General features: G+C 42.2%; 8 protein-coding genes, 1 long non-coding RNA gene, 2 other non-coding genes and 1 pseudogene across 28 annotated transcripts; 6 read left to right on the forward strand and 6 right to left on the reverse strand.

Annotated features, from left to right (window-relative positions):
• Nucleotides 1-457: 457 nt before the first annotated feature.
• Nucleotides 458-518,089, reverse strand: KIF26B (kinesin family member 26B). 2 transcript variants are annotated; one of them, XM_061382452.1, is made up of 15 exons: nucleotides 517,398-518,089; nucleotides 516,168-516,569; nucleotides 322,817-323,353; nucleotides 270,210-270,379; nucleotides 155,948-156,131; nucleotides 96,792-96,998; nucleotides 91,534-91,627; nucleotides 90,063-90,325; nucleotides 86,338-86,521; nucleotides 74,094-74,253; nucleotides 29,415-29,577; nucleotides 24,997-28,405; nucleotides 11,736-11,938; nucleotides 11,126-11,276; nucleotides 458-7,521 (listed from the first exon to the last, which is right to left on the reverse strand). In XM_061382452.1, the coding sequence occupies exons 1-15, from the start codon at nucleotides 517,458-517,460 to the stop codon at nucleotides 7,373-7,375; spliced, it is 6,339 nt and encodes a 2,112-aa protein (XP_061238436.1). In that variant the 5' UTR covers nucleotides 517,461-518,089; the 3' UTR covers nucleotides 458-7,372. The 2 variants fall into 2 exon arrangements, with proteins under 2 accessions (XP_061238436.1, XP_061238437.1); XM_061382453.1 differs by lacking the exons at nucleotides 270,210-270,379; nucleotides 322,817-323,353; nucleotides 516,168-516,569; nucleotides 517,398-518,089 and adding an exon at nucleotides 182,570-183,027.
• LOC133227673 (uncharacterized) lies at nucleotides 407,050-407,897 on the forward strand. The gene is made up of 2 exons (XR_009729908.1): nucleotides 407,050-407,323; nucleotides 407,841-407,897. It is a non-coding gene; the product is annotated as an uncharacterized LOC133227673 (long non-coding RNA).
• Nucleotides 518,090-569,191: 51,102 nt separating the features above from the next.
• EFCAB2 (EF-hand calcium binding domain 2) lies at nucleotides 569,192-688,171 on the reverse strand. 6 transcript variants are annotated; one of them, XR_009729909.1, is made up of 9 exons: nucleotides 686,644-687,603; nucleotides 686,094-686,212; nucleotides 643,868-643,952; nucleotides 605,632-605,704; nucleotides 582,274-582,353; nucleotides 581,644-581,686; nucleotides 581,473-581,539; nucleotides 580,060-580,206; nucleotides 575,942-576,093 (listed from the first exon to the last, which is right to left on the reverse strand). XR_009729909.1 is itself a non-coding variant. In XM_061382457.1 (8 exons), exons 1-8 carry the CDS (start codon nucleotides 688,140-688,142, stop codon nucleotides 575,978-575,980), a joined length of 678 nt encoding a protein of 225 aa, XP_061238441.1. In that variant the 5' UTR covers nucleotides 688,143-688,163; the 3' UTR covers nucleotides 569,192-575,977. The 6 variants fall into 6 exon arrangements, 5 of the variants coding, with proteins under 5 accessions (XP_061238441.1, XP_061238444.1, XP_061238443.1 ...); XM_061382457.1 differs by lacking the exons at nucleotides 580,060-580,206; nucleotides 686,094-686,212; nucleotides 686,644-687,603 and adding exons at nucleotides 687,723-687,869; nucleotides 688,076-688,163 and having other exon boundaries at nucleotides 569,192-576,093; XM_061382460.1 differs by lacking the exons at nucleotides 580,060-580,206; nucleotides 686,644-687,603 and adding an exon at nucleotides 688,076-688,157 and having other exon boundaries at nucleotides 569,192-576,093.
• On the forward strand, nucleotides 654,601-655,378 carry LOC133228255 (B-cell CLL/lymphoma 7 protein family member C-like; annotated as a pseudogene).
• On the forward strand, nucleotides 674,220-674,326 carry LOC133228310 (U6 spliceosomal RNA). Its single transcript, XR_009730168.1, has one exon. It is a non-coding gene; the product is annotated as a U6 spliceosomal RNA (small nuclear RNA).
• LOC133227675 (uncharacterized) lies at nucleotides 683,863-747,642 on the forward strand. 2 transcript variants are annotated; one of them, XM_061382455.1, is made up of 2 exons: nucleotides 683,863-686,006; nucleotides 747,157-747,642. In XM_061382455.1, the coding sequence occupies exons 1-2, from the start codon at nucleotides 685,317-685,319 to the stop codon at nucleotides 747,253-747,255; spliced, it is 789 nt and encodes a 262-aa protein (XP_061238439.1). In that variant the 5' UTR covers nucleotides 683,863-685,316; the 3' UTR covers nucleotides 747,256-747,642. The 2 variants fall into 2 exon arrangements, with proteins under 2 accessions (XP_061238439.1, XP_061238438.1); XM_061382454.1 differs by lacking the exon at nucleotides 747,157-747,642 and adding an exon at nucleotides 719,260-719,900.
• A 28,886-nt stretch (nucleotides 747,643-776,528) lies between these two features.
• HNRNPU (heterogeneous nuclear ribonucleoprotein U) lies at nucleotides 776,529-786,237 on the forward strand. 2 transcript variants are annotated; one of them, XM_061382461.1, is made up of 14 exons: nucleotides 776,529-777,463; nucleotides 778,292-778,403; nucleotides 778,489-778,562; nucleotides 780,452-780,591; nucleotides 781,149-781,248; nucleotides 781,596-781,708; nucleotides 782,016-782,279; nucleotides 782,438-782,557; nucleotides 782,869-782,997; nucleotides 783,089-783,257; nucleotides 783,513-783,767; nucleotides 784,028-784,212; nucleotides 784,578-784,649; nucleotides 785,122-786,237. In XM_061382461.1, exons 1-14 carry the CDS (start codon nucleotides 776,773-776,775, stop codon nucleotides 785,173-785,175), a joined length of 2,478 nt encoding a protein of 825 aa, XP_061238445.1. In that variant the 5' UTR covers nucleotides 776,529-776,772; the 3' UTR covers nucleotides 785,176-786,237. The 2 variants fall into 2 exon arrangements, with proteins under 2 accessions (XP_061238445.1, XP_061238446.1); XM_061382462.1 differs by having other exon boundaries at nucleotides 776,530-777,406.
• An 8,598-nt stretch (nucleotides 786,238-794,835) lies between these two features.
• LOC133227679 (cytochrome c oxidase assembly protein COX20, mitochondrial) lies at nucleotides 794,836-801,441 on the reverse strand. 2 transcript variants are annotated; one of them, XM_061382465.1, is made up of 4 exons: nucleotides 801,263-801,441; nucleotides 795,674-795,788; nucleotides 795,498-795,561; nucleotides 794,836-795,098 (listed from the first exon to the last, which is right to left on the reverse strand). In XM_061382465.1, the coding sequence occupies exons 1-4, from the start codon at nucleotides 801,278-801,280 to the stop codon at nucleotides 794,957-794,959; spliced, it is 339 nt and encodes a 112-aa protein (XP_061238449.1). In that variant the 5' UTR covers nucleotides 801,281-801,441; the 3' UTR covers nucleotides 794,836-794,956. The 2 variants fall into 2 exon arrangements, with proteins under 2 accessions (XP_061238449.1, XP_061238448.1); XM_061382464.1 differs by lacking the exon at nucleotides 801,263-801,441 and adding an exon at nucleotides 801,053-801,161.
• Nucleotides 801,442-880,943: 79,502 nt separating this feature from the next.
• C16H1orf202 (chromosome 16 C1orf202 homolog) lies at nucleotides 880,944-881,617 on the forward strand. The gene has a single exon (XM_061382466.1). It carries the CDS (start codon nucleotides 881,050-881,052, stop codon nucleotides 881,509-881,511), a length of 462 nt encoding a protein of 153 aa, XP_061238450.1. The 5' UTR covers nucleotides 880,944-881,049; the 3' UTR covers nucleotides 881,512-881,617.
• Nucleotides 881,618-908,359: 26,742 nt separating this feature from the next.
• Nucleotides 908,360-951,781, reverse strand: DESI2 (desumoylating isopeptidase 2). Of its 3 annotated transcripts, none has more exons than XM_061382468.1 (5): nucleotides 951,484-951,781; nucleotides 923,222-923,294; nucleotides 920,450-920,543; nucleotides 918,800-918,941; nucleotides 908,360-910,104 (listed from the first exon to the last, which is right to left on the reverse strand). In XM_061382468.1, the coding sequence occupies exons 1-5, from the start codon at nucleotides 951,523-951,525 to the stop codon at nucleotides 909,871-909,873; spliced, it is 585 nt and encodes a 194-aa protein (XP_061238452.1). In that variant the 5' UTR covers nucleotides 951,526-951,781; the 3' UTR covers nucleotides 908,360-909,870. The 3 variants fall into 3 exon arrangements, with proteins under 3 accessions (XP_061238452.1, XP_061238453.1, XP_061238451.1); XM_061382469.1 differs by lacking the exon at nucleotides 951,484-951,781 and adding an exon at nucleotides 950,727-951,455; XM_061382467.1 differs by lacking the exon at nucleotides 951,484-951,781 and adding an exon at nucleotides 927,354-927,817.
• A 6,939-nt stretch (nucleotides 951,782-958,720) lies between these two features.
• CATSPERE (catsper channel auxiliary subunit epsilon) lies at nucleotides 958,721-1,118,467 on the reverse strand. Of its 7 annotated transcripts, XM_061382470.1 has the most exons (22): nucleotides 1,118,334-1,118,467; nucleotides 1,110,181-1,110,229; nucleotides 1,095,152-1,095,225; nucleotides 1,094,801-1,094,870; nucleotides 1,091,821-1,091,891; nucleotides 1,075,204-1,075,228; nucleotides 1,058,259-1,058,336; nucleotides 1,050,834-1,050,940; nucleotides 1,033,071-1,033,563; nucleotides 1,024,132-1,024,609; nucleotides 1,017,557-1,017,999; nucleotides 1,007,297-1,007,355; nucleotides 1,004,283-1,004,358; nucleotides 1,000,032-1,000,084; nucleotides 997,646-997,696; nucleotides 996,730-996,763; nucleotides 996,581-996,660; nucleotides 987,339-987,438; nucleotides 982,858-982,944; nucleotides 976,578-976,735; nucleotides 968,207-968,260; nucleotides 958,723-959,601 (listed from the first exon to the last, which is right to left on the reverse strand). In XM_061382470.1, exons 1-22 carry the CDS (start codon nucleotides 1,118,396-1,118,398, stop codon nucleotides 959,448-959,450), a joined length of 2,859 nt encoding a protein of 952 aa, XP_061238454.1. In that variant the 5' UTR covers nucleotides 1,118,399-1,118,467; the 3' UTR covers nucleotides 958,723-959,447. The 7 variants fall into 7 exon arrangements, 5 of the variants coding, with proteins under 5 accessions (XP_061238458.1, XP_061238457.1, XP_061238455.1 ...); XM_061382474.1 differs by lacking the exons at nucleotides 1,110,181-1,110,229; nucleotides 1,118,334-1,118,467 and adding an exon at nucleotides 1,117,309-1,118,321 and having other exon boundaries at nucleotides 958,721-959,601; XM_061382473.1 differs by lacking the exons at nucleotides 1,110,181-1,110,229; nucleotides 1,118,334-1,118,467 and adding an exon at nucleotides 1,100,086-1,100,450 and having other exon boundaries at nucleotides 958,721-959,601.
• TRNAS-GGA (transfer RNA serine (anticodon GGA)) lies at nucleotides 1,090,349-1,090,420 on the reverse strand. Its single transcript has one exon. It is a non-coding gene; the product is annotated as a tRNA-Ser (tRNA).
• Nucleotides 1,118,468-1,140,284: the final 21,817 nt, after the last annotated feature.

Genomic DNA, 1,140,284 nt, shown 5'->3' on the forward strand with positions numbered 1-1,140,284 from the left:
TGCTTTCTTACCTGAGTATACCCAGTTACAGGTGAGACCAGCCCAGTTGTGACAAAGGGCTGTGTGTCCAGGCCCAAGCAGTCTTCATGACTGTCAAGGCCTCTATTCTGTATCAGCCCCAGAGGCCCTGGACTGAGAGGGAGTCCCTAGGCCAACAAAGCCATCACCACATCAACACCTAACTTCTTGACACGTTTCATGTGTGATCACCAACCTGAGGACTTTCAGGGATGCAGGACTCAGCCCCACATCCACCACCCCTGCCTGAGCTTCTGAGCTTGTTGGGGGCCAGCCCCACAGTGGGAGGAGACAGGCCTCATCCTAGGAAGGCCCTGGGGCCTGGGAGGAAGTCCTCAGCCAAGGTGTTGCTCTAGTGAGATGCCCTTGCCCTTGACCTTGAATTGTTCCCTCCTCTGTTCAGAAGGATAAACTGGAGAGAGGAATTCATGACTCTGAGTAGGAGAAAAGTGAACATTTAATGCCACCATAGGTTGATTCTTTTTAAACACCAGATTCTTTTCCGACAACATTTTACACCTCATATGCCACAAAAAGTCAGAGATCGTAGCCAGCAAACAATGTCTTCACACTGGAAATGGCACACAGCTTAATGAAATCATGTCACCAGTTTTTGAGAACTATAACTTTCATTTCCAGACTGTTCTCCAGGTAGCCTGCTCACATTTTATCAAGATCAAGCCAACAGTTAACTCTCTTATCGCTATGTGAAGGCCCATACACAAAACCAGCCTGTTTGCAAATAGGCTGCTGGGACCTACCCAAGTACAGAATAGTTGAATTTCTGACTTTTAACAAATTTTATTAAAAGTTTTTAACAGCAAACACTTGTAAGCTAAGAACTTCATTTTTAAAATGGCACCAACCTTTATCCAAATAGTGAATTTAACACAATGACATCAAATACCACCATTGAATTTTAAAAAAAGATTTTATGAATTTGTTTATGAATTTGCTGCTTCTGACACAATAAATGCACTTGGGCAGGTCTTGTCTCCAATTTTCAAATTGGCCCATTTCTACAGATTAGCATATTTATATACACATACATACATGACTAGAGCTGAAGGAACCACAAAGATCATTTAGCACACTGTCTTCATTTTACAGATTAGAAAACTGTGTTCCAGAAAAGTTGGGTAATATATCCAAGGCCATAGGACTATGGTCAAAGCTGGAGTTCGAACTCAGGTTTTCTGTCTTATGTTCTTCCACCATGTCACATACCTTCTGTACACATGCATCCGTATACGCCCCCGTGCACACACACACGTCAGTCCCTCGGTGTGGTGGGTGTCCACATATCACACACCTGGTACAACAGCACCTTGTGGGCAGAGTCCAAGACGCCGGACTCAGATCCCGGTTCTGCTATAAAACTACTCTGTGAACTTGGGCCAGTCGTTGGCTATTGACTTCAGTTTCTTCATCTAAAATGATTATCCCCAGCTCCAATACAGAGCTTTCATCTCTTCAAAGCACTTCCCATACCTTTCTCTTTACACTATCCCAGAAGGGCAGCTAATATAACCCCCGATCTTCCATCGGCGAGCCACAGGCCCAGCCAAGTGAAGCGATTTGCCCAAGGTTGCATAGCGAGTGAGGAAACCAGACCTGGAGCCCGGCTTCCTTACCCCAAGCTCAAGGCTTTTTCTCCTAGGTTTAGCTGCCTCTCAAATGAGACTACTGACCCCCCAGCCCCTCCCAGCCTCTCAGGGATCCAGGGAGGGGACAAGATGCCTTAAGTATTATGGGTTTTAAGACTCACACTAAAGTGCTTTGGTTTCTCCAGAAAAGAACATGTACTATATATATATATCTCTCTCTCTCTCTCCAAGGTAAGGAATTTCAGGTTCCTTTTCCAAACCCCCTTCAGGAACACCGGGGGTGCTGGGGTTTCTCAGGGAAATGTGGGAACCTAAAATTGTCTGCACTTTTCAGAAATTTAGTGTGGGACCAGCAGGAAGAGGCTGGATCCTCTCTCACTAAGGCCTGTGGAGGCTGCTTTCCAAGTCCATTATCATCAAGTTCAAAAGGAAAGGATCTTTTCCCTTTCAGCTACTTACTTATTATAGAAACAAACTACATTTTGAACTAAGTCCTGTACTTTGAGGATGGACCCTCGTCCCTGTTCTCCTGATTGACCTCTCTTTCCCTTCTGGTACTTGTGTCTCTGTTAATGGAACTTTCTAGAGTGAGGTAAACAAACAGCCATAGGCAGATCCACCAAACTTACACTTTGATGCACAGCACTTGGATAGCATTTCCAACCATGATGTATAAATAATATAAAACATGAGCAATGCTACAAAACAACGGCCTGAGTTTACAAATAAATTATAACTTCTTCATAAAGTGAATATGACAATGTGGGGTGTTGGTGAGCAGTATGGGGAACAAAACCTTTCGTTTTGAAGGTAATTTCTCTATATAAAATAGATGTGCCTAGGCCCGCACTTCAGGACTCACTCCAATACACATACAGACACTGGGAAATGCATTTAGAGAATATTAATTATATGCACTGAAGCCTTGATACCACCTCAAGCACCACTATGTCTCTGATATTATGACATCATCTCTGGTTCTGAGGGGGGCCACCCAAAAGCAGAATGTGTTTGTTTAGGGATGGGATAAGTAGCTTCTAAAATTTTGCAAAAAAGTTTTGTGTTTGTTTGTTTGTTTGTTTTTTGAGAAGATGAGCCTCTCCTGGATTGAAATGATGCTTTTATCTGGATATGACAAACACTTTGGAACAGGTATGTATTTTTTCAGGAAGACTGTTAAGCGACACAAGTTGCGAGATTTTACCCAGAAATGTTGACAGATCTTTGCTGGAGGAAGAGAAAGAGAGGTTAGAATCCAAAGGAACGCTATATTCTGTCACCTGTCCTACCACTAGCCCCCCACCCCCACCCCCCAAAAAAAACTTAGACCATTTGCTAGCAGTTGTCAGTGAGACTGAGTGTCGGTTTTGCCTCACTGGGTGCAGAGGAAAGTGGGCTGCACAGGCCCCCCTTAGGCAGTCCTGCTTCAGTGTGGCAGTGCTGAAGAGCGTCCTCTATGAGGGAAGATGGGCATACTGCCTGGGTGGGGGCAGCAGGCAGGCCCCAGGACCAGTGCCCATGGATGGTTTATCCAGCATCAACTCGTCAAGAATGGGGCTTTCAACATGTTTCTCACAGGCATGGTTTCAGGGTTTAAAATACATTGCCTTTAAAAGTGAGGAAACCTTTTAATATGTGCTCTAAAAGTGGGGCTAATATTCCAGCAGGAAAAGCACAATGAGTAAATTCACGAATTCTTCTGGTTTCCATTTTGAAATTAACTCATCTTTAGTAATGTCTGTTACGGCCCAAACCCTTTATGGAATAGGGAATTTAGAAACATTCATCACATCGTTATTCGTGGTGGGAGCCTTGGTTACACATCAGCAGTGGCCAATGACACAGACAACTGTGTGGAGAGAGAGCTTAACAAAAGCCCAGGCTCTTGCAAGCTCTACCTCCATCCCAAGAAACCCAGGTCAGACAGCTGCTTTTGAATAGGAACACCTGTGATGAAGGCTGATGGAGTAACCAAAATTCATGATCAGCACCTGAAGCCCATAAACGGTCTCTTGCTCAAAATGAACAGAAATCCGAGCACCAGTATAAGGTACATATGTTTGTGCCAGACTATTTGAACCACAGTCCTGGATGGTTTCTGTGGCTACAATGAAGCCACTGCCACCTTCCAGGAACACAGACTTCAAGTTTCAGACTAATTTTATGACAAATGGCCAGATTCCTGCCTGCTGAATTCCCCACTCTGGGCTACATAGCGTTTTATCGCAGCTTTCTTCTCTTTCCAGTTTGGGATCTCTTGTATGAACCCCACCTAAGTCAACACAGGACCGACCTCTGCTTCTGCATCTCAAGCTCCCCACCTTCAGAACAGCAACTGCAGAGAAAACAACAGGCGGGGTGTTTTCAATTTCAAGTCTGGAAGAGATGAAAGTTAGCGACAGCTTCCCCATGATGTAGAGGGGAATTCAAGGATGAGAAGATCAAAGGTTCCAGCTCTCAGGTGGGGCTTGAAAGCCCAGGATAAAGCAAACTCTCACTCTGTGGCAACATGAAACACCATCGTGAGATGCACTACGGATTTACTCCTGGGGAACAACCTCACTATTCCCCTTTTGGGCTCTGAGTTTTGTGATAGTGCTTCCACCTCACACTGAGCTGAACTTTGGAGAGGGAAGATGATTTCAGACAAAAAGTCAAGGCTTCTAAATGTTAATTTCAAGTAAATATTTTTCTGGGCCTTTCATTTGTGGATAATAGAATGGAATAATGGGCTCTTTAACATTCTCTTTGCCTTCCTAGGTTATCTGTCATCAAAACCACAAGGGGACCTGGACCACTTCACATTTGGTTGTTGAATGAAGCTGTTCTTCGGTTACTAGAACTGCTGCACGACAGCTGATCAGCTGTACAATCAACTGATAGAACCAGGAACAATCACACGATAGCATAAAATTCATGATTTCTTCACAGAGTTCATCAATACTTGGTATGTTGTTTGTAGCTCACTTAGGCCAGAAAAGAAAAAAAAAAAGGAAAAAGTCAGAATGAAGAACCTCCATGCCAAGTTGTTCTCCTACACCATGGCAGCCTGCGAGAAGTTCAATGGTGTGGCATTTTAAGAGGCCAATCTGACTTGGCAAGAGAGCTCTTGGTTTTATTCAACCCTTTGCTATCTCACAAAGTTGTTACATATAAAGCAGGTTTAGGCAGGATGCAAACTGAAGGCCATTACCCCTAGGAAAGATTTCACTGATCAAGATTTGAAATTCCTGTAGATGTTTCTACTTAGTCTCATTCCAGGAAAGGCACGAGGGCCCTTGCTGGCCTGTTAAGGAACTCAGCTCAGTGAAGTAACCTGTGGGGAAGATACGGCCAGGGCAAAAGCTAAGGACACTGATTACTAATCAAGTGTGTATGTTTCCAACAAAGAGAAAGATACCTTTGACAGTTCTTCAATCAAAGGCTTTCCATGAAATGGTATATTTCAAGCCAGCAACCAAAGGGATGCCAAGTGGAAAACCCAAACAAATTCAACAGATTGACATCTCTCCAGCCATTTCCATTAGGCTGCTTTTTAACAAGTTCATTTACACAAGAGCAGAGACCAGAGCACACCCAGCCCCAGAACCATGGAGCTGCCCTGCAGAACGGGGTTAGGGTGGGGGAGGCCTGCCTCTCCCAAGGTGAGTTGTTAAACTAGAGGGGGAAACCACCCGTTCTGGATTAACATTTCATCATATTTTAGCCCGTGTTAGCTATCAGATGGAGCACAGCTTCTGTGTGCACAATGCCATAGGAGCAAGTTTGAATCGAACATAAAGCCAGACAGAAGCTGGCTCCTAGCCTAGGGGGTTGTCTGTGCCCTGTTCTGACCAGTAAAGGGCTGCACTATGAAGCTCACAAGACTTCGGTTCCCACTTACTGGGTTCAACTGAGCTTTGCCAGTTGTTTAGCCAGCTCTGCTGGGCTGCATGTGTACAAAGAAGCATTGACAAATTCAATTGTTCTTTTTCCTTGGGGAGCAGTTGGGGCTGAGGAGTCAGTTAGCCAGGACTGCCTCGCCTGGAAATAAATTCATGAAGTTATGCTGCATTTGAGGTCAAAAAGAATAATACTCTGGAAAATCCTGGGCACCTCTATCAATGGCCTGGCTAGAGAGGCCTGGGAGAAGGTCCTGACTGGAGGGTAGGTAAACACTCTGCTGTTGCACAGCTGTTATTAGATAATCCCTGGACCACTCTATGCTTTGGGTTTCTATCACTAAAATGGGTATACTAATCCCTAAGGGAATTGTGGCAGAGATGGACATCTCAATTTGAGAATAAAGTCCAAAGTTCCTGGAGTCAAGCCTTGTACACCCACATGGATGAAACCCTGGGCCCCACAGGTGTGTGATGTATGACAGGAAACCTTTCTCTGCCTTCAGGTGTCAAGGTTGAGCAGACAGGCCTGGTCCTTTCTTGGTATGGAGGCTTTCGTTCAAAAGGACTGGAACTTCTTGCATTAAACAGCACTCCGGACAGCAGAAAAGTTGTGTAACCCCGCCCCTCCCCACCATCCTTCCTTGTTCTGGACCAAAACTACTTCCGTCTCTGAGCATCTACAAGTCCAAGAAGGTCTCCAGACTGGGGAAAATCCTCTGCTCTAATAAATTTGCAAAACTGGGGAACAAAAAATATGGCTCCATTGAACTGGTTCAAGTGTTCTTTAGATCCAGAATCTTTGGAATAAAAATGAATATGAAAAATGTTTTTGAAGACCCCAGCTTCGTGGGTAAAAAGGAACCAGTCTTACGTGCCTCAGGACATGTAAAGAGTCGGATATGACTGAGTAACTGAGCTGAACTGACGTGCCTCAGGACTTGGAGGGGCAACTATTCAGCACAAACATCCCACTCAAAGGGTAAGGAGGGCCAGGGTCATAGAGGCGCCTTTCCCCCTGAAGACACACCCGTTTCTCTCAAGCTCACGTGCGCGTGCTCCATAATCGACCTCCAAGTCTGCCCTCTGACCCTGCCACTGGTGGGAGGTGGCAATGAGCATCACCTGTGGTTCCAACCGTCCCTGGAAACACACTGGCTTGGGCCCAGAAGTCTCTAGCTTCTGTTCGAGTGGCCTTCCCAGCAGAACCATAGCAGACAGTTAACATTTATTCATATGCAATACTGATTAGGAAAGAGCTCTACAAACACAACTTACTTAGAAATAGCAAGTCAGAAATAGGCTAAAACACCAAGAGAAAACGAGCTGTAAATACATTGCAAAAATGTGTTTGATTTTTTTGTTGTTGTTCATGTTGTTGTTTTCATCTTGACTAGCACCATCTGTACACAAGAAAGTATGAACATAAACGTTTGGATAATAACAAAGATTTGCAAGGCACTTAATCAGTCATTCCGGGAAACCTGTTGTTTTGTTTTAGCTTTCCACAACAATCCCACGTCCACTCTCGCCCTTTCTCACAAACCAGGAGAAGAGGGAGGTCTCTTTTGCCAGCAGTTCTTATGTACAAACAAGTTCTTGAAAGTTCCTCAAAGTGCTTTTTCAGTCTCACGGGGGCTTCCACGTCCCTTGGGCTTCCCATCATTCGCTCCTCTCCTGCGGGTCTGGTTCTGCACCGTTCCTACAGAAAACAAAAGAAAAACTCGCCTTCCGCTCCACGCTCACTCCAGACTTGCCATCAACCTTCGTCCTCCTTCCGTGATCTCTGAGCGGCGCCGGCACTAAGAGCCGGCGCAGCGCGGCTGCCTGCGGCTCGGGAGCGAGGGCCGGGCCGGGCGGATCCCGTCAGCGGCGCCGGCAGGTGATGTCGAAGCAGGTGATCATCATGAGGTGCGCCTTACAGAAGTTGACACGGCTCTCCAGGCGCTCCGTCACGCACTCCAGCGCTTCCAGGTACTCCAGGGAATCCAGCTCCAGAACCTGCTCCAAGTCAACTGCAAAGAAGGAGAAGTCCGATGGAGACGCGCCGCCTACGGGGAAGGGTGACCCGACGGGTCGGCCCCGGCCCCAAGGCTGCTGCGCCTGTGCCCGGAGGTCTTAGCACCACCGTGCTCTCGACCTTCTGCAGCTCTCAAGTCAGGAGCAGAACCCTTTGTTACTTGCAACTGTACTGGGGCCCTCCATTCTAATGATAACACTAAATCCCCGACATTTAATTGAGGCTCTGTGTGTGCTAAGTTGCTTCAGTCATATCCGACTCTTTGCTACCCCATGGACTATAGCCCACCAGGCTTCTCTGTCCATGGAATTTTCCAGGCAAGAATACTGAAGTGGGTTGCCAGTTCCTTCTCCAGGGGATCTTCCCCATCCAGCAATCTGAACTCTGCGGTTCCTCAGTGGTAAAGAGCCCACCTGCAATGCAGGAGACATTAGAGATGAGGGTTCAATCCCTGGGTGGGGAAGATCTCCTGGAGGAGGGCATGGCAACCCACTCCAGCATTCTTGCCTGGAGAATCCCCATGGACAGAGGCGCCTAACAGGCTACTGTCCATAGGGGCACAAAGAGTTGAACAACTTAGCATGCACGCACAGGTTAATAACTAGATTCTTAGACTCACAGACACAGAGAACAGACTTGTATTTGCTAAGGGGCAGGGCAGTGAGGGAGGAAACTGGGAGTTTGGGATTAGCAGATCCAAAGTATTATATATAGGATGAATAAACAGCAAGATCGTACTGTATAGCACAGGGAATTTTATTCAATATCTTGTGATAAGCCATATGGAAAAATGTATATATATGTTATATAAATGTATATATAAATATATATGTGCATGCAACTGAATTATCTTGCTATACTGCAGAAATTAGCACCACTTTGTAAATCAACTATACTTTGATGAAAAATAATTACAATTCTTTGCTCAGAAGACAAGCAAGATTTAGGACCCAGATTCTGTCCCTAAAGTTCAGACCTGCACAGAGTTAAAAGTCTGTTTCCTTCAGTTCCTCAAGGGCAATCATCTGTGGCCACCTCTCCTGCGCCACTGGCCACTAGTTGGTCCAGTCGTGACTGGGTAGGATGGTGGGCTGCTGCAGAGTGTCCAGCGTGGGGAGGACAGGTGTGGACAGCAGCCAGGGCAGTGGGGATTCCAGCCCTGGAATCCAAGGCAGGAGGCCTGCACTTGACTCCCAAGAAGGCCACACCTAACCTGTGCTGGCACACGGTCCTTAAAAGTAACACTGAAGAGTCATCCCTAGTCTGCCTACTTTCCTAACTAGAGTTGCTATGGAAAGTAAAACCAAAAAGAAACAACGAATGTGAATGTGGTTTAGAACTGCTACGAGCTATCTGAAAATCTGGGGTGGAAATCAGGGCTGACTTCTTTTGTAGGGGAGTTAACAGAGCTCAGAGAAGGGATGTGTCCTGTTCAGGGTTACATAGTTAATAAGGACAGGGGCTTGGAATAGGGTGGAGGCTCCTGAATACCAGTCTAAAACAAACAAACAAAAAACCCTCCCCATACCATATCCATATCAGGCTATGTTATTGGATCACCTTGAAAGTGGCATCAGAATTAGGAAATTTGAAAAAAAAAAAAAAAAAAAAGGATCCCAGCACATATATTTCTATGCCAACACCCTGCCTGTTATCCAGGGACTAGTCAGCATACAGCCTCATTGATTTTTTTTTTGTCATTCTTGATTTTAATTCATCTTGAAGGGCCAATCTCTGTGCTTCTCCTTTCATGTGGCCTTCTGTTCATTACCTTCCTTAGCATAAAAAAAAAAAAAATCACTGATTTCTGACAAAGGCAAGAAGGAAGCAATTGTTTCCTGGAAGCATCTACATTTGTACCAATGTTTAAGCAGCTCACTTCCTGGGAAAAGTGTGACTTTGTAAGATGAAGACAATTGTCAAGGCCGCCTCAGGCATAAACAGCTCTCAAAAATGTTGTTAAAAGGATAAAAAAGGAAGAAGAGGAGCTGCTGAATGGGTGCCCCTGGGATTCTGAAGTGCCAGAGGATTCATGGAAGAAGGAAAAGGGTGTGTACAGGTGGGAGAGACCAGCATTAGGCTCCATGTTTATGCCATGGCCAGACTTCAGCTAATGCCCTTGTTCGTGTCTTGTCTGCCCCATCACAGCTTAGAGGGAAATACCCTGGAGAGCAGGAATTTGTGTCTCTGTCAGGATTTCTAACAAGGGGCCCCCGTTGGTGCATCAGGCAACCAGGCACTGAGGAAATAAAATTCCTCAGCCCTTTGAGAACGGCTATTTTCATTAACTCTGATAATACAAACACTAATTACTACTAAATACTGAGCTTTCATCACTGGCAGGCAGTGTAAAGAGCACTCGACCAACAGTAGCTCATTCACTCTCCCAAAGCTCTATGAGATGGGCAAACTTTCCCATCTGATGGTTAGGGAAATCAAGGCCCAGAGAGGTGAAGCGTCTTACCCGAGGTCTCACAGCCACACCCAGAGCGGCTCTGCATGACTGCAGCTGACACCACACACGGTATAACTCAACATGGTAAGATGCACCGTGATAACTGGCCCCAGTGTCCTGTCCTCCTACTGGTCTGTTTGATCCTCACATGAACCAATGAGGTACTCAAGGGTGATGTTATTACTGCATCTTTGTGGAAAGGAAGCCACCTGAAGACATGCTGTGAAAAGGGCAGGGCACAGCTCGGAGGCTGGAAAATTCCGTCCTTTCCTCTTTGCTCAGGATCATTTCACCCAGTATTTTTCTTAAACCTCAGCTCCAGACTCTGCCTGTCATGCTCCCTGCACTGACCTGGGAATGCCGGGAAGAGGTGCTGTGACCTTCAGGGGTCAGTTGTGAAGAGAGGGAGGCACAAGGAAAAGCTGGTGAGTGCAGGACAGGAAAGGAGGGAAAGGAATTCTAGTGGAAGTAACGCATTTTATTCCAGAGGCTAAGTTGTCCAGCATTGGGCCCCATATCATTGAAACAGTTGGGACCAGATCTGAGCTTTATTTTGTGGTAAATGGAATGGTTAGGAACAAATAAATAAGAGACAATTGAATCCATCTTTCAAAGAGAGCAAAATTGTTCTGAATTGTTACTAGATGGTCGCTGTCATCCTGGGCTTTCTATTAAATGGAAATAACACTGCGAATGTTATTCTTTTCACTCAAAAATGTGGTTTTTTTTTTTTTTTTTGCTTTCTGGGTTCTTTGTGAGGCTTTTCTAGGATTGCACATTCTACCCTATTAAGAGCTCTATAAATTCTTGTCTATTTCAGGCTAGATATGCAATGTGATTTTGTGGCCTGGGAGCAGATTTGTAATATAGCCTTCATGTCTGGGTGATTGTCCACCACATGCAGGGGGAGAAAAAAATATCTCATTTTCAGATGCTCTGGACTGAGACACACAAGAAATAATCCGGCAAGAGCCATGGTCACCACCTGCTGCCCCCTCCTCCCCATCTGCTCCCAGGAGAGTGGGATCGAGCTCAGGGAAGCTGCCTCTAGCCGATGGGCACAGGTGGGGTTCAGACAGCATCTGAGTCCCTCGGCCTGGTCTGTTTAGTGGGTGAACCTGGGAGTCGCAGTGATGGGCCTTACATTCACTGAGCCACTTGTTAGGGTCCAGCATCAGATACTGTTTGGTCGTCTCCAGCTCCTTCATCAGCCATTCGTACTTGGCTCTGACCTCCGCAATTCTCTGCTGGCGATGCTCCAGAATTTTCAGTTTTGCGTTAAAACACATGACCTCCTAGGATGCAGATGAGAAAGAGACAGGAGGTGAAGAGGGGAGGAAACGGGGACCTTCAGCTCCAATCCAGCCCACGCAACCTCTTCTGGAAAGGAATACTTCTGCTTATACATCTGTGCAAGCAGGGCGCAGGGGGCTCAGCTCTGATGCCCACGCACAGGACAGGACTATCACAGGCTTATCCCAAATTTAGAAGGCGGTTGGTGTCCCAAGCTGGAGCCAGAAAAGCCCGGGGAGCCCACCAGCTCTCCCAGTCTTTGAACCTTCCACGTCTCCAGGTGGAGAAATAAGCGGCTCTCCCAAGGAGCTGGGTGCACAGGCCTGGGTGCCGGCCGGAGCCCTCGCCTCCCACCCGCGCGGAAGCCACTGGGGATCTCCGGGGCCTGCGCCCCTTCTCAAGCACTGCCCCCGGGGGGCCGACAAGGGGACCTGCAGGGGCGCGGGGTGGAGGAGGCTCACCTTGCTGCTGCCCCCTCGTCGCCGCTGCAGCCGCTCCACGTCGTCGATTTCATAGACTTTAATCTCAAAAGGTTCCCCGAGGCCCCTCTGGGTGCTGCGCAAGGGGCCATCCACCCAGCGAACGCCCGCGCTATTGGTAGGTTTTCTCACGGGGGAGGGGGTGTCAAGGGACAGCGCCGGGATGAGCCTCCGTCTCTGGGAACCTAGGTAGGGAATTAAGTCCACAGTTAATAGTTTTGAATTTCTTTTGAACATATTTTTAAATGCAAGGGGTGGGGGCATGACAGCGCCCTGCCCCCCATCCCTACCCAGACCTGCGGCAGAGCTGTGTTTGAAAGGCTCCAACCTCCCACCACCTCAGCATCCACTCCCTTTCACTGGCACTTGCCTTCATTTCCACAAGTTCAACTCCCACCCCCTACCAGTGGTCTCCCCCTTAAAACACACAGGCTGGAGGACACTAGAACTGAGAGCCACTCTGGCTATACCCTCAGCATGGACCCATGTTAGCATGAAATTAGAGATGTTCAGTGTTAGGGGAAAATAGATGCTAGGATTTGATACTGTAGTAGGAGGAGTTTATTTGCTTCTAACAATAACACTGGAATCAGCACTGCTTATGCCAGGCCCTGCTGGACATGCTCTACATACTGTGATGGAGACTGCTAGCTGTCCCCCAATACCTACCGTCTTCTTCAACCTCAGCAAGAGATCCAAGTGGGTGCTGGATGCACAGGGTACCAGGTGTACCCTATGTAGTACATGTGACTTAAGCTCCACCAGTGCAGTAGAAGTGCCCTTTGCAACAGCTGTAATAGGAAGTGTCCTGAAAAGGTGAGGTCTGCCCTCCTTGTCCTCTCTCCTTTGTCTCAGATGGAATACGGGCTGCTGCCCAGTCCATGATGTGAAGATTGTAAATAACAGATAAACGAGACAAGCAGCCAGGATTCCTGGTACCCAGGAGACCTTCACATGATCGCCTATGCAGTTTTTTTCTTTTTAAAAAAGATTTACTTTTTCTAGAGAAGGTTTAGGTTGGCTGCTAAATTAAGAGGAAGGTACAGCGAGTTCCCATATACCATCGGGCCCCACAGACCCACAGCCTCCCCCACCATCAACATCCCCATCACAGAGGTGCATGTGTTACCACCTATGAACCTGCGCTGACACGTCATTATGCATATGGACACCCAGAGTCCATAGTTCACATCAGGGTTCACTCCTGGTGTTTACGGCCTATGGTTTGGATAAACGTGTAACGATATGTATCTGCCATGATAGTATCACATAGAGTATTTTCATTGCCCTGAAAACCCCCTACACAGACTTTTACATGAGAAATTAATCTTATATTGTTATTGGGTTTTCTGTCACAGACAAGCCTAGTATGTAATTCTCACAGAAGCAGAAAGGTACAAAAGACTTCCATAATTTGCCCAAAGTCTTAGTATTACCTTGTTTAAAAAAAAAATCCATTGCCCACATTCTCCACCAAAATAAGAAATATCAGATCATAAATGATCTTCCCAAAGGATGGGTTATGATTAAACACTACAGAACATGGCACATAGTAGGCTGCGGCGACTGAGGATGGACAGGCGGGTGGTACTGCAGACCACGATGAAGACAGGCGGGAGTGGTGATCTCTCAGGAGGCTGTCACTGCCTGTATTCTGCTTCACGGTCAGGATCTTACCTGCACCGTGTTTGTTAAACATCTTATATTTTACCCCTAGTCTGAGTGGAGGGAATCTGTTTGCAAACTGGGAAGCCAACGGTAGCCTCCCTGGGAAATGAGTCTGATTGCTGGGTCTGCAGCGAGATGCCTCTGTCGTCCTTGGGACTTCCTTGAAAAATTGACCCTGTAAGCATCTGCCTCCAAAGTTTGCCCACCTCTTGGATTCTTGATACTCTTTGCTGCTGGTGTCTGTATTGCGTTTGTGGTATTTGGTTGCAGTGCCCCTCGATATCTGGGACCCCAGAGATATCTGGGAAGAGGGGTGGGCCAACACGGTAAGGGTCGAGCAGAATATGTAGGGGTGAAGTGTACTGTTATGCCATTTAAGATGGCTGTTCTCTTGCTTTCTATGCATTCCCCTGCTTAACCAGTCCCGGCTGCATTCACATGTCTATCCAATCCTCTTAATTCTAGGGCTTAATCAATCCCTGGTAACCAATGAGACTACCTGACATCAATTGGGCCTGTAAATGGTAGCCTCCTTCTCCCTCAAGTAGCGAAAACTGCTGCCGTGTCCTGCCTGCTGCACAAGGTGGGGTGTCACTCCAGGACCCCTTGTGTGATATCCCCTGTCCCTAAACCATTGATGTCTCTGTTGCTGTCTCCCAGCTCTTTCTTCAGTCTGGCCCAACTACAAGGTTTGCAGGCCTGTGGGGTGCAGCCCAACACATACCATGCAGATTTGAGCCCTAAGAGGCAGGTCTCTAGAGGATTATAAGAAGCACTCACCAAAGGGCTGTCAGGATGGGGGGCCCCAATGCACCAAGCACCACTTTTTTTGGTGACTGGTGACATGAGTGAGTGAAACCATGGCCTGGCTTCTGAGGATGGGGTCTAATCTTTTCACCCACATCTGAAGTGGATCTAGCCTCCTGCTTTGGGTGACTACCAGGTTTGTCCCCCTGGCTCTGGCCCCTCTCCTGGTAGGAGGCTGCAGGCCTGGCCTCCTGGTAGGGAAGCCTGGTGCTGCCTCAAACAGCTGCATCTCCTGAGGCACACACACCCACCTGGCACCTTCTTTCGCCAGGACCAGACATTAGGAAGCTTGCTTTCTCCTGGAAGGAGGATGGTTGGGAAACATGACACCATCCCAACAGGTTTACCTTGAAGCTGAAGGGAGCCTGATCTAATTTAACTCAGAATAGATATGTGGTCCCTCCTGCATCTGAGGGAAGACAATGGCATCTGTGGGAAGCCTTGGCTAGCTGCAAATAGAGTCTGAACTGATTGTGCTTTGAGATAGAATGTGTGTCTGTGCCCAGTCATTTGTAGTGACCGACTCTTTGCAACCCCCATGAACTGTGTAGCCCACCGGCTCCTCTGTTCATGGAATTCTTCAGGCAAGAATATTGGATTGGGTTGCCAGTTCCTTCTCCAGCAGATCTTCCCAACCCAGGGATTGAACCCAGGTCTCCTGCATTATAGGCAGATTCTTTACCGCCTGAGCTACCAGAATGGACCTCATTAAAGTCAGATTTGAGTGAGAGTGAAGGAGGGCAAGAGAACGTACACACCATTATATGGCAGCCCTGAGAATACGAAGGATACAAAGCACTGAGACTCTTCTGGAGGCTCCGGGAGATGGGCTATATTGGTCAGTGGGCTGCTGTTGGGGGAAGTGCTGGTCCTTACAGCACCACCCCTGCGGTGTTTGGGGAACTCTGGAGGAGTCAGTGCCCTCTCTCCCCCACTCTCCCTCCATCTTCCTCCCCGATTCCAGTTAGTTCTGCTTGTTGCATGCTGGGCCAGTGTGGCCTGTGTGACGTGATGACCCTTCCAAAGAGAAAGACACTGTACTTTTGTCCAACTTCAAGAGATGCAGTGACTGCTAAGAAAAGCTTAAAATACCATAAGCTCAGAGAGAAAAAGAGCCAGAACTCTTTGAAACAGGACCAGGGGGCCAAGGCACAGGACAACCTTCTCCCCAACCTAGGGAGCTAGGAGTGTGAAAAGCCACTACCTGCAGCTCCAGGTGGTGGCAGCAGTGCTGGCACAGCATTCAGGGCAGTGTGTGCCTGTTCAGAGTGCGGGTGAGTGGTCTTTCCTTCAGGAGACAACAAGGGACTCGAAACACAAAGTCAACTTTCCCTACAGAGCGTACTCTGTCTCTAGGCTCCCTTGGTTTCATGTCAAATCTCATTTTGGGGGGCCAGATCTTTATCTTGTGTATGTATGCGCGTGCAAACACACATGCATACACACACACACTAACTTACGAAACTAGGAAGTGTCAACCACTGAAGATGTCAACCACTGAAGTAAATATCTGTCTCCCTTACAATGGAAACGAACCATCCGGTAGTTTGGGTTTTTTATTTAATTGGTCTGATCATGCCAGCTGACTCTGAGCACGCAGTACTGCCTTTGGAGCTCAGCTCCAGTGAGACTTGGCTGCTGCAGAACATGCGTGGAGGCCAAAGAATACCGAGCATCAGTGGGAAGATGTTCAGCTCTCAGAGACAAGGAGAGTCTGAGCATCCTTCAGGTGGAGACTTGGCCCTCGTTCCTCAGGCTGCAAACACTTGTGATGGGACTCCTGGTAAGCCCTATTTTCTCAGTTGGATAATATATACTCAGCCCCTAGGGAGGTATATGTATGGGCATTGTGCATGCTGCAAGTGCTAAGTCGCTTCAGTCATGCCCAACTCTTTGCGACCCTATGGACTGTAGTCTGCCAAGCTCCTCTGTCCATAGGGATTCTCCAGATAAGAACACTGGAGTAGCTTGCCATGCTCTCCTCCAGGGGGATCTTCCTGACCCAGGGTTTGAACCCATGTCTCCTGTGGCTCCTGTACTGCAGGTGGATTTTTTACCACTAGCACCATCTGGGAAGCTATATGGGCATCTCAGTGCACCCATCTCACTGGGTGCATGGGTCCAGACATTTCTGGGATGACTCTAAGCATCTGTTTATGTGAGAAAAAGGGGAAGAACTGAGGAGGCTCATGGGATGGGTGGTGTATCACTTATCTATCACTGTGTGACCAATTACCCTAAACCCAGCAGCTAAAAATAACAAATGTTGGTTCTCCCACACATTCCTATGAGGCAGGGATCTGGGAGAGGCTGATGGAGCAGGTAGTTTTGGCTGAGGGTCTCTTGTGATCTGCAGTCAAGTTTTCAGCTCACGAGATGGGGCTGCCATCCTCTGAAGGCTTGACTGTGGCTGGAGCATCCACTTCTAAGCTCACTGTTGTGGCTGTTGGCAGGAGTTTCAGTGCACTGCCTGGTGGGCCTCTGCACAGGGCTATTTATGGCATGGCAGCTAATCTACCCAGAGCAAGAAAGAGCAGCTCCAGTGTCTTTCACAACCTAATCTTGAAAGTGACATAACCATCACTTTCATCTACCTTATTCAACTGGACACAAAGACCAACCATAGTAGAGTATGGGAGGGGATGAATCAAGGGCGATGCCAGGAGGCAGGGCCCATTGGGGAACACTGAGGAGTCTCGTTACCACAGATGGGAAAATATCAGGAATTAGGGTCACTCTCTATTAGCCTCCTCATCTCTCCAGGGCACCCTATGAGATGAGAGCAGAGATCACCCTGATTGGTGAGAGAAAAGTAAAGAAGCCTGAAAGGAGAATGACATTTTACAGGGCTACAATATCCTGATAGAGATATTCTGAAGGCTAATTTCTGTTATCTTTTTTCTATGCTTTTTTGCAATCTTCTCAACTTCCTCACCATGTCAATCAAGCCCTGCCAGGGTGAGAAGTGAGTGTCCAATGTCAAGTGAATTGCAATCTAAGGGCTTCTCCTGTGTGTAGTGACTGGCTATCTTGGATTTTCTCAGAGTTCTGAATTTCAGTTCAGTTTAGTTGCTCAGTTGTGTCTGACTCTTTGCGACCCCATGGACGGCAGCATGCCAGGCTTCCCTGTCCATCACCAACTCCTGGAGTTTACTCAAACTCATGCCCACCAAGTCGGTGATGCCATCCAACCATCTCATCCTCTGTTATCCCCTTCTCCTCTTGCCTTCAATCTTTCCCAGCATCAGGTGGCCAAAGTATTGGAGTTTCAGCTACAGCATCAGTCAATGAATATTCAGAACTGATTTCCTTTACAATTGACTCCTTGGATCTCCTTGCTGTCCAAGGGACTCTCAAAAGTCTTCTGCAACACCACAGTTCAAAAGCATCAATTCTTCGGTGCTCAACTTTCTTTATAGTCCAACTCTCACATCCATACATGACTACCGGAAAAACCATAGCTTTGACTAGATGGACCTTTATTGACAAAGTAATGTCTCTGTTCTTTAATATGTTGTCTAGGTTGGTCATAACTTTTCTTTCAAGGAGCAAGCGTCTTTTAATTTCATGGCTGCAGTCACCATCTGCAGTGATTTTGGAGCCCCCCAAAATAAAGTCTGTCACTGTTTCCACTATTTTCCCATCTATTTTCCATAAAGTGATGGGACCAGATGCCATGATCTTAGTTTTCTGAGTCAAACCCAGAAAACTAAATCAAGGCAAATTGGCCTTGGAGTACAGAATGAAGCAGGGCAAAGGCTAATAGAGTTTTGCCAAGAGAACGCACTGGTCATAGCAAACACCCTCTTCCAGCAACACGAGAGAAAACTCTACACATGGACATCACCAGATGGTCAACACTGAAATCAGATTGATTATATTCTTTGCAGCTGAAGATGAAGAAGCTGTATACAGTCAGCAAAAACAAGACCAGGAGCTGACTGTGGCTCAGGTCATGAACTCCTTATTGCCAAATTCAGACTTAAATTGAAGAAAGTAGGGAAAACCACTAGACCATTCAGGTATGACCTAAATCAAATCCCTTATGATTATACAGTGGAAGTGAGAAATAGATTCAAGGGGTTACATCTGATAGACAGACCGCCTGAAGAACTATGGATGGAGGTTCGTTCTGAACTTGGTCACTGGTAAATCAGGTCCATGAATGAACTGATATCATCCAGAACTTGCACCCACTATTGAGGGGCCTCCCTGCCCCTCACGTCTCCTCCAGAAGTACACTGGGAGTCTTACTTGGGGTGTGATGGGGAAAATTGAGGGCAGGGGCCAGGGGAATGTGGTCAGACCAGAGGAAATGGAGTTTAATGCTATGAAGGGAATTTCAGAGGGAGAGACGGTGCCCTCGCTCTGCTGGAAACGGCACAGGAAACAACGGTGCCAAAATGCCATATCATCACTCGGAGAGAACTGACCACAGGACTTTGGTCTGGCTCCCATAGAAATATGAGTTCTCGGATTTCCACATGCTCTCAAGAAGATGCTTCCTGCTCTCCTCTGAGCCCAGGCCCTGCCAGTGGCCGCTCTATTCCAGGCTCCTGGAAGGGTGGGGAAGCGCCTTGGTCGGGCAGTGGTGGTGTGGGACCTGCCAGATGCAGCTGTCTGGTTGGAGACCACTCGTCCTGAACCAGCCTCCTCCCTGATGCCAGTGGGTCATCAGAAGGATTCTTTCTTCTCTATCACTCCCTACTCATCAGCCCAGCACTCTGTATGGACATGGAGATGTCAAGTGTTAAACAAAAAACCTAAAGTTGATAAGTGCCAACAGTTTTGCTGCATGAAATGGCCCCAATTTGACCTGAATCCCCTGCTCTCCCAGCCACTCCAGGCTTGGCTGCCAGTTGCATATGTTTGGAGGGGCCCCCAATCTGTCATGGCCCATCCCACCCTACTCTCCACAGTGCTGATGACTCCAGCAAGGAGTCTGATGTCAGGCCTTCCATCTTTACCATCACTGAGTGCAGATAACAGTGTCCACACTGAATCTGAAGATGCTGCTTCTTAGGTCAAGTGTCAGAAAACACAGGCATTCCGAGCAAAGAGGCCCACAATACACCTTGAGGGACATACAGATGCCCACCCCGGCCGCCCGCGGGGAGCCCGCCATATCAGCTCTCCAGCCATCACCCTCCATCTTCATTCTGACCCAGGGAAGCATCACTAGGAAGACAGTGAGTCAGAAAGCAGAAAGCACCGATGCTCAAAGGCCACCCAGGCATGAGCGATGAGGAGGGGGAGGGGAAAGATCAATGAGTGGATTTACTGACCAACGAGAGCCAGCCAGCCCCAGGCCTCCCAGATGGATGCAGATGTGGCCGCATGGGCAGCTGTCGGGCTCGAACTGATGAGTGAGCTTGTCCCAGGCTGCAGAGGAGATGGGGAGATGGCCGGCCATGGACCTGTCCTCTGGGCAGAGCCCAGGCCCCTCGCATGTTCACTCGGTGCCTCTCAGCCCCACACCCACCTCCACCCACACTGCACTCTAAGGAGCTTCCTCAGTGTCTCAGGGAGCCAGACTTTTCTATTTTTTCCCAACTTATTGTCAAAAAGCCTGTCTTATTTGGAACACTTTCTCATCTGTTTCTAGATGAAGTCTCTTAGAAACACTCTAGTAATTTAAAATCAGCCAGCAAGCCACTCGCCTTAGCCCTGTTTCCATTAAGCCAGAGACCACTGTGTTTCCTGAAATTCATTAAAACAAAATAAGATTGCACCTGAGAACCGAATGGACCACGGGGAGGGGACAGAGTGAAGCATGGTGCTCTAGGCCCTTGGAGGAGTGACCAGTCACAGATTCCAGGGCAGAAGATCTGTAAACTGAACCTATCAGTCAGTAATGTTTACTCAGCTCCCAGAGAAGGGAAGGCACAGTGTCTGGTGCTTAGAGTGGGAAAGAAAATAAAAAGTTAGGTTCAGTGTGTAAAACACGGGTCACCAGCAGGGCAAGCGATCAGAAGTACATAGAAAAGAACTCAGCTAACTTGTAAGACCACACTACCAGCCAGCCAACCAACCAATGAATCAATCAACAGTGTCCACCTGATTCGTGGTAACCTGCACCAGCCCAGCACCGGGGACTCAACAGGCTGAGTCAAGTGCTGAACAGGCCTCAGAGAAGCTCCTGCCAGGCAGGTTGAGCCCTGGGTGCATTTCGGAACCGACATGCTCCCCGGCTGGCTTCTCTCCTGGGCTTTCTGGATGCAGGGTCACACCCCACCGGGGCTTGCTGCAATGGAAATGAACTTCACTCAAACCTAATCTAATTTTCATATTTCCCTAGCCAGCCTGAGAGACAAGTGGGGAGAAAGAAAGAAGCCAAGGGGGTAACACACCAGGTGTGGGGTCAAGTGTCAGGAACATGAGGAAGAAGAGAGAGAGAGAGAGTCAGGGAGGGCCCACACGATGGGTGATATAAATGAGCTATCAGTGGAAAGCTGGGGCCTCAGGTGGGGCCCAGCTGATGCAGCCACACAACACACTGCCCATCACTGATTCATATACTTTTAGCAACTGATTTTCAGTTGCTAACCTATGGACAGGTTGAACATCTGCTCCCTACCTGGACTGGCTGTCATAACTTTACTTCATGCCTAACAGTTACACCTACATGTCCGTGCACCTATCATAGCGGGGCTGGCAAGGAACGGTGGAGGGACAGATGAAAATCCATCAACAGAAAGCAACCCACAGCTTCTGTCATCTTATGACACTCTCAACCAAGAACCTATAAATGACTCCCCATTGCCAACTGCAATAATTCTTATCATAGTTGCCAGATGCTCAAGGAATAACTTGATCTGGGCTTACGTTTTCTGTTTATCATCACATCCATTAAGAATATTACCGTTATTGAGTTAATCCCACTCTGTTGTCCATAAACCACGCTCTTAATGCCCCAAGCTGCCTCAGCCGACAATGCCCTTTGTCCCAGCATCCTTCAAGGCCTGGCTCAATTCCAGTGTTTCCCTATAGCCTTCTTCAACTGCTCTGGGCCATCTTTGTCTAAATATTTCCTCCGCTTAGCCCTCACTTCCTCACTCAGCACTTGGCAATGCATCTTGGTTCCTGGTTCACTGTTCTCTGTTTCATGTTCTTTGTCCTTGCTCTCCGATGAGATTACATACTTTTCACAGTGGCTTGGTTTTCTATGCTGCCTGGCCCTTCCCAGACACACTTGCGACTTTCATATCACCAAGCTCTAACAGCACAGAAGATGTCTGATCGATGTTTAACAACTTAAAAATAAATCCCATTGACTATGCATCATCTTATGGAAAGGAAGGCATATTAACACCAATATTCTTTATGTTATTCGCATCATCTTATACAGTGTAGGAACCACCTCTACCAACCCCTTCTTTTTACTTCTATGTGAGAAAACTGAAGCCCAGAGAGTATAGCTACTCCCTAAATGTCACACAACCCAAGACCCCAAGTCTCCTGCCTTTCTAGCTCAGTCTTCCCACTGCACCACGCCCATAGGAAAAGCCCAATCTGCTCACTCTCCACCAGCATGGATCTCCAGGAATGGGACTGGAAAGGTGAACCATCAGGATGTTTGGTTTCTCTACGTGTACTATAAAGCACTCACAGAGCTCAAGGTTCTCTTCCTAGTAATATATTTCTAGTTCGTTTTCACTAAGGAGATAACAAAAGAATTTAAGTTTTCCAAATTCGAAAGCAACCTCCACTAACAGATGACTGCTTGCCTCCCCTGCAGTTCCCAACATCTCCAGTAACTGTAAAATCCAGCCATCGAGCTAGGAGTTTCCTTTGAGGAGCTTTATGGCTTCTCTTAAAGAAGTTGCCTTTGATTTATGCTGATCATGTCTGACAGTCAGCATTTCTCTTAATAATAATCATAAATAAGTGAGACAAGGTCACCTCGCATGCAAGGAGCGTATCTCCACTGCCATATCCATTAGGGAGCCCAGGATCTACAGCAGCTGCTCACAGAGGTTCGATGCCCTCAGTACTCCCTATGAAATCCCATCTCTGGCACCAAGCCCAGTGCTTTGATTGTACACCAACAGCCAAACCTAACGAGGGACCTTCAGAGAACACATTTCCAAACAGAGGCAGCACCAAGCAAGGACATGTGCAGGGTCTGTGGTCCACTTTCCAAGTAGTTGCCTTAGTTTTTCTTCCCCTCTACTCCAGTGCAACAGCCAAACCAAACAATTCAAATAAAAAAAAAAAGGAGTCAAGCTATTGAAAGAATAAACTGGATAGGTAGATTCAAGATGCTAAATTAGAGTATGTGAAAGCACTCTGTAACACTCAAATGTACGTGAGCACATAACAAATGTCTCACAATAATCTGGATTTTGAAGACAAAGATTGGGTAGATTGTAATGAATAAGGTTTATCAAACAAGTATTGGGAAGGCCAGACCTTTATTTATTTATTTTTTTTGCCAAAGGCTCTGGCTTAAACTTTCTTGTTATTTTTAGTAACCACTATCAGTACATTTTAATGCCCTTGACTCTGAAAATAGGACTCAGCAGTTGTCATGTCATGCTGAATAGATTTCTGTTCTCCACTTGTATTATATGGGATTCTGCTCCCAGGTCTGGTGGTGAGATTCAGGGCCCAGGGCCTGATGTGGGGCACCATCAAAGTGAATCAAGGCCTGATGCACACAACACCTGGGAAATAAAAACGTCGAGATTCTGACAGCCACGATGACTCCCAAACATGCAGGGAGGCTAACATCCTCATGGTATTTCATAATCTGTGATGGGATGGGTGGATGGGGCAATCTATTAATACCTCATAACATCTAGAATTACAGCATGACTGTGTTGTCCCCTGAAGTTTTTTTTTTTTTTTTTGAGGCAGACAAATGGTTTATCGTGTGCACTGACCACAGTCCTTACATCTGAATTAGAATATTCCAGAGTTTGTGCCTGTCTGTAGTGTGAGAATAGGAAAAAGCAACCCTGGGGTTGAGAGAAAAAAACTTGAGAAGCAGTTGCTGGCTGGAGCAGCTGCAGGAAAAAGGAGACCTTTCTTTTGGGTCTCATCTCATCTTTTAATTCCAAATGTGCTGGTGGCATCAATATTCCATTGGGCAATGGTTTCTGAGAGCTCCAGGTTCTACAGAAGGAGCACAGTGTAGCTAAGGACAGGCTAGGAGGGCTGGACAACAGGCCACTCACACATCAACCAAGGTGCAGAACTGCATGTGAGGCTCTGCAGGAGACAGCTTTCTTACAAATGAGTCCTGTGCTAAAGATGAGTGGCGGCAAGTTCTCTGAAGGCCGTTTAAGAGCAAAGATGAGTCAGCAAAATTCTCAAGTAGCTAAAGATGTCCTTGGTTTCTTCTGTCTTCTCTCTTTGTCCCTTTCTCTTTTTACTGACCTTTCACCTCGCCTACCCTATGGCCACCTGAGCCATCAGCTCTGACCTAGGTCCTCTTCTCCTTGCCCATCACAACTTACTATCACATGTTTCCCCAAACTCCAAAGAGACAAATCAGTGGGCTTTATACACAGCAGTTCCTCCAGAGGACTTATTTGTCTTTTGATAGGAGATTCCTGGACATAGCAAAGACTTCCTCCAAAAGCATGCATTTTGGTTCCATAGTGAGGGGGTGGTGTGCTCTCTGTGTGTGTGTGTGTGTGTGTGTGTGTGTGTGTGTGTGAATGTTGGATATTTCAGGCCTGACTATTCCACCAGTGTGTGTGGAGGGGGCAGTGGGGTGGAGGTGGGGTTGCCCCCACTGCACCTTCCATAAGACAGTGGGCTTCATTCCACCCCAGAGAACGGCTGCTAGGCTCTGGGGACCACTGGGTCATAAGGGTAGCTGCTGCTGCTGCTGCTAAGTCACTTCAGTCGTGTCTGACTCTGTGCGACCCCATAGACAGCAGCCCACCAGCCTCCCCCGTCCCTGGGATTTTCCAGGCAAGAACACTGGAGTGGGTTGCCATTTCCTTCTCCAATGCATGCATGCTGCTGCTGCTGCTAAGTCACTTCAGTCGTGTCCGACTCTGTGCGACCCCATAGACAGCAGCCCATCAGGCTCCCCCGTCCCTGGGATTCTCCAGACAACAACACTGGAGTGGGTTGCCATTTCCTTCTCCAATGCACGAAAGTGAAAAGTTAAAGTGAAATCGCTCAGTCGTGTTCGATTCTTAGCGACCCCATGGACTGCAGCCTACCAGGCTCCTCCGTCCATGGGATTTTCCAGGCAAGAGTACTGGAGTGGGATGCCATTGCCTTCTCCGAATGCATGCATACATGCATGCTAAGTCGCTTCAGTTGTGTCTGACTCTGTGCGACCCTATGGACAGCAGTCCACCAAGCTCCTCTGTCCACAGGATTCTCTAGGCAAGAATACTAGAGTGGGTTGCCATTTCCTTCTCCACATAAGTGTAGCTACAATGACCTGATCCCTTGAGTGGTTCTAAACTGCAGTATTCTTGGTCCTTGAGCAGAGAAACCAGGTGTCTGGGGTCAGAATGGGGAGATCTCATGCAGGAAGAGGCCTCTTCCCGCCCCCCACACCCCCACCCTCCACAACCCATGGCTGGTGAGTGAGGAGCGGTGCCCTGGGGGCCTGCCTTCTCTCTGGGCTGAGACTGACCAGCATCACTGCCTGAAGCCTGAGTGATGCCCTGACGGAAGGTTGGTTTTGACAGTGATGGCTCTGTCCCCAGCAGGTGACAGGTGGCCGGGACAGGGGTGCCTGGGCTCCCATCCCTGCATCCCAGGGCCCACCCCACGCCCACCAGGTGCCCACGTCTACCTGAGTTGGCGCGCTTCTTTGGGGCTTTGAGGCTGCGGCAGCGCCCGCCCACGGAGCTGCTGTTCTCACTCATGGAGTCCTGGGTGGACGATGCACTGCCAGTGGCCTCGCTGTCGCGCATCATGCTCTCATAGCCACTGCTGCCGCCGCTGTGGTAGAAGAGCGCTGTCTTGCCCATGGCGGGCGGCAGCTCCCCGCTTAGCACGCTGCTGTTGTCGCTGCCGTGGCCGCTGCTGCAGCGGTGGGGCCGGCGCGGCGGTGTGATCTTGCTGTAGGGCGAGGGCAGCGGGGCGGTGGGCGGCGGGCGCTCGTCGGTGGGTATGGCGCGGTCCTCCGCCTCGGGGCCCGCGCGCCCAGGCGGCCCTCGCCCGCCCGCGCCGCCCTGCAGCAGCTCCGAGATGCGCCCGTTCACCGCCCGCAGGGGCAGCTTGGATGCCAGGCCAGAACCCCGGCTCCGGCTCAGCGACTGGGTGGACCAGGACATGTGCTTCCCGCCGGGGGGCGGCCCGGAGCTCTGGCCCACGGCCTGCGGCAGGGACTTGGTGGAGAAGCTCAGGGTCTTGGTGGTGGAGGTGGACAGGCTGCGGGCCTTGGGGCTGGCCAGGAGCAGCTTGCTCACGGCGGAGATCTTGGACTGGCTGGCCTTGGGCGAGGCCCCGGCGGACTGCGTGGGGCCCGGGTTGGTGGGCGAGGCCCCGGCGCTGCGGCCCGGGCTCCTCCCTGTGCGGGGCATTGTGCTGTCCTTGCCCGTGTGCAGCCGGGAGCTCATGGAGGACAGGCTCTCGGCCCTCTCCAGTGAGAGGCATTCGTAGTGGCTGACTGTGGTCCTACCCAGAGAGTTGGTCCGGCTTGCCAGCTGCTCCAGCTTGGCGCTGAAGAGCTTGCTGCTGCTGCTGGCATCCTTCATCTTGCTGCTGGGCTCGTCGGGGAAGCTGGCCAAGAAGGGTGCAGGTTGGTTCAAGGGGCTGCTGGAGCTGCTGCTGCAGGCACTGTGCTGTGGGCTAGCCCGGTTCTTCTGGTCCAGGCTGGACTTCCGGACAGGGGGCAGCGGGGGAGTCCCTTTGGGCCGAGCCAGGACACAGTGCTTGGGGGACGCTACCTTCTTCTCCAGGGTGGCCTTGGAGGGCTGGGTGCTGGAAGCCGAGCCAATGCCGTTGGTCTCTGAGGCGCAATGGTAGAAGAGGCTGTCTAGCTCCTCCTGCCTGCTGGCTTTCTGAAAAGCCCTGGGAAGGCTGCTGGACTTCAGGCTTTTGTTGAGATGCACGGGGCTCTGGGCAGCCACACTGGGCAGGGCCATCTCACAGCCATCCACCACTCTCCTGAAGTTGTCGGCCCCTGGGGAGGCAGACACCTCACCACTACTGTTGCTCAGCCTGTCACTGGGGCTGGCCTTCTTGTCCTGTTCTGCTCTGGCCTCAGGCTTTGGGGGGCCCGTGGCTGTCTCAAACCTACTCCCTTCTTCATTGGGATAAGCATTCTCTTTTTTTACCTCCTCTTCTCGTTTCAGCCAGGGGTCCTCAAATTTCATCTCTTTCTTTGCACCACTTTCCTTGCTCTCCTGGGACTGGGCTGCTTTGGGGACTGAGCTGACGGTGGCCAGGGACACCTCAGGCTCTTGGACGTTTCGGGGGCTCATGGAGATGCAGGGGTATACTGTAATGTTGGTCTTCATGGGGATGTACCCTTCGCAGTTGCTCAGACTGGCCGTATTAGAGATGGTGACCATGGCCTTGCCCAGAGTGGATATCTTGCAGCCTTTGATGGGGGCTGCCTTGTTGAAGGAGTCTTCCCCCATTTCAGACAAGATGAGCAGGTTGTCGGGGCCTGCCTTGGGCTTCTCCCGGCACACCACCGCAGTGTTCTGGATGCTGCCGACAAACTCTGAGGCAGGAGGATCTGCCATTGCTTCCCCGTGCCCAAAACACGCCTGTGCTATGAAACTGTGGCATGGCTGCTCACCGTCACTGCCTGTGCTCATCTCACTCAGCCAGGAGCTGATGGAGGAACGTCTGCTCCCCGCCTCCCGGGCCTTCTCGTCCAGGTTCAGCTTTGGGAGGGGCAGGAACTGCGTGATGCTGACCTCGGACACAGGAGCCACGTTCGAGTAGCACTCCAGGTCCTCGCTGATGCTGCCGATGATGCTGACGGGCCGGGAGCCTGAGGCCAAGGCCTGCACCGAGCAGTCGCTGTTGAAGCTGATGATGCTGGTGGGGCGGCCACTGTCTAGCACCCCGCTGATGGTCAGTTCCTCCACCAGCGTGAACACCAGCTCGTCCTCACCATTCAGCTCCAGAGGCTGCTGTACCGTCACCATCGTGGTGCTCAGAATCTCCTTCTTGGAATCTGGGGAAGTTGCTGCCTGATGATCGTCATCCACAGGGGTTTCTGGGAACCCTTCGCTCCCAGTAGACATGGATTTCTTCAAAACCTGGGGACTCATTCCAACCGGGGGGGTGCGTACCTCGGGCTGCAGCAGGGACTCACTAGACACCATGCCCGAATCCTTGCTCAAGGTGGGCAGTGGGGCCGGAGAAGGCAGGACCCCCTTCTGGGTGTAGACTTTGCATCTCTGGGAAGGAGAGCTGGCCGGCTTGTACTCTGAGGTCTTGGACAGACTGGCAATGCCCAGCCTGGGGGAGCCCATGGGCCTGGGCTTGCCTTCCACAAAGCCGCAGGAGTTCAGGCTTTCCCGGCTACTCCGGAGGCTGGGGCTCTGCGCGAGCTGGGAAGAACTGTGCTGGCTGCTGCTGCCGGGGATGCTCCGGGGTGAGGCACGGGTGGGGCTGTTGGTGAGCAATGCGGCAGGGACCGGGGAGTGATTCCTCTGCACCTTGGAGGCCGGGGGATCCGCACCTTCTCTGTCTGTCAGCTGGCCGTCTGAACCATCGTCTTCCTTATCAGACTCACAGAGCGGGCTTGCTCCGGCTGCCTGGCTCAATGGGACACTCTTGCCTGCCTGCTCCGCCCCAAACTGGGCTGGCAGCTCTTCGAAGGGGAACTTGCTGGGCTCCTCGCTGCCATCGATGCAATCCAACCTCTCCTGCAGCTCGGCGAACGTGTTGCACTTCAAGCAGTCCCTTTCCGATTTGCTGGCACCGGCCTCTCCAGCCTCCGTGGACCGGCTGTCACCCCTGGCCTTTTGCAGGGCTGGCACAATAGGGACAAAATCTGGGGGCCCCTCGTTGTCAGTGAGCTCCTTGTCAGAGAGGGCTGTGCCGTTTGGCCCGATATAGATGACCGTGTCGCAGGACTGCTCGCTGCTGGAGGAGTAGTCAGGGTCGCTGGACAGGTGAGGGATGGGGAAGTCTGACTCGACGGCGGCCCTGGCGTGGAAGGGTCTTAGCTGGGTGGGCCTGCGCATTCTGCCTTCCTCACAGGAGCTCTCTCCCCCAGAGGAGCTCGATGTGTACTGTGAGTGAGAGGGAAACAGTTAGTGTGGTGTCGTGGGGCAACTGGCCAGGTGACTGGCGGAGGCCATTGGCTCCACGCAGGCCATCCAGACCCCGGGCCATTACCCGAGTGTGCCAGGCCAGGTGCCCCAGCTCTGCATGTCATGCCCTCATACTACTGTGAGGCTCACTGGGGAAGCAGAGGCTGCTCATGAAAGGGGGTGACCAGCCCAGGTCCCATGTGACCTCCTAAGGACTTGAGGGGGTCACTAGTTTGCACACCCAACCATGTATGACAGTTTGTGCCATGGGACACTGGTTGGAAAGATGTGCTTTTGACCAAATATATGTGTGTTTATATATTTCTTTTATATATATATATATATATATATATATATATATAAAGGAGGGGAAAAAGCCCCCACAAATCACCAGCTGGCCACAGACCAGACTGACCACAATCATAATGATTTTCTCAGACATTCTTGTCATACCGCCACTGTCCTGGCTTTGCCTCTGCCTGAGAAAATGAGCCCAGTGGTTTCATCAGCCAGAATCAACCACTGAATTAACAGGACAACACCCCTTGGCCTGAAAAAGTGCCTCCTGGAAATGCACAGGAAGTAGGGACCCCTGAGCAAGGAGTAAACTAACAGTCTCCTTTGGGATCAATCAGTTGAAGGACCAAGGTAGGCAAGATACAAACTATGGATATTTCCCATCGCTCTTAAAAATTTTCACCTCAAAGTCGCAATCGTTTAAACTCTCTAACGTGAACCAAGCACTCCCCATTAGGAGTCCAGGCTGGATGACTGAGGAAATCACCAGCAGTGGGGAGGGGACGGGACTTCTGTATCCGCCAGGAGGTAGTCCTACCCCGAGGTGGATGCTGAGCCAGGCCTTCGGCAGCCAAGCTCACCAGGCCCCTGGTGCTGGGGGGTTAGAAACAGTGATTCCACTCTTTCTGACTCAGTTCCAGGGCAGGGCTCCGAAAGCTGCTTCATCCTCCGCACCCAGCAAACCCCTTACCTTCGTTTTCTTTTTCTTCATCCTCAAGACTCGCGAAGCGATCTGGATGGTGGACAGGGTTTCGGCGTAGTTTCCAGCGGCGGCAGAGATGTGAGCGATCATGGTGGTGCGGCAGTTCACGTTCCCCAGGGACTCCCGCAGCAGCATGGTGAGCTTGCTTTCTCTGCCAACAAAGTGAATTAAGGCTGTATTAGTGGGCCATGCTTCACTCTGGCTGTCAGGGTAGGACTTCAGAACCCTACATGGCTTGCTGTGGGCAGTGGGGTTCCCCCTCCTTTTTTTTTTTTAATGCGTACTAATTAACATCATCTTCTACATGAAGCTATTTGTAGTTGGCAGCTGAGCAAGTGCTTCTAACCCCAAGGATGGATAGCACCTCCCTTGGCACCACTGTCCTGGCTGTGATGGGGCATTCCTGTGTGTCTATGCATATGACACTGCCCAAAATGAGGCCTGGGAATAGAAATGAGAGGCAGGGATGGGGAGAGAGCAACTCTGTGACCCGTGATTGGACATGCTATCTGCATATTGGGCCTTTCTCTGCAAATTTCCATACCAGGCAATCCCTGCAATAAAAAAAGCACTTTTCCAGCCATGAACTTGTATTGAAGAGCTATGTGTTTATAATACATGCAAGGTTTCTTTGGCCAAGGAGTTGCACCCACTTTAGTGCCATTGTCTCTTAACATATATTTGCACATGGTAGTGACAAAGGAAAAGGTATTCATATTCCTGATTAAAACCGGGGACACACAGACATAGACCCAAGCACTCAATCAGCAACAGAAGGCAGAACTTTCTAGAAGGACTCCTCTGGGGATTTTGCAGGTGCTGTGTGGGGCCAGTGTCCTGGGTAATGAGGCCCAGGAGTTTAGAGATGGTGTTTCTAGGCTCTTTAAAAAGTGATCTGAAGGAACGACTCATGTTTTCTCTTTCATTCCTGAACTTGTCTTGACATTCTTCCTGCCTTGCTTTTAAGAGGCTTCTGCTTACGTCATCATCAACTCTTGCTTCTTAACTGCTGCCAAATGTCATTTTGTCTCTGGAGCCGTCCCTGATCCTGAAGTCTGAGGGAGCCTCTTTGCTTCCCATGCCCTGTGTTGAGTTTGTTTTGCCAGAGGAGAGGGGATTTGTCCTCAGGCTTGTAATCCGGTTGTCAGGGCCTCCCTTGTGGCTCAGATGGTAAAGAATCTGCCTGCAATGCAGGAGACTCAAGTTTGATCCCTGGGTCAGGAAGATTCCCTGGAGAAGAGATTGGCTACCCACTCCAGTATTCTTGGAGAATTCCATGGACAGAGGAGCCTGGCAGGCTACAGTCCATGGAGTCACAAAGAGTCAGACACGACTGAGTAACTAACACTTTCACTACTTTCAGCAGTCAGCCATTGCCCCCCTCTCTGCCCCCCACCCTCCCCCACCCCAGTCAGCTCTCTGGAGAGAGACTATCCAGCTCAGGAGACCCCGTGTGACATGCAGGCCACTGTCAGCAGAGATTAGACCTCAGAGACAGAAAACCACTTCACATGTGACCTGCATCAGACCTTCAGGGAGAACAGACTTGTGTAAGAGCAATAGCTTCCCCTTTCCATCTGGGACCAATTAAGGTGTCAGTTCGGAGATACTGGGCTCACTATGGCTCAGTGCCAGTACAATTTAAAAATATATCATAGTTTCCCTTCAAGGAAAACACTCAGTGATAAAAGCGGTGGAACGAGAATGCTATGGACTGAATGTTTACATCTCCCCCAAATTCATGTGTTGCAGCCTAACGTCCCATGTGATAGTATCTGGAGGTTGAACCTTTGGGAGGTGATTAGGTCATGAGCGTGGAGCCCACATGAGTGAAATTTTTACCCCTATACAAAAGAGCCTAGAGAGCTTCCTTGTCCTTTCTGCCATGTGCGGGAACAGTGAGAAGATAGCTACCTATGAGCCAGGAGGCAGGGCCCCACCAGGCACAAATCTTCCAACACCTGGATCTCAGATTTCCAGCCTCTAGAACTGTGAGGAATTCACTTAAGTCCCTCAGTCTATGGGATTCTGTTATAGCAGCTTGAACTGACTTGGACAGAAAAGTAAGTGGGTATGGAGGAGGAGCCCTCCAGCCCTAGCTCCTGGCTCTAAACATTTATCTTCCTTCAAAATGTCTATCAGGAACATCATGGAAACCCCCAGAGCTGACAACCAGATGGGGAAGTCAAGTTTCCTTCCTGGCACACATTCTCAGTATAGACACTGTACATGGATAACTCTAAGCCTTTGTCTTCCATATGGGAAGTGGGAGATACATCCCATCAGAGTTAAGTTGTGATCATGTATGGTTAATTCTTATTTGTTATGACAGTTATTTTTATTAAGTCTCCGGGAACACTGAGCTAGTGAATGCTGAGCTGTGCCCCTAGGGGAAATATGTGCGTTTATGTTCCTGAGACCCCTGGGTCACAATATTTCATCAATTGATCAACACATAACCTTGTTTTATGTGCATATCTATTTAAAGACATCCTAATTTCTATTTCTTATAAATAATGAATTATATGTACCTTCTATATAATAAAACACTAGCTGAGAAGGATTTAACATTTCCTTGACTCTGGGTAACATGACCATAAATTTCTTTGGCTTTCAGCCTTACAATATTTTCCACTATGCTTTAAAAGAAAAAAAAAATGAGCATATTATGAATCCACCAGTACAGCCTGTTTCCACAGTATCATCATGCACTTCGATGTTACTTGAGTACTTTCCAGAACTTTGATGCATATACATCAGTGAATTTCCTCTTCCTGGATGTACCATATTGTTGATTCATTAACACTGAACTCACACCAACAGCACTATATCGTGCCTGAATGAAGCTTCTCTCACACATGTATTTTTTCTGTAAACCACAGCCTTCTTGCACTACACAACTGCAGCACTATACCTGGGGGCTACTTTACACAGTGAAATCACCAACAAAAAGCAGAGAAATACAAAAAAGTGTCACTAAATAGACTGCAAAAAACACCCTTGTTTACATGATGAGAGATGAAACAAGAAGACAAAGCTGTTGGCTTGTCCAGTCTCAGCTGGGAACATGTGCATTGGGTGGCTCAAACTTTTTATTACTAAGCATGTCTGCAAATTACAATAAAACTATGGATTTTGAACATAATTCACAACATTGAATCTGAAAATGATTCTGAGAATCAACTGTACTATGAAGTTCCTACTGATGAGTCTTGTTCATCAGTTGCTCTGCTGAAGGCACACCCCAGTTATTTATCCACATGGCCCTGTAAAGGCCCCAGGAAAAGATACCAAAGACAAAACAAACAGATACAGCATTGTTGTATCAAACTGTTTGCCCTGTGTGTTTCCACATGATTCCCCCATTCATAAGTCAATCATGGGACAATTTTTTATTTTTAAGTCCACATTGTTGGAGGAAGCCAGGGCCTATGCGTTGCTTGGCAACAAGCATTTTAGCTCTCCTTTGGAAAGCCAGTAAAACTGCCAGGAAGATTGTTTCACATGGGCCTCTCTAGACTCTAAAATATACCTGATGAGAGTGAAAGATGGTGGCTATAAAGTTTTTGTTTTTTTCTACCTCATCATGACCCTTTAACTTGGAACAAAGACAATTAAGTTGGGAAGAGAAGGTGAAAGAAGGGACAAACTGTAGGTTTGACTCACTGTCTTTGGCAGGAAAATAAAAAGAGTGAAAAGTTTCTAGGGCAGTGATCAGTTCAAACTCAGTCTGCACCTCTGCATAGACACCGAGGCAAGAGGAACAGGAGAGCACAGGTGCAGAACTGCTGGCCACCGAGCCCCAGGGCCAGGGTGGGTGAGAACTTAGACCTGGGGACCCGTGCGAGAAGGATGGGTTGGGCGGGACGGGAAAGGATGGGCGACAGAGTAGGGTTGACTGGGGTCTGGGAAGGACCGTGCTGCTCTTCTTTCAGACAGTCACGTTCTATGCACACACATTCCACTTCCCTCCCACCCCACTGCACACATTTTTTAAAACAGTTTTTTAGAAAAATGTCTTGCTTTTCAAAATAAGTCAACCTTTTATTAGCCATAGCAAGAGAACACCAAAAAAATAGCATAACGAGTAAATTTTCATTAATTTTATAAGAACATGACAGAGCACATAGTACTCTAGGACACGAGCTGACCAACTGAGGCCCGCCAGCCCAATCCAGCCCCCTGCCTGTTTTTGTAAATAAAGTTTTATTGAGACATGGCCACACTAATTTGTTAACATATTGTCTCTGGCTGCTTTCACACGACAACAGCAGAGTCCATATATTTGCTATCTGGTCTTTTACAGAAAAAGTCCATTGACCCGTGCTCTAAAGTATTGACAAAAAGTGGTTTCATTTTAGACAGAGTGCCAAAAATTTATCAACAAGAACACAGAGGTATGTCTTAATTTCCTTGTATATGTGCTTGGTCGCTTCAGTCATGTCCAACTCTTTGTGACCCTATGGACTATAGCCCATCAGGCTCTTCTGTAGATGCAATTCTTCAGGCAAGAATACAGGAGTGGGCTGCCATTTCCTTCCTATTCAACAGTCTCTTTCTGACTTGACAGTTGTTCCTGTTGTCTTTCTTTCAGTTCATCTGTCTTTCTTTCAGATGTTTCCTGAAGGGAGAGCTTTAAAAATCAGCAGCATGGAAATAGGCAGAGGAACAAGCGCTGGTTTTAGAAAGCACTCAAGCACCAGGACACAGTCATCAGCGACTGCCCTTTCATTTCCTGTGTGATACAGAAGCAGAGGCTGTCCTTAAGGGGCGATGAGGCTGCTCACCCTCCAACTCGTTAACTTGTGAATGTCTACAGCGGCTCACTCAAATAGCATTGGGTGAATGTGGGCCCTCAGGAGGCCATCCTGCAGACTCTGAGGATGTGCAGAGCAGAGGCCCTAGAGCCTACTACCCAGTGAGGGAGACACACAGGTAAACACATGTTATCTGACTTTGCTGGTGGTCCAGTGGTTAAGGATCCACCTGCCAGTGCAGGGGACACAGGTTCGATCCCTGGTCTGGGAAGATTCCACATGCCACAGAGCAACTAAACCTGTGCTCCACAACTACTGAGCCTGCATGCTGCAACTACTGAAGCCCAGGAGCCTAGAGTTTATGCTCCACAATAAGAGAAGTCACTGAAATGAGAAGCCTGTGCACTGCAACTCTCTAGAGTAATCCCCACAACTAGAGAAAGCCTGAGAGCAGCAATGAAGACCCAGCCCAGCCCAAAATAAATAAAATGTTAAAAACCCAACACATTATCATACCATCCATTAAAGCCAATGACAGAAGAGCAAATCTAAAACAGCACATGATAAAGAAAGACCCTCAAAACTGGGAGCGCCCCCACCATCACCGTAACTCCCTGATGGCTGGGAGCACCCGGACTTCAGTGGGTATAGCACAGTTCTCTCCTTGGCTGAGATTCTCCTATGTGGCCTGGCGTCCAGGGATGTATCTGCTTGAGGCTCCCCCTGAACCCAACAGAACTCTAAATTCCTTTCTGAAAGGACAATCTGGAATCTCAAGATCATTGTTCACTGACCCTGAGAGTTGGGAAACTGTCCCAACTGGTAAGTTGGTACAGGGCCGCCAGGGTCACACATTTACAATGTTGGCCAGGTAATCTCATAAGAAAATAGATGTTCCTTTCATGACAGCTGTTAAATATATTTCTTCCCCAGAAAGGAGATGAAGAACTCTGGATGTAGGAAGAAAGGCATCTATTGACCATGTTCTTTTGAAGAGTAGTGAGCTCTGAATCACCAAGTTGAGCAACTCAAATACAGCACCATGGATGGGCCAGCCCTTCTTCAAGGCCTGATTCTTGTGGGAGAGAGCCATAAATGTCCACTTATAGACATGGATCTGTTTTAAAAAATATGCCTCCTTCAATGCAAACACAATGAGGGCACAAAAAAAAGCAAAGTGACTTATATTAATTCCTAATGAAACAAAAGGAAAGGAACTTAGTTAACCTCGAAAATTAATCTCCAGAACAATGTGCAAGAGAAAGATTCCTGTGGGCAGCAGACATAAAAATCACAAAGACATACACACATGTGACTTCCCAGACATATATACAGGCATGCTCTTTTTTAGAAAAAGGAGACAGTGCTTGTTTATTTTTAAGCAATACCACATTGGTGTTGAAGAATGGAAACCATACACACAGAATTCTTACAGATGTCAGATCAAGATAACAACCAGGGTTTATATGCCAGGAAAATTCTGGTATCCCTCATGTTGTTAAGGATATGACTCTGGAACTACATTGCATTCTAGAAACTCTCCCATTTTCTACCCATTTTACCTGTAAACTGCCAGAATGTATTGTAGAGCCCCAAACAGAGCTTGAGATGTGGGCAAGAGATGCCAAGGATGGATGCAGCTCCAAGATTCTAATCTCCCAGCCTTAGACCCCAAACACCAGGCCCCTTCATCTACCCACTGACCACCAGGAAGAGGAAAAAAAATAGGAAGAAAGAACAGAAAGGAAAAGAAGGACCAGAGATAGGCTAAAGTCATGAACTTGCACAAGTTTCTGGCTCTGCTACAGCCTCTCTCCCGCTGACCCTGCCTCCTTCCCATTCACATCCTACTGGTCTGTGAACATCCTTTTCTACTATTGTCTGAAGAGTCACCGGTGTCCTCCTGAGCCCAGCTCAAGTATTGAGGACAAGGGTCCCAAGACACCAGGACCTATAACCCAGTGCTCCCGGCCCAGGTGGTCCACATCTGAGTGGTTCTTTATCTCTCACTAGAAAGAGTGTTCATTGTGCAGAGGGTAGATTGAGTCACCAGGCCCCCAGGTGAGGGCAGCTCTCATGCCTCTGCTTGTCTTTATTTGTGAGACTACTGAGCTGTGACGCTGAAACACATATGTCCACAAGGGAAAAATCACTTCACTTGAGTTTATTTCCCTGTAAGGGATGGGTAGTCCCCTGTTCAGGGTTGCTTCACAGACATTTACACGTTTGGGAGAAGACTTCACATGCCTTTTTGCACGGGAAGCTGTCTGCTCCACAGGAATGGCCATTTCTCAGCAATGTTCCCTTCAAGGATGCCAACATTTCAGGGCATGAATTTTCCGGTTTCTGGTACTACAGAACAGCCCAAAGCTTGGTACAGGCCAAGCTATCCTACTGGCATACCCAAAAGGAGTTCATGAAGTTAAAGGGGTTTTGACTCAGTTTCAGATACTACTCCATTTGTACTGCAAACGGTGTGAGCAGGTCTGTGCTGTGGGATGCTAAGAACAAGAGTGCGTAATCCTGGCAACCTTGATAGAGAAGCATGGTTCTCAGGTCTTCCAATGAGGGTGACTTTAGCTTTCAGAATAAACCATTGGCTAGAATAGCTGCCTGCATCTGGCATGGGTGTTTGAGGTACCTCTGCCATCATTGGCATGCAGCAGTGTGGGAGATGGTGAGACTGTTCATCAGAGGAGAGCTTAGAAGAGGACCATATGAAGAATCACCCACTGCCAACTGATGGACCAGCCTTTATGATCCAACCAATATGGTGCCTGATATGAGTTCATGCCTTACCTAACCTGAGACCATCTGTTGGTGGAGGTGCTGAGAGGAGTCACAGTTAGCCTAACTGTTCTCCATAGAGCTCTTTATTAAATACTATAGAACTCTATTTTAAATACTATAGAATAGTGCCAGATTTTATTTTCTTGGGCTCCAAAATCATTGTGTATGGTGACTGCATATTATGCATGTATGTATGGTGACAGCCATGAAATTAAAAGCTACTTGCTCCTTGGAAGAAAAGCTATGACAAACCTAGACAGCATATTAAAAAGCAGAGACATCACTTTGCTGACAAAGGTCCATCTAGTCAAAGCTATAGTTTTTCCAGTAGTCAAGTACCAGTGTGAGAGTTAGACCATAAAGAAGGCTGAGAACTGAAGAATCGATACTTTCTTTTTTAAAAAAGTTATTTTAATTGGAGGGCAATTACTCTACAATATTGTGATGGTTTTTTCCATATATTCACATGAATCAGCCATGGGTGTACATGTGTTCCCCATCCTGACCCTCCCTCCCACCTCCCTCCCCATCCTATCCCTCAAGGTCATCCCAGTGCACCAGCCCTGAGCACTCTGTCTCATGCATTGAACCTGGACTGGCAATCTATTTCACATATGGTAATATACATTTTTCAATGCTATTCTCTCAAATCATCCCACCTTCGCCTTCTCCCACAGAGTCCAAAAGTCTGTTTTTACATCTGTGTCTCTTTTGCTATCTCACATGAAGGGTCATCAATACCATCTTTCTAAATTCCATATATATGCATTAATATACTGTATTGGTGTTTTTATTTCTGACTTACTTCACTCTGTATAATAGGCTCCAGTTTCATCCACCTCATTAGAACTGATTCAAATGCATTCTTTTTAATAGCCAAGTAATATTCCACTGTTTATATGTACCACAGCTTTCTTATCCATTTGTCTGCCGATGGACATCTAGGTTGCTTCCATGTCCTGGCTATTATAAACAGTGCTGCGATGAACATTGGGCTACATGTGTCTCATTCAATTCTGGTTTCCTCGGTGTGTATACCCAGCAGTGGGATTGCTAGGTTGTATGGCAGTTCTATTTCCAGTTTTTTAAGGAATCTCCACACTGTTATCCATAGTGGCTGTACTAGATTGCATTCCCACCAACAGTGTAAGAGGGTTCCTTTTTCTCCGCACTCTCTCTAGCATTTACTGTTTGTAGACTTTTTGATAGCAGCCATTCTGACTGGCGTGAGATGGTACCTCATTGTGGTTTTGATTTGCATTTCTCTGATAATGAGTGATGTTGAGCATCTTTTCATGTGTTTGTTAGCCATCTGTATGTCTTCTTCAGAGAAATGTCTGTTTAGTTCTTTGGCCCATTTTTTTATTGGGTTGCTTATTTTTCTGAAATTGAGCTGCAGGAGTTGCTTGTATATTATTGAGATTAGTTGTTTGTCAGTTGCTTCATTTGCTATTATTTTCTCCCATTCTGAAGGCTGTCTTTTCACCTTGCTTATAGTTTCCTTTGTTGTGCAAAAGCTTTTAAGTTTAATTAGGTCCCATTTATTTTTGCTTTTATTTCCATTACTCTGGGAGGTGGGTCATAGAGGATCCTGCTAAGATTTACATCAGAGAGTGCTTTGCCTATGTTTTCCTCTAGGAGTTTTATAGTTTTTGGTCTTACATTTAGATCTTTAATCCATTTTGGGTTTATTTTTGTGTATGGTGTTAGAAAGTGTTCTAGTTTCATTATTTTACAAGTGGTTGACCAGTTTTCCCAGCACCACTTGTTAAAGAGATTGTCTTTTCTTCATTTTATATTCTTGCCTCCTTTGTCAAAGATAAGGTGTCCATCGGTGCATGGATTTATCTCTGGGCTTTCTATTTAGTTCCATTGATCTATGTTTCTGTGTTTGTGCCAGTACCATACTGTCTTGATGACTGTGGCTTTGTAGTAGAGCCTGAAGTCAGGCAGGTTGATTCCTCCAGTTCCATTCTTCTTTCTCAAGATTGCTTTGGCTATTCGAAGTTTCTTGTATTTCCATACAAATTGCGAAATTATTTGTTCTAGTTCTCTGAAAAATACCATTGGTAGCTTGATAGAGATTGCATTGAATCTATATGGGTATTTGGGTAGTATACTCATTTTCAGTATATTGATTCTTCTGATCCATGAACATGGTATATTTCTCCATCTATTTGTGTCATCTTTGATTTCTTTCATCAGTGTTTTATAGTTTTATATATATAGGTCTTTTGTTTCTTTAGGTAGATTTATTCCTAAGTATTTTATTCTTTTTGTTGCAATAGTGAATGGAATTATTTCCTTAATTTCTCTTTCTGTTTTCTCATTGTTAGTGTATAGGAATACAAGGGATTTCTGTGTGTTAATTTTATATCCTGCAACTTTACTATATTCATTGATTAGCTCTAGTAATTTTCTGGTGGAGTCTTTAGGGTTGCAGATCCTCTCCTTTATGTAGAGGATCATGTCATCTGCAACAGTGAGAGTTTTACTTCTTCTTTCCCAATCTGGATTCTTTTTGTTTATTTTTCTTCTCTGACTGCTGTGGCTAAAACTTCCAAAACTATGTTGAATAGTAGTGGTGAGAGTGGCCATCCTTGTCCTGTTCCTGACTTTAGGGGAAATGCTTTCAATTTTTCACCATTGAGGATAATGTTTGCTGTGGGTTTATCATATATAGTTTTTATTATGTTGAGGTATGTTCCTTCAATGCCTGCTTTCTGGAGGGTTTTTATCATAAATGGATGTTGAATTTTGTCAAAGGCTTTCTCTGCATCTATTGAGATAATCATATGGTTTTTATCTTTCAATTTGCTAATGTGGTATATTACATTTGTTGATTTGTGGATATTGAAGAATTCTTGCATCCCTGGGATAAAGCCCACGTGGTCATATTTTTAATATGTTGTTGGATTCTGTTTGCTAGAATTTTGTTAAGGATTTTTTCATCTTTGTTCATCAGTGATATTGGCCTATAGTTTTCTTTTCTTTTTTTTTTTTGTGGCATCTTTGTCTGGTTTTGGTATTAGGGTGATGGTGGCCTCATAGAATGAGTTTGGAAGTTTACCTTCCTCTGCAATTTTCTGGAAGAGTTTGAGTAGGATAGGTGTTGCTGCTGCTGCTGCTAAGTCGCTTCAGTCATGTCTGACTCTGTGTGACCCCAGAGATGGCAGCCTACCAGGCTCTTCTGTCCCTGGGATTCTCCAGGCAAGAACATTGGAGTGGGTTGCCATTTCCTTCTCCAAAGCATGAGAGTGAAAAGTGAAAGTGAAGTCGCTCAGTTGTGTCTGACTCTTCGCGACCCCATGGACTGCAGCCCACCAGGCTCCTATGTCCATGGGATTTTCCAGGCAAGAGTACTGGAGTGGGGTGCCATTGCCTTCTCTGAGGATAGGTGTTAGCTCTTCTCTAAAGTTTTGGTAGAATTCAGCTGTGAAGCCATCTGGTCCTGGGCTTTTGTTTGTTGGAAGATTTCTGATTACAGTTTCCATTTCTGTGCTTGTGATGGGTCTGTTAAGATTTTCTATTTCTTCCTGGTTCAGTTTTGGAAAGTTATACTTTTCTAAGAATTTCCCCATTTCTTCCAAGTTGTCCATTTTATTGGCATATAGTTGCTGATAGTACTCTCTTATGATCCTTTGTATTTCTGTGTTGTCTGTTGTGATTTCTCCATTTTCATTTCTAATTTTGTTGATTTGATTCTTCTCCCTTGTTTTCTTGATGAAGGCTAATGGTTTGTCTATTTTATTTATTATCTCAAAGAACCAGCTTTTAGCTTTGTTGATTTTGGCTATGGTCTCCTTTGTTTCTTTTGCATTTATTTCTGCACTAATTTTATGATACTTTCAAACTGTATTGCTGGAGAAGACTTTTGAGAGTCCCTTGGACAGCAAGGAGACCAAACCAGTCAATCCTAAAGAAAATCAACCCTGAATATTCACTAGAAGGACTGATGCTGAAGCTGAAGCTCCAATACTTTGACCACCTGATGCAAAGAGCTGACTCATTGGAAAAGAACCTGATGCTGGGAAAGATTGAGGAAAGGAAGAGAAGGGGCAGACAGAGGATGAGATGGTTGGATGGCATCACTGACTCAATGGCCATGAGTCTGAGCAAACTCTGGGAGATAGTGAAGGACAGGGAAGCCTTGTGTGCTGCAGTTCATGAGGTTGCAAAGAGTCAGACACAACTTAGTGACTGAACAACAGCAAAGACAACATCAACATAGAACCCTTAGCACAAATATCACCATTTGGGGATGCCTCTGATGCAGGGAGAGATGTGTTCTTCCCATTGCCATTCTGTTTAGCCAGGGCTGGCATCATGGTGGCTCAACAGCTTTGGTGACTGTGCCCAGTGAGAGGAAGGAGAGCAGTGATCATGCCCAAACAGGGCTATTCCAGGTGAAGCAGTAGTTGTCTCCAGCAGGACTACATGATGAGCATTCATGAGAGCTCCCTGAGGTACATCAAAAATGATCTGGATAGAAAGACAGTTTATATAAACTGGAGGGTTTACATTGTGGGTATGCATTAAGGCCAAGGAAATTGGAGTTATGACTTTAGTCATCTACCCTTATACACATAGGAAGATGAAATCTAAGGAAATTTGGGCTGCATGAATCTATTTGATCCTGGATATCAGTGTTCTGTTTATCTGCTGCTAAGTCGCTTCAGTCATGTCCGACTCTGCGTGACCCCATAGACGGCCTCCTACCAGGCTCCTCTGTCCCTGGGATTCTCCAGGCAAGAATACTGGAGTGGGTTGCCATTTCCTTCTCCAATGCATGAAAGTGAAAAGTGAATGTGAAGTTGCTCAGTCGTGCTCGACTCTTAGTGACCCCATGGACTGCAGCCTACCAGGCTCCTCCATCCATGGGATTTTCCAGGCAAGAGTACTGGAGTGGGGTGCCATTGCCTTCTCCACTGTTTATCTGAATAAGATACAATTCACATTAATCCAGTCCACTTCATGACAAAGACCAGCTGTAAACAGGGAACAGGCTCAGAATCTTTCAAAAGAAGTATATCATGTAACTTGAATTTAGAGTTAACAGAGGTTTCAAGTTAAAATCCTAACGTATCTGCTTCAATCTCACTTAATGAGATATATTTGCAATTTCTGAAGTGGCTATAAAATATAGGTTCACATATAAATTAAATGTGTTTCATGAAAACTTTCTTACTTTATTCTTTTGCTTAACAATTCATTCCTTCTTATCTAGAACAAGAAAAAAACTTCCATCCTGGTCTAGTCATTGATCACTCAGTTACTAGAATCTGAATTACTCTAGATATTCTAAATCTAAGTTCTGCTCAGGAAAACATATATTCATTTCAAGACTGTAGCATGCGGGTATGACATAAGACATTTTAAAGGTAATTCATGTAATAAGAACACAATTTAGAAAACTCACTAATTCTAGGATACAAGGTTGAAAAATAGATACAAACTTCCAGTTACAAAATAAGTAAGCTTTGTGGATGTAATATACAGCATGGTGACTATAACTAGTAATAATACTGCATTGCATATTTGAAAGTTGCTAAGAGAGTAGATTGAGGCTTCCCTGGTGGCTCAGAAGTAAAGAATCCACCTGGAATGCAGGAGGACCCAGGTTTGATCCCTGAGTTGGGAAGATCCCCTGGAGAAGGAAATGGCAACCCATGCCAGTATTCTTGCCTGGGAAATCCCAGGAACAGAGAAGCCTGGTGGGCTACAGTCCATGGAGTTTCAGAAGAGTCAGAAATGACTTAGTAACTAAACAACAACCAGAGAGAAGATATTAAAAGTTCTTATCACAAGAAAAAAATGTTTTGTAACTTATGATGATGGACATTAACTAGACTTATTATGGTGATAATTTTGAATTATATACAAATATTGAATCATTGTGTTGTATACCTATTATATTGTCACCTTGCTTATTTAACTTATATACAGAGCACATCATGCAAAATGCTGGATTGGAAGAGGCACAAGCTGGAATCAAGATTGCAGGAAGAAATATCAATAACCTCAGATATGCAGATGACACTACCCATAAGGCAGAAAGCGAAGAGGAACTAAGGAGCCTCCTAATGAAAATGAGAGAGAAGAATGAAAAAGCTGGCTTAAAACATAGCATTCAAAAAATGAAGATCATGCCACTTCACAGCAAATAGATGGGGAAAAAATGGAAACAGTGACAGACTATTTTCTTGGGCTCCAAAATCATTGGAGATGGTGACACCAGCCATGAAATTAAAAGACACTTGCTCCTTGGAAGAAAAGCTGCGACCAACCTAGACAGCATATTAAAAAGCAGAGACATTACTTTGCCAACAAAAGTTGGTTTAGTCAAAGTTATGGTTTTTCTAGTAGTTATGTATGGATGTGAGAGTTGGACCATAAAGAAGGTTGAGTGCCGAAGAATTGATGCTTTTGAATTGTGGTGTTGGAGAAGACTCTTGAGAGTCCCTTGGACTGCAAGGAGATCAAACCAGTCAATCCTAAAGGAAATCAGTCCTGAATACTCATTGGAAGGATTGATGCTGAAGCTCCAATGTTCTGGCCACTTGATACGAAGAACTGACTTATTGGAAAATACCCCGATGCTGGGAAAGATTGAAAGCAGGAGGAGAAGGGGACAAGAGAGGATGAGATGATTGGATGGCATCACTGACTCAATGGACATGAGTTTGAGCAAGCCCTGGGAGTTGGTGGTGGACAGGGAAGCCTGGTGTGCTGCAGTCCATGGGGTCACAGAGTTGGACACAACTGAGTGACTGAACTGACTGATACCTGAAACTAATATAATGCTATGTAACTTACACTTCAATAAAAACTCTTTAATTGAGAACAAAAGAAAAAATAGAAAAATAATTTTAGAACCAAAGAGTATTAGAGCTGAAAAGATTCTTAAGGGTCATTTTATTTCCTAATAAGAGGACTGCCATTATTATAGGTGATCTGCTTACTGCCAGAATATTTTTAATGACTGAAAACTTCAAGGCAGCCTGGGTAATATTTTTAAGTAGCCTCAATTATTAAAAAGTTCTTTCTTATATTGAACTTATATATTTTTTATATTTCTAACCCACAGACATTCAACTCTATTTCCAAGGGGCATACAGGGTAAGAATCATCTTTTTGTGCACACTAGCCCTTCACATTTTAAAAGACACTTATCATGTCCTTAAATGTTCTCTTGCTTGGGAGTAGTCCATGTTCCTTCTATTGCTTGTCAAGTATTTCTTTGGTCATCCAAGCTCATACTAAGCCCTCCTCTACCTACCATATAATTTAGTACCTCCTCTTCACTCAGACTTGTCTTGACTCCTATGCAATAAAGAATATGGTCTCACCCAAAGAGATCTAGCTTTAACCTCAGCTTCTGGAAAGTAATCTGTATTGTATCTGCTGGGCATATCTTTGTGGAGAGTGGCGACTGGTCACACCAGACCATAGGGGCACACCCAATAGTCTTAAAGTGGGAGTTGGCCATGCCTGGAAGATCAATCACGTGATTTACTTCAGGGGCCTTGGGTCACATGGTATCAGTCAACTTAGAGACCAAATTCAGCCAGGCTGGAAATTAATCCATCATGTCTCTGCAATGAAGCCCCAGGTAAAACTGCATACCGAAACTCAGTGCATATTGTCACACATTGACAACTGGGAGGGTAACACATTCTATCTCCGCAGGGGAAGACAATGGAGGCTTCATGTTTGGAACCCCTCTCTCCCCAGACTCTGCCCTCTGCATCTCTTCCTTTGTATGCTTTTAATCTGTATCCTCTATAACAAGATGTAGCCTTGAGTACTTTCAGCGAGGCTTTGAGTCCTTCTAGTGAATTACCAGACCTGGAGGTGATTTTGGGAACCCCCTAAATGTGCAGTTGGTTGTCAGAGGTGAGAGTAGTCTTTTCTGGACTCTTCCTCTAATTTTGTAGTTGGACCCTAACTCCTTACAGTTGGTGTCAGAAGTCTTTGGCAGACTTGGCAGTTCAAGGACTGTGTCCTCAAACCTCACAGTTTGGTCAATGCCAGGTAGCTCTTTTCAACAGGATCCCAAGACCGTCGAGGGCAGGAATTAGGCTTTCAATTTGATCTTTCTTTTTATTTCGATTTTTCTTCACAGTAATTCAAACAATGTTTATGACTTATTAGCTCCAGGACAGAAGGGAAAGAGCCTATATTTATTTTTACTTAGTTTAGCATAATCAAGAGCTAGGAATGTCATCACTTTGTTGAAAAACAAAAACAATAACTTATAGAAGGCAAATTAGTAGACCTTACAGACAAATAGGATTCTCAGGCTGCTCAGTGGTAAACAGTCTGCCTGCCCAATGTAGGAGATGCAGGATATAGAGGTTTGATCCCTGGGTCAGGAAGATCCATTGGAGTAGGAAATGGCAACCCACTCTAATATTCTTGCCTGGAAAATCCCATGGACAGAGAAGCCTAGTGGGCTGCAGTCCATGGGGTTGTAAAGAGTCAGACAACGATGGAGTGACTGGGCACACATTCAGGCATGAACAGACAAATAGAAAATAACAGGTCCATAGATTTCCCATGAATTAGCAGACCAGCAAAAATAGAGTGTGGTAGTGAAGTTTAAGATATTATAAAGAAGTGCTTAATGGCTCATTAAGCAGTTACTGAACTCTGCAGACTGGTCTGTATAGATGCATGCTCATTATTTATTCCACCTGCAGGACCAGAATAGGAGTAATAATCATGTTTATATTGTTACTGAAATTTAGATTATAAATACTACTCTGACATTCTTCACATTATCTGAAGTTTTACTTTCTTTTACAAATTTATTTGGCCCAAACCATTATCATTAATTATCGATACTTTACAATAGACATTTCTATAGCCCTGTCACTTTTTATAGAGCCTTTGCAGTGGTTTATGACAGCTTTACTGGGGGAGAGATAAGGAACTACCTCAATTATGTTGCATTATGACCATTACACATCTTTTGAGTAAAGATGAGCTCATTGTACTATTTAGAGACTTTGCTATTCTTCAGCTTTAAATTATCCTCAGATTTAGAAGGAGGTGTTAATTCCAATGTCAAAGATCTCTTCTGCAGTAATCCAAAAGGCAATGATGGATGATAGAGATGGAGTCAAGAGTCACGTTGTCATGGTAACCCAGAGCTTCTCCCCTGATTTTTGCTCACCCTTGTTCTTTTCCATGGATTCTCAAAGAATTCTCAAGAAGAAAGAAAATGAAAGTTACAAACGGAATTCTTGATATAATAAAATCCTATTTTTGTCTAGTGCCTTCTATCAAATCTTTTCTACTGCCTTCCCACTATACCATCCCTAAGCTTCCTATATCACCTTAGTGATAAACCTATATTTTTAGAACATTCTTATGCTTTTTCATGAGGTTTTAATGTTTATTTCAGGTAAGAAACTTACATGAAGCTTATGTTTGTTTGATGTGGTATTTTGATGGTGCCTCTTTCTATGACTCAGTCTGTGATCACCCTTCAGGGTTGACATTAGAACTGAGCAAAATCTGGGCTTTGAAAATCTGCAAGTGTATTTAGAGTTCTTTCAAAAGAAATGTGTTTACCAAAAAAAAAGTTTTAAAGTCAGGGAAACATCTGGAAGGGTCTCATCTACTTTTTTAAACTGACTCTCTAACAAAACACGAAGATGACAGAGCAATGTGGGTGCTAGGTGAATTATGGGGCTTTTACTTTCCAGCTCTGGAAACCCATATGAACCCCTCTTCTACCACATTCCTTGGAAAGGCCAAAAAGAGGTTAAATAACATGAGACAAAGAATCTGGGCTTGACAATTACACTGCATTACAATCATGACTGTTTCCAGTCTCCTAAGTTCAATTTAGGCAATTCCATGCTTTCTTTCTATCAAAATAAAATGAACAGAGAAAATGCAAATTTGAGCCCTAGCTGTCATTTCGTTTGCCTTCACCTGACTGTGTTCTGATCATGTGCACACAAAGAAAGGAAGGTCCAATCTCTCTCTGCTCATCAGACTGCATGCCAGTGGGCACCCCTTGTGTTGTAGGGTAACCTTCCAAGAGAGGTGACATAAGCTGGATCATTATGTGAAGCCAGGGGTACAGAACATCCCCCTGTTGGGAAGGATTCACACCAGTACTTGGGAGGATGGATTAGATGATGAAACATGTCCTCCCTGTGATCTCAAGCTCATCTCTCTCCCTGTGCAACGGCTTTTCTTTAAAGGCAGTAGCATGGAGCTTAAAACAGGATTCTGATTGTCAAGGTCAGGCTAAGCCATTTGTGCCCTCTTCTTCCAAGCTTGCTCCCTAATCCTAGCCAATGGCCTTTCTAAGTCTCGGGAATGCTGAAAGTGGCTTCAGGAGGAAGAGTGAAGTGCCACTGCCACAAAGTTCATCACTCACCAAATAGCCCTTAGGTGCTTACCCTGCGAGTTGCTGACTGGCATGACCAAAGTTCTAATCCATTTGTTACTTTACTGACTGAAAATCTAGGAGGCTTCCTCCTTATCATATAAAAGATTACAATAAAGATAACTTGGGGGCTTTGAATCTGGGTTGGGCAGCCCCCTGAGGAGGAAGCTGCAAAATATTCTAAGGTGCCTTTCTGCACTGTGGACACTGTCTGTCCCACTCCAGTCACTATTTCTGGAACAAGGGCAGACGTTTGTGTCTCTCCTGCATCTGTGTTCATCCCAGCTCTCAGCCTGCAAAGACCTTTACTTCATTCCTGTCCATGGAAATTCTTCCATATACAACTCAATCCACTAATTATTACCCTATTAATTATTAAGGAAAAAAAGGAAGATCTAATGGTAGTAGAAACCCTCAAGGACTTGTGTCCTTGAAAACTGCTGGCCTTTCCTTTTCCTTGTTTTTTAAACTGTGGTTAAATATACTTAGTATAAAAGTCACTATTTTAACTTTATTTTAACCATACACTTTAAATTCAGTGTATGGTTCAGTTTAATAATATTCCATTGTGTGGATATACCATATTTTCTATTCCTCTCTTGCTGAACACTTGCACTGTTGCTATCTGTTGCTTATTATGAAGAATGTTGCCAGGAACATGGGTGTACAAGTGTCTGTTCCAGTCTGCTTTCAATTTTCTTGAGTATATACCTAGGAGTGGAAGTGCTGGATAATATGGCAATTTTATGTTTAACTTTTTGAGGAACTGCCAAACTGTTTTCCACAGTGGCTGAACCATTTTACATTTCTCCCAGCAATGCACAGAGGTTTCACTTTCTCCACATTCCTACCAATACTCATATTCCATTTTTTGATAATAGTCCTTCCTGAATGGACTCATTTGAAAAGATCCTGATGCTGGGAAAAACTGAAGGCAGGAGGAGAAGGGGACAACAGAGGATTAGATGGTTGGATGGCATCACCAACTCAATGGACATGAACTTGAGTAAACTCCAGGAATTGGTGATGGACAGGGAGGCCTGGTGTGCTGCACTCAACTCTTTGGGGTTGCAAAGAGTCAGACACGACTGAGTGACTGAACTGAATTGAACTTCCTAACAGATGTGAACTGGTATTTCATCATGGTTTTATTTGCACTTGTCTAACGACTAATGATGTAGAGCAGGGGTCCCTAACCTTCGTGATCTAATGCCTGATGATCTGAGATGGAGCTGATGTAACAATAATAGGAATAAAGTGCACACTAATTATATTGTGCTTGAATCATTCTGAAACCATTCCCCCTACTCCCATCCTAGTCCATGGAAAAATCGTCTTCCACAAAACCAGTCCCTGGTGCCAGAAAGACTGGGGACCACTGATATAGAGCATATTTTCGTGCCCTTATTGGTCATCTGTATATCTTCTTTGGAGAAATACCTATTCAAGCCTCTTGTCCATTTTTGAATTGAATTGGATTTTTGTTGTTGAACTCTGGTGGTTTAGTTGCTTAGTTGTGTCCGACTCTCGCGACCCCATGGACTGTAGCCTGCCAGGCTCCTCTGGCCATTGGATTTTCCAAGAAGAATACTGGCTGCTGCTGCTGCTAAGTCGCTTCAGTCGTGTCCGACTCTGTGTGACCCCATAGATGGCAGCCCACCAGGCTCCTCTGTCCCTGGGATTCTCCAGGCAAAAATACTGGAGTGGGTTGCCATTTCCTTCTCCAATGCATGCACGCATGCTAAGTCGCTTCAGTCGTGTCCAACTCTGTGTGACCCCGTGGACAGTAGCCCACCAGGCTCCTCTGTCCACGGGATTCTCTAGGCAAGAATATTGGAGTATTGGAATATTTTCCTTCTCGAGGGGATCTTCCCAACCCAGGGATCAAACCCTGGTCTCCTGCATTGCAGGCAGATTCTTTAACGACTGAGCTACCAGGGAAGCTACCAGGAAACTCTAGGAATTCTTTATATATTTTGGAAATTAAGCCTTTATTAGATATATGATTTGCAAATAGTTTCTCCCATCTTCCAGGATGTTTTTCAATCTTTTGAGAGTATCCTTTGATGTACAAAAGTTGCTAACCCTTTATAAGTCTTAGATTTTAACTTAACATTCTTTTGGCATCTGTGATTCAAAAGCCTTCCCATATTTGGTATTCCTGTGATAAGCCTGCCAATAAGATTTACCAATGATTTCTTATGCTATTTTGTGCTTAAAATACTTAATCCAATATGGTCCTTGTTACTTGGAGACCACTAACCAGCCAGCAGATGGGGAAAACTTGAAAGACTATTGTTATGTACATGTGCCATGGACTGCCCTGGGATAAACTTCTTTTGAAATCAAGAATAACTAATTTTAAGGACAGTGATGAGGGCAGCTCTGTTAGAATGCCTTCTGGGTATCATGTGTGGTTTAAAGAAATATGATTCCACAGTCTTCACAAAATGTACCAATTGGATTGGCTTTTGGCACAAAGACCAGTGCCTAGTAATTGGAAGGAATTAAAAGGAAATTAAGTTTAAAAATGGTTTCTATTACTGGTCCAAGTCTGAGAAAAAATGTTACACAAGGTCACAATTCATACAGGAAATCTTATTGGGGAACAACATGAAAGCCATGAAAGAATTATGCATTTCTTGAAAAAGAATTAAGAAACATTTGAGTTTTCTAGTGACATTTTGTTTATAAAAGGCTATTGCAGCACAAATTCTGCACCTTTTAAGTTGGTAAGTTCAATCTCAAATAGATGTTCATTTTTTAATGGCACAAATGTGGTCTGAGTTCAGTCACTGTCTAGTCACTGTCATTCCTGTAAGATCTCTGAGTGGGCAGTTTTTCAAAGTCCTGCCAGTGACAAGAGGCTTGTAAATGAGGAATCAATCACAATGTCCTATGACACTTCTTTGTCGGCCCCCCTATCTCCACTTTTTTTATTTTGAAAACATCTCAGAGTTTTTCCAAAGTGCTAGGAAACACTCCTGATGGGTAGATGGATGGTCCAAATGACATTAATGATTCCTGTTTCCTGGAGAACTGCCTAAGATGGGCAGAAATCATTTCTAAATCAGTGCCCAGCAGAGATCTGCCTTTCTATGAATATTTAAATAACTATATAACGGGTACTTCTCCATCAAAAGAAATCTCCCCCAGCTTCCTACCTCCTTAACTTCCTAACTTCCAAAGCATTACATTTAAGAAAAAAAAGAAAAAACAACTCATAGGAGCCACAGTCAGAATAAAACCAAGGTAGACACTGCCTTGACCTAGAACAGGTGCCAAATGCTGAGTATGAGGCTCACACTCTCACTTGCATAAGAGCAGAGAGACTCCTCCAGCCCCTCCAAGTGTTCTAGAGCACAAGCCATGGCCTACATGGGTGTGCACAGCTCACAGTCTTCAAGGGTAGATCACAGGAAAGACATTTATACCAAAGTCGCTGTCAGGCCCATCTTGAGAAATATGGACAACAATAGTCCCCAGAGAGGAACAGTTGGGACCACCAATATGCCTTCGATTTCAGTCAAGACTGTGGCCAAGTCAAGCCAGGTCAGTCTGCAAACTATGTCTGTGTTACCACCTCAGGGTTCTTCTTAGACTGAGTCCACATAGTTTGAAGGTCTCAGAAAAAAAAAAAGTTTGGTCTCAGTAGTGTGTATGGGTTAAAAGAACTGATAGAGCCAGCTTGTAGAGTTCAATACATGTGGTCTGTAGAACAAAATGCTCCAAAATAGCAGCAAGGGGTCATCTGCTTGCAGTTAAGTCTTAGCAGAGGAAGCAGCGTCCTGTGTGGTAGGAGGTCAGAGGGTCTTGTTACAAAGAACCTGCCCATCCTCATTCCTCTGCACTAATACAAAGAAAGTCCTAGCCAAGCAAACAGGCTATTTTGGGGTAGTTTACCCAACAAGCATGTATTAAGAACCGAGGATAGGGACTTCCTTGGTGGTCTAGTGGTTAAGACTTTGTGCTTCCACTGCAGGAGGTACAGGTTTGATCCCTGGTCAGGGGATTAAGATTCTACATGCTGCTCAGCACAACCAAAAAAAAAAAATTTTAAAAAAAGAACCTAGGATACAAGGAGGCCTTCAGCTAGCCCTGGAATTGCAAACATAGATGAGACATATCTGTAGGGCTGTAATTAGGCTGAACATTTTTGTTGTTTAGTTGCTAAGTTGTGTCCCCCTCTTGGGAACCCATGGACTGCAGCCTGCCAGGCTCCTCTGTCCATTGGATTTCCCAGAATACTGGAATTGGTTACTTCTTTCTATTTCAAGGGATCTTCCTGACCCTGGGATCCAACCACTACCTCCTGGATTGGCAGGCAGATTTTTTACCCCTGAGCCACCAGGGAAGCCCTAGGCTGAACATAGGTTCTGGTTTACCCAGAATGTCTCAGGTTATGCCTATTATCCTGCATGTGTCTGGTTTATTTTGTCCTCAATTTTTCATGTTAAAAAAAACATAGCAATATTATAAAGACTGTAAAAAAAGGAGATAGGAAGAGTTGGGCAGACCTTCCCTCTCTACTCCCTTGGTTCCATCTTGCAACGTGTTTGACACATGCAGTGAACAGAGTTTACACTTTAAGACATAATGTGCCTAGCAAATGGAGAGACTAGGCTGAAAGGCAACTGTGATTGGTTATTGCACACACATAATTTGTGACTGTGCTCAAACAGACTTCTATTTATACCCAGAGAAATATAAGCTGTAGATGTCAAAATTAGCAAAATTTACATATGAAGAGTTAGAGTAACTGAGCTACAAAAATGTTGTGATAAATCTTACATGGGGTTTCCCTGGTGGCTCAGTGGTAAAGAATCTGCTTGCAATGCAGACGTCCAGGGTTCAGTCCCTCGGTCAGGAAGATCCCCTGGAGAAGGAAATGGCAACCCACTCCAGGATTCTTGCCTGGGAAATCCCATGGACAGAGAAGCCTCAGTTCAGTTCAGTCGCTCAGTCGTGTCTGACTCTTTGCGACCCCATGAATTGCAGCACACCAGGTCTCCTGGCGGGCCACAATTCATGGGGTCTCAAAGAGGTCAACACAATTTAGTGGCTAAACAATAACAACAAGAAAAGCTTATATGGAAAAAAAAAAAAACAATGATTACATCAGGGGAGTAAGTAGTTTTGTCTTTTGCTGCCTGTGACCGACTGGATTTGAGAAATGTTTGTGACTTTAAAGAACTGGCTTAAACGATATGAAATTGCTGACATCAGGCAGATTTTTCATGCTTTATAAATCTACCTAAGTGTCCTACAAAAAAGCGTAGGAGTTTTAGAAACAGGTCTTCTAAATTCTGATCGTACTTTGTTCAAAATAAAGTCATAAATCCATAATCAAGTGTTCAACAAACGAATACAGAAATCTCAGCCTCTGAAATTTGTAGAGAGCTGCAATTACTAAATAAGACAACACTCGCAAACAGGGAGGACATGAAATACATCCCTGCCAAAGCAAGGAAGGAACTAAATGAATATCTTACAGCAAGAAACAAGCAATATTTACACCTTTTCTCTTGAAATAAAAATTCTGGTTGGATATGGATGGGGAAAAAAAAAAGATATACCTTTAAAATTCTATAATTGTGCTCCAAAATCGATTTTGAGACAGATCTTCTGAAACTTTAACACCAAAATTCTTACTGAACTGAGAAACTCATTCTACTGAAATGAACTTATAGTTGGTTGTTATGTAATAATTTTGCACTTGACTATGATATTCTATCAAGAGAAATAGAATCTGTGATGTATAGATAGTTTTATGTTAAGAAATACACACACATAAATATATAGGTATGCAGTTAGATAACTGAAGAAGCAAAATGCTGAGGCTCTAAGATAATGCTAGGAAAAAAAAGAAAGAATCTTAAGAAAAATACCATTGACATGATATTAGGCATAGACTTGGTGAAGGTGACCTAAACACAAAAAGCTGTATCAAGAACAGTTATTCTGCTTATTTTAATGTCTTGGCAAACAACAGAAAGATTTTTTTTTACTTTGGTGCACATTAAATTTTTTATCAGAAAATATTTTATTTTTGAGGGTGATTTTTCAATAGAAATATTTTATGGGTTCACTAATATAACTTCAGATAGTTAATAGCATTGAGTACCCATTTTTCACTCTCAGAAGTGTCTCAGTTTGGATAGTAAATTTTGTGGTTCTATTATTTATAATTTAGAACAGTAAGAGATGTGTAACAGAAAAACATAGAAAAGTAGCCCCCCAAAAGCAATATGGTAATCTGAAAAAACCTTCCTATCAAGTATAATTAAACATTATGGATAAGATATTTTCACAAATCTTACTAAATGCATTGGTGAGCTTGTAAAAGAGTAAAAAATTTTTAGGCAAAAAAGTATATACAAATTTGCGGACTCAAGAGAACTAGGCAGAACTGGAGTTTGCTTTTACCCTGAAGATATCTACCAAACTAAGTGACATTCAAGCTTAGCTTTATATGGCCTCAAAGGGCATGGATAACAATATAAAGCCCAATGTCTGCCCAACTTGAAGATTTTATCTCCATCCACAACAACTGCCCCCTTACATACATAAGAAATAATTCTTGAAATACGGCACTGAGAAAAGAAGAACGAAATTATCCCCAGAATTTGGAACCAAAGGCAGAATTAACGTAGGTTTGCAGTCTTAATTCTCAGTACCTGGGTGGCCCAAAATGTTTCAAGCTGAGAATATTATTTAGAGTATCCTCAACTGGTAGTAATCCCAGGCATTGAGTAGAAATAAATACAAATGCTAAAGTAAACCATCTTTATCCCAGGTCTCAAAGAGTTCTCACAAATAAAATGCCAAAGAAAATGAGTTGCCCCTGGGCAAAAATAAACATACAAAGAAACAAGGCATCTTGAGAAAGATGCAGCAGAAACAACATATGGCAGAAGGAGATATTCAAACGTAGGTTACAAACAAACAACAAAAGATGGATTAAGATGTTTAATGAAATAAAATAAATAAAGCAAAAAAAAAAAAAAAAAGAAAGATGAGGAATGACCAATTTCCACTTCTGGCCATGTTGGAAAAATATGACCTGGATTTATCCTCTACTCTTAACAATGAGAAAATCAAACAGAATATTAGGAAAAAATTTATTTTGGATACCAGGCAATGGGCAACAGCAGAAAGGAGGTTTTGAGAGAAGGGAAACAAACAAGGTAGGACCTGAACTTGCCCAGTTCATTGTCCAGAGAGAACTTTCAGGCCGCAGAACAGAGGGGCTCAGACAGAACCAGGCAGTGACCTTGCTGAACTGAGGAGACAAAATTTGGAATTTGGGGAGGACAAGGCAGCTAAAATTTTCAGGGCAAAATACAGAAAGAAAGAAAGAAAGAAAGAGGAGTGCTGGAAAGAGAGAAGAGTTTCTCATATGACGTTGGGAATAATTTGTGTTTAAGCAGAGTGGGAGGATCTACTAATGCATGGAGCACTGGACAGACTGCTCAGAAAGGGCCAACGAGAAGAACGTTAGGGTCCTCTGCGCTGCTGCGTTGCTTCACTTGTGGCCGACTCTGTGTGATGCTACGGACTGTAGCGCCCCCACCCTGACCAGGCTCCTCTGTCCATGGGATTCTGCAAGCAAGAATACTGGAGTGGGTTGCTGTGCCCTCCTCCAGGGGATCTTCCCAACCCAGGCATTGAACTTGCATCTCTTACATCCCCTGCATTGGCAGGAGTGTTCTTTACCAATAACGCCACCCAGTAAGCCCTAGGGTCCTCGACTAATGGTCAAATGAGCCCAAATGCTCTGCACCTGCCCTAGAGATGACTAAAAGCAAGCCTCAAAAGGAACAAACTAATTCCAAATAACTGTGTAAATTAGTAAATAATTCTAAATAACTCACAGGTCAAAAAAGTAATGATAATAAAAAACAGAAACATGTTGAACTAATAACAGTGAAAATAATCATCACTATCAAAACTTGAGGAAAGAGACAAAGCAGTACTGAGTGGATGATGTAAAGAATTAAATGCTTATATCATAAAATAAGAGTGAAAATTGTTAAGCTAAGTAGCCATCTTAAGATGGAAGATGAAGAATAGCAAAATAATTAAAAAATAAAGTAGAAGGAAAGAAATAATAAAGAGTAGAAATCCATACAATGAAGAACACACTATAAAAAAATTTCAAAAGTCCAAATAATTAAGACAGTCTGGTCTTGGCAGAGGTTAGAGAGTCCAGAGATAGACGCCTACATATTTGACACGTGTTGTATGACCAAAGGAGCACTGCAGATGGGTGGGGATTCAATAAATGATCCAAGGAGAAATTATTTGCAAAATAGAAGAACCCAGAGTTCACAAAGTATCCATAGGAATTGATAAGCAAAAGCTCAACAACTCTATAGAAAAATAAGCAAAAAATATGAATGACTTATACAAAAAGGAAGAAATAACTAACAAACATGAGAAGATATTCAACCTTATTAGTAATCAGGAAGATGCAAATTAAAATTGTACTAATATGCCATTAAGTACCCAGCAGATGGCCAAAGTTTTTAAACCAGACAATTCAACTATTGGAAATGTTGGATGGAGAGCGAACTCTGGTCTATTGTTAAACCATTACTAGATACTACTATTCTAATTTGACCTAATGGAGAAGGAAATGGCAACCCACTCCAGTATTCTTGCCTGGGAAATCTTATGGACAGAGGAGCCTGGTGGGCTACTGTCCACAGGGTCGCAGAGAGTCGAACACGACTTAGTGACTAAACACACACCCACAACAAATTTGACCTAAGAGAGCACATTACCTTACCACAGAGCAAGTGTGAAGGGAGAACCCACAGTTTTGATGTAGGTATAGAGTTCTGATGATTGGTTTTGATGTAGGTTGGTTTTGATGTAGGTATAGAGTTGAACGAGGCCCAAGGTACTGGGGACTTTTAACACTGGTACAGTCACGAGGATGGGGGTGGGGTGGCAGACACTGGGCATTCTCGGATATCACAAAGGCCCTGGGTACCTGTGGAGGGGGTGAGGAAGGCATTCACTGGGAGGAAGAGGCACCAACACTGAGTGAAGTGGTAGTGAGGCACTCAGAAACTTTGCTTCTTTATAATTTTGTCCCTTCGCAGCTCCACTAGCAGTGCTGAGTCAAATGTGGCTGCAGAGATTTCTGTTATCTGCTTCTGCATGTTCCTGGCTGCCATGACAAAGGAAATCTGGAGTAAACCTCCTTTGGTCAATTAGTAGTGCTGGCTCCATGGAACTGTCGTGAAGATGAAATGAGCTTTAAAAAAATAAAGAACTGAATATAGGCACAGAGTTGGCACTAGATGATGTTGGTGGTGATAATAATGATGGTGGTGGTGGTAATGGAAAAGGATGTGGAGGGGTAGGGGCCAATTCGCTTCATTTTTCTGTGTTCTCAGGGTCTTCATCTATAAAATGGTAAAAATAATAGCATCTACTTCTAGGGCTGGTGTGAAGATGAAAAACGAATACTTGTACAGACTAGGCTTATACCTAGCAAATACTCCAAAATTGGTAGCTTTGCTAAGTTTATTGCTTTTGCACACTACCCATGGTTCCAAGACCATGTGAAATGGGTCTTTAAATGGGTCTGGAAGAGGGGATTTAATGCCAAAGGGCAATTCCAGCTCATCCAAAAAGCTTTCAGAGGAATAGTCACTTGGTTCTTTTCACTGGGGCTTTTCATTTACAAATTATAGGCTCAAATGAATCATTTTGGTGAGGAAAAAGCTCTCGCTTTTGGAAAGGTCAAATTGTACAGGTTTTTGAATGTGGCTATTCTCCTTTTCTGAAGAAAACTGTCAAGCAGGGGCTGAGATGGGTTTCATTATTCCAGCAAGAAATCATGCAGGGAGGTTTGCTTTTTCAGAATTTGATTGTCAAGGAGACCACAGTGGGAAGAGATGTAGGCTGTGGATTTGTCCATTTTCCCAGAGTAGGTAGAGGTTGAATTAGCCAGAAGTTGGAAGGCTTGCAGGCATTTCCCGGGCTATACAAAGGAGACACTACCATCTCCTTGACTGCAAAAAGTTAATCACGAGAGCTGACGAAGCCTCATCCACACAGAGCCTAATGGTACTTCTTGGCACATGGTTTTCAACATGCAGCTCAAATTTTATATTATGGTCAAAAGATGGGCTGCTGCTGCTAAGTCGCTTCAGTCATGTCCGACTCTGCGTGACCCCATAGACGGCCTCCTACCAGGCTCCTCTGTCCCTGGGATTCTCCAGGCAAGAACACTGGAGTGGGTTGCCATTTCCTTCTCCAATGCATGAAAGTGAGGAGTGAAAGTGAAGTCGCTCAGCCGTGCCCGACTCTTCACGACCCCATGGACTGCAGCCTACCAGGCTCCTCCATCCATGGGATTTTCCAGGCAAGAGTACTGGAGTGGGTTGCCATTGCCTTCTCCGAAAGATGGGCTGCTATTCCCCAAACTGAGGACATTAACAAGTCGCAATGGGAGTTCTTCCTTAGGTTTCTAACGCATTCCTGGAACTTCTCTATACTAAATCCTTAGGGCACCAACTTCAAAGCCATGCAATAAATGACTATTATAAAGATGTAGTTTGGGTAACTAAACCTCTTAGATGAATTATATGATATATTTGTTTCTGCCAAATTCTAGACATTTGGAGAGTTTTGGCAGTAAATAAGAATCTATGACAGAGTAGGCATATTCAGACAACTGACTGGAACTTCTTAGCTCTTTCTTAAATGTATTTTATAATATGGCTTTTAGTGGCACTAGTGGTAAAGAACCCACATGCCAACGCAGAAGATGCAAGAGACATGGGTTCAATCCCTGGGTCAAGCAGACCCCCTGGAGGAGGGCATGGCAACCCACTCCAGCATTCTTACCTGGAGAATCCCATGGACAGAGCAGCCTGGCAGGCTACAGTCCATAGAATTGCAGAGTCGGGCGTGACTGAAGGGACTTAGCGTGCACACTTTAACTGATGTACTATCATAAATAGTGTACAGCCTCAATGCATAGAATATCACTTAGTACACTTTAGGTGCTTGATGAATTGTCAAAATAACCTAGTAGAATGAATACTGGCTTCCCTGGTAGCTCAGCTGGTAAAGAATCCGCCTGCAATGCAGACCTGGGTTCAATCCCTGGGTTGGGAAGATCCCCTGGAGGAGGGCATGGCAACCCACTTCAGTATCCTTGCCTGGAGAATCCCCATGGACAGAGGAGCCTGGAGGGCTACAGTCCATGGGGTCACAAAGAGTCAGACATGACTGACTAACCACAAAATGAATATATTTTTGCCATATATCTGATTCAGAAACTAGGGCCATAGCTTCATTCCTTCTCCACCTTCTAAATGGCTGGCATCACTACTTTGTCCTAGCTGAGAATGGGGCTCTGACGGCCACAGTGCAAGTCTGGGGGCCCAAAGGATCCTCCAGGTAATGAGACAGGCTGTCCAAAGTTGAAGGCAGATGTCTGATTCATATCTGTAACCAAGAGGTAGGGTTTAGAGCAGGTTGGTTTAATTTAAATTAGTGCAAAAATAATAAGGAATCTGGAGAAAAAGTTTGTCATCTTGATGAGCTCATGTGATAGGAGAGATATGTTTATAAAGAAATAATTAAAATGTAATATCAGTGCCCACAATGAAATACCTACAGAATGCCACAGGGGGTTAGGGGAGAGAAAGCACTTTTCTGGACCAAAGAATTGGGAGGGAGGAAAGAAGATCAGAGAAGGATTCAAAGACAATATAGTATTTGAGATAAGCCTTGAAGGGTACACAGGAAGGAATGCAACATTTTTTAATATTAGGAGGTTGATTTATGTAATTTACCACATTAAAGAATTAAAGGAGGAGAAGATCTCTTTAGAGGCAGAAATGAATTAGACAAAATTTGGCTATTTTCTAAACTGCTTAGAAATCCATCAACAGGAGATCAAAAGCTCTTGATATCCTCTCACAATGAAAAATCATACATTAATGAAAATGAATAGACTATAGCTACACACATCAATATGGGTATCAAAAACGAAATACTGATTGAAATAAGTAAGTTACAGAAGGACCAGGGAGAGCATGATTCTATGTTATGTAAAGTTCAAAAACAGAGGAAACTAAACAATGGAGTTTTTAGGGACACAATTTAGGCGGTAACATTGTAAAGCAAGCAAGGGGATTTTAGATATAAGACTTTTTTCAGCACAGTGGCCCCCTCTGGAAAAGGTGGGAGGTCAGTGCAATCAGAGAAGAGCACATGGGGGCCTCTCAAGGCATTGAAATCTGTTTCCTCATCGGGCCAGTGGGCACACAGGTATTTGACTTGTTATTTTATAGACTGAGCAGATGTGTCTCTCCATCTGTATATATGACACAGTTCACAATTAAACCGTACAAGAAGTAGGCAGAAGAAGGGGATCCAGCTCAATCCTGGAATATAGAGTATTCCTGGGAACTATTCACTGAATGAATGAATAGACAGGTTATTGTAAGCAGAAGAAACAGCATCTACAAAGCATGTGGGTGTGAGAGGGCATGGGGGCTTCAAGAGATTGTGCACAGTTTCTATGATCAGAAAGGTGAGCCTGGCCCCAATTATAAAGAGCTTCATAGGCCATAAAAGGGTTTGAACCTGTAGCCAACAAGAAGCCATTGAAGGATTTAAAGAGGTGGGTAACATCAGGATTACATTTTAAAAGCACATTCTGGCAGCTGTGTGGAGGGTTGTTGTTGTTTCGTCGTTAAGTCATGTCCGACTCTTTTGTGACCCCACAGACTGTAGCCCACTAGGCTCCTCTGTCCATGGGGCTTCCCAGGCAAGAATACTGGACTGGGTTACCATTTCCTACTCCAGCCGATCTTTCCCGACACAGGGATTAAACTTGCATCTCCTCCATTGGCAGGTGGATTCTTTACCAATGAATCACCTGAGAAGCCCTGTGTGGACGTAGATGAAACTAAAACCTTTTCTCCCTTCACCAAAAAGAATTCTCAGAAGAAAACAGTGGATGTATCACATGCCCTTAGGGCCTCCTCTGGACTCTGTTCGAGAAACTACATACATAAACATCTTCTCAATACAAGCAATTACAGTTAGTCCTCAGTGTAGGATTTTATGCTTACGGAAGGCAAGGTTCATGGGAGACATGAGATAAATGGTTTGAAGTAAAGAGCTCACACAGAACTTTTAGGACAGACATGTTTAATACTCTCTATTGGCACATTGGGACATGGAATTGGGAAATGCATGCTTATAAACTGGGCCCTGATAATACTTCCTTTTAGCCAAACCTGCTGCTGCTGCTGCTGCTAAGTCGCTTCAGTCGTGTCCGACTCTGTGCGACCCCATAGACGGCAGCCCACCAGGCTCCCCCGTCCCTGGGATTCTCCAGGCAAGAACACTGGAGTGGGTTGCCATTTCCTTCTCCAATGCATGAGAGTGAAAAGTGAAAGTCAAGTCGCTCAGTCGTGTCCGACTCCCAGCGACCCCATGGACTGCAGCCTTCCAGGCTCCTCCGTCCATGGGATTTTCCAGGCAAGAGTACTGGAGTGGGGTGCCATTGCCTTCTCCGTTAGCCAAACCTAGAAACTCCCAAAATTTTTACTGATTTCACTGCTAAGGTACTCCTTACAGTATCTACAGAACGGTAAGGAAAAACAGAAATAAATAGCAATTGTGGTTGCTGCCCCAAAGGAATATTGTAAAGTCTCTTCAAGTCTACTATTCTTCAAAGCAGTAACAAATGTACCATAACCTCTGTTTCTTGAGTTCTTTCTTTATTATATCAAAATAAAACTTCAGCTGTATTTTTATTTAAAAAAAACTAGACACATTAGACAATTTGGTACAACTTAACTGCTCCATGAATATAACTGAAATTTGTTCAATTATACATGAAATGAATTATCACCTCATTTGCATGGACAAAAAAAATCTATTAATGCTCAATTGAGCCTGAACCAGTTGTGAAACAGGTGAGAATTTATGGTTGGATACTCTGATTGAAGCTCTATTAATGTTCAAGACAGTTTTTAAATGAATTAAGCCCCAACTCATTTGTATGCTCCATCCCTCCTCACGTCTAATGGTGCCTAAATCAAGCCATCCTTGAATAGTCACAGAGCCCTGCGCATACCTGAGGGCACCTTGGGCTCTCTGTGCATTGGCCCCAAACTAACCTAAAGCCCTCCCCCTTGGGCTGTTTTCTTCTAACAGCAACATAACTTGTGATATGATGATTAGTTATCATTAAAGATAACAATTAGCTGTGGACTCGGAGTCTTGCCTTTGGCCCACTAGTTTATCATGATTTGTGTCAGGCTATGTCAACATCATTCTAGCAAAAAGACAGAACAGCTGTGAATGGCTCAGGCATTTATGGATGGACAGTGGGAAACTTTGCAAAACAGATGAGTGAGAATGGAGAACGAGTGGGAGCACATGAGGAAAGATCTGCCCAGACAGCCTTTACTGCAGATTTTCTGATTCCCTCGGCCTTACTTGAGTAACTTTCCTCACTGGCGGTTAAGCACTGGTGTTCACACATTACCAAGTGTGAGACTTGCCGTTTATGTCTCTATCTCCCCTATACTGTAAATTGTCCAAGGAGTGGAAATCATCTATGTTTCTCTATCATATTTCCAGTGTCTTGAGTATTGTAGGGGTCCAGTAAGTATTTTTTAACAGTGAATGGCTGACTAAAAGATAATGACTCGATGCAAAAAAGAACTTACAGATATTCTGCTACATATTGCTCAGATTATTTCTTGTGTATGTTTGTTATGGGCTTCCCTTGTGGCTCAGTGATAAAGAACCTGCCTGCCAATGCAGGAGACTTGGGTGTGATCCCTGGCTTGGGGAGACCTCCTGGAAGAGGAAATGGCTACCTACCCACTCTAGTATTCTTGTCTGGAAAAATCCTAGAAGGAGGAGCCTGGCAGGCTTTGTCTGGGGGTAGCAAAACAGTCAGACACGTCTTAGTTACTAAAGGACAGTGACAACGTGTTTGGTAGCCTCCATCAGACTTATAACAAAATCAGGCACTTAAACTCCTCCCTCAGTAGGGGGCTTTGGGCCAGAGTTCACCTTGCTTATCAGAATAGCACCATGCTCCATGAATAATGGAGTTAAACTTGGTGTATCACTTGGGATATAAAGTGTAAGGTGAAATTTGTATCATCAAGGTCAGCCTTAAAAATCTCTTTGAAAGAAAAATCCTTGTCTCATGAAATCTAACACATTCAGATTTTGCTTCAGGGTTGGAACATGTCTCTGGCTGAGCCCCAGAAGGCTATGGCTTGTATTCAAAGGCCATATTATGGGAAAAATTTGTCTTTAATGATTTGGATGGCCAGACAGACACAGTGCGGGTGCAGCACCCTCTGCTCACCTACTGCCCCCTCTCTGCAGTGGTCCCTCTGAGGCAGGCGGCAGGTGGAGTCATTCACTCCTTAGAGAATCTGTTATTTCTCTCTTTGTGCAGAGTACTCCAGGTTGGAGTCTCTTAAATTAAATGTCTGTATCTGGCAGCAACCCGATACATCAGGCACACAAACTCCTGCTGAAAAATGCATGAAGCTTCCATTTTAACAAAAGGTAATTATAATCCACTTGGCCAAAAGGGATGCATACTTTTAAAATCAAGAAACAGATACAAAGATACAATACTGCCAGATCAGTCTGGGTTACAACGTTCTGAAATATATGCAAACGCCCATTTTTACCTTTGAAACGTGTTTCTTTAAAGGGCCATCAGGAACATTGTCTCAAAGGACTCTATCACATTTCTGAGACAGAGGCGAATGGTCATTCTGAGTTAGCTGGTGGAGAAGAAAAGCGCAGGAAGAGGGACTTCCCAGGCAGTCCAGTGGTTAAGACTTTGAGTTTCCAAAGCAGGGGGCAAGGGTTTAATCTCTGGTCAGGGAACTAAGATCCTGCATGCTATGGGGTGCACCCCCTCAAAATAAATAACATTAAAAGAAAAAAAGAAACTGCAGGAAGAGAGCCTGAGTGTCTGGAGGTGGGCACTGGGCCTGGCATGAGGACCCACATCTCCCTGGTCTCAGCTCAGCATCACCTCCTAAGCCCATGTCACACAATCTTTCTCTTTTGGAAACCACAGGTATTTGGTTTCACATACTTCTCTGGGAGTAGAACCTGAAGAAACTTCACAAATTCCCATTGATAGATGACAGTCTCATCTACCAACTGTGGAAATGCCCCGAACTGCGATTATTAGCCAGGTGTTGGAGGAAGCTCATCACTGCACGCCCCGTTATCCTCAGTCCTGCCATCGTTCTCACCTCTTGCCTCTCCCCACCTTACCTTTCTTGTGCTCAGCACAACTTCCAGACCCAGACTGGGTGATGACCTCTCTATTCTGACAGGAATCTATTCACTCAGGAGTGTCTTAATGCACCTACAGAAGCTGCTGCTAAGGGGGAAGAGGGCTGGAAACTGTCTTATCGGGAGGCTGTGCCCCTCTGCAGTCTCCAGAATGGGAGAGGGTGACACTTCTCATGCAGGGGGCCACCCAGCCAGGCAGGAGGGCTGTCTGGGAGTCCTGAGTCCTTAGAGAGCATTAGAACATCCTGAAGCTCTTCAGGGTACAAGAAATGGCTATAGGAACTTCCAGGCTCTTACACAAGAAAGATTACAGAAATTAAGAAACAGTAGAAGACTGCGAAATAGCTGAGATTTGCTGAGTTCATCTGCTGGTGGTGCCCAGAATATGGCATCAGGATGGTTGAGTTTCCTCAAGAGCCATTTAACAAGGTCAGCCCGAGTTCTCGCCAACCCTGAACAAGGTTCTCTCACTTGCTAACTCGAACAATCTCACGTGGTATTTCTTATTCAGCCCGGCCACTGGATTGAGATTTGGGGAGGGGGAATTGTTTCCCAGCCTCATCTTTCTTATTCTACTTTCCTCGCTGCCACATCGTGGAAAAGGTGAGGCCAGGAGATGACCCTGAATGGACAGTTAACCACAGCTGGTCCCCTGCCTGGGACTCACATTTTCACTTACAACCAGCTGCACGTATTCAAGCTTTGTAGATACATTTGATCCATTGTCTGGCCTTATTTCAACAAGTACTGATTGAGCACCATGCCATTCTGGACACTGTGTCAGGAAGAGGTGATATACCAGAGGCAGTGGAGTAGTTCTGTCACCTACCAGTCCTATAGATAAGAACAAGCCACTTACTCCTCTGGTCACAGTTTCCCCATCTGTAATACCAGTATGACCACAGCAGTACCTATGCTAGGAGGCTGTTGGGAGAATTAAATCCTCAGCAAGCCTTTAGTGCAGTTCTTGATGCACAGCAAAGGAAGGATGACTATGAGCTGTTGTCATCACACCCACACCGTGGAATGCCCCTCAGCCACGGCTCACGCTTGCACACGCCAACCACCTGGATTGGAGTGGAAATCCAGGAGACAAGTACTGGAAGCAATTTCCTCCTTCTCCCTAGGACTCAGCAAGTCCATAAATTAGGAATCTCACAGCTGTGCTGTGCTGTGCTTAGTCGCTCAGTTGTGTACGACTCTTTGGGACCCCATGGTCTACAGCCCACCAGGCTGCTCTGTCCATGGGATTCTCCAAGCAAGAATACCCCAAGCATGCCCTCCTCGAGGGGATCCTCTCAACTCAGGGATCGAACCCAGGTCTCCCACATTGCAGGTGGATTTTTTACTATCTGAGCCACCAGGGAAGCCCAAGAATACTGGAGTGGGTAGCCTATACCTTCAACAGGAGATCTTCCTGACCCAGGAATCCAACAGGAGTCTCCTGCATTCCAGGCGGGTTCTTTACCAGCTGACGTACCAGGGAAGCCCCTAGGAATCTGTAAGCCCTTGGAAAAAATGAAAACAAAGTTCCCACTCTACTTTTTGTCCTTTTCTTTACTTTGTCATGCAAAGATGGGCATGATAAAGTACAGAAACAGCAAGGGCCTAACAGAAGCAGAAGAGATTAAGAAGAGATTGCAAGAATACAGAGAAGAACTGTACAAAAAAGGTCCTAATGACCTGGATAACCACGATGGTATGGTCTCTCTTCTAGAGCCATACATACTAGAGTGGTAAGTCAAGTGGGCCTTAGGAAGCATTACTAAAAACAAAGCTAGTGGTTTCAGCTGAGCTATTTCAAATCCTAAAAGATGGTGCTGTTAAAGTGCTACACTCAATATGCCAGCAAATTTGGAAAACTCAGAAATTGCCACAGGAGGAAAAGATCAGTTTTCATTCCAATACAAAAAGGGCAATGCCAAAGAATGTTCAAAGTACCATAAAATTGCACTCATTTCAAATGCTAGCAAGGTAATGCTCAAAATCCTTCAAGCTAGGCTTCAACAGTACATGAACTGAGAACTTCCAGATATACAAGCTACATTTAGAAAAGGCAGAGGAATCAGAAATCAAATTGCCAACATCCACTGGATCATAGAAAAAGCAAGAGAACTCCAGAAAAACATCTACTCTGCTTCATCAACTACACTAAAGCCTTTTACTGTGTGGATCACAACAAAATGGAAAATTCTGGAAGAGACAGGAATACCAGACCACCATACGTGCCTCCTGAGAAACCTGTATGCAGGCCAAGAAGCAACAGTTAGAAATGGATATGGAACAATGGACTGATTCAAAATTGAGAAAGGAGTATGTCAAGGCTGTATATTGTCACTCTGCTTATTTAACTTCTATTTCATGTGAAATGCTGAGCTGGAATCAAGATTGTTGGGAGAAATATCAATAATTTCAGATATGTAGAGTACACCACCCTAATGGCAAAAATTGAAGAGAAACTAAAAGCCTCTTGATAAAGGTGAAAGAGAAGCGTGAGAAAGCTGGCTTAAAACTCAACATTCAAAAACTAAGATCATGGCATCTGGTCCCATCATTTCATGGCAAATAGATGGGGAAACAATGGAAACAGTGACAGACTTTCTTTTCTTGGGCTTCAAAATCACTGTGGATGGTGACTGCAGCTCCGAAATTAAAAGATACCTGCTCCTTGGAATAAAAGCTGTGACAAATCTAGACAGTGTATTAAGAAGCAGAGACATCACTTTGCTGACAAAGGTCCATATAGTCAAAGCATCAGCTTCAGCATCAATGGCCACCTGATAGGAAGAGCCGACTCATTGGAAAAGACTGTCTTGCTGGGAAAGATTGAAGGCAGGAGGAGAAGGGGGCAACAGAGGATGAGATGGTTGGATGGCATCACTGAATCAATGAGCATGAGTTTGAGCGAACTCCAGGAGATAGTGAAGGATAGGGAAGCCCGGTGTGCTGCCATTCATGGGGTTGCAAAGAGTGGGACATGACTACACGAATGAACAACAGGAGGAAAAAGGCCTGACTGGTGAGGCTGTTAAATATGGCCATGGGCACGTGCAGCCCAATGCTGTCTGTCTGTCTGCCCCTCTGCAGGTCACACATCCCTCCACTTGAGCCATGTGGTTGTCTGGGAAAGGGATTGCTCTGCTGACCCCGTTTCTGCCCCTTCCTGAGTCCTGGGGTCTAAGTCTGTGGAGCGACAGGAGATTTCCTTCCACTCTGCTAGGATTCAGCAGATGGAGAATTCAATTCCCAATCATACGATTTTTTACATAATTTTATTTATTTATTTATCTTTGACTGCATTGGGTCTTCGCTGCTGTGAAGACTTTTCTCTGGTTTCGGTTAGCGGGAGATACTCTCTAGCTGTAGCGTGCAGGCTTCTCACTGTGGTGGCTTCTCTTGTTCTGAAGCACAGGCTCTAGGGAGTGTGGGCTCAGTACTTGTGTCTTCCGGGCTCTACAGCACAGGCTCAATAGTTGTGGTGTGTGGGCTTAACTCCCCTGAGGCATATGGGATCTTCCCGGACTAGGGATCGAGCCCGTGCCTGCTGCATTGGCAGGTCAGTTCTTTACCACTGAGCCACCAGGGAAGCCCCTAATCATACTCGTGCATCTATTCGCCAACTGGTTTGGAATACAGAGAGAAAAGGGTCTGATTAGTAGTCTCAGAAATTGAACATCAAAGAGAACCTCTTGAAAAACCAAAAGAGAAATGAAGAAGCCTCCTGATTTCTGCTCAGTCCTCAAACCGTAGGCTCATTATCTGAGAGGGACCAAGAAAACTATATACTATGGCTTTGCTGCCAAGGATCAGGATTGAGTTGGGGGCCTAACAGTCTGCTCCCAATTCAGTGAGGTTCTGTGAGGGGACAGAAAGCAGTCCTCCTGGGACAGAAAGGATGACACAGAGTTTGTGTGCTGTGTGTGTGTTAGTCACTCAGTCGCGTCTGACGCTTTGTGACCCCACGTAGCCCACCAGGCTCCTCTGTCCCTGGGGATTCTCCAGGGAAGAATACTGGAGTGGTTGTCACTTCCTTCTCCAGGGGATCTTCCTGACCCAGGGATCAAACCCGGGTCTCCTGCATCGCAGGCAGATTCTTAACCATCTGAGCTATAGGGAAGTCCCTATAGCTTTATGTGTTTATAGTTTATGTGTTAGACAGTGACAGAAAGACCACTGTTTGAACCCATGGCTTATGATCCCAACTGAGTCCCAGGCAGCCTCATTTCTTCCTGAGTGACCTGTATGGTTCTGTGATAATCCTGGTAGAATTCACTTACTGGTAGGTGATGCCCCAACTCTTAAGAAAATAATATCGATCTCTGAGAATTTTCAAAATTAAATGTGAAGATACTACTGACCAGGGAAGAAAACGGAGGTAGGCGGGAAGAATGAAAGGAAGTAAGATGCTAGAATTTCATACAAAAGATCCATGTACCACTGATTTTCTGAACTCACTTTCTCTGCATCCTAACAGTCATTAAAATGTATAAAAATGGATATTCTGAAGCAGTAACACTAAGAATTATCATTGCTGCAGTTGCTTGGCAACCTGAGACTTTGGTTATTTTATTTCTAAACAGGGAATGCTATAAACTGGTATCTGGTGTTTGTGAAAATAGTTTTAAATTGATGTTCTCTCTGTAAATCAGGAAGAGATAATACAGCATTAACGTACATTTAAAGGTTGCTAAATTTGCATATGTGTGTGTCTCATACCACACGCACACAAAGATTCTTCCTCAGAGTTTCTCTCCATTAATTGCTATCTTAACTAAATCTGGAGAATTAATATCCCTTTGCATTTTTCCTGGAAAATATCTATTTAATTTCCCTTTGTCAATAATATGCATTTGGGTCCCAAGGAACAAATCTTTTACCTCCTGTGTGAATCAGGGAAATTGAGTATTGTGGCTCATATCAGTCATGAGCTCCTTTCTCTAGCTTCCCAGACACTGTGTGGATTTCCAGTTCTGAGAAAGCAAAGACAAATCCAACATCTATCTGGCTACTGGGAGAAAATTATTTCTCAAGACAAGGCAAAGGAATGTCCACCTTCTTCAGAGATGTGACTCTTCTGAAGGCCTGATGAAATCTTGGGGTACTCCCAGAGATCCTGCCTATGGGTTCCAGCATGGATGAGGTATTCACATTTTAAAAAAGTTGGCTTTATTTATAAAATGTCATTTCTCCACAATCTCTCCACATTCTCTTGAATGTGACCTTGGTTCCTGACTCCTTTGTAGGGCTTTAGGAGGAGAAAGACTCCCTTTCTTTCACATCATCCAGACCCTGATGATGAGCATCCCTAACTTCTGTAGAATAATCTCGTCTAAAGTGGCCCCTGGGACTTCCCAGATGGAGCTAGTGGTAAAGAACCCGCCTGCCGATGAGGAGACATAAGAGATGCAGGTTCAGTCCCTGGGTCGGGAAGATCCCCCGGAGGAGGGCCTGACAACCCACTCCAGTATTCTTGCCTGGAGAATCTCCGTGGACAGAGTAGCCTGATGGGCTACAATCCTTGGAGTCACAGAGTCGGACGTGCCTGAAGCGACTCAGCACGCATGCGCACAAAGTGGCCCGCAGCGGTATTTGCTTGCCACTGAAGCTCATGACAGCAGACGGCCTTGGGCTCCACCTTTCGTCCCCAGAGAGAAGAAGGGCACCAGAGAGTCAGATGCCTGAGCCCCAGAGAGTGTCTGTGATGGATTCTCACACACAAGGATTAGGTCTTGGTCTGAACCACAGACCAAACCCATAAAAGAAGAGCACAGAGCACCAGTTCCATCATGGGGCTGTTCATGCAGAACCATGCTTCATGTTGACTTGGGAAGAGGCTCTCAGACAGATACAGCACTAGAGGGTCACAGAATGACTTTCCATGACCTCTTGTTCTGTGGAAGCCGGGACATTATAACATCTCTGTTTAGAAATAGAGGACAGCATATTGTTGGCAAATAATCAAACAGATTATTTGACCTATTGAAGTCATTATTTCTCCAAATGGAGTCACAGTTATAAATGAAGTAAAAATGTTTCAGGCTTTAAGCATCACTGTGTGAAGGGTATGCTTCCCCTTCATCTAGAAGGTACCAAAAATTCTATTTTGAGAGAACTGGGTGGTGGTTAGAATTTCCAAGTCTTTGGAGAGACTAGTCCTACAGATCAGCTGGGACATAACAGGACTTTAGCCAAAGCCAAGTACACACTGACAGATCCTTGTGGTGGCCCTTCTGGGTACCAGTTCTAGTGATGTGTGCCTGCCATGCTGGTTCCTGGCATGGGAATTCATTTTGATGCCACTATACATTTTTTCTCATCTATCCAAGGGGAAGGCTATGATGAGGAACAGCAAATGGCTGAGCAATGGAAGGAAACAGGCAAAATGCACTGTCAAAAAGCTTAGGACTATGACAGCTTCCCCGAGACAAGAGGTTCCCCACACTTAGGGAGTTCTGTGTAGCCTGTCTGACAAGGGGGCTGGAGCCTTTGGTGGTCTCCTTCCTGTCCCCAGGTGCTTTTCTGAATGGTGTCACCACTTGGGATTGATTGATGGAACTTGGATTGCCCAGCGAGCCTGAGCTATGTCACGGCTGTGGCTGGGAAACTATTCTGCGCTTGCATTTATCACTTATAAAGGCAATATCATTTGCAAAGTCAAAAACCATTCAGGGCACACCTAGGGTGCCCATGGGAGCGCCTGGGATGGGTAATGAATCCAAACTTGCTTTCGGGCTTGCTCACATGACAGAGAGTCTGTCTGGCACGATGATGAAGAGAAACGAGGACAGGCTTTATCCCTTCTGTGCACATTCCAGTTAATTTCCCAGAAGCAAACACAAGTGATGTGAGTTCCAAGCACAGAAGTGTCCAGGGTGACAAACGAAGTGCGTTTTTTTGTGTGTTTTGGAGGGCGTAGGGGGAGGGTCATGAGAGTGGAGTCTGGTTTTCCTTTTTTTTTTTTTCCTTTAAGTGAACAAGAATAAGAGGAAAACCGCAAGGGTACAAAACCTATCTCAGGAACTTACTGCAGAGACTGGGTTTGACGTGGGAAAGGTGTTTAGTATGCTAACAAAATGCCGTGTGATGGGGGTTTGGAGCACGTGCTGAATTGATAGAAGAAATCTGGGCCACCCTGCTGTGCTGAAGACCTCACGCTGTGCAGAGCAAAGGCAGCTAATATATTACAGAGCTTGATGAGGCTGGGCGAGTGGATCGGTAAGGAACTGCCAAGGTCTCTGAGGCTGTAAAACGTGATGCGGTTTGATCCTGCCACCAACTGGCTGGGTGATTTGAGTAAATCTTGGCCTTATCTTCCTGCACCTTGAAAGAGGGTAGTTTGTCATTGATTAATCACTTTGCAAATGCATTCTCAGAACCAAATATTGACTATCTGCTGTGGCTGAGAATCTGAAACAATATTATAGCAACGATCTTCAAAAGCTTACACATTACAATGGGCATTAAGGACTGAGGGATGATACAACTGGCTATACAAGTGCACTGCCAGTGAAGGTTTGGGGAGGACAGAGCTGGCTGGGTGGTCAGGCCACCATGTTTTCTGACACCAAGCAGTGGGCAGCTCTGCAAAATCCCCATCAGGAAGATCCTGATGGTGGGGGACAACTCTATGCCTGTGTCTTATGTCGACACCGTATTTATATGGCAACCCACTCCACTACTCTTGCCTGGAGGGTCCCATGGGCGGAGGAGCCTGGTGGGCTGCAGTCCATGGGGTTGCTAAGAGCCGGACACGACTGAGCAGCTTCACTTTCACTTTTCACTTTCATGCATTGGAGAAGGAAATGGCAACCCACTCCAGTGTTCTTGCCTGGAGAATCCCAGGGATGTGGGAACCTGGTGGGCTGACGTCTATGGGGTTGCACAGAGTCGGACATGACTGAAGCGACTTAGCAGCAGCAACAGCAGCATAAGCCTACTTCAACAGCGAGTGAGACGGTTGGATGGCATCACTGACTCAGTGGATATGAGTTTGAGCAAACTACAGGCGACGGTGAAGCACAGGGAAGACTGGCGTGCTGCAGTCCACGGTGTCGCAAAGAGTCGGACACAACTTAGCGACTGAACACAGTCTACTTCAGACATGGAGTGTCTTTAATCATCACTCCCTCAGAGCCAGAAGGGAAAGAAGGGAGCTGAAGCAAACAGATGTCTGAAGAGAACGGTGAGTGGAGTTTCCACATTTTGTCAGCCCTCGCAAGCGAGCAGGTGGCTGGTCGTTGTGGCTAACTGGTGTATGGTAGGTTTAATTTAACAAGAGACCTTGAACTATGAACAAAAACAATTTTTAATGTTGATAATAAAACCCAACTTGAACCAAAAGGAAGTTACTTTATCTAAAGTAAAAGTAATTTCATATGCTTACTTTTATCCATCCCCCCACCATCAATTCAACAAATATTTATTGAAATCCATAAAAGCATGTTGCCCCACAGAAACAATGTGACATATATATATATATATATATATATATATATGAGATGTAAATATACAAGCAAAATACATAATCAGTGACCTCATAAGGTGGTATTTTGAATTTTGTCTACATCATGATCTGTCAAGTTATCATACTAATACACGTTTCCCTTTTTATGGACAGGGAAGCCAACAAGGGCTGATAACTCTTTTCTTTCTGAGATCTTCAACCTTGACAGTACCTCTCCAGACCTTTTTGTCCCTCCTCTTCTCTCTTTCCTTCCTCCCTCCCTCCCTTCCTTCCTCTCTTTCTTGTATTCACAAGTTGACTTTATTCAGCTGCAGAAATGATACTGAATGAAACTTCATAAACCTTCAAATTGAACTTTTTCTTCCTCATAGAAAAGAATCACACAAGGGCTGGAAAAGCCACTTCTGGGTGTACCCTAGAATTCCAAATTTCAAGAACTGAGACAGACCGGCTTATAATCTCTATTTAAACTCCAAAGTAGGCTAGTAACGGGCTTCCTGGCGGAGAACAAAATCACAGTGTTGGCATCAACTTACGGTAGAGGCAAAGCACAACTCCAGATCTCGTACTGAATCTCAGTTTTTGTAGAAAAAACTGCCTGACTTACCTACACAACAGAAACTTTTATTTTGTCAAGTCCTACAGATTAAAAAATGATTCCATATACCGTATATTTGCGTAATCCTCATGGCAACTCTGTAAGGTACGTGTTATTTCCATTTCAATAGGTGGGTATAGGCTCAACCACATTATTATTATTGGTTATTGAATACAGTGTTACACACTTTACAAAAAACTGTCACACACATATCATTTTGAGCCTTTTATCATGGTTGTGTAAATAAGATATATAGCTATAGCCCTCAGTTCATGAGATGTGAATGTTCAGATAGCTAGTGAAAAGTGCAGCTGGACCTTGGCAGAGCCTGAAAAATGAGAGAGTTCCCCTCATCCCATCACCACATTGTCCATTGGAAAAGCTGAACTGGAGCGATGGTGGTGAGGGGTGGCTCCAGGGCTGGGTCATTCATGGCCAAAGATGATATGGCAAGTTTTTGGCTATTCCAGACATAGGAGCAGTTCTAATTTCATCTTTCTGGAGCATAACTGAAAAGAGGAAAAGGATCTTGGAAGTGAAACAAACATTTGCATGGGATAGTGGGTGGTAATTCCCCAAGCTTTTCAGTTCTCCTAAATAGGATTGCCACATAAAATACAGGGTGCCCCTATAGCTTATGCAATACTGGGGATATACTTACACTGAAAATATTTGGTTTTTATCTGAAATTAAAATTTAACTGGGCATCCCATATTTTTATTGGTTAGATATGGCAGCTCTACTCCTAAGGGAATGATAATTCAATCTTAGGACCCTTGCTCTTATCTCTATAAAGCATTCATACAGTGGTGGTAAAAATGTGAGTGCATGCACGCTAAGTCATTTAAGTTGTGTCCAACTCTGTGATCCTATGGACCTTATCCCCAGGCTCCTCTGTCTATGGGATTCTCCAGGCAAGAATACTGGAGTGGGTTGCCATGCCCTCCTCCAGTGGATCTTCCTGACCCAGGGATCGAACCCACATCTCCTGCAGCCCCTGCATGGCGGGCAAATTCTTTATCACTAGTGCCACTAGGGAGGCCTCAGCTATAATCTACCAATGGCAGTTGTTATTAAAGCCCTCAACTGAGGTAGCTTCCTATTATTTCTGACTTGAGCAGCCTAATGTTAGGATTGGGGCCAATTTATGTATTTCCACAGCTTTTGAATTTGGCAGATCATGCATTACATAATTGCCAGCGAAGGCCAGTTTCGGGCACTGAACGGACAGTGTGGTCCATACCTCTGCAGTACGACTCTCCCCAGATGTCACTAGATGTTTACTGCATCCCATGCTTCAAGTAGAAGAGTCACTTACTTGTATGGGATATGCTTGCTGCCATTGACGAGAGCCAGGATGACATTGCCCAGGGCGGACAGTGAGAGGCACAGCCCTGAGCCTCCTTCCCGATTCTTGCTAAGAGCTTTTACACAGCTGCCAAGATCGATGAGGTGCAGACGGCTGCGGCCTCCAGACACTGCCACAGGAGAGAAGACAAGAGAAGAAAGGACTGGTTAAGTCTGGCAAACCCTCATCTGTCCTTCATGTGGCTCTGTGGGAAATCTGAGGGGGAGAAAGAGGAAGTAAAAGGTTGAAGCTCATGATCTAGCACAAGAGCCCAACCAAATCATACAGCAGTAAAAATAGCACAGTCCTCATAGATTCCGCCATCACACACCACTGGCCTTCTGAAAGCTATGGACATTCCTACTATAAATAAGGGAATAATTCCTTTTGGCTGAATTAGATGAGATTTAACAGAGAAGGCAAATTTCTATTAAAATAGAATAAGATATGTGCCTACAGAAATTTCTGCCTTTGTGTAACAGAATTCTGAAATTGATCATATTAAAACATGAATAGCCCATAAGTGATTATCTGCTTTGGTTGAGTGTTATAGAGACCAGTGACCTAAAGCTCAGCCAGGAATCAGGTTAATAACTCAAATAATAATCAAATGGGTTAAAACCAGTAATGATGAGAAAAATCTTGAAAATAGCCGGAAGGGGAAAATTATGTTACAAGTAAAGGAACAATGATAAAATGATGTTTCTCAGAAATAATACAGGTGAGAAGACAATGGAGCAACATTCTTAAAGTACTGAAAACTTCCAACCTACAGTTATACACCCAACCAGAGTATCATTCTCAGATAAAAGGAAAATAAAGACTTTTTCAGACTTAAAAAAGCTTTAAGAATGCATCACAAAGGATATACAGAAAAGAATGAAGAGTTTTGGAAATGACAACCATGTGAATAAATTTATGTTTTTCTCTTATTTAAACCTCCTTAAAAGTTAATTGACTGTGAAAGCAAAAATAACAACAATGTAATATGTGGGTATAACACACACAAAATTAAAATGTTTGACAACAATAGCACAAGTTTAGGAGTGGAGAAATGAAAATACTCTACTGTAAGGTTCTTATTCTAGACATGAAGTGGTATAATATCACTTAAAAGTAGACTGTGATAACTTAAAGATGTATACAATAAACCCTACAGCAATCAACTACATAACAGAGATTTAGAGCTAAAAAGCCAGCAAAGAATATTAAGTGGAGTCATATAAAATGCTCAGTAAGTTCAAAGGAAAGCAAATAAAATAAAAAGGAGAACAAAGAACACATGTGTTGAATAGAAACCATACAGAAAAATAATACTTTGGGCCACACCATATGAATTATCCCATTAAATGAAGCAGTCTGAATATCCTTATTAAAACTCGATATTGTTGGATTTGATAAAAAGCAAGACTCTTCTACATGCTGCTTATGGGCAGGGCACTTCAAATATAAAGAAACAATAGGTTGCAAATTTAAGTATGGAAAAGGATATACCATACAAATAGTTGCCATAAGAAAGCTGAGGTAGTTACAACAGTATCAAACAAAAGAGACTTAAGACAAAAATATTACTAGAGGGAAAGAGAGACATTTTATAATGATAAAGGATAAAATTCATCAGGAGGTCCGAACAATCAAAAATGTTTATGCTTTAATAATGGAAGTTGAAACATATGAGGTAAAATCTGATAGAACTGCAATAATGAACAGAAAACTCCAGACTTACAGTTGGAGATTTCAAATACCCCTTTCTCAATAACTGATATAACAGAAAAGTAGACAGAAAACCGTAAGGATATAGAAGATTTGAACAACTATCAATTCATTCTACCTGACATTTATAGAACACTCAACCAACAACAGCAGAATACACTTTCTTTTGAAATGCACATAAAATATTTACCAAGATAGACCATATTCTGGTACATGAAACAAGTCTAAGTAAATTTTAAAGGCTTCACATCATTCCAACTACACTCTGCCACAGTAGAGTTAAATTCGAAGTCAATCCAGAAAGACACCTGGAAAATCCCTAAATATTTTGAAGCTCAACAACACAGCTCCAAATAACTTAGGGTCAAAGAAGAAACCAAAATGGAAATTAGAAAGTGTTTTTAAGTGAATGAAAATGAAAAACAACATATCCAAATTAGTAAGACACCCCATTAAATGCCTATATCAGAAAACAACAGAGGTCTCCAGTCAGTTACTTCAGCTTCCACTTTAATAAACTAGAAAAAGATGAGCAAATTAAAGATTAACTCACAGAAAGGAAATAATTAACACAAAATCAGAAGTCAAGGAAATATAAAATTTAAAGAACAAATAGAGAAAAATCAATACCGTCTAAAGCAGATTCTTTAAGATCAATAAAATTCATATTTCTCTAGCATGACTGATTAGCAAAGGGCGAAGACACAAATTTCCCATGTCAGGAACAAAAGAGGTAGCAGCCTCACTACAGTTTCTACAAATAAAAAAAGGATAATAAAGAAACATGATGCTGGTAAGTTAGCACAACTTGGAAGAATGAACACATTTCTCGATAGATACAAAGTACCAGAGCTCCCTCAAGAAGTAATGGATAATGTGACTAACCCTACATCCATTAAAGAAATAGAATCTGTAGTTAACAACCTTTCTACAGAGAAAGCAGTGTACTTAACCACACTGGTGAATTCTACCAAACTATAAAGGAAGAAATAATATCAGTTTTCACAAATTCTTCCTGAAAATTAAATAGGAGAGTGCGTGCATGCTAAATCACTTCAGTTGTGTCCAATACTTTGCGATCTCATGGATTGTAGCCCGCCAAGATCCTCTGTCCTTGGTTTTCTCCAGGCAAGGATACTGGAGTAGGTTATCATTTCCTCCTCCAGGGGATCTTCCTGACCCAGGGATCGAACCCGTGTCTCTTACATCTCCTGCATTGGCAGGAGCGTTCTTTACCACTAGTGCCACCTGGGAAGCCCCAGATAGGAGAGACTACATCCCAATTAATTCTTTGAGACCAGGATTACCCTGATAACAAAAACAAAGATATTCCAAGGAAAAAGTTGAAGACCAATTATCCCTCATGAACAAATAGGCAAAAGTTCTAAACAAAATACTAGTTAGTCATACTAGAAAATTATAGCTAGGAACATATTAAAAGGATTTTTATACCATGAATAAATTAATTAATGACTTAATAAATGAATCAATCCAAGGAATGCAGGGTTGGTTAACAAAAAATTCATCTATCATTATAATTCACCATATTAGCAGACTAAAAGAGTCTCAGTAGATGCAGACAAAGCATTTAACAAACTCCAAAATCCATTATTGATAAAAATGGCTGGCAAAATATAAATTAAAGGTGATAATCTCAGTTTGATAAAAAGTGTCTAGGAAAAACCTGCAGATAATAGTATTCTTAATAGTAAAAGACTAAAGCTTTCCAAGATAAAAAACAAGACAAGGATGTTCACTCTTTCTATTCAACATTATATGGGAGGTTCTAGCCAGAGTAACTGGAGAAGGCAGTGGCACCCCACTCCAGTACTCTTGCCTGGAAAATCCCATGGATGGAGGAGCCTGGTAGGCTGCAGTCCATGGGGTCGCTAAGAGTTGGACACGACTGAGAGACTTCACTTTCACTTTTCACTTTCATGCATTGGAGAAGGAAATGGCAACCCACTCCAGTGTTCTTGCCTGGAGAATCCCAGGGATGGAGGAGCCTGGTGGGCTGCCATCTATGGGGTCGCACAGAGTCAGACACGACTGAAGTGACTTAGCAGCAGCAGCAGCAGCCAGAGTAACAGGCAAGAAAAAGAAAATGTATCCAGATTGGAAAGAAAGAAATTAAACTGTCTTTCTTGACAGATTACATGATTATGTAGAAAATCTAACAGATGCCACAAAAAAAGCAACTAGAACTAATAATTGAGTTTAGTAAGTTATGGAATACTAGGTTCATGGATCGAGATAATTGTATTTTTAAACTGTAGTGCCAAACAACTGGAAATTGAAATTTAAAAATAACTTTTACAGGAACTTCAAAAATATTAAATAGAGATAAATCTGACAAAAGATACATGCACTGAAAATTACAAAACATACCTGAGAAAAATTAATAAAGACTTGAAAAAATGAGAGAAGTGTGATGCAGGAGAGCAAGGAAAACATCCAGGAAGCACTGTCCTGACCCAAGCCTTGTCTCTGCTCATCCCATCTCAACTTTACATCTAGCACTAACAAAAAAGGTGATGAAGGTTTATAGAAAACATAAAATTTCAATTCAGGTTCTCCAGTGGCAAAAAGCTTTCCACGTTAAGGATGTTATGTTTTGTTTATCTCCAACTATCTCCAGTAAAAATCCTTAATAGGACAGATATAATACATTACTTTTCTTTAATCCTATTTTGTATTATGCAGGATCAAGCCACTGGCAGCGTGCAAGGGAAACAGTTATTTTTGAAGCAAAATATCATCTGTTTTGCAATCTAATTATATAGACAGAAGAAGCTCAGATATTTCATGCGCTCTGCAGATTAAAGGGCAAAGACAGGGACCAATTTGGACTTTCAGACTCTAATAGTCCATTTGATGTAATGGAATAAAATTCGTAATGTACATGTAGTAAAATAGAACACAGAGAACAAAAGCATAGTTTAGACTGTGCTAAAGAATAATATTATAAAATACCTGTAATTATACCTGCATGACTCAAAATGAGAGTCATATTTTAAACAATGTAAAATCAACTTTGCTCTATAACCACCAGAGTTTCAGTAGTCACAGAATTCTGAACTTCACACACAGTACTGAATCCGGAATGGTACACTGTGAGTGAGCACAGGCCATCGGCTATTACCAAGAATTCCCATGGTTGGAGAGAAAGTAGTTCTAGAATCAATGAACAATAGGTGATAATTAATAGCAGGTAAGAAGCAGGTTCCTTGTGGACTTTTCAGATTTTTGAGGTCTGAGCTGCAAGGTTTAGGAACATAACCCAGTCTGCTTTGAGACTGTTTATATTTGAATACGTATATTTCAAGTCTAGACTTTGACCAATTGAAACTACCCATGTGCCTTATTCTCCCACAGGAAGCAATATACTAATTAACCCCACTCCCGAGTGATTCTTCCAACTCATGTTCATGGAGCCAGGATACGCTAAATTCTCCCCAAAACATTTAATTCCTACAATAATCCTGTAGGGCAAGAATTGGGAAACTGAGGTTCACAGATGTTAAACAAATCACTCAAAGTCTCATATAAAATTAAAACTCAATCTAAGATGAAAATCCAGAGCTAACTTTTACAGTTATACTCTTTTAACTCACTTTCCCATAACTTAGTGGTTCCCAAACTTGGCTGCACATCAGAATCACCCTGGGGTATTTATAAAATATGGACGCCTGGCTCCTACTCCCAGGCTTTCTAATTTAACCAGTCTGGAGTATGGCATGGGCATCGGGATTCACTGGAAGGCTACACAGGTGAATCTCTTGTGCACACTTTTGGAACAATGGCCTTGCCACCTGACCAGGTGAACCCAGGCCCTCCATCAGCTGTGTCAGGCACAATGTCTGATGCCCACAGCACACTGCAGGCTTGTGATGTGTGGTGACTGTTCCTTAGCTCGTCTTTGCACTTCTGCTCCAAAAACATGAACTGTACACTTATCAACAGGTCAGCTGGGTTTCCTCCTAAACCTAACTATGCCACTTGTACTTAATATTTTAAATAAAAATAATAAAATATTATGTAAATCAATAAAATATGTTTATGTAAAGAGTTAATGTTTCTAAAACACTGAAATCAATGCTTAGGAAAGGTGTGATTAAAATGAGTTAGCTTTTGAAAAAAGATACTGACTTTGGTGTGAATGAGAAATTACAGTGTGGAAAAAATTTCAAGAATCTAGAAAAAGTCTATACCCAGTTAGCTGCACAAGTGTCTCTTAAGTCCTTGAATCATTCAGAAGAAATTGAAAGCAAAAGCCAGACTATTATTAATATTGAGTGTGGTTTATAAAAGTCAGAATCTAAAGTTGAAAACTCATCTCAAAGAGAAAACCATGGCCCTGTATCAGAAGACAAAGAATAAACACATAATTGTATGTTTTAAGTTGAAAATGTTTATGACATGAATGTATCCTTTAATATGATTTTCCTTTTTAACTTAACTTTCTCAGTTAACTGATCAGTTCTGTCTGACTGTGTTGCATGAAACGGCTTCTCTGGACTCACATCACCTGCTTCCACAAAGGGTAAGAGGATGGTCTTTCTGAAAATTTCCCTGGTGGCTCAGTGGGTAAAGAATCTGTCTGCAACGCAGGAGACTGCCTGCAATGCAGGAGACCCGAATTCAATCCCTGGGTTGGGAAGATTCCCTGAAGGAGGGCATGGCAACCCAATCCAATATTCTTGCCTGGAGAATCCCATGGATAGAGGAGTCTGGCGGGCTGCAGTCCAAGGGATCACAGTCATACACAACTCAACAACTAAACCACCACTACCATCACCTCTCTATGAATCAGCTAAATGAGGTAAGGAAGAAATTCACTCACTGTTTAATATACAGCACACATGCCATCTGGCAGGACACGTAAGAACTGATGTCCAGGCACCTTCCTGGGCTGCAGAGGACAATGTGCCAGGTGATAGGAGACTCTGTCCTCAGGGAGCTTGTAGTCTGTCTGAGGGGGCTGAGACAAGCCCAGAATGACTGAGATATAAGGCAGTGGCTTAACATCCCCCGAAATGCTATGGGACTTAAAGGAGAAAGATATTCCAGAGGGGAGAATCTGAAAGGCTTATGGAGAGGCAGCTCAAGGGAGAAGTGGGGTTCAGACAAGGCTTTTAAAAAATATTTATTTATTTATTTGGCTACATTGGGTCTTAGGTGAGGCACATGGATCTTCACTGGGTCACTCGAGATCTTCTGTTGTGGTTTATGGATTCTCTAGGTGTGACACACGGACTCAGCAGTTGAGGCTCATGGGCTTAGTTGCTGCTTTCTTAACCCTGGAATCTTAGTTCCCCAACCAGAGTTTGAACCCGAGTTCCCTGAATTACAAGGCAGATTGCCACTGGATCACGAGGGAAGTCCCCAGACAAGTTTTTTTTTTTTTTTTTTAATCAATGTTACTGTTCCTTCCCTTCTTTTCCTTCCAAGAGGAGGCAGCCCTGACTCTAGTGGTAGAAGAGATTGAAAATAAAAGCACAAAAAGATGATTGATGGGGGTCCCAGTTGGTGAGGTCCCAGAAGAGGCAGAAGGGGACAGGATGAAGAACAAAGAGATGGGAGGGAGCAGGTCTATGGGAAAGGAGTGGGGGAAAGCGAGGTACGCGGACAAGGGGGTTTGGATGCTAAGAGGAGAGAAGCTGAGGCCATAGCCAGACTGATTTGTTCTCCTTAAACAGGAGGCTGGTTATCCACTGAAAGAGAGAGAGCAGGGGCCTCAGGCTCCAAGAGAAGATTGGAAACAGCTGCCCTGGGGGAGGTGGTGGGGAGGCCAAGAGGCATCACTGTAGGAATCCCAGACTGCAGAGTTTGGAAAATTGTCTCCTGGCCCAAGATTACCTGTGGCAGATTCATTTTGATATTTGGCAAAACTAATACAATTATGTAAAGTTTAAAAATAAAATAAAAAAAAAAAATCATATTAAAAAATCTCAAAACACGGAACTGTCATTTCGCTGTTGACCAAGGAGAACGTGAGAGCCTGCAGTGGCCCTCATGTGTGGCCATCCTTGCTTCACAGGGCTTTGCAATGATGGACAACAGAGGCCCAGGTCTGCCTCTTTTAAAAGCAACATTTCCCGATCCCTTTTTCCCACACTCAACACCCAAATAACAGATCTCTAGAGTCCTATGGACTGCATAGCCCTGGATAGAACATCAGCTGATTCAAGCCATTCCAAGACACACAGGAAAGAGCGGCTGGTGGTCAAAAGGAAACCAAGATTAAGGGAATAGTCTGATGAGACTTGTAAGCAGATGAGTGCAGGCAGGGAGTGTCCGTGTCCTCGTCCACTGGTTCATGTGCACACACACAGATGGAGGCCTGTGTGCTGTACACAATTGCACACACAGCCAGCCCAGCCTCCACTCAGCCTCCACACTTCTTCCCCTGGAGGCATAAAGTGAATGAACAAATCAGAGACCTAGTGTCATTCTTAACCCTGGGTAGAAGTTGCTTGCAAACTGAGATTACTCATCAAAATAATGCTTTTAAAGATCATCTTAATCAGTAGGACTTGTAAAAATCTATACGGTGAACTTATTCCACTCAAGTATCACCAGTACCATCTGGCTTTGAACTCCTAATTCACTCACCTTTATGGGGAGCAACTCCTGACTGCTAAGGTTTTAGGGTCTCTTCCTCAATAGTGCCGTTTCCAAGGGGAATCTCAAGCCTTTACAGAGGTAGCTTAGCAAAGTGGGGGAAGGCTCTGTGCTGGGTGAAGAATCAGCCTCACTAATTCTCCAACAACGTTTAAACCAGGAAATATTTTAAGCTTAACCCAGTGCTATCTGCAAAGCAGTGATATATCAACACAGAATGTTCTTTTCTATCTTGATTGGACATGTTGAAAACATTTTCGTCGGTCCACTCATGTGCGTATGTGTGTGTTTATAAAATGCATATATGTGTATAAGATCCAGGTGCCTATACACACATGGTGTGTTTAGTTCTTACAGCAGACAACTAATTTGAACTCTTTGGATCCATCATCTTCACGTCTAAGGGCCCGTTACCAGCAGTTTGCTTTGCTCTGCTTCCCTGTAGGGTGACAAATTAATAAACTTTTCCTTAATTGAGTTCTGGCTCCCAGGTCCAAAGGGATTATTACTTATATATAAGTAAACAAAATTTCCATTTTAAACAACGCTCCAAATCTCATTATACTTTAAACAGATATAAATTCACTGAGGTCAAGCAAGCCGCAGGCTAGGAGGCTATGTGCCTTCTGGCCTAAATTCTCTTCCTCACAGGAAGCCAGGTGCTGTGGCAGGCAGGTGACGCCCTCAGATCCTTCAGGGCTCACCCCATCATCAGCCTCGAGGCCTGCACTGTCTTTGTTCTCATCCACAGCCATGTTAGAAAGTAACTATCGAGGTTCTGGAAGCCATTAATGGTATCTGCCTTTTCTTTAAACCTGAATTTATTATTTAAAAGCCATTCACTTCCACACTTTACAAATAGAAAGAAAATGAATTTGATGTTAAATATTTAATAAGTGCCCAGGATTGGTGAAGGGCTGACTTGGGTGGATGGTGGGGTTTAAGGAGTGTCCTGCTGTTGCTGCTGCTAAGTCGCTTCAGTCATGTCCGACTGTGTGTGACCCCATAGACGGCAGCCCACCAGGCTCCTCCATCCATGGGATTTTCCAGGCAAGAGTACTGGAGTGGGTTGCCATTGCCTTCCCTGTTCCTTCTCCTAGCCTACATTTTTTGGAAGTTGAAAGCTAAGTTCTTAGAGTTGAAATAATTTAATCAACCGTTTCTTTGTTTTCAAGATTCCTCCCTACTTTCAGATTCCAGATTGAGAGCAGACCCATGAAAGGAAGTGAAAAACTGACAACAAAGTTGCTTTAACTTGGTTTGAAACCTAGGAGGAGGAGACTATCCTTCCTCCAGAGCTTTTCGGCTCAGAAACATGTGGAAGCTATTTGGCTCCAGATTCAGATCTTCAGTAAGTCACCCTTTTGCTGACAGTACAAGAATCCACTGTAAGCTTTGATTACAATGATTACCGGCTGCTTAAAAGAATAAAATAAATATTTTTTTTCAGACTCCCCACATTCATGCTGCTAAGATAGAACCCAGAAAAATCAGTGAGGGCAGGATCTAAAGCCAGCTCTCAGATTGTTAGGAGAACTGTGGATAAAGCTCTGTTAGAGAATTTAAAGGTCTGGATCATTTCATCCCTATCCTAATTCCTTGTCTCCTTCTCTACTAGCAAGTTATTCTAAATGGAAATGCTACACATAATGTGAGCCCTCCACTGAAAATCAATCTCCCCTGAAAGACTCGCATTCAAAAGGTTTTGCTCATCCCCAGCCAGACCTGTATCACCGTCACTGGTTGTCAGAGTGATCTGATCAGCTGACAGATGACATATCTCCTCGGGTGCAAGTGAGGGCCAGTACCTCTGGATTCCTGGGCAGCAGCCAGTATAAGTAGTCAAGGCTGTGGGTCCAAGCCTGGATTAGTGGAATTCTGACCCCAGCAACGGTATCTAGCAAGATTTTAGTCCCGGGACTACACAATCCCATAATAGGGGAGAAGGGCGGGGCACATCTCTGGGCCCAGTTAAAACTAAAGGAGCAGGCAGCAAGAAAAGTGAATGACTGATCCATGCGGCTACAAGGATGTATCTCAAATGCACTGCAGCATGCTTAGTCACTCAGTCTTTTCTGACTCCTTTGCAGCCCCATGTGCTGTAGCCCACCAGGCTCCTCTGTCCATGAAATTCTCCAGGCACAAATACTGGAGTGGGTTGCCATTTCCTTCTCCGGGGGATCTTCCAAACCCAGGGATCGACCCCCATCTCTTGCGTCTCCTGCATTGGCAGGCGGATTCCTTACTGCTGAGCTATCTGGTGAGCCCCTCCAACGCATTATATTAAATGAAAGAAGCCAGACACAAAAGGGCCACACATGGACCACATGATTCCATTTAGGAGATATTCTGGAGGAAGGCAAGACTATAAGGACAAAAATCTGATCAGTGGTTGTCATGGGCTGGAGAGGGGCCTGAGGGCTAGGGCGAGAGGGACTTTTCTGTACCCATGGCTTTGTTCTTTATCTTGATAGTGGTGGTGGTGGTTACATGACTGAACAGATTTGCAAACATTTATTTAACAATATAGAAAGAGGATAATTTTTACTAAATTTAAATTATACCTCATAAACCTGAACTAAACAACAACAATTAAGGAATAGGAACAATAACAGAAGACTGGACAAACAAAGGCATTGAGATGGGGGGAGGAGGGAGCTTCCACTTCCCTTAAGCGGAAAGGGGGCATGGAAGCCCCCCACAGCTGCCTCCAGGAGAACCAGTTTCCAACTCTTTGGGCAACAAGGAGCCCAAACTGGGGGGCCCACCCACAGGCTGAGGCTGCATGTCTTAATTCCAGGTTCTGTGGAATTTGGTTAGTTGGTTGCCTCCCATTATAGTCAATTAGCTCCACAACTTCAGACACCAGGGTTAGGCTCCTAACTCAGGGCTTTTGTTTGTCTTTCTGGCATCCAGTCGGAGAGTGCTGGGGGCCAACTGCCTAGGTTTTGAAAAGCCCTGTAGAAGTGGACAGAGAGCTGCTGCTACTTGGCCTGCCAAGTGTTGGGGGCCACACTTGCTTTAGAAAAGCCCAGTGAGGTTAATGGACGACTTTGCCCACAGCCCAGGGTCCCACCTAAGACACTCAGCTGAGTGCTGGCACTCAACTTCTGAGCATGGAGTATATACTACTTGGCAGACAAAGATTGGAGTGATGCAGTGCTGGCTTTGAAAACAGTCAAGAGGGGACCCTGTAAGTACTGAGTTGGGTTCCTGGCAGGGCAGCTTGCTCACAGAGCACATCCCAGGCATAGGTGTTCACAGAGAAATGTCACTGCTGGGCATTACCTGAGGGAGGGAGGCAGCCAAGATCTGGTTAGCTATTCAAAAGTCTGATTCACAGTCTATTTTAAAAACATGATTTTGTTTCTTCTGGGTTCATAGAGTGGATTCAAGCTAATGATTAGTAACATGGCCAGGGTGCTTTGATAAGACACATTGGTCTTTCATGATGAGCACTTTTATGGTTTATGAACAAAAATATACTATGAAGTGGTTGTTTTTCTTTGCTAAAGTTTGTTCTGTTACGTTCCCATGACAATTACATGTGTAAATTATCTTTATCAAGCGAGCCCTTTTCTCTTGGATGTTCAAAAGCAAAGGTCAGCCCAGGCTGGTGAGATTGTACTACATTTCTTTTAAAAAATTCATTTACTTGATATCTTCTTTTTGGCCGAGCCCCAAGGCATGTGAAATCTTGGTTCTCCCACCAGGGATCAAATCCCATGCTCCCTGCACTGGAAGTGCAGAGTCTTAACCACTGGACCACCAGGGAAGGGCTTAGATTGTGTTATGTTTTAAAGGGTCCCAGGCTACCCTGGAGGAGAGCCTTCTTCCCAGGGAGGGCAAGGAGGAGCGGGGGTCGAGGCGGACTTACTTCCCCCCTTGCCGCTCTTCTCCATGCGGTACTGGTAGATGTGCAGCGTGAAGAGCATGTGTGAGTTGCGAAGATCATCCTCGTCACAGTCTTGCTGATTGCCCCGCCGGGAGGCGATGGCCGCATCCAGGAAGAAGGCAGCCTTCTCCGCGGTGGGTGCCCGCAGCTCGCTCTGGTTCTGCAGCTGCAAGACATAAGGGAAGGGTTGATGCTGCAGGCAAGAGGGCTCGCCTGCCACTCAGGCTGGCTGTCCTTTCCCCACTCTCCAAGGCTGATGTCCTTCTGGAACCAGGGCCCATGCCCATGTGCAAATTCTCAGCTTAATTTATTCATATCTGAAAATTAACCCTAAGCATGCTTATTGGAGAAGAATATTTTTACCCATTTTACAACGGAAGTAGAATCTGTAAGTTGTTCTTGTTGTTTGGTTGCTAAGTCGTGTCTGCCCTTCTGTGACCCCATGGACTGTAGCCCACCAGGCTCCTCTGTCCTTGGGATTTTCCAGGCAAGAATATTGGAGTGGGTTGCCATTTCCTCCTCCAGGGGATCTTCCTGACCCAAGGATTGAACCTGAATCTCCTGTATTGGCAGTGGATTCTTTACTGCTGAGCCACCAGGGAAGCCCTGAATCTGTAAGTGGCAGATGTGAAAAGCAAATGGTTTTATCTCAGTGTTCAGTGGGAGCAGGTGTCCCACCCTGACCTCTGCAGAGCTCAGAAAACCCAACATCCTGGGCAATCCATGTACCTAAGGGACCATGTGGGATGTGACTGCATCTTGAGGTCAAAGATTAGACTGTATAGAAGCAGGTAATCCAGGGTACTGTATCTCAAAGAAGTGAAAAAACTTACTTGGCTTTAACTCAACTCTCAATTTTCCCAGCTATTTAATTAAAGTCAATTTTAGGCCACATTTACTAGAATAGTTCTAAAGAAGTAAATGTAAAAGACATGAAAAAAAAAAAAAAAAAACAACCCCAAGATACTTGAATGTCTCATCTATATCATTTGTCTCATCTAAAGGGATATCTACTTTATCTTTAGTTTCTAAATTATGTTCAGGCATACTCATTAATTGATTAAAGAAGCATCAGGGGGAATGTATCTAAATCCTATGAGATGCCTTGGCAATTATGTTGACAGTAAACCTGACTCAGAGCAATATTATCAGCATTTGACCTGCATTTCTTTATCAGGGGAGGGGAAGAAAAGGAAACTAATATTTCTGATTTGTTCAAGGAAATGATTTGCAGTACGAGCCTTAGGGTCAGTAAAAATTTTGACAGTTTTGCTGACAAAGGTCCATAGAGTCAAAACTATGTTTTTTCCAGTAGTCATGTATGGTTGTGAGAGTTGGACCACAAAGAAAGCTGAGTGTTGAAGAATTGGTGCTTTTCAACCATGGTGTTGGAGAAGACTCTTGAGAGTCCCTTGGACTGCAAGGAGATCCAACCAGTCAATCCTAAAGAAATCAGTACTGAATATTCATTGGAAGGACTGATGCTGAAGATGAAGCCCAATACCTTGGCCACCTGATGTGAAGAACTGACTCATTAGAAAAGTCCCTGATGCTGGGAAAGATTGAAGGCACGAGGAGGAGGGGACAACAGAGGATGAGATGGTTGGATGGCATCACTGACTCAATGAACATGAGTTTGAGCAAGCTCCAGGAGATAGTGAAGAACAGGGAAGCCTGGCGTGATATAGTCCACGGGGTCAAAAAGAGTCAGACACGACTGAGCGACTGAACTGAATTGAACTGATTCTGACTCTAACTGCACCCATAATTCTGAACTGGGAGAGTTGATATTTAGAACTTAAGGCCACCACAATCCTCAAACTTCAAAGACAGATTTTCTTGTGCTCATTGTTTTATATTTATTATGGCAGAAAAATAACCCAAAGAATGTTTAATATTCTTCAGCAAGAAGGTAAAGAGGACATGGGTCTTGTCCTCTTCTTCGGTTTCAGTTAATCAGAGCTTTCACCTCTGTGGAACTCCATTACTGATGTTATCAAAGTGAATGGAGGTTATGGCATAGTTGAATGTCTAGGTGGTGCTTAGAGTGGGAGCAGTGGGTAGGGTCACAGCAACTCCATCACAGGTGCTGTGTAGACGAGGTCTGAGCACGTCTTATGCTTCCAACTGGTGGTTCTCAAAGTGCAGTCCCCAGACCAGCAACATCAGTATGACACAGGAACTTGTTACAAATGCATATTTCAGGGCTCTATCCCAGGCCTACTGAATCAGAAATTCTAGAGGTGGAGCCCAGCAGTCTGTGTTTTAACAAATCTTCCAGACAACTCTGATGAAGACTGAAGTTTGAGAACCACTGCATTAAGGTTTGTATGACCACTTAGCTTGCACTCTATTTAGGTTTCATATACAAATAATATCTGATGCATCATTAAAACTATGAAAAGCCAATTTTAGTCAGACATGGTACAGACCTTTGGGCATTGCTGAGAACTAACCAGGCTATCACAAGTGACAGTCGGCAGAAACATCCAAGAGGGCTTCCTGGAAGAAGTGACATCTAGCCAATACACCCAAATAAGGAGTTAGCCAGATGAAGAGCTAGAGGAGAGGAGCAGGCACTGTTCCACGCACAGGGAATAGAATTTGCAAAGGCCCAGGGTAAGAAGGAGGATGGTGGATGCTTAGAGTCTTGCTCCTGAGAGTGCGGTCAGTCACTGGGAAGCTTGTTAGAAATGCATGATCAGGGGCCCAATCCCAGGCCTTCGGAACCAGAATCTGCATTTTTAACAAGATCCTCAGGGCTTCTTATACACATTAAAATTCGAGAGTCACTGCTTTCTGAGGTGATCTAAATGTAATTTAAGAAGAGTGGCAAGGAGGGAAGTGGGAACAGGCGATCCTGGAAGGCCACGTAAGGCTGTGAATCACGAGGATGCACAGTGGAAGAAGGAGGATCTGAGATGCTTTAAGCAGGGCAAGAACATGGACAGGTATGAGTAGATGGGGTAATAGAGGGGGTACCTTCACCTGAGAAAATAATCCCACTTGATGAGACAGGTATTCTACTTATCAAAATGAACACATCTAAAATGGAGGCATCTGAAAAAACTAGAAACTAAAGCCTACTGCTAGAGACTGAAAGAGGTGATTATTCTGGGTGTGAACCAGGGACCTCCCAGGTCATTCCTGCATCTACCATCAAACAGCGAGGTAGAAACACTTTCAACAGGCAAGACATCCTGAAGAGGCCAACTGGAACTTCTCTTGGCTTAGCAATTATATCATGGTTCTAATTAGAAAGTGGTTATTAGTTTTTCCTACAGCGCCACTAATCCGGCTGTAAACCAGTGCCAGAAACACAGTTTATAGAGCCATAAACAGTCCCAGTAATGGCTGGAGCTATTTGTGCAAAGCAGTAAATATTTCGGCTTGTTGTTAAACAAAAGAAAGATTGTACTCTTTTTTTTTTTTTGAAAAGGGGCGTAAAGAAAAGTGAATTCAATTTCCCCCGATTGCTACAACAATTGTGGCTCCTGCTCATTGTCAATTAGATTCAAGGTACAAATATTTAGGTTGGGCGAGCAGCTGGCCCTGCAGCTGCAGGCCATAAAGTTCCAGTCCACTTTAAAGTAAACACTTGCAAGCCTTTCCAGTTTACATGTTGAGTGAGTCACGAGGTGAAGTGCCCCAGCCGCTGAGGGAGGGATGAGCCACCCGGAACTGACCAAGCCCCTGGAAGCAATCACCTGCGTGCCACAGATGGGGTCCTCGCACAGGTACACGCCTGGGGACTGGCCGTCCTGCAGGCTGCCCGTGGCCACCTCCGACAGCAGGTCCCGAAGGTTCTCTTCTTTACCCCACACCTCCACAGCTGAGATCCGCACCGAGAAACGTGCTCCAGTCTTCTCTTTCCGTTCATTGATCAGCTTGAAGAGCCAAGAGATGGCACAGGGGATGATGCCCAGGTTTTGCATGGAGTCATCTTTGCCAATCATGGTGTAGGACTTTCCTGGGAGGGTGAGGGAAGAAAGAATAGCAGCTTGAGTGTCTGGACATCATTCTGCAGTCTCAAGAATAGATGCCAAGGATTCAGGAGAAAGGCCTGGGGAGTGGGGAATGGGAAGAAAGGAAACGAAAAGGTGAAAAATGTTCAACAACAGTAACAAAATTTGACAGCAATGACAAAGAAGACATTTCCAAGTACTACTGACGGAAGGGCTATAATAAAGAATGTGAGAACCCAGACTGATGTCAAGGTTAAATCACAACTGACCTCGAGGAAGATCCCACAATATCACAAGCTGTCCAGTTTCCGCACTGTTTTCCTCACGGTGCAAAGGCTAGAGGTGTTTCATCACTGTTACGGGTCTTTTTATCACACCCCACAGGTTCACGCCACATGCTTACACTTTGTATCCTTTCTCAAGTTAAATGCTGTGTATACTTTTATAGCATGAGCAAATTCCCTTTAAAATCTGGATCACTGCTTTGATCAGAGATCAAGAATGGTAGTGAGATGAAATGGGCTTTCTATCCTGGCCTAGAACTGGCTCCATCATAGCAAAGTTGCTGCTGCGAGCTCTGCCCAGGGCCATTTTTTGGAACGCCTCAAATTACTAACTTATCAAGCATGCCAGGTAAGGCCTGGTGAGCAGATGGCCATAGGTCAGGATTAAGAAGGCACTTCAGGGGGATTCGGTCATCAGGCCCTCACAGAGCTGTGTGGAGGCCTCCTTTCCCAGGTGCTTCAGCTCAGGTGGGTTCCCGACCACTGGGTGGTGGGAAGTGGGGGTGCTGCCAGACTGATCCCCCCAGACAGGGGCTAATGGGGTCTGGGCTTTGCTTGCTGCTCCAGTGGCTGCTCTTCTGGCTTTATGTAGAATCCGAGAGGAAAGAGGGGCCCTCTCTGCTCCCCAACAACCCCTGCTCAGGAAATGTAATTTTCCTGCTGGCTTTCTGGGCATGACCCTGACCCAGACCAAGTGGGAACAACCCCATTACTCTTTGTTCATCTTCTAGACTTTAAGGCTTTACTAGATGACTAGGAATCCACTTAGGGTAAACATCTACATTTCAGAAGCAGAAACGGTTATTCATGATTATTCAGTTCAGCACTGCAGGAAAACACCTTCCCCTTCATCTGAGGACAGTACAGAAGAAAGGATGAAGTAATGGGGAGTCCAGCAAGCAGCATGAAGAAGCGAAGTTCTCACTGACCCAGCTTGGCGTGGCCGAAACAGAACACACAGCCATCTGCCCCGTTGACCACAGACTGGATCACTTCTGCCACGGTTCCAGCACACACTTCAGCCTGGCACACACAAGAGGAGACACAAGCTGTGAGTGGACCATTAACAATGGAAACTCGTGCCTGCTTTCCTGGGGCTCAGGGTCACAAAGCCTTGGCATTTTCAGACAGCTCGGCTCTAATGGAGCCCCGGAGGTCTTCAGAACCCTTAATACTTCCCAGTCCCTTGCAAGCCTGAGCGTTACACTCATTACATGCAATCCACCCTTCTGCTAATCGTACATTTCAGTTGCTGTCTCTGCAGGCGAGGCAGGAACAGGCTGGAATAGGAATCCAGGGTGCCTTCACGGACCTCACACCCTTCTCTGATTTGCCATTCTGGCCTCCTTGTACAAATATTTAAATTTTCCATTCACCCTCTGCTAACTAGATCCTTTCACACACACACACACACACACACACACACACGAGTTTATGAAATAGATTAGGCTTTATTAGAGAGTAAAAGGTGATGTGCCATTTCAGGAAAAAGTGACCTTGAGATACATTATAGTTCTAATATAAGCGGGAGGTTAATGATGGATGTCTGCTTTGTCTTCCTAATTCCCTCCTCTTTCTCCATCTCCAACCTTCCCTTTTCAAACCCAGCTTTTTCTTTCTTTCTCTATAGATACACTCAACATATACACTATTAATCACCATCGGTCAGTACATTACAATGGGTTTTCTTCAGCCTGTTATATGTCTCATCTCCAATGTGACTATTAAATCTTTGGACAGAGGTCAGGCTCTTGGTGACTTTTGGTATTTCCCCATTAACACCCAGTAATACGGCGCTCTGCAAATGATAAGAAAGTATATTTTATGAATGGATTTGGGGATCTGGGAAGTCCCTCTGGTTAGCATCCAAGGCTTTGACGGCAGCGAGAGGGCAAATCACTCGCCATGTGCTGCACCTTCTTTTCTGCCTCAGCATCGTGGCGGATCTGAAGCAGTCGGAGGATGTGCAAACTGATAGCTCCACGGGCATCGGAGCAATGTGCCTCCTAGTGGGAATCTGAGAACTGCAGCCTCGGCAATGAATGCAGTTATTCAACTCCAGGTTGCAGCAACACAATGAACCTAAGTGTTCAAAAATCAATTTTCTCCCCTGAACTGAAACAGAAAAACCACACTCCCAACAATTGTCAGCTGTTCTGGTGGTCAGCTCGGCAGCTCTACTGGGGGCTCCCACTCAACGAAGGCGGTAGCTGGACAAGGCTGCGGTGGGGACCACAGGCTCTGTCTCACCCCCAGAGCCTAAGCAACGAGAGCCCAGTGCCAAACCCTGAGATGGAGGCAGTGGAAACTTGATGGAATTTGCTAACGTGCCTCTGCAGGACCGGGAGAAGTTATCAACAAATGAATCCTGCCTTCCTTGGATATGAAGTGAGATGGGATCTAGGAGGCTGAGAGCCCATCTAGAGCCATACATAAAAAACCATATTAGGTTCAAGGTCAGCAAAGAGAAAGATGCTTGAATGTGAGCCAAATCCACACACATCCCTGACTCCCCTGTCCAAAGGCCCGAGGTCAGAGAGATACAGGAGCGGCCTCACAGGGCACAGGGTGGGTGGGCAGGTGGGTGGGCAGGTGCAGAATTCCTGCTCAGTGTTCACTGAGAAGAGAATGCTCAGCAACATGTCCATCTGGTGTTTGTTAGGAGCTAACTGTGGTCCCTGGAGGCCCTTTGCTGTCTTTCCCCTTGAACTGAGGGGCAGGAGCCTTCCCAAGCAGACTCCATGGGCAGGGCTGGGCTCCCCACAGGCAGGCCTCAGTTCTCCCACCCACCCTTCCTGGTGATGACAGAATGTTTGTGTTCCCCTTCCTCCACACAAGTTCATATGTTGAATGTTCAATGTGATGGTATTTGGAGGTGGAGCCTTTGGGAGGTGATAAGTCATGAGGGTGGAACCCTCGTGGATGAGATTAGCGCCCTTACAAAAGAGGCCCCAGAGAACTCTCCTGCTCATCCCACAATGTAAGGATGTATGGAGAAGACAGCTGTCTATGAATCAAGAAGCACCCCTCACCACACACTGAAACTGCCAGCTCCTTGATCTTGGACTTCCAACCTTCAGAACTGTAAGAAATAAATTTCTCTTGCCTGTAAGACACCCAGTTTGTGCTGTTTCATTAAGAGGGTGCAAATGGACTAAGACACCTCCCAAAAGCTGGACCCAGCAGAGGTCTGCCCCAGCAATGGGCAGCTGATGACTGCCAAGCCCACTTGAGGGTACTGAGGGTAGCTTATAAGGAGGAGCAAGGGCTGTTCTAATCACTGCTTAGCTTCAGGAATCTGATGTCCTTAGAGACCCAGTGAAAGCGAAGCTCATGACTGCTTTGGGCCACTGTGGTGGCTGCTGCTTCACAGGACAACCACAGGGCCTGAGAGCAGAGGCCCCTTCGGCACATGTCCCTACTTTCCCGTTTGGGAGGCTCAAAGCGTGTTCCCTCAAAGGGGCTGAGGCTGGCCATGCCAGCAGCCTGATATCACTATTAACAATGACAACAGAATAGTAAAAATAGCATTTATCGGACACTCACTACATCCAGGCTCTGCTCTAAGCACCTCATATGTATCCATGCAGTGAATCACAGCAACCGCATGAGGCATATTTTGATCTTGTTTTCATTTTATGGTTGAGCACGCTGAGGCCCAGAGAGGTGAAGTGACTTGCCCAAGGACACATTGCTAGTAAATAGTGGATAAAATGGCAGGAGGACAAAGATACAACACCATACTGAGCAGGACACAAATTGCTTCCTAGGAAGAATCCAGGACGGATGTCCACCCAGGAAAGGGTCTATGAATGAGAGACTGAATTTTTGAGTCTCAGTTTCCTTGTCTGTAATGTGAAAATAGCAATAACTCCCTTTCCAATACCACTGGATTCCAAGAAGAGTCCAAGTGGGTTAATGTACATGAAACTTCTTGAAAACTGCAAATTTATTAATACATAGAACTGTCATTTACTATATTAGAATTGTAGCAAAATCAAAGCACTCTGAAGTGAGTGCAACTGACAGAGTGAGCACATGAGCCCTGGAACCAAGTGTGAAATGTAAGCAAAGACTAGCAATAAAGATGGCTCCCTTTTCCAGAATAAATCTAAAACTCATTAATAGGCCACACTTAATTTAGGGTTTGCTTTGGAATTCTTATGACTTAGGGAGATTTGCTTTTGAAAAGTTTTAGCTTAATTAAATTATTTGTAGGTCATTTATTAGACCCAATATCAGGTTTAGATTAGTGAGCCCATTGGGTGGTACAACACACAAAAAATGTAATGAAGAGAGAAACTATAGAACTTATTCATAAAGTACTTCATTTTTTCATGGTAAAACTCTTTGGGGAAGCCACATGCTCGGCTTGTTAATGAATGGAGGCTATAACATGTGCTAAGTGCCTGTGGTGTAATATAGGCGCCCATGTGACTATCACCACTTCCTACACTCAGATGCCACGTGGAGGAAATTAACAGGAGCTGCAAATGGCAGCCATCAGCACCCTGTCTGCAGGTTCTGCTCTAGGCTATTAGTTATCTGATTGTACGTTGTTTTGTATAAATCTTGGGAAGTACTGGAAATTTATCAGGAAGATGCAGGTGTCTGATGCCAAAATGCAGGCAAAGTAGGCCACTGTACACCTATAACCTGGGTTACAGATGTCTGCTACACGATCCAGTGCACCAATTCATGGCAGATGAATTGCACCAGATGGTGTAAGTGGATCTTCTAGTAGACATCTGTTCCTACTGGGATGGGTTCCAGGAGCTTTGGTTAAGGAATCTTGGCATCCTGGGCCCCCAAGAAGCCTCCAAATTACACTCATAACAGAACAACAAAAATGGCCACAATTCTCCCCCCGCCCCATGTGTTTTCCCCTTGCAATGTGACTCTGCAACTCCTCCAATCAAGAGGCAGAGCCTCTTCCCACCCCTCAAATTTTGACCAATCAAATTCAGCAAAAGGGACGATGTGTCAGTTCTGAGCTTAAGACCACAAGAGGCCTGCAAGCTTGGATCCTGTCACTGCCATGACAGCAAGCCCAAGATAGCCTGCAGGTTGATAAGAGACAACGTGGAAGACAGACCAAGTGAGCTGGCCAATGCCACTCTGCACCAGCCTACAGCTGGCCAACCCTCAAACATGTGATAGCATCCAGCTAAGATCAATGGAGGTCCTGACCCAAACCAGAGCTGATCACTGATGCACAGGTGTGCCAAGCTGGGTGTAGAGGAATGCTCAGCTGACCCACAGACTCATGAGTGATAATAAATGATTCCTGTTTTAATCCACTAGGTTTAGAGCAGTTTGTAAAGCAGCAAGAGCTATCCCTAGCCTGACCCAGGCCACAGGACTGCATGACAGCCTCAATTTCTCTGCCTAACACTCCAGGTCCTCACTAGGACTACCCTCTATGGAGCTGGAGCTGCTACTGCTAAGTTGCTTCAGTCGTGTCCAACTCTGTGCGACCCCAGAGACGGCAGCCCACCAGGCTCCCCTGTCCCTGGGATTCTCCAGGCAAGAACACTGGAGTGTGTTGCCATTTCCTTCTCCAATGCATGAAAGTGAAAAGTGAAAGTGAAGTCACGCAGTCGTGTCTGACTCTCTGTGACCCCATGGACTGCAGACTACCAGGCTCCTCCATCCATGGGATTTTCCAGGCAAGAGTACTGGAGTGGGGTGCCATTGCCTTCTCTGATGGAGCTGGAGAACCCTGCCTAATTCTAACCCAGCTCCTTGAAACACCTTTTCTCTTCTTATAGGTTCACACCCAGAAGCCCAGGCAGAGACACGTCCCTGGTGGTCCACTGCAGATGTCCAGGCAGAAGTGGGGTCCCAGTGGACCAGTTGCCAGCACCTTGATGCAGCTGTTCCTGAAGCTTCCAATTTGGCCTGCTCCCTTCCTGCTCCTGTTTGCCATCCACTGATTGGCTCACTCTTCCTTCTCTCCAAGAGTATGTTCTGCTGAAATCCTGGCACAGCCTGCCCAAGGTGTGACACCAACCATTCAAAAGGACTGAACTAGTCAATGGAACTCAAACTGCCTTGCAAACGTTGCTATGTGGACAGTGGAACTGACCCAACAGACTGTTTTGGAAGGCAGCTCTTGGGTCCTAGTGAATTATAGATTCTTGAAACTAATCAATATTGCCTGAACCTGAGGAGGCGTTATACCCACCTGAGAAGCATCCTGTGGAAAAACCGCATCGAAGGCAAACATCTTGGGAGGAACTTGGTTCCCTCTCTTTTGGAAGGCATTTAGACCTCCACACGCCAGGGGGTCATACAAGGTGATCTGCTTCTTCCGCGGGTCCACCTTTAAGAAAGAGCTGGATTCTGAGGTATCGCGAGCCAGCGTGGAACAGATGCGAAGCATGACTTTCACCTGTTAAGAAACAAAGGCAGGAAATGACAGGCATTAAGGTGGGCTGCCGTCTATGGGGTCGCACAGAGTCGGACACGACTGAAGGGACTTAGCAGCAGCAGCAGCAGCAAGACACTTGGATACTTTATGATGGAGCACTTTTATGTCCTTTGGAGACACAAGTGTATATGGCAGTGTGGAATCATCTCATGACAAATTACGATAAAATGCACAATGAATTAGCAACATAATCCTCAGCAGGTCATGGGAAAACTGACTTATTTATAATTACCAGGTAGAATATTTTGATAGGTCCGTTACTTTATTACAGAACTGGCACATCACGCTCTTTGTCTTCCTATTAATATAAATAGAAAGTTAACTGTACCCAGGTGGCCCAATTACTTAGATGAAAAGGTAATCTGGACTGCCACGCTTTGGGGGCTAGCGTAGTTCCCTTGAAGCTCGCAGATCAATAAACCCTGGACATAAAAGTTAGCTCCGTAATTTACTCCTTGCCTCTTGCACATCAGGACTCTTAGAGACAAAACCCCACAGTTATTAGTGTCATCATTAGAGGCCTGGGAAAATGGCTTGTTTTTAATGACCAGCATTTGAAATGTGTTCCAAGGGGCAAAAGTGATACAAGATTTGTTTGAAACATGTTATTTGGGATCCTATTAAGTGAGTGCATAGAAATGGTCATTTCAGGGGATGAAAGCACATCTCTGCGGGAAACAGGAGGCAGCACCCCTTTAACCTGCCTCTTAAGTCATCGAACGTGGACATTTCTAGTGCTCAATCCAGCCCAGCCCCATCCCAGGGCTGAGCAGGGCACTTGTGGGAATGGACTGCTTGCCCTGGACTCTTTGAGTTGAGTAGGAGTCGAGCTGAAGCCTCACGCACAGTTCTGGAGGCTCAAGTCCTGAGAAAATGGCAGCATTTGCTCCCTTACCAGCTCTTGTTACTGTGGAGCTAGTTCAGTCCAAATGTGTAAGCACCTAACCTAGGCGCCAGGCACTGGGGCTGCAAAGACCATAATACGGTCTCTTTGCAAAGACCAGCAGGGCAGACAGACACAAAGGCAGGGGACTTTTTTAATACAAGGAGGCAAATTCTGATGTTATAAATAGGGTTACTTTTATTATTTAAATTTATATATTTATTTAATTGGCCGTGCTGTGTGGAATGTGGGATCTTCATTCCCCGACCAGGGATCAAACCCACGCCACCCCCCACCCCACATACACACATTAGCTTTGTTGCAATTGGAAGCTCAGAGTCTTAACCACTGGATCACCAGGGAAGTCCCACATAGGGTTATTTTTTAACTCCTCTCTACATCATGCCCTCTTCATCTAATCAATGTTCAGGCCTGATGAAATCTCAATCATCAATTTTGGGGAAAAAGACTATAAAATTTTACATCAAAGATTTCAAGCACACAGAAATGCTCAGAGAATACTCTCCACTGTGCCTAGCGAGTGAGGTCATCCTCCTGCTTATCTCAGCCTGTCTGCTGAGGCACAGGAACTCATCTGCAGAGGGCAAAGCTGAAACGTCAAGAACTCTTAGGGCACTGGACTCATTGGATGTCCTGCATCCTGTCCTGGCTGGCTTGTTGTTATCACTTAAGAATAGTACTCTAGTGCGGATACAGAGGCTGGTCATAGTGGAAGAGGGCAAGGTTGGGATGAAGCTGACCTCTCACAGTCAAATCTCTGTTCTCCCACTGAGGTCATATTTTGCTGCTCTTGTTGTTCAGTCACTAAGCTGACTCTTTGCAACCCCATGGACTGCAGCAAGCCAGGCTCCTCTGTTCTCCACGATGTCCCAGAGTTTGCTCAGATTCATGTTCATTGAGTCAGTGATGCAACCTAACCCTCTCATCCTCTGCCACCCTCTTCTCCTTTTGCCTTCAGTCTTTCCCAGCATCCGGGTCTTTTCCAAAGAGTCACCTGAGCACTGAAGATTGAGTGCTTTCAAACTGTGGTGCTGGAGAAGACTCTTGAGCATCCCTTGGACAGCAAGGAGATCAAACCAGTCAATCCTAAAGGTAATCAACCCTGAAGATTCATTGGAAGGACTGATGCTGAAGCTCCAATGCTTTGCTACGTGATGGGAAGAACCAACTCACTGGGAGGTCAAGTAATGATACCTGTCTTTTGCTGAGGGTCTATGGTATGCTAAGGCTGTGCTATTACCAATGGTATCTTACTTAACCCTCTCAATAAGCCTGTGCATAGGTGGACTGTCCAGATTTTATAGATGAGAAAACAGATGTTACAGAACTTGTGGGTGGTACAGCTGGGCTCTGATCCCACCTCTGTCTGACTCCAAAACCCCGAAAAGTATCCAACCCATACATTTTCCATTATGCCAACTACTGCCTCCCATACACAGTCAAACTTCTCAGAGCCTCAGTTTTCTCATCTGTATATTAGGAACAATGCCTATCTCATGGGATCGTTGTGAGAATGAATTGACATGTGAAGTACTGAGCACAGAGTAGGGGCCTCCTGATTCCTGTTTCTCCCCCTCCTTCCTCTTCTCCCCCTCCTCCTCCCCCATCTTCTGCCTCCCCTCCCCCTCCTGCCTGAACTTGCCTCTCTCTGAATCACGATATTCTAGCATTTTCCAATCACAGTGTGAATGATAAGGTTTTAGAACACTTTGCCCTGGACTCAAACAGGATGCCATGGGGGAATCACTGCAGATGGAGCTGGATATGAAGTGCTGGGACTTACAAGGCTCCCATAAGTAAAACACCGTCTAGTCTCATACACAGTCACTGCATATATGACAATAACCATCACGTCTGTCTACATTTCATTCTGGCAATTTTCTTGTTCACTGTGAATGTCTCCAATCTTCTTTCAGTTCCACTCATGTCTGTAGATTTGCCCCACTTACACAGCAGGTGTGCTAAGAGCATGTATTCAAATTGCAACTTTGGGTAGGTGCCTGGGGCCTCTGGGCTTTCTGTCAGACAACCTCCTAGCCCAGCCCCTGAGTGCTACAAGTCAGGGATGATGCAACCCCAGGCAGAACTGATGGAGTCACATGGCCGACTGCTTTTCCATTTCACAATTTCACATGCAATCTCTGGGTAACTAGAGGTGCTGAATGTAAAATATGAGCTAAGCCAGGCAAGGGCCCACAAGGAGAAGCAGGAGAGAAGGGACTGGATCGGTGAGTCATTTGTTCAGGGGGAAGGCTTCTGAATCTTAATGAAGTTCCAGGCCTGCGGTTCAATTTTCCCAGACAAGCTGCAAATCTCAGCCGCTGGTCTGACCAAGGAGATCCACAGCTCTTTAAAAACCCACTGAATTCTGGGCTGAGGCAAATGCCACCCTCCATTCTCTTCTTTGCAATTCATTTAAATAAATGGATATATTTTTTTTTCACCCTTAAAGGAAGGAAATTGGGTTTCTCTGCTTCATTTCTTTGTGTCATTATTCCTTGAGCCTAGCACTCCACTTCCTACTAATCCTCTGTAATTAAAGCGCTAAGGAGATACCACTCGTGATCAAGAAAGTCCCCCAACTTCTTGCCAGGAGTTTGCGCTTTTGTTGCAAACACTGGTAGGTTCTTGGCAACATCTCCTACAACCCTCCTTCTCACCACTGCCCTGGGAAGAGGGTCCCCACAGCTGTTGACATGCACAGCCTTCTCCCCAGCTCTCAGGGTCAAGGGGAGTATTTTAGGCCCAGCAACTGAGGATCTAGAAAGGCCCAGAGTGGGGGAATGCCAGCCAGTGCCCTGACTCCCTGAGAGGAGCTGAGCACCTCACCTACCAAAGTGCTCCCTGGCAGAGACTCCACTTTGTCTCATTCATTGAAGTTTTCAGTGGCTGGTGCAGGACAGGTATTGCTCCCAACAGCATGTATCTTGCTATCCTGCTCATTAATCATTCCAGCGCCTCCTCCTGGATGGCCTGGTGGGACTAATGGAGAGGCGGGCTTGTGAGACTCACAGAGCCTCGACCCTGAACTGGACAGACTCTCCATCAATGTGAAGCAGCGCCGACTGCCTTAGCCTTCCGGAGAGCCCACGACAGGCACAGTGCTCATTGCTCTGCCCATGTGATTACCCAGACCCCCGCCTATACTGAGGCTGAGGACTGACCAGGAAGGTTCCTCACCGCCTGTATCTCCACCCACAAGCTGTCTGGTCACAGGCCGTCCTCAGACTATAGGGCTCAGGAGGGCTGGGGGCCAATTTGACCATTCAAAGGGTCGCTCATTGGTCAGAGAAAGACTACAGGCAATGGTGAGGTGGTGGGACGTGGAGAGGGCACAGCAGTCCTGCACAGGTGTGACTTTGTTTCAGCTCCTTTGTGGAGCCTCACAATGAAGGCTCTGGACCAACACACATGTAACAGGGATCAGTCCCTGGCAGGTGTCTTGGCCCCCGTCGGTGCAATGAGAGTGTGCTGGCAAGGATAGTTTTCCCTACAAGGTTAGAAACGGCAGAGTAAATTAACTACCACCATCTTTCAGCTGCGTTCTATTTCTATATTTTGGTTCTTTATCCTGGTGTCTAAGTTCACAGAGTTTTAAGAATCAGCTCAATAGAAGCTGGTCATGGTGATGTCAGAGCAACCTAACCATGAACACCGGGTAGCATCATTTCTGTCTCAATTCCAGCAGTATTAGAATGATCTTCACCTTCCACATATATTCTTAAGTTCCTAAAATACGTCTGGAAGTGCTTCTTCGAGGCATGCAGAGTCACATAAGATGGGTGCATCAGAATCCACCAACCAGAAGCATGGTGGGGCGAGAAGAGCAGGTGAGACCATCAGAGGGGATTCTAGACCCAAAGGAGCCATCTCCTGAGACAGAACCTCCAAACTGCAGAACCGGGAGCACTGACAACTCCAGCCCAAGGTCAGTTTCTGTCCCACTGAGACACACAGTGACACTAGGGCAGACTGTGATGCATGTAAGCCATGGAAATATCCACCTTGCCATCGCTCATGGGCAACTTTCTCAGCTCAGATGAGAGAGAGAGAGAGAGGCTTGGACCAGACCTGGACCAGAGAGTGAGCTGACATCCAGCCCCTGCCTGATTGAGCCGATGGGCAGGCAGGAAGCATTGCTGGGCTGCCCACAGCACACCAGGAAGCCTTGCCTGGTTTCTGTGTGTGTCTGGATGGGATTCGGCTCTTGAGGAAAAAACATGGGAGAATAACAACAGGCTCTACAGGTTCTAGGTGTGATGGGCACTGACTGCAGTGAACTAGGAGCCAGGGGACTGGGTTCTTAGGCAAACATCACCACCAGGCGCAACTGTTCACCTAAGGTGCCACCCATTGGGGTGGGGATGGGAGGAGGGGCTTGGCTTCCTTATCCCTAATGCGGGCTTGTTGTGTTATCTCCCTTGCAGGACAGGCATGAAGAGATAAAAAACAAACAAACAAACAAACAAAAAAAACAAAGACATACTCTAGAAGGGCATACAAATGTGAAATATCATTCTTTGAAGGAAAAAAGGAATTGATTTGCATTCTTCAAACTAATTAGTACAAAATAGACTTTCTGCATCAAATTAATGGCATTAGAAGCCCTTCTCTTAGGCTTAATTTTAAAAATTAAAGCAAAAACTTATTTAATGAATACACACAATGACAAGAGAGACAAGAATAAAATATCCTCCTTCTTCTTCCCCCTCAAATTAAATTAAGGCATATACAGTCTGCTTATGTCTTCTGTAAAGGTGAGTAATCTGTGTAAAATTGGGTCTGAGGCTCTAAAAGCTAAATGAGCTATTTCTCTTATTTTATCCTTTCTTTTCTGTCTTGATCACACAAGATAATATACTCACAATGTCTACTTATGGTACATTAGCCACTTCAGAAAAATTCTCCAGCCATTCTAAGTAAAATGATTGAAGAGACAGGCACCTTAAACAGTATATATTTCTCAAAGTGTATTCTTCTCAACACACTCACTTTTCTGATCTACCAAGAAATTGAGCAATCTTCCATATTCTTCTATGCTTTGGACATTCTGTCAAATCTATTATAAAAGATTTTGATGAAGTACCAATTTCTAAAACATGCTGCAAAGGATTAAGGGTGTGATTTTCCAGCCATTATTTAAAGAGTGCTTTCCTACTTAGATGGAGAAGGAAATGGCAACCCAGCCCAGTATTTTTGCCTAGAGAATCCCACGGACAGGGGGCCTGGTGGGCTGCAGTCCATGGGGTCGCAAAGAGTTGGACACGACTGAGCAACTAACATCCACTTCCTACTTAGAGCCTAATGTAAGAGTCTCTTGCTGATCAATCACTGGCACACTGAAACCCACAAGGTTGACTTTCCTTCACCCTTTTGAGTTACCAAATGTGCGTGATAGGAGAGAGGGCCAAAGATGTTTTGTAAAGAAGCAAATTAAAATTGGATTTTAAAACAGAAGAAGGTTTAGACATTTTTCTGATAAAATTTCTAGAAATATCTGAAATTACCTTTAAAAAAATAATTAGTTAATTATTTGGGGCTGCTCTGGGTCCTTGCTGCTGTGTGCGGTGAGTGGGGGCTACTCGTTGTTGCAGTGTACAGGCGTCTCATTTCGTGGGCTTCTCCTGTTGTGGGGCACAGGCTCCAGGGCGAGCAGGCTTCAGTAGTGGTGGAGCACAGGCTTAGCTGCCCTGCGGCATGTGGGATCTTCTCAGTCCAGGGATCAAACCCGTGTCCCCTGCATTGGCAGGCAGATTCTTAACCACTGGACCGTCACATAAGTCCATCCAGGAGTTTTTAAGGAGACCACGGAATCATATGCCAAATAGTAATAACCTTGGAGGTCTCAAATAACTCTGATGCTAGGATGTCCAGGGAGAACCAAACAGGTTCCCTACATTTACAGACAGGGCTTTTGAACATAAGGTTACCAAGCCATTATTCCATCTGCACAGAGTTGCTGTCACAGAATCACAGAGTCACACTGAAGGGACTCCAGAGATTCCAGGTAGTTTAGTTGTTAGTTACAGATCAAAACTGGATTAAATTTCTTTGCATAAAACCACAGTGGTAGTCCTCCATGACACATTCGTAGGCCAGGAGGCTCTCTTCGCCTAGAGGAGGTCCAGGACAATAGAATCCAGTGCCAAGTTTGAGGGGCGGAGGGCAGATTTCAGGAGGCTGAGGGCGCTCCAGGCCTGTTTGAGGCAGTGTCTCCTCGGTGTTGACAAAATCAATCACCCGGTCAGTCAGACATCTACACTACCACCATAACTTCTTTTACAAACTTTCATCTGCAAAGGACTATCTCATTTCCATTTGGTGCCCCACAACAGCTTTGTTAAGTTAGTTTATTACAGTTATTACAGCCATCATCCATACCGTAAGGCCCAGGAGACTGAGGTGCAGGGTATTCAAGTGACTCGTCCGAAGCCAGTTCCCTGGCAAAGGTGAGAAGCCTGTGGGCCCGACCAGCTCCTCCTACAGTGAGTGTCCTGGGCCAGAGCCAGAGAAGGAGCCCTGTCCTCCCACCGAACCCAGTGGGGCTTGAACTTGTCTCACTTTGGGCTGGGCCCATTCTGAACTACCTTTACAGAGATGGGGGTGCTGACGCTGTATTGGGGGCAGCTGGCTTCTCAGAGGTGCCTATGGATGTTGTTGTTTAGTCCGTCCTGTCTGACTCTTTTGCAATCCCATGGACTGTAACCCGCCGGACTCCTCTGTCCATGGGATTTCCCAGGCAAGAATACTGGAGTGGGTTGCCATTTCCTTGTCCAGGGGATCTTCCTGACCCAGTAATCAAAGCCACGACTCCTGCATTGGCAGGCAGATTCTTTACCACTTAGCCATCAGGGGCAGCCCAAGCTCAGATGGTGCCATACAGCAAATAACGAGCAGCAATGCCGTCAGAGAGGAAAGATTTACATTATTAAAAGCCAGGCTGGGAAGAGAGACGGGTGGTGGTACACTAGAGCTAAGTGTGGGAGAACGCGTGTGAGACCAGAAAACAGAGCAGTAAGAGAGGTGCTCAGGGAGCAGGGGAGGAGGATTCCCCGATGCCCTCCATCCCTAGCATCTGTCACCAGGCAGCCAGCAGGGGACTGCAGGGCTGGAAGGAGGGAGAACGAAGCCAGGGGAAAAGTCCTTCCCATGAAGCTCATGACCAGGCAGTCCCTGGGACCAGGGCCCCTCACCCCAACTAGCAGGCTGGGAAAAGCCTGGCCAGGCTTCAAGAAAGGAGACGGGCATGTTTCAGGGGCTGGTCTGTCACAAGGATGGTGACTCTGACAGCCGCCTGTTAGCAAAGGCTTCATCTCTTAGCTCAGTGCTAGGATACTTATTTGAAATGGATGAGCTGTTTAGAGATACATCCTAAGACACAGGTATTCTTGGGTCTGAAGGAAAGTGGGATGTGGAATTTTCTCTCCAACGTTCAGAATGCTCACTGTCCATAGGTCCTCCCTCTGACCACGTGGAGCATAGCCCGGAGCTTGGCAGCACAAGCTCTGGAGACCCGGTGCCTGGGTTTGAGTTCTAGTTGTACCTTTTTCTAATGCATATCTGTGGATGAGGCTTCACCTTCTGCAAGCCACATCTAGAAAAATCATGAACTCTGAAGTCAGAATGTCCTGGCTTCTACAAGTTATGTGACTATCAACATATTTTAACAGTTTCCTCATGAATAAAATGGAGATAATAATCCCAATCTAGAGGGATTATTATCCCTGGTGGCTCAGAGGTTAAAGCGTCTGCCTGCAATGCGGGAGACCTGGGTTCCATCCCTGGGTCGGGAAGATCCCCTTGGAGTAGGAAATGGCAACCAACTCCAGTATTCCTACCTGGAGAATTCCATGTACGGAGGAGCCTGACAAGCTACAGTCCATAGGGTTGCAAAGAGTTGGACACTATTGAAGTGACTTAGCATGCACGCACATGCTAAGTACTTAGCACAAAGTAGGTCTTCAATAAATAATAGTGACCATCCCACTGAACCCTCATTCATGACACTGCTGTACAAGCTGGTGTCCTAGAGAGCAGATGATTTCTGCTCTCCCTGTAAACACCTTAGACCACGAATTCAGGAGATCTAGTCACTAGATTCTTAATAGTTTTTACCTGTAGGAGAGATCTAAAGAGAGAAAATGTTACATCAACATACAGTACAGAACTCCATGCTTATCCAAGGCTGCCCAATCTGCATAGATGCTAGGTTAGCTCATGCCTTCCAACTGCCACCCACTCTCTCTGTTGCCTGATTTTTTATAAATCCTGGGTAAGTGACAATTGGAGATTTTTCCAAATACTGAGTAGGAAAACCATCGTAGTCAGTCACCAGAAGGTGACTGTGGTTATTTTATCTTTGGAAATACCCATTCAACAGATAAAACACAGCATGGAAGACATTTTCGAGAAAAGCAGTAATGAAAGTAAAGGTCTCTCAGTCGTGTCTGACTCTTTGCGACCCCACGGGCTTAGTCCATGGAATTCTCCAGGCCAGAATACCGGAGTGGGTAGCCTTTCCCTTCTCCAGGGGGTCTTCCTAACCCAGGGATTGAACCCAGGTCTCCCACATTGCAGGCAGATTCTTTACCCGCTGAGCCACAGGGGAAGCCCAAGAATACTGGAGTGGGGTGGCCTATCCCTTCTTCAGCAGATTTTCCCAACCCAGGAATAGAACCGGGGTTGCCTGCATTGCAGGCGGATTCTTTACCAACTGAGCCAAAGCAGTAGTGGGAACTCCTTAAATTAGAATTCTTTCAAAGGGACTCAGTTTGGATTTGGGAACTTACTGGGGTTCCCTGGTGGCTCAGATGGTAAAGAATCTGCCTGCAGTGCAGGAGACCCAGGTTCAATACCTGGGTCAGGAAGATCCCCTGGAGAAGGGAATAGGCAACCCACTCCAATATTCTTGCCTGGAGAATTCCATGGACAGAGGAGCCTGGCAGGCTATAGGCCATGGGGTCGCAAAGAAGTCAGACACGACTGAGTGACTCTCGTTATTTATAAAAGGCCCATTTACTGCTCAAGCTCACTCATGGATTCTGACTAGAGAGGTAACTAACAGATCTGTCTTTAAATAGTGAGCATTCAAGAAATTCTGTGTCTGCTGGTGCTGGCTGTCATCAAAGATGCTGTTCAGCTTGGCCACCAACAGGGCCAAGGGAAACTGTTTTTCTTTTCTGCAGCCCAGTTTATCATAAATATGAAGACTTCAGCTTGCTAACCTGACACTTGATTTAGTGTCTTCTGTACCTCACTGCTGGATTCTCCTTGGTCCCAGGAATTTCAATATCCCACTGTTTCTGGCCTTTGACCTAGATAAATAAACACCCGAACTCTGAAAATAAGTCAAGTGACCCTGTCAGGGGACTGTCTAGAAATACTAGCTACCAGGCCCACCATGGAATTTAGTATAGCACCACAATAAACAGTGTAGTTCTCTAAATCAAAAAGGCAACAGCCATGATCATCTAATAATTAGCTGTGTATTTCTCTGGTATTCATCACTTCCATCCATTTTCTTTATAAAACTGTCAGTTAGGAACACTGTCCGAGCTGCTCCCAAGTTCTATTAAATATGTGCATCTCTCATGGGTTGATCATTTTGTTCCTGGCAACACCTCATATGAATGAGGCCTGGGTAGAATCTAGCGGTGTCAGCATTAGCCTGAGTTCTCAGTGCTTCCTGGGCCAGACGTTAGGTAAGCCAGTATAGAACCCCCTCATGCTCAGCACTGAGGTTTTTCTAGGCCCACATGCTTGGTGTTGGGAGAGAAAGCATCCTGATGAGGTGGGATCTGATGCAAGGTTGGGGAGTCCCCTCCTGGACAAGCCATTGGGGTGCACACTCCAGGATGAGGCTGTTTCTCCAGCTGGAACTCTGCAGCTTTAGTTCCAGGAAAGAGAAGAAGAAGATTCTTGTCCTAGTGACAAAAAGCACCTGAGGGATCTTTAGGGCCAAGAGGCTGAAATCTGTAACAGTCTTGGCTAACACTTAGGGTAAATAAACATTTCATCAAAAACTGATGCACCCGATGGATCGCCATGCCCTACTCCACGTTCTTGGGACCTCCTCAGACTAAAAGAGGTGGGGAGAGGGAGGGAGGGGGAGGAAGACATCATCCCACATCTCAATCCCTGGGCCCTTCATAGTCTTAGAGACTTTCATTCTCATTCAATGAAAAAAGATGAGGAAAGTTCAATACCAGCAACTCTAGCCACAATTACTCCAATGCTTTCAGTGTCAGTTCCTCCAAAAGGCCTCACTATTTGAGAGTGCCTCCCTCTAATTCCACTAAACATGCATGAAACACACAGTATGCACAGAGCACTGGTGGCTCAGCTGGTAAAGAATCCGCCTGCAATGCAGGAGACCCTGGTTCGATTCCTGGGTTGGGAAGATCTGCTGGAGAAGGGATAGGCTACCCATTCCAGTATTCTTGGGCTTTCCTTGCAGCTCAGCTGGTAAAGAATCCACCTGCAATGTGGGAGACAAGGGTTCGATCCCTGGGTTGGGAAGATCCTTGGAGAAGGGAAGATCTACCTACTCTAGTATTCTGGCCTGGAGAATTCCATGGAGTACAGTAGTCCATGGGGTCGCAAAGAGTCAGACACGACTGAGTGACTTTCACTTTCATTTTTCTACCTATTTGAGAGTGCCTGTCTCCAATTCCACTAAACACGCATGAAAAACGCAATGTTCATAGAGCCCTGGCTGGAGGGAGTGGTAAAGAAAGTCAGACCTATGATAACAGAAAAGGGAGAAGGTGGCATTTCCATTTCAGATCACTTTATTTTCAAGTTTTAGAACCAAAGCAACTTAATTCTCTGCTTAGCTCCAAAGAGCCTGAAGTTCAAAGCTGCCTGCTGGTTGGAAGAACTAGAAGGGATCTGATAAAACTGGGTAGCCCCCAAGGTGAAGGGCATGCTGATAAGAGGCAGGGATGAGTGAAGCCCAGTGGGGAGTAAAGGAGCAAATGCTAATGAAAAGCTCCGGCCACCTCTGGGCAGAGGCAAACCGCTGACCACCTCCAATTTCCTTCACTGACTGGATCTTGGCAGGGAAGCCCTCATTGGCAGCAAGACACAAGTTCAAAGCAGAAGGGTGAATTCTAATATGGAGGATTATTTGGAAGACATGTTTTCTCTTTACTTTCTTAAAATATCTGTGTGAAGAATCAGATCGAGTTGAGGGAGAGAATTACCAAATAAATGTGAGATTTACCTAACTGCAGTCTTCTCCTGTGTGCTTATGGTAAGAACTGAAAAAGAAAAACTGTCAAATTAAGGTAGAGACTCATAATCCAGGGGCTTCCCCAGTGGCTTAGCAGTAAAGAACCTGACTGCAATGCAGGAGACAATGTTTCAATCCTTGGGTAGGGAAGACCCCCTGGAGAAGGGAATGGCAACCCAGTCCAGTATTCGGGCCCATGGCCTGAGGAGCCCGATGGGCTACAGTCCATCAGGTAGGACATGACTGAAGTGACTGAGCACGAATGCATGCACGCACCCATAATCCAACAATGATAATCCTCTTTGCCTGGAAGGCTGGGGCTAGGGAGAGGACCTGGGAGGGGGGAATTCTCCCAGTAGCTGAGAGGCTTTGGAAACCTTTAATGCAAGGCGCTTGATCAATAAGGTGTACTACTGCATTTGAGAATTTAAAAGCCCTCCTAGCATGCCATGTCTGAAGCAAATGTCAGAAGCATTTATCATGTGTTGGGATGGATGGCATGCAGCTCCAGCTTGCCAACCTGTGAAAGTGAACTTTGCTTAGGTCCCACACAAATACCCTTGACAGGCCCTTTTGTATCACATGGAATCAGCTTTCCTCAAAGATCAGAATGCATGAGGACACTTGATCATGGCTCTGCAGAATGGAGACCGCCACCAGGCTCCATTACTGGGAAGTGTCCCCATCATGGAGCTTTGTTCCTGGGCTCCAGCTTATAAATGAGTGTTTTCTCTTGCCTTCCAGGTGAACACATGAACTGCCCTCCTTGTCTTTTCAAAGAGCCTGAGCGGCTGTCCTCTCATCTGACCATGGTACCCGGTTCATCTTGTTTAGACTTAGAAACCTCAGCTAAGAAGAAACTTGCCCAAGGGATGTGGATTGAAAACAATGGCCAGTGACTCTCCGAGACTCCTGGCCACTCCCCCAACTAGTTGAGTGGGTGAACACCCAGAGCAGGAATCAAGAAATCTTCATCCATTCATTCCTTCAGCATCTGTGGAGCATGTCTCAATCTGAGCCAGGGTACCGTGCCAGGGTCTGTGTTTACGGAGAACTTAAAGAGCAGATGTTGTCTTCAAGGAACTTAGTGCATCAGGTGAGATAAAATGTGTAACACATGGTACAAAAGAGCTGTATACTGGGGAACAGTGAGGGTCCAGGTGGGAGGGGACATTTCCACTAGGGGAGTGGGGCTAGGAAAGGTTTCAGGAAGATGATGATCAGTGAGAGGAGTCAGGGTCAGCCAGGCACCTAAGGCAGGGCACGGGTACCTGGGCAGAGTGAGCAGGTAGGCAGAGGCTAACTGGGGTCTGGGAACCTGCACGTAGCCATGGGGTCTTGAGTCAAGTTTCTCAGCCTCCCTGCACCTCAGTTTCCTCAACTATAAAGTGGAGGTGGAAATAATGCCTACACCTCATGGAAGTTGTTAAGAGGATTACATGAGCTGATGCACGTGAAACTCTCAGCAAAGAGCCTGGCACAGGGCAAGGGCTCAATGAGTATTGCTTCATGACTTTACTCTGATATTCCTTAGGGTGGGCAGGGTGGAGGAGGGGTAAGAAATTAGACTGGAAAAGTAACTGGATGTCAGATTGTGTAGAGACTTGCCTTCCAAATTAAAAACTCTGTACTTAATTTGGAAAATGGGGAGACATTAAACCAGTGGTCCCCAACCTTTTTGGCACCAGGGACTAGTTTCATGGAAGACAGTTTTCTTCATGGGCTGGGAGGGCAGATGGGTGGGGGATGATTCAAGCAAATTACATTTTCTGCGCACTTGATTTCTATTATTATTACATCAATTGCTTCCCAGGTGGCTCACTGATAAAGAATCTGCCAGCCAATGCAGGAGATGGGGGTTCGATTCCTGGGCCGGGAAGATCACCTGGAGAAGGAAATGACAACCCACTCCAGTATTCTTGCCTGGGAAATCCCACGGACAGAAAAGCCTGGCAGCGTACAGTCCATGGGGTTGCAAAAGAGTGAGACACAACTTAGCGACTCAACAACAACAACACCTCAGATCATCAGGCATTAGATCCCAGAGGTTGAGGACCCCTGAATTAAAGGACAAAGGAGGAAAGTAACTGAGGCGTTCCCATCGTTCTGCAATAGAGCAGCTTCGGGGTCATGATTTCTCCATCCATAAACCAGTGGGTGCTAACAATACAACCAACTTTCTTTCAACTTGGGCTATTATAAAGTTAAAGATGAGAGTGTGTGTGCAACTAGCACTTTCATAGCATAGCATTTTAGACATGCTGAGTCAATGAGTCTACTGTGGGACTTGTGTAGCTGACAACTCTGCAGAATTAGAAGTCTGCTGTATGTGAGTGAACTTGGTACTAAAAGCAGCCACATGACCTGACAAGGAGAATAATGAGCCAGTCAACCAAAAAATAAATATTTATTAAAATGCCAATGAGCAATGCACACTCTTTACCTAGGAAACCAAAGTATGCCAAAACATTTCCATTCAAGGAAAGAGCAAGACAGATATGCTTCAGAACTCTCGAGAACAGAACATTCGTTGTACGGTAGCTATACATAAATCCACAGGACCTAGACTGCTCATAACCATGGAACAAACTATGCTGGTGGTACTTGGGGTGCTGCCTGACAGAGGAACATCTCTTTTCTCCCTAGTGGAGGAGAATTCACAGTCTTGGCTCCTCTACCCTGGGGATCATGTATTGTTATTCAGTCGCTAAGTTGTATCTGACTCTTTGTGACCCTATGAAGTGCAGCACACTAGGCTTCCCTGTCATTCACTGTCTCCCAGAGTTTGTGCAAACTCATGTCCATCGAGTCAGTGATGCCATCCAACAACCTCATCCTCTTGCCCTCAATCTCTCCCAGCATCAGGGTCTTTTCCCTGGTCAAGAAGATGAAGATCCCACATGCCTCAGGATGACTAAGCCTGTGCTCTAGAGCCTGGGAGCCATAACTACTGAAGCCCACATGCCCTAGAGTCTGTGCTCTGCAACAAGAGAAGCTGCCACAATGAGAAGCCCCCTCACAGCCACTAAAGAGGAGCCTCTGCTCACCACAACTGAAGAAAGCCCACATGCATCAATGAAGACACACCACAGCCAAAAATCAGTGTTGAAAAGTTATACTCACCAGGAAATCAACATTAAAGGAAGTCAGCAATTGTTCCAAGACCATTTTTCCTCCTGGAGAACATGGTCCTGGCTCTGCAAGGTGTGTGACTCTAGGGGCACGGGTGTAGACAAGTGGGCATATTTGAGATTAACGTTGAGCACTTTCACTGAACAATTTCCAGCATCAATAAGCATGCGTGTTTGGGTAGAATGGCCAATATTTATTTCACGTGGAAAACAGTTATTAAAACCAGGAGATTTGGGATCGTTTCACTAGGGAAGGATCCTTTGCTCTGGGCCATCATTCCAGAACGATGCTTGAATTTAGTGGAAGTGTTTCAGAATAAACCAGTCACTAGAAACATGTAACACTCACTGGGTAGGGCAGAGGACATGCAAATGCTGCTTTGTTGGGCAGTTGAAAGCCGGCAACTTTCCAGCCAGTGTGTCCAGCTTTGACATACCAAATGTGAGGATGATGATATAACCCAGATCCAACTTGAATCCCATTTAGGTACCAGAAAATCGTATTATGATACTGTCTACCTGTAACACAGGCCAGATGGCAAAGGGCCCTCGAGCAACGTGAGAGAAAGCTTTGGTGAACTCTACTCAGAATGAACTGATTTAATAAACTCTCATGCATGACAAAAAACATTCATCTATAAAAACAGAGTAAACAAGACTATGATGAATTTCCCCCAGAAGACTGAGTCTGGGATAGAGGTGTCTGGGTGGGGTCATGATAGTGGCAGCTAAGGAGAGACCTGCAGCTGGGCTGGCCGAGTCCAGGGGCTAGTACCCAGATCTGGCAGTTACACATGGCAGTTATGCTCCAGGCAAAAAAAAAAAAAAAAATTCATTTTCACATTTGTAAGACTATGGGTGCCTTGAAGCAGAGCCTGCGTCTTATTTATCTTCACAGTCCCAGTATCACTGATGGTGTCTTTCACCCATTTGGAGCTCAGTTCTACAGGATCGGTAAAGTCTTAATCTGAGATTTAGAAAGTAGAGATGGAAGTAATTTGCAAATGGAATCTCTCCTAGGAAGGTTCTGGATGCAGGCACAGAGGGACATGAAAGAGATAGGAATGAGGAGGAAGATCATTCTATTAATAATAACAAACTAGATCATCAGGGTTTGGAAATGTTTTTAAAGCAAACCACCCAGATTCTAAACTTTTTCTTCTTCTATTTCTAGGGGGTAGGTAAGGTGGTGGTAGTTAAACTGAAGGTGAGGTAGGGGCTGTGTCTGAATTTATAGAAGCTATGGAGGTAAGTGGGGCTTCCCAGGTGGGGCTAGTGGTAAAGAACTCGCCTGCCAAAACAAGAGACCTAAGAGACAAGGGTTCCACCCCTGGGTTGGGAAGATTCCCTGAAGGAGGGCATGGCAACCCACTCTAGTATTCTTGTCTGGAGAATCTCATGGACAGAGGAGCCTGGTGGGCTACATTTCATAGGGCTGCAAAGAGTTGGGCAGGACTGAAGCGACTTAGCACGCAGGCATGCGTGGAGATAAGTGCATTTCAAATGCTGGCCTCTGTGAAGGACAGGGGGGCGTGTAGGGTTTTTTGGAAGGTGCTGGTGGAGAATGCTGTTGACCCTTTTGCTCCGTGTCAGCTCTTGCACATGGTTTCAATTTAACAAGCATCTCTCTCTCTTTGCCTCAGGTCTCAGTTGTGGCACTTGGGAATCTTCACGGAGTCATACGGGGTTTTTGTTGCAGGACATGGACTTTCTAGCTGTGGTGTGGGCTTAGTTGCCCTGCAGCATGTGGGATCTTAGTTCCCAGACCAGGGATCAAACCCCCACCAAGGCAGATTCTCAACCATTGGACAGCCAGAGAAGTCTCACAAACACCTCAAGAGATGGTGGACTCTTGAGGGCTTCACTTTGCCATGTTCTTTGCTAAACCTCCCAGCTACCCTATTTAAGGTAGGCCTTTTACTGTCATAGAAGAAATAGGTTCAACAGCACAGAATGGCTTCCCTGAGCTCTCGCAGAAAGTAAGAAACAGAAACAGGATTCAAACCCAGCTCTGGGTGAAGGTCAGGCACACTGTCCTCTCCATCACGACAGTCTCACTGGGCAGATACGGTGAGAGAACTAACACAAACCCTTTAGATCAAGTCCAACCTAGAATATGTAAACTGTACACAAAACAGACCTCACGCTGAGTATATTTACATTCGCTTTTTTGGGCAGCTTTTGTGGAACTCCCTAAAGTCATTTTTTTCCCCTCGTGCTGCAGTGGTTCAGCATGCTGAAACGTATTTCAGCACTTTAAAAAAGCACAAGCTGTGATTAAGTATATTAAGGGACTTTTAAAACTTCGATTAATGGTCTGATAAGTTGTGAAATAGCTCAAAACTGTATAAATTTGTATTCAGGGATTTTCTAAAATTGTTAGTTATTGACTCGATAGATTGTAACAAGTCCTTTGAACCTGTTCTGCTTTATTACTCAAATCTGTACTCTGTAATTTAGGGACAGGTTGAGGAACACAAAGACCTCCTTGGTGGACTCCCCGGAAACTCTCAGCCCCTGCAGTCCTGCATTAAGAGAATCTGCTGACCACTCTGCAGATGCATCGGCGGGACTAGAGATGGTTCCATGGTGAAGTTAAGTTTAGTACCCTTCTTCCTTCCAATAGATCTGAGTTCCAAAGGCCATAAAGACCTTTGCTCAAGTCTCAGTGGTTGCCTGGGTGTAACACTTAACATCCAGAGCTAGTAAAATGGCTAAGTTATTCCACGGTGCTCACCCAGAGAGTACCTGTCACTTCATGCTTACTGTATTTACAGGTAAAATAGCTGAGATCCGAAGATGAGAAGTGGGACTTCCCTGGTGGTCCAGTGGTGAGGAATCTGCCTGCCAACGCAGGGGACACAGGTTTGATCCCTAGTTCGGGAAGATTCCCCGTGCTGTGGGGCAACTAAGTCCATGTGCTACAACTGCTGAGCCTGCGTGTTATAACTACTGAGACCCACGTCTCCCAGAGCCTGTGCTCTGCAACAAGAAGCCGCTGCAATGAGAGGCCCGGACATCACAACTAGAGAAGACCCTGCTCCTGCAGCTAGTGAAAGCCGCTAAGAGCAATGCAGGCTCAGCTCAGCCATAAATAAATAAAAAGAATTAGTTAAAAGCAAAGAGGTACAGTGACGTACCCAAGTTCAACAGTTAGATGCAGTGAACTCAGTATAGAGTCCATGCTTCTCGCCTCTCATTTAATAGCTTTCTACCTGGAAATGAGGTGTTAATAAGTCAGTGGTTGTGGACTTTAGAGGAAGTGAAGACCCCTAGGACTGAAACCCCAGTCAGCTATCTGAATTTAGGTCAAGGCAGGAAAATGGATGGCTCACAGAAGGAAATTGACCCCAGTCTTCAAAACACACACACACACACACACACACACACACACCTGCCTATCTCATTATAATGTTCACTAAGGTATTTGCAACAAAACTCAATGCTATTCTGACCAAGGGCAAAGCTCTCATCAATAGTTCTGGGTTTGAACTTGGGATAAAATTAGAGGTCGAGAACCTCATGAACACCCTTCCAGGTAGCATCAACTCTTGTAAGTATCTTGGGTACTGCCAACATATCTAAAGAAATAATCCTCTAAATGCTCACGAGAGGTCCAGAAGGGTTGCCATCCAAAGGGCGTGCAGTGTGGGCTCCACATTGTAGCCACCTGGCTGGTGGGTGGGCCAAAGTTGTCGCTATGCCCTGTGTACCACACACTCAGAAACTGGTCACGTGGTGGCAATTGAGAAAGATGGTCTGTACTGAGTAAAGTGAATGCAAGAAGCGCAGAGTAACTCCTCACCCTCCATCCTAGGTCTGTATCACTCTACTGGCAGAACAAACCTCACGCTGTTAACAGCAAAAGAGATGATCTGAAATAGCCTTTAGTTTTCCTGACCATTGTCACAGTATTGGCAGAAGAAGAAATGAGGGCAAGACACAGGATAGAAAATGACAAGTGAGACAGGGGGTGAGAGGTGTGAGCCTCATCCAGCCAGGGACAAGGAGGGGTGGTGCGAGTGGAAGCCTTTCAGTCTCCAGGAGTGAGGAGGGCCATTTTGAAGGAGTTATTCCAATCCATGCTGGGCCAATTTTCCTCTCTGCCCTCCAGATGCACTCTTCACCCTTCCTCATCCTGCTCTGTGCCAGGGAGGCAGCCTGCCTGGACCACATCCACAGATGCTCGCACATTCCAAAGGGAGGAGGGCATGTCAGGAAACCCTTCTACTCTTCCTATTCTTTGAAAGCTGCTCTCTCTCTTCGTTATTTCAGACCAGGGATGTGGGCAGTCTGCTGTTACTATCCCTGGGCTACTGTATTAGCTTTTCTAGTTTTCTGCAAATGACCCATACTTCTGTAAACAATCCCTCTATTACAGTCTTCTCAAAATAACCTATTTGAGTGTGACACTGTTCTCCTAGTAGGATCCTGCTGATATACCCGCTTGCTCAGGTGGTATCTTTTTCCCCTCAGTTTGCAGGCAATGGCTGCTCTTTGAGAAAGGGGAGGAGAGAGAAGACTCTAGTTCTGACATTTGTAAGTCATAGAGTGGGAAGAGGCTGTGCGTGTATGCTTCATTGCTAAGTTGTATCTGACTCCTTGCCACCCTATGGATTGTAGCCCACCAGGCTCCTCTGTCCATGGGATTTCTCAGGTAAGAATACTGCAGTGGATTGCCATTTCTTTTTCCAGGGGAACTTCCTGACCCAGGGCTTAAACCTTCATCTCCTGCAGGGCAGGCGATTCCTTACCGCTGAACTACCGGGGAAGCCCTGTGGGAAGAGGCCACTTAATGTTAAATACTGGGTGTGCTGGGGGCTTTCTGTGCTATGAGATTCTTCCCCACCGGTGCACACTTGTGCTCAGAGCATCGCTGTCGTGACAGCTGCTACAGCTCTCATCCCCATTCTAGAGCTGGAGAAACACGGCGGAGAGAGCAAACGCTTCCCTTAATCACATAGTGTGCTCACTGAGCAGAATGAGACGCAAACACAGACTGGTACTAGTGAAAACTGAGGCTCCTTTTTATTTGATTTGCTGCTGTTTTCCCCTTAGGAAACTTCAACTGTAGAGATAAACATGGATTTTTTTCCTTTGTGCAAAGGTTCCAGAATGTTCCTCCTCTATTTGGTGGAAAATGGAGCACTGTGGTCCACATGCCAAGGGCAGTGAAATACAGCTCACAGAATCAGTCTGGTTTGTTTTTTCCTTTGGATTATGACCAGGTGGCTGGGAAGGGAATAATTCAGAAACACAGAGAATGCCCTACTGTTCATTCAAAGAATGAAAAAAAAGAACTAGGACAGGAAAAGTTGAGAAAGCAATGATTTATGAGAAGAAAACCACAATTTCTGGTAGTGTAACAGAACCTATTTCCCCTCAGTTCATTAACTCTGCTCTTTGAGCCTATTTAACTACCCCAAAAGTAATTTCATGCAAAAGTTCTGTTTCTATGTTGGCATTTCTAGCATCATCTAAACAAAAGTCTCAGTGAGTTGAGTGGATTTTTCAATTTGCCTGTAGGCACAGCTACCTAAAGAAGTCTTGTTTTTAGAGGAAAGTCATCTCAGACCAGCTGCAAGGAGCCCAGTGAGCAAAGGACAGAGCCCGGAACAGGAAAGCTAGAGGCTTAGGATCCAGAGCCTTGACAATAGAGTTTTCTTATCTTTTCATAGTGGAACCCAGGTTCCTAATAGATCCCAGAATCAGGCAGCAAGAAAACTTCTGATCTCTCACCTATGAATTCCCTCCTTGGTGATCACACTGCCTGCTTCCATCAGAAATACTCCAGGGTGGGCATTAGCTGCCACATGCCTCACAGTGCTATCTGTGTTCTCCAAGTTCATGGCCAGGAGAGAAAAGTGATGCAGATTTAAAGGGAAAGAATGGAGATCCATAGAAATTGGATCCTTGTTAGAGCTTAGGGAAAAATGCCAAAGAAACTGTGTGAGTCAGGACTTCCACCAGAGGATGGAGACCAGGGCCCAGCTGCCACCCACCTGGTTGGGAATGCACAGGGGTTTACTGTGTGAGGCTCAGGGGGCCTCTTCCCCTGGGCTGGCCCCAGGCTCTGGATGTGTGGATGGGCAGGAGAGACATTCCTCTACCTCTAGTATTCTTTCCCCTAATTCTGTTCTCTCTGGACACCCATCTTATGATTTTCTGACATATTGTCCAGTAGAAGTTCATCCACAAGAGTTGAGTCAATGAGCCACTGGGTCAGGTTCTATGAGCAGCTGAGACACTGATTAAAGAGAACACATCTGCCCAGAATTTGTGACACTCTTCTTTGCTCCTGCTTCCTTAGCCTCCTGAGCCCTCCTCTCTCCCTGGAGAACTGGGGAAGCTCTTCTGACCATGACCTTGAGCTCCGCCCAGAACTTAATTCTGTTGTCCAGTCTGGATAGGGTGGACCTGCAGTCAGGACACCTGGCTCTTACTCTTGACTCTGTCACAACCCAACTGTGCATTTACCTCTAGAACAGTGGTTCTTGACCAGGGAACATTTGGCAATGTCTGGGGACGTATCCATTTGGGGAGTCCTCTCGGCATCTGAGTGGGCTTCCCTGGTAGCTCAGTGGTAAAGAATCCAGCTGCCAGTGCAGTAGATGCCAGAGATCAGGTTCGACCCCTGGGTTGGGAAGAGCCCCAGTAGAAGGGACCAGCTACCCACTCCAGTATTATTGCTTGGGAAATCCCATGGACAGAGAAGCCCAGAGGGTTATAGTCCATGGGGTTGCAAACAGGTGGACACAGTTGAGCAACTGAGCATGCACACACTCAGCATCTGAAGGGGAGATGTCAGGGATGCTCTAAACACCTCAGAGTGCACCAGGCAGCCTCCTACAATCCAGAATTAGCCAGCCCCCAAGAGGCCTTCCCTGGTGGCCCAGAGGGTAAAGAAAGAATCTACCTGCAATGTTGGAGACTCAGGTTTGACCCCTGGGTCGGGAAGACCCATGGCAACCCATTCCAGTATTCTTGCCTGGAGAAGTCCATGGACAGAGGAGTCTGTGGGCTACAGTCCATGGGGTCTGCAAAGAGTCAGACACGACTGAGCACACCAGTGCAATAAATACCATAGTGCTGCTCGGAAGAAAACTTGCTTTAGAGTTCTGCTTTCTCATTTGTAAAATGAGAGGTTTTGATTAGATCATCTAAAAAAAACCACTTTTGGAGACAAAATTCTGCAGTGTAGATGAAGTATTCGGGGAAGTAAATAATTTTACATTAAATTTAGATGTGAATCACCTCATAAATGATGCTGAGAAGTAAAATTAATCCCCTGAAATATATAGGTAGAAATATGGTAGCTCATATCAATAATATAATACGTGAATGTGGCCTGTAGCTAAGGCAGTCCTTTAGGCTATAAAATTGTAAGAAACTGCGCTGTGTCAACAACCTAGCCAACAAGGCATTCATTTAGAGGGCAGGAAAAAAAAAAAATCCCAGGTTCCAAATCCCAGGCTTCCACTTAGGAGAGTCTGGTGGGAAGTGATACATACAAACTCCTCTTTGTCTAAACAACGTGCCAAACAGAAAAAGGCCAGAGGTGATTCATGTGGAAATGGTTTTTCAGAGGAGTTGCAGTAAAGCACCCCCCTTCCCAAGCCCTAAAGAATGTTAGCTATAAAATCGATGAAACACAGCAGAAAACACCTGAGAAGGCACCAGGGAAAGCTGCCTGATGTCCAGACATTCGAGGTGCAGGTTCAGGGGTGGCCACGACACAGCAGCAATCGGCTCATGCTGGTAGCTCAGGGCACTTCTCCCGTCCAGCTGTCCACACACAAAGGCCAACGTCACAGGTCCATTTGTAGGGATTCAGAAAAATGTCACTAAATCCCCACAAAGACAGCTGACAGTCAATATAATTACTGGGAGGATGGGGGAGCCAAGGAACAAGGAAAAGTCTTAGGATGGAGAAAAAACTCCAGCAACGACAACAATCGACACTCCACATAGAGATGGGCGCCTGGAAACTCCAGGCTTGTTTTCAAGGAAGGTCTGGGTTACCTAGAAACATCTGTCTGGTCTCCTCAGTGATAATCTGTGCTTATGAGTTTCTGAGGCTGGATTTTTTTTTTTATTTAAATTTATTTATTTTAATTTGAGGCTAATTACTTTACAATATTGTATTGGTTTTGCCATACATCAACATGAATCCGCCACAGGTATACACGTGTTCCCCATCCTGAACCCTCCTCCCACCTCCCTCCCCATACCATCCCTCTGGGTCATCCCGGTGCACCAGCCCCGAGCATCCTGTATCATGCATCGAACCTGGACTGGTGATTCGTTTCTTATATGATATTATACATGTTTCAATGCCATTCTCCCAAATCATCCCACCCTCTCCCTCTCCCACAGAGTCCAAAAGACTGTTCTATACATCTGTGTCCCTTTTGCTGTCTCATATACAGGGTTATCGTTACCATCTTTCTAAATTCCATATATATGCGTTAGTATACTGTATTGGTGTTTTTCTTTCTGGCTTACTTCACTCTGTATAATAGGCTCCAGTTTCATCCACCTCATTAGAACTGATTCAAATGTATTCTTTTTAATGGCCAAGTAATACTCCATTGTGTGTATGTACCACAGCTTTCTCATCCATTCGTCTGCTGAGGGACATCTAGGTTGCTTCCATGTCCTGGCTATTATAAACAGTGCTGCGATGAACATTGGGGTACACGTGTCTCTTTCCCTTCTGGTTTCCTCAGTGTGTATGCCCAGCAGTGGGATTGCTGGATCATAAGGCAGTTCTATTTCCAGTTTTTTAAGGAATCTCCACACTGTTCTCCATAGTGGCTGTACTAGTTTGCATTCCCAACAACAGTGTAAGAGGGTTCCCTTTTCTCCACACCCTCTCCTCATTTATTGCTTGTAGACTTTTGGATCGCAGCCATTCTGACTGGCATGAAATGGTACCTCATTGTGGTTTTGATTTGCATTTCTCTGATAATGAGTGATGTTGAGCATCTTTTCATATGTTTGTTAGCCATCTGTATGTCTTCTTTGGAGAAATGTCTATTTAGTTCTTTGGCTCATTTTTTGATTGGGTCATTTATTTTTCTGGAACTGAGCTGCAGGAGTTGCTTGTATATTATTGAGATTAGTTGTTTGTCAGTTGCTTCATTTGCTATTATTTTCTCCCATTCTGAAGGCTGTCTTTTCACCTTGCTTATAGTTTCCTTTGTTCTGCGGAAGCTTTTAATTTTAATTAGGTCCCATTTGTTTATTTTTGCTTTTATTTCTTTTTTTAATTTTTTTTTTTTATTGTGGTAAAAGTCACTATAGTATAAAACATACTATTTTCGCTATGTTTAATTTACAGTTCAGCAGCACTAAGTACATTTACATTGTTGTGAAAATCTCGCCATTATTCATCTCTTGAGTTTCTCACTTTATGAAACCAAAACCCCCTCCCACCCCCAAACCCTGGCATCTACCAATGTACTTTCTGACTCTATGAATATGACTATTCTAGGACATCCATGGTGGCTCAAACAGGAAAGAATCTGCTTGCAGTGCAGGAGACCAGGGTTTGATCCCTGGGTTGGGAAGATCCCGTGGAAAAGGGAACGGCAACCCACTCCAGTATTCTTGCCGGGAGAATCCCATGGACAGAGGAGCCTGGAGGGCTATAGTCCATGGGGTCGCACAGAGTTGGACACAACTAAGAGATAAAACCACAGGTACTTCTGAGGGTGAATTATTTTTCAAAAATTGTATTATTTATTTATTTTTGTCTGTGCTGGGTCTTCGTTGCTGGTGCGGGCTTTTTCTCTAGTTGCAGCAAGCCGGGGCTACTCTCTGTGGCGCACAGGCTTCTTGTTCCACTGGTTTCTCTTGTTGAGGAGCATGGGCTCTAGGGCACGTGGGCTTCAGCAGTTGCAGCTCCCAGGCTCTAGAGCTCAGGTTCAATTGTTGTGGTGCATGGGCTTAGTTGCTCTGTGGCATGTGGGATCCTCCCCGACCAGGGATCAAACCCGTGTCTCCTGCATAGGCAGGAGGTTCTTCACCAGGGAATTCTTCACCAGATTCTTGAGGGTGAATTTTTATATTTTATTTTCTAATGTTCCGACTGAAGAAAATGCAGCAAGTCATAGCCAAGTGGACTCTTCACATATCTGAGCCTGAAAAGACTGACTCTGAGAAGGTGAGCACAATCCTGACCCTCCCCACTGCGCGGAGGCGACCAGATGTGCGTGGAGGATGCTCCCTCAGCTCCAGGTCATGAACGGCCCCAGGCAAGACTAAGGAAGCGGCTGAGGCGTGGCAAGAAAGAGTTCAGGCCCTAGACTCTCCTCCACAAAGGCCTCCTTCCCATAATTCAGGGAAAATGTCACACAGAAAGAAAAGTGAGAAAAGAGGTAGTCTCTGTCAACGCCTGTTTTCCTCCTGGGAACATTTATTAAATTATTGTATTGACAGTGCTAATAATGTTATGGATTTTAAATCTTCATTTCCCCGACATCCCTACCCACATGATGGAAGCCCTGTGATATGAACAAAGTCACCCTCTGAGGAGGGAGTTAGAGAAGGCAGCAGTTTGGCGGGTGGGGCAGGTGGGGTTAGGGTTAGGGTTAGTTTGGGGGGTGGGGGGTGGTGGGGGGCGGGTAGCACAGTCACCCACTCCAGGAACCTGACATATCTGGGGCAAAGGCGTGTCAGTGAGGACACTTGCTTTATGTTTGCTTTATACTTTCAAAAAGATACAGGAAAGATAATCTTCCCAGCTATGTGTGTTAGTCTCTCAGTTGCGTCCGACTCTTTGCGACCCCATGGACTGCAGGGCACCAGGCTCCTCTGTCCATGGGATTCTCCAGGCAAGAGTACTGGGGTGGGCTGCCATGCCCTCCTCCAGGGGATCTTCCCAAGCCAGGGATCGAACCTGGGTCTCAGGCAGATTCTTTACTACCAGAGCCACCTGGGAAGCCCATCACCCTTTTAAAGTTGTATTTATTTGGTTGTGCTGGGTCTTAGTTGTGGCATGTGGAATCTAGTTTCCTAACCAGGGATCCAACTTGGGTCCCTGAATTGGGAGCATGGAGTCTTAGCCACTGGACCACCAAAGAAGTCCCATCATCAGTCTTTTTTGAAAAGGAGGATGGTGATGTGCAAGAACTAGGGAAAGGCATGTTTGGAGCAACAGCAGCCTCCCTTACCCTCCCCCAACCTTCCCAAGCCTACGGTGCTGGTATAGACGGTACCTCCCCAGGCCTTTGGCACCAGAGAAACTAAGGCTAGAGAAGTTGATGGCCCTACCACCAAACAAAGAGAGGTAAAAAGTGGGCCACAAAGCAGACTGACCCTCAAAACCTCAGCTGGGAAACCCCAACCCTAAAGCAGGACAGCTGGGAGTGAGCTGCCCAGCCTGCCTGCTACCCCATTGTCCACCCAGGCCCGTGCTCTGATGCTTCAGGGGCATCTCCCCAGCCTCAGCCCCTACTTGTCTGGATACTTACTCAAATTAAATGATCTCTAAGAACTATGGAGGTTTGACGTAAAATTGACCCCAAACCAAAGCATGTCAATTGATTCTTTTTTTTTTTTTTTAAGCCACTTTTCAATAAGCAAGAACAAACCTCCACATGGGGAGGGGTCAGGGAGATATCAAATAACTTGAAAGGGAAACAAGGCTAAAGGATGATACAGAAAGAACTGATTTTAGGGGAAAAGTAAACTTCATTCATTTAAAAAGCATCATGGCCTAGGCAAATACTGGAGCTTTAATGTGAAAAAAAATATTTTAATTTAGATAAAATTTGCATCTAGAAGTCCCACTTATAATCATCTCAGGATGCGGCAGAGCAAAATATCCTTGTGTTTGAAATCTGTGTTCCTGGGATTTCTTCTTCTGTTTTTGCATTTTATTCTGTGTGCATTTCAACTGGGATAGAACGCTTTTATTCCTTCTCATATACTGGGCAAAAAATCAAGAACTCTGTTGATATGTGTATTTATAAGAATTTTATATACAGAATCAAGTGCTCAGAGCAGGAACAGGAAGAATGAGGGTGTGTTTCTCTGTTTCTCTATTAAGCTTTCCAACAGACGGGGCAACAACAAACATATCTGAGCCACTAAAAGGCCTTATAACTTGATTACTTTTCGTCAGATAGGCATTTCATAGGATCACACTAAATAAAAACAAACATGTAATATAGGTATGTGACATGTGTGTTAGTTGCTCAGTTGAATCTGGCTCTTTGTGACCCCATGGACTATAGCCTGCCAGCTTCCTCTGTCCATGAAATTCTCCAGGCAAGAATACTGGAGTGTTCACTCCCTCCTCCAGGGTATTTTATTGACCCAGGGATCAAACCTGGATCACCTGCATTACTGGCAGATTCTTTACTGTCTGAGCCACCAGGGAAGCCCACATATGTGACATATCTCGAAATAAATGTGAGCAATACAACGTGAGAATTGGGATGAATGTGAGAAGTAAGGAAGGGTGTTACTAGGATGATTCCTTCTGAGGATAATATTGAATATTTATTGAATATTTATATTTATTGAATATATTGAATATTTTAGTTTAAAATTTTTATTTCTAATTTTTTTTGAGATAAAATCCATATAACATAAAATTTTCCATCTTATCCAGGACAAATCAGTGGATTTTTAAAAAATATATAATTTACAATATTGCACAACCATCATCGCTATCTAATCCCAGAATACTTCTACCGTCCCCAGAGAAACCCTACATCTGTTTACTGTGTGTGTGTGTACACTGAGTAGTTACTCAGTCATGTCCGACTTTTTGTCACCCTTTGGACTGTTGCCCGCCAGGCTGCTTTGTCCGTGGGATTCTACAGGCAAGAATACTGGAGTGGGTTGCCATGCCCTCCTCCAGGGGATCTTCCCGACCCAGGGATGGAGCCTATGTCTTCTGTGTCTCCTTCACTGCAGGCTGATTCTTTACCTGCTGAGCCATCCGGGATTTCTCCTCTTCTAACTCCCTGGCAACCACTAACCCGCTTCCTGTTTCTGTGGTTCTGTCTGAGAACGACTCTTCAGAGAGAATTCCCAACAACATCCCCATTTGTCCCAGGGACGGTGACAGGTGCAGGAGAGGCAGGATGGCAGACTGTTTCTGCGCTTTGGGCCAGTGAGAGGGTCCTCTGTGCACTTAGAGATGGCTGAGGTCTCAGCGTATAGGAGCTCATGCCTGAGAACAGAACTGTGCCCAGCCTCCTTTTCAGGACGTCACCCTCAAAACTGACTCCCTGGTCAGACAGCCCCTCTGTTCCCAAGAAAAGCCAGGAGCAAAGCAAGTGATGAAACCCCAGAACCTTGGCACTCTTGGTGTCCAAATATGAAAATGTCGTCTATCTCCTTCCGTTTCCAAAAGTGACTCCTGCCGTGGGAGCCACAGCCAGGTGTCTGTGAAAGGCCGATATGCAACATTCCAGGCCGAATGACAAAAAGTAACTAAATCCCACCTGCCCCAGGATGACGCACTCCTGCAGGAAGAGGGCCTGTCTTCTGGAGCAGGGAAGCAGGCCCTTGGCCTTGCAGCCAAGAGATCTCAGCTCTGCGTGCATTTGCCATACTTGTCATACTTAACAGAGAAAAGCTATTCCCTGAGGATGTTGTTCCCACAGAATCCTCCATTGCCAAGGCCAGAAGCACACTCCTCTCATCTCAATCAAGGTAGCGTAAAGAGGGAAGCCAGCCATGCGTATCTGTCATTTGGATGATTAGCCCTTTTGACGGTAGATTCCTCTCTGAGAGACTGGCTTTTACAAGCACCTGATTCTCACCAGGAAATAATTTTCCTGCGTCTATCAAGGGCAGTAAGAATGGGCGTCCTTACAGCGTGGGATCTGGAGGCTCACAATGGAATCTGTGTAAATACACGGGAGACACCCTGGTAACCTCTGACCAAACAGAACACAAGACTTTGAGAGGCAGAGGCCATACTAGAGACTCCATTGTGTACATAGAGAGCATGTCAGAATGATGCCTCTCCTAAGCCCCTGCTTATTTTTCTAAAATCAAGAGAAAGGCTTCATTAATTCCGTTACAGGAAGTGTTTAGAGAGCCCGACAAAAGGAAGTCAAAGCTAATGGACAAGCAACTCTCAAGAAGAGCCGATGAGTACAGAGCAGTGCACGCTGCAAAGCCTCTGACCACTTTCTCACGTGGGGAGGAAGAACACAGATGGCAGTACAGAGAGGCTCTATTCACTGGAAATCGGACTTACCTGCACCTCGATCTACGGATCAAATAACTTCACACATGTTGATCTCTCAGTCAACATGTTTACTTGGAAGCAGTGCAGTGTCCTGGTGTAGACACATGTGGGAGCTGGGAGCAGAAGCCCCTTTAGTCCCAATGCCATCACCTCCCTGGCCTGGTGCATTGCTGATATCAAGCAACACAACTCCTCTAGGACCACAGGTATGTACAGGGCTTTCCACGTGATGGGCACTTACTAATGTCTTATTAATACCTGAACACATAAACAAGCACAGTTCTTTGTCACTGAGAGACCTACAACCCAACCGGAGAAGGGGGCATGAGGGAAACCAGATAGGATGTAATGCAATTACTTCAAACTATGAAAATGTGAGTAATAAAGCAGGCAGTATTATCATTCTAACTGATATATATTAACATGATAGGTTTTAAAATTTTAGATGTAACTAAGAGGCTAAAAATGACTTGTAATTTTTGTGAAACGTGACCATGAAATTACAAGTATGAACAGGTTGCCTCAATCCCCAGTCCGCAGCAAAATCAGTGAATCCTCATTCTGGGAAAACAAAACATTTCAGTTTGAGCTTTCCCTGACTTTTGTGACCTGACATTTAGTGACTGTGTAACCCTGGGGGAGAAATATAGATTCATGCAACTGTGTGTCTAACATAAACAGAGGTCCATAGACCGGAAGCCAATACTGAGCACTGCTGTGAGTTAGTATCAAGGCACAAGGGGCACATGTTAGCAAATCTCTGAGAAACATTTCCTACCACAAGCATCCCAGTGCCTCCTTGGCTCTCTGCCTGCAACACATGGGAACTGCCAAGTGAACAAAGGTGGATTCATATTCCCAAGATTCCAAAACTCAGGGAAGGCATCGAGGAGGAGACAAAACTGGCCTCTGAAAGGGGATGCAAGAAACCAATATAATGGTCCAGGCATGGCGTGATGATAGCCTTAAAGGGGGACAGTGGATGTGAAGAGAAAGCATCAGGTGCAGATAACTTTACAAGGGGAAATTTAGCAGAATTTGGTGATGGGTCATATGTAGAAGAAACACAAAAATGATGCTGAAGTTTCAAACCTGTGTGGAATTACCACTTGACATCCTTTCATTCTAATTTTCTCATCTATAAAGTGGAAATTAAAACCATCTGTCTGGGGACTTCTCTGGTGGTCCAGGGGTTAGGAGTCCACTTCGCCAATGAAGGAGACACAGGTTCAATCCCAGGTCCAGAAAAGTCCCACATGCCACAGAGCGACTAAGCCTGTGCACCGCAACTACTGAGTCTGTGCTCTTTAGAGTCTGCAAGCAGTAACTACTGAAGCTCTCATGCCCTAGAGCCTGTGCTCTATAAGAGAAACTACCACGATGAGAAGCCCACTTGCTGAAATGCAGAGTAGCCCCCAAATAAAGTCCGTACACAGTAACCAAGACCCAGAACAGCCAAAAAATGAACAATAAAAAATAATAATATTTAAGAGAAAAAAAGAAGTGATTAAAAAAACAAACACACACATCTGTCCCTATTTAACTCCTAACTTTGCCTCAAGGGAAAGATAGTTGATCATTAGAACTGACCCATGGAAAAGACCTTGATGCTGGGAAAGATTGAAGGCAGGAGGAGAAGGGGACGACAGAGGATAAGATGGTTGGATGGCATCACCGACTTGATGGACATGAGTTTGACCAAGCTCCAGGAGTTGGTAAGGGACAGGGAAACCTGGTGTGCTGCGGTCCACAGGGTCGCAAAGAGTTGAACATGACTGATCAACTGAATTGAACTGAAAAAGTGCTCAGGAAAAGACAAAAAGAACTCTTGACCATGCAAGAAGCCCCTAGCTGGATTCTTCATTTTGTCTGAGGCAAAGTTTCCCTAAGGCCCAGTGGGATACTTTTGAGGGCTTCCCCAGTGGCTCAGCGATAAAGAATCTGCCTGCAATGTAGGAGACACGGATTCGATTCCTGGTTCTGGAAGATCCCTTGGAGGACAGAGAATGGCAACCCAGTCCAGTATTCTTGCCTGGAGAATCCCATGCACAGAAGAGCCTGGAGGGCTACAGTCCATAGGGTTGCAAAGACTCAGACACAACTGAAATGACTGAGCGTTCACACATGGGATACTTTGGGAAGAGAGTCGATATAAAGCAGAGTGAATAATATACAGAAAAAGAACAAGAACTTAAGTGGTCATTTCCTTAATCCTCTAGGACCAAAAACCAGACTCAATTCCCAGTGATAAAGCGCCACACCTTCCCTGATAGCCTAACACAACATTTATTCACTGATTATAAGGAATATTCTTCACACCCAACCAAACTCTCATAATGCCCTTTAAACCTATTTCTCATCTTAGCCCAGTGAGCATGAAGCAAAACCAATCATCTTCCTCATTTTAAACCTGGTAATAACATCTAACTTCCTCTGGCTCAGAGTAGGAAAATCACAGAACCTTATCTTCAGTTTTAAAATCCTTAGAACTGGCTTGTGGACACAGAGGAGGAAGGAGAGGGCGGGCCGAATTGAGAGTAGCACTAATATATATACACTGCTGCTGCTAAGTCGCTTCAGTCATGTCCGACTCTGTGCGACCCCATAGACGGCAGCCCACCAGGCTCCCCCGTCCCTGGGATTCTCCAGGGAAAAACATTGGAGTGGGTTGCCATTTCCTTCTCCAATAAATGAAAGTGAAAAGTGAAGTCGCTCAGTCATGTCCAACTCTTAGCAACCCCATGGACTGCAGCCCACCAGGCTCCTCCGTCCATGGGATTTTCCAGGCAAGAGTACTGGAGTGGGGTGCCATTGCCTTCTCCATATATACACTATCATGTGTAAATAGATAGCAAATGGGAAGCTGCTGTGTAGCAGAGGAAGCTTGGCCCTGTGCTCTGTGATGACCTAGTGGGGTGGGATGTGGTGTGGGAGGCTCAAGAAGAAGTGGATACAGGTATACATATAGCTGATTCACTTCGTTGTACAGCAGAAACTAACACAATACTGTAAAGTAATTATATTCCAATAAACAAAAAAATCATTCCTCTTATACTGGCTCAATCGAAAAGCACAGCTTGGATAAAGCACAACGAATCTTAAAGCCTCAGAGACCATGAAACTCTTTTCCCCACATCCATGCTGTGACACTGAGTGATGAGTCAAAACCTACAACTGAAAACACAAAATGAATGAGTTCTCCATGCCTTCAGTTTCTTTTAAGAACTTTTTTTTAGGAACCCCCAGGAGACCGTGTGACCCCAGGGCCAGAGTGTGATGATGCTGGTCCACACCTGCAGCGAGTCAGTAAATGCTCCCTCTAGCTCCCTGTTCACTTTCATGCCGTTGCACACAGCAAGGGAAATGCCTACAACCATGCGATGTTTCACATGCCTTCAAGCCTTTCAAACAAGACTTTGAGAGCCCTTTTCCCCTTTGAATTCTTAACCCGAGACTGGTAATTTAGATGAAAACTCGAACAGAGAATGACAACAGAGAACAGAGACAGCATCGTGCTCCCACACAACCTCATCCTGCTTGCACTCTTAGTATTTAAAGGAGAGTTTGGTCCTGAGATCCGGCTACCTAACAGCCCCAAATTCTGCAGAGCTCAGCTAGTGAGAACCATTCAGCAAATCGGCCATTTTTTTTCAGAGTTTGTCATGGCGGACCACTGAATGATCAGTGTGGTTTGGTTTGAAGAATATAAGAGAGCCCTCCCACCCCAAACTTGTATTCTTGCCACCAGTCATCCCTGTACGCCCTGGAGGTCACAATAAAATGCAACATCTGGTTGGGGGTGGGAGAGTCCCTTCGAGCCAGCATCTCTCTCCCACCAGACCTACTCAGCAGATCTTGAGCAGGGCAAGGAAGAAGCGAGCTCTGGGTGGGAACGGAACTGGAGAAGGCAAGTCTGCCTCTCCACCACTTGGGAAGGCAGGACCCCGGGGCACGGCCCCGTGCACCGCTGGACACTGAAAGGGTGGCCAAATAAGAACACCTGAAACAGCTCCTGAAAAGCCAAAAGCAGTCACTTCTAAAAAGAAGCCCATGTAAGGAAAGCTCTTCCAGGATGGAATAAATCAGGAGCAGGAAGCGCGCTGCCATGCTGCCGTCTACCCAGCAGCATCTGGGATATCTCCGGGGAAATAGTAATTGCAGGTCTTTATGGGTCTGCTTATTTCTACAGTCTGGTCCGCAGAGACAGTAAACGCTGACTGTGTCTGAAGACAGGAGGCACCTGATCAATCATCATTTGCTATTTCTGACCCTGTGCTCTGGCTGGGGGGGCAGGGCTATGCGCTCTGAGGACAAGGAATATGGAGGGGGGGACGGGCACAGCACAGCCACGTTAGCTTTGACCTTGTGCTCTTGGCTCAAGTGTGGCCACAGAAGCAAGTTTTAGACAGCAGTATGTTGCACTTGAAAGCTTCCGCTTTGTGGGGAAGAGAAAGAATCATTACTCTTGCCCTTAATTTTTTTTTTCCTTTTTTTTTGTTTACATCTTAGCACAAGCAATTGTATTTATTTGTTTGGTAGTCATTCATTCATTCATTCACTCACTTATATTCTATCTTATTTCAGAAAATATTTTGTACAGGGTGCACAATTGTCATCTAACATGCCTTTAACCTCCAGGACCCTGAAGGAATGCAAGTTGATGGGCAGAACGCGGGGCTCTTAGGGTGGAGGAGCTACCTGGAAGCGGGGGGTCGGGAGCAAGTGGGGTAAAGCTGAATTGAAAAGAGGCTCCACAGCCAACTTACATGTTTCATGCGTCATGTGAAAAGGGCTCGATAACTTCCTGTGGGCACTGCAAAAATAACCTGCAAGAACTAACACCGAGCATCTTTAAAGCAGGGCCATAGAGGCAAAGAAAATTACCTCCTTTGTCTACGTAGATCTGTTTCAGAGGTGCAAGACTGTTGGCAGAACTGATGTCATGCCCTTAATGTTTCACCTGAGCAAAAACCTTAATGGATAAGGAACACTGTGGGACTTTCCTGGTGGTGCAGTGGTAAAGAATCCGCTGGCCAGTACAAGGGAGATGGGTTTGATCCCCGGTCAGGGAAGATTCCACATGTTGTGGGGTAACTAAACCCATGCACCACAGCTACTGAGTCTGTGCTCCGGAGCCTGTGAGCTGAGACTACTGAGCCCATGTGCCCTAGAGCCTGTGCTCCAAACAAGAGAAACCACCACAGTGAGGAGCCTGCGCACTACAATGGAGAATAGCCCCCACTCACCACAGCTAGAGAAAACCCATGAGCAACAACGAAGACCCAGAGCAGCCAAATAACTAAAAAAAAAAAAAAAAAAATCTTAAAGAAGGAACACCGTGCAAATGGCTTGCCGAGGTCTGTCATTCTCCACAGCCTTCACAGTGATGTCTGAATTAGTATAGTATTTCACCACAGTGAACTCCAAAAACTGTTGGCATTCAAATTTTGTTCTTTATAATGTTATTTTGGAAAGGAGATCATTTCCTGGAGTCTGTGACCTGTGCCCCAATGGGAGGGGACCTATGTGTATCTTGAGGTCTGGGTTTTGTTGAAAAAGCCTTGTGGATGTCTCATCTAAAGACGCACAGTTGAACTGGGCCTTTTCCTATCTTTCTGAGTCCTGCAGACAAGACTTAATCCCATGCTTTCAAAATGCTGTCTGCTGCTCACATTTAAAAGGGCCGGGGAGTGCGGAGAGGGGTCATCCCTGGTGGCTCAGTGGTAAAGAATCTGCCTGCCAATGCAGGAGACATGGGTCAATCCCTGGTCCAGGAAGATCCCATGTGCAGAGGAGCAACTAAGCCTGAGTACCACAACTATTGAGCCTGTGCTCTAGAGCCCAGGAGCCACAACTATTGAGCCTGTGTTCCAGAGCCCAGGAACTGAAACTCCTGAAGCTTGCACACCCTAGAACCCGTGCTCTGCACCAAGAGAAGCCACCTCAGTGAGAAGCCCGTGCACCATAACTAGAGAGCAGCCCCTGCTCAGCGCAACTAGAGGAAACCAGTGCAGCAACAAAGACTCTGCACAGCTAATCAATCAATAACATTTAAGGAAAAAAAGGAAAAGGGAAGCAACTCCAGCACTGTGCTGGGAGGAGGAAATGCAATGGTGACCAGCCTCTGCCCTGGAGGAGGTCTCAGCATAGAAGAAGAAAGAGAGGCAGAAAGCAGTCCCCGCAGAGACAGGAGGGAAGTGCAAGCCCACTGCCTGGGGATGAGGGGTGGAGGGGATGAGCAGTTCGTGTGACCGAGGATGGGGGGAAGCTCACTCAAGCAGAGAGAAGAGGTACAAAGACTCCAGGACACAAACACGTCCCTCAGCGGACACTGAGGCTTCAGTGTGGCTGCTGCGCAGGTGGTGGCATTTGGGAATAGCAGCGAAGGCAGGAGTCTGACCCATCTATTGGGATTGGATTGTGCAGAGCCTAGCGTGACTTGCTCAAATGTTTAACATAGTCCAGTGTAATTATGATGCTGGAGAAGTGTCAGGAAGCATTTAACAGGAGGCTTCCTGTGTGCTGTCAGGAATTCTCTGTTCCTTATTAATTCCTGAATACTCAGGAATTAAGAGGAGAGGCAAGCCTCTCCTGGGGGCTGAGGAATCCAGGCATTTCCTTCATTAGTTTTTCTATACAGTGATAAGTACCCTCTTCCTTCTTATGAACCATATGGTAAAAGTGATTATTTTACAACCCTCTCTCTTTCATATGGATGACCTCATGTTTCCTTGATAACTTGTAAGTTTTGATTTTATCTCTGCTGAAAATAGCTGCCTTGTAAGACAGTATAAATACTCACACAATGTTGAATAAAACACCTCTGCTCCATCAGAGATCTGGTCCCCATGTCTTTCTTTCTCTTTCTTTCTTTCTCTCTCTCTCTCTCTCTCTCTCTCTTTTTCAGGCTGATTCCCTGGAGTACAGAGGCTCTCTGAGTTCACTTTCCTGCCCGGGCTTCTAAGACCCTCTCCAGAAGGCGCTCTGCGCCTTAACCCCATCGAGAGGGTGCCTGAGGCCTCCATGAACAGAGCAAGCCCCATGCAGGGGGTTTATTGGCTTTCTGTGTAAACCAAGGAATATCAGCCTCTTTCTCTCTCCTTTACTTTCTTATCAGTCAACTCCAAACCACCAGGTTCCAGTCCATTAAAGGACCTCAACAGAGAAGACTCTTCTTTGAGAGTCCCTTGGACAGCAAGGAGATCAAACCAGTCAATTCTTAAGGAAATAAAGCCTGAATATTGACTGGAAGAACTGATGCTGAAACTCCAATACAACAACAACAAAGTGTAATTAAGTTTAATGATCACACTTGGAGTTCAGATACATAATTCTGCTGTTGGGGGACACATTAAAGAAGGGGCAGAAACGGAAGGATGCACTGACCAGGAGAGAAAGTAGGAACCTGTGGGAAGGTCCTGGGAAGAATGCTGGAGGGTGAGAAGGAGTAAGGACAGGTTCAACTTTGCACGTTGGGGTGGAAGTGGCAGGATCTTTGGAAAAAGTGGCATTTGACTCAAAGCATTTGAATTTTGTTGATTTCTGCTTTTAATAGGCTCTTTTCAGAATCCATTGCTTATAAGCTCACATTCATTCCCTGAACACACAAGCACTAAGCACCAGCTCCTGTGCTGGGAGGAGGGAAGGCAGCAGATGCCAAGATGGCCAAGACGATGATTTTCTCAGTTCTCACAAGGAATTTGCTGTTGGACGGGGAAGTTGGACCAATAAGGCAACATAACTAACTGGATAAGTGTACACACAGACAGGGAAAATGCTCCTCTGGCTTCACTACTTCCCACGTTTTTGCGAATTCTTTTCCTGCAAAACTGATGGGCTGGGGCCCCTGTCACTGACCACTGGTCTAGCCGTCAGTCCTCTGTGCTCTCATACCATGACCTGGCCTCAATCTCTGGCCAGGAACCAAAGCTCTACTTCAAGCCACTGCAGGCCGAGGCCACCCCAGCTCATTCCTATTGTAAGGGTAAAACCTAAAAATTGCCATTTTTTTTGCCACCAGGTTATGCTTTTCAAAAAGCCTGTCATACTAAGTGCAAAAGGTTAAAGTCACAAACCAAGTTACCCTCTCACATCTCATCCTCTCTGTAGGATCCCTGACACCCCACCCTCGACCCTTGCCTCCTCAACTCCTCCGCCCTGCCTCACCTCTGGGCTTTGTTCTTAAAGGTGGCCACTCACATGGCTGGAAGGTGGATTCATGGCCAACTGCGGCAGAGAGAACTAAGTTGTCCATGGGATGCGGTTCCTCAGGTTGCCCCATGAGCCTCCAGGTGTGCAGCAGTGACCACACTGGCCCCAGGAGAAACAGCCGGAGGGGTGCTGTGAAGCACGGGCCACACACAAGGATGAGGCTGCAGAGCTGGACAAGCCTCCACATCCCCACTAAATCCCTCCATGACTAGGAAACCTTGGTTTCTGCCTCACTTGTAAAATGCTCTGTAGGTCTGTTGAGAGGGTCTGGTGGGCTGACGAAACGCTGTGTGTGCAGTAGTTGGTAAGATGCACACTGATATGCTGCTGATCCTAATTACACCATCACAGGCAGCAGGAGCTGCAAGCAGAGCCAGCAGGAGCTAAGACTGGAGCCAGAGTTGACCTGCTTGACCCCAGGCATGTGACTCTCTGTGCCTGTTGCTCATCAGTAAAATAGATTCTTTAAATTAGCTAATGCATGTAAGTATATGATGTACGTAAATCATACATGTCTAACATGAGCTAACATGTGTGTTAGGTACTGAAACTTTGAGTCCCTCAGAATTCATACGTTGAAACCTAACCCCCAGTGTGACGGTGTTTGGAGGTGCAGCCTTTGTGAGGTGTTTAGGTCATGGGGATGGCGGCCCTCATAAGTGGGATTAGTGCCCTTACAAAAGAGGCTCCAGAGAGCTCCCTAATGCTTTCCACCATGTGAGGACATAGCGAGGAGATGGTCATCTATGCACCTGGAAGCAGGCTCTCACCAGACACCAGATCTGCCAGCATCTTCATCAGCGAACTGTGAGAAGCCAACATTATTTAAGCCATCCAGGCTATGGCATTCTGTTATGGCAGCCCCAATGGACTAAGACAGCATGTAAGTGTACTATGTATACAAATGAGTTAGTGTATGTACTATGCACCTAAACGAGTTAGTACATGTAAGTGTACTGTGTGTATCATGTATGTAAATGAGCTAATGTTTGCAAAACACTGAGAACAGTACTCAGCACTTAGCACCATGTAAGGATTAGCTAAATTATTATTACATTGGAGATGAGAATGCTACTCCCTTTTTAGCTGGGATTCAAAAACCGATGCTGAGTCAGAATCCCAGAGAATGGGTCAAGTAGTTCTCCCCACAGTGCACACACCCGCCCCTTAGTTATCGATGTGAAAGCATTTCACTCACTTGGTTTGCCTGTGCACATGACCCTGCCTTTCTCATTCCAGGTCTGCTCTTCTCCCCCGAAGGGGAGCGTTCCACACGCCACATGGCTTCTTTCTGTATCTGCAGCCGCTCAGGCTGTTCCCCACATGTCCACCTCCTCCTCCACCACGCCCGCACTGTCAGCCTGTGCCTACATAATTGCTGTTTCATTATTAACAGGCCAAGATCAAGCTGGAAATAGCTCTGTGCTGTTGGGTTTAAGCACTGCCTCCTGTCTTCCTGATGCCCCTCATGGTAAACAGCTGCCATGAGCTAGAACGATTCCCAGCACTGGGTACTGGGTGACCAGCCTCTGGGGGCAGCACTTGCCCGCCCCGCCAACCAAGGTGCTTTGGTTTCCCCTAAAGGGACTAGGGCCACCATACATCACATCTGTGCAGGCTGCTATGAACCAGACTTCCCATGGGACCAGAAGGTACAGCCTGATCATTCCTGGGCCAGGCTTCCCTTGGGGGCTGTGATTCTGAAGGTGAGACCCTGAAGTCCAGAATCTGTCCTCTCCAGAGCACAGAGGAGTCTGGGGGAGGTTGCCTGGGTGGAGACCTGGTCTGTCTGTCACCACCGTCTAAAGAAAGCTCTGAAGGGATGGGGAGTGCTTGGTGGTGAGAGGGAGCTGGCAGCTAGAGGGAAGGATGGCTCCAGGGGAGGCAGCACACCTGGCCGCGGGCGTAACAACCTGAGATTCCCAGTCAGACCTCCTCGGGTGGGGCGGGGCTGCCAGCTCGTCAGGTCTGCACTTCTCTGTTCCCAGAAACCTATGGGGTCCCCAAGAACCCCCATGAAGTCAAGTGAGATGCTTAAAACCTCTGTGCTCTGTGAAAGCAATCCCAAATCCAAATTCCCTCTTTGTTCTTCTAATAGAATTAGGGACAGAATATAATAAGAGGATTAATATCCAGTGATTTGTTTTAAAACAAATATCATGGCAGAGTTAAAATGAAGTAATAGCATAAGCTACATTTTTATTTCATAGGAAAGAAATAAAATAGTGAGTCTCCAGGCCCAGCATCACATGTGTAGTGCAACAAGTCTCTCCTGCCTTAGCAGAAGGAAAGCTCTTTAATGGGTGTCTGTGTCTTCAAATGAATAAACACCAAAAAAAAAAAAAAAAAACCAGAAAAGAAAAGGATGAATAAGATACACCCATTGCTTCCACATTCACGGTCTGCATGGAGCCACATGCGCAGTGCATGGAGGTGCGACAAAGGGGAGGGGCTGCAGATGGCAGGTAACGCAGGAGGGAGCTGGGCCTGGAGGGAAGAACGGCTTTTTCCAGGCCAACAAATGATGGGGAGACAAGCATCCCTGGCAGAGAGGAGGGCAGGTGAACAGACAGGGAGGCACCGCAAAGGGGCCTGGCATGTTGGTAACATATTAATATAATGTGGCATGAAACCTGCAGCCAAAATGTTGAAAATATTAATTGAAAAGAACAGACTTACTCAAGAGCAAGTCAAAAACCCTCATTACTTGCTGTCCATTTGGTAGTAAAAGCAAATTTCCTTAAATTTCAATTTAAGTAATATGAGCCAGCACACACAAAGGCTTTAAGAAAATACATAATAGATCCCAGTACATGTAGCAGAATGATGAGTTGTTTCTCTTATATAATCTGACAAGAATTCTGCCTCGACTCCTGTCAAAGATTTGAGAGCATCCTATGTAACACGACATCATCGCCTAGACACAAAATGCAACAACTAACCCTCTCCCCTGTCACCTCTTCCTGAGCCTGGGTGAGTGAGACCCTGGAACTGAGGTCTTCTGAGTGACAATGTCAGGCATTTTGCCTTGCAAATAAACGCACCCTTCGCAAGTTGTTATGTTGCTGTGCAAGTAAATGGTGACCAAAATCGTTCAACCTGAACGCTCTGAGAGGGCAGGCAGGACAGTGACATGGTGGGCACCCTGTCCCCGCAGCTCTCTGCTCTCTGATCCTCAGTGAATGAATGTTTATCCAGCACCTATGTGTGCAGGGAGCGCCGGGCATGGGCACGGTCAGATGAAGTTCCTGCCTTCAGAGATTCCAGGGAGGGGAAGTGGGCCAAACCCAACACAGCAAAGTAAACACTGAATTGGGGGCCCGCAGGGCTGCTGTGAGGACAGCGTGAGGCTTGGAGGCCCAAGGGAAACTTCTAGGAGAGAATAGCACCCAAATTCCATCCCAAACAAGAAAGATGAAGAGTCAAGGAGGAAGATGCAGGAGCATGGCTGAAGTCCTGGAAGCAAGAGGAAGGTTCCTCCTCACAGTGCTGAAAACTGTTCCTTGGGTTCAAGGGGCCAATGGGGGAAGGTGGGGCCGGAGAACAGGAGCAATCTCTGGCAGCCCCCAGCTGCATATTTTGGATTTTCAGTTGAGGGCAAGGGTCAACTCGAAAGGGAAGCCATGTGATCAGCTGGACAGGAGTGGGGTGAAGAATTTGGACAGCTGCTGGCACAATCCAGGCTCAGTCCCCCTGCTGGTCTGGGACCCATTCTTGTTCTTCACAAGAGAAGTCTAACAAGTTGCAGGTGATCACCTGCTGGCCCTGCATCTAGGCGGTTGGTCCTCCACCTTTTCTCTAAGCTCTCTTGCATAGGCATGCTACTCTTCCTTAGAAACTGCTAAATGAGTAATCCCTAAATGAATTCCCAAAGAAACCCTTATTTCAATAGCTCAGTAAATACTGATTAGGTTGCATTTGAATTGGAGGCCCATCATCCCCTGTATTAGTCTTTTTTCCTAAAGGCTCACTAAAGGGATTCCTGCGAATCCCGAGGATAGCTTTCCTTTGTCTGTTCAGCCTTTCTGGGGGCAGTATCGTCTCCTCCTTGGACATGTTCTCCTCACTCCAACCCTGATGTTCTGATGGGAACAGACACTTATTTACATCCCACACCCAATCGGGGCCAACCCCAGCCCTTCTCTGGAATTTTCAGGGCAAGAGAGGAGTCTGTGGGGCCTGCTAGTGGAAGCTGTAAGATAGACTTCAGAGCTGTCAGCAGGTACGTGAGGGCAAAGGCTGGTCTGAACTGAAGACTGAAGCCAAAATGTGGAGAAAGCACAGCTAAGAGGCAGAGAGAGAAACAAAGTCCTGGAGCCTCAGTGAACCCTGCCCCAGGCCTCCCTGACTTTCCCTGCTCTGGGTCCACCAATACCAACATCCCTCCAGTCATTTCCCGCTTCTGACAGCTTAAAACTAAAAAGTTTCATGTTTTAGTCAGAAAAGTTTCTGACAGTTGTTTGAAACTAAAAAGACTTCTAATTAAGACAAACCCCTCTCATTCTCCTTTAGGTCCCTCCGCTCATCTCCACTCCAGACTGTACCACCTTCAACTACACTTATTTATCAAGATAACTTCAGAATCACACTGACCACTGAAACCAGTCTCATATCTTAACAGGAGCATCTCACAGGAAACCAGGCAACACGGAAAGTTTGAAAGGTAGGAAGTGTGTGCCTCCGTGATAACAGAAGGAGAATGTAGAGGGGGTGGAGGAGCATAACCCCCAAGGGTAGACGGCTTTCTATACAACCTTAAAAGAAAAGCCCCTTGCTTCAGCCCACCTCAAAGAGAACAACTTCCTTATCACATACGTTCAGGGGAATTCTATCTCTCAGTACAGGACATGTGAGTTCTCTTAAGAGAGAGTCTGCAGGAACACAGATGCTCTGCAGGCCGCCGTGATTCATTCATATGAACTAATTGCAGGGGAACTGTGGGTAGTACATCAAAGTGTTAAAAACGAAACAGAAGTATTGATACATCATCCCTTGCCTGCTGCACTATCAGCTATCATCACAATGTAATCTGAATACTTTAGGAATATGATAGTGTGCTCAGTAAAAAAGGAAAGAGGGAGAAAACTCACCAGGAAGCCAATTATCTTGCACAAATTTCAGCTTTATCTGCCGTGATAAGCCAGAGTGATGACAACAATAATAGGTATTTTTAGTTTGAGTTGTCTACCTAAAGAATGATTTTTAACTCTTTTGAATAGCAATTTTTAGAACTCTTAAGGACAGAGAGCATTCTGAACTCATCTGTGTATTCCCAAAGTTACTAGCACATAGCAAGTACATCACACATGTCTTATGAACCAATCAATGCACAGACACATGCATGGACGGATGAGGGATAAATGAATGAGGGATGGAGTAGGCAAAAGCAGGAAAAATAATCACCAAATGACTGGTATACTCTTTACTTTAATGTCATTCAATTCAGGGAGCTCTATCTGCCTGGCATATGGCTAAACATTTGTGGGGATATGAAGGCGGTATAAACCAAGACCCCCGCTCTCACAGACTAAACACTCAGCGGAGGAGATAAATTATACCCATAAGTCAATGAGAGCAACATAAAACAGTAAATGGTTAATGTGCAGAATCTTTGCTTAGGGGTAGGACAAGGTGCAAAACACCAGAGAAACCAGATTTGGGGAATAGATACGGGATGTTGACAAAAGGAGTCGCTTAGCCAGATTAGGAAGAGGGGGTGGGTGTGGACAGGGGGATAGAGTGATCCATCATGAGAGAAAATTAAGAGCAGAAGCCAGCCGTGGAGGGCAAGCAAAAGGGGTTCTGGGAGCACTGCTTCTCCACTGTCTCCATAGACCACAGCTCAATAAATCCTCACAACATACCTCCTGAAACAAGAGTTGACATTCAAACATCCCTATTGTCACTGAGCTGGTGTTCCAGACAGAGAATTTTAATGGCACTGAATTGTCCACATGGTTGACTACAGTCTAGGATGGGATCCACTGTTAGGTCAGCTCCAGGTCCCACCCAGCTCTGATTCAGGGTTGTCACTATTCTGGGCTAGAGTACAAGGGCCTTTTCTCTCATGGAATTTAGGACACTTGGGGGGTTTGTTTTCACCTTTAAAAAATCATTTTGAATCTTCGTTTACTTTCTTTTTTTAAGCACAGTATTTTAAAAAATATTTGTGTGGCTGCATTAGTTCTCAGTTGTGACACGCAGGCCCAGTTGCATGTGGGATCTGAGTTCCCTAACTAGGGATCCAACCTGTATCCCCTGCATTTCACTTAACCACTGGACCACCAGGGAAGTCCCTGAAGATTAATTTACTTCTACTCCTGCATGGAAACAGGAGCCACACAGGCAACTCAGACCATTAGAGCTTTTAATACAGGTGATAAAACACCACAGGGACAGTAACAGAGCTCTTTAAGATGATGAGGGGAGAGGAGAGCAGCGGGAAGCTGGCAGCAGAGGAGGGAGACCCAGCCCCTGCCTCGCCCCCCCGTGTTCACTACCCTGCAAATGCAGCTGCAACACGATAGCCAGGGACATTTGCTTACTGCGCCCTTCTGGAAGCCAAATGCCTGCATGTGAAGGGTGCAGAGAGATGGCGTCACGTAGCCGTCCAGAGAACAAGTCCCAGAACTGGGGCTCCTGTATATCCCAGTTGCACCGCGACCAGGCAACATGACCTTGGGCAGCTTTCTCACACCTGTTTCAGCTTCTCTGGATGTAAAATGGGGGTGATTATATCAGATCCTTCCAACAGACTTGTAATGAGGATTTAACAAGTTAATACATGTGAAACTCTCAGAACAGTGTTCCAGTGGCATGAAGAAACGGCCAATATATGTTGCAAGATCAAGAAATAAATACTGAAAACAAAGCTGGAGAGTGTTCCCATCCACTCTGAAAAGCTGTGACACCTCTGGGACGTCTCTTACCTTCTCTGAACTTCATCTATCAGCAGGGCCTAACACAGCCCCCTCTCCCACACTGCCCACTTCCCAGAGCTGTATGAAAGATCAAGGGAGATGATATGGATGAAAGGAGGTGTGAGCCATAAGTCTCACACAGATCATCAATGCATAACTGAGACCCAGGTCATGATTCCCATCATCCTTTCATTTACCTCCTGTGATAGCTAATTCTGTACGTCAATTTGGCTGAACCACAGTACCCAGATATTTATGTGGTCAAGCATTGTATTAGATGTTTCTTGGAAGGTATTTTTAGATGAGATTGACATTTAAGTCAGCAGGCTTGGAGAAAAGCAGATTACCCTCCATAACATGAATGGACCTCATCCAAACAGTTGAAGGTCTTAATAGGAAAAAACTAACCTCCATGGAAGAAAACAGAATTCTGCTAGCAGAGTCTCCCCTGGGTTTCCAACCTGCCAGCCTTCCCATACATTTTGGACTTTCCAGCTTCCATGATTGTCTGTGTTCTCCTATCCCTTCTTCTGCACGCGCACGCACGCACGCGCACACACACACACACACATCCTGTTAGTTCTTCTCTAGAAAGCCCTGAATGATACACCTACGATTTACTGAGCACATATGTAGGATTCAAAAGGCGGCAAAAGAGACGTGGCCCTGCCCTCAGGAAGCTTACAGCCAATAGAGAGAACCATTCAACACGGAATTAAGGAGATCAGGTATCTATAGGGTAACGAATGCAATGAAGGGAAACTTGGGGTGCTATGAAAGCACCCTAATGGGGCACCTAAGCAGGGAAATCTTCCTCAAGGAAGTGGCATTCCTGCTTGGAAGGAACCAGCCAAGCAGAAGTTGAGCAGAGAACAGCAGAACCTCCAGACAAGAGCAAGTATTCCAGGCTGGATGCCATTTTTGCCCACGCTTTGGCCACTTGTACTGGGAACCAGAGTGGATAGCCTGATTTCAGCACAGTGTAGCTGGTGGTAGCCTGATTGGTGTTTTCTTAGTCCGGGAGTCCTTTGGGGCCCCTGTAGGGTGCTAATTTTTACCACATTCTATAGAATACGGGATGGAGTATCTGAAGGTAGATTAACAATCCCTGTTCTCTGACCTCCCCATTTCCTATGATTTTTAGCTTTCCACTGCTTTATATGGGACTTCCCTGGTGGCTCAATGGTAAATAACCTGCCTGCCAATGCAGGGTGCTTGGGTTCGATCCCTGGGTCAGGAAGATCCCCTGGAGAAGGATGGCAACCCACTCCAGTATTCTTGCCTGGAGAATCCCAGGGACGGGGGAGCCTGGTGGGCTGCCGTCTATGGGTCGCACAGAGTTGGACACGACTGAAGTGACTTAGCAGCAGCAGCAGCAGCAGCACTGACAAACAAAAACAACTGCTTTACTTGACAACACGGTGCAGGCAGTATTTTATTGATCAGGTTTTTAAAACTGTACCCTTCACTGAAAACCCTCTGATACAAATATGGTGAAACGCTTTTCTCAAAATAGTCAAATCACAGAATAGATCAGGTTCACAATGGCAGGGTTAACTGTCCCTCAGCTCATTTATGGGGTAAGACATTCCCAAAGGCCCTTTGTCCTCCTTCCCAAATTCAAGGGGTGGATTGGGGTGGGGCAGGTGGCTGCTGAAGAAAAAAAAGCCCAAAAGATTCCACAGAAGGAATGGCTACCCACTCCAGTATTCTTGCCTGGAGAATCCCATGGACAGAGGAGCCTGGCGGGCTACAGTCCATAGCGTCACAAAGAGTAGGACATGACTGAGCGATGAACACTTTCACTTTCAACCTCTCTGGACTTACTGTTTGAGGGTCAGAAAGAGCCAGGAGCAGACTGCTTAATGATGATGGTTGTAGGTTAGGAATTTGCTAACTGATTCCACACTGCCTGGTCCCATGATCCCCCCACATGCCACAACACACATAAGCCTCCAGAGAGCCATGCCTGGCCCCCAGCAGCTTCTCCACCTGTACCCGCTGAACCAAACTCACTACATGGTCTCAATCCTCTGCCTTTTGCCCAAGCTGGCCTGAGCTGCTCCAGCCCAACAGCGATGCTGTAAGTTGTCAGATACAGACAAGGGTCATAAACACAGTGTAGGTGGTGCTGCTCTGGGGGTGGGCAGGGGACCAGGGATTAAGTTGGGCTATCTGGGAACAGCGATGGAGCAGGCAAGAGTGCTCTTACCCTTGGCAGGCATACTGTTGTGAGTTCACACTCCTGAATGTGCAGAACTGAACCTACAAACCTAAGAAGCTAGCACTGGAAACAAAATGATTTTATCATCAGTGGTTTCAGTAAGAACAAAACCTCTGATTAACTACAGCTGGTATACTGCTCCACTAATGAATCCACCAGATATTCATTGTTGGTGGTAAAGAGATCTCAACTAAGCTGCACGTGGACAAAATTTTTATATGAATAGTTGGCTATAGTGTGGAACACACAGGCAAGACCAAGGGAACAGGAAAAGAAACTTGGAAGGAATTTTGTCCCTGCCATGGTTTGTGGATGATATGTTTGTGTCCCACCCCCATCCCCCCCACTCCCGATATCATGTAATGAAATCCTACCCCCCAAGGTGATGGAATTTCGAGGCGGGGACTTTGGGAGGTGGTTAGGTCATTAGAGTGGAGCCCTCATGAATGAGATTAGTGTCTTTATAAGAAGAGACAAGAGAGCTTGTTTGTGGTCTTTCTCTGCCTTCTATCATGTGAAGAAATGACTGCGGGCAAATCAGGAAGAGCGCTCTCATCAGATACAGGCCTTGCCAGAACCTTGACCTTGGACTGCTCAGCCTTCAGAAGAGAGAGAAACACGTTTTTGTTGTTTCAGCCACTCAGTCTATGGTATTTTTGTCATAGTAGCTGGAACAGACTAAGACAGCATTACAGAACAAAGCTAAACTGAACTTGTAAAGGATTATGAAAGAACACAGGGAGTGTTGTGCCTCTCAGAAGCTAGACAATTTTTATTTCAGAAACTATTTAACAATCTAAGCAAAATATGTTTTGCTTTTAAGAATGTATCGGAATGATTTCCCCTCCATAATGATACATTTCGGCTCAATGAAGCAGGAGAAAGGAATTCAAATGTTTTGTTATGCCAGTCACTGAGTAGGCAGGAATAGCATTTCCTCCTCTGAGGCACAGAGGACACCTTTCTAATTAACTCAGCAGTTTGGACTCACCATTTTTTTTTTAATATAAAACATTACTATCAATCCTATTTTAATGGGATAATTATAGCAAATCATGATTAACTTTTCTTTCGGCCATTAGCAAGAGAGAGACATAGAAAGATAAGACGTTAGAAATGTTAGTTTAAAACATACCTACGCTTCCCATACTCTTAATATCAGTAATTGTTAAATTGAGTTGACCCTGACTAAAATGTGGTTTTTGGACAAAGAATGATCAAAAGCCTTATTTTGGCATTACAATCCATCTTATTGCCCTTTGTTTAATTGAGAAAGTGGCATTTATTCCAGAGAGAATTCCCTTATTTTATCTTGTGTTTCCATTCCATAAGTCAGGGTGCTAATTAGGGATTACAGGTATTCTGAGAAGCCCCACACCCATCCTCCAATTATGCTAAAGGTTTATAGCCTTTAAAAAAAAACCCATAGAAAAATCACCTTCCACCTCCTGCCACACAAGTGTGTGCATATGTGTACATACACACACACCCCTCTCCCATCATCTCAATTCCTTTAAAAAGTCACAGACTCGAAGCTGAAGTCACAAAATTGGGGAAAGTTTAAGAATCACTCACTCAGGGACTTCCCTGGTGATCCAGCGGCTGACACTCTGAGCTCGCAATGAAGGGGGCCTGGATCTGATCCCTGGTCAGGGAACTAGGTCGCACATGCCGCCACCAAGAGCTTGCATGCCACATCTAAGGCCCAGTACAGTCAAATAAATAAAAAATGTAAAAAAATGAACTACTCACTCAATTCTGCCTTAAAGTCTTCACGACTCACAATCGTTTACACTCCAAAGCTTAAACTTCTGACTTCTCCCACAAAAATGGGTTGACAAGTTACTTCATCTTGTTGGGCCTTAGTTTTTTCATATGCACAGTGAGAGGACTGGACAAGATGGTCTTTGGGAAAATCTCTCAGGGAGGGATGCTGCTGGCACTTGCACAATGCCAGAGTGCCAGCACCAGGCAGCATCTTCTCCCCAGCGTCACCCTCCCAGGGCAACTCAGTGCCGAGGAGTAAGCAGGGCCAAAGACCACCAGGGTCCTTCTTGGCCGTGCTGGGTTTCACTGCTGCTTGGGCTTGCGGTGAACTGGGGCCACTCTCTAGTTGAGGTGCTTGGGCTTCTCATCGTGGTGGTTTCCCTTGTTGCAGATCACGGGCTCTCGGCCATGTGGACTTCAGTAGTTGCGGCACTGTGGGCTCAGCAGCTGTGGTTCCTGGGCTCCAGAGCACAGGCTCAATAGTTGTGGCCCATAGGCTTCGTTGCTCTCCAGCATGCAGGATCTTCCTGGAATAGGGATTGAACCTGTGTTTCCTGCACTGGCAGGTGGACTCTTTACCACCAAGCCACTAGGGAAGCCCCACTAGGGTCTTGTCCTTTAGATGCTGTTGGTGCTTTTGCCTTCTTATGACAGCTCTATCATGCAGGATGGTTCCTACGCTGCACTGAATGCCTAGTTAGGATGCCTAGTACTAAACAGAATTACCATAAAATACTCAACATTTTTTGAGTGTTCTTTATGTAAGCTGGCACTGAAAGAGTACAAACTTCCTCCCTGCTTACCCATGAATCATTTCATGCAGTTAGCTCTGTGTAGATACTTCAGGCAAAGAAAACCAGAAAATTAGTGTTCTATATATAATGTTAATGTGCCATCCTATCAGAAATCTGATGTAATTAAACTGAAATGTGCTGCTTACCCTTCTCTGTCTGCACTTAATAATGAAGCCAACAGAAAAATATATCCATACAACTTGATCAGCCATCCTAAAGGCAGTCATATCAATAATGAAGAACAAAAATGGCCCTCATGCTTTCTTTTCCACGTGGTTTACTATGACTTTCCTGTCCAGTAGCCTTTAAAGGAGAACATCTTCCCAACACTTTCTGTCTTTGCAAGAATGAGCCTGCTAAACTCAAGAATGACATGGCAGCAGCTGTAGAGAAAAGTCCTGCCTCATTACTTAGCCGTTCAGGTTGGCTCCAGGATCAGTGGGGCCCTCCCAGCAGGGCACCCACAGTTCCTGAGCTTGGGGGCCTGGTGTTGCAGCAGCATACTGTGCATGCGCAAGGGAGGGCAGGCTCCAGGAGAGATGCGGACCACTCTGTGTCTGCTGGGGGAGAGGCAGAGTGGTGATGGTGAAGAAACCGCGAAGATTAATGAGTCAGGACATTTTCTTCAAGTCTCCTTTCTCTGGAGATACAGGTTGGAGAAGGGGTCAAAACAAGAAAGAAAGAAAGGAGAGAAAAACCCAAACTAACTACAGGAGCTTAGCCGACTCAACCAAAACCAACAGAGCATAGAAAAGAACTGTAATTAGGGAGTGGAAGTTCACATGAGTTTATTTCCCAGAAGAGCTAACAATTCAATTTTCAAAGCTATCAAGCCAGCTATCCTGATGAATGAGCATGTTTTATTTAGGCAGTCTATTTCTCCCCAACCCACAAAAGCACACCAAAATAGAAAGCTCAGATTCCTTTCTACTGTCTGGCATGTTTAAGGGAGTGGGGAGAGTAATCCCTGGTGAGTGAGCAGTGAGATCCAAAATTTTCCATCACATTAGGACGATGGAAATGAATGTTAAAGGCTGACTCAAATCTTTTTTCTTTGCTTTGGTAAAGTTTTAGGATGAGGAAAGGAAGAAATGATTAATTTGATCATTTGCATACTATTTCAATAACTCTGACCTTGGTGAGTTGGAAGGCATGAAATTTTCTCCTTGGTATTGCCTGGCATCACTTCCTGAACAAGCAAGAGCTATATTGGCCACTTCTACTTGTTGAACAAATGAATAAGAGCTTCGTTAGAACTTTAAAAAAGATCTTATTTAAAATTTTAATCAAATTTTCAGTTTTATTGTTATCCTCTTGTAATCAGAACATAAACTGAACGGGAATCTTGGCTTCTTCTTCCTTACAGTGTCACAAGGGCTTAGTAATTGAATGACTTCTGCTCTAAAATGTTAATAAATCTGTAAAGGGAAAGAATCTCTACTGAAAACCACACATGGTTCATTTATTTTTTTCTATCCTATAGTCTACACACCAAATAAGGGGAAGTTTAGAATTAAACTAAGTCTAGACAATATAGGACCTGGTAACATGAGCCAAGCAGTGAGTGAGAGTGAGTGCGTGTTTGTGTGCAGAGGGGGAGATGTTATTTAGAGAATATGTTTTATGTTTTGTTGTTGTTCAGTTGCTAAGTGACATCCAACTCCTTGTGATCCCATGGACTGTAGCACGCCAGGCTCCTCTGTTCTCCACTGTCTCCCAGAGTTTGTGCAAATTTATGTTCTTTGAGTCAGTGATGCTATCTAATTATCTCATCCTCTGCCATCCCCCATTTTCTTTTTGACTTCAATCTTTCCCAGCATCAGGGTCTTTTCCAATAAATCAGTTCTTCGTATCAAGTGGCCAAATTATTGGAGCTTCAGTATCAGTTCTTCCAATGAATATCCAGGGTTGATTTACTTTAGGATTGATCTGGTTTGATCTCCTTGCAGTCCAAGAGACACTCAAGAGTCTTCTGCACCACAGTTCGAAAGCATCAATTCTTCAGCACTCAGCCTTCTTTAAGGTCCAACTCTCACATCCGTACACGACTACTGGAAAAACCACAGCTTTGACTATATGGACCTTTGTTAGTAAGGTGATATCTCTGCTTTTAACACACTGTCTAGGTTTGTCATAGATTTTTTAAAAATAGGGTCAAAATATGCTGTAACAGAGTTTGAAAAGTAGTGCTAAATAAGAGGCAGATGACTGAAAATCAAGCTCTGGGAAGAAGGGCTTCCCAGGTGGCACTAGTGGTAAAAAAAACAAAACAAAACAAAACAAAAACTGCTTGCCAGTGCAGGAAACATAAAAGATACAGGTTTGATCCCTGAGTTGGGAAGATTTTCTGGAGAAGGAAATGGCAACCCACTCCAGTATTCTTGAAAGGAGAAACCCATGGACAGAGCAGCCTGGCAGACTACAGTCCATAGGGTCGCAGAGTAGGACACAACTGAAGCAACTTCGCACATGAAGAAGAATAGTGGCTCCCACCTATATTCCCTAAGAAAAATAATCTAGCCAGACAAGTAAGTCTGTTTCTAAACCACAACTCTGAGGACTCCTCAGAACTGCCTGCCTTGGGGCTGCACTGTCTACAGAGAAATCTTAGTGAAATGCTTCAGAAATGCACAGATGTACGGGCATGAGTGGTGGTCAGGATCCAGCATGATGGGCACCACAACTCTTCTTCTACCCAGAAACTAGGCAAAGGGGGGTCCCCAGGAGAAGAAAACAGCATTTGTAGCTCAGGAGAGGTGGCTGAGGCTGAACGCCAGGCAAGCATTTTCACAGGAGGCTGGGATCCCTGGAGACCAGGATATACACCCCTTCTCCCCTTCGCAGGCATGTGGCCCAGAGCAGCCCATCAGCTTCTGTGTACTGTCCCCAGCGGTGGTGCCTCCTGCAGTACCTGGAACACAGTATGTCTACAGATACTCACTGAGCAAACCGAGTATGACAAGCCCACCTCAACCTGGTTCCAGTTCAATTTTCCATAATTCTTCATGTTTCTTTCATCCAATTTTTATGATCTTTTCAAATTCTAAAGAGTCTGTTCCCTTGCTGCTACTGTTGTTCAGTTGCTCAGTCATATCTGGCTCTTTTGCGACCCCATGGACTGTAGCCCGCCAGGCTCCTTCGTTCATGGAATTCTCCAGACAAGAATACTGGAGTGGGTTGCCATGCCCCCCTCCAGGGGATCTTCCCAACTCAGGGATTGAACCCGCATCTCTTAACATCTCCTACATTGGCAGACGGGCTCTTTACCACTGAGCCACCTGGGAAGTCTTCCCTGTTGCTAGCACACACCTATAGGAGTTTTCTTGTATTCACAAAGCATATTTGAGGGAACAAAGGCAGAGAGTTGGTGATTCCATTCTTTCAAGGCATTCTTGGAAATCATGGAGGAAGAGAAGATCTCTTTTCCCTTCATGCTTCATGCATTTCCTTTCAGGAATTCTTCCAGGAAGAGGAGAATTAACCATCCCTAATGTAACTGTCCGGAGAAGGCAATGGCACCCCACTCCAGTACTCTTGCCTGGAAAATCCCATGGACGGAGGAGCCTGGTGGCCTGCAGTCCATGGGGTCGCTGAGAGTCAGACACGACTGAGTGACTTCACTTTCACTTTTCACTTTCCTGCATTGGAGAAGGAAATGGCAACCCACTCCAGTGTTCTTGCCTGGAGAATCCCAGGGATGGGGGAGGCTGGTGGGCTGCCGTCTCTGGGGTCGCACAGAGTTGGACACGACTGAAGCGACTTAGCAGCAGCAGTAGCAGCAGCAGCAATGTAACAGTCACTATCACCACTCTCACCCTTGAAAGCATATATGCCCCCGTGGTGGGGCTGCAGAGCCAAATACTGAGTGAGTTAAACAGATAATATACGCTTTGCTCTCGAAGCTTGTAATCCAACACTAAGAGCTCTGACATTAATCTGTGACACACTAACAAATGAACCTTAAACATGGATGTTAATTAATTGTGCAAACAAATTTCATGAAGAGCTTTTACTGACTTAGGAGAAGGAACCATTTTCAAACAGATTAGAAATATCATTTACATAAAGTCAAACCCATGAAATATAAACAGGGACTAAGCTGCTTTGATCCACTAATCATCTTTATCTGTTCATTAAGAATGTCTCTACACAACCACTTAGTACTATAGCTTCTTTATATAACTTGAAAGTTAGACAGAATTACTTGAAGTCTGTGATTCCAAGTTTTCCTTAAGTCAAACATCCTTCATCTTGGTCCAAGTCAGTGAGATGTCTAAGACTGACTATTAAAATGATGAGACTGTAAGTGCTGTCAGGGCAGGGATTCTGCCTGTATGTCCATCGTGGCAAGCCTAGTGCTCAGCACAGGGCCTGACACATAGAAAAGTGAAAATGTTACCAGCTCAGTCATGTCCGACTCTGCGACCCCATGGACTGTAGTCCACCAGGCTCCTCTGTCCATGGAATTCTCCGTGCAAGAATACTAGAGCAGGTAGCCATTTCCTTCTCCAGGGGATCTTCCTGACCCAGGAATCGAACTCTGGTCTTCCACACTGCAGGCAGATTCTTTACCATCTGAGCCATAGAAGATGCTCAATAAACATTTGCTGTGTGCCAAGTATTACTCTAGGTGCTGGGGATTCTGAGATATTTCCTGTGTGTGTATGTACTGTGCTTCAGCTCCAGGTACACTGAAGTTACCCAAGTCTGTCCATCACTGTGGTCTCCAGAAATGCTTCTGCCTCAAGAAGCACTTGGCAGCCAGCAATAACTCTGGGTGGAGGGCCTGGTGGGGTGAGGGAGGAAAGTTCTTGCTGGAGACAGACGGCAGTGGGATGAGAGGAGGGGAGGGTGGGGCACTCCTGACTTGCTATGTGTCTACCCTGGCCCATCACTGCCCTTTCCCTCTCAACCACGATTCTGAAAAGGGAAGCCTGTCCTCTACAGGATGAAGGTGACTGGTTCCCAGTTCATTCTGCTGCCCTTATGGTCCCGTTACTTTATTGTCTCCACTCAAGTTTTTAAAGGTCACGTGAAACAGAAGGGAATAAAATGTCTCACAGGTCCTGACCCCTGGGTTTAACTCAGGGGGCACTGGGAAATCTCCTGCTCCCTCAGGGCCTCAGTTTTCCTGGGGGTAACTGTAAACGAACCCACAAAAGGTGTCTTCGGGTCTCCTGAGGAAGTCCTCGGTGGTTGAAGATGAGAATTGGGGCTGGGCTGGGCTTGCTCCTCACTGGGCCTCAAAAACCCCAGCCCCACCCCACCCCCAGGTTAAATAACTGAGTTACCAAATTGCCAAATTGAGAATTTGGCAATTCTATGAAACTTTTATACTTCAAATGTAATAGTGGCAATTCTTTATGTTCTATATGAAACTCCACTGTATTTCTTTGAAATGTTAATATGTAAATTGTGCAACAGAGATAAATTGACAGGGATTTTTCCATATAGGTAAGAAGAATGCTGATGCTGGGAAAGATAGAAGGCAGGACGAGAAGGGGATGACAGAGGATGAGATGGGTGGATGGCATCACTGACTCGATGGACATGAGCTTGAGTACGTTTCGGGAGATGGTGAAGGACAGGGCAGCCTGGCATGCTGCAGTCCATGGGGTTGCAAAGAGTTGGACACGACTGAGCAACTGAACAACAACAACAAGAATGCTGGAGAAGGAACTGGCAATGCACTTGGGTATTTCTGCCTGGGAATATGCCTGGGAAATCCCACGGACAGATGGGCTACAGCCCCTGGGGTCTCGAAGAGTTGGACACAGCTGAGCGACTCAGCACAAGAATGCAGTTCCTCATAGTGGTGGACTATCAGGGGGTGAGAAAAGCATGAACTGGTAAATGGACCTCCGCTAAGTTCAGGCCACTGGTGCCAGCGTGGCAGAGTCATGGGCGTCTCGCACTCTGAGAAGCACACGCCTCCGAGGGAGGAGGCAGGAGGAGGTGTACTTCTCTACCTCTGGTTTCAATCACACACGTTTTCAAGTTAAAGTATATAATGACACTGCCTTCCAGAAACCATACCCCCTCCAGCTGTCACTTCCTCTCCACCAGTGCCTACGTCTCCATGCTCAGCTGGAAAGCTGCCGCGAGGTCGATCGTCAGGCAGAAGTCACACCTGTCATCTTCTGAGACACTCAGCCTGATAACCCCACTTCCATGGACAAACTCTGGCTTCCTGCATTCCTGGCTGGTAATGTCACCCTTTCTCTCCCATTCAAAAGAGCACATTGGACTGCAAATGAGTGAGACGGACAGTATTTTGCTTTTAAAAAAAGTAAGGGTATCATTTGTGAGCTTTAGGTTATGAATGACTTTAATATTAGTTGTAGGTATACCTGGTCTTATGCTGCTTATCTTACTTATATGTCTATCTGATCACTACATATAGTACATCTTGGAATCAAGATCAAACCAGTGCCCCCCAGATTATTTTCATTCAAGCCCTGGCTCATCGTGGCTGCAAACAGTCCTTCTGATGGTTAAGGCCCCTCCTGATGCCCTGATCCCTTTGTCTCAGAATTCCAGGAAGGGGCGCCGGGATTGGGGAAGCAGGGACGGAAGGTCCTATGCTCGGGGCCCAGGTCCACCTGAATGTATATCTGCAACAACCATTTTAGAAACCACAGACTGGGCCACTGTTACAGACGGAGGAGGATGGTTTCTTATGTGGTTCATTTTGACGCATCCTGGACAGGGTCATAGTGAGGGTACATGGGTACCCCAGGTTGGCTAATAGTTGGCTACCTCTTTAGAGTGACAGCAGTTAAATACTGGTTCACATACACTCAGAAGAAAAGTAGGAAGGAGAGCAGGAGAGGAAAAGGACACTGCAGTGGGAATTTGATGTCACTTTGTTCAGGGTGGTTCAGCTTTGGCATTAAAGTTCCAAACTCCTCTTAGCTAAACCAAAGTCCATGCACACTTAAAAATAATTCAGACGGTAAATTTTCTGTTATGTGTACCTTACCACAATTAAATTAAAAAAACATTTTTTTAAGCCCTGCTGTTACTTGTATCCATCCTTCTTAGAAGGCAGTCTATCAGCCATCCAGTATGACCTCCGTGTGCCCCCAAAGGGGTGCCACTACCACCCATGTGAGTCCTGCTCATGCGGTTTCCTCCATTTCCTTCCATGGCTGGTGATGCTCAGCAGCTCTTGTAGGCTGAGCCCAGGCCACTGCCCTGCTTCCTCGCTTCCTGCTTTACCTCTGGGCTTAGGAAAGTCCTATCCAATGTCATGGAGCATTCCAGGATTGAATGCCTTCCCTTAGAATAAGCATTATGGACTGTAACCCACCAGGCTCCTCTGTCTGTGTGATTTTCCAGGTAAGAATACTGGAGTGAGCTGCTATTTCCTTCTCCAGGGATCTTCCCGATCAAGGGATTGAACCTGCATCTCCTGAGTCTCCTACATTGGCAGGCAAATTCTTTACTGCTGAGTCACCTGGGAAGCCCAGAATAAGCATTTCTTGGGACTAAAGAAGGAAGAGGGCACAGTAGAAATTCATTCAATAACTGATTTCACTTTCTTAAAGAAGGTACTAAACTGATTTTTGGGCTTTCCCTCATAGCTCAGTTGGTAAAGAATCTGCCTGCTATGTGGGAGATCTGGGTTCGATCCCTGAATTGGGAAGATCCCCTGAAGAAGGGAAAGGCAACCCACTCTAGTATTCTGGCCTGAAGAATTAATTCCATGGACTGTATAGTCCATGGGGTCACAAAGAGTTGGACACAACTGAGCGACTTTCACTTTCAAACTGATTTTTAAAAGTTGGACCATGTGTCTGACAGAGATGGAGGGAATACCTGAAGTAAAAATTACTGTGTGCAAAGACCAGAAAGAGTATGGCATGCTTGATACTTGGAGAGGAGTTTGGTGTAGTTGGTTAGTTGGAAATAGAGTGATTAAAAAAAAAAAAAAAGAATATTGCTCTATTCAACATAATCTTAAAATGTAAACTTTGTTGGCAAGAGTAGCAGAGTAGATTAGCAAGTTAGTACTTTCCCAGTGGGTGGTGAAATTGAGGGTGGTAAGATATGGGAGGAAGCAGGAGAAGAGAGAAAAGCAGGAAGGAAGAAGGGCAGAGGGCGTGGGGTAAATTCCAGAAGGACCACAAATCAGGCTGAGGCCACTGAAGACCGTGAACCTGGGAATAACCTCATTGAGGGTCAAGGGGAAAGGGAATCAGTGATCCAAATGAGGAAAATCTTCCAGGAGTTATGTATGGATGTGAGAGTTGGACCATAAAGAATGCTGAGTGCTGAAGAATTGATGTTTTCAAACTGTGGTGCCGGAGAAGACTCTTGAGAGTCCCTTGGACTGCAAGGAGATCAAACCTGTCAATCCTAAAGGATATCAACCCTGAATATTCATTGGAAGGACTGACATTGAAGCTGAAGCTCCAATACTTTGGCCATCTGATGCAAAGAGCCCACTTACTGGAAAAGAACGTGATGCTGAGAAAGATTGAGGGCAGGAGGAGAAGAGGGTGACAGGGGATGAGAGGGTTGGATGGCATCATCGACTCAAGAGTTTAAGCAAACTCTTGGAGGTAGTGAAGGACAGGGAAGCCCGGCGTGCTGCAGTCCATGCAGTCGCAAAGAGTCAGACAAGACTAAGCGACTGAACCACAGCAACAACAAATAAATCTTAGTCCACATAGTTGAGCAGTCACTCCCCTCAGCAAGACCTACAGCTTCCAAAATGAGTGCTGTTGAGTCTGGTGAGAGACTGGCGAGGTGGCATGGTCCAGCCTACTTGTGATGAAAGCAAAAGAAAGAAAACAACCACCCCTTTCTTCAGCTAAATGTTTTTAATAAGTCCTAGGTTATTTATCCATTGAAGAGTAAACTGTAAGTCACTTCACCCAGACGTTCACCTCAGAAGAGAGAGTTAAGAGATGACATATAAAAACAAAGTTATCCTAAACACAGCTGAGCCAGGTCTTGAAATGGTGTCCCTACATCTCATTATGTGCCTCATCTCTAAGTAACTGTAACAATTCAAAATTGCGTTTCTTGGCTAGAACAGCACACAGCAAATGCTCCCCAGAAATCCCATCAGTGGTCTGGTTCAAAAGAAGAACTTGTGATTTCTCTAACGGGGAGGAACAATGAAAGTGTTGCAGGGAAATGACAGAGCATCTTTATGTCTTATTCCTGTACGGTCTCTTGGTCTCTCCTGCTTCTGCCTTCCATCTTTTGTGCTTTGGGGTATTTTCTTTAATTGGTTACACTTCTGTCAATCAATACAAGGCTGAGGTGGTTTGTTTTTTTTTTTCTGCCAAAATCAAACCACATCTCCAATAGATGGAATGTCTTAATTTACCACTTATAAAGGAAAATTTTACAGTCCTTCCCAATGAATTTCATTTTGCGTCCTCTCCCGGTCACCTTCTTGTTTTAATTATCCAACTGAGCCCCCATTCTCCTCCCTGCCTTTGACACAGAACCCCACAGTCGAAACCTGAGTGGATACGGCCCAGGTGCCTACCTTGCCCAGGCCTGGGGTGTCCTTCACCTTGTTGACGGCCCTCAGCAGGCAGGGCGGGGCCGGGGGTGGGGACGTCTGGAGAATCCCGCTGAAGCTGGTGGCAAAGAGAGGTGGTTCAGCAACAGAAGATGTGGAAGGCCGATGTTTCTTCTTCTTAGATGAGAGATTTAACTTCTGGGCAGCTCTGGAGGGAAAAAGAAAAAAGACCATAAAGGAAAAAGTATGGCACAATCAGACTTGGTAGGGTCACTTTGTGTCCTTTCCCTTAAGAAGCCCCTAGTTCTTACTGCAGTAAACAGTTCTCTCTCTTCCTCCGAGGGCCAGGTGGTAGCCCCTAATTGTGACCATGTTGTGCATGCCATGCTGTGCCACCGCTTCAGTCATGTCTGATGGTGTGACCCTATGGACTGCAGCCTGCCAGGGCCCTCTGTCCATGGAATTCTCCAGGTAACAATACTGGAATGGGTTGCCATTTCCTCTGCCAGGGGGAAATCTTCCTGACCCAAGGATCAAACCCACATCTCTTGCGTTTCCTGCACTGAAAGGCAGGTTCTTTGCCAGTAGCACCATGAGTGAACCCAGGGAGCTGCCCGATCCTTCACATGGCAGAGCAACGCCATGACCTCACATGGTTCTGCAGCCTCCATCCACAAAGAACTGCTTATTATCCACGAACATTCAGCTTAAGCATGAATAAAGCTGGCCATCTTTGGGGATAAGCAGTACCAATTAGGTTAATCATTTCATAACTTCTGGTATAAACTCAAGTGTGAGAGACCTTATGAGTTTCTTAGAAACTCTAACACGTTGTAAAATCCAGACTGGTCTGAGGAAGAACCACGTGGTGACGATTCAAGGTATGCTATGGATGTGATTGTGGAAGAAAAACACAGACCCCAGTGCAGTGGGGAAATATAAATCAAGCTGCTAAAGAAACATAACACCTAATCAGAATTAGGAAGGGTCCTGAGACTAGGGGCAGCTCATGAGGAAAGCAGGCTTTTGTGCAGGGTGCTCTTTCACTACAAAATGCAATTCATGGGCAAGAGCAAGGGGTGACAGAGTCAGAACTCACAAAGGTGGCAGAGGATGCAAACGAAAAGGTGGGAGGGAGGGCGCTGCCGTCGTTAATAACATTTGTTGTTCTCATCACATCTTCCCTCATTAGAATGTCCTCCTGCTGCTGCTGCTAAGTCACTTCAGTCGTGGCCGACTCTGTGCGACCCCAGAGATGGCAGCCCATTAGGCTCCCCTGTCCCTGGGATTCTCCAGGCAAGAACACTGGAGTGGGTTGCCATTTCCTTCTCCAATGCAGGAAAGTGAAAAGTGAAAGTGAGGTCGTTCAGTTGTGCCCGACTCTTAGCGACCCCATGGACTGCAGCCTACCAGGCTTCTCCGTCCATGGGATTTTCCAGGCAAGAGTACTGGAGTGGGGTGCCGTTGCCTTCTCCGTAGTGTCCTACAACATCTGAAATACGACAATCTTATCATAGAGGAGAGGGGAAAATAAGGCAAAGGCACAGACTATAACACACTTACTTCTAGATTCATTCTTGGTGTTCTCACACTATATTCTTGTTCTAAGAATTCCAGTTTCCTTACCAAAGGTGAAGAAACATTTTAGCTGCTGCTTAAAACAAATGGTATTTTGTTTTGATGTATTCTACACATCAAAACCTTATAATCCATCCTGTGTTTTTACCAACTGCATAACAAGTCACAAGCAAAGTAGCTCAAAAAGATTAAATCAGCATTGTTTCCACCCCTCCCCACTTCCCACCACCTTCCCTCTTCATGTATGAATCTTAAAGCTCTGGACTGGTTAATTTTAATTTTTATCAGTAACTGGCATGCTTTTGACAAATCCCCTGAGCTACAAATGGCCACTGCACAAATACAGCAAATAGAATTACCACTTCAAAGCTTAATTTTTTTCTTAGATGTGAAATTGAACATCTTTTTCACAAGAGTGATTTTCAGAGGACTGATGCATGAGGAATGACAGATTTTGATGGAATGATACCCTAACAGTCCCAAGGCCAAACTTAGGGACCTCTATAGTGAATCTATGTAAGATGATGAAAAATGAAGGGCACTAGAAAGACATTTCCACAGTGCTTTCTTTCCCCAATCAGCAAAAAAAAAAAAAAAAAAAAAAAACCACATAGGAGTAATTTTTTCTCATGCTTTCATTGCCACTCTTTCTGATACTGCCCCTCTAAAATTAAAGGTGAAGTGGGATTGTTCGGTGACCGGTCTGGCGCATCTCTTGGGAGTTTTCATTGCTCTGTGGGATTTTCTCCTTGAACAAACAGTGACTCATCCAGAGGTGTGTGTGTGGACATCACGTTCTACTGACAGCAACCTCTCACTGCTTTCAAGTCAGGGTGCCCACAGACACAGGAGCGTTAGGAAGAAGGGCGAAGATGATGATCTGAACTGAATGGATCATGTGCTTATCCATTCACGTTAGGATTCTTTCAGATAGTGGTAAAAGGACCAAGGAATTGCTGTGGTTCACACTTCCCCACCAGTTGGGGGTTCCTAGTCCAAAAGTGGAGACAGAGAGGAGAAGGGAGTGACACTTTGAAAGGCAGCTCGGAAGAGACGCTTTTTGTCATTTCTCTTATCTGTACTACCCACACCCACTTACTCCCCCCACACAGACCCTGCAGAGGAGGAAAGAGAGGGTCCTTGAAATTAAAGTGTATAAAGGGCATTCCCAAGGAGCCAAGGTTTCATTCCTCTGTCTCTCTCCTGATATTAATATAATGTTTGATATTTGATATTAATATAATATCAAAATTTTGCTCTATTACTAGATCAATCCCAAAAGTAGACAAACATGCTGCTATTTCTTCTGTCTTCAGAAATAAAACACAGGTCTTTCTCTTCATCCTTCTTACCCAGCCAGCTACCGTTCTGTTTTCTTGCTCATCTTTGCAGCAGAATTCATGGAAAGTGTTGTTTTCTCCAGTTCACCTCCTCCCATTGCCTATTAACTCTTCCCTACCAGGCATCCATCCCATATCTCCTCTGACACAGCTCTTTTCAAGGCCACAAATGACCTCATGATTGCTAAATGTCATGGTCCTCAGCCCCATTTTACTTGACCTATCAGAGGTCCTTCTGATATCCTACTCAGGCCAATATTTTGAATCTCAGCAAACTTTGTGAAGAAGATACTAACAGTACTCCCATTTAACAGACAAATAAATGAGTCTTAAAGAGTTAAATCCAAAGTCCTTTGAGTATCTGACTTTATTTGAACATCTAGCTTCTTCAGCCACTAGGTAGGTGATAGGTAAGTTACTTAAATTCTGATAATGTTTATATAAAGTGTCCAGCATAGCACCCGAGCATATAGTTGGTACTTAGTAATATTATCATCATCATTATCATTATTACACATATTATCGAGCCTCAGTTCTGCATAGTAAGACAGAACAAAAAAATTATTTATTTTATAGACGTTTATGAAATTAAATAAGAGTACAGGTAAAGGGTTTAGTATACAGGAAGTACTTAATAGATGGTACTTTGAAGGAATATAATAATAAACAGTGGAACTGAGACTGAATCTAGGTCTCTGTTCCCCATATTGCATCAGATCATCTCTGAACAGGTAGAAAAACAGGCAGCTGAAATGTAAGGGCATTTGTGGGATATAAGTAAAGGGGGCATCTTTCTAAAAATTGGAGTAACCCATTAGTGATGGGTCTGCTTCTTGAAATAGCTTTTATCATCCAAAGTGTCCAAGTAGTGGCTAGAAAGCCATTTACAGGGAATACCAGGGAGATGAAAGCAGGCACTGGGAACATGGTATGATTTCCAAAATTTCTTCCGATGCAAAGACACTGAAATGATCCCTGAAATCTCTATTCCATTCAGGGAAGCCTCTGTTGGCTTCAATGCAGAAAAACTGTAATGCAGAAAATTATTTGAGAATACATAAAAACTACTTCCTTCTTAAAACATATATGAAATTTCAAGGGGGAAACTTTGCTCACATCACAGTTACAAAAAAATAATACAAAACCTAAAGCATATATATGAAATAAGAAGTATTCTAGAGCTTAGAAATCACAGTTTAGAGCCATATATTGCATAAGAACATTTTATTTTCATTTCGACATCATCCTAACCAGCTATTTGATCTCTATTTTATATGTTTCAATTTCTTGGAAGCCAGCAGCTTCTGCTGTTTTTACAGAGCACTTCAATGACACACAGATGGGCCAAGTTTAAGAGACAGAAATCGTTCATATACACTTGTATTATTCAGTGGCATAAAGGAGCAGCAGTCATGAAAGAATTGAAAAGGTAAAGACATTTTGGCTAGCAATTATTTTGTGTAATTAATGCCTCACAGGTTCTTTTTTTTTTTTTTTTTTAAGGGAGAGGAACAGACGAGTATGTCGTTTGATAAGATTTTAAACAACAAAAAGTTAACCTAAAAACTGTGAGAAGTAATATTTACTTGACTCATTCTTGGCATGGACTGTATCACATATTTCCTACAGCTATTCAGCCCTGCACACATCTTTAACTATCCCTGGGCTTCACTTAATTCTCTGAACCTTATTTCAATTAAAAAAAAAAAGTGGCCTCTCCAGCAGGATGAAATTAATGTTCACTGAACAGCTATAAAGAAAGTGACGCCACACCAAGCATTATCAGTCTGAGGAGAGGAGCAATAATGTGAACTTGGCAAGAATTTAAACCTAGCGAGCTCAGTGCTTCCCTCTGGGCTCTACCCTTTCTCTCCATCCTTACTCATCTCACACAGGGGACAATTATCCTAACACATCAGTGTGATGCCATCCGAATTCAGGAATCAGTTTAGAATTGAGATGACCTTCAAAGGGGATGGTTCCTTGTTCCCCCTGGCCAGATCTACCCAGATCAAAAAGAAAGAGGTAAATAATTATCTAGTTAATTTAATTGGTTTAGGTGGGGGAGAGCTTTAGATTATACAGATCAGAGGGGGGAACTTATAGGGTACCTTTTTCTTTTTTTGCATTTATGTGATAGACTATTTGACCTTGGATTTTCAGAATTACGGAGTGTTTAAATGGCAAGCCCTTCATTCTAAACGCATCCCATGAGAATTAAGTTGGGGTCTACCCCGCTTAGTGTCTAGAGTTTACTAAAATATTGCCCTAACAATATTGTAAGAATCGTTAGCTTCGTGAAGAATAGAACTCTCCTTAGAGAATATCAAGCAGGAATATCAGGTAGTACAGTTGTTTTTCTAAGGATTCTTCATCCTTTAAAAAATTCTAAGTACCGTGTTTGCTAACAATACTCAGAGCATTTCATCCTGTCTGAAGGGGGTGTTCAACTGTGAGATGATCATATAGGTGGGTGACAGCTTCATGAAAATTAAGAGGTCATTCAAACTGGGTTCAAATAAATTGAACCCAAGCAATTGACTGGTGAGACATCATCTGAAAAACTGCTCAAGAGGAGGGCAGGGTGAGGCCCTTAGAACTGCCCCATCTGTTGCCCAGAGAGGGTCCTGACCCAGGAGGGAGATGAGAGTGGTAAAATCACCAGCGTCAGCAGGTAAAAAGACAATCCACGTGGCAATTTAAAGTGAAATGGCCAGGGCTGTCATAGGCTCCGATGGCTTATGTGCCATTATAAAATATTTCAATGCTCTGAGGATTAAGACTGTCTGGTAAATGAGCAATGACATGACAGATCACAGCAGCTCCCAGGAAATCCATGGGGTCAGAGACACAGGGGTAGAAGAAAATAGAACAGATTATAAATAGGGAGGGTGTGTGACAAGAACCAGTGGTCTGAGGCAAAGCCCTCTGGAAATAGTTAAGATATCCATCTACGTGTTAAAAAAAAAAATCAGTTAGCCTTCATTTTGAAATAATGCCTATTTAAAAGTATTCCGGCACTGCCATTTCTCATTCTGGAAATTCTCCAAACAGGGAATAAAAAGCGTCCTCCTTCACCTTTCCATTTTCTAATTGGCTGTCACTGAGGTCATTTCCATGCCTCCGGAGACCAAAAAGCATATGGGTCTTGGGGTTTTTCAGATTTTTATGTAAATGATCCATTTCATTAGTGTAGGAAGATAATTCATGACATGACTTCAAATAAAATGTTTACTGCTAGGAGGCAAAACATGGCTGACGGTTAACCTCAAACAATATTGTATTAAGACACGGCAGCCAGACACTATTATAATTTGAAAATAGATTGATTTTTGCAACTTGCTGCACAGCATTACCCCAGAGTGATAATCTCTATGAATTTACCCCTATTCTTCTCTTAAAACTTTACCCATTCAAGGCTTCTACAAGTTGCCCTTATCAACTCCTTAAGGCTTCAGCAATTAAGAGGCAATTGAGAGCCTATGTCTTAACACTTAATGAGACGCTGCTGTGCAGCGTGGTCGTTCCTTCTGGATGCCATTAGTATTGACTTTATCACTGCATTATTACTGACGTAATAATAGCAGAAATAAAGTATACAATAAATGTAATACACTTGAATCATCCCAAAATAATCTCCATGACCCCCGGTCCATGGAAAAATTGTCTGCCATGAAACCAGTTTCTGATGCCAAAAGGGTTGGGGACCACTGGTGTGTACCCAACTCAGGGCTTCTTAATTGATCCAGCCTTTGGAATTAAAGGAACATATGCAAAGTCCCAAGACTATGTATCTGAAGTTCTAAAAATGCTTAGACCTTGGAATGTTTCACTCTTTCTAAAGCCTAATCACACTCAGTCCTGTGAGACAAGCAGAGAAGGTGTTTGTACCACAAAGTACAGACATAAAAAGCCAGGGAGGCACAGAAGTTATCTGATTTTATCTACACTCATAGGACTAGTGATTCTTACAACTGAGACGAGGATTTGCATTTTCTGCTTTAGACTTAGGGTCAGTCTACCACTTCATGCTGTTTTGCAATGTGATAAATAGAAGCACTTATTTTATTTCATTTGGGCAATATAAAACCAAATGATAATTATGTGCCTAATAATGAAGACAGAAAAAAAAAAGCAGTTACATAGTTTTGTATGTAACTCAAATCAAATCATATATAAGCATTTACCAATTACTGATCTAGTTGCTTAGCAACATACCTTCTCATCACAGGGGGGGAAATGTCTCAGCTGAGTGAGTCAGGTCATGCCCAGAATTAGGATATGAAAGGCAAATTTTATGAAAATGGTTTCTCAACTCCTGCAATCCCAACCCAGAGGGAGTCCTTGCACAACAGTAACAACACCACAACCACCACCACCACCACACACCATTCTTCCGTGCCCTTCTCCACTGCCTCATACCTCTCCTTCTACAGACACAAAAAGAATGCTGGAAGCTGCTTAGAATGCATCTCAGTGCTCTGGAAACTGAATCAATCAATCAATGACAACTATATACTAAAGAACTATGCTTCCCTGGTAGCTCAGTCAATAAAGAATCTGCCTGCAGGGCAGGAGACCCGAGTTCGATCCCTGGGTCAGGAAGATCCCCTGGAGAAGGCAACCCACTCCATTTTCCTTGCCTGGAAAATCCCATGGACAGAGGAGCCTGGTGGGCTGCAGTCCACAGGGTTGCAAAGAGTCAGGCATGACTGAGTGACTAACAATTTCACTTTCAAAGAACTATGCAATTAATAGGCTATGCATGTCAGTCAAGTCATCGCTGAGTCACCCCACAGGTGCTCTGTGTTCAAGAGTCTACTCCTAAGTTGTGGCTATGAGAGGAATCCACACCACCCACTATTACTGAGAACTTCCACTGGCTCCCTAGAAGCTCGGAGGAGGTAGAAGCCTTACCTGAACTGCACATCATTCACTCATGCCTAGAGGTACAAAACGGGGAAAAAGCAAAATTTGAAAACCATTCTGTTGGTGAATACTGCTAATCCATTCCTGTCTGGATTTTTTTATGGTCAAAGTGAGAATAATAGAGGTGAATGAAAATACAACTAAAGGCAAAAACAATGGGATGAAAAGAAGCCCTTTCATAAACTTAACTTTTCTTTTATGAAAGCTATTCAAAGTAAAAATCTCCTTTGCTGGAAGCCGGGTACCTAAGAAAGTGTTTGCTGAGCCAAGATCCTTATGTGAAAATAGAAATGTTTCCATATGCTCAAATAAAGCAGGAAATGTTTAATAATAAAAGAATTAGCCATTGACATGGAAGGCTAAGGGCTTCCCTGATGGCTCAGATGGTAAAATGATCCACCTACAATGCAGAAGACTTGGGTTAGATCCCTGGGTTGGGAAGATACTCTGCAGAAAGGAATGGCAACCCACTCCAGTATTTTTGCCTGGAGAATTCCATGAACAGAGGAGCCTGACGGGCTACAGTCCATGAGGTTGCAGCGAGTCGGACATGGCTGAACAACCAAGCACGCACTCATGGAAGGCTAAACAGGAGTACGAGCATGAATCTGTTATTTCCTGGCTGAGGAAATGTGGACTGTAGGAACATAGATACACACTGTGGCAGTGGCAGAATTTACCTCCTGCTGAGACCCTTTGCCTCCATATTTCTGATGCTCCGTGTTCTCAGGGCTCAGGTAAGCTTCCTTGGTGTCCACAGGGATTTGGAGCATTTTAAGAAAGACTCTTCCACTCGTCTTGCTGGGAGTTAAGCCCTTTCAGCTCATTATACAGCAGCTGCTGCTTGTTCTGTGTGGGCCCCCAAGCTCCGCTTGCCTCAGGTGCCTGGCAGCGGGATACCAGGCATGGCGGCCGATCTTGGCAGCTTCCTTAATATTTCATGTGACGGGGCTTTGAGGGAGCGCCTTCACTAAAAGCCGAGATGCCATCTTCGGGAGGCTAGGTTCCAGGGCCCGAAAGAAAGCTGGGAACCTCTGCTCTAATGAACTTAATCTCATCTGGAACTTGACAGTTGGTGCCATACTCTTTTGGCAGCTTGGGGACATGTGGGCTTTCTTATTACACTTTTCTATTTCTGTGTGTCCAGCAAACCCAGTTGGTTAGACCAGAACACTGCTGAGACAACCAGCTCCAGGTCAAACCTAGAGGAAAACACATTAGAAAGAGGGAATTTCTGTGTCCAAAACTCAGTGACCTCAGAAAGATGCAACTCACTTCAGGCCTCATGAATCTTTCACATTTTGAGAGGGCTCCCCACCCTTTCAAGGACACTGGAAGACTGAATAAACCAAAAATGGTCCTAAACTGATGTGTAATATGAAGATCTACAGCAGTGGTCCCCAACCTTTTTGGCACCAGGGACCAGTTTCATGGAAGACAATTTTTCCACAGATCGGGGGGCCAGAGGATAGTTTTGGAATGATTCAAGCACGTTACACTTACTTGCACTTCATTTCTATTATTACTACATCAGCTCCACTTCAGATCTTCAGGCATTAGATCCTGGAGGTCTAAAGAACATACTGCCAATTTGTAGGCTGCCTTTGATACCACGTGGAAGAGGAAATGGCCACCCATTTCAGTACACGTGCCTAGAGAATTTTCCATGGACAGAGGAGCCTGGCGGGCTATAGTCCATGGGGTTGCAAAGAGGTGGACACAACTTAGCAACATGTATGACATGTATGAGCATGTATGACATACATATCAGTTTGTGACTCCACAGCTGTTAGCTTCTTTATTTCACTGCTTCACTCCATGCAGATGCACAAAGCTACATTTTCTTCTCACCTGCTGACCTGACTCAGTAGACTCCAACCGGCCAGGGCACATACCTAAGAACTTTACCAGGGATGGAAAAAGTCTAACGGGCACAGAAGTCTGGAGGTGTGCCTTCAGGATCCTCTGCTCCAAAGATGTTCACTACAGATGTCCTGGACGAGGCCACGTGAGGGGACAGCACAAGGCAAGCCCACTGCCCCATCCAGGGGGGACACAGCCTTGCCCGCTCTCTGACCAGTGACAGTAGCCACGTACCTGGGTTTGAGGACACAGCCCCAGCTGCACTCCAAATCTCCCTGCTCCTGCTCTACAGCCTGTGCCAAGCCTAGGTCTTGGTCTTCTCAGACTCCTAACCTGGCTTCCTGATCTGCATCTTGCCTTCTGCTTGCCAACTTGGCTTCAGCTTAGAAACCTTCTGCTTCGGCAGATCTTTAGGTCCCCGGCCTGATCTGCCCAACCAAGCCTCCTCATTAGTACCTAGGAAACCAGCTAGTTTCTAGCCTCCTCCAAAGAGTCAGGCCTTTGCAAACCGGGCTCAGCAAATAAAAGAACTATAAACATTGAGGCCATCGGACCCTAGTCAGTACAACTGTAGTTGAAAAATCCATCCCAAACTAGGTATATACGATTGTAGTTAATTGCCAGTATTGCTATCTTTCACAAACATGAATAATTGAGGACTAGCTGGTCTTCTTGATTGGAACTGATAAACATGTATCTACAACTAGCTATTTCAGCTGCTTATAAATATAGACAGAGAAAAAGACAATCATAGGCTAATTAAAGCCTATTCCTTAGGAATGCCTGTGTTTGATTTTTCTGCAGAGAAACAATTGTCCATAATATATGTATGGATATTGACTACATTGCAAGAAATAGCTAAAATTAAGGTTCCTTCAAGGAATAAGCATATTCCAGATAATTTGATTTCAAGACTAATGAATCTAATGTTCTTTTCATTACATCATGCAGCCTTTTAGATGCTAACTCCAGTAGTTTCTAGTTAAATCATTTATATATATGCTAATGCAATGTTCAAAGGAAGAAACCACATGATCTACCATAAACAGAGAGCCCATTTAAAAGTCAAGAGTGACCACTAATTCCCTAGTTTCCCTTAATATTTATCTTACTTAGCTGTTTGGTAGAAAATTATCTTAAAAAGCATAAGAAACTGAAAAGCAGTTGTTGTTCATTTAATGTCTTTATTTTAAAAGAAACAGTGCTTTATCCTCACTTTCCCCATATTTTGATCATGCGAAATTAAAAACTGACATGAAATTACATACTTCAGATATAATTTGCTGCCTGAAGCAGCAAGCTGCTATCAAGGTGTGATAGCTAGAAATGGACAGCAATTGCAGAGAAAACAAAGCCTTTAATCTGTAACTCTTTGCTCAATACCTGTAGCTCTCTCACAGCAAAGATAATTAATTGTCAATGCTGGGTGACACATTCTGTGGTTTGGGGGCTTCTTGGTTAATTAAACGTGAATATATGTTAGTTTTGTTTGCTAATGGAAGTAATTTCTTTTTTCCCCTTTAATATCAATGTTTCTTTTTATTTAACAAATTATTTGGTATAGTTGAAATCTGAGGAAATCATTAAGTAAGTTATTTCAAAGAAAAACAATTTTCTAGGGGTCTCTGCATTTAAAAAAAAGTAGGAACCACACACAGCAGTGGTTCAGAATGCCTGCCCTCCACCTCTGTTGCAAGGTCAGGCAACCCCAGATTCGGGGCAATCTTTTAGACTGCTGATACTTCAGCAGCCCCACTTGAGGGAGAGAGGTAGAAGGAAACTCACATCCCTTCCTCTCGTATTTATTCTACTGCCAGGTCACTTGGAAGGGAGTCTATGCAGATTGTTGAAAAACATGGCAAAATCACGTTGCAGATATACAGTACCATGTGTAAAATAGGCAGTTAGCGGGAAGCTGCTGTATAGCACAGGGAGCTCAGCTTGGTGCTCTGTGATGACCTGGAGGGGTGGGAGAAAGGTCCAAGAGGGAAGAGACACATGTATACACACGACTGATTCATGATGTTGTACAGCAGAAACTAACACAGCATTGTAAAGCAATTATACTCCAATTAAAAAATATATGGGTGAATTCATCGTAGGCATGTTCAAAGGCTCCAAAGCAGAGGAAAGGAGGCAGCTTTTGTTTTCAATGAAGTTGAGAAGCCATCTCCATGGAGCAGACAGCATAGAGGAGAGATTATTCCAGAGCAAAATAACTTGTGAAAAGAGGAAGAATCTATAATAATCATGGCCAGTTAGGACTACAGGGGTTGGCAGAAAGGAAGGAAATTCTCACACATGATACAACATGGATGAACCTTAAGGACGTTATGCTTAGTCAAATAAGTCAGGCACAAAAAGACAAATACTGCATGATTCTTCTTGTATGTGGTACCTAGAGTAGTCAAAACCAGAGAGACAAAAAGCAGCATTGTGGTTACCAGGGACTAAGGGAGGCAGGGAATGAGGAGTTACTGTTTCATGGGGATGGAGTTTCAGTCTGATAAGATGAAGAGGTCTGGAGATGGGTGGTGGAGATGCTGCACAACAATATGAGTTGACTTACTACTACTGAACTGTACACTTAAAAATCGTTAGGACGGGTAAGTGTTGGTTGCTCAGTCGTGTCCAACTCTTTGCAACCCCATGGACTCTAGCCCACAAGCTCCTCTGTCCATAGACTTCTCCAGGCAAGAGCACTGGAGTGGGTTGCCATCCCTTCTTCAAGGATGGGTAAAGCTATGTATATTTTACCACAATAAAACTTTAGTTTGTGGTTTGTTTCCAGGTTTCAGCATCAGAAAATGACAACAACAAACTATGGGGCAGTTCTTTTTGTGACTTTGCATCAAGGCTGCTAACAAAGACCTGTGCTTTACTTTTTGTTGCATGTTCTTGCTTATTTGATGAGTCTACATGAGCAAGGCAGGGAAACAGGAGGTAGGCCTGGGTGCCTGTCTCCACTGCCAGGACATAGACTTGACCACCAAGGATGGATGCTCTCCACCCCTCCCTTTGCACACTGCATCTGGGGTTGTTGAAATCTGGACATGTACATGTGTGTGCATGTTGTGTGTGTGTGTGTGTGTGTGTGTGTGTGTGTGTAGCATGAGTATGGAGGGAGGAGGCAGGGAGAATAATAAAGAAATTAAATAATATAGAATAATAAACAAGATAATGCAGTGGATTCCTCCCAAGTAATTCACATCTCTCTCAGCTCAAGTCTTTATTGGGACTTCCCTGGTGATCCAGTGGTTAAAAATCTGCCTGCCAGTGCAGCGAACACGAGTTTGATCCCTGGTCCAGCGAGATCCTACATGCCACACGGCAACTGAGCCCAGGAGCCACAGTTACTGAAGCCTGCACGCCCTAGAGCCTGTGCTCCACAACGAGAGAAGCCTCCACAACGAGAGAAGCCACCACAATGAGAAACCCATGCACTGAAACTAGAGCGCAGCCTCCACTCACTGTAACTGGAAAAACCTGCATGCAGCAACAAAGACCCAGAGCAGCCCAAAAGTCAGTTAATTAAAAAATAGTCTTAATTACATTCTTGTTACTTTTTTGTCTTATAGTTAAAAAGTGTTTTTGAGAACAATGATCAAACAATTAATAATTAAACTGGTATAAAGAAAAAACTATTTTGAAATAAATTACAGGCAATGGAGAAATTTGTCAAAATACAACGAGGATTTAGTTCAAATTTCCTGGTTAACTCCATAAAGAAACTTGAGCCATGTTAAACTGCACATTTTACTATTGTTTACTTTAGTGGGTCTATTATTTTTTAGGCAGGTGAAATCTAAAATGGGTAAATTAAATTTTATATGCTGTAGTTACTCTTAGGTATTAGAATCCTAAGTTCAATGATCACCATTTTTGCAGAATTTGGAACACCCATATAGGTTTCAAATACTATCTCAATTTACTTACACATCATTAATTATAACTACAGTTTCCTGACACTCAATCCTTGGCTAAGAATAAAATTCCTAGCTCTGATATTATTATAAAGATAATAATTACATTGGACTTCGCAGATGGCTCAGCAGTAAAGAATTTACTGCAGGAGACCCAGGTTTGATCCCTGGGTCGGGAAGATCCCCTGGAAGACGAAATAGCAACCTACTCCAGTATTCTAGCCTGGGAAATCCCACGGACAGAGGAGCCTGGTGGGCTACAGTCCACGGGGTAGCAGAGTCAGACACAACTGAGCAACTGAGCACAATATTTATATACTGATAGAGCACCTAGGGACAGATGATGTGATCCTGTTCTCTAGCCCCAGATGCCATCCAGCTGTGTCTGCGAACAAAGTCACATGCCATTGGACAGAATGTAATGCATATTATATAACCAATCAATCACCTTCTCCTCCTGTGAATTCTTGCATTTACACAATATACTTCTACAAATTGCTTGCAATTTAAGTTTTTACAAATTGAATCTTATTTCACATTGATCTCCATTAAAATTTCAGAGCTACTTTATCTTTACAAATGATATTCAATTGAAAGTGGCTGGAAACTCTTTAAATTTCTATGCTTTCCCTCTACTCTGTCAAACAAATCACTAGCAACCAATGCAAAGAGCCATTCAGTGCTGTATTCAAAGGTGCACAAAAGTGACTCCTAATGCATGATTAATTGCCAATAAATGGCTGAGAAATATTTAAGAGTCTCTTAATTTTTATACTTGCCTTTGACTCCATAGACAGAAACCACTTATTTTCAAGATACATAGTTTATGTTTAGAGCTTCATTTATAGTATTTGGATACAAAAACTACTTGGCTTAGTTTTTCAGATTGGAGAATCTTCAGCATGAAGTTGGCAACTGAAGTTGTGTGAATGGATGTGAGATGGCCCAGGGAGGTGCAGAGAAGAATGAGAACTGAAAGTGGCTCATAACAGAACCATCGGAAATCTCAGCATTTAACGAGTGGATGCAATAGGAGGTATCAAAGGAGCCTGAAAAAGAGCAGCCAGAGAGATGAGGGGAAAGATGGAACAAGACGTCGATAATGTTAATGTTACTAAGAGACCAAAAAAGACAGAGTGAAAAGTGTCCACTGGATTAGAATTAATAAATTCATCATCAACTTTGACCAGAATCAGAGGAGAGGTGGAGTACATTCCAACAGACTGAGAAATAAATGGGGGCTAAAAAGAAATAAATATAAGGAGGTCTACACCATTGTTTTAAGAAACTATAGAAGGAAAAATAATAAAAAATTATATTTTTAGGCTTCACCTAAATGCCTTGAGCTGAATTATGATGCTATGTATAGCTTTGTTTTTATAGAGGCTAACATAAAAGCATCCTTAAACATTTCTATAGCTTGTAAAAAGTAAATGGCTTTCATCTTATTATCTATACACTTATTATTCATGTTATTTTACAAATACTTATTGAATACTTGCTATTTACAGGGAACTATGCTATTACCCACTGTTCCCTACATTAAAATTCCCTAAAAAATCTCCAAGGAAGACTAGGAGTCTCCAGACAAACTCTGTATCACTTTATTGGGTAAAAATAATAACTCAATATGAAAAACCCAGGCTTTGGAGTCAGAGTGTGTGTGCACTCAGTTACTCAGTCCAACTCTTTGTGACCCCACAGGTTATAGCCCACCAGGCTCCTCTGTCCATGGAATTTTCCTTACAAGAACACTGGAGTGGCTTGCCATTTCCTCTATCGGGGATTCCCAACTCTGGGATCAAACCCAAGTCTCCTGCATCTCCTGCAATGGTAGGCAGATTCTTTACCAGTGAGCCACCTGGGAAGCCTTGGAGTCAGAGAGTCCTGGTCAAATCCTGGCTTTGCCATTCTTGGATCTGTATAAAGATAATAATGCCCACCGAGAAGGTCTGTGTGAAGATAAAGGGCAAGATGGGTGAACAGTGGCCATTAGGATGGTCTGCAGCCAGTGAGCTCAATGTGTGCTTTGTTCCCTTCTGCATTTTTTCATTCTCCTTCTGATTCATTTACCTTGAAAGTGAAAGTTAGTCACTCAGTTGTGTCTGACTCTCTGTGACCCCATGGACTCTAGCCCACCAGCCTCCTCTGTTCATGGGATTTCCCAGGTAAGAATACTGGAGTGTGTTGCCATTTCCTTCTCCAGAGGATCTTCCCCAACCAGAGATTGAACCTGGGTCTCCCGCATTGCCGGCAAACTCTTTACGAACTTAGCCAAAGTCTAGTTAATGTCCAATAGCAAGAATCAAATTGGTCCAGGAACTGGTATCTTTCTCTCACACACTTCTCTCTCTCTCTATATATATATATACACACACACATACACACACACACACAATATGTATACATGTGTATGGATCTAATTTATTTTATAAATACATAATTTTGTAAGTCACTTAAAATCACTTAGGGTATAAATTCTTAGTGTTATATATGACTATTCTGCTATTTATTGATCTTCTAGGTGATTTTTCACACATTTTTATCAAGGCTGCTAAAAGGAACTCCTACCTAATGCACTATGTAACAATATTGCATTGATCAATTCTTGTAGTTCTTTTAAAGTTAGTTAGGTGGGCCAAAACTGGTAAGGTGCTATCTGTGATTTTAGATTATTAGATGATAAATGCTCTGTTAAATCTGGGACTTCCCTGGTATCTCAGTAGGTAAAGAATCTGCCTGAAAAGCAGGAGACCCACGTTTGATCCCTGGGTTGGGATCTAGAATAGAACATTCCAGCCTCTTCCATGCCTATGATTTCAGCAGGGCTCAAGGAGTCTCTGGGTGGAGAGAAGAGCTCTGTAAATGAAGCCGTGTGATTCAATACATGCTCCAGCAAACAATGATTTACCTTTAAGTACTCCAGTGTTTCAGAGTTCCCTCAAGAGGCAGAAAGGAGAAACAGCCTGGAGTTTACAGATTGTGGAGCCAAGAGCTCTGGGTTCAGATCTTCTGTCTGACACGCACAGCTCTGTGACCTTTGTTGAGTTCCTTACCCTTTCCATGCCACAGTTTCCTCAGCTGCAAAACAGGATGGCCACTGTGTGGGGTTGTCGTGAGATTTAAACGAACAGATGTCTTAGAACAGTTCCTGATACATAGTACATGCCCAGTAAATGTTTGTTTGCTACAATTATTGTTATAATAAAATATTAATATGAAACCTATATCCTAAATGTTTCTTTTCAGAGATTCTTTTCCATAAGCTTCTTAAAATATAATCATAAGAAGAAAGGTAAAAGAGATGCCTTTCCTTTAAGCCCTGTTAAGCCATTCTGGGTCAACTCTGAACATGGCTCACCAGGGCTTATTGCAACTGACTCTATGATATTGAATCTGATGTGTTCAAGTTCTGGGCATCGTGAATGAGAATTCTGGTTGTGCTGTTGGTGGGGGTGGGGTGGGTAGTGGAGGTGGTATTTATAGCAAAGAAAGGTCAGAAAATGTCAGTAAATAAATTGGGGTCTTCTACAACCTTAAATCAGATGTCAGGGAAGTCTCTGTTGATGCAGTTGCTTTGGCCTGAAAACCACCAGTTGAAACTAGATTCTTACATCAACCATGTGTCTGCAGCTTTTATGTGCTGGAGGCAATTATTTGGTAGTTGCTCCTCTGACAAGGAGTCCTCATTCCAGAATGACTGTGTAGGATAACCAGTTTTCATCCTCACTCATCAGGCAGTGTCCCGGAGCACTTAGAAAAATCAATACATATGCAAAATCAAAATGCTCTTAAGCAAACTAACACGGTTGTTTAAACTGGCCCACGAGTTAACTTGGGTGTAGACAGTATCATTTTCCTTCATGTACAGGAAATGAGTTGTCTCTGCTGCACAGAGACTGATAGAACCTGACTGCTACGCTTTCACACCTGCCAGGCACCTGCCAGTGTGGTCCCTGGTCACGATGAGGAACGGACCAAAAGTGTGACTTGCTGGTACTGCTTCTTAAAACTGACCGTGACTGTGTCTTCCTTCCAATACTAAACGTTCCATAACGTCAGGAGTCATATCTGTCTTTCCTGCAAGTACGTTCTCAGCATTGCCTCAACATAGTGAGCACTTCATAGACATGGATGGATAGATGGATGAATGGATGGAGTCGGCCCCAGATCAAGGACATGGGTTTCCCTGGTAGCTCAGCTGGTAAAAAAAAAAAAAAAAAAGAATGCAGGAGACCCCAGTTCAATTCTTGGGTCGGGAAGATCTGCTAGAGAAGGGATAGGCTACCTACTCCAGTATTCTTGGGCTTCCCTGGTGGCTCAGTTGGTAAGAATTCACCTGCCATGCAGGACACCTGGATTCAATCCCTGGGTTGGGAAGATTCCCTGGAGAAGGGAATGGCTGCCCACTCCAGTATTCTGGCCTGGAGAATTCCAAGGACTGTATACTCCATGGGGTTGCAAAGAGTCAGACATAACTGAGTGACTTGCACTTATCAATGACACTGAAGAAGAAAGTCTGGCTGCCTGTCTTTCTAATAGAAACAACCCTATGGTCCTCACATGCTTCCCAATAGAAGACTTTGGAAACATCTGTTGAGCTGGAGGCAATTTACATTTAAGGGTTCCTCTAGCCCAGAGGTTCTTCAGAAATTAAATTTCTAAATATAAACCAAGCCTGTCCATTTATATTAACAGGTTCTTCATCATCTGTGGGAAAGGTGGTTATTTTATTTTTAGGAGAACTAAAATAAGATTCCATCTAAATCTTTTTAAAGAGTTTGGCACAATCTAACCCAAGAATTCCCAGATTCACCAGTATCTTTGTCAGTCTGACTCTATACCCACAGCCTCACTCATTGTGCTGTGTTCCCTAAGGAAAGGCATATGATCAGAGCTGGTGCTTATTATCTCCTGCTCCCATGTAAGTTTCATGCAAGGCTTTTGTTTACTTCATTTCTCACCAAGAATGGTGCCTGGTACATCCACAGGTACTCAAGTACTCAATAAACACTAGTAGAATGCAGAAATGAATAAAAACTCTTTGGGAGGGGTTGTTTTTACATTTTGCTATCTCCTTAAATGATGGTAATCCATATGATGGTAATCCATAAAACACTTTGTGTTATGGGATTTTGTTGGCTATTATGTTCATAAAACTAATATAATTATTGTGCTCATTATTAGTCTGTGCCCAGCATTTGCTGTAGCAAGCCTTTGGGGGAGGGATGTTTTTGAAGTTGCCTGTTGAAGCAAATATCCGCACTGGGTTCTCCATGGGTTAAAAGTCGTAGACTTCTGTTTCAGAAGGTTCATTCCAAAAGTCATTTGATGATTCTTTTTTCCATTTCTGACCTTTAGAAAAGAAACCATTTGCTCCCAGACCAGCCAGGGAGGGCTCTTCCTCTTTCCTCCAGAGGGGGCTCAAAGCCCACATTTCCTTGACTTATCCTTGGGGTAGTTCTGATGAGAGATGTCTTTAGATACTGTGCACATTTATCGTTAATTAACTGATGAATCTTTGATTTTTTTTTTAGAAAAATAGATATTTGTCACAATCATATTTTCAAGGTAATTAAATCAATAATGTTCTTATACTTGAACAATATGTTCTTATTAGGCTGTCAACAAATGGCAATTCAACAATTCAATTTTAATCCTGCTCTACATTTCCCCAGAATAAAAATATGGCTAAGTCAAACAACTTTCCCCACTTATTGGATGCTCAAAACTTCTTAAATAAAGCAACTGTGACTATATAAGTGCGTTAATACAGCGAATTCTCTATCAGGACACAGTCGTCCATTTTACTAGGAAATAGTTTTCCATCTTCTGAATTTTAATAACTCCCTTTCATTTTATTTTAAAAATAATTTCCCATTATATATTCTTTACATCCACGTCTTATGCCCTTACAAAGCTGTAAGCTCCTGGAGGGTACAGCCAGTATCTTATCCCAATACTTAGTCTCCATGTGGCAAGGGCGTTAGGAACATTTGTAGATGAAAGAATGAATGCACGTGTGGACCCAAAAGTGAGTATGTGAGAGTGTGATGCTTCTCACTAACTCTGCTCCCAGACACCTGGCACAGTTTCCTTATCCAAAACGCCGTTCTTCAAAGAGTCAAAAGCCAACAGAACACCTGATCCCTAAGGGCTCTCCCTAGGCAAAAATGCTTCTGTAACCACTCTGACAGAGAAGGTAATGGCACCCCACTCCAGTACTCTTGCCTGGAAAATCCCATGGATGGAGGAGCCTGGTAGGCTGCAGTCCATGGGGTCGCTAGGAGTCGGACACGACTGAGCAACTTCACTTTCACTTTACACTTTCATGCATTGGAAAAGGAAATGGCAACCCACTCCAGTGTTCTTGCCTGGAGAATCCCAGGGATGGGGGAGCCTGGTGGGCTGCCGTCTATGGGGTTGCACAGTCGGACACAACTGAAGCGACTTAGCATCAGCAGCAGAGGCAACCACTCTGACATTTTGACTTACTATTAAAAGCATCTAAAACCTTACTCTACCCTTAGAAGGCTCATTAGTACCTTTTCCACTATCATGAACTTGGGACATTATACCTTTAGTAAAAGTGGGCTTATCAGGTGGAGCTAGTAATAAAGAACCCGCCTGCCAATGCAGGAGACATAAGAGACACAGGTTCGATCCCTGGTCAGGAAGATCCCCAGGAGGAGGGCATGGCAACCCACTCCAGTATTCTTGCCTGGAGAATCCCCATGGACAGAGGAGCCTGGCAGGCTACACCAAGAGGGTTGCAAAGAGTTGGACATGACTGAGTGACTAAGCACGCACACACACATTAGTAATCACTGCCTATTTTGAGAATTCAAAAACGATTTTGTTCTAATTGTGCAATATGAAGATAAATTCATAACACCCACACACTTTCATGCTTCTGTGTATAAATAGAAACTTAAGCCAATTCCTATCTAAAATGCCCTCCCCTCCCTGCCACCTTCCCTACTCATCCTTCTAGACCCAGCTCTAATGCCTGGCACTCCTTTCCTACCACCCAAAGGAGAATTTATCCTTTTCTTCCACATGTTCCGATAATATTTTGTCAGTAGAGCTATTTTGTGGCTTATCATAGTGTATTACACTAGAATTAATTTGTGTTTTAAGCACATCTCTCCTTAATACACTTTTGAATCCCCCAAACTTACAAACTGCTTGTAACATATTAGGTGCTTGATAAATGTTTGTGCACCAAATATCTGCTTCCTGCCCTGAATCTGACCTGCAGGTCTATATTTTAAAATTAGATATACATATCATAAACTGCTGATTTTTTATCAAAACTCCTGCAGCTGCTGCTGCTAAGTTGCTTCAGTCGTGTCCGACTCTGTGCGACCCCATAGATGGCAGCCCACCAGGTTCCCCGTCCCTGGGACTCTCCAGGCAAAAACACTGGAGTGGGTTGCCATTTCCTTCTCCAATGCATGAAAGTGAAAGGTGAAAGTGAAGTTGCTCAGTCGTGTCCGACTCTTAGCGACCCCATGGACTGCAGCCCACCAGGTTCCTCCGTCCATGGGATTTTCCAGGCAAGAGTACTGGAGTGGGGTGCCATTGCCTTCTCCATCAAAACTCCTAGTAGAGTTTTAAACACAAATACAAGAGTTTGAAATTTGGACAGATTTAGTCATTGTTGCCAAAAGCTAAATGCTGGGCACTGTTTTTTCCTGTCACCATTTATATATTTAACCCTCTTCCTATCTCAAGTGCCGCACTATAAAATTCTTGCCCACATTTAGTAATCAAAATACCAAGGGAGAAAGCTCCCTACCCCGCACCCATGGTGGGGTGGGGAGCAAAGCCAGCAGCCTTGGAGAGCAGCCAGAGACCTTTAAAGAGCCATCAGCCCAGCTCCCCCTCCCCACTCTCCACTCACCAGCTTTTAGTCCTCAGTATCCAGGGACAGTCTGGCAACTGGAACTTTGTGTTCAGCTGACGAGCATGTGCAAATGACAGTTTTGGCTGTCAAGGAGCTTATTACCTAAGCGAGGAGCTTACATATTTATGAGCTGACAGCTCAGATTTGTGGCTTTGCAGTATTCCTCAATTTCCCTCTAGAATAGCCAATAGGTGTAGGGAGGCCTGCAGGCTCATTACTTCACCCTACATCTCCAGCCCAGCACCAAGATACAGCCAGTGGCTCATTTGTGGAGACATCGAGGGTCAGCGGAAAGTGAAAAATGAGCTTGCACAACTCCTGGGCTGGACCTGAAGAGGTGAAGGTGAATAATAGACCCACAGTGCACTCAGTCTAATGGCAAAGGCAGCTGCAGTGGGGCTTTTCCACAGATATACGTACGTGTGTGTGTGTGTGTGTGTGTGTGTGTGTACACACACATAGTATGAATATATACATCTCTGTAGAGTTGTCTGTTAACAAAGCACACTCATGGACATGATCTCGTCACCTCTAGCCATCTTATGGCTCTGCATCAGGACTGGTCGTTAAGAATAACTATTTCTGTTAAACATGCTTTCTTTTCTTCCTGCCAAAAAAAAAAAAAAAAAATTCTGAAGAAGAAACAGACCTACCACTAAGGCAGAGCTGCTTCATGTTGGTCCAGAGTTCAAGCACTGCTATGGGAAACTGTAACCTTCGGCGAGAGGGCTCAAGAAATACAGCAAAGTCCCGCCGGTAAGGCTGGAATCCAAACTCAAGTTTGTCAGGCTCCAGAGTCCCTACTCCTTCCTTGCCTGAGGTGCCTCAGTGATGAAGCTGATGAAATAAGTGATGTGGATTTTTCATGCTGAGGGCCCTTTTCTTCCTCTCTCTCCCCGCCTCTGCTCTGAGAACCCCTCCTGCATCCTCTCTGGCGGGGACCTGCCACCACCCGCTACTCATGCCCAGGAGAGTGAAGCCACACTGGGCTGCCCCCAGGGGCCAGGGGCTTTCAGAGCCTTATCTCTCCCTGTGGAATGAGAAGCCTGGTTGCTCACAGTCTCAAACATCAGAGCCTCTGGTCCACATAAAGCCCGTCCTGTTTCTAGACAAAGAATGGGTCCCGTACTACGAGGACAGTACAAAAAAGAACACTGTTTTGTGTCACTAAAACTTAGGAATCCTAGGATCTGAGAGACCAACTTGAAACACTGGTACTCAAGGTACACTGTGCCTCCTACAAACCTAAAGCCGAATGCCATCTCTACTCATCAAAGCCTTTCACATACATTCTTTCATTTTTTTTTCTTCCCTCAAGACCAGCCATGGAGGCAGCAGGACCCTTCACTCATCCGTTCACTTGCGCATCCACTCTGCAAGTGTTTATCAAGCAGCGACCTGGTCTCGACACCAAACGAGGAGCTTCAGGCAGCAGCGTCCCTCTCCAGGCAATGACAGGGCTGCAAGGGGGTGGAGGGGGGTGAAGCCTCGTCCACGGGTGCCTGGGAACTGCACAGAGTCGGGGGTCCTGACCTGGCACAAGGGATCAGGGCAGATCTCATAGAAGAAGAGAAGAAAGGAATTAGCCAAGAGTAGGCGGGGAGGACGGCGGCTGCCTGAAGCATCATGAATTGAGGTGTGGTGAGCAACAGAGCAACCTGTTTAGGGACAGGGAAGAGTGTCAGTAGGGCCAGGGTGATGGGAAGGGGTGATAACGTCCTCGAGTTTACACAGCGATTACTAACAGAGCTGGAATGAAAACACCCAGGTCTTGACTCTTACCCACTTCTCTTTATGTTCGATCATACTGTCTTCCTCAACATCCCCATCACTTAGGTCATGGGAACTCTATTGAAAACGTCTGACCGACAGGCCCACAGCTGACAGCAAAACGTGAGGACAGCATCCTCTCAAGGACGTGACCAGACGCCACGCTAAGTACCACGTGTCTTCATTTAATTCTCGCAAAACCTGATGAGATAAGTTGTGCATGCATTTTATTGGTGCAAAGAACAGAAGTTTAGAGAAGCTGAGCAATTTACCGGCCAAGGGCTCACATGTACAGGGTAACTGTGGGTTCTACTGAAGGCAGATGTAAACTAAGAGTGGGTCTTCCGAGGACTCGGAAGGCAGCGAGAGAAGGCAGCTCCTTCCTGGCACCAGGAAAGCTTGCAGAGACAGCTTTCACCGGACAGCTTTCTTTACCACATTTATTACAGACACATTTCTCCCCTGCAGTCTCTCCCAGGCCTTGGGTGGGCAGGGGAGGTTAAGGATGGGCACGGTATATGAAGGGGTCATGGTTCTGCAGCGAAACGCACCACAGAGGTGAACACCCCCTGCAGTACAGGCGAGACAGGAGAGGAGCAAGTTCCTGAAGAGAAGCATCAGATATAAAGCTAAGTCTTAATCAGTGCATTAGCTAAGTCTTAAGACATTAAGACAGTGCAAGAGCTAAGTCTTAATCAGTGCAAGAGCACAAACTAGATCCAGGAGAAGAGCGATGAGGACCCTAACAGAAGTTTTTTCCCGTAGTGACGGTGAGGAGGTGGTTTTAGAATCTTCCTTAGCTTCCACTTGTAAAGCAGAAGCCGTGGCCATGGAAGATGGGGACCTAGAGTTAGAGAATGGGGGAGCCGAGCAGAGAGAGAGGACAGACAGTGTGTCCTCAGCAAAGCTTTGCAGCAGAACCCCAGGGCCACAGTGAAGGCTCAGCTCCATCTGCAAGGTAGGGATCAGTTCAAGCTGATCTTAGCCATCTGGCGTTATCAATTTAGACCTTCTGAACACTTAACAGAACTTTGCCTGACTCCTCAGAGACAACAGCTCCTTTCCTTTCTCTTCTTTCACCTTGACTTCCAGGTTTTTTGTTTTGTTTTGTTTTTAATTGCTCAGCAGTTTTACTGATGCCAATCAGCCGCCTCTCTCAAAGACTCTTTGCAGGTGTCAGCGTTACTAGCCCCCTTGCTCACTCACCACTATAAAGCTCTCTCCACCCGCCCCGAAAACCCTGCCCTCGGCAGCAGGTCCTTTTAACAGGATACAGGTGAGATTCAAGGGGGACACTTCTGAGGCGCAGAGAGCCTGGACTGGCAGAGAGGAGGAAGGCAGGAGGGGGACATGGGGATGGGACAGAGCTGCTGGCCCTAAGGCAACAGAAACGCAGAAGATGGTTTCTTATTGGCTTTTCTGTTTCTGGAGAAATTGCCCCTCCTTTGCTCAAAATCTAAAAGCAGTGGGAAAGAATCGATCTCTACAAGCCCAGGAAGGCAATGATCAGTGTCTGCTTTAACAGGAAACTAAAACTAAGGATGAGAACTGGAATTGGGGTAAGAGAGCTATTCCATTTCGAGTCTGACCTTGCTTTTCAATGATTTTCCTTTTCCCTTCAGGTTTTGCTTTAGGTTTTTTCAGTCTCCCCCTACCCCAAACCTCTTCCAGATGCACAAGCCTGCCAGAATCCTTATAAACAAGAAACCCAAACAAAACAGCACCAGATCGAAAGCATTTCCCCTGTGATACTACCCCTTCATGTGCAGAGGCATTCACGTGACGCTGCCAACATGTGTTTTCTGTCTCAGATTTCCCTTGATAACAAAGGACACATTTTAAAAGGCGTGGCCCTAGGTATATGTGGCCAGCAGGAATCCGAGAAGAGTGGGAGGATTTCCTTTGGTTTTAGGCCGATCCCCTCAGGTGCCCAGTACTGCAGCCCTTGAGGCTGCAAAATGCCCGTCATTAAAGTTAGCAACACTCTGGGTCAGGTTTACAAGATATGATCTCATTCAGTGGCTCATAGAACTGATTTAATATTCAGGAATCAACTGAGCTCATTCAATTCCAAATTTGGCAGCCTTGTGTGTTGCATTACAGTACTTCCTCTGTCCAGAGCTGGGCAGGGCATGCTAAAGGGAATCTTTAGAAAGGTCTTTCATGAGGTTCCAAGACTGAGAGGCAGGACGGGCGCTGGGAGACGGGCAGGGGCAAGGGCTACAGTGTGGATGTGATGGATGAGAAAGGCAAAAGATCACTCAGAAAAGCTCTTTACAGTGTCCCTGGTAGAAACCCCTCTTCCAAATAACTAAGCAAGTTTTAAGCCAGACATATTTGTAATAACACTACTGTATAGACTCCAAGAGAAAAAGTTTCAACTGGTCATAAAAATGTTAGCAATCTGTTTTGATGTTCTTACCTAAGTGGTTTATGATCTTAAAAGTTTCCTTTAAAATGCTGTTTTCTTAAATCAAGAAAGTTTAAGTTACTCTTTCTATACAAAACTAGCCTCGTTACAAATCCTGAAGAAAAAGCAAATCATCTTCTTTAATTTCCATTTCTAATCTTCTAGAGAGCTGTTACTCCGTCCTGTGAAATGGATGGGTTTTGGTCTTAAACTTACTTGTTGTTCCCACCTTCCCACCCCAAATACTGGGAGTTAAGTGCTTAAGTCAAGCCCTGGCACAGAAAAATGGAATATCTTCTGACTGGCATTGACTGGCAGTGAGTGCCTTTCAAATTGCCAATGTCATACAGCCACAGGGTGACCAGACATTACGTTCCAGACTGGGAGGGGTTCTGTCTCAAGAAAAGCTGAAATGGAAGGTAAATACAGTCAACAATTAACATTAGGGGGGAAAAAATCCATCTCACATTTATGTAGCCAGAAAGAAGCTATTCTGAGAGCCACAGGCTAACTTCATTTTTATGATCCTGTGAAGACAGCACATGTCAATTTCGTCTTTGATTCTAAAATGAGCCAATGTCAATTTTTTTAGCACCTCTGAACAAGTCTGATTATAGCAATGATTGTCAGTTCAAATCCCTGGTTCATTTATTTCCCATTTTAGCCTCACCCTCTGGGGGATGTTTGTAGATTCTCTGTGGGCAGTTTGCGTGTCTCACTTGATATAGCTGACGTATTCTGCAAGTCGACTGAACAAGAAGAAAGCTCATATAAGCTGGACCCTCCTAACTTCTAACTTCTCTATACTTGATACATTTTATTCTTCACTTTTCTCAAAAGGAAATTCACCGGAAAAGCTAAAGCAAAAAAGAAAAGAGCAACTAAGACAGACCATCTAACTACAGGAATATAACTGTTACTTACACCGCTTTCCAATCCATCATCATTGATAAATCATGGCTAAATAATCAAGTGCAGAATCCATTTCTTCATATCTGTTAATAAATAGCTTCTCTCAAATGTCTCTCGCAGATCGGGGGCCATCTCAGGAGGAAGTAAGAGAGTGCGAAGGTGAAGGAGGAAAGGCTGGGAAATTCTAAAATCCATGGGGGTCTGGGAATTCTCAGAGCAGACCCCGGTGAAACATTCCTGTGATTCCAGCCTTTGGCTAAACCAGGATCCCAGCCTCTCTGAGCGTCCAGCCACCTTCCTGGTCCAGCTTAACCCCTGCTCCAACATTGCATTTCCCTCCAAGAACACTGCATTGATGGACGAGGAACCCACGGGATCCTGCCAATCCACACACACAAGCACGCTTCTCAGGGCAAGCCGCTCCAGTTTCTCTCTTGTCTGCTATCTCAGAGAGAGGGAGGGAGGGAGGGAAGAGCAGAGGCAGGCAGGGAGGGAGGGGGAGAGAGAGAGAGAGAGAGAGAGGGAGAGAGAGAGGGAGGAAAGACAGGAGCTTTACAAAAAGAGAGCAGCACAGAGAGAAACACTTGCTAGAACTCCCATTAACCCGCAGTAGCTGAGGAATTTTCTGAGCACAGCAGCTGCAAAACAGACTCTCAAAATCAAGTGTTTAAAATCTTTAATTATACATCCATATACACATTTGATGCAGACAAAGCCGGGAGAACCAAGGTTCTGGGTCTGCAAGTGTGACTGTGCAAGTAAACACTTGTAGACAAACAGATGCAAGCATGCGTCCCCACGAGAATCATATTTCCATGCATATATTTCAGTGAAAATGTCTAGTCTCACAGTTTACATGTCTTGAAACTATTCAAATATTCTCAGTGATGGAAGTGCAAATCAGACCAACAGTACTCTTTGCCTCTGATGGCATCCCTGAGCACACCTTCCCCAGATTTTTAGGGGGGGTTTCTGTTTCTTTTTTTCCGCTTCAGGAAAGAAGCCCCCAAAAGGAAGAGGACAGGAGGCGAGGCAGGGGTTTTCAGCTTGACTGTCAACTTCGTGTGGTGGTTCCTTTGTTTGGGGGCACTCTGCAGACAGAGTCCAGACACACTATGCCTCAGGCGGGGAGCGGCACGGAGCAGGGGCGTGACACACACGTGGGGCTCTGCAGACGGCCAGGGACAGGAGGAGACGTATGAGGAGGAAGAAGCAATAGCAAGCGGGGAGCTGAAGCAGGCGGTAGACGTGAGGAAGGGGCAGCCTGAAGGTGGACGCACGAGACCATCTCCAACCACTTCCTGAATTTCTCTACAAACCTCCCCTCTCCACTCAAGAAATCCCTTCGCCATGTTTCTCCAAGAGTCCCAATCACCTGCATTAGAAATACCTGGTGACAATGTTAAAATGCAGATCCTGGGACTCTATCCTGAAGGTTCCGATTGAGCAGCTGGGGACCAGAATCTACCTTTTTTAAAATTAATTTTTGTTGGCGTATAGTATACTTTGGCCACCTGATGCAAACGGCTGACTCATTGGAAAAGACCTTGATGCTGGCAAAGACTGAAGGCAGAAAGAGAAGAGGCAACAGAGGAGGAGATGGTTGGATGGCATCACTGATTCGATGGACATGAACTTGGGCAAACTCTGGGAGATGATGAGGGACAGGGAAGCCTGGCGTGCTGCAGGCCATGGGGTTGTGAAGAGTTGGACACGACTTGGCCACTGAACAATGACAACAACGTAGTCGCTTTACAATGTTGTATTACTTTCAGCTGCAGGGCGAAGTGTAGTGTAAGTATATGTATAGCTGATTCACTTTGCTATTCAGTAGAAAGTAACACAACACTGTAAAGCAACACCCCAGTGTATAAGTAGAGTTCCCTGTGCTATACAGTATGTCCTCAAAACAAATATCATATATTAATGCATACCTGCAGAATCTGCATCCTAACAAGCCCACAGTTGATCCTGATGCGGACCAGACTTACTGAGGATTCATTTCTTCATCAGTGTAGAGTGAGTACATGAGTCAATGGAAAAGTGAACGAAATGAGAAGAGGTCCGGATGGGAGACCTGTGAGAACTCGAACACTGATGGAGGGCTGGGGACAAAGGAAACAGTGTGCAGCGGGAGTGGTGAGAGGGGACCCAGGAGAGAGCGGTGCCAAGGAAGCAAAATGTGAGCCAGGAGAAGAAGCGACTTGCTTCCTTTCCAGATGCCCCATGCTTTTCACAGCTCTGCGACTACACACGCTGTTGTCTTTGCCAAGAATTCGCTTCATCCACAGACCAACCATCCCTTCAAACCTGGTCCACATCTCATCCTTTCTCTCTTGCCCAGCTGCTGCTACTAAGTCGCTTCAGTCGTGTCTGACTCTGTACGACCCCATAGATGGCAGCCCACCAGGATCCCCCGTCCCTGGGATTCTCCAGGCAAGAACACTGGAGTGGGTTGCCATTTCCTTCTCCAATGCATGAAAGTGAAAAGTGAAAGTGAAGTCATGTCTGACCCTTCAAGACCCCATGGACTGCAGCCTACCAGGCTTCTCCGTCCATGGGAGTTTCCAGGCAAGAGTACTGGAGTGGGGTGCCATCACCTTCTCTGCTCTTGCCCAGAGGTAGGTAATAATCCATCACATTTTTGTTTATACTTCTTACTGTAAGTACCTTCATATCTTGACGTTATGCATCAGCTTCTTTCTTAGTAGATGATGGTGAGTTGTTTTATGGAAACCAATGATCTCTCAATCATTATATACATCCCTAACTTTTGGATACAAAGTAGGTACCCAATAAATGTGCATTCATTAAATGGCTAAACATATCATAAGAGTATTTCTTAACCTGGGTGGTTGTTACACAGATGTTTGCTCTATTGGTCTTTAAACTGAGCATCTATCCACATTTCACATATTATTTTGTATGCAAGATACACTTAACGATAACATTTTTAAATGAGTCGTAACAGCTGGGATTTGGTCCAAAAGTTAGGTCTTAATGAATAATAAAGAGAAAAAATTGCAAAGAGCTAACCTAAAACAAAAGTTAATAGGAGGCGGAAAAAAAAAAACCCAAAGAAAGCACCAGAGTGAGTGAACCCAGTAGAATAAGCAATAGAGTGGAGGTGGGTTTTGATAAACTGATGGCTTTGGGGCTCAGAAAGGTGTCACACTTGTAAGCAGTGGTGGCAAAGGGGTGTTCTTACAGAGATGGGTTACACGAAGTGGGAACAGAGCTTGCACTAAGTCTCCTCGAGAAGGACCACTTAAATTAACAGAGAACAAAATCTCTCATTTACTTGACTTAAAAGGTTTGGAGGAATTATAAATTGAAAGTTAGGAATTATAATAATAATGAATGAATGAATGGATATATGAATGAATACATGGTTGGGTGAATGGATGGATGGATGAATGGATGGATGGATGGATGGATGGATGGATGGATAGGGTGCTAAGGCAAAAGGGCCCACAACAACTCTGGGTAACATCACTATCTAAGGGGCATTTTAAATGCTGTTTAATAGTTTTTAAAGTGTTTCATTTGGTGACAAGATCCCATGTATAGCTGAGGAATCATAGATCAGAAAAGTTAAATGACTTGCTCTTAGTACACAACTAATAACTTCTAGAGGGAGATCTAGAATCCAAACCTTTTCACAGGTAATCTGCTGCATTTCCCATTATACTGAATTAAGCCCCAACAGGTGAATGTGATCATTAAACTTGGTAAACAGAAATGGAAATAAAAATTACTCCCAAGACTCCATCTTGAAGCACAGTGGAGAAGCTATCTTGAGGACTGGTCTATCTGTCAAAACATCTGTTCAGCAAGCATCATATTCAGTATTACAGAGTTGGGACTCTCTAACCAGAAGTTTGAGACGGCCTGGCAGATGGTTGGGAAAGCTGCCGTCACCACTTGCCTCTTCACTATCTCTTAGTTCACCAGAAGGCTAGTGACCATGGGTACTGGACATGGAGATGTGTTCTCTAGATCTTTCTTCAAGGGAGGTCTTGTTGCCCTAGCTGTGGGCAGTTAGCCTCTAGCTGTCAGCTCTTTTAGGATTTGCCTAGCTGCAGAACGCTGCTTTACCCAAATGCATGGCCTTCTCTGGGTCACCCACATTCCATGGTTGATGGGGGTTCAAGGACCCAGCCATCAAGTCCAGTACAGGTCATCATGATGGCCATTTATGCTCCAGAGCTCCCCTGTGGTGTTGACTGAGGTTTTGTTTGGCAGCTTGACATTTTCCTCCATATAGTCCTGCATCCTCCTCCTCATTTCCACAGCCTTTAATCTCTAATAAGCATCCTGCATGGGCACATCCATCTCCATGTTGGCCTCCCAGAGACCCCAACCTGCAAGGCCAGAGGGGGAAGCAGCGCTGTCCTTGTGCTCCGTTTGGGCTTTACTCCCAGTGGTCTTTACGTACTCTCCTTTAGTGATGTCAAAGCTTCAAGGCAGTGACAGCTGACTCTTATGCCCTCACAAAAATGTCAAGCAACTGATTTTATCTCCAGGTCTCAGTTCCCTTATCTAGAGGAAATCAGAGGCTGTGGACCCTGGAGCCACCTGAGTGGCATAAGGCAAGTCAGAGCCCCTTCACCCAAAGCTGGTGGTGGTGGTCTTCCATTTCTAAGTTGTGTCCGACTCTTTGGTACTGCATGGGCTGTAGCCCGCCAGGCCCCTTTGTTCTTGGGATTTCCCAGGCAAGAATACTGGAGTGGGTTACCATGTCCCTCTCCAGGGGATCTTTCTGACCCAAGGATCAAACCCACATTCCTGGACTGGCAGGCAGATCCTTTGCCACTGAGCCACCTGGGAAGCCTTTAATCAGAGTAACTCTGCTTTTATGTTTTATATGTTGAGGATTTTATTTAAAATTGGAGCTTCACAGTTACACATATTTTTGAAAAACACTGGTTCAGCTGATCCCACAGATACCTCCCATTTGTAACATTCTATGATGCTTTGATTATCCTCCGAGACAACCAAATAAGTAGGATAATAATGTGTGTGTGTGTGTGTGTGTGTGTGTGTGTGTGTGTTAGGGCTTCCCTAGTAGCTCAGCAGGTAAAGAATCTGCCTGCAATGCAGGAGACCCTGGTTTGATTCCTGGGTTGGGAAGATCTGCTGGAGAAAGGATGGGTAGCCTATCTGCTCAGTCATGTCTGACTCTTTGCAACCCCATGGACTGTAGCCTGCCAGGCTCCTCTGTCCACAGAGTACTCCAGAAAAGAAACTGAAGTGGGTAGATATTCACTTCTCGAGGGGATCTTCCTGACCCAGGAATCAAACCCACGTGTCCCTCACTGGAGGTAGATTCCTTACCATATGAGCCACCAGGGAATCCCAACAACATGGTACCTAAGATGCTCCAGTGATTTGGAAAAACAAATCAACACACATATAAAGCCAAGATATAGATTAAGAGACAGACACCAAATAAGTCTGAATTCTAGTTTACTGGACAGATCGGGAACTATAAAGTGGTGATGGAATAAAGAGTTTCCCCAGGGATTTGGAAAATGTATTAGTTTATGGGGCTATCAGAAGGATTTAAGACAGCAAAGTAAAGGAAACAGCTTTCATTTAAGTGCACCAGATTCCCTGCCTGTAGTGTGCAGGCATCTCCTCCTTCTGAGCCCCAAACACAATAAGTCAAATGTGTGACGAAGGCCATCTTGGAGGACTCAAGAAATTAGGCCCCACTGTTTCTGCAGTAGGCCTGAGAGAGTGATTTCCTTATTCCCTCTTATAAGGTAATACCATTCCAATGAAAATAACTGAAAAGAAAAGGAAATCTAAGCTGTTAAAACTCTAGTGACATATTCTGTATAAAAATGTATATGTTCACATGCCAGGAAGAGGGTTTAATGGTTATCAAATCATTATAAACTATGCGGGGAGGGGGGTGGAAACAAGTCTAAAAAGAGAATTATACCTAAATTACCTGTGAATTTCCCTGTGGGAAATACCAAACATATGAAAATCCTTAATCATTCAAAGACACTCATGCTAATATGAAGCATATGCATTCTGGAAATGTGATGAAGTGATGGTTAAAAAGTAAGTTATGTTCCTGGACATGCTGTGCCACAAAATCTACACCTTTTCTGAATGTTTTCATTTGGTTATTATTTTCAAGATCCCTGTTATTCATATTTGGAAAAGAAAGTGACATACAAATCAAGGGACATTATAATACATGATGAGAGTTGTACATAGAGCCTTGTGTACAGTCCTCTCCACATTCAAAACTTCAATTGCCCACAAGTGTGGATCCTGAGTCTGCTAATGAGAAAACTCTACCTCACTATTTGGGCTTCCCTGGTGACCCAGCAGTAAAGAATCTGCACACAATGTGGGTCCAATCCCTGGGTCGGGTAGATCCCCTCTCATAGGCTCAGACACGACCATGCTTGCCTGGCAACCCATTCCAGGATTCTTGCCTGGAGAATCCCACGGACAGAGGAGCCTGATGGGCTACAGTCCATAGGGTCACAAAGAGTCAGACCCGACCGAAACAACATAGCATGCATGCACATCTTACCATGTGGAGCAGTCAGGCAGGTAGGCGCGGGTATAGCTTTTTCTTTTTTAAACAATACTATGAGTTATTGCTTAATTTCCCAAGGTTAAAACATTATGCAGTTCACCCTTCAGTAGGAAGTTAAGGATTGGCTCATTTAAGATATTTAAATTTTACAATTTCTTTTGTAGCCTCCTGTAGTCTTTTGTGCTCCATGTTTTCCAAGCCCCCTCATCATGAGATGGGGACAGCCCAGACCACAGGTATAATTTCAACTGAGGAGAGGAGGGAGGGAAAGAGCAGAGAGAAAGGAAGGGAGAGGGCAGTGCACAGGGAGGCAGATGGGGAGTTGGAGAGGAAGCCCTAGAACCAGCCATCTGTGCCCAGAAAAGCAGAGAAGCCACGGTGGGCAGAAGCTCCCCAAAAGACCAGGCTCAGGGCCACCTGTCTTCCCATGGCTGAAGCCCTGCCTTCTTGGCCTGTCCTCACCAGCCATGCTCAGACAGTGTGCAGACGGGACGGGACAGCTCTGAAAGCTTGAATATTGCTATTTTATTAAGGAACCTCTAGGGATAGAAGGGAGAAGGCAATAGCAACCCACTCCAGTACTCTTGCCTGGAGAGTCTCGTGGACGGAGAAGCCTGGAGGGCTGCAGTCCATGGGGTTGCTGAGGGTCAGACACGACTGAGCGACTTCACTTTCACTTTTCACTTTTATGCACTGGAGAAGGAAATGGCAACCCATTCCAGTGTTCTTGCCTGGAGAATCCCAGGGACGGGGGAGCCTGGTGGGCTGCCGTCTATGGGGTCGCCCAGAGTCGGATATGACTGAAGTGACTTAGCAGCAGCAGCAGCAGGGATAGAAGAAAATGACCAGAGCAGGGCCAGGTTCCTTTCCCTGGGAAGCTCTTATACCGGCTGCATTTGGCCACTCAGGAGAGGACCACTGGCAATCCTCTGTAGAAAACCTTTGGACACACCTCTGGCGAATGCGTGGGGTGGGCCCAGGTAGAGTCACATGATGTCAAATCCCACAGTATAACAGCTGAATCGGCCTAGGAAAACTACAAGAGCTGTACAGAAGAGCTGTGCTGTGCTCAGTCACATCCAACTCTTTTGCAACCCCATGGTCTGTAGCCTGCCAGGCTCCTCTGTCCATGGGATTTTCTGGGCAAGAATATTGCAGGTTGCCATTTCCTCCTCTAGGGGATCTTCCTGACCCAGGGATCGAACTCTCATCTCTTGTGGCTCCTTCACTGGCAGGCAGATTCTTTTACTACTGAGCCATCTGGAAAGCCATAGGAGAAGAGATCGATGTTCAAACCTTCACAAGGCAAGACAGCCACCTTGCAGCAAACCCAAGAGTAAAGCTCCCCAGTCCTCACTCCAAATCCACCCATCCATCCAGGGGTTGAAGCAGCCCTATCACCAGGGAGCCTTCTCTCCTGGACAATGATTGCTCTGCAGATAAGTGGGGCTCTGAGGCTTTGATCTTCAGTTTGGTGGACTTAAGAGAGGATTTTCATCCCTCAAAAGAACTGAGGAATTCTCTCCATAGAATGGATTTGAGAACAGAGATCTTTTGTTGAAAATAGTCAGAACATCAAACATTTTTTAAAATGAAAGGTCAAATACCTCTGATATTTAGTTAGATCTGTGTGGGGGGAAAGGAAGTGCTTTCAAGAATGTAGGTGCTGAATTTGGGAAAAGCCAGTATCTTAAAAATTTACTCGACATGTGGTATATATGGGGTGGTCAGCACCACCCAAAGAGAGCATGCAAATTTTGGCACCTTACAAAAATTAAAATCTAATTCATACCATACACAGCCAAATAGTCATGAAAGCTGTGTGTTAATTAGATATACGCGTGAGGGAAAATGATACATGAAAATCTAGATGTAATGTTTAAAAGACAAATTAGAATAATGCATGTGTAGTTTGAAAAGAGCTTAGCATGAAGTTCTTTTCCAATTAATACAGATAGGTTTTCAGGGAGACCTCCCTGAGGACAAGGAAGGATTTGGTACCAAAAGATGCTTACTCCTTGGAAGGAAAGTTATGACCAACCTAGACAGCATATTGAAAAGCAGAGACATTACTTTGCCAACAAAGGTTCATCTAGTCAAGGATATGGTTTTTCCTGTGGTCATGTATGGATGTGAGAGTTGGACTGTGAAGAAGGCTGAGTGCCGAAGAATTGATGCCTTTGAACTGTGGTGTTGGAGAAGACTCTTGAGAGTCCCTTGGACTGCAAGGAGATCCAACCAGTCCATCCTGAAGGAGATCAGCCCTGGGATTTCTTTGGAAGGACTGATGCTGAAACTCCAGTACTTTGGCCACCTCATGAGAAGAGTTGACTCATTGGAAAAGACTCTGATGCTGGGAGGGATTGGGGGCAGGAGGAGAAGGGGACGACAGAGGATGAGATGACTGGATGGCATCACTGACTTGATGGACATTTGTCTGGGTGAACTCCAGGAGTTGGTGATGGACAGGGAGGCCTGGCGTGCTGCGATTCATGGGGTAGCAAAGAGTCGGACATGACTGAGCAACTGAACTGAACTGAACGTCCTGTGTTCTTTCCTCCCTCTGTCATTTCACTTCTCTTTCCTTATCCAGAGGCATTTCTGCATGCTCAGGTTATGTGTGTGCTAACTCACTTCAGTCGTGCCCGACTCTTTGCAACCCTATGGACTGTAGCTTGCCAGGGTCCTCTGTCCATGGGATTCAATAGTCAAGAATACTGGAGTGGGTTGCCAAGCCCCACTACAGGGAATCTTCCTGACTTAGGGATCGAACCCATGTCTTCACTGGCAGAGAGTTTCTTTACCCCTAGTGCCACCTGGGAAACCCAAATGTCTATAATCATAACTACTATTTTCATTCATTCACTCATTCAATTAAACAAGTATGCACAAAGGGCCTGGAACAAGACCGACCTAGTTTTGATCTTCTGCAGTCCAACATAAACTAAGCTCATGGTTTCCAGAATAATTTTTGCTCCTTCTTTTTAAACATAACAGCCCCATACTCTACCTTGTTCTCGAAAAAAATGTAAGAAAGTACATGTTTTATCTAGTTTTTTATTAACTTTAAAATCTCTTGTTGGAAGAAATCATCCTATAATGACCTTTCATATCAAGTATAAAACAATATTATAAAACAATAGACAAAATGACCTTCTTATGAGGAAAGCAAAATGCAGTTATCTGTCCTGGGTCTGGAGTTCTTCTCCTCTGAAGTGCATGCTACCTTAGTTGGATCCTCAATGGTTAGATGCTCGGAGGACTGTATCGAGGTACAGCTGGCATCCTATGCACGTGCAGGGCAGCAGCTACCAAAATATCAGGGAAACACAATGTGTGTGTGATGAAGCAATTGCTCGTTCTAAAGAGAGAATTGTAGCTGGGCCAAATTTAGCAAAAGGCTCAACAATCCTCCATTTGTGCATTGGTAAAGGAACAGCATTATTTTGGACTGCTAGATGCCTCTAAATATCTGGCTAGTCTTAGGAAAAAAAGACAATCGTTGATACTTCAGTTCACAAAATCTAATTCTGATATGAATTCTAACTCCTAGCGCAGTATGGCAATTATCCTCTCTAAAAAGTTCTCTATAGATAAATATGAATCGCCACAAAATCTTTGTATGCTAAAGCAGGATTATCACCTCATTTTAGATGCCAGAAAAAGAAGAAATTTACTCCACTTGCATTTATAAAATCATAAAACAAGTGACGAAGAACTCTAGCATCAAACTAATCTAGGTTCAAATCTCTCAGTACAGCTAAAAACAAGCAACCCCCACAACAGATACTGAACAGCACTTGCCATGTGCCAGGCCCTGTCCAAGGGCTTTATGTGTGTCCGTTTATTTAATCCTCATCACAACAGCTATGTACCTACCATGCAGGTGGCTCAGTGGTAAAGAATCTGACTGCCAATGCAGGAGACACAGGAGACTCAGGTTCCGTTTCTGGGTTGGGAAGATCCTCTGGAGGAGGAAATGGCAACCCACTCCAGGATTCTTGCCTGGAAGATTCCATGGACAGAGCAGCCTGGCGGGCTGCAGTCTATGGGGTCACAAAGAGTCAGGTGCAACTGAGGGACTGAGCACGCACACATGCAGAGCTCTGTGTAGTACATAACATTATTATCTGTATTCCACAAATGTGGAAATGGAAACATAAATAAGCTAAAAGCTTTTCTCCAGGTCACACAGCTAAGTGGCAAAGCCAAGATGCAGACACACTCGATGTGGTTTTAGAGTCCCCTCCATCAAACATTGCACTAGATTGCTTTGTATAAATTATTGAAGTCCTCTAAGCTACTGTTTTATCTGTGAATAACGGTACTGACCTCAAGGATTGCCAGGATGTCTAAGATAAAGCAACTAAAAGTGCCTGGCAGGCACATCACATATGCCTAGTCTCTATTTTAATTGTTGGGCAGTGCCCAATCCCTCCTCAACACCTTGCCTCCAGTGGGCTAAGTAGTTCATTCTTCCTCTAGGAATATCTATAAGTGATCTGACATTGCCTGCCGTCCTTTCTGGGCTCTGGAGATATGAAATCACAAAGCCCTAGGCTGGATGTAAAGATTCCTCTTCAGTCATCAAGGGGAGGAGGTGGCATTTCAGCTCCAGAAAGAAAGAAGCCCAAGCTGTTGAAGGAAATGAATTTCACCTTTATCCTCACCCTGACTTTTGTGTAAGACTGTTGTTCAGTCGCTCAGTCATGTCCAACTTTTTCAGACCTCAAGGACTACAGCATGCCAGGCTTCCTGTCCTTCACCTTCTCCCAGAGTTTGCTCAGACTCATATCCATCAAGTCGGTGATGCCATCCAACTATCTCATCCTCTGTTGTCCCCTTCTCCTCCTGCCTTTAATCTTTCCCAGCATCAGGGTCTTTTCCAATAAGTCAGTTCTTCACATCAGGTGGCCAAAATATTGGAGTTTCAGCATCAGCCCTTCCAATGAATATTCAGGGTTGATTTCCTTTAGGATTGACTGCTTTGATCTCCTTAAGATACAAATCAATTAATTCATCCCATTCTTATTCAGCATCTTGCCATCCTGAGGTCCCTTCCCAACTCTTCAGAATCCCCTCTCTAATTCAACTTGGCTTTTCAAGTTGGCCAGGAGCCAGCCCTCGCCTGTGTGAAGTCTGAATGCTACGTAAGCTACCTTGTCTTGGATGTTCTTCTGAGAGTTTGGGAGTTTTTGACAAGTTACTGGCAAAAGAAGAAGACGCTCCTGCCAATTTGCTTCAGGCACCAAGCATGTTCACAGGTATCATACCAGGTGTTATTAATATGTTATTTACAAGAAACCCAGTGTTCAACCTATTGTTGGGGTTATAGAGTGTTACAGTTTTTGTACTTAGGAAAGCAATGTATTTTTTCCAACTCAGAAAGCTTAGAATGTGTGAAGAACTCAGTCCTCAAATGTGAGATATATTTATGGCAAGAGAGTCTTAGTTAGGAATCAGGATGTGGACCAAATGATCAATACTCTTTCTTCAAGTCAAATAATCACTTTAGAAAGCTGAAGACTGGGACAAATGTCACTCTCAGGGCTGAGCTGGTCAGGCTCACAGGTGTAAGGTCAGCACCCTGGGGAAATGCCCTACTTTCTCAGTTCCCCAAAGTAAACCTCATACAACTTCATCCTAAGGAATTTCAGAACTGGAAGGAATGTTTCTGAATGTTCTGCTCTGGGGCTTAGAGAATGGATGTCTAAGACATGTAGTCCCCCAAACTGCCATATTCTTAGCAAGAGGGGGAGCCATCTATCTACAGACTACTTAATGGCGTGCAGCCACCCAGGCGGAAACAGCATTGAAAAATCAAACAGGGGAAATAGTGATGTTCCTGCCGTGGCTAAGCCTCGGCAGAATCTTGAGAGAGGGAGAATTCCTTCAAGGAAAATGGCCTGGTCACACATTCCACACTGCTTACCTGGTGTGCATTATGGACTCCACGCTTTACCGGGCATCAGACCAACCAGCCTGAACACCAAGAGCAAAACCCCAACAAAACAAGGCTTCTGCCCAGTCTTCCATTCCCGCAGGCCCAGGACATCAACTGGTTAATCTGAAAGCCATATGTACTAACAAGCTATTTCCAAGAAACACGTGCTTTCTGAAGCAATGCTATCGTCTCTGCCTCCTGGGGTCATGGATTTATTTGTCAGTAAATTATAGAAAATCTGTGAGTGGAAACTTTTTGGATTACAAAAATTATACCACTGACAGTTACCTATTTATCTATGAGTCAGGCATGTACCCCCAGCTAATTTAGCCAGCTTAACTTGTCCAAAGAAAATAAAATCAGAAAACAATCTCTATTATTCTTAGTTCCCATGGAATATGGCAAGAAAAAGTCAGTATGAAGAAGGGATTGTATCTTCATCTGACTTTACTTCTAAATTCACTGTGCAGCCTTGGCTATATCACTTAGTCTATCTAGGCTGATTTATTTAACCTCATGATACTCTGATGATGTTGGATTAATCTAGATTATTTTTGTAAAGTGTTAGAACCTTCTCCCAGAAAGGATACACTCCCCACCTTTACACACACACATGTTACTATTATTTAGTGCTTTCTTACCTTTGTAATATGCGTCACTACTGAGGACACTGACTGAGAATTGTCTGCAGTTTAGAGCTTCCATACATCTTTCTCTCTGAGCACAGGTAACAAGAGCCACTGCTAGCACTGATACAAGATACTTGATATCGATAAAACCTGGTACAAAAATGCAGTGCGAGTTCTTTTTGCAGTAGTCATACAAGTTTGGCAACCTGCCATCTTGTGAATGTGACTGAGTCTGCTTCCCTTCAAGCACCTGCTTAGCCTCCTCTTCCCTCTTCCCTCACACACACAAACACACAAAACTTTGACTTTTCCACCACCGCACTTAATTACAGAAGGAATTCTGAAGAGTTGGGAAGGGGCCTCAGGGTGGCGAGATGCTGCATAAGAAGAGGATGAATTCACTGATTTGTAACTTACACAAGAGTCAGGGGGAAGATAAAGGTGAAACTCATTTCCTTCAACCAGCTCTGTCTCCTTTCTTTCTGGAGCTAAGCCTAGGACTTAGTGATATTACATCCCCAGGGACCCAGAAATATGGAGGCAAAGAAGAATGTGAGCCGGAAAAGGAAACGTTGGTAGGCAAGAGAGAGGAGTGAGGAGAGACCAGACTTGCTCTGCTTTTTCTGCCCGCTGCTCTCAGAGCTGCCCCGTGGACGCACAGAACCTCTAGGCAACGGGCAAGACGGGTCTTCCTCACAGGCAGCTGGCGAGGGCAGCTATTAAATTATTGAAAATTCCAGGCTGAAAGGAAGTCAAATATTAATGAGTATATTACTGAGAGGAAGAAAACTTGACAATCCACACAGATTTAAACTATTAATATCTCTTCCAAAAGAAAGTGCAGTGAACAAAACTGAACGCTGTCAGATATAGCTTCAAAGAAGCTGCCCCCTGCCCACACACGGGCTCTGTGAGAAGACTGCCCACGGCTGCACTTTCTCCCACCCTCGCTTTTGCTGGTGGCTGCTGTGGATAAACCGTTTTCAGTTATGGTTCACAAACTCTGTTTTCGGCATCTTCTTCCTCAACCCAGTTGCTTCTCGAGTGAAGGTTTTTGTTGGTGGAGTACATGATGGTATTCCACTGGCTTCTAATTAAGCACAGGGAGCCAACAGTGATAACTTCACAGCCAGGCTGACTCATCACTTGGGTTGCCCCTGAGGTTTCTGATTCAATTTCCAGCTTCTCCAATCACACTAAAGCCATCGGGTTGAAAATATTAGAATATATAGCAGGGCAGCCCAGGTTCTCATCCCTCCTACCTCACTCGGCTTCTAGGAAGACTTCCACGTGGGAAAAGAGATACACGGGGAAATGAGAGAACGTGGCAATTTGATGGATAATAAATGATGTCTGAATGTTGAGAAGTCACTTTGGAAATTATATATGCATTATTTTCATATTTTTGTATGTTTTAGATGGATGAATAGAATATGATAGAACAAGTATGTTTTAAAATAGAATCAACTAAGCATTGCTTTTTATTTAATAATTGGAAATTTCACATAAAGCACTGGCATTACTGTAATCATCTCCATTCTTGTCCCTGACAGCAATTTGCTTTAAAATATAGTCCTTCAGCATACATGGTGTGATATACATGTGAGTTAACATTAATTTACACTATAGGGAAAGTCAGTTAACATTAAAACTGTCTTAATCAGGAATACACACTTCAAGGATGATTGGTTAGCACTTCATCTGTTGAATTTTCATTATCATTGAATTTCAAAATATCATCTAATTTTCACTGAAATTTCTTCTTCAACCCATGGGTTATTTACAGGTGGATTGCTTAACTGCCAAACATTTGGGAATTTTTCTGTTTTCTTTGTTATTGATTTCTAGCTTAGCTTCTCTTTGGTCAAAAAAACATACCCTGAATGAATTTCGTCTTTGAAATTTGCCAAGATCTGCCTTATAAGCCAACAAATGGGTCAATTTTGGTAATATGGGAAAAGACTGTACTGTGTCAATACTGAGTGCAATGGTCAGTATATATCAATAAGGTAAAATAAATTAATGGTAATTGTTCAGATCTTTAGTCTTACTGAATTTTTGTCTGTGTGTTCTGTTATTTTTTGAGACAGTAGTGATTATGTCTCCCACTATGACTATGGATGGATGTATTTATCTTCTTTATTTTGTCATATGTTTGCTTTTTACATTTGGAGCCATGTTGTTAGATATATACAAATTTAGAATTGTAACTTTCCTGTGGCTTCATCCTTTAATTGTTATAAAATGTTTCTATTTATCTTTAATGACGATTCTTCGCTTAAAGTCTATTTTCTCTGACCTTAGTAAACTATACTATTTTATTTTGGTTAGTATTTATAAGATGTATCTCTGCTGCTGCTGCTAAGTTGCTTAAATCATGCCCAACCCCATAGACAGCAGCCCACCAGGCTCCTCTGTCCCTGGGATTCTCCAGGCAAGAACACTGGAGTGGGTTGCCATTTCCTTCTCCAATGCATGAAAGTGAAAAGTCAAAGTGAACTTGGTCAGTCGTGTCGGACTCTTCGAGACCCCATGGACTGCAGCCTACCAGGCTCCTACATCCATGGGATTTTCCAGGCAAGAGTACTGGAGTGGGTTGCTATTGCCTTCTCTACCGTTTCTTTTATTTTCAACTTCTCTGTGTCCTTATATTTAAGAAGTGGCTTTCACAAGCAGTATATAGTTAGGCTTTTTTGTTCTTTGTTAATGTGGTGTGCCAATGATTATCATTTAGTTGGAGTAGTTAGTCAATTTTCATTTACTGATATGTTTGTTTTTATAGCTAGCATCTTAGAATTGTTTTCTATTGGTCCACCCGCTGTTATTAAGTCCCCCTTTCTCTCCCTTTTCTTAGATTAACCAAGAATCTTTCATTCTATTTCCCCTTCTATGTATTATTCTGCTAGTTACTCTAGAGATTACAATGCATGTCCTTGACTTATTATAGTATAGTAAAATTATGACTTTTAATACTTCCAGATGTTGCTGTCACCTTATAACACATGAACTCCATTTAGCCCTCTTCCACTTTTTGCATTATTTTGGCCATACATTTAATTCTACATATATTTCAGACTCCATAAGATTCCATTTTTGTTGTTTTGTGTGATAAACATTCATTTATATTTGTCCATATATTTTTCTCAACATTTTATTCTAAAATAATATTTTTCAAAAATAAAAATGGAAGAATTACATAGTGAACAACCTCATTCAGATTTTGTAACCAACATTTTTCTATATTTGCTTTACCACTTATCTATTCACTCTCTATCCAGCCATCAATTCATTTTATATTTTTAATATATTTCAACTTAAGCACATATTCACCCTTTCTATCACTCTCTATTTCCTCCTGCATTTCTGGGATCATTCTCTTTCTACCTGTAGAAATACTTGTAGTATTTATTTTAAGGTTAGAGTACTGGTGATTGATTCTTTCAAGTTCTGTTTGTTTTAAAATGTCTTTATTTCACATCAACTTCTCATGACTATTTTTGTTGGATTTATGAAACTTTAGCTTGGCAGTCATATTCTTTCAACCTGTTAATATGAATCCCACTGTCTTCTGGCGTCCATTGTTTTCTTCTGAGAAGTGAGCTATCGGTCTTACTGTTGCTCCTTTGAAATTAATGATTTTTTTTTTTCTGGCTATTTTAACAATTTTTCCCTTTGATTTCATTTTCAGCAGTTTTACATTTTATCCTAGTTGGGATCTGCAGGCTTCTTGAATCCATGTTTTTGATCATTTTCAGAAAATACCATTCCTGCCCTATTCCTTCTCTTCTGCGAGGCCTATCACACATGATGTAGAATAACACATGTTATATATATGTCTCTTGCGCTTTTTTCTTTTTTTTTGTACTTTCATCCTTTTGCTTTCTGTACATCATACATCCACTTGAATATTTTCTACTGATCTGTCTTCCATTTTCACTAAATATTTCTTGTCATGCATCTAATCTGCAGTTAAATACATCTATTGAGCTCTTAATATTTCATTTTTTAAGCTTCAGAATTTTCAATTTGTTATTTAACAATTCCAGTTTTCTAATGAAATTTTTAAAATTCCAGTTTTCTAATGAAATTCTTCATCATGTCATCTATTTTCTAAACATACCAATCAGAGTTATTTTAAAGTCTATGAATGATAACACCAATAAATGAGTCATTTATGGTTGGGAATTTTTTCCATAGCATTTTTTTTCTTTTACTTGTTTCCTGGTATGCCTGGTCATTCTTTATTGAAAAAATTTATGAGAACTTTAGAGACTCTTAAATATACTCCCTTCTTTCAGTGACCCTCTAGTCAAGGCTATGGTTTTTCCAGTGGTCATGTATGGATGTGAGAGTTGGACTGTGAAGAAGGCTGAGCACCGAAGAATTGATGTTTTTGAACTGTGGTGTTGGAGAAGACTCTTGAGAATCCCTTGGACTGCAAGAAGATCCAACCAGTCCATTCTGAAGGAGATCGGCCCTGGGATTCTTTGGAAGGAATGATGCTAAAGCTGAAACTCCAGTACTTTGGCCACCTCATGCGAAGAGTTGACTCACTGGAAAAGACTCTGATGCTGGGAGGGATCGGGGGCAGGAGGAGAAGAGGACGACAGAGGATGAGATGGCTGGATGGTATCACTGACTCGATGGACGTGAGTCTCAGTGAACTCCAGGAGTTGGTGATGGACAGGGAGGCCTGGCGTGCTGCAATTCATGGGGTTGCACAGAGTCAGACACGACTGAGTGACTGAACTGAACTGAACTGAACTGAACTGAACTCAGTGACCCTATCATCTAGCAGGCAGAATGGGTGGTGAACACCACAACCCAATCAAAGACTCACATTAGTTTTTGCATGGCTTGGTCTAATTTGAGTTTACCTTTACTCCTAGGGTGTAGCTCTCTAAAGATCCCAAAATGGTATCTGCTGGGGCCTCTTCTTCTTGAAGGGCTTTGCATGGCAATATTTTTTAGTCAGCATTGTGTGCTGAAAACTCTTCTATTCAGTTTTTGTTGTTTTTCTTTTTTTACCTAGCTCCTTAGTCTCTCCTTTCTGTACAGTAATATTTCTCAAATGTAATATTAAGGAAATATACTGGAGTATCTAGCTAACTTTTCTGTAATTTCCTTCTCTCAGGCTTTTGACCTTTCAAGTCCTGTCTACCTTGAAAATTCTGAACTCAAATTCCCATGATATTGTCAAAAGGTCTGCTACATTCTCAGCAGATGACCTGAGAGAAAAAAGCATCTTCTCAACTCTCTGTAGTTCCCTTCTCTCTCAGATCTTAGTTACTCAAGTCCTATTGCCTTGGCAGCTCTCTGACACAACTCTGGCTCAGTAGGGGCCTTCCTCAACTTAGCATAAGCTGAGACCAGAATCTGTCCTGATTGGCCAGTGTCTATGACAGTCCAAGTTATTATCTGAGAGGCTCTAATTGGAAGGTAACAGTCCTGAAGCAGTTACTAAAATTGGTTTGGCTATCTTTATTACTGGTCAACTGCAGAGACACTGATAATTAAAGTAATGCAAGTTAGAAGTGGTTTATCTTTGGTGAAAATGATTGTGTTCAAAATATGTGGATTGGCTAGAAATAGTATGTAGGTACTCTTACACAAACAGTATGTAGGAATACAGCAAGCCAAAATAGCCTATAGATTAGAACTCCAATTGGTCTACTATTCAGATCCTTACACATGTATTTTTTTTGCCCAACTTTAACTAGATGTATCACACCGTCAGCCAAGAAATACACCTGCCTCTAGTGTATTTTATATGCAAGGTGCGGTAGGAGTCTGTACCCAAATGGACAAAGATGTAGCTCTTTATTACATTTACAGAATAGACTGAATCACCTTTTGCTGGCTTGCTAACACATGTTTATAACTATGGCAGAATCTAGTTTAAGATTTATTTTCTTCATAACATCACCTGGAAATGGTTTGTGGAAGGAAAGCTATGGACCCACTTACCTTGAACTATGCGAGGCTAACATATCTACCAAAAATAACTACAGTTAACCAAATCGGCCTAGGTCAGTTTGGAAAACATCCTTTGCTTCACAAGTCAGTGCAGAACTTTAGTGGCCATGATGGCTTTATCCTTTGCTCTGGCTTTTCATCTTTGTTTTTCTTTAAAAATACCATGTGAAATATGGTAATCTTGGCGTTTTCATGGCCCCATTTAACCACGTTCTCTTATTAGTTGCACACAAGAAGAACTGATGTTCTGAAAGGTCTAAGTTGACAGGTGAACCATATCCAAGAGAACTGAACTCCTCCCCCTCCGCATCAGAAGAAAGTATACAAAGCTTATAATATCACCTTAAGCAAAGGAAATATTACAAATCCTGAATGCTGCTTCAAGGTAACACCTCAAGACTCTAGAGAAACCACTGAAGTGGCATTTCTGACATTTGTGAAGGGCTTAAAAACTGCTTCCTGGAAAACAGCTGGCAGTGCTCAGCCCTTGTCTTCATGGGGCTTAGTGGGAATGACCCCCTCCCCCAAATATGCAGAGAGTGAAACGGGATTGCTGTTTCATTGCCCTCCTGGGAGCCCAGACACCAGGAGGGTCCTGGGTACAGAGGATCACAGGATCCTCACACTCCTAGACTTGGCAGGAACTTTGAGATTTTCTGGTCTATTATTTCCAGTTTATAATTAAGGAAACAGGTCAAGAGAAATTTCATAATTTAGCCAACATTACTCAGGAGGTAAAGGCCTGATCCAGAATTCAATTAACTAGATTTTAAATCCATTGTCCTGCTTAGGGTTCCCTGTCATCTGTCCTCCATAAAGAACTCCTGGAGGCCAGTGGCTCCTCCTCAGGCTATAGTAACATTTTCCCCAGGCCGACTCTTCCGATCTATCCCAAGTCAGGTCACCATACGCTGATTCCAGCACGGAACTTTAGGTAACCTGTGTCTATTCAGCTGTCTTGGATATGAGCGAAATGCCCTACACAAAGGAAATGGATGTTTTTTTCTATCAGAGTAACAGGAAATAACTGCAGTCAGTAATGTGGGCTACTTTTAATTTTGAAATACCAATATATAGCTCTTTATTTTCAGAGGAGAACTGTGAAAAGACTGATGTCAGCAAGACAGAGCGACTTATATGTTAGCTTTGACCTAAATTTTTTAGGTCTTTACATCTCTGGTTGAAAATTCATTTCATTCTTTGGATAATTCTGGCAGAGCATAAATATGCTGTCTCAAAAGAAAGAATAAACAAAATTAAATCTGTTCAGTGATTTCTCATGGGACAAATGCCAATCTAAGCAACAAAATGAAAGAGAAAAAATTCTTCATCACTGAAGAGGTGAATATGTGTTTGAATTTCCCATAAAAATGAAAAATGATGAGGATCCGATTTATTTGCCAATATTACAGATATTTTGAAACAGCATTTACTTGTTCTGTTTTTATTTCTCCACCTTCAATTGGAGCTAGCAATGTACTTCACAAACAGGGAAACCACAAGCACCTGGGACTCTTGATAGAAAGCTTCACATATAGCAATAAACCGCTCAAATATTTTTCATTGTAAATACCATTTTCCAAGGATTCAATACTGAGGAAGAAAACAAATCCAAAAGTAGGATTAATGGAAAATGGGCATTGCTTTTGATAAGACACTCATTTGAAATGTCTACTTTTTATTAGCAAGTAGCCCACTAACTGGAGAAGGCACTGGCGACCTACTCCAGTACTCTTGCCTGGAAAATCCCATGGACAGAGGAACCTGGTGGGCTGCAATCCACAGGGTTGCTAAGAGTCCGACGCTAAGAGTCGGACACAACTGAGAGACTTCACTTTCACTTTTCACTTTCCTGCACTGGAGAAGGAAATGGCAACCCACTCCAGCGTTCTTGCCTGGAGAATCCCAGGGATGGGGGAGCCTGGTGGGCTGCCGTCTACGGGGTCGCACAGAGTCGGACACGACTGACGTGACGCAGCAGCAGCAGCAGCAGCCCACTAACAGGCTAGAAATACAAATGACTGTGTAATAATAATGTATTCTACAGAAATCCAGATGGCATGTGGTCCACACAGAAGTCCCTCGTGTTTGTGAATAATAAGATCCCTGGAGAAGGAAATGGCAACCCACTTCAGTATTCTTGCCTGGGAAATCCCATGGACAGAGGAGCCTGGAGGGCCACAGTCCATGAGGTTGCAAGAGCTGGACATGACTTAGGGACTAAACCACCACCACCAACATGGGAATGGCTACTTGAATTTCATCTTTGCTCTCCCTGGATCTACCCATTACAGATATCACAAATCAATCATAGACAGCACTGTGTTCTGCCAAGTTCAATACTCAAGGTGCAGGCCAACATTTGATTATTGTGGGCAAGTAAGCTGAAACTGACTAACTATTCCAGGTGGTCAAACAATTCTACAGACAGCAGTGCAATTGTCATAAATACGGATTTATGGGTAAACAACCCGTCTGCCAATGCAGGAGACATAAGAGACATGGGTTTGATCCCTGGGTCAGGAAGATCCCATGGAGGAGGGCAAGGCAACCCATTACAGTGTTCTTGCCTGGAGAATCCCATGAACAGAGGAGCCTGGCCAGCTATAGTCCATAGGTTTGCAAAGAGTCAGACACAACTGAAGCGACTGAGCATGCACACATGGGCTTTATACATAGGTCAGTCATTGATTAGCAAGCTGTTCTTAGGTATGTTCCTTAACCTCTCTGACCCTCTGTCTTTTCCTTTGAGTTAGGATATTAACAGTATCTGCCTCAAAATGTTTCTATAAAAACTGAGTAAGGTAATTAGTATAAAGTTCTTAGCGAAGTGCCAGGCACATTGTAAGCATCCAGTGAATGTTAGCTATTATTAATAGTAATAGAATAATATAAATAGCATTAGCAGTATCTAAAAAAACCAGAGAGTCCTGGTCTATATTAAACCAAGTCACACTATGTTATATCATATGCTACCTTCTGGGCATCAAGTTTGCTTCTTCCCTTAATAACCTTTGACATTACATACTCACATCCCAAAGAAGAATCAGAAATGGAAAATAAATCACTGCTTTAAAAAACTTCAAACTTAGCAAACATTAAAATGAACTCTTTCAAGAGGGAGGGGTGCTATGTTTAAAATGTACTGGATCGGACTGTCTTGGAAAATGGCTAACACTCGGGGGGCTATCCCAAAATCACTTCTGTCCATACTGGGGCCTGACATCTCTTAGATTTCTACCTCAGGACTTGATCATAGATTGGATAATTTTAAAATGAAATGAGCCATCAAGTTTACTTCCATGAGATATTAATATCTTTTCTATATTTGCATCGCAAATCCAGTCCATGTTTATTCATAAGTGACACACAATTGTAATTTAACAAACGATATTGCATTCTCATATCTACTCTGGAGGGTTGAAAAGGATGCACTAGTCCTCCTGAGGCTGTTATTTCAAGGAGTTTGTTCAAGAAAATGCCTACAATGCCAACGGACTGCTTTATGGTGAATGTGTTTATAACAATCAGTAAGGGGTTTTTACCTAGATGATCAGCAAAGAGGTTTAGCTGCCAGAGTGTGGAAGCTAGACTAGCTGTACCATGTCTGACAGTGATTTGTAGGAGGTAAGAATCTGCTTTCCTGCCCATACAAATCCACAGGACCCACTGCAAGGGATTCTGGGGTGCTGAAGTCCAGGGAGTCCTCTGAGATGGAGGGTCCAGGTCATTTGCAAATAAAAGTGCATGAGGCTCCCTTAAGAGTCACTGCTGCTGCTCAGTTATGTCTGACTCTTTGAGACCCTTTGGACCATAGCCCGCTGGACTCCTCTGTCCAGGGGATTTTTCAGGCAAGAATACTGGAGTGGGTTACCATTTCCTCCTCCAGAGGATCTTCCCAACCCAGGGATCGAATCCGCGTCTCCTGTGTCCCCTGCATTGCAAGCAAATTCTTTACCCACTGAGACATTGGGAATGCTCAAGAGTCACTAGAGGAGCTTTAATCTTATCAGTATATTTTGCATCTTCCAACTGCAAACCCAGGCTAAGGCATAAAGAATCAAGTCTTGGTGCCTCTGTTATTAAGGACTCACTCACAAAATTAACCTCTTGTAGATCTGCCCTCTGATTTTAGTGTCTGAAATGCAAATGGAGCACCACTTCAGTGCCTTGAGATAATTATAATAATCTTCTTAAAGCTAAAATGCTTCACTCTCCTCTAAGTCTCCATTACAGCCCAGACCTGAGTCTTCCATTCATCAAAATCCAGACGGGGGACAGATGGGGCCACAGCAGAGGAGTGACATGATCTGTGGTTCAGATCTAATCCTAAAAATGGACAGACCAGGAGGCGCCAGCCTCTCAGGCTGCGAGGGTGATTCATTCTGTAGAGGCTGTTCCTTCAGGAATCGGGCTGTGTGGCACTGCTCAGACGAAGCTGTGACAGATGCCACAACCAGATCCTGTCTCCTCTCACTCCTGATACCATCCCACACCTTAAGGAGGAGTGTTTATTTGGTAGTGTTTTCAAAAAATGTACCTACTATTAGGGTCTATTACCAAAATTGAGGTCAAATGTCAGGTGGGTAAGAAGCCTTCTGCTCTTAGTGAGCCTAAGTTGGCTTCCCTGGTGGCTCAGACAGTAAAGAATCTGCCTGCAATGCAGGAGACCCGGGTTCAGTCCCTAGGTGGGGAAGATCCCCTGGAGAAGGGCAGGGTAACCCACTCCAGTGTCCTTGTCTGGAGAATTTCAAGGACAGAGGAACCCGGTGGGCTACCGTCCATGGGGTTGCAAAGAATCAGACACAAATGAGTGACTAACACTTTCACTTTCTTTCAAGAGAGTCTGAGAGTTGCCACCAAAGCAATGAAAGAAGAAAGCATTCCACCACGGGAAGGTTTCCACGCTCAAAGGAGACAAAACTCACAAACATCCAATTTTACAATATGGATTAGAGGAGTGTTCAGGTCTGAGGACTACTTACTACTGTTCCTTTGAGGTTTCACTTTGTAGGATGTAAAGGAGAAAGGCAGGCAACCAGGCTGCTCCTAAAAGGGTGAGGAGAGGCCACAGCAGCCCCCGAGGTCCATGTGAAGGAGCCGACAGGCCTGCAAGACTGGCCACAGTTACTCCGAGCCCTGTGCTGGGTTTAACATTGTGTTCTCACCACCCTGAAATTTTTAATCATTTTTGAATGAGGAACTTCATATTTCCTTTTGCACTGGGCCCCACAAATTATACAGTGGGTCCTAGCGGTGGCACTTTTCTCCTTTGAAAGTGAAAGTGCTAGTCACTTAGTTGTGTCCAGCTCTTTGCTACCCCATGGACTGTAGCCTCAGGCTCCTCTATCCATGGAATTCTCCAGGCAAGAATACTGGAGTGGGTTGCCATTCCCTTCCCCAGGGGATCTTCTTGACTCAGGGATCAAACCCGGGTCTCCTGCATTGCATGTAGATTCTTTACCATCTGAGCCACCAGGGAAGCCCATGTTTAAGGCACATATTTAAATCTGAGGGATTTAAATCTGTCAAATTTAAAATCTCAAATTCATATGCTAAAGACCACTTAGGAAATACATGGTGGACATATTTACAAGTTCACAAACAAAGAGGTGGTATAATACGAGTTGCACTGGTGAAACGTTTCAAGGGACTCAAAACACTCCCCTGGTTCAGTTTTTACAGGTAAAGGTTCAGGCTGCGTATACATGGATGGAGACCATGGGGTTCCAACCCTCTGCAACTAACCCAGTCCTCAGGCCCGGGACTGTAGACTTTGAGATATGAACTCAGACTCTGGTATGACCTTAGTGAGCTGTTTATGAAAGCTAAAACTTCAGAACGAAATAATAACTACTTTGCTGTGTTGTTGTGAGTATTAATGAGATACTGAGAATTAAATCGGGCTTCGCCAGTGGCTCAGCGGTAAAGAACATGCCTACAAAACATGAGATGCAGGTTCAATTCCAGGAAGATCCCCTGGAGAAGGGCATGGCAACCCACTCCAGTATTCTTGCCTGGAGAATCCCCATGGACAGAGGAGCCTAGAGGGCTACAGTCCATGGAAGTTGCAAAAAGTCAGACACAACTGAAATGACTGAACACACACACACAAGAATTAAATTACTTTATGTATTTTAAAGTTCTGTATAAAACCATTTCTGTAGTACTCTATGTAATGTCCTTTCTTTTTTCCCCTTGAATTATCTGCTCAATTATATACACTGGGACAACTTTTTTCCTAGAAAAGATTCATCAAATCAACAGATGCTTCTTTTGCTTCAAATATGACCCTCATTTAAAAAAAGGCAGGAATCTTTTTCTGGAATTTCTCAATAATTTTACAAAATGCTCAATGAAACAGTGTTAGACCAAATAGACAGACAGGATAAAATAAGAATGTGTTACAAAAAGAGACTGGGAAATAGGCACTTAAATTAGAACCAACGTTTCTACACTTTGCCTACATTAACCCTTGAGAAAGCATACCGTCTTCTATTTTTAATCAAGGTATATGGATTTCTTTAAACCTCCCTTAGCAAAGGTCATGTCTAAGTAAATGCCAGTATATTTAAGAAGAACAGCTACGAGGAGGTTGCTGCAAAGAAAAATGTTCATATTTAACTAGAAGGTAGGATGAGTATTGATCAGGATGCAAAGCAGTATGGAATCTTCCCTCCTTCCTTCATTCATTTATTCATCACTGCAATAGAAAAAAAATGTCACCACCACTCATGTGGAAGGGCCACAAAGCATTGTCACCTTCGAATCTTGTTTCACAGGGTCTGTGATCCCAGAGAAAGGCTACACAGGGTCACCAATTTATAAGAAGCTGCAGAAATTTCTCCTAAGGCCACCTTCACATACAGAGTTGTTTGTTTTTTTTTTTAATAAAATTTTTCATTGTGGTAAAGCATGTATATAATATAAAATTTGCCATCTTTACCATTTTAAGTGTGCATTTTAGTAGCATTAAACACTCATAATGTTGAACAACCCATACCAGCATCTACTTTCAAACCTTTCATCTTCCCAGACTAAAACTCATTAAGCAGCAAGTCCCCGTCATTCCTCCCCCAACTCCTGGCAACCACTTTTCTACTCTCAGTCTTTATCAATTTGCTTATTAGGCTTCCCAAGTAATGCTCAAAATTCTCCAAGCCAGGCTTCAGCAATACGTGAACCGTGAACTTCCTGATGTTCAAGCTGGTTTTAGAAGAGGCAGAGGAACCAGAGATCAAATTGCCAACATCCGCTGGATCATGGAAAAAGCAAGAGAGTTCCAGAAAAAACATCTATTTCTGCTTTATTGACTATACCAAAGCCTTTGACTGTGTGGATCACAATAAACTGTGGACAATTCTGAAAGAGATGGGAATAGCAGACCACCTGACCTGCCTCTTGAGAAATCTGTATGCAGGTCAGGAAGCAACAGTTAGAACTGGACATGGAACAACAGACTGGTTCCAAATAGGAAAAGGAGTACATCAAGGCTGTATATTGTCACCCTGTTTATTTAACTGATATGCAGAGTACTTCATGAGAAACGCTGGACTGGAAGAAGCACAAGCTGGAATCAAGATTGCCGGGAGAAATATCAATCACCTCAGAGATGCAGATGACACCACCCTTATGGCAGAAAGTGAAGAGGAACTCAAAAGCCTCTTGATGAAAGTGAAAGTGGAGAATGAAAATGTTGGCTTAAAGCTCAACATTCAGAAAACGAAGATCATGGCATCCGGTCCCATCACTTCATGGGAAATAGATGGGGAAACAGTGGAAACAGTGTCAGACTTTATTTTTTGGAGCTCCAAAATCACTGCAGATGGTGATTTTAGCCATGAAATTAAAAGACGCTTCCTCCTTGGAAGGAAAGTTATGACCAACCTAGATAGCATATTCAAAAGCAGAGGCATTACTTTGCCAACAAAGGTTCGTCTAGTCAAGGTTATGGTATTTCCTGTGGTCATGTATGGATGTGAGAATTGGACTGTGAAGAAGGCTGAGCGCCGAAGAATTGATGCTTTTGAACTGTGGTGTTGGAGAAGACTCTTGAGAGTCCCTTGGACTGCAAGGAGATCCAACCAGTCCATTCTGAAGGAGATCAGCCCTGGGATTTCTTTGGAAGGAATGATGCTAAAGCTGAAACTCCAGTACTTTGGCCACCTCATGTGAAGAGTTGACTCATTGGAAAAGACTGATGCTGGGAGGGATTGGGGGCAGGGGGAGAAGGGGACAACAGAGGATGAGATGGCTGGATGGCATCACTGACTCGATGGATGTGAGTCTGAGTGAACTCCTGGAGTTGGTGATGGACAGGGAGGCCTGGCATGCTGCGATTCATGGGGTCACAAAGAGTCGACAGGACTGAGCGTCTGATCTGATCTGAGTGGCTCAGAGGGTAAAAAGTCTGCCACAGTGCGGGAGACTCAGGTTCCATCTCTGGGTTGGGAAGATCCCCTGGAAAGGGAAATGGCAACCCACTCCAGTGTTCTTGCCTGGAGAATCCCAGGGATGGGGGAGCCTGGTGGGCTGCCATCTGTAGGGTCGCACAGAGTCGGACACGACTGAAGTGACTTAGCAGCAGCAGCAACAGTGGCTCAGAAGGTAAAAAGTCTGCCACAGTGTGGGAGACCCAGTTTCCATCTCTGGGTTGGGAAGATCCCCTGGAAAGGGAAATGGCAACCCACTCCAGTATTCTTGCCTGAAGAATCCCATGGACAGCAGAGCCTGGTGGGCTATAGTCCATGGGGTCCCAAGGAGTTGGACACGATTGAGCAACTTCACTTTCACTTTCATTAGGTACCTCATATAAGTGGAATCGTACAATATTTTTCCTTTGTGGCTGGCATATTTCACTTAGCATATGTTTTCAAGGTTCATCCACGTTGGGGCATGTGTCAGAATTTCATTACTTTTTACAGACAAATATTGTTCCATTGTATGGATACACCATATTTTTGCTTATCCATTCATGCCTCTATTGATGGATACTTGGTTAGCATTGTTTTAATTTCTTGGCTTCTGTTGTAAAAATAGACTTAAAATACCAAGCAAAAAAAGCATTTCTTTTTTGTCATCCCACTTAATCCAGAGAAGAAAAGTAAGTCTCAGGGCCCTCTGTCACACAAATCTACTCTGTTGGAAGCTTTTTTTGGAGAAAAGAGAAAGGAAGGAAGGGACGGAGGAGAGAAGAAGTAAGAAAGTTAATGGCTCATAGTAAAAAGGAAAAAAAAATAATAATAAAGTTCTAAATAGCTAGAATAATCTCCAGTCTTTGAACACTGCTTCAAAATGTTTCATTGTGCAACAAAATTTCTTTTTCATCAGTCCAATTTGTAAACCAAATACTCCAGAGAGGAATCCATCCCAGAAACTACATGGAATAGTAGAGGGACTGGTCTACATAAAACTGTATCAGAGAAACTACATGGTATCTGGTTTTAGCATTATGAGGTGTATCTAACAGATGACCAAGGTCAGATATCTTCATTCACTGTTTCTGGACTTTGGGTGAATGCAGCAACATGGCTCCATCAGGTGCTTTGAGCTGATCAGCACCTGTAGGATGGAACAGGTATATAAGGGGCAATACTTCACTAGCACTTTCTTTGGTGAGCTAAGATTCAGAATATTGCCCAGAACAAGCAAAATTACAACCCAGAATGATGAACACTTAATAAGTGAGCACAGAGGAGTCAGAAGTGAAGGGAAAGAGAGAAAAGCTATGGAAATGGAAATCTTTGGAGTGGAAGTAGAAATAAAACAAGGAGAAATATTATAAAAAGCAGACTACTGACTGTCCCTCTTGACAAAGCACCATTCCAGTGAAGAGCTTCCGTTCAGGAGAATGTATTCAGTTCAGTCGCTCAGTCGTGTCTGACTCTTTGTGACCCCACGAATCACAGCACGCCAGGCCTCCTTGTCGATCACCAAATCCCAGAGTTCACCTAAACTCATGTGCATCGAGTTGGTGATGCCATCCAGCCATCTCATCCTCTGTTGTCCCCTTCTCCTCCTGCCCCCAATCCCTCCCAGCATCAGAGTCTTTTCCAATGAGTCAACTCTTTGCATGAGGTGCCCAAAGTACTGGAGTTTCAGCTTTAGCATCATTCTTTCCAAAGAAATCCCAGGGCTGATCTCCTTTAGAATGGACTGGTTGGATCTCCTTGCAGTCCAAGGGACTCTCAAGAGTCTTCTCCAACACCACAGTTCAAAAGCATCAATTCTTCGGCACTCAGCTTTCTTCACAGTCCAACTCTCCATACATGACCACTGGAAAAACCATAGCCTTGACTAGATGGACCTTTGTTGGCAAAGTAATGTCTCTGCTTTTGAATATGCTATCTAGGTTGGTCATAACTTTCCTTCCAAGGAGGAAGCGTCTTTTAATTTCATGGCTAAAATCACCAACTGCAGTGATTTTGGAGCCCCAAAAAATAAAGTCCGACACTGTTTCCACTGTTTCCCCATCTATTTCCCATGAAGTGATGGGGCCAGATGCCATGATCTTTGTTTTCTGAATGTTGAGCTTTAAGCCAACTTTTCCACTCTCCTCTTTCACTTTCATCAAGAGGCTTTTGAGTTCCTCTTCACTTTCTGCCATAAGGGTGGTGTCATCTGCATATCTGAGGTTATTGCTATTTCTCCCAGCAATCTTGATTTCAGCTTGTACTTCTTCCAGCCCAGCATTTCTCATGAAGTATTCTGCATAGAAGTTAAATAAGCAGGGTGACAATATACAGCCTTGATGTACTCCTTTTCCTATTTGGAACCAGTCTGTTGTTCCATGCCCAGTTCTAACTGTTGCTTCCTGACCTGCATATAGGTTTCTCAAGAGGCAAATCAGGTGGTCTGCTATTCCCATCTCTTTCAGAATTTTCCACAGTTTACTGGAGAATGTATTAGAATGAAGGAAAAAATATAAAGAGGAAGTGAGGAAACTAATGGATTTTTATATTAATATTTTGCTAATATATTATGAAAAGTTGAAAAAGAAGAGAAAAAGATTTTACAAATATAAAAAAGATACATTCTTGGGGCTTCCCTAGTGGCTCAGTGGTAAAGAATCCACCCACCAATGCAGGAAACTCGAGTTCTATCCCTGATCCAGGAAGATCCCACATGCAATGGAGCAACTCAGCCCATTGGCCACAACTACTGAGCTTGCGCTCTAGAGCCCTGTGCAACTATTGAGCCCATGTTCTGCGACTACTGACGCTGGGTGCCCTTGAGCCTGTGCTCTGCAACAAAAGAAGCCACCACAATAAGAAACCTGTGCAACGCAATGAAGAGTAGCCCCACTCGCTGCAACTAGAGAAAAGCCTGCGCAGCAACAAAGACCCAGCACAGCCAAAAATAAAAAAAAAAAAAAAAAAAAAAAGATACATTCTTTTTTTTGGCCTTGCCACATAGCATGTGGGATCTTTCCCAACCCAGCATCAAACCCATGACCCCTGCACCTGGAGTTGCAGACCACGGGAGAAGCCCCAAAGAAATACTCTTTCTGATTCAGTTCCAAGGAGTTGTTTTTTTGTAACAAGAATTTGGGGTTTCTACACCAAACCTGACAAAAGTTGCAAAATTAATGTTCCAGCTCTGCAAGTTACCTTCTCCTTTTTAACCTTCTGCTCGCTCCACTGTTGCAACCACTCCGGGTGCTTCATCTGTGCCTGCCTGCAACTGCACCTGTAGCCACATGCTGGGACTTGCTCAGCACATCCTCCCAAAATTAATCCGTGAAATTTCTTCTCAATGATTTAAACTTTCCTCCTACACCTGCCCGGCTCTCTGCAAGACAGGTGTAAGTATCTGTGGTAAAGAGACTGTGACACACAGCACTGTAAATCAACTACATTTCAATATGAAAGGAAGAGACCGCGACAGCCCAGGCACTTCAGCCAGTTCTGGAACAAGGCAGAGCGGCTCAGGGCTTGAGCTCTAGGGGTCTGGATTTCCATGCCAGCTTAGGGTGGCCTTGGATAACTCTCTTGATCTCTCTAAACTTCATTTTCTCACCTATGAAAGGGAACACTAATAGAACCTGTGAGGACTAAAAGAAATGATGCCTTGAGCACACCGTTTGAGACAAAGTGGCTCAGGGGTAAAGAATCTGCCTGCAATGCAGGAGACCTGGGTTCAATCCCAGGGTCAGGAAGATCCCCTGGAGGAGGGCACAACAACTCACTTAGTCCTCTTGCCTAGAGAATCCCATGGACAGAAGAGCCTGGCAGGTTGCAGCCCACAGGATTGCACAGCATCGGCCATGACTGAAGTGACTAAGCAGCAGCAGCAGCAATCGCTCTGTAAGACGCTCAGTCGCTCACTCCTGTCCAGCTCCTTGTGGCTCCACGGACTGTAGCCCGCCTGGCTTCTCTGTCCATGGGATTCTCTAGACAAGAATACTGGAGTGGGTTGCCATTTTCTCTTCCAGGGGATCCCCACAACCCAGGGATCTAACCCTTGTCTCCGGGTAATTCCTGCACTGGCAGGGGATTCTTTACCACTGCGCTGCCTGGGAAGCTCCCAGGTGTTCTATAATGTTGTATAATGTCAACTATTAAATTTTTGTTGTTGTTGTTCAATGGTTTCTTTTTTTTTATTTTATTTTATTTTTAAACTTTACAATATTGTATTAGTTTTGCCAAATATCGAAATGAATCCACCACAGGTATACCTGTGTTCCCCATCCTGAACCCTCCTCCCTCCTCCCTCCCTGTACCCTCCCTCTGGGTCGTCCCAGTGCACCGAATATATATGGAATTTAGAAAGATGGTAACAATAACCCTGTGTACGAGACAGCAAAAGAGACACTGATGTATAGATCAGTCTTATGGACTCTGTAGGAGAGGGAGATGGTGGGGAGATTTGGGAGAATGGCATTGAAACATGTATAATATCATGTATGAAACGAGTCGCCAGTCCAGGTTCGATGCACAATAAATATTATTTTTATTACAATTGATTCTAAGACAGCCTTTCTCCACCAGGCTCTTGGATTCTACATGAAACATCAGTGTGCCTGTAGACCCCAGGCACTTATGAAACCCCGTGAGAACTGACTGGAAGGGACAAAAAGGAAGGTGAGCCAGAGCTCTGGTCAGCACTTAGCACCCCATCTTCCAAAGGAAACAATGCCCCAGAGTGTAATCTAGCACTTGTCTCTTGAGCCTTCTCAGACCTGAAGGCGAGGCTTTCTTCAACAACTTGGACTCAATGCTTCATATTCCCAGAAACTATGCCCCTGGTACCCCGCATCATCACACCACACTTTCCAGACTCCAAGCCTCCAACACTGGAGACTACATGCAGGTTCATTCATCTCTTAGAACTGGATTTCATGGCACACACTTTCCTCCGAAATCCATATGTTCCCCTGGATGAACCATTCATTGGTGGGAACACCAGTAGTAATTATCAACCACCCCTGATAGGAAGCACATGAGGAACATATTAATTAAGGCTCCACAGCCCACCAGTAAGGTAAGTTTTCCACTGGACCTGTTCCCGTCTCAATTCCACCAGTGTCTTCTTTTCTCGTTGCAAAGGAAGACTTCAGGCAGATGGAATGTATCACGGACACTGAAAACAGGGTGCCCTCGGGCAATCTCTCCCCAAGCCCTGAGAAGAGCCTGGTTAATGATGTTTACATCCAGCCTTCTGGGTTTTCATATAAGACAATATGCATCTCTGAATATACATCCATCTAGTTTGACACCTAGCTCTAATGTTGGTTATAAAGCATTACTCACTGGAAGTTCTTACTTAAAAAGAAGTATCTCTCCCTGTTGAACTGCCTTCTTGACAATCTCCACTCGTGGTCTGCAGTTCTCCTAGAATCAAATTCGCTGCCCACTTGTTATCTCTCTCCTCCTTTGATATGGGCCTCATTAGTGAGGAGAGTAAAAACACGCACAGCTCTTAGAGGAAAGCAATTTGGTTCGAAGCCACTACGCCACTGCTAGGAGAGGACACTGCAGCACCCTGTCACATCAAATGAGAGGCTCCTCAAGGAGGCAGAGAATATTTATCAGGTCTGTGGGTGAGATTCCCAGCCTAGAGACTCTGGGGGACTTCTGGAGAAATAAACAAAGCTTAGCGCTCAGTAATGGTAACATTTGTCTTCCCCCCTTACAGTAATCATCAACACTTGCCCACAACTGTCCTCACTTGTTGAAAAAGAAAATCTATTCCTTGTTTTTATGGTGAATTGACAGGAGGTCTGACACTCCAGGGAAAGAAAAGAGTATTCCAATATTAGCCTTATGTAAAAAGATCAAAGATCTGGGACTAGGAAGGAGAGTTACATCTCTCTACCAGAGACCATAACGCTGAGAGATGATGGGGTATGCATTGAGTTTTCCCGTTGAATGATGAGTCCCCAGTCACCACCGGGGGAGAAGTTCAAACATGGAAACCTGAAATTTTCTATTGTCCTTTTTATACTACATTTGAGCATTAGAATGTTTCAGGAGTTCCATTGTTCTCTAGACAGATTGACTGAAACATGGGAACAGGACCTGACACAGTTCTCGTGCCAGCTGAGCTGGTGGCAGTGGGCATTCTCTAAGCAAAGGGAGGGCCATGGAGCTGTGAAGAGAGACTTTGCCAGTTATCATTTATGGAGCAACCCACACAGAGGGAAAGACAAGAGAAAAGCTATTTGGTCCACCACTGATTCTAAGCAGATGCATCTTCCTGAAGCACAAATATTCCAAGACAGCACTTACAGGTGATATTTTAAATAAGAAAATGCACGTGCGCTGCATGGCCTGCACAACACAGTATAAGTACTTCTCACATGGTGCTAAGTCGCTTCAGTCGTGTCCGACTCTGTGCGACCCCATTGACGGCAGCCCACCAGGCTCCCCAGTCCCTGGGATTCTCCAGGCAAGAACACTGGAGTGGGTTGCCATTTCCTTCTCCAATGCATGAAAGTGAAAAGTGAAAGGGAAGTCACTCAGTTGTGCTCGACTCTTAGCGACCCCATGGACTGCAGCCTACCAGGCTCCTCCATCCATGGGATTCTCCAGGCAAGAACACTGGAGTGGGTTGCCATTTCCTTCTCCAATGCAGGAAAGTGAAAAATGAAAGTGAAGTCGCTCAGTCGTGTCAGACTCTTAGCGACCCCATGGACTGCAGCCTACCATGCTCCTCCATCCATGGGATTCTCCAGGCAAGAACACTGGAGTGGGGTGCCACTGCCTTCTCCATTTCACATGGTAGTTGTTGCCAAATCTTAAATACGAAGTAACTGTGGTTAAATAACTATAGCGGGGGTAAGAAGAGATTTGAATCAACTAACTGCTCTGGGATAAACTGCCAACGGGACCTTATGTCTTCACTCCTATAAAATAAGGAGATGGGCCCACATGATCGTGGGGTCTCTTTCACTGGGAACATTTAATGACTCCAAGGGTTTGTATCCAAACTTTAAACATTTCTATTCTCAACCTTCTAAAAGTGTTAGGATTAAACTACATTAGCACTTGGAACACATAAATTAAACAGAACAAAGAATCCCAAGGTCTCTATAGAAAGAAGGACAGTCCATGTACCCAAGTGCAGCGTAGTTCCAAAAAAACCAGCCCCAACAAGGTCCGTCCGGCCAACCACTCAGCAGCTCTAACTCTTGCAATGTATAGTTGCAACCCAACCATTCACTTCAACCTGGGATTCGCTGGTTAAATAATATCAGGCTGGAATATAATCCTCTGAAGGACCACGGCCTATTTGTATCACAGAAATGTAGACACTCTCAGAGGCCCGCTCCAAGTCCATCCCCTCTTTTTTAAGTCTTGCTACCCGAGAATCATAGGATTTGTAAGTTGGCAGAGCGCTCAGAGGTCTGCACCCAGCTCGGCATCCCTCTGGTCACACCCCGACAAATGATCTACGTAGCAGGCCAAGAGAAGGCTGCAGCACCGCGCCCAAACCTACCCTGCATATAATACTGCAGCTTTAATGATTTGAAAGTCCCTTTGTATTTAAATGAAAGGTGTCAATTTGCAATCCTTAACCACAGATCCTAGTTCTACCTAGAGCGAAGACCGCAAGTCTGTGTCCTTTCAAACATTTCAGTGTAACTCCTTCCTTCCTCCTCTCCGTTTCCTCCAGGCTCAACCCCCTCAGATCTAAAATTATTCCTCCCCGAGGTGATTTCTAGACTAGTCAGCAACCCACTTGCCTCTGACAGATGGACACAATATTTGGTCAGTGATCTAACAACGTGTTGGTGCTTTTTACCATCCTCTGCCTTCCGCTGTCAAACTGCTTTCTCTACAAGGGAATGAAGCAAATTAGTCAAGTTAGGTAAGGTTACCACTCACTTTTGGGGCGGTAACATCTCAACAACACAACCATGCTTACCCCCTCACACCAATCAGAAGCTGAGGTACATGTGCGAGAATAGGAAAACAACCAAAACCCGGACAGCATGATTAGAACAAGAGAGATTGCACACAATCGTGATGCATGGGCCCCTGAGGTCATTAATGAATGACTTGTTACGTATACCCTGGGTGCCTGTAGTGTCACCACATTAAATCCATGTTTCTAGAAAAGTTTCTGTATAATATGTGTCTTTAGTTATAACATGAGCTCATTGTTGAAACTCAATAAGCAAAAAATATTACCACAATCTATCCACGTTCATGTTATTTTGTCCTTAAAATAAATGGGAACCATGGTGATCTTGCTCAATTTCATGATTCTAAATGCCATCTATATGCCAATGACTCCCAAATTTATATCTTCAGACCAGACTATTTCCTGAACTCCAGACTCATTTATCCAACTGCCTGCTTGACAGCTCCTCTTAAATGTCTAATGGACATCTCGACCTCAGCGTACATCCAAACTAAACTCCTCGTCTTCCTTCACAAACCTTTTTATCTCACTTCATGGCAATTCCATCCTTATGGTTGATCAAACTAAAAATCTTTGGATTAATCTTTATATCCTCACTTTGTCTCAATCTTAAGAGAAATTCTACTGGCTACCTTCAAAATACATCCAGAATCTGATCACTTCTCTACCATCACTGTTTCTGCCCTGATCTGAGCCATCATTACTTCTCATCTAAGTCAATAAAATAGCCTTCTGACTAGGCTCCCTTGTGTGCACCGTATAGTCTTTTCTCAACAAGGCAGTCACAGTGATCTTCAGATATGTTAAAACCTTGCTGTGGCTCCCCATTTACCCAGGACAAAACAAAACAAAGTCCTTCCACTTGCAGGCATGCACGCTCAGTTGCTTCAGTTATGTCTGACTCTTTGTGACCCCATGGACTGTTGCCCACCAGGCTCCTCTGTCCATGAGATTCTCCAGGCAAGAATACTGAAGTGGGTTGCCATGCTCTCCTCCAGGAGATCTTCCTGACCCAGGGATTGAACTCGAGTCTCTTGCGTTGCAGGCAGATTCTTTACCCACTGAGCCACCTGGGAAGCCCCCCACTTGGAGGCATGTACTGAAATAAAAATACATATGCAGGGACTTCCCTGATGGTCCAGTGGTTAAGAATCTGCCTGCCAAGGCAGGGAACAGGGTTCAATCCTTGGTCCAGGGAGATTCTACATATTGTGGGGCAACTAAGCTGGCACCCCACAACTACTGAGCCCGCACGCCTGAAGCCTGTGCTTTGCAACAAGAGAAGCCACCGCAATGAGAAGCCCTCGGACCACAACTAGACAGTAGCCCCTGCTCGCCACAGCTAGAGAAAGCCCTTACGCAGCAACAAAGACCTAGTGAAACCAAAAATAAAATACACAAGCAAATAAATAAAATTCAAATTTTATTTAAATTTAAATTTACCCACACCAAACCTTGTACAACATATTCATGGCAGCATTATTCATAAAAGCCAAAAAGTAGAACCAACTCAAATGTTCATCAACTGATGAACAGAAAAACAAAACGTTACATATTCTTGCAGTGGAATGTTATTTGGCTGTACAAAGGGTGAAATGTTGATACATGCGGCAAGTGCTTGAGCCCTGAAAACATTATGGTACTGTCTGAAGCTCCGATTTCTCCACTTCCTTGCCAACACTCAAACCACCACAAAAGCACTGTCTTTTTCCTTATAGCTCTCCTAGGTGTGAAACAGTAGCTCGCTGTGGTTTTGGTTTGCATTTGCCTAATGACTAATGAGTTCAAGCATCTTTTCATATGCTTTTAGCTATTTATAAATCTTTGGGAAAACGTCTATTCAAACCTTTTACCCTTTGAAAAATTGAGTTGTTGCATTTTTGTCTTTGGGTTGTAAGAGTTCTTTTTATAGTCCAGATACTACAGCCTCCTAGGATATGTGATTTGTAAATATATCTCCCATTCTTCTTGCTGATTTTCATTCCTACCCACCCAGTGACCTTCTGACTCCCAGCCTGGACCCAATCCAGGATATCTCAGGTTGCCCTTGCCGCCTTCTCAGCAACTGGCACCAGGAAGTTCCTCCTCCTCAACTGTTGGTCAACTAACACATTCTCAACAGAACTGGGGCCAGCAGCGGCACCCTTGACAAACGTGGACAAGTATGATCTGATTGCCATCCATCAGGCCAACTGTCTGTGCAGCACAGTCCAAGAGGCTGAGGTGGCCACAGTCTCTGCAGGGCACAGTAGCTGGCTGGTCCAGGGCCAGTCAAAAGCTCACCATCCAGGGAAGGAGGACACGTGAACAGAGGTGTTTATCAGAGTTTTTAACTTTGAATGGGCTCACAATACCCCAGTCAATCAATGCTAATGTGGCTAAGAACACTCATTTACAAAGTGTCGTTTATATGAGCAATGAAACCCTTTTACCAAAAAGAACTGTTTCTTATACAGTATGTTCTAATAAGAGTAAAGCTACACTGAGGAGGAGAGACTAGATGGGCCCCTGGCACTCTGCAGGGTACCTGTTCTCTTGAGCTGGGCAGTCCTTGTCACCTCTTGGAACACAGTCTGAAAACCATGTATTCACCTGTAAGTTCCCTGTTAGTGAGAAAATTGGCATTGTAATTGTGTCTGTTGTTCTATTTTAAAAAGAAATATTTTCTCAAAGTATTTAGAGCGTTATACTGAGATAGCAACAGTGGTTGCTGGGATTATGATTGTTTAACTTTTTTCTTCTTGTCTTACTTTTCTTTTCCCTTTCTTTCCATCCCTCTCATTAAGGATGGATTAATTTTGTAATTTAAAACAAGCACGTGAATGAGAGAGGAAGTGCTTGCAAACTGCAGATTTTAAAAAGCTCTTCCGTCTCCTTGACTGACAGGGCACACGCAGCCAGATGACCACTGCCCCAGCAGCAGCACCACCACCTCACTCAAATGACAATGATATGCATCAGTTATAAATCCTGATTCGTGCCATTTCAAGATCATAAAATATTTAAGGCTTTCAGGGAAATCAAAGACATCAATTAAAATACTGAAAACAACAAGAACTATCATATAAAAGATACATCGTAAAACCACTGCACACTAGCCCTCCAAAACAACTGCTTTTCATTTAATAGTAAAGACTTGCTCCATAAGGATCACGGGACCAAAGAAGGTCTTTGGTCCCGTGATCCATACTAAGCAAATCAAGGAGGCCATGGTGATGCCCACCCACTCATTCAACAGATTCTCTTGCTCTCATCCCCTCTGCATTTCTCCACAAGTCTTTACTATTTTGGTTTGTAAGTGTTCTCTTACTGTGTATGATTTATTCACTTTCCCTAAATAAAAGGTTAAGTTGCATAAGGGCAGGAAGAAGAGATTTAAAGGAACAACACAGTGCTACGTTGTTGGTGGTGTTTAGTCACTAAGTTGCATTCCAACGCTTTTGGGACCCCATGGACTGTAGCCTGCCAGTCTCCTCTGTTCATGGGATTTCTCAGGCAAGAATACTGGAGTAGGATGCCATTTCTTTCTGCAGGGGACTTCCTGACCCTGGGATTGAACCCATGTCTCCTGCACTGGCAGGCAGGTTCTTTACCACTGAGCCACCAGGGAAGCCCACAGTGCTATACACACAGAGGCAAATGGCCAGGCTCGGCGCCTTCCATCTCAACAGAAACGGTCCCTCTGCCTCTACTTCTTGGTTGCACTAGGAAAGTAACTTTCTGCGTCCACATTGGAGGAGTCTAGTTTCGAGAATCAGACAGGCACAAAAACTATAATTTCAATGTAGGGCTCAGGAAGGCTCCCGGAAGGAACTATAGCCTTGAAAGGTAAAGATCAGTTATTCTTTTCCATTATCTGAGGACAAGAGAGCATAGTGAGCCCAGAGACAGAGGGCCAACTAAGGCAGCTGCTCACTTCTCTCTCCAGTCTCTTTGGAAAGAAAATACTATACAAGATTACTTTTATTAGCACAATAAACTTCTAAGAGCCAACAGTCTACTGGTGAAAGTTTTATAAGCAGGAAAATAAACGCATCCATTCATTCCTTTACTCACTCAATAAGTGCACCAATAATACTTGCCATGTGCAAGGCACATGTGCTTGTATGTATATCTTACATGAGTAGAGGAGGGGCTACAATGCTTCCCCCTAGATTTTTGCCTGGTTGATTTCATCATAGTTCTTTGACCGTCCAATATTTTCTGGTTTATTTATTGTCTGTCTCCTCTGATCAGAATGGAAGATTTATGAGAGCAGGAAGCTTATCTTTGTGGTCCCATTGTATTCAGTCACCTAGAACTACACCAGGCATGAGCTCAATGAGTGTTTGCTGATATAGCTAATTAATTCATGAATATAAATATCATATATCTAGACAGAAAATGTCTATACATAGCCTGAAGAGATACACAGCCTTATATGACAAGAATTCACTAACGAGTATGAACTTTTATTAATAGAGATAACATATTTCAATGCAGGAAAAAAAACTTTTGTCATATAAATAGATAGCAAAAGCACTATAAAGGTGTTTATCAACAGACTATTGACTTTTGTCTCGCTTCTGTATCTACATAGGTGCTTTTGACTGGCAAGAGTTAAAAAACAACTATCAAAAGCTGAATGATAGACAACTTTAATAATCACTTTTACATTGTCTTACTTGAGAATAGAAACCATAATATTAAAAGCCAATATAAGAATGGGCTTCAGTTCTCTTGAAAATGCTTCCAGTTAACCAGGAATGGAATGTATCTTGAAATTCTTGAGCCAGTTATCAAATCAAATATATCTTATATATCTATTCATGTGTGAGAGGAAGAGAGAAGGAAAGAGTGAGAGATCAGATGTGAAATTGTGCTGGGAAATTCAGGAGGAAATGGGCATCTGAAAGTTACACAGACCAGATTTCAAATTACGCACCAATAGGCAGGAAATTATCCAACACAGAAGGCCATCCTGTCCATCAGGAGGTCGGGGATGGAGGCTGGAGTTACAGCGGCACTATGCTTCAGACCAGAGTGCTCTTCTAAGCATGAACTCTTTGGCCAACCCTTGCCAATTCTTCCTCCATAATTTGAACCCATTGCTTTCTTTTCATGTCTGCCTGATTCAGATTCTCAGTAACCCCAGTCCTGACTACTGCAATAGCCCAGTTCATTTGCCTTCTGCCTAATCCATTAGGACTGCAAGATCATCGGTAAGTTCCCTCTGTCGATAAGATACAAGCCTGGGTGTCGAGGACCCTTCCAATGAGACCCACCTTCTCAACACAGTCCCTGGGCTTAGCAACCCAAACTCTCAACTATCAACATGCATGGTAGGAAATACCCTCTAGCTCCTCTCATTCATCTGAATCCTCTTTTCAGGCCTAAGTCAAACTCCTGAAGACTCTCCCCCAACACTAATCCACCATGACCTCCACTTTCTTTGCACAGCTATAGAATTCCCTTCTGGTACTATTTATTTGGCATATATTCATAGACTACCTTTTGCATGTACACGTGCGTGCTCAGTTGTGTCTGACTCTTTGCAACCCTCTGGACTGTAGCCTACCAGGATCATCTGTCCATGAGATTTTCCAGGCAAGAATATCGGAGTGGATTGCCGTTCCTCCTCCAGGGGATCTTCCCCACCCGGAAACTGAACCCACATCTCCTGCATCTCCTGCACTGGAAGGCGGATTCTTTACCACTGAACCACCTGGGAAGCTTTAAATGTACATTTTATTCTTTTCAATGAGATCTTGAATTCCTAAACAACAGGGAGCAGATCATCTCCCCATCACAGGGTGAAGCACAGTACACTGCAGGCAGACAGTAAAAAAAAAGTTTTAATCAATTGTTTAAGGCAACTGCGTTTGGGGTGTGTTGCAATATGGCTGTAAGTTGTCTATTCCATTAAGCATGAATGGTGACAACAACAATCAAACAAGGATAAAGACAAGTATAAGCTTTTACAGATTTTTTAAGGGCTTGGCTAATACAAAAGTCACTTAAAGGTGCTAATAGATACTCTTTGGTGTGCCTAGCCCCACCTGCAAGTCAGGGAACCACAGAACACATGGTCTAATTCTGGAGGAAAGGATAACACTGATTAAATCATGATAGTTCTTGCTACAGGTAGGAAATATTAATAATACATACAAAGTATTAATAATATATACTAAATGCCCGAAGACTATGCCAATCAGTTCTGTTACCCACCTACCCCCCTTTTTTAATGGATACCACCAAAGGAAATTGAACCACAAAACCTTCACATTAAAGCCAAGTTAATGGCTTGATTACAACCGAGATGAGAGGAAAGGCATTTTCAAGTCTAGGTAGGCCATCCCTTTCAGACACTCTCCCCTGAGGACCGTGTTTCTCTGTGTGCCATAATGTATCTGTGTGTGTGTGTGTGTGTGTGTGTGTGTGTGTGTGAGATCTTCCTACATTGGAACCTGGTGTTGGTGTTAAACTGGGGGGCCATGCTGGTAGGAGCGGGATGGAGCCAGAGTCTCTTCTTTATGACCCAGCTGGGGAAAGGCATACAGCATGGACACCCTTCTCTTTCTACCCTAGCTGATCTTAAAAGACAAAACAATACACACACACACACACACACACACACACACACACACACATCTTGAACTCCTAAAAAGCAGAGAGTCGATTATCTCTCCCCACAGGGTGAAGTACTATACACATTGCAGGCAGATAGTAAAATAAGTTTTAATCAATTGCTTAAGTCAACTGTGTTTGGGATGTGTTGCAACAGGGCTATAGATTGTCTATTTCATTAAACATGAATGGTGACAATGCCAATCAATCACACACACATACTACATATATATGATGTGTGTGTGTACTGAGTCACTTAGGTTGTATCCGACTCTTTGCAACCCTATGGCCTGTAGGTGCCTCTGTCCATGGGATTCTCCAGGCAAGAGTACTGGACTGGGTACCATTTCCTCCTCCGGGGGATCTTCCTGACCCAGGGATCGAACCCACCTCTCTTGGGTTCTTTAGCACTAGCACAACCTGGGAAGCCCACACACATATATATGGTGTATGTATATATTAAAATACACATATTTTAAGTATATATTCATATTTAAAAGTAACTAGTTTAGCAAGTAGTGTTACTTGTTAAAGCAATAAAAAGTATTTCCCCTGCAAAAACCCTTAACAGTCTAGTGCAAACTGCTAAAAAAAAAAAAAAAAAAAGCAGAGTTAGCAAAAAACCAAAACCAAGCCATTGTGTACAACTGAGCTTTCTATCAGCAGTTCTACTCCCAGACTTTACAACTTTTTAATAAAGAGAATGTCACTCAACTCAATAACAAGGGCTCCCCCTTTCTTTCTCTGTCTCCTTAAGATATAAGAATTTCAAACAGTAACTTTCTAAGCCTGAGTTCCCTCTTTTGGCAAACAGCTCTCTTCTTTCCAGCAAAAGCCTTCTTATTTTTTTCATTCTTTTCTCTAACCTCTTTGGGTTTTCATACAAATGGCATATGACTCCTGGGACATTTTGCATTCAAGTTCCACTCTCAGGAGAATGAAATACTGCCACCCTGATGGGCTGCCACCTGCTCTATAAAAGGAGCCTGGATGAAGGTAATTACCTTCTTTTGTGATGAGAGTTCAGAGAAGGGGATCTGCAGAAGCAGTGAGGTCTGGGTAAGGGCACAGAGAGATGCTCTCCCTCCTTCACCTTCTCAGATCAAGGACCATGTCTGCTGGGTCCTCCATCAGTAACCCAGGGAAGGTGGTTTATGTTAACTCCCCAGGGCTGATTCTCTATGGAGGATGAAAATATCCTCATGATGGTGGGTTAGGGAGGGTGAAAAGCAGAAATAAAGTTCGTGTTTCTGGTAGTTCCAAATCCTTAGAAAGGAATTTAAAGAATTCTAGGTTGGTGCTACTCATCCCCCCCCCACCCCTCCTCCTAGGAAAGTTCAAAGGTACAGGTGACTCTATAGGTCAAAGGACACACAATTCAGGAGTATTCGACCTGGTTCTCACTTATAAATCATCTAACACATGATTTAAGCCATTGTTAGGGCTTTCCCAGGTGGTGTAGTGGTAAAGAATATGCCTGCCAATGCAGGAGATGCAAGAGACTCGAGTTCGATCTCTGGGTTGGGTAGATGCCCTGGAAGAGGGTATGGCGACCCACTCCAGTATTCTTACCTGGGAAATCCCATGGACAGAGGAGTCTGGTGGGCCACAGTCCATGAGGTGGCAAAGAGTTGGACACGACTGAAGCAACCTAATGCACACAACATACACAGGACCTCTTAGGAATTCAGATCCAGTGGTTTGCATCTTCAACCCAGAAGAGGGAGAAAGGACTGGGGAACAGAGGCCTCTTTTTGTTTTGGCCGTACTGGGTCTTCATTGCGGCGCATGGGCTTTTTGTTGCCTCGCATGGGCTTAGTTGCCCTGTGGCACATGAGATCTTAGCTCCCTGACCAGGGATTGAACCCACCTGCTCTACAATGGAAGGCGGATTCTTTACCACTGGGCCACCAGGGAAGTCCCAAGGCCTCCTTTCCTTTGCAAACACTCAAATACCAAACACTGAGGTGTTCCAGCAATAATGGAAAACCGGATTTTTATCTCAAACTCCCACAGCAACCAAAAGCAGTATTTTAAGAAATGATGCACAACAAGCATGACCACCTACACAAAACTCCATGAAGCATCATCCTAATGATTAAACTGAAAACACAGAATAAATAGCTTGCATCATCCTTTTACATTTTTAAATTGAGGTATAATTCATATAAGTTTCAGTGTAAACAGTGATTCAATATTTGTACATATTGCAAAATCATCACTCCAATAAGTCTAGTTAAATCCATCACCATACATGACTTTTTTCTTGTGATGAGAACTTTTACAGTTTATTCTCTTAGTAACTTTTAAATATGCAATACAGTATTATTAACTATAGTCATCACGTTGTAAATTACATTCCCGTGACTTATTTTACCTTTTTAACCCCCTTTACCCATTTTGGCTACCCCCACCTCCTTGCCTCTAGCAACCACCCATCTGTTCTCTGTTATCTCTGAGGTCTTTTTTTTTCATTAATAGATTCCACATGTAAGTGAGATCATACAGTATTTGTCTCCCTTATCTGACTTATTTCACTTAGCATAATGCCCTGAAGGTCCAACCAGGTTGCAAAATGGCAAGATTTCCTTCTATTTTATGACTCCATAATATTCCATTGTATATATACACTACACACACACACACATCACATCTTCTTTGTCCATTAATCCATTAATGAACACTTAGATTGTTTCCATATTTTGGCTATTGTACAAATGCTGCAATGGACATGGGGGTACACATATCTGAGTTAGTGTTTTCATTCTGTTTGGATAAATACCCAGGAGTGAAACCGCTAGATGATATGGTAGTTCTATTTTTAATTTCTGGAGGACACTCCATATTGTTTTTCACGGTGGCCACACCACTTTGCACTTCCACCAACAGTGCACACGGGATACTTTTTCTCCACATCCTTGCCAGCACTTGGTATTTTTCGCCTTTTTGGTAATAGCCTTTCTAGCAGGTGTGAGGTGATATCTCACTGTAGTTTTGATTTCCATTTTCCTAAAGATTTGGTGATATTGAGCATCTCTTCATTTTCCTGTTGATTGTCTGCATGTCTTCTTTGGAAAAATGTTTATTCAGATCTTCTGCCCTTTTTTCAGTAGATTGTTCAGGTTTTTTTCCTTTAGAGTTGTATGGGCTCCTAATATACTTTGGTATTAACCTCTTATCAGATATATAATTTGCAAATATTTTTTCCCATTCAGTAAGTTATTAGTCAATGGTTTGTTTTGTTCTGTAGCTTGATCACTGCTTTTTCCTTCATTCTTTCATACCACCCATCAGGTAGTGTAAATATTTTGTATCTAGGAGAATTTATTTTATTATGCAATGTCCAAAATGTTGGTATCTAGGTGAATTCTCAAATAACTACAACTGTCCTAGGTCCAAAGCTTAATAACTTCCAGTCTTACATCTTTTGAACGAAACCAGTCATTTAAAAATAGAAACAGACCCACAGACTTAGAGAACAAAGTTATGAGGGGAAAGGGAAGCGGGGAAGGGATAGTTAGGGAGTCTGGGATGGATATGTACACACTGTTATATTTTAAATAGATAACCAACAAGGACCCACTGTAAAGTACAGGGAATTCTCAATATTCTGTAATGGGGTGGGGGGCAGTGGGAAGGAGGTTCAAGAGTGAGGGGATATATGATTACATACAGCTGATTCACTTTGTTGTGAGGGAGAAACTAACACAACATTGTAACACAACTATATTCCAAAAAGAAAAATAAAAACATTCTGTAATAACCTAAATGGGAAAAGCATTTGAGAAAGAATAGATACATGTACATGTACAAGCGAATCACTCTGCTGTTCACCTGAAACTAACAAAACATACATTAACATCATTAATCAACAATACTACAATATAAAATAAAAATTTAAGGACTTCCCTGGTGGTCCAGTGGTTAAGAATCCTCCTGCCAATGCAGGGGACACAGGTTCAGTCCCTGGGCCACGAAGTCAGAGCCCACGTGCCACAGAGCATCTAGGCCCGCGTGCCACAACTACTGAGCCAGAACAAGAGAAGCCACTGCAAAGAGAAGACCGCTTGCCACAACCAGAGAAAGCCCGCGTGCAGCAACGAAGAGCCCGTGCTCTGCAATAAAGGCCCAGTGCAGCCAAAAATAAAAAAAACAAATAAATTTTTAAAAATAATTGAAAAACCATTCATTTTTACCATTTTAAGCAGAATACTACGCTATTGGCCCCAAGACCCCAAGTGACTTTATCATCTCAGTGAATGCAAAACTAAAACTGAGGGTTAGGTAAGCCTTCTTCTTTAAGTGAATGCCAATAATTTAAGGAGCCAGAGGATTTTTAAAGCATTTATGAGAAAAGGCAATCAAGCATTAAATCAAGATCCTCACAACTGTCTGCCTACACATTTGGTTTTCATTCCGTAAACCAAGTGGAGGAAAATGACTTTGCTTTATATCTTACCCTTCCTTCCTATGGCTGATTTTATTTACTTGTAAATCCCAGCCACAAATTTTCCTTTAAACTGCTGTCACTTTAAACATTCCCTTGAAATACTGGAGGGTCATACTCTTATTCTATTCACCTGATCCTTCCTTCTAAAGGGCTTATTTATTCTTTTGTTACGTAGAAACAAGAAAAGAAGCGTCTCCTTACTGTTCATTTGACCTGTGTACCAAGTGCAGGCCATTTTGTTCATTCAGCCTTTACAGGCTTTAGGAAGAACACAAGGTTTTTTATCGAGAAAAAAAAGCTATTCCCGTCAATCTCAGTCAAGAACTCTGACCCTGAGGTCCAGAGATGAGCTGAAAGGAGTGCTGAAACTTCCCGAAAACATACGCAACACTTTGCATGTTTGGGCATTTTTCTGAGGAGCAGACCTACTGTCCTCAGTAGATGCTCATGCTGGGGGTCTTCCATTTTGCCCTCTAGGTCCCTCTCCAGCATCCACTCCTTCAGTGCCAGGGGTGGCCTGATGCATGCTGCATGAACAGATAGATGACCTTCTGGTTTCAGGACGATGGAACACTCAGAAGGAGATGGGAGAGGACAGGGCATTTAGGGCCGCTGAAGGCTGGTTGTGTCTCTCAGCTGATGGCCCCAGCTCTTGCCAGGTGTCCTCCCTCTCTAGGTGGTGCCAGCAGCAGCCTCTCCTTGCCTTCAGGGCTGCCTGTGGCAGGAGCGCTGGCTACCCAGCCTATGGAGCATCCCTCGTGGTTTCTCTACCCCAGCCACAGCTTTGTAAACAGCCCCCTTTAAAACTGCTTAGTACACGTACATGTGTGCGTGCTAAGTGGCTTCAGTCGTGTCTGACTCTTCATGATCCCATGGACTGTAGAGCCCGCCAGGCTCCTCTGTCCATAGGATTCTCCAGGCAAGATTACTGGAGTGGGTTGCCATGCTCTCCTCCAGGGGATCTTCCTGACTCAGGGATCAAACTCTTGTCTCTTATGTGTCCTGCATTGGCAGGCGGGTTCTTTATCACAGGTGCCACCTAGGAAGCCCCAACAGTCTGTGCCATCTCTTTTCTGCCAGGACCCAAAGAATATTTAAGAGGCTGATGATCCTAAAGGGTTATGAATATTTATACGCTATGAGGGATCTGTATAAATTTGATGTAAATTGAAATTAGAAAAAAACTAGAAAGCGCATCTCCAGGTAACTGGACAGAAAACCCAAAAGACATTTGCTCTGTGGCTCCTTCTCATCCTTTGATGCCATCTCTCTGCCCCGAGTGCCTTCATATGAGCCCCAAGCACTAGGTGTGGGAGCTCCTGCCAGAACATCAATGCTGCTTCCCCTTCTCATCTGACTATGAGGGGTAACAACTGCTCACAGGTAGTTCCCTTGGGTCTCTCCTGCAAAACTACAACAGTCCACAACCCATTGCATGCTGCAGGGAGAGAGATGGTCCTGCAGGTAAAGTGTGGGCTGGCGCCTGGGCGGCTGACAGACCCGTGCACATGTGCTGGGCACCGTCAGTCAGCCAGTCCCACCCAATTGCTCTGTACCCCGGTGCTGCCCTCTGTTCACCTGCCACCCCCTTGATCAGTGAACTGCTGTGGATTTCACTTTCTAGATTTGATACTCATGCCCTCCCTAGTATACAGCTTTGGGTTCTTGTCTTATGAATATTGGCACCACAAAAGAAATACCCTGTCCTGAGCATGCACGTGTACATACCTGCACACACGTGCACTCACAGGTGGGGGAAATGGTCCCACATGGCTCTGTCTGGCCCACCATCTCCTAAGGCATCGATCCCTCCCTTCTCAGTACTTTAAAAACAACCCAGTGTTGTGGGCAATGGATCAACCATAGCATATTTGGAACCAGAAACCAGTACCCTATTTTGAATATGCATTTAGCTTTTTATGTTTCCTACTATGATATGCTCCTTTCATCCGACTTGTGCCAGAGAGACAGGCACTGGCGGAAGTTTGAGGAAAGGCTAGAAAGGGTGGGGATGGCGTGATTAAATGTAAGTCTGTGCATGTTTTCCAGAGGAGGGGTAGGTAATGATTTAGAAAGCTCTGTGGTACAGCAATAAAACATCACTAATTGAGGAATGAATCATTTACAAAAATCATTACAGGGAAGCCTTAGGCAACAGACCTCACAGCACAATATTCCCAAGTAGAAAATGAGCAAGAGGGATTCGTCTCTGAGCTGAGTGTACATGGAATCCTACTCAGCCACCACCAATTTCCTATAATAGAGTCACATGGCGCTACTGGTAAAGAACCCACCTGCCAATGCAAGAAATGTAAGAGATGTGGGTTCAGTCCCTGGGTTGGGAAGATCCCCTGGAAGAGGGCATGGCAACCCACTCCAGTATTCTTAGGAAGTCCCTGGTGGCTCAGGCAGTAAAAAATCTGCCTGCAACGCAGGAGACCCAGGTTTGATCCTTGGGTCGGGAAGATCCCCTGGAGAAGGGCATGGTGACCCACTCAAGTATTCTTGCCTGGAGAATTCCATGTACAGAGGAGCCTGGCAGGTTACAGTCCAGGGGGTCACAAAGAGTCAGACATGACTAAGCAACTATCACTTTCACTTCACACTCAAAACATACAGCACAATCCTCTGTCTACCTCTTCTTCTCCCTTTAATCACAATCCAGACAGTTGGTCCCCAGAGCTGGTCCAACAGTAGCTGCACCACACAAGCAGGGAATATGCTGGACTCCCAGGTCCTGCGACAAGCCAATCTAGAGTAATTCTGTAACCACTTGATTGCACAGTCCTAGGAAGTCCATGAACTTCCTGATAATGAAAATACCTTCAGGTCTATGACTTGGCTACTGTTACTTCCTGAGCCCTCTAGCCCTCATCTGCCCATTCCAGCTGGGAAGATATAAAACCCACCCCAGTACTGGCATATATATACATGAGACACACAAGATATCATGGGAATCTTCAGGCTTTTATGGTCAGCCACACCACTGCTTGGATCCTGACTTCACTGCTACTCACTGTGAGATCTGGCAAGTTGCTTAACCTCTCTAAGCCTTGGTTGTCTCCTCTATAAAATGAGAATAAAATCCCTACCTTATGGGATTGGTGTGAGGACTAGATACCGTCATGTATGTAATAGGATGAGTGGAAGTAAATGAAAGTCACTCAGTCGTGTCCAACTCTTTGCAACCCCATGAACTATACAGTCCATGGAATTCTCCAGGCCACAATACTGGAGTGGGTAGCCTTTCCCTTCTCCAGAGAATCTTCCCAACCCAGGGATTGAATCCACGTCTCCCTCATGGCAGGTGGATTCTTTACCAGCTGAGCCACAAGGGAAGTCCAAGAATACTGGAGTGGGTAGCCTATCCCTTCTCCAGGGGTTCTTCCTGACCCAGTTATCAAACCAGGGTCTCCTGCATTGCAGAAAGATTGAGGCAAATATAGAATGGCTCATTCAAGAGGCAAATAAATTTATATTTATTATCAAAGGCAGTTCAACATCTGAAGAAAGTGTGTCTTCTTAACAGAAAGAAAAGCCAAATTCAAGTTTTTGTACCAGCTTACTTTTAAATTCATTTAAAGGTAAACTTAACTAAATTTATTTTAAACTTAGTCCTGTGTTTCTGTGAAAGTTGCTCAGTCATTTCTGACTCTTTGTGACCCCATGAATTATACACTCCATGGAATTCTCCAGGCCAGAATACTGGAGTGGGTAGACTTTCCCTTCTCCAGGGGATCTTCCCAACCCAGGGATCAAATCCTGGTCTCTTACATTGCAGGTGGATTCTTTACCAATGCGATGAGTACAAGGAATAAATATGAGCTGATGTCACTCTCTTTAAAAAAAAAAAAACAACCAACACTTATTCATTATTATTTATTTAGCTGCACTGAGTCTTGGTTGTGGCATGAGGGATCTTTAGTTGTAGCAAGATGTCATCCTGTTGACTCACACTGGCATCCAGAAGCTGTGGGTCCTTGTGAGAAAGGCACCATTGGGGACTATGGGTGCAGGACAGAGGGCGTGTCCTCAGTGTTATGTGACCCCAGTTACACCACATGCCGTCCAGTTATCCCTCCTATTTCGCTTACCTGTGTTTTGCATCTAGCCTTGTCTCCCCAGCCTGGCCATAAGCTTTGGCAGGAGCTGTCTCTCCGTGCCCCTAGAACCTGCTCATCTCGGTCTGTGTGACTCATTAGTTTATTCACATCGATTCTTTCACAGGAGGCAGCAGGGTAAGGACTGAGAGGGCAGTCTCTAACTTAGGCCCACTGGAGTCCAAATCCCAGCCCTAAAGGACTTGGTGTCACTAACTTCACTTTCTGAGCCTCAGCTTCCTCGTATGGATGTTGTGAGCACAAAGGAAGATGATGTCTGTAAAGCACTTGCTAGAAAAGAGAATGACATGTGAAAGCCACTCAGTAAATATCGGGTCTTATCACTCACACTGTGGGTGCATGATGAATACACAGTGAAGATGCTACCGAAGGGCCACTGCCATGACCATCACTTTCTCCTTCTTCTTCAAAGCAGGAGTCCATCTCTGGCTTTGATTTGTTGACTGAAATACTCCATAATGTGAAATATGCCTAGCCGATAAGTTTTATGAAGATACCACAAAACTTGAAGATATTTTGGAGATTAACTTAAAAAAATATTATCTAGGGAAAAGCATAAGCATGCCTGTGTCATAGCATCCTTTCAGTATGTCTTGACGCCATTCCATCTGCTCAGATTTTGATGTAATGCACTCCATTCTCAATGGCTCTCCTGAGAAACAAGGTAGCTTGCGTGGAGTTTTGCAAAATTCTTCCACCACCATTACCAGTTAAGATCTCCTGTCTGCAAAACACCTAAAATCAAATTCCTGAGGCAAGAATAAAATGATATGAACTTCTGCATTCTATCTCTACTAATACTTCCTTGTCTGGAGAGAGTACACCACTTGGAGTACAATACATCTGAGACCACGGTTATAAGTGCAAGATGGAGCCCAGAGCCCTCTGCTTCCTGAAAGTCATGGGGCAGTGTTCCCAGGAGGCTCCCATCAGCTCTAGTCAAGGATCAAGCAGCTCATGGTAACTGGATGGATATTAATTTCTTTCCTCCTCAGTGAGTTTCTCTCAGTGTATCGCCACTGACCACTATCGGCCAGAGCGTGAGAAAACAGAACTGAAGAGTCAACCCGGGCTTTAGCACATCACCCCTAAGCAATACAGGCTTCTAATGGGTCCCCAAATGTTGTTGGACAACTGAGATGAGAAACCGTTTTCCTGGATGTCAGCTTAGCCGTGACAGGGAAGATGGCTGTTGGATGCTTCATGTCCTCAGTGAATGGACAGGTTCTTGGTTTCCATTTAGGATCTTTCATGAGAATGAAAGGGACTAGACCTTTGAACTGTGGGTTTGGGTCTTCTCCAAATCTTCCCGGCAGAGAGAGCTCTTTTGTTGGCTTCCCGTCAACCTTGCTCCTGTCTCTATAAGGGCTCTTCTGGGATCTTTGATTCTGGTAACTTTGTTTTCAAGATTTGTTTGCCTCTCTGCCTCCTCCATTGCCCAGAAGCAGGGGACCGCTTCTGCCTTCTCTTTGTATCTTCTGTTGTGAGTGCAGAAGTTTTCACAAAAAGTCTGTTGAATAGATAGGAGCCATGATGGCCAAAACAACTCTAGGATGGGTGGCATCACTTGGGAGTGTGCATAAGCCCCCACACGGACACCATGGCCCCTGGTCCTGCCGCTGGAAGAAAAGGCGGGCTGTCCGTACTGTCTGCCTGTCTTTTACAAAATATACATCTTTTTCTCACAACTTTCCTTTACCAAATGACTTTTCAAGAACCTTCCTACACTGGCATTCTCTGAGGGCTGCTTCTTTCTACTCCTTCAGCAAAGAACTAAGTGGTAAATATTTTAAGTTAAATGGTTCTGTCAGCTACATAATTCCAGTGTGCATCGTGCATGCACACGTGCTCAATTGTTCAGTCGTGTCTGACTCTTTGTGACTCCATGGACTACAGCCCACCAGGCTCCTCTGTCCATGGCATTTTTAGGCAAGAATACTAGAGTGGGTTGCCATTTCCTTCTCCAGGGATTCAGTTTCAGTGTATTAGTACCAAATCAGCCACAGACAACCCATAAACAAATGGGGCAGCTGTGTTACAAGGCATCTTTATTTTCAAAACCAGGAGGCTTTAGGCTGGGTTGGCCCTTGGACCATACTTTGCTAACTCCTGATCTAAGAGAAAAATCATCCAGGGAGAACATGATAAACTCATTCTGCTTTAAGGAAACTTTGAAGGCAACGCTGGAGAAAATTAATTCTAGGGCATTTCTTAACTTTCTCATTCTACCATAGGTCACCTGCAGAAAAAAGAATGAGTGGAGGAACAGAGATCTTGAATCCTAGACTTTATGGTAGGCTGCAAATTTGATCACAGATCCATATTTCAGAGGTTTTCATCCTTTTATGTGCTGTAACGGAGCATGGGAACCCAGCCCCAGATCTGTAGCACTTGGTTTTATCCCAACTCTCGCATCTCTTCCTGGCTTTGCTGCTTTCTTTAGTTCTTTTACAGTTCAGGTGACCCCAAAGTACCCAGTCACTCTTTTATTGACTCAGTCAATCCGAAGGCCCTTCATAGCAAGGTCATATTCTCTTCTGTATTTCACCCCATCCTCCTAGGGACTGGCAGCACCTCACATATAGAGGATGGGCGACTCAGTCAGTGAAGGAGGTGTCACTGCCATCCTAAGGAAGGTATAAGACATGTGGCTTTGTTGGCTCTCAGGACATTCCAAAGCAGATAAGGCTGAACACAAGAAAGATGACATAAACCTGGAATTTCAACCACTGCTCTAAAAGCAGCTTAGAAAGATAAAAAAAAAAAAAAAAAAAAAAGCAAGCTTGGTAGGGATGGAAGAGGAGTTAGAAAGTCAATCTGAAAGGAAAAAGAGGGATGATACTGAGGAAACCAGAATTGAAAGAGACACATGTACCCCAGTGTTCACTGCAGCACTGTTTACAATAGCTAGAACATGGAAGCAACCTAGATGTCCATTGGCAGACGAATGGATAAGAAAGTTATGGTACATATACATAATGGAATATTACTCAGCTATTAAAAAGAACAGATTTGTTAGCCATCTGTATGTCTTCTTTGGAGAAATGGCAAAACTAATACAATTATGTAAAGTTTAAAAATAAAATAAAATTAAAAAAATAAATAAAGCTAATCACATAAAAAAAAAAAGAACAGATTTGAATCAGTTCTAATGAGGTGGATGAAACTGGAGCCTATTATACAGAGTGAAGTAAGTCAGAAAGAAAAACACCAATACAGTAATATTAACGCATATATATGGACTTTAGAAAGATGGTAATGACAACCTTATATGCAAGACAGCAAAAGAGACACAGGTATAAAGAACAGACTTTTGGACTCTGTGGGAGAAGGCGAGGGTGGGGTGATTTGAGAGAATAGCACTGAAACATGGATATTACCATATGTTAAATAGATGACCAGTCCAAGATTGATGCATGATACAGGGCACTCAAAGCCGGTGCACTGGGACAACCCAGAGGGATGGGATGGGGAGGGAGGTGGGAGGGGGTTTCGGGATGGGGGACACATGTACACCCCTGGCTGATTCATGTCAATATATGGAAAAAACCACCACAATATTGTAAAGTAATTAGCCTCCAATTAAAATAATTAATTTAAAAAAGTAATCAAAATAAGCATATGCATTGAAATTGAGCAAAAGCTTTTTTCAAGTAATAAATCTGTTTTTCTTAGTCAAAAAAAAAAGGGGGGGTGATAAGCAGAGAGCTGGACTTAACCAGAAACATAACCGATGAACCCACTTTGTCTTGTGTTTTTCCTGCACACAGGATGGAAATAATGGGCTGTTTGCAAACAGAATGCAGAGCAAGGAAGCATTCAACCTAAAGCTATAATTAGTTTGTCAGCGCTGTGAGTCTATGATGTGTGTACAAAGAGAAATGCACTCCTCCTGGAGCACCTCCTCTTCCACCTCTGCCTTCTCTCTCCAAAATGGGCTTCAGTAATAACAGGCAAATGGAAGGCAGGCTTCAGCCAGCCACTTTGTAAGCCTGACTCATGACATGTTCCTATCAACTGAGCTCTAAGGCCACGAATAGTTTCATCATCAGCCATTCCAAACACTGATGGGAGTCATAACCCTAGGAAAATTACAGTGTAGGGAGATTTAATTCCATGCCCTTATTTGCAGGCTAAGGACGCTAACATCTCTTCTAACTGGGCTTGCGTCATATTTGATGAATGTTCAAACGTGATCCTACCGGTAGCTTTTTCTCTGAAAATTGCAGCGATTACTCATTAGTAAATGAGAGCCCTCAGGCAAAGAATCTGGTCAGAAGACTGAGCACCATGTTACCAACAGATTCAACAAATTAATCCTAAAAGTTTGGCACTCAGAATGGGATTAAAGCACTGCAATTAAAATTTCCATGTATGAGATTATATCCATTACTACTTCTAAAAAAATTATTTGACCTTTCTATTACAAGCAATCTACCCTAGACTGAAAGAAATTGAAAGCACATGGAGATGTAGCTTGATGCCTTTAGGGACACACAGGTGGGGAGAGAGACACTAAACAGGCAAGATGACATGCTGCACCAGAGCCTAAAGGTTTAGTCACTGATCCTTGGACCTTGCACAAATTAAGCAACTTTCTGCTGCTTCCTCCTAATCAGTAGACAGTAATACTCTAGTAAGGCTGCTCCCTTCTTCAGAGGTCTCCCATCAGCTAAATGGCTGGTGTCTTTGTACCACTATAAATGTGGCCCAGGCAGTGTCTTTCTATAACTTGGAGCATAGCCTAGTGTTAAGAGGCAGGTCTTGTAAACTACACTTTTGTGGTTTGAAGGGGCTCTGTCACTCCCTGTATGACCTTAGTCAAGATCTTTGTATCTCAGTTTCCTCACGTGTGAAAATGAGGTAAGGACTAAATGTACTGAATCATGTAAAACCCGCCAGAACATTTCCTAGCCCATGGTAAGCACTCCAACAATATTTACCACTGTTATTTATATAAGTGTCCATGGCGGGCAGACTCTGGTATTTATGTGATACCTTTAAAACATGAAAAATAATTTGGCAGTTTCTAGAAAAGAAGGAGATGGACCTATTCATGACTCAGCACTTCCAATACTACCCTAGAGAAACTCGCAAATGGCACAATCAGCAACATTCATTGCAGCAACATCTGCAGGAGCAAAATTCTGGAATGATCATCAGTGGGAGAGTGGATAAATATGCTGTGAAATTTCCATGTAATAGAACAGTACTAAAATGTTTGAATCCCCAAAACATAATACTGAATGAGGAAATAAGGGTTGCAGTATGAAACTTACAGTATGATCCATGTATAAAAGGGTTAAAATGTAAAGCAATATTCCATATTGCTTACAGACATATGCCTGTGCCATAAAAGTATAAAGCATGTACTCAAATTAAAAGTACCATATTCAGAATAACAGCTGCCTCTGGAGAAGAAAAGAAATGCAATAGAAGGAGGAAATACAGGGGGCTTCAACTATTCTGTGATGTTTTATTTCTTTAAAAAATAATCAAGAAAAAACGATAAAATCCTATTTGATAAAAGTCTTTCTTATATCATTCTATTAAGATTTTGCATGCATAAAATATTGTTGAAACAAATGCTGCCTGTACTTTTGTTTTGATTTGTAGCATTTGTTCTCTCTGATGTTCTGCTAGCATGAGATCATGTATATGAATATAGGTTTACTTTTTCTTTTCCATCTTTCTTTGCTGGGATAATTTATTATAAAATAATAAGTTTCTCATGACAACTCCTAATAGACTAAAAATTCTCATTTTAGCTTTACTAACCAACATTGTACATCAACAACATATTTAGATAATGAATCATTCTCTCATTAAAAAACATTTATGTAACCTCTTGTATGGACAGCTCTATTCAAAGTACAAAGGTTGGAAAATGAAGACAGCTGGTATCCTTATAAAAGGATATCCTTTTATAAGGATACCAGCTATTGCAGTTTCATTAAAAATTTAAAAATCACTAAGAAAAATTCAGATACTCTAATGGAAGGATGAATATGAAAGATATAAAAATTCTGGCAGAATTTAAATAGCTGATGAAAACACGAAAAACATTCAACTAAATAAACAATAAAATGAACAAAATTTAAAATGAGATATCACTTTAAGCTACCAAATTGGCAAAAGTACTATTCGATACTGGTGTAGTTTCAGGACATAGGGCACTTATACACCGCTGGTGGTTAATCTGGCATTATATATCAAGGGCCTTAAAAATCTGGACACACTTTGACCCAGTGATTCTCCTGCTAGGATATACTAAGGAAATAACGGAAGACATGCATAAAGATTTGTGTGCAAAGATATTCACTATGGCATCATCTATCATAACAAAACCCCTGAGCATGTAACAATAGCATATTCATTAAATAAATATTATCAACATAATATAATAATCTTCAGTCTTCATATACATTTTCATATTTTTTCAAATTATGTTAAATGGACAAATGTTCAAGAGATAATGTTAGTGGAGCAAGCAGAAGACTGCATACATGCATGAATCCAATTCAGCAAAATAACTTACGCAGTGGAGAAAGACTGAAAGAAATACTCTAAAAAGTCACTAGTGATTATCTCTGCTCCTGTGATCATGGGTGTCTTATTTCTTCATAACCTGATGTATGTTTCAATAGCCCTGTTTTATAATTAGAAGAAAACACAAATTATCAGATAATTATGAAAACTGAGACCCAGAAAGGATCTTCATTTTTATAGTCGGGAAGAGATTAAGTGATGGTCACACTCCTGAGTGACCATACTCCTTCCTGGCCTGGGCAGCCATGTTTTCCAAGGGCCCCAAGGAAGGGCTGCAAGACCTCTACTGAGCCCCAGGGGTCCAGCCAGAATAGAACTGCAGACACCATGAATAAGTGCTCTGGGTTGTGTTCATGCTCTCTCACTTCTGGAATATTCTTCCATTTGTATGCAATCGGGTTCATCACAATAACTGGGGAAAGGCGTTAAAAAGATATTTTATTTCGCTTGACATCACTACCTCAAGTATTTGCTTTATACTTTAAGCTGCAATTGAAAATAGAAAGTGACATAGCATAGTTTTTTTAAAGTAATTGATGTTTTTGGGGTTTAGAAACACCTAAAATCAACTAAAATCAAACAGCAGGCAGGGTGGCAAGAGACTGGATGTGTGTGTGCTCACTTGCGCTCGACTCTTTGGGACCCCATGGACTATAGCCTGCCAGGCTCCTCTGTCCATGGGATATTCCAGACAAGAATACTGGAGCAGGTTGCCATTAATACAGTAATGGAGCCAGCTTCAAGCAGACGCACAGACAGACCAGGAGGAGGGAATAGAGGTTCCCTAGCAGGAGGTTGATGAACAAGTTTTTAATATTCAGGTGCTTTAGAAAACCACACTCACAACATCTAGTGCTTATTTCACCTTAACTCAAACATTTGTTCCAGATAAGTTTGTTATAATCTGAAGTTGAGACTCCAGATTTACAGAGTAGATAGGAGATATCTAGGCATTTATCCATGTTGGAAAACAAAGCCCAGCTTGAGAGTTATTTTCATTTAAAGAGAGTTCCCACAATTCTTACAATAGAAAGGAGATTAAAAAGGAGAAAGGAAAAAAGACTGTTGGGGGGTGGGGCAATCTTCTCTTCCAGGGCTGGTGGCTCCCCTGATAGAGAACTAGGGCAGTTTCTAGGGCAGATCAGATCCTTTCCATTGAAGCCTCCTCAATAGTTTTCTCAATGTTTGCCTGAAGCAGGGGCTTGCTGACAAAGTGCATTGTATGAAGCCTCCCAATGGAAGGTATCAAAGGAAAATACCAAGTTTTGTTCAGCCAGGGCTTTCCTGCTCTGTTACTGATGCCTTTGAGCACCTCAGAAGGAGACAAAGGGAAAAAAAAAACCTGATGGACCAAAGCATGCTTTTTTTTTTTTCTTTTTCCATTCACATAACAAGACATGCAGAGAGAAACATGAATGCATTTGGAAGGGGCTGGTAAGGCCAAAACTGAGCCATATTTTATTTCCCCTAGTCTTCAGATTTACCTCCCTGAATGCTCCAAGACACAGACACAAGAACCACTTAGAAGAAAAGTAAGAAGGCAGTCTCGAATGCTGCAGAACTGCTTGAATGAAGCCAGTCTAATTAATGTAGAAGCTGTAAGGTTATGGCAAGAAGTACAAAAGGGAAAGACAAGAGACTCTACTCTGTAATGTGCAGCAAAACGACTCCTTTCTTCTCTCATACAACTTGTAGTAGCTCAAAAAGGAAGCCCAGAGTTCTGCTGCTACAACCAAAACTTCTAACTATTTGAGTAGGGTGAATCACCCAAATCAACTGATTGGGCCTTCCTCCAGTTCACATCCTTCCTACTGGTGTGAGTTTCAGCTCCCTAACAGGGTACCACCGCCCATCCTAAAACCTCGGCTGGGTTTGTGATCCATGTGGTGCTTATGCATGGGAGGCGCTTTACTGCAATTTTGATTTATACAAGTTCAGAAATGACACCATTTCCATATGAAAGTATACTGAGGCTGTTACTGTGTCAGTGCTTAGAAGTAAAGCAATCAACATTTTTAATTTAATAGGCACAATTATTTCAACTTCTTCCAAAGTCTTTGAGCCTGTTTCATCATTGGTAAACTGAGGACTTGTTAGAATCTCATTTCCTCTTATAATTTGTGATTCTGATATCAGACAAGGTAGAATGCAGGTCAAGAAGCATGAAATAAGACAAATGACACTATAATACTAAAAGCCACAATTCATAACAGAAGTATAACATTTATGAATTGTTTTGCACCAAATACATGGCAACCACTTTTGAAAAACAAAACTGCATGAGCTGCAAAGAGAAATAGAAACACACTAAAAACAGGAGCCCTTAACTCAAGGCTGGGACGAGGGTGAAGTGACTGAGGCACTGTCCTTGGATGCACAGTTTAAACGAGTGCCCAAAACTCAGAACCAAAATGAATAATATTTTAACGCAATGTTTTTAAAAATATAAATTAATGCATATAATCTTAATAAATAAAATGTGACATTTTAAAATAAAGGTAGGAACAGTATTACTGATTTTTTTCATTTGCCTCAGGCTCCAATATAGCTGAGCATAACACTGGCACTGCCTGAACCTACCACTCTTGGTCTAAGACAATTCAACAATTCAAGAAGACAAAAAATTAAGTAAGGTTACAGGAAACCTAAACAATATGATAAATTAGTCAATAAGATAAATCTCTGCTACTGCTAAGTCGCTTCAGTCGTGTTCAACTCTGTGCGACCCCAGAGACAGCAGCCCACCAGGCTCCCCCGTCCCTGGGACTCTCCAGACAAGAACACTGGAGTGGGTTGCCATTTCCTTCTCCAATGTAGGAAAGTGAAAAGTGAAAGTGAAGCCGCTCAGTTGTGTCTGACTCTTAGCGACCCCATAGACTGCAGCCCACCAGGCTCCTCCGCCCATGGGATTTTCCAGGCAAGAGTACTGGAGTGGGTTGCCATTGCCTTCTCCTAAAAAACTGGATATCCAGTTTGCATGTGGATATCCACATGCAAAATAGCATATTTAGACCTCTACTTCACACTATGGACAAAAACTAACTCAAAATGGATAAACAACCTAAATAAATATAAGAGCTAAAACCACAAAACTTAGAAAACATAAGCATAAATCTTCATGACCTAGGATTTGGCAATAGATTCTGAACTACTGGAGTGGGGTGCCGTTGCCTTCTCCGAACACAAAAGGCAGGAGCAACAAAAGAAAAATACACTGCACTTCATCAAAATTGAAAGCTTTTGCATCATAAGCACTATCAAAAAAGGGAAAAGACAATACACACACTGAGAGAAAATACTTGTAAATCATGTGTCCGATAATACTCAGATAATGCAAAGAATTCCTACAACTCAACAACAAAAAGACAATTAAAATTGAGCAAAAGATTTGAATAGACATTTTTCCAAACAAATGGACAAGAAGCATATGAAGAGATGTTCAACATCATTGGTCGTTAGAGAAATGCCACCACGATATGTCACTTTACACTAACTATAATGTTAAAACTTTAAACAAACAAACAAAAATGAAAAATAATATGCTGATGAAGATGTAGAGAAATTGGAATACTCCTTCTTTGCTAGTGGGAACTGAAATGATGCAGCCTCTGTAGAAAACAGTTGGACGATTCCTCAAGAAGCTAAATGGAATTACGATATGACTCAGCAATTCCATTCCTAGGTATATATCCGAAAGAAGAGAAAACAGTGACTCAGATACTTGTGCAGCAATGTTCACTGTAGCATTATTTCCAATAGCCAAAATGTGGAAATAGCTAAATGTCCATGAACAGATGATTGGATAAACAAATTGTGGTATATACATATGCTGCTGCTGAGCCGCTTCAGTCATGTCCAACTCTGCATGATCCCATAGACGGAAAAGAATATTTTTCAGCCATAAAAAGGAATGAAATTTTGAAATATGCTACAACTTGATAGACCCTGAAAACATTATACTAAGTGAAAGAAACCAGACACTAAACAACAAATATTGAATTATTTCATTTATATGAAATATCTAGATTAGGCAAATTCACAGAGATAAAGCAGAGGTTTTTAAGAGCCGGAGGATGGAGAGTTATTGCTTAATGGGTACAGAGTTTCTGTTTGTGGTGATGCTAAAGTTTTGGAAAATAATAGTAGTGATAGTTGTACAATATTGTGAATACAATTAAAGCCAGTGAATTATACATTTAAAAATAGTTAAAATGGAAGATTCTATGTTTTATATTTTTTACCAAAATAATATTACAGAAACATAGATCTTCTGGATACATATCATACTTTGTATCCAAAAAACAGAGAACACACCTCACATGCAGTTCATGAAAGCTGACTGTACCTTAAACCACAAAGAAAAGTTCAATAAGTTTCATAAGATAGAGGTAATAAAAATATTAGCTGATCATAATGCAATATAACCAGAAATAAGTAACAAACTAATAAAACCAAAAGGCTCTTCCATTGGAAATTTTAAAAATCCAGGTTAAATAATTCTCAGGTAAAAGGGGAAATATAAAGCAAAGCTGAGAAGTTCTAAAACAAAATGGTAATAAAACACTCTATATCAGAATCTATAAAATACAATTAATGCAGTCATGCGTGGAAAATTCATAGCCTGAATTTTACATTTAATGAAAATAAATGCATTAAATTCCAAACTTCAACAACAAAGTAAACCAAAAGAAAGCAGAGATGGAAATAATAAGATTAAAAGCAGAAAGCAGTGAAGCAGCAAATATCAGGTTGACCAAAAAGTTCATACAGAGTTTTCCAGATGATCGCATGGACAACTCCGAATGAACTTATTGGCCAACCCAATAGAAAAAACACTAAAACCAATTAAAAAACAAACAAACACATTAAGCTGCTTGCTCTTTGTGGGGCAGAAAAGAAAGAAACTTTTCTCTCTATACATCTAATGGCAATGGACAAGATGAATTAGTACCCATGTTGGGGCATAACCTCAATCTAAATCTAGCAAGAAATTACTTAGAAGTTCACTTTCTATCTTAAAACCTCATCCAAGTTTCATATTGTATTCCATAGTACATCTCTGTGTTTTACTCTTAAAAAGTCGGTCTCATCCTACCCCTAAAGCTTCAAGAAAAATTGATGCCCCAGGAAGATGTGCCATATACTCAACAGCTTCTTAGAGGTCCCACCACATCACTGGGGGTTCAGGTACCTGGGTTTGAGAAGATCCCTTCAGGATTCACACATTTTCATTCCAAATCTTACCACAGAATAATCTATGCAAGAGATATAAATAACACCACTGACCTCACTTTCTCAAAAGATTAAGTCACAATGAAGCGAATTTTTTTAACCAAAAGCGTCGAAATCAAATAGTACCAGAGCTGGAACAATAAATAATTCGCTAGCAAATCCTGTTCTCAGGGCCACCGAACAGCACCCTACACTTTATTGAAAGGGCCTTACAGAAAAGGATTACATTATCTTCCCATATAATTAAGATGACTTCTTTCTCCCTCCAGCATTAAACGTGAGAGAAGGCCACTCACTTCCCCTTTCAGAACACCTGGAGCAACAGTGAAAATCTTTTCAGAGAGTGTGGTGCCAGACCTTCTCTTTCAGTCTTCATGTTCAAATTCGAATCCCAGGCAACTAGTGTGAGTAGCAAGCAAGCTATTGTAAATTGTGATTTTCAGCCCTGCAAACCCAGTGATTTGGAAAAAGCCACTCTTGCTTTCAAGCTAGACAGAGAAAGCAACTTGTGGATGGAAAAACAGTCAATAGAGAAGAGTGAGAGGAAATGGCCACCAAAAACACCAACTGCGGGGTGGGAGGTGGAAGGGAGGTTAACGGGGAGGGGACATATGTTTACCTATGGCTGATTCATGTTGATGTATGGCAGAAACCAACAAATTATTGTAAAGCAATTATCTTTCAATTAAAAATAAATAAATTTGAAAGAGAACAAAAGATTTAAAAAATAGAACTAAAGCGCACACACACACACACACACACACACAATATGCCAACTGGAGGAAACAGGTGATTGCTGCAAGGGGCTCAATGGAATGAGAGCAGGGGAATCCTCCATGTTCTGCCTAGATACACACCAGTTTTATATTGGAATTCTGGTGCTATCCAAAGCAAAATACATGAGCAATCCCCATTGATACATTTTTCTCTCCTACCAATAAATAGCACATCCAACATGTATGAATACACCTCACATGTATAAGAATGAAAAATACTTACACAAGAAAAGTTATTATGGATTTCATATATGGTAGACCTACTTGCAATGAATCCATTAGCGGACAGAACTGACAATAACTGCGTGAGATATCAAGTAGACTATAAAAAGATTAAAAAGCATCTTATGGTAGAAGCATATCCTTGAGACAACTTGTCATTTGAAATTTATGTTTTCTTCTTTTGCTGGATAAACCTCTCCCCCAGCAGTAAAGTATCAAGGGTATTTTTACCTCTTTATTCAACCATGGGTTTTCAAGCAAATCTTAATTACAAAATTCCATAATTCAGTCTAAAATGGAAAAGTCTTTATAATTTCTGCCTCCTGTTTTGTCAAATGTAAAGAGCTTGAGGCTAGCCAGGTGTTTAGCGAATGCACTTCCCAGCTTGTAGTAAGTTATCTGATAAACAGTACAAAATGGAAATATATGTCAGTCGTAGAAGGGTGATAAAAATGGAGCTCTTACAGCACACTGAATCACAGGAATTAGGTCAGCGATGAAAACACAGCCCCTCCTGGTCCAGCTACAATGGAAGTGATTACTAGCCACTCCATAAACAAATGTTACTCAAAGGCAAGTTATCCAAAGCCTCCTCCAAAAAAATGTTATTGAGAAAATGCATTTCCTTTGTGGCATATCCAGCTTGTTTCTTGACTCAGGCTTGCAAACTGCTCTCATTGATTTTTAGAAACATCTTGGCTCTTTTCACCCCAATCATTTCCATATGACAACAATCCATGGGGATGCAGAGCTCAATGAAAGCAAAATCCTTGATGTGGATGGCATCTGCAAGCTCCAGCCTCTTTCTATTATCATGATGGACTATCTGTTGTTATATTCATTTTGGTTCAAAAATCCACATGATGTTACCCTGAATTGCAGACTCAAAGCAGCAACAGGAAATCAGTCCTCAAGTACAGGTGTGCTAAATTGAACAGTCTCCTCCTTCCAGACACTGGAGGTTCTTTACTCTGAGAATATGCATATTTTGTATTACTTTAAGGCTTTAATAGCTACTGGGTGCTTCTGGTTTTAAAAACCACAAGGCTAGCCAAAGTCTAGCAGACTTCACTATCTGGAATCCATGGATGTTCATAAATATATTTTTCAATGAATGGAGAAAATGAAATTATTAAAATTCAAGGTAGCTCTGTGTATGCAAGAGAGGATTCAACACTTTGTAGGTTGTCATGTCAATTCTGAATCTAAAGACAGCTATCTTCCTGCCCACCAAACTGAGAAGAGTTCTGGGCTGTTTCTGTAACTGAGAGAACTCCCAGTCTCCTCCAGGCTTTGGAGCATCAGCCAGACCTTCTTTCTATGATTAGTTCTTATTAAGAGTTATGATCTATCCCCCCAGTACTAAGCATATTCTTACTCACTTAGTAGATACAACAAAAGATAAGTTGGACAGAATGAATTAAAACTAGGAGCTCAGGGCTAGAACATTAGCCATGAGCTCCTTGTCACAATCAGTATCAAGTGACCTTCAGGAGAGAAGATGAGAGCACAGCTGCAGTGTGGAGTTTACTCCATGCAAGGGACCAGCTCCACAAGCCTGATCCATCCCACGTGCTGTACGGTGAGCAAGCAAATAAAACAGAGCTGGGAGCTGCAACTGCCAATCCATCAGTCAATCAATCAGATCATATCCTAGAATCTATTAGTGTTCATGGCACACATATCTTTATGAAAGAGACCAGTGGTGTGGTCATAAACTGTACCTCCAAATACGAAAAGAAAATGAACTTTACTTCCCCAATAATGGAATTATTATTCAGGGTCCTCCAGAATCCGGTCAATGTCTATGGTAACTCCCTTGCAATAGTAGTGATGATCTGTCTTTGTATAAAATGGGAGAGGCTAGAGTTCCACGTGAACGCTTTGTAAATTGGATCATACTACCTCCATGAGATAAATCATTCACTTAAGAGTTAACTGTTTTATCATAGGTTTGGGGTTATTCTTTAAATTACTCTTAAACCTAGAGGCTTAGGTTCCTCTAATTAAATTCTAGAACCTCCAGACTTACCAAAAGGAGGTGGCCTTGGGGATAAAGATCCACCCAAAGAGAATGCAACAGACACTCTGGGACCAGCCAGATAGTGCTTCCAAAGAGCCTTCTGTAGGGATCCTTAAGCATAAACTAGTTTCATGACCTTTTTTTCCTTCTTATTATGGAACATTTCAAACACATATGCAAATAGAACAATCTATGCAACTATCACCCAGTTTCAACAATTCTCAACTCATTGCCAATCTTTTTCCATTGCTTTTCTCTCCCAACACTTTCCTCTTCTGCATCACTGTAACTTTTCATCTGTAAATATTTCAGTATGTATCTCTAAAGGATAAATACACATAAAAAACTATAGTTCCACTATCATCATAAAACATTCTAATTCATTGCCTGTAAGTATTTGCCCACACCCCTTTGATGGTTCTCCCAGGCTAAGGTTACCTGGGAGACCAGGCTTACATAACAAGAGAAGCATGGTTCCACTATAATCCCTGATTGCCATGCTTGCATTTCACCCTCTGAGCCCTCAAACAGCCCCAAAAGGAGGAAGATTAGTTCCTGTCCCTGTTCAGTTAAAACCATAATGTACTTGGCATCCAGAGTCCTCGATGCTGATGACTGTGACGGATACAAAGCAAGCCAAGGACAGAACCAGAATCTGCTCTAAATTACACCAGCCTTTGGTGTTTGTGTTCAGCTGGAACACATGTGGGAAACCCCCATACCCCAAAACAAAGAGTTGACATTTCTTTTAAACGGAAGAAATCTGTTTTCACTTAGAATATTACTGCTATGGGTTCACATACTATATACATATATATTTTTTTTATTTCTTAACATGCAGCTATTGGTTTTGCAGACACACATGGGTCTAGAATCCGTGCGGCACTTTGAGTCACAGCAGGGTTTCAGAGGGGGAGGCTCTCTGTCTTGAGCAATCCCACTTCTTATTTTCCCTTTCCATTTTCCCACCTCGTAAGAGAACATGGAAGTTTACTTAGGAACAACTTCCCTTCACTCCCCAGAGGTCTGCCTTGTCAACATGAATTATATCACCCAACATGAAATAACCCAACATTCTGTTCCATGCTGACTCAGATGGAACGTGGCTCACCGATCAGACATGTGAACTTAATGGAGAAAAAATACCATTCCCAGAATTCAGGAAAATTGACACTCTTTCTTGTGGTGATACAGAGGACAGTGTTGCTTGAAAACACCAGGGGTTCCTGGTGCCCCTCCCTGCTGCCTTCCTGTCCCACCAGTCTCCTCTTTTGCAAGCTGGGCATGACGAGGGGCAGGTGCTGATGACAAGGCTGGTGCAGAGCCCAGGGCCCCTCCGCGCTCTTGCAGCATTTTGCGTGCTCCCTTTCAGTGCACTTCTGCTCCTAACAGTTAGCACTCTTTCCCAAAGGCTTATCCTTGGACTGCTGGAGCCTGCTCTGTCTGCATGCACGGAGAGCTGGCCGGAAGTCTCTGGGATTTACTGCTCTCCTGCAACCCTAATAGGTTGTCAGGAAGTATGACAGCCTCAGCTCTGCTGCCCAAGTCAGCACAGCTCTGAGGTGTAACCCCAGCAGGACCAAGTTGACACAGAAAGCCAACCTCTGCCGGAGGAAGGGTGTGGAGACATCCCCTGCTTTGGCTTTCTCTTATCTCTTCCCTTCCCTGCCTCTCTCAAGTCCTTACCAGTCCCCTGGGGATCACATTCTTAATAAGTCACTTGCTTTGGAATTTGCTTCTGGAGAGATGACCTAAGCAAGCCACCTACCACATCCATGGTTTACTTTGAGTAATCTGGAAAGTGTCATCCGTTCTTAGCACACACGTGCATGAGCATCAGGTAGAACAGGCAGGTGCAGAGCTATTTCACATGTACCCAGAGCACACATGGCAAGCAACTCCTCTTTTATTCCATCTTTGCAGCAAGGTGGTACATAGCAAAGGCCCACCAGGCATGGGCGTATCAGCTTGTCACCTGCAGCAGTGTGACCTGGGTATGTTCCTCAAAGAGTCCAGGGCTCTTGTTTCGATGATATTCTTTTTCAAATGGTGATAATCCCTACCTTATGGACTTCCCTGGTGGCTTCGTGGTAAAGAACCCGATTGCCAGTGGAGGAGATATGGGTTCAGTCCCCGGCTTGGGAAGATGCCCTGGAGAAGGAAATGGCAACACAACTCCAGTACTCTTGCCTGGGAATTCCCATGGACAGAGGAGCCTGGTGGGCTGCAGTCCACGGGGGTCACAAAGAGTCAGACACGACTGAGTGACTAAACAACAATAGTCCCTACCTCATAGTAGGAGGATTAAATGTGATAACCTGGCACAGAGCAGGTGCTCAGACCGCCTGCTGAGTCTGCATCTACATTCTGATGGTGCCCATTAGGTCAGAAGTGACCCAAAATCTATCAAAGGAGCCAGATGCCTCTGCGGTCCGGCTCTTCCCCAGCAGCTGTCTGCCTGTGCCTGTGGATTCTTCGCATTTCCAGGGATAGCAACCAGATGCTATCATAACTGCGTGAAAAAAAATGGTCCCTCACCAAGAAAAAAGGCCCTTGACGGACGTTACCAAGGCTTTATGAGCCATCAAGCGCAACAGCTGGATAGTTCCAGGGAACGCATCCGCCCAGCGACTGTTAAGCAGCAGGAGATATTTTATTATCTTTTCCCCTCTGTTTAATGTGTTGCTCACCTTCTGCTGAGACTGTTAGCCCTGATTATCAATCTCCACATAAAAATATAGGGACGACCTATTCCTGTTCCTCTTCTGGGGTCTCCCCATGTGGCTCATTACTGTTGGAATCACACACTGGTTAGCCAAGTGGATTGGAACCCCCGCGACAGATAGGCGGTGGCGGGGAGGACAAGGAGAAAGCTGGAGAAGCACGGATGGTCATGAGAACCAGAAAATTATATGATTGCAACAAACTAGAAGCCAGCAACAGAGAAAGACTCTTTCATTCACCTTTGGCTGAGGTGCAGACATCTTGAAAAAAGTCAACTTTTTTTCTAAACTGTACCGCGTTCTGTTTCTTTAACAAAGGAAACCTGGCAGCTGTATCCTCCGGGAGCTGTCAGACTTCCTGCATCTTCACTTTCAAATGTGAATCCTCACCATTTCCCAAGCCCAGCTCCATCCCGGCGAGGAACCGGACTGCAGGGCCGCTGTGCTCCGCGCCCTTCTTCATTAGGGCGGCAGATACCAGCTGGATCGCTCCCCGGGATCCAAGCAAGCAGATGGCTGGAGTTCACAGTCCCAAAGCAGTGCTTTGCAAATTCCACATGAAGCCAAGGAGAGGACGCCAGACCATCACCTGTCCTCTTTCTGAGTCACTGCGCTGATTGGGATTTTTATTCTTTCCTGTCTTGCCTCCTCTTGGGCAAGAAACAATCCAGGTGCAAGGGGGGACTGTCTAGCATCTGCTATGCTGACATTCACGTCCAAAACACCGGATACCAGAAGTCACTCTACACCAACCTGCCCCTGAATTCGCTTCCAAAGGATAAGTCTGTGACGTACCCAACCTAGACGTGCCGAAGGGGCTTCAAAATCCTGGCTTGCTTTCAGCCAACTTTATATATTTACATCAGCCGATTTGTTACTTGATAAAAATGCTCAGGATAATGTAGCCACTTCTTAAAATGCTGAAGGAAAGGCTACTTCAGAAATAGATTAGAAGAGCCATGAAACTGGCCTGGAGGCCTGAGGCATTGAGCTGAGAATTCCATCTCCTCCTGCACAGGAGAGGCAGGTACCTCCTGCAGCATCTGAAGCTGGGAATTCACTCCCCAGCTCCCAGCTCTGGCTAACAGCTCCCATCAGACTACCATCTGTGAATGAATCTGGACCTGCAGATTTATAGTCTCAGTCGGTACTGTGTCTGAGGATGTGGGAGACAGTTCACTTTATTTTTCCCTAACGCTGTTTCTTCTCCATCTTAAGACCTAACTCAAGATTTAATGTAATATCTATACACATGTCACATGAGATACTCTGATTCCCTCCCTCACAGCATCTTCCAGAGTGAGGAGTTCTTCCAACAGCCTGTTCTCAACCAGAAGTTCCTCCACTCCCTCGATGGATTTTGCTTCCCTCTTATATTTTAAGGTGTACTTATCAAAATTTCCTAAAAACATCTACGTTCAAACAAATTTCTATTTTGTCCAAAGGTAAGACAACACCTTTCACTTTGTTTCCAATATTTTCTGTGATAATGTCCAACAAATTTTGTTACTGTTGGTTTCCTGGTTGTAATCTTAGACTGAACCTTCAGGCAACGAGGTTATTATGTTTCCTGCGGCAGTTATCATCAGTTTCCCTGAGTCCTCCAACTCAGAAGATTTTGAATTATTTCACCTGAACTGTTTCTTCCTGCCCTCATTAGATCGCCTCTGCTCATTCCCCTGTTCATTCTACCTTGACGATATTTTATTACATGGAAGAACTTAGCCCTATGCACAAATCTGGAAATTTCCCATGGTATTTCTTATCTCCATACCTTGAAAAAAAATGTTAAACAAGTCTAGTTCAACATGCCTTCCTGAGGGGCGGAGGGTGTGCTATTATTAACCCCTTTTCTCCCAGAGAAAATGATCATTTATCCCACCTCTTCATTTACAAAGACAATTCTCTCTCCATCTCAAAACATTTTCTCTAATCCCAAAAGAACTCAATTACTTAGCATTAGTGAGGTATCAGTCATATATAATAAGTGATACACATTTAAAGTATACAATTTGGTGAGTTTTTTGTCATATGTATGCACTTCTCCATTGGCTTAGACGGTAAAGAACCCACCTGCAATGCAGGAGACTTGAGTTCAACCCCTGGATGGGGAAGATCCCCTGGAGAAGGAAATGGCAACCTGCTCTAGTATTCTTGCCTGGGGAGTCCCATAGACAGAGGAGCCTGCTGAGTTACAGTCCGTAGGGTTGCAAGAGTCAGACATGACTGAGTGAGCACACACATCATATGTATACACCTGGGAAACCATCATGGGATAACGGACATCCATTACCCCTAAAAGCCTCCTCCTGCCCATTTGTTATCTTTCTCTCCCCACCCCCATTCCTAGTCTACCACTGATATGCTTTCTGTCATTGTAGATTAGTTTGTATTGTCTATAATCAAATATAAATGAAATCATACCATAGTAGTCTTTTGGTTTTGGTGGGGGAGTCTGGCTTCTTTCACTCACTATAACTGACACTTACCCATGTTGTTGCATATATAAACAGTCTGAATATTCCGAGTAGTATTACATTATATGAATACGCCACATTTTACTTATTCATTGGACACTTGGGTTGTTTCCAGTTTGGGGTTATTAAGATAATATTGCTGTGAACGTTCATGAACAAGTCTGTGTGTGAACATATGCCTTAACTTCTCTTCAGTAAATACCTAGGAGTGAGAGACTGGGGGTAGCATAGTATAAAATCACGTCTCAGTCAGTTCAGTTCAGTTCAGTCGCTCAGTTGTGTCCGACTTTGCGACTCCAGGGGCCGCAGCACGCCAGGCCTCCCTGTCCATCACCAACTCCTGCAGTTTACCCAAACTCATCTCCATCGAGTCGGTGATGCCATCCAACCATCTCATCCTCTGTCGTCCCCTTCTCCTCCCACCTTCAATCTTTTCCAGCATCAGGGTCTTTTCAAATGAGTCAGCTCTTCGCGTCAGGTGGCCAAAGTATTGGAGTTTCAGCTTCAACATCAGTCCTTCCAATGAACACTCAGGACTGATCTCCTTTAGGATGGACTGGTTGGATCTCCTTGCAGTCCAAGGGACTCTCAAGAGTCTTCTCCAACACCACAGTTCGTGTCTACTGCTTCCAGTATGACATTTGTTAAAATTTATTTTTAATTGGAGGATAATTGCTTTACAAAGTTGTGTTGTTTTCCACCACACAACGATGTGAATCAGCCATTAGTACACATATGCCCCCTCGCGCTTGTGTCTCCCTCCCAACTTCCCCCCATCCCACCCCTCTAGGTTACAAGTATGACATATGTTTAAAGGCTTTCTGAAAAATCTAAAGTATAGCCTTTCTTTCCCCTTTATGTATTTTCTCAAAAAAAAGGTAAATATGGTTCCCAAAGAACAAAATTGAGAAGGAAAAGTATATGGGGCCTCACACAACATTGTAAATCAACTATTTTTCAATAACAACTTAAAAAAAAAAAATGGGGCCTTGATGCTGTACCTGTACTTATTCAGGACTTTTTTTCTTCACCAGGGCTCCTCAATCTTAACCTCAATAAAGTGGCATACAGCAGCTACATGGCCCAGGTAACAAGCAATCCCTTAGGGAGAGAAGGAAACATCATTTCCCCACTCTTGGAAGTGCTGTGGTGTGCAGGTGCTAAAACATTTAAGAGGCTAATCAAATTCATTCTACCAGCCCTCTTGGGTGTATTATTTGAATATATGTAGGAATTTATGGCTCAGAACAGAATGGAAAATAAAGAAGACTTTCCTGTGTTTTGTTTCTGATTCTGTTAGACTTGTTTTGAAATTTATGTAAAATAACAGATCAAAACCAAAACCCAAGACAGAAAAGGAGAGAAAGAAGAGAGAGTATGAAAAGAGGAAGGTTAGAGGAAAAAGATAATGGGACCAAATTCTTAGAGTCTGTGCTTCAGGTAAATAATTCCCTTATCCTGAAATATTTTTTAAGCAAATGTCAAAAGACATGGGTGAGTCATTGCCTGCATATCAAAGCTATGTTGGGAAATCCTGTTTGAGCCATCACCCCCATGCCTCTTTTATGAAGGGGGCGATCACAGAAGGAACAGATTGTAATTTTGAAGTTCCAGGTGTATAGGAAATACACTTGGTATTTTTAATTTATGAGCTCCTGTAGCAATAGATGTAAGCTAGGATTTTTTCCCCTGAACGTGCAAAGAAATACTAGTGATTTTGAAATTTACTGCAGCTTCCCTCCACCCACCACCAACTAAGCAGGATCCAAGCTCCATAAATCAATCTTCCTCGTGTGCCTAGCTTTAAAGGAAATAAAGAACATGCAAAGTAGTAAATCCACCACCACAGGACTTTGAGGCTATGGTTGGTGATAAGGACCACAGGGGAAGCCTAAAGATTCATGATATCAATTTTTATTTTCTCTATCTTTAGTGTGAAAGCTAAAACAAAATGCTCAGCATCTTAAGCAATAAGTGAAATGGAAGCTCTCCAACTGATCTAAAGGAGACAAGAATTAAATCACGCCTGTCCACAGATGGGGACGCTGAGGAGCAAAGGATGACAATGGGACATGGGCAGAAGGAGGGGAGGAGGTAGACCTCCTGAAAACCAGCAGGCTCATCCTCACAGCCCCAGTGCTAAGAAACCAGAGCCAGAAGAAACTTCAGGGGTCTCAGAAGATGACAGGCAAATTGCACAGGATGGAAAGTATTTTCAAGTTAAACTGAGCGCTGATTCTAGGTGTGATGGTCCACTTGGCCAGGCCATGGCGCCCAGTTGTTGGGTCAAACACCAGCCTAGATGCTGCTGTGAAGATGTGATTCACATCTCAGTCAACAGACTCTGAATGAAGCAGATTCCCCTCTGTTACGTTAAAGGAAAACACTCACCTCAGGCGCATGGTTTGGCCAAGGGCTCAGCTCCAAGTGACCGGAAAGAAGGCCCTACCCTCTAGGCACAGCGCTGAGCCTGGCGGGGAGCACTCTTTTTTAATCTCCTGCCCTGAACTCAGGCTCTCCCTCTGCGTTGGAGACATGACTTTCATGGTGGAACTGGCTGACCTGGGATTCGAGTGATCTCCCCAGGAGAGAAAGGAGGAGGTTGGCAGGAACTCTCCACGGCAGACTCCTAACGTTCCTGAGATACACTCACCAAATATTGACTGGGCCCCAGCACTGTACTAAGAGTTAAGGCTGTAACGATGGAACAAGACAGACAAGTGCCTCTCTCTATGGATCTTACGCTCTAGAAGAGACAGGAAATGGACGGAGAAGACAATTTCTGATAATAATACACGCTGTAAAGTCACTGTTAACTTCCAAATAACCTGAAGACTTGTGGAGAGTGATACTGAGAGTTCTCAGGTACTGCTCTGTCCTGGACTTTCATGTTGCTTATAGATGCTGTGTGCATGCTCAGACAGGTCCAGCTCTTTGAGATCCCCGTAGACTGCAGCCCACCAGGCTCCTCTGTCCATGGGATTATCACAGCAAGGACACTGGAGTGGGTTGCCATTTCCTCCTCCAGGGGATCTTCCTGACCCAGGGATTGAACCCTTGTCTCCTGTTTTGGCAGGTGGATTCTTTACCACTGAGCCATCTGGGAAGCCCTGTGTTGTTTATAACCGTTCAGCAATGGAACCGTCTGCCCCTCTGGACAGGGAGATCCCTGATGGGAGTGGCTGCCTTTTTTCCTTCCTCAGTGTCTAATATAATGCCTGGCATGGTTTACCAAATGCCTAATGAATGAAGGAAGGCACTGACACTGAATGGATGTGTGAATGAATGGGAGTATATTGCCAATATCTTATGCTGGCTTTTCCTAGAAACATCCCTGGATAAGGATGAGAGTGCTGATAGGTTTAATTGGAGGGTGATTCTAGGAAGCAGTGCAGGGAAGTGTGAAAATGAGACAGGGTGGAAAGAAGTGATCAAGCAGGTTGCTGATGTGGGCAACTGGGGCTCAGTCCAACTTAGGAAAGCAGGGAGACCGGGAAGACCCTGCCTCGGTGTTATGCCAGCCAAGGTGGGGGGTGGGGGAGCTCAGGTATTTATCCACCAGCTCCCGTCAGCCTTATTTGAGAGCTGCTCCCAACAGGATTACTTCCATGGCTATCAGGCCTGTCCAGGCTTGAGGGCAGTGAATGCCAGCAGCCAGAGAAAACCCTCAGGTAGTCATAAGTCCTGGACCTTGGGAGCTGAGAGGTTTGGTTCAGAAAATGATGAGCAGAAGGGTGTGGGGCCCAACAGTACCTGCTACAGCCAGCTATATGCATCTGGTAAATTCCTGGGGGACTGGATCCCGTGGTGTGTGAAGGGTCTGTGGAGGCAGTGGGGGTCAGACCTGCTGACACAAGGCTTGGTCATCCTTGGCTCTTTCTCTCTACCTCTCTCAGTTGTAACCTGATGCTTTGAGTCCTCGAGGGTGGTAACAAGGTCTTAGTTTGATTTTAAAACACTTGTAGGTGGGAGTATTCACAGGGACTTAAGATTGTTTAGGGTTTTTTTTTTTTTCTTTTTTATCGTCCCTAGAAAGTGCCCTTAAAATCCTGTACAGCCAGGTTCAGGAATATTCTGCCACCTTGCCACTTTGAGTACTAAAAAGACAGATATAATAATAGATGAAAATTTATTTCAGAAAAATGAACCACATTTATTTTTTGAAGTACCTAAAAGACTGGGAATAAATTTTGAGTGATGGTTTCTATCTTCTCATGTTTTTATTCCAAGTGGCTTGCCTGGTGCTGATTACAACCTTTTCACTACAGACCCCGAGAGAATTTCCTCTTTCTTTGTTACTGCCAAGGCCCTTTTCTTTCCTTTGCAGGGGTTTAAAAGGACAAACTATAGACTCGTAAGGCTTTGGTATCAGTGGATGCCAAGAAAATGACACAGTCCATTATTTCTAGGCTTGTGAAATTATATTTCCCGAATTCCAGGGTACTTCATGAACAAGAACACCAGGTGCCAAAAAAGGCATCTAATTACCGTGTGATGCTAAAATCATTTTTGCATCAACTAAATAAAAAGATGATTATCAGAAATAGTGTCCTGCTGAACCTGTGTTGAAATCAATTATGAAAAATATTCCATTTATTTTTTATCCATCAGAATTATTTATCATTAATACTAGTACTTGAAATGATGATAACTCTACGGTTACACAATCCTACAGTTTCTTTTTAAATATTTCATTCCTTTGAAAAGCAAGACAGACCTAAGTTTTCAAGCATGGTTGACTCATTCTTTCAACATTCATGTACTGAGCTCCTCCTCTGTACTAGGCGATGCTCAAAGCAGAGGGGGAATTAGATACAGTTCCTGTTCTCATGAAATATACCCATTAGGAATCAGACAGAAGGAAAAGAAAAATTCATTATTTTCACTTTAGACACAAGAAAATAAAAATCTCACCTTCAGGGATGTCTCTCAGTTATGAAAAGCAGAGACTTCAGTGAGATCTCTTTTAGCCTTCAGTTTTACCTATTTCTCACCAACTGATTATAACAGTATTCCCTAAATTCTGCTTCCTATACACTAAATGAGGAGCCAATTCTTAAGTCAATTAATGCCACAGACCGATTGGTATTTTCATCAAGGATACAATTCCTCAGCACACAGAGCCTCTACCTAATACGACGTAAGATAATACATCTTTAGTTTCTATAATGTCTTCCACATGATTTTATCCCCAAATGCTTTACATACTTCACTAGGACAGCTATAGAATTAAAATAATAAATCAAAGCCCGGGACAGAAAGCAAAGAGGTTTATTCAAGGGAGGAAAAGACAGGTTTTCAACGAGCCAGGAGAAAAGATGGAGAGCCCTGCTTCATTTGTGCCAGAGTTACAACTCACAGCTCTTTCCTCTGCTTTAACTCTTTGGTTTCTTGTTCCAGGCAGCACCTCTTATCCCATATCTACAAAGCCTCCTCTCGAAAAGACAACCAGGTACTTAAAGCTTAATAAGAATCTCACTTTCCCAACCATGCCTTTTCCCGTGCTTTGTCACAATGTTATCTCCCCCAAGCATCTCAAATTTAAAAGAATAATTTAATTCCTAAGCAGGTAGTTTTGAATTTAGTGGGAAAAAATGTAAACTTCTCAAAGAAATTCAGTGGAAGACCATCTGGAGACTTAGCAGCATATCTCCCTTTCAGTCTGAAATTCATTCATTCAGTAAATATTCATAAGAGAATATTATGTGGGAAAACAGATGCAGACCCTGAATATCTGTGATCCTAAGTAGGCAGGTCAGGGAAGGCCTTGCCATTAAGCGGCATTTGAGCAAAGATCTGAAGGAAAGAAGGGCTGAGTCAAGAAAATATCTGGGAAAGAACAGAGGAAAGAGAAAGAGTAAAGTCTATGAGGAGGGAATGGTCTTGGCACTTTTTCAGGAAAAGCAAGGGAGTCGGGAGCCTAGATCAGAGCAGGCAAGAAGGAGGGTGGTACAGGAGCCGGGTAGCCAGACTGTGGAGAGAGCCTGACAAGTCACTGTAAAACCCTTAACTTTTACTCTGAATGAGACCAGAAGCAATGTTTTAGTAAGCAATAAAATTAGAAGGCTAGAGTAGTTGGTCAAAATGTTTCTCCCTATGGCTTCAGTGATGTGCTCTGCATTCTTTTCTCTGCTTTGGTCTCACTGATCATCCTTGTGTCAAGACTGCATGAATGCCTACCCATCACAACCCATCTTGAGTTTGGAGGCAGGACAGCACAGTAGCTAAGAGCATTTGTTTCTTCATCCAACAAACATTTCTTAGATATTCTTTTAGGCACTAGGGCTTCAACCAAGAACAAAGTGGCAAACATCCCCACCTGTATGGAGCTGACATTCTGGCTCATGGTCTCTGAAATCAGTTAACCTACTGAAGTTCTTCTAGCTGTCTGCAATCAAGTTACTTCATTCTGTGCTTCAGTTTCAACATCTAAACCATGGGATGATAAGAGGGCCAACTTGTGGGGACTTTTGAAGTTTAAATTCATGTAAAGAACTCAAAATAGTGTGTGGTATATAAGAAACTCTCAATAAACATTGGCTATTATTAGTTTTAAATGAGGAAAGAACTGAAGGAAAGAACAAGTTACAGAGGTATTGCCAACAGGGCGGGGGCAAAAGTGCAGAATAGGAAACACATTTTTGAAATAAGTAGTAGATAAAATTGTGTCCTCTCCCCATCCTTCTCCTTCAGGACACAGGTCATTCCACTATTCTTTTGAATCGACTCCATGCCACCGAATCCTCCCTCTTCAGCTCCCAATTCAAATCTTGAGGGTATTAACAAAGAGAGTAAATATTTCCCTCTTTTACTTCTATTTTATTCCCTGTTTGGTTAATTTTCATTGTCAATGTCATGGCAGAATTCCAGCTCCCCACCCCTGAATCACTACCAAGGTATATATATGGTCATAGAATTCTTAATTGCTCCTTTCATCCCCTCTTCCTTTTGTTTTTCTTTCTTATTGTTTGGGAGTTTTGCTAGGACTATAAAACCACAAAAAGGAAGATGCAGAAGTGTGTAGTCAGCTAGCTAGAGCCCCATCAGGGAGGACAGAATTTCTCTCTGTGTGCATCACTGATGTTTTCAATCTTTTGCTTCATTCTTTCCAGGTGACGCTTTAAGAGCCAGTTGTGGTCCTCAGTCCCCTGTGACAGCAGTTTTGCTCAGAGGCATGATGCTGGATCTTTACAATCACCTTGGAGGTCCCTAGGTAGTCATTAGGCTGGATTACAAGGTGCCATGTAAGCACAATATAAAGGTAAGCATCACACAAGTCACCTGCTCAAAAGGGAATGTTGAGAATTCATTGGATTTCCCATGAGGGTAGAATTTCATCCTTTTCATAGCAAATCTTAGAGAAGGGAATAGCAACCCACTCCAGTATTCTTGCCTGGAAATCCCATGGACAGAGGAGCCTGGCAGGCTACTGTCCATGGGATTGCAAAGAGTTGGACATGACTGAGTGATTAAGCACAGCACATAGCAAATGCCATCTTAACATCATCTCTAGGATTTAGATGACATTTACAAAGTAGGATCACATTTTCATTTAATTCTCACCATAATTTTATGACATAGATATGATGATCTCTGTTTAAAAGGAGAAACTGAGGCTTAGAGAGATTAAGTTACTTGCCTAAAGTCAGAATGTCAGTGGCAGACTGTGGATTCAACCACGGGCCAATTCCATCTTTCTTTATCTAATGATCTTCTTCCTCTTCCCCACCCTTGCGTGAGTAGAAAAGACATTCAAATTGTACAATAAGAACCAGGATGCCTAACCCTGAGAATATTTGACAAGAATCAGCAGGATCCTTCCGTCTCACTGAACTGCTTTGCCTTCTAACATCCACACCGAGGCATGAATTGGATTTTCAGCTGAGGGAAAACTCCGCAAATGATTCCCAGGTGTTGTGAGCTGACTGCCAGCACCCCAACTGGCCATCCATCAAACAAAGGACTCGTTTAGGTCAGAAGATGCCGTATCTCACACATTCTCTGTGGCAGGAGATGAGATGAGTGGCGAACACTGACCACTTTTTTTCTTTAGCAGAGACCATCAGTTCAGAATGGCGTGGACCAAGCCATGAGTGCCATTTCTGTTACGGTCTGCACACCTCAAACCAGAACAGTCCTGAAGCTCGCTGGGGTTGGGTACTGCTGTTAGGGCTATATATTTAAAGTGTTTTAGGATTTTTTTTTAACACAAAGGATAATAGTGTAGAATCGTGGCCACTTTTTCTTCAGCGCTTTCTCTGTCTCTCATAAACAATCAAGGATTTACTTCTTCATGCAGCAAATACCTTAAACTATTTCCTGGGGCCGCTGGTATCTGACGGCGCTAAATACACATTTGACTTCTTCGTGTTTTCCCTCCACATTGCAACTGCTGTGTGTTCAAGCAAAACTGTATTCATATGGCTACGATTCCTAAACATTCACTGCATCAGTATACAAGAGCACAAGTCCCTTCTTTTCTGAGAAGTCCATGGAGTCTTTTCTAAGTAAAGCTATAACTTGACAGGAACAAATAAACAAGAAACTCAGAGGGTAGGTGTTTGGTTCCCACTTTAAGCCTTCAAAGATCACTGCCCTGCCACGGTTTAGCCCCCAAGGAAGGAGCAGGAGCGGCTGGTGCCATACAAGCCCAGACCTTATCTCTGAGCAGTAGATGTCCCTTTGGATGGACGGAGCCCCCCAGCAAGAGGCACCACAGCTCGACCAGTCAAGTCCGAGCCAGAGAGCAAAGGGCACAATTACGTATGTTGGTCCTGACCACAGGTGTTCCATACAAGGGTCAACAGCAGCCCCACTTCCACGGGAGCTGCGGAAGAGGCAGGCAGGGAGGTGGAGTGGGAGAGGAGGACAGTTAATGGAAGCAAAGGGGAAAGGGATAGGCAGTGAGTCAGCATGAGACCCTAGAACAAGTGAGGAGACCAAGGTGCACAATCAATGCAGACAAAACAGAAAAATACAATAATCATCGAGAGAAAGTCCACAACATGAGCTCCTAAAAGCCCCTCTCATTTTTTTTGTTGTTTGTTTGTTTTGGTTTGTTTTTTGTAAAGTTATCATTCTATTGTAACAGACATGGCGCTGGAAATGAACTTCTAATCTACAAAATCGGGGGCAGAAAGGCTGCCCCGTCTCCACAAAGAATCAGCAAGAGAAGAGTCAGATCTGTTCACCCTGCTCCATTTTTCTCCTCCTGGATCACCTGAGACCAATTTTGGCGTGTTTAGGATAGTTCTTCTCTGGTAATAACTGTTGATGTATTTATAATGGAAGATGTGAGCATCCCTAAGGGAACTGTACCTGATGGAAGAACAGAAGAACCATGAGCAGTTTCACACTCCCTCTCATCCTTCTTTGACTTAATAAGCTCCTTGCAAATAACCAACTACTACTGCTCTGTGTCAGCATGCCCAGGGACTAAAGAAAGCCTTCACTGTACAAGATTATATATGAAAAGCATCTGCTGTACCTGGTTTAAACAAGGCACTATTTGAGCTGCCTGTCAGCGAGAATGTGGAAAATGGCTTTTAGGAAGGACCTCCTCTGTAGCAGTAGGAGCTGTGTGTATAGCAGCACATGTTCATAGAGTATCAGGAGCAGGGCTTGTGATAGGGGGGTGGGGTGGGGTGGGGAGATGAACACAGAGACTCATATGAGGGTAAGGCCTTGGAGCTGGGTGTCAGCCCACTCAGCTCAGCTTAGTCCCAATCCAGGATCCGAGTTGGTCTAGGTTTTAATGCCGTAGCAATCTCTGGCCTCAAAGGGATGCTGGTTAAGTCAGTCATAAGAGTCAACTGCATGACAAGGGGCCTTGGAAAAAGCCATTAGGTGATACGAGAAACGGCCTAAGAACAAAGATGGAAGAAACTGCGCAAGAGGTGGAGATGGACAGAAATATAATAACATCCCTAAGAAAAGAGTGAGTTCTGGCAAAAGGCAAAAAGTCAGCCAAAGGAAATGAGAAACAGCTTGGCAAGCCAGAGAGAGAAAACAGAGCAAGTGAACCCTACGAAACAACTTTGAGGACAATCTGATATTGAGGTGAACATAAAAATGTACGCAGAAAATTCCAGGAGCTATGTCTTTTTAATCAACAGAGAAAAAAAAACTGTGTAAAGATTAGAATCTTCAAGAAGAGAGTCAATAATCACAAAAGGACCCTGTTACTGGAAAAACAGAGGAAAAGAGAGGGAGAAGCTATAAATAATATGGTGGATCCAACAATGAGCAGACAGACAGACAGTAAGGATTTGTGAAAGTGAAGGTCACTCAGTTGCATCCGACTCTTTGCGACCCCATGGACTATAGTCCATGGAATTCTCCAGGCCAGAATACTGGAGAAGGCATTCAGTCATCTGAGACAAACAAAACCTACAAAAACAGATTTAAAGGACTTACTGACATTAAGCAAACAGAGAAATGAAAAAATATTAATAACCAGAAATGCCCTTTATATAATTTTACTTGAAATTTTCATTTGAGTTTGGTAAAAGTTACATACGGTCTTACAAAGGTTGTGAAGTAAAGGCAAAAGCTGCAAATAAAAAAGTATTACAATAACAAGTGGCATCTGAAAACCCATGTGCTCACCAACCCCACAGAGATGGCAGGACTAGTGTTGCCATACTTGAACTTGTCTTAGCAAAGCTCATGTGATATCTGGCAATTTTCACGATTTTTTCCAACACTTGATCTGAATGTAGATTAAAATCCTCCAGAAGCTTTAAAACAACAACAATATGATTATCGGTCAGGTTATTTGGGAAAGAACATCAATGCAAAGATATGAGATCACCTGAAAGATTCATTTAGTTTACCAGAGTCCCTGGCAGTTCTAGGCATCATCCAGAATTTGTTCACTGCTCTTCAAATTAAACTTAGGATTCCACTACCTCAACCTGCAATGCTGAAGATTCACCCAAGAGTTTTTATAGGGTTTCATGCACTTCATACTTTTAAAACACAAAGTACATAATTAAGTAAATCTCAACTACAGTCATATTGTACATTATAGCCCTGGTACTTAGTATTTATCTCACAACTGGAAGTTTGTACCTTTTGACGACCTTCATCCGATTCCCCTTATAGTTAACACTGCTGTATGGCATGTTTGAAACTTGTTAAGAGAGGAGATCCTAAGAGTTCTCATCACAAGGGGAAAAATTATTTTTTCTTTTTCTTTTTTTGGATCTGTATCTGTATGAGGTTATAGGTATTAGGTAAACCTATGCAGTAATCATTTCACAATACATGTAAGACAAATTATGTAAGGTATACCATGTATACCTTAAACTTGGGGCTTCCCTGATAACTCAGTCGGTAAAGAATCTGCCTGCAATTCAGGAGGCCCTGGTTCGATTCCTGGGTCAAGAAGATCAACTGGAGAAGGGTTAGGCTACCCACTCCAGTATTCTTGGGCTTCCCTTGTGGCTCAGCTGGTAAAGAATCCGCCTGCAAAGCGGGACACCTGGATTCGATCCCTGGGTTGGGAAGATCCCCTGGAGAAGGGAACAGCTACCCACTCCAGTATTCTCGCCTGGAGAATTCCATGGACTGTATAGTTCATGGGGTCACAAAATGTTCATATTTAAAGAAATAAAGAAAGGCTGGCAAGGGAGATATAGAAGAACAAGCTACTGGGGCTTCAATATTTTCTAAAGCAGGGGATTTCCAGGTGCCTCAGTGATAAAGAATCCACCTGCCAATGCAGAAGATGTAGGTTCAATCCCTGAAAGGGGAAGGTCCCCTGGAGGAGGAAATGACAACCTACTCCAGTATTCTTGCCTGGAAAATCCCATGGACAGAGGAGCCTGGCGGGCTATAGTCCATGAGGTCGCAAAAGAGTCAGACACAGCTGAGCACACACACAGATGCATTTTCTGAAGCTGCATTTCTGAAACTATCTGGTTAAAGAATCTTTTTTTTTCTTTTTATTCCTAATTACATTCAAGCCCTACTTTTTTATTCTTAGATTCAACAGGCATAAAACTCCTGTCAACTTGCTACAGAAGTTGCTAAATTGTTCCTCTGAATTTCCACACTTACACAGACCAGTAAGTATGTGCCGTTGAGAGACCACACGAAGGGCAGCCCTGGTCAAAAGTATTATTCAGAACTGGAATTCTTACTTTATAGCTGTTAAATCTGAAATGCAACAAGGTCCACTCAGAACTCTACCCATAGCTCCAGAAAGTAAACACTTTAAAAGAAAGGTTTGTATCACGGAAAAAAAAAAAGTGGACATCTGCAGCCCTCAACAAATTGAGGTTTTGTTGCTGTTCTGCTTATCTTCTCAAACTGATTGCAGGGCCAACTTACTTCTAGGGTTTTATCAGCAATGATCATCAGTTCATGATTATGGTGGGAAAACCTTGCAGTGAAGTATTTCCTGGGCCTACTCATTAGCACAGAGAACAGCATCAAGGCTCACAGGTGAGAAGGCACGCGATGGCTCCCTTCCTGCCACTTCCAGCTGAGCAGCTTTGGGCTGGAGACTTGACTCAGGACGCCTCTTTCTCTGCTCATCAAACAGAGGAAGTGGCAGGATCTACGTCACAAAGTTACTCTGAGGATTAAGGGAGATTTTGCCCATGAGGAGCTCAGTACAGTGAGTGATACCTACTGAGCGCTCAGTAAACGTCAGCCAGGGATGGCCACACACTTGGCAAATGGCGCCACTCCTAGGTGAAAGAACATGACGCCAGCACTGTCCCTGAAGGCCGGTCCCCCTGTGCTCATGAGGAGCTGCGCGGAGTCCAGAGCCCTGCAGACTCAGGGAGGTGTGTCCATCACACACTCAAGACGAACAAGTTGAAAAGTGGTGAGCACAGCTGCGAGGAGCTGGCTCTGCCCCCAGTCTCGATGTGGAGAGATGCTCCCGTTCTTCCACATAAAGTTCCACATAAACACTAACCTGTTTCCAGTTTTGGCACCAGTGGCAGATCCAGATTTTACCCTCACTGAAAGCCACCTCTACCATCACCTCACACAGCTTCACTCCAGCAGAAACAAAAAGCTCATCTGAGCGCGAGCTCAGTTTACTGTTCGACAGCATAAGCCCGGCTGGTTTTGACTTCTCACGGGGCCCTTTGGGGACCTAACGATGTGAGGCACCTCCCTGGTTCTCTCTTGACAGTGTGGACCTCGGGCACATCACTCAGCCCTCTGCTTCCGGTCCCCATCAGTGACAGCGTGGCTATCAGTATGCTGCCTCCCTTCCTGGAGATATGAGGCCCAACGATTCCTGACGAGCACAGCAGAGCAAACAGGGTAATGGGTGTGGGGGAACATATATATATATTCATTCTTGAAACATATATTTAAAGTATATAAATATATATGTCTATTTAAAGAATTATCTTTTTTCACATGGTACTTCCCCTTCACTATATACTGCGAACCCTTTAAACCCACGCCATGTACTTTTTTAAAAAGAAATATTTAGTCTCTTCAGTTGATGATATTTTTATGCTAAATTCCCTCTTCAATATAAGATGATTTCTATATAGCTGATTCACTTTGCCGTATACCTGAAATTAACACAACATGCTGAATCAACTATACTCCAGTAAAAATTAGTTTAAAAAATTTATTTTGCTAATTTATGTAATAAACCAATTATATTTCCTATATCTATATGTAAGTATTTCTTATATGAACGTTGATCACCCAGCTATGGCATGCAAGGTTACATCTCCATTATTAGTCCTGATCCCTTTTTATTATACATATATACATACACATACATATACATATAAAATTGCTTTACAATGTCATATTAGTTTCTGCCATACAACGAAGTGAATCCAGCTCTAAGTATATATATATAGCCCCTCCCTCCTGAGCCTCCTCCCTGCCTCACCGCATCCCACCCTCTAGGTTATCATAGAGCACTGAGCTGCGCTGTCTATGCTATATAGCAGCTTCCCACTAGCTATCTATTTTACATGTGGCAGTAAAAACATGCCATGTACTTTTAATGCCTTAAACCATTAAGCTTCAAGTGCTATCAAAATTCATCACAAAGAAAGCAATAACAAGGATTTAGGCAGCCCTCTGAATTCTTTCCAGCTCTTTGAAAGCTCATATCAGAAGTCCCTGCAATTCTGAAACCAAGAGTTCTTGTTTATCACTAACATCAGCTGCAGGGTGAGCCCCAGCCGACATCATTGGCCCATTCATTTGGGTCCGTCTTGATGTTTCCATTCTACTCCTTGGTGTACAAGCAAAAGTCTCAGGAAGGCCATCTTTGCCAGGCATTCACCATTCTTCCAATCCTCCTCTGATCCACATGAAAGCTGGCCTCCACACACCTTCTGTCCAGCACTCTGGCCTTCCAGGTCCATCACATCTTGACATCCTCTCCCTGACTCTGACAACACTGTTGGTTTCCTCCCAACAGCAAACACTGTTCTCCCTAAACAGAATTCATCAGGGCCCATAGCCTCTTATTTCTTCCTACGTCAAAGCCTTTTTCTGTTTTTGTGTGTGTGTGTGTGTGTGAGTTAGTCAATCTATAAAAATTTCTGGATGGATTCTGAACTGAAGGCATTTCAGTGTTTCAGGAGATCAGCTCCCATCTGGGCACTGAATGTTCTTGCCAGAAACAAGGTTGGGTAGTCACCCAATGCAAGCTTGGTCTTCCTCAGCAACAGGGACCTTGCTCTCTCCTGGGGCAGTGTGAATTGTGAGCTAGTTCTTGTTCATTCTGAGCTGAGAGAGCCCTTCCTTTTATCTTTAGGTTTTATTCGGCCTCTGCCCACATAATAGGGTGTTTTATACAATCATCCAAATCCCTTTTATGTGATGGCCCGTGAGATAGCTGAGGGCTCCCATCTCCAGAATAAACCTGCCAGGACATGGCTTCCTCGTTCCTCACCATTTGGTCACCCTCCTCCGGACATGTTCTAAAAGCCTACCTAGGACCTGGGGTCTTCTATGCTTGTGGCATTTTCTCATATTCTGTTCCATCTCTTTCTTCTTTCCTTGAATGGCATGGATATGACCTCCCAGTAAGCTTGTACAGTGGTCCCAGACAACACAGAAATTCACGTACAGAAAGAGCTAACATGATGGACTCTGTTGTCAGGCAGCCACTACATACATGTTTCATGTTGTGTCCTATACATTCAAGTTGGCCCAATTGTTCCTAGGACAATACACATGGCACCAAGGAACAATCGGGACCTCAAAACTAGTCTTCCAACAAACCCCGTGTGCTGGCTTTATCGTGTCTTAATCCAAGATGTCAGTCTCTGTTCCTCCTCTAACCCACTCCCTCCCTAATCAGAGTCCCTTCATCAGATTTGTGCTTTGGATGTTACCATTCCTAAGGATAACAAGAAAAGCCGAACAACGTTCCTTCTTATTGACACTCCAGTGACATCCATGAAAGTGAAAGTCACTCAGTCACATCCAACTCTTTGCAACCCCATGGAATATACAGTCCATGGAATTCTCCAGGCCAGAATACAGGAGTGGGTAGCCGTTCACTTCTCCAGGGGATCTTCCCAACCCAGGGATCGAAGCCAGGTGTCTCGCATTGCAGGTGGATTCTTTACCAGCTGAGCCACCAGGGAAGCCCATAGTGAATTATCATTTGTATAGCACATACTTTACAATCATCTTACTCTTCAGAGCAACCCTGAGGAATAGGTATTACCCTCATTTTATAGATGAGGACACTGAGGCAGTCCAGGAACTCAAACCCAAGTAGTCTTCTGATTTCATAGTTGATGCTATTTAGTATACACTTTACTGACTCAGGAGCTCACGAATCTTAAGTACAGAAAGTTTTCTACAGGTAAGTGAAAGTGAAAGAAAGTGCTAGTCTCTCAGTCTTGTCCAACTCTTGGCAACCCCATGGACTGTAATCTGCCAGGCTCCTCTGTCCATGGAATTCTCCAGGCAAGAATACTGGAGTAAGTGGCCATTCCCTTTTCCAGGGGATCTTCCTGACCCAGGGATTGAACCTGGGTCTCCTGCATTGCATGCAGATTCTTTACCAACTAAGCTGTCAGGGAAGAGGAGCTCACGAATCTTAGGTACAGAAAGCTTTCCATTTCAGTTCCAAATATCAGAGAATGAGTCACAGAGAAAAAAGCAGAGGAATCTGGTTTCCATTTCTGGCTTTGCTATAAACTACCTCACAGTTTAACTTTGGTCCTCAGTTTCCTCTTTCATAAAATAAGGGATCAAATTAGACAGTCTCTGAAGTGCTTTCCTGCCCAGCTGTCCTTTGTCTCCTGCCCTGTCTCTGCCGTGTTGCTAAAATTAGGCAGAAAACATTGTTGAAATACCTTTCTTTTTTATTTCTCAGCATTCTTTTTTTAAGTTTCTGGAATTAGCTGGATAGTTTGACAACTATGCAGCTAGTCTGTCAATAAGGAAGAAAACTGCCATCTATTTAATAGTTAAATTTTAAGCAGTTCATTTTCTATAATGAGAATACATTTCTGGAAACACCAGCCATGGGGCTGCACCCATAAAAGTCCGCATCAAGTGGAGACCATCTTTAGAGCCACGTATTCTCAACACAGGTTCTTAACGCAGGCAAAGTTTGGCAATGTCTGGGGACAGTTTAGGTTGTCACAACAACTCAATGGACATGAGTTTGTGCAAACTCTGGGAGATGGTGAAGGACAGGGAAGCCAGGCATGCTGCAATCCATGGGGTCACAAAGAGTCAGACACGACTGGATGACTGAACAACCACCACAAACAGGGAAGGTACCGCGGGAATCTGGCAAGTAGAGTCCAAGGACGCTGCTGAACATTCTATAAGCACAGGACAGTCCTCATGACAAAGAATTATCTGGCCCAAGATGTCAAAGAGCTGAGGTTAAGAAACTGTGACTTAAAGAGCCAAGTCAAACCGCCCCAGACTCTTGCTGGTGTTCTAGCTAAACCGGTCCACTTGAGAGGCTAACCAGGTGAGCTCACCTGAAAGAGCTGAGGCTCTGGCACCTCTCTTACCTGGCGAAGAAGGACGCAGCCACCGAGGTGCCCGAGGAGGTCTCGCTGGCCACGCAGGAGCCCTGCGGGGCGGGGACGCCGCTGCAGGCCGAAGGCTTGTCCGCATTGTAGCGATTCAGCACCGCCTCTGTTAGGCCTTCCCGGCCCGGCTCTGTCATCAGCTGGGAGATCTGACAAGGAAAACGGATATCGAGCTCATTACCTGTGGCTCATGGCACTTCCTGACCACCACTGGCAGCCTCTCTGTTTTGGGGTCGAAGCCAGAGTGCAGGGGAGATGGGGATGGGGGGTGGAGGGGGGGACTGGGAGGAACACACTCCCCACATCCACTCATGACACGTGACACTACACACTACATGTAGTGTCCAGGGCTTCTCCGGGGCTATTTCCCTGCATTTTAGTAGTATACCACATTTTCATTAAATGTAATGGAATAAAATGATCCTCTGACATTGTAAATTTCAATTACGTCTGTGTCTCCCTTCCATTTGGAGGTGAAAGCAGGGGCCATTAATCAACAGTATTTGCAGCCCAAGACCAGACCAATAAAGACCAACCAGTGCTGGTTTCTTACCAGGAATGGCCCTCAGTGCTCTCAAACAGACAAGTGGGACAAAGATATCATTTTTATTAAGGCAGAAGTGAACCTGCTAATGAAGAACCTAAGAAATTAAACAAAACACTATTTGTTACTGTTGTTGCTGTAGGCAGTCAGCAAAGAGATGATTTGGAGGAGCTCATAAAAATAGATACAGTCCAGCATGAATTACTAAATTTTTTTTTTCCTTGGGTGGTTTAGACCATTTCAACAGACTTAATTTTCCTACCGGTTCATTAAGATAAATGGTTTCCATTTTATTGGCAATAACTGACTTCATGATGCAAATTCTAGTGGATAGGGATGGGTCCATTTTGCCTAAATGCACATAATAGACCATGAAGAACCATACTTCTGGGCAAAGTTAGATACCTGTATAGAAATATACTTTTGGAAAGTGCTAATCCCATGACAAATGCAACAATTATGCTGGCAAGTCTAAGTGTGCTGTTTTGAAAGCCTGGTACTTTAAAACTTCAGTCTACTTACAAAAAGGAAAAACTGTTGGGTTTTGTTTTTTGTTTTTTTTTTTAAGGAAACTTTTTAGTTTTGTTAAAAAAAAAAAAAAACTGGTCTCCAGGCAGTTCAAACCTCTTAAATGTTGAGTGGAAAATGTTTCTAATTGCCTAGAAAATACAAGAGCAATAAAGCAAAGATCAGGAACAGTTTCTACTTTGTAACTGAGCAGGCCAGAAGGCCAGTGAAAGAGTCCATTTGTTAACCTTTGAACATAAAACATTTGTACTTTTCATTATTAGAAGAATAGCCATTACTCTTGAGCCCCATAGACTTGAAACTTTGCTCTGCTTCAATTCATGCCCTGACTTGGAAAGCCTTGGCATTATTCAGTTGTAACTCTGCCAACACACACTTTCTTATTCTCATTCATTAAACGTATGGTAAGGAAACTCAGCCTACATCAGCAAAAGCAGAGAGCAGGCAGGAAAGACAGCCAACGGCCTGGAGGACATCCCCTGCAGACACAGGGACTGCTGCCCTGGGGCTTCCTCTGCTGCCCATGGGGTGTGGGCTCCCCTCAGCCAATTGCCACTCTACCAGAGGAATGAGGCAGGCTGGAGCGGGGGCAGCTGAAACAATCAGGGACCTGGCCACCACTGTGCACTCTGTTGTCAGCACAAAATGGGTGTTGATGAAGCACTGGTGGTACATGATGCCATCCTGGACAATGTCCCCCCATAAAACTGCAAAATTCGTAGCACCATTTTCTTTTCATCAAGCAGCTACAATCCAAGGGACACATACACTGCTTTTAATACACAAAGACAACTGAAAAAAAATCAGTAAACCAGTTGCGTGCGTTGTGCAATTTGTTACCACTTATAAAATGCATTCACTGGCTGTAGCTACCGTCTGATCTTCTGCTTGTGTTGTTTCCTTTTCATTAGTGTCACTATAATCTGAAGTTTGGAGGGAAGGGAATGGCATTCTTCTGCCTCTCTATGTATGAACAGTCCTTGCACATGCCCTGTGAACCCACATAGAAGACAGTAGGATGTGTGGCAAATAACATGACGGCCTAACTCAGAGGCACGGGCTTCCGGGCAGTTCCAGGTTCCTGAGTCTGGCCCACGAGGAATGCAAGGATCCTGTGGGCACACAGTTTTTCACCGTGTCACCCAGCAAATGAATTTCCATGCACTGGCCTCCTTAAAAGAGAGCTATTGGCTACCTTGTGCCAAGCAAGAAACTCTAACTCTTAAAGAACTGGAGATTAGTGGACATCAGATCAGATCAGATCAGTCGCTCAGTCGTGTCTGACTCTTTGCAACCCCATGAATCGCAGCACGCCAGGCCTCCCTGTCCATCACCAACTCCTGGAGTTCACCCAGGCTCACGTCCATCCAGTCAGTGATGCCATCCAGCCATCTCATCCTCTGTTGTCCCCTTCTCCTCCTGCCCCAATCCCTCCCAGCATCAGAGTCTTTTCCAATAAGTCAACTCTTCGCATGAGGTGGCCAAAGTACTGGAGTTTCAGCTTTAGCATCATTCCTTCCAAAGAAACCCCAGGGCTGATCTCCTTCAGGATGGACTGGTTGGATCTCCTTGCAGTCCAAGGGACTCTAGAGAGTCTTCTCCAACACCAGAGTTCAAAAGCATCAATTCTTTGGTGCTCAGCCTTCTTCACAGTCCAACTCTCAAATCCATACATGACCACAGGAAAAACCATAGCCTTGACTAGACGAATCTTTGTTGGCAAAGTAATGTCTCTGCTTTTGAATATGCTATCTAGGTTGGTCATAACTTTCCTTCCAAGGAGTAAGCGTCTTTTAATTTCATGGCTGCAGTCACCATCTGCAGTGATTTTGGAGCCCAGAAAAATAAAGTCTGACACTGTTTCCACTGTTTCCCCATCTATTTCCCATGAAGTGATGGGACCAGATGCCATGATCTTCCTTTTCTGAATGTTGAGCTTTAAGCCAACTTTTTCACTCTCCTCTTTCACTTTCATCAAGAGGCTTTTGAGTTCCTCTTCACTTTCTGACATAAGGGTGGTGTCATCTGCATATCTGAGGTTATTGATATTTCTCCCAGCAGTCTTGATTCCAGCTTGTACTTCTTCCAGCCCAGCATTTCTCATGATGTACTCTGCATATCAGTTAAATAAGCAGGGTGACAATATACAGTCTTGACGTACTCCTTTTCCTGTTTGGAATCAGTCTGTTGTTCCATGGCCAGTTCTAACTGTTGCTTCCTGACCTGAATACAGGTTTCTCAAGAGGCAGGTCAGGTGGTGTGGTATTCCCATCTCTTTGAGAATTTTCCACAGTTTATTGTGATCCGCAAGTCAAAGGCTTTGGCATAGTCAATAAAGCAGAAATAGATGTTTTTCCGGAACTCTCTTGCTTTTTCCATGATCCAGCAGATGTTGGCAATTTGATCTCTGGTTCCTCTGCCTTTTCTAAAACCAGCTTTAATATCTGGAAGTTCACGGTTCACGTATTACTGAAGCCTGGCTTGGAGAATTTTGAGCATTACTTTACTAGCGTGTGAGATGAGTGCAATTGTGTGGTAGTTTGAGCATTCTTTGGCATTGCCTTTCTTTGGGATTGGAATGAAAACTGACGTTTTCCAGTCCTGTGGACATGGGACACTCAATTCTTAGGCCTCTAAATACAATGACTCAATAATCGGTTGCTTTTATTTTATTTTTATTTATTTATTTGCCTGCATCGGGTCTTAGTTGTGGCACACGGGGTCTTCAATCTTCGTTGCGGCAATCAGGATCTTTTGTTGGTGGCGTGCAAACTCTTACATGCATCATGTAAACTCCAAGCTGCAGCATGCGCAGTCTAGTTCCCTGACTGAGGATGAAATCTGGGCCCCCTGCATCGGGAGCACAGACTCATAGCCACTGCACCACCAGGGAAGTCCCCTCAGTTGCTTGTAGAAATTAGAGAATGTTTTAGAGCTAGAAGTGATATCAAGGTCATCCTGTTTTTCTTAATTAAGGAAACTGAGGAGCAGAGAAATGATTTCCCCAAACAAATGCTGGCTGAGACCAGGATTCTGACTCCAAGGCCAGCACTAGCCCTCCTCTTTTCCTTGACTCCCTCTTCTCCCTCCTCCCTTCTTTCTCCTAATCAAAAGAAAAATTTTACACATAGAGAAAAAAAGTCAAATAATGGTCAAACATATGACAGGGATTATAAAAAACACAATTTAACATTTTATACTTTAGAAAATATATTTTAAAAGAAATCAAATCATATAGAGAATTGAATTGCCCATGTCCCTGGTTCATTGCCCCTCCTCCCGGTTCCCCCTTTCCAGACACTGTCAGTGTTGTGATTTTGGTGGGGGCCAATACTTTGGCCACCCCATGCAAAGAACTGACTCATTGGAAAAGACCCTGATGCTGGGAAGAACTGAAGGCAGGAGGAGAAGATGAAGGCAGGACAACCATGGACGAGATAGTTGGATGGCATCACTGACTCTATGGACATGAGTTTGAGCAAGCTCTGGGAGTTGGTGATGGATAGGGAAGCCTGGTGTGCTGCAGTCCATGGGGTCACAAAGAATCAGACACGACTGAGCAACTGAACTGAACTGAGTCCATGCTCTTCTTCATCATGTGCCTTCCATCACACCCCCCAAGAGCCTGGCTGAGCTCGCCCTGTGGCTCCTTTGGAGCATTCTCTACGTTTTGCTCTGCTTGTTGCAAAATGGGAAGGGGCACCCTCCCAAATGTCAACTACTATATGATCTCCCCACCTAAAAGTTCATGGTTTGTACATGAACTGGGTGTTTGTAATTAATACCCAGTGTCTTCTTTAGGGATTACAAACTTTCAGAAATAATATACACACAGCTACAGCAATGCTAACTGACCTCCCACTCAATCTCTGCACTCCAGGATTCCAGCCTCCCTCAAGTTTCTCAAACAGGCTCCTCTTGCAACAGGGTCTTTGCATGTGCCTTCACTCTCCATCTGGAATTCTTCTACTTTTCCTTCAGATCCAAGCTCAAGCATCACTTCTCAGAGAAGCCTTCTTCCAATCTCCCTCCAGCCTCTGTGGAGCTTTTACAGAACCGCAGTCCTTCCTTCAGTATCTTTACCTTGATTTCTAGTATGCATTTAAGAGTAGGTCACTGGGGCTTCCCTGATAGCTCAGTGGTAAAGAATCCTCCTGCCAGTGCAGCAAACATAGGTTGGATCCCTGGATTGGGAAGATCCCCTAGAGAAGGAAATGGCAACCCACTCCCGTATTCCTCAGAATACTGGACAGGGGAGCCTGGTGGTCTATAGTCCATGGGGCTGCAAGGAGTCAGACACAACTTAGCCAGTAAACAACAAACAACATCGTCTCTCACTACACAAAAGCCCCGGGATAGTGGATCAAGGGTTCCCAGAGATCAACACAATGCTGGGGGGTCCCAAACATATTTTTGGAATAAATCTGAGCTATTATTATTTTCTACTTCTCATATTTATCTAATTAAGTATTTTTCCTTAAGTCCTTTAAATAAGAAGTCTTAGTTCTTTTTAAAATGTCACTGTATTTCTATTTCATTTGCCTATTGGGATATACTAGTATTTTCTTTCTCCATATCACCACGGAAGTGTAGCGTCCTGGCTCCACTCTGTGCTAGTTTAGGGATGGAGAGCTGCCTCTTTTTCAGACCTGTAATTCATTTGTTCATTTCTTCACATGAACAACCACACACTGGGTACTTAGTCCCTGCCAGGTCCTGTGGCAGGCATACATGCCAACATTTCTTACAGTCTCCTGTATCTTCAATATTTACTTTTTCCTCCCTTGAACGCTGTGTACAACTCACTGGCTTGCCGGCCATCAGTTTCATATACAAAGATAATCCAAAATAGCTGGCCTAAAGCACAACTCCTATCTGGTATCTCTCCTTTAGTCAAATCTTTTTTATTCTGAAAAATAGCCCAGCTAGGTTAGCTGTCAACAGAGGCAATGATAGCTGGTTTGACTGAACAAATAAAATCATATTCTAGACTACTCTGAAAGAGAGGGAGCCCCCTTGTCAGATAAGCAATGCTTTTTCATATACACACTGGAGGATAGGCTTTAAAATTTGGGGTTTTGATGGAGTTCTTCTTACCATGGTACTGTCATGCTTGCTATAAAAATTTCCCTTTTCTTCAATCCCTCAAACTACATATAAGTTGTAACTGAACTGTTCCTCTATAAAAGAAACAGGTAATTGGCTGAAATTTGGCTATAAAACAAGTATTCCCATCCAAATTCTTCCTATGGCTCTCTGAAATTGTGATAGCTTGTGACTCTACTGGTCATACATTAAGCAGAGAAAGCTAAAGCTCCATATCTATGATGGTTACAGCGTCACTAACAGAAAAAAAGGTGGCCCTAATACCTGTTGACCTCTTTGGTGATAATGAACCTCTTCTTCCTCTTACAAACCTCATTTGAAACTATCAAATTTAGGTTACGCAGACAAATTGGCTATTATTCCCATTTCGCAGATGAGAAAAGAGAGGTTCAGGGGAGTCAGTAATTTGTCAAGGGCTGTTCAGCCATTAAGTAGGGAAGTTCAGATGGAAATGCAGATTTCTGACTATATTCTTTATTCTTTTTTAAAATTATTGTAAGATCTCATCTCAGTGACTGAAGTTTACTGAATAACCTGGGAATTAGACTTGGCAGATTCCATGGAATAAACTTTACTTAGTCACTGACCTCCGGAGAAGGAAATGGCAACCCACTCCAGTATTCTTGCCTGGGAAATCCCATAGACAGAGGAGCTTGGTGGGCTACAGTCCAGGGGGTCGCGAGAGTTGGACATGACTTAGCGACTAAACTACCATAGTCACTGACCTCAAGAGATTTGAAAGAAAGCTAGACCAAAAAACTTGCAGTCAGCCAAAGAAAGACAATGTTTCCTCTCCCTCTCCAGAATAAGGGAGGAAGGGATGTAGGAATGTTGTCTGTAATTTGGCCACGGGGAGCTTCTGAAATGTGTTTCTAGCCAAATCTTTAGGTCAGAGAGGTCCTCAGGGAACCAGAAGGAAGGAAGGTGTCTGCGTTCACCTGCTGGCCTTCCTGGGTGAGCAGGTGCTGAACTTGGGTCACTCCCAACCTCCTTCTGAAGGAAAGAGGCCCCGGGTGGGCTCACCGGCTGCAGCCCCAGTCAGACAACACAAGTGACTGAGAGAGACCTCACTGTGAACTCTCTCCACCCCACCGCTTCCTGAGCCAGAGCTGGGTCTCAGGAGCCACGCGAGGCAGACCCTACAGCCTCTGAGGGATTCCAATTTCCTTCCTTGATCATCCTTGTGACAGAACTAACAACCCCCCCCCACCCCACATTCCCGAGCCGACCCTCCTGGGAGGCAGACCACCGATCTAACAGCACTCACTCTTCCTTGGGTTCTGAATTTTATTTCAGGGCAGTGGCCTTTCCCCCCAGCCAGGGGCACCCTGCACTTCAAAAGCAAGTCTCTCTAAGAAGGGCCCGCTCTTTCACTGCCAGCCATAATGAAGGCTCTGTTCTGGACAGATCTGCCCGGAAGACTCTGCTCCTCTAAAGGGCGAGGAGAACCCCAACCCCTTCACCAGTTGTGCAGCCATCCCACCTTTGGTGGGGCCAGGTAGGTGGGCGGCATGTGGGGTGGAGCTGAGGGGTGGACTGTAGCGGTCAGTCCCACAGAGCCCTCACCCCAGGCCTGTGGAAGCTGGATTCCAAGAGGCTGATGGTCAGAAAGCCAGGGTGCTTCCTCAGGGGAGAGCAGCCAGTGAGGAGGAGCCAAGACTGGACCCCAATTTGTATGATTCTGAGACATTGTCATCCTGTTTTCCACACTTTGTCCAAATACCACCCTGGCTTTAACTGTCCCCTCACAGTGACTCTACTGGCCCCCTCCCCACAGTCCACTGTGTGAGGAAATGCCCAGACAGCAAGAGTGGCCAGAAACAATCTGCAATCAAATGCCTTCTTTTCAGAGGACTTACGGTTTACCTCCGCTTTTCAGACTGTCCTGAATTAATTTCTTCTCTCACAACACTGTGAAAGCTACCAGACTCTTCCCGGGAAAATTCAGATCCCCAAACCGCATTCTCTCCATGTTAACATGTCTAAAAAATGTAAAGTTCTAGGGGAAAGGATTCGTTATCTTGATTATGTGGGTATGTTAGAGCCTAGAAGCAGCAACTGAAAACTTGCCAGGGGGTTCTAGTCACTAACTTTAGGGGGACTAGATTTTTACCACAGGATTTTGTTTGGTTTAGTTCTGATTAAAACCTGCAGTTAGCTCCCCATCTCAGTTACACTGGATGGTTTCACTAACACAACAGTACCTGACTTTCAAAACACCATATCACATCCCTCGAGTGGTGGTCAATTAAACAGGAGACGGGCAGTAAAGGAAGCAGGCACCCGGAGGAGGAGGCCTGTGTATCTGCACACGTGCGTCCTTGTCCACATGGGGTCTTTGGTGTGCGTGGGAGTCCCCACTAACATTCCTGTACACAAGGAAGTGCTCACAGACCTCACAGATAAAGCTCCTCCCTTACATTTTCATCTTAGGCAAGAGTCATGTCTTACAATCACACTTACATTTTTGCACTGACACCTCAGGACGAGCAGCCATATACTGGTCAACAAAGAAGTCTCAAATCTTACATTCGGTTATGATCGTGACCACAGAAATCAAGACAAAAGATGTTTGGCTATTATCAACCAAGGCGGCTTTCACATTGCAAATCACAATCTATAAGCCATTGACCTTTAACTTCCCCACCGACAGGAAGGCATCTGAGAGCTTCCAGAGTGTGACAGGTTGGGGGTTCATCTTAAATGGCATTATTGACCCAGAAAGCCATCTCCCTTTGACTCTGCTGAGGCAGCAGAAAACACCACAGTATCCATTTCCTGTGTAGAGACGTTTATGGACAGCAAACGCATCCCACTCAGTCATTGTATTTAATGACATTATGACCCTAAATCCCAGAATATAACGTGTAAAGCATTTTCTCTTAGGCGATTAATATTGGGGTAGCTCCTTTATTGTTATTTATTACTTACACTGTTACTTAATATTTTTTATGATTTTGAAAACAGTTGTTTTAGGCACAAAGTCGTGTCTGACTCTTTCTCGACCCCATGGACTGTAGCCCACCAGGTTCCTCCGTCCATGGGATTTCCTAGGCAAAAATATTAGAGTGGGTTGCCATTTCCTTCTCCATGGGAATCTTTCTGATGCAGAGATCGAACTTGCATCTCCTGCATGGGAGGCGTATTTTTTACCACCGAGCCACCTGCAAAAACAGTGATGCTCAATAAATATTTTGATGTATGTACAAACCAATTCAGTTATCCTGAAAGAGACTGGACACAGCTAACGCCAGCCCTTGGCATTGCCTATGCTGTCAGCCGCTGCACTCTTAGGGATTGAGGCCAGCAGAATACACTTTCAAAAAGCCTATGTAAAATATAGATGAGATAAACAAATCTGCGAAGGTCAAGGTCAAAAAATGGACCTCCAAACCAAAAGGAAACAGTTACAGCTGATCACATAGACCCTGCATTTCAGTCATAGGGTAATAGGAAGCTGTGATAATAGGGTAATAGAGAACAGTGTCCTCCTCCAGTAATCACATTGCAGGGAGATAGACTGCATTAACTTACTTAGTTTTTGCTCATATCAGAGAGTGGAGGGAGAGAGAATTTTTCTCCCCTTTCTGTATATGAGTCTTTGCTTTCACTGGAGGAATGTGTCAGTCCCCACTGAGTCACTTCTGCGGCTGGCTGTAACAGCCTCTGGCAGAGGCCCCCTCCCCCGAAATCCCTCCCCTCCAGAGCAGGCTCCCCTTGGGGAAGCAGCTGCACTTGGTGAGGCAAGGACAGTAGCACAGACGATTCTTGCCAACAGCCATGGATGTGTGTCTCTTACTTTGGAACCACTCCTTCTGGGGACCAAAATGCTTCCTTCTATGAGTTATGTTCATTTGATCCTGGCAGGCAGAGAAACAAGAGGAATTACCAACCCACGAGGGAAGCCCTGGGATGTCTCCAAAGCCTGAATGACCTCTTCTTTGCAGTGTCTGTGCAGGTTAGCATGGCCTGGGCTGGCTGCCCTCGGCCCTAAGCTGTTCCACTGCGCTCTTTCCTTGTCGTGCTTTCTGCCCCTGAGTGATTGGGCAAACTTGATCCCATTTCAACCCTAATCTCCCTCTGCCCGCTTGTTCTCCCCCTGGAAAGCAGACCTGCCCGGAGCTGAAGGGATGCACGCTGCAAAGGCACTCCGGTCCCGTGCGCAGTGGAGAGCATCCTTCCTGAGCAGGATTTGTAAAGAGGGCAGAGCTGGTGTCACAGCACAAGTTCTTGCTAAGAAGCACTGCAGACACTGCAGCAAGTGAACTACTGTTGGCTCTTTTTGCCTGAAGAAAATCTACTGAAAACTATGGTAGTAAAATGGGTTTCCCACTAATCTCGTCTAAAGATGTTTTAACAACAACAAAAGGACATTGTATGATGCCAATTGTATCAGACACCTGGAGTAGTTAAGTTTATAAAGACAGAAGGTAGGACAGTGGTTGCCAGAGGCCTGGGGAGGAGGACAGGGGGAGCTGGAGGAGGAAAGAGTTTCAGTCTGGGAAGATGGGCAAGGTCTAGAGATGGATGGTAGCAATGACCGCACAACACATGAACACACTCAATGCCACAGAACTAACGGTAAGTTACAAATTGTTAAAATGGCAAATTTTATCGTGTACATTTTACCACAATTAAAAAAAAACTTAGACCACCAGGAGACTGCTGACTAAAGGGACAGCCCGAGAATCCACTCACTGAAAGGACTAAGAAAAAAAGCCCGTGGACAGAAACCAAAGCTGGAAGGACAGTGCTCCCCTAAATTCACAACACGGCCCCACAACCACGGTAACATCTCCAGGGTTCAACTCGATCATTTGGTTGTACCTGAAAGTTCAGCGCTCTTAAAGCAATGCCTGGCACGTAGTAGGTGCTCTAAATATTTCCCGAATGTTCTAGAATCACTTAGAGAAGTAGTTTAAGAGGAGACTGTCCTGTAGTATTAGAGACTGTGCTGGAACACAGGCCTCTCCTGGAACACAGCAGAGGGGCTGAGATTTTCTCCGTGTGAGACTCACCTAAGGGACAAAAGATTCTCTATCCAGAAACACCAAAGGGGGAAGTTTAGGTTATGTCTATTTTACCACAATAATAAAAATGAACAAAACAAAAACACCACAGCATCAAAGAGTTAATCCCCTTCAGTTTGCCTGCTTTGTCATTTTAGAGGACTCTGAGGGTCTAGGCCAAATCAGAGAAGGAGGCCAAGTCCCCCAGGGACTCTGAGGGCGAGTTTGCAGGGTGGTCTCGGTGACAGGACCCCACCAGCCTATGCCCGCAGCCTGCAGGAGATGGGGTCAGCCAGAGCCCTCAGCCACAGAGACAATGGGAGGGGGAAACCAGGAGAGCCAGAGGGGCTGAAGAAAGCCCCCAGCAGAACCGGAGCCCTGGGTTACGACCAAGGGTTGTATTTGACAACAACCCTTGCGGTTGCATTTGAATTCTGCACACTCACCAAGTCAAATGCTATCGTTCCTCACCTACACTCCCTTGACCTCACTCCCGTCAAGTCGCGCCTGAACCGTGGGTTAACATTCTTTCCATGATGGAATATTCTAGAACTGGGTTGGCTCAGATCCTCTCCTGTGCCACTGTGGACTTTTAGGCATTAACGCTTCGGTTAATTTTCCTCCAGCCCTCAGCATGCTGTCCACAGAACAGAGGCAGTCCACATAACTTGAGCCTGCTCCCGGACATGGCCCAGTCCTCACGGCTCCCAGGCTCACAGATCACCTCTCAGACCCTTGGGTGGCCTTAAGTCTGATAAACTCCCCAAGCTGTCCAGTCACCCCCTCCCCCATCAGCACCAAGAGGCCACAATGGGATTCCTACGTTCCAGGGCTGGATGTTTGATTACCCTTATTATCTTAGCTTGCTTTGGCTATAAATTTTATTAGTGGCCATAAAATTATCCATCCACAGCGTTTGACTCAGTGACCTCTTGCAAAAGAGAATTGCACACACCGGTGCTACTGGGGCCTGGGAGAAGCCACCTTTTCCTCACCCTTAATTTACAGCCTCGCCTTCATCCAGGGTTCTGCCCTGTGTGATGAGACTCAGTAAACAGAGGAGGCTGCTTGTGTTTCATGATACCCGTTATCGGGGCTTAAATCTGGCCCCTCAGCACAGGGTGACTGTCTTCTTTTATTCTTTGTGCTGCTAGAAGGCAAAGGGGCAGGGCCACCCAAAAGCTTTAGAAAAGACTGAAGTACACGGTGCAGCAAAGGGCCAGGTGCATGTCTGTTTTGAATTCTTGTCTTAGATTTCTTAGTTCTGAGATGTGCAGCTCAAGGCAGAGCTCAAATATTCCTTTAAAGAATATCCGATAACAAATGATCAAGTCTTACCATTAACCTGATAGTATTTCTACATATGCTTGTTGTTTAGTTGCTAAGTCATGTCTGACTCTTGCGACCGTCTAGATGGCTAGCTCGGAGAAGGCAATGGCACCCCACTCCAGTACTCTTGCCTGGAAAATCCCATGGACGGAGAAGCCATGGTAGGCTGCAGTCCATGGGGTCGCTAAGAGTCGGGCATGACTGAGCGACTTCACTTTCACTTTTCACTTTCATGCATTGGAGAAGGAAATGGCAACCCACTCCAGTGTTCTTGCCTGGAGAATCCCAGGGACAGAGGAGCCTAGTGGGCTGCTGTCTGTGGGGTCACACAGAGTTGGACACGACTAAAGCGACTTAGCAGCAGCAGACGGCTAGCTCCCCAGGTTCCTCTGTCCATAGGATTTCCCAGGAAAGAATACTAGGATGGGTGGGGTGCCATTTTCTTCTCCAGGGGAATCCTTCCAGCCCAGGAATCCAACCTATGTCTCCTGCATTGGCAGGTGGATTCTTTACCACTGAGCCACCAGGGAAGCCTATTTCTACATACAGATACATGTAAATACATTGACTGAAAATACTTTTAATACTTACTCCTCAAGTATGCTTTGTGGGGTGGTTTGATAACACATTCAAAGACAAATAATGATACTTGGAGTCGAGCTGACATGATGAGGTTAGTTTCAGCCTGAGAGAATGCTGAGAAATGACATCAGACATCCTAATGGAGCATCATCATATTCCTTACTGTTTTTGAGTCAGGTTCTATTCTAAGAGCTTTGTATATGTGTTGCCATATTTAATCCTGACCACAACCTTATGAAGGAGGCACAACTGTCACCAAATAATAGTTTAAACTCTGTCTGCCACATGGAAGGAGTCCGGAGGAGGTAATGTCACCAGCTTCCCTTTCTATCCTTGAGTTTTCTATCTTGCACTGATCACATCCAGAGAATTCACAGCTCTTCAGCTATGGCTGCCCCATTCAGAAAATGTGTTAACAGCCAATGAATTGATGAAGAGCAGAGGAAAGGATCATTTGAATAATTTCTCAATATGCACGCAGACCTGCTCTATCCAATGTTTGGTGATTTTTATGATCAAAGGAAAGTAAAATCAAATGGTCTGAATCTTGATGTAATTGAGTTCACTTTCAATTTGCAACTAAGCAAATTCAGACTGAGTAGAGCAGTCAAAGGAAAAAGCAAAACCCTCATCAAGGGTTGGGCCAGAGGTGACTCTTAGCTCGGCTCCCAAGACCTGGAAGGACTACTGATTTTTCCATGTACTGAATCATGTGGGCTACTCTTTTACTGGAGGAAGGTTACCATTGCTCAGGGAAGCCCCAGTGGCTCAGTGATAAAGAATCCACCTGCTGATGCAGGAGATGTGGGTTCAATCCCTGGGTCAGGAAGATCCCCTTGAAGAGGAAATGGCAACCCACTCCAGTATTCTTGCCTGAAGAACCCCAAGGACAGAGGAGCCTGGCGGGCTACAGTCCATGGGGTCACAAGAGTCAGATATGACTTAGTGACTAAATCACCACCACCACCTACCATTGCTCTCCACCCTAAACAGTTCCAAGAGCCAGCACCTCAGGAAGCACGCCCTGAGCACGCTTCCCCAACCTGAATGATCGGGGCCACCCCTCCGTATTATCCCCACACCTGCCCTTACATCAGAGCATTTGTTTTATTTCATTTTGTAACTGCCTGTCACGGGTCTGCCTTCCAGACTAGATGGTGAGCCCAGTAAGGATACATACTGGGTCTACCAGAACGGCACAGTGTCTGGATATGGAATATATCTAATAAATACACCAATTAATACATTAATGAACAAACACAAATAAAAATGAACTTATTATAGTTAGGATAGGATTGCTGGAGTTTTGTTTGCTTTTGAGCACAGGTGCGAGCTCAGTCCCTAAGCCATATCTGACTCTTTGCAACCCCATGGACTTTTGTCCACCATGCTCCTCTGTCCATGATTCTCCAGGCAAGAATACTGGAGTGGGTCATCATGCCCTCCTCCAGGGGATCTTCCCAATCCAGGGGTCAAACCCATGTCTCCATCATCTCCTTTATTGGCAGTTGGATTATTTACCACTGAAACACCTGGGAAGTCCTTGTTTTTGAGGGATAAAGGTTATTTGCACCTGATTTTTAAAACTGTGAATGGGCTACATAAAGCTCTATTCAATAAAAATAAGATATTTCAGCATATACTTCATTCAATACAGTGGTGACACAGATGACTAGAGTGGGGAAGAAAAAGACAAACAAGACAAAGAGGCCAAGAGCCAGAGAAAAAGAAAAAAGGGATAAACAGGAGAAAGGGTAAGAAAGAGAAAAACAAAAGGACATTGCAGAAAAAGATTTTTAAAAAGGAGAGGATATCAGTTCCTCTCAGCCAGCTTGAGTTGAGCATGTGATGGCCACAGGTAGGGAGCTGAAATTCTCTGGACTATTGGGCAATCGATCCTAGGAACGCAGTTTCCAAGAGAGACAAAATCAGGCTCGCAGGTTGAAGTCCCTCTGCCTGTCCTTGGCTCTTCCTGGTACCAGGCAAGAGTTTTAGCTACACCCAGAACCCTGAGGTACGTGAAGATAAAGGGTATGAAGGAAGAAGTTTAAAGGCTCATAGGAACTGCCCTGGTAATGCAGGGTTAAGACTGGCTAAGACTCTGTGCTCCCAATACAGAGGGCCTGGGTTCCATCCCTGTTCAGGGAACTAGATTTCACATGCTGCAACTAAGACCTGGCACAGCCAAATAAATATGTTTTAAAAGACCCATGTCACAAAATTGAGCCACTCTCTCACCCTTTTCTAATTAAAAAACCAATACAATATTGTAAAGTAATTAGCCTCCAATTAAAATAAATAATAAAAAAATTAAAAAATAAATAAAAATAAATAAAATTAAAAAAAACATAGTTCTAACTTCTGGGGCAAAAGCGGGGGCTTGGAATTGCTCACGTAACTTTTACAGATGGCATTGTTTATTAGTTATGGTTCCAAGAGAAAACACAATAAGATTAAGAAACTGAACATTAGATTACAGAACTAATGTAGTATTTAATTCTAATAAAGACCGTGGCCTTTCCATCCAAGCCTGACCTGCTGTGTTTATACAACAGTGAGCAGCTTTAGGAAGCAGTCCCTTCCCAGAACATGCCACTGTTCTTCACCTAAGTCTTGGCTAATGCTTGGAAAACTTTCAAGAAAACCAGCAGCGCGTTATGGCCTGGAATTTACAATGTGCATTCCTTGTAGGCACCTCACTTCCTCATATTTTCCTTGAGCTCTCATGAGAAAAAGTCAAGAGGGACCTGAGACAATACTTTTCTGTAAACGACCTACCAAGGTCTACAGAATGCCCACTTCACTAAATGCCAAAGCAAGCTTGCATTCTGGGCAAAACCAAGGGGACAATTTTGGGAACTTGACAAAGGCATGTACACACACACAACACATACATACACATACATATGTGTACACTCATGTGTGCATGCACTCACTCACACACACACACACACACACATCCCTCAGGATGCTGGGATGGTAAACTGAGAGTCCACATAAAAGAATGGGTGAGGTTTGCAGCTGCAGGAGCCTTGGACCCAGAGACGTAAGAGCACAGGTTCTATAGGGCTCCCAGTACCCAGAAAGGGGCCTGTCCTTGTCTGGAGTCCTTGGAGGAAGCTGACAGCATGGGGATTGACTCTAGACTGGAGGATTCATCCTGCTCTTCCTTGGCCAGCTCAAACTACAGCGACCAAGAAGAGATGCCCAGACTGGAGACAGGCTGGGCCAAATGGAATTGCCAGTGGAATCCCAGTGCCAAGAAAAGGGTGTCCTATGCAGACCCTTGAAGGATTGTACCAAATGAGAGGATCCAATTCTGTGTCTGACTTAGTTGATGACAACGTGAGGGACTCGGGGCAAGTCATTTCCCCTCTCTTAGCCCAAATTTCCCCAGGGAGGGGAACCGGTGAGTTTGTATCTGGGATAAAATGAGATAATGCAGTTCTGGGGCCCCTAAAGTCATTATCACTTATAAAGCAGGGAGGTTTAGACATACTCCTGGTTCATCTTAAAGTATGTCCCTAATTTAACATTTGTGTGGCCTTTATGCAAAAACATAGATATATATCAATTCAACAACAACAACAAAATAGAAAGGGTTCCCCAGAGCAATACCAAACCATTGATGGTGAAAAGGGGGCTGATTCTGTCCAAGTGATCACAGACTTTCAAGGTTCCTGCTTTGAACTGACCTCACAGCTTCTGTTTGCCAGCCACAGAATTGCCAAATCCTACACCAGCCAAAAAGCAATTTTCACAAAAATGTTTCAGTGGAGCTGAAAAGTCCTTAGATAGAGTCTTGGCCAACTTTCATGTGCAAACATGGAGGGATTGTGGTCCATATTGGTGACCTGAGTTGTCCAAAATCACACATCTGGTTTGTGGCACAGCCAGTCAATTGCAGCACTTATTTAAAAGAGGATCAGATAACTAACACTAGGACAGCAGAACTCTAAAATGATTGAGAATTCCTGGAAATACATACAGACAGAGAGAGTCAAGGTCTGAGCTCAGCAACAAGCCAGGGGCTTGGTTCTAGCTGAAGAGCTGGCTGCAGGACCTTCACGAAGTCAATTAACCTCTCTGCCACTTAGCTTCCAAAATCAGGGATCTGCCATAAGGAATATCAAATAAAAACACTTTCAAACATCCTTTTCCTCAAATAACAGCAGCTTAAGACTCTAAACTGATGTTTCGGAGTCTCTCATTGAAAAGCTGCACAAGAGTAGGCAAATATTTGTGGTCTGACCTAAAAATAATCCTGTGAAGAGGTCTGGAACTGTCCCTTGGTCTAGTCCCTTCTGAGTTCAGGATCAGTCACTCTACATAGCTGGTAACTTCCACTTCTGTGTGTTCCTACACACCCAGAATTCTGGAAACAGCTCAGCGGGGTTGCTTCCTGGGAAACTCTTGATCATTAATCCCAATCAGGACAGATCCTAATCTTGTCACCAGGCCCATGACAAACTGCATTTCATGGATTTCTGAATTGGTTCACCCAGGGGATCTGGATGCTTAATAAAATACATTTATTTACACAGGCATGTTTCCATTGTGTATTTCACTAGTAAAAATAATACTGAGAATGCTTTAGAAGTTTAATAACATTTTGTTGTTCAGTTGCTAAGTCGTGTCCGACTCTTTTGCAACCCCATGGACTGTAGACTGCCAGATTCCTCTGTCCATGGAATTCTTCAGGCAAGAACACTGGAGTGGGTTGCCATTTCCTTGTCTAGGGGATCTTCCTAGATCAGGGATCAAACCCGAGCCTCCTGCATTGGCAGGCAGATTCTTTACCACTGAGCCGAGGGAAGCCCTTAATAATATTTGGTTATCCCTTATATCCTTAACCCTGAATTCTCAAACTCAAGGATATTTAAAAACCTTGGACCCCATGAGTTGTAAAATGAAATTCAGAAATTAACTTTGCTGTTGTTAGATTTCTTCAAGTCCATATTATTTTCTCAGTACCTCTTCAAGCATCTTTAAACAGAAGACTCTTTTAACATGATTAACAAAGAGACAAAGAGTTTCTGAGTGAGTTGAAGCCAAACTTGTAAAATCTTGTATGTCTTTACTCAACAAAAACCTATTTTTAATCTGTTTGGGCTGCAACACTCCATCAAATGTCCTAATTTCTTCATCTCATGGATCTGCTCAAATTTCTTCTCCGTTCATTTAAGATGTTGGTTTTCTCATCTATTTTATGCTACGGCTTTTCCCAAAGCTCAGCTATACTTTCCACTTGTCAGAACTTTATAATATGGGTCAGGCCTAGCAAAGTCAATACCAACTAACTGATTGTGAGCCTATCTAACTAGATTCCCCCAGCGAGAAACCTAGAGCCAGCAAGATTGGCAGACCCTGACACCTCAGGGATTGCAGCCAACCCTGTGCTTTATTCTCTCACAGAGTGGGACCCGTGAGTTCATCTCTTCCACATCTGCCCTTTTGTTACAAACCTTGAGTCCCTGGAGTCTGCTGTTTAAAATAGAGCAGATCTTTGGGGATTCTTGTCTTTCATTCACACTTGAAAAGCTATTCATCCAATCTTGAGTTAAAAGACTCTAAACTGTATTAACAAATCAGTCTAGTTGCAATTCTCCCAAAATTGAATTATTCTCCTAACAACCTCTTGAGAGAAAGCAACAAAGCATTAACATCTCAGCTGAGTCTGTTGATCATCTTTCCTCAACTCCCCAAACATGGATTCTACCCTTAACACAGAGTAACACTGAAGTCTACAGGGCTTCCATATATGGAGCAACCATGCACACAGATCTAGATTCTAGGATCCAGAGTATGGAATCAGCAAAGCCATTGCAGAAAGAAGCTGATGGCCCCAAATTACGATTTTCAACACAAACTGAGAATACATAGAGGTCGTAGTAACCCCTTATCAGCATAGACGGCAACGCAGCCGTTTCAGAAGGTCAGGTCCATGAAGGCAGAAGATAAATCTTGCCTTTGGAGTACCTTTCTTACCCTGAGCAACCCTCTGACAGTAAGTACTGAAAACTGCTCTTTGACTTTCTACATGGCCTATCACCAGCACATTCATACAAAGTTGGCAAGAGCAAAACAACACATAGACATTTTATAGTAGATTAAGATTTAGTAGACTGTTTTTTCCCCAGAGCCCAAGATGAGGCCAAAATAAACAGGCACACAGAAGGATATACGCATACACAAACCCCAGAATTGCTCCTGTTGGAAGAGCAATTCTGCCAAGCAGTGTCTTTGCAAAAAAATGAAAACTACTCCTCTGGGGCAATTTTTAATTGAGTGAGGCTGAAAAATGGAAGATATATGATTGTCATCGATATGTAACACTAAAGACTAAGAAATCCACTGAGAAAGTGGGCAAGCATGGTGCACATTCGGTTTAACTCAGAGCTATAGGCTGTCTGGGACAGAGAATGCTAAGGAAAAAAATGTATGAAATATATAAAGACACATTTGAGAATTAGTAAACATACCTACTGAGGAAATAACAGAATAAAGAACCTTGGATTAGATGGGCTCTAAAAGGAAGACATCACAGAAGCAGGGCTGTAAGAAGTTACAGACGTTCCTTCTTTCCACAGAGACCTTAAGAATAATCATAGTAACCAACTGTCTAGAAGAGCTCCAGTGTTGATCTACCCAGAGGGAGAGATGTACCAGATGTCTAGAGGAAAACTTTTCCCAAGCATGAGTTTTTGATGTGTAGGTACTTCTAATGTATAGAATCCAAATCTTTGCAGCTTTCTAATTAACAGATTGTAATTTCGTTAATATCTCAGACAGACCACAGCTCCAAGTAAACCTAATATATATATATACGCTTGCCCACTTTCTCAGTAGATTTCTTAGATAGGCTTTAGTGTTACATATCTATGGCACTCACATATCTTTCATTTTTCAGACTCATTCAGTTAAAATTTTTTGTTATTGGCCTCCTAAGAACATTTACATGTGTCAAATCTGTTCTCCTGAATTTTGCTCCAGGAATTATGTTCGCTCCAGATTGCAGACTTACTATCAATTTTTAACTAGTCATCAGGAGCGAAAAAGCAGTATTTATGAAAGATGCTTTACCTTCAGATTCTAGAAAAACTTCCCTCCAATCCAGGTCAGCACGGGGAGCATTTGCCAGATCCAAGGGTCAAACATAAAAGGGCAGTAGTGGGAATAAGAGGCGTGGGCACCCCCCTCTCTATCTAGCAAGCCTGCCAAAGCACAGACAGGAGGCACTCAGATGAAGGCACCCCATTTAAAGGAACTTTGTTCTGTTTGTGCTTTGTTTAAATCCCAGAGTGGGAGATGACCCACAATAAGCCACTTGAACTTTTTTCTCTGTAAGTCCCCAGTTGAAATACAGTATGTGGGAGTTCTTTCAACAGCAGTTATGCAGGCCTTTTCAAAAACTAAATTTGAATACTCTGCAGTTACCAACTGGGAATATAACTGCTCAATGACAGGCCTGAAAGCCAATAGAGCCCCCACTGGTCTCACCTCACCAGGTTGCCAGCCAGGCCTTCTGGGGGCTTCCCCACAGGCAGCCTTGCTTCAGCCTCCCTGGCCAGGAGACCCAGCCTTAGGAGACCCGACCTTCTTCCCAACTGACGATACATATTATTTGCACTGTTGCTTATCTATTCGAAGCTGGAGTAATAAGAACAAACTCAGCTAAACTAAATTGGTCCTTTGTTTGCCATTATCATAAAAATTTTATGTAGGAACTAATAAAAACATGCTTTACGTGCAGAGTTACATGGGTTTACACAGGCAATAATATCCAGCAAGGTCTACCCATAAATTCAGTTATAGACACATATGAATAAATATTTTATCTTTCTCAGTGTTTTCATTTATCGAAGGTGTGAACACAGAATGAATGACTACCTGCGGCTTCTGAGGGCCTTAAGTCCCCCCAGATGTCTCTCCAGGAGAGCAGACACTTCCTTTCATAAGTTTCTGGATAGTTTTCATAATTTTTTACCCTCCTAAGAGCTCAGTATTAATCAACCCTCCAAACTCAATCACTTTTGAAAAGAGTTGAGGATTTCGTTAGAAAAAAATTTTCAGCAAACAAAAAGGTTCAATTCTCCTCTCGACTCGGACCTTACAGCAGATTTACAATAGATTTAATTAAAGAAGTTTAATGAAATCCAAACCTAACTCCTCTTTCCCCAAAACTGGATCACTGGGTAATTCAGCTTTTCCATCAGTAATGAACTCGAAAAATACACTCAATGAGTTGGATTTTGTCTGTGAGGTTTTTGTTGTTGTTGTTTTTTCTATTTTCTTTCCTTCCAGATTTACACTGTTCAATAGAAATATAATGGGAGCCACAAATGCAAGCTGAGTATGTAGTTCAAAATTTGCTCTAGTCACTTAAAAGAGTAAAAAGGAATAGGTGAAATTAATTTAAAGAATGTATTTTATTTAACCCAATGTATCCAAACTACTGTCATTTTAATGTGCAATCAATCTAAAAAAAAAATCTTACTAATGAAATATTTTACATTGTTTTTTAATTGTCCTAAGTTTTGGAAAGCCAATGAGTATTTTACTTACAGTACAACTGAATTCAGACTAGTCTCATCTCAAATGCTCAATAGCCACATATTGACTGACAACTATCCTGCTGGACAGCAAGGGTTTAGAGAATCCGTGACTAGCCTAGGAAAGACAATTTCCAAGAAACTTCATGATTTATGTGATTGCTTTTATACCCTGTGGGCACATGTCTCCCAAGATTATTACTGTGAATCTAACCTATTATAAACTCAGAAAATAATAAAATTACATGCTATTTTAAAAGTCCATTTTTTTTTTTTTCTGTCTATGCTGCTGCTGCTGCTGCTAAGTTGCTTCAGTCGTGTCGGACTCTGTGCGGACCCCACAGATGGCAGCCCACCAGGCTCCTCCATCCCTGGGATTCTCCAGGCAAGAACACTGGAGAGGGTTGCAATTTTCTGTCTATAAATGACAGTAAAATAGGCAAAGGAAAACAAGTAAAAAGGAGAAATACTTAGAACAGCCAAAAAAAAAAGTCTATGTCAACAGTTATAAGAGGTAAGTTAAAAAGTGTTACTGATCTTTGTGTTACTGGTAGAGAAGACTCTACCAGCCTTCAGAACCCCTGCTGTTATTGTTCAGTCGCTCAGTTCATGTCCAACTCTTTTGTGACCCCATGGACTATAGCCCACCAGGCTTCTCTGTCCATGGGATTTCCCAGGCAGGAATCCTGGAGTGGGTTGCTATTTCCTCCTCCAGGTTATCTTCCAGACAGGGATGGAACCCGTGTCTCCTGCACTGCAGGCAGATTCTTTACCACTGAACCACCAAGGAGCCCCCGCAGCTTCTTAAATACAGACTACTGTGAAGTTTCTTCCATTTGAAATTGTACCTTGGGAAAATGAGAAGTTAATTTTTTTCCCATTTAACTTTTTCCCTTATAAAGAAGCTATGTACTAGGTTTCTGTAACCTTTCAAAAAATGCTATCTCCTATTACTTTTCCACCATCCCTCAGTCTCTTAGCGTAGATACTAAAAAATGGACATTCATACAGGGCATTTTAAAAGTGAAGGATTAAACCAAAAACATCATTACTGTATCTCTGATTTTTTAAACGAATGAGTGAGTGAAAGTCACTCAGTCGTGTCCAACTCTTTGTAACCTTAAGAACTGCGGCCTGCCAGGATCCTCTGCCCAGGCAGGAATACTGGAGTGGGTAACCATTCCCTTCTCCAGGGGATCTTCCCAATCCAGGAATTGAATGCCGGTCTCCTGCAATGCAGGCAGATTCTTTACCATCTGAGCCATTGGGGAAGTATCTCTGTATCTCTGATTTTTTAAGTAAGTTTTGGCAAATTACTTAGTTTCTCTGTGGTTAAATGTTGTCATCTTAAAAAAAAAAAATCACCCCAATAATTCTAAGTCTGTGTTATGTCTTGCAAGTGTGAGGCATATTTTTTTCTTGATGTGGCATTCTATTTAATAATGCACACTGATGCATGTTAAGCAAGTTGTTCTGGAGGGCAGAGACCACAGTTGTTGAGTGTACTCTTTGCTGAGCTAACCAAAGCAACGTGTGCATAGAAATCCTTAATTATCCCATGTGTTGCTGCTATTGGCTCATAAAATGCATGCATGCACTTTATGAAATAAGGGCTCTGAGTAAATGTAAAAGTATTTTTTTCTGTTTCTAGATCCATAAGAGTGTGTTGTCTCAAGTTAAAGAACCTCAAAATGATGACTTTTTCCTCCTTGGAGACAAAGGCAAGACCTTCTTGGCAATAAGTCAGATTGACAACAGGAGAATTTGAGGATGATGTCAAAGTCTTTGATCTGCTTTTGTGTGTTTTTGTAAAAATATTTATTTATTTGGCTATACCAGGTCTTAGTTGCGGCACGTGGGACTTTTAGTTGCGGCATTCGAACTCCTAGTTGTAGCATGTCGGATCCAGTTCTCTGCCCAGACAGAGAGCGAGCCCAGTCCCACTGCATTGGGAGGGCAGTCTTAGCCACTGGACCACCAGGGAAATCCCTTGTGTGTTTCAAATCAAATAAAGAAAAGAAAAGTCAACCATGTATAAAATGCACATTCAAAGTTCCTTGCCCTTCTCCCTTCCACACCATATTTTGTTTGGAACAGGAATGAGTTTGGATTCCAGAGAATCCTGCCTCGGTTTTCAAGTGAACCAAAGGATAAAAGTAAGTGAAATATACCCTAAGATTAAAAGTATTTTTATCTATAGATTTAGAATAAGGCACTGAGATGACCAATGAACTGTAATAATGTCACTGTTAAAAGATCTTCTAAAAGAGACATAACAACTAAATCCAAACTAATCCTACACCAAACCCTGTACTGGAGGAAGACAGGGCTATACAGGACATTATTGGGTAAATTCAAAAATACTGGAATATGGATGGTAAAGTTATTCACCAAAGTTAATTTTATACTGAAGTTGAAAACTGCACTCTGGGGCTTCCCTGGTGGCTCAGTGGTAAAGAATCCATTTGACAATACAGGAAACACAGGTTAAAGCTGTGATCCGAGAAGATACCACATGCTGTGGAGCAAGTAAGCCCGTATGCTACAACTATTGAGCTTGAGCCCCAGAGCCTGGGAGCCACAGCTACTGAAGCCCACATGCCCTAGAGCCTGTGCTCCGCAACAAGAGAAGACACTGCAACAAGAAGCCCAAGCACCGCAACTAAAGAGCAGCCCTTGCAGCCAGAAGACCCAACACAGCCAAAACTTAATTAATTAATTGATTTTTAAAAATCTGCACTCTGGCTACACAAAAGAATATCCCATTTCTTAGGAAATACACATTGAAGTATTTAGGCATAAAGGACTGTGGTGTATGCCCCTGACTCTCAAAGGTTCAAAAAAGAAATGAACCATAGCTAACCTAAGTACAGGAAAAATAGGTATCCTTTGTACTATTTTTATTTTTGCAAAATTTCTGTAAGGTAAAAATTAGTTCCAAAAAAATTATAACTATTTTAAGAGTGAATATACACGGTGGGGAAAAAAATTCTTCCGAACCGTATTTTTCTTTTAGAAGTTTACACTGGCCAGTCCCTTGTCCTCTCTTCCTAATTCCCACAGCAAGCCTCTGGATTTGACTGTAGAAGATGGAAAGCAATGACCCGGCTCCCACCTGGTAAAGGGCCCACCTCTCTCCTGGGTTACCCTGGCTCCAGCTCTGAGCTCGAGGCCCTTGTCACGTCTCCTCCATAGAAAGAATGCGGGCTCGGGCGCTGGGTCTCACATGGGCCCAGATGTCCTTGCCACACTGTCATTTCCATGGGGAGAGATACGGGATGAGTCTGTCAATGGTTAATGCAATCTTCACAGTGGCTCTGAAAGCTGATAAGACTCCCTGTAAGGAGATAACCACGGGCTCCTAGGAACCCTGGCTGCGACACTGCCGCCAGGATGATAGCCAGGATTATGGAGGGTCAAGGCACCTGTGGGAACCCCCAGGGCCACAGAGGAAAGGAAGTGGCTTGTGAAAGCATTTTTACTGCCTTCCCTTGCCCCACCTCCTGAAAACCTACTTACTTTGAAACAAACGAATCCTTCAGTTTTGCGCTAAAACCTCCAAGTCAAAGAGAATCATGGAAGCAGAGCAGGGCCAAACCTTAACGGTCAACATGTCCACCCTCTCCCCTGATGCAGGGGTAGCTTTCAGGCTACTGGGTCACTCAGCCCCTTTTTGGGATCTCCCAGCGACCAGCTGGGACACTCCTCACGTTGTAAGGAAATACACCCCACGACTGGATAACTCTGATTGTTGGAAAATTCTCCTCTGTAGTCAGCCAAAACCTGTTTCCCTAAAATGGACGATGGCATCACTGACTGAACAGACATGAGTTTAAGCAAACTTCGGGAGATTCTGAAGGACAGGCATGCTGGAGTCCATGGGGTCACCAAGAATTGGACACGACTGAGTGGCTGAACAACAACTGAACAAAAATGAAAGAAATGTGAGAGCAGAGAACTTTCCTCATCAGTGCCTTGACAGCAGGCACCAGAAAACAATAACTTGGAAATGAGTTAATCAATTAACGGACAGTGTGCACAGTGGCTCTTTCTCTATCCTCAGGAGCAATGAAAAGCATCCACTATATCCTCTAAGACGCAGCATTTCAAGCACTTGAAAATAGTTTCATGTCTGCCTGTCTTCTCCTGTCCAGTCTACACTCCTCCACTCCCCATAACTGTGCCTCACACCACAGTTTATGAAACATGGCCAGTTACTGTCACTCACCTCCCTGTACTCCTTCACAACCCATTCATTCATTTATTCATCTGTTTCCAAAAGAAATTTGTCACATTACTTTTAAAAAGAGGCAAACACAACAAAATTAATAAAATGGTTATGCAAAAACAGGGTCTAGAGAGATCTAACATGCCAAACAAAAAGTTTGCTCGTTTTTTATGACTGATTTTAAAACTTGACACTAATGTTCCTGGTGCAAAACCAACAGAGAAACACTCTGAGTCTCACAACTCTGTATTACGAGGATAAAACAGACCAGTTCCTTGGGAGAGAAAAGGTGACTCCCTGTGTAAAGGACAGAGGTCTTGTATAAGGCATTGGAAACCAGGGACATTGAGCCATGCAATGGATAATCAGTGTTCCTCCTCAAAATTCACAGCAAATGCTGAGCAAAATTACAGTAATTTTTTTTTGGTAGTAATTTCTGATGAAAGCTTGAAGGTAGATCAAGACACAATTCTTGATTATAAAAAGGGTTAAGTTGATTTGGTACAAGTACACAAATATCTTCTTCAGTATTTTAACCTTATTCCAAAATGTAACTTAGAATAGCTGGATAACTTAAGTCCTATTTTAAATTGTGCTAAGTTGCTTCAGTCATGTCCGACTCTTTGTAACCCTATGAACTGTAGCCCACCAGGCTCCTCTGTCCATGGGGCTGTCTAGGCAAGGATACAGGAGTGGGTTGCTATGCCTTCCTCCAGGGGATCTTTCCAATTCAGGGATCGAACCATGTCTCTTTCGTCTCCTGCATTAGCAGGCAGGTTCTTTACCCCTAGCACCACCTGGGAAGCCCATTTTAAATTGTTGACCCTTAACCAAACTTCCCATCCTCGGGGATTCTGAGTCCTAGAGAGAAAAAAGCTTCAGATCATACTCTTGTGTGAGTATAGTATGTGAAAGTGAAAGTGAAGTCGCTCAGTCGTGTCTGACTCTTTGCGACCCCAGGGACTGTAGCCTACCAGGCTCCTCCTTCCATGGGATTCTCCAGGCAAGAGTACTGGAGTGGGGTGCCATTTCCTTCTCCAGGGGATCTTCCCGACCCAGGGATTGAACCCAGGTCTCCCGCATTCCAGGCAGACGATTTAACCTCTGAGCCACCCTTGAATTAGGGGTTTCATACATTTTAGAGACCAAATAAACAAAAGGTAAAGTTCATTATTTTGTTATAAAAATGAGGGTCCTTCCTAATATGTCACAACCCTGCTGGGAAACAGAAACAGGCCAGAGGTACCTGCCCACAGAGCCAGGGTTTCCTGCAGGATGTACCTAGGGAGGGCAGACTCTCTGTTGTTTATTTTTATAACAATCCTGCTAGGTAAAAATAGGGTTTCTGTTTTACAGATTCAGAGAGTGAAGATGAGGCTGAGAGGAGTTTGCTAGAGGTCACAGAGCTAGAAGTAGCCAGATCTAAATGTCTGGAAGGATCTAAATGTCAAGCTGTTTGGCTCCAAATTTTGTATTTTTCCCACTTTTTCACCTGGCCTCCCTGGGCCACAGTTCAGTTCAGTTCAGTTCAGTCGCTCAGTCGTGTCCGACTCTTTGTGACCCCATGAATTGCAGCACGCCAGGCCTCCCTGTCCATCACCAACTCCCGGAGTTCACTCAGACTCACGTCCATCCAGTCGGTGATGCCATCCAGCCATCTCATCCTCTGTCGTCCCCTTCTCCTCCTGCCCCCAATCCCTCCCAGCATCAGAGTCTTTTCCAATGAGTCAACTCTTCACATGAGGTGGCCAAAGTACTGGAGTTTCAGCTTTAGCATCATTCCTTCCAAAGAAATCCCAGGGCTGATCTCCTTCAGAATGGACTGGTTGGATCTCCTTGCAGTCCAAGGGACTCTCAAGAGTCTTCTCCAACACCACAGTTCAAAAGCCTCAATTTTTTGGCGCTCAGCTTTCTTCACAGTCCAACTCTCACATCCATACATGACCACTGGAAAAACCATAGCCTTGACTAGATGGACCTTTGTTGACAGTAGGACAAGTAAATACAATGTCTATAATGTTGATATAATGACATAATTGGGGCTTCTCAGGTGGCTCGGTGATAAAGAATCTGCCTGCAATACAGGAGATGTGGGTTTGATCCCTGGGTTGGGAAGATCCTCTGGAGGAGGAAATGGCAACCCACTCCAGTATTCTTGCCTGGAGAATCCCAAGGAGAGAGGAGCCAGGCAGTCTACAGTCCATGGGGTCTCAAAGAGCCGGACATGACTTAGCGACTGAACAACAGTGACATAATTATGAAGCTTTAGGAGTTCACCAGGCTGCCCTGAGAGTAACATCAGGTCTAGGCATGATGTACTGGTAAGGATTTTAAGACCAGGAAAAATATCTTGATTTGCAGCACTGCCCATTTCTAAAGGTGTAAGTTCTCCCCCCATGGCCCAGCTATGGGCTCTAGCACGCCTCTGGGTCTGTAGGGTCTATTTCCAGGCAGCAGAGTCTATGGAAATCTGCCTGCTCCTGGATTGCTTCTTAGCAAACAAGGAAGGTCCATAGTTTCCTGACCTTGTCGCCACCACACCACCAAACTTATCTTTTACTTTAATGGCATAACATGAGCTGTTTCTGGAAAATAAAATGGAAAGAAGACAATGAACTAGTCAACTGAATCAAGATCATAAAAAATTCCATCCTGAAAAACCAGAACATCCTTGAAGTGCCCCCAAAGTCTCTTTATCTTCAACACATATATCTGCTCACATCTACTTGAGTTTGAACATGATATTACATTATGATTGTTCAAGGTTGGAACCAAAATCAAATTGCTTACTTTTCTGTTATGCCTATATATTGCAGATACTGGTAAATTTCTTAAAATAAATAAATAACTTTATTCAAGAAATAGAAGCTGAATAAATGCTTCTTTGTCTTAGCAAATTCATCTACTAATATAATACAAAAGGTACTTTTATTTTAATACTGAGTATGAAAGTTATTTTTATGCTTTTTAAATATTAAAAAAAAATAACCCTTCTGGTTAAACCTGGTGGGTTCAATACATGGACTTAGAACTGTTCTTTCCTAAAACCCTAATAAAATGACAATAAAGAGTACTTAAGAGGATAGAAACTTACAAGGCTGAAGAAAATGAGAAAGGAAGCAAATGCAATATAATTTTGTAAGCTGGAACCCAGATAGATGAGTAGTAACTAACCCAGCAGACCCAAGAAAGATGAGTCCCAAGCCAGTGATAGTCAAGTTGCAAACCACCCAGTTTACACCTTGAAACCCTTAAAAGGTTCAAGAATTGACAGCATCACTGTAAGTAAATGTGATTGAACTAAGCCAAAGGGATTGATTTTTAAACTCTGTTTAAGAAGTAGCTAGAGCTCCCTAGATGTCCATTCTTCACAGATGAATGGATAAAGAAGTTGTGGTACATACACAATGGAATATTACTCAGCCATAAAAAGGAACACATTTGATTCAGTTCTAATAAGGTGGATGAACCTAGAGCCTATTATACAGAGTGGAATAAGTCAGAAAGAGAAAGAAAAGTATCATATATGAATGCATACATATGGAATCTAGGAAGATGGTACTGACGAACCTATTTGCAGGGCAGCAAGAAAGACACAGACACAAAAAACAGACTGTGGACTCAGAGCGGGAAGAAGAGAGTAGAACGAACTGAGAGAGTACCATGGAAACACATGCATTACCATACGTGAAATTAGACAGCCAGTGGTAATCTTCTGTTTGAGACAGGAAGCTCAAATCAGGCGCTCTGTGATAACCTAGAAGGGCGGTACGGGGTGGGAGGGAGGTCCAAGAGGGAGAGGACATATATATACTTATGGCAGATTCATGTTGATATATGGCAGAAACCAACACAATACTGTAAGGCAATTTTCCTCCAATTAAAAATAAATAAATAAATACATTTAAATAAAATTTAAGAATAAAAAGGAAAAAAAAAAAAAGAAGTACTTAGAACTCCAGATCCCTTTCTCTGCTCTGGGTGGTTGTACCTTCCCACCCTGGCAGAGTCTAAAGGTTTATTCTCTGAGATGATAAAACCCAGGGTCTCTAGATTGTAACCCACTAAGCGCAGTTATATGTAGGGAAGTAATTAAGGGGGGGGGGGTGGAATTAACTCAAAGTTTACATACCGAGTTTGAGATCTCTCTTGTCTTCTTCCTCTCAGGTCCCAGAAAACTAGCACCCACAAGGTTAGAAGAAGAGTCTTTTCTAAGGGAGTTGGAACAACCCCAAAGAAAAGAACTAAAGAAAAAAATTTTAATGTTTCCTTTAGGTCATTGCACAGGTAAGACCAGACTCAATCCCCTTCCACGCTCCCCCATTCACCTATTTTGTGCCTCCTTCATAAACATGATCAGTTAGCCAAGGAGCACCAAATATTTGAAGAAAGCATCTAAGACAAAAGAGAAAAAGAAAACCATCTTAAGGAAAGAGAGACTACAGAGGAAATAAAACTAAAAGAGAACAAAACAAAACCCACTTTCAATAATATTCTCAGAGAGATGAATGAAAATATTATATCCATAAAGCAGGCAATGGCAACCCACTCCAGTACTCTTGCCTGGAAAATCCCATGGATGGAGGAGCCTGGTAGGCTGCAGTCCATGGGGTCGCTAAGAGTTGGACACGACTGAGTGGCTTCACTTTCACTTTTCACTTTCATGCATTGGAGAAGGCAATGGCAACCCACTCCGGTACTCTTGCCTGGAGAATCCTAGGGATAGAGGAGCCTAGTGGGCTGCCATCTATGGGGTCACACAGAGTCGGACACGACTGAAGCGACTTAACAACAGCAAAGCAAGAATGGAATGCCATTTAAAAAAGGAAAATTTGGAGAAGAACAATAACAACAAAAAGAAGCTCTTGGAAATTAAAAATATGATAGCAAAAATGAAAATCTTAATAAAATGGTTAATAGATAAAATTGAAGAAATCTTCCAGAAAATATGGGAAAATGAAAAAAAGTGTTTGGCAGATAGAAAAGCAAAGATAATTTTTTTAAACCAGACCTTAAGACCTAATAATAGGAGCTCAGACCTTAAGACCTAATAATAGGAGCTCCAGAAAGAATAAACAAAGGAAATGGAGGGGAAGAAAATTTTCAAAGAAATAAAGTTTCCTAGAATAGGCTAACATGAGATTGTAGATAGAAGGGCCCATGAAGTGCAAGAACAATGGATAACAATAGATCCACACTAAAGACATCTCCGAAATTTCACATTAGGGATAAAAGATTCCTTAAGAGAAAGGCAGAGACAGAGATGAGAAATGTTGTGTATAAATGATCAAGATTCAGATGTTCAGCATAAACACTGAATGCTTAAAAAGTCACTAGAGAAATACCTTTACAATTCTGAGGGAAACTGACTTGCAATCTAGAACTCTTGTTTAGTTGCATGACTCTTTTGTGGCCTCATGGACTGTAGCCCACCAGGCTCCTCTGTCAATGGGATTTCCCAGGCAAGAGTACTAGAATGGGTTGCCATTTCCTTCTTCAGGGAATCTTCCTGACTTAAGGATCAAACCCAGGTCTCCTGAATTGGCAGGTGGTTTCTTTAGCACTGAGCCACTTGGTCTCTTCTAGCCAAAAATGATTAAATGTCAAGAAAGAATAGAGATAGTTCAGATCCAAAATATCAAAATTTACCCCTCTTGTATACTTAAAGGAAAAGGACCACAGTTAAATGGATCAACTGCAAATACCCTTTTAATGTCACGGCAATACCTTTCTATAGCCTTTATATGATCACAATAATCAAATCAAAATTGTTGGAGCAATGGGAAGGCAAGAAATAAGCATATCTGTGGTGTAGGAATGGGGTGGGTGGTGGTGAAAGAAAATTAAATCCTAATGTTCCTCAGTGGTTAAGCAATTGGTCAGTGATTCTCAAACTTGTCAGTTTCAGGAAAACTTCACAATCTTAAAATTATTAAGGATCATAAAAAGATCCTTCTTAAAAAGAGTTTTATTGTGTAATATTTCTGTTTTTCAATTTGCTTAGTTTTCCATGTATTTATCATTAATTCAACCCCAAGCTATCCTCTGTATTCTATAACTCTGTCCTTAAAACAATCAAACGTATTAGCTAAAATGATTATTACATAATCCTCAAGACTTCTTTTCCAAATTCATGACCTGCACAGTCTGGACAGGTTGCTCTCCCTTAAATCTATCAATATTCACTATTTTAGAAATTAAACTAAAACTTTAAATATATATATATATTAAATAAAAATAAGCTAATTATATGTTGGCATAAATAATATATTTTATGAAATACATTTATTTACCCAAGTTAAAAAATGTAATGAGAAGATTGATACTGTTTTACATTTTCATAAACCTAATACCTAGTTTATGTTGTTTTGGTTATGTGGATTATGTCTGGGCTATATGCAGGTCAGGAAGCAACAGTTAGAACTGGACATGGAAAAACAGACTGGTCCCAAATAGGAAAAGGAGTACGTCAAGGCTGTATATTGTCACCCTGCTTATTTAACTTATATGCAGAGTACATCATGAGAAACGCTGGGCTGGAAGAAGCACAAGCTGGAATCAAGATTGCCAGGAGAAATATCAATAACCTCAGATATGCAGATGACACCACCCTTATGGCAGAAAGTGAAGAGGATCTCAAAAGCCTCTTGATGAAAGTGAAAGAGAAGAGTGAAAAAGTTGGCTTAAAGCTCAACATTCAGAAAACAAAGATCATGGCATCTGGTCCCATCACTTCATGGGAAATAGATGAGAAAACAGTGGAAACAGTGTCAGACTTTATTTTTGGGGGGCTCCAAAATCACTGCAGATGGTGACTGTAGCCATGAAATTAAAAGACGCTTACTCCTTGGAAGAAAAGTTATGACCAACCTAGATAGCATATTCAAAAGCAGAGACATTACTTTGCCAATAAAGGTCTGTCTAGTCAAGGCTATGGTTTTTCCTGTGGTCATGTATGGATGTGAGAGTTGGACTGTGAAGAATGCTGAGTGCCAAAAAATTGAGGCTTTTGAACTGTGGTGTTGGAGAAGACCTCTGAGAGTCCCTTGGACTGCAAGGAGATCCAACCAGTCCATTCTGAAGGAGATCAGCCCTGGGATTTCTTTGGAAGGAATGATGCTAAAGCTGAAACTCCAGTACTTTGGCCACCTCATGTGAAGAGTTGACTCACTGGAAAGACTCTGATGCTGGGAGGGATTGGGGGCAGGAGGAGAAGGGGACGACAGAGGATGAGATGGCTGGATGGCATCACTGACTGGATGGACGTGAGTCTCAGTGAACTCCGAGAGTTGGTGATGGACAGGGAGGCCTGGCGTGCTGTGATTCATGGGGTCACAAAGAGTCGGACACGACTGAGCGGCTGAACTGAACTGAACTGAACTGATGTTGTTTCAGTTAAACACAGGAAGAAAATCCAACCTCTTACAGATACATGGTTAGTAAATGGAGGACTATTTTAATAAACTTTTCAGATAATTGTCGACATTCTTCTTTGATACTACACTAAAAATTGACAAATGGTGGTTTCTTAAAGGTTCACTGAAATGAGCAATCTGAATTCACATTAATAAATATTCAGTAATTTTTTAAAAACTAATTTTTGAAAAACTAATATCCATTAGGCTATCTTTCACTTTGAATGGATATTATGTTACAAGATTTTATAACATAATGCATTGGTCATTTGGAAACTATTGGTTTACTGAATTATATATATCTTCCAGATGTTGACACATTGCATTATACAATATTTAAAAAGTCACCTTTGTTAATATCCCCACTAATCTTATCAGAAAAGTCTTTAAGTGTTGAGAAACTTTGCCATGGTGGCAAAATCAAGTTTTCCAAAAGTTGAGACTTCAACTGAAAGCTCGAATTTTACCATTGGTAAACCAACCCCATCAGCTGTTTTCCTCTTAAGTAGCAAGCTTTTGCATTCATGTTTGAGAAAATGTCTGCCAAATACTCATTATTCTTTCAAGTATATAAAAATGTATTCCACCAGGGAGTGGCAGGGAGGAGAAGGCCAGTAGCTTGCAACTCAGACAACCCCATAAGTGCTTTTCCCCAAGACAACCATTGAACGTCTCTGAAATACTTCACATTTCAACACATATTTCTAGGTTTAACAACATTCATCATTTTTATTGCTTCATCACGGACATTCTTAAGTGAAAACGCACTTTTTAAAAAAACTCCACATGCATGATGATGAATAATACAGTGGCTAGAGGTACAGTTTGGCACCACTGTCTTGATTCATGCCGACATGCCAGCAGTTTCACCCATCACTGCCTTTGCACCATCAGAGCAAATATCCACACAGTAAAAAAAAGGCAAAAGATGTCTAAATAGTACATAAGAATAGTTTTGAACTCACAGACCCAACAAAAGGATCTTGGGACTCAAATGATCCACAGAGAACATGTTGAGAGTTACTGTAATAGGTAATCTAAAACTAAATCAAGCTAGTAGGAACATAGAAATGATATGCTATGGAAAGAAATATTAATGGACCTCTAGAAGCAGGAAATGCCCACTACATGGACGTGTCTTTCGTATCAAGCTTGTCAAATGATTTAACTCTTTAACTTACGAGCATGTACAGCTTTGATTTAAAAAACTAATAAAGGGACTTCCCTGGTGGTCCAGTGGTTGAGACACCAGGCTTCCACTGCAGAGGGCGTGGCTTTGATCCCTGGTTGGGAAACCAAGATCCTGTAAACATTGTAAGTAATTTAAGCATTCTTCCAAAACACAATGTACTGCTTCAGATACTTACGGAATTCAAATATCACTTCAACAGATAAACATTTTTGTACAAGGAGTTTTGTACAAGGAGCTTGAATTATTTCATTTTTAATGTTGATGTAATATAAGCTACAGTTCTTTGTCAGTCAATTCAAGTAGTAAACGTAGATAAATTATACCTTATTTCAGTTTTGCCAGGAGAGGACGTGTGCATGTGCATACATGAAGATGAGCTTTTTAAGAGAAGACAGTATGAACTCTTGAATTATTAAGCACTAGATGTAACTGAAATCCTCCCCCATCTGAGAGCGAATGACATTGCTGGAAATAGGCTTTCTTGTTGACTGGAAGTCTCACTCAGGAGGGTCCAAAGCTCACTGTTCCAAGTCACCTTACAGAGACACACTTACAGAGACAGGAGCACACTTCACACCCCACAGTAGCTTTTCTGTGGGCAGGTCCAAGATTCAGAATCAACCCACTGCCTGGCTATCTGCCCTCCTAGAATAAGCACAGACTGAGAGCAGCATTCTTAACAGAAATATAATTCTGGACAGATGAACCTGAAAGGTTAGATGCCTAATGGTGACAAAAGGTACTTGTGAGGAGGGCTGGTATGCCTGTCCCCACGAAGAACAGCCCAGGAGCCATCTTCCCATGATGACTCAGACTTGCTCCTCCCCAGGGAAGGCGGGAGACAGATGTGGAAGGGATGAGGGGCCCACTCAGTCATGCTGCTGTTGATGGTGAAAATACATGGGACCAGATTAATTAACACAGTCATTATCTTGGCAGTTTCCAAACATGGCGATAAATGCTAACAGCATCATATGTGCAAGGCAAGAGAAAAAAAAGAGCAAATCTGGGCAAATCAGGACTGTGACATTTATGTGACTAGGCATTTAAAGGAGCCATTTTTTCTTCAGTAAATAAAAGTACATGATTCTAATAGTCACTTTAGTATTATTTTTCAAGGAAAAACATTTTCAATGTGAGCTATTTTTCTATTCTTCCAGTCGTATCGATTCAGAAAGTTACTAGGGCTTCCCTGGTGGCTCACTGTAAAGAATTCACCTGCAATACAGGAAACTCAGGAAACTTGGGTTCAATCCCTGGGTCAGGAAGATCCCCTGGAGAAGGAAATGGCAACCCACTCCAGTATCCTTGCCTGGGAAATCCCATGGACCGAGGAGCCTGGCAGGGTACAATCCATAGGTGGCAAAGAGTTGGACAGACTGAACACATGTGCACACACAGAAAGTTACTGGGTAGATCTTCTCAGAAAGTGTTTTTTCAACACTTTGATAAAAATACTAAAATGTTCATATCATGGGCCTTTGTCCTGCAAGATTAAACATCTCAGTCTCAAGAGTTTCCACATCACACCTTTGTTTTCATACAGATGAGCCATGAAAGACTAGGAAGACAGGAAACAGCTCTGCTGCTCAGTGTCTGAAGTGGGAGGCATGGAACCAGAGGATCTTTTAACTCGAGGATTCAAAATGACCTATTCGAGCCTCAAAAATATAAATACATATTAGACCAAAGTTGGTAACAGGAGCCCAGGACTCAACATCTCCGGGATGAATGACCAGAGGCTGGGTGAAGTGGATGAGGGGGGAAAGAGAGACTTGCACTTGATCTCCGGTGCTTTCTGCTCCTACCCCACCTGCCCAGGGCCACAGCAACACCCGGTCACACTCCGGGGAGCTGTCAGGGCAGCCCCACCCGCTACTAATACGTGCACACAGGGAAGCAGAGAGATATTTTTAAAAGTGGAATCAAGAGCTAGGCGAGATAATATACCTCTACTTCCTCCAATAATACAGCATTTACTCTTTATTTCTGGATTACTGTTCAGTTAAATAAACAGTTCATCTAATTCATAGCTATGTAAGTAACCAATATGAAGATGCATTTTTCCAGATTCCCGGATGGACTCCTGTCTGGCTCCCTCTGCTTTCCCGCAGCGTGGCGTCTGTGCTTCTGCCCTGGCCCTGACCCCAGTCTGACCTATGTCAGACTATGTCTCACTGGGAAGTACAGGGAGCTACGCCTCACTCATCCGTACTTTTCAGCCCCTGACACCTGGCATGTTGTGAGTGTCTCAAAACACTGAACGAGAGGAAATACTGACTTAAATCTATTCTTCGACAGAACTGTCTTTCTCCTCCTAGGATCAGGGAGTGACAAGATGATTAGTGATCTCTGTCATAGGTTAAGCTGATGAAGTTACTCATCACTTATCTTATCAATGGATGGTGTTAAAAAGGAGGTTGTTTAAAGGAGGAAACAATGCCAACACCAGTTGCAAATCTAGTTAGTGGGATCCTTGTGACCCTTGTAGTGTTTATGGACACTGAGATCAGGGTCGGTGATGGCGGGGGGACAAGATTCTTCTGCATTGTGGGTGGTCAGGGTCTAGTTTCCTCATAGTTGCAACCCCAGCTGGGCGTCAGGAGCCCCCTGAGCCCACCACCCGTTGTCAGGGTAATAGAGCCTGCCTATCATCAGGGACACAGGAGTCACTCAGTGCCAATGTAAGAACACAACTGTCTACATCCCCCAACACCCCCAACACACACACACATGCACGCAGGTCAAGGAGAGCCACTTAGAACAGCACATCACGCCTCACCGACCTTCTACACCAAGTAACACTGCTAACAGGCAAAGCCGTAATTTAGCTGTCTAAAATACTGTGCTTTGTACTCCCAGGAACTAGTAGGGTAAGATGTGTGTCTCAAAAAATGTTTGCTGGGGGGCCTCCATGGTAGATCAGTGGTAGAGAATCTGCCTACTGTGCAGGAGACACAGGTTCAATCCCTGATCTGGGAAGATCCCACATGCCTTGGAGCAAGTAAGCCCATGAGCCACAACTATCGAGCCTGGGCTCTAGAGCCTGGGCACCACAGCTACTGAGTCCACATGTCACAATGACTGAAGCTGGCATGCCCCAGAGCCTGTGCTCCACAACAAGAAAAGTCACCACCATGACAAGCCTGAGCATCACAGCTGGAGAATATCCGCTGCTCAATGCAACTAGAGAGAAGCCCACACAATGCAGCTAGAGAGAAGCCCACACAATGCGACTAGAGAGAAGCCCACACAACAGTGAGGACCCAGCACACCCCAAAATAAAAATAGAAATAAATAAATATTATTTTAAAATTTTTTAATATTTTAAAATATTAAATATTATTGTTTTAAATATTATTTTAAAAAATATTTTAAAATAAATATTTTAAAATATTATTTTTTTGCTGAATGGATGAATAAATGTATGTGATTATAACATAGTGATGCTGCTTTTCATATCTATGTACTGACAAGACAGAATGGTACCGTGGAGAAGACATGGAACCAGAGCCAGAAGACCTGGGCTCTGCAAGAATCAGTTCCTCCCACTCCACATCCACCCAGGAAAATACATACCTTATAAAACATTTAATGAATAGTTACTGTAATTAATACATTTATACCCATTAACCTCAAATGCTGCATTATGCCATTTACCACTGAGCCTATTATATAGTTAGACGTTAGCAACTACTTTCAAGAGGTTGAAATGTTTGTGATTTTTAAATTTGTGACTTCCTCTTTAATTACTGTATTTTAGTTTCCATTACCTTTTCTGACAAATATTTTCTGTGAATTGCTAACAAGTGATATAAAATTGACCGATTTTCATTGCAAGTCCTTCTATTTCCTTTGCCCACCCATTCTCAGAGATGCAAATAAACCATAATAAAATGAGATTATGGGGTAGAATGAGGTGAAACATACGAATAATTTATAACCTATATAATTAAGTCTTAGAACTCTCAAGAGGATGATTGTGTGATTTAAAATAAAAATGGAAGAAGGAAAAAGAGAGAAGGGACACGTGGGCAAGGTAAGGAGAATGAAGACTGGGGATTCGTAACTAAATAAGGAGAATCATCAGAATAGAACTTGCTTAATATTAAAGTCAGAAAACAAAACAAAACAAAAAAACAGAATTCCCTCTAGCTTATTATTAATATAAAACTTGTTATTATGAACTTATAGAAATGCAATTTACCAAACTTATTTCAACAAATAACTACACACTGAACAAAATAGTTGTTGAGTAAATTTTTCAGCATTCAGAAATGTGGGCTTCCTCCATTAAGGTGGTGTCTATTCACATTAAATTGTACCTCAGTTTTCTCATCTTTAAAATGGGCGTAATGATCTCCTTACTCCAAAGGGTTGTGAAGCCTGAGTGAAAACACACAACGCAGTGAGCACAGTGCCTGGCGTGTGGTGAGAACTCAGTACTGTCAGCTGTGATTATTATTCTTATCACTATGAAACTCTAGATCATTGATATGCACACACAGCTGTCAAGTTGAGAGACAATGAACTTGGTAACTTTGGAGAGAAATGATACTAGAAATGGCTGAGCACCCCAGTAGGAGAATACAAAATGTTAAAAGCTCAGCTGTCTGTTCATAGGCTGACACAGCTGAGAGCAGGATGGGGGGCAGGGGGAGCTCCAGTTTCCTCTTTGCAAATAGAGAAACCACCCACAGTCATGAAGTGTGTGGGAAGACTTCCCCGGGGATCCAGCGGTTAAACCTCCGCACTACCAATAGCAGGGGAAAGTGAAAATGTTGATCCATTAGCTGTGCCCGACTCTTCGTGATCCCATGGACTGTAACCCACCAGGCTCCTCTGTCCATGGAATTCTCCAGGCAAGAATACTGGAGTTGTTGCCATTCCCTTCTCCAGGGGATTTTCCAGACTCAGGGATCAAGCCTGGGTCTCCTACATTGCAGGCAGATTCTTTACCATCTGAGCCATTAGGGAAGCCCAACTGCAGGGAGCTCAGGTTCAATTCCTGGTTGGGGAACTAAGATCCCACAGGCTATGTGTCACAGCCAAAAGATTTTTTTTTTTAATGAAGTAAGTGGTAGAAGTGGGGATAAAATTAAGATTTGTGGTTCTTTGCACTCTACCATCTCCACCGTTCCCAAAGCAAAAGCCATTTCAATGGCTGAAACACTTACGGCCCATTTTAGCCATCCAGCCACACGCTCAACAACAAATCAGTGTATCTCTTCCTCAATAATAAATGGATCTGGAGCCCTTTTTCTAAAATAGTAAAGCTTCCAAACCACCCTTGTTAGAGGCCAGAGCCTCCTGCTCCTCATTTTTTCCACGAAGCACCAGCTACCCTCATCTTTTCTACTCATTATGTGTGAACAAGAATTTTCATTCCTCTGCTCTGTCCCTCTCTTACCTCCTAAGGGCTCAACAGCATGGTTGCTGCTGCTAAATGGCCAGTTTTATAAACTGTGACTCAGCCCTGGATTTTGAAGTGTCTGGAGGGAATGAGCCACCTAATGAACAGCAGCGATTAATCCCTCAAAGCACCTACACCATTGAAACATTCTATCAAAAAAGCTATTTAGATGGAAAATATAATCTGTCCTTAGAGGAAAACAAAACAACTGTTGTTGTCAACAAAAACTCCAATACACAATCTTAGCTGAAATAGGTTCTGATACATCTTGAAGCTACAGAGTGAGCCCTGGGAAATAGCCATGTTCAAGATAACTGTCATGCTATGACAGCTGGAAACTGACCTCAGATACAGGACTGCCTCAGATTTCTGAATTCACCAATTCCATCACTTTTTTCCAGGCTTTTGTGTGTTGTTCCTGGAGAAGGCAATGGCACCCCACTCCAGTACTCTTGCCTGGCAAATCCCATGGATGGAGGAGCCTGGTAGGCTGCAGTCCATGGGGTCGCGAAGAGTCGGACACGACTGAGCAACTTCCCTTTCACTTTTCACTTTCATGCACTGGAGAAGGAAATGGCAACCCACTCCAGTGTTCTTGCCTGGAGAATCCCAGGGACGGGGGAGCCTGGTGGGCTGCCGTCTATGGGGTCGCACAGAGGCGGACACGACTGAAGCGACTTAGCAGCAGCAGCATGTGTGTTGTTCCAGGTATGTCTGTGTGTGTGTGTGTGTGTGTGAGTATGTATGTGTGAGTGTGTGTGTGTGTTTTAGTCGCTCAGTCATGTCCAACCCTTTGCAACCCCATGGACTGCAACCTGACAGTCTCTTCTGTCCATGGAATTCTCCAGGCAAGAATACTGGGGTGGGCAGCCATGCCCTTCTCCAGGGGATCTTCCCAACCCAGGGGCTGAACCTGGGTCACCCATGTTGCAGGCAGATTCTTTACCATCTGAGTCAACAGAGAAGCCCCCAGGTATATCTACCTCGCCTTTAAGTGTGTTGTTAGGCTGCAGGAAGGCAGCGAGTCATTCTCTAGGAGTAGTCAGTACAGGTCGATTTTATAGAATCTCTCAGTATGGGATCTCATTTTGCAAGTGTGTGTGTGTGTGTGTGTGTGTGTCTGTGTGTAAAATTTCATTAATCCAGTGCTTAGAACTAAAAACAAATTCAGAATAAGTGAACCTAATCCTTAGGACAATCTTAGGAGAGAGATATAAAAGTGGATATTGATATTTTGTGTGGCAAAATGTCACTCAGCACATAAGCAGGTGAGCCAGACTTTACAGGCAGACCTGGGTGCCCCATCCACTACCCCAAACCGAGTTCCATCCTCACTGGAGACCTCAGCCAACAGAGCCCTTTCTAAAGCATACGTGTTAGGGGGCTTTCCTGATGGTCCAGTGGTTAAGAATCTGCCTGCCAATGCAGGGGACACAAGTTTGATCCCTGGTCTGGGAAGATCCCACATGCCACGAAGCAACTAAACCTATGTGCCATGGCTACTAAGCCTGCGCTCTAGAGCGCACCAGCTACAACTACTGAGGCCATGTGCCTAGAGCATGTGGTTCAAACACGAGAGAAGCCACTGCGATGACAAACCCGAGCACTGCAGTGAAGAGTAGCCTCCTTTCACCACAACCAGAGAAAGCCCACACAAAACACGAAGACCCAGTACAGCCAAAAGTAAATAAATAATAAAAAAATGAGAAAGCATATGTGTTAGGACATAGAATTTAAACATCTACTTACTCTGTTCAATAAAGACCATACTATCAACATGGAAGGGGCCCTGTTGCCATTTATTAATCTTAGGAAATCAGTATAATTCATGATGAGAGTCCCAGTATTAGGCCTGTTCAGTCTGTTTCTCAGATGAGCTAAAACATGTCTCACTAGGTGGCAGCATTGCCTCCACAGCCTTTTTTGTTGATTTTTGGCCCAGCTTTGTCTCAAGCTTTGTCCCCACTGGTCTCCCCACCTCCCAGTGAGAAGATGTGATGTGGGGCATTCGTTTTTACACAAATGCACAGAGCAATACAATTTGAACGTGGACTTGTGAGTCCAAGTGACCCAGAACTGCCCACAAAGATATGTTCACAGAGTGTGCTGCTGTGGGTGGCCCTCCCCAAGATGGGAAATGTTGGACCAATCTGAGGAGTTGGTCCCTTCCCCTGAGGGACAGAGGGCATGGAAAAGGCCAGTACACAGGAAGCTCTTTGAATCTCAGCTCTGGCATGTTCAAGCTGCTGTGTGACCTTGGGTGAGTCACTTGACATTTCTGGGCCTTGGTGTATCATCTATAACTCACAAGGGCAGCCTTCCCATCTTGCTTCCCCTGGGGTCTCTAGGGACTGTTTGCTTTAACAAAAAGGCAGCCTGTCAAGAACAGGCTAATGGGTTCAGTCTTCCCACTGATACAGATCCTCACAGTCTGAGCCACAGGGACCAAGAGAAACCAGGCTTGTTAAAGTGATGGAAACTGTTCGACTCGCTCAGATGTGTCATGGAATTAGAAAACTCCTGGTCACAGCCTTGAGTATATGACAGGTCTGCTGCTATGCTTGCTTTTCACATGGTACCTTTTTTCTCAGTCCTTCTGGCACTCAGATAAGCTACTGAAAGAGTATGTTAACTCTTTGTGGCCACTGGTGCAGCAGCAATGCACTAAGTGATCTTCAGAGTCCTAAAAATGGTGACTAATATGCTTCCCAAACACGTAATTACTCCCTGGGAGTGACTTAGGCATCTGAAATATATGACTCATTAATTAATCTTCACCAATACCTCTATAAGATAGAGGCATGCTAATTTGTCACACTAAAGACTGTTAGCATAGTAAAATCTCAATTTAAAATTAATTAGGTGTGTGCCTGGGGTGGGGTAGGCAAGGAGCAGACCTGAAATCTCCAAGTTATTGAAGATTCCAAATTATGTAATAATTTCAAAAGAAAGATATATTTGACAAATATAAGCAGATCATAAGAAAGCTAGAATATTACATTTTATTCGATGTGTAAACTAAGGAAAGCAAGAATGAGCAACCTGAGGACTATTTCAAAGTGCTTGTCCAAGAGGAGTCATGAATCAGGACTGAATAACCTCATATTTCAAATTAACTTCAGAATAATGAGATTTTACTCTTTTGGGTTATTTCAAATGCTACCATTCTACTGTTCTGTAGAATTTTAAATTATTCATGTTTATACACTGTCGCCCCTCCTTTTTCAAAAAAGGTCTTCAAAAGTAGAGAAAAATGGGTGCATGAGCCTTTCAATATTTTATCAATTTACTCACTAATGGTGGGATGAGATCAACCTGTTTAGAATGTGACCTTCTCTTATAAGATGTGGTGCACATACGGAAAGCTGGTTTCTGGTCCTACGTGGAGGTGCTGACATTGTTTGAGCTGGGTGACATTTATTTCACGAGCTTGATACCATTTTACGGTTTGGGCCTTGTTTTTTCATTCACTACTTGCTTTTACATCAGAAAAGAGCACCGTGATTCCATGCAGTCTTGAGTCTGGGGAACCTGAGTTGACTGAGGGAAGATGGCCCTCAAAGTTCCAGTCCCTTCACCGAGGTCTCACCATGTGTCAGACATGATGCTAAGTGTTCGACATACATCATTTTATATAATCACCGTAACAGCCCTGCAACTGGCCACTTTGCAGAGGAGAAAATACAGACGCGTAACAGTAAAAAGCCTGCTCAAGGTCACGCTGTAAGCAAGGAAGCTGGACTTTTATTTCCAGTGCATGAACAGCAAATCTAGCGTGACCCAACATCCAGTCTCTCATTGTTTGAGACTTGGATAAAATCACTGATGAGTAGCAGTCTCAGACTCCCCCCTCCCCAGAATCTGTTTACTTTGTCATTAAAAAAAAGCAGCAGCCATTGTTCACTGTGGACCTGTGGACAGTGGGTGTTCCTGAGTTCCTTTCCTCAGCTCTACAAAGAAAGCCAGTGTTTTGCCCAAGTAAACCAGGGCTGGGAGGATGGCCCAAATGGGAGAGGAGATGAGATGCTGTCTAAAACAAAGATAACTGCGAAAAGGGGTCCCCATCCAGGGAATCTTCTCTCTGTGAGGACTTCACCTCCCTCACGCATCCATCCCCAGCTCTGCCCTCCACCCTGGCCTGGCCCGGGGGAGCTGGACGAGAGGGTGGGCCACGTTCTCACTGCTTCTCACCTCCCTCCCACCCAAAGGATCCAGCGGGGAGAATAAGAAACGCTTTTAAGTAGCACAGCACCTACACACTATTTTTAGCCTCTTTCTGGACCCTAGAACTATTGCTGAAGAAAAAAAAACAAAACAAAACACGAACCATTCCACCAACCTAACCCCAGGGATCAGCTTGGTCAGTAGGAAAGGAACGGAAGCTTCCTGCACTGGTCAATTAGGTAGGTCCTCAGCATAAGCTGACATACCCCAAGGAGCGCTTGAACTGTTTATATGCATACCAATGGCTGTCAAAGCACACATAACGGTATGTGTGTATAAAAGCACATAACGGTATTATATGTGTAAGTTCAGAAGAGGAGGTTGTTATTCCACAAAGAAACACATGTGAATATTTTTTCATTTCATCTGACTTGAAGTATTCTCCATCTGTACAAGGGTGTATGGATATGACCTTCTCCCCTGCTTTATTTTGCCCCTTGTATCTTTTCCCCTTCCCTTCCATCTTCTATTCACAGGACAGAACAAGAATGTGCCACTGTTGACCAGCTGTGAACATCTGCACCTTCCCGTTTCTCAGAAGTGGGATCAGCAGGAACAAGCACGGGTTGCTCACCTCCTCGATGCTACCGTCATCTTTCAGCTGTCTGGCTGGCATCTATCTATCTGTAGTCAAAGGAACCGTCACCCCAAATTCATGTCCACCCTGAGCCTCAGCATGTGACCTTACGTGGACACGGGGTCTTTGCAGATGTAATGAGTTAAAGGTTTGGATGACATCATACTGGATTAAAGCAGGTCCTAAATTCAATGACCAGTGTCCTTATAATAAGAGGAAAGTGACAGATGGAGGAGAAAGCCATGTGAAGACAGAGGCAGAGACTGGAGTGACACAGCCAGAAGCCAAAGCGTGCCTGCTGCAAGAGACACGGAAGAATTCTCCCACAGACTCTTCAGAGGAAGCACAGCCCTGCCAACACACCTTGATTGTGGACTTCAAGTCTCCAGAACCACGAGACAATAAATTTTTGTTATTTTAAGCCACTTAGTTTGTAGCAATGTTACTATAGCAGCCCTAGGACACAGAATATACTGTCTGTCTATCATCTATCTGTCTGTCTGTCTATCTATCTGCATTGTTCTCTTCCCTATACTTATTACACTACTGCCACATAAATGGTTCTTTAAAGCTGGGGTTCTTTGCCCTGGCAGTTAAAACCAAAGCCTGGGTCCCACCTGAGATATTCTGATTTCATTGGTCTGGACTGTGGCTTAGGCACCAGTATTTTTCTATAAAGCTCCTAAGTGATTCTAGTTGAGAACTCCTGCTGTCAACAAGGGAAATCTTTCCATTTTCCTGCTCCAAAATCTCCGGTGGTTGTCTTCTGCCTGCCGAATGAAAAGGATAGCCACTAACAACCTCTGCTCTCCAGTTGGCAAGGTGCTTTCACATTCATGTGAACCCTCGAAACACCAGATGACATAAGACTGAATACTGGGGCAGTTCTGTGAAACCCCTCAATCAGAACAACAGACACGACAGAGAAGATGGGCTTCCTGCTACAGATATTCCTGCCAAGTCTCTCCTCACCCTCCCACTCCCCAGCTTGGAATGTTTTCTGCAGTTTCAACAGTATGAGATACTTACATAATGGTAATTACTAGCTGCTGATGGAGAGGGCTGTGGCGTGCTTGTTATTATGATGCTATAACAATAGGGAAATCTGAGACAATTGAAAACCAACCGCGCAGTATGAGTAACCTCTCATTCTGTGGAGGCACCCAAATGAAATAATCTGACTTGCTAATGCACTGTCTGATCCACCGGGTAATGTAGTTTGTTGTGTGGGATGAAAAGCCCATGTTCTTGGCCGTCCTGCAGGTTTCCACAGCAACTCCTTGGTCCATATACCTCATTAACTTCTCCTACCAAGCTTCACAGCTACCCAGTGCTTACCAGGTGTATTAGTTTCCTATTCCTGAAGCAAATTACTGAACATTTAGCAGCATATAGCAGCATGCACATCCATTCTTTACTCCATCAAGTCCAGGGTGTCAGACATCTAAAATGGGCTAGACTTCTTTCTGCAGACTCTAGGGGAGAATATGATTCCTTGATTTTTCCAGCTTTTTACAAGTTGCTTTCACTGCTTGGCCTGTGACCCCTTCCTCCATCTTCAAAGCCAGCAAAGTTGTACCTTTTCTCATCTGACCTCTGCTTCCATCCTTACATCTTCTCTTTCTGACACTGTTCCTCCTGTCTCCCTTTTATAAGGACCCTTATGATTACATTGGAACCACCCAGATAATCCAGGATGATCTCCCCATCTTAAGATCCTTAACTTTATTGTATCTGCAGAACCTCTTTTATTTTGTAAGATTTCAGGGATCAGGACATGAACATCTTTGAAGGTCCCCTTCCAGCCTACCGGGCTTCCCTGATAACACTGGTGGTAAAGAACCTGTCAGGCAATGCAGGAGATATAAGAGACAAGGGTTCAATCCCTGGGCTGGGAAGATCCCCTGGAGGAGGGCATGGCAACCCACTCCAACTACTCTTTCCTGGAGTATCCCATGAACAGAGAAGCCCGACAGGCCACTGTCCATAGGATTGCGAAGGGTCGGACATGACCAAAGAGACTTAGCACACACACACTAATTCAGCCTACCACCCAAGTAAATGATGAGGTAAAAAATATTTTTGAAATTTATTGATGAAGTGTGAGTGTTCCCGTCAGCCCATGGCCCTGCCCATACTTCTTTCAGAATTTCACCCTGAGCACCATATTCTTGAGAAATGCTCTGTCCATGACAGAAGATACAAATTGATCCCTTTTCTTGTGCCCAGGTTTGTCAAAATGCATAAAGATAAATAACACCCTTTTGGCCATCTATAAACAGGAGAAAACAAAATCTCATGATGTCGAATGATCTTTCTGATGTCATAGTTTATCAAAGCGCAACACTTTATGTTATTGGCCTGCCTGGACAGAGCAGCAGCAAATTGGCACTAGGGCTGGCCCAAGAAAGGCATTTTGTGTATTTCAGGAACAGGCGTCTGACTGTGTAGGGCTGCAAACAACATGAATGGAAATCCTCCACTACTAACACACAGCAGACACCTGCCCTACTCCTTTGTGAAAACTGGCTCAGTGAGGAAAGAACATGTGTGCACCTCATCCCCCAAGGCAACAGCTGTACTCTCCATGTGCTTCTGGGTTCCATAGATCCATCACAGTCAAAGCCTCTGAGCACTGGCACATGAGTGAGCCTCAGAGTCCACCCTCCTCTTCCAAGGCACCTGGAAGTCCTCTATAAAAGGATCAGCACCAAGTCTTCCCAGAGCTTCTGACTTCAGAAGACCAAGGCCTGGATACCGCCAAGATCCCACAGTTGAGCAAGCTTGGAGCCGCTTTCAGGTTGGTGCTGCTATTGCCTCGCTCCTGCCTGTATCTTCAAATACAAAGTCCAAAAGTGCCTCTGCCAGAATACTGGAGAGGGTTGCCATTTCCTTCTTCAGGGGATCGTCCAGACCCAGGGATCAAACCTGGGTCTCCTGCATTGCTGGTAGATCCTTTACCATCTGAGACACCAGGGAAGCCCAGGCCTCTGCTTACTATACACAATTAACTCCTAAAGATATGAGACAATCCCACATGACTTCAGCCAGAGTTCAGTCTGGAATTATTCCTAACATTGATTCTAATGGATGTTTTTTGAGAAAGCAGGATAACTTTTATCAAACACATATCCTCAAATCAAGGAATGCACATTGAATACCTCATCACGTTAAGGATTCATCATGGATTTACCACCTATGGATTAATTTAACGTATTCCTGAATTTTCTTGACAACTTCAGTTTATCAAAGTCTCATAAAATAAAACTCTTTAGCCCTTTCAAATGTCCCTATTTTGAGTGTGACATCAAAAACCACCTGGACTACTTTCATCGCACCCAAGGATTTACTATCATTAAGATACTTCAGGTTAAAGGTTAGCTTGGAGCCAATTAACTGGTGGTTTCCACCCAAAACCTTGAGGTCTAGATAGGCCTTGTCCCCTGGAATTTTTTCCTAAATTTAAGGCCAGTCAGGAGAAACAACTTTAGTGTATCCTTGAGACTGGAACTTTCCCTAATGAGTAGCCCTTTTTTTTTATATATGTTAGTTGCTGTCAGAGACACGAGAATAAATAAATCTATGTTCTCAAGAAACAAAAGACATCAAACAGAATCAGGATACTCTACCCAAAAGAAACTTCAAATCTCTCAGCCTTGGTTTCTAGACAGATGATATTGGGATCCCTACGTTATAGTTCATAAAATATGTTCATACTTTTTAAAAAATTGTTCTCTTGCAAGGTAGGGATTTCATTCATAAGGAAAGAGACTAAAATATTAAGCAACTAAAAGAAGATTCAACAGTTGGTGGAGCCATGCTCATGAACTAGGCAGAACCATCTCTAAATTTCCCACCATGGTGCAAAAGGCAATTACTATCCTACAGAAGTGGATTCTAACACGAACATTCTGTGATTAGAGTATTATGTGTAAAGTCTTTCCTGTATTTCCTGTAATAAATGTAAATTGGGGAAAAGCAGTTGCCATTCAAAAGAGGTTTATAATTAATCTGTGGTGAACTACAAGAAATTAATCCAGACATGTTTTCTCAAAGCTAAAACTCATGTGATAAAATGAAAGTTCTAGAATATTGCAGTGACTATGTTAAATGTCTGTACGTTAATAAAGAACATCTTTCTTTGAAACAGTCCACCTTGTCAACTTCTGTGAAATCAACTTGCTATGATATTTAATGAAAAAAATTATCTGCAGTTTGTCTTTATATAATCTCAATGCTTCCCAAATTACTATTTTTCTTACCTGTCTGGATAGATTCTTATTTATCTGCAATGCTTATAGGTTCCCACTCTTTCTGGAGGTAATTGAGAAACATGAAGGATCTAGCAAAAGAGAATCAAGAAATCTTCCTACTGCAGCCTTTGAAGACTGCATCCCTGGGGACTCATAGGATTAAAGAATCTGCCTGCAAATGGTCGGGAAGATCCCCTGGAGAAGGGAATGGCAACCCGCTCCAGTATTCTGGCCTGGAGAATCCCATGGACAGAGGAGCTTGGCGGGCTAAGTCCACGGGGTTTCAAAGAGTTGGACACAACTGAGCGACTAACAGTTTCACTTTTTCACTCTCACAGACACACAGTGCTGTGGGAAACAGGGAACTTGAGGGGCTTGAGGGACACCTCTCTCCCATACAGAGGTTTTACTCTGCTCACTGCTGCAAAGCCCGTCCTCATTCTTGTCATCCCCCTGAACTTAAATGGCAGAACAGCGTCCTCTTCTCCCTTGCTTCTACAGGCTCCAGGTTTGCTGGTGTGGAGCAGCGCCCTTGGCAGCAACAAAGTCTAGATAGTACTTCTCTGCCCAGAGAAAGACTTTGGCACTAAGCCAGAGGACCATCTGCTCTGTGGGGAGGGAAGTGGGAGTAAGGGTGAGCAGGAAAAGTGAGGTCAGCTTTCAGAGCAGTCAACCATCTCTGGTGAGCTGGCCAGACTGTGAACTGCAGAATATTTACTGCAGGGAGATGTCCATAAGAGGAGCCACGCAGTCTAGCCAGACCCGGAGCCCCCACCCCAGGGCATGAGGATAACATAGTCACAACACGGGGACATTGGTTTACCAGGCACCAAATCTCTTTATCCCAGAGAGATTTCCTCTGATCCCTTTAACTACTGCTCAGGGGAAATGCAGAAATTAGTCTGTTCTGAGTTGGAAAGAAGCAATTGAATGTATCCAGGATGATCTCAAGTTGGTAGCTGCGTGAATCACCTTTGTGCCTGCCTTTGGCCACATCAACACACCCTTGCCCCATGGGCTGGACTTCAAGCCCTTCTGCAGGCTCTCAGAGCACACTGGGCATCTGTCTATACTTGAAAGCACCTCCCTGGATTATAACACATAGTTCCCCTGCCTTCTCTGCTAAGGACTACAGGACAGGAGCCTGGGTTTCCAGCCCATGGCAGGAGCCCCAACCAACACACAGCATAGTGTCTGGCACTTGGGAGAGCTTATAGACACTTGTTATTGTACAGGAAATTCTTTTTCCTCTGAGGTGGAGCATGGGGACGGAAGAGCAGAAAGAATTGTTGCACACATTATTTTAAATGTACCAGTAATCCCCAGTCTTCCTTTTAAGCAGCCTATTCAGCCCCCCACCCCCTACACAGACTTTCCCCATACTCTAGATATTTTATATGAAAGCTCCAGTTCCAAGTTCTTCTGTCCTCACTCACCAGTGCTGTGCAGCAGCTGAATCTTCTAACTAGCGCCTGATACGTGTTACAAGTGCTCTGGGGCCCTGGAAGGTGAAATGTGAGTTGTCTGTGTAACATGAGTGAGTGTGTAGCTAGCACAACACAGGATGTGTTGAAAATATGACCTGGGTAGAAGGATGTGCACCAGAGAATTTTATTTATAGTAGTAAAAACCTAAACTCGAATAATTGATGGTTGGTTATATAAATCAGGACATATTCATATATGGGTAGTATTTATATAATGGAATATTAGGCTACCATTAAAGATCCTATTTTAGAAAAATATATAATGGTGGGAAAATACCATGAAGTATATTAAGCAAAAAGCAGATCAGAGAACTGAAAATTATCACAATTTTAGAAACTGCATGCGTATAAAATCCTGGGAGAAAATATACCCAAATGCTGTGAATTTCTATTTCTGGCTGTTGTTGCTTTTTAAAGTCTGTCTTAAACTTTTTCATGTTTTTAAATTTTTATTTTACAACAGACATGTATCACTTTTTATAATTTCTAAAACTATTTTTAAATTACAAACCAAAAAAAAAAAAAAGCATATTATTCAATAATGAAAAGAAGCTATTCTGTTCCTGCCCTAGATGGTTATATTCAAGCATCAGACTATGAAGTCCCACCCAGGGTGCCACTGGTTTCTCATTATATTTTTATCCACAGCCCAGAAAATTCTGTCCAAAAGTGAAGTGGCAGGCAGGCCCCCACAGGTCAAAATAGGAGGCCTTTTTTTTGGTGTACCATGTCTTAAAAGAAACCATAGCTGGAAAAGATGTTGAGATAAGTATTCTGGGGTAAGCTCAGAAAGTTGGAAGCAGCCAGAGCAGGGAAAGCCATTCTTCTGGGCAGGGAAGACCTGGTGCTACTCTGGCACCAGCTGTGTGGCCACAGGTAATTATTCCATTTCTTTAAGCATCCTGTTTCCCCATCTGTAAGAGGAAGATCCAACATCTGTCCTGCTGACCTCACAGGCGTATGGTGGTGGTGGGGCGGGGGGTTAAATAAAATGATGTGTGCTCTATATTTTGTAAACTATAAAGCATCATCAGGTAAACGAAAAGTTTGGCCATCCAAGATCACTAACTTCTCAAGATAAAGATCCACGTTCCCCACTTTCTTTCAAGATATCAAGAGAAACAATCTATACTCCCTTTTACACTCTAGAAAAGTCACCAGGAATTTTATCAGCTGCGTTCAATTCATTTTATGTTTCCCTGTACCTCTATCCCATGAAAGAAAGGCTATGCTATGCATTCACTCAACTTGTTTCTTTTTTCTCCCGGACCCATGGGTAGACTGGCTTTCTCAGCCTCCCCTGAGGGAAGATGGGGCCAGAAGAACTGAAATCTCACCCGCTTCAGGCTGGGCCCCCCACCTCTTCCTGGGAGATCCTCCACCCTCTCTCTCTTTCTCCAGTTCCTGGCTGGTTGTACAAGACATCGTGGAAGACTCTGAGACCGCTGGAAAATGGTGACACGCTATCGATAGATGGAGGAGCCTAGGGCCCTATGTCACAGTGGAAGAGTACCCACCAAACACCCCATACAACAGGGACACAAGTGAGAAATAACTTGAGACCAACTGTCGCACTAATTATCCACCCGGATCAGTACACTCAACGTCAACACTTTCTGCTGCTTCCCACCATGAGTGACGCAGCGGACACAGAGAGCACATGTGGTAAACCCAACCGTCCTCCAGCAGAAAACTCACCCGAGAAAAATTAAGAGAACTTTTTTAGATTCCTTGGCAGACTTAAGACCTGCTCTGTTATTTCTATAGGGAAACTTGAGAGTGTATGCTAATTTAAATAACAGAAAAGAGAAAATAAGAAAAGGGGAACACATGTTTGGTAACCTAATCCCACAGTATTTAAAGTGAGATGCAAATAGAAAAGAGTTATGGTAGGTCAAGGTGGGAGAAATTAAGAAGAGAATCTCCCTCTCTTTTGATGGTATAGACAATGGAAACAGAGCGCCATCTCGGATCACTGGTCCCTCAGACATTTCATCCCTATTTAGCATCATCCAGCAGGGCTACATGGAAACACTAGGCTCTGCATTGGGGAGTTCCCAGAGGGACAAAGTAGAGAAAGAAAGTGCTACCCACTTCTTTGCTTTGATTGTAGCCAACCCTGTCCTTTTTCACTCAGAGGCTACTTACCTGGTAGGGATACAGGGTGACCCCGTTGGTTCTCGACAGGGACCAGGTGCCGTCCAGGTACTGGTGAGCCTGGATGGCCACTGAGCTGAGGATGTTCCCGTTGCTGGGACTGGTGGCCATCTGGAGGCTGACCTTGGCCTGGTGGGTTGGAGACCCACTCTTCTTCTCTGCCCCATTGCTGACCCCAAGGCTGTTGGGTTTGCTGCTATGCTTATTGGTGACGAAGGCTGTGTAGCTGGAGGGGGCATAGGAGGCGGGCACAAAAGCCCAATCCCTGGGCTGCTGGAGCCCCCCCACGTGCCGGGACCCCACCAGAGTGGGGACGTTGGAGAGGGGTGGCGGGGAGCCAGGGGAGCCATCAAAGTGCTCACTGCCAGCCGCCTGTTCCAGGGTCAGCACCATCTGAATGGCCTCCTGCTTCAGCTGATTCAAGTGTGTGGCACAAATGTCACAGCGGTTGTCCCTGTCATTCCATGCCTTCCGGATGGTATTGGGGACCTGGAGCTTGTCGTGAATCACAGCCGGGAAAGCAGGATCCTGGAGAACACATAAACAAACAAACAAAAAAAAGGAGAGCCTATAAATCAAGGCTGGTAAGTGCAATTCAGATGTCTAGTTTATGAGTTAAGCCCTTCACATATCCAAGAAGTTGGACTGTTTGATTGACATCCAGCAGAAATGAGCAGCCAGATTGGCAGACGAGCCTCTAGTTGACAAACACATTTGACAAATGTAATATTTTAAAATGGAGATGTTAAGGAATTAATTATATGTGTGTGTGTGTGTGTATATATATATATATATATTTCTAAGCATCCTCCTTACCAGGCTAGGCAAATAAGAACGTTCCAGACTTTTCCCCTTGTGTCCACGGTAACTTTATAGGCATACCTGGATGCTCCCAAAGTGTTCACAAATGGGTGAAGCAGACACAAATGGGTATCCGGGCCTGGTGGGGGTGAGTGCAGGCACTCTGGACTGATGCTCTGTGCCCCAACCCATGAACGATGAAAACTTGGTAGCAGATGGAGGTACTGCTTGTGACCCAGAACAGAGATTCTATTCCAAGAAAACCCTGGCCTCATTAGCATCGTTTGCTAAGTTCCACTGGAAGAAAAACCAACTAAACAGATTCTAGCCCAGAGATATAGCCTCTCCAGCAGTCCAACAAACCCCTCCAGGGCTCCCATGTTTACCATCAGCCCCCAGCAGGCTGGCCATGCCCACACCCATGTAGCTGACATTCTGAACCATCAGAAGAAAAATATCTCCTTCATAAACAGTCCAAGATACTTTTCCCCAGAAACTTCATCTAAAACTATTAAAAACTCTTTTGCTCAGAAGCATATACATAAAAGAAACCAGAAAATGAATTTAATGAAGATAATTTCTTTCATTTGTGTGTGTGCATGTATGCTAAGTCGCTTCAGTCATGTCCAACTCTTTGCAACCCTATGGACTATAGCCCACCAGGCTCCTCTGTCCACGGGATTTTCCAGGGAAGAAAACTGGAGTGGGTTGCCATACCTTCCTCCAAGGGATCTTCCCAACCCAGGGATCAAACCCGAGTCTCTCTTACAGCTCCTACATTGGCAGGCAGGTTCTTTGCCACTAGCACCACTTGGGAAGCTCCTTTCTTCACTTACTTTGCTTTAATTTTTGTAGGAAAGCAGGACTGCACAGAGAAACAAGCACCAGGTGTGTTAACCGGTTATCAAAATACTTGGATTCTAGTTCCAGTTCTGCTACTCATTAGCTGTGTGACCTTGGACAACTTACGGAGCCTCTCTGAACCTCTCATCTGTCACTCAGGGCTATGGCCTATCTTTATTGTAGGGGTCTTCCAGCTCCATGACTCTGTGTAGGGAAATGGGGATACAGTAGGCACACTGTAGGGTACAATGTCTGCAGAAATGGACAGAGCCCCTGTGCTGTTTGGGGGCCTGGTTGAACTTTTGAGATTCCACAACTGCTGCAAGTAACTCATGAGGCTTATCTCAACGTGTATTTTCCTGAGGACATTAGAAGAAATTCTTCCCTTCTGAAATTTGCGGTATCTTTTATAGGGTGGAAACTCCATCAGGGCTGAGCGGGATTTGATGAGCTGGGGGTGAGGGGGGCAGTGTGGGGCAGCCAGGGTGGGCAGGGAGATCAGCGATGGGAGGCTCACTCTTCGTCATGATCCATCTTGATTACGGGCTCCAGCATTTTGTTTTCTCTGTTTAACTACCCTGAACAGCTCCTCAGCATGCACTGATTAATTGATTAATAAATCAAGAGGCCTCTTTACACAGCAGCAGGGAGGAGTGGCTCAGAGGGGTAGAAACTCAAGACGGTCATAGAAAATGATGAGAAACAATAGGAGGTCAAGGTTGACCAAGTCTGACTGATGAAGTGATGCAAACCATATGAGACCTGTTTGTGGCACCCCTTCTCAGCTGCTTTGTCCAAGTCCCTGACCAAAACTCAGCACATGTGGGACCCAAAAGTATCCCTAGGGACCATTCTAAAGCAGACCATCACCTCAGTTTCCAAATAAGAAAACTGAGCCCCCAAAAGGGTTAAAAGCTTGGACTATACCCAGACTAGTTGACCTCTAGTCCATGATTTTCCACTGCAAGAGCCAAACAACCATCTTCATCAATGGACTCAGAATTTTGCACAGACATAAGGTTTTCACCACCTTCACCTATGAAATGTTCATTTAATCAAAAGGAAATATTTGGGCCCCCATATGTGTCAAAAATACAGTTTCTTACTTTTTCACATAATATTACATACTGGGCATTTTTCCTTGTCAGTCAATACATGTCATTTGAAAATGTGATTTTTTTAAATGACCACATGGTATTTTATCCTGTGGTTGTTTCATAAGTCATTTTTTAATTCCCACATCTACTACCTAATTAGAGGCAGGGTGAGAAATCAGAGACTGACATTCAAAAGCAATCTGCTCCCCATGGCTTATGCTTTCAAGCCACCAAACTATTTGGTTTCAAGAAAGCTCAAATTAATTGCTTACTTAGAATATTTTTGTTAACCTACTACCTGAAGCAGCATCATAGGAAAAAGGGAGTTATAAGAGCAGCCCCATCCACACATCATAGTTGATTTTAGATTCCTGTAGAATCTGGATTTGACTCTGACATCTGCAGCTGGAGTACAAAAGATACATCCCCTCCACAAAAACTGCCTAACGCCGAGGACTCATTTTCTCTCTTCTTTCTTGGTTTTCACACTCTCCCTGAAGCACCTTCCTCACTTAGCCTGCTGCTGTTTGCTGCTTGACTTCCCACATGGAACAAACAATACATGTTAGCTGTGCAGCAGGCTGAGGCTCTCGGTTCCTGTTCTCTCTGAGTTCAGACTCCAAGGAGCCCTCTTGGCTCCTGGACTACGCATGCCAGGTCCCCTTGCTGCCCCCTCTAGTCTGGGACCAACCAGCACACGCTCAGGCACATGGAGCCCAGCACTCCCCTCCCAGTTCCCAAGGCGGTGACAAATCCATCAGGAGCACTGCAGCTGTGCCCACAACTAGGATGGCCCCTGACATCCAGGAAGTGGCAAAGCCCAGAACCCACCACTGCCTCATCCAGAGGAAAGCGAGATGGGTGGTTTAGTGAGTCTGCCATTGCTGATGGATGTCAAGAGGTGTTCCCTAAATCAAGCCACCCTTGATCTGAAACCTTAAGTGAGTTCTTAGCATCAAAAGGCCTCAGTAAGCCAAAAGATATATCTTAGGGAAACTAAAATCCCTTTCAAGTGCTGGTCTACATACTGTAAATATTTTAGTGCACCTCAAAACTTCAAAGGAAAGGTCAACAGACAGAGTCTTCTGTAAGTTATGGAATAAAGGGAATACTACTTCCTGGGAGAGTAGGAATAAACAGGGGGAAAAGAAGCTCTCAGAATCATGGAAGGCTCACACATGCTGAGTTCTCCTGACATGGACAGGAAAGGACTGTTGTGGCCCCAGGAGATGGACTAGGGGAGTGCCCTCCAGTTCAGTTCGCACCAAAAGAAACCTGGACCCAGAAAGGGAATGGGCTTAGTATGCAGTCTGGCATGCTACCTAGTGTGTGGACTCAAATACTTTCATACTGTCCTGTCCTGACTCATGTTGTGATCTCACAAAGTCAGATTGGAATAACAGGAATCTGTGCACAGCCAATCCTCTATTTTTGGAGTCCTGATTTTTATTTCAGCACCTTGGAAAATGGACTGACGACATCTGGGCAACGTTTTCATCCTAAATTTTCAACTTAAGGATTCTGTGCTCAAAACATTCTCATCTTTCAAAAATAATACAAAATTATTATTATTCCACATGCATCATGGAGAGGAATTCAAGAAAACACTTAGGAAACTGATAAAGGTCTTTAAGGGGCTTCCCTGGTGGCTCAATGGTAAAGAACTCCCTACAGGAGACGTAGAAGACGTGGGTTTGATCCCTGGGTCAGGACGATCCCCTGGAGGAGGAAATGGCAACCCACTCCAGTATTCTTGCCTGGAGAATTCCATGAACAGAGGAGGCTGGACACAACTTAGCTAGTGACTAAACAACAAAAGGTCCTTAGAAGGAAAGTCAGGGATAAATGAAGTTAGTATGAGTGTGTGCGCGCTCAGTTGCTCATGCAGACACCTATGTCTGCCCACTTACTGACTGCTACAAAAGAACAAAGAGAACGCCAGAAAATGGTTTTCCGATCCCTAGCTCTTCTACTTCTTCTAGGGTTGTTTCAGGAAAATCGGTGTCCTGCTTCGTCCCCTGGAGGTCTCTCATAATCTAATGGCTGTCTAAGGTTGCCTCATGTGTATTTCGGCACACTGATCTAAGACATCATAAATCTCTCTGCCTCGGGCAAGGGCATCCCAACCCATGGCTTCCACAGCCATCTGTATCCCAGTGACTGGGAATTGTCCATCTCCAGCCCTACCTGGCCTTTCTCCTGAACACTAAGCCTTACAGGCCCCTGGAAAACATCATCCAGATAAACACTCTTCAAACTGACCATTCAAAATTCATTTTATTTTCCTCTAATCCTATTCTTATTTCAATAGTCACTATCAAACTAAATAGTGCTATTATCCACTCAGGGACCCAGGCTAGAAATCTAGAACCTTCTTGCCTCATCCTATTCCCTTCAATCCAATCACGAAGTGTAGGAAACGGTCTTTCCTAAAAGCTCTTGAATGGTCCCTCCTCTCCTTGCTCAAAGCCATGAGAAAGCTTTCAGCATTTCTCACGTCATCATGGTCTTCCAGATTATAGCCTGGACCTCAAAACCCTCCCCGCACCAAAAAAAAAAAAAAAAAGATAAAACAGAAATCAGTCACCATCCTGCTTTCCTACAACTCCACTCTTGAAACTGTCTTATTATCTGTAGTTTTTATTTGCAAAACTCTTTGTCTGTTAGACTGTCAGCCCCTTAAGAGGAAATATCCTTCCCATCTTTAATTCCTCCAAGTCTAGAATAGTGTCTCCTTCACTGCAGGGCCCAACAAACATTTGTCAAATAAACAAATTGAAAGAACTCAACCAAAGCTAAAACGATCAATAATGAAGTTGGTCTTGGTCCATCTGTCATTTATTTTGTCTATGTGAGCTAGTTGTGACTTATAAAAATGGCCATGAAATAAATTCCTTCAAATCTAAAGCTAATATAGTTTTCCAACAGCACTTGTTCTGCCTGACTAAAGAGCCTAACGTGAGTCAACCATAATCTAGGTAGCTTCCCTTTACCTGAAGCTTTCTTAAACTACCAGAACAGATCCTCTATTCTCTCCTCGGTACACAATCTATTACTCTTTTCTCTAAGTTCCCAAGAAAATAATGTTGATATGCAAAGAACGTTTTTAACCATCAGGCCAGCTCATCAGCAGGCCACCAAGAAAAATCTACTGAAGGGAAAACTCCTCGTCCATGCCACACACCTGGTCCAGGAGGGTTAGGCCCCAGCAAGCAGGCAATGTGCTTGTTTTCCAAGAGCCAGCAGCCAGGTTTCCACACACGAGGCAGGGCTGCTAATGAGTGTGGGAAGTCTGTGGGACCCGAGCCGGAGAGCAAGAGCTACCGCCCTGGCAAACCAAGCTGTTTACTAGCGTCTTCACTGCTTTCTGTCCCACTTCATCTTCTAAGGGATCATCTCCTCGGCAATAAATACTCAAGCCAGTTTTGAGGACAGGATTTTTTTCCCCAGCTTTATTTTGGCCGAAAGAGTACTTAGAGTGCATTCCCACAAAGCCTCTGGGTCTGTGAGGAAGACAACAGCTGGAGTCAGAGTCCAGCGTGAGTTGTGCAAACGCCTGCTGATGTTTGCTCCTGGTTTATTATTCTAGAGGCCTCTAGTGACAAGCTCAACAAGATTTAAACTGTTCTTCAAAGGCAGTTTCTTTCCACTTGGTCCCTAAACTTTCTTCTTCCATAAATGCTATCCCATGAGGCCCAGAATGGTGGCTAGAACTCCAAGAATGCAATGTTTTGTTCCCAAGGCAGGCAGTTTCCCAGAAGATCAAGGGACTTTACCCTCACACACCTTGTAATCTTTCCACCCTAGCGTCTGCCTCCTGCCCCCTGTCCGCCCCCTGCCACATTCCCCATCCATGTCCTTTCCAGCTCAGCGTTCTTCCCAGCAGTCATCTATTCCCAAAGACAAGTGTCCATATTAATGATTCTCTGTTTTGACTGGAAACAGCAAAATTGGCAGTTTGCAAAACAATAGATAGCAAACCTCAGGTGAATCTGACCCAAGAAAACAAATTTTTTTTTCCCTTAACTTTTTATTTGGTATTGGGGTATTGCCGATGAACAATGCTGTGCTAGTTTCAGATGAACACCGGAGGACTCAGCCATACATATACATGTATCCATTCTCCCCCAGCCCCTTCTCCCATCTAGGCTGCCACATAAACATTCTCATTCATACCTGAACATTCATATATCTGAATTCAAATGTCTCAAAAGAACTGGGGCTTTTCCAACTTGGTAATTTCAGAAGGAGAAAAAACAAATTTCACTTAGCCATTGGTATTACTAGGAAGAAGACTCTAAAACCTGGCATCTAAGGATACCCCAAAGTACTAACCAGTGGGTGTGATTGCTTCCTCAGGAAGATCTGGTTCCTCCATGCTCCTCAGCCCTGATCTAGCATCTCACTGCCCACATGTGTTTGATGGGACATGCAAGATCGAGGGGATGCAAAGGATTGGGGAATCCAGAATGTCTCTCACATGAGACTCTACTCACCAGCTGTCATGCTGAATCTACCCAGCAAGAATGGACAAATAAACATTAATATCCTTTACTTCTGTTGTTCAGAGTTCCCAAATGCACAAACAAGGCAGAGAACCGATTAGAAAGTATGACAAGCAGTGACATCCCAGTGCTCTTTGTTGAGAAGAGTGACCACCCTCACAAGCTGCCATTCTTGCTGACCCACTGTGGGAACTCAAGAAAGTCCCTGAGTGTTTCACTCAGCTGGGCAAAGGGGACACAGCAGGGCTCATTCTCCAAAGTTAGTGACAAGGAGAAAGAGGGGCATGAAAGAGGGGACTGGGTGCATGACAGAGTCTGTTCCAGGTGAGGTCTGAGACAACCCAAAGAACCAGTACCGCAGTGATGGCAGCTCAGCCAGGCCCTGGAATCACAGCTGGCCCACAGACCTGCTCTGTGAACCTGAAATTTCCTAGCCTTCCAGGCCTCATCCAGACCCCAGGCTTTTTATCATGATTGGACTCCAGCACTGATCTTGTATGGAAAAAAGAATGAATATAAAAGATGCTGGGTAATGAGCTCAGAAAGACCAAAAAGAAAAAAAAAAAGTCAAAGGAAGAAATGTTAAATGTCAGACCAAAGTTGTTCTATATAAGAAACCAAATTAACCTGGGCTGTAGTGACTTTGCACACGGCCTAAGCCACCCTGCCTAGTGTTACAGACGAGAGATGCTGGCCCATTAGAGATGCACGTGTGCTTCAATTTGAATGATTATATTCAGGACACGAGGCTGCTGGGAGCACCAGAGGCAGGCCGGATGCAATTAACAGGGCTGCGTGCTGCAACATGGGAAAAAGTGTTGCATATGATACGACTTATCTGCTTCAAAGGAAAAAGGAGATTTTTTAATTGGAACTTCATATGATTAAGAAAACTTCACGGATTCTTTGGAGGAAAAGAATACTTGAGGTATTTCTCATCATGACCACAGAAATTATTTTTGTCTTTGTCTCTCATCTTTTCCAACTGGATGGCATGGACAGTGTCTTGATGCTTTTGAAAAAGCTTCTTAGTGAGTATAGGAGGTTCAGATGCTCCCCTGATGGCTCAGATGGTAAAGAATCTGCCTGCAATGTAGGAGACCTGGGTTTGATCCCTGGGTGGGGAAGATCCCCTGGAGGAGGACATAGCAACCCACTCCAGTATTCTTGCCTGGAGGATTCCATGGACAGAGGAGCCTGGTGGGCTACAGTCCATGGGGTCACAAAGAGTCAGATAGGACTGAGTGACTAACAGTTCCACTCTCATGGGAAGATCAAGACCTGTCTCCGTTACTCAGTAGCTGTGGGACAGGAAGCCATTTTTAAAAACCTATCCAAGCCTCAGTCTCCTTAAGTGTCCCTATTTTAATGAGTTATGTAAGTATCATATGTGCAACATGTTTAGCACAGTCCTGATGCCTGGGTCAGGAAGATCTCCAGGGGTAGGAAATGGCAACCCTCTCCAGTATCCTTGCTGCAAGAACCCCATGAAAAGGCAAAAATGATGAGCCTCCCACGTTGGAAGGTGTCAGATATGCAGATGATACCCCTCTGCAGAAAGTGAAGAATATCTAAAGAGCCTCTTGATGAAAGTGAAAGAGAAGAGTGAAAAAGCTGGCTTGAAACTCAATGCTAAAAAAATGAAAATCATGGCATCTGGTCCCATCACTTCATGGCAAATAGATGGGGAAACAGTGGAAACAGCGACAGACTTTATTTTCTTGGGCTCCAAAATCACCGCAGATGGTGACTGCAGTCATGAAATTAAAAGACACTTGCTCCTTGGAAGAAAAGCTATGACAAACCTAGACAGTATATTCAAAAACAGAGACATTACTTTGCCGACAAAGATCTGTATAGTCAAAGCTATGATTTTTCCAGTAGTCATGAATGGATGTGAACTGGACCATAAAGAAGGCTGAGCACTGAAGGATTGATGCTTTTGAACTGTGGTGTTGGAGAAGACTCTTGAGAGTCCCTTGGTCTGCAAGGAGATCAAACCAGTCAATCCTAAAGGAAATTAGTCCTAAATATTCTTTGGAAGGACTGATGCTGAAGCTGAAGCTGAAGCTCCAATACTTTGGCCACTGATGCAAAGAACTGACTCATTTGAAAAGACCTTGATGCTGGGAAAGATTGAAAGAAAAGGAGAAGGAGACGACGGAGGATGAGTTGGTTAGACAGCATCACTAATTCAATGGCCATAAGTTGGAGCAAACTCAGGGAGACAGTGAAGGACAAGGGACCCTGACACGCTGCAGTCCATGGGATTGCAAAGAGACGGACACAACTTAGCAACTGAACAAGATTAGATGTACTTTTTACATGTGGGCTATGATGAACCATCAGGTGGCAAATGGATTTATTTTCCAACTGTAAGTAGTTGTATTAAAGTGAACGTCACTCAGTCATGTCCAACCCTTTGCGACCCCATGGACTGTAACCCACCAGGCTCCTCTGTCCGTGGAATTCTCCAGGCAAGAATACTGGAGTGGGTAGCCATTCCCTTCTCCAGTGGATCTTCCCAACCCAGGGACTGAACCCAAATCTCCCGCATTGCAGGCGGATTCTTTACTGTCTGAGTTACCAGGGAAGCCCAAGAATACTGGAGTGGGTAGCCTATCCCATCTCCAGCAGATCTTCCGGTCCCAGAAATCAAACCAGTCTCCTGCATTGTAGGCGGATTCTTTACCAGCTGAACTACCAGTGAAGCCCAAGTTGTATTAAAGAATCTCTTAATTATCTAATTACGAAATTACCTAATGTTTCTTTTTATTTCTTTAATTGATTTTATGTGTATGAAACACTGCAGAAATGTACTTGGCTGTTTTCTTGGACTTACTACAAAAAGATAAAGTACCTAAAATTTGGTGTTGCTGCTGTTGTTTTTAAAAGATGGAATTTTAGCAAATAAACTCTGTTTTGACCATGTGCTGATGTGCTCAGTCGTGGCCGACTCTCTGTGACCCCATGAACTGTAGCCCGCCAGGTTCTTCTGTCCATGGAATTTTCCAGGCAAGAATACTGGATTGGATTGCATTTCCTTCTCCAGTTTTGACCATAAACCACAACAAACTTAAAGACTTCTTCTGGTCCCTCTGTGAGCTAACCCTTGCAACCCAGCATCAAGGGCCCCATGTAATTTACTTCAAGCTGTCCTGTGAGACATCTTTCTCTGGGTTCCTCATGTGACCCTGCAGGACAGGCAGGATGGTTTCCCTCTGCCCCTTAGAAGCTCCTTCATTTCCCCTCTCTGTGCCTTTGCTTACGTTCCTGCCCTGATGACAATTCCCATCTTGCCTTATAAACCACAAGAAAATTTAGGGGGCTGGGAGTGGGAGGGTAAGGGGTATGTTCACCAGTGTGATCATTTCCTGGGTATTTATGTGTGACCAAATGTATCAAATTGTATACTTCAGATGTGTACCGTTTAGTGAATGTCAATCATATAACCATTACACTAAAAAAAAAAAATCTTGTTTATCCATAGTAAGGCCCAGCTCGTCCACAAAGTCTGACTCCCAGGAGGCACTTCCATTGCACTTTTCTGGTCTGAGTGACTCACATCACTTAGCAAACACTTCCTCGTTGGTTAGAGCCGTACATGCTCTATCTCCACGATCGTGGTAAATTCCTAGGGGGCAGAAACCATGCCATAATTTCAACAGTAATGATAACTTCTACGCTTGCCCCCCTGGTATCTACTCCAGACAGCAGCCAGGGAGATCCTCATAAGTCTTAAATCTGATCCTAGCGGTCCTTGGCTAAAAATCCTCCCGTGGCCCCCACCCTACTTCCCTCAGAGTCAAATCAAAGTATTAGAGTCTGTGTTTACAAAACTCATTTTAGATACCAGTCATCCAGTCACTAAATCTCTGACCCTAAATTGACTGAAGTCTGTGGATTCACTTGGATTACTTATTTCAAGTAGCATTTGCAGGATAAAAATTAAAATTAAAAAGTAATTTGAAGAATCAAAAAATAAAACTAAACAAAAACCCCAAACAAACAAAAAAAATCAAAGTGTTTGCACTGGGCTCTACAGGATCTGGCCTCCTGCTCCTTCTCGAACTTCAGCTCCAACCACTGCTCCATGACTCAGTCTGCTCCAATCACAAGAGCCTGAGCTCTTCCTCCATCACACCAGGAACGCTCACTGCCACCTCAGTGGCTCTGTACTCCCTCCTCCTTCTTCGCGGAAAGCTTGTGCCTATTCATACAGGCCTGACTGTCTCTTACCACCTGCAAGCTGGTCAAATATCCCCTTATAATGAGGCCTCCCTGACCACCTCATTACAGATGTAAGTCACCCCAAGCACTCCCTAAGCCCCTGCTCTGCCTTCTGTCATTGTCTAACATAGCAAGAGGATTCCAGAAAAACACCTACTTCTGCTTCATTGACTATGCTAAAGCCTTTGACTGTGTGGATCACAACAAACTGTGTAAAATTCTTAAAGAGATGGGAATACCAGACAACCTTACCTGCCATCTGAGAAATCTGTATGCAGGTCAAGAAGTGACAGAATCAGACACAGAACAACAAAATTCAGAAAGGAGTATGTCAAGGCTATATATTGCCACCTTGCTTATTTAACTTCTATGCAGAGTACATCATGTGAAATGCCAGGCTGGATGAAGATGAAGCACAAGCTGGAATCAAGATTGCAGGGAGAAATATCAGTAACCTCAGATATGCAGATGACACCATCCTAATGGCAGAAAGAGAAGAGAAATTAAAAAGCCTCTTGATGAAGGTGAAAGAGGAGAGTGAAAAAGCTAGCTTAAAACTCAACATTCAAAAAACGAACATCATGGCATCTGGTCCCATCACTTCATGGCAAACAGATGGGGAAACAATGGAAACAGTGACATACTTTATTTTGGGGGGCTCCAAAATCACTGGGGTTGGTGACTGCAGCCATGAAATTAAAAGAGGCTTGCTCCTTGGAAGGAAAGCTATATTAAAGCAGAGACATTACTTGGCCAACAAAGGTCTGTGTCATCAAAGCTATGGTTTTTTTCAGTAGTCATGCACTGATGTCAGGGCTGGACAATAAAAAAAGCTGAGCACTGAAGAACTGATGCCTTCAAACTATGGTGCTGAAGAAGACTCTTAAGAGACCCTTGGACTGCAAGGAGACCAAACCAATCAATCCTAAAGAAAATCAACCCTGAATATTCATTGTAAGGACTGATGCTGAAGTTGAGGCTTGATTATTTTGGCCACCTGATGTGGAGAGCCAACTCACTGGAAAAGACCCTGATGCCAGGAAAGACTGAAGGTAGGAGAAGGGAACGACAGAGGATGAGATGGTTGGATGGCATCACTGCCTCAATGGACATGAGTAAGGCTCCAGGGAGTAAGGCTCTGGGTGCATTTTAATAAGTATCCCTGGTGATTCAGTGGTTTGGGGTTACAAAGTAAGGGATGGGAAGGGAGACAGAGATGGGGCAGGGAGAAGGAAGAGGTGCCTCTCCCTTTTAAGTTTCTAAGCCTAGCCGTGGCCTTTGGAGAGCAGTTGACCATTTCCTGCAGGGCTCACCATGCCACCCAATGGACTGCAACTATTCTGAAAACCTCAACTTTTTCTAGACAATAATTCAAGACAGTGATAAATGGCTCTTGCCACATAGCCCAAGACTACAGGTATAAGCAAATGTCTTTTCACTCAATTCTCTCCTTACTCCCAAAGTTTCAACACCTGGTGATTTTGATCCCTAGAAGACATTTGGAAATGCCTGGGGACATTTTTTGTTGTCACAACTGAGAGGGGGCTACTGTCATCTGGTGGGTAAAGGCCAAGGACGATGCTAAATGTCTTATAATGCATAGGAAAAAACTCTCAGGACAAAGAAGGATCCAGGCCCAGATGTCAATTGAGCTGAGGTCAATCCCTGGCCTGAGCCCTCTCCCTGATTCCTTCTCACACGCTTTCCTAGGAACCTCTAGGCAGAACCAAAAGAGGGCTATTCTAAATCCAAAGCTAATCTGGGCTCTCATCTGCTTTGGTTTCTCTTAAGTGTAGAGACACCCATGGCTGATTCATGTTGATGTGTGGCAGAAACCAACACAATATTGTAAGGCAATTCAGTCAGTTCAGTTCAGTCGCTCAGTTGTGTCCAACTCTTTGCGACCCCATGAATCACAGCACACCGGGCCTCCCTGTCCATCACCAACTCCCAGAGTTTACCCAAACTTATGTCCATCGAGTCAGTGATGCCATCCAGCCATCTCATCCTCTGTTGTTCCCTTCTCCTCCTGCCCCCAATCCCTCCCAGCATCAGGGTCTTTTCCAGTGAGTCAACACTTCGCATGAGGTGGCCAAAGTATTGGAGTTTCAGCTTTAGCATCATTCCTTCCAAAGAACACCCAGAACTGATCTCCTTTAGGATGGACTGGCTGTATCTCCTTGCAGTCCAAGGGACTCTCAAAAGTCTTCTCCAACACCACAGTTCAAAAGCATCAATTCTTTGGCGCCCAGGTTTCTTCACAGTCCAACTCTCATATCCATACATGACCACTGGAAAAACCATAGCCTTGACTAGATGGACCTTTGTTGGCAAAGTAATGTCTGCTTTTTAATATGCTGTCTAGGTTGGTCATAACTTTCCTTTCAAGGAGTGAGCATCTTTTAATTTATCCTCCAATTAAAAATACATAAATTTTTTAAAAAAGTTCTAAAAAGCACAATCTCTACATTGACCTCTGGTAACTGGGTACTGGCTGACTTGTGGGCCAGGCACAGAGGGTGTGGGTGAGTGAGCCGGGGGGCAGGCCCTGGCCCCAGGCTAATAACCCCCCCATGCCATGGCCCCCAGCCTGGGGCTGCCCTTGCATCTGGATCACAAGCCACTGCTCTTCCTGGTGAGACAGGCACTGCTGACAGGCCAGGCGATGTTTTCTAGAGTGTGGTGGGAGAGGCTGACAGGAGACTCAAAGTCCCAACCACACGGAACCGTGAATCTGGTCGGTGGTTCAGGGGGCGGCAGTGAGTCTGTCGCCCTCAGCTCTGCCGCCTGCCCCGGTCTGAGAGGGCACCGCTGAGGTTGCTATAACTACGAAATCCTTCAAGCCTCTGGCCAGATTTCATGTCATGGTAACTTTGCAATTTCCCTCTTGGAGAAAGAAAACCAATGCCATGACAAGAAAAAGTCATCTCTGAGATGTAATTTGGTGCAATTATAGAGAAGACCAGAGAGTCTTTGTTCCTGGAAAAACCACATTATGTAGCATAGGCTACATGCCAGGTTCCATGCTGGTTGGGTTTGGTGAGCGAAGTCCTAAAGGCTTCCTCCGTAAGTGCCCCGGCTGAGGAGACCGAGAAAACGAGGACCTGACCGGACATTTCTGTTTCCACTCATGATACGTTAGTGATGCCATAACACACCCTTGGCAAGGGGAGTCCTAGACACATCGGACGGATCACACTTCCACGACCTAGTTATAAGATCTGAGCTTGGCAGCCCGGAACCTAACCATCCGTATCATCAGACATTCGTCTGCTCATTTGGGGTGGGATGGATTAATCACAGAAGAGCCAGCAATCCTTCTTACCCTTCTTTCTTCCATAATGATCTCAAGTGAAAAGTCACTGAGATGAACAAGACCACTCAAAAAGCTCTGAATATGGGGGGCTGGGAGGGCTGGGGGCTCGGGACAGGCAGGAAGGCTTTATCCAGCTTCTCTGCCAGCTTTGGTTAATACCAGTCATTCCTAAGAAGCCAGTTGCTGTGAACTGTTTACAAACCCACAAGTCAGAGAACCAGCCATCCAGCCAGCCTCGATTCAGGGTCCTACCCTCTCAATCCTGACTAGGAGTTACCGCAAGGCAGTGATGGTTTCTAGACATGCCCCTGGGCCTGCACCATGATTGGCATCCTCCTGAGAGACTGCCACCCCTGCCAATCCCCCACCAACACAATTTTAACCTCTTTCGGGGCCACAATGATTTCTGGCTTCTCAGAGGAGTCTTGTGGCAGGGAGGGCTGCCACAGCATCTTGGGGATGTGAGGAAGAGCTGAAGCTGTCTGTTTTGAGTGATGCCTTCTAGATGCTCCTATACAGGCTCAACCACAAGAAGCCCAGGTTGTTATCAGAAAGAGAGAGAGGGTGAGCAGACCAGGACAGCCCTCTCTGCTGCCTCCAGTCACTCTAGCACATGGGAGATGGCATTTGACAGAATGCCAGTTGTACTTATCTGCTGCACTGTTACATTATTCAGCTATCTCTATATTTTCCAAAGGGGCCTTCTGACCAACAGAGCCTACAAAAGACAGGTTTGAAGTGGTCGATTCGTATACATTGTCTACATATGTAAACAAATTGTGTAAGAAACTTAAGGCAACAGCAACTATCTCACCAAGATTTCTGATGTGTTAATATTCAGTTGCACTGGGTCTTAGCGGCAGCATAGCGGATCCAATTCCCCATCCAGGGATGGAACTAGGACCCCCTGAATTGGAAGTGTGGGGTCTTAACCACTAGACCACCAGGGAGAGCTCTCTGACATGTCAGTCTTAGGAAGATCAGATCAGATCAGTCGCTCAGTTGTGTCCGACTCTTTGCAACCCCATGAATCGCAGCACGCCAGGCCTCCCTGTCCATCACCAACTCCTGGAGTTCACTGAGACTCACGTCCATCGAGTCAGTGATGCCATCCAGCCATCTCATCCTCTGTTGTCCCCTTCTCCTCCAGCCCCCAACCCCTCCCAGCATCAGGGTCTTTTCCAATGAATCAACTCTTTGCATGAGGTGGCCTAAGTACTGGAGTTTCAGCTTTAGCATCATTTCTTCCAAAGAAATCCCAGGGCTGATCTCCTTCAGAATGGACTGGTTGGATCTCCTTGCAGTCCAAGGGACTCTCAAGAGTCTTCTCCAACACCACAGTTCAAAAGCATCAATTCTTCAGTACTCAGCCTTCCTCACAGTCCAACTCTCACATCCATGCATGACCACAGGAAAAACCATAGCCTTGACTAGATGAACTTTTGTTGGCAAAGTAATGTCTCTGCTTTTGAATATGCTATCTAGGTTGGTCATAACTTTCCTTCCAAGGAGTAAGCGTCTTTTAATTTCATGGCTGCAGTCACCATCTGCAGTGATTTTGGAGCCCATAAAAATAAAGTCTGACACTGTTTCCACTGTTTCCCCATCTATTTCCCATGAAGTGGTGGGACCAGATGCCATGATCTTCATTTTCTGAATGTTGAGCTTTAAGCCAATTTTTTCACTCTCCACTTTCACTTTCATCAAGAAGCTTTTTAGTCCCTCTTCACTTTCTGCCATAAGGGTGGTGTCATCTGCATATCTGAGGTTATTGACATTTCTCCCGGCAATCTTGATTCCAGCTTGTGTTTCTTCCAGTCCAGCATTTCTCATGATGTACTCTGCATATAAGTTAAATAAGCACGGTGATAATTATACAGCCTTGACGAATTCCTTTTCCTATTTGGAACCAGTCTGTTGTTCATGTCCAGTTCTAACTGTTGCTTCCTGACCTGAATACAAATTTCTCAAGAGGCAGATCAGGTGGTCTGGTATTCCCATCTCTTGAAGAATTTTCCACAGTTTATAACAACATCAATAGGAAAGGAATGCATTCAGACTGAGGGGGTGGGCGGGCACACTCTACACACATCCCAGGAAGAGAGGGCAACAGAGAATGAGCTGGCTGGATGGCATCACCAGTTCAATGGACATGAACTTGGGCAACTCTGGGAGATGGTGAGGGACAGGGGAGCCTGGCGTGCTGCAGTCCATGGGGTCTCAAAGAGTTGGACACGACTTGGTGACTGAACAACACACACACTCACGCACGCGCACATACACACAGAAATACACATCTTTCTAGGAAACTAGTAAGATGCCTCTGGTGGGGCTCAGGGAAAATAAGTAAGATAGGCCCAGGAATTGAAATTTCCAAGCCTGGGAAGAAAAGTCATCTTCCCCACCTCCCACTCCCTGACTCGATGAGATCTCCTCAGGATATGTTTTCCAGTGATTTCTGTGTCTAATAAGAGATAAGATGGCAAAACTTGGACCCAAGCAGAGTTACCTGCCCCAAAGTAAATCTTAAAGAAGTAGAAATGGGAGAATAAGAGCATAGAACACATTCAAAACTAGATTTTAATTTTGGTTACAGATTCCAAGAAAATTTTAAGAAACATGGTATAAACTGGACTCAGGCCTTCCATCCTGATAGGGAGTCAGGAGTGAGACTTAAACCATATCCCCACACATACGTGACCACATTTTAGAACCCCTTAACACGTAGTAATTCCCAATACAAATGCAGACTGACAGGTTTTGCCCTGCTTACCTATTCATTCAATATATTCACTCATTCATTTCTTCATTCACTAATGTCATTCATTTATCAAACACTTACTAGGTACCTAATTGGGTCAGGTTCTTTGATAGGTTTTGGAAAACAAGCATAGCCCCAACTTCTATGGACTATTACAAAATGTTTTGTAAAGATTCATAACAAAATAGTACATCCTTCTCATCTGGGGGAGATGATGAAGGAGCTAGCGGAGCTGAACAGAGCTCTGGACCTGAATTACCAGCGTCTGGGTTTTGGCACAGGCTTTGCTATTTTTTAGTTTCAGAGCCTTGATCAAATCACTCAGCCTTCCTGAACCTTAGCCTTCTCATCATAAGACGGGATACATACTGATGTAAGTATGAAATAAGAGCATAGACATAAAAGGACTTTGTGAAGAACTCTACAAATGCAACGTGTTATTATTATAAACAGTAAGTCTTTCCTATGTTGACTACGTGAAGAACAGTCAGGGGTAAGCCATGTCCTAATCGTGCACCTATCTGTTCACAGCCAGGAGGCTCAAGGTCCAAGTGTCAAAAGGGATAACAGAATAACAGGACCAAGACAGCCTACACAGGGAGGCCAGATAGGCCAAGGTCAAAGCATCAAGTCCAGCTCTCTGTTTCCAGACAGGGAAACACTCTCAGCTAAGTGAGTCACAATGAATAGGTCAGAAAAGATAAAGCCAGGGTGGCTCTGCCTCCTCCCTGTGCAGTGAGACTGACTGGTATGCTCTGTCCAGCTGCCTTAGGACACCTGTGAGAACAGGTGTCCTAAGGGAACAAGTCAGTTCCCTGGCCTCCTCTCCTCTATGCGGTGAAGGAATTTTCCAGAAGGACAAAGCAAGAGCGTTCTTCACTATCCAGACTTCTGTTGTGAGCTCACTTACAAGCCAGGCAAAGGGAACAATTCAACACTGTGGAATAGTTACCAAGAGCCATGAAGACCTTACACAATGTCCCCTGGAATCATATAACCCCCTCAGTGCAGTGGGCCAGCCATGAGCAACGGCCCCATCAGGCAGGCCTGGTGGGTCTCTCTGCATGACTGATGTTCATCCTAGTGATCTGAGATCCAGGAGTCGGGTCCGCATGCACCATGGCCCACAAGATGCAGAGCACACATCCAGAGTGTAGACGGCTAGAAGAGGGCTCAGGGGAACAGCCTTATGTGGGTTTGGATGGCCACAGATTGCATCCCAATGTCTACTCGGGGTCAAAAGGTCAGCAACGGGGCAGGCAGTCCTGTTCAGGAGACACCAGCCCAGGGACTGGAAGGACACTTGGAACCCAGCTAAAATTTTAACCAACAATGTTTTGAGGAGTTGGCAGAAACTTCTGTGGCCCATGGCACACAGCAAGCTTCAGAAAAGGTCGAGAGTTTCACAGTAGCCTGTGAAGCGACACTAAGAACCTATTTCTCAGTGAGCCCCTGGTTATCTAGAGGGGGCTATGCTGAAACAGGTACAAAACCCTCAAGAAATATCCTTCAGAAAGAAAGGGATTCTGGTGCGGCAAGATCTGTGTTCTCCTCTAGCCACTGCTCAGATCACTTTCTGCCGTGCTTTGAATGTTGCAGGCAAACAGCGCATACCTCTGGACACCCGCTCCTGGCACCCGACGGAGGGGGTCCACCGAGCCAGACAGTACCGGGCCGACTGTCACACAGCCACTGGCTGGTCAGACTAATGCCTTTGGTGGAATGTGAAGGGCAATTATTTATGCAAAAAAAAATACTCTTTTCTTTTCTAATACCAGCTACATGGTCAAGAGGCTATCCACACATTTTTTTTTTAATTGCTCCAGGACAATCCTCTGGAACTAAGGTGTTACAGACGTGTTTCAGGCGCACTTCTCTGCTGATATTTTGCAAAAGCTTGTTCTCAAAGGACTACATGCTTGTGTTATTTAAGTTTCAAATACAGATATGTTCAATATTAACTCCACTGTATTTGCGAGCTGAAAATAGAGCCCAGCTGTGGACAGTGGTTTGATTGAGACCAGATTTTTCCACATTATTATTTACAAGCAGTTTTGGTTACTTTTTCTACAAATAGTATTACCTGATTTATTGTTAACTAAGCCTGGCCACATTTCCTTAGAACTTAATTCTTTAAGCCAATAGTATTGAGACAAAAACCTTTAAACTCGAGGCAGTTAATATCAGGGTGGGTATTTTGGGTGGGGGGAGGGGTTATTTCTAGTAAATAATTCAACATTAATGAGTACCATGTATTTCAAAGGCTTAGGGAAGTAGTAAAATGGAATTATTGAAGTTTCTCTTTTAAAAATACTGTGGTCCTTTAGGAAAACCATAACCTGTTAATGTTGTTATTTAAACTATTTCTGGATGTTATCATCAACTGAAAACATGCTGTAAAAGCTTCTGGAATCTTTTATTACCATTTCAGGTGAATTTATAAGCATCATAAAACTTGAGGGAAGAGGAAGAAAAACTCATTTATACACTGTTATTTTACTTATCTTGTAAATGTGAATCAATGGACTTTAAAAAAATTAAAGACATGGAGTTCTAAAAGGCATTGTCCATGCGCTTCCTGTGATGACTTCATTCACTCATTCAATAGCTATTTATTAAGCACCTATTACACACCCTACACTGGCAACAGAGCGGAGACCAAGCTCTGCAGAGCTCGGCTGCCTGGAGCTCTCTTCTGGAGAAAAATGAATAAGGAGTAAGTACATGAGTTGCCCTGTGGTGACACATGGAGAACAATGAAGCAAGGCGGGTCAAAAGAGACTTGGGAGTTGGAGTAAGGGGCTGCTCTTTTCCACACGACAAGCAGAGACGGCCTCTCTTAAACAGAGACTTGAAGGTAGCAAGTTTATGGGCCCAGCAGACATCTAGGGAAAGCATCCTAATCCAGGCCAGGTCCAGAAAGCCCAGGTGGGAGCACTATCAGCATAGCTAGGAACAGAAAGGCCAGCATGGCTGTAGCAGGTGAGTGAGAAGGGGAACTGTTGAAAATGAAGTTGGGGAGAATATCAAGTCGAGAAGTGAGACCTAAGGTAGAGACAACACTTCAGAGGCCAACAGTGTATAGATAGCATTTAAAATCGTGGGGCTGCGGGGGTTACCCAGGGAGTGAGCGTAGACAGAGAAGAGGTGTGATGATGAGCTCCCAGGACCTATTTAGGAGAGATAAGAAGAAACCTGCAAAAGATACTTAGAGGAACAGATAATGAGGCAGAAGGAGAACCTAAAGAGAATGCTGTCCGGGAAACAAAGTGAAACAGTGGTTCAGGAAGGAGGGAATGATCAATGGTAAACACGACAGGTAGTCAAGTATCAATAAAATGAGGGCTGAAAGTCATCATGCACACTATATATGGTGGAGAAGATAAATTCTTTCATCTCTCTGTTTCCTAGTTTCCTTATCCATGTAATGAGGATAAAAATAGTACCTACCTTACAAGCATATGTGAGTTAATATTCATAAAACACAACAGTGTCTGTAATAGCAGGTGGTCATCAAATCCTTGAATGAATGTAGCAAGATGATCATAGCACAGTGAACATCTGTTCCATCTCACATATCATCCATCTATCATTACTATCTTCTATGACCTTTGCAAGAGTTTTTGACTGAGAGATGGCAACTAAAGGCTGAATGGAGAAAGCCCAAGAAAAGGTGGAGATGAGAGTCTGAAGACAGAGGTCAAATAAGTCTTTTCTAAAAAAAATAGATTTGCTGCAAAGGGAATCAAAGAAATGGGGCAGTAGTTAATGGGGGATATGAGGTCAAGAGAGCTCTTAATTTTTTTTAAGTTGTGAGCTATAACAGCATTTTAGTATTCTAACAGGAATGATCCATAGAGAAGGAAAAAATGATACAGAAAGAAGAGGAGGCCCCTCGAGGATGTCACCGAGCCAGTTGGTGAGGTGGCATTTAGAGGACACCCAGCCTTAAGGAGTACAAACCCACCCACTGTATCAGCCAAAAGGGAGAGCAGGTGGGCAGATGGTGGGAGCCTGGGAAATTCAACTGAGAATGAAGACGGAAAGGGTAGTGTCAGAGGCTGGGAAGAAGAGGAAGGTGTAAAGTAGTTGACCAGGAGAGAGGACAGTGAATCGTACAGTTGCCAGCTGGGACCGAGAGCCTGCTCAAGGTAAATGGTCAGTAAATGAGCACAAAGCAACTGGCAAAGGGATTAATCTCCAAAATATATAAGCAGCTCATACAGCTCAATGTCAGAAAAACAAACAGCCCAATCAAAAAATGGGCAGGAGACCTAAACAGACATATCTCCAAAGAACATATACCACAGACCAATAAACACATGAAAAGGTGCTCAACATTGCTCATAATTAGAGAAATGCAAATCAAAACTACAATGAGATATCACCTCACAGTGGTCAGAATGGCCATCATCAAAAAATCTACAAATTAATAAATGCTGGAGAGGGTGTGGAGAAAAGGGAATCTTCATGCACTGTAAGTAGGAATATAAACTGATAAAACCACCGTGGAATACAATACAGAGGTTCCTTTAGAAACTAGGAATAAAACCACCATATGACCTAGAAACCCCACTACTGGGCTTATACCCTGAGAAAAATCACAATTCAAAAAGACACATGTACCCTGATATTCATTGCAGCATTAACTACAATAGCCAGGACATGGAAGCAATCTAGATACCCATCAACAGATAAATGCATAAAGAAGATGTGGTACATATATACAATGGAATATTACTCAGCCATAAAAAGGAATGCATTTGAGTAAGACTGAGTAAGGTGGATGAACCTAGAGCCTGTTACACAGAGTGAAGTAAGTCAGAAAGAGACAAAAATATCATATATTAATGCACATATATATGGCATCTAGAAAAATAGCGCTGATGAACCTATATGCAGGGAAGCAATAAAGATGCAGATGTAGAGGACAGACTTGTCAGCACAGCAGGGAAAGGAAAGGGCAGGAAAGGAAACTGAGAAAGCAGCACTGACATATACACACTATCATACGTAAAATAAATAGCTAATGGGAAGCTGCTCTATAACACAGGGAGCCCAGCCCGACACTCTGTGATGACCTACAAGGGTGGGTGGGAGTGTGGAGGGAGACTCAAAAGAAAGGATACATATGTATACATATAGCTGATTCACGCTGCTGTATGGTAGAAACCAACATAACACTGTAAAGCAATTATCCTCCAATTAAAAAAAATTATAAAAAGAAACTGAACACAGTCATCATGGTCTTGTATTTTACTTTACCCCGGTTCCGCTGGGCAAATTCATGGGCCAAGTGGGTGGACAACAGGATTTTACCAAGGCTGCAGCTTTGTAATGAGAGTGGGATGAAGAGAGAGATGAGGAGAGGAAGGAAAGAAGGAAGAAAAGGAAAGAAGGAGGGAGAAAGAGAGGGAAGCAAGGAGGGAAGGAGAGCACAGTTGTTCTGCTGAGAGCAGCATAGGGCCAGAGACCCACCTGCACCCCAAGACAGCCTGGCAATTCCACCAAGGAAGCCCTCGGCCTTCTCAGGATGTGTAGGAAGCATCCTGGATTTCTGTCCAATGCTTACCTTCACCAGCTGTGACAGCACAGCAAAGGTCTTCTTGCTTTCACCTTGTAAATCAAAACCACACCTCGGCCAATTCCTCTCCTTTACAGGTGGAACATTGTAGTTCATGATTTATAAGTCAACATCTCATGACCAAATACATCTATTTCACTCGAGACTATGTGGCGTGTCAAAGCCATGAAGCATTGACAAGAACAATAAACTGCACCTCGAGCAGCCGTGAATGAGGTCTTATCAATTAGGAGCAAAGAATTTGTGCTTACTTCCAATTCCACGATGACTTGTTTCCTACCTCTAATCTACTGCTAAAAGCAAAACAAACAACAACAACAACAACAAAAACCTAAAGTTTTAAAAATTTAGCAAGAACTTTTGGCAAACCATATATTCATATTCACAGATGCTTTCTTTTTTATTTTTAATTAATTTACTTTAATTGGAGGCTAATTACTTTACAATATTGTAGTGGTTTTTGCCATACATTGACATGAATCAGCCATAGGTGTACATGTGTCCCCCATCCTGAACCCCCCTCCCACCTCCCTCCCCATCCCATCCCTCTGCGTCATCCCAGTTCACCAGCCCTGAGCACCCTGTCTCATGCATCGAACCTGGATGCTGATTTGGACAATGACCTTAAGGTGTGGAGGGTATTCATTATCCTGGCAGGCAAATGGAGATTCTCAAAATATATATATATATCATGGTAGGAAAAAAAAACAAATTTTATGGGACTTTCTAAATATTTTTAACAGTTTTTATACAATAAAGTCATTGGCCAGCCCCATCTTAAATCTCAAATGATCCCTGTATGAAATGTACCAACTATTTCTTCCAACAATTCACACCCAAGCAACTAATACACTAAAGATACCAAAGGAATTTATCTTCCTAATTCAGCCAGAAGCAAAGTAATACTGAAGGCAGATAGTTAGAATATATAAATATATTTATGGTTGTTTCTTTCCAAAATAAACATGAATAATATCTGACTCTTGTTCTCCAAATCCTATTTAAGTTGGTGCTTTCTCTCTATCTGTCCCCTGTTTCTCTCCCCACCTCCTCATACAAAGGTCTTATTCAGCTGGATTGCTGCCTCCCTGGGCACTGAAGCACTGGGTTCTAATCCTAGTAAACTAGCCTGGATTACTAAGAAATTGTGCAGTGGGAAAAACGGGGAAAAAGATAAAAGAGTATCAACTTCAGCAGAAATACAGAAGCAAAATGACTGAAGACCCTACACTGAGGAGCCACCTTGGGGTGGGAGACCCATTTTCCCTGTCCATATAGCACAGGCCCCCACCCCCACCCCTGCTTGAATCCACATCATCAATATCCTCCATTAAACAACTTATTTTTTGAAAAAGCAATTTTATATAAAAACACTGAAGACAATTGTCTCTGCATTTTTCTAATCTGGGCTCCTGAACACAGAACACTATCTGAATGACTCAGTTCAGTACAGTTCAGTCGCTCAGTCGTGTCTGACTCTTTGCAACCCCACGAACTGCAAAGCACGCCAGGCCTCCCATCATCAATTCCCAGAGCCTACCCAAACTCGTGTCCATTGAGTTGGTGATGCCATCCAACCATCTATCCTCTGTCGTCCCCTTCTCCTCCTGCCCTCAATATTTCCCAGCATCAGGGTCTTTTCAAATGAGTCAGCTCTTCTCATCAGGTGGCCAAAGTATTGGAGTTTCAGCTTCAGCATCAGTCCTTCCAATGAACACCCAGGACTGATCTCCTTTAGGATAGACTGGTTGGATCTCCTTTCAGTCCAAGGGACTTTCAAGAGTATTCTCCAACACCACAGTTCAAAAGCACCAATTCTTCAGAATTCAGCTTTCTTTACAGTCCAACTCTCACATCCATACATGACTAATCTGAATGACTCAAAGGCCTTCAACTCTTTAATCTCTTTATCTTGCAGTAGTTTTCTGGTTGATGAAATAAAAACCCACCGAAGGCAAGAAACTGTTTACGGGGTCAAGTGTGTGACAAATCTCAAGCAACCAGGACTCTTAAGGTGCACACCATCAGTACGCCATCCACCAAAGGCTCAGGGGCAATCAAATGCATTTCCTTGAGGTGCAATGAGATTTGAGGATGTTTTCTAGTACATGGGGTGGTTTCTAGAGCAAAGGATTACTTCCCAACTCATTCTATAATCTGAAAATTTGAAAATCCAGAGAGAAAGTGAAAAAAAGAAAAATCTACATCTGAGTAGTTAAGCATCATGTGAACCCTGGAGAGAGAGGATGGATGCCTAGGAGCCCAGGCCCTGCACAGCTGTGTTATCTCCCCAGCCAGTGGCCAGGCAACCAGCCAGCAAGTGAGACTCAGGTAATTTGGATGCTTTTAAAAAGAGGGAGGAACTTTTCATTGTGGAGAATGTAATTTGCTGTGGGGAAGAAGCCTGTGAACTAGTCTGAGTCTCCATGATTTTCTCTAAGTCCCTGTAGGGTCTGCCTTCTCTGGAGCCTTAGGCTTTTCCAGTGAAATCCCCCAGGGACAATCTGGAAAACCTACCCTTTGTGTTTCTCGGACCCTGACATTATAGACACAGTTTTAAAGCTCCCCTATGCTTTTTCCAGTAGTCATGTACAGATGTGAGAATTGGACCAGAAAGAAGGCTAAGTGCCAAAGCCTTCAAACTCTGACTCTTGAGAGTCCCTTGGACTGCAAGGAGATCAAATCAGTCAATCCTAAAGGAAATCAACTCTGAATATTCATTGGAAGGACTGATGCTGAAGCTAAAGCTCCAATACTTTGGCCACCTGATGTGAACAGTTGACTCACTGCAAAAGACCCTGATGCTGGGAAAGACTGGGCAGGAGGAGGTAGGGGCAACAGAGGATGAGATGGTTGGATGGCATCACTGACTCAATGGACTGAGTTTGAAATTCCAGGAGACAGTGAAGGACAGGGGAGCCTGGCACGCTGCAGTCCATGGGGTCGCAAATTGTCGGACACGACTTAGCAAGAACAACAAACACCAAAACTGCCCTAAGAGGATTACCAGTTGACTCTGGGACACTGAATGACTCTTAGTGTGCTCAGCATATTCTCAGCCCAAAGAACAATGAGGACATCTCAGGAGCCAGAATTGGAAAAGGAGGATGGATTCTAACTGTAGAGATGCGGTAGGTCCTGTCAACTCCATCTCCTCGATAGGTCTCAAATTCACATTCCATATTCATAGTTGTCCCCATCCTAGTCATGAAGGCCACTATCATCCACTTGGGTGACGGCAATAAATCCCCCCACTCCACACTAACTTCCTCCTTAACACACAGCAATTAGGGTGGGTTTTGTTTTGAGCTTCAGGAATTTCCACAGCTTAATCCAAAATCCTCCCTTTGCCTGCAAGGCTGTCTGTGATGTAGCTCCTACCTTCTGCCTCTCCTCCTTCCCCTGCCATATTTATCCTTCAGATCTTGGCTAAAAAAATATCACACCCTCAGAGACACTTCCCTGCCTGCAGACTAAGTCTGGCCCCACATTGCACCCTTCTATCACAAGATGCTGTACATTTCTCTTGGTGCACTTATCACAACTGTGACTGCAGAATTAATTGGGTAATTAGTCATTTGATGTCTCTGCCCTTCATTAAAATATAAATTTCACGAGCCGTAGGATCCCGTCTATCTTCCCTTTGTGTTCTCAGGGTCTAGCATGTGGTGTAGGGTCACCACAGACACACAAACTTATGAGGGAATGAATAAACAAGTGACCTGTCTCCTTGCACAGGGCTCTTCTGGACAGAGTTTGGGGAGGGGTTAGACAAAAGAAGAGAAAGTCCATTGACATCCCAATACAAACTCTACCAAGAACTCTATCTCGGCCAGAGCAGTTGTCATTTTTGGTAGGCTCTCCTGGGTTCACTTGCATGGAGAGGAAAAGAATTTCAGAGCTAGGAAGCTTGATCAAACCACTGAGGTCTGAGGTTAGGACAAAGCAATGGGACACAAGGCCCCAGTGTTCTCTCTGACACTGCTCAACTGGGATGAACAATCTGATGCATAAAATAACTCCTGGGACCTAGGACTGTCAGAATCCACACTCAGCAAACCACATGGCACACAGGCCATTTGGTAAATCTCAACAGAGCATAAATATATGGATTTCAATGCAACTTCTATGATTATATAGAGTTCCTCAAAAATAAACCAGATTTTTTATATTGATATATAAAAAAAGAGATGACTGTGTAACTTTGTAAATATACTAAAAGCTACTGAAATGTACCCTTTAAAAAGGTCACTTTTCTTACATTTCAACAAAAAAGGCATTCCCTCTGCCACCCCAAACCATGATCATTTGAATGACATATACGCACATTTTACCCATAAGGAATCTACAATCTTAGAAGCTTACCTTCTATAATGAATATTGGCCCCTGGTACTCAAAAATTAATAAAACAAAGTGAAGTATATTAACAAAAGGCTGAGAAAGAAGTACACTAAAGTCAGAACCAGTCAAAGCTAGCATTAGTGTGGTAAAGCCACATTGGCACAGAATAGTAAGTCAGTGTGATTGCCTTCAAGGGAGAAGCTTTCTCCATGAGATCAGCGGCAAAGGTCACAAGAATAATCTGAAAGCAAATTCTACCTAGAAAAGATTCTATAATCTAGGAAGTATATGATATTTCATGCTATTGCACTTGGATTCCAGTACCATTTAAAAATCCCATAAGACCCTCTAGGATACATAATCATTGAATCCTTCATACTGCCAAGGACATCTGTCTTATATAAGCTGAGTGCAATCAAAATGCCTACACCCCAGGAGCCATTGAGAGGACCATGAACGTGCAGTGAGGTTTCAGAGGATGCTATAGATCTCCAGAATGTCTCAGAGGTCACAACACACCATCAGTTGAGCAAAGCAGGAAGAGTGATGACTAATTGGATCCAAAGTCTTTTATAGAGCTATGGAGCTATGTTTTAGCAGTAAAGGGAATGTGGTACTTAGTATTTAGTTGTGTTTACTATCACACAGAAATGAGTATTTATACACATTTATGTATACAGATCACTCAGTAATGCATGTAAATGTATCAGATGTACACAAGAGCAGAAACTAACATCCTGGAAGAACCCAACATGTAAATCAGGAATCAGCCAACTTCTCCTATAAAGCACTAGACAATAAATATTTTGGGGTTTGCAGGCCATATGGTCTCTGTTGCAATGACTCAATCTGCTACTACAGTGCAAAAGTTGCCATAAATAATATGCAAATGAATGAGCATGGCCATTTCTGATAAAACTTTATTTATAAAAGCAAGCAGCAAACTGAATGTGGCTTGCAGGCCATAATTTTCTGCCTCCTGGTATAGCAAATGGAAGCACAAACTTGTTAAGCAACAGTTACTTAAACTATTCCAAAGGACTCTTCCTAAAGAATTAGAGACAATCTTGTCTTCTTATAGTTATGAGACATTATTTAAGCATTCAGTGATTCAGTGTCTACTTATAAACATTAATTCATGTCATACCATACTACAGCACATAATATTCAATGGATTGTAAAGTGTAAAAGCTGTGAGCTCCTAAACCAACTGGTTCCAGGAGGTGCTACATAGATTACTGGGGTCTGTTTTTTGTCTCCTCTCCTCCTGTCAAGCTGTTAGCCATCACTTTGTTGGTTTTGTCTCTGTAATTGTCTCTATCTTCAATTTGCCATTGCTGATCTGCTCCAGGCCAAAAACAGTATCTAAAGTAGGCCTGGCTTTGAAGGACCATATGTCTCTCTTATGCGTAAAGAAACATGAGCAGAGGGTGAGACAAACTGACAGAGCAGCACTGACATATATACACTCCCATGTGTAAATAGCTGGCTAGGGGGAAGCTGCTGTGTGACACAGAGAGCCCAGACCTGTGCTCTGGGATGACCGAGAGGGGCGGTATGGGGGTGGGCAGAAGGGAGGCTTATACACACATACATATACATATTTATATGTGTATTTATGACTGATGCACATTGCTGTACAGCAGAAACCAACTCAAATTTGTAGAGGAATTATCCTCCAATTAAAAACAAAAATTTATATATATATACAAAAGCAGAATAAAAAGAAACAAGAGCACCAGGTTCATCACCCCCAGGCGAGGCTACTCTATAGACCTTTGGACTATGTTCTAATTCTGCATTTATTTTACATAATCAAGGTTATTAGATAAATGACTTATGGATAAGATGTTACTCTTGCCTGTACGTGTGAAAGTGAAGTCACTCAGTCGTGTCCGACTCTTTGCGACCCCGTGGACTGTAGCCTACCAAGCTCCTCCATCCATGGGATTCTTCAGGCAAGAATACTGGAGTGGGTTGCCATTTCCTTCTCCAGGGGATCTTCCCAACCCAGGGATTGAACCCGGGTTTCCCGCATTGGAGGCAGACACTTTAACCTCTGAGCCACCAGGGAAGCCCGTGTGTATGTACATCTATCTACACACACATTCATAGTCATTTATTTATTTGTGCCACAAATATTTATTGCATCCCTTTGTGATAGTCACTGTTCTAAGTACATGGAATACATTAGTGAACAAAAGATTAGAAAACCAAAATAAACATGCACACAAACAAAAAACAGCCATCAAGGAGCTTACATTACAGCAGTGGGAAATAGATAAATCATCTTTGTCCTAAAGTAGATCTGAATCTACTAAAAACACATGGGTCTTAACATACACACACACTTCCTAAGTACTTGTAGGTCACTAGGTGAAATGACTAACAATCTTTAGTTACAGAACGTCTAAATGCCTCCCTCCCCACAACACACACAGTTAAAGTTACTTCTGTTTGATAAACCAGAATGTCCACTCACTCCAATTTTCTCTCTTCATCTCATTTTCTGCCTCCTTCCTCCCATGGTCGACCCCCTTGGAAGCAAAGGTAGGTCACAAACCAGCAAAAAGACCTAACCGATTACCTGGGATTGCACGTGGTCAGTCTGTTTTTGGATCCTTTAAAACTGCTTATTGGTAATGAGGCAATACATTCCTGTGATCTGGGAGGTGAACCAAAAATCCTAGCTCGGGTTTCAGTTTCATGTAAAACTGACTGCTTAGCAAAGGGCCAGTCTTTCCAGTTTAATGAAGCTGGCTTTGTGGTCGTTGAGCACTCTGGGAAGAGAAAGGATAAGGACTCACAGAGAATTAGCAACATTCAGGTGAGCAAGGCCAAAAAGCATGCTGTTGATCCAGTAGGTGAACAGGAAAAACTAGGAAGTGGCTAAACCCCGAGGGCCCTTCGGGAGCTGTCCCCAACCCTGGTGCCACAGATCCATCACAGCCCACACCTACAGAGAAGCCTAGAGAGACAGAAGATTTCCTGCCATGGAGGATTTCCACACAGAGAAAGGGAAAACTGCATCCCTCCCTGGAACAGATCACCGAGGGCCAGATCAACCGTTCAGCAGCCAGGACGAAGCACACACCTGAATGGCTGTGACCTGCAGTCTTGCAAACTGCCCCTAAGTCCTGCACATCGATCCACAGGCCCCTGTGCAGTCCTTCTTTGTATGGCCAACAGCCTCCTTTCCTTGTCTTTTTCCTGGCAACAGAGGATGGAGCTTCTTTTAGAGAGCACCCTTGGGACTTCCCTGGTGGTTAAGAATCTGCCTTGCAATGCAGAGGACGCCTGGTCCAGGAAGATCCCACTTTCCACGAGACAGCTAAGCCTGTGAGTTGCAACTACTGAGACCTCGTGCCACAACTAGAGAGTCCGAGTGAATGCTGCAACGAAAGATCTCGCCTGTCCCTATGAAGATTCTGCATATTGCAACTAAGTCTGAGGCACCCAAATAAATAAAAATAAAATTAATTAGTTTATTAATTTAAAAAGTCTTTAGAAACGACCCTTGGGGCCTAAGTGCTTCCTTGGTGGCTTACACGGTAAAGAATCTGCCTGCAATGCAGGAGTCTCAGATCTGATCCCTGGGTCTGGAAGATCCCCTGGAGAAGAAAATGGCAATCCACTCCAGTATTTTTGCCTAGAGAGTCCCACAGACAGAGGAGCCTGGCGGGCTACAGTCCATGAGGTCAAAAAGAGTCAGACACAATTGCATGACTATTTTCACTTTGCAGCATAAAGGCAAGAGCTACACAGAATGGGGCAGAAATCACTGTGGAGGATTTTTTTTTCCTTTGGGAATTCCAGTTCTGGCTCACTTCCCAAGACTCTTTCATGGGTAACCAGAGGAGAAACTAACTCATTCAGTGACAACCACTCACTGGTAAACCAGATGCCAGAGCCTGGGATGCCAGGCCTGGGGGGGCCACAGTAAGGCCCTAAAAGGAACGGACACTCCAGATCTAGTACTTAGGAGGTAAAACAATAGTATGCTGGGTAGCACGGCCCATCTGTGAGCTGGGCTGGATGAACTATGCCTTCATGTTGAGCACAGAAGGGCCAGCTGGGCCCCAGAGGCCAGAGATGGGCTGATGGTCAGGAGTAGCCATAAGTGAGCAGGGCAGGAGAGGGCAGGCACTCCTTGGTCCAACGGCGTCTCCACCTGTCTCCTACTTTCTCAAGGTTAACAGAAACCACAGGCCTCCTGGGACATGCGGGGGACTCCAGACTAGACCCAGTGCTTATTCTGTTTAGGGTTATAAGCTTTGGAATCAAACAGATCTGGGTTCAGATTCCAGTTCTGACACCAAATACACGTGTGGCCTTGGCCCAGTGCCTTCCCTCTTTGCACTTTGGTTTCTGCATCTACAAAAATGGAAGGAAAGGAACACTCAGTTCGTAGGGCAGCAGAAGGATGACAGGATGGGGACTGTGGAAGGTGCTTGGTGGAGGCAGACACGGTGACTGTGTAAAAATCTCACCATCAGCAGAAAACAGACAAACAGCCACACACCACACACTGGATTGCACACTCATTCCCAGTTCTCGGGGGTTGTTTCTGTTTCTTTGCCTGGCCAGCATCCATATTCCTCTCTAGAAGATGATCCTTCTTTGCCGATCCTTCAGGGAGCACTGGCCCCAGCCCAGGCAATGATAATTCAGCCGGGGAAGGGCTGGGGTCACTCTTCTGAAGGTTCCAGCAGGATTGCTTGCTTTGGCGTCCTTCCTGTGCACCCCAGGGGCTTCTCACCTATGTGCTGGAGGAGGAGGGGCTGAACTGGTAGGAATTTCACTCTCTGCAGAAGACATCTGTTTTGAGGGCAGTAAAGACCCAGGTGGCACTGTTTTGAAGGCAAAGAAATGAAGGGCAATTACCCTGCCATTAATCAGTGAGGCTACAAGGACTGCACAGTGTTACTTAAGACCAGGAAAGAACATTTTAATAACATTCCTGGGGATAAAGACTGAGCAAAACACAAATTAAGTTAGTAGGCATCTATGGGACTGCTTGATATATATCAATGTAGATTTTAAAGCTGCCTGGCAGAATTCAAGGTGAATTAACAACGAGCTGCTACCACTTCCTCTGAAAAATAAAAACAAGAGAGGCCATCGCCAACTCCCACTCATGTCATTTCCTGTACCTCAGCGTACAGGGAACAACAGACAACCAAACTGTCTTTTCCTGCTTCCTTCCGAGTCCCAGATAAACTCCCCATACCACCTCCACACACACTCATAGGGGAGATGTTTAAGTGAAAGATCTGGAGAGGTTAAAAGTTAAGTACCTAAAAATATAAGACAGAGAGTTTCAGTGTTTTTTAAAAGGTAGTAAAATAGACATAACACAGCATTTACTGTTTCCACCATCTTTAAATGTACAGTTGAGTGGCATTAGGCATATTCACATTGTTGTGCAGCTATCACCACCGTCCATCTCCAGAACATTCTCGTCATCCCAAAATAAAACTCATCCCCATCAAAGAGTAACTGTCTCATCCTCCCCACCTCCTCCCAGCCCCTGACAACCACCATTCTACTTGCTGTCTCTATGGACTGGACTGCTCTAGGGACCTCATATACGTAGAATCATCAATATTTGTTCTTCTGTGTCTGACTTACTTCATAAAGCATAATGTCCTCAAGGTTCATCCATGTTGTAACATCTGTCAGAATATCCTTCCCCCTTAAAGCTGAATAACATTCCACTGTATGGAAGACCACATTTTGTTTATCTATTCATCTATCAGCGAACATTTGGGTTGTTCCTGCCTTTGCGCTCTTGTGAAAAATGCTGCTCTGAACATGGATGTACAAACATCTGTAGGGATTCCAATCTTACATTAAATCATCCAAAGCGTCTTTGTCCTGCTTTTCTTTTGAATGTTGACTCTCTCTTATTTTTCACCAGTCTTCTGACCGTTGCTGCCCAACATACCCTTCTGGACCGCTGTGATGGCTTCCTGTTGGCACCCCTAGCCTACAGCATGCCCTCATTCTGTGGATTTGATCTGGAGAGACCCACTCTGAAAGCACATGGCCTCTCCAGATGTTCCTGAGCCCTTCACTCCCACTTCTGAGCTTGCCTCTTACCCCTGCCATTAAGCAACACAGCCAGGCACCCACCCTCCCCCGACACTGATGCAGAGGAGAGGGAGTGTGGTGGCGTCGAAGCCACAGCCACCCCTCCCAAAGAACAGCGAACTGTTGAGCCATAAGCAGAAGCTAGTTGCACTGCTGGAAGCTGGCAAAGCAGCCAGGACTCCTCACTGTCTTGTGCAAAGCACGGACAATCATCACAGACTGATGTGAGGGCCCCATCACCTCTGTGAAACCCAAAGGAAGCTACAGCTGCCTGGGGACACTAGTGGGGGGTCAGCCCCGGGCGAAGAGTGGCTGTGCGGGCTAGGACAGAGAACAGTGGAGGGGCTGAAACTAACCGGGGAATGAAGGTTAACCAAACAAAAGCTCCTTCAGTAACGAATCTTCTGGGGAAAAATAAAATTTAAAAAGAAGTGCTTACTTCTGACATTCAAAAGCTAAAGAGAGAACACATTTCAAAATGTAAACCCAGACCTAGGGAGTGAATGCTCATTAATAGTGAGAACCCCTGTTCTGTCCTGAAATGTTATACCCACCTCTCACCTGGACCTTGTAAGACTTGCAGGGCTCATGTCATTGTAAGTCATCTGCCTGAATGAATTCACAACAGTTCAGAGAAAGGTTTACACACACAATCTCCCAATCACCCATAAACAAGTATCCTCAGAAGATTCCCCAGCAGCTCAGTCCAGTTCATAATCATATACTTTATTTCCTAATGTCCATTTAGTCTAAACACAAAATCTGAGTTTAAAAAAATCCCTTCATTTCCTCCCTATGGAAGAAGTACACAATATCATATTTTGTGCATTATTGCATTACCCTACATTACATAATCATATGTGATGAATACTACTTTGTAGACACCTATCCATTTATCATCCATATCCAGTTATCAACCTAAAATCTCACAGTCAACCAGACCTCAGTGGAAGAGTCAAGCCTTTCCTCTACAGCCACCAATCAAGGGACAGTCCCCAAGACTAGGCTTGGGCTCCCCGGAAACCCTGTCTCCCAGGCAGAGTAATTCAGGTGTGTGCCCCACACAGGCAACGGCACCCCACTCCAGTACTCTTGCCTGGAAAATCCCATGGACGGAGGAGCCTGGTGGGCCGCAGTCCATGGGGTCGCTAAGAGTCAGACACGACTGACGCGACTTAGCAGCAGCAGCAGCCCCACACAGTACCATATTTGGGGATGGATGCAATGTTTCCCGCAAATTTGGTTACTTCAAATTTCCTTCATCTATGTCCAGATCTGTATTTTCACCTGAAGTCTTGGATGACAGAAGGCTTTCCTTAAAAGTTCCTTGAGTTACTTATTCTTTTATTTTAAATATACAGAATGTTAAGGGCTATAATTTTTCCCAACTTGGGCCTGTTGCTCCTCAAAGTTGACCTATACAACTCTTCTAAAATTAATCTGGGACTTCCCTGGCAGTCCAGTAAAGACTTCACTTTCCAGTGCAAGGGGTGAGGGTTCAATCCCTGCTTGGAGAGCAAAGACCCCACATGCCTCATGGTCAAAAAAATCAGAACATGAACAACAAAAGCCATATTGTAACAAATTCAATAAAGACTTTAAAAATGGTTCACATTTTTCTAAAGAACCTAAAATTTGTCTTCTAGAGCCCCCACAACCTGGCTCAGTGCTTCTCAGAAACCTTCGGCATTTCTCCACATCCTTCCAGGGCCTGGACTTCTCTGGGAAGGACAGAGGACTCCAGGTTCTCTGTCTCTCGCAGCAGGTTGAGAAGCTGTGTTTCTGTCACCCCAAAGTGCCCAAGCCTTTTCCACCACCACACCATATCACGAATTCCCACCAGCCCTGATGCGCTTCTGTATTCCTGCTCCGAGGCATTTCCCGCCTGGATGGCGACATTTCCAGACTGCGGCTTCACGTCACCTCAGGCTGCATTTTTCCAGCCTGCTTCTCCAGAATCTCTAATCCCTCCTGTTCCCTTCTCAGTGTTTGGTCTTTGCTGGGGTTCCCCCCACCTCACTCATGAACGTGTTTTCTTAATCATGTAATTTGAATCACTAAGAGAATGCGTGACTAGATCAGACCTCATCTGACACTCTTGCTCCCCCTCCCCCAATGCCGTGTCACCCCCTGCTCATCTTCACGTGTGGCAGCCGGCCACCCGCATCCTGCCGCCTTGCCTGTCCTGAGCCGTCTGTCTGCGATTCGGTTCCCCAGGAGCTATGCCTCTGCTCATCACCTGCCCTACCTGGGTCCCAGCACAGCACCTCTCTGCTCGGACAGCACAACATCCCCACTCCTGACTCCCCTCCTCAGGTCAGCCCAGCGGGGCTCTGTGTGCTAAGAGTGGACAGCTCACCACACAAAGCCTGGCAGCCAGAGTGGACTAGACAAGGCAGGCTAATAAAATTAAATTCCCTTTAAAATTTTATTTTATTTATTCTATTTTGTACACATATCACTCCATTGTTTATCGGACAACTATTTAATTAGTATCTACTGTGATAGCATTGATGAACCGCTAGGTCATACACAGGGCTTCCCATGTGGCTCAGTGGTAAAATGTGGGTTGGATCCTTGGATTGGAAAGATCCCTAGAGAAGGAAATGGCAACCCACTCCAGTATTCTTGCCTGTGAAATCTCATAGACGTAGGAGCCTGGTGGAGTCCATGGGGTCACAAAGAGTCAGACACGACCTAGTGACTGAGTACACACCCGAGAGAGTTGCGGGGGAGGGGGTTAATGGAGAGCTGAAGTGCATGGTGAATGACCATATATGAGGGGCATCATCATGGCCTCTAACCATCTGGCCCCTGGAAACATGGCAGGGAGGGGATGGTGAACACCCTAGGCTGGCATTCTGGACTTCCAGACTCTCCCAGGTGCTGCTCCCAGCTTTCTGGGTACCTCATGTGTTTGTGGTTCGAATCCCAAGAGAACCAGTACGGGTGAACGAATGGAGCGCTACAACCACGGACAAGAATAACCGAGTACTTGTATATATTGTCTCTGCACTTGTAATTCGTTGCACTGGCAATGACTGTTTCTCTCTCAGACTTGTGTTAATGACAGGTGGCGGGCTGACAGCCCTGAAAATCAGATGCTTCTCCAAGGCCTGGCGATGCTGGAGTGAGAAGGAAGCCCAACCCTGAGACTAAGTCAGTGAAAACAATTCAGTCTTCGCTGAGTCACACACTGCTGAAATATTCTCTAGGGACCAGTGGCCACCTCCTCTCCTGCCCCTATCTTCACAAAAAGGAAAATCACAGAAATGGTTAAAACTTTTCAAACATACTGCCGCTTTGAGAGCCTGTGAATTCAGCTGGGTTTTTTCCAGTGATAACCAGATGCCCACATTTTAATTCACAATTTAATGCCTTTTGCATAGAACGGCAAAATGACAGAAAATTAGAGAAAATTGCCCTCTAATAGATTATAATATATTAATAATAACACACAATGCATCACAGAAGATGCGTGGACAGAAAGGACTGTGACAGGGAGGCCATTCTCACTGCAGAGTGAATGAAATATCCTGGCTAATTCCCAGCCACTGCTCGACCACCTGTCTTCACAATCTCCCCCACGGGAGACAGCTCAAGTGGTCTGGTATCTGGCGCCCATCATACCTGTGATGAGAAAGGCCCTGCCAGAGTGGGCATCAGGGGGAGGTTGATCACAGAAGCACAAGCGTCATGTCCTTCCAGTCTCGTGGAGCCTTTCTAAACCAACTAAGCATATCACCACATCCTAATCTTGGCTAGAAGGAGCTTAGTGTCAGGTGGTGGTCACAGCGCAGCCAGCCACTCTCAGAACTGTAGGAGCTATATCACAAACACAGCGTGAATTAAGGCCAGATGCTTACAGCTTACACAAAGGCATTCAGTGTTGGGGTATGCTTAGCACATCCAGGTAACTAACAGATAAAAATGAATCTAATGTACCCAGAAGACAGTCTAACAGAGTAAAATTACAGCTACTAACTCACTATCTTGGCCTACTTAATAGGGATATTTTTGAATAAGAATAAATAAATTGAAGGATAAAAAGCAGAGGGTTGCCAGGGACCCTTAATTCAGGCGGGATCCCTTGTTTCTGTAAATGTTAGGACTAAGACCCAAAAAAGAAATAAACGGCTCCCCCATTTTGATATGCTCCAAGTGGCACAGGGGTGAGTAAGCCCGTGTCTCCTGCCCCTTGTCCAAGTGGCTCCCCTGCATGCCCTCCTAGGTAATGATAGCCCTGTCCGCAGAGCCACACACTCGGGGTTCCCTGTCCCTCCTCACCTGTCACTCCCCCAACAGCTGGGACAGGGCCAGACAGTCCTGCTCTCTGCCACTCTCCCCTGCACACTGGCTAAGGGTTTCTTGTTGTGTCTAGGATAAGGACATTCCTCCAAACCCAGGTTAGCCCACTATCATTATCTGGAAGTCACGAGTTCTTGAGGTCTGATAAACTCCATTTACCACCAAAAATATTATCTTCATAAAAGTATAAAGTACTCATTTTTTCTCCCACCGGTCTAGTATCTTAGGCACCAGAATGCACACTTAATTGAAAAGATGGCTAAAACATGTTGATGTTTTGCCATCATCTTAGAAGAAAAGATATAAGAGACTAGACTCCTCCTGGATCCATGCCATGAAGCAGTTGCTTTCGACTCCACCAGGGTCCCAGAGCCCTCTGAGACCCAGGTCAAGAGTTCCTGCTGTGTCTTCCAGCCAGTGTAGACTTCTAGAGATATCGCGTAGCTAAAAGTTGGGAGGAGGGAGAGCCCAGAACACAGGGAGGAAAACAGGGCAGAAAAGAAAAGGAGCTAAAACAACATATGTGATAACCAATCAGAGGAATCTGGGCTCTGGGAAGAGAACTTGAAAAAGAGAAGAATAGATACATGTATATGTACAACCGAACCACTTTGCTACACGTGAAACTAACATGACACTGTTAGTCAACTCTGCTCCAGTATAAGAAATAAATAAATAAATCCATTTAATGTTAATTCTATTTTTAATATTTTAAGTATGCCTTGGAATAAACTAACACTTTAGATAAAAAGAGTAATTTGGGCTCGCTTACATTTATTCCACATGCCTTGATCATCTGAAATGATACTACCCTATATAGGAAGGCTGTTTGATTCAAACCCTCAAACCTGTTCCACTGACATAAGGCATGGGGTGAGGTGCGGGTAGGGGAAATAAAATAGGAAACCTCAACCAGAAATGGAATCACCATAAAGCTAAAGGCAGCCTCAGCTTTGGAGTCCTCAGTTGCAGGGTCCCTTCTGGGTCTTGGGGGTGGTGGGTCTAGCAATGTCTGCCCAAGGTCAACTGTATTTATTCTTTCTCTTTGTTTTTTTCTGGTTTAATTAAACAATAAGTGACATATATTATTATGTGAATTGAAGGTATAGAAACATAATGATTGGATACATGCATACCCTGCAAAATATTTTCCAGTATTAGGTTAGGGAACACTGCATTCTTGTTCTTTAAGAAGGTCGCCTAAATCATATAAGGCTCGTTGTCATTGCTGTTGTTGTGTCTCCAACTCGTGTCCAACTCTACAGCCCCCTGGACTGTAGCCTCCCAGGCTCTTCTATCCATGGGATTTTTTTAGGCAAGAATACTTGAGTGAGTTGCCATTTCCTTCTCCAGGGGATCTTTCTGACCCAGGGATCGAACCCACATCTCCTGCTTGACAGGTGGATTCTTTACTGCTGAGCCACTTGGGAAGACAGGTGTCACAAAACTTAGATCTGCCCCTGGTCCCCACATTGCTGTGACCGTCACAATCTTAACTTCTTCAGACTATGAAGAGTGAGAAGAGAAAGCAGAGAAATTAAGGATTTAAAGAAAACTGTAAGAGAGAAAGCAGAAAAGGCAATGGCAACCCACTCCAGTACTCTTGGCCTGGAAAATCCCATGGACGGAGGGGCCTGGTAGGCTGCAGTCCATGGGGTTGCTAGGAGTCGGATACGACTGAGCGACTTCACTTTCACTTTTCACTTTCATGCATTGGAGAAGGAAATGGCAACCCACTCCAGTGTTCTTGCAACTTAGCAGCAGCAGCAGCAGTAAGAGAGAAAGAAGTTAAGAGACGGATGTGAATGGGAGAAGGATTCCTACTGATCACTTGGCCTTTTGGGGCCTGATCATGTACCTGTAAAGGGGGTGTTGATATTAATATTAGTATCAATATAATAAATAGATGGACTTATTGATATTAATATAGATGGATTTTTCTAACAATGGATATAATTCTTAGGGACAGAGAAATGTTTGCTAGATGTATGTAACCCACAAGATTGTCCTGAATTAGTTTCTGGAGAAACGTGCACCACGGAAGGCCCACACACTCCTTCCTCCCAGCTGCCTCTCCTATGCCAAGCCCACAGCAGAAGCCTTGGCACACGTGCAGACCTCCTTGGCCTCTTTGCAAAAGTCAACATTTCTGAGCATTCTGAGGCCACAGGAATTGAAAAAGAAAATGGTTCAGAACCTGTGCTCGGCTGCCCTGGAATAAATCCAACAGCCATTAGAAATTGAGTCTCTGGGCTGAGGACAGGATAACTACCTTGGTGAGAAGAAGAAAAGGCTGTTTCATTGAACATGTGAAGGAGAGTAACACATTTACCACAGTCCAGAAATTCTATTTACTAAGTAGCCCTAAATAACTCACCTACTAAATCATGTTCTTGATATTTCAGTTGGAATATTATAACAGCTTATTTTCTCTCTAAACAGAACACCTCTGTGACAACAAAAAATGAAGTCAGGAGATGAACTGTTACTGCTTGATGACTTTTATTTACATTTGAAATATATCCGTTAGGTTGACGGTGACTATTCAAAATTTGCATCCTACAAAGAGCCCATCTTACTTTGGGAGAATTTATACACACTCAGGTCTTGTTAGGTATTTCTCATCTTTATGGAGACACACTCTTTGGGGTGGTGGTGGGTGAGAAGCAGTCTGTGTTCCTGCCCATCTCTGCATCAAATCCAGTTTACCAGGCACTTTGATTTCATTTTCACCATCTCCCCTGCTTTTCTCTCCATTTAATAATAAAGCAAGGGAGCAGCAACTGAGACAGGGGTTTCCAAGTAGCCCTCAGAGGAGTAAGACGTCATGATCAAGCCTGCCATGGCAGCTCTGGTTGGAAAGTCTCCATCACAACCTGTAGCCAACAGCGAGCCCTGGGTTCAACTGAAGCTCCTATTTCTAGAATCTGAAGTCTGGATGAAATGGACTCTTAAGCTTGTCTATACAATTTCCTGGGCTGAAGGCAAAGTGGCATTCCATGGAAAACCCTCTATTTAAGCTCACATCAGCAAACGAGCCAGCTCATAGTTAAAATGATACTTTTCCCCTCCACTGGACTGCAGGGTCTTCCCCCTAAATTGGAATGCCTTCCAATAAGATTCTTGATTCTGTCGTTTTAAAAACATAAATATTTCAGGAATCTATACATATCATGGTGATACCTAAAGTGCAGAGATATATAAATCAGGAGATGGGTGTGATTAACTTACGTAATTCTGATTTTTTTTTAAATGTCCTTTCCTTAGCTGGATAATAAAGTCAACCAATTTGTAATTTAGTCAACAGAACCATATAGGAGAACTTTCAGCTCTTTCCAGCTTTTAATATATTTCTTATTCAGTTCAGTTCATTTCAGTTGGTCAGTCATATCTGACTCTTTGCTATCCCATGGACTGCAGCATGCCAGGCTTCCCTGTCCTTCACCATCTCCTGAAGATTGCTCAAATTCATGTCCATCAAGTCGGTGATGCCATCCAACTATCTCATCCTTTGTCATCTCCTTCTCCTCCTGCCTTCAATCTTTCCCATCATCAGGGTCTTTGCTAATGAGTCAGCTCTTTGCATCAGGTGGCCAAAGAATTGGAGCTTCAGCTTCAGCATCAGCCCCTCCAATGAATATTCAGGACTGATTTCTTTTAGGATTGACTGATTTGATCTCCTTGCAGTCCATCTTATTAAACATCTATTCTGTGTCAGGTACTCGGCTAAGTGATGTGGATTCAAAGATAAACCATGAAGTGGTCCCATCCCATTGTCTACAAAAACATACATAAACATCTAAATAACATACATGGTAGGTTGAACTATATGAAACTGCCATTTTTGTGGTCAAAACGTTAAACAATGGCAATTTCATATGGTTCAACTTAATATATATAAAAACCGCTATGGGTTTACTAATGAGGAAGTGATTAAGCTGGTATTGTGTGAGGGGGTGGGCAATAGTCAGCACTTTCCTTTAGGAACACCGTATCTTGGATCCTTCTCTTGCGTTAACAAGCCTGCGAGATCACAGCGATGATGTATCTGAGGCACGACTAGCCCACGGTAGGTAACCCAAGAGACTGCACACTTCAAACACTGTGCAGCACTCCAAACAGGAGACATCTCAAGTCAAGGGAGACAGACAAGTGACCTGGGCACTGAGCTAAGGAGAAACGTGGAGACAGAAAGGAATAAACCCCAACCAAGAGCACCCAGCCCCATTCCACCTCCCACAGCCTCTGCCGCCTCGCCATGTGGAGAACTTCTCTCTGCAGGTTTCAGGGATTTCTCTATGACCTTTGTGAACCCCATGTGAAACACTATCACTGTTTATTGCTTCCACTGAAAGAATTCTTTTTCACCCAGTTAGTACACCTCAAAGTTCTGTAAGAACAGGACTGTGCGTCTTGAAGATCAGATTCCTAAACAATGCATCTTGAATTCTTTTCAGCAACTCCATCCACCATATGGGACTTATCTCAAGTCTGAAAATATGCTTTCCGTCAGCCCAAACTGCATGGTGTTGAGACCAATTCCATCTACACTGTCTGCTTCCCACCTTAGCTTGGTCCTTGAGGACATGCAGTAGGAACTTAGTAAAGGCTTTTTGAGTGAATGAATGAATAAATGGCTAGATGGATTGATTAACAAATTCACAACTACACGAAAAAGTGGTACCTTAGAGAGTAGGAGTCTTTTAGAGCCTTTCTTAAATAACAGATTTAAGCCATTCTTTCAGGTTGATTGAAGGACACCATCCCAAACAGAACCTTCCTGGGGAATGGGGAATCTCATTCAACATGCAAATTTTATGGCTCAGTGAAAGACACTGTTCGGTCTCTGCATCAAGAAAGACCTTTTTCAAAAGGCTGATCTTGATTTTGGTTAATGATTTTCTTGAAAGTTTTCCACACTTGTTCACAATTTGTTACAAAAGCACTTAAAATTGTGACTTCTGTCTCCACTGAAGATCTCTTCCCTTGATTTTAAAATCATGATAATTGTATCAAGTTTCAGGAAGCATAACCTTTCTCAATCACAGGTATAAAATGAATGCAAAAAATCCCTCTTCAGAGAGATTGTTGGGAGAATCAAATGGCGTAATGCCTGTAAAAGAACTTTGAAAAACTATAAACTACAGGACACATATATAGTGTAAAGCTACACATACACACACATATAGATACACACACACATATATGTATTGAACACATATATGTATTGAACATTAATAGTGTATGTGTACATATAGAGCAAGACATAGATATGCCATATAAAATAAATATTAATGGTAAGATGCTTTTAATCGGGATACCTATATAACAGCTCAAAGTTGCATACTGCCAGAATGAAACTCTCAATATGTGTTACCTCGTTCATCCCAAATCAGGGCCAAGTATTGCTAGGACTATTCTCCTTTTACAGACCTGGCAAGGGAGATCAAAAGAAATTAAGCGACTTGCCCGGGCTCACCCAAATATGATGTCAATAAGGGATTTAGGAGCAAATTGGAGAAATTTTGACCCACAAGCTAGAACTGTTTTCTACTAGACTATGCTGCCACCTAACTGACAAGGTTAAAAACACCCATATTTATTACACCAGCACTTTGAAGAGTGCATTAGCCATCAATGTATCCATGGCTATCTGATCCTTAGCTATCTTATCCTTGGTTATCTTTTTAATAAGGAACTCTATCTTTGTTAAAAAACAAGAAGACTTTTTAAATATTTGGGGACCTTCACCATTTTGTCACTCTAAAAATTGTCAATAACGACCACCCAAGCAACAGAGAACCCACAATAATTAAGAATGCCAAGCAAATGCATAAGAAGTTACTTAGCGCATTCCTAGTTCCTCTCTCCACTATAAGGTGACTTCACAATGTAGTCTCTTCCATCAACCAATGCTCGTATTCAGTCCCGTCAAACAAAACAGACAGACAAAAACATGAGTTTGATCTGCCTCCAGTTGAACCTGATTTTTTCCTGGGTTTGGGGGTGAGAGGGAAATGAGATCTAAACTTACTGTCTTGGTTCTCCTCACAACCCAGTGGTTCCCTGTGGGCCCCAAAGGTTTCCAGGAATTAAAAATGAGTCCCAACGTAAGTCACTGATTTCTGTGAGGATCAAATCCAATTTGCGGCTTCCTCAAATCCTGTTGAGGAAGCCCCAACAGTCAGAGCTTCTGTGCTAAAAGGCTGGACTAACTGGCACAGTTTCTCCTGTAGAGCTCTCTCTTTCTGGGGCACTGGCCAATCACAGCTAAAGTCATCAGCATCTCAGATGGAAACAGACGTGGCTTTCACTTTCTGTTCTACTGTCTTCACTTCAGCAAGCCTCTTCCTCTTTCAATGCCCCAGTTTTCTCAACGGCTATAGTAAAATTCTCTTATAAAACAGGTTTATGAGAGAGTAGATCACAGGTAGGATATACTATATTTTGCTGATTTTCCCCAATGGAGCAAAATTCTTGATATACACAAACAGCCTTGTTGCTGTTTGTGAAAGTCACTAAGTCCATGTCCAACTCTGCAACCCCATGCACACCAAGCTCCTCTGTTCTTCAATATCTCCTGGAGTTTACTCAAATTCACATGACAGTTAGGTTTGTCATATTAAGCAAGGACATCTTGACCAAGACATAAATCTATTGACCATATGCCAACCAGTGGTAAGAAACAGCAAAGGAGATGGTGGTGGTGGGGAAAGTATATATACATTTTCATGAAAACAATTTAACTCAAATAGAAATAAACAGTAAACTCTTCGTATTCTTCTTGACTACGCTAAAGCCTTTGATTGTGTGGATTGCAACAAACGGTGGAAAATTCTGAAAGAGATGGAAATACCAGACTACCTTACCTGCCTCCTGAGAAACCTGTATGCAGATCAAGAAGCAACAGTTAGAACTGGACATGGAACAACAGACTGGTTCCAAATTGGGAAAGGAGTACGTCAAGGCTGTGTATTGTCACCCTGCTTATTTAACTTCTATGCAGAGTACATCATGAGAAACGCTGGACTGGAAGAAACACAAGCTGGAATTGAGATTGCCGGGAGAAATATCAATAACCTCAAATATGCAGATGATACCACCCTTATGGAAGACAGCAAAGAGGAACTAAAGAGCCTCTTGATGAAGGTGAAACAAGAGAGTGAAGAAGCTGGCTTGAAACTCAACACTCAAAAAACTAAGATCATGGCATCCGGTCCCATCACTTCATGGCAAATAGATGGGGAAAGAATGGAAACAGTGACAGACTTTATTTTCTTGGGCTCCAAAATCACTGCAGATGGTGACTGCAGCCATGAAATTAAAAGACGCTTGCTTGCTCCTTGGAAGAAAAGCTATGACAAACCTAGACAGCATATTAAAAAGCAGAGACATTACTTTGCCAACAAAGGTCCATAAAGTCAAAACTATGGTTTTTCCAGTAGTCATGAACAGATGTGAGAGTTGGACCATAAAGAAGGCTGAGCACCGAAGAATTGATGCTTTTGAACTGTGGTGTTGGAGAAGACTCTTGAGAGTCCCTTGGACTGCAAGGAGATCCAACCAGTCCATCCTAAAGGAAATCAGTCCTGAATGTTCATTGGAAGGACTGATGCTGAAGCTCCAGTACTTTGGCCACCTGATGCAAAGAACTGACTCATTTGAAAAGACCCTGATGCTAGGAAAGACTGAAGGCAGGAAGAGAAGGGGATGACAGAGTATGAACTGGTCAGATGGCATCACCGACTCGATGGACGTGAGTTTGAGCAAGCTCCGGGAGATGGTGAAGGAGAGGGAAGCCTGGCGTGCTGCAGTCCATGGGGTCGCAGAGTTGGACACGACTTGGTGACTGAACAACAAAAATTATTGTTGATATAAAGAAAGAGGAGGCACATATTATATGATTCCAACTATGTAACATTCTGGAAAAGACAAACCTTGGAGATAGTTAAAAGATCTGCTGGTTGCTGGGAGTGAGTGAGGAATAAGGCTGAATAAACAGCCCAGGGAATTTTTAGGGCAGTGGAACCCTTAACCTGTATGGCCCAGAATGGTGGATACCTGTTGTTACACATTTGTCAAAACTCATAGAATGTATAACACAAAGGGTGAACCCTAATGTAATCTATGAAATTTAGCTAATAAATAATGTATCAATCTTTTTTTTTTCCATGATCATCTGTCACAGGATATTGAGTATATACATTAGAAGCTTGTTGTTTATCCATTCTAAATGTAATACAACATTCTTTTGTCTCATTTTAAGGTGGCGTTATTACTATATTCAGAAAAAGTTTGCCTATATTCGGGAAATAGAAGTAAGAGACATGAAAAAAAAAAGATGTATCAATACTGGCTCATCAGTTATAACAAGTGCACCACACTGATGCAAGATGTTAATAATAAGATAAACTAGGGGTGGGGGTATGGGAACCCTCTGTACTTCTTGCTCACTCTTTTTTTAAACCCAAAACTGCTTTAAAAAAAAAAAGTCTATTAATTTTTTTAAAAGGTAGTGGAGGGATTCAGGGTTCCAGCCTGCCTATCTCTGGCCCTAAGCACTAATACACGGCAGTGTGTATGTTACATTACTGCTCTGAGCCTCCAGCTTCTCCTCTGGGACAAAGAATAACAAAGGCTGATCTACCTCACAGAGCTGACCATCATATCATAGTCAAATACAGTAATATAAGTAAAAGCCTTTGTGAACAGTAAAATCCTGAATAAATGTCACTTCATTACTATGGAAAGTTCTCAGACTGGTAGGAACAAATATATTCTCTGAAGTGTTCACAGACAGAATGATAACACTTGCTCTTTTCTTGCTCTTAAATCATTCCCACTTGACGGATCCACACCTAAGGGGCAACAGAAAAATATCATGGACTTATATGAGTCTAAACCTCAAAACGTTTCCACGTACACATTTCTCAAAGTCACTGGCTGTACTTCATGTACAATCTCTTCTTCTCCAACCCGTCTTCAGCGATGGGCTAGAGACGCCATCAGTAGTGAACCACAGTAATAAAGTTATTCACAAAAATCCTGAAAAATAACCATCAACTCTAACCAGAGTTCATCCCCAGGAATTGGTGGACACACGTTTTTAGGAAGGACAGAGATCGGGAGAGATGCACACAAGAAGACAAAGCTCAGACATCATGAAATGTTCCATAATACCAATATGGGAAAACATTCTATCAGTGTTTTCTTTTGATTTAAGAAAAAGCATAGCAATTATTTTGCCAAGCACGGAGGATGTAATAATGAAGTAACCTCAACAATAATTTTTAAAAATCACTTTATGCCAAGTCGTTTTCACGGCTGTTTGTCAGGCCTGGCACACGGCCAGCGACAGGAGACTTTCTGAAGGATGCTGAGCAAGAGGTGGCCCCGCAAAACGCCACACTGTCACCCGCTCTTCAGCAGGCTGTTATTTATACTAAGTGGTGACAGCTGAGAAAAGCCTCAGAAGTCAGAAAGTCCAGCCCGAGGACAGAGGTCTCAGAAGTCTGAGCACATGAGTGACCTGGATCTGGACATGTTATTATACAGCCCTGTGACCTTTGCTCAGCTTGTATCTGGCTCTCTGTTGTTTACAGCCAGACAGCTATAACTTCAAGGAAAAGAATATCCATAGCTATAGTGAATTAATCCCTTTGGGTCTATGTAGCAGAGTGATTACATCAAAATCAAAACCATAGGCATCCTGCCAGTTTGCCCCATCTTAGCTAAGAGCCCTCATGATCTCCAGATACTTCCCACCAGCTTTTTTTCCTCCTTGTCGCTGCCCTCCCAGCCCACTCCCCTTTCTCAATGCCTATTTGTAGACTTTCACAGAGCTCTTATTCCTCGCAGAGAAGAGTATGGTTCTGCCAGATCTTTTCACCTTAGAAGGAGAGCTTCATCTTCTCCTTGAATCTCCTGGCACCTCAGAATGCATTTTTCTACAAAAAGAATTACTGCAGACTCAGTTTTGTGTTCCTCTCTCTCTCTCCACCACTGCCAAAATCCCCCAGCTTTTTCTTCCAGTGTATACTTCAAGAACCTTAGATTTTTCCTCGAGGCTAAAGATGCTTCTTAACCAGAGGATAAAGATATATAAAAGTCACTATAAATCTCCAGAAGAATCATGATCCACATATCCCCATGTTCTTCCTATTTAGAAAAGTGTCCTTCTTTTCTAGGAATAAAATGGAATGGTTTTGTTTTGGATTTTTTGTTTTTGTTTGGTTTGATTTGGGGAGAATTGGTCTCAAATAGTAAACGCTGTCCTTATTATTGGCCAACACTTTTTCTCTTCACCTTCTTTTGTTGATTTGCCTATGTTGATCTAATCTGGCCATGTGGAATCTCAGGGATGAGATTTACCAGCAGGGAGAGGAAATAAGGTACACACAGCTGATGGAGTTTTCAGAACCACCTTTCTCCCTTGAGATGTAATGTGTATACCAGTTCCCCAAACTCATGTTTGCTGTTTTCTGCCTTAGCCCTGTGATCTTAGCCAGTCATAGCAAAGTCTCTGCTGGGAAAGGTCAGCATCCAGAAGTGACACTGCTCAGCTCTGAGGCAATTCCAGCACTGTTCTGTTACCCACAGCTCAGGAATCAGGCAGACCCTAGTGGGCAAGCCCACCTGTCAGACTACATCCCCCCCACCGCCACCGGCCCCGGGGTAAAGAGGGCCCCTTGGAGAAGCAATGGGAGTAGTCAAGCCCCCAGAGAGATACTCAGACTGGTACTCACAGAATTCTCTCCTTCCAGAAGCTTCCTCTCCCTTCATCTTGCTGAAACTAAGTGGAATTCACACCTGTATTTGCCAGCCATTCATTGTATTGCCTTTTTTGCCCGATCAGTGACAAGTGTTGATATTGGTTAATTGATTTGTCTTGTCTTTCAGGGCCCTGTCTCTTGTGTGTACCTAATAAATATTTGCTGATCTGACCCAGAGTTAAATCTTAATATGCTTGAGGGTCTCCTCATTCTTATCTCAGAATTCTTAGCCCTTGTGACAGAGGCAATATAAATGAAGAAGGAAAACAATAGATTTAGAAAAGACCCTGATGCTGCGGAAGACTGAAGGCAGGAGGAGAAGGGGATGACAGAGGATGAGATGGTTGGATGGTATCATCGACTCAATGGACATGAGTCTGAGCAAACGCTGGGAGATGGTGAAGGACAAGGAAGGCCTGGCATGCTGCAGTCCATGGGGTCGCAAAGAGTCGGACATGACTTAGTGACTGAACAACAAGTACTTCTCAATCAGTCGACCTCTGAGAGAGGCCTGGCGAGGGTCTAACCCAGAAATCAGGTGTAGTGGAAGTTTTATCTTAGAGACACTAACCTGCTTAAATATATTAAATTCCCACTATCCCCATACTGTTCAAGGTCATTGAAGACAGAAAGATAAAACTTCATGGCCATTCTACTTTCACAAAGTTCCCCTGTTTTACTTTTTTTCTATTCATCTGAAAACTTCCCAGTTACTGAAAACTTCCCAGCCTTTCTGGCAAGAAAGGCTGACATTCTCAGTGTCTGAGCCCCATGCCTTCCCAGCGCACCTTCCCCGGGCAGTCCCTTGGCCCAGCACCACGGTCTGGGGGAGCTCCAGGGAGGTGCCCAGAAACCTGCAGAGAGGATCCCACCCCTGGGCATTTAAGGAAACCAAACCCCTTTCTGCTGGTCATCATCACAGCCCCGTGGGCTACAGCTCTCCAGGTACCCTCACCACCACCCCTTCAGGGTCCTCACTCAAAATCCAAGCACAGGCCCATTCCCTTCCTTTTGGAGTTACTTCATTCCCCAAGGTGATGCTTAGGTGATTAGGCTGTTTTTCTCAGCAGTGCCCAAAACAAACGACCTCCCTTCTAGCTCCAGCCTCAAGCTTAGCATAAACAGATCAATCAACCCTGAGGGAAAGCAACAACCCCTGAAAACCCACAGACAATGAGCCCCCTGGCCTGCCAGACAAGGAAAATGTAAGGGCTGTCAGGCCCCCTTAGAGTTGCTATGGGTTAGGTAGAATTTTAGAATTTCTAGAGCTGGAAGGGATCTTTGTTCAATTTCTTCCTTCTACAGACAAGAAAATTAAGCTTAGCATTTAAGATCTTTTCATTATATAAAACTGGATACAGTATGCCCTTTTTAAAGCAGGTTTCTAGATTTATTTTCCTCTCGTTGGACGAGGAGAACACAAAACAAAATGGCAGCAAAATCCCAGTCTGGGAGTACAGCAACTCCAAATTACCCCTGGACCGCTGAAACCATACATCACCTCCGAGGAACAGATCCAATATGCACTCCTGACTGGGGGCATCCATCACCCGGCCCCCGGGAGCCCCTCCACCGTGGCTGGACTATCTTAAAGGAAACGTGCTGGAAGCATGAGAAAGGCAGATTACCTGGTTTGCTTGAAAATGATAATAGAGGTCCTTGGGCTAGTACGTGCCTGTCCAAAGCCCCATGGAAATCACACTTTTATTCATACTTAAGCATTTTGTATCAAACGCAGCGATTATATCAAATCAAGGTCAGGAAATTGGCCATGCCGGCCAATGCAAACACTGCTGGGTGGAGTTATGTGTGTCTAGATATTTTTAAGGGGATGAGAGGAGACAAACAAATTGTTCCTTAGTAAATGCAGGGGTAGGAAATAGTTTAAAACTTTTTTAAAGCAAATTCTATTAGAGGAAAAAAAGAAGAGATTAATCATGGTTCAAAAAAAATTTTGGAAACCGCCAAGCTGGGTTTTCATCTTGGGAGAAAAGGTGGAGAATGTTTCTACTGAGTCAAAATGAATCTCGTTTCGGGAATAATTTTCCTAAGTAAGAAGCAGCCAGGGAACCACAATGTACTCAGCTTCAGCAAACTTTCTTGCGGTGTAATCACACACTAGCCTGGGAACATACAATGGGCTGTCGTCTCGTTAGGTGACATTATACTGAAGTCTATAGTCATGTTTAGAGTACTCATTTACTATAGATTGGTATTCTATTTGAACTTACGGAATCAGTGATATACATTATAATGGGAATCAAATTTTTATTGTGATCGATAAAAATTTACCATTGCAACTCTTTTTTAGTGTATAGTTCAGTGGATTAAGTATTCACATTGTTGTGCCACTGACGCCCCATCCATATCCAAAATGCTTTCATCGTTCCAAAATGAAACTCCAAACCCATTAAATAATAACTCACTCACTCTCCCCCTCCTCCCAACCCCTGGCCATCACCATTCTGCTTTCTGTCATATGGACCTGACTACTCTAGGGACCTCATTATAAGTATCATCATACAATAATTGTCCTTTAAACAATAACTCTAGTGGGAATTACAGTCAACTAATTCAGACACCTAATGACACTTTACCAATACTCATGTATTATTCCACAAATTTAAACCTTGTAGGGAAAATAGAGGATGATTTAATATTAGAAATATAAGATATTTCTACCACTTTTAAATCAACCCTGAATATTCATTGGAAAGACTGATGCTGAAGCTGAAGCTCCAATATCTTGGCCACCTGGTGCGAAGAGCCAATTCATTGGAAAAGACCCTGATGTTGGGAAAATTGAAGGCAGGAGGATAAGGGGAGGACAGAGGATGAGATGGTTGGATGGCATCATCGACTCACTGGACATGAGTTTGAGCAAACTCAGGGAGATGGTGAAGGACACTCAAGCCTGGTGTGTTACAGTCCATGGGGTCACAAAGAGTCAGACATGACTTAGCAACTGAAACACCACCACCACTTTTAAGAAAAAATGGTAGAATATAAGGCAAATCAAGGCTACCATACAAATGTACACTGACCCCAAGAGTGGGCAAAGCTCAAAAGTGACCATCTTGACTACAGCTTACCATCACAGCCAATGGAGAAGAGCATGAGATCCAGAGACTTTAGTGAAGTCTCATTCATTCACTCACATGTCTATTCATTTATTTATTTAACAAATACACTGTCGATTGCTTCCATGCAATAGCTAAGCTCAGTGCTGAGGATAAACCCTAAAGGGCAAGTGCTGCCATCAGTCCCACCGTCTGACCCCAAGGGGTTTGCCATCTAGTTGAGGACTTGGATAAGTGAGTAGGATACTACATTACAAAGGCCCACTGGCTGAACAGAGGGGCTGACAGAGCATATAGGAAGGGGTTTAACCCAGGCAGGAGACGACTGGCCTGAAAACATGAGTAAGAGTAGGAGGGGCTGGGAGGAAGTACTGCTAGGCAGTGGGAACAGCTTGTGTCCAGACCAGGAGGAAAAGAGAGGAAGCTCACTGGGCAGAGCTGAAGAGAGTTCCATAATCCTGGATCTGGTACGAGTATGTGAGTGCAGGAGCTCAGTCGTGTCTGACTCTTTGCGACTGTAGGACTCCATACAGACTCCATCAGACTCCGCTGTCCATGATATTTTCTTGGCAAGAATACTGGAGTAGGTTGTCATTTCCTACTCCAAAGTATCTTCTCGACCCAGGGATCGAAACTGAGTCTCCCGTGTCCCCTGCATCCCAGGCAAATTTTTTACCACTGAGCCACTGGGGAAGCCTGGATATGGTATGAGATGTGGTGAAAAATGAGACTGGAGAAGGTGTCAGGGGCCAAATCAGGATGGGACTTAGTTGTGTTAGGAGTTTTAACTGTTTCCTCAGGACAAGGGTCAGGGGTGCGGGGGTGGGGGGGAAATCACTGAAGGATTAATTAGGAAAATGGTGTTTATAAAACAGAAATCACCATCCTTGAACCATATCACAGATGTTTAGGAGAGGTCGCGTGGTTTATATCTGCTAAATAGCTCTCAAATACTTGGATGTCCCTTCAAAGTAATTCCCAGTACTATGAACACTTTCCTCGTGATCTGTGACATGGGTGTTTGTCCAAAGAGGTCCTGCTCTACAGGACAGGCCTTTCGGCCTGTGGATGGAGTGGTGGTTATTGCTGGTGGTCACCAGTATTGGTGGCTTTCCTTGCCTTCCAGGACACACAGAAGACAAAGTTTCCCAACCTCTGCGCAGTTGAGCAGGGTCATGCAACTGGCATTAAATTTTGTTACTTTTGGGCTGAAGCATCTAAAAGTCAACTTGCAATTCTTCTGTCCCCCTTTTTCTGCCTCAGTGCGCCCCTGAAGCTTCATGGTGACATGGGAGTCGTGAGATTAAAGCAATTTGGAGAAGTGGAGGGCAACTGTCCCAGAGAGTCACCTGGACCCACAGAGGACTTTGTATAAACAAGTTAAACCACTGGAATTTTGTCTTACCACAGCTTAACTTAGCTTATCCTGACTAATGCAGGTGGAGTACAATATAAACCCATCTTAATCCCATACTCCATTCTTCTATAAATACTTTATCACTGTTACTATCTGAGACAGCCTGGTGGGGTGAAAGGGCATTAAGATTGTTGCCAGAAGAACTGGGTTCTAGTATGGATGCAACCCATCAGTCTCAAGAACTTGGGCAAATCCCATAAGTGCTCAGAGGCCACTTTCTTCTATAAAAGGGGGAGCCATACTTGCTACAACTTGAAGAGTTGGCATAGAGTTTAAAATTAAAAGGGAATATATATGTGAAAATGCCGTCTAAGATACACCTTAGTGTGCTCATTTTCTTACAACTGCTAACGATAGTGTCCTAGGGGAAAAGGAGAGGAATGAATTAGAAAATTTTTAATCTCCCCTCCTCCCCCACTCAAAAAAAAGTGGGGTGGGGGCAAAAGATTCCTGTATTCATGTAGATTAAAAAAATCTCATTTTGTGGCTCGAATAATTTCAGGGTTTTGAAAGCTCATGTGAAAGTTGATTATCACATGCAGCCTCAGATAATTTCCCCAGAGAGCTAAACAAATTAAAATATATTTTTTAACTCCAACAAGCTGACACAGACCATCAGTTGTATCCTTGGTACAAGTTTCATCCTGTAGTTTTAATCAGAACCTGGTGTCTAAGCAATATTTACCTGGTAGGAAGGAAGGATGCAGAAGGGATAAGCCAGGAAGTGGTTAATCAGCCGGGTCCTCCCATCCCAGCACCCGTTATATCTGCAGACGGCCATCTCCACACTGGAGGCAGACCTGGTCGTACAGACACAGGCTGGGCTCTTCACAGCTTGAACAAGTTGTTTTCCCACTCACCCACCTAACCAGCCCAACCCACCATCCCAGGAGACCCTCAATCTGCCACACTTATAACCTTAGCCCAACCCAGCCTGGCTGATCCTACCAGGGGTGATGCAGATGGAGCAGGTAAGGCTAACTCCCCTGAAATGGTTTTCAGTCTGTTCGGCAAATGACTAAAGGATGAGCAGCCCAGGCATCAGCAGCAGCTTTACGGAGCACAGACTGTATGTGAGTGGCTCAGACCCAGCCACCGTGCTGGGGTTCTCTGGCCCTGCACAGAGCTCCACTCCTTCTGAGCTGAAGTTAGGATCATGGGAAATGGACAATCAAAAAGGAAAAAGCAGGCAGTGAGAACAACTCCCATATAGGGAGAAGCTGGTCTGAAGGTTGGTGGATCCAGGAAGACCCAATGTTTCACTTCCAGTCTGAAGGCAGAAAAGAAAAAAAAAAGAGGTCTGAGAGCAAAGACAGTTGAGCAAAGACCCTCACAGGATGGTCAGCCTTTTTGTTCTGTTCAGGCTTTCAACTGATTGAACAAGGCCTGCCTACACTGGGAAGAGCATCTGCTTTACTAGGTCAATGGATACAAATGCTAATCTCACCTAAAACCACCCTCATAGACACATCAGGATAATGTTTGACCAAATATCTGGGCGCCTGTGGCTCGACAAATTGACATATGAAATGAACCATCTCCATGCCACTGGCAGCATTATCAGCACGGACAACCCTTGGTTCCAGGCATTTCTGATGCACACTGGCCATTCTGACCCCCAGCTGTGCTCCCCACGTGTGGTATACACCACTCCAGAGCACTGCAGTACTCTTCTACAATGTTTTAGTCAGTCCCCCTCACCACTCCATCAAGAGTGAGCACCACATCCTTAAGGAAATGGCTTTCAGGCATCTGTGCTACAAACAGATATTCTTCTTTGGGCCACTGGTTTGCCTTTGTCTTCACGGCCCCAAATTGGGTTACTGATCACTTTACCTGCCTTCACTGTCTATGGAGAAGCTTGTGACCAGGTGTGTGGATCACTTCTAGAGAAAACTTCACCCATGTGCTGATCTTACCTTAGGGCTGAACTTATTATTCCCACCCTCATCTTCCCTTCATCTCCATTTCCCCACTCCGTTTTTTTGTTCTATTGCATGTAGTTTAAAAGGACGTCTCAAGGGCTCCCCTGGTGACTCAGTGGTAAAGAATCTGCCTGCAATTCGGGAGACCCCGGTTCGATTCCTGGGTCGGGAAGATCCCCTGGAGAAGGGATAGGCAACACACTCCAGTATTAATGGGCTTCCCTGGTGGCTCAGGCAGTAAAGAATCCACCTGCAATGCAAAGTCCTGGTTTGATCCCCAGGTTGGGAAGATCTCCTGGAGGAGGGCATGGCAACCCACTCCAGTATACTTGCCTGGAGAATTTCAACTACAGCCCATGGGGTCGCACACAACTGAGCGATAGGCAGCACAGCACAGCCATGCCCGCCACCAGGGGATCTTCCTGACTCAGGGACTGAACCCACATCTCATGTCTCCTGCATTGGTAGGTGGGTTCTTTACCACTACTGCCACCTGGGAAGGCCAACGAAGCCTGTATATCACAACTATTAAGCTTGTGCTCTGGAGCCCAGGAGCCGCAACTCCTGAGCTCGTGTGCTGCAACTGCGCAAGCCTGCGGTTCTCTAGAGCCTGTGCTCTGCAACAAGAGAAGCCTGCGCGCCACAGCTAGAGAGTAGCCCCCGCTAGCCACAACTAGAGAAAAAGCCCGCACAGCAACGAAGACCCGGTGCAGCCAGAAACAAATAAATAAATCCACATTAAAAAAAAAAAAAAAAAGGACATCTCAGGTTCTCAAGTTTATTTCTGAATGGGGCAGGCATACAAAGGTATACATTCCCATCTAGGTTATTTTATTTCCCTCTCTCCAGGACTTAACGCCTTGCCATTTTCTCCAAAATGACTACTAAATCAGACTGCTCTGCATTTTGACAGTCTGTTAAATGCACCATACCTGCCATATCCAAAATGCCCCAGCTGTCACCTAACTTCCACATTTCAAAGACAAGACCACGTTGCCTTTTCTTTACTCTTCCCAGAATTCTAGGAATGTGGTGATAAGAGTCACAGTTATAGAGTGTCCTCCCCTTACCCAGGGGCTGATTTAAACTGACTCAGGGAAAACTCTCATTTAACGGGTCGAAGGTGGACTTTGAATATTGCAGATAACAGTTTGGGCCTCAAAAAGTTAACAATTCACATCAAAGTTGGGCTGAAAGATTAACCAGTTAAAGATCCTGGGAGAAGATACTAATTACTTCTGAAGAGGGAGAAGGAAAGTGGGATTGGGGAGGGGAAGAAAAGATTCAATGAGCTGTCTTCGAAATGTCTTTCATCAAAAGGAAAAAAATCCAAAGCCAATATGGCAAAAAGCTAGCATTTGTTAAACATGAGTGTTAGGTTGGTTTGTTGCATCACTCCCTGCGCATTTCTGTATATTTGAAATATTTCTAAGCTGATAAATATATTTGCTTAAAGAATTCTGTTTTAAAATAAAGATCCCTAAAGAAAAGGAGCTTTCAACCAAACCTGAATGGATCTCAGGGGCTTATCCCCCGGGGCCAGAAGTCTCTGGGGCCCCCTCATTAGCAAGAGCTGAGGACAGAGAACACTAATTTACTTACCAGATCACAATTCCTTCTTGCTGAAATGGATTGAAGTGTTTTCACAGAGCTGCTGGCATCCTATTCCCTCTTTGTCATGATCGCGCACACGAGACAGTTTTGTTTACAACTATGAAATGCTGCCAGTCTCTCCAGTGACAACTGTACCCAGAAAGAGTGCATTACCTCATCTGACAAACTAAGTCAGACGATAAAGCCGCTTCAGAGTGCCGCCAAAAGTTAATTGACACTAATTTGAATAGTTACCAGGGTTACAGATAGTAATAATACCCTGCACAGTTAGAGTTTTAAGAGTTTCCAAAAATGTCTTCATACACTTGATCTCTCATTGTTCTTCAAAGACCCTTGTGAAAGAGGTAGGTAAAGAGAGTGTCATATCCAGGGTCACTTCTAATAATTCCATAATCCATTCATTCCATCAAGTGATAAACATTTATTACATACCAGCCAGACAAGACTAGGGGCCAGTCACTAACATGAACAGGCACACTCTCTGGTCTTAAAGAGCTCTCCATCAGATGTAGATAATAAGACAAATACAGAAATAAATACAACCTGAGGGAGACTATGCCGAGGGCTGCAGGAGAGGGGTGATGGAATATCTATCTAGAAGAAGACACATCCAATTTGACGAAGGATGACATTTGATTAATGTGTAAGGTTTACAAATGTATAGATGAAGAAAAATGTGCCATATAAATTAAAGACTTTGAAAGGCAAGCCTTGGAGTTTGAACTTCATTTAGAAGGCAATGGATAAATTTTTTTCCTACATTTTTCAAACAGCTTTAATTGATACAGTTCAAACACTACACACCTCACCCATTTAAAGAATAAAATTCTGGGGTTTGAATGTTTACAGGGTTGTGTACACATCACCAAGTTGAAAACACTTTCAACTTCCTAAAAGAAACTCCATACCTTTAGCTGTCACTCCCTCCTCAGCCCCTGGTAACCACTGATCTACTAAATTTCTCTTCAGATTTGCCTATTCCAGAAATTTCATTAAAGTGGGACCATACAATTTGGGGTCTTTTGGGTCTGGCTTCTTCCATGTACCATAATGCTTTCAAAGTCCATCCACGATGTGGTGTGTATCACTACCTCATTCCTTTTTATTGCCAAATAATATTCTGTTCTATGGACAAACCACATATTGATTAGTCATTCGTCAGTCGATGGGCATCTGGGTTTGTGCCACTTTTTGACTGTTGTGAGTAATGCTGCCATAAACATTTGTGCACAAATTTTTGCGTGGACCTTCTTTCACGTTTCTCTTGGGTATACACCAAGGTGTGGAATTTTAGGGGCATATGGTAATTCTATGTTTAACTTTTCGAGGATCTCTGAAGCTGTTTTTCACAGTGACTGCAGCATTATACATTCCCATCAACAGTGCATGAAAATTCGGTTTCTCCATTTCCTTGCCAACATTTCATACCACCTGTCTTTCTCATTCAAGTCAAAATGTCCACAGCTACTCCATCACCAGCTGACAGGAGAAGTGTGAGGAAGGGCAAAGCTGGGTGTAAAGAGGAGTAGTCTTAACCAACAGTAAATAACTCAACTGGAAACCTGAAACACTTATGGTAAAGGTCCTACGCAGGACTTCCCCAGTGGTCCAGTGGTCAGGAATCCATCTGCTAATGCAGGGGACGTGGGCTTGATCTCTGGTCTGGGAAGACCCCGCATGCCGTGGAGCAACTAAACCCATGCACCACAAAGACGGAGCCTGTGCTCTGGAGCCCACGCTCCACAAAGAGAGAAGTCACCGCAACGAGAAGGCCGTGCACCACAGCTTGAGAGAGCCTGCTCGAAGCAGTGAAGACCCGGGACAACAAACATAAGATAAAATTAAATTAAATTAATTTTTTAAAGAAAGAAACGCTTAAAAAAGAAAACAAAACACCTTGGAAGTAACCCATACTAATGGGAGGCTCTGAAGCTTAAACTTCATCAATTTAATAGTAAGTTCACTCTGTGTGCCTTTTAAGAGGGAAGATGGCTAAGGACAGAAGCAAAGGGAGATGTCGCTATTTAAAGAGCAGAAAGAATAAATAGAATCATGATATGTAAAACAGATAGCCATATGTAAAACAGAGAGCCAATGGGAATGTGCTGTAGGACCCAGGGAACACAAACAGGGGCTCTGTAACAACCTAGACAGGTGGGATGGGGAGGGAGAAGACAGGCAGGTTCGAGAAGGAGGGGACATACGCATGCCTATGACTGATTCATGTCAGTGTTTGGCAGAAAACAACAAAATTCTGTAAAGCAATTATCTTTCAATGATTTGGGAGAATGGCATTGAAACATGTATAATACCATATAAGAAACGAATCACCAGTCCAGGTTCGATGCAGGATACAGGATGCTTGGGGCTGGTGCACTGGGATGACCCAGAGGGATGGTACGGGGAGGGAGATGGGAGAGGGGTTCAGGATGGGGAACACGTGCACACCCATGGCAGATTCATATCGATGTATGGCAAAACCAATACAATATTGTAAAGTAATTAGCCTCCAATTAAAATAAATTTAAATTAAATAAAATTAATTTTTTAAAAAAGAATAAAAAAGAAACAGGCAACATAAAAATTAGAAAGCACAGTGGTCCAGAATAATGATAATTTCAGTTAATATTTATTGAGTGAGTTTCTGTGAGTGGTTTTTAAGTGCTTTCTAGACATCGCTTGACAAGACTCATCATAACCCTATGAGAGAAAGCCAGAGAAGGAAAAGATTTTCCAGAATGGAAAATCAACAGTGTCAGATGCTGTTATATAAAAAAAAAAAAAAGTCAAAGACAATAAAGGTCCACAAAACAGCTTAGGAATTGGTGACTAAGTTTAGTCATCAGTAAGTCGTTAGCCACATTTGATAAAGTGGTTTCAGGACAATGTAAGAATTTACGACCAATTGCAGAACATTAAGGAGTGAGTGAGTTGTGAGGCAGCGGGTACTGCAAGTACCAACTTCTCTTTCAGAAAGTTGGACAGTGGGTGGAAAATTAGGACACCAATAAGAGAGGCTTGCAGAACGAGGGGACATTTGACTTTTATCTCAACTTAGGCTTATCTGTAAAAGAATGAAGATTCAGATGGAGCAGACACCCAGAGAAAGTAGGAGATAAAAGGACACCCAAAGAGGAGAAGAGTAAAGAAGAGATGGGATCGTTCTTCCTCAGAGTCAGTGAAACCAAATATTTCTGAGGATTCAAGGGAAGGATCTAAAACGATGCCAAATCCACTTTGTACCATTGGTCAGACATATCTTCCTGAGTAAAAATATCCTCCTCATCATTTTTGCCATCAATTCTTGAGCCTTTTTCTGGTCTTGATTAGTACCCAGATTGATCAGGGAAGAGAGCGGAATACCGTGCTATTTATCAGCCTCCATCACACCCAGAGTGACTAGATTAAAACTTAGCTCTCCAGTATCACAAAAGAAAACGAAAGTGTTAGTCGGTGTCTGAATCTTTGCAACCCCATGCACTGTAGCCCACCAGGCTCTTCTGTCCATGGAATTCTCCAGGCAAGAATCCTGGGGCAGGTTGTCATTTCCTTCTCCAAGGGATCTTCCCAAACCAGGGATTGAACCCAGGTCTCCTGCATTGCAGGCAGATTCTTTACCATCTGAGCCACCAGGGAACCACAAAAGAATGAGACTGAAATTCTTCCAAAATCCCATCAGACGTATTTGTTATTAGTGTCTTCCCTTTCTCCAAAAGACAGTGCCAATTTTGCCCCCTGCGTATGTGGCTGGATTATGCTGCTGGAACTGGAATGTTTTTAACTTTTCTTTGGTGTAAGGGGACCTGCTCCTCTGTGAATTTCCCCAGGGACCCTCATCTGAACTGGGGGAGACTGCAGAGCTGGACATCTTTCCAACCAAGTGCTTAACTTGAGAAGCATCACACTTGCTCTGCAGTGAAGCCACAGATGAGAGGGTGCATCTTCACAACCTCACACTTCCTCCTCCTTCACATGTTGTCAAAAAGCTGGACAGGATGTCATTTCATGGCACGAGAGCCAGGAATGACTGACTCTGAAACCTCAGGACTTGATGAAGGGACAGAAGGGCCTGGCCTGGCTATACTGCCTTTATGTTTATTCCACCAGCACTTGCTCTAAAAGAGAAGTTGCTTCCAGTTTTAGTTTTGGGGAGGAATTTCACATTTCCTTCACCACTTAATATCAGAAACCACCAGCATGCCAGATATTCTTCAGGTGTGTGAGCAGTAATTACCCAGATGCAAACAATTAACACATCCAAGTTAATTTTGCTAAGATTGAGTAAATAAATGAAGGGAGTTGATGTATTGAGTTCAATGTCAGAATTGAAAAGGATCCTCGGGGACATTTAGTCTGAAAATATCTTTTCACAGATAAGGAAATTTAGGTCCAACACAATAAAGAGATTTGCTCAGGGTCCCTGAACATGTTAGAAGCAGAACTGAGAACAGAACTCAAATCTCTTGGTTTATTCTATTTTTTCTTAATCGCTATGTAGATGACCCTTCCATTCTCTACAATGACACAGTTCTTCATAACCTGGAAGAAATAACCATGATTCTCTGATATACTGGGTAAATCCTCAATGTTTCTTGCTGTGTCCATGACACATAAAGAGGGTGGGGGTGGATTACAGTGATAAGCTATTTCCTTCCTTGTTGCTGAATTTATGGAAAACCACGTTCCTTCAATCCTATATCCAGAGAATACAACATCTAATTTATGGCTGAATAAAACTGGATGCTTTCACATGACTCTATTCATTTGGACATGTTTGTATACTATCAACCCTCATGTTTTAGAAATAATTCCAAAACAAGTCCTTCAAATCCTTTACCACATCACTGGCTTTCTTTCCCAACAAGAGATTATTTAGGCCCACAAGACTGGCACCCTTTATGGCATTACAGTAAATTTATATTCGATTTTTCTGACTGCTACTGATAATAACATGCTGACAGATATAATCCTGTTGATATGATTACACATCAACCAACAGGGCCTTGACTGTGAATCAGCAAATGGACTAACGTAGCCTACTAAGCATAAATCCAAGAAATATGACAGAAAATGACGGCTTAAAGAGGTTCTAAGTCACAATAAAAGCTCAAACAAAATTCCTCATCTTTGGTAAACGTAATACAATGGTACTTTATTGGCACAGCTATTCCAGCTGATGAACACATCCTAGAACACTCGAAGAGACCACTGGGGTACGACAGAGCAAGAAAAACAGGAACGGATACTGAGGACATAGAAAGGGGAACAATTGAGTTGATTCCACTCAGCATCTTAGGATGCTACGGATTTCGTTTTCACACATCTTGGCAACCTGGAGATTGTCATCTTAACACTGATTAGGAAATAATCAGGCAGTGGAAGGCAGAAGCATGGGTCAGAGATTTCTTTGAGAAATGATTCAGCCTTATGGTTCACCAACAGTCTGTTTAAGCTTCGAACCAGATTCATTTAAGCAGTAAACATTTGAAATGATAAGAGCAATACAACATTTCCTGTCTTCTGAAGAGCTCTCTGATACAGGTGTCAGAGAGTATTAGCCTACAATGTTAAGATACAGGGCAAGGGGCAGGATGACCTGGGACTCCAGCCCAAGTCCTAAAGCTCTTTGAGTCCAACCCCCAGAGTCCAACCAGGCAAGTACAGCCAGAATTTGGCCAGGCAGCCACTTTATTGCACTGCCTGGCTGTCCACTTATATAAACACACAGCTGAAGAGAATCCAGGAATATCTCCAGAGGAGAAAGCCCTGCTTTTGTCTGACAAAGCTGCTCTGACCCCAAAGGAATGCACAATAGGAAATGAAAGTTGGACAGAAAATCAATTCGAACAGGAAACAGGATGATCCCTGCTCAAGCTCAGTTCCAAGATATATCACTGTAATAACCCAGAGCACCGTGGCCAGCACCCCCCACTCACCTCCTGCATAGTTCGGGAAGTGGGAGAGCCCAGGGGAACCAGGCAAAGGGGCCCACAGTATAGCCATCACAGTTCACTGTCATCTCAACCAGATTTTAATGCATCCGTGCCTCGACAAGTGCAAGAATGATAGTTGTGTTTTAAGAGGAACTTGAACTAAAGACATGAAAAACCTCCTTTAAAAGTAAGGGGAGAAGAAATTATGAATGAGTTATGTTCAAAATCTTAATAAAACACACTTTCACAGAGCAAATCAATCTAATTCCTCACAAGAAGGAACTGGTATCTTCAGAGCCTCCACTCAACACATAGTTACTGAGTTCCTATTGCATCAAGCACTGGCAAAGTGCCCAAAGAGGAAAGATGAAGAAGATACTCCCTTCTGAATCCACAGTCTAAGGGACAAGGCAGGTCCTCTATCCTGAGATCAGTCTCCTCTCTCACGCTCTCTCCCCCTACACTGCTTGTTCTTTGACTCACTTTGCCAGTCTGTTAAAGTGGGTCCAGTGTGGACCATTGTCATACGCATTCCTAAAGAACAAAGAACATGAGAGAGGATTTTTCCCAGGTGGTAAATAATCCACCTGCCAATGCAGAAGATGCAAGACATGCAAGTTCAATCCCTGGGTCGGGAAGATCCCCTGGAGGAAGAAATGGCAACTCACTCCAGTATTCTTGCCTGAAAAATCCCATGGACAGAAGAGGTTGGTGGGCTCCAGTCCATGGGGTCACAAAGAGTTGGACACGACTAAGCGACTGAGCAAATATTAATTAATATTAAATAAGGCCTATGACTTTTTTAATAAAGGACAACAAAGATTTGGTAAGTAGCTTGAAATGGTAGCTGATGCCAAAATTATTTACACTACAGTGGATTTTCTCTTCCAGTAGGTAGAGTGGGCTGGTGGAAAGAATTCTGGATGTAGACCCAGAAGCTATCATCTCCAGATCCAGCTTTAGGCAGTGTTAGCCGGGCCAGCTTGGGCATACTACGTAACATCTCTGTGTCTCAGTTCCTCCGAAGAAGTGGGCAAATATCTGCTCAGCTCCTTGGGACTGTTGTCAGGATTGAAAGAGATTATTTACGTGAAAAGTGTTTTGAAAATTCAAACATTAACTTTTATTACCTTTATGATTACATTCTGTTTTTCTTACATGAAACATAAAATAAATTTGCCTTTCCTATGAAAACATCGTCTGATGATGGAAGCCAACCGGGTGAGGAAAAGTCAACATAGGATCATGCATTTCCCTCTCATAACACATCAAGCGGGTGATCCAAACTAAAAAAATCAATCTGGAATTGAACACAAATGCAAAGTGCAAGCCATTCATTTGATCAGACCTGTTGGAAAAAGGATTTTATTTACCATGTTAGACTCCAGCCAGGCAAATAGGTCTGGATCAGGTAGTAGAGGCTGGCACCAAGGCAACAGTAATAAGGAAAAGAAAAAAATTATAATGCAACTGTTCAAACTCAGCTCTGAGAATTCGGGTTAAGCTAAAAGCCAGGCAGGAGGCAGGGAGCTGGGTTAGGAACACAAACAGGTTTAGTAATCAATCCAAAATCACAGTTGTGAAAACCACATAAAATGCCATCTGGCCTCCTGGATCGTGTGGAACATTAAGCAAAGGCAGCCTTCCAATACACATGTTCTCATTTCTCTGAGACCAGCTCTTCTCATTACCCCATCAACTGTGCAAGAGTCACCCAGATCCTGGTCCAGGGCTGCCACCCTCACCAGAGCTACTCTGAACACTAGCAAAGCAGTTCACGCTTGCAGGCTGTCCATCCGATGTTTTCTGCACTCTGGAAACCAGTTGGTGGCTGAGGTCTCCTCTGCTTTCCTGAGACTGTTTGCTATGACCATGCCCATCTTCCTCTTGTCTTAAACACAGCTATGCATATAGCTGACAGTATTCGGGAGACTCTTTGCTATGACCATGCCCATCTTCCTCTTGCCTTAAACACAGCTATGCATATGGCTGACAGTATCCTGGAGAATTAATTTTTGTGGCTTCCCAGGTGGCTCAGCAGTAAAGAATCCACCTGCCAGTGCAGGAGACGTGGATTCCACCCCTGGATCGGGAAGACCCCTGAAGGAGGAAATGGCAACTCACTCCAGTATTCTTGCCTGGGGAATCCCATGGGAAGAGGAGGCTGGTGGGCTATAGCTCATGGGGTCACCAGGCTCCTCTGTCCATGGGAACTCTCCACCCAAGAATTCTGGAGTGGGCTGCCATGCCCTCCTCCAGGGGATCTTCCAAACCCAGTAATCGAACCCAGGTCTCCCACATTGCAGGCAGATTCTTTACCATCTGAGCTACCAGGGAAGCCCAAACAACAAGCAAAAATATGCATACCATGAACCTTACCAATTTAACCACTTTTAGGTATACAAATCAACAGCATTGATTGTAGGTCCATGATGTTTTGCAACCATCACCACTATCCATCTCCAGAACATTTTCATCTTCCCAAATGGAACCTCTGCACCTAGTAAACAGTAACTTCCATTGCTCTCCTCCTGGCCCCTGGCAACCTCTACTTTCTGTCTCCATGAATTTGCCTATCATATAAGGGGAACCATATAATATTCCTCCTTTTGTGCCTGACATTTTATTTAGCATGTCTTCGAGGTTCATGCTACATGCTGTAGCAAATGGCAAATTTTCATGATTTGTAACACTGAATAATATTCCATTGTGTGCATTTGTTTATCCATTCAGCCACCCACTCTGAACACTACTTATTGTATAATATAATCCCATTTGTAGTGAATGAAGGTCAAATTTGCCCATAGTAGGCATCAGACTTCCAGATTCACAGGCACACAGGAAATCCACCACCTTGGTGCCCACCTCCCAGGCACTAGACTGTGAGATTAGGAAGCATAGGAATCATGTCTTCATTTGACCCTGTTCCCATTCCTGTCAATCAGCAGGATGCCTGAAACAGGACAGGCACTCGATAAACACTTCACAAAGGAATATGTAAACCTTGAGAACACCTTTTCCCAAAGGTTGCACCCACTCTTTTACTCTAACTCAAGCTATTTTCTAGAAAAAGACATACTGTTCAGAAAGATACTTCTAAGGAAGGATTTCATGTTTTTAAAAAATTATGGCTCTAATTTTTTGAAAGCAGAATTTATTTGGCCCGTCAAGCTCAGAGGTAGTATGTGGTCATGGAAAGAATACTGGACATGAAGTTGGAAGACACAGCGTTAAATCCCACTCTGCCCTTGACTATGTGACCTTGGTTAAGTCACTGGACCTCTCTGAACTTCAATGTCATCATCTGTAAAATGGAAATAATAATAACTGTCCCCCTCTCCCAACTGAACATTAATATGAGGTGGTTCAGGTGTTCTTTGACAACCTAGAGGGGTGGGATGGGCAGGGAGGTGGGAGATGCAAGAGGGAGGAGACATATGTATACCTATGGCTGATTCATGTTGATGTATGGAAGAAACCAACACAATACTGTAAAGCAATTATCCTCCAATTAAAAATAAGTTAAAAAAAAATATGAGGTGGTTCATACAATTCAGTGTGCACAGACCAGTTCTACTTACTTGGACATACAAACACTCAAGTGTGCTATATCAGAAATCAAAACATAAATGAAATCGCTAAGGGACACTTACAAGTTACATGCAGAATAAGTTCAAAATTACACAGTGCTGTGGTGAGGCTATAAAAAGAATGTTGGGAAGGCTGAGTTTTGACTGGGCCCTTGAGGAAAGCGACAGGTGTGAACTTCTAGAAGAGGGGATGAAATTCTAGGCAAGTGACATAAAGATAATAAAGGTGGAGAAGTGAAAACCGGTAGTTGGAAGGGGACATGTAAGGTGGACTTTGCTAATGAAGGGATCTGTTCCTGACCTAACATTCTAGGCATCTCATTAAGACTTGAGCCAGCAGAGACTCCTGAATCTAGAGGCTACACGAAGGTCCTTCAATGAGAAGTCCACAGGGCCAACCCTGGTGCACCTCCTGCAGATCCAGATCCACTTCCTGACTGCATCTCCTTTTGGGACCTTATCATTCCCACTCGAATTATTGCCCACACCTCTGACTGTTCTGCTTGCTTCTGGTGTTAAATGGCTCTTTCCTGTAACCATAAAGTTCAGGCCATAAAGAAGGCTGAGTGCTGAAGAACAGATGCTTTCGAATTGTGGAGCTGAAGAAGACTCTTGAGAGTCCCTTGAACTGCAAGATCAAGCCAGTCAATCCTAAAGGAAATCAACCCTAAATATTCATTGGAAGGACTAATGTTGAAGGGGTACTTTGACCACCTGATGTGAAGAGCCAACTCACTGGAAAAGACCCTGATGCTGGGAAAGATTGAAGGCAGGAAGAGAAGGGGGCAGCAGAGAAAGAGATGGTTAGATAGCATCACCAACTCAATGGACATGAATCTGAGCAAAGGCCAGGAGATAGTGAAGGACAGAGGAGTCTGGCTTGCCGCAATCCATGGGGTCACAAAGAGTCAGACATGACTTAGAAACTGAACAACGACAACAAATCCTGTAACCATGGAGACTCAAGACTTTTTAAATAAGGGATGTCAACTGCAAACACAGTTCTTCAGCACAGAGCTGAGAGGAGAGATTTAAACCAGCAGCATGAATACTCCTCACTTGCTCCTAAATAGGGAATATCATGTAAAACATCACCCTCCTTGTACTCTGAACTTGGGTCAATTTCTTAGCCCATAAAGAAAAAAAAAAAAAAAATAGCCAACACATCAAAACTTCCAGGACCCTACAGTTCCTTCCCTAAAGCCAAAGGTCTTAACAGCAAATGGAGTCCAATTCAATGAATAAACTCAAGAGCTAGAGACTGGCAAACAACCAAACCTGAAGATTTATTGGACTCTTTGTGATCAACATTAGGTGAGATGCAAGGGGTACAAAAGATGAGTAATGGAGAGGCAAGCTCAGGTTCAAGTCTGAACCAGAGTTATCTTAAGCAAATGTAAATTCCCCAAACATCTTCACACTCATTCACGCCTCCTTATACCCCAAAGCCATCAAGTCAAAGCAAATCTACCCAAGCCATTCTCTGAATGAAGTCCAAAAAAAGTCTCTCGGGCAAATCCAGTATACTCGAAACTAGACAGAAAATATTTTTCTAAACATATTTAATGGATATCTCTCTTTCAAATACTTCAAGTCCTTGAAAAGTAATGTTTCCAGAAAGGACTTAAGAAAATACTAAATAGCATCATTATCTCTAATGTTCAAATTGCCTCCGGAAAGTTCACTCTCAGTATCTCCTTTATGGCCTGCCACTCATCCAAGCGTGTCAACATCTTTTCATGTGCTTTTCAGAATGGATTGAAAACACCACTTAACGTGAAGTCAGATGAGACCTGGAGGAGTGTGGATTATGATTTCACTGTATTATTTCAAGAGATGCTGTTCTGGCTGCATGGTTAGAGCTCTCTGACTCTTCCTTAAGTCTGATCATAGTCACTTATCGGTTTGGGCTTCCCTGGTGGCTCAGCAGTAAAGAATCCGCCTACAATGCAGGAGACATGGATTCAATCCCTGGGTCAGGAAGGTCCCATGGAGAAGGAAATGGCAACCCACTCCAGTATCCTTGCCTGGGAAATCCCACAAAGGAGCCCAGCGGGCTGCAGTCAGGGTGTATGCTAAGTTGCTTCAGTAGTGTCTGACTCTCTGGCTGTAGCCCTTCAGGCTTCACTGTCCATGGAATTCTCCAGGCAAGAATACTGGAGAATTTTCTTCTCCAGGGGATCTTCCTGATCCAGGGCTCAAATCCACATCTTTTACGTCTCCTGTATTGGCAGGCAGGTTCTTAACCACTGGCACCGCCTGGGAGGGCTACAGTCTATGGGGTCACAAAGGAGTCGGACACGACTTAGTAACAGACTTTCACTTTTTTTCACTTATCAGTTTAACCTTGGTACCCTAGGCCTGTTTCTAAATCACACAATGACCAGTTGGTTCAGGCAGTTGATGGTTCGGTTTTACTAAGAATCAATTAGGAAGTTGGCTGAATTGACCATTTGTTGAACTGAAGTGCCTAATTAATTCAGTTAAACTGTTAAATCAATGGTGTGTAGAGACATTTCCCTGGTATATACAGAGTTGTATCTAATGTTTGAAAAGGGATAATATCACTGCATTCACAACAAAGGTTTTTAATGTCTATGCTCCATTATTTTTGTCTTGATTGGTATGACATATGACTCTGGGCTCAGATCTCTGCCATCTTTCCCCATGAGTTGAAGCAGACCTGGATATATTTAAGAAAATATCAGAGCAGTCAAAACTGGAGTATCCATAGAACTCAAACTTGGCTTCCTTAAGAACATTTCCTTTAGGAACTGGTTTCAGCCCTTTTCCTTGTCTCCTCTCTCTATTCCCAACAAAAGTAGAGCAGAAAGAGAAATTTAATCATTTAGATGAAAAAGCAAAAGCCTGCATTATACCTGATGCAGGGTTATGCTATTCAAGGGCAGCCTTGTTAACCCTGACTCCTTTAGAAGACAAGTCAGTTCATGATGTATGAAGAAGTTCAAAAAAAGGAAAACTGTAAAATCTGAGATGGGAGTCACCCTGCTCCTTCAAAGATGTAAGATGAGGATTAATTGTTGGAAGGATCCTCATGTACAGTTAGTCTCTGATCCTTTGGTTCATTCCTTGAGAACAGAGTGAGAGGGAGGGGGAGGGGAAGGAAAGCTTACAGATCCTCTCTCTCTATGACCGAGACTGAAATGAAAGTCTGGGGACGGGGGGTTCCCAGCACAACTGTACTGCCTCACATTTCTATGGCTCCTTTCTCTGAGAAAACTAAACATTCTATGAACTTTACCATAGACTTCCCATTCACAGCCCCTCAGGATACAAAACAGGGCCACCATTATGGTCTATATTCCTTACAGGAAGAACTAAAAACAGTCTAACTGCCTTCCTTCTCCAGGGGAATCTGCCTGTGGGAAATCAGTTTTAACTTGCAAATTCAAATTTATAGTGATGCTCCTTCCAAAAAGACAGGTCGGAATAACTAAATTCAATTTTAAGCATATTCCTAAGCAGAAAAATATAAAGAAAGAAATTTTCCTTCTTTATTGTCACACTTTGTTACCCCAAGAATCCCTTCACCACAAAGAGCCATCCGTCTGCTGTGAAGCTAAGTTCTGTTTGGGAAAGCCCCCCAGAGACACTCAGGCTCGGAGGAATCAGTAAGATTATCCAGACGACGTAGGCACGTGGTTCATCTGCAGCCAGAGCAAAGACCAGCCCTGACTCTACTTCTGCCGCCAACCCCTACTCACACAGCGCAGAGCTGGCTCAGAACATGGTCATCCTCAGCATCACCTCTCCCTCCAGCTGCCCACACTCAGGAAGCATCACCCAGACCATCAGGAACAAAAAAAAGACACAGCGCAAGCAGAAGGCAGCAAGAAAACAAGGTTTTTCTTAGCCCTGGGGACGGGATTAAGAAAGATTAAACAGACACACACAGGTAAGGTTTGAGTCCAAAGCCTGTCTAAATTACATTTCTTGGATTTTATTATATTATCTTTGTGGCACAGTTATTAAACATTAAAGGTAATAACTCCATTCTCCAAGTAACCTGATACTGAACGTGATTGATAAGCAGAAATCATGGGCTTTGAAGAAAACTCCAAATGTTGAAAATTCACGAGCACAAACAAGACAGGAGTGGCATTTGGGCCTCCTGGTGAATGAACTGCTGGCCAGAGGGGGACCATTAGTATTTCATTAGGCAGAAACTGGCTGGTTTACACATTGCTTCTGTGACCGCTACCCCCTGGCCCACCACCCCAGGACTGAACGGACCTGGAAGACACAAACTTGGTTTACTCCATCCATTGACAAAGGTCCATCAGCTACTCCCAGAGTAGCAAAGCTGGTAACACGGGGCTTACAGACCCTCCCATGACAAGCTATGCCTGCTTTACCCTGAAAACCAGGTACCCTAAGGTAGCAAAGTTTTTAAAATGACCCCCAATAAAAAGGATAGGGAAAAAAAGGAGCAGCCTCTTGCACCCACTTAAGGCCTTATACAGCTACCCAGCCCCTCCAGGCAGAGCAGCCAGGGGAACAGCCCCCTACTGGCCCTTCCCAGTCCCCTCCCTTCCAATACCCACAGGCTAAGAAGTTCAAGAAAGGACAACTCTAAAAATGCATGTTAAATATGTCTTTGAACAAGCACTTAAGGACAAGGTTATCATAACTAGTGTGGATTAAGGTTAGTCCTTCTGCTTTCTTCCCAAGCCCATGATGGTGGGGAAGGGAGTGGGTTGCAGAACCAGTCTGGCACTCCTCTAATTTTCTATGCAGCCTAGGAAGAGTTTGTTTGTTTGTTTTTTTAATCTCTCCCCTGCTTAAAACCCTTCAACAGCTCCTCCTATCTCTTGGGAAAGAGCCTTCTAGGCCTGGGAGCCTGGGAGACCTTGCACGCTCCTCCCTGGACCCAGGGCCCCAGTCATCCAGTCCCCCTCCCCTTCCCGGATCCTCCCTTGCCCTCTCTCCCGGGAAAGTGCTTCACATCACCTTCTCTGTCTGTAAGAGCCTCTGGGTCAGCCATCTCCAACTGTCCCTTTCAGTCTCATCTCAAACATCACTTCTCCAACAGGCCAGCTGTTATCTGTTCTCTTCAACTACACATGTCTTTGTAACTAATTGCTCTTGTAACTTCTACTCACAGGACAAGAATTATCTTTCACCTGCACACTGCTGTGTGTAGGGTTGGACTATAAAGAAAGCTGAGCGCCAAAGAATTGATACTTTTGAACTGTGGTGTTGGAGAAGACTCTTGAGAGTCCCTTGGTGCAAGGAGATCCAACCAGTCCATCCTAAAGGAAATCACTCTTGAATATTCATTGGAAGGACTGACGCTGAAGCTGAAACTCCAATACTTTGGCCACCTGATGTGAAGAACTGACTCATTGGAAAAGACCCTGGTGCTGGGAAAGATTGAAGGCAGGAGAAGAAGGGGACGACAGAGGATGAGATGGTTGGATGGCATCACCAACTTAATGGATGTGAGTTTGAGCAAGCTCCGGGAGTTGGTGATAGACAGGGAAGCCTGGTGTGCCGCAGTCCATGGGGTCGAAGAGTTGGACACGACTGAGCGACTGGACTGAACACACTGCTGTATTCGCAGTATAGAGTCTGGCTTACACTAGGCACTCAGTGGGGCCCAACACATAGTCTGCCAATTGCCTAGGAGGACTTGGGCACTGACGGGGCAGCACATAGGCCTGAGTCCTTGTAAAAGTGGAGTGGAGCCACGGAAGAGGGAAAATGATGACAAAAGCCACATGGAATGGAACCGAAGAGAAAAGTTTTCTTCTTTGAAAGATCTTCCCAGATTTTGGCTAAATCTAATACTTCTCAGATGTAATTCAAATATTTTATTTGTACATTTATTCTCTGCCAAGTGTGGTAGATTGCTTGCAAAAATGTCCTCGATTAGTCTCTTCCCTGTATCCCTGCCGTCCACAGTAAGACTTTGCAGCTCCCCCAGCCCCCATTAAAATGTGAAGTCTATTTCCCTTCCCTTTAAATCTAGACTGGCCTTGTAGTTTCTTTAGCCAATAAAATACAGCAGAGGTGGCACCATGCCGATTCTAAGCTCAGGCTTCTAGGGACCATACGGACTCCTGCTCACTCTCTTGGAACCCTGCCCAGTTGCCTCCTGAATGAGCCCAGGTTGGCATTTTGGAAGATAAAAGATCACAACCCCCAGCTGACCTGAAAGCTGATCACAGACACACGAGCGAGTCCAGCTAAAAGCAGAACTGCCCAGAATCACAGCTAGATAACTGATGGTCACTTTAAGTCCCTACGTTTTGGAGCAGTTGGTTGTGAAGCAGTAGGTAACTGACACACCAAAGAGCACCGGGGATGCAGAAATGACTGTGGTGCAGAAAAGTCCAGCACCTCGGCGAGACAGACGCCACTTCCATTCACTCATTTACTCAATACAGATTTTACTGAGCACCTAAATGAATGCCAGGCTCTGTATTAAAGCTGGATATATAAGGGTAACAAGACACAATCCCATAACCCAAACTAAGTGAGAATATAGATAGACAATTCCAAAATAGAGTATATTAGCACAGGGATAAGGAAACCTAGGGCTTCCCTCCTCTGCTCCCCACCCGCCACCATGGGTGGCTCAAGTAGCGAAGAATCCACTTGCAATGCAGGAGACTCAGGTTCTATCCTCGGGTGGGGAGGATCCCCTGGAGAAGGAAATGGCAACCTGCTGCTGTAGTCTTGCCTGGGAAATCCCCCAAGGACAGAGGAGTCTGGCGGGCTACAGTCCATTGGGTGGTAAAAGAGTCCAACCCAACTTAGTGACTAAGCAACAACAAAGGAGACCTAACCGAGTTGGAAGTAGGATTGTGGGTAGAGAAGAGTGGTCTGGGGAGACCTCCTAGAGAAAAGGATATCTAAGCAGAGCCCTAAGGAATGAGCAAACTTAGCCAGGAAACGGAGAAGGCAATGGCACCCCACTCCAGTACTCTTGCTTGGAAAATCCCATGGATGGAGGAGCCTGGTAGGCTGCAGTCCATGGGGTCACTAAGAGTCAGACACGACTAAGCGACTTCACTTTCACCTTTCACTTTCATGCATTGGAGAAGGAAATGGCAACCCACTCCTGTGTTCTTGCCTGGAGAATCCCAGGGACGGGGGAGCCTGGTGGGCTGCCGTCTATGGGGTTGCACAGAGTCGGACATGATTGAAGCGACTTAGCAGCAGCAGCCAGGAAAAGAAGACTGATACGTATATTTCCAATCCATACTACTTATTGTTGAAAGGAGGATAACGTGTATTGTGTTATTCCCATTACATCTCCTGATGCTATTCCACTCTTTATTGGTCTTTTGAAAGAACTGAGAAAACTCAGAGATTAAACTCCCAACTCTCCTGCAAATAATTGGCAATTTGGAACCTATTACTCTGTAAAAAGAGTTTTAATTGAACACCCTCCCACCCTCCAAAAAGAAGAAAATTTTTCCAATAGATGGGAAATAAAAACATAGAGGCTCTAAATATTCAAGAAGAAAAAGAACACTTTGAGACTGCAAAAACTCATTTGAGCCACAAACCCACAATTTAAGTTAGCAATTTTTACCCTTGATGTTGCATACCACTCCTGATTACACCAATTAATTAAAGTGGGTGCATCTGGTTCCTTCTAATTTTCTGCTATCAGGCATACAGCAGCTACTAATAAATGTTTATTAGATGATTTTTTCAAGTCCATATACTTGCTGAGTAGAAAATCACAATAATATTTGAAAGGGGTAATAGGGTTCTACAATGTCTGGATTCCTATAACTTGTTGGTAATTTTTTCAGTGATAGTCTTCTATTCAACAGACAGAAAATGTGCTCATATTCCACCCTATAAGCATATCTATGATTAAACCAAAATTCAATTTCATTGCACTTTACGAAGAAAGTTGTCTGACTTGATCAATCGGTTATGGTGAGGATTCCCAAATGACTGTCGCTTCAGAGAGAAACATTTTATTTCTGAGCAACTTTTAGCCACCAATTCCAACAACTTTCTTTTTTATGTAAATCACATATTAAAAAGCAGCACAAATCTCAGACATAATCAAATAAGATGGAGCCCATTGCATCAGCTGCCTGCATCTTATACAAGACAGGTACAAAAAAACAGTTGTGTTATTTGGACTGACTTTCCCCTTGTTGCTAAAACCCCCTCCTCTGAAGTAGCAACAGTAAACTAAACAAGTATTCAGCTTTCAGGGATGTTACAAGTCTTTGGGCAAGAAATCAAGACCTTTTGGTTATTCTTATTGCTGTTAATTATAGAGAGGTTACAAGTGTTATTGCACAGATCTAGTTCTATGTGCTGTATGCTGCTGCTGCTAAGTCGCTTCAGTCGTGTCCGACTCTGTGCGACCCCATAGACGGCAGCCCATATAGCTCTTCCTTATTGAAACACAGGAAACCAGACATATATTAGAATCAACTCTTTCAGATTTAGTCGATTCGGAACACCATCATTCATCTTGTCATGTTCTCTCTCTTGGAGTCCTACTGGCCAACTGGTCCACCACCATCAGCCAAGACTTCATCTCCAATGGACACAATCCTCATTTTTATGGTACACATTCCTATGTTCTTTCTCCACATGAGTGCCACCTTTTCTGGGTAAATTTGCTCAATACTCTTTCATGCCAGCTATAATTTCTCCCTGAGATTATGTTCTGGAGGTATTGAGAACAGATTATTAAATTGGATGCTGTATTATCCACAATCCATTTATGCCGTCCATTTTCCTGTCTTATGTTGGTTGCTAAGGAGATTAGTGTGAAATGGGGTCCCTGTCCTAAGGGGTTAATGATTTTATACTGCTCACTCTCTGCAGAAGTCATAATCTGCTGTGTGTGAAATCACATTTAGTTGCTGTGAAAATGATTACGATGCTTGGAATGGAACATTATAGCTTCAGGTGGGAGATAAGTAGTAAGAGCAGATGGACTCCTAGAAAATACAAAAGTTCTTCCCAGGAATAATGCTCAGTACTAAAAATGAGTGGGAGGAAGGGATGATGCAGTGAAAGAAAGAATTGGGGGACACAGAAATTAACTCTGTCAGTGGACTTTCTGTTTCCTTCTCTTACCATTCTTTTTATCTTTTTAAAAATCTATAATAGTATGATTGGAACTCTCACAAGATAAATTATCAAAATCCAGAAGCTGGTAGAAAAAATAAAGATGGGGAGATGAAAAGGAACAGCTACTTTTCAACAAAATCCTAAATTATGATCAAAATCAGGAATTCATTCCTCTTCAATGGGCACGCATCAGTAAAGAGACAAGGCACTCAGAGATCCTCAGATTATAGGCTCTAACTAATAGTGTGATCTCTGAAATGTGCTAAAAGTACCAGTCCACCAATAATCTCTTAATCAGCCTTAAAAATAGAACCAAATCTCAATAACTGGGGGGGAAAACACATTTGTATAGATTTTGAAAAACTAGAGAAATATGCAAACACCGTTCAATTTTAAAACAGATTCAGAAGACTGAAGACTGGGGTTCAATCCCTGGGTCAGGAAGATCCCCTGGAGAAGGAAATGGCTACCCACTACCCACTCCATTATTCTTGCCTGGATAATCTCACAGGCAGAGGAGCCTAGAGGTCTACAGTCCATGGGGTCACAAAGAGTTGGACACGACTGAGGGACTGAGCATGCACGCCCATTCTTCTTAACATGAAAATCGAATGACTTTAAGTAGTAGAAATTAATGTGTGTAAAATGATCCACATATGATTCCTCAAACATTTTTTTAAAATAAAGATTAAATGTAATAGTTAAAAATATATAGCAATCACCATAGAGGAAAAATATTTCCAGATTTGCAATGATTTTCCTGTTATATGTGATTAAAAAAAAAAAAAAAAAACTTCTGAAAAGCTGTAAGAAAATAAAAAAATTTTAATTGAAATTTTACTTTGTTTTAATTTGACATGTTATTTTATCAGCATTTAAACTTTAATATAAGCAAGGTGGTATAAACAATGAGTAAAAAGATAAGCTAGAGACTCAGAGAAAATACCAAGAAATGTTAAATGTTTTGAAAAAATTTGCTACTTAGGTTTACTTTGTACTGACTGCTTTAGTAAAGTAAAGAATCTTTAATTTATGAATACAATCTAATTTATCTTTTTTTATAAATATGCCAAATATCTAGATATGTTAAAAATGGGACAAATATATATCCCAGTAATTTTCTGCAGAATTATGATATGGTTCACCAGGGGCTTAAGGAGCAAAATCCAAAATATATGAGTCTGGGCTTTGTTTCCTGCCCATTCCAGCCTAAGAATCCCCAGGTAATGCATAGGTATTCCTCAGACCAGGTGACACCCTCTGCCTGTGAGGAGTAAGTTAACTCCCGAGGCTGCCACGTGGATTCTCTTCTCAGGTGCCCTGCCCTCCGGAAGCAGTGAAGGGGGAGGAAGCAGTGGTCTGTTTGAGTTTCCTTCCGCCAATTTTCTTTTTTTTTTTAATTTTAGGAAATATTCAATCTGGAATATCCCACCTGAGAGAGCTCAGGGATAAAAATGAACACACCCGAGTGATAAATTCTACCCTCAAAAGATGTAAACTTCCGAGAATAAAACTTAATGAGTGCAGATCCACACACACTAACATGAAGAAGGGTGCTTTCCCTGGTGAACTGAATTAGTGTCCCAAATTCTTTACGTGTATCTACTGTGTGACTCTGCAGTTGCTTCTACTGAAGGCAGAGTATATTTCCTACTCCACTGGAGGCCATATGAATTGCTCTGGCCAGTGGAATGTGGCCAGAGCGTGCAACCTTAAGAGGCATGACATCTTTTGCCCAGCAGTTGTGCCTTCTGCCCCTGCCATGAGAAGCAAATGCTCTCCTGCTCCATGAGGGACGAGAGCCACAGGGAGCTGACTGCACCCAGGGCTCCCCTGGGTACCAGGCTGAGCCGAGCCCAGCTGGATCAATAGAGACCCTAGCCGACTTCCCCGGCACAGGAGCAAGAACAAATGGCCATTATTTTAAGCCACTAAGTTCTGTGGTAGCTTGTCAGTGTAGTAGCATCCCAACAACAGATAGCCAGTATCTGTTTTCCTGTTCTATTGCTATATGTATGCTGCTGAGTGCCTGTGCTCCATGCTTTGCCCAGTCGTGTTTGACTCTTTGGGACCCTTGGGACTGAGTAGCCTGCCAGGCTCCTCTGTCCATGGGATTTTTCAGGCAAGAATATTGGAGTGGGTTGCCATTTCCTCCTCCAGGGGATCTTCCCAACCCAGGGATCAAACCTGAGTCTTCTGTGTCTCCTGCATAGCAGGAAGATTTTTTTTTTTTTTTTTTTTTTTACTGCTGAGCCATCAGGGAAGCCCCAAAGAGACAGTGAGTCTCCATTTTATAGGGAAAAATACAGAAAGACAAGTTAACTAACAGCTCAGGTACGTGGCACCACTGGAGCTGGCCCTCCTAGCCCAGGTACACAGGCGCCCTGCACAAACCCCTGTTCCTTGGAGAAAGAAACAGAGTTTAAGAAGGCACTGCAAGCAGAGTGTCGCAGTTGGAGGCAGAAGCAGGTGGAGTTCTCTTACAGGGAGCTCTCATCACCCATTTTCATCTCCATCTTCCCCACGAACAGATTAAGTCATATTAAGCATGCTATTTTCCACAGTGGACTTCTGGAGAGGAAAAGAAATCTCTGATTCAGGAAAGAAATTGCTAATACCAAACAGAGAAAGCAAGGACCTGCCCTTATGTCAGGGCTATTGATGGAGGCCTGAAATTCTGAATACAAAGTAATGAAATAAAGGAGCTCTGAAAATGATAAGTGATGTAAAATAAAAAGTATACTTAATGATGTCCATGACTTGAAAAGAGGACACTTTAGCAGCAAAATCAGTGCAAAGAAATGAACACTCAACAGGACCAGATGATAATGTATGAAATGAGTCCTGCTGACTGATCCACAAGGAAGAGGATGCTGAGGACACAGCGTGAACAATGCAGGTAAATTGTTCTCAAATGTATGCATAGCAGAGAGTCTGAAGTGTGATTTCTATGGCAGTACTTGGGGAAAATTACGGCACTCTAATGTAGGTACGCTTTTCCCTTTTGTTATCACTCCACCTTCCTTTTCCCCTAACCCTTTTAAAACCATTTTCCTGCCTGCCTGCTTTTCCCCACCCTCAGTATTTAATGATTTCTCCCCACCCCCTCAATGCACATGAGTTTGAGCAAGTTCCAGGAGATGGTAAAGGGCAGGAAAGTCTGGCATGCTGCAGTCTATGGGGTCTCAAAGAATTGAACACGACTGAGTGCCTGAACAACAACCCCACCTCCTTCCAACTTTCTACCCTCTGCACTTTGACACAGGCCATCAGTAAGCAGGAGACATCAGCCTTGCATGGGAACACTTGCAGGCTATTGGTCATGACAGGAGGATGGGGGGACAGTCACTCCATGGGATTTTATCTGAAGCACTGGGGGCTCATCAGGAGACTCTGCATCAAGCACTCCCTCCACCTCTGGATCATGGGCTCCCTGGGGCTGTAGGATACAGCACCTTAAAAGGTCTTGCCTGGAAAAGGGTCGAGAAAGGCATTTGAAGAGAAAGGAGAGAGAGGGTGCAACCTGGAGAGATTTCATTCTTTTTCTTTTATTTTCTTAAGTGGTAGAGAGTACCTCCCCACACCAAACAAAATCTAAAAACAGCTCCTCTAAGACAGAGTTGCTTTGGCTCAAGAAGCCAGGAATCTGGAGCCCACAGATTCCACAAAGGCTCCGCCTTTGCTGGCACACTCCTACAACACAGCCCCTAAGGCACCCCCTGGGATCCCCGGGCACTGAGGAATGCAGTTGGATACCACTGAACAGGAGGCCCCACCAAACAGCCACGCAGACAACAGCCACAGACAGGCTGCCCCATGTGGAGCAATGAGGCTAGACTGCCGACGTCTGAAACCATCCTCCCCACCCCAAGCTTTGCTTTCCACAGTAAGAGACCCAAACTCACTTCCCACATTGTATTAGATTCCTAGGGCGACCATAACAAATCACCACTTACTTGTTGGCTTAAAACATGTGCATTCTTTCACAGTGGTGGGGTCCAGAGGTCTGAAAGCAAGGTGTTGGATCCCTCTGAGGACTCCAAACAAGACGGTCCCGTGCCTCTCTTCTACTGCTGGTGGCTGTTGACAATCCTGGGTGTTCCGTAACTTCCAGACACATCACTCCAGTCTCTGCCTCCATCTCCACATGGCCTTCTCCCTGTCTCTATGCATTTCCTTTTCTGTCTCTTGTAAAGAACACTCATCATTGACTGCATTTAGGGCCCACATTGATACACGATGATCTTAAGATTCTTACCTTAATTACGTCTGCAAAGACCCTTATTCCCAATAAGGTCACCTGAGGCTCCAGGGGACAAATGTTTGTTGGCAGGTCACTGTTCAACCCTACAGATAGACACACAGCTATGGCTCACGTGTACCAGGTGTGCAAGGCAGGTGTTGACTGGGCGACTGATAGTCTCAGTTTGCTCAGAACTCTCCCAGTTTTAGGGCTTCCCAGGTAGCGCTAGTGGTAAAGAACCCACCTGCCAATGCAGGATGCATAAGAGACGTGGGTTTGACCCCTGGGTTGGGAAGATTTCCTGGAGAAGAAATGGCAACCCACTCCAGTATTCTTGCTTGGAGAACCCCATGAATGGAGGAGCCTGGTGGGCTGTAGTCCATGGGGTCGCACAGAGTCAGACACAGCTAAAGTGACTGAGTACTCCCAGTTTTAGCACTGAAAGCCCTGTGTCCCAGGCAAACTCTCAGTCCCAGGCAAACCAGATGCTTGGTCACTCTAGTGTTAACTCTGACACAAACAGACTTACAAACATGGTGTTTACAAAAGAGTTAAAAATTCAGAGGCTGGAGGACTAGGAAATACCCGGACAGAAGGCCCAGACCAGTTCAGGAGTCAGATCAAATCCTCCTGGGCTCTGACTTCTGTGTGCTGACTTCCACACCTCAACTCAAACAGTGGTCCCAGCAGGGCACTGGAAACATGGCTTCATGGATGGCCCACATTATGAAATAGGAGGAGCACGCAAAGGAACATGCTCTCATCCCCTCTCACTGGGCTGAAGTTCTGCCTTTACTGTCACTCTTTAAGAATCTTCACAATGGCGAGGATGAGCTTTCAAATCTTTGTTAAGCAACAATAAAGCTTAGATATAAGAAAGGCCCTCCAATACGGAGACAACCAGCATAAATCCCCAACTCTCCTGAACTCATTCTTGAAGTTCCCTAAAAATTTCCAAGTCACGAATACTTCTCACTCTGAAACACTTAAGTGATCAAACTATGTACTCTTACCTGAAAGCCTCAATTTAAGAACTCCTCGGAATTTGTCAAGTTCTTGGAATTTGAAACTCACTTGGAATTACTGCCTCTTTATCACTTTTTCCCCATTTCCATGATACTTAAAAGCCACCAGCAGTATCTGTTCTTTGTTGTTATTTAGTCACTAAGTTGTGTCAAACTCTTTTGTGACCCCATGAACTACAATCCTCCAGGTTCCTCTGTCCATGGGATTTCCCAGGCAAGAATGCTGGAGGGGGTTGCTATTTCCTTCCCCAGGGGATCTTTCCAACCCAGGAACTGAACTCTTGTCTCCTGCATTGGCAGGCAGATTCTTAACTGCCTGAGCCATCATGGTAGATGAGCACACCAATCACATATGCACAAGTTTACAGGTAACTACAGTTGAGATTTCTTGAACAAGCCAATCTAAGAAAGGAGATTTCAAAAAGTAAATTTCTCTCAGAGACTGTTGCATAGAGAGAGGGTCGCAAGGATGTACCTTGACCCCATCCATACACCAGCCCTCTACTCTCCAGCGCTCTTTCCAATGCCCAGGCTGTAACTTTCAAGAAGCATTAAAGGCACCCCGTGATAAAGAAGCAACACATGCTCCCAGAGAATGAACTTTTTGTGGCGATGATTTTTTTCATACAAAATCATTTCTGTTAATAATGACAGTGCTTTTAATTTTTTAAAGAACAATATTTTGAAACCAGATGGCATGAGACCCAAGACCAGTAATTTCCATTAAATAAAACTTTAACAGGACACAGGGAAAGGATTACAATGAATCCAGTTTCTCTACCGGCCCTGAAATTTAAAAAGATGCAGTCACATGGGGCAAGGAACATGCATATTTGACACTAACACATTTGTTAGATTATTGAAAAAGACACTAATCAGAATTAGCGAGCATCCACTATATGCAATGCAGCGCTTTGCCTACATTTGCACATCTAAGAATGTTGGTGACCAAAGAAGAAAGGAAAAGAAAAGAAAACAAAAAAACAAAACTGGAACCTAGTATCTGTTTAAAGCTGTGGTCAAGAGCTGAGAGAGCTCCCCTGGAAACTCAGCTGGTAAAGAATCTGCCTGCAGTGCAGGAGACCCCAGTTTGATTCCTGGGTCAGGAAGATCCCCTGTTGAAGGGATAGGCTACCTACTCCAGTATCCTTGGGCTTCCCTGGTGGCTCAGACAGTAAAGAATACACCTGCAATGTGGGAGACCTGGGTTCGATCCCTGGGATGGAAAGATCCCCTGGAGGAGCACATGGCAACCCACACCTGTCTTCTTGCCTGGAGAATCCCCATGGACAGAGGAGCCTGCTGGGCTTCAGCCCATAGGGATGCAGTCAGAAATGACTGAGAGAATAAGCACAGCAAGAGCTGAGAGCTCTCTGGAGATAGACACCATAATATAAACACCAGGCACTGCTGTTTTATAACACAAGGATATAATGAAATACATCTTGAAGAGAGAAACAATGCACTATTGTGTCTGGCAAAGTTTGGGCCAAATCTTAGTATTGCATATGTTTGTATTTAGAGAAATAAATCTGCCTTAACAATTCTTTAATCAGTGGCACAATAACGTAGAAGCTGCCATCTGTGAGTTTAATCATCTAAATACTGGAAAAAAACTGATGATGATCCCGAGGGAAAAGCCTCAGCATAAGAAAGCTAGGCAGACGCACACAGACCATGGCTACAAGATGACAAAAGAACTAGTCAGCTCATTCAAGCCGGCCAACCAGTTATTTAGCGTCGTGACATCTGCTAACTAACTGTCCTTCTCTTTCTTCCAGATGAATGTTTTGGTATCACCCAGACATCAAATGACCAATGCTTGACTCTAGAAAGACAGTCCTCCACCACAATTAAATTTTTTTAAGGAAATGGGTCTTACAAGTCACCTCTCTCCCAACGGGTCTGGGAAATCTGTGGCTCCCAGGCCAAACAGCCCGAGCTCCTGAGGGCAGGGTGGGGATGAAATCAGCAGCAGGGTCTGCCTCTCAGCTTCCTGTCCCCAGTCCTATCCCAGAGCCCAGTGTGTGCTAAGGACTCAAGCAGCGTTTGTGAGGTGTATCGGCAAGCCTCTCTGCAAAGGCCCCCATGTATACTCTGAGAGCCGTTCGCTCACTAGAGCGTGTCAGTTCATCACTCATGCCTCTGATGTGCCTGGAGAGCGAGGAGGGAGCACTAAAATGCCAGAACCCAGCCAGAGCTGAGGCAGCGAGTGTGACGGAGGCGGAACTTCAGATACACGCATTTGCACCTTCTCTCAGAAGCAACTGGAGACATGACCCGATCATAAAGAAATGCAATGGATCAGGGAAATGCACAGGTCAGAAGTGTGAGCATATGCCAGAGGGCACAGGCTAAATCCGCACATCACTACTAAGGTGGGATCCCCCTGCCGTCACAATTCTCCTCCCATCCTCGGGCTAGAGAAGTAGACGCTAGTTAGTCTGAGGCAGGACTTCTTTTATTATTATTAATTTATTTATTTGGCTGTGCCAGGTCTTAGTTTCAGCATGAGGGATCTTCAATATTCATTGCAGCATGCAGGATCTCTAGCTGCGGCACGTGGGATCTAATTCCCTGATCAGGGATCGAACCTGGGTCCCCCTGCATTGGGAACGAGGAGTCTTAATCACTGGACTACCAGGGAAGTCCCTGAGACAGACTTTTGAAGTCCTCTTATTGCCCAAAGAATTCCGTGGACAGAGGAGCCTGGTGGGCTGCAGTCCATGGGGTCACAAAGAGTTGGATGTGACTGAGTGACTAACTTTCATTTTCACTTTATCGTGACACTCCCCTCTGCTGCCCACCATGAAATGCTGACCAGAAGTAAAAGATGACAATAATATTAATAAGAAGAACAATGAATACTTAAACAGTTTTTTTGTGAGAGGTATGGTTCTGAATACTGTCACACACATATACATGAACTCACGGGGATGAAGCTCTCTGACTAAATCCTAAACACTGGCTGAGATATCTGTTGTGGGTGGTACATGTGTACATGAAATGAACATCTGTCTTCCATCCTTCTAAAAACTCCCCTCTGCCTCCAGAGTAAGACTCTTGAGAGGCCCCTTTAGGAAACCATCCCCTCACTGGAGACTCTACCTGGAAAAGAAATGAAAAACTGAAGCACAGACAGATGTCTCTTAAGTCAACAAGAAGAGGGACTTCCCCAGGGGCCCAGAGGTTAAGACTCTGCCTTCCAGTACAGAGGATATGGGTTCAATCCCTGGTTGGAGAACTAAGATCTCACAAGCCTTGCAGTGTGGCCAGAAAAAAAAAAAAAAAAGTCAACAGGGACATAAAATGTATTCAGAGCAAAATTATAACAAGTAATCAAACTCGGCAGCCGTTGGTCTTCTCTTCAGTTGGTTGCTTTGGGAGGTGGTGGTCTCCTGGACGCCTTACAATATTGATCCCAGTGCATTTAGGTGTGTAATTACAAGGAGGAAAGAGAGGCTCTCCAAGGATAAACACACAGACGGGACCAAGCTGTCTGCCAGCGTGGAAGCAGCAGTAATAACGTGCTCCGCCTTGAGTATTTCATGCCCCAGTTCAGACAGGATATTTGAAAAATGCCAGCCACACTTAGCAGTAACTAAAACAACACAAGGCAAGAGATGCTGCGGAGAGAGATGGTTCTAATCTTACGTCCGGGATGACTGATAGCCCCCCAGTTTCAGATTCTGCACACTAAGAACCATCAGGAAATTCAAGGGTTAACCGCTCAGCCTGTGCCGTTAGTCAATCAGCCATCACTGAGCATCTGTAGCTGTTCACGGCCCGGGTGAGGTGCCATGGAGGACACAAGGCAGGAGCGCAGCAGACAAGATGGCTGCCGAGCCAAAACGCTAACGGCCAAGATGCTGCTCCTGAAGGCCATTCATTAAGCGACGTGCACCGCTGGTCAGGAACCTGGGTCTGTGTTTGCTCAGGTGAGCACGTACCCCACCCGGGCCCAGCACAAACGCCAGCATGACATTCGCATTCGGCGGAAGGTAACAGACGGGCGAGAAGCGCTTGCGTCTTCCTGCCATTCAAGGGAAGGACGCTGCACCAGGCCGTGTGACGGGCACCCAAGACCCGAGCTTCGAACGCTGTTAATCCTCTGTTGCTGTTTAGTCGCTAAGTCGTGTAAAACTCTTTTGCGACCCTGTGGATTGTAGCCCACCAAGCTCCTCTGTCTATAGGATTCTCCAGCCAAGAATATTGGAGTGGGTTGCATTTCCTCCTCCAGGGAAGCTTCCCAACCCAAGGATCAAGCCTGAGTCTCTTGCATTGTGGGTGGATTCTTTACCGATGGCCCACCAGGGAAGCCCCTGTTAATCCTATAGTCCTCACTGGAAGCCTCATATTAAAAATATTATATTTATAAAGCATCAAAACATTCTTATTTGACATTCTTTCCAGGCCTCTAGGGAGAGTCCAACATTCTTATTTCCTTTTTTACAGGTACCCAAACCCCAGAGAAGTTAAGCAGCTGCCTTGAACCACACAGCAAGTTGGGAGTTAAACAATGAGGTAACTTCCAAGCCCCCTAAACGGCCCTTACCCAGAGTCCACATTGCTTTACCATACAGACCTGAATGACATTTCTTCATGACAGAAAGGACCAAGGTTGCTCACACTTACAGAGCAGTGAGCATGGCTTCCTGATTCTGGAGGCCCATCTCCTGAATTGCACGGAAACTCGGCAAGGGGCAGGCAAACAGTCCACCGGGAGTCCAACTCCATCAATACTTTATTCCTTCCTCCTGCCTCCCCTGCCTCCACTCCACTGAAAAAGGAAGTCTGTCTCTTCACCTCCAGAGAAGAAATAAACAGCATCCCATCACGCCATGCCATACCCCAGCAGTACCCACTTCAATAAACGCCATAGAGAAGATTCATCCTTCTTAAGCAGATCTTTTTCCAGTTATTATCAATACCCCAAATGGTTTGTTAACATTATGAAAGGTTAGTTTTCAGGTTTCTAGGAAGTGACATTTGCATTTGGTGGTCAGGTACATTGGAAAGAATCTGCCTGTAATTTGGGAGACCTGGGTTCAATCCCTGGGTCAGGAAGATCCCCTGGAGAAAGGAATGGTAACCCACTCCAGGATTCTTGCCTGGAGAATTCCATGGACAGAGAAGCCTGGTGGGCTACAGTCCATGGGGTCACAAAGAGTTGGACACAACTGAGTGACCCACACTTTCACAATCAAAGCCCAGGGCATTCTTGCCCCATCCTGCAGTCTCCATGTGTTCGCTTCCTGGACCTTATTCTCCAGAATCCAGACACCTAATCTGATGAGGGTGTTTAAGTTTATGGGAACTGACCCTAACATCCCTGCCCAGCAACACCTGTACATCCCAAAAGCCCCAGTCTTTTTCCAGCTAGGAGAGACGCAGCAGAGCCCAGCGGGGCTGGGGAGGGAAGGCGGGGGCAGGTATGTGTGGTCTTTTCTAAGCCTCCAGTCCCAACACTGGGTGGCAGCAATCAGGGCTGTGCTCCAAACTGGACACAAAAACAGACCTAAGCTGGGAAAGATTTTAAGAAATCATCCAGTCCAACAGTGCCTCTTCTTTTCAGTGATAAGCAGAGTGAGACTCAGGACAGAGCTTAAAGTTTAAATATCTCCTGATCCATTACTGTTTCTATCACCTAACACACTCTGTAGCCTACCTGCTGCCCCCACAGAGGAGGTGGCTTGTTGTTGTTTAGTCGCTAAGTCATGTCTGACTTTTTGCAACCCCAAGGACTATAGCCTGCCAGGCCCCTGTGTTTAGGGGATTTCCCAGGCAAGAATACTGCTTTCCAGGCAAGAATACTGCTTCCCAGGCAAGAATACTGGAGTGGGTCACTCCAGTATTCCTCATACAGGGGATCTTCCCGCCCCAAGGATTGAACCTGTGTCTCCTGCACTGGCAGGCGGATTCTTTACCACTGAGCCACCAGGGAAGCCCCAAGGGGGCAGCTTGGGTTTGGCAATTGAAGGACTCTTGCAAAAGTCTGATTCACACAAATCTGTGGCATAAAATGAGGGGTGCCTGTGGTTTCAACACAACCTCACTTTTACCTTCTATGCCAGCGGGCACATCAACATGCCAAGCACTAAAGTGGGTTCACTCATTGCAGGAGAATGTAGCAGAGAGGGTTGGGGAACCTCCCAGAAGTATAGTGAGTCAGCAAGCACCATGGTGGCCTCTGCCTCAGCCCCTGTCCCCCCAGCTCCCCCCGACGGGGCCACTGGCTCTGATGTCATGCTGCCCTCCCCCCGCCCCACCCCGCCTTGCTGCTGGAGCCGCTTTACACTGTTATCCTTGGCAAACACCAGGGTATTGTTACCCACGGCCCCGGGTCAGACGCTGTGAGAAGACACTTGGAATGAGACACCACAGCGCCACATAGAGCAGGTGGAATCTGGAAAGAAGCCAGCTGCTAATCACAGTGAGACCAACTTTCATTTCAGTCTCCCTCTGCTTTACGGCTCCCGTTTGTTTACCTGCTCACGTCTGCAGGTTAGCCAGGAATGAGCTTTGATCCTGCTCCAAGCCCAGCATCACTGTTTGCCCGTGGCAGTGAGCAAAGGAAATGTGGCGAGCAAGGTGGGTCGGGAGTGCGCCCCCGCTTCAGTCCCAGGGGATCCCGAGACTCCTCCTCGTGCACTTTGGCACCTGAAGTTTGAGTTTCGCTTGGCCCACGTGGCCTAGTGTGTTTTTATCTTCATGTGTTGGTCCTGCCTTCTAGGACTCCAGCCTCCTAGAAGAGGGGACGCTAGCACCTACTGCATAGCACAGGGAACTCAGTGCTTGGTGTGACCTAAATGGAAAGGAAACCCAAAAAAGAGGGGATACATGTATACATATAACTGAGTCACTTCGCTGTACAGTAGAAACTAACACAACATTGTAAAGCAACCACACTCCAATAAAAAATTTTTAAAAGATGGGGTGATGACAGTGCTGAGGAAATGACAATGAAAACAGCACAGAACAGCAGCCACACCAAGGGAGGGCCCCAGGGCTCCAAGTCTGGGCGGCTCCCAACTCACCTCCAGAGAATCAAGCACGACAACCCTCTGACCAACAGCCTTGATCACAAACCTGGAGTCAGTCCTGTGCCACCTGAGACCCTGCCACTTGATGCTTCCAGCCCTGGGCCAGGCCTTTCAGATGATGGGCCCCTGACGAGCCACTCAACCAGGACAAGAATTTGGGGGCAAAGAAAACAAAGTTCACAAATCTCTTCACATTAGTTGAGAGGTGAGCAGAAAATAGTGTTTCAGAGACTCACCCATGTACTGGCCAGATGTGGGGGATATAACCTATGAAGCCACACATGACCTAAAAACCAGCAGCATCACCAAACACTCCTCAGGTGCAAGAGGCTGGGAAGTGCTGGTGAGGAACGACTACTACAGCTGCCCAGAGATGGCCTGGGCCTGCACAGTGAGACTGCTGGGCTGGGTGAAGCTGACAGTGTCTTCTGAATTTAAAGCTGACACCGGCCTCGTAGTGTCATGACAATGCATGTGTCAGTTTCATGTTTGTGGTTAACAGATGTCACACAGCATATTCATGGAGCCAGATTACATAAAGGCAAATCGGGGTTTTATATCAAATCCCCAAACGTCAGTAATATTCCTGGCCTATAGCATTGTGATTTAAGGGTTCAAATTTTGTCATAAATTAGTTGGCCATCAGAGAAGGGATCTTAGATTTTACAGATTAGAAAACTGAGACTTTGAGAGGTCAAACAGCTTGTTCAAGGTCATACAACTGGGTCATACACCCAGGTCCAGTGGACTTTCCAGCACAGTCAAGAGGAGGAGGAAAGGGTTTAATTAACAGGGGATCAAGAGAAAACAAAACCAAACAAAATAAAATATGCAGAGAAAACTGTCTTTGGATGACTTTAAGTGACTCATCTAATGCTTTACGCCTCTCTGTTTCTACTTCACAAAGAAACATTTCAACCATTGGCTAACTCTGAGTACCATAAAGACATGGGTTATGCAACACCAAAGAAGCACCATGACTAACAATTTAGAAACTGCTACTCTGGAGGAGAAAAAGAGAGAAGAAAACATTAGAGGTACCATTTTATAAAAAAGGAAAAAGGAATTTTTCCATGCCCCTAGATTTTTAAAAAATGTTAATTTAAAAGAAAAAGGTTAGATTTTTACATATGCAGATCATTCTACATAGCCTTAAAGAATTATGTTGTAAACTAACCAGGACAAGAATGTTTCAAAAGAAGTCAAATTGTTCTTCATAAGAAGGCATGGCAGTACCGTCTTGTGTGCTCTTGGTACAGCATGAAAGACCACTCAGCTCACCTGTGGGCTGCTGCTGCTGCTGCTGCTAAGTTGCTTCAGTCGTGTCCGACTCTGTGCGACCCCATAGATGGCAGCCCACTAGGCTCCTCTTTGGCAGTGGGCTGCAAAATGTGCATCAAACAGAAAACTCTCACAAGACATGGCTTATAAAGCGCCTTTCGGAAAGAATACGTGATTATCATCCAGGGCTCTTTAAAAGGAGAACTTACAAGCCTGACCATATTTCTGATTTCAACCTAAATGGGTTACACACAGCTCCAATAAGGAACCCTGGTGTGAGTTTTCAGAGACTTCTTCTCTGAAAGACACTGGTTTCAGCAGTTCTGGACACTTAACTGATTTTGAAGGTATGGAAGAAATTTTTTTAGACATCTAAAAACGGGAGGAGTGTTTTCTTTTTGTTAAGAAATGTAATTGCTATATTGTAAAAGCCAAGCACTGGAAGGGTCCAGCAGTTGCAACCTGACACGGGCTTCGCAGAAACCCAGGGGAGGGCAGCTGTCTTTGTAGCTCCATGTGCCCGCTCTCTGAGAATGCGCTCTCAGCAGCGGTGCTGGCCCCACGTGTGGCCTCAAGAATAGCTCCGTGAGCCGCAACTACTGAGCCCATACATCGCAACTGCTGAAGCCCACGCACCCCCGAGCCTGTGCTCCACAACAAGAGGAGCCACGGCAACGAGAAGCCCACACACCACAACTACACAGTAGCCCCTACTAGCCACAACTAGAGGAAGCCCATGTGGCAACGAAGACCCAGCACAGCCAAAAATGAATAAATAATTTTTTTTAAAAAAAGAACACTTCTATGAAAAATTACTAAACTGAAATCAATAAAAGGGGGGGAAATGTCCTCCCCAGGTTACTCTTCCCCCAGAACTAAGAACCCGCCACCTGTATATGTACTTATGGAAATCTCTATGAAGTGTCTTTCAACAAAAATTGCCCAGGCCTAGAAATCTGAGCTCATCCGTTCAGGCAGGATGTGTTTTAAAGATAAGTCATCATTTAAAAAGAATGTGCTATTTTTCCTTTCACAGAAAGGAAACTGACTCCCTCCCTTTGTTAATTTTCGTAGAATTACCATTACCCTCTCTCTGTAAAGCATGAAGAAATTCTAGCTTTTTGCTCTGGAAAGTTCCAATACCTGGTTAATTCTGAGTGCAATGTCTAACAGAAATTATTGTGTGTCTACTATATGCCAAGCATTGTAGTTATGCTACTTTATGTATCCTACCTATATAATCTTAAGAAATTCTAGAAATAAAGTTAACCATAAAAAAACAACTGCTAAAGTAAATGCTTTAAAAGTCACCTTCTTGATGAATATTTAGTGACATAGGAAATGCCCATAATATTAAAGGAAAAAAGTAGGACTTAAAATTCCATATACAATATAATCAAAAAATTTTTAATCTGTATACAATTTAATAAGTAGAAAAACTGAACAGTCTTATAATCATTTTTAAAAATTAAATGAGTAGTTAAAATTGACACAATCCCAATGTCAAAACAGTTTTATAGGCAAAGTCTACCAAATTTTATCAATCCAATCTTATAGCAAACTCTTCCAGAGAAGAGAAAAGAAAAGGAACCATTCCCACAACTCATTCAACAAAGCCACTATAACTTTGAAACCAAACCATATAAGGACAGGACAAGGAAAGAAAATTATAGGCCACATTCACTCATGAACACAGATGTGAAACCCTTAAACAAAATTTTAGCACATCAAATCCAGCAAAATAATTTTTAAAATAATAATGATGATAACCAAAGCATCTTTAGCACAAATACTATAAGAATAGCTGAACATTAGAAAATATCTTAAAGTTGCTCTCCCATTAAATATTGAGAATAAAAATTATAATCACCTCAACACATGTAGAAAGCCACTTTATAAATTCAGTTCTCATTCACAAAAGTTTAAAAATATTAGCAAACTGGAACAAAGCTTCCTTACCTTGGAAAAGGATATCGACCCACACCACACAGCAAATATCATGGTTAATGGTTGAATGTGAGATGCAGTTCTTTAAAAACTTTAGAACAAGGATGCTATCACTACCCCCATTCAACATGGTACTACAGAACCTAATAACTAGAAGATATGACAAGAAAAATCAATAAGAGCCACAAAGAAAAGACGGTCAAAACTATAGGCAATATGATTATCTACACCGAGAATTCAGGAGAATCCATGAAGTTTTAGGCTGAATAAGAGTTTAGCCAATTTGTTGCATATTTCATTAATACATAAAATATATTAGAGAAACAGGTAAGGAGCTACCTTTATGAATGAGGTAGGCAAGGATATATTTTTAGGTACAACATTAAAATTATAAAGCATTGAAGAAGAAATAGATACTACTGCTTTATGACAAAAGACAATATAAACATAAGTTAGGGGAAGATATTTGAAATGAATATAATCAGTATAGCATACCTGAGACTAGTGTCGTTAGAAAGGACTCTCTTAAAACTGGCCCTTGGTTGGCCTCTGGAAACCTGGATTTCAGGAAGTTTCCCATCATTTCCAGAACTGTTATGAGTGGCTCCCTGCCCAACCTGTTTGTTCACACACTGTGGTTTAGGCTGAATATCAGCTTTCCCTCTGGGAGTCTGGAATTCTGCATGGGCTCGCCAGAGGGTGCCTCTCCAAACAGCACCTCCAGAAAACCTTGGGCATGGAGTCTCTAATAAGCTTCCCTGTACAGTTCATATTAATTGCCACAATTTGTTACTAGAGGAAGTAAGTGCATCCCTGTGACTCCACAGGAATGGATTCCCAGAAGCTTGTGCTTAGTTTCCTCTGAACTTCACCTTATGCTCCTTCTCACTTTGATAATTTTGCTTTGTATCCTTTCACTGTAATAATCTTTGCTGTAAGACTTTGTCCTGAGCTCTCTGAGTTCCTGGTTATTGTGTCACAGGGGACCCTGGACACAATAACCATCAAAGACATACATTGAAACCTCCTAAAATTCAGCTGTACCAATGGATGTGAAAAAGATGAGCAATACTATGAGAAAAATGGACAAAAGAAATGAACAGGCTATTTTTAGAAGAGAGAAGTCCCGTGGCTAATAAAACTAGAAAAGATAGCAACCTCACCAGGAATCAGGGAAATGCAAGTTAAAATCACAAAACACCCTTTCACACTCATTCACTGTAGACAAATGTCTTTGGAGAACAGTCTAGCGACATCTGGTAAAGCTGAAGTTGTGTGCACCCTGTGAGCCTGCAAATTATGTGAGCAACATATATGTGAAATACTAACACACATGCATGTATATTAAGCTTTGTTTGTAATAGTGAAAAGCTGGAAGCAACCTCAGTGTCCATCAAAAGAGGAAGGGCTAAGTAAACTATGGTGTAGTCATTCATTAGAAAGTTAAACAGTTAAAGAAACTAAATCAGTAGATAAATCCTGAAGCTATCATGGATTGAAATAGTAAGTTCTCAAAGGATATGTAGAGTATGTTACCATTATGAATGACTTTAAAATACACAGAACATACAGCAAGCTCTGTTACTATACAGTACTCCACATAGAAAGCTAAGGAATTATCCATGAAAGCACAGATGAGGCTAATTTCCATTATCTCTAGGGAAGAAAACAGGGCAATAAAAGGGGGAGCCTTTGACAATGTTTTATTACACTAAAAATGCATGAATTCGCCTTGCAATGCGGGGTCAGGGAACTAGGATCCCACATGCCTTTGGGCAGCGGGGGCCAGGAGCTCCAACTACTGAACCCATGGGCTCCAGAGTCTGTGTGCCACAACTAGAGAGTCCCGGCACTGCAACAAAAGTTCCCACATGATGCAACAAAGATCCCACCTGCTGCAACTAAGACCCAATGCACCTAAACAAATAAATAAAAAAGAGAGAGAGAATATAGCAACATGTAATGGTAACATTAAAAAATGCTTCTGAAGCAAATATGGCAATGCTAAATATGGATGAAAGCTCCATGGATCACATAATAGCATTTCCTATAGACTCAAACCAGTCAATCCTAAAGAAAATCAACTCTGAATATTCACTGGAAGGATTGATGCTAAAGCTGAAGCTCCAATACTTTGGCCACCTGATGTGAAGAGCCGATTCATTAGAAAAGATCCTGATGCTGGGAAAGACTGAAGGCAGGAGGAGAAGGGGATGACAGAGGATGAGATGGTTGGATGGCATCACCGACTCAATGGACATGAGTCTGAGCAAACTCCAGGAGATAGTGAAGGACAGGGAGGCCTGGCGTGCTATAGTCCATGGGGTTGCAAAGAGTCAGACATCAATTAGTGACTGAACAACAACAAGAGAATTAAATATTTGAACATTTCTCAACCTTTTTAAAAAAATGGTAAATAGGGACTTCCCTGGCGGTCCAGTGGTTAAGAATCTGCCTTGTAATGTGGGGGACATAGTTTTGATCCCTGGTGGAGGGACTAAGATCCCACATGCCTTGGGGCAACTAAGCCTGTGTACCGCAACTACTGAGCCCTCACACCACAACTAGAGAGAAGCCTTCACATCACAACAAAGAGCTCACAAGCTGCAAGGAAAGATCCCACATTCTGCAATGAAGATTCAAAGCAGCCAAATAAAATTTTTTGAAGCAAAAAAATGGTAAACATTTGGAGGATCACATTCAAAACAGATAGTATAGGACCTTCTGAAAGTGAAGTTTCTCAGTCGTGTCCGACTCTTTGCGACCCCATGGACTGTAGCCTACCAGGCTCCTCTGTCCATGGGATTTTCCGGGCAAGGGTACTGGAGTGGGTTGCCATTTCCTTCTCCAGGGGATCTTCCCAACCCAGGAGTAGAACCAGGGTCTCCTGCATTACAGGGGGATTCTTTACCAACTGAGTTAGGACCTTCTACTAGGTGGGAAAATAGAATTTCTGCAGTTGCTCAGTATATCAATTTACAGATACGCTAGTTAACGTTACTGTCAGATCAAATGTTGGTATTGTTCTAACCTGTCCTGTACAAACCCAAAAACAAAGTGATCCTTCCCAGATGAGTTCTGTGGATTGACTGTCTAAATTAAATCATGTTAACCTATACCCACAAAGCAGGAAGCTGACACACATTATTTACACCGCAGGACTTCCACTTGGCCATTGGAACCCACCCTGAGTTATGGATGCCCCTGTGCTTCTCCCTTCACTGCCCTCCCTGCCCTCCTAGCTTACTCAGCTAAAGCAAAATCACTTTCTTTGTCCTAAATTCAAGCGTCTCTCTCCACAGTAATCTACAGAAGTTGTTTCAGAGATACTAAATCTCCACAAAGCCTTCAATGAAAAAAAAAATGAATAGATTATTTTTATTCACATCCCAACATCTGATTTCTGCTTGGGGTATAAACTGATTTACACTTACTTCTTTGACGTGTCATTTAGTGTTTATTTCCACAGAATAAGCTATGTCAGATGTTGACAAATATCTCAAACAGAAAAGAAAGGGAAAAAAAAGCAAATCCACAAATCAAGTTCAGTTTAAACGACTGTGGGGGATAATCACGTGTTAGCTTAAAGAGAGATTTTATGAGAGAATTTAACCATAAAAACCACAAAGTGTTATCTAAGCCTAGATCCCTGCTGTGATGCACACATGAACATTTCAAGCTCATTAGCATTTAGTTCTTGGCACTTACAACTTTCACGATGGTGGAGCATTCAAAAGCAAGTCTACTTCTTTGGCAGTCATTAAACATGAGTGATTTGGGTTAAGTATTATTCCCGAGTTCAGGAAGTAACCTTAGTTTAGTCTTTGGCCAAATAACATGCATCTTCATATGTAAAAGCTACTCTAAAACAGTCATGGAAACACAGTGAGAATCTGGAGCAATCTGAGTAACCTAAGAGATCCTTCTTCCCTCCTGCAGATGCGAAGAAGGTAGTGATGAACACTGGCTCTCAGATCTCTGAAGGCAGCCCCCACAGAGGCTCCTTCCACTACCAAGCCAGCCAGCGCTCTGAGTCATATTGCTGATGGTCCTAAGTTGGTCTCACCATCTTCATCAAGGCACTCAGGTATTTGGGGTATAAAAGTACACTATCAGCATGTTTATCCCGGAGACCAAAAAAGCAATGTATCTTAGCTGTAAGCCTCAGACTCACCCAGGATGTTAAGAGGATAATGAAGCCATTTGAATGTTCACAGCAGTGTGTGCACCGCTGGTGGTGTGACTATTAGAAGACGCTTTGCCTTATCTTCTGGTCCTGCAGTGAGACCGAGCACTGGAACCAGGGCTAATGTGGGCTCTGCTGAGCTGCGGACATCTGCCGTGACATCTCAGTGCAGAAGGGGTCAGAAAAGTACACAGAGCAAAAGAAAAGAGGGCAAAGCTCTCTGCAGGCTGTGAATGTATGTGGTTGAGGTGGGGGCTCCTCCTTCTGCATCCTTATGCCTCCAAAAAGGTGAGTTGTAACTGTTCTGGAGCAAGGAGCCCACCTGCTAATTTAAGCTGTGGCTGGTATTTCTTCATCATGGAATTCTTACTGTTTTTCATATTAAATGCAAAATTCCATGTCCAGCCTTCAGAGTCCTGCCAACCCCCTCTGCCTCCCCCAGGCCCACTGATCATGACTCCCACAAACCCACCTCCCAGCCAAGTTCACCACTGTGATGGCCAACAGCAGCATCCCCTGCCCAGGCCCTTCTCATTTACAATGTTCACCTCTCTTCTCTCCCCATCAACCCACTCTGCCTTAAAAATTCACTGACTTGATATTCCTCCAATCAATTACATTTTAAAATAATTACTAAAATCCTAGGGCTTCCCAGGTGGCGCAAGAGATACAAGAGATGTGGATTCGATCCCTGAGTCAGGAAGATCCCCTGGAATAGGAAATGGCAACCAACTCCAGCATTCTTGCTTGGAGAATCCCAAGGACAGAGGAGCCTGGCGGGCTACAGTCCATGGGCCTGCAAAGAGTCAGACACGACTGAGCATGCACATCACACTAAAATCCTATGTAGCCACAGTGGCAGGCACTGTAAGAATCACAGGAAGATTATCGTTTATGCCCTAGAGCAGTCTGGCTCTGTCTTACTCTCAGACTCCTCAGCACTTTGTGCTCTACATCCATGTCATGTGGTGATGCGCTGCTTCTTTAAGCTGTGTGTGTTCGTGTGTGTGTGTTCCGCCCCGACTTGCAAGCTTTTCATGCACCATCTATTATTATAGTGTCTCTAAAAAACCCAGCACATAGCTCTGCATACAGCAGAATTCTTTTGTCTTCTAACCACAGAAAAGGCCCACATTTTGTTTCATGGTGTTTTGATATTCACAATATTTAACAACTATTGTGGCATGGACACCTGTCAATCAAAATAGATTTCTCAATGACTCTATATGAGCATGTGTGGGGAGGTGAGATTGTGTCTGCCTGCCTGCCTTTCTCCTAGTATATAAACCAGCCAGAGTCATGAGCAGGGTCCTAGAGACTGCCTGCTGTATCAGGTGTTAACCATTTAGTTGCTGATTGTGAGGAGGTCCTAGACATCCTAGAGGAGTAGCTTGGGTGGTGGGGTGAACTTGGACTCAGACACTGTGTGATGGCATTCCAGTATTTTAACAACCAGTGTGGTCATACATATGCCTACCAGCTAAATAGCAGTCCTGCTGTTGATGCTACTGAAGAGGAGGGTGATGAGGAAATAATGGAATCACCACCCAGAAGGATCAATGATTCCAAAGAGCAGAGCCTTGATTCAGGTGGCATCAGGTGACCTGGATTAGGTGGAACTTCCTTTTAACAAATAATGCAATTAAAAAATATCCAGAAGAGCTGAATAGACATTTTTTCCAAAGAAGACATACAGATGGCCGAAAGACACGTGAAAATATACTCAACATTATTAAGCATCAGAGAAATATGTTATCAAAACCACAATGAGGTATCACCTCACACCTATCAGAACAGCCATCATCAAAAAGCATACAAATAATAAATGTGCACAAGGATGTGGAAAAAAGTGAACTCTTGTGCACTGCTGGTGGGAATGTAAATTGGTGCAGCCACTATGAAAAACAGTATGGAAATATCTTGGGTTATCTTTCACAGACAAATGAAATACATAGGCTTTTAGAAGAAAATATGGAAAAAATTTTAAGGAAGAATTTTTCTTAGATAAGACATTCAAAAAGCAAAAACAATACAGAAGAATATGGGTAAATGTGACTATATTGAAGTTTAAAACTTCTGTAGAACAGAAGACGGAACATGGTGAACAGACCACAGACTGGAAGTAAAAACATGCCATAGACAACAAAAGACTATTACTTAGAATATATATAAACTCCTAAATCAACAAGGACAAAACAAGCATCAGGTTAAAAAAAAAATAGGCAAAGGAGATAACAGGCAGTTTATAGAAGGGGAAATTCCAAAGAGCTAATAAGTATTCACCATGATGATAATCTTACCAGGAATTAGGGAAAGGCTAATTAAAACAACAATGACATATCACTTCTCACTCATATGATTGGCAAGAATTTAAAGTTTAATTTTTTAAAAAAAGCATTGGCAAGGGAGAACAGGATAGGAGTGTCATTGGCGCAATCACTTTGGAGAGTAATTTGGCAATAATGAGTAAAACTGAAGACATGTATAACCTATGACCTGAAAATTCCTCCCTCCTTTCTCTTTCTGTTCTTCCTTGTCTCTCCCCTCTTCTCTTTCCCTATCTTTCTCTCTCTCTGTCTCTCTCTTTCTCAGTATACAAATTTCCACATAGGTGCCAAAAAAGACATATACAAGAATGCACACAGCAGCAATGGAGGTAACAGAGGGCAAAAACCCTAAATCAGAGACTTGTGAATACACCAGATTACACAACAGAATATTGCACAGCAGCTAATATATCAAAAATAACAATACTGAATGAAAAAGCAAATGTAGAATGCCACACACAACATGATACCATTTAATATGCAACTTTTTTATAGGTCAAGGTACTCTGTGTCCTAATACTTGTTATATAAACGTGTATCTAGAATATAAACACCAAACATGGGAAGAGTAACCACAAGTTACTTGCAAAGCTATCACTTCTAAGGAAGACAATCAGGAGCAGGAAAAAACACAAACAGCCTTAGCTCTGTCTTTATCATCTCAAGTCTATAGATTTAAGGGACTAGATCTGATAGAGTGCCTGATGAACTATGGATGGAGGTTCATGACACTGTACAGGAAACAGGGATCAAGACCACCATCCCCAAGAAAAAGAAATGCAAAAAAGCAAAATGGCTGTCTGAGGAGGCCTTAAAAATAGCTGTGAAAAGAAGAGAAACAAAAAGCAAAGGAGAAAAGGAAAGATAAATCCATTTGAATGCAGAGTTCCAAAGACTACCAAGAAGAGATAAGAAAGCCTTCCTCAGTGATCAATGCAAAGACATAGAGAAAAACAATAGAATGGGAAAGACTAGGGATCTCTTCAAGAAAATTAGAGATACCAAAGGAACATTTCATGCAAATAAGAGCTCAATAAAGGGCAGAAATGGTATGGACCTAACAGAAGCAAAAGATACTAAGAAGAGGTGGCAAGAATACACAGAAGAACTGTACAAAAAAGATCTCCACAACCCAGATAATCACAATGGTGTGATCACTCACCTAGAGCCAGACATCCTGGAATGTGAAGTCAAGTGGACCTTAGGAAGCATCACTACAAAGCTAGTGGAGGTGATGGAATTCCAGTTGAGCTATTTCAAATCCTAAAAGATGATGCTGTGAAAGTGCTGCACTCAATATGTCAGCAAATTGGGAAAATGTGGCAGTGGCCACAGGACTGGAAAAGGTCAGTTTTCATTCCAATCCCTAAGAAAGGCAATGCCAAAGAATGCTCAAACTACTGCACAATTCCACTCATCTCACATGCCAGTAAAGAAATGCTCAAAATTCTCTAAGCCAGGCTTCAGCAACACGTGAACTGTGAACTTCCAGATGTTCAAGCTGGTTTTAGAAAAGGCAGAGGAACCAGAAATCAAATTGCCAATATCCGCTGGATCATGGAAAAAGCAAGAGAGTTCCAGGAAAACATCTATTTCTGCTTTATTGACTATGCCAAAGACTTTGACTTGCGGATCACAATAAACTGTAGAAAATTCTTCAGGAGATGGGAATACCAGACCACCTGACCTGCCTCTTGAGAAACCTATATGCAGGTCAGGAAGCAACAGTTAGAACTGGACATGGAACAACAGACTGGTTCCAAATAGGAAAAGGAGTACGTCAAGGCTGTATACTGTCACCCTGCTTATTTAACTGATATGCAGAGTACATCATGAGAAATGCTGGGCTGGAAGAAGCACAGGCTGGAATCAAGATTGCTGGGAGAAATATCAATAACCTCAGATATGCAGATGACACCACCCTTATGGAGAAAGTGAAGAACTAAAAAGCCTCTTGATGAAAGTGAAAGAGGAGAGTGAAAAAGTTGGCTTAAAGCTCAACATTCAGAAAACTAAAATCATGGCATCCAGTTCCATCACTTCATGGGAAATAGATGGGGAAACAGTGGAAACAGTGGCAGACTTTATTTTTGGGGGCTCCAAAATCATTGCAGATGGTGACTGCAGCCATGAAATTAAAAGACGCTTGCTCCTTGGAAGAAAAGCTACAACAAACCTAGACAGCATATTAAAAAGCAGAGACATTACTTTATCAACAAAGGTCCATCTAGCCAAGGCTATGGTTTTTCCAGTAGTCATGTATGGATGTGAGAGTTGGACTATAAAGAAAGCTGATCGCCAAGAATTGATGCTTTTGAACTGTGGTGTTGGAGAAGACTCTTGAGAGTCCCTTGGACTGCAAGGAGATCCAACCAGTCCATCCTACAGGAAATCAGTCCTGAATATTCATTGGAAGAACTGATGTTGAAGCTGAAACTCCAACACTTTGGCCACCTGATGCGAAGAGCTGACTCATTTGAAAAGAACCTGATGCTGGGAAAGACTGAAGGCGGGAGGAGAAGGGGACGACAGTGGATGAGATGGTTGGATGGCATCACTGACTCAATGGACATGAGTTTGAGTAAACTCTGGGAGTTGGTGATGGACAGGGAGGTCTGGCATGCTGCAGTCCATAGAGTCACAAACAGTCAGACACAACTAAGCGACTGAACTGAACTGAATGAACTGAAGCAAATGTGGTCGCAAGCTGAGATCTGATAAAGTTGTTGATGGACATTCAACATGTGATTCTCTAATAATCTACAGCTTGCATTATTTAAAGATAACCACGAACGTCATGATGCTATTTTAACTCTCACAGGCATTTTTCTCTCTTTTGATTCCCTAGCAAGGAAAGACATTACAGGCAGAGGGAAAGGCAAGTCGAAAAGTACAGAGGTTCTGGAAAACCTGGGAAATCCAAGGGACACCAATTAAGCCCCTGCATCTCCAATGGCCACAGATGAGGCTGCCAGGTCAGGAATGAGCCCTGAAGGCCATGTGAGGAGTGTGGCCAGTGCTCATGAGACGGGCTAAGGGAAGCCACCAGGGCCAACCCCCAAAGCAAATACTGATCAGACTCGACTCCTGTTGCCATGGCTGCTGTGAGTGCCTGCCCTGGGCTCCGGAGTCTGCCATGGCCACTGTCCCCACAGCCCTGTGGCAGTCCCGTGCACCAAACAGGAGGACGCAGGTGGGTTAGCATCTCCCGAGGCCCTCACCCTGCAAGGTAGGGAAAAATGAACGTGGGGGCCAGCACTGATCCCCGCCCTGGACTGTGACCTCGAGGGACCTGGGAGCCCTGCTCCTGCCCAAGGGCCTGGGATTCTGTATCTCTGCACGACATCTGGTCTGCTGGCTCCCTTTGGCCAAACAAGCATCTCAAGCCTGCCTGCCCACTGCCTCCCCTCCGCCTGGGCGTTCTCAGGCTTTGTCTTCATCCCCAGCTGCCCCTTCCCGGCTCTGGCTACCATCATCTTTTCACCTCTGGCTCCTTGCTTCTCTCGGTAGCAAAGACATCCCCTAAGTGCTTTGGAGCCACTCAGGAAATACTGACACTAATTGGGGTCAAGGGAAGACATTCCTTACTCCTGATTATTATTCCTCCAACAGCAAAGTTCTGAGACCAGGAAGAGCTGCTCAGTAAGATTCAGGGATATTCTCAATGCCCTGAGGGACCCAAGAACAGGAAGCGGTGAAGATCCAGGGTTCAGGGGAGGTAAATTGGGGCAGGTCCCCAGGGCCGGGACACAGTCCTCCAGCTCCATCTGGGCAAAGTCCTCTTCTCTGGGTTCTCTGTGTTCCCTGGGGCTCTTTCCCACAAAGCTCTGACCGGCCTCTGCCCTCCCTGTGCCACTAGGCCACATCCTCCACCCTCCCCCAGCAGCTCCCCGGGACTTTCTGGCATCCTCCCCATGGCGTCCTCTTCTCTTGGCTCCTCTGAGCACATTCCTGCATCCACCGATGTGCCGAACTGACAGGACCGTCTCAGCCAAACTGCCCTGCTGCTCCTCTTCCCTGCTGGCTGCTCACTCACCTCCAGCCCTAATGAAGCTCTTGGTAGAAGCATTAATATACTGTGAGCCCCTTTTGCTTCTGAAAGCTTCCCCTAGAAGGGAAAAGACTAAATAGAACCACAGGAGTCTGAGCAGAATGGTGTTTCTTCACAGTAACCTTAAGCACAGGTTTCCCCAGTGGCTCAGGGATAAAGAATCTGCCTGTGATGCAGGAGATGTGGTTCAATCCCTGGGTCAGGAAGTTCCCTTGAGGACGGCATGGCAGCCCACTCCAGTATTCTTGCCTGGAGAATTCCATGGACAGACAGCCTGGCGGGCTGCAGTCCATCGGGTCACACAGAGCTGGACACAGCTGACGCAACTGAGCACGCACAGCACAATCTTATGCACACATGTGTGTTATATGTGCATTTACGCACATTATTCTGAACATGCTCAGAATAATTCAGATTTTAAATTCCAGAATTTTATGACATTAGAACATTAATTCTACCAACCCCAAAATACAGTTTTCAGGAATTTCAACATTACAGCACATAGTAATAAGGTGATGTTGCAACTCCACTCTCCTGGTTACCTTCACCCCCCCTCTCCCCAAGAAAAGAAAAACAAAGCAAATGTGGTAATGGACACTGCAAAAGTGGACTCAGGAAGACACCAGGCATCAGAAAAATTCCTAGGTTTCACAGAGGATGGTGTGACTTTCACAGGAAGGAACTCTTGATGTGACAAAGAAAAGTACACTGTCATGAAAGATAACTTTTGGATGGAAAAACACAAAAAAATTCAGAAGATCATCGTACTCACCATAATCCTAATGCATGGATCCAAAATCGGTCCCACTCACCTGTTATGGCATTTCTGATACTTTTTTTTTTTAATGTGGACCATTTTTAAAGTCTTTATTGAATTTGTCACAGTATTAATTCTGTTTTACATTTCTTGGTTTTTGGCCCTGAAGCATGTGGGATCCTACCTCCCCGACCAGGGATCAAACCCATAGCCCCCTACATTGGAAGGCAAAGTTTTAAAACACTGGACAGCCAGGGAAGTTTCCTCTGATAAGTTTTTGATAGAAGTCAATGCAAATACAGAATTCATATCCCAGTATAGCACTAAAATGTCACACTTCTGGAAAATGAATCAGATGACCTTTTTTCTCGGCCTCAGAGCAATAGCTCCCTTTTTTGCTATATGCAGTATCATTATTTTCTGTGGGATTTTAGCTAAATACCTGTATAGATGCAAGAAGAACAGGAATTCATTCTCAGGGGGAACGAGCCAACTGCCGCAGGAAGCAGCGGCATTTCCTCCCTCCCCACTTCCATCTTCCACTAAGCACCATAGGCTTCCAGGTCACACAGGCCATTCTAAGATCAGGGAAGTAAAATCAGCGGAATGGGAGGGCGTGGGGGAAGTGAGGCAGAAAATAAAACTTTTAGCATATGTGGAAAAAAAAACACTGAGATAAGAAGCCGTATCTCCCATTAAGGGCTACTCAAAGTTATGACTGCAGACAGCCTACTGATTCCCAGAGAAAAGTACAGCCATTAAAAGGAAGCATTTAGAATCTTCTGTAGCAAATTGAATATGAGATATATCTTGTTTCCAATCATAAAAATGAGGGTTTGTATTTTCTATGAATTTAGGTTTCTTACTTAATTTTTGTAGTAATTCATTTGTACTGTATTTTAGAAACCTATCAATATGCAGCATACTGGAAATTATTGAAACTGATCCTTGACCACAGAGAATTTAGGCAGTTCTGTCCTCTATGACTGATGAACGTTTACAAAGACTGGTGTTTTGCAACTTGCAAGTAATGATTTTCCTATTCGTACAGAAAGTTGCAGATTCCCTCAAATAATCCAAAGAAAAGCACTCTGTTCGAAAGACAGCCAGCAAAAGACTCCAGCAGCAAAGAAGCGGAGGAAATGTTTTTATTTCCAAAAAAGTTGAAAGCTGTAAAACTGGGGAGTCCCATCCTGGCTTTTGCCATGATGTTCACGGGCTCCTTCCCTAGTGGCTCAGACGGTAAAGCATCTGCCTACAATGCGGGAGACCTGGGTTTGATCCCTGGGTCGGGAAGATCCCCTGGAGAAGAAAATGGCAACCCACCCCAGTACTCTTGCTTGGAAAATCCCATGGACAGAGGACCCTGGTAGGCTACAGTCCACAGGGTCACAAGTCAGACACAACTGAGCGACTTCACTTCACTTCTTCACGGGCCCCTGGGCCCCAGTTTCAGCATCACAGCTCACCAGGGTAAGTTTCCCGAAGCCAGGGACATAGGCTTCACCACAGCCACATGATCGCTGGCACCATTACCCACTCCAGGCTTCCTGGGTGCTGGAGAAGCACATTCCCCATCATGAAACCTCCATCCAGATGGCCTCCAGGAACCGACGGCACCTTGAAATCAGGAGCAGGAGAGCAGACTTGATATCAGAGAAATGGGAATGTGCCATCTGTCTGTAAAGAAGGGAGGTAACACACCCACATCTGCCACAGTCTTAGTCCAAGGATGGACTTCAGAGGCGTGTGGTAGGGGATCCAATCTGTGGGTCACAGCTGTCTTTGTCCAAGTCCTGGTGTTGGTAAAGGATACACCACCCGGGGTGATGGCATGGGAGGAAGAAGGAAGTTGGGAAGGAGGGAGGGCAGAAGGGAGGAAGCTAAGCATCCAGGCATGGTGCTGCTTAAGGCATCACAATCTTCATTCCCAAGGAATTCAGCTGCTCTGTGGGTCATAGTTACATTTATGATCATCATCACCAACCAGAGGCGCCAGTCCCAGCTCTGTCTTACATAATACCGAGCGGTCCTTCACGCCTCTGTACCCCATCTTTCCATCTGCAAGATGAGAGCTTTGAGCTATGTGATCTCAAGAGTTTAATCTAGCAACACTAAGTTATTAGGTATCTACCATGTGCTCTGAGCCAAACAGGAAGGCTCCCTGGCAGGCTCACAGCCAGGCAAACGGGCTAGTCCCTCCCATTACCTCTAGCATTAGAGGACTCTCTATCATGTACTTGTATTTCTACCCTCTAATGTTTTTAGCGGAGAAGGCAATGGTGACCCACTCCAGTGCTCTTGCCTGGAAACTCCCATGGACAGAGGAGCCTGGTAGGCTGCAGACCATGGTGTCGCGAAGAGTCGGACACGACTGAGCGACTTCACGTTCACTTTTTACTTTCATGCATCAGAGAAGGAACTGGCAACCCACTCCAGTGTTCTTGCCTTGAGAATCCCAGGGATGGGGGAGCCTGGTGGGCTGCCGTCCATGGGATCACATAGAGTCGGACACGACTGAAGTGACTTAGCAGCAGCAGCAGTTTTTAGGGTCTTCCCTTGTGGCTCAGCTGGTAAAGAATCTTCCTGCAGTTTGGGAGACCTGGGTTCAATCCCTGGGTTGGGAAGATCCCCTGGAGAAGGGAAAGGCTATCCACTCCAGTATTCTAGCCTGGATAATTCCACAGACAGTATAGTCAATGGGGTTGCAAAGAGTCAGACAGGACTGAGCAACTTTCACGTTCTATTCAGATTTTTTTACCAAAAGTAAGAAAGTACAAGGAAAAACCAAGTATCATGCATTACACAAAGAAGACAGATATTCTTGAAGAAAACTCACTATATCGAACTCTAATTTAGAAAACAAATATAATTCAGAACTGATTAGTAACATTATAAATTTATAAAGGAATTCATTACAACGTTCTCCCAAATAACAAATCTTATAGTTCCCATATTAACGATTATAGTATTTATTGAGCATCAATTATGTCCCAGGTACTGTGCCAAGCTATGTCATATGCAATATCCTTTATAAGCTTGTGATGCAGGTAACAACTCATTCCTGTCTTACAGGAATGAAAAGGATGGAAAAAGATGAGACTCAATATGCTTAAGACTAAAGTGCCCAGAGAGCCACAGTGGGTAAATGATGGAACCAAGATAAGAAGGTAGCACTTACATGCTTGACTTTCTTACCTGTTCACAATCTGCCCATCAAAACATAAATTATATACTGTATGCGGGCAACTTATGGTGGTGGTGGTGTTTGGGGAAGGCAATTGGCATTTTCTTAACTACTCAGAAACCTGCTGAGAAACCAAATGACAAGCCCTGTATGTCATTTACATGTCTTAAAATTGCACACACAGCTCCCAGCTCACACAGGGACACTGCAGGATCTTTATACTGTCCTCCAGCATTACAATACTGAGTCTTTCAATGCTCTGTGGACTCTTCCTTTCTATCCCCTACTTAATGGGAATTAAAAAGCAAATCTGATTTAACTGATAACAAACTTTCGCTTTGAATGGCAAAGGACATCAACCTCTAATAAACATGGCCTTCAAAATACAACCTTAAAATAAGACAGTAATGATCTAATTTACTGAATTCCAATGTATACTTATTTTCCTTGAACGCCTCACCTCTGCAAAACTAAGTACAGCAGTTGCCCCTCCACAGATGACTAAATGCCATGCAGCGAGCCGAGGAGGGAGACGGAAAAGTTCCTCGAGGCTACGTCACCACACAGGTGCCTATGGAAGCCCATTCACCTCTTCGGAAGACTCTGCCTTCTGAAAGGCAGGAAGGCCATGGCCACCCCCGCCGAGTGGGCCTGAGGGCCACCAGGCGCCGGACAGATTGGCCGCCAGGCTGGTGCAGGGCACAGCATTTTAACACAACAGGCTTTCACTCTCTCAGAGACACTCCAGAGAAGGCTGATGTTGCAGAGGCCTGGAAGGGAGCCCCCTATTGAGTTCATACAAGTTCAAAGCTTACCATCAAACCCGCAGACCCGGGCATTCACAGCTGAATAAATCAGCCCTTTGCCCCCACGTTTCCTCTTTTCATTGGAATCCCCCAGGAAGCACCAAAGCTCTGGGCTGTCCTCCACCTAGGTGTGCTCACACGTGACCCAGGAAACACTGCTTCTCACCAGCAGTGCCGGGAAAACTCCAGCCTGGTTCTCTAGCTCCCAGGAACAAGTAGGGGTGGCCAGGTAGCAGTGGGACCTGGGAGACCTCCATAAAGGGCAAGACAGAGCTCCCCACTCAAGTTCCGGAGCCAGGGATGGTCTCCCCTGGCACACGTGTGGGGTGTGTGTGTGTGTGTGTGTGTGTGTGTGATTGGGAGTCTGCATGCAAGTGTGGGTACATCCCAGCCCTGCAGGGGTGCTTTTGGTACCATACTATTGGCTGTTTACTTAAAATATCAAACAAGGGGCCGAGAGTTCTGAAGTTCCTACACTGAGCAAAAGATTAGGGTACTGAAAGGTGGTTTTTAAATCTCCAATTTTCCATTAAACTAATATTAATTATGTCATTCACAAACTTCTACTGAGCCAGGCAGTATATTGAATTCACACATGTATTACACCTCAGTAAATCTTCACCACCTAACAGAACAGATCCTAACAGCAATGAGATTTTATAATGGTATCTCCTTTGGACAAATAATAAAACTATGCAAAGAAAGAAGCTGATATTTGGAGTACACGCCTATGGTTGGTTACAAGATTTTTTTTAATTTGAATTTGTCATTGATGGTAACAAATGATAAATCTTGGCTCTATTTAAACACACTCCGCAATGCTTCTCAAACTTTAATGTCTAAATCACCTTGAATCATTTGAATCACCTTGCTATCTTAGTAAAATGCAATTTCTGCCTCAGTAGGTTTGGTGTAAGGCTTGGGATTCTGCATTCTGCATTTTTAAGCCTCCAGGTGATATCATGCTAGTCCTTAGACCACACTTTGACTAACAAGGTACAATAGAATGAGAACAAGGGCTTCCGCTTTAATAAGTTGTGCATAATATTTTGCCATGCCCAAAACTTGAGATCTGTCTGACTCCATGATTTTTCTACAAAGTGTTCTGTCATCATTACAATGCTGGCTATAACTTAAGAGTAACATACGTACCAAGCAAGCTCTACAGAGTCATTCATTCCTTCTGGGAACCTCGTGCAGATGTGTCTTGATCATTTGTGTTATGACCAGCACCTAAAATGGTGCTTGACATTTACAAAGTGACTAACAAATGTTGGCTGAGGGGATGTCTTTAATCCCATAAGTGTCCACAGACGAGATGAAGATGCTAACTCAGGAAACTACAAACCCTACAAATTGGGCAGCAAGTGTATCTCCACTTCTAACAGATGCCGATAGGATGATGATGGCTGCCTGGTGTGCTATGGAGAGAAGACTTCTGAGGCTTCACTAGGGTTCAGTGAAAAACAGAACCATGGCCAAGATCAATTAGTAATGCTTATAACTTGGGAGGAACACAGTGAAAGCGCATGTGTCATATATTTGCCACCATTTCGAGATCAGGATCTTCCCACGTCTGGATAACAAAGGAAGGCAGTAGTATACATAGATTTGCTCTGTAATGTACACAAATTACAACTAAAGAGTATTGTCTCCTTAATACCATAAAATATTTTTGTTAAGAACTACACTCTCAAATGTCCTTGGTGCCTTTTCTCAGAACAATTTACCAAATTCAAATTTTCTGCTTCTTTTCCTAGAAAACTCCTTCATCTCTTCCCACCATAGTGCTTCTGGTCCATTAATCACCTCCAACTTCTCTCTTTTCCCTGCTTTTCACATTTGGAATCCAGGACCTCCAAAGCCTTGTCAGAAACTCTCCTCAGAGATTCTAGACTTGGTGAAAACACCACAACTTGGCTCCATGAGTTTTTTAAACTTTCTTAGCGAGGATCTTACGGATACTTACATCCAGTTAATCTCAGAAATCTGAGGTCCTTTTTCAAGTAGCTTTGCCACTTGTTTTATTAAATCACCGGGTATTTTGTTAAATTTCTCTAGTAATCTCTTAGTTGGTTGATACCAATCCTCTAGTACCTTCTTCAGGAAGAATTTGCTAGTACAATACTCCCTGAGTTTTCGTATGATTAAAATGTCTTATCATGTTGATACTTTAAGGACAGATTAACTGGAAATAAAATCCCTGGCTCACATTTTCCCTAAGTTTCTTGACAATATTGTCTCACTGGTATCATGTTCTGCCTCATCAGCTGACAATCTTGATACCAACCTAACTTTCTCCCTTTGTTAAGTGACCTGGTGTGCTTGGGTTTTTTTTTTTTTTTTTTTTTTTTTCGGCTGTGCTGGGTCTTCGTTGCTGTTCAGTCTTTTCTCTGGTCGCAGTGTTCAGGCTTCTCACTACCATGGCTTCTCTTGTTGCAGAACACAGGCAGTCGGCGCCTGAGCTCAGTGGTCACAGTTCCTGGGCTCTAGACCACAGGTTCAATAGTTGTGACGCACAGGCTTAGTTGCTCTGAGCAATGTCAGATCTTGCTGGATCAGGGATCAAATCTGTGTCTCCTATATTGGCAGGCAGGTTCTTTATTACTGAGTCACCAGGGAAGCCCTGGTGTTTTGCTTTGTTGGATCAGGGGAAAGTTTTTAACTGGAGAATAATTAAAATATTGTGATGGCTTTTGCCATATATCAACATGAATCGGCCACAGGTATCCATGTGTCTCCTTCATTTTGAACCCCCCCACCACCACCCTCCACACCCCATACCTCTAGGTTGTCACAGAGCACCAGCTTTGGGTTCTCTGCATCATACATCAAACTCCCACTGGCTGTCTATTTTACATATGGCAATGTTTATATTTCAACACTATCCTCTCAAATCATCCCACCCTCTCTTTCCCCCACTGTATCCAAAAGTCTGTTCCTTATGTCTGTGTCTCCTTTGCCATCCTGCACATCAGATCATCAGTATTATCTTTCTAAATTCCATATTTATGTGTTAATATATAATACTTGTCTTTCTCTTTCTGACTTACTTCACTCTGTATAATAGGCTCTAGCTTCATCCACCTCATTAGAACTGACTCAAATGCATTTCTTTTTATAGCTGAGTAATAGTCCATTTTGAATATGTACCACAATTTCCTTATTCATTCATCTGTTGATGAACATCTAGGTTGCTTCCATGTCCTAGCTATGGTAAACAGTGCTGCAATTAACACCGGAGGCCAGAGAGCTGTTTTCATCGACCTCCTCCCCTCTCTACTCCTCCTCCTTCTCTTCCTCCTCCATATTATCACCTCCTTATTGTTTGCAACCTCTACATATTTTAAGATATGTCTAGACTTCAAGCATTCTCAGTAAACTTTCCCCAATACATGTAAAATTTTTCAGTATACAGATTCTCATCTTTTTTTTTCCTGGAAAGTATTCTTGGATTGCAATTTTTAAAGCTTGTATTATTCCATTGATCTGCTTTTTCTTCAAATATTTGTGTGTTGGATGTTCCTTGCCTGTCTTCTGTATATCACTTTGTCTCTGATCTGTTTCAGTGCTTTACCTTATTTTTGTTGTCTTGACTGATTTTTCTCCTCATCTCAATATTTTCAGTAGAATCTGAATTGTCCTCTTGTAACTCTGTCTTCAATTCTGAGATGACTTTGTCTTTTTCTTCAATTTCTCTCTTGCATGTCACAATCTCTAGTTTTACATCTTCCACTTCTTTTGTTTCTATTCTGAGATTTTCAATTTCCTGGTTTGAGGTTTTTTCCTATTTCTTCAAATGCTTGTTCAATGATAATCAGTTTGTGTTGGAGGTAGTGTTACAGTTTTCATTTGAGTTGTGGTTGTTTTTAGAAGGAGCATTTTATTCCTTCCACTGAAAAGGTTTTATTCTCAATTTCTGTTTGCTTCTTACAGTCAACTTTTATGCATGTTACTTGTCATTTTCTAGTCATTCTTAAATAATCTGGATGGTCATCATTTGAGGAGCTTGCTAAATTATTTAACTCAAGAATGCCTCTTCTGTTGCTAAAGTGCGTATCTTAACAAAGGCACATTGGAGAGTGAATGGAGGAGGGGACTGAGAAGTTGGCTCTGCTGGTTTTGGACGTTTATTTCCCCACTTACACATGTCTGGTTTATAGTATTCTTTATCTCCTAGTTACACTTGAGAAGTAGATTATGAGTGCTTTTATTCGCTCTTCTTGTTGATCTTTATACACACCAATAGGAAAATGAATAGAGAAATTTGGAAAACAATAGAAATTGAGATACAGATGGCAGGTCCTTTATTTTAAGTCTAGAGTAACACTTCCGATAAACAATAATCAAACACTTCCTTCAACAGCACTTTCAACAATCACTGTGCCCATCACTTACAGACTATGATGAGGCTGATAATGTTGGTAAAGTATGCTGCTGCTGCTGCTGCTGCGTCACTTCAGTCGTGTCCAACTCTGTGTGACCCCACAGACGGCAGCCCACCAGGCTTCCCCGTCCCTGGGATTCTCCAGGCAAGAACACTGGAGTGGGTTGCCATTTCCTTCTCCAATGCTTGAAAGTGAAAAGTGAAAGTGAAGTCGCTCAGTCGTGTCCGACCCTCAGCGACCCCATGGACTGCAGCCTTCCAGGCAGGAGTACTGCAGTGGGGTGCCATTGCCTTCTCCATGGTAAAGTATACGTGAACACAAAAAGTATACAACAAATTAATGAAAAACAGAATGGCCAAGACCAAACAAAGTTCTTGTGTACCATCAGTGAACAGACTAAATTTTGCTCTAGAGTATAGCTCTATTCTTGGGTTTCCCAGGTGGCTCAGGGGTTAAGAATCCACCTGCAATAGAGGAGACACAGGAGACTCAGGTTAGATCCCTGGGTTAGGAAGATTCCCTGGAGGAGGAAATAGCAATGCACTCCAGTATTCTTGCCTGGAAAATCCCACTGATAGAGGAGCCTGGCAGGCTATAGTCCATAGGGTTGCAAAGAGTAGGACAGGACTAAAACAACCAACTACACACACACACACAGCTCTATTCTTAACTATGAAAATCCACAAGTTGAAAGTAAGTACTCAGCTCCTGACCATCAGGGATTGAGAACTGTATCTATATCATTCTAGGCAGAGAGAGTATACTGCTGTTAAAAGATCTTTTGGAAGAAAAATTTGAAACTTCCCCTAAAAATACAATTTGGGAATTTGACATTATATTCATTCACAGAGGTATGGGTAAAAAAAAAAAAAAAAAAAATTCCTGTAGCTGGAATGTAATCTTATTTACTTTTGTCAAAGCCCTCAGGCTACTTTTAGCAGATGGTATCAAGTCATGGTTGGAGGATAAGCTCTGGAGCCAGGCAAACCTGGGCTCTGTCTCCCTTCCACCACTGCTAAGTGTGTGACCTCCAGTGCTAAGTCCCAGCTGTAAAATGAGGATGACACTATCTCCTAGGACTACTGTGAGGATTAAGTGAGATAACAGATGTTAATCTTGAGCAGTATTTCCCGCACATAGTAAGCAATTCAACAACTGTGTGTGCTTTGTTGCCGTTATTAATACTATTACTCTTTCCTCTAGTCCTAATTATGAAGAAAATTATAATTAAAAAGGAGAAACTGACCTTTGTTTCTTAAATCAGAATACATGGGAAGATAAGGACCTAGAGATAGCTCTTATAAATATCTAGACACAGAGGTCATTTCAGTTATGGAAATAGTTAAGTGTAGAAATTAAAGAGGGCCACGAAGGAGCTGCTAAGACAGTAAAAGAAGCAGTGGAAAGTGAAGAGAGATGTCTTCCCAGTCTCCCCATTTTCTGTAGAATCCATGTGTAGGGACTTCACTGGTGGTCCAGTGGCTAAGACACTGAGCTCCCAATTCAGGGGGCCCAGGTTCAATCCCTGGTCAGGGAACTAGATCCCCCAAGCCACAACTGAGAGTTCAAGTGCCACAGCTGAAGATTCCATACATCCAATAAAGACTGAAGATCCTGAGAGCTACAGCTAAGACCCAGAGCAGCCAAATAAACAAATAAATATTTCCTTAAAAAAAAGAATCTGTATACTTTATATGACCCTGCTAGTACAGATGGCTTTTGAAGGAAGGTCTACAAATTTTACATCATGGATAAATACAGTCAGCATTTTAAAAGAAAAAACTACAAAAGGATTTTTGGGAAAAAACCCAAATACATCAAAGCCTGCAATAGTTAGTGGTTCAGGAAACAATGTGTCTAAAACTCTAACATGTTCATCCCATTCTCCTGTTGTTATTGATTTTAAATTCCACACGCTGGAACAAAGCAGGGAGCAGGGCGAGACGGCAATGGATCTGCACACGAGGAGCCCAAGATGCACAAGTATCATCGAAGTGCCACATGAGCGGGGTAAAAAGGAAAGAAGAGAGAGAGAAAGGAGGAGGAGGGAGGCCACAGCCTTAGGCCTGGGTACAGAGCCACTGCTGAGCTTCCCTATCGTGTCGGTGTACACGTTGCCTCGTGCCAACGGCAGCATAGGCAAGGCTTTGTCACGCTGTTGATTTTAGCAGACTTGAAGTCCTCTGGCTGTGGAATAAAAGGGCTTCTTCTTTCCTTTACCATACAGGGAAGTAAACAGGGACTCATCTCATCACAGGGACATCCACCCTTCCTTTCAGACCTGTATCCATGGCTCAGTTCAACCAGAAGGCAAGCCCCTCAGCAACTGGCTCTTGGTAATAATGTCACCTGGTACTGGAAAAGAAGTTGCCCTAGAACATGTTAAAGGTGACACAGGGCTGACCTAACTCTAGGGGTACTGAGTTCACAGCTTGCCATTCTCTACAGTTCATTCAGAGAAAACTGCCTGAATTTCAAGAATCTGAAACACACCACCTGACAAACCAGTGATATGGAACCGGATGTCTGTGGAACAGCCTAACGGAGAACAAAAACAAACTTCTTTCCTTAGACCACCGTTACAGACAGAGGGTGAGTCTCTGGGCTTTCTTAGGGCAAATTAGAAGCTTAAACGCATGACATCATCACAGTAACTACAGGGCAGCCTGTGACTCTGCAACAACACCCTTTTCTCTCTAGAACTCCAAGAGATGCATGCTCCCCAGGAATACACACTGAAGGCTGAGATACCCAGGCAAGTGTGGCCAACACAGAAAATGAGCCCCCAGATGGTTGGGAAGACCCCACTTTTAGTCTCAGCTGGCAAAGTCAAAGTCACTCAGTTGTGTCGGACTCTTTGTGACTCTGTGGACTGTAGCCTGCCAGGCCCCTCTGTCCATGGAATTCTTCAGGCAAGAAAACTGCAGTTGGTTGCCATTTCCTTCTCCAGGGGATCTTCCCAACTCAGGGATCGAACCTGGGTCTCCTGCATCAGAAGCAGATTCTTTACCATCTGAGCCACCAGGGAAAACCCTAGGCTGGGCGGAGCTCATTAAATAAAGAGAATGTGTGTTGGCTGTGGGATCTGAGGAATCCAACTGATCTGTAGATCCTCATTTTTTTCGTTCCACTGTCAGGGGATTTTAGGAGGAAAAGCTGTCACTGTTGAACAAAGCCTGGATTCCAGATCTTCCCCATTTTGTCCAAAATTCCTACAGGCAATAAGGACCCTGGGCTCAGAACTGTTGACCTGGTAGGGAATGCGCTCCACTCCCCACCCCCTCCCCACCACCCAGACTGCCTGGATTGTGGTGAAGATTAAGTGAGATAACGGGTGTGAATCTCTAGGCACCACTTCCTGCACGCAGTGAGCACTCAACAATTGTGAGAACAGTAGTTGAGCACCAACAGCATCCTTGTTCTATTTTTTTTAACACAACATGTTCAGTGAAACACAAAACAAATTTGCCAAGTGCCTGTTCCCTTAATCTCGAACTCCTTGTGCGTTTTAAGGGAAACTAGACCATATGGTTCAGATTTCACTCACAAATAAATCAGCATAATGTTTGTTCAGTAAAAGCTGTTTTATGCTCTCATTTTTATGGGCCTTTTTATCCCAAGTCCTAAAATAATAATAATAAAAGCTCGTTCTGTTTTGCTAAGGGCAAATAAACTCTGGCTTAAACCTTTCTGTCCCCTATGGACTAGGGGTGTGGGGGGGTGCCTCCGAGCATAGCTAAATGAGGCCTCGCTTTGGCTTCAAGCCAACTTCATAGGACTTGGAAGCCAGGGGAAGAATCTACAGCAAGGAACCCCAGGACTTAGACAGGTGAGGGAAGCCCAACAGAAAAGTAGCTGCTGATTCCTAAAAGAAACTGTTGAATAGCGGGAGCCACAGGCACATCCATTCCTCTTTCTTGATGCATCCAGTATAAGCAGCAGACGTCTGTTTTCCCCATTACCCTCCTGCATAAGGTCAGAGATGTTCTTCACAGACAACTGGAGCCTCAGAAGACTTAGATGCAAAGAGACTGGACAGTAAAATGTTGCTGCCACAAATAGTGATGTTCTAGGAAGTGTTTTACTATTAGAAAGAACCCCCTGTGTGGTACTGCTCTCCTGGTTTTATAAAACAGTGCTTTTTAACATTAATTAATTAATTAATTTTTGTTGGGTCATGCAGGATCTTTGCTGATGCACGTGGGCTCAGCAGTTGCACTGCACAGGCTTAATTGCCCTGCAACATGTGGGATCTTAATTCCCCAATCAGGGATCGACCCTGTATCCCCTGAACACAGGGCAGACTCTTAACCACTGGGCCACCAAGGAAGCCCCCAAAAAACAGAGCTGTAATTGAGCTCTCCGCACCTTATATCTAGCAGTGCAGTCCTCCTCATTCCAGTTCCCTGCCACCCCCAAGAGCATCACTGTCATTTTGAACCTTGCACTCATTACTCACTTCTTTGCCTATTCATATAGTATTATTTACTCTATATGCATTCTGAAATCGAGTGTGTGTGAGAGACAGAGATTGCTGTTTTGACCTTATAGAAAGGCTAAAATACTCTTATACACTGTGTTGGGGATTTAAATAATAAAGTACTTTGGCAAACCATCTGGAAGTTTCTTACGCACTAAACATATACACCCACACTATGACTAGCCCAATTCAATGCCCAGGTATTTACCCCAGAGAAATAAAAACATGCTCACAAAAAAGATCTGGAAACCATACCCTATGACTATACACTCAAGGCCCATACGGTAAAAACAAAATGATTAGCCAAGAGCCAGAAGCTCGTTTTGCAGAGGACGAGGGAAACTGCAGATACAGAGATAACCTCTGACAGCCCCTTTGCCTAAGCATCACACAGGCGCATTGAGGGACTACAATGACCACTAGTGAACTCTGGATATCACAGGATGAAAATCCACTGCATGTAATATATAGAACCTGCTGCTGCTGCTAAGTCGCTTCAGTCGTGTCTGACTCTGTGCGACCCCATAGACGGCAGCCCACCAGGCTCCCCCATCCCTGGGATTCTCCAGGCAAGAGTATTGGAGTGGGGTGCCATTTCCTTCTCCAATGCATGAAAGTGAAAACTGAAAGTGAAGTCGCTCAGTTGTATCCAGCTCTTAGCAACCCCATGGCCTGCAGCCTACCAGGCTCTTCCATCCATGGGATTTTCCAGGCAAGAGTACTGGAGTGGGGTGCCATTGCCTTCTCCGATATAGAACCTGCCCACCTCCAAAATTGCACATGTGATCCACACATAGATATGAAGGACAGTCATGCCTGTGCAAAGAACTCTTGAAACTTCCCTTTACTTCCCACCAATCACCTCCAATCCCCTTTCCCTCTTACTCCCTACTTTCACTATAAATACCCCCCTCAAAAGTCATGGGAACACAGATCTGAGCATTGCCTCCTATCCTCTTGCTTGGCCAACTTGCAATAAAACCTTTCTCTCTGCAAAAGACAGTCATCTTGGTATTTGCAATAAAACCTTTCTGCAAAAGACAGTCAACTTGTGCTCAAAAGACAGTTGAGCACACGGTAACAAGTCTTGCTCGGTTACAATTTATACAAGAATGTACATAACAGCTTTACTCATAAGAGCCAAAATTTGGAAGGAGCCAGATGTCCATCAGGAGAATAAACAACCTGTGGTATATTCACACAATGAGATATAAAAAGGAATAAGCAACCCATACAGTAACATGGTATATCTTAAATGCAGAGTCAGCTGTGTTCAAAGGTTTTGGTCTCAGGATCACTTTACACTCTAAAGTACTGAGGACTTTCCAAAGCTTTTGTTTATGGGGGTTATATTTTATAGCAACAAAAATTAAAATGAGAAAATTCTAATATCTGTATCAGTTTATTTAAATATAATAAAATAAGCCTATTATAAATTATACTTTTAAGAAAAATAATTCTATTTTCCTAAGCACAAAACCAAGAATGGCCCATTCCTTTTTTTTCTTTTACATTTTTGCAAATCTCTTTAATGTTGGACTTAATAGGATATAGTTCAGGTCTCAAGTCTTCTTCTGTACTCAATCTCTTGTGGTAAGTTTTTGTGGTTAAATATCTAAAGGAAATTCAGCCTCACACAGAGACACAGCTGGAAAATGGAGGAGTATTTTAATAGTCTTTTCAGATAATTATGGCTATCATCTTTGATACAAACCAAAACCTCACAAGTGGTTCTATCTTAAAGGTTAGTTGTAATGTGGAACCTGAAACCATATCAAAAAGCTTTTTGCTCTGTTATTAAATACATGAGAACTCATTGGTCTATTGACACTTGGAGTGGAACTTCTACCCATGTCTGATGTAACATCATACACAGGACATCTGGAAAATAAGAATTCACTGAGTTATGCAGAATTCCCAAATGTTGACACACATCCTGACATACTATTTCAAAAACCACATTTATTAAAATCACCACCAATCTCATCAGAAAAGCCTGTAGTTGTTGCGAAGCTCTCGAGTTCATCATGACACAAGTTTCCAAAGTCTTAATTTTTATATGAAAGTTCAAGTTCTATCAATAGTAACAAAGGCCGTTAGTTACTTCAAGTGACGGGTTCACTCTGCCACATACTCAAGTCCAAACCAGAGCTTGTCTGCCATTTGTTCTTCCAGGTGCAGATGATGTCCCATTGGCAAAACTAATACAATTATGTAAAGTTTAAAAATTAAATTAACACATGTATACCTGTGGCGGATTCATTTTGATATTTGGCAAAACTAATACAATTATGTAAAGTTTAAAAATAAAATTAAATTAAATTAAAAAAAAAACTATTTAAAAAAAAAGTCACCAAATTCTTAAATTTATTATTGCATTAAAAAAAAAAAAAAACCAGAAAGCTAGTTCAGCTGCAAATCAAACAACGGGGCACAGGCCGTCCCTGGAGACACAGCAGCAGCACTGCGTGCATGCGGGCCTCCCATTCTGTCGCTAAATACTTAGAGGACACGTACTCTGGGGCCAAGATTTAATAAAAGTCATTGTTTTTACAGCTTCAGCAGGGGCATTCTTAGGTCATTCAGGTTTCTTCTTCTACAAGTGGAGGTGAAGAACAATAACTATGAACAGTTTGATGTCGCTGCTTCCATTCTCAGAAACCAGCAGCTTTCCTCCCATCTCCTTTGCCTCATCAACGTGAACATCAACCACAGTATAAAGAGTGAAAAAAGTTTCCATGTTATTATGAAATTACTGTGACATCCAGACCCCCTGAAAGGATTTTAGATGCTCCCAGAGATCCATAAAACACTTTAAGGTCTGCTGTGCTATGTACCTGAAAGAAGGCTCACGAAGAAGGATATTTATTTTACGACTTCATTTATATGTAATTCTAGGGCAGATAAAAGTAATCTATGGTGGAAACAATCTGAACAGAGGTTGCCTTGACGGGGCAGTCTCAGAAGCTTGGCCAAGGAGGGACCATGAGAGAGCCTTCTAAGGCAATGATCTATGAAATGCATCAAGAAATAAGATAGATTGACGCAGGGCTTCTCAACTTCCACTAAGGAACGCTGGAGCTGGATAACTCTTTGTGGTGGCGCCTGTCCTGTGCAACGTAAGATGCTGAGCAGCATTTGGTCTCTCCCCTCTAGAGGCAAATTGCACTCTTCCTCAGATGCAGTCAGATGTTCCCTGAGGGCAGTCAGCCCCCACTGGGAACCACTGCATTGACGGGAAGGATGGATGGATACCATATATGTAAAGCAAATACAGTAGAATGTTAAAGGTGGAAACTAGATAGTGAGTGTACAGGTGTTCACTGTGAGTGAAATTCTTTCAACTTTAATGTGTGAAATGTTTCGTATTAAAACTTGGAGCAAACGTGCTATCATTTTTGTTGTATACCTGAAACTAAAATAATATTATTATGTTGTGCGTACGTGCTAAGTCACCTCAGTCATGTCTGATTCTTTGTGACCCTATGGACTGCAGCCTACCAGGCTCCTCCGTCCATGGGATTCTCCAGGCAAGAATCCTGAAGTGCATTGCCATGTCCTCCTCCAAGGGATCTTCCCCACCCCAGGGATCGAACCAGCATCTCTTATGTCTCCTGCATTGACAGGTGGGTTCTTTACCACTAGCACCACCCGGGAAGCCCATATACCTCAACTTAAAAATAATTTTCAAATGCTACTGTGTTGTGAGCAACCTTTTTTGCACTTAATATTATATTGTTAAAATGTACACATATTATTGCATGTCATTGTAGTTATTAATTTTGGCTGTTCACAAAAATTCCACTGGGTGAAAAATTCTATAGCTTATCCATCATCCTCTCAAGAGACATGTGGGTTGTTTCAAGGTCCTGCTGCTGTGCTCCTGTGAATACACTTGTGTGTGTAATTTATAACTCAATCTATCAGTTTTGCTTGCTCATTGATTTTTCTTCCTTTGCTGTCATAGTCAGATAAGGCTTCCCCACTCTGAGATCAGATAGAAATTCACCTATATTTTCTCCTCATCCTTTCAGAGTTTCATTTTCTATGATCAACCATTTAATTCCTCTGAAGTCTATGCTGGTATTTAGCATTATTCATTCCAGGACCATTTGTTGAGAGATTCTATCTCCCCTTACTAAGTTGGCATGTAATAGTTCTTAACCATTACAACATACCTCTTCCTGCAAATAAAAGAACTGAGAAAATCCTCCAGAATGACACCCTTACAACTTGGAAGAATCACTATTCACCTTCTCTGCACCCCCCACAGCCTTCGCCACATTCTGCCTTGTATGTGCTCTTCGTGTATATATGTCTGATTACACCGATAGGCCATAAATTTCAATTAACTCATCAAACAGCCAGACCTAGAACTGAGGGCTCCTGACTTCCTTGTGCTTCCAAGGATAATAAAGGCATTATTAAGATTTTACTTGAAAGCCCAACACTGACCCTCACAACTGTTGAGCTATTTGGTCAGGCTGCCTGAGCTAGTCAACTGAAAAGGCGAATGTAAACGCAGCATGTAAAGCAGGAGTCATTAAGAGTAGAGGCAGATCAAGAAGAGCTTGTTTCACTTCCCTTCAGCCTTCAGAGGAAGTAGGGCCACCCCTGACCCGAGGGCCAGCGGACTTGTTATCAATATTGCTGAGAGCTTTCAGGAATGTGGAAATGGTTTCCGAAGATGCTACTGTTTGATACTGCTTGTTTATTCCTTTTCTTTCTTGGGTTTGACCCCACAAGACTTGCTGGTGACATCAGCTCCCTTGCTTACCATTAATATTGGTGCTATTTTGAAAATATTTGGATACAGACTGCATATTTTTTTTTAATTGGGGAGAGGAAAATTAATTTCCCATGAACAAACTTACACATACAAATGTCCCTTTGGAGCTTCCATGGACACCAGTTAATGGGAAGGCAGGCCAAATGGTCCTGTCCTGGCTGATGTTTGGTTTTTACGGCCTCCCCTATTCCCTGGAGCCTATTCCTTCCTCATTCCCTTCTTTCCCAGGCTTAAATTTGAGCATCCTGCAGACAAACTCAAGGATGGTGAAGCTGCGTGAAATTCATTACCAAGGAAGGACAAAACTGCTCCGGCTGTGGTCTTTCCTCCCCACGTGTGTCCACACCCACCCCAGGCCCCAAAACCCCCACCCTACACTCCTGGAATTTTCATTGTATTTGGAAATTCTGCGGCTCCCTGAAACAATGCTGGTGTTGCTGGTAGTTAAAGAAAACCAGCTGTAAAATCTCAATCCCCTTTTTATTTTTTGGCAAGAGACAGTAATTGTGCCTCAAAGAACATATCTCAACCCTGCCCACAGCCCCCACCACACACACACACACACACACACACACACACACACACATTTTATTGGAATAGCACACAGTCAGGCATCTCACCCCTTCAAGATGCCTCACTAATGAGAGAGATGCTCTATCTTGGCCTGCGGGTCAGTGAGGAATCCTCATTCTCCAGCAACCAACACAGATGACCAAACTGCAATGAGATTTATACCAGCCTCCTGACCACCCCCTACTCTCCACTCTAAAACAATGGGCCTACCTGTCAAGCATGGGAGATGAGGCTTCCCAAACCCAAAGCTAGAGGAGAAATGAAAAGAGAAGAGGATGTGAAGACGTTGGGCCCTGTGTTCCAATCCTTTGGTCACTTAACCTCTCTGAGCCTCAGTTCCTGCATCTGTGAAAAATGGAGCCAGGAACAAAAATTCTCATCTTAAACCCCCACCGGGTTACTGGGAGAAAGGTGAACATACATGAAAGACTTAAATGGATCAGTATACCTTAATACTGGTGGTCATTAGTGCTGTTTGTATAAACTGTCAAAGGAAAAACAAAGATTTTTCTTTTAACTTTTTATTTTCTATTGGAGTATAGCCAATTTCCAGGTGGCGGTAGTGGTAAAGAACCCATCTGCCAATGCAGGGGACTCAGGTTTGATCCCTGGGTTGGGAAGATCCCTTCGAGGAGGGCATGGCAACCCATTCCAGTATTCTTGCCTGGGAAGCCCCATGGACAGAGGAGCCTGGTGGGCTACAGTCCATAGCGTCACAAAGAGTCGAACACGACTGAAGCGACTTGGCCGATTAACAATGTTGTGATAGTTTCAGGGGGACAGCAAAGGGATTCAGCCATACATATACATGTATTCATTCTCCCCCAAACTCCGCTCCCATCCAGGCTGCCACGTAACACCGAGCAGAGTTCTCTGTGCTGCACAGTAGGAGACAGAATTCTTAAGGAGGAAAACACTGCCCTGTTCTTATATGCTGGTCCCACCTTCTAAACTGCGCGCTGGCCTTCAGTGCAAAATAGACAACATGCTGCTGAGAGAGACGACAGAAGCTCCACAGGAGAAACCCGGTCTCTGAAAGGCCACCCTCTCCAGGCCTCTTGCACAGGCAGGTGAAGAAGCATGCCAGAGTCTGGGCGGATCAGAGCTGTCCAGAGGAGTTAAAGAAAGTGGAATCCGCTCCAACCTCAAAAGCCTTCTGAGACCTAGACAGGGCCATCCCAGTGGCCTGGGTGGGGGTTGCCGCCCTCTTCCATCACAACCACCTTGGAAAAAGGAGAGTGACAGGAAATGGCAACGATCAGGGTGAAAACTGCAAAGACACAGCTGGTGCTCGGGTTTCTAATACAAGTAGACGTAATGGTGTCTCCTGTGGTGACAGCACTTTCCCCTCTTACAAGACATAAAGAAACCCAAGGTCAGACATTCGCCACTCTCAGGAAAGGGCACCTTCCCAGAAAACAGGGGTGGATGCAGGATGCTCCCTCCCAGAACATGCAGTCTTGGGAGGATTCCAGCAAAAGGCAGAAACGTCAGCAGGAGCTGGGAAAAGGGTGCCAGGCCTGGCAGAGAGGAGCTGGTCAGATGTGCAAAACAGGAGTTAAGAGTCAATAACTTTTTGGTGGTTCATTCTGCCCCAAGCTTTCTTTTGAAAAAGACTCATTTATTTATTAATTCATCAGTTGGGGAATATAAACCCTCTCCCTATGGCAAGGCACAAGGCCTATTTGCTCATTAATTCTTAGCTAGAGCCCGCACACGAAGTACACAGTAAGACTGTCCCCTCCCGGGCAGCCCCATCTCCAGGAACCCCACATGGCGCACTGTGGTGCTCCTGGGCTCACCCAGACCAGAAATGGGGCCGAGGGGGAACCTGGGTCTTGTTCTCCCTTAGACAGGTAACACACAGATCGCCCAATGGCTACATGGAAGCCATCAGGCCCCACACCCAACTCCATCCTGCTTTTTCTCACTCGCCCTCTTATGGTCTTCTGTCTTTCAGATAGGCTAAAAGGTAAACAGAGAGGAGAAAGAAAGCCTTGGAGCGTCTTCTGTTTTCACCTGAGCTGCCCGGGGGAGGCAGCTGCCTAACCCGCACCTGCTCACCTTACGCAAACCAGACCAAGGGCCTGGGGTGGCCGGCATGCACCGCACTGAGAAGCCACAGGCTCGGGCTGCCCCTGGGGCCTGACTGCACTACTCAGATGACACAAACACACAGATGGGAAGCTGGACTCGGCCTCAGAGTCCTGGGGGTCCCAGCCATGGCCTCTGCCCTCTGTCCCCTGCACCAGATACATGAGTACTCAACTACAGCGGGGCTCTCTTCAGAAGAGACAGATAAGGGCGCCCAAACACTGTGTCACCAAACTGGGACTGGGAGAAGAATGCGGGACTAAGTCTGAGTTCTGCCACCAGTCAGCTAATCTCCAGCAGTTCACTTATTCTTCCAGTGCCTTCTGGTCTTCATTGTATAACTGGAGCAATATTAAAATCTAATTGGCAAGATGGTGATAACCAAGAGAGGTAGGAAAAAGGTAAATGACGACAGCCATTACTATTCATAGTGAGGTGTGGGGAAGTGGGTCTGCAGGTGTGCAATGGTCGCCAGCCATTATTATTTATAATAAAGTGTGGGGCAGTGCGTATGCAGGTGTGCAATGACAGGGAGCCATTACCATCATTACTATTAAGATCTTGAGCAAGTCACAAAGCTGCTCTGAGCTTCAGTTTCCTCATCTGAAAATGGAAGTCATAATCTTTACCAGGCAACCACTTAGGATTCTTGGGAGGCCAGGGGGTGTCATGAGATTATACACAGAAATAATATGTGTGCTGCAATGTTATGAGGAAAAATAACAACTAAACAGAAGGTAAGAAAAATTTCAGAACTAAAAATCTCTTTACTCAAAACAAAATGTCCTCGTTTCATTGCTAAATTATCAAAGCCGGTGCTCTGGGACAACCCAGAGGGATGATGTGGGGAGAGAGTTGGGGGAGGAGTTCAGGAGCTGGGGACACATGTACACCTGTGGCTGATTCATGTCAATGTATGGCAAAAACCACCACAATATTGTAAAGTAATTAGCCTCCAATTAAAATAAATAAATTTATTTAAAAATAAAAGATTGCTATGGTTAAAAAAAAAGTGTCCCTTGTTTCACTGCTAAATTGTCAGACTTTTTTGGTCCTTTTAAGCACTTACACCTTTGTCTGCTTTTGAATTCCACCAGTTTAGAGCAAATGGGTCCTCAGTCAGAGGGGAACTGGCCATCACATCCCAGGTGAGCAGACAGCAGTGGGCGACCTCCCTGCAGAGACAGACACACTTCCCCATGGCAGGGATGCCTCTGGGCTGGAACCACAAAGCCTCAGCCCCTCCCAGAACCACCAAAGACACAGTGATATAATGGTCTCAGATATGAAATAAGGCAAAAGTGAACATTTTCATATTAAACAGTTTAAGAAAACTGTAGTTGCAACGGAGGCAGGAACATAGCCTCCCTTGAAGATCACTGAGCCTCTTTAAATCGTTCAACACCCTGACTTGGTCCAAATGAACCAATCTGCCAAAGAACAAAGGTCAACCACTGCATTACCGGCTGCAGAGCTGGCTTGTGTATGTATCCAGGGGCCAGACTCCCCATCCAACTCGATGAGCTCTTCTTCATTTAAAATCCAAAGATAATTCCTGAGAACATAAAGCACGCTCTCTGAAAGGCTACAATAAATCAATTTTTCCCGCCTGCATACAATCTAGATTTAGCCACTTAGTTCATCTTAATAAACAAGTTACTCATTCAAAGGAAAATAAATGAAATGTTTTGCCTTGAGGGACAGTTTTATTTTTAATGGTTCGGTGCTATGGTGACAGAACTAATATTCTGCGACATGAATTGCCTTTTGTTCTTCAGGAGCTCTTGAGGACGGGGTGGGGGCAGGGTGGGGTAAAGGGTTGTCACTTTCTGAGTCCACCCCACTGGTGAGTGTAAGAGTCAGATCTTTCTCCTGTTCCTCACTCTTGTCACAGATACATCCACTCTTGCAAGGAACTTCATGAAAAGAAATGATGGTTGATCTTTCTAAGCCATCAGTGTGATGTGGGGTGGTTATATTCCTTATTAATACTTTTAAGCAAGTAATGACAATAAAATTGGAACTCGGGGAGAAGGGATATCTCTTTTAAAGCATAATGAGCAAAAAAAGAAAGAAAAAACATAATGAGCGGTGTAACTATGATGAGGGGGGTCTGACTCCTTTCATTATGATTATCTTGAAAGGAAGATTAGGGCATGCCAAAATTATGCCATTCTAAATGCTGAAGAAGGTTAGGGCACATTTTCAAATTACCTAAGGAACTAACATTATTAGTACAAAAAGGACACTGATTATGTTCAGTCTCTAAAGAAACACAAAGATATAGAGATGATACACAGAGAGCCAATTTCTACGATCCCAGCTTCCCAGGTCCAAAGTACATCCTCAAAGGACTATAAGACTGTAAGACTCTAAAGAGTAGAAACCAGGCCCGATTACCTCTTGCATATCCTGGAGCGCAGCTAGCTTAACGCCTGGGAGGAAGCAGACACTGAATGAGTGTGTTTTGAAGAAATGAACAAGCAAGTGAGTGGGTGAGTAAGTGAGTGAGTGAGTGACAGTGAGTGAGTGAGTGTGAGTGAGTGAACTAACAAATGAAATGAATCTGCAGAGAAGGAAAAGCCTCCATGGCTTTTGGAGCAAAGTTCTGTCTCCACACGTCATAAAGAGAAGTATCTCCTTTGTGACTAGCACCGTCACCTCTCTAGTCTCAAAGAGGGCTGTTCAATAATCAGGGAGCTCTGTTTGCCTCAGGAACTGAATCCTTTTCACAGAACTTTTCCCAAACACCCACACAACATTCCTCGGACCATGTCACAGTGGGGTATCCGGTGGGTCAGCGAGAAGCCTTCCACCGGTGCCAACAACCAGCACCAGCATAAGCCAAACCTGAGCCCATCACAGCCTGAGGCTAGTCAGGTATACACAGCAGGTGGAGAGCGTTGGTCTGGGAAAAGGAGGAGAAATGAAAGGGAAAAATTTAAGCAGAAGAACATAGGCAATCCTAGCAGCCTCACTGTGGTCCAATACGAAATCACCCTCTCAATGAAGCCCTTCCAAATTCAAACCCAGCAGACAGGAGGCATTCTGCCTCCCTCTTCTTAACAGAATTTTGTTCTTCAGCATTTCTCATTTGTGCATACATACTAAGTCGCTTCAGTTGTGTCTGACTCTGTATGACCCTATGGACTGAAGCCTGCAAGGCTCCTCTGTCCATGAGATTCTCCAGGCAAGAATACTGGAGTGGGTTGCTACACCCTCCTCCAGGGGATCTTTCTGACCCAGGATCGAACCCACATCTCTTAGGTGTCCTGCTTTGGCAGGTAGGTTCCTTACCAATAGTGAAACCTGGGAAGCCCCATTTCTCACTTCAGTTCAGTTCAGTTCAGTCGCTCAGTCGTGTCCAACTCTTTGCAACCCCATGAATCGCAGCACGCCAGGCCTCCCTGTCCATCACCAACTCCCGGAGTTCACTCAGACTCACGTCCATCGAGTCGGTGATACCATCCAGCCATCTCATCCTCTGTCGTCCCCTTCTCCTCCTGCCCCCAATCCCTCCCAGCATCAGAATCTTTTCCAATGAGTCAACTCTTCGCATGAGGTGGCCAAAGTACTGGAGTTTCAGCTTTAGCATCAGTCCTTCCAAAGAAATCCCAGGGCTGGTCTCCTTCAGAATGGACTGGTTGGATCTCCTTGCAGTCCAAGGGACTCTCAAGAGTCTTCTCCAACACCACAGTTCAAAAGCATCAATTCTTCAGTGCTCAGCTTTCTTCACAGTCCAACTCTCACATCCATACATGACCACTGGAAAAACCATAGCCTTGACTGGACAGACCTTTGTTGGCAAAGTAATGTCTCTGCTTTTCAATGTGCTATCTAGGTTGGTCATAACTTTCCTTCCAAGGAGTAAGTGTCTTTTAATTTCATGGCTGCAGTCACCATCTGCAGTGATTTTGGAGCCCAAAAAAATAAAGTCTGACACTGTTTCCACTGTTTCCCCATCTATTTCCCATGAAGTGATGGGACCAGATGCCATTTCTCACTTAGCATCTACCAAATTCTGTCTTCCTGTTATTTATGTACTTGCTTTCTTCTTCCATATCACAATAAACCACAGGCTCACAGGGACAGAACGACATCTTACTCATCTTTTTATTTTTTTAGGTCATGCAGAAACATGATGGGCACTTAGAAAATATTTACTGGTTTAGATTAAGCTGAAATTTAGAGTAAAAATCAGAAATAAATTGGAAACTATGGGAGTCTGAAAAATTCTAGGAAAATAGAACTAAAGCCATACGTTGATCATTTAAGAAAGAAAAAGAGGGAGATGGAACAAAAAAAAAAAATCAATGCAAGATTCACCCAAAGAAGATGAGAATGATCAAACCAGAGAGTGGAGGAAAGAAAAAATGCTAATTTTCTCATAAATTTTCACGTCAGAAAACTATAGCAGCCCATATACACCAATATCAAAGACTTCTATTCCACATGACCTCAGAGGCTAGAGAAGAGAGATCTTAATTAACATCTGACATTCAAAGAAGCAGAACAGCATCAGCCATTTCAGTAGAAACGAGATTATTCTGGTCACCTAATAGCAACACACATTTATGGTGGGAAAAGGCTCTTCTCTTAAAATTTCCTTTAAGTTTCTAGTCAATTCTGTTCAAATGCAACTTGTTTATGGAGTTCTACCAGGCAGGAAAAACATAATATACTTTGCTTAGAACAAAATGACATACACATCGGAGTGAATACAAAAAGGGTTTATGACCATATTCTTTGAGTCCTCACCTTACTAAGAGAAGGTTAAAGAGTTGCCTTTGTTGGGTGTTCTCTTTCCTTAATACAGGACATTAGCCACCATACGAGGCATGGACAATGCTAGGCCAATCCCCTGGAGACAGAGACTGGGAAACAGAAACTGCGCTCCTAAAACAAACTGTGCTTCTAACTCAGGCCCAAGCTGTGCAGACCTGTCGGCAGGTAAGCAGAGGAGGCACCAATCTCCAGAAGGAACATGCCCAGACCTTGGGGGAGACTACAAATCAACTTCAGAGAGAACAGTTTTCTGGGTGTGGGCATTTCTGTGATGCCTGTGGTCCAGATACCACACACAAGAACACAAGGATCTGTCTACTAGTGGGGAGACTGGGGTGTGCAGTAGGCAGTGTTAAACCCAGGTGGCCTGGGGACTCTCAGCTACTGAGAATCTGTCTTAAAGTCCTCTCCCATCCATCAAGTATCCACCCAATTATAAACTCAGATGTGTAGGTACCATCTATACATCCTTCATTCCTCTGAAACAGATTTCCCTGCTAACAAAATTTTAGCTTCTGGTCCCTCTGAAGAAAAATCAAGGTCATAGGAAGGGATACAGAAGTACCGTATGAGTCATACTGTATGAACAGGAGGAAACTGCACTGTAGATTTCAAATTCTAGGAAAATTCACATTCTGTCATAATGCTGCTGCTGCTGCTAAGTCACTTCAGTCGTGTTCGACTCTGTGCGACCCCATAGATGGCAGCCCACCAGGCTCCCCCGTCCCTGGGATTCTCCAGGCAAGAACACTGGAGTGGGTTGCCATTGCCTTCTCCAGTGCGTGAAAGTGAAAAGTGAAAGTGAAGTCACTCAGTCGCATCCGACATAATGACTATGCCACAATTACCTCCAGGTGGCCCCAAGCTCCATCCCCAGTCAGGAAGCCCTGAGCTCCAGTGGAACTAAGGTTGAGGCGTCTTCCATCATCTAAACAAGGAATGAGGCTGCAGGTCCAGTGTGGGGCCACACGCACATCCACACTGTAGTAAATGCATCTGAATAAGGAAGAAGTCATGCAAACCCGGCCGGTGATCATCAGCCCAGGATCCAGTGATCCTCCTCCTAACAAAGAGGGCAGCCTGGCTCTGCCATCCACCCCTGGTCCCTGTCTTTCCCCCTACTTCTCTGTCCCTTCTCCTTGGCACCACTTTAGGACTGCCCCAGGCAGTCTCTTTTATTCCTGAACCCCATCAGTGGTCCCTGGGAGAAAGAAGTTTGCTGAGCCCTCTACTCAGGAGATGAGAGAACACGGTTTACTCTAAAAGCAGAAAAAGCATGAGAAATGTGCACCCCTCAGAGGCGTTATAACATGCAGTGTTTATTTAACCAGGCAGTCAGCAGGAAAAGAGGACGCCCCACCAGGGTCTCCACAGAGGAGATGGCCTGAAGTGGTCGGATGGCCCCTCTCCAAGCCCCCCATCAGCCTGTCTTTTGGGGTTAATTGTGGTAACAGAGCCCCCGTCAGGCTTACTTAATTTCTTTTGCTCCAGAGGTTCATTCGTAAAAATCTGAGATTGACCCAAATTGTTTTGAACCAAAACAAAGAAAAGTCCAAATAGAAGTAGGTTAATTGAAAAAAATAATGCCTGGCTACATCAGGGGTTCTCCCCGCCTTGGAAATCCACACTGAGTTAAAATTGGCCAGTAGACCTTAAAATGCATTAATGTTGTTTATTAACTTGAGTTTTAAACAAACTGGGTCAACTTATCACTCAGTTCTTAGCTCCAGGGAGAACACCCATAAATGATGACTGGAATCCTTTTGTAATTATAGTCATGGAAAATGTCAGCTGTAGAATAATTGTATTCAATTCGTGGGTGTTAAGTACTCATTAAGTGGCCGGTACTCCACTGAAGAGCAACCCATGAGGAGCAGTAACAGGGGTAAAGGGGGATGGTGCAAGCCTAGCAGCGGGGTCCCGCCACAGGGACACCTCTCTGGTTATTTCACGCAGTTACACCAAGCATGCAGACTTCAGTTCCAAAACCAGGGCAAATTCTGAATTCACACTGGCAGAACAGTCAAATACAGCCCACTGGGCTGCTGCTCTTCAATGCAACAGAGAAGAAAGGCAAAGCCAGGCCACCCAGTAGGATCTGGGGCAATGCTGAGTCCTAGGGGGAGGAAGGGAGAGAAAACCAGGATTCGTTTTGCCCTCTAACCTCACTCCGGGCATCACAATCTCTTTGTCAAGAGCAGGGAGAACGGGAAGGGACCCTAGAATTGTGGGGGATGAAGCAGAAGATAGAAAGGACCTGAAGGATGTGTATCCATCACAGAGGAGAGAGCAGGACTGGAGAGGAGGCAGGATGCCACACAAGAACTCAGCATTTCCAGTCCCAGCTCCACCACTTCCTATGTTATCATGAGCAAGCCACTTAACCTCTCTAGGCCCCAATTCTCACCCTTACAATGGAGACAAACAGGACACCTCTCTCCCAAATGGGATGCTGGGGAGGGCTTCCATGATAGAAGGCTCCAAATACACCATCACCAGGCACTGACCCAGAGGATGCATCACCTCCCACTTTGACTCAAAACTCCCAGGCAGACAATCTTCTCTGGGGGTGTGTGTGGCGGGGGAGGGGCAATGAGTGACCTTGGGTCATGGCTGAGATGTGACACCCATGTGCTCCCCAGGCCTTGGGCTCTCTCCTGGGTACCCCATCTCCAGGGTGCACACTGAAGGGAAGGCAAAAGTGATGTGGCTTGGTGCCAACAAGGCAGACCACATTTTCTAAGGAATAGAGGAGAAAAGATTGCTCCCAAGAGAGAACCTAACAGTTAGTTCCCGATAGAGAATTCTTTCTCTGTTTGTGGGCAAAGAAAGGGAATGCCTTCCCAGGTAGCGCTAGTGGTAAAGAACTCACCTGCCAACACAGGAGATGTAAGAGATATGGGTTCAATCGCTGGGTCAGAAAGATCCCCTGGAAGAGGGCATGGCAACCCACTCCAGTATTCTTGCCTGGAGAATCCCATGGACAGAGGAGCCTGGTGGGCTACGATCCAGGGTTGTAAAGAGTCGGATACAACTGAAGGGACTTAGGACTAGCACAGAGAAAGGAAGAGGAAAAGAGAAAAGAGAAATTTTTCTTTACGAAAAGTTATCATGAACTGCACCAGAGATACAAAGGAGTGTAAAAGTAGAATCGGATGAACAACATGTGTCCATAACCTGGTGTAAGGAATAAAACATGACCATCACATAAGAAGGCCTTTGCCAGAGGATGCATCCCTGGGCAGGCCCCGTTCAGGTGTGCAGGGAAGAGCCCCACCTCAGACCGGAAATGGGATTCCACAGTCCTCCTCCCCAGGTTACCATGTCTTTCAGCTGCCCTGGGTTTAAGGCTGCTAGCCTCCAGAGCCAGATCATTGTAGCATATTAAAAAGCAGAGACATCACTTTGCCAACAAAGGTCCGTATAGCCAAAGCTATGGTTTTCCCAGTGGTCATGTATGGATGTGAGAGTTGGACCATAAAGAAGAAAGAGCGCCAAAGAATTGATGCTTTTGAACTGTGGTGTTGGAGAAGACTCTTGAGAGTCCCTTGGACTGCAAGGAAATCAAAACAGTCAAACCTAAAGGAAATCAACCCTGAATATTCATTGGAAGTACTGATGCTGAAGCCGAAACTCCAATACTTTGGCCACCTGATGCAAAAAGCTGACTCATTGGAAAAGACCCTGATGCTGGGAAAGATTGAGGGCAGAAGGGGATGACAGAGGATGAGACGATTGGATGGCATCATCGACTCAATAGACATGAGTTTGAGCAAACTCCAGGAGATGGTGAAAGACAGGGAAGCCTGGCATACTGCAGCCCATGGGGTCACAAAGAGTAGGACACAACTGAGTGACTGAACAAGAGGCAGAAAGCTAGACGGCTGTGGGGAAGGGAGATGGCTCCATGCCTTTGGATGGAGGCCCTTAGCAGGGAGAGGCTTTCCACCGCATCACTGATGGGACAGCCTCAGGCCACACAGGAGCCCAGACAGCCATCTGGGGATCCTGTGGTGACTGCTCCCCCTCCACGCCCAGCTGAGCGCCCCCGGTCTGGCTGGAAGCCTTTTCAGTCACAAGGGAATACTGCGTTTATAAACAGTTAGCTAGCCTTTTTCTTTCAGGCCCATCGCTGGGAAACATTACCACAAGAAAACACAAAGCCCCTACAAACATTCCCTTAGTGTGAGCTTTTAAAACTGCCATGCTTCCCCAGGCTATATTTTTGGTCTCGAAAAATAAATAGGGTTGTGGTATCCGGAGGAGAACTGAGCATCACAGTGGTGAAGAACAGAAGGTGTGGCTGTGGGATGAAGATGTGTCTGACGAAAGGATGTCCTCGGTCTGGAAGGTTTCTCTGGGGAAGAAAAAAGCTACAGACCAGGCTGCTCCAAACACCTCTTCTTCAGGACAAGCCTTGTTCCTGCAGTGAACTGAAGCTCCTGAGAAGGGCTGTGGGGACCGCCCCGGGGCCCTGCTCTGCAACCTGCCAAGCTCCCCACCAGCACCAGGACGGAGGTAAGAGCGGACGTGTCCTGAGAGGCTCCCAGGCTCCAGAAGCCCAGCTTCTCCTCCCTCGTGATAACTTCCTCCAGCTTCAGTTCTGACCTGACCCTGGCCCTCGGAACTGAAGGGAGATCACACTGAACTCTGCTGAGGAAGAAAACAAAATGCCCCGAACAAGAGAATGTTGGCTCCTCATTCCAGATATTTCTCTAAGGGTCATTTTCCTGTGCTTTGCCTAATGGTTATCCTCCTTCCTGGGGCTCCAGCATATTCTGAAACACTTCAAGGGCCAGAGCTCTAACCTCCTCCCATCTTCCACAAAGCTCCCAGGCTCTACCACACTATATGAAGGACCGCATGACCTGACATTCAAAACTCTTTTAAAAACCTCATGGGCAATGAATCAAGTCCATCTTTAGCCTGACATTCAAGACCCCCATGACCTGCCTACAGCCTGCATTTCCCCCTGTGACCTGCAACTATCTCCCTGCTGCCATTTAGTCACTGAGTCGTGTCCGACTCTTTGTGACCCCATGAACCATAGCCCACCAGGCTCCTCTGTCCACGGGATTCTCCAGGCAAGAGTACAGGAGTGAGTTGCCATTTCCTTCTCCAGGGGATCTTCCCAACTCTGGGATTGAACTCAGGCCTTCTCCATTGCAGGTGGATTCTTTACCCCCCACCCCTGAGCCACCAGGGAAGCCCCCCGCAACCATCTCCCTGCACATATCTAACACTCATTCAAAGCCAGGGCACGCTTTGCATTGCTTCTTACACGTACATATGTTCTCTGAATCTATTCCTGCAATGATCAGCCTCCACTTTCCCTCAACATCTCACGCATCCTACAGGTGGCATTGCCACGAAGCCTTCCTGGCTCACCCCGGACAAAAGGGGCACCTTCATTGTCTGAGTCCTAATGCCCCTTCTGTACCCTCCGGAGGCCTTACGGTGTACTTTTGCTTTTCCAGTTTATCATATACCTCTGTACTTGTCTTCTCTCCTCTATTAATCCACTTGCTAATAACATCCTCTAAGTGTCTACTGTGTTCTAGGCTCTGGAGAAGATCCAAAGACAGGACAGGAAAGACAACATCCTTGACCTCAAGGGGCTCACGTTCTGGCTGAGAAATGAACAGCAACAACTTGTCCTTTCTTCACACTCCTTGTGTGCCCAGCACATAGCAGATGGCCACAACAAAGCACGTGAGAGTAGTCACAGGTTTCAGTTGTAAGATACTGAAAGGAAGGAGTTGGCTCAGCTGAGCTCATGGTGACCTATGGCGGTGACCCACACATGTCATATTTTTCTATGTGACACTGAAGGGAACTGTAGTCTATAGCTGCTCCAGCAAACCCTCCCCTCACCTTTCCTCTACCCCTAACCCAGAAAACTTACCGTGCACCTTAAAAATCAACTCCACTTGCAGATGTTGGACCCTGGGTAAGAGGAAGCAAAGCAAAGAAGTATCTTTTGTAGACAGAGATTTTCCCTTGCCTCCCTCTCTAGCCCCTTCCTCAATTACACTAAGCCGAGGGCTTTCTGTGCCCACGTCACCTCTCCCCAGCAAAAAAAATAAGCTCCAGCAGAAGCAGCCAACTGGCCCTCTGGAGGAGGCTAAATCAATGCAGCTCTCCAACAAGTCTGTTTGTTTTATATCCTTAGAGAGAGAACCAACCCCTGAAAATGACCAACTTGTGTCAATTACAGAATACAAGGGCCTGGTGCTGTCAATGGGGGAAGATAAATGTAAATTACAGCTCGCTGAACTCCAGTGAATTGGCTGGTAAGTGGGACAATGGGCTAAAAGATGTTGTTTGGAGCACCTCATTAATAAAATTCAAAATTGTTTTCTGCAATTATGTGCAATCATTGGTTATTTTACCCCTCGCCAAGCAGACGCCCACTGCCAATCTATCGCTTCAGTTTCAAGTGCCAAGAAAATGTCCCTGGCACAGAGGTGAGACTAGACGTGGGAGTTCCATCCCAGGAGCCCTGGATTAGCTGACAGAGAATTATCTGTTGAGAAAAGGAAACAGCTGAAAAAGGAAACCAGCGAGGGGTCGCCAAGGCAGTGTTCCAGCTGCAGAGCCCACCTCCCACGATTGCTCCATCAGCTTCCCAGATGGTTTTGCAGCCAGAAAGTGGAGAGAAGGGGCTGCTCCCTCCCACTGCAGCCCCTTCTTGCTTTACATTTTCCAGCAGATCTGATGCTGTTTGTATATCTGGTGAGGAACTGATTAATACAGGGCAGAAATGTATACTTTTCTTGATAAAAGGATGATAAAAAAATGTGATCTGTGAAAAACCTCGGGGGGTGTGTGTGTGTGTGCATGTGTGTGTGTGTGTGCGTGCGTGCACACGTGCATGCACACGTGCTCTGAAGGAATTGTGGGAAGGTGGGCAATGAGAAGTGAAAACGACTAACTTAGCACCGAGGAGAGACAAGCTCCCAAGTGGATTAATCTAATGATGGAAAGAAGACAAGTACAGAAATATGTGTGAAACTGGAAAAGAAAACACCTGCTAGAATACAGCCCATTCTATGGTTTCATTCCACATGAATGCCCCAGAAATTCTATCACATTTCTTCTCGTGAATCCTGCCTTAATTCCACGCTTTCATTGGCTTCATTCATTCGCTCAGCCTGTTCTATCCTTGCCTCCCCTTCTCCACGCCAGCACTGATCTTAAAGGCCATGGGCTCCTCCCTCCGAGAAACTGAGCTGAGATCCATTTTATTTACTTAGGTTTAGCTGGGCTGGGTCTTTGTTGCTGTGCTCAGGCCTTCTCTAGTTGCGGTGAGCAGGGGCTACTCTCTAGTGGTGGTGGTGGTGCACAGGTGTCTCACTGTGGTGGCTTCTCTCGCTGCAAAGCACAGGCTCTAGAGCCTGTGGGCTCAGTTGCTATGGCGCATGGGCTTAGTAGCTCCGTGGCATGTGGGATCTCTCTGGAATAGGGATTGAACTCGTGTCCCCTGCATTGGAGGGTGGATTCTTAACCACTGGACCACCAAGGAAGTCCCCTGAGATCCCATTTAAATGTCATCATGCTGATTTAGACTTGATCATTCTAGCCAGTCGAAATCACCCAGACTCTTAATTCTGTGGTCTCTGTCTGGTGTTATTATAGATGATTTTATGTACTTGGTATCTTTTCTACATTTTCCACATTCTCTATTATGGGAATATATCACTTTTATGGGCTTCCCTGGTAGCTTAGCTGGTACAGAATCCACCAGCAATGCAGGAGACCCCGGTTTGATTCCCAGGCCACGATGATCCCCTGGAGAAGGGATAGGTTACCCACTCCAGTATTCATAGGCTTCCCTGGTGGCTCAGATGGTAAAGAATCCACCTGCAATGCAGGAGACCTGGGTTCAATCCTTGGGTTGGGAAGATCCCCTGAAGGAGGGCATGGCAACCCACTCCAGTATTCTTGCCTGGAGAATCCCCATGGACAGAGGAGCCTGGCAGGCTGCAATCCATGGGGTTGCAAAGAGTCAGACACGACTAAGTGACTAAGCATGGCACACAGCACCACGTCACTTTTATAAATAGAGATTTTAATTTCCTACTTAAATATAATTTTTTATAAATTATGAAATTTACTTTTTAAAGAGCAAAGCATGAGGGAGCAGAAGTGGCCTGCGGTCAAAGGGCTCATGGGAATTGGCCAGTCCTACCTCGTGATGGTCTTATCAGAGGGACAACCGACTGACACAGCTGCAGTGGACAACACCACCCCGATCCAGGGTTAGAGCCCACGTGTCCGGACAGTCTCCAGGATTCTCCCGGCCTCCTTCAGTAGAGATGCATCTTATTTCTTGAAGTGGCCATTGAGGTTAATTCTTCAGATCAATAACTGCCTATATCACTATGTGCAACAGTGCCTTAGGCTACTCCCCAGCCTGAAGTTGGCCTTTTAATGTCAAGAATATATCATTGCATGAAGAAAACACATGATTTGATTCAACAAATGTCTTCTATTCCCACACCCCTTCCCCGCTCACCAGGAATGTTGATTTAAGACATATCACATGGGATTTCCCTGGTGGTACAGTGGATAGGAATCCACCTGCCAGCGCAGGGGACAGGGGTTCAAGCCCCAGTCCGGGAAGATACCACATGCTGTGGGCAACTAAAGCCTGTACCCCACAACTCCTGGAGTCTGTGAGCTCTAGGGCCTGTGAGCCACAACTAATGAGCCCCTGTGCTACAATTACCGAAGCCCGTGTGCTCTAGAGCCCGTGCTCCGTAACAAGAGAAGCCACCGCAATGAGAAACCTGGGCACCACAATTAACAGTAGCCCCTGCCTGCTCTCTGCAATTATAGAAAGCCTGGGCACAGCAATGAAGACCCAGTGCAGCCAAAAATACAATAATAAATATTTTTAATTAAAAAGCCCCATCACATGAAATGTGTCCAATGATGCGAGGGCAGTTCCAGGGACAGAGGCAAACAGAGGAAGAAGTGGGGACTACACTGGGTGCGGGTACAGCGAAGGTTCCAGGCTTCACACCCCATTTCTCTACCCAGTGCCCCCATTTCTTCCCACCTGAGTGAAAGATTTCCACCGAGCTATGCCTTCAGTCTGTCCAGGGAGCTGCAGAGTGAGCGGGGGCTTCAGATGCACTGGGGCACTGAGTTGGAGTAAAAAGGGGGTGCCCACAGTAGCACTCGACAGGGACAGACTCGGGCCGCTTCGCCTGGTTCCCTGAGTGCAGCCAAGTCTGGATTCAGAAGCGTTTCCATGGGAAGGCTGCTCTGTGAGTCCAGACGAGATATGGTGCTAGGGCCATCTTAGAAGTAGATCTACACGGGAAGACTTGCTGGCTAGTCTTCCAGCAACGTCACAGGACTATTTTACTTTCCCAGCGGAATGCAGCAGTTGTCTGATTACTGAGGAAATGTAGCTTGCAACCACATCATTCTTGTGGTATTTGGTGTTGCTGGTTGTGCATATTATTGTTATTATTCTTGTGTACTTCAAGCACTATTTCCCCGAGATTCTTATAAGAAGATTCAATAAAGCAGCCATGAGTTCTAAGCCTTAGTTGTTTCATTTTATAGGATAAACAGGAATTAGCAAGCTTTCCACACACCTTAACAGCGATAATCACCATGAATTATAGAAATAATTCTGGCGTACTCTAAGAATAAACTGCATTATAAAACAATTAACTATAGTAATGTTCTTTTTAACAGACTCCAGTAACTCTGGCAGACACAATAGCTGGTGAGGTAGGGAGGCTGGGAGCTAGAAGGTATGCCAGTGGCCTGAACTTACAGCAGATGCTACACAAACATCTACTCCTTTTATTACCCCATCTTAAACAATTAAGAAACACCTCACCAAATAAAGTCCTATAGAAAAAAAATAGATAAAAACCTGAAATTTTAAAGGGAACCAGTTGTTTCGAGGTTGAAACAGAACATAAAAGGAATTTAAGAGATCCTGACAACACATAAGATGGCATTTCACTACAATTTCAAATGAATAGTTTCCAAGGTGATACTCCAAGTAGCATTTATACTTAGGACTCTAGTTGAAATATTCCATATGTGAATTATTATCATTCATGAAGCTCCAGGGTGGCTCTTGTTTGTCTCTCCTTCCTAGACCTTAAAAGTATCTTCCAGGCCCCTCATGAGACTCCTCTTCAAGCCCCCACCCATCAGTTTTCCCAGCTTCCCTGGCATCCAAGCCTGGCATGACAATAATTGCAGGAGGATATACGAATTAAACCTAAAATATCTCTGTGTAACGAGGTAGGCTAATTGCTGACTCCCTGCAAGCTATTCGTGCACTGGCACGACCAGCATGGGGATTTACACTTCTCTCAGGAACTGGACCCAGTTCTTAACTACAGTCAAGAAGCTCTGGTTGACATCAGTTCCCATGAAAGCTTTATCCATAAGCTCTTTAACCACTTAAGTTCACGCGGGAGCACCAACCCTCCTCTGCCTCTTTTGGGCTCCAGCCATTGGCATATGAATGTGGCCACAGAGCATTCAGAACATTCTCAGATTCACAGGAATAAATACACCAGTGGAGATGCCAAGACACTGGCTGCCAGCAGTCAGAATCTGGACAGGGAGGCCAGACCCTCAGGGAAAGGGGCCCTCCGGCTGCACCTCCAGGGGGAGGCAGGAGGAAATGCATCGTGGAAAACAGTGCCGGCAAGAAAAAATCCACTTCCTGATTCAAGATAAAACGAAAGTAAGAAAATGTTTCCAATCTTTAAAAGTGAACGAACGCTAGTTGTACAGTAACTGAGGATCCCATAATGCATTCCACACACAACCATAAACATCTGCCTCCTGGTCTATTGTGACAGCTTGAAATCCTTGCTGTTAGGGCATTCTCCCAGTTAAAATTCAAAGGCACCCATCTTGAACCACCATAGGATGATCAACAAATATCTGTTGGGTAAAAATCTATGAAAAAAGGAGGGGGAGGGGAAATGAAAGTGAACTGAAAAGTTGCTCAGTCATGTCCAACTCTTTGCAACCCCATGGACTGTAGCCCATCAGGCTTCTCTGTCCATGGGGATTCTCCAGGCCAGAATACTGGAGTGGGTAGCTGTTTCCTTCTCCAGGGGATCTTCCCAACCCAGGGATCCAACCCAGGTCTCCTGCATTGCAGGCGGATTCTTTACTGTCTGAGCCGCCAGGAAAGTCATCAGGGAAATAATGTATATGTATTCACTTTCACTTTCATTCAACATCGGGGGTTTCCCAGGTGGTGCTAGCAGTAAAGAACCCACCTGCCAATGCAGGACATGTAAGAGACGTGGGTTGGATCCCTGGGTTGTGAAGACTCCCTGGAGGAGGGCATGGCAGCTCACTCTAGTATTCTTACCTAGAGAATCCTACGGACAGAGAAGCCTGGGGTACTATGGTCTACCGGCTCACAAGGCGTTGGACACGACTAAACATGCATGAGTGTGGCAGAAACCATCCTGACGACAATTCACGCAAGAAGCATCTTCTTAAGGGCACCACAATCAGTTTCCTTGTCACTTCGACCCACTTTCAAACAGAGAAACTGATGTTCAAAAGAGTTACAAAACTTTTCCCAAGCTCAGACAGCTAGGTCAGAATCTGGAGCTTGATCTGTTAGACTTCAAAGCCCATATTCTTTCCAGCAAACCCTATTAGTCCGTGTCCTCCAGCGTAAGTGAATTTTTTATTTTCTTGGAGTACATCTAGTCCAGACAGAGGTGCACAAGAGCTTGCCTTCTGCAGTGAGGATGCTAGAGTGTTGCAAGGGACCAGTGACATAAATTTGAGCTCTCCCTGCCGACAACAGTTCCCAGGTCTTACTGAAGGTGTATAGTGACAGTGAGTGGCAGCCTGCACGGAAGGGCTTGGGGGGAGACGTGGTACAAAGGACCAAGTCGTTCAAAATGGCATAATTGAGTACATATGGCCTGCCTAGCAATCCTAAATAAAGCTGCTCTGTAATTCTAATGCCCCAAGGCCAACATAACACAGACCAACAGGCCTCCTGCCTTTCAATATTCAGGCAGACTTATAAAACAGCAGCCACCTAAACAAGAGCAACTTTAAAACCCCGACAGGAAATAAAAGGCTTCTCCCTGAAGCAGAAAGTCAAGCTGCCTTCTCAGATACAATCATACCCCTGTCGTGAAAAATAGCTGGGGGTAAAAATTCTCCCTATTAAAAAAATCCCTACAGAAGCCTGGCAAAATTAGAAATGGATCCCGTTACCCGACTCCCCCCTAAAAAGGAGGCTTGTTTTCATTTTAGAACTTGCTTTAAATAGTAGATAATGACTTCTGGTAATGTTTAGCTTTGATTTCTTCAGGTTGTGAATCTAAGGAAGTGGAAAGCTGGTTTTATGTGAAAGCAAAGATCTAAGACCTAGAATTACAAGTCATTTATTGTAGCTATCCTCTGCCTCTAGGTGGTTGTCTTAAAAGTTATAAAGGTGCAATTATCCAGATGGCTAATAACCTTTCTGAATTCAGAATTCCCATGGTCATGGAAGAAACCACAGGCAGAGCTGAACGTTAGAAGGCAAATGGGACCAATCTGAAAATGCCAAGAATTCAGAACCCAGGAACAAAACAACCCCTGGCAGGCACCCAAAGACTTCTGCACCCTCTCTCCTAACGCATCTTAAGGCAGGTAACTGTGCTGCTTCTGTGGCCAGAATTGTTTCGTCTCAAGCAAAATATTATCTACATTCTAATAGCTGTTATTTCAAAATGGAACTGACCTGGCCTGCTTGTATATATAACTTGTAATAACTTGAAAATCAGAAGGTGAAGCAGTGGTGATTTTGAGATTGTATTTTACTCATGTAGATAATCCAACCCAAGAGCTCCAATCTCAAGCCCAACTCCAATTCCTAGCCATATGGGTTTGAGCATGGCCCTTAATTGCTATAATCCTTAGCTGCCTCACATGTAAAAATGAAGATAAGCCTCCATCTCAGGTTTGATACTGGGCACACAGTATGGGATTAATTCACCTTTTACTAAAACACTGTTACCTTTTCCACAAAATAAGTAAAAAGAAGCATCAACACAACGCATCATATAAATACGCCTCTTAAATAAAGAGGCAACAGCACAGTGGTCTTAACTCTATTTGAAAAATTCTCAGCACTGTAGCTTCACCATTGCAAACAGCATGATGCCTGTACACATGCACTGTGATTTCAAGACTGCTTGGAAAATCCTACTACCCCCAAACCAGACCTGCACATATCTAACTTTAACAATTAGGGAGTCATTCCTTGGGATTAGATTTGATTTCTATGAAAGAGCAAGTTCCCCTAGAAAAACGAACAATAAAAATTCAAGTCTCTGTCAGTCATTTACAGTGACAATTTTTCATGCTTTTCTGAAAATGAATATTAAAATATATATTAATTGCCAGTCCAGGTTTGATGCATGAGACAGGGCGCTCAGGGCGGGTGCACTGGGATGACCCTGAGGGATGGGATGGGGAGGGAGGCGGGAGGGAGGGTCAGAATGGGGAACACATCAACCCATGGCTGATTCATGTCAATGTATGGCAGGAACCACCACAATATTGTGAAGTAATTAGCCTCCAATTAAAATAAATTTTTAAAAATGTATATTAAGGTAACCAGGGGCTGCAGGAGAAACATAGGTAGCCCCAAAGAGGAAAGGAAGACATATTTGGGAGACTGTAGAAATTTATGAGTATACATGTACATTTCCATATACAAAGATATTGACACATTCTCTTGGGATAAAGATTGTGCTGAACAGCATCTGCTGTGTAACACTTGCATTAATTATATTGAAAAAATTTAGGATTTCAGCCATGATATTCCTTCCTCAAAGTCCCTAGAGCTACAGAAGATTTAAATATTTTGTCTCAGAGATTATCAGGGCTCTAGACAAGATCAACCAGACTCAAGAGATCAGAAGGGAAATAAAAAAAAGGGTTCACGAAATTTTATTCCTCATTGAATGCCATGTGCTGCTACAAAAGTCTCCCAATCCTTCACTGAGCATCTGTGAAAATGAGATTTAGGAAAGAAATGAGATTTGGGACCATCACTGCCCCTATCCTTGAAATTAAAAATAAGCCAGTGAAAAAACAGCCCAGTGGCATCAACAAGACTGTGATCTTGTGGGTCTGTGTGGATCACAACAAACTGTGGAAAATTCTTCAAGAGATGAGAATAACAGACCACCTGACCTGCCTCTTGAGAAACCTGTATGCAGGTCAAGAAGTAATAGTTAGAAACAGATATGGAACAACAGTCTGATTCAAAATTGGGAAAGGAATACGTCAAGGCAATATATTGTCACCCTGTTTACTTATATGCAGAGTACATCATGCGTAATGCCGGGCTGGATGAAGCACAGCTGGAATCAAGATTGCTGGGAGAAATATCAATAACCATGGATATGCAGATGATACCACGCTTATAACAGAAAGTGAAGAGGAACTAAAAAGCCTCTTGATGAAAGTGAAAGAGGAGAGTCAAAAAGCTGCCTTAAAACTCAACATTCAAAAAACGAAGATCATGGCATCTGGTCCCATCACTTAATAGCAAATAGATGGGGGGAAAGTGGAAACAGTGACAGACTCTATTTTCTTGGGCTCCAAAATCACTGCAGATGGTGACTACAGCCGTGAAATTAAAAGATGCTTGCTCCTTGGAAGAAAAGCTATGACCAACCTAGACAGCATATTAAAAAACAGAGATATCACTTTGCTGACAAAGGTCTATATAGTCTATGGTTTTTCCAGTAGTCATGTACAGATGTGAGAGTTGGACCATAAAGAAGGCTAAATGCCAAAGAATTGATGCTTTTGAATTGTGATGCTAGAGAAGACTCTTGAGAGTCCCTTGGACAGTAAGGAGATCAAACCAGTCAATCCTAAAGGAAATCAGTCCTGAATATTCATTGGAAGGACTGATGCTTAAGCTCCAATACTTTGGCTACCTGATGCAAGAGCTGACACATTAGAAAACACCCTGATGTTGAGAAAGATTGAGGGCAGAAAAAGGGCATGACAGAGGATGAGATGGCTGGATGGCATCACCAACTCAATGGACATGAGTTTGGGCAAATTCTCGGAGACAGTGAAGGACTGGGAGGCATGGCATGCAGTCCGTGGGGTTGCAAACAGTCAACTTAACAATTGAACAACATGAAGTGAACTAGCTGCCCTTGGGCCCTGCATGGTCTGTCCTGAGATTCCAGCCTTAGCTCACACACTCTCCCTCCTCACCCCTCCTCAGGCCTCCTTCCCACCCCTCGATGCTCATCATGCTTCCTTGACCTCCCAGTCTAACTTGGAGCCCCATTAGTCTCTCTCACAGCATCCTTCATCTCTCCATTACAAAACATATCTCAGTTTATAACTTCATATTTATTATTTTTTTAATGTCTGCCCTACTCTGATTACAAATAATAACTTGTGTTTATTGAATATTTACCAAAAATTGGGCTCTGCTCTAATTGTTTTACAAGTGTTGTGCTCACTCAATTGTGTCTTTGTGACCCCATGGACTGTAGCCCACCAGGCTCTTCTGTCCATGGGATTTTTCCTAGGCAAGAATACTGGAGTGGGTTGCCATTTCCTACTCCAGGAGATCTTCCTGACCCAAGGATCAAACTTGAATGTCCTGGATTTGTAGGCAGATTCTTTACCACTGAGCCACCTGGGAAGCCCTTACAAGAAATATTTATCTTACCCAAGGGGCTTCCCTGGTGGCTTAGAGGGTAAAGCCTCTGCCTGCAATACGGGAGACCCGGGTTCGATCCGAACCTTCCCAAAAAGCAGACATTGGGTCTCTTGCTCACCACTGTATTCCTGATGCTGAGCTCAGTGCCTGAGTCCAAGGCAGCACAGAGTAAGTACTCAGCAATAGTCTACAGGAAGAAGGATAAAGGCGGGGAGGGGGAAGTCACAAAACAGGATTTCATTCCTCAGAGTTTTCTTCGGAGAAGGCAATGGCACCCCACTCCAGTACGCTTGCCTGGAAAATCCCATGGACAGAGGAGCCTGGTAGGCTGCAGTCCATGGGGTTGCTAAGAGTCGGACACAACTGAGCGACTTCACTTTCACTTTTCACTTCCACGCATTGGAGAAGGAAATGGCAACCCACTCCAGTGTTCTTGCCAGGAGAAACCCAGGGACGGGGGAGCCTGGTGGGCTGCTGTCTATGGGGTCGCACAGAGTCGGACACGACTGAAGTGACTTAGCAGCAGCAGCAGCATTGTTTTCTTTCCCACAGTTTGATTAAGGGCATCTGTGTGAGAGAATGCTGGCTGAGGCTGGAAACCACTGGGAAATAATCAAATGTGAAACTGAAACATACTTGTGAAATTCAGCTATGTACAGGAGTGCTAATAATTTTGAGGATATCAGAAAAAACATAGTGATTATTCTGGATAACAAAACTATAGCTGGTTGTTGTCTATATTATAAACATCATTTATTTTACTTTTGAGGCATTAGCATGCCTATATATATATGTCAGTTTAAATTATAAAAATATACTTCCTCACAGGTACTTTAACTTTTGGCTCTATTTTTGTCCTGTTTTCATTGTTTACAATGAACATTTGTAATGTAAAGAATTACAAGGAACATTTTATAAATTTTTAAAGTCAAAAGCTTTTTTTTAATCTTTAAAAATATATAGACCTCTTCTCACTTGCATGTCCCTGATTCTCCAGTCTTCTCAATGGGTAGGTACACAGCTACCATCACTGGCTGTAAGCAGCTTCTGAACTGTGTGTGTTTTAAAGAACAAGGTTATTATAATTATACTGTGCTGAAATAAAAGATCAGTCTTCACTGCCCTCTTCAAAGCGCTCTCCTCTGGAAAAGTAATAACCTGAGGATAAAGCCTGCCCCACCCCTCCTCAGATCTTTCTAGCTGATGGATACTATTCAAGGCTAAGGGATGAAGGATAATAAATAGGTTTAAACTATGTCACACACCAGTTCATTAAAAATAATAAATGTTCTTCAAGAAGACCCATAGTTCCTAAGAGGATTACAGGCATAAAAGCACGACGGCTATGGAGAACTTCCTCCTGGTTTCTCAGGCCTGCATCATCTTGAGTATTTAAGCTTGTTATTCATTCAACAAGTATTTGTTATGGGCCTACTATGGGGCAAGGAATTGGGTGCTGCAGGGGATTCAAATATGAGTAAGATATAATCCCTGCCCTTTAGGAGTCTCAAAGCACTTGCCAGAATCTTTAAACATAGAAAAGAATCAACTCATAGTAACATTTCTTATTTCAAAAATTGTTTTTCCACCAAACACTGAAGGAATCATATTCTGTTCCTCTCAAAGAGTTTACCGTTCAGGCAGGGAAAACAAGGTGGAACATAAGTAATTGGGTGCGTGGTCGGTTCCGGCGGCAGAGTGACAGGATTACGGTCAGTCAAGGGAGGATGCACGCAGAGCCACTTGGAGGACTTGGCAATTACTTCCTTAAGACAGTGGCATTAGGAAAAGTTCTGAGGGAAGTGGAGGATCTGGGCAGGTAGAATGGGCCAAAGACAGTATTCAAAGTGAAGAAAGAAGCACTGAAATGAAATTCAAGGGAGAATTCTGAGATGTGTTAAACTACAACTCTAGTTTGGCTAGTGCAGTCGTTCTCAAAGCATCACCTGGCGACCTGTTAGAAACAAGTTCCCAGACCCATCCTAGACCTACTCTGGGTCTGGGGTCCTGCGGTCTATGTCTTTTTCAATTTAATTAATTAATTTATTAATTTGACCTCAGTGTGTGGCATGCAGGATCTTAGTTCCCCAACCAGGGATTGAACCCATGCCACCTGCATTGGGAGCAGGGGCTTAACCACTGGACAGCCAGGAAAGTCCCTTCTGCAATCTGCATTTTAACAAGTCTTCCAAGTGATCCTAGAGCAAGCTAAAGTTGAAAAATGACTGGTTTAGAGTATAGTACACCTGAGGGACTAAATCTTGGAAAGGTAGGTAGGAGACCTGGAGGTCTAAGGAGTTTATATGAAGTTTACCATTCAATGGAAAGCCAATGCAGGTTTTTAGGAAGAGAAATGATATTTTAAGAGCTATACTTGAAAATATACTTGAAAAGCATGGTGAGAGTTGTATTTAAAGACATTAGGAACAGAAAGACAATGGAATTTGGGAGACCAGGTAGGAGGCTGGGGTGCCACCAAGCTAAGAGACAGGTACTGACATACTGATTGTTGCAAAGTGGAAATCAATGGCATTTGGATTTGGCCACAGGGTAACTGCTAGGGAGGAGACCAAAAAAAGCCACAAATATTATATTTGAAATCTTACTGACTGGGAGAATAGTGGTTTGGGTAAATCACTACTTGGCCCATCTACACAGTTTTGCCATGGGGACAGCATGCAATCATTGTTGCCTTATCTGTAGCCCTAATACCTAAGGTCGTAAAATGTGACGAAAGAACACTAGAAGCAAATGCTTCTAAGAACCTCTTCCCATAGAAAGGGGACCTCAAAGGACCTGGAAGACAAGCTCAGGTTCCAAGCAAGGGTTCCAGTCCATCCGTGTTCCCTAAGGGAGAGTAACAAGCCAAAGACTCTTCCCCAAGGCACCCTACACAGGTCTGCCTCCTCCCCTCTGCACTGAGGAGGCACTCCGGAGGCACAGAAGATTCACCTGGGAAGATGAAAGGCAAGGATGGAAAAGTAGAAATGTAGATACCCAATCCTTAAAAAAAAAAAAAAATCACAGGTTCATGTTTATGTGACCTATTTCTCCTAAGGAATTCAAGAAATGTGCAGCTCAAAGACTGTAACCACCCAGCACGTCTCCCACCCTCAGGTGGGATCAAGGCTGCCCCCCACGGCTGCTGCACACCCCCTACTAAAGGATGGTGCGTGGACGCAGAGCCAAAGAAGAATGTCATTCCCAGCTTAGAAAGAGGAAGACTCCCCTGACTGGGAGCCAAATAAACAGCAGGAAAATACAGGCATAATCTGGAGATGCTGCTGGACCAAGTTTTGTTCACTTGAGCAAAAGCGGTGTGTAACAGTGGACTCTGCCTAGACTGTCAGTGGACGAAGGAGACTTCTGGGTCTACATGTCAACAGTAACTATGCAGGAACAAAATGCTGGCTTTTTAGAGGCAGTCTGTTAAGAAATCCCACCCACTCCCAGATCACCTTGCTTCCTACATAAAATCCTCGAGGGGCCCATACAGAGCAACAATCATTGAGGCCTCCTGAGCAGCTGTCTTTAATACCAGTCTCTCCTTCACTTTTCTCCACCTGCTAAGTGCTTTGGAGCCTGACACGTTTGAATAAGATAATAACCATTTTTACAATGGTCAATTGTAAAAATCTACAGCCCTCTCCAAACACAACACACACACACACACACACACACACACACACACACACACACAGTGAGGAAATTACTGACATTTCTATTATGAGCAGCTTTTGGCTCTTCAAGAAAACACTATTACTTGATTACAAGCATCTCTATTTTTCTCGGTATACAGGCACCCAGGCCAGTGTTTTTCGTCTGAGTGAGTTAAGCCTTGTTAACACCCTCAGGCTAAAATGTCAGTTTCTAAAGTACAAAATGAAATAGTCTGTGATTTCCATACACTGAGTTTGCAGTGTCACAATTTTACCGGAGTCTACACAACTCTAATCCTGTGCAGCTTTCCCAGACATAACCATCTCCTGCATCAAGCCATCTATGAAAAATGAAACTCCGAATCAATTCCAAAACAAGGTGGGAATTTTCAAAATGCATTTAGCACGAAGATGAGAAATGAGGTCTCCTCCAAAGATCAACTAGGGCAGAAATGAGGCTAGAAGAGGAGACCAAAACTTTATATAGAAGGAACTACCTTATTTCTCCTCCTACAAAAATCAAATTACCCGGCATCCTGCATGGTCTGCTTTAACAATTAGGTTAGTATTGGCTGGGTATTCTCAAAAGTCCATGCAAAATTCATAAAAGCTCATTTTAAAGCAAGAAGAAACTTTCAAGTGCAGATGTAATTCTCTATCTTCACAAAGCTCAGTTCCTTGAATAATAATAGCCACAGTCATGTGTATGCCGTGTGTGCTAAGTCACTCAGTCGTGTCCAACTCTTTGTGACCTTCTGGACTGTAGCCCACCAGGCTCCTCTGTACATGGGATTCTCCAGGCAAGAATACCGGAGTGGGCTACCATGCCCTCCTCCAGGGGACCTTCCCAACCCAGGGATCGAACCTGCATCTCCTGCAGCTCCTGCATTGCAGGATTCTTGACTGCTGAGCCACCAGGGAAGGACACAGCCATATCTCTGCCCAAAATTTCTCTCTGCCTTCAATTGCCAGATGCTTCATCAGATGCCAGCCTTGGCCACTCTATGCCAGAGTTGATTCCTTCATAAAGTACATGTAAATTACCAATAGACTTGACCCAGTGGTGGAAAGACTCTGGGGTCAGATTACCTTGGTTTGAACACGGGCTTCTCTACTTACTTCACCCCTCGTGCCTATTTCCTCATCTACACAACAGGAATAATTACAGTACCATCTTCACAGGACTGCTGTGAAGAGTAAATGATGTAACAACAATGGAGTATTCAGCACAGCCCCTGGCTCTTAATAAACCCTTAATAAGGTCTATATATTGCTTCCCTAAAATAAGGGAAGAAATATGGAATTTTGGAAAAGTTATTTTAAAATTTAAGCATGAGCTTTCTTTTTCCAAAGTCACTTGAAATAGACTTCATCATATCTGACTGTGAGGGCATTGAATATAGTGGCATTAAGAATTCAAATACATCAACACTGCTATATTTAAAATGGATAACCAACAAGGACCTACTTCCCTACTGTACAGCACAGGGAACTTTGCTCAATGTTATGTGGCAGCCTGGATGGAAGCAGAGTTTCGGAAAGAATGGATGCATGTATATGTATGGCTGAGTCCCTTAGTTCCACCTGAAATATCACAACATCGTTAACTCCAATATAAAATAAAAAGTTTTTTATAAAGGAATTCAAATACATCAGAGATGACAGTTCACAAACTCATGCCTGGTGACTTATCTTTGACCTCATTTTCACAGAAGGAAAGAGTTACTGTGGGCTGTGCAAGCCCCTAAAATAAACATAATCCTTCCCTCTCTTCTGGAAGATTACACTATTTTAAAAAGTCATCAGTATAGATGCTGATTCAGCAGGATACAATTTGAAAACTAAGTAACTTCTCATAGGATGGTTTATACAATAGAAAGAAAAATTCCCAGAAAAGGATATGTGAGAATCAAATTTTTACAAAGTGAACCAAAATTTTAAATACTTTGTAAAGTAGTATCTGCTTTTTGTGAAAAATTTAGAGAACAGTTTACAGGAGATTAGCAGCCATCCATGGAGAAGGAAATGGCAACCCACTCCAGTGTTCTTGCCTGGAGAATCCCAGGGACGGGGAAGCCTGTTGGGCTGCCGTCTATGGGGTCACACAGAGTCGAACACGACTGAAGCAACTTAGCAGCAGCAGCAACAGCCATCCATTGCCCTTCCCTGGTGGCTCAGTGGTAAAGAAGCCGCCTACCATGCAGGAAAACAAGTTTCGTCCATGGGTCGGGAAGATCCCCTGGAGGAGACAATGGCTACCCACTCCAGTAGCTTGCCTGGAGAATACCATAAACGGAGGCGCCTGGTGGGCTACAGTCCACGGGGTCGAAAAGAGCTGGACATGACTGAGTGGCTAAAACAACAACAATAAGCCGCCATCCATATTGCTCTTTATTAATGTTTTAGCCAACGATCACTTTTTTACCTTGATAAGTTTTTAATTATCTAGACTAGGACATACTCCATATGCAATGTCGCATCTTGCTTTTTGTTCACTTAGTGTAATTATAAAGAGCATTTTCCCTGAAACACTGGAAACATTTTATAAATGTCATTTTGAACAACCACATAGTATTTGATCAAGTTGATCAGAATTTATGTAATCATTTCCATAATACTGAACATGCAACTTCTTTTCAATGTTTTATAATAGTAATGTCTAAGAAAATATCTTTGTGCATTTTCCTTGCAGTTATGGTTACTTTCTTAAGCTACATTCTGAGAAGTGAAACTATTAGGTCATAGGCTAAGAATAATTCTAAGGCTCATCAAACTGCTTTCTAAAATAGCTGCATTTACTCTGTGCTATACGAAAAAAACACCACATTTAAAAAAATCTTCACTAAGCTGGGTCAATTTTTGGTAACTCAGTTCAGTTCACTCTCGCAGTCGTGTCCGACTCTTTGAGACCCCATGGACTGCACCATGCCAGGCTTCCCTGTCCATCACCAACTCCCAGAGCCTACTCAAACTCATGTCCATCGAGTTGGTGATGTCATCCAACCATCTCATACTCTGTCATCCCCTTCTCCTCCTGCCTTCAATCTTTCCCAGCTCAGGGTCTTTTCCATTGAGTCAGTTCTTCATAGCAGGTGGCCAAAGTATTGGAGTTTGAGCTTCAGCATCAGTCCTTCCAATGAATACTCAGTATGATTTCCTTTAAGATGGACTGGTTGCATCTCCTTGCAGTCCTAGGGACTCTCAAGAGTCTTCTCCAGCACCACAATTCAAAAGCATCAATTCTTCGGCACTCAGCTTTCTTTATACTCCAACTCTCACATCCATACATGACTACTCTCAAAGTTGTTTTAATTGGCATTTATTTTATTACTAATAAGGCTGAATACTTTGTGTTATATTTGTCAGCCATTGAGTTTCCCCTTTTGCAAAGTCTATTCATTAACTCTGTCCCTTTGTTAACTGGGATTTTTATAGGCACTTCCCTGGTGGCTCAGTGGTAAAGAATCTGCCTGCAGTGCAGGAGACACAGCAGACCTGGGTTTGATCCCTGGGTCAGGAAGATCCCCAGGAGGAGGAAATGGATGCTCACTCCAGTATTCTTGCCTGAGAATTCCATGAACAGAGGAGCCTGGCGGGCTACAGTCCATGGGGTCACAAAGAGTAGGACATGACTGAGAGACTATTACATCACATACTGCTTTAACAACTCATAAAAAAAATTATACATCAAGTATACTAACCCTTTTGTAATTTTTTACATCCTCTACGGATTGACTTTACTAATCAAGTGTCCAGTTCTTTCTTGATGTACAGACTTTAATTTTTATGTAGTCAAACTTGTCCCTAATCTTCTCTTGTGATACTTTTTCTTTCTTTGGTCTTTCTTTTTTTAATCAAAATATATTTGACATATAACACTGTACATGTTCAAAGTTTTTCAATCTTTTAAGCTTAGAAACTTCTCCATCCACTGATTAGATAGTTACCTATATTTTTTTCTATATTTTTTTATTTTTTCTTAAATTAATTCTCTTATTTAGAATTTATTTTAGTATATAGTATTTTAATTATATTTTGAGGACAACAGTAACAGTAATTTAATGGTAAGATAATTATTAAGGTGATTAATTTAATAGCTTTTTATAAAATTAATTAACAGTGTTTTCAAAAACACAAATACTGTATTCACCTAGAACAGGCAAATTCCAGAAACAGAAAGTTATCAGTGGCTGAAGGGGAAGAGGCAGTGGGGAGATGCTTTTCTTTAAGAGTTTGGTTTTTTTTTTTTTTCTAAATTGCACTTATTTATTTATTGAGGCTGTGCTGGATGTTCATTGCTCCTCCAGCTTTTCTCTAGCTGTGGCAAGCAGGGGCTACTCTCTAGTTTCAGCATGTGGGCTTCTCACTGGGGTGGCTTCTTGTTGCAGAGCACAGGCTCTCGGGAGCATGGGGTTCAGGAGTTGTGGCTCCCAGGCTCTAGAGCACAGGCTCAATAGTTGTGATGCACGGACTTACTTGCTCCACAGCATGTAGGATCTTCCCAGACCAGGGATCTAATCCATGTCTCCTGCATTGACAGATGGATTCTTTTCCACTGAACCACCAGGGAAGCCCAGGAGTCACTATTTAATGGATACAGAGTTTCAGTTTGGGAAGATGAGAAAGTTCTGGAGGTGGATGGTGGTGACGGCTGCACACCACCATGAATGTACTTAATGCTACCGAATTGTACACTTAAAAATGAAAAAGTTTTATGACAGGTACAGTTTACCACAATAAAATTAATCAACAGTGTTTTATTTAATCATGGTTTACAGAGTTAGAAGTTGCAGTTAGTGAATTGTGCACTAAGCAGATTGCAGGGGTGATAGTTAAAATACTTAACACCTGGCACAACCTAGTCCCCAACTGATCATAATTAGACAAGATGCTCAACCCATCAAAAAAGATGCCCAGTTCATCAAGAAGGACAATGGCCATAAACAACCAGGTAAGCCTTACTGATATGCAACAGGTGAATATCTGCCCTACTTCCAGGGCTAATTTTATTCATATAACCAATTGTCAAGTACATTCGCCCCTGGAAGTTTATAAGGTATACTGACAAATGCCATCCAATTCTCCTTTTCTTTAGTCAGTCATGGAACCATCAATTAATGGTCACACATTACAACACAACTGAGATGATTATAAATTCCTCTTCATAATAATGATACAGTTATATCTTCCAGAGAGCATGACCTGGCCATACAAGTGCATCCAAGATCAGTCATTTCTTCAGTTGGGTTTGTTTGAAGGTTTTCTGCATGTGGGTAACATTATCTATCAGGTGTTGATTTTACAGCTTTCCATGTTGGGAGGAAACTTCTTTCCAAGTTTTGGTGTCATCTTACAGGAAAAACTAGGGTCACAAACAAGCAAATGTTTATCTTTATATATATTTGGTACTTGGGCTTCCCTTGTGGCTCAGCTGGTAAAGAATCCACCTGCAATGTGGGAGACCTGGGTTCAGTTCCTGGGTTGGGAAGATCCCCTGGAGAAGGGAAAGGCTACCCACTCCAGTATTCTGGCCTGGAGAATTCCATGGACTCTATAGTCCATGGGGTCACAAAGAGTCGGACACGATTGAGCAACTTTCACTTTCACTTTTGGTACTTATTTTTTAAAGGGAGACTAAGGCATCATGAAACTAAGGGCAAATGGCCACTTCCTTCAAATCAAAGAATGCCTTACAAAGGTGCTGAAGTTTTAGGGTTTTACATTTTTTCCATCAAACACAATGTTAACATTTTTTTTTTTTTTTTGCAGTGCCACACAGCATGTGGACTCTTAGTTCCCCAACCAGGCATGGATCCCACACCTTCTGCATTGGAAGTGTGGAGTCTTAACCTCTGGACCACCAAAGAACTCCCAAAGGTGTGGAAGTTTTAGTGATGTCTGGAAGAAATTTAAGAAAATCATTTTGGGAAACTTACAGGAAAAGACGTCTTATGTACGAGAGGAAAATGGAGGCCAGCACAGGAATTAGGACTCGGTGTTTTCAGAATCAGCAGCAGTTGCTCCCAGGGAAACAAGAGACTGTTCTCAGTGTAGCCACGGAGCCCATGACTGATTCCAGACTATGCTAATGGCAGCTGTAAAGCTACCACCCTACATCCTCCCTTATACAGTCCAGACCACATGCCAAGTAATTCTGGGCAAAAGATCCAGAAGACGGTCTTAAATGGAAAGTTACCAACCAAATGGCCTGATTCTGAGGATGCACAAAAGTAGGAGCAAGGGTTGGTGGCAAGTGAGCGCTAGTGACCAGAGCAGCTGCCCACCAGCCCCTTCTATGCTCACCCTGCTTCTCACTTTTCCTCAACACACTGGCAAGTCTAGGGAGGACGATGCTCTTCCTGGCTCCAGAGCTGAAACTTATGAAGCATCACACAGGAGGGATGAGGTTTATAACCTTTCACTTAGGGGCTCCTTCAGAAAGAAAATCCTCAGCAGATATCTAGACCCCAAACACTGCCACAGTCTTAGGCCCACAAAGTCCTGAGTGTGCAGCAAACGCACTTTTAAAGGACAGTCCAATTGTTAGCATCAATGTATAAACGTGGCTTCCTTGCAGCTTAACAATAAAACAGAGTGAGACAAACTTTAGATCACACTTAGCTGGTTTTTTATCAAAGTGTTAAGGTGTGCTTGGCCCAGGAAACATCATTATCTTTTGTTAGAATTGCTGTTGTTTAGTCACTTAGTCCTGTCCCACTCTTTGTGACCCGATGGACTGTACCCCGCCAGGCTCCTCTGTCCATGGGATTTCCCAGGCAAGAACACTGGAGTGGGTTGCCATTTCCTTCTCCAGGGGATCTTCCTGACCCAGGGATCGAACCCAAGTCTCCTGCATTGACAAGCAGATTCTTTACCACTGAGTCAGCAGGGGAGCCTCCCTTTCTGAGAGTAAATGACATTGAAAAGAACAGAACAACCAGAGTTAACTTTCCAAAACTGCAATAACATAGGTGGAGGTTTTTATAATCTATATTTTCCAGATTTTTTTTTTTCAAGAAAAAAAATCACCAACACAAGATAACAATTGACGATTTTTTTACTATGGTAAAAATATACATAAGATTTACAATATTAACCATTTTAGAGTGGACAGTTCAGTGGCATTAACTATATTCACACCATTGTGCTATCACTGCCCCAAGGTATGTTATTGTGAGAGATAATCAATTCACCCATTAGAGGATGCTTAAGTTGCTTTTATTTTCTGACTATTGTGTATAAAGCTGCTATGACTGTGGATGTGCAAATACATGCTTGACTCCATGCTTTCCATTCTTTGGGGCACATACCCAGAAGTGGAACTGCTGGGTTACATGGTAATTCTATGTTTCACTCTTGAGGAGCCACCATACCATTTTCCATAGAGGCTGTACCATATGATGTTCCCACCAACAATGCACAATAGTTCACAATTTTAAAGTTTACACATTTTTGTAAGTAGAATTTACTTGGCAGCTAGTTTCTTAAAACCCATCACATTGCTAGTTTACAAGGTGTAATGGCATGCTGCTATTCATGGGGTCGCAAAGAGTCAGACATGACTGAGCGACTGAACTGAACTGAATGACAAAGTTAAAATATCTCTCCTAGATTGAGCCATTAAATCGAACTCAAACATGACAGTATGAAAATATGATCCTGGAACAAACAGAGGTCCTCAGAGAGGGAAGTGGGTTTTGCTTGTTCCTGCAGTGGCCTCACCTCCTGCCCACTTGTCCAGCCCACTAGCCACATCTATGCTCCACAGTGTCTTCAGTCTGCCCTTTGGTTCCTACTGCAATGCTTGCCATCCTTATTCAAAGGCTCATCATTCAAACTTGAATTTCTGGAAGATCAGAAAAGTAATCCTCAACCACAATCTTCATTATCTCAGTCATAAGCTCAAGAATATAAATTAATTCCATGCCCTTTGCTTATAAGGAAAGATGCCCGTTAAGCAATTATGCTAACAGGTGACTAATAAATGCTCTAATAATTGTTCAATGTTATCTAGTAAACCATGGCTTCCCTGGTAGCTCAGCTGGTAAAGAATCTGCCTGCAATGCAGGAGACCCCAGGAGATTCCTGGGTCAGGAAGATCCGCTGGAGAAGGGATAGGCACCCACTCTAGTATTCTTGGACCTCTCTGGTGGCTCTGATGGCAAAGAATCCACCTGCAATATGGGAGACCTAGGTTTGATCCCTGAATTGGGAAGATCCCCTGGAGAAGGGCATGACTGAATGACTAAGCACAACACAGCACAGTAAACCGTGAAAGCTGAATCAACATTTCATCACCTCCCAACACAACTACCCATTCCCACTCACAAAACTCAAACACCAAGAACCTACCAATCCACATTCTCCTAAGTATTAATACAAACAAATGTGTTCAGTATTTGGTCAAGACAGGAACCTGAATCATCAATTTTTCTGTTTGTCAGGCTGGTCAAAAGCAAGTGATCACAGAAATACTCCACTTCATTAGCCAAAGAACCAGTTATCCAAAGGTCTTATCATCTTTTATTTTGGAGAAATAAATTTTCAGAAAAGTGCCAGACCTTTTGCCCAATGATATCATAGTTCTTTCAGGGATGATGGTAACCATGAAGTCGCTTCATTGAGTTGACACTTCCACTGTCCCATTTGGCTTTTGTCTAACAGGTAACCAGGACATTTAAGACTCCCACTTTACAGAAGACCAGACTGGAGGTAAGTCACTTTCCATACAGCTCTCAGAGGAGAGAGTGGGACTAGAACCTCACTGCCAAGTGTCCTGATTGCTGACCATGTGACTTTCCACTCTCAGCTCCCAATGACTTTCAGGGCCACTCTCTAAAAACAACTCCTGGGGATTTTCCCTGGTGGTCCAGCGGTTAAGAATCCACCTTCCAATGCAGGGGCACAGGTTTGTTTCCTAGTCAGGGAACTAAGATCCCACACGACAGAGGCAATTAAGGCCACATACCACAGCTAGAGAAGCCCCTGAACCTCAGCAAAGAATCCTCACCACAATGAAGACTGAGGGCAGCCAATATAAAATAAATACATAAGTAATTAAAAAGAAACTCTCGTCAACCATAGAGTTAATGAAATTCCTTCTACCTCAGAGACACAGGGAAGTTACTCTGTCCCAGAGGATAACTTACAAAGGCTGTTTAGCTGATTTCATTTGCACCCAAATAAAGCAGAAAATGAAGAAACTCAGTAAAGCACTAGAGAGGTGACGCTTAGTCCAAGGTTAGGGAAGTGAAGTGAAAGTCGATTAGTCTTGTTCAACTCTTTATGACCCCACGGACTGTAGCCTGTCAGGCTCCTCTGTCCATGGAATTCTTCAGGCCAGAATACTGGAGTGGGTAGCTGTTTCCTTCTCCAGGGGATCTTCCCAACCTGGGGATTGAACCCAGGTCTCCTGGATTGCAGGAAAATTCTTTACCATCTGAGCCACCAGGGAGCCCAAGAATATCAGACTGGGTAACCTATCCCTTCTTCAGGAGATCTTCCCAACCCAGGAATCAAATCGGGGTCTCCTGCATTGCAGACAGATTCGTTACCAGCTGAGATACCAGGGAAGCCCAAGGTTAGGGAAGCAGGACCCATTCTTCAATCAAGGAGCTTTCACCCAGAGCTCAGGGGTTCCTGCAACATCTCCAGAACCCGACTCAGTCCATGACTCTTTGAGGGGGGAATCTTGTCCCTGTTGCTGTCATTTAGAAAACTAGCACATCTGGGAGAAGAGGACCCATTTGGAGAAAATATAAATACTAGAAACGCAAGTAATCTGGTGGCAGGAATTCTTGACATTGGTCATGGAACTACCAGACGACTGTGACAGAAGGAATGTGCCACCCTCAGGCTTTGCAGAGAGAAAGAAGAGATCAGAGTGCTGCTGACCGAGAATAAAGCTCACGTTCAGAGTGACGAGACGACCTAAGAAAGGAAGTTCAGAGTCGCTAAGTCCCAACACAACTTGTGTCTCTGGATACTGTCCGGGCTCTCCCCTCTTTCTACCATTCTAAAAGGCTGGAACCACAAGTCTTAGTATCTCCACTACCTTAGCACACAGCAGGGTCTCATAAATGTGAGTTGACTTGAATTTAAATTGGATAATTTGCATAATCCCAGAGAACCAAAAAAAAAAAAAAATCTGGCTCTGAAACTTAACTGTGGATTTGAGTGCCCTGGATTCCAATCTAGAATCATATGGTTTCCCATTGTACTGGGATCTAAATACCCAGAGAAGTGTTTTACTGCTCCAGACAGATTTTTTTCAGTGAAAACAAGAGACATGTTCAATAATACATCTCTATCCGCTGCAGCAGTAATAAACTTCCATCAATCCTCTCAGGTTTAGGACGAAGAAACCAAACAACCACGTTTGCTAAAAACGGTCCATCATGCACTTACCTCTGTTCCCGAGGACATCAGGTGCAGGCTGACTTCCAACCCTCATAAAAGAGTTCCTGAGAAGCCGATCTCAACTGTACCAAAGAGAAACTGCTCTCTAAAGGGAAACCACGGATAAATCATGTTGTGATGAGAACTGATGCTCTATATTTAAACTCAGAATTTTAAATAGTGGCCCTTATTTTTATGCAGGAAAGATGAATATATTTGATTTTCAATACTTTCCCCCAAGATTTTAAAATCAAATGATGACTGGAAGAACATTAAACATGAATCAGCCTCCTGGGAGAGTGCACACAGGGTGTACTTGTTGTGTGTGTACAGGATCAGACCCTAAGGCCAACCCACAACCATTCTCCACGATCACTTGGTTCACTGGAGGACTAAGCTATTCCTGGCAGTGTGCCCAAAGTGTTCTGAGACCTGGCCTGGAGCTCAAATTACAGAGTATTAAACTTCCTCTTGACAGCCTACCACTCAATTTGCCTTTTCGATTTATGCCTCAAAAGGGAATATACTATGAGATCACTACATCTAGTGATTTCCATCTTGTGTCACTAGTCTTGGTTTTTGGTTAAAAATATGGCCAGCATCTCACCCTCCCTCCTGCCGTCCCCCCAAAGTCATATCTGATCCTTGGAGGGACTTGGGAGGGAAACCAGACCTGTACTTAAGATATAGCTCCTGTGCCTTTTGCAGGAGGGTGAGGGGTAGGGTAAACACACACACACACACACACACACACACACACACACACACACACTGAAAGCAAGAATAGAGAGACAGCTTTATCAAATAACTACATGACAGCACCTCAGCAAAAACTCTGATCACTGTCTGCCCCTCTGACAGCTCAGTTGGCAGGCTGCCCTGGTGCCACAATGATTTAATTGTGTCACGCCACCGGCCTCTCTCTGATGATTCATTTGCTTTGTCACCTCTGATGCTGGTCAAGAGGTCAAGCTTTCTTCCGCTGACTGCCAAGGTCCTGCAGTCCATCTCCCACCTCCAAATCGCCTGTGTGGCAGTTCTCCCACCCCTCCGAAGATGTGTTAGAGATTCTGGCACAATCTCCACTCCCTGCCTGCTCATGTGCCAACTCTCACCACCGTCTCTGCAATCTTAACTCTAAACAGCATGTAATGGCCACCATGTTAAGTGTTGCTAAAAAATAAGGTACAGAAAAGAAAATGCACAATGGTATTCTAAATCTACCTTGTTGAAACTTCAATGAGTTTGTGAGAAATTTTTATTGCAGGAAAACTGAATGATCTTAATTCAAAATGGATCAGAGACCTAAATTGGAGCTAAAACTATACAACTCTTCAAAGAACATATAAAAATAAATCTTCATGATCTTAGGTTAGGCAACGATTTCTTTAGATAAGACACTAAAAGCACGAAACCTGGTAAGCTGAACTTCATCAAAAATAAAACCTCTGTGCCTCAAATACATCATCAAGACAGTGAAAAGATCAGGAGAAAATATTGACTATATATCTGATAATGGACATAGCCAGAGTATATAAAGGTCTCTTACAATTCAGTGACAACAAAAAGCCCAATTAAAAAATGGACAAAAGAGGACTTCCCTGGTAGTCCAGTGGTTAAGAATCCACCCGCTAACACAGGGGACATGGGTCAATACCTAGTCCAGGAAGATCCCACATGCCTGGAGGCATCTGAGCTCATGTGGCACAACTACTAAAGCACCGTACCCTAGAGCTCGTGCTCTGCAACAAGAGAAGCCACTGCAGTGAGAAGCCCGTGCGCCGAAACTAGAGAGTAGCCCCCACGGTCTGCAGCGAAGAACCTGTGCTCCTCAACAAGGACCCAGCATCGTCAAAAATAAAATAAAAAATAAATGGACAAAAGGTATGATTAGACATTTCTCCAAAGAAAACATATGAATGATCAATGAAAGTGAAAGTGAAAAGTGAAAGTAAAGTCACTCAGCCACGTCCGACTCTTCGAGACCCCATGGACTGCAGCCCACCAGGCTCCTCCGTCAATGGGATTTTCCAGGCAAGAGTACTAGAGTGGGGTGCCATCACCTTCTCCGATATATATGCAGAAGTGGAGTATGTTTCCATCTTATTTTCCAGTAACTTTTAGATCCTCATTTCTAAACTGAATTCAGGGAAACCCCCAGAGAGCACAGGGGGAGCACCCCACTAGAGAACCTTCCACCGGCTCCTGCCTCACCAAGGGTCCCCTCCCTCAGCAACCAGAGTGTCATGTCTGATCACAGGGCTTCTTCCCAGTCATCCCCCCTGCTTCCCTTCCTGACAACTCACCTCTCCTGGATACTAACAATCGAATTTCACTCTTTCCCATCCTCCCATGCTTCCAACCTCTCTCTCCTTGGAGGTGAGGAAAGGGGGAAAAGGAGAGGAGGTTCACTGTTGAGTGCTAAGACAATGCAAGTGGGTAATAAAATGGAAAAAAAAAAAAAAAAAACAACTAAGAATGATTAAATCAAGATGGGTATTGTAACAAAAAGAAGGAACACTCTAAAGAGTCTTCAACTTAATAACTATAAATGAGTTAAATTCAAGAGTAAGACACCAGGTGATCTAAATAGGACCTGAAGTCATGGAGAAAGCCGTGATGTTCTAAGAACGCAGCATCACTTTAGCTTCTGGAAGAATAAAACTGGCTGCACATGTTCCTAAGATTACAAATGAAGGAAAAAGGGTCCACAGGCATATGTAAAGATGCTCAACCACATTAGTCATCAGTGAGATGCAAACCAAAGCCACAGTGCAAATACCTCTTCATATATACTAGAGTCAAAAAGACAGACAATAACAATTATTGGTGAGGATGTGGAGAAAGGAATCCTTATCTACCATTGGTGGGAATGTAAATTGTGCAGCCAGTTTGGAAAACAGTTTGGAAGTTTCTCAAAATGTTAAACACAGAGTTGCCATAAGGACAAGCAATTCCACTCCTAGGTATCTACCCACAAGAAAAGAAACCCTATGTTCACACGACGGTTGATACACAAATGTTTATAACAGCATTTTTCATAATAGCAAAAAACTGAAAATGACCCACATACTCATCAATTGATGAAAGGACATATAACATGTGCATATCCACACAATGGAAAACTATCTGATAATAAAGGTATGAAGTTCTAACCCACGTTACAACCTGGTGAACCTTGAAGACACCGTGCTAGGTGAAAGAAGTCAGTCACAAAAGACCATGTATCATATGGTTCTGTGTATAGAACATGTGCAGAAGATAGACTAGTGGTGTCCTATGGCGGGGGGATGAAGTAAACAGAGAGTGACTGACAATGGAGACATTTCTTTTTGGAATGACAGAAATATTCTAAAATTTGATGGCAGCAAAATTTTGGAAATAGCATTAAAATCCACTGATCTATATATTTAAAACTGGTGAGTTGTATGGCAAGTAAATGGTATCTTAATAAAACTATTTAGAAACAGGAAAGGATAATCTCACATTTCTACTTGTCCAACAGTCTGGCCTACACACAAACTGTCTAGCCTACAAAATCATCACAACCTACAAAAGCATCAGCCAGCCCACGGCGGCCAGCACTGCCTCCTCTGCCATCCCAGGGTCTTAAGCTGAGACTAGGGGAACCTTGCCATGGCAAATACACCTAATGGTCTCATCTCTTCCCTAAAATCGTAATTTCCCAAGAAAACCCATCCTAAAGGAAATCAAGAGATTAAAGACAAGCACTTTCTTCTTAATTAATTTTCAGTGCAGGAAAATTGCTTTACAATGTTGTGTTTGCTTCTACTGCACAGCAAAATGAATCAGTCATACATATTGATATATCTCTTTTTTAGATTTCCTTTCCACTTAGGACACCACAGAGCATTAAGTAGAATTCCCTGTACTATACAGGACGTTCCCATCAGTTAAAGACGTAAAGTACTTTAAAACCTGTTGCTGGGTGTAACCATGCCTTATAAACAACCCACCTCCATAAACACACACACACACACATACCAGTCTCAGAACATCACTGGGTGAAGCCATGTTTATTTTATCTGGATTATAACGAAACAAATATTCGTCTTCTTATGGCCTTTTTATTTTTTACTTTACTACTATTCTCTCCTGAATTCTCCTGAGCTAATGTGATACAATCTTGAAAATTTACACCATAATGAGATCAAGAGGGGTTGGCAAGAGCCTGTGCAGTAAATTGGCATCCGTGCTAATCGATAACCCACTTTCAGATGAAAGGAGCCAGGCCCAATCCATCCTCCACACCAAGGCCGCCGAGCAACCAGCAGCCTTCTCCGGGTGAGCGCTAATTGCCACTCTCACAAAGCCAGGGGCAATCTTATCCAGGTGATCCATTAGCAGCAAACTACTATAAAAGGAGCAAGACAGGAGGGGGAGAAAACCAGGGTAAAGAGGTTAAACAGCACAAAAGTGATTTAAAGGAAAGAAAGGGTTTGAATTTGTGTGTGAAAGAGATAAAGAAACTTTCATGTGGAAAGATGGCTGGGAGCTCTGGCAAATTCCTCTCCGGCACAATCATTGTTGCAGCTCTCAGGCCTCTGTCAGATGGTGGGGGTCGGGGAGGGGAGAGCACCCCTCCCTCGGCGCCCCCCCACCATGGTCTTCCCCACAATAGAGGAAAGGATCTGCGCATTGACTCCAGAGGACCCCAAATGCTGCTCTGGCCAGCAGCGAGTGACTGTTTCTGTGGTGTGGTTCTCCCTGCTTCCCTTCTCTCACCATGTCCATGGTGAACACTGGCCCGGGAACTGTACACCTACCTCGGGCAGAAAAATGAACACAGTCCTCGGGACTGCATGAGCAGATCGGTACATTGTAAAAGTGACTACACCCTCTTAGCCACTCCTCGACAACCTCCAGCTTCTGGGCTGAATGTTCAAACCCAGGAGAGACAGGAGTCCCTGCCACACTTAGACATGGGGAGGGCTCTGATATCCTCAAAATACTTCACGGGGAAACAAAAGTTCCAGTGAGACCAAATTCCTTTAAAATCTCACAAAAGTCTTTTTTTATACATAAATCTAATTTTTTACATGAATTCTATTTGTTTTGGCTGTTCTGCGTCTTCATTGCTGTGCAGGCTTTTCTCTAGCTGGGATGAGAGGGGGCTAATCTCTAGTTGCAGTTCACAGGCTGCTCACTACCGTGGCTTCTCTTGATGCAGAGCAAGGGCTCTAGGGCATTCGGGCTTCAGTAGTTGTGATCCCCGGGCTCTAGAGCATAGGCTCAGTAGTTGTGGCACATGGGCTTAGCCGCTCTGTGGCAAGTGGGATCTTCCCGGACCAGGGTTCCAATCTGTGTCTCCTGCATTGGCAGGCAGATTCTTTACCACTGAGCCACCAGGGAAGCTCTCACAATAGTCTCTTGCCAGGTACGTCTGGCATCCCTCTAATTCTTCTCTTTGCGGCTACCAGCAATTATCCTAGAGCACAGATCTGATCCCCTGTTTACAACACAGTCTGGTCCTCGGCCAGGCCCACAAGACCCTGCACCTACTGCTCACCTCCCACCCCACCTGCCCCACACACACAAAGCTCCAGGTGCTTCTAGGCCTTGGCTCTCACAGCTGCCGCTCTCCGGAATGCCCCCCTCCCCCTCTGCTGTCAAGGCCAACACCTGCTTGTCCGTCAAGGCTCAGAGGAGGGTGCACCCTGATCCTCCTGACACTGCCTCAGCTGTTCTCCTCTCCCCTCCACACCTGCCCTGCAGCCATCATAAGAGGCTGGGGGCTTGTTTATTTACACGCTTGTCTCCCCTACCAGTTGGTAATCCTCTTGGGAGCAAAGTCTGAATCTCATTTGTTTCTGCATCTGTAGCATGTAACACATGGTGCGGGGCACACATGAGGAGTTTAATAGATGTTTGAGGAGTGATTATGTGAATACGAGTTTTAATGATGTCATTTGGGTCTCTCTCCTTGGAGCAGCGGTCCCCAGGCTTTTTCATACCAGAGATTGATTTAATGGAAGACAAATTTCTCTATGGACTGGAGTAGGGGGAGGGTTTGGGGATGACTTACAGGTATTACATTTCCTGTGCACTCTTTTTCTATTATTATTACATCAACTCTGGAGTGGGTAGCCTTTCCCTTCTCCAGGGGATCTTCCCAACCCAGGGATCGAACCCAGGTTTCCCTCATTGCAGGCGGATTCTTTACCAGCTAAGCTACAAGGGAAGCCTGACATCAACTCTACCTCAGATCAACCTCAGATCCTGGAGGTTGGGGACCTCTGCCTTAGAACATTCTTTGGAGTGTACCAAACACTATTTTGTTCCAAAATAACTTAGAGCAGGGAGTGGGGGATGGGAAGTAGTTGTTTGATGGGTTTGGAGTTTCAGTCTGGGAAGATGAGAAAGATCTGGACATGGATGATGGTGATGGTTGCATAAGTAAATACACTTAATGCTACTGAATTGTACACTTAAAAATGGTTGAGATGGCAAATTCTATGTCATGTGCATTTTACCACAATTAAAAAAGAAACAACACAGGGACTTCCCTGGAGGTCCAGTGGTTAAGACTCCACACCCCCAACACAGGGAGCCCTGGTTCAATCCCTGGTTCAATCCCTGGTCAGGTAACTAGATTCCGAATGACACAGGCATGGCCAAAAGAGAGAAAAGAAAAAAAAAGAAACAACTCGGAATACATTGCACCAGGAGATTGTTGACTAAAGGGACAGCCTGAGATCTGCTCACTGAAAGGACTAAGAAAGCCCTTGGACAGAAACCAAAGCTGTAAGGACAGCTCCCCTTAATTTACAACTCAGCCCCATATCCATGATAACATGTCCCGGGTCAAAGTCAGTACCTGAAAGTTCCAAGCTCCTACTGAAATGCCCAGCACACAGTAGGTGCTCTAAATATTTCCTGAATGTTCTTAGAATCATTTGAATAAGCGGCCCAAGAAATGGTTCTGGGGCAGAGGCCTCCTTCCTAGGGCAGCGCAGGGGTGGGGAGATGTGACTTCCATTTGACTTTCTTTTGACTTTCTTTCCGTTTGACTTCCATTTGACTTTCTTCAGAGAAGAAACAGTCTCTGCCCAGACACTCCAGCGAGGGCCTGGCTCCTTGTCCCCTGCAAGAGACAGCTCTCCTTGCTGCCTGAGCCTCACCTTTAAGGACTCCTATGGGACCCGAGGCCATCAAGCTTGTGGGTTCCTCAGTTCCAGAGAGCGATTTTCTCCCTGTCTCACTGAAGGGTGGCTGTGCTAATGAGAAACAGGCCCAGCCACCGCCATATCCCTCACCAGACAGCAAGAAGCATGCATGCACGCACGCGCACGCACACACACACACACACACACACACGCCAAGGCAAGCAAATCAAAACCAAAAGGCCGTGGGTCCTGCCCCTTCATGTCACAGGGAGTGAGATGGCATTCACACAGAGGGCTGAGGAGGAGGCTGGCCTGGCTCCCCCAGCTGCTCACAGGACATTCATCAGTGTCAGCCATCTGCATTGTCATGTTAAAACATACCCACAACAGCCCAGCATCTTCACAAGCATTTCACCCCACAGTCTTCTCCCCCAAAAGAAGCCCTAAATTGGGTTACTTAGCACTACTCCTTTATTAAGAGATAGTGTTATCTTAGAGGGACTTGGGATCAATAAACACAGGGTTATCTTTAAAAAACAGAGGGAGTGCCCACACCCCAGTGTGTCCCTGCAAAAGTTACAGCAGATGACCTGCAGAAGCGACCGCAGAGCTCTCTGCAAGCCACCTAGTCACAAGAGCACTGGCAAGAGGTAAATGCTTCAGACCTGGCTCTGTTCAGAAGTAGACATCACCTACAAAAGTCACAGGAAGAATCATCTGAAATTCAGGGGGCCCCGAGGACCTGTTGACCCATCCAGTCAGCCATGCTTCTTTCACTGCAGCTGGAGGCACCATTAAAGGAAGAATGGACACACCAGGTATGCCTGAAGCCCTTATGCATGTCCCCATGCTAAGTCACTTCAGTCGTGTGCAACTCTTTGTGACCCCATGGACTGTAGCCCACCAGGCTCCTCTGTCTTTGGGTTTCTCCAGGGAAGAATACTGGAGAGGGTTGCCATTCCCTTCTCCAGGGCATCTTTCCTACCCAGAGATCAAACCCACATCTCCTATATCTCCTGCATTGGCAGGCAGGTTCTTTACCACTAGCGCCATCTAGGAAGCCCAAAGCCCTTATACTGAGCATGAAAGAGCTGACTGAGCTAGACTCCCCCTGCCTATCTGATGTCTCTGAGGGGGTAGCTAACATACGACTCATTCTACAACACCTTTCAGGACCTTCCCCACCTTCTAGGCCTTCAACCGCCAGCCTCGCATCAAGTGTGTACAGTTTAAGGGACTTCTGTGATGGTCCAGTGCTTAAGAGTCCACAGTGGCAATGCAGGAGGTATGGGTTCAATCCCTGGCTGGGGAACCAAAATCCCACAGGCCTCGTGGTGCGGCCAAAAATTTTAGAAAGGAGTGTGCAGCTTAAGATACAAACTACTCTATATAAAATAGATAAACAACAAGATTCTACTGTATAGCACAGGAAACTATATTAAATATCTTGTAATATACCATAATGGAAAAGAATATGAAAAAGAATATATATATACATGTATATGTATATACACACACACACACATACACACACACACACACACATACACATATACACCCAAAGGATGCATCTTTCCTTAACCCTCTGGTCCCCTTCCATAGTATATGACACTCCACTTACTAATTAATCCTCATATGACCTTCATGGATCTGAAACTACTTCTTTCCAGACAAATATTTAAAAAAGAAGAAGAATGCCAGTATATCACAGAGAATAAATATTGAGATAAAATTTCTCAGGATAAAATTTCACCACTTTTAAGTAGAGTCATGCTTCCATGCTTCCAGCTCTCAACTCTAGGCTGGAAGAGAAAACATTCAGAAATGGAGCAAGTAAAAAGAGGCTTCTGATGAAACATTAATACAATAAAATAGATCTTCGAACTTGGATCATGGCTTCTTTGTTATTTTCAAATCATGGCTGGACTCAGTGACTTTCTACACTTAGCCACAAAATTACGTCTTCTAATTCCTGTACCTTTATTTTTTTATTTCAAGTCGCAACAGAGTCTCAAATGATCTCAGCCGAAGGAAACTTGCCCTTGGCTGGCATTTGTACAAAGAACCACCTAGTACCTCAACCACCTTGCCCTGCCTCCTGTCCACTTTCCCTCTTCCAAGTTCCCTGCCCTGTGATCATGTCACCACCTCAGCTGAGTCATGCAACATAATTCACAGCACAGGTGACCTACCAGCCACCCACAGTTAATGAGCCTGAACACGGGGCCCTAAGACCTGGAAAGGAAATAGGTTTCCACCTTCTGAGATTCTTATTCCAGACCTATATACTCATTCTTTGGTGGAGCTAAACAATATTAACTAAGATTTCATCCTTTCTCAAAACTGCATCAGGGAAAGGGGGAAAAAAATATATCTGAACCTAACTACTCTATAATTCATATATATGCCCACTCTATTTGTTCACATGTAATATGCACAGAGATTGTAGCCATATGCAGCCTATATTCCAGGAATATAGGATTACATCATTGGTATTTTTGTATTAACATAGGTGGTGCCTTTTACAAAAACATGTGCAGAAATGGAAGCTCCATTCCTGGATTTTCCCATACCTATTTCAAGCCACTATCTGGTGTACACATCACCCTATCCTGCTTCCTTTCTCTGCTGAAATACACTGGAGTCTGGAGTCTGATTGGCTCCAAGATGTAAGTAATGGAATATGTAGCCTTTCACCTCTGGGTCATAGGACCGAATCTGGGTCACAAAAGCAGCATCTGAAAGCAGTTACTGTACTGTCTATGGCCTTGCTTAAGACAAAAGCCACTGTTAACAGCTTTTCATTCTTGTGGAAAGCCTCAAGTAGGAAAGGCAGAAAGGAATGAGAAATGGGCTCCCCAAAGAAACTCCCAATTAGCCAGAGTCCATGAGAATGGTTTGAAGGAGCCCTCTGCAAGAAAAGCTTTGGTGTTTTACGGCCTGATGGCTGTGTCACATCATCTGTGGGTACAGTCACCAGGAATGTCATGCTTTGGTAAAATTCCCTTTCCTCAACCTGCAAAGTGTCAGACACCTGTAAAAAGGCAGAAATTTCAATCACCTCTGAAATTCCATAAGCTCAGAGCAGCAGTGCTTCAGAAAAGGAGTCTTAGGCCTGACCGGAACTCATGGGTGACATTGATCAAGAGTCCAGGGCTAGAATGGTGACCAACAAAGAGCAGATGCAGTATTAACAGTTGCTGAATGAATGGGAAACGGGATGCGGGGTTGCGGTGGTGGGGGGGGTGGCATCTTCATCTCTCTTTCTTTCACCTATTAAATGAATTTAAGACAGACTATCCTATATTCTTCCCTGGAGGCTCAGATGGTAAAGAATTTGCCTGCAGTGCGGGAGACCCACGTTCGATCCCTGCCTGGGTCAGTAAGATCCCTTGGAGAAGGAAACGGCAACCCACTCCAGTATTCTTGCCTGGGAAATCCCATACACAGAGAAGCCTGGCGGGATACAGTCCATGGCATCACAGAGAGTCAGACACGACTAAGCAAAAAACACTTAACACTCTACATCCAGCCATGACATTCCTTAAAGGGAGGCTGTGAGAAAGAAGGGGGAAAGTGGCCATGGCCCAGTACAGTAACCTGAAGAACGCAACTATATAAATAAAAGGTCTTATGAACCTATCTGATCTTTAAAAAGGTCCATTTGGTCTAACTCCAAAATAGCAATACACATAACATGTGTTGGCAAATTCAGAAAAGCGATGCTGCCATTGAACATACTGCTGTCAAGTACACAAGCACTAATAAGTCACTTTTTTTTTTTAATTCACTGCAAAATATGCAAAGCAATTATAGTAACATATTAATAACTGTTACACAGGGAACCATTTAATGTGCTGCCCTCACAAAGATTTATTTGCTAGCTTAATGTGTTTACCCAGTGATGATAACTGCCAGTGTAAAACTTTCAGATGATTCCAGGCACAAGTAAAACAATTGCTTTGCACTGGTTCCCACAGAAAAGAGTAACGTGGGTCCTGCCCATGACGCACACTCTCCCATGGCACATGCAGAGGGAGGAGCTGCCTGGCTCCTGGCTGGCCATGGCCAGTCCTCTTCTCAGAGGGCAAGTGGAAGTAAGAGGAGAGACAGCGAGGGCAAGGAGTATTCCAGCATCCCTTCACAGGCCACTCACCTGGCCCACATCTGCAGTATCTTCCACCTTCCTCCTAAGGGGCTGTAACAGGGCTCACAGGGACGCAGCACAGCGAAGGGGGTGAGGAGGAGTAAGGATGCTAGTCCAGACACCTAACCTCACTGAGTTTTCTCATCTGTAAAATGGGGACAGTAACCGTACCTCATTCCTAGGATGACTGTGAGGATTCACTGTGATATTGCACATTACATGCTTAGGGAAGATTCAGTGGTTAGATCGACCAATGTCATCATGCATAGTGTTCAGGAGCCCTTACTGGATGCAATCTTCCCTGATCAGGCAGTCCACAGGGATATCTAGTCCCTCAGAACACTGTTTTGTGACACAGTTTGTACTGCTATCTATGTGTGCTTGTGTGTTGAAATACACAATGCAGAAAACTGATCTTTTTTTAAGTATACGGTTCAGTAGCATTAAGTACATTCTACCACCATCTACCTCCATAACTTTTTCTTCTTCCCAAACTGAAACCCCTCACTCACTAAACAACAGTTCTCTGTTCTCCCTTCCCCCAGGCTCTCTGGCAACCACTGTTCTGTCTCTATGAATGTGGTGACTCTAGGTATCTCATATAAGTGGAATTTGTCCTTTTGTGACCAGCTTTATTTCACTTAGCATAATGTCCTCAAAGTTCATCCCCACTGTAGCATGTGTCAGAATTTCCTTCCTTTTTTAAGGCTGAATAATATTCCACTGTGTATATACCATATTTTGTGCATCCACTGATCCATTGATGGATACCTGGCTTGCCACTGTGAATAATCCTGTCATGAACATGGGTATTATACTGCTATCCTGATGTATTACATTGTATCATCACTTGTTTTTTTCTTCCTTTATTTTTGGCTGAGCTGGGTCTTCTGCTCACATTTGGGCATTCTCTAGTTTTGGGGGCTCTTTGTTGTGGGGCTCGGGCTTCTTATTGGGCAGCTTCTCTTGTTGCAGAGCACAGGCTCTAGGCACGCAGGCTTCAGTAGTTGCAGAACGCCAGCTGAGTAGTTGTGGCACACGGGTTTAGTTACGGCAGCACGTGAAATCATCCCAGACCAGAGATCAAACTTGTGTCCCCTGCACTGACAGATGGATTCTTATCCACTGGACCACCAGGGAAGTCCCATCACTTGTTAACACTGATTTATAAATCTAATGTTGTCATCTAATCTCTTATGAGGGCAATGTGGTTGGCTGGTTACCCTGCATTTCTCAGGGGTTAGGAAGACCCTCAAGGCTTATTCTTTCTTCATAAGATTCCCTGGAATGTCTTACCTTCTTCAGCCTTCACTTATCAGTTCCTACTCATCTGACTGGCCTCAATTCCTAGAAGTCACCTCTTCTAGGAAACCATCTCATCCCACTCTACATCATGCCATGACACTTCCTGAAGGGTGGTGTGAAAAGCAGGTGCCGACAGTCCAGCACAGTGGCCTGGAGCAGTGGAAGCTGCTCCCTGTGTGCCCCTAACTCCACCCTCGGCACATTCGCTACCAACTCCACCCACCTTGTGGTCCCTGTGAGGGACCCAAGGGCAACATTTGTCTTAACCATCTTTCTATCCTCAGCACGGAGTCCAGGATCATACACCTATATGTGTGTATGTATGCTCAGTCACTCAGTTGTGTCTGACTCTCTGTGGCCCCATGGACTATAGCCTGCCGGCTCCTCTGTCCATGGGATGTTCCAGGCAAGAATACCAGAGCAGGTTACCATTTCCTACTCCAGGGAATCTTCCCAACCCAGGGACTGAACCCATGTCTCTTCCATCTCCTCCACTGGCAGGCAGATTTTTTACCACTAGCACCACCTGAGAAGCCCCATATACCTGGTAAAAGCCAAAGAAATGTTGGACAGGCAGATGAACAGATAGATAGATACAGAGATGGATGATGAGAGAATGAAAACCAAATGTTCATTTTGTAGAATCAGTCTGGGAAAAGGAGGTCACCCTTTAGATATGTAAGTTTTACTTTTCTATAAGATGGTAGTTTGGATACTAACATTTAATGAGTGCTTACCTACTATGTGCCAGAAAAAACACACCTACAAAGCAAAGTTTTAGATGCTAATCTTATTTTTTAATTTTTAAGTGCATTTTTATTGATGTGCAGTTGCCATATAATAGTATATTTTACAGGCATACAATATAGTGATCCACAATTTTTACAGGTTATACTCCACTTATAGTTATTATAAAATATTGGCTATATATGGTTATACAATATATCCTTGTATTGATAGTTTGTTTTATAGCTAATAATTTGTACCTCTTAATCTACTACTCCTATTCCTTTCCCCTCTGTAATCTCTAGTTTGTTCTCTTAATCTGTGAGTGTGTTCTTTTTTGATATATTCACTAATTTGTTGTATTTCTTAGATTCCACATATAAGTGATATTATACAGTATTTATCTTTCTCTGGCTGACTTATTACACTTAGCATCAGTTCAGTTCAGTTCAGTCACTCAGTCATGTCCAACTCTTTGCAATGCTCTCCAAATCCATCCATGTTGCTGCAAATGGCAAAATTTTATTCTATTTTATGGCTGAGTTGTATTCCATTGTGTGGAATGAAATTGAAGATCTTAAACATCTTTATCCATTTATCTGCTGATGGACACTGAGGTTGCTTCCTTATCTTGGCTACTGTAAATAATGCTACAATGAACACTGGTATGCGTGTATCTTTTCAAATTAGTGATTTTGTTTTTTTTCGGATATACTAGGAGTGGAATTGCTGAGTCACACGGCAGTTCTATTTCTAGTTTTTTTGAGAAACCTCCATACTTTTTTCCACAGTGACTGCACCAATTTATATTTCCACCAACAGTGTAGGAGGGTTCCTTTTTCCCCACATCCTCCCCAACATTTGTTATTTATGTTCTTTTTGATAATAGCCATTTTGACATATGAGGTGATATCTCATTGTGGTTTTGACTTGCATTTCCCTGATGATTAGTGATGATTAGCATCTTTTCCATTTGTCTGTTGGCCATTTGAGTATCCTCTTTGGAAAAACATCTATTCAGTTCTCTATGAAGCAATTATTACTAACACCAGTATATAAGGGAGGAAACTGAGGCAGAAAGCAATGTCCTTCAAGTTCAAGAGCTAATAAACAGCAGAGCAAAGACTTAAGCTAGATGCTCTGGCTCCAGGCTTTTAATTACAAAAGTAAAGCAACACTGCATAACCTCTAAGGTTCCTTCTATGTTTTCATTCTATGATTATAAAATGCTAATGATTAAAAAGGATATTCTGAAGTCTCCAGAAGGAAAGGTGATGTACAGTGTTAAAAATAATGGCATCCATTTAAACTGACATATTATATTGACCTTTGCCCAATGTAAGAATTATAAAGAGGGTTTGGAAAGCCCAGGATCCTACTGAAAAGATATTAATGGGTGCTCTTAAATGGAGTGATGAACACAAACTCCATTTCCTTCCAGAATTATCAGGACCTCATTATTGTCTATGGGGGGAAAAAACCACCCTGCTTCCTTACTACTCTGCAGTGAATGACTAGCCAGCCTCTCACCTACTGCATTTCTCCTCTCACCTCAAACTGAAGTAATTCCAAGCCTTTAAAGGGAGGGAGTCCTTTATACTTCCGGACCCCACTCCATCCTGGGTGTGATCATATGTCACCACCTCACCAAGTAGCGGAGGCAGAGCAGCACCAACAGTATCAACTATCAGATGAAGGGAGAGATTAAATTGGAGGGGCCCGTGTCTGGGAAGTAGCCTCAAGCTGCCCTCTCAGTTTAGTTCCTGATGATGCTAACAAGTTTCCTCCCTGATTACCTGGGACATCATTCTAAGCATCCAGTGAGCATTCTCATCCTCTCTTATTCTGTCAGACGAGAAGTGAGCAGAACAACATTAAGCAAAAACAAGGACTTATCCACTAAAAGAAATTCAAGATCCCCCAAGCTAGCCAGCCTATATAAATCCTAGACAAAGATCCACTTGGGTGAAGGAGCTGCTCACACTCTGCTCCCTGTGGCTCTCACTCTTCTAAGAACAGGAGGCCCTGACAGTGGACAGTATCCTGACTCTTCCCACGAGTAACCCAGGCATCACCTCCCGCCCTCTACACACTGCCAACACCCCCCTCCTCTCTCACCTTGCCTTATCCTCAGTGAGGTTTTCATCACACAGCAGCGAAAAAGAGATTTTTTTTATTCCAAAGGCCAGACATTTTTGGAGAATTCATGTAGTGGAGAAAACAATCACTGTCTACGGGGTAAAATTAATAAGATTTGATTACTGTGCTCCCAAGGCTCAGAGTCAAGGAGAGCCACAGGGGCAAAACAACCGCGTAAATAAATCCTATTAGAAACTGATGGAGAGTCAGGAGCATGAGGTTTTCTGGGTGACCCTGGGCAAACCTCCTGAATCCTGCCATCATCTTGTCACCCTCTTCCTGACCAACAAAGATGGGTATTACAGAGATTCACTAATAACCCTGAGTACTCTATTTTAAAAAGTAAATTAGCACAAACTGCCACCACAAAAATGCCCACAACCAGCAACTTCCTCCCGCAAGTGGATGCTCTCACAGGAAGCCGAGAGCTGATGAGGCGCATTAAAACAGTGCCTTTGTATTACATTTACCACCCTGGCTGCAAAAAAAATGCTCACGAAGCCATCATTAGCAGACTCGCAGCTGTCAACCCTTCCTGCGCTCCCAGCCCTTGAGACAGTTAGCCATCCTTCTGTGCTGAATGCCCTGTTAATTGCACACCCTACTTTATTAGCTGCCTTGACCTCCAATAAAAGCTTCGGCCTAACAATGTCTGAAACCTGAGACAGGATGTCTACCGTGTCATCAACTTGTAGGCTTCCTGCAGGGTTCTTGCCAAGTGTGTACATGCACACACACAGGCACACGCACCGCCTATTAGACTTTTTCCTAGAAACTTCACAACTAATTACACGTGCGAACTTAGGAAGAAAGAGCAAGAGGAGAAATAAAGGATAAGGTATCTGAGAACAGAATCAAGAGAGACACATGTAGGGTTTGCTGGGCTGCAGGATACACTGTGAGTGCCCCCAAGGGGCTTCCCTGGTGGCTCATTGGTAAAGAATCCGCCTGCCAAAATGCAGGAGACCAGGTTCGATCCCTGGGTTGGGAAAATCCCCTGGAGGAGGGCATGGCAACCCACTCCAGTATTCTTGCCTGGAGAATCCCATGGACAGAAGAGCCCATGGGCTACAGTCCATAGGGTCGCAAAGAGTCAGACACAACTGAGCCACTACACAACAACAACAACAACAGGGCACCAGGGAACTGAGCTGGAGAACTAGGGCAACAGGGGGTATGCCTGCCGCTCCCCTGTCCTGTGCCTGCCGCTCCCCTGTCCTGTGCCTGCCGCTCCCCTGTCCCGTGCCTGCCGCTCCCCTGTCCCATGCCTGCCGCTCCCCTGTCCCACGCCTGCCCCTCCCCTGTCCTATGCCTGCCGCTCCTCTGTCCCATGCCTGCCGCTCCCCTGTCCCATGCCTGCTGCTCCCCTGTCCTGCGCCTGCTCCTGCTGTGTCTGCCCCCAAGTCCTAATGTGCTTTGGTCTGGGAAAGGCCAAATGAAGGCCTGCTTTTAATATCTGTCCTCCCTGAACTGTGTTTAGACTATAACAAAAATATAAATTATTGTAGTTGAAAGAAGAATTAGGAAAACATTTCCCAGGAAGTGGACAGTTTAAACAAGCAATCCAGGCTAAAGATGAAAAATGAAATTGTTAATAACTCAGTGGGCCTTGTTCACTCAGCATCTGCTACCTGCCATCTCCTTTGCAGACCACAGCATCCAAACAACAGGATTATGAGACCCAAGTCATGGGCGTGGGCTGTGTAAATACCGGTCTAAGTAATTATGACCTTGTCTAGAGATTTGAAGGAGCAGAAAGGAGAAGAACAAAGCAAAGGGGGAAAAGGATTTTCAAAAACATTAAGATGTATATTTTTTTTAAGAATAATGAATGAAATGATTGGAATTCTGGTGCTATCTAGTGAGAACTCCTCACAAATCATTTCTAAAACCTAGTAAGTATGGCAGATTTCCTAATGGAAGATTAACTATAAGCAATCCTTATATCTAAGGCAATCCTTTTTCTCAAAATTCCTTATCAAATTGCTCTCATAAAATCAAATGTCCTTTTGTTTGCCAAGTTGATTTCCGCTCACAAATACAGAAGACAGTAAATAGCTTCATTAAGAAACAGCTATATGGCTTACTGTTCAAGATGGTGGAATAGAAGGAGTGCGCTCATCTCCTCCTGAGAGAGCACCAAATTGCAACTAGCTGTTGAAAACCATTGACAGGAGGACACTGGAAGCCACCAAGAAAAGATACCCCGTGTCCAGAGACAAAGAAGAAGCCTCAGTGAGACAATAGGAGGGGTGCAATCATGATAAAATCAAATCCCATACCCACCGAGTGGGTGACCCACAGGAAAACAATAATACCAAAGAAGTTCTCGCGCTGTTGTAAAGGTTCTGAACCCCATGTCAGGCTTCCCAGCCTGGGGATCTGACAAAGGGACTGGGAATTCCCAGGGAATCTGGCCTTGAGGGCCAGCGGGATTTGATTATAGGCTTTCCAGAGGGCTGTGGGAAACACAGACTCCAGTCTGGGAGGGCACAAACAAAACTTTGCACACACCAAGACCCAGAGGAGAGGAGCACTGACCCCACAGGAGACTGAACCAAAACTCCCTGCTTGTGTTGGAGGGCCTCCTGTGGAGGCGTGGGGCAGCAGGGGCTTACCAGGGACAGGGGCACTGGAAGGTCCCCCTTGGCATAAACCCTCTTGAGTTAGCCATTAGAACTCGCCATGTATCCTACCATAGACCCCAGGGCTGGGTCACCTCAGGCCAAACAACTACCAGGGAGGGAGTACAACCCCACCCATCAGCAGCAAATTGCATTAAAGCTTTACTGAGTAAGGCCCTGCCCATCAAAGCAAGACCCAGTTTTTGCCATTGCCAGTCCCTCCCATCAAGCAGCTTACACAATCCTCTTAGCCTCATCCATCAGAGGGCAGGTAGAAGAGGGAAGAAGAAGCACAGCCTCACAGTGGCTAAACAAAAACCATATTACAGAAAGTTAATCATGATGAAAAAGCAGAAAGTTATCTCCCAGATGAAGGGACAAGATAAAATCCCAGGAAAACAATTAAATGAAGTGGAGATAGGCAACCTTCCAGAAAAAGAATTCAGAATAATGATAGTGAAGATGATCCAGGATCTCTGGAAAAGAATGGAGGCAAAGATTGAGAAGATGCAAGAAATGTTTACCAAAGACCTACAAGAATTAAAAAACAAACAAACAGAGACAAATAATACACTAGAAGGAATCCATAGCAGAATAACTCAGGCAGAAGCACAGATAAATGACCTGGAGGACAGAACGGTGGAAATCACTGCCACAGAACAGAATATAGAAAAAAGAATGAAAACAAATGAAGACTAAGAGACCTCTGGTATAACATTAAACACACCAACATTCTCATTATAAGGGTCCCAGAAGGAGAAGAGAGAGAGAACGGCCCTGAGAAAATATTTGAAGAGATAATAGCTGAAAACTTCCCTAATGTGGGAAAGGAAATAGTCAACCAAGTCCAGGAAGCACAGAGAGTCCCAAGAAGGATAAGCCCAAGGAGGAACACACCGAAACACATAGTAATCAAACTGACAAAAATTAAAGACGGGTAAAATAGTAAAAGCAACAAGGGAAAAATGACAAATAACATACAAGCAAATGTCCATCAGGCTATCAGCTGATTTCTCAACAGAAACTCTACAAGCCAGAAAGGAATGGCATGATATATTCAAAGTGATGAAAGGGAAGAACCTACAACCAAGAATACTCTACCCAGCATGACTCTCCTTCAGATTTAATGGAAAAATCAAAAGCTTTCCAGACAAGCAAAAGTTAAGAGAATTCAGCACCACCAAACCAGTTTTACAGCAAATGCTAAAGGAACTTCTCTAGGCAGGAAACACAAGAGAAGGAAAAGACCTACAGAAAATAAACCCAAAACAATTCAGAAAATGGTAGTAGGATCATACATATCAATAATTATCTTAAATGTGAATAGATTAAATGCACCAACCAAAAGACACAGGCTGACTGGGTGGATGAAAACCTGTGCATGTATGCACTTCCACTTGCCACATGACTCTGCTTGATCCCCCGCCCCCCACAAATTGCACATATTTTATATTGTTAAGTTAATCTTGTTCCCATTATGGCTTGCAAGTATAATTACCTTTAATTTTTTATTTGGCTATTGATTGTGAAAATTGATAAACATCTTTTACTATTGTGATTATGTAACTATTACTTACTTAATATCACTGTATCATGATTGATCAACAGAAAAATAATAGAATTCTATATCACCAAAACTAGAATCTAACAGAAAAACCTGTAATCACTTTTTAAAATTCAGATGCATATCAGAATTATCTTGAAATTTTTTGAAAAATACAAATGCTCAGGTTTTGTTTTTTTTCTCCAGAGCTGCAGATATGTTTCTAATGAGCTGCTGCTGCTGCTAAGTTGCTTCAGTCGTGTCCGACTCTGTGCAACCCCATAGACAGCAGCCCACCAGGCTCCCCATCCCTGGGATTCTCCAGGCAAGAACACTGGAGTGGGTTGCCATTTCCTTCTCCAATGCATGAAAGTGAAAAGTGAAAGTAAAGTCGCTCAGTCGTGCCCGACTCTTAGCGACCCCATGGACTGCAGCCTACCGTCCATGGGATTTTCCAGGCAAGAGTACTGGAGTGGGTTGCCATTGCCTTCTCCAATAAGAAGTCTTCTAATGAGCAGTCATGTTGAAAAACAACTGGACTATATGATCTTTTACTTTTTTCTAGTTTGCTTCACTTTTCTATTTCACATTCAGTGCTCCCATTTATGTTCTCCAATTTCTCCATCTCTTCTTTTTTTTTTTTTTAAGGTTTTTTCTCAAGATTTTATCAAGTGTAGTAGAAAAGCTTTTGTATACATATGTATATAGGTATAACTTGGACTGTTAAGAAAGCTGAGGGCCAAAGAATTGATGCTTTTGAACTGTGGGGTTGGAGAAGACTCTTGAGAGTCCCTTGGACTGCAAGGAGATCCAACCAGTCCATTCTGAAGGAGATCAGCCCTGGGTGTTCTTTGGAAGGAATGATGCTAAAGCTGTAACTCCAGTACTTTGGGCACCTCATGCGAAGAGTTGACTCATTGGAAAAGACTCTGATGCTGGGAGGGATTAGGGGCAGGAGGAGAAGGGAACGACAGAGGGTGAGATGGCTGGATGGCATCACTGACTCGATGGACGTGAGTTTGAGTGAACTCCGGGAGTTGATGATGGACAGAGAGGCCTGGCGTGCTGCGATTCATGGGGTCGCAAAGAGTTGGACATCACTGAGTGACTGAACTGAACTGAACTGATAATATATATATTTAGAAAACATGAATTTTTGCCTAACTAAAAAAAATTATGACATTTTGATCCCACTTGTTTGACTTAGTATGAATAGAATGCTAGATTTCTAATTAAGAAATAGGCAACAAGCAACAAAGGTTTACTGTATAGCATTGGGAACTATAGTCAATATCTTATAATAATCTATGATGAAAATAATTTCAAAAATAATATATGTGTATTTGTATAACTGAATCACCTTGCTGTGCACCTGAAACATTGTAAGTCAACTATACTTCAATAAAATATATATATTTAAAAAAAAGAAACAGCTATATGACACAAGGAACACAAGTCTGGTGCTCTGTAACAACTGACACGGGTGGGATGGGGTAGGAGATGGAAGGGAGGTTCAAGAAGGAGAAGACATATGTATACCTATGTCTGATTCATGTTGATGTATGGCAGAAACCAACACAATATTGTGAAGTGATTATCCTCCAATTAAAAATGAAATTTTAAAAAAGAAATTAAAAAATTATATGCAAATAAACTTAGGGAGAAAAAAGAAATAGGAAGAATCCTGTCAGTCAGCTTATTAATATGACCAGAATTCCAAAGGCAGAAATATCAGCCACGGCGATGCCAACAATATGGGAAAAAGGGGGACACACCTTGGCTGACTGAGGGTGGGATTCCCACAGGCGTGCCAACCCATGGAACAGCTTCAGGCTCCAGATTCAGCCAGTAATCCATCTAGGACTTTGTCAAGCACATCCCTCTAGAATCTGGGGACAAATATTAGGCTCCATGAAGTCTTGGGGCTTCCCTCCAGCTTCAGAGACTCACAGGCTTGGAAGCAGTTAGAGACCACTGATTCCACCCCCTTGGTTTACAAAAGAGGAATAAAGCACAAGCTTGCAGGGTGACTCGCCCAAGGCCACAGTGCTTATTACTGCCAGAGGCCCAACTGCACCTCAACATCTGGGACTGTAGACAGCCTCCAATGCCTACAGCCACTCACCCTTTTATTTCTGTATACTCACCCACTCTCTTGTCCTTCCTCCTTCTCCTTCTATCTAATTCCTCTCCCTTCTACCCTTCCCTCAGTTTCCATCACCACACTGCATGGCTGGGCAGAAACAAGGGATATTCAAGTTCACAGCCGTGGGTCCACAGGGAAGACATTCAAGGCCACCTCTTCAGCTGCTGTGCTCAGCATTGAGACATCCTTCTATGAAAAGACACACACCTGAACCAAGCAGGTGATTAGTTTTCATTAAATAATGGCAGTTACTAGTCATTTGCCTGAATTCAACTACGTATTTTCTGTAGAGGCTTCCCTGGTGGCTCAAATGATAAAGAATCTGCCTGCAATGCAGGAGACCTGGGTTCGATCCCTGGGTTGGGAAGATCTCCTGGAGAAGGGAATGGCTACCCATTCCAGTATTCTTGCCTGGAGAATTCCATGGATGGAGGAGCCTGACCGGCTACAGTCCATGGGGTCACAAAGAGTTGGACACAACTGAGCAATGTATAACTCTTTGGTTAGATAGCTCAGTAGCTTTTGGTTGTTATTGTTGGTGGTGGTGGTTTCTTATCAGTTAATTAGTAAGTCTCCTCCTGCTGCATGAAACCACCAGGTAGATGGAGCAGGGAGTAGAGAAATAGTGATTACAACTTTAAAGAAAGCAACCGCTATAAATAAGATGATCCCGTTTCATGGGAAAATGTAGCTGCTCATCACCGCTAATTAAAAGATGGAATAACTTCACAGGAAAACCTCAAGCCCTATAAATTCCTATGTTATCTTCCAAGAAATCCTGAGTTAGCAGCTACAAATCCCAGACAGCACTCAGATTAGATAAAGAATTATTCAACGCTTACATTTTTCACCCCTGTGGTGGCAAAGTAGATTTAAACTGGTTATTCGCAATTCATGCTTTAAAAATAAAGATATTTTGTGTGTAAGAACCAGGAAAGCTTTTAAAAACATGCTGTGTGGAGAACTGAAACTTTTAACAAGAACTTTTTGCAGTCAACGACAACATTGAGCTTAAACTCCATTAAGTAGAAAAGATGTATATAAGTAGTCCTTCGTCTGTAAGTTAGTCTATAATACTTAAAATATATTTACATATAGTTTTGCTTATCAAAAGAACTTACTCTACCCCAGAGCCTTCTGAAATGTTCACCTATAGAGCAGCATAAGAATATCGATTCTCTCTACTTAAGAGTTTACAACAACGCTCTCTACCCAAGAGTTTACAACAACGCTCTCTACCCAGGGCAGCTACAGCGCTGAGAGCTGAGATTATGTACAGGAAATACTGCTTGGCGGGGGAGGGTGTCTTTATTTCCAGACTTCTCCACAGGGTCTGGGCGGAATCCATGCGATAGGATCAGCAAAGTATAACTGCAAAGAAAACTGTCTGAGAAAGATAAAACTGGATTGGGAGGCAGATAAGCCCAAATTCCTGGTGCTGCTCAGATCTGCACATCGCATGCGCAGGCACTGGGGGACGTCTGGTCTCCCTCACTCAGCCGAGCGGAAATGCCAAGTTCGGTGTCTGCGGTGCTCCCTAGGGGGGCCTCCGAGAGGGGCAGGGCTTAAAGGGGAGGATATCCATCTGTGACAAAGAATCTCAATCCATATTCATGGCATCTCAACTAAAAGGAGAAGCGATTTTCTTCAAACAAGCTCCGGTTCTGTGGAGACACCCTATAAATGAATAAACAAGTATGAGATGCTTGATTCACTTGCAGGTGAAGAAAAACAACGGAGATGAGCTGAATAGTTCCATCTTCTCTGACAACTGCTTTCCCATTTTGGTGTCAGGAAAAAGGAAACTGGCAAAAGGAAAAAGAGAGAAGAAGAAAGGAAGGGAAGAGAAAGAGGAAAGGAAGTAATTTTCATAAAATTCAACTTCCTGTGGGGAGTCATTGGAATAAAACAGAAAGTGACGATTGGATGTCATCTCACAATGTCACTGTCTCCTCACAACAACCCTGATGGGGCCCCAACATTACCCTCATTGTAAAGATGCGAATAAAGAGGTTTGGAAAGGCTAAGTGACTTGCCCAAGGTCACACACTCAGTGATGCAGCCGAGTTTTGCACCAAGGTTTGTTGACCCCAGCGCTTCATTTTTTTAAGGTCATAAGAGCCTCAGAAAATGCATCTCTCTTAACCTCTCGGTGTCCTCAACAACTCTGAGCTGCCTCAGACGTCCTCATCACTGCTGGATACACAATGACAATTGCCTGCCTTTCTCCAGAGTGCCAGAAACTTCTAACAAAAATCCCCAACCTCCTCCTGATTCCTGATTCAGTGGAAACCTCAGCCCTTACCTCCTCAATCTCTCCAAGGTTTCTGACCTTTCATCACCCTACCTTCTGAAGCTCACCCCCTCCCTCAGCTTCCATGACACCACCTTCTCCTATTTTCTTCCCTCTTTTCTGGCCTCTCCTTGATTTGTCTCCCTGCCTCCTCAAGCTGCCTGTCCCTTCAATAGCAATGGATCCTACAACTCTATACTTCACCGTCTATCACCATACACATCCTCCTTGAAGAGTTCACCCCATCTGTGGACTCCACCACCATCCTCACCCTGACACTTCCCAGATCCATGGCTCTAGCCCTGAATCCACTCTAGAGCCCCACTGGACCCCACTGGAACATTCCACCTTAAGTTCTAGAGAGCCCAAACCAATCTTAGAATCCACACCCATTCTTAAAAATCAGACCTACAATAACAAAACCCACTCTTTGCCTGTTTTCCCCATCTCAATTAAAAGTACCACCACCCACACACTTGCCCTGCCAGAAATCTGAAAGAACTCCTCAACTCCCTCCTCTCCTCTCCTCCCCACCCCATTTCTCAGCTGCCATTGCCATGGGTTTTCTATGGACAAGATGTTGTCTACTCTGGGTCCAGGCTTCCTCCTCATTCCCACTGCCACTAATTCAGTTAAGTGTGCACCAGCTTTCACTCAGGCCACAGGGAGGGGCCTCTCCAGTGAACTCCATGCACCACCTTTCCAATCCAGCTTCTCTTTCCCTACCAGAGCAAATGAGTATCTGATCATCTCACTCCCTTCCTGAAAGCCCTTCAATGGCTGCCTATAGAATAACATTTAGATTCTTTGGACTGCAAGGCCTTCATTCTCTCCCTGCCACCTTCCCAGCCTGTCACTCACCCATGCACGCACTGCGCAATGTCAGAAATGCACCACTGTGATTCCCCCAGGATACTGAGCGTGCCTTATGCTCACCATTCCCCTTTCCTGGAATGCCGATGCTTCACTGCAATGCTCCTACTCTGTCAAAGCCAGCTCAAGGCTCACCTCGCTGTTCACCCCCTCCAGCAGCCTCCATAGCCCGTGGTCCAGCATTTAATATGCTGCACCCTCTTTGGTTTCTTGTCTACCTCTAATACTAGGCTGGGAGTTACTCTAGGGCAGGAGTTTTTAGTCTTTTTCATATCTTGGTTATAAGGTGGCATAGTACTGTAGCTGGTACATGAGTGGGAATCAAAAATGCTTATGGAATATGAATATGACAGGAAAAAACCATAAATAAAATATTAGCAAACTGAACCCAGCAGCATATTCAAAAAATATGTTGTGACCAAGTGGAATTTATTATGAGAATGCAAGGATGGTTCATTATCAGGAAAGCAATGATAATATTTCACAATATTAATAGATCTAGGGAGAAAAATCATATGATCATCTACATAGATACTGAAGAGACATCTGACAAAATATAACACCTATTTCTGACTAAAAATACTAAATAAAATAGGAACTGATGGATACTTCCTTAACTGTTAAAAATATATATATAGACCTCAGTCCAAAGGTCAACATCTTACTTAGTGGAAAAAGCTATACATATGCCCACCATACATTACCATTTAACATTGTGTTGGAAGCATAAATCAATATAACAAACAAGAGAGAACTACTAGAATCAATAAAAATCGCAAAGGAGAAGAGTTATGATATCTCTATTCATGAAAGAAAATCCAAAAATACTAATTTAAAAACTAATGAACACAGTAATAGAATCTAACAACAGGATATACAATTAATATACTGTCCTTCTTATATATTAACATCAATTAGAAGAGATAATGGAAGTGAAAAGCTCATTTATAAAAGCAACAAAAGGAATACCTAAAAATAAATTTAACAAGAAACGGGCAAAGCCTCTATGAGAAAAACCTTTAAAATTACTGAAAAGTAGATGTGTTCAAACGGAAAGACATTCCATGTTCTCAGGAAGGAGTCAACATCAAAAAGATGCCAAAAATCCCCCAGGGTTAATATATAAACTTAACATGGTCCTGATTTTTAAAAACTTTATGGAGTTAGGAAAGTTGATTCTAAAGTTCATATGGGAAAATAGTCAGGAAGAATAACCAGAAAGCTACTAGGAAGGAAAGGCATTATTTGGGAGAGAGAAAAGCCAGTGTTGCCAAATACTAAAACGTGGTACAAAGCTTCTATAATTAAAATAGTGTGGAATTCATACATGAGAAGACAGATAAATGGGACATAACAGAAGGCGCAGAAGTAGACCCAACTACTGAAAATCTGGTTTATGAACACAGATATTTCAAATAAAATGAGGGAAAGACATATATTTTATTATTATCATTATTTTTAATAAGGAGTTTGGAGACAACTGGATAGACATTTAGAAAAGGGCAAAATTGATCTACACCTCTTAATATACACCACAATAATCCCTCAATGGATCAGAGATATAACTATTAAAAAGGAAACCTTACAAATATTCAAAGAAAATATAGGTGAATTCCTTTATAACCTGGAAAAGGCAGACAGACAACCTTTCTAACCATTATTCAAAATCCAATTTTCTTAGATGGGTCCTAGAACATCCCAAAGGCAATGGCAAGCAGGAGGATGATTTACTATTTTGATAAATATTTCAAAAGCAATTTAGGTATAGAGATGTATTCTCTGTCCTTCTGTACCTACACAAATACAGTATTATTTCTGATTGGTACATGTGAGCCTGAAAGATCAATGGGAGCCCATTCTAAACAGTGCTTCTTTGCCACAATAAGACCACACAGAAAATATTTTTTAATAAAGGAAAGATTCTTATGATTAGCCTGTGACTCAACACAGTGATAAAAAGGAAATTAGCTTTGTATTCCTGAAAACAGACTGGGAACCCCACAGACAACCCAGTGCAGTCTCTACCGGGACAAAACAGGGTCGAGTCTGGCAATCCTGCTGTCTCAGCATTGACGGTCCAGCTGAAGAATTCGAGCTCTCTGGTGGTCCCCAAGGGCCCTCAGGCAGGGCTTTTGAGAAGGGCTGGCAAGAGGCTCAGCCACGTGAATGTAAGTATAAGGAAGTCCCTTTGACCCTCTCCAATACATTCAAGAAAATTAATCAGCTCAGGACCCTGACAACCTCACTATTTTCCCCCACCCTGAAAGTGACGTCACCAGGAAAAATAGTCCCAACCTTCTCCCTCAAGCAAGGGTCTCCCACTCAGGCAGTTGTATCAACAGTGTATTAATATCAATGAATTGTTTAGTAATATTAATATCCCCTCAATGGCTTTGGAGGGGAAACATCCTTGGATTTCACTGGTCCCTGTATCTTCACTCATGCTTCCTTTTGTGACCTAGATCACATCAATCACCTGGAATTCCAGGGTAAAGAAAAGAAATCAGATTCATCTTCATTTTGCTATGAGATTTTATGTATGCATATGTTTATGTATCTTAGTAGAGTGCCTAGCATATACTAGATGATAATTGCCAGCCATTTTTAGTCATCATTATTACTAAATGATAATATTAGTCATCATTATTACCATCACCATTATTATCAGCTGATGAATGGTTCAGTTTGATCTGTGATATAATGCCAAAGAGCAACTAATGTTGCCTATTTTATTGACTTAATCCTGCCAAATGCTGACAAATTACCAGCCTCAGCCATTTAAAAAATCACATTTCTAATGCAATAATCCTATCTGCAATGAGTGTGGAAGAAATTACTACAGGCCAGGGATTTTTACAAAGCGAATTAAATCACTATAAAAACTGACCATGCTGGTTCACAATTAAAAGTCTGGTAGAATGAAATGCCATTATTCCATAGCTTACTAATAAGCCTTAAAGAAGATATTACTGCTCACACGTCTCTACTGGGAATGTTTTTATAATCCCTAAAATGTTTCAGAAAGGCTTTAATGACAAATGCTACAGGACTTTTTCACTATTCATATTATCTATTAGCATATCCCTTATCTAAAATATTTCCAAAATGGAAGTTTCAAATGAAGCATAACCATGTGTTCTTAGAAGATTTCAGATAGAATTTTCTCATAACTAGTAAGTATTTAAAATTCAACATCTATTTATAAACAGTCTTACATTGGCTTCTAGAGGATCTTTTAAATGGAGTTATTTTTTCATACCCCTGTTTTGAAACTGAAAAACTACAGAAAAAAATATATGTTATGTGTGTATATACATATATATATATATTCCCAAGTCTAGACTTACTTTCGGCCTGGCTATTTAGAGCCTTGTTTGGTGTTCTTAAAACTGCTGACACATTCCTTTCTTTAATCTCTGTGATTCCTGGCCACTCTTCTCAGTATGTCTGGCTAATCCTCCTGTTATTTCTGCGACATAAATGAATCCAGAATATATGACCAGGGAAAATTCAGCTAGGAATGTAGTTCTGCACTGTTTTTTACATAAAAGATTTTCTTGTATTGATATGGAAATGAGCAGATGTCTGATAACCTTCTGCCAACCTGGAATTTTTTTTGCTTACTCCAGGGAGTTCTTAGGGACTGATGTTTCATAGGGTTTACACTGTCCATTCAAAAATTCTGTCACAGACCTCAAAAGGATCTAGGATAGTCCCCACCTGGGAGATTTGTTCTTTGGTACCTATTTCTGGCTTGGTACCTCAACTGTGAATAAAACAGAAAAGATGCTCTTGCCAATGGATATGAGATGGTTTTACATTTATACATGGGGATGCTACAATGGGTAAAAGGACTGATCTCACTTAAAATCCCAAGACTTTAAAAAAAACAAATTTTATCTGACCATTTTCACTTACTAGCCCTAGAAAAGAAACAAAATAAACCCAGTAAGTTACTCCTTTTTTTTTTTTTTACTGACTAAAGTGATACTGCTGCTGCTGCTAAGACGCTTCAGTCGTGTCCGACTCTGTGTGACCCTATAGATGGCAGCCCACCAGGCTCCCCCGTCCCTGGGATTCTCTAGGCAAGAACACTGGAGTGGGTTGCCATTTCCTTCTCCAATGCATGAAAGTAAAAAGTGAAAGTGAAGTCGCTCAGTCGTGACCGACTCTTAGCGACCCCATGGACTGCAGCCTACCAGGCTCCTCCATCCATGGGATTTTCCAGGCAAGACTACTGGAGTGGGGTGCCATTGTGTTCTCCATGAAGTGATACAAGTCAATCCAAATGATTTACAGTCTGTACCAGGCAAAAAACAACTCACTCAGGTGTTGCTATTTGAAAGGCTGATGCAATGCATCGAGGAGGGCTTGGTAACCCACTCCAGTATTCTTGCCTGGAGAATCCCATGGACTGTAGCTCTTCTGTCCATGGGGCTGCAAAGAGTCGGACACGGCTGAGTGACTAAGCACAGCACCTGCAGAGCATCATTAAGAGATGTCCTTTTCATTATAGGAGCCTGGAATGCAAAAGTAGGAAGTCAAGAAACACCTGGAGTGACAGGCAAATTTGGCCTTGGAATACGGAATGAAGCAGGGCAAAGGCTACTAATAGAGTTTTGCCAAGAGAACACACTGGTCATAGCAAACACCCTCTTGCAACAACACAAGAGAAGACTCTATACATGGATATCACCAGATGGTCAACACCAAAAACAGATTGATTATATTCTTTGCAGCCAAAGATGGAGAAGCTCTATACAGTCAGCAAAAACAAGACCGGGAGCTGACTGTGGCTCAGATCATGAACTCCTTATTGCCAAATTCAGACTTAAATTGAAGAAAGTAGGGAAAACCAACAGACCATTCAGGTATGACCTAAATCAAATCCCTTATGATTATACAGTGGGAGTGAGAAATAGATTCAAGGGGTTACATCTGATAGATAGAGTCCCTGATGAACTATGGACTGAGGTTCGTGACATTGTACAGGAGACAGGGATCAAGAATCAAGACCATCCCCATGGAAAAGAAATGCAAAAAAGCAAAATGGCTGTCTGAGGAGGCTTTAAAAATAGCTGTGAAAAGAAGGGAAGCGAAAAGCAAAAGAGAAAAGGAAAGATATAAGCATCTGAATGCAGAGTTTCAAAGAATAGCAAGGAGAGATAAGAAAGCCTTCCTCAGTGATCAATGAAAAGAAATAGAAAAAAACAATAGAATGGGAAAGACTAGGGATCTCTTCAAGAAAATTAGAGATACCAAGGGAACATTTCATGCAAAGATGAGCTCGATAAAGGACAGAAATGGTATGGACCTAACTGAAGCACAAGATATTAAGAAGAGGTGGCAAGAATACACAGAAGAACTGTACAAAAAAGATCTTCATGACCCAGATCATCACGATGATGTGATCACTCACCTAGAGCCAGACATCCTGGAATATGAAGTCAAATGGACCTTAGAAAGCATCACTACGAACAAAGCTAGTGGAGGTAATGGAATTCCAGTGGAGCTATTTCAAATCCTGGAAGATGATGCTGTGAAACTGCTGCACTCAATATGCCAGCACATTTGGAAAACTCAGCAGTGGCCACAGGACTGGAAAAGGTCAGTTTTCATTCCAATCCCAAAGAAAGGCAATGCCAAAGAATGCTCAAACTACCACACAATTGCACTCATCTCACACGCTAGTAAAGTGATGCTCAAAATTCTCCAAGCCAGGCTTCAGCAATACATGAACCATGAACTTCCAGATGTTCAAGCTGGTTTTAGAAAAGGCAGAGGAACCAGAGATCAAATTGCCAACATCCGCTGGATCATGGAAAAAGCAAGAGAGTTCCAGAAAAACATCTGTTTCTGCTTTATTGGCTATGCCAAAGCCTTTGACTGTGTGGATCACAATAAACTGTGGAAAATCCTGAAAGAGATGGGAATACCACACCACCTGATCTGCCTCTTGAGAAACCTGTATGCAGGTCAGGAAGCAACAGTTAGAACTGGCCATGGAACAACAGACTGATTCCAAACAGGAAAAGGAGTATGTCAAGACTGTATATTGTCACCCTGCTTATTTAACTTATATGCAGAGTACATCATGAGAAATGCTGGGCTGGAAGAAGCACAAGCTGGAATCAAGATTGCTGGGAGAAATATCAATAACCTCAGATATGCAGATGACACCACCCTTATGGCAGAAAGTGAAGAGGAACTCAAAAGCCTCTTGATGAAAGTGAAAGAGGAGAGTGAAAAAGTTGGCTTAAAGCTCAACGTTCAGAAAACGAAGATCACGGCATCTGATCTCATCACTTCATGGGAAATAGATGGGGAAACAGTGTCAGACTTTATTTTTCTGGGCTCCAAAATCACTGCAGATGGTGATTACAGCCATGAAATTAAAAGATACTTACTCCTTGGAAGAAAAGTTATGACCAACCTAGATAGCATATTCAAAAGTAGAGATATTACTTTGCCAACAAAGGTCCATCTAGTCAAGGCTCTGGTTTTTCCAGTGGTCATGTATGGATGTGAGAGTTGGACTATAAAGAAAGCTGAGTGCCAAAGAATTGATGCTTTTGAACTGTGGTGTTGGAGAAGACTCTTGAGAGTCCCTTGGACTGCAAGGAGATCCAACCAGTCCATTCTAAAGGAGATCAGCCCTGGGTGTTCTTTGGAAGGAATGATACTAAAGCTGAAACTCCAGTACTTTGGGCACCTCATGCGAAGAGTTGACTCATTGGAAAAGACTCTGATGCTGGGAGGGATTGGGGGCAGGAGGAGAAGGGGACGACAGAGGATGAGATGGCTGGATGGCATCACCGACTGGATGGACATGAATTTGAGTGAACTCCGGGAGTTGGTGATGGACAGGGAGGCCTGGCATGCTGCAATTCATGGGGTAGCAAAGAGTCAGACACGACTGAGCGACTGAACTAAATTGAAGCTCACAGTTGCCCCTTCTACATTCCCAGGTCTGTTTCATTCTTAAATCTCCCTCTACTCTTTTCTCTCTTCGCAGAAACCACAAACTCAGTGCATGGAAAACCAAATCCACTAGAGTCTTTCTTCTGCAAAGAAGATGTCAAGAGTTTATTGATGAAGGACCCTTTCATAACTGCCTTCAGGGTATGCTGCTTGATTGTTTGTGTTTTGTATTCTAATTTGTATTGCAAGTCCTTGAGGTCATGAATTTGATTTCCAGCTTCTTCAATGCCCTCCAAATCCAGGATATACTCCTAGGTCCTTCATGTTAATATTTTAATACTGTTTAGAGCACCCCATTCCAGTACTCTTGCCTGGAAAATCCCATGGATGGAGGAGCCTGGTAGGCTGCAGTCCATGGGGTCGATAAGAGTTGGACACAACTGAGTGACTTCACTTTCAGTTTTCACTTTCAGGCATTGGAGAAGGAAATGGCAACCCACTCCAGTGTTCTTGCCTGGAGAATCCCTGGGACGGGGGAGCCTGGTGGGCTGCCATCTATGGGGTCCCACAGAGTCGGACATGACTGAAGCGACTTAGCAGCAGCAGCAGCAGCAGCAGAGCTTCTGAAGAAAGAAGGAAGTTCTAATGTTGCTTCCAGACTTCCTGCTACTCTGTAAAGGCAAGACTCAGTGGCATACAAAAAAGACCACAGGCTTCATATTCCATCAAATCTCAGTGCAGCAATGACTAAGCTGAGAAAGGTTGGGAAAATAATTCAACTTCTTTGGAAATCAATTGGCTCATTTACAGCATCCAGATGATAATACTTGATGCCTACAGTTATTCCAGTGAGACACTGTTTGTAAAGAGTATGCCACACAGCAGGTACTCAATGAATTGTATTGTATTGCATGCATGCTCAGTCTTTTGTGGACTCTTTGCGGACTCTTTGGGCTTTAACCTGCCAGGCTCCTCTATCTGTAGGATTTTTCTTTTGAGTTCCTTTCAAATCTGTCTCTCCTCCCATTTCCTGCCTCAGTTAACACTACCCACCCCACCCCCAGTTACCTAAGCTAGAAACCTCCAAGTCCTATTGTCTTCTGCCAAGAAGCCTCATTCTCCAGTGGTCACATGTCCAGTATTGAGTGTGCTCAGAACAGGGTGTCCACACTTCAGGCCACCAGAGCCAGTGTCTAACTCCTGGGACCAGCCTGACACCCCTGCATGAGCTCACCAGCACTTTACCTCCCCTTCTTAACCAACTGTTTCAGAGACAAAACTGGAGGACTTCAACAGCGCTTGCTCTCTGCCAATGGGCACAGCGTGACAATGTAGATGGCAGTATGATATTTGGGAAATGTACTGACGGAGGCAGATATTGAAAGTGGATATTTTGTAAGAAGAGCCCTAAATTTGGCAAAACATAAATCCCACAGAATCTTGTCTAATTGATAATCATAAACCTTCCTGTCTTTCTCTGAAGAATGTAAGCACTTTTCAAACCTTATCGAAAATCATTTTTTGACATTCTAATCATTTGAAAGGTCACCTAGAGTCTGAATCATTTTTTTCCTTTACACTAAGGAAAAAACAGTAAAGTTAAAAATACAGAGGAAAACCGATTTACTCAGTGTCACAAAATAAATCAGTGGTAGAGAAAGAACCAAAGCCAACTCTAAAATAATAAGGTTCCTGGACGTGCTATTCTGCCTTTACCTTTAAAACACTTACCTAGGAGACTTCATACCCCCTCATAGAATGTAGTACTCTATGTAAGAAAAGAGTCCCCATGTACAGCTAAAAATCTTAAGTGAATTACATGATGTTTGCTAATTACCCCTCAAGAACATGCCTTTATCTTTCAGACCCTTACTCTTCAGGGCAAACTACATGTTGGAGTCACAATGACATCTCTTGTTCTTATGAAAATTAACTCCTTCTGTGCCGGAGGGCGATGGAGGTCCACAGTTCGCTCATAAATCTGGCTCTGGGAAGAAGAAAGGTCTTGTGTCAGAGTTACTTGGGCCTCCATCCATGGTGCTTGAGAGAACACAATATTTGTTTGGTTAAAATACTGCAAATTTCAAAGGTGTAATGGAAATATTACCTAGTCTGAGGGTACCAATATTTTAAAAAGGAAAAAATAAAAACCTAAAATGACTATTCCCAGAGACAGCCAGAGGATTTGTATTTAAAATCCTGGCCCCGTACCTCTTTACTAACAGTGAGGTCATCTGAGTAACACTTGCTTCTGGCGGAGTCGTGTGCTCTCCTTTGCACTAAATGTCATATTTGACTGTGCCATATCACATCTCAAACTCCGGGCAAATTCATGTGTGCCCTTAAAGTGACCCCATGTGACTGTCCCCAAGACTGACAGCGCTCTTCTTGATGCACCTGGATCAAGAAGTAAGTTGGTGTAGAGCATTGAGGTTCCCCAGATCCAGCGTTTCTTCTGTAGCCCTCACTGACAATGTCATCAGTTTCCCAGCATCAGTTTTATTTGTAAATAAAACTGGCACAAATATCAAGCTGCCTCTTATTGCACTGAGAATGATTTTTCCAGGCTGCTTTAACAAAACCAAAAATCTACTTTGTCACATGACTCCACAAAACTTGATGGATGCATTTAAGTTTCAACATTTGTTTCTTCTTCCTATAGAATTCCTTTCCTCCCACCACTTTTATGAAAAGAGTATATTGTAATTTACCTTTGCACACAAGGAGCATGCAACAACACAAGCTACTCTAAGAACAGGTCTGCAAGAATGTTCTAGAATAAACTGGTAGACTGCAACTTACTAAGATTGCCAAAAATCAGATACTATATATCTTTAAGAACCAAAGTTCTTAATAATTTACCAGCTGGTCTAGTCTGGTTATACAATCTTATAGCTCCCCACACTCGTCCTCTGTTGTACTCACCACAAATGGAAATAAATTATGAGTTGTGCATTTTGTGGTCAATATCTCTATCCTCTGTTAGAATACAAGCTCCATGTGGACAAGGACTGCAGGTACCTGTTATTTTATTGCTGTGCCTAACAGAGTTCCTTGAATGCAGTAAAAAAATCAAAGAATACTGATCAATGATCACAAGAGTAAATAAATCAGTTAGTGAAGAGCTGGTGTTAAATCAGAGGATAGGGCTTACAAGAGTGAAATAAGCTTTTAGAGTCCCTGAGATTTATTCCTGGGGGTGTCCTGACAGATTTATTATCAAACTACAAAAATGGCATACTGACAACAATCTACAAGTTAATTATTCTAGAGATAAATTCGGGATTCATAAAACCAATTCTCTTGGTGGAAATTTTCCACGTTTAAAATTTTACAACTTCTGTGGGTATTTGTTTAATTTAACCCTTGCATATGAAAACATCAATGTGTGTGTTTGGATAAAGCAGAAATGGCCAGCAGATGCATTTATTCCTAAACTCCACGACTCAGAATCACAACACTTGACTTCAAAAGTCACAGAACTATAAATCAGAAAATACCACTGAACAGTGTCAGAATTCTCTACAGCAATTCACGCTGTTTTCTTGATATTTCTCTCTAACGGCTGATAAAAACTCTTTGAAGTGAAAGAGTAAATATTTTCATTTGATAGTACTTAGGCCCAACAGTGCAAATACAATTGCATTGTGTTACACTCTGGGGGCTCTGGACACACACAACGCTGGCAAGGTTGCCATGGAGGAGCCAATGTGCTCAGTGCTCGAGCAGACAGGGGTGAGCCGCGCTCAGAGAAGCTCCTCACCCCTTAGTCTTCCTCTGACAGACACACACAGGTTTGGGGGAATGCTGGCTTTCCGGTAGCCCTGGAAAGGAAGGACCACAAATAGGCAATGGGAAATGCCAATTCCTAAATATCAGCCTGCTTTTACCGCTCCCACCGACACTTTTGTAAAGGAGCACGGATTGGGGTGGGGAGAAAAATCTAATGAGTGCCCCTGCGGAGGGCTGGGGAGCAGGGGGAGGTGGGTATTGGGGGAGGAGGGGTGGTAAGGAGGCAGGCGGCTGGGCGCCGAATCCCCGCAGCTGGTGTCAGCACGTCCCCGGCCTAACACGCGGCTAAGGTCTGTGGACACGCGGGGGACGAGCGTCTCGGGGAAAGGTAGCACTGCGCGGGTCCATCCGGATAGCTGGGCGGGTGCAGGGGGCAGAGAAAGGGCACTCTGGGAAGTGGAGGGAGGCAGGAAGGATAACCTGGGCAACCCAGGTGGACAGCGAGGCCTGGAACTGCGCACGCACCATCCAAGCAATGCGCCGGAGGAAGGTCTCGCGGCGGAGACGCGCGGGATCTGCCCCCCCGCCCCGCCCCCCGAGGCCCAGAGCTGCCCGGGCGGAGCCAACGACCCGTCTGCAACTGAGCATCGCGTGGCGCTGCAGGTCCCCCCACCCCCGGCCGCGGCGAGGCGCGCGCAGCTGTGGCCCGCCAGCCCCGTCCCGTCCCCGGCGGCGCTCACCTTGCCCGGGAAGGGCCCCGGGAGGAGCAGCTTCAGAGCCTGCCTCTTCAGCTCCACCAGGCGGGCGTTGCAATTCTCGCACCAGACGCCGCGGTCTGATCCGGGGGAGGAGCCGCCGCCGCTGCCCGAGCCCGGGGAGCCCGTGCCGAAGCCTGGCGAGCCGCCAAGGGAGCCCGGCGAGCTGGTGCCAATGCCTGGGGAGGCGGGGCCCGGGGAACCCGTGAAGGAGCTCGGGGACGAAGTACCTGAGCCCGGGGACGGGGTCCCCGACGAGCCGAGCGCCGAGCCCGCGCCCTCGGGGGTGGGCCGGCTCCCGGCGCGGGACTCTTCGTATGCTTTCCGGTACCAGCTCTCAGGGGAGAAGGGCGCCGCGGGCTTGGTGGGCGAGCAGACTTCATTCACCTGCAGGGGAGACACGCGGGTGTCAGGGGCCGCCGGGCTCCCGCGCCCCGGCCCAGGGCCACCCTCCCGCCTGCCCGGGGATCTGCGTGCCACCAAAGGCCCCGGCCCAGCGCCAACAGGGGCGCGATCGGGACCGCTCCGGGCCCTGCGGCCAAATCTGCCTCCATCTGTCTGGTTAATTGTCTTTAAGTGAATTCTTGTCGTCCAGGTGTCCCTGCGCCGGTTCCCGGGCGCCGGCGTACTCCTCCGATTTGGAGGATAGGGACTCGCTCGCTCAGGGAATTTCAATGGTTTCTGCAGAGGAACACACCGATTCAGCTCCCCGCGCTGTTGAACCCAGCACCCATCCCAGAAGGAGCCCACGTTTAAGATTCTGGAAGACTGTGTGTGTGTGTTGGGGGGGGGGGGAGGACTGTGATTTTTGGATTTGTATTAATTCGGGGTACAGCCCTCTGGATACTGAAGGTAAATAAAAGGTTTTCCTTTTTCCAGGGAAACGATCCCTAAGAGCTGCGGAGATTTCGTGGGAAACCCTCCCATTCGACTTAACTCTGCTTGGAAGTCAGGAATACTGCAAAAGTTAGGGATGCGGGGAAGAGGAGGGACGAGAGGGCCGCAAAAATTCCGAGGGCAAGGCGAGTGTGCGGGCGTCCTCACGGGCAGACCCGCCTCCGCGCGCGCACGCCTGGCTGGCCTGGCCGAGGCGCCGCTGCAGCCGGAGGAGAGCTCGGAGCCGCCCTGCCCTGGCCGCACGTTACCCAGAAAGGGAGACCCCGGTCGGGAAAGAGTCTGGTAACACATCTCCGCATTAGACCCGTCACAACTTACCCCGTATTTCTTGCCCCTGGTGGAGACTGCAAGCCTCTCTTTATTCCCAGCTATCGAATTCATGGTGGCTTTTCCAGAGGAGAGTGTCTAAATGTTCCACCAACGCTACATCCAAAAGGTCTTCCAACCCAGAAGGATGCCCAGTGGTAGGGGGCTCTCTCTTGGCCCTCAAGTCAAGGTTTCTTAATGGAGGGGTTGGGGGGATAAAAGCAGATGGACCCCAGAAGTAACAGCACTAATTTGCAGAAGGGTTGGAGTGCTTGGTTTATTCTTCTCTTCAAATAAGGCTTTTCCTCCTCTTCTGCCTCCTCCAGTCACACGTTCTCTTTTCACGGTCACATCCAGATAATTGGCATTTTCCTTAGTCTAGTGAGTCCGTTTTCCTCCACGAGGGAAAAGACGAGTACAATCGGGACACACGGCAGCTGCCGAGGAGGCGGGCGAGACCCCCGCCTCGCCTACTGCCAGCGAACCGGCTGTGGGAACTTGTCTCCTTTCGCGGAGCTTGGTAACTGAGTTCAAAGAAATTCTCCCAAAATATAAAGATCCAGATCGGGGAGGAGCCTCGGCGTGTGGGGGAGCCAATATCCGCCGTCCCGCTTTGCCTGACAGTTGCGCGAGGGCAGAGAGGGGCGGCGGTGTGGCCCGGCCGGCGTCCGCGGTCAGGGCGCGCGTGTGCGCCCAGGCGCAGCGCGGATCCTTGCGAACCGCGGCCCCGCCAGGGAGCCCGCCGCCTGGCTGCCGCCGCCGCCGCGCCTGCCGGGATCCATTTTATGTTGCGGCTCTCCTGCCTGACATTCCGAGGCCGAGAGCCGGGGGATGGGGTCGTAAATCTCGCGCGGTGCGGGGAAGTTGCTGGTGAGTGGCCCGGGTCCAGGGCTCTAATGAAACAGCACTGCGCGAGACTGGAGCTGGGGGCAGAGCCGAGCGAGTGCAGCCGGACAGAAATGCGCCCGAGCTTCCCCGCCCCCAAGTTCTTTCTCTTCCTGGCAAGGCTTGCAGTTCTGCCTTTGAAACGCCGTGTAAGAGGGATTGAGTCACAAACAAGTCCACAAATATGCCGAGTCCTCCCCCCGCCCTTTGTTCTCCTAGACCTGCCCTGCAAACCTTTTCTGGAATTGCCCTCCTAAGCCGGGCCGGCCGGGGGGCCACCCTCCCAAGCGCAGCGGCAGAACAGGGCCTTCGCCCCAGCCTGCCCGCGACCCAGTGTGCGCTGTGCCCCGCCGCCCAGGGCTGGGACGCAGGAGCCCGGGGAGCAAGCGGGCAGCCACCCGGCAGGGAAACTGAGGGACGGCGCGGGCCTGGAAAGGGGTGTGTGCGAGCTGGCCTTGGCCTCGTCTCGGTCGGGGGTCCTTTCGGCACCCGATCCCGGCTCTTCCAGCAGGCAGGGTCCACCGGGTCCCGGGAGCACCCAGTCATCGCCCTCTCCAGTTCCCCTCCGGCCCCCGGCGCAGAGCCCAGAGCCCAGGAAGCCGGCATTTGCCGGGCTCCACACGTAGCTGCTCCAGGGTGTCATTTTTCATCTCCCGAGAGGACAAATCTTCTAGTGAGCCCGCAGGTCTGTTTTGTTGTGACCTTTAATTAACACCCGGCGAGACGCCTCTTGAAGGACCGGCCCCGTGCGGGTATCACGTGAGGTGTAATGGCATCTCCGCGCCCGGGGGGTACCCGGCCTGGGGGCAGGCGAGGGTGCAAAGGACGCCTGGGGCTTTCCAGTCTCTAGTTTCCCTGAGATACGGAGAGGGCAGGAAGACAATATCCTAGGGTGCTAGAACCCTCTGGAAGTGGCAACGCCCCCCACACCTGCTTTCCTCGGGGGGAAATTCCTTCGTGCATCCCTCGCGCTGCCATCCACCACCCTCCCCGCCCCCCGCCCTTCCCGCCGCAGCCCTTGCGTGGGAATGTTTCACAGCCACCACAGCGAGGTAAAAAGGTAAAAATGTAGATGTCGAAAACAGTGTGGAAGTTTCCATTACGTTCCTACTTCCATTTAAAAGTGGTCATATCAAAAGAGGTCCTTATGGGGCAGGTACACCTCCGGGCAACTGCCTGCTTCCGTCCATATCTGTATTCCGCGCAGGTGCTGCGGGAAATAGCATCGCCATTAGCTACGCACTGCTCATCTGCCGAAAAGCAGCACGTGGCCAGGTGAAACGGACTAGCCCGTGAGCCGCTGGTGGGGAAGGTGAGGTGTCGAGGGAGAGTACTGGGGAGCTGGGAGATTCACCTTGGAGACGGAGGAGACCAGAGGTGGTCTGATTCGCATCCCAAAGTAGCTGGGGCTCCGAAGCCTGTTTGGTGAGCTCGGAGCGCCCTCTGTTGATCAAAGTTTGCAACAAGAAGCCCCGCAAGAGAGTTTGATATGAGGCTTTAAAAAAATGGATGTAAAATTTACATACCGTGAAATGCACAAATTTTATGTGTACAGTCTATTAATTTTGATAAATGTACACTCCCAGGTAAGGCACCACCTCAATCAAGTTATATATCTCCATCACTCCAGAAAGTTCGTGCCTGTGTTTTCCCAGGTGATCCCAATCCGTCATGTAAAATCACGGTTATGATTTCTGTTGTATCACCATAGATTAGTTTTACCTGACTGCGAAGTTTTTGACCTACCTGTTGTTGATAGTATGGGTCTGTTCTCCGTGTGTACTCCGTTTTTCTTTTTTTTTTTTAATTTTATTTTATTTTTAAACTTTACAATATTGTATTAGTTTTGCCAAACATCGAAATGAATCCGCCACAGGTATACCCGTGCGCCCCATCCTGAACCCTCCTCCCTCCTCCTTCCCCATACCCTCCCTCTGGGTCGTCCCAGTGCACCAGCCCCAAGCATCCAGTATCCTGCATCGAACCTGGACTGGCGACTTGTTTCATACATGATATTATACATTCCTGTCTCTCCGGCCTTCTTTTTGTTGACTGAATTGTTTAGTATTTCCCTTTCAACCCTCTATTAGCCTTTTAACTGTTCATTCAGTTAACTCAATCGTGTGCGACTCTGCCACCCCATGGACGGCAGCAATCATCCATGGGGGATGCCATCCAATCATCTAATTCTCTGTCGTTCCCTTCTCCTCCTACCTTCAATCTTTCCCAGTTCAGTTCAGTCGCTCAGTCGTGTCCGACTCTTTGTGACCCCATGAACCCCAGCAGGCCAGGCCTCCCTGTCCATCACCAATTGCCCAGAGTCTACCCAAACCCATGTCCATCGAGTCGGTGATGCCATCCAACCATCTCATCCTCTGTCGTCCTCTTCTCCTCCTGCCCTCAATCTTTCCCAGCATCAGGGTCTTTTCAAATGAGTCAGCTCTTCGCATCAGGTGGCCAAAGTACTGGAGTTTCAGCTTCAACATCAGTCCTTCCAATAAACACCCAGGACTGATCTCCTTTAGGATGGACTGGCTGGATCTCCTTGCAGTCCAAGGGACGACAGCAAAAGAGACACTGATGTATAGAACAGTCTTATGGACTCTATGGGAGAGGGAGAGGGTGGGAAGATTTGGGAGAATGGCATTGAAACATGTAAAATATCATGTATGAAACGAGATGCCAGTCCAGGTTCGATGCACAACACTGGATGCTTGGGGCTAGTGCACTGGGACGACCCAGAGGGATGGTATGGGGAGGGAGGAGGGAGGAGGGTTCAGGATGGGGAACACATGTATACCTGTGGCGGATTCATTTTGATATTTGGCAAAACTAATACAATTATGTAAAGTTTAAAAATAAAATAAAATTTAAAAAAAAAAAGAGTCTTCTTCAACACCACAGTTCAAAAGCATCAATTCTTTGGGGCTCAGATTTCTTTATAGTCCAACTCTCACATCCATACATGACCACTGGAAAAAACAGAGCCTTGACTAGATGGACCTTTGTTGGCCAAGTAACGTCTCTGCTTTTTAATACTCTGTCTATGCTGGTCATAACTTTCCTTCCAAGGAGTAAGCGTCTTTTAATTTCATGGCTGCAATCACCATCTGCAGTGATTTTGGAGCCCAGAAAAATAAAGTCTGACACTGTTTCCACTGTTTCCCCATCTATTTCCCATGAAGTGATGGGACCAGATGCCATAATCTTAGTTTTCTGAATATTGAGCTTTAAGCCAACTTTTTCACTCTCCTCTTTGACTTTCATCAAGAGGCTCTTTAGTTCTTCTTCACTTTATGCCATAAGGGTGGTGTCATCTGCATATCTGAGGTTATTGATATTTCTCCCAGCAATCTTAATTCCAGCTTGTGCTTCCTCCAGCCCAGCGTTTCTCATGATGTACTCTGCATATAAGTTAAATAAGCAGGGTGACAATATACAGTCTTGACATACTCCTTTTCCTGTTTGGAACCAGTCTGTTGTTCCATGTCCAGTTCTAACTGTTGCTTCCTGACCTGAATACAGGTTTCTGAAGAGGCAGGTCAGGTGGTGTGGTATTCCCATCTCTTTCAGAATTTTCCACAGTTTATTGTGATCCACACAGTCAAAGGCTTTGGCATAGTCAATAAAGCAGAAATAGATGTTTTTCTGGAACTCTCTTCCTTTTTTGATGATCCAGCTCATGTTGGCAATTTGATCTCTGGTTCCTCTGCCTTTTCTAAAACCAGCTTGAACATCTGCAAGTTCACATATTGCTGAAGCCTGGCTTGGAGAATTTTGAGCATTACTTTACTAGCGTGTGAGATGAGTGCAATTGTGCGGTAGTTTGAGCATTCTTTGGCATTGCCTTTCTTTGGGATTGGAATGAAAACTGACCTTTTCCAGTCCTGTGGCCACTGCTGAGTTTTCCAAATGTGCTGGCATATTGAGTGCAACACTTTCACAGTATCATCTTTCAGGATTTGAAATAGCTCCACTGGAATTCCATTACCTCCACTAGCTTTGTTCGTAGTGATGCTTTCTAAGGCCCACTTGACTTCACATTCCAGGATGTCTGGCTCTAGGTGAGTGATCACATCATCGTGATTATCTGGGTCGTGAAGATCTTTTTGTACAGTTCTGTGTATTCTTGCCACCTCTTCTTAATATCTTCTGGTTCTGTTAGGTCCATACCATTTCTGTCCTTTATCGAGCTCATCTTTGCATGAAATGTTCCCTTGGTATCTCTAATTTTCTTGAAGAGATCTCTAGTCTTTCCCATTATATTGTTTTCCTCTATTTCTTTTCATTGATCACTGAGGAAGGCTTTCTTATCTCTCCTTGCTCTTCTTTGGAACTCTGCATTCAGATGGGTTTATCTTTCCTTTTCTCCTTTGCTTTTCACTTCCCTTCTTTTCACAGCTATTTGTAAGCTCTCCTCAGACAGCCATTTTGCTCTTTTGCATTTCTTTTTATTGGGGATGGTCTTGATTCCTGTCTCCTGTACAATGTCACATACCTCCATCCATAGTTCATCAGGCACTCTGTATATCAGATCTAGTCCCTTAAATCTATTTCTCACTTCCACTGTATAGTCATAAGGGATTTGATTTAGGTCATACCTGAATGGTCTAGTGTTTTTCTCCACTTTCCCAGCATCAGGCTCTTTTCCAATGAGTAAGTTCTTCCCATCAGATGCCCAAAGTATTGGAGTTTCAGCTTCAGCATCAAGTCCTTCCAATGAACACACAGGACTGATCTCCTTTAGGATGGACTGGCTGGATCTCCTTGCAGTCCAAGGGACTCTCAAAAGTCTTCTCCAACACCACAGTTCAAAAGCATCAGTTCTTTGGTGCTCAGCTTTCTTTACAGTCCAACTCTCACATCCAACTGGAAAAACCATAGCTTTGACTAGACGGACCATTGTTGGCAAAGTAATGTCTCTTCTTTTTAATATGCTGTCTAGGTTGGTCATAGTTTTTCTTCCAAGGAGCAAGCATCTTTTAATTTCCTGGCTGCAGTCACCATCTGCAATAATTTTGAAGCCCAGGAAAATAAAGTCTGACACTGTTTCCACTGTTTCCCCATCTATTTGCCATGAAGTGATGGGACCAGATGCCATGATCTTCGTTTTCTGAATGTTCAGTTTTAAGCCAACTTTTTCACTCTCCTCTCTCACTTTCATCAAGAGGCTCTTCTGTAAGGATTATAATATGCATCTTCAAATTGGGCTACTTAATTTTGTGCCACTTCACCTAAAATGTAAGAAATTTGCAACAGTATAATTCCATTTTACCTCCCTCCTTTATGCTACTATTTGTTGTATTTTTATATCCACATACATTATAAAATCCATAATACCGTAGTCTCCATTTTACTTTAAACAACTTGTCTTTTGGTGAAACTAGAATGTTTTAAATATGTGGGGTTTTTTTAAACTAATTGGGTAATTCTGGTGGCTTCGAGGGTAAAGAATCTGCCTGCCATGCAGGAGACCCAGGTTCGACCCCTCGGTTGGGAAGATCCCCTGGAGAGAGGCATGGCAACCTACTCCAGTATTCTTGCCTGGAAAATCAGATGGACAGAGGAGCCTGGAGGGTGGGCTACAGTCCATGGGGTCACAAAGAGTCAGACACGACTGAGTGACTAACACACACACACACACAAATTATTTATTTATTTGGCTGCTGTTGGTTCTTAATTGAAGCACAAGTGGGATCGTCCTTGCTTCATGAGGGATCTTTTATTGTGGTTCCCCAGTTCCCTTGCAGCTTGTGGAGTCTTAATTTCAGACCAGAGATCGAAGCAGAGTCCCCTGCATTACAAGGTGGATTCTTAACCGCTGGACCACCAGGGAAGTCCCTGGGGTGGGGGGTGGGAAGGGGTTGTTGGTTTTTTTTCTTTTTATATTTACCCAGTTTTATATTTGGAAGACTGATAAAATTTTTTTCCTATAGAGCCAGCTTTTCAACTAGCTCATTTCCCTTCAGACTGAAGAACTTCCTTTAACATTTCTTGTACCACGGGTCTAGTGATGACAGATTCCTCAGCTTTTGCTTATCTGTCTTTTTTTCATTTTTGAGTCTGAAGAACGGTTTAACTGTATTTTGAATTTTTGGTTGACAGTTATTTTTCTTTCCACCCTTTAAAGATGTCATTCATTGCCTTCTGTCCTTGCTTGCCTCTGATTAGAAGCTAACATTAACTCTCATGGGAATTCTTGTGTGTGTGTGTGTGTGTGTGTGTGTGTGTGTGTGTGTGTGTGTGTAATGTGTCTTTTTTCTCTGGATGTTTTGAAGATTTTTCTCTTTATAATTCGTTTTCAGCAGTTTGGCTATAATGCTCCAGGATGTGGTTCTCTCTGTATTTATCCTGCCTAGGGTTTGCTAAATTTCTAAGACCTATAATTTGATCTGTAAGTTTTTCAGCAAGTTTGGGGAAATTTCAGTCATTATTTTTCTAGACCCATTCTCTCTTTTTCTGTCCTTCTGGGACTCCAATTACATGTATACTAGGACACTATTTGAATTGTCCCATGAGTTACTGAGGCTCTGTAATTATTTCAGTCTTTACCCTTTTATTCTTCAGATTGGATAATTTCTATTGATCCTTTATTAAGTTCACTGACATTTACCTCTGTTATCTCCAATCTCTGTCAAACCTATTCAGTGAATTCTTCATTTCAGATATTGTACTTTTCAATATATACGTATATAGTTTCCCTTTAAATCTATGGATATAGTTATAATGACAGCTTTAATTTTCTTGCCTGCTAATTCCAACATCTGGCTCATTTGGGGGTTACTTTCTATTAATTGTTTGTTCTCTTGACTCTGAATCACATCTTTCTATGTATTTTCATAACCAGTAAATTTGAACTGCAAGCTGGGTATTGTGAATATCACATCCCAGAGAGGCTAGATTCTATGACCTTCCTTTGAGAAGTACTGATTTTGTTCTAGCAGGTAGTTAAGTTAGTGATATGTGCGTGCATGCATGCTCAATCGCTCAGTTGTCTCCAGCTCTTTGCAACCCCATGGACTGTAGCCTGCCAGGCTCCTCTGTCCATGGGATTATCCAGGCAAGAATACTGGAGTGGGTTGCCATTTCCTCCTCCAAAAGATTGTCCCAACCCAGGGATTGAACCCGAGTCTCTTATGTCTTCTGCATTGGCAGGCAGATTCTTTACCAGTGGGTCATTGTAAACTTATAAAAGCCTGGCTTTGTGCTTTGTTAGAGCAGATAGTTCTGTTGAGGTTTGGCTCTTAGATCTGAGAAAAATCCCTTAGTCCTGGGACTTGTTCTTTACCCCTAAAGTATGGCCCTTCTGGGGTTTTGATGGAAGGACTAAAGTGGGGGCTTCCCTACTGGCTCGTTGGTAAAGAATCTGTTTGCTAATGTGGGAGACACAGGTTTGATCCCTGGCCCAGGAGAATCCCACATGCCACAGAGTAACCAAGTCCGAGCACCGTAACTACTGAGCCTGGGCTCTAGAGCCCAGGAGTCTCAACTACTGAAGCCTGCGTGCCCTAGAACCCGGCTCTGCAGCAAAAGAAGCCACCTCAATGAGAAGCCCCCTCCCGCCGCAGCTAGAGAAAAGCCCAATGCAGCAACAAAGACCCAGCACAGCCAAAAATAAATAAATAAATTTTTTTTTTTAAGAAAATCCAAAGTGTTTATCAGGTCCCTCCAACTTGGGCATTAAACTCCAAGCTCTGCTCCCCTGTAGTGATAGCAGCTGAAATCTCTTCAGCTCTTTCAGCTTCGAGATGCCTTTTCCCTTGGGCTTCTTGTAACTCTTCCATGTATGCAAAATTAAAAAATATCAGCCAAGGATTTGAGAGAAATGTAATGTGAATTTCAGGACTGCCTCACTTTGACTCTCTCCTCCCTGGGATTTTTTTCCTCCCTTTCCAGCTACACCCCTGACCTCCACTGTGTAATGTCTCTAACCAATAAGACTGGCTTTCACGTTGAGTTAGAACCACTGTGCCCAGCAGACTGGAAAAACCCCTGTAACCCTTCTTTCAAGGATTGAAGCCTTGAATCCCCTCCAGTCTCTGCCCTGCTTTTGGCTACTCTCCAGTACCTTTAAATAGGTTCTTGTTGCTGTTGTTACCCAGCTTGTAATTGTTTTCTCTTGGAAATTCAGTTGTATGTAAAGCACACCTTCATTTTAGCGTAATAGTGGTTTTTTCAAGTTGACCTTAGGTTTTTGTAATTCTTGTAGTTTCAAGGGTTTCTGTTTTCTGAGTTAGCAGCCTATAGAGTTAGTTTTTAAAGAAACTAGCTATAATTTTATTTTCTATCTAACTGAAGTTCTTTTCATAATGCAACCCAACTCCTCACAGATAGATAGAAATCTCTATATCTATACAGGCATGTTCAGTTCCAGACTACCGCAATAAAGCAAATATCATAATAAAGTGAGTCTCATGAATGTTTTGGTGTCTCAGTCCATATAAAAGTTACTTTTATACTATACTGTAATCTATTAAGTGTGCAATAGCAACATGTCTAAAAAATGTACATAGTGAGTAAAAGTTGCTCATTTGTATCCAACTCCTTGGGACCCAGGCCAGAATACTAGAGTGGGTAGTCTTTCCCTTCTCCAGGAGATCTTCCCAACCCAGGGATCGAACCCAGGTCTCCCACATTGCAGGGGGACTCTTTACCAGCTGAGACACAAGGGAAGCCCAAGAATACTGGAGTGGGCAGCCTATACCTTCTCCAGAGGATCTTCCTGACCCAGGAATTGAACCAGGGTCTCCTGTATTACAGGCAAATTCTTTACCAACTGAGCCATCAGGGAAGCCCCAAAAATGTATGTACCTTAACTTTAAAATACTTTTCTGCTAAAAATGCATCATCTGACAATGCAGAGTTATAAACCTTCAATTTGTAAAAAAAAAAAAAAAAAAGGAAGAAGAAGCATTATAGGTGAGATGCAATAAAATTAGGTGTGCTTGTATACTTCCCACATCTTCATATTTGAGGGTGTTAATGGAATTACTTCAAGATTTAGGTTAAGAAAAAAAAAACACTCTTATTATGGATAAATTACATACTGACTTCCCAAAAACCAGAGCTCCTATTAACACCAATTTATTTATTCCATTGATATCCCTAGGTGAAAAACAGTATCTCCCTGCTATATTCATAAGTACAAAGTGCAAAAAAAAAAAAAAAAGTTAAGGTCCATTACCTGACTTAGAATGAAATTCTTATTCCTTGTTGCTTATTTATTAAGCAGATGTAGCTTCTTTGGGAGTGTTTTGTGGGACTTTTATATTTTCAGAAAATGAAATTTAACTTTTTCATTATTTATACCTCAGGGGTGAGTAGCTCATAAATTTTATAGCTAAAATATATTATGTTGCTGTGCTTTTGAAAGCCCCAAAGTATAAATCAGGAATAACCAAAATCAGGCTGGCAACTTCTAATTGCTAAGCAGAGGGCAGACTATAATAGCTTCCACTCCTCTTTAGTATTTTTCTTTTGAATAATTTCCACATTGGTTCAGGCACCAACATGCCAGCAGAGTCAGTGGAGTGCATGTGCCAGAGGCGCCTGCGTTTCTCCTTGAAAGAGAATCAAAGCAGCTTACACTGTCCATGTGGTATCGTGATGAATATGCAAACAATATTTGCATATGATCTACTGGTGTTCTGGGAACCATATGATCATGCGTGGGCTGCCAAAGAATCATCTGCAAGCTGATAACTTTAATTTGTGTACTTGGAGCACTACTGTAGTGCAAGAGAAGGTTGTTATCCTGCAACCTAAGGAAGGTTTTCCACTCTTGGATGATCATTTCAATCATTAATCATTTTATGCTCACAAATTCCTTTCATGCTAAATTCCAAGTTTGATTTCAGTCCAAAGTTCAGATAGTTCAGAAGATAAAGAGGAAAGGGTGTGAACCAAATTTGTGTGGTTAGAGTGATTTTTTTTTTTTTTGGCTTTCAGATTGTGGAGAAAAGAACAATGATTAAAAACAGAGATGCAGGGGGTTCCCTGGTGGCTTAGTGGTAAAGAATTCACCTGCCAATGCAGGAGACATGGGTTTGGGAAGATCCCACATGCTGCAGAGCAACTAAGCCCAAGCACTACAACTACTGAGCCCATGCACCCTAGAGCCCAGGCCCAGCAACAAGAGAAGCCACCCCAGTGAGAAGACTGCACACAACTGGAGCGTAGGCCCTGCTTGCCGCTACCAGAAAAGAGCCTGCACAGCAACAAGACCCAGCATAGCCAAAAAGAAACAAAATTGAAAAAGAAAGATACATTTAAAAACAGAGGAAGATCTGATGAGCGCCCTCCCATTGACACTGGGCACCAGATGTGATGACCATGGAAGATGCTGCCACTTGTCACAAGAAGTCTCCTGCTTTGAAAAGGGATTACAGCACTCTGTGTACCATTGTTTATAATAGTGAAGTCAGAGAAACAACTTACGTGTGCATCAGTAGGGGATGGGTTTAAAATCTTACCGTTGTCAGACTATAGAGTACCACGCAGCCATTAAAAATGTTTGCATAAAAGAATAATTTTATGGAAAAAGTGGAAAGATGTTGATGATGTAGTAGTGTTAAGTGTTTTGTTTGTTTTATTGGCCAAACGGTGGTGCATGTGGGATCTTAGACTCCTGACCCAGGATCGAACCCATGTACCCTGCATTGGAAGTTCAGAGTCTTGACCAATGTCTTTCCCGTCAGGGAAGCCAGTGTTAAGTATTTTTAAAATATAAGTATCTACAATAATGATAACTTAGTGGAAACAAAATTATGCAACAGAAAAAAAAAGAGAGGTAACATCAAGGTATTAAGAGTACAACAGCTCTCTGGGAGTTTCCTCTATGTTTTCTGAGAAAAATTTAACATTATAATTACTATTTTACTATAAGAAAAGTTTAGTTCAGTTCAGTTGCTCAGTCGTGTCTGACTCTGCAACCCCATGGACTGCAGAAGCCAGGCTTCCCTGTCCATCACCAACCCCCAAAGCTTGCTAAGAAAAGTTACTAAAATTAAAAAAAAGGAAACTAAAGCAAGTTTCAATTTTTAGAAAATGAACCACAAGGAGCTAGAAGGGTAAAGAATGTGGGTTCCCTACCTGTGCATAGTGGAAGCCAGGATACAAAAATAAAAGAAACAGTAACGACAACCAAAAGGGGAAAAAATACAATATGCTGGCAAGACAGATGGGTAGAGAATACTGGTGATTAACAATATTTTACAACAAAATAATATTTCAAAGCACTTTACAAAAAAAAAGAAAAAACTAATGTTACATCATTTACCTTCACAACTCACTAAATTTATAGTTAGGATATAAGAAGGGGACCCTAGAGCCCTCTAGAGGTGAGGTGACTTGCCCAAGACACAGATCCAGTGAGGGGTGGTGATGGAGTGCAAGGGAAGAAGCACAGGCCTTTCTTTGGTCCCCAACCAGGAGCCACACACAGCATCAGAAGCACAGCACGTGTTGGTGATAGACGAGACTTTAACAGGCTGTGAGAGTCCAGGACATAAAACAAAACCACTTCATGTCTAGCTGATGGCTGTTCTGATGAACTCAGAGCTGGAGCAGAATATCATTGTCTTGTTGGGTGCCGGGAAACATTTTTATATAAAATTTCAAAAACAGCACTTGGTTTAGAGGTAGGTCAAGTCAGCAGGTCAGCAGAACACAGGAAACAAAGTCAAGGAAGTCAGAGAAAGGTGGGATATTCTCACTGGAGAAGTCAGTGAGAAGGAGTGGAGAGTGACTGGGCCTCGCAGGATGGATCAGAGGTTAGGAAAGGGTGGAAAGACATCAGACAGACACCCAGGAGAAAAGGGGAGGGATGTCCCAAGTGAACTCTTTTTCCAGAACTCAGACGCCTGTGGGAGTATGGAGGGATGGAACCATGTCATGTAATAGTTTGAATGTCAAGGATTAGGGTTTTGAACTTCAGGCAGTGGAGAACACTGAGGGTGAGGAACATGGCCAAGGCCACGCATAACATTAATCTGGTAGCATTTTGTAAAAAATAGGTTGAACAAGTATTACATGGAAGCAGCCATACCAGTCAGGAGGAGAAAAGTAAGGGGAGGTCATAGAATTCAATCATTAGGAACCAAAAATCCTCATATAAAGACAAAAAATGTGGACAGTGTTTCATCAAAGAAGTTATATAAACGGCTAATAAAGCACATGAAACAATGCTTAACATCCTTAGTCATTATGGAAATGAACATTAAAAACCACAACGAGATACTACTTCATACTCACTGGAATGAATATAATCACAAAGGCAGACAAGAGCAACTCTTGTTGAAGTTATGGCGAAACAGGAACCCTCATACATGGCTGGCAGGAATGCAAAATGATGTAGCCACTTTGGAAAACAGTTTGGCAGTGTCTCAAAAAGTTAAGTATAAACTAAGTATCTACCTGAGAGAAATAAAAACAATACCACACAAAGACTGGCACACAGAAAGTTCATAGTGGCATTATTCATCATAGCCAGAATGCAGAAAGAACCTACACGTTCACCAGTTGGTAAGGGGTTAGACAAAATGTGGCACATCCATACAATGGAACATTATTTAGCAATAAAAAGGAAGGAAGAGTTGATACATACTCCAACATGGATGGACCACAAAAACATTAGGCTAAGTGAAAGAAACCAGACACGAGAAACTGTGTATCGTATGACTTCATTTATGTGAGATTTTCAGAATAGACAAATCTGTGGGGACAGAAAGCAGATTAGCAGTTGCCTGGGGATGGGGGTAGAAACAGGGATTAACTGTAGGCATGAGGGATCTTACTGCTGCTGCTGCTGCTAAGTTGCTTCAGTCGTGTCCGACTCTGTGCAACCCCATAGACAGCAGCCCACCAGGCTCCCCCGTCCCTGGGATTCTCTAGGCAAGAACACTGGAGTGGGTTGCCATTTCCTTCTCCAATGCATGAAAGGGAAAAGTGAAAGTGAAGTCACTCAGTTGTGTCCGACTCTTATCGACTCCATGGACTGCAGCCCAACAGGCTCCTCCGTCCATGGGATTTTCCAGGCAAGAGTACTGGAGTGGGGTGCCATTGCCTTCTCCGGGGATCTTACTGGGGTGATGCAAATGTTCTGAAACTGATTTATGATGAGAGCTGCACTACTTGCTAAATTTACCACCCCCCGCCCAAAAAAAGAAGTTCACTTGTGTAGAGTGAACCTGCTTATATGTTAAATAAACCTCACTAAAGTCATTTCTAAAAGGTAATGGGAGAGATAAAACAGCAAGTGGAAATGAAGATTGATTTCAGAACTATCAGCACTTGATCAGCTAGGCTCAGAGACCAAACAAATAGGAGGAGGAAGCTTGAGGTGTGAGGGGTGATTTTCAGGATGTGAGCGGAAATAGCCTTTTTGACAACAAGAGAAAAGGAGAAGATGATGTGTTTCATTTAGAAAAGATATAGCCACAATAATCCAATTGCCTTTCCCTGTGAAGCAAAATTCCCAGAGAGAAGGTTGACCTGCATGCGCACTTCTGGAATTCCGGCAGCTACAGCTGGAACCCCAGAGTCTCTCTTCACATCAATCAGAAGGAACCCAACACTAGGAAGAACACTAGGAGACACTGGTTGATTGCTGGCGGGAACAGAAGAGTAATGAAAAAAGTGAGAATACATGCTTAAGAAGAAGAGTTGTGCTATTAGCATCTCTGTAAGGAACTGCCGGGGGCTTCCCAGATGGCTCAGCAGTCAAGAATCTGCCTGCAGTGCAAGAGATGAGGGTTCAATCCCTGGATCAGAAAGATCCCCTGGAGGAGGGCATGGCAACCCACTCCAGTATTCTTGCCTGGAGAATCCCATGGACAGAGGAGCCTGATGGGCTACAATCCACTGGGTCTCACAGAGTTGGACACAACTGAAGCGACTGAGCACGCACGCATGCAAAGAACTGCCAGAACAAGATCGCGGTGGCTGAGGGAAGGCAGTGAGCAAACATTGGCAGGGGCAGGAGTGGTTGGGAGCGGGTACTGGGAATGAGCACCACAGTCAAGCCCAGGAGGTGATGGGCACAGAGGTCCATGCAGCCCAGGGAAGGGCTTCGAAGCCTACGGTGGAGGATAGGTGGCCACATGGAGATCCTTCCTGAGGGAGAAAGGAGCTTGCAGGAGCTGTGAAACTGCACGAGTTCCTCCAGTGAGAGCTTAGAGTCAAGATCAATTTTTCTAACCAGATGCTGCTGCTGCCCACCCCCTAGATCCCCCAGCTACGTGCTGCCTGAGCCCAGGGCACCAGCCTGTGGAGCCTCTGGTCCTCTGAATTGCTAAAACCTCGCCTTTCCCTGCAACCACACCCTCTGTCGCCTCCCCCTCCACCTCACCACTCTACAAGATCTGCCAACACACATCTCCGCCACCAAAGACATCCTCTCAGTTCTATTCCTGCTAGAAAACCAATAGTTCTGATCCACCTGCATTTGCCCCATTCAGCTCATGAGCTGGAAATGCAGTGTGTTGGATGGGTGAATAGATGGGTGGGTGGGTGGGTGGGTGAATGGAGACAAGACCTTGGAGGAAAAAAGGAGGGATCAGATGAGAGAAACTTGGCAACAAATGTTCCTTGGTGGCGAAGCAGTGACAGCTCACACTGCTTCTTATGGAAAGGTTGTGATTGAGATCAAACGCTGATCTTTCCTGATACTTTTCTAATATGAAAACAACAACAACAAAAAAAACAGGATTTAAATGTAAAGCCTCACTTAAAAGCAAAATACAGATAAGTGTCAGAGAACTCAGGCGTTACGGTTTCCACAGCAACATTCACGTGGCCATCCAACTACTACTAAATAAATGAAATTAAGCATTTCTATTGCCCTTGACATTCAGCCATATGCTAAGCAATCTCTTTATTGGTTTATAATTCCTTGCAGCCACCTGTGCAAGAAGGAGCCTTTGCACGCCCACATTAAGAATGATGAAACCAAGTCCCAGGGGAATAATAATAACGTGCCCAGAGGAACCCTGGCCGTCTGACTAAGAGGTGAATCTCACGAAACAGCAAGCGGCAGGGTGGAATGACAGTTGCAGGGCTGCCCGGAGTCCACGAGGAAGGCCAGTCACTAGTTAATGCCTCTGTGTGCTAGGTCCTGCTGCTGCTGCTGCTAAGTCACTTCAGTCGTGTCCCACTCTGTGCGACCCCATAGACGGCAGCCCACCAGGCTCCACCATCCCCGGGATTCTCCAGGCAAGCACACCGGAGTGGGTTGCCATTTCCTTCTCCAATGCATGAAGTGAAGTCCTGCTAGTGAGCTTTTCTGGCCCCCAATAATGAAGACAGAGTCACAGGCAAATAATGAAGCAATAAGAAAACCAGAGGCCTCAATATTCTGAGTGGAGGGGATGCGAAGAAACACTGCGTAGCCTTGGTCAGCTGGCCTCTTGTGTGACCAACTTTACTACCTGCCCAGAACTCTGAACATACACCAAAGGAAGAAAAATAGTCCTCCAGTGGTTCAGAAGAATGAGGAGCAATAAACTCCTAGGTCTCACAGCACAGAAGCCAAGCCTAGCACACAGGATTGCCTTTGGAAGCTCCACTTGTTTGACAGATGAAGAGCCCCCACAAGAGGTGACAGATGTTTACTGAGGTAAAGCTCTTATGGCAACACATTCTAGCAACTCTCACCTAGCAGATGCACACGGGCACATGGATTAAAAGTATCAATAAACCCAGGGCCCCAAGCCACAAAATGTGACATGTGGCCCACGGTCCCAAGGCAGGGCAGCCTAAGGACTTAGTTGTCATCTTAATGAGTGATCTTTAAGGAGAAATAAGTGGTGGCTCATGAAATACAGGGCTGAGCTAAATCGGGAGGTGTTGCCAACACACACCTGAAATACACGAACTAGTGCATGAAAATGCACACTTTTGGTGTGAGAAAATAAAAAGCACAGAGGCAAGCCCCAAACATCACACTTCCTGCATCAAAGAGATAGGTTTTGAATCCCAGATTCTGAATGGTAGACAATTAGAAACTTTTTCCTAAAAGACAAGCAGATAATAGGTTCAAGATTAATATAAACTTTGTCTGTATTAAAGCAGACCCACCTCCTGCAGGAAGTTTTTCCCAGTTAGTCCTACTTACGTACCCTACAGCCCCTCTGGGACTGCAATCTTATCTTCCCAATATCCCTAATAACCAAGCATTATGCAAATACCTATATAAGAACATAGCCATGCATGAGCTATCCATATATCTGTTTTCAGTTGCCCTCTTTTCTCTATTAAGTGGATTATTCCTCAAGAGTTCTAAAGCCATGGTGCAAAGGTACAACCTGATTGTTAATCACAGAGCTCCAACTTAAGATATGAGGCATCCGTGTAATATTCCAAAACTGTGTGCATGACATGTTAGATTATGAGCCAGTGGCCACATCCTTAATCTTTATGTCCCTAACACTCAGTGCAATGCTGGGTGTGGCTCTTAATACATGTTTATGAGAGAAATAAATGTGTATCATTATATTAGTGCTTCGCTTTTCATATGAAATAGGTGACTTGAAACTTACCTTGAACACTGCATTCTGTTCCGAAAGTCTTACAGCCAAAAAGACAAACGAAGTGACCAATCACAAGCAATTAAAGAACCTAAGAGAGACTGCGTGACAGAGAAGACTGAAGTGACTAGAATACAGAGTCTAAACAAAAAACTATGATAAATCAGGACCGTGTTTAGTGAGAACAATTATTCTCACTAGCAATCATTCTCACCTCCTCTCATTCTCTGTCTTCTCATTCAGCCTGCCAGTTTCGACCTTCAAAATATGGCAGCCAAAAAGGAGAACCATGAGGACCTTATGCTAAGTGAAAGTCACAAAAAGACAAATACTGTATGATCCCATGTAGATGAGGCATCTAGAATAGTCAGAGTCAGAGACAGCGTAGAATGGTGGTTGAGAACAAAGACAGGGGTGAGAACAAAGACAGGAACATACCTCATTCTAGGAGATTAAAATTTAGGAGACGAGTTTAGATTAGAGCTAAAATAGTGTAGGCTTTCATGATAAAAATAATGACTGAAAACTCTTCACAGAGTCACTCTGATGCAGAGGACTTGCATCATCTCCCTCAGCTACAGGAGGCAAGCCTACAGCATTCAATTTTCAAGGACACTGGGTTGATCCTCTAGTCCAACATCCAGTTCCATGCCAGCACAGAATATTGTTCTTTAGCAGTTGGCTTTTCAGGATACTCTACACCAAGTGATTAGCATTTCCTTACCTGTTATTCTTCTATGAAGACAGCTGGCCGTTATTTCACTTATACTGGTGAGATACCCCAAAACACAAGAAAGCTAAACTATATGCCCAACATCACAAAAGCAGTTAAAATGGCAAAGAGGAATTTGAATTCCAAATCTCAAACCGTCCTTCTCTACTTATTCTCTATTTGCTACAGTAAGTGAGCCATGTTTCTGTTCCAGGATTCCTTGAGGACATGCTTCCTGAGACCTGCTCCTAGCTCGTGTTTCAAACTCACAGGCATTACGTTTAAATAGTCTTTATTTTTATGTTACTGACAAATACACCCAAACTGCACACAGCTGAGGGCCCTGGAACGAGTGTTCACACTCCTTAGGGTGAGGGTGGGGAGCGATCAAATGACTGAAAACTCAGGCTGGAGGAGGGCATGGCATCCCGCTCCAGAATTCTGGCCTTGAGGACCCCCATGGTCAGAGGAGCCTGGCAGACTTTGGGGTCGCAAAGAGTTGTACAAGCCAAAACAACTGAGCACGCACACATGCGTAACATAAAATTTACCATCTGAGCCACTTCTGAATGTACAGTTCAGTGACATTAAGTACATTCACAATGTTGTAAGCCATCACCACCATCTACCTCTGGAATTTTTTATCTTCCAAACTGAAATGTTGTACCATCAGACACTAGCTCCCCATTCCTCCCAGCCTCTGGCAACCACCATGCTATGCTGTCTCTGACTCTGACTATTCTAGATGCCTCATCTACATGGAATCGTACAGTATTTGTCTTGCTGTGACTTTCACTTAGCATAAGGTCCTCATGGTTCTCCTTTTTGGCTGCCATATTTTGAAGGTCAAAACTAGCAGACTGAATGAGAAGACAGAGAACGAGAGGAGGTGAGAATGATTGCTAGATTTTTGACCTGAGCTGGATGGATGGAGCCTCCATGGAAAGCGGAGCTAATACATCAGTCCACAGCCATGTCTACACTCCAGAATGTTCTCACATCCCCTTCACCCCTGCTCTAGCACCTCATGGACCTCACTAGAGGTGCCATAGCAACAAGGGACCAGTGGGATTTCCCTGGTGATCGGGTGGTTAAGAATCTGCCTCGCAATGCAGAGGACAAGGGTTCTATCTGGTTGGGGAATTAAGATCCCGAGTGCCAAGGATCAACTAAGCCTGCATGCTAAGGCTGTGAGTCACAGCTAGAGAGTCTAAGACAGCAAGAAAAGGTCCCGCAGGACTCCCACATGCCACAACTAAGACCCGACATAACCAAATAAAGAAATATTAAGAAAGAAAAAAAACAAGGCACCGGTGATGCCTTTAAATCTCTCCATCATCCAAATGAAAGACGCAAGGAGGATTTGGACATTCATCTTGCCCTCCCCTGATGTCAGAGAAACAGAAAACAACTCAGGAGTCTAAGAATACTATCAGAGAACACACAAGCATCTCAGTCACTGATGTACACACCCTCAGAGTCCGCAGTTCACCAGCTAACATGCTACGGGATGAGATACTGAGAGAATCTTGTACACCTTACCTAACTCGAATAAGGAGTGAGCATTGATCGGCAAGGAGAGTTTTCCACCAGATCTAGCCCAGAAGCTGAACAGTTCAGTCCCTGATCACAGAGATGATCTTAGAGCCAGCTGCTTCCCTCTTTTGTCTTCCCATGACTCCTTCCTTGGGTCAGCGCTCACCTCCTCATAACGAGGGTGATGGTGGTGGTGTCCACACAGGATGCTACCTCAGGTCTCACCCCGGCCCAGTAAGTCTTCCAAGGAGGTGCAGACAAGCCACCCCTGCTCAGAGCTTTAAGGGTCCCCTTTATCTAGGGCACAGGACCCTGGAGGAGGATGCCCCAGCAGACATTTTACAGGCTTTGGAGGGGCTCTTTCCAGCTACACCCTCTACTGGAGACTCTCAAACCACCCTCCTGGGGCTGTGCGTTCCCTCCCAACCTGAGAACAGTGCATCTGCACAACAAACTCCTTTGCGTGACCTTCAGGGCCCTCCACGACCGGGCACCAACCCAGCCTCGCCACACTTAAATCTCTGCTGCTTTCGTCCACAGACCTAACATCCAACGAAGCTGAGACCCTCATTTTCCCCCCACACACTGTGCAACCTCTCCTCCGTGTATCTGTTTTTGCCTTTGCCTAGCCTTCCTCCTATCACTTCTCCACACATTCAGTCCTCCCTCCTACAACAACCCTCCTCAATGCCACCTCCTCCAGGAAGCCCTTCTCTGAGCCCTCTACCCCGCTGCGCTTTCTTGCCTGAATCCCCACATCTGTCTCATGTGGGCTCCTTTCCTGTGAGAAGGTCCTTCTCTCCTCTCAGACCATGAACTCACCAAGGGCACTGGTCAGTCGCATCCCTACTGGTTCCTTTCCTGGGGCCTGACACATGTCATTAGGGTTCAGAGTCTGTTAAGTCAATGAACAGATATGACAATCATTTATGAGTGAGTCAAATATATAACTAGAAAATCACTCAGCATAGGGACTCCTGGAAACATCAGGATCATATTTGTTTCCCTGCTCTATGCCTGGTGCATATCACCTTTATGATCACATACAAAATCCAGTGAGATAACAGAAAAACATGTCCGAACTCTTATCATAGGTTTGTACAACTCTCAGGTTCTCAATTGCCTGTTTTTTCCCTCAGTCCTACTCCAGATTTTTAATATCTTACTGTTTATCCACTCATTTTACTTTTTTTACAAAACAAAACCGAAAAAGAACTTTAAATTTTGCCCAAAACTCCTGAGAAATTCTCCCTTACACTTAAGTCAAAACAAGGGTAAGTTAACTGTAGTGGGTTGAATTAGAGGTACCCCAGGAGATACAGCCAGATCCTAATGCTCCCCTCTAACCTGTTGCTGCTGCTGCTGCTGCTAAATCGCTTCAGTTGTGTCCGACTCTGTGCGACCCCATAGATGGCAGCCCACCAGGCTCCACCGTCCCTGGGATTCTCCAGGCAAGAACACTGGAGTGGGTTGCCATTTCCTCTCACCTGTAAATGTAACCTAATTTGGAAATAGAGCTTCTGCAGGTGTAATTAAGTAAAGGATCTCAAGATGAGATCATCCTAGACTTGGAGTGAGCCCTAAATCCAGTGACTGGTGGAAGATCTGAGACATAGACACAGAGAAGAAATAGGGGCAAGGGCAGGCTCTGAGAAGGTGGAGACAGAGATGTGAGTGATGCTGCTGCAAACCTAGGAACTTCTGGAGCCTCCAGAAGGTGGACAAGGCAAGGAATGGTCCCTCCTGGAGCCTTTGGCGGGAGGATGGCCCTGTCAACACCTTGATTTGGGGCTAACGGCAGAACTGTGAGAGAATAAATTTCTGCTGTCTGGAGCCATCAGGTCTGTGATAATTTATTATGGCAGCTGCAGGAAATTAATACATTAACCCATTGTGCTGCTGCTGCTGCTGCTAAGTCGCTTCAGTCATGTCCGACTCTGTGCGACCCCATAGAAGCAGCCCACCAGGCTCCCCTGTCCCTGGGATTCTCCAGACAAGAACACTGGAGTGGGTTGCCATTTCCTTCTCCAATGCCTGAAAGTGAAAAGTGAAAGTGAAGTTGCTCAGTTGTGTCCGACTCTTAGTGACCCCATGGACTGCAGCCTACCAGGCTCCTCCATCCATGGGATTTTCCAGGCAAGAGTACTGGAGTGGGGTGCCGTTGCCTTCTCCGTAACCCACTGTATCAGTCCCCAAATAAGACCCAAACCCAACTCTTCAGCCAGTTTCCTCTCTTCCTATTACTTTTTTTTTAATTTAATTTTATTTAACTTTACAATATTGTATTGGTTTTGCCATATATCAAAATGAATCTGCCACAGGTATACATGTGTTCCCCATCCTGAACTCTCCTCCCTCCTCCCTCCCCATACCATCCCTCTGGGTCGTCCCAGTACACCAGCCCCAAGCATCCAGTATCGTGCATTGAACCTGGACTGGCGACTCATTTCACATATTTCAATGCCATTCTCCCAAATCATCCCACCCTCTCCCTCTCCCACAGAGTCCAAAAGACTGTTCTATACATCAGTGTCTCTTTTGCTGTCTCGTACACAGGGTTATTGTTACCATCTTTCTAAATTCCATATATATGCGTTAGTATACTGTATTGGTGTTTCGCTCTTAAAAAAAAAAATCATCTCATCTTACTTGGCTTTCCTCTCTCCCACATTATACTTGTCAGTCCCTGCCTCAGTGTGAGCTGTCATTAAAAAAAAAAAAAAAAAAACTCTATGGACTGGGTGGCTTAAACAAAAAATATTTATTTCTCACATCCTAGAAGCTGAAGTCTGAGATAAGCATGCCAGCAAATCTGGTTCTGGGTGACTTCTTCTGGTTGCAGACTGCCGACTTCTCCCTGTGTCCTTGCTTGGTAGAAAGAGGCCCATCTATCCCCCTGCTTCTTCTAAGGGCAGTGATCCGTTCCAGAGGGCTCCATCTTCATGGCTGATCTTCTTCCAAGGCCCCACCTCCAAACACCATCACACAGGGGAGGGTACACCAATATTTGATCCATAACAGTCCCCTTTCTGCCTTTCGGTTTTCTTTCTCTACTCGTTTTCTTTCTGGTTTGGGTGCCACTATTCCTAACCTCACTTCATCATGCAGGTGGGACCTCTGAATCGCCTCCCTGGAAGTCCCTGCATGATGAATGTTGGATTTATACTGCACACTTCACCACGTGAGAGTTGAAACCTCTCATTTGGAGCAAAAGCCACAGGAAATAAGCAAAAAGCTACTCATCATGTCATTAGAGAATCTTAGCCCACTTCCAACCTATCCACTCCCTTCCCACAGCTTCAGGCCATCATCTCTCCTGATAACCAGTAATTTCAGTCATTTTCTACATGAGTTTCTGTTGGTCTTCTGAGAATTCTCATTTCCCAAAGTAGAAAGGCCACACCGTCTTTGGTGAGCCTGGGTGGTACAGTGGGTTGCTGTGCTGGGGGAGATTATAGTGTGACAGGGAAGGGGGTGAGATGGCATCACTCCACTTTCTACCCACCCTCAGCAGAAGGGAGACAGCAGAGCAAACAGCACCTGGGAGAAAGGAGAGATTTCCAGTTACCTCCTTCCTGGGTTCTTCCCCAGAGCCTCTGTTATTCCTACCCATCCTGAGCCAGAAGAGTTTAGTGAATGAAGAGTAAAATGTCCGAGCCTGGTAGGACGAACGAAGGAAGTCATCAAACCAGGGCGGGAGGCCCCCGGCCACAGCAAGAGTCTGTGTTCACCTGGTGAAACACCACTCAGAAGTCCCCGTGTGTGTGTGTGTGTGTGTGTGTGCACACGCGTGCGTGCACATGTGCAGAAGTCCTCTTTTTTTGGCATCCTTTAAATTTTCTTCATCAACGAAATACATGTGCATTAGTTTAAAGTCAAATAGGCCGAAGTATTTTTACGAATCCTCTGTCCCACTCCCCTGTCCCCCACCTGTGCCCCTCTTCTCTGGAGCAACTTCTGAACTTCTTGAGGTATTTAGCTTCATTTTTTAAAATGTGCTTGTGCTCTTATTTCTGCCACCTCTTGATTTATCCATTGCAGACACTGACTCTTCACTCTGCATTGTGATGCATGAAGTTTCAGTTCTCTGCTCTCTCCTTCCTCCCAACAGTGGTATTAATAAAAACCAGAACAGGCTCCTAATTATGGGGCCTTGCACAGCTGGTCACCCTTTCCTCCCAGATCCCACACTCCCTCCTGTTCCCAGCCCCCCATCACTGGTCACTCCCTGGGTCACCTCTGCCAGTTCTCTCTCTCTTCCCTGCCCTCTTAGGGATGGAACACACAGCATTCAATCCCTGGTCCTCTCTTCTTCTCCATCCACTCTCCCTGCTTGGTGGTCTCATCTAAGCTCACAGCTCTAAGTAAGTCCATTTGTTGATGACTCCTGGGGATTCATGTCTCTAGCCCTGACCCCTTCCCTGACTCCAGACCCCTGTGCCCACCTCTCTTCTTGACCTCTCCACTTAGATGGCCAATAGACACCCCACACTTAACACAACCCAGGCCCACTCTGGCCCATCATTCCAAAAGCTACTCCCCCTGCTGACTTCATCATCTCTGTGATGACAGCTCTATCATTGTGGTTGCACAGGTACAAAAGCTGCAGGGAGGCTGGGGCACAAAGAGAAGAGAGTCAGTGAGAAATTCCCCACAGCAGATGTGGTACAGACATCCTTAAAACAAGCTAATGTCCCCAAGATTCATAGCAGGATTATTCATAGTAGCTAAAATGTGGAAATACACAAGCATCCATCAATAGATGAATGGATAAACAAAATGATATATACCCATACAATGGAATATTATTCTACCATAAAAGGAATGAAGTTGATAAATGCTCCAACATGAATGAACCTTGAAAACCTTATGCTAAGTGAAAGAAGCCAGACACAAAAGGTCATACATTACATGATTCCATTTATATGAAATGTCCAGAATAGACAAAGAGCAGATTATTGGTTGCCAGGGTGTGGAGAGAGGGGGGAAGTGAAGAGGAACACTGATGGATACAGGGTTTCTTTCTGGGATGATGAAAATGATATGCGATTAGACAGTGGTGATGGTCGAACAACTAAAAACCACTGAATGGTACAATTTATAAAAGTGAATTTTACGGTGTATGAACTACATCTAGAAGACTGTTTTTTATGAGCTAACATTCAAATTTAAATAGTGTGCTGTACTGTGTTACTAAGTAACTCATTCTCATCACTCCAGCCTTCAGTTAAGGACTGCCATATACCCTGCTTCTCTTAGAACACGTTGAAGCAAAGTAAGAGAAAAGAATGATGTTCTGTGTTTGGGTGAATATGGAGAAAAGCAAACAGTCACACAAGGACTGTAGAGAGGAGATTAAGGGTTAAGGAAGCAAAAATCAGATCAAGTAACTAGGAGAAACCTAAGACCTGCGATGCTCCTACAAGGATCTGTGGTGAAAGAAAGTGAAAGTGAAGGTGCTCAGTCGTGTCTGACTCTTGTGACCCCATGGACTGTAGCCTACCAGGCTCCTCCGTGCATGGGATTTTCCAGGCAAGAGTACCGGAGTGGGTTGCCATTGCCTTCTCCAGAGGATCTTCCTGACCAGGGATTGAACCCGGGTCTCCCGCATTGTAGGCAGACACTTTACCATCTGAGCCACCAGGGACCTGTGGTAGGTGGTGCCAAAGACAGAACCTGCTGGTTTTTCTCCCGTTAGAGGCATGGGGACTCTAGAGATATTTGCTGACTTCCTCCCAGCCTCCAAAGTCTCTAGTTTTGTTCAGATATGTCCCTCTCCCTGACAGTCCGCATACTGCATGGAAAACCTTTGGTTTTAGGGGCAGGGTATTGGCCCCGAACTAAGCTACTCAGTGCTGGTCCCAAGGTGAATTTAGTGTGTCAAGTCAGAATAAAGTCAAAACAGGGGATGGAAACAGGGTTTCCTGATGCTGTATCTCTGCAAGGGAAAGTCCAGGAACTGCCTTCAGCCATCTTGAGAGGAGGTGGTTTGAAACTGGAGCTAACACAAAGAAAGAGAACCAAGACTTAGACACGAACTATGACATACGAGCCGTGGGCCAAGCTGCGTCTACACCTTTGTCTACTATTAGACTGTTCAGTTATACGAGCCAATTAATTCCTTTTTATGGGGTGAGCTTTCTGTTACTCGGAGCAGCAAAGATCACGTCTATAGTCAGGTGATGATGTTTGAGAGCACGCAGTGTGCAAACTACACCTTTCTATTTCCCTATTATGTTACTTGTTTTTTTCATCAGAGGTTTATAAAAAGGGGCATAAAACCTCCTGAAATTTCTGTGTATGAAATACTTGTATGGGTTTTCATGATAACTAATACAAATCTATAAAGCTTTCAAGACTAAACAAAAATGTAACTGACAAAATTAATTTTGATTTGTGTTGGCCTTAAATATTTTGAAAATATAAGTCTATACTTGACAAACCCAAGTTCGAGCCACATTATTATTCCTGTCAACACATCCACCATTTAGTTTCTGTGGAAGGTCAGGTGCCGTGTTGTTTTGGAGTATGTGTGTGTATGTGTGTGTGTGTGTGTGTGCGTGTGCTCAGTCGTGTCCAACTCTTTGAGACCCCGTGGACTGTAGGCCACCAGGCTCTTCTGTCCATGGAATTTTCAAGGCAAGAATACTAGAGCAGGTTGCCATTTCCTATTCCAGTGGACCTTCCTGCCCCAGGATGGAACCTGAGTCTCCTGCACTAACAGACGGGTTCTTTTCTGCTGTGCCACCTGGGAAGCCCATTGGAGTTCAGGGGGCTGCAAGTCAAAGTTGGCCAGTCAACGTCAGAGGCCCAGGCTTGCCCTTAGCCTGTAATCCACCCAGACTCATTACTCCACACAGTCCATGTATCAGCCTCTAGGGGCCATCCCATCCCAGAAACTAGCTTGGACACTTCATGTAATGCTCTAAGTGACAGATGTCTCTGTATGTAAAATGGAAAATTATAGCAATCGCTGGAAATATCACCATCACTGCCTGAGTATGCAAGAGACGCACCCAAAGCACAATGCTTAAGCAACGTTGAAAATAGAGTATGAGCAAAAACCTACCAGGGAAATGAAATGAGGAAAAACATGGAATATTAATGGTTCTAACAGCATGGAATTTTCCCACCCCCACACATTGACCGAAAGCATGCGTCAGGCTCAGCCAACACCTCACAGTCACCAGTAACCTGAGACCATCAAGTTCTCTACCACCTGGGCCCAGCTCTTCACTGAGTTAGTGAATTGGGCCCCTCTCCCAGCTGAGGAGCTGGTCAGCTGGCCCGGCTACTGCTGCTGCTGCTGCTGCTGCTACTGCTGCAAGTCGCTTCAGTCGTGTCGGACTCTGTGCGACCCCATAGACGGCAGCCCACCAGGCTCCCCAGTCCCTGGGATTCTCCAGGCAAGAGTACTGGAGTGGGGTGCCATCGCCTTCTCCACAGCTGGCCCTAGGCAGGCACAATTTTCTCTTTGTACAATATCTGCTATAAATCAAAGGTTCCAAAAAAGCCCTGAAGGTGGTAAGTAGGATGTTCCCAGTTCTCCAGAGGAAGCTGGAGGGGAAGCAGGAAACCTCACTGCCTCAGCAGTCCAGCCCACTCCACCTGCCACACACTGTTCTCAGCCCCTTTTCTTTCCTTCAAGATTTACTGATGCCTTCCTGGAAGGATTGCTGTTGCTCTGTCGCTCAGTCACGTCCAACTCTTTGCAACCTCATGGACTGTATCCTGCCAGGCTTCTCTGTCCATGGGATTCTCCAGACAAGAACACTGGAGTGGGTTGCACTGCCCTCCTCCAGGGGACCTTCCCAATCCAGGGATTGAACTTACATCTCCTGTATTGGCAGGCAGATTCATAGTTTGTTCTAATTCCCTTCTTATCTATTTCTCATGGCAAATGGTGGATATATTTTTACACTTGGATCCTTAATTTGCCTATATAATGTAATATGGAGCAGTGCAGCCCGCCTCATTGTTTCAAAATTATCCAAATTTTGCTCATTCCTGCGTGCTGTAACTGCAGCTTCTGCTTGAGTAGCCACTCCCTGCCTGGTAGTCATTATTTCCCATTTAAGGCATATTTAAAACTATGCAGATGTGCTTTAGTCTTGCTGTTATCATTTACCAATAAAAGGAGGCCAGATTCAGTGACAACAAGCTCTGCAAATTGCTTCACACTGGATATCTTTGGGAGCTTCTCAAAACTGATTTTTAAAAAAAGAATGAAGAAAAACAGCAATTTTCTTTACAGTGCTTAGAGGCTTTTCCATGGATATTTCTGAATGTCAGATAAGATCATTGCTGCCTTTGTAAGTATTAGCCACAAGAAAAGAGATAAAAACAAATACTTTCTATCACCCTGCACACAATAAAGAGCTAAAGAGCCAGGATATTATACAGTTCATCCATGTATTGATATTTAGTTGATAAAATATTTCTACAAGACCAGCCTTCATGCTATTTTGACAACATGAATCTTTGTGTCTATAGATTAAGACAAAGAAAGATTTTAGCCAGATATTTAAGGTGGCTGAAAGCTTTAGAAAAATATAAATAAAGATTTTGTATTTATGGTACAAAATAGAAACAAGAAACCCAGGCACTCTCTTCTGCCCTTGGTGGATATCTTTGTTTGGGGCTTCCCAGGTGGCACCTAGTGGTAAAGAACCCACCTGCCAATGCAGGTAGACTTAAGAGATGTGGGTTCGATCTCGGGGTCAGGAAGATCCCCTGGAGGAGGGCATGGCTACCCACTCCAGCATTCTTGCCTGGAGAATGCCAAGGACAGAGGAGCCTGGAGGGCTATAATCCATAAAGTCAGACATGACTAAAGCAAAGTAGCATGCAGGCCAGCTGGCTGGCCCCAGAAGTTCTGTGCCTTTGCACGTGCCATCTCTACCTGAAACAACCTGCCCTTCCCACGACTTGGCTGGAACCCTCCTACTTATCCTTTAAGACCCAGCTCAGATGGCACCTCCTGATTTCTAGACTCCCCAAGCCGGGGTTGCTGGTGTCTTCTGTGCTCCAGCAGCACTTTGACCATCGCTTGACCGTGGCATTGGCCATTAGTGTTGTGATGCACCTGTTCGCATGTATGTCCTCTTCACTACACAGCAAGCCCCGTGTGGGCAGGCTCTGCAGATTAATCTTTAAGGCCCACTACATAATTTGGTGTGCCTCACTCAAGGAAGGCACTTACTGATGAACAAAAAAGTGAATGAATGAGTGACTGAAAGATTGACTGAGATACACACATCCAAGCTGGCAAACAGCTGGCTGAGAATGATACATCAGTTGTCACCAGGTCCTGCCCACCACACTGCTCCACTTAAGAGCACACCCCTCATATCACTTGTGAGAACTGCCTTCCCAGATGTAACAGCCACTCCTGAGGATCCAGGAAGTAACTCACCTTCTAAAGAGTGGGGAACAATTTTTTTTAATAATAATTGAAATTAGTTGATTGATAGCATTTCCCTTTAATGAATTTCTAAGAAACAAAAGCTCTGCCATAGACTGCCTTCCAATCAGGCATGCTCTTCAAGCATCACTGAATTCCCTCTTGAATAAGAATGGTGAAAATGGGCCTCTGGCCAACCACTGAGCTCTGCATGGTGACTTCCACAGGAAAGGTGTACAGGGAAGGACCTAGAGACAGCCTCAGAAGACACTTTTTAGAAAAGAACTCTGGCAGGCAGACCAGTAAGGCACTTGGCAGGTGAGACCAGGGATTGTATTATGCAAAACTTATGTCATCTTTTCAGATGTTCTTCTAATAAATTGCTCCTGTTTCATTTTCACTTCAATAAAAAAAAAAGTGCAAAATCAACTCTCTTTTCTTTCCAAACTAGACATCCTGAATGATAAAATGGTGTGCCAATGGCCTAACAATGATGATGACGTAAGCGTGGGCCCTGAACTCAGACAGATTTGGGTTGGAATCCCCTTTTCATCACGTCTTAGCTCCATGCCCTTCCTCTCTGTGTGTCAGCCTTCCCCCCTGGAGGATGGAGAGAACACCAACTAAGGGTAGGGTCTTGTGAGTAAAGCCCCTAGCATGGTGTCTAGCATGTGGTTAACGCTCAGACTGTTGGATCTTAATACCGTTATTGGTGCTGTTCAGTCGCTCAGTTGTGTCCAACTCTTTGTGACCCCATGGACTGCAGCATGCCAGGCTTCCCTGTCCTTCACTATCTGCAGGAGCTTGCTCAAACTCATGTCCATTGAGTCAATGATGCCATCCAGCCATCTCATTCTCTGTGGCCCCCTTCTCCTCCTGCCCTCAATCTTTCACAGCATCAGGGTCTTTTCCAATGAGTTGGCTCTTTGCATCAGGTGGCCAAAGTACTGGAGCTTCAGTTTCAATATCAGTCCTTCCAGTGAATATTCAGGGCTGATTAATATGCTAATATTCCAGAACATTAATCGGAATGTATTAATGTTCATATTGCATGTTCATAAATGGCAAGTTAATTTTACACTGGAAACCACCATGTTTTCAGTGGCCAGCTCTAAACGGAATGTCCTCTTTCTGTTGCATTTTTCCTCAAGGAGCTCCAGAATTCTAGGTACATTCTTTTTTTGGCCATGCCACATGGCCTGTGGGCTCTTAGTTCCTCAACCAGGGATTGAACCAGTGTTCCCTGCATTGGAAGTGCAGAATCTTAACCACTGGACCACAAAGGAGGTTCCTAGGTACATTCTTAACAGCTTTCTCAGAATCTTTATGGAGAAGTGCCTGGAAACCTCATAAAACTAGCATTTCAACTGTGTCTCATTTGGCTGACTTATAAGACACTGTGAGGTACTTTTCATGGGTGGGGGGAGACTGCATGGGAAAATAGTCTTGAAAACACAGCATGATGAGCAAACATTATTTAAGGATCAAGTAAACTATATCCCATTTTTCAAAATCTAAGCCTTTGTTATAAAATTCACATTAAAAAAGTGTACTGTGAGGACCAAAAGTTATTGTTTCATGGGTACAGAACTTCAGTTTAGAATAATAAACTTCTAGAGACAGTTACACAACAATGAATGTACTTGGTGCCACTGAACTGTATGCATAAACTGGTTAAAACGGCGAATTTTGTGTTACGTGTATTTTACCATAGTAAACAAAAAGGAAAAAGAAGTTTAACAAGCACATGCTTTCACACATCTCTCTAAATGTATGAACACACACATACAAATTTCAGTAAGCTTCTCTCACCCAGGTGCAGATATCTCTTTAAAAAACTCCAATAATCTTAAAGATGACCTTAAAGGAAATAATTAAAGTAATATAGATCATCCATTTAAAACAATGATAGTCAAATCCTTCAGATCAGCAGGTGGGTCACTTCAGGAAGTCCCCTGTCTGTGTTCCCTTAAATGAGCTAAGGTACAAGAGGTAGCATGTTCTTTCTTCAGGAAATTTCAAAGTCAGGAGGGAAAAGCTATCTTTCATCAAAGTGGAGAGAAAAGGGACAAAGAAAGTAGGCACTGGAAATATTTTCAAGAGGTAAGGAAGCCAAAATAGAAGTTATGAAACTAAATGATTCATGTAGCTTTCATTAGTCTTGCTTTTCACAGCCCTAGAAACGTCCAAGTGCACCGCAAAGAAACTGTTCGTAGCTCCATCCTTTGCCACAAATGACTCATGGGAGACCAAGGGTGTGAGAGGCCCAAGCTTTTCCTCTACAAAGGCTCTGTCCCGCAGCCAGCAGGTGGACAGGGGCTCAGCACTGCTGTCCTCTGCAGGTCTCCCGCAGTTCCCAGCACCAACGCCCCCCCCCCGCCCCCCGCGCACTTGGCGGTCTCAGCGCAGTGCACACGAGTGACAGACACCCACCCAGGAAAGGGTGAAAAAAGAGGGGGAGGGCTGTCTCCCCTCTGTCTTTCTTATGTCTTTGCTGCTCTTTCTCATTATCCCCTGTTGCCAGAGAGTAAATTATAAAGTTAATTTTTAGCAGCAAAGTCTGTGTTTTTTGGTCTTTGTTTTCCTTGGATACATTTATCAGTAGGTTCAGTATTTGACTGTGTAGTCAGGCTTTTATAAGTTTGCACATGCAGCTCTTTTCTTTTGTTTTTATTAAAGAGAAAAGCATCATTTTCTCAACTCTCCATGTGCTTGTCTACTACAGTGGACCTGGGTGGAAGTTTCTTCCAGTGAGAAGCTGTCTCCCTCCCATTTTAGGATGGATGGAAGGTCCACACTAAAACCTTACACCCTTTTGGTCATGTGAATTCAATAAGCTTTTATGATGGCAGAGCTCTGGAGGGTGAGTGGTCCACTGACACCTCCTCGTCTTGCCTCTCTATGACCACAAGGCACTGGCCAGCCTGACTCAAACATGTCAACATTCCCAGGACAAGCAACAAAGGCAAAGCCAGACAAGTACCACTGTATCAAGCTTTAAAACTTCTGTGCATCAAAATCAGTGGAGGGGAAGAGAGCCTACCAAATGGGAGATAATATTTGCAACTCGAATATTTGATAAGAGGTTAATATTTCCAACCCAGGGATCAAACCCAGGTCTCCCGCATTGTAGACAGACGCTTTACTGTCTGAGCCAGCAGGGTCCCCTCTAATGATTAGTGATGCTGGCCATCTTTCTACATGCTTCTTGACCACTTGTATATTGTCTTTTGGAGAAATATCTATGCAAGTCCTTTGGTCATTTTAAAATTGGATTATTTGATTTTTTTTGAGTTGTAGGAGTTCTTTGTATAGTCTGAATATTAACCTCTTATCAAATATTCGAGTTGCAAATATTATCTCCCATTTTGTAGGCTGTCTTCCCCTCCACTGATTTTTATGCACAGAAGTTTTAAAGCTTGATACAGTTGCACTTGTCTGTCTTTGCCTTTGTTGAAATCACTAATCATTAGGGAAATGCAAATATAAACACTCGTTAGAATGGCTGCTATCAAAAAACCGTAAAACAAATGTCGACAAGGATGTAAAAAAAATCGGAAGCCCTGTGCATTATTGGTGGGATGTAAAATGGTGCAATCACCATGGAAAACAGTATGGCAGTTCCTCAAAACATTACAGACAGAACTATATGATCCAGTAGTCCATTTCTGGGTATATGTCTGAAAAGGACTGAAAACAGGCTCTTGAAGAAATATTTGCATATTCACCTTGTTAGCAGGATGATTCTCAATAGACTAAAGCTGGAAGCAACCAAGTTGTTGTTGTTTTGTTGCTAAATTGTGACTCTTTGTGACCCCATGGACTGTAACCCGCCAGGCTCCTCTGTCATGGGATTCTCCAGGCAAGAATACTAGAGAGGGTTGCATTTCTCTCTCCAAGGGATCTTCCTGACCCAGGGATCGAATCTCTGTCTCCTGCTTGGTAGGTGGCTTCTTTTTTTTTTATTTTATTTTTAAACTTTACAATATTGTATTGGTTTTGCCAAACATCGAAATGAATCTGCCACAGGTATACATGTGTTCCCCATCCTGAACCCTCCTCCCTCCTCCCTCCCCATACCATCCCTCTGGGTCGTCCCAGTGAACCAGCCCCAAGCATCCAGTATCGTGCATCGAACCTGGACTGGCGATTCGTTCCATATATGATATTATACGTATTTCAATGCCATTCTCCCAAATCATTCTGCCCTCTCCCTCTCCCACAGAATCCAAAAGACTGTTCTATACATCAGTGTCTCTTTTGCTGTCTCGTATACAGGGTTATTGTTACCATCTTTCTAAATTCCATAATATGCGTTAGTATACTGTATTGGTTTTTTTCTTTCTGGCTTACTTCACTCTGTATAATAGGCTCCAGTTTCATCCACCTCATTAGAACTGATTCGAATGTATTCTTTTTAATGGCTGAGTAATACTCCATTGTGTATATGTACCACAGCTTTCTTATCCATTCATCTGCTGATGGGCATCTAGGTTGCTTCCATGTCCTGGCTATTATAAACAGTGCTGCAATGAACATTGGGGTACATGTGTCTCTTTCCCTTCTGGTTTCCTCAGTGTGTATGCCCAGCAGTGGGATTGCTGGATCATAAGGCAGTTCTATTTCCAGTTTTTTAAGGAATCTCCGCACTGTTCTCCATAGTGGCTGTACTAGTTTGCATTCCCACCAACAGTGTAAGAGGGTTCCCTTTTCTCCACACCCTCTCCAGCATTTATTATTTGTAGACTTTTGGATCGCAGCCATTCTGACTGGTGTGAAATGGTACCTCATAGTGGTTTTGATTTGCATTTCTCTGATAATGAGTGATGTTGAGCATCTTTTGTGTTTGTTAGCCATCTGTATGTCTTCTTTGGAGAAATGTCTATTTAGTTCTTTGGCCCATTTTTTGATTGGGTCATTTATTTTTCTGGAATTGAGCTGTAGGAGTTGCTTGTATATTTTTGAGATTAGTTGTTTGTCAGTTGCTTCATTTGCTATTATTTTCTCCCATTCTGAAGGCTGTCTTTTCACCTTGCTAATAGTTTCCTTTGATGTGCAGAAGCTTTTAAGTTTAATTAGGTCCCATTTGTTTATTTTTGCTTTTATTTCCAATATTCTGGGAGGTGGGTCATAGAGGATCCTGCTGTGATGTATGTCAGAGAGTGTTTTGCCTATGTTCTCCTCTAGGAGTTTTATAGTTTCTGGTCTTACGTTTAGATCTTTAATCCATTTTGAATTTATTTTTGTGTATGGTGTTAGAAAGTGGTCTAGTTTCATTCTTTTACAAGTGGTTGACCAGATTTCCCAGCACCACTTGTTAAAGAGATTGTCTTTAATCCATTGTATATTCTTGCCTCCTTTGTCAAAGATAAGGTGTCCATATGTGCGTGGATTTATCTCTGGGCTTTCTATTTTGTTCCATTGATCTATATTTCTGTCTTTGTGCCAGTACCATACTGTCTTGATGACTGTGGCTTTGTAGTAGAGCCTGAGGTCAGGTAGGTTGATTCCTCCAGTTCCATTCTTCTTTCTCAAGATAGCTTTGGCTATTCGAGGTTTTTTGTATTTCCATACAAGTTGTGAAATTATTTGTTCTAGCTCTGTGAAGAATACCGTTGGTAGCTTGATAGGGATTGCATTGAATCTATAAATTACTTTGGGTAGTATACTCATTTTCACTATATTGATTCTTCCAATCCATGAACATGGTATATTTCTCCATCTATTAGTGTCCTCTTTGATTTCTTTCACCAGCGTTTTATAGTTTTCTATATATAGGTCTTTAGTTTCTTTAGGTAGATATATTCCTAAGTATTTTATTCTTTCCATTGCAATGGTGAATGGAATTGTTTCCTTAACTTCTCTTTCTGTTTTCTCATTATTAGTGTATAGGAATGCAAGGGATTTCTGTGTGTTGATTTTATATCCTGCAACTTTACTATAATCATTGATTAGTTCTAGTAATTTTCTGGTAGAGTGTTTAGGGTTTTCTATGTAGAGGATCATGTCATCTGCAAACAGTGAGAGTTTTACTTCTTCTTTTCCAATTTGGATTCCTTTTATTTCTTTTTCTTCTCTGGTTGCTGTGGTCAAAACTTCCAAAACTATGTTGAATGGTAATGGTGAAAGTGGGCACCCTTGTGTTGTTCCTGATTTTAGAGGAAATGCTTTCAATTTTTCACCATTGAGGATAATGTTTGCTGTGGGTTTGTCATATATAGCTTTTATTATGTTGAGGTATGTTCCTTCTATTCCTGCTTTCTGGAGAGTTTTTATCATAAATGGATGTTGAATTTTGTCAAAGGCTTTCTCTGCATCTATTGAGATAATCATATGGTTTTTATTTTTCAATTTGTTGATGTGGTGTATTACATTGATTGATTTGCGGATATTGAAGAATCCTTGCATCTCTGGGATAAAGCCCACTTGATCATGGTGTATGATCTTTTTAATGTGTTGTTGGATTCTGATTGCTAAAATTTTGTTAAGGATTTTTGCACCTATGTTCATCAGTGATATTGGCCTGTAGTTTTCTTTTTTTGTGGGATCTTTGTCAGGATTTGGTATTAGGGTGATGGTGGCCTCATAGAATGAGTTTGGAAGTTTACCTTCCTCTGCAATTTTCTGGAAGAGTTTGAGTAGGATAGGTGTTAGCTCTTCTCTAAATTTTTGGTAGAATTCAGCTGTGAAGCCATCTGGACCTGGGCTTTTGTTTGCTGGAAGATTTTTGATTACAGTTTCAATTTCCGTGCTTGTGATGGGTCTGTTAAGATTTTCTATTTCTTCCTGGTCCAGTTTTGGAAAATTGTACTTCTCTAAGAATTTGTCCATTTCTTCCACATTGTCCATTTTATTGGCATATAATTGTTCTTCCATAAAATGGAAGAAATGGACATTCTATTTTCTTTAACATTGTATTTTTGAAATTCTCTTATGATCCTTTGTATTTCTGTGTTGTCTATTGTGATCTCTCCATTTTCATTTCTAATTTTATTGATTTGATTTTTCTCCCTTTGTTTCTTGATGAGTTTGGCTAATGGTTTGTCAATTTTATTTATCCTTTCAAAGAACCAGCTTTTGGCTTTGTTGATTTTTGCTATGGTCTCTTGTTTCTTTTGCATTTATTTCTGCCCTAATTTTTAAGATTTCTTTCCTTCTACTAACCCTGGGGTTCTTCATTTCTTCCTTTTCTAGTTGCTTTAGGTGTAGAGTTAGGTTATTTATTTGACTTTTTTCTTGTTTCTTGAGGTATGCCTGTATTGCTATGAACTTTCCCCTTAGGACTGCTTTTACAGTGTCCCACAGGTTTTGGATTGTTGTGTTTTCATTTTCATTTGTTTCTATGCAAATTTTGATTTCTTTTTTGACTTCTTCTGTGATTTGTTGGTTATTCAGCAGCGTGTTGTTCAGCCTCCATATGTTTGAATTTTTAATAGTTTTTCTCCTGTAGTTGAGATCTAATCTTACTGCATTGTGGTCAGAAAAGATGCTTGGAATGATTTCAATTTTTTTGAATTTACCAAGGCTAGATTTATGGCCCAGGATGTGATCTATCCTGGAGAACGTTCCATGTGCGCTTGAGAAAAAGGTGAAATTCATTGTTTTGGGATGAAATGTCCTATAGATATCAATTAGGTCTAACTGGTCTATTGTATCGTTTAAAGTTTGTGTTTCCTTTTTTTTTTTTAATTTTATTTTATTTTTAAACTTTACATAATTGTATTAGTTTTGCCAAATATCAAAATGAATTTGATATTTGCCAAAAATAAAAAAAAAAATAAAGTTTGTGTTTCCTTGTTAATTTTCTGTTTAGTTGATCTATCCATAGGTGTGAGTGGGGTATTAAAGTCTTCCACTATTATTGTGTTATTGTTAATTTCTCCTTTCATACTTGTTAGCATTTGTCTTACATATTGCAGTGCTCCCGTGTTGGGTGCATATATATTTATAATTGTTATATCTTCTTCTTGGATTGATCCTTTGATCATTATGTAGTGACCATCTTTGTCTCTTTTCACAGCCTTTGTTTTAAAGTCTATTTTATCTGATATGAGTATTGCTACTCCTGCTTTCTTTTGGTCCCTATTTGCATGGAAAATCTTTTTCCAGCCCTTCACTTTCAGTCTGTATGTGTCCCCTGTTTTGAGGTGGGTCTCTTGTAGACAGCATATGTAGGGGTTTTGTTTTTGTATCCATTCAGCCAGTCTTTGTCTTTTGGTTGGGGCATTCAACCCATTTATGTTTAAGGTAATTATTGATAAGTATGATCCCATTGCCATTTACTTTATTGTTTTGGGTTCGAATTTATACACGGTTTTTGTGTTTCCTGTCTAGAGAATATCCTTTAGTATTTGTTGGAGAGGTGGTTTGGTGGTGCTGAATTCTCTCAGCTTTTGCTTGTCTGTAAAGCTTTTGATTTCTCCTTCATATTTGAATGAGATCCTCGCTGGGTACAATAATCTGGGCTGTAGGTTATTTTCTTTCATCACTTTAAGTATGTCTTGCCATTCCCTCCTGGCTTGGAGAGTTTCTATTGAAAGATCAGCTGTTATCCTTATGGGAATTCCCTTGTGTGTTATTTGTTATTTTTCCCTTGCTGCTTTTAATATTTGTTCTTTGAGTTTGATCTTTGTTAATTTGATTAATATGTATCTTGGGGTGTTTCACCTTGGGTTTATCCTGTTTGGGACTCTCTGGGTTTCTTGGACTTGAGTGATTATTTCCTTCCCCATTTTAGGGAAGTTTTCAACTATTATCTCCTCAAGTATTTTCTCATGGTTTTTCTTTTTGTCTTCTTCTTCTGGGACCCTTATGATTAGAATGTTGTAGCATTTAATATTGTCCTGGAGGTTTCTGAGATTGTCCTCATTTCTTTTAATTTGTTTTTCTTTTTTCCTCTCTGATTCATTTATTTCTACCATTCTATCTTCTAATTCACTAATCCTATCTTCTGCCTCCATTATTCTACTATTTGTTGCCTCCAGAGTGTTTTTGATCTCATTTATTGCATTATTCATTATATATTGACTCTTTTTTATTTCTTCTAGGTCCTTGTTAAATCTTTCTTGCATCTTCTCAATCCTTGTCTCCAGGCTATTTATCTGTGATTCCATTTTGATTTCAAGATTTTGGATCAATTTCACTATCATTATTCGGAATTCTTTAACAGGTAGATTCCCTATCTCTTCCTCTTTTGTTTGGTTTGGTGGGCATTTATCCTGTTCCTTTATCTGCTGGGTATTCCTCTGTCTCTTCATCTTGTTTAAATTGCTGAGTTTGGGAGTCCTTTCTGTATTCTGGCAGTTTGTGGAGTTCTCTTTATTGTGGCGTTTCCTTGCTGTGTGTGGGTTTGTACAGGTGGCTTGTCAAGGTTTCTTGGTTAGGGAAGCTTGTGTCGGTGTTCTGGTGGGTGGAGCTGGATTTCTTCTCTCTGGAGTGCAATGAAGTGTCCAGTAATGAGTTATGAGATGTCTATGGTTTTGGGGTGACTTTGGGCAGCCTGTATCTTGGAGCTCAGGGCTGTGTTCCTGTGTTGCTGGAGAATTTTCTTGGTATGTCTTGCCCTAGAACTTGTTGGCCCTTGTGTGGTGCTTGGTTTCAGTGTAGGTATGGAGGCGTTTGATGAGCTCCTGTCAATTAATGATCCCTGGAGTCAGGAGTTCCCTGGAGTCAGGGTTTGGACTTAAGCCTCCTGCTTCCAGTTATCGGTCTTATTTTTACAGTAGTTTCAAAACTTCTCCTTCTGTACTGCACCACTGATAAAACATCTACGTTAAAGATGAAAAGTTTCTCCACCGTGAGGGTCACCCAGAGAGGTTCACAGCGTTACATGGAGAAGAGAAGAGGGAGGAGAGAATTAGAGGTGACCCAGATGAGATGAGGTGGAATCAATAGAGGAGAGAGTGGGCTAGCCAGTAATCACTTCCTTATGTGCACTCCACAACTGGACCACTCAGAGATGTTCATGGAGTTATACCGAGAAGAGAAGAAGGAGGAAGGAGACAGAGGTGGCCAGGAGGATAAAAGGGGGAAATGAAAAGGAGGGAGATAGATCCAGCCAGTAATCAGTTCCCTAAGTGTTCTCCACTGTCTGGAACACACAGAAATTCACAGAGTTGGGTAGAGTAGAGAGGGGTTAGGGAGGAGACACAGGCGACCTGGTGGAGAAAAAGGAGAGTCCAAAGGGAGAGAGAGCAGTCAAGCCAGTAATCTCACTCCCTAGTGAAAAATGGGTACTGAAGATTGGGTTCTTAACGGTACAAAATTGGTAACAAATACATAAAAGCAAAAATTAAAAATCTAGAGTAGAGTTTGTAATTTCAAAAATACAATGTTAAAGAAAAGAAGAAGGAAAAGAAAGAGAAAAAAAAAGTCACAAAAATTATAAAGAAAATATAGGTACAAAATTGATAACAAATACCAAAAAGCAAAAGTTAAAAATCTAGAGTAGAGTTTGGAATTTCAAAAATACAATGTTAAAAAAAAAAAAAGAATAAGAAAAGGAAAGACAGAAAAAAACAAACACACAAAAACAAAGTGGCAAAAAAATTATAAAGAAAATATAGGTACAAAATTGATAACAAATACCAAAAAGCATAAATTAAAAATCTAGAGTAGAGTTTGGAATTTCAGATATACAATGTTATATAAAAGAAGAAGAGAAAGAAAGAGAGAGAAAAAAAAAGTCACCAAAAAAAAAAAAAATAGGTACAAAATTGATAACAAATACCAAAAAGCTAAAATTAAAAATCCAGAGTAGAGATTGAAATTTCAAAAATACAATGTTAAAGAAAAGAAGGAAAAAAAAGTCACAAAAATTATAAAAAATATATATATGAAGTTTGCTTTAAAAAAAATCGGGCCTTTTTTTTTTTTTTTTTTTTGCAAAGTGATAGTAGGTTATAAAAGTGAAAATTAAAGGAATAATAGAGGACTTAAATTTTTTTTTTTAATTTTAAAAAAAAAGAAAGAAAGAATGATCGTAAAAATAGTAAAAATATATCTAGGACTTTCTCTGGTTTTGTTGTGACTATTGTGGGGTCAGTTCATTATCGGCTAGTTCCTCGGTCCGACTTACATTTCTCAAGATCTATAGGCCCCTTCCTATGTAGTCCGTACTAACCACAGGGTTTTAATCTATTGCCTGTAGCTTCCAAGGCCATTCCCTCTGTTATAGCTTCTTCTGTTTGCTGGTCTCTTCAGTGTCTGGTTTCTGCCCTGACACAAAGGGGACGGTGGAGGACACTTTTTTTTTTTTTTTAGGCTCACTTGTTCAGTCGCCCTGTGGGGAGGGAGGGACGCTGCAAACAAATAACACTGGCACGTGCTTGCACTGCCTAAGCCACACTGGGTTTGCCCGCGCTCACGGTGCGTGTAGCCTCCCTGCCCACACTGCTCAGGCTCTAGGCTGCTCCGCTGGGAACCATCTGTGTCCGGCCCTGGGCTGCTTGCACCTCCCGGGTCCAAGCCGCTCAGGTTCAGGCATTTGGGTAGTCCTCAGAGACGCAGACTCGGTTGGCCTGTGTTTTGTGCCCTTCCCAGGTCCCAGCAGCTCAGGTGATGAGGTGTTTGGCAAGCGCGATTGCTGTGACTTATCGCCTCCCCACTGCTCAGCTATCTGGGTGTACAACCGGAGCACCTTCTCAGGCGGATGTTGACCGTCCAGAGCCCCAAGAAGTCTTAGTTAGCAAAAAACCCTGCTTACAGTTTCATAGATAATGTCTCTCTGGGGCTGCGATTGCCCCCTTCCAGCTCTGGCTGCCTGTTACCTGAGGGGGATGGTCTGCAGCCAGCTATCTCTGTTCAGTCCTTTGTTCCGTGCGCGGGCCTGGCGGTGTCTTAGGTTAGGGCTGGCTTTTCGCGTGGTAGATATCCCACAGTCTGGTTTGCTAGCCCAAATTATTTCGCTCAGATAGCGCTCAGGGTATTCAGGCCAGATTCTTACGCTCAGCGATGCAGCCCGAGCGGCGCCTCCCTACCCAGCCCCCGCTTGCTAATGGTGGATGCAGGCGTCTGCGCTGCTTCTCCGCTGGGGGAGTTACCATAGGCCTCGCAATCTGCAGGTTTTAATTGTCTGTTTATTTTTCCTCCCTGTTATGTTGCCCTCTGTGCTTCCAAGGCTCGGCACAGATTCGGCAGTGAGGTTTCCTGGTGTTTAGAAACTTCTCTTAAGACTCCCTTCCCGGGATGGAACTCCGTCCCTCCCTCTTTTGTCTCTTTTTTTTGTCTTTTATATTTTTTCCTACCTCCTTTCAAAGACTTGGGTTGCTTTTCTGGGTGCCTGATGTCCTCTGCCGGCATTCATTAGTTGTTTTGTGGAATTTACTCGGCGTTTAAATGTTCTTTTAATGAATTTGTGGGGGAGGAAGTGTTCTCCCCGTCCTACTCCTCCGCCACCTTAGCTCCTCCCCACCCCACCCCACCCCCGCCCCGGTAGGTGGCTTCTTTATCACTGAGACACCAGGGAAGCCCAACCAAGATGAACAGATAAAAAAAAAAAGTATGATATGTACATGCAATGGAGTATTACTCAGCCTGGAAAAGGAAGAAAATTCTGACATATGCTATGACACAGATAAACCTCAAGGATACCAGGCTAAGTGAAATAATCCAGTCACAAAAAGACAAATAATGTATGATTTCACTTACATTAGTTATCTAAAGTAGACAAATTTACAGAAACAAAAGGAGACTGGTGGTTACCAGGGGCTAGGGCAGGGAGAAAGGCGAGTTGTTATATAAAGGATTGCGAAGGTTTGGACATAATGGAGCAACTAACACTTTCACTTTTCATACCATTTCAGATATACAAGATGAAAACGTTTTGGAGATCTGTTTTATAAAATTGTAAATATACTTAACTGTACACTTAAAATGGCTAAGATGGTAAATTTTACGTTATGTGATTTTTTACCACGATTTTTAAAAACACACTCTGAATCACAGAGCTTAAGAGCTTTAAGTAATTTTTTATTTAATGTTTTGGTCTTCTATACATAAACTAAGAAGAAAACAGACTCTCCCTTGATGTGAGTAAGGGTTTTGCCTCTGTCCCCAGGGGAAACCCCATCTAGATCGAAAGCCACCTAATATTTCAGCGGCTTTCCAGAGGACCCAAACCTTGCACCAGTGGGGTTATTGTGCCTGTTTCTTTCCTGCCCAGCAAAACGTGTCCAGAAGAGTCAAAACAGGTCTCTTTTTTTTTTTTTTTAAAGAAGTTTCTTTCCTCAGTGTTTGTGTGCATGATATTAAAATGAAAGTCCAATTTTAATATTAATTCAGCTTAATTGTAATTTTAAAAGTTAATGAAAGCCTTTAGTCCAAGTTATGCAATGGGCCAGGCATTCAAGATGAAACATGAGGGACTCACAGACTAAAAGGCAAGTCAGATGAATGAATAAATAATTGTGCTACAAAATAACACCTGCTATAAAAAGGCATATGCACAGAAAGGTACAGCACACCATGGGAAGCTGAGGAGAGAACGTTTAGTGGGGTTAGAAGGAGTGAGGACAGGTCACCGCGGTGAGCAGAGTCCACAAGCATGAGGCAGTTCATCGTAGTGGTTAACCCACGACACAGACTTTGGAGCAGAGGAACCTGGATGCCAGAACACGGCCCTGCCACTGCTAGCTGTGTGCCAATAAGCTTATTAGTTAACCTCTCTGAGCCCCAATTTCCTTACCTACAGAAAGGAGAGAGTAATTTTTTTAATATGTAAAGTTATTATAAGGGTTACATTAAATAAACTACCATAAATAAATGACCCATGCGCGATACATGTTCAGTGTTTTCAGTTAGCCTAAAAGAGAAGGCTCACGTGGAGGCAAGAGCAACACGTGGAAAGGCATGGGGGCACAAGAGGCTTGTGTTCCGGCCAGTGTGCATGGCAGGTCTTGCCAGGAGGCAGCAGGACGGGAGGCTGGAAAGGCTGTCTGTGGGCGGTGGGGCCCTGTGGAGGGTTTGATCAGGAGGATGATGAGGAGACATTACCTGTGCCTCTCACATTGCCTCATCTTGTTGTTCAGTTGCTTAGTCATGGCCGACTAAGCAACCCCATGGACTGCAGCACACCGGGCTTCCCTGTCCTTCACTATTTTTCAGAATTTGCTCAGACTCATGTCCATTGAGTCGGTGATGCCATCTAACCATCTCGTCCTCTGTCGTCCCCTTCTCCTCCTGCCTTCAATCTTTCCCAACATCAGGTGCCCAAAGCACTGGAGCTTCAGCTTCAGCATAAGTCCCTCCAATGAATAGTCAGGGTTGATTTCCTTTAGGATTGACTGGTTTGACCTCCTTGCTGTCCAAGGGACTCTCAAGAGTCTTTTCTCACACCACAGTTCGAAAGCATCAATTCTTTGGCATTCAGCCTTCTTTATAGTCCAACTCTCACATCCGTACATGACTACTACTGGAAAAGCCTTACCATTTCAATAATTGGTCTGACTCCCATGTCTGAAGTCTTCACAGGCTCCCTTCCCCCAAGTACCGCAGGAGGATCATCCACTGCTACAGAACTGGCACCTCTCCCTGATCCCAACCAAGCCTGATGAGAGCTGGAACATAAATACCCCTGCTCTCTCACCCCTCAGGTAGGATAAATCTGAAGCATGTATTCCACAGTGACTCCACTGGTTCCCCAGCAGGGCTCACATTCCAGTTACTCACATTGGTACCTGGCTTGATAACACATCCCTTACTGGCTGGCTTCCCTTCCCCATCTCAGTTCCCTACTCCCATGATTTCCTGAGATTACCTCCCAAATAAACCAAGAACCAGAATCCTTATCTCAGGGCCACTTTGTATCAAAACCTATACTAAGATGCAGAGAAGGCAATGGCACCCCACTCCAGTACTCTTGCCTGGAAAATCCCATGGACGGAGGAGCCTGGTAGGCTGTAGTCCATGGGGTCGCTAAGAGTCGGACACGACTGCGCAACTTCCCTTTCACTTTTCACTTTCATGCATTGGAGAAGGAAATGGCAACCCACTCCAGTGTTCTTGCCTGGAGAATCCCAGAGAGGGGGGAGCCTGGTGGGCTTCCGTCTATGGGGTCGAACAGAGTCGGACACGACTGAAGCGACTTAGCAGCAGCAGCAGCAGCATACTAAGATGTGTGCCATGACCTTATCTGTTTAAAAAGATGCTTCTTGAAGCAAGTGAAGAATGGATTGGACTGAGTGGAGTTAGAGGCAGATTGTCAGGAGATCCCTGCAGTAACCTAGGAAAGAGGTTGTATTATAGGAGTAGAATGGAAACAACACTCCGGAGACAGTGAGGCAGGTCCTTAATGACTAATGCATGTCACTAGGTTGGGCCAACAAGAGTTAAGGAAGAGCCTCCTCTTGCAGGTTTCCTGCATATGAGGGACCTGCAGGACATTCACTGGTGAAAGCCTCAGTGACAGATTGGATCTCGAGGTTTACAACCTGCAAGTTTTCAGCTTGGAAGCGGTAGATGAGATCATAGGGATGAATGAGGCCACGTGGAGAGAGGATTAAGGAAGAAAAGCTAAGACTAGCATCCTGGGGGTGCTAATATTTAAGGATAGGAATAAAATAAGGCACCAGTCAAAGGTAAGAGAAAGTCAGTCATCAACAAAAAAGGAGAGAATCGGTCAAAAGTATGTCTTTGAATCCAACAAGCATGAAACACTGCAGTGAATTCTAATTGGTTAAGGCCTGGAACAAGGTTACCAGCCTTGGCAGCTGCTGTGTTGGTGGCAGCAGCTTGAGCAAAGTGATGAAGGCGGAAGGCAAAGTGCGGGAGCCTGCAAGGCAGAGGGAGATGTGGATGTGAGCTCAGAGAGGATAGAACCCTCTTTCCAATTGGTGGGCGTGATGGGATGGAGAGAGAGAGAGAGAGACCATGGACCCAGAGGAGAGGGGTGGGGGATAGGAAGGAGAACACCTCTAAGGGAAGGGAAAGCATCATTTTGGGGTTTTTTTTTTCCCCAAACTTTAAACTTTCTATTTTATATTGGGGTATAGTTGATTAACAATGTTGTGGTAGTTTCAGGTGAACAGCAAAGGGACTCAGCCATACACATGCATGGATCCATTCTCCCCCAGCTACCCTCCCATCCAGGCTGCCACATAACAGTCCATGTGCTGCACAGTAGGTCCTTGTTGGTTATCCATCTTACATATAGCCATGTGTACATGAGGGAAGTGTCTTTTAAAAGATGGGGTAGACCTGAATAAGATTATGGTCTGAGAGAAATAAACACACGGATAAAGGTAGAGACAAAAGAATAAAGAGAATATTTGACGGCAAAAGGTCAGCAGTGAGGCAGCTGGGGGTGGGGACAACTGCACAGAAGGAGGCTGGCCTTGAAGAGGGTGGGGATGTCTGAGAGCAGAGATTAGGAGGTTGGGATGAGTGACAACAAAGGTAAATTTAGATACTAAGAGGACTGCACGCTGAACGACTGCATGTAGAGGAAATGTGAGCTAGCACAGGGTGGTGATTGAGAGCGTCTTGAATTAAAGGGCTACTTTGGGAGCCTGAGGGCTTCCCTGGTGGCTCATATGGTAAAGAATCTGCCTGCAATGGGGAGACACAGGTTCGAACTCTGATTCAGGAAGATCCGCTGGAGAAGAGAATGGTTACCCATTCCAGTATTCTTTCCTAGAGAATCCCACAGACAGAGGATCCCGGGCTACAGCCCATAGGGTCACAGAATCAGACACGACTGAGCAACTAACACTCCCTTTCCACTTTGGGGAGCTTGTGGAGTGGGGGAGGGCAGAGAGAACTGGAAGGCCTGGGAACCAGGAGAGGGCAGTGTGGAAGCAGCAGCTGGGGCCAAACCCACAGAGCAGACACTCCAGGACACTCCTTTGCCTGGCAGCTGCACCTTCTGGCCCTGGATCCTAAAGGTGCCATTTGGTCTTTGACGAGGGAGATTGAAGAGCATGCAAGTCTAAGGGTGTATGTTTTCTGTAAAATAAGAGACCAGGTCCTCCAATCAGAACAGAAGGCCCAGGGGTGGGGTGGGAACTTGAAGAAGAGTTGTATAGATCTTCTGGAGCAGCCTTTGATTTCATGTTGATTAATTGGGGGTTAGCGATGGGATGCAGTGTACAGTCTCAGAGTGCCTGGTCCAGAGAACAGCTTGATGGCCACTTGGCTCCATAAAGTCTGTTACTTGAATGCACACACATTTCTTTTTCCACATCTTGACTCTTGGCTCCACCTCCACTTCTGCAACTTGCAAGCACCTCAAGCCAATAAAACTCCAACCTAGATAGCATATTCAAAAGCAGAGACATTACTTTTCCAACAAAGGTCCGTCTAGTCAAGGCTATGGTTTTTCCTGTGGTTATGTATGGATGTGAGAGTTGGACTGTGAAGAAGGCTGAGCGCCGAAGAATTGATGCTTTTGAACTGTGGTGTTGGAAAAGACTCTTGAGAGTCCCTTGGACTGCAAGGAGATCCAACCAGTCCATTCTGAAGGAGATCAGCCCTGGGATTTCTGTGGAAGGAATGATGCTAAAGCTGAAACTCCAGTACTTTGGCCACCTCATGTGAAGAGTTGACTCTTTGGAAAAGACTCTGATGCTGGGAGGGATTGGGGGCAGGAGGAGAAAGGGGATGACAGAGGATGAGATGGCTCGATGGCATCACTGACTCAATGGACGTGAGTCTGAGTGAACTCCGGGAGTTGGTGATGGACAGGGAGGCCTGGCATGCTTCGATTCACGGGGTCGAAAAGAGTCGGACACAACTGAGCGACTGAACTGAACTGAACTGTGCTGACTTTCCCTGCATGGCACCCTGTAGGTCTCACAGTGTCTATATCCACTTATGGACACAGTGGAATGACTCCCTGATCACCTTCCTCCCAGAATGGTTTTCAGTTACTGACTGTGCCTTTTAGGCCCATGGGGCCCACTTCTCTCTGTAGGTAGAACTGACCCCACCCACTCACCTTCACTGGGGCTTCATTGCTCCCAGGACTAATGCCCTGGATCTTAGCCATGTATTAGGATGATGTCCATCAAGGAATTAGAAATGCAATCTTTCTTTGGAGTTAGGTTACCACTGTTTGGAAGTAGTTCTGTTTCCTATAGCATATGAATTTTTAATCACTAAAGAGAAATTTTAAATTATCTGGCTAATCCTGATTATTACAGAAATTAACTCTAATCTCTACCTGGTTTACAACTCCAAACTCAGTGGTAACCAATATACGTTGTCAAAAGACCAAATTTAAAATGGAAGAATGACAGTAATGATAATTTGCAAGTATGAGTTGTATGAGTGATTTTCTTCTTTTTTAGTATATATTATTTTCACATACAATTTAAATATGTTATTGATAAATATCCAAATATATTGTATGTACTAGTTGATTAATGTGTTTAGTTAGGGAAGAATTGTATTCAGAATTATGATGAATTCTTGCTGTGCTATTATAATTTATAGTTGTTATTCTAAATCACCGTTTCCCCTGTAACCTTATGATGTTTGAAACCTGTTTCATCAACCTGCAACAGCTTTATTCAATCAAGTCAAACCCAAACACTTCACTTCCACCTACATTAAAGATAGACTCACTGTGACAGAAATAGCAGTGTAAGTGCTAATACAAACACTGTAAATGCCAGAAAATAATAAGGTAAGAATGTCACCCAATGCAGCCTTGGCGGCATAGGTGCCAAATGGGGGCTTACACTTCTGCTAAGGACACAAGCAATTTCAAGCCCCAGCTGTCATACACACAGGTAGAAAAACAAAGTGTGTGTTTTCAAAAGAAATGAAGAAATACTTTGAAAAATTAAAACAATGAAGAGAACTGCTGTATCCTTGCTAGTACAAACTGCATTTCAAAGAAGCCAAATGGTCCTTGAAGGAAAATTATCCTACATAAAGGAATTGTAGCATATATATGCAAAAAAAGGATGATAGGATTCTTAAAATCACATTCCCCAGCTCCTACTAACCATGTTTATAGGCAAGCGTTAGGGAAAGGTCGATGAAGAACATTACTTTGGCTGGATTACATAGACAGCAATTGAACCTGAGCAAGCGACAAAAAGAGAGATGACAGACATCACGTGCCTTCACCTGCGGGAAGGCAATAAAAATACACCACCTTCAATGAAGCTATTTGTGGTGGTTTAGCTGCTAAGTCGTGTTCAGCTCTTGCGACCCTACAGACTGTGTAGCCTGCCAGTCTCCTCTGTCCATGGGATTCTCCAGGCAAGAATACTGAAGTGGGTTGCCATGCCCTCCTCCAGGGGATCTTCCCGACCCAGGGATCAAAGCTGGGTATCCTGTGATGTAGGCAGATTCTTTACCAACTGAGCTGTGAGGGAAGCCCTACTTCCTACAAGGAAGCCTTACTTCAATGAAGTTGATTTACAAGAAAGCAAAAACAAAACTGACCTTGAACTCAATCAAGCCTCTAGATAAAACAATGGGTCTATAGAGAATACCGGGAAGAGAGGGACATGTCACTTAACACCACAGAAGTGCATTCAAACAAACCCAAAATGTGGGGAATAGAACCAATTCAGAACCAGTGGCCAGGGTTCTCAATAAATAAATGGCACAAACAAAAGTGGACAGGAGTGTTAGAGACCGAAAGACACATTAACCAAACTCAACTTTTAGGCCTTGTTTGGATCCTGATTGGAATAAACCATTAGTAAAACAGCATTTATGAAACAACTGTGGAAATTTGAATAATGTTTGTGTATCAGATGTTATTAAATAATCATTGTTAAATTTTTTGTTACAAAAAGAGTTTCAAGATTGTGTGGGAAAAAGAGGAGGAGGTCCTTATCTGCTAAAGGTATTATCAAAGCCCTTATAGACGTGATGTCCTGGAATTTGTTTTGAAATAATCGAGCAAGGGTGAGGGTTGAGGTCAGGGAAACTGTGGAGAGGGACAGATAAAGCATGATTGTTGCTGCTGCTAAATCGCTTCAGTAGTGTCCAACTCTGTGCGACCCCATAGACAGCAGCCCACCAGGCTCCCCCATCCCTGGGATTCTCCAGGCAAGAATACTGGAGTGGGTTGCCATTTCCTTCTCCAATGCATGAAAGTGAAAAGCATGACTGGCCATATGTTAATGGGTAATGGCTACATGGGGGTCTATTTACTCCATTCTGTGTTGAAATTTCTTAACAGGAAGTCCTGTTTTTAATCACCTAAACTGGTGATTGGGCTTCTCTGATAGCTCAATTGGTAAAGAACCTGCCTGCAATGCAGGAGACCCCAGTTCAATTCCTAGGTTGGGAAGATCTGCTGGAGAAGGGATAGGCTACCCACTCCAGTATTCTTGGGCTTCCCTTGTGGCTCAGCTGGTAAAAAAAAGTCCTCCCACAATGCAGGAGACCTGGGTTCAATCCCTGGGTTGGGAAGATGCCTTGGAGAAGGGAGAGGCTTCCCACTCCAGTATTCTGGCCTGGAGAATTCCATGGACTGTATAGTCCATGGGGTCGCAAAGAGTCAGACACTACTGAGCAACTTTCACTTTCACCAACTGGTGATCAGTCCCTTGCAAAGATAGTTCCAAAGCCACTTGAACTTGGTTGCACTCCATTCATAGACCCTTCTCTCGTGTCCCCACCTTCTCCATCAAAGCAAGCACCCTTTTAAGTCTAATGTCCCCATAAAGGCACTTCAAACCAATTCATCATTGTCTTCTGACTCTGTATGTTCAGTCTACTGCTCCATGCCTCTTTTTACTGTGTTATCCCCAAACCTACCCTCCCTCCTTAGGTCTATTTTTATGGATCTTAGACGAGGAATGTGACTTCTTTTGCAGTTACCCTCTTGCCAGCCTCCAGCAGCCCATGCTACATAACCATTCTTCTTCTCTCCACCTTTCCTTCAATGGGTCTCACTCCTGATACCAGGGAGTTTTCCAAGCCCCTCCATGGTGTTGCTGAGAGTCACACACGTCTGAGCGACGTAATTTTCACTTTTCACTTTCATGAATTGGAGAAGGAAATGGCAACCCACTCCAGTGTTCTTGCCTGGAGAATCCCAGGGACGGGGGAGCCTGGTGGGCTGCTGTCTATGGAGTCACACAGAGTCGGACACGACTGAAGCAACTTAGCAGCAGCAGCAGCAGTGGAAGCAGTCTTAACCAGCGGTCTACCAGGGAAGTCCCAACAGCCTTTCTTATTCCCAGAAATCCTGTAAGTATCTGGATCCAACCTTGTTTATAATTTTAAAAGATTGAGAACATTGGGGAAATATTTAAATTCATCATTCAAAGGATATTTCCTGAGTGCTTTGTAATGGTAGATACCACTTATCAAGTCCTGGGCAGGTAGCCCTTAATCCTCAAAGCAACCCTGTGAAAAAGTGAAAGTGTTAGTTGCTCAGTCATGTCCTGACTCTGTGCAACCCCATGGACTGTAACCCACCAGGGTCCTCTATCCATGGAATTCTCCAGGCAAGAATACTGGAGTGGGTAGCCATTCCCTTCTCCAGGGGATCTTCCTGACCCAGGGATTCAACCCAGGTCTTCTGAATTGCAGGCAGATTCTTTACCAGCTGAGTGCTTTGTAATGGTAGATACCACTTATCAAGTCCTAGGCAGGTAGCCCTTAATGCTTAGGGTAACCCGACTAGGGTATCTACAAGGTAGATATGATTATTGCCATTTTATACCTGGGCAAGAGGTACAGACACATCAAATGACTTTTCCCACTCACATATTCTGTACCTGGCACAGCTGTAATCCAAAAGCAGGCCTATTATCCTCCCCAAACCATGCTATCACTCTATTTTAGCATGAGCCTCAAGCCACCCCATTCTGGAACATTCTTTCCCACCCAGGACTGCAGCAGTGCTGCCAATAGGACACAAAACCATTGCGGGGTTCATCCTATCAGTTCCTCTAGGAAGCTCTCTGTGAGTTCCACCAGCAGAGCTGGCAGCTCTCTACTCTGAATCCTAAGCACTTTGCTAGCATTGCTGAACAACCATTACTTGCTTGTAATTGTCTCCCACAAGAAGTAAATCTCTCAAGGACAAGGGCTATGTCTCCTACTTATTTTGGCACCTCTGGTGCCGAGAACAGTGTCTGGCCTGTAGTGGAAATTCAATAAATGTTGACCGAATGAGCAAATGAACTCCATTGGGAAACACGTTCCCATCCCAAGAAGCTAGTAGTGGAGCAGATGGCCAGTTGGCTTCTTCTTCTGGCCTTGGTGATCATTCCTCACTCGTTTGCATGTTTATTTCCCAAGGTCCTATTTCTTCTCTTGAATATCTGTGACATCTCCTGCTAACAGTTCTGTGCGACAGTGGCTCATTCTCACTAATCACCTTCACCAAGTGTTAATCATTCAGAATGAAAGTGTACCTCTTAAATTCAGAATCTGCCCATAGTGCTGTGTTTTGTGGGATCCATTTCATAGCAACCAGAGGGGTTCTTATATCTGATGAGAAACAACCTGTGAGGTTCAAATCTGGTGCCTCCTTGAGCTAATCTAATTGAATTCTTCAGTATACATGGTCATGAACCTTTAGAAAGTTCAAGTAATCAACAGAATGCAAATTTCAAGAAATCAATCAGATTATTTTTTGCCTATCAGTTTGGCAAAATTAAAAACAAAAAAAAAATGCTGATAAGGTTTGGGATATGAGAACAATCTTCCTCTGAGATACCTTGAAAACACATTAACAGTAGACTTTTAAAAAGATCTCCAGCTCTTTAAAGTTGATCCAACAGTTCCACTTCTTGGAATATGTTCTAAGCAAATAATTAAGATTTAACTGCCAGGAGGTATAGAGCAATTTATTATAACAGAGAAAATTTGAAAATTATTTAAATAACCAGGAATAAGAAATGCACAATGGAATATTACTCGGCTATAAAAAGGAACACATTTGAATCAGTTCTAATGAGGTGGACGAAACTGGAGCTTAGAGTGAAGTAAGCCAGAAAGAGAAATGACCAATACAGTATATTAACCCATATATATGGAATTTAGAAAGATGGTAATGACAACCCTATATGCAAGACAGCAAAAGAGACACAGATGTAAAAAACAGACTTTTGGACTATGTGGGAGAAGGCAAGGGTGGGAAGATATGAGAGAATAGCACTGAAACACGTATATTACCATATGTAAAACAGATGACCAGCGCACGTTTGATGCATGAAGCAGGGCACTCAACGTTGGTGCTTGGGGACAACCCAGAGGGATGTGGTGGGGAGGGAGGTGGAGGGGAGTTCAGGATGGTGGGACACCTATACACCCATGGCTGATTCATGTCAATGTATGGCAAAAACCACCACAATATTGTAAAGTAAATTAGCCTCCAATCAAAATGAATAAATTTTTTAAAAAGAAATTAGTTTAATCAGTTAAGGTACATCCCAACAACTAGATGCCACTCAGTGATTAAAATTTGTATTTCCGGACTTCCCTCATGGTCCAGTGGTTAAGAATATGCCTGCCAATGCAGGGGACACAGGTTGGACCCCTGGGCCAGGAAGATTCCACATGCCATAGGGCAATGAAGCCCGCAGGCCACGGCTACTGAGCCCACCTGCCCTAGAGCCGGTGATCTGCAACAAAAGAAGCCATCACAATGAGAAGCCTGCGTACCGCGACTACAGAAAAGCCCACGCACAGCAAGAAAGACTCAGCACAGCCGAAAATAGATAAATAGTTTTTTTAAAAAACCTGATGCAGCCAAATAAATAAATATTTTTAAAAATAATAATAATTTCTGTCACACTCTAACCTTTAGGGAATTTTCACTTTCATTATCTCAGACAGTGGCTCTTACACTTTAGCATGCATAAGACTCCCCTGAGGATGTCTGTGAAAATGTGGGTTCCTAGACCTCTGGAGGGTCTATTCTAGAGGTCTGGAATGGGACCTGGGAGTTTAAATTTCTAACAAGCACCCCCTCCCAGGTGCTTCTCAGCAGGTGATTGGTGACCTATACTTTCAGTAGGTGCAGGCCCAGGGGGCTGTCACACCTGGCACGAGGCAGGCGCACGTGACCAGGAGGTTCTCTGCCTACTTAACCTGCCCAGAAGAGACAATATAGTAACATTGATCTTCTACAGGGAATCGGCTATATAAACAAAGTAACTTTCTTAACTGGAAGCGGTTAGAAAAGGGAAAGGAAGGAGACAGAGCCCTAAATGCACTCCATTCCACAAAAAAACTGTCCTACCAGTAAAAATCCCAACAAGCCTGCCATCTTGGACATTCTTCTTCGTCTCTTACCATTTGACACTTGGACATTGGGTACATGCACTGCTTTTGGAAGGTGGAAGGAGAACTAGAGTGGGGCTCTTTATTTTCCAGACACAGGCACATAGGAGGGAAGTGCCTGACCCAGAATGGGTCACAGGCGAAGCAGAGGTCAGGGCGAGAGGATCTCCTAATGCCAGGCTTGCACCCCAGCCCTGAGTGATGGAGCTTCCCCAGCCCCAAGGAGTTGAGAGCAGATTTGGGTTTCCACAGGGCCCGAGATGGTGGGCCCTGCACAAGCCTGGAGTCACGTGGACAAGCAAATTTTCTACACAAGAGACCGAGCTCTCTTCTTGCCAGGAAAATGCCATTGTGACTTAAACTGGATGTTGAGGGCTAAGGTGAGTGAAAGAGGTAAAATATGAATCTAAATGGTTAGAATATAAAGAAAATTGTTCCTTTTGCAAATATGCTACAATTATTCTGCAATTAGGAGATAAAATAAAGAGTTTTGTGGGAAGCCTGTTGTACTTTTTCATGGCCTTATAAAAAACAAATTAATGCTAAAGATAGAAAAATGAATCATATATAAAACTCTTTTAATTACTAAAGAGATAAAATTTCCTTGAGAGGGGGTGTGAAGTTTTGACATCAGTCAGAACTTTTGAAAGTATTCTAGAAGGTGAGACTTGGGGGTACCCAATCCTGAAGCATCCTTCCCCAAAAGAGAATATGACATTACCACTTATGAAGAATGCTTGTGGATTGTATGTTCAGTCATGTCCAACTCTTTGCGATCCCATGAACTGCAGCCCACCAGGTTCCTCTGTCTATGGAATTTTCCAGGCAATAATACGGGAGTGGGTTGCCATTTCCACCTCCAGGGCATCTTCCCAACTCAGGGATCAAACCCACGTCCCTGGGGTCTCCTGCATTGGCAGGTGGATTCTTTACCACTGAGCCACCTGGGAAGCCAATTTATAAAGAGACTGGGGCTGATTCACCAGCCCGTATTTCTCTGTCATGACCAGGGTCACACATGGTAATGAGCTTAGAGAAGACAACTCAGAGCTGCCTTGTGGGCTCCAAACAAGTCGTGCCTGGGCTTCTGCCTGGGGCACCAGTGCCCACTTTCATGGTGCGTGTTGGTGCCAGCTGCTGCTGCTGAGTGATATGCCCCTGGGTATGCTTCCACCTTCAGGGGTGTTGCATGCCTCTGGCACCCTCCTTCCCAGCTGCAGTGTGTCACCTATCAGAAACAGCCTGTCTGCTAAGGCTCTGGGGGTCACCACACCCCCTGCCTTATACTTCTCTGCCCTGGTGTCAGGGCACGTGGCTCATGCTCTCTCTGGGTGGTGATTCTAACATGCACGGCTGGGTGAGTGGCACCTTACACCTTCACTTGGCTCTCAGCACAATCTCGGGACACTAGTGAAGAAAGAAATGCTTCCTGAGAAGCACTTCACAGTATTTCTTCCTGTGAAGAAATACAGTCTGTGGTTACTTTTTCATAAAACCTTCTGTTAAGATGATTCCTTGCCACCATTTTGATGCACTGTTTTTCAAATAGGAAGACCACATATTCATCATATAAACAGGGACACTTCTAAGAGGGAGATCTGTTAACAACTACACTGGGACAACACGTGAATGCTGAGACCACCCCAGGTAGCCTGGGACACACGGTCACCCTGCTTAGGAAGGAGACGAGCTGCCCAAAGATGCATGTGAGGCTGAGTCCCAGCTGACCCCAGGGCACACAAAACATGAACACAAAAGAACTCTTCGTGCAGTAAGTCACTGAGGTTTCGGGTTATTTGTTACCAGGGCATCACCCAGCACAAACTGATGAATACAGCCTTATAGCTGTGTATGTAATGGAGGTAACGTAACACAATCCACATCAATGGGCGTTTGTGAGGATTAAAGGAGCCAATACAGAAAAAGCACTTAGTCGGTGCCTGGCACATAGTCATCAGTCACCAGATGTTAGCTAGTGTCATTAATTATAACAACAACACAGGAGCATGAAGGAACACTCTAAGAACACAGGGAAGTCAAATTTCAAACCAAGCACGCACTTACTCGGGAATGGCAGGAAGGCCAATCGCCTCTAACATCCACCCCACAAGCTGTTTGCCCCTCTGGCCATTGGAGGCCCTGCCTCCTTCTTTCAATCCAGCAGCCCACTCCCACCTGTATCTCTCCTGACCCATGGACCAGAGACCATCATCACAACGGCTCTCTTGTGAACTCCTCCACTCCTTGACCTTGGGTTGCTTCCATCTCACCCAAATGACAAACCTTAATCCTGAATCAATACAACGATCCAACATTTTTGCTCCTGGGCCCACGTTACTGAACAAAATCCTCCCGCATTTCTTGAGGTCTTTATATGGGCTCTTTCTCAATTCTTTCTCCCATTTCCCACAAGAGATATTTCCAGATTTCACCATTCTCCTCGAGCTCTCAGCCCTTTGAATATAATTGTGCCTGCTTGTGTCCACCTTCCAAAAATAACTCCCTCAGCCTGCTCTCTCCAGCCCTGCGTCTCCCCTTCCCGTTATGGCCAAGCAACTGTCCTCCGCGCTCTACTTCCTCACGCCCCTCCTCCTCCACCACTGGACTCTGCATCCTGTCACTTCCCAGGCTTCCCCAGCAGAGGTTATCGATGAACTCTGTTGTGATGGACATTTTCTCTGTCTTTAATTGACCTCGGCTCCCCCTGACATTTGTCAGGGTTGGTTACTGCCTCCGAGTGTTTCTCTCCTACCTTGGCTTCATGACGCTTCTCTTCTGCTGGCCCTCTTCTCCGACTTCTCGTTCCCAGTGTCTTGTGGCTCCTCTTCCTCTGCCCTCTCTTAAATGCTGGTGTTCCCCATGCTTCCCTGGGACCCTCTTCTCTTTTCTTGCCAAGGCATTAACTACTATTTAATGCTGAGAACTCAGAGATTCATGTCTCTGCCCAGCTCTTCCTCCTAATGATCCAATTGATTATTGAATGTCTCCACCTGGGTATCTCACTAGCTTCTCAATCCCCTGGTGCCCAGAGCCAAACTCATCATTTTGCCTACCAACCCTGACTGGCTTCTTGGATTTCTGAATGAATGACACTACAATTCACTCACTGTCCAAGCTAGAGACCTGGCACTCAGGCTTGACTTTTCCTAATCTCGCTCCTCCCATCAACCAAAGGGCTACATCTGGTCTCCCTACTTACAGTCTTCACTCTTCAAGTCTATTTTCCTTACTTACAAATGATCTTTCTCTGTGATCTTCAGAAGAAAGTTCAAACTCTTACACTAAAACCTTAACTGTATACTTAACCCAATACCCTTAATGATACAGCTCCTGACTGCTACCCCTCTTTCATCTCTCATGTCCCCAAATCTCCTCCATTCCAGACATACTGAACTATTAGTACTTTAAATTTCCAGACTGTTCCATGTTTCATGACACCTCTGGATTTTTCGTTTTTGTTCTTGCTGCTCTTCCGAAATAACCCATGTCCTGCTGCCCACTTAGTAAACCACTCATCTTGAAGTCAGATGTTACTTGTTTTCAGAAAGCCTTCTCTACTCAGAGTAATCTTTTGTCTCAGAGAAAGTTCCCCACTCCACGCTGTGTCAGCTGCCCTCTTCGGTACTTCCATAGTCCCCTGAACGTGCCCTGTCTGGAATGTGATTGCTGACTGCCTTGCAGGTCTCCCTCACCAAACTGTAATCTTGACTAGTTAGGGACTGATTCACGTGCAACTCCAATTCCCAGTACGTTATCTAATGTTGTTGTTGTTTAGTCACTAATTAGTGTCTGACTCTTGCAACCCCGTGGACTGTAGCCTGCCAGGCTCCTCTGTCCATGGGATTTCCCAGGCAAGAATGCTGGAGTGGGTTGCCATTTCCTTCTCAAAGGGATCTTCCCAACCCAGGGATTGAACCTGCATCTCCTGCACTGGCAGATGGATTCTTTACCACTGAGCCACCAGGGAAGTCCGACATTATCTAATAATTCTCAGTAAAGGTTTCATGAGTGAATAAACAATAATAGTCTCTTGAGTAGCAGCCCCCTGCATGTCTAGGAGGAACAATCACAAGCAACATTAAATGTTTATATGTTTATATATACATGCACATGTAGTGGTGAAGCACCTTTAAATAAAGATCAGTGTGTGTATGTATGTGAAAGAGCGATACAGGTTATGGAAGATGACTCATTTTCCTTTACCTGACTTTCCTCTTTGCTTTTCCATTGTGATTCTTTGTACTCAGATAACATTATTCTGCTCTTTTAACACTTGTACCTCTTATATACCATAAAATTTCTCAATATTCTTAGTCAGTATTCAGAACAATATTCTCATGCCAGGTATTCTGAATAGGTAAGATTCTACAAACCACAAGACAACTGCCCCTTCCACACATTATCAGTTTCCAACCAGTCTTCTTTTCTCAAGGGTCAATCATCTCAACTCCTTGGTAACATGCTGCTGCTACTGCTGCTGCGTCGCTTTAGTCGTGTCCGACTCTGTGCGACCCCATAGACGGCAGCCCACCAGGCTCCCCCGTCCCTGGGATTCTCCAGGCAAGAACACTGGAGTGGGTTGCCATTTCCTTCTCCAATGCATGAAAGTGAAAAGTGAAAGGGAAGTCGCTCAGTCGTGTCCGACTCTAGCAACCCCATGGACTTCAGCCTACCAGGCTCCTCCGTCCATGGGATTTTCTAGGCAAAAGTACTGGAGTGGGGTGCCATTGCCTTCTCCATAACATGCTAGATCAGCCAATTTAAATTTTTACATACACTAAGTGACTATCATCTCAAATGAGATTTGAAATTGGCACCCACAAGAAATTAATTATTAATGTCCATTTCAATGACTCTCCTTCCCCACCCTGATTGACAAAGGGTTTGTTGTTTTAAAAAGAAGCTGTCATCACATTACCACTCATTTTCAATTTGTGGTCATCCTACCCCATCCCAAGATCTTCATATGCTAAACTTTAGGTCTTTCTAATCAGTCTTCACTTTTGTCAGCTTAATTAATTTGAAAGCAACCTGGGTTTTATTGTAGAACATTAACAACAATCCATGGATAATGTTAAATATTTTATGAATAGCTTAAAAGCAATGTGTTTAATTAGCAATGTAATGTGTCATTCCATTAGGCTAGACATGCTAAATAGATCTGTATTTTAAACTGTATGATCACTTTTAAAGAACGAAACATCTTCAAATAGTTGTCACAAGGAATTAATTAGCAATATGTAGGAGTTAAAAGATAAAATGTGAAATTAACAAGGACAAGCAGTCTTTAAAATTATACTTTCAATTAGAAATGAAGTCTTTAGAGTGTTTAATTCTCATCTATCACCATCATTGTTATGTAGTCCTTATAATGAATTGAATTCGATTCTGGATCAATTGCAGCAGACAACATTTCTTCCATTTCCTCCTGAGAAAAAGGCTCACCTGGGAGGAACAAGAAGGGACACTCATCATTTACAGTCATCTGATTTTTTTTTCTTTCTCTTTCCACTAGTCCACTCAATTGCCGTGGACCCCCACCATCCCACACTGTGCTGCCGGTTACTCTCCCTGGGGCCATAAAGCCAGCACATCGTGATTTGAACCAGAGGTTCAAAGAGTATGCTATCGTACTCCTGGCAAATTTTGGAGTTATTTTACCTTGCAGATAGCATAGTTCAAGCAACCTTTAGCATCAATCATTTCAGCCAAAACAGCAGGAGGACATGAAAACATCATAAATAAGGTTTTTTATTTATTTAAATTAAAATCACTAAAATCGCCAAAAAGGCAATTAAAAGGATTAACCTGAAGTCACAGTTTTATAGGAAGTCTAATCATTACACTTAGTAAGCATATGAAGAAAGGATTAAATGGTTGCTATGCAGAAAGGCCGAACAACAAATAACATGGTTTAAAACTGTAAGTGAAAGTGGAAGTGAAGTCGCTCAGTCGCTCTTTGCGACCCCATGGACTGTAGCCCACCAGGCTTCTTCATCCATGGGATTTTCCAGGCAAGAGTACTGGAGGGGGTTGCCATTTCCTTCTCCAGGAGATCTTCCCGACCCCAGGATTGAACCCAGGTCTCCCACATTGTAGGCAGACGCTTCACTGTCTGAGCCAGCAGGGAAGGCCACACTGTAAGAATGTCTATGAATATCCTCTAACAAGGGCAGGGCAATTTAGTGACTCAGCTGCACCCAGTGACCACAGATGCCATTCACCAGTCATTTCAAACCAGTCCTCTTTGTTATAGTTTGGCCCAGTGTTGCCATCAAATGAAACCAAAAGTTGGATAGAAAATCTGTGAGTTTTAGTTGGGTTCAGATAACAACTGAAGGCCATCTTGGATACTGGTTTCACCAAGATGAAAAGCAAATTTAGGAAGAACATTGGAAAGGCTGTCATCTATTTAAGACAGAACTTTGTTCTGATATTAACCCAAAATACAGAAACATCCAAATTCTCACCTTATTCCTAAAGAGTATTAATCCAAGTAGATAAATTACCAAGGCCTGAGAGTTACCTACCTTACGAACTTAAGTCACCTGCTACTACAAACCATGCCTTCTAAGGCGGAATTCAGTTACTAATACAGAAATTATTCAAGTGGGGGTTTTTATGACGATGATGATAATACTACCAAACAATGGAACATGCTTGTGTCTTTTTGAAATCATGTTTACATCCTAAGGAAAGAAAGAATGCCTAAAATGTCTAAAAAGACAAATTCTGAATCTTTCTTATAACCTAATTGCTACTGCTGCTGCTGCTGCTAAGTCACTTCAGTCGTGTCCAACTCTGTGCAACCCCACAGATGGCAGCCTACCAGGCTCCGCCGTCCCTGGGATTCTCCAGGCAAGAACACTGGAGTGGGTTGCCATTTCCTTCTCCAATGCGTGAAAGTGAAAAGTGAAAGTGAAGTCGCTCAGTAAGTGTCCGACTCTTGGCGACCCGGTGGACTACAGCCTACCAGGCTCCTCCATCCACGGGATTTTCCAGGCAAGAGAACTGGAGTGGGGTGCCATTGCCTTCTCCGATAACCTAATTGGTAAATACTAAATCCACTGCCAATGAACTTTGGTGGATATGCGAGTCCTTATGAGAACACTGACAACAAATATTTATCAAGAACCACTGTTTGCCAGGCACTGATCTAAGTGCTTCACAGATATCAAGTTAATCTCCGAACCACCTCATGAGAGGTAAGAACTGTGTATCCCCGCTTAGAGCTGAGGACACCAGCACACGAGGAAAACAGGCAGGCAGCCCCAGCCGGTGACTGGAGGCACTGGATCTGCACGCCAGCAGAGCAAGTCAAGGTCCAGGAACCACGCTCGGTCGCTTGGAACGAGGCCTTGTTCACAGTGAAATTCAGAAGGTGGTCACTGCTTCCTCAAGCAAGGAAAGAAACAAGTAGTATTTGATTAAGGATGGGAGGAAAACAGCTTAATTGTTAAAAGCACAGCTTGGGGGCCAGACTGCCTGGGTCCAAATGCTCAACTGTTTCATTAGCTTTAAGATCCCGGGCAAGTCCCTGACTTCTCTGTGTCTGTTTTCCTGTCTGTAAAATACTATCTCATGGGTTTATTGTTGTTCCGTCACTCAGTCATGTCCGACTCTTTGCGACCTGCAGCACACCAGGCTTTCCTGTCCTTTACCATCTCCCGGAGCTTGCTCAAACTCATGTCCATTGAGTCAGTGATGCCATCATCATCTCATCCTCTGTCATCCCCTTCTCTTCCTGCCTTCAATCTTTCCCAGAATCAGGGTCTTTCCTAATGAGTCAGCTCTTTGCATCAGGTGGCCAAAGTACTGGAGCTTCAGCTTCATCATCAGTTTTTTCAATGATGTTCAGGATTGATTTTCTTTAGGATTAACTGGTTTGATCTCCTTGCAGTCCAAGGGACTCTCAAGAGTCTTCTCCAAACCACAGTTCATAGGTTTGTTATGAGTATTAAAATTGTTCTTATTTGAATAGCACTTAGAACGTTGCCTGGCACATAGGCAGCAATATGTGTTAGTTCAAAAAAGTTCTTTTGAGATCTTTGCTGCTAATAAATACTACTTGACACCATATACATACCTAGACACATGTGGACGTCTATCCTGTAGGAGCTTGATTCAATGTGACTTACTATGTTCATCATATAACATCCTGGGCATTTAGAATGCATTCTCAAACTGATCAATATTCTGTGGATATTATGAAAAGCTGCATTGTCTCTGCACTGCGGTCTGATTTCTCTATTTCAGTGAGTACCATTACCCTAATACCCACTACCCAGGCCAAAGCCTTGTTATGTTGACTCAGCTCCCATCTTTGTGCCCTGCACTCGGTTGCTCATCACACATAACCTGTGGATCTTGCTGCAGACAGTACTACTGTATCAAACCCTTCTCTCCATTCCCATTGCCACTGCTAGATATAGCCCTTATTGGGATACCCTCAAAATGTCTATGGGGTCACACAGAGTCGGACACGACTGAAGTGACTTAGCAGTAGCAGTAGCAGCAAAATGCTGAACCAGGCTCCTAACTGGTCTCCCCAGTCTAACCTCTTTCTTGCTCTTCTCACAAGCCTACCAGCACCAGGTCAACCTTCCCACAATCCCTCTTTCACTGTGCAGCTCACCTGCTCAGAACCCTACAGTGCTTCTCCATTGCCCATAAGATGAAGTCTCCTGGGCCTCAGCCTCCACAATCCAGTCCTGCCTAATCTATCTAAATTCATTTCCTACTGTTTGCCGACAAGACCCTCTGAGTTTTCTCAGTCTCCCAAAATATCATGCTCATTCCTACCTCCCAGTCTTTGTTCGTGCTTTTTATCAATCGATGTCTTCCTCTCATCAGCTCCCTCGTCCATGCTACCTCACTCACTCACTAATTTAACGCGCACTTGCTGAGACGTATGATGTAAGGGAGTGCTATAATGCATAATATTTTAGCCCTTCTGATAACTCACCCATATTATTCTATCATCTTTAGAAACCTATTTTCTCTTAAAGTCTTCTCAGACCAAGCTTTCCAGGCTGGTCCAGACCACACTGATCTTCTGCTACTCACTTTTTTCTACTATCTTACATTTTGAATTGTTTTATTCCTTCCTGTAAGACTGTAATCTCCTTGAGAAAGGGAGCAGATTTTAGTATTATTACCTCTCACTGCTATTGTATCCCTTACCTACACACAGTAGGCACATCCTACTAATGATTTGGCCATTTTGACTAAATTCATATTGCCTGATATAACCTAGAATTTATTTCCCTTAGCTTAATCCCTAAGCTGATGCTTTGAAACATCACATTTCCATCAAAGTTCATCCCTGAGATAACTTTAAGAGGGTCATGTGTTCTTGGGCGGCAGCTCTAACAATCACAGCACGCTCACTCTCACCCTCTGCATTCTCACCTAATGCTGGAGCAAGTCAAAATGGTCAAACCAGCAGCACATGGAGACGCAGTCTTAGTCTTCCGTACTCAAAATTTCATGCACTTCTGATTGTCTCAACTGATTAGCAGCTCTGAATTACTCAGGACTCATCTGTGAACTAGTGAACTGAACAGAGAAAGAGTTCTAACTTTATATGGGAAGAGGGCAGGTGAGACCATGAAACCATATATATGAAACCATATATATATGAAACCATGAGAATGGTTTCAAGAGCATGTCCAGTAGGCTACTGACATTCAGGGAAAACAAGATTACACATCAGACTAAGTAGAGAGAATCCCTAAAGAAAATATGTTGGCCTACAGAGGTGTGCAGGTGTTATGTATAAGTGTGTGTGTGTGTGTACAGTTTAAGTGCAAAGCAAATATATCACTGTCATTAGCATAAAAATGAAAAATTTAATGGAATTCATATATACATTTGAGGCTGTATTGCCCCTAACTTTACCAACTGAAAAGTTCTTTAAAAAAGGAATTTGGGGGCTTCCCTGGTGGTCCACTGGTTAAGAATCTGCCTTGTAATACAAGGGACCCCAGTTTGATCCCTGGTCCAGGAAGATTCCACGTGCTGCACACAGCATGCTGTAAGCGCCTGTGCCACAACCACTGAGCCCACACACCGCAACTCCTTAGAGCCCATGCTCTGCAACGCGAGAAGCCACCCCAGTGAGAAGCCTGTGCACCGCAACTAGAGACGCAGACCCTACTCACCCACTGCGACTACAGAAAGCCTGCATACAGCAGCGAAGACCCACCACAGCCAAAAAAGAAATATGAACAAATCTTTTTTTTTTAAAAAGGAATTTTTATAGACTCCAGTTGAAATCTTCAATCTAGTAACAAGAGTGATTGATAGCTCATGTTTTCCTGGTGCCATACCTGTTATTCCGGAAATACTCTAAGTGAATGAAATGACTTCAGTTTATAGAAGTGTCATTATACCTTACAAAATCCTATAAGGCAATAATCTATCCCCTCTTAACTTACCCTTTGTCCTCTTATCCACCACAAAACTCCAAAACCAAAGTGACAAGAATACTAAGTAAATTCTTTTAACTGGAATGATTAAAGTATCCTCTAGAACTTTTGCATAATTGTTTTAAAATTATTAATCACTTAAATAAGTCATTGTTAACAAGTAATAAGACTTCCCTAGTGGCTCACACAGTAAGAATCTGCCTGCAGTGTAGGAGACCTGGGTTTGGTCCTTGGGTGGGGAAGATCCCCTGGAGAAGGGAATGCCAACCCACTCCAGTATTCTTGCCTGGAGAATTCCACGGACAGAGAAGCCTGGTGAGCTACAGTCCATGGGGTCGCAAACACTGAGACACAACCGAGCAACTTTCATTTATAAGTAACGAATCACTCTCACCTTCTTCAGTCATATACTTTATCAGTTCATCCTTAGAAAGAAATCCTCGTTTAGCTGGATCTAATACCTAGGGGGAAGGAAAAGATAGATACTCTATTTTTTGATGAAAATTCCACATGATGATTTTTTTCACATAAATATAAATATATGTAAAATTTGTGGCTTACATACCTCAAAAGCTCGAAGAAGGATATCTTCCGGAATTGGTCTATATCTAATTATGCAATAAAAGGAGTAAACACCACAGTATTTAGCTCAATCTCCAAATAACAAATGATCACATTTAAAAAAATAAATAAAGCTGCTAGCATACTAGGATAATAATTCATCCCTCACTGAAATATTTTTGGATTTCTAGATAATAAAGTTGAAAGTACTCCATACCCACAAGGAATACTTACTTAAATGTTATCTGTTAGCTTTTTTCATCATTATAGGAACAAAATTCCTACAGTAAACAAACTATGGTAAGCTAATGCTACACTTTCTCTAGAAAAATAATTAGGCTTAATTCTTATTTATCATTGATAATTCAAACAGAAGCTAATAAGAATGTTGTTGATTTATGCTTTTTGCAGCTTATTTGCCCTTTAATTACACTTTGCTTATTAGATTAATACCGAAGTGGTGGATATTTCTGAGAACATACCAACTGGCAGTTCAGAAGTGTAGAGAAAAACTAGGAGGAAGCTATTCTGTGATAAACATTGGCTGAGTATAACATACAAAGTGAAAAGGCCAAGTGTTTTGAAATTAATGCAGTTCTAATCATTACCTCAACAATTCTATTTACTTTCTTACCTTCTTTCCAGTAGCACTTCAGTCATCACTGGTAGAAATTTTTCAAATCGAATGTATCCAGTGGGTTCTTCTTCCTCTACCTGGACAGTCAGTAAAAAACAGCCTCTTATTCATTCAGCAAATGTAAGTGAGCAGCTACTTTTTCCAAGCACTGTGCCAAGTACTGGGGATTTGATAATGGGGAACATTTCATGCAAAGATGGGCTCGATAAAGGACAGAAATAGTAGGGACCTAACAAAAGCAGAAGATATTAAGAAGAGGTGGCAAGAATACACAGAAGAACTGTACAAAAAAGATCTTTACGACCCAGATAATCACGATAGCGTGATCACTCACCTAGAGCCAGACATCCTGGAATGTGAAGTCAAGTGGGCCTTAGAAAGCATCACTACGAACAAAGCTAGTGGAGGTGATGGAATTCCACTTGAGCTATTTCAAATCCTGAAAGATGATGCTGTGAAAGTGCTGCACTCAATATGCCAGCACATTTGGAAAACTCAGCAGTGGCCACAGGACTGGAAAAGGTCAGTTTTCATTCCAATCCCAAAGAAAGGCAATGCCAAAGAATGCTCAAACTACCACACAATTGCACTCATCTCACACGCTAGTAAAGTAATGCTCAAAATTCTCCAAGCCAAGCTTCAGCGATACGTGAACCATGAACTTTCAGATGTTCAAGCTGATCTTAGGAAAAGCAGAGGAACCAGAGATCAAATTGCCAACATCTGCTGGATCATGGAAAAAGCAAGAGAGGTCCAGAAAAACATCTATTTCTGCTTTATTGACTATGCCAAAGCCTTTGACTGTGTGGATCACAATAAACTGTGGAAAATTCTGAAAGAAATGGGAATACCAGACCACCTGACCTGCCTCTTGAGAAACCTATATGCAGGTCAGGAAGCAACAGTTAGAACTGGACATGGAACAACAAACAGACTGGTTCCAAATAGGGGAAGGAGTACATCAAGGTTGTATATTGTCACTCTGCTTATTTAACTTATATGCAGAGTACATCATGAGAAACGCTGGGCTGGAAGAAGCACAAGCCGGAATCAAGATTGCCGGGAGAAATATCAATCACCTCAGATATGCAGATGACACCACCCTTATGGCAGAAAGTGAAGAGGAACTCAAAAGCCTCTTGATGGAAGTGAAAGAGGAGAGTGAAAAAGTTGGCTTAAAGCTCAACATTCAGAAAACTAAGACCATGGCATCTGGTCCCATCACTTCATGGGAAATAGATGGGGAAACAGTGTCAGACTTTATGTTTTTGCGCTCCAAAATCAGTGCAGATGGTGATTGCAGCCATGAAATTAAAAGACACTTACTCCTTGGAAGGAAAGTTATGACCAACCTAGATAGCATATTGAAAAGCAGAGACACTACTTTGCCAACAAAGGTACATCTAGTCAAGGCTATGGTTTTTCCTGTGGTCATGTATGCATGTGAGAGTTGGACTGTGAAAAAAGCTGAGTGCCGAAGAATTGATGCTTTTGAATTGGGTGTTGGAGAAGACTCTTGAGAGTCCCTTGGACTGCAAGGAGATCCAACCAGTCCATTCTGAAGGAGATCAGCCCTGGGATTTCTTTGGAAGGAATGATGCTAAAGCTGAAACTCCAGTACTTTGGCCACCTCATGCAAAGAGTTGACTCATTGGAAAAGACTCTGATGCTGGGAGGGATTGGAGGCAGGAGGAGAAGGGGATGAGATGGCTGGATGGCATCACTGACTTGATGGACATGAGTTTGAGTAAACCCCGGGAGTTGGTGATGGACAGGGAGGCCTGATGTGCTACAGTCCATGGGGTCGCAAAGAGTCAAACACGACTAAGTGACTGAACTGACTGACTGACTGACTGATACTTGGACATGGTCCCCACTCACAGCGTTTATATTCTGGTAGTGGAGACATAAATCCATCAAAAAAACAACAAAGCTGAGTGTCTAATTATATGTTTATGTAAGAAACAATGAAGTAAAGGAGCAAGGGTCTACTAGAGCATAGAAAAAAGAAAACTTTTCTTGGCCAAATTATCAGGAAATGCATTCATAAAGAAATCACACTTGAGTTGATTATTATAAAGGATGAGCAAAAGGTAATCAAAAACAGCAGGGAAAGACACTCCCAGGTAGATGAAATTACAGGTACTAAGACCTTGTGGGATGCACCAGAGGCCAGGAGGCTGAAACATATGGAGCAAGGAGGAGAATGTTTTCAGATGAGGCTGGAGAGAGAAATGGAGACTAGACCATGCAAGGTATTACCATCCATGAACATGACTTTGTTTGTTATCCCAAGACATTGTTACCCTAAATCACTGAAGGTCTCATAGATGTGTGTCTAAAAGATCACACTGGTTGTGGGTAAGGCAGCTTCTGCAGTAGTCTGAGCAGATACGATAAAGGCTTGGATTAGAGAGTGGTGGCCATGGAGACAAAAGGGGGTGTTTTCAAGAAACACTTAAGATATAAAACCAAGAAAACCTGGTACTGTATCTATTACAGGCAAGGATGAGGAAAAAAGAAGAGGGTCAAGGACAACTCCCAGGATTCTGACTTGCACAAATGAGATGGACTAATGCTTCCCCTGACATAAGGAACACTGGCTAAGAGACCAGATTAGGGGACCAATCAATCTCAAGGACTGTACTATTCATTAAATAACTAGATGCTCTGTGGAACACTGTTACACCACCGCTAATCAGGAGAAGACAACACCTAACAATTTTGGTACCCAGAACTATTAGATGAGAATGAGGAAGACTCATGCTCACAAGGTTCGGCTTTGATGGTGTGGCTGAACAGTACCTTATTGATTTTAAATTTCATGTCAGGCTATTTATGAGAAGTTGTAAATTTTCCACTCCCTTTCAAAAATCCTATTAGAAGGCTCACACATCCCAATTCAACAGTGGCGATTTTAAAAGATTTATTCTTTGAGCAAAAGATAAGAAATCTATAGGTGCTGCTAAGTGGGACGCACTGTCATCAAATAACAACTATTTTTTAATGTTTATACTAGATTCTCACCTAGTATGAGGCAAGTCCTTGAACTCCACTATCAGTAAAAAATGTCATCCATCTAATGACAGAATGATGTGTTTCAGAATTTCTGAGGCCATCGATACATGAGCAATTGTTTTCAGCTGCCTGTAGATCCAAGGCAAGCAATTTGCAAGTCAATGTTCACATGGCTCTGGTTCAGATGTGCTTAAGTAGCACTCTAACTCCCAGGCCCACAAACTGCTTAAAACTCAAATGCCAATCTCATGAGACTGCCTCCAGAAGGATAATTTTTAAATTAAAATGTTGTGTTTCTATTCTGATTAATCCAGAAAACTGTTCCAGAAACTGGAGCTATAGTTTGTTTCCCCTTCCCTGCACCCTCAACAAACTGCAGAGCCAACAGTCTTGACCATGGAAGATCAAAAATCCTATGTTATGAGCATCCTCATCAGTCCACAAACAGTTCATAGTTTTTCCAAAGGGAGTTCAACTCTACAGCATGCTCTCCATCATGTGAGAAGTCACAGACACATCCTATGTCCCTCATAACGCCTACCCCACCATGTTCATGCTCCTGGACAACTTCCACAAGCCCTTGGTGCTCTGAACACAGCCGAAACGCTATTCTGTGTACAGCCAAATGGCCTGATGTATATGTATATGATGTATAGAGCTAAAACTTCACAAAAATAATGTTAAAGCAAAACTCCAATGAATCAGGATGGCAGATGAGGCATATATTTTCCTTGGTTTTTTTTTAAAGAGAGATAATGAACAAATAAAGGCCTTGGGGTTAAAAAAGTAAGAAGAAAAATACGTAAGTCCATCTTCAACTTGGACAGATTGTGAAAATCTTTCTATGACTCAACACTGTCCTCTAGAGGTCACATCTAATCTGCTCTTTTTGTATTAAGAGATATATAAGCAATGGCATAAAAATAGTACAATTATATAATATTTCTAAATACAGCATTAATGAACTATATAACATATACTAGACACTACCTTACATTATTAAAAGTTTTTATTATTTAAATAAACGTATCTTAGAGTAGATTTAGATTTACAGATAGCAGAGAGTTCTAATATACCTCCCAGTTTCCTCTGTTGTTTACCCTTGCAATATTATGGTACAACTATACTTGGTTCATTGTAACATCCATTGAACCAATACTGACGTATTATTATTTACTAAACTCCATGTTTTATTTTTATGCCATTGGTTTTTTTAAAATTTTATTTTATTTTTAAACTTTACAATATTGTATTAGTTTTGCCAAATATCGAAATGAATCCGCCACAGGTATACCTGTGTTCCCCATCCTGAACCCTCCTCCCTCCTCCCTCCCCATACCCTCCCTCTGGGTCGTCCCAGTGCACCAGCCCCAAGCATCCAGTATCGTGCATCGAACCTGGACTGGCAACTCGTATCATACATGATATTATACATGTTTCAATGCCATTCTCCCAAATCTCCCCACCCTCTCCCTCTCCCACAGAGTCCATAAGACTGATCTATACATCAGTGTCTCTTTTGCTGTCTCGTACACAGGGTTATTGTTACCATCTTTCTAAATTCCATATATATGTGTTAGTATACTGTATTGGTGTTTTTCTTTCTGGCTTACTTCACTCTGTATAATAGGTTCCAGTTTCATCATCTCATTAGAACTGATTCAAATGTATTCTTTTTAATGGCTGAGTAATACTCCATTGTGTATATGTACCACAGCTTTCTTTATCCATTCATCTGCTGATGGACATCTAGGTTGCTTCCATGTCCTGGCTATTATAAACAGTGCTGCGATGAATATTGGGGTACACGTGTCTCTTTCCCTTCTGGTTTCCTCAGTGTGTATGCCCAGCAGTGGGATTGCTGGATCATAGGGCAGTTCTATTTCCAGTTTTTTAAGGAATTTCTACACTGTTCTCCATAGTGGCTGTACTAGTTTGCATTCCCACCAACCCATCAGTTTTTTAAAAGGCATTTTACAAATATGGTACATTTCTCTATCATAGAAGAGAAGCAAGAAAAGCAGGATAGAACAGCCTGCCTGACAATCTGGAAATGGGTAGATAGAGGGGAGGATAATAAGTGCTTCTATTACTTCTGGTGCAGGACAAACTAGTTGACTTTATGAGGCCATGAGTAAGACAGGACAAAAACACTACTTTCTATAAATGTTATACAATAATGGCTCAATGATTATTTAAATGCCTTTACAATTTAATATAAATATATCAAATATTGAACCACACTTTATCATATATTGTATATAAACATACATATAGTTACGGGTTGAGTTATATCTTCCCCAAGTTCATATGTTGGAGTCCTAATCTCTGGTATACCTCAGAATGTGACTTCTTTGGAGACAGGGTAATCAAGTTTATCCTCAGTGAGGTAATCAAGTTAAAATGAGGTCATTAGGGTGGGCCCTACTCCAATATAACTGATGTCCTAATAAAAAGAAATCTGGACACAGAGACATGCACACAGGGAGAATGTCATGTGAACATGAAGACAAGCCTCTACAAGCCAAGAAGAAAGGCCTAAAACAGATTCTTCTCTCCTAGCCAACAGAAGGAACCAACTAGGCTAACACCCTAATTCTGCACTTCCAGCTTCCAGAACTGTGAGACGATAAATCTCTGTTGTTTAAGACACTGCCTGTGATACTTTGTTACAGCAGTTCTACCAAACTTTATACGCTTGCACACAAATGTTCTGAGAGAGATGACATAAAGGCGCTTTGTAAACCTTGAGTTATTATGATTATTATTATTTTAATCAGTAGTGTACACACTTCTGGTTCTATATTCTGCAATGACACCTCCTCCTAACAGAATCAATCTCTGGTGCTAAAATTTTAGACACAGCCTCCTTGACCCACCATAGGGAACTGTTTTTTACAGAAGTCTGATCCTGCCTGCTCTCTGTAAAATGCCACGTGGAATGTGGCACATATGTATTAAACTGCTAGGCATATCTAACCCCTTGTCCCTCGCCCCTGAACCCTGGCCTAGAGGAGAGGGTTTGTAGATCAGCAGCCATGATGTCTCCACTCTGCTGATCCCCTACTTGCTTCCTGGGCTGAAAGAAGAGGAGAGTAACAGACAGCCATCTGTCACATTTTCCTCCTCTTCAAAAGACAAAAACAAAACAAATATATCTTGTTATTGTGTATGTGAATGAGGCAAAGTAAGTTCTAATTTGGTCTGTTTCATCTAAGAGAAAGGCTAATGTGCTAGAAAGGAGGTAATAATTAGAAAGTAAGCTCGGGAGCATTTATGAATGCAGAGGAAATAAAACCTCTTTGTAGGAAGACCTCCAGCTTAGCCTTCAAGTACCATTTATAGGAGGAGCTTATCTTAATAGCCAGCAGGTGTCTACCTGGAAGAAGACTGAGGCCCTAACACACCTGGCTTCTCTTCCTCCAAAGAACTATGGTGGCAGAGGCAATCTGAAGAAAATACCCTGGTTCCCTGACACATGAAGGGGCCCGCCTCCACAGGCTAGCACAGGGCCTCCAGCCATTCCACAGCCTCTTTGCTTCCTCCAGCCCAATAAGGAGCCATCTCAATAAACATGTAAATACTGTGGGATAATTTTTAAATCAACATATATCTAAATTTCAAAGCATGAGGTAAATACTATTTCTCACTCTACCTTGGTAAAAGATAGTTTTTCCATCTGTTTTGCATCTGAGGCCATTCTGGCACAGAGAGGTAAACCCCCTCATGGTCCTCAAGGGCAGTCAGGTGCTGTGATGGGACCACAGCCCAGAGTTCTTTCTCCCATTCCCACAGTGAAGTCATCAGGCTATCTCTTTTCTCATTAAAGAATTATTTATTTTAATACTGAATTCTCTGAATAGGCACAATAAAACACACTGAAAATTCATTTCTCCCCAGTGACATACAATCTGTCAATAAACTGAACTATTTCACGCTTCACAAAAGCAAGATAATACCAGTAGTTTAGATGGTTTATAAAGCACCTACATTTCATCTAGTTCCAGGTCAACAAATAAGACATACATATGAATTTTTCAACTATTTGTAGTAAAAATATAAAAACAATGAGATATTTCAAGTTAGACTTGAATATCACATATGCAAATTTTGACATAAATTGCGTTTCAAAACCAAAACACTAATACAATTTAGAAAATACTTCTCTGCCTTGGATAGAATAAATGATAACAAAAATTCACTGGCATTTACCAATTAGTCCTACAAATGAAAAATCCTAAAGTTATCTGCTTTAGAAAAATTATTTACTCCAAACATCCCAGATGCTGTTGTGTAACTATTGGGATAAGTACTTCTTTAGGGTTATAAGTCCCTTTCTTATTATAAGAGGTATCAAAAAAGACTAACTCATCTTTTGGGTGGACTATCAGAGAGTCTAAGAATCAACAGGTGGTTAGACCATGTAATCAAAAAGGTCCTTTCCAACTGTATGTTTCCATAATTTGAAGCAATGGGAGTCAGTTTCTGTCAAGCTATTAATCCCCCCAACTTACCCTCAGGCGCAGCAGGGGCAGGGAGAGTCAGGGTTCCACTTACACTAATTTGTTTCACACACTTCAGTCTCAGTTTCTCACCACCCCTTCCCGAGTGTCCTTCCCCACCCCGCGTAGACAGAGGCAGTAAGTATTGAAGCAACTGTCCCTCCAAGGTAATCTACTGTTTATATCAAAAGTAACTGTTTAAAATTGTGTTTCAATAAGATTCGAGGAAAAGCTCTATCCTAGGTTGAGATTTGGTTAGCATAATAAATATCCAATATCACATAAGCTTTATTAGGTCCAGAGACAGTTCTAAAATCACATTTATAACAACGTGTTAGTTTAAAATATTACTTATTCTTACATTTCATGAAGCAATTCAAACCCTCAGCATATCTTCAACAACAGACTTTCTAAGAGTTTGACTACTTTAGATACCTCAACTAAGTGAAGTCATGAAGTATTGGTCTATTTTGTGACTAGAATTTTCACATAATATCTTCAAGTTTCATCCATGTTACAGTATATGACAGGATTTCCTTCTTAAAATGTTAGTTTTCCTTACATTAGATAACAGTATGAAACAATCACTTTGATGTAATATTGAGTAAAAAGGTAAAATATCCTGGTTGTGTTTGAGTGATGGAAACAAGAGCAATCACTCCTCTATTTTTTGAGAATCCAATTTTAATCAGCATGCATTTCTTAAAGAATGAAATTTTTATAATAACATTGGAAATGATTGTGATATAACTAGCAAAAAAAAAGCAAGGCTGAAATTGTACATACTAAATTGTACTATAAGATTGCTGCTAAGCTGCTGCTGCTAAGTCGCTTCAGTCGTGTCCGACTCTGTGCGACCCCATAGATGGCAGCCCACGAGGCTCCCCCGTCCCTGGGATTCTCCAGGCAAGAACACTGGAGTGGATTGCCATTTCCTTCTCCAGTGCATGAAAGTGAAAAGTAAAAGTGAAGTCTCTGAGTCTTGTCCGACTCTTAGCGACCCCATGGATTGCGGCCCACCAGGCTCCTCCGTCCATGGGATTTTCCAGGCAAGAGTGCTGGAGTCGGGTGCCATTGCCTTCTCCGACTATAAGATTACTATTATGCTAAAACATGTCAAGGAAAATAATATGGGAGGAAGTGCACTAAATTACTAATACCGATTGTATTAAGGTGATGGATTGGGGATGTCACCAAGATGGCAGAGTAGGAAGACTCCATGCTCCCATCTTCCCACAGGCACATCAAAATCCCAACTACTTGTAAAGCAACTCTCTATGATAATAATTTGAAGACTATCAGGAAAGATTTTTCACAACTAAAGATAAAGAAGTAACCATAACAAGGGGGCTTCCAAGGTGGTGCTGGTGATAAAGAGTCTGCCATAACAAGACAGCTAGGAGGACTGGAGACACTGCATTGCCAGGACCCACACTCCCAGGTGTATGACACATGCCCAGGTGTATATACGACAAACCTAGACAGAGTATGAATCAAGGCAAATTGGAAGTGGTCAAACAGGAGATGGCAAGAGTGAACGTCTAATTTTAGGCAAACTAAAATGGACTGGAAGGGGTGAATTTAACTCAGATGACCATTATATCTACTACTGTGGGCAAGAATCCCTTAGAAGAAATGGAGTAGCCATCATAGACAACAAAAGAGTGAAAAGCAATACTTGGATGCAATCTCAAAGATGACAGAATGATCTCTATTCATTTCCAAGGCAAACCATTCAATAATATCACAGTAATCCAAGTCTGTGCCTCAACCAGTAATGCTGAAGAAGTTGAAGTTGAACGGTTCTATAAAGACCTACAAGATCTTCTAGAACTAACACCCAAAAAAGATGTCCTTTTCATTATAGGGGACTGGAATGCAAAAGTAGGAAGTCAAGAAATACCTGGCGTAACAGGCAAATTTGGCCTTGGAGTACAGAATGAAAGCAGAGCAAAGACTAATAGAGTTTTGCCAAGGGAACACACTGGTCATAGCAAATACCCTCTTCCAACAACACAAAAGAAGACTCTACACATGGACATCACCAGATGGTCAATACCAAAAACAGATTGATTATATTCTTTGCAGCCATAGATGGAGAAGCTCTATACAGTCAGCAAAAATAAGACCAGGAGCTGACTGTGGCTCATATCATGAACTCCTTATTGCCAAATTCAAACTTAGATTGAACAAAGTAGGGAAAACCACTAGACCATTCAGGTGTGACCTAAATCAAATCCCTTAGGATTATACAGTGGAAGTGAGAAATAGATTCAAGAGATTAGAGCTGATAGAGTACCTGAAGAACTATGGACGGAGGTTTATGACATTGTACAGGAGACAGAGATCAAAACCATCCCCAAGAAAAAGAAATGCAAAAAGGCAAAATGGCTGTCTGAGGAGGCCTTACAAATAGCTATGAAAAGAAAAGAAGTGAAAAGCAAAGGAGAAAAGGAAGATATACCCATGTGAATGCAGAGTTCCAAAGAACAGCAAGGAGAGAAAAGAAAGCCTTCCTCAGTGATCAATGAAAAGAAATAGAGGAAAACAATAGAATGGGAAAGACTAGAGATCTCTTCAAGAGAATTAGAGACACCAAGGGAACATTTCAGGCAAAGATGGGCTCGATAAAGGACAGAAATGGTATGGACGTAACAGAAGCAGAAGATATTAAGAAGAGGTGGCAAGAAGACATAGATGAACTATACAAAAAAGATCCTCATGACCCAGATAATCACGATGGTATGATCACTCACCTAGAGCCAGACATCCTGGAATGTGAAGTCAAGTGGGCCTTAGAAAGCATCACTACGAACAAAGCTAGTGGAGGTGATGGAATTCCAGTGGAGCTATTTCAAATCCTAAAAGATGATGCTGTGAAAGTGCTGCGCTCAATATGCCAGCAAATTTGGAAAACTCAGCAGTGGCCACAGGACTGGAAAAGGTCAGTTTTCATTCCAATCCCAAAGAAAGGCAATGCCAAAGAATGCTCAAACTACCGCAAAATGGCACTAATCTCACACGCTAGCAAAGTAGTGCTCAAAATTCTCCAAGCCAGGCTTTAACAGTACATGAACTGTGAACTTCCAGATTTTCAAGCTTTAGAAAAGGCAGAGAAACCAGATATCAAATTGCCAGTATATGTTGGATCATGGAAAAAACAAGAGAGTTCCAGAAAAACATCTACTTCTGTTTTATTGACTATGTCAAAGCCTTTGACTGTGTGGATCACAACAAACTGTGGAAAATTCTGAAAGAAATGGGATTACCAGACCACCTGACCTGCCTCTTGAGAAACCTATATGCAGGTCAGGAAGCAACAGTTAGAATTGGATATGGAACAACAGACTGGTTCCAAATCAGGAATGGAGTACGTCAAGGCTGTATATTGTCACCCTGCTTATTTAACTTATATTCAGAGTATATCATGAGAAACCTTGGGCTGGATGAAGCACAAGCTGGAATCAAGATTGCCAGGAGAAATATCAATAACCCTTAATATGCAGATGATACCACCCTTATGGCAGAAAGCAAGGAGAACTAAAGAGCCTCTTGATGAAAGTGAAAGAGGAGAGTGAAAAAGTTGGCTTAAAACTCAACATTCAGAAAACTAAGATCATAGTATCTGGTCCCATCACTTCGTGGCAAACAGATGGGGAAACAGTGGAAATAGTGTCAGACTTTATTTTTGGGGGCTCTAAAATCACTGCAGATCGTGACTGCAGCCATGAAATTAAAAGACACTTGCTCCTTGGAAGAAAAGTTATGACCAACCTAGACAACATATTAAAAAGCAGAGATATTACTTTGCCAACAAAGGTCCATCTAGTCAAAGCTATGGTTGTTCCAGTGGTCATGTACGGATGTGAGAGTTGGAGTATAAAGAAAGCTGAGTGCCGAAGAATTGATGCTTTTGAACTGTGGTGTTGGGGTCGCAAAGAGTCAGACATGACTAAGCGACTGAACTAAACTGAACTGAACTGAGACAGAGTATTAAAAAGCAGAGACATTACTTTGCCAACAAAGGCCCGTCTAGTCAAAGCTATGGTTTTTCCAATAGTCATATTTGTATGTGAGAGTTGGACCATTAAGAAGGCTGAGCACCGAAGAACTGATGCTTTTGAACTGTGGTGCTGGAGAAGACTCTTGAGAGTCCCTTGGACTGCAAGGAGAGCAAACCAGTCAATCCTTAAAGGAAATCAACCCTGAATATTCATTGGGAGGACTGATGCTGAAGCTGAAGCTCCAATTCTTTGGCCACCTGATCTGAAGAGCTGACTCATTAGAAAGGACTCTGATGCTGGGAAAAATTGAAGGCAGGAGGAGAAGGGGACAAGAGAGGATAAGATTGTTGAATGTCATCACCAACTCAATGGACATGAGTTTGGGTAAACTCCAAGAGATGTTGAAGGACTGGGAAGCCTGGCATGCTGCAGTCCACGGGGTCGCAAAGAGTTGGACATGACTGAGAGACTGAACAACACTCCCAGGTAAGTCGCCCACAAACAGAAGGATGGTCACAACTGCAGAGGTTCCCACCAAGGAGTAAGAGGTTCAAGCCCCATTTGGGCTTCCCAGTTCAGGGTCCTGCACCAGAAGATGAGCCCCCAGCAGGTCTGCCTTTGTGAACAGGAGAGCTGGAGGGCTATAGGAAACAGAGACTCCTCTCTTAAAAGGTGCACATAAAATCTCACACTCTGAATGCTCAGAAGCAGTAGTCAGAAGGAGCCTAGGTCAGACCTACTTGCTAATCTTGGAGAGCCTCCCAGAGAGGCAGGAAGCAGCTGGACCTCCAAGGGATGAAGACACTGGTAGCAGCCTTTTCCGCGAGCTTCTTCTACCACAATGACACCATCACTGCCGAGCTCCATTTCAGAATCCTTCACTAGCAAACTTCTGCTGGGGCCGTGTTCACCCGCCAGTGGGCTGGCAGCAGCCCCTCCCTCACGTGTTCTCCCCAGGCCACACAGACAGCTGCGGATGGACTCAGCCCTGCCCTCCAGGGGTCCAGTAGCAGTTGCACCCCTCCCAGGGCTGCTCAGCCAAACCACACAGGAAGCCTATCCCACCCTTCAGTGAGAGGCAGGGCCTTGCAACCAAGTGAACTGGGGGCCAGTCCCCTCACCAGCACGCCCACAGTAGTCAGCCCTGCCACAATAGAAGGGCACACGCAGCCCACACAGGGGGCATATAGCTCTGGTGATCAGAGGAGAGCATGCTGCTGAGCCCCCAGGACACCTACATAAGGCCACTACTCCAAGACTGGGAAACACAACTGACCTACTTAACACATAGACATAAAGAAAATTAGGCAAAATGAAAAGAATATCACAAGAGACAGAGAAGGACATTACATAGTAATTTACATAGTAAAGGGGTCAACCCGACAAGAAGACCTAACAATTGTAAATATTTATGTACTGAACCCAGGAGCACCTAAATACATAAAGCAAATATTAACAGACATAAACAGAGAAATGAAGAGTAATACAATAATAATAGTAGGGAACATTAACACTCCACTTTCATCAATGGGCTTGCCAACATTTAACATTTTCAGACTCAAATCTTAGCCATTCTAGCAGATGTGTAGTGGCACCTCATTATCCCCACTGACTAGAGACATTCATCATCTTTTTATGTGCTTATGGGCCACTGATACTTTTTTTTTTTTTCCACAAAATGTCCGTACAAATCTTTGGCTATTTAAAAAATTAGGTTGAAACAGACATTCATATGGGCTTCCCTGGTAGCTCAGCTGGTAAAGAATCCGCCTCCAATTCAGAAGACCCCAGTTCAATTCCTGGGTTGAGAAGAGCCCCTGGAGGAGGGCATAGCAAACCACTCCAATATTCTTTCCTGGAGAATCTCATCAACAGAGGAGCCTGGCGGGCTACAGTCCATGGGGTGGCAAAAAGTCGGACATGACTGAGCGACTAAACGCAGCACAGACATTCATATATTATCAAATGAATTGTACAATATCAAATAAATTATCTTTCAAATATTTTCCCCCAATCCATTTCTCGCATTTGTTTATTTTTACTTTTGGCGGTGCTGGGTCTTCATTGCTGCATGTGGGCTCTCTCTAGCTGCAGCGAACAAGAGCTACTCTTTGTTGTGGCGTGCAGGCTTCTCATTGTAGTGGTTTCTCTTGTTGCAGAGCATGGGCTCTAGGGCGCACGGGTTTCAATGGTTGAGGCTCAAGGGGTCTAGAGCTTGGGCTTAGGAGTTGCGGCACATGGGCTTAGTTGCTCCACAGCATGTGGGATCTTCTTCAGACGAGGGATTGAACTAGTGGCCCCTGTATTACAAGGTGGACTCTTAACCACTGGACAACCAGTGAAGCCCTGTATGTTTTTAGCTCTGCCCTTTGATGGGCAAAAGTTTTTAATGTTGATGAAATTAATCATTGTTGTTCCTTTATGGTTCATGGTTTCTTGTCTCTTTATCTAAGAAATCTTTGGCTAACCCAACATCACAAAGTTTTCCCTATGTTTTATAGATTTAGTTCTCATGTTCAGTTCTATGATCCATTTCAAGTTAATTTTTGTATATGGAGTAAAAGAATGTTGAAAAGAGTGTTGTTTCTTTCTATTCAGATAACCATTTGCTCAAATGCTATTTATTGAAATGATTATCCTTTTCTCATTGAATGATGTTGGCACCTATGTCAAAGATATGTGTGGTTCTCTTTCTCAATTCTCTAGTCAGTTCCACTGATCTATATGTGTACCAGTGTACAAAATATCACACTGTGCATGATACCACACAATATGTGTACAAATATAATACTCGAGATTACTGAAGCTTCATAGTAAATCTGCAATCAGTTCAGTTCAGTCGCTCAGTCGTGTCTGACTCTTTGCAACCCCATGAACTGCAGCACGCCAGGCCTCCCTGTCCATCACCAACTCCCAGAGCCTACCCAGACTCATGTCCATTGAGTCAGTGATGCCATCCAACCATCTCATCCTCTGTCATCCTCTTCTCCTCCTGCCCTCAATCTTTCCCAGCATCAGGGTCTTTTCAAATGAGTCAGTTATTCGCATGAGGTGGCCAAAGTATTGGAGTTTCAGCTTCATCATCAGTCCTTCCAATGAACACCCAGGACTGATCTCCTTTTGGATGGACTGGTTGGATCTCTTTGCAGTCCAAGGGACTCTCAAGAGTCTTCTCCAACACCACAGTTCAAAAGCATCAATTCTTTTGACGCTCAGCTTTCTTTATAGTCCAACTCTCACATCCATACGTGACCACTGGAAAAACCAGGGCCTTGACTAGATAGACCTTTGTTGGCAAAGTAATGTCTCTGCTTCTTAATATGCTGTCTAGGTTGGTCATGACTTTCCTTCCAAGGAGTAAGTGTCTTTTAATTTCATGGCTGCAATCACCATCTGCAGTGATTTTGGAGCCCCGAAAAATAAAGTCTGACACGCTTTCCACTGTTTCCCCATCTATTTCCCACGAAATGATGGGACCAGATGCCATGATCTGTTTTCTGGATGTTGAGCTTTAAGCCAACTTTTTCACTCTCCTCTTTCACTTTCATCAAGAGGCTCTTTAGTTCTTCTTCACTTTCTGCCATAAGGGTGGTGTCATCTGCATATGAGGTGGTATAAATCCATCTTTGTCCTTTTTGTCAAAATTATTTTGGTTGTTCAAGGTCTTTCACGTTTCCATTCAAACTTTAGAATCAGTTTGTATATTCCTTCAGAAAATTTTGCTATGATTGGTTGAAAGTGTGTTGAATCTAGAGATCAATCTGAGAAGAATATCTTAAAAATATTGAGCTTTCTAATTCACAAATATGTATATCTGTTCATTTATTTAAATCTTAATTTCCCTCTACAATGTTTGCTGTTTTCAGTATATGAGTCTCGTCTATCTTTTGTTAACTTTATTATTTCACTTTTAGGCTATTATAAATGGAACTGATTGCTTAATTTTTCTAATTGTTAACTTATAGTTTATAGAAATATAATGAATTTTGTATGTTGACTTTGTAGCCTGTAGCTTGGCTAACTTCATATATTAGTTCTAATGGCTTTTTGGTAAATTTCTTAGGATCTTCTACATGCACAATCATGTAGTTTTACTTTTTATTATCCAAACTGTGTATTTGCTGTTATTGTTTCTTGCCTTGTTGCACTAGCTAAGATTTCAAGCAGAGTGATGACTAGGAGTGATGAACATGGACATTCCTGATTTTAGGCAGAAAGCACTGAGTTTTCACCAATGAGCAAGACGTTAGCCTTAGGGCTTTTTGTAGATGTCCTTAGCCAGGTAAAGGAGTTTCCTTTTCTTCTCATATTGCTGGGTATTATTATCTTCAATGAGTGTAGAATTTTTTCAATGTTTTCTCTGTATTTATTCAAATGATCATATCATTTATCTACTTTGTTCTATTAATGTAGTAAATTACATTGATTAATATTAAGCTAACCTTAAATTTCTGGTATAAATGGCACTTGCTCGTGATGTACTATCCTTTTTAACATATTGTTGAAATTAATTTGATAAAATTTTATTAAGGATTTTTTTGCATCTGTGTTAATACGGTCCATAGTTTTATTTCTTGTAATATGATTGCTTGGTTTTGGTATCAGAGTGATACTAGCCTCAAAAACTGAGCTAGAAAAGTGTTCTTTCCTGTAATATTTTCAGAAATATTTTTGTATAGAATTGGTACTCCTTCTTCCATAAATGTTAGAGCAAATTCACCAGTGAATTCATCTGAATCTCTAGTTTTGTGAGAAAATTTTTAATTATAAATTTAATTTTGGTAATCGATATGGTACTATTCAAATTCTCCAGTTTTTGTTGAGTCAGTTTTGGTCATCTGTGTCTCTCAGGGGATTTATCCATTTATCTAAGTTGTCAGACTCATTGGCATACAGTTTTTGATAATGATTTGTTATTATTTGAGGATAATGAAAACCCATTCTTCATCTTAAAAATTTTTTATACAGAAGCTACTCTTTAATTTCTGTTTCAAGAAGTGACTATAGCTCTAGTACTATTAAGAACTGGTAGAAGGGAAATTTCATAATTAAATAAAAGATAATTTAAAACATTTTTTATTGAAGTAGAGTTGATTTACAATGTTATGTTAGTTTCAGGTATACAGCAAAGTGATTCAGCTTTATATTTATATATACATACATATGTTTATATATATTCTTCTTCAGATTCTTCTCCATTATAGGCTATTACAAGGTATTGAATACAGTTCCCTTTAATCTTGATATTGATAATTTGTATCTCAATGTACTTAGCTATAAATTTATCAACTGTATTCAAACAGATTCATATTTTCTTTCAGTGATTTTTCTCTGTCCATTTTCTATTTCACTGATTTCTGCTCTTTATAATTTTCTTCCCTCTATTTATATTGTGTGTATGTTGGTCTTGTTTTTCTAGTTTCTTATGAGAATTTAGATAATTATTTGTAGATTTTTTTTGTCTTTTCTAATATAAACACTTAAAGTGGTAAATTGTCCTCTAAGTGACGTTTTACCTGCATCCCACAAAGTTTGACATGTTGTATCTTCACTATCACTCAGGACAAAATGTTTTCTAATTTTCCTTGTGATTTCTTCTTTGATTCATGAATTATTTAGAAGTATGTTGCTTATGGGGAAAATACATAGCCAATGGGAATTTGCTCTATGGCTCAGGAAACTCAAACAGGGGCTCCGTATCAACCTAGAGGGGTGAGATGGGGAGGGAGATGGCAGGGGGTTTCAAAAGGGAGGGTATATATGTATACCTATCACTGATTCATGCTGAGGTTTGACAGAAAGCAACAAAATTCTGTAAAGGAATTATCTCTCAAAAAATAAATAAATAAAATTTTTTTAAAAAATAAGTATAATTCCAAGTACTTGAGGATTTTCTAATGATCTTATTCTCAATTGCTCTCTATTTAATTCATTTTTTGGGGTATTAAAAATCTACTAAGATTTGTTTTGTGGCCTAGTACTCCTTAATGAACACTCCATGTACACAGGGAAAGAACATGTATATTGCAGTTGTTCAGGGTTCAGTTCAGTTCAGTTCCTCAGTCGTGTCCGACTGTGCGACCCCATAAATCGCAGCACGCCAGGCCTCCCTGTCCATCACCAACTCCCTGAGTTCACCCAGACTCACGTCCATCGAGTCAGTGATGCCATCCAGCCATCTCATCCTCTGTCGTCCCCTTCTCCTCCTGCCCCCAATCCCCCCCAGCATCAGAGTCCTTTCCAATGAGTCAACTCTTCACATGAGGTGGTCAAAGGACTGGAGTTTCAGCTTTAGCATCAGTCCTTCCAAAGAAATCCTAGGGCTGATCTCCTTTAGGATGGACTGGTTGGATCTCCTTGCAGTCCAAGGGACTCTCAAGGGTCTTCTCAAACACCACAGTTCAAAAGCATCAATTCTTCGGCACTCAGCCTTCTTCACAGTCTAACTCTCACATCCATACGTGACCACCGGAAAAACCATAGCCTTGACTAGACGAACCTTTGTTGGAAAAGTAATGTCTCTGCTTTTGAATATGCTATCTAGGTTGGTCATAACTTTCCTTCCAAGGACTAAGCGTCTTTTAATTTCATGGCTGCAGTCACCATCTGCAGTGATTCTGGAGCCCAGAAAAATAAAGTCTGACACTGTTTCCACTGTTTCCCCATCTATTTCCCATGAAGTGATGGGACCAGATGCCATGATCTTAATTTTCTGAATGTTGAGCTTTAAGCCAACTTTTTCACTCTCCACTTTCACTTTCATCAAGAGGCTTTTGAGTTCCTCTTCACTTTCTGCCGTAAGGGTGGTGTCATCTGCATATCGGAGGTCATTGATATTTCTCCCGGCAACCTTGATTCCAGCTTGTGCTTCTTCCAGTCCAGCATTTCTCATGATGTACTCTGCATATAAGTTAAATAAGCAGGGTGACAATGTACAGCCTTGACATACTCCTTTTCCATTTTGGAACCCTCTGTTGTTCCATGTCCAGTTCTAACTGTTGCTTCCTGACCTGCATATGGATTTCTCAAAAGGCAGATCAGGTGGTCTGGTATTCCCATCACTTTCAGAATTTTCCACAGTTTATTGTGATCCACATAGTCAAAGGCTTTGGCATTGTCAATAAAGCAGAAATAGATGTTTTTCTGGACCTCTCTTGTTTTTTCCATGATCCAGCGCATGTTGGCAATTTGATCTCTGGTTCCTCTGCCTTTTCTAAAACCAGCTTGAACATCTGCAAGTTCATGGTTCACATATTGCTGAAGCCTGGCTTGGAGAATTTTGAGCATTACTTTACTAGCGTGTGAGATGAGTGCAATTGTGCGGTAGTTTGAGCATTCTTTGGCATTGCCTTTCTTTGGGATTGGAATGAAAACTGACCTTTTCCAGTCCTCTGGCCACTGCTGAGTTTTCCAAATGTGCTGGCATATTGAGTGCAGCACTTTCACAGCATCATCTTTCAGGATTTGAAAGAGCTCAACTGGAATTCCATCACTTCCACTAGCTTTTTCGTAGTGATGCTTTCTAAGGCCCACTTCACATTCCAGGATGTCTGGTTCTAGGTCAGTGATCACACCATCGTTCAGGGTAGTGTTCTATAAATACCAGTTAGGTTGGAGTGGTTGATGGTATTGTTCATATCTTCTATATCTTTGCTAATATTTTATATAGCTATTCTATCAGTTACTTAGGGAAGTTTACTGTAATCATCATCTGTGATTATGGAATTGTCTTTTTTTCCCTCTAATCTGTCTATGTTTGCTTTATGTATACTAAAGCTCTGTTATTAGATGCACACACATTTTTTATTTTTAGACTTTCCTGATGACTTGACCTTTTTAAAAATCACTGTGCAATGTAATAATCTCACCAGAATTGATATTATTTTCCAAACATCTTTTAGTTCTCTTTTGTAATTACTTTAAATTCTCTATAAGTACACTTAGGTTTGAACTTCAAAGGATGTAGACCACTAAATATTCTTTCCACTTGTACTGAAATGTCATTATCTCCTCCCAGCTCTTGCACATTGAAGATCCCAGGTGGCTCTAACTTAATATCAAAGGAAAAATTGTTTAGTAACCTGTAGGTTGATAAGATTTTCATTAACCTTTCTCATTTTTGCTGGGTTTGTGACATTCCAAACAGAGATTATGTGGAACCAGTGGTTAACTACAGAATATTAAGTAGAGGGATCAATGCAGAGTGATTTTTTAAAATGATCTATTTCAAGAGAAACACTGGATTTCAAATTGATCTCCAGGAAGTGGACAACTGAAAGTTAGTATGAATCTACAATAAAATTCAATTAAATGACAATTAGAGAACCAAACACAGACTCCAATTTTTTATAGAAGAATTTTAAAGTATAGTCACTATTTCACTTCAGAACAAATGAGGCAGAAACAGTTTCAGTTCTGAAACTACTACAGAGCAGTTAGCACTATGACATCTACCTCTAGACATTTACTATTATGTAGCTTTGTATGTGGAGAAGGAAACGGCACCCCACTCCAGTGTTCTTGCCTGGAGAATCCCAGGGACAGGGGAGCCTGGTGGGCTGCCGTCTATGGCGTCGCACAGAGTCGGACACGACTGAAGTGACTTAGCAGCAGCAGCAGAGCTTAGATAGCTCAGTGATCTTCATGAGACCATAACTGTTCTAAATATCTGTAATTTTCAAAAGTTGTGTCAATGTACCTAAGAAAACAGTAAAGACAAAATAAAACACTGGGACCTGAACACCTACTGTGGCTAACTGCCCAAACCTGTGGGGGTGTTTTGGTAGCAAGTCATCTACACAGCAAGCAAATCCAAATATGCAGAGTGCCCACCAAGCAACAGCTGATTCCTTACAGTTATTAAATACTCATAAAACACCATGGTATTGTTGCATTCCTTTTGCATGTGAAACCAGACTTCAAAAGATTAAGTGGCTCACCAAAGGCCACACAGCTGTAAGCAGTAGTTATGGGATCTGAATTCCAATCTCCTAACACTAGACATAGTATTTGGTCTACTTTGCCAGAGAAACCTATATATAGATCAGGAGTTGGCAAACCTTTTCTGTAAAAGCCAGAACCTTTAAGCTTTGCAAATCATATGGTTTCTTAACTCCACTCTTGTAGTAAGTAAATAGCTATAGATAATATGTAAGTAAATAAGTCTTACCCTGATGATGGGAAAAATTGAAGGCAAAAGGAAAAAGGGGCAGTGGAGGATAAGATGGTTAGATTGTATCAATGACTTAATGGACACGAATCTGAGCAAACTCTAGGAGCTAGGGGAGGACAGAGGAGCCTGGCCTGTTGCAGTCCATGGGGTTGCAGAGAGTCAGACATAACTTAGCGACTGAACAACAACAACAAAATGAGTCTAGTTGTGTTCCAATAAGACTTTACAAAAGTAGGTTGTGGACTGGATTTGGCCCAGGAGTTGTGGTTTGCTGATCCCTGCTTTAGATTAATACATACAAGCAAACCATAAAAGAATTAGGTTCTAAAGTTTCAGAGGTATTTTTCATTACTGCTCCACTTAGTCTACTCAATTACAAACAATAATTGTGATTTCACTGTAAATTTATCTTCCAGTTCATAGCTCTTCCACAGTGCCAACTTTCCTCTCCCCAATACAAATTCTAGCTTTGATGATAGTCACTTTAAGGGAGTGATCAACACTTTTCGTTAGTGAGGACCAATGCAGGAGATGTTTTTTCCTGCTACTCAGGAAAAATGACTTTGCTGCTGCTGCTGCTAAGTCACTTCAGTCATGTCTGACTCTGTGCGACCCCATAGATGGCAGCCCACCAGGCTCCCCCGTCCCTGGGATTCTCCAGGCAAGAACACTGGAGTGGGTTGCCATTTCCTTCTCCAATGCAGGAAAGTGAAAAGTGAAAGGGAAGTTGCTCAGTCATGTCCGATTCTTCGCGACCCCATGGACTGCAGCCCACCAGGCTCCTCTGTCCATGGGATTTTCCAGGCAAGAGTACTGGAGTGGGGTGCCGTTGCCTTCTCCGAAAAATGACTTTACTGGACCCCAAAATGGAAAACAGTTTCCTCCTTTATTGAATATTTTTAAATGCTAATAAAAATTGGTACTTGGTTTTAGTTATCAAAATGGTAATGTGAGTGAACTTATGGACAAAACAGAAACAGAATCACAGGGTTAGAAAACAAACATGGTTACTAAAGAGGAAATGTGGGGGAAGGATAAATGAGGAGTTTATGATTAACATATCCATGCCGCTAAGTCACTGCAGTCGTGTCCGACTCTGTGCGACCCCATAGACGGCAGCCCATCAGGCTCCCCCGTCCCTGGGATTCTCCAGGCAAGAACACTGGAGTGGGTTGCCAGTTCCTTCTCCAATGCATGAAAGTGAAGAGTGAAAGTGAAGTCGCTCAGTCATGTCCATACTACTATGTATAAAACAGACAATAAACAAGGACCTCCTGTATTGCAGAGCAAACTCTACTCAAGATTCTGTAACAACTTACATAGGAAAAGAACCTGAAAAAGAATGTATATATGTATGTGTATAACAATCACTTGCTGTACACCTGAAACCAACAACACTGTAAATAAACTATACTCCAATACAAAATAATTAAATTTAAAAAGTGTTAATGTGGAGCAACAGTCATCTTTCCAATCTATGTACTTTAGGATTCAAAACTTGTCTTCTTATACATTATTTCATTTATCTTTGAAGCAAATTCTGAAGTAAGTATTATTATGGAGAAACTGATGCAGAGGTTAAGTGACTCACCCAGAGTCACTTCCTTCTCTTCTGGGTAAAACTGGACAGGCAAGTACTATGCTGGGTGCAGGGAATAAGGAGATAAATAAAATCATACATGCTTGCCTTTGTCCCTATCCTCTTTGTTGATACTTGGCCTCCACCAGAACCCACATACCTAATAAGCAAGTTTGAAAGGAGTTTTCTAGTGGCTGACCAGGTAGTTTTTTTCCCTCGAGGCCTCTGCCTTGTTGAACTGAAAGTTGTACTTGAAATCTGATCAGATACTCTTCTGGAAAACCAAACAAGGCATGAAGCTCTCTGGTTTTGGGCTTCTCATCACCATTTATAAGATAAGTCCCTCCAGCAACTCATCTACACTATTACAAATAAGCATTTTCAAAATTCAATGTCAAGTGAGTTATTATTTTATTTACTACTATTTCTGGAAGTTAGTTTTATTTCCTCAAATGCACAGTCTCTACTCTTTCTATCCCCTGTAAACTGACATTTACTATATTCTTTTCATCTGTCAATATTCATTCTGCACACAGTCAGTCCTCTGTGTCTACTGGCCTTTCTTCAACTAATTACAAAGAGTGTAATATCTAAAGTGAGGTCTTTACTTGATCCATCACATTATTGGTCATAAACATTTCTTTAAGATCTGATATCAATTCTTGCAGATTCTGTTGATTTGCTAATTCACATAGCTGTCCTAGGGCTTCCCTGGTGGCTCAGCGGTAAAGAATCCACCTGCAATGCAGGAGTCACGGTTTTGATTCCTGGGTCAGAAAGATCTCCTGGAGGAAGGCATGGCAACCCACTCAAGTATTCTTGCCTGGAGAATCCCATGGACAGAGGAGCCTGGCGGGCTACAGTCCATGGGGTCGCAAAGCGTCAGACATGACTAAAGCGACTTAGCATGCATGCACGTTCATAGCTGTCCTAATGTCTTCACTGAGTATATTTGGTAATTTAGGGTATTTTTCACTTCAGGTAAGGATATATATATATTTTTTTTACAAGAAGATAGAGCCATGCTAAGAGTCATTCCATTTCAATCAGCCATGAATGAAAGTTTCTTAGCCTACTTACCTCTGCAATCAGATCATGTAGCTCTCCTTCACTAGGGCAGCATCCTAATGACCTGATAATTGTTCCGACCTCTCTGTGGGAAAAAAAAAGTAGTCAATTGTTTTAGAATATAAACTCTGAAAAAACAAGCACTATGTTTCTCTAAATTACTTCAGAGCAGGTATAGCACAGCAAACAAAGTCATGTAATAAACATTGCCTCAAGAGGATGGAAGATACTTTCTGAGGAAAGGAAAAGGCAGACAAGTGAACCCAAGAGAGAAGAAAGAAGTGTTTGTGCTGACTGGCAGGCGCAAACCCTGCCACTTCCTAACTGGTTTTAAGTGTTTGTTAATTCTTTTGAGCCACAGTTTCCACATCTGTAAAATGAGGATGATAACGTCTAGTGAGGGGAAGTCTAGGGGCAGGGCACCTACAAGTAGGACCTCTAGAGGCAGGCTCCTGTTGTTGTTTAGTCACTAAGTCACGTCCAACTGTTTTGAGACCCCACGGGCCATAGCCCACCAGTCTCCCATATCCTGGGATTTCCCAGGCAAGAATACTGGAGTGGGCTGTCATTTCCTTCTCCCGGGGATCTTCCCGACCCAGGGATCAAACCCTCACCTCTTGCATCTCTTCCTTTGCAGGCAGATTCTTTACTGCTGAGCCACAGGGGAAGCCACTGGCAGACTGCTAGGGTTCCAACTCCAGCCCTCTAATTTGCTAGAGTGGGTAGGTTAATCTGCATGCATAAGCCTACCTGGTAGGTGAAACACAGATTCTTCCTTGAAATACTCAGAACTGGGCTGAGAACACTCTAATGGTCAAATAATATGAGCCACCATAACATAAAGCCCAGCTCTTGACAGAGTAGCCACTCAACAAATATTAGTTATTCCTCACCCCCTCCCCCATAGGAATGTAATTCAATTTAACAATAACCTAAGAAAAGTATAAGCTATATTTAGTACTCTCTGGATGCTCAGGGGATTTATAATAGATTATTAAATGTTTTCATTTAAAATGGTTAAAAAGTTGTGATATTTTGAAAGTTAACTTGTTCAACTTAACTAGATGTTAATGTTAACTAATGTTAACAACTTAACTAATGTTCACTTAACTAGAATATTTAACTTCTTTACCATTCTGGCTAATATCTGTGGTATTATATTTACTCTCTATTTTACAGAGAAAACATTTTAAATAAGAATTTTTAAGTTCTTCACTTCAGGAGGCTGAAGGATGGGTATCAAGAGAAAACCTGAAGTCAGTAACTGTGGAATACAGGGTTCTTGGTCTTCACTGATCTGAGAGCCAACTAAACATGTAATGTTTTCATGTCAACCTCCCTGAGCTCCTTAGTCTCACTGCTCTTCATGCCCACATGCCTCACTGAGGCAGGATCTGAACACGACACTGTTGCTAGAGACTAAAATATTTTACAAGATTATACTTTCTCTCAAGAAGCAGCTAAAGATGACCCATGAAACTGGCTAACACCAGCGTAGTAATATTCTTGTAACATCAGACTGGCTATTGCATACATTAGAACAAATAGTTAATGAGGCAGGGACAAAAAAATATAATTTGATAAACAGTCATGGATTTATCTCTTCCATAACCTTCTAGGCCTTCTGCTCTGTGAATCAGAGAACTGCTTCAACTCCAAACTCAGAAGGATAAGGGTAAAGGCTGCCTTAACTCACAGAAACAAAGGGAAGGCAGGGAAGTGAGGAGGGCAGCGTTTGTATGCCCTTGTAGGTTACAAATCTTGGGGAGGTAGGCTGGGGGGAAAAAAGAGAAATTTCAGGCCTGCACCATGCAGTACCGAAGCCACTACCTCCACCGGCTATAGAGCACCGGAAATGTGACTAGTCCAGATTAAAATGGGCTCTAAGTGAAAAATCTATACGGATTTCAAAAATTAGTATAAAAAAATGTAAAACATCCATTAATAATTTTTAATTGATTACATGTTGAAATCATATTTTAGACATATCGGTTAAATAAAACACATTGCTTTACCTGTTTCTCTTTTACTTTTTTAAAATACAACTACTAGAAATTTTTTAATTATATATGCAATCCTCCTTTTGCTGGTTCTTTTCTAGGGAATAGCTGCCATCATGATGCACTTTGTGAAGACACGTACAGCACATAAAGAGAAACTTAGAATTGCATTGTGCTGTGTCAGCAATGTAATTGATCCCCCGTGCCACTATGAGAAACTTTCAACCTTATTTATTTATTTATTTACTGGCCACATGTCAAAGCATGCAGAATCTTAGTTTTCTGACCAGGGGTCAAACCCGTGCCCCCTGCCGTGGAAGCACAGAGTCTTAACCACTGGACCTCCAGGGAATTCCCTCAAAAATATTTAAATGAAGTCCTGGGTCGCTGACCCAGGTCTCAGGTCTTCTGCCTATATCCCAGAAACAGTAACAGGCTAACTTACTAGCTTTCGAAGGGGATAAAATCAAAGGGTAGACTTGACATGTATAAAGATGCATAGGAGAAAATCTGGGCTGGAAACCCAGATCTGGTAACAAAGCCACAGGACCAGAAGAGCTCCTCTAAGAAGAGCGCCTTGGCTGGAAGAGATGATGACGCAGGAAGAGCTCACAGGAGTACCCCCACTGACACGATGGCCCAAGGGTGAGGAATCTGCACTAGACTCAGAGAAGAGGAGCCAGGAAATAGGCTGAAATTCAGGACAGGGTGATGCCATGGAAACTAAGGAAAGAGATGGAAAAAACTGAGTCATCTTTGGTGTTGAATGCTGCTGAAAGGTCAAGGAAGATAAGTTCTGAAAAATGTCCACTGGAATTAGTAAAGAAGGAGACAAGTTCTGACTTTTGACCAAGGATATTTCACTTGAAGGCTGAGGAGAAATCAGGGTTGAGATGGATGGATCTGTGCAGTGAAGGGGAAGAATTGATGTCTGGAGGGGGACATGGTGTCAAGGAAGATTTTCTATTTTTTAAGACCAGAAAGATGTGAGCATGTTGAAATACCAATGAGAATGAACCAGGGTGAAGTAGAAGACTGATTAGGGCACCATCAGCTGAACAGATGGGCTTCCTGAGGAGGTAGGAAGGGCTGGGTCGGGTGCTTAGTGCTATATCCACATGGCCATCTCATCTGAAGACCTGCCACCAGCAAGCTGCTTCCTATGAGAAGGTGGTAGATTCCTCCTTGCAGTCTTAGAAAATTTTACTCTGTCCCTCTTTCCACTTTGCTCTGAAGAACCCATCACCATCTTCTGCTTTCTGAGGGCATTGAGCTAGACTGTCTCACTTTGCCCAGGCAGACCACAGAAAACAAAGCCTAATGTTCTCTGAGCATCAAGGAACTTCTTTCTGTCTAGTCCTGATGATATAAGAGAAAAGGGCAAAGACCCTTCGGCTGAGGGGTCCACAGTGGCCTAGAGAACAATACAAAACCTCAAGAGCTCACGTGTACACAAACCACAGGTTCTCTAGCTCGCCCACCCTCCCTTTCGGTGGAAAGCTAATTCCTCCTCTGTGCTCTGGGCTCTGGAAGCTGTGGTCCGGATCCCTGCAGCCGACCTGGGCACAGAGGAAGGGGGTGATGCCCGTGCCTTCAGGCCTAGACATCTCAGCAGCACAGTGGTTTTCTTGCCCTTGTTTTCCCTAAAGACTGCACTAGCCTCCTAGTACAATGCGGTCCCTGGTGACTCAGACAGTAAAGAATTGGCCTGCAATGCGGGAGACCTGGGTTCAATCCCTGGGTCAGGAAGATCCCGTGGAGAAGGGAACAGCAACCCACTCCAGTATTCTTACCTGGAGAATTCCATGGACAGAGGATCCTGGTGGGCTACAGCCCATGGGGTCGTAAAGAGTTGGACAGGACTGAGAGACTAACACTAACTAACTGAGGACAATATGAGAGAAGAAAAGAAGGAGCCACCGAATTGCTAATGTTGAACTTTTTCTGGTCTTGCACACGGTGAAATGGAATTAGATTCGATTTAGAAAAATACAGGAATGTGACACATCTTTTACCTCTAGTCTACTAGACTACTCTAGATACAATTCATATCTATAACCCTAGTTCGTGGTTTGGGAATGGGTTGCGAAGTCTTCTCTTTCTCTCTCCACTCTCTTCTGCTCTGCTTCCCCAGGGCCTGACCTACTGCACCAGCTCCCTTGCCCCCAGGCTCCTGGTCCCAGTTGCCCAACACGAGGCAGAGCATTGCAGGTTTCCATTGCTGGATCACACACTGCCCAAAATGTGGGGGCTTAAACAACAACGAGTTCTTATTTTTCATAATTCTGTAGGTTGGCTCGATTGTTCCTCCACTGGTTTCCCCTGGGGTTCACTCATGCAGTGTTTAGCACTTAATTAATCTACACATCGGGTTGCTCAATATTCCACAGTCAACTATTCAAAATTTCCATTATCACAGCCCCGGATTCTGGGTCCCTTAACCTTCCATCCTGCCTGCTCTATTGATCCATAACCCTGAGCATCTCTACGTCTCTAATTTTAATTTCCTGTTACTGCAAAGCACTGCTGGAAGAAAACAACAAAAAACTTGTGGCCCACTACAGATTCATGCCATCTAGCATCAAGTGTCCTGGACGGTGCCTGACAATCCTTTCTCTCATCTCCTGCTGATGCCCTAGCAAACTTCCCAAAGAGCTATCCTGAATCCTCTCTGGTCTCAAGCTCCAAAGCATGGCCTCCCTTAATCTCAGCAGAAAACCCTATCACCTACTTCACCAAAGAAATGAAAACTGCTGAAGTCGGCACCATCACTGACCTTCCTCACTCAGCTCTGGTTGCTCTAACAACATAACACAGACTAGGAAACCTAAACCACAGACATTCATTTCTCCCAGTTCTAGGGGCTTGAAGTCTGAGATCAAAGCACTAACTGATTTGGGGTCTGGTGACAGTCCATGCCCCAGCTTGCAGATGACCTTCTTCCTGCTGTGTCCTCACAGAGCAGAAAGAGAGCAGGCTTGGGTCTCCCTCTTCTTTGAGGGGCTCCACTCTCATGACCTCATCTAAACCTAATCACTTCTCAAAGGTCCCACCTCCAAATACCATCCTGTTGAGGGTAAGGGCCTCAATATATGAATCTGAGAAGGACTCAAACCTTCAGTCCATACCACCACCTTTCCATACGCTTCTCTCATACCACCACAAGTATGTACATGAAAGTGAAAGTGTTAGTCACTCAGTTGTGTCCAACTCTTTGTGACCCCGTGGACTGTAGCCCACCATGCTCCTCTGTTCATGGAATTCTCCAAGCAAGAATGCTGGAGTGGGTTGCCATTCGCTTCTCTAGGGGATCTTCCCAACCCAGGGATGGAACATGGGTCTCATGAATTATGAGATTCTTTACCATCTGAGCCACCAGGGAAGCAAACCTCCTTCCTTACGCTCTCAACCGTGGAGGGAAAAAAAAGCACTCTTCCTAACAAAGCTAACCCCACTCCGTTTTTCTTAGTTCCAGTCTTGGCTCTTGTTCTTGACATACGTTCCTCTCTTTCAGCATCTTCAGTCTTTCCTTTATTATTTGCTACCTCTTTGGCTGTAAAACATTCACAATCTTCCTTCTCTTGAAAGAATTTTGATGGGTGCCCGACCACCTCCAACTATTCTATTTCTCAGCTTCCTTTTGCTATTACAATACTTAGAAATTATTCCTCCTGTAACTGCGACTCCATTCCCCACTCATCCTCTCCATGTCTAACTCCAACCCCTCTCCAAAATACTTCCATCACTGGCTCTCTACTCATCAGTCAGTCCAGGTCTCTCTCACTCCCTCATCTCTTCCCTTCCCTTCCCTTCATCTGACCCTCTCTTCTTCCTGTAACCCCTTTAAGTGCCCCCTGCTCAGCACCTCTGTTGCAGGATGATCTCTACTGTTAAAAATATTAAAGACGGCCAAAAGAATAAGAACTATCTTAGATGTGGACCAAAGAAGACCACTGGTATCTTAATATGGAGTAGGAAATGGCAACCCACTCCGGTATTCTTGCCTAGAGAATCCCATGAACAGAGGAACGTGGTGGGCTACAGTCCACAGAGTCACGAAGAGTTGAACACAACTGAGCGTCAGAGCATGCACGTGCAGTATCTTAGTGACAGCACTCGTAGAAGAAAGAGGAAGAACCCCCCACCACCATCACCAGCAAGAGTGCCAGTGGTAAGAAAATCTAGACCAGAAGTACGGAATACACGATGTGGGGGATGCCCACGGAAGGGGACGCAGATCACACCTGACAGCCCACAGCTCCAGAGCACTCACTCCGCATCCGGCACATTCTACCAACTCACTTCATCCTCAGGAAGTAGGCACTACTGTTACCTCCATTTTCAGAGGAAGAAATTAAACCCCAAAGGCATTAAGGAATTGGCCCGAGGTCACATACAGCCAATATGTTAAAGCAATGACTTCCTTGGGACTAGGGAAATCTCGGGAGCTGTGGAGAAGTCCGACAAGGGGGCTAAGCAGAGAACAGGGATGAGAACAGAAACTAAAGCCCTCACGATGTGAGAAAAGTAGATTAACTAGTCTTCTGGCTTAGGAATGGACATCTCCTCTAAGACTTCTAGAAAGAACAGACTTTTCATCTCATTCCCCTTCCTTATAACATGATCATGATCTGTATGGATATAAGAAAAAATATCTCCTCACAATAGCTCTGTGTGGTAGGCACTGTTATTTTACATATGGGGGAAATTGAACCACAGAAATGTCTGGTAATTTTCCCAAGATCCTATTAAGTAGCGGAACTGGGATTCAGACGCACACACAGGCTGGACTTCACGCTCTTAACCACTACACACCACTATCTCTCATAAATCGCAACTGCATAATTAGTTAGACTTAAAAAAGAACTTGACTGTACCAAGGTGCTTCTACAGAAAGCTGTGGGTACGCCACCCCATGGGAGCCTTGAAGATAGATCCAGGGATCACAAGCTGATGCCCAAAGGAACACATGTGGCCCTCAGATACGGTTTTGTTTAGCATAGCATTCATTTGCTTCTTTGTTTACAGGGACATATGTGAACATCATGAGAATGGTCCTACACTTCGGATTCACATACTCTATTACAGGCATGTTCCATGTAGAAATCTGTATACATCACTCTTGAAAAATACCAATTTTGTACTGTTTAGGAATTTACTTGCAAGAAGCAGGGGAAGGAGCCAAATGGTTTCTTAAAGTTCTCCTCAAGTGCTTAACTCTGAGATTATTTTTAAACACACACACACACACACACACACACACACACCACATACACACACAACCTATGGCTTATAAAAGAGAATGTTCTTGTTCTCAGAAGATATACATTCAAGTATTTAAAGGAAAAGGTCTCAGTGTCTACAAAGTCTACAGTGTCTACTACTCTCAAAGTTTAGTAAAATGATACAAATCAATACCAGAAAAACAAACAACCCAATCAAAAAGTGGGAAAAAGACCTAAACAGACATTTCTCCAAAGAAGATATAAAGATGGCTAATAAACACATGAAAAGATGCTCAACATTTCTCATTATTAGAGAAATGCAAATCAAAGCCACAATGAGATATCACCTCACACCGGTCAGAATGGCCATCATCAAAAATTCTACAAACAATAAATACCAGAGAGGGCATGGAGAAAAGGGAACCCTCTTGCACTATTGGTGGGAATGCAAATTTATACAGCCACTATGGAGAACAATATGAAGAACCCTTAAAAAACTAGGAATAAAAACACCATATGACCCAGCAATACCACTACTAGGCATATACCCTGAGGAAATCAAAATTTAAAAAGACACATGTACTCCAGTGTTCACTGCAGCTCTATTTACAATAGCTAGGACATGGAAGCAACCTAGATGTCCATCAACAGATGAATGGATACAGAAGCTGTGGTACATATATAAAATGGAATATTACTCAGCCATAAAAAGGAACACATTTGAGTCAGTCCTAACGAGGTGGACGAACCTAGAGTGAAGTAAGTCAGAAAGAGAAAAACAAACGCCATATACTAACGCATAAATATGAAATCTAGAAAGATGGAACTGATGAACTATTTGCAGAGCAGCGATGGATATACAGACATTGAGGACAGACTTATGGACACAGCTGGTGGGGGAGGAAGGAGAAAGCGGAAGGTATGGAGAGAATAACATGGAAACATACATTACCATATGTAAAATAGATAGCCAATGGAATTTGCTACATGACTCAAGGAACTCAAACTGGGGCTTGGCAACAACCTAGAGGGGTGGGATGGGGAGGAAGGCGGGAGGGATGTTCAAGTGGGAGGGGACATGAGTAAACCTACGGCTGATTCATGTTGATGTTTGGTGGAAACCAACACAATACTGCGAAGCAATTATCCTTCCATTAAAAGTAAAATTTTAAAAAGAGTCTAGTAAAATGAAAATAATAATAAAATACAAACATAAATATAAACATAATAAATATATAGGGAGAGAGCACACACATCAAAAGCAAGTGTGGCAAAGATGTTGGGAACTGGTGAATCTAAGTGAAAGTACACACGAGTTCAGTGTACCATTTATTATTTGTCTATAAGTCTGAAGTTTTTTAAACTTCCTTTCATTCTTGAAATCAAAACCAAAGTAGTAAGAAACAATCACTGAAATTCTGCCTTGTATAACCTATGGCTTATAAAAGAGAATGTTCTTGTTCTCTTATTCATGAAACAATTTGCTCCTTTCATGTTATACAGTTTTTTATCATTTTGACTTAAAAAGTTGATTATTAAGGATGTCCTAGCCTTCAGTTTCACAAGAAAATGTACAAGTTACAACCTTTTCCCTCAGTATTTTAGAATTTAATATTGAAAACTTAGCAAGATGATAGATCTAAAGTCGTCTGTTTCCAGAAGTACAGGTAGAGATGAGGCCGGATACCAGTCTCCCGTGTTTGCATGTAGAAGAAAAGTGTATGGAAAGGATGGAGCCCTTCTCATCCCTTCACCAAATACCAAGAAGGCAGCACCAGAACTGCTCCTGCTGTTGCAGGGAAACAGCTGGTTTTTGTGAGTGACTCTAACAAGCACTGGGCTCAAGCTCTCCAAAGACAAGCAATGGCCAGGTCAGCCTCTGGCCCAGAAGACAGCTTACCGGGAGGTGCCCTTCTGTGGCAGTCCGGTGGTTGCAGTGCCCAGCAAAGGCCACAGAGAGGGCAACTAAGAAGAAAATTACGCAAAGGCAAATGAAGTGGAGAAGGGAGGTGATGTTTAATACGTAGCCCCTTTCTCTCACATGTGCTCTTTCTTCAAATGACACCGGATGAGGTGAACATATTTCAGGAGGCCTCTCGAGTTCCTAAACAGAGTCCCCGAGAGGAGAGTAAAGGGAAATGACAGCAGAAACAAACGTGATGTGGAGCTTTTGTTTCCAATGTCCTGAAATACGAGACCGGAGCACTGAAGACCACGTGATCCCCTGAACTACTCTCACATCATAATTCTAGTGCCAGAACAAGGGACATAACAGGAGGGTTAAGGTGCTCTGAAAAACTCCAGATGGATCTGAGACCCTGGCCGTTCTGAAGGAAACCATACTGCAAACATCCAGCCCCAGGTGTTGTAAGGCTCCTGAGAGTGAGCTAAGGAAAAAAGAGAAATGTAAGAAAGAACAGAGGATAGAAAAACCCAGGCCATTAACTTTTTAGAAAGAGAAAGAGGTCTGGGAAGAAAGACATCTGAAAAGGAAAATGTAAGAAAACATTGAAAGAGATGAAAATATAGTTTTAAGAGATAAGGAATAGAAATGTCAAAGCTTAATGATGAAAATTAATGAAGCTCAGAATTAAGAGAAAGTATGTATTAGATAGGAACTAGAAAATAAAAGTACGAAAAAGAAATATGAAAAAATATGAAATAAGAAAATAATTATATATAATATTAAGGCAGATTGGCCTATTGAACTTTGACTAAATAAGATTTTGAATCAAGCTAATTGATTGAAAAATATTTCAAAATAACCTTTTAAAATTATTGTGAAAGTGTTCAGTTGCTCAGTCATGTCTCACTCTCTGTGACCCCATGGACTGTAGCCCACCAGGCTCCTCTGTTCATGGAATTCTCCAGGCAAGAATACTGGAGTGGCCTAGGCAGATACTCTAAGGAATCCAAAACTGAGACACATGTATCCCATTGTTCACTGCAGCACTATTTACAACAGCTAGAACAAGGAAGCAACCTAGATGTCCATGACATCTAGACAGGTGAACGGATAAAGAAGTTGTGGTACATATACAAAATGGAATATTACTCAGTCATAAAAAGAAACACATTTGAGTCAGCTCTGATGAGGTGGATGAATCTAGAACCTATTAATACAGAGTGAAGTAAGTCAGAAAGAGAAAGATAAATATCATATTCTAATATATATGTATGGAATCTAGAAAAATGGTACTGAAGAATGTATTTGCAGGGCAACAATGGAGAAACAGACATGGAGAACAGACTTATGGACATGGGAGAGTGGAGGAAAGGTTGAGATGTATGGAACGAGTAACATGGAAACTTACACTACCATATGTAAAATAGATAGCCAACGGGAATTTGCTATACAGCTCAGAAAACTCAAAGAGGGGCTCTGTATCAACCTAGAGGGGCGGGATGGGGAGGGAGATGGGAGGGAGTTTCAAAAGGGAGGGGATATATGTATACCTATGGCTGATTCATGTTGAAGTTTGACAGAAAACAGCAAAATTCTATAAAGCAATTATCCTTCAATAAAAAATAAATTAATTAAAAAAAAAAAAAGAATACTGGAGTGGGTTGTCATTCCCTTCTCCAGGGGATCTTCCTGACCCAGGGATCAAACCTGCGTCTTCTGCATTGCAGGCAGATTCTTTACCATCTGAGCCACCAGGGAAGCTCTACTATTATTAAAACTATTAAAGTCCTTAAAATTATTAAAGTCACCATTTAAAAGAACTATTAAAAACATATTGATGTCAATGCAATAAAATCAAAATAGTTTTTAAATTTTAATAGTTTCTTTTAAAGTCTTTCTGTCAGGCTTTTGGAAGGGGAGAGAGAGAGGGGAGGCAGAGACAAACTTATCTGTGTACAGTAGTGTACGGGTGATCAAGTGGTGTCCTCAGGGGAAAAGGCCCTGATCAGGAGCATTTGCATCTTCATTGTGCAAATCTACCGACCACGGCCAGTTTCAAGCTACCAATCTGACGTGACTCACGATGGACTTAGTGACAATAGCCCTATCACACGGTACCCTCCCACACATATATCCTCTCCGGAGCATAGATAAGATAGAAACGTAATACAGTAGTTAGGAAGTGGTAAGCTCTCAGTGTTGTCACCTTTGTTATTTTTGCACTGGTAATCAAACGACAACTTGAAAAAGCACAGAACCCCTCTGAGTTTGTGTGGGACCCTTGTGCAGGGGCCACACTGATTTCTCTGCACCTGGCTTCGCTGGTGGCTCAATGGTAAAGAATCCACCTGCCAATGCAGGAGACACAGGTTCCATCCCTGATCCGGGAAGATCCCACATGCCGCGGAGCAACTAAGCCCGCGCACCACAACTACTGAGCCTGTGCTCTAGAGTCTGAAAGCCGCAACTACTGAAGCCCGTGCAGTCTAGAGCCTGTGCTCCACAAGAGAAACAACCACAGTGAGGAGCCCATGCGCCACAACTGGAGAGCAGCCCCCACTCGGCAACTAGAGAAAGCCCACACAGCACAGGCAAAGATAAATAAAAAATTAAAAAATTTTTTTAAATTTCTCTGCACCATTCCAATTTTAGCACAAGTGCTGCCCAATGGGCTGCCGTCTATGGGGTCGCACAGAATCAGACACGACTGAAGCAACTTAGCAGCAGCAGCAGCAGCTGCCCAATGGAGTGCATTTGTTTTTAATAATAATTAACTTGTAAGTTTATATAGCTTATTTTTTACATCAATTAGGTTTAACAGGGGCTTACAGAATTCCTGAAAACTTACTCATCAGCTCTGCTGACTTGGTACAAGTCAACATGACTTCACTCCAGCACACCACTGATCCTGTGAGTCCCAACCACCTCATGTAACAGGTCAAGTGACTTCTGCCCTGCCATCTCAAGACAGGAGCATCTTCTGAACAACCAGCACAGTTAGGTCCAACTCACTTAGTGTTCTATACACATGTACGCAAAACAGAAAGCAAATACAATCTATGTTTAAAACAAAAAAAATTGAAACTTTTTCCTTTGGAAAAAAATTTTTTTTCTTTTAGATAAATTTCATGAGATTTTTAAAAAATTACCAACACCTCAATTTTGATAGGCCTTTCAGAGAAAATGAAAATCAAATGTCATCTCATCTAAAGTCCTTAAAATTTGCAGAGACTTTTTTTTGGTCAGAGGTCCTATATTGATAAGAGCTACAAGTCGGTCAGTCAGTTCAGTCACTGTCGTGTCCAACTCTTTGCGACCCCATGGACTGCAGCACGCCAGGCTTCCCTGTCCATCACCAACTCCTGGAGCATGCTCGAACTCATGTCCATCGAGTCGGTGATGCCATCCAACCATTTCATCCTCTGTCGTCCCCTTCTCCTCCTACCTTCAATCTTTCCCAGCATCAGGGTCTTTTCCAATAAGTTAGTTCTTCGCATCAGGTCGTCAAAGTATTTCAAGAGCTATAAACTTAAGTCCAAAAGCCTTTTTGGTTAAATACTAAGAATTTGTTTCCACTCCTGCATTATATAAAGAATAGTAGACATGGAGGTGAAATCATTTCACAACAAATGAGTCACAATAAGGTTGTCCAATACTGGCATCATCATTTAGTTTACACACAGCAACTGGACTATTTAAAACGTTTGGCCAGGGGCAGGCGGGCTCTTGGTAGGCTGACTTTTGGTGAGTGCAGTACCACGTTCCTGACACAAGGTGGAGCCAGTGGCATTGAGTTAGGTTGTGAGTCTTCAGTTTGAGGGCAGTCTAAGGTCAAAAAGATCACAAAGTGAAGACTCCATTCTGCAGGTGCTGCCATCTATGGGGTCGCACAGAGTCGGACACGGCTGAAGCGACTCAGCAGCAGCAGGACAGAAAAGAATTCTAGACAAGAAAAGATTAGACAGAATATCGCACCTTCTCTATGAAATAGCTGACACTAGGCTAAGTACAAGAAAATGTTTAAAGCAATTCAAAAACGTCTAAGAAGGAACAAAGGATTTGAAAATGATTTTTATTGATGTAATAAATATTCATTGAACACTACTATGCCTAGCATATTCAAAAGCAGAGACATTCCTTTGCCAACAAAGGTCCGTCTAGTCAAGGCTATGGTTTTTCCTGTGGTCATGTATGGATGTGAGAGTTGGACTGTGAAGAAGGCTGAGTGCCAAAGAATTGATGCTTTTGAACTGTGGTGTTGGAGAAGACCCTTGAGAGTCCCTTGGACTGCAAGGAGATCCAACCAGTCCATTCTGAAGGAGATCAGCCCTGGGATTTCTTTGGAAGGAATGATGCTAAAGCTGAAACTCCAGTACTTTGGCCACCTCATGTGAAGAGTTGACTCACTGGAAAAGACTCTGATGCTGGGAGGGATTGGGGGCAGGAGGAGAAGGGGACGACAGAGGATGAGATGGCTGGACGGCATCACTGACTCAATGGACATGAGTCTGAGTGAACTCCGGGAGTTGGTGATGGACAGGGAGGCCTGGTGTGCTGCGATTCATGGGGTCGCAAAGAGTCGGACACGACTGAGCGACTGAACTGATGCCAGGTACAACAGAAAACAAATGAAGACTTTGCCCTTGTGGAAGTCACTTTTTCACGGACTCATTCCTGGAAAAGCCATGAAATCAAGCTTAAAATCATGCCTCATAACACCTATGGCTAATTCATGTTGATGTACGGCAGAAAATCAAGCCAATATTGTAAAGCAATTATCCTTCAATTAAAATGGAGTATTACTCAGCCATTAAAAAGAATACATTTGAATCAGTTCTAATGAGATGGATGAAACTGGAACCTATTATACAGAGTGAAGTAAGCCAGAAAGAAAAACACCAATACAGTATACTAACGCATATATATGGAATTTAGAAAGATGGTAACAATAACCCTGTGTACGAGACTTCAAAAGAGACACAGATGTATAGATCAGTCTTATGGACTCTGTGGGAGAGGGAGAGGGTGGGGAGATTTGGGAGAATAGCATTGAAACATGTATAATATCATGTATGAAATGAGTCGCCAGTCCAGGTTCGATGCACGGTACTGGATGCTTGGGCCTGGTGCACTGGGACGACCCAGAGGGAGGGTAGGGGAGGGAGGAGGGAGGAGGGTTCAGGATGGGGAACGCGGGTATACCTGTGGCGGATTCATTTCGATATTTGGCAAAACTAATACAATATTGTAAAGTTTAAAAATAAAATAAAATTTTAAAAAATAATAAATAAATAAATTTTAAAAAGAAAAAAAAAAGAATCAAAGCATTAATTCCTCTGCCTAAGAGCCCCCAGCATGCCTCATTGCACTGAGAATCTAAACTTTTTCATGGCCTATAAGGCTGTACATAATTTGGCCTCTGCTGGCCTTTGCAACTCAATCTTATACCACTCTCCTCAAAGCTACACTGTCCTTTATGCTTCTCTCTTCCTTCCCTTCATAGGGCCTTCATATTTGGTCTCCCCTAGTTTATCACATGGCAGGCTCCTAGTCTTAAAGATCTTAACTCAAAAATTACCTCCGGAGAAACTTTCCCTGACCAGAATGTTTAAACTGTCCCCACAGTAGTCATGTATGGATGTGAGAGTTGGACTATAAAGAAAGCTGAGCGCCAAAGAATTGAAGCTTTTGAACTGAGGTGTTGGAGAAGACTCTTGAGAGTCCCTTGGACTGAAAAGAGATCAAGCCAGTCCATCCTAAAGGAAATCAGTCCTGAATATTCATTGGAAGGACAGATGCTGAAGCTGAAACCCCAATACTTTGGCCACATGATGCAAAGAACTGGCTCAATGGAAAAGACACTGATGCTTGGAAAGATTGAAGGCAGGAAGACAGAGGATGATAGAGGATGAAATGGTTGGATGACATCAACAACCCGATGAACATGAGTTTGAGGAAGCTCCGGGAGTTGCTGATGGACAGGGAAGCCTGGCGTGCTGCAGTCCATGGGATCGAAAAGAGTCGGACACGACTGAGCGACTGAATGGAACTGAATCCCATCTAACCACCCTTCTGTCTCTAATACATCAATCCTATTTTCTCTATACCGTATTTTATTTCCTCATCCTGTTTTATTTACTTTATGACACTTATTACGTAAAACTGTATCTATTTATCTGTTTGCTTGTATACCATCTGTCTCTTCTTTCTAAAATACAAGTTTCATAAGGACAGAAGCCTTTCACTGTTATATTCCAACCCTCAGAAGGAGCTCACACCTAATAGAGACTCAGTAAATATTTGCTAAATAATAAATGAATACTTTTCTATTTCTCTACATTCATTCATTTAATTCTCGCATCAATCCATATCTCATAATCTCCACTTTAAAAATAAGGAAACTGGGACTTGGAGAAGTCATACTGATGCACTCTCTAGAAACATAACTAGCATGGAGCAGAACCGAAAGCTGGTTGCCAACCTCTGACTCCTGCGAGTCTATCTCTCAGCTCTCTGCAGTAACATCTTAGAACAGATCATGGTGGTGAGTGTAATTTGGGAGGAAAAGTAGTGACAGAGAAAAAGACTCAGATGCAGATCAGAATCACTGTGCCTTTTGCATATTTCTCATGGATGTTTTGGTTATAACAAGAGTTTAATAAATGCTAACTAAATTGACTAAAATGTTTTTCAATATTGCAAAAGGTCTAAATAATTCCAAATTCAACATTGCCAAATGGCTGTTTACTGCCCAAACAAAGCAAACAAATAAAATGTCCACTCTCGTGGAGCTTCCTGTTTAAGAAGCAACACTGAAACGCCTTTTGGCAGACACTACAGTCATGTGGAAAAAAAAATCAACCAATAAATGCTAAAATTAGTGGGCAAATTTGGAGGAGAAATAGGATGTTTGCGTGGTCTTGACGTATCTCCCCAAGATATTTACTAATTAACAAAGTGAAAAATAACAGCCTCATAGTGGGAAAACCTGGCAGACACTATCTTAACCAAGAGAGCAAGGTTATAACATTGAGCACAGCGTCACCCTGCCGTGGTGCTCTGAGAAAAATACAAAACCACTTCTGCATTATTCTTGGCAAAAATGCATTAGTTCAATCTATGCGTGAGAAAACCTCTAATATACCCAAACTAAGGAACATTCTACAAAATTACTGAGCAAGACATTTTACAAATATCAAGGTCACGAAACAAAGACTGAGGAACTGTCACAGCATAGAGGACCTAAAGACATATAATAACTAAATGCAAATAGGATTTTTAATTGGATCCTGGAAGAGAAAAGGGAGATTAGCAGAAAAGCTGGTACAAATCAGTAATATCTAGCATTTTTGTTCATGATTCTGAAAAAATGTTAATTTTTTTTGATTTTAGTAATTGTACTACAGTTATAAGACGTGACCATTAGGAGAAGCTGGTTGAAGGAACACTCTGTACTATTTTTGCATTTCTGTAACTACAAAAGCAATTTCAAAATAAAATGGTTTTAAAAACATTGAAAGAATTAAAATTTTAAATTTAATTATAAATTATAATTATATTTTATATAATTATATATTTATATAATCAATAATTTATATATATAATTTATATAATTAATAATTATATAATTATGGCATTATAAGGTCCTTTTTGCTCTATAGGCAAAGAGTGGAGATTTCTGGTTAATCAGATATTTTTAGAGTTACCACTTTTACATGTTAGGGATATCAGTCATTTGTAATATAACATTTTCTCAAGTTGTCATTTATCTCTGGATTTAAAGTTTTGTTTTGCTTTTAGCTAAAAAAACACTTCTATGTGCCTGAATGTGTCAGTCTTTTTACTTCTAGATGTTATTTTGAGTCATTTTTCTCTACTCCAAGTTCATAAAGGAATTCACCCACACGTTTTTTAATACTTACACAAAATTTTGTTTTATGGTTAGATTTTTTGTTGCCTACAACCTCATCTTGGTACATAACCTGAAGTACAGATCTAATTTTACACTTTTCAAATGGCTATCTAGCTATTAAGTCTATCTTTTCCCCACTTACTGGAGATGTCACCTATATCATGTATTATCTTTCCATTGGCACTTGGCAATTATTTCTGAACTTTCTGTTCTATTTCATTGGTCTGTCATGCCACACTCTTTTAATTTTGTAAAGGATTGGTAATATGTTTTAATATCAAATAAAGCTAAACTGGAGCTTCCCAGGTGGCCCAGCGGTAAAGAACTTGCCTGCCAACGCAGGAGACTTGAGTTCAATCCCTGGGTCGGGAAGATTCCTTGGAGAAGGAAATGGCAACCCACTCCAGTATTCTTGCACGGGAAATCCAATGGACAGAGGAGCCTGGCAGACTACAGTCCATGGGATCGCAGAGTCAGACACAACTTAGGAACTGAACAACAGCAACAACATAGCTAAACTTACCTCCTTGCTCTCCTTTGTCCCCTTTTTATTGGCCATTCTGCTTATTTATTTTTTAACATGAACATTAAATTCACTTGTTTAGCTCCAGAAAAGACTTGTTGGTATTTTAACTGTGTTTATAAGTTGATTTAGGATTACTTGACACCTTTATGATTTCAAGTCTTCCTATCCAAAAACATGGTATGTCTGTCCATTTGTTCAATTCTATTTGTATATATTTTTCAGGTTTTCCTAATGTAGCATTGTATTTTTTGTTATGTCTATAAAATTTAAACTTTTTTGTTGCTATTGTAAATGGGTCTTACCTCTGATTATGGGCTTCCCAGATGGTGCTAGAGGTAAAGAACCTGCCTGCCAATGCAGGAGACACAGGAGACATGAGTCCGATCCCTAGGTTAGGAAGATTCCCTGGAGTGGGAAAAGGCAACCCACTCCAGTATGCTTACTTGGAAAACTCCATGGACAGAGCAGCCTGGCGGGCTTCAATCCACGGGGTTGCAAAGAGTTGGACACGACTGAAGCAACTTAATACGCATGCACCTTTCATTATATATCACCTAGCGGGTCATTATTTGTTTAAGTGAAGGCTTGATTTACATATATTAATTTAATTTCCTACAACTTTATTAAACTTTCTTTGTGGTGATTTTTCATTGATTTTTTGGGGTTTTCTAGATATTTCCTGATTTCCTATATGTAAATAGAGACTGTTCTTTTTCTTCTACCTTTTCGTGTCCAATATTTATGCCTCTGTTATTACTTGTCTAATTGCTGGCTAAAGTCTCTAGTTAATACTAAATAATAATGATGAATGTGGATATTCTTATTTTGTTCCTGACTTTAGTGGAAACACTGATTGTGCTTCTTCATTAAGTAAGAGACTGGATTTTAGGCTGAGATACACGTATTTCATGTTATGGAACTATTTCCTCAAGATGTACTTCACTGAATGTGATGGCTAATTTTGTGTCAACTTGATTGGGCATAAGGGATGCTCAGTTGGCTGACAAGACATTATTTCTGAGTGTATCTGTGAGGATACCTCCAGAATCCAGCATTTGAACGGGTAGACCTAGTAGAGAGTGTGACTTCCCTGGTGACTCAGACAGTAAAGCGTCTGCCTACAGTGTGGGAGACCTGGGTTCAATCCCTGGGTTGGGAAGATCTCCTGGAGAAGGAAATGGCAGCCCACTCCAGTACTCTTGCCCAGAAAATCCCATGGACGGAGGAGACTGGTAGGCTACAGTCCATAGGGTCGCAAAGAGTCAGACACGACTGAGCGACTTCACTTTCACCTAGTAGAGAAGATTGCCCTCACCAACTTGAGTGGGCTTCATTCAATCTGTTGGTATGCTAAGTAGAACAAAAAAGCAGAAGGGCAAATTTTTTCTCTCTGCTTGAGCTGAGACACGTATGTTCTCCCATTCTTGGACAACCATGCTCCTGGATCTCAAGCTTTAAGGCTCAGAATGATTTACACCACTGGTTTTTTATTCTCCAGCTTGCAAATGTCAGATCATGGGATTTCTTGGCCTACATAGTTATGTGAGCCAATTCTTAAATTCCCTCTTCTTTCTTTGTATATGTATTTTAAAGATACACATATCATCAAAATTAGGAATGTGTGCTGAATTCTACCAGATGCCTAAGTATTTATAAATATGATCCTATGCTATTTCTTCTCCGATCTACTAGTATGATGAAATACATATATACTTTCCAACATAGAACTATTCTTTTATTCTTGATATAAACTCCTTTTTGCTTTAATGTGCTATTGCATTTTGCTGCAAGTAATTTATTTGTAATTTTTGTATGTAAGTTCTCATAAGTAAGATTGTTCCTTAGAGTTTTTTTTAATGCACTCTTTATTAAGTTTTGGGTATCACTGTTATACTCATTTCAGAAAAATAATTTGTAAATTTTTCTTCTTTTCTTATTTCCCAGAAAATAGTAAGTACCATTGTGACTAAAATTTTTTAAGTCTGATAGAATTCTCCTATGAAACCATTGGTGTTGAAGCCTTTCTGTGAAATAACTTTGAAAACTTGCCTTCTGATTCTATGGAATTTAGTATGTTTAGATTTTCTATGTTTACTGGGATCAATTTGTTTTGTTTTGCTTTTTATTTTTGGTAATTGACTCTTTTTTTAAGTGCATAATTCAGTGGTTTTTAGTATATTCACAATGGTGAGCAGCCATCACCACTACTGATCCTAGAACATTTCATCACCCCCAAAAGTATCCCCATACCTGCCAGCAATCACTTCTCATTCCCCACTCTCCCTGCCTCCTCGTAATCATTAGCCTATGGTCTGTCTCTATATATTTGTCTGTTACGGGCATTTCATACAAGCATCACACAATATATGGCCTTTCCTGCTTGGCTTCTTTTACTTAGCATACTGCTTTCCGGGTTCCACCATGCTGCAGCACAGGTCAGTACTTCATTCGCTTTTTATGGATGAATAACATCCATTATATGGATGTATCACATTTCTTTATCCATTCATCAGTTGATGGACATGTGAGCTGTTTCTGCTTTTGGAATATTATGAATAATGTTGCTATGAACATTTATACACAAGTTTTTGTGTGAATGTATTTTTTCGTATCTCTTGGGCATACGCTTAGGAATGAAATTCTTGGGTCATATGGTAACTATGTTTAAAATTTTGAAGAACTACAAAACTGTTTTCTAAAGTGACTGTACCATTTTAGATCTCCACCAGCAGAGTATGAGGGTTTCTAATTTCCCCACATCCTCACCATCTTTTGTTATTTTAAAATTACCTTAGTAGATTTGAAGCTGTATTTCTGTAGTTTTGACTTCCATTTCCCTAACAACTAATGATGTTTTGCATATTTTCAGGTGTGTAAGTAAGTAAGTGTTAATCGCTCAATCATGCCCGACTCTTTGCGACCCCAAGGACTGCAGCCCACCAGGCTCCTCTGTCCATGAGACTTTCCAGGCAAGGATATTGGAGTGGGTTGCCATTTCCTTCTCCAGGGGATCTTCCCAACCCAGGGATGGAACCCCGGTCTCCTGCACTGCAGGCAGATTCTTTACCGACTGAGCTACAAGGGAATTCAGGTGTGTATTAACCATTAAATGTGTTCTTTGGAGAGACAGCTATTCAAATCTTTTGCCCACTTTATAAGTGGGTTATTTGTATTTTTATTATTGAGATATAAGAGTTCTTATAAGGGACTTCCCTGGTGGCTCAGAAGGTTAAGCATCCGTCTACAATGTGGGAGATCCGGGTTCGATCCCTGGGTCGGGAAGATCCTCTGGAGAAGGAAATGGCAATCCACTCCAGTACTATTGCCTGGAAAATCCCATGGACAGAGGAGCCTGGTAGACTGCAGTACACGGGGTCGCAAAGAGTCGGACACGACTGAGCGACTTCACTTTAAGAGATCTTATATATTCTGGATGCTGGACCCTTATCAGATATGTAATTTGCAAATATTTTCTCCCATTCTGTGGCTGTCTTTTTATTTTCTTTATTATGTCCACTGAAGCATGTAAGTTTTCACTTTTGATGAAGTCCCACTTACCTGTTTTTCCTCCCTAGGTTGCTTATGCTTTACTTGTCATATCTAAGAAACCACTGCTTAATCCTTGGTCATAAAGATTTACACCTGTGTTTTCTTTCAACAGTCCTATAGTTTTATTTCTTACATGTATGTTTTTTCCTCTATTTTTAGTTTATTTTTATATATGGTATGCTATAGGAGTCCAACTTCATTCATTTGCATGTGGATATCAAGTTGTACCAGCATTATTTGTTGAAAAGCCTATACTTTCTCCATTGAATTGACTTGTCAACTTCATTGGAGATCAGTTGACCATAAATGTAAGGGTTTATTTTTAGATTCTCAACTCTATTCCACTGATCTACATATCTAGCCTTATACCATATGCCAGTATCACAGAATCTGGATTACTGTAGCGTTGCAGTAAATTTTGAAATCAAGAAGTGTGAGTTCAACTTTGTTCTTTTTCAGGATTGTTTTTGACTATTCTAGGACCTTGCAGTTCCATAGGAGTGTTTAAAAGCTATTTATTTATTTATCTGTGGCTGCACTGGGTCTTTGTGGCGGCGCATGGGCTCTCTGTTGCTGTGCACAGGCTTTCCCGAGTTGCGGTGAGCCGGGGCTATTCTCGAGTTGTGACGCGCAGGCTTCTCCTTGCAGTGGCTTCCCTTGCTGTGAGCGTGAGCTCTAGGCTGCGCAGGCTTCAGTAGCTGTGGCACAGGAGCTTAGTTTTCCCACGTATGTGGGATCTCAGTTCCCAGTCCAGGGACTGAACCCACGTACCCTGCATTGGCAGGTGGATTCTTAATGACTGGACCACTAGGGAAGTCCCTCCATATGAATTCTAGGAAAAGACTGTCAATTACGGAAGGAAAAAAAGATGGAGCTTGGATTTTGACAGGGATTGTATTGAATCTGGTGATTAATTTGGGGAGTATTGCCATCTTAACAGTATTAAGTGTTCCAACTCAGGTACACAAGACTAGAACAAGCTTTGACAAATAATTTTTAACTAGAAAGTTGCTTTTTTCATTTGGATTCTCAAATTTGCTTATAAAGTTGTACATACCATTCTCTTATGATATTTTAAAATTTCCTTTGTTTTGATGGTTATTCCTCCCAAGTCACCAATGCATTTGTGCTTCCTAAAAAAAAAAAAAAAAAAAATTGCCAGTGGTTTATTGTGTTTTTTTAAAAGCCTTTTATAAAAATCCAGCCTTTCATTTTATTCACTAGTTCCGACTATTGCCCTGTTTTCCAGTCCCATTAATTCTGTTTTTATCTTTTCTAATTCCTCCCTTTTGCTTTCTCTCAGCTTACCCTTTTCCCCTAGCTTTTTGAGTTGAAAGTTCTATTCATTTTTTATGTCTTTCGTTTTTCTTTACATAGGCATTTCAATTTGGTTACAGCACATAGATTCTGCTGTCATTTCCATTTTCATTTCTCATTTCCATTACAGCTGTTTTCTTGATGTTTTCAATTTCATTGTCCTAAAATTTCCCCTTTGACCTAAGAATTGTGCCTGCGTGCATCTGTGTGTGCTAAGTCACTTCAGTCATGTCCAACTCTGTGTAACCCTATGGACAGCAGCCCGCCAGGCTCCTCTGTCCATGGGATTCTCCAGGCAAGAATACTGGAGTAGGTTGCCATGCCCTCCTCGTGTATAGACTTTAAAATTTTTCTAGGTTGAGCTTGAAATTTGGGTGTAAATGAGATTTCCCAGAAAAGGGTGTAAAGTAAAAAGATGGAAGGAGATGAAACTCTGGTGGACATTAATAAGTCAAATGGAGGGATCAGTTCAGTTTAGTCTCTCAGTCGTGTCTGACTCTTTGTGACCCCATGGACTGCAGCACGCCAGGCTTCCTTGTCCATGACCAACTCCTGGAGCCTGCTCAAATTCATGTCCATCTAGTTGGTGATGCCATCCAACCATTTCATCCTCTGTCATCCCCTTCTCCTCCTGCCTTCAATCTTTCCCAGCATCAGTGTCTTTTCCATTGAGTCAGTTCCTCACATCAGGTGGCCAAAGTACTGGAGCTTTGGCTTTAGGATCAGTCCTTCCAAAGAATATTCAGGACTGATTTCCTTTAGACTGACTGGTTTGATCTCCTTGCAGGCCAAGGGACTCTCAAGAGTCTTCTCCAACACCACAGTTCAAAAGTATTAGTTCTTCGGGGCTCAGCTTTCTTTATAGTCCAACTCTCACATCCATACGTGACTACTGGAAAAACCATAGCTTTGATTAGATGGACTTTTGTCAGCGAAGTAATGTCTGCTTTTTAATATGCTGTCTAGGTTGGTCATAGCTTTTCTTCCAAGAAGTAAGCATCTTTTAATTTCATGGCTGCAGTCACAATCTGCAGTGATTTTGGAGGCCAAAAACATAAAGTCTCTCACTGTTTCCTTTGTTTCCCCTTCTATTTGTCATGAAGTGATGGGACCGGATGCCATGACCTTAGTTTTCTGAATGTTGAGCTTTAAGCCAGCTTTTTTACTCTTCTCTTTCGCTTTCATCAAGAGGCCCTTCAGTTCTTCTTCGTTTTCTGCCATAAGGGTGGTGTCATCTACATATCTGAGGTTATTGATATTTCTCCCAGAAATCCTGATTTCAGCTTGTGCTTCATCCAGCCTGGCATTTCGCATGATGTACTCTGCATTTAAGTTAAGTAAGCAGGGTGACAATATACAGCCTTAATGTATTCCTTTCCCAATTTGGAACCAGTTTGTTGCTCCGTATCCAGTTCTAACTGTTGCTTCTTGACCTGCATACAGATCTCATAGGAAGCAGGTAAGGTGGTCTGGTATTCCCAACTCTTTAAGAATTTTCTATAGTTTGTTTGTGATCCACATAGACAAAAGCTTTGGTGCAGTCAATAAAGCAGAAGTAGAAGTTTTTCTGGAACTCTCTTCTTTTTTGATGATCCAACAGATGTTGGCAATTTGATATCTGGTTCCTTTGCCTTTTCTAAATCCAGTTTGAATATCTGGAAGTTCACGGTTCATGTACTGTTGAAGCCTGGCTTGGAGAATTTTTGAGCATTACTTTCCTAGCATGTGAGATGAGTGCACTTGTGCAGTAGTTTGAACATTCTTTGGCACTGTCTTTCTTTGGGAAAATAGAGGGATAGTTGACCTCAAAAGAAACTGGGAAGGAACAGTCAGAGACATTGGATGAAAACAAAAGGTGATGTCATGGAAAACAAGGCATAAGACAGTAAGTGACCTCAGCAACACAGAATGGGAATAGTGTTGAGAGATAGAAGTCAAATAATAAATTGCATGTTGAAGAATGAACAGAGTGATGGTTATCATTAAAGTAAACTCCTTTTCTTATTAAGATTCTTGGCTATGAAGAGAAAGACACAGAACATTAGCCTGGGTGTTACTGGGTAAAAGTTGTTGTTGTTTTATGTTTTACATGGAAGACACTTACGCAGTGGGATAGTTTAGAACAATAATAGAGGTTCTTCCATTCTTAATTCTTTGTACCCTTCCCCCAACCTAGGTGGCTAGGGCATTCCAGGTCACTGCCTCAGGGGAGACGGAGAAGGCAATGGCACCCCACTCCAGTATTCTTGCCTGGAAAATCCCATGGACGGAGGAGCCTGATAGGCTGCAGTCCATGGGGTCTCGAAGAGTCGGACATGACTGAGCGACTTCACTTTCATTTTTCACTTTCATGCATTGGAGAAGGAAATGGCAACCCACTCCAGTGTTCTTGCCTGGAGAATCCCAGGGACGGGGGAGCCTGCTGGGCAGCTGTCTATGGGGTTGCACAGAGTCGGACACGACTAAAGCGACTTAGCAGCAGCAGGAGCAGCAGCCTCAGGGAAGAAAATTTAGCAGAATACAGAGATCAGCATGAATGCCAAAGCTTAGTTATCAAGAGATCATTACCTGTGTGGGTGTGGCTAAGGCACTTCCACTATCCATGCATGCCCCTAGAGACATCCTTATTTCTGCCTGGCTTTAGGCCAGGGCTCAGAAAGCCACCAGGCTTTGTTAGCTTGGAGAGCTCTCAGCTGCTCTTCTGCTTTCAGTCCTAACAAATGGGGCTTGTGGGCAGCGCTGTAAGACCACCACATAGATAGGGTTATCCAAAAATTTTCCCAAGCTCTAATTAAGATTCCTTTTCGCAGAGTATGGGAATCCCTCTTGCTCCATTATACCCTTGGCTACACCTGATACTGTGAGACTTTGTAGCATTGAAGTTTGTTCTTTAAGTCTGTGGTTCAAGTCTCCGCCAATTTTTCTGTGGTTTTTAGCTCCCTAGCACCCGGAACTAAGAACCACTGCTCCAGTCCACGTGCCAACTCTCCCCCTTCTAAAAACTCAAGTCTGGTCTTATCACTTTTCAACATTTATGAATTTATTTTTCCTGTATAACCAAATCCAGTCTCCTTAGGGCAGCAAGCAATCACTCGCTGTAGGGCCCCTAACACACCTTAACACTTTCATTTTCTAATAACTCCTCACAGCTAGTTACATACCTTCTGCTAACATCATCAATGCTGTATATACACAAAGACAGTGTTGTACATATTACACAGCCCAAATATTAGATACATTTGTCTTCAATAAGTTTATAACTTAAGAAGACAAGAAATACAAACTTTCAGGTAAAAATATAAATATTTAACTTAGAGTTAAGTTAGCAAAGAAAAGCCTAAAATGAGCTCTCAGAGGAAGGTCAGAAACTATTATAAAATGCATAAGTAGTTTTCAGAAATAAAATAGACATTTGCTCGTCACTTCTCAGCAATTCAAAAACTAGAAAGAAGAAGGCAAAGGGTTAGGAGCTGGTATGACTACCATGCATTTAAATTAACCAAGAGTTGACTTAAATTACAGTGCTCACACCCTGACTTCCGGCCTGGCTTCATTACTGCATTATACAGTGGCACCTCTAAACACTTGTTTCTGAACCCTTCGAAGACAAAAATAATGAATTCCCATGTTCCTTGGGACCCTGCTATTGTAACCGAATCTTTTCCCTTTCATAGCCACCTGAATAGAACCCACATGGGTACTGGTTTTCTCACCTCCCCCCAGGGAAAGGACAGTTTAGACATCTTGCCTTAGTATCTCTATAGATAAAATGGATGAGCTTTCTGGCACTCACCCTATCTAGAATATATAGAACACTGAATCCCACTGCTGCAACTGACTACTCTTCAGACAAAGCTCTGTGTAACAAGGTAGAACCATGAGGTACTCCTATTGCCCTCCAACTAAATTGAGGGCAATTTCAAACACTGAATCTGATATACATAGCTTGCAATTTGTAGAAGAAATCTTAGAGGGAGATATTCTTCACGCCATGTTTGATGGAGTAGCAAAACAATGATGGCTCTTCTTCTCTACCCCAGCAGCCCCCTCTGAAGGTGGTGCCCTCCCAACCAACTTCATTCAGCCTAGGACACAGCTTAGTAAGATATCTAGGGGACCAAAACCCTTCCTTGAGTTCCTATGAAGAATATTCCATAACAACAATCTGTGAGGAAAATGGTCACTGTTATAACAAACTCCCACACCCAGTGACATAATGCTACTGTCACAGAAGTGGCTTATGTTAAATTCAAAATGAGTTTTTCTCAAAATGGGTGGCCTTCCTCAAAAAAAACCACTCAGAAGCCCAGCTCATTCCATCTTGTGGATCTATCCCTCTCGATGCATGACTGCCAATGTCACTCCACGTGTCTGTTTCAAGCTAGAAAGGGAAAAGCCTGAAGGGTCACATATGGAAGCTTTCATGGATCAGACCTAGAAGTGACGCACATCAATTCCACCCACATCCCACTGCCCAAAACTCAGTCACATTCCAAGCCTCCCTCTATCTTTAAGAGAGTCTAAGAAGTACAGTGTTAGCTACGTGCTCAGGAAGTGAGGAGATAGAATTAGAGTTCTCAGTCTCCACCATAGTCGATCACCCTGACATAAATCGTTAGCAGTATCAAGGAAGGGGAGTGTTAAGAAACCAATGAGTTTAACACAGAGCTCCAAGTGGCCTAGAAATTGGGTTGGAATAGACTAATAATAGGCTTGTACAACCTCATCAGGATTTGAGGGACCTGACAAATGCACAGTCTTCCTGAGAATTTCTTAGTGGACAGGTTGTTATGCTTTGTACCACTTGGACTGCCTCCCTAGGCACAGCTGCTTTAACCAGAGATAGCTACTTAACCCAAAAATTATCTCTCTCTATAGGCCTACAAAAGCAAGGCCTATGAAGTTGCTTACTGTAAGAGCTCTGCTCAACAAAAGTTCTCTCCACTCAGTATTGACAAATAGCAAAAGCAAACTTTTCTCTCTCCTTCGTTGGAAGTTTTAAAGGAAGACAAACAGAGAGGGACACAGATGACAGAGAGATGGAAGAGGAAAAACATACAGGAAGCAATAAGCAGAATCAGAAGGAATCAAAAGCCACAAGCAAATAGAAGCAAAGGAACAGGAGACACACAGTGGAGGTTAAATTAGCAGCAAAGTAGTAAGAAGAGTCTGGAAGAGAAGACACGGAAGTATATGAATAAATGAAGGGGAAAGGTGGTGGGGAGGGATAAATTAGGAGTTTGGGATTAACATATACACATGTCTATATATAAAATAGATCACCAACAAGGACCTATAGGGAACTCTACACAATATTCTATAATAACTTATATGGGAAAATAATCTGAAAAAGAATAAATGTATGTATAGGTATAACTGTATCAGTTTATTGAAACTAATTCAACATTGTAAATCAACTACTGTTGTTCAGTCACTAAGTCATGTCTCACTCTTTTCAGCCCCATGAACTGCAGCACACCAGGCTTCCCTATCCTTCACTATCTCCCAGAGTTTTCTCAAATTCATGTCCATTGAGTTGGTGATGCCATCCAACCATCTCATCCTCTGTTATCCCCTTCTCCTCCTGTCCTCAATCTTTGCCAGCATGAGGGTCTTTTCTAATGAGTCAGCTCTTTGCATCATGTGACCGAAGTATTGAAGCTTCAGCTTTAGCATCAGTCCCTCCAATTCAGTTCAGTTCAGTTCAGTTCAGTCACTCAGTTGTGTCCGACTCTTTGCGACCCCATGAATCGCAGCACGCCAGGCCTCCCTGTCCATCACCAACTCCCGCAGTTGACTCAGACTCATGTCCATTGAGTCAGTGATGCCATCAGCCATCTCATCCTCTGTCATCCCCTTCTCCTCTTGCCCCCAATCCCTCCCAGCATCAGAGTCTTTTCCAATGAGACAACTCTTCGCATGAGGTGGCCAAAGTACTGGAGTTTCAGCTTTAGCATCATTTCTTCCAAAGAAATCCCAGGGCTGATCTCCTTCAGAATGGACTGGTGGATCTCCTTGCAGTCCAAGGGACTCTCAAGAGTCTTCTCCAACACCACAGTTCAAAAGCATTAATTCTTCAGCACTCAGCTTTCTTCACAGTCCAACTCTCACATCCATACATGACCACAGGAAAAACCATAGCCTTGACTAGACGGACCTTTGTTGGCAAAGTAATGTCTCTGCTTTTGAATATGCTATCTAGGTTGGTCATAACTTTTCTTCCAAGGAGTAAGCGTCTTTTAATTTCATGGCTGCAGTCACCATCTGCAGTGATTTTGGAGCCCAAAAATAAAGTCTGACACTGTTTCCACTGTTTCCCCATCTATTTCCCATGAAGTGATGGGACCAGATGCCATGATCTTAGTTTTCTGAATGTTGAGTTTTAAGCCAACTTTTTCACTCTCCTCTTTCACTTTCATCAAGAGGCTTTTGAGTTCCTCTTCACTTTCTGCCATAAGGGTGGTGTCATCTGCATATCTGAAGTTATTGATATTTCTCCCGGCAATCTTGATTCCAGCTTGTGCTTCTTCCAGACCAGCATTTCTTATGATGTACTCTGCATATAAGTTAAATAAGCAGGGTGACAATATACAGCCTTGACGTACTCCTTTTCCTATTTGGAACCAGTCTGTTGTTCTATGTCCAGTTCTAATTATTGCTTCCTGACCGGCATACAGATTTCTCAAGAGGCAGGTCAGGTGGTCTGGTATTCCCATTTCTTCCAGGATTTTCCAGTTTATTGTGATCCACACAGTCAAAGGCTTTGGCATAGTCAATAAAGCAGAAATAGATGTTTTTCTGGAACTCTCTTGCTTTTTCCATGATCCAGAGGATGTTGGCAATTCAGTCTCTGGTTCCTCTGCCTTTTCTAAAACCAGCTTGAACATCTGGAAGTTCATGGTTCACATACTGCTGAAGCCTGGCTTGGAGAATTTTGAGCATTACTTTACTAGCGTGTGAGATGAGTGCAATTGTGCGGTAGTTTGAGCAATCTTTAGCATTGCCTTTCTTAGGGATTGGAATGAAAACTGACCTTCCTGTGGCCACTGCTGAGTCTTCCAATTTGCTGGCATATTGAGTGCAGCAATTTCACAGCATCATCTTTCAGGATTTGAAATAGCTCAACTGGAATTCCATCACCTCCACTAGCTTTGTTCATAGGGATGATTTCTAAGGCCCACTTGACTTCACATTCCAGGATGTCTGGCTCTAGGTCAGTGATCACACCATCATGATTATCTTGGTCGTGAAGATCTTTTTTGTACAGTTCTTCTGTGTATTCTTGCCACCTCTTCTTAATATCTTCTGCTTCTATTAGGTCCATACCATTTCTGTCCTTTATCGAGCCCATCTTTGCATGAAATGTTCCCTTGGTATCTCTAATTTTCTTGAAGAGATCTCTAGTCTTTCCCATTCTGTTGTTTTCCTCTATTTCTTTGCATTGATTGCTGAGGAAGGCTTTCTCATCTCTCCTTGCTATTCTTTGGAACTCTGCATTCAGATGCTTATATCTTTCCTTTTCTCCTTTGCTTTTTGCTTCTCTTTCCAGTATAAAATTAAAAAATTTTTAAAAAGAAGCATATGAATAAAATCCCCAGCATGTTGGACTACTAGAGTTGAAGTGGAGTCACAGAGTGACTGCCGAAACACTGGAGCCCTATGGTCCCTTTGCAACAAATGTTATTCCAGTGGGCTAAGAGGACTGAATACCACTGCAGGTTTTTACTTATTCCTTATGAATATAAGAAATAATTACTTCTTATACCATTCATTTCCAAGTATATCCTTACAATACACTTGGGTTAACTGAGAAAACATAAGGATTATTTTGGTCCCATGCAGCCTGAAAGAGTGTAAGCAACAGAATGATGAGAGGGAGCCAGATTTCCAAATATGCCTCTAGCTATCTAAGCACATGGTAATTAATGCTTCTTGGGTTTGTGTCCCCTCTAACTTTCAAAGCTAAGGAAGATACTGCCATGAACTGTTCTTTGTTATGTATCTGTATTAAGTCTTCCACATTTAATAACGCAGACAGTTTTCAAATGAATCCAATATGTGATTTCCTATGCTAAGGAGAACAGGTTGAGGCTGCAGCTGTCCAAACTTGGAAGCCACAGAGGGTACACACCCAGAGGCCACAGGAATTATATGCCCAGAGGCCCCAGGAAGTACACTCCCTGAGACCACCAATAATCAGAAAGTCTCTGGCTCCCAATTTTTGTAGACACACAGCAAACTCTGCGGCTGATCTAGATAACACAATAAGTACAACAGATAGATACCTACCAGCCAGAATCAAGTGAAGTTGATCACCAAAGATATAAAATACAAAAAGGGTCTCCTAAAAACAGGCAATTAAGTACCCTGTACAGGACAGCCTGAACCCAAGTGTTATTTTTCTGTCATAGTGCCATCATATTACTAAACTTTCATCTATAAAGACGCATAAAAATAAATAGCTTCAGGAATCAGAATTTGGGATAGTTTTTTAAACTTTCTTTAACTGATTTTTTAAACTGATTCTTTAATCATAGTTTATTAAAAGGGATATTACAAACCAATTTTCTACAAATCATCTTGAAAGTGAGATGGTAAAATAACAAGATATAAATCAACCTTTAAAACTATTTATTTTTATGTGTAATTGTGAAATATTTCAGAGAAAAGTAAAGAAAAAAGGATTACACGGAATTCCCTGGAGGTCCAGTAGTTAGGACTCTGGGGTCTCACTGCCAGGGCCAGGGTTCAATCCATGGTCATGGAATTAAGATCCCACAAGCTTTGCAGTGTGGCAAAAAAAAAAAAAAATTACAGATTTCATATATCCAATACCAAGATTAAATAGAAGTTAACATTTTGCCACATTTGTTCCCTAACAATAAAACATTGCAGAAACAGCTAAAGTTCTGCTTGTCATTCCTGTCCCTCCATCTTCAGATGCAACCACTACTCTGAGGACACTGTTTATCACTCTCATGAATGTTATTTGTCCTCATAAACAATAGACTATCACTTTGTATATTTAAAATTTACATTATGTGGTTTTCATTGTTGTAGCCACGCGTTCTGGGAAACAAACTCACTCAGAAGGACAATGCAGATAGTGGAGTGCAATTTATTACACCGGGGGGCCCAAGGCAGAGTCTCCTCTTAGCCAAGGACCCCCGACCAGTTTTTGTGAAGACCTTATATACCCTAAGTGTATGTGCTCAAACCCACCTCCCCAAATTCCCTGAAACTAGTCTGAACAAAGGAAAAGAAGGATACAATCAAAGTTAACCCGTGATTCGTATGCCTTAAACCCGTGATTCGTATGCCTTAAGCCTAGGTAGTTAAGAGTGGACAATTATCAATAGGCCTGTGGTCATACCCCAATAAGCATAATAGAATTTATGATTCTATTCAGTTACACAGATAATTAGGGTATTGTTTCAGCCTCAGGAGAGTCTAGGTACAAGCACTGGGGCTCTTCCATCTGGGGGTCTGGTTTTCCAGTTAGTATGTCATTTCCATAGATACTGGGCGTATAGCTCAAAGTCCACAGTCTGGCCCAAGATGAAGTCCTGCTTTCAAGATGGAACCTGTTCTGTCTGTTTCCTCCTTCATCATAATTTTCACTTTCTTTTGTAATATTTTAAACTTAACATTTTTCAAATTTATCTAGGTTACTCAAGTGGTTTTATTTCATCATTCATTTTATTCATGCATGTGAATTATCACTGTATGAATAAAATTATACAAATTTACTCCCTATCAACAGGCCTGTGGGTCCAACAATCCCATTCCTCTTTTTATAATATACTTTTCTAAGCCACAAATGCAGATCCATTTACCTATGCAGTTTTTCAAAAGCTCTTTGAGTGACCCCAAGCTTTTTCTGACAATAATTGCTTGGGGAAACTGTCCATGCAATTCCTCTATATTCCTCACGCTTTTACAACCTGATAAAGATGAACTGTGAAATGCTGTATTAACTTCTCTTCAAAAATAGTACTAAAAGTGAAGTAGAAGTAATATTTATGGCACCTCCAATCCTCTTAAGAGTTATTTCTAAATCATTACAAAAAAGTTCTTATCATATACTTCTTACTGAATTTTAGACAAGATCTAATACACTCAAGGTTCTTGCCAGTTGCTTAAGAAACTTAAGTCTCCTTATCAGTAAAATAGATGAATACTGGGTGTTGTGAGCCCCAGAGACTCATGCTAAGTTGAGATAATAGCAGTGAAAAAGAGATTCTCTGCATTAGCAAAAGGCTACCTGGGGTTGCTGGACTGCATAAAATTTGCATTATTCAAACAGCCAAAAGGTGGAAACAACCCAAATGTCCATGGACAGAGAGCTGAATAAACAAAGTGTGTTATATACACACAGTGGAATATTATTCAGTTTTAAGGGATGGAATTCTGATATAAGTTACAATAAGGAAGAACCCTGAAGACATTATGCTAAGTCAAATAAACCGGACAGTGAGGTACTTAGTACAGTCAAACTCATAGAGATACAAAGTAGAATCGTGGCTGCCAGGAACTAACGAGAAGGGAGAATGGGGAGGTGCTGTTTAAAGGGTATGGAGTTTCAGTTTGGGAAAATAAAGATGTCCTGAAGATGGATGGAAATAATGTAAATATACTCAATACCACTGAACTATACACTTAAAAGAGCTTTCCTAGGGGCTCAGACAGTAAAGAATCTGCCTGCAATGAGAGAGACCTGAGTTTGATCCCTGAGTGGGGAAGATCCCCTGGAGAAGGGAATGGCAACCCACTCCCCACTCCAGTATTCTTGCCTGGAGAATTCCATGGACAGAGGAGCCTGATGGGCTACAGTCCATGGGGTCGCAAAAAGTCAGACACGACTGAGCGACTTAACACACACCCACACACACTTAAAAATGGTTAAAATGGTAAATTTTGTTACATATATTTATCAAAATAAAAAATACACACACATATATAAACATCTGTATTTGCATGGACTATCTCTGGAGTATGAGAAAATTATAATGAATCTTGCCTTTAGAAAGAGAGCCAAGTGAAAGTCTACCTATCACTATATATTCTTTGTACCTTTAGAATTTTACCTTATATATTATCTAGTCAAAAATTTAATTTTCAGTCATGCTTTTGATTGAAATCTGAACACAGAGCAGGAAAATGTATGTAAGTCAAAATGTATAATGGTTTATGTTTGTATGAGGCAAAATAAAAATCCCCCTAATTGATACTATTAAAAACCTGCCATGACGTTTTTCAAGATGCAACCTTCAAAAACTATTTTACAAGGAAAATGGAAAATAAAACAAACTGCTTCAGAACTGAAAAGATCAAAACAGAACACACAGATATATGTAAAATGTTCTTAGGAGAATACAATATAACATTGCTAATCCAGATTAAATAGAAGAAAAACAAGTCTAAATTATTTACTTAAGAATATAGAGTAGGATAATAATACGAGCTAATATTGTTCTAAGCTTTAAATACCAAACTAATTTGTTCTAAGTTAATATTGTTCTAAGAGCCTTAGAAATGTCCACTGACAACAGTGGGTCTGAAACTTTTTGGTCTCAGAACCGCTTTTACACTCTTAAAACTTATTCAGACCCATAAAGAGCTTTTGTTTATGTGAGTTACATTTAATATTAAAAATTAAACCCCAAAGTTTAAAAATGTTTATTATCCATCCAGTTCAGTTACTCAATCACATCCAATTCTTTGCGACCCCATGGACTGCAGCACATCAGGCTTCCCTGTCTGTCACCAACTCCCTGAACTTGCTCAAACTCATGTCCATCAAGTCCAAACTCATGTCCATCGAGTCAGTGATACCATCCAACCATCTCATCCTCTGTCGTCCCCTTTTCCTCCCACCTTCAATCTTTCCCAGCATCAGGGTCTTCTCCAATGAGTCAGTTCTTCGAATCAGGTGGCCAAAGTATTAAGAGTTTCAGCTTCAGCATCGGTCCTTCCAATGAATATACAGGACTGATTTCCTTTAAGATTGACTAGTTTGATCTCCTTGCTGTCAAATTCATAGAAATAACAATAAACTCATTATATGTGCTCAGTGGCTTCAGTTGTGTCTCACTCTTTGTGACCCCATGGACTGTAGCCCACCAGATTCCTCTGTCCTTGGGATTCCCCAGTAAGAATACTAAGTGGGTTGCCATTTCCTCCTCCAGGAGATCTTCCCGACCCAGGGATTGAACCCGTTTTTCCTGCATTGCAGGTGGATTCTTCATTGCTGAGCCACTGGGGAAGTCCCATATTTGCTTACATAAATATTTCTTGTGTGTGAAAAATTAACTATATTTTCCAAAACAAAAAATAAATTTAATTAGAAGAATGGTAGTGCTGTACATGTCTGCTTTAACGTCTGGCTTAACAGAAGACAGCTGGATTCTCCTATCTGGCTCTGCCTTCAATCTGTTGCAATATCACACATGCAGCTTTCGAAAAAACTCCAATATACACTTGTGAAAAAATGAGAATGAAAATAGCAAATACTGTCTCAGATTTATTACGAGAATAGCTTTGATTTCACAGACTCCTGAAAGAATCCTAGGGATACACAGGATTCTCCAAACCATTTTGAGACCTACTAATTTACATCAGTCCTATGTGGCAAATGTAAAAACTTAGGCACAGAAAGAGTAAATAAGTTACTCTTATTTAAATAAGAGTAAACAAGTTACCCTTCGATCCCTGGGTTGGGAAGATCCCCTGGAGAAGGAAATGGCAACCCACTACAGTACTCTTGCCTGGAAAATTCTATGAACGGAGGAGCCTTTTAGGCTACGGTCCATGGGGTCACAAAGAGTTGTACACGACTGAGCAACTTCACTTTCACTTTCAAATAAGTTAGAGTGAGTAAATAAGTAATAAGTAAATAAGTTAGAGTGACAAAGCCAGGAATGAACTCAGAAAGTCTGATTCCAATCCCCAGGATGTCCCTCAGAGCCACGAGGAAAGCAGCAGGAGCTCATTTAATAATGTTTTACACATGATGAAAAAAGACAAAACCCACTGGCTGCCTGGCAGTCACAATACCACACCTCCACTCCACCTAAAGTAATAAAATTTCAAATTAAAGTTTTCAATTCATGCAAAGAGCACATGAGCGGGCAGAAACAGTCAAAAAGCCCAGTAAGTATCTCAAGGAACAACTCTCTCTTCTAAACCAAGCTATTTCGACTGTCTCTGAAACTCTTACTCCATTCAGACACCTCTTTACTCAATCTACCCAGAATACTGCCTTCAATTCTTTTTTTTTTTTTTTAATGTTTAAAGTCTTTATTGAATTTGTTACAATATTGCTTCTGTTTTTATATTTTGTTTTCTATCAGATAGTAAAGCATACTATATAAATTGAGAGCAATTAATATAGGAATGTCCTAGTATGGCTTCCTTGGTGGTTCAGACGGTAAAGAATCTGCCTGCAATGCAGGAGACCAGGGTTCGATCTCTAGGTTAGAAGATCCCCTGGAGAAGGGAATGGCAACCCACTCCAGAAGTCCATGGACGGAGGAGCCTGGTGGGCTACAATCCATGGGGTCGCAGAGCTGGACACGACTAACACTTTCACTACTTGTCCTAGTGTATGACCGTGAGGTAAGGCAATAGGCCAGAATACATAGCCCAAATCAGACCCAAGTACAGAAAATGTAGCATATTATAAAATGATTCTAATAATTCCAGAGATAAATAAATGGAATGGTTTAGTAATTTGGAAAACGTGAGTCTATTTATGCCTTCACTTTTAACCATAAGCCAAAATAAATTCTAGCAAGATTAACTGTTTTTACAAATAGAAGAGCCTGCTAAAGCTAAGAAAAGCAGGACCAGACTTTATTTTAGCACTACATCCCCTGAGCTTCTTCCAGGGCTGAGGCACAGCTGCCCCAAACAGAAGAAACTGATCTGAGTTTCGACTGTGTCGTTATCCTGTTATTCCATCTTTGGCAAGTTGCTTTGCTTCCTGGCTGATTTATAAAAAGCAGAAAGTAATGATACCGGCAGCATGAGAATGCTCACTGTAAACTTTAAAGTGCTATACAAATTAGCAGAAGGAATAAAGACTAGAAACTCCATTCATCCATGTTGCTACCCCTTGGATATTTCAATGCTAAAAACTATGCCAATTTTCCTGGTAACTTTCTTTCTTTTATAAAGTAGACAATTTAAGTAAGAACATACACTTTCCCGCTGGGTCTCGGTACAATTATTTTAATTCTGAGTGGGAAGAAAGACGCATCCCATAAGCATGTTTGGGTGTGTGCGTGTGCGCTCAGTTGTGTCCAACGCTTTGTGACCCCATGGACTGTAGCCTGCCAGGCTCCTCTGTCCATGGGATTTCCCAGGCAAGAATACTGGGGTGTGTTGCCATTTCCTTTTCCAGGGGATCTTCCCAACCCAGGGATAGAACCCAATGGTTCTTTACTAGCTGAGCCACCGGGGAAGCCCATGAGCATGTCTGCATGCATGCTCTGTCGTTTTAGTTGTATCTGATTCTCTGTGACCCCATGGACTGCGGCCCACCAGGCTCCCCTGTCCAAGGGATTCTCCAGGCAAGAATACTGGAGTGGGTTGTCAGGCCCTCCTCATAAGCATGTTTATGTCCCCTGAATTGGCTCTTTTACCAAAAAACGGCGGGCATCACTGCTCTAAGGGAATTGGGAGATTTTCTCTTTACTGCTACTTTTTGGAAGCCTCCCCTCAAAGCAGAAGACTATCCTGTGAAGTTTGTGAAGGGGGGGGGGGGGGTGGAGGGGGGGAGGGTGGAGGCAGGTGTCTTGGAACCAATACCTTGTGGATACTGAGGGATGACTGTAGTTACAATCAGTCATACTCATATTGTTCATTCAGTCTAGCTCAAATTTAAAGCATTTAGTCCTCTGACCAGTCTGGAAGTGATGGGACTGGTTTATAAGCATCAAATGATTCTTGCCAAAACCATTTAAAAATCATTTCCCACTGTTTTGTTGGCCTCCATACTGAGTTCTAACTCTTGAGATTGTGATCCTATCAAATATTTCTCAATCAGTTTGGCCTCCTGGAAGGATGATTTCATTACCTTTCTTTGATGTACATGCGTGGCACAGATTGTACAACATGCATAATCTCCTCTATCTTTCGCCTCTTTTTTTCAAACTATTCTTTGTCTCTTGTCCTCTATTCTAAATCTACCAGTATTCATGTTTTTTTCTCATCTTTTTATGTTCTTTTGTTTTGGTTCTTTTTGTTATTTTACTTGAGGTGTGTATCATGTTTGGGAATTATTAATCCTTCTCTGTAATATCCTATTCATGCTTGATAATACATATCCATGGCTTTTGGTTTGGTTTTGTTTTTTTGCCACACTGCGCTGCTTGTGGGACTTCAATTCCCCGTCCAGGAAATGAACCCAGACCATGGCAGTGAAAGTTCAGAATTCTAACCACTAGGCCACCAGTGAATGTCCCATATCTATGTATTCTAAAAGCAAATTCTGTTCATTCACTCAACAAATATTTACTGAGTGCCAACTGTGTGTCCAGCACTAAAGCTATTGTATACAAGTTTGTCTCATTCACAGAATTTAGTCTATAGATTAGAATAGGCAATGTGGATATATAGTCTTTCCACTAGATTATGAAGAATAAGAAACAGTACTAATACAAAACAGCAGCTAGAAAAGACCTTTTGCCGAGCACAGAAACATAAATACTTTAACATAATAAATTCAAAGAATGTAGAAAGAGAAATGAACCATCTTCTACTTCACGAGTTGTATCAGCAATTTAGAATTAGAAGGAAACATCTCCAAACCTCACATCCACTGTATTATTTGACTCATGGTCAAATACTTCAAAAGCTTCTTTGATTTTTTTGTGAAATTCTGCTACAGCTACCTCTGCAAAAGAAAAAGTAAATAAAAACTATTTTACTGTAATTTTAAATTCAAAACAAAAAAATTCAACAACTAGAAATTATTAATAAGGAAAAACATGCAGCACACTTCCCTAGTATTCTTTTTTGGCAGGGAGGGGAGTTATGTAGGAGAACGTCTTTATTCTTAGGAGAGGCATGCTAAAGTCTTTAACAGTGAAATGTTACAATATCTGCAATTTACTTCCCCTCTCCCCTTCCCAATATTCTTTTTGTTTGTTTGTTTAATTCTTAGTTTTATTTTTAAATTTATTTATTTAATTATTTATTTATTTGGCTGTGTTTGGGCTTAGTTGTGGCATATGAACTACCATTCATTCTACTATTTCACTCAGATGCTCTAATTTTCCAGGTTGCAACATAACCTTCAATTGTGAAAACTATCAAAGGGATGTAACAATTTATTGATATTTATTAATTTATTATGATAACATGGTGGCAAACTTCTAGTTTGATAAGAAAATAAATGTTATCTCATTATTTAAATGCACAGTTCCTTGCTTACAAGTAAATCTGAATAGTGATCCTTAATGCTTGTTTATCACCTCTGTTTTCTATGTTTTGAATTGTCTGTTCAGGTTCTCTGCTCATCCGTACTGGGATCTTCCATTTTTTTTTCTTAACAATTTGTATGAGCTCGTTAAATAATAAAGACTTACTGAAATTCTTACTTAATTCTTACTGAAAGAATTACTGAAAATAATTTTAAGAAGTATTGAAAACAATTTTCCAGGTCAGTTGTTTGCATTTGCTTTCCTAATATGAAAACAGTTCCACCTCCCTTATGATCATCAAAATCACACATGATTACTGAAGACAAAAAAAGAGAAGTTGAGATCAAGTAAACATTACTTCAAATCCTAACATGCAGAGTTAACTACTCTTAATGTTGCCCTCTAATCTAATGTTTCACTCAACAGTAAATTGTGAGCATCTTTTCATTCTCAAAAAAATATTTATTACATTATTGTTTTTAGTGGCTGATAATCCATTATAGAACTTTATCATAGTTTATTATACCAGCTCCCTAACTGTAGACATTTAGGTAGTTTCTAAATGTTTTTGTTGTTAAATATATTAATTTTTGAGTGAACCATTCTGCCCAATTCATCTTTGTGCATTTGTCTTATTATCTCACTGAAATACGCTAAGTTGAATGCAGTTGAATTTGTGTTATTTCGTGGGAACATTCTTACTAGTTCTAATAGTAACTTGGGAAAAATCTCACTGGTTATAATACTGTCATTACACAAAGCTGATATTTGCTTTTTTAAATTTAAGATTACCTTTTAAAAGTATGTTATTTTTAATTTTTATTTTAGTGACACCTGTTGAGATTTCTTATCCTTTAAAGTTTAGAAACATAGCCTTTGAAAGAACCACCAAAAGAGGGAGAAAATTATCCTTTTTCTACAGGTTTGGTAAACTCAATTCTATTTTCTTCTACAATTTAAAAATATACTTTTTAATCCATCTGAAAGTTATTTTGGCATGATTCAAAGTGAAAGATTAACTTCTAATCTGATTTTAATAATTTTTAATTTACTAAGCACTTGAATTCTTTCCTCCTACTTGACAATGTGTTATAGTCCTTTATGTGATGGAGACTACTTCCATTGTCTATTCTACTGATTCCATTCTGAACTGTATTTCTACTGTTATGGCATTACCATCCTATTTCACTTATTAATATTATCACTGTTCCTGGTCTTCTTCTTAGGGATATTCATTAATATACTCACCAGTGTAAGTCTTCCAAATGAAATTTAGAAATTCAAATAAAATTTAGAAATTCCAAATAAAACACCATTGGGATTGCTATTGCAATGAAGCTATACACTGAGAAAGACTGAACATTTTAAAATAGTTTTCACATCTAAGAGATCTGTATTAGCTATATAGCCCTTTTTATATCTCTAAATTGAAGGTTATACATTATGGCTTTCCTCATATAAGCCACACACAAATTCTCCAAGATTGTGCCTCAGTACTTTATGGATTTTGTGGATATTGTGAAGGAATCTTTTTGGAGACCTTGAAATTTCTAGAAGTAGAGGTAAATATTAATTTTTTAAAAATTTGCTATTGATCTTATACCCATCTATTTCCCAAAACTTTTTATAACCCCTCTTCAGTTGGTTACTTTGTATTTTCTGATAATTCATTTGGTCTCTTCTTTCCAAAATGCATACTTTCTTATTTCTCCTTCATGATTTAGGACACTGGCTAGAACTACCAAAACAAATTGAATTCATAAAATGATAATGATAATCTTTGCTCTTTAAAAACATTATTTGATAGATTAGAATACTAGTCCTTTACCAGTAAATACAATGCTGATTTGTGTTCTGAAATAGGTATTACTAACAAGTTTAAAGCAGTATTCTTCCATTCCTATGCCCAATTTTATATTAACAACAATTACTAACTTTTAACAACCTCTAGTTAATATTGATGCAAAGAACTCACTCATTGGAAAAGACCCTGATGCTGGGAAAGATTGAAGGCAGGAAGAGAAGGGGATGACAGAGGATGAAATGGTTGCATGGTTTCACCGACTCGTTGGACATGGGTTTGAGCAAGCTCCGGGAGTTGGTGATGGACAGGGAAGCCTGGCATGCTGCAGTCCATGGGGTTGCAAATGGTCAGACACGACTGAGCAACTGAACTGAACTGAACTGAAGTTTTCTAAAATGGGTTCTGTTTCATACTCATTCCTCAACGTGTTTCTCAGTAAAAGGCTTCAATGATCAAAAATGCCTGAGAAAGGCATTTAAAGGGTGTGTTTTTGACAAAAACAGACTCACAATATTACGTTCTCCTCTTGGGGATTAATCATGCATATTAGCATATTAAAGTCTTTGAGATGTTCTAAAGAAATTAATGCAGCATTTTCCAAATTTACTTGATCATGAAATCTCCTTTTTCCAATCGTCATCTGTCAGGAATAAATAATGCTTTAATTGACATTTGGAACTTCCATAACTCAGGAATCCTCACCCACTGGACACAGGTATGATGTGAAAGGATTACAAGAGCATCCAAAAACACTGATCCTCTCATCTCTCAGTGTGGCCAGATCAAAGTTAGATCTGGCAAAGTCAGGCAGCTGAAAGAATCTATTCCAGCGATTCCTGGCAGGAGGCTCAAAGCAGAACAGGCTCTGATGGCAAGCCCCTTGGTCTACACAGGTAGCAAGCACAACAAATATCAAGCACCCAGGGCTCCATGCTTGCCATGAAAGTGATCTACCTCATACCCTCCTATTTCAGAAAACAGAAATCAAATGCAGCACTGCTCACCATGGACAAATGGACAAAGAACCCATGGAGCTAGTGGAGTAGTTCATGCTCCACACGCCCAAGGAACACAGTGTTGGGACTGAGGGGGCTTGTGGCTCTAAGAAACAGCCCATAATCTTTATCTTCATATACTCTAGCTAATTCTACCCTTCCACAGATGATACGAACTTTCAGTAGCAGCCAAGCTTGCTGCCTGGCTCTAACAACACATAACATGTTATACAAATTAAATCTATACCACAGTTTTTAAGTAATGATATGAGAAAGTTCAACTAGATTAAATAACCATTTGCAGGGACTTCCCTGGTGGTCAGCTGTTAAGACTCTGAGCTCCCAATGCAGGGGCCCGAGTGTCATTCCTGGTGTAGGGAACTAGACTCCACATACTGCAACTAAGACCAGGAGTAGTCAAATAAATAAATAAAAATAAATATTTTTTTAAAAAGCATTTGTATTACATCACAAAATTTTCAATTATATTTTTCAATTAAAGGGTGTGTTTGACAAAAACAGACTCACAGATACAGAGAGCAAACTACTAACTAGTGGTTATCAGTGGGGAAAGGAGTGAGGGGTGAAATAGGAGAATGAGATTGAGAGACACAAACTACTATATATAAAATAAATAAGCACCAGTCAGAATGGCCACCATCAAAAAATCTACAAACAATAAATGCTGGAGAGGTTGCGGAGAAAAGGGAACCCTTTTACATTTTTGGCGGGAATGTAAATTGGTACTGCCACTGTGGAAAACAATACAGAGGCTTCCTAGAAAACTAAAAATAGAGGTACCACATGACCCAGCAATCTCACCCCTGGGCATATACCCAGAGAAAATCACAATCTGAACAGATACGTGCACCCCAACGTTCACAGCAGAACCATTTACAATAGCCAAGGCATGGAAACAATCCAAGTGCCCATCAACAGACAATTGGTTTAAGGAGATGTGATATATATATATACAATGGAATATTGCTCAGCCATAAAAAAAAAAAAAAAAGAAATAATGCCATTTGCCACATGGATGGACCTAGAGATTGTCATATGGAGTGAAGTAAGTCAGACAGAGAAAGACAAATACCATATGGTATCGCTTATTTGTGGAATCTAAAAAAAGGGTACAGGGCTTCCCTGGGGGTCTAGTGGTTAAGAATACACCTGCCAATTCAGGGAACATGGGTTCAATCCCTAATCCGGGAAGATCTCACAGGCTGTGGAGCAACTAAACCCATGTGCCACAACTACTGAACCCATGTGCTGCAACTACTGAAGCCCACATGCCTAGAGCCCGTGGTCCACAACGAGGGGCCAGCACAGGGAGAAGCCGGCACACCTCAACAAGGAGCAGCCCACGCTCGCCACACCTGGAGAGCCTGAGCCCACGTGCAGCCATGAAGACCTCCTCCTCCTCCTAGGCTGCTTCAGTCGTGTCCGACTCTGTGCGACCCCATAGACGGCAGCCCACCGGGCTCCCCGTCCCTGGGATTCTCCAGGCAAGAACACTGGAGTGGGGTGCCATTTCCTTCTCCAATGCATGAAAGTGAAAAGTGAAAGGGAAGTCGCTCAGTCGTGTCTGACTCTTTGTGACCCCATGGACTGCAGCCCACCAGGCTCCTCCGTCCATGGGATTTTCCAGGCAAGAGTACTGGAGTGGGTCGCCAGTGCCTTCTCCGAATGAAGACCTAGCACAGCCAAATAAATAAATAATTTAAAAAAATAAAAATAAAAATGTTAAAAGGGTACAAATGAACTTATCTACAAAACAGAAATAGTGTTACAGATGTAGAAAACAAATTTAGGCTTCCCTGTGGTTCAGTGGTAAAGACTCCGCCTGCCAATGCAGGAGACATGGGTTCGATCCCTGGTCTGGGAAGATCCCACATGCCACAGAGTAACTGTGCTCTAGACTGTGCACCACAAGCCTGTGCTCTAGAGCCTGGGAACCACAACTACTGAGCCAACATGTACAACTACCAAAGCCCAAGAGCCCCAGAGCCTTTTCTCTAGAAGAGAAGCCACCGCAGTGATAAGCCTGAGCACTGCAACAAAGAGTAGTCCCTGCTGGCCACAACTAGAGAAAAATCTGAGCAGCAGCGACCCAGCACAGCCAAAAATATATAAATAAAAAATTTTTAAAAGAAAAACTATGGTCACCATAGGATAAGAGGGGGAAAGACAAGTTGGGAAATTGGGATTGACATCTACACAGTATTCTATGTAAAACAGATAACTAAGTGTATACCACAGGAAACTCTACTCAATACTGTACAGTGGCCTATATGGGAAATGATCTAAAAGAGTGGGTATATGTAGATGGATAACTGATTCACTTTGCTGTACAGAAGAAACTAATTTACAGTACTGTAAATCAACTATACACCAATAAAAAATTATAAACAAATAAATAGGATACATTATACAGCACAGGGAAATATGTCACTATTTTATAATAACATTAAATAGAATATAATCTATAAATACTGAATCACTATGTTGTACACCTGAAATGAATATAACATTGTAAATCAACTACAGTTCAATTTAAAAAGGATGAGTTTTTGAAATTATAATTTCAATTGTTTTAAATTTTTTAATGGCTGAGAAAAATGCTTTCACATTTTTACATAAACAAAGTTTCTCACTGGTAATAAACTATCAAAAATTGAGGATCTTATACTTTAAAATTTGATCAGGAATTGAAAAAAGTCATCCCTCGGAATCCATGGGGAGAGTGGTTCCAGGACCTGCAGATACCAAAATCTGAGGACACTCAAGTCCTTTTTAATATAAAATACCATAATATTTGCATATAACCTACATGTACACAGGCTAAATCATCTTTAGATTACTTATAATATCTAATACAATGTAAATGCTACATAAATAGCTGCTGGCATGGCAAACTGAAGTTTGAATCTGAAACTGAAAGCTTAGTATTGTAAACAACTCTCTACCCACCACCTGTATCAAACTATTATTAATGTTTTGCCATTTTTTTCTTCTTTCCTAAATCCCTGTCTCTGATTACAGACATTACAATTATTCATCCCTAAATACTTCAACATGCATCTCCTAAAAATAAGGACATTCTTCTACATAATCCCAATATAATTATGATATCGTTAAAATTCATAAAAATTCACTAAGAATATCTAATATCTATTCAATATGCAAATTTCCGAATTGTACCATAATGTCTTTTTTACAGTTACTTTTTCAACCTACACTCTAATTTAAGTTTATGTCATACATTTGGTTTTAAAATTTTTTGGTCTCTTTTAAACTAAAACAGTCTTTCATTCTCTCCTGGTCTCCTGTCCCCCAATGAAATTAGCTTGTGGAAGAGACCAGGCTATGCAATGTCTTATAAAATGGCCTATCTTCTGGACTTGTCTGATAGGGTTCTTATTTCACCCTGAAACTACTACTCCATTAAGTTTCATTCCTTCAGACATGAAGGAATGTCTGCTACTCCTTCTCACTACTGTGCTCTACTGATTCTCTGATCACTTTCCTCCAAATTTATCAAGCCAACCAATTTAATTTCCAACAACCCATCCTCACAGTTCTATTTGATCATCAACACCTTTTGATTCTAATTATTAAATACTTTCAAAATCAGTCTCCCTCTTCCATTTCCACTGCCACTGTTTAAGTCTAGACCTTCATTGCTTCTGGCCTGGATTAATGCAATCATTTCCTGTCTTTTTGCCTTTAGTCTCCTTTCCCTCCATTTCCATTCCATCCTTCAAACCATAGTCCACATTTTGCTAGGATTATCTGTCTAAAACAAAAATTTGTTCATATGACTTCCTGGTTTAAAATCTTTCGATGATTCCCAAGTTTTTTCAAAAAAATAAAAAGCATTCAAGCTCCTAAATCACGTCTACAAACTAGCCCTTCCTTACCTCAAAAATGTCATTTCTCAATACTTTTTCATACAGATTCTCCACCTTGGAAATATTTGTAGTTTTTCAATTATTATGCTTTTTCATTGTCATTATGATTGATAGTCCCCTGTATGAAACAGTCCTCTCCTTTTTCTGGATAATTTCTACTTATCATTCAAGACAGTTTAAGAGTAACATACTTCTCTTTCATCTTCTTTTTGAATTAGGTACCTTCCTGTGTAATCATGTAGCACCCATGGATATCTTTATTATAATACTATATAAAACTGTATTGTATTCAGTGGTTAACTAGTCTCCCCTTCCACATTTGTAAACACCTTGAGAACAAATTTGACACTGCCTGGAACATACTAAATTCTCAATAAATGCTTACTAAATAGTTAATAATTATATATGAGACAATCCATGTCCCATTTGGATATGACAACTCACAATTTCCCTTTTTGATGTTTTGTTGGGTACTGTTAACAGAATTATATTTATTTCCTTCATATAGCAAAACTGGGGAATGCTTAACTGTTTTTCTATGTCACAGAACAATTTGTATAGCAAGAGAACTATCTTTTGGGTAAGAAACTGGCACGGAAAGAATTAAGTTACTATTAAAAAATGACAGTAAAATGTAGTGGTTAACAAATTCAGCAATATATTAAAAGGATTAAACATCAAGACCAAATGGAATTTATTCCAGAGACACAAGACTGTCAATTAGAGTTACACACTACATTCATAGAATGAAGGCAGAAAAGACACATGATTAGGATAACTGATATAGAAAAAGCATTTGACAAAATTCAACATCCTTTCATGATAATAATATTCAGAAAACTAGGAACAGAAGGAAACTTCTTCAACATGATAAGGGCCTATATGAAAAAGCCACAGCTAATATCATTTTCAGTGCTGAAAGACAAAGCTTTTCCTGTAAGATCAGGAATAAGATAAAAAGGCCTCCTTTACCACTTTCCAATATAGTACTGGATGTTCCAGTCAGTTAATCTGGGCAAGAAAGAGAAATAAAAGGCATCCAAGTTGAAAAGAAAGAAGTACACTCATTTCTGTTCATAGATGACAATCTTATTATGTAGAAAACCCTCAGTCTAAGAAAAAAAAGAAACCCGACAGAGCAAATAAATACATTCAGCAAAGTTGCAGGATATAAAATCAACACACAAAAATCAGTCACATTTCAACATAATAAAAACAAACAATCTGAAAAGGAATTTTTTAAATTCCATTTGTAATATCACAAAAATATCAACCAAAGATACATAAGTTGGATGTCATCAAAATTAAAATTTTTGTGAAATCAAAGGACACTACTAAAAGAGTGAAAAAACAACCCACAGAATGGGAGAAAAATTTGCAAAGCATATATCTGATAGGGATTAATATTCAGAATATATAAAGAACTCCTACAACTAAACAACAACAGAAAAACCAACCCAATTTAAAAAGATGAAAAAATTTGAATAGACAAGTCTCAAAAGAAGTTATACAAATGGCTAATTAGTACCTGAAAAGATGTTCAACATCACTAGTCACTCAGTTCAGTTCAGTTCAGTCGCTCAGTCATGTCCGACTCTTTGCGACCCCATGAACTGCAGCATGCCAGGCCTCCCTGTCCATGACCAACTCCCTGAGTTCACTCAGACTCACGTCCATCAAGTCAGTGTTGCCATCCAGCCATCTCATCCTCTGTCGTCCCCTTCTCCTCCTGCTCCCAATCCCTCCCAGCATCAGAGTCTTTTCCAATGAGTCAACTCTTCACATGAGGTGGCCAAAGTACTGGAGTTTCAGCTTTAGCATCATTCCTTCCAAAGAAATCCCAGGGCTGATCTCCTTCAGAATGGACTGGTTGGATCTCCTTGCAGTCCAAGGGACTCTCAAGAGTCTCCTCCAACACCACACTTCAAAAGCATTAATTCTTCAGCGTTCAGCTTTCTTCACAGTCCAACTCTCACATCCATACATGACCACTGGAAAAACCATAGCCTTGACTAGATGGACCTTTGTTGGCAAAGTAATGTCTCTGCTTTTCAATGTGCTATCTAGGTTGGTCATAACTTTTCTTCCAAGGAGCAAGTGTCTTTTAATTTCATGGCTGCAGTCACCATCTGCAGTGACTCTGGAGCCCAAAAAAATAAAGTCTGACACTGTTTCCACTGTTTCCCCATCTATTTCCCATGAAGTGATGGGACCAGATGCCATGATCTTCGTTTTCTGAATGTTGAGCTTTAAGCCAACTTTTTCACTCTCCACTTTCACTTTCATCAAGAGGCTTTTGAGTTCCTCTTCACTTTCTGCCATAAGGGTGGTGTCATCTGCATATCTGAGGTTATTGATATTTCTCCCGGCAATCTTGATTCCAGCTTGTGCTTCTTCCAGACCAGCATTTCTCATGATGTACTCTGCATATAAGTTAAATAAGCAGGGTGACAATATACAGCCTTGAAGTACTCCTTTTCCTATTTGGAACCAGTCTGTTGTTTCATGTCCAGTTCTAACTGTTGGTTCCTGACCTGCATACAGGTTTTTCAAGAGGCAGGTCAGGTGGTCTGGTATTCCCATCTCTTTCAGAATTTTCCACAGTTTATTGTGATCCACACAGTCAAAGGCTTTGGCATAGTCAATAAAGCAGAAATAGATGTTTTTCTGGAACTCTCTTGCTTTTTCGATGATCCAGCAGATGTTGGCAATCTGATCTGTGGTTCCTCTGCCTTTTCTAAAACCAGCTTGAACATCTGGAGGTTCATGGTTCACATATTGCTGAAGCCTGGCTTGGAGAATTTTGAGCATCACTTTACTAGCGTGTGAGATGAATGCAATTGTGCAGTAGTTTGAGCATTCTTTGGCATTGCCTTTCTTTGGGATTGGAATGAAAACTGACCTTTTCCAGTCCTGTGGCCACTGCTGAGTTTTCCAAATTCACTAGTCATTAGGATATCTATTATAAAAATAGGAAATAACAAGTCTTGGTGAAGATACGGAAAAATTGGAACAGTTGTACATTACTGATGGAAATATAAAATGGTTCAGCTGTTGTGGAAAACAGTATGGTAGTTCTTCAGAAAATCAAAACCTAATAACCATAAAACCCAGCAGTTCCACTTTTGGATATACACTCAAAATAATTGAAAACAGGGTCTCAAGTATTTGCATATCAGTGTTCACAGCAGCATTATTCACAGTAGCTGAAAGGTGGAATCAACCCGAATATCCATTGACAGGTGGATACATAAATGAAAGTGGCATATATATACAGTGGAATAGCATTCAGTCTTAAAAAGGAACAAAACTATGAAACTATGACACATACTACAACATGGATGAACTCTGAAGATGTTATATGCTAAGTGATATAAGCCAGATACAGAAGGATAAATATTGTATGATTTCAAATACATGAGGGACGCAGAATAGTAAAACTCATAAAAACAGAAAGTAGAATGGTGGTTGCCAGGAGCTGGGAAGAATCTGTCAGGAGATAAGAGGAATAGGCAGTATGGCCGGCCGGACCGTGCAGGCCGAGACCTGGAGCCGAGCCAAGGATGACATCAAGAAGGTGATGGTGACCATCGAGAAGGTCCGGAGATGGGAGAAGTGCTGGGTGACTGTGGGCGACACTTCCCTTCGTATCTTCAAGTGGGTGCCAGCGGTGGACTCCCCAGGAGGAGGAGCACCGGAGGGCAGGTGGAGGGGCGGAGAGATCCCGAGGCTGGGAGCGGAGGGGCAGGGGCGCCAGTCCCTGAGGGGGTGGCCCTCTCATCCTGCTGGATCTCAATGATGAGAACAGTAACCAGAGTTACTCAGCCTTCCATTCAGAAGGCTCCCTGCAGAAGAGCACGGGGCCCAGCCCTGGGGGCACCCCCCAGCCCAGCCGTCCTGTGTCACCTGCTGGACCACCAGAAGGGGTTCCAGAGGATGCTCAGCCCCCACAGGTGGACCAGGAGAGAGATCCTGGGGGCATACCTGCGGGCAGCATGGATGAACCCCCCATGTTGGCCAAGGAGGAGCCTGTTCCAGAATTGCTGGAGGCTGAGCAGGATTCTAAAGAACAAGGACAAGATCATGGAACATGTGAAGTGAAGTCTGCTGTGCCGATGATGTCAACAATTATGTCAAAGAAGCATGGAAAATTGATGGAGGAGATGGAGAAACTTCTCAGAGTGTGAATGCAGGATCAGCATCAGTGTCGAATCCTGCTCAGCTTAATGCTGATTCAAGAGAAAGCTAAAAAGCCTTTATGAAGGCTTGGAGAAGAAACAGGGTGAAGAATCAGAGGGTGCATCTCTAATGCCAGCCATGGTTCAAGGCTACAGTCAACCTTCACAATGGAAAAGTGGCGAGGTCATGAGTGCAAATATGGTAGCTGCCTGGGAACTTCCTGAAACCCTTGGAGAAATTATTGTACTGTACTGTACTAATGACTTCCTTGGTGACTCAGACGGTAAAGCATCTGTCTACAATGCGGGAGACCGGGTTTGATCCCTGGGTTGGGAAGATCCCTTGGAGAAGGAAATGGCAATCCACTCCAGTACCATTGCCTGGAAAATCCCATGGACAGAGGAGCCTGGTAGGCTACAGTCCATGGGGTCACAAAGAGTCGGACACAACTGAGCAACTTCACGTTCAAGAGGAATAGGAAGCTAATGTCTAGTGGGTACAAAGTTTTTGTTTGGAATGATTAAAAGTTCTGATAACGGAGAGGGTGATAGTTGCAGAGCACTGTGAATGTTCTTTGTTGTTGTTGTTCACTCAGTCATGTGTGACTTTTGTGACCCCACGGACTGCAGCATGCCAGGCTTCCCTGCCCTTCACTATCTCCCGGACTGTGCTCAAACTCACGTCCACTGAGTCAATGATGCCATCCAACCATCTCATCCTCTTTCGCCCCCTTCTCCTCCTGCCCTCAGTCTTTCCCAGCATCAGGGTCTTTTCCAATGAGTTGGCTCTTCGCATCAGGTGGCCAAAGTATTGGAGCTTCAGCATCAGTCCTTCCAATGAATATTCAGGGTTGATTTCCTTTAGGTTTGATCTCCTTGCTATCCAAGGGACACTCAAGAGTCTCCTCCAGCAGCAATGTCACTGAATTGTGCATTTTTAAAAGGTTAGAATGGTTTTTAAAAAATCCTAAAAATCGAAGTTCAAAAAAAAGAATCAACCATTCTAATGACACTGTTCTAAAACTGACTGGTAATGTGTGCACATACCTATGAATATATTAAAAACTGAACTGTATATCTTGAAAGAGTGAACTAGATGGTATGTGAATTATATCTCAATAAAGCTGCTATTTTAAAAAATGGAAGGGATATTATAATTCTTACACTCATAGGTAAGATAATTATGTAAGTAAACATTCCTCTTATTCTAATGAATAGAGTAATTTTTCTTAAAGTTACTAAAATATTCTTTAAATGCCAATTAATGCAATTTTTAACATGTTTGTAAAGGCAGTCCTTCTCAATCTGAACTCTTATTTCCTCTTCTTGTATCTTGCATTAGCTGTCTTAGTCTATTGGGCTAAGATATTGGGCTGCTGTAACAAAGTATCACAGACCAGGTAGTTTATAAACAACAGAAACTTATTTTTCACAGTTCTGGAGGCTGAAATTCTGAGACCAGGATGTCAGTATGGTTCAGTGAGGGCTCTCTTTCAGGTTACAGACTTCTTATTGTATTTTCACATAGTGGAAGATGGTAGGGACCTCTGCACGATCTTTTTTATTGGGGCAGTAATCCCATTCATGAGGGCTACATCCTCATGACCTAATCACTTGCCAAAGATTCCACCTACTAATAACATGACTTTTGGGAGTTAGGATTTCAACATATGGTCTGGTGCTCAAAAATTCAGACCACAGCTCTATTACTTACAGTATCTTGTTGAAAGGGTGTGGCTAGATATGACACTCTTGCCTTGTTCCTGATCTTAGTGGGAAAGTCTCAAATTTCTCACCATTAAGTCTGATGTTAACTTTAGGTTTTTGTAGATGCTCTTTCTCAAGTGGAGGAAGTTCCCTCTATTCCTAGTCTACTAGGAACTAGTAATTTTTCTTTTTTACTCTGTTGATGATATGAGTTACATTAAATGACTTTTGAATGCTGAAGCAGTCTTGCATTCCTGGGATAAATCCTACTTGTTTTCAGCGTATAATTGTTTTTATATATTATTGGATATATATGTATTAGAAGCACTTAATATGGATCAGGCAATAATCTAAATTCTTTACACATTTTAACAAATGTAATCATTAACAAATGTAATCAAGCTAGAATCAAGATTGCTGGGAGAAATATCAATAACTTCAGATATGCAGATAATACCACTCTAAGGGCAGAAAGTGAAGAGGAACTAAAGAGGCTCTTGATGAGGATGAAAGAGGAGAGTGAAAAAGGTGGCTTAAAATTCAACATTCAAAAAACTAAGAACATGGCATTTGGTCCTATCACTTCATGGCAAATAGACAGGGAAATAGTGAAAACAGCGACAGATTTCACCTTCTTTGGCTCCAAAATCACTGAGGATGGTTAACTGCAGCCACGAAATTAAAACACACTTGGCTCCTTGGAAGAAAAGCTGTGACAAACCTACACAGTATATTAAAAAGTAGAGACATCACTTTGCCAACAAAGGTCCATATGATCAAAGCTGGTTTTTCCAGTAGTCATGTACGGATATAAGAGTTGGACCATAAAAAAGGCTGAGCGCCAAAGAACTGATGCTTTCAAACTATGGTACTGGAGAAGACTCTTGAGAGTCCCTTGGACAGCAAGGAGACCAAATCAATCAATCCTAAAGAAAATCAACACTGAATAACTCATTAGAAGGACTGATGTTGAAGCTGAAGCTTCAATACTTTGCCACCTGATGTGAAGAGTCAACTCATTAGAAAAGACCCTGATGTTGGGAAAGACTGAAAGCAAAAGAAGAGGGCGACAGAGGATGAGATGGTTGGATAGCATCACTGATTCAATGGACATGAACTTGAGCAAACTCCGGGAGATGGTGAGGGATAGCGAGGCCTAGGGTACTGCAGTCCACGGGGTCACAAAGAGTCAAACACAGTTTAGTGGCTCAACAACAACAACAAATCATTAACCAGACTTACACGTGTGTACTTGCTAAGTCACTTCAGTCATGTCTGACTCTTTGCAACTCCATGGACTATAGCCCACCAGGCTCTTCTGTCCATGGGGATGCTCCAGGCAAGAATGCTGGAGTGGGTTGCCATGCCCTCCTCCAGGAACCAAACTTATCAGGATGATGCCATTATTTTTTTATTGTAACAAAATACACATAACATGAAAATTTCCACAGCCATTTTTAAGTATACATACAGTTTAGTGATATTCAGTTCAGTTCAGTTCAGTCACTCAATCGTGTCCGACTATTTGCGACCCCATGAATTGCAGCACGCCAGGCCTCCCAGTCCATCACCATCTCCCAGAGTTCACTCAAACTCACGTCCATCAAGTCGGTGATGCCATCCAGCCATCTTATCCTCTGTCATCCCCTTCTCCTCCTGCCCTCAATCCCTCCCAGCAACAGAGTCTTTTCCAATGAGTCAACTCATCACATGAGGTGGCTAAAGTACTGGAGTTTCAGCTTTAGCATCATTCCTTCCAAAGAAATCCCAGGGCTGATCTCCTTCAGAATGGACTGGTTGGATCTCCTTGCAGTCCAAGGGACTCTCAAGGGTCTTCTCAAACACCACAGTTCAAAAGCATCAATTCTTCAGCGCTCAGCTTTCCTCACAGTCCAACTCTCACGTCCATACATGACCACTGAAAAAACCATAGCCTTGACTAGACGGACCTTTGTTGGCAAAGTAATAATTCTGCTTTTGAATATGCTATCTAGGTTGGTCATAACTTTCCTTCCAAGGAGTAAGCGTCTTTTAATTTCATGGCTGCAGTCACCATCTGCAGTGATTTTGGAGCCCCCAAAAATAAAGTCTGACACTGTTTCCATTGTTTCCCCATCTATTTGCCATGAAGTGATGGGACCAGATGCCACGATCTTCGTTTTCTGAATGTTGAGTTTTAAGCCAACTTTTTCACTCTCCTCTTTCACTTTCATCAAGAGGCTTTTTAGTTCCTCTTCACTTTCTGCCATAAGGATGGTGTCATATTAAGTACATTTATATTACTATGCAGCTATCATCATTGTCTATCTCCAGAACTTTGTGCTATATATGCATTAGATGGGCTTCCTAAGTGGCTCAGTGGTAAACAATCGCCTGCCAATGCAGGAGCTGCAGAAGAAGTGGGTTCAATCCCTGGGTCCAAAAGATCTCCTCGAGAAGGAAATGGCAACCCGCCCAGTATTCTTGCCTGGGAAAACCCATAGACAGAGGAGGCTGGTGGGCTATAGTCCATGGGGTTGAAGAGTCAGACACAACTTAGTGACTGAGAATGTATGCACATGTATTAGATACTAATTACTGTGGTTAAATCTGAGCTTAAATAAGTTACTGTTTCAAAATATTGTATCACAGGATCAAGACTATTCAAACTGATGAGACTAACATGAATGAAGTCTTATGGAGAAAAACAATTTAAAACCTTTGATGAGTCTATTATTTAAATAGATTAAAATAAGGCAAGGTTGATTTTTTTCATGCAATTACTCTGGCAGACTCCAACAATCATAACTGATAGCTGAGAATGCTACCTGAAAGAGTAAACCCAGAGCTCAAGATGAAAATAGCACTATTGTGCAAGCTGCCTATGGTATTTCAAAACTAGTAAGAAAAGCAAATCTTCAATAGAGTAGCATGCATGCATGCTCAGGAGCTCAGTCCTGTCCGACTCTTTGTGACTCCATGGACTGTAGCCTGCCAGATTCCTCTGTCCATGGAATTTTCCAGGCAAGAATACTGGAGTAGGTTGCCATTTCCTTCTCCAGGGGACTCTTCTTGAACCGGGGATCTAACCTATGTCTCTTGGGTCTCCTGCATTGTCAGGAGGATTCCTTTCCACTGTGGCACCTGCAAAGCCCCTGGATAGAATAGACACAACAGTAATAAATACACTTCATCCTAATTCAAATGTCTTGTTGGTTATAAAATTAAAGTGCACATCACGGGGCAACTAAGCCCGAGCACCACAATAACTGAGCTGGCGCTCTGGAGCCTGCTAGCTGCAACTACTGAGGCCCGAGCACCTAGAGAAGCCTATGCTCCTCAACAAGAGACGCCACCACAAAGAGAAGCCTGAGACTGCAACTTAAGAGTATCCCCTGCTCAGAGCAACTTGAGAAAGCCCGTGAGCAGCAACAATGGCCCAGCACAGCCAAAAATCAAATAGATAAAACTTTACAAAATAATAAGGGCATACATATTTTAGACAATAAATCAAGTTTAACAATTCTAACACTCCTTCTGAATACTACTATCAAAGGTTCCAGGTAGTTGAGCCAATCAAGAAGCTAACACCAAACTAAAGCATCACTTTCCCCTCTTGCCCTTTAGTATCCCTGACTTCTTTTGTTTATTTAGATTTTTCATCTTCAAAATACAAAAAGCCAGATTGTGTATATCATTGCCAAAATATAAGACCCAGTCTCATAATATTTGGCTAAAATATCGTGGAAACAAGTCAGAAAGCTATATTAACCTATTTACATGCTAAGAGCCTAATGGAAGCTTTAAAAAGTTTTTACTGATGTCAGAAAATAATATAAACTATTTAAATTAAAATGAAAGTACAAGAATATGTCTTTGCAACAATGGATGTGAATGTATGCCAAAAATATTAATACTTGGCAACTTATACTGATTAAGTCAGTATTTCAAAACAACAATTAAAATAATGCCTGATGGAAAAACAACTTTTATCAGGAAAAAATCTTGAGGATTAGAATATAACAAATAAGATACTTGAGGAAATAATTATGTCTTAAGAAACAGACCTTTTTTAACCTAAAAGTATATTAAAATGGAATGTAATGTGATCAAATGTGCTATCACTAATTTTTAAAATGATTGTGGCAATCAAAGTACTTCTCTCTATGAATTCGTGTGTATATAACATTATTGTAAGTTGGTACAAGTGTAAGTTGGTCCAGTATATCTTTATTAGCTATTAACATACAGATTATGATTTTATGCAGACATATTTAGGTCAGTAGAGAAAAAAAAAAGACAATTGAAAACCTCAGAATCAAGAACTGAAAGAAAATTTAGAAGTCATTTAGCCCTCTCAACTAATAAGAAAATCCCCTCTGAAATGAGCTTATGTGGTTGTGGATCAAGGTTTGGTTTATTGTCCTCCACAATGTGACTGATCACTCATTTTTGCTTTTGTTTTTAAGAAGCAGTGCACTTAAAAAGGTGACCAAGACCACCATTAAAAATGGTGAAAAATATGTTCACATAGGTCTTTAAAAAAAGGAATCCATACTCAGTCCTCATTCACAAGGCATAAAGTCTCAACTAAATTTAACTCTTTATTAGTCATATCAATAGAAAAGTAAAGTCATAATTCATAAATGTGACAAATGTGCTCTGGAAATAATAAATCTCTTGCTACAGAATATGTTTAAACTATAACTTTAACATATATGAATAAATGCTTGGGAATTCCTTGACAGTTCAATGGCGAGGACGGGGCACGTTCACTGCTGTGGCCTGGATTTGATCCCTGGTAAGAACTAAGATCCCTCAAGCTGCACGGTGCAGTTTTTAAAAAAATGCTTGGTTGATAATCCAAGTAATTCCACTTATTTAATTCATGGTTACATCTAATTCAACATCAAAAATGTTATCTCAAAAATTAAGTAAAGCTAAAACATAATATGCACGTTTTTAGCAAAGTAGATGTAGTTTTGTGACGCTTGGGAAAAATATTAGCAATAACATTTAATTTCACAGAAATGTCACATTCAGCAGATATTCTAAAAAATGTTACTTTTTATAGCATGCTCACTTAGCAAAATATGGAATGACCATATGTGAAAATGAGCACTTTCATAAAATGGTCAGATGGTGAAATAATATCAGAAATACTAGTTAACAAGCACATTTTTAAGTGTAATTAATTTATTTTAATTGGAGGCTAATTACTTTACAATATTGTGGTGGTTTTTGCCATACATTGACATGAATCAGCCACGGTGTACAGGTGTTCCCCATACTGAATCCCCCACCCTATCCCTCCGGGTTGTCCCAGAGCACCAACTTTGAGTGCCCTGCTTCATGCATTGAACTTGCATTGGTCATCTATTTCACATATGGTAATATACATGTTTCAGTGCTAGTCTCTCATATCGTCCCACCCTCGCCTTCTCCCACAGAGTCCAAAAGTCTGTTCTTTGCATCTGTGTCTTTTTTGCTGTTTTGAATATAGGGTCATCATTACTGTCTTTCTAAATTTCATATATATGTGTTAGTATACTGTATTGGTGTTTCTCTTTCTGACTTACTTCACTGTGTATAATAGGCTCCAGTTTCGTTCACCTCATTAGAACTAACTCAAAGGTGTTCTTTTTTATAGCTGAGTAACATTCTATTGTGTTTATGTACAACTTCTTTATTCATTCATCTGCCAATGGACATCTAGGTTGTTTCCATGTCCTGGCTATTGTAAACAGTGCTGCAATGAACACTGAAGTACATGTGTCTCTTTCAACTCTGGTTTCCTCAGTGTGTATGCCCAGTAGTGGGATTGCTGGGTTGTATGGCAGTAGGGTTGTAAGCCTTTGACTGTGTGGATCACAATAAACTGTGGAAAATTCTGAAAGAGATGGGAATACCAGACCACCTGACCTGCCTCTTGAGAAACCTATATGCAGGTCAGGAAGCAAAGGAGAAAAGGAAAGATATAAGCATCTGAATGCAGAGTTCTAAAGAATAGCAAGAAGAGATAAGAAAGCCTTCCTCAGCAATCAAGGCAAAGAAATAGAACAACAGAATGGGAAAGACTAGAGATCTCTTCAAGAAAATTAGAGATACCAAGGGAACATTTCATGCAAAGATGGGCTCGATAAAAGGACAGAAATGGTTATGGACCTAACAGAAGCAGAAGATATTAAGAAGAGATGGCAAGAATACACAGAAGAAATGTACAAAAAAGATCTTCACAACCAAGATAATCACGATGGTGTGATCACTCACCTAGAGCCAGACACCCTGGAATGTGAAGTCAAGTGGGCCTTAGAAAGCATCACTACGAGCAAAGCTAGTGGAGGTGACAGAATTCCAGTTGAGCTATTTCAAATCCTGAAAGATGATGCCGTGAAAGTGCTGCACTCAGTATGCCAGCAAATTTGGAAAATTCAGCAGTGGCCACAGGACTGGAAAATGTCAGTTTTCATTCCAATCCCAAAGAAAGGCAATGCCAAAGAATGCTCAAACTACCACACAATTGCACTCATCCCACACACTAGTAAAGTAATGCTCAAAATTCTCCAAGCCAGGCTTCAGCAATACGTGAACCGTGAACTTCCTGATGTTCAAGCTGGTTTTAGAAAAGGCAGAGGAACCAGAGACCAAATAGCCAACATCCTCTGGATCATGGTAAAAGCAAGAGAGTTCCAGAAAAACATCTATTTCTGCTTTATTGACTATGCCAAAGCCTTTGACTGTGTGAATCACAATAAACTGTGGAAAATTCTGAAAGAGATGGGAATACCAGACCACCTAACCTGCCTCTTGAGAAATCTGTATGCAGGTCAGGAAGCAACAGTTAGAATTGGACATGGAACAACAGACTGGTTCCAAACAGGAAGAGGAGTATGTCAAGGCTGTATATTGTCACCCTGCTTATTTAACTTATATGCAGAGTACATCATGAGAAATGCTGGGCTGGAAGAAGCACAAGCTGGAATCAAGATTGCCAGGAGAAATATCAATAACCTCAGATATGCAGATAACACCACCCTTATGGCAGAAAGTGAAGAGGAACTCAAAAGCCTCTTGATGAAGGTGAAAGAGGAGAGTAAAAAAGTTGGCTTAAAACTCAACATTCAGAAAACAAAGATCATGGCATCTGGTCCCATCACTTCATGGGAAATAGTGGAAACAGTGTCAGACTTTATTTTGGGGGGCTCCAAAATCACTGCAGATGGTGACTGCAGCTGTGAAATTAAAAGACGCTTACTCCTCGGAAGAAAAGTTATGACCAACCTAGATAGCATATTGAAAAGCAGAGACATTACTTTGCCAACAAAGGTCCGTCTAGTCAAGGCTATGGTTTTTCCTGTGGTCATGTATGGATGTGAGAGTTGGACTGTGAGGAAAGCTGAGCACTGACGAATTGATGCTTTTGAACTGTGGTGTTGAAGACTCTTGAGAGCCCCTTGGACTGCAAGGAGATCCACCAGTCCATTCTGAAGGAGATCAGCCCTGGGATTTCTTTGGAAGGAATGATGCTAAAGCTGAAACTCCAGTACTTTGGCCACCTCATGCAAAGAGTTGACTCACTGGAAAAGACTCTGATGCTGGGAGGGATTAGGGACAGGAGGAGAAGGGGACGACAGAGGATGAGATGGCTGAATGGCATCACTGACTCGATGGACGTGAGTCTGAGTGAACTCCAGGAGTTGGTGATGGACAGGGAGGCCTGGCGTGCTGCGATTCATGGGGTCACAAAGAGTTGGACACGACTGAGCAACTGAACTGAACTGAGGTCCCATTTGTTTATTTTTGTTTTTAATTCCATTATTCTGGGAAGTGGGTCATAGAGGATATTGCTATGATTTGTGTCAGAGAGTGTTCTTCTTATGTTTTCCTCTAAGAGTTTTATAGTTTCTCACCTATGTTTAGATCTTTAATCCATTTTAAGTTTATTTTTTGTATGGTGTTAGAAAGTATTCTAGTTTCATTTTTTTACAGGTGGTTGACCAGTTTTCCCAGGATGACTTATTAAATAGATTGTCTTTTCTTCATTGTATATTTTTGCCTCCTTTATCAAAGATAAGGTGTCCACAGGTGTATGGATTTATCTCTGGGCTTTCTATTTTGTTCCATTGATCTATATTTCTGTCTTTGTGCCAGTACTATACAGTCCTGATGACAGTATGTAGCTTTGTAGTACAGTCTGAAGTAAGGCAGGTTGATTCCTCCAGTTCCATTCTTTCTCAAGATTGCTTTGCCTATTCAGGGTTTTTTTGGTGTTTCCATACAAATTGTGAAATTATTTGCTCTAGCTCTGTGAAAAATACCACTGGTAGTTTGATATGGATTGTGCTGAGTCTATAGATTGCTTTGGGTAATATACTCATTCTTCCAATCCATGAACATGGCATATTTTTCCATCTATTTGTGTCATCTTTGATTTATCAGTGTTTTACAGTTTCCTATATATAGATCTTTAGTTTCTCTAGGTAAATTTATTCCTAAGTATTTTATTCTTTTCATTGCAATGGTGAATGGGATTGTTTCCTTAATTTCTCTTTCTGTTTTCTCACTGTTAGTATATAGAAATGCAAGGGACTTGTGTATTGATTTTATATCCTGCAACTTTACTTTATTCATTGATTAGCTCTAGTAATTTTCTGGTGGTGTCTTTAGAGTTTTCTAAGTAGCGGATCATGTCAGCTGCAAGCAGTGAGAGTTTTACTCCTTCTTTTCCAATCTGGATTCCTTTTATTTCTTTTTCTGCTCTGATTGCTGTGGCTAGGACTTCCAAAACTATGTTGAATAGTAGTGGTGGGAATGGGCACCCTTGTCTCATTCCTGATTTTAGAGGAAATGTTTTCAGTTTTTCACCAGAGGATAATGTTGCTGTGGATTTGTCATATATGGCTTTTATTATGCTGAAGTATGTTCCTTCCGGAGAAGGCAATGGCACCCCACTCCAGTACTCTTGCCTGGAAAATCCCATGGATGGAGGAGCTTGGAAGGCTGCAGTCCATGGGGTCACTGAGGGTTGAACATGACTGAGTGACTTCACTTTCACTTTTCACTTTCATGCATTGGAGAAGGAAATGGCAACCCACTCCAGTGTTCTTGCCTGGAGAATCCCAAGGATGGGGAAGCCTGGTGGGCTGCCATCTATGGGGTCACACAGAGTCGGACACGACTGAAGTGACTTAGCAATAGCAATAGCATGTTCCTTCCATGCCTGCTTTCTGGCGAGTTTTTATCATAAATGGGTGTTGAATTTTGTCAGTCAAAGACTTTCTCTGCATCTATGGAGATAATCATATGGTTTTTATCTTCCATTTGTTAATATGGTGTATCACATTGATTGATCTGTGAATACTGAAGAATCCTTGCATCCCTAGGATAAAGCTCACTTGGTCATGATGTATGATCTTTTTAATATGTTGTTGGATTCTGTTTGCTAGAATTTTGTTGAGGATTTTTGCATCTATGTTCATCAGTGATACTGGCCTGTAGTTTTCTTTTTTTGTAGCATCTTTGTCTAGTTTTGGTATTAGGGTGATGTTTGCCTCATAGAATGAATTCAGGAGATTACCTTCCTCTGCAATTTTCTGGAAGAGTGAGTAGGACAGGTTTTAGCTCTTCTCTAAATTTTTGGTAGAATTCACCTGTGAAACCATCTGGTCCTGGGCTTTTGTTTGTTGAAAGATTTTTGATTACACCTTTGATTTCCGTGAACAACCACATTTTTATAACAGAATGACTGTAATATATGTCAGAGTATCTTGTATATTTTTTAAACATACTGTATACTGACGGAAGGTTTATTTTTATAAAATAAGGATCCTAGAAGTATTTTTAAGAGTGTCAACAAACAGGAACACTTTTCAGTTATTGTGTAACCTCCATTTTCCATGCATTCTTATGGGTATTTATTAGAAACTAATTCTTAAATGTGCTTTTAAAAATCATATCCTGTATGTTAACTTTGGTCAATTTTTTTATCCTCCTTAAAAAATAATTCAAAATAATAAAATTGTATAACAGTTTTAGAAAAGAAACTAAAAAGCATGAGAAAAAGTTCGAGTTTTTTCTCCTTTACTTCCTTATAATTGGATGTAACTAGAGAAAGTGTGGGGAGAGACTTGATATTATTAAGGGTCTTTTAATTCACATTAAAGGAATTTGGATTTTATTCTAAGGGCAATAGGTATCAAACTAGGATTTATCAAGTAGGGAGTATCTGACTAGATTTATTATCAAGAAAGATCACTCTTGTTGCTAGGAGGAAAACTCAATTGGAAACAAAGAAATGGCTAGTGATCTGGAGAAAGTGTATCCTCAGTGTGTCCTATTCTTTCCCATAATGCTATAATCACTTGTTGGGGGTCCCCAAGTTGTCCTTCCCCAACCCCCATTAGACTGCAAATTCAGTAAGTCATAGGCTTCATCGATTCTCGTCACTTCTAGGTAGTATGTATTCCAGGATCCCAACAGAGGGACATTCTACCAAAAAGCTGACCATTAATCTTCAAAGCTATCAAAGTGATCATGAAAAATAAGGAGAGTCTGAGACTGTCATAGCCAAGAGGAATGTAAAGAGACATGACAGCTAAATGCAATGTAGTATCAGAGTTGGGATCCTGGAACAGTAAAGGGCATTAGGTAAAAATTAAGGAAAACTGAATAAAGAATGGCTTTAAGAAATAAAAAAGTTACTAACTTCTTACTTTGAAAAAGTTTTGCCACCATTTCTAGGTTGCAGCACAGTATCAGACTACCTGGGTTTAAAGATCAGATCCATCAATTATTAGCTCCATAACCTTTTGGACAGGTAACTTAACTGCTCAATACTCAGTTTCTCTCATCTGCAAAAAGGTATCAAGACTATCTTAATGTCACAAGGTTGTTTTGAAAGCTACTACCAGAACTACAGTAATATTCAATAAAAGTTACCCATTATCAGACTATTTTTTTCTAATTTGAGCAAAGTTACTTAGTATCTCAAGAAAGTAAGTTATATAAATTTGACTGAGAGAAATTAAGTTTTCTGTTACAGCTGACCCTTAAACAACAGGAGTTTGAACTGCACAGATCCACCTACATGCAATTTTTTTTTTCAACTGTAAATACTACCATACTACAAGGGTCCGAAGTTGATTGAATCTGAGATGCAGACCATGGACAAAGGAGAATCACCCATATAAGGAGGACCAATATAAATTATATGCAGATATGCAACTATGCTGTGGGTGGCACCCCTAACCCCACACTGTTCAAGAGTCAACTGTACTCATTTACATGAAATGTAATGAAAGAGAAAAAAGGAAAAACTCTATTAAATAATTTCACCCAGGATTATTAGCATTGGTTTGCATGCGTGTGTTAGTCACTCAGTCATGTCTGACTCTGTGACCCCGTGGACTATGGCCCACCAGGCTCCGCTGTCCATGGAATTCTCCAGGCAAGAAACTGTAGTTGGTACCCATTCCCTTCTCCAGGGGATCTTCCTGACCCAGGGATCAAATCTGGGTCTCCTGCATTGCAGGCAGCTTCTTTACCATCTGAGCCACCAGGGAAGCCGGAGCTTCCTACACTGGTTTTCATGAAGTCGTAAACCTTACTAGAATCTATTGGTATTTCACTAATAATATTTTTTGAACTAGTAATTACTTTAATTATTGGGTTAGATATTCAAATCATCTTTTTAAAAATACTAAATAGGGACTTCCCTAGTGGTCCAGTGGTTAAAACTCCATGTTCCCAATACAGGAGGTCCAGGTTCATTCCCTAGTTAGGGAACTAGATCCCACATGCTGCAACTAAGATCCAGGGCAGCCAAATAAATTAATGTTAAAAAAAAAAAAAGATAAAAAAATACTAAATAAAATGTATATATTTTATATTATTTACATTATTCATAGTTGTTCCTACCCTTCTAGGTCACAAAAGCATACAGCAGACTTCTTTTTTATAAAATAAATATAATGAAATTAATACAATACAATAATAAAATACCTTTTAATTGGTGAAATCTTAGAGGCAAGTTATATTACTGCACAGTAATTCCTTTTACCTTCTTCCCATATTACACATTACTAAAGCCAACAATTTGACATATTTGTTTTTCAGCAATAGAAATACTAGGGCTAAAAATTATCTATTATACCAAGTTAAAATCAAACCATACCAAGACAAAACCAAAACTGTGCTATGCTAGTTGCTCACTCATGTCCGATTCTTTGTGACCCCATGGACTATAACCCACCAGGTTCCTCTGTCCATGGGGATTCTCCAGGCAAGAATATTGGAGGGGGTTGCCATGCCCTCCTCCAGGGGATCTTCCCAACTCAGGGATTGAACCCAGGTCTCCAGCATTACAGGTGGATTCTTTACCATCTGAGTCACTAGAGAAGCCCCAAACCAAAACTACTTAACATTTAATTTCAAAAGAGGAAATTAATGATAAAAAATACAGAAGGAGCTATATTAACCAAAATATATGTCAGACTGCCTAAGAAAACAGAGAGGTTTTTGTTTTGTTTCCTTTCCCTCTGTCCCATTGAGTGACAGTTGCCACTGACACAATCCCAGGGCAAGGATGTAATCAAAGGTTTTCAATTTCAGCACCAGCTACCAAATACTGGCCCCACTACCCAGGGAGAATAGAGAAGTTTTTAAATATCACAGCTGGGTTTTTTTCTAAAGCTAAGATGTCTGTATATATATTTAAATACTAGGTACTCAAAATCCCACCTTCATAAATTAAGAGAAAATAATAAGCCCCAAGAGAAATCCTTATCATGAGACCTGTTTAAAACACACAACAAAGAAGGTAAAGAAATGCATTCCAGATTAATTAACTAGAAGTATAAATTATGTTATTGTTCTATTTGACCCAAATAATGCCAATACCTATTCCAGAGATATGCTATTTTTAAAAAAATGTTAAGAACCCATTAAGGTGTTTTGGGGGGAGGAGGAGTTCTTAATGAATTCTTATTTTATAAATGGGTTGATCCAAAAACAATATATCACCAAAACACCTGGCTTAAAATACTGTACGGTATTCGCTCATGATCTAGCTTTATGTTACTACGTGCTTTCATTTATCAAATATTTATTGATCATGTACCACAAATACATTTTAATTTAAAAGGAAAACAAATCAGCTACAGTAAACTATAATAGCAGATGTGCTAAAACTCAGCAAAGTATGTAGACAGTGTTATAGAAGCCCAAGAGTGACACCCCATCTTTTTAGAGTGAGACTTAGGTAGAGATGATGAAATAGTCAGACATTGAAATGGAGAGGCATTAATTCATCCCTAACCCTCTTCAAATCTCAACATCCAGTCACAAAGAAATTTAGAATCTCTAGGCTCTAAAACCTTCTTACCTATTTCCTCTGCTACCACCTAGTCCAAGATAACACCATCATCACCTGCTCTTGCCCTGGTCCAATCTGTCACAGTGTCGGCAAGGGACCTTGGACCTTTTAAAAACATAAACTGAATTGTATTATCTCCCTAGGTAAAAGGCTTCAGTGACTTCCTCTTGCTTTTGGATAGAGGTCAGTACCCCTGACCTGGTCATCTAATACGTGTGGTCTCGGCCTACTTTATAAACCTCATTTCACACTAGTCTTACAGTCTCACCCACCCTCACTTCTTCACACCAGCTATACTGACCTTTATTCAATATTTCTAGTAAGCCATGCTCCGTTATTTATTCAGGCTTTTGAATCTTCAGTCCTTTTAGCTGAAAACTAGAAGGTTTGGGGGGGCTTCCTCAGTGACTCAACGGTAAAGAATCTGCCTGCCAATGCAGGAGACATGGGTTCTATCCCTGGGTCAGGAAGAACCCCTGCAGAAGGAAATGACAACCCACTCCAGTATTCCTGCCTAGTAAATCCCCTGGATAGAGGAGTCTGGCGGGCTACAGTCCATAGGGTCGCAAACAAGTCGGACATAAGTTAGGAACTACACAACAACAGCAGGTTTTTCAGAATAGGGAATGCCACACTCAAAGCCCCTGAAGTAAGAAAAAATTAACTCAGGGGTCCCTCTTCTAGAACTTTTTGAACTTAGCCCAAATATCACTGAATTATGGTTCTCTTCTCTACAGTATATAATCTCTTAAGACGGTAAGACCCAAATATGTTCTATTCTCCAATGTCCATCACAGTGCCTGACACAGGAAGTAATTAGTGATATAATATATAGAACTCCTACTACATGTGAAACTCTCTGCTACGTGCTTTACCACTGTATGAGGTAGCTTCTATTTTACTCCTCATTTAACAAGCAAAGAAGTTAGAATAGTTACGTACCTAGCCTAAAATTCTTGCTGTTGTTCAGTCACTAAGTCATGTCCAACTCTTTTGAGATCCAGCTATTAAGAGGTAGAGCTGGAATTCAAATCCATCAAGAGTTACTATCAATTTCATGTTCTGTACCACTAAACAATACCATTTATTCAAGGAAGCCCAGGATAAGAAAACAATATATACAGAGGCTTATAACTTTCATTATGGAAAAAAAAAAACACATAAACTGTTCATTATGGTACAATATAGAAGGCATGGAGGGTGGCACCTACCAGACTTGTGATTAGAGCAGAACCTGGAGAAATAAAACATCAGAGTCTGCTCTATTAGAGAATTAATACCATACTAAAGCAATGGTGATGGGCAGGGAGGCCTGGTGTACTGTGATTCATGGGGCCACAAAGAGTCGGACACGGCTGGGCAACTGAACTGAACTGAAGGCAATGGGAAACATGAAAGGTTTTGACAGAGAATTCATCACCAGATAAGCAGATTTTCAACATGGTAAATGAAAATAAGTAAAACAATTAAGAAGCTTTTGCAATAATTCAGTAGATGCACATGTACGTACGAACAAATTGAGGAAGCTCCTATTTTTATGACTTGTATTTTCTCTGTCATATAAGAAGTGAAAAAATGAATAGGGAGGATGCCCACTCTTATCACTTCTATTGAACATAGTATTGGAAATCCTAGCCACAGCAATCAGATAAAAAAATAAAACATATCCAAATTGGAAGGGAAGAGGTAAAACTGTCACTATTTGCAAATGACAAGATACTCTCTGCAAAGGCATTAAATTCTCCACACAAAAACCCTTAGAACCAATAAATGAATTCAGTAAGGTAGCAGGATACAAGATTAATATAAAGAAATTTGTCACATTACTTTATACTAACGATGAAATATCAGAAATAGAATGCAAAAATATAATCCTGCTTAAAATTATGTCAAAAAGAAATACCTAGAAATAGACTTAAACAAGGAGATGAAAGACCTATATGCTGAAAATTATAAAACATTGATAAAGGAAATTGAAAATTATTAAAAGAATGGAAAGATCTCCCATGCTCTTGGATTGGGAGAACTAATATTGTTAAAATGGCTTATCCCACACAGAGCAATCTACAGATCTCATACAATCACTATCAAAATACCCATAACATTTTTCACAGAACTAGAACAAATAATACTAAAATTTACATGGACCCACAAAAGACCCAGAATTGCCAAAGCAATCTTGATGAAAAAGAACAAAGCTGGAGGCATAATCCTTCTACACTTCAGAGATTACTGCTGTTGCTGCTGCTGCTGCTGCTGCTGCTAAGTCACTTCAGTCGTGTCTGACTCTGTGCAACCCCACAGATGGCAGCCCACCAGGCTCCCCTGTCCCTGGGATTCTCCAGGCAAGAACACTGGAGTGGGTTGCCATTTCCTTCTCCAATGCATGAAAGTGAAAAGTGAAAGTGAAGTCGCTCAGTCGTGTCCAACCCTCAGCGACCCCAAGGACTGCAGCCTTCCAAGCTCCTCCATCCATGGGATTTTCCAGGCAAGAGTACTGAAGTGGGGTGCCATTGCCTTCTCTGTCAGAGACTACTACAAAGCTACAGTAATCAAAACAGCCTAATGTTGGCATAAAAAAGATATATGGATCAATGAAACAGAATAGGGAGGCCAGAAATAAACCCACATATTTATATAGTCAATTAATATACAAGACAGCAATCAAATACAACAGAGAAAAGATAATCTCTTCAGTAAGTGGTGTTGGGAATACTGGGCTGCTACTTGTAAATTAATGAAATTAGGACATTCCCTCACACCATATACAAAAATGAACTCAAAATGTTTTAAAGACCTAAATATAAGACATGACACCATGAAGAGACTCCTAGAAGAGAACATAGGCAAAACATTCTCAGATATAAATTGTAGGAATATTTTCTTAGATTAGTCTCCCAAGGCAAAAGAAAACAAAAATAAATATAACCTAAACAAAATTAAATGTTTTGCACAGCAAAATAAACTGTCAACAAAATGAAAAGATAACCTATGAACTGGGAAAAAATATTTGCAAACGATGTGATTGACGAGTAATAGCCAAGAATATAAACACCCCATACAATTAACTGTCAAAAAACAAACCACCTAATCAAAGACCTAAGTAGACATTTCTCCAAAAAAGACATACAGGTGCCCAACAGGCACAAGAAAAGACACTCAACATCACTAATTATTAATGTGAATCAAAACAAGAATGAGGTATCACCTCATACTGGTTAGAATGGCTATCATCAAAAAAAGTCTATAGATAATAAACGCTGGAGGGAGTGTGTGAAGGAAAGGGAACCTCCTATACTGTTGATGGGAATGTAAATTGGTACAGACACTTTTGCAAACAGTATGTAAGTTCCTTTAAAAACTAAAAATAGAGTTACACACACACACACAATGGAGTATTACTTGGTCATTACAAAGAATGTTATTTGCAACAACATGGATGGGCCTAGAGAATATTAAACTAACTGAAGTCAGTCAGAAAAAGACAAATATTATATGATATCATTTATATATATAGAATCTGAAAAATAATACAAATGAATCTATATACAAAACAGAAACAGATTCACAGACACAGAAAACAAACTAATGGTTACTAAAGAGGAAAGAGTAGGGAGGACGAATGAACTAGGAGTATGGATTAACAGAACAAAATACTATACATAAAATAGATAAGCAATGAGGATTTACTGTATATAGTACAAGGCACTATATTCAATATCTTATAATAACCTACAATGGAAAATAATCTGAAAAAAAAAGAAATATATATATACCTAAACTACTGCTGTAGTGCTCGTTTCGGCAGCACATATACTAAAATTGGAACGATACAGAGAAGATTAGCAAGGCCCCTGCGCAAGGATGACACACAAATTCGTGAAGCGTTCCATATTTTTTAAAAATAAAATAAAATAAATAAATAAACTACTGCTGTATACCTGAAACTAACACAATACTATAAATCAACCATACTTCAATTTTTTAAGTGTATCTAAATTAAACTTCATAGAGATTTTACATAAGAGATTATCTTTGTTCCTAGGAAATACATACAAAAGTATTAAGGAAGATGCAGTACAACTGTAACATACTACTCTTAAATGTTTCAAGTAAAGAATATACATATATAACAGATATATACAACAAGTTATATGTGTATATATACATATATGAGAGTGATAAAATGTGACAAAATATTGAAATTAATCTGGGTAAAGGGAATGTGGGAATTCTCTGTACTATTACAATTTTTCCGTAAATTCGAAATTATTTTACAAAATTATTCAAAATTATTCTTAAAAATAATCAGTGAATAAAAAGGCAGTTCAAGAATAAAAATATCTGAATTGAAGATGTCAGAGGTCATACAATCCTAGATGTTATAAGATACAAGTTCGGCCACGAAAGTGGGCAGTTGAAGTATAATGCAGATAAAGTCACTGAAACTGGTCACATTTGAAACACTTTCCCTCTCATTTCATTATATTGCACAGTTTCTATGAAACTTCACTTACTGATTTCACCTGAAGTTCTTTAATCTCTAAAATTCCTTTCACTCTTCTTTTGAAGCCTTTAGTGCTTATACTATTTTATAGTGTAGTTACCAGTGCAAATCTACTAACCAATTAAAGAGTTGCATAGTTCCCTTTCCTTATAACTAATGAAGATCTTAACAGAATTTCAAATCTCTATCTCTTTGACATCCTATTAAACAGACTACCACTTTTCAGGTTTATTATCTTGAGTCCTACTCAGAAGTATTTGAGAGTCCCGTGAACTGCAAAGAGATCAAATCAGGCAATCCTAAAGGAAATCAACCCTGAATATTCATTGGAAGGGCTGATGCTGAAGCTACAATACTTTGGCCATCTGACGAGAAGAGCCAATTCATTGGAAAAGACCCTGATGCTGGGAAAGATTGAAGGCAAAAGGAGATGCAGGCGGCAGAGGATGAGAAGGTTAGATAGCACACCGACTCAATGGACATGAATCTGAGCAAACTCTGGGAGATAGTGAAGGACGGGGAAGCCTGGTGTGCTGCAGTCCATGGAGCTGCAAAGAGTCAGACAAAACTTAGCAACTGAACAACAACAACAACAGAAGTATTTAACCTATGTGATACTATTAAACTGAATACAAATGTTAATGTCAGCTACTATATCAAAGTTGGTGATAATAATGGCACATCACCCCCTACTGTACCAGGCATCCCTGCATCCCGGATCTCTCTGACTTAAATTTCCAGAAGTTATCACCTGGTTACTCCAAAGGATGAAAGATCCAACCATCTGCCTTATGACTTTCATCCAAACCTTCCATATTTAGTTTCACTCCACACACAGGCCATCAGAGGTGGCTGCTGCCTCCAATTCTAAAAATTACCAGGATTTCACAGCTCCCCTTGGTTTGTTTCTTTTTGGCTCCCTCCTCCACAGGCTTATGTTTATTTTCTTTGGTTCTGCTAAGTTAGTGGCCACTCATTCATCCATTTAATAAATTATTATCTCCTCTAGTAATGTCTTTTTATAAACCCCTATTATCTCCTCTTCTATTCTCTTTATCTTTGTAAGTCTATGCCTTTTTTTTTAAAATTCTTTTACTGTCATTCTGTGGGATTTCAGTAAGGGCAAAAATAAACATGTGTACTCTATCATCATGCTGAAGCAGAAGGGCCATTCTAGCATTTTAAACAATGAAGTTGGATTTAAAATGTAATTTCCAATCTGAGTGCTTCTGCAAATGTAACGAGGGTAGCTCTGAACTATTTTCAATATTTTTAGAAGGTTAACAAAATACACATTTACCCATGAAAAGACCATGCAAGATGAAACTAAACTACTCTACTCATTACCCTTGGTTCATTTATTCCTTCAACAAAGATGTACAGACTGATTACAATAAATCCTATAACTGTTCTAAATCCCAGGGAATGAATAGTAAGTGAAATAAAGTTTCTGACTTCCTGAAGTTTCCACTGTAGCAGGATAGACAAACAATAAGCAAATATGTATCTTATTCTAATCATAAGCTCTGACTGGCAATTGTGTATCTTCGATTAATTAATCATTTTTAAAAGAAAAGAATGTAATTAGTAAAAAAGATCACAATAAGTACTCATAGAATTTAGAAATGAGATTATCTTCTGTAACTCATAAATAACTAGTATGAACAAACAAAGAGGAGAAGGAATGAAGTCATTTTTCCAAAGGGGATAGACGGTGGGGATCTATGCTGTATCAAAAGATTCTTGATACAAGACGTTCATTGACCATTTACTGTGGTGGCATTATTCTGCAGTATTATTTATAGCACAGAAAATTTGGAAACAATGTAGACATCCAATAGTCAGGGAAAGCTTAGGTAAACATAATTCATAAATGTAATAAATGCAGCTATTAAAAATAATGCTGAGAAATACTGATGACATGACAAAATGCTTATAATAGTAAGGACAAAAGCTGGATATAAAACTATATACAACGCAATCTCAAATCCATAAAATAAAACAAAATACAAATCTGTCTAGAAAAAAACCTAGAAGCAAATACATTGAAACTTTACCCTAGATTCTAGATCAATGGTTTTTAATAGCATCCTCATCCTCCAGTAGCTTTGTTAGAAATGCAGATTCTCAAGAGCCCACTCTCAGCCCACCAGCCCCAGACTTATGGGTTCAGAAACTCTGGGAATGGTGCTTAGCAATTTGTGGTTTAACTAGCCCTCCAGGTGAGGCTGAAGTTCATTAAAGTTTGGGACTACTGCTCCAGATAAGGAGATCATGGGCCAAGTTTTCCTTCCTTTTATAATAAAATTCCCCTTGACTTCTCTATGTGGGGTATAGAGGCTAAGAGCATTGGCTTTGGAGTCAGACAGACTTGAACGTGAGTCTGTTTCAGCAGTTAGCTAAGTGGCCGGCCTTGGTCATACTGCTTTACCTGTCTATCAACACTACTCCAATCCACTCTCTCCTGCTTTACATGGTTTCTGACAAGAAGCCTAGGTAAGGCTTCTTACTTTTTTTCTGACTTCTTTCAGGATTTTCTTGTTAACTTTGGTTTTCTACAGTTTGAAATATAATATACCTAGGCATAGCTTCTTGATATTTCTCCTGATGGTGTTCAGTTAGCTTCCTGGATCTGGTTTGGTGTCTGTCATTAATTTTGGAAATTCTTGGCCGTTTTTTTTTTTTTTTTAATATTTACATTTATTTAGTCGCACTAAGTCTAAGTTGTAGTATGTGGGATCTAGTTCCCTGACCAGGGCTCGAATCTGGGCCCCCTCGTATTGGGAGTGTGGAGTTTTAATCACTGGACTGCCAGGGACATCTCTCCTCTTGGCTGTTATTATTTTAAATATTTCTTGTGCTTCATTCTTTGATTCCTTTTCTTCTGGTAATTCCAATTATGTGTATTTCAGACCTTTTAAAATTGTCCCAGTACTTGGATGTTCTGGTTTTTCTTTGGTTTTTCATTTTCTCTCTCTGCATTTCAGTTTGGGAAGTGTCCAGTGCATCATCTTCGAGCTCAATGATTCTTTCCCCAGTCACATTAAGTCTACTGATGGGCACATCAAAGGCATTCTTTCATTTCCATTACAGTACATTTGGTCTCCGATATTCCTTTTTCTTTCTTGGAGCTTTCATCTCTCCACTTGAAATACTCATCTGTTCTTGCATGTTGTCTACTTTTTCCATTGCAGCCCTTAACATATTAGTCATAGTTATTAAATTCTTTATCTGATAATTCCAAAATTTGTACTATGTACCTGAGTCTGGTTCTGATACTTCCTTTTTCTCCAGGTTGTTTCTCTTATCTTTTAGCATGCCTTGTAACTTCTTGTTAAAAAACACACCTGATGCATCAGGTAGTAAGAACTGAGATAGAAGGTCATTAGTATGAAGATTAGCTTCCCAGATGGCACTAGTGGTAAAGAACCCACCTGCCAGTGGAGGAGACATAAGAGACGCAGGTCCATCTCTGGGTCGCAAAGATCCCCTGGAGGAGGGCATGGCAAGCCATTCCAGTATCCTTGGGAGAATCCCCATGGGCAGAGGAGCCTGGCGGGCTACAGTCCCTGCAGTCACAGAGAGTCGACATGCCTGAGGCTGCTGAGCACACAGGAGGGTGTGTGTACCGTTTCCTGTTTCCTGTAGCTCCAGTGCCAGGTTCCTGCCAGAATTCTGCCTTAGATACAGCATGCATTTACATTTTTCAGTTGTAAAACACTGGTATTACACTGAGTCCTGTTTATGTGGTGATTAGGTGTGAGTGAAGAAAAGCAATCTATAATCTCGTGGTTAAATTTGTTTTTTATAAATAGACCAGGGTTTCTGGAATGTGACCCTTGTAACTGTTTTTTAGCTTCTCCCCATCCTCTTAGATGAGATAAGAAGGCTATGGGGCACTGTGGCTGGCTAAACACAGATAGGTAGGACAAGGCTCTGGTAATGTCTTTTCCCCCTGGAAAGCACATCTTTTTATGAAGAATGTTCTGGAGATTTCAAAACGGTTACTTTCCCCTTCTGCCTGCTACAGCAATAAGGAAGTCTTTCCTGTCCCTTTACCAGATAGCCTGGTGGGGTTCCTGGAAGTAAAACCCCAAAAAATATGAGGGATTTCCTAAGACTGTAGGTTCCCAGAAGTTTCTCAATAGCACAGCTTCCACATAGCCTTCAACTATTTGCCAGAATTACCAAGTATTTCTTCCAGTTTACGGCAACAGGAGTGATGACTTCCAAGCTCTTAGTGTTGGAGCTGAAACTAGAATTCTGCTTTACCATCCAAGTCCCTGTTATTCATTTGTAGAAAGGGGATAAAAGAGGTCTCTCTCACATAGGTTTGTTCGAAGAATTAAATAACATAATTCATGTAAAATATTTAGCCCAGTGCCTACTCCAAAGTGCTGATGAGATCAAGAACTCTTTAAACTGAAGTCTAAGGAAATTAAATGACATGCCCAATGAAATCTGGACAAAAAAAAAAAAAAAAAGCAGTGTCCAAGTTCAAGCCCAGGTCTTAAGCTCCAAATTTATTGCTACATTTTAAAAATAAGTTATTTCTTTACACTCATTCATTCCTTCAGCAAGTATTTACAGAGTGACTACAATACATCCTACAACTGTTCTAAATCCCAGGGAATTAACAGTAAGTGATATAACTCTTATTGAGAGAGTCAGTTCCTAGGTAGGTTGATAAGAAGTCCAGGGTTCCTGAGGAGAAAGGGGTCCGGAGCCCTTGAGAAGGAGAAAGAGGTATGGGGCTCTCAAGGACAAAAGGACAAACATTCTTTTCTACATTGCTTTGTCTTAGTCAATATAACAATGCATCTTGCTTGAGGACATGTTTCTCCTTAACAAGAACCTTTTGACTAACCCTGTCATCTTAAAATTATATTATAGGAGTGGGTCTGGTAAAATCTTTCTATTGTTCATTCCAATCTTGTTAACTTAAGATGTATATTATGGGAGTGGGTCTGAAAAAAATATATAAAGACTTGATAAGGCTAGTCAAAAGCAGAGAAAGGGAAAGATATACCCATTTGAATGCAGAGTTCCAAAGAATAGCAAGAAGAGATAAGAAAGCCTTCCTCAGTGATCAGTGCAAAGAAATAGAGGAAAACAACAGAATGGGAAAGACTAGAGATCTCTTCAAGAAAATTAGAGATACCAAGGGAACATTTCATGCAAAGATGGGCTCGATAAAGGACAGAAATGGTATAGACCTAACAGAAGCAAAAGATATTAAGAAGAGGTGGCAAGAATACACAGAACTGTACAAAAAACATCTTCACGACCCAGATAACCACGATGGTGTGATCACTCACCTAGAGCCAGACATCCTGGAAAGTGGACCTTAGGAAGCATCACTATGAACAAAGCTAGTGGAGGTGACAGAATTCCAGTTGAGCTATTTCAAATCTTAAAAGATGATGCTGTGAAAGTGCTGCACTCAATATGCAAGCAAATTTGGAAAACTCAGCAGTGGCCACAGGACTGAAAAAGGTCAGTTTTCATTCCAATCTCTAAGAAAGGCAATGCCGAAGAATGCTCAAACTACTGCACAATTGCACTCATCTCACATGCTAGTAAAGTAATGCTCAAAATTCTCCAAGCCAGGCTTCAGCAATACGTGAACCATGAACTTCCAGATGCTCAGGCTGGATCTAGAAAAGGCAGAGGAAACAGAGATCAAATTGCCAACATCCACTGGATCATTGAAAAGGCAAGAGAGTCCCAGAAAAACATCTATTTCTGCTTTATTGACTATGCCAAAGCCTTTGACTGTGTGGATCACAATAAACTGTGGAAAATTCTGAAAGAGATGGGAATACCAGACCACCTAACCTACCTCTTGAGAAATCTGTATTCAGGTCAGGAAGCAACAGTTAGAACTGGACATGGAACAACAGACTGGTTCCAAATAGGAAAAGGAGTACGTCAAGGCTGTATATTATCACCATGCTTATTTAACTTATATGCAGAGTACAATCATACAAAATGCCAGGCTGGATGAAGCACAAGCTGGAATCAAGATTGCTGGGATAAATATCAATAACCTCAGATATACAGATGACACCACCCTTGTGGCAGAAAGTGAAGAACTAAACAGCCTCCTGATGAAAGTGAAAGAGGAAAGTGAAAAAGCTGGCTTCAAACTCAACATTCAAAAAACTAAGATCATGGCATCTGGTCCCATCACTTCATGGCAAATAGATGGGGAAACAATGGAAACAGTGACAGTCTTTATTATTTTGGGGGGCTCCAAAATCACTGCAGATGGTGACTGCAGCCATGAAATTAAAAGATACTTGCTCTTCGGAAGAAAGGCTATGACTAACCTAGATAGCATATTAAAAAGCAGAGACATTACTTTGCCAACAAATCCATCTACTCAAAGCTACAGTTTTTCCAGTAGTCATGAACAGATGTGAGAGCTGGACTATAAAGAAAGCTGAGCACCAAAGAATTGATGCTTTTGAACTGTGGTGTTGGAGAAGACTCTTGAGAGTCCCTTGGACTGAAAGGAAATCAAATCAGTCAATACTAAAGGAAATCAGTCCTGAATATTCATTGGAAGGACTGATGCAGAAGCTGAAACTCCAATACTTTGGCCACCTGCTACAAAGAACTGACTCATTGGAAAAGACCCTGATGCCGGCAAAGATTGAGGGCAGGGGGAGAACAGGATGACAGAGGATGAGATGGTTGGATGGCATCACCAACTCGATGGACATGAGTTTGAGTAGGCTCTGGGAGTTGGTGATGGGACAGGGAAGCCTGGCATGGTGCAGTCCATGAGGTCACAAAGAACTGAACACGACTGACCGACTGATCTGAACTGAACACTTAGATTTTATGTGATACATATGGAATCTACTAAACAGCCACTAATTCCCTAAAATGTACTAACCACTTTTCTTCTGATTTATTCAGCATTCCTTTAATGCCAGGTATTGTGGAGATACTGTCCACATTACAACAGATTATGAAATATAACTATTTCCAGTTTACCTTTGAGGAACCCGAAGATCCCTAGATTTAGTATCTTGGCTAAGATCAGATACAGCTTGAGGAAACTATGATTTAAATTCAGATCTTACTTCGGTGCTCACGTTTTCTACTACCTTGTACTACACTCTGTACTATCAACAGTTCACTTTTCAAAAAGTAGTATTAACCTCTAATCTCAGTTTTTTACTTTAGATTTCCAAATGCTGGGTTTCGAGAGGAATGGCACAATACAGGGAAACAAACACAAAACAAAATTATAAAACTTCTTCCGTCTAGGAGTGGATTCCTCAATTGGAAGTACTTTACCAAGCAATATTATCAAAGCATGCAAAGTAAAAAGAATGCTTTAATACAAACAAAAATAATAAATCCTAGAAAGAACTTTGAGTACCTGAGTCTTATTTAAAACAAAACAAAACAAAACAAAACTGACATGCCTTCCAAAGCTCAATGGCCTGCCAAAAATTAGAATGTTATTCCTAAACAGTCTGTTTCCTAGACATGATTTTAATCACAAATAGAAGATTCTTCCAGTCCTATATAAAAGTCTCTAAGAGATAGAAACATTAAAATAAGATTAAAAGATCCAAAGAATCAACAACTACATTGATTCCTCATTTTAAACAAAACAGAGGAAAAGAAAAAAATAAATAAACAATGCTCTGGCTGAGGAAACTTACACAGAAATAACAGAACTTCAAAAATAATTTTTCCTATCCCATTCCAAGCACTCTCCTTTTAGTAAAACAAATAAAATTAAGTAATTAAAAAAAAAATCAACTTGATTCTAGAATTTCAAATTCTTTAGCTAATATATGTTACATTTTTTAATCTAGGAAAAAAGATAAATTATACTATGTATAAAGTGCAAAAATGTTACAAATTAAGCATGGTTTCAATGTACATAATCTTACAGAAAATTTTTATAAACAGAGCCCATCATAGGTTTAGTTACTATTTACCAATATTCTCACTATTTGTATCAAGATTAATCCCTAAATGTTGAAGAAGAGCTGGATATGATGACTACACAGAAACTTAATCCTTTAGAACTTAAAACAAATTCAAGATTAAAACTGAACAACTTAAAATATATATGTGTTGTTATTTTTTTAAAGACATGCCAAAAAAAAAAAGTAATAAAAAAAAAGACATGCCAATGAATTTTTTTGGCTCTCAAAAAAAATGTTTGTTGAGCCAGATGAAATAAAAGCATATAGTTTACTTGAAAGGAAGAGGGAAAAAGTCTCTAACAATAATTGTATATGCTTTTAGGTGTAGATCTTTGGGGAAACAGTAAATAACGCTTTGATTAAAACAAACACTTTTAAATTATCTGAATGTGACAATATTTATTGAATTCCTACCATGTGCTATATACTCTGCAAGACACTGAGTATAAAGAAATGATCCCCACCCTCTTTGAGCTTATAAGGTAATGGATATAGCCTTCAAAACTATCCTTTTCTTTTGCTTGATTCCATGTTCATCAAGCAACTTTAGAAATATAAATCTACCCTCTACAAAAGCTTAATACACATAAAACAGTATACGACATTGCAGAGGTCAGCTTCCTGACCGATGTATCAACATACCCCAATTTAAATTAATAAATCTTTATTCAGGTTTGTACATCACTCTTTATGAGTTTAGTTAGCTTGAGTGAATCCTCAAAGTCTAGCCTATTCGGATTAATTGGTCAGGCGTAATTTCTGAAACTTCAGAGCAGAGAATCAAATATATGAGTGAAATATGTGTATTCAAAGATGGTTATCAGCAAATGACTCTCTAGTTTATCCTTATGACAACATACCTTTATTTCATTCTCGAGACAACATACTTCTATTTCATCATGCCCTTCAAGCTGCAATTACAATTAACTCATAGGACCGTTGTAAAGAGTAACTGAGATGTACCGTGTAACAGTGCTTCTCAAACTTTAACGTGCATGTGGAACGAGCAGGAATGCATAAATGCTGAGTCTAATTCAGTAAGTCAGGGGCAAGGACTGCGTTCCTTCCTTTCTTACAAGCTGCCAGTGATACCAGGCTGCTGCCCACATCAGGAGGGGATACAACATACCCGGCAAGCAGCTGGCACATGGGCTGCTCATACCAGTCCAGCTGACTGCTCTCTCCCTTTTGTGAATGTCTTATCTCCCTTATATAGCTCACCTTCTTTGGGAGAAAAAAATACCCTCCAAAGTTCTAACCTAATCAGAATGCCTTCCATATGGTAGGCATTAAACACATGTCAACTGAATGAATGACACCCAGTCTGTTTTTAACAGTCATTACCTCTATGGCTATAGATAGAATTGTTTCTTCTCCGATATAGTTTATTATAAACAGGAAAGTATCTTCGAAAACTGAAAAATCAAAAAACCTTCCAATCTATTTTTTTAATGAAGAAAAACAAACTGTATTTGCAGCATAATCCAGTGTGTCTTTTCCTCAGGCTGACCTAATCAAATCTTTTTTAAAATCCATGATTAACTTATCTCCTGAAAGTCTTTTTTTTTTTTTTTTTTTTGTAAATAAGAATTTTAATAAATAAAGGTAAGTCTTTCTGGGGAAGTTTTTTTTTAGCTGCACTGGGTCTTCTCTAGTTGCTGCCAGCGGGGGCTACTTTTCATTGGGGCGCAGGAGCTTCTCATTGCCCAGGCTTTTTTTGTTGGAGAGCCCCGGCTCAGTAGTCGTGGCGCGGGGGCTTAGCTGCTCCCTAGCATGTGCAATCTTTCCCCGAGGGGGATGGAACCTGTGTCCCCTGCACTGGCAGGCGTATATGTAACCGCTGGACAACCAGGGAAGTCCCTCTGGGGAAAGTTTTAAAACTAATATTAAAAAAGTAATTTTCTTAGGACGTATCTTATACTTTTAAAACAGCACAATAAAATTATAAGGACATCTTAGGAAGGTAACATCTATAAAATGTCTGCTTTTCAGACTAACGTAATCATAAAAAAAAAACCAAATCGTATTATTGCTATCACTACGTCGCTGTTTGGCACAGTGCCATGTGTTTCTCTGTGATCACCATGACAAGTGACTGACTACCTCACCGCTGGCTTCTACACTTGTAAATATCACTTAATTACATCTTTGTTCCATGCTGAGAATATGCTGATATGTTTCAAGCACTCAAAAAAAGAACAAAGGTGGGGTATTATTTTACCTCTACCGTTTCAATGGCTTGACATTTTAGCGACGAGTTCATCAATTACTGAAACAGACTTATTTTTGAGTAACTAACGGAGGATGGTTAAAAAAAAAAGCATCAACCTTTTAATCAAACTGCTGAATTAAAACAACGTTAACAGTCTTACAAATAAACATGGATAAGCGGGTTTTCTTTTCCCTAATGATGAAGACATATCAATGCCTCCCACCCAGCGACCGGAGGCCCAGTCCCGCCTCTGCCACCCCGATCGCGCTGGGCCGTCTGGTGCCGCCGCAGAGAACAGGCCTGCGCACCGAGCTCTACGCGTTCCCTCTGGAGTTTGCTCTTTCATCTTTATTAAAGTTTTTTGTGTTTTGTCTTGTTTTTCGCTTAAAACAAGACACCAGGCGGGTGGCGCGCGCACTTCGGCTCCTGGAGGCGCGGACGCAGTCACGGTGACCTCGAAGCCGTCCTCCCACGTCCCCGCTACGAAGGCAAAATGGTGGCCGCAAACGCCAGCCGTTTGCGGAGTTTCAGCGCAGCCGGGGAGGAGCAGGGCAGACGCCCGCAGCCTGATCCGTCCTCACCCAGGCCGCCGCGGGGGCCTAGAGCCCGAGCAGCTGCCGGCATGGCCCCTGCGGCAACGAGAGCCCAAGCTAGGGCTTGGAGGCGGTGTCCTCGAGACCGTGAACAAGGACGCCATTATGGGGCTCCAGGCCGGCGCCTCGACCGCAGCCCGCGCTGGAAGCGAGGCTCGGGGCTCCGAAGGCGGGACGATGGCGGGGGGGCGGGATGAGGGCCCGGGAGGCGGGGCGAGGGAGGCAGGAACGGGGGAGGGGGCCTCCGCTGCAGGGCGGGCGGCGGGGCCTGGCCGTGTCAGCCTTCTCCCTGAGGGTGGGGCTCCAGAGGTAAGGGGTCCCACTCTGTCCCGAGCTCCCCGGTGCGGCCCGGGGTCGCGGTGGGCGGCGAGGGCTGCGCTTCGCGGTGCCTCTTACCTGTGCCGTCCCTGTCTCTGTCGTCCGCCATCTTGTTGCGGCGCCGTCGCCGGGGAGAGGCCTGTCGCCTAGCTAGGTCACGGCGTCCTGACCCCCTCCAGCTCCGCGGCGAGTCGGCCCTGGAGGATGGGAGGCTCCGAATCCCGAGGGAAGGAGACCCTGGGTCGGGAGTCGGGGGAAGGAACGCTCCGAGCGCGCGCGCCCCCCGCTCCCGCTAGGACCCTGTGGCGCTCGGAAGCCCGGATCCGTGCCCGCGACCCCTTTAGCCGCGTCGGTGGCTTCAGCCTATTCTGCCCAGTACCAAGCCCTGAACCCTGATTTTTCTGGCATAGAGGAAGTATTTAATAATAAAGTTCGGAACCCCTCCTTTCCCATGTTTCTGACCCATTTGGGGACACAGTGCTCTCCTCGTTCCCTCCAGTTTGTAGCATGTGGCGCTGCTCGCCTTTTTTTTTACTGCAGATTTTAAAACGCAGCTGGAGAGCTCGACTCCGGAGGGGTAACAGAAGCAACCCGCAGTGCCGCCGCCTCCCCTTCCCATCTGCCCCACCTCCGGCCCACGTTTTCACCAGTCCAGTGCTCGCCGCCCGCTCCCAGAGACCGGGACTGCAAGGCGGGCGAGCGCTGGAGCTGGGACGGAAAACTGGGCTGGCGGGGAGGAAACCAGAGAGCCATTAGAGTGTTACTGGTGGAGCTGAACCGCTGTAGAAAAACATGTTGTAAAATCGGCGCAAACATTGCGTCGTCAAGGCTGCGATTTCTCATACAAAATAGAGGTTCTCATAGCAACAAAGACGTGCCTGTATTGTGCCCACTGTTAGGTACATGAAGATGTTCCTACTTGTGAAATTTGACAAGATGTCCAGCTAAATTACCGAGGGAAAGTTTTACATCTCGCTTTTCTGAAAATTGGAAGCTGTAATATGTTAAATGTTTGTCTCATTTTAAGGAAAAGTTCACTAGAATATTTTCTTTTAAAAATGATTTTTGAATAATATGCCTAATGGTGTGGTTCGAGCGAATATATATATGTTTTTAAAACTAGTTTTAGATGGTTTTTTAGTCCATGTGCGTGCTAAGCCGCTTCAGTCGTTTGACCGTTTGCGACCCCCATGGACTATAACCCGCCAGGCTCCTCTGTCCATGAGATTTTCCAGCCAAGAATACTGGAGTGGGTTGCCATTTCCTTCTCCAGGGATCCAACCCTGGGTCCCACGTTGAAGGCAGATCCTTTACTGTCTGAGCCAGGAGGAAAGCCCCTTTAATGCATGTGTATAAATTTAAATGACTTAATTTTATGTAAAAATCATTTATAAACTTAACTGTAAATATTAAGAGGCCTTCAAAATATAAGGTATTTAATGGTTTGATTAGCTGCGTTTTTATATTTTTTATTCTGGTTCTATAATCCCTCAGTAAACCCTAAAGAAAACTAATATTCTTTATTAAAATAAGTATTTTTTCTGTAGAAGATATTCCTGTGGTGCTCCAATCAGCATTCTCTTTGACTACAAACAATTGAATCCTCACAAAATGGCTCAGAAGATAGATATTTATATAAAATGAATATAATCATGAACAATAATTTCTTAATGCCAAAAAGTAGAGTAATCATTAGCACAGACTTACCTGGTGGCTCAGTGGTAAAGAATCCACCTGCCAAAGCAGGAGATGTGGATTCAGTCCCTGGGCTGGGAAGATCCCCTGGAGAAGGAAATGGCAACCCACTCCAGTATTCTTGCCTGGAAAATCCCTTGGACAGAGGAACCTGGTGGGCTACAGTTCAGTAGATTCACAAGAGTTAGTTGTGACTTAATGACTGAACAGCAACAAATGATTAGCACGCACGTATATTTAAATTTCATGATCATTATGGTCTAGTTATTTGTTTTTTCAAGACCCTCTTCATACAGGTGATGAAGGCCTTTGAAATAAATGTGGGAAACCCCAGCTTTAGTCTTCATGCTCACTACTCACCATACCTTTTCCTGTGCTGCTTACAGTTTCCTTTTTCTGGAATGCCTTTCTCTCCTCTCTCAGCTCTAACATTCACCCTCCCACAGACACATGTTTGTTGTCAGTGACCTCCTGGAAGGTCATGTGCTCCCTGCGGCTATCCCCTTCTGAGGTGTCAACCCCTTCTTCTGAGGTGTTATCTGTAGACCCTCACAAGGACTTCCCTGTAGCTCAAACAGTAAAGAACCTGCCTGCAATGCAGGAGACCAGTGTTCAATCCCTGGGTTGGGAGGTTCCCCTGGAGAAGGGAATGGCAATCCACTCCAGTATTATTGCCTGGAGAATTCTCCTGGAATTGGAGAATTCCATGGACAGAGAAGCCTGGTGGGCTACAGTCTGTGAGGTCGCAGAGTCGGACTAAGTCAGACTCAGTCAACTGAGCAACTAACACACACACACAGACCCTCACGTTGATTTACAGTGATCCTACTTGTTTCCCCTAACCAAACTGTAAGCTCTTGAGGATGGGAAGTGTTTCATTTGTCTATATTATCTCCATTGCCTAGAACAACTTTTCAGTGGTTGAGCGTCCACCTCCCAATGCAGGGGACATGGGTTCGATCCCTGGTCCAGGAAGATTTCACCTGACATGGGGCAACTAGTCGCGTATGCCACAACTGTAGAGCCAACGCTCCACAACTAGAGAGTAGCTCCCGCTCACTCCAACTAGAGAAAACCCACATGCAACAACGAAGACCTAGCACAGCTGAAAATAAAGCTCTTTAGAATATAAAATGTGTGAACTCTATCAAACTTGAAAAAATAATGTGCATTTTTAAAATTAGGACAGAATTTAGTCTTCTCAAAGACATTGATAAGAAAAGATTTTATTTTTTAGATTATTTCAAGCCACATTAACCTCTAATTCTCAACTCCTACAGCATACTTAACACTCTAAATTTGGATGAGTAAAAACTATTTATGTTAATTAACCCTTCCACCCAATTAGATTTGAAGATGGATCCTAATATATACATCTTTTGTATCCCCACAGTACCTATCCCAATTTGGGACACATACTAGGAGCTTAATATGTACTTTTCAGTTGACTGCTGCTACTGCTAAGTCGCTTCAGTTGTGTCTGACTCTGTGTGACCCCATAGACGGCAGCCCACCAGGCTCCCCCGTCCCTGGGATTCTCCAGGCAAGAACACTGGAGTGGGTTGCCATTTCCTTCTCCAGTGCATGAAAGGAAAAGTGAAAGTGAAGTCGCTCAGTCATGTCTGACTCTTAGCGACCCCATGGACTACAGCCTACCAGGCTCCTCCATCCATGGGATTTTCCAGGCGAGAGTACTGGATACATACAAGTCTGTTATTATTCTGGAAAACTTTCCACAAAGTGAAAAAAAGGTTATCCAAGTGAAAAAAGCCCACTATGCCAATGAGTGGGGCCAGAGGGATATGTATAGGTTATGTCTTTTTGTGTGATTGAATTTATAGGGTGATAAATTTGTTCACACAGGCATGAGTTCTGTGCCCATGAGGGACTCAGTGTTTGTTCTGAATACAATTGACTCAGTTACCTAAGATGTGGGTAAAGTGAAAGGGTAAGTGATGTGAATAATGCAAAATGATACTAAAAAAAAAAATCCTTTACAGCACTGTTACTCTCCTAGGATGGGGATCATTGACATCCCCTTGGACTAAGAACAATTTTTTTTTAAACCAGATTTTCCTTAGCCATTGCCCTGTACTGACCTCATGATTCTAGGCAAGGCATGTAATCTCTTTAAAACCTAGTTAACTTAGAGAAATGGAGATAGCAACATCCAAGCTCCTTGTCTTAAAGTTTTCATAAGACTCAATAGATGTAACTGAAAGCTTTGAAAATTTTAGAGAACTTGTGAAGAATCCCCACTTTCATGTTGGAAGAAGTACTTAGGGGGTCAAACCCCAACTTCTCTCCCAAGATTCAGCTTCCACTTGGAGAGTTTGCTTTTCCAGGTCTTCAACAGGAGGTTGACTTCAGGTCTTAACACAAATGACAGAGCTTCATGTTAAGTTTGTGGCCCCTTCCTGATTTCCCACCTTTGATTTTTAATTCTTATCAAGCATGAGTGGCTTTAAGGATATCTAGATTCTTTGGGCTCTAGCCTCAGGAAAATGAGAGGGAGGTTGTTACTTCTCAGATCTAATTCCAGTTTTCTAATGGAAGATATATCTTTCATCCTTCTCTGGATGATTAACATCAAGAATGTCCAGCCCTTCAAGAAAGACACTGCTCCTAACCTACCCCTACCCATAAGGGGAGTAGCCTTACTCTGTGATCTTAAAAGGAAACATCAGAATATGATAGAATAAGGATACAGTTCTCTTACAGTTAATAAAAACAACTCTAAATACTTTGATATATTATCTCTTTTAATCCTTCTCAGGCTGATAGTATCTCCATTTCACAGATAAAAAAACTACATCTTCACATTAATGGCCTGTTTAAGGTCTCCCAGCTAGTTGGTAAGAGAGAGCTGGCAAGGAGTCTAGTTCTGGTTCCAGAGCCATTGTGCTTCTCTATAAATGTAAGCTACCATTGTTATATTCTATTTAGTAACCTGAATATTTAGAGAAGAATGTTAAGGGCAAAAATCCTGGACAGAATTAGTCACCTTCCTCACCCTTTTTTTTTTTTTTTTCACTGCTTCAAAACATCAACCAAAGCAACTGGCAGAGACCCTTAGGGACTTGAAAAGAACCAGATAATGGCATGCATGATGCCCTTGTCCGGACAAAAAATTAAATGTAAGGCCTAGCTTTTGGGTGGCAGGAGAGGAGGTGAAACCACGCCCCAGTAGTCTGCTCACCTTCTTTTCTTTCCTTTCTGTCTTCCAGCAGATTGAGGTTTCAAGGCCCCTTGGTAATGAGGGAGAATTGTGTTAAATCCTTGGCTCTGGACAAGCGCATTTTCAGTGCCAGAGTTCCTTCAGGCTTTTCAAGGAGACCCAGGGCAGGAAGCTGGAACTGCAGCTCTTGTGGGCAACTTGAAAGTAAATCTTACATGAAACCACAACTCTTAAAGCATTTGGAAAAACAACGGTTCCTGGCGATACTTCTCTCAAAAGTACATGTTTCTTTCTGTTTTCCTTAAGAACGCATATTGACACAACAAGTTACTGTTTAATTCATTGCTTAAGCATTTCCTGTTCTAAGCACCACTTTTCAGGGACACTCATTGCTAAGCAACTTTTGATGAGTCTCTGGTTCTTTATTCATTGAAAATCAGACCTGAAAGGGGCAGGGTGGTAACTGACCCAGAGACTCAAAAAGTGTTCATGATCTCTGATATAACCTCTTTCCTCTTAAGTGTGAAAATAGAGGAAAAGTGTAGAATTATATAGGTGGTTAACTTTGGAATATAGTTTTTAGTTCCAGCTTCAAAACTTGATCTTTGAACTTAACTTTCATTTCTTATTATATTTACATTAGGAGACAGAACTGTACAGAAGAGTTAAGCCTTAGGAGAAAAGCGGACCGGGGATTGAACCTCAGTCCACTGCTCATTAGCTATATGAGTTTAGACATTATTTCTCCTCTGTAACCTTGGTTTCCACATCTAAGGTTTTTGTTATTCAGTCACTAAGTCATGTCCAGTTCTTTGTGACCCCACGGACTGCAGTACACCAGGCTTCCCTGTCCTTTACCATCTCCCAGAGTTTGCTCATGGAGAAGGCAATGGCACCCCACTCCAGTACTCTTGCCTGGAAAATCCCATGGATAGAGGAGCCTGGAAGGCAGCAGCCCACGGGGTTGCTGAGGGTCAGACATGACTAAGCGACTTCACTTTGACTTTTCACTTTCATGCATTGGAGAAGGAAGTGGCACCCCACTCCAGTACTCTTGCCTGGAGAATCACAGGGACGGGGGAGCCTGGTAGGCTGCCATCTATGGGGTAGCACAGAGTCGGACACGACTGAAGCGACTTAGCAGCAGCAGCAGCAGCAGCAGAGTTTGCTCAAACTCATATCCATTGAGTCGATGATGCCATCCAACCATCTCATCCTCTGTCATCCCCTTCTTCTCCTGCCTTCAATCTTTCCCAGTATTAGGGTCTTTTTCCAATGAGTCAGCTCTTTGCATCAGATGGCCAAAGTATTGGAGCTTCAACTTCAGCATCAGTCCTTCCAATGAATATTCATTCAGAGTGGATTTACTTTAGGATTAACTTGTTTGACCTCCTTGCTGTCCAAGGGACTCTCAAGAGTCTTCTCCAGCACCACAGTTCATGGAGATAAGGAGACGATTGACCAGTTGGGGCATGGAGGCCACCTCTGCTTCTCCCTTGACTTCTGGCCTGATGTAATTTCTTTAGACTGTGGCCACGAGTACCTCTTCTGAAACTAGGGCCAATAGTGATAGTATTTGGAGCACTTACTATGTTTTAGGAACTATGCCCAATATTTTATACCATCACAGTAACCCTATAAGAAGGATACTGATATAGTTCCCTTTTAAAGATGGAAAACAACAACAACAACAGAGTTAAGATCCCAAAATTGCTTCTCTGAGAGGAAAAGTGGCTTTTCTGCTGCTGCTGAGCCCCAAAGCCTTTCCTGAGATGCTCCCTCAGAATCTTGTTCTGAATTTTCCATTTCCTACCTGTATCAGTCCCCTGGGATGCGACTGCTCTCCTGTCCAGCCAATGCAGTGAAGAAGGACTGTGAAGGGGGCTGGCGCATCCCCATCTCCACCTTCCCTGCCACCCTGGATACGAACATGCAGGCTGAGAGTTTCACTACTGACATATGGAGAAAGAGATAGGATAATAAAGTTGGCAAATGGGGATGTTATCAATGTCCTGGAAACTTAGAAAAATTTTGCAGACCTGGTTCCTGATTCATAAAGCTCTTGATGCTCTCTGAGATGATTAGAGCGTGTGCCTGGCACACCTGGCTCTCCCTTGACTATACCACTCCGTTACTGCCACTACTCTAGTTAATTTTCCTTCCTAGAGCTTATACAGATTAATGATAGTCCATGTAGCTCTTACAGGACATAAATAAATAAATAAAATTTTAAAACTCTAGGTGATAGTTTTATATTGACCCAGATTTTTTTTTTTTTGGATTATAGTTGATTTACAATATTGTGTTAGTTTGGGGTATATAGCAAAGTGGTTCAGTTATACATATACATATATTCATTCTTTTTTCAGATTCTTATGTAGATAATCACAGAATATTGAGTAGTGTTCCCTGTGCTATACAGTAGGTCCTTGTTACCTTTTTTTTCCCCTGATTATATCTATCTTATATGTAGTATTGTGTGTATGTTAATCCCAAGCTCCTGATTTATCCCTCCCCACCATGTTTCCCCTTTGGTAACCATAAGTTTGTTTTCGATGTCGGTTTCTATTTTGTAAGTAAGTTCGTTTGAACCATTTAAAAAAAAATAGATTCCACATATGAATATCATGTGATATTTGTCCCTTTTTTCCTCTTTGGTTGTGCTGGTTCTTCTTCGCTGCACTAGAGCTTTCTTTAGCTGTGGAGAGTGGGAGCGCTCTCCAGTGGCGGTACATGCTCCTCCTGGTGCAGAGCACAGGCTCTAGGCAAACCACGTACTTCAGTAGCTGAAGCACGTGGGCTCAGTAGTTGCGGTCCACTGGCTTAGCTGCTCCTCGGCCTGTGGGATCTTCCCAAACCAGGGGTCTAACCCATGTCCCCCTGCATTGGCAGGCAGACTCATACTGCGTCACATCATCTGGACTTAGGTAATTTTTATTCACTGTGAACTGGGCTTTCCCGCCTGGGTGCAAAGCACTTCCTGGAGGTCTTTGCTCAGGGGCTGGTTCCCCTGAGCTGGGGCTATGCTAGGGAACCCAAACACACAGGGGAAGTCCTGATATTTGTCTTTGAGAGACATATGGATTTTTAAGTTTCAGATACTGAAAAGTAAATTTGTGCTGTCATTTTGTATTGTAGATAATTCCAGTACTGTTTGCATCTTTAGAACTGAGCAGAAAATGACTCAACACTGTGCCTCATCTTGACTTTGTAGGCCTGGCCTGTGATTATGGTTGCTTACACTTAATAAAATGCCTGTGAGTAGCAAGCAGTTGAGACTGCACACTCTCATGCATTGGAAGCTAACTCCTTGATAAAGTTCCACATTACCTAGTAACTGCCCTAGAACTGCAGCTGCAACCCCAAGAGGGAACATCACTAAACAAAATGATACTAATGTAAACAGATTTTAGAATCTTCACAGATTTTGCTGGGGTTTTCTTTATCCTTTTTTTTTCTTTTTGAAGTTAACTATATTTTCAAGAAGGTAAGGGAAGGTGTGAGACTGGGAGTGAATAGTGGTGACAGGAAAGAGAGGTCAAGAAGTTATTTTTAGGAAGGCTTGGAGGGGAAGGGAAAGTCAATTATATACCAGGAGTGGGGGCAGGGTGACTAAGCCAAGGGAAAGCTGGTTAACTGGGGAAGGGTTTACCTAGTTCTCCAGTCCCTCTTGTTTCTTCCTACATGTTCACAATTCTTCCTCACCAAATAGTATAAGAACAGCAGCTGCAAACTCCTGGGTAGGAGGCGTGATCGTGTTCATTTTAGCCTCCCTCTCCTTTCTTGGAGAAGGAAGTTTCCCTCAGTTATCAGAAAATATTTATGAATATTTTATGTCCTGGGTGCAAGACAGCCTGTTAGGCTCAACAGGGAGTACACAAACATGATAGCTAATAGCTGCTTTCCATTTTCTGAAATACTTTTAAAGCTGGTAGTTTTACCATTTGTGTAGTTATTTTTTGGCTGAGCCACACAGCATGCAGGATCTTATTGCCCCCATTAGGGACTGAACCTGTGCCCTCTGCTATGGAAGAACAGAGTCTAAACTACTGGACTGCCAGGGAAGTCCTTAGAGCTGGCAGTTTTAAACTGGCAGTCTTTTGAGACTTCCCTGGTGGCCCATTGGTTAGGACTTAATGCTTTCACTGGTGGGGCCTGGGTTCAATCCCTGATCAGAGATCTAAGATCCCACAAGCTGTGTGGCCTGACCAAAATACTAAATAAATAAACTAGCGATTTTGGGGGTTTGGGTTTTTTGTCATCTAATCTTTCTGTCCTGAAGTTTACTAAATTGCTGCTAAGTCGCTTCAGTCATGTCCGACTCTATGCGACCCCATAGACGGCAGCCCAGTAGGCTCCTCTGTCCCTGGGATTCTCCAGGCAAGAACACTGGAGTGGGTTGCCATTTCCTTCTCCAGTGTGTGAAAGTGAAGTCGCTCAGTCGTGCCCAACTCTTGGCGACCCCATGGACTGCAGCCTACCAGGCTCCTCCGTCCATGGGATTTTCCAGGCAAGAGTACTAGAGTGGGGTGCCATTGCTTCTACCCATTTCTCTTGTTCCTTATAGAACCGGTCTAGTTGTAGAATAGTATTATACTTAAGAGACCCTCCAACTGGCCACCATTCGCCATCCTCCAATGGATACCGTGGCCATGCAGCATCACATAGGAAGACCAGGTGTGTCTCCTTTAAGCCCTGGGGATCAAATCTATCCCAGTTTTTCGGGATACAGTTCAAAGGAGTGAGGCTGGAATTGTTAGCTCCCATCTTGTCCTGAAGGATCCCGGACAAGCCCCCAAGATGAAAGGTTGTTGTTGAATCACACAAAGACACCAGGATTCTTGGACGCCGGAGGAGAAGAATTCAATCCAGGGCCAGAGACAAGGCTTGATCGCTCAGAGCTTTTGTGTAAAAAACTTTTATTACAGTATAAAGGAGACAGAGAAAGCTTCTGACATAGGCATCAGAAGGGGGCAGAAAGAGTATCCCCACCCACCAAAACTACTTTCTTGTTCATATGATGGATAGTGTACACCAGACCCTTCCCATAGTCTGTGTACCAAACGACAGTTTGTATCTACAATAGTGATCAATTATTAGTTATCCAGAACACCTCAGAAATGTGTCATTGGATTGAACTAATAGTCTTTCCTCCAGGAGATAAGTGGTTGCAAATTTAACTACTTTGACTAAGTCTATTCACTAGGTTGGGTTTCCCAGGTGGCTCAGTGATAAAAAATTTGCCTGCCAGTGCACAAGATATGAGGCAAGAGTTCAATCCCTGCATTGTGAAGATCCCCTGGAGTAGGAAATGGCAACCCACTCCAGTATTCTTGCCTGGAAAATTCCAGAGGACAGAAGAGCCTGGTGGGCCACAGTCCAAAGAGTTGGACACGACTAAGCAACTGAACCAGAGAAGGCAATGGCACCCCGCTCCAGTACTCTTGCCTGGAAAATCCCATGGATGGAGGAGCCTGGTAGGCTGTAGTCCATGGGGTTGCTAAGAGTCGGACACGACTGAGCGACTTCCCTTTCACTTTTCACTTTCATGCATTGGAGAAGGAAATGGCAACCCACTCAAGTGTTCTTGCCTGGAGAATCCCAGGGACGGGGGAGCCTGATGGGCTGCGGTCTCTGGGGTCACACAGAGTCGGACACAACTGAAGCAACTTAGCAGCAGCAGCAAGCAACGGAACACATGCACATTCATTGGATTTTTTTTTTTTTTTAAGGCTGTGCCACAGAGCATGCAGAATTTTAGTTCCCCAACCAGGGATTGAACCTGTGCTCCCTACCTTGGAACCTTGGAGTGTTAATCACTGGAGCACCAGGGAAGTCGTTCTTTAGACTGTTTTATTTCAGTGCCTGGAGTGGATCCCAAGGCCTTTGACTTCGTAGACCTTTAAGTAGAATACTAAATAGAAATTTACTAACTATGGCTTATACTGGGCTTCCCAGGTGGGCTAGTGGTAAAGAACTCACCTGACAAATTCCCTGGGTTGAGAAGATCCCCTGGAAGGAGGGCATGGCAACCCACTCCAGTATTCCTTGGCCACCTGATGTGAAGAGCTGACTCATTAGAAAAGACCCTGATGCTGGGTAAGATTGAAGGTAGGAGAAGGAGCTGACAGAAGACAAAATGGTTGGATGCTATCACCCACCCAATGGACATGAGTTTGAGCAAACTCCAGGAGTTGGTAAAGGACAGGGAAGGACAGGCAGTCCATGGGGTCACAAAGAGTTGGACATGACTGAGTAACAGAACAACAACAATCAGTATTCTTGCCTGGGGAATCCCATGGACAGAGGAGCCTGGTGGGCTACAGTCCATAGGGTTGCTGAGTCAGATACAACTGAAGTGACTTAGAATGCATGCACATACATGGCTTATATCTCATAGAGGAGTATATATTGTAATCAAAAAACCATGTTTTTCATGGAAAAAAATATGCAACCAAGAATGTAATAAATATTTTAAAAACTGATGTCCACAAACATAAAGCCCTTCCTAGATGATCTTAAAAAACTATGCCTATACAAAAATGGAAGTCTTCCCTGTAGCTCAAACAGTAAAGAATCAGGGTTCAATCCCTGGGGAAGATCCTCTGAACAAGGGAATGGCAATCCACTCCAGTATTCTTACCTGGAGAATCCCTTGGACAGAGGAGCCTGTCAGGCTACAGTCCATAGGATCGCAGAGAGTCAGACATGACTGAGAGACTAACACTACTGTTGCTACTACTATACAGAAATAAGGGTTCAAGTATATCTTCTTTTTAATGGCCTTCTCTTTTTTTAAGTTAATTTATTTTTTTATTGAAGGATAATTGCTTTACAGAATTTTGTTGTTTTCTGTCTAACCTCAACATGAATCAGCTACAGGTATACATATATCCTCTCCCTTTTGAACCTCCCTTCCATGGCCTTCTTTTTAAAATGTGAGTGATACAAGTACCCAACAAATTCTGTTCTTTCTTTACACTGGATATTTTTTTTTTTTTAATAATCTCTTTAAGAAGGAACAGCATAATGTGATGGCCAGGCCCAAGAATTTTGAATTTTATTTCTGTTTTTGCTCTAGTGTTATTTAGGAATATCTACTGCTGGAATTTCTGTGGAATATTTATTAGACTTCTATGCCTCCATTTCTCTAAAATGGGTATAGCATTTTTACCACTTAGGCTTTGAAATTTTAGGATGAGAATTATGATCTCTTCCATTAAGTATCACTTACCTAATAAAAGTACGAATAGAATTTGAGGATCAAACATGTTAAATAGGATTACTATCTTGACAATATGAAAGGCAAATTTCGTAACCAATCCAGGGTGCCTACACTTATGTCCACCCAGATCTATTGTACTCACATCTCTGTCTGGTATTGAGCTATCCTGGCAATGAATGTTTCAACATACCCCATAGCAAAACACTACTGTTAAAATAAAACGAATGAGAAAGATATCAGCTAGAAATAAAAGCGGTTTTAAATAACTGGCCTCAATACCATTCTTTGTTTTCATCAATAGGCTTTATTTTTTCGAGCAGTTTTAGGTTTATAGGAATATTAAGCAAAAAGTCAAGTTCCCATATACCTCTTTTTAAGCTCACTCTACACACACTTTCCCCTATTATTAAAATCCTGAATTAATATATTTTATTACATTTAAATAATTGAAGACAACTATTGCTTGGTGATTAAGAAAATAAGTACTCTAGTGAGCTTAAGCAATTGGACCTGCTGGCTACCGACAGAATTTCTTTGGCACCATTTACATACAGACTAAAGTTATTTTATTTGGTAGGAATTCCCATATTTAAATAGCTACTCAGCTAGTTGGGGGCACAATTTGCCACCAAACATGATAAAAGAAATACTAAACTTATAACATAAAACTATATACTGAGGTTCTGCCCCTAACTTCCCTTGGCTGGTAGCTTTGGCTGGGTCTCTTTACCTGTATGAATTAATTTTTTAATCCCTTGTTCCCAAGGGCTCAAATATGTGTGTGTATTTTTTTTTTTTTAACTAAGTTCTGTTTCTACTTTAATGTGTATTAAAAGCCTAGTACCTCAGATCCATAATTTCACAAGTATTATTGTTTAAGACAAATTGGTTTTAAAATTAGTCGACTTATGTGAAATTAAGGAAAATGTTAAGTATCTAATTATACAACCCACTCCAGTACTCTTGCCTGGAAAATCCCATGGACGGAGGAGCCTGGTAGGCTGCAGTCCATGGGGTCTCGAAGAGTTGGACACGACTGAGTGACTTCACTTCACTTTCACTTTTCACTTTCCTGCATTGGAGAAGGAAATGGCAACCCACTCCAGTGTTCTTGCCTGGAGAATCCCAGGGACAGTGGAGCCTGGTGGGCTGCCGTTTCTGGGGTTGCACAGAGAGTCGGACATGACTGAAGCAACTTAGCAGCAGCAGCATACAAGTAACAGGCATATGACAAAAATCAGAAGTAAAGGGCATGGACTTCTCAGTGGTCCAGTGGTTAGGGCTCTGTGTTTTCACTGCCAAGGACCCAAGGAACTAAGATTCCACAAGCCATACAGTGCAGCCAAAATATATAAATAACTGAATAAGTTTTGAGAAACACTAGATTAATTAATGTACTAATTCATTTGAGAAATTGTTTCAAGTGGGGCTGTGTCCTACAATTCTTTTTTGTAATCTGTACTCTATAATTTGGCTCAATTAAAGAACCTTAGAATTTACAGGAGAAAGACAATACAATAAGAAGAGTATTGTATTAGAGAAATGCCAAGAGGTTAGGAAGCACAGAGCAGAGCGATTAAATCTAATTCCAAAATAACTTCACTATTTCTGGAAATTAGACAAAAATCTGCTGGGCCAATTTGTGAATAAAAGAAAGTGCTGATTAAACCTGTCTTAAAGTTTTTCAGGCTCTAACAGTTTCCTTATATTATACGGCTTGTAACTTGACAAATTATCCCGAACTTATCCTAGTCTTTACGTGAATTCATAGCTCTTTCTCAAGTAAAATGCTGTCATGACTCTATCATTAGGCAACCCCATTCTGCATGGCACCAACTGAACTGGCTTTTAATTGGGAAGGAGACATTTGACTCTCGTTTTCACATAAGGCTTCCTCTGTTGCCTTGTGACTCTTACTTTAATACACATGTGGAACGTATAAGGCCAAAATGAGTAATGCATCTTATTCTTCTCCATAAGCCATGTATCTTTGCCAAAGCAAAAGTGAATGTGTTAGTCGTTCATTTGTGTCCTACACTTTGCAACCTCATGGACTGTAGCCCACCAGGCTCCTTTATCCACGGAATTCTCCAGGCAAGAATACTGGAGTGAGTTGCCATTCCCTTCTCCAGGGGATCTTCCCAACCCAGGGATCGAACCCAGGTTTCCAGCATTGGGCAGATTCTTTACTGTCTGAGCCACCAGGGAAGCCATCTTTGCCCAAAGCCTGAAATAAAAACCTGTTAAGCAAAAATTGAAAAAAGCTAATTAAAAATAAACCATGATCCCATTCTGGTAAAGATACACTTAAAGTATCAATCATTTGAAATTCTTTCATCCATCCATTTTTTCTGGCTTTTCCATGCCCTACGCATGTAGGTTAGAAGGAAAAGAGCTTGGATGATGTCCCAGTTCCCAAACATAAGTTAGAATATAGCACTGTTTTGGAGAGTGGACAAAAGGCGCCTCACTTTAATAATTAAGTCTGTGTGTACAAAGCTGCCATTGAAAATATCTGCTATTCCAGGCAACGTCCTATAGTTAAACGTTCATTTAATAACCTTCTATTTAAATCTGGATCATTTTCATTGATGAATGTTTATTGTTTCTTTGCCAGAAAGCAAAATCTGTCTTTTTTCCCCTTGTGCTGTGCTTAGTCGCTTCAGTTGTGTCTGACTCTTTGAGACTCCATGGACCACAGCGCATCAGGCTCCTCTCTCCATGGGATTCTCTCAGCAAGAATACTGGAATGGGTTGTCATTTCCTCCTCAAGGGGATCCTCTCAACCAGGGATTGAACCCACATCTCCTGTGTCTCCTGCACTGTAGGTGGAGTCTTTACCACTGAGCCACCAGGGAGTCCTGGATTATAGTAATCCACTTTTCTCAGGTACTTGGCAGTATCTATCACCTCTGTTACTATATTTAGAATTGCTGGGTGCTAGGCCCATAGCTCGGAGAAGGCAATGGCACCCTACTCCAGTACTCCTGCCTGGAAAACCCCATGGACGGAGGAGCCTGGCAGGCTGCAGTCCATGGGGTCACTAGGAGTCGGACATGACCGAGCAACTTCACTTTCACTTTTCACTTTCCTGCATTGGAGAAGGAAATGGCAACCCACTCCAGTGTTATTGCCTGGAGAATCCCAGGGACGGGGGAGCCTGGTGGGCTGCCGTCTCTGGGGTCGCACAGAGTCGGACACAACTCAAGCTACTTATCAGCAGCAGCAGCAGGCCCATAGCTAGCATATAGGACTTTAACATTCACAATGATCCTATGAGTTATATACTATGATTATTCCTATTTGATGTTTTAGAAAATTGTGGCCCAGAGAAGTGAGATTCTGTGTCTTTTGACCAAACTGAGACATGAATTCAGGTAGCCTGACCCCAAAACCTGTGCTGTTAACTACTCTCTGTTTTTGTCCTTAATTCTCCTATTTTGCATCATGTTCTACAAATAAACCTCTTTCAGACTTTTTTCCAAAGGAGAAAGGTTAATGTTCCTAAATTTGTAAATCAATTTTATAGTGAGTCCTTCTGTGAGGATTTTTTTAATCCTTTATATTGTTACTCCAAAAATGCATTCCCCAAATGTATCTGTTTCAGTGTTTGTATTCTTACAGAAAGATTTGTTTGATGTGATGTGCCATTACTTCAAGTTATAATACATAGCTCACATCTAATATATAACTTATGCTATAATACATAACATAATACCCATCTGTCATTCTCTTCTTGCTGTTCATGAAATAAAATTATATGATTTAAAGACACACATTTTAGGACTTCTTCCCTAAATAACCGTGCCTACAACTGTGGCACCCTAGCAACTAACTGTGTGCTCCAGACAACATTTTAAAAGTAGGGCGCTCAAGGAGGCCCTAAGCTTCATCCCGTCTCCTGAAAGCCACTGTGGTCCTGGGGAATGAGTCCTGGGCACAGTGACAAGAGTTTTTATCTGGCATACCAGCTCTCACGGTTTCAGATGACAGAATGTTAACCCAACTTTCTCAGTCTGCCACGGTAAATCTACTGGCACAGAGGGAACAGTGATGAATGTAGCTTCTGTCCCCCATCCCTGCTAGTTATATCCCAGTCTAGCCATGTAAGCATCTGAACCCCGAACATTTTAAGCATTAATTGTCCTCTTTCCTTCACCTAAAGATTTTAAGAAAATGCATTTTACGGTACCGTATATATTAGTAGACCAGTCGCACAGTCATGTCTGACTCTTTGTGACCCCATGGACAGAGGAGCCTAACGGGCTACAGTCCATGGGATTTTCCAAATAAGAATACTGGAGCGGGTTGCCATTTCCCACTCCAGCTGATCTTCCTGACCCAGGGATCAAACAACGTCTCCTGCGCTGACAGGCAGACTCTTTACCCCTGAACCACCTGGGAAGCCCTATAGTATATTTGTTATGTGCGAATAAGTACGGAAGCCTCAAAATTAATAGGTTTGTAAATAATGTTATTGCAGACAAGTGAAATCAGAATATATTACCTTTGGGGTTTCCCTTGCCTACGGTGGTTAGGACTCCACGCTTCCACCATAGGTGGCGTGGGTTCAATCCCTAGTCAGGGAACTCAGATCCCATAAGCAGCACAGTGCAGCCAAAAAATAGAATTTTTTTAAGAATATATCATCTTAGTTTATTTATTTGCATATGTAGATATGTACATGTCTGTATGTATTTTCTGCTGTAGAGAAGGGATGTGCTGAATCTAAGTGGAGGATAGATACTTTTGTACAAATGCATAATCAGTTTATGTGTGTTCTTTTTTTTGTTGCAACCACTGTCACTGCTTTCCATGACTTGGTATCTTAGATTGAATTTCTGCTCTTTCTATGTTTAGAAACTATTTTTATCTTGGCCAACTGACTTACCATGGAGCCATGTGAGTGCTGTTATTTTTAAATATATAATAGTCATCCCTAGAACCCATTTAAAGCCCTTAGAAGACCAATGTGTGCCTGTTCCACTCCACTGCACACGTTCCAGGATGTAAGATAAAGGATCTTTTTTAATAAACATTTACTGAGTTCCTACTGTATACCAGACAACAGGCTCTGTGCTTTCATGTTTTTTCATTTTCAAACAACAACACAAAATCCTGTATTGCTAAAGACTTCTTGCCTTACAAGCATATGGTACCTCTCCATGTCATTATAAGGCTGTGTTGAATGAAATGAGCATGGGTATTAATGCCAGTTAGTCCTGAGTTCAAATCTTATTTTTGCCACTTATTATCTACATGAACTTGGACAAATTACCTAATTTCTTTGAGCCAAAACTTTTTCATTTGCAAAATGAGAATAATACTTCCTTGCTGAGTTGTTATGAAGAAATATTGGGTTGGTGTAAGATACTAGGCCTCTTGGATTTTCCTGGTGGCTCAGCAGTAAAGAATCTACCTGCAATGCAGGAGATATGGATTTGATCCCTGGGTTGGAAAGATCCCCTGGCAAAGGAAGTGGCAACCCACTCCAGTATTCTTGCCTGGGGAATCCCATGGACAGAGGAGCCTGGTGGACTGCAGTCCATGGGGTCACAAGAGAGTCAGACACGACTGAGCAGCTAAACAACTAGGCACTTAGTGTCTGGCACAAAGCAATGCAGTAAAAGGCAGTTATTGCTATCTCTTATTATTCTGAGTCTCTTCCTGTCTTAAAAAAGAAAAGATCAAAGAACTTGGAAGACACGTGCTAGTTAAAGAATCACTACACGGCTCCTCAAACTATTTGACCTGGGCAGTTTCCATTCACATGGTTGAAAGGTGGTGCAGTAACCTGATGTGGCATTTGAACAACTGCCAGACCTTTCAGTTGGGGCCTTTTGCCCCTGGGCCGTCCTCAGACATCTGCTAGAACCCCATGAGTGAGTCCTGGTAACTGTTTAACAGAATATTAGCTTTGACGGGTGTGTCTCTGTCTGCTTGGTCTTGACGTGGTGTGTTGAAGAGCAGCAATGCGTTACACACACCTTCAGGGGAGACTGTTGGCTCTCATGTCCACATCCACATCCAACTGGCTCTGGGTTGACACCACCTGGTAAAGATTCCAGAACCCCTGAAATGTTCTATGGGAAATCTACTAGGTGCTTTCTGGAGCAAGGGCCCCTGGAGCTTTTCTGAGTGATCTCAGGTTACCTGTTGTGACTTCAAGTTTTCCCCGACTGCCAACAGACAGCTGGTTTGGTTCCCCTTCTGGGCTCTAGTGGGCCCTTTGGGTGGTCTTCTCTACTGTACCCTTAGGAGAACTTGATGTAATTCCTTTAACTGGGGGACAGGAGTTGGGGGACCTGGGCTGCTGCGACTGGTGAGGAAGGAGACAAGAAGTCTTAAATTTACAGAATACCTAGTATTGTGCAAAGAACTTCACAGTGGAGGTAGCATTGCAAGAGGTAAATCAGGGGTTCCAATACTTCACAGGTTCTAATGGACTTTCTGAAGTGATTATTATATGCTCAGGTATTTATTTACTCCTCAAGTGCAAGAAATTTGGCTTTCATTTTTCTGGCATTTCCCAAACCACCTAAAACAGGTCTCTGTTGTAGTGTCTGCTTCACAGCTGTAGCTAGGACAATGAAAATTTCAATGATGCTGTTTAATACCTCAAGATTAACATTTTTCTAAACAAGCATTTTTGCTTGAAATTTTACACACTGAAGGGCTCTTACTTTGTTTCATAAAACTAAATGATCTAAGCAGTCCTTGGAGATGCTTGATACTTTACATATCTCTCTCTTGTGTACAGACTTATTTGGAAAACTCTTGTTTTATTTGCCTTAAGCAGACAGTCAGGATTTATGTAAATGGTTGATTCTACACATGATACAGTTTTGTCAACAAAAAGCAAGTATATAACCACAAAAAAGTTTTATATGTAAAAGTAATACAGTTACTCAAAATTTTTAAAAAAATAGATTTTGATACTTTAACATCTAAAACAAGCTTACTATCCTGCTCATTATATGTTAAAAAATGTCCTCGTTTTAAAATTCTATGTTCTCATTAGAATTTTAGCAATGGATCAAGCATCTTTGCAGAAATAAAGTATTTTTCACTTTTATGCCCAGCAGGCAGAGTTTAGAAGTTGTTATAAATAGGTTTTAACATGATTCATTTAACTTGTTTAACTTATATATATTAACAGATTTGGGCTTTCCTGGTGGCTGAGCATAAAAAATCTTCTGGCAGTGCAGGAGACACAGGAGACCCAGGTTTGATCCCTGGGTCAGGAAGATCCCCTGGAGGAGGGCATGGCAACCCACTCCAGTATTCTTGCCTGGAGAGTCTCATGGACAGAGAAGCCTGGTGGGCTACAGTCCATAGGGTTGCAGGGTTGGACACAACTGAAGTGACTAAGGAGGCACACACGCCTTATCAGACTTGAGTGAGACTTTTCAGAGAATTTAGTTTGGCTTTTTTGTTATCAAAGCTTTGAAATTTTATATAAAGAAGCTTTCAGTGAAAAGGATAGTGTAATTTAAAATTCTTTTTCCACTGCTTAAAAAGGAAACTATTTTTTTGAATCACTAATATACGCACATGGTACAAAATTCAAAAGGTACGAAGGCTTTAATAGTGAAAAAGCAGTCTCCCTCTCTCCCTGTCCTCCACTCACCTAATGTCCTTCCCTAAATACAGTTACCAGTTTTTTGTTTCTATTTTTTAAAAAGCAGATGCAAATATATATTTTTTATTTATGTCTTTTTACCTTCCTTTTTGAGTAACCCCCAAAGAGTCCCAGCATATAATCCTTCTGGAAGTCTATACAAAATCCTTATTCTACCTAGGAAGCACAGAGAAAATAAGCAATTTTTAGTTTCTGTGGGAAACTATTTTTTATTAAATATTAATACAATAATGATAATAAAGTAAACTTTGCTACAGATTATGAAGGAAATAACCAAAAATGGCAATATTTATATTTTAACTAAATAGAAAACTAGTTTATTAAAGTTTATAATAAAATATTTTAAGATTATTTGATGATCGTTTTTGTGTATTCTGTTTAACTCTGATTTTCAAATTCCTGAGTCAAAGCTTTCCATCAATTTATACAGGATTTGAAAAAAATCTAGTTTCTCCTCACTGGGAATCCTGGTCTCCTTACCATTTTTTTTATATGGCAAGTTTAAAAAATAGAATGTACTGGACATATTAAATATATTATATCTAATCCTCATAATCGTTTATGGGGTTCTCAAGGCAAGAATCCTGAAGTGGTTTGTCATTCCCTTTTCCAGTGGACCACATTTTGTCAGGCCCTAACTAACAGGGACATGCCCTTCAGCTACTCAGCATAGCTGGATGACATGCCCGGTGCCCTGACCATCCCACTGCTGGTCCTCGCTGAGCATTTAAACCTTCACTGGCTGTCGGGTCAGCATTCAGCCGGGGGTTGAGGCAAAGGCCATGCTGGAGTGGCTGGGAAGGGGGTCTGGAGAAGGCTGAAACTGATGTTGGATGCAGACTACATTGTGCAAAATAAGGGGCTGGATGAAGCACAAGCTGGAATCAAGGTTGCCAGGAGAAATATCAACAACCTCATATATGCAGATGATACCACTTTAAAGGCAGAAAGTGAAGAGGAACTAAAGAGCCTCTTAATGAAGGTGAAAGAGGAGAGTGAGAAAGCTGGCTTAAAACTTAACATTCAAAAAACTAAGATCATGGCATCCGGTCCTATCACTTCATGGCAAATAGATGGGGAAAATGTGAAACAGTGTCAGATTTCATTTTCTTGGGCTCCAAAATCACTGCAGTCAGTGACTGCAGCCACGAAAATTAGAAGACACTTGCTCCTTGGAAGAATAGCTATGACAAACCTGGACAGTGAATTAAAAAGCAGAAATATCACTTTGCCAACAAAGGTCCGTCTAATCAAAGCTATCGTTTTTCCAGTAATCATGTACATATGTGAGAGTTGAACCATAAAGAAAGCTGAGCCCTGAAGAATTGATGCTTTTGAACTGCGGTATTAGAGAAGACTCTTGAGAGTCCATTGGACTACAAGGAGATCAAACCAGTCAGTCCTAATGGAAATAAACCCTGGATATTCATTGGAAGGACTGATGCTGAAGCTGAAGCTCCAATACTTTGGCCACCTGATGTCAAAAGCCAATTCATTGGAAAAGACCCTGATACTGGGAAAGACTGAGAGCAAGAAGGGGGCGACAGAGGATAAGATGGTGGGATGACATCACTGACTCAGTGGACATGAGTTTGAGCAAGCTCTGGGAGATAGTGAAGCACAGAGAAGGCTGGCCTGCTGCAGTCCATGGGGTTGCAAAGAGTCAGACACAACTTAGGAACCAAACAACAACAAAAATCCTCATAACAACCTTGTAAGATTGTAGTTTCTGTCCTTTTTGGAAATGAAGAAACTGAGACTCTGAGAACTGAGGTGACTTGCCATCGGCTGCAAGTGCAAACCTAGGTGCCCCTCTAGCTCTAAGGACCCAAGACATGAGCCACAATGTTGTTTGAAACACAGAATCTCTCAGCCTAGAAAAGGAATGACAGTATGGGTCTCATTTCATCAAGGCAAGTGCCAGAAGCCTGAAGACACATTTGCAAGTGAAATATTAAGAGTCAGGGAAACTAGGTGAAAATACATTTTGTTGTTGTTTAGCCACTAAGTCGTGTCCGACTCCATGAACTGTAGCTTGCCAGGCTTCTCTGTCCCTAAGATTTCCCAGGCAAGAATACTGGAGTGGGTTGACATTTCCTCCTCCAGAGGATCTTCCTGACCCAGGGACCAAATTACATCTCCTGCAGGTGGATTCTTTACCAATGAGCTACCTAGGAAGCCCCCAAAATAGATTTAGGTGAGGTGATAATGAATAAAATAACCATATCCTTCAGACTGTTGATTAGCAGCCTAAGTATTTCTGGGAGTAGGTGCAGTAGGGCTCCATCCTTGGCGCTGTTCTGATCAATGTTTTATTCATGTTTAGGACTAGAACAGTGACTATAGTATTTTAGGGTATATAAATACCTATTGATAAATGTATGAGTGAAGGAGGATTATCTTAATCATATCTTTAGCTCTCACAAGATTACAAGTCACAATAATTATATCAAACAGGACATTTAAAATTAGAGTGCCATGACAGGTAAATTTGATAGGTTAAGGCTAAAACAATTAAATTTAATAAGGATAAATGTTAAATCCTAAACTTAGGCTTTTAAAAAATATTCGTTTGTTTGGCTGTGCTGAGCCTTAATTGTGCCAAGCAGGATCTTCAGCTGCAGCATTCAAACTCTTGGCTCCAGCACGCATGCCCTTGGTTGTGGCATGTGGGATCTGGTTCTCCAAACGGGGATTGAACCTGAGCCCCCTGCACTGATAACATGGAATTTTAGCCACTGGACCACCAGGAAGTTCCTAAACTTAGACGTCTATAACCAATTTTACGATGAGAAGATATGGGCATTAAGACTTGAAGTGTGATAGAAAAGAAGAGTAGAAAAGGAAGGAAGGAAAGAAAGAAGGAGGGAGGAATGTTTGTACTTTTCATGAATAACAACTTTATAATAAGGCTAATAATATGATATGGCTACTGAATGAAATTAATAGGCAATTGGGGAACAAGGTGGGTATTTCTTGTGGTTGCTCTACAATAGTCAGATCCCATCTTGAATATGTTTCAAGCTCTGGGTCTGTCTTCTTAACGGGAACAATAGAGATCTGAAAAGAATCCATAGGAAAGTGACTAGGGTGATGAACAGAATTAAATCCTGTGACACAAAAAGAATAGTGATGGTATTAGGGACTTTTAGAGAAAAATAAGCTGGGGAAGCATGATAGCTATCTTTGAGAACCTGAAAAATAAATTGTATTTACAGGATGTTATTGGACCATAGACTCACATGTTTGAAGAATCCTCAGAGGTTATCTCATCCACCTATACATCTGCAGCTGTAATTTTTTGACATTTCTCAGCAAGAGTATAGAAGAGTTGTTGACCTGGAGCCTAAATTAGTGATTCTCAGGGTATAGACCCAAAACTAACACCATCAGTGTTACCTGGGGTCTCATCAGAAATATAAAACTCTACCTCAGATCTACAGGATCAGAAACTCTGGAGGTGGGTCCAGTATTCAGTGGTTTAACAAGCTCTCCAGCTGATTCTAGTGCATGATAATATTTGAGAACCATGAGAGATCATCAGATGTAGGTGTTTGGCCTAAAAGCTTGATTGCAATTTTGTCTGAAAACCCTTCCTCCCCTCAGTGATTCTTATTCATCTATCCTTTAAACAGGTCCAACCATTAATCTAATTAATCCTGTGCAATGGATATTTGTCAGGTATTGGCTACACAGCTTCCAAACCCCCTCTCTGCTAGTATTGATATTCCATTTTATGAGTCTTAAGGGTAGAAAAGGTGTCCTACTGCGGACCCCAAAGGGTCTAGATAGTCCCTGTTCCAACCCTCTGGGAGCAAGTTATACACATGTGAGCCAAATAACACATTACTTTCTCCTGCCTGGAACTCTTAACCTTGAACAAGTAACACAAAGACAAAGGGATGATTTAGAGTTCATTCATTGAGCAGGGTCTAGGGACAGCAGTTGGCAGGAGTATCTGATGCTGGTGGTGGAAGCAGATTTCTGTGGGGTGACCTTGGTTTTGGGGTACTTCTGCCTAGCTTCCTGGCATTTCTGTCCCTTTTCTGAGCCTGGTTCTCCAGCCTTCCTACAAATTCTAGAATCCATCCTATATCCTTTTAATGTGGTACTTTAAATAAGTTAGGCAGAGTTAATGTCTGTTGCTTATCAAAACCAGAAGGATACATACCTACTCTTTCTTAGCAAATGTCCCATGTTCTGCTAGACATTCAGATTCATATATCTTGCTTTAGACCAAGACAAAAATAGGTAATCAGTGCTGGCAAGAGTTAGCAAGGAGCAGAAAAAAAAATCTGAAGCTAGTGGATGCATTTGGGGACTCTTATCTTTAGGAAAGATTCCAAATCCTTCCTGAAATAGTCCAGCATCGCTTGATTTTGTAGAAACATATTAAATCACTAATGGCTGTACCACCTCTGAAATAGTCTTACCCAAGAAACTGAAACTGAATCTGATCAAGTTTGTTGAGCTAGCTTTCATTTACAGGAAATGAGGCAGATAACGAAAGAATGAGTTAAATGACACCAGTAGGAAGTGTGTTCGTTGTTCATTTGTATCTGACTTTTTGCAAGCCCGTGGACCGTAGCCCAGGCTCCTCTGCCCATGGAATTCTCCAGGAAAGAATACTGGAGTGTGTTGCCATTTTCTTCTCCAGAGGATCTTCCCGACCTAGGGATTGAACCAAGGTCTCCTGCATTGCAGGTGGATTCTTTACCATTTGAGCCACCAGGGAAGCCCAGGCAAATAGGCAAATCCAACATATGGGACATTGTATAGGACAACTAAACCAGTATCTTCCATAAGTCAATGACATTAAAAAAATCGGTAAGAACAAGGGAAGATCACTCTAGAAGAAAAGAAAATTAGGAGCTATAACAACCACATATAATGTGTACATCTTATTTGGATTCTAATTCAAATAAACTTATTGTGACATAAGAAGAGTACATTTACAAATAAAAAAATTAAAAAAAAACCAATTTCTCCAAAGCCTGTTATTGATGTAGTGCCATAAAGCACACCTTTGATTTTCCACAGCTGTTAAATAAGAAGATGATTTGCATTTATTGTAATAAAAAAAAAGATACCCCATAGGATACAGTGAGAAGGCAATGGCAACCCACTCCAGTACTCTTGCCTGGAAAATCCCATTGATGGAGGGGCCTGGTGGGCTGCAGTCCATGGGGTCACTAGGAGTTGGACACGACTGTGTGACTTCACTTTCTCTTTTCACTTTCATGCATTGGAGAAGGAAATGGAAACTCACTCCATTGTTCTTCCTAGAGAATCCCAGGGATGGGGGAGCCTGGTGGGCTGCTGTCTCTGGGGTTGCACAGAGTCGGACACGACTGAAGTGACTTGGCAGTAGCAGTAGCAGTAGGATAGAATGCCTAACAGTTTCAGACCTGTGAGATCTGATCATGGTTATTCCTGTGTGACCCTGAACACATTACATGACACACTCAGCTGTAGAATGAGAAGTAACACATAGAATAGTAATTTAAAATACCTAATAAAAGCTATAGTAAAGAACATGGTAAGCATAAGAGCTGTAGAGCTGTACCTTTATAACAATAGTCCACTAGCCTGTTACATGGCCTCTAAGGTGACCCTGAATGTCTCCTCCTCCTCCAGGTGTTCACACCCTGCATATTCCTTCCCTTTTGAGTGTGATGTTATTTAAAGATTAGGATACAAAAAAAGATGTCAGATGTGTAATAAATGAATGAAAAGAAAAAAAAAGGCAGCAGCCTATCTTCCTAGCTCTAAACAGATTTTACCTTAAAGTATCTCAGATTGTGCCTGTGCATTGATAATCGTGTACATCTCGACTGTGTGCAAAGAAAGTGACATTGTGCCTGTAAGGAGGTATATCTTAAAGAACCATGCGTGCATTAAGAAAGGTAAAAAGCCAGACTACGTCTCTTTTTAAAGAAATTTACCATCTTAATAATGTTAAGGGTACAGTTCAGTAGTGTTAAGTATATTCACAGTGCTGTGAAACAGCTCTCCAGAAATTTTTCACCTTGCAAAACAAAGTCTGTTCCCACTAAACAACAATTCCCCATTTTCCCCTCCCTCCAGCCCCTGGTAACTGCCATTGTCCTTTTTGCTTCTATGAATTTTACTACTTCAGATACCTCATATAAATGGAGTTATATGCTGAGACTGGTATATTTTTCTTCGTGTCATGTCCTCAAGATTCATCCATGTTAAAACACATGACAAGGCTTCCTTCCTTTTTTAAGACTGGATACTATGCTATGTATGTTCATACCACATATTGTTTATCCATTCATTCATCAGTGGACATTGGGCTGCTTCTACCTCCCGGTTATTGTGAATAACATTGGTATCTACGTGTCTGTGCAATATCTCCTTGAGATGCCCACTTCAATTTTTCTAGGTATATACCCAGAAAGGAGTTTGCTGGATCATATAGTCGCTCTATTTGTAATTTTTTGAGGAACCGTCATACTCTTTTCCAAGGCAGTTGTACCATTTTACAGTCCTAATGCTGCACGAGGATCCAGCTTTTCCACATCCTTGCCAAAACTTATAATTTTCTGGGTTTTTTTAAATAGCAGCCAACATAGTGGGTGTGAGATGATATCTCACTATGGCTTTGATTTGCATTCTCTGATGATTAGTGATTTTAACCATCTTTCATATACCTGTTGGTCATTTGTATACTGTCTTTGGGGAAATGAGCCCTTTGCCCATTTTTAAATTGATTTGATTTTTTTGTTAAGTTGTAGTTCTTTATATATTCTGGATATTAACCCCTTATCTGATATATGATTTACAAATTTTCTCTTCCATTCTGCTAGTTGCCTTTTCACTCTATTGATTGTGTTCTTTTTTTTTTATGATTTATTTATTTATCTATTTATATATTTTTGTCTGAGCTGAGTCTTCATTGCTCTGCACGATCTTTCTCTCGTTGCAGTGAACTAGAACTTTTCTTGTTGCAGAGTGCAGGCTCTAGGCATGTGGACTCAGTAATTGTGGCTCCCAGGCCTTAGAGCACTGGCTCAGTATTTGTAGCACAAGGGCTTGGTTGCTCTGCGGCATGTGGGATCTTCCAGGACCAGGGATGAAACCCATGTTCCTTGCATTGCAAGGCAGATTCTCAATCACTGTGACCAGCCCCTGACTGTGTTCTTTAATGCACAAGAGTCTTTAAGTTTGATGTAGTTCAATTTGTCTGTTTTTGCTTTTGTTTCCTGGGCTTATGTCATAACGAAGAAATCATTGCCAAATCCAATGTCATAGTCTCCTGTATTTCCTTTGAGGAGTTTAATTTTGGGTCTTTAATCCATTTTGAGCTAAATTTTGTATATATATAAGATAATGGTCCAATTACATTCTTTTGCAAATGGATATCCAGTTTCCCAGCATCATTTGTTGACGAAACAATCGTTTCTCCATGAGTGGGCTTGGCACCCTTGTTAGAGATCATTTGACCATATATATGAAGGTTGACTACACAAATGTTAGTTATTATTTAATGCAAGGAAGAGGGAGTGAGATGGTGGAGGAAGGGCTCTCTAGTTTAATGAAGAACCAGCATTGGCTCGTGGGGTGGTGGCCCAGAATGTAATGGATAGGATCATACAGCTGTAAATATTACTCTCCCAAATTCAGAGAGTCTTGGTGAGATCGTTTCCCTCTACCTTTTATTTTGCCACAGAATCTTTGTATTATAAAAACTGAAATATACTAAGCCCACGTGCTGTAAGTAGTGAGCCCATGCAACCTAGAGCCTGTGCTCTGCAACAAGAGAAGCCACCGAAATGAGAAGCCCATGCACCGCAACTAGAGAGTAGCCCCCACTCGCTGCGACTAGAGAAAACCCACACATAGCGGTGAAGACCCAGCACAATCAAAAATAAATAAATAAATAAAATTAAAAAAACATTTTTTAAAGGATTGGGAGGATAGATTTTTTTTTTAATTGAAATAGAGGTAGTTGATGCAGATGTCTGGTATCTGATTCAGCCTCAAACTACTCTTGCAGCAACCTACCTGGGGTACCCAGTGCTTCCAACTAAGGTCACTTAAGCTTCCATTCAGCTTAAGCGAGCCAAAGTGCATGCCATGGCCACACGTGGCACAGGCAGCTGCTTCTCTCCATTCAGTTTGTGCTGTGTTGCTCATTCAGATTTTTGATATGCTATTCAAAGTACTTTTTCAGCTGTTCACTTTCTGACCTCTCAGCTGACCAAAGGAGCTTATCTATCTCCTTAGTTGTTTAGTCTCTACCCTAGTGTTCTGCTGCTGCTGCTGCTAAGTGGCTTCAGTCATGTCCGACCCTGTGCGACCCATAGACAGCAGCCCACCAGGCTCCGCCGTCCCTGGGATTCTGCAGGCAAGAACGCTGGAGTGGGTTGCCATTTCCTTCTCCAATGCATGAAAGTGAAAAGTGAAAGTGAAATCGCTCAGTCGTGTCTGACTCTTAGCGACTCCATGGACTGCAGCCTACCAGGCTCCTCCGTCCATGGGATTTTCCAGGCAAGAGTACTGGAGTGTTCTAGGCACAACAAAAACTCAATTACTATTGATTATCAGAGGAATCTCCCCTTGCCAGACTCCTCTGGAAAGTGAAGTCTTTGCCACCAACATAGGCCACTCTACTCCACTATTTCCAGGTCACCTAATAGCCACAAGATCACCATGACTACTCTATTGAGGAGCAGAGTGCACTGTGTGCCCACAAGGCCGCTGCCATGAGGTCTTGGCTTTCTGAGTCTGGGTGGCAGCCATGTGGCCCCCACACTCAATTCAGAAAACCTGGGCCCACCCATTTCCAGTCCACACTGCCTCCCACTGCTTGGCTGCTGGGGGCTTCCCTTCTCATCACCCCGAGTGGCTGTTTGCATCAAGACTTCCTAGAAAGCTGGTTCTTGTGTCTACTGAGGAAGGCAACAGGTGGAGGTGCCAGGTGGGCACTCAGAGGGACCCACAGTTTTGGAGAGATGGCTCTAGGCCAGGAAGCCTTGAACTTGGGCCTGCTTGGTCAGGATGCACGTCCTCTCCCCAGGAGACTCCCCTCCCGCAGTGTTCTCCAGGTCTGCCCATGGAAGCTGGTCAGGCCGGTCCCCCATGGAGCAGGGATCAAGTACCCACACATGAGTGGCCTTGGAGCTATGTGCAGAGGTGGTATGCCCAGGTGTGTGTCTGCTTCTGCAGCCAGGAGTGTCCTGAGCAGAAACCTGCTTTTGTAGATAGCTCTGTGGTTTCAGAGGGCTTCTCAGGTGATGCTAATAGTAAAGAGCCCACCTGCCAATGCAGGAGACATAAGAGATGCGGGTTTGATTCCTGGGTTGGGAAGATCTCCTGGAGGAGGGCATAGCAACCCACTCCAGTATTCTAGCCTGGAGAATCCCATGGAGAGAGGAGCCTAACGGGCTGCAGTCCATAGGGTTGCAAAGAGTTAGACATGAGCAACTTAACACACACTCTGCATATAAAATCAAGAACCAAACCAAAACAAAACAAAAATAAGCAATCTCTGTGGGACAACTTGGTGAATCCGCCAGGTTTACCTGGCAGTACCTTGGATGGCAAAACCCTCCTCTGTTCTGCCTACTGTCTGATAACATGTGTCCATCCCTCCCATGACCTGTTTGAGGACATGTAATCTTGTCTTCAACTGAGTTGACTAGGATCTCTATCTAAATGTTTCTCACCCTCTCTACTTTTCATCTGAACTACTGCAGCCCAAGTTCGGGCCTTCATTGTCTGGCCTGCCTGCTAAGTGGTCTCCCCGCCTTTAGTCCTTGTTGTTGACTAATCACTAAGTAATGTCCAACTCTTTGCGACCCCATGGACTGTAGCCCGGCAGGTTCCTCTGTCCATAGGATTTTCCAGGCAACAGTGCTTCAGTGGGTTGCCATTTCCTCCTTCAGGGGATCTTCCCGACCTGGGATTGAACTTGTGTCTCCTGCATTGCAGGCAGATTCTTTACTGTCTGAGCCACCAGGGAAGTCCCGCCTGCAGTCCTACTCCACTGAAATCCGTCTTCCCCACTGCCTTCTAAATAACACATCATGTTCCCCGCATCATCTTTCTAAATGACAGATATAATTGAATCACATTCCAGCTCAAAAATATTAAACACTTCTCTATAGCCTATAGATAAACTCCAAAAGCCAAAATACTCTACAATGTACTTTATCATCTGACATCAATATAACTTTGTTTCTTCCTGTCTAGCTGAAACTCCAGTACTTTGGCCACCTCATGCAAAGAGTTGACTCATTGGAAAAGACTCTGATGCTGGGAGGGATTGGGGGCAGGAGGAGAAGGGGACGACAGAGGATGAGATGGCTGGATGGCATCACTGACTCGATGGACATGAGTCTGAGTGAACTCCGGAAGTTGGCGATGGACAGGGATGCCTGGCGTGCTGCGATTCATGGGGTCACAAAGAGTTGGACACGACTGAGCGACTGATCTGATCTGGTCTGAGTGATACCCCAGCTCATACCAACCTTTTCTCTCCCCATTTAAAGTCTGAATGCTTTAAACTACCATGACATTTGTGCTCAGATTGTCCCGTTGACCTGAAAAATCCTCTTCCTTGCAGTAAATAACAACTAACAGTTGTATAACACATTATCTTTCCCGGAGAGAGGCTTTCTGATAAACTCATTTGAGAGCTTCATGTCAGTGATTGGGTTTTAATCCACCACTTATTTGCTGTGTAAACGTGTGCAGTTTATTTAACCTCTACAGGTTTCTGCTCTTTAAAAAGAAGTTAATAATAGTGTCTTATCTCCTAGGCTTGTTTTGAGGACCAAATGAGTTAATACACTTAAAGCCTTTAGAACGTTGCCAGACACACAGCACATACTGAATGGCGGGTAGCTGTTATTTGTTGTCTTCACAACACTCCCACTGTTACACAACAACTAGCCCAAAGTCTCAGGAGTTAGGACTTAGATCTTCCCACTCTAAAGCTTAGTCAGTGGATTTTGCCCTATTGCTTTTGCATATTGCTTTTCCCCCTAGTGAAAACCCCACTCATTCTTCACAGACCCAGCTCAAGAATCACCTTCTCTCATCTATGTGACCCAAGGACACTCCCAGTGTATTTTACTGAAGATGCCATTGATTGTAAGATGCACCATTGTTTTGTGTGTGATTAAGGGGAAAAAGAAACGTACCAATAATAATTGTGAGACACCACCATTTGTAAGATGTATCTCAATTTCAGAGGGGTTAATGAAACAAGGTACAGGTGTGTGTTAATGTCATCCAGTGATGTCTGCCTCTTTACGACCCTGTAGACTGTAGCATGCCGGGCTCCTCTGTCCCTGGAATTCTCAGGCAAGAATACTGGAGTGGGTAGCTATTCCCTTCTCCAGGGGATCTTCCCAACCCAGGAATCAAAACCCAGTCTCCTGCATTGCAGGCAGATTTTTTTTTTACCATCTGAGCCACCAGAGAATCCCAAGGTAACCCCTCTCAACTGGTTTAGGTGGACAGTTGCACAAGTCCCTAATGAGCACATATACGCTGCATTATAATTGGTTGTTAACAAGGCTGCTTTCCCTGCTAGATATGAGTAACTTTAGGGTAGGAAATGCATCTTACTTACTTTGGCATCCCGGTGCCTAAGACTGTGCTTGGCACAAGATAGATATTCAATAGCCATTTGCTTAATATACATTGAAATCCTCATATAAGATCATATTAGACACTATGAGGGGTACTCTGAGACTAAAAGATGTGACAGACTTTGCATAATAATAAAACTTCATTGACCCAACAGTTTGACCAGATATACCTTGGCAAATTTGTCTTCCTGTTTTAAGGTGTAGAAAAATGAATGACGCCATAGCTTTCCTCCTGTATTGCCACTACCTTCCACAGGAAATAGGGATGTTACCTTCTGGGAAGTATTGTAAACACATATGCATCTTATATGGGTTCTCAAAGACAGATGGCCCTTTTGCCATCAAGAAAAGACTAACAATATTCCTAATGGTCTGAAGATGTCTATTTTTAAATTAAAGAGGATAAAGAAAATGTTCATCTCTACATTCTTTGGGGATATACCTATTCTTTTGCTTTCTTTCCCTTTTTCTGGAGGGTTTGAATGACCTGCCTTTTAAGGTTTAAAAATAAGTGCCCAGACTTGGCTTTGAAATACTTCAAGAGTACAGAATTACATGAATCCCAGATTCTATAAAGATTTTAGCTACATTGTCATCCCTACAAACACTGTGACTTATGTCATGCCTTCAAAAACATTAGCAGTAGTTTTTTTTTTTCCTTTTCTTTATCAGTCCATTAATCTTTCAAAGAAAAGAAAGCTTCAAGTAGTGAAAGAAAGTTGCTTTTGAAATGGAATCTTTTGATCTTAAGCATGCATGTACAGTGCAAACTAGCGGTCCAGGGAAACAAACTGACCCTCCTGGAAACACAGTGAAGACGAACTTTCTCTCCACTTAGAAGGATGTCTTTAAAAGGGTTCTTGGGTGGCTTTCTTAATGACAGAGCAACAACTATGATCATTGATTCTGTTTAGTGTTTCTCTCTCATTAGTTGTTTAAAACCAAAAGGAGTGTACAGTGGATGGTCCATGTAACACTACACGTGTGTGGTTGCTTGTATTCTTCTTCAAAGACATGGGTGTTCTTTGGGCATGCGACCTTGCTTTGTGCCATATAACCCTCTAACCTTGGTCTCACTGACCACGAGACTGCTCTAGCCAAAGCCAGTGAGCCATAAAGGGAGACTGTAAGCCCATGAAGTGGCCTGGCATAAGAACCCTACCCAATAGGACTAATCCAGATTGCTTATTGATTGGTCAACCTGATCAGATCATTTATCTGGAGGAACTTTGATTATGAACCAGAGAGAAGGTGTTAGAAACTGAGAAAATGAGTATGGACATGTGACTAAAACAGGGTACAAAAGCTACTTCAGAAGAGAGAATAGGATGACTATGTCGTGGGACCTCACTGGCTGTCCACTGGTTAGGACTCTGAGCTTATAGTGACCAGGGTAAGGGTTTGACACGGGAACTAAGATACCACGTGCCAAGTGGCAAGGCCAAAAAGTAAGTAAGTAAATAAATAAATATTTACGTCCTAGGTGTACTAAAAAAATAAATAAATTGTGGCTCAGACGGTAAAGCGTCTGCCTACAATGTGGGAGACCCAGGTTCGATCCCTGGGTCGGGAAGTTCCCCTGGAGAAGGAAATGGCAACCCACTCCAGTATTCTTGCCTGGAAAATCCCATGGATGGAGGAACCCGGTTGGCTACAGTCCAGGTCGCAAAGAGTCGGACACGACTGAGCAACTTCACTTCACTTCATACATATGTGACCATGTCATTAGAGCTGCTATTGTTTCCTACAAGGCATTGTTCAGAACTACTGTTTTATATGAAGCTTGAACTTTCTGCTGTTGAGGCATTTTCTTGTTTCTTTCTTTAAAAAAATTTTTTTTGTTTTTTTCGGTTGCGCTGGGTCTTCATTGCTGCAAGCGGGCTTCCTCTAGTTGCGGTGATCAGAAGCTACTGTTTGTCGTGGGCACCAGCTTCTCACTGCGGTGGCTTCTCTTGTTGCAGATCACGGCTCTAGGCACCTGCGCTTCAGTAGTTGTGGCTCATGGGCTTAGTTGCCCTTCAGCATGTGGGATCTTCCTGGACCAGGGATCTTATCCCCTGCATCACCACGTGGATTCTTAACTGCTGGACCACTAGGGAAGCCAATTTTCTTGTTTCTTTACTTTTCTTGTAGTCTTTATGTTTAAAAAACCTTTTAAAATAAAAAATATGGTACTCTGAACAAACTTCAAACAATAATGAAATTAATGTTGGAAAACTCATGCTTTCCCATTGTAATATCCTAAAGATAAATGTGCACATTTATTTTAATAAGTCATGTTCCATTACTTGCTCTTTTTATCCAGCAATAAATCCTGAGTACCTTTACATGTTAAAAAAAAAATTATCTACGTATCTATCCATCTAGATCTTATTTTTTGCAACAGCTGCATTGTATTCCATAGTATGGGTATAACATATTTTACTTGATTTGTTTTATTAACCACAGCAATCTGATACCAATTGCTGTGGAGGCTGTTTCAAATATTCAAAATAACAACTTACAATACAAATACAAAAGTCACCCCTTCCCACACATATTTATGTATTTATGCAAATACATATATATATATTTTGGCTTATAAACAGCAAACATTTATCTCTTACAGTTTGAGAGGCTGGGAAGTCCAAGGTCAAGATACCAGTAGAGTCAGTGACTGGTGAGGGTTGACTTACTGGTTCATCAACAGCTATCTTCTCACTGTGTCCTAACATGATGGAAGGACCCTCTTTTATAAGGGCACTAATTGAGGGCACTAATTCCATTCATGAAGATTATACCTATTTATGTAAGTATTTCTGTATAATAAATTCTCAGAAGTAGAATTTGGAGGGTCAAAGGAATGCACACTTAAAATTTTAATGGATGTGGCCAAACTGCCTCCCTACCAGTTGAGATCATCTAAGGCTCACTCTGTTTCCCACCATCTAAAGCATGGCAATGTGGATTTGGCTGCACTGAAGGTCAGTCACTTCATCATGGTGAAGTTGATTGTACCTAAGTTAAAAGTGCCTAATGGAATCTATCCTTTATTACCTGGGAGGTGGAGATGTGCCTTGTCATGCTGTCAGTATGTTTTACAGCCCCTTGCTCAAGTAGGTTACACCGAAATGAGTACCTTGCACATTTTGAGAAGTTCTTGTGATTGTCATTCAAGAACTGTTATATGCTGGGATTTGTCCACATAAAAGGTAACAGTCAAAAAGACACACATTAATTTCAAATGCATTATTTAGTGCAGCAGCATGAACTGAGGTTAAGTCTAAAAAAGAGGAAACTTTTATACAAGCTTGCATCAGGCCAATTTTATGTATGGAAGCATAAAGGTAGAAGTCATTCTTGAACTATGCTATTTGGAAAGAACATGTCCATTGAAATTCAAATAGACAAAGCAAAAATTGAATTAAGAGAGCTGAGCATACCCTTTTAAAATGTAGCAGACTAAAGTGCCAATAGAGAAGCAAGTTTCCAGGCTAAACTGAAGGTCATCTTCATTCAATAACCTTTTATTAAGAACCTATATGGTCCTGAGCTGTGTACTAGGGATTCAGAGACAACTAGAATGGTTCTCTATCTCAAGAAAATTACAGATCTATGAAATCAGATCAGATCAGATCAGATCAGTCGCTCAGTCGTTTCCGACTCTTTGCAACCCTATGAATCGCAGCACGCCAGGCCTCCCTGTCCATTACCAACTCCTGGTGTTCACTGAGACTCATGTCCATCAAGTCAGTGATGCCATCCAGCCATCTCATCCTCTGTCGCCCCCTTCTCCTCTTGCCCCCAACCCCTTGAAGCATCAGAGTCTTTTCCAATGAGTCAACTCTTCGCATGAGGTGGCCAAAGTACTGGAGTTTCAGCTTTAGCATCATTCCTTCCAAAGAAATCCCAGGGCTGATCTCCTTCAGAATGGACAGATCTATGAAAATGTGAAAAAAATACCACTTTCCTAGTGGTACAGTATATAAGAATCTCCTTGCCAAGCCTGGATGGGAGAGCAGTTTGGGAGAGAATTGGATATATGTATAGGCAATGGCTCCCCACTCCAGTACTCTTGCCTGGAAAATCCCATGGACGGAGGATCCTGGAAGCCTGCAGTCCATGGGGTCACTGAGGGTCAGACACGACTGAGCGACTTCACTTTCACTTTTCACTTTCATGCACTGGAGAAGGAAATGGCAACCCACTCCAGTGTTCTTGCCTGGAGAATCCCAGGGACGGGGGAGCCTGGTGGGCTGCCATCTATGGGGTCGCACAGAGTTGGACACGACTGAAGTGACTTAGCAGCAGCAGCAGCATATATGGCTGAGTCCCTTCACTATTCACCTGAAACTATCACAACATTGTTAATCGGCTATATCTCAATACAAAATTTAAAGAAAAAAATTTTAATGTTAACAAGATGAGTTCTTTTAATATTAATGCAGAGATTTATGCTGTAATGAGTTATGATCATGTATGTACAGATAATTGCTCATTAAATGATAAAAAAGGGAATACATCTTTTGCTATGCTCAGTAAATTTAAAAGCAAAACAAACAACAACAAAAAAGATGGGGCAACTAACTGGGTCTGAGAGACCTGGGGTAGATTTCACAGAGATGACCTCTGAATGGAGACTTGAAAGATAAAGAGGCATTTTTTTCAGATCAAAAAAGAAGGGGGAAAACATTTTTGGGTGAAGGGACAGGAGATGTAAAATGATCTGGCAAGTCTAGGGAATATGAAAAATGCTAAGTTTAGTGCTTTTGTAGGACAGGGCTCATATGGGTCTTATCAGAAGCGCTTCATCTGATGAATAGCTTTTATGAGCTGTGTGTCTCCGACTTGGGCCTTTGTCCCTGTCTTCATTCTCCATCTCGGATGTGGCTGTCCTATATGGAAGCCATGGCCCACCTGTGGCTACTGAGCTCTTGAAGGGAGTGTGGTCAAGGAACTGAACTTTTAACTTCATTTAAACTTTAATTAGCATAAATTTGAAAACAGATACTCCAGTTATTAGGAAAATTAAGTACATTTGGGATCACTTGGGTATGTGAATGTACTTTTTCAGCTACAAATTGTGTGCAGTCTAAATACAGACCAAATATTTCTGATGAAAAATTAACGTCTGAATTGAGATGTGCTGTAAGTGCAAAATATACACTGGATTTCAACGACAATACACAAGCAAAGGATGTAAAACAGCTCATTGACAACTTAGATGGATTACATCTCCAAATGATAACATTTTAGAGATACTGGATAAGTGAAATCTATTATGAAAGTCAGTGTCACGTGAATTCTTTTTTCCTTTTTAGAATATGGCCAATAGGACATTTTAAATTATATCTGTAGCTTGCAGCATAGCTCTGTTGGTATTGCTGGTACTATTCTCATCACTTCATGCCTGGATCTCTGCAATAGCTCTCTTCCAATTCTTTCTACCATTCCCATTTATCCCATTCTCAACATTATTACTAGATGAATCCTCTCAAAACACCACTTTTATCAGACCAAAACACCAAACTCCAAATCACGCCTCATGTTCTGGAATTTCAATTCCCTCCTTTCTCCTCAATCTAGCCTTCATGAGCCTCCTCCACGTCATCCAGTCTCTCTTCTAGTCCAGCCAAATCTGCTTTTCTCTCTGACCTATAACTCAGCTCCATCTTCTGATTTTTACAAGAGAAATCCAAATTTCTATGTAAAATTTTCTGATTTTTAAAAGTATTGACAACTGATAGAAAATTTCTACCCAATATCGATTCCCCTCTATTTTCCTTATAAAAAGAACCCTGCTTAAACCCAGGCAGCAAGTCCATCAGATTAAAAAAAAATACGTTCTCCATCTTCTTTTTCTCCTTGGGTGGATGAGATTAAAAAGGGAAGTTGTATGGAAAGTCCAGGTAATCTCCTGGGCCAGCTGGGCTGGAAAGCGCCCCCTTTTTCCTCATCTTCCTCCTTCCTGACAGAATGCAATGGCTGGAGCCCCAGAAGCCAATTTTTTTTTGTTTTTTTTTTTAAACCATAACACTTCATAGAAGGTGAAGGGAATTCCCTGGTGGTCCAGTGGTTAGGACTTGGCACTTTCACTTCTGGGGCCCAGGTTTGACCCTTTGTGGGGGAACTAGGATACAAGCCACTTGGCGTAGCCAAATATGTGTGTAAGCCTGTGTGTGTGTGTGTGTGTGTGTAACACATGATGGAAGCCATGTGCTAAGAATGGTAGAGCAGAAGGACATGTGTCTACGATCTTCCTGACTCTGGAGTAACCACCTTGAGTTGCTCACCATTAGTTTTTCTCTCACATGAGCAAGAAATAAACCTCTATCCTCTTTAAGCCTCTAAATTGAGTTTTCTATTCATAGATGGCCAGGCCTAAGTTGGCAACTACTTTAATTTTTGTTTCGAAAAGCACTTTGCAGACACAAGGAAACAAAACAAAAAACGTGTCCAAGGTTCACTTAAAAGTGTCTGGGCCTCAGTTTCCTATTTGAAAAATCAATTTATTTAACCAAATTTTGGACACCATTTCCATGCCTGAAACTGTGTGTTTATATTGATTTATTCATCACATGTATGAGTGCCTATTATTTACCAGATATTACTTTAGGCACTAGGGTGTAGCAGTGAACGTGAGTATAAATCAAAGTCTCCTCTGATACTCACACTGTGATTCAGTCCATGATGAGTTTTAAGCCCAGGCTTCCCTTGTGGCTCAGTTGGTAAAGAATCAGCCTGTAATGTGGGAGACCTGGGTTTGATCCCTGGGTTGGAAAGATCCCCTAGAAAAGGGAAGGGCTACCCACTCCAGTATTCTGGCCTGGAGAATTCCAGGGACTGTAAAGTCCATGGGGTCACAAAGAGTCAGACACGACTGAATTCACTTTCACTTTCTGGCCTTACACACTTTGCCAACAGAGCATGCAACTTAATTTCTTTGTTTTGTTTTGTCTAATCAGCAAATAGATTAATAACGCTTTACCTCAATAACAATAGCTAACATATATATATTGATATTTGGAAATTATCTCATTTAATCCTTAAAACTATTGCAAACTTCTTTGGAAAAAAATGAGAAAAGAAATTAGATAACTTGCACATAGATGGTGCAGTGGTAAAGAACCCGCCTGCCAATGCAGGAGATGCAGGTTTGATCCCCAGGTTGGGAGGATCCCCTGGAGAAGGAAATGGCAACCCACTCCAGTATTCTTGGCTGGGAAATCCCATGGACAGAGGAACCTGCCGGGCTACAGTCCATGGGGTCGCAAAGAGTGGACAGGTTGAGCAACTGATCAAGCACGCACGCAACTTGCACACAGCCAGTAAGCGCTACAGCCAGGTTTCAAAATCAGTCTAATTCTATGGTCATTTTGAGGATCAAGTGAAAATAAAGAATTTGAAAATTTTTTGGCAAGAAATATGAGATGCAGGTTCAATCCCTGGGTTGGGAAGATCCCCTGGAGGAAGGCATGGCAACTCACTCCAGTATTCTTGCCTGGAGAATCCCATGGACAGAGGAGCCTGATGGGCTACAGTCCACAGGGTCCTGAAGAGTTGGACCCAACTCAAGCGACTTAGAGGGCACTCAGCAATTGTACACAAATTCCTTTCATAGCAAAGGTCACTAGAAAACTAGAATGAAAACAAAGTTTCTAAGTGGATGATACCTGTGACACATATACAAAGATCATTTTCACTAGTTGTTTTTTGTCAGAGATATTGCTAAGAGCTCCATATCCATTGTTGTTGTTTAGTTGCTAAGTCAGCAAGTTGAGAAAAATCCAATAGGTTATTTATGTATTCGATCAGCTTACATCTTTAATGAAGCATCTGGGGCTCAATTAGTGGTCAGTACACAGCAATTAAGTAAATAAAACAACGAGGCAATAACTAACACTAGGAAAAGCTGTGTAGCAAAGAAAATTTAATTAGTTGTGAACTGTATTTATACAATATAAATGATTGTAACAATATAAATCACAAATACTGATTTAACAAAAAATTATGATGGGACTGTATTGGAAAGATGGAGAGAAGGTAATGGAGCAAGAGCTGGGGGCCTGGCAGTCCAGTGGTTAAGGCTCTGAGCTCCCAGTGCAAGGGGGCATGGGTACAACCCTTGGTCGGGGAATTAAGATATGCACAGCCAAAAAAAAGATTATCATAACTTATATAAACAACCTTTTGGCTTTTCCAACTGCCAGATATGTCAAGTTAGATTCTTTGGCCTGACCATTAAGTCTCTCCACAACCTCTCTCCACCCGCCCTATTTATCTTATCTCTGCATTTTTTTCCACCTTGTATTCTTGGTTCCCCTCAAGCATTATTCACTTGGCATTCCTGAATCTCTTCAAAAACATCACTTACCCAACCTGAGATAGCCTCTTTCCTGTTTGATCTAAAAATCTTACTGCTGGATGGAAAAAAGAAGACCTAGAGTGAAGGTCATCCTTGGGACAACGTGAAGAAGCACCAAAATGTAATAGATGAGATCAGTCAACAGTAGATTGAGAGGCTGATAAACTGGGAAGAGTGTGTTAACAGAAGAGCGATGGTCTATGCTGTACTTTGTTGTTCAGTCACGTCCAACTCTTTGCAACCCCATGGACCATAGCCCGTCAGGCTCCTCTGTCCATGGGGTTCTCCAGACAAGAATTCTGGAGAGGGTTGCTATGCCCTCCTCCAGGGGATCTTCCCAACCCAGGGATCAAACCCTGGTATCCCACATTGTAGGCGGATTCTTTACAGCTGACCTACCAGGGAAGCCCCAGGATGGTCCATATGCATCTGTTAAAAAGTAGGTTCCTGAGTCATTCAATAAATTCATTAAGTTCCTAGTATGTACCACGTTGGACTGAAAGGAGATCCAACCAGTCCATTCTAAAGGAGATCAGCCTTGGGTGTTCTTTGGAAGGAATGATGCTGAGGCTGAAACTCCAGTACTTTGGCCACCTCATGTGAAGAGTTGACTCATTGGAAAAGACTCTGATGCTGCGAGGGATTGGGGGCAGGAGGAAAAGAGGACGACAGAGGATGAGATGGCTGGATGGCATCACCGACTTGATGGACGTGAGTTTGAGTGAACTCTGGGAGTTGGTGATGGACAGGGAGGCCTGGCGTGCTACGGTTCATGGGGTCGCAGAGTCAGATACGACTGAGCGACTGAACTGAACTGAATGTACCAAGTATATATACTCCTGGGAGCATATAACAGAAAAGGGTATAGTTGAATAGCAGGGATTCAGAGGCACTGAAGTGTTGCAGTTGGTCTAGAGATCTAGAACTTCCTAGAAAAGAGAGGTCGCTAAATCAATCATAAACAATTACAAATGGGGAACTTCCCTGGTAGTCCAGTGGTTAAGACTCCATGCTTCCACTGCAGGAGGCAGAGGTTCAGTCCCTGGTCGGGGAACTAAGATCACTCGTGGCAAAAGGGAAAAAGAAAAGAAAACAACCACAAAGGCCTCATCTACTAAGCAGACATAATCTCTGTAGAGAGAACCACTACAGGCTTGATGATGTTAAATGGAATGGTTTCTTTAAGATCCATTTTGTATAACATTCTGGGCTAGATGCTTTATATTCATTTTTCTGAACCATACAGCAACCTAATAGACTGAAGTGAAGTGAAAGTTGCTCAGTCATGTCTGACTGTTTGTGACCCCATAGACTGTAGCCCACCAGGCTCCACTGTCCAAGGAATTCTCCAGGCAAGAAGAATACTGGAGTGGGTTGCCATTTCCTCCTCCAGGGTATTTTCCTGACCCAGAGATTGAACCCAGGTCTTCTGCACTGCAGGCAGATTCTTTACCATCTGAGCTACCTGGGAAGCCCAACCTAGTGAACTACCTATTATTAATTCCACTTTTCATAGGAACAAACCAAGGCTCATAAAAGCCAAGATTTTATGGCCAGTATCAGAGGAGAAATTTGGTTTCTGGTCCAATTCCAAGAAGAATTTAGTGATCATTGATTTTCCACTATACCCCATAGGCTCCTGAGCCAACTAAATCATGCATATTATGCAATCTCTGATTTCATATGTAGGAAAAAAATGCTCTGGTTGGTCAATAAAACCTTACTGGGGCTTCCCTCGTGGTCCAGTGGTTAAGAATTCGCCTTCCAATGCAGGGGATGTGGGTTTGATCCCTGGTCAGAAAACTGAGATCCTACATACAGAGGGGCAACTAAACCTGTGTTCTGCAATTAGAGAGTTTGCACACGGCAATGAAGCGCCTACACCACAGCAAAGACCCAGCACAGGCAAAATATAAGTAAATAAATAAATGAAACATTATTTTGCTAGGCAGTTAGCAGTAATAGTAAAAATACTAGCTGCTATTGTATTAACAATTTGTTACTAGGCACTTTGCTAAGTACTCTACACGCATGAAGTAGAAACTGTTATCTACATCCATTTTACAGAGAGGAAAACAAAGACATAAAAGATGTAAATAATTTGCCTTGAGGCACACCAATGGTAAGAGGCAGAGCTTGTGTTCTTGACCATCTCACGCGTGCTGCCATCTAACATACACTGTTCAGTGGTAAGACTTTCCTATAATCGTGTTTAGTGAGCACCACTCCATGGTTTGGGGCTTGTTGAGGGAGTATCAGTGCAGCGTAAGACCTATTCTTTGACTGCCAGATATTTACAACTGAAGCAAAGAAGCAAGACACACACAGTGAAACTCTTAGGTAACAATTGAGGGGTGTATATAATTAAGTACAAAATTGATCAGCACAACCAATAAGGGCATTGAGATTTCAGAGTAGGGAGGTTACTGAGAACCAAAGCAGAGATGAATAAGCTGGGAACAGAGCCCAGCAAGAGAAGATTCTAAGGTGGGAATGAGCACAGTGTCCCTGGGAACCAGGGACAGGTGCCCCCAGCAGTGGAGGCGCTTAGCGTGAAGTGATGGGATTCACAAGCAGCTTCCTTCAGAGCCTCGCCTCAGACACTCTCGGGTTCAGGAGAAGCCTTCTTGGGGAGACGGTTCAGTTCTCTTCCTAACTCAACTTCAGGCAATGAAGTATCCACAGGTAGCATGAGCTTCTCAGTTGTAGCCCCATCATCTTCTAAGTAGCTCCCCAGAGACTCAGGGATTAGAAGACAGGAAGCTACTGGAAGGCAAAAAAAAAAGAGAAAAGTTCATCCCTATAACCCAGCACTTTTGACAGAGACAGGCTCTTGAATGTACTCAACAGAGGCTTCTTAAACCAGGAAGGAAGGACCCCTGCACAGTGTAGACGGGCAGTTAAGGGTGTGAGAGGGAGCAGAGGCTCCAGGTCTGCTGTGCGACTTTGCAGTTACTTCACCTGTTAAAGCACAATCTTCTCACTTGTGAAAAGGGTCTATTGGAAGGGTCTTCTTCAGAGGGTTATTACTGTGAACATTGAATGAATAGAAGCGAAACACTTTGAACAGGCCCGGCTTCTATTAAGAGCTATTTATGTCGCTGTTAGTAATATGGGTTCTAGAGCCAGACCAAACGGTTTGAGCCTATCTCTGCTTATCACGGGAGTAGTCCCTTTGAACCTCAGGTTTTCCATTTGTAAAATAGGTATTTTAATAACACCATCAGTCTCATGAAGCTATTGTGAGGACGAGGTGAGCTAAACACACACAAAGCACTGAGCACAGGCCTGGGGCACACCTCATTAACACAAGAGAGCATCAGTCGGCTTGCTTAGTCACCAGGTCTCCTCTTATTCTGATACTGCAGCTGGCAGGTGGTTAGCACATTTCTGAATTAGGCAAGACTTTATTTATGGAGTTGGTGTCGTTCTACCATCACCAGTTCCTCTTCAGCTTCCTTCTGGGGGGTTTCTATTTTAAAATAAATTTTAAATTTTTTATTATGCAATTTTCAAACATATAAAACCAGAGAGAATAACACAGGGCCTCATCATATACTCATCACTCAGCTTCAACGGTTATCAACACATGGCCAAACATACTCCATCTATACTACATCTATGTTCCCTATATCATACCTACTTTCCTCTCCAACTAGATCCTTTTGAAATAAATTTCAGATATTGCAAAATTTTACCCATAAATACTTTTATATATATCTCTAAAACAGTATTTTTTAACATACAGTCATACTACCACATCTTAACGTTTTAATGCCAATTCCTTAGTACCACCAAAACACCAACCAGCATTAATTTTTCCTTGATTTTTTCTCATTCATTATCTTTTACAGCTATTTTTAAAATGTAAGGAGCATAGTTGATTTACAATGTTTTGTTAGTTTCAGGTGTACAGCAAAGTGATTTTATTAGAAGTAGATCTGTATAGGAAAATTGCTCAGTCGTGTCTGACTTTTTGCGCCCCATGGACTGTAGCCCGCCAGGCCCCTCTTTCCATGGAATTTTCCAGGAAAGAATACTGGAGTAGGTAGCCATTCCCTTCTGTAGGGGATCTTCCCGGCCTAGGGATCAAACCCAGATCTCCTTTACTGAAGGTAGATTCTTTACCATCTGAACCACCAGGGAAGCCCAGGCACACATCTGTTCTTTTTCATACTTTTTCCCATGTTGTATTACAGAATATTGAGGAGAGTTCCCTTTGCTATACAGTAGGTTCTTGCTGATTATCTCTTTTACAGCTTTTTTTTTTTTTTTTAATTAGGATGCAAACAAGGTCCAGAAATTGCATTTATCTGGTTTTTCCAGTCTCTTCCCATCTATGGGTTTCACGCCCTCCTTCCTTTCCCTCTTGCAATTTATTGTTGAAGAAACCAAATAGTTTGTCCTGGAGAGTTTCTCATTCTAAATGTTGTTGACTGCTTCCCTATGATGTTGTTTAATATCTTCCTCTGACCCTTGGAACATCCTGTTGTCCCGGAAGCAAGAAAGCTAGCTGTCAAAGATGTCTAGAGTGGTGCCAGACAGACACAAGAGCACTGGCAGGAAATGGGATATTTTGAGCATCAAATAAATAAGTAAATAAATAACTGCAGCACATTGAGATGCATCAAGTACAATAATATCCACAGCTTCATAGTAACTCTCCAAATATAGACTCACTGGTAACCTTTGAAGGACGTGAAGGAAGCAACTCTTTATTTCCAAAAAATGGATAGATAAAGGAGTCAAGCACTTATTTTGCCTTTCCTGTATGAACTGTATCTCGGGGTAATCAATTACTGAGAAGAGATCCTGCCAATAAATGAAGAAGGAATGATGTAATTAAAATATTGCCATTTTGCAGCCCCTAATGAATAAAGTATCTAAGAAACGGTTATCAAGGGTTGCTAAAACCATAGGTGGAGAGCTGGTGGGAAAATTTATTATGAACATACCAGGCTGATAGTTTCTGTCAACGAATACTGTCATCACAAAAAGAAAAGCCACCAGGGATTATGTGCCCTTGATATGATACAGTGTCTGTGAAGTAATCATGTCCAAAAATTCGAATCCGATCAAGCCTCTTTTGGTGACTACTACCTTAGGTAGTTTGTACTCTTCATATTTATTTTTCCCCAAATGAACAAATATTAAATGAAACCCACCAAAAATCATACAGCACAAGTCAAACTGGGTACCTCTTAATGTGGGTACCCTAAACTGCTCCAGTAAGGAAATACAGCCCCCACAGTTTCAGAACGATTACATTCCTGAGATGTGGCTCCGCCTGTGACAAGTCAAAATTGCAGAGCAGAGGGGACTTTTAGACTTCGGGATGTGCATGCACTATCTTTTAGCCCGGATCTGTGAGATGAACTTTTGTTCACACGTGCCATGCCTTTAAAATATATTGTTATCGTGTTCAAGAAGATGATGTTACATAGGCAAGCTGGCATCTGACAGCCAAATTATCTGTCAAGAATCCCCGTCCGTGTGAAGGGAGAAATGAAACTGTGTTTCTGAAAAGCCACAGGCCTGGGGCGAGTTCTGCAGCCCAGGGACTCCGGAGCGGGGCGGACGTGGGTGCTCGCCGGGAGCTGCGGGAGCGGCCTGCGGGCGGAGATGCGGTCAGGAGGGTGCGTGCCTGTCCCCTGGGTCGCGCGGTGCAGTTCCCGGGAAACGCAGGGCCCATCGCGCGGGCTGCCTGCCTCATTATTTCTTTGAGCCTGTTCATGTTTTTGATCCGGACTGCAAAAACTCAACCGCCGTAGGCTTCCTCCTATTTTCCAGTATCAAATTCCGTATTCCTGAATAAGAACCTGCAGATTCGGCTATCATTTTCACAGATAACTTAGTTACGTATACTGGGAAAACTACAATTCTTAAACGTGACCAGCTGGCCGGCAGTGCCTACCATCATGTATATTTAGCGTTATTTAGTACTCCACTTTGTGCTCAAGAACGCTGATATTTTATTTCAGAGATCACATGAAAAGAATGAGTCACAAGGAATTAAATTACAATACAAAAAAGATCGCTAGATGCTTACATTAGAGTCACTATAAAAGTTTTTAATATATAGGAAAGTTTCAAAGCCTAGTGGATTCTTTAATTTACTTTCACTTTCAGATGCACCAAGAAATAATTAAATGATACTTTAAAATAACTTTGAAAAGAAGTTAATTTCATCCTGAAGAGCAGAAAAGACATCTTTTCCTGCTCTTCTAAGTTCTGCCACAACCTGACACATCGGTTAGAAAAGATCCAAGATGTATCCTGGCATTTATCTTGGTTTTCTTTGCTATTCTCTTGGAAATGTGGCGAATGCAATTTCCTCTTAATGGTAGTATTCGGCTTAGGTTTTGTGAATTCTATTTTTCGGGGGTAGCGAGGGAGGCAGAGTGCGATACACATTCAAGCTGAGTCTGAGCTCATTTGACTTGTGTTGAATCTGAAAGGAATCATCCTTGCACAGGAAGAAGAGTAAAGAAGTCCCCTCATTTACCATCAGCCCAGGCCAGAATGATTATTTCAAGCCTGACATTTAATACACCCATGATCACAGATATTGCCTCTGAAAGCTTTCCCAACAAAGCAGGAACCAAAGAACATTGCAGCAGCGTCTAACTTTAATTCAGAGAAGTGAGGGAGCTGTGAGGTGGGGATAAACACTGCAAAACACAGTATCAATATCTCATTAACACAGGGAAGGAACAGCAAAGTGAAGAGAACCGTGTGTATACATAGAATGAGTAGGGGCTTACAAAGAGCATGGCACATCCAAATGCAATGTGGAAGTCTGACTGTGAAGAATTGTTTAAAGTATGTTATTGATGCTTTACCCAACCCTGTGGCACCCAGGCTCCTGGGAACAGTGTCTATGCTACAATCACTAGGCAAAAAGTAAACTGGGACGAAGGGAAAGGTAAGATAAAAATTCTTCCTGTATGCTGTATCTACCTTTTTTTCCCCTTTCTCTAAGATGCCTATCCCCAGTAGTTCTCTTTTACAAAACTCAACAGTAGGGTGGAGGGGGGAGCGAAAATACAGTTATTATGTGTAGCAGTTGCCATTTCCATGCTCTCGCCTTTACAGCTTTTTAGTGATGCTTATACCAAAATATTAATTCTTCCATCTATTCATTATCTTATATTTGAATTTATTTCAGCCTCCACAAAGAAATATTACTAGGGCTCCCTTTCAGACCAATACCATACTGTTAAGTTTTCAAATATGTATTTCACATACAACTGTTGGTAAGGAATTTTTGTTTGAAAAGTCAAAATGATCATTTGTTAAGGATCTTCTTTATCATGGGGTCAATATACTGGATATGGTTTCTACTTTCTACATTGAGAAAAGCTGTGAGCTGGGAATTCCCTAGTGGTCCTGTGGTTAAGAGTCTGCACTTAGGGAATGCAGGTTCAATTCCTGGCCAGGGAACTAAGATCCCACATGCAGCACAGTGCAGCCAAAAAAAGAAGGCTGTGAGCTTCTCCAGGTCATGGCTATCCCCTCTTCTTCCTTGCTTCAATGTCCTCTGCACTGCTAAGATTGCACGGTGTGTCCAGAGAGTATTTGCTAAATAGATGAAAGGTTCATGATTTTACTTAATTCATTTCTAAGTAGTGAGATCTAGTGAAATATCATGGAACACAACTGAAAAGAAACCATGTAAAGAATTCAGCTCTTCAGAGACTGTAGGAGGAAAGCAAAGTGCTACCTGGGAAAATAACTTGCCTTGAAAAACTAATGTAAAGAGAAGCAAAGCCTAAAGAGGAGAACTGACGTACTAGCCTTGACTTAATGTGGCAGCCTTGTCCTGATGAACTGGTTACCTTAACGGAAGATAGGAAGTTAATTTACATGCTTATGTTTAAACAGAAGAGTGAGCATAATGATTATCTTAGGGTCCTTGCTTTTAATTACACAGAAGTACTTATTGTGGTGAATTAATTAATTTTAGGGGGCTTCCCAGGTGGTGCTAGTGGTAAAGAACACACCTGCCCATGCAGGAAACAAGAGATGTGGGTTCGATCCCTGAGTTAGGAAGATCCCCTGCCTGGAGAATCCCATGGACAGAGGAGCCTGGCAGGCTAGTGTCCATAGGCTTGTACACAGTTGGACACAACTGAAATGACTTAGCATGCATGCAGTCAATTTTAGAATAAATTAGTCTCAATGCATAGCAGACATTCAGTTCAGTTCAGCTCAGTTGTGTCTGACTCTTTGCAACCCCATGAACCGCAGCACGCCAGGCCTCCCTGTCCATCACCAACTCCAAGTCCACCCAAACCCATGTCCATTGAGTCGGTGATGCCATCCAACCATCTCATCCTCTGTCGTCCCCTTCTCCTCCTGCCCTCAATCTTTCCCAGCATCAAGGTCTTTTCAAATGAGTCAGCTCTTCATATCAGGTGGCCAAAGTATTGGAGTTTCTATGCCTAATAATTAACCAGAAATTTTTTCTTCTGTATAGCAGAGAGCCTAAAGTACAGCAGTGTGCACTAATCTAAATATGTTGAATTCTTTGACATACAAAGAAGTGATCGACTTTTCGGGCTGAAAAGAAGCTTGGCAATCTCATTCCAGCATCTTTCATTTACTGAAGAAGGAATTGAGACTCAGAGGTGTGTTGAGGACATTCACCAAAACCAACAGAAAGTGATGAGTGCTCTGGCCAGAAACCACAGCTCCTGTCTTAGTCTTGGGCCCAGTTCACTGGGGCAGAGCCTACATGAATTATCCCTTATTTATTTTATTATTTTTCTCTCCCTTTTCAAAACTTATATAAATTTCTGATTAATAATAGTAATAATAGTAAAGTATGTTAGTCGCTCAGTTGTATCTGACTCTGTGACCCCATGAACTCTAGCCTGCCAGGCTCCTCTGTCCATGGAATTCTCTAGGCAAGAATACTGGAGTGGATACCCATTCCCTTCTCCAGGGGATCTTCCTGACCCAGGGACTGGACCCAGGTCTCCTGTATTGCAGGCAGATTCTTTACCATCTGAGCCACCAGGGAAACTCAGTAATAATAAACAGCTATAGCATGTCCTCAGATTTATAGAAGCATGTAACACATTATATGCAAAAATCACAGCCCCTGATAAAGAAGAGATTTAATTTTTTGAGACAAAAACATAAAGAAAAACAGAAAAGGGACTGTGTCAAACTTGCTCAAATGGAGCCTTTTTGTTTTAATCATATGCAGCAACAGTAAATGATCTAACTTTATAGTAAAATTAAGATGTTGCTGAAGGGTGTAAATCAGTCATTTGCAAACTCTTAAACTATTGTTCAAAACTCTAAAACATGTAACAGATAAAAGTGGAGCTTCTCTGCTTGAAGTTGAAAAAGAGAGTTCCAGCAGTTTACCCTCCTCTGTGTTTCCGTATTGGAGCCTCTATAGCACTGTTGGAAAAATCAATGATTTAAAGGAAATGGTCAGAATTAAGCCTAGACAAACAGTGCCTGGAGTAGGCAGAGGCTGAACGGTCTCATCGGGCTCACAGCCAGTCGATTCACTACAGCATGATGAAATGAGCTTTGCCACTCTGTGATGATAAGCTCAAATACACTCCCCCTCTCTATTTGTTTTCCTGTATGTTTTGCTTGTTCTTTTATTCTCTGTGGCAGGGTTTTAAACTGGAAGGTATGTAAGAGTCACCAGGTGATCTTACTGAAAATTCAACTTCCTAAGCCTCCAGCTCCATAAATTCCCTTTTAATGGATCTGGGGTACAGTTCTTTAATTTGTCCTTCAAATGAGTACCACAAGTGAATTTTGAACCCCTCTTGAGAAACACTACTCTGAAGCATCTATTAATAATAAAATGCCTCATATGTGACACTTATGTATAATGCTTTTTTTCCTGAATTTAATCTTCACCATATGTATTAAAAGGGGGATTTGTATTTTCAGATCCTAATAATTATGCAAATTATGATTTTGTTCAGTAGCTCAGTTATATCTGACTCTTTGCGACCCGATGGACTGCAGCACACCAAGCTTCCCTGTCCTTCACTGTCTCCTGAAGCTTGCTCAAACTCATGTCCATTGAATCAGTGATGCCATCCAACCATCTCATCCTCTGTCATCCCCTCTCCTCCTGCCTTCAATCTTTCCCAGCATCAGGGTCTTTTCCAGTGAGTCAGTTCTTCATATCAGATGGCCAAAGTATCGGAGTTTCAGACTCATCATCAGTCCCTTCAATGAATATTCAGGTCTGATTTCCTTTAGGATTGACTGGTTTGATCTCCTTGCAGTCCAAAGGACTCTCAAGAGTCTTCTCCAACACTACTGTTCAGAAGCATCAATTTTTTGGCACTCAGCCTTCCTTATGGCCCAACTCTCACATCTGTACATGGCTACTGGAAAAACCATAGCTTTGTCTAAATGGACATTTGTAGGCTAAATAATGGAGAAGGCAATGGCACCCCACTCCAGTACTCTTGCCTGCAAAATCCCATGGACGGAGGAGCCTGGTAGGCTGCGGTCCATGGGGTCCCTAAGAGTCGGATACGACTGAGCGACTTCATTTTCACTTTTCACTTTCATGCATTGGAGAAGGAAATGGCAACCCACTCCAGTGTTTTTGCCTGGAGAATCCCAGGGACGGGGGAGTCTGGTGGGCTGCCGTCTATGGGGTCGCATAGAGTCGGACACGACTGAAGCGACTTAGCAGCAGCAGCAGCAGGCTAAGTAATGTCTTTGCTTTTTAATATGCTGTCTAGGTATCATAGCTTTTCTTCCAAGGAGCAAGCATCTTTTAATTTCATAGCTGCAATCACCATCTGCAGTGATTTTGGAGCCCAAGAAAACAAAGTCTCTCACTGTTTCCATTGTTTCTCCATTTATTTGCCATGAAGTGATGGGACCCAATGCCATGATCTTAGTTTTCTGAATGTTGAGTTTTAAGCCAGATTTTTCACTCTCCTCTTTCATTTTCATCAAGAGGCTCTTTAGTTCTTATTCACTTTCTGCCATAAGGGTGGTGTCTTCTGCATATCTGAGGTTATTGATATTTCTCCCGGCAATCTTGATTCCAGCTTGTGCTTCAGCATTTTGCATGATGTACTCTGCATGTAAGTTAAATAAGCAGGGCAACAGTATACAACCTTGACGTATTGCTTTCCCAATTTTGAACCAGTCCATTGTTCCATGTCTAGTTCTAACTGTTGCTTCTTCAGTAATATATATTAAATATGGGGCTTCCTTGGTGGTTCAGTGATTAAAGAATCCACCTGCCAATGAAGGAAAAGTAAGTTCTATCCCTGGGTTGGGAAGACCCCTGGAGAAGGAAATGGCAATCCACTCCAGTATTCTTGTCTGGGAAATCTCATGGACAGAGGACCCTGGAGGGCTAAAGTCCATGGGACTACAAAAGAGTCAGACATGACTTAGTGACTAAAGGAACAACATGTTAAGTATCAGATAAAATCAGATCAGTCGCTCAGTCGTGTCTGACTCTTCTCGACCCCATGAATCGTAGCACGCCAGGCCTCCCTGTCCATCACCAACTCCCTGAGTTCACTCAGACTCACGTCCATCGAGTCAGTGATGCCATCCAGCCATCTCATCCTCTGTCGTCCCCTTCTCCTCTTGCCCACAATCCCTCCCAGCATCAGGGTCTTTTCCAATGAGTCAACTCTTCACATGAGGTGGCCAAAGTACTGGAGTTTCAGCTTTAGCATCATTCCTTCCACAGAAATCCCAGGGCTGATCTCCTTTAGAATGGACTGATTGGATCTCCTTGCAGTCCAAGGGACTCTCAGGAGTCTTCTCCAACACCACAGTTCAAAAGCATCAATTCTTTGGCGCTCAGCCTTCTTCACAGTCCAACTCTCACATCCATACATGACCACAGGGAAGACCGTAGCCTTGACTAGACGGACCTTTGTTGGCAAAGTAATGTCTCTGCTTTTGAATATGCTATCTAGGTTGGTCATAACTTTCCTTCCGAGGAGTAAGCGTCTCTTAATTTCATGTTAAATATTATGTATATTAATTCAAAATGAGTTATGTGTGGCTTTATGGAAACAACTTTTGGTAAGAGGAATTCTGATAAGTACAAAACTAGAATACCATTAGTAAAGAAAAAAATAAAAGGGATCTTCTCTCATGTGATACAATCTTTTCTATTTGAAATCAACAACTAACATTCATTTAAAAATCTGAGACTGTGTAAGGTGTGTATCCTATCTGTTGTTCTGCTAGTTATAGCCAATGAAAGACATAAATGAAAAAATGAGTTTGATTATTTGAAAAGAAGAAATATTGTTTTCTCCCTCTTTTTTGCAGTTGCTATGTATTTGTAGCAAGAAACTCCAAGAGAGGCAACTGAAATACTGTTGGAAAGAATGAGAGAATTCAGTAAAATTCAGATGGTTATAAAATCAACATTAAAAAAATAGCTTTCCAGACTTCCGTGATGATCCAGTGATTAAGAATCTGCCTGCCAATTCAGGGGACATGGGTTTGATCCCTGGTCTGGGAAGATTCCACATGCCACAGTGAGAACTGATGAGAGCTTTCTCAACATGCACACTGCAACTAGAGAGAAGCCTGAGCAGCAAAGACCCAGCACAACCAAAAAATAAGAAAAACTTAAAAAAACAACTCTGTCAATTCTCCCCAAATTAACGTACACATTTTACTCAGTTTCAACCAACAAATACAAAAAAAGTCTCATTGAAAATAAACAAAATGATTCCAAAATGAAACTGGAAGTGTAAGTACTTGACAATATCAAATACATGACAGTATGGAAATTTTATCATTAAATTTATAAAATATATCTTTTAAGGAACTTAGTGTTTACTCCTTCTATTTTTCTAACTTAATAAGGTAGAGTAAAATTGCTTCCATTTAATTTTCATTTTATAGGCCTTCCCAGGTGGCACTAGTGGTAAAGAATCCACCTGCCAATGCAGTAGACACTGCATCCCTGGGTCAGAAAGATCCCTGGGAGTAGGAAAAGGCACCGCACTCCAGTACTCTTGCCTGGAAAACTCCACGGGCAGGGGACCTGGTGGGCTGCAGCCCATGGGTCACAGAGAGGAGGACATGACTGAGCAACGAAGCAGCAGCAGCATGTATTCTAGTATGTTGCCATTGCATGCTGCTGCTGCTGCTGCTGCTAAGTCGCTTCAGTTGTGTCCGACTCTGTGCGACCCCATAGACGGCAGCCCACCAGACTCCCCCGTCCCTGGGATTCTCCAGGCAAGAACACTGGAGTGGGTTGCCATTTCCTTCTCCAATGCATGAAAGTGAAAAGTGAAAGTGAAGTCACTCAGTTGTGTCCGACTCTTAGCGACCTCATGGACTGCAGCCCACCAGGCTCCTCTGTCCATGGGATTTTCCAGGCAAGAGTACTGGAGTGGGGTGCCATTGCCATTGCATAGAACCCTAGATACATAGAATTTTCATTTTTAGGTGGGAAACTGAAGCACAGGAAGGCTAACTTTTTAAAAAATCGAGGTATAATTGACACACAGTGTACAATGTAATGAGTTGACACTGTATTCACTGAAAAATGATCTGGTTTCCATTTTTCTGGTCACCATTCCTCACCATAAAAATTACACAAAAGTATTTTGTTTCCTCGTGATGAGAACTTTCAAGATCCACTCCACTGGCAACTTTCAAACATGCCCAACAAAGTCATCGACTATCATCACTATCCTGCACCCTGCACCCAGGATTTATTCATTTCACAGGTGCAAGTATGTACCTCCCAACCCCCTTCCCTCATTTTGCCCACTCCCAACACCCCACCCCCCACAAGCATCACTCATTTCTCTGGATGCATGAGTTTCGGGAGTTTTGTTCATTTGTTTTTTATATTCCATATATAAGTGAGACCATATGATATTTGTCTTTCTCTGTCTGACTTATTTCACTTAGCATAATACCCTCTTAGCATAATGCCTTCAGTTCTTCTGTGCTGCTGCAAATTGCAAGATTTCATTCTTTTTCATGTCTGAGTAGGATTCCTCTGTGTGTGTGTGAGAGAGAGATGGATCTTCACCCATTTATCCATCAATGAACACTTAGATTACTGCAATGAACATAAGGTTGATATATTTTTTCAAGTCAGCATTTTCATTTTCTTTGGGTAAATACCCAGGAGAAGATTGTCAGATCATTTAGCAGTTCTGTTTTTAGTTTTTTGAGGAAACTCCATACTGTTCTCCATGGTGCCTGTGGTTTAGTCGCTAAGTCGTATCCGACTCTTGTGGTCCCATGGTCTGTAGCCTGCCAGGCTCCTCTGTCCCTGGGGTTTTCCAGGTGAAAATACTGGAGTGAGTTGCCATTTCCTTCTCTAGGGGATCTTCCTGACCCAGGAATCGAACCCAGGTCTCCTGCATTGCAGGCAGATTCTTTACCGACTGAGCTATGAGGGAAGCCCATGGTGGCTGTACCACAATTTATATTCCCACCAACAGTGCACAAGGATCCCCTTTTCTCCACATCCTTGCCAACACTTGTTATTTCCAGCCTTTTGGATAATGGCCATTCTAACAGGTGTGAGGTAATATGTCACTGTGGTTTTGATTTGCATTTCTCTAATAAGTAGTGATGTTTAGCATCTTTTCCAGTAAGGATAACTTTTAAAGATCATCTCCCCTGAAATCATTCTGCGGTTATCGCCATGCTGTCTGTACTAGAGTAGGGCTGTCTCCAAAGATATTAGATTTCTTTTCCTCATCATTTTCAATTTTTCTATTTCACCAAATTTGTGATTCAGTAGCTGCCTCCCTGTGAAAATAATAAAGCCCACCCAAACCTCGCCGCTTGCCTCTGTTATGATTATGCATCGACACGCACCTCTGTTGCTTTGAGAGTAGTTGCGTAGATCTCAGTCACTGTTATTTCTACATGGCTCAATGTACAATGTATTTTTATAGTCCTCTGTAAATATACCTCTGTTTTCACCTTCTTCCACATTGTCCGTGACCTAGAGGAAAATACAGATTTCTCATCAGAAGTTAGTCTCACAAGAATTTTGTGTGCTTTACTCGTATTTAGTCATCTCAATTCTCTTCGTTGTTTTAGTTTTCACCATAAAAATCTGATTAATTGGAATATCTAAATTTTTCTTTATCCCTAAAGAGTTTGATAATGACCAAGAAAAAGAATATGTCTTTACATGATAATTTTGTTTGTTTGTTTGTTTTTGGCCACATGATATGCAGGATCTTAGTTCCCCAACCAGGGATTGAACCTCTGCCCCCTGCAGTGGAAGTGTGGATTTCTAACTACTGGATCACCATGGAATCCCCTACATGACAATTTAAAAAATAGCATTGCCAGTCCAGGCTCGATGCACGATACTGGATGCTTGGGGCTAGTGCACTGGGACGACCCAGAGGGATGGTATGGGGAGGGAGGAGGGTGGAGGGTTCTGGATGGGGAACACATGTATACCTGTGGCGGATTCATTTTGATATTTGGCAAAACTAATACAATTTTGTAAAGTTTAAAAATAAAATAAAATTTAAAATTCAAAAAAATAAAATAAAATATAGCATTGTATTACCAGAAGCATTAAATATTCTTGTTAGATATAAACTGTTAATTTGTATGTATTTTAAGAATAATAATATTAATAATAATTGTTAACCTTTGTGAAGCATTTGCCATGTACCAGCCATTGCTCTCTAAGCCTTTTACATGCGTTAGAAACTTGTGTAATCTTAACAACCATATTACTCAGTTATATTTATCATCCCCATATTACAGATGCAGAAATTGAGGAACAGAGAGATAAAAACAACTTGCATAGAGTAAAAAGGAAACAAATAACATGAGCCATATCAAAGCAAGTGCTGAATGAACTGGCATATATTTTTTTTCTTCTATACAGGTTATAACCGAGCAATTAATAGTAACTACAGTGAACATTTAAGGCAGGAAATTGCAGATTGCATAGTCTCTGTAGTCCTATTATTCACTTAAAATACTGCATTAATTTTGCACTTTAGAAACCCGTAATTGAAAATTATGGCCCTATTCAGTTTGGAAAATATATCTATGTATTATGTAGGACAGAGGTTACCTGCCGAGAAGTATGCAAATTCTCCCTATTTTCCTTTAAATATTAGAAGAGCTTGACACAATATAAAAGTCTTGTCAGGTATCTTTTCTCTCCTAGAGAATGAGCTTTGCGATTAGAGACCTAAGTGGAGGCCTCTATTCCAACCTTGTCAGGTTTGCTTTTTGAAGCCTTTCTGCCTGGCCATGTGATTGAATTTCCACACACATGCTGCTGCTGCAACTTTTCATCCTAGACATCAACCTAGCCATTTTTCCATTTTCTGTTTCTCCATTTATTAAATGATATGTGCCTCATCTATAGTTGTTGCTCAACAGTACTCTCCTGCTTGGACGGTGTGAGGGATGGGTAGAAGGATGAATAACCCTGTTTTTCATTGTGTTCCTCCTGATCCAAGCATAGGGTCCATCATCAGAACATACCAGAGGAAGGGTCTTTGGGTGCTAAGAAACTGACTTAATTAGGAGACCATAATGGAAAGTGTAGCATTGGGAATGTTAAGCATATTAAAGAGGAGAAAGTCCGAGGCAGTATCAGTCCCCATGTACTCACCTGTGAGTGCTGATATTCAACTGACTCCTGTTCCTTCCATTTGCCTCACTCTCCCACATCACCCATGCTCAGCTCAGCTGTGCTGAAAAACTCTCTTCTCTCTGGACTTACTGTGCCATTTCTAACTGATGGTGACCCTCTCTGCACTTTTTGTTTCTAACAGAACATTTCTTTCATAACAGCATAAAGCAATTACAAACGGACAGGTATTATAACTTCACAGTTTTTACCACATGTAAGCAAAATTAAGATCCTGGTATAATCTTTTGTAGTATCTTCCATAAAAGAAATCAAAGTTTCTCTTAAAAAGTGAGTAAAATGACAACAGGAAGACTAAAATTTTTTCCACATATTACATGTTAGTGTAATCTTCCCTCACATTCCTTGTAAATGATTTACATGCTTCTTTTTTGTACAATTCAAAACAATTTGAATTGTATACTTTAAAATGGTGAATTTCATGTCATGTGAATTTTACCTCAATAAAAAATAATTTCCAAAAAAAAAGAGTGGATATATGTATACATATATTGATTCACTTTGTTTTACACCTGAAATTAACACAACATTGAATAAGTCAACTATACTTCTTATGAAAATTTAAAAAAAAATCCATAATGTAAAATTTACCATTTAAATCATCACAAAGTGTACAGTTTGGTGGTTTTTTTGAAGCATATTCACAATGTTGTATAACCCTCACCACCGTCTCTTTCCAGAACAATTTCATCATCTCCTGAAAAACCCCTTGCCCACGGAAAGTAATCACTCTCCATTTTCACCTCCCCCAGCCTACAGCAACCACTAATCTACTTTGTCTTTACAAATCTGCCTCTTCTGAACATTTCACATAAATGAAATTACATTATGTGGCCTTTTAAGTCTGCCTTCTTTCACTTTGCATGATGTTTTCAAGGTTTATCCATGTTGTAGCATGTATCAGTGCTTCATTCTTTTTATGGCTGAATAGGAGTTGGAGAAGGCAATGGCACCCCACTCCAGTACTCCTGCCTGGAAAATCCCATGGACGGAGGAGCCTGGTGGGCTGCAGTCCATGGGGTCGCGAAGAGTCAGACACGACTGAGCAACTTCACTTTCACTTTTCACTTTCATGCATTGGGGAAGGAAATGGCAACCCACTCCAGTGTTCTTGCCTGGAGAATCCCAGGGACGGGGGAGCCTGTTGGGCTGCCGTCTATGGGGTCGCACAGAGTCGGACACGACAAGCGACTTAGCAGCAGCAGCAGGAGTTGGACATGACTGAACGACTGAACTGAACTGAACTGAACTGAGTATTCCATTGTATGGATAAATCATAATCTGTTTTCCTATTCATCAGTTGATGGACACTTGACTTGTTTTTACTTTTTGGCAACTATGAATAATGCTGCTAAGAACACCCATGTACAAGTTTTGTGTGAATATATGTTTTCAGTTCTCTGGTATATACCTAAGAGTTGAATCACTGGGTCCTATGCATGGGTCATATGCACGCATGGTAACTCTAGGTTTAACTTTTTGAGGAAATGCCAAGCTGTTTTCCACCACAGCTGTAACATTTTTGCATTTCCACAAGCAGTATGTGAGGTTTCCAATTTCTCCAAATCCTTGCAACATTTTTTATCCATCCCCCTTCCCATATTTATTTTCATTGTAGCCATCATGGAGGCTATGGAGTGATTTCTCATTGTGGTTTTGATTTGCACTTTCCTACTGACTAATGATGTTGATCATCTTTTCATGTACTTGACTAGTTAGTTGCTTGTTAGTCTTCAGATTTTTGCTAACAGCTATCTAAAGAGAGAGAGTTTATTCTCTCTCTTATTGTTCTAGCATTCTAAAATTCTTCAGAGCACTTACAATATTCTTTTATTATTTGGTTAGCCGTTTACTTCACTTTGACAAGGACAGTTTCTGGCACATAGTAGGGGCTCAATAAATATTTATTCATTGAACAAATCAATCAGAAGACTAACAAGACATGGGAATAAGCAACTTGGTTGCCAACTAGAAAGTGGCAAAAAAAAAAAAAAAATTCCAGGAAATCAGGCAGATGAAGGAGCTGATACAGAAAAAGTGAAGCACAGGTAGAGAGTCAGTATGGTAACTGTCATGAACACTGAGTTATGCATGAAAAGCAAGCTTAATATAATGGAATAAAACCAGACAAAATATACCTTGAGTCTTAAAAAAGTTTTCATACCGTTTGACTTAGTTCCATTCTAGAAATTTACCCTTAGAAAATGATCAGTGATGTAGAAAACTTTATGCTTGAGGATCTTAATTGTGGCATCTGTCACAGGATCAGAAAGTTGGAAACACCACCAGTGTTCCTCAATAGGGAATGGTTACATAAATCATCCACATGGTGAAATCCTATGCTGCCTTTGCCAATGGCTTAACATTGAAAACTAAGATCATGGCAGCTGGTCCCATCACTTCATGGCAAATAGATGGGGAAACAGTGGAAACAGTGGCTAACTTTATTTTTCTGGGCTCCAAAATCACTGCAGATGGAGACTGCAACCATGAAATTAAAAGACGCCTACTCCTTGGAAGGAAAGTTATGACCAACCTAGACAGCATATTAAAAAGCAGAGACATTAATTTGTCAACAAAGGTCCATCTAGTCAAGGCTATGGTTTTTCCTGTGGTCATGTATGGATGTGAGAGTTGGACTATAAAGAAAGCTGAGCACAGAAGAATTGATGCTTTTGAACTGTGATGTTGGAGAAAACTCTTGAGAGTCCCTTGGACTGCAAGGAGGTCCGACCAGTCCATCCTAAAGGAGATCAGTCCTGGGTGTTCATTGGAAGGACTGATGTTGAAGCTGAAACTCCAATACTTTGGCCGCCTGATTTGAAGAGCTGACTCATTTGAAAGACCCTGATGCTGGGAAAGATTGAGGGCAGGAGGAGAAGGGGACGACAGAGGATGAGATGGTTGGATGGCATCACCGACTCAGTCGACATGGGTTTGGGTAGACTCCAGCAGCTGGTGATGGATAGGGAGGCCTGGCATGCTGCGGTTCATGGGGTTGCAAAGAGTCGGACATGACTGAGCGACTGAACTGAACGTTGCCAATGAGAATACAAAAACCAGATAGGAAAAATTCAGGGGTACTGATCAAAAAAAATTGCAGGGCTGAGGCCAGGGACATAGTTGTAGGTCTGAAGGAAGTTTCTTGGCAAAAATTGAAGGAGAGGAAATAGGGGAAAATTAGAAATCTGGAATCAGAAGCTAGATGGACACACATTGAGTTAATTAAGGGAAAAATCTAACACCTTTATATCACTTTTTAGCCAAAAGCAAAACCAGAAGCCCAAAGAAGAACGACCTAAGTCATCAGTCAGATGTTTCATGAGCATCTACTATATGCCAGGTACTGTTAGGCACTGGGAACACAGGACAACTAATACACAGAGGTTAAAGTTGGGTTACTGCTGCTGCTAAGTCACTTCAGTCGTGTCCAACTCTGTGCGACCCCAGAGACGGCAGCCCACCAGGCTCCCCAGTCCCTGGGATTCTCCAGGCATGAACACTGGAGTGGGTTGCCACTTCCTTCTCCAATGCATGCAAGTGAGAAGTGAAAGTGAAGTCGCTTAGTCGTGTCCGGCTCTTCGAGACCCCATGGACTGCAGCCTACCACGCTCCTCCCCCCATGGAATTTTCCAGGCAAGAGTACTGGAGTGGGGTTAGGAAGGCAATAAAAGTAAACAAATTATCACTAAATGATCAGTTAATTACAGGTGCACAAACTGTTGTGATGAGGAAGCACAGGTATTACCAGAATATAAGGGGATAAGGAAGTAACATTTAAACTGAGAGGTAAAGGAGCTTCAGGAATTCTCAAGGCAACAGGAAAGGTACAAGAGGAGGAAAGTGTACTCCAGGCACTGGGAATAGCATTTGCAAAAGCCCTGAGGTGGCGTGAAGTCCAATCTGAGAAATGGGGGTAGGGGTGAGGAGAAGGGATGTGAAAAGAGGCTGGCAAGATGGGTAGGGTCGGCCATCCAAGGCCTGATGGGCCATGTTAAGGATTAAGGATTCCAGGGAATTCTCTGGCAGTTCAGTGGTTAGGACTCTGTCCTTCCACTGCAAGAGTCCCAGCATCGATTCCTAGTCAGGAACTAGGATCCTGCATGCCATCTTGCATGCTACATGGTGTGGCCAAAAAAAAAAACCTTTTTTTTTTTTTTGAGTGACACAGTGAGAGTCCCCTTGGATGTCCACCTACCTTTTAGTGTATAGCCTCACTCCCTTGACTATAGTTTATTAGACTAGAGGTAGCTAAGCCAAATTTTCCAATAGGTTTCTTCTTTTTTTTTTTTGGTTAGATTTTTATCAGATTGAGTTTATAGTCTAACATGGCTATGCCAAGTATTAGTTTTTAGTTCTTAAAGAAAGCAAATATTTCCCCTCTATCTACATTTAAAAGGACACTTGAACCAAACTGTTTTCAAACTAAGAGACATGTAAACAACCCCAAAATGAGAGTTCAAGTATTTAGCTGCTCCAGGGAGAAAACAATCTCTTCTTTTTCCTTTGACTTTATAATCTGACTTACTAAACTACTATCCCAGGCAAAGACTCATAGTTTGCTATGTGAGTTAAAAAGGCCATGTTCTTGGTCAAGACTGTAGGTTTATGCAGCAATTCTTTGATCTTTTTTTTAATAGAATATAATTGGCATGTTACATTATATAGCATACAATATAATGATTCAATATTTCTATATATTGCAAAATGATCACCATAATGTGATAATGTGACAAACATAATGTTATTCTGCATTTTTTTGTTTGTTTGTTTTTTTAGCTTTTAAGGGAGGAGGCAGATGGGACCTCCAGAGAAAAGCAACTGGAGATTCGTTCTCTATTGACCGAAGCTCCAAGACAAGAAAAGCAGGACAATTAAGGGAGGTTAGACCTTGCACAGACCACTTATTTCTTGTTCCCAAAGCGAAGAGACCTCCCCGAGCACATGTGCTGAAAAGGCTCCTCAGAGGCCAAAAGGCAGTCATATCAAAGGATGTTCTACCCATAAGCCTTTGCAGTAGAATCCATCTTGGTTAAAAGATGCATGCGTACACATGGGAGGATCCTGAGATACACCAAATATGGACTGTGACCCAGGGAAGTCATAATGATTAGCCAAAGGAAACCCAAGAGAAATGTTCCATAAAAGTAATTCAACCTACCATGAGGGTGCAACTCAGCAACTCAGAGACTCTCCCTCTGAATCTGCCCATGTGTCTATCCACAAGTACTGTACTTTTTCCTCCTAATAAATATTTTGCTTGCTTCACTACTTTCTGTCTCTGTGGAAATTCTTTTCTACAAGAAGGGCCAGGGCCCATGTCACTGACCGCTGGTCCAATGGCTGGGATCTGGTGCTTTCACCGCCATGACCTAGCCTCAATCTCTGGTTGGGAATCCAAGACTTGCTCTAAGCCATTACAGGCTGAGGCCACCCAAGATCAGATCGGTTTCACATGCGAGATCATATTGTATTTGTTTATGACTTATTTTACTTAGTACAATATCTTCAAGTTCTATCCATGTTGTTGCAAATGACAAGATTTCATTCTTTAATGCAGATGAATAAAATTCCATTGGGTGTGTATATATCACATCTTCTTTATCCATTTTTCCATCAGTGGACACAGGATGTTTCCATATCTTAGCTATTGTAAATAATGCTGCAATTAACATTGGGATGCATATATCTTTTTGAGTTAGTATTCTCATTTTCTTTGGATAAATATCCAGAAGTGGAATTGGTAGATCATACAGTAGTCCTATTTTTAATTTTTTGAGGACCCATCAGAATTCCTTTGGTCTTTATACCTAGTCTTGCTTCTCCTTACCAAATGTTTTAGGTGACTAAATGCTTACCAGAGGTAGATAATCAGATAAAAAATATTTCTGAGATTTTTCTCATGAAGTGTAGGTGTTCTCTTTAAACCAGTAGTTCTCAGTTAGTGTGTCTTTGCCCACCAGGAGACATTAAGCAATGTCTGAGACAGTTTTGATTGTCACAGCTTGGAGAGGGTGATCCTACTGGCTACCTGTGTGGTATGATACCTGTATGGGTATCCTACCCATACAGTGAGTGGGTAGAGGCCAGGTATGCTACTAAACATGTACACATAAACATACACAGGACAACTCCCTCGAAACAAAGACTTGCCTGCCCCGAATATCAATTGTGTCAGTACTGTTATAAGGTAAAAAATAAGCCAGTGATCTTCCAGCCATAAAAGAGGTGTTATTTCCTCCTTTAAAAAAAAACAAATTCTTTTACCTATAAATATGATAAGAGTTAACAACAAAAAAACTTTACAAGGATTCCAAGTGTATGGCATTATGGAAAGTTCAAAACTACAAAGACAGTCAAAAGATCAGAGGTTGCCAGGGGTTGGGAGCAGGGAGGGATGAATAGGAAGAGAACAAAGGGTTTTCAGAGCAGTGAAAATAATGGTAGGTACATGTCATTTTACCTTGGTCCAAAGCCATAAGGTATACACCAAAAGTGAGCCCTAATGGAAACAAACTACGGACTTCTGGTGCTAATGATGTGTCAATTATTCATTGTAACGAATGTACCACTGCAGTGGGGGATGTTGATGGTGGGGCAGGCTGTGTGTGGGGGCGGTGAGACAGGGAGTATATAGGAACTCTCTATCCTTTCTGCTTAATTTTGTTGTGAACCAAACTGCCCTTAAAAATAACATTTATTTTTAAAAAAGAAAATTAGTTGGAAAAACAAAACAACTTTTAAGAAGCTTGGTGAATTTCCCACTCTGACGTTATTTGAGAAAAGGAGACCTAAAAATTCATAATGTGAATGTTATAACTAAATCCATCTCTCAGTATAAAATTCTAAAAGATGAGACAATCCCAAAGGCAAGATTCAAATGTCAAAGACCTGCATGTAACAGCATTCTCCTTTTGTGGTCAATGCAGCATTAGGTCTGCAGTCTGTAATAGGTCTCACGGGAATGAAAGTGTTTAAGAAACTGTGAGTTAAAGAAAGTAAAACGTTTTGGGGTTTTTGTTCTTGTTATTTTTCCTTTCATGAAGAACCACTCGGGGTCTTGCAGATGCCCGTGTTCGTTGCGAAGTCTTAAGGGGTTTCCCAAAATTTGGTGACCACAGAACACTTCCAGAATATCTGAAGGGACTATCTGGGACACTAATTAGTAGACTCGGGAGAGTCATTCAGGTTGGCTAACACCCTGGTCTCAGGCGGAGATTTTGCTGTGTCCCCTTGTTTCCTTATTTGTGCCTCCTCGCTTGCTTGTTTGGCTTGTTGCTCTCATTGCCTCCAATATTATCGTCTCCAAGCTTCGACCCATCCCCTAGAACTGAGAGTACAGTGGGCTGTCTCCAGTAGAGGGTCGGCAGCTTCACCGCCTTGAGAGCCTCCTTCGGGCCTCCTGGTCCTGTGCTTCATGTGTGGCGGGTCCTCGCTGAGTAACTTTCACGTTTATACACTTCCTGCAAGTTTACCATACCCAGTTTGTGAACACCAAGCATGCCTCACTGTCTCTGAGAAGTGCTGAATTTCATTCTCTCTCCATTGCAGAGGAAATTCAAGTCCTTTTAATAGGGTTGGATAAAATTTTCAAGTTAGCTTCACAAGGCCTCTCTCCTGACATCCCACCTGGCCTATAGTACAGGGGAATTTCTGTGTTTTTGCGAGTGGGTGCGTCTGTGCTATTCTGGGTCTTTCTTTCCCGGCTGCCAGCAGAGCAGGTGTTTCTCATGGAACACGAGAGCTGCCAGGATCCACGCTGCCTCCCCCTTTGTGCTCAGCACTTGTGTCTGGGCTGCCTGGTGCTGCCAGGACTGTAGCTTTATTCCCCTGACCTTCTTTTCCATTGCATGAAAAGATGAAGCAATCTGTTAGATCCATAATTTTCTCTTTGTCTTTATAGAGGAAGAAGAATGTCTGATCTTTGCTTTCTTAATAATTAGAGTAGAATATCTAGTCAAACCCTTGGAACTATTGTCGCAAAGACTGCATAATATTTGACTGAGTTTGTCGGCAGTGTTCCATTTAATCAGACACTTAGGAACCTCTGTATGTCAGGCACTGTGCTGGGTGCTGGGGATAAAGGGATGAATGAGACAGATTCCATACCTGGAGGCTGACACAAACAAGAAAACAAGCAAGTTCAGTAGGACAGGAAGTGCTTTGAGGGAATCTGTACACAGGGGGCCCGTGAAGTACAGGGAGAGCTTCAGGTGGGCGCCTAGGAGCAGATGCCGTGAACTGGGTCTATGAGACTTCTGCTGAAACTTCCAGCACCATGTATTTCCTTTGGGTTACAAATGAGTGTTGTATGTTCAACTTGTTTTGTATAACACCTAAGGTTGAGAGCATTTTATTTATTTTCATCTTGATTAAGGTTTTAAGGATTATTGCTAGGAGAGTGGCTACCATTACCAAAGTGCTCATTTTGTCAAAGGTAGTGGGAAGAAAGTTACAACAGAAAAATCTATCAAGGCATCTTAGGAGTCAAATGATAATAAATCACATTTGTATGTTATTTTAAGAGTTTGCAACACATTTTTGCATGCATTGTCCTGTTTGGTACCAACAATAATCTTACAAAGTAGGTAGGGAGATTGCTGATTAAACACAGCCCAGTTAACACAAGGGTTCATCTCTGTTGCTCCTGCTGCTGCTGCTGCTGCTAAGTCGCTTCAGTTGTATCCGACTCTGTGCGACCCTATAGATGGCAGCACATAGGCTCCTCTGTCCCTGGGATTCTCCAGGCAAGATACTGGAGAGGGTTGCCATGTCCTTCTCCAATGCATGAAAGTGAAAAGTGACAGTGAAGTCGCTCAGTTGTGTCCGATTCTTAGCAACCCCATGGACTGCAGCCTGCCATTTCCTTCTCCATATGCTGCTCCTGAAGCTCTACTAAATGACAGAAGGGAAATGAAGACAGCACAAGACTATAGGGTCAAAGGGACTTCCCAGGTGGCAAAGTGGTAAAGAATCTGCCTGCCAATAGGGGTGACTGCCCAGGAGACTGGGTTCGATCCCAGGGTGGGAGATGAATTGAAAGGTTGGGATTGGCGTATGCATACTACTGTATTTAAAATGGGAGAAGGCAATGGCACCCCACTCCAGTACTGTTGCCCGGAAAATCCCATGGACGGAGGAGCCTGGTAGGCTGCAGTCTATGAGGTCGCTAAGAGTCAGACACGACTGAGCGACTTCACTTTGACTTTCCACTTTCATGCATTGGAGAAGGAAATGGCAACCCACTCCAGTGTTCTTGCCTGGAGAATCCCATGGACGGAGAAGCCTGGTAGGCTGAAGTTCATGGGGTCACACAGAGTCGCACACGACTGAAGTGACTTAGCAGCAGCAGCAGCAGTATTTAAAACAGATAACTAATAAGGATCTACTATATAACACAGGGAACTATATTCAATAATCAGTAAAAATCCACATGGGAAAAGAATCTGAAAAAGAATAGAAATATGAATATGTATAACTGGGCTTCCCTGGTGGCTCAGTGATAAAGAATCCACCTGCCAGTGCAGGAGATACAATCCCTGGGTCATGAAGTTCCCCTGAAGTAGGAAATGGCAACCCACTCCAGTATTCTTGCCTGGGAAATCCTATAAACAGAGAAACCTGGATGGTTATAGTCCATGGGGTCGCAAGAGTCAGACACAACTTAGCAACTAAATCACCTCCACCAGCACCATACATATAACAATCACTTTGCTGTACACTGCAACTAACGCAACATTGTGAATCAATTATATTCTAATATAAAATAAGACATTAAAAAAAAGAGAGAGAGACATCTTCAGCTCTGCAAGATCGCAACAATTTCACTTCCTGCACATCCTTCTTTAGCAAGCTGCAAGAGAATAAGATCCACTGAGGTGAAGGTAAAACCCAAGAAAGAGTAGGATAGAGAGTCAGGAAAAAAGAAATCCATCACAGAAGAGAGGAGGAAGGAAGTCTCAAGACAGAAGTTGCCCCAGAGGAGCACCAACCCGTGCAGCCCAGGGACAGAGTCACCAGAAGGGTGACATCCAGGGGAAAAGTGTTCCCAATAGATAGACTTAACTTGATGTGTTTGACCACATAGAAAATCTTGTTCTGGGGCTTTTCAATTCAGTTGGAGAAGGCAGAAATAAATAGTGATAATGATATGGGAAACTGAGCAAATGAGAAATTAAGTTGTATAAGAAAGGGAATATAATGGTTATGCATAAATCGGCTCAACAGTAAATAAAACTTGCACAGTAGTAATAATAAGGCAAAAAATAAATTTTGGCTTAACAAACATTGATATAGTTATGTTTGGGTGATTGAGCAAGCAGAAGGGGAGAGTGGGATAATGGAAGAGTATGGTACCTTCATCTTTCAAAATCAGAAGTCCAACCGTAATACATCTGACATGTAGTGGTATAAGCATATTAACTCTTATGAAATTATAAATAGTGAGAAGAGTCAGGTACAAGAATGGAAAGAGTTTGCTCTCAGGAGGAGGAGACTGAAAGATGAGGAAGGTTGGCAAGTCTTCCAGTTACTATTGTGCCTAACAGATAATCCTCAGATTAGGTGGCTTTAAACATTAACAACCGTTTTCTGCATTCTCCCTCCTGCTTTCTGTGGGTCAGGGTTTCAGGCAGGGCTCTGCTGGGCAGCTGTGGATAAAGCTTGAGCTGTGCGGTCAGAGGCAGGAAATGGAGCTGGAGCTGGAGCTGGGACAGCAAGGGCCTGGAGCAGCTGGGGCAGCAGTGCCTGGCTGGGTATCTCTCTCTGCCTTCCCATCATCTCAGGGCTTCACTGCAGGATCTCTGCAGGTTGGCTGACTTGGGCTTTTCATACCATGGTGACCTCAAGGCAGTTAGATGCCTAGTACAGCAGTTCAGGATTCCAGAAGTGAGTGTCCCTTGCTCTTGTTTAGAGCTCTTCATTGCTACCTGGATGACCAAGGACAGCCACTGTCATTGATATTAATGACCACAGTCTAGTTCAATTACAACAGTTAACGAATGAATTGGCTCTCCAACCTCAACATTTTTAGCCTTACCTGATCATTAGTATGACTTCGAATGCAATTTATCAGATCTCAACTAAGCCAGATCAAGGCAGACACTGATGATGTTTAATAAGATGCATCAGGCACCCGAAAATTGAATCTGGTTTTTCAAGGGACAGACCCTGGAATTGGAATTACACTTAATGCCCTTTAGAGTAATTCTACCTTAAGCTAGGACTTTTCAGTGCCCACCTAACACACATACACACTTGTCAGACTAACACAAAAAACAAAAGTCTTTTAAATAAGGCTCTGCCTAGATTAGTATCGCTACCCTTGTCCATCCTCTAAACATCTACCTGCACCAATGACAAATTTCCCACAAAAGAACATTGAACTCAGGCCTGTGACTGCCCAGATTCATTCCCATCGCCAGGATGTTGCACTGCTCTGCCACTGAGTCACTGCTTGTGAGAAGCTACTGCTATTCCCAGACCACAGCCAAGGACTAGGACATCACTCCTGGATAGCCAGGTATATTGGTCAACTTTGAACCTGGTCTATGAAGCAAGAATGCCACATGCAAAACGAAACAACATAAGCTGTAAATTGGAGCAGAAGGGAAAAGAGTGAGGGCCCCCAAATTACATTCTTGATATGTTTAATGAAAGTCAGTGCTGCTTGCTTCGTTGAAAATGATATTTATGAATTTCTGAATGGAAAGAAAATGTTTCAGGGAATCTGGATTCAAGCTGTGTGGAGGTGAGTGGGATTTAAGTGACTGCATAGCAGAGAATTAAATAATTCTAAAAGCTGCTTTAAAGAAAATAAAGGCGTAGAAGAAAAAGGCAGGCAAGAGTGGAACACAAGTTGCAATAACTCCATTGCAAATAAAAGGGCTGAGGATAGTCTTCAGAAGAATCCAGGTCAAAATGATAGAAAGAAGGGAGAGAGAAAAAGGTTCCAGGGCCCTGCTAGGCAAGCTGAGTTGGTGATAGGGTAGCTATCACGTGTGAAGAGTTTATAATCAAAGCATCTGGGGGTGGATGTGCCCATACAAAGGGATGTGATTCCTCGAGAGATCAGTGAAGATTGCAAGACAGAGCCCAGCCTTGAGACTAGAAAATAGAAATATACTTCCCAAATAGAAGGGCCATGACAGGGGCTTTGAGGTGCACCTATAACTCTGAGTCTATGCAAAGCTGAGTGTCAAGAAGTAATATTCTCACTGTTTGTTATGAGCTGACTTATGTACATTCCACCCAAATTCCTATGTTGAGGTCTTGACCTCCAGTATCTCAGAACATGACTGTATTTAGAAATAGGGCATTAAAGAGGGGATTAGGTTAAAATAAGTCCATTAGGATGGACCCTAATCCAGTCTCACATATGTCCTTATAAGAAAAAGACTATACAGCCTGGTAAATTTATTCTTCCGAAGCATAGAAAAGACAATTCTCTATGCCACTAATGCCCTAATTAAAAAAATAAAGCGTATTGTGGTTAGAGAGCCATAATATAAATGACAAACTCTGAGGACTTAGATAGAATGCAAGAGGAGTTGGCTGACTGGTAGGCAGAGTTCTTTCTTCGTCCCTTCTTTGGTTCCCAGGAAGGAATTTTTTAAGACAAAAAGAAAAAAATTTAAACAACCAACTATAATAAAGTGAAATGGTAAAATAACTTTTTTAAATAGGATATTCTGAGGAGCGGAACAGGGAAAAATGAAACAGTGAAACATGTCCTTTTAGATTTATCATCTGAAGAGCTTTGACTATCGCTCTCGATCCCTGGGTCAGAAAGATCCCCTGGAGGCTAGTGCACTGGGACGACCCAGAGGGATGGTATGGGGAGGGAGGAGGGAGGAGGGTTCAGGATGGGGAACACATGTATACCTGTGGCGGATTCATTTTGATATCTGGCAAAACTAATACAATTATGTAAAGTTTAAAAATAAAATAAAATTAAAAGCTTAAAAAAAAAAAGAAAGATCCCCTGGAGGAGGGCATGGGAACCCACTCCAGTATTCTTCCCTGGAGGACCCCATGGACAGAGAAGCCTGGCAGACTACAGTCCATAGGGTCTCAAAAAGAGTCAGACATGACTGAAGCAGCTTAGCACGCAGCATGCTAAAGACCTTAGATTTTATTTTGTAAGCATGATGAGGCATCTAAAATGCAAAGAGGTAATCACATCAGTAGTTGAGAAAAATAACTGTGAGAGCCAGAAGCAGGGGGTGGGGCCACAAGTTGGGGCCCAGAAGTACGGAAAGCAGCGAAGAGGTTTTGTAGTCCAAGGAGAGATGAATTGGCCCTGGGTGAAAATCAGGAAAGCAAATGGGTTATTACAGAGACACTAAAAGGTAAAAGCAGAAGGAAGAAGTGACTTGTTGAAATGAGTAGCACTAGCGACATAGCCGGAGAAGGCAATGGCACCCCACTCCAGTACTCTTGCCTGGAAAATCCCATGGATGGAGGAGCCTGGAAGGCGGCAGCCCATGGGGTTGCTGAGGGTCAGACATGACTAAGCGACTTCACTTTCACTTTTCACTTTCATGCTTTGGAGAAGGAAATGGCAACCCACTCCAGTATTCTTGTCTGGAGAATCCCAGACAAGAGGAGCCTGGTGGGCTGCCGTCTATGGGGTCACACAGAGTTGGACACGACTGAAGTGGCTTAGCAGCAGCAGCAGCAGCAACTTAGCAGCAGCAGCAGCAAGGGGAGAGAGTTGTGAAAGGCTTCTAGATTAGTTAGATCTAGTTGTCAAGGCTTCTAAATTAGGTAGTGTTTTAGTTTCCACAACTGTTCAAACAAATCATCATAAATCTAGTGTCTTAAACAATACAGAATTATTATCTTACAGTTCTGGAGTTCAGAAGCCTGACATGGACCTCACTGGCCTAAAAGCAAGGGCTTCATGGACTTCCCAGATGGCACTAGTGGTAAAGAACCTGCCTGCCAGCCAATGCAGGAGACGTAAGAGATGTGGGTTCCATCCCTGGATCTGGAAGATCCCCTGGAGGAGGGCATAGCAACCCACTCCAATATTCTTGCCTGGAGAATCCCATGGACAGAGGAGCCTGGCAGGCTACAGTCCATAGGGCACTCACATATAGGGGTGCATTCCTTTCTGGAGGCTCTAAGGCAGAGTTTATTTGCTTGCGCTTCCCAGTTTCTAGAGGATGCCTGCATCCCTTGGCTCATGGCTACCTTTTTCCATGTTCAAAGCTGGCACTGGCAGACTGAGTCCTTATCTCTTTGCACATCTGACCCTTCACATCTCTCTTTGACCATAGTCAGGAAAGATTCTCCACTTTTAAAGGACTTATGTGATTAAACGAGGCCCACCTGGATAGTTCAATATAATCTTTCCATCTCAAAGTCTGTAACCTTAATCACATCTGCAGAATTCCTTTTGCCACCTTAAAGGAATGTTCCTTTCACAGGAATTCACAGGTTCCCAGCATTGTAGACACATGAGGGAGACATTATCCTGCCCATGAAAAGTGCAAGTGTTAGCTGCTCAGTCGTGTCTGACTCTTTGCGACCCCCATGGACTGTAGCCCTCCAGGCTTCTCCATCCATGGGATTTTCCAGGCAAGAATACTGGAGAGGGTTGCCATTTCCTTCTCTAGGGGATCTTCCCGACTCAAGGATTGAACCCAGGTCTCCCACATTGCTGGAAGACTGTTTACCATCTGAGTCACCAGGGAAGTCCCATTCTGCCCATAACAGGTACCAAAGAGCAGAGCTTTTCAAGCTTTTCAAATGGATCCATAAGTGGATTGTGAAATGGATTTCATAGGGCGCTACCAGTATTTTTTTTTAAAGGAGTAGAAATTAATGGAGTACAATGTGCATGCTGGGGCTTCCCTGGTGGCTCAGATGGTAAAGAATCTGCCTGCAGTACAGGAGACCTGGGTTTTATCACCTGGAGAAGGGAATGGCAACTCTACTCCAGTATTCTTGCCTGGAGAATTCCATGGACAGAGGAGCCTGGCAGGCTATAGTCCATGGGATTGAAAAGACACGGACACAACTGAGCGACTAACACTCACAGCACAATATGTATGCTAAGAGTATTGGTGTTTTGTGAAGCTTCAATTTAGTCTTTTCATTTGTGAATATACTGAATTGTGATATAAAATATATTTCTTACTGAAGGTCACGGGAAAAAGTGTTTAAAAGCCATTGACTTTGATGAGAGAAGGATGAGAGGATTAAGCAAAATAGAACACAATGCTAACAGCTAGCATTTATTGTTCTAACTCTTAATGTTCATTAGCTCATGCCATCTTTCCAACTATCAGTACACTAGATCCTTTCATTTTCTCCATGTTGCGAATGAGGAAATAGTAAGAGATTGAATGTCTTGCATAAAGTCACACAGCTAGAAAATGGTATTACTGAAATTCAAAAATCAGACAGGCCAGTTCCTAGCTTCCAAGGCTGTATAGTTAACACCATCCTGCTGTGTCTAGGGACACCCAGAGTGTGAGAAGAAAGGCTATCTTGCTTCTTTTGTTCATCCTGCTACCCTGGGAACCTTTGCCCATGTATAGTATCTTATTTAAAATAGGAAATGCCAATAACAGCAGAGCAGAAAATAAGCTTCTTACATAACTCAGGTATGGTTCTATAGTGAGAAAAGAAGGGCAAGAGTCTCTCAATCCCAAGTACAGTGACCTTCTCTTTTCAGGCTGAAAGCCTGAACTCAACCTAGGAGCATAAGTGTAATACACATTGTTAAGACTAATATGTATGCAATTAATATTGTTGCCTTAGCAACAAAGGAACTTACCAATAGATAATGTTCTTGGACATGCAATACATTATATGTCATACCTAATACAAGTCTAGCATTGTTTTAATTGCTTTGCAAACATTAGTTTATCTAATGCTCATTAAAAACTCTCTGAGGGACTTCCCTGCTGATCTAGTGGTTAAGGCTCCATGCTTCCATTGCAGGGAGCACAGTTTTGATCCCCGGTCAGGGAATTAGGATCCCCAGATCCCCTCACGGCACATGGCACAGCCAAAAAAAGAAAGGGAAAAAAAACCCAGCTCTGTGAGTGTCTCTTATTATTCTCGTTTCATAGACAAGCGCAGGTTCGATCCTCAGGTGGGAAAAATCCGCTGGAGGAGGGCGTGGCAACCTACTCCAGTATTCTTGCCTGGAGAATCCCATGGACGGAGGAGCCTGGTGGGCTACAGTCCATAGCGTCACAAAGAGTCAGACATGACTGAAGAGACTGAGCATGCACGCATGTAATAGTTACTCTCAAAGAAGCTCAGAATATTTTTTAACAGGTGGGGCGTTCTCAGGATTCTAGTGTGTGGAGCCCAATCCGCCTTCTTCTAAGCAGGCCTTATCCTGGTAATGTGTCTTCTGCCCCAGTGCCAAGTGTGATTCTTTCCTGGGACTTGGACTTTGTTGAAAGTAAACAATTGCAAGATTTGCTTAGAAATGATGGAGTGAGAACTAGAAATGAACAATTGAGAATAGTTGATAAAGAAACTGAGAAAGTTGTGTTGATTCTGACAAGAGAAAGCCAGAAAGGGATTGCTGTTAACAGAAGTATGTGAAGGAATGGGAAAAGAGTAAAAAGGATAGAGTGAAGTAACCTCCATGCTAATCTGAACTTCTGGTTGTGGAAGCATTTTGTCATGAGGAAAGCCCTAAGCAAATACCATGTTACTGTCACGTCCTATTTTTTAATTTGTTTAGTTGCTCAGTTGTGTCTGACTCTTTTGCAACCCCCTGGACAGTAGCTCACCAAGCTGTTTTGTCCATGGGATTTTCTGGGCAAGATTACTGGAGGGGGTTGCCATTTCCTCATCCAGGGACTCTTCCTGACCCAGGAATTGAACCCGCATCCCCTGTACCTGCAGGCAGATTCTTTACCAGGGAGCCACGAGGGAAGCCCAAAAGGAAACATTTATTGAGCCACGAGGGAAGCCCAAAAGGAAACATTTATTGAGTATGAGTTAAGTGCTGCTAGATGCTTGGAATGCAAAGATAAATACGAGCAGTCTATCTAGTTAAAATGTGTTTTGCATACAAAGGGTGACTTGGTTTGAATTTTTAGTATATTTCAGACTATTAAATAAGTCCCAGACTGCATCTTTATGTTACCCGTAGTAGGCACTCTAAGAATATTTAATGAATTGAAGTATTAGATAGAGATAGGACCTGGTTCGAAAGACTTAACTATCTATGCATTCATTCAACAAAAATTTTTACTGTGGTAAAATACGATAGCATAAAATTTACCAGTTGACCATTTTTGAGTGTTTGGTGGCACTGAAAACAATTCTCATCACAACCATCACTCACATCCGTATCTCCAGAAGTTTCTCATCATCTCAAACATAAACCCTGTACCCATTAAACAAAAACTCCCCATCCCCTCATTCAACAAATTTTGGCATTCCTCCATTCAAAAAGTATTTACTGAGCATCTGTAATTTAGCCCAATTCTCATTGCGGAAGGTCTGGGTAACAGAACGAATAGAACAGATGTGCTCTGCCATCTCACAAATACAGTCTAGGGAAGGAGACTAGCAGGACAGCAGCAACAGGAGGGGGGCTGACATTGCTGACTGCTCCCCACTCAACAGTCCATTTGAATTTGTAGTGCTTCTTTGAGGTAGGTCTGTATCACCACCACCAAGTGTTAGGAAAAGGGAGGTGTGGGCTCCATGTGGGATCAAGCTCAATCTGGACGACAGGGTCAGATTCAGGGTCAGGACATTGGAATTACGTTGAGACCGGAAGCTTGAATGAAGGTTGGCCAGGCTAAGATTTTTCCCAGAGCAGGAAAGGACAACAAGCCCAGCCCTGGGATCAGATGGGTTCTGCCAGGCCGATGAAGCACAGCACCGAGAAACAGAGAGAAGACTGCAGAGGGAGCAGGAGCCACTTCCTGGAAGCCCCCGAGGGTTTCCTGTTCTATCTCCACAGCAGGGGGAAGCCGCTCCAGAGCTTTAAGTGAAGTGAAGTGAAGTCGCTCAGTCATGTCCAACTCTTTGCAACCCCATGGACTGTAGCCTCCCAGGCTCCTCTGTCCATGGGATTTTCCAGGCAAGAATACTGGAGTGGGTTGCCATTTCCTTCTCCAGGAGATCTTCCCAATCCAGGGACTGAACCCTGGTCTCCGGCTTTGTAGGCAGATGCTTTACCATCTGAGCCAGAGCTTTAAGCCCGATCTTAAAAAGATACATCACTCTAGTGAAATGCTAATGAGTGATTCACTTCCCTCCCGCTCTTTATTATCATGCTGATGGCAAGTAAGTACAGCCAACCTTGAACCACCCATCATAGAAAAGCAATTAGTATTTACACTGTAAAATTTCTGTGTACTTGTGTTTGAAAGTTCCTCATCTGGGAATTCACATTTAAGTAAATGTGAATTTAATGATATAACCTGACTCAAGATCTAATGAAGGAAAAAACTAGAAACTAGTCTCATTTTGCATTCCAACAAACTTTATGTTAGGAAGAAATCATATCACCTTTCAGAGAGATCTCAAGTGTGAGCCTAAAACACAACTGGCCATCACCTCTCAACTCAGGAATTTGTGTCAATTTCTTCAGTTCCTTCTGTTATTGTTGTTCAGTCGCTAAGCTGTGTCCAACTCTTTTGAGACCCCATGGACTGCAGCACGCCAGGCTCCTCTGTCCTCCAGTGTCTCCTGGAGTTCACTCAAATTCATGTCCATTGAGTCAGTGATGCTATCTAACCATCTCATCCTCTGCCGCCCTCTCCTCCTTTTGCCTTCAATCTTTCCCAGCATCAGAGTCTTTTCCAATGTGTTCGCTCTTCACATCAGGTGGCCAAAGTACTAGAGCTTCAGCTACAACAACAGTTCTTCCAAAGAATACTCAGGGTTGATTTCTGGAAAAACATAAATTAAGCTTCTGTTTACCTAGCGCTTTAATTAGCTTGCCTAGGCAAAATGATTGATAGTAATTTGAGAGCGATCTTGCTTCAAACTCATCTATTGTAGGACTGCTAGGCTGCTCTACCGTTTGTAGAATAAAGGCCAGGTTCAGAATTTCAGTTTCTGGAGGGGAAGACCTGGAGAAGGTGTACCTCCAAGGTGAAATTCCATTCTGACTATTGGACTGCGCTGCCCTTCAGTCAGTTCAGTTCAGTTCAGTAGCTCAGTCGTGTCCGACTCTTTGCGACCCCATGAATCACAGCACACCAGGCCTCCCTGTCCATCACCAACTTCCGGAGTTTACCCAAACTCACGTCCATTGAGTCAGTGATGCCATCCAGCCATTTCATCCTCTGTCGTCCCCTTCTCCTCCTGCCCCCAATCCCTCCCAGCATCAGGGTCTTTTCCAATGAGTCAACTCTTCGCATGAGGTGGCCAAAGCACTGGAGTTTCAACTTCAGCATCAGTCCTTCCAATGAACACCCAGGACTGATCTCCTTTAGGATGGACTGGTTGGATCTCCTTGCAGTCCAAGGGACTCTAGAGTCTTCTCCAACACCACAATTCAAAAGCATCAATTCTTCGGCGCTCAGATTTCTTCACAGTTCAACTCACATCCATACATGACCACTGGAAAAACCAGAGTCTTGACTAGATGGACCTTTGTTGGCAAAGTAATGTCTCTGCTTTTCAATATGCTATCTAGGTTGATCATAACTGTTCTTCCACGGAGTAAGCGTCTTTTAATTTCATGGCTTCAGTCACCATCTGCAGTGATTTTGGAGCCCAGAAAAATAAAGTCTGATACTGTTTCCACTGTTTCCCCATCTATTTCCCATGAAGTGATGGGACCAGATGCCATGATCTTCGTTTTCTGAATGTTGAGCTTTAAGCCAACTTTTTCACTCTCCTCTTTCACTTTCATCAAGAGGCTTTTTAGTTCCTCTTCACTTTTTGCCATAAGGGTGGTGTCATCTGCGTATCTGAGGTTATTGATATTTCTCGGGGCAATCTTGATTCCAACTTGTGCTTCTTCCAGCCCAGCGTTTCTCATAATGTACTCTGCATATAGGGCTTCCTTGGTGGCTCAGATGGTAAAGCGTCTGCCTGCAATGCGGGAGACCCGGGTTTAATCCCCGGGTTGGGAAGATCCTCTGGAGAAGGAAATGGCAGCCCACTCCAGTATTCTTGCCTGGAAAATCCCATGGATGGAGGAGCCTGGTAGGCTACACTCCATGGGGTCGAAAAAACTCGGACACGACTGAGCGACATCACTTTCACTTTCACTCTGCATATAAGTTAAATAAACAGGGTGACAATATACAGCCTTGACGTACTCCTTTTCCTATTTGCTCGCCTCAATATCAATCCCAAGTTAGAGTGGATGGGGAGCGAATTTATCACCACTTGACTGGTAGACAGTGACTTTGTTCTCACATTTTAAAGCACTATACTCTTTTTAGTAACTTGTCAGTTTGAGATTTTTAACTTTTCACAATAATAATAATCCTTCTGCAGAAATAAGGTAAGTAAAGCAGCTAGTTATCTTTTTCTTTTGACCAGAGTGGTGCTTGTGAACTGTGTGCACAGATAAGCACTCAAGAGCCAAGAATCCCTCTGGTTTCTTTCTTTCTTTTTTTTCCCCCCTCTTCTTTTTTCCCAAAAATCTATGTTTGGAAACTAATAATGACATGTATACCATTGACATTTTATAGCTTAGTATTTCAGCGCATGTGACTTTTGTTTCTCGGGGGTAGACAGGACAGTATCATTTTACAGGTAAAGAGGCTGAAATTGAGAGAAGGAAACAACTCTGCCTAAAGTAACTGTCTTAAGGAATACAGCCATTTGCTGAGTTATACTGATCTCCAAAGCATCATTTATTCCACATATCATGTGTCCTGAATGCTTACTTCTCAGGCTGATCTAAGAACATAAAACAAGCTAGACATACAGCAGAGTCCCCTTGAGAAGGTCGATCAGTGGGAGACAGACACAGAAACAATCAGTTCAGTTCAGTCGCTCAGTCGTGTCCAACTCTTTGCGACCCCATGGACTGCAGCACACCAGGCTTCCCTGTCCATCACCAACTCCTGGAGCTTGCTCAAACTCAGGTCCATCGCATTGGTGATGCCACAGAAACAGATCATCATTAGTCCATGGGGCAAGAATAGCACTGAAGATTTCAGAAGCTTGTGGGGAGGTGCACTTAATAGAGTAAAGGACGAGGGGGGTGGGCTAGGAGCAATCAGGAGGATCTTCTTGGAGGAGGTACCACCTAGACTGAATCTTAAAACAGATTAAAATAAGCAGGTCCTAGCCTTATACAGAGAGAAGGTGACGGGACACCCCGCTCCAGTACTCTTGCCTGGAAAATCCCATGGACAGAGGAGCCTGGTGGGCTGCAGTCCATGGGGTCGCAAAGTGTCAGACACGACTAAGCGACTTCCCTTTCACTTTTCACTTTCATGCATTGGAGAAGGAAATGGCAACCCACTCCAGTGTTCTTGCCTGGAGAATCCCAGGGACAGGGGAGCCTGGTGGGCTGCCGTTTATGTGGTTGGACATGACTGAAGTGACTTAGCAGCAGCAGCAGCAGCCTTATACAATCACATTATCACCATGAGGATGAGATAATGACATGATATTCATATGTGTTATATACAATAAGTAATTAAGAAACAAGGCAGTGACACAGCTAGGCAGTGACTCAAGGAGATGACTTGTAGAAAATACAGCATCGTTACCTCTTGCTAAGAAACAAAAAGTTGTAAGATTCTCATACATACATCCCTCCCCTCCTCGCAGTCCTTTAACTGGGCCACCTCTTGACACTTAAGCTCTGCCTTCAGGGCTGCTTGTCTGCTTTCCTCCCACACGTCACCTCCCATTGGATTACAAATTTCCTGTTGTACTCCTGTACTTTTCAGAACTCTCCTAAATATTCAGTTTAACCCTGTTTCGATGGTATAAATAAGTAGAGGGAACTGAAACAAGTTCCCAGGCCTGACGTGTCACTAAGGTTTGCTTTGATTCTATGACTTAATTCATGTGTCTCTTAATCTATCTGTGGCCATTTGGGGGTGAGTGGGATGAAAGGAACAGGTTAGAGATTGAGTGTCTTCATGTATAGTTGTCCCCAAAGCCCCCAAAACTAGGCATTGCTCAACTTCTCCCTTTTAGTAAGACTGTGCCCCTTCCCACAAAATATTCCATCTCCATTCTAATGGCAGCATTGTTTAGAAAATTAACCCAATACTTATATTTACCTAGACTGAGTGGTCAAGTCAGAGTCCAAACAAATATCACTGGGGTTTAAGAAAACCCTCAGAGTCTTAACTAAGCTTTCTTCACCACTCCTTTACCCTTTTCAAGACTAAACAAACCCATTTGACCTTGTCAGAGTGGTCATCATCACTTCTTAACTGTTTTACTCCAAATAACGTCGAACTTGGTCTTCTCGCCCATGCTCACCTCAAGACTCTGTAGCCAGGGCTTACAAACAGGTGGACAAAGATGCACTTTTTTTGGCCTGCATAGTGTCCGCCACCTCCGAAACTCAGGCAATGTCATAGAAAAATGAACATTTCCCACATCCCTTAAAAAATGGACTAACTTGGCAGTCCTGAGTCCTATTCCCACATGGTTACAGGGTTCACGGTCATAGGGTCATTACTGTTTTTGTTGTTTAGTCGCTCAGTCATGTTCGACACTTTGTGACCCCATGGACTATAGCCCTCCAAGCTCCTCTGTCCGTGGGATTCCCCAGGCAAGAATACTGGAATGGGTTGCCATTTCCTTCTCCAGGGGATCTTTCCGACTCAGGGAATGAATCTGAATCTCCTGCATCTCCTGCATTGCAGGCGAATTCTTTACTGCTAAGTGACCAGGCCAAAATCACCCTTTATTTCTTTATTTTTACTTTCCAAATCATGTATTTATTACTTTAGAAGAGTATTATTTTAAAAATGAAATAATTTATAAAACAAATAATTAATTCTTCCCATATTTCCACTGCAAGGAAAAGTATATTCTCATCAAGGTGCTGGCCCCCAATTTTTTAAAATTAATTAATGTATTTTAATTGGAGGCTAATTACAATATTGTGGTGGTCTTCGCCATACATCGACTTCAATCAGCCATGGGTATATATGTGTCCCCCCTCCTGAACCCCCTCTTCCTCCTCCCTCCCCATCCCATCCCTCTGGGTTGTCCCAGAGCACTGGCTGTATATATATTTTTATTTTTTCAAACTGTCAATATTTTTATTGATCCCGATACCTGGGTTGGGAAGATCCCCCGGGGAAGGAAATGGCAACCCACTCCAGTATTCTTGCCTGGAAAATCCCATGGACATTGGAGCCTGGCGGGCTATACAGTCCTTGGGTGAAAAAGAGCTGGACATGCCAGAGCAACTAAACAACAACAACAGCAATGACCCTATGAACATTTCAATATTTTAACTTTTATGTATAAATTATTTTGCCCAGTTAATTTTCATTGTACTCTACTCACTGATTTTCCCATCTCTGATGATGAAAATTCCATCCCTCCAGTGCTTAGAAGCCTTTCTTTACTTAATTCACCACGATCAGATAAGATCTAGTCAAGTAACCAGAAACCACACTAGATCTCTTAAGCAGAAGAGTTATTTTGATACATATGTACTGAAAGTAACCAGAAACCTTTGAAATTTTGGCCAGATCATATCAATCCTCTACCCATAATTCAGATAAAACCTGAATTATTTCCCAACTTTACCCAAAGAAACATCCGCATCTTTTTATATTCTAAAAGTATCTTCAGCATCTACCTCTCTGTTATTGCTACAACTTCATACTTATGTTCTTCCCATCACTGATTCTGCTATAACCACACGTATTTTTCCTTCCCTTTTGATGTTTTACGAACACTTTTTTCTTTTCTAGTTTGTCTTTTGGCCCTGGTTATCTATATCATCAAGAATGTTCTTTAGCTATACAAACGAAAAAAATTGTTTTTTATAGTTTACCTTCCTGGTGATGTCTAACTTTAAATTTTTTAAAAAGCTTTTGATTTACCTTTCAACTGGTGGGAAATTGCTTTACAATTTTGAATAATACGTATTTTGTATTTTTATTTATTTACTTGTTGACTGTGCTGCGTCTTCCTTGCTGCGTGCAGGCTTTTCTTTAGTTGCGGCAAGCTGGGCTCCTCTCTAGTTGCCGTGTGCAAGTTCCTCATTGTGGTGGCTTCTCTTTGCCCAGCAGGGGCTCTAGGCGCGCAGGTTTCAGTAGTTGTGGCACATGGGCTTAGCTGCCCTGCTGCATGTGGAATCTTCCCTGAGCTGGGATTAAACACTTGTCGCCTGACTGGCAGGCAGATTCTTTACCACTGGACCACCAGGGAAGTCCCGGTGGGGTCCTTTAAGTGAGTCCTTTGTTCCAGTCCTCTGAGATTTTTGTCACTCCCAAAGTGTCCCTGACGTAAGGCCAAGTGACATTTACATGTCTCATCTTGACTGAAGTTTTCCTTAAACCTTGAGTCCTCTTCATTCATTTATTATTTCATGCTCACAACTTGGAAACACAGGAGTTTTCAATACTTGCATGATCTTCCTAAAATTTGGACCTGATCATGCCACTTCTCAGATCAAAATTCTTTAGTGCTCTCACCCCCTCCACCTCTTTATCAGTGGATGAAGCTTCAGCTTCTGGCTGATCTGGGTTCTTTTCAATCTGCCTCTTTGTTCCTTATACCCATTCCCTATCTTTACCCTGGAGAAAAAAATGGCAACCCACTCCAGTATTCTTGCCTGAGAAATCTCATGGGCAGAGGATCCTGGCAGGCTACAGTCCATGGGGTCACAAAAGAGTCAGACACGACTTAGCAACTAAGCAGCAACAACAACTTTTACTCCTACCCTTGCTCCTGCCCTCTTCCCCCAAACTCTGTGCTCCAGCCATACTGCATTCCAGCTGTAGGAATGATTCTCATCTTTAGGCATCTGCCTGGAACGGCCTTCCTTCTCTCTCAACCTCCTTGCTTTTGAAGATACAACCTTTTCAAGTGTCTTATCCCCCAAGAAGCCCTTTGCTCCATTTTCCAAGCTCAATACACAAGGCTATTGCAGCACTTTTGTAATATACTACTCCTGTAATGTAATTGTTGGTTTGCCTGTCTCTTTCTCCTGTACTGTACTGTAATGTACATAATGTGTACATATTGTACTCTATGTGTACACACAGTATACATACTGTACACTAGGAAGAATTAGAATATGTCATTTCTGACTTGAAACTCTAATGCTTCAAACTTATTGATGCAGGAAAGAGTTTGGCATGGAAGTCAGGCACCCCTGATTTGATGTCTTAACTTTACCACTCACTGAACTTGTCAAGTTCCTTAATCCCTCTGTTTTTCAGTTTCCATATCTATAAATTGAGACAAATAATTGCCGTATTATGAGATTACTATGAAGATTAGAGATATTTTGTATAAAATGCCTAGTAAGTGACTGGTACATAACCAGGCACTCAATAACTGGCAGTTGATATCACAAATAAATGAATCAAGAAAAATACTGCAGACTTAAAAGATGACCCATCTGAAATGTGCTTGTGTGGACCACAGTGAAAACAGTGAAAAGGAAGAAAGGTTATATAAACACAGAGTATAAACATAGCATCTAGGCAATCAGGACAGCACAGAAAGTGCTTTTGGTTTGATTTTTTCCCCTTAAACTCCTGACAGCTTTTTTAAAAAAATTGAGGTATAGCTGACATATGATATTATTTTAGTTTCAGATGCACAACATGATTTGATATTAGTGTAAATATTTGATATTTATATTCAAAATGATCATAGCAATAAATCTAGCTAACATCCATCATCATACACAGTTAACAAAAGAAATTTTTTTCTCGCGATGAGAATGTTTAGCATCTACTCTTTTACCAACTTTCAAATATATAATACAGTATTATTAACTATAGTTGCCATGCTATATTTTACATCCTCAGGGCTTATTTAATCTCCTGACAGTTTTTAGTGAAAGACTTACTTATCAGCTGGCAGAAGTCTGCAAATAATAGGCAGCTCTGTATATAAAATAATGAATATGATGTAGGATGAAAAAAAAAGTGAAAGTGTTAATCGCTCAGTTGTGTCTGACTCTGTGACCCCATGGACTGTAGCCTGCCAAGATCCTCTGTCCATGGAATTCTTCAGGCAAGAACACTACAGTGTTCCCTTCTCCAGGGGATCTTCTCCACCCAGGGAACAAACCCAAGTCTTCTGCACTGCAGGCAGGTTCTTTACTGCCTGAGCCACCAGGAAAGTCCATTACTGCTAATTACTGCTTACTTGTCATACAACTGACTTCTTGAAGGTGTATGTGAGGTTTTGTTTCATTTTTGCATGTGTGAATATTTGTGAGTGGTCAAGTGTTACAGACCTATACCATGGGAACTCTATAGCTCCGTGGTTGGTCAACATGGCTGAATCCCCATGAAACAGCTGTACCAGTATAACATCCTGGTTATAGCTTATATGTATCCCCAAGCTGCAAACTCCTGGAGGTTGAGGACTGTGCTATTCATATGTGTTTCCCCTGAACATAGTATAGAACTTAGTATGTAGTAGGTGTTTAATAAATATTTATTAAGTAGATCAAAGGATGAATTGGGAGGTTATAAATATATACCCATGTATATATTTATAAGTGTATGATATATTTATACATACACATATACCCACACTTTCACTCTGATTCCTGGGGCCATCTTTCCCTTTAGTCTGGCTTGAGCCATATGCAGACTAGGGTTGGTCCCTGGGTATAAACTTTATTTTTAAAACAGTCTATGAACAGCTGTATCCCAAAGAACTTTCTGTGATGATGGATATATTCTATTCTTCATTGTCCAGTATGAGACCAATGGCTACGGAACATTTGCAGTGTGGTTAAGTGATTGAGGGATCGAATTTTCAATTTTAATTTTAATTTAATTAGCTACTTGTGACAATTATATTGGTTAACACTGGTAAATAATCTCCTATGTATCATCTCTATGTACTTTTCCAGATCATATTCAACTGACATGTTCTGGGTTACACTTTTTTGATGGGGCTTGTATGTGGAGTCCTAAGACTTAATAGTTCAATACCACTTTCTAAATAAAGTAAAAATATTTGCTGAGCATCTAGTGCTTGGCAACATTGCTGGCATTATGGAGAATACAAAGTCCCTACCTTTGTGTTGCTTCTATCTAATGAGGAAATGGAAATGGAAAGATGGAGCATTAAAACAGAAAAATGGACTACACAGCCTTGGGTATGGCTCCGCTAAACATGAGTATAAAATCGGTTAACACAATCCTGCTTCACGACATGGAAGCAATCACACAGTATACTGTCAATACAGAGGGTAGAGAACCTGGACATGTAAAATCTACAGGCCATAAAAAAATCTGTTTAGTCGTTCTAAGAGTTTAGGATCTGTGATGGTGTTCACTAATATATGGTTTCCACAAAAAAATATTAACTGCCAAGTGGAAAGCCGAGCTTGCAAAGAAATTTAGTTATTTATTTAACAAGTGCTAGTGTTATGCCACAGAGAAGGCAATGGCACCCCACTCCAATACTCCTGCCTGGAAAATCCCATGGATGGAGGAGCCTGGTGGGCTACAGTCCATGGGGTCACTAGGAGTCGGACACGACTGAGCGACTTCACTTTCACTTTTCACTTTCATGCTTTGGAGAAGGAAATGGCAACCCACTCCAGTGTTCTTGCCTGGAGAATCCCCGGGACGGGGGAGCCTGGTGGGCTGCTGTCTATGGGGTCGCACAGAGTCGGACACGGCTGAAGTGACTTAGCAGTAGCAGCAGTGTTATGCCAAGAAGACTCTGCTGGATAAAAATTATTATTACAGCCTCTACTTGATTTTTTTTATAACTCTCTCAATTTTTATTTATTTATTTTTGGTTGTGCTGGGTCTTCGTTGCTGCATGTGGGCTTTCTCTAGTTGCGGTGATCAAAGGCTACTCTCTAGTTGCAGGGCCCAGGCTTCTCACTGTGGTGGCTTCTCTTCTCATTGCGGTGGCAACATTCTTCCCATGTTGCAGAGCATGGGTTTTAGGGCACCCAGGCTTCAGTAGTTGCGGCACGTGGGCTCAGTAGTTGTGGTTCCTGGGTTCTAGAGCACAGGCCCAGTAGTTGTGGCACACAGGCTTAGTTGCTCCTGGGCACACGGTATCTTCCTGGATCAGCGATCAAACCCATGTCTTCTGCAGGCAGATTCTTTACCACTGAGACACCAGGGAAGCCCAATAATGCTCTTTTAAATCAAGAACCCTTCAGTTTGAGTCAGGGTTGCAGTGCAGTTCACACATTTTTAAGGAATATTTTTTATTTCAGAGCTTCTTTCTTGTTCCCTAGTGCAGTGCCACGCTCTCTGTGAATGTGGAGGGAAGACACTGCACAGGTGCTGGGAAAGTCAAGTTCCTCTCCCTGCCCTCAAGGAACTTAGACTAACTTCAAAACAGATGATCACATCACAGGTAGAAGGTGGGGACTTATGAGGTCATAATCGCTTTAGTCTTTCATGGCATTCTTGACTGTGGTTCAGGATGGTGCAAATATTTTCTTTCTCTTTTTAAATCAGGTACTGTGATACTGGCCAGTCACTGGTAAGGTATAATGGTGTACACTTTCTATAAACTCCTCATTGTTCAACCTGCCTGTGTTAGATGAGTTTTGCTAAATGTTATTCACTCTTCACCTGGTAAATAGTTAAGTTATCAGAAAAACCCTGATATCTTACTATGAACTACATGAGTCCAGTTTTCCTACAGGTTTCTAATGGGCACATCTTATTCTACAGACGTTATATAATGCGTGTGAAGACAGATTCATAACATTAAAGACAGGATAGTTCCTACAGAAACCACTTATTTATTTGTTACAGAAATTAAGTTTATTGGAAAACCCATCAAAGAAATTTCTTTTTCCTCTATGAAAATACTCAGTCTAAGGAATGGGATCTTGGAAGCAACATGACCAAGAAAATACAGTCTGAGGTCTGAAAGATTTCAGTATCTTTGATAATAGATGACAGTCACCTGCCCAAATGAACCAAATGTCACTCAGCCAAATAGCCATAACAAATTTCTTGATTTTCTTTCCATTAAGATGAAAGGTAGGTTGCCCATATCTAGGCGATCTGGTCTGTCTCAATGGCTAATAAATATACCGAGGCAAGTGAATGCTGAAGAGATAGCTTCCATATTATCGCCAGACACTGAGGGAAGCAGCCAATCGGTCAGCAGCAGCTTGGGATGGAGGGCTCATCCCAGGGCTGAGTGAAGGATGCGAGATTAAAGGTCTCCAGGCCTAGGGTGGGCTGGGAGGAGTGGAGCAGAAAGCAGGTGGGCACACAGGGCCAAGGAATGTGGCATGGTGGGGGGCAGCTGTCACAGCAGGTTGGCTCCGGTCACCAAACTGTGTGTGGGCAGGTGCTGGGCAGGCTGAGTCCACACAGGCAGCGTTTATCAGAGGAGCAGATGGTGGCGACGGTGCCAGTGGGGCCACTGCAACAGTAATGGGAGGCACGGAAAGCCAAGGCGGTGGGAATCTGGTTTGCTTTTGGAGAAACCCTTTACTTTAAACCTCTTAGCCTATCGTGGTATCCAAGTTTAAAGTACTGGGTTGGCCAAAAAGCTCGTTTGAATTTTTCCATATAAATGGGAATATTTTGTACCATTTAAAATTTAAAGGCTGTGATACACTAGTTTAAATTTCATGTCTGCTAATTAATTATGAAATTCTTCAAGACTCTAATGCAAAGTTTTGAATGTAACAAGTAAAACTTGAATATGAATAATCAATATTTCAAAGTTTAATACTGCTCCTCCATGGACAGTGTGGAGTCAGCAAACAGGAGATTCACAGAAGTTTCTCCCTAGAGGGACTCTACGAATCTTCCAGTCTGCTCTGCTTCGTTTATAGATGAGGAAACAAGCATCCAGAGAGATGGTGCGATTCGCCAAACGTCCCCCAGCTGGTTACAGTAGCAGCGCCATGCCCAGAAGCAAAGCCTGCACCCTCCTATCCAGACTTCATTTCACTTTTTCCCAGACTGACATTTCACTATGAACAATTCATTGACAATTTACACAATATGTATAATTTCCTAAATACGATTTAGCAATCCAACTCCAGATTTTCTTAAGCTCATTAAATTGCTCAAAGTAGCTAATGAAGACTAACATATACTGAGCTCTTACTGTGCTTCCAGCCCTGTCCTCAGAGTCTAGACTATCTCAATGCATTTTCCCAACAACCTCATGAGGCAGGTATCATTTTAGATGTAAATTACTCTCAGGCACAGAGAGATAAATAGCTTGTGCAAGATCACACAGCCACTATGCTACCTAACTGGGACTGCAGCCCATGTCTGTCTGATATTTATGTTTGTATTTTTAACCAGAATTTGAAACATCCTCCCTTTCTACTGTGCATTTCTCTTAGTCTATATGAAAGTGTACTAATACTTAGTAATTTGTAGGTACTTGTAACTTCTCACATTTTTGTAAGAAGATTGAAAAATGTATCTCAGTGTGTTTCTTGCTTCTTTTATTAAACTGGCATTGATTTTCTATACCAAAAAAAAGACGTACATGAAATAGCATCTTTAGTCCATTGAATGTAGCATTCCTGCCAGTTCTTATCTCTTCACTAGTAACAACCCTTCAGTATCTTCCTTCTGACTGGAGGCAGAAGCCTAAGTCCTTACAAAACCACTGACAAGGCTGCTGGCAATCTGCACCTCCCCTCAACTCCCTGCCTATCTTCCCCCTCAGGACTACTTACTGTTCCCTCCATCTCTTTGAGATATTTACTCAAATGTTATCTTACTTCTTAGGCTCCCCAGACTACCCCATTTATAACTGAAAAACTCCCCCAACCCCAGCACACCTTGCCCCTCTCCTGTTTTATGTTTCCCTGCTATACTTGTTACTTTCTCTGTTTTAACTTATTGGCTAATTGTCCCTAAGAGAATGAAGGCATAATTACATAGTTCACTGTATATTCCTAGTGCTTGTCTTAAGAGAAGGTGCTAAAAAATATTTGCTGAGTGAACTGTATGACAAACTATAACATCCAGGTATGTGCCTTTGTTTCAACTTCAAAATGTAAGCTACATATTCTGAGCACCCTAACTCTGTAATGCCCTGTCATAGATCTATTACCTATGGGCAATTCACTAATCATTTTGTTTTTTTACTGTTGAAATTAATTTTCCCCCTCTTCCACTCTGTATTCTTGGTGGTCTCCAGGATTTAAAAAAGGGGGAATATCAAATTTTTGACAGATCCCTCAGCAATTTAGAGAGAGTGATCTGTACTTTTACTGGTCTCTGTAGAACAGGACTATCATCACAGCATTAAAAATATAAGAAGAAAAACTATTAGGAAAGTGAAGTCACTATTTGTATTTTCAAGTGGTAAAATAAAATATTGCTTGTAAAAAGGACAAACAGCAAGATGATGGCTCTTTGAGCATTTGTTGTTGTCTAGTCGATAACTCGTGTCTGATTCTTTGCAACCCTGTCTACTGTAGCCCCCAAGCCCCTCTGTCTATGGGATTTCCCAGGCAAGAACACTGGAGTGGGTTGCTATTTCCTTCTCCAGGGGATCTTCCCAATCCAGGGATTGAATCCCTGTCTGCTGCATTGGCTGGCTGATTCTTTACCTCTGAGCCACCAGGAAAGCCCCTTTGAGCATTTATAAAAACAATTTTTCTGTTGAATGTTGTCTTGGAAGGCCCAGTGTAATGAAAGAAGCCTGTGGTGGGAGGAGGACCTGGGTTCTTGGGTCATGTAATGAGCAGACTGAGGATGATCTTAGTGATACAAAGCTCTTGGAGACAAAGCCATGACATTTTCTCATGCCCATCTAAAGTTATTCAGCTCAGTTCAGTCGCTCAGTCGTGTCTGACTCTTTGCGACCCCATGAATCACAGCACACCAGGCCTCCCTGTCCATCACCAATTCCCGGAGTTTACCCAAACTCAAGTCCATTGAGTCGGTGATGCCATCCAACCATCTCATCCTCTATCGTCCCCTTCTCCTCCTGCCCTCAATTTTTCCCAGCATCAGGGTCTTTTCAAATGAGTCAGCTCTTCGCATCAGGTGGCCAAAGTATTGGAGTTTCAGCTTCAACATTAGTCCTTCCAATGAACATTCAGGACTGAACTCCTTTAGGATGGACTGGTTGGATCTCCTTGCAGTCCAAGGGACTCTCAAGAGTCTACTCCAACATCACGGTTCAAAAGCATCAATTCTTCTGCGCTCAGCTTTCTTTATAATCCAACTCTCTCATCCATACATGACTACATACGTAGCCTTGACTAGATGTACCTTTGTCGGCAAACTAATGTCTCTGTTTTTTAATAAGCTAAGCTAAAGGTCTTAACTTTTCTTCTAAGGAGTATCTAAAGTTATATTTCATGTTTATTTTTACAATTGATTTAACATACCAAGAATAATTGTTATAAATTGATATTTAGGTATATAAACTTTATTTTCACAATTTAGTTTTTTTCCTGTTAAACAGAAATTGCTTTCATGTCGCTAACATTTAAATATGTAAGTCATATCTAAGGACATATAAACTTATATGATCACCATAATTACTATATTTAATTCTGATTCATTAGGGGACTAATTACTTATTTTGTGAACATGGAAGGCCCCCTGTAATTCTTTTCCCATTTTGAACAAGGCAAAGAACCTGAAAAGTTCAAATTTCAGTCTGCCACTTGTTTGTAAGCTCTCAGGATATTATAACCAAAGGCTAAAATGAGTTTTTGGCACTGTTTGGAAGTTCCTATTTTGGGTGCTATCCCTTCTGCCTCCATCAACTTGAACTGAGAATTACTAGTACTGCACATAATCCATTAATTTCAACTCAAATCATTTCACAAATGTTAATGTTTCATCTTCATATATGACTGCACTGTAAAATACAAGATTCTCAATTAAAAGCCATTGAAGAGAACTTAAAAAATAAAATTTACTAATCAGTTAAACCGTACTATGGGAGAAAGTTAAATGTGTATTTTTCTAAATTTTGAATTAAAATTGGGGCAGGCTTGGCCAGCTAAAGCACCACGCAATGTAGTTTACCTTAGACTAGACTAGACCACTGGCTAGCCGTTGTGCAGATTCTCTGGGGTTTAAGACATTCATCTCTATCACAGATCTAAATTCTGGAAAACTGGAAGAACATTAACACACCTCTTATTTAGTAAAAGGAAAGATTAAACTTCTAAGACACACCAAAATAACATTTCTCTTTGAGAGTGATAGTTATTTTTCTTTTCACAAAATCACAGCCTTTTATTTTTTCATGAGCTTTTATTAGAGCTTTGGCATAATTTTGTCAAAAGTATATCCGTAGGAACAGAATCAAAGTGTGTGACCTAGCTGGGGTCTTATCCTCATTGTTAGTTAAGGGGACTTCATAATTGCATGACCAGGTCCTAAATTGGACAGAATAAATCTTACAGGAGGTCTGTCTTCTTGGTAGATATAAAGAAAACACAGAATTGCAATTCTGAGGCTAACTTCTTTGGCTATTAGTACCATAACAAGGCCTGTAAAGTCCGCTTTGCAGTATGGAGTGGAGGCCACTCCTCAAAAATAAGCATGATCTCCCAAACCCTGCATCAGAGGTCATGGGAGAGACAATAGAAAGGCCCTTTCTCAGTCTAAAATTCAACTCCCAAGTTAGGATTTAGGAAAATCAAACCAATTATTAAGCAGAAGAAACTCCCCAGCGTATAATGACTGTCAGCTTGTACAAATCAAATCAAAATTTTAAAGGTTCTAAGCAAATAGCTGGAGAAACAGATAAGATAAATCTAAAATGGAAGAAGAGGCGGCGGATTCCAGCTGAAAATACCAAGTTGAAGATGAAAGCATTTGGGTCGAAGCAGCCTCCTGGCCGGAAGGCAAAGAGCATAAACGAATATTGCCACCAAAGTGCTGGAAAGGCCAATAGAGGCTGCAGCGGGTCGGTTTAACCGAAGGCGGTTTCCACCTCCTCCATTAGCTCGGCCCCAATTGGAAGCGCAGTGCGCGGCGCCGCGCTCCCGGCCCGCCGCTCGGGCGGGGCGGGGTGGGGCGAGCGCGGGCGCTCCGCCGGCGCAGAGGCGGGGCGGCTATATTACGTGCGCGGTGCCGCCCCTGCGAGAGGACGTTGCGTGCTCGCTCGCGCCAGGCGAGTCTCCGCGTCTCCCTCGCGAACTCGGTGAAAGGAATTGGCGCCGTTCGACACCAGGCGGATCCGCTCTGCAGCACGAACCCACCTCCAGCCGCAGCCGCAGCCGCCGCCCGGGCCGAGGAGCAGCCGCAGCCGCCGCCAGTGGCCGAGTGAGCGGAGCCGAGTTTGAGCCAGCGCCTAGCGGTGAATCGGGGCCTCACCATGAGTTCCTCGCCTGTTAATGTGAAAAAGCTGAAGGTGTCGGAGCTGAAGGAGGAGCTCAAGAAGCGGCGCCTGTCCGACAAGGGCCTCAAGGCCGAGCTCATGGAGCGTCTCCAGGCCGCGCTGGACGACGAGGAGGCCGGGGGCCGCCCCGCCATGGAGCCCGGGAACGGCAGCCTAGACCTGGGCGGGGATTCCGCCGGGCGCTCGGGAGCAGGCCTCGAGCAGGAGGCCGCGGCTGGCGGCGACGACGACGAGGAGGAAGAGGAGGAGGAGGAGGAAGGGATCGCCGCCTTGGATGGCGACCAGATGGAGCTCGGGGAGGAGAACGGCGCCGCGGGGGCGGCCGACTCGGGCCCGATGGAGGAGGAAGAGGCCGCCTCGGAGGACGAGAACGGCGACGACCAGGGCTTCCAGGAAGGGGAGGATGAGCTCGGCGAAGAGGAAGAAGGCGCGGGCGACGAGAACGGGCACGGGGAGCAGCAGCCTCAACCGCCGGCGGCGCCGCAGCAACAACCCCAGCAGCAGCGCGGGGCCGCCAAGGAGGCCGCGGGGAAGAGCAGCGGCCCCACGTCGCTGTTCGCGGTGACGGTGGCGCCGCCCGGGGCGAGGCAGGGCCAGCAGCAGGCGGGAGGTAAGAAGAAGGCGGAAGGCGGCGGAGGCGGCGGTCGCCCCGGGGCTCCGGCGGCGGGTGAGTGCTGCGTGGTTGGTTGCGCGCGGCGGGAGGCCCGCGCGGGGTGGGGACCGTGCCCAGGCCTGCCGGAGCCCCGCAGGGGGGAGGGAGGAAACCCGCCGCGGGAGGGAGCACCCCCGGGGGCTGCTGGAGGGGGGGCGGGCGGGGCGCGGGGAATCCCGGGTTAGGCGTGAGGCCTCGGCTCGGTGTGTGACGGCGGTGGCGGCGCCTCCATTATGTGGCTGGAGAGCCGGGGTGGGGAGGGGGGAGGCTGCAGCTGCCGCTGGAGGGGGAGGAGCCGCGGAGGCGCCGTCGCGCTGCGTGCGCGCGGTGCGGGCACATGTCTCGGGGGGAGGGGAGGCCCGGGGCCCCGGCGGCGCGCCGTGGCGGCTCCGGGCCGCGGTATTGTGCAAGGCGCGCCGGGCTCGGCGTGACGTCACTTCCGGCGGGCGGGGCGGGGCCGGGCGGGGCCCGCGGCGAGCAGTACAATGCGGCCGCGGGGAGCGCGGGCCCGGGTGGAGGGAGGGGAGTGCGGGCGGGGCGCTTCGGCCCCTCCCCCTTTCCTGAACTCTCTCTGGGGTACACGTGGGCTCTGGGCCTGGGCCGCGCTAAATTTTCATTAGCTTTCTGGAATATTCGAGTGGACTGGCAAAATTAGTAATGTCCTTAGACTGCGTCACTGAGTCCAAACCGATTCCAAGCAGATTGTTTGAATTCGCAATTGAGTCGTTGATTGAAATCACAATGTACAAGTCGAGTTTTAGGGAATCTCCAACAAGAAAGGGATTTTCTGCTTGTTGTGGCGGCGTGCCGTGGTGTCTTATACGGCGGTGTCATGTGTTGTAGGAGACGGCAAAACAGAACAGAAAGGCGGAGATAAAAAGAGAGGTGTTAAAAGACCTCGAGAAGATCATGGCCGTGGCTATTTTGAGTACATTGAAGAGAACAAGTATAGCAGGTAGAGGATGCTAACCTAGTTTTGGCACCTGTTCACTATTCTTTGGTGGGGAAAGTTGTATCAGGAGACAATTCTGTCTTTTCAGAGCCAAATCTCCTCAGCCACCTGTTGAAGAAGAAGATGAACACTTCGACGACACAGTGGTTTGTCTTGATACTTGTAAGTGAAGCTGTTTCTTCCCCGTTCCTCCCTCAGTTATCAAATATGGTTTTTGGTTACAAAATGTTAGAAAACTTAATGCGTGTGAACGGTTCTTTTAAAATTAGAAAGATGGTGGCTTTTATTGAGATTCTGGTCACTTAATTTAGTCTCGCAGTTATATTGATAGTTTTAGAGGCACCAGCAATTTGATTATTTTTTGGTATGATTTTAAAATTCTCATTTGTAGGAATGTGAAATGAATGCCAATATTTGACTGTCTAGCTAATGGAAACTTGTAAGACTACCTATAATTTGTCCCTTTAGGGTCTACAATAAAAGTACTGTCATTTTTTTATTGGTGGAATTGTTAAGTGAGCTATTTGGGCCAGTTAAGTATTTATTAATGACTTCCCCATTAGCACATCACTATTTTCCCTATTCTAAAAGATTGTAATATTACTTTCTCAATAACTGCTCTTTTGTTCTCAATTCCAGTTCAGTAGCTGCTGCTTTAACCTAAGTTGGTTTCTTCCAAAGACCTGGGGCAGCAGCAGTGGGCTATCACTGGGCCACTAGCTTTCTTCAGCAGCGAATGGTATCAATGGCAGCGCTGTAAATACTGCTACTTTACCCAGTTGGGTTGCAATTGAGTATGAGGAAGTATTGCAAACCTCTAAAAGGGCCTTGGCAGTCAGATTTCCTCATTTTTCTCACATACAAAGTCATTGGTTTAGTATTTTGATCAGAAAGTACAATTTTATGATGAACAGAAAAAAGGGTAGAAATAATTGCTTAGACGTAAGGTGTCGTCCTGTCCTGTAGATCTAAGGAGTTGAATCTTAGATTCTCCGGTTTTGGAATCCATATTTTATTTAGATGTGTATGGTAGTGTAAATGTAAGTCTTTTATTACATACTGTTTACATAGAGTCAATGTAGTGGAGTCTTTTTTTTTTTTGAACTGCATATGGAAGAGTAGTTGAATGTTTTATGTTGCATAAAATTGGTGAGCTATGAAGCAGTGATTTAGGAAGATAATGCTGTTATAAAAGGGATACTAATTTAAGTGCATTATTGGGTTCAAGTATAATTTGTTGAACATTCTATCAGAAATGTAAAGAGCAAAGGTTATGTAAGGAATTCCAGCCTGTAGGTTTAATTTCATCTCACCAGTAAAACTTAGGAAAGTAGCTTTCTTAATTTAGTGTTGCCTCCACTGAGAACTCAGAAGGTGCATGCTAATGAGCCAGTGACCCAAAGGTAGCTAGGTTAAAGTCGTTTTGGATTTGGATTACTCCAAAGTGTGTAATCCTCCATTCTTATTAACAGGCAAATCTGGGGAAAGGGGACCTAAAATGCTGTAGTAATAACAGCATTGATGACCAGGTTTATATTGTATAGACTGAGATTGCCTTCTTAACAAGTTTTAGCAAAGAGTTTAAGATCTAGAACCCCTGTAAAGTGAGAATCAACAGCTCATACTCTTTATTTTAAAATACTTGGTCATGGCCTCCCTTCAGTTTTATTGTGGCACTGGTAAATTCTACCTGGTCTGGCATGCTTCACTTTGATTTCCTGCTATCCTCTACTGCTTGCCTCTAAATCAAGGTAAAGAGCAGAGCAGGTATGTATAAATGTCACATTGTCTTGATTATTTTATATACTTAAAATACACATATACTAAACCTTGATATTTGTTAGCTGCATAGGTAGTGTACACTTCAGTTGATAATTTGGCAAGAATGACTTGGTGGGAGTGGGGTTTAAACTGAAAATTAGAACAGCATCTGCAAAAATGTAGTAAGCAGCATTCAGAAATACGTGAAAATTTAATAACAGCTTTGTCTACATGGCAGATGTTTATAGTGGATATCAAAAGAAATAATACAGCATTTGATATAATTGCAGATAATTGTGATCTACATTTTAAAATATCAAGAGATCGCCTCAGTGCTTCTTCCCTTACCATGGAGAGTTTTGCTTTTCTTTGGGCTGGAGGAAGGGCATCTTACGGTGTGTCAAAAGGCAAAGTCTGTTTTGAGATGAAGGTAAAAGTAGTTTTGTGATGTTCTTTTTTTCTTAAGCTTTGTGAGGTTTTTGCCTGATGTTATTAGATATCAGTGGAACTTGTATTTTTTCAAGTTTTTGTGGGTTACAAGAGGGACTAACCATATGTTTTATAGTAGTTGAAGATGTTTGTTATATTAGAAGTTGCCATATAGATAGAGCCAGCATAATTTTTATTTAGGGTGTTCATTTTTTATGAGGCACTTGAAAGGCCAACCAAAGGTTTGAAAAAATTTGGTTAGACTCCAGTTTTTGTTCTGAGAAAAACATGTTAAAGAGTAAAGTTCAGTTGGTTTTGAGTATTGAGAATATATAATTTCAACATTTTCTTTTAAATGTGAATCAACCAAGTACATTTTCAGCTTCAAGTTATAAGCCCTTAGTTTTTGAAATTCTTGTAAATGTTGGGGGGAGTGTAAAATTGGTGTGGTCTGTACTTAGTAGCTGAAGAAGAATTAGCCCATTGCCCAAATGAAATAAACCAGGATTGATTGAGGGGTTTATTTTCCTTGGCTCACAGTTTATCTTTGACTTTCAGGTTACAGAGAAGATCCCGGTGAGGCATTTATATACGAAAGATATTGATATACATGAAGTTCGGATTGGGTGGTCACTAACCACAAGTGGAATGTTGCTTGGTAAAGTTTCCATTTGAGTATCTTGGTACTCGTGAGTATTTAGGGTTTGATTTCAGCAGTTAGCAGGCATTCTAACCTTTTTGCCTGTTTTTAAGAGATGAATAATAGTAACATGAGCACAGGCTAAATTGTAGCTTTTTTTTCTTTATAGTTACTTGGTTTATGGCTGATGGTTCAAATAGAATGTTACCATGTCATGCAATTTGTCAACTAGTTAAATAACCACTTAGCTTTTTTTTATTTAATATAAAGTCAGCATAGTATACTCTTGAACCCTATATCTTAAAAAAATAATGGGTCAGTTTGTTTTGGAGACTCTATTTAATTTAAGTTAATAATTTTCTTAGGTGAAGAAGAATTTTCTTATGGCTATTCTTTAAAAGGAATAAAAACATGCAACTGTGAGACTGAAGATTATGGAGAGAAGTTTGATGAAAATGATGTGATTACGTGTTTTGCTGTAAGTCATAGCTAAATTTCTATGTAAATGGAAAGTTATTAGATAAGATTATTTTAAAGTTATATCAATATCAACTTTCAATTACTGATTCATTTTGACTGAAAACTTAATGTGAAGTTGATCCAAAAATCTAGTCTTTTTGGGTAGTATTAATTTATGTTTGTGGACATAGGTGCTTTAATTGTTCACACCAAGCTATTTAAACATATAACCTGCTGTACTCCTAGGTTTTTTTTTTTTTTTTTTTTTTTAAGAAGTGTTACAAGAAGCAGATTAAAACCCATTAATTTTTCCCTCCGATTAACAGAACTTTGAAAGTGATGAAGTAGAACTCTCTTATGCAAAGAATGGACAAGATCTTGGCATTGCCTTCAAAATCAGTAAGGAAGTTCTTGCTGGACGACCACTCTTCCCACATGTTCTGTGCCACAACTGTGCAGTTGAATTTAATTTTGGTCAGAAGGAAAAGCCATATTTTCCAATACCTGAAGACTATACTTTTATCCAGAATGTCCCCTTGGAGGATCGAGTTAGAGGACCAAAGGGGCCTGAAGAGAAGAAAGATTGTGAAGTAAGTCACTGGAAAGAAATTTTTTTTGAAGCTTGGCTAAAGTTCTGTTTAATTTACTGCTGTACTTGTTCCCATTAAAAGGCTGTGGAAGTTCAAATGTGTAATCTGGGCTTTTGTGTATTTAAAAAAAAATATTTAAAGAATTCTTTCCATTGTAGGTGGTTATGATGATTGGCTTGCCAGGAGCTGGAAAAACTACCTGGGTTACTAAACATGCAGCAGAAAATCCTGGTAAATACAACATTCTTGGAACAAACACCATAATGGATAAAATGATGGTAAGTAAAATGGGCTTGATTTCAGCTAGAAGGTATTCTAGGTAATATTTTTGTTTTTTATCCATTTTGTTTAGTATTTTAGAGAGAGGAGTTTGGGCAGTTAAATGTTTATGTAAGTAGGTGCTTTACATGTAAGGTAAATTGCTTTCCTTCCAGTGACTAGAGTCCATTTTCTGTAGAAGTTTTTAAACTCAATTATCCAGTAGATAACGACGAGCTGATTGGCATTGGGTGGTGTTACAGGATAAAATGTCCTTTCTTGTAGCATTGAGGAAAGGCAATGTTTAAATTTTTTTTCAATTTAAAAAAAGGTGGCAGGTTTTAAGAAGCAAATGGCAGATACTGGAAAACTGAACACACTGTTGCAGAGAGCTCCACAGTGTCTTGGAAAGTTTATTGAGATTGCTGCCCGTAAGAAGCGAAATTTCATTTTGGATCAGGTAAGCTGTAAGTTTGAAGTTGAAAAAACTGATAATAGTAGAATTAATGTTTGGGGTTTTAAACTTTTTTTTTTTTTTCTTTTTCTGAAAGACAAATGTGTCTGCTGCTGCCCAGAGAAGAAAAATGTGCCTCTTTGCAGGCTTCCAACGAAAAGCTGTTGTAGTTTGCCCAAAAGATGAAGACTATAAGCAAAGAACACAGAAGAAAGCAGAAGTAGAGGGAAAAGACCTACCAGAACATGCAGTTCTCAAAATGAAAGGCATGAAGTTCTATTATGTTAAATATCCTGTGATTTGTATCTGTTAACTTTATGTCAGTAATAACTGTTTCAAGAGTTAAATTAACTGTAAATGAACATATATATTTAACTTGTGTTTGTAAGAAAATGTAATTAAAATATGACTAGGTGTTGTGTGTTTTGCAAAAATTAACAGCTGATTGAGAGTTACAGGCTTTAGGGTTGTGAACGTGTATGTAGTGGGTTTGTAGGTTAATATGATTTTATGTTTTGCAGGAAACTTTACTCTGCCAGAAGTAGCTGAGTGCTTTGATGAAATAACCTATGTTGAACTTCAGAAGGAAGAAGCCCAGAAACTTTTGGAGCAATATAAGGAAGAAAGCAAAAAGGCTCTTCCACCGGAAAAGAAACAGAACACAGGCTCAAAGAAGAGCAATAAAAATAAGAGTGGCAAGAACCAGTTTAACAGAGGTGGTGGCCATAGAGGACGTGGTGGATTCAATATGCGTGGTGGAAATTTCAGAGGAGGAGGCAAGTTAATTTTGAGTATTATTTGGTCCAAGGTTGAAACAAATGTACCCTTCTAGTTTGGGTCTGTATATTACTTAGCTGAATTTAACATGGGAAGCTTTTGATGTGCATTATCTTAGCTGTCTTGGTAAGCATATCTAGGTTATGTTGAATGGTTAAACATTTTTCTCCTAAAATGAAGGAATGGTCCAAAAGAACCCTAAGTCTCATGTAAAGAAGGTAGCAACACACTATTAAATGAAACGTTTCTTGTTTTCTAGCTCCTGGGAATCGAGGTGGATATAACAGGAGGGGCAGTATGCCGCAGAGAGGAGGCGGTGGCGGCGGCAGTGGTGGCATTGGCTATCCGTACCCTCGCGGCCCTGTCTTTCCCAGCCGTGGCGGCTACTCAAACAGAGGGAACTACAACAGAGGGGGAATGCCTAACAGAGGGAACTACAACCAGGTAACCATTTACGATCTTTGCAGATGCTGATTTTCTATATAATATAGTGTAAAAGGTTAAATATGATGGGCAGCCTCAGTTAAGAGTTAAGAATACAGTGTATATGCATAATTACGGTAAAATGCATAAAATTCATTAATGTTAACTTTTAGGTGCATTAACTGTTATTAGGAGCAAGTCAGGTGTGATGTCTCATAGTGAATAAGTTAATCACCTGAAAGGAAACCCAGCAGAGTGCTCAGGTTCATGGCTGACTGCCCATCCGTCCATTTCTGCAGCTGTGTCACCTCTTTTCCCCCTGCCCCTTGGATAAACCTAACAACTTGTGTTCTGAGTTCTTTAAAGATTTTTTTTCTTTTCTGTAGAACTTCAGAGGACGAGGAAACAATCGTGGCTACAAAAATCAATCTCAGGGCTACAACCAGTGGCAGCAGGGTGTAAGTAATTCCTTATGTGCTTTTATGTACATTTAATTGTATTTTGAGTTCATAAGAATCAATCTTGAAAAAAGATCTTGTCCAGGGATCAAAGTGTTTATAAAGAAGTATTACAGGGCAAGCTGTGAGTTGTATTGCAGTTGTAGCTGTATACTATCTTTTGAAGGCGAGATAGGTTGGAGTTTGCTGTAACTTAATATTTTTTAAATAAAGTAATATTTAATTTATATGGCTTTTTTTTTTTACTGATAGCCTTAATTGTATAAACTAACCGAAGTTGTAATGTGTTTCCTTTTGTAATGTGTATTGATAATGGGATGTTAATACTAACTAAATCTGGCTTGATAAATCAGAAGAATGACAGGTATAAATTTGTTTCCAGCAGTTACTCTGAATTAGATTGTCATTTCCTAAAAGCAATTTGAGTGGCTTATTGATGTTTTTTCTTTAAAAAAAAAATTTTCTCTTACAGCAATTCTGGGGTCAGAAGCCATGGAGTCAGCATTATCACCAAGGATATTATTGAATACCCAAATAAAACGAACTGATACATATTTCTCCAAAACCTTCACAAGAAGTCGACTGTTTTCTTTAGTAGGCTAACTTTTTAAACATTCCACAAGAGGAAGTGCCTGCGGGTTCCTTTTTTAGAAGCTTTGTGGGTTGATTTTTTTTTTTCTTTTCTTTTTTGTACATTTTTAATTGCAGTTTTAAAGTGAATCGTAAGAGAACCTCAGCATTGTGCACGATAAGAGAATGTGTCAGTATTTCAGGGTTCTACATTTTATCTGTAAAATGTGACTTTTTTTTTATCACAACAAAAGTAAAATGTTGCTTTGTACCTGGTGTCTTTTATTAAGAATTTACTCCCCCCCATTTCTCACAGAGATAACAGTCGGGAGTCATTGTCACAATATAATAGAAATGTTAGCAACCAGATTCATGTAAGGACTTAGTGGTCCTCATGAATTGCATAAGACTCTGTACTGCTCATATTACACTCCATCCTCTCTGTAGTTTGCTGAGTAGTGGAGGGGTAAGCTAAATAGTAGTTTTTGACAGTAACTGGGAAGGCTCTTTCTTTTTAAGTAACAATGGAATTGGCATATTTGGGAATGAAGATAAAATTTGGAACTAAGATAGAGAAGATGGAGTGTATGTAGAAGGGCTGTTAAAAAATGTAAAACTTGGTTGCATTATTTGTGGAGGCTCAAACTTGTGAAGGTTTAAGTACCATAATTTTTCCATTTGTTCTGCATTTTGATTCTGAAAAGAAAGCTGGCTTTGCCCATTTCTTATTAAAAAAACTTGTTGTAAATCCAGTTGTCTAATGGGATCTATATGAAGTTAGCTATGTCTGTATGCCCTTCTCCCACAAAATACTGTATAACTAGTGTGCTTGTAGTAGTTAACTCCACCATCTTTGTAAGCTAATGAAATTGTGAGTCACCCATTTATATCTTAATTTTTAATCATGTCAGTTCTTGAATGGGTATCTCCTTAGCCTGCTGATTTCTTTTTCTTTCTAAAGAAAGTGGGTGGAGAAATTAATTTAGACGTTTGTTTGCAATAAAAAGAATTCATTTTACTCTTGTTTTGGGATTCTCGCCATCAAGGTTCAAAATCCCTTTATGAAACTCCCAAGAGGAGAAAATTTAAGTGTGTGCTTTCTGGACAGCTTATTCTTTACTCTGCACTTGGAACATTTAGGTTTTAAAAACTTAAATGTATATTGACAATTGACTTAAAATTATGAAGTTGAACTCTTCCCTTCCCCTCCCCCCAGATGACTTTAAACATTTAATGAGGGGAAAAGGTACTGGCTGGGAGAAGTTAACACTCAGTTTACCATCTTTAGAAAATGCTAATGGCTGTCCTCAACTGATAATTATATTTACATCTATATAATACATGAAACTCTGGGAACAGATGCTTTTAGAAGCCATCATGCAAGCCAGTCAATACTACACAACACTGCTAACTTAACTGTAGTTATGTGATAACATTAGATCCCCTAATTGTAATTTTATTGGGTTTGCACAGAACACTTTATCTTCTAAAGGACCCTCACTTAAGGTGAGGAATCAGGAGTCAAACTGTAGAACTAAAACTTGACATCAGTTTAGTGTTTCATTGGTGTTACAGGTTTCTTCTGGTAAGTATAGGTTTGTTTATTTTTCTGACTGCCTAGATTTTTGTTTTAGCCATTTTAAGTCAGATTTTTAACGTCAGAAATTTTCTTGCTGAAAGATGAGCTGGAGTTAAGTTTCAGATGATGGTGTAGGTTCCGTTGAGAATGTTTTGGTTATAACACACTTACCATAGGAATACTTAACAGTATAAGATAGTGCCTCAAGGGCTTTTGTCTTTTTAGCAATTGCAACTATCTGCATGAGCCTACTTTTCAGGATGCATCAGTATTACTAGGATTGCATAGACTTGTCCAGGGGGAAAAAGTAAGCTTTGTTGCTAATCAGTGTTTAGGTGTCCTAAATGTTTTAAGTACTATTGAAAAACGTTGGATATACTTTCTAGTTCAAAATTGTGTATTTTGCTACTCTAATCATTGCAATGGGAAAGTGATGGCCAGGGGACAATTCTGTAGGCTTGTTGTGCCTGTGTAGCACAGAAAATTTGGGAAAGAGATAAGACTGTTGATAGAAAATGTTAGGTTTTAAGAAGCATTTTCAAGGTCAGAATTACTGTTAACTATTACTGTCTTCATTTGTATAAAATGAAACAAATCTGGAGAATATATAAGAAATTAGGAGGGAGTGCACCATATAGCAAGCAAGAGAAAAAGTTGATGCCAAGTTTGGCAGAACAAGATCAATAAACAAAAAACTTGGTTTACTGTACCTCTCCCCTTGCCTATATCCCCTCTATGGCAAGCAAAACTGGATAAATTTCTGAACAAATGTCCCAACTACACCTTAGAAAACTCACTTTTCTTAGAAAAGTCTCACCTGTGAGACTGTTGTTTAAGAGATGCTGTCACTAGAAACTTCTGTATATAGTTGATTATACTTACAATCATCCTGAGACAAGAATTGGATTAGATTGGTTATTTGTACAAAAACAGCATAAAGATAGAAATGATAAAAGTTGAAACTGCAAAAAGTTATCTCTGTTGGTTGGTTACATCTTGTTGCTCATACCTGGCCTTGGGTGGAGAGCTCCAGCTCTGACTGAAGAGCCTGAGACTTGACTTGTGGCCCTAATACACAAACAGCAAGGTGAGATCTTAGGATGAAGGCTGAGTCCAACCAGTTTGACACTGAAGTGACAAGCTAGGTTAAATGTAGAAAACAAGCTCTCATTTGCCTTAGGATCCTGTCTGAAAATAAATGAAACTAGTTTTAAATGCTAGTAACAGGTATTAAGCTTAAAAACAATTTTTTTCAGGGAAAGATGACTCAGTATTTTTCAACTCTTGAGGAATTTACATTCAAGGAAAGATTGTGTGCTGCGTATGCCTCAGGTGTGGAAGTTGAATTGACATGATTTCCTATGAACTTAATATATGAACAGGCTTTTTATCCTAGGATTGTTTTTTAACAGGTTCCATTGCACAAACAATATTTTGATAGTATTTAAGGCAGTGGTGCAAACACCTTTTACATAGGAAGATTGTAGATCTGGAAGCGTGTTTCTGATGTGTTTTGAAAGCCAAAATCAGGATAAATATATTAAGGAGAAATTAAGGAAGGTATAAACTTGTATCTTGGTAGTCCAAGCTGAAGTTTTTGGTATTTGACACACAAAACATTTCAGTTTTCATAATTCACATATAACTTAAAATGTCTCTTTTTAAAAAAAAGTGGAGTCTGTAGGACAGAAAAGTCATCCACTTTTCAACCACCCAGAAGACTCATTTTGGAAGGAACCCGATTCTTCTGAAGCCATTTTTCTAAAATTCTTAAGATGTTTGAATCTAAACTTGTTCATATTTCTGGGGCTCTGGAGCTCAAAAATGGGTTTAGATTTTAACATTTTAGTAATACTTAATGAAAGTAAGGATGTATGATAATGACCTGGCAGTAAGTTGCAATGCTTAGTTTATGTATTGGAACTTTCTTACACATGAGTTTTAAGGAACCATTAGAGCTTTAAGAAGCTTAGCAGCTGCTTCAGATCTCTTAAAGGTTGGGATTTACTACTCATGTAAACTTCAGTCTCTTAAAATCATTAGTTGCCTTAAAATAGTTGAGAGTGCAATAATTTTGTGATAGTGGAGAGCCTTTTCCTTGTATCATTTTGAGATGTGACTTTTTGGCCATCAGCCCCCAACTCCTATACTCAAACATGCAGGTAATAGATGTAGCCAGTTTAGTGCCTAGAGTTTTATTTGGGGGTGTTCTAATGCCCAATTTTTAACTTAGTACTATTAATCGTACTACATGTACATGATTACAAGACAATAAAAATACATTGTTCCCCTAACTACTGTTGAAGTGACATTTATCTTAACTAGTCCTTATTAACCTTGATAATAAAAAAGTAAATACTTAAGAATTAATTTGGAAATGACCTACTGGACTGGTTGGTTGTAGTGTGTGTCCTTGAGTGTGTTGCAATACAAAAAATTAAAAGCCATGACCTTAACATTAATTTTAAATTACAAGCTTATACATTTGAACAGGTAATAACCTAATTTTTAAATTCTGCTAATCTTGGTGGTCACAGTTGTGACTTTGAACCATGGAAATACGTGGACCTCAGAAAATAGCTTTAGGTAGGAGGGTAATGGCTAACTAAGATAAACACTTAAGTGAGAGTATATACATACATACATATATATACTTTCACATCCTAGCCAATCAGAGATTCAGGTGATAGGTTACTGTTTAGTTTGCCCAAGGAATGAAGTCCATGAGAAATAGTAAACTGAAAATAGGTAGAAATATTACTCAAAAGGTTAACCTAGAATACTCAAAAAGGTAACACCTGTACATGGTGTGATCAGGCTGAGAATGTGCTGTCCACTGAGAAGCTGAAAAAGTACTGTTTGACATGTAGACAGGTGGTGGTTTCCCTTGTAATTGGGGGCCCAATATTACGGGAGTAAATGTTGTAGGTAACTGTTAGGCCAGGACATCTGTAATCTCTGGTTAGATGAGTTATTGGGACAAGAACTTAATCATGTACTTAATGTAGTCAGTTCTAGTTACGAATATTGTAATTTTTTTCTCCTTACACTAGGAATCAACATAAACTTGGATCTTGACAAGGAAAGGGGTTTTGCTTTTAAATAAAATGGGATTCGTTGGTATGAGAAACAGTTGAAAGTGATAGCATAACAGTCCAGGCAGATGGATATGGAAAGGTTCAGGTTCAGTTCCTTAAATGCTTGAGTTAAAATCAGTGCTGCACCAGTGGCACAGCAGTTATTACTGTGAATGTTCAGTTCACCTTGGGGATCTGCACAAGTGGACACTGTAGGGACGACAGGCTTGGAAGGCTAGCATTGAGTTTGGAACCTATAAACACTTAACTGCTTGTTGCATGTTCTTCCTGCCAGTCCTCTGATACTCCCATTACATGATCTTAAGGAAGTAAAAATTAGTTTTGGCTAGTAAAATATTTTACACTTGCCAAGCACTTGAGAAGCATTGCCACAAATTAACATTAGCTGAAAAATCTTTTAAAGATAAAAGCAATCAAGAACTTTGAGATACAGGCACTGTAGACAGCTTGCATGGCATGAAATCTTCAAAAGTGTTCAGGCATACATAGAACAGTTGAAGCTTACTTGAATGACAGGATAATCTTTTACCTTAGCTGTTATTAAGGTACCCTTTTAGTTAAGGGAGATGGGAGAGTCATGGTCAAGAAAAACAGAAGATTCCAACTTACTGTTTTTTGGTGTTTTTTTTTTTTGAAAAATAAAGCAAACGATAATGTGCTGATTTAAGTTTCATCTCCTTTTCCTTAGTCTGTCCATGTGAATGTGCTGTGTGGAAGAGTAAAAGGGCCCAAGTAAATGTGTTCCAGTGATTCCAATAGGTATTCCAAATTAATTGCTGCTTGTACGTTTAACACTTGTTATATTGGGCTTTCAGGGTCTCACCTTAACTAGAACTCTTAAAAAGATGGGAAAGGGAGAAATCAGTAACTAGGTGGGTAGATCTGTCTTAAATTAGAAGGAAAAAAAACTTCTAACAGCTCCTTTGTATACCTGAAATGCGAAGCATATTTAGTAGAATGTTAGTTGGTGGTCCTCTTGTAGAGATTAGAGGCAGTACATGCAAATAGAGCCAAGTCCTTTTGAGATTATCTCATTCTCATGGTTCAGATTCCTTCTGTTTAATGTTTTGTATGTCTCAACACTCTACTTGTAGTTTAAATACTTAAGAGTATTCTAATGCAAAGAAATCTAGAATGCCTATGTCCTTGGGTTCCCACAATCCTGCAGCTATGGTAAATGCACAAATAAGCAGCTTAAAAAACTTGGAAAACCATCTTTTGGATAATGAAGTGATGTACATTTATATCAAAAGTCCATTAAACCAGGAATTGAAATCTAAGACAAGGACTTTGATTATGCTAGTTCAGAAGCATGTATGAAACTAGGAAGAAATTTCCCTCACTACATACTTCAGAATAATGTGTTTTGGTGAGAGGAGAGGACTTGGGTGCTATACCGACGGGAAATAAAAATATCAGGATTTCCTCAAATACAGTTTTATTCTGTCAATCTCTTAATGGCTTTTGAAGAGCAGACAGCTTAGAGTAAAAGGTAAAATTCACAACCCTTCCTTTAATTGGAGAAAAAACAAAAACTAGGAAAATGTTTTTAAAGGAGGCTTAGAATTTAGATAGTAAAACACGTTTCATTTCACATGACTTGTCCTCGGGGCCTAAGGAGGAAGACATTTTAATGAAAATTCACCCTGTAGGAAACCAGTTTGTGTTGATTTGAATATCCTAAGGGTGGGCCATAAAATAGGTGTTTACTAACTTACAGAACTCTGGAAGTTATTCTTAGAAAAAAGGTGGAACAGATAACTGCCCATGTGAACATTAGTGAACAACAGAAATCTTTGACTGTATAATACAGTCAGTGGTAGTTTTCTCAAGATATATAAATACTTGCAAAGTCTATAATCGCTAGAAAATAAAAGGCGAATGCAGTGGTCGAAAAGACTCATAAAATGTTTGCAACACTGATCAGTAGCACCTACATTATAAACATTGAAATGTAATACTTTGAAAAATACTGTGTAATTTGTCCCTAAAGCGTCTCTTTTCAGAGAAAATTTATGTATTGAACTTAATGCACACACACAAAAATACCCTGTGAAAGATAACAGTATTTGGGTGGTAGAAGATAGCACTGACCTGATTTGATGACCAATGGACCGTATTTTTAAGATGCTTCCAAAAGAGATTTTATTCTAGAGGACCATTAAAAACTACAATTAAAACAATCATTGTACTTTTTCTACTTTCCTCATTAAGGTATTCTGCTTTCCCACAGTCATGTACCTTACATGACTTAAGGGGTGCCTTAATCCCCATCCACCAGATTTTTACCTAGGAATAGAAGGATTCAAACCCTATTTGATACCTAGCATTTTGCTGAAAAGTGTGCATAAACAGGAATCCTGAATTTATTATATAGACCTCCTCGCATTATAAAAGTGAAGCAAAGGGAAACCAGCGATGGAGTAGAGGTACGTAGCCTGGAGAGATGCTTGCAAATAATGGTACTAAGGATAGTCAAATTTGTTGGCAAATTTGCTCAATATAAATCACAAGTCCAGAGAAAAGCCAGTTAATTTTAAAAACCCTGAGGTTCTTTTATTGAAAGGTAAAACAAGGAAAAAGGAGGGGTGGGGGAAGAGGGGGACTGCATAAAGCACTTTAAAGATAGTAGGTATGATAGATGAGCCACGAAAAGTTTTAAACCTACTAATGACGACAATTCTATTTTAATCAGCTATTTAGCTGGTACCTACTGCTATATCACGTAGGTGAAAAATCGGATTTAATGGAATAATGAAGCAGTGCAGCTGAAGCCTTCATATGGGCCTGGAAGGTAGGTTACTCTTTCAGCTTAAGTGTGAAAAGCATGTAAGCTTCTGGATGAGAGGGATTAGTGAATGTTTAATAATTCAACTGACAACTGCTTTATGCCAGACACTATGGGAATGTAAAGATAAAAATTGACAGGGTTCTTAGCTATACTCAGTGACCAGTGCAAGTGTCTACCACTGTGGGTGTAACAGATGAAACAAACTAATATGAGAGCCTACATGAGATGATGATGAACCTAATTGTAGAAGTTGGTGAGCAATAGGATGTCACAGAGAGGAAATAGGACAAGGGCACTCTTAAGTGAAACGAAGAAGTGAGCAGAGGTGAGTTCATGGTGAGCCAGAGGCACACTGGCAATAGGATTGGCAGGATTTACCAGCTTGAAGTTGGATGGTGAGTAGAAGATTGGATTGCAGGAACCAGAAGTGGAAGTGTCAGGATCAACTTGGAGGCCCTATTCAAAGTATCTAGTAGCAATGTGTGATATGGGCCTAGAGCGTGTTACATGATCCAATAATTCATTTTGTATCATCCTAATAGTTCAAGAAGAAAACGTGCTAATACTGTAAATTTATGAAATGACATAAGTAATCCAAGTAAGGATTTAAACCTGTGTTTTTATCCAGGTCTCCAGTTTGTGCAGTCTTCTGTGAAAATGAACTAACCTTGTTACTGGTGAAAGCCTTGGAAATTTTTGCCAGCCGAGAGATTTTTCTCTTAACTTGGGGTAAGATTTAATAATAGTGTGCTAGAGCTGGAAGGGGTTTAGTTACTTAATCCATTGGCCTGATTTTATATGTTACATGTTATTAAAATATGATCAGTTCTCATCAGTTTCCCACCTACCCTGCCCTTTAGAACAAATGGCTGTCACATCATGAATTGTTCACATAGTTATTCAGGTCAATTTGAATAATGTAGACTGCACTGAGCTTTGATTTACGCCAGTAACAGGAGGCAGGTGATCTTGCGAAACTTAGTTCTCCAGTCAGTGTCCAAGGTTCTCCCTGTGGTGGTGGCCAGATAATTAAGATCAATAAAGATCAGAACAGTGGTCCCCAACTTTTTTGGCACCAGGGACTGGTTTCGTGGAAGTCAACTGTTCACCTTCTGTGTGGCCCAGTTCCTAACAGGCCATGAACCAGTGTTGATCCTGGGGTTGGGGATCCCAGATTTTGTGTACATGCTTGACAGTGTCACTCATGATCCGGATGGCACTTGATAAACCATAAACACTTGTGTACCCTAAGCCGGAAGAAGGTGGGCACAGGAGGGAAAATGGTACCTTTCTCATGAAGTGAACTGGAGCAAGCCCTACCTCCTAAAAAGAGGCATGACGTAAGTCTCAAGACATCTTTTCCTTCCTCTATTTAGTTAACCATGATAATCAATAGGCCCGTAAAAATAATGCTGTAATTCTATCTACCAGTGTTCATTCCTTAACTAGGAAGGCCTCTAAGCTTGTGTTTTAATGTTGGTATTTACTAAAACCAAAAATGGATGAATGAATGAGTGAATGCTTTGGGCTTAGTTGGGTGTTGGGTGTTTTTTTTTTAATGGCAGCCAATTTATTATTATAAATGTCTTTACATAATGGAACAACAACATGTTTAATTTTGCAATTCTTTTTCCTTTGCACCACACAAGTTTCAGAAGATATTTTTGTGCATGCCATGTACAAGTTTAAATTCTACTTAAAAATAAAAACCCTGCATACTTCAAGAAATATTTAGAGCAGCTAAAAATCACATTTCCTTTCTGAGAGATAACTCACCTGTTAAAATGGGAGAATACAGTCAAGCAATGGGTACATTTTAAAAGTAACAATTGGAAAGTGATGATCCATTAGTTTTAAGTCTGATATAACAGCACTGACTTTAAAGACCAGAAAGTGTCCCTTCATTTTTAACAGGGTACAGGAATACAGTTGGGACTTCTGTTTTTAAGGCAAGTTTTAACATCCAACTGAGGTTTTATTTCTTGAGACATCAGGTGTACTCTCTCCCAACTATAAGGAAACACTTTCTAAGCAAGTTAAACACAAGGATTATTTGAAGTGAGCCTATCATGCTATACTGACAGTAGATACAGGGCCAGAATAAGTTTGTAAATACTGACACGTGTAAAAAAGACGGCAGCTTACACATACTTTTACACATTTACTTGATTGAAAGCCATCTTAGGGTACATAAAATGTTCTCTGTAGTTCATCTCAGCTTTGTTCACAATGAGTGACTTGTGTCTGGGTTTTCTATGCTCAAGACTGCTCAGCTGCTGCTGCTACCGCCGTTGGTTTGTTTTCTTGCAGGATCAAGGTGGGTACTTTCGTATAAAATCTTGTTTTTAATTCCTTCTCTGGCAAGTCTTTCCTGGATTCTTAGCTTTGCATAATTATACCTACAGTGGAACCTAGTAAGGAGAACGTGAATAAATTACCAATATAACATACCTATGGGAACTAATTTGAAATTTTTAAAAGCTTACAGATGACTGTCAGTGGTATATACCATAGGCAGGGATGAAGTGAGCATTAGGATAAAAGATTGAGGCCTTCCTAAATGAAGTATAAACCCTGACGTGGCATTAATGCAGTGTCTGATGTCACATTCATCTGTTCATTTGACAAATGACACAAAACACATGTGTATATATAGATATCTAAAAGATTAAAGGCAGTCCAGCAATATCGTTTTGTAAGATAATCTTCAGTAAGGGTGGGAATCTCCCAGTGGGAGATTGCTGAGTATAGCATGTGCTTTGGAATTAGATTAACCTGTTAAAATCTTCTTGAATACTTAACACTCATACCAGCATCCTAAAGTCACCACGATAAATCCTCCTACTCCAACGTCACATGATCTTCTAATTCTGCCTGTCGAAAGGAATCATAAACACTATAATCGTGACTGTGATACTTCATCTAGAACAAAACTAAACACATAGAGAAATGTTTTTTATACATGAAGAAAAACAGATATACTCACTAGTTAACAAAAAATGTCCAAGGCCAGCCACAACAGATCCTAATGAGCCATATAATACCGAATCCCGAGCACAGGGAATGTTTTCAACATCTAAAATTCCTAGGAGTTTAAAGGGCTAGGAAAAATTAAAAATTACATTGAGTTAAAGAATATTTTACTTCAGAGTGGTTTGGCAAAGATTAAAAACAAACCATCCTGCTTTGGTATCTAATATGAATGAATCTAAAATGGAAACCTTGAGAATTTGACCACAAAGTACTAAGTAGGATCATGCTTATGCCATAATTTGTTAATCAGCTGGTTTGGAGATAGGGGCATACATTATTTCATGAGCTCTTTGAATCGCTCTCTGGAATCTCTTGGGGATTTGGCTATCACTGAAGGTAAAAGGCAGCATAATTACAATTTGAGAAACAGATGGGAAAGTGAAATTGTTCTAACCGTGTTACTTAGAATATTTAGTATACTGTTTTAAATTCCTTTAAGGATGACTGCAGATTTTATCTGTGTTAAGTAGTAACAGCAATTCCGTTTTGTTTATAACAATAAATATTTTGACAAGTCCCTTGTCTGTTTCCTTGCCTATGATACAAAGTTGCACTTGATTTCTTTGTTGAAGTAGATAGTAACCACATCTAGATGTGATGAAAAAAAGTGGAAATCTAAGAGGGTTGGATTTTAGTCTCAGCTCTGCCACTAACTTCTGTAACCTGTAGGATATATTTTTTTATTTGGCCTGCAGTCTGTAATGAAGGGGTTTGGCTAGGTGATAATTTGAAGTCTAAAATGGTTTTTAAATTCTTCATACAGTCTGCATTGGACTTATGGATTTGTTCTCCCTCTTTGAAAAATCCTGCCACTTTAAGAGTGACATTTTCAACCTGATGTCTTGTCATTCTCACTGTGTACCTTGGGGTTGGGGGGGGCAGACATTTTTTAAAGTCACTTAATGTTTTGCTGCAGCACTCTATTCATTTGGGGGAAATTTTTTTTTCAGTAATGTAACTTTTAAAATCAAGTCACTTGCCCATTTTTAGGAATGAGATGATACCTAGATGGTAATACACTATAAGGGAAAAAGAAGACTGGATTGGAAGAAATAGGGAAAGGACAGTGAAGGGCAAGTTAGATTCAAGGTTGAAACATAAAGGTATATTGACTGTGTTTGCTTTGGCTAAAGTTTCTGCAGAAAAGACAATGTGACTTGGTTTCTAATAAAGCAAAAGTTATATACTCTCAGAAAACTGTTTTTTTCTTTCGTCTCTGCCTGTCCCCTGCCACAACACATTTGAATGTAGCAGGTGCTTAAAGTTGGTGGACCCCAGTGGCTGGCAGGCTCTTCAGTACAAATCTTCGTATACAAGAGGTTGGGATTTAACTTTTCATTTAATTTAGCAACAAAAAGAAGATTGTTCCTTACCTTCAGGTCAAGAGCCCAGTGGCATTTATGGGCCCAGAGGGGAGGGTGTGAACTGTTCTGAAGGTAGGCCATTGCCCTGGGTGGGAAAAGGGTGCTAGAAAGACTGAGATTGGGGGTGGTGGTTTTTAATGTCAGCTCTTAGAAGTGAGACCAGCAGCTTCTATCATGGGAGAATGTTAAGATGGCTTTCCCACTTAAGCAGAGAATGAAAGGAACCATTAAGTGTTGGCCACAGCATGCCGGACACTGCTTATCCCACCAAGACAGCACAAGCTCTTTCAAGGCATCTGGACCTTTTCATTTGGATTCTCCTCCATTATGGAGTCCTAGTGTAACCCCAGCTTTTGGTGGTGGGGGGGGGCACTTGGATAAAATGATCAAGTACAGTTCTTTGCCAGGTGTGTAAACTTGCTGGACATCTGAAAGGGTGCTATTTAAGTCAACTAACTTCCTGAGCCTTTTTAGAGATTTTCGAGTCCCACCCTTCGACTCTGACTCATGGGCATTTATGTTTAGGAAACTGAGCACATCCCCACCCCAAACCACCAGATTGGGAGAAACACTGCTTTGGAGATTTAAGTAAATTTTTGAAATTGCAAATTGTAGAATAATCCAGCTTTGAAAGATAAACATCTTGTTAAGTGTTACCTTCTAAAACCAATATATGGTTTCAGATGCCAAGGATGGTCCCGCTAAACATGTATCACCTGCAACAAAAACTGCCTTGGTCGATGTCAGTAGCACCAAGGTTGAGAAGCCAGTGCTGGTCTACTTAAACAATCTTAAAATTTAGAGGTGCTAAGGGGTTATTGATACCAAGCTCTTTATTCCTTGTTTTTAATTCTCTTAGCCTTTGTGACATTTCTGAAACAAGCTCAGGGTTTAAGTAGAAGCCTCATAAGTGGGTGGCAGAGTGGAAGTCAGTCTGACCCTGAAAGCCTGTCATTTTCATTGGAGCATTTAACCCTTTCAGAGCTCACACATAAGGATTAACAGGACATAACTAGATCTGCGTGTGTGCTTAAATCACTTCAGTCTGGGATCCTATGGACTTGCCAGACTTCTCCATGGGATTCTCCAGGCAAGAATACCAGAGTTGGGTGGGGTGCCGTGCTCTCCAGGGAATTTTCTTAGGTCTACCTGCAGGCGGGTTCTTTACCACTAGTGCCACCCGGACTCAAAACTGGCTAAGGATATACTAAGATTTTTTTCCCCTTTTCTAGTAAGAGAATTGTCACAGCCTCCTGATAAATCTGAAAGTTAGACTAGTGATGGCTTAAAAGCAAATACAGAATACTGTAATAAAAGTCTTGAGTTTAGACAATATATGATAGTATCTGAACTGTGAGTCTCAGAAATGGAATCTAAGCCTGAAGTCTTTTTGAAGTAGTTCTACTTGTAATGTTCAAGGCATTTAGCATTCCTCTTTTATTTCTTAGTGAAGTCAGTCATGTCCGACTCTTTACAACCCCATGGACTGTAGCCTACCATGCTTCTCTGTCCATGCCATTTCCTTCTCCAGAGGATCTTCCCAACCCAGGGATCGAACCTGGGTCTCCCACATTGTTAGCAGATGCTTTACCGTCTGAGCCACCAGGGAAGTCCTAAGTAGTCTGCAAACTTAAGGTTCACCTGCTATTAACAAGTTAAAGCCTTTAGATATATAAAGATGATATTTTAGGGTAAACTAATATTTTAAGGTTAGATTTAAAAGGGCAGCTTTACCAGCATACCTTGATGGAAGTAGGAAAGCTCAAGAAGAAATGTCTAAACCAGAATGCCAATTTAATGATTTATAGAGAATAAGTCAAAGCTGCTTCATTTTCCACTGTTAAATGTATCTGCTCCATCAGTGCTCATTTGCTTTTTATTTCCAAGGAGGAGCTGGCCCTACTATTTAAAACTAGTCCTCACTGTGCAGCTGATTACTCTTAAGGACTTTGCTTCTAATGGTTATCCCTTACTTTAATTGCATAATTTGTTTTCCCTCTATTTAATAATCTCCAGTCTAGAAATATACAAATTACCCTCTCAGCACCCTGTTCCCCCAAGCCACTATTCCATTTTTCTGCTCTTTACTGCAAAACTCGGTTAACAATATGTGTTCCTCTTCACTTACAAACCTACCCTGCTTTTAACGCAGTTCAACAAGACATCCCCTACCCTCCACTGAAAGGGCACCACTGAGGTCTTCTAAAAGAGCCATTTTGCTAAATCCATCATACTTTACATCTCTGCACATGTAGCACAGATAATCATTTGACTTTGGAACATGTTTGGCTTAAAATACAAGGTTAAAATTTTTTTCTTTCATTGAATTTTCTTTATTTTCAATGGATTAAACCACCATCATGACCCTAAAATTACAGCAGTTACCTCCTATCAAAGGTGAACAATCATATATACAAGGAATAAAAAGGCCCATTGAAGATCCAGGTGTCTTCACAAAGCCGTCTAGAATTTTGTGTTTGAAGTTAGATGCCTCTTGAAGTACTCAAGTGTCAAATAAGGGTACCTTTTGTTCTACTAAAGCATATTCCAAATGGCGTGTGAGACACGAAAAACAGAAAAGGCAGCACGACAAACATAATATGGAAGCAATTTATCCAACGTTTGTTCATAACCATTGATCTACGCCAAATTTATTTTTAAAATTTTATTTTTTGGTTGAGCTACGTCACATGTGGGATCTTAGCTCCCCAATCAGGAACTGCACCCCACACCCCACGAACCCCCGCACTGGAAGCTGGAGGGAAGTGTCCCATCTAGGGCAAATTTAGATGGAAAATTCCCCAGAGCAGCAAGAAAACTGAAGAAGCAATCAAAATTTTCAAGCTGAGCAGATCTCCTAGATCTACAGATTTGGTGCAGTGTGGCAGAGTAGGTCTTCCACAATCTCTGGTTTTCGATGTATAGAATTTTTTTCTTTCTGCGTATTTTTTATGAGCACCTAATCTGCATTGAGGATATAAAAATTGGATTCCTGCTCTTAAGGAAGATAAGACATAAATTAACTTCCAGTATAATGCTGTAATGATAACAGCTATGTACAAGGTGTCAGGGAGATGAGGACAGAAGCACCTCAGCTACCTTTGGGGAGTCAGGAAGCCCTTGCCAGAGATAGCCCTGTTGAGCTTTAATACACTTGGAGAGGAAAGCGTGAGAAGAATCACAGAGACTGAACAGTTAAAGAGTTAGCTGAGGAGTTTTATACGCTTCCCAGGTGGCACTGGTGGTAAAGAACCCGCCTGCCAATGCAGGCGACCTGAGACTCGGGTTCCATCCCTGGGAGGAGGGCATGGTAACCCACTCCATTACATCACAGATCGAGGAATTCGAATTTAACCTGAAAGCAATGGGCTGCTACGGCTGAGTTTTAAGCAGATGTAAAATGATCCATTTTACAGGGTAGCCCACAAAGACAACTGTGGATGATGGGCTGAGATGGCAAAGCAGGACACGAATGCCAGCCAGCGAAGCTGTTGGTTGCATATAATAATGCAAACTCCACGTGGTTGACTGAAAACTAGTTAACGGGGAAAAAAATCGCAAATCTTTTCATATGATCCTCCTGCTCTGGATATAAATTCACTAGAATATAGCAAAGTTTTCATTTCTCAGCATTTGCCCATTCCTCCATGTTAGGGAACTTTAAAATCACTCTTTATTAGCCAATTACAATATGAGGCGCCTCAGCAAAATTTTCTTTCCACAGGGACGAGTCTTAGGGCCTGCAGTAAGTTATCTGTATCGGTCCCCTCATCCTCCTAGTTTGGGTCACCTGAATCGTGTCACGATAAAAACGGGCTGTGCGACTGCAGAGACGCTAATGACATGTGCTCTTATCCAGGGTCTCCCAGCTTCAGAGACTGTGTCCTCACCCGCCGCCCGCCCGTACCCCACTCGCCCCCACGCCCGCCGCGTACCCCGCCGCCCCTCGCCCGTCTTCCCCGAATTACCTTCCCCTTCCCGGGTTCCCCGGGTTCCGGCGCAGCCGCCATGGGGACTGTCAGCGCCGCTGCCCCGCCCCGCCGCCGACGGCCGCCGTGGGCGGACGCCCGCCCCGCCCCGCCCCGCCCCGCCCCGCGCCGCGCCTGCGTCCTCGCTGTCCGCCATTTTAGGGAACGTTTCCCAGTCTCCTAGGCGGCAACACTGGCTTTGCCGGCTACCTCGGGTGCGGCCGCCATTTCCTTTGTTCAGTTGAACAGATCACGTCTTCACCGGGGCTTTCCCCAGGTTGAAGGCTTGGAGAAGAGGCGAAGGAGGGCTAGGGAAGCAACCATGCACCCGCGCTCTTGGCACTCGAGGCTGCGCCTTTTCCCGCCTTTGCCCCTCCTCCGTCTCCAACCGCCATTTCTAACCGTCGTCCGCGCGCGTGCTCTCGCTCGCGTGCTTGGACGCCGGGCGCGTGCGGCGGGGGCGGGCGGGGCCGCGCGGAGGAGCCGTGCGCGCCGCCGCCGCTTTGTCCTGCGAACGGGAACCCCCCACCCCCCACCCCCCCAGCCCACGGCCCGGAAGTCGGCCCGTCCTGGCGTGCGGCCTGCGTCCCCTTGATGTCCTTTGTCCTCCCGCCCCGGGACGAGCCCTGGGCGGCCCTAGCAGCTCCACCCAGCCCCGGCCTCCAGCAGAGTGTGGTCTCGCGCCCACTTCCCCTCCTCTCTTGCTTTGGTTTCATCCGGGAGTTGCTTTAAAGTAGCGCCGCTCCTTTAGCTTGAAGGAGACTGAGGACAAAATGGAGGGAGCACCTCGTCAGCGAGGATGCGTCAAGACGTTTGTGCCGGGCGTGCAGGCTGGGGAGGGCGGGCGGGGTGAAGTGGAAAAAGGCCTGCGACACGCATTTTTGAATGTTAGGTAGTGACTGCGACTAAACCTGAAATCTGCAGTTTAGCGGCAGCAGTCGTCTGATGCAAGATAGGGCTTGCCCGCTTACTCAGCACTCTAAATAAGTACAATGCAAATCCTTTTCCCGTATTTTTTCCTGTGCACCGTAAGGAAAATGTCCTTATCAAAACCTCATGCCTCCTCTTTTATCTATCTGTATATTTCAAAATACATTCCTGGGAAGATGTTCAAGCTTTCGCGTGTATATTATTATTGTGCATAGTCATGCTGCAGTGCACAGAGTAATTTCTGCATAAGGTTCGCGGTGATTGTTTGCTATCATCTGTATTAGTTGAGCGTTTTCTTTCTCTTTACACTTTAGTGATCGTTTAATACCTTTCTACAGTCCCAGTAAAACACTTGGTTTATGACTCGTGTGTGTGTGTTTTAAATAAGTAACTTCGGGGGAAATTAAGCTGCTTTAACATACTGCTTTAATATTAGTTAGGAAATAGAATAAACGTCACCCTGCCCATGATATCCTGCCAGTTTGGGGTTCTTAGCTGAAAATCCTTGCTAACTATGCTTTGAAATCTTGGTCTGAAAGGTAGTATTTAAGGCAGTAATAGTCCATTAAAAGTGGAGAAATGGCAAACCACTCCAGTATTCTTGCCTGGAGAACTCCATAGACACAGGAGCCTGGAGGGCTATATTCCATTGGGTCGCAAAGAGCAGGACAACTGAGCGACTAACACACAGTCCATAAAGGAGTGAGGAATTCTTTTGAATTAATTCATAGTTGTGTCCTAAAGGAAGGAGACCTGGAAAAGTACCAGAGCCATCCTATTTTATTTTTTATTGAGACTTCGAAAAATTGCTAGGGTAAAATTAGGGTCCTTTCATTTATCTTTGCAGTATTTTCATATATCATTGCTTTATATTAAAATTTTAAATTTCACAAATGACATAATACATGTTTTTTCTAATTTTCATATAAAGTGAAAAGTAAACGTCTTTTTTTCACTTTCACCCCTTTTTTCTTCCCTATTTAAGGTAAACACAAGTAACAGTTTAATACATCTGTTTCCAAAGTGTTTTCTTTTTTCTTGTTAATTAAAACAACCCTGGAATATAGGGTAAAAAGTAAAAATCTCTCTATATCAGACCTACCCTCATACTTGTGTGTTTGTATATGGCGCACACACACTTACGTAAATGTCTATGCTTTACATAATTTTAGCATTTAATACTATGCACTGAAAATTTTTTCATGTGAGGATCTGTGGACTTACTCATTTTAAAGGCTGCTCAGCAACCCTTTGATTAGTTCCCTTCTGATTGACCTAGCCTTCCAGCACTGTTGCCAGTTTACATTCCCCATTAACAGTGTACGAGAGTGCTTGTTTCCTCACAACATTTATTTATTCATATTTTAAACGTTTTGGCTGGCCTGGATCTTCCTCATGGCTTTGGCTCCTCTAGTTGCAGACTGCAGGCTTAGTTACCCTGGGGTGTGTAGGATTGTATTTTCCCAGCCAGGAGTCAAACCCCAGTACCCTGCATTGGAAGGTGGTTTCTTAACCACTGGACCACTGGGAAAGCTATCCTCACGTTTCTAACACTGCATGTTATCATATTTGAATTTTTTTGTCTATCTGATGAGTGAAATACGTTTTGTTTTTTAAGATGTATTTACTTATTTTTGTCTGTGGTGAGTCTTTGTTGCTGCAAGTGGGCTTTCTCTAGTTTCCTCAAGCAGGGTCTACTCCTCATTGTGGTTCTCCGGCTTCTCATTGCAATGGCTTTTCTTGTTGTGGAACCTAAGCTTAGCAGTGTGCCCCCCGCTGCCCCCCTCTGCCCCGCCCCCCCCCCCCACCTTGGTTGCTCCAAGGCATGTGGGGTCTTCCCAGACCAGGGAATCACACTGGTATCACAATAGCTTGCATTGCAAGTCAGATTCTTAACCACTGGACCATCAAAGAAGCTGGAAAAATGGTGTCTTAATTGCTTTAAACTTTCCTGATTACTAGTATGGTTGAATATTCTTTCAAACGTTTATTGGTCATTCTTTTCCCAAAAATCTATTTGTCAATTTTTTATGGATTTTTTCATTTTAACTTTTAATTTATTATTATTATGGAGTCCAATATGCCAATGTTTTCTTTTATGGCTTTTGATCTTGTGTCTTACTGAGGTCTTGCTTAAGGCCTTCTTGACTCCCATTAAAAAAAAAAATTCTCATAATTTTGAAAATCATCATATACTCTCTCATTAATAATTTTGATTATATCTTTTCTTATTTCTTTTTTTTAATTTTTTAACTTTACAATATTGTATTGGTTTTGCCATATATCAACATGAATCTGCCACAGGTATACACGTGTTCCCCATCCTGAGCCCTCCTCCCTCCTTCCTCCCCATACCATCCCTCTGGGTGGTCCCAGTGCACCAGCCCCAAGCATCCAGTATTGTGCATCAAACCTGGACTGGCGACTCATTTCATATATGATATTATACATGTTTCAGTGCCATTCTCCCAAATCATCCCACCCTCTCCCTCTCCCACAGAGTCCAAAAGACTGTTCTATACATCAGTGTCTCTTTTGCTGTCTCGTATACAGGGTTATTGTTACCATCTTTCTAAATTCCATAATATGCGTTAGTATACTGTATTGGTTTTCTTTCTGGCTTACTTCACTCTGTATAATAGGCTCCAGTTTCATCCACCTCGTTAGAACTGATTCAAATGTATTCTTTTTAATGGTTGAGTAATACTCATTCGTGTATATGTACCACAGCTTTCTTATCCATTCATCTGCTGATGGACATCTAGGTTGCTTCCATGTCCTGGCTATTATAAACAGTGCTGCGATGAACATTGGGGTACACGTGTCTCTTTCAATTCTGGTTTCCTTGGTGTGTATGCCCAGCAGTGGGATTGCTGGGTCATACGGCAGTTCTATTTCCAGTTTTTTAAGGAATCGCCACACTGTTCTCCATAGTGACTGTACTAGTTTGCAATGTAAAAGGGTTCCCTTTTCTCCACACCCTCTCCAGCATTTATTGCTTGTAGACTTTTGGATCGCAGCCATTCTGACTGGCGTGAAATGGTACCTCATAGTGGTTTTGATTTGCATTTCTCTGATAATGAGTGATGTTGAGCATTTTTTCATGTGTTTGTTAGCCATCTGTATGTCTTCTTTGGAGAAATGTCTAGTTCTTTGGCCCATTTTTTGATTGGGTCATTTACTTTTCTGGAATTGAGCTGTAGGAGTTGCTTGTATATTTTTGAGATTAGTTGTTTGTCAGTTGCTTCATTTGCTATTATTTTCTCCCATTCTGAAGGCTGTCTTTTCACCTTGCTTATAGTTTCCTTTGTTGTGCAGAAGCTTTTAAGTTTAATTAGGTCCCATTTGTTTATTTTTACTTTTATTTCCAATATTCTGGGAGGTGGGTCAAACCAACTTTTGGTATTATTGACCAAGGCAAGTTTGTAAATTTCATTTTATATTTTACACTTTTTTTCATACTAATGAAGTATCTATTTTGAGGTCGTCTGTCTAGCTTTTTGAATTGACTGCTTAAATTCATGTATTCTCCACTTTCTTGGTTTCTAACAAATGTATTCCAGGCTATAGAGTTTCCTCTGAGAATCATTTTATCATATGTTGTCAACAGAGTTTGACAGGTAATGTTTCTATGACCATTCTTCTGTAAATTTTCTATACTTTCAGTTTTTATTTCTTTCCAAGTGCATATATTTGGATATGCTTTTGGTATTATATTTTAGGTGGCCCATGTAGTTCTACTTTGGGGGAATTTTTCAATTTTTGTGTATGTGTGTGTATTACCTAAGAGATCATTTTGTACGTGTTCCATAGGCTTTTGAAAAGAATATTCCTTCTCTACCTTAGCATTGTTAAGCTTATTTATTACAATAGTAAAATGTATACACTATAACATATATAAAATGTTTAAACTATATGATAATAGCATTAAACGTATTTGCCATTCAGCCATCTATTTGTATGGTAAGAGTTATTTCGTTGCAGGCAACAGACTGACTGTGGTTAGCTTAAAACAAGAAAGAAATTTATTGGGAAGATGTGGAGAAGCTCACTGAATTGATAAAAAGTTGGAGTCCAGTCTTAAGGACAATATCCAGGACGGTTCCAGGGGTTGTCATAGCAGGAACTAAAAGAATGACTTTCTAGGATGACAGTGAAAACCTGTTTAGTCTTACTTCTACTACTGTGCTTTACTTTTCAACTGTGCTGTCTATAAGACTCTCTTGTTTGTCTGGTCATGGATGCAGATGTCCTGAATGCGGTGGCGGTTTAGCATAGTGGGGCCAGAAAACCTCTCCTTTAAGGGTTCCTTCCCTCTCTCGGTGGCTGCAATCCCCTGGCACACTGCCCAGAGTGCCTGCTTTCATTCTCTCATCTAGGAGAGAGTGTTTGGAGTCAGTAATCCCATGCTAGATCTATGGTTATCTGTAGGCAGCTGGAGGGGGAGGGCTGAAATGGTTACATCATTTGGTTGGGTTGTGCTGGCAAACTCGCTTTTTGAGGTTCTCTTCTAAGCTTGTGTGGGGTCATTTTGTAATCAGGAATATTGTGTTTAATAATGAGTTTGATCCCCACTCTCTGTATCATTGGGAAGTTCCTAACTGTCCTGGTCGACTGATGGTACACCCTCCTGTCTTTCCAAAGGAAGTGTCAATTTATTTTTATTTTTACATTGCTTTTTTCATTTCAGTGGGTTTTGGAGAAAGGGGTGGTAAAAAGAAAACTGGGCTCAGTCAAGCCTATGTAACCAGCAGTCTGAATTTTCCCGCTCTTCTTCCCTCTTTCCGTGTGTCTGTGCATGTGTGTATGTGAGCGTGTGCTTCAGCGAAATGGTACTAGAGCAACTGATAGGAAAACCAGTTGTTTTCTACCACGTTTCTCTCCGTTCTGGAGTTCTGCACCCCTCAGGCAGTGTCTTTTATCTTTTCTGGCTCTTTCTGCTGGTAGTTTACTTTTGTATTTCTAAGTAAAAATACTTATTCTCCTATTTCTTATTTTTTCAATTTTAGGCATTACCTATTGATAATAAAAATGTATCCTTCTTTTCTACTCCTTTCCCCTTTCCTCATCCTCTCAATATGGTTGTATCGCACTTCCAAAAGCTAAATAAACATTCAGTATGTACATTATTATGGCAATGCAAGTGGTCATAGCTGAATCATGTGGGATACTATGATTTCATTTCTTTTGTTATACAATTTTTAATTTTTCCTGGAGTTAATAACTGCTGTGTCTGTATGCTTAATTTTGTTGAAGCTAGCTCTTGTTGATCCTTCCTTCCTTTTCTTTTTCATAAGAGATTATCTAAAATTTAGCATATAATACTCATTTGGCTGATGGGACATTTGGCTCTTGGGACAATTGAGTATTACACGCTCTTCCCTACAGCCCCCTTTACTGGTTGTTAAGAGTCAATTATACACATCTCTTGCCAACTCTTTGTTCAGTGACTTCATCCTGGTTACTTGAATTTTGCTATAGTGGAGTATTTATGCCACAGAAGTCAACGAGTGCTACAGATCAGAGCTTCTTTCTTCCATTTTTTCTACCTTTGCTCTTCTCAAACAGGTAGTTTATCAATATGCCACTGAATGCACCTCATTAATTTTTCTCTCAAAATTTTTCTAAAGAGTTGTAAAAATCCCCACAATATAGTAAAAAATATTGTATAATCTGCATGTCATTTTATTTTAAAAGACATCTTTCCTGGAGCTTGTCTCCTCTTGGTTCAGTCTGTAATGGTTGCTTGCTAAGACTGATTCCCAAATACCATCCTGGGGGTTCTCATTATCTCATGCCTACTTGGAAATCATCTGCTTCCTCAATATGTAATCTTCCTCTTTCCTGGCTTATTCCCTCATTTCCAAGAAGTATATACTCTACTGGCTTCCTGGAAAAAGTTTGCATCAGTTCAGTTCAGTTCAGTCGCTCAGTCGTGTCCAACTCTTTGCGACCTCATGAATCACAGCACGCCAGACCTCCCTGTCCATCACCAACTCCTAGAGTTCATTCAAACTTATGTGCATCAGTCGGTGATGCCATCCAGCCATCTCATCCTCTGTCGTTCCCTTCTCCTCCTGCCCCCAATCCCTCCCAGCATCAGGGTCTTTTCCAATGAGTCAACTTTTCGCATGAGGTGGCCGAAGTTTTGAAATTTCAGCCTCAGCATCAGTCCTTCCAATGAACACCCAGGAGGTAAATATTTTGAGATCATCATGCCTATGCATATTTTTTTCTTCTGACAGCCTTGATATTTGGTTAAAGTGGCATTTCTAAAATTATTCCCCCTCCTAGAAATAAAGCAAACACTGATATAATCATAATGTCATTGTCATGCCTAAGAAAGTTAGATAATTTCATAATTCATCTAGAAGGTACTACATATTCAAAGTTCCCTTCAGTTCAGTTCAGTCGCTCAGTCATGTCCAACTCTTTGTGATCCCATGGACTGCAGCACATCAGGCCTCCCTGTCCATCACCAACTTCTGGAATTTACTCAAACTCATGTCCATAGAGTCGGTGATGCCATCCAGCCATCTCATCCTCTGTCATCCCTTTCTCCTCCTGCCTTCAATCTTTCCCAGCATCAAGGTCTTTTCAGATGAGTCAGCTCTTCGCATCAGATGGCCAAAATATTGGAGTTTCAGCTTCAACATCAGTCCTTCCAGTGAATATTCTGGACTGATTTCTTTTAGGATCAACTGGTTGGATCTCTTTGCAGTCCAAGGGACTCTCAAGAGTCTTTTCCAACATCACAGTTCAAAAGTATCAATTCTTCTGTGCTCAGCTTTCTTTATAGTCCAACTCTCACATCCATACATGACTACTGGAAAAACCATGCTGCTTCTGCTAAGTCACTTCAGTCGTGTCTGACTCTGTGTGACCCCATAGATGGCAGCCCACCAGGCTCCCTCGTCCCTGGGATTCTCCAGGCAAGAACACTGGAGTGGGTTGCCATTTCCTTCTCCAATGCATGAAAGTGAAAAGTGAAAGTGAAGTCACTCAGTCATTTCTGACTCTTAGCGACCCCATGGACTGCAGCCCACCAGGCTCCTCCGTCCATGGGATTTTCCAGGCAAAGTACTGGAGTGGGGTGCCACTGCCTTCTCCCATAGCCTTGACTAAACGGAACTTCCCTAATTGCACATTGTTTTTAAATAAGGATCCAACACTACATTTAGTTATTGTATCTCTGAAGGAGATGAGAATACCAGACCACCCGACCTGCCTCTTGAGAAACCTGTATGCAGGTCAGGAAGCAACAGTTAGAACTGGACGTGGAACATCAGACTGGTTCCAAATAGGAAAAGGAGTACATCAAGGCTATATATTATCACCCTGCTTATTAACATATGCAGAGTACATCATGAGAAACGCTGGGCTGGAGGAAGCACAAGCTGGAATCAAGATTGCTGGGAGAAATATCAATAACCTCAGATATGCAGATGACACCACCCTTATGGCCGAAAGTGAAGAACGAAAGAGCCTCTTGATGAAAGTGAAAGAGGAGAGTGAAAAAGTTGTCTTAAAGCTCAACATTCAGAAAACTAAGATCATGGCATCTGGTCCCATCACTTCATGGCAAATAGATGGGGAAACAGTGGAAACAGTGGCTGACTTTGTTTTTTGGGGCTCCAAAATCACTGCAGATGGTGATTGCAACCATGAAATTAAAAGACCCTTAGTCCTTGGAAGGAAAGTTATGACCAACCTAGACAGCGTATTAAAAAGCAGAGACATTACTTTGCCAACAAAGGTCTGTCTAGTCAAGGCTATGGTTTTTCCAGTAGTCATATATGGATGTGAGAGTTGGACTATAAGGAAAGCTGAGCACAGAAGAATTGATACTTTTGAACTGTGATGTTGGAAAAGACTCTTGAGAGTCCCTTGGACTGCAAAGAGATCCAACCAGTTGATCCTAAAAGAAATCAGTCCTGGGTGTTCATTGGAAGTACTGATGCTGAAGCTGAAACTCCAATATTTTTGTCACCTGATGCGAAGAGCTGACTCATCTGAAAAGACCCTGATGCTGGGAAAGATTGAAGGGAGGAGGAGAAAGGGATGACAGAGGATGAGATGGCTGGATGGCATCACCGACTCTATGGACATGAGTTTGAGTGAGCTCCAGGAGTTGGCGATGGACAGGGAGGCCTGGTGTGCTGCAGTTCATGGGGCCGCAATGAGTCGGATACAACTGAGCGACTGAACTGAACTGAACTGAACTGAATCTCTCTTATTCTAGGACAGTCTTCCTGTTTTAGGTCTTTTATGACATTGACTTTTTAGAAAATCTAAAATCTACAGTTATTTTTTATTTTTTACAGTTATTTTTTAGACTGTTCCATATTCTGGATTGTCTCTTGGTGTCATTTAATTGTCTATCCCCTTTGTTTTCTTTAAAATAGAAGTTTAGTCTAAGGATGCATGGTTCATGTGGCTATTCAGCACCCAAAATGTGGCTAATGCAACTGAGGAACTGGATTTTAAAATTTAACTTGAATTAATTTGAATTTAAACTTAAAAGCTTATATTTAATTTCATTATTGGAAAAATTTTGAAAGAGAGCAGAACCCCCCGACCCTTGTCCTCTGCCTGCCTATTGTCTGTGGAAAAACTTTAGCCAAAGAATAAGTTTAACCAGAGAAGCGAGAAAATGCAGAAGCAAATGGAAAACTATTAAAGGAGATCAAATAATAATAATGTAGTCATTAAATATAATTAAGTTCCTTTAGTTTCTTCTCAGGGGCTAGAGATAATATTCTGAGGCATATCCTGTGACCTGTGTTTTATATAATGAAACCTCCACCTGGTGGAGAAGTTAACGACTTCTCCATATGATGGCCAGACTGTAGCCATGACATAAGCCACCACAGTTCTGAGAACTGGCTTCATGGAAATGGAAACAAGCTGACCCTAAAGCTGAAGATTAACTGTGCTTAAAACAATCAAGAGATAATGCTGGTCAGACAACCGAGGGCCAACTCAAGATGACTGTCAGAGCTGACAGTGCTGTTTCTTCATGTAGCCCCCTCCCTCAATCTAGAAAGGCTCTTGCCCATTGGGGAGTTGGCCTTTGGACAGGCCTCAGCTCTCCCCTGACCCCTAGTTACCAACATCCAAAATAAAGCAAACTTTCCATCAACCTGGCCTCTTTAATGGCTTTCGAGCAGCAAGCTGCTGGACTCCACTTTGGGTTAAATTTTAAGTAGGTTTGGAACAACTTGAGTATGCAGATCTACTTCTTCAACTGTAAATTTTATGAAACCTAAATAAATATATATCAAGTATTTCCAATGAAAATTTAGTATCTGAATTGAAATGTGCATTAAGTATAAAAATACACAGTGAATTTTGAATAATGTACAAAAAAAGAATGTAAAATATTTTTTAATATTGATTACATGTTGAAATACTAATATTTTGGTTATATTGAATTAAAGAATATTACTGTATTAATTTCACCTGTGGCTTTTGGTGTTTTTACTTTTTAAATGTGGCTACTAAAAAATTATAATATTACATATATGGCTCACATTATATTTTTAATGACATGTGCTAGTCTAGAAGCCTGATTAAGTTCAGGTTAAACTTTCTTTGCAAGAATACTTCTAGATGTTGTTGTATAGTTCCTTTTTTCTTTTTGACCACAAGTCTTGCAGGATCTCAGATCCCCTACCAGAGACTGAACTTGAGCCATGGCAGTGAAAGCCTAGAATCCTAACCACTAGGCCACCAGGGAATTCCCTGTTGTTCTGTTTTTCAAATTTCATCATATCAGGAAGCACATGCTGCTGCTGCTGCTAAATCGCTTCAGTCGTGTCCGACTCTGTGCGACCCCATAGACGGCAGCCCACCAGGCTCCCCCATCCCTGGGATTCTCCAGGCAAGAATACATATTGTCCCACTATTGGTGATCCTAACTTTGGTCCCTCAGTTAAGATGGAGACTGCCAGAACTCACCATTGTGAAGATACACTTCCCTTTTTGCAATTAAAAATCCATGCAAATATTCTGTTACCAAAAATCCATTCACCTAGTGGTTTTAGCATTTTTTGATGATCCTTGCTTTGAATCCATGATTACCTTGAACGTTGCCAAAAGGTGGACATTCTTATTTTTGTCATTCATCTCCATTTATTAGCTGACATTGGTCTCTAAAGAAGAGCTGCTCAGTTCTCTGGATTTAAACTATTTATTTAATGTGTAACAGTCAATTAAGATCATCTTCTTTGGTGCTCAGTGCACTTTCTTGTACATTCCCGGCCCCTGACTTGTAATCAACCATTGTTTCAAAGAACTCATGCTCCTTAGTGAGGATTAAATTGCTTCTTAAAGCAACTTGAGGTGAATCTTTTTTTTTAAGTATAAGAAAAACACTGATAGAATTTTATTCAAGGTAGTTTCTAATGCTGCTGCTGCTGCTGCTAAGTCGCTTCAGTCGTGTCTGACTCTGTGTGACCCCATAGACAGATGCCCACCAGGCTCCCCTGTCCCTGGGATTCTCCAGGCAAGAACACTGGAGTGGGTTGCCATTTCCTTCTCCAATGCATGAAAGTGAAAAGTGAAAGTGAAGTCGCTCAGTCGTGTCCGACTCTAGCGACCCCATGGACTGCAGCCCACCAGGCCCCTCTGTCCATGGGATTTCCCAGGCAAGAGTACTGGAGTGGGGTGCCATTGCCTTCTCCGGTTTCTAATGCTAGGTAGTTTCTAATGTTTTATATACATGTCAACTTACATTGCCGCCCTTAGAACTAAAGCATTGTACCTCCAAAACTTATTTTCTTCAGTTCGTGTTAAAACTAAATCTTGGGGCTTTCCCTGTGGTCTACTGGTTAAGAATTCACCCGCCAATGCAGGGGACACAGTTTAATCTGGTCCGGGAAGATCTTGCATGCTTCAGGGTAACTACTGAGCCTCTGCTCTAGACCGCAAGCTGCACCTACTGAAGCCTGCATGCCCTAGAACCCGTGATCTGCATGCAACAAGTCACCGCAAAGGAGAGGCCCTTGCACATCAACAAAGAGTAGCCCCCACGTGCCGCAACTAGAGAAAGCTGGCGAGCAGCAATGAAGACCCAGCACAGCCAAAAATGAATACATTTTGAAAAACAAAACTAATTCTTGAATAGCTTTAGGTCTCATATTTGCAAAAGTAGGTTAAAATACTTCTCTGAAAACGAGTATGAGAGTTCTCAGTTCATTCTTGTCACTGTGTGCTAGGAATTCTACCTATGCCTGTGGGTCCTAGGTTGTATGGGAACTCTGATCCTTCCGTCATTATTGTCTTTCTCTTCCCATATCCTTTTTTTTTTTTTTTTTAAATCTCGGTCACATTTTTACAACTCCTCAGTTCATATTTTAACAATCTTTTCTGGTATCTATTCATATGAATTTGAGGTTATCTCAAATTGCACAAATATTACTCATATTTCCTGAATGTACTAAACACTGACAAGAAAAATACTTATTAACTTACTAACACACAAATATTTAAAGGTTTCAACATAATTCCTTTTTCAACAAATGGTTTTTTCCTCACCTAAGTCAACATACATTTACATTGGGTTTATGTGTACCTATGTAAATACAGACATTCCTCAAATTGATCTAAGATAAACCAGGATGTAGTGCACTTCTCTCTGGGTATAATTAACTTTTCAGAAGTAAAGTGGTTCAAATGGGAGCAAATAAGCTTACGTCCTCATGAAATAAACAAGACAGAATTTAAGAAATATTAAAGTGCTAAAGATTAACCCTATAAATCTTTCATTTCTATCCTTTTAACAGATTGTGTGCATTATGTGTGTTTATGAATCAAAACACTTCTAGGCTAGATTTTAAGCACCTGTGGATGGGGTTATTCACATTCAGTAAAAGGCCCTGAAGTAGCAAACTGAGCACTATTATAGGTGGATAGAGGACGTTTGTTCTTCACCAGGTTACCTACATAAACTCACTGAATAGGCAGAGGAGATTATTTGTCTCCGTGGGCTCAAATGTTGACTTGAGCCTTAAAGTTTTGCTTCATTTTGTTATATTTTGTTGATTTGCTAATTTGTTTGTTCCATTATTTTTGAAACCTGGCCAAGGTGGAGGTTCTATCCTTGAGACAACTGGGAGATGACACATTCAGGCTGAGGAAACTAACAGTTCAAACCAGCAAATAATCTATAAGTTCAGACAAGAAGTACTCTGGGAGTTGAGAAAATAATTTATTGACCATTAACACTATGAACTGCTAAACACTCGACATCATTTTATCCTCATGGTAATTATAGGCAGGGAGTTATTATCATCCTTATATTATGGTTTGAGAGATTAAAGAAGTTCAAAGTCAAAGAGCTGGTAATTCATGGTTACCAGAATGCCTACTATTTACGACTGTCAATATGACACCATGTACTCAGTGGCAGCTTTGAGCCTGATGGTGTCTTAGAAATGAGGATACAATATTGAGCAGCACAAACAAGGTCCTTACTTTCCTGGGGTTTATTACAGGTCTGGGGAGATGGATGAAAAGCAAGTTAGTAGGGCTTGCACAGAATTAAAATGTGGTTATAAATTATAGTACCTCATGATGACTTCTGATTGTGTGTAAGAGAAGTTCTCTCTGAAGGTACAGAAAACAGGGAGCCAGCCTGGGGAAATTGGTTGGGGAAGAAAGAGCAGAAAGGAAAACCTGGTGCAGAGACCCCATGTGGGAATAAGCTGTGGGGGAATCCAGGGGCTGGTGTAACTAAAGTGAGGTGGGTTGCAGGGGATGCAGGGAATGTAGTTGGAGAGGTCAGGTGCCTGGACCACAAGGCTGGATCCCTGGCTGGGAGTCTGGATGTTGTTCAAAGTGTGATAGAAAGTCATGGAAAGATCTTAGTTTTCTGAATGTTGAGTTTTAAGCCAACTTTTTCACTCTCCTCTTTCACTTTCATCAAGAGGCTCTTTAGTTCTTCTTCACTTTCTGCCATAAGGGTGGTGTCATCTGCATGTCTGAGGTTATTGATACTTCTCCCAGCAATCTTGATTCCAGCTTGTGCTTCATCCATCCTGGAATTTCACATGATGTACTCTGCATATGTACTCTTTAGGCCTTCCCTAGTAGCTCAGATCGTAAAGCATCTGCCTGCAACATAGGAGACCTGGGTTCAATCCCTGGGTAGGGAAGATCCCCCAGAGAAGGAAATGGCAATCCACTCCAGTATTCTTGCCTGGAGAATCCCGTGGACAGAGGAGCCTGGTGGGTCACAGTTCATGGGGTTGCAGAGTCGGATATGACCGAGCAACGAAACACACACATACTCTGCATATAAGTTAAATATCACAGCATTATGTAACTATAAATTTGGAAATAATTATAAATGGAAGTAATGAAGATAAAACTATAAGAAGATTTATGCATTTGAAAAGCATATTATTGGAAACTGTCAAATAGTTTTCCAAAATAAAGGAAATGTAAACTAAAATACCAGTGAGGTACTGTTTCACATCCATCATTCTCATATGCTGATGTTGGGAGTATGTACTGATATGATCACTTTGGAAGACAACTTAGATTATCCAGTAAAATTAAGGATGAGACAACTCAGTGATTCCACTTCTAAGTCCAGAGCCTAGTTTTGCTGACCCCTGCCCATCCACAAAATGACTGTTATTGAGCTTCATGGAAGTAGGTACAGAGATTGAGAGTATCTTTTGAGAAACTTGTGTAGCATTCACATTGCTAAAATATCCAAACATATGATTTTTGTGTTTTACAAAATTTCATAACCGATTTAAAAACAGAACTGATAGTTTGAGAAGTACTGCTTCTTCTAGACCAATAAATACTTCTTAAACTTGCATCGTGTATACAGAGTTCCTGGGAGTATAGTTAAAATGCAGATTCTAATTTGGTAGGTCTGGTGTGGGGCCCAAGATTCCGCATTTCTAGCTCCCAGGAAATGCTGATACTGCTCCTCTTGGAACTCCACTTTGACTAGCATCTTTCTAGATTCAACTGTGATTTATGTGTAGAAGGAGTCATATGTGAGAATACTCATAGTCGTATGTCTGTAATAGCAAAAATACTGAGAACAACCTAAATGTTCCTGAATAGAAGAATGGTTAAATTGATTATGGTAAAGTCATGAACAAAAGGCTTCCCAGGGGGCACAGTGGTAAAGAATCCACCTGCCAAGGCCAGAGATGCAAGCAACTTGGGCTTGATCCCTGGGTCAGGAAGATTTCCTGGAGTAGGAAATGGCAACCCATTCCAGTATACTTGCCTGGAAAATTCCTTTGACAGAAGATCTTGGTGGGCTGCAGTTCATGGGGTTGCAGAGTGCTGGACTCAACTGAGCATAAGCGTCAATAAAAATACATGTGTATTATATGTATATGTGTGTATATACATATATGTGAATAATAACAGTAAAATGAAAAATAACATGAAATGAATAATAGTAATGTAACAACATGGATGATTTTTACAATGATGTTGCTAAACAAACTGTAAATAGTACAAAAATATATAAAGTATGATACCATTTATATAAAGCTTAAACTCATGAAAAATAATAGTATCTATGTAGGGATGCATATACATTTAGCAAAAGCATAAAGATACACCTAGAAATGGTGACATCAAATTCAGGCAAGGGTTTCCTCTCGTGGGGGGCTTCTCAGGTGGCACGAGTGGAAAGGAACCGGCCTGCCAATGCAGGAGACGTAAGAGACTCAGGTTTGATCCTTGGTTCAGGAAGATTCCCTGGAGAAGGGCATGACAACCCACTCCAGTATTCTTGCCTGAAGAATCTCCATGGACAGAGGAGTCTAGTAGGCTACAGTCCATGGGGTTGCAAAGAGTTGGACCTGGCAGAGACTAACACTTTCACTTTCCTCTTATGGGAGGGAGGAGAATGTGACTGGAGAGAGGCAACTAAGAGGATTCTGTTCGTCTTTATAGTTTATTATTACTTCGGTGGGATAACAAACAGGTAATTGTGTTTTTTTTTTTTTCTTTTGGCCAAGCCATGTGCTATGTAGGATTTTAGTTCCCAGAGCAAGAATCGAACCTGCACCCCCTGCAGTGAACATATAGACTCTCAACCCCTGGACCACCAGGGAAGTCTCCTGTAATTTTATTTTACAATCTCTAAAAGTTTAAAATATTTTTATAATCACATTCGAAAAGCAGTTTAAATTCATCCAGTGTAAATTTACCAACCACCATCAACTGGCTCATTGTGTTCAGAATGAAATCTAAAGTCCTTTGCACAATGTCCTTGGCCTCCGCAAGCTGGCCTCTCTTATGACACTGGTCTCATCCACTGCTCTCCCTTCTTGAGCCCACACTCTTCCCCACCAGTCTCCACGTTGTTTACCCAATACAGAGGCTCCTTCTTGATTTCAAGGCCCCGAATGCCATCCCCTTCCTGGATCATCTCTTGGTTCTCTCCTCCTACCAGGCAGGTCTTTGCTCAGATGCAGCTCCTTAAAGAGGCCGTCTCTGATCATCTTCTCAAGGGAGCACCCTCCTTCCTCTACTCTCTGAACCTTTAGCCCACTGCTTCTTCTTAACCCCGACTGTCATCAGACGTCTCATGAGATTGATTTACTGCCTGATGTCACATACATTTGACTATAAGCACTTGGCTGGTGGTACTTCCCTGGTGGCTCAGTGGTAAAGAATCTACCTGCTAAACAGGAGACATGGGTTTGATCCCTGGGTCAGGAAGATCCCCTGGAGAAGGAAACCTTTCTTGGGTTTGCTGGAGTGCAATGCTGGAGTGCAGCCCACTCCAGCATTCTTTCCTGGGAAATCCCATGGGCAAGGGAGCCTGATGGGCTGCAGTCCATGGGATCAATAAAAGACTTGGACACAACTTAGCAACAGATTTTCACTTTCATAAGCTCTTGGAAAGCAGGGCTTTACCTCCAGGGCCTAGAACAGTGCCCCCTGGCATATAGTAAGTAGTCCATAAACATTTATGGAATCATGGATGAATGAATCTCTGAAAGAGTAAGGCAGAGAATTTTGACTACTTGCTGAGGCTGGGCGGCCACTTTTAATCTACTAATTGGCAGATAACTCAGGAATAATATTGGCTTATTTTATTAGAAACCAATAAATTCTTGATAAAACACATTGCTCATTGGTCATTCTTGGACCATATGAAGTTATTAAGTAGCCCTTTTCCCCCAGCATCCAGTTGAACAACTTCATATTAATAAGCAGTGTTTACACATTTTCAGGAAAGAATAATTAACATTTAGTGCTCACTATGTTCTAGGTAGGGGCTTCCCAGGTGGCTCAGTGGTAAAAAATCTGCCTGCCAATGCAGGAAACTCAGGAGATGCAGGCTCCATCCCTCGGTTGGGAAGATCCCCTGAAGGAGGAGATGGCAACCCGCTCCAGTATTCTTGCCTGGAGAATTCCATGGACAGAGGAGCCTGGTGGGCTACAGTCCATGGGGTCTCAAAAGTCAAACACAACTGAGCAACTGAACACACATGTTCTAGGTACTTTGCATATATTATGATTTTGTTTCTTATTCCCTTTTCCCCTAGCAACTCTATGAGACAAATGTTTTCATTTCATAAAGAAAATGAGGTTCAGAGAGGTTAAGTATTTGCCTAGAGTCACAGATTTGGTTCCATAATCTACATCTTATAGTTGAGGTAACGTTGTATGTCCTGTGCCTGTATGAGGGGTCTTTATCTGCATCGTTGAATGTTGTTGCTGGGAGGAAATTTAGACTCCTTTAATCCAGCCTCCTCACTTTACAGGCAAGAGAACTGAGGTTGACTAGAACAAATGTCCGTTCACCTCTTAGCAGCAGAGCAGCCTCAGGGTTCATGGCCCTTTCACGTGACCTCCTTCTGCACCAACTATTGAGTTGGCCAAAAAGTTTGGGTTTGAGTGCACTTTTTTGCCAACCCAATAGATACAATCTTTCCTGTAGTTATCTGCAGATACCATATTTGTGAATTCACCTCCTAGCTAAAATTTATTTGTAACTCTCAAATTAATACATGTGGCACTTTTACAGTCATACACAGGCTTCCCTAGTGACTCAGAAAGTAAAGAATCCACCTGCAATGCAGAAGACCCAGGTTTACTCCCTGGGTTGGAAAGATCCCCTGGAGAAGGGCATGGCAACCCACTCCAGTATTCTTGCCTGGAGAATTCCATGGACAGAGGAGCCTGGCGGGCTACAGTCCATGGGGTCACAGAGTTGGACTTGACTGAGCCACTGAATACAGACACACACATAGCCATACACAGAATGGTGGAAATTTCGAGTTGCCCACTGCACATGTTCCCAGCTGAGGCTAAACAAGGCTGCATGCAGCTTTTCTGAATTAGCACAAATGCTGTAAAAAGTGCCCCTTACCATGGTCTCTTTAATGCCATTTCTTTTTTTTTTTTTTCATTTTTGTTGGTGATTATACAGTCAGCTACAGTCCATGGGAGTCACAAAGAGTCAGACACGACTGAGTGACTAACACACAGATGCTGTTTAAAATGGCCCCCAAGTGCAGTGCTGCAGTCCTGTTTAGGGTCCATGGAAAGTTGTGATGTGCCTTAAGGAGAAAAATATGTGTGCTAGACAAGTTTGGCTCTGGCATGAGTTACAGCGCAGTTGGCCTTGAGTTCAGTGTGAATGAATCAACAATATCTATTAAATAAGGTGTATTTAAATAGAAAGGCACTTAAAACAAAGCTCTGTTTTGATTGGTTGACAAAAATATGTCATTGGAGGCTCACGGGAACCAAGGCTTGTATCTCCCCTAGGAATTCACTGAACTCAGCCTTCTTGATGACTTGACAGAACACAGCTATGGTGAATGAGAATTACCAGTGTTTGGGGAACGCACAGTCCCGATCACGAAAAGAACGAGTATTTAGCTATAATTTAAAAGTATGACAGCGGGACTTCCCTGGTGGTCAGTGGCCTGAGATGGATCCCTGGTCAGGGAACTAGATCCCACATGCCACAGCTGAAGAACGCACTGCTGCAACTAAGACCCAGCACAGCTAAATAAAATAGATAAGTAAACATTTTAAGAAAGTCTGATGGTATTTTATTGCCGCTAAAACCTTAGTTAAATCTCTAAAGCTTCAGGGATTGCTCTCTCCAGGGTGGGAACACTAGGGGAATGTGAAAACAGTTATTCTTACTGTCAGTTTCTGATTGTCTGTATGCAGTATCTTTAGTATTTTGTTTTCGACCTTTTCTAAGACAGTCATACACTCTCATTGTTAAAATGGGAGACCATTGTAGTAAGGCGGAAAGGGCGCTCCATTTGGAGACAAATTCTGGGGGTGAGTCAACTCTGATGATGCCTGCTGCTTGTGTAACCTTAAGCAAATTTCTGAACATTTCTGACTCAGTTTTCTAATCTGTAACAACAGACAACAGCCAGTCTTGGCTAATTCACACATCTCAGGTGTTTTAAAGGCTTCTCATCTGACATTCGCAACTCTGATAATGCCTCAGTTTACAGAGGAGACAACTGAGGCCCAGAGAGATCAAGTGATTGGTTTATGATCACACAGCTACAGAGAACAGAGCTAGGACTATGAGTCCAAGATCCTTACTGGTCCTAACCACACAGAGCCCCAGCCCCTTGGTGGCCCTCACCACCTGCTGTCTCAAACAGTGCTGAGGCGGTGGGCTGGTGACAAAAGGGGATAAACCCCAGAGCTAATAAAATGTAAGCTATTACTATTTTTTTCATAGGTTAACATTTTGAATATTAATATTTCAAAAAGGGATTTTCCCTTAAGATATGCGGTTTTCAAAAAGTTTGTTGAAATCATTAAGTATGCTTGTGTTCATTCAGGGATCAATTTTTTGTTGTTGTCATTGTTGCCAAGACTCATTTCTAATTTTCTATTGAAAGTGAATTGAAACGAGGATTTTAAGTGAATGTTTTCTTTATAGCAATCCGTTGTGGAACTTACCTTTTGCATTCAGAATGGGATATTTGTGTTTGTATTTGAGGGTGATTTTTCAAGAGCACAGCATGTTAAGACATAACTCCGAGAACTGTTTCACCAGCAGCATTATAAGCTAATTGTATTTGACAAAAGAAAAAGAAGAGGGTAAAAAATAGCAGCATACAATTAGGGAACCATTGAAAGTCTGTGCAAGCTAATAAATCCACCCTTGAAAACTCCATCCCCCATTCATGAAAATAAAAAGTTTGTCATTAAATTGAAACTGAAATTTTCTCTGGTGGGTTTCACTCATTTACTCACTCAATTGCTTTCAGATTCTTTTTTTTTTTAAATTGTTTGCTATGTGGCTGGTACTCCTCTACACCAAGAGGATACAGGAGCAAGACAGGCCCAGCCCCCCTCTCAGGAAGCTTCCTTTCATTGAGGGGAGATGGGCAAGTCTGACATGGCACTGTTTTATGCTGGTGTGCCACTGTGTGAGATCATAAACGCTTGTGGGTTTTATTTCATTTATTTGTTTACTTTTGGCTGTGATGGGTCTTCGCTGCTGCTCAGGCTTTCTTTAGTTAGAGAGCGAGGGCTACGCTTTAGTTGAGGTGCACCCGCTTCTCATTGTGGTGTCTTGTTGCGGAGCACAGGCTACAGGGCCCACGGGCTTCAGTGGCTGCAGCCTGCGGGCTTAGTTGCCCCACGGCATATGGAATCTCCCTGAACCAGGGATCAAATCTGTGTCCCCTGCATTGGCAGGTGGCTTCTTAACCACTGGACTACCAGGGAAGTACTGCTTGTGTTTTTAAACTGCTGAATTTGGGGGTAATTTGTTCTGCAACAGTAGTTATCTATGACTCACCTGAACTCTCATGTTCAATTTTTCTTCCTTTGGCACCCTTGGCCAACCTCCAGCAACCTGACGAAGCTGGACATTCTTCTTTTGTGAGCTCAGAACCAGGCTACAAAAACAAAACAAAACCAAACAAAAAAAACAACCAACCAACCAAAACCCTACAAAGCAATTTTCATGTTCACCGATGTCATTTGGACCCTCAACACTACCCTACAATGTTTTCCTACAGAATTGTTTCTTTTTCAAACCTTCTCCACTATTTTTAAATCTCTGAGCCCTTCACCTTCCCTCCCTGGCTCAGGTGCCCTCACTGTCTAGATAAGAGGAAGATACAAGCTCTGTGCCTCTAGAATCTCCCATTCCATCTCCCCTTACCTTCTTAGGCTCCTTCCTTTTTCAACATTTCCCTGCCCCCAGCTCAGCCATATCAGGATATAACCAAGCTCCAGTCTCTCCACTCTGAAAAAGAAAAAAAAATCCTCCTCCAAACCCATGCTCTTCTCTGTTTACACCCTGTCTCTTTCTTGCCTCCACTGCTTAATCCATTCAGTCTGGCTTCTGCCTTCAGGGAACTATTCATGCAGAGGTCACTGGTCTCTGTGATAATAAATCCAAAGGCTACATTTTTATTATGGAAAAATAATTTAAAAAATTTTGTTATGGGAAGTTTCATACATCTACATAAATAGAACAGTGCAGTGAACCTCATGTGCTCAACACCCAGCTTCCACAGCCAACAACTCATGGCCCATCTCACTGGAAGTATCCCCACGTGCCCTGCCCAGGAATTATGCTGAAGGAAATAATCAAGTCTTTATTTTGATTAGCCATTCAACAACATCTAACACTGTGTTTTATTCCTCCCTAGACTTAGAAGTCACCATCCTTTCTCACTTTCCTTGGTTGCTTTCTAATCTCTACTTTGAAATTTTCTTGTTGCCTTTACCTCCTCTACAATCCCCTGATTTCCCCGAGGCTTGGGCCCTGCTGTCCATTCAAACCCAGCCCAGCAAGCCCAGCCCTCCCAGGCTGCACTGGCCACCCACTTTCGGGGGAGCCTGTGGGCCCCACCCTGCTTCTTGACCTCCAGGCTCTGCTGTCTAGCTCCCTACCGGACAGCATTCCCAGGATCTCTCACAGGTTCTTCAACTTGACGGATTTAGAACTAAACTTGTCACTCTTCCCACCCATCCTCCCCTGTTTTGTTTTTTGTTAAAGGGCACCACCCAGCTGCTTAATTCAGAAACCCAGGAATAATCTCTTTGCTCCCACTAAATCCCCCTACCCCCACCTGTGGAGCTATTCATCAATAAGACCTGTAGAAGGGATCATCAGAGTAAGTCTAATATCCACTCTCTTCAGAGTCACCCAGTCACCCATTCAACCAGATCACCAGTGTTCTAACTGGTTTTTCTGCTTCTACTCCAGGCCAGCTCCCACCCACCCCACCCTGTCCACTTGTCCCACTACAGCCACAATGTAGAAAATCCTGTCTTGTAATCCACACCTAAAAGCTGTCCATGGCTCTTCATCATTTTTAGAATTAAAGCATCAAATTTATTCTTTAATAAATTTTTTTATTAAAATTATTTTCCAGTCACATCCGTCCCATTTCCTTCCTTGCTCTTGAAGTTAAAAGGCACCACCCTTTTATTGCCAAGAATTTAGAAATATTTTAAGCAGTTTATTGAAAAAAACAGGACCTAGGTAATTTGAATTGTTAATCTGTGGACTCATTCTGTTGATAAAACTATATGCCCCATAGCCTTTCTGGTTTCTGTATCTGTCACTGGAATGGCCTATAATCCCATTAAGGGTTATACTGAAACTCCAAATTTATTTGTTTATTTGGCTGTGCTGGGTCGTTGCTGAGGGGGCTTTTCTTTAGTTGTAGCAAGCAGGGCTTACCCTCTAGTTGCGGTGTACAGGTTCCTCCTTGCAGGGGCTTCTCTTGCTCTAGGGCACCCGGGCTTCAGGAGCTGCAGTTCAGGAGCTGCAGTTCCCAGGCTCTAGGGCTCAGGTTCAGGACTTACGGCGCTCTGCCTTTGCTGCTCCTCGGCATGTGGGATCTTCCCAGATCAGGGATTGAGCCCCTGCCTTGGTAGGCGGATTCTTTACCAGTGAGCCACCCAGGCAGCCCTCCAAATTTCCTTAAATTCTGAATTTCCCCCCTTTCTGAACGTGGGCCTACTTCAGGGTGGAAAACTAGCAGCCGTTTCTGACCCCTCTGGGTTCGGTTGAGGAGAGGGTGGCACAGGGGAGACAGCAGTCCTGTCTCTCCTGTCTCGTGGCTGGGGTGGCTGTAACTGGGCGATGGCTCTCTGTAGAGGTGGTCTGCACAGGTGGGGCCCTTCTGAGCCCACCTCTAGCTTGGTGCTCTTGGATGACTTTCTGACCTCCTGTCTAGGTAGTCCCACCTCTGTTGTGTGCTCTGAGATGAAGTCCTTGGATAACTCCAGGCAACACCCCAGCATGGGGTCCACATGTGGTCCTTGGGAACATTTCCCTTTACGCTGCCATTGAGGAAGTACAGATCACTTCTAAGTGATTCTTCCCTCACTGCCCACAGACAGGGGCAGTTCTGCCACAGCCTCTCACCTTTCCAACACCCACCTACATGTCTCCCCAGCCTCATGCTCTCTCAAGGGCTTTTTGGAGTCCCTCCACAAGCTTGAGTGAGTAAGAAGGATGCTCAATCCTTCCTGCCTTGGAGGGACACACAGCTCAGCGCCAAAGTCTCTTCATCCCTTAAGAGGTTAGAAGAGGGTGGTCATTTAATGCTGGTGGAACTAGCTTGGATTTTGCCCTTTACAAGTCTGGTGTAGATGGTCTAGCCTAGTTAGTATTTCAGTTTATAAGTGGGGAACTTGACACTTATTGTTTACTGTTTGGCCTCTGGGGCCTGTGCTGAAACTCTGACAATGAGCAGGGTTACATTTAACATCTGGATGCAATAATTGATATTTTATTTACCAACTTTTTGAAACTTCTTAGTCCAAGTCATTGCATCAACTTACACATACTAAAGATACGGTCTGTTAAAATTAAATACAATTATTCTAAAATTAGAAGTATAATTAAAAAATTAGTTCTACCTGACCTTGATTGTCCTTACTCCAAATTAATGAAATTTAATATAATTTATACCATTGACATAAATTTAAATTCTAAATAGAATTGAAAATTTTTTATTTTGAAAGACTTGAAATATACCCCCAAATAGAGGGACTAACATATGAGCTAGCTTCAACAATCAACTTTGACCTATCTTCCTTCATTTATATTATTCCATCCCTGCTTTGTTAGAATATTTTAAAGCAAACCACAGACTAAATTATTTTTCCATAAATACTAAAGTAGCTATTTCTGAGAGATAAGGGCATTTAGGAAAAAATACCTTCATTGGTATTATTGCATTTAATAAAATTATCAGTGACATTAACTAGGACTAAGTTTATATTCACATTTCCCTGAATGTCTCAAAATTGTCATTTTACAGTTGATTTCTTCAAATTAGGACCCAAACAAGGTTTACCAACTACCTTTGGTGACTATTTCCTTTGAGTCTATTTTAATCTATTTTAATAATTGCTATTTTTCCCAAAATATGCTTTTTTTCTTTTTCTAAAGAAACCAGGTTATTTGCCTGTAGAATTTTCACTCTGTTGAATTTGGCTGATTGATTACTGCTGGTTTATTTACCTATTTGTGTATCCTTCTGTTTCCTGTATGCTGGTAGGTAGAGTCAGAGGCTTGGTTAGATTCAGGTATGCTGGGAAGAATACTTCTATGTGGCCCCCCGTACTTCATTTCTCACTTTCAAAGACTGGCCAAGTAAGACTGAGGTGGTGTCAACCTGATCCCCCAACTTTAAAGCTCCTGATCTACCTTCCAGGGGTGGTTTTAGTAGCTGTTGATAACTGTGTCCTAAAAATACATCATGTAATTAGTGGCTACCATTCCTTCCAGATTTATTAACCAAAATTCTATAAAGAAGAAGTTTCCTTCATCAACTAGTTACCTTGAACAACAGGCTGAATATGAAGATATGGTCAGGATAAATGCTTCTCTTTTCCTTCATTTACCAATTTTCAGAAAAACTTGTTGATACCAAAGCTGCCTCCAAAGACAAGCAATGAGGGTGTGTGTGTGTGTGTGTGTGTGATTATGTCATTATGAACACTTGGGTTTTTATAATTGTCTTGTTTTTCAATCTATTGTAAACATTTTGACACCCGAACTGTTTCATTTTGGCCCATGAATTGCCTCCTGTGGCCTTTCTATTACTTGGGTGCTGTTGTATCTAGGCTCTTACAGTGGGCAGAGATGGAAAGAAAAATTTTGTTGAATGATTAATTTATACTGAAATTCAAATTAGGACAGTTACAGTCTGGGCACTAGGGAGGCTCATTGTCATTGGGTGTGGTTGCTTCTTGGCCTTTTTAGTAGAAAACTACTGTATACTAACTAATAGTACATATTAATGAGTTACAGGATTTTTACCCATGTTTTCTGGATTTTATATTCCTGTCTCTTTTCTTTTATATTGAGAATCTTGGTTCCTAAGATAATGATTTTCCCTATCTATCTATCTGTCTATCCACCTACCTACCTATTTACCTTTTGTCCTTGAAGTATACCCTGCCAGGGTGGGCAGGGTGTGCCAGGGTATACTAAAATAGTCTTCATATGGATACGCCACCAACCTGATGGGCAGCTAGACTTATTCATTTGTTTCACTTGGTCAAGCGATTAGAAGTTTTTATAATTTCCCTGCCCTTTGTTAATTTTATAATAAAAATGTTCCCAGGAGATAGGTTTGAATAAATGCCCTAAGTAGGGGCATCTAGGAGAGAAGGGGCTCCTCCCTTTGCACCCGTGTTTCTCTCCCGCCCCAAAGTGCTGCAGTCACCTTCATGTGTGCTAGGCACCCTGCCAGGGCCTTTGCAGACACCTTCTTTTTTTAAAAAATAATTTTATTTACTTATTTATTGTCCGCTGTGCTGGGTCTTCGTTGCTGCATGCAGGCTTTTCTCCAGTTGCATCAAGTGGCGGCGACTCTCTGGTTGCAGCGTGCAGTCTTCTCGTTGCAGTGGCTTCTCTTGTGGAACCCAGGCTCTAGGCTGCGTGTGCTCAGTAGGGGAGGCTCTCTGGCCCTAGAGCACAGGCTCAGAAGTTGTGGCACATGGGCTTAGTTATTCCATCGTGTGTGGGATCTTGCCAGACCAAGGAACAAAACTGTCTCCTGCCTTGGCAAGTTGGTTCTTTACCGCTAAGCCACCGGGGAAGCCCCTGAAGACACCTTCTTGTGTGACCATCTCTTTCTGTAAACGAGGGAGATATTTTTATTACTATTTTGCAGATGAATAAATCGCAAAGAGGTCAACTATGTGCCCAAGTCATACAATTAGTAAGTGGAAAGTCCAGAGCTTACCACAAGTGTGTCTGAACTAAAACCCTAGCTTCTTTTCCATTCTCCCTCATTTCCTGTCAATAATAAGTCAACAACATGTGTAAACTTAAGTCCATAACTTTGTCCCATCCTGTTTCTTTTCTACTTCTTGAAGCTACATCTGGCATGTTCCAAGCATCTTTCTTGGTGATAGTCCAAACTGGAAACAACCCAATTACTCATCAGCAGTAGAATTACAATGAAATAATTACTGCTAACGTGACAACTTGGGTGAGTCTCAGAAACGGAGGTTTGAGTGGAAAAAAAACCAGATGTAAAAGTGTGTATGCTGTAGATTACCACTTATATAAAGTCCAAAAACCAAGATAAATCTGTGGTCTAGAAGTTGCGGGGAGGAGGGGTCAGTGATTGTGAGGGGGCGGCAGTGCTGGGCACTGGCTTTTTCTTGATTCAGGTGTTGGTAACAGGGGAGTGTTTGCTTTGAAAAAAAAAAAAAGAATCAGCATTAGGTCAATATTATTATCCTCATCATTTTTATTTAATGACAAAAGAATTGGAGGCTTAAAGAGGTTAAATAATTTGCCCAAGGTCACATGAGAGCGGCTGAACTGGGATTCTAACTCTGTTCTCTCTGAGGCTGCAGTCCATTTGCTTAAACACTGCATGAGCGACAGAAGATGAAAGGGTGGAGGGAGCATTTCTGTGGGCAGGAGGGGGTGTGAGGCTGGCAGTGGCCAGAGGAAGCCAAGAGGTGGGGGACACTGTGGGGTACTTAAGCCAGGGGCAAGCCTGTGACAAGGTATGTCCTGCAGGCTCCTGGGAAGGTCCTAAAATGAGAGAAGTCTGACTTTCGTCTCTGGGGTGAGGCATGGGGTCCCTAAAGAGCACTGGGAAAAGCCATGGTGTCCACCCGAGTGGAAATTTTAAAATCTGTGAGCCTCCCAATGTGATCTTGCCCCCATGCATCCTCTCTGCTTCCCTTTCTTCACTGTCCATCTGCATCCCACGTCTTCACCACTAAGATCCTGTCATCACAGCAGGAAGGCTATGTGACCCCAAGGTGCTTCTAATGAACTAACACATGAAATCTCAAAAAGGAACCAGAATGAGTAATTCTGACCCATTCTAACAAATGTATACACAAATACACCCACAGACACTGTATCACACCTTCAGAATGGTTAGAGAGGCATGGCAAATGCCATGATAACAATTAATGTTAAAGGTTAAGACATTGTTGTATTAGCTATCGAAGCCTTGTGAAAAATTCTAAAATTGAAAGCATCTTTTTTTTTCTTAATGTATGAGCAATTCATAAACTTTTTATTTTCTTAGCAATACAAAGCAGCTGAGGTCCATAATTTATTAACAAAAGGAGGTTGTATCACCTGTTCCTCCTTTTGAGAAAAGATAAGCAGCTATTATAGGAGAGCCACCTTTTTTTCTCACCTAAGATGCAGGACTCTCAAGCTTAGCATGAGCTCCTATCAATAAAATCCTATGGATAGCAGCCCTTTCTTCACTGCACATAAAGAAAGATGCTTCTTGGATTAGCAGTCATAGGTGACCTCACCCTTGGCCCCTCAAAGACCATGCTTCTTTCCTGATTGCCTCTCAAAGCCTGGCCGGTGCGCAGCTATTCTCTGCCCACCTGGAGCTGGGTGACGGATCTGAGAGGAGGTTCTGAATAGCAGCTCCCAGGGTTTCTGTCCCTGTTACCAGTGGGCTATCGTCTTTTATTAGAAGACCAAGGATGAAAGCTTCTCACCTTTCATTCTCCACATGTCAGGTACTAATGTTTTGTTACAGTGGTTTATGAGGCTTTATTATAACTTAAGTAAATTAGGACTTATTTGAAAGGAGGAGAAAGCTATAATATTTTCAATACATACACTGTATTTACATGTTGAATCTAATCTTCCAAATAAAAGTTGCCAGCACTGACACTAACTTACATTGACTGTAATCAAAGGATGATGAGTCCTTTATCCTAGTATCACACGGCGTTACACACACATTTAAAAACCTCCTTTTCTCAGTGGAAACACAGAAGTTATGGGCAACGAAGAACACACCCTAGTGGCCAGTTCCTGTAATTGTCATTACATTATAGCTCTAAAAACAGTGAAAACAAAGTTACAAAAACCCACTGTGTTTGTGTTGATGTGAGACGATTCCACAAATTTCTGCCTTGCAATTTCTTTACATTACTTTTAAACATTTTATTGGAAAACAAAGCCTAGATACAGAAAATCACACAAAAATGAATGTATAATGTAATGAATCACTATAAGGCATATATATTCAATTTAACACTTATAGTAAATACTTATATTTAACACTTATTAATATTTAACATTGATATAACATTATATTAATATTTAATGTAGTTAAATGTAATTAACTACCATTAATTTAGTTGTAAGGCATATATTAATAAATCACTATAACAACCTTATAACTACCATCCTGGTCAAGAAACAAAATTTTTCCAGTCACTGAGAAGACACTCTATGTGCCCCATTCCACTCATATCCTTCTCCCTCAAGTAACCAGTAAAATAGTCCCTTACTTGTGTTTCTTTATAGAGTTGACCCTGGAACAACACTGGAGTTATTGGTGCAACCGAGGGGGTCAAAAATCCACATGTAACTTTTGACTCCCCCAAAAGGAAGAGAGTTCCAGAAAAACATCTATTTCTGCTTTATTGCCTATGCCAAAGCCTTTGACTGTGTGGATCACAATAAACTGTGGAAATAAATAAATAAATAAACTGTGGATCACAATAAACTGAAAGAGATAGGAATACCAGACCACCTGACCTGCCTCTTGAGAAACCTATATGCAGGTCAGGAAGCAACAGTTAGAACTGGACATGGAACAACAGACTGGTTCCAAATAGGAAAAGGAGTACATCAAGGCTGTATATTGTCACCCTGCTTATTTAACTTATATGCAGAGTACATCATGAGAAACCATCACTTCATGGCAAATAGATGGGAAAACAGTGGAAACAGTGTCAGATTTTATTTTTTTGGGCTCCAAAATCACTGCAGATGGTAATTGCAGCCATGAAATTAAAAGACACTTACTCCTTGGAAGGAAAGTTATGACCAACCTAGATAGCACATTCAAAAGCAGAGACATTACTTTGCCAACAAAGGTCCGTCTAGTCAAGGCTATGGTTTTTCCAGTGGTCATGTATGGATGCGAGAGTTGGACTGTGAAGAAGGCTGAGCGCTGAAGAATTGATGCCTTTGAACTGTGGTGTTGGAGAAGACTCTTGAGAATCCCTTGGACTGCAAGGAGATCCAACCAGTCCATTCTAGAGGAGATCAGTCCTGGGTGTTCTTTGGAAGGACTGATGCTGAAGCTGAAACTCCAGTACTTTGGCCACCTCATGCGAAGAGCTGACTCATTGGAAAAGACTCTGATGCTGGGAGGGATTGGGGGCAGGAGAAGAAGGGGACGACAGAGGAGGAGATGTCTGGATGGCATCACCAACTCGATGGACGTGAATCTCAGTGAACTGTGCTGATGGACAGGGAGGCCTGGCGTGCTGCAGTTTATGGGGCCGCAAAGAGTCGGACACGACTGAGCGACTGAACTGAACTGAACTGAAAACAACCACTAGTAGTCTACTGTTGACTGGAAACCTCGTGCGCTAAGTCGCTTCAGTTTCCGACTCTATGCGACCCTATGGACTGTAGCCCCCCAGGCTCCTCTGTCTATGGGGATTCTCTAGGCAAGAATAATGGAGTGGGTTGCCATTTCCTTCTCTAACTGGAAGCCTTACTGGTAACATAATAGTCTATTGACATATATTTAGTACAGTGTATGTATTATATACTGTATTCTTACAATAAAGTAAGCTAGAGAAAAGAAAATGCTATTAAGAAAATCATAAAGAAGAGAAAATACGTTTACAGTACATATATGTATTTATTGGAAAAAAAACGCTGCATCTAAGTGGACCTGTGCAGTTCAAACCCATGTTATTCAAGGGTCAACTGTTCTTTTTTTAAAAATCTATTTTGTTATATGCTGGAGTATAGTTAATTAACAAAGCTGTGTTAATTTCTGATGTATAGCAAAGTGATTCAGTTAACAGATTAATGTATCCTTTTTCAAATTCTTTTCTCATTTAAGGAAATATATTGAGAATATTGAGCAGAATTTCCTGTGCTATATAGTAGGTCCTTGTTGGTTATTTTAAACATAGTAGTATGTACATGTCAATCCCAAACTCCCAATCTGTCTCTCCCTTCCACTCTGCCACCCCTAACTGTGTTTGTTCTCTAAGTCTGTGAGTCTGTTTCTGTTTTGTAAGTAGCTTCATTTGTGTGATTTCTTTTTCGATCCCACATAGAATGGTATCATATGATATTTGTCTTCCTCTGACTGCCTTCACTTAGTCTGATAATCTCCATGTCCATCCATGTTGCTGCAAACGGCATGACTTCATTCTTTTTAACAGCTGAGTGATTGATATCCCAGTGTCTTTATGTACCACAGGAGTGGGATTGCTGAACCAGATGGTAGCTCTGGGGCTTCCCAGGTGGCACTAGGGGAAGGAATCCACCACCAATACAGGAGATGCGGGTTCAGTGTTTGGTTGGGAAAGATCCCCTGAAGGAGGGCATGGGCAACCCACTCCAGTGTTCTTGCCTGGAGAATCCAATGGACAGAGGAGCCTGCCCCATGGACAGGTTACAATCCATGGGGTTGCACAGAGTCAGACACAACTGAAGCGACTTAGCACACACACGTGGTGGCTCTATTTTTATTTACTTTTATTTTTAAAATTTTTAATTATTAATTAAAACTTTTTACTTTGTATTGCAGTTTAGCTGATTAACACTGTTGTGAGAGTTTAAAGTGAACAGCAAAGGGACTTAGCCGTACATATACATGTATGCATTCTCCTCCAAACTTTCCATCCATCCAGGCTGTCACATAACATTATGGTAGCTCTATTTTCAGTTTTTTGAGGCCCCTCCATACTGTTCTCCATAGTGGCTGTATCAGTTTACATTTCCACCATCGGGGTAGGGGGATTCCCTTTTTTCCACACCCTTTCCAGCATTTATTGTTTGTAGATTTTTTGATGATGGCCATATTGATTGGTGTGAAATGGTAACTCGTTGTAGCTTTGATTTATATTTCTCTAACAATTTTCAATGTTGAGTATCTTTTCGTATGTCTCTTGGCCATCTGTATGTCTTCTTTGGAGAAATGTCTATTTAGACCTTCGACCCATTTTTTGATTGTATCGTTTGTTTTCTTGATATTGAACCACACGAGCTGTTGTAAATTTTGGAGACTAATTCCTTGTCGATTGCATTGTTTGCATATATTTTCTCTCATTTTGTGTGTTATCTTTTTTGTCTTGTTTATGGTTTCCTTTGCTATGCAAAAGCCTTTAAGTTTAATTAGGTCCCTTTTGATTGGTTCCCTAATATTCTCTAAATATGACTTAAGCTTTTTGAATATATATATGTAATACAATTTTTTAAAGTATAAAATGATTTTAAAAAGCTATTTAGGAAATTTCAGTCCCTTTGTATCTTGAATTATAGATTCCTGCATCTTTGGTTAGTGAATGCCTCTTCCAATTGGCTCCTAAATTCTCTTTATAAGACTTAGTGGTTTTCCATAGCTTCATTGTGATCTGATCCGACAAGATGATACTTTAAGGGTCAATGTGTATATTTCCTGCTCCAAGCCAGGAATCAGCCACTCACTCATTTGTTTTATGCTGTATTACTCATACAGCAATCTCAAAGCAATACTATTAATACTGCTGAAGGAGGAAACAGACGGAACAGGTTCCATCTTGAAAGCAGGACTCCATCTTGGCCTGGACTGTGGACTTTGAGCTATATGCCCAGCTTCTATGAAAACGACATACCAGCTGGAAAACCAGACCCCCTAGATGGAAGAGCCCCAGGGCTCGTACCTAGACTCTCTGTTGCCTAAAAGAATACCCTAATTATCTGTGTAACAGAATAGAATCATAAATTCTATTATGCTTATTGGGGTATGACCACAGGCCTATTGATAATTGTCCACTGTTAACTACTCAGGTTTAAGGCCTATGAATCACGGGTTAACTTTGATTGTTATCTTTCTTTTCCTTTGTTCAGGCTAGCTTCAGGGAATTTGGGGAGGTGGGTTTGGGCACGTACACTTAGGGTATATAAGGTTTGCACAAAAACTGGTTGGTCGGGGTCCTTGTCTAAGAGGAGACTGCCTTGGGCCTGCCGGTATAATAAACTACACTCCATTATCTGTATTGTCCTTCTGAGTGAGTTTGTTTCCTGGAACACGTGGCTACAACACCACCACTGCCAATATGATTAGCAAAAACAGTTGCTTTAAAATAAAAACCTTTTTGAATAGATAACATGTAAATAAATAACTGAATTACTTTGCTGTACACCTAAAACTGGAAAAGGTCAGTTTTCATTCCAATCCCTAAGAAAGGCAATGCCAAAGAATGCTCAAATTACCGCACAGTTGAACTCATCTCACAATTGAACTCATCTAGTAAAGTAATGCTCAAAATTCTCCAAGCCAGGCTTCAACAATACGTGAACCATAAACTTCCAGATGTTCAAGCTGGATTTAGAAAAGGCAGAGGAACTAGAGATAAAATTGCCAACATGCGCTGGATCATGGAAAAAGCAAGAGAGTTCCAGAAAAATATCTATTTCTGCTTTATTGACTATGCCAAAGCCTTTGACTTATGGATCACAATAAACTGTGGAAAGTTCTTCAAAAGATGGGAATACCAGGCCACCTGACCTGCCTCTTGAGAAATCTGTATGCAGGTCAGGAAGCAACAGTTAGAACTGGACATGGAACAACAGACTGCATCCAAATAGGGAAAGGAGTATATCAAGGCTGTATATTGTCACCCTGCTTATTTAACTTATATGCAGAGTACATCATGAGAAATGCTGGGCTGGAAGAAGTGCAAGCTGGAATCAAGATTGCCGGGAGAAATATCAGTAACCTCAGATATGCAGATGTATATTCCTGTTAACCCCTATGGCAGAAAGTGAAGAAGAACTAAAGAGCCTCTTGATGAAAGTAAAAGAGGAGAGTGAAAAAGTTGGCTTAAAGTTCAACATTCAGAAAACTAAGATCATGGGATCCAGTCCCATCACTTCATGGCAAATAGATGGAGAAACAGTGGAAACAGTGTCAGACTTTATTTTTTTGGACTCTCGAATCACTGCAGATGGTGACTGCAGCCATGAAATTAAAAGACGCTTACTCCTTGGAAGAGTTATGACCAACCTAGACAGCATATTAAAAAGCAGAGACATTAATTTGCCAACAAAGGTCTGTTTAGTCAAGGCTATGGTTTTTCCAGTAGTCATGCATGGATGTGAGAGTTGGACTATAAAGAAAGGTGAGTGCCGAAGAGTTTATGCTTTTGAACTGTGGTGTTGGAGAAGACTCTTGAGAGTCCCTTGAATGGCAAGGAGACCCAACCAGTCCATTCTAAAGGAAATCAGTCCTGAATGTTCATTAGAAGGACTGATGTTGAAGCTGAAACTCCAATACTTTGGCCTCCTAATACGAAGAGCTGACTTATTTGAAAAGACCCTGATGCTGGGAAAGATTGAAGGCGAGAGAAGAAGGGGATGACAGAGGATGAGATGGTTGGATGGCATCACTGACTCAATGGACATGAGTTTGAGTAAACTCCAGGAAGTTGGTGATGGACAGGGAGGCCTGGTGTGCAGCAGTCCAAGGGGTCACAAAGAGTCGGAGACGACTGAGTGACTGAACTGAACTGAACACCTAAAACTAACACAGCATTGTTAACTATACACCTTTATAAAATAAAAAGTTAAAAAAACACAGAAAAACCCTTTTTTGGTATGCTCCATACTCTGGTCTTACACCATTGAGAAAAGCAGCTGTACTATATCTACATTGTCAGAGCACATGGCCACTACAAATTATACTCAATCTCTTTTAGCTCTCATTTGGACTGAATTCCACAAGTAACTATGCATTTAGTGATTACCACTAGTCTATCTCCATGTCTCTCCAGCAAAAGCTCAGATTCATTTTCCTATAAAAGAGGAGGAAAGAATATGACCAACTGTATCCATGTTGAGATGAATTACAAAGAGTAGATAACATTTCATAATGCCTACCTAATAAAATTCAACCTGCAAACTCTGAACTCTCTTGCACATATGTGTTGCACATAACACAACTCTCTTGCACATTAATTCTCATTTATGACCCATAGCTGGTGGCGATGGTGATGAGGACAGTCGGAGGGAAAGAGAAGGCTGGACTTTCTCCCTCCTGTTCCCTAAGCCAGGGTTTCTCAGCTTTGGCTCTGCTGACATTTCAGGCCATTGATTCTTTGTTGTGGGGGCTGTCCTGCACCTTGCAGGACGTTCAGCATCATCCCTGGTTTCTACTTGCTGGATGCCAGTAAGCCTCCCCCCAAGCCCCCCTAGGGACAACCGAAAGTCCCAGACATTGCCAAATGTCCCCTGGAGGGTGATCACCCCTGATTGAGAACCACTGCCCTAGAAATGGCTGTTTCCATCTTCATGATTGGACTTATTTCAGTTAACCCCTGCGTGAAAGGGACTTGTTGTAAGGTACAAGGTCCAGATTAATTCTGTCTTGTCTTTAAGTAACATTAAAATTCTTTGAAGGGAAAATTTTGTGGCTGAAAGCTAACATTTGTATAGCGTAACATTCATACAATTCATAAAACACTTTTCACTTACCACTTAGTTCACTTAAGAGTTTTGTGAACTCTGTAGAGGTTATTAAAATTTCCTCTTTTATAGATGAGAAAGTGAGCCCCCAAATGGTTCAGTATTTTGTATGAGGTCAGAATAGAAGCAGCAGAATAAAAGACACATTCTTGATCAAGCTTGTGATCAAGCTTGAGATTCACCTTCATAGAATGATAGATCATTTCTATCTTTAATGCACAAGGAGGAATAACACACACGCAAGCATGTCTACAAGTACACTTCTTTTTTGTTGCTAACTCTATGGACTGTTTCTTAAAATTTCCTTTTTATTTAATTTTCATGAGGACTAAACCAGGAATCCGCCATTAGAGGCGGCTCACGATGTTATTGCATATCTTACCACGAGGTGTCGCTAAAGTACACTTACACGTGTTTCTTCCATTGGTGAATCTACCGAGCTCTCCAGGGATTGATAACTAAGCTAATTTTAAAAGAAGCGTATCATGCAACTCGAAATAGCCCAGGGAGCATAATGAGGATTAAAACGGTGAAGAAGGTGATATAAGAAGACCAGTGAAAGAGGAACCACAGTAAGAGGGGATTTTTTTTTTCCTACTTCACCGTTCACTTGGCATATACAGGAAGGCAGATGCTTGACCTTCATTGCCATAATTCCTTTAAGGAAAAAAAATTGCTATAGACTGAATGTTTGTGTCTCTCCCAAGTTCATTTGTTGAAGCCCCAATCCCCACATTTGGAGGTGGGGACTTTCGGAGGTGATTAAGATTAGATAGCAGATTGAAAAGCAGAGACATTACTTTGCCAACAAAGGTCCATCTAGTCAAGGCTATGGTTTTTCCAGTGGTCATGTATGGATATGAGAGTTGGACTGTGAAGAAAGCTGAGCACCGAAGAATTGATGCTTTTGAACTGTGGTGTTGGAGAAGACTCTTGAGAGTCCCTTGGACTGCAAGGAGATCCAACCAGTCCATTCTGAAGGAGATCAGCCCTGGGATTTCTTTGGAAGGAATGATGCTAAAGCTGAAACTCCAGTACTTTGGCCACCTCATGCGAAGAGTTGACTCATTGGAAAAGACTCTGATGCTGGGAGGGATTGGGGGCAGGAGGAGAAGGGGATGACAGAGGATGAGATGGCTGGATGGCATCACTAACTCGATGGACGTGAGTCTGAGTGAACTCTGGGAGTTGGTGATGGACAGGGAGGCCTGGCGTGCTGCGATTCATGGGGTCGCAAAGAGTCCGACACGATTGAGCGACTGAACTGAACTGAACTGACTGAAGATTAGATGGGGTCATGAGAGTAGGGCCCTCAGGATGGGACTAATGTCCTTATAAAAAGAGGAAGAGACTTGAGTTTTATTCTCTCTTTCTCACACAAGGATACAGCAAGAAAGGCAGCCATCTGAAGGCAGGAGAGCACTGGCAAGAAATCTAAGTGGCTGGCACCTTGATCTTGAAGTTTCCAGCTACCCAGTATATGGTATTTTATTATATTGACCTGAGTAGATTAAGACAAGTGTCCATATTTTCCCCATTCTGATTTTCAAATAATGTAGGTACATATTTCTTTTTCTAAAAGCCCTTTACATGTGCTCAGTTGCTAAGTCGTATTTGGCTCTTTGAGACCCCATGAACTATAGACCGCCAGGCTCCTCTGTCCGTGGGATTTTCCAGGCAAGAATCCTGGAGTGGGTATTTCCTCCTCCAAGGGATCTTCCCAACCCAGGGGTCAAATCCACGTCTCCTGCGTCTCCTGCATTGGCAGGTGGATTCTTTGACCACCCAGCCACCTGGAAAGCCCACTCGTCGCTTTTAGATTGCCAAATATTTGTGTTTAATGAATTAAAGATTGTGTTTAATGAACAAAGATTGAAGGTGGGGAAGTGTGTTGTGGATGCTAAAGAAATGTAAGGCAGTTTCCACTTTTAGGAACTCACATTCTACCTGTGGAGACAAAAATGCCCTTGCAAAAACCAAGGACACAAGACACCTTAAGATCCAGGCCCCAAATGGCCTTTCAGATCCTGAGGGCTGTGTTGCTGGCTGGGTTCTCTGGGGAGCAGAATGTTTACTTAACAGTGTCCTTGGGACCAGAGAGAATGGACTGGAAGGGGTCAGAGCTGGATTGTGTAGAGGAAGAAGTCAGGCTGGGGCATGGGAGCTCTGGAACTAGAAACTCCCCTTCAGAGCTGTCTTGGGTTGAGCTAAGATTGTTAGGCCTTTATACTCCTGCATGTACCAGCGGTGGATATGGGCACACTGGAAGAGCGGTGAATCTTTGAAAGTGCATATGAAAATGTTAATACATCAAAAAGGCACGCCTTGAGCATTACTGACATTATGCTGATAAAACAGATGAGTGATCCCAGGACCACTGATTAGTCAGTTTCTGGATGACTTAAACATCAATGGCATGGAAGTAGGCTATTTGACCTTCCAAAGGTCAAGGCTAAACCAAAGCCGGTCAGCAGTTTGGGACCAGGTACTGAAACCAAAGTCCAACTTGCATGCAACTTTCGGCTTAGAGATTGCATTTCCAGGAGTCTATTTTAACTGCAGTGGACAGAGTTGACTGTCTTGCATCTATCCCTGTGGGGACTGCACCCCTTCCCCTTGGGGAGTTTCACCCTGGACCAGGAGGCCCCCTGAGGCAGAGTTCTGCAGACTAGAGCAGCTGTGTGTGTGTTCATACAGTTTAGAATCATACTGTCATTTATTGTTTTAGATTTGTACCTTTCTTTTCACTGCATGTCCCGCTTACTAGGTCCTTAGGTTTTCTTTCCTTTTCTTTTTTTTTTCTCTTCTTTTTCTGCAATTATACCACTGTGTGAACATCCTTTGCATGCATTTCTGAAAATGTCCTCAGTATGTTACTAAGAATCTTTCAGTTGCAAGCCATAGAAGCCCAACTCAAACTAGCTTGAGGCAAAAATGGAATGTGTTTGCTTCCATAATAGACAGAAGAAGAGCAGCTTCAGGGTTGACTGGTCCCGAGGGCTCAAAGGAGGCCCTTGCTCTGTCCTCAGACTAGGTCTTCTTTTCTCCTACTCTATATAATCTTCCTATTTGAGTCAGGAATATGCCCTGAGGCAGCTCCAGATTTAAGAGATCTAAACATAGAACTCGAGTTTCCCTGGTGGCTCAGTTGGTAAAGAGTCTGACTGTGATGCAGGAGACCCGGGTTCGATCCCTGGATTGGGAAGATCCCCAGGAGAAGGAAATGGCAACCCACTCCAATATTATTGCTTGGAAAATCCCATGGACCGAGAAGCCTGGTGGGCTATAGTCCATGGTGTCACAAGAGTCGGACACAATTTAGTAAATAAACCACCACCAAACATAAACCCCAAAGGGAAGAACATATTTGATCTCTACCTCTGTATGTAAAAAATCCCCTGTAAGGGCTCTGACCGCTTTGGCCTGGGGTGAGTGGACACCTGCTTTGGGATCCACAGTGGGCCCTGTAATTGGCAGCTTCCACCAGAGCCACAGAGCTGAGAAGGAGGAGGAAAAATTCCCCAAGGGAAGGAACTATGGTCCCCACAAGGGTGGATGTTGAACAGAGTCACATTTATCCACTACTGTTAGAATAGACTCCTAGAAGTTAGATTTCTAGGTCAAAAGATGCATGACAATTGGGCTTTCGTTTCAGTTTCTGGCCCCAATCTTCTAACTGGCTTTGGTTTGGTTTTGACCTTGAGAAGACCAAATAGTCTGCTTTCATATCATTTTGTTTATGGCATTCACAAACTGGTAACTGATCAGTGATCCTCTGATCATTTATCTGTCTTATCAGCACAGAAATGTCAGTAACACACAAGGATGTCATTTTGGTTTAGATTTAAAATCACTTCACTTTCAAATATAGGCAACTTTCTTGATGTAACTTGGAGTGAAAACATTTATCTATATTCACAGAAGATAAAAGATGGTCGCTAATTCTTTAAGCCTTCTCCCACTGAGAAGCAAGGTTGCTGGCCCCTTCGCTTGAATCTGGGTGGTCTCTGTGTCTGCTGTGACCAGTAAAGGAAGATGGAATGATGCTGTGCCAGTTTTGGGGTGCATGCTTTAAGAAACTGGTAACTTAACCTTCCTGTCTCTTTGAACACTTTGGGATCCCTGGATCACCATATAAGACATCCCTTTACTCTGAGACCACTGTGCTCGAGAGTCCACATGAAGGCTCTTTGATGGACATTCCCAACTGAGGCCAGTCCTTCAGCCACCGCTGCCACCCTGTCGCATATGTGAACGGAGCTGCCTTGGGCCCTCCAGATTAGCCCATCCACCAGCTGAATGGGTGACCTTAGTACCGCATGGAGCTGAGCCCTGCCTAAATCATGAAATATAATAAGGTGACTGTTTTAAGCCTTTATATTTTAAGCCAAATAAGTCTTAAAGTGTTTTCTTGCACAGTGATAAATAACCAGACAGTATTGTTGCCTGTGGTTGGGTGGACTACTGTTTCACTGTGTGACTATCGTGCAGGTTATTTATTCATTCTCTTGTCTGTGGCCTTGGGTTGTTCCCATGGTCTGCTATTAAGAACAGTTTTGTATATGTATCTTGGTATAAAACTGTAAGAGTGTTCTTGAGTGTATTAATAAAGGTGGAATTGTTGGGTTACAGGATACATACGTCTTTAGCTTTCCAATATTATCTTGAACTGTTTACCAAAGAACTTCTAATACCTGCTTCCTCTGCAATGAATGACACAACCCACTGATCTCCATCTTCTCTAACAGTGTTGTCAGTCATAATGTTTGTCCTTTGAATGCACTCTGCATCACTTTGCTGTACATATGAAACCAACACAACATTGTAAGTCAACCATATTTCAATTTTAAAGAAAAAGGGGACTTCCCTGGTGGTCCAGTGGTTGAGAATCTGCCTGCCAATGCAGGGACATGAGTTTGATCCTTGGTCTGGGAACTAAGATCCTACATGCTGTGGAGCAACTAAGCCCATGAGCAGCAACTACTGAAGTCCTCGCCCTAGAGCCTGTGCTCTGCAGCAAGAGAAGCCATCGTAATGAGAAGCCTGAGCGCTGCAACACGACTGGAGTGTATCCCCCGCTTGCTGCAACTAGAGAAAGCCTGCTTTCGGCAACAAGACCTAGCACAGCCAAAAATAAATAAATGAACAAAAATTTTTTAAAAATTGAGGAACAGAAGTTGCTGTACACTGGTTATGTTTTAAACAAACAAACAAAGATCTATATTGAACATTTTAAACTAAAACCCGAAATGAACATTTCTTTGCTGATCTGGTGCAGAGTAAGTCCTTCTTTTTGAGGATCAGTTGATTGGAGTTCTGTGTGATTTCTTGAATAAGCCACATTCATAATTCATTATAAACAGTATCCAGTTTTGGATACTTACATGGAGCAAGAATATAGACAGATGCTCAATAATCTGAGTGCTAAACTCTTCCAGATTATCACAATTTCTTTCTTTAATTTTTGATGGATATCTTTCCCATTTCTTGTTACACAGTCGCACAGTCATTTTCAACTCTTTTGTGTTTCTATGGACTGTAGCCTGCCGTGCTGTTCTGTCCATAGGATTTCCTTGGCAAGAATACTGGAGTGGGTTGCCATTTCCTTCTCCAGGGGATCTTCGTGACCCAAGGATTGAACTCTCATCTCCTCCACTGAAGGCTTCCCTGGTGGCTCAGTGTTAAGGAATCTGCCTGCAATGCAGGGGTCACAGGAGACACAGGTTCGATCCTGCTCTAGCATTCTTGCCTAGAGAATCCCATGGACAGAGGAGACTGGCGGACTACAGTCCATGGGGTCGCAAAAAGTTGGACATGACTGAAGCAACTTAGCATGCATCATGCACTCCTGCATTTCAGGCAGATTCTTACAGCTGAGCCTCCATGGAAGCCCTTATCTCTCCCGTTGGTAGCACTGAAAAACCAAAAAGTAGTAGATCATCTATATCTCATCTTTCCAAAGCTTTCCACTTAGTTTCCATAGAAACATTTACCCTAATATGTTATTGGTTTATATATATATACTTTTAAGTTTCATAGTTAATATAAGTGAGATTAGCATAAATACATTTGTGAGCAACAAAATTGGATGTTTGCAAGCAACCAATTTGCTTCAGCCAAGGATGCTTCTAGCTGAAGGGGCAGACATGTAATGGTGTCCGGAAGAGCGATCTCACCACAGAGAGGTTCCAGGGGTTCCCAACCCAACCCTGGCAGAGCAGCCTGCAGCAGGCATGGAGAGCAGCAGCAATGGGATGAACCCACTACGTGGAGATCAGTAAGGAGCACGTCTATTATGTCCGAATAAAAGTATAAACATTTGGGACTTCCTCGGTGGTCATTTAGCTATCTCAAAGCATTGCCCTTGATTCACAAAATAAATAGAAAACACAAAGTAATATTTAAGAAACAGAAAAGCTAGGTACAAGTTAAGTACATCTTCCTGATTGCTATCAATGATTAGCTCTCACTTCAGATTTTATTTCCTGAGTCTGAAGCCTTTGAGTGCATATCCAACCTCAAGATGTGGGCTTCCCAGGTGGCTCAGTGGTAAAGAACTGGCCAGCCAATGCAGGAATTGTGGGAGACTTACTGGAGAAGGCAATGGCAACCCACTCCAGTACTCTTGCTTGGAAAATCCCATGGACCGAGGAGCCTGGTAGGTTGCAGTCCACGGGGTCGCTAGGAGTCGGACACGACTGAGCGACTTCACTTTCACTTTCAGGTTCCATCCCTGGGTCAGGAAGATTTAAGGAGGAAATGGCAATCCACTCCAGTATTTTTGCTGGTATAATCCCATGGACAGAGGAGTATGGCGGATTACAGTCCATGGGGTCTCAAAGAGTTGGACACAACTGAGTAGCTGAGCATGCAGAAACCTTAAGGGATGTTTGAATATGCAGAGTGGGGTTTACCAGGCCCACAATAGGCCTGAGAGCCAGCAGGTCCACCTTGAAAAAGTGTCTATTAGGGCAAGAGTCCTCTGTAATCAAATGCCTGATGATGATCCGAGGTGGAACTGATATAATGATAATAGAAGTAATGTGCACAATAAATTTAATGCTTTTGAATTATCCCGAAACTATCCCCCCCCACCCCTGTCCATGGAAAAATTGTCTTCCATGAATTGGTTCCTGGTACCAAAAAGGTTGGGGGCTGCTATCTTAGGGCTGAGTAGGGATTGATAGGCATTCACACTCAGAAGGGGGCACCACAGATTTTTGATTTTGTTTTGTTTACTAGGTTTATTGAGACATAAGTTATAGACTTTGTGATTAGCCTATTTTATGTACAGTTAATGGCATTAGTGTATTCAGAGTTGGGCAACCATCAGCATCATCGGTTTTAGAACATTTTCCTCATCCTGAAGAACTCCTTATAAGTTAGCCATCATTTTCCTCTTCCACTCCTTAATGCCCAAGCCACCACCAAACTACTTTCTGTCTCTATAGATTTGCCCATTCTGGACGTTTTAAACTAATACAGTCATGTAATAGGTGATCTTTTGTGTCTGGCTTCTTTCCCTTAGCACAGTATTTTCGAGGCTCATTCATACTGTAGCATGTATCAGTACAATATTTCATTCCTTCTCGGGGGAGCACACTGTGGCATGTGCAATGTTAACTCTGCAACCAAGGATGAAACCTGAATTCTCTGATTTGCAAGGTGCATTCTTAACCACTGGACTGCTGGGGAAGCCCCCTTCATTCCTTTTTATTGCCCAATAATATTCCATCGTGTACATATACAAACATTTGGTTTATCTATTCATCAGTTGACAGGCATTTGGAGTTGTTTCCAGGTTTAAGGTATTATGAGCAATGCTGCTATGAACATTCCCATGCAAGTATTTGTGTGGACATGTTTCAGTTGTCTTGGCTGTATATCGATGAGTGGAATCCCTGGTCATATCTTAACTCTAGTCTTATTATTTTGGGCAACTGCCAACTGTTTTCCAAAGTGGCTGCTCCAGTTTCACATTCTTACCAACAATGTATGAGGGTCCCAATTTCTCCACATGCTCATCAACATTTTTTTTCTCTTTTATTATACTTTTTGAGAGGTGATATTTCATTGTGGTTTTAATTTGCATTTCCCCAATGGCTAATGAGACATTTTTGAACGTCTTTTCATGTACTTATTGATTATTTGTATATCTTCCTTGGAGAAATGTGCTTATTCAGATCTTTTGCCCATTTAAAAATTCTGTTGTCTTTTCATGATTAAGTTGCAAGAGTTATTTATATGTTCTGGATGCAAATCTCTTATTAGATACATTATTTACCAGTATTTTCCTCTAGTCTGTGGGTTGGCATTTTATTTTATTTTATTTTTTTTCATGTAATTGTATAATTTTATTTTTATGTACATGTATGTAGTACAATCACTCAGTCGTGTCCGACTCTTTGCGACCTCACAGACGGTAGCCTACCAGGCTCCACCATCCATGGGATTTTCCAGGCAAGAATACTGGAGTGGGCTGCCATTTCCTTCTCCAGCGGCATTTTATTTTCTTGATGGTATCAGTTGAAGCACAGTAGTCTTCAATTTTGATAAAGTCCAGTTTATCTATTTTCTCTTTTGTTGCTTATACTATGAGTCCTAACCCAGCGTCACAAAGATTTACTTCTATGTTTTCTTCCAAGAGTTTGTAGTTTTAGCTCTTCCATTTAAGTCCATGATCCATTTTGAGTTAATTTTTGTGTGTGGTATAAGTAAGGGGACATCAAGTCATCCCTGTGCAGCTTGTTGAAAAGATTATTCTTTCCCCATAGAATTGTTTGGGCACCCTTGTCAAAACTCAAGTGACAAAAAAAAAATTAATCATTAAAGTGAGGATTTATGTCTAGAGTTGCAATTCTGTTCAATCCCTGCAGATGGTGACTGTAGCCATGAAATTAAAAGACGCTTGCTTCTTGGAAGGAAAGCTATGACAAACCTAGACAGATATTAAAAAGCAGAGACATCACTTTGCTGACAAAGGTCCATATAGTCAGAGCTATGGTTCTTCCAGTAGTCTGTGCAGATGTGAAAGTTGGACCATAAAGAAGGCTAAGAGCTGAAGAATTGATGCTTTTGAATTGTCGTTCTGGAGAAGACTCTTGAGAGTCCCTTGCACTGCAAGGAGATCAAACCAGTCAATCCTAAAGGAAATCAACCCTGGATATTCATTGGAAGGACTCAAGCTGAAACTCTAGGACCTGATGTGAAGAGCTGACTCATTGGAAAAGATCCTGATGCTGGGAAAGATTGAATGTAAAAGGAGAAGGGGGGTGGCAGGGGATGAGATGGTTAGACAGCATCACTGACCCAATGGATATGAATCTGAGCACACTCTGGGAGATAGTGAAGGACAGAGGGGCCTGGTGTGCTGTAGTCCATGGGGTCGCAAAGAGTCAGACATAACAGTGACAGAACAACAACAACAATTCTATTCCATTTATCTATAAGTCTGTCCTTATGCCAGTATCACACTGTTTTGATTACTGTAGCTCAGTCCTATTTTAATATTGGGAAGTGTAAGTCCTCCAATTTTGTTTTTCTTTTTCAAGACTGTTTGGGCTATTCTAGGTTGCTTGCAATACTCTGAATTTTGGGGCCAACTTGCCAATTTCTGCACAAAGTTGGCTGGGATTTTGACCAGGATTATAATGAATCTATAGATTAATTGGAAGCATATCGCCAAATTAACAATGTCAAGTCTTCTGATCCATAAACATGGGATATCTTTCTATTTATTTTGGTCTTCGTCTCTCAAGAAAGTTTTGTAATTCGAAGAATATAAATTTTGCGTTTATTTTGTTGCATTTATTCTTAAGTCTTTTATTCTTTTTGATGCGATTGTAAAGGAAATTTTCTTAACTTCATTTTTGTATTGTTCATTGAAACAATTAGATTTTGTACAGAATACATACAAATTAAATTTTGTACATTAATCTTGTATTCTGCAACCTTGCTGAATTCGTTTATTAGTTCTAATGTTTTATTACTGGATTTCTTAGGGTTTTCTTTTCTATAGTTTTATTTATTTTTTATATATTTTTGGCTGCGCTGGGTCTTCCTTGCTGCGTGGACTTTTGTCTAGTTGTGGCGAGTGGGGGCTAGTCTCTAGTTGTGTGCAGTCTTCTCATTGCAGTGGCTTCTCTGGTTGAAGAGCGCAGGCTCTAGGGTGCTTGGGCTTCAGTAGCTGCAGCTCCCAGGCGCTAGAGCACAGGCTCAGTACTTGTTGAGCACAGGGCTTAGTTGCTTTGCTGCTTGTGGGATCTTCCCAGATCAGGAACTGAACAAGTGATTCCTGCATGACAGGTGGATTCTTTACCACGGAGCTGTCTGGGAAGCCCCTAGAATTTTCTATATGTAAGATGATGTCATCTTCAAAAAGAGATCATTTGGTTTCTTCCTTTCCAATTGGAAGCCTTTTATTTCTTCTTTTTTTAAAATTTATCTATTTATTTGCCTAATTGCCCTCTCACTATATTTTTAGAGCTGTCATTATTGCTTTGATGGGTTAAGTCCTTGCCATTCCAGTCCTTACACATTTGGAATCCTGAGCCAAGCTCTGGGCTCCTGGGCTGAGCAGAAGTTTTTTTTTTGGCTGCATCAGAGGGCATGAGGAATCTTAGTCCGCTGACCAGGATGGAACCTGTGCCCGCTGCAGAGGATGCATGGAGTCCTAATTCTTTTAATAAGCTAACTTAGAGTGTTAGCCTGTCTCCCGAGCTCTGCTAATGACTAGCTCAGTGAAGGAGCCATCTGAGGTTAGATCCCTTCACAGTCAAAGCCAAAGACCTCACACCTCCGGAGCCACAAAGTCACACATATCCTGCATTTGCCTTGCAGTGAGGGTCTCCCTATCCATGTCACTGCCTTCAGTCACCCTAGTCCACTTTATCAATACTCTTTGCCAACCCCTGCCATTCAATAATTTGCCAAGGACCAAGCTCCTTTCCTCTGAACATGTACTACACATTTGAACACTTTTCAAACTTTAAAGTAGGGAAATGTAGGTATATTCCCACTGTTAACTCAAAGGAAAAATGTGTGATCAGAGAATTGCTGACACGACTAAGTCTCAGTAATATGTGTGAACACACGTATGCATCTGGTTTTGCATCTGACAGAGGCAGAAACTCTCTACAGCCATCATGGCAAGGATCAGGGAGTGTTATTGCTCCTATTTGGCTTCTGCACAGGGTGCCCTGCTCTGCCTCCCCAGGGAGTGGACCACAGCCTGGAGCCCTCATTTCTGGGCCCTGAGTGTAACGTGTGCACTCAGAGTTCTGCTGCCTGCCAACCAGAGGAAAGCTCAGAGCAGAACCCAGGGCCCACCTGGCCCTTGCTGCTTGGGAATCCTGCCCTCCTGCAGAGAGGAAAGGAATAAATCAAAGATGGTGACTTTTCAGCTCTGACAAATGTTGGGTGAGCAGCGGTCTCCTGTGTATTCAGCTCTCTTGCCTAGTGGCATTGAGATTCGTCTGTCTGAAGTGCCAGTGTGGGGTGAGGTCACATGCACCTCCCTGGGGCCTTCATTGTAGAGGTCCTGGCAGTTAGTCAGCGGGGAGAAACGAACAGCAGGTCAGCAGCTACGTTTGTTTTCCTGGTGAAGTCTTTGCAGCTAAAGTGATCACATTTTTCTCTAGATTGACAGAGTGGTCAGCTTTTCAATCCAATTTGTACACAGAATGATATTACTGGCACTTGAGAGGGCTTAACTCTTCAGAAGAAAAAGACTTCTCACTTCCATCACCACCTCACAGCTCAGACCTGGAGAAGCTGACTCTTCTACTGTGAGGGCGGTGGGCCTCCGTTTTCCATTAAAGTCCAGGAGTGAAACCACATACAGCTGTGTTAGGGAATGTTGACTGAAACTGCCTGCCATGGCCAGGCTTGATAATAATCGCTTGCCTGTGTTGTCTCATGACAGGCGGTCCCCATAAAGAGCAGGGAGATGCCACTGAAAACTAACAGGGAGGATTTGGGTGGGGACAAAAGGAGGAGGGAGGGGATGCCAGCCCATTTGTCCTGCCAACCTCCCAGAATCCTTCACGCTGGAATCTCTCTTGGCTGAGAGATGCTCATGCCAGCAAGGACCGAGTCAGACCAAATATAGGCCAAGCAAGATGATCAGCCAGAGACAACCTAGAAATTAACCCCACTACCGTAAAATCTGGGACTGTGAGCCTTGTGGTAGAGGGTTCCCTTACCCTTCTGCTCTCCGCCCAGCCACCCCTTCCCAATAAAGTCTCGCTTCGTTAGTATGTTGCCTCCTTGGACAATTCATTTTCGAGTGTTAGCCAAGAGTCCACTCTAGAGCCCCTTCCTGCAACAGTTGGATGAACTAAGTCACACTCTTGAGTTCAGTGCTATCCAGTAGGGACTTTTTGCAGTGATGGAAATATTCAATATCTGGGCACCCACAGGTGGCTATTGAGTACTTACAACGTGGCTAGTCTTCCCGAGGAACTGAATTTCTATCTATACATATAACTGAATCATTTTGCTGTATACCTGAAGTTAATACAATATTGTTAATCAACTCTACTCCAATAAAAAATAAGAAATTTAAAAAAGAATATATAGAAATACAGACACCAAAGGAGACATTAGAGACACCTTTGCTTCTGGGACAGAGTTGTAGTAAACAAAGGTATCCTCTAATTAAATTAAAGTGCTTTTATTTTGCTTATGAGGAGGAAGAGGGTTAATTGCCTTTAAAATTTTTACCACCAGGCAAAAATCTCATTGTAAAGAAAAAATTTGGAGTGCTTAAAAGAGAAATCTGAGGATTTTGTTTTTCTAAAAGTAGGATATTACTAAACAAAATTTTAACACCAAAATAAAAGGGCTTTTATTATTTGGAAATAATAAGAGGAATTATATTGTAAATGGTATGAGTTTGGGTTAATCATAGTCTCTTTCTGCTAATGGAGCCTTTTATTTGTCAAGAAAGTCCTGGCAAATCAGAAAGTGCTGATGAATGAGGGGTAAAACTCTCCTTCAAGTTAACAAGGAAATGTTCGTTTGGCAGTGCCAGTGGTTCTGAGCCCTGGAGGCACATTAGAGTCACCTGTGTTTTGTTTAATATTACACTAGTACCTGCACCCCCCTCCAGAAATTCTGATTTAATTTTACCTAGCCTTAATGGCACCCCATTCCAGTACTCTTCCTGGAAAATCCCATGGATGGAGGAGCCTGGTAGGCTGCAGTCCATGGGGTCGCTAAGAGTCCGACACGACTGAGCGACTTCACTTTCACTTTTCACTTTCATGCATTGGAGAAGGAAATGGCAACCCACTCCAGTGTTCTTGCCTGGAGAATCCCAGGGATGGGGAGCCTGGTGGGCTGCCGTCTATGGGGTCACACAGAGTCGGACACGACTGAAGTGACTTAGCGTAGCATAGCATAGCCCAGGCTGGGGCCAGACTAAACTCCCTAGTAATTCTATTCACTGATCTCCCATCCAGCCAGTCCCCACTAGGTGATTCTAAGATGCAGCCAAAGCTGAGAACCACTGATTTATAGATGAGCTGAGGATCCAGTCACCCTGATCTGCTAATGCTATTAATTCAAGTGAGACACAGACTTTCAAACTTGTTGTTTAAATAAAAATTCAATGAAGTCCTGAATTTTCTTTTACCTCTTTGCCTGTGGGAGAAGGATGATAATCTTCTTCCTGCCTAACGCATAAAACTCACACATGTTTAGAAGACAGAGATGTCAATTTTAATAGAATTACTACCAAGTAACAAATTAGGTGGTGAGATAAACAGTATTTTAAGGGCTAAAGGTTATTTTTCAAGGCAATTTCTGAAATACCAGTATCATACCAGATTTTTTTTGCTAGAAGTCAATATTTGCAAGGATATTTTATGATGCAGAAGAGCACCTATTTTTCTCCAGCTTCCAGAAAAGAGAGCATGCTTTTCTCCTTCTCATCTTGATGAGTTGTCTTTCATCAGCTTTTATAAGAACCTGATGTTTTCAAAGCTAAGTGCTTGAATTACATCAGTGTGACTGGAGACGGGGAAAAATGCAAGCTGAGAAGATGAAAATTTAAAATACAGATTTTAAAAAGGGCAGAGAGGGGAACTGAACAAATGGAATAGGGACTTGCAATGTACCCTTATTAGCTTACAAAAGTCTGATCAGCTGCCCCATTTTGCTATGGAGTTTGCAGCCTTTTTGAGGAAGAGCCATGTTTGTGGCTCTTTTCTGACCTTGGACTTCTCAACCCAAAGGTCCAGGGTGTCTGTGACTAGATTAAAAAAAAAAAAAAAGTCTATATCAATGCAATGTCAGAGATTCTCTAGAAAAGCCTACTTCCATGGTTACTTTCTCTTAAAATTGGACTCACTTGGGAAACCTCCAGTGTTAGTGGGAATGCAAATTGGTACAGCCACTATGGAGAACAGTATGGAAGTTCCTTAAAAAACTATAAATAGAGCTACCATATAATCCAGTAGTCCCACTGCAGGCTATATACCCAGAAAAGAGGAAAACTCTAACTGGAAAAGATACACCCTAGTGTTCACAGCAGCATTATTTACAATAGCCAAGGAAGCAACCGAAATGACCATCGATAGATGCATGGATAAAGATGTGGTGTAGATATACAATGAAATATTACTTAGCCATAAAAAGAATAAAATAATGCCATTTGCAGCAATATTGATGGACCTAGAGATTATCATACTAAATAAAGTCAGACAGAGAATATAAATTGCTGGGGACCAGCCCCAGCTGATCCAGGGTATTCGAAGGAGAGACGGCCTAGGCGACTATTTATATGCTAATTAGAGATATAGAGAACAATAGAATGAGGATAGCTCAGTAGGAAAATTCAGTGGAGAAAAGAAGCTGAGTAGCTTGGTTTACGCGGGAGACCAATAAAACTTCAAGACAAGAAGTTTGCACCACTTACGTAGGCCGCAGGCGCCCTCTCGAATAGCGGAAGGTGTCTCACCCTAGACTCCTTCTCGAGTGGGTCTTAGAAGCCCAGGCATGATTAGTAAGCGTGGTGGGTTCCGCGCTCCAGATGGAAACTCAGCTGGAAGTTAAAAGAAAGAATGACATGGGGAGACCAAGCGCTGGTAAACAAGGCCCCTAGCTTTATTTTTAACAGGGGCTTTTATACCCTAAGTTACACATAGAGGATAATAGGGGATGCAAAGTCAGCAGTCTTTGGTTCTTATCAAAAACCAAGGTTTCTTTCCTGCAAATGTATCGTATACAAATGGTTTAGGTGATTTACATCATCTTCTGGCCACAAGGCCTACTAACATTTTATGACTCTTGACAAGGACTTATCAACAAAGACTTACTTTCTCTAAGAGTAATTATTTCAAGGTTTGGCACCATCTTCCAAAGATAAAATTGCATTCCTATAGGGCGGATGTGTAATGGGTTTACAACAAAGAAAGAATTTATTACCTTAAGGGTCTAAAGTTACTAACACCAAGGCCACTACTTATTTTTTCTATATACCAACTGTTAATTGATACACATTCAAGGATACAATTCAGGGGATGTGAAAACTTGGCAACAAGCATTGACTCATCAATGAAATCCTTTACTAGTTTATTCTGACAGTTTTTAACTCTCTGAGAGGCTCTAAGCTATTTGAATATCTTAAGCTTCCCATGCCTCTCGAGGCTGGGAGACTGTAAACAATCGTATGCATAGCTGCAGGAGTCCGGGTAAACTTGTCAGGCGAGTTAGAGAGCCATCAGAGGGGTTTGGATTTAAACACTCCTAATTGCCCAGGAACTTTATTAATTGGAGCTGTAAGTTAACTCTTTGACACAGAGAGAGAGAGAGATGGTGGTAGGGGACAGCCCCCAGTAAAGTCAGAGGTGAGAGCACAAAGCAATAAAGTAGGCAGACTCTGGTTTTTTGGGGGAAAATGCTCGAGAATATCCGGGGGACTCCTGAGGCTCGATCCCGCCTTTGCGTATGCCGAGCCTCCTTCCTCATGACCTTTGTCACGAGTGGAATGCCTCACCGGCTCCCCGCATCTCCCCCTTTTTTATTTCTTAAAACAGCCAGATGTAGCTCAGTCGCGAGCCTCTGAATGCTCTGCCGAAGAATCCTGACAATACAAGGAAGAATGATTATTAGAAATAAAATTAAAACAGCCAAGGTAGCGTAGCCGAGGAAGGTAGACAGAATATTTTTTCCTGAAATGTAGTTAGAGAAAGTATGGAAGAAATCATTTGCTGTTCCAGCGGCAGTAAAATCTAATCGGGAGTGTTCCAGGGTTGCTATTTGATTGTGAAGTTTCCCTAAGTCTAAGCTAATGTCAGAGCTGTTCCAAACACCTGAAATATGGTTTTTAATCTTTTCCCATTCAAAATCTGTCTCATTTACTTTCAGGGGTGTTACACATATCCACCGGTAGTCAGCATGACAGGACAATGCCATTTTCACCTTTAAAGCCTGCAATTCAGTCCCAATATGTATTACTGCTTCCTCTAGGGCGTCTACCCTCATCTCTAATTTTCTGTCTATAGCTTCCTGTGTTGCCAATGCTAAAGAAACATTTTTGGACATAGAATCCACATATTGAGCAGTATGCACTTGTTGAGTCAATGATATTGCTGCCACAGTAACAGAAGTAATTGCACTTATCAAAGCTGCTATTCCCAAGATAAGTAAGCCTACAAACCGTCGTGTTCGCATTAAATCCTGCAGTTGTTGTAATACAGCAAGAGCATAATTCAATAAGTGGTTACATCATAAGATAAGGTGGACGTTGTAACATTACAAAGGAGCAAACATTATATTGGGGATTTAAACAAGATGAGAGCATACATTTGTTCACAACACCACCACAAAGGAGCAAACATTATATTGAGGATTTAAACAAGATGAAACAAGGAGCAGCTGTAGGCATCGGCTCGGCGGAGCAGTGTCCGCAGCATCAGGAGGCAGAACGCGAACGGCAGGCTGTGGGCCGCGGCGTCTACGGCGGGCGGAGGGGCCGGGTTCGCGGACTCGGGCTAGCCGCCGCCGCTTGGGCTCTGGCGTTTTCCTGTCGCCGGCGGGAGCGCGCTGGTCTGGACTGCATTCCGCGGGCGCGCTTTCCTCTCTGGCCCTCACTCGCCGCACAGACTTCCTTGCTCTAGGTCGCGGGGTGCAGCTGGCGGCGCGGAGGAGAGAGCTGGCTGGGGGAGGGGGAGCGAGCGAGTGCACGCGCCGCGAACCTGGTCTTTGGGGAATGTGACATGACGAATTTTTCTGAGATCCAAATCGGAGAATCTGCATTCTGTAGAAATATATAAGCATACCCTCTCCCACAAGTTAGCAACACATCTGGCCTTTTACACTCTCCAGTAAGGAGGTCTTTTTACTTGACCAGGGGCCGAGTCGTAGCCTGTAATTCAGGCATCTAGTGTCTCATCATTGTAGTCTGCCCCTGTGTGTTTACCTTTAAGTGATTAATTACAATTTGGACATAACTTTACTATTTGTCCAGCTGTTTTCCTAGGGACATGTTAATTTAGGTCTAATGTTTAATTTAGGTCTCTGTATAAATTTAAATAATAAATGTATAACCTCCTTATTTCATTTTGGTATACAGACATACCTAAATGTAAAATGTATTTATATATGTATTTATATATGGCAACAAGTATAAACTTATTGACATATAATATATATAAATCAATATACTTGAATTAATCTTTATAATTAATATATTAATTAATATATATTACAGCAATACAACACGTACACAGCTAATACCAACCAACACAAACCAATGTACTGTAATAATACATGTCACACACACACAATTATACAGTATATAGAACATATATCATCACAGCACATCAATCCATACCAATCAATATCAGCCACACACACATCATATTACTGCAATATATATTTAATTATACAGTATATATATATGTGTGTATATAGTATGCATATTAATTTATATACAAATTAAGTATAGATCTATAAGTAGAATTAGGTATACCTTTATTATATTTTATTTATACCCATACCTAATTAGGCAAACTGTAATTAGGCAAATATATTTATATTATGTATTTATAACAATATATAAAGTATTGTTAAATGTACCACCTGTATAGCATCCCCACCTCACATACCACTTTCTCTAATCCCACCAACTCATTTTCAGTAGTATGTGTTGGCCAGGAGCTGGGCCAGTCTTTCCCAGCAATGTTAAGAGACGTCTGTTCCTGTGTCCAATAGCCCTGGCATTTTATTCTCTGGAATTAAAAGATCTTTTAAAGGCCTTGGAGCTGTAATTTCCTGCACCCAAAAGGCTAGATCACTAGATCCAAATGTTTTGTGGCTCTTAACTTGAGAAGTCAAGTTTTTTCTTGTCTGATAATAAGGTAAAAGCAAAGGCTGTGTTACTCTTTGACCTTTATTAATTTGTACAGTTTTGTTAGGTGGTGAGATCAAAACTTTTAATTTTTCCAATATAATCAGAATCTACTACACCATGCACCACCGATTTTTTTTTTTTTTTTTGAAAAGAAAGCGAGCTATGCCCCAGGACAAATCTTACAAAGTCCAAAGGTAGGGGGCCAGCCACTCCCGTAGGAATTGGAGTAAGCGGCACATCAGGGGTTAATATTGTTGCTAAATCCCCTTGCCGTTTCGCTTTTCTCCTAGCCTGGGTGAGACCCCCCCTGAGGGGGTATTCTCTAAGAAGCATGCTCTGCATATTGTGCACGCAGTCTGTATTAAAAGCTCCACTGTTCAAAAAACTTTTTATCTTCCTCAGGCTTAGGCAACGCTTTGAGAGGCTTTGGGGGCAAAGTGGGGAACTCCTGGGTCCTGGGAGGCACAAACGGAGGCGGTGGCGATCACCTTAAATCAGAAAGTGGTGGATAAGTTTTTTAAAGGTTTGCGCAGAGTGGGAGGGAGCTCTCCAGGGCGCTCGGCCGCAGCGTCCTGTAAACCCTCTCCTTCCTCGGGAGGTAAAGCACTTTCTCCCTCCTTTTTTTTTTTTTTTTTCCAATAGCAGAAATTATGATCTATGCAGAAAGTGGAGACTCACCACCATCTACCGCTATAGCCTCCCTCAAAGGCTATTTAACAGCCTCATGACAGGGGTCCAGGACATTTCTAATCATATTTCACAGAGCCAATAAACATTTGTCTATTCTTAGATGCAGAGAAACCCATTTTTTTTTTTTAATTTTTTTTTTGAGAATATTTTTATTTATTTTGTACCTTCTTTACCCTATCTAAACTGCAGAGGGGACTAGAAAAGAAGCCTCAAGGTGAGGATCAAATTTATCCTCGGGACTAGAGAAAACCCTTCTCCGGGAAACTCCTAGAGGAGGCCCTTTACCCCCACACGGAGGAGGAGGCATGGAGGGATGGGAGCCTCCCGTATTTCTCTTCTCCTGCTCCGGAGATCCTTTAACTGTTTGGTGACTAAATCTTACAAACTGTCTGATCGGGGATGTTTCCCTCAAGCTCCTAGGAGCGGATGGTCTGACAGGGGAAGTTTCTCTTAGGCCTTTTGGGGCATCTTTGTTTAAGAGATGCCAATCTCCATCAGAGTGATATTTAGCTGTTATCTCGCCTAAATTCTCTTTTTGTTTTGGGGAAGGCTGATCTTGTTCCTCATCCCTATCTTTAGGTTGTTCCTGAGTAGTCACGGCTGCTAACATTTTTCTTAGTTGCCGATAGTCAGACGGGTCTTCGTTTTTCTCATTTTCCTCAGGTTTAACTACAGTTTTGACCTCATTTTCCTCTTTAAAAGTTACTCTTTTAGATTCAGGGGCAGGTTTAGCTACAGCATTTTCTTCACTATCACTTTTAAAATGTACTTTTTCTGAATCAGGGGCAGGGTCTAAGACATCTCTAATGATATTCCATAAGGAAAAGGCGTCATTAGGCACCTTTTCTGAGCCATGTTCGGCATGGTAAGTTTTTAGCTGTTTTCCTACTTTTTCCCAGACATCTAAGTTAACAGAGCCTTCGTCTGGAAACCAGGGACAGTGCTCTTGTACAAATGAAAAAAATGATTGAATGGCAGATTTTTTAACTTTGATTCCTCTTTTACCTAATAACTGTAAAATTACTCCTATAAAGAGCTGTCTTTCATTTGATTCAGTATTACCCATGTCAGAAAATTAAGTATAGTAAAAGATTTTGCTTTAAGCTATCAAAAGATCAGGCTTTTCTTTGGCCTTTTAACTTCAGAAACTGTTTTCTCTCTCTAAGTCTAACTCTTTAACACTTTCAACACTTCCCACTCCTCTCGCCCTGTCTATCCTACAGGGGGGTCCGCGGCACCCTTGAGTGGGGTCCTAGCCGTCCCGAACACTGGAAGAACAATAGGGCTGGTGACCCAGATTGTTCCGGGGGGAGGAACAGTAGGCTGATGGCTCAAACTGTTCCAAGGGAGGAGCAGTAGGGCTGGTCACCCAAACTGCTCCGTGGGGGAACAAGAGGGCTGATAACCCAGTTGTTCCGAGAACGGGGGGCAATAGGGCTGGTAACCCCAATTGCTGGGAGCTTACCTTCGAAAATCCTGTATCGGGCGCCACCTGCTGGGGACCAGCCCCAGCTGATCCAGGGTATTCGAAGGAGAGACGGCCTAGGCGACTATTTATATGCTAATTAGAGATATAGAGAACAATAGAATGAGGATAGCTCAGTAGGAAAATTCAGTGGAGAAAAGAAGCTGAGTAGCTTGGTTTACGCGGGAGACCAATAAAACTTCAAGACAAGAAGTTTGCACCACTTACGTAGGCCGCAGGCGCCCTCTCGAATAGCGGAAGGTGTCTCACCCTAGACTCCTTCTCGAGTGGGTCTTAGAAGCCCAGGCATGATTAGTAAGCGTGGTGGGTTCCGCGCTCCAGATGGAAACTCAGCTGGAAGTTAAAAGAAAGAATGACATGGGGAGACCAAGCGCTGGTAAACAAGGCCCCTAGCTTTATTTTTAACAGGGGCTTTTATACCCTAAGTTACACATAGAGGATAATAGGGGATGCAAAGTCAGCAGTCTTTGGTTCTTATCAAAAACCAAGGTTTCTTTCCTGCAAATGTATCGTATACAAATGGTTTAGGTGATTTACATCATCTTCTGGCCACAAGGCCTACTAACATTTTATGACTCTTGACAAGGACTTATCAACAAAGACTTACTTTCTCTAAGAGTAATTATTTCAAGGTTTGGCACCATCTTCCAAAGATAAAATTGCATTCCTATAGGGCGGATGTGTAATGGGTTTACAACAAAGAAAGAATTTATTACCTTAAGGGTCTAAAGTTACTAACACCAAGGCCACTACTTATTTTTTCTATATACCAACTGTTAATTGATACACATTCAAGGATACAATTCAGGGGATGTGAAAACTTGGCAACAAGCATTGACTCATCAATGAAATCCTTTACTAGTTTATTCTGACAGTTTTTAACTCTCTGAGAGGCTCTAAGCTATTTGAATATCTTAAGCTTCCCATGCCTCTCGAGGCTGGGAGACTGTAAACAATCGTATGCATAGCTGCAGGAGTCCGGGTAAACTTGTCAGGCGAGTTAGAGAGCCATCAGAGGGGTTTGGATTTAAACACTCCTAATTGCCCAGGAACTTTATTAATTGGAGCTGTAAGTTAACTCTTTGACACAGAGAGAGAGAGAGATGGTGGTAGGGGACAGCCCCCAGTAAAGTCAGAGGTGAGAGCACAAAGCAATAAAGTAGGCAGACTCTGGTTTTTTGGGGGAAAATGCTCGAGAATATCCGGGGGACTCCTGAGGCTCGATCCCGCCTTTGCGTATGCCGAGCCTCCTTCCTCATGACCTTTGTCACGAGTGGAATGCCTCACCGGCTCCCCGCAATAAATAGCATATGGTAGCACTTGTATGTGGGATCTAAAAAAAAAAAATGGTACAGATGAACTTATTTATAAAAGAGAGACTCACATAGAAAACAAGCTTATGGTTACCAAAGGGGAAAGAGGTGGGGAGGGATAAATTTGGAATTTGAGATGAACAGATACATACTGCTATATATAATAGATAATCAACAAGGACCTACTATATAGCACAGGGAAATATATTCAATAGCTTGTAATAACCTACAGTGGAAAAGAATCTGAAAAAAAGAATATATATTTTATCTATCTATCTATCTATATATATATCTGAATCACTTTGCACCCAAAACACTGTAAATCAATTATACATCAATAAAAAGTAAAAATAAAAACTAGGCACATCTTTCCTAGGCTGAATGAGACTCTTCCCTGTTGTAGCTAAAGCATATTTCTTCCATGGAAATGGTAAGCAACTTGTCTGCATCCCTTTGATAACAGATAACCACCTTTTAAGTTACCAGTAAGATTCTTTCCATGCCAAGCACCTGCAGCTCCTATAACTTTTCTCACTACTAGTAAAATTAATTTCCATTCTCCAAGGGCCTACTACATGTCAGGCACTGTAGTAAGTACTTTACATGAACTATTGCATTTAATCCTTCAATTGTCCTATGAAGTGGATGGCATTATTCCCATTTCATGATTAAGAAAGTGAGGTTTAGAGAGAAAAAGTGTTTTTCCCAGGCAGAGCAGAAAGTGTCAGACTGAAGCAGATACCTGGCTTATGGCCAAGGAGGGTATGGTTGGAGCAGAATGAGTGGGGGAGAGGGGAGGAGAGTCAAGAGCTGAGGGGCAAGATCAGGTGGGGGCTATAGTCCATGCTAAAGCCTGTCCCTCCATGAAATGGAACGCACTGGAAAGTTTTAAGTAGTGGAGTGATTAAATTTAACCAGATCATTCTGGAAGCTCTATTAAGGATAGACTGTAGGGGATCAAGGACAGAAGCAGGGAGACCTGCTAGGAGGCTATCGCAGTAATCCAAGCAAAGGATGATAGCAGTTTGAAAAAGAGTGGCAGCAGTGAGGATATGGAAAATGGTTGGATTTTGGATATGCTTTGAAGATTGTTGTTGTTCAGTCGATAAGTCATATCTGACACTTTGCAACTCCATGGACTGCAGAACACCAGGCTTCCCTGTCCTTCACCATCTCCTGGAGCTTGCTCAAACTCATGTCCATTGAGCTGGTGATGCCATCCAACCATATCGTGTCCTCTGTCATCTCCTTCTCCTCCTGCCTTCAATCTTTTCCAGCATCAAGGTCTTTTCCAGTGAGTTAGCTCCTTGCATCAGGTGGCCAAAATATTGGAGCTTCAGCCTCAGCATCAGTCCCTTCAATGAATATTCAGGATTGATTCACTTCAGGATTGACTAGTTTGATCTCCTTGCTATACAAGGGACTCTCAAGAGTCTTCTCCAACACCACAGTTCAAAAGTATCAATTCTTTGGTGCTCAGCCTTCTTTACGGTCCAACTCTCACATCCATACACGACTACTGGAAAAACCATAGCTTTGACTAGATGGACCTCTTTAGGCAAAAAATCTCTGCTTTTTAATATGCTGTCTAAGTTTGTCATAGCTTTTCTTCCAAGGAGCAAGTGTCTTTTAATTTCATGGCTGCAGTCACCATCTGCAGTGATTTTGGAGCCCAAGAAAATAAAGTCTGTCACTGTTTCCATTTTTCCCCCATCTATTTGCCATGAAGTGATGGGACTGGATGCCAAGGTATAGTCAATGAGATTTGCTAACAGACTGATATGTGATGGGGGACAAAGGAAGCAGTCTGGGATCATAGCAATTTCTTTGGTTTAAGCACCTAGAAGAATATATTTGCCTTGAGCTGAAACAGGGAAGATGACTAGAATGGCTTGTGAGTGAATTGGGAACTCGTTAGGAGCCCACGAAGAGGTTCGGTCAAAATCCAAGTGAGTTTCAAGTAGCAGTTGAATAAGTGGGTATGAAGTTCAGCAGAGAGGTTCTTGCTGAAGATTAAAAATTTGAGAGTCATTATACGCATATTTAAAGCCCTAAAACCATACAAGATTCTCTCAGAATTGGTTATGGATACAAGAGAGAACAGGTCCAATACTGAGCCCTGGAGCACACTGACATTTAAAGATGGTTATGAAAAAAGCAGCAAAGGAACTTGAGAAAAGTGGCTAAAAAGCAGGAGGAGAGCTAGGAGAGCGTGGTGGCGTGGGTGTCCTTGATGTCAAGATAGAGGTTCAAGAGGGAAGGAACATCAGCTGTGTCACATTTTGCTGATGGGTTGAGTAGAAAGAGGGCTGATAGGTGACAGGAAACCATTGCTGACCTTGAGGGCTACTCAGAAGAGTGGTGGGAGTGAAAGCCTGGTTGTGGAGGATTCAAGGGAGAAAAGAGGAGGGACACTGGTGATGTCAGAAGGACAGAAAGAATTTTGTTGTAAAGGAAAGAAGAGAAATAGGCTGGTAGCTGGAAGAGGCAGTGATAGAAGAAATAGAGATGTTTCCTTTTAAACATTTTATATTATTTATTTATTTATGGCTGCACTGGGTCTTTGTTGTGGTTGCAAAGAGTCGGACATGACTGAGCGACTGATCTGATCTGATCTGGGTCTTTGTTGCTGCACGTGGGCTTTCTGTAGTTGCTGTTGGAGGGCTTCTCATTGCGGGGGTTTTGCTTGTTGCAGAGCACAGGCTCTAGGCTCTTTCTTGGGCTTCAGTAGCTGCAGCACGTGGGCTCAGTAGTTGTGGCGCCGGGTTTAGTTGCTCCGCAGCATATGGAAATCGCCTGACCAGGGATGGAACTGTGTCCTCTGCACTGGCAGGTGGACTCCCAACCACTGGACTGTCAGGGAAGTCCAGAGATGTTTCTACGTTGATGGGAATGGTTCAAGAGAGAGAAGACGTGATGGTGCAGGAGAGAGAAGACATGGGCTGAAGCAACTTCCTTGAGTGGGTGAAAGGTGTTTTGAACCCATAGGTTGGGGGCTTGGTCAGAGCAGGATGGTTCACCATAGTAACAGGGGAGAAGGCTGAGTGTGCAGACACAGTTGCAGGGGGTGGGGTGCGGGGAGTGTGTAGGAGGTCTTTTCTGATGGCTTCTATTTGCTTGGTGATGTAGGCAACAAGGTTGCTGAGAAGGAGCTTGGGGAGGGGTACTGAATGTTTGGAGAATGAAGAGAAGGTATGAAATCTGGGAGTGGCAGAGAGAATAGACTAGTAAGTATTGGGTTGGTCAAAATATTCATTCTGTAAGATATTATGGAAAACCCGAAACGAATTTTTTTACCAACTCATATATTAATAGTATGTTTGTAGGGCATCATCAATCCTGACTAATCATTGGAAGGACTGATGGTGAAGCTCCAATACTTTGGCCACCTGATGCAAAGAGCTGACTTATTGGAAAAGACCCTGATGCTGGGAAAGATTGAGGGCAGGGTGAGAAGAGGGAGACAGAGGATGAGATGGTTGGATGGCATCACCGACTTAATGGACATGAGTTCGAGCAAACTCTGGGAGATAGTGAAGGACAGGGAAGCCTGGTGTGCTGCAGTTCATGGGGTTGCAAAGAGTCGGACATGACTTAGTGATGGAATAACAGGGCACATTCTGGTCCCACTTGACTATCATGAATTTAAAGGGTGACTAGAGAGTGTGATGGAGAAGGCAATGGCAACCTACTCCAGTACTCTTGCCTGGAAAATCCCATGGATGGAGGAGCCTGGTGGGCTGCAGTCCATGGGGTCGCTAAGAGTCGGACACGACTGAGCAACTTCACTTTCACTTTTCACTTTCATGCACTGGAGAAGGAAATGGCAACCCACTCCGGTGTTCTTGCCTGGAGAATCCCAGGGACGGGGAAGCCTGGTGGGCTGCCGTCTATGGGGTCACACAGAGTCGGACACGACTGAAGTGACGTAGCAGCAGCAGCAGAGAGTGTGATTGGGTGCTTTTGTCCAGTCCTTGGGAGATGCAGGCCCAGAGCTGGTGGAGAGTTAAATTAACCACAGTTATGATTTCATCAGAAGGCCTTAAGTTAAGACAGGAGCAAAGCCATGGAGGCATGAGCAAGTGATCATATTGAATAGTTATAGAAGCTGGTGAATAAGGAGAGAGGAGGCGACATGAAGAAGCTGCGAGCAGGGAGATCTGTAGGTTGTAGGATGGTAGGTCTCAGTGGGGTTGTGGGGTTGCTGGAACTGGGATATTGACAGAGTTAGTGGGGAGGAGAGGAGAGCAGTCTGAGAGTGAGCTACAGACAGGATGCAGTGATAGGTAATGACAAGGTTAAGGGCCTGACATGCTGTAATTAGACAGGAGGGGAGGAGGTCCAGGGCCTGGGAGCCCAGAGCTCCTCTGTCTGCCTTGTCTTCTTGTCTACTGCACCATGGAGCCATCTCTGTAAATTTCTGTGCTCTTTGCTATGAAAAAAAGTGTCTGTGCCCTGACTGTCTGTTAGCAACCCACCATCCATCACTCCTTCTGCCTGCCCTGACAACGGTGCAGCCTGTAGTCCATCAAGATGATAAGGGACTTGATTTACTTAACTTGGTACTATGGGGCTTGGACCTTGGGAAGTCACTTAACCTCTCACGCTTAAGTTTCCTGGTCTGCAGAAATGGGGAATCACTTCTATTTTTCTACAAAGTTGCTGAGATGATCCAATGAGATAATTATAAAAATGCTTTGAAGCTAAAAAAAAAAAAAATCACCTAGTGTTTTTATCTTTGTAGAAATAACAGCAAATGAGGGCAAGAAATTTGAGACAGAGAGAGAGTGAGTGTGAATTACATGCTGGATGGAAAAGGGCCCTAAATAATGTAAGTCTTCAAGGAGCCAGCCATCCTAGACTGGATCCCCATAAAAATCAAATTGGAAAGAAATAAAGAAAAGAAGTTAAAGTTCACTGCTGAAAAACCATGTTTTCCCCTGGCCCTGTGGGAAGAGAAGAGGGTTATTATTTTAGTGTGGGAATAGGAATATAATTCAGTTTTTCCCAATCAGAGCCTTTTGATGTGTTACCATGATTCATAGGCTATGACTCACATATTAAAATTCTCTCTAGTATATTACTAATAGTTTATGTTCCCTAAAAAAAAGAGATATGTTGAAGCAGAGGGATTACATAATTATTTTCTTTTCAGCCCATACCTTGGATTTATCTGACATGATAATTTAAGGAAGAGAAAGTTTCTCTAGTTCCTGCTGGGAGAAGAACCTCATTATATTCTCCAGTAACCACATCTTTAAAATGCTTGTTAAAATCAGCCTCAGTACTATTAATATTATCCTTTGTAACGTACTATGTAAGAAATTATTTTTCTAAGGCTAGGAAAAAAGTTAAATTGGGATGCCCCACCCCAAATTTCTTCAATGTTAATTCACTGTCAATTCTTAAATACATTTATTATGTATTTTTGAATTATTTTTGTCATTGTGAATTATGATTATCAAGATTTAAAAATCCGTTAAGTTCATCAAAATGCAATTAAGTGCACTACTCTCCTGCCTTCACTCAAGTCATCAAAAGATTCAATCAAATATAATACAAGTAACAAGCCAAGCATAATAAAGCTATTTTAAATACATTTCATTTATTCTATTTTATTGAAGACAAGCATACCTAATTGAAAATATTCTAATCTGGTAGATTCAAGACCTATTGATGACTTGAACCTCGTTTAGATTCTATTTAAATGCTGTTGAATGGAAAGTTACAAACTTCCTGAAGAATAAAAGGGTTTATCTTCTATTTGGGCTTCCCTGGTGGCTCAGATGATAAAGAATCTGCCTGCAATGCAGGATACCTGGGATCAATCCCTTGGTTGGGAAGATCGTCTGGAGAAAGAAATGGCTACCTCAAACTACCTTGACTTCTTAGGCCAGACCCACATTGGACTTCTCAGGATGTTGAAATAACAACAATGATGAATATGTATCAGTCATCAGAGTAACTATAATGACTTCAGCACTTTGTATATTTGAAATCCATCCCACAACACCCAACTTTGAGGAAACAGCCTCAGAGAAGTTAAATAATGTGCCGAAGGCCAGTCAGCTCGTGGGTGGCTGTACAATCCCACACCAGGTTAGACTTTTCCCAGCATTGACATGATGCCTAAGTAAATACTTTACCAAATGAAAACAGAAACTCAATTTAAGAATTTTAACAAGGCACTTGATTCAGGCCAGCATTTTAATTTGGAGGCCAAGCAGTTTAGCTTGGCTCTCTGCCTTGGTTAACCTAACCAGTCAATTTTTTATCTCCCTGGGTGCCTCTGGATTTGAGTCTCAAAGAATATGCACTTGGAAGAATTAAGAGGAAAAAACAATTTCTTCAGACAATATGCCTTCAAAAAATCGTCCAAAGCTCATTTGTGCTGTGGCTTTCCCCAGAGCCAGATATGAATCGGGTTTTAAATCAGTTTCTTTCTGCCCAGAAATTTCAAAGCAAGAATGTTCAGAAGGAGACTCTGGGGGAGCAGGACAGAAACAAAAATGGAAGAAAACTTGGCTGCGTGATGTTAACTCAGTGTGGTCAGTTTTGTCTAGATTTTGCAGCTGTGGCCTTATATGGACTGGACTGGGTCCTGTATTTTTGGCAGTAGCGTGAGGGTCCCCTGGCCAAGATGAGCCTTGTCCTTCTGTCAGGAACTCCACATGAGGCGTAAGAGATGCTCCTCAACCCAACTGGGCTTTAATTTAAGGGAATCAAAGCAGGGACTGTAGGATTCTGTTCCCCATCCAGGAATCTGAGAGGCTGAAAGATACCAGCCAAGAAAACATGTTATCTCCCAGAGATAATAATTCCCTGATAGTATTGGGCTCCCCTGATATCTCAGTAAAGAATCTGCCTGCAATGCAGGAGACCCTGGTTTGATTCCTGGGTTGAGAAGATTCATTGGAGAAGGAATAGGCTACCCACTCCAGTGTTCTGGCCTGGATAATTCCACGGACTGTACAGTCCATGGGGTCTCAGAGAGTCAGACACAACTGAGCAACTTTCACTATCTCCTAGAACATTTCAACAGAAGTTCCCAATAGACCAAGTACACCGCCTCCCACCTTCTTTTTAAAGTCCATGGAATTGGAGTATAACATACATTCAGAAAAGGATATAAATCCCAAGTATATAGCTCAGTAAATGTTCACAACATGAGATACCTGTGTAACTGCCATCAACTCAGGAAGTAAGACACTGCCGCTGATCAGAAGCCCCCCCGCAGCAGCCCCTCTCCTGACCATTTACAGAATGGATCAACCTTGTCTGTTTTCACCTCACGTAATTGGAATACGTTGTTAGACTCAGTGATGGTTACTTTTATGTGCTGACTTGATGGGCCATGAGGTGTCCATACATTTGGTAAACATTATTCTGGGTGTGTCTGTGAGGATGTTTTTGGACGCGATGAACTTTTGCATCCATAGATGGAGTAAAGCAGCTTGCCCTCCTGCATGTGGATGAGCCCTTCCAACCCACTGAAGGCCTGAAAAGAACAAAAGTCTGAGTGAGCAGAACTCCTCCTGCCTGTCTTAAAAAAAAAAAAAAAAAAATTAATTACTTTTTGACTGTATCAGGTCTTAGTTGAGGCACGCAGGATCTTAGTTGCAGCACTCGGGCTCAGTAGTTTCTGCACACAGCCTTAGTTGCCCCAAGGAACGGCAGATCTTAGTTCCCAGACCAAGGATCAGTCCTGTGTCCCGTGCATTAGAAGGTGGATTCTCAACCACTGAACTGCTAGGGAAGTCCCTTACCTGGCTGTCTTGATCTGAGACTCAAAGTTTTTCCTGTCTTTGGACTTGAACTCAAACATGGGCTCTTCCAGGTCTCCAACCTACCAGTCTTGGGCTGGAACTTACAGCTTCAGCAATCCTGGATCTCCAGCTCACTGACCACAGATCTTGAGACTTTTCAGTTTCCACAGTTGTGTGAATCAATTCCTTATAACAAATCGCTATATCAATATTTAATTGGTTCTACTTCTCTAAAAAACTCTAATACGTACCCTGCTTGCTTTTGCAGTATTTTAACTTAATGTAATAAGCAAAGTCTGTGTTAATTAACAAACTTGAGCTGAGTATGTGGAGTGCTTATCTAGCATCTGTCAAGTCTATTCAATTCAAAGCTTATTTTTCCTATTGTATTTTTTAATTATAATTTTGGTGAGATGGAGGTTTCCAGAGGACTGTACATCTTGTTTTCAGTCTAGCTGAAAATTCACGCCTCCCCAAATGAGGACAGTTATAAATGATGGAACCAGTAGGTGTGAAATTCCACTTGGACCCTTAATGCACAGGGTTGAAAACCTGGATCCAAGCCAGTCATCAGAGCTGTGCTGTCTGAATGGATGATTTACCTAATCTGAAGGTGAATGAAAAAACAAACCCAGTTCACAGTAGCAAAGTGAATTTTATCCAATGAAGACTTAGGACTGTGGTCCTATATACAGAGCCCACTTGGCTTTCACTTTAATACATCCTTGATAGTCAATAGGGGTTGGAGGAGCAGGGAGAAAGCTACATCTGGGTTTGGGGTGCCTTGTCTACATTGGTCAATTGGTCAATCACTTGTTGGAATATGATCCAGATGCTAGTCAAGGCTTCCCTGTCCATCTGCCTCCTGCATTCATATAGTGTCACATTATCCTTGGTATAAAACTTGGTCCCTTCACTGGGTTCCAATGGAAATCCATCTGTACCAACAATTCTGTGAGTTTTAATAGAATTCTACTGCAGGTTTTGGAGTAGAGGGCTCATGGTAACACAATGGACAGAGCCCTTGTCTCGTTCCCCTCCTCTGCTTTGCTTTTTCTCTTTCTCAGAAGCTCCATAAATTACTCTTCTGATCTTAGGGGTAGTAATTTAACAAACGTTTTGTGTTTCTTGAGAATGCCCTGCTCAGAATCAGAGCAAGGCGGCGCTTGGTGTGGGTTAAAAGTGCTCTTGGTTCTAGACGTGTGTTTGTCCCTCAGCAGTCTGTCCCCCTCTCCCGCTGTCATCCTCTCCTCTCGTCTTTTATTCTTTTAACTTTTTATTTTGTACTGGGGTATTGCCAGTTAACAATGTTGTAATAGTTTCTGGTGAACAGGAAAGAAACTCAACCATGCATACACATGTATCTATTCTGCTTCAAATCCTCTCATCTTCTGTGTTAATTCCTGTTGTGACCTCCCCACACTCCACCACCACTATGGCTTCCTGAGGCTCTGCCTAGAAGAGGCTCCTAGACAAATACAACATTGCCAAGCAACTGGACTTCAATAAAAAAAAAATTTTTTTTTAATTACAAAAAATTTTAAAAACAGGCTCCTAATGCCCCAGCTAATAAATAATAAATGAGTTGGTCCTGCTGTCCTGGAGGGAAATCTTCTCTAAGTTTTATCCAATGGAGACTTATGACTGTGGTCCTACATACAGAGCCCCACTTGGATTTCACGTTAATGCATCCTTGATAGACAACAGGGGATGGAGGAGCGGGGAGAAAGCTACATCTGGGGTAGAACCTGGAATTGCTTGCTTCCTTAGAAGGGATTCCTAACAGGGGGGACTATGAAAAGTTTTCAGGAAGTTCGTGGACCTAGGAAGTTACCAACCTCCAAATGAAATCCGGCATTTCCCTCTGTTACAAACACAGCACAAACCCCAGCAGCACCAGCCGTCCCCTTGACCCTGTCACCAGCAGAAACCACAGGTAGTCTCTGTCACACCCCGATGCTTGGGGTATCAGGGATTACCGTCTGTTCTCATCACTTTCACAATTTTGATAGTTACAGAAGAAGTTCTGCTCGATCTTGCTATTAATTATGTTAATAATGAAGCAAGTAGATTATCACAAATTTTTAAAACATTTGATTTGTTTCCTTTATAATCCTATGCAATTTACTTTCAACACATCTAGAAACAACATTCTTATAAGAGGCCTATAGACTTTACCAGACTGCCAAATGAGTCCATGGCACAGAAGAAGTTAAGAAACCCCACCATATTCTCAATTTGGGTCTAAGCTGTGTTCCTTTGCATGGAGTTGCTGCATAGAGTTCACCATAAATATGACTCACGCATCAAAGAACTGCCAAAACATGGGACTCAATAGAACATGGTTGCCTGGAAACTAAAGCCTGATAAGATTGTTACTTTTTTCTTTTTTTAAGGAAAGAAAGCATCTATGGCTATAGCAGGCTGACGCTTGGTCTTCTTGCTCCCAGGTACCTCCAAAACCACCCCATAGAATCTCCAGCTCCTACCAGAGGTCAGAGGGTACGCCTCCCCTCACTTCCTGACTTGCGTTCTCTTTCACCCCTGGTCTGTGGCTTGTGTGGGTGGTGAGGGTGGGGATCAGAATACTTTGAAATAATTAAAATAATCCTCCTTGTTCTCAGATATTCATTAAGTACTTCCTACAGACAGGACTTTGGGGCTTCCTTGGTGGCTTAGTGGTAAAGAAGCTGCCTGACCATGCAAGGGACACGGGTTCAATCCCTGGGTCAGGAAGACCCCCTGGAGAAGGAAATGGCAACCCACTCCAGTATGCTTGCCTGGAAAACCACAAGGACCGAGGAACCTGGCAGGTTACAGTCCATGAGGTCACAGACTGAGTGACTAAACAACAACAACAGACAGGACCGTGTGTTCAGTGTGAATGTATCACAACGAACCTCTGTTTCCCCATGAATTCATAACAATGTCTCACATCTTATTGCACCTAACAAAGTACTCTCAAGGTGGGGGGGGTTTAGTTGCTAAGTCATGTTCCACTCTTTGCGACCCCATGGACCCCGCCAGCCTCCTCTGTCCATGGGATTTTCCAGGCAAGAATACAGAAGTGGGTTGCTATTTCCTTCTCCAAGGGGTCTTCCTGACCCAAGGATTGAACCCACGTCTGCTGCTTGCTTCCCATTTAATCCCCACACTTTTGAAGATGATACTATAATAGTCTCTGTCTCACAAATGAAGAAACTGAAGTCTCAGGAAAGTGAGGAAAGTTGGCCCCACAATAGCTGAGCTAAGGCTTGGAAAAAACCCTTTGCACGTCCGCTGCAGCTGCAGGCCTGGGGTCCCATGCTATGCCCTGGTGTCAAGACAGCTCCTCTGACCCACTGCTGGGGGTCAGAGTCTCTGATGCCCCTTGTGACCGGTGGCAGGGGTGGGTATGAATCATGGCTTCATCAAGGCCCTAGCTTCTCTAGTTAGACCCTTGTGAGTGACCCAGGGGTTAGAAAGGATGGTGACGGTTGCCACCTGGCAGCTTGGAGAAATTCACAGGGCGCGTTCTCCCCTGTGCTCCGAGCAGGGTTCTCTTCATAACCTCCAAGGAAAGAAGCCCTCGAAATGCAGCGTAAAGTTCTGATCCCCACTGAGCGCCTGAGGGAGCAGTTTTGGCCTCCAGAAATGTGCGCTGTGGTGGAGGAGCCTCAGTTCTCAGGCCCAACCTCATGCGGGGCCCATATCCCATGGGACCCCGTCCCACCTTCTTCTGTTCCTCAGTTAACCTTCTACCTGCACTTTTTCATCTCCCTGAATGTTAACTCCTCAGGTAGATGACCTCCACTCATTCTGTGCTGATGTTGTTGGAGAGAAGGTGATGCATTCAGCCTGGGTCATGGGGTTTAGGAAGACCCAGGGTGATTTGTCCACTTTTGGGAAATATGAATGCAACACACTCCTTAGAGCAGTGGTCCCCAACCTTTTGGGCACCAGGGACCAGTTTCATGGAAGACAAGTCTTTCACGAACTGGGGTGGGGTGAGGGGTGGGGAATGGTTTAGGCATGATTCAAACACCTGATTACATTTATTGCACATTCTGTTTCGCAAAGAGTCGGACCCGACTGAGCGACTTCACTTTCACTTTTCTATTTCTGTTATTATTACATCAGCTCCACCTCAGATCATCAGATCATCAAGCATTAGATCTGGGAGGTTGGGGACCCCTGCCTCAGAAAAATCTAAGCCACCAACTTGGTACTTTGTTGTGAATACCACTCTGGCTGTGGTTTTAGAATTTGGATGTCAAGGAAAAAGCAAATCCTGTTTCTTCAGACTTCTCAACAACTTCATGCCTGAAAAAGACGAAGTGTTAATGATTTCATTTACAGACCTTGAGGAATGCTACAAAGTGTTAAGTGTTCTACTATGAAGAAGTGAAAATTTAAAAATCTATTTGTATTACTTTCCAAAAATAAAAGAAGTGCAATCAGAGAAACTGTAGTGTTTCTGCCCTCAGAGATAACCGGGTGAGCAGTTCACACTTAATAAATTCTGTCACAGAGATTTTTCTCTGTTCTTACAAATGCTTTTGTAGGCGTGGAAAGCTAAAAATAGGGCTGAAGGTAACATTCATAACCTAAAATATACATAATTTGGAAGATCTGCCAGCTACAGTGATTTCAGGGCCTGGTAATTTTCTGCTGAATACTAGCTGTTTTGATGATAGCCCTAAATTTTTCAGGTTACAATGCTGCTTAGCACACAGCACTATCAGATTTTAATTCGCGTTATCTTGCTAATCGAATGTGTGTGTTGTGTGGCCTTCCAGGGGAGGTAGCAGTTCTCATTCATAGGGTACAAGTTGACTTTGGATTTAAGAAAGCCAAATTCTGGTTTGATTTTCTAGAGAATTATTGTATGACCTTGAGAAACAGCTTCACATGGCTGCTGAAGAAACTGCTGTTCTATCCCTGAGAATGGATGGGCCCCACAGCTGACGGGGGTTTGAGTGTATTGAAGAGAGAGGTATTTCCACATTTCTATGTATGTGGAGCTCAGGAATGACAGGCCCTCACCCTGAATTGACATGACTTTTCGGGTCCACCCACATGTACCTGACCACAACCTCTACCCCAATTCCAGTTTCTGAGGGAGACAACTTCTCTGATGTAATCTGAGTTCTAGACTCTGTCCTGGGAGGAGTGAGGTCATTTAATATGGGGAGTGGGGGCTGGGGCAGTTCTTAGGGAAGTGGGAGTTGGGGGGCGAGAATCCATCTCTATCCCCCTGAGCCTTCCTCGTGGTGGGCGGTCTGGTCTGTGGATGACCTGAAGGAAACACAGCAACATGCAGAGCTGGGGCTGCTCCTGGGAGCTGGGAGAACCGGCTCCTGGGTGCAGAAGAAAGCCATACTGCAATGACGTCTTCCAATGTCCCATCCCCTCTCCTCACCTCCACAGGCTGGAAAATTTTCCAAAACATGTCTGGCCCTAATATTTCATGGGCTAGTGTCTGAACCACAGACATTTCAGCCTTTGTTTCTTTTCAGAAACAATATTAACCACCCATCCAAATATTTTCTCTTGAAACTGCCAGGCTATTGAGTGTTTAAAAAGGAATTTGTTGACTGAAACAAATGTTTTGGGTTTCCTGAAACAAGACATTTGCCAAAGCAAAAGCAGCCCTTGGCCAAGTCTCTTCCTACAAAGCAGAGATTAGAACAAAGCTGTTTCTCCTAACCATCTAGGGTTTGGTGCGTTTAGGTGAATTGCCTGGATTTTCTGCCCCGCTGCCTCAGGGGCTTCTGACAATCATGCAGCAAACTGCTGCAATTGTCCACGTGATGTTGACAGTAAAGTTTTTGGTGCCAAAGGCCAATGAGGAGTTGAGGGGCTGGAAATTATTGTCCAGCTGATTTCTTCATGTTAATGGGTATCTCTGAGAGCCTCACAGCTGTCCTTGAAATAAAGCAGATTTGGTTGTCCCCTTCTTAACTTACAGGTTTCCCAGTGGCTCAAGTGCCTGCCAATGCAGGAGACCCCAGTTTGATCCCTGGGTTGGGAAGATCCTCTGGAGAAGGGAATGGCTACCCACTCCAGTATTCGTGCCTTGAGAATCCTATGGACAGAGGAGCCTGGCAGACAACAGGCAAGACCGAGCGACTAAACCACCACCCCCCCTCCAACAGCAGCATTCTTTACAATAGCCAAGATATGGAAGCAACCTAACTGTCCATCAACAGATGAATGGATGAAGAAGATGTGGTACAAATATGTACTACTTGGCCATAAAAAAAGAGCAAAAATTTTGCCATTTGAAACAACATGGATGTACTTGGATACTAAATGAAGTAAGTCAGAAAGACAAATACTGTGTGATATCACTTATAGGGAGAGTCTAAAAAATACAACAATCTAGTGATTACAACAAAAAAGAAACAGAGTCACAGAGAACAAACTAGTGCTTACCAGTGGAGGGGGCAGGGGCCGTACAGGGTGAGGGAGTGCGAGGCACCAACTATTGAGGGTGAGACAGGCTCAAGGACATACTGCACAAAATGAGGAACAGAGCCAATATTTTGTAATAGCTGTAAATGGAAATAGCCTTTAAAATTGCATCAAAATTTTAAAAAATAAATTAAAAGTCCCCCTTTTTATATGTTCCTTATAACAAATAAAGTAGGCTGGCATCATCTAAAAGAATAACAAAGACAGCAAAAGAAAAATTGAAATGAGAAAAACCACAAAAATCACTCAAAGATTATAAAAAATTATGTTTATAAACTATAGGTCACTGACCATACTCTAATGTGATTGACAAGCACACAGACCTGGTTCCTTTGAACACTCTGGTTTAAAATAATTGGATTCTATTCCCAGAAACCCAGCATAGCTTTGTCTTGGTCCCTTTCCTACCAGTTCCCTATTTCCATGGGGCCAGAGCCTTCCTATTTCCCAATACAGCATCTAATTGTGTATCTTGTCCTTCCCCCAAGAACACTGTGAAAGCTTTTTCTCTCATAAAAAAAAAAAAAAAAAAAATCCTAACCTTCTCCCACCCCAAAACCCCCAAGCAAACCCATATCTTTGCCTGGTTCAGACCTTCCTGCCCCCTCTGCCCCAATCTGGTAGTACCTAGCTTTCTTCCTGGGAGGGCAAGTCGAATTCTCAGTTGATTCACAAGGCAGGCTTGTGTTCACAAGCCTTTCCTGGTATAGCCTGCTGTCTCCGCTAGCCATGGATCCTTCCACAGCAAAGTACACACCAGTGTCCTCAGCAGTGAAATGGGACACTCTTTCTACCTCATAGGCCTGCTGTGGGGCTGAAATGATATCATGCCTGTAATACCCCTTATGGTACAGTGTGGTGTAGAATGGCAAGAAATGGATGATGGTAATGATGATGTAATGATGGTGGTGATGAAAGCACTGATTCTGTTGATGCTGATTCAGGACTGTGTCTCCTCCTTCCTCACTCACCCACTACCACTGATCTTGCAGGAGAGTCATCCTTCAAAGGTCTAGATTATAACAATAGAAATGAACTCAATGTAGGGAGGTGAAAAGGTTTTCTCTGAGATGGAGACATCTCTCTATAGGAAAATTCCAAGCTGACTGAGGTGGGCAAGATCCTGCAGTCAGGTATCTACAGCTGGTGAAGAATCAGTGGAAAGGGGTCTGCTTTGCCGTGAACAAGAGAGAGGAATATTCTTTTTTCCTTCTTCTTATGAGGAAGAGGAAAGAGAAGTGGAGAGCAGAGAAGAGAGTGGCAGGGTTGGAAAGAGCTAGGAAGAGTCATAAAGTCGGTGAAGGCCATGGATGCTTCACAGAGGTGAACACCTTGACATTTAGCGTTCTCTGGGAAGTCATTGGTATTTTTGTGTTTGTGATTTGGGATCCTGTTATCGAGTTCCTGCTCCAAAATTTCCATGAAAATCTATGAACTTTGGAATATTTCATGCTTTATGTGGGAAGAAGTTTGTGAAAGTCAGAAAGAGGAGTACATTTGGAGACGAAGGATTTGCAGAAATCCTGGGAAGGATTCTTTGAATTTCCACAGGCTTGGGGGCTTCCAAGGGTTGGCCCTGTTTGACATCAAGGCTGTACTAACGTTGCAGTAGCCTTGACATCCTGATGATAAGATCTACTCATGCACAGTAAAAGGAAGAGAATCTGGTTCTCTCACAGTCATTATAATATTCAGTAGGGTACAAACATTCGAGGGTGTAATTACCCAATGTCCTTGGATGCAGAATTTACTTTCCTAATATGGAAACCAGGCCTTTCCTAGGGTGCATTTATTTCATCACAATTTTATCTCAACATATCTGGATAAAACACTGGTTCTTATAATAAAGAGCGATTTTGAAATAGTCACCTTGGAAAGTCTATATACTAGAATGAGGTCAACATCCACAGAGAAGAGGCAAAGTCTGTTCTATTTTGTTCGGTAAATACCCCACTTCTGGACCAGTTATCTGGGGAATGGCAGGGGTCACCCTTGGTGGTCTCATTCTCCCACTTCATTTCTCTGCTAACAAACATGTCACTTTTCACATGTCACGTGTCACAGGGAATGATGTCCCTGGGCTCACCCTGCTGGATCCGAGTGCTGACATAATCTGCTCCTGGGGCTCAGCTGATGCTGCTCCGCCTGGACCTGGTGGAGTAGTCAGCAGGTGTCCGAGACAGGGGAGTGTTAGGCTAGAGAAGTGAGGACGGTTATCTCATGGTCTGGGTTCTCTTGGCACAGTGCTTGCTCCTGCAGAGCTAACTGACCTTTCACTGTCCACATCACAAAAAAACCGAAGCCATCTGTTTTCTATCCCATGTCTCTGCATCCCAAATTTTCCTGGGAAAGTTTCCAGGAGTTGGTGCTCCCAGAGCTTGCCATGAGCTACAGGCCTTCAGAAAAGAAGACTCTGCTGGGACTCATGTTGGGAGAACCTGTGTGTGCTAGAAGCGTTGGGGCGGGAGATGGGAGCAGGGAGATGGGAGCATGAAGATGGAGAAGATTCCACAGCGGTGGCACCAGCACCTCTCGAGCACCTGCTTTGAGTCAGGCACAGCATTAGGGCCTGATATGCCCTGTCTCTTTGCTCCTCACAATGGATGACAGCGTGAATTAGGTGGGAACAGCAGCTCCGTGCTCTGATAAGACAGCTGAGGTTGAGAGAGTTTCTATAATGGCCTTACTCAAGCCACGTTGCTAACTCTGAATCAGGTCTGAATGACCCCAAAGCTAATGCTCTTAACTATTCTGTCTCTTTTTCTGGGTTTGTGGGGGGTACCAAGGACTCTGTCTAGATCTGTTGTCCATTCTTGCTCTTCCTAACTTTGGGGACTTCAGGTCTCTGGTGCTATTCTGAGTATGTGGATTAGGACAAGGTGGGCCTGAGAACCCTGCTTCTGCTGGGCTCCAGGCCATGGCGAGTCCTGCAGCTTCTGGCCAACGTTGGGTCCAGGACATCTGCTGAGGGACCTGGAGGAAACCCCCTCAAAGTGCCTTAATGGAGCGTGCCCTGGACTCTCCACAGGACCCTAGTAGGGTAGCAAGTGAAAATACAGAAACCCTGTTAAATTTGCATTTCAGATAATTCTTTAACAGACGTACAGCCTATGCAATATTTAGGATACACTTATTCTAAAACACTATTCGTTGATTCCCCACTCCAGTATTCTTTCCTGGAAAATCCCATGGATGGAGAAGTCTGGTGGGCTGCAGTCCATGGGATCGCTAAGAGTCAGACACGACTGAGCGACTTCACTTTCACTTTTTACTTTCATACATTGGGGAAGGAAATGGCAACCCACTCCAGTATTCTTGCCTGGAGAATCCCAGGGACGGGGGAGCCTGGTGGGCTGCCGTCTCTGGGGTCGCACAGAGTCGGACACGACTGAGCAACTTAGCAGCAGCAGCAGTATTTGTTGATTATCTGAAATTCAAATTTTAAAAAATAATTTTTATTTATTTTAACTAATTAATTTATTTTTGGCTGTGCTGGGTCTTCGTTGCTGCGTGCAGGCTTTCTCTAGCTACAGTAAGAAGGGACTACTCTCTAGCTGCTGTGCATGGGCTTCTCATCCTGGTGGCTTCTCTTATTGCAGAGCAGGGTTCTAGGCTCTACGCATGTGGGCTTCAGTAGTTGCAGCACAAAGGCGCTGGGCTGTTGTGCTGCATGGGCTTCAGCTGCTCCGTGGCATGTGGAATCTTCCCAGACCAGCGATCGAACCCGTGTCCCCTGCATTGGCAGCAGATTCTTATCCACTGCACCACCAGGGAAGTCCTGAAATTCAAATTTAACTAAGCATCCTGTATTTTATCTGGTAACCCTAGACTTAGTGTCCTCTAGGACTGAGTAGCTGTGCAGGTGACAGGTATCTAAAAATTCCAAACTCTAAGCCAGGCCCGAGGCTCTGTTTGAGGCTGCCCGGACTTTCCATGTGGCCTGGGCACACAGGGGCCTCAGAGCAGTGGCAGATGCATGGGCCTGGCAGGAGTCACACAGAGGGCATCTGTACAGTGAACCTTACAAGGAGAAGCCTGTGCACAGAGGTGTGCCAAAGTGCCAAGCCTGTGCCAAGGTGATCCTTCCTGGCAGAATGGAATGACCGAGGAACAAGAAGGGGATTTGAGGCAGAATAAAATAGGAGGCAAAGCCAGTCAGCCAGTATGTTAGTTTGCTAGGGTTGCCATAACGAAATATCATAGATCAGGTGGCTAAACAATAGAAATTAATTTTCTCACAATTCTGGAGGCTGGAAGTCCAAAATCAAGGTGTTGGCAGGTTTGGTTTCTTATGCAGCCTCTCTCCTTGGCTTGTAGGAGGCCACTTTCTTCCTGTGTCTTCACATGGTCTTCCCTTTCTGAGTGTCTGTGTCCTAAGCTTCATATAAGGACATCAGTCATATTGGATTACTGCTCATCATCATCACCTCATTGTAACTTAATTACCTATTTGGACTCTTCAAATATAGTCACATTCTGAGGTTCTAGGGGTTCAGACTTCAATATATGAACTTTGGTGGTGGTGGGGTACACAATTCAGTTCCTAACAGCCAGAAAAAGATTCCGGAAGCATGTGAGTTGGGTTGTGAAGGGAAATGGCTCTGTCATGGTGCCCTGGGGACCTTGTACACATCCACATAGGACACAGGCCAGGCTTGACTTGTTGCTGAATCTAAATCTTGGCAGAACACTCTGTAATCTTCCTGGAGCATGAGGGCATGCAAGGCTTGTAAGGAGCAGCAAGACCATTTTCTACTTGCCTCCTTTCTTTCTAGGAGGCTGTTGTGAGACAGTTTCTTATCCCCTCTCAGGCTCCCATGATGCATGAGACTTTCTGCCTTGTCCTCCGGCTCTTGGGCCCAGTTGCAGCCTGTAAACTAGCTGCAGCATGGCATCGGCTTCTCAGCAACAGGGTGTGCTTTGCAGTTACCTGGCCCTTCTGTTCCAGTGCTGCCCTGTGTATGGCTGTGGGGAGCTGGTGTCCTTGGCTGCTCTTCCTTGCACTGTACATGTAAACAACCTGAATTGGGGCTTGTTGTTTCATTACCAATGGTATCAACTAAGACTTACCTTGTGCTCACTCCTTGACTCCTGTGGCAGGAAGCACAGACGGCCTGAATACAAGAAAGAGGCATCCATGGAGAGTTGGGGAAGGAGCAAGTAAAACATAAAGCAGTTCTTAAAGGGAAATGGCTTGCGGGGTTTGGTTCTGTGTAGTCAGGCCAAGGTGACAGGGACATTTACTATTAGGGTGTGCTCAGGGGTGATCGGAATGGAAAGACTCCTGTCAAGATGATCAGAAGATTTTAAAGTTGCTAGAAAAAAAGGCTGAATACCTGAGTTTTTTTCCCCCCTCCTGTTTTGTGTTTTGTGTTTTTTTTTTTTTTAATCCAAAGGCCACACAAGTATTAAATGTTGACCCTTAACTATTAACTGTGGACATTTTTGACAATAAATGTACCAGAAGAAGGAATGCTATACTGGTAGGGTGAATAGTTGAAAGCTCAATAGCAGCAGTCATTTACTATCCTGGGTTCAAAGAATCTGGGGTTCAAATCATAGCTCCTTAGTTTACAAGTTATGTTATCTCAGGTAAATGATTTTACCTCTCCAAGCTTTAGTTTTCTCAATCAGCAAAGTGGGAATTTTTCATTTGGGAACCACTTGGAATCATTGCGAGGATTGTATAAATAACTGACTTATTGCACACTTAACTTGTGCCTAGTGCTTTATGTATATTATCTCATTTAGTTCTCACAACAACTCCCGGAGAGGTAGGATTGTTATTATGTCAGTTTTACAAATGAATAAACTGCGGCAGTAAGAGGTTAAGTAACTTGCCCAAAGTTAAAGCTAGTAACTGTGAGAGCCAGAATTCAAACTCAAGCAGACTCACTCCTGAGCCTGCTCATTTGTCAGTTCAGTTCAGTTCAGTCGCTCAGTCGTGTCCGACTCTTTGCAACCCCATGAATCGCAGCATGCCAGGCCTCCCTGTCTCTCACCAACTCCCGGAGTTCACCCAGACTCAGGTCCATTGAGTCAGTGATGCTATCCAGCCATCTCATCCTCTGTCATCCCCTTCTCCTCCTGCCCCCAATCCCTCCCAGCATCAGAGTCTTTTCCAATGAGTCAACTCTTCACATGAGGTGGCCAAAGTACTGGAGTTTCAGCTTTAGCATCATTCCTTCCAAAGAAATCCCAGGGCTGATCTCCTTTAGAATGGACTGGTTGGATCTCCTTACAGTCCAAGGGACTCTCAAGAGTCTACTCCAACACCACAGTTCAAAGGCATCAATTCTTCGGCGCTCAGCCTTCTTCACAGTCCAACTCTCACATCCATATGTGACCACAGGAAAAACCATAGCCTTGACTAGACGAACCTTTGTTGGCAAAGTAATGTCTCTGCTTTTGAATATGCTATCTAGGTTGGTCATAACTTTCCTTCCAAGGAGTAAGCATCTTTTAATTTCATGGCTGCAGTCACCATCTGCAGTGATTTTGGAGCCCCCAAAATAAAGTCTGACACTGTTTCCACTGTTTTCCCATCTATTCCCCATGAAGTGATGGGACCGGATGCCATGATCTTTGTTTTCTGAATGTTGAGCTTTACGACAACTTTTTCACTCTCCACTTTTACTTTCATCAAGAGGCTTTTAGTTCCTCTTCACTTTCTGCCATAAGGGTGGTGTCATCTGCATATCTGAGGTTATTGATATTTCTCCCGGCAATCTTGATTCCAGCTTGCACTTCTTCCAGCCCAGCGTTTCTCATGATGTACTCTGCATATAAGTTAAATAGGCAGGGTGACAATATACAGCCTTTCCTATTTGGAACCAGTCTGTTGTTCCATGTCTAGTTCCTACTGTTGCCTCCTGACCGGCATACAGATTTCTCAAGAGGCAGGTCAGGTGGTCTGGTATTCCCATCTCTTTCAGAATTTTCCACAGTTTATTGTGATCCACACAGTCAAAGGCTTTGGCACAGTCAATAAAGCAGAAATAGATGTTTTTCTGGAACTCTCTTGCTTTTTCCATGATCCAGCAGATATTGGCAATTTGATCTCTGGTTCCTCTGCCTTTTCTAAAACCAGCTTGAACATCAGGAAGTTCACGGTTCACATATTGCTGAAGCCTGGCTTGGAGAATTTTGAGCATTCCTTTACTAGCGTGTGAGATGAGTGCAATTGTGCGGTAGTTTGAGCATTCTTTGGCATTGCCTTTCTTTGGGATTGGAATGAAAACTGACCTTTTCCAGTCCTGTGGCCACTGCTGAGTTTTCCAAATGTGCTGGCATATTGAGTGCAGCACTTTCACAGCATCATCTTTCAGGATTTGAAATAGCTCAACTGGAATTCCATCACCTCCACTAGCTTTGTTCATAGTGATGCTTTCTAAGGCCCACTTGACTTCACATTCCAGGATGTCTGGCTCTAGGTCAGTGATCACACCATCATGATTATCTGGGTCGTGAAGATCTTTTTTGTACAGTTCTTCTGTGTATTCTTGCCATCTCTTCTTAATATCTTCTGCTTCTGTTAGGTCCATAACCATTTCTGTCCTTTATCGTGCCCATCTTTGCATGAAATGTTCCCTTGGTATCTCTAATTTTCTTGAAGAGATCTCTAGTCTTTCCCATTCTGTTGTTTTCCTCTATTTCTTTGCATTAATCACTGAAGAAGGCTTTCTTATGTCTTCTTGATATTCTTTGGAACTCTGCATTCAGATGCTTATATCTTTCCTTTTCTCCTTTGTTTTTCACTTCTCTTCTTTTCACAGCTATTTGTAAGGCCTCCCCAGACAGCCATTTTGCTTTTTTGCATTTCTTTTCCATGGGGATGGTCTTGATCCCTGTCTCCTGTACAATGTCACGAACCTTATTCCATAGTTCATCAGGCACTCTATCTATCAGATCTAGGCCCTTAAATCTATTTCTCACTTCCACTGTATAATCATAAGGGATTTGATTTAGGTCATACCTGTATGGTCTAGTGGTTTTCCCTACTTTCTTCAATTTCAGTCTGAATTTGGCAATAAGGAGTTCATGGTCTGAGCCACAGTCAGCTCCTGGTCTTGTTTTTGTTGACTGTATAGAGCTTCTCCATCTTTGGCTGCAAAGAATATAATCAATCTGATTTCGGTGTTGACCATCTGGTGATGTCCATGTATAGAGTCTTCTCTTGTGTTGTTGGAAGAGGGTGTTTGTTATGACCAGTGCATTTTCTTGGCAAAACTCTATTAGTCTTTGCCCTGCTTCATTTGTCAGTGGGCTACAAAATAAACCAGGAAAATTATGCAAAATATTATTAGAGTGCTTAGCACATACCATGATACATGGTAGCCATTATTTTAGCTTTTCCTTAGTTGAATTTAACGAAATTAACAAGTGCAAAAATGTATACAAAGAAGCAGGAAAAAATGTTTTCTTTTTTGTATTCGTGTTTTTCAAAAATTCCTTAAAAATCGTACGCGTGCCATCAGAAAAAATTACTGAGGAAAAAAAAAATCAGTGATAATCCTACAAGGAAAGAGATGTTTAGGTAAGGCCAGATGTTTTCAGAGTTTTCCAGAAACTGGTTCCCTGCTGACTGAAAAATACAGCACACCTGAAACCAGTCCACAAACTATTAGAAGCCTCCAGGGCAACAGGAGCGTGGGACTGATTTCTAAGTGATCAGTGAAGGCTGAGCAGCCTAATACAGTAAATGTGGCTCTGGACCTCAGGAACTTCCTAGGGCCCTTCTGGCCTGTTTGAGGCCCTGTCTGAAGATCACTCAACAGCAAACTCGGCCGGCTTATTGGTGGGTGGAGGAACCATGTGGGACTCTGGATCCTGGGATAGGATTCGTGCTCGGTACCCTGAGAGCATGCCTCAACCGGGCATTGTACCCTGAGAGCATGCCTCAACCGGGCATTGTGCGGTCAGCGTTCGGGTCTCCTTGGTAACGTCTACTGGGGAAGGCCATTGGGCGCACCCGGGAAGGGGCAGAAAGGACTCGAGCGGCCCTGTCGCGTCCTAAGGCCGCTGTGTAGCCGCCCGGCCCATGTGTTCCCGAGTCTCAGGCCGTGGCCCCAGTCCGACGCGCTCACAGGAGAGGCCCGGGCCTGGCATGGCGGACGCGCGGCCCAGCTGCACCCGGCGCGGCGGTGTGCGGCACGGGCTGCTGGAGAGGATGGCGCCCCTCAAGCGGGACGGCCCGCCGCGCGCCGAGGCAGAGGCGGCGGGGCGGCGCGCGGCCGGCGACGGCGGCTCCTGCTCGGGCTGCTGGTGCTGGCGGCGGCTCTTCCGGCGGGGTGCGGCCCGCAGCCCGCGCAGGAAGAAGGCGCGGTACGCGAGGCCCGGGCCAGCGGCCCAGGAGCGCGGCCGGTGGGGCCCCGCGAGCCTGCGGAAGCTGCTGCAGAGGCTGGTGGCGTGGAGGCGGCGCTACCTGCGGCGCAGGGAGCGCTGCGAGAGGCTGGAGGAGATCCCGCTGCTGGTGCTGGACCGCGCGCAGGCCCGCGACTAGGCCGCGGCCGCCCGGAGCCCTGCCCCGCCTCCTGCACCCAGAGCTTTGATTTTGTTTAGTAAAGGCAAGATATGAAAATAAACCCAGTTCCATTTGGATGAAAGAATACGGGTGGGGTTTTTTTTGGCGGGGATGGTGGGGGGGCCATGCTTTTGAAACCAAGGTTTTAGTGATGAGAACCTGCTTTATTCTCCTCTGGGGACTGGGGCCTTGATAAAGTAACAGATCAGGAGGTAGTCGCCACGGAGGCCCCGGGATCCCTCTGGTGCCTGCATATTCTCTGGCGGTTGCTGCCAGGTAAAGAATAGCTGGAAAAGGAAGCGGCGGCTCATCTTTCCCTGAACACCCCAGAAGAAGGTGGGAGGGTCAGTGGTCTTCAACTGGAGGCAGGCCCTCTGGGATTAAAACATTTTTGTTTTTCTTTTAAAGAGGGATGCTCGAAGTCTTCACCTCACACTACCAAGAGCAAATCCTGCTTTGATCTTTCATTTACAGGCGTTTATGAACCCGTGTAAACCAACATTAGGGCCAAGGCCTGGGGGCTAATGCGGAAGTTTGAAAACTTGTGCTGGAGATCAAAGTGCAAAGGGAGAGGAGTTCGGGAGATTCCTGGATGCGTCTTTAACTTCTTCCTCTTCCTCATCAATAAAAACTTGCTAATGATACTCTGTATCTACAGGCCTGCAAGGATGACAGTAAAATATTAGAAGTGAAAGTGCTCGAAGTACACTAAAAGAGCTGTATGCAGTCAAGGTATTTATTAAACTGGTATAATTATCTTTCCCTAGGCTACTGCCAGACCACTGTTGACCCTACGGTCCTCCCTTCCTGCCCCACCTGGCCAAAGCAACACTTCAAACAAACTAGAGACACTGAGCGGTGGGCCTTCAGGTTCTTCACTAGACGTTCCTAATGTTGGGGAGCTCCTGAGGGCTTCCAGGGGTCTCCCCTTGACCTAGAAAGTCATCTTCGGGAAGCGGGCATTGAGGACCATCCCTTGTTCAGTTCATTTCTGTGGTAAGAAGGGAATAAGGACCCGGGAGACGGGAACCTAGAAAACTGAGAACAGCAGAAAAAAGCAAGGCGTAGGCCAGAAAGCTGGGGCCAGGAAGGGAGGGCCCACAGGACACAGTTCTCTGTGATTGAGGTTAGGTGTATTTTGTACTTCTACTATTTTTTTTTTTTTTAATTCCTAGCATTGTCCAGACAGCTTAGATTATTCTATAGGGTTGGGATAGGGGAATGCATTTTCAAGAGAAAAGCCATTAAGCTTCATAGTCAGCATCCATCCTTCTAAGGAAACCAGTCTGGCTATCTTGCCTTATAGTTGATTGAACCAGGGATCTCAAGATGCCTGAATTACAAGCCGTTCCATAGGGAGCAGCCCAGTGGAATCTTCCTTGCTTGGAGAGGTTGAAACTAAGAGACCATAAAAGGAGAAGCTATTTAAAGAATATCAAATTACTGAATCCTCAAATACCAAAACAGAGGTGCTGTTGAATAATATGTAAGAAATTCCAACTGTTTGATATTTCCTGGTTTTATTTATTTCAGAGAGGAAAGAGTCAAACTAAAGCAGAGTTAATTTTCTCTGAACCTTAATTTGAATATAGCTGTGCCTTTTTGTTTTGACTGACAGTCCATGGCCTCTACAATACATCTTCTTCATGAGGCTAAGGAAATTAGTCTAGGCTGTGCCTGGGTCTGTGTAGACACATTTCCACTAACTCACACACATGTGCATACACACACTCAGCTCTGTGTATAAGCACATGGCATAATGTAAATGTTTATCTTGGAGAATTTGTTCAATCTTCTTGTTCTGTCCACACAAAACCTTACATTTTTGGTAGCTGTCTGCCTGAGATTGGTTCCTCTTGACAATTGATTATAATTCCTCCTAGGCCAAGAGAGTGGTAGCTTCTACCACTCTCTGGGCTATTATACCAGCCAGTATATACGTGCTTGCTAAGTCACTTCAGTCCTGTCCAACTCTTTGTGACTCCATGAACTGTGGTCCACCAGGTTCCTCTGTCCATGGGATTCTCCAGGCAAGAATACTGGAGTTGGTTGCTATGCCCTCCTCTAGGAGATCTTCCCCACCCAGGGGTTGAACCCTTGTCTCCAGCATCTCCTGCATTGGCAGGAGGATTCTTTACCACTAGCGCCACTTGGGAAGCCCCATCCCAGTGGGTATCTCCTGCCAAAGCCCATCTTCAGCAGAAACATGGCCTTTGGGTGTGGATGCTACATCAGGGTGCTGGGGTAGAATACCTGCTGGCAGTTTCTTCTCCCACTAAACCCTCCTTCCCCTGGAATTTTAGAGTATTTCCTGGTGACAGTGTTAACTTCTGATCCTCTGGGGCTGGCGAAGTATCAGCTTGTGATTTGTTCTTCCTCCTATATCCATTTTCCTTTGAATCGAAAACCAACACACAGAAATGCAGCCCCTCATTATTCAGTCACTTTTGGTTGAGTGTTTCTTGTGTAGATGTTCCAGAAGCATGTCTCTTGGCCAGAGGAGCTAAGTCAGGTTGGGTCTTCACTTAAGTTAAGCTCTTTTCATCGCCTCTTGCCAAGGCTTCTCTAACCCCAGATTTCTGTAAGGTAGCTCTGCCTCAGGCCACTTCAAGGGGAAAAATGTTTGCTGTAAGGATCCAGGAGACCACAAACCTTGAGGTAGTTCTGGGACAGGCTTGTCCCCCTGCATCTCTTGAGCCCCCTCTTGGGGAAGAGTTTTTATAGGCAAAATTTGGGGTGAGGGCTGCAGGGTATGTGACTTTCTTCTGATTGGTTGGTGGAGAGGTAATGGTGTTTCAGGAATCTGGTACTCACCCCGAAGTTACCATCCTCCACCAGGGTGGGGGCCTTGGTTCCTGTAGAACTCAAAGATATATTGTCATATACTCCATGACATATCAATATATCTCTTGAGGAACTAGGACTGGGCTTTATTGCTGCACAATTGTTTTCTGACCGCCTTTCGTTTCTGCGTTCCTTCACTTCCTTAATTAGTAACTGTTTGAATCTGCCCTTTGGAATTACAGGAAGGTCTATGAGACTGAAGTCTTTTTCAAAGTTTTTACAAACGAGAAATGGGGGTATATTGTAAGGCTTTTGTATCGGGAGGGCCTCACAGAGTCCTACTTGGTTTTAGAGAGTGTTCAAGAGAGAGCTTGAAATGCTTTACCCTCTGAAAGAGAAGGGAGGGAGGCTGTCGATTTGGGTTACCATTGAGGAGCCCAAGAGGAGGAGCCTCAGCTCACTAATAGGCCAACCTGCTCAGAGTTTCAGGCTTTGTTCTGCCAGGGGTCTCCAAAGGATATATAGAGGCGCAGGTTTAGGCATGTGAGGTAGACTTCTCCCACCAAGGGAGTGGTTTGTTGTTGTTTAGTTGCCAAGTCGTGTCCGACTCTTTGCAGCCCCATGGACTGTAGCCTACCAGGCACCTCTGTCCATGGGATTCTACAGGCAAGAATACTGGAGTGGGTTGCCATGCTCTTCTCCAGGGGATCTTCCCAGTCCAGAGATCTAACCCGCATTTCCTGCTTGGCAGGTGGATTCTTTATCATTGAGCCACCTGGGAAGCCAAGGGAGAGAAGTAAGATTGAAGATGCCTCTCCCCTCCCCCCATCTGATTTATATGGGAACGGGTAGAATTGCTTTATTTACATTTGTGCATGTGTGTGTGCACACATGCTAAGTTGCTTCAGTTATGTTTGACTCTTTGCAACATTATGGACTGTAGCCTGCCAGGCTCCTACTGGAGTGGGTTGCCATACCCTCCTCCAGTGGACTTTCCCAACTCAGAGATCGAATCCATGTCACAATACTATGTTCCTGACAACTACTGTGTGACTTGAATCATTTAAAAAATACTTCCAGTTGTGGTAAAATAGACATAAAGTTTATTATCTTGAGGCAGGAGCTAGATGGGCCCCAGGTTAAGCAACTGCAGTTTGTCCGCTGTGGACAGATACTGATGAAGGAAGAACTGATCCCTTCCCAGATAAAGAGACCACATATTTCTCATTCTTGAGGTTGAGGAGAGCTTCCTGATGACACATATGCAGAAAGGCTCCTCAGGGGTCAAAACGGAAGGGAGTGCCACCCCACAGGTGATGTCAACCTACCCATAAGGCCTTTTCCCAACCCAGGGATTCAACCTGGATTTCCTGCACTGCAGGCCCAAGAATACTGGAGTGGGTTGCCATTTCCTTCTCCAGGGGGTCTTCTTGACCCAGGGATTGAACCTAGGTCTCCCATTTTGCAGGCAGATTCTTTACCATCTGAGCCACCAGGGATGCCATAGCGCCTTTCACTAGACTCTATCTTGGCTAAGAGATGCTCGCGCACACAGGGGAGGATTCTGAGATAAACCAAATATGGACTCAGTGCAAGATGACTGGCCAGAGGAAACCTGGAAGAAATGCCCCATATGAGTGATTCAAATGACCACAAGCGTGCACCTCTGAGTCTGCCCATGTGAATGTACTCTTTTTCCTCCTAGAAACACTTGTTTCACAACATTCTGTCTCTTTGTGGAAAGAAATGCATTTCTACAAAGCTAACAGGCTAGGACCTTGTCACTGGCCCTCATGGTCCAGTGGCTAGGATTCAGTGTTCTCATTGCCGTGGCCTGACTTCAGTCTCCGGCCTGGGAACCAAAGTCCTGCTTCAAGTGGCTGCAGGTTGAGGCCACCCGAGATCAATCTGAACCATGTGGTGTTAAGCACATTCACATCACTGTGTAACCATCAACACCATCCATCTCTAGAACCCTTTTCATCTTGCGAAACTGAAACTCTGCCTCCCTTAAACAACAACTTTCCATTCTCCCCTTGAAACCTAGCAGGATCCTGCAGGGCCTTCCCAGGTACAAAAGCTCCTCTACGTCCCTTGTTTCTTGTTTGCAGAAAGAAGGCATTCGTCTCCTTCGCTTGCCTGAGTTCCAAAGAGCAGGCACCAGCAGTTACTAATTGGGGAAGTGAGGGAAAGCAGAAACTAAGGAAAAACAATTAAACAAGAAGAGTAATGACAGGGACTTCCCTGGTAGTCCAGTGGCTAAGACTCCACACCCCTAACGTAAGGGACCTTAGTTTGACCCCTGGTCACGGAACTAGATCCCCCATGCCACAGCTAAAGATCCGGCATGCTGCAACGAAGATCGAAGATCCGAATGTCGCAACTAAGACCTGAATATTTTTTTGAAAAGAAGAGTAATAACAATATTTTAGTGATAAAACAGAGTCCTGTTTCCTACGTAACAATCTGACGTATCTGCAGGGTTGTTCTGTGTTAACTAAAACCCTACCCAGCTGGAGCATGCTGAGCATAAGTGCTAGATCTCAGCCTGGTTGGAACCAGAAGGCTGATGATTAAGATTCCTGAAACATCATACTGTTACCTCAACACCAATCAATCAAAGAAAGTCATGCACCCTGCAGCCCTCACCACAAGCGCTGCCTTTAAAAACTCTTCCCTGAAAGCCATCTGGGAGTTCAGATCTTTGGGGCATAAGCTGGTCCTTCTTGCTTGGTACCTGCAATACACACTGTACTGTCCTTCACCGCAACCCGGTGTCAGTAAATTGACTTTGCTGCATGGTAAGCGAGCAGATCAAAGTTCAGTTCAGTTACACACTCCCTCCCAAACTCTTGCAACTATGGTTCTACTTTCTGTGTCTATGCATTTGACCAGGTATAATATTTAGAATATTCTAGGTATGTTCTAAAAAATGAATCACACAGTATTTGTCTTTTTGTGCTTGGCTTATTTCACTTAGCATAAAGTCCTTTAGGTTCCATGTTGTAGCATATATCAGAATTTCCTTCTTTTCTAAAACTGAATATTATTACAACTATATATACATACCACATTTTGCTTATCTGTCAGGGACACTTGGGTTTCTTCCACCTTTGGCTGTGCTGCTATGGCCATGGGTGTACAAATGCCTCTTTAAGACCCTGCTTTCAATTTTGGGGTACATGCCTGGAAGTGGAATTGCTGGATCATATTCCATGTTTAAGGTTTTGAGGAATAACCATACTGTTTTCTATAGTGGCTGAATTGTTTTACCTTCCCACCAAGAATTGGAGCATCAGTGTTCCAGTTTCTTGAATTCCTCACCACTTGTCAGTAAAAGAGTACATAAAGCATGGGTTAGGTTAAACTGGTTCTGATTCCTTCAAGCACATTGTTGATTAATCAAACCTGTAGTTATCTTACAGATACAGCACTGCCCATGAGCAAGAAGGGACCCATGTTTCTAGGATGACCCCAGAACCAAGAATCTTCAATCTATGGAATTCAGAGAATAGAACTGTTCTATTTAGAACTGTTCTCTAACCAGAGCCACACACTAGAAGTCCTTCAATAGGGAAAACCCAGCTTCCAAGCAGCCCGAGTATCTTGGTTAACATATATACAGACTGGTTAGAGACTGGTCAATCAGCTTCTGCCCCAACCCCTCATGTTCTGCCCCAACCCTGGATTAGAGAGATAGATTTGAGCCTTGCTTCTTGTTTCCTTGCCAGTCAGTCTTGCAACAAAACTTTTTCTTTTCTCAAAAGTTGGTATCATAGTGTTGGCGTCAATGTACGAGGAGCAGCAAGCCCTTGCTCGGTAATATTTTCTGTTTTCTTGTTTGTTTTTTTGACTGTAGCTATCCTAATGGGTGTAAGGTAGAATTTTATTATGCTTTTGGTTTCCATTTCCCTCATGATTGGTGATGTTGCACATCTTTTCATGTGTTTATTGTCTATTTGCATATCTTTTAATCTTTTTTGGAAAAAAGGCTATTCTAGCTCTTTGCCCATTTTTTGAGTTTTTTCCTTCAATTATAGGAGTTCTTTTACTATATATATGCATACATATACATATATATTACTATATACTTTTACTATGTATTATATATATATTTATATAATTTGAGAATATTTTCTCCCATTCTATAGGTTGCCTTTTCACTCTATTGATTTGTGTTCTTTGATGCACAGAAGTTTAAAATTTTGGTGTAGTCCAATTTATTTACTTCTCTTCTTGCTGGTGCTTTTGTTGTCATATCCAAGAAATCATTGCCAAATCTAGTGTTTTCTTCTATGAACTTTATAGTTTTAGCTCATATGTTTAGGTCTTTGATCTGTTTTAAATGAATTAAATTTTAAAAATTATTTTAAATGTTTGCTTATTCTGGGTCTTGTTACTGGGCAGGCTTCTCTCTAGTTGTGGTGAGCAGGGGCTGCTCCCTAGTTGCGATGTGTGGGCTTCTCATTGCAGGGGTTTCTCTTGTGGAGCACAGGCTCTAGCACGTGGGCTTCAGTGGTTGTGGCTCCAGGGCTCTAGAGCTCAGGCTCAGTAGTTGTGGCACACAGGCTTAGTTGCTCCTTGGCCTGTGGGAACTTCCTGGTCCAGGGATCAAACTGGTTTCTCCTGTATTAGCAGGCAAATTCTTTACCACTGAGCCACCAGGGAAGCCCGAGAATAACTACTCTTAATTGAAAGTTTACCACTTGCCATGGCTTACATTAGGGTTTACTCTTGTGTTCATCCTATGGATTTTGACAATTATATGACATCATGGAAAAGACAAACTATAGACACAGTAAAAAGATCAATGGTTGTCAGGAGCTTGGTTGGGGAGAGGGAGGAAGGGATGACTAGGCAGACCACAGAGGGTTTTTAGGGCAATGAAACTACTCTGAAAGGTATTATAATGGGCTCCATCAGTCTGTTGACTTAGACTACTGGGAGGTGATGCCCAGCCAATCACCTAGGGAATCTGTGTTTTAAGCTTCCCAGGAGATTCTTTGGCCTGCAACTTGGGGAGCACCGTGGAGGCATGGGAGTTGTGGGGGAGGCCTTGGTTGGTCATTGGCTCACCTCTTCTCTCTCCAGGCCCACCTCCTGGGTCAGGCTGGCCCTTTCCTGAGCCTATGCTGAAGCCTCACAAACTATGGAAAATTCTTAAAGAGGTGGAGTATCAGCCCACCTCACCTGTCTCCTGAGAAACCTGTATGCAGGACAAGAAGCAACAGTTAGAACCAGACATGGAACAAGGAGTGGTTTAAAATGGAAAAGGGGTTCTCAAGGCTGTATATTGTTACCTTGCTTGTTTAACTTCCATGCAGAGTACACCATGTGAAATGCCAGGCTGGATGACTCACAGGCTGGAATTTAGATTGCCAGGAAAAATATCAGCAACCTCAGATATTTAGATAATACCACTCTAATGGTAGAGTCTTCTGAGGAGAGTGAAAAAGTTGGCTTAAAGCTCGACAATCAAAAATCTAAGATTGTGTGTCTGGTCCCATCATTTCATGGCAAATAGATGGGGATAAATTGGAAACAGTGACAGACTTTATTTTCTTGGGCTCCAAAATCACTGCAGATGGTGACTGCAGCCATGAAATTAAAAGATGCTTTGCTCCTTGGAAGAAAAACTGTGACAAAACCTAGACAGCATATTAAAAAGCAGAGACATCAGTTTGCTGACAGAGGTCCATATGGTCAAATCTGTGGTTTTTCCAGGAGTCATATATGGATGTAAGAGTTGGACCATAAAGAAGGCTGAGAGATGAAGAATTGATGCTTTTGAACTGTGGTTCTGGAGAAGACTCTTAAGAGTCCCTTGGACAGCAAGGAGATCAAACTAGTCAATCCTGAAGGGAATCAATCCTGAATATTCATTGGAAGGACAGATGTTGAAGCTCCAATACTTTGGCCACCTGATGAGAAGATCCAATTCATTGGAAAAGACCCTGATGCTGGGAAAGATTGAGGGCAGGAGGAGAAGGGGATGACAGAGGATGGGATGGTTGGATGGCATCACCTAATCAGTGGATGCGAGTCTGAGCAAACTCTGGGAGATAGTGAGGGACAGGGAAGCCTAGCGTGCTTCAGTGCATGGGGTCGCAAAGAGTCAGACACGACTTAATGACTGAAAAACAATGCTGAAGCTGCCTGTGCATGTTACCCTAAACCAGAAGACAGTGACTCTGGGGACCAGCAATCTCCTTCTTTTACAGAGGAGGGAACTCAGCCTCAGAGGAAGGAAGTGAATTTGTCCCACACGTCAGGGCTGGGACTAGAATGAACATTCCCTGTCTTTTCCCACTGTGAGCAGGGAGCATGAACATACAGCCCTCACTGGTCAGGCCCCCAGTGTCCTGGTGGGTGGTGATCAGGGACCTTTCCCATGCAAGTGTTTCTGGTAAGCTGACTAAAGAGGTCTGAGAAACAGAACAAAAACTAAAGAGCCAGCATCTCCAAGACTCCAGCAACTTGCTTTAACTTCTTTCTCATTCTAGACACATGCTGACTTTCCTGTGTAAACCTCAGGCACTGCAACCTGCACACTGATGGTTGAGGCTGATTGCAAGTTAAAGGCTATCTCTTGCCCCAAAACTTCCTTTTGTGAAGCAGCCAAGGGAGGGAAGGCAGCCTTAACCCATGATTGCCTCTAAGCCAGCTTTCCCAGCCCAAGAAACAGAGCTCAGAGACTGAATTGAGACATGGTGTACCGAATCATGTCTTCTAAGGGGTGGCTCAGATGGTAAAGCATCTGTCTATCAATGTGGGGGACCTGGGTTCAATCCCTGGGTCAGGAAGATTCCCTGGAGAAAGAAATGGAAACCCACTCTAGTACTCTTGCCTAGAAAATCCCATGGACGGAGGAGCCTAGTGCAGGCTACTGTCCATGGGGTTGCAAAGAGTCAGACATGACTGAGCGATCATTTGAAATTGAATCATTTGAAAACACACAGCCTGGGGCTGCCCAGGTGGCTCAGTGGTAAAGAATCCACCTGCCAATGCAGGAGACACAGGTTAGATCTGTGATCCAGGAAGATTCCACATGCTGTAGAGCAGTTAAGCCCGTGTGCCACAACTGTTGACCCTGTGCTCTGGAGCCCAGGAACTGCAACCACTGAAGCCCGAACATCCTGGAGACTGTGTTCTGCAACAACAGAAGCCGCGGCAATGAGAAGCCTGTGTCAAAACTAGAGAGTAGCCCCCGCTCACCACAACTAGAGAAAAGCCTACACAGTGACAAAGACTTAGCACAGCCAAAAATAAAGTAATAAATAAAATTATTTAAAAAAAGAAAGAAAGAAAAGAAAACACACTGTCTGAAGCAATGAAGATGAGACGGTTAACACAGAGATGGGGTGGAAAGACCGCATAGTTATGCAGTCATCAAGATAGCAGTTTCATCAAGACAGCAGCCTGGATTCCCTCCCACCTGGAACACTAAGAGTCTGGGGAGTGAGGGGCCCTGAAGCTTAAGCCACATTAGGTTCAGGGATAATCCCAACGTGTCTCTCTGCTGTGTCAGCTCATTGCCCTGATGGAGGGGTTGTTAAGGACCAGAGCTGAGGATGGCAAGGTGGCTCGACAGACTGAGGATGTTTGAGGTCAGCGCTCCTTCTGTTGAGGAGAGATGCAGGACGAGCTTGTCTGGCCACAGCTGTGCTCATCCATTACCTATGGAATTGCTGGAGAGTTTGCCTGGTAGGCTGGAGCCAGAGGGATATCACCAAGGGGTGATTGTGTCAGTCATGGTTTTTTTCTTTTCTGTATTTTATGATGCTTTGACATTTTTGGGCTTTGCAGACCTGGGGAGGGACTGCTGCTCCCAGGGTTAGCTAATTCTTCCAGATGACCCACAACTTGTCTATGACCTTGTCTTTGATGTGAAAATAATCAGTCCAGAGTTTCTAGGCTCCCACAGTCTGGGACCCTATCCCTCTGCCCCCAAATACCCCAGGGCCAGGCAGTTAATAGGTAGGGACTGTGTCTATAGCCCGGAGCCTGCAGAAATTATTCAAACTATCCAATCCTCTGCCTGCTCAGTTTGCCTACCCTTCCTTGCCTGTTTCTTTCTAGGAAACCTGCAATAAAGCCTCTTGCCCATGCTTTCCTCTTGCTTGTTCTGCCTCCTAACTCCCCTTGGTGCTTCCCCATGTGGACTGGCATGCCTGTTTCTTGGGATTTGTGAGTATAAAAATGCTTTCCTTCATGACAGTCATTTCTGTGTCTGCATGTCTCACCATATTTGGCCTTCTCTGGGGCTCAAGTGGTAAAACCCATCTGCCTGCAAATGCAGGAGACCATCTACAATGCAGGGGACAAAGGACATGCAGGTTTGATTCCTGGGTGGGGAAGATCCCCTGGAGAAGGAAATGGCAACCCACTCCAGTGTTCTTGTCTGGGAAATCCCATGGATAGGGGAACCTGTTGGGCTACAGTCCATATGGTAAGAGTTAGACACAATTTAGCGACCTAAACACCATGTGTCTTACCATACCTGGTATATTTTAAAAGTAATGACCAATTTAAGACTCATGACTACTGAGTACCTCACGAACATCATGAATATCTAGTGAGTTTTGGTGCATAGATTGCATTTTACCATATTGTAGTATTTGATTTAAAAAAATGTGTTTTACCATGTGGTATTTGGAGTTCCAGTGTATCATACAGTGAATAATGAGGAATTTGGAACTTCATGTGCTTCTGTGGTCTTCCTATCCATCCTCGCTGTTTAGTACACATGTGTTCTACTTAACTCATCTGAGTTTTGAGTATGTCTCACAAGCTATTTGCGTCTTCGGCATGTCTGCTAAGCATGTGTGTTTGTCTTTCCCTGGTGTTGGCCTCGTCCTCTCCAGCAGGAATGCAGATTCTCAGTGACGCAGTCCCACACACTTTGAAAGGCTGTGGAACTGGAGTCTCTCCCCACCTGGTGCTGGCTTTGTCCTGCCAGAAGGGCCTTGTTTCCTCACACCCTGAGCTGCTATGCTGAGATTGAAACAAGCAAGTGGGCCCCTGGATGGCTGAGGCCTGACTTGTTACAGGGTCACCTGGCCCCGTAGCTGGCGCAGGGTCACAGAGGACCATGCAGAATAGTCACTGACCCACAATGTCTGCCTCAAGGGCCACGGGGGACTTGGGGGGAAGCACTCACTGAGCTGGGGTGCACACCTGGAGAGAGACAGGAGCTGAATCACACAGGTGATGCCTGCTCCCCCACGAGGAGGGGACCACCTGGGAAGTCCTTGGATCCTGTTTTGAAACCTTTAATCTGCCTGGCTACTTCTATTACTTTGTTCTTTCATGTTTAAAAATTGTATTTTACTCAAGTTTATTCTCTCAACTTTTTTTTTCACTTTATTATTTTTTATTTTTGGTGGTGCTGGATCTTCACTGCTGCATATGGGCTTTCTCTAGTTGCAGCAAGAGAGGGCCGCTTTTCGTTGTGGTGGGTGGACGTCTCATTGAGGCAGTTTCTCTTGTGGTGGAGCACAGGCTCTAGACGCGTCAGTTTCAGTAGTTGGAACACGTGGGTTCAGTAGTTGTGGCCCACAGGTTTAGTTGGTTTGTGACATGTGGGATCTTCCTGGACCAGGGATTGAACCCCTGTCCCCTGCATTAGCAGGTGAATTCTTATCCACTGTACCACCAGAGAAGTCCTCTCCCCACTTTATTAATCAAAGACATTTATAATCAAAGACTTTTAAGTAGCACAAGGTAACCCGTATATCACACTCACTTGATGCAATCTGAGTCACACACAAAGCACAATGCAATTGAATCCAGTTATACTGAAAATCAATACATGGCACCATCATTACTACTTTGAAATCCTTGGACACCCTAATTTCAGAAGATTTCAGTTCAGTTCAGTTGCTCAGTCATATCCGACTCTTTGTGACCCCATGGACTGCAGCACACCAGGCTTACCTGTCCATCACCAACTCTCGGAGCTTGCTCAAACTCATGTCCATAGAGTCGGTGATGCCATCCAACATCTCATCCTCTGTCGTCCCCTTCTCCTCCTGCCTTCAATCTTCCCCAGCGTCAGGGTCTTTTCGAATGAGTCAGTTTTTTGCCTCAGGTGGCCAAAGTATTGGAGCTTCAGCTTCAGCATCAGTCCTTCCAATGAATATTCAGGACTGATTTCCTTTAGGATGGATTGGTTGGATCTCCTTGCAGTCCAAGGGACTCTGAAGAGTCTTCAGAAGATTTACTCGAGATTAAATAGCACTTACAGCACTGGCTGGAATTCCCTGAACATTTACCACATGCCAGGCTCTGTTCCAACAGTTCTGCAATTAACCTCAGTGGATTCTCACCATCCCCTGTTGAGTGAGATGTGCTGTCAGTCCTGTGTTACAGGAGGACAGAAATGGCAACATATGTGTGTTAAACAGCAGCTGGAAACAAAGGAAAAGCAGATGCTCACCTTATTTCTTTCTCCTGAGAAAGGAACTGTACCCGTAGGTGAGAACTGGATCTTCCATTTGCTCCTGAGAGTGGTATTGTCTATCCCAGTGTGGCAGAATAAAATGATCTGCAGAGGTAGATAAGAACTTCGTGACTGCAGGATCACTATATACTCTGGGGAAATAGAGGCTGGACCATGATCTGTGAATCCTCTCATCTCTTAGGTCCTTTATCAACTATATATAAAGATCTAAATTTTTTCCAATTGTAATAAAATATTTTAAAACTGCAGCCCTTAATTTTTATCTGCTTCTTCCTTCCCAGCCCCTACCTCTGCTTCCTGAGCCTTAATATTTCCAGATATATGTGTGTCGAATGCAGCAAGCAGTGTGATACAAAAAATCAAGAGAAGAATTCAGTTAAAGTGATCCTGAATGGATTGTTCCCATATGCAGCTGGCAGAGGCTCATGTAAATCCTCTTGGGAGCAACACAACTTCAGCATGGGCCTGAGGGAAAGTTCCAGGGAACATGAACTCACCTTAAAATAAAATTATAAAGCACACAAAGAAGCAAGGCACTCTATGCATGAGCATGAAAAAAAGAAGCTAGCAGCAATAAGCACATAAAGATTTAGACACTGGATTTATTAGACAGGGGATTTAAAAAGTATGTTTAAAGAAAATTAAGCTTGAAAATATAAGCAGGGAGCAAAAGATTATTTAATGACTAAGAGGATTTGGAAAAGATTTAAATAGAAATCCATGCCATGAACTATAACTGAAATAAACTCAGTGGATAGACAGAGTAACAGACTGACAAAGCTAAGGATAGAGACAGAAAACTGGAAAGTTGATACACATATATTACTCAGGATGCAGAACAGAAAAACTATGAAATGGGAATATATAAAAGAGAAGTTAGGAGATACAGAGCATGGGGAGGGTGTAATAAAAGTCTAGTTGGAATTCTAGAAAGCAATATTAGAATAGATGAGAAGAAATATTCAAAAGGATTATGGCTGAGAATTTTCCAAAGCTGTTGAAAGTATTGCTTTTCAGATGCAGGAAGCCAGAAGACTCTCACGCAGAGTAAATAAAAAGTCATCTCTACCCAGACAAGTTATAGTGAAACAGCAGACTACTAGAGGAAGAAATATATAATATGAACAAACCAATTACTGGTAATAAAATTGAATTGAAAAAAAAAAAAATTCCCCGTAGATAAAAAAGCCTACAACCAGATGCCTTCACAAATATTTACTACCATTTAGAGAAGCGTTAACACCCATTCCTTCTAGCTATTCAGAAAAAAAAAAAATGTAGAGAAAAGAATGTTTCTGAACTCATTCTATGAGGCCAGCATCACCCTGATACCAAAAATAGACAAAGATACCACAGAAAAAGAAAATTACAGGCCAATATCACTGATGAACATAGAGGCAAAAATTATCAAGCAAATATAAGCAAATCAAATTCAACAATACATGAAAAGGATCATATACCATGATCAAGTGGGATTTATCCCAGGGCTGCAAAGATGGTTCAGTATCTGCAAATCAATCAGTGTGATACATCATATTAATAAATTTAAGAACAAAAAGTATATGATCACCACAACATAAGCAGAGAAACCTTTTGATGAAATTTAACATCCATTCATTATAAAAACTTTCCACGAAGTGGGTAGAGAGAGAACATACCAAACAAAGTATAATAAAGGGCATAAAAGACCCTGATGCTGGGGAAGATTGAGGGCAGAAGGAGAAAGGGGCAACAGAGGATGAGATAATTGGATAATCGTGTCCATCGACTCAATGGACACAAGTTTGAGCAAACTCTGGGAGATAGTGAAGGACACGGAAGCCTGGCATACTGCATTTCATGGGGTCACAAAGAATTGGACATGACTGAGGGGACTGAATAAAAAAATCATATTTAATGGTGGAAAGCTGAAAGCATTTTGTCTAAGATCAGGAAAGACACAAGAATGCCCATTCAGACTAGAAAGGCTTTGTTAATCATCCGGGGTATTCCACAGTGAGACCTGGAAGGTCACACTTAATAGGGTGGCTGAATCACCCCAAGAGCATGCACCTGCCATGAAAGCTTACAAACAAGCCTTGAAAATATCAAACTAATATGCAAACTATTTAATTGGCAGCCAGAAAAAAAAAAAAAAAAAAGCCCTCAACATCCTTTAAAATACAGACCCTCAGGAGTATAACATTGAAATATATAAGATTTAAGATTGCCTTTGTTCAGTTGTGTCTGACTCTTTGCGACCCCATGGACTGTAGCCTACCAGGCTCCTGTGTCCATGGGATTTTCCAGGCAATAGTACTGGAGTGGATTGCCGTTTCCTTCTCCAGGGGATCTTCCTGACCCAGGGATTGAACCCTGGTCTCCCACATTGTAGACAGACACTTTACCGTCTGAGCCACCAGGCAAGTCCTTGAAATATTTTTGAAATATCAAAAATATCCTTGAAAGTTTTTGAAATATCAAAAAATATTATGTTTACCAATAAGCAGAAACATGTGACTCATAACCAGAAGAAAAACCAGTCAATAAAAACAGACAGAATTTAAAAACAAACCAACCATAAATGAAAGATATGATAGAATTAGCAAATAAGGACTTTAATACAATTAAATAAATATGTTCAAGGATTTTAAGGAAAACATGAACAGAATGAGGAGAGGTGGAATATCTCCAGAGATTGAAAAATATAATATACTAAATGAATATTTCATTTATTGGGATTTATACCAGATTAAGCATTGCAGAAGAAAATATCAATCAACATCAACAAATAGTAATAGAACTATTTGCATAAAAGCACACAGAGAAAAAGACCAGGAAAATGATCAGAGCATCTGACCTAGTGACAATACCAAACCATTAACATATGTATAACTGGAGTTTCAGAAGGAGAGAAGAAAGGATGGGGAGTCAAAGGGAATGACTGCAGGAAAAAGTGGTTGAAGACATAATGACTAAAATTTTTCAAGATTTTGAAAACTAAACCATGGTATCACAAGAAACATTAAAGGAATTCTTCGTGTGAAAGGGAAATGATGCCAGATGAAAACTTGGGTCTACCCAGATAACCTTGGAACTGGTAAATATGTGGATAGGTTTTAAAGCATTTTTTGTCATTTAATGTTTCCCTGAGTGGCTCAGATGGTGAAGAATTCGCCTGCAATGCAGGAGACCTGGGTTCGATCCATGGGTTAGGAAAATCCCCTGGAGAAGGGAATGGCTACCCACTCCAGTATTCTTGCCTGGAAAATTCCATGGACAGAGGAGCCTGACGGTCTATAGTCCATGGGGTTATGAAGACCGCATGTCATTTAACAGTTTCTTTAAAAGATAACCATTTTAAAGCAAAAGCAAAGTACTGTGTGGTTTAAAACAGATGCAAATCTAAAAGGTATGAAAACTAGCAGAGAGAATGGGAGAGAAGAAACTGACGTATCCTATTTTAAGGTTCTAACAACATATGCGAAGTAGTATATTATTATTTGAATGTAGATAGTTATAAGTTAATGATGTGAGTTGTAAATCATGAGCAATCACTAGAAACAAAACAAATTCAAAGACATATGAGCCTAAAACTGCCCTAGAAAAATAATCTTAAAAAAATCCAAAGACAGATTGCTAATAAAGCAGACAAAGTAGATTACTAAAATATTTTATATAATCCTCAAAAAAGTCAGGAAAAAGGAATAAAGAAACCAAAGAAACAGAAAAAAAACAACACAAAAAACAAAAACCCACAGGACAGGTGGTTAAAACATAGCTAAGTGGTAGATTTAGATGAAATTATATTGATATTTGCATTCCCTGTGAATGTCTAAAACCTCCTAAGAAATTGTCACATTGAGATAAAAATGTAAGATTTGATTATATGCTGTACATAAAAAAGAAAAAAAAAACCCACTTTAAACGTAATGACACACAGATTGAAAATAAAAGGATGGAAAAGATAAAAAACACTCATCATAAGAAAGTGTGGTTATATTAATACCAAAGTAGACTTCAGAACAAGGATTAAAACAGGGATAAAGAAAGAGATTTTTGTCATTTATGTGTACAGCAAGGAGATCAAACCAGTCAATCCTAAAAGGAAATCAACCCTGAATATTCACTGGAAGGACTGATGCTGAAGCTGAAACTCCAGTATTTTGGTCATCTGATGCAAACAGACAACTCATTGGAAAAGTCCCTTATGCTGGGAAAGACGGAGGGCAGATGAAGAGCATGTCAGATGATATGGCTAGACGGCATTACTGATGCAACGAACATGAACTTGGGCAAACTCCGGGAGATGCTGAGGGATAGAGAGGCCTGGCATGCTGCAGTCCATGGAGCTGCAAAGAGTTGGACATGACTGGGCAACTGAGCAACAACAGCAGTACTGTGTAATAGTACAAGAGTGAACCCTAATGTAAATGGACTTTAGTTAATAATAATGTATTAATCAGCTTATTAGTTCACAAATGTGCCGCACTAATGTAAGATATTAATAGTAGGGGAAAGTGTGCATGTGAGAGGAGGAGTATATGGGAACTCTTTGTTCTGATCAGTTTTTCAGTAAATTCAAATCTGTTTAAAAAAGAAAATCTACCATTTTTCTAAAAAATGGAAAAAAGTGAACTGTGTTTTTTACATGTGGTGAAAAATTAATCAGAAAATATAATTAGGAAATAAAAGATATCACACTGGCAGGAAAAAATACGAGGAACCTAGGGATATAGCTAACAAAATATTTAATACAAGAAACCCCTTTATGGAGAAAATTATAAAGCTTTATCAAGAGACACTAAAGACCAGTATCCATGGAGTGATAGATCATGTTCTTAGGTAAAGACTCAGTATCATAAAGATATTGATTCTTTACAAATTGATAAATAAATTCAATGCATTCCAATAGGATTTGCACATGGGTATGTAACCTGGAAGGCTGCAGTCCATGGGGTCGCTAAGAGTCAGACACGACTGAGAGATTTCCCTTTCCCTTTTCACTTGCATGCACTGGAGAAGGAAATGGCAACCCACTCCAGTGTTCTTGCCTGGAGAATCTCAGGGACAGGGAAGCCTGGTGGGTTCCGTCTATGGGGTCGCACAGAGTTGGACACGACTGAAGCAACTTAGCAGCAGCAGCAGCAGCATGTAACTTGAGAAGTTGATTCCAAAATATACACAGAAGAGTAAAGGGCCAAGAATAACCAATAACTTCCAGAAGAAGATGGGAAAACTTGCTTTACCACATATTGAGGCTCATTATAGAGCGTTAGTAATTAAGACAGTGTATCATTATTGGAGCTAGTAAATAAACCAATGGAACTAGAGAGCCCAGAAACAGACACACATATATATGGAAACCTGATTAATGGAAATGGAACTTGTAGATCTGTGGGTAAAGGATAGCCTATTCAGCATATTGTGTTAGGACAGATAGTTATCTTTACAGAAAAAAAAAAATATATATATATATATAACTCACACACACCCAAATCAGTTCTGGTTGGATTACAGTCTTAAAAAAAGGAAACATTAAAATATTTAGAAGAAAATGTACGAGAATATCTTTCCAATTTAGGTAGAGAGATGGATTTCTTAAGATTCAAAAAATATTTACTACAGAGAGTATTATTGTATAGTCAATAATATACTTTAAAACAAACTTGTTTTACCCTGAAGATAGTGAAAAGACAAATCTCAAACTGGTAGAAAATATTTGTAGCACATAGAATTGTCAAAGATAGTAATTAGAATATGTAAATATTTTCTACAAATCAGTAAGAAAAAGATAAATAACCTAATAGAAAAATAGGCTAGGGACTTCCACGGTGGCTCAGTGGTAAAGAATCTGCCTGCCAATGCGGGAGACACAGGTTTGCTCCCTGGGCTGGGAAGATCCCACATGCTGTGGAGCAGCTGAACCCACGCACCACAACTGCTGAGCCTGTTCTCGAGAGCCCAGGAGCCGCAACTACTGAAGCCCGAACATCCTAGAGCCTGTGCTCCGCAACAAGAGAAGCCACCACAGTGAGGAGGTTGTGTACTACAACTGGAGAGTGGCCTCCACTGGCTGCAACTAGAGAAAATCTTGAGCAGCAACGAAGACCCAGCACAGCCAAAATAAATATTTTTTTTTAAAATAGGCTAAAGATAGGACAGAACTGTCACAGGGGAAAAAAAAAGTCCCAGAGACATAGATTCTTATCTTATTAATAATCAGGAAAATGCAAATTAAAAGCATAGCTCAGTTCAGTTCAGTTCAGTCGCTCAGTCATGTCCGACTCTTTGCGACCTCATGAATCACAGCACGCCAGGCCTCCCTGTCCATCACCAACTCCCGGAGTTCACCCAGACTCATGTCCATCGAGTCAGTGATGCCATCCAGCCATCTCATCCTCTGTCGTCCCCTTCTCCTCCTGCCCCCAATCCCTCCCAGCATCAGAGTCTTTTCCAATGAGTCAACTCTTCACATGAGGTGGCCAAAGTACTGGAGTTTCAGCTTTAGCATCATTCCTTCCAAAGAAATCCCAGGGCTGATCTCCTTCAGAATGGACTGGTTGGATCTCCTTGCAGTCCAAGGGACTCTCAAGAGTCTTCTCCAACACCACAGTTCAAAGGCATTAATTCTTCGGCGCTCAGCCTTCTTCACAGTCCAACTCTCACATCCATACATGACCACAGGAAAAACCATAGCCTTGACTAGACGGACCTTTGTTGGCAAAGTAATGTCTCTGCTTTTGAATATGCTATCTAGGTTGGTCATAACTTTCCTTCCAAGGAGTAAGTGTCTTTTAATTTCATGGCTGCAGTCACCATCTGCCTAGCTAGATGCCACTTTATGCCTACCAGATTGGCAAACATTGAAGAGTTAGTCAACATGAAATCTTGGCAAGGGTGTGGAGTAAGCGGAATGAAAGTCTTCTGCTTATGGGAGTGCAGAGCGTTACGGCCACCTTGAAAAACAATTTTGGTGCCCAGTGTTGACACGATGATACAAGGACTTTCAGATGATTTGTTAAATAATATATCTAGCAGGGGTTTCGATTTTTCCATCATGCTTATAGGAAAAATGTGCCATGATCCTCTTCCTATCCGTAAGAGAAGTTTTTTTTTCAAGTATCTGTAACTTTTAGGAATACTGGTATCTCACTTACAACATTATAATTGTCAGTGAATTAAGTAAGACAAGCAACCAAATATAGGTTTCTTTGGAGGTTATTTTCACATAGTGGTTATTGTCACAGGATGTGGCAACAATTTCTAGTCATAGAAGTCTACCTAGACTCTGCTGCTTTGAGTTGCAAGACACATTCTGTTGAAGGTTCTTAACCAATCAAGCAGATCCTTTGAATGACTTTTGTGATGTTGAGTGTTGTCTTCCTAGGGATTGTGTGGGAGCTGAGCACAGCTCTTACCTTTGAATAATGAAAAAAATACTTTTCAAGCCCAGGCTCTGAAATTTCATTATATGATATTATAAGACAATAGCTAGCCTGTGGAGCTCTGTTTGACTAGTAGATGAAGAGAGGGCCGAATACGATTTTATTTAATGAAAGTGCAGTAAGAAGAGTATATTTTTTTCCCTAAAAGTTAATAAAGTTGAATGTGCACATTCCCTCCAACTCTGCAGTTCCTCTCCCAGATAAGTGGAAACCCTCCCGCATATTCCCTCCAACCTCAAATTTCCACCCCTAGAGGGACCTTTGTATCTGAGCAGAAGGTATGTCTTAAACAACATTCACAAGAGCATTAGGGCTGTTTCAGTAAATAGCCCAAATGTCCATTAAAAGTAGAATATATATAAAACTGTATTATAGGTATACAGCAGTGAAAGTGAACTATAACTACACACATAAATATGCGCAAATTCAAGAAATATATACAATTTTTTTAAATCACAGGAGAACATATACAAAGTGATTCCATTTATAAAAGTCTTGAAATAGGTAATACCAAATAATATACTGTCTAGGGATGCATAAGTGGGTATGAAAAACTGTTAAAAACAGGAATGATTAACACACGGTTCAGGATAGTGGTCATCCCCTCAGTGGAGGGACAAGGAAGTGACTGTGGAGGGAGATGCAGCTTCCTGCTCATGTTCTATTTTTTTAAGCTGGGTGGTGGGTACAGGGAGGTGTTCATTTCATTATTTTTCAGGCTGAAATATATATGTATGTAAACCAAAATATTATTTATGAGTGAATGGGACTTGAAGGTGCATGAAGTTTTGCTGTGGAGAGAAATTGGGATAAGTTGCCCTGCTAGGGATGAGGGCGTGAAGGGAGACTTTGTCTTGGGTTGTTGGTTTTAGCTGAGAAAGCATGGAACATGTTTTATGCTGATAGGAATGATCCAGTGGAGAAAAGGAAACTGATGTTTCAAAGGAGACAAGGAATAAAGTTGGGGCAAGGCCTTGAGAGATGAGAGGGACCTAGTGATACAGAAGGATTGGCTTTTGGAAACAGTAAGGACGTTTTCCCATTGTAACATGGAGAGTGACTCTGGCTTCAAGCTCTGATGAATATGTAGGTCAAAGAACTGGAAGTTGTGAGATAATAGGAAATAATATGTGTTGGTCCTTGGCCCCGATTCCAAGAACAGAGCTCCTAGAACCCTTGTAAACTCCTGAGTGATAAGAGCACCAGGAGCAGCTTTTGTTCTGTTGAGGCCACTCTGGGTGGGCACCTTATGGCTCCTGGTCTCCAGAAAGACCAAGCCATGACTGCATGAATGCTTAGTTGCTCAGTTGGGTCTGACTCTTGGTGACCCTTACGGATTGTAGCCCACCAGGCTCCTTGGTCCATAGGATTTCCCAGGCAAGGATGCTGGAGTGAGTGGCCATTTCCTTCTCCAGGGGATCTTCCTGACCCAGGCATCAAACCCATCTCCTGTGTGTCCTGCCTTGGCAGGTAGATTCTTTACCACTGAGCCACCTGGGAAGCCCCAAACCATGATTAAAAGCTTGGAATCTTTTCCCGTCATCCCTACCCGAGAAGTAAGAGGAGCTGAAAATGGAGTTAATACTCATCCTAAGTGAAGAAGCCTCCATAAAATCCCAGTAGTATGGGGTTTGGAGATCTTCCAGGTGGCTGAACACATCCACACACCAAGAGGGTGACGCACCTCGGCTCCAAAGGGACAGAAGCTCCCCCGTGCCCTGGATACTCTCAGACCTCACTTTGTATTTCTCTTTATCTGGTTGTTCATTTGTACTTTCTAAATCACATCCTTTAATAAACTGGTATATGAAGTGTTGCTCTGAGTTCTGTGTGTCACTGTAGCAAATCAAACTCAAGGAGGGTGTTGTGGGAACCTCTGATTTGTAGCCAAGCCAGACAGAAATTGTGGGTAACCCGTGGCCCTACGACTAGTGACTGGCATCTGAAGTGGGGGGCACTTTAGTGGGACTGAGCCCTTAACCTGTCAGATTGATGCGATCTCCAGGCAGATAGTGTCAGAACCGAGTTGTAGACCCACCAGCCCCTGTCGTGGAGAACTGCTTGGTCTGGAGAAAACCCCCACACGTTTGGTGATAGAAGTGTCACCAGTAGGGTGTTCTGTGTGACACGAAAGGAGAAACACAGGGGAAGAAGAACCTCCCCCAATACCGAGGTCAACTGCCCGATTTTTTTTTTTAATGATCTGTAGGATCATAAATTTTATTGCTATGTTCAAATTTTAAAATATACTAATAAATATTCATAATGTATTTACATAATTTTAAAGGTCATTTTTTTTTTCAGCTTTTTCTCAAACCTTTTAAAGCATATACATACAACCCGGGTTATAATATCTACAGTACATTTTTAAGTAATACATGTTGTTCTATCTTACTGGTCACTGGTTTTAATATTTTATATTAACTTAATATTTATCAAGCAATGGGCAATTAAATATTTAATATTGGACATTAACTACTTAAGAAGCATGCTCAGCTCAAGCTTTAATGTATTTTAGGTCACTATTCTCGGGTATTTAACAATTCTTCTCTGCTGTTGACCTGTTAGTTTCTTACTCCCTGAAGGAAATATTTTATCACAGTTATTATTTATTGACATAAACAGTATGGTGGAATTGCAAATATTTCTATTTTTTTAAAAAGCAAATTCAAATCCATATTTTAGCTGAGGCCACATATTTTGGGGCCTATTTTTATTAAAATTTTTTTTCTCCTGGAGTTGCTTTCCAACGTTGTGTTAGTTTCTACTGCACAGCAAAGTGGAAATGAACGCATTTCTGAGCTGGAACTGAGAGCAGGCCTTGCTTAACCTTGGGCTTCCCTGGTGGCTCAGTTGGTAAAGAATCCGCTTGCAATGCAGGAGACCTGGGTTAAATCCCTGGGTTGGGAAGATCCCCTGGAAGAGGGCATGGCAACCCGCTCCAGTATGCTTTCCTGGAGAATCGCCATTGACAGAGGAGCCTGGCTGGCTGTAGTCCATGGGGTCGCAGAGTTGGACATGACTGATCCATTAAACACACACTTGCTTAACCTTAGCTTTTCCCTTGGCCTTGACAAGAAAGAAACTTTTCACACTTCCCACTGTAGGAACAAAGTATAATCCTCTTTGGAAGGATCTTCCTTTCGGGGAAACTATCAAAGAGACAAGCTTGAGAGGGCTCAGCAGTTCTCTGGGTTCAGAATCCATAAGGAAGTAGTAGCTGCCTGCCTCTAATCTACTTCTTGCAATGCACAGCATGGAGCATTCATCTTTATTAGCACAGACTTCTGCACACTGAGAACAGAGTCAGTACCTGGGTGATGAGAACTTCGGGAGCAGATAATGGGAGAGAAAAGACCACTGTCCCTCAGTGTATTTGGCATCCTTTCTACAGGTAAGACCAGTTGCTTTACCAGATTGGAGTTGGTAGTCTATTAAAAACCTATTTAGACTTGGGGGAAAGCTCCCCTTTGGTTTCTGTCCTTGAGAACAGATGAGTTGTAGATCATTCCTAGTTAGCAGAGTGAACAGGCATTGACCATTGTTACTTTTTGACTGCATCACGCGGCATGCAGGATCTTAGTTCCCCAGCCAGGGCCTGAACCTGCACCCTCTGTAGTGGAAGCGCAGTCTTACCCACTGACCACCAGAGAGCCCTAGCCACCACTTGTGAAGTTTTTGTTTGTGGAGGGACTAGGTACAAAATGAAGATGAGGGAAGGGTTACCTTGGAGGTGCAGAGAAGAAGAGGTTTGCAAGAAGCTAGGAGCACAGTCACCCAGGGTTGGTGCTAGACGGGCAGTGTGTGTTCAAGGATAGTGGGGGCCATTCCCCCACAGGTGTCTCCCCTGCACTCCTGGCGGAGACAAGAGGGCCTATTCTCCCTCCCCAGCTTTGCCTCCATCCCCTAGAAGTCGGGGCTGGCACTGCTGGGAGCATGTGTGGTTATGCTTTGACCGTTAAGGAGCTGGTCCATGGACCTGAAGTTCAGCAGGAATACAGGAGAGTAAAAGTACAGGCAAATTCAAGAGGAATATACAATGGAGAAGGGCGCACAATGTCTCTGCAGAGCAGACGTGATTCTTGGGTTTAACAAATAACGTCCCTATTGGGTGTAAGAGAGACTACAGAATGCACTGTTCCAATGCGGGGAACAGAGCCAGGTGCTTCTAGACGGGGAGTGTGTTCAGGGGGCGCCCTATCCTTATCCCTACCCGTCTAGAAGCACCTGTAATCTGTAAATGGAGTGTAGCTTTTAAAACTGTATAAACAAAAAAGTAAAAAATTTAAATAAAAATAGTACAGCCCCCCCCCACCCCCCCCACACAAATATATAACATTTGCAGTCTTCTGGAGGTCAGAAAGCACTATAAAACATTTCTTATAAAAGTATTTTTTAATAAATTGATGTATTTCAATGTTGTTAACACGATAGCCCAATGCTATATCAAGGTAGCAAAAGTGAAGATTCCTGGTATTTTTTCATATAAACACTATGAATGACAGTACATTTGCATTCAAATTCACAAGAAATAATCTTCAGGTTCATGAAGATTCTCCAACTGCTGTAACCCTTTCAAACAGCGAAGATGTGTATTGACTGGGTAGACAAGGAAAGTCTAATGACTGAGCTGCACGCTAAACCATACTGAAGGGAAGGGCTACAATGGCAGTATGGCCAATTTGCTGAACAGAACCCAAGCCTTTTAAACTTAGTCATTGAAAGAAAATACAGCATGTATCAAAATTACAGAGTATCTTATAGAAATGGAGCCATAAGACGACACACAGATGAGAGCCCTGAAGCAGTGAAAATGTTTCTACCCGTTTTGTGATGGAAAGAAGCCATGTATACAGAGGCCCGCAGCTGTCTGTAGGGTTGAATCTCCTCATACACGCAATGCTATCAATTGGCGAAAACCAGAATTCCCTGCTCTGTACAAATGCTGGTGAAGGTAACTTGCACTATTGCTGTGGGTCAGAGCAACAGTGGGCTGGATTTCAGGCATCAAGTGGAGGCTCTCTTTACTGCCGCATCACTGCCTTCTACCACTCCACAGGCCACGCTTTCCAAAACTGATGCCCACTTCTTAGGGTTGAAAAGAGAAAAAAAATGAAACCAAAGGGCACTGAGAACAAACAGCAGAAACCAGCAGCTCCTGGCCCTCTTTAACACTATTACTGTCCAACCCACCATGAGAAATGTGTTTCACTTGGTTACAGCTACAAAGAGAACATCTGATGCCATCGTATCACATGTATCTTAATGACCTGGTTTTTTATACAGGATTTTTCTTAACAAAAATCAGGTTGAGAACAAGAGGCTTTTCCTTCAAGGGCAAGGGCAAGTGGCTAAATGCTAGTTAATTAAATTCATCCTCAATTTTGAACTGCAGTGAACAAAAGGACTTAAATGAGATTTTCTAAAGACACTTATTTTCTCAACCTCAAGTACAATTAGACTGCCAACAATCTCATGTCCAGAATTTTATGGGCTGATTCTACGATAATTGGCCTTTTAGGCCATTATTTATTTTTACTAAGACCCTTTACACTATTTTTAAACCCCAGTTGCTGCAGATGAAAACAAATACAACAAAATCACAATAAAATCATTTGTGTGCTGAGGTGCTGGAATCTGGATGAGCAAAGGTAGAAGGTTCCTGGCTACTCACCAAGAAGTGCCTCAACAATGGCCACTCCTTCATGGGTGTCAGCAGCACAGACTTGAAATCGTGTATATTTGAATGGATAAGAAGAAAACTGGAATCCACCAAATTATTTTTTTAAAATATCCCAAGCAACTGCACTAAACATTTATCACTAACCTGAGTTTTAGGTTAGGATAGGACTCTTCTTTGAGTGAACTGATTCACTATCAGAGTCTTTGCATTTTATTCTCAATTTCACTTTTAGACCTGAACCGAGTCAATGTCTCATAACAATCATATATTCCTTTCTGGCCCATCTCCTAAAACAAGTGCTCTGCCCCTCTCAAAGAACTGAGAATAACTCATAAAGGCTTTCCTCTCCAGAAGCAGAACAGTCAAAAGCGTGATTAGGTTAAGTGGCTTCATTTTCCTCAGGTCAAACCCAAGGTTTATTTTCCCTATGAACAGGGTGTGCTTTATTTGATAAAACGACTCAAAATCAGCTTATGGAAAAGTTAAAAATGTAGTTTACTGAAAGATATGTATCTTTACAAAGAGTAATAGCAAACAATCCCATCTAGAAGTTTAAATAAATGTAGATGATTTTAAAACTAACAATATATATAAAGCTGAAGTCACTGCCTTGGATAATTTATACACTGCATCCAATATTTTATATAGGACATTCATTCTTAAGGCAGAAAAATTGAATCTGACATGTAATGACTTGGCTCTTACATCCAAGGGTCAAACTGGGAGTAGACGTGAGCAGACAGACTCCTTGCTAATGAGGACCTATCTGCGGTGACAACTTCGTTCTTAGAGTAGGTTATGTAAGACACACACATTTGGGAGAACAGAAAAAGACGAAGTCTAAGACACATAAATATGTGTTTTCCACACGAGGTCAATGTGACTAGGCTTTCTATTACGAGGTGAAACTACTCCCATAACAAACTAACAAACTTCAACATAGTCTTTCTGGTAGGGAACATAAAATGCTTAAAATATCCAAGTATTCACTTTTTTGGAAAGTGTTCATTTAGACTCTAGTTTTCAAGATGTAGTATAAAAGGTAGCCTGAATAGTTAAAAGCAGTTGAATGTCAACTCACACTGCTACTCAGAAGGCTACCACTAAGGATACTCCTGCCCCACGTACAAAATCCTGTGCGGGGAGGAAATCGATATATACTAAAATAAAAATGAAGCCCCCCAACCAATGCATGTGCAAAAACACTTGTTACCAGCAAGAGTATCTTTAACGAAAAACATCTTACAGAATCAGAGGCATCAAAGCCAGACTGACACGAGAGTGCACCACCCTGTGGAGGTGGACGGATATTTGGGATGAAAGCAACCGTTCAGCGGGAACCTTGGGAGATGTGCTACTCGGAGTGGAAGGCGCGCTAAGAGCACCCGGGCTCGGGCACCTCTCACGCAGACCAAGGTCCTGAGCCCTTAGGGCTGTGTGTGCTCCTTCACCTCTGTGCATCCTGGTGCCCAAAGGGTAACAAGAACAAAGACAAACCTAAAAGACAATTCTTAAGCAGGTCACGGTGACGGTAACTGTGTAAGTACCTTCCTCTGTGCCTATGACGTATGCCGTAGCTCGGGCAAGGGTCAGAAGTGTACAAAGATTACCTGCCTAAGTTCTGAAGACATGATTTTCTTCTTTCATGGTGGCAGAAGTCCATGCGAGATTTGTAAACAGTGATACAAAATACTGTAAACATAACTTAACAGAGCTTGTATAAAACAGAAGAAGTAAATCCAAATTTACAAGTGGGTAAAAAAAACAGAGGGCAGCTTCATACAAAGTTCTCCCTCCTGCGCCAAGTGATTTCTTTGTTTTGTTTTGTTTTTGATTACAAATATAATCCTGAGCTGAAAAACTGGGATTTGGGGGAGAGCCATCTTTGCATACAAAATATCCAAAGGACGTTTATTCTTTTACTTTTCTCTAGTGATAGTCAACTGCCACAGACAGTTCTGAATGTGTGACTTTGGAGACATTTATAGTTTGGTGTGGCGCCCAGGTCTGGAGCCCGCGGTGGTGCTGGCCATGGAAGCCGAGGCTGCAGCGTCCTCTGCTTCCTCCAGTTCGTCCTGGAGCTCCTGGCTGACACTGGACTGCAGGGCTGCGGGCGTGAGCCACTCCTTTGGGAGGCAACTCTGTAGAAAAGGTATACAGGAGCTGAAGTAGGCAAGCCGATTGATCCAGCGAGGAATCTCTTTCCCACAGAGAATCTACAGGGGAGAAGAAGCGTAGCATTAGGTGAGTGAGTGAGGTTATCTGGTCCGCTGCCAAGGAGTGGAGGGTCAGGGAGGCAGGCGGATATGTAGAAAAGCCACTGCTCCATATCCTTTGGTGCTGCTATTTCCAACCTTCGATGACAAGCCGCTCCCTAACTCAGAAGCCTGGGGTCTCCCTATTGTCAGCTCCGTCCCTTCTTTTCTGAAGAACTTTGCTAAGCTGCTTATTTTTTACATCTATAAAATCAAGCTAATTCCATTTAGTTCCTTTCTTTCTTTGCTCTTTGCAACTGCTTGGAGATGCTTGTAGAAGTATTTTGAACACAGAAGAAAAGACGTGTGAAAGAAGATATTAGTCAAGTACCAGGAACGCCAGGCAGTTCTCATCCTTATCCTCAAAACTTGTAAGCTCCATCTTTTTCCAACTGCAAATAGTATGAACTAGGTCTTCTATAATACTAACTTTATTACCCTCCTTTCCTTCCACAGCCGAAACTGGGCTTAACTAGGCCATGCTTTATTGTCCCTGTGGTGGTGTTGCCTCCAACCATGTCAAAGATTATAATCATTGTAATAATGATAATTATGACCCAGAAGTGAAGTATCAGCTAGTTTAGCTTCGCTGGTTTTGAAGTATCTTATGTCCAAAAATTAGCTAAAATGTAAATAAGCCTGTAATCAAGCAATGTGACACTTTAGCCCTCTGCCTTAATGGCTTCATTTAAACACTATGTCTCTGTCTTAACCGAGGGTGGTCTCTCTGGGGGGAAAGTAGAAAGTTTTGATCATTTTTGATTACACTGCCTGGAAGCCCTGAGAGGCAGACAGTACTTAAACATACTTCAAGAATGTGCATGAAGTAGATCTGGGGGAAAGCTGAGCAATGACCTTATATTATTCCATTCCTATCTGTTTATTCTAAAAAACACAGGCAAACAAGTATTCCATTATATTTTACACCCAAGACATAATTAGGGGGATTTGTATATTTGAAGGTTACCACAGAAGTGGTGACTAGGAATAGTTAGGTTAATATAATAAGCAATTGTTGACTATCCAAGTGTTTTTCTTCATTCACCTTCCTAAATCCTGATTTTATTTCTCTATGTATGAATGTACTTTATGGAAAGCTGACTTCATCTCAACATCCAGAGCTGGCTAGATTAACCTAAAACAGAGTTCTGTAAACTAAAGCCATCTGTTTTTATAAATAAAAATTTTACTGTAACACAGCCATGCCCCTTCATTTTTTTTATGGCCTACGCTTCTTAGGCTACCATGGCAGAGACAGAATGGAATCCAGGAATAGTTGTCCACAGGCCTAAAATATTTACTATATGACTCTTTCAGTAAATGTGTGCAGATCCTCGATCAAGCCAATGTCTTTTATTAACCTTTGAGTCAAGATTCGTAAGTAGGTCATTGAGCACTGTAACTTGAATTCTTAAAATGAAATAAACTGTAGATAATAGGGTATCTGTGATACTTGTTTTAATTATGTATACATATCTAGATCATGATGTAAAATATATTTCTTACTGTGGAAAGTGATCAAAAAATATTTGATTCACATAACAAAATTACTTTTGCATTTAAGCATCAATTTGGTAATCTCTCTTTCTAGGAATTTACTGAAAAGAGGTATGAACAGGGTTACTAATTACAGCACTGTTTGTAATAGCCAAAGACTAAAAATAACCCAAATGTCATTAATAGGAAACTGACATTTTGGCACATCCAAACAAGGAGTATCATTCAGCTGTTACAGAATAAACTCCATGCTACAATGTGAAGTGAAAAAAAAAGTAGAGAAACGTATGTATAGGATGCTCCCCAAATGTAATGGTGGACAGGCACAGATTAAGTATCCACATTCCCATTCTAAAAGGGAGAACATGGAAGGAAGGAAGGAATTATTAGTCCTAAGCAATTTCAAAATCTGACTGGGCGACCTCCATTAGGTTTCAAGGCTTGGGACTAATCCTCTGTGGTCCTCAGTTCTGTTGTCTGGGCCCATGAAATCATCCTTTCTCACCAGCCTGTTTCCTGCCTATAGAATCTGAGAATCCAAGAGTCATCTTTCATTTTGTCCTTTCTCTGTCCCTTTTATTCCAAGCTGGCAGTGTTTCTACTAACGTAACAACCTCAAAAATGTTGAGTCTCCTGTGTACATCATGGGATTCACTCTACGAGGTATGAGGTTCCTCTGTAGATCTCTCCTGGAAGATTCCATTTCTACTCCTGATTTCCCGAGATGGTTCAAAGGATACAGGAGTCGAATCTTTAATCTCTTCAGCAGCAGTTACCCAGTCACACCCTTGGGCCTTCTCTCTACAATATGCTTTCCTAACAGAAAAGCCCCTACTTTTACCATCTTTTCCACCTGGACATGCCAAACAATTCCAAATCATTAAGTTCTGACTCCTGTGTCGCTGAACTTTTCTTTCTTTATTTTATCTTTCTTTGTTCATTTCTTTTTTTCCGTCTGTGCATAAGCAGAAAGAATACCTTGAACACTTTGCTTGGAAATCTCATCAGCTAAATATTCAAGTTTAATGCTTACAGTTAGTTCTGCTTTCCACAAAACTGCTGGACAAAATTCAGCTAAGCTTCCTGTCACTATATAACAAAGATTTCCTTTCCTCTAATTTCCAATAACATGTTCCTTATTTCCTTCTGAGCCCTCACCAGCAGCACCTTTAATATCTGTATATTCAGTATTTCTGCTCTGTTCAAGGTAATCCAGGTTTTTTCTATCAAACTCCTCATTATTGCTCCAGCCTTTACCAATCACCTAATTCTAAAACCACCTGCACATTGGTAAAGGTATTGTTATAGTGGCCCATCTCCAGGTACCAACATCTGTACTGGTTCCCTGTGGCAACTTTAACAAACTATCAGAAACTCAGTGGCTAAAACAATTCAATATTTTCTCTTACAGTTCTAAAGGCCAAGGAAGAAGGGTGGAGGGGAGTGGATATTGAGAAGTTAGAAAGCTATGAACACATTTTGTTTTTTCTTTCTCCCACATTTGACTGTGGAACCATGAAAAGACTTTATAAACACAAAATTAAACAAAAAAGCACCCCCCAACCAAAAAGATCAATGAAACAAGGACCCTGTGTAGAAAACTGGTGGCATAACCACACAAGAAAAAAATTATTTCAACTAACTACAAAACACTGTTACTTTTATTGAGCCATACTCTAATAAAAACAGAACTGCAAAAAGCTTCTACTTTTCAGTAGTCATATTGCTGGTGGCAGTGGTTATACTATTACTCTAAGGTTGTGGCTCAGACGGTAAAGCGTCTGTCTACAATGTGGGAGACCCAGGTTCGATCCCTGGGTTGGGAAGAGCCCCTGGAGAAGGAAATGGTAAGCCACTCCAGTACTCTTGCCTGGAAAATCCCATGGACAGACAAGCCTGGTAGGCTACAGTCCATGGGGTCGCAAAGAGTCGGACATGACTGAGCGACTTCACTTTCACTTTCAAGGTTGTTTTAGGTATAAAGGGATTAAAATGAATGGGTAATTATGTTGTTGTTGAGAAATGGGATTTGATACCTGGCATAGCAAAATACAGATATACTATTGATAAGGTTAAGTAAAAATCCTATAGCCTGAATTTTAAGTAGAAACATCACTATGAAATTGTAAAAAAGTCCTAGCTCTGTCTACTGCAGGGAAAAAAAAAAAAAAAAACCTAGAAACTATCACCAACGCACTAGCAAGGAGCAACCCTAATGCCCAGATTAAGATTTCTAAATATTTATGGAGAAGGCAATGGCACCCCACTCCAGTACTCTTGCCTGGAAAATCCCATGGACGGAGGAGCCTTGAAGGCTGCAGTCCATGGGGTCGCTGAGGGTCAGACAGGACTGGGCGACTTCACTTTTACTTTTCACTTTCCTGCTTTGGAGAAGGAAATGGCAACCCACTCCAGTGTTCTTGCCTGGAGAATCCCAGGGACGGCGGAGCCTGGTGGACTGCTGACTATGGGGTCGCAGAGAGTCGGACATGACTGAAGTGACTTAGCAGCAAATATTTACTAGAAGGAAACAGTTCTGAGGTAGGAAATACATAGATGAGCCTGTAATATCTCATTATACCAAAACCCAAGAAGGCTATTAAAGATGAACAAGGTCAGGGTGGGATGAACTGGGACTGACATATATATACTACTATGTATACAACAGATCGGAGAAGGCAATGGCACCCCACTCCAGTACTCTTGCCTGGAAAATCCCATGGACGCAGGAGCCTGGTAGGCTGCAGGCCATGGGGTCACTGAGGGTCGGACACGACTGAGCGACCACTTTCATTTTTCACTTCCCTGCATTGGAGAAGGAAATGGCAACCAGTGTTCTTGCCTGGAGAATCCCAGGGACGGGGGAGCCTGGTGGGCTGCCGACTATGGGGTCGCACAGAGTCGGACACGACTGAAGTGACAGCAGCAGCAGCATACGACAGATAGCTAACGAGGACCTACTGTGCAGCACAGGGTACACTACTCAATGCTCTGTGGTGACCTAACGGGAACGAAACCCAAAGAGGGGACATACGTATACGTACAGCTGATTTACTTTATCGTACGGCAGACACTAACATACACAACATAAAGCAACTAAACGCCAATAAAATTGTTTTAAAAAATTAGCATCATATCAAAAGACTCAGAAGCTGACTGAGAGAGAATCCCATCGATAAAAAATAGGACAAGGACAATAACTGCACTGAACTGAAATATATCAATTATTTTTGAATCTGGGGGGGGGGGGCGGAATCTATAGTTATACTACATTCTGAAAAAAATCTGTTACCTTTGGAGAATGCTAGGGAACTGTATCAGGAGCCCCCAAGACCATTTCCAGGTTAGATGATTTGCTGAGGGGACTCACAGGACTTGGCATATAGTTGTATTCATAGCTATGATTTATTGCAGTAAAAAGAATACAAAATTAGCAAAAAAAAAAAAAAAAAAGGCACAGGGCGAAGTCCAGAGGAAATCAGGCACAGGCTTTCAAAGGTCCTCTTCACAGTGGAGTCACATAGGATAAGAAGCTGTGACAACACACATGGAATGTTTATTACTAGGGGAACATGAGAGACCTAATGTCTAAGGTTTTTATATGCTATGCTATGCTAAGTCACTTCAGTCGTGTCCAACTCTGTGCGACCCCATAGATGGCAGCCACCAGGCTCCCCATCCCTGGGATTCTCCAGGCAAGAACACTGGAGTGGGTTGCCATTTCCTTCTCCAATGCATGAAAATGAAAAGTGAAAGGGAAGTCGCTCTCTCGTGTCCGACTCTTAGTGACCCCATGGACTGCAGCCCACCAGGCCCCTCCATCCATGGGATTTTCCAGGCAAGAGTGAGTACTGGAGTGGGGTGCCACTGCCTTCTCCGAGGTTTTTATATAGGCCTGGTCATATAGGCACCCTTTCCTAGCATGTACTTAAGCCTCCCAGAACCAAAGCAGGGCTTTAGCATTAGTCGCACTCACACACACAGTTCAGGTACATGAGCCCTTAATCTGCGGGAGTCTGGGGCAGGTGAGACCCTCCTGAAAACCAAGTTCTTAGAGGCAGCCAAGGATGACTCTGTATGCAGGTGTTTTTAAGGACAGCAGTCTCCAGGCTGCTTGGTTTACTTTTCTCGCACAGTTTACCCCTCAGCCAAGCTGTCACAGTAGAAATGATCAGAGGACCCCCTGTGGCACTGAGACCAACTTGAAGAACTGAGCTCAGTTGCACTCTTGAGGGGTGCCAGACTTACCCAGTTGAAATAAACTCCATTAAACCATCAAAGTTTAAGTTTCAGTATGAGCTTTCTTCATCTGGTCTAAGGTATCAATTTAGGCACAGCACAATGCTGGCCAGTAAGGTGAAGTTGACCTGAAAGATCTTCCAGGGCCGAAGCAATGTCATGATAGTCAGGGTGCGCACAGAAGGAGAATACCAGAGGGCACCACCAGAAGCTAAGCTCACGGACTCAGGGCACTCTCAGCAGGGCAAACATGAGTCAGGCAGCACAGGGTTAACAAGGCCCCAGGTGCTTTCTCACTGTGGTGAGCACTGTGGGCCTGTTACAGACAGAACATCTGCATCCCCTCAAAAGTCCTGTGGAAATTGTAGCCCTCACTGTGCTGGTCTTTGGGGGTGGGGCCTCTGGGAGGTAATCAGGTCAGGAGTGGTGTAAGCAGCCTTATAGAAGAGATGTGGGAGCTTCTGCACTGCGTCCACCGGGTGAGGACACAGCGAGAAGATGGCCTGTGGACCAGGAAGCAGGCCTCTCGCCAGGCCCTGAGGTCGGCCAGCTCCTTGACCTGGGACTTCCAAGCCTCCAGAACTGGGAGAAATAAATTCTTATTGTTTACAAGCCACCAGTCTACAATATTTTGTTGCAGCAGCCCAAATGGACAGGGCCCTCTGCTCCAGTCTGAAAAATGAGCTGCATCTTGGTTCAGAGGGACTGCCTGAAGGCACTCAGTCCCAAACAGTTCTTTCTGTACATGACACGAGGTGATCAGCCTTGTGAGTGTGGAAGACATCTGCTCATGTTCGGCGTGGGGAGCGCAGGAGCGAGGCCCACCTTCTGCTGTCCCTGAGCCAGTGCTGTCACTGTGATTACAAGCTCAGTGGCCTGTTTGAATTCAAAGTGCCTGCAGCAGCTGAGGCAGGCAGAATGAAAAGCTCTTCCTCAGGGAGAGGGAAAAGATTATTAATGCCTTCACCCATCCTGGTCTCCTCAGGGGCCAGGGTTTTCTTTTGTTGTTGTTGTTACAAAATCAGTATGTCACATTCAGCAATCGTAACTTCATATTAAAAAAAGAATGCCCCACTCTCCCCCAGACCTTTTGTCTGGATCTGGAAGGGAAGTATATACAAGGAACACAAGAGTTTTCAGAGGAAACATTTTTATATAATTTAACCAGCTATATGCATTATGTTAGAAATCAGTCAGGATTAAATCCTGAATTTCCAGAAAATTTCAAAATGGGTTTCTATAGCCAACACCTCCTTTCCTCCTGGTCATTTATCTAGTGAATGGTCTAGAAAAGATCCCTCTGAGTCTGGGGATGGCTGCACGTGGTAATCAAGCTACCTTATTCAGGTGGGTGCTCCAGGAGACAGGTGGGAGAAAAGCAGAGTTGTTAGGTGAGCTCTCCGTTGCTGCAAACTGCAATGAATTCTGATACTCAATTCTGATACTCATGAAGGGGCCTGCACTGAAACACCCCGGGGATGGGGTTGAAAGTAAGTTCTGTTAGGAGTGGTCCTAGGGAGGAGGGGTCACAGGCCTAGTGATGTGGTCTCCCCTAACTTGCAGCTTTTGGCAACAATCACCAAGTCAGGAATGCAATCAGTCTCTGTCTGAGAAATACAGAGCTGGTCAGCAGCTCGATTTCAAATGGTCCCGATGGAGGAAAAGCCCCTTTCTGTGGACACCTGCAACACGGTTCAGTCAACATCCATGGTGTGTATCTTACAAACATGCCACTGGTCCTCAGAAAACAACTGGCAAGGCACAGCAACAGTGAGCTATAGCCCTGTTTGGAAGCTATGCTGGGGAAGCCAGGAGGGCAGTGAAAAGGGCCAGCTAGCTAAGCAGCTCTGCAGAGGTCACTGAAACTGCAGCTCATTTTCTCCTTTACATATTTCACAATTCCTGTGGTACTTGATGTGGCCACTGCGACCATCTGCTAAGCATCAGGAAGCTGGGAAGCGGTTTCAAGTGCCATTTAATTCTCCAGATCTTGTTTTATAATCTTTTAACTTTCTTCCCTCCGTTTTCTTTTTTAAGTTCCTTTACTTTGGATCTACTTTAGGTTTTCTGCTTGGCACCCAAGAACTGGGAAGGCAAATAAGTGCCTATGTGATGACTGGCAGAGTGAAACTTCTAGATAAGAGAAATGAATCACTTATTAATAAGTAAGAGCCAGAAAAAAGTTGAAGTTGGCAACTAAAAGTTAGGAAAAGAGAAATCTTATTGGTTAAGAAGTGGAAGTCACTTAGGCATTAATTTTTTATGATTTTTCCCCCCAATCCCCTTGGCATTAATTTAAATGAAAATATAAGGCTGTAATAAAATAAATTAGAATAAGAAGCGACTCATTATTGTACTCACTCTACACACTTGCTAGGTCATGACTAGACTTACAATTTAAAACTGTGCTGACTCTAAATGAACTTTTATGGTTGAGAGTCGGAGCAGGGGAGGATAGTAAAGGAGTTTGGGATGGACATGTACACACTGCTGTATTTAAAATGGATAATCAACAAGGTCCTCCTATATATAGCACAGGGAACTCTGCTCAATGTTATGTGGCAGCCTGGACAGGAGGGAGAGTTTGGAGGAGAACAGATACATGTACATGTACGGCTGAGTCCCTTCGCTGTTCACCTGAAGCTATCACAACATTGTTAATCGGCTGTACTCCAATACAAAAGAAAAATATAATTAAAAAGAATTGAATGCATAAAGTAAAAAAAAACCCAAACTATGCTGACTCTAAAGTTACCAACTTTGGAAAGGTCACTCATATATAATAGTTACAGAAAAGAAATAAAATACCATATATTGCATAATGTAAATAAACAGAAAAAAATAACTTGCTAAATATAGTGGGGCAGTAAGTATATGAGTAAATGTTATTTATTTGAAGAACTTTTAGAATAAAATTTACCTCTGATAAAGCCGAAGAAAAGTGATTGCAATTTTTATGCATCAAATGATAGGCATTGCCTTTGTATTCTTTTCCCAATTCTTCCACAATTTTTTCTATATCATCTTCTAGGAAGTCAGTGCTCCCTAAAACAACAGCTTCTCTTAAAGAAAAAAAAGGAAAAAGAAAAAAAGAATATAGCTGTGTGAGTTGTATTATAGGCATGCTTAAAGACTTATTTCCAGAAATGTTTATTTCCAGGAATATTATGATGGGTGTTTAACAAAGCAGGGTTAATGTAATAAGACTAAAAAGTAAATGAGGTATTTTAATAATCTGATTATTTTAGTTTCTACTTTTTAAAAGCAATGAACTCTTAAGTATACCACTTCTAAATAAAACAAACTCAAAATAAGTCATTCCCCTTATTAAACAGTATTATAGTAAAAATGTAATACCACAGTTATTTTTATTACTATTGCATTAGAATTTACATTACTAGAGCACCAGATCCACGCTGCAAATATTCTTGCTTAATTACAGCTGCCATCAAATAGCTGGTCATAGTCTCACTTAAAAATAATCTTTTAAGTTACCTGCCACTGGGCTGCAGTGAGATCAACTTCCAAATGACTAATTTTAAAAAAAGGCATAAAAACAAACCCGTTCTAAACAATACACCAAACCAAAAAACAAACCAACCCCCCACCACTTCTAAACTACTACCCTGGAAATGCAATAGACATCATTCAACAGAGAGTACAATTTTAGTCAGATTCAAGTTAGAATCCAAGAAAGCTGACGACACTCAGAAAATCCTTTTACCTAGGAGTTTTGGCGAAAGGGAGACCTAACAGATGGATTCAGGCTGGCATTATAGCACTTACGTGTGTAAATATTTCAAATTGGTTATAGGCTAAGAGAACCATTAACTCAGTAGTGATAAAAGGGAATAGCCTTATACTGAATTTCAGTGTTATAACCTCATGTCATTATTTTTCACTTGGAAACTATTATAGGCCTAGAAGTTTCTTTAAAGCTCCTTGAAACTAAGATTCTAAATATCACTTTAAATATAAAACTTAATTAAGGAATGACAATTTGATTATCAGCATTAGCAGTAGGTTTTCGGTGCTTTTTACTACTCCCAAGGCTCCAGAGTACACTCATATCCATACATTTTAGGTCTATCAATGCATATAATACCTTAACAATACTTTCTCGGCTAATCTATTCAGATTATTTTAGTTATTTCAAGTTTATAAATAGTGTCTCTTTCACTGGGAAAATGAAGAGGTTTTTAAGAGTGTTAGGTAGGTCACAATCTTTCCTCCATCTCCCTCCAAATAGGAGACTGAGGGAAGCAATCATTAGATAGGAAAGTCTGTTAAAGCAAAGTCTTACATTAAGGTAAAAACATTTGTAAAGCAGATAAAATAACTTCCGTGGGTCCTCAGTAAGAGCAACAGACTAGCTTCTTTCAGGCACTTTATCTGGCTGATTACTATCTTTACACGACTTAGATTTGATTTTAAAGCGTTAGCAACTAAAACAACATTGAAGAAACATTTTAACTTGCTATATTTTTAAATCTACAGAATGAATTCTGTATGCCTGAATACAAGTTTTGGCACCTAAGACAGTGTAATAAAAATTATCCTCCCTACTTACTTAAATTTAAATGTTTCTCCTAGTTCAGAAGCATTTCCTGGGGAAATTTCAAATATTCCAGAAAAGGGATAAGGATGGCCACCATAAGCAAATTCTGAAAAGAGAAAACTCATGATTCTTAGTATTTATCACATAAAATTTAACCAGTATGCTGAATTAGATTTAATAAATGATGAAGATAATAATGATACCATCTAAATATTTTCAATTTAGTAATGCTTTCACAAACATCTCATTTAGCTATTACTTGTATAGAACAGTTGACGCAAGACTTGAAACTCTAATAAAAGATGCTCCAAGGTAATTCTGACTTCCATGTTTACTTTATAATGGCTAGAGGAGAGTGCCTAACACTCAAAAGAGAAAAAAGTTCCAGTGTTTCCCTATCACACCGAAGTATGTAGGTGGTCAGTTCAGTGTTGTGCCATTTAAAAATTAAAGTGGTCAAATTTCAAACTTGTATTTTACTGGAAAAACTGTCTAATAACAATGAGTTTTCAAGGTTCTTGGGATTTATCTTTATCTTTGATTAAGAATGAAACATTAGGAAACCAGAAAAATGGAATTCCATCCCCCTCATTCAAGAAAAAATCAGCTGAAAAATGAATACACACAGCCCCTGACACACACCGCACAGCACATTTGTGAGAGAGAGACAGCAGCTTGGATCACATACAGTGAATGTACATCCAGACTGACAGACACAACTCTCAGCCAGAATGAAAACGAAGCATGGTTTCAAATCAGGAAGGAAATAAAGTTTCTGGCAACAATTATGGTATGAGATACTTTGATATTTAAATGGAAAACTGTAGTAGACTTAAAGAATTCTAAACAAATGCTTAAATTAATATTGTCACTCAAATTTATTAAATATAATCTTAAAAGGTTTTAGAACAAGGCATGGGAAAGAACAAGGCAATTCTAAGTTTACTTTTGATTCAGATCTTTCATAAGAAACAACAACAATGTAGAATAAGAAGGCATTTAATTCTGAAACATATAACTTTTTAATAACAGAACTTTATAAAACATTGTAGATAAGGTTAGATATCGAAAAATCATATTTTGATTTTTAATGTTCTCAATTATAGTAAAATTGTAGGCCCACTTATTTGTCTATTCAAGAAGCAATAATTCACTTTTAGGAATGTAGTTGGTTCTGGTTTTGCTCTTTTGAACCATGTTTCTAATTATTCCTAAGTCATTTTATGAATGGGAACAATGATTAGGCAGATAAAAGGATAATGGACTAGTATATGAGAATACTTGGGTTCAAGTCTTAGTTTTGTTAATTAGCAGTATGACTTTCTGCAGGTTTGCCCCATGCTACAATCTACCTCAGAGTAGCGTGGTCATGTGGTTCCAAAATCGATGGCACTTTAAAAACTGTAACATACCACTCAAATTCAGTTAAAAACGAACATTCCTGCAACTTTGGCAAAAGCCACATCAAACAGGGAGCAAGCCCATGGGCTACAATCGCACCTGTATCAATATACCAACCACTGGAACCTTCAACACAAACCCCTCTGCTTTCTGGTAGATGCAGTCTTTCAAGTAAAATGGAGCTTACATGGCAGATTTTTATAGCCAATATTTAATATGGTACACTGCACCTAGAAGCAGCTAATTTAGCATATAAAAGGGGACAGTAAAACACCACACTGACACATGTAGTCAATGAGCCTTTTCCTTGTATTAGCTAAGCTGGTACCACGGGGTCACAAAGAGCCAGACATGACTTAGCGACCAAACGACAAATGTAGTCTTCAGGGGTAACTGGGAAGAAACTGCAGTAGCATAATCTGAGAGGTCACAAAGACTGCCTGCTGCTGCTGCTAAGTCGCTTCAGTCGTGTCCGACTCTGTGCGATCCTACAGACGGCAGCCCACCAGGCTCCACTGTCCCTGGGATTCTGCAGGCAAGAATACTGGAGTGGGTTGCCAGTTCCTTCTCCTAGCTGAAGCAAATAAGAGCATTTCTGCTACAGGGTGAGCTTATGATTCAAACTAGTATATTATTACAACCTTGGTGAAATCAGCAACGTGATCTGTCTTATGAACAACATTCTACTTAAAACATGGTCAGGAGATTATCTTGTACCAAGAGAGAGAATTAGAACAAAGGAAAAAGCTGTTGAAACAGAGCTGCTTGGTTTGAGTGGTTCCAGCTACGTTTACCATAATGAATGGTAATAAAGAATAAAAAGGGCTCAAATAATGACAAAGGCCATCACTCTTAAGCAAAAAGCAACATGTATTCAAAGGCAGGATTTGCTCAGTAATATTTTTAAACTTTATAACTATACATTTGTAGGTCTACAAAAACAAGTTACAGAAATTCCCTCAGGAAATTGGTATTTCAAAACTGACGTTCCAGCACCAATCCTTTTCCAACCAAAATGATTATTTATATCATACTATCTTTTCAAAGTGCAAGGTTTCTCAGGAAGGTCAATATAGATTAAGGCAAAACTGTCATGGTATAACAATCTCAAAAGGAAAATATTTTTTAAGACACAGGATTTAGAATAAAAGATAACCAAATCAATGTACATGTCTGTAGTTTGAGTACTTTCTCCTCAAATACATTCAATTTTGGGCATTTTTCCAAAATACAGTATAAACAAATATGGTGAGATTTCCCCCTATTTCTACAATAAAGTATGGTACTTAAAAAAAAAGGGGGAAGAGCTACAGTCATGATTTTGCAACCCCTTTAAACGAGAAAAATCTTCAGAAAGTGTATTTAGACTGTGTGCACACATACCTCTGCCATATACTTCAATTCCTGAATGAAAAACTCCAATTCCGATGGAAGAGGTGTATTCGTTCATCCAGTACTAGAGGGGAAGAAAAGATTCAGTATATTTTTCATTTATAATTCAAATCCACGTATAGGAGGCTACTATTTCCTGAATCTTTTACTGAATATTTAGGCCTTTCTAACCCTATTCCTTGGTATTTTCCTTACAGCTCTGAAATTCCCATGATAAGGGCACATTCAGTCCTATCACTGTGCCTTTGACTGTTCCATCTAACATATGGAATGCCTTCCTGCGTCAAGATCAAAGTGAACGGAAAGTGACAGATGCCCAGTCATGTCTGACTCTTTGCAATCCCATGGACTGTAGCCTACCAGGCTCCTCTGTCCATGGATTTCCCAGGCAAGAATACTGGAGTGGGTTGATACTTCCTTCTCCAGGGGATCTTCCTGACCCAGGATCAAACCTGGGTCTGCTGCACTGTAGGAAGATTCTTTACTTCCCTTTACCAGGGAAGCTCAACAATCTCATTAGTAATCAGAAAAATGCTAGTTAAAACAATAAGCTACCATTTTTTTTTTTTGTCTGCTTGGCTGTGGGGCCTTAGTTATCCAACCAGGGATTGAACCCAGGCCCTCATCAGTGAGAGCACAGAGTCTAACCACTGGATGGCTAGGCAACTCCCTACCAGTATTTTTTTTTTTTTTTAAATCTATCAGACTGGCGAAGATACAAAACACTGCTAATACTTAGTGTTGGTAAGGATGTCAGAAGATACTGCACAAATGTGAATCAATGACAATTAATCAACCATTCCACCTCCTGGAAGGCAGTCTACAGAACTGCTTGAACATACGCAGAGACATGTCCTAGGATATTAACTTCAGTTATCTATAGCACTAAAAACTGGAAACAATCTAAATACCAGTAGGAGAATGGTTACATAAGTGATGGTAAATCCATATGATGAACTATCATACAGCTACTAAAAAGAATGAGTTACTATAAAAGGGCACTAAAAATATACCTAAGACACATAAAGTAAAGGCACCAGGTCATAATACATTACCTGTAGCAAGATCACATTTTTGTAAGTTAAATAAATAGGTCCTGTGTGTATGTTTACATGCTAAATATAAACCAAAACAAACAAAACTACCAATTACAACAATTACAAAAAAAGAATTGGTATTACAAAAATACCAATTACAACAAAAGAAAGTTTGAAACATTACAGATCAAACTGTTAACAGTTTGGGGGAGTGGAGACATATAGCATGGGGGTGTGAACACAAAGGTGTAAAGAGATATATTCACTTTTGACTCCATACACTTCAAGATTGTTTTTGCTCAATTTTATGAACTATGTATATTACTAACTTTTATAATTAGAAAAATGTTTACCCAAATCTATTTGTTCAGTGGTTTCCTGAGAGCCAACTTCTAGGACTTAAATTGTCTTTTCCAATTGAGAAATCTCATTGCTTACTCTGTACAACCAATAATTTGATCTACTATCTAACTTCCTTAACAATGGCACCTACAGGTTTTTGTTCTAGATGCAGACAGCTCCAATGTAAAGTTACCTTTTCTCTTTTTATGGTGTGAGCGCCTCTCTTTCAAAATAGAATATTTTTGAAAAAGAGATACATAATAGTTGTCTGCAATAATCAAAAGACTTTAAAACTCTTAGTAAATTGAACATTTATTTGCATTTAACATTTAATATCACTATTAATTTTAACAATTTATCTTTTGTTGACCTGTAAATAGCCTTCTCAAAGTGCTTTTATAATAGATTTCTATAATGGGAATCTAAACATTTTATTAAGAGAGAGAAAGGTTTTCATGACAAAACAAAAACAAAAACCCTGCACAATGACTTTTGGCCAGAAGAGTTAATACAGGTTTAGGATGGGAATGTACTTGTCAGAGTGGGGAATCCTAGATTCAGAAATCTTTTAGTCTCTGCTCTTTCACAGTTGAAAATAATCTCCTCTATAGCACTCTGTATGTTGCCTGGGTATATATACTATATATACTACTTTGGTCTGAAATTTCCCTGCATTCAAGACTTTACGTTCTAAATACAAAAGAATAAGTTTCGACACATTCTATAAATTGGAAAATCAATAAAATGAGAGAAGCTAAAAATGAGAGAGAAAACCCATCACCTGAAAATTTGGTCAGGCCTTTAAAGTTTACCATAAGAGATCTGACTACGTAAGGCTCTAAAGAACTGCTGAGACTGTAATGAAAAACGAACCTGACAGCTCTGCAGGCGGCAGTGTCACCTCCACATACAGAAAGCTGGACATCAGGCCAAGGGTTTCTGCTCAAGGTTATGGAAGCCTGCAAGTTTCTAGGAAGACGATTTCTTAACCCAGAGATATTTCTTTGAACAGTATTAAAAGCATACGTTAACCACTCTTAACATTGTTTCCCAAAGGCTCTGTCTCAATATTCTGTGCCAGGCAGGAATTAATACTGATGTTTAACAATGAGGGACTCAACAGTTCTTTGCATTTCAAGTATCTTCTATCCCTAGAAAGGGCCCCAAAGGTAAGAGTTATTTTCTGGGTTAAAGTAACTATTTACTAGTTACAGATCTATAACTAGATATTTCTACTGACCTTAAAAAAACAATTATAAAGAATACTATGAGTAACTGTACACTAACAAATTGGATAACTGAAATGAAGAGAATAAATTCCTGGGAAGACAGAGTACTGAGGCTGAATCAAGAAAAGATAGAAAATTTGAATAGATCTGTAATTAATGAGAATGAAGAAAAGATAATGAATTGGTCATTTTAAAGCTATCCTGAAAGAAAAGCCTACAACCAGGTGATTTGGTGCTAGTGGTAAAGAACCCGCCTGCCAATGCAGGAGATGCAAGAGATGTGGATTTGATCCCTGGATTGGGAAGATCCCCTGGAGGAGGGCATGGTAACCCACTCCAGTATTCTCGTCTGGAGAATCCCAGAAGAGCCTGGTGGGCTACAGCCCATCGGGTTGCAAAGAATCCAACACAACTGAAGCTACTGAGCATCCACACACCAAGTACTTACATAAAAACATTAATTCTTCACAAACTTATCAAAAGACAGAAGAAAAGGGAACATTCCCCAAGTCACTCTATGAGGCCAGCATTAATTGGGACACCAAAACCAGATAAAGACATCATAAGAAAACTACAGATCAATCTCCTATGAGTACAGATTCAAAAATCCTCAACAAAATAATAGCAAACGGAATTTGGCAACATGTAAAAAGGAACATACATCATGACCAAGTGATATTTATTCTAGGAACAGAAGATGAATTTAGTATCTCCCCAAATCAATTAATGTAATATACCACATCTCTAGAAGAAAGGACAAAGAATCCAATGCTTTCATGATCAAAACACTCAAACTAAGAATATAAGGATCCAGGATCAGGGATCAAACCTTTGTCTCCTCCACTGGCAGGCAGATTCTTTACCACTGAGCCACCTGCTTGTTGGTTATCTGTTTTAAACATAGCAGTGTGACATATCAATCCTAAACTTCCAATCTATTCCTCCACCTTTGCCCCCTGGTAACCATAAGTTCATTCTCTGTTTGTTTTGTAAATATATTTCATATTTTTTTTAGATTCTGTATATAATACATGTACACACACACACACATATATAATACTCTGTATATAATACAAGTGATACTTGTCTTTGTCTGACTTCACTCAGTATGATAATCTCCAGGTCCATCATGTTGCTGTAAATGGCATCTCATTCTTTTTTAATCACTGAATAATATTCCATTGTACATACGTAAAATGTTACAGCAGTTTTGGAAAAGTTCGGTGGTTCCTCAAATACATTAAGCCCAGAGTTACTACACTGCTGCTGCTTAGTTGCTCAGTTGTGTCCAGCTCTTTGTGACCCCATGGACTGTAGCCCACCGGGCTCTGTCCATGGGGATTCTCCAGGCAAGAATAATGGAAAGGGTTTCACTCCTGGGTTTATGCTCAAACACATGAAAACACATATAAAAAGTTGCCATCAATGTTCATAGCAGTATTATTTACTATAGGCCCGAAGTGGAAACAACCCCAACGTTCCTCAGCTAGTGAACAGATAAACAGTGTGGCATACCTTTATTACATTATTTCTCAACAAAAAGGAGAGAAGTTCCTGATGCATGCAGCAACTGAATGACTCTTGAAAACATTATGCCAGATGAAATAAGTCAATCACAGTGTATGATTCCATTTATATGAAATGCCTAAAATAGGTAAATTTATACAGACAGAAAATAGATTAGTGGCTACTTATGACTGGGAGGTGTGCAGAGAAATCGGGAGTGATCGCTAATGGGTATGGGATTTCTTTCTGAGATGATGAAAAATGACTAATATTGAACGGGATGATAGCTGTACAATTCTGTGAACGCCCGAAAATCCACTGAATTGTACACAAAGGGCAAACTGAATGATAAGTGAACTATGTCTCAATAAAACTGTCTAAAAAATGCTGCTGCTAAGTCGCTTCAGTCGTGTCCAACTCTGTGTGACCCCATAGACCCCCCAGACTACCAGGCTCCCCCGTCCCTGGGATTCTCCAGGCAAGAACACTGGAGTGGGTTGCCATTGCCTTCTCCAATGCATGAAAGTGGAAAGTAAAAGTGAAGTTGCTCAGTCGTGTCCGACTCTTGGTGACCCCATGGACTGCAGCCTACCAGGTTCCTCCATCCATGGGATTTTCCAGGCAAGAGTACTGGAATGGGGTGCCTGCTAGGAATAGAAGTAAAAGATCTACTAACTTGTACCAAATGGTAAAGAGTAAACAATTTCCACAGTTGGCAAACATAAACAAAAACTCTTCTATAAATATCATGAATCCTCCAAGGACAAAATTTTGTTCAGACAGAATACATACTTTGTTCCTTTAAAAAAGTGTAATTTGGCATTATAACAAAGTTTCCTCTCTGTTAGCAAAGTGAGAACCAAGAAATTCTTGGACAAAAAAGTTTCCATTTTCCTGTCCTTCTTCTATGAAATAATCCAAAATATAAACTTTAGTAAAAGAGAAATAAAATATACATATTATAAGTATGGGACTTGATGCCCACACCCCCCAAAGTGAAAAGACTATTAGCTACCTTAAAGCATTTCTAATGAAAAACTCAAAAGATGGTCCGATTAGTTCTTGAACTCTTGTTGTCTGGTCATTAAGTCATGTCTGATTCTTTGCAATCCCATGGACTGTAGCCTGCCAGACCCCTTTCCTAGTCAAAAACCTTTAACCAGGTTATTCCTCAAATTACAGATTGCCTTCCTAATTTCAGACAGCTGCCTTCAAAAACATGTGAAAAACAGACTATAAACAAAAAACATATCAAGAACAGGAAAAAACTGGCAAGTCCCTGGCAGTCTATTGGTTAGGACTTTTTGCTTTCACTGCTGAGGGCACAGGTTCAATCCCTGGTCAGGGAACTGATATCCCACAAGCTGCATGGCATGCCTCCCAAAAACAGAAAACAAAAAAATAAAACCCCAAACTCTAAATATATATATATATGTATTTTGGTCAGTCACCTCTCATCTATGAACAGCAGCACATTACTGAAGAAATTAATTAAGTAAATTCGATCTTTCTCCTTGGTGTGATTTAAAAAATTTTTTTTCTGAATGGACTCCAAAGAAAAAGAGGGTAAAAATTCCACAGAGAGTCCGTCAGAGTGAGAAATGCTCTCCAAATGTTCCTGTTTCTGTTAGGGCTTCCTTGCTCTATTATTAGAGAACACGCCTGGAAGGCTTATTACTCTTTAAAAACTGGGCAGGCTGCCTGCAGGAGACGAGCGTTTAATTCAAGGTCAGCAAACCTTATCGAGTCCTTCTGCCTCAAAGTCCTGCCAAGGCTATGCAGACAATATGGAGGATGCCTATTTTAAGTGGAGATGCATGATATAACTGTAAACAAACAAAACACACATAGCGGTCTCTCGGTATCTGCAAGGGACTGGTTCCAGAACCGCCCCCCGACCCCCCAGACTCCCCAGTCCGAGATGCTCTAGACCCTTATTTGAAATGGCATGGTAAAGGCATCTGTGGATACGGAGAGCTGACTGTATTTGAGGACTTAATCTTTTACTGAATGATTTTAGTTGTGAAACTCCCCCTAAAATGACTAGCTGTGGCGACTTACTCATGTTGAGTAATATTATTGTCTCACAGTTTAAGATTTTTAATAGCAGTGTTTCTCGATGCTCCTCTAACTTGATTTCCACCCTTTGTCTTTAAAAAATTATTTACGTACCACTGCTGAAACATTTCACACGGTATCTGTGGAATAAACATCTTCTCACAAAGCTCAACAGAGCTTCTCAAATTCACTATGTGGAAATTCATGCTTTTGTAGAACCATAAAACATTGATATTTTCCAACAGAAGATGTATTATAAATATGCAACATGAAATCACAGCCAAGAACATGTATCCATGAAAAACAAACAAACAAACCAAGCTGCTGAATTAGACATGACTGGATGTTAGCAAGATTTTTGTTAATTTCTGTTGGATATGTCTTCATTGATTTTGTTGTCTAAGTAGCAGCAGATGCCAAAAGTTTTAAACTTACATACTTGGGGAAAGAGGACAATTTTATTTAAAGGCTTAGCTTTTTATTTGAATTGGGAAAAGACCACTTTTATTTCTAGAGTTGGGTCCAAGTCTGAGAGTATAACCAGTATTCAGAGACTAGTTGAATACGCTGCTCTGAGACAACTGCAGAAGCTGGGATGAAGAGGTTTACACATAATGACACTGGGCCAGCCCTGCAGAGAAAGTTTACCACGCAGGGCATGTGAGGGCGGAGCGACACGGAACACTGGGGGTGAGCCACCAAAGGAAGCTTTATGTTCAAGTTTACCCAACGCTGACAACCACATAATCCCTGAGGGATTATATGAAGATCAGATGCTTTCATTTGAAAGTTGGTTTACAATGTGATTCTTCTCAAACTCTTCCCAATATACCAAAGGAAAACAATAAATGAGCCAGCTGCTACCACAAAACAGTCTCTCTCAAACCATGAAACAACAGCAGAGTTACCACAACATGTCCATGTCAACCATCTCCTAAGCTATTTGGTCAGCTTCATCTAACACTATTGTTCCCTTAGGATCCAACAGGAAAGCTCACAACATCTCTGTGTTCCAGTTTGGATCACAAGAATATTGTTTCTATCATCTTAGAATTTACTTCAGAGTTTACTGCTTGGATAGAAAAAGGCTGATCCAAGCATTTCAATGAACAATGTGGACGCATTTGAACTATAGTGGAAAGACACTGGGCTGAGTGTGAGGAGATGGGGGTTCTTTGCCTTGGTTTCTTCACAGATATTTGGTAACTTTTTAAAAATTTAATTTTTATTTTATATTGGAGTATAGTTGATTAACAATGATGGGTTAGTTACAGGTGTACTGCAAAGTGATTCAGTTATACCCATATAAGTATTTATTCTTTTTCAAATTATTTTCCCACTTAGGTTATTTTACACAATACTGAGTTCCCTATGGTACACAGTAGGTCTGTGTTGGCTATCTATTTTAAATAGAGTGTATATGTTAATCCCAAACTCCCAATCTATCCCTCCCTGACCCTGACATCTGATAACTTGTAAAGGTTCCCAATGACTCAAAAAGAGACACTGATTCCAATTCACACCCTTGGTTCAAATTCTCACTTCACTATCTACTACTTGTGTGACCTGGGGAAAGATACCTATCCTCTCTGTCCTTATTTACAAAATGGGGATAATGAACAGAGTCTTCCACAGAGGACTACTACGAGAATGAAATACATTAGTATGTATAAAGTACTTAGCAGAGTGCTTGACCTACAGCAAACATCAAGCGTTAGTCGTAGCAAACACATATTGGTAGGATTCTTCCCTCATACTCTGTTCTACAGACTGATAAAGGGCTGGATGCACATGTAAATAGCAGACTGGTTCTGGCTATCTGTTAATTCTCAGAACCTTCAAGATTTGGGAGTTATGCCACATTACCAAGAGCAGTGACTCACTAAACTGGATGGCAAACAATGGCAGAGTTAATTCGACTCTGCTTTAAGATGCCTATAAGCAATGATTTATCTTCTTGAGAAGTACGGATCTGAGTAAAAGGTCTCTGTAAGGCAGTGGTTTTATGGGGTTCTTATATTTTCAAGAAGGACATGAGCAGAGGACTGGAGAACTAATCTCACTTTGGTGTTAGGACCTTACAGCCTTGAACATCTTAAGTCCACAGAGATGGCAAGTAAACGAGAAGAGGGCCAAGGAAGGACTACTAGAACATGCTTAACCCCCTCTGATGCCTGCCAGTGTCACTGAGGGTTAGAAGGCTTATCAAAATATTCCAGAGTATTAACATAAAAAGAGGAAACAATTCACAGAAAAATCATCATCTTGAAATATATGGGAAAGCAATGAATACATAAATAACTGCAGCTACTTTTGAACTCAATCTTGCTTCAATGCAAAAAATTGGCCTAAATATTTCCACTTATTATTTCTAAAGCATTATTTACACAACTGAACTGACTGTACTATATTACAGTCATATGTTAAAATGGTAAGTTCTTCTGATAGAGAACTTTCATTAAACTTCATTTTAGTCAGTGATTTGTTTTATCAACTTAATAAAATGTTATGCTTCCTGCTTGAAAGCAACAACTATGATAAATGCTATCTCCCTAGTCTGGAACTTAAAACATTTAATATAATCACTTAGAATCTGGGTCTGATTTCCTTAAAAGGCATATTAAATGATATAAGTATAAAGTATGACTGTTTCCCCTAAAAACTAGAATCAGTGTTCGTGGCATTAAAAGTAATTGACTTTATTCCCCCCAAAAGGTGTTTAGGACAAGATATTTCAATTACTGAGTTAAAAATCCAAAATAAACTGTGACAAGTAGAGACTCGGGTAATTATTATAGTGCCTTCTCATATAAAAGTGTCCTTGATGTTCACACTGTTAAACTACCTTATGAGGTCTTTTTGGTACCAATGGATATATTCTAAGATAATCTTACCACAAATGCTACTTAACAGTAAATCATATTTAAATGCTTTCTATGGTGCTTTAACAACAGGCTGGTCATAAACCAGAGACAATAAAATTGCACCAAATGAACTGAGATTTTCCAGTATTTTTTTAGATGAAATCATGAATACCCATCTATGTCTGTTAATTTACTTTATATTATAAGAATTATATGGTATAGATGCTATTTTATTACTAAGAAAATGTCCAATCTCTTCACTACCAGAAAATATTATCTGATGAGCACATGGCTGACTTTCTCTGTCTTAGGGGAAAAAAAAAATTATCTACATATCAAAAACATTTTCAAAATTACGTATAAATTGTTGATAACAGTAATTAAGGTATGAAGCCTCATCTTTTGGAGTATGTAATAGCTCCTGATTATGAAAGATTTGTCAGTAATCTTTTAGTTCATAGTGTTTTACTCTCAAGTCTCAGTTCTGATGATAAAATTTAAAGTTAGCCCAAGACTGACAGTGTAGCCAAAATGAACACATGCACAAAAGCTACGGCCAAACCTCCTTGTTTGCTGGGACAGTCTCAGTTTACGTTTGCTTCAATATAACTATCTGGACTGCACCTTCCTGATAAAACCTGAAGTTAGCCTCAGACTGGCCTTCTTAGGGACTGTACTGAGTCTTAAACGCTCCTAAGTACTGTCCTGATGGCATGAGTGTGAATATGCCTGACATGATATACTGGCATGATAATATATTTATACTGACATGATAATCTAATAAGCAAAGAAAATGTGGTGACATGTATTTTAGACAGGGCTGAAGCTTCCTCCTCTTTATCGATTAGGCAAACTAATTCTCAAAAACAAATTACTATGTTTACCAAAAGATCCAATTTCTAAAACCCACAACAAGCTAGATATAAGATGACTCTGAATTAAGTTATTTAAAGGAGAATAGATTTTTAAAAGTCAAATCAACAGTGAACCAAATGCGCCATGAATATTTTCAAGACTAAACCTACGTTATATGATCCACAGTTTGACTCTACTAGCAGATGGGACAGGGTACTACCAGTTCTTGGTCCTGAACCACAACTATATCGGAAAACCAAGTTCTTGGCAAATCTCTCCTAGCAAGCACTTAATTTAGTTGTGTGAAATATTTTGGTAAAACATTGAAACTCCTTGTAAGGAGCCTATTTGTATTTGACTATCCTCCTGGATTGGGTTCTAAAACTGCATGAGATCTGAGACAAAGCCTTACTTAATTCTGTACCCTCCATGTTGCTTAGTGTATTGTATTATACTTAGATCATTCAAATTCTTGATCAGCTGAAATGTAGCAAGGAATATGTAATCCTTTTTCCTTTGTTCTGTCCTTAAATGTGACTCATGGGGAAAAGCATGGGAAAAAGCAATGGAATTCCAAAAACCCCCATCTGTTTCTGCTTCATTGACTATGTTAAAGCCTTTGACTGTGTGGATCACAACTATGGAAAATTCTTAAAGAAACAGGAATAACAGACCACCTTACCTGCCTCCTGAGAAACCTGTATGCAGGTCAAGAAGCAACTGGACAGGTCAAGTTAGAACCGGACTTGAAATAGACTGGTTCCAAATTGGGAAGGAGTACATCAAGACTGGTTATTGTCACCCTTCTTCTTTACCTTCTATGCAGAGTACATCATGTGAAATGCCAGGCTGGATGAAGCACAAACTGGAGTCAAGATTGCCGGGAGAAACATCAATAACCTCAGATACACAGATGACACCACCTTTATGGCAGAAAGCAAAGGACTAAAGAGCCTTGTGATAAAAGTGTAAGAGGAGAGTGAAACAGTGGCTTAAAACTCCAAACTCAACATTCATAAAAAGAAGATCATGTTATACAGTTCTATCACTTCATGGCAAATAGATGGGGGAAAAAATGGAAATAGTGACAGACTTTATTTTCTTGGGCTCCAAAATCACTCCAGATGGTGACTGCAGTCATGAAATTAAAAGATGCGTGTTCCTTGGAAGAAAAGCTATGACAAGCCTAGACAGCATATTAAAAAGCAGAGGCATCACTTTGCCGATAAAGGTCCATATAGTCAAAACTATGATTTTTCCAGTAGTCATGTATGGATGTGAGAGTAGGACCATTAAGAATGCTTAGTGCCAAAGAATTGATGCTTTTAAATTGTGGTGTTGGAAAAGATTCTTGAGAATTCCTTAGCAAGGAGGTCAAACCAGTCAATCCTAAAGGAAATCAGTCCTGAATATTCATTGGAAGGACTGATGTTGAAGTTGAAGCTCCAATACTTTGGCCACCTGATGCAAAGAGCCAACTGATTAGAAAAGACCCTGATGCAGGGAAAGATTGAGGGCAAGAGGAGAAGGGGACGACAGAGGATGAGATGGTTGGATGGCCTCACTGACCCAATGGACATGGGTTTGAGCAAACTCAGGAGATAGTGAAAGACAGGGAAGCCTGGTGTGCTGCAGTTTATGGGATTGCAGAGTTGGACACTACTTATCGACTGAACAACAACATGGGAAGAGGATCGCCACTCTTACTCATTCAAGACATATTTATTGAACACCTACGACACATTAGAACTAGCAATACAGACTCAAACATAAGCAAGTTTCTGTTCTCTTGGAGATTGCATTCTTGAAAAGTTATCTTTTAAACTGAAGGTGTAAAACTCATTAAAAAATCCTGAGATCACTTCAGTGGGCTGTGCTAGTATTATTTTAACTCAATGAAACATAATGTGGGCTTCTCAGGTGGTGCCAGTTGTAAAGAACCCACCTACCAATGCAGGAAACACAAGAGACTTGGGTTCAATCCCTGGGTTGGGAAGATCCCCTGGAGGAGGGCATGGCAACCCACTTCACTATTCTTGCCTGGAGAATCCCACAGACAGAGGAGCCTGGTGAGCTACAGTCCGTAGGGCTGCAAAGATTTGGACTTGACTGAAGTGACTTAACGCACAAAGCATAGTGGAATAGAACTTTTCAGAGGATATCACATACACACCGAAGTGTTTCCTAAATATCTGGTTTCAGTTACATGTGAGTTTAATAAGTATTATATAAAATGTATATCTTAGTTGAAAGTGAAAGTTGCTCAGTTGTGTTTGACTCTTTGTGACCCCATGGACTATACAGTCCATGGAATTCTCCAGGTCAGATTACTGGAGTGGGTAGCCATTCCCTTCTCCAGGGGATCTTCCCAACCCAGGGATTGAACCCAGGTCTCCTGCACTGCGGGTGGATTCTTTACCAGCTGAGCCAGAAGGGAAGCCCAGGATAAAATTGAGAAATGATTCTAGACGGTTCCCCTAAATTGCATCTCAGTTTAAATCTTATTTAAAACTTTTACTTACCTGCAAAGCTATAAATAAAGTTAGACAACTTTGACTAATAAAATGTATGTGTCAGGGACTCTGCTAGACACCAGAGATCTAAGGATGATCAAATCACAGTCCCTGTCCATAAAGAACTCATTAAGAATGTAAACAATCAATCACAATTTGATAATTGTTAAAACCAACATGTGTATATATCATAAGTAACTCATTTTTTGGATGTCACTCTAACACATCCTTTCACTTACTTGGTCTTTCATAATAGTCCACACAAAATATGTAAATCACTTTTGGGATATTCAAGCAAGTAATCTGCACCCAAGGCCACATAATAAGTGGCTAAGTCGTACATAGAGCCCGGGTTTCTTAGCCTTCATCTACTGCTTTTTTAAATCACACGACTACTTCCTAATAGATAGTCTCATGTGGCTTTGATTTTCTTTACATAGTCTTGCAGTGTCCTGAACAACTTCAGAATAAGATGGAAATCATTAATATTAGTTTATCGTTTTTTTGAATAAGATGGAAATCATTAATATTAGTTTATCGTTTTTTTAAGTGTGAAATTTTGGTGACCTATCACGTACCATCACAAGTAAAAACAGCCATCATTACTCTTTGCCTAAAAGCTGCATGACATGCCCATCTTACATAGTTTAGCAATGTAGAGACCTCCTACCCTGTGAACTATAACTAACCTTCAAATGTGAAGGAGAGGGAAAGTCTACAAGATGTGTTCCTTTTAGAAACTAGAAACTTCCACGGTACTTCAACCAGACAACTCTTTTAATACTATTCAGCAGATTGCAATACACACAACAGATTATAACTGAGGACTGCTGGAGACAATGAACATGTTAACCTTATCTGGTGGTTCATTTAACTCAGTGCTGGACAGTGAGTTAGAAATTACAATAATGCTATGGTATACAAACCAATCTCAAGCTAAACTGTTTTAGTTTCCATAAATACTTCAAGACTTATAAATTACTTCCATTAAGTTCATGTGGCAGAAAGGCTGAAGACTAGCTGTCAACTCTAACACCCAAGGGGATAAAAAAGGCTACACAATTAACCCCAATTTTATATATTTAGTATGACAGAGATCTTGGAGACGATGTCAAATGTACAACAGCCCACTTGAATAAGATCTAAATTATTAATTTTTTATACAATTTTACAAGTTGGTTTTCCATTTACAGTTGTTATAAAATATTGACTATATTCTCCATGTTATACAATTATATCCTTGAGCCTGTCTTACACCCAGTAGTTCGTACCCACTCCCCTACCTCTCTATTGCTCGACCCCTTCCTGACGGGTAGCCACTAGTTTGTTCTCTGCATCTACCACAACCTGCTTTTAATGCTTCGACTGGGGTAGCACTTTGCTCTGTGGACTAACTCTCCTTCAGATAAAGTGAAGAAATCCCGAAAATCAAGCTGTTAGGTGTTGCAACTACTGAAAGTATACAAATGGAAGCTCACTTAGCTTTTACAATCCTGCAAATAACAACACAAGCAATAACAACAGCTAACACTTTCTAGTGCTGATCATGTGCCAGGTATCATTCTATGCATCTTATATAAACTGACTCATATGATCCTTATAAAACCCTATGAGCCAAGTACAGTACTACTCCCGTTTTATTTATTTTTTGACCATTTGGCATGTGGAATCTTAGTGCCTTTACAAGGGATGGAACCGGCATCCTCTGTATTGGAATCATGGAGTCTTAACCACTGAATGGCCAGGGAAATCCTACTCCCATTTTAGAAAGAAACACTAGCACAGAGAAGTTAAGTAATTTCCCCAAAGTCACACAGCTGAAAAGCAGGATGTAAAATACAAATCCATGCAACCTGATGCCAAGGCTAAACCACAAAGACAAAGAACTATTAACACATTTCACTACTTTCAGTAACAGATTGCAGGCATGACCAAGGAGAAGGCAGGCCTGCCCCAGCCTTCTTTCTCATACTGATACTCTTGTTCTGAACCATTGTGGATGCTCTGTGACTCTCACTTGCCACCCAACTGGCCAGGGAGACCTGTCAAGACACCTGAGCAATGCAGAACCCTGCATGCATACTTCTCCATCCTGCAAGCAGCAGCCACGAACAAGATGACACAGTGGAGGAAGAAACTGTTTCAGAATGACAGGTCCTAGGGGAACCTCAGGTTAAGTCCAAGAAACCTTTTTAAAGTACTGTAATTACTATGTACCAAGCTCTGGGAATAAAAAGAAGAGTAACACACGGTCTCTACCCTCAAGTTCACTGCAGAATGAATAACTTAGAAAATGCAAAAAACTGCTTTTTTTTTTTGGTTGACCATGTCACGCAGCATTTAGGATCTCAGGTTCCAGACCAGGGATTGAACCCATGCCCCCTGCAATGGAACGAGAACTATCAACCACTGGACCGCCAGGGAAGCCCTGCTGCATTACTGCTTTGATACCCACAGATAGGAGAGCAGGTCAGAATGAATGTGAACTGAAACATCATAGCTCTTGCTTGCTTCGTTATTTGTTAGCCTCTTAAAAGTGATAAATTACTTTGGAAGCTGATTTAAAATGACATAACCCCCCAGGCTGAGAGCACGATGGGAACATCATGGTACAATATGGTGGACAGTTAACAGAGACAATATTGAAGTATCTCACTAGTTCTCCTTGATTCAAATGGCTAAGAGCTGGAAAATATTACAGCATATTCGTATGCTGACTGGAATGAAAGTAGGTAAAAAAAAAAAACCGAAGAGACAGAACAGAAGACAATTCTGACAGCAAAGTCCTTTCATAGAAGAGCATGGGTTTCAGCACACAGTGGAAGGTTTGACCTCAGACAGGGACATGGGCAATTCAGTCCCATTCCATGTAATAGGAGGGAGATGAACAGTGGTAGTGGAAGGATGAGAACATTCTCTTCAATTTTTTTTTTTAATTTAAATGAAATAAGCAGTGAAGTCATCAGCTGAGAGTAAAGAAGGTGGAAAGAGCATGAAATACTGCAATTGTCTTGGAGAGTGGGTAAGTCAGTTGACCAGAGAAATAAGGAAATGTTGCCAAATGGCATTTAGGGTCCTCCTGGGGTTTGTGGTCATGATTTTCAAGTGAGATTAGTCTGTATGGTTGTACATTTTTCTCTAGCTGCATTTGGCTGCTGAGGTGTTGAGTAGATAGACAGTTCAATTTAACTACAGCAGCTAGACAAGTATGACAGAGAGAATGATTAAAATGGTAGACTACAAAATCTAACTTGGATGGGGTGGTGGGAGTAAGGAAGTGATTATTAAGAAACTGACTCATGTAATTGTGGGGGATGGCAAGCGTGAAACCTGCAGGACAGGACGGCAGGCTAGAGAGGTGGGAAGAAGTGATGTTACAGCCGTCTGACGCAGAACTCCTTCTTTAAAGGATCTTGGTCTTCTTTCTTAACGTCTTCAACTGATTGGATGAAGCCCACCCACATTATGGAGGATAATCTGTTTTACTCAAAGTCTACTGATTTAAATATTTACCAAATCTAGAAAATATTTTCACAGCAACACCTAGACTGTTGCTTGACTGAAAACTGGGCTCTATATATCCAGTTGACACAATAAAACCAACCATTTACAAAATCATTTACAGAAAAGGATGAGGATGTAGGGGATGTTTAAAAATCACTACCCATTCACGGGTTCCGAAGAGCATAGTGAAACTTAGTTTATTGATGTGTGTACGATTAGGACAAATAAAGAGAAATATAGCACTTTCCATGGATGAGGGGTGCCATATGGTGGTTAATGGCACAGATTTTAGTGTCAGAGCTCTTGATTCAAAACTGCTCCATCCACGTGTACCCCAGCGTTCATCGCAGCACTGTTTACAATAGCTAGGACATGGAAGCAACCTAGATGTCCACCGGTGGATGAATGGGTAAGAAAGTTGTGGTACATATACACAGTGGAATATTACTCAGCTATTAAAAAGAACACATTTGAGTCAGTTCTAATGAGGTGGATGAAACTGGAGCCTATTATACAGAGTGAAGTAAGTCAGAAAGAAAAATACCAATATAGTATATTAATGCATATATATGGAATTTAGATGGAGAAGGCAATGGCAACCCACTCCAGTACTCTTGCCTGGAAAATCCCATGGACGGAGGAGCCTGGTAGGCTGCAGTCCATGGGGTCGCACAGAGTCGGACACAACTGAAGTGACTTAGCATGGAATTTAGAAAGACGGTAACAACGACCCTATATGCAAGACAGCAAAAGAGACATGGATATAAAGAACAGACTTTTGGACTCTGTGGGAGAAGGCGAGGGTGGGATTATTTGAGAGAATAGCACTGAAACATGTATATTACCATATGTGAAATAGATGACCAATCCAAGTTCAATGCATGAAACAGGGCACTCAAAGCGGGTGCACTGGGACAACCCTGAGGGATGGGATGGGGAGGGAGGTGGGAGAGGGTTTTGGGGTGGGGGACACATGAACACCCATGGCTGATTCATGTCAATATATGGCAAAAACCACCACAATACTGTAATTAGCCTCCAATTAAAATAATTTAAAAAAGCCCTGCTCTACCACTTAAGGCATGAGTCTGAGCAGGCTCTTCAACTAAGCCTGCTTCACCAAAAGGGATACAAGAGAATGGTTTATTACAATGGTTGGCATACAGAAAACACACAAAACTGTTAGCTCTTATTATTACAGGAAAAGACTCAATATTGTAAATCTATCTATTCTCCCCCAAGATTATTCACAAATTTAGTGTCATTATATTTCAATTTTCAATGAATTTTTTTATAAACGGAGTTTAAATTGTTTGAAAAATAGGTATGTGGAGGAAAAAAGAGACTTCTGAAGGAGAATATGAGAAACTCATCACCAGTCATCAAAACACAGTAGAATACTACAATTAAACACCTGTAATGGTGCAGGAAGAGGTAACTAAATAAATGAATAGTACAGAAGGTCAAGAAACAGACTTATATAGAATGATAATTTAAGATAGGATAAATGTACCATGCACCTCCGATGAACGTGGGGATTCCCAGATCGTTCATTAATTAGCACTGGCTTTTCACTTGGGAGTAGAAGTATAAACTCCTTCTGTAATTTTAGGCTAGTGGAAGCCTTTTTAGGGATGACATGAGGCTGAAATGTTATGAAACTTTAAACAGTTTTATGGGCTACGGGGTATATAGCTAAGGAACTGAAAGCAGAGACCTGGAACTGATACTTGTATAGCCAGGGTCACAGCAGCGTTATTTCCAATAGCTAAAAAGTGAAAGCAAACAACGTCAATCGACAGATAAACACACAAAGTGTGGACTATTATTCAGCCTTGAGAAGGAAAAAACTGACACGTGCTCAACAGGGATGAACCCTGAGAACAAGACGCAGAGAGAAATAGGTCAGTTACAAAAAGACAAACACTGCACGATTCTACTTGTATGAGGTGTCTATTCATAGACAAAGAAAGCAGAACGGTGATAACCAGGGACTGAGGGGAAGGGGAAGTGGGAAATGGTTGTTTAATGGGTATAATCTCACTTTTGAAAGATGACAAAAAGCTCTGGAGACTGGTTGCACAACCATGTGAATGTACATTGAACTACACAGCTAAAAATGATCAAGACAATAAATTTCGTGTATATTTCAATAAAATTAAAGAGACAAAAAAAGTTTGGAATTTTTTCAGAGCCTTACAAAGTAGTCCTAGAAAAGAAAATGAGTAGTAGCCACAAAAACTTTGGAATGATAATAAACGGAAACTGGCCCAGCCATATACTAAATATATTGTAAAATTATATTAATTAAAATAGTGTAGTAATGAGACTAATCAATTCTGTATGGGCAAGAATTCAATATTATGATAAGGATGACATCACAATTTGGTGAGGAGAGACTTTTATTTCAAATAATGTGGGGTCAACTAGTTAATTTTTGAGTTTTCATTTCATGGGTAAGGGACTATCACAGTCAAATACTAAAATACATTCCAGATAAATAGAAATGAAACTGTTTTACACATATCTTGTTTCCCTTTACTATTGCTCTGCCTTTCTCATAGTTTAATACTCTGAATATTCATTGGGCTGATGCTGAAATTGAAGCTCCAATACTTTGGCCACCTGATGCGAACAGCAGACTCAGTGGAAAAGATGGTGATGCTGGGAAAGACTGAAGGCAAAAGGAGAAGAGGGAGGCAGAGGATGAGACGGTTAGATAGCATCCTCAATTCAACGAACATGAATTTGAGCAAACTCTGGGAGACAGTGAAGGGCAGGGAAGCCTGGTGTGCTGCAGTGCATGGGGTGTTAGAGTCAAACCACTTAACAACTGAACAACAATAATAATATTATTCTGGCAGTCTTCTCTTTATATTCTAATAAAATATCTAATATCACCCAACTGGGTAATATATGAACAATAATAGTGCTTTGGAATTTAAATATCTTACAGAAAATCTTGACAGTCAACAAATGGAAAGTATAACTTGTCTTAAGAAAAATCTGTTTAACAAAAGAATTCACCTAAAATAGTAGGCTCTAAATTTAGTTTCACTAAACTCTGTTTTGTTAACTTTATCCCTCATCACGTGACCTTGGGACTGATATGCACTGCACCACTGTAGTCTGAAGGGTCTGCAGTCATTAACACGCTTGGACCCTTAATATCTGAGTACCTGTCAATCAAAAAAGCTTCCATACTTTTCGAATACGTTTGACTCTTTAACAACATGGGAACGCCTGAAATGTAGACTTTATTTTCCCCAATAACTATAGTCGGCCTTTGAATCCAGTTTCTGCATCTGTGCACAAGGAGGGCCAACTATGCGATTTGAGCATCTGCAGATTTTGGTATCTGGGGTGGGGCCTGGAACCAATTCCCCGAAGGGTACTGGGGGATGACTGAACATCAGATTTTCCATTTTAAGTTACTAGGTTAGCATTTATTCCATGGCAAGTCAAAGGACTGCTGAAAGGGAACACTGAACATTTTGGGGTTTACAAAATGTCTTTCACAGATGGTGTGGTAGGCAGAATGACTTCTTAAGATGTCTAGATCCTGGTCTACAGAACCTGTGAATATGCTATATTACATGGCAAAGGGACTTTCAGAAGTAAAGTTATAGACTGCAAGATAGATATTCCCCTGGAATACCCTCGTGGGTCTCATCTAGCTGGGTCTCCAGCATTGCAGGCAGATTCTTTATTATCTGACCCACCAGGGAAGCCCTCAAGATACATATTCCCCTGGAATATCCTCGTGGGTCTCATCTATTTATAAAACCCCACAAAAGCAGAGAACTTCCTCTGGATGGATGTGGAATCGATGTGGCAGAAGGGGAGGCCAGAGCTATCTAAAGTGTGACAAGGACTCAATGCATTATTGCCGGTCTGAAGATGAAGGATGCAGGTGAGGAATGCAAGAGGCTTTAAGCATCTGAGAGGGGCCTGGCTGACACAACAGCAAGGAATGGGACCTCAGCCCTACAACTGCAGGTAACTGAATTTTCCTAACACTCTAACAGGCTCTGCAGCAGATTTGTCCCTGCAGCCTAGGCCGGCTGACGACCTGCTTCCAAACCTGTGAGACCCAGAGGAGAGGAACCAGCCTAGTCCACCCGAACATCTGACCTACGCAAGTGTGAGAGAATAAATCTGCACTGTCATAAACCACTAAGTTTGGGGCAATTTGTTATTGTGGGAATATAAAACAAACATATGGAGGCACTGGATTCTTTTACATACTAAACCACCCTCCGCCCCCCAAAAAAAGGAGGAAAAAAGAAGAGCAGATACTGTTAGGGATAATGTAAGAGGGCAGATTTATGACTGTCCTTTTTTTTTTTTTTTTTAAAGCTAGACCGGTGGGTCACTGTTTTTAGAACAAGTGGTAGGAGAGTCACTGGTCCAAGAAGCATACTTGGTACAAGAAAATTTAGTCCAGTTCCCATTAATCAGGAATTACTTCCTATTAATCAGATACTGACAATGTTTTTGGAGGGATTATCTTCCAAGGAGTGACTAACACCCAAGTGCAAAGAATAAACCAGTTAAGAACATTTCTTCAGTGTAGTTCCACAGTGTTTAAAACAACCTCCCTCCCCCCGAAAAAAGCTACGCCACAGAACAATAATTGTATTTTTTCCTATCCTATTCCCCTTCTTGGTCACCCTATTCCAACAATAAAGCTAAAATCCTACAATAAACTAAGTAAAAGTACAGGAAAAAAACCCCCAGCAACAGGCATTTGACACAGGAGAAGAGGGATCAGATAACTTTTTCATACCATTTAAGTACTGGCACCATTCCAAATAAAACTGCCTAGTCAAAATCCCATTCATTTAGTAAATATTACTTACAGAACAGCTTCTAGTGACAGGCCCTGTTCTAAACACTGGTGACAGTACAATGCTATCAAGTAATTTCCCCTTCACGGATCACTGCCTTGCTGTGCCAAAGGGACTTGCATTACTCGATGAAGCCAAGAGCCATGCCGAGTAGGGCCACCCGAGATGGACCGGTCCTAACGAAGAGTTCCGACCAAGCATAATCCACTGGAGGAGGGAATGGCAAACCGCTCCATGAGAACCTCATGAACTGTATAAAAGGACAAAAAGACACGACACCGAAGGATGAGGCCCCCAGGTCTGCAGGTGTCCAATACGCTCCTGGGCTACTAATAGCCCAGAGAGAAGGAAGCGGCTGGGCCAAAGTGCAAACGACGCTCAGTTATGGATGTGTCTGGTGATGAAAATAAAATCCGATGCTGCAAAAAATGGTACTGCATAGGAACTGGAATGTTAGGTCCATGAATCAAGATAAATTGGACGTGGTCAAGCAGAGATGGTAAGAAAAAACATCGACATCTTTAGTTCACATCAGTGAACCAAAATGGACGGGAATGGATGAATTTAATTCAGATGATCTACTACTGTGGGCAAGAACCCCATAGAAGAAATGGAATAGCCCTTATAATCAACAAAAGAGTCCGAAATGCAGTACTTGGGTGCCACCTCAAAAATGCCAGAACGATCTTGGTTCGTTTTCAAGACAAGCCATTTAACATTACAGCAATCCAAGTCTATGCCCCTGCCACTGATGCCAAAGAAGCTGATTAGTTCTATGAAGACCCAGAAGACCTCCCAAAACTAACACCAAAAAAAATGTTCTGTTCAATGGGGATTGGAATGCAAAGTAGGATGTCAAAAGATATCTGAAATAACAGGCAAATTTGGCCTTGGAGAACAAAATGAAGCAGGGTAAAGGCTAACTGAATTTTGCCAAGAAAATGTATTGGTCATAGAAAATACCCTTTTTCAACAACACAAGAGACGACTTTACACATGGACATCATCAAATGGCCAATACTGAAATCAAATTGACTACATTCTTTGTAGTCAAAGATGGAGAAGCTGTATACAGTCAGCAAAAACAAGACCTGGAGCTGACTTTGGCTCAGATCATCAGCTTCTCATGGCAAAATTCAGGCCTAAAGAAAGCAGGGAAAACCACTAGGTCAGCCAGGTATGACTTAGATCAGATCCCCTATGAATATGCAGTGACGGTTAATGAACAGATTCAAGGCATTATATCTTGCAGACAGAGTGCCTGAAGAACTACGGACGCAGGTCCGTAATATTGTACAGGAGGCAAACAAAACCATCCCAAAGAAAAAGAAAAGCAAGAAGGCAAGGTGGTTATCTGAGAAGGCTTCACAAATAGCCAAAGAAATAAGAGAAGTGAAAAGCAAGGGAGAAAGAAAGGGAAAGGTATATCCAACTAAACGCAGAGTGCCTAAGAGCAGCACAGAGACAAGAAGGCCTTCTTCAGTGAACAATGCATAGAACTAGAAGAAAACAACAGAAGGGGAAAGACTAGAGAGCTCTTCAGGAAAACTGGAGATATCAACGGAACATTGTGCTCAAAGATGGGCACAATAAAGGACATAAACGGTAGAGACTATGTTTGTTTAATCTATATGCTAAGAAATGCCAGGCTGGATGACTTACAAGCTGGAATCAAAACAGGCGGGAGAAACATCAACAACCTCGATATGAGGAGGATACCACCCGAAAGGCAGAGAGTGAAGAGAACTAAAGAGCCTCTTGATGAGGGTGAAGGAGGAGAGTGAAAGAGCCAGCTTAAAACTAAATATTAAGAAAGCGAAGATCACGGCATCCGGCCCCATTGCTGCTGCTGCTAAGTTGCTTCAGTCGTGTCCGACTCTGTGCGACCCATAGAGGGCAGCCCACCGGGCTCCCCGTCCCTGGGATTCTCCAGGCAAGAACACTGGAGTGGGTTGCCATTTTCTTCTCCAATGCATGAAAGCGAACAGTGAAAGTGAAATCGCTCAGTCGTGTCTGACTCTTCGCGACCTCATGGACTGCAGCCCACCAGGCTCCTCCGTCCATGGGATTTTCCAGGCAAGAGTACTGGAGTAGGGTGCCATTTCCGGCCCCATTACTGCATGGCAAACAGAAGGGGAAAAGGTGGAAGTAGTCACAGATTTCCTCTTGTTGGGCTCTAAAATCACTGTGGATGGTGACTGCAGCCCTGAAATTAGAAGACATTTTCTTCCTGGCAGGAAAGCTATGACAAAGCTAGACAGTGTGTTAAAAAGCAGAGACATTACTCTTTGGACAAAGGTCTGTATGTCAAGGCAATGGCCTTCCCAGTGGTCACGTAAGGTTGTGAGACTGGACCGTAAAGAAGGCTGAGTGCCAAAGAATTGATGCCTTTGAACTGTGGTGGTGGAGAACACGCCTGAGAGTCCCTTGGATGCAAGGACATCAAACCAGTCAATCTTAAGGGAAATCAACCCTGAATACTCACTGGAAGGACTCATGCTGAAGCTGAAACTCCATTATTTTGGTCATCTGATGCAAAAAGCTGACACAATGGAAAAGCCTATGGTGCTGGGGAAGCTTGAGGGCAGGAGAAGACGGCGTCAGAGGATGAGATGGCTGGATGGCATCACCGATGCAATGGACATGAACTTGGGCAAACTTCAGGAGATGGTGAGGGACAGAGAGGCCTGGTGTGCCGCAGTCCATGGCGTAGCAAAGAGTCGGACACAACTGGGCAACCGAACGACAACAATCAAGTAACTTGCAGGCTAGTGGGATGGGCAGAATGATAATACATGCAGTTACTGAGACATGTAGAAAGTACAACTAGGGCCCAGAAGTTAAGGCAAGTCTGATGAGTAAAGGCTGAGCTACAGTCGGAAGGAACAGGGGTTGTATTAATAGCTGAGCAACGCTGGAATTGGACACTCCACACAGAAGGATCAGCATGTGTAAAAGACATTGGTTACAGTATAGCCTATTTGGATAACTTAAAAATTTCATTGTGTAAAGAGTGAGTATTAAAGTATATAGTGTATATAAAGTATATAAAGTATATAGTGAGTATAAAGAGTGAGTATTAGGTGGAGGAGTGGTAGCAGGGGACTGGTAGCAAAGGTTTTTTTTAATGTCAGGTGCACCAAAAAAGGCCTTAGTTATTAGACTTTATCTTACAGGTGAATTTTAAGCAGAGGAATGGCACCAATCATTTATGTTTCAGGAAGATTACTTTGGTCACAGAAGGAAAGACGGATTAAAATGAAGTAATATTTGAGACTGAAACTCATAAGAAGTCTATTACAGAAGCAGAGATAATGAGGGCCTGAACTTGAGAAGCAATAGTGGAAATGGGGATAAGAGAACTAAAGAATATTCAGAAAGTAAAGTATGTGATAGACAGCACAGGTTCCCAGCTATCCACCTACTCACAACTCACCACAAAGGCTGGAAAAGCCACACACCCTCCTTCTCAGCTTCATCACAGTCACTGTGAACCAACTCTGGACAATCTCTCAGGAAAGGAAGGTGGCTCTTGCAAAGTCTTTCCCTTCTATTATTAAAAGGAGAGGTGCATGTGGAGAAAGGTCCTACCTACCTGTCTTCACAGCTCAGTGAATGAGGACACCATGGTGCCTGACAGTCATGTTACAATGACGAGGGGACGACGCAGGAACAAAAGCCAACAGGCCGAGGACAGCTGAGTGAAAAGATGAAAAAGTCTTGGTCCTTGCTGACTTGGCTGAGCTCCTCAACTAATACAGGGACTGCTTAATCTCTGGATTAAGGATCCTTCCAGTTTAAGTCACTGATCGTCAAGCTCTCTCTTACTTTCAGATAAAATTAACCAAACTAAGAGACAGGAAGGGTTTGAAGGGTTTGTAATAAAAAGTAATTTAAGTTTTACTCCCAAGGTGTTGGCTTGGGAAACTGAGCAGAAGATGCTAGTTATCGAGATAAAATTACAACACAGGAAACGTGTGTGTGCACGCCCGCGGGCGCATGTAGGAGGGAGGGCTGGGTAGAGAAAGGGGAAGGGGCCTGAGGTCAGGAAAGGAGAAAGGGGAAAATGTTTGTTCCTGGACATGTTGATTTAAAGATACTATGGAATCACTTAGGTTAAAAGCATATTCAGGTGAGTCTGAAACGCTTTCAAGAAGACGGAATTAGATTTACAGATGTGCGGGGAGTCAGATCCTGTCATACCTGAATGGCCTCACACTCTTGGAGAAGTACAATGGGGTGAGGAGGAGGATCAAAAGAATGGAGTCCAGACAAAAACTTCTTCATCTGAAGACTCCTAGAAGGTGTCTATGACTCTGAAGATGTACAGATACTACTTAAAAATCGGGAAGAAAATTGTTTATAGAATGAAATCTACAAACATCATTATATTACTGCATATTTTTGGTTTCTAAAAATTAATTTAGCAGCACAAAATCTGAATCTATGACAAAGGAAGACCCTGTGCACAAGTGACTGCCAGAGACTGGCCCAGCAATTGAAGCTAACCTGAATCACTTGCTTTACTGTGTATGCCAGTAAATTAGCAATATGTGAATAACCTCATTCCCAAAATACATGTGAAAGAGTTATGGAAGAAAAGAAATCATCAGCAGCTCCCAGTCTACTGAACAGGAAAAACACAGTCAACTAGAGCAGGCAACAGTCTCACAGAGAAAGAGGAACAAGGATACACCGCAAGAGGTGCCTATGAACAGTGGCTGTAAGCACAAATCAAAGGCTGATTTTCATGCTTACAAAGTCTAGACGAGAGAGACAGCTGATGTACCAGGCCTGTACCGACAGACCACAGCAATCCTCATCAAAGGCATTTATGATGAATAGGAAGTACTACCAAAGATAAAAGGAATTTGCCCTTGACATCAAGCAAAGATGCTTCAAAAACCAAAACCGACTTGAGAAAAAATGAGTATAATAGCTACAAATTTATACCTCAATCCACTGGTCTTGATTCTAAAACATAACTCCGACCACACTGCTCCTCACCTTGAAAACTTTAAGTGGTTCCCCCTGGCTCACAGACCATCCCCTCAGCCCCAAACTAATAAAAATTCTAGCCAAACTGAAAGTTTTGTCTCCTCTCATGCCTCCTACACTCCAGCTACACTGCATTTCCCAAATACAACCTGTGCTTTCCTCCTCCTGCCCGTCTGTCCGTGCTGACTATTCCTTGCCTGCGGAAACTCTCCATTCTTCAGGGTTCCCCCCTTTATTTCTCAGCATTCCATGATCCTACGAGAGCACTGTCTTCTTGGCAGCTTGTTCTGCTCTCACCAAAACCATGGCATTGTTCCAAACTGTTACGACTGGTGTATCTCCCCCACGACACTCTAAATGCCTCACAGAAGAAAGCGTAATTCACTCATTTTTGTGACTTTTACAGGGTTCTAACTAAATAACTGTAGGTTGCTGAGTTAGTGACGTAAGACACTTACTTACAGACCAAAAGCCCTCAGGAGAACATATAAACTCAAGTTTATTAGAAGTCTAGTAACAGCTATTTACCATTTCTGATAAACATTCACATGCTCCTCCTGTTGACAGGAAAAAGCAATATATAAGAAATAAACACAGGAACTATTCAGTAGAGAAAATAATGAAACAGACTGTGGTCTAGAAATTCTAGATCCTATTTGTAGCTCTGTGGGCAGGTACCTTTTTCTCTATTTATTTTGCAACTACCTACTTCACAAAAGCTATATGAAGAAAAATATCTTTGTTATCTAGTTAACATTTTAAAGATCTTTCAGAACACTCCTCCCTTCAAAACATACTGGTTTGAGAATCATCTCTAGCTTTTCCTACGTTTACCACATAGCAATGATTTCTGTTATTCATAGACTACCTAAAGTGTAAAGAAGCCCATTATAAGCCAAAGAATGTATCTCCAGTTTTATTAAAAAAGCAAAATGTTCTCTTCCTCTACTTTCACAGATTTCTTTTAGGCAATGCAACTGGCCCTCTGGCCACTGCATAATCTTATCTATAAAGGGGTTTAACAACCTAGAAGAAAATGTATACTGTGCTCTCAAGAGCAGAATATATCCTGAGGGATGGTGTGCAACAATCTGCACGAATAAATAAGAAACCAAATTCAGATAACTCAAGGGGGACTGGGCAGAAAGAGTAAAAGGGCAATAAAAATCTTGAAAAATCAAGGCTTCCACAGCTATGCACAAAAAGTCTAGATCTAGAGAATTATTTCTTAACCAGTGACATAGGCCAAAGACTTTACAAAGTACCATGCTCTTTTAAAATCTCTGGTCCTGATTATTCCTCTCTGGAACTTTTTCCTATCATACTCCATTCTTCTCAGTATGCTAACCTATCTCCTTTCACCTCCAAGTTCATATGCAAACTCAAAGGAGTACTCTCCTCAGGTCCCAAGCAGTCTCTAAGGCCTTCTCACATAATTCCCAGATTGAGGCATAGGAATTCCTTCCTACCCAAGAGGTTACAGTGCAAATTTAAAAAAAACAATACAAGGGAACACAAAGTTGAGATCTGTGAGTGAGAACCAAGACTCCGAACCTCCCGTATCTTGGCTCTTCTTCATCTTTAAGCCAACAAAAACAATGCTGGGGACTTTTTCACTTGTCAATCCACTTAGGAAATTTTAAACATCTCAAGTGGAGGTGACCTCTTATAAAACAAAAACTAATCAACCGAAAGGAAACAAACTCAAGCATGCATCTAACTGCAACAGCAACTGTGTACCGGTTATTTCAGTGGCGATTAAACGCAAACCAACGTCTGGACTCATTCCTGTGTGCTCGCAGTACTCCAAAAGTTAGATGACATAACAAACCCGTTCTTCTCTCCCGCTCCTGCGGCCACGTCAGATACCTGTTGCATCACCTGGTAAGACGTCTCCAGATTCTAGGAAAGGAGTACCACCATGAACCCCTAAATAGCTGGGCTATTTTCTGGATAAATTTTAGCCTCATTCATTTTAATGAGGTTGCCTTGGAGGCTAGAGTGCGTTGGCTCCTGTTCACCTTTAAAGAGACTCTAGCACTGGCGTCGACAAGCGGTGACTTTCTGGACTTGGAGGGGCTTGGGAGTTTTTGAAGACGGGCTGCTTCGGCAGAGCGGGCAACTGGGGTGGGAGAAGCGGGGTTGCCCCGGAGTTCCGGTGATGGAGTGGGAAGTCCGACCTGCGACCCAAGCTTCGCGGAAAGGGCACTGCTCGTCAGCCAGAAGGTCGGGCCCAGCCCAGGGTCCGGGCCAAGTCGGGGCACGAGGGAGGTTCGAGGCGAACCGAGTCTTGGCCAAAGCCCCGGGGCAGACCGGGAAAAGCTAACAAGCGCGTAGACGTTTGCAGGGATTAAAAAAATAATCGTCCCCTCCCCCAACCCCGGTGAACCAAGCGGGAGGCGGCGACGCCAGGCTGGAAACGCGAGGGGCCGGGTCCGAACCCATCGGCGAGAGAATGCCGGCCGGGGCCGGGCTCGGGCGCCGGCGCCGTACTCACCATGTCGTACACGTTGAGCACCACTAACTGGTTAGCCCCCATCCTCCTCCCGGCGGCCGCCGCCTCGCGCTCCAGCCGCTCCGTTCCGCGGGGCCGAAGCCGTTCTCACCCACGCGGACGCCTCAGGGGGCCGGAGCCGGGCCCTAAGCGCACAGCCCGGCCGGCGGGAGCCAGGGCGGAAGCATCGGGAAGCTACTCGCTCCCGGGCGCCGCCGACAGGACCCTCTGCGCCTACGGTGCCGGACCGCTGGCGGCCCGCTCCGGCTCAAGCGCCTCCCTCGGCGGCAGACACGTGGGGGAAGGCGGGGCCCGAGCAAGGGGCGGGCGCCGGGCTCCCGGGGGCGGGGCCGGCCGGGGCTGGGCCCGCCTGCGCTCTAGCCTCCACCGCCGCACTCGCACCTAAGATGGCGAAACCTTGGTACTTTTCCGCCCGGGAGGAGCGTGTTCCCAGAAAGACTACAATTCCCAGCATGCAATGAGGAAGCGCAGAGGCGGAGTCTCAACTGCAGTCTTTCCTTGCGGTGCACTTCCAGCTGTGGACTACAGTTTCCAGCATGCTGCGGGGGCCGGGTCCTGCTTGCCAGGCCTAGCCCGACTACAGCTCCCAGCATGCAGTGCTTGCGGTGTGCGCCCTTGCCTTGCCGTCCGTCCTTGTGGGCCCTGAGGTTGTCCATATGCTTCTTTTATCCGTTACTGTTGCAATTGGTATCTGTCGCGTTGAGCTTGATGAAGCCTTACGAATGTGGCAAAAGATTACATTGATAACCCTGTTTTCCAAGTCCCTCCTCACTATTATTTTGCAAGGGGAGAAAAATAGAGGAAGGTGGGTTACTGGCAGGAGAAGGGGTATAACATGCATCCAGTTAATTCTCAATGTGGAATTTTACATTTTATGAAACAATCCTGCTGCAATGGGAAGACAGCACAGTGCTCATAGATTAGCACAACCCTGGGACACAGTAGGTGCTTTTACATTCATTCAAAAAATATTTGTTGTGTACCTGCCCTTCACCAGGCAGTAATGTAGGCCCTGGGGACTATGGCGTAAACAATAGGGAGGACGAGCAAAATATGCTTTGTAGAGAGTTAAAATAGGATGAAGTGATTGAGAGTAACCTTATATTGGCTGCAGTGGGAAGGTCTGCGTAAGCTGCTGAGGTTTAAGCTCAGAGTTGAGTTCAGCTCAGTTGCTCAGTCCTGTCCAACTCTGCGACCCTATGGACTGCAGCACTCCAGGCTTCCCTTCCTGTCCATCACCAACTCCTGGAGTTTACTCAAACTCCTGTCCATCCAGTCAGTGATGCCATCCAACCAACTCATCTTCTGTCTGGTTTTCCTCCCACCTTCAATCTTTCCCAGCATCAGGGGCTTTTCCAATGAGTCAGTTCTTCACATCAGGTAGCCGAAGTATTGGAGCTTCAGCTTCAGTATCAGTCCTTCCAATCAATATTCAGGACTGATTTTCTTTAGGATTGACTGTATCTTCTTGCAGTCCAAGGGACTCTCAAGCATCTTCTCCAACACCACAGTTCAAAAGATCAATTCTTCAGAGCTCAGCTTTCTTTACAGTCCAATTCTCACATCCATACATGTCTACTGGAAATACCATAGCTTTGACTAGACTGACCATTGGCAAAGTAATATCTAAGCTTTTTAATACACTGTCTAGGTTTGTCATAACTTTTCTCCCAAGGAGCAGGCATCTTTTAATTTCATAGCTGCAGTCACCACCTGCAGTGATTCTGGAGCCCAAAAATATAAAGTCTCTCACTGTTTCAATTATTTCTCCATCTATTTACCATGAAGTGATGGGACCGGATGCTGTGATCTTAGTTTTCTAAATGTTGAGCTTTAAGCCAGCTTTTTCAGTCTCTTCTTTCACTTTCATCAAGAGGCTCTTTAGTTTTTCTTCGCTTTCTACCATAAGGGTGGTGTCATCTGCATATCTGAGGTTATTGATATTTCTCCTGGCAATCTTCATTCCAGCTTGTGCTTCATCCAGCCCGGCATTTCACATGATGTACTCTGCATATAAATTGAATAAACAGGGTGACAATATGCAGCCTTGACATACTCCTTTCCCTATTTGGAACTAGTCTGTTGTTCCATGTCTAGTTCTAACTATTGCTTCTTGACCTGCATACAGATTTCTCAGGAGGCAGGTCAGGTGGTCTGGTATTCCCATCTCTTTCAGAATTTTCCACAGTTTATTGTGATCCACACAGTCAAAGGCTTTGGCATAGTCAATAAAGCAGATGTTTTTCTGGAACTCTCATGCTTTCTCAATGATCCAACAGATGTTGGCAATTTGATCTCTGGTTCCTCTGCCTTTTCTAAATCCAGCTTGAACATCCGGAAGTTCACAGTTCACGTACCATTGAAGCCTGGCTTGGAGAATTTTGAGCATTACTTTGCTAGCGTGTGAGATGAGTGAAATTGTGTGGTAGTTTGAACATTCTTGGGCATTACCTTTCTTTGGGATTGGAATGAAAACTGACCTTTTCCAGTCCTGTGGCCACTGCTGAGTTTTCCAAATTTGCTGGCATATTGAGTGCAGCACTTGAACAGCATCATCTTTTAGGGTTTGAAATAGCTCAACTGGAACTCCATCACCTCCATTAGCTTTGTTCGTAGTGATACTTCCTAAGGCCCACTTGACTTCACATTCCAGGATGTCTGGCTCTAGGTGGGTGAGCACACCATTGTGGTTATTTGGGTCATGAAGATCTTTTTTGTATAGTTCTGTGTATTCTTATCACCTCTTCTTAATACCTTCTGCTTCTGTTAGGTCCATTTCTGTCCTTTATTGTGCCCATCTTTGCATGAAATGTTCCCTTGGTATCTCTCATTTTCTTGAAGAGTCTTTCCCATTCTTTTGTTTTCCTCTGTTTCTTTGCATTGATCACTGAGGAAGGCTTTCATATCTCTTCTTGCTATTCTTTGGAACTCTGCATTCAAAAGGGTATATTTTTCCTTTTCTCCTTTGCCTTTCGCTTATTTTTCTCAGCTATTTGTAAGGCCTCCTCAGACAACCATTTTGCCTTTTTGCATTTCTTTTTCTTGGGGATGGTCTTGATCTCTGCCTCCTATACAATATCATGAACCTCCGTCCATAGTTTTTCAGGCACTCTATCAGATCTAATCCCTTGACTCTATTTGTCACTTCCACTGTATAATCATAAGGGATTTGATTTAGGTCATACCTGAATGGTCTAGTGGTTTCTCCTACTTTCTTCAATTTAAGTCTGAATTTGGCAATAAGTTCATGATCTGAGCCACAGTCAGCTCCCAGTCTTGTTTTTGCTGACTGTATAGAAATTCTCCATCTTTGGCTGCAAAGAATATAATCAATCTGATTTTGGTATTGACCATCTGGACATTGCCATGGTCAATACTGAAATCAGATTGATTAAGCTCAGATCTGAATGACAAAAAAATCAACCCTACAAATATCAGGAGACAAAGGGAACAGCAAAGCTAATTGTTTCAACCAATTAGGAAGCTATTCCACAAGTGCATGCCAAAAGGTGGCTTGGATATTGGGGTAGTGAGGAACATCTAAGAAATTAATTTTGAATATTTTGGAAGTAGAGTCTACAGGACTTGCTAATGGATTGGATGTTAAGTTTGTTAGAGACTATTCTAGGATAATTTCTAGAGTTTTGACTTCAAAAATTGTGTGGATGATGGTGCCATTTATAAGATATGATAATTGGGAAGAGCAAGTGAGGAAGAGAGGAAGACTTAAGGTTTGGTCATTTTAAGTTGGAGATCCCTTTTAGACATCCATGATGTCAAGTACCAAAGTACATTTGTATGTAGAAAGAGAGAAATTGATAATGTAGGATGGGGGGTATTTCCATGGGTGAGGTAAGAAGGGAAAGAGATCCAATGCATAAATGAGGGGTTGGCCTTTAGTCGGAGCGATGCTTTATCTGTACTGACAGCATATAAGGTGCATATGATGGCATGGAAGGTATAGAAGACAAATGAAGGCAGTTCTTTTCTGATTTGTTTTGATTTTCTCAATGAATAAGAGGTAAGATGATCACTGGAGAGTTGGGGAGGGGTGGGATATAGGGAATTTGAAGAGAGCTGCTGCTGCTAAGTCGCTTCAGTCATGTCCGATTCTGTGCGACCCCATAGATGGCAGCCCACCAGGCTCCCCGTTCCTGGGATTCTCCAGGCAAGAGTGCTGGAGTGGGTTGCCATTTCATTTGAAGAGAGAGAAGGTATTAAATAGGGAATACAAATGTACTAGGGAAATAGTGTTGAATTGCCAGGCAGTGTTGAGTGACAGTAAATGCTGTGTGCATGACTGTCCTTAGGTTGTGGACAAAGTTCCAAAATTCTTTTTTGGTGTACCCAGCTGCTTTGTTTCTCTTCCTCACTGTGGCCTTCCTCTCCTCTAACCCAGTTGAACAAACTACAGGTGTCGGGAGAGGCAGGCTCTCTTCATTAAGCACATCATAACACCTCCTCGGAGAAGGCAATGGCACCCCACTCCAGTACTCTTGCCTGGAAAATCCCATGGACGGAGGAGCCTGGTAGGCTGCAGTCCATGGGGTCTCTAAGAGTCAGACATGACTGATCGACTTTACATTCATGCATTGGAGAAGGAAATGGCAACCCACTCCAGTGTTCTTGCCTGGAGAATCCCAGGGACGGGGAAGCCTGGTGGGCTGCTGTCTCTGGGGTTGCACAGAGTCAGACACGACTGAAGCGACTTAGCAGCGGCAGCAACACCTCCTACTGAGGGCTCAAACTACTGGTTCATTTCACCTCTTACTCGAAACACCCCCTTTGCCCTTTGTGAGCTGACCTACTCTCTCAGCATGCCCCCATCTCCAATCTCCGTTTCTCTCTTTTTTTAATATTTATTTTTATTTATTGGCTGCACCAGGTCTTAGTTTGTTGACAGTCACTCTTTCATTTGTCTTTATGCAGACACATCATTTTACAGAGAGAAATATTTCCATGCTATTTTTCTATTGTTTTCCTTCTTCTCCAGTTTTGAGAGTTTTTATATCTTCCCTCTCTACATCTCTTGATTCATCCCTTCTCCCCCTCCCACAGTGTACAGACATACATATGCACACGATGTACACAAAATGCTGTGTACCTTTCCATACCTTTTCCTGTGTTCTCATATCAGAACTTTTGTTTCATTTATATAATGGGATCATACTGTAAAGACTTCCCTGCTGCTTGCTTTTCTCATTTAATGAAATCTTGCAGAAAATCTTCTAAATCAACACACTGATCAATATGGTCAATGAACAATCATTTATTCAACTGTTCACCTGCTGATAGACATTAATTCTCCCTCCAGCGTTCTGTATACGTATGTGTGTGTGTATATATATATATATAAAATTCTGTGTATATATGTGTGTGTATATATATATATATATATAATTCTGTGTGTATATATGTGTGTGTGTGTGTGTGTGTGTGTATATATATATATACACACACATTGATGTATATGAAACTGAGGAGGGCATGGCTACCTACTCCCGTATTCTTGCCTGGAGAATCCCCGTGGACAGAGGAGCCTGGCAGGCTACAGTCCATGGGGTCGCAAAGACTCAGACATGACTGAGCAACTAGCACAGCACGTTTATAAAACTATTTGATTGTATGTATATGTTGGTCCTCCTAACTCATGGATAAACTTCTAATTTCTAAGAGTGGGTCCAAGAGGATTAATATTTTTAATTGATCTTGCTAGATTGTTTTCCAAAAAAGCTTTAAAAATTCACTTTTCCTTCAGAAATGCAGAATTTTATTTTTTCTCATCCCTGATTCTCATTCCTTCCCAAGAGTGTTATCCTTCTGAGTTTTTGCCATCAGGCAAGAAAAGTAACCTCACTGTAACTTTGGTTTATATCTTTCTGACTGCTGGTGTGATTGAACATCCTTGGTGGATAAGCACCTGATTTGGAGCCAGTCTGCCTGAGACCTCACTTACCAGCTGTGTGACTTTAGAAAAATTATTTACCCTCTCTGTGGCAGTTTCCTTGTCTCTATAATGGGATAATAATAGTTCCCATTGCATAGTATGGTTGAAGAGTATTAGATAAATCATTGGGACAGTTTCTGGCACATAGTACACAGTAAAAAAAGTTTTTAATATGTTTATTGGCTATTTGAATATGCTCTTCTGTGAAATGACGATATCTTTTGCTCATTTTAAATTGGATCATTTTCTTTGTTTTTTTTTTCCCATCAAACGTTTCTATCAGATCTCGTTTCAAAACCCCTTTCAATAAACCTTTTAAAGATGTTTTTCATGTATGGCATATACCTTTCATGTTAAATTTAATTCTGTGTAACTTGTCACTATAATGAATAATTTTTATCATTTCTATTGCTAACAAACTGTTATATAAATATTATAGAGAAAAGGTATTGGATTTTAAATATTTATCTCATATTGAGCCATCCAATGGTCTTATTCTAGGAATTCTTGTTCCTAATTTTGGGTTTCCTAGGCATATAATTAATTATTGAAATTAATTATCTCCTTTCTCCTCGTATTTGTAATGATTATTTTCCTCTTGTAATATAAGAACCTTCAAAACAGTGATGAACAGCAGGTATCCCTGTCTTTCCTGATCTTAGTAAAATGAGAAATTCTATATATGGAAATAGCTTTGATTTGTCCCATCAAATCAAATAGCAAGTCCCATCTTGCTCCTCATCTTCCATTCCCGATGTCTGTGCTATGGCTTTCAGACTTATCTAGCTAGCCTCCACAATCACATAAAGCAATACTTTCCCCCACTATTTGGTGAGGGGAAAGGAATCAGTTTATGAAATTAAAGTCCAAGGAGGGAATGAAGAACATGGACTATGGTACCTCCCCCCGGGTGGGCCCTGCACAGCTAAAGCTCAGCACACCATGTATCTTCTGCTTTTCCTCCATAAGTCAGTTCTTTTAAGCACACACACACACACACACACACACACACACAAGCTCTTGCTCATTCTCCTCTAGTTGGATCTTCATTCTTCAAATATTAATTGTTTAGAAAGCTGTGGTCATGTTTGGACAACTTAAGAAGCTTATTTTGAACATCAGAATAAAATTTGAAAACTTAAAATTAAGACTTAGAGCATTAGCTTCCTATTTTCAATATTATATTTCATATATATCTTTGACAGACTATTTAAATTCACATATTTATTAAGTCTTTTATATGTAAATTAACTACAGCTTTATAAGGTTCATATGAAAAGTTTTATGCAAAATAATATTTGACACATTTATATACTTTCAAAAATTTACTTTCATTCTTAGGAAGGAGTGTAATAGCCAAATTTAGGTAGTTTTTAAAGTTTAAAAATTTTTAAAAACTAAAACTCTCATTTACTCTGAGAAAAAACAAAATTTAGAATACAGTTTGTCAGTTTCCAAAAAAGACATATCTACCATATGAATGAACCATTTCCTAAGTGTTTCCCCAAGAAAAATTAAAATCTATGTTCACACAATGACCTATAAAAAACTATTCATAGCAGTTTTATTTCTAAGAGTCTAAACCTAGAAAAAATCTCAAATGTTAACCAATAAGTTAACCAACAGTACAACAGAACACTTAGCAATAAAAAGAATTATAGATGCATGCAAAAATATGGGTTGATTTCAAAATCACAATGCTGAATCAAGGAAGCTAGGTGAGAAAGGGCAAGAGAACACAGCTATACAAAAACAATTTTTTAAAGCTAGTTAAAACTATATAGACTATCTTAAGATAAAAGTGAACACACTAAGGATTAATTTAATAACATACATTATATGTGAAAATATTCCTGTTTAGGATAATTTGAGAACATTTTTCAGATTTTGAATTTGATAATACTATGAGCTTATACTTAATATTTCTTGGTCAAAATACACTCTCAATGTAAGTATATATACATCTTCTACATTCATAGTAAATAGACTTTCATTTCTCTCAATTTTTCTTCTTTTTTCTTTTAGATTTGTGCAGTGGTTCATAAATATGTTTTTTATAAATCCTCATATAATGGAAGTAGCTCAAAATGAGAGTACTGAAGAACAGTAGCATCAGGAGAAAGAGGAAAGCTGCAACCATGTAAGCATTTGGACTGAAATAAGAAAAGAAAAGTCATTAGAAGTTGTTGCTCATTTTGGTTGTTAATTTAGTCAAATATTTTTTGAATGGCTAGCTGCTATGCCTTTGTTCTCTGTCAGTGATGAATAAGATTTATAAGACATCTTGTCTCCCCTCACGGTGTTTACCTCTTAGTGTTTGAGGCTGACCAGAGAGGAAGATAGATCGTGTGACTGATGAACGTGATGAGAGAAAGAGGCTATGGGAACCCGGTGTCAGGAAGGCCTTCCAATGGAGGTGCTTTTTGAACTGAGATAGGTGAGAATTAACTAGATATGACAAGGATTAGGAGTATTAGTATGAGTTAGATAAAAATGTTAGAGAGTGGAGAAGGAGACTAAGGGTGGACATAATATTTTAGGCTAAGGGAGATGCATTACGAGGGCATGGAAGCATAAGAAAACCTTAAAATCAGCCCCAGACATTCTGCAACTAAAACTAGTTCAGTGTGACTGGAATTTAGGTGCTAATGCTCAGTGATTAGGGATGAGGAATCATAGGTTGTTCAAGGTGCAAGAGACAGCTTTTATCAAGCTTCAGAGGGTGAATTTTAGTATAAAAGCAAGAGGGAGTTTCAGACATGTGATACAGCATTCTCATTTTCGAAGGATGATTCTGATTGTAGTGTGAAGAATAGATGAGTGGGATGCATGAATATGCAGGGAGAAAACCATTTATGAGGTTTTTATAATAACCAAATATGGTGAGAATTTTAATTGATTAGTGGCTGTAAAAATGGGGAGAAATGGATAGATTTAAGGTATATTTAGAAGTTAGATTGGGTGATCTTGGTGATTAAGATGTGAGGTTTGACAAATGTGTTAGAATAAAGGATGTCTCCTAAATTTGGGGATGAGGTAACTCTGAAGATGGTAGCACCATTCACTGACATAGGAAATTCACAGGTAAGAACACTTGAGAGGGTATTTGTGAATATGGTTGGCTTACTTTTGGGCATATTGAATTTGAAGTACAAGAGGGTCAGCCAGGTGTGTGTGTGTGTGTGTGTGTGTGTGTGTTGTACACTTAATAGATGCTACTTTCAGCTGGGATCCAGACCTCTTGCCTTTTCACCTCATGTGTCTCCCATCAGAGTAGATTTATTTCTTAAGCCAAACACTGCTGTTTTCTACTTTGTGTCCTGGTACCTGACTTTAGTTTTTAGTTCCCTTTTAAATCATAATTATTTGTTTGCCATTTTACACTTTTACCAGGTCCCCAGCCTTGTTAGTCTGACCTTCCTCCTCTGTGGATACAAGCTTAATCTAGCTCCAGTGAATCATTTCCTTCTTAGAAATTAATTAACTAATTTAATAAATGATCTGATATATGCCATGTACCGTGCTGGGTTCTGGTAAAACAATAATGGGTAAAAACAGACATAGTCTTCACCCTTAGAGAGCTTACATTTTAGTGGGGACATAACCATTAATCAGATGAGAAAATAAATATAAAATTGAATTTCTAATAAAAACAAAGTAGGAGAGGTAATGCAATGAAAGCTTACTATAGTAGGATTTAAACCTGGTGAATTGGTCAAGAAATGCCCCCACGAGGAAAAGATAATTATTCTAAACTTTGAAGAATTAAATGGAAGTGGATTTGGTAAAGTTAAGTAGGTAAGGAGGGGAAGGAAGAGATCCCAGATAGAGAAAATAGCGTATGCAGAGCTCCTGCTGTAGAACAGAGTATGGAGAAGGCCAGGGATTGAAAGAAAGTTGGTAAGTCTGGAGCTGAGAAAATGAAGGGAATATGATGCAAGATGAGATTGGAGCAGTAGGTAGCAGCTAGGTCAGAAAAGGTTTTGTAGGTCATGTTAAGAAGTCCCATTTTAAGGAAAGAAACTTGTAAGTTTTAAGCTATAACCATTACAATGAAAAGAATAAAACACTTAGGCATATATCTACCTAAAGAAACCAAAGACCTATATATAGAAAACTATAAAACACTGGTGAAAGAAATCAAAGAGGACACAAATAGATGGAGAAATATACCATGTTCATGGGTTGGAAGAATCAATATAGTGAACATGAGTATACTACCCAAAGCAATCTATAGATTCAATGCAATCCCTATCAAGCTACCAACAGTATTTTTCACAGAGCTAGAACAAATAATTTCACAATTTGTGTGGAAATACAAAAAACCTCGAATAGCCAAAGCCATCTTGAGAAAGAAGAATGGAATTGGAGGAATCAACCTGCCTGACTTCAGGCTCTACTACAAAGCCACAGTCATTAAGACAGTATGGTACTGGCAAAAAGACAGAAATATAGATCAATGGAACAAAATAGAAAGCCCAGAGATAAATCCATGCACCTATGGACACCTTATCTTCGACAAAGGAGGCAAGAATATACAGTGGAGAAAAGACAATCTCTTTAACAAGTGGTGCTGGGAAAACTGGCCAACCACTTGTAAAAGAATGAAACTAGAACACTTTCTAACACCATACACAAAAATAAACTCAAAATGGATTAAAGATCTAAACATAAGACCAGAAACTATAAAAGTCCTAGAGGAAAACATAGGCAAAACACTCTCCGACATAAATCACAGCAGGATTCTCTATGACCCACCTCCCAGAATATTGGAAATAAAAGCAAAAATAAAAAAATGGGACCTAATTAAACTTAAAAGCTTTGCACAACAAAGGAAACTATAAGCAAGGTGAAAAGATAGCCTTCAGAATGGGAGAAAATAATAGCAAATGAAGCAACTGACAAAGAATTAATCTCAAAAATATACAAGCAACTCCTGCAGCTCAATTCCAGAAAAATAAATGACCCAATAAAAAAATGGGCCAAAGAACTAAATAGACATTTCTCCAAAGAAGACATACAGATGGCTAACAAACACATGAAAAGATGCTCAACATGACTCATTATCAGAGAAATGCAAATCAAATCCACAATGAGGTACCATTTCACGCCAGTCAGAATGGCTGCGATCCAAAAGTCTACAAGCAATAAATGCTGGACAGGGTGTGGAGGAAAGGGAACCCTCTTACACTGTTGGTGAAAATGCAAACTAGTACAGCCACTATGGAAAACAGAATGGAGATTCTTTAAAAAACTGGAAATAGAACTGCCATATGACCCAGTAATCACACTACTGGGCATAAACATCAAGAAATCAGAATTGAAAGATATATGTGTACCCCAATGTTCATCACAGTACTGTTTATAATAGCCAGGACATGGAAGCAACCTAGATGTCCATCAGCAGACGAGTGGATAAGGAAGGAGTCGTACAAGTACAAAATGGAATATTACTCAGCCATTAAAAAGAAAACATTTGAATCAGTTCTAATGAGGTGGATGAAACTGGAGTCGATTATACAGAGTGAAGTAAGCCGGAAAGAAAAACACCAATATAGTATACTAATGCATATATATGGAATTTAGAAAGATGGTAACAATAACCCTATATGTGAGACAGCAAAAGAGACACAGATGTATAGAACAGTCTTTTGGACTCTGTGGGAGAGGGCAAGGGTGGGATGATTTGGGAGAATGGCATTGAAACATGTATATTATCATATGCGAAACAAATCGCCAGTCCAAGTTCGATGCATGAGACAGGGTGCTCGGGGCTGGTGCACTGGGATGACCCAGAGGGATGGGATGGGGAGGGAGGTGGGAGGGGAGTTCAGGATGGGGAACACATATACACCTGTGGTGGATTCATGTCAATGTATGGCAAAACCACTACAATACTGTAAAGTAATTAGCCTCCAATTAAAATAAATAAATTTATATTAAAAAAGTTTTAAGATACTAAAATTAGCATTAGGAATCTACTGCAATAATTCAGATCAGAGATAATAGTAACATGAATTAGAGAGGAGTAGTGGTGATGGGTTTGGTAAGAAGTGGATTCATTTAAGGGCAATTTAAGAGGCTAAATGAATGAGAGTCAGTGACTAGATGAGCTGGAGGAGAGAGAAAGAGAGATATGAGTGTGAACCTAGGTTTCGTGTTTTTCAGTTTTGACAGGTGTCTGGCTTGTGCAGTAGTTCTGCTATTTCCTGAGAGAGGGGACACTGGAAAAATAGGGTTACCATATTGTTCAATTCCAGAGGGCAACATTCACATTATAGCCTATGTGAATGAATTCTCTGGGAACTGTGCAATGACGATCCATAGAGCTGAATGCAATTACATTGATGAGTTAGTTTTAGAGTAAGACAAATAATGGGGTAAGGGAATGGGTGATAAGATTATGAGTTCATTTTTGGACACGTGCAGTCTGACCAGTCTTTGAGATATCCAAGAGAAGAGGTTAAGTAGACAGTGGGATATATGGCCCTGGGTGGGGTTAAGAGATATGGTTTGGGAGTTGTGTATTTATAGATGCTAATTGAAATCATGGGTATGGATGAGCTTGCCAGAGTGAGCAGCTCAGAAAACCAGGACAGAGCCCTCCTTAAAGAAGGTCAGCATTTAATGGCTGATGATATAGGTTGTAGGTTAAGGCTCTTTACTAGAAAGAAAGAGAATGGCTACAGAAGGCTAGGAAAACCTATAGAGCTATATGGCAGCCAAAGGCAAAGTCAACTCTAATGAATGCTCAAATATAATGTGGACTGAGCAGTGTCTGTCAGATTTAGTGTAGGCCAGTTCCAGTTCAAGATGGTGACTAAGGAACTTCCTGAACTTACATCCTCCCACAGACATACCTGTCCTACAGCTATGTGTAGAACAATTCCCTCCAAAAGAAAACCAGAAATTCACTGAGCAACACCTACACATTGGGTGAATAAGAAAAACTCACCCACATAAAAATGGGTAGGGAGAGACTGAGGCACCATCTCACCCCAAACCCCATCCTACCAAAGCAATATACAATGGAGAGGGAGCTCACAACTCTTAACTTCTCCCTAAGGGGTTTGGATCTAATATCCAGTACCTCAACTTTTAAAACTTCCACCTGAGCGATGGGACCCCCAAACACTAGCTTTGAAAGCCAACTGGGCTTCACCCATGAAACCCACAAGGGTAGAGCAAACAAATGGGCTCCTGAGAACTCTTGGTAGCTAACCCCCTCTCTCATTATCCATCCCTCCCTCTCCACCCCAGCAGAGAACCAACAGACTGAAATGCTCATTTCCCAATCTTTCCACAAAAGAGTTGTTGTTGTTCAGTTGCTAAGTTGTGTCCAACTCTTTGAGACTCCATGGACTGCAGCAGGCCAGGGGTCCCTGTCCCTCACCATCTCCTGGAGTTTACCCAAGTTCATGTCCGTTGAATTGGTGATGGTATCCAATCATCTCATCCTCTGCTGCCCTCTTCTCCTTTTGCCTTCAATCCTTCCCAGCATCAGGATCTTTTCCAATGAGCTAGTTGCTTATCCTAGAAGCTGCCATCTGAGGGCTAGGCTCCTAACATAACATTAATCTAGGGGCCTCCCCAGATACTGGGGAAGCTAGCAGGTGCCCTCCTGCTGCCTCTCCCCAGGTCACCTGAAATGATGATATCTCTGCAATGATGCTGTGCATTCTTCTGATGCCCCAGCTTCCACAGCTGTTCCTCAGGGGGACACAGCACTTGATCACCTGGCTCTGGTAGGCAGCAGAGCTTAAGTTGTCTAGTCCCACAGGACTGTATCAGAGAAACTATTCTTAACTGGTTATTCTCTCAGGGCTCAGCACAGAGGGAAGAGAAAGCAAGGCTCATCTTCCAGTCTTTTTCTAAAAGTAGTCCACTTGTATACTGTGAAAACTGCTGCTTGCGGGTCCAGCTTCCAGCCAATCTGCATCTAGGTTCTGACTGAGATCCTCTCTCTGGGATACTGATAGGTCTTGGTACACCCTCAACTACTGGGGAATGCTAAGAACTAAGAAGGCAGCTTGGGCAATCACAAGGGTTTAAAGGACAGCAACTAGGGCTGGGCTGAACAGTAAGTTCCTTCTCCTACATAAGACCACTCCTTCTTGCCTGGGAAAAGTGGCTGTTTTATCTATTGCATAGAAACTAACACAGAAAAATCAAGGAAAATGAAGAAACAGAGAAATAATTTCCAAACAAAAGTACAAGATAAAAACTTCAGAAGCAGACCTTCTTGAAATGGAGATAGGTAATTTACCTGATAAAGAGTTCAAAATAATAGTCATGAAGGTGCTCGCTGAGGTCAGGAGAACAATGCATGAGCAAGTGAGAATTTCAACAGAGACAGAATATGTAAGAAAGTGCCCAACAGATTTAGTGCAGGTCAAAGCAATTCTAATGAGAAGTAATGGGTGGAGTGATAAGATAGAAAGCAGGCTGGATGGGTGAGCAAAATAGGGATGAAATATAGGGAAATGGGGCTTCCCAGGTGGTGCTAGTGGTAAAGAACCCACATGCCAGTGCAGGAGACATAAGGGACTGTGGGTTCAATCCAAGTCAGGAAGATCACCTGGAGTAGGAAATGGAAACCCAGTATTCTTGCCTGGAGAAGCCCACGGACAGAGGAACCTGGAGGGCTACAAGTTGGACAAGACTGAGCGCATCAGTGTTACTTCAGTGTCGAAGTAGTTGTTACAGAGAGTGGAAACTTTGGTTGACCAGAGAAAGAAAGATTTCCAGGTAGTGTTGGTGACTTATATAAAGTTGGTGATCAACTTGCCCTGTTGTGTAACTTTCTTTACTTGGCTCATCAGATGTCACTGCAAGAAAGTAGGTAGTTTGGGGCTTGTCAAGAGGGGGCGCCACATTCTAGAAATGTAAGAGAGTACTAGAAAGTAGTTATTAAAACAGTAGGCCTTGTCTGAAATGTAAGAAAATAGGAAATAAAAAGAGGTTAGAAGTTAGAGGGGAAGGGACTTCCCTGGTGGCCCAGCAGCTAAGACTCCATGCTCCCAATGCAGGGGGTCTGGGTTCTATCTCTGGTTAGGGAACTGGATCCCCCGTGCCACAACTAAGAGTTTGCAGGCTGCAACTAAAGATTTTGCATCGTGCAACCAAAAAAAAAAAAAAAACAAAAACTACATGCCTTCATTAAAAGAAAAAAAAAATGTAGAGGTTAAGGTCCCAATGAAGATGAAGAAGAGTTGTAGTGGGTGTAGCTGAATTAGCAAACTGGGAATGTCTGAGAATAAGATGTCTGAATTGATGCTTTAGTAAGCAGAGAAGTTATGTTAGTATTGATCATGCCTCAGACATAACATTGGGAGAGGATGGCCCAAGTACGGTGCGGGAGGGGGACATCAAGGATTAGGAAAGGCCACGATGGGGGGTGCTTGCCATAGAGGTGAAAACAGGATGGCATTGAATGAAGGGGAGTTTGGAGAGGGTGCAGAAGTGAGGACAGAGAAAGGACAGGGGTACAGCAGATGCCAGGAACCTCAAAGGATAAGTGTTTTAAAATTTTGTTTTCTGTTTTTCAGAAGAACCGTGATCTGCGAGTAGTGATGGTGCTCTGTGGCACAGACAGAGTTCAGAGGACAGGACTTAGGTGAATTTGCTGGTTAAACAGTGACAGCTCCAAAGGACACAGTGGAAAACTTGAGGTGGTTGAGAATTGGGCCAGAAAGTAGAGAAACAGTAAGATCTTTGCCTCCTACAAACTGATCTCCAGTCACTGGTTTGCTCTTGAAAAGGGCTCTCTTACCACCAGCCAACCTCTGCTCTGCCTCTGGACCCTTCAGGGCTCAGGCATGACAGAGACCGAACTGCAGTCACTAAACTAAAGGACTATCCCTGTGTTGCACCATATTCTCTGGTTGCTGAAATCCAGCTCCTGGGAAGTGAGCTGGGCAAATAGGTGAGATCCCTTAGTAGTGAGATCTCCTTTACTCTTTCCTCTCCTCCCTAACTCATCAACTCCCTCCCCCTTCTGTTGGTGGATACTTGCATGGACAAATGTTCTTAATATTCATCTAAATCAAACGTATAGACCTAATGAGAAAGAGAAGTTGCTGCGAAAAGGCTATACATGTTTCCCAAAGTTACTTATTATTAGAAACAGGCATGACTTATCTCATTTGCAGATTATTCATACCATTAACCTCCCATTAAGGAGGTTAAGGAGTCAGTAATATTTAAAATAGGGCCATAAGTAGTTTAATTGTTTATGGTCCACTCTTGTTTAATGTTTTCCAAAACAAAAAACAAAAACATAAGACAAACAGAATCATCTGCAGTTCCAACTTTTGTGTTAAGACTTTTTCCTCTGCTCTCGAAGGAAACTAAAGCTGAGTCCAGGGAAATGCTTTTCCTACCTGCTTCCTGTGCGCATGGCAATGATGACTGGTGGTCAAGGGCTGACCCAGAGTCAGCAGGGGCACAGCCACTGCCTCCTTCCTGTCCCCACTGCTGCAATCTACCGTGTACCCTTAGGTGGAGTTGAAAGTCACTTTTGATTGGGAAGACAATGGCTGTTGAGGAGGATGAACACAAGGGGACCTGAGGTGCAGTAACAATTCTCAGGAATTCCTTTCTGCTGTATCCTTGGTATAATAGATACATACAACCTTTAGGATGTCACATATAGGACAGAAGTATAAAGGTCCCAGGAAAAGAGGGGAGAGCTGTGTTTCCTTTTCTGTATCTTCTACAACTTCCCGAATTAAAGCCTAATTAGGCACCAGTCATTACCTGGGAATCACTCCAAAGGTCTCTATTGCAAATATAGTGGTTAGGTTACAGAAACTGCAATAAAGAAAAATATTAAAGATTAGATTAAATACAATATATAAAAGACTCTGGCCCATCTCTTTGGTTACCAAATCATGTATAATCTTAGTTAAGGTGTCATTTTCTTTTTTATTTTTTGTTTCAAGATAGTAATTTTATTACTACCAAAAGAAATTTTAATCAAACTGAGTATTGCCTTCCATTGTACAGAGAAAAAGCTCCACTGTAATGAATGGGAATTATGAATGAAATATATTTTAATGTATACTCCTTTCTTTGTTCTGTTGATAATTTTACTGCAAAATCACAGTGGGTAAACTGATGTGGAAGAATTGCTAAGCATTTTGTTCCCTTCAGTGGACAACTTCACTAATTTCATTAGCTTTATTTTATTTTTTTGCGTTTTTTAAAATTGAAGTACAGTATAGTTGATTTACAAGGTTGTGTTAATTTCAAGTGTAAAGCAAAGTGATTCAATTATACATTTATCTATTTTTTTTCAGATTATTTTCCCTTATAGGTTATTATAAAATATTGAGTATAGTTCCCTCTGCTAAACAATAGATCCTTGTTGTCTATCTATATTATATACAGTAGTCTTTATATGCTCACCCAACCTTCTAATTTATCCCTCCCATCTTTTTTCCCTTTGGTAACCATAAATTTGCTTTCTATGTCTGTGAGTCTATTTCTGTTTTGTGAATAAATTCATTTTTGTCTTTTTTTAGATTCCACATATAAGTGATATTATACGATATTTGTCTCTGTCTTGCTTATTTCACTTAGTATGGTAATCTCTAGGTCCATCCGTGTTGCTGCAAATGGCATTATTTCCTTCATTTTTGTGGCTGAGTAATATTCCACTGTGTGTTTGTGTGTGTGTATAAAACGTCTTCTTTATCCATTCATCTGCTGATAGACATTTAGGTTGCTTCTATGTCCTGGCTATTGTAAATAGTGATGCATTGAACACTGAAGTGCATGTATCTTTTCAGATTATAGTTTCCTCCAGATATATGCCCAGGAGTGGGATCCCTTGATCATATGGTAGCTCTATATTTAGTTTTTTAAGAAACCTCCATACTGTTCTCCATAGTGGCTGTACCAATTTACATATCTACAACAGTGTAGGAGGGTTCCCTTTTCTCCACATCCTTTCTGTGAAAGTGAAAGGTGCTCAGTTGTGTCTGACTCTCTGCGAGCCCATGGACTATATATAGTCCATGGAATTCTCCAGGCCAGAATACTGGAGTGGGTAGCCATTCCCTTCTCCAAGGGATCTTCCCAACCCAGGAATCAAACCCAGGTATCCCACATTGCAGACGGATTCTTGACCAGCTGAGCCACAGGAAAGCCCTAGCATTTATTATCTGTAGACTTTTTGGTAATGGCCATTCTGATGGATGTGAGGTGATACTTCATTGTAGTTTTGATTTGCATTTCTATGATAATTAGCAATGTTGGGATATTTTTTCATGTGCCTTTTGGTCATCTCTGTGTGGAGAAATGTCTATTTAGATCTTTGGCCCATTTTTTTGATTGGGTTATTTTTTTTTTTTATATTGCGCTATATGAGCTGTTTGTATATTTTGGAAATTAATCACTCGTCAGTAGAATTGTTTGCAGATATTTTCTCCCAGTCCGTAGGTTGTCTTTTCATTTTGTCTATGGTTTGTTTTGCTGTGCAAAAGCTTTTAAGTTTAATTAGGCCCTATTTGCTTAATTTTGTTTTTATTTTTATTACTCTAGGGGATGATCCTGGAGAAGGCAATGGCACCCCACTCCAGTACTCTTGCCTGGAAAATCCCATGGATGGAGGAGCCTGGAGGGTTACAGTCCATGGGGTTGCTGAGGGTCAGACACGACTGAGCGACTTCACTTTCGCTTTTCACTTTCATGCATTGGAGAAGGAAATGGCAACCCACTCCAGTGTTCTTGCCTGGAGAATCCCAGGGACGGGGGAGCCTGGTGGGCTGCCATCTATGGGGTTGCACAGAGTCAGACACGACTGAAGCAACTTAGCAGCAGCAGCAGCAGGAGATGATCCAAAAAGATATTGCTGTGATTTATGTCAGTGTTCTGCCTGTGTTTTCATCTGTGAGTTTTATAGTATCCAGTCTTACATTTAGGCTTTTAATCCATTTTGAATTTAATTTTATATGTGGTATTAAAGAATGTCCTAATTTTATTCTTCTACATGTAGCAGTTCAGTTTTCCAAGTACCACTTATTGAAGAGACTGTCTTTTTTCCAATGTATATTTTTGCCACCTTTGTCATAGATTAATTGACCATAGATGTGTGGGTTTACCTCTGGGCTTTCTATCCTGTCCCATTGACCTATATTTCTATTTTTGTGCCAAACTGTTTTGATGACTGAAGCTTCATAGTGTAGTCTGAAGTCAAGGATCCTGATTCCTCCAGCTCCATTTTTCTTTCTTAGGATTACTTTGATTACTTGAGGTCTTTTGTGTTTTCATAGAAATTTTAAGATTTTTTTGGTTCTAGTTCTGTGAAAAATACAATTGGTAATTTGATAATGATTGTTTTGAATCTGTAGATTGCTTTGGGTAGTATAATCATTTTGGCAGTATTGATCCTTCCAATCCAAGAACATGGTATATCTTTCTATTTGTATCATCTTCAGTTTCCTTAATCAGCATCTTATAGTTTTCAGAGTACAAGTCTTTAGTCTCCTTAGGTTTATCCCTAGGTATTTTATCTCTCATAATTTAGCATATTTCTTGGAATGAGATAGTATATAACTAAATAAACATTAATATATGATTTCATCTATCTTCATGTGGGAGAAGAGAGAGGAAAAGAACTTAATTTTATTGAGTCCTTGCTATGTGCCCAGCAAAATTAGAGATTTTTACCCAGATACATCATTTAATCCTCAGAATAAAGATAGGTTTTACTGACTTACTTAACAGATAAATAAACTTAAAAAGACTGCTATTTGCTTAAGACTAGATAGTTACTAGTGGTAAAATTTGGACTCAAACCAAAGTAGACTCTCTAGCATAATGTTCTCAAGGTCCATTGATATTGTTTCAAGTGACAAGATATCCTTCTTTTTATGGCCAGATAATATTCCACTGTACATATACCACATTTTCTATAACAATTCATCCACCCTTGGACACTTACATTTGTTCCATATCTTGGCAATTGTAAATAATGCTGCAGTGAACATTTAGTTCAGTTAAGTTCAGTTACTCAGTCATGTCCAACTCTTTGCAACCCCATGGACTGCAGCACGCCAGGCTTCCCTGTCCATCATCAACTCCTGGAGCTTGCTCAAACTCATGTCCATCAAGTCAGTGATGCCATCCAACCATTTCATCCTCTGTCATCCCCTTCTCCTCCTGCCTTCAACCTTTTCCAGCATTAGGGTCTTTTCCAATGAGTCAGTTTTTCACATCAGGTGGCCAAGGTATTGGAGCTTCAGCTTCAGCATCAGTACTTCCAATGAATATTCAGGACTGATTTCCTTTAAGATGGACTGGTTAGATCTCCTTGTAGTCCAAGGGACTCTCAAGAGTCTTCTCCAATACCACAGTTCAAAAGCATCAATTCTTCTGTGCTCAGCTTTCTTTATGGTCCAACTCTCACATCCATACATGACTACTGGAAAAACCATAGCTTTGACTAGACAGTAAAGTGATGTCTCTGGTTTTTAATATGCTGTCTAGGTTGGTCATAGCTTTTCTTCCAAGGAACAAACATCTTTTAATTTCATGGCTGCAGTCACCATTTGCAGTGATTTTGTAGCTCCCCAAAACAGTCTCTCAGTCTTTCCATTATTTCCCCATCTATTTGCCATGAAGTGATGGGACCAAATGCCATGCTCTTAGTTTTCTGAATGTTGAGTTTTAAGCCAAATTTTTCACTCTCTTCTTTCATTTTTATCAAGAGGCTCTTTAGTTCCTCTTCACTTTCTGCCATAAGGGTGGTGTCATCTGCATATCTGAGGTTACTGATATTTCTCCTGGCCATCTTGATTCCAGCTTGTGCTTCTTCCAGCCCAATGTTTCTCATGATGTACTCTGCATATCAGTTAAATAAGCAGGGTGACAATGTACTCCTTTTCCTATTTGGAACCAGTCTGTTGTTCCATGTTCAGTTCTAACTGTTGCTTCTTGACCTGCATACAGTTTTCTCAGGAGGCAGGTCAGGTTGTCTGGTATTCCCATCTCTTTCAGAATTTTCCAGTTTGTTGTGATCTAAATAGTCAAATGCTTTGGCATAGTCAATGAAGCAGAAGTAGATGTTTTTCTGGAATTCTCTTGCTTTTTCTGTGATCCAATGGATGTTAACAATTTGATCTCTGGTTCCTCTGCCTTTTCTAAATCCAGCTTGAACATCTGGAAGTTCACGGTTCATGTACTGTTGCAGCCTAGCTTGGAGAATTTTGAGTGTTACCTTGATAGTGTGTGAATGAGTGAAATTGTGTGGTAGTTTGAACATTCTTTGGCATTACTCTTCTTTGGAATTGAAATGAAAAGTGACATTTTCCAGTCCTGTGGCCACTGCTGAGTTTTCCAAATTTGCTGACATATTGAGTGCAGCACTTTCACAGCATCAGTTTTTAGGATTTGAAATAGCTCAGCTGAAATTCCATCACCTCCACTAGCTTTGTTCGCAGTGAACATGGGGGTGCATATATCTTTTCAAGTTGGTGTTTTTGTTTACTTTAGATAGTACAGAGGAATGGAATAGTTGACTCATATGGTAGGTTCTATTTAATATTTTCAGAAACCTCCATAACTGTTTTCCATAATGGCTACATAAATTTACATTCCCACCTACAGTGCACAAGGGTTTCCTTTTCTTTACATGCTTATCAACATTTACCTCTTATCTTTTTGGTAACAGTCATTCCAACAGGTATGAGGTGATATCTCACTGTGGTTTTGATTTGTATTTCTCTGATAATTAGTCATATTGAAGACCCTTTCATGTACTTGTTGGCCATCTGTATGTCTTCTTGGCAAAAATGTATAATTAGTTCCATTTTAAAATTGGATTTTTTTTCTTTTTGATATTGAGTTGTATGAGTTCTTTATATATTTTTATATTAACCCCTTATCAGATATATAATTTGCAAATATTTTCTCTCATACTGTAGGTTGCCTTTTCATTTTATTGTGGGTTTCCTTTGCTGGGCAGAAGCTTTTTAGTTTGAGGTAGTTTCACTTATTTTTGATTTTGTTGGTGTCAGATAAAAAAATACTGCAAAGACTCACATATAGGAGCCTACCATCTATATTTATTTCTAGGAGTTTTATGGTTTTAGGGCTTATGTTGAAGTCTGTATTCCATTTGCAGTTAATTTTTGTGTATGGTGTTAGATAGTGGTCTAATATCATTCTTTCACAGGTCTAATTTTCCCAACACGGTTTTTGAAGAGATTGTCCTTTCCCCCACTGTATATTCTTGGCTACTTTGTCATAAATTAAGTGCCTGAATATGTGTGAGTTTATTTCTGGAGACTTCTGTTTTATCCCATTGATTCATGTGTCTTTTTATATGTATATCATACTGTTTTGATTATTGCTTTGCAATATAGTTTGAAATCAGGGAGTAAGATGCTTCCAGCTTTGTTGTTCTTTCTCAAGACTGCTTTGGCTTTGGGGGATCTTTTGCAGTTGCATACAAATTTCAGGATAGTTTGTTCTATTTCTGTGAAAAACATCATTGGAATTTTGATAGGGGTTGCTTTGAATCTGTAGATTGGTTGGGTAATATGGAACTTTTTCTTCCTCTTCTTTTTTTCTTTTTTTTGAAGAGCTTTCCACTCAGCTCCTTTTCTCATACCCTCAGTTCCTTTACTGTGGGTATCTCTTAAAAGCTCTTTTCTTCTAGTATGTCAGTTAACTTATTTACTGTGGAAGATGCCCACATTTATATTTTCAAAACTCTTGACCATCAGCTATTCTCTCCAACTCTAGTCCTAAAGCATCTGTCTATCAATGTGGGAGACCTGGGTTTGATCCCTGCATCGGGAAGATTCCCTGGAGAAGGAAATGGCAACCCACTCCAGTACTCTTGCCTAGAAAATCCCATGGACGGAGGAGCCTGGTGCAGGCTACTGTCCATGGGGTCGCAAAGAGTCGGACATGACTGAGCAATTTCACTTCGCTTCACTTCAGGACATCTTCACTCAGATATTTCATTGTCCTCTCACATGCAAAGTCAGAACTCTTATCTCATTATTTCCTGCAAAGCAAAACCACCTCATCATCTACTGTGGTCAAAAAAAATACCATAATTTTTAATCACCTAGTCTAGAAAACTTGAAACCATATAAATTCCTTCTTTTCCTTCATTTGGCACATTATATCAATATAATATCTCTTTCCTGATAACTATTTATTAGACTTTTTCCTTTCCATTCTTACTGGCAACACAGCTTCCTTTGATCCTTGTCTTGTTAATTCCATTTCTCTCATTTATCTATAATTTATTTTCTGTTCATAGGATTCTTTCTTCACAGGCTAATTTTCCTAGAACTACTCTCTCATCACAATGCTCCTCTAGTAAAGATACTGAAGAGGCTCTCTAGGACATGGTTTGAGATTGACTTCAACATTATGAATTGCCTTGGATTAATTTGTATCCTTTGTTTTTTACCTTTCCCATGCAATGTATTGGGTTAGCCAAATGAATGAACTTTTTGGCCAACCCTAAATTTTCCACCTTTTTTCACGAGCCATATACAGTATGTTAATGTCCAGCTCAATTCCATCATTAGTGTGATTTCTTTCATTTGAAGGGTCTGTCTTAGTTCTCTGACAATATAAATTCTTAGTATTCCCTGTCCTCTGGGAAATTTTCTCCTGATGCTCAATATTTATTTTTCCCATCTCTGAATTATTTTTGTGCCTATCAATAATACAAGTGATTATATTTGAAAAATATGTGTTTGCTCTGATTTAACCTCCTTTGGTCTTATGTGTACCCTCCGCTCTTCCTTCCCCAACCAGTTTAATTACAAGCATCGTGAAGGCTGAGATTATCCTTATGCTCTATTTTGCATCTATCGTAGCAATGAAACATAGTAAAGAACTCAGAATGTTAACTGTGAATAGATTATGTTGAACATGAAATCCTATCTCTTACTGCCACAGAATGTTTAACATGACTGCTCCAAAATGAAAAAGCAAATATGACATGAATACTTCAGTGATATTGTGGGTTCAGGTTCAAACCACCACAATAAAGTAAACACTGCAATAAAGCGAGTCACACCAAGTTTTTGGTTTCCCAGTGCATATAAAAGTTACGTTTACACTATACCGTAGTCTATTAGGTGTGCAATAGCATTATGTCTAAAAAAAGAGTGTACTTACCTTAATTAAAAAATACTTTATTTCTCAAAAATGCTAACTGTCATCAGAGCCTTCAATAAATCATAATCTTTTTGTTGGTGGGGGGTTTGGAATACTGCAGAAACTACTAAAATGTGACACAGAGACATGAAGTGAGCAAATGCTGTTGGACAAATGGCACCGATAAACCTCACTGACCAAGGGTTGCTACAAACCTTCAATGCAGCATCTTTGAAGTACAGTAAAGCAAAGCACAATAAAATGAGGTATGCCTGTAATTGGATAGCTGGGTGATAGCAAATTAAATCAAGAAAATAAAAATGTAATTTTTAGAAACTAACAGTGGAAACAGTGGCTGACTATTTTTCTGGGCTCCAAAATCACTGTGGATGGTGATTGTAGCCATGAAATTAAAAGATGCTTGCTCCTTGGAAGGAAAGTTATGACCAACCTAGATAGCATATTAAAAAGCAGAGACATTACTTTGCCCATAAAGGTCAGTCTAGTCAAGGCTATGGTTTTTCCAGTAGTCATGTATAGATGTGAGAGTTGGACTATAAAGAAAGCTGAGCACAGAAGAATTGATGCTTTTGAACTGTGGTGTTGGAGAATTCTCTTGAGAGTCCCTTGGACTGCAAGGAGATCCAACCAGTCCATCCTAAAGGAGATCAGTCCTGGGTGTTCCTTGGAGGGACTGATGTTGAAGCTGAAACTCCAATACTTTGGCCACCTGATGCGGAGAGCTGACTCATTTGAAAAGACTCTGATGCTGGGAAAGATTGAGGGAGGGAGGAGAAGGGGACGACAGAGGATGAGATGGTTGGGTGGCATCACCAACACAATGGACATGGGTTTGGGTGGACTCCAGGAGCTGGTGATGGACAGGGAGGCCTGGCATGCTGCGGTTCATGGGGTCTCAAAGAGTCGGACACGACTGAGCGACTGAACTGAACTGAACTGAATGCTAAACCTATTATAATGGAACATTTATATTCACCTATAGTTTGGATCCAGGATCTTCACACGAAACACATACATTCCAGAATGGTCCAAGGGCCAAACCAAATGGTTATAGTTAGACTTGTTGATAATCTCATATGGTTGAGTTAAATCTCCTGGTTTTCCAATAGCATAAGAAAAACAATGCTTATAGTTCTGAATAGAAAACAAAAACCTTAAGGTCATTATCTGAATTTTATAAACAAAATTATATTCCCATATGTTTATTTTGGAAAATTATTTAAAGATATAATAATTATTCCCATCTCTTCTATCATTTTAGTGATGTATATTAATAGTATTTTTAGAGGCTATCTTGGGTTAAAGTCTGATTAAAGGTGAAGCTTAGTGAAAACAAATACTTTATTTGCAAATAATAATAAATTAGGTTGTTGAGAATCTGTAAGTATTTTATTTCCCTAAATCTAAAAAGTACAAAATCCTTCATGGATACTTAATTTAGGGACAGAGACAATTTTGATTATAAGGTATGGATTCAATGGTAGTTAAATTGATAGCTTTCTGTGACTGATGTCAGATTTGTGATCTCCAAAGAAGATTTAGCTTTGGGACCAGGGACCAGGTTTGATCACCCAAAGCTTTTGTGTAGCAGAGTTTTACTAAAGTAAAAGGACTTCCCTGGTGGCTCAGATGGTTAAAGCATCTGTCTACAATGTGGGAGACCTGGGTTCGAGCCCTGGGTTGGGAGGATCCCCTGGAGAAGGAAATGGCAATCCACTCTAGTACTATTGCCTGGAAAATCCCATGGACAGAGGGGCCCGGTAGGCTACAGTCTATGGCCTCACAAGGAGTTGGATACGACTGAGCGATTTCACTTTTTTCACTAAAGTAAAAAAAGGGACAGAGAAAGCTTCTGACATAAACATTAGAAGGGGGACAGAAAGTGCCCCACTAGCTAGTGTTATGAAGGCCTTATATACTTTTACCAGACTCACTCCCATAACAATACATCTTAAATTAACAAGATTAGAACTAACAACAGAAAGGTCTTACCAGACTGACTCCCACAACATACATTTTAATATAACAAGATTAGTCAGAAGGTTCTTGTTAAGAAGGAGAAACATGTCCTCAAACAGGATACATTGTTATTATATAATCATTAATACAGAGCTTAAGGAAAAACATACCCTTGAGCAAGATGAGTTTTGTTGTGTTATTATTAGCTCTGGGCTTAAAAAAATAAGTGACTAAGACTAAGGAATGTAGGGAAAAAAAGTTTGTCCCTTTTCTCCTCCTAGAGAGCCCTGGACTCCTTCCTTGAGGGCCCTGTACTTCTTATCGACCTACCTAAGAATCAGCTCTCTCAAAATCTTCCCCTAGGAGTTTTATTTATGCCCATTTACCACTACTGTCTCTCTGTGGGTCTCAAGATAGAAACTGGAAAGATTATTTGTTTATCTCTTGTTCCCCTTTTTAAAAGCATAGACACTATATTTTTTTAAAGTCACTTTATTAAAGCTATGCTTAGAAAATAAAATCCTAAAATAATACATGGTATTTCTTCTGGATACTTGTAGATCCTGTATGCTTTTACACCCTACTTAAAGTGTTGCTCATCTCTTTGTCATGCATTCTCACTGTGGCTGAATTCTTTCTATAGCTTTTGAATGAGTAACTCCCATTTGATTTATTCAAGTGGTAATTATTTCTTGGGCTTTTCTTCACATTATTCCTACATTTTGACAATTTTCAATATGCAGATATTGTGTACTTTAACTCTACTTGGTTTTGATGATAATCAGTAACAGTTCATATAGTCCCCGGCCTCATGAATTACTATTCATTTTTAGCCAAGGACTTCTTGGATTACTATAGAGTCATGTCCAGAAACTCAGCTCACACCCTGAGTTATTAAGTATGTAGCTAGCCATTCATAATCCACATTCTCCCTTTCCTTCTCAAACTCTAACGTTAACTTGGAAGAACCTGTGAAAATACCACCTTTGTTTGTGAGTCCTTCAGATTTTCTCTTGAGAAATTAGTCTGTAAGCTACTTCCCAGGTTTTTATACAAATGTCATTCATCCTTATAGAACCAGGACTATGTAGGAACTAGTGCAGCTCTAAGAACTGGAAGGCTATTTCATTTCAGGAATATGTTTCAGGAAGACAGTACCTCTGATTGCCATGTTGAATAAATAAGTCGTGACACTCTTTAGTAAGCATAGCCTTACTCACTAGGACATAACTAGTCTTTGCAGGTACCTGCCTTCTCTTATATTCAAACTCCAGACTGAATCCATCCTTTCAGTGGTGAGATTTTTGTTTTTCATATGGTAGAACTGAACACTTAAGGCCTGGTGTGGGCACTTCAGAATTCTTTATAGAATGTAAGCCACTATTTCAGTGTTTCTAGAATGTGGTCCCCAGATCAGCATCACTTGGGAACTTGTTAGAAATACAAATTTGGGGGCTTAGCCCCAGATCTGATGAATCAGAAACTTTGGAGGTAGGACCTGGAGATCTGTTTTAGCAAGTCCTCTAGGTGATTCTGACGTCGCCTCTACGTAATTCTAAAATTTGAGAAGTACTGCACTGTACTGGGGCTTCCCTGGTGGCTCAGTGGTAAAGAATCTGGCTGCCAATGCAGGAAACACCAGTTCAGTCCCTGGGTTGGCAAGATCCCTGGGAGAAGGAAATGGCAACCCACTGGGAAGTCCCATGGACAGAGGAGCCTGGTGGGCTACAGTCCATGGGGTGGAAAAAGAGACATGACTTAGCAACTAAATACCAACAGTACTGTATCATACTGATTGAGGTGAGCTACTTGAATGCTAGTTATCAGGTGGCTCGTTGCTTCCTAGGACTATGTTATTTTATCATAACTTATAACATTTGGGTGCCCTTTGTGAGATTTTGAGCCAGTGTCACCTACATCTATCCTCAACCCCAGATTCTTGGATGTCCTTCAGTAAGAAGTTAGAAGGGTAAGTTTTGTTTTTAACTGATTCCATTACTAGTTTAATTCCTTTTGATTTTTAAATAGCTGAATAATACTCCTTATAATAGGTAGGTGACCTATAATTAATTAATTGGCTTCACAAATATATACTGAGCACCTGTAATGGGTCAGATGCCAGTGAAAACAACAAACAAAATTCCCTTCCCTTATGGAGCCTACATCATAGTTGGGGAGTCAGATAATGTATAAGATAAATAAGTAGACTATGTAATGTATCAGGGAGTTATAAATACTAATGACATTTAAGAAAATAGGGGAGGGAGATAGGAACTGTCATGGGGTGATGTTTAAATTTTTCAGTGGGGTGGCCAGGGAAATCTTCACTGACTAATTGATTTTTAAGTAAAGACCTGAAGAAAGGTGTTAGCTAGTCATGATGGGGGTTGGAAGGGGATGCAATACAGCAAGTCCTGTTGGCTTTGTCATAACTCTAAGTGATATGAGAACCACTGCTTGGTTTTTGAGCAGAAGAGTGGCATGTTCTGATTTATGTTTTGGTAGCATCATGCTTGGTGCTATGTTGTGGATAGACTCATGGTGGGCAAGGCTGAAGCAGGGAGACCAGTTAGGATGCTGTGATTATATCCCAGATGGTTGGTGATTGTGGCTTGAAATAGGGTGGTGACCAAATCTGAATACATTTTGAAGAAAGAGCCAATAAGATTTACTGAAGGACCAAATGTGGACCATAAGATGACATGCAGAGGCTTTTATCCTGACCAAACTGGGAGGATGGGATTTCTATTAACTGAGGTAGGGAAGAATACTGGAGGAGTACGTTTGGAGGGTGGATATCAAAAGCTCAGTTTCTGACATGTTAAATTTGAAGCATTATCAGTTTTCTCTTTTGTTGGAATATTCCCATCGGTCAATATGTGGTTATATCTCTCAACTATTAAAAGAAGAAATTTTTTTCTTCACCCATTGCTCTCCAGCTACTACACTATTTCTCTTCTTTACTACAAAACTCCTTTGCAGAGATGTCTGTTCTTGCTGCTTTGAACTCTTTTTTGCCCTTTCTAATTAAACCCACTTGAGTAAGGTTTTGTCTCTCACTATCCTACCAAAATTCATCCTGTCAAAGTTGTCTCTATGTTACTGAAGTAAATAATCATTTTTTTCAGTCATCATCATAGTTGACCTATTTTAATAGTGAATTTAGCACAGTTCATCCCTCCCTACTTCTGCGGAGACTTGATTAATAGCAAGTCCAGAACATCGTATTTGCCTGGATTTTCTCTTGCTTCTTGGATTATTCCTTTTTTACCTCCTTTTTGTGCATGTGTGCTAAGTTGCTTCTGTTGTGTCTGACTCTGTGCAACCCTATGCACTATAGCCAACCGGGCTCCTTTGTCCATGGGATTCTCCAGGCAAGAATACTGGAGTGGATTACCATGCCCTTCCCCAGGGGATCTTCCCAACCCAAGAATGGAACCCATGTCTCTTATGTCTCCTGCACTGGCGGGTGGGTTCTTTAGCACTAGCGCCACCTGGGATGCCCTTTACCTTCTTTGCCACTCCTCATGTACTCCATCTCTAAATATTGAAATGATCCAAGATTTAGTCCTTTTCTTTTTTTTAATCTATATCAGAGGTTCCTAACCTCATAGTGAGTGTGTATAAATATATAAATATAGATTTTAAAATATAAATAAAGTTGTGAAAGTGAAGTAGCTCTGTTGTGTCTGACTTTTTGCAACTCCATGGACTGTAGCCTACCAGGCTTCTCCATCCATGGGATTTTCCAGGCAAGAATACTGGAGTGGGTTGCCATTTCCTTCTCCAGATCTTCCCGACTCAGGGATTGAACCCAGGTCTCCCACATTGTAGGCAGACTCTTTACCATCTGAGCCACCAGGGAAGTCCAAATAAATAAAAATTTTATCTTATTTTATTTTTATATGGACCCCTTTGGCAATCTGGTGAAGCCTATGAACTACTGTGGGCCCCTCTCACAATAATGTTTTTAAAAGCATAATGTAACACAGGTTGCATTACAAGGGAAACTAGTTATAAGGAATTATAGCTGTCAAAATATTAAAAACAAACAAAATATTAAAAACAATAGGGCAAAACTAATACAATTATGTAAAGTTTAAAAATAAAATTAAATTAAAAAAAACAATAGGGCAACATATTTCATGTTTTAAAATATGTGCTTCTCTATATAAAATTAGATAAAAGGGTCTTGCACCAGATTTTAATAACTACCATAATTTTCTTGGTGGAGTAGGAAGCAAGTTCATTATGTAAGAATGAGGATGGGGAAAGAGTTGCTGGAGATTTAAAGAGAGAGGAGAAAGCCTGCAATAGCTAATTGTGAGATGGGGAGAAGGAACAAGATGAAGAAATACAGTAATATTTGCTGGGCAGTATTGTGGGACCATTTTAATCGTGAAAGTGAAGCAAGTCAGCAAGGGTTTTTCTCTGACCACAGTCAGGTGCTAAGGTGGATAGTTGAATTTAACCAGGGATGTGGTTAGCTATAGAAATGTAAAGAAGTGAGAGGGGAGCAAAGGAATTGAGGGTATATATTAATAGAGTGATATGATTATTGACTGTGGAATTTAAAATAAAAAGGGAAAAGAGAACTGGAGGTGTGGTGAGGGTGGTAGGACCAGTGAGTTGAAGGTTATATTGAGTTGGAAGAACTGTTCAAAGGATTGTTGGAGTAAAGCTCCTAGAATCATGTTACTGGGCAGACGGGAGTGACAGGTAGAAAATGGATGGTTTGGAGTTGGGAATATAGAGGAAAATACACATTGTTCATCTCTGTCTGGACATGTATAGATTCTGCTGGAGAAGCAAAAATAATATTCTTATTGTAGGGTTTACATTTTAAAGGCTGAGCTACCTTCTATGTCACATGTTATTCATGAGATATGATTTGATTTGCCAAATAAAATAATTGCAATTTAAGAAAATTCAATTGAAAAAAATTGAAAACAGTATGGTAATTGGCATTCTGAAAAGATCTTTTAGTTATATAAGAATTGAAATGTCAGGCATTCTTTAGAAAGATTCAGTCTTAGTGCTATAACATGTGTTTCAGATATTTAATAATCTGCAGATAGATTTTCAGAAGAGAAAATTAAAACAAAATTGTTAGTAATGCAGAGCAACAGAAGATCAAACAGAATTAAGATGAAACATTTTAGAATAGAACATAAAAACTGGATTTGATTTACAAAATCAAACTTAAACCCAAAATATTTTCTTTAAGCACTTATTAATAGTAAAATGACAAGTTAGTTATTGTAAATAAATAATTTACAAGGTAATGTTTTTCTTACCTCAGGTCCCCAGACTTCTTCTAATGGGAGGTGCTTGTTAAGCTCGATCATTGAATTCCATGTTTGAGCTTCATTCAAACAACCGCTCTGTCAAAAGATTTTATATACACAGAAAGATTATATGTATACATAAAGATTATATATATACATAAAGATTATAATATATATATATGTTTTGCATGTCAATATATTTCTAAGTATTTAATTAGTGCCATTGGAAATTATACATCTAATTTTTAATTATTTAAATGTTTGCTGATATATAGAAAAACAATGGACTTTTGTGTATTGATCTTGTACAGAGACAACTTCTTAAACTCAGTTATTAATTTTAATTGTTCCAGATGAACAATCATGTTATCTGTGAATATGACAATTGTATTTCTTCCTTTCCAACCGTTATACTTTTATTTTTATTGCTTATTTTTTACCTTATGATAAACATATGGAACAATGTTTATAGAAATGGTTAAAACAGGCCTCTTTGTTTCATTCCGGATTTCAGAGGGAAGGCTTTCACATTTTTACCATTAAGTATGATGTTTTATGGGCTTCCCAGGTAGCTCAGCTGGTCAAGAATCTGCCTACAATGCAGGAGACCCCAGTTCAACTCCTGGGTCAGGAAGTTCCCCTAGAGAAGGGATAGGGTACCCACTCCAGTTTCTTGGACTTCCTTGGTGGCTCAGACAGTAAAGAATCCACCTGCAATGCAGGAGACCTGGGTTCAATCCCTGGGTTGGGAAGATCCGCTGGAGGAGGGCATGGCAACCCACTCAAGTATTCTTGCCTGGAGAATCCGCATGGATGGAGGAACCTGGTGGGCTACAGCCCATGGGGTTGCAAAGAGTCGGACACGACTGAGCAACTAAGCACAGCATCATGATGTTTTATACAGGGTTTTTTGTATCCACATTTTAAAGAAGTACTATTTATTTACAATTTTACAAGATTTATTTTTAAAGTAGTGTTATATATGGATGATGTATTTTTAGTAAATTTTATTAAACATTTGTTTGGCCATGCTGGGTCTTTGTTGCTGCATGGTCTTTTCTCCAGTTGTGGCAAGTGGGGCTGCTCGCTAGTTGCAGTGCACAGGCGTCTCTTTGCAGTGGCTTCTCTTGTTGCAGAGCCTGGGCTCTAGGGTGCATGGGCTTCAGTAGCTGCGGCATGTGGCCTCACAGTAGTTGAGACTCCTGGGCTCTAGAGTACAGGCTCAATAGTTGTGGCTCACGGGCTTAGTTGCTCTGTGGTATATGGGATTCTCCCAGGTCAGGGATCAAAAACCCATGTCTCCTGCATTGGCAGGTGGACTCCTTGCCACCATGGAAGTCAATAAATTCTTAATCAAATGACTTTTAATCAACTGTTGTAATAATTGTGTTTTTTCCTTTATTCTGTTAATATACTAGATTACTTTGACTGCCAAGTGATATCCTCAAGCCTTAATTTATGAAATAAAGAAAACTTGGCATTATTTTTTAATAAGCTCTGTATTTGATATGCTAGTATTTTGTTCAGGTGATTTGTATCTATGATCATGAATGAGATTAGCTCATAATTCTCTTCTTTTAAGGCCCTCATCAAGTCCTCCTGGATTTGCAAAATGAATTGAAAGTGCTTCCTCCCACCTCAATACTCTGGAAGAGTGTTTATAAAGCACACATAGGTTGGCTATTCTGATTTGCTGTTCTCAATTATATGGCATGCTCTTTCAATAAGAAGCTTCAAATATTTTTTCTTGGGTGGGGAGATGTTTTGTTGAATTATTAGTATTGGTTTTCTTCCTTTGCTTTGGTTCTCTTTTCCAGGAATTCCCTTTATCCATAGATCGAATCTTCTTTGCCTAGCCTCAATATTTGTCACTTTCTCTCAAATCATTTTTGTTTCATTCTTCATTTCTTTTTTACTTAAATTTCTTTCCTCTTTTAATTTCATGTATTTTTAAAGACTTACCTGTTGTTAAGTTTCATGTTTTAAATGCTATTTCCGTTGTATTCAGAATTTTAGGTTTGAAATTATTTTCTTTCAGTAGCTTAAAATAGTTTTGTTCAAAGACTTCTGGCTTTTATTGTTTCTATTGAGAAATTAGCTTTAAACCTTACAGTTGCTTTTTTGAAGGTAACTTATCTTTTTTGCTCTACTTTAAAGATTTTTCCCTTTGCTTTTGATTTTAGAAATTTTACTGTGGTGTTTCTAGACGCGGATTACTTTTTCTATGCTTTGATGTCTTTGATCAGTTTTGGAAAATGTTGCTTCTGAGCAACACTTTTTTTTTTTAAGGATTCCAGTTCTTAGAGCTTAGCATTGAAGATCTCCTTTATGTTTTTTTCCTATATTTGAAATCAGTTTATCTCTCTGTGTGTAATTCTGGATATTTCCCTCTGATCTCTCCTCTAGATGACTAATTCTATTTTCAGTCATCACTCCCAACAGTTGAGTTCCTAATTTCAGTTATTGCAGTTTTAATTTCTTTTTTGTAGAACTGATCAGCAGCTCAGAATCAGGCATGGATAAGGCAGAAAGATAGATGTTTAAATTTGCTATAACACTGAATGAGAATAATACTGAGGAAAGTGACATATGACTTGGCAAGACAGTAGCTGGAGGACTGAACCATGGAATTCAAGTTAGATAGGAAATGAAGAGAAGAAAAATGGGAGAAGTAGAGAGGAAGAAAGCAGAAGGCTCAATATAGTGGATATCTAGAGTGTGTGAGAAAAAGTGAGAGGCTACAGGGTTGAGGGGTGAGGTCAGAGACTAAAATATTTACATTGAAATGTAATTTTAATAGAGGGAGCTACATTAGTCTGCTTTGCTTCAATAGTAGCCCTGGTTTTCAGGGGTTTTATACATGAAATGTTTAATTCTTGATCACACATAGTCCAGTGCAGATGTTCCTGGCAGTGACTCCTATGGGTGATTCTCCTCAAAGAAGTGAATTAAAAACTCAGACTTTTAAAATCTAATGGCTTCTTAAAGTTCCCTGTCTCTTTCATCCAGTTCTCATCTTTGATTGTCGCTATACTAAATTGACATGTGAAGGAAGATGGGAAGCATGGAGGATCATGTGAAGTTCTTGAGCACTTCTTCCTGGACACGTATAACTTCTGCTCATATTCCAGTGTTAAGAAGCATGGCCCCACTTAGTGGCAAATGAGGCTGGGAAATGTAGTCTCTGTTTAGAAAGCTAGCTTCTTTCCAGCAATAACCCTACATGGTGGCTGGCAGAATTGTAATTGTTTTCAGGACAAGGGAGAAATAATCAAGTAACCAAGTATATGTCAGCAAGTAGGGATGGGGTAGGTAACAACTGGATGATAGAAGCATTGAATTGTGTTTTACTCAGGGGAGGAGATAATGATCTGGAAATGATACTGTGAATTAGGAAGAATGTAAATTCTTCATTCCTTAAGAATATAGGGTAAGAGAAAGAGTACCCTTGGTTTGATAGAAACATGGGGATAATTGTATTCTCTGAGGAATGTTTGTTGAAGATGGATCTAGGGTTTTTAATCTTAAGGTATGTTAGAAAGGTTTGAGGTGGTAAAGAGTAATGGAAAACTTAGCCAAGGTTTAAGAAGGATAGAATAGTATAGGGGTGAGACTGTGAGGAGGAAATAGGCCCCCAAACCGTACATATTGGACCCTGAACAAGTATGGGAGGAATGTATGATGGGATGGATTTCTTTGCTCAAATAATTATAGTAATGTGGAGGGGGTAGCCGGTAGAACTCTTGTCTCTTGGTTGCCACCTGGGCAGGTTCTATTTCTTGGCGAATGAGGGTCTCTGATAGATGAGAAAGTTAATTTGGAAGGAGACATCCTGGTTTTGTTTGACATCTCTGACAAATCTCAGGAGTCAAGGCTGTTCACGCTCCATCGTGATGGGCAGCCCTCCAGGACAGAAAGCCCCACACAGCGGGGATGAGTGAAGTGTGCTGGTCTTAGTAGTCAGGCCTTTCTGCCGTGGCCTGCAAAGTGAACAGGGAGAATGACAGGGATTCACTGTGGAGGCGGAGGCTCACCAGTCACTGAGGATGAAGGAAAGCCAGGAGAGGAGAGCGTGGTGACCGTGAAGCCAAGGTCAATGGGTCAAATGCTGCAAACAAATCCAGTGAGATGAAGCCTACAGTGTATCCATTTGATTTAGCATGAATATGATGATTGGCCGAAAGCCAAAGGCAGACCCATAAATAATCAAACATTAAATACTATGTGGAGAGAAAATAAAATAGTACTAATTGCATCATCCTACTATAAACATTACCTTTTCTGACCCCTTTTGCTCTATGTGACACTGATTTCTTTTCTCATAAATGAATTATAGTAGTCATAGAATTTAACACAGAGGTAGTATTTTTTTTCCCCTGCCTACAGCTGACTGGTTCTGTTTTCCTTAAATAACTTATACATTGATTTAAAATAGAAAGACTTGTCTAATTTTGCATGCTAAATTCTATTTAAATCCAAAAATGTCATACCTTCTTCATAGTATTATTAAAGCTATAGTCATCCCTGCCATGTATTTCCCACACTATGAAATTTACTTCAACATCTTCAACATAACCATTGTCATTGTATCTGAAACACAAAATAACAGTTTAGCGTAGAAGAGTTAAGAGCTCCAGATTTTAAGATAGATGGGCTTAGGGTTAAATCCTGTCTTTATCACTAAGCTTTGTGATCCTGCAGAAATTACTTAAACTCTTGAAGCCTCAATTTTCTTATCTATAAAGTACCTACTGTGTAGGCTTCCTTCACCTCTCAAAATAAAACTAATAGTAACGAAGCAGAAATTTTTTATTTTTTAAAACAGTTGCAACCATATATTGATGAGGTGAGTGAAAGTGAAAGTTGCTCAGTTGTATCTGACTCTTTGCAAGTCTGCAGGCCAGAATACTGGAGTGGGTAGCCTTTCCCTTTGCCAGGGGATCTTCCCAACCCAGGGACTGAACCCAGGTCTCCCACATTGCAGGCAGATTCTTTACCAGCTGAGTTACAAGGGAAGCCCAAGAATATTGGAGTGAGTATTTTATCCCTTCTCCAGTGGATATTCCCGACCCAGGAATCGAATCGGGGTCTCCTGCATTGCAGGTGGATTCTTTATCTACTAAGCTATCAGGGAAGCCCAAGAACAATCAAAAATCATAAAATCATATTTCCTGTTCTTCCACCCCCACCATTCCTTTGATATTCAATTTTAATCACGAATATTATCTTTTTTAATGTGTACCTTCATACAATTAAAAATGCTTACATTTCTACCAAAAAAAAATATATATGTGATTTAAATAAAAAAGATCTTAACTCTTGAGCAGGCATCGGTTGACACTCATGAAAAGCAAGAAGCTACAGTGTCATCTAGTGGCAATAACAATGAATTGCATAACCCGTGCTTTCTGGGTTTATAATAATCTTTAATGTTCTATTCATTTCATTGAGAATACCAGGCAAAAATACTTGCCCGTGTAAGCATGGCTTATTTTCATTAAAGTTTGTTAATGTAAGATATAATACTAATTAAACCCCAGAAACTAATGAATGTTACTACATTTTGTAACTCTTCCCTACAATTTGTAACTTCTCCACTATGGCAGTTCCACTTTTGGAATTGGGAAGGAGAGAGCTCTCTATTGATCCATTAGACATATGTTTACAATCCTGTGTGGTCACTCCAGATAGCTCATTATATTAATCATGTCTTTTACTTTCTGAAAAGTGGTGCTTAATATGTGGGGACTTGCTTACCTTGGAGGGACTGCCCTACCCAGGGTTAATTCCTGGTAAACCAGGAATGCCTTTCATACACAAACCAACCAACCCAGAACCCTGGACACTGAGGCTTACTGATCTCAGCTCGGATTGTCCTTCCGAGATGTCCAACTCTGGAAGCCCCACAGTCTGTAGCCCACCCAGAACCCACCTCCTTTATGAGTTGTCACACTGGCCCACTCTCCATCCACCTGCTTTAATCACCCCAAGACGAGGTACTAGACAGCTAGACTGCCCAGAGCCCGCTGAAATTACTCAAAATAGCCAATTCTAACCTGCTTACCCTGTCTCTTCCATTCCTTCCTACAGAAAACACAGTAAAGACTTAGCTCTGTCTTCCCCTCACTCCCTCTCTCCTGACAGGTCCTGGTGCTTCCGCACGAGGTCCTACATGATGTACTGTGCCTCCTGTTTCTTGGGATTGTTATTTATAGTAAACTTCTTCCTTCATGACAGTCATTTCCATGTCTGTGTGTCCTACCATATCTGATTAAATAAATCTTGAGTAGCCCTAAAACACCCCTAATATCTGCTATTGAACATCCTGAATCACAGTAGAGGAATTATGTCCCTCTGTTCCTTCTGGGTTGCTTCTGTAGCACCAAATTCTAGTTTGGGATGGGTTGTCATGGGAATTGATAACAAAGAGGCAGCTGGGATGACATTCCCAGCTGAATCATACTTCTAAGACTTGCTTTAGTCTTGTTAATATTTGATAGTGAATCTGTTATTTTATCTGTAAAATTCTGCCCAACCTTGTTCCTAAGCCATTTTCTACAAAGGTAAGGCATTTATTATAATCTAGAGACCTAGCTGCTGCTGCTAAGTCGCTTCAGTTGTGTCCAACTCTGTGCGACCCCATAGACGGCAGCCCACCAGGCTCCCCGTCCCTGGGATTCTCCAGGCAAGAACACTGGAGTGGGTTGCCATTTCCTTCTCTAATGCATGAAAGTGAAAAGTGAAAGTGAAGTCGCTCAGTCATGTCCGACTCCTAGCGACCCCATGGACTGCAGCCTACCAGGCTCCTCTGTCCATGGGATTTTCCAGGCAAGAATACTGGAGTGGGTTGCCATTGCCTTCTCCAGGGGATCTTCCCCACCTAGGGATTGAACTCAGGTCTCCTGAATTGGCAGATGGATTCTTTACCACTGAGCCACGTGGGAAGCCCATCCCACTGTACTTAACCTCAACTATTTGGTTAATTATCTTAGGAGAGTTGGAGTCAACAAGCTTTATCAAGTGATTCCTTGTCGCAGAGATACAAAAGGTTACCCCTAGAGAAAAGTACTGCTGCAATAGTCCAAAGTAGTGCTGCTCTAAAAGGCCACTTTCTGACCCCAACCTCTTCCATCTTTCACATCCTCGCACCTGCCCCTTGACCTCTTACGCACCTCCATTCCCCTTATTCCCCTCTGCTTCTCTGCTGCATAGAAGTTCCTTTCCAGCTGCTCTTCCTCTCCCACTCAGCCCAATCTCATGGTTGATCATCTGACCCGCTGTCTCCCACCAGCACCCTGGATACACTCAGTTATTCTTCCCCTCGCATCCAAGGTCTAACCTAAACCATGGGTGTTACCTATGCCTTCTTCAGCTGTGTTTGTGATACTTGGGAAGTTCAGCGTGTGTGAGGATTGGACCCGCTCATGGTATCTTACCTCAGTTGTGCCTTTGCTGTTGTCCAGTGATCTTTTTACAGGCCCTTAGCCAGCTCCTTTTCATTTTACCCTCAGTGACCTTTGACATTCTCCTGAAGTCCCCTCCTCAACCCCTCCCTTCTCTCAGTTTACAGATGACCCTCCTTTCTACTTGGTGTGAGTAAACTGGGGCTATCAGACATGACCTCGCTCAACTTCTACATTCCTATCTCCAAACTAGTCATCTTTACTTCTTCCCTCCGAATCTCAGGGGCTTCCCAGATGGCATAACGGTGAAGACTGTGCCTGCCAATGCAGGAGACGCAAGACTCAGTTTCAATCCCTAGGTTGGAAAGATTCGCTGGAGGAGGAAATGGCAACTTACTCCAGCATTCTTGCCTGGAAAATTCCATGGACAGAGGAAGCTGGTGGGCTACAGTCCATGGGGTCGCAAAGAGCTGGACGTGACTGAGCAACTGAGCACACATGCAGCCCCGGTCTCAGAGAATGGATTATCCTTTGAACCTTGCCACCCAGGCCTGTGATCCTACTTCCCCAGCTGTCTTCATGGACCTTGCTCCTATAGCTTAGGCGCTTATTTTATTTTAATTAGGTATTTCAAATATACGGAGATTAATGTGAAAATTATTATTTATCATTTCCATCCAGGTTGTGTACTTTACTTATATATAAATGTGTCCATAAATCATGTATATTATTGATTTATGGGTTTGAAAATGTACATACATGATATTATACTGTAATTATCTTTTGGTGACTTTTTTTTCCACTCAATACTAGGTTTTGAGATAAACCCACAGAAATTTCCAGTCTCTTGATCTGTTTTCCTCATCAGTGGGTCCCTCCTGATCTCTCTTCCTTCCCTACCCAACCTGGAATTCATGGCTGATCATTTGATTCCCTCTTACAAGTATCACAGCTCATTCATTTTAACTGCTATTTGGCATTCTGTTGTCTAACTACGTAAGGTATTCATCCAAATGTTTGCCATATTTTACCACAATTCTTAAAAATCTGTACTTAAAGACATAAAAAACAAACATTTCAACCACTTGTCTTTTTTACTTTGTTTATGATGTCATTTAGTGCAGATTTTAAAAAATTGCCATTGCATCAAAAAGAATAAAGTACCTAGGAACAAACCCACCTAAGGAGGCAAAAGACCTCTGAAAACTATAAGATACTAGTGAAAGAAATCAAAGATGACACAAACAGATGGAGAGCAATATCATGTTCAATATTGGAATAATCAATGTTGTCAAAATGACTGTACTACCCAAGGCAACCTACAGATTCAATATAATACCTATCAAGTTACTGATAGCATTTTTTTGCAGAATCAGAACAAAAATTTTTACAATTTGTATGAAAATCCAAAAGCCCCTGAATAGCCAAAGCAATAGCCAAAGAACACAGCTGGAGGAATCAAACTCCCTGACTTCAGACTATACTACAAAGCTACAGTAATCAAGACAGTATAGAAATCCCAGAAATAAACCAATTCACCCTATGGTTAATTAATCTATGACAAAGGCAAGAGTATACAAGAGAGAAGAGACCATCTCTTCAATAAGTAGTACTGAGAAAACTACACAGCTACATGTAAAATAATGAAATCAGAACATTCTCTAACACCCTACACAAAAATAAACTCAGGATATATTATAGATCTAAACATAAGACCAGATACTATAACACTGTTAAAGGAAAACATAAGGAGAATATTCTCTGACATAAATCACAGCAAAGATCTCTTTTTTTGGTCCACTTCCTAGAGTAATGGAAATAAAAATAAACAAATGGGGCCTAATGAAACTTAAAAGCTTTTGCACAGCAAAAGAAACCACAGACAAAATGAAAAGATAATCCACAGAAAGGAAGAAAACGAAATTTGCAAATGAAGTGACCAAAGAGGGATTAATCTCCAAAATATACACAGTCCATGTAGCTCAATATTTAAAAAAAAAAAAACAATTAAAAAATGGGTGGAAGATCTAAAGACATTTCTCCAAAGAAGACAGACATGCAAACGAACAAGAGGCACATGAAAAGATGCTCAACATGGCTAATTATTAGAGAAATACAAATAAAAACTACAATGAGGTATTCCCTCACACAGTTCGGAATGGCAATCCTCAAAATATCTACAAACAATAAATGCTGGAGAGAGTGTGGAGAGAAGGGAACCTTCCTACGCTGTTGGTGGGAATGTAAATTGGTACAGTCACTATGGAGAACAGTATGGAGAGTCCCTAAAAAACTAAAAATAGAGCTACCATATGACCCTGCAATCCCACTCCTGACCATATATCTGGAGAAAATCATGTTCTGAAAGGACACCTGCAACCCAGTATTCATTGCAGCACTGTTTACAATAGCCAGGACATGGAAGCAACCTAAATGTCCTTCGATAGAGTGATAAAAAAAGATGTGGTGCATATATGCAGTGGGATATTACTCAGCCATTAAAAAGAATGAAATAATGCCATTTGCAGCAACATGGATGGACCTAGAGATTGTCATACGGAGTGAAGTAAGTCAGACAGAGAAGGAGAAATACTGTATGACATACCTTATATAGAAATCTAAAAAGAAATGATACAAATGAACTTACAAAACAAAGAGACTCACAAACTTAGACAATGAACTTATGGTTGCTGGGTAAAAAGATAGGGGAAAGGGATAGGTAGGGAGTTTGGGATGGACATGTACACACTGCTATATTTTTAAATGGATAACCAACAAGGACCTACTGTATAGCACAGGGAACTCTGCTCAATGTTACGTGACAGCCTGGATGGGAGGGGAATTTGGGGGAGAATGGATACATGTATGTGTATGGCTGAGTCCCTTTGCTGTTCACCTGAATCTATCACAACATTGTTTGTTAACTGGCTATACCCCAACGCAAAGTAAAAAGTAAAAAAAAAACAAGTCATGGAGAAAATAATCAACTAAGAAATTAAGGAAGAGCTACCAGTGAGGTAACAGGAAAAGCAGGAAAATATGACATCCTGGAATCCCAATAAGGAAGATATTTTAAGTAGGAGGAAATGATCAACCATGTCAGTTCTTGTTAATGAGATAGAGTAAGATGAGACCTGAGAACTGACCATTGAGTTAGCAATACGGAGGCCGCTGGCCACACTGGCTGGCAACGTCAGTGGAGGGGTGGGGGGTAAAAGCCTGACTGAGAAAGATCTGGGAGGGGATAGGAGAAGAGGATAGGAGAAGAGGATAGGAGAAGAGCTGATGACAACGAGTATAGCAGCTAGAGGAGCAGTGGGGACAAAGGGAGGGTTTTGGGTTTTGTTTTGGTTTCAGTGAAGGGAAGAACCGCATATCTGTGTGATGATCTAGTAGGGTAAAGTTGATTATGCAAGAGAAAAGGGAAAATTTCAGAAACAGTGATCTTAATTAGGAAAGGGGGCAGGGATCCAGTTCACAAATGGAGGCCTTAGATACCCATATACTTTATCTATGGTGATAGGAAGACAGCCAGAGTTAATGCGTACAGATGCTTGAAGACGGATAGATAATAGCCGTAGAAGCTTGTGGAAGATCTCTTCTGACTGATACCAGCTTCGACTTATTCACCTTCCTTATTCTTTCCCTCATCACTTTCATCTACCAGTTATCAAGCCCTGCCTGTTATTATCACTGATTTTCTTATAAGTGATCCCTCTGTGTCTTTGTTGCTGTCTCAATCATTTTTTTTTCTCCCTGTACTACTAATACAGTTTACTACCTGGTCTCCTTCCTTAGACTTGGTTCCCTGAAATCTACACATCTCTCAGAGACAGCAAATATTTAATCATGCCACCCTACAATAAGAATGGCTAGAAACCATAAAAGGGAATGCATCTGAGTCAGTTCTAATGAGATGGATGAACCTAGAGCTTATTATAGTGAACTAAGTCAGAAAGAGAAAAACAAGTATCGTTTATTAACACATGTATATGGAATCTAGAAAGATGGTGCTGATAAACCTATTTACAGGGCAACAATGGAGATGCAGACATAGAGAACAGATGTTTATGGACATGGGCAACAGGGAGGAAGGAGAGGGTGGGACAAATGGAGAGAGTAACATGGAAGCAGATATGCTACCACGTGTAAAACAGATAACCAAGGAGAATTTGCTGTATGACTTAGGGAACTCAAACTGGGGCTCTGTAACAACCTAGAGATATGGGAAGGGGAGGTTAAGGAGTGAAGTTAAAGAGGGAGGGGACGCACATGTATACCTATGGCTGATTCATGTTGATGTATGGCAAAGGTAAATACAATATTGTGAAGCAATTTTCCTTCGGTTAAATAAGTTTTGGGGAAAAAAAAAAAAAAGAATGGCTAGAAAGCCTTCCATGGTCTGGACTCTCCCTAGCTAGTTTCTCGGCCTTTTCTCCTGACACATCATGACTCATTTTGTGCTCCAATAACATTATACCACTTGAACTATGAAATTTCTTCCTCTATCACTTCTGCTTGCAAGGCTTATTCAGTGGAATTCCCTGTTACCTTCCCCACTTCTTTCCTCCCCTGCCTTCAGCTAAATATTATCCTTTAAGCCTCAGTGACTCAGCTCTAATGCTCTGGGAACACTTCGCAGAGCCCCTCTCTCTTCCGTAGCTCAATTGGATTCCTTTCTTTTCAGTACCAACAACCCATCTACTCCTTTCTATTGTCCCATTTAGCATATTAGTTCACATCTAATTTATCAGATTCTTGAGAGCAGAAATCCTGTCTTACTCATCTTTGAATTCCCAGTGCCTAGCACAGTAATTGCTGTAAATTAGGTGTTTAATCACCGATTAAACATGAACTTTGGACATGAACTTTGTCAAACTCTGGGAGATGGTGAGGGACAGAGAAGCCTGGCATGCTTCCATGGGGCATGCTTCCATGGCATATGTCCATGGGGTCACAAAGAATTGGACATGACTAAGTCACTGAACAACAACAGGTGTTTAATAATGATGACGTGAGATGATTTGAGACTGGTTCCAAACAGGAAAAGCAGTACATCAAGGCTGTATATTGTCACCCTGCTTATTCAACTTAGTTAGATGCAGAGTACATCATGAGAAACGCTGGGCTGGATGAAGCACAAGCTGGAATCAAGATTGCTGGGAAAAATATCAATAACTTCAGATATACAGTTGACACCACCCTTATGGCAGAAAGTAAAGAGGAATTAAAGAGCCTCTTGATGAAAGTGAAAGAGGAGACTGAAAAGTTGGCTTAAAACTCAACATTCAGAAAACTAAGATCATGGCATCTGGTCCCATCTTCATGGCAAATAGATGGGGAAACAGTGGAAACAGTAGCTGGCTTTATTTTGGGGGGCTCCAAAATCACTGCAGATGGTGACTGCAGCCATAAAATTAAAAGACACTTACTCCTTGGAAGGAAAGTTATGATCAACCTAGACAGCATATTAAAAAGCAGAGACATTACTTTGCCCACAAAGGTCTGTCTAGTCAAGGCTATGGTTTTTCCAGTGGTCATGTATGGATGTGAGAGTTGGACTATAAAGAAAGCTGAGCTCTGAAGAACTGATGCTTTTGAAATGTGGTGTTGGAGAAGACTCTTGAGAGTCCCTTGGAGGGACCGGTTGCGAGGAAATCCAACCAGTCAATCCTAAAGGAGATGAGTCCTGAAGTTTTCTTTGGAAGGACTGATGTTGAAGCTGAAACACCAATACTTTGGCCACCTGATGCAAAGAGCTGACTCGTTGGAAATGACCCTGATGCTGGGAAAAGATTGAAGCCAGGAGGAGAAGGGGACGACAGAGGATAAGATGGTTGGATGGCATCACCAACTCAATGGACATGAGTCTGGGTAAACTCCAGGAGTTGGTGATGGACAGGGAGGCCTGGTGTGCTGCAGTCCATGGTGTCGCAAAGAGACAGACACAACTGAGCAACTGAATTGAACTGAGCTGAAGAGTGCATGTCTCTGGGAGAGAACATTAAGGGGGAGGTAGTTCCTAATGGGGAGGGGTGCTGTAGGTTGAGGAGAGGTTTAGAGAGGATAAAGCAAGGGTTAGCTTCTGTCTGCATCCCTGAGAAGAGTTTCAACCCTCTTACCCACCTATGCCTCAGCTTCTAAATTGTAACCTCCCTCATGCATGGACCACAGATCATCCAATTTTGTATAACTAGCACTGAAAACCCAGTGATGCATATGTTGGGTGCTCAAAATATTTATTATTAAATACATGATTAATTAGGCTTCTTTTCATAATTTTGAAACTTTCAAAAGTGAGTTAAAATTTTTAGTGAGAATATACTTACAGTTGAACCAAAGGGTGAAACTTTTCTCTGAAATCAACTTTCAATGGGCAGCCATATTTGTCCCAATTATATTTTACTCTCTAGAAGAGGAAAAAATGCTTTAGTTATTTTCTATATTTGGCTGATTGACAGAATTATGGTTTTCTTACCAATGGTTTAGATGGTCGATCCCTCAGATATGACCTGTAAAAAAATTTTTTTTTGTTACTTAGAATCTTTCCTCTTCTCAAGCTTAAAAAAATTTAAACCATTACTTTGCTTAGGTAAAGAGGTATCACAAAAAAGTCAAACAGATGACCATAATTACAAAATACTCCTAAAATACGTGGAGGTTAAAAAACACATTTCTAAATAACACATGGATCAAAGATGAACCCTCAAGAGAAGTTTAAAAAATACACTTAACTAAATGAAAATGAAAACACAACTTATCAAAACTTGTGAGTGAGCGAGTGAAGTCGCTCAGTCCTGTCTGATTCTTTGTGACCCCGTGGACTGTAGCCCACAGGGCTCCTCCTGGATTGTAGCCCACCAGGCTCCTCCGTCCATGGGATTCTCCAAGCAGGAACACTGGAGTGGGTTGCCATTTCCTTCTCCAGGGCATCTTCCCGACCCAGGGATCGAACCCAGGTCTTCCGCATTGCGGGCAGATGCTTTAACCTCTAAGCCACCAGGGAAGTCAGCAAAATCACTGCCTAGAGGTAAATTTATAGCAATAAATGAATATATCAGAAAAGATTGGTGCTAATAGGAATAAATACAAACTAATCATAAATTGAGTGAGTGAAGTTGCTCAGTCGTGTCGTTAAAGCGTCTGCCTGCAATGCGGGAGACCTGGGTTCGATCCCTAGGTCGGGAAGATCCCCTGGAGAAGGAAATGGCAACCCACTCCAGTATTCCTGCCTGGAGAATCCCACGGATGGAGGAGCCTGGTGGGCTACAGTCCACGGGGTCACAAAGAATCAGACAGGACTGAGCGACTTCACTCACTCACTCACTCAATCATGAATTATTGATAGTACATTAATATACAAGTCAATGCTTACATTAGAAAATATTGCTTACTGTTCAATGATGTAAAAAAAATCATGCTGAAGACATTCTTTTTTAGTAAATCTACAAGAAATAAAATACAATGAAGTTGTAATATCATCATTCCTTATTTATTAGCACAAAGATTTAATTGTTTAACTCAGTGATTTTTAAACTCGAAGGTATCACAGAATCATCACTTATTGAATTAGAATCTCTGGGATTGGTGTGTGGGCCTAGCATTTCTATTTTCACAAACATTTCTGAAGGTGCCAGAATTAGAAATATACTGATTTACCTCTTATATTTGATACATGTGAAAAATTTGTGGAAAATCTATCAAAGTAAAGACAAATTTCTTTGGACTGTTTTATTTTTCATAATTTTTAAAAACACAGTTCTAACTGCTACTAGAGCCTCAGCTGTGCAGGTAAGGACCCATTTTAATGATCCACATAATTTCTAGTTAGGGTTTATGCAGACATAAGGCTATCATGGTCTATGAAGTGATTAAGAGTTTTTGGTAAGTTATATTCATTTGATCATTTTTGCTGACTGCTTCCAGTGTAACTCAGAAGGAACCCTGGACACCATTGTGTTTATTTTATATAGAAAATTAAAACCTGGGACCACCTCCAACCCTGAACTCAAATTTGATCCCAAGAGATGCCCTCTTTCATTAACACCTCTCCTGCCAGAAGGATCATGGGGCTCATAGCTCTCCTTTGTGGACTGTGAAAACTTAGGCCCACCACAACCTGAATTCAAGAAATTAAGGTCATTTTTAGAGGTTCAGAACAGCGGGTCATTGACTAAGAGATTTGGAAAAGGACCTGAAATGTGTGTTTTCTGACATGTTCTCCAGGTGATTCTGATGAGCAATCTAGTCTGACAAAAGCTCACTAAACCCTCCCAGAAACAGATGGATTCAAGTCGCTTTGCATCTCACTGAAGAAGGAAATCTACATGTAGTGATACTGCATGCAGGGGTACTGGGAATTGATTTTCGTAACCTGTTGCTCAGAGTGGGCTTCCCTGGTAGCTCAGATAGCAAAGCGTCTGCCTGCAATGCGGGAGACCTGGGTTTTGATCCCTGGGTCAGGAAAATCTCCTGGAGAAGGAAATGGCAACCCACTCCACCACCCTTGCCTGGAAAATCCAATGGACAGAGGAGCCTGGTAGGCTATAGTCCATGGGGTCGCAGAGTTGGACACGACTGAGTGACTTTATATATATATATATATATATATATATATATATATATATATAGCCTAGAGCAGTTATTCTCAAATTTTAATGCCCCTACTAATCTGGAAATTTAGTTACAATAGAGATTCTGGTTCAGCAGGTATGAAGTGAAACCTGAGGTTCTGCATTTCTAGTAAGTTCCCAGGTGATGCCAGGGCTGCTCCATAGATTATACTCTGAGGAGAAGGATGTAGACCATCCCAGAAACAAGATGCTTTAGGCTTTATAATCAGTTAGCTTTTGTGTTTTCTGGAAAAGGGTTTATGGGAGATGCAATTCCTTGCTAAATGAGATGGGAATATTTAATTATCTACCTGGCAACTAATTATGACAATTCAGCACTCAAACGATTGTTAGAATGACAGATGAATAGACTTGTTTTGGATGAGAACATATCACTTTATAAATAGATTTAGATAGGTGTCAACGTCACCCCACCCTCACCATAACCGCAGGAAAGGAACTGCAATGCGTTTCTGTCTCCATTTTATGTTCCAAACTCAGCTGCTTAATTTTTGTGTACACTGACCTTTATTCTCGCCCATTAGAAGAAAGAACTGTGATGACACAAGTTCCAGTGCACTTCACTGTGAACCGCAGTAAACTCAATAAAAGTCACATCTTGGGATTCTCTGGAGGAAACACTGGCGGTTCCGTTAGGTTTGCTTTAAAAGACTTTCTCATGGAAAAGTATTTGAATCTATTTATGAAGTGACTTGCTTTTATCCATGGAAAAAGGTGCAGAAAATAGGCTTCTCTTGTGTGGTTATAAGTAGTTCTCTGACAGAAATGGAATTATAACTGGTTTGAGTAGAATGGACAACAGAGGTTAAGTGTTTCTCCCTCTCATTTCTCTGGAAATGAATTTACACTGAAGAGCTGAGAGAGGTAATGCAAAAGATGGAAACTGGCTTATGAAAAGGGAAGACAGAGAAAAATGCTGATAACAGAGAAAGAGTTTAAATCTTTTTCTCTTTTAGTCTGATTCAAATGTAATATTTGACTTGGCAAAGAGTTAAAACAAATCTGGTTTGAAGAAATTGTCAATTTATTATGGATTTCATATGGACATGTCAGTCATTAGGCTAATATTATAACTAGTAATTACCTTTAATTTAACATTTGTTTTAAAACATAAAGAGTAAGACAAGTCAAGTGCAAATATACTTGCCCTTTAACAGCAATGAATTTACTAGCATCACAGCCAACAGATATTTGGAACACCTAAAGTAAAGTAATTTAGGGGATGAGTTTAGTGGTTCTAAATCACATAGTCTAAAATATTACTACAACTAAAAACAATTGCATTTTAGATCTGAAATAACCCTTTAAATGTAGAGTTTGGTTATTCTGCTCTGTGCTGTTTCCTCCTTTGATAGCTTTTTTTTTCTTTCTTTGCTTTCTTTCACCCTTGGGGCTCACAAGCTCAAAGGTCAGGTCTCTGCTTTCTTACTTCTATATCAGAGAACCAATTTGATGTCATTTTTCACTAGCACCTCTACAATCATGACTATTAACTCTGTGGTTCCAGCTTGTACCTGACTCACCTGGAAGGTTTCTGTAATACATTTAACTATGAATTTGACTTCTTTTTAGAACTGGAGTCCTCGTTCTTCCTCAACTGGGATAAGCAACTTCGATTTCTACTTGACTCCAGGACACCTTACTCATTGCTGTATACCCTGCCCATCTTCCCATCCTCCACCGCAGGCTTTCTAAGTGGGATCTAGACACTTGCCATCTGTTATAAACATGCCTTATATGTTGCATATTTTCACAAGGCAAATCTAAAAGAAAAAACCTTTAGGAATCAGGAGGGTAGGGTTAGAGAATGATGTCCAGTCAAGCTTGGTGGATTTAGAGAGTTGCACCTGCTAAACCAAGCCCTTCTGGTTTCATTAGAAAGGCATACTTCACAGCAGGAGTTTACGGATTTTATTCCTTGAACCACCTGATCTCACCCATAGGACCTGATTTGTTCTCTCAACAACTCTACCCACAGTCCTTGCTGTCTATCATCACTAAATCTTTTCCCATCAAATGTATTTAGACACATGGGTCTGCCCTTTATCTTTACTGAGTTACCCATATAAGGTACATGGTTGGCTGAGGTCCTCAAGTTTTTCAGTTACAACACACTATCACTTGATGATCTTATTTGTAACATCTCTTCTTTTCTGGGTCTTAGTTCACTAAAGTCATCCCTAACGTCAGAATTAACAATCATGGCTAAGATTAAAAATATGAGTTGACCTGGAGGTGGCTCTTCAACAAGAGCATGGGTGCTGAATGTGGAAAGCATGAATAAGCCTGTTGTGTAGGGTATCCACTGCTGGAGGACTGACACATCTTCCCTGGGACTGGTCATCTAATAGAGAAATTCTGACGTATAGCCCAAATGAGAATGATGAGTGTATTGGGTTTCTTTATTAACAAATATTTCTTTATCATTCTCTTAAGTACAGGTCAGAACTCCTCCTCCCTTAGCTCAGATCAGACACAGCATATTCCCCTCTAACTGGACAGAACAACTGAACTGAGACAGAAATTCTAAAGGCTTTCAACATAGAAATGTTGGAAGACAATGTATTAGTCAGTGTAGTCATCTCTCCCTGGGAAATTTCACTTTGAAAGGAATTATTATGTCCTTCTGGGGCCTGGCTTACTAGGGTGGCCTCACTGCATTCTGGTTCTTGGTGTATGGTTAAAAAACTGAGATGAAGCCTTGTTGGGGCTGCCAGTTCTATTTGCTGCTCTGCTGCAGGCTAGGAAGACTCAGTGACAAAGATGGCAGGCTCATGTTCAAATGGCTCACCCCATGAGCCATTTGGTCCAGCAGGCCTAACTTCATCCAACTAGAGAAGAACTCTGTGGGCCCTCTGTCTACAATACTTATCTGGGAGGCTGATGGCTTGCTTACCAGTGGGGATGGGAGCACAAAAAGGGGTCCCTGTGGTTTAGAGCATACCTTGCAGTTGTGTACTGGTTTTTATTTTCTTGGCTAGCTAGTTAATTCAATTAACTGAATTCTTCATGTGGGTATGCCCCATTGTGCTCTGCCTGGTATATGTTTTCTTGCCACATTTTCCTATTGCCTAAAGGACTCTGGCATATTCCATCATCTACTATATGGCCTATTCTCCATTCTATTTCAGTGGGTAGGTCAATACAAACTATCTGAAATGGGCACAGATGGTGGTTAGATTTGAATGGTCCATGTCTTGGGGTGTGCCAAGGAAGAAACCAGTAATATTAGGTAATTACTCTGTGACAAGTACTATTCTGGGCATCTTAAGTAAATTATCTCATTTAACACTCTCAAAGTAGATAAATACTGTGAGATGGATATTACATTTCCCCTTTTATGAACAAGGCAGCCAAGACTCAGAGTTCTTAGGAGCTTCTTGAAGTCAATAGGTAGCAGAGCTTGCATTTGAACTCTGGTTAGACAGTAAAGTGTCTGCCTACAATGTGGGGGACCTGGGTTTGATCCCTGGGTCAGGAAGATCCTCTGGAGAAGGAAATGGCAACCCACTCCAGTACTCTTGCCTGGAAAATCCCATGGATGGAGGAGCCTGGTAGGCTACAGTTCATGGGGTCGCAAAGAGTTGGACACGACTGAGCGACTAAACTTTCACTTTCACTTACATTAACATTGGGCTTCCCTGGTGGCTCAGGCAGTAAAGAATCCACCTGCAATGCAGGAGACCCAGTTTCGATCCTTGGGTCGGGAGGATCCCCTGGAGAAAGGAATGGCTACCTACTCCAGTATTCTTGCCTAGAGAATTCCATGGACAGAGGAGCCTGGTGGGCTACAGTCCATGGGGTTGCAAAGAGTCAGACATGACTTAGTGACTAACACTTTCACTCTAGATTAATATGTTTTATAATGCCTGGGCTGGGCAGGAGAGGGGGCATATCTCTAAATTAAGGAAAGAGATGGAGGAAATCATGGTGCTTCAGGGAGGCAACTTATATGGAATAAAGTGGAGCTAAAGATAGAGAAGGCAGACGGAGGCTGGGGCATGAACTTGCTAGGTGGCAGGTTTTTGCTTCTTCAGCAGATTAAGCTGGGTAGGCAGCATGGTGGGTAAACAGCGGAAATGGTCAGTATGCATTTCTTGGGGAAGCAATGTGTTTCAGCTGTGCTCAAGGGTGGCTCCCATCTGCCTTAGTTCAAGGCTCCCTCTAAATTCATGGAGTCTTGCCCTGATAGGAACAGGCTCTTGGTGCCGAGGTCCTGAAGAGCAGGGCCTATGTCTCACTTAACTTTGAATTCTTCATGTGGGTATGCCCCATTGTGCTCTGCCTGGTATGTAGTGGGTGCTCAATATATGTTTATTGATTATTAGTTGGAATGAGAAAGAATAAAGAGAGGAGTCATCCCTCAGTGGGGAACAAACACTCAAAGGAGGTGGTAGTGGGTGGTTATCTGAACACCCCACTGCTACATAACATTGCTGTGCTTTTGTGTATGCCTCTTCCTTGAATCGGAAAAGGCAATGGCACTCCACTCCAGTACTCTTGCCTGGAAAATCCCATGGATGGAGGAGCCTGGAAGGCTGAAGTCTATGGGGTCACTGAGGGTCGGACACGACTGAGCGACTTCACTTTCACGCATTGGACAAGGAATTAGCAACCCACTCCAGTGTTCTTGCCTGGAGAATCCCAGGGACGGGGGAACCTGGTGGGCTGCCCTCTATGGGGTCGCACAGAGTTGGACACGACTGAAGCGACTTAGCAGCAGCAGCAGCAGCAGCAGCTTCCCTGAATTCCCTTTGCATCTTCCTGCTCAACTTCTACTTACCCTTCAACAGTCATTTCATGTATCTTCTTTCCACTTTTCCCCTCCCAAATGAAATTCCTCACTCTTTCCTCTGGGCTATTTGATAACTGTGTATTTCACCTTCTCTTATACTAGTTTATGTTTTCCCCTTCAGAAAGGACTCTTTCCATCTTGGTAATTCCCATTACTTATCACACAGGCTGAAACACAGAAACATGGTAGGCATGCAATAAAACTTTTTAAACGAAGAAATGGTCCATTTTTTAAGATAAATAAATGCAGCCTTGATACGGACATGACTAGCAGTCTTCTCTGACAAACCATATCCAAATTTGGCTGTTCTCATTAATTTCAGTTTTCCTCTACACAGTTTTATTTATATAAATATATAAATGCATTTTAAGATTAATTTTACATCTTTACTCATATTTATATTCTGAGGTAAATTCATGGAAGGCAGTAAAGTAATCTAATCTTCTCTTTCCAAAGTAAAATAATGCTGTCTCTACAGTGAAATATTACAGAATGTTGCTACATGTTAGGGGGAGTGGTATTGAATGAGTTAATGTGTATTATTTAGTTTACCACCTGTGTCTTATTGAAGAAAATTTTTTGATCTTCTACTCTGTTACTTGCCTTTTGGGATATTGGACATGTTTTTGCAAGTTCACTGGGTCTCACGTGGACAAGCAGAAGACCTGTGTTCTCATATCTAGGAGAAACAACACACAAATGACTGTAGAATCATAAGGGAGGGAGCCACGAGTCTGCTTTGTGTAGAACAGATGAAAGTCCCGTTTTCAAGATGTGCTTGAACCCCCCACTGAGGAATCCTAGAGGCCTGGTGGTGGTGGTGACCGCCTGCTGCTTCTGCTAAGGTGCACTGTGGTCCTATCCTAAAGTCATTCCCATTTCATCGTATCCCATATTTTGGCCAGCATAGGTCAGCACAATGGGAAATAAAAATGAACTTCTATCAGCATTTCAGCCCTTCTGTTTCATTAACACCCTTAGTCTCCTGAGGATGGGACTTTGCTGCTAACATTGTTGCCTGCTTCCTGATGGTATTTCACAGCCTGCTTCCTGATGGTATTTCACAGCTATAGCTTCCCTGGTGGCTCAGTGGTAAAGAATCTGCCTGCCAATGCAAGAGACTCAGGAGATGTGGGTTCGATCCCTGGGTATGAAGATCTATCTCCAGTATTGTTGCCTGGGAAATCCCATAGACAGAGGAGCCTCGTGGGCTACAGTCCATGGGGTTATAAGAATCAGACACGACTGAGTGACTAAACAACAATAACAACAAGCCATTGCATAGATTCCTTCTCTAGCCTCTACAGATTTCCTCCCATTGATAACGCCTTTGGAACAATAGATACTAAGTTATGAAATTAGTTTTCTGAACCTCATTATGCTGCACAATATGATCTGACTGGAAGCAAAAGGGAGATCAGACATCATGCCTTTGTAGATTAGGAAATGCACATGGGTCATTTCTGCTCAGGCAAAATAGGAGGTCTCAAAAGTTACAGAAGAAAAGTTTTGAAAGTATTATTCATTTCCTGCCCCTGCTAAGGTTTTTTACTTATTGAAAAAACTGGGATAAAACAAACACAAACTAACCACAAACAAATGTTCTCTTCCTTTCAGTATTCATTGTATTTTCCTATTTCTCATATATATATAATATGCTAAATAAGTAAGGATACAAATAGCACATTTTTGTATGTTTTAAATCACTATACAATATATCATCTGAAGCTGAAGCTCCAATACTTTGGCCACCTGATGCAAAGAAATGACTAACTAGAAAAGACCCTGATGCTGGGAAAGACCAAAGGCAGGGAAAGAAGGGGGCTACAGAGGGTGAGATGGTTGGATGGCATCATCGAATCGATGAACTCATCACCGAATGAGTTTGAGCAGATTCTGGGGGTTGGTGATGGACAGGGAAGCCTGGCATGCTGCAGTCCACGCGGTTGCAAAGAGTCGGACATGACTGAGGGACTGAACTGAACTGATAGAATATTTCATTAACTCTACGATACATTTTTATCTCTAACACCTTTGAAATCAGGAAGCATCTTACAATTATGCCAGTTACGACTTTCTTTCCCAATTTGATGGAATACTGGATTTGGTCTATTCAGTAATATAGTATAGATCTGTAAAAAGGACACTAAAGTAAATATTACATCTTCAATTTTCTACATAATTTTACTTATAGGTAGATTTTTTCCCACCGACTTCACAGTTTTTGGTATTTTTTTTTTCTCAAGTCTTGGACTGACCTAAAGTATCCTGGGCAATTTGATGTGTATTGTGAAGCAACAGAATTCTGAGTAAATATCCACAAAAACAAAAATACCCAAAGTAACCTCCCATGTGGCTCAGCGGTAAAGAATCTGCCAGCCAATGCTGGAGATACAGGTTCGATTCCTAGGTTAGGAAGATCCCCTGGAGAAGGAAGTGGCAACCCACTCCAGTATTCTTGCCTGGGGAATCCTGTGGATAGAGGAGCCTGGCGAGCTACAGTCCATGAGGTCATAAAAGAGTCTGACATCACTTAGCGACTAAACAACAACAATCCTGGACAATTTGACTTGTATTGTACAGCAACAGAATTCTGAATAAATATCCACAAAACCAAAAATACTCAAAGGAGCTCAAGAGAAAAGTTGATGAGTTAGAGGGAAAGGGGTGTTTTGAGCCTCCTTTGACTACTGTGTTTAAAGTGGCATTTCCTTCCTATACTTCCTGGTGATACTCTACTGCGTCTTTCTGCTTTATTTTCTTATTAGCACTTACAATTGTTTGGGGCCATCTTGTTTATTTATTTGATTACTTGCTGCTTGTCTTCCCTCACTGGAGATATATCTCATGACAGCAGTAACTCCATATTTCTTGTTCACCATGTGTTCTGAACACTTAGAGTGCCTGGCATGGAGCAGGCATGCAAACTCAGGTGGAGTAGCTGCAAACTAAAGAAAAATTGACTTTTTCCTAGAACAATGCCGCTTTTCCAGAAAATATATCAGTCAGGACATAATGATAACCTAATGCCTTAAAATACAATACCATGTTGGTTGCCTGCCTCCAGGAATTAAGTGTTTAATGGTGCTACCTTATTCCAAGATTCAGAAATTTATCTGACTCTAGTCATAATTAATGGGGCTTCCCTGGTGGCTCAGAGGTTAAAGCGTCTGCCTGGAATACAGGAGACCTGCGTTCGATCCCTGGGTTGGGAAGATCCCTTGGAGAAGGAAAATGGCAACCCACTCCAGTACTCTTGCTTGGAGAATCCCATCAGAGTTCTAGTTTTTGCTTAAGCATAGTATATAAAGACTTTGGGATGGGAATGAATGATAAAAGATGCTCAAAAATATTGAACTAAGAAATTGCCTGGGTTTTTTTGTACCTTCAGTTGGATGAATAGCACCTTCAGATGGGTCATGTTTCCATTAAACTCAAGGAGTATTTTACATTTTTTCTATAGAATACTAATCTTGCATCTTTTGAGATATCTAAAAGAATTTGAAATCTGAACATTTAAAAGGATATGAGACCATTTAAATAAAACAATATGTACAAATCAATAACCTGAACAGCATATTTAATATTGAGTAGACTCTTTTAAAAGCCATACTTACTGCAACTTGAAGTAATCATCCACTGCCTCATAATTTATATTCTGAGAAAATGTTATTGTCTGAAAAAGAAAACAAAAAAGTTTATGTAAAGCAGGAAAATTGGGAATGGGGGCAATCGATACTTTCAAGACAGATTTAAATCTTTCTCTAGGTAAAGAAAATAATATTTAGCATTTTTCTAATTTGTTGTCTATCTCAGAAACTCCAATTATGTAGATATTCGATTTTCCTTGTTATATTCCCTTACTGTACTTTTTATATTATTATAGCTCTTTTATTTACATTGTTTCTCTCTCATTTAACTTTTGTTGTTGGAATGTTCTTATTTTTATTTTTCATTTATATCAGCATAGCAAGCTTTCACTTTCTTCTGTTTTCTAATAACCTCTCTCTGGACCTTTTAAATTCTTCTTTGAGGTTTTTAAATGATTACAGAAATCATATTGTCTATAGTTTTTGAGACTATGGGGAGTTATTTGCTTGATCTTTCCTCTGTTGTTTTTGAGTAATTTTTTAAAATGTCCGTTTGCCTTTTGCATATTTTCTTCCCTCTGAACCATGTTTCATCTCAGTTTTCAGTATCCTATATGGTTGCTATCATCTCAGGGTAAAGCCACTTATAGAACATATATGATAATAAAGGCAGAAAATTATAAATTTCACATTTTTGAAGTATAAAAGCTATAATTTCTACATCCTTAAATCACTTTCTGATAGTTCTTTGTCATCTATCTATCTATCTATATATATCTTCAGAGAGGTCAGTTTGGTTTTGGTTACTCTGTTGTGATAACAGACTTTGTGTCTGTAAAACAGTCTTAGTGAGGGAGTTCTCTGGTGGTCCAGTGGCTAAGACTCTGCGCTCCTAATGCAGGGGGCCTGGGTTTGATCCCTGCAACTAGTAGATCCCCTATGCTGCAACTAAGACCTGGTGCAGCCAAATAAATAAATACTTAAAAAACTTCAGTGAAAAATCTTATTTCTTAAACAAAGTTTATTTACTTGTATGCTGGATACTAAGTTGAACGACATACAATATGCAGTCTTTTATGATAAAGTTGACGCTATGAAAGTAATCACACTAAAAATAAATCACTTCAATGAGATATCGCCTCACACCAGTCAAAGTGGCTCTCATCAAAAAATCCACAATAAATGCTGGAGAAGGTGTAGAGAGAAGAGAACCCTCATTGTTGGTAGGAATGTAAATTGGTATAGCCACTATGGAGAACGGTGTGAAGGTTCCTTAAAAAATTAAAAATAGAGCTACCAGATGACCCTGCAATCCTACTCCTGGGCATATCTCTGGAGAAAAACATGGTCTGAAAGAATACATGCATTCTAATGTTCATTGCAGCACTATTTACAATAGTCAAGACATGGAAGCAACCTAAATTTCCATCAACAGAGGAGCAGATAAAGAAGATGTGGTACATATATGCAATGGAATATTACTCAGCCATTGAGAAGAGTAAAATAATGCATTTGTAGCAACACGGATGGACCTAGAGATTGTCGTGCTTAGTGAAGTAAATCTGACAGAGGAGGAGAAATATCATATGACATCTCTTATATGAGAATCTAAAAAGAAATGATATAAATGAACTTCTTTACAAAACAGAAAGAGACTCACAGACTTAGAGAATGAACCTATGGTTGCCAGAGGGGAAGAATGGGGAAAATGGATTACTAGGGAGTTTGGGATGGACATGTACATGCTATATATAAAATGGATAACCAACAGGGACCTACTGTATACAGCACAGGGAACTCTGCTCAGTGTTATGTGGCAGCCTGGATGGGAGGGGAGTTTGGGGGAGAATGGATGCATGTATATGTGTGGCTGAGTCCCTTTGCTGTCCACCTGAAACTATCACAACATTGTTAACTGGATGTATGCCAATAAAAACTTAAAAAAATACAGAGCAAAAAAAGAGAAAAAATCTAGTTTCATGTTCAAAGAAAGGAACTAATTGTCAAATTTGCACCTGTATTCTTTTGTATGCCACGTTTTTCTTCATATATAATCATAAAAATTATTTTACAAGATTTTCTTGGATATAATTAGATTTAAAAAGTTTAATGTTATCTTTTGTGAAATGGAAGCATATTCTCCAAACGTTACTTACTAGTTGTCATTTAAATGATGCTTTAAGTTGGGTCTGTAACTCAACCAACATATATGTATGTTATTTTGAATTATAAACACTGAAAATATACACACAATGGAACTATTTAAAAATACACTTTGTGAATGTGATCATCTATTTAAAAATGACTTCATTATAAATGATTAAAGAATAATTAGGGAACTTTCATTTCTACTAGTGGTGGGCTAGGTTATACGGACAAATTCCCCTAAAAAGAGACAAATCAAAAACCATAAAATCATTGGCCTTTTAAAAAGTTATCATAAAAGCATCAAGTAACTGACAAAAAGTAAGGAATTGTCAGTTCAAATACTTGAAAAGAGGGACTTAAGAATCCAGGAGTAAAGCAGAACACCAGAGCCCATAATCTACTTTCTCCTAAAGGAATTTGTCAACTTAGTTAGAACAGAGATAATTCAAGATAGAGAATCAAACTGGATACTCTCTCTATATTAACCTGGGTTATCAGAAGACTACACTCTCTGGGTAAGGGTAAATTAAGATTAAATTTGCCTTCTCTTTAACCATCCAGTGACTTCAGTCACTGAGCGATCAGAAAAAGCAAGAAAAAATAATTGTCCTAATAATTTGTGGCTATGAGCAGGTACTTGCATGGCTTTATATCCTAGAATTGTTTGCTTGATGATCCAGGGGACTTGAAGAAGTCTCAGAGCAGTGGTACCTTAGATATCCGACACTGGCAAACACAGATCATCTCAAGATCAAAGCATATTCTTCCTAGACTTCAGAGAATTCTTACAAATACTTTTTCAAGTATAATGAATAGCCCACAGTCAAAAATAACTAACCCCCGCCCCAAAATAAGGCATGTGTGAGTAATAACCAGAATAAACAATGATGGAGAGAAGAAACAGGTGAAATACACATGCTCATACTTCAGATATGAAACTAATAGATGCAGATTATAAAAGATATGTTTACTAGTTTTATGGAAATAAATGACCAAAGCTGGAAAATATCTACAGTATAAAACTATAAAATTTGTAAGTGTGCTTTAAAAAAGAACAAGTAAAACTTCTAAAAATTAAAAATACAACAATCAAACACATAGTATATAATTTTGGCATCAGATTAGGCATGACAAAAAGGGGAATAGTGAGGTGGGAGATAGATTAGAAAAATTATAAGAATGTGTGCCAGAGACAAAATGAACGAAAATAAAGAAGACAGTTAAAAACTCATAAGGGATAGATTGAGAACATTTAACCTATGTTTAATCAGTGTTAACAGAAAAAAAAGATAAAGAGGCACAGATAGTGTTTGACAAAACACCTGCTGAAGACAATGACTGAGAGATTCAAGAGGCCCAGTAAATCCCAACAGGATAGAAATAAAGAAACCTACATTTAGACACATCATGGTAAAAGTGCGGAAAGCAGAGAATAAAATCTTAAAAGCTAGTGACTACAAGAAATAGCTATTCACCTCTAGGACTGGAATGGAGGGAACAGAGGGAAGAAATTTGGGTTGTTACAAACTAGTAAGTTAGTTTAGGGGTTCCACAGACCTCGAACCCACACCTTGAAAGAGAGGTACTGCTAACCTGGTGTGGCATCTCACTTCTTGTAGTTACTAGCTCAGTAAAATCTCAGTTCCTTTTTTTCTTTTCATTTCTCTCATACACCCAGTTCTGGTGTCAAGACACCAACCCACGAAGATGGAATCCTGGGATTAATTTCATTGTGTCCTTGGCCTTGAACATGGTATTAAGTTCTTTGCTAAATGGGAAAGGGATTCTATTATTTCACAGTATGCAGAAACATTACAGTTCTTAACTGACTGTTCTTTCCAGGGAACAGCGCAGAGACAGTAGACTAAAATGCATCCTAAGCCTTTCTGTGAAAGAGGCTTGTTAGCTTATTTCCATAGATGTGGCTTATGGGGCAGGCTTCTAATTAAACATCTAGGTACTGACTACAATTCTCTCCAGAGACTGGTGAGGCTGACAGGTGCACCAGTATTGCACTCTCCTTTTGCCCCACTCCGGGTTGTCAGTATCTCAGAAAAAGTAGCTATTAACACATCTGGTGCCCCAGCTGTTGTGTTGGCCATTCAGAGAACAGAGAACACATCCCTCAATAGTCTGGCTCTGTTGGCCAGCAGAGCTTGTTCTTACAGGTTTGATGGGATGGCAGCAAACAAAGAAACATTTGTCAACTGGCTATCAGCCTGAGACTCAGCACTTAAGTAGCAGATGGAAATGCCAACTCCCTGAAAACAGTATATTTGCACAGTTTAAAATATGTCCCCTGAGTGTCTGGCTTTGAATCAACTTGCATTTGGGTACTGAGATACTCTCCCAACCCCCTTGAAAGACTGACGGGTCTTAGCACACCCTAAAATACTGAGAGCCACTAAGAATAAAGTAGGTGGCTTGGATAATCACAAAAGCTTGAGAGACAACCAAGAGCTTGAGCAGAGTTGAATAGTAAGGTTCACCTCCTTCTAGACTAGAAGAAGTAGCTGTTTTATTTACTGCTTAGAAACTAACACAGAGAGTACAGGAAAATGAAGAAGCAGAAATATTTCTAAATGAAAGAAAAAGATAACATCACCTAAGAAAGCCTTAATAAAATAGTAATAAGTAATTTATCTGATAGAGTTCAAAATAACAATCATAATAATGGTCACTGAGCTCAGAAGAGGAATGGATGAACAAAGTGAGAATTTCAACAGAGACTGAAAATATAAGAATGTATCAAATAGAAGTCACAGAGCTGAAGAATACATTAACTAAACTGATACATACAATAGAAGAGTTCAACAGCAGAATAGATGAAGTGGAAGAAAGGATGAGTGAACTCAAAGATGGCAGTGGAACTCACCAAATCAGAGCAGGAAAAAGCAAAGTGAAGATAGCTTAAAGGACTTATGGAACATTAGGTGGACCAACATTTGCATTACAGGGGTCCCAGAAGGAGAAGCGAGGGAGAAAGGGGCTTAAAAGCTGTTTGAAGAAATAATGACTAAAAAAAACTTTCTTAACTTGGGAGAGGAAACAGACATCCAGATCCAAAAAGTCCAGAGAATTCCAAATAAGATAAATTCCAAAAGACCCATACCAAGACACATCATAATTAAATATCAAAAGTTAAAGACAAGGAGAAAGTTTAAAAAGCATCTTGTGTACAAGGGAACCGCCATAAGACTACCAGTAGATTTTTCAGTAATAACTTTGCAGGATGCAAGAGAGTGGTATGATATATTCAAAATGCTTAAAGTAAAAAACTGCCTTTCAGAACTGAAGGAGATATAGTTTTTCAGACAAGCAAAATCCAAAGGAGTTCATCATCACTAAACTTTACTTAAATGTTAAAGAGACTTCTTAAGTTGAAATGAAAGGGTGCTATTAGTAACAGGAAATATGAAAGTATAAACCCAACTGGCAAAGGTAAATATATAGTAAAATTCAGAACAGTCTAATATGTGAATGTGGTAATTAATCATATATAAAGCTATATGAAAGTTAAAGACAAAAGTAGTAAAAATAGCTATAATTGTTCATAGATACACAAGAGAAAAAGATGTAACTTGTGACATCAAAATGTAAAACACAAGAAGGGGTGTAAAAATGTATAGCTTTAGACTATATAGTTGAACTTTATACAACTATAAAGTTGTATAGCTTTAGACTATACAACTATGAAATGTAAGTTGTATCAACTTAAAATAGACTATTATAAATATGTTTTTGTATGTAAGCCACATAGTAACCACAAAGCAAAAACTTAAATGAGATACACAAAAGATAGAGAGACATGAATTAAAGCAAACCACTAAAAAAGTTGTTAAACCAGAAAGGAGGAGATCAGAAAAGATGAAAGGAACACAGAAGAACTACAAAAAAGTTAGGAACAGTTAACAAAATGGCAGTACATATGTATCAATAACTAATTAAAAGACATAGAATGGCTAAATGGGTGAAACAACCCATCTGTATGCAGAGGGCTTCCCAGGTGGCACGTGGTAAAGAACCCGCCTGCCACTGCAGGAGACATAAGACACATGGGTTTGATCCTGGGGTTGGGAAGATCCTCTGGAGGAGGGTATTGCAACGCACTCCAATATTCTTGCCTGAAGAATCCCATGGACAGAGGAGCCTGGAGGACTGTGGTCCATAGGGATGCAAAGAATCGGACATGACCGAAGCCACTTAGAATTTAAAAAAAAAAATCTGTATTCTGCTTATAAGAGACACACATCATATGTAAAAATACACACAGATTGAAATTGAAGAGATAGAAAAAGATATTTTATGCAAATGGAAATCAAAAGAAAAATGGGATAGCCATAATTATCAGACAAAACATACTTTAAAAGAAAGACTATAATATAGACAAAGGAGGTCATTATATAATGATAAAAGATCAATCCAAAATGATATAATACTTATGCATCTAACATAGGAGCACCTAAATATATAGAGCAAATATACACATAAAAATGAGAAATAGCAATACAATAATAGCAGGTAACTTCAGTTCCCAACTTGAATCAATAGATAGATCATCCAGATGGAAAATCAATACGGAAACATTGGCTTTAAACAACATCTTATACCAGAATGACTTAACAGACATATCAAGAACATTCCATCCAAAAGCAAAAGAATTCTTCTTCAAAGCACATGGAATATTCTCCAGGATAGATTATATAGTAGGCCACAAAACAAGTCCTAATAAATTTAAGAAGATTTAAATCATATCCAGCATCTTTTCTGACCACATGATATGAAGCTAGAAATCAATTATCAGAAGAAAACTGGAAAATTCACAGATTTTGCTGAACAAACGATGGGTCAAAGGAGAAATAAAATTTTCCGAGACAAATGAAAATGGAAAGCCAACATATCATGGCATATGTTTGATATATCAACATATCAAAATTTATGGAATGCACCAGAGCAGTTCTAAGAGGAAAGCTCCTAGTGATAAATGGCCTACATCAAGAAATAAGAATTGTTAGCAAAAAATCTAATTTAATACCTCAAAGAATTAGAAAAAGAAGCGTAAACAAAGCCTAGGGTCAGTAGAAGGAAAGAAATAATGAAAGTCAGAGTAGAAATAAGTGGAGACCAAAATGACAATAGAAAAGATCAATGAAAATAAGAGTTGATTTTTTAAAAGTATAAACAATATTGACAAACCTTTAGTTAGACTCACTGAGAAAAAGAGAGAAGACTCAAACACATAAAAACAGATATGAAAGAGAAGATATTACAACTGATACTTTTATGACATAAAAAGATCATAACAGATTACTATGAACAATTACATGCCAAAAAATTGGGAAACCTAGAAGAAATGCATAAATTCCTAGAAACCTGTAACCTACAAGACTGAATCACTAAGAAGTAGAAAATCCAAATAGACAAATTACTAGTGAGAAGATTGAATCAGTAACCAAAAACCTCCCCAAAAAACTCCATGACCAAAATGGCTTCACTAGTAAATTCTACCAATGTTTATAGAAGAATCAATTCCTATCCTTTTCAAAATCTTCCATAAATATAGAGAAGGGAACATTTCAGAACTAATTTTACAATGCCAGCATTACTCTGATACCAAAGCCAGATAAAGATACCACCAGAGAAGGATATCACGGGTCAATATTCCTGATGAACACAGATGCAAAAAGTCTCAACAAAATTTAGGAAAATAAATTCATCAATACATTAAAAGGATTATATATCATGATGAAGTAGGATTTACTCCAGGAATGCACAGATGGTTCAACATGTACAAATCAGTCAATGTGATACAGCACATTAAAAAAATGAAGTATAAAAATCATATGATTATCTCAATAGATGAAGAAAAAGCATTTGACAATATTCACCATCCATTTATGATAAAAACTCTCAACAAAGTGTTTATAGAGGAACAAACCTCAACATTATAAAGCCAATACATGATAACCCCATAGCTAACATCATACTCAATGGCAAAAAGCTGAAAGCTTTTCCTCTAAGATTGGACCAAGACTCACCACTTTTATTCAAGTTCTAGCTAGAGTAATTAGGCAAGAAAAACAAATAAAAGGCATCCAAATTAAAGAGGAAAAAATAAAACTGTCACTACTTGAAGATGACTTGATATTATATCAATATGTAAAGAAATCCTAAAGACTCCACCAAAAAGACAAATCAATATAGGTACAGAATTCATGATCAATATATAAATATCGGTGCATTTCTATACACTAATAAGGATCTGTCAGAAAGACAAATCAAGAAAATAATTCCAGGGCTTCCCTGATGGTTCAGTGGTTAAGAATTGGACTTGCAGTGCCACGGACACTAAGTCTGATCCCTGGTCCAAAAAGATCCCATATGCTATGGGACAACTAAAGCCCATGAGCCACAACTACTGAACTTGCATTCTAGAGCCTGCGAGCCACAACTACTGAGCCCATGCACTGCAACTACTGAAGCCCACTTGCTAGAGCCTGTGCTCTGCAACAGGAGAAGCCACGGCAATGAGAAGCCCACTCACAGCAACCAGAGAGTACAAGAGAGTAACCCCACTCATCACAACTAGAGAATGCCCACATGCAGCTACGAAGACTCACCACAGCCAAAAAAGTAAAATAAAATAAAAAAATTAGTCTTAAAAAAACAAAATAATTCCATTCACAGTTGCACCAGATAGAATAAAGTACACAGGAATAAATTTAACCCAAGAGGAGGAGGAGTCAAGATGGGAGAATAGGAGAAGGTAGAATTCACGTCTCCTCACAAGTGCATCAAGAATGCATCTACAAATGGAATTCTCACAAAGCACCTGCTGAATACTAGTGGAAGATCTTGGACACCTAAAAGGACAAGAAAGGTTCCCATGCAACTGGGTAGGATAAAAGAAAGAAAAAAAAGAAAGAAAAGAGGAAATGGGAAGGGACCAGCACTCCTGGTGGGGAGCTGAAGGTGAGGAGAGGTTCCTGCAACTCAAAGAAGCACCCTCCCAGTAGGGAAAGCCACTGGGACAGAAGGGGACCTTTCGTGGTCAGAGGGGAACACAACAACTGGTCTGTGGACGGCAGGACAAAGAACTGTGCTCATGGTCCGTGCTGCTCCCCTGCACACCCCAGCCTGAGTTGTGTGTCTCCTGGTACAGAGCAGGGCTGGGTGCTGGAAAGTGGGGTTTGGAGAGCAGACCCAGGGAGGGGACAGCTGTTGGCTGTGAAGCAACATCTCCTGGAGTAAGGAGCTCCACAAACTGGAAAGTCTAGGGGAAGAAGCCTGGGTCACCATAGGAGCAAGTGCCATTGTTGAGTGGCGCACAAAGGGCAGAGCCACCATTGCAAGGCCCTTTTCCACCCACCAGCCCCTTGCCTGTATGGGCATTTGGAGGGCCACCCATCTGAGCATGCCTTGTGAATTGATTTGACAAATACAGCTGTGGCCAAATGTTGGCCTTGAAAGGCCTTGTGGCTTCCATTTTCACCATTTTGGAACACTGTGCTCAGACTGCCAAGTGAAGAAGCCAGGTCCAGCCTGGAGGATAGAGGACACGTGGAACAGAGCCAAGCGCTCCAGCTGAGGCCTCCTATACTAACACGTCTGTGCTTGCACCAAATATTTGACACACAGATGAAGCCGTCTTACATTATCCTCTCCCAGGCAAACCACCAGATGACTACAGCCTCATGAGTAAACCCAAGATGAAACTAGCTGAACTGCCCATCTACTCATAACCCGAACTGTTGCCTCACAGAACTTGTTGTTCAAAGGCATTATGTTTATGGTGGTATTACAGTGCCATAGACAGCAGATAGAACTCCACAAAACAGTCACATACTATTTTTTTTTAAAAAGGAAGTGAACAATACAATTGACAATAAAAGAGTCCTATAGGAATGTGCTTTTAAGTGGCAAAGAGGCCCTGGATATTGAAAGTAAAAATTGTCACTCAGAAGTTAATGGGTTATCATATCATTATTCATTAAAAACATGCATATTTCTCAATATTTCAAAGCTAAACTTGAAGATAAATTTATTTTTTGAAAAATGTTATAATAAATATTATAAACATTTATAATATATATAATTTTACATTTATTAAAATCAAAGAATTTTAAAATATTAACTTACCGTGGTTTTACTGCAATGTCCTAAGGCAATTTCATATTGAATCTGATCTTTTATTTCTAATATTTTGGGGCCATATGATTCTACAACAATATATAGACCAATATTTTCTGGATAGACTATCTGAGCCCAAAGGGACAGGTTTTGTCCCTTGTCCAAAAGGTAAGAAAAATGAAAAATATCATTATGAAATGCCATATAGGGGCATTTTTCTTTTGTCTTGAAAGTTATACTTTGTGCTTCCAGTTGTAAGGGATATTCCTCTGGATATATTTCACCATTTTCAAAAACATATATGAGATACATATTACCAGATGGTTTAAAAGAAATTAATGATTTTACTGTGCTATTTGTCCATAAATGTAGCTTTATTGCATCTTTGATTTTAATCTTGAAATAAAACATTACATTGTTTTCCATTTTTACCACAATATTTCCATAATAATCTGGAAAAAAAAAAGAGAAAAGTTTTTGTTACTCTAAGTTAACAGAAATCCATGCTGACGTGGACTGTAGCCCACCAGGCTCCTCTGTCCATGGGATTCTCCAGGCAAGAATGTTGGAATGGGTAGCCATTCCCTTCTCCAGGGGATCTTCACAGCCCAGGGATCGAACCTGGGTCTCCCACATTGCAGGTAGATTCTTTACCACCTGAGTCACCAGGGAAGCCCCTACTTAAGTGCACTATTAACCAAAATAATTTCTTTCATAATGATATTTACATACTTTGAGAAAATCAAGGTGTGCAGACACAAACCCATGACTTTACATGATGTTTGAGAGCTGCTCTCCCACTTCATAGCAGAGCATTTTCTTTTTCTGCATACCTTTCTTCTTGCATTCACTGTATGACTTTTATAATCACATTAACATACAAGAAAGAGCTTGAATTAGTGCATTAAATAATAATGAGGGTGAGTATGACAGGAATGGTATTATCAGGAAGTATTGTGATATGGACCAAATTATGTCCCCTCAAAATGCCTGTGTTGAAGCCCCAACTCTCATTGTGACTGTATTTGAATGTAGAGGCTCTAACAAGGTAATTAAGGTTAAATGAGGTCAGAAGGATGGGGCCCTAATCCAATATGACTGATGTCTTTATCAGGGGAGGAAGATACACCAGAGATCTCTTTCTCTTTCTGCCGGCACAAAGAAAAAAGGCTATGTGAGGACACAGTGAGAAGGTGGGCACTGTCTCTAAGCCGGTCAGAAACCAGCCTTGATGACATCTTGATCTTGAACTTCTAGCCTCCAGAATTGTGAAAAAATAAATTCTATTGCTTAAGCCACCTGGTCTGTGATATTTTTTATGGTAGCCATAGTGTGTGCACGCTCCGTCGCTCAGTTGTGTCCACCTCTTTGTGACCCCATGGACTTTAGCTTGCCAGGCTCCTCTGTCCATGGAGTTTTCCAGGCAAGAATACTGAAGTGGGTTGACATTTCCTCCTTCAGGGGATCTTCCTGGCCCAGGGAGTGAACCTGTGTCTCCGGCATCTCCTGCATTGGCAGGCAGGTTCTTTTTACCACTGAGCCGCCTTAGGAAGCCCAGCAGCAATAGTAGGCTAATGCAGTTGGGATGAAGAAAAGGTGGTAGTGAAGGAGCTAGCACCTTTTCAGGTTTGCTCTATGCTGCTGCTGCTAAGTCACTTCAGTCGTGTCCGACTCTGTGCGACCCCATAGACGGCAGCCCACCAGGCCCCGCCGTCCCTGGGATTCTCCAGGCAAGAACACTGGAGTGGGTTGCCATTTCCTTCTCCAATGCATAAAAGTGAAAAGTGAAAGTGAAGTCACTCAGTCATGTCCGACTCTTAGCGACCCCATGGACTGCAGCCCACTAGGCTCCTCCATCCATGGGATTTTCTAGGCAAAAGTACTGGAGTGGGGTGCCATTGTTTGCTCTATAAATAATAATCAACTTTCTCCCCTTAATAGAGTATTATAACTAAGTTATGGACATTCGTAAAGAGTACACTTCTTAACCTCTTTGATTCTATAACCAAATCTATAAAATGAACAGGTGGACCAGTTGGTTTCATAGCTTTCTTTTCAGATACGACACTCTGTGTATAGCTCCCAGGATTATACTTTCTTTAATTTTCAAAAACAACACCTAGAAAGGACTAGTTGAAAGGAGAAAGGTGAATAAAAGAGTTAGGGAGATTCAGAGTGTTTTAGGCTTTTGGACCTTACATTTGGAATCTAAATAATTAAATGACATTTTCACAAATTGCCATAAATTATATTCTAATCAAACTCAAATCAGAAATGCTGTTTTTTAGAATCAGAATATTATAGTAAGTGTCAACAGACTCCTATTTTCCTATCACACTGCTCATTAAAACACTATTAAGTGAATTTTGGATTAAACATGAAGATGAAAATTAGAAAATTTTTTTAAAATAATGAGAATAATAACACATATAAAAGTTTGCATAATTTTTATATAACACTCTATATAAAAGAATCATTAATGATAAAAGCAGAAATTAAGGAATTAAATAAAAAAAGATGTAGAGTTGATAAATAAAACAGTTCTTTTCAAAGGAAAGGAAAACAAAACCCAAAAAACCTCTAAAAATAATAAATATCTTGCAAACCAGCAAGTAGGGACATAAACAATATTATAAATGAGCAAGATAATACAAATACAGATATGTAAGAAACTTAAACATTAAAATGTGAAGTCTTTGCCAATAAATACAAACATCTAAAACTGACTGAAGAAGAGATGAAAGAATTTAATAGACCAATTAAAGAAAATAAAAATAATGAAAACATAACATTCCTGATTGGGAATGTATGGCAAATATGCAATCATCTATTCATTACATATTTATTGAATGCTCAACTATAGCTACACACAACTCTAGGTAGTTGGGAGGACACATTAGTAAAAAATAAAAGATTTTTTTCCTTTGTAACTTACATTCCTTTAGGGAAGGCAACCAATAAACATAAAATAAGTAAATTATATAGTGTGATAGGGGCTTTCCTGGTGACTTGGTGGTAAAGAATCCATCTGCCAATGCAAAGGATGTGAATTCAACCCCTGGGTAGGGAAGATCCCCTGGAGAAGGAAATGGCAACCCACTCCAATATTCTTGCTTGAGAAATCTCATAAACAGAGGAGCCTGGCGGGCTACAGTTCAAAGTGTCACAAAGAGTCGGACACCCACACTTGGTGACTGAACACACACACTTAGTGTGTTAGGTAATTAAAGCTGCAGTGATCACAACAATATAGATCTTGTGAAGACAGATGAGTGGGAGGGAATAGCCTAAAACTTAACTTACTTAACCTGAGGAATAAATATATACTAAAATTGCCATTTCAGATCTGTGGGGCAAGCTTTGCTTAATAGAAGACTGATCTGAAGGCAATACCAGGTTTCAGAGGAAAAATAAGAAATAAAATTAGGTTTCTAACATACCAAATACTATAGATGAATTAAAGATTGAAAAGAATTATAATTTTAAACTATTTTAAAAAACAGTTTAAAATTTTATTTTAGAATTTATTTGACTGCCTCGGGTCTTAGTTGCACATGGGATTTTCATTGAATCACAGAGGATCTTCTGTTGCAGTGCACGGACTCTCTAGTTGTGGTGCATGGGTTCAGTTGCTCCACAGCATGTGGGATCCCAGTTTCCCAACCAGAGATCGAACCTGTATCCCTGCGTTGCAAGGCAGATTCTTAACCACTGGATCACCAGGGAATTCCCAAAGTTAAATTATTAACAGAAAATATATGACAATATTTCTAATAATTGGAAAGTCCTATCATATTATGACATTACCAGAGAAGTCACACATAAAAAAATACTTGGACTTAAGCCTGAGTTAAGTAGAAGAGTTATGTCGATATCAAAGTGAAGAATATTCTTGGCGGTAGATATCCAAGGAATAGCGAAGAGGCCAGTCTGGCTAGGTAACAGTGAACAGAGTCAAGTGATAGGCGACCGCATCAGAGTCTAGGGCCAGATCTCATACTGTGTTTCAGGTTATGCTAAAGGCTTTACATTTTATTCTGAGCGATACAAGAAGCCACATGAGGGTTTTAAGCAGAGGAATGTGATTTTGCACATATTTTCAAAGGCTCACTCTGGCTGCTAGGTGTACCCTGAGCTGGTTGATGATGGGGACACACGGATAAAAGATGAGAGACAACTTAAAAAACTCTTATGGACCAGAGAGGATAGGGGCTTGGACTGGAGTGGGAATGGTGAAAAAAGGCTAGATTTTAGATATACTTTTTACACATAGCCAACAGGATTTGATAATGGCTTGCTTTGGGATGTAAAAGGGAAGAATTCAAGGATGAGGTCAAGGTTTGTGGTTGGAAGAAAAGAAGAGCTGTTCACTTGATAGGGGACGACAAGGGAAGAAGCAGGCTGCAGTGTGGGTGAGGGACTCAAGGATCCAGTTTTGGATATGTTAGTCTGAGATGCCCACTCGTCATCTGAGTGAAAGTATCACGAGGTAGTAAGAAATAGCAGTTTGATTTCAGGCTAAGGATCATGGTTGGAGGGCAAAGAATGAATGTAAACAGAGTTCAGAGGTACTTCTCCATTTAGGAATTAAGAAGATGAGAATGGAAAAGAGGTTGAGGCTGGTGAAGTAGGAGGAAGGTCAAAAACACCCCCAAAAGTCTTTGGGAAAAGGTGTTTCAGGAAAAAGGCCATGTTGAATTGTTTCAAATGCTGCTGCCAGATCACAAAAGATGGCTGGAAATTGGCCACTGAATTAACAAATTGGGAGTCATCGAAAACCCTGACAAGGGCAGTTTTTGAGAAAATTTGATTAGAGTGGATTGAAGAGACAATGAGAGGAAAGAGGAAAAAGTGAAAGTAGGCAATTCTTCCTGGAGTTTTGCTGTAAATGGGAGTAGCAAGATTGAATGGCTGTAAGTTGAAGGGTGACATGGGGTCAAGAAAGATCAATTACAAACAATAGTGATATTTACTTTAAATGCCCCAGTTAATTTAACTCCTAACTGATTTGATTTGATTCCTTGAGGATCAAACTTTCTATTTCTTTGCATTTCATATAATGTTCAGTACACTACCTTAGGAATAATAACATGAAGAATAAATAATATGCTTTTTAATTTAATTAATTTATTTTTGGCTGTGCTGGGTCCTCGTTGCTGGGCTGAATTTTCTTTAGTTGTGGAGAGCAGGAGCTACTCTCTAGTTGTGGTGTGTGGGCTTCTTTTTTTTTAATTTAAATTTATTTTAATTGGAGGCTAATTACTTTACAATATTGTATTGATGTGGAGACTCTTGTTGTGGAGCATAGGTTCTAAGGCATGCAGGCTTCAGTAATTACGGCTCCCAGGCTCTAGAGCACAGGTGCAATAGTTGTGCAGACAGGCTTAGTTGCTCCGAGGCACGTGGGATCCTTCCTGATTAGGGATAGAACCCATGTCTCCTGCATTGGCCGGTGGGTGCTTTACCACTGAGCCACCCGGGAAGCCCAAGAATAACTACTATTAGTTAAAGGCTTACCACTTGCCAAGTTATTATTCTAAGCATTTTATATGCAACCCCGTATCTAGTCAACGTAACAGTCCTATTAATATATTTTAGATTAGAACACTGAGGTTTGGAAATGTTAAATAATACTTTTATGGACTTGAAAACAGATTGGTTTAACTCTACAACACCTGTTATAGAATTCAGTTTCGTTGAATTGTGTCCCCTCAAAAAAGTTATGTTGAACTTCTAACTCCAAATGCTGCTTCAGAACATGACTATATTTGGAAATAGAGTCATAACAGATGTTATTAGTTAAGATGAGATCATTCTGGGCTACGGTTGGCCCTGGTGTCCTTATAACAGGATGGTGTATGAAGACAGGAAGAATGCCATATGATGCCACAGGCAGTGACTGGAATGTTGCAGCTGCAAAGAAAGAATGGCAAGGTTTGCCAGCACGTCGGAGAAGCTAGGAAAGATTCCTTCAGATTTCAGAGGGAGTATGGCCCTGCCAACACTTTAAATGTGGAGTTCTAGCCTCTAGAACCGAGACAATAAATTCCTGTGGCTTGAAGTCTGTGCCAGTTTGTGGTACTTTTGTTATGGGAGCCCTAAGCCCTAGGAAGTGACTACAACCACACGTCACCTTCTACACTGAAGACACATATGTAAGTTGCATGTGTATTTGCTGATTGATCAAAATGAACCTCTGAATAAAGAACTTGAGTTTGCCATTTTGCTTTATGAGATCCTGAAAAAAAGTGAAAGTGTTAGTCTCTCAGTTGTGTCCGTCTCTTTCAGACCCCATGGACTGTAGCCCACCAGCCTCTTCTGTATATGGAATTCTCCAGGCAAGAATATCAAAGTGGGTAGCCTGCATTGCAGGCAGATTCTTTACCGTCTGAGCCACCAGGGAAGTCCTTTATGAGATCCTAGTTAGCATTAAGAGAATTTTAAAGATAACCATTTTTTAGATGGTAAAACATCTAAACATCTTTATCAAAAACACCATATTTTAATACATTAAAATTGTACATCTTCATAAGGAAGATGTCTACGAAATCTAGAATAATTTTTGCAGATTGAAGATAACTTACCCATAAGAACATTATGAATAATGCTGTTTTGTGATAATCTTGATAGATTTCCAAATTCTGTAGTTGTTTGTAAAACTCCAGTATCTGTGAAATTATGATAATAATAGTAGATCCTATGTTTGTCCCATAGTAATAATTCTGGCATTGCTGAATATAGGAAATATGGAATTAAAAAAGTGTCTATACTGACATTTAATGCAAAGTCTTGGAATACCCACTGTACTGTATCTTCATTGTGTATCACTAGGTAAATTGTTTTGGAGGTGTTACATATAATGCAGTAATTTAATAACAAGGCAAGTTCCAAAGGGTGTCCTGTATACTCAACATTATGTATAGTCAGAGTAGCAGTTGGTGACATATGTAGAAGTCCTTTCAGTTTTTCAGTAGTTACTATTTTAACAAATTTAAGACGAGCATATCCAAGATAAACTTCATTTTCTGTCCAGATTGCCATGTTGCTTCTTCTTTCTTTATCCTGTGACAAAACAGAAAACAATTAGAATATCTTTGATTTTAGAGAGGGTGCTAACAGTTCCTGTCTTCTATTTTGCAACATTTAAAAATAAAACACAGTGACTACTAAAGGTTTAATTTGTAATGTATTTCTGAACAATACTTCAGACATAGAAGTTACATGGAAATATATTACACATAGGTATAAAAATAAATTATTCCAGTAATTTTATTCTTTTGTATACGTTTTCTATCAATAGAAATAATTAATTTAAATTCTCTTTTAAAGAGAAATTAAGAGCATTAGCCTTCTCTTTTCTTATGTATTTATCTATCTGACCAAGAGTGTCCCTTAGACTTTGATGTTTACTAAGGTCAAGAAATAAGGATATTTCAAACATTATTTTTGGAATTCCAACTTCCTTTGTTAAAGAGAAGAGAGAACTTAAAACCTGAGACAATTCAGTACTACCCTTTGATGGACACTGTTAGAGGGGAAGACCACCCAGAGATGCTATGTCTGAGATTCAGTGGGTGTAATTTCATTTAGGGAGCCAGGTATCCCCTTTCCTCTGTCTCCCCTCCCCCAACTGGTTCTAATTCTTAAAGATTTTTACTTAAAATGGAAGTTCTATGTCCATGGCAATCAACAGAGTCTTTTGTGCCTATCTTGTCTCCCAAAATAAATAAATTTGTACATTTATTTAATATGCAAATATTTAGTCTATACTCAAACAGTATGTAGAAAGAAATCGAACTGATAACTAAAAAAAAAAAAAAAGAGATCATCTGGGGTAAAAAGACATTTTACCAAATGAAGATTCAATTTAAAACCTAGAACTTCTGTTGCTGAAAATGAGTGTGAAACAATTCTCAAGAAGGAAATAGATTAGAAACAAAATGAGCCCTTTATAGAAAAGACTCACAGCTATTCTCACTATTCTTGGCAGAGGGATGGGAAGGGGAATTGGTCATAAACATGATAGATGGGAACTCCAGTGAGCCCCAGCCATGTAATGAGATTATACCTACCCAAAACTTTTTCCTATAGATCTTCACTTAGTGCTTGGGTATAGTAAGCCATGGTCTTGGGGCAGGACAGGAAAGTGGAGCAATCCCTCTGATGCATTCATGGCCTCTCCCAAATATAAAGCAGTAACCTTCTGAAGACAGGGAGGGGACAGGCACCAGGGCAACAAAGCTGAGAGAAATCTGTCAGCGTTCTGGATGCTCAGTTACCGTATACAGGAAGTGGGATAAGAGAGCCAAGATAAGCTCTCCTTCTGACATATACATGGACTTCACTGAGAGTATAAAGCAGTCTCCATGCAAGGATTAGGGGCAGGGAAGCAGGAGAGAGAGAATTCTCCCAAGGCAAGAAAATCCCGGGGCTGATGAGAAAGGAAAGAGAAATCCTCAGTGATTAAAAAAAAAAAAAAAGCTTGGCAGCAGAGACGGCTCTCTTAGGATTTGGAAAGCTGGTGACTCAGTTACAAAGTATGAAGAGATCTCTGGAATCTCGTCAGTGCTGAGACTCCAGGCACAGCAAAAAAGAAGATTGCTATGATGAAACACTGAAAATCTAGTGGAAAGACAAGCAAGAATGCAGAGATGGGGAATTACAGTTAAGATATGTAGATGACTAAAAAAAAAAAAAACAAAACCAGAATAGGGCACCTCCCTGGTGGTCCAGTGGTTAAGAATCCACTTGCCAGTGCAGGGCACATAGATCCTGTCCCTGGCTCGGGACGATCCCACATGCTGCAGAGCAACTAAGCCTGTGTGGTACAACTACTGAGCCTGCGTGCTGGAACTACTGAAGCCCACATACCTAGAGCTGCACTCTGCAACAACAGAGCCACTTCAGTGAGAAGCCTGAGCTCTGCAACTAGAGAGCAGCCCCTACTCACCGCAACTAGAGAAAGCCCACGTGCAGCAACTCAGACCCAGCGCAGCCAAAAATAAATTAAGAAGAAAGAAACAAAACAGAATGGAAATGCTAGAAATTAAAGATATGATACCAGGAATAAAGAAATTACTAGATGGATTTAAGAGTTAACTGAGAATAGCAAGAAGGAAAGAGCAGTGAATTTGAAGACAGGTTAATAGCATGTATCCTAACTGAAATACAAAGAAAAAAAATCAGGACATCTGCCCATATTAAACAGTCTCATATATATGTTTCTGGAATCCTAGAAGAAGAGGAAAAAGAGACTGGTGCAGAAGAAGTATTTGAAGAAATAATGTTCAAGAACATCCAAAAATTAATGAAAGACCTAATCCCAGAAATCCAAGAAGCTCAACTGAACCTCAAACAGGATAAATACAAAGGAAATTACACATAAACACATAATAAAAATGCTGAAAACCAAAGATAAAATGAAGGATCTAAAGGAGCAACAAGTAAAAAAGACACATTATATACTTGAGAACAATGACTGGAATAATGGCTCACTTCTTAACAAAAATGATGAAAGCCATAAGATAACCAAGTGTCTGTAAATTGCTTTAAAAACACCCGAAAAACAACAAAACCCACCTATCATTATACAATTCTATATTTGGTGAAAATGAAGGCAAAAAATAAAGACACTTTCTGTTCTGTTCTGTTCAGTCGCTAAGTCATGTCTGACTCTTTGTGACCCCCTGGACAGCAGCATGCCAGGCTTCCCTGTTCTTCACCATCTCTTGGAGTTTACTCCAATTCATGTCCATTGAGTCGGCGATGCCATCCAACCATCTCATCCTCTGTTGTCCCCTTCTCCTCCTGCCTTCAATCTTTCCCAGCATCAGGGTCTTTTCCAATGAGTCAGTTTTTTGCATCAGGTGGCCAAAGTATTGGAGTTTCAACTTCAGCATCAGTCCTTCCAATGAATATTCAGGACTGATTTCTTTTAGGATGGACTGGTTGGATCTCCCTCTAGTCCAAGGGACTCTCAAGAGTCTTCTCCAACACCATAGTTTAAAAGCATCAGTTCTTTGGTGCTCAGCTTTCTTTATAATCCAATTCTCACATCCATACATGACTATGGAAAAACCATAGCCTTGACTAGATGGACCTTTGTTGGCAAAGTAATGTCTCTGCTTTTGAATATGCTGTCTAGGTTGGTCATAACTTTCCTTCCAAGGAGTAAGCGTCTTTTAATTTCATGGCTGCAGTCAATATCTGCAGTGATTTTGGAGCCCAAGAAAATAAAGTCTCTCACTGTTTCCATTGTTTTCCCGTCTATTTCCCATGAAGTGTTGGGACCAGATGCCATGATCTTCGTTTTCTGAATGTGGAGCTTTAAGCCAACTTTTTCACTCTCCTCTTTCACTTTCATCAAGAGGCTCTTTAGTTCTTCTTCACTTTCTGCCATAAGGGTGGTGTCATCTGCATATCTGAAGTTATTGATATTTCTCCCGGCAATCTTGATTCCAGCTTGTGCTTCTTCCAGTCCAGCATTTCACATGATGTACTCTGCATATAAGTGAAATACACAGGGTGACAATATACAGCCTTGACGTACTCCTTTTCCTATTTGGAACCAGTCTGTTGTTCCATGTCCAGTTCTAACTGCTGCTTCCTGACCTGCACACAGATTTCTCAAGAGGCAGGTCAGGTGGTCTGGTAGTCCCATCTCTTTCAGAATTTTCTACAGTTTCTAAAGGCTTTGGCATAGTCAATAAAGCAGAAATAGATGTTTTTCTGGAACTCTCTTGCTTTTTTGATGATCCGGCGGATGTTGGCAATTTGATCTTTGGTTCCTCTGCCTTTTCTAAAACCAGCTTGAACATCTGAAAGTTCACAGTTCACGTATTGTTGAAGCCTGGCTTGGAGAATTTTGAGCATTACTTTACTAGTGTTTGAGATGAATCGAATTGTGCAGTAATTTAAGCATTCTTTGGCACTGCCTTTCTTTGGGATTGGAATGAAAACTGACCTTTTCCAGTCCTATGGCCACTGCTGAGTTTTCCCAATTTGCTGGCATATTGCATGCAGCACTTTCACAGCATTATCTTTTAGGATTTGAAATAGCTCAACTGAAATTCCATCACCTCCACTAGCTTTGTTCGTAGTGATACTTCCTAAGGCCCACTTGATGTCACACTCTAGGATGTGTGGTTCTAGGTGAATGATCACACCATCATGATTATCTGGGTCCTGAAGATCTTTTTTGTATAATTCTTCTGTGTATTCTTGCCACCTCTTCTTAATATCTTCTGCTTCTGTTAGGTCCATACCATTTCTGTCCTTTATTGTGCCCACCTTTGCATGAAATGTTCCCTTCGTGTCTCTAATTTTCTTGAGATGTCTAGTCTCTCCCATTCCATTATTTTCCTCCATTTCTTTGCATTTATCACTAAGGCTTTCTTATTTCTCCTTGCTGTTCTTTGGAACTCTGAATTTAGAAGGATATATCTTTCCTTTTCTCCTATGCCTTTCACTTCTCTTTTCACAGGTATTTGTAAGCCCTCCTCAGACAGCAATTTTGCATTTTTGCATTTCTTTTTCTTGGGGATGGTCTTGATTGCTGGCTCCTGTAGAATGTCATGAACCTCCATCCATAGTTCTTCAGGCACTCTATCAGATCTAGTCCCTTGAATCTATTTGTCACTTCCACTGTATGATCATAAGGGATTTGATTTAGGTCATACCTGAATGATCTAGTGGTTTTCCCTACTTTCTCAATTTAAGTCTGAATTTGCCAATAAGGAGTTCATGATCTGAACCACAGTCAGCTCCCGGTCTTGTTTTTGCTGACTGTATAGAGCTTCTCCATCTTTGGCTGCAAAGGATATAAACAATCTGATTTCAGTATTGACCATCTGGTGATGTCCATGTGTAGAGTCTTCTCGTGTGTTGTTGGAAGAGGGTGTTTGCTATGACCAGTGCATTCTTTTGGTAAAACTCTATTAGCTTTTGCCCTAGTTTATTCTGTACTCCAAGGCCAAATGTGCCAAATGTGTCCAGGTATTTCTTGACTCCTACTTTTGCATTCCAGTCCCCTATAATGAAAAGGACATCTTTTTTTGGGTGTTAGTTCTAGAAGGTCTTGTAGGTCTTCATAGAACCATTCAACTTTAGCTTCTTCAGCATTATTGGTCAGGGCATAGACTTGGATTACTGTGATATCAAATGGTTTGCCTTGGAAACGAACAGAGATCATTCTGTCTTTTTTGAGATTGGATTCAATTACTGCATTTGGACTCTTTTGTTGACTATGATGGCTACTCCATTTCTTCTAAGGGATTCTTGCCCACAGTAGTAGATATAATGGTCATCTGAGTTAAATTCACCCATTCCAGTCCATTTTAGTTCACTGATTCCTAAAATGTCAACATTCACTCTTGCCATCTCCTGTTTGACCACTTCCAGTTTGCCTTGATTCATGGACCTACATTCCAGGTTCCTCTGCAATATTGCTCTTTACAGCATTGAACTTTACTTCCATCACCAGTCATATCCACAACTGGGTGTTGTTTTTGCTTTGGCTCCATCTCTTCATTCTTTTTGGAGTTATTTCTCCACTGATCTCCAGTAGCATATTAGGCACCTACCAACCTGGGGAGTTCATCTTTCAGTGTCCTATCTTTTTGCCTTTTCATACTGTTCATGTAGATAAACTTAGGAAGAATTCAAAACTTTTAAAATATTCCGCATTCCAACCAAGATCTACATTTTTAGTGGCATTTATTTCCAGATTTTTTTTTGTTCCATACTGATAGAATCAGCTTCTTAATTTCTATGAAAGCCAATAGGATTTTAATTGAAGTGCTGCTTTTCTCAAGAATTCTCATTGTAACAATATTGCATTTTTTCCACCTATGAACAAGATACATTTTCATACATTTCAACCGATGATACATTATACATGTCTTCTACTTCACTCAATAATATTTGTAGTTTTAAAGTATATATATTTGTGTGTCTTTTATCAGGTTTATTCCTAAGTATTAATATTTTAAATTCTATTTAAACAGTATTTTAAAAATTTTCAGTTTATGATTGTTCATTTATATGTTTATATCTTTCATATACAAAATTAAATTGCTATATAAATATGCAGTTGATTTTTTTTATATTGATCTTACATACTGCAACCTGGTAAACACATTTATTAGCCCTGTAACTTAAAAAAAATAGATTTCATAATCTTTTCTATGTCTAAAAGTGTTTGAATAAAGATAGTCTCCTTTTCAATACAGATTCCTTTCATTCATTTCTTAACTCATTGCATCTGCTAGAACTGTCAGTACCAAGTTGAATGGATGCAGTGTGGGCAAACATTAGCACCTTGCTCCTTATTTTAAGCAAGAAATGGGAGAAAGGAACAAAGGAGCAAATGGTGTTAATAAAAAATGAACACCAAATGGTAGGTTTAACCAGCAACAGCATTCTTACATCAAATCTGAGCAGAGTAAATAACAGTCTTTTACCATTGGACAATGGTAGCTTAAGGTTTCTCATAAATGTTCTGTGTTAGGTTGAGGAAGTTCTCTTTTATTCTTAATTTGCTGATTTTTAAAATCAATTGTGTATACTACATTTTGTCAAATGATTTTATATGTACCTATTGAGATGATCATATGAGTTTTTAAAATTATTTTCTAATAAGGTGAATTAAGTTGGTTGATTTTCTATTGCAAGTCACTCTTTTATTCCTAAGTTAAACCCACTTGGTCATGATGCATTTTCCTTTTTACATATTTTTAGATCTGGTTTACTAACACTTTGTTCATAGGTTTTAGATCTTTGTTAATAAGAGATATTGGTCTGCAGTTTTATATCCTTATCATGTGTTATTCTTGGTTGTGGTATCACATAATGCTGGCCTCACTGAATAAATCGGGAAGTATCCTCCTTGTTCAGTTTTCTGAAAGATTTTAGAAATTGTGGCATTTTTTAAAAAAAAATATAGAATTCATTGGTGAAATACTCTTGGCGTGAAGTTTTCTCTGTGGTAAGGTTTTTAAATAACAAATTCAATTTCTTTAATTGATATGGGGGTGTAGCTGTTACATATGTCATCTTAGGGAAGCTCTGGTAGCTTGCATAAATTTGTTTTAACTTTGTATTCAGAGTTGTTTGACTTGGCCCCACTCTGCAACAGGTTCGCACCAGCCAAGAGGCCACCTGAGCCATGCCGACGGCTACACAGAAACCCAGCCCTGTCCTCCAAGGGGTTGCAGAGGCCCCGCATCTGCTGGGCCACACAACCAACTGAGCAGAAAGCCTACCCTGCTCTCCAATGGGTGCACAGCCACCGCCCAAAGGGCAGCCTCACAGCCAGCTTGGCCAGGTGCCAGCCTCACTGATCAGCATGCCCATTACTCAGCCCCACCATCCACGTCAGGGGTACCACTAAAGAATATAGTTCTGGTAACCAAAGGGGTGTGCTGCTGGGCCTCAAAGACTGTCTCCTATGTAAAGCTACTTTTACAAGTTCAGGAGACACAGCTGACCTAGCTAACACATAGAAGTAAACAGTAAAGAACTGGGAAAATGAGGCAGACAATTATGTTCCAAATGAAGGAACAAGACAAAATCCCAGAAAAAGAATTTAGCAAAGTGGAGATAAGCAATATATCTGATAAAGAGATCAAGATAATGAACACAAAATGCTCAATGAATTTGGGAGAGTGAATGAATATAGTAAGAATTTCAACAGAGTTAGAAAATATATAAAAAGAGCTAGAGCAGAGGAATATAAAAGCTAAAATGAAAAACATCCTAGAAGGTACTGACAATAAGATTAGATGATACAGAGAAATTAATCAGTGGTCAGGAAGACAGAGTAGTGAAAACCATATGAACTGTCCCTTTGGGACAACATCAATGCAACATCATACTAACATTTGCATTATTGGGGAGAAGATAAAAGAAAGGAGAAGAGAGAAAGAAAGGGGCAGAGAATTTATTTAAAGAAATAAGAGCTGAAAACTTCACTAACTTGAGAAAAGAAACAGACATCCCGGTCCAGGAAGCACAGAGGGTTGCCAAACAAGATGAACACAGAGACAAAATATAATTAAAGTGACAAAAAAAATTAAAGATAAAGAGAGAGTCTTAAGAGCAACAAGAGAAAAGCAACAGTTATATATAGGGGAACTACCATAAGAGAATTATCTGACTTTTCAGGATAAACTCTACAGGCCAGAAGGAGTGGCACAATGTACATAAAGAGATAAAAAGAAAAAAACCTACAACCAAAAATAGCTGCTGCTGTTGTTTAGTCGCTAAGTCACATCCAACTCTTTTGCAACCCCATAGACTGTAGCCCACCAGGTTCCTCTGTCCATGGGATTTCTCAGACAAGAATACTAGAGTGGGTTGCCATTTCCTTCTCCAGGGGATCTTCCTGACCCAGGGATTGAACCCGCATCTCCTGCATTGGCAGGCAAATTCTTTATCTCTAGGCCACCTGGGAAGATTAAACAGTTTGGTAAATATACCTAAATGTGCGGGTATAATATACATATGTATGTAATCTTTTACTAACCTTTAATAAATAGTTGATCCAACACCACTTTCTTGATGTAATGCCAATAATTCCACCATCAGGAAGATTTGCATTGCTTCCCAGTCTTGTAAATGTTTTATAATTTTTTAAGTAGAGAATACCATTTATTAAAAAAAATATTCCATCCCGTGATAGGGTCACATCAGACACATTGTGTCTTTCATCTTCAGTCAGAATATTTGGAGGCACTCTGATTCTGGTCCAAGTATGGAATGAATCATTTGTCTGAAAGGTCTCCATGTCAGCTACCACCACAACAAACGAAGGAACACAAGCAGCCCAATTTGCTATTAACTGACTACCCCGTGGTGAAGATATTGGTAAAAACCCAGGAATCTCAGGTATTGTCAACAAAGGAAAAGTCAGCAGGAAAAGACTATTTGCAATAAAGCAGTCTTGAAAAGCCACTTGATTTCCTCTAACCTCTTTTAGCACATCTCTTGTTGTCATTGGTATTGAGACATACCATTTCCTAAAAAGAGAAAAAGAGAAAATATAAAAGTAAAATGCACCCCCTCCTTCTTCTCATCCATCTTGCATGGTTCTGACATCATCTGTTTTAAAAATTTCTTTTCTTTTATTGGGGAATAATTGCTTTACAATGTTGTGGTGGCCCTGCCATACATCAGTGCAAATCAGTCATAATTATATATATATATATCCCTTCCTTCTTGAGCCTCCCTCCACCCCCGTCCCCCATTCCACCCCTCTAGGTCATCACAGAGCACCAGGTTGAGCTCCCGGTGTTGTACAGGAGCATCCCACTAGTTATCTATTTTACATTTTACATATTTTATATTCGATAGTGTATATATGTTAGTGCTGCTTTCTCAATTTGTCCTACCCTCTCAGTCCCCTGCTGTGTCCACCAGACCATTATCTACAACTGCATCTCCATTGCTTCTCTGTAAATAGTTTCATCAGTACTGTTTTTCTAGATTCCATATATATGCATTAATATTTCTTTCTGACTTACTTCACTCTGTATAACAGGCTCTAGGTTCATCCACCTCATTTATCATCTTTTATAAAAATTTTTATTTTTATCAACGTAAGTCGGGTAAAACAAAACAAATAATATTAAAACGCCACCACGGCCCCATTTCTCCTCATTCCTCACTTTATAGTTACCAAAAGAAAACAGTTTTGATTCTTGCAGCTCTTTGTTCTGAAATGTCTCCATTATCTCAAATAAATATTCTTATACTGCTCTCTTAATACGTAATTTTGTTCATCATTGGCTTCTTATATGACACACAAAACTATATCTGCCGCAATATACCTACTTGTACATCTCTTTTTTCAAGTTAATATCATAGTGTTTAGCTAAATTTATAGTATTTATATTGTTATTTAATATATACATATTGTTAACTACTGAGAAAGTTATAATTACGTTTTCCTATATGTATTATTTTCCTATATGTATATTTACAATATTTCCCATAAAGTTGATAATTTCACTTAAAAATGTGTTCAGTTTTCTAAGTTTTCCAGTAGGTAATTAAAATGGTGCTCCATAATATTTTCCTTGTGGTAAATGCAGAGGTAACCTAGTACTTGTTTCCTGAAATTTTCTTTCTTTATTCCCTGGGTTGAAGTCACCATTTATTGGGTCCAATGCTTGGATCTTTCTTGTTTTGTTAAATACATTTTTTAGTACCTCTCTGTTAAAGGGTCTGTGAACATAAAATTTTTGAGACTCTGAATACCCCAAAATATCTTTATTTCACATTAACCGGCTAGATAATTTGGCTAGAGACTTCAAAATTTTGAAGGCATTTTCTCCAGCCTTGCATATTCAGCTTTACTAATGGGAAGTCAGACGACACATTGACTCTTATTATTTAAATGAGGTGCCTTTCTATAAGTGTTTAAGATTGTCACTTTTTTCCTTTGTATTACAAAATTTGACAGGGCTGGGTCTATCTTTTGAAGTGGACACACAAATGTATTTGTGAAAACAAGCACTCTGATATGTATCTTAAAACTTAGGAGAAGTTCTAAGGAGAATTTCTCAGCAGGGCAATTCAGGAGACATCAGTTTATAGGATGTTCAGTAAATGCTTCTTGAGTTTCCCATATCCTCAATGAATATACACTCGGTTGGTGGTGATGGCATTCTGCCCACTCAGAATGAGGTCCTGCCAGGTGAAGGAAACCCCACGTTGGGGCAATTGAAGGGATGTCATCAAACTTCTATGCCCTAAACCATGGCACCATTAAACTGGATCCTATTATTGCTTTGGGCAAGCCACACCACTGACTCTAACACTGGTTTCAAGTACCAGTTGGTCTTTTCAAATCATCAGTATCATTTTGTTATTGTCCACTGACTATATAATAATCTCGTATAAGCAGCCACAGAACAATTATGTTCTGGTGACTATTTTGTTTGATTGGATAATTGGTTATCTACAAGAGCTAAGAAGGACCCAGGACTGAAGGCCTGGCCAAGCATACTGAGCTTTTCAGTTTTCCATGTCTATCATTTTGCTTTCAAACCTTTGATTTTTTTAAAAAAATTGTGACTACGTTTATACACGTTTCAAATCCTTCTCTTCTTTATCATTTTATAGCATCTTAGTCACCTTTTATGTGTATAATATCTTCTCTTATTTCTGTGTACACAGTATATTTTTTTGTGAACTTTCTTTTGCTTCCTGCTGTGTGCTGTGTCCTCTGAATTGAGTTGTTCTGTTTATTGATTTAGGTCTCTGAATCTGTTCAAAGCTTTCTGTAATTGGTGGTCCTTTAATATTTAATATTAAATGTCCTTTAATATTTAAGGGAGAAGCAGAAACAAGTTGTGAGATATCTCTGAGGTATACCTCTTGTTCCCATTGTGCCTCACTCTGCTTCTCCCCTCCTGATTCCAAATTTAAGTTATCTTAAGTAGTTATAACTTGTTAATTCAAATGCTTTCAGGAGGAGATATGCTAGGTTTCCTGGAGAAGGCAATGGCATCCCACTCCAGTACTTTGCCTGGAAAATCCCATGGATGGAGGAGCCTGGTAGGCTGCAGTCCATGGGGTCGCTAAGAGTTGGACACGACTGAGCGACTTCCCTTTCACTTTTCACTTTCATGCATTGGAGACGGAAATGGCAACCCACTCCAGTGTTCTTGCCTGGAGAATCGCAGGGACAGGGGAGCCTGGTGGGCTGCCGTCTATGGGGTCGCACACGACTGAAGCGACTTAGCAGCAGCAGCAGCATGCTAGGTTTCCATATTCAGGGAGCACGATTGCAGGTACCCTAGGGAATTTCTATTCAGAATTCCCTTCTGCAAGCTCCCAATTAACAGAATTTCTGTGCTCTATGAAGTCAGTTACCAGTTTCTCTCTCTGCTATTTTCTGTGCTTGCTTAAAAACTACTTAGAAAATTCAGTGGCCCATATATTATATTCAGGAAAAAGTTCAAACTATTCCAATACTTTAATGGAATCTTAATCTTTCCCCCTATTCAGTTTCACATGCCACATTATATTTCAGGTGTTCTTGTTCAGTCACTCAGTTGCGTCCAACTTTTCGCAACTCCATTGACTGCAGCATGCCAGGCTTCCCTGTCTTTCAACCATCTCTTGGAGTTTTCTCAAACTCATGTCCATTCAGTCGGTGATGCCATCCAACCAGCTCATCCTCTGTCATCCCCTTCTCCTCCTGCCTTCAATCTTTCCCAGCATCAGGGTCTGTTCCAATGAGTCAGCTCTTCACATCGGGTGGCCAAAGTATTGGAGCTTCAGCTTCAGAATTAGTGCTTCCAATGAATATTCAGGATTGATTCCCTTTAGGATGGATTGGATTGACCTCCTTGCAGTCCACAGGACTCTCAAGAGTCTTCTCCAACACCACACTTCAAAAGCATCAATTCTTTGGTGCTCAGCCTTCTTTATAGTCCAGTTCTCACATCCATGCATGACTACTGGAAAAACCATAACTTTGCCTAGATGGACCTTTTTTGGGAAAATAATGTCTCTGCTTTTAAAGACATTATCTGAGTTTATCATAGGTTTTCTTCCCAGGAGCAAGTGTCTTTTAATTTCATGGCTGCAGTCACAATCTGCAGTGATTTTTGGAATCCAAGAAAATAGTTTGTCATTGTTTCATTGTTTCCCCGTCTATTTGCCATGAAGAGATGAGACCAGATGCCATGATCTTTGTTTTTTCAATGCTGAGTTTTAAGCCAACTTTTTCACTCTCCTTTTTCACTTTCATCACGAGATTCTTCTTCTTTGCTTTCTGTCATAAGGGTGGTGTCATCTGCATATCTGAGGTTATTGATATTTCTCCTGGCAGTCTTGATTCCAGCTTGTGCTTCATCCAGCCTGGCATTTCGTATGATGTGCTCTGCATATATTAAATAAACAGGGTGACAGTATACAGCCTTGATGTACTCCTTTCCCAATTTGGAACCAGTCCTTTGTTCCATGTCCAGTTCTAACTGTTGCTTCCTGACCTGCATACAGATTTCTCAAGAGGCAGATCAGGTGGTCTGGTATTCCCATCTCTTGAAGAATTTTCCAGTTTGTTGTGATCCACACAGTGAAAGGCTTTGGCATAGTCAATAAAGCAGAAGTAGATGTTTTTCTAAAATTCTCTTGTTTTTTCGATGATCCAGCAGATGTTGGCAGTTTGATCTCTGGTTCCTCTGCCTTTTCTAAAGCCAGCTTGAACATCTGGAAGTTCTTGGTTCACCTACTGTTGAAGCCTGGCTTGGAGAATTTTGAGTATCATTTCGTTAGCATGTGAAATGAGTGCAATTGTGCGGTAGTTTGAGCATTCTTTGGTGTTGCCTGTCTTTGGATTGGAATGAAAACTGACCTTTTCCAGTCCTGTGGCCATTGCTGAATTTTCCAAATTTGCAGGCATATTGAGTGCAGTACTTTCACAGCATCATCTTTTAGGATTTGAAATGGCTCAACTGGAATTCCATCACCTCCATTAGCTTGTTCGTAGTGATGCTAAGGCCCCCTTGACTTCATACTCCAAGACGTCTGGCTCTAGGTGAGCAATCACACCACCATGGTTATCTGCATCATTAAGATCTTTCTTGTATAGTTCTGTGTATTCTTGCCACCTCTTCTGCTTGTGTTAGGTCCATACCATTTCTGTCCTTTACTGTGCCCATCTTTGCATGAAATATTCCCTTTGTATCTCTGATTTTCTTGACGAGATCTCTAGTCTTTCCCATTCTGTTTTTTTTGTTTGTTTGTTTCCCCCTGTTTCTTTTCACTGTTCACTTAGGAAGGCTTTCTTGTCTCTCCTTACTATTCTGTGAGCTCTGTATTCAGAGGGGTTTATCTTTCCTTTTCTCCTTTGCTTTTCATTTCTCTTCTTTTCTCAGCTATCCGTAAGGCCTCCTCAGACTACCATTTTGCCTTTTTGCATTTCTTTTTCTTGGGGGTGGTCTTGATCACCACCTCTGGTATACTATTATGAACTTCCATCCATAGTTCTTCAGGTACTCTATCAAATCTAATCCCTGGAATCTATTTGTCACTTCCACTGTATAATCATAATGGATTTGATTTGTGTCATACCTGAATGGTCTAGTGGTTTTCCCTACTTTCTTCAATTTCAGTCTGAATTTGGCAATAAGGAGTTCATGATCTGAACCACAGTCAGCTCCTGGTCTTGTTTTTGCTGACTGTATAGAGCTTCTTTATCTCTGGCTGCAAGGAATGTAATCAGATTTCAGTGTTGACCATCTGGTGATGTTCATGTGCAGAGTCATCTCTCATGTTGAAGAGGGTGTTTGCTCTGACTAGTGTGTTCTCTTGGCAAAACTCTGTTAGCCTTTTCCCTGATTCATTTTGTACTCCATGGCCAAACTAGCCTGTTACTCCAGGTATCTCTTGACTTCTTACTTTTGCATTCCAATCCCCTATGATGAAAAGGACATCTTTTTTTTGCTGTTAGTTCTAGAAGGTCTTGTAGATCTTCATAGAACTGTTCAGCTTCTTTGGCATTAGTGGTTGGGGCACAGACTTGGATTACTGTGATATTGAATGGTTTGCCTTGGAAATGAACCGAGATCATTCTGTTGCTTTTGAGACTTTGTTGACTATGAGGGCTACTCCATTTCTTCTAAGGGATTGTTGCCCATTTCAGTCCATTTTAGTTCACTGATTTATAAAATGTCGATGTTCATTCTTGCCATCTCCTGTTTGACCACTTCCAATTTACCTTGATTCATGGACCTAACGTTCCAGGTTCCTATGCAATATTGTCCTTTACAGCATTGGACTTTACTTTTACCACCAGATACAACTTTTACCACAACTGGACATTTTTTCCACTTTGACTCAGACTTTTCATTCAGTAGCATATTGGACAGCTTCCGACCTGGGGTGTTCATCTTTCAGTGTCACATCTTTCTGCGTCTTTATACTGTGCATGGGGTTCTTAAGGCAAGAATGCAGAAGTACTTTGCCATTCCTTTTTCCTTCAATATTATGCTTGTGAAATACATTCATGTTGATTTGTGTTGCTGTGTTTATTTCTCACAGCTGTATAATGTATACATTCTATAGCGTAATTATGCAAGAGACTGTTTATCCATTTCTCTATGAAAGGAAATTAGAGTTTCAGATTTTTTCCTTTCAGAAAAATGCTGCTACAAATATACTTTCACATATCTCTTGATTCACCTGTGCATGGGTTTCTCTAAGGTAACCACAGATGTTGAATTGCTCAACCATTGGATATATGCATCTTCAATTTTGTCTGACAATGTAAAAATATCTTTCAAATTGGTTGTGCCAATTTATACTTCTGCTAGCAATGTATGTAAGTGTTCCCATTGTTGCACATTGCTATGGTGTGAATGTGTGTTTGCTCAGTATTCATATATTGAAATCCTAATGCCCACGATAATGGTTATAGTGGGGCCTTAGAGAGGTAAGTAATGAGGATAGAGCTCTCATAAGTGGGATTAATGCCCTTGTAAAAGAAACCCAAGAGAGCTCTCCAGCCTATTCTGCCATGTGAGGATACAGTGAGAATTCTGACACCCAAAAGAGCGCCCTCAATCAACCATACTGGCACCCTGATTTCAGATTTCCAGCCTCCAGAACTGTGAAAAATAAGCTTCTGTTGTTATAAAATCACCCAGCTTGTGGTATTTTGTTACAGAAGGCTTTATAGACTGACATGTTTTCATTAATAACATTATAAAATGTTAACATATTTATCAGTCTCTGTGTGTAAAATGGTCCTCTTTGGGCTATTAATATTTTTCTGTAATTATCAATAAAGTCAAACATCATTTCATGTACCTATTAATGAGTGTTTATCAAATCTTTGATTTTATAATTTGAGATACTTTTATCAATTATAGAAATTATTTTCTATCCTGAGGCAATAAAAGTATTATCCTATCTCTTTCTAAAAGTTCTCAGCTAAGCCTTTCACATGTATGTCTTCTGAAGTTGTTTTATTATTATCATAATTATTATTAATCTGAGATTATTTTAATGTATGATATGAGGTAAGTACTAAGCTTCCCTGATAGCTCAGTTGGAAAAGAATCTGCCTGCAATGCAGGAGACCCCGGTTCAAGTCCTGGGTCAGGAAGATCCGCTGGAGAAGGGATAGGCTACCCACTCCAGTATTCTTGGGCTTCCCTTGTGGCTCAGCTGGTTAAGTATCTGCCTGCAATGTGGGAGACTTGGGTTCAATCCCTGGGTTGGGAAGATCCCTTGGAAAAGGGAAAGGCTACCCATTCCAGTATTCTGGCCAGGAGAATTCCATGGACTAAGTCCATGGGGTCGCAGAGTTGGACATGAATAAGCAACTTTCACTTTCATGAGGTAAGTAATATATGATATGAGGTAAAAATAAAGCTTCATTCTGTCCCTATTGAGATGACATGCAATTTTCTCCTTTAATTTATTAATGTAATAAATTATGTTAAAACATTTAAAATATTATACTAAGCTTGCACTTCTGGTATAAACCAACTTGATTATATGTCATTTCTCTTTTCATATATTATTGGATTTATTTTGCTAATATTTTATTCAGAATTTTGCATCTAGGTTCATAAATGATATCAGCATATAAGTTTTCTTTCTCATATATACCTTGCCTGAATTGGCATATGCAAACTTGGTAACTTCATTTTGCAAGTTAGGATTGAAATTTTCTGTGCTAGTGCTCTCTCACCCTCCTTAAAGACTGTTAAATACTGATTAAGTTTCTTCATAGTTAAAATATTGCTCAACTCCTGTATTTCCTTTTGAGTCATGTTTGAAAACTATTTTCTAGAATGTTTTTTCTTTAAGTTTTCAGATGTATTGGTCTATAATTGTTTATGTATTTGTTCCATTGCTAATCTTTTTTCAAGAACGTAGATTAGTCTTTCCACATTTTTTCACATTCCTGGTTCATATAAACCCTTTTATCTCAACTCAATGCCTCCTCTAAGATGGTATCTAAATGTATTTCTCTCTGTATTATCACTTAGTATAGTTTTTCATAGTTCTTGATACAATATGTTATTTACATATTTACTTGTTAATTATCCATTTCCCATGTTAGAATAATTTGAATTCTTGAATTCCAATGAGATGGATGAAACTGGAACCTATTATACAGAGTGAAGTAAGCCAGAAAGAAAAACACCAATACAATATACTAACGCATATATATGGAATTTAGAAAGATGGTAACAATAACCCTGTGTACGAGACAGCAAAAGAGACACTGATGTATAGATCAGTCTTATGGACTCTGTGGGAGAGGGAGAGGGTGGGGAGATTTGGGAGAATGGCATTGAAACATGTATAATATTATGTATGAAACGAGTTGCCAGTCCAGGTTTGATGCACGATACTGGATGCTTGGGGCTGGTGCACTGGGACGACCCAGAGGGAGGGTATGGGGAGGGAGGAGGGAGGAGGGTTCAGGGTGGGGAACACAGGTATACCTGTGGCGGATTCATTTCGATATTTGGCAAAACTAATACAATACTGTAAAGTTTAAAAATAAAATAAAATTTAAAAAAATTTGAATATAGAAGGTAGGGACCTTGACTGTACCCCTAGTTTTAACAGTAGCTTGATTAGTACTGTTAATTTGATGAATTAATTTGAAATTTGCTGAATTAATTGTGAAAACCAACTGATACACATGTTGCCAAAAAACTAAATTAAATCTATACTTATTCTGTATTAGTTGCCATAAAGTTGAATTTCTTTGTTTAATTAGCTTGCCATATAACTTATTTTATTAAAGTGCAGTCGACACACAACATTATGTTCATTTCAGGTGTACAACATAGTGATTTGACAATCAAAGTAGTAACACAGTGATCACCATGATAAATTTAGTAATCATCTGTTACCACACAAAATTATTACAGTATTGTTGCTATATTCCTATACTGCATATTATATCCCTGTGAATTATTATTATCCCTGTGTAATGACAGGTTTGTACCTCTTAATTCCCTTTGCTTATTTCATCAAAGTCCCCACACCTCCCACCCCCTGGCAGCCACCGGTTGGTTCTCTGTAGCTATGTCTGTTTCTATTTCACTTTGACTTTTAGATTTCACATACAAGTGAGGTCATACAGTATTTTTCTTTCTTTGTCTGACCTACTTCGTTTACCATAATACTCTCTAGGTCCATCCATGCTGTAAATAGCAGGATTTCATTATTTTTTATGCCTGAGTTCATTGTGTCTGTGTGTGTATCCCATCTTTATTGGTTCATCTACTGATGGATATTTAGGTTGCTTCCATATCTTGGCTATTGTAAATAATGCCGCAGTGAACACATCTATCTTTTCAATTTAGTGTTTTTATTTTCTTAGGGCAAATATCCAGAAGTGGAATTGCCAGATCATATGGTAGTTCTATTTTTAATTTCTTGAGGAAGTTCTTCCATAGTGGCTATGCCAATTAACATTCCCACCAACAGTGCGTGTTGTTCAGTTGCTCAGTAGTATCTGACTCTTTGTGACTCCATGGACTGCAGCACACCAGGCTTCCCTGTCTTTTACTCTCTCCCGGAGTTTGCTCAAACTCATGTCCATTAAGTCCATGATGCCATCCAACCATCTCATCCTCTGTCACCCGACTCTCTTCTATCATTCCCAGCATTACAGTCTTTTCCAGTGTCAGTTCTTCACATCGAGTGGCCAAAGTATTGGAGCTTCAACTTCACTATCAGTCCTTCCAATGAATATTCAGTGTTGATTTCCCTTAGGATTGACTGGTTTGATCTCCTTCCTGTCCAAGGGACTCTCAAGAGTCTCAAGTGTCTTCTCCAGCACCACAGTTCAAAAGCATCAATTCTTCTCCACTCAACCTCAACTCTCACACCCATAAATTACTACTGGGGTCATGTACTACATGGAGTGCACTACATATATTTATTATATGGAGTGCATCAGGGTTCCCTTTTCTCCGTATCCTTGCCAACATTTGTTATTTTGTCATCTTTTTGAGCATCAAAAACATGGTATCTCATTGTGGTTTTGATTTGTATTTCCCTGAGTATTAGTCATATTGAGCATCTTTTCATGTGTCTATTGGTCATTTATATGCATTCTTTGGAGAAATGTCTTTTCACATCATCATCCCATCTTTAAATTGGATTTTACTTGATATTGATTTGTATGACTTCTTTATACAATCTAGATATTATTGATCATTTCCTTTTCTGTGCAAAGTGTTATACCATCTAGATATTAGCTTATTAGATATAACACTTGCTAATATCTTCTCCAATCAGGAGTTTGCCTTTCCATTTTACTGATGGTGTCCTTCTCTGTGCAAAAGTGCTTTAGTTTGGGAATTACCTAGTGGTCAACTGGTTAAGTGGTTAGGACTCGGTGCTTTCACTGCTATAGGCCCAGATTCAATCCCTGGTTGGGGAAACTAAGATCCTATAAATTGGGTGGCATGCCTCTTCCCTCCCTGGCCAAAAAAAAAAAAAAAAGAAAAGAAAAGCTTTTGATGCAGTCCATCTGTTTGTATTTGCTTTTGCTGTCCTTGCCTGAGACCAAACCAGAAAAACACTACCAATACCAACATCACAGAGCACAGTGCTTACATTTTCTTCTAGGAGTTTCATCACTCCAGAGGTTATACTTTAGTCTTTAATCCATTTTGAGTTTATTTTTATATATGATGTAAGAAATTGGCCCAGTTTTATTCTTTTCTCATTGTATATTCTTGTCTCCTTCACTGTAGATTAATTGACTGTATAAGTGTGGGTATATTCCTGGGTTCTCTATTCTGTTCCATTGACCTATGTGTCTATTTTTGCACCAGTATCATACTTTAAATGACTATAACTGTGAAATGACTGTTACTATAATGCTGTTGTATAGTTTCAATTAGATTGTGATTCCTCCAGCTATGTTCTTATTTCTCAAGGTTGCTTGGGTATTCAGGATCTTTTGTATTTTCATACATGTTTTAGGATTATTTTAGTTCTGTAAAAAATGCCATTGGTATTTTGATAGGAATTGCACTGAATCTGTAGAGTGATTTGGGTAGTATGGGCATATAAAAATATTAGTTTTTTCCAGTTCACGAGCAAGTAATATGTTTCCATTTATTTGTGTCTTCTTCAGTTTCCTTTATCAGTGTCTTATACTTTTCAGAATACAGGTTTTTAACCTTCTTGGTTAAATTTATTCCTATGTATTTTATTCTTTTTGATGCAATTGTAAGTGGGATTGTTTTCTTAATTTCTCTCTGTCATAGTTTTGTTACTAGCATATAGAAATGCAACAGATTTCTATATGCTAATTTTATTTTCTGCAACTTTACTTTTTTTTTTTAGCTCTCATAGTATTTTGGTAGGATCGATAGGATTTTTAATATATAATACCATGTTATCTGCAAACAGTTTTACTTTTTCCTTTCCAATATGGATTCATTTTATTTATTTTTTTACTGTCTGATTGCTGTGGATGAAAATTTTTATACTATGTTGATGAAAGTGGAGAGAGTGGACATCTTTGTCTTATTTCTGATCATAGAGAAATGCTTTCAGCCTTTCACCATTGAGTATATTAGCTGTGGGTTTGTCATATGTGGCCTTTTTTATGTTCAGATATGTTCATTTGGGCTTCCTAGGTGGCTCAGTGGTAAAGAATCTGCCTGCCAATGCAGGAGACATAGGTTTGGTCCTTGGTTAGAATATCCCCTGGAGGAGGAAATGGCAACCCACTCCAGTATTCTTGCCTGGAGAATCCCATGGACAGAGGAGCCTGGCAGGCTACAGTCCACAGGGTCTTAAAGAGTTGGACACAACTCAGACTGAGCACACACACATTTCCTTTGCATGCACTTTGTTGAGAGCCTTTATCATAAATGGATGTTGAATTTGTGAAAAGTTTTTTTGTGCATCTATTGAGATGATCACATGATTTTTATCTTTTATTTAGTTAATGGGGTGTATCACAGTGATTGGATTTGTGGATGTTGATTCACCCTTCTTTCCCTGGGATAAATCTCACTTGATCATGGTATATGATTTTTTTTAAGGAATTGTTGAATTTGGTTTGTTAATATTTTGTTGAGTAATTTTGCATCTGTGTTCATTAGTGATATTGGCTTGTAATTTTCTTCTTTGTAGTGTCTATATCTGGTTTTAGTACCAAGGTGATTCCAGCCTCATAGAATGAGTTCCTATTCAATTTTTGGGGGGATAGTTTAAGAAGAATAGTGATTAAGTCTTCATTAAATGTTCAGTAGAATTCACCTGTAAAGGCATCTAGTCCTGGACTTTGGTTGGTTAGAATTTTTTGATTACTGATTCAATTTAATTACTAATGATTGGTCTGTGCAGATTTTCTGTTTCTTCCAGATTCAGTCTTAAAAGACTGTATGTTTCTAGGAATCCTTCCATTTCTCTGGTTTGTTCTATTTGTTGGTGTATAATTTTTCATAAGTAATTACTTATATTTTGTATTTCTATGGTGTCCATTGTAACTTCTCTTTCACTTCTGAGTTTATTTATCTGGGCCAAATCTCTTTTTTCTTGATGTGTCTGGCTAATGTTTTATCAACTTTGTTTATCTTTTCAAAGAACAAACTCTTAATTCACCCTTCCTTCCCTCTTTCCCTCTTTGTTTTATTTGTTTCCATTCTGATTTCATAATTTCTTTCCTTCTACTAGCTTTGGATTTTGTTTATTCTTCTTCTTCTAGTTCCTTTAGGCATAAGTTTAGATTATTTGTGATTTTCTTCTTTCCTGATGTAATCTGTACTGCTATAAGCTTCTCTCTTAGAATTGCCTTTGTTGCAGCCCATAGACCTTAGGATGTTATATTTCCACTTCCATTTGTCTCAAGGTGTTAGTTTATTTTCTCTTTGATATTCACAGTGACACCAATGGTTGTCTAGACTCCATCTGCTTGTGCTTTGGTCTAGTTTCTTCTTGTAGCTGATTTCTAGTCTCATACCATTATGATTGGAAAAAATGATTTCAATCTTTTTAAATTTATTGAGACTCTTTTTGTGTTCTTACATGTAACCTATCCTGGAGAATATTCCATGTGTACCTAAAAGAATGTGTATTGTGATGTTTTGGGGTGAAATGTTCTGTGTGCATCTCATCATTGGTTCTAGTGTGTCATTTAATGCCAGTGTTTCCTTATTGGTTTTCTGTATAGATAATCTGTCCATTAATATAAGTGGGGTTTAAAGGACCCTATTGTTATTGTATTACTGTCAACTTCTCCTGTAATGTCTGTTAATATTTCCTTTATGTATTTAGGTATTTCTACGTTGGATGCTTATATATTTATAAGTGTTATATATTCTTCTTGGATTGATCTCTTTGTAATTATTTATGTTCCAATTTGTCTTTCATTACAGTTCATGTTAAAGTCTATTTTGTCCAATATAAATATTGCTACCCCAGCTATATTTTTGCTTTCATTTTCATAGAGTACAGGCATTATTTGGTGATGTTATGGGTTCAGTTCCAGACCATTGCATTAAGCACATATTGCAGTAAAGCAAGTCACATGATTGTTTTTGTTTCCCAATGCATAGAAATCTTATGTGTACACACTGTAGTCTATTGCGTGTCCAATTGCATTGTCTAAAAGAAAAAGGTATATACCTTTATCAAAAAGACTTTATTGGTAAAAAATACTCACCAAAATTTGAGTCTTCAGCTAATTGTGATCATTTTGCAATAGTAGTATCAAAGATCACTGATCACAACCACCATTAATATTTATTGTTCTTCAGTCACAAAGTCATGTCTGACTCTTTGTGACCCCATGAACTGCAGCATACCAGGCTTCCCTCTCCCTCACTATCTCCTAGAGTTTGCTCTAACTCATGCCCATTGAGTCTGTGATGCCATCCAACCATGTCATCCTCTGTTGCCCCCTTCACCTCTTCCCCTCAATCTTTCTCAGCATCAGGCACCTTGCATCAGGTGGCCAAAGTATTGGAGCTTCAGCTTCAGCATCAGTCCTTCCAATGAATATTTAGGGTTGATTTCCTTCAGGACTGATTGGTTTGATCTCCTCAATGTCCAAAGGACTCCCAAGAGTCTTCTCCAGCACCACAGTTTGAAAGCATCAATTCTTCGGCACTCTGTCTTCCTTATGGTCCAACTCTCACATCCGTAACATGACTGCTGGAAAGACCATAGCTTTGATTATATGGACCTTTGTCAGCAAAGTGATATCTCTGCTCTTTAATATTCTGTCTGCTATCTAGGCTTGTCATAGCTTTCCTTTCAAGAAGCAAGCATTTTCTAATTTCATGGCTGTAGTCATTAATATTATTATTACATAAAATATAATATAATAATATAAACAATAACAAAAAGTTTGAAATATTGCAAGAATTACTAAATGTGGCACAGAGACACAAAATGAACAAATGCTGTTATAAAAAATTGTACTGATAGTATTGACAGATGCAGCTGCCAAAAGCCTTCAGTTATAAAGTAAAGCACAATAAAATAAGGTATGCCTGTATCTTTTTCCACCCTTTCACTTGCAGTCTGTGTGTATGGCTTTGGATCTGAAGTGAGTCTGTTATAGGCAGCATATATATGGGTCTTATTTTTCAATCCATTCAATCACCCTATATCTTTTGATGGGAGCATTTAGTTCATTTACATTTGAAGTAATTATTGATATATATGTACTTACAAACAAAATGGCATTGATATATATGCCATTTTGTTAATTGTCTTCTGGTTACTTTTGTTGTTGTTGTTCTCTGTTACTTTCTTCTTCTTTTACTATCTCTCCTTGTATTTTGATGACTTTAGTGCAATACCTGCATTCCTTTCCCTTTATTTTTGGTGACTCTATTGGTTTTTGGTTTGTGGTTACCATGAGGTTCTTATATAACAATCTATGTATAGAGCAGTCTATTTTAAGTTGATGCATGTTCTAAATTGTTTGAGCATGTTCTAAAATCACCCTTTACTTTAACCATGAATTGAACTTTGATCTCCTAGAATGAATCTGCTCTCTCAGGTCTCTGTTTGAAGGCCCTCCTATATGTTGCCCCACTGTTTGAAAGGCTCCTTCAATTGGCTGACTTTTATTTTCAATAATGCGGATGTCACCTCTTTAGGAAAGTCCTCTCTGAGCCTCAGTGCACCTTCCAAGCCATAGCTGGTGTACCTTACATACATTCCACTTCACCTTGGGTTCACTTCTATCGCAGAGTCTATTTGTTTACTTGTCTCCCCTACTAAACTATGAGGTTGTTGTCTAGAAGTACTACATCTTTTAGTTATAAGCACCTTGCCCTTTGCCTCAGTTCAATTCAGTTCAGTCACTCAGTCGTGTCTGACTCTTTGTGACCCCATGGAGCAGCACGCCAGGCTTCCCTGTCTATCACCAACTCCTGGAGCTTGCTTAAACTCATGTCCTTTGAGTCAGTGATGCATTCCAACCATCTCCTCCCCTGTTGTCCCCTTCTCCTCCTGCCTTCAATCTTTCCCAGCCTCAGGGTCTTTTCCAATGAGTCAGTTCTTCGCATCAGGTGGCCAAAGTATTGGAGTTTCAGCTTCAGCATCAGTCCTTCCAATGAATATTCAGGACTGATCTCCTTTAGGATGGACTTCTTGGATCTCCTTGTAGTCCAAGGGACTCTCAAGAGTCTTCTCCAATACCACAGCTCAAAAGCATTAGTTCTTTGGCGCTCACCTTTCTTTATAGTCCAACTCTCACGTCCATACATGACTGCTGGAAGAACCATAGCCTTGACTAGATGGACCTTTGTAGGTAAAGTAATGTCTCTGCTTTTTAATATGCTGTCTAGGTTGGTCATAGCTTTTCTTCCAAGGAGAAATTGTCTTTTAATTTCATGCGTGCAGTCACCATCTGCAATGATTTTGGAGCCCCCCAAAATAAAGTTTGTCACTGTTTCCATTGTTTCCCCATCTATTTGCCATGAAGTGATGGGACCAGATGCCATGATCTTAGTTTTCTGAATGTTGAGTTTTAAGCCAACTTTTTCACTCTCCTCTTTCACTTTCATCAAGAGGCTCTTTAGTTCTTCTTTGCTTTCTGCCATAAGGGTGGTGTCATCTGCATATCTGAGGTTATTGCTATTTCTCCTGGCAATCTTGATTCCAGCTTGTGCTTCATCCAGTCCAGCATTTCTCATGATGTACTCTGCATAGAAGTTAAATAAGCAGGGTGACAATATACAGCCTTGGATTGACAATCAAGCCTAGGTGCTTGATTGATTTCGAAAGGCTGGCTATCTGCATATAAATCAATGAAGTTAGAACGAATCCTCACAACATATACAAAAATAAACTCAAAGTGGCTTAAAGACTTTAAAACATGACACCATAAAACTCTTATATGAGAACATAGGCAAAACATTCCCTGACATAAATTGTACCAGTGTTATCTTAGGTCAGTCTTCCAAGGCAGTAGAAATAAAAGCAAAAATAAACAAATGGGACTTATATGTGCAATCTAAAATACAACACAAATGAATTTATCTGCGAAATAGAAGCAGACTTACAGACATAGAGAACAGACTTGTGGTTGCCAAAGAAGGGAGGAATGAGGAGGGATAGATTGGGAGACTGACATTAGCAGATGCAAACTAGTATATACAGGATGGCTAAACAGCAGGTCCTATTGTGTAGCACAGGGAATTATACTCAGTATCTTTTGACAAACCATAATGGAAAAGAACATGAAAACAATGTGTGTGTGTATATATATAAATATATATATGTATATATATAAATGAATCTCTTTGCTATACAGTAGAAATTAACACAACATTGTAAACCAACTATACTTCAATAAAATAAAATTTCAAAAAGTTTGTTTAAACCCCATGATCACCTACTAACTTTAACAATAACCAGTTTTACTTTTCAGATGTGTGTTTGTGTGTATGCCCCTGTACTGAAATAATAGCAATAACTGTGCTATCAGTCATACCACTGTGGCTCATTTTAAAGAACCAGCAGAAAACATTTTGCAGTATTGTCAAGATTTGCTACTATCCTGAATGAGACTCTTTCATTGACCTTTAGCTATTTAAACAAATTGTGAACCTACTCCAGGACTGTGACTGATATTTTCTGAGTTGGTAACCAGTTTTGATTATCACAATTTTTATGTGTTAAAACAAGCTACTTAGAAATTACATAGAAGATACTCCATGAAATTCCACTGGGGTTTTTAAATATCTTGAAGTTTATGATAATAATTTTACTTAATTTTAAACATAAATTTCACATCTTAAATTTAAAAATTAAATACCCATCCTTTATTCTTTCTTGTGGAAAATAAACTTTTCTCTTCAGAATTGTATATATGAAAGGCATCTGTCCCAAAGCTGCCAACTGCTTGCTAAGTATTATGGAATTCTGTAAAAAAAAAAAAAAGAAAAAAGATTCCTCTCTTTACTCTTTTCATAGCCAAAGTTACCCTGAAATTACACCATGATGCATTAAATTTATTATTTTAGTTAAGACATTGCTTACATTTATAAATTTACCACATTCTCAAGATTCAGTTTTATTTTTTCCCTACTATATGGTCTCCTCCCCAGTAGAACTTTATCAATTATAAATATCACAATATAATTTATAACATGTTGAAAATACTATGTACAGAGTCCTGAATAAACTGAGATTATGGAGGCTCTTAAATAAATACTCTTAGTTTTAATATCAATGAAATATGTAATGGAGTTTCTAAAACTAATCTTTAGAATTATTTCTATATAAGCCTGACTTCAAAACAACATATCCTTTAAAAAGCATATTTCAAATATATCTGGAAGCTCGAAGAAAAATTCTATTAGTATAAAGACAGATCTGACATGCCCCCTCTTTTTCTGATGAGATTTAAGGAGCTGTTGAATTTACTGGAATTATCTCTAATAAAGTTTTTTAAGAATAGAGGCAACAGTTACATTATAGGGAATCTGTAGAATGCAAATTCAGATAGGGCTAGTCTAGACTCCTCCAATAATGCTCCTGTTTAATTTCCTGGAAATATGTCAACCACCCACAAAGAAACTTTTGAGATTGCTGTATGAGTATCACTAAGGATATAATCATTAGGACTATGGGATTGTCTAACAGGAGAATTTAACCCATTTTTAAGAGTAGGAATGGTGGTCTTCAGGAAAGCTTCCCTGAAGAATACACATTTAGAGATTTTGATGGAGAAAAACAGATTTGTCTGGTAAAAAAAATGATAAATAATAAATCTTTTTATTTTGTTTCTAAAAGTCTTATTCACTATTCAGAATTTTAAATACAACTATCTTTCCTATAACTGCAAAATAAAAGAGTAAAACGAGCATTCTTAATGTGGCATAGAATAAGATGGACATAAATACAACAACCTATACAACAAGATGACAGAAAAAAGGACAGACTAAGAGAAAGTTAAGATAACTACATAAACAAGCTTAAGAACGTATGTTTCTCCATTAAGAGGATAATTCATGGTCATCAAAGATAATTTTATAAGTATAGAAAAACATTACCACAAAGGAATCATCAAAAGTATAAAAAACACATTTAGGATATTTTCTTTTTTTCTACATTTAGGACATTTTCTTAAGGTTTACCAAATGTGGGTTACTGCTGCGTATTCACGCTATATAATCTAAAGTCCATTGTTGTTGTTCAGTCAGTCCCTAAGTCATGTCCGACTCTTTGTGACCCCATGAAATGCAGCATGCCAGGCTTTCCTGTCCTTCACTATCTCCCAGAGTTTGGTCAAACGCATGTCTATTGAGTCAGTGATGCCATCCAACCATCTCATTCTCTGTCACCCTCTTCTCCTTCTGCTCTCAATCTTTCCTAGCATTAGGGTCTTTTCCAATGAGTCGGTTCTTCACATAGGTTGGCCAAAGTATTAGAGCTTCAACTTCAGCATCAGTCCTTCCAATGGATATTAAGGGTTGATTTCTTTTAGGATTGATTGGTTTGATCTCCTTGCTGTCCAAGGGACTCTCAAGAGTCTTCTCCAGCACCACAGTTCGAAAGCATCAATTCTTCAGTATTCAGCCTTCTTTATGGTTCAGCTCTCACATCCATACATGCCTACTGGAAAAACCATAGCTTTGACTATAAGGACCTTTGTTGTCACAGTGATGTCTCTGCTTTTTAATTCTCTGTCTAGGTTTGATGTACCTTTCCTTCCAAGGAGCAAGTGTCTTTTCTGGCTGAAGTCACCATTTGCAGTGATTTTGGAACCCAGTAAAATAAAATCTGACACTGTTTCCCCATCTATTTGCCATGAAGTGATGGGGCCAGATGCCATTATCTTAGTTTTCTGAATGTTGAGCTTTAAGCCAACTTTTCACTCTCCTCTTTCACTTTCATCAAGAGTCTCTTTAGTTCTTTGCTTTCTGCCATAAGGGTGGTGTCATCTGCATATCTGAGGTTATTGCTATTTCTCCTGGCAATCTTGATTTCAGCTTGTAAGCCATCCAGCCCAGCATTTTGCATGATGTACTCTGCATATAAGTTAAATAAGCAGATTGACAGTATACAGCCTTGATATACTGCTTTCCCAGTTTTGAACCAGTTCATTGTTCCATGTCAGGTTCTAACTGTTGCTTCTTATCCTGCACACAAGTTTCTCAGAAGACAGGTAAGGTGGTCTGGTATTTCTATCTCTAAGAATTTTCCACAGTTTGTATGATCCACACAGTCAAAGGCTTTAGTGTAGTCAATGAAGCAGAAATAGATGCTTTTTTGGAATTCTCTTACTTTTTCTATGATCCAGTAGATGTTGACAATTTGGCCTCTGGTTCCTCTGTCTTTTCTAAATCCAGCCTGTACATCTGTAAGTTCTCAGTTCACATACTGTCGAAGCCTAGCTTGAAGGATTTTGAGCATAATCTTCCTAATGTGAAATCAGTGCAACTATATGATAATTTGAAAATTCTTTGGCATTGCCCTTTTTGGGGACTGGAATGAAAACTGACCTTTTCCAGTCCTGTGGCTACTGCTCAGTTTTCCAGATTTGCTGGCATATTGAGTGCAGCACTTGAACAGCATCATCTTTTAGGATTTTAAATAGTTCAGCGGGAATTCCATCATCTCCATTAGCTTTGTTCGCAGTAGTGCTTCTTAAGGCCCATTTTACTTCACACTCCAGAATGTCTGGTTCTAGATGACTGACCACACCATCATGGTTATTGGAGTCATTAAGACCTATTTTGTACAGTTCTTCTGTACATTCTTGCCACCTCTTCTTAATATCTTCTGCTTCTGTTAGGGCCTTGCTGTTTCTGTCCTTTATTGTGCCTATCTTGCATGAAATGTTCCCTTGGTATCTCCAATTTTCTTGAAATGATCTCTAGTCTTTCCCATTCTGTTGTTTTCCTGTCTCTTTGCATTGTTCACTTAAGAAGGCTTTGTTATCTCTCTGTGCTGTTCTCTAGAACTCTGCATTCAGCTGGGTAAATCTTTTTCTCCTTTGCCTTCCGCTTCTCTCCTTTTCTCAACTATTTGTAATATAAACATCATTTCAAATTGTAGTATAATATTCCGTTGAGTGAACTATCATTACTTACTTAACATTCCCCTATCAAACATATATGTAGCTTTATTTTTTTCACTTTTGTAAATATTAAAGCCATGGACATTATTAGATATAGTTTTTTCTACTTTATAAATATTTCTTTTTATTAGATTCTTGAAAATGTGATTACTGGATCAAAAATTATGAACACTTTAAAAATTCTTGATATAATTAGAACAAAATTATTTCTCAAAGGACTATGCTAATTTATTTTATTACTATTAATTTTAACTAGCAAATTTCACTATCTACTGTAAAACTTTTCTTTTTTAAAAAAGTATTCTTCTTTATAACATCAGTATATGGTCTGATGGAGTAGGAAATGGCAACCTTCTCCAGTATTCTTGCCTGTAAAGTTCCGTGAACAGAGGAGCCTGGCAGACTACAGTCCATGGGGTCGCAAAGAGTCAGACACGACTGAGCAGCAGGCATGTCACAGCACTCTAATGGTTATACATATAGCTAAATTTAATAAATATCTTTTTTTTTCTCACTTGGTTTCTCAGCAGCATTTGAAACATTGAACTAATCTGCCCTTTTGAGGGCTTGTTTCTCTCTTACTTGACTTGCAAGCACTTCAAATCAGTATGTCCAAAACTGAACTACTGCCTCAAGGCTTTGCTTCCCAAACCAGCATTTATAAACATTTGTTGAATAAATAAAGGAGAAAATAGTCTCACCACCCAGAGGACAGTAAAGCTTTCCCACAACTGTGAAAGGAGCATTAAAGACAGAATTAACAACAGTTACAAAGGCTCTGAAGTAGAAGAGGAATTATTATATTTTAAGAATTAGAAGGAAGATAATGGCTAGATTACAGTAAGTAAAAGAGAGACTAATACAGGAAAAGTTAAAAAAAAGATAGGTAGGGGCCACATCATGCTAAGCATTGTAGGCTTTGGAAAATAGTTTGGATTTTATTCTTCATACAATGAGCAAATACTAAAGGAATTTTTAAATAAAATTTTAACTAATTTATTTTGAAACAATTTCACTCCCAAGAACTGAGTCAGCCTTCCCTAATGACAACTGCTTACATAATCTTAGTGCATTGTCAAAGCCAAGAAATTGATATTGATATAACACTATAACTTGATTCAGTTCAGTTGCTCAGTTGTGTCCGACTCTTTGCAACCCCATGACTGCAGCACGCCAGGTTTCCCTGTCCATCACCAACTCCCAGAGTTCACTCAAACTCATCTCCACTGAGTTGGTGATGCCATCCAATCATCTCATCCACTGTCGTTCCCTTCTATCCTGCCTTCAATCTTTCCTAGCGTCAGGGTCTTTTCCAAGCAGTCAGTTTTTTGCATCAGGTGGCCAAAGTATTAAGAGTTTCAGCTTCAGCATCAGTGCTTCCAATGAATATTCAGGACTGATCTCCTTTAGGATGGACTGGTTGGATCTCCTTGCAGTCCAACTGACTCTCAACTGTCTTCTCCAACACCACAGTTCAAAAGCATCAGTTCTTTGGCACTTAGCTTTCTTTATAGTCCAACTCTCACATCCATACATGACTACTGGAAAAACCATAGCCTTGACTAGATGGACCTTTGTTGACAAGTAATGTCTCTGCTTTTTAATATACTATCTAGGTTGGTCATAACTTTCCTTCCAAGGAATTAAAAGGAAATTAAAAGTTCCTTTTAATTTCATGGCTGCAATCACCATCTGCAGTGATTTGGAGCCCCAAAAAATAAAGTCAGCCACTGTTTCCCCATCTATTTGCCATGAAGTGATGGGACTGGATACCATGATCTTAGTTTTCTGAATGCTGAATTTTAAGCCAACTTTTCCACTCTCTTCTTTCACTTTTATCAAGAGGCTCTTTAGTTCTTCTTCACTTTCCATAAGGGCGGTGTCATCTGCATATCTGAGGTTATTGATATTTCTCCCAGCAATCCTAATTTCAGTTTGTGTTTTATCCAGCCTAGCGTTTCTTATGATGTACTCTGCATATAAGTTAAATAAGCAGGGTGACAATATATAGCCATGATGTACTGCTTTTCCTATTTGGAACCAGTCTGTTGTTCCATGTCCAGTTCTAACTGTTGATTCCTGACCTGCATACAGCTTTCTCAAGAGGTAGGTCAGGTGGTCTGGTATTCCCATCTCTTGAAGAATTTTCCACAATTTATTGTGATCCACACAGTCAAATGCTTTGGCATAATCAATAAAGCAGAAATAGATGTTATTCTGGAACTCTCTTGCTTTTTCCATGATCCAGTGGATGTTGGCAATTTGATCTCTGGTTCCTCTGCCTTTTCTAAAACCAGCTTGAACATCAGGAAGTTTACAGTTCACGTATTGCTGAAGCCTGGCTTGGAGAATTTTGAGCATTACTTTACTAGCATGTGAGATGAGTGCAATTGTGTGGTAGTTTGAGCATTCTTTCACATTGCCTTTCTTTGGGATTGGAATGAAAACTGACCTTTTCCAGTCCTATGGCCACTGCTGAGTTTTCAAAATTTGCTGACATACTGAGTGCAGCACTTTCACAGCATCATCTTTTAGGATTTAAATAGCTCAACTAGAATTCCATCACCTCTACTAGCTTTGTTCGTAATGATACTTCCTAAGGCCCACTTGACTTCACATTCCAGGATGTCTGGCTCTAGGTGAGTGATCACACCATCGTGATTATCTGGGTCCTGAAGATCTTTTTTGTATAATTCTTCTGTGTATTCTTGCCACCTCTTCTTAATATCTTCTGCTTCTGTTAGGTCCATACCATTTCTGTCCTTTATCGAGCCCATCTTTGCACGAAACGTTCCCTTGGTATCTCTAATTTTCTTGAAGAGATCTCTAGTCTTTCCTATTCTCTTGTTTTCCTCTCTTTCTTTGCATTGATCACTGAGGAAGGCTTTCTTATCTCTCCTTGCTATTCTTTGGAACTCTGCATTCAGATGCTTATATCTTTCCTTTTCTCCTTTGCTTTTCGCTTCTCTTCTTTTCACAGTTATTTGTAAGGCATCCCCAGACAGCCATTTTGCTTTTTTGCATTTCTTTTCCATGGGGATGGTCTTGATCCCTGTCTCCTGTACAATGTCACGAACCTCATTCCATAGTTCATCAGGCACTCTATCTATCAGATCTAGGCCCTTAAATCTATTTCTCACTTCCACTGTATAATCATAAGGGATTTGATTTAGGTCATACCTGAATGGTCTAGTGTTTTTCCCTACTTTCTTTAATTTAAGTCTGAATTTGGCAATAAGGAGTTCATGATCTAGGCCACAGTCAGCTCCCAGTCTTGATTTTGCTGACTGTATAGAGCTTCTCCATCTTTGGCTGCAAAGAATATAATCAATCTGATTTTGGTGTTGACCATCTGGTGATGTCCATGTGTAGAGTCTTCTCTTCTATTGTTGGAAGAGGGTGTTTGCTATGACCAGTGCATTCTCTTGGCAAAACTCTATTAGCCTTTGCCCTGCTTCATTCCATACTCCAAGGCCAAATTTGCCTGTTACTCCAGGTGTTTAATTACCATTAATTTATTTTATTCCCTCTGAAGTCATTGTCAAACAAAACAACTGACTGGTTGTCCTTCTGATTTATCAGTCTATCTCCTGTGAATTTAATTACCATGAGTCATAACAACATGCTATGAAAAACTCAGATCTAGACTAATTAAGACATAGAGAATCCTATAAGAAAACTTTTCATTTTATGTTTCTCTTCTGTACCTTTTAATTGTAACAGAAGAAAAAACTTGAATCTTGAAAGAGGTAAATTTGTAACAGATAAAAGGAAGGACTTATTTATACACTGTGTTGCACTTTATTAATCTCCAGTGGTAAAGCATTCAATAAAGAACTAGACAGATTTTTGAAGGATGACTTCAAGGTAGATGCTCAAGAAACACCTTGAAAGCATTTTAATGGTCAGCCCCTTCGTGGATAATGAGGTTCACAGAAAATATGGAAAATGCTCAATAAGAATTCTAAAGAAAGATTTATAATTGTAGTGATTGAGCACAAGTTCAAAATCACTATAATGAGTAAACTAAATTTAATGGATAATTAAAATGTGTTTAGTTCTAGGCTACTTAAACTATAATAAATTATTCGCAGCTCTTAAAAAAGAAATGTAGCATATTATTTTATCCATGAAAATAATAATGTTTCCACATACTAGGGAAGGTTCATTGGCATTCCATAGCAACTCACTGGGGTCCGCGTTTTCCGGATCATATATCCATAAAACGACAATCTACAAAATAAAATGTGTTTGCATTTCTTTACATTTTGGACAAATTTCATTTTTAGTTGTGGCAAAATATAACTGTAAAAATGTTTTAATTTGTTTTTAAAATTTCAAATATCTCAATTAAAAAAAAATCAAAATTAGTATGTGTTGTTTTTAACAAGAGAAACAATCCAAAGAATTAATAACATCCTCTACACTCCTGCTGCTGCTGCTGCTGCTAAGTCGCTTCAGTTGTGTCCGACTCTGTGCGACCCCGTAGACGGCAGCCCACCAGGCTCCCCCGTCCCTGGGATTCTCCAGGCAAGAACACTGGAGTGGGTTGCCATTTTCTCCTCCAGTGCATGAAAGTGAAAAGTGAAAGTGAAGTCGCTCAGTCGTGTCGGACTCTTCGCGACCCCATGGACTGCGGCCTACAAGGCTCCTCCGTCCATGGGATTTTCCAGGCAAGAGTACTGGAGTGGGGTGCCATTGCCTTCTCCGTCTACACTCCTGAGGTAACTAATATTAAGGCTTTATATGAATGCCTACATGTCATTTTCTGCACCCACAAATAGACACAGCAGCCTCCCCACACACTCATACACTTTTTACAAAAATGAAATTACACTGCTCATGGAGGAGGGCGTGGCAACCCACTCCAGTATTCTTGGCTGGAAAATCCCCATGGACAGAGGATACTGGTGGGCTACAGTCCATGGGGTCACACCGAGTCGGACACGACTGAGCAACTGAGCACACACACACTCGTAGTTCACTTTTGTCGATATACCACAGGCATTTCCATAGATGTAGATCTCATTATTTTATTATTTTCTTCTTGAATAGACATTTTATTCTACTATAAAAGTACATTATATTACAAATACAGCAAAAATTGTCTCTCCCACCTTATGCTTTGTCACTTACTTCACACACCCTGCAAGTGACTACTATTGATAAGGTTTCTTCTATATTTCCATAAAATTTTTGTGCATAGCCAATGTTACTTTTCTCCATTTTATGTAAATACTAGTATATTAAATGCATTTTTGAACAAGATATTCACTTAAAGTTATATCTTTGATCTTTAAATGCTCTCATGAGTTTTTCATATTATTTCACATATTATTACAAATTATGGAGGAATCATAATTTAATAAGTAACCTACTAATAAATATTTGTTTACCTCATTTTCCATTACAATCAAAGTTGGAATGAGCTACTCTGAACATATATTACTTTGTACCTTGGAGTATTCCTAAAAGGAGAATTGTTGAGTTGCAGAGAATATGCATTTGTAGTTTTTAAGGATTCTGCTAAATTATTCTCCATTGCAGTTTTAACAATGTACCCTCTCACTAGCAATGTATGAGATTTCTTCTTTTCTTCACAGCTTTCCCAATGTGATGTATTGTCATATATTTGAATATTGTCAGCCTGATGGATGAAAAATGGTATTTTGATGCAGTTTTAATCTGCATTTCCTTTATCATGAGAAAGTTTGAGCATCTCTCCATATATTCATACTCTATTTGTTTCCTGTCTGGTGAACTATCTGTTCATTTCCTTTGCTCGTTTTCTGTTGGGTTGTTGTGGTGGTGGTCATTTAGACACTAAGTCATGTCTGACTCTTTGTGACCGCATGACTGTATCCTGCCAGGCTTCTCTGTCCATGGGATTTTTCAAGGCAAGAGTACTGGAGTGGGTTGCCATTTCCTTCTCCAGGGGATCTTCCCAACCCAGGGACTGAACCCAAATCTCCTGCATTGGCAGGTGGATTCCTAAACTGCTGAGCCACCAGGAAAGCCCCACTGGGTTATTAGTCTTTTATTTACTAATTTGTAAAAGTTTTTAACCTAAGGAACATTATCTATCTTCTACATATTGATCTGTGTGGTAGTTGCATAGACATATGTGTGTACACATGAAAACGTTTTTGTTTGCCTTAGATTCTTTATTATCCCCATATATTGCTGCCTTCCTTCTTTCCTCTCTTTCTCCCTCCCCTTTTCCTTCCCTCCCTCCCTTCCTCCCTTTTATCTTCCCTTTACCTTTACCTTCTCTCAACCTACATAATTTAACAATTAGTATTTATTTTTCCCTATTTTTCTCCATGCTATGAATTTGCAGAGATATACACACACACATGTGTACATGTATTTTTAAAACGATGCATCTTAACATGTTCTTTTTAAAAAAAAATTGGATCACATTATACATACGTTCCACATTCTTTTTTTTCACTCAAATATACATCATTGAATTTCTCCAGTGTCAACTCATAATGCCTGGGCAATATTCTATGATATAGTTATATTGTAATTTATAGATCAATTTCTAGAATATTGGAGATTTGCTGTGGCTCCAGTTTTGGTTTGCTTTACCACATTACAATGCTACAAAATATGGATCATTTTACATATAGCAGTATATACTAGAGGTTTTATTAATACTTCTGTGGAGTAGATTCCAAGGAGTGGGATTATTGACCCAAAGGGTATATATATATATATATATAATCTTATATTTTAATATGTTTCTGCTTTGCTCTCCAAAAATGTGAATAAGGCTCTAACTCCTCACATTTACTACCAGCAAAGCTTGAGTTGAATTCTTTGGCCTAGATCCCCTCTAGAAATAGTAACTTTCTCTTGTTCAGGTTTTACTACTGTGATATTTCATTGTTAATTTAATTTGAATTTTCCTGATGAAGTGAATTTCAGAAAAATTTCATGAAATTTTTCATGTTTGTTAGATTTGCTTTTGTGTACATAGTTTTTTTTTACATTCTTCTATTGGCACTTACCATTTTCTTATCATTTGTAAGAGCTCTTTGTTTTGTTTGGACTTTACATATGTGATCCACTGGAGAAAGGAATGGCAAACCACTTCATTATTCTTGCCTGGAGAACTCCATGAACAGTATGTAAAGGCAAAAAAATATGACACTGGAAGATAAGCCCCCCAGTTCAGTAGGAGTGTCCAATATGCTACTGGGGAAAAGCGGAGAAATAGCCCCAGAAAGAATGAAGAGGCTGGGCCAAAGCAGTAACAACGCCCAGTTGTGGATGTGACTGGTGGTGAAAGTAAAGTCTGATGCTGTAAAGAACAATATTGCCTAGGAACATGGAATGTTAGGTCCATGAATCAAGGTAAATTGGATGTGGTCAAGAAGGAGATGGCAAGAGTGAACATCGACATTTTAGGGATCGGTGAACTATAACGGATGGGAATGGGCAAATTTAATTCAGAGGACCATTATATCTACTTGTATGGGCAACAATCCAGTAGAGAAACAGTCAACAAGAGTCTGAAATGCAGTCCTTGGGTGCAATCTCAAAAACAACAGAATGATTTCGGTTTGTTTCCAAGGCAGACCATTCAATATCACAGTAATTCAAGTCTATGCCACAACTATTAATGCCAAAGAAGATGAAGTCAAATGGTTCTATGAAGACCTTCAAGACCTTCTAGAACTAGCACCAAAAAAAGCTGTCCTTTTCACCACAGGGGACTAGAATGCAAAGAAGTCAAGAGATACTTGAAGTAACACGCAGTTTGGCCTTGGAGTACAAAATGAAGTAGGAAGGCTAACAGACTTTTGCCAAGAGAACACACTGATCATAGCAAACACCCTCTTCCAACAACGCAAGAGACAACTCTACACATGGACATCACCAGATGGTCAACACCGAAATCAGAGTGATTATATTCTTTGCAGCTGAAGATGGAAAAGCTCTATACAGTCAGCAAAAACAAGACCTGGAGCTGACTGTGGCTCAGATTATGAGCTTTTTGTTGCCAAATTCAGACTTAAATTGAAGAAAGAAGGGAAAGCCATTAGGCCATTCAGGTATGACCTAAATCAAATCCCTAACTATTATATGTAAGTGACAAATAGATTCAAGGGATTAGACCTGATAAACAGAGTGCCTGAAGAACTACAGACAGAGGTTCGTAACACTGTACAAGAGGCAGTGACTGCAACCATCCCAAAGAAAAAGAAATGTAAGAAGACAAAATAGTTGTATGAGGAGGCCTTACAAATAGCTGAGGAAAGAAGATAAGTGAAAGGCAGAGGAGAGGAGAAAGAGGAAGATATACCTAACTGAATGCAGAGTTCCACAGAAGAGCAAGGAAATATAAGAAAGCCTTAAGTGAACAATGCAAAGAAATAGAGGAAAACAACAGAATGGGAAAGACTAGAGATCTTTTCAAGAAAATTAGAGATACCAAGGGAACATTTCATGCAAAGATGGGCACAATAAAGGACAGAAACTGTGTGCACCTAATAGAAGCTGATGAGATTAAGAAGAGGTGTCAAGAATACACAGAAGAACTGTACAAAAGTCTTAATGACCCAGATAACCAAGATAGACCCTGGTGGACCCAGGTAATGATCCAGATAACCACAATAGTCACTCACCTAGAGCTGGACATCCTGGAATTGAAGTCAAGTGGGCCTTAGGAAACATTACTACGAACAAAGCTAGTAATGTGGAGGTGATGGAATTCTAGCTGAGCTATTTCAAATCCTAAAAGATGATGCTTTTGGTCCTGCACTCAGTATGTCAGTAAATTTGGAAAATTCAGCAGTGGCCACAGGACTGGAAAAGGTCAGTTTTCATTCTGTTGACTAAAAAAGATGTACAACTTGAGAGCTGCGAGTTAAGCTTTATTTGGGGCAAAATGAGGACTGTAGGCCAGGAGGCAGCATCTCGGACAGCTCTGAGAGACTGCTCCAAAGTGGCAGTGGGGAAAGGCCAATATATAAGGTTTTGGTGAAGGGGGTTCAATACCATGAAGTACTCACTTTACAAAAGGTTTTCTGTTAGTCATGAGGGTCTGATTTCACCATGAAGGGATTTAGTGCTTCTCTAGATATGAGGAGATTCAAGGATGGAGATCATAAAATCTGTTCCTAAAAACATCCAACTGTCTAAAGACCTGTCCCACCAGATGCCCTGAAGCACAGAGTGCCTCACTCCACCCTGAACTCCCTCAGGGGTTGTGGAAGGTCAACAGCTGCAGCAGCATGGGGTTCAATCTCTGTAGAGGCAAATGCCTTTGTTGTTCACTCATTGGCAATGCCCTTGATGAGTGCCAATTTGTAGCTGAAAATTCCAATCCCAAAGACAGTCAACACCAAAGAATGTTCAAACTACCCCACAATTGCATTCATTTCACATGCTAGCAAGGCAATGCTCAAAATCCTTCATGCTAGGCTAAAACAGTATATGAACTGAGAACTTCCAGATGTACAAGCTGGATTTAAAAAGGCAGAGGAACCAGAGATCAAATTGCCAACAATGTTGTATCATAGAAAAAGCAAGAAAATTCCAGAAAAATATCTACTTCTGCATTGTTGACTATGCTAAAGCCTCTGACTGTGCGGATCACAATAAACTGTGGAAAATTCTGAAAGAGATGGGAATACCAGATCACTTTACCTGCCTTCTGCAAAACCTGTATGTGGGCCAAGAAGCAATCATTAGAACCAGACATGGAACAACAGACTGGTTCAAAATTGGGAAAGGAGTATTTCAAGGCTGTGTCACCCTGCTTATTTAACTTATATGCAGAGTACATCATGCAAAATGCTGGGCTGGATGAAACACAAGCTGGAATCAAGATTGCAGGGAGAAGTATCAATAAACTCAGATATTCAGATGATACTACCCTAAGGGTGGAAAGTGAAGAAGAACTAAACAGCCTAAATGAAGGTGAAAGAGGAGAGTGAAAAAGCTGGCTTAAAACTCAACATTTCAAAAAGTAAGATCATAGCATCTGGTCCCACCACTTCATTGCAAATAGAAGGGGAGAAAATAGAAACAGTGGCAGATTTTATTTTCTTGGGCTCCCAAATCATTACAGATGGTAACTGCTGCCATGAAATTAAAAGACGCTTGCTCCTTGGAAGAAAACCTAGATGTGACAAACCTAGATAATGTATTAAAAAGTGGAGACATCACTTTGCCAACCAAGGTCCATATAGTCCAAGCTATGGTTTTTCCAGTAGTCAGGTATGGATGTGAGAGCCAGACTATAAAGAAGGTTGAGCATCAAAGAATTGATGCTTTCAAACTCTGGTGTTGGAGAAGACTCTTGAGACTCCCTTGGGCTGCAATGAGATCAAAGCACTAAATCCTAAAGGAAAACAACCCTGAATAATCACTGGAAGGATTGATGCTGAAATTGAAACTCCAGTACTCTGGCCACCTGACACAAAGAGTTGACTCATTGGAAAAGACCCTGATGCTGGGAAAGATTGAGGGCAGGAGGAGAAGGGGGCGACAGAGGATGAAGTGGTTGGATGGCATCACTGACTCAAAGGATGTGAGTTTGAGCATACTCTGGAGGATAGTGAAGGACAGGAAAGCCAGGCATGCTGCAGTCCATGGGGTTGCAAAGAGTCTGAAATGACTTAGTGATTGAACAACAACACAGACACAGAATAATCACAATCCTCAGTCCATGAGTTACTATCATTATTGGCATGACCCTCTTTTATGCATTTAAATTTTAAATCATTTCTGGTTTCCTCAGTGTGTATGCCCAGCAGTGGGATTGCTGGGTCATATGGCAGTTCTATTTCCAGTTTTTTAAGGAATCTCCACACTGTTCTCCATAGTGGCTGTACTAGTTTGCATTCCCACCAACAGTGTAAGAGGGTTCCCTTTTCTCCACATCCTCTCCAGCATTTATTGCTTGTAGACTTTTGGATCGCAGCCATTCTGACTGGCGTGAAATGGTACCTCATAGTGGTTTTGATTTGCATTTCTCTGATAATGAGTGATGTTGAGCATCTTTTCATGTGTTTGTTAGCCATCTGTATGTCTCCTTTGGAGAAATGTCTATTTAGTTCTTTGGCCCATTTTTTGATTGGGTCATTTATTTTTCTGGTATTGAGCTGCAGGAGTTGCTTGTATATTTTTGAGATTAGTTGTTTGTCAGTTGCTTCATTTGCTATTATTTTCTCCCATTCTGAAGGCATATATACAATGGAGTATTACTCAGCCATTAAAAAGAATACATTTGAATCAGTTCTAATGAGATGGATGAAACTGGAGCCGATTATACGGAGTGAAGTAAGCCAAAAAGAAAAACACCAATACAGTATACTAACGCATACATATGGAATTTAGAAAGATGGTAATGATAACCCTGTATGCGAGACAGCAAAAGAGACACAGATGTATAGAACAGTCTTTTGGACTCTGTGGGAGAGGGAGGGAGGGGGATGATTTGGGAGAATGGCATTGAAACATGTATAATATCATATAAGAAATGAATCGCCAGTCCAAGTTCGATGCAGGATACAGGATACTTGCGGCTGGTGCACTGGGATGACCCAGAGGGATGGTATGGGGAGGGAGATGGGAGAGGGGTTCAGGATTGGGAACACGTGTACACCCGTGGCGGATTCATGTTGATGTATGGCAAAACCAATACAATATTGTAATTAGCCTCCATTTAAAATTTAAAAAAAGAAAAAAAAAGTTTTAAATCAGTAAAATCCAAACCAAGAATCCAGCATCCAACTCAAGACCTAGAACTTTACAGATAACTTTCATTTACCTATACATTTCTTCCTTTTCTGGTTCCCTATTTCTGCCCAGAGAGGTACTCACTTTTCTGAATTCTGTGTTTATTTTTCATTAATATGATAGTTTTTGAAACTTGATCAGATAACTCTCTGGACCTGTTGTTTTTTTCCTTCAACATTATGTAACTAGAATTTATTCATGTTATTGCTCATAACTGAGCTCATTCATTTTTATTACTGTTAATATTCCATCATGGGAAAATACCACAATTTTTCCATTCTCCTGTTAATGGGCATTTGGGTTCTTTCTGTTTGGGATGGATGCATTTTATGAGAAGTTATACTATGAGCTTTTTTTGAAAATGTCTCTTGATGAGTGAGTGCAAGAGTTTCTCTTAAGTATTTACTTAGGAGTAGAACTGCTAGATTATAGAGTGTGTATGAGATAATGCAGGATCATTTCTCAAAATTTATCCCACTGTTTCTTTTGAACACTAGGGATGTTAGCTGTGTAGTGTGATCTATGCTGTATAATTTTTCATAATTATTCATTGTTTAAACTAACTTTGTTTATGGCACTTTGTAAGGAAGTTTTTTTATTTTCACATTTTCAATTATGACTTTTTTTCAGACTCTGGTTTCCAGACTTGAATAAGATTTCCCTAATTTCCATGTAGTAGAGCTTCAAGATTCTGCCAACTCTCCAAATATTTTTTCATTTTCCATTAGTCTCATATGCCAATTGGAATTTTTTTCTTTTGTATGTGGTGTAAGAAAGAATTCCATTTTCATTTTCTTCCAGGAAGATAGATTATACTATATTATTCTACATTAATTTTAAGATATTTTTCAATAAAAAATTGGACTCTGGAGTCCAGTTAGAAACTTTAAAAAATGATCTTTTTAAAAGCCATTCAACCAAACTTGAAAGTGGTTCTTGATACAGGTTCTGTGTCTTGTAACATTTATTAAGTACTTTATAGTCTGTATTGCTATTAAGAATTTATAATATTGTAATTTCTTTTTCTTGTCTTATTATATTATTATGCTCAAGACATTATTAAGCAATAGTGCTAATTATCAGCATATCTGTCCAATAACCTGATTTTAATTGAATTATAAATGTCATAACTTATAACAATTATTATTATTTGGGAAATAAATATTTTTATTAGAATTAAGTCATTCTGTCTAAACTTGTTTTGTTTTATATTTTTATTAGGAATGGTTGTTGAACTTTAAAATCTACTTATATGATCTTATCATCTCCTTTATTGTGTTGACATTATGGATATTATTGTCAGTTTTCCTGATATTGAACCAATGTTGCATTTCCTGGAAGATACCAGACCTTTTCAATTTGTTCTTTTAATGCATTTCCAGATTCTATTTGCAGACAGTTTATGTAGAAGTTTTGCTTTTACATATACAAGTATATTGCCCTACAGTTTCTTTCATTCCTCCCTTCCTTTCTTCCTCTGCCTACTTTTGGTACTAAAAGTAGTACTGGATTCAGGAAATGAATTGGAGGTACTTTCTATCTTCTTTATACTGCATGAGGATATATTATTAGGTGCATAGGGTATCATAATTTATCTTCTTTGTAGATTTTTCCTTTATCATGAAGTAATTTCCCTCTTTATGACATTGCTGTCTTTTGTGCTTCATTGAACCAGTGAAGTTGCTCAGTTGTGTCCAATTCTTTGCGATCCTATGGACTGTAGCCTACTAGGCTCCTCCACCCATGGAATTTACCAGGCAAGAGTACTGGACTGGGTTGCCATTTCCTTCTCCAATCTTTTGGGCTTCACATATCTTTTATTTGATATTCATATCATCACCCTAGTTTCCTTTTGATAGTATTACCCCGTTTGCATTGTTTTCTTTCCAAATTTTGTTACCTAAAATTTTTTTTTCATTTTAAATTAGAGGATAATTACTTTATAATTTTGTGATGGTTTCTGCCATACATCAACATGAATCAGGTATACATAAGTCCCCTCCCTCTTGAACCTCCCTCCCACCTCCTCTCCATCCTAACCCCTCTAAGTTGTTACAAAGCACCAGCTTTGGGTTCCCTGTGTCATACAGCAAATTCCCACTGGGTATCTATTTTACATATATGTAAAAGGTAATACATATATTTACAAGGTAATGCATATTTTCAATGCTACTCCCTTAAATCATCCTACCCTCTCCTTCCCCATTGTGTCCAAAAGTCCATTCTTTATGTCTGCATCTCCTTTGCTACGCTGCAAGTAGAATCATCAGTACTATCTTCTTTCTAGATTCCATATTATATATATATATACATATATGATATTTGTCTTTATCTTTCTGACTTATTTCACTCTGTAGGTTCATTAACCTCATTAGAACTGACTCAAGTGCATTCCTTTTTATAGCTGAGTAATATTCCATTGTGTATATATAACAAAACTTCTTTATCCATTCATCTGTTGATAACATCTAGGTTGCTTCCATGTCCAAGCTGTTGTAAATAAAGCTCCAGTGGACGTTGGGATACATGGGTCTTTTTCAATAATGGTTTCCTCAGGGTATATGTCCAATAGTGGGATTGCTGGGTCATATGCTAGTTTTATTCCTAGTTTTTAAAGGAATCTCCATACTGGCTGTATCAATTTGCATTCCCACCAACAGTGCAAGAGGGTTCCCTTTTCTCCACATTCTCTGCAGTATTTATTGTTTGTAGACTTTTTGATCATGGCCATTCTGACCAGTGTGAGATGATACCTCATTGTAGTTTTGCTTTTCATTTCTCTAATAATGACTGATATTGAACATCTTTTCATCTATTAGCCTTGGAGAAATGTCTGTTTAGGTCTTCTGCCCACTTTTTGATTGGGTTTTATGTTTTTCTGGTATTGAGCTGCCTGAGCTGCTTGTATATTTTGGAGATTAATTCTTTGTCAGTTGTTTTATTTGCTTTATTTTCTCCCATTCTGAGGGTTGTCTTTTCACTTTGCTTATTGTATGCAGGTCAGGAAGCAACAGTTAGAACTGGACATGGAACAACAGACTGGTTCCAAATAGGAAAAGGAGTTCGTCAAGGCTGTATATTGTCACCCTGTTTATTTAACTTATATGCAGAGTACATTATGAGAAACGCTGGGCTGGAAGAAACAAGCTGGAATCAAGATTGCCGGGAGAAATATCAATAACCTCAGATATGCAGATGACACCACCCTTATGGCAGAAAGTGAAGAGGAACTAAAAAGCCTCTTGATGAAAGTGAAAGAGGAGAGTGAAAAAGTTGGCTTAAAGCTCAACATTCAGAAAACGAAAATCATGGCATCCGGTCCCATCACTTCATGGGAAATAGATAGGGAAACAGTGGAAACAGTGTCAGACTTTATTTTTCTGGGCTCCAAAATCACTGCAGATGGTGACTGCAGCCATGAAATTAAAAGATGCTTACTTCTTGGAAGGAAAGTTATGACCAACCTAGATAGCATATTGAAAAGCAGAGACATTACTTTGCCAACAAAGGTTCGTCTAGTCAAGGCTATGGTTTTTCCAGTGGTCATGTATGGATGTGAGAGTTGGACTGTGAAGAAGGTTGAGCACCGAAGAATTGATGCTTTTGAAGTGTGGTGTTGGAGAAGACTCTTGAGAGTCCCTTGGACAGCAAGGAGATCCAACCAGTACATTCTGAAGGAGATCAGCCTTGGGATTTCGTTGGAAGGAATGACGCTAAAGCTGAAACTCCAGTACTTTGGCCACCTCACGCAAATAGTTGACTCATTGGAAAAGACTCTGATGCTGGGAGGGATTGGGGGCAGGAGGAGAAGGGGACGACAGAGGATGAGATGGCTGGATGGCATCACTGACTCGATGGACGTGAGTCTGAGTGAACTCCGGGAGTTGGTGATGGACAGGGAGGCCTGGCGTGCTGCGATTTATGGGGTCGCAAAGAGTCGGACATGACTGAGCGACTGATCTGATCTAATAGTTTCCTTCATTGTGCAGAAGCTTTTAAATTTAATTAGGTCCCATTTGTTTATTTTTGTTTTTATTTCCATTACTCTAGGAGGTGGGTTACAGAGGATCTTGCTGTGATTTATGTCTAAGAGTGTTCTTCCTATGTTTTCCTCTAAGAGTTTTAAAGTTTCTGGTCTTACATTTATGTCTTTAATCCATTTTATTTTTGTGTATGGTGTTAGGAATTGTTCTAATTTCATTCTTTTACACACAGCTGATCAGTTTTCCCAGCACCACTTAGCAAAGAAACTGTCTTTTCTCCATTGTATATTTTTGCTTCCTCTGTCAAAGATAAAGTGCCCATAGATGTACGGATTTGTCTCCAGGCTTTCTATGTTGTTTCATTGGTCTATAATTCTGTTTTTGTAACAGTACCATGCTGTCTTGATGACTGTAGCTTTGCAGTATAGTCTGAAATCAGGAAGGTTGATTCCTACAGTTCCAATCTTCTTTCTTAAGATTGCTTTGGTTATCAGGTCTTCTGTGTTTCCATACAAATTGTGAAATTATTCTTTCTAGTTCTGTGAAAAATACCACTGGTAGTTTGATAGGGATTGCATTAAATCTATAGATTGCTTTGGGTAGTATTCTCATTTTCACTGTATTGATTCTTCCAATCCAATAACATGGTATATATCTCTACTTATTTGTGTTATCTTAAACAGACATCTTAAAAAGATGATATCGTTCATCAGTGTCTTATAGTTTTCTGTATACAGGTCTTTTGTTTCTTTAGGTAAATTTATTCCTAAGTATTTTATTATTTTTGTTGTAATGGTGAATGGGATTGTTTCCTTCATTTCTCTTTCTGATTTTTCATCATTAGTGTATAGGAATGCAAGGGATTTCTGTGTATTAATTTTATGGCCTGTGACTTTACTATATTCATTGATTAGCTCTAGTAATTTTCTGGTGGCATGTTTAAGGCTTTCTATGTAGAGAATCAAGTCATCTGCAAACAGTGAGAATTTTACTTCTTCTTTTCCTATCTGGATTTCTTTTATTTCTTTTTCTTCTCTGATTGCTGTGGCAAGGACTTCCAAAATTATGTTGAATAACAGTGGTAAGAATGGGCACCCTAGTTGTGTTACTCTTTAACTATATAACTTTATACACATCAGATTTATGGGATTTCTGTCATTTAGTAGATGATTTTAATCCAGTCACATTTGATTACTGAATTCATTTAAATTATTTCTTAAATTTTATTTTGTGTCAATATATTCTGTTTTAATTTCTCTTTTTCTTTTTTATTATCTATTGAATTGTTAGCATTTTAAAAATTCTTCTTCCAGAACCCTACTTTTTAAAAATTATGGACTTGTTTCTATTACTTTAATAAATGTTCCTAAATTATTTCCTTGCATATTTAATATAAGCTAATCCATATCCTCATCTTGAATACATATAAGGATCAGTTCAGTTCAGTTGCTCAGTTGTGTCCAACTCTTTGCAACCCCATGAATCACAGCATACCAGGCCTCCCTGTCCATCACCAACTCTCAGAGTTCACTCAAACTCATGTCTATCGAGTTGGTGATGCCATCCAGCCATCTCATCCTCTGTCATTCCCTTTTCCTCCTGCCCCCAATCCCTCCCAGAATCAGAGTCTTTTCCAATGAGTCAACTCTTTGCATGAGGTGGCCAAAGTATTGGAGTTTCAGCTTTAGCATCAGTCCTTCCAATGAACACCCAGGACTGGTCTCCTTTAGGATGGACTGGATGGATCTTCTTGCAGTCCAAGGGACTCTCAAGAGTCTTCTCCGACACCACAGTCCAAAAGCATCAATTCTTTGGTGCTCAGCTTTCTTCACAGTCCAACTCTCACATCCATACATGACCACTGGAAAAACCATAGCCTTGACTAGACGGACCTTTGTTGGCAAAGTAATGTCTCTCTGCTTTTGAATGTGCTATCTAGGTTGGTCATAACTTTCCTCCCAAGAAGTAAGTGTCTTTTAATTTCATGGCTGGAATCATCATCTTCAGTGATTTTGGAGCCCAAAAAAATAAAGTCTGACACTGTTTCCACTGTTTCCCCACCTATTTCCCATGAAGTGATGGGACCAGGTGCCATTATCTTAATTTTCTGAATATTGAGCTTTAAGCCAACTCTTTCATTCTGCTCTTTGACTTTGATCAAGAGGCTCTTTAGTTGTTCTTCACTTTCTGCCATAAGGGTGGTGTCATCTGCATATCTGAGGTTATTGCTATTTCTCCTGGAAATCTTGATTCCAGCTTGTGCTTCTTCTAGCCCAGAATTTCTCATGATGCACTCTGCATATAAGTTAAATAAGCAGGGTGGCAATATACAGCCTTGATGTACTCCTTTTCCTATTTGGAACCAGTCTGTTGTTCCATGTCCAGTTCTAACTGTTGCTTCCTGACCTGCATATAGGTTTCTCAAGAGGCAGGTCAGGTGTTCTGGTATTCCCATCTCTTGAAGAATTTTCCACAGTTTATTGGGATTCACACAGTCAAAGGCTTTGGCATAGTCAATAAAGCAGAAATAGATGCTTTTCTGGAACTCTCTTGCTTTTTCCATGATCCAGTGGATGTTGGCAATTTGATCTCTGGTTCCTCTGCCTTTCTAAAACCAGCTTGAACATCTGGAAGGATATGATGCTGCAAATCCAAATTCTCCTTCATTTTCTATTTTTGTTAGCTATTATTTTAATTTCATTTTGTTAAAAAATTAGTCATTATTTAAATATTTGACTGTCAATGCTTATTTAGATGTATTAGCATATTAAATAGTTCATTTGTTTGTTAGTTACTGCATCTGGTACTTCAGTTTTCAGTCTGAGAACTCATGTCTTGAACTGTGGAGAAAACTCCGTAAGTGAAAGTGAAAGTCATTCAGTCATGTCCCACACTCTTTGCAACCCATGGACTATACAATCCATGGAATTCTCCGGGCCAGAATACTGGAATGGGTAGCCTTTCCCTTCTCCAGGGGATCTTCCCAACCCAGGGATCAAATCCAGGTCTCCCATATTGCAGGCAGATTCTTTACCAGCTGAGCCACAAGGGAAGCCCAAGAATACTGGAGTAGGTAGCCTATCTCTTCCCCAGCAGATCTTCTTGACCCAGGAATCGAAATGGGGTCCCCTGCATGGCAGACGGATTCTTTACCAACTGAGCTATCAAGGAAGCCCTGGAGAATTCTCCATAATTATTGGAGAAAAAGAATTCTCCAATTCTTTTTTTTCCCTTTTGGAACTCCTATCATATTTATGACAAACTGTCTTGGTCTATCCTCTATGTCTATTAACTCTTTTACATCTTTTACTTTTTATGTTCTACATTCTGCATGATTCCCATTCTGCATCACTAATTCTGCAGTTTTTTCAACTGTATCTAGTCTTCTATTTAACCTGAATTTTTATTTCTAGATGCCTATTTCTTCATCATAAGACATTTATATAGGATGCTCTTCAATGTTGTATAATTATGAATAACCCTTGTTCATGTTTCTTTCCCTTCTTTTATCTTTTGAGCAAACAAAATGTGGATTTAATAATCTTTCAAATGGTCCTCATCTTTAGTTTTGAAAAGTATAAACTTTCTGCAGTTTATATGTATATATTCCAGGCAGTATGTCTTTTCCTGTGGTTTATACCTTTTATTTTCAGATTATTTTCGGAGGGTTTGTTTTCCAAGAGAGTCTTATACACGCTTGGTTATGAAATGAATTTTATAATCACCTCTGCCTAGGCCCTATGTGTTTCACTACCTGCATTTTTGAGTTTACTACTTGGCTCTAGGTTCTCCAACCTCTTGAGAGCAGTTTAACTTGGACATTCATCTGAAACTCTGTGATGGTAACTCCTTGTCTGTTTACAGTCCCCCAAAGGGTGTATCATCGTTTATTTGCAACTAGCCAGAGAGTGGAGCTTTACTAGTTTCCATTGTACAGATCTTTAATAAATCCTAGCTTCATATAGGGAGGTTAATTTCAGCACCTCTTTCTCCCATCTGTTGGAAACTTCACTTTCTCTTCTCATACACATGTTAAAACATCACCCTTTGTCCACCAGGGCTTATAGTTCGTATAATAACCTTACTTCAGAACTCAACCTTATCTAACTCTGGATTTTAGTTCTTTAGTGACTTGTGACAACTAGGAAATTCTTTTAATTGCTTTTACAGTCTATACATGCACATATACCAATATTAATGTAAAAGTCTGCACTGATATTATACACATGCATATTTTATAATGGTGTTTCTATATGTTTTGAGAAGATGGAGGCTATTCTGCATTATTTGGGTCTATAATAAAAATTTTGCTTTTAGAACTTTCTATTTTCTATCTTAAAATTCCTTATCTACTGATAATACTTTCTTCTTTTTGCATTGTTATAGCTTTAGTAAATCCTATAATGTCAGTTGGGATTGGGATGGGGATACATACGAACACATGAGCTCATTCAACTATCTTGATTGAATATAGGAAGTTTTATTTATTATTATCTTTTTTCTGTCTCTTCTTTCCATTATATAATTGCTTTGAAAAAATGAAAATATTTATGGAACTTTAATATCCAAATATTACCACCTTATTTTAGTTTTCAAATTTTGGAATACATCTCTCTGTCACACTTAAAATCAGCCTCTAACCCACATGTCAAAATTTTTAGATCTCAAAGACTCCTTCATAGGCTTGAAAATTATTGAGACTCCCATAGAGCTTTTGTTTTATGTCAGTTAACCCTATCAATATTTATTACCATATAACAAATAAACATTGAGACTATGTAAAGATATTTATTAATTTATTTTTAACATCTACAATAAACCCATTATATATTAACTAACATGTTTATGGGGACTTCCTCTGAGGCTTAGTGGTAAAGAACCCACCTGCCAGTGGAGGAGACACAGGAGATCTGGGTTTGATCCCTGAGTCAGGAAGATCCCCTGGAGTAGGAAATGGCAACATGTTTATGAAAAAAATAGTTATTTTCCAAGATAAAGAATAGTAAGAAGAATGGTTGTTTTACGTTGTAAAATCTCTTTAATATTTGGCTTAATAAGAGACAGCTGGATTATCATCAGTGCTTCTACATTCAAGCTGTTGGTATATGGTATTCTGGTGGAAGTATATGGGGGGAAATCTATTCAGACAGATATATAGTTGGAAAAGTGTAGACCTCGTGGACCTCCTCAAAAGGCTTGTGAAGACCTAGGCGATCTTAGTCCATACCGTGAGTAACCTCTGCTCTAAGTAAATTTTGTTGAGAATTAATTTTGAAAATTCCTTTTCTGGTAAATATGGAAGAGAAAAATAATATAGTGGCAATATGTGAAGAAGTATACAAAACTTAAAAAAGTTTTACCTGGGTTAAATTGTGAACAAAACTTCTGTTGGGAAAAAGAAAAATCATATTTTAGTAAACAGCATCCTAAATATTCAGTTAAATAATCTACTTTCAACATCAGTTCAGTTCAGTTGCTCAGTCGTGTGTGACTCTTTGCGACCCCATGAATGGCAGCACACCGGGCCTCCCTGTCCATCACCAAACTCATGTCCATTGAGTTGGTGATGCCATCCAGCCATCTCATCCTCTGTCATCCCCTTCTCCTCCCTTCTTCAATCTTTCCCAGCATCAGGGCCTTTTCAAATGAGTCAGCTTTTCACATCAGGTGGCCAAAGTATTGGAGCTTCAGCTTCAGCATCAGTCCTTCCAATAAATATTCAGGACTGATTTCCTTTATGATGGACTGGTTGGATCTCCTTGCAGTCCAAGGGACTCTCAAGAGTCTTCTCCAACACCACAGTTCAAAAGCATCAATCCTTAGGTGCTCAGCTTTCTTTATAGTCCAACTCTCACATCCATACATGATTACTGGAAAAACCACAGCCTTGACTAGATGCATGTTTGTTGGCAAAGTAACATCTCTACTTTTTAATATGCTGTCTAGGTTGGTCATAACTTTTCTCCCAAAGAGTAAGAATATTCTGTTTATATTCCACTGTGTGTAAGTCACTTCAGTTGTTTCCAACTCTTTGTGACCCTGTGGACTGTAGCCTGCCAGGCTCCTCTCTCCATGGGGATTCTCCAGCCAAGAATACTGGAGTGGGTTGCCATGCCCTCCTCCAGGGGCTCTTCCCAACCCAGGGATCTAACCTGTGTCTCTTACATCTCCTGCAATGGCAGGTGAGTTCTTTATCCACTAAGCCACTTGGGAAGCCCTTATATTCCATTATGGACACATAAATGATTAAATGCTAAATGTTAAAAAAAAGCGCTCATGTCCATAATTAAATATAATTTTTGCTGAGGGGCATGAATCTGTATACTTCTTCCTGAATAATACTGTAAGCTAATTTGACATGATCAATGCACATTAAAAAGTCCATAGTTTAGGGACTTCCCTGATTGCCCAGTGGTTAAGACTCCCTGTTTCCACTACAGGGGGCACAGGTTCAATCCATGCTCCAGGAACTAAGATTCTGCATGCCACATGGCATGGCCAATAAAAAAAAAGTTTATAGAGTTTATATGTTTTAATTTATGTCAAGACAAAATTTATCAGTTAGCACTGCAAATGTTTCATTTATAGCCTTTCAGTGTAAATTTTCTGAAAGAAGAAAATTTACTTGTATATTTATTTATATGTTTTTTAGAAAGTAATTTTTCACTTTAAAGATAGCTGTTATTTTTTAAATCACATAATCCCTAAAAATCAATGACTCAGGATTGTGTTTTCTTTTGTGCATAGTGCTTCTGTTCAGTTCAGTTGCTCAGTCGTGTCCAACTCTTTGCAACCCTATGAATCAGGGCACACCAGGCCTCCCTGTCCATCACCAACTCTCAGAGTTCACTCAAACTCATGTCCATTGAGTCGGTGATACCATCCAGCCATCTCATCCTCTGTCGTCCCCTTCTCCCCCTGTCCCAAATCCCTCCCAGCATCAGGGTCTTTTCCAATGATTCAACTCTTCGCATGAAGTGGCCAAAGTATTGGAGTTTCAGCTTCAGCATCAGTCCTTCCAAAGAACACCCAGGACTGATCTCCTTTAGGATGGACTGGTTGGATCTCCTTGCAGTCCAAGGGACTCTCAAGAGTCTTCTCCAACACCACAGTTCAAAAGCATCAATTCTTCATAGTGCTTAGTATATTATTAAGCACAAAATAAAATGAAGATGTCCTCGGAATCAGTAAATGTACATGCAGTAAGTTCCTAAGACCATATGATGAAAATAATATTTCATATGTCCAATCTGGTCTATGAGAAAGCTACTGAAACTAAGTACTAAAAATCTTGATAGGCGGTATGTCCAAAGTTCAAAAAGTATGAAGTTTGTCAAAAACATCCCCTGTCAGCACACAGGCACCTAAAACTGACCCCTGAAACTGAGGATGCACAGAGTCCTGGCTGGGGCCGCCACACTGCCTTCTCTGGTCCCTATCTACTGTACCGGTAGGCACTGCTGAGGACTATGATAGCCCTTGCAGTCTCTGTGGACACCCTGCAGCATTTGGCAAACACTACGCAACTGTCAATGTTCTGGACCTTACTGGGCTGAACGATGAGACATTGTACCCCACCAGATCCAGAGCCAGCACATGCCCCTGCACATGACGCCCCATACCACTAGATATAGACTGGTGGTCACAGCACGCTCCAGCATGTACAACCACAGGTGGAGGTCTTTTCTTAGTGAGGTCAGTCTATGATGCCTGGAAGTGGTGACTGCTTCTTCAAATGTGCAGACACCTACACAGGCTACAAGGACAGTGAAGAATCAGGGAAACATGACACCATTTAGGGGACACATTAAACTCAAGCAATGAATCCTAAGGAAATGGAATTCATGAATAGCCTGACAAAGAATTCAAAATGTGGTTCTAAAGATGCTCAGAGAGCTATGAAAGAACAACAACAAAAAACAATTTAATGAAATTAGAAAAACAGTATAAGAACAAAATGAGAAGTTCAGAAAAGGGACTTGTTCAAAAAACATAAGGAAGATTTTGGAAGTGAAGAATTTATAAGAGAGCTTCACAGCAATTAGACAAGAGAAATAAATTAAAGTTATTCAAATTGGAAGGGAAGAGGTAAAACTATTTGCAGATGACATGATACTCTATGTAAAGAACCCTGAAGTCTCCACACAAAAACTATTAGAACTAATAAAGGAATTCAATAAGCTAGCAGAATAAAAAGATTAATATATAGAAATCCATTGCATTTTTAGACTAACAATGAAATATCAGAAAGAGAAAATTTAAAAAAAAATCCTGTTGAAAATCTCATCCAAAAAAAAAGGAATAAACTTAACCAAGGTGGTGAAAGATCTGTACGCTGGAAAACTATAAAACCTTGATAAAGTAAATTGAAGATAATTTAAAGGAATGGAAAGAGCCCTTCTTCTTGGAGGGGAAGAGTTAATTGTTAACTTAATTGTTAATTTTTAACTTAATTGTTAATTTTTAGATTGTTAAAATGTCTATACTAACCAAAGCAATCTACAGATTTAGTGCAATCCCTATCAAAATACCCATGACATTTTTTTTTTCACAGAACTAGAACAAATAATCCTAGAACTTACATGGCACCACAAGAGATTTTGTGTTAATATAACACAAAACCGAAAAAAAGGAGAAAAGCATTAAAAGTGATAAACACAGTCACTACAAAGTTTCAATTCTTAAAAAAAATCTTAATAATTCAAAGTTATGTCACCTAAAAGATACCCTCAAAGTATAAAGCAAAAAATTAGGCACCTACATGCAAAAGTGACATGTCTACCACCACAGTGGGAAATTTTAGCCAATATCAACTCATGAGTCAAACAGGTACAAAAGATCTGAACAGTACACTTAACACAACTGGCCTACTGGACATAAACAGCATATGCTATCCAACAATAGTAAAATATATTTTCTTTAGGTACTTGTGAGACATTTATAAACTCTGACTACATGCTAGGCCAAAGATTTGATTCTAACACTTCTGTGATAATAATAAAATTAGGTTAGAATTCAGTAACAAAATAATAATTTAAAAGACTCATGTCTGTAAATTAAAAATGCATTCCTATACAACACATTTGCCAAACAAATTATAGTGGCTCTTAGACTATTATTTCCGAGCAGTAACGAAATATTACAACTATGAGATATTCCAATATAGAGGTATTTAGAAGAAATTTTACTTCCTTAAACATACACTTGAAAAAAAGGAAGTCTTAGATCTATGTAATAGACTAAATAACTAATTTAGTAAGTTTCAGAAAAACAAACTCAAAAAAGAAATAATATAAAAAACAAATTGAGATAAAGTAGATGACAGTAGAAAAACTCAATAAAGCCAAAATGTAGTTCTTCAAAAAGACTAATAAAAATATCTCTAGGAAGAAAAATAAGAAAACAAAAGGAAGGCACAAATAGAAATATTAGAAATGATAAAAGAGTGGCATACCTACAACTACTGCAGAGATTAAACAAAAATATAAGAGGATATTATGGGAAATTTCATGACATAAAAATTGATACTAACATTGCTAACTGAAGACATGGAAGAATTTTTGGAAAAATACTGCAGAAATGAATTTTACAAGAATTAGAACTCTAAAGTAGCATTCTAACCATTAAAGAAATTGAGTTAATAGTTATAAAATCTTCCCCTGCACACTCAAAAAATCCAGATCCAGGTAGATTTCTATGCAAGTTACCATCAAATATTCAAGGAACATATATTTCCAATCTTAAATAAAATCTCTCAGAGAATAGAAGTAAAGTTAAAATTGTTCAGTAGTGTCCAACTCTTTGTGGCCCCATAGACTATACAGTCCATGGAATTCTCCAGGCCAGAATACTGGAGTGGGTAGCCTCTCTGGGGGTCTTCCCAACCCAGGGATCAAACCCAGGTCTCCCGCATTGCAGGCAGATTCTTTACCAGTTGAGCCACAAGTGAAGAGAATAGAAAAGAAAGACTAACCCTAACTTACATGATGAGTCTAGCATAGTCTTGGTATCAAATGTATTAAAGCATATATGAGGGGAATAAAACCACAGGCCACTCCCACTCATGTATATTCACACACATTAAAACCTAAACAAGATTAGCAAATGGAATCTATAAATGTATATGAAAGATAATTCATCAAGACCAAGTTGGCGTATTCTAGAAATACAAGTTTATTAATATGGAAATATTAATAACTATTATCAGATTTACATAGTAAAAAGAGAAAAACTATACAGATGTTTATGTGGAAGCAGAAAAACACTTTGATTATTTAACAAGTCATAAAATGAATTCGCAGCCAGCTTGGAATAAAAAGGACCCTCCTTAATCAGGTAAAGTTTAACTCATAACCTGTAACAAATATTATGCAAAATAGTGAAATGATGAGAGTCTTCCTTTTGAGATGGTGAATAAAATAAAAAGCCCTGCTATCACCTTGTATTTGATATTCTAGACATGCAGTAAGAATAAAAGGAATAGAAGGCATACTTATAAGAAAGAAAAACAAAATCATCATTATTTTCAGGTAATCTGATTTTATTAAATTCCAAGAGAATACATAATCATAACTTAGCAATATTGCTGAATGCAAAAATCAACAGTCAAAAGAAAAGTGTATTCTATACAACAGGAAGAGCTGGTTAGAAATTATAATTTTAAAAATTAGATTATTTATAAGAGAAACAAAAATATAAAGTACCTAAGAATTCAGTTCCGTTCAGTTCAGTTGCTTAGTCATGTCCGACTCTTTGTGACCCAATGGACTGCAGCACACCAGGCTCCCTGTCCATCACCAACTCCCAGAGTTTACTCAAACTCATGTCCATTGTGTTGGTGATGCCATCCAGCCATCTCATCCTCTGTTGTCCCCTTCTCCTCCTGCCTTCAATCTTTCTCAGCATCAGGGACTTTTCAAATGAATCAGTTCTTCGCATCAGGTGGCCAAAGTATCAGAGTTTCAGCTTCAGCATCAGTCCTTCCAATGAATATTCAGGACTGATTTCCTTTAGGATGGACTGGTTGGATCTCCTTGCAGTCCAAGGGACTCTCAAGAGTGCTCCAACACCACAGTTGAAAAGCATCAGTTCTTTGGTGCTCAGCTTTCTTTATAGTCCAAACTCACATCCATACATGATTACTGGAAAAATCATAGCTTTGACTAGACAGACCTTTGCTGGCAAAGTAATGTCTCTGCTTTTTAATAGGCTCTCTAGGTTGGTCATAACTTTTCTTTCAAGGAGCAAACGTCTTTTAATTTCATGGGTGCAGTCACCATCTGCAGTGACTTTGGAGCCCCCCAAAATGAAATCTCTCACTCTTTTCACTGTTTCCCCATCTATTTACCATGAAGTGATGGGACCAGATGCCATGATCTTAATTTTCTGAATGTTGAGTTTTAAGCCAACTTTTTCACTCTCCTCTTTCATTTTCATCAAGAGGCTCTTTAGTTCTTCTTTGCTTTCTGCCATTAAGGGTGGTGTCATCTGCATATCTGAGGTAATTGCTATTTCTCCCAGAAAACTTGATTCCAGCTTGTGCTTCATCCAGTCCAGCATTTCTCATGATGTGTTCTGCATATAAGTTAAACAAGTAGGGTGACAGTATATAGCCTTGACGTATTCCTTTTCCTATTTGGAATCAGTCTGTTGTTCCATGTCCAGTTCTAACTGTTGCTTCTTGACCTGCACACAGATTTCTCAAGAGGCAGGTCAGGTGATCTGGTATGTCCATCTCTTAAAGAATTTTCCACAGTTTGCTGTGATCCACACAGTCAAAGGCTTTGGCATAATCAGTAAAGCAGAAGTAGATGTTTTTCTGGAACTCTCTTGCCTTTTTGATGATCCAGTGGATGTTGGCAATTTGATTTCTGGTTCCTCTGCCTTTTTTAAAGCCAGTTTGAACATTTGGAAGTTCATGGGTCCTGTATTGTTGAAGCCTGGCTTGAGAATTTTGAGCATTACTCTGCTAGCATGTGAGATGAGTGCAATTGGGTGGTAGTTTAAACATTCTTTGGCATTGCCTTTCTTTGGGATTGGAATGAAAACTGACCTTTTCCAGTCCTGTGGCCACTGCTGAGTTTTCCCAATTTGCTGGCATATTGAGTGCAGCACTTTCAGAGCATCATCTTCCAGGATTTGAAATAGCTCAACTGGAATTCCATCATCTCCACTAGCTTTGTTCACAGTGGGCCTTCCTAAGGCCCACTTGACTTTGTATTCCAGGATGTCTGGCTCTAGGTGAGTGATCACACCATTGTGATTATCTGGGTCCTGAAGATCTTTTTTGTATAATTCTTCCGTGGATTCTTGACACCTCTTCTTAATATCTTCTGCTTCTGTTGGGTCCATACCATTTATGTTCTTTATTATGCCCATCTTTGCATGAAATGTTCATTGGTATCTCTCATTTTCTTGAGATCTCCAGTCTTTCCCATTCTATTGTTTTCCTCTTTCTTTGCATTGATCACTGAGGAAGGCTTTCTTATCTCTCCTTGCTATTCTTTGGAACTCTGCATTCAGATAGGCATATTTTTCCTTTTCTCCTTTGCCTTTCACTTCTCCTTTTCTCAGCTATTTGTAAGGCCTCCTCAGACAACCATTTTGCCTTTTTACATTTCTTTTTCTTGGGGGTGGTTTTGATCCTAATGAAAATGTCCTGGTACTTTTATTATTAAAAATTACAAAATCTTATTGGCAGACATGTAAAAAAACCCTGAGCAAATGGAGGGTTATATATTAGTCTGGAGTAGAAAGGCTTCTTAAATTGATTAAAATATATAGACATATTATAAAAAACCCAACTAAGGTTTTTTGTAGAATTGACAAACCAATTCCAAAAATTTATAGAAAAGAGAAACAGGCCCAAGATAAAGCTAAGAAGTTCCTAAAAGAGGACAAGAATTGGGGTCAGTGTGAGGCAGGTATTTGTGCTACCACTTCTCAAGATTTAAAAAAAAAACTTATAATAATACAGATAATGACATACAGATGGCTAACAAACACATGAAAAGATGCTCAACATCACTCATTATCAGAGAAATGCAAATCAAAACCACTATGAGGTACCATTTCACACCAGTCAGAATGGCTGCGATCCAAAAGTCTACAAATAATAAATGCTAGAGAGGGTGTGGAGAAAAGGGAACCCTCTTACACTGTTGGTGGGAATGCAAACTAGTACAGCCACTATGGAGAACAGTGTGGAGATTCCTTAAAAAACTGGAAATAGAACTGCCTTATGATCCAGCAACCCCACTGCTGGGCATACACACTGAGAAAACCAGAAGGGAAAGAGACACGTGTACCCCAATGTTCATCGCAGCACTGTTTATAATAGCCAAGACATGGAAGCAACCTAGATGTCCATCAGCAGATGAATGGATAAGAAAGCTGTGGTACATATACACAATGGAGTATTACTCAGCCATTAAAAAGAATACATTTGAATCAGTTCTAATGAGGTGGATGAAACTGGAGCCTATTATACAGAGTGAAGTAAGCCAGAAGGAAAAACATAAATACAGTATACTAACGCATATATATGGAATTTAGAAAGATGGTAACAATAACCCGGTGTACGAGACAGCAAAAGAGACACTGATGTATAGAACGGTCTTATGGATTCTGTGGGAGAGGGAGAGGGTGGGAAGATTTGGGAGAATGGCAATGAAACATGTAAAGTATCATGTGGGAAACGAGTTGCCAGTCCAGGTTCGATGCATGATGCTGGATGCTTGGGGCTGGTGCACTGGGACGGCCCAGAGGGATGGTATGGGGAGGGAGGAGGGAGGAGGGTTCGGGATGGGGAACACATGTATACCTGTGGCGGATTCATTTTGATATTTGGCAAAACTAATACAATTATGTAAAGTTTAAAAATAAAATAAAATTGGAGAAAAAACCAAAAAAAAAAAAAAAAAACTATGTGAACCTGCAAAAAAAAAAAAAATACAGATAATATAATTTGTTCAGATCAGATCAGATCAGAAGAGTTGCTCAGTCGTGTCTGATTCTTTGCGACCCCATGATTTGCAGCACACCAGGCCTCCCTGTCCATCACCAATTCCCGGAGTTCACTGAGACTCACGTCCATCGAGTCAGTGATGCCATCCAGCCATCTCATACTCTGTTGTCCCCTTCTCCTCTTGCCCCCAATCCCTCCCAGCATCAGAGTCTTTTCCAATGAGTCAACTCTTCGCATGAGGTGGCCAAAGTACTGGAGTTTCAGCTTTAGCATCATTCCTTCCAAAGAAATCCCAGGGCTGATCTCCTTCAGAATGGACTGGTTAGATTTCCTTGCAGTCCAAGGGAATCTCAAGAGTCTTCTCCAACACCACAGTTCAAAAGCATCAATTCTTTGGTGCTCAGCCTTCTTCACAGTCCAACTCTCACATCCATACATGACCACAGGAAAAACCATAGCCTTGACTAGATGAACCTTTGTTGGCAAAGTAATGTCTCTGCTTTTGAATATGCTATCTAGGTTGGTCATAACTTTCCTTCCAAGGAGCAAACGTCTTTTAATTTCATGGCTGCAGTCACCATCTGCAGTGATTTTGGAGCCCAGAAAAATAAAGTCTGACACTGTTTCCACTGTTTCCCCATCTATTTCCCATGATGTGATGGGACCGGATGCCATGAATCTTTGTTTTCTGAATGTTGAGCTTTAAGCCAACTTTTTCACTCTCCACTTTCACTTTCATCAAGAGGCTTTTGAGTTCCTCTTCACTTTCTGCCATAAGGGTGGTGTCATCTGCATATCTGAGGTTATTGATATTTCTCCCGGCAATCTTGATTCCAGCTTGTGTTTCTTCCAGCCCAGCGTTTCTCATGATGTACTCTGCATATAAGTTAAATAAACAGGGTGACAATATACAGCCTTGATGAACTCCTTTTCCTATTTGGAACCAGTCTGTTGTTCCATGTCCAGTTCTAACTGTTGCTTCCTGACCTGCATACAGATTTCTCAAGAGGCAGATCAGGTGGTCTGGTATTCCCATCTCTTTCAGAATTATCCACAGTTTATTGTGATCCACACCGTCAAAGGCTTTGGCATAATCAATAAAGCAGAAATAGATGTTTTTCTGGAACTCTCTTGCTTTTTCCATGATCCAGCGGATGTTGGCAACTTGATCTCTGGTTCCTCTGCCTTTTCTAAAACCAGCTTGAACATCAGGAAGTTCACGGTTCACATATTGCTGAAGCCTGGCTTGGAGAATTTTGAGCATTACTTTACTAGCATGTGAGATGAGTGCAATTGTGCGGTAGTTTGAGCATTCTTTGGCATTGCCTTTCTTTGGGATTGGAATGAAAACTGACCTTATCCAGTCCTGTGGCCACTGCTGAGTTTTCCCAATTTGCTGGCATATTGAGTGCAGCACTTTCACAGCATCATCTTTCAGGATTTGGAATAGCTTAACTGGAATTCTATCACCTCCACTAGCTTTGTTCGTAGTGATGCTTTCTAAGGCCCACTTGACTTCACATTCCAGGATGTCTGGCTCTAGGTCAGTGATCACACCATCGTGATTATCTGGGTCATGAAGATCTTTTTTGTACAGTTCTTCTGTGTATTCTTGCCATCTCTTCTTAATATCTTCTGCTTCTGTTAGGTCCATACCATTTCTGTCCTTTATCGAGCCCATCTTTGCATGAAATGTTCCTTTGGTATCTCTGATTTTCTTGAAAAGATCTTTAGTCTTTCCCATTCTGTTGTTTTCCTCTATTTCTTTGCATTGATCGCTGAAGAAGGCTTTCTTATCTCTTCTTGCTATTCTTTGGAACTCTGCATTCAGATGTTTATATCTTTCCTTTTCTCCTTTGCTTTTCGCTTCTCTTCTTTTCACAGCTATTTGTAAGGCGTCCCCAGACAGTCATTTTGCTTTTTTGCATTTCTTTTCCATGGGGATGGTCTTGATCCCTGTCTCCTGTACAATGTCATGAACCTCATTCCATAGTTCATCAGGCATTCTATCTATCAGATCTAGGCCCTTAAATCTATTTCTCACTTCCACTGTATAATCATAAGGGATTTGATTTAGGTCATACCTGAATGGTCTAGTGGTTTTCCCTACTTTATTCAATTTAAGTCTGAATTTGGAAATAAGGAGTTCATGGTCTGAGCCACAGTCAGCTCCTGGTCTCGTTTTTGCTAACTATATAGAGGTTCTCCATCTTTGGATCAGCTAAACAGAATAGCTAATCCAGGATGAAATCCATGCATACACGGAAACTTGATCTCTGGTAGAACTGGTTTTGTGGAAATATCATTCAGTGAAGTGAAGTGAAGTGAAAGTCCGACTCTTTGGGACCTCATGGACTATACAGTCCATGGAATTCTCCAGGCAGAATACTGGGTGGGTAGCTGTTCCCTTCTTCAGGGAATCTTCCCAACCCAGGGATCGAACCCAGGTCTCCTGCATTGCAGGCAGATTCTTTACCAGCTGAGTCAGAAGGGAAGCCCAAAATCATTCAATAAATAGATCTAAAAAATTAATTCAGTTCAGTTCAGTTCAGTTGCTCAGTCATGTCTGACTCTTTATTCATACACAACCAATAAAGTTGTATTTCTATCCTGAAGCATACACAAAACCTAATTCCAAGTGGATTAAGAATTTAACTGTAGAAAGCAAAACTATACAGAATTTAGTGAAACCTTACAGATCATTATGAAACCAAGAAATAAAATGAGTTAAAATGCTAATTTAATACAGAAGAAAAATTCTTCATGAATAAATGAAAACATGCTTCACGGTAATCAAGGAAATGCAGATAAAAGAACAATGATGTGATTTCACAGCTACTAGATTGAAAAGAATTTAAAAGTCAGATGTTAAGTGTTGTAAGATATAACACAATGGGAACTTTAACCCACTGCCAGTATAGATGTAAATTTGGACAATCTTTTAAAAATCATTTAGAGGCGTCCCAGGTGGCACAGTGGTAAAGTACCCGCCTGCCAATGCAGGAGACGCAAGAGATGTGGGTTCGATCCCTGAGTCAGGAAGATTCCCCAGAGTGGGAAATAGCAACCCACTCCGGTATTCTTGCCTGAAAAATCCCATGGACAGAGGAGCCTAGCGGGCTACAGACTATGGAGTCACAAAGATCCAGACACGACTGAGCAACTGAACACACACACACAGGCATGACCTAGTAAAGTGGAACAAATGTATATCCTACATTTAGGTAATTTTACTTTTAGGTCTATTCCCTAGAAAAACATTATTTATGTACATTAGATTGGTACTTTCCAAATTATTATTTCCAAATAATGTACATACAAATGACTGCAGGATCTTGTCAAAATTCAGATTACGATCCATAAGGTTTGAAACGAAGCTGAGATTCTTTATATCTAACAAGTTCCCAGATGACACTCGTGCTGCTGGTCCTTGGACCACATTTTGAGGAGCAAGGCACTATCTTGAAAATAAATGCGTCAGCAGGAGAATAAGCAAAAATAGTTATATAATGAAGTACCATCAGGCAGGAACAATGTAAGAACTAAAGATTCTTGTTTAAAGATGGATGAGTGTCAAATTTGTAATGTTTAGAGAAAGAAGCAAGTCACAGATGAATGCTTATAATATGATTCAATTTAAATAACATTCAAAAACAAAACTAAATAATTTATTACCATTATATATTGTTGGTAAACTATAAAAAGTGAAGAATCTATTATACAGTTTTCAGGATAGCAGTTAACTCGTGAGGGATAGGATATGATCAGTAGGGACATAAGAAAGTGAAAGTCACTGAGTCGTGTCTGACTCTTTGCAACCCAATGGACTGTATGTAGCCCACCAGGCTCCTCTGTCTATGGAATTTTCTAGGCAAGAATACTGGAGTGGGTTGCCATTCCCTTCTCCAGGGGATCTTCCAGACCCAGGGATTGAACCTGGGTCTCTTGCATTGCAGGCCGACTCTTTACTGTTTGAGCCATCAGGGAAGCCTAAGCAGATTCTAACATGCTGGTAATGTTCTATTTGTTCATTTGTGTGATGGATACATGGGTATTAGTCACTGATGGTTCCCATGATCTCCTCTTAGGGGAAAGAGAAAGTAGCCTTTTGGTTACAGAGGCAGGATCTATTCTCCAATGAAGTGTTACCATGGATTTTTATTCCCGAATTTTCCCTTTTCTGTTTCTAAGTTGGTTCAAAACTGACAGAGGGAAAGCTGGTGATTGGCATGTCTGAAATTCCCAACAAGGACATAAGCCTGCCAGTTTCATTAGTAGCAGAGACTTAATTCTGTTTCTTAGTAGACTCCAGGAGAGTGGCCATAAATCAGAGAAGAATGGGTAAATGTGTCCTCTTGGTGGGGCTTGCTGAAATCTAGTGATCAGATCTTTCAATTTAAAGATTATACATAAACTGCAGGGCCATCTGACTTTAAGGGACCATGTGAACCAGAATAATCAAACTATCAGCCAAAACCATGTTTTACCAAAGACATAAATATTCTGATAGGTTAGGTTTGGGTCATATGCCAATACTCAATATTCTCTGTGGCCAATAAAATATGGGGTTGTAAAGGTGCTGTGCTGTGCTGTGCTTAGTCACTCAGTTGTATCTGAATCTTTGCAACCCCATGGACTGTAGTCCACCAGGCTCCTCTGTCCATGGGGATTCTCCAGGCAAGAATACTGGAGTGGGTTGCCATACCCTCCTCCAGGGGATCTTCCAAACCCAGGGATTGAACCCAGGTCTCCCACATTGCAGGTGGATTCCTTACTGACTAAGCCACCAGGGAAGCCTAAGAATATGGAGTGGGACCCTACCCCTTCTCCAGGGGATCTTCCTGACCCAGGAATCAAACTAGAGTCTCCTGCATTGGAGGTGGATTCTTCACCAGTCGAGCTACAGGAAAGCCTGGTTGTAAAGGTTCAGTTCAGTTCAGTTCAGTCGCTCAGTCGTGTCTGACTCTTTGCGACCCCATGAATCGCAGCACGCCAGGCCTCCATGTCCATCACCAACTCCTGAGGTTCACTCAGACTCACGTCCATCGAGTCAGTGATGCCATCCAGCCATCTCATCCTCTGTCATCCCCTTCTCCTCCTGCCCTCCCAGCATCAGAGTCTTTTCCAATGAGTCAATTCTTCTCATGAGGTGGCCAAAGTACTGGAGTTTCAGCTTCAGCATCATTCCCTCCAAAGAAATCCCAGGGCTGATCTCCTTCAGAATGGACTGGTTGGATCTCCTTGCAGTCCAAGGGACTCTCAAGAGTCTTCTCCAACACCACAGTTCAAAAGCATCAATTCTTCAGCTCTCAGCCTTCTTCACAGTCCAACTCTCATATCCATACATGACCACAGGAAAAACCATAGCCATGACTAGACGGACTTTTGTTGGCAAAGTAATGTCTCTGCTTTCGAACATGGGATCTAGGTTGGTCATGTAGTACCACATAAATCAAATGAAATTAATAATTTCACCACAAAATGCTGCTGCTGCTGCTAAGTCGCTTCAGTCATGTCTGACTCTGTGTGACCCCATGGACTGCAGCCCACCAGGCTCTTCCACCCATGGGATTGTCCAGGAAAGAGTACTAGACTGGGATGCCATTGCCTTCTCCATCACCACAAAATAGAGGAGGGATATTTCCCTCAAAGAAAGTGATATTAAGTAGATAAAAATAATTAAATACATTATAGTCATCTGGAAAGCAGGGACCATATAAGACAGTTCCTTATACCCTATCCAGTGCTTAGGATATGCTTTGACTATGATACTAAAAAAAAAAAAAAAAAGAAACCAACTCTGATTCATTGATACATTTTAGTTATTGATACATTTAGTTATTGATTTTATAATGCAATTAATTATTTTTTCTTGTACCAGTTTTTCCTTCTTAGTTATATCATTCATCATCATGTTAAAAAGTGTTTGAAGAGCTATCTAAGAAACTAAGAGACTCCTTTTGGAATATAATATATATAGTGGAAACAAAAGAGGCCTGTAATCTGAAAAAACAGAGCCAATTTCCAATGCTATTTTTTAGTAGCTACATATATTTTTCCAAATTATTTAACCTACCCAAGCTTACATTTCCCCCTTTATAATAAAAATAGTAATGCTGACATTTAACTGGTTATTATGAAAATTGACAAAGCTGATTTACATGAAGTATGACCACATAGAAGCAGTATATGTTCAGATAGTGGCTGCTGTTGTTATTTTTTGGAGAAGGAAGTGGCAACCCACTCCAGTATTCTTGCCTAGAAAATTCCATAAACAGAGGAGCCTGGTGGGCTACAGTCCATGGGGTTTCAGAGTCAGACACGACAGCTTACACATACATACATTGTTATTTTTACTGTTTGTTCTTCAATATTAGTTGGGTAGTACTTTTGAGGATAATGTAAAGTGAAAGTGAAGTTGCTCAGTCGTGTCTGACTCTTTGCGACCCCATGGACTGTAGCCCACCAGGCTCCTCTGTCCATGGGATTTTCCAGGCAAGAGTACTAGAGTGGGGTGCCATTTCCTTCTCCAATGTATCTTCTCCACCCAGGGATTGAACCCGGGTCTCCTGCATTCCAGGCAGACGCTTTACCATCTGAGCCACCAGGGAAGTCCAGAGGATAACTTAATTGGTGAATAAAATTTTATATGGAAACTATAATGTAGATAATTCATGTGTGGTTAATTAAAGCTAAGGCTTTGACTGTGTGGATCACAACAAACTGTGGAAAATTCTTAAAGAGATGGACATACCAGATCACCTGACCTGCCTCCTGAGAAATCTGTATATAGGTCAAGAAACAACAGCTGGAATCGGACATGGAACAACAGACTGGCTCCAAATCGAAAAAGGAGTACGTCAAGGCTGTATATTGTCACCCTGCTTATTTAACTTATATGCAGAGTACATCGTGAGAAATGCTGGACTGGATGAAGGCTGGAATCAAGATTGCCGGGAGAAAGCAGATGACACCACCCTTATGGCAGAAAACGAAGAATGACTAACGAGCCTCTTGATGAAAGTAAAAGTGGAGACTGAAAAAGTTGGCTTAAAACTCAACATTCAAAAAACTAAGATCATGGCATCCAGTCCCATCACTTCATGGCAAATAGATGGGGAAACAGTGGAAACGGTGAGAGATTTCATTTTGGGGGGCTCCAAAATCACTGCAGATGGTGACTGCCTCCACGAAATTAAAAGACGCTTGCTCCCTGGAAGAAAAGCTATGACCAACCTAGAGAGCATATTATAAAGCAGAGACATTACTTTACTGACAAAGATTTGTCTAGTCAAAGCTATGGTTTTTCCAGTAATCATGTATGGATGTGAGAGTGAAGTCGCTCAGTCATGTCCGACTCTTTGTGATCCCATGTACTGTAGCCTACCAGGCTCCTCCATCCATGGGATTTTCCAGGCAAGGGTACTGGAGTGGGTTGCTATTTCCTTCTCCAGGGGATCTTCCCAACCCAGGGATTGAATTCCCAAACCAGGGAATTCCCACATTGTAGGCAAATGCTTTACCATCTGAGTCACCAAGCTTCCTATGGATGTGAGAGTTGAACTATAAAGAAAGCTGAGTGCTGAAGAATTTATGTTTTTGAACTGTGGTGTTGGAGAAGACCCTTGAGAGTCCCTTGGACTGCAAGGAGATCCAACCAGTCCATCCTAAAGGTAATCAGTCCTGAATATTAATTGGAAGGACTGATGCTGAAGCTGAAACTCCAATACTTTAGCCACCTGATGCAAAGAACTGATTCATTTGAAAAGACTCTGATGATGGGAAAGATTGAAGGCAGGAGGAGAAGGGGATGACAGAGGATGAGCTGGTTGGATGGCATCACCGACTCAATGGACATGACTTTGAGCAAGCTCTGGGAGTTGGTGATGGACAGGGAAGCCTGATGTGCTGCAGCCCATGGGGTCACAAAGAGTTGGACATGACTGAGTGACTGAACTGAAAGCTAAATACTCTTAAAATGCATTAATTACCTTTCTTTTGCATTACTTACATAGTCTTATAATACCATAGAAAGCAAATATGAGAATTGTCCACAGATAAATAGCGTTCTTCCTCTAAATCCTAAAATAAAAAAAAAAGAAACTATGATAAGTTTAGATGACTGATTGTTTCTATTATATTTGTCTTTGTGAAATTATATGTCGTGTGTGTGTGTGTGTATATATATGTATATACACACATACATATATAGATTTGCCCCAGTACCTGCTAATATTTGGTCTTTGACCCTTGTTCCTGACACTTGCTGCTAACACTTTTGTAATTCTTAGTAATAGGAATGTCTCACACAGAGCTCCTAAATTCCTTTTGTTCTAATGAGGTAAACTCTTGGTGGGCTCCTGGTTGGGAACTGATCACTAGAAAGACCAGTCCATGATTAACAGCTTAGAACTTTCAGTTCAGCCTCCCGTTCTGCGGAGAGGGGAGAAGGGGTGGAAATGAGCTAATAATCAATCATGCCTACTTGATGAAATCTCCACACAAATCCCTAAAATGTGAGAGTCAGAGAGCTTCTAGGTTGATGCCAGTAGCTAATGTACCCAACTCCACAGTGACAGACGTTCCTGCACTCAGAACCCTTCTGGACCTTGCCCTGTATACTTCTTGACCTGGCTGTTCATCTGGATCTTTTTTACAATATCCTTCCTTTTAACTGGTAAATGTGTTTCCCTGAATTCTGCAAGCTGTTTAGCAAATTATCAAAACTAAGGGAAAGGTTATGGGAACCTGAATTTACCACCCGTCATCATCAGTCAGTCAGAAGTGTAAGTGACAACCAGGGACTCACAATTAGCACTTGAACAGAGGACATCTTGTGGAACTGAGTCCTTAACTTGTAGGATGTGACGTTAACTCTAGGGAGATGGTGCCAGAACTTTAAATGGTAAGACACCCAGCTGGTATAGGAGAATTGGTCCATGTTGAGCCCCTCCCCGCTATGATCTGGTCACAGAATTGTTCTCCGTGAATATACAAAGGAAAACAGTGAGTTTTCCTAGGCAGTCTTCCTCAATGAAATACAATTTGATTAATTTTCTGTTTAATGGTTCTCAACCAGAGATGAATTTGCTTGCAAGAAGATGTCTGACAATGCCTGGAGATATTTTAGGTTGTTATAACTGAGGACTGTTGAGTATATTAAGTCAGTGTGTGTGTGTGTTAGTCATTCAGTCATGTCCAACTCTTTGCAACTGTAGCCTGTCAGGCTGCTCTGTCCATGGAATTCTCCAGGCAAGACTACTGGAGTGGGTTGCCATTCCCTTCTCCAGGAGATCTTCCCCACCCGGGGATCGAACCTGGTCTCTTGCATTGCGGGCAGATTCTTTTCCATCTGAGCCACCAGGAAAGCCCCATTGTACCTCCTTAAGTACATGTACCTCCTTAAAGAGTATAAGGCCTGATAACACTATATATAAGTGACAAAGATATTCATATATATATATATATGTATTTGTGTGTGTGCATACTTTTTACATGTATTACACATTTATGTAGACTTCCAAAACATAACAAAAGGGAAAGAAATCCTTTACTTCTTTAGGAATCATGTCATGAAACAAACTGGCAAGCACTCAACTCAAAAAGCCAAATTCAAGTAAAAATTACTATATTCATCTGGCCTCTCCCACATCACCCTGTCTACCTGTTCCCTGAAAATAAAGATTATTAAGTAAAAAGAAAGCAACACAACTCAGGGAAATTGTTAACTTATGAAAAAAAAAAAAGCAAAAAGAAGGCACAAGTCCCAAAGTAAAGGCAGGATTTGTCACACGAAGTCTCTACACAGTCATTGGACCATCTAAAGTCATTGGACTTTAGATACACTTGTGTGGGAACTTCAACTATTAGTACTTTGTTACTAATTAGTACAGTGTAAATGCTCAAAATTCATTATTATTATTATTGTAAACTAGAGAGGATTCAACAACACTCATTTATTTGCACTCACACAGCTTTCTTTAGTTGAAGAAAATGTAGTGGAATACAAATAAACCTGCTAGAAATGGCTCTTAGTTCTGAGTATTGTCATAGGAGTATATATATGATATTAGTCTCACTTAGCTGGGAGTACTATTATCATTATGATGGTTAACTGGGGCTTTAATATATTTACTAATAAAAAAAGCTAATGTAAAAATCACATACGATAGTCCCCTCTTATCTGTGGGATATGTATTCCAAGACCCCCAGAGGATGACTGAAATTGTAGATAGTACCAATCCAACCCTATATATACTGCTTTTTCTGTACATACATACCTAATATAAAGTTTGATTTGTAAAGTAAGCCCAGCAAAATATTGATGATAATTAATAATAAAATAACTACTTCAATATGATCTTTCTCCTTTCCTCATTAAGTCAAAAACTTTCACCTTTTCACTTAAAGGAAGTACTTTATGGCTTCTCTTTGGCATATCTGAATTGCCAGCATCACTATTCTTGTACTTTGGGGCCATTATTAAGTAAAATTAAGGTTACTTAAACACAAGGAGTACAATATTGCAATTAATAGGTGTGATAACTGGGAAAGCTATTAAGTAACTAATGGGTAGGACATGCTGGACAAAGAAATAACCCATATCTCGGGGAGATGGAGTGGGACTGCAAGATAATTCATCATGCCACTCAGAATAACTGCATTTTAAAGCTTGTGAATTGTCTATTTCTGGAATTTCTCATATAAATATTTCAGACTATAGTTGACCATGGCTAACTTAGAGCACAGAAGGTATAATCACAGATTAGCAGGGAACCACTGTATCAGTTCATAACTTAACAATTTGCTATGAGATATTTCTAAAAATTAATGATAACTGACAATAATTTTTAAATACCTCATTTATAGTTACAACTTTACCATTTAAAATGGGTTAAATTAAGTAAAAATTGTCAAAAAAAAAAGGCAAAATAAAATGTAACAGGGATGATTATTCAAGATTTACTAATTTATCATTTAAATAAACTTACTGGGCCTGAAACAATTGGTTTTATAGCATGCATACCAGGAGAAGAACATCGTAGTTCTGTCTTGGGTAATCTAGCATTTAAAAAAAAAAAAATGGGAAGGGAGAAATAAGTATAGATGCATATGAGATTCCCCTACAACTTTTTAAGCCTAAAAACTTCCATTGTATGCTAATAAGAAAAATAAAAAATATAGCAACATTTTACTTCTATTTTCAAAGTGATTTTTGTCTTTCTTTTCAAATCTATTTAATGAAAAGAAATTTACATTAAATCACAGACTTAAATCTAAATGTCCGTACTATATGAATGTTTTTTTACACATACATTGATTTTCACAGCAAAAAATCTTACCTTTTATTTTTTATAGAACAAGTTGCTGGAGCACTCCATTCAGAAAATGATGTTCCTTCATACTCTAACTTAATCTGAAAAAGAAGGTAAAATAGCTCAAACAAAAAATCTGCTCCAAAATTTTGTATCTCAATTTTTAGATGTAGAGTTCAATTTTCTGAGTCTCTTATTGTTTAAAGAAAGAATAACTAAAATTCAATTCCTTTTAAATTGTACAAGTATTATGACAAGGGAAAAGTAACTTCTTTACGTCACTTCAATAGTCTCCCCTAAACTGTAATATTTTTTATTTTACTTCAAAAATAATCTATTAAGTGTCTAGAAGGTGTTTAGTATCATAATTTTCTTCAGTTGCAGTTTCTTTATTTCCTTGCTTCTGCTTTTTTTCCTGCTTCTACATTCTTTCATGTATAAGTTCTTTCTTCCTGGAAGTATATCACACACTTCCTAACATCATCAGTCTTAGTCTCAACACTGGTCCTCCTCTTCAGCCAGATCTAGAGCCCAATTTCACCTTCTAATACTGTTACAGAAAAATTATGTACATTTGTATACATCATTATGTAGATATATACATACATAAATACTGCTTCATTGTTTTTACTTGTAAAATGGGAATTACAATACCAGTTATCTCATAGATTTGATGTTATAGGATTAATGATAATGTATAAGAAGAAAAAAGTTCACCAGAAAATTGGACACAAACCTAAAGTATATAAAGCAAAATTTGACAGAGTTATTAGAAGATATTTTAAGTCATATTTATAGTGGACTTTTAACACACATAGATTATAGCCATAGATTACACTTGAAAAAAAAGATAATTATAGTTGACCCTTGAACAATTCAGGGGCTAGGGGGACTGACGCTCCACACAGGGAAATCTGCCTATAATTTACAGTTGCTGCTGCTGCTGCTAAGTCGCTTCAGTCACGTCCGACTCTGTGCGACCCCATAGACAGCAGCCCACCAGGCTTCCCGTCCCTGGGATTCTCCAGGCAAGAACACTGGAGTGGGTTGCCATTTCCTTCTCCAATAATTTACAGTTAGGCTTCTATATATACAGTTCTTCAGTATCTATGATTCCACATCCACAGGTTTAATCAACTTTGGATTGTGTAGTACTTCAGTATTTACTACTGAAAAAAACATTGTATAAGTGGGCCAGGAGAGCTCAAACCTATATTGCTCAAGGGTCAGTGTGTGTGTGTGTGTGTGTGTGTGTGTGTGTATTTCTAAAATTGACCAATAAAAAAATACATTCTTTTCCCACATAGATCATTTACCAAAACTGACCACATTTACAAGGGAAGTGTTGCTGCTGCAGCTGCTGCTAAGTCGCTTCAGTCGTGTCCGACTCTGTGCGACCCCATAGACAGCAGCCCACCAGGCTCCACTGTCCCTGGGATTCTCCAGGCAAGAACACTGGAGTGGGTTGCCATTTCCTTCTCCAATGCATGAAAGTGAAAAGTGAAAGGGAAGTCGCCCAGTCATGTCCGACTCTTCAGGACCCCATGGACTGCAGCCCACCAGGCTGCTCCGTCCATGGGATTTTCCAGGCAAGAGTACTGGAAAGGGGTGCCGTTGCCTTCTCCAAGGGAAGTGCTAGCCAGTCTCAAAGTATTATTATCATAAATACTATACCTTTGATACCAGTGAAATAAAATTGTAATTTCTTATAAAGTGAATCAGAAAAATATCTTAGGATATTCATAATCTTTAAAAAAAAACTGTACTTCTGAATTATTCATGGAATAAAGTAGAAATCACAATGAAAATTACATAATGTTTATGAAAAAATAAAAGCACTGATGTTATCAAAACTTGAAGCATGTAAATAGGTCCTAATGAAAATGAATACCCTTAAAAGAAATAAGGTAGTTTGAAAGTGAATAAAATCAGTTTTCAGTATAAGATGCTAATACAATAACCTATGAGAGAACCCCCAAAGGTAAAAAGAAAGATATAAGAGAGAAGAAAAATGGGAATTTACAAAAGAAAATAAATTGGGATGGGTTAGTGGTGACGTAATGTTTTAATCTATTCAAATTTATTATAAACACAAATAGAACAATTAGTATAGCAGCAAAAAAAAAAAAAAACTGGACAGCATCAACAATAGAATTCAGTGACAAGGTATCCCTCAAAACCCCAAAATAAAAATTGGGATGGAACAAACCCGCTAAAACTAGCAGATTTGTGTGATATCAGCATAAGAAAGCAACTACAGTAGACCTTAGAAGGAAACACCTAAATCATTATAGGTATTCAGTAGACACCGTAGGAGAACAATTTGAGGATATAACCAGAGGGATTTTTATATTTTTCAGTTTCTTCTTCAGTCTCTGATAATGTCTGAAAGGGCAAGAGGAGGTGGGACCCATGAACTCCAAAATCAATGAGCCAAAGACCTCTTCTAGAATAACGATCCATAATCAAAATACAAGGAAAAAAATACCAACTGAGCTGGAAAGGGACAATAAGAACAAAGGAAAGGAAAACAACAGATAAATGAGGGGGAAAAACAATCTGGGAAGCTCAGAAAGTATCAGCCTTATTTCTGGACACTCTATGGAACAACATAAGAGGTAACTCTAAAGCCATGAGGTTAGAAAAGTTATTTTGACGCACCACTTCTTCCTTAAAGAGCAGGAAAACTAATTTCATGCTTTAGAAAACTGTGCAACAGAAAGAGGATCATGCTCAAATCACACACAATTATAATAAGAAAAAGGAGAGTAAAAAGCAGAAAAACACCTCCCTAAGACCACACTCAGTAAACACTCTTTTTTTGGTTTGGTCACACCATGTGGCTTGCAGGATCTTAGTTCCCTAACCAAGGATCAAACTTGTACCCCCTGGAGTGGAAGTGTGAAGTCCTAACCACTGGGATCTCCAGGGAATTCCCCTCAATAAATAAACTGAAACTACCATGGGTCCTGGTGGCTCAGATGGTAAAGCGTCTGCCTACAATGTGGGAGATCTGGGTTCGACCCCTGATCAGGAAGATGCTCTGGAGAAGGAAATGGCAACCCACTCCAGTACTCTTGCCTGGAAAATCCCATGGACAGAGGAGCCTGGTAGGCTACAGTCCATGGGATCACAAAGAGTCGGACATGACTGAGCAACTTCATTTTCACTTTCATAACTTAATATAAGGGTTAGTTTTATGTGTCAATTTGGCTAGATTGTAGTAATTAGTTATTTAATCAAATGCTAATATAGGTTTCTATATGAAGTTATTTCCGGAGAAGGAAATGGCACCCCACTCCAGTACTTTTGCCCAGAAAATCCCATGGACGGAGGAGCCTAGTAGGTTACAGTCCATGGGGTTGCTAGAGTCGGACACGACTGAGCGACTTTACTTTGACTTTTCACTTTCATGCATTGGAGGAGGAAATGGCAACCCACTCCAGTGTTCTTGCCTGGAGAATCCCAGGGACGGGGGAGCCTGGTGGGCTGCCGTCTATGGGGTGACACAGAGTCGGACGCAACTGAAGCGACTTAGCAACAGCAGCAGCGTGAAGTTATTTTATAGATGTGGTTTACATCTACAATCAGTTGACTTCAAATAAAAGAGAATACTTTGATGATGTGGGTGAGGCCCCTTTTGACCAGCTGGAAGCCTTCAGAGCAAAAACGAAGGTTTCCTAGAGAAGAAATTCTGCTACAAGACTACAACATCAATCTCTTGCCTGAATTTCCACTCTCTGGCCTGGCCTAAAGATTTCATTCAGATTTGTCAGTTCCCACAATCACATGAGCCAATTTCTTAACATAAATCTAATATAAATATGTATACATTCTATTGGTTCTGTTCCTATGGAGAGTTATGACTGATATGCCTATTTCAAAACGAGGCAAAATAAATAAAAGATGATAGAAATTATGAAAGAAAAATATAAATAAGAATTTAAAACTCATAAGCTAAACTCAGGAAAAAGTACAAATAAAAAGTCAATTTAGAAAAAACCTAAATTAGCACAATTGTGAATAAACCTAATAAATAAGGTTTTGAGAAAAATAGAGGGCTTTTAAAAATAAAGAGATAAAAAGTGACTCAAGAATAAGTGACAAATATTAAAGACAGGCAAAGAAAATCCAATATATACATACTTGGGAAGACGAAAACCTAAGCGATTGAGACAGAAAAATAGCATTAACATTAACAATAATTCAAGAATAATATGTGAAGAAAAATTACTTGAAACAATGTACTGAAAGGGCAAAACTCATACATAGGAAAAACAATTAAGAATGATTTTTTTTTAAAGACCAACCTAGGATCTATATTAATAAAAGCATTGAAGTTGATAAGAAACCTTCTGGGGATCCTGACAAAAAGAACAATTTATTCACAAGGGAAAGAAAATTAGATTTCCAGTAGACTTTTCAGAAGCAACACTTTATGTCAAAAACAACAAAGTAAGATATACAAAAGGACATAAAAATATTAGCCATAATTTTTGTATCCGGATACACAAACTTTTAGATAAAAGTTCACAGATAAGGTCTTATGACCATAAAACAACTCAAGAAATATTGCTCTTATGAGCCCTTCCTGAAACTACCTGAAAAAGAGATTCAGATCCCCAAAATGAGTGCAGAGACATCAACATAAGGACTGGTGTTAGGTATTAAATAGGAATTATTCTGCAGAAATATGTCTACATGGTGGCTATTAAAAAAGGAATATAACAGCTAATGACAATACTCTGACAATGTATCAGCATATGAGTGGTAGTTGAATTATGGTTAGCCCAGGTAATAGTGGTCCAATAGTTCAATTCTCTCCACACATTTCCCCTCAAAGTACACAGATCAAAACAGAAATTAAAAAAAAAAAAGAGAGAGAAAATACACAGATCAAAAAATAAAACCAAGAAAATTCTATATTACAGTATAACTAGAAGACAAAGTACAATACACACTTCAAGAAACCTCTGCTGCTGCTGCTGCTGCTAAGTCGCTTCAGTCGTGTCCGACTCTGTGCGACCCCATAGACGGCAGCCCACCAGGCTCCCCCATCCCTGGGATTCTCCAGGCAAGAACACAGGAGTGGGTTGCCATTTCCTCCTCCAATGCATGAAAGTGAAAAGTGAAAGCGAAGTCGCTCAGTCGTGTCCGACTCTTAGCAACCCCATGGACTGCAGCCAACAAGAAGCCCCTAGGTAAAAAAATAAACAAAAACTTTTAGCAGAGCTCTCACTCAAGTCCCTGTCATAATCTTTTGTGTAAAAGAGCTTCTGAAAAACTGCAGAAAAGAGGAACAAAAGTTTAAGACTGAATTGAAATCAACCAAAGAAAGTACACTGTAAAAAAAAAAAAAAAAGAAGAAGAAAAACACTGTAAAAAGACTCCTGGAAGATCAGAGTACTGATTATGAAGAAAAGAATTAAAAGTGTGTGAGAGTTGAGGTAGGAGCCTCAGAAAGGCATCCCTTTTGGAGAGAAGATAAAGGAGAGACACTCTGTGGAAAGTGAGTGGTGAGGGGAAAGAGAAGCAAGAAAGAGAAATGTAGGATATTAAAGCTAAAACAAACAAACAAACAAACCTCAAAGTAACCACAGCACCCTCAATAAGAAGCCATCAATTAAAGAAACTGTACTTTGCTACAATGAGCTAAGAAAGCAAACTAATTAGAAGTCTCTTAAAACAAACCAAGCTGCTAACCTGTCCATGTAATTCGTGGATATAAGCTGTTTATATGAGGACAGAAAATGAAAATAAAAACATTTTGGTTAATAAAACTTCCTTAAAAAAAACACACACACACACAAAGCAGAAGAAAACTGCAAACTAACATTCTAAACTAAATATTCTCAAACAAGTATTTAATGGTGAGAATGAAAAATTATGAATTATAAATTCACAAACTAGGGACAGAAATGAACCACAAATAGAAATGAGTTGACTGAACTAGGAAATGAAACAGATAACTATAAAGGAAATGAGGATTAAAATAGTGGGAGATTATGTTTGAACAAAACCTGAATAAAAGGCATTGAAGAAAGACAGAAAAGCAACCAGAGAATATAAATGAAAGAAGTAAAGAACCAGAGAGAAAATGATTGATACGGAAATTGATATGGAAGGCAAACAAAAAAATACAAATCCAACACACTTGTATAATTGGAGTCTGTGAAGTTGAAAAGCAAAACAACGGGAAAAGAAGTAATATTTATATTTGGTTTGTCTTTTTATTCCTGAATTATAATAGTTCTTCATATATTCTTGGTACAGGTCCCTTATCAGATATTTAATTTGCAAAATTTTCTCCCATTCTGTGGACTGCCTTCACTTTCTTCCTGGTGTCTTTAGCAGCACTACAGGTTTGAATTTTGGTGATGTCCAATTTAAGTTTTTCCTTTTATTCCTTGTGCTTTTGGTGTCATATCTAAACTATTTTCTAATCCAAGATCATGAAGATTTCTCCATATGATTTTTTCAATGATTTTTATAGTTTTAACTCTTATACTGAGGTCTTATCTCCACTTTAATTTTTGGATATAGTCTGAGGTAGGAGGCCATCTTCATTCTTTTCATGTAGATACCTCACTGTCCCAGAACTATTTGTTGAAAATAAATGGAATTTTCCATTATTTTTCCATGGAATTTTCTTGAAGTAGTTGTAAAAAAGTCAATGAGGTTTTAATTTTTGGACTCTTCTATCCCACAAATCTATCCAACGGTCTCAATTGCAGAAGTTTTGTAGTAATCTTTGAAGTCATGAACTGTGAGTCTTCCAATAAGACTTTTGTTCTTTTTCAAGATTGTTTTGCCTATGCTGGTTGTCTTGAATTTCCCTGTGATATTTCACACAAAATAACACTCAGTTGGTAGTTTTAATAGTTTTTTAAATGGATTTCTTAGAGCTTTCTATTTAGAAGGTCATGTCACATACAAATAGAGGTCAGTCAGTTCAGTCACTCAGTCGTGACCAACTCTTTGTGACCCCAAGGACTGCAGCTCTCTAGGCTTCCCTATCCATCACCAACTCCCAGAGCTTGCTCAAACTCATGTCCATAGAGTCAGTGATACCATCCAACCATCTCATCCTGTCATGCCTTCCCCTGCCTTCAATCCTTCCCAGCATCAGGGTCTTTTCCAATAGGTCAGTTCTTCGCATAAGGTAGCCAAAGTATTGGAGTTTCAGCTTCAACATCAGTCCTTCCAATGAGTATTCAGGACTGATTTCCTTTAGGATGGACTGGTTGCATCTCCTTGCAGTCCAAGAGACTCTCAGGAGTCTTCTCCAACACCATAGTTCAAAAGCATCAATTCTTCAGCCCTCAGCTTTCTTTATAGCAACCTCTTACATTCATACATGACTGCTGGAAAAACCATAGATTTCACTAAATGGACCTTTGTTGGCAAAGTAATGTCTCTGCTTATTAATATGCTGTCTATATTGGTCATAGCTTCTCTTCCAAGTAGCAAGCATCTTTTAATTTCATGGCTGCAGTCACCATCTGCAGTGATTTTGGAGCCCCCCAAAGTAAAGTCTCTTACTGTTTCCATTGTTTCATGATCTGAGCCACAGTCAGCTCCCGGTCTTGTTTTGCTGACTGTATAGAGCTTCTACATCTTTGCTGCAAAGAATATGTAATCAATCTGATTTCGGTACTGACCATATGGTGATGTCCATGTGTGCAGTCTTCTTTTGTGCTGTTGGAAGAGGGTGTTTTCTATGACCATTGCGTTCTCTTGGCAAAATTCTGTTAGCCTGTGACCTGCTTCGTTTTGTACTCCAAGGCCAAATTTCCCTGTTATTCCAGGTATCTCTTGACTTCCTACTTTTGCATTCCAGTTCCCTATAATGAAAAGGACATCATTTGGGGGTGTTAGTTCTAGAAGGTCTTGTAGGTCTTCATGCAACTGTTCAACTTCAGCTTCTTCAGCATTACTGGTAGGGGCATAGACTTGGATTACTGTGTTATTGAATGGTTTGCCTTGGAAATGAACAGAGATCATTCTGTCATTTTTGAGATTGCATCCGAGTACTGCATTTCAGACTCTTTTGTTGACTATGATGGCTACTCCATTTCTTCTTAGAGATGCTTGCCCACAGTAGTAGATACAATGGTCATCTGGGTTAAATTCACCTATTCCAGCCCGTTTTAGTTCACTTATTCCTAAAGTGCTGATGTTCACTCTTGGCATCTCCTGTTTGACCACTTCCAATTTGCCTTGACTCATGGACCTAATCTTCCAGGTTCCTATGCAATACTGCTCTTTACAGCATCAGATTTTACTTAAAATATGCAATACAGTGTCGCTAACTATAATCACTATGCTGTACACTGCATTCCCGTGACCTATTTTATAACTGGAAGTTTGTACCATCTGACCCCCGCTTCACCAATTTCACACTCCCCCAAGCCCCACCTCTGGCGACCATCACTTTGTTCTCTGTGTATATGAGCTGTTTCAAACATTGATTCCACATATAAGTGAAATCATATAATATTTGTCTTTGACTTATTTCACTTACCCTAATTCCCTCAAGGCCATAAATTTCAACATTTCACTATATTATGACTTAATAGTATTCCACTGTGTATAGACACCACATTTTCTTTATCAGTTCATCCAGTGATGGGGGACTTAGGTTGTTTCCATATCTTGGTTATTGTAAATAATACTACAATGGACATGGGGACATATCTCTTCCAAGTTAGTGTTTTCATTTATTTGGATAAATACCTAGGAATAAAATCACTGGATCATACAGTAGTTCAATTTTAATTTTTTGAGAAACCTCTGTAATGCTTTTTCATAGTAGCTGCACTAATTTTCATTCCCAGTAACAGTGCACATGATTTTCCTTTTCTCCACATCCTTGCAACACTTGTTATTTCTTGGCTTTCTGATAATAGCCATTCTAACAGGTGCAAGATGATATCTCATTGTGGTTTTGACTTGCATTTCCCTGAGTATTAGAGACGTTGAGCACCTTTTCATGTATCTATTGGTCATCTGTATGTCTTTGGAAAACTGTTAATTCAGATACTCTGCCCATTTTTAAATGAAATTGTTTGTTTTTTGCTATTGAGTTGTATGAGCTTATTTTCTATATTAACCCCTTATTATATATATGATTTGCCATTCAGTAGGCTGCCTTCTCGTTTTGTTGATGGTTTCCTTTTTGTGTAGAAGCTTTTTGGTTTGATTTTGTCTCATTTGTTTATTTTTGTTGCCTTTACTTTTGGTGTCAAATCAAAAAAATCATCACCAAGACAGATATCAAGGAGTTTACTTGTCTATTTTTTCCTATGGAAGTTTTATTATTTCAGGTCTTGCCTTCAAGTCTTTAATCCATTTTAAGCTAACTTTTGTGTATGCTATAACATAATAAGTCTAGTTTCATTCTTTGCATGTGGCTGTCCAGTTTTCCCAGCACCATTTTTAAAAGATCTTGTTCTTTCCCTTTTTTATAATCTTGGATATTTTGTTGTAAATTATTTGGCTATACATTCATGGGTTTATTTCTGGAGTCTTTTCTGTTCGATTGATCTATATCTGTTTTTACGCCAATACCACACAGTTCTTATTACTATGGCCTTGTAATATTAATCAGGAAATGTGATGCCCTCTAGCTTTATTCTTTCTTAAGGTTTCTTTGGCTGTTTGGAATCTTTTGTGGTTTCATACAAATTTTACAATTGTTTATTTATGTGAAAAATACCAGTGGAATTTTGATAGGAATATCATTTAAATGTAGATTGTTTTGGGCAGTTCGGACATTTGAATAACATTAATTCTTCCAGGAATTAATTATATTCCAGGAATTAATATATTTCAGAAATTAATAATATATATTCTAGGAATTAATAATATTAATTCTCCAGGAATTAGGAGAGTGAAAAAGTTAAAACTCAACATTCAGAAAACTAAGATCATGGCATCTGGTCCCATCACTTCGTGGCAAATAGATGGGTGGCTGGCGCTTGCAAGCCCACCCTGGCAGAGGCCAAGGAGTGGGATTCTGCAAGGCAGGAGCTTTTAGGGTGGTGGATGGAGCATGCACTCCACTTCCGGAACCCATGGAGGTGGGGGGAGGGGGTGAGGAGGGGCTGTTGCGTGGAGGTGAAGGCTGGGTGCTCAGAGAAAGAGACTGCTATGGCAATCTGCTCCTCCCTTCATGCACGATCTAACAATGGAGTTTTGCTTCTATGGCGGCCCTGGATTCTTCTGTAAACAGCCGAGTTGCAGCTATACCACACTCCAGCCCCTTCAGGCTGTCTCCATGAAGCCAACACCAGTCCTCTGCCTGGGTCTGTCCTCTAAACCCTTGGTCATCTCTCTTTGTGAATGTCGAAGCAACCTATTTTAACAGTTCCTAGTAGTTAAGGATGTGCCAAGATTTATCAGTGACCCCAAGGGGGAGAATCTATCAGCACTTAGATTCATGTTGATTAGCATCCAGATCCTCAGGCAGTAGATTTTAAAGTGTGCAAATATATATCGTCTTGAGGGAGTGCTGCAAGTTGAACCTCCAGGAAGAGCAAATAGATGGAAATGGACTTTTCAAAATGTTTTCGATCAAGAAGATTCATGGAATATTTAATCCCCAAAGTATTTTATATACGCTTTATTTTCTTTCTGTAAATATGGCTTTTAAGCAAGCATAATACTACTGGTTTTATCATTTACTATCTTGACTTTTATCAGCCTTCTTCTCTGATAATCAAACTCTGGCTCCTAATCTGCATTTATGAAATGACATAACTGCATTGTTTTGGTGACCAGTCATCAATTAAAAACAAAACATTTCTGTCACCTACATAAAAGTGATAAAGGAACAGTAGAGGGGAAAAGGGATAATTTTTTTAAAAAGACTAATAAAATGGTCGATCATATAACAAAGCTGTTCAAGAAAAAAAGATAAAGTAAACAACTAATATTAGAGAAATAAAATAATTACAAATAGAAATTCAAATGGCATTTAAAGATATAAAGAAATAGATAAATTTGAGGATAACTGCATGTTTTATAAGGAAATAAAGTTTTAATAATTTAAATGGGAAAAGAATTTGAAAAAGAATAGATCCATGTATATGTGTGACTGAATCACTTTGCTGTACACCTGAAATTAATGCAACAGTGTTAATCAATTCTACTTCAATATAAAATAAATATTTTTAGAAAAGAAGATATAGTTTTCATAGATTCTTTTCCCTGATTTTGAATAATGTAAATACAACAATATATGTAAATAGAATATAAATGTAAACTGAGAAATTACTTTGTAAAATCTTTTGGCACCATCTACTAAAGCTGAACATATGCACTTGCCCTATCATTTATTCCACTCTTAGGTATATACCCAGCAGAAATACATGCATATGTTAACCAGAAGATCGGTGTAAGAATGTTCATAGCAGCCCTAATCACAGCAGACTAAAAATGGACACTACTGAATTGTTTATCTAGAGTAGAATGATACACAGACTGTCTTGTGTTAATTCAAGGGAAGACTACAGAGAATTGAAACTCCAACTACATGAAATATGTGGCAGACAGGATACATCAAATATATCAATAGGAAATTAGAAAGTTTAGAAATTAATGTATCCATATATAGAACAAATAGTTGAGAAAAGAAGAGAAACGAAAGGCAAAGGAGGAAAGGAAAGACATAACCATCTGAATGCAGTGTTCCAAAGAACAGCAAGGAGAGATAAGAAAGCCTTCTTACGTGAACAATGCAAAGAAATTGAGGAAAACAATAGAATGGCAAAGACTAGAGATTGCTTCAAGAAAATGATAGATACCAAGGAACATTTCATGAAAAGACGGGCACAATAAAGGACAGAAACAGTATGGACCTAACAGAAGCATAAGGGATTAAGAAGAGGTGGCAAGAATACACAGAAGAACTGCACCAAAAAGGTCTTAATGACCTGGATAACCATGATGGTATAATCACTCACCTAGAGCCAGAGATCCTGAAGTGTGAAGTCAAATGGGCCTTAGGAAGTACTACTAGGAACAAAGCTAATGGAGGTGATGGAATTCAAGCTGAGTGAGTTCAAATCCTAAAAAATGATGCTGTGAAAGTGTTGCACTCAGTATGCCAGCAAATTTGGAAAAGTCAGCAGTGGCCACAGGACTGGAAAAGGTCAGTTTTCATTCCAATCCCAAAGAAAGGCAATGCCAAAGAATGTTCAAACTATGACACAATTTCACATGCTAGCAAAGTAATGCTCAAAATCCTTCAAGCTAGGTTTCAACAGTACGTGAACTGAGAACTTTCAGATGTAGAAGTTGGATTTAGAAAAGCGAGAAGAACCAGAGATCAAATTGCCAATATCTGCTGGATCATAGAAAAAGCAAGGGAATTGAAAAAAAAAAAAAACACATCTATTTCTGCTTCACTGACTAGGCTAAAGCCTTTGCGTGGATCACAATAAACTGTGGAATATTCTTAAAGAGAGAGAGGAATACCAGACCACCTTATCTACCTCCTGAGAAACCTGTATGCAGGTCAAGAAGCAACAGTTAGAACCAGACATGGAACAACAGACTGGTTCAAAATTGGGAATGGAGTACATCAAGGCTGTATATTGTCACCCTGCTTATTTAATTTATATGCAGAGTACATCATGAGAAATGCCAGGTTGGATGAAGCACAAGCTGGAAACAAAATTGCAGGGAGAAATATCAATAACCTCAGATATGCAAATGACACCACTCTTATGGCAGAAAGCAAAAAGGAACTAAAGAGCCTCTTGATGAAAGTGAAAGAAGAGAGTGAAAAGCTGGCTTGAAACTCAACATTCAAAAAAACAAAGATCATGGCATCCAGTCCCATCACTTCATGCCAAATAGGTGGGGGAAAATTGGAAACAGTGACAGACTTTATTTTCTTGGGTGCCAAAATCACTGTGGACAGTGACTGCAGCCATGAAATTAAAAGACACCTGCTCCTTGGAAGAAAAGCTGTGACAAAACTAGACAGTGTATTAAAAAGTGGAGACATCACTTTGCCAACAAAGGTCCATATAGTCCAAGCTAGGTCCATATAGTCCAAGCTATGGTTTTTCCAGTAGTCATGTAGGGACATGAGAGCTGGACCCTAAAGAAGGCTGAGTGCCGAAAAATTGATGCTTTCAAACTGCAGTGCTAGAGAAGATTCTTGAGAGTCCATTGGACTGCAAGGAGATCAAACCAGTCAATCCTTAAGGAAATCAACCCTGAATGTTCATTGGAAAGACTGACGCTGAAGCTGAGGCTCCAATACTTCAGCCACCTGATGCAAAGAACTAACTCATTAGAAAAGACCTTGATGCAGGGAAGATTGAGAGTAAGAGGGAAAGGGGATGACAGAGGACAAGATGGTTGGATGGCATCACCGACTTGATGGACATGAGTTTGAGCAAGCTCTGGGAGAGATAGTGAAGGGCAGGGAAGCCTAGTATGCTGCAGTCCATGGGGTTGCAAAGAATTGGACATGACTGAGCAACTTAACAACAACAAAATATATAGAGCAAAGATGATACCAAAAAATAATACAAAAACAATAAATTGTTTTAATACATGTTGGTTCATTCTATGCAGAAAGTAATGTAAAGACCTATCTTATATTATACACAAGTTGAACTCCAGATATTATTTATGATCTTTATTTGAAAGGTAATAATATAAAACATATAATAGAAAATGTAGGATAAAAATCTTTGCAACTCTAGGTAGACAAAATTTTTTCTTAATATTCTAAAAAAGTATAAACTTTTTGTTTTAAGATTTTTTCTTTGCTGTGGATTATCTTTAAAGTCTTCATTGAACTTGTTACAGTACTGTTTCTGTTCTGGTGTTTTGATCACAAGGCATGTGGGATCGCAGCTCCCCAACCAGGGAATGAAACCACAGCCCTGTCCTCACCCCCTCTGCATTAGAAGGCAAAATCCCAATCACTGGACTGAAAGGGAAGTCCCCCCAAAAGTATAAATTTTAAGGTTAAACAAAGGAGCAGATGACTTGACAAAAGTCATCCTTTTTAAACAAAATTATGTATCCATGGACAAAGTCAATGGTTAGATGAGTAGATAAGAGGCTATGAAATGATAACCAAAACATTTAAAATCAACATTTGACTAATATATAGAGTAGAATGTAGATAACACTCTGTATATCAACAAAAAAGGAGCAGAAAATTAAATGGAAAATGAGCAAAGTGAGCAGTCTGTTCAGAGAAGGAGAGCCCTGCATTAATATGGGAAAAAAGGTTCAAAAATCACTACTCATCAGAGAATTGAAAATAATGACAACATAAACTACTAGTATGTGGTAACAAAATTGGTGAAAAAAGGGAAAATCTATAGTACCAAATATTGGTGGAGATGTTCACTGGGTAAGAATATAAATTGTGATTTCCAGTTTGGGAAAAATCTTACAGAATTTAGTTAAATTGGGTGTCTGTTTCCCTATGTTCTAGAAATCATAGCTTAAAAAGTATTGCACAGATTCATAAAATGACATGTAGAAGGGCATTCATCACAATGCTGTTTGTGGTAGTAAGAAGCCATTCATCCATCATTGGTTGGGGGGATAGGTAAATAATATATACACACTAGTAATCAGGCAACCTTAAGAAATGAACTAGACATAGTATTGAATTTAAAAAGTAATGTAGAGAATGAAATCTATAGCTGGATGATCATACATCCTGGTTTGTCTAGACACTCCCAATTTATACCTGTTGTCCCAGCATAACTATTAATAGCACTATCTTTCATTCTCAGTAGTTGAGACAATATATTATATGGTCATTCTATCTGTATCATAACACCATTTTGGGAATGTTAAATTACAAAAACACTTGAAACAACACTACCTATTTTTTGCTACATACATATTTCAAGATATTTATTGGAGGAGGGAAATATATTAGGAAGATAAACCGGATGAAGAAATAAAAGAATGACACTGCACTGTGCACCTGAGTATGATTAACTTTGCTCTCTGCTGTGAAGTCAAAAATATTAATACTTAACTATAGTTTAAAAAAATTAAACACTTACAATACTTCTGGTACTAAAAATGTCGTAGTTTGGGCTGTTACTGTAATACCTGCAGAGGAAAATGTCAAATGTGAATATTAAAACTACATCTCCTCCAAATAAAAGGGATTTTAATACATGGTCAAGAGCTCCCCTGGTGGCTCATCAGTAAAGAATTTGTCTCCCAATGCAGGAGACAAGCATTTGATCCCTGGACCGGGAAGATTCCCTGGAGAAGGAAATGGCAACCCACTCCAGTATTCTTGCCTAGGAAATCCCATGGACAGAACAGCCTGGTGGGCTACAATCCATGGGGTTGTAAAGAGTCAGACACAATCAAATGACTAAACAATATATGGTCAGAGCAAGCCTAACACTTGTGGGCTGCCATGAGCTTTACATTTCTGCTCATGTTCCTTCTTAGAAAGTGTAGTCAGAGCTAAAACTGGGGACATCAGTGACATCAACCCCCAACTCTAGTTGTGTTCAGGGTTACTTAATATCTGAAGACACAATCAGATCAAATCAGTTGCTCAGTCGTGTCCGACTCTTTGCGACCCCATGAATCGCAGTACGCCAGGCCTCCCTGTCCATCACCAACTCCAGGAGTTCAATCAGACTCATGTCCATTGAGTCAGTGATGCCATCTAGCCATCTCATCCTCTGTCGTCCCCTTCTCCTCCTGCCCCCAATCCCTAGACCAGGAGCTGACTGTGGCTCAGACCATGAACTCCGTATTGCCAAATTCAGACTTAAATTGAAGAAAGTAGGGAAAACCACTAGACCATTCAGGTGTAACCTAAATCAAATCCCTTATGATTATACAGTGGAAGTGAGAAATAGATTTAAGGGCCTAAATCTGATAGATAGAGTGCCTGATGAACTATGGAATGAGGTTCGTGACATTGTACAGGAGACAGGGATCAAGACCATTCCCATAGAAAAGAAGGCACAATAGGGAGGAGCAAATACTTTTGCATCTTGTTTTTGTTTTAGAATAAAAGCTGTTGAAGAATATTGGCTCTAACTCCTTCACCTATAAACTGAGTTCAAATAAAATGAATACAGATTGAAAAAAAACAAAACAAAACCCAGTATTTCTTATTTGAAACACTGAAGTAAAGAGCAAATTTTTGTGAGTTCTAGTGATCATCATTTCTATTACTCAGGGTACTTTAATTTCTGTCTATATGAAACATAGACAATAAAAATACAATGTGAGTCACCTATATAATTGAAATTTTTCTATTGGCCACACTAAAAAAGCAAGAAAAAACAAGTAAAATTGCTTCTAATAATATATTTTATTCAAAAGTAACCTCATTTTTACAGAGCCAACTCACTGGAAAAGACCCCGAGGCTGGAAAAGATTGAAGGTAAGAGAAGAAGGGGATGACAGAGAGGATGGACTGCTGGATGGCATCACTAGGTATTGAATGAGTTTGAGCAAACACTGGGAGACTATGAAGGACAGGGAAGCCTGGCGTGCTGCAGTCCATGGGGTCACAAAGAGTTGGACATGACTGAGCAACTAAACAACAACAAAGCAGGGCCCTCCTGGAACAGATCTCCGTCCCCTATGTCCTCTGCTTTGCCTCATTTATTGAAAAGGTTTAGTCTCCCATGTCTCCCCTCTGTCTCAAAAGGCTGGCTTAAGAATTAATGAAAGAGAACTTCTAGTTCAAGATGGTGGAGTAGAAGGACATGCGCTCATTTCCTTCTGCGAGAGAACCAAAATCACAACTAGTTGTTGAACAACCATCAACAGGAGGATGCTGGAACCTACCAAAAAAAGATATCCCATGTCCAAAGACAAAGAAGTCACAGCAAGATGGTAGGAGGGCCACAATCATGATAAAATCAAATCTCATACCCGCTGGGTGGTGACCCACAAACTAGAGAACAATAATACCAAAGAAGTTCTCCCATTGCTATGAAGGTTTAGAACCCCATGTTAGGCTTCCCAGCCTGGGAACCTGACAGAGGGACTGGGAATCTGCAGGAAATCTGACCTTGAAGGCCAGCAGGATTTGATTACAAGACTTCCACAGGACTGGGGGAAACAAGAGTCTCCAGGCTTGGAGGGCATTAAAAAAAACCTTGCGTGCACCAAGATTCAAAGGAAAGGAGCAGTTGACCCCACAGGAAACTAATCCAAAACTACCTGCTACTGTTGAAGGGTCTCCTGTGGAGTCATGGGTCGGCAAAGACTCACCACAGGGATGGGACTGGCAGCAGTTGTCTGGGAAGGTCCCCTTTGATGTAAACTCTCTTGGACGTTGACATTAACCCAACCATAGAGGCCCTAGACCCCAGACCTGGGTCATCTCAGGCCAAAAAACTACCAGGGAGGGAGTGTAACCCTACCCATCGGCAGATAACTGGATTAAAGCTTTACTGAGCAAGGCCCTGCCCAACAGAGCAAGGCTCAGTTTTTCCCACCATCAATCCTTCCCATCAGGAAGCTTACACAAGTCTCTTAGCCTCATCCATCAGAGGGCAGACAGAAGAGGCAAGAAGAACCACAATCCCACAGGAACTAAAACAAAACCACATTACAGAAAGTTAATTAGCATGAAACACCAGAAAGTTACATCCCAGATGAAGGGACAAGATAAAACCTCAGAAAAAATAACTAAGATGGAGATAGGTAACCTTCTAGAAAAAGAGTTCAGAATAATGATAGTGAATATGATTCAGGATCTCGGAAGAAGAATGGAGGCAAAGATTGAGAAGATGCAAGAAATGTTACCAAAGACCTACAAGAACTAAAGAACAAACAAAGAGAGATGAATAATACTCTAGAAGGAATCCATAGCAGAATAACTGAGGCAGAAGCACGGATAAATGACCTGGAGGACAGAATGGTGGAAATCACTGCTACAGAACAGAATATAGAAAAAAGAATGAAAAGAAATGAAGACAGCCTGAGAGACCTCTGAAACAACATTAAATGCAGGAGCATTCACTTTATAGGGGTCCCAGAAGGAGAAGAGAGAGAAAGGACCTGAGAAAATATTTGAAGAGGTTAATAGTTAAAAACTTCCCTAACACAGGAAATGAAATAATCAACCAAATCCAGGAAACACAGAGAGTAATACTGTAATCAAACTGACAAAGATTAAAGACAGAGATAAAACATTAAAAGCAACAAGGAAAAACTAACAAATAACATACAAGGGAACTCGAATCAGGCTATCAGCTGATTTCTCAACAGAAACTACAAGCCAGAAGGGAGTGGCATGATATATTTAAAGTGATGAAAAGTAAGAAACTACAAACAAGAATACTCTACCCAGCAAGACTCTCCAGATTTGATGGAGAAATCAAAAGGTTTCCAGACAAACAAAAGTTAAAAGAATTCAGCACCAACAAACCAGCTTTACAACAAATGCTAAAGGAACTTCTCTAGGCAGGAAACACAAGAGAAGGAAAAGACCTACAGAAAATAAAACCCAAAACAATAAAGAAAACAGTAACAGGATCACACATATCGATAATTACGTTAAATGTAAATGGATTAAATGTACCAACCAAAAGACATAGTCTGGCTGGGCAGGTGAAAACATGTGCACGTATGCACTTCCACTTACCACATCATTCTGCTTGACCCCCCCCAAATTGTGTGTAATTATTTTATATTGTTAGGTTAATCATGTTCCCATTATGGCTTGCAATTGTAATTATCTTTTATTTTTTGTCTGGCTATTGACTGTGAAAACTGATAAACATATTTTACTATTGTGATTATGTAACTATGACTCACTTAATAACATTGTATCATGATTGGTCAACAGAAAAATTATAGACTTGTATATCACCAAAACTATCATTTAATAGAAAAACCTGTAATCACTTTTTAAAGTCCATATGCATATGAGAATTATCTTGGATTTTTTTGAAAACTATAAATGCCCAGGTATTGGTTTTTTTTTTCCACCAGTGTTCCAGATATGTTTCTAATGAGCAGCCATGTTTAAAAACAACAGGACTATACGAAGATCTTTTATCTAGTTTGTTTCACTTGTTATTCCATATTCAGTGTTCCCATTTCATTTAGCTTATGTTTTCCAATTTCACCATCTATTCTTTTTTTAATGGATGTTCTTTCTCAAGCCTTTATCAAGTGTAGTATAAAAGCTTTTGTATACATATATATAAATAATATGTATAACATTTTAGAAAACTCATGAATTTTTGCCTAACAAAAATTTTTGACATATTGATTCTATTTGTTTAACTTAGTATGAACAGAATGCTAGATTTCTAATTTAAAAAAACAGATATGCAACAAAGGTTTACTGTATAGCACAGGGAACTATAATCAATATCTTATAATAACCTATAATGGAAAATAATTTCAAAAATAACATGTGCATATGTATAACTGAATAACACACACACATAAAAGGATTGTAGTGTGTGAAACGGAGACAGCAATGGCACCCCACTCCAGTACTCTTGCCTGGAGAATCCCATGGACGGAGGAGCCTGGTGGGCTGCAGTCCATGGGGTCACGAAGAGTCGGACACGACTGAGCGACTTCATTTTCACTTTTCACTTTCATGCATTGGAGAAGGAAATGGCAACCCACTCCAGTGTTCTTGCCTGGAGAATCCCAGGGACAGGGGAGCCTGGTGGGCTGCCGTCTATGGGGTCGCACAGAGTCGGTCACGACTGAAGCGACTTAGCAGCAGCAGCAGCAGCAGTGTGTGAAATTTAGTAATGTTTATCTTTTTGCCAATTTTTCTAAATGTCCTATGGACATCTAATAACAACATATGAGATATAAAATTTTAAATATATTTGTGTATGATATGATTAATATAAATATAAATTTATTATATTTCAATTATTAATGCCATCATTCAAGATGCTCCTATTCTTATTTTTTCAGCAGTTGATAAAATATTCTCAGAGAAATGTTAATATGTCTTACTATGATTATATATTTTTTCTTTTCCCTTGTATTTCTTCTGGTTTTTGCTTTATATATCTTTGTTTCTTTGTTAAGGTGTCTAATGGTTTATGATGTCTATCTTCTTTGTGAATTGTACCTTTCATCATTAAAAATACTCATCTTTGTTTCATTTAAAATAAATAAATAAAAATAAATAAAAAGAATGAAAGAATGTGAACATGTAGTAACAAAAAACAGCAGTTGGGCCCTGAGAGCAGGTAACAATTTAAATAACAGATCAGCCATATAGCAGTCACAGAATCTTCAGTTCCTCCCTGAAACCATAGATAAGAGTCTAATGCACATTCCCGAGTTGTTTTGCAGATACTAAAACTCCAACCAGAAGCAGAAGTGAGCTGCATGCTGACCACTGGTTGGAGCCAGAAGGTTGATTATTGAGATTCCCAAAATACCTCCCTGTTACTTCACCATCAACCAATGAGAGAACTGTGTCCAAGCTAATCATATATCCTGAGACCCTTCCCCTCAGACTGTCTTATAAAACTCTTCCCTGAAATCCACTGGGGAGCTCAGGTCTTTTGAGCATTAGCCACCCATACTCCTTGCACTTGGAATAAACCCTAACTTTCCTTCATAAAAACCCAGTGTCAGCAAATTGACTTTACTGAGCACCAGCAAGCAGACCCAAGTTTGGTAACAGTGGTAGAAAGTTTAGATAAATACCTCTTAGACCTAGGGGCAGGAAAAGATTCTTAAATAAAAACATCTACCCTGGATTTCTCAACTTCCCCTTCCAAAAGGCTAATGATAAAATAAAAATCCATTAAGTTCAAGAAAGCGCCTCCTTTAAAAGCACACATTAAGAACTAAAATACAGGGAGTCTGACCACCACACACACACAAAAAACAACCTTTGTCTTCTCTAACCTCTAATTGAGCATTTTCTTCGATTATGAATGTACACCAGGAATTGGAAAACTATGTTCTTTGGGCCAAATTCCATTTGTGCTTTGTAAATAGACTTTTATTTGTACACAGCCACGCTATTTGTTTACCACTGTTGGTTTATTACTGTTGTCCCCTACTATGGCAGAGCAGCTAAAACAGATAGCATTGCTTGAAAAGCCTAAAATATTTAGTATCTAATCCTTTACACTAAAGCTTGGTGATCTCTGGTGTTCAGTTCAGTTCAGTCGCTCAGTCATGTCCGACTCTTTGCGACCCCATGAATCGCAGCACGCCAGGCCTCCCTGTCCATCACCATCTCCTGGAGTTCATTCAAACTCATGTCCATCGAGTCGGTGATGCCATCCAGCCATCTCATCCTATGTCGTCCCCTTCTCCTCCTGCCCCCAATCCCTCCCAGCATCAGAGTATTTTCCAATGAGACAACTCTTCGCATGAGGTGGCCAAAGTACTGGAGTTTCAGCTTCAGCATCATTCCTTCCAAAGAAATCTCTGGTGTACAACATAGCAAACATTATGAACTCCCTTAGCTCACAGGTGAACCTAAATAATATCAACTACCATAATTTATTGATACATGTGTTAAAAGTTTGAAATATATCATGGTTTTCATGCCTCACAACACCATGAGATAGGTTTTTTCATTTTATAAAGAATATTAATTTTTAGAGTTCTGTCACAATGCTATGTTTTAATTTTTTCTCAGTACTTCAATGGAGAAGGCGATGGCACCCCACTCCAGTACTTTTGCCTGGAAAATCCCATGGACAGAGGAGCCTGGTAGGCTGAAGTCCATGGGGTCGCTAAGAGTCAGACAGGGCTGAGCGACTTCACTTTCACTTTTCACTTTCCTGCATTGGAGAAGGAAATGGCAACCCACTCCAGTGTTCTTGCCTGGAGAATCCCAGGGACGGGGGAGCCTGGTGGGCTGCAGTCCATGGGGTCACTAAGAGTCGGACACGACTGAGTGACTTCGATTTCACTTTTCACTTTCATGCACTGGAGAAGGAAATGGCAACCCACTCCAGTGTTCTTGCCTGGAGAATCCCAGGGACAGGGGCGCCTGGTGGGCTGCCGTCTATGGGGTCGCACAGAGTCGGACACGACTCAAGCGACTTAGCAGCAGCAGCAGCAGCAGCAGTACTTCAATGACTTTCCAACCACTACTTTTACTCTATTTGACTTATCCATCTGTTCACTGAGATGCCATGGATCCCTTAGCTCTGAAACCTCTATAAAAGTTTTATTGTTGGTATCCTTACATTTTAACGTTGCACTGTGCACTAAGGCGCTTCAGTCACGTCTGACTCCGTGCGACCCTGTGGACTGTAGCCCGCCAGGCTCCTCTGAGCACGGCATTCTCCAGGCAAGAATACTGGAGTGGGTTGCCAGGTCCTCCAGGGATCTTCCCAACCCAGGGATAGAATCTGCGTCTTTTACGTCTCCTGCGTTAGCAGGCAGGTTCTTTACCACTAGCGCCACCTGGGCTAGAAGGTAATAAACAGAATATTCACAAAATATCATTTTTCCAGTTAACTATCTGTATTTTAACCTGTGATGAAAATGCAAAATATTTTGATACACTTTCCAATCCAGCAGCCACCTAATGCTGACCAAAAAACTTACATGGAGGATCCCTCAGAACTTTAAAGTTTTCCTTCCTCATCATCAACCCACTTTCTGCGGGAATTACATATTCTTACATATTCATAATTACATATTCTTACATATTGCACATTTTAAAAGCACCCTCTCACAAATCATTCAACCACAACTACCTAACATCAACTACCTAGTTACCCTAGTGAAGCACCCCCACCCTCATTCCTGGTGGAGACTTTTTGGCCCTCTCTGTGCTTCCCTCTGGCAAAAGGGTTCAGAGTGGGACCCGCTATCCAGGAAACAGACACGTGAAAGTAACGCAAAACTTGGGGAGACAGCTAAACCCTAATTTGTTGTTGTTTGTTGTTTAGTCGCTAAGTCATGTCCGACTATTTGCGACCCCATGGACTATAACCCATCAGGCTCCTCTGTCCATGGATTTCCCAGGCAAGAAGACTGAAGTGGTTGCCATTAGGTTGCCATTCCCTTCTCCAATTGCGTGCCCTCATTTCCCGCCCTCATTCACTGAAAACCCTGAACGGGCGGCGGGGAGCCGGTGTTGGCGCCAGGAGAACTGGGGAACGAGGCTGCGGTCCACCGGAGCCCCAGTCCCCGGGACGCTAAGGCGCAGGGATATGGCCCCGCCTGCCCAGCCCCAGGGATGCCCCCTCCCGCGTCTCTCTACCTCCACAGGGCCGAGCCGCAACAGCTCAGCCAGGACAACAACACCGCCACTCCCGAGGCGGACATGGCGCCGGCTCGCGACTACCCAACAGCCGTGCCACGGGTGCGGGTGGCTGGAGGGGGCGGGGGCGGGGGCTCTTCGCCAGGCCCTGGCGTGTGCGCATGCGTGCAAGCGAGCGCCGCGGCCGAGCTGCTGGAGGAGAAAATGTAAATCAGATTTTAGGAAAAGCAAAACAGTGTTTTTATGGAATGAAGTAGCATAACCACTCAGGAAAATGTGAATTGATTGGATGAAGGTGAAACTTTTAAGCTAGTGTATCGTTTAGCCCAAATCTTCATTGTGACAGCATATAATCACTGCGATAGCTATTACATATCTAGCAGTACCCTCTCTATTGCAGGAAGCAGGCACTCGATAAGTGATTTTGAACACGTGTACACCCGTGGCGGATTCATGTTGATGTATGGCAAAACCAATACAATATTGTAAAGTAATTAGCCTCTAATTAAATAAATTTAAAATTTAAAAAAATAAAATTGAACAGAAGTGAATAGTAACATATGCTTATTGAACATCTGCTTTATGCCCAACACTACCTCGTGCACTTGAGTGCAAAGAAATAGGATAGCATTCTGATTTGCAAAGGGATTTGCAATCTTGTAGTAAAGCCAAAATAAACAACAAAGCTATCACATAGTGTTATAATCTAACTGTTTACTTGTACCCCAAATAATTTACGTCCTTGAGGACGACAGCTGTATCTTTAGTCGTCTTTATTTTATCGTGCCCAGCATAATCCTGTTCTCAGTGTTTACTGACTTAATGAATCACTGAATAAAAGTTGTAAAATTTGTTCCAGGAACTATTAGAGAATGGGATTGTCTATATACAAATGATTTGAAAGATACTACATTTTATGCGATTTTATTCCCATTTTCTTGCGAAGCAAATTTATGTCAGAACTAGATGTCATAGTTAATATGTGTTGCAGTTGAAAGAGCATTTGATCAGCAGTAGGTATCGTCAAACACAAAAATACAGCAGCCAATTATTTAATCAGCAAAATGAGTTTATTTGGGAATAGCAGAGAATTGCAATTCGAGACAGGCAAACTTTGGTGAATCATAGACAAATTTGGAGAACAAAGGAGAAGGGACCTGCTTTTACTAGGTTTTAGGAGGAAATGCTTGAGTTGTTCTGAACAAACGTTCACTGGAGAAGAGCCAGGGTCGGATGTTATGCAGTTTCTCTTTGGGTGTAAGAGGTAGTGCATCGCCAGTAGGTCAGGGAGGGGTCTTCCTTCCTTTTTCGTAAAAGCAAGAGATAAAATTGCTCTGTGAAAAATACCTTCCCTTATGCCAGAAGAAAAGTAATATTCTTATCTTCCTTCTTGCTGCTGGTTATGCAGATGGCAACAAGTGGCAAGTGGGTGAGAGCTCCCTTTTCAAGACTGCCTGACTCCATTTAAGATGACGTTTCCTTTATTTATTTTCATACACACCCCCATTTATTTTCATATCTCAACTCCAGCACTGTTGTAGACACATCAAAGTTCAAAAGGAAAGGTCCATGGTTAACTCTAATTTTGAAGCAATCTAAGAAATCTGGTAAGTCTGCATCCTTTCGATATATATATTATTTTCCCCACCACACAGCAATTAAATGACATGGAGTGAGGAGTGAGGTGGGGGGGAACACACAAAATAAGATGGAGTGGCTTTGTGGGAACAAGAATATCCTGTTCTTGCAGCAGTAAAGAATCAAGGTAAACAGAGACACCAGGACCATGCCTCAGCTATTCGTTCTTGAGCCAGTGCCAAGGCTGTACAGGCAGTACCTGCTTTCAAATGATTGATTACTTACAATTGGTGGTTGCCTTATTATAGTTGCCCAAGTTGGGTGAGCTCACTTTCTGTTGAAAGCCCTATTGTTTTATCTTAAACTTTACCTCCCCTTTGACTGGGGCAACTTCTCCCTAAAATAGAACTCCCATAGCCACCCAACCCCTATTTCACATCTCATACCAGAGCTTGTTCAGGACAAAGTGGGAGGAAAAGATAATGTATAAACCTGTGGGAACTGATCACTCCCCCCTCACCTCGTTACATCCGTAAGTCTCCAGCCCACATTTCATATCCTCACTAGTTCCCCAGGTCACAGTTCCATCTGGCCCCTGATCTGAAATAGATTGTCTGGGGTCACTAGGGACCCTGCACTAATTGTGGCAGAGGACATATTCCTAGCATATCAAATTAGAATTGTTTGTCATAATCTCGTGTTTGGGGTTCATATAGTTTATGTCATAGGCTACACACTACTCATGGATAACATTGTTTTCATGTGAAGCAAAATACATTTCAACAGACATGAAGTGAATTTAGTGGACACTTCTGTCCCTTAACCCTAAATTCTGACATTTAGACACATTTGGGAATCCTTGATCACAATTGAAAGATTGGCACTACTGATGTTAACACCTTTACTTTCTTACCCTCAGAGGACTTAGCCAAAATCATGGCCACATTGATGTACACTCTGCATGATCTTGTTCCACGTCTGTTTTCATGTCTTTGTCAAACAGCATTAGAAAAAAGTGCAATACCTAATTTCTAACCCACTATTCCTGCATCAGAAATATAATTCACTCTAACCATTTTTAAAATTTTCATGAATACTTTTATTTAGTCTCCTTAAAATAGCATAACATCCAATGAAGTTTGAATTCCCTTAACAAGTATTTATCAAACTATTAAAATGCGGCAGACATTGAGCCAGGCATAAACCATGTGATAGTAAACGGAATATTCTTGGTCCCTACGCTTACAGAACCTACCTTCCTTGGAGGTGAGCAAACAGAATCAAGGGTTTAGTTTTTAAATATATATAGGTTTAGTAGATAATAGACAAGAAATGTAATCTAATTTTGAAGGATCTAAGAATCTAATGTTTAGGAAGATAAGATTTTTTTTTAATAGGATCATTCATTGGTTACATTTTTCTAAAATCCATTTTATTATAAAAACATATATTCAGGAAAGTGCACAAAAGATGTGTACGATACTTAATAATTTGTTACATAATCGCTATGCAAAGTTTTAAGAAGTGGAACATTATCAGCATTGCATAAGCCCTCCTTATGCCAAAATCATTACTCCCACTTTTGTCATGAATCAAGCATCCATATATGTGGGTCTATTTCTGAGCTATTTTGTTCTGTTAGTCTTTCATCTCTCTGTATGACAAGCTGTGATATCTATCTAATAGAAGAATTCTCCCCTCTTGTTTGTCTCCATGATTTCTTTGGCTATTCTTAGTCCTTTGCATTTTCATATAACTTTTAGAATCAGTTTGTTTAATTTTGCAAAAAAAGTTGGGGTTTTATTGAGATTTTATTAAATTTATATCTCAATTTGGAGAAAAGTTGACATCTTTACAATATTAGCCAGTAGTAGGCAAACGTTTTTTTTTCTAAAAGACCAGATAATATGTATTTCAGGCTTTGTCTCTTAGAGGAAAAACTGAAGCTATTATGTAGACAATTATATAGCCATTTTAAAAGGTGAGAACCATTCTTGGCTTGCAGACTCCTGAATCTCAACAAATCAGAAGTTGTTTTGAATGGATTTTGTCTGTGGACTGCAGTTTTATGGCCCAATAAATTTAATAAATTTATTTTCTTTTAATTTTTATCAGTAATGTTGTATAAGGTTTGGGGTTGCAATATTACATATCTGTTAGTTATTCTTTCCATTGAATTCTTAATTTTGGTTATTGGATTTTTTAACAAATTCTAGAATTCACTTGTTTTTTCACATGTTCAGGTATCTGCTGAAATTTCCAAACCATATATATTTCCTTGAACAGAAAAAGGAGTTGCTTTATGTCTGAAAACTTCAATGTCACCATTCTCTATGGGACTGTTCCCATTGTCTTTTTTCTAGTTTTTCGTTGTTTCGTGTGCTTGATTATATTTTATTGTAGTCAAGATATTACAGTAGCAAAATTGTTTGTAGAAACAATTTCAAGTTTAGGATGATATTTTCATCTAGAGAGGGTTTTTGATTGCTTATGCCAAGGGTTTGAGGAAGCCCCACCTCTAGGATCAGTTCAGTTCAGTCACTCAGTCGTGTCCAACACTTTGCGACCCTCATTAGTTATATGTTAGATTTACCTGAGTAGCCTCATTCATACACAGCATGGTAACAATATGTAAAACGTCAGTACACCATTGTTCATCTTTGATTCTCTGTTAAAAAAAAAAAAAGAATTTTGTAGAAACAATCAGGCCTTGGAAAAATCAGTTGCTGTCTTCAATAGGAACTGCAGGCTTTTATACTTACAGCAGCAAGCATGGGTTACCTCTATCTGCTGCTGCTGCTGCTGCTGCTAAGTCGCTTGAGTCGTGTCCGACTCTGTGCAACCCCATAGACGGCAGCCTACCAGGCTCCTCCATCCATGGGATTTTCCAGGCAAGAGTACTGGAGTGGGGTGCCATTGCCTTCTCCTATCTCTATCTACCTACAGCAAATAGCAGTTAACTGATTCACACATCTTTATTGAGAGGCTATTGTATGTGAGGGGAATGAAGAGATGACAGTCTTACTTTATAGCAGAACTAAGTGACTAATTAATTAGTTGACAGATCTCAAGATAAACCCTAAGTTTCAGCTTTCAGCTCTCTTCTGCTTTTCCAGATTATATACTCTTCCCAGGGACTTGCAAGAATCTAATTTCCACTGCTTAAATGCCTTTATTTCTCTCACACAAAACTGAAAAAACAGAATAACAACTTGGTATTTTTGGCTACTGGATAATAATGTTTAGTAATTTTCAAAAAAATAATGACCAACAAGTATACAACTTTTCATTAGAAATAAAATAAATCCAATTAAACAGTGAGATGCTATTTTTTTAATCAAAGTGGCAAAATATTCTTTTAGTCATAATAAATGCACAGTGTTAGGAAAGGTTCAGAGAAATGCTGTCTTATACTGCTGGAGGAGAATAAATTAGCACAGTGGTTTTTGAGGAATATGTGTCAATACAGCAAAGCCATGAAAATGTGCATACTCTGCAACTCACTTTTAATGATGTAGCTCAGGAAATAAGAGTGAAATGGCAACCCACTCCAGTATCCTTGCTTGGAAAATCCCATGGATGGAGGAACCTGGTAGGCAGTCCATGGGGTCCCAAAGAGTCGGACACAACTGAGTGACTTCACTTTAAACAGATTTAGCTCTAACATTGCATGTAATATCACATTGTTTATTAGAAACTGGAGACAATCTAATAGTGGATTGTTTAAATAAATTATAGTACAGAAATACAATGAAATATTGAAAACAAATGGATAACTACAGACATGAAAAGTGTTAGTCGATCAGTCGTGTCCAACTCTTCGCCACCTCTGGACTGTTGCCTACCAGGCTCCTCTATCCATAGAATTCTTCAGCCAAGAATACAGGAGTGGGTTGCCATTCCCTTCTCCAGGGGATCTTCCTGACCCAGGGATCAAACCTGGGTCTCCTGCACTGTAGGCAGATTCTTTACCATCTGAACCACCAAGGAAGTCCATCCATCTACAGACATGGGAAGTCAGTATTTTGTTAAATGGAAAATGCAAGTTATAAAAGAGTGTGATCTTATATTTGTTTTAAAAGATCATACATGTTTATATACAGTACATATAGAAAAATATTGAGAAAGATGCATATCATGTTGCCATTGGCAGTCTCTGGATGGTGGAAATGTGAGTGATTAAAAACATATCTTTACCCTATATTTATACTCATTTAAATGAATGCGTATTTACCTCCATGTTTTTAAAAAAGGAAGGAAAAGTCAAATCCTAATTTTAAAAAATGCTTTGCTTAGGTTTTGGCTTGTGATATGAGAAACCATATGCCCCTAGAGGCATCTGCTTGGTCTTGCTGCTTCTGACTTGGATAAATTTCAGTTTGTTTGTTTGTTTTCCTGCAAATACCATAATTAAGGACAACAGCTCTCTCATTTTCTACTAGAGATATTTGTGCCTGATTGGGGAAGGAAGTCACCTTTCCAGGGGAATGGTTTTGTTGCAAAAGGCCCATATTTTAATTGGGGAGTCTTTAGTGTAAGTTCTGTGGAGAGGAAGGAGAAAACAGATGCAAGGAATGGACCACAGATTGTAAGGTCTCTATTTAGTCCTCCTTTCTCTAGGTTTCTTGAATCTTAGAGGTAGGGATAATGGAAGGATACCTGAAACCTGGTTATATAGGTTCCCTTTAAGATGGTGAGTCATTTCAGAAAAGACAAGACAGAACAACTGAAAATAATATTTAACATCAAACTGATACTAACATCAAACTGTTAGAGCAACCCCACAGCTATAAAGAGAGGCATTTGACAGAAAGTTTGTACTCTGAATTGATACAGAGATTCCAATTGAACCAAAACTCAGAGAGGACCATTGTTGGTAGGCTCAGTAAATGATGACACTGTCCATTAAAGGAGTCTTTCCTAAGAGCAAATGAAGAGTTACTTGTCCGGATAAGACAAACTTATGTATATAATATGGCAAACACCTATCCCTTCTATATCCCACAGCCTCTACTCTGATTACAAGAAATCCTGGGAAAGCGACCAGGGCTGAATTTTCCTTGGGGTTGCTGCCAGATAGGGTTGAAATTTTGATTCTCAACTTATAGGATATGGCAGTAAGGAGCTAACCTAAAGAGAAACCACATCAAGATTTGAGGGCTTCACTGGTGGCTTGGTGGTAAAGAATCCACCTGCCAATATAGAAGACACAGGTTTGATCCCTGGGCCAGAAAGATCCCACACGCCATGTGGCAGCTAAGTCCATGCACCACAACTACTGAGCTGTGCTCTAGAGCCCTGGAGTTGCAACTATTGAAGCCCATTCCCCCTAGAGCCCACTCCACAATAAGGGAGGCCACCCCAGTGAGCAGCCCAAACACTTCAACAAAGAGTAGCCCCTACTCGCCACAGGAGAAAGCCTGCTTGCAGCAACAAAGACCCAGCACAGCCAAAACTTTTTTATAAAAAAATAAAGTTTTAAAAAAAGATTTGATGGGAAGAAAATCTTCACATCTTCACAATAAAAAGTTACTGTCAACCTGGAGTAGAGGCTCTTGAACATGATGTTAGGGGTGTGTCCAAGGTAATATGTTTCTGATTAGCAGTTACATACTGAAGTTTGTTAATGCTTTACTTTTAAAAAGAATAAATTACTGTAGATAAAGTCAGCCACATGAAAGAGTCATTCTCAGACACTCAGATGCTTTCTTGAATGAGAGAGAAAATGGTGGAGTTTCAACTATTAGCACATGAGCATCATTTTTCATATGTCACTGTGGCTGAAAGGTTGACTGCTGCTATTCTAGAGCAAGAAACAAGGGAGCTCCTGGGTAAAAGAGAGCCCAGGCAGAATCCTAGGCAGGAGAATAGGTCCCAAAACTGAGGAGGTGGGAGGGAAATTGGGAAATGTTGTGATGCAAAGCAAACTAAGCAAGAGGCATGCACTTGAGGCTTTAAAGAAGCAGAATTAGCCCTCTGTGTGTTCAACCGGACATCTTGATACTCATAATTTATAGTAACACAGAAAAGGCAGTGGCTGAAGAGTTATTCCAGTTAAATGCCAGTTCTTGCAGGGAGCAGCTTTTATAGATGAGTGTGGAGCTGATTCTCTTCTCCTTGGTTAGTCATGGGAAACCCATTCCAGGGACACATAGAAACTGTTCTTGTCATCGAGGCAATGGCAGCCAATTGGTCCAATTCCACAGTCTACACAGACCAGGAAACTGTTGCCCACAACCTTGGTGAATTCCATGTTCTGAAAGATGAACATGTCATCAACCAGCCTGGGGAGGTCACCCTCAGGACTGTTGCCATTAGCCGGAGCTGACTTCTTTCCTGTGGAAGGCAGGAAAAGCTGCAGTGAAGAGAATATCAAGAATACAAAAACTGAACTGGCCCAGTCATATGATCATCCTCATTCTACTTATACTTTCCACTGTTCCCTAGCAGTTTCTTGGAATAAGAATAAATCAAGGAACCCTATCATTAAATTAAAGACAAGGATGCTGAGAGGCTCCTGTGTTGCCTCTGGTCCATGCCCTGATTCTTAAGAGATGAAAGAGGAGCTTTGACTGCTTGCTCTGGTAATGTGGGCTTCATAGTTATCCTTAATGTGGTCCATAAGGCCCTGCTGCTGCTGTTGCTGCTGCTAAGTTGCTTCAGTCGTGTCCGACTCTGTGCGACCCCATAGACGGCAGCCCACCAGGCCCCGCCGTCCCTGGGATTCTCCAGGCAAGAACACTGGAGTGGGTTGCCATTTCCTAACTGTTCCTAAATCTTCCCCTGGCTCATTCTGCCCCAGCCACACTGGTCTTCTTGGCTTCTTCAAGCAAGATAAATCTGCTCAGCCGTCAGTTCTTGGTGAGGTCAGCTCCTTCATGATATTCAGTGCAAATGTAACCTCCTCAGGAGGGTTTCCCAAAAAAACAATCTGAATTAGCTTCCCACACTGCCTGTTGTATTTTTATTTTTTAAAATGGCTTTACTGAGGCATAATGGATACATAATGCTGCACATACTTACAGTGTACAATTTTATACATTTTGTTTTGGCACCTACGTATACCAATAAAGCATTACTATAATTAAGATTCGGAGAAGGCAATGGCAACCCACTCCAGTACTCTTGCCTGGAAAATCCCATGGATGGAGGAGCCTGGTGGGCTGCAGTCCATGGGGTCACTGAGTTGGACATGACTGAACAACTTCACTTTCACTTTTCACTTTCATGCACTGGAGAAGGAAATGGCAACCCACTCCAGTGTTCTTGCCTGGAGAATCCCAGGGACGGGGGAGCCTGGTGGGCTGCCGTCTATGGGGTCGCGCAGAGTCGGACACGACTGAAGCAACTCAGCAGCAGCAGCAGCAGCATAATCAAGATTATAAGCATATTCTTCATCCTATAAGTTTCCTTATGATATTCCCTTATTTTACTTAATATTCTTGGAAATGATCTTCTTGTTTATTGGCTTAGTTCTTTACCATTTCCTCCACTAAAAAGTAGGGCCCTGGAACTTACCTTTCCTGTTCATTACTATATTCCCAGTGCCTGGAACAGCAACTGACATAAAATGAGAACTCAAATATTTGTCAAAAGAATAAATACAAGATATCTGGCTTTGCTCCATTCCATCACTATTGTGAATATGCTGGATTTGTCTTATAAAAGGAACATTAAAAAGGAAAATGTTGTTCTAGAATTTGGAATGTTATCCTAGGATCCTTGCACCCACTAATCACACACACATATCACACACACACACACGATACCTTTAATTTCTTCCACATGGTTGGCTCATACACATTTAATTGCCCCCAGAATACTACAAAATACAATGCCAGCAAGTTTTGGTATCACTCTACTCCTCATCACTGGGGCTGCTGCCAATATACTTGCTATTTCCCACTTCGTGATGCCCTGCTAATGTATCCTCAAACTCTAATAGGATTTCCTCAATGTGCTAGTCTGGCATTGGCAGTCAGAATAAAAGTAATTTTTTTTCATTTAAAAAAATTGGATTGACATTGGCCCAAAAAAGGTAAATGCTTTGGTCAGGATGAGTAAGCCTCTCCCCAAATGTCAGCAGGCATATCCATGAGAACTGCTGTGCATGCGTGTTGCTTCAGTCATGCCCACCTCTTTGTGACCCATGGACTGTAGCCCTCCAGGCTCCTTTGTCCATGGGATTCTCCAGGCAGGAATACTGGGGTGGGTTGCTATGCCCTTCTCCAGGGGATCTTCCCGAAACATGGATCGAACCAGCGTCTCTTATGTCTCCTCCACTGGCAGGCAGGTTTACCTGGCGCCACTAGGTAGCCACCGCTAGCGCCACCAACTGCTAGCGTGTATTAAATTCCTTGAAGTTTGCACTTCTGAACTCTTGGCCATACTGTGGTCTATAGGGTGTCCCTGACAGAGGCAGGTATTGCTGACAGGGAGAGAGCACTAATCTAGAACATATCCACTCCCCATCCTACCAGCACTTGGCTTAATAAAACATATATCTGAACACTATCCTTTGCTGTGTTCCCTGAAATGTCATCTGAGGACATAAAAAAATATGATAGTCTCTCTTCCTGTTATATTGTCATTTCAGTCACTTTTTTTTGCCTCAACTGATGGTTAAATGAGTCTCTAATGATTTGTTTTCCCCTAATTGAAAATGGGAGTAGGCAGAAGCAAAAACAAATGAAAATAAAAACTCAGGAACCAGGAAACCTGAATTTCAGTATCAACTGCAACTTCCCATGGACATGTTTCCCCAAAACTATTTCTGGCCTACCCCCTATATGGTAGGTGTGAAATCATATCTAAACTAAATGTAAGCAGAGTAAAATATAAGGATAAAAACTTAAAAATTACTTAAGCATTTGCCCTCCAGAAGCATCCAACAACAGCTTCCCTTGCACTGTTCCATGTACAGTGCAAAACACCACTTTTGCAGTCTCACCTGACTAGTGACTTTATTTTCTTGGGCTCCAGAATCACTGCAGATGGTGACTGCAGCCACAAAATTAAAAGACGCTTGCTCCTTGGAAGAAAAGCTATGAGCAACCTAGACACCATATTAAAAAGCAGATATTACTTTGCCAACAAAAGTCCGTCTAGTCAAAGCTATGGTTTTTCCAGTAGTCATGTATGGATGTGAGAGTTGGACTATAAAGAAAGCTGAGCGCCGAAGAACGGATGCTTTTGAACTGTGGTGTTGGAGAAGACTCGAGAGTCATTTGGACTTCAAAGAGATCCAACCAGTCAATCCTAAAGGAAATCAGTCCTGAATATTCGTTGGAAGGACTGATGCTGAAGCTGAAACTCCAATACTTTGGCCACCTGATGCGAAGAACTGATTCACTTGAAAAGGCCCTGATGCTGGGAAAGATTGAAGGTGGGAGGAGAAGGGGATGACAGAGGATGAGACGGTTGGATGTACAGAGTTTGAGCAAGCTCTGGGAGTTGGTGATGGACAGGGAAGCCTGGTGTGCTGCAGTTCATGGGGTCTCAAAGAGTCAGATACAACTGAGCGACTGAACTGACTGACTGTCTGACTGTTATTAACCATTTATTTATTCAAGGGGTTCCTTCTATTCCTCAATGTTTCCATTTTTGTTGAAAACCTGTAAATTAGACCCACAGACTTTATGTGCCCGTGTATGGATCTTGTGTATGTGCCTGTGTCTGGTCTTAACTTACTCATTGCAGTACCAAGGACATTTGCTAGGGTCAGGTTATAGGATGTAACATTTGGAATACAATGAAGCCTTCTAGATTGGGGTGGAAATCAAGAAATTAATGTTTAATATAAGGTAGTTAACTCATTTGGTTGGAAACCAGAATTGCCAGTTAGAGCCCTGTCCAGGTGGGTTATCTTGGTTTTTAGGACCCCAGCCTAATCCTGAACTGGCTCCTCAGAGCTGTGTAAAAAACCACAACGCAGAGACATGTTATGGATGTCTTAGTGGAAACCCTTTTGGTTTTTCAAGAACAGTTAACAGTACCCTTTTAAAAATAAAATAGTTTTCTCTTTGTAAAAATACATTATAATCATAGAAAACTTTATAAGCATGCTATACTATAGATGAGAATAAAAACTATTACAATAGAAAACTTCTGTTAACTTACTCATAATTCCCCCCTGCCACCGCCCGTAAGTACCTGTGGTGGTTTTAAAATGTCCACAAATTCTTTGACAGTCCTTCCACCAAGAGGTAGAGTCCATGCCTTTCCCCTGGAGCCCAGGCAGCCACTATGACTCCCTTGATGAAACAGAATGTGCTGGGAGTGACAGGCCAAGTCAGAAAAGGCCCGGCCATTCTTGCTAGTTTCTCTTGAAACACTTTCTTTCTCTGGCTACTCTAAGGCTACCATGCAGAGACTGTGTTAAAATCTTCCCAGTTCACAGGCAGACAAGTAAGTGAGAAAGCTTTCGAAATGATTCTGTCTGGGGCTTGGAGATGAGAGTAAGGGAGGGAGCTGAGCCCAGGCATAGATTTAACAAAGGTTCTTTCAGATCTTTTAAAAAACATAAAGAAAAGGGAGAGGAGTTTATAATTCCAGAAAAACCGGCTAAGAAAGGAAAAAAAAAAAAAACAACTAAAAAAAAAGAAAGAAAATAATTTTTTTTTTAAGTTAAAAAAAAAGAAAAAGAAAAGAACAGAAGAGCAGGCTAGACATACTTGCCAAATACATACAGGTCAAGATCCATGAGGCACCAGGCAGATTTTTGTAATCTCCTTACCTTCCTTAACTCCATCTCTAACCCAAACCCTTTGAGTCCTAGAGGAGCCAGGAGGTTAAGAGTCTGCCAGGAACAGCTTTAAAGTCAACAGTTATTACTAGGGAGACCTGTGCTGCTTGAAATGGAAGGAAGGAGGTGCAATAAGAAAGACATATACCAATGTTAGAGTTTTGAAGGAATTAAGACAACCCAATAAGGTAGGTTGAGGGCCTTGTATTCTTGGGACTGTAAGGACTGAGTAACAGTGGGGGAAAACCAAGTAGGAGACTGTCAGACCTCTACACTCGGAACTGCAGTGATAGAGGAAAATGGGAAACCAGAGAAATAGACCCATCACCAGGAGACTGACAGTCGCATAGGCCCATAGCCTCTATTAAATGCATGCAGCTCCATGGTAGGGGTCAAAGCCATGGGCCCAGGCACCACACTAATGGGCTCTAGAACAACATTCTCTCAGCAAACCCCTCCTTGGGGTCAATCAAGCAGGGCTCACAGATGTTGGGGATCAGCTCCTAGATTAATGCTAACAACTAGTTCCCTGAACTCAAAGCAAGGCCATGAGTAACATTTCCAGGCAGCCCCAAGGCTCACTGGAGCCTAAAAAAAGCAGACACACATTTCTGAGTTACATATGCTAGAGTTGAATATCTGAAAATCAAAGTGGGTAAAACCAGGTCAAGAGAATGAGCCTTACTCCTCTGGTGAGGGATGGGCTGGGTTCGCTCAGGCTTGCCAGAGGCAGAGCCTGGTCCCATGAGATTCCCTCCTCTTCAAGAGCACAAGTATGCCCTCCTACCTGGCTGAGGGCTTTTCAAACAGATTACAGAGAAGTCTCCTTGAATCTGAGGTGAGCTGGAAAGGGCCATCCAGTTTAGCCCTTAGCTACTGCTATGCAGTTTGACTGACTAATGCACTGATCTCTAAAACTATATATGGTTAGACCCTGGAAGAATAGTTCCTTTCTTATTAGAAACCCCTTTAAGAGTAGAATTTATCGATCTTCTTGTCTAAAAGGCTCTTTGGCACTTCAAAAATTATTTCAGATGTTCTAGACAAGTTGAGATCTATTAAGTTAAAGACAGCCTCTAAGGCTGTTATTTGCCTGATTCTCCCATCCCTAGTGCCTGAAGTTCTACAGGAATCTCACCTCTCAGTGGGTACACAGAAAGCATGCTAATCCCTCCCTTTCCCCCCAACTTGCCTGGAAACTCATGGGACATCAGCCCACAAACCAGATGATGCACCTGGTCTTCAGAGTGGCAATGGCGGCATTCACATGCTTGGGTACCACATCTCCATGGTAGAACAGGCCATTATTTGCCATGGTGAGGGTCACACTTGACCCATCTGATTGGAGGCTTTGGAGCAGACATTGGTAACCCCTGACACCAAGAGCTGCTCATGATGGTCTTTCTCAGCTGAGACAACATGTGAGTGAGTCACCAAGGGAAAGTGGATGTGGGGGTAGGCGCCAGATTGGTCTTGGACTCTGTGAGGTTCACATTGAGGGCACTAACCAAACGCAGGGAGGCAATCGAAGGACAATCTGGCTAATGAGCCAGTTGAGGCGGGTGTAGATCGGGTACTTGATGTTCCAGTTACAGTGACAGATACCATAGATGGCTTCATTGTCTACATGAAGACACAGTCCAAGTGCTTCAGGGTGGAATGGTGGTAAGGATGGAGTTACCAACTGCTTTGGACACTTGAGAGGCTGTGTAGATAGCAAACTCCAACATGGATTTCTTATCATAGCAACAGAAGGCCAATCCATCAGCAAGATACAGAGCCAGTATCCCCCTCAAAGCTATAGAAGATCAGGAAATAACACTATTAAGGATGCAGATGGCATTATCATCTCTCCCCAGCCCTCTTCTCTTGACAGAAGGATTTCCTGTCTACAAAACTGTTGTGACCTAACTACAACTGTATTCAGTTCTGTACTTAAACACAAAACTTTCAAGCATAATCTATACTTAAGTGTATACATACTATTGTGTATACAATGAATGATTTGACAAATGTATATACCTATAGAACCATCAAACCAATCAAAATATAAAAATTTCCATCACTCTGGAAAGTTCTCTCATGCTCTGTTGCTCACCTCTAGAGATGTGAGAAGAGAATACTTAGAAGGGGCTTGGAGTTCTGGGGAGACAGATGACCTAGAAGGGCAGTACTGTGTGTATGAAGTGGTGGGGGTATGGAGAGGGGAGATGAGGGTCAGGTGGACACAGGATTTGTAGTCAGAGAGCTGAGCTCTCTCAGCTTTGTAGCTTTGCCACCTAGTGGCAGGAGAATGGGACTGAGGTTGGTGGTGCTGCAGTCCATGGGGTCACAAAGAGTTGGACACGACCAAGTAACTGAACAACAACAACAAATATATAATAAATTATTTAAAAGCTAAAGATAAAAGAATTAGGCTTTATGTAAATTGATAACTAAAAAAATTCTCCTTTTAACAAGGCTCCAAGCTTAGTGAGTACTTCGTTTTACTTTCACACAGAATCCCATTCTTCAGATCTCCAGCAAATCCTCTGTCTCTGAGCAGCAGAAAGCATATCTGGACAGTCCCTCTAGTCTAGAAGGCCAGTGACAATGTACTGGCTCCTAGCTGGGCTCAGTCCTGGCATTCTTGGCCTCAGGCAAGGGTTAGAGTAAGCTGGAACAGGAGCCTCTCCCAGCTGGAAAGCCCTGCTTAGGAGTCTAAGAAAAACAAGCCGAACTGCTGAGGCAGCTTCCTTCCATCTGCTGGGGCTAGAGATGAATAAAAGATCAAAACAGGTTTGGATCAGACCGTCAGGCTTGGCAAAGCAAGGAACCAGCAAGATGGAAGCCCGAGCCCACAGACTCAAGGCAGAGCAGGTTTCTCAGGCTTCTAACCCTAGATCCACACTCGGGACATGCAGCTCCCCCCAGAGGAAGCCAAGTGGACAGACAGGCCAGAGAAACCAGCACCAGCCTCAGGCCTGTGGCTCCCCTTTCTTCCACACAAGTCCATACTCCAGGCCAGAGAAGAGGTTACGTGTGTGTCTGTCACGCAGTCGTGTCCGACTCTTTGCGACCCCATGAACTGTAGCCAGCCAAGCTCCTCTGTCCATGGAATTCTCCAGGATATACTCCAAGAGTATATACTTCAAGAATGCATTGATCTGCAGGTGCCAAGGGCACATGGTCTGCTCACCAGCTCTTGGGTCCAGTCCAGCGCGGGATTGGGATCTCCTTCCACACAGTGCAGTGGCCTCTGGCAGCACGGCTGACAGCATCTTTCTTGTCAGATATCAGCTGCTCAGGAAGAGCCTCCGATACCTGCCAGGTTTCACCCCGCCTCGTGGGGAGGAAAGGGCTCCTCTCCCATGGGGACACGGGCCCTAGGTCCCTTTCTGCTGAGTTACCCCCGGTAGAGCTGGAGAGCAGGGCGTGAGAGGCATATGGCACTCCCGAGAACCGCTTCCAAAGCCCAGCCTTAACGTGAGCTGTGAGGAGTCCCAGACGGCCCTAGTGGTAAAGAGCCTACCTGCCAATTCAGGAGACATAAGACATGAGTTCAATCCCTGGGTGGGAAAGATCTCCTGGAGGAAGGCATGGCTACCACTTCAGTATCCTTGCCTGGAGAATCCCATGGACAGAGGAGTCTGGTGGGCTGCAGTCCATAGTGTCTCCCAGAGTCGGATATGACTAAAGTGATTTAGCATGCACACACCTGAACTGTGAGGGGGAAAGTTAGGGGGTCCCTTTTCCAGTCCTGTCCCATCATGGCCACTTCATTCTGCTTAGTGAGGAATCAGAGGCGTGTTTAGAGGAATCTCGTTTGACTTTTGATTCAGATAAGAACACAGACTAATGCAGAAAACCCCATCCACAGTTTAATATCTGCAACATGTCTTTAGGAAGCCAGGGGAGGGGCGATGTTTTCAAGAACAAGAAATAGGAAATCCAGACGAAGAATCCCTGGGAGCCAACAACAGCCAAGTTCACACAGGTCCACATCCTACTAAGCAACCCATTTCAGTTAAACTTAGAGCTTTTCTGATATCTCAGTTGGTAAAGAATTCGTCTGCAATGCAGGAGACCCTGGTTCGATTCCTGGGTCGGGAAGATCCACTGGCAAAGGGATAGGCTACCCACTCCAGTATTCTTGGGCTTCCCTTGTAGATCAGCTGGTAAAGAATCTGCCTGCAATGTGAGTAGAACTCGGTTCGATGCCTGGGTTGGGAAGATGCCCTGGAGAAGGGAAAGGCTACCCACTCCAGTATTCTGGCCTCGAGAATTCCTTGGACTGAATAGATCATGGGGTTGCAAAGAGTTGGACACAACTGAGCGACTTTTTCTTTTCAGTTAAACTTAACTGTTATCTCTGAGAGCCTGAGGGTAGGGAAAGGGCAGTTTAAAGTTTCTGCTTTAATATTCACTCTTTTCTGCAATCCTCTTTCTAAGTCTGACCCCTGACTCAAATATTTAGCAGTTTCCCAGGCAGAGCTCTTTGACTAATCTCCCCCTCAGCACAGGAAGCCCCCAGGACCCCTCCTGGAAGACAGAGTCTAGACGAAAGCAACAGACCTTATTGCCGTTCTTGGTGGGTGACTGCCTGCAGTACAGGAGTTTTTTTCCCCTAAGCAGCGCCCCCAGCAGATTTTGGGAATCGTGAAAAATATGGGCTGGGAGTGGGGAACTCCCCAGTGCTTGCGAGCCCTGTCTCACTGATGGTGTCAAAAGAGTCACTACTACTAGCTCCCTAGTTGCTGGGCACAGTGCCATCTGTGCTCCTGGCAGTCAAGTTCCCAGCAGGCACTGCCCATCTGCACCCCAGCCTGGCCCACAGGGATAGAGTCACACTCATGCTGTTGGGGGAAGCAGAGCAGTCATATGATCTGAGAAGGTAGGGGGGTTTCAAAAGCCTTTCCTGGGAGCACCCCTTTGTCTTTGCTCCCCTGAGGCTGAAGCCTAATAGTGCATTACCCAGTTCCCTTTACTGGCTGCCCTTTCAGGCCTTCTTACACTTCACAAGGCCCTCATTTTCTCTTCATTTACTCAGGGCTTGAGAACAAAGGTGGCTAAAGCCTAGATCTTCTAGAGAAAGTCAATACCAAGCAGCCAAACCCCACTGCCTAGTGCCCTGTCTTGCTGGCTGGGGTGATTTGGGAAGGTGCAGAGCCCCACATGCAAAGTTAGGGCACCCTGGAGCCCTGGAGCCCTAGGAGAACGAGTCTCCAGGCCCGGGACTCCGCGTCCTCCACACCCTGAGGAGGCAGAAGATGGAGCTCAGGTCTGTGGGTTCATGGAGGCAGAGATTCTGGAGTTAGAACACTTTACAAGCTCATCTGCACCAAGGGCTGTGCATGGACACAGGCCCCAGTGCCTCCCAGAATCTCAGGATCCCCACCTCTGGCCTGAACCCCTGTGGAGGCTCTGGGGCTGTCTTGGAGGACTGTTCCTAACTAAACTGAACTGTGAAACTGTTGCCAATATTCTAGAAGACTCCCCTCTGCATCTAGAAAAGTCTAGGATGGATTGAGGTGGAGGAACAGAAGTCTGGGGAGTCTGTCTGTCATAGGAGCTACCTCAGTGAGGAATGTAGACAGGCAGGGTGAGTTTTCTGCTTCTTTTGTGACCCTTGGAGCAGTTATCTGAATTAACAAATCTGTGGTCAGTGGGCTAGGACCAGTGTCCAGAGTAAGGGCTTATCCCCCTACGCCAAAGGACAGGCTGTGATGTAATAGGTTTATAATACTTTTCACACAAAAGAATACATTAAAAAATAAGCAAACATTAAAAATAAAGAATTTTTAATATTACAGTAAAGTATGACCTAAATCAAATCCCTTATGATTATACAGTGCAAGTGAGAAATAGATTTAAGGGCCTAGATCTGATAGATAGAGTGGCTGATGAACTACTGAATGAGGTTCATGACATTGTACAGGAGACAGGGATCAAGACCATCCCCATGGAAAAGAAATGCAAAAAAGCAAGATGGCTGTCTGGGGAGGCCTTACAAATAGCTGTGAAAAGAAGGGAAGCGAAAAGCAAAGGAGAAAAGGAAAGATATAAACATCTGAATGCAGAGTTCCAAAGAATAGCAAGAAGAGATAAGAAAGCCTTCTTCAATGATCAATGCAAAGAAATAGAGGAAAACAGCAGAATGGGAAAGCCTAGAGATCTCTTCAAGAAAATCAGAGATACCAAAGGAACATTTCATGCAAAGATGAGCTGGATAAAGGACAGAAATGGTATGGACCTAACAGAAGCAGAAGATATTAAGAAGAGGTGGCACGAATACACAGAAGAACTGTACAAAAAAGATCTTCATGACCCAGATAATCACGATGGTGTGATCACTGACCTAGAGCCAGACATCCTGGAATGTGAAGTCAAGTGGGCCTTAGGAAGCATCACTACAAACAAAGCTAGTGGAGGTGATGGAATTCCAGTTGAGCTATTCCAAATCCTGAAAGATGATGCTGTGAAAGTGCTGCACTCAATATGCCAGCAAATTTGGAAAACTCAGCAGTGGCCACAGGACTGGAAAAGATCAGTTTTCATTCCAATCCCAAAGAAAGGCAATGCCAAAGAATGCTCAAACTACCGCACAATTGCACTCATCTCACACGCTAGTAAAGGAATGCTCAAAATTCTCCAAGCCAGGCTTCAGCAATATGTGAACTGTGAACTTCCTGATGTTCAAGCTGGTTTTAGAAAAGGCAGAGGAACCAGAGATCAAATTGCCAACATCGGCTGGATCATGGAAAAAGCAAGAGAGTTCCAGAAAAACATCTATTTCTGCTTTATTGACTATGCCAAAGCCTTTGACTGTGTGGATCACAATCAACTGTGGAAAATTCTGAAAGAGATGGGAATACCAGACCACCTGATCTGCCTCTTGAGAAATTTGTATGCAGGTCAGGAAGCAACAGTTAGAACTGGACATGGAACAACAGACTGGTTCCAAATAGGAAAAGGAGTTCGTCAAGGCTGTACTTTGTCACCCTGTTTATTTAACTTATATGCAGAGTACATCATGAGAAATGCTGGGCTGGAAGAAACACAAGCTGGAATCAAGATTGCCGGGAGAAATATCAGTAACCTTAGATATGCAGATGACACCACCCTTTTGGCAGAAAGTGAAGAGGAACTCAAAAGTCTCTTGATGAAAGTGAAAGTGGAGAGTGAAAAAGTTGGCTTAAAGCTCAACATTCAGAAAACGAAGATCATGGCATCTGGTCCCATCACTTCATGGGAACTAGATGGGAAAACAATGGAAACAGTGTCAGACTTTATTTTGGGGGGCTCCAAAATCACTGCAGATGGTGACTGCAGCCATGAAATTAAAAGACGCTTACTCCTTGGAAGGAAAGTTATGACCAACCTAGATAGCATATTCAAAAGCAGAGACATTACTTTGCCAACATAGGTTCGTCTAGTCAAGGCTATGGTTTTTCCTGTGGTCATGTATGGATGTGAGAGTTGGACTGTGAAGAAGGCTGAGTGCCGAAGAATCGATGCTTTTGAACTGTGGTATTGGAGAAGACTCTTGAGAGTCCCTTGGACTGCAAGGAGATCCAACCGGTCCATTCTGAAGGAGATCAGCCTTGGGATTTCGTTGGAAGGAATGATGCTAAAGCTGAAACTCCAGTACTTTGGCCACCTCATGTGAAGAGTTGATTCATTGGAAAAGACTCTGATGCTGGGAGGGATTGGGGGCAGGAGGAGAAGGGGACGACAGAGGATGAGATGGCTGGATGGCATCACTGACTCGATGGACATGAGTCTGAGTGAACTCCGGGAGTTGGTGAGGGACAGGGAGGCCTGGCGTGCTGCGATTCATGGGGTCGCAAAGAGTCGGACACGACTGAGCGACTGATCTGATCTGAAGGTACCTTGAAAAGTACAGTGCATGTTAAATCGCTTCAGTAGTGTCTGACTCCTTGTGACCCCGTGGACTGTAGCCCACCAGGCTCCTTTGTCCGTGGGGATTCTACAGGCAAGAGTGGCAACTGAAGTGGGTTGCCATGCCCTCCTCCAGGAGATCTTCCTGACCCAGGGAGACAGGAAGATGACCCAGACATCTCTTATGTCTCCTGCACTAGCAGGCAGGTTCTTTACCACTAGCGCCACCTGGGAATGCAACAGCTCTTTACTAGCAGTTCTAGCTACATCACCGCTGCTTTCACTCTTGCTTCCGGACATCCTGGACTTGAAATAAAGATACTGTCTACTGTACTCTATACAGTACTGTAAAGGACACAAAAGCACAACCACTCGCAGAGGATTTGCATGTACATGACAATGTATGCCAGACACATGAACTAACTTATGTGATCAGACATGGGAATGCATGTTCATAACTTGGAAAGTTCACAACCTGAAGGTTCATATGTAAGGGACTAAGTGTATCCTGAAATATTTTAAAACTTAATGCTCAGGTGGCAAAAGAGCTTTAAGTCCAGGGTGCAAAGGTTAAGTTTGGAACTCTGAAAACTATTCTTTGGTCTCAACCCTTGGGTTTTATGAGGTTGCCAGCTCTAAACTGGCTCTTCTCCAATGAATGTTTGTTCAAAACAACTCTAGCAATTTCCTTCTGCTGCTGCTGCTAAGTCGCTTCAGTCGTGTCCGACTCTGTGTGACCCCATAGACGGCAGCCCACCAGGCTCCACTGTCCCTGGGATTCTCCAGACAAGAACACTGGAGTGGGTTGCCATTTCCTTCTCCAATGCAGGAAAGTGAAAAGTGAAAGGGAAGTCACTCAGTCGTGTCCGACTCTTCTCGACCCCATGGACTGTAGCCTACTAGGCTCCTCCATTCATGGGATTTTCCAGGCAAGAGTGCTGGAGTGGGGTGCCATTGCCTTCTCCAAATTTCCTTCTAAAACCTAACAAAAGCAAACCCCTCTTTGTTCTCTAGAGTTACCCATGATTCACCATAATTTGCTGTGGCGGTTTCTCACTGGATGCAAGTGGGAGTTAATGCATTTTTTCTTGGTGAGGGAGGGATTTTCTTTCCTTTTTTAAGAGCAGGAGATAGGGATTAAGAACTGCCTTGCAATGCAGGGGATGTGGTTTCGATCCCTGGTAGGAGAACTAAGATTCCACATGCCTTGGAGCAACTAAGCTTGATCACCACAACTAAAGAGCACACACACCCAACAAAGAATCCACTTGACACAATGAAGATCTTTCGTGCTGCAATTAAGACCTGACACACCCCCAAAACAAACAAATCATTTTTTTTTTAAAGCAGGAGATAAAATTGCTCTGTGAACAATGTCCTGCCAGTCAGAATGGCTGCTATCCAAAAGTCTACAAGCAATAAATGCTGGAGAGGGTGTGGAGAAAAGGGAACCCTCTTACACTGTTGGTGGGAATGCAAACTAGTACAGCCACTATGGAGAACAGTGTGGAGATTCCTTAAAAAACTGGAAATAGAACTGCCTTATGACGAAGTAATCCCACTGCTGGGCATACACACTGAGGAAACCAGAATTGAAAGAGACACGTGTACCCCAATGTTCATCGCAGCACTGTTTATAATAGCCAGGACATGGAAGCAACCTAGATGTCCATCAGCAGATGAATGGATAAGAAAGCTGTGGTACATATACACAATGGAGTATTACTCAGCCATTAAAAAGAATACAT

The sequence above is a fragment of the Bos javanicus genome, chromosome 16 (assembly GCF_032452875.1).
Source record: "Bos javanicus breed banteng chromosome 16, ARS-OSU_banteng_1.0, whole genome shotgun sequence".
Classification (NCBI taxonomy): Eukaryota; Metazoa; Chordata; class Mammalia; order Artiodactyla; family Bovidae; genus Bos; species Bos javanicus.

What these genes read in the sequence shown, in the direction of transcription:
- KIF26B (XM_061382452.1), bottom strand. Translation starts at nt 517,460, where the DNA reads ATGAATTCGATAGCTGGGAATAAAGAGAGGCTTGCAGTCTCCACCAGG. An exon ending in CGGGGCCCTTCCCGGGCAAG is followed by an intron (nt 323,354 to 516,167) that starts GTGAGCGCCGCC and finishes TGTGTTCTCCAG; the next exon opens with GATCCTGCTTTCCCGGCTGT. An exon ending in TGAAGAAAAAGAAAACGAAG is followed by an intron (nt 28,406 to 29,414) that starts GTAAGGGGTTTG and finishes TCTCACTCACAG; the next exon opens with TACACATCGAGCTCCTCTGG.
- LOC133227675 (XM_061382454.1), top strand. Translation starts at nt 685,317, where the DNA reads ATGCCTCCCACCCAGCGACCGGAGGCCCAGTCCCGCCTCTGCCACCCC. An exon ending in CTGAGGGTGGGGCTCCAGAG is followed by an intron (nt 686,007 to 719,259) that starts GTAAGGGGTCCC and finishes CATTGCTGCAAG; the next exon opens with CGGGCTTCCTCTAGTTGCGG.
- EFCAB2 (XM_061382456.1), bottom strand. Translation starts at nt 686,858, where the DNA reads ATGAGAAATCGCAGCCTTGACGACGCAATGTTTGCGCCGATTTTACAA. An exon ending in GGTGAAAACGTGGGCCGGAG is followed by an intron (nt 686,213 to 686,643) that starts GTGGGGCAGATG and finishes CCCATCCTCCAG; the next exon opens with GGCCGACTCGCCGCGGAGCT. An exon ending in TCCTTCTTCGAGCTTTTGAG is followed by an intron (nt 581,540 to 581,643) that starts GTATGTAAGCCA and finishes CCTTCCCCCTAG; the next exon opens with GTATTAGATCCAGCTAAACG.
- HNRNPU (XM_061382461.1), top strand. Translation starts at nt 776,773, where the DNA reads ATGAGTTCCTCGCCTGTTAATGTGAAAAAGCTGAAGGTGTCGGAGCTG. An exon ending in AGTGGTTTGTCTTGATACTT is followed by an intron (nt 778,563 to 780,451) that starts GTAAGTGAAGCT and finishes ATATAATTGCAG; the next exon opens with ATAATTGTGATCTACATTTT. An exon ending in TGGAAATTTCAGAGGAGGAG is followed by an intron (nt 783,768 to 784,027) that starts GCAAGTTAATTT and finishes CTTGTTTTCTAG; the next exon opens with CTCCTGGGAATCGAGGTGGA.
- LOC133227679 (XM_061382464.1), bottom strand. Translation starts at nt 801,094, where the DNA reads ATGGCGGCTGCGCCGGAACCCGGGGAACCCGGGAAGGGGAAG. An exon ending in TGGACATTTTTTGTTAACTA is followed by an intron (nt 795,562 to 795,673) that starts GTGAGTATATCT and finishes TCCTTTCGACAG; the next exon opens with GCAGAATTAGAAGATCATGT. An exon ending in GTGGTGACTTTAGGATGCTG is followed by an intron (nt 795,099 to 795,497) that starts GTATGAGTGTTA and finishes TCTCCTTACTAG; the next exon opens with GTTCCACTGTAGGTATAATT.
- C16H1orf202 (XM_061382466.1), top strand. Translation starts at nt 881,050, where the DNA reads ATGTGTTCCCGAGTCTCAGGCCGTGGCCCCAGTCCGACGCGCTCACAG.
- DESI2 (XM_061382467.1), bottom strand. Translation starts at nt 927,401, where the DNA reads ATGCATCAGGAACTTCTCTCCTTTTTGTTGAGAAATAATGTAATAAAG. An exon ending in TGAGAAATAATGTAATAAAG is followed by an intron (nt 923,295 to 927,353) that starts GTATGCCACACT and finishes CTTCCCCTCTAG; the next exon opens with TACTGGATGAACGAATACAC. An exon ending in TTTCTTCGGCTTTATCAGAG is followed by an intron (nt 910,105 to 918,799) that starts GTAAATTTTATT and finishes TCTCCCCTGTAG; the next exon opens with ATTCTCTGTGGGAAAGAGAT.
- CATSPERE (XM_061382470.1), bottom strand. Translation starts at nt 1,118,398, where the DNA reads ATGTCCGCCTCGGGAGTGGCGGTGTTGTTGTCCTGGCTGAGCTGTTGC. An exon ending in TTGTTCACAATTTAACCCAG is followed by an intron (nt 1,058,337 to 1,075,203) that starts GTAAAACTTTTT and finishes TTTATTTTGTAG; the next exon opens with ATTGTCGTTTTATGGATATA. An exon ending in CAAGAAAGAATAAAGGATGG is followed by an intron (nt 1,033,564 to 1,050,833) that starts GTATTTAATTTT and finishes TTCTCTTTTTAG; the next exon opens with GAAATGGTATGTCTCAATAC.